The following is a 1,153,433-nucleotide window of genomic DNA, read 5'->3' on the forward strand; positions in this document are numbered from 1 at the left end:
AGCTTATGGGGCCTCCCGCTGCTGCCGCGCAGCCACCACACGATTTCTGTTCTCATCCTGAAGCAAAGTTCTTAACCCGAGGTACTATATCTGGGTTAGCAGAATCTGTAACCTGAAGCGTATGTAACCTGAAGCGTATGTAACCCGAGGTACCACTGTATTTATATTGGTTAATACTAATCGAAAGGCACATCTTCCGTGAATATTTCTAATTTTTTAAGCTAACCTATTTTTTAAAAAACAAAACCAAAAAACACTGATCTTGGTAATAGAGAAGTAAAGTTGTGATTGTCATAAGAAACAGCAAATAATTTGTTTGTTTACAGCCCACTAACTAACTGAAATTCTTAACACGGACAATTCTGTCAAATTTTGTTTTCTCTCAGTTTCTAATTTTTTGTCTTAAATTCAATTCTCCACATTTCTGCAGCAATTTGCAGTTAAAAAAAGAACAAAAACCAACAACCAGGGTTGAGCCACCCTGCTAAATATTTATCCTGCTGTTTTGCTGCAGCTTCAATTTAATTGTGATTTCCTACTGATTGCGGGTGGGATGCGGGTGGCGCTGTGGGTAAAACCTCAGTGCCTAGGACTTGCCGATCGTATGATCGGCGGTTCGAATCCCCGCGGCGGGGTGAGTTCCTGTCGTTCGGTCCCAGCTCCTGCCAACCTAGCAGTTCGACAGCACTCTTAAGTGAAAGTAGGTAAATAGGGACCGCTTTATAGCGGGAAGGTAAACGGCGTTTCCGTGTGCGGCGCTGGTACTGGCTCGCCAGCTGCAGCTTCGTCATGCTTGCCATGTGACCTGGAAGTGTCTTCGGACGGCGCCGGCTCATGGCCTCTAGAGCGAGATGACCACGCAACCCTAGAGTCAGACACGACTGGCCTGTACGGGCAGGGGTACCTTTACCTTTACCTTACTGGTTGCGGATTTGCTGCCTGGTCAAGTACAAGGAGTTACTATTAGTATACTAAGCTCTTAACAACTTGGGACCAGCTTGCTTGCAGGATTGCCTTGCCCCACACGTGACCATTTGGCCACTTTGATTGGTTGAAGCCACATGATGCCTGTTCCACATTTGTAAGAACTGGATAATTTAGTGTGGCAGCACCTACACTCTAGAACTCCCTACTGACTGAGAATAGAGTGGTACCTCGGGTTAAGTACTTAATTCGTTCCAGGGGTCCGTTCTTAACCTGAAACTGTTCTTAACTTGAAACACCACTTTAGCTTATGGGGCCTCCCGCTGCTGCCGCGCAGCCACCGCACGATTTCTGTTCTCATCCTGAAGCAAAGTTCTTAACCCGAGGTACTATTTCTGGGTTAGCAGAGTCTGTAACCTGAAGCGTATGTAACCTGAAGCGTATGTAACCCGAGGTACCACTGTATTTTAATCTCTTGCTAACTATGCTGTTTTAAATGCACATTTTATACTTGACTTCCTTTGGTAATGTTTTCTTTTGAATTTTGTTTGTTAACTTTGCTATGTTAAATGTGCATTCTGTAGTTGACCTCCTTTGCAACATTTTCCTTTAAGATAATATTTTAGTTTCCTGTTAATTATGTAGCCTTTGATGTTTTAATGTGCTGTAAACTGCTTTGAGATTTTTTTCCTTAAAAATATAATGTGGTATAAATAAGAAATGAATAATAATATTGATGCGCTTGCTGCACTGATGCAGCTACCGCCTGGATCGTTTGACTGATGCGAAACCGAAGCACACTGATGGCCATCACCACCTAAATAAACCGAACAAACCAACTTTCCTCTGGTTCTCTAGTTGCTAGGGAAGGAAAGGATAACACGCAGCAAGATTCATCTGTTCATTCATTTGTTTTATTGGGTTACATGTCACCATGCTCTCGAAGCATGCAAAGCATGATTGAGTAGGGTGGGTTTCCCCCCCCCCCCAAAAAAGAAAGCAAAGCAATTAATCAGAGATAGTACAAAAGAGCCCTCCGCCTTCAGAAAAACTGCGGCTTTGTAGCATTGTCTCTTTGAACTGACAATTTTGCTGGTGGGTCGTGACTACTTGGATCGGGACGCCCTTGTACGAATACGCTGCATCCACTCCCAAGGGCCATCACAGGAGCACTCTCTGAGAGGAAGCGTGAGGGACATCTCCTCTTAGTGTTTATTTTTTTGAACAGCAACAATCACTATAATAATCACAAGCATAATTGCTCCAATGACAATCCCAATGATATTCAGGATGCGGGCCGTTCGGGAAGAGCTTGCGGCTTGATTGATGTTCCCTTCATTGCTGGCATTTCTCGCCTGAGGAAGGAGAGAGAAATCAGGGCTTAGAGTGGCTTAAGCTACAACACCTTCCAGCTCCACAACCCAGGGGGAAAGTATGCCTAACTGGTCTGTTGTCATGCATTTGGAGATCAGCACCTGCCATAGGAGCCACCTTCAGCCCCCACAATAAAATATTTGAGGGAGCTAGGCCCCTGCAAAGTCGATGGGCATTCTCATTCAAATGCTATGTGCGCACTGCATCATGTGATTGATTATGCAGGGTGGGGCTCACCTGGGCCCCCACAATATTTTATTCAAGTTGGCCAGCCCCTTGCAAAGTGTTATAAGAATTTTAAGGTCTTAGATATATAAGAAATGTTCATAAATGTACCAAGCAAACACGTACATAAATATATAAACCACATGTCTGAAGCAGCACAGGAAGACAGTCCTGAAACCATTTTGACTCCCAAGCTGACCAAATGTTTCTCTGCAAGGAGGGAAGGGGTGAAAAAAACCTCCCTTGTTACAGGAATTTAGTAATCACCATTTCAAAGGAATGGGCAGACTATCAGGAAAGGCAATCAGATAAGGCATTATCAGATAACCTGGCAGACCGGAAAAACAAATTTCTGTTGTAGACCACCTTTTCTGTGACGTAGGTATGATGTTTGTGGGGGGCGGTCTTGGGTTACACCCCTTCTGTGATGTATGTATGATGTATGGAGGGGTGGTCTTGAGCTCCAGGGCAGGGAATTTAAAATGTCTATATAAGAGCAGGCACACCTTGGTTCTGCGTCCTCCTCCTTTCCTGCCTGTGAGGGGAGCACCCTGTTGCAACAGTTCAATAAAGATCAGGCTTACTAGCTGCTTTGCTTCTCAGTATTCTCTGGTTGGCCTCTGTTATTTCCTCCTACCAATAGGGAACCCACATAAGGACTCTATACGAACTCTTGGATACCCCATAAGGGAAAAAGGGCAGATTTTGTTTACAACAAAAGCTACCTCTATCCCCTGACACCGCGCCTGCTTGTCTGTGACATGAAAAAACCACACACACCATGAACACCCTGCTTTGAGGAGCTTCAGGGACCGTCCCCTAAGAAGGATTTACTGACCAGCGGCAGAGCTCCTCAGCCAAGAATGTTGGGGCTGTCGGATCTGCCTTGGGAGCACACAGTCCGCGTAGGAGAAAAACCTTGCCTAAATTTTTGGAAAAGCACAGTTGTCTCCCTTTCCGACGCTCTCCCTCATCCATCCACTTTGTTTAAAAGAACCATACGCTGTTAAGCCATTTTGGAGCTGTGTGAAAAGCTTTTATATTTATTATTCTTATTAGTAAGCTGGTGTACATGGTTTGCCCACTCCTCAATTAATCCCCACAGCAACCCTGTGGGGTAGGTTAGGCTCATAGCTGTCAACTTTTCCCTTTTCTTGCAAGGAATCCTATTCAGAATAAGGGAATTTCCCTTTAAAAAGGGGAAACGTTGACAGCTATGGTTAGGCTGAGAGTGAGTGACTTGCTCAAGGTCACCCAGAGAGTCACTCTTCATGGAAGAGTGGGGATTCGAACCCTAGTCTCCCAGTTCTAGTCTGACACTCCTTAACAGCTACACCACACTGCCTCTCTATTTATGACCACATTTGACCGTTGTTAATAGAAAGCAGAAGCGAAACTTGCAAAGCTGCCTTGCATAGAGTCGATGGAGCCATCCAACTCAGTATCACCAACTATACAGAAGGCTTCACCAGCCTGGTACCCTCCAGACTCTCTTGGTTGCTGGACTGATGGAGTTGTAGTCCAAAACACCAGGAGAGCACCAAGGCTGATTGAGACTGACTAGCTAACAGTGCTCCATGGTTTCAACAGGAATCTTCTCCAGCCCTTCCCAGAGATGCTCCTGGGATCCATGGCAAGCAATGCCATTGCTCTACCAGTGAGTTGCAGCCCTTCCCAGTGAGGCCAGGTGGCAAAGCCCAACACTACCCGACAGATCACAGGCTGCCCGCAGCCTTAGGGAGAGGCTAGTCCTAGGGATATGCAGAGGTTCTCTTTTCTAAGCCACCAAGACTGCGAAAGGCGAGCATCTGTTAAGCTGGAGTGATTTCCCACCCCCCTTCCTAATGAAATAGTTAGCATCCGTATTGAATTTGAAACTGTTCCTGATGGGTGCAGTTGTTTCAACTGTTTTTATGCACGCAATTGTTTTGTGCAACTTTTAATTGTATTGTGAAATCGCTTCCAGCCCTCCAGTCTCCAAAAAGTTGCAAAATGGATTCCTAAGTGGCGTTTTGTAAACTCTTTCTCCTGGTTCCGATTCTCTCCTTTGCAGCAGACACACCAGACAGCTCCATAAGCCAGTGTGTGTGTTTGGCATGCGGGCAGGGAGAGTACTTTTGTTTTTCAAACCCTGCCAGAGTCAATCTTTTCTCCAGATGCTCTCATGGCCCATGCATCTGTGGGGTTCAAGAAACACCCCGCACCCCACCCCTGGCTGGTGGCTTAGGGCAAAGCATTAAACATTTACAATTTGATCCATCTTGTTCTAAACTGCAAAGCTGTGTCTTAGAATCATAGAATGCTGGAACTCTAGTGTTGGAAGGGACCCTGGAAGTCATCTAGTCTGACCCCCTGCAATGCAGGAATCTCAACTAAAGCATCCATGGCAGCTGGTGACCCAACCTCTGCTTAAAAACATCCAAGGAAGGAGAGTTCACCACCTCTCGTGGGAGTCTGTTCCACTGCCAAACAGCTCTTGCCATCAGAAAGTTATTCCTGATGTTTAGTTGGAATCTCCCTTCTTGTAACGTGAAGCCATGAGTTCGAGTCCTACCCTCCAGAGCAGGAGAAAACAAGCTTGTTCCCTCTTCCATGTGACAGCCCTTTAGATGCCTGAAGATGACTATCATATCTCTTCTCGGTCTCAGGGGGAGTGTTACCCTAACAAGCACAGACTGAATCCCTCTTCCCTATTCTGCCTTCTGACTGACTAACAGCAGCTCTGTCTTGTATGGATTAAGTTTCCATTTGCTCACTCTCATCTAGTCACTGATGACAAACACCAGTATAGAACCAAGGCAGCTTCTGTGGATTCAGGTGGGGAGGAGAAATAGAGCTGGGTGTCATCAGCATATTGATGACACCCAACCCTGAAGCTCTGGACAAGCTCTCCCAGTGGTTTCATGTAATTGATAAATAGCATAGGGAACAGAACAGAACCCTGAGGGACCCCACAGCCAATGTCCAAGGTGTCAAACAGGAGCCCCCCCCCTTTTCTGGGTTCACTGCTCCAGGAAGGAACAGAACCACTGTAGAAGAATGCCTCCAAGTCCCATCCCACCAGCGTGGTCCAGAAGGATACCATGGTTGATGGTACTGAAAGCTGCTAATAGAAATGTGTGTTGTTCCCAACAGCCAATATTGGTATCTTCCATCCCTGCACCAAACTTTTGCAGAGAATTAAAAAAAAGGGGGGGAGGACAGATAAAATCTACTAGCAATTCCAAAATTCATGAATGTCCTTAATTTGCAAAGCAATCTATTATGCTGCTTGCGTCTTTGACAAATATTTTCATGCCTGCCAACACCAAAAGCCCTTCACAACATCCAGACACAAACCACCCCACACTCAAAAACGCAAAGCCCTTTTACAAATCCATTCTCCAGGGCAGTTAGAAATCTGTGATCAAACGTTTCATGTTGAGGAAATTGTTGGGATTTTTAGTGGAGGAAGACACTGTGCATAAAGTACGCACAAGCGTACTAAACATTCACACATGTGCACATATAAATGCAAACATCCCTCCTCTGCCCGATGGATGTTTTAAAAAGCTGTGTGTTCAGCATTCTCTTCTGCAGAGTGAGGCAAAGAACCCCAAAGTAGACTTACCTGGAGAGAGAAGACGAGAGCTGCGATTCCAAGTGGCAGACAGCAACACAGCAGGTTGAAGATAGAAAGGGCAAGGTACGAATTAACATTTCTCTGGGATGCTTCCATCTTCAGAGGTGATCTTGTCTTGAAGAGTTCTCTCTGCTGCTGGGCTTTGAGCAAAAACACTGACGCCAGCAAAAGCTTGCCTTCAGTCTTATCCCGCGCTGGGGGAGTAGCCACTGGGAATAAACACCCTTCTGATGCTCCCCAAGCTCGCAGACCAGTGCAGGACTTAGAAACAGCTCTTTAAAAAGCAAGGAAATCAAAATTGCACAATGAACGCAGTTATATCTGGGGAGGAAGAGAGCAGGGAGGGGTGACTGGGAGGGTGCTGGCAGTACGCTGAGGCCAACCCATGGGCTGGTAAAGCAGAACCCTTCTGAACTGGCATCCCAGAGAGTTTTGCTTGGTTTAATTTACATCAGGTCCCCCCAAAATCCTGGGGAACTTATCCTTCTGAGTACTTGGTCGACAATTCCTCCAGCCTGGGGAATTGTGGTTGTCCTACCAGCCAGTCCTCAGGTCTGTGGCTGCCGCCAGCCAGGTCAGCTCTGAATAAGACCTCCAAAATCCCACCCCCATCTGTGCCCACCTGGGTACTCAGGGCAGCATCAGGGCAGACTGGAGGATCAGGGACAGGGAGTTGCTATAGTCTATGGAGATTCCGACTCTCTCTCTCCAGGATCTCTTTCCAGTTGTGGGGGGAATCTAGAGTGTGTATTCTTGGCACTGGGCAATCAGAACAGATGAGAGATTCCTTTACTGCCCACCTCACTGCCCAGCAGTCTCCCTGTCTGAACTGGCAGAGCTGGTCTCAGAGGCGGTGTTGAGGACTCTGTTGAGGACTCCCAAGTTGCTGGTTTGGGGGACTTCAACATCCATACTGAGGCGACTGTCTCTGGGGTGGCTCAGGACTTCATGGCTGCCATGACGACCATGCAGCTGTCCCAATGTGTCACTGGCCCAACATATGTGGCAGGCCACACTCTGGACCTTGTTTTCTCAACTGGGCAGGAAGAGGGTGGTTTGGATGGCATGCATATCTTTGGTATCGAAAAACCAAAGTACATAAGGGATTCCTGAACCATGTGGTAAGAAAATCAAGTTATGCTATATGGGAAAAAATTAAAAAATCTTTTAGAAGGTAGAACTCCATGGTGGTTATCACCATTAGAAGCAATATCAGTTTTAAAAAAAAGGAAAGTGAATGGGCAATTCACAAAGAGCTATTAACCAAAGTAGGAAACCAACTGAAGGTGGAAAAAAATTGAGCATATAAGACATTTATTAACAGATTGGTTACAATACCACCTACTAAATTTTTTAGGTTGGTCAAAGGATTGTTTTCAGTAAAGAACTGTCAAGGTTTGGAAAGGATTTGTTGGAAAATAATGAGAAACTATTGTTAAAAAAATGTACAAACTGTTGTTGGAATGGGAAAGCTGTTCCACTTCCTGGTGGGGCGGTGTTGCGGTCAGGCCATGTGGCCTCCACACACAGCGGGGGCTGGCGAAACCCTGTGTCATGGCCCCCAGCCGGCCAATCAGGTTGGCCGGGGGCATGGATTATCCATTTTAAACAGCTGTGCGGCCAAGGGGATCTCCCTTCTTGTACCGGCTTCCACAGATCTACTAGGCTTCAACAGATCTACCGACCATCTGTTTCGTTTTGCTGTACGTCAGGTCTACTGGCTGTGAGAGCAGTCGCTTGTCTCATTTGGCTTTCATTGTGATCTTCTTCGGGGTCCTTTACCCACAATCTGTGTACACAACAGTTGGACTGTACACCTGTCCAGTTATTCACACGTAAGGTTCAATGAGTGTACAGTCTGGTACATAATACAGTCATACCTTGGGTTACAGATGCTACATGTTGCGTGTTTTCGGGTTACGGATGTGCCAAAACCCGGAAGTACTGGAACGGGTTACTTCCGGTTTTCAGTGCTTGCACATGCGCAGAAACACTAAATTGCGCTTTGCGCATGCGCAGAAGCGCCAAATCACAACCTGTGCATGCGCAGATGCGGTGCTGTGGGTTGTGAACGTGCCTCCCGCACAGATCACGTTCGCAACCCGAGTGTCCACAATAGTGGAGCTATGCAAATCAACAAGTGCACACTCAAACAAACAGTTGCACATGTGTAGAGACAGCTTGTACCAATCTTCAGTGCAATGTGTGAACAAGCCTGTGGAGTATGACTTGCTGTGGGAGAGTGGCCTATGGAAAGAGTCTTGTTCGAAGAGCTATCACTGAGATGTGGATGAAAGACTCCCGCAGGCTAGCTGGGACCCACATTTGTTCCACTCCTGCCCTTCTAGTGAGTGGTTGCATTCCTGATTTGGGGGACCTGTAATGTACACCTGATCTGCAGTGTCAGCATTATGATTTCCGGTGTCTTTAAGAGGCCCGTCTTCCGGTCACAAGCAAACACTGCTGTGGTCTTTTACACGGCCGCATCACAGCTGCTCATGCAAGATAGTGCTGCTCCTTTTCTCTGGAACAGGAGAGATTCTTTTACCCCACTGGTAAGCAACCCACTTGGCAGTCTCAGAGTGGGTCGCTTACCAATGGGGCTTGGAAATCCCCTTTTCTTTGCAGGAACCCTTTTCTATTTTTATTTCCAACGTGTGGGGCTTTCCTTCCTATGTTGTTGTTGTTTAGTCGTTTAGTCATGTCCTCTCTTCCACTGCCTCCCGCAGTTTGGTCAAACTCATGCTGATAGCTTCGAGAACACTGTCCAACCATCTCATCCTGTCGTCCCCTTCTCCTTGCGCCCTCCATCTTTCCCAACATCAGGGTCTTTTCCAGGGAGTCTTCTCTTCTCATGAGGTGGCCAAAGTCTTGGAGCCTCAGCTTCAGGATCTGTCCTTCCAGTGAGCACTCAGGGCTGATTTCCTTCAGAATGGAGAGGTTTGATCTTCTTGCAGTCCATGGGACCTCCTTCCTATACTCCTGTCTAAGTATTGTCTCCCTTCACCTTCCCACACGGCATACAGTGGTACCTCGGATTAAGTACTTAATTTGTTCTGGAGGTCTGTTCTTAACCTGAAGCACCACTTTAGCTAATGGGGCCTCCTGCTGCCGCTGCACCGCCACTGCACGATTTCTGTTCTCATCCTGAAGCAAATTTCTTAACCCGAGGTAATATTTCTGGGTTAGCGGAGTCTGTAACCTGAAGAGTATGTAACCCGAGGTACCACTGTATTTCCTTAGTCGCTCCTTGCTGGGGGTTATTCCCAGAATTAAGCACATTCTTCTCTGGCTGATCAGACCCAGACCAGTCTTCTTCCTAGCTTTCCTGTCGTGTTCTTCTTCCAACATTCCCTTCTACTCGCAAGTTTCCTAGGGCCTCTCTCCCAACACTCCTGCATCTTGCCTTTTAGGTAGAGACTCAGCTTTTTATTGCTTGGCAGCTGCTGCCGTCCAGCTTCCTCTGCCCCGGCTCACTAGTGGTTTAATTTGTTTTCTGCTGGGAGAGGAATGTCAGGGGAGGCAGATGGAGCCACCTGTTTTCTTTCTGTCTCCTTGGGCCTTTTCGAAAGATGATTTATTGCTTGTTCTCCGTCACCACCAGCTGGCAATGAAACGCAATTGCAGCACCAGCCTCTCAAGTGTGTACAGTACAGGTGCTGAAGCTTCTTGGGGATAGTGTGTCTTTAATTAAAAGCTTCTTCCTTCCAGGTTCTGCTCCTTTTACTGCCTCCTAGCAGCTTGGCTAAGGCCAGGCACACCTTGGATGTCCTCAGGGCTCTCTGCTTCTACCTAGACAAAACAGTGGTATTCAGGAAATCAGAAGCTCTGCTTGTTTTGTTTGGGGGTGTCGCACTGGGATAGGAAGTATCCACCTCTGCTGTTTCCAAGTGGCTTAAGGAGACATGGCCAAACTTGGCCCTCCCTATGTTTTGGGACTACAGTTCCCATCATCCCTGACCACTAGTCCTGTTAGCTAGGGATGATGGGAGTTGTAGTCCTAAAACATCTTGGACCATGTCTGGCCTAGACCTATTAGGCCTTGGGGAAGTCCCTTCCAAGGGGGCTGCCGGCTCACTCCCTCAGGGGAGCAGCCCCATCAGCCACATATAAAGGAAGTTTTCCCATTACTGACATTTAGATAGATAGATAGATAGATAGATAATACTTTATTCGGCTATAAGCCCACAAGGTAAAACCAATCAATAAATAAAATAGCATTTTACATTCTAAAATATCAACTAAAATATTTCAACGCATAATCTCCTTCACGTTACATACAATCTCTAGATGTACCATATTGTGGCCTTGAATATAAAGATGGTGGATAGAGTTTACTAGATTTTTAATAGTCATGCAGCATTCCATGAAGTCTTTTATATGAAAGAACTGAATTCAGGAATCTGGCAACCTGTAATGTTCTATAAGAGTCAATGTCCTGGAGTAAATAGGCTAGATGTAATTCAGGTGGTTTAGTAACAGTTTCCAAGATGATTGAACTCAGAATCCTTGATCGGGGAACAATATATAAAGGACAATTAAACAAGATATGATAAAGGGATTCTATTGATTTGCTGTCACATGCGCATAAAACAGAGGTTTTACCGTTAGAAAATCTATTACTCAGCACATTTGAGGGGAACACATTAAATCTGGCTCTAACAAAAGCGAATCTATGCGACGCAACTGATAAGGTAGACAGATATCGAGGTATCTGGGACATAAATGTAATGCCCTGATTTATCGGGGAACATGTACCTCCACCTGTAGTAAGATTTTGTTGCAAATCAACCTCCTCCAATCTTTGTTTGATGACCTTTTTTGCTGTAATTAGATCTAAATTTAGTATATCGGAAGGAGAGATTCCATAAGACAACAGTTTGGAATGGATTTTTGTTGCCCATGGGCTGGTAAATTCATCTCTCCAAAGGCACTGAATAAGATGGTAATTGGGCAATTTATGCCAAAGGGACAGCCAGTAATTAAAGGCATGTCTCCACATCAGGATCTCTAAGGAGGGGGTCTTAAGTTCTAAGCGAATAGCCGAGTTGCTTACACAGGAGGGTAGTTTCAAAAGGCGTCTGAGAAAAAGATTTTGCAATGGTTACTGACATTTGCAAAGCAGTCATGTGGGCCTCCACAAATACCTTTGTGTCTGGTGAACACTATATGATAAATTCATGTGCCTCAGGCAACTCAGCCTTTGGGAGAAAAGTACTTCAGTGGGTACTCAGTCTATGACCCAGCTCCTTCCTGTCCATCTATACTGTAGCTCTGCTACATCCCACACAAAGATTGCCTTTATAGGAACTTCCAGGAGGAAATGGAAATTCTCACCATGAATTTCTATCCCCAGGGTTCCTGGAGGGCAGGGCCCACCTCTCATCAGAGACCAGGTCATGGAACATAACAGTAACAACAGATGCTATAAATTCTTAGCATAAGGCACCAGGGTAGGCTGTTTTCCTCTACATCTTGTGTCCTGTCTGTTTTCTCCTGTCTCTCATGCTCTGCAGCACCATGGACAGAGGCCATAAATAGAGACAACACAACACCTAGGGGTGGCATCGAGGATCTCTTTGGGGAGTCTGCAACAGGGTCGAAGGATCTGTCTGGCTCTATCTGGCCCTTCCTCTGGAGGATTCAAAATCAAACCCAATTCTCATGCACGTCCAGTTAGGGCTGCCATATGTCCGGAATTTCCCAGACACATACGGGATTCACCAGTGAAAAATAGCGTCCAGGTTGAATTTCCAAAAAATCAGGTAAAATGTCCAGGAAACCCAGGCGTATGAAGGAAGTGTTGCATTTTTGGACAAATTTCCTAAAAAAATAGCGCAAAAAGCTCAACTTTGGCAAAAAGAAAAAAAGGAAAAAGCTCAACTTTGCTTCCCTCTCCACCCCACCAAAAATAGCTGAACAACTTTTGTTTCCGAATTTTCACGTTTTGAAACGGACCGGGACAATGCATGCCGTGGTTGAAGTTTGCAGCCTTGGAACTGCTTATGTAAATGAGGGGGCGGCACATTGTCTCGCAGCGAAAAGGGGAAAGAAGATCGGTCAGTCTCTCGATTTGTCCCTTCTCGCTTGCCGTCGCCTTTTAAGTCTCTTAGAAACGACTTGTGCTTTCCCTTCGGCGCGAGTATTCGGCTTTTAGTGGGTTTCATACGCTGCAGAAGCACGTTCGCATTTGATGCTGAACGTTATATATTAGCAATAATTAAAGAATACCCAATCACAGTCCGGAGAGTATTGCGCTTGCGCAGTTGAGCCGTCGAGGGCACAATTCTGGGCACCGAAGAAGGAGCAGAGCCGCTCATGCGCAGTGAGACCAACAGTCTGTCACGCCCAAGGCCCGGATCGGCGCCTGCGCACTCGAGAGGCCCGCGGACCTGAATAGCACCGACCGCGGGGGCGGCTTTCCTCCCTTCGGCTGGGCCGGACGCGCGCGCCTGCGCAGTTCAGCAGCCGGCTGCGAGCTGAGGAGATGGGAGCGGCGGCGGCCGAGGCGGACCGGACCCTCTTCGTGGGGAACCTCGACCCCAAAGTCACCGAGGAGCTGCTCTTCGAGCTCTTCCACCAGGTAACGGGGCGGGCAGGGCCTCACCTCCTGGCTTGACTCGGCCTCGGAGAGGGGCCGGGGCTCAGAGCGGCCTACTTCGCAGGGGGCGCCGGCCTTGCTGTATGAGTGGGGAGGGGGGCGTTTCCTTTTGCCTGCGTTTTAATGCGCCGGCCCTCTGCACATGCCCAGGAGCTATAGAGGAGCGGGGACTGCCCTGAAAGAAGACTGGCATCTCCTTGGTGTCGCTGCGAGCGAAATCGGATCTGGGAAGGGAGACGGGGAGGCATAGGCTTTGTTTGGGTCTCGCCTGCCTCGCTTTCCTTTACCTTTGAACGGGTTTCCGTTTCGCTTGGCTTCGTTCAGAAGCCCTTGCAAGGCGAAAAGGTGCGAATTCTTCTAAAGATAAAACGCCGGCGGCAAACAGGTTTGATCGTTAGCTGGTTCCCTGCCCGAAAAATGGGAACTTCGGGGTGGATGGGTGAGATCGGCAGGATTTAAAAATAAGTATCAGAATATTAAAACAACAAAAACCAGCAGCTTGCAGAATTGACAACAAAAGCACCAAAATGAACAGAAATGCGTTTTTGATCTGGGCGCCCTGGGTTGTCAGAAGAGGGCAACTTCAGTGGTAACCCAGGAGGTGCATAAACAGGAAAGGTAGGCTGAAGATCGTTTAGCTCTATATTTCAAGGGAAGCATAATGTTTCAGGAGCTGGAATTTGGTCCTATAGCACCACCTTGGATGTACCAGTCCTGAAAACTAATTTAGTTTTGGGGATGCAGTCTCATCCCCTGAGCAAGATGCCAAGGGTGGTCTTGAGGGGGAGAAAGAAATGGGGAATGTGTTGTAATAATGGGTTGCCTCTGTCATGTTTGCCCAGGCTGTCTAAGGGTACTTCAGGTTACAACCAGGAGGCAAAATGTGTAGATTGTGAGCAACTCTGCCTTGAAACAGTTAGTCATAGAGCTGACCTGAGGGGACGCTATCCTAGACCTAATTCTAAGAGGTAGTGGAACCCTTGTTTCAAGATGCAAGGGCTATTGATGTCAGGCTCAGCATATGTGTAAGCAAAAAGTTGCCACATCGTCCTGTGCCATCACATTTGTTTATATTCATATTTGTAAGACAGCCAGAATTGTCATGTCTTTTATGGTGCAGTTGCATTCGGAATGTGGTGTGTACTGTCCTCTGGCTGCTCCCATCTAGAAGAAGAAGAAGAAATTGTAGAGCTGGAAATGGTTTGACAAGGACATGGTTGGCTGTTCGTACACCTTTCCTACAAGGCTCAAGTAGAACAAAAGGCTACAATAAACATTTATAGATGTAGGCATGGAGTGGCAATAGCACCTAGGGAACTGTTCCAGCCACTTTCATAATGCTGGAACCTGGGGTCTTATGATTAAGTAGATTGGCTGTGAGTTTAGAACACACACAAAAGTGTAGACACTCAGTGACATTCAGAGGAGATTAGATGGAGATTAGATGAAGTCCTTGAGAACTGGTCTGTTAGTTCCAATAACTGAGTTGGAGCTCAGGATACTCCTTGAGGCCAAACTGTGAGGGAGTAAATAGGGGGAGGGTTGTTGCCTTCATGCACTGCTTGTAGGCTTCCTGAAAAACTGTCTTCTTCTTCTTAATCTCTATGTCCATTTCTATTGGGTGAGGGTGATTTGAACCATTGTAATGTTCTCACAGAAAGTTAATAATGGACCCGTAGAAAGACATTGTGAGGCTGACTTGAAAGGAATGCTTCAATGCTCCTTGCTTACGTAAAATCAGCATGGTTGAAAGGTGAATGAGTTTTCCTCTGCTTTTGGGGTGCATGCTTGTGAGTGGAAGGAGGTTCACAGTGCATGTTAACTTTCTGTTCCATGCTGGCATGTGGCTGAATCCATTACTGTTGGTTTCTTCCCTGGAGAATATTGAGTACCAACCAAAGTCATTTATTTTTGTTTTATTTACATTTCTCTTCTGCAATTATTTCATCATGGAACCCAAGCTGGTGTCCCTGTGGCCATCTTGTACACCCACCCAGACCTGATGGCTCTGGATTCACATGGGGGCATGTACTTTTATTCCTTCATAGCACCTACCTGAAGTGATGCCTAGAGACCAGCAGTAAACTGACCATTACCTAGTCTGAACCACCTTCACCTGCCTGGTGAATCTAGGACTATGTCCTACTCTCCAGTCCTTTGGAGAGTAAAATTGTAAAATGCCAACTATTAAGAAAGTTGTTTTAGAACCTGCCTGACAATGCATATCTTTCATTTAATTGGTAACATCCTACACTGTACTTGAATGCAAATACAGGTTTACCTTAGAACGCAGGTGCATGCAACTAAATAACCTTCAAGGGAAAGTTGCTCCTTTTTTATTTTAATGTTTTCTTTTGTTTTTTGGTTTGCAGGCAGGTCCAGTCATTAAAGTAAAGATTCCGAAGGACAGGGATGGGAAACCAAAGCAGTTTGCATTTGTGAATTTCAAACATGAAGAATCTGTCCCCTATGGCATGAATCTACTTAATGGGATCAAACTTTTTGGGAGACCTCTCAAAATTCAGTTTCGATCAGGTATCCACAAAGCCTTTAAAACAGCCTAGGTCATCTAGGCAAAATTGAAGGGGGTTCATATTCCTTTTATGCTTAAAATTCTGATGTGTAAAACTTTTTATTCTGGGTGCATTTTTTGTGCTGAATTATATATCAGATTAAAATTTCACTGAGCCTGTAAACCACTCTTGTGTTCATAGTGTTGCTGCTATCTTGAGGAGCTAACTCATTTGAAGGGGGCTTTCTGTCAGTTTTTGGACGGTTAGAATCTTTTTTAAAAGGAACTTTAAAAGATGTTGAAATGCACTTCTCAAAAGAGTTTCAGTTGTTTAGGGACAAACCATCTGTTTTTAGAAGGGATGTCCTACTCTAGCTTTGGATAATCTTTAGCCTTCCATATGTTGCTGAACTGTAAATCCCATCCTCACTGACAATTGGCTATGCTAGCTGGGGCTGATGGGAGTTGTAGTTTAACAATATCTGGAGGGCCACACATTCTACACATCTGCTGTACCCTTTTCAGTTGAGAACAGATCTGTGTGTATTCTGAGCTCCTATGATCACAGAGGAATGCACTTTGCACATGTCTAGAAGCATTATTTTATCAATTCAGGTTATTTCTGAAATGAGCCCCGGCACTCAAGCTGGTTCTAGAGTGGAGCCTTGGAATTGCTAAAATTTATTTTTAAATAAAGGAATTGAAAACACTATTTGGTGCTTATCTGGACTGTTTGAAGTAGTGTCCAAAGTTTTTCACTTTAGGAAAGCTGAGTTTCATCTGCAATTAACTTAAGTTTAGTGTCCTTAGCATTGCACCTCGATTGCATCTTCACCACTGGGTATTCCAGTAGGTTGCAACACTTGTTTTGGAAATCTGTTTGTATGTCTTAATGGTTCTCTAGTGTGATACTCCAGAGCCCATTAAGTAATGTACCATGTTTTCAATCTGTTAGCATCTTGCGTTGGCTTAACCTTTCTCAGTGTAACTGACTTGTTTTAGTTACACTTCAAACATGTCCTTTTACCTTTAGGGAGCAGTCATGCATCTCAAGATAACAATTCACCTTATTCTCAACCTGGATATGCTAATGGAAGCCCCTCCAGTAATCAACAACTGCCAACAACAACTGCCAGTAGCAGGTAAGTTCTTAATGTTAAGCCAGACTTCCCCCAACCTGGTGTCGTCCAAATATTTTGGACTACAACCCTGAGTATGAAAGATCTCAAGGGCACCAGTTTTAGGAAGCCTGTGGTAAATCATTTAAGTACATTTAGAATTTCAGCTTATTAGGGAGTGAACCCTATTGAACTTGGTGGGACTTGCTTCTGACTAATTGTGCGTAGGATTGTGTTCTTAGCATTCATTACCATATGGTAAATTCTGTGACTGTTTTCCAAAGTGGGCATAATACAATATAATTGACAATATGTCTGAGCTTCCCTTTCTACCTTTATCTTTATTATTTGTCTTTAAGTGGGAAAGAATAATATGAACTGAATTCTAGCGCTGAAAGAAGATATTACTATTATTAGCTTTTCTTTCTAGAGCAGCTACAAAAATCAAATGGTATTGAGAACTTTGATGTGGCACATCAGGAATTTTGTTTCTAAAGCAACAGATGGACAAGCAAATTAGTTTCCATTAGGGAAAGCTGTGAGTCTTTTCAGAATTTTCTAAATTGAGATGCAGAGTAGATTAAAGAAGCTGTTACTAGAAACCTCCTGAGGCTTGTGATCTGTGTTTCTGTATTGCTTTGACAAGTGTGTCAGTTATAAAAATGAAGATGAACTGAAAACAGATTGTTCAGTTATACTCTGCTTAGAAAAATATATATTCAATAATAGTTTACGATGATGGATCAAAGGAAAACTGTATGATGTAGTGGTTAGATTAGAAGTGTTCTGCTGCAACCAGGGAGACCCAGGTTCAAATCCCCCACTCAGTCACAAACTGGGTGACCTTGAGCCAATCACAATCTCTGTCATTCAGCCTAGCTTATTTCACAACCTTGTTTTGAGGCTAGGAGAACAAATAACCGTCTATGAGAATGAGTAGGATAGAAATATAGCTATAATCATAAAGCTGCTAATGCCAGTGTTTACCTGGTGCTTTGCTTCCTGGTTATTTTCATGATACCTATTTTCTCCCACCCCTGGGAAAACCATGCGCAAATACCTATAGTAGAATCATAGAATTGGACGGGACCCTGAGGGTCATCTAGTCCAACCCCCTTCAATGTAGGAATCTCATCTAAAACATCCATGGCAGATGACCATCCAACCTCTGCTTAAAAACCTCCAATGAAGAAGAGTCTACCACCTTCTGAGGGAGCCCTTTCCACTGTTGAAGAGCTCCAACCATCAGAAAGTTCTTCCAGATGTTTAGTCACACAGAATCACAGAATTGTGATTCTGGTTTGGCTCCTACCCTCCAGAGCAGGAGAAAACAAGTGTGCTCCATCTTCCATGTGACAGCCCTTCAGATATTTGAAGATGGCTATCCTGTCTCTTCACTGCCTCCTCTTTTCAGGCTAAGCATACCCAAGGCCCTCCATAAGGCTTGGTTTCCTGACCCTTGATCATCAGTATAACTTTCTTCAATTGAATACTGTTGACTGTGATTACTGTTGATGCAGAATTCCATGATCTGAGACTTCTTCTGGGCAACTGACTTCTGGTTTTCGCTTAGCAGGTATGAGAGGAATGTGGATAACATCTCAACAGAGTCGCCAACTGTGCAGAGGTCCTTCTCATCCCCAGATAACCTCCAGAGACAAGCGGTGGTGAGAGTTCTTTGTTTGGCTGTTAACAGGAAATAGGCAGGAAAGGGTTTGCTCAGAAAAGTACTGGAAGCCAATGTAGATCTGGGGTTATATAGTCTTGGCGGCTGCTCTCATTCACTAGTCTGGCAGCCGCACACTGTGGCTGTCTAGATGTTGCTAGACTACACCTCTCAACCTGAGAGATATTCTTAGAACCAACCTTATTCTTTCTAATGTAAACAGTTTTAACTGATTTGTATTTTTACACTGCCTCTCTGGGACCTTATGGTGAAGGGCAAGTAAGGAATTGAACAAATCATCATCATCACCCCTGACTATTGGCCATGCCTCTTCTTAACAGAAGTGCTTTCTGTTTCCAGATGAATAATATGTGGCAGCAGTCACAGTACAGTGGCAGGCACAACTCCTTGCACCCGGAGCCATCCGGATTTGCTTCGCCAGGGCACCACCCGAGTTACTCGTTCACCCCGTCGTCAGCTTCATCCATGCAGTGGCGCTCAGAGACAAGTGCCGCCCAGCGCAAGAACAGAGTGAGCTCCCATCCGTATCCTACTGAAAGCAGGCATTATAGCAGCCGGGAACCTCAGCGCCCTAGCGACTATGGCTCGGAGCATCATTTCAGGGGCATTCGGGAGGAATATGGTCACGATGACAGGCAATATGGAGGCTGGAGTCACGATTACGATAACCGGAGGGAGAACTACCGAGATGGCAAATGGCGCCCCTCCCGCCACTAGCAAGTATTCAGAGCAGATTTTGCATACCTTTCCTTGGCGAAATGGAGTGGCTCTTTCCTTTTTAAGAAATCGTTTTTTTTACAGAGAGCTTGCAACGAGTAACTGCACGAGTTGCTTTTTAAAAATCGTTTTATAAAAATCACCTGCAGTATGTATTTCGTGAGAAGTGGCTTCGTTTCAATTGTATTAACTTTCTCTCAGGGTTTAGGAAAAAAAAGAGAAGGTGCCACGCTTTTAAACAAGCAAAAGAGAATTCAATGTAGTGAATTTTGTAAGGGGGGGAAAAAAGGTGCCGCTTTGGTTGTATTTTAAAATGAACATTGGTATTTTTGTAGAGTGTTAATGAGAAAGGAAGAGAGCCCCTGAGGTGGTTCTGGTAGTAAGTAATCCCATGGAAAAAATGAATGCCACAGAGTAGAAGGCTCAATGGCACATGGAAATATTGGTAACAGTGTTTTTCTACTGGAATAAATGTTGCTTTTAAATACTTGTATTAAGCAAACATCCAGCCTGTTCAGATATTAAGAGTGAAACAAATTTGCTGGATGACTTGATGATTTGTATTGAATGATGTGTTAATTTTTCCAGCTGCTTTCATTGAGAGCCCTTTGATTTTTATATTACAAGCAAGAGAGCCCACAGTATCGTAAAAAGACTTTCCCAACAATTTAAGTGATTAAAACCTCTCAGGAAATCATTGCATGCCTCTGTCCATTCCCTTTCTATAGTTGACATAATTTTTAAAAACCTCATTGAATAGAAAAATTTAGACGTTACAATTGATATTTAATACAAAGGAGAAATGAAGGTAAGTATCTGTGAACTTCTTGTCATCTGGCCAAGTGCTTTATTTCATCCAGCCGGCAGCATTGGTTCATCTTTAAAATTAAATTAAGTCAATGTTTTGAGGGAGGGGCCATTGGCCTGCAGTGTTTGGCTGGTCTTGCCCAGAAGTGCAGTTGCTAGCCTCCACTTGCAAGTACAGCTAAATTTGGAATAGCTTTTAACTAATCAGAAATCTGAGATGAGCTTTTTCAATAGGGTGGATTTTTGTGACATCCATCCTTCTGAAGTTGTGCATTTGAAATGCCATCAATGTCTTTAACTATGATTCCCCCTATACTGAAACATGGTGGGACTTTTGAGATGGGAACTTTTGGTGCCATTTTTAAAAAGATCCTGCAGCTAAATGGTTTCCAGTAGCTTCCGTTTATGTTCACAGTGCTTCCGTTTGAACATTAGTAATCTCTGTAGCAACTAGAGTGCAGTAAGCCTACAATTTGTGCACATTTTACTCGTGCACATTTAGGTTTACATGCTTGTCAAAAGAAATAATAATAAAAAAGCGACGGGGAGCAGAAAAAAAGACTTTGGTAATCGTACCTGCCTTTGTACCCAATGTCTTTTGACTATACACAATTTTGGCTTTAGGAACAATCCCTGGAACATAACTCCAATGTAAGTTGCAATGTATAAATGCATTGTCTGGACAGTGTCAAATTGTTTCTTAAAAAAACAAAAACAAAACTTGTCTGCTCTGCACAGCAAAGTATTTTATTTTGAAAAGTATTCAGACCCTTGTCATTTTCAGCTGCAACAAAATTGACAAGGGGACAATTGCAGCAGCAGTAAAATGTGGCTTACCTTAATTTTTCTGTCACTTCTCTTGAAATACACACACACTCTCTTTCTCTTTCTTTTACTCTAATCCAAATCAGTCGTGGTTTCTTGCACCCCAGTTGTTCTTCCGTGCTGTTTGGGTTTATATCTGGGGGTGGGGGCTAGAGGAGAGAGATGCTTGTGACCCTCTATCTGCATGCCTAAATGGGACATCTTTTAAAAAATATAATATTTTTGTCAAATATACACTAATATAAAAGGATTCATTGTTACCTTTTGGCTTACATATTTATGGCATTGTTGCAAAAACAAGCACCCGTCTTAAAAAAAAAGGTTTACATAATTCAAAACTCCCTCAAGCAATACTGTTAATAGTATTTTTAAAAAACGCACTTGGTTAGCTATATTTTTATTTTCTCTAAAATAAATTCTCGTTCTTTCAAAATATTGTGTGCAAGCAAATTTTCCTAAGAACTAAATTTTACAGCTGGTGTTTTCTCTTTACAAATAGTTGTTATATTTGCATCCAAAAGTGATTTTTTAAAAAATCTTCTCATTGGAAAGTTTGTATTCGAGAGAGTGGCCTTTGATGCCTTCAGAGTGACTGAATGTGTGAAAATGCTCGTCAAGCTTTTGCATTGACATGCTCAGCCTGCATCTTAAATAGGGCACATTTCTTAAGCTGTTACACCAGATGCCTAGCCATCAGTCTTCACACTGTATTTTTTAGACAGATTGTACACATGCTGTCCACACATCAGCCATGTGCTGTGCCTCTTCAACCTGCTTTGTATTCACAGAGGTAGTTGTAATGTCCTTTTTTCCTGTTACACCTGGTGCGGGTGGGGGATGTATATCAAAGTTGATTGACTAACATTACTAGCGTAGGTCAGAGCAAGACATCCAGTGATGTTTCTTGGCAGGAGGACTATTCCATTAAAGCAGAGGGTTTGCTGCCAGTGTCTTTACTGCAGTAAGTGTGGTTCTCTTTCATTCACAAGCAGGCAAAACCTCAAAGATTGCAATCCTAACCATGTAAATGCATAAGTAAGTTCTATTGAATTGAATCGGGTCTCCTCGCAAGTAAGTAGCGTTAGAATGGCAGCCTCAGGGTTTTAAAAACCAGAAGGCAGCCTTGATTTTTTTCCCTGTTCCTTGTTATTCCCTAACCCAGCCTTTTGCAACCTGGTGCCATCCAGATACTTTGGACTGCAACTCCTATTAGTCTCGGCCAACACCAGGTTACAGATCTCAGCCCAAGCCTATAAATGTAAAATAAATGCATTTTTAAAAAGTGCTTAGGCTCTCTTTTGGTGGGGAGTGGAACATATTATGAGGCCAACTAGGACTTAAAAACAAAAGGGAATCTGGTTTCTCTGGTTTTCAAGAGGACACGAGGGGTGGGGGTGGCAGAGGGTTGTTTCTTATATTGCAATGGTAAATGCATATTCCATCACCATGTCTGCATGTTCCAGCTCTGGCTTTGTATTCTGTGAACCTAACGTGTGTTTGGGTTGGTGTAAACACATTGCATACTGTAGCACTCCTAATGTGTAAGGCATTTAGCATGTGCAGGATGCAAATGCAATGTGTAAAGAAGCTTTGGGGCGCAAAGTTGTCATGTAATGACGTTTCCTTAAATAGCATTGCCATCTTCAAATATAGAATGTAATTTCTCATACCTGCATGCTGCTTCTGTGGAAAGCCATAATAATGCTCAAGTACAGTGGATTTAGGTCGTGTGGTCAGATGAGGGCTTCCATCTTAATCCTTCCTGGGTCTAGGTAAGTTCTTCACAAAGTTGACTCTTTTTTTAAAAAAAATATTTATTGAGTTTTTCCACCTTTATACATTAAAAAATCAAAAAATCAAAAAATCAAAAAACAAGTTAAAAACACATAAAGTTTACAATCCTTATTTTCAATAACATATTTCCCTGACTTCCCCACACCTCCCCTTCTTATATTCCAATTCAAATTGTTAATTCAACAAGTTCTTATCCCCAATTTTTGACCTTTTTATATTTAATTCATTTTAGAAAAACCAATTTTAACTTATAAACATCAGTATTTATACATCAGTGCTCATTCTTAAAACTTTTTTCTAAAGTCGACCCAAATTCCCTTCCACAAATTCCCCAATTTTCATTCTAATAACAAAACAAAATAAAAAAAACGATTATAATTATGCACCCTTTGGATTCCCAAACCCCACCCCACCCCTTTCCCGGTTTCAATCCCCAACAAATGTCCATCAGTCTTAGTCTACTATCAGCCTGGAGACCTCACGTCCGAGGCTCTTAATTCTCTCTCAATTCCTCTCTGCCGGTTTTTTTGGTAGTCCTTAATATTAAACACCAGATCTCGGAGAAGCTCTGTCCCAATAGGGTCCATATTTCTTCCAGCCAGACCGCCATACTTAAAAGTGGAGCCCGAATCTTGTTTCTTACTCCTTTTAAGTCCAAATGTCCCAAAAGCTCCAACTTCCACCTTGATCAAATTTGTAATCCATAGGTCTTCAGATCTCCACATAAGGAGATCTCTCCATTCTTCAATCTTCAATTCAAAACAGATTTTCATCATCCAGTACTTATGTTCCTTTGTAGCCATCATGTCAGGCCTCTGGCTCTCCTTTGTCATCTGCAACATTACAACTCCTCCTTCCTTTTCCTCAGAAACAACATATATCTCTTTCTCCACGCTCTCAAATCTTTCAAGTTTCTCTTCTTGTCCAGCTGCATGAACTTCATGAGTCAAGTCCTTATCAAATTCAATGAATTTGTTTACTGTTAAGTCCAGAGTTGCAACATTTGTAGCCAAAACATCAATTTGGCCTTGTAACTTTCCCAAGAGAAGAAACACTCTATCCAATTTAGCTTGAATTTTTCCTCCTTCAGCCATTCTTGTAATGTCTTGTAATGTAACTTTATCTTCCTTCCAGTTCAAATCCAAAAATCAAGTTAGTTTGTATCAGTTCTTCCTTGTTTTCAACAAAATATAACCAAATTGTAGCAAATATATCCAGCAGAGACAGCAGAAACAAAGTTCTCTTTTTCCTTCTTGACAGCTAATTTGACAGCTGTCAAACTCTTCTATATCTCCTCAACAGGCTCTCTCATGGATCACTCCCGGGTCCGGGGGGGGTGGCACTTCAGCTCTCAAAATCAGCTCTTATCCTCCAGTAAAATTACTTATACTGCCAAATCGTGAAATTAATGTCTTTTACCCAATAAAGAAGAAGAAATTCTCTCGACCTTAGTTAGCTAGTCCTTGCTTTAGATTATTTATAAGACGGGGAGACGGACTTCCTGTTTGCGCCTTCCCCGATCGTGCCTAATTCAAAAAAAAATTTTCTTTACAAATCCAATTTCCGTATTACTCACAGGTTGTTGCTTTTAGAGTCCAATTGTTCACAAGAAGAAGTCAGCGCTCTCCGACCATGGCATGCGGCTTCACTCCACAGGAGAAGCAGTCGACTCTCAGCACCGCGCCGCTCACCCCGTCCCCCGTTCCGAAGCCTTTAAAAGGGCTCCTTTGCGGGTCGGGGGGGGCGCAAATGGTGCCCGCCGAGTCACCAGGTTCACAGGCTTCAGCGCCTGTGATTTCTGAGGGTCCCCGCGTCGCCGCAGCGGCAAGACCCGGATCCTGCGGAGCCGATTCCCTCCGGAGCTCGGAGGGAATCCGCCATTAGCCGATGGCGCTAACCCGGAAGTCCCACACAGTTCACTCTTTAAACAAATCCCTAAAATGCTGACACTGGAGCCAACGAGGAGGGTTTTTCTTTCTGTTCTAAGTACCAATATGTCAAACACAAAATTGTCTCTTACCACTTCCATGCGCCAGTGTTGTTTCTTATCTTGGGGTGGCTTTGAAATAACCTAACCTACTAACCTAATGCACAGAACACTCCTTTAAAATTCCTGTCTTTGTCTCTGACGGAGGGGCCATCTTTCTTTTTTTTAAAGAATATTTATTAGATTTTCCAATTTTTTAAACAAACAAACAAAAACAGAACAAACAAAAACATTAAAAAAGACATAAAGTTCATAAATCATACTTTTAAATAACAAATTTCTCAGACCTCCTCATACTTCTCCTCCTTGTATCCCAATTAAGGTTATTTGTTCAGCAAATCCTTCATTTAAAGCATTACAGCTTATAACATTACCTCATTTTTCAAACCCTTTTCCCCCCCATCTATGTTCCTTTATATCATTACAGCTAGAAACCCCTCAATTTCAATCCAACACCATTTAACTTTCCTTAGTTTTACAGTATTTCTGTAAATAGTCCTTAAATTTTTTCCAGTCTTCTTCAGCCGACTCTTCTCCCTGGTCACGGATTCTGCTCGTCAATTCTGCCAGTCCCATACAGTTGATCAGCTTCATCTGCCATTCTTCCAGAGTGGGTAGATCTTGCGTCTTCCAATACTTTGCGATGAGTATTCTTGCTGCTGTTGTAGCATACATAAAAAAAGTTCTGTCCTTCTTTGGCACCACCGGAGGGGCCATCTTTCTATGATACATGCTTTGCATGCAGAAGGACTGAAATGCAGAAAGCCAAAAATCTCTGGCATTTTCTCCAGTTAGGGCTGGGAGTGCCTCCCACCTGAAACCTGCCTGTGAGTGTTGATAACACTGATTGGTCTCTTGCCCGCCCGCCGCCCCCCCCTTTGAGGCATTATTTTAACTTTATTTCCTGTCTATTCCTGAGTTAATTGTGGTATTCATATTTTTTTTCATCCCTTTACTCTGTTACTTCCAAGGTGGGGGGGTGGGAATCCTGCTCCCTGCATATTTGGTTTTTTAAGAAAGAAAAAGATTGAGAGACTGCGGAAGGGGCCTTGGGTTTTCCTTTGTTGCACAGACCACATATTGCCTGTTTTTAGAATAATACGTGTTAACTTTCGGCTCACTGTTTTCACTAAAAAGGGCTAGTATTTGCTTTCTTAAAATGGCAAAACAATGCAACTTAGTATTGGGGAAGGGGGGGGGACGCAAGCCCAGTTGAGCATTTTACTGGGCCAGCCTCCCGTTTTGGAGGATTGGGGCACGATCCTGCATTACAGTGTGGGAACCGATCACAGCCGCCGCCGGAGCCTCATCCCTCAAACTACAACCCCCAGCATGCCAAGCGAGGCACTAACGCGCAGCGACGCTCTCACTCCCGCTGTCGCCACGCAAAACTACAAATCCCAGGAGGCTGCGCGGCAGTCCCTTATGGGCTAGCGGGCGGGGCTGGCGCAGGGCCTGCTGGGCTTTGTAGTCTGCGGCTTCTCCGGCTTCTCCAGATGATGCGCGCGGGCGGAAGGGCTTGGCGGCTTTTCGGCGCGCCGGCTGGGAGGCGGTGGCTGTCGGGGCGCTGCCTGAGCGGGTTGCGAGCCATGGCAGGAGCCGGAGGGGCGGCGGAGCCCGGCATGGGGCAGAGAATGGTCTGGGTGGACCTGGAGGTGAGGCGCCCAGCCCGTAACGAGGCCTCTGCGAAGGGGCATCCCATAATATCCTGTCGTTTTCGTCCCCCGAGACGCACCATGTGGAGTGCAATGCGAGGGCTTCATCCCGTAGTATCCTGCTCCCTGGAATTGGGTGCGGTATGGGTGCGGTTTAGCTCCTTTTGAGGAGGCTCCATCCCGTAACTCATTGCCCTCGGAGAAGTATGAAACAGTTATGCAAATAGCTTCTATCCCATAATATGCCCCCATGAGATTTAGTTCAGAAAAGGTGTAATTTATCTTAAAAAATCATTGTAAACAGTTAAAATCGTTAGTAGGATCGGAATAATAACACTTGGAGTTTAATGGTGAATTTTGGATATAATGGAGATATAAAAGAGAGTATTGTAAAAGATGCAGGAGGAAATGATTAATAATAGGATCCACAAAGGGGAAGGAGGGAAGTCCAGGAGGTTCTTTGGAACCTTGTTTTTATGATGTATGCTGGATATGTGATTGCAAAACTTTAATTTGAAAAACTATGTGTGTGTGTGTGTGTATGTATATGTATATATATATATATATATATCTGTATACGATTCAGTGTGTAAGGAGAGGGCGGGGCTGCGTCCTGCAAAATTCCCTTTCCCTTGAGACAGCTGAGGATCGCAATCCCGTAGTATCCATTGTCTAGTATCTGTTCATGTAGAAAGACCTCCATTAGGTAAGGCAATGTTCTCAAGAGATGTGCCTGTTGGGTTATTTGCAAAGGAGCTGCAGCCCATAATATCCCCACAAGAGATACTTGTGCAGTATAGGTGCAGGATTCATCCTCCTTCCCCAAAAGAGGCAGGTGCAATGTAAGTGTATGCCTGTGTACGAGCAAGATTGGGCTCTCTTAGAATATCCTTTGAGGAGATGTGTATCTTATGGGGGCCACATCTCATAATGCCCCCCACCCCCTGACTCAGGTACTACAGGATTGGTGCCCATCCCATTATTCCTGGGAGCCTTGGTGTGTGCCCCTATCCCATATTATCCCCCACGATACATAGGCACTGTAGGTGGATGTGTGAGAGAAAAGGAAGGAGACCATTCACCCTTTAAGTGTTTTTTTCTAGGAAATGTAGAAAGTTTGGTTTGTGGGGGAAGAAACAGCCTAATTTCACAGGAAATGAGATCTTGGGAGCAGAAAATCAAATTTGGTCACACTAGGGCAGCTGGGACCCTTGGTAGGTTGGAAAGGAGTGTTCTAACATATATCTGCATTAGCAGTGCGGGAATTTGCATGGGATCTAGGGCAGCCTTCACCAACAGGGTGCCCTCAAGTGGGCCCACTGGAACCTGATGGGAGTTGCAATCCAAACCATCTATAGGGCACCAGGCTGACAAAGCCTGTCCTAGGACGATCTGCATCCTTGTGCTATGAGGAAATGAGGTTTCAAGTTCACAACTTTATTTGAAGGGGCTATGTTGACTTCATGTGTGACCAAACTGAGGATCAGTTCTGTGCATCCAGCAGTGGCGGACAAGATGTCATTTCTTATTGTTGGCTTCTGGAAGCCACTGAATATGGAGGCCATTTATCACTCTTAATATTCATCGAGAAGCCTATTTATCACAAATTCCCTCACACTTTAAAAAGATTGACCTCCTCCCCTGGGCCTCTTTCAGCAAAGCAATTCACAATCCTAGATTTTATCAGCTTGTATAGGCTTGAGGTCCTAAAACAATTGACACTTAATAATAATAATATTTTTAAAATTTATATCCCGCCCATCTTGCTGGGTTTCCCCAGCCACTCTGGGTGGCTTACAACATGTGTAAAAACACAACAAAGTATCAAACATTAAAAAATAAAATATCCTCTGCGAGCAACAAACCAACCAATAAATCAATAGAAACCAACAACAACAACAATAGCAATAATAAACAGTTTACAGTTATACCCAATTTAGAATAACCACCAACTAAACATTTAACCACTTGGCTTAAGTGAGCAGGAAGAACATCACTGCTATGGCCTGACAGTAAAGAAATAAAGAAATAAACTGCGCTCCAGGGCAATTTTCCGAGTTGATTTCCTAGCTCTTTGTGAGGCAGACACATTTGTTCAAACCTTCAGTGGGTCTTCCCCCTACCCCCCATTTCCTGGCTGCTGTGAATGCTTTTTTAACCTACCAGCTTCAGGATATTTAAGATATAGCCCAGGGAAAGGATTAAGGTTTCTTAAAATGCACTTTCGCTAGCACACAGTGGAACAGAAAGCTCTTCCTGACATCTTACACTTGTTAACTTTTTTACTTCAATATAGATGACTGGGCTGGACATTGAAAGAGACCAGATCATTGAGATGGCCTGTCTCATAACAGATTCGGACTTGAATATCTTGGCTGAGGTATGTTGGTTGCTGATTTTTGGCCTGTTGCCTGCTAAATGCCAGCTAGCACAGAAATAACAAAAATACTGGAGAAACCCATTAAAAAAACCACCCTCTTGAAATAGCATTGTTGGGTATATTCAGCACAGACTACCAAGGGTTATTATATGAACATGTAATTGGTTACTTATTAGTGGTAAGAAGAATATTGATAGCTAGAAAATGGAAGGAAACAAAGGGTTTAAATGTGCAGAAATGGTATGATGTAATTTGGGACAGCCATTTCTGAAAAACTGGTGCAAAAAACTTCTTTGGCGGTCTGGTGGCCATTGATCCAGTATTTGAACAAATACTTTACAGGACAAACGGCATTCCATAATATCTGTTTGTATTAATATTCTCCTTCATACTGACATTAGTAACTTTCTGTTTTTCTCCATTTTAGTGCTTGTGTTAACTGCACTATTTTTGTTTACATCTGAACTATGCCTTTGGGATGGAGGAAAGGGGGGAAGGGAGGATTTTATGTTTGTAATTCTTTTTTTATTTTCAATATATATATTTGAAATGCCAGCTAGTTAGCTAACTGCTGTGACTGGGCAGCTAGTCACTCACAATTTCCACTGACTTCTCTGCCACATAGCTGGCTGATGAAAAGCCCTTTTTATGCATGCAATTTCCAAATGTTTTTAGTGAGGGAAGTGAACTGGATATTGTGAACTCGAAAGGTGACCAGATTATGGCTGCTTCCTGTTTCCATCAAATCTAAAAGTTCATCAGGTTTTACCTGGTGCAAACTGTCACCATTACACTTCAGAGTAAAAATGAATCTGATTGCGCAACAAGTTTACATCTCTTTGTGTTCAAACAAAGGTGATTATTTCTATTCATAATACATACTGCTGTTTGAACAGTTCCACTTATATTGCTACCACACCCACCCCATCCCTTCCTCCCTGAACTGTTGTCCTTTAGCAGCTCTTGTTTTGGACTGTTTTGAAGAGAGAGGTGGAGCTTCAGGGCCATTCCATTGACTCTTAAAAAAGCCAACCACTTTTGACTCCTCTAGCAGGTCATTATACGAATCCTGTAACTTAAGAAGAAGTGCCTGAGTTTGCTTTTTCCTCTTCCCTCTCAATTCTCTTTCCTTCTGTGTCATATCTGGTTACATCAGGCATAGGTAAACTTGGCCTTCCAGATGTTTTGGGACTACAACTCCCATCATCCCTAGCTAACAGGACCAGTGGTCAGGGATGATGGGAATTGTAGTCTCAAAACCTCTGGAGGGCCAAGTTTGCCCATGCCTGGGTTAGATTGTCAGCCTGTGGGTAGTGGCTATCACATCACTGATATATGTGAGAGAAATCCTGGGAACCCTTATTGGCTGAGAACCAGGATAAAATGCTAGTATTACTATATTAATAATTGCAACAACAACAACAAATGACCATCAATGATGTAACAGTCTGATCTGATTCCCCATTGTTTTCTCCTATTTTGCTGACAGGGTCCCAACCTGATAATAAACCAGCCAGATGAACTGCTGGACAGCATGTCAGAATGGTGCAAAGAGCATCACGGCAAGGTAGAGGCTTGCTCCTTCATCACTCGCACTCCCTTGAGAAGAACTCCTTTATCTTTTTACAGTTCCACATGCACAGAACCTTATCTTGACCGTGCCATGTTGCCTGCCATCTGCATTAAGCACTTCTTAGAAAAGGGTGGCTGGAAGTTTATCTCATCCGTGCAAAACGGGCCAGCTTTTTGCTGAACCATCACCTGACTTCACAGTGTGTCCTTAGTGTGACATTAGAGTTTCCCGTGTCCATTGTGAAGACTTTTTAACATTAAACCTTTTTTTGTTGTGCTAAAACTGCTGCATCCTTTGGCTGGGGTTTGGGAGTGGAGAGACCGCTTCCTTGTTTACCAGCAGTTCCTGCAAGGGAATGAGATCAATGACCTGTCTCGGCCAGATTCATGAATGGCTACTAGTTGTGATGGCTGTATGAGTCTTCCAGATCCAGTTTCAGCCTCCCTCTGAATATTAGTGGCGGAGTGCCAATGCACCATGCCCTGTTTTTTGGCCTTCCCTGGGGCATCAGGGCCAATGTCTGTAGGAAGCAGAGGGCTGGATTAAATACCGTATTTTTCGCTCTATAAGACGTACTTTTTCCCTCCTAAAAAGTAAGGTGAAATGTGTGTGCATCTTATGGAGCGAATGCAGGCTGCGCAGCTATCCTGGAAGCCAGAACAGTGAGAGGGATCGCTGCACAGCGCTCCCTCTTGCTGTTCTAGCTTCTGGCTTAGCCCCTCAGTCCCTTCCCCACCTCTCAGAAAAGCCCCCAAGAGCCGCGCTCCCTTTAAAGAGCCATGTGGAGCGTGTGTGCGGCTTCTTGAGGAAAAGACTTCAAGCGCCGGACACATGTTCCACGCAGCTTGTGAATGCAAGAAAAAAAATATTCTTTAAAGGGAGCGCTGAGCAGAGCCTGTATGCATCCCAGGCTCTGCTCAGTGCTCCCTTTAAAGAATATTTTTTTTCTTGCATTTCCCCTCTAAAAACTAGGTGTGTCTTATGGTCAGGTGCGTCTTATGGAGCGAAAAATACGCTAGTTCTTTTGGCTTGGTCTAGTAGTGCAAATCCTCCACTATCCATTAAGATGATGATGTTTTCTCAGTAGTGTGCTGCCAAACCTTCCTGTGGCTGTTAAGGGGGTTGTCTTCTTTCTGTTTTTATGGTATAATATATTGATACTAATATATTGTTCTAAATGTGTTGTAATTGGCTTGGAGGCCTTTGAGTAAGAAGTGACCACAGATTTAATAAAAACTAATAATAGTATTGATTCTTGCATGACATCTTAACTGCCTGGCTCTTTTTAAGGCACGGGCAACATGATGTAATTTTGGCTTCTCTCCTTCTTCCAGTCTGGCCTTACAAAGGCAGTGCAGGAGAGCAAAATCTCGCTGCGTCAAGCAGAGTACGAATTTCTGTCTTTTGTCCGTCAACAGACACCTCCAGGACTCTGTCCACTTGCCGGTAGGAGTTTTTAACATTTATGAAAGATAGTCATTTTTATTGATTTCTACCATCCCTTTCCACTCAAAGGGCCTGAGGCAGCTAATGTATCAAAACAATGAAAATGCAAACCGTATATATATAAAAAAGCAATAAGAATAACTCTTAACATCAACAAATCATAATTTGTTGTATGCAACTAACTTCAGCTATTCAAATTAATGGGCCCCAGTCATCTAGGTCTATTAATTTTAGTGAGTCTGCTCTGAGTATGTGTAACATTGGGTGCAACCCTATGTGGTTAATCAAAGCCAGTTTGAGAATCAGCAGTAGACCATCCCTTAATAGACATTCATTTCTCCAAAACATCATTTGGTATAAAAAGTTTAACTGAGAGAAGGGAAGGTGACATCTGTGCCTTTATGGGAAGGGAGTTCCCATAAAGGCTGAGATTCAGATGGTTTAATCCCTGACTCCCCTCCTTCTTTCTTCTGAAAGCACCCTATTTTTTGCTCTATAGGATGCACTGCACAGAGAGGGAAAGCTGCGCAGCGCCTCTCCAGCGAAGCGAAGCCTCCGTAGTGCAGCGGGAGCTCCTGCTACGCTCCAGAGGCTTTGGGCGGCTATCCCTGAAGCCAGGAGAGTCTTGCTCTCCTGGCTTCTGCGAAAGCAACGCGAAGCCATGGAGCCTGCATTCGCTCCATAAGACGCACACACATTTCCCCTTAATTTTTGGAGGGGAAAAGGTGCTTCTTATAGAGCGAAAAATATGGTATATGTGTTGATTGTAAAGCCTGGGAAGGTTCAGATGGGAACATGCAGCAGCTTCAGATTTGTTGGAATTAGTGTGAGTGGAATGCAGGGCAAATTCAGCGCCCAATTGCCCCATTTTACATCACCACATGGACATTTGGCCAAGCACCTTCTTTGGCTGTAGCAGTGCTGCAGATGAAATCTAGTGGTGTTGTGTGGGTGTCTTGATTCTGTCAAAGGCAGATTCAGGTGTTCATATAAAAATAAAATAATTGGGCCAGTAGTTGAGTATGGTCACCCACACTCTAGCCTCCACTTTTGTGAAGCCTGTCTCTAGTCTCAGAGTGGCATCAGAGACACATTTTCAGACTTGAAGGCCTGATCTTAAAAATTTAGATTGTACAAGTTCTAGTGGTGCAAAGTCGGAGAAGGGGCCCAACTGGGCACCATAGAGAAGTTGTCCTTTAGAGAAGTTGTGCTAGCCATAGTCTTGTATATATTAACCTTTTATGCTCTTCCACATCTGTTTAATGCTCCTAACCCTTCTTTTAGATTATTTTAAGCTTCATTTATATTTATATTTATATTTATATTTTAGATTATTTAGCTTCTATTCTATTCTATTCTGTTTTAATACTTTTTAGCTTTCCAAAACTTTTTATAGATTTTAAATGACTGTACCCCATGCTACGTATGCAGGTCTACGACTATAATAAAGATTTGAGATTGAGATTTGGGGGTGGGAGGGATTTGGGGGTGTCTTCGCCACCCACCTGAGAATTCCACGTTGAGCGCATGAACAGAATCTGTGCCTTTTCACCCTTTTCAGGAAACTCAGTTCATGCGGACAAGAAATTCCTCGACAAGCACATGCCCCAGTTCATGAAACACCTTCACTACAGGATCATTGATGTGAGCACCATCAAAGAACTGTGCAGGTCAATACCCACTACATCATTTGGCAGAGCTTGGGTGTGTGTGTGGCTCCTCGGGCAGCGAATGGCATTCCACAGACTTTGAGGAAATCTTGTGGGTCTTACAAGGTGCCTACAGTCAGCAGTAGATGCAGCTTTCTGAAAGATTCAGACTCTACAGCCGCAAAATATATTTGCATTTATTTTTTATTTATTTCATAGCTCAGTCGGTAGAGCATGAGACACTTAATCTCAGAGCCGTGGGTTCAATCTCCAGGTTGGGCAGAAGATTCCTGCATTTCAGGGGGTTAGACTAGAACAGGGGTCAGCAAACTTTTTCAGCAGGGGGCCGGTCCACTGTCCCCCACACCTTGGGGGGGGCGGACTATATTTTTTGGGGGGAAAGAACGAATTCCTATGCCCCACAAATAACCCAGAGATGCATTTTAAATAAAAGCACACATTCTGCTCATGTAAAAACACGCTGATTCCTGGACCGTCCACGGGCTGGATTTAGAAGGCAATTGAGCTGGATCCGGCCCCTGGGCCTTAGTTTGCCTGCCCATGGACTAGAAGACCCTCAGGGTACTTTCTCAGTCTGCAGTTCTATGATTCTACGAACATGAGGTTTTGAACTACAGCGGTATCTCAGGTTACAGACGCTTCAGGTTACAAACACTTCAGGTTACAGACTCCGCTAACCCAGAAATAGTACCTCGAGTTAAGAACTTTGCTTCAGGATGAGAACAGAAATCATGCTCTGACAGCGCAGTGGCAGCAGGAGGCCCCATTAGCTAAAGTGGTGCTTCAGCTTAAGAACAGTTTCAGGTTAAGAACGGACCTGCAAAACGAATTAAGTTCTTAACCCGAGGTACCACTGTATAGTAAAATTATTGAGTAACATGGAACTTTTGGAGGTGGAAAATATTTCTCTGCAATGTAATAACTAGGTTTCGTGAGTTTTAAAAAATTAAAGCTGGAATTCTCGCAGTCCTGAGTTTTGCATGAGATCGTTTCAAATTTGGTGCATCTGTGGCCTCTGGTGATTTTATATTTGGAGGCGGCTCCGGAGTCCTGCATTTGCGGGTGCTCTTGCCTATGGCATCCACCACATTTGGTAGATAATTTAGATTTTGGATCATGGGGACTTGTTTTGTGTGTGCAGACGCTGGTACCCAGAAGACTACGAGTTTGCTCCAAAGAAGGCTGCGTCTCATAGGTAATTGTCTGGCTTTGAAGAGTGATTGTTTTGTGTGTGTCAGATGGTATCACCAGGCATCAACAATCAGGTTATGCAGTGTGGTAAGGACAGTGCAGGTGGGGAGGTGCCATTGATAAAAGTTATTTCAAGTCTGCAGATACTAATCTGAAAAGGGACATTTGCCCCACATCCAAATGGAGAAGGGTTGGAGCTCAAGGGCAGAACAGGTGCTGTGCATGCAGAAGGTACCAGGCTCAGTCACGGTCATTTCCACATTGTGCATGGAGGGACTTGAATGTGACACCTTAAAGTGCTGCTGCCAGCCAGTGTAGACCAGGGATAGCCAATGTGTTGCCTTCTACAAGTTGCTGGATTCCTCTCCCAACATCCCAGACCATTAGCATGACTAATGGTCAGGGATGATGGGAGTTGTAGTCCAGCTATACTGGGTGGGCAAGAAGTTGCTTACCCCGACCTTGATAGCCCATCAGGCTTGACTCAAGTATAAGGCAGCTTCCTGTGTGCCATTTCCTTTTCTCATCTGTTAACTGTGCTGTTAAGAACCTTTCCCCGTCCATCTCAGAACTTGCCTTTTGGTCATTATTCAGCAAGATGAACGTGTTGTCATTATCTACCCTCTTTCATTGTGCTTGATCGTAGTAATTCAGCCCGCCAGTTTATCGCCAAGATGGGTAGCATGTTTTGTATTAGAACAACATTTCCTTCTTTATTGACATTATTTCCCTAGGAGAAAGTGTGTGTTACAGAGCAGTTCAGAAGTGGCAGGGAGGGAGAACCAAGAGGGAATAAGTTGCCAAATCCAAAGTGCTGTTGGTCTCATTCCAGCAGGGCAGAAGGCATGTGTGTAAGGGTGTTTTTGCTCTCCTGCCTCCAACCAGCTTTGAATCTCTCCTTCAGTTCCCCTTCTATAGGGTTCCATAGCACATAGAAGTGCACAACCTGTTTGCAGCATTTTGGGGGACACTGTAAAGTCATACCTTTTTCAGCTTCTTTTTAAATTAGCCTGCCCTTGCTTTTGGAGGTGAGTGTGTATGGTGCAGCCTTCTTTTAAAGGAATGTTAACATTTCCTGAATTCCCTTTAGAGCCCTGGATGACATCAGGGAGAGTATCAAAGAGCTTCAGTTCTACAGAAATAGCATCTTCAAGAGGAAAACGGACGAGAAGAAAAGAAAGCTAGTGGAAAATGGTGACAATGAAAAGCTGGCCAGTTGATCTTGCAGCCTGGTTCTTTAGCAAAAGCACAAGGCACCAGAAGTGTCTCCGCCTGCCGTTTTCAGTTCACTGTTGGTTAAGGAAGGGGCTGCTTTCCGTTACTTTGCTTCCTCAAGATTGTTAATAGTTACTGACTACCACATGTGACGGGTCATTGACATCTGAATTGCAGGCCAGTGCCTTGAACCAACCGCAGCCATTTGGTTCATGCGTATGGAGTACCTTTTGTAGTTAAAGAACCCCTATTTGGTTCTAGGCACCCTCTTTTATTATGCAATAAAGCCAGCCTTGCTGAAAGATGCTTGCCTCTTTTCTAGACTTCTGTTTTGCTTTTCTTATTTTGTGTGTGTGTGCGTTTGGGGGCTGCTAGCAGGATTTGGCCTGAGTGGCACTGGAGTCGTGCCTTTATTCTAACAGCCCCTTGGAATCTCGCTGTGGCACTTGCCCCATTTTGGAGCTTGGAAGCAGAAGCCGAAAGATCACGGCTAGTTCAAGGTCACCTAAGCAGTCCAAGGCAAGGTGCTGTTTACTGTGTCTCCCCCTAGGCATGTGACGTATCACTTGTCTTTCCATCTTGATGATTTCAGGCTTAAAAGTTTGCAGGCACCTTGCTGTAGGCATCTGGTATAGGCACTTAGGTCAGAATCCAAGGAGACAATTTTTAGCCATGCCCAAGACTTCAATATGATACATCTATTCACCTCCTCAGTAGTGGCACCCACCCGTCAGAAGTCAAACAGATAAGCATCTATTTGATTTTTAGAAGGGAAGTTTTTAATTGTTGATGTTTTACAGATGTTAGTTTTAACAGATGTAAGTAAGTTAAAAGCATATTAATTTGATTCACAACCACATGATCTGCTGGGTGGATGTTGCTTGTGCCGTAGGCAACCGTCATGTCCCAGGCATCGACAAAAGCCACCTTTAGATCCCGAAAAATGTCCCTTAGTGCAAGGTATTGGGCATAGCCATGGAAGTCACCAAATCTCTCCTGGTCGATGTCTATCTCCCTGGTGTTCTCTGCTTTGATGATGACCTTTGTATCTGGGCTCCTCAGGAGAAGGCGCTGGATGGCTTCCCGGATGTTGATCATCCTTTGAATGAAGAGCTCAATGGGGAAGGGACGGAAGTGCTGGCCCAAGGAGATGACAACCACCGTGTCTCCGTCGCCTGCCACGTTGTCAATCTCTCGAGCGACATAGCTGTGGTCTTTCGTGGTATATTCGTGGACTGTAATGATGGGGTGGCCATGTTTTTTCCATTGGACTTGGATGTTCCTGGCCGTGTCTACAGAAAGCAGATTCCGGAGCTTCCCAGTCCCATAGGTGTCAAAAGGTTTTAGGGCTAGCAACAAAATTAAGACATAGGATCAGTGCAAGTTGATACTAGGGAGATAAAGCCATATGCACAATCGATTACCGCAGGTGAGTGGGTGCCATTTTGTCATGGAGACCTAGTGTGCCAAGTCACTTTTGATAATGAAAAAATAGCAGCCATGATCTGTAAGGATTAATGCTGGACTTTCAACTCCCAGAAGTATGGGCAGTAGCCAAGGATGATGGGAATTGTAGTCTAACATCTGGAAGGCCACAGAGTAGCCACCCCTGGATTAACAGCAGATGGATGCTTGAGGCAGATGGCTGTGATTGGTGAGCTGAAGGCCTCATGGAAAGTATCTCGACTACCACAAAGCCCACTAACTGCCTAGTCTGCCTTGTTAAGTTGGGTGTGAGAAACTTTCAACCCTCTAGATGTTTCTGAACTACAACTTCCATCATTCCTGGCTATTGATTAAGTCTTCTGGGGGTGATGGGAATTACTGTTCAGCAACATCTAAAGGGGCTAAGGTTCCCCACAAATTTTTGCTGCCTTTTCACCTAGTGAGGAACAAACTACTTGCCATCTCTGTGAGATTTCCCGAGAGATATAATTGCCTTCCTTTGGAGCACATGTTAAATCTCACCTGAAGTCCTTAAATTGAGCATAATTCCAAAATGTGTTGTCACTAGTCTTGCCTTGCCCCCAAATGACTCACTCGGCTCTTGCATGATGGGTGATTCCAGGGCACCCTCGCATCATTACCCTCAGTATTCCAAAAATGGAGGTACTGGACCTTCGGGAACGACCATTCAATTCCACAGAGGCTTGAACTGCCTTGGAAAATCTGTTAAATGTTAATTTGTCCCCACTGTAAGGTTATAAGGATTATCTAAGCCTATATTTGCTTCCAGCCTAGATTTCTCATTAGCTGGGGAACTCTCCCCTGTCTAGGTCCCATTGACTCCAAGTCTGGGCATTGTTCTTTCCAGGCATGAACCAACTCTATGACAAGCAATCATAAAGCAGCAGCCTAAAATCTGTAGAACCGCTTTCCTCAAAGAGCCAGTGGTAGTGTACTGGTGCAGGCTTTCCAACCTCGCCCCTCCAGATGTTTTTGGCCTACAACTCCCATGATCCCTAGCTGGCAGGACCAGTGGTCAGGGGTGATGGGAATTGTAGTCTCAAAACATCTGGAGGGCCGAGGTTGAGGAAGCCTGGGTTAGAGTGTTGTACTAGGAGCTGGGAGACCAGGGTTCAAATCCTCCCATTTGGCCATAACGCTCCCTAGGTGACGTTAGGCCATTCACTACCTCACAGGGTTGTTGGGGGTTAAATGAAGAGGGGAAGAACTGTGCATGCCTCAAGCCCCTTGGAGGAAAATGGCGGGATATAAGTGCAATAAATAAAAATGGAGAATGGAAAACCAATATTTGTGAGAGACAGCATCTGCCTGCTGGCAGGAGCTGTTGCTGGGAAGGATCCGGAGTAACGGCAGGGGGCAACATTGAGTCTGTGTCTGAGCAAATGGTGGTGGGTGCTCTGCCAGCTTTGCAGGGAACCTACTGTCCACAGTGTTTTCCAGATGTTCTAGCCATTGCGGCACCCTTGAGTCTCCCATGAAATAAACCTGCTTTTTTCCCAAGCAAGTGTTAATCTCATCCGCAGTCCCCATGCTGTACATTCTGCAAAAGACGGGGTGCCACTGGTCCTTCCACACGAAGCCAATGGGGAATGTGGAGCTCATCCCGACCATGCACTTCTGGCTTGGCGCCATCTTGCTCCCTGGTAAACAATGAGAGCAAAAACAGCTGACTGGACGGTTGCATCTGTTGGTAGCTTTTGGTACACTCAACTTGCTAAGGGGGATTTCCATGGCTTTAGATGGATAGAGAAAGAGACCTCCAGACTCCCAGAGCATCCCTGTACTTTTTGACGTTTAGGCCGATACATTTCAGGTGGCATCCTGTTCTCAATTCCCTCCTCCTCTCTGCTCACACTTGCTCTGGACCTTGAGATGAGAGGTAATCTTGGATCTACCTTCTGAGAACAAAGGGGCAAGTGTGGCTCCTTTGTTTCTCCAACTCATTAGTTAGCTAGGACTAGAGAACTCTTTCCTATCCAGAATGTACTTCCCTTAATAAACATAAGCTTTCTTGTGCTCTGCCAAGTCTGAATACCTTTCAGCTAAAGGTGTGCTTCAAGCAAGTATTCATTTAACGAAAGCTAGCTTCTGCTGTTGCATCAAACTCTATATGCAAACAGCATCAAACAGCTGTTCTTCCTGGTTTTGATCAAAACCACATACAGTGGTACCTCGGGTTAAGTACTTAATTCGTTCCGGAGGTCCGTTCTTAACCTGAAACTGTTCTTGACCTGAAGCACCACTTTAGCTAATGGGGCCTCCTGCTGCTGCTGGACCGCCAGAGCACAATTTCTGTTCTCATCCTGAAGCAAAGTTATTAACCTGAAGCACTATTTCTGGGTTAGCGGAGTGTATAACCTGAAGCATATGTAACCCGAGGTACCACTGTAACACAATCTATGGAAAAAGAAAACTTCCCCAAATGGTTATTTCTAAAGCCAATCAACAGGGGGAGCCTGCTGCAACATAGGAAGATGTCTTCTACTGAGTCAGGCCTTGGTCACTCTAGCTCAGTATTGTATACACTGACTGGCAGCAGCTCTCCTGGGTTTCAGGCAAAGACTGTCTCCCAGCTCTACCTGGAGATGCCGGGAATTGGGCCTGGGCCTTTCTGCAGCTCATAACTTGTAAAACTACCTGTGCAAGAGAAGCGTGTGGGTGTCTAAGCCCTGCAGACCTTGGCTTCCTGCAGAGGTGTAGAAGGACAGAGTGCTCAGCTTCTGCTTATCAACCCTTGTTTCCTTTCCTTTGACACATGTTTCTGAGGGCAGATCTACACACATGGTTTTTCACTTTAAGGAAGGGTTAAGGAATGGTTTTGATAACGCATATGGACACATGACTTCTTACTTTTAACGTTCACAATGCGATATTAAAATGAGACACAAAGGGCTTTGCAGAGCAACCAGCAGTAGCGAGACAGCATTTTGAACAAAAAAAAGGTAAAAAACGCTTTAATTTACAAGTATGCCCTGTGATGTTTTAGAACAACGTATCTAATATTGTTCTAATAATGCTAAACAGGTGTGTGTAGATCCAGCCTAAGTGGAACATTTCCCTCTATGGATTTTTATAGGAACCAGGTAAGCCTGTGTGAAAGCATCACTTATTTGGTACTAAAGGAAAAAAGAAAAAGACTTCAGTTCACTTATCCCTTGTTTTTATTTCCTTGAGCAACAGAAATTTCTTTGCAGTTTTACTCGCCCCATTTAATTCCAACAGCTGTCTATACTCAGCACAACCTTGTCTCACAATACAATTCTAACATGCTAACCATTGTGTTGTTTTTTATTTAAAGATCTGACATTTGACTCAGGAGCACTCTTGCTTTCCAGTGGCAGGGTTCAGCTCTGCAGTATTATAATTCTTTTAAATTTATATCCCATTTTTCCTCCCAAGAGAGCCAAAACCAATTCTAGTACAGATGCAGACTGTGAAAGTAAATTCCAAAATGAAGACCTCTGCATATTTTCAACCACCATCCCCATCTTAGGAATTCCAAGGAGCCTTCAGCTCTAGAACATCTAACTTTAGAAGTGAATTCACCTCTGTTACCAGGTTGGGCAATGCCAGGAAATATCACATTTTGGTATCTGCCTAGAAATTGGCACCTTGTAGTGCAGCTGCACAAGATGATTAGCATCCTCAGCTAGCACCTTTTTTCACTCACTTCATTTCCCTTCCTTATACCTCTCTATCCTGCCTTATGTGCTTGGCTGTAGCATCCCATCAGATTTGTTTCCAGGGGTCCAACAGCAGTATTTGTGTGATCACATGTGATGCCACAACTAATTGGTGAAATGCTAGTGAAAGTGAAGGAGGTGGAGACGAACCACAGGGAAAGCACACTGAAAGTGAGAGGTGCTCCTTTGATAAACATGAAGTGGCGCTCCTTCTTGCAGCAATTGCCCACTAACCAGATTTTGTTTGCTTGCCCAACTGCGTGGGGTAGGGAGGGAGAGGATCTCTTGCACAGTTGAAATGGAGGGTGTCAAATCTGAGAGATGCAATGCTGTCACAAGGCTATGTTTCTCTAACATACAAGACCATGTAACACCGGTCCTGAAAGACCTACATTGGCTCCCAGTACATTTCCAAGCACAATTCAAAGTGTTGGTGCTGACCTTTAAAGCCCTAAACAGCCTCGGCCCACTATACCTGAAGGAGCATCTCCACCCCAATCATTCTGCCTGGACACTGAGGTCCAGCGCCGAGGGCCTTCTGGTGGTTCCCTCACTGTGAGAAGCAAAGCTACAGGGAACCAGGCAGAGGGCCTTCTCGGTAGTGGCGCCTGCCCTGTGGAATGCCCTCCCATCAGATGTCAAGGGAATAAACAACTATCTGACTTTTAGAAGACATCTGAAGGCAGCCCTGTTTAGGGAGATTTTTTAATGTTTGATGTTTTATCGTGTTTTAAATATTCTGTTGGGAGCTGCCCAGAGTGGCTGGGGAAACCCAGCTAGATGGGTGGGGTATAAGTAACAAATTATTTATTATTATTATTATTATTATTATTAAGCAAGCAGAGGGTCTTCTCAGCAGTGGTGCCCACTCTGTGGAACACCCTCCCACCAGATGTCAAAGAGATAAGTAACTATGCAACCTTTAGAAGACATCTGAAGGCAGCCCTGTATAGGAAAGTTATAAATGTTTGATATTTTAATGTATTTTTAATCTTTGTTGGAAGCTGCCAAAAGTGGCTGGGGAAATGTAGCCAGATGGGCGGGGTACAAATTATTATTATTATTATTATTATTATTATTATTATTATTATTATTATTATTATTTATTAGAGCAAGGCAAGTTCCCAGCACTTTGGAAAAATATTTATAGTGCAATTGTTCTGTGGGGCTAAGCATGTCATGTGTTAACAGATGCTTTCTCAGTGAGTTATGCACCTGCTGCAAGTTAAACACTTCTCTTTGACTCCAGGCCATAGGAGCCAACTCCAGGGGGCCATGGGTGTTTGGGCACCCACAAAAATATAATTGTGGGTGCTGGGTACCCACAAAGTCAGTGAGAAAAGCTGGCAGGCGGCAGCTGTGCTGCCAGCTCCATCCTCTGCAGCCAGCCAGTGAAGCACAGAGGATGTTTGGGGTATGAACCCATCCTTGGACCTAAGTGCTTAGTAAGTTTGACTGACTTCTCCACACCCAGACCTAAATTGATATTCGCTCTCCAGGTGATCAAATGTCAACAGGACTTAGGGATATAAATCAGTGTGACCGCCCTCCCCCATCTTCATTAAGTTTCCTGATAGACTGGAACTTTGTACTGTCTCTGTCTCCAACCCTCTCTTCCCTAAACTAACAGATGTATGTTAAAAACATAATGATTTGGTTCCAGATCACATGGTCAGGTGGATGGACGTCATAAATGGCGTAAGCAATGTTCATGTCCCAGGCATCTATGAAACCAACACTGAGACCTTGGAAGATGTCCATTACAGCAAGGTTTTGGGGGTAGCCATTGACATCACCCAACCGCTCCATGTCTATGTCCATCTCCCGGGTGTTCTCTGTCCTGATGATGACTCTTGTTTCTGGGCTTCTCAGAAGTAGGTGGTGGATGGCTCGGCGGATGTTAAGCAGCCTCCTCACAAAAAGATCCATAGGGAAAGGGCGGAAGTGTTGGCCCAGAGTGATGGCAATGACCGTGTCTTTGTCCCCAGCCAGCCTGTCAATTTCATTGGTGATGTAATTGCCTTCCTTTACGGAGAAAAGTTTCCTAGAGACAAAAGGGTTCCCGTGTCTTTTCCACTGAATGAAAGTGCTCCTCTCCAGATCCAAAGCTACGTGCGTTTTGAATGGCCCAGCACTGTGGCGATCAAAGAGCTTCAATGCTAGCAAACAATAAAAGGAAGAGAGTTTGAAAGGGGGAAAGGGGGCCAACCAGCTCTTGCACCTAAAAAAGGGAATCAGGCATCCTAATATTTGAAAAGTGGTGTCACTTGGTAGCATTGATGTGGACCCAACTTTTAATGGCAGTTTTGGGTCCTCAATGGGGAGAGCACCTTTAGTCTTCTTCATTCATTGTAGCTAGGTTTGTGTTTAATGTGTATCAGAGAAAGAGCATGTGGGCTCTGGACTCTGCAGATCAAGTCCATGGGGGGGGGGAGTCTACCCTACCCTTGTGGCTGGCAAGGAAGAGGCAGATAGCAATAGCTGGGTTTAAAAGTTGGCCACAACTTCATAGAATCGTAGAGTTGGAAGGAACCCTGAGGATCATCTAGGCCAGACATGACCAAACTTGGCCCTCCAGCTGTTTTGGGACTACAACTCCCATCATCCCTAGCTAACAGGACCTAGTGGTCAAGGATGATGGGAATTGTAGCCCCAAAACAGGAGGGCCAAGTTTGGCCATGCCTGAATTCTAGTCCCACCCTCTGCAGTGCAGGAAAATGCAGTTGTCCCATACAGAGTGTTAGGTGCTAACTAACTGAGCTATCCATTAATTACATGCAGTAATCATCCACTGCAACCAATGTGTATGCAAATGGGAATGGGATGTGAAGCTGAAGCCAAAAGCGAAGGGCGCTCAGAGCAAATCTGAAGGCAACCTGCATACCAGGAGAACGTACTTGCCACCTTTTCAGTAAGGTAATAGATCCATTGCCTTAACGTTGAATCCCCCATGAGATAAATCTTCTTCTTCTTCAGGCATTCCTGGATTCGATCCAGAGTGCTAAAATCAGATACGGAGCAAAACTGTGGGTGCCAAACCTCCTGCAAGGCATAGCCGCTGGGAACTGACAAGCTCATCCCGATTGTGCATTTGTCTCTCGCCATCATTGTCACACTTCCTAACAGAAACAGATGAGGGATATTTGGGGGTGAACATGGAGAGAGATGGGTTTCTGGAGCTTCAGTTTCCTTGTGTGGGATTTAAGCATCTTTGGAATATGGTCACCACCAGTTTGAGTTCCAAAGGACCATTCAATATCATTGAAGAACTATGTGAGAGACTGAGTTCTGAGATACTGCTTAGATTAGGGACTCCTGTGGATTTCCCTCTTCCTCCAAAGCCTTGTTCTTTTTAGATGCACTGCAGATAGGACTTCAATAGGTCTGCTCTGAGTAATACTAGCACTAAATACAGCCCAGAGTCTTCTGAGTCAGACTATTGGTCCATCTACGTCCTTATTGCCTACACTAGCTGGTAGCAGCTTTCCAGAATTTCATACTGGAGTTTTCCCTGGTTCTATCTGGACATGAAGCACAAATTGAACCTGGGACCTTCTGCATGCAAAGCCAATGCTCTGCTACTGAGTGGCAATCTCTCCCAAAGTGTTTAGCCTGCTTGAAAGAAATAGTTCTGAGAAACGGGGAGAGTTTACATCAGATATGGTTGCAAAGTGTCACTCCAGCTAGTGCTAAGCCGTGCACCATTCATCAAAGAAACCCGTGTTGCTTAAAAAGACAACTTACTGTTACAGGATAGGACACAAATCTCCCCAAAACTTTGTGGTATCTCGATTCCGATGTTGTCCCTTCAAAGACAGAAGAGAATGGCAAATGAGTGCATAGGAAATTGCCTCTATTTGACCTTCTATACATGTCTCTCTACAGGGACGCGGGTGGCACTGTGGGTTAAACCACATAGCCTAGGATTTGCCGATCAGAAGGTTGATGGTCAGGGGTCCCTTTACCTTTACATGTGCGTCACGCATGTTTTGGGATCATGCTGGCAAAAAGTGTCCTTGGGTATGATGGAGGACTCTGTCCCATTGCCACCATTCAAGGGCCAGTCTGGTTGGCTTCTGCAGGTTATGGAGGGAGAGGGGGTGGCCTTGTCTTATACATCAGACAGCAAAGCATCTTGGGTCAGCACTGGGTACTAATTGCTAGGTATAAGAAACAAGACCATCTTCCGGAGAAGACTGCTGCAGGAAATCTGGCAAGGGCACTTGCATAAGAATGAAATAATTGCAAGCAAATTTATGGGGAAGGGGGTTTGAAACAGCCAAAGGACTCCTTGGTGAACTTGTAGTATTTTGCAATCATTGAAAGCAAGATTGGCCCTGGCAGATCCCAAATATTGTGCAGCTTCTTTTCTGGAAATGGTTCTGTTCCATGCTATATTTGAGGGTCTCTAACTCAGGTGTGAAGGGACGTGGGGGGCGCTGTGGTCTGAACCACTGAGCCTCTTGGGCTTGCCAATCAGAAGGTCGGTGGTTCGAATCCCCGTGACAGGGTGAGCTCCCGTGGCTCGGTCCCAGCTCCTGCCAATCTAGCAGTTTGAAAGCATGCCAAAAAAAGAAAAAGAAAAGTCCAAGTAGATAAATAGGTACCGCTCCAGCGGGAAGGTAAATGGCATTTCCGTGCGCTGCTGTGGTTGCATAAGAAGTGGCTTAGACACATGACCCGGAAAAACTGCGGACAAACGCCGGCTCACTCGGCCAATAAAGCAAGATGAGCGCCGCAATCCCAAAGTCATCTGCGACTGGACTTAACTGTCAGGGGTCCTTTACCTTTACCTTTTAACCCAGGTGTGGGGAAGAGAAACTGTAGCTCTCCAGATGTTGGTGGGCTCCAATTCCCATCATCCCATTGGTCATGGTAGCTGGGACTGATGGGAGTTGGAGTCCAACAACATCTGGAAAGCCACAGAGTTCCCTCTGCTTTAAACCAAAGAGAGAGAAGTTAATGGTGCAGATGACTCATGTACCGAGATGTGATAAAGCTTCTAGGTTTCTCTCCCAGTTTTGTTTGGACTTCTACCTCTGTGATCCCCAGACTGCTCCAAGGTCCTCACAAAAGGGACCCACCTGCCCCTTTCCCACCAATATTTATATTCAGCTGCCAAATGAGTTCTATTAAATCTTCCCACACTCACAACCAGTGCATTGCTGTCTAAGCTATAGGCCTGATATGGAATTGCAAACACCTCCTAAAAAGGCTCTGCTCCAAGGATGTGAGGTAGGTGATGGGCTTGTTGTCAGTCGTCAGGAGACCAAATGCTTCACAGGGCACATTCTTTGGTTTTATGCAGTAGAAGGCTTCTTGGTCTCGTTCATCCAAATACTCGCACAGTTCCGCATTTGTCTGTATGACAAAACCACATTGGGTGAAGACGCGTGATGTTCCATTTAAAAATGTGCCTGTAAAAGCTATTTTGTCGTAGCCTTTCTTCCTCGCAGCCCACAGTGCAGAAACTCCTTCGCTGGGGTGGATGAGCAAGATGGACACTCTGACATCGCCCTCCCAAAATAAAGTGAAATTGACCCAGTACGTCCCATTCCTATAGTCTGTGATGCGCCCAGAAGCTCCAGCCCTGAGACTTGAAGAGGAGATCCTCGCTCGTAAGAAGTCTCCTCCATATTCCTTTCTCTTCCCCAAGTGGTTGTACAAATCCAGTTGATCTATCAAGTGTTCTCCAATGCAATAAGAACCCTTTTGGTTTAATATGGTGGCCTTGCTGTTCCTGGCACTTGTGGTGGTCATTATATCTGTGAAAGTGATGCTGGGCATTATCTCGTCCAGTTTTGTAAGGATTTCCTTCACCTCCTGTTCTTTTTTCCACCGTTGCACCCTAGTCCTGCACTGGGCAGCATTCTCTGTCTGACAAATCCTATTCCCCATGAATCTAAGGCAAAGGTCTTCATTTGTTTCCAAAGCATCTTGAAAATCCTCTGGTTCCTTCATGTGATCTCCAAAGAGAGTGATCTTTAAAGAGAAACAAGAGAAGGCAAATGATAAGGAAACAGAATTCAGATTCTCTCTCTCTCTCTCTCTCTCTTTCTCTCTCTCTCTCTCTCTCTCTCTCTCTCTCTCTCTCTCTCACACACACACACACACACACTTCTTGAGAACTTCACAGACACTGGGTCCTCTGTAATATCAACAGGGCATATATGAGCTGGCGTATCTAGGAACAAAGTGCCCTTCATACAAAGATGTCAGATTCCAAATAAGACCCTTGGTCCATCTCCCCTTCCCTCTGACCAGCAGCAAGGAGAATCTCTTTCCAGCTCTGCCGCTTGTGAGGTTGGGGGCTGAACAGGTGACTCCCTGGTCCTGAATGGGGTAATTGTGCCCCTGAATGACCAAGTGCAGATTGGGAGCCATTTTGGACTCACAGCTGCCCATGGAGGAGCAGGTCAGTTCTGTGTCCAGGGCAGCTGTCTACCAGCTCCACCTGGTATGCAGGCTGAGACCCTACCTTCCCGCGGACTATCTCACCAGAGTGGTGCATGTTCTGGTTATCTCCCGCTTGGACTACTGCTATGCGCTCTATGTGGGGCTATCTTTGAAGGCGACTCAGAAACTGCAACAAATCCAGAATGCGGCAGCTAGACTGGTGATTGGGAGTAGCCGCTGAAACCATATAACACCGGTCCTGAAAGACCAACATTGGCTCCCAGTACATTTCCAAGCATAATTCAAAGTGTTGGTGCTGACCTTTAAAGCCCTAAATGGCCTCGGCCCAGTATACCTGAAGGAGCGTCTCCACCCCCACCATTCAGCCTCGACACTGAGGTCCAGCTCTGAGGGCCTCCTGGCAGTTCCCTCGCTGTGAGAAGTGAAGTTACAGGGAACCAGGAAGAAGGCCTTCTCAGCAGTGGTGCTCTCCCTGTGGAATACCCTCCCATCAGATGTCAAGGAGACATCTATATAACCTTTACAAGGCATTTGAAGGCAGCCCCCTATAGGGAAATTTTAAATGTTTTCTTATGTTCTTATATATGTTGGAAGCTGCCCAGAGTGGCTGGGGCAACCCACTGAAATGGGTGGGGTACGAATAATAAAGTTGTTGTTGTTGTTGTTGTTATGAACATAGGATTTCTTTCACACACAGAAAATTCTCTGTCTGCAACTTACGCCCCGCCCCTCTTACCTTGAATACCCTCCTGTACAGAGTATAGCTCAGGATGAGGAAGCCTGCCAAGCCCAATGTCAGAAGGAATCCTTTCCTGCTGATAGTGATGAAGAACATCATGACGATTGCCTGCAGGGAAATGGAGAACACACTCACTAAGGTGCCTCAGATCTCGTGAAATCCTCCTTGCATATAGTTGTGGGGCGAGCAGGGTGACTACGTAAGCAAAGCAAGCCGTGCGGATGAAGCTGCCAAGTGAAACAGTTTCAAGGGAATGCTTCCACAAGCTGTCCTAAGCCCAGGAAGCGTGCACTTCATTTCGGGAGGAAAGGGGTGGATGCTGAGTTAGTGTTTGGCAGCAAAGCAACAGGTCACTTGGTCAGGAGCCCAAGTCCAGCTGGCAAGAGACAGCAAGGAGAAGGAAACCTCAAATTTTGGGGGCTTCCTTGGGACTGGTGGCAGCATAACCCAGACCTTTGGATGACCCCCAGCAGGGAATAGTAACTGTTGGAAAAGGAACAGCTAATCACTTATCTGTGATTTCTTCTTTGCAAGGGTTAGACTAGATCATCATCATCATTTTTAATTTGTATACAGTGGTACCTTGGGTTAAGTACTTAATTCATTCCGGAGGTCCGTTCTTAACCTGAAGCACCACTTTAGCTAATGGGGCCTCCTGCTGCTGCCGTGCCGATGGAGCACGATTTCTGTTCTCATCCTGAATCAAAGTTCTTAACCTGAAGCACTATTTCTGGGTTAGCAGAGTCTGTAACCTGAAGCCTATGTAACCTGAGGTTACATAGAGAGAATCTTTAGCTGGGATTCCTGCATTGCAGGGGGTTGGACTAGATGACCCGTGGTGTATCCAAGTATACAGTTCTATGATTCTCAGCTTTCTTTCTCTTTCTCTCTCTCTCTCTCTCTCTCTCTCTCTCTCTCTCTCTCTCACTCTCTCCATACTATGGAAGTAAGAATGCATTGTTTTCCATTCTGCCCTGTATTCATCGCAAGCAGCACTTCCTCCATGCAGCTGCAGTTCATCTTCTGGCAAAAATCAACTCTGTTCTTTATGGCAAAATGATGCTACTCATGTCCTAAGCCACATCATTAATTACATAGATTTATCTTGTCATTATATTATCATTTCAATGCAAATGAAATGCAATACAAATGCGGGGACACTGACACAATGTCTTACATATCATTTGTGGACTGAAAGCAACGACGACAGTGAATCCTGCTTGTATTCTCTGGATTGATTTATGTTCCAGGTATGGGACAAAGAAGTGAACACTGGCAATTTCCTTTCCCATTTCTCTCTTCTTTGGAATTCTCTGCTCTCCCTACTTCATGCCCTATCCTTCACAGAACGCTCCCAAGTTTGATGCTTCAGACATCTGTGATGTTATCCTCTGAATTTTTATTAATTTACAAAGCCCTGAACAACTTAGGTCCAGGATACCTCAGGGATCTCCTGGAACCTTATATCCCAGGTTGATCATGGAGATCATACTCAGGAGGCGTGTCGTTGGTCGTTTCCCAAGTGGGCAAGGCTCATTTGACAACAAGGAACTGAGCCTTTAGTGTTATTGGCCCTGCTTGTGAAATACTCTGCCAATATATATTCAGCAGGTGCCTTCTGTTTCAACTTTTAAATGCCTACTAATTCCCCCCCCCCTATTCTGCCAGGCTTATGCAGGCAATTAAGAATGCACGCAGAACTCTTCTTATTGTGCTTTGCTTTTTTATGCTTTGCAGATATTGCTCCTTACAAGGACATGGGTACAGCTGCAGGCAGCCTGGCTGCTTCTAGGGTAGGCATAGGCAAACTCGGCCCACCAGATGTTTTGGGACTACAGCTCCCATGATCCCTAGCTAACAGAACCAGTGGTCAGGGATGATGGGAATTGTAGTCTCAAAACATCTGGAGGGCCGAGTTTGCCTATGCCTGTTCTAGGGGAAGGAAGCCCTCCTGCCGCTGTCTCTCTTCTGGTCAAGGGAGTGGAGCTGGCTAGGGCTGGAGTCTGGATTAAAGCGCGCACGCACACACACACAGACACACACACACTTTACAGTGTATGTATAACTGTTGTAAACTGCTCTGAAGACTGGGTTATAAATATTTTCAGAAATATAGTAAATAAGCAAACTTTAACAAAGGAGCAGATTGTCCTGCTCGCTTCCACTCCTGTCCTCACCTACCCCATAAACATCTGCTCTAAAGTTCTCCAGAGAGCCCCTTCATGGTGGATGCGAATGGTGCTTTCATTCCCAGAAAGAAAGTGAAATATTGTCACACACTCACCACTTCTGAGGGGCAGGGACCCTGCTCTCTAAGGTCTTGCCTGTGGTTGAAGCATTCTAGAAAGTGATGGTGCCTTGCCTTTGTGATAAATACTTTGTAGGTATGCACACAATGGGGCAAGGAGACTCTTCAAAGCAGAGAGTGTGGTCAGCTGCTATCAGTTCTGCTTCAGATTCACAGACAACTGGCTCCAGTGCTCGCCCCAGCATTGGCTCCAGTCAAAATCTTACCTTTTCTTGTCTCCCAGTCTTTCCTTTGAACTGTCACTTTCTCCTTGCTCCTTTGCCTGTCTTCTTCAAGACACTACTGAGAGATCCCCAGCTGATAGGAGTCCACCTCTTAATGCAATTCTCCCAGGTGAAGCATTAACCCAATTGTCCCCAGCTATTAACCGCAATTCACCTAACAAAAGGGTTGTCAGCCAGGTGCCATAACAATGCACACCTCTCATAAATCTTTCCTGGGCTCCTGAGCAGATGCAGCAAACATGTCCTGGCTTTGAACTCTTTGAACTCTGATTGGACTTGAAGCAGCAGCAGCAGCAGATGAAATTAAAATGTGACGTTAGGTTAATAGCTCAGCCTCACCACAAGGCTCAGGGATCAGGGAGCCATAGACCTTGACCACATCTTCTTCCAAAGAGACATCATGATGTAGATTCCAGAAGAGCAGCTGTTAAGCTTGGCAACTCTGGAGCACGCCAGTTTGGGTGGGTTTTCTTGAATGGTTGGCAACTTAGGCAGCTATGTCAGAGTGAGTTCACACATGCACATCAATTCACTGCAAGGTCAAGAGACAAATTATCTGTTGAAGGGGTAATCACAGATGAAATGCCATTGATAGGACTTCCATATCACACACGTCACCTCAACTCTAGTCCTTTTCAGTGGATTTACTGCACTCATTCAGCTGAGAGTGACTAGGGGAGGGGTTAACCCATATTCAGCACATATTGCATGTGTGAATGTGCTTTGAGTCCTGGGCCAATGACTTCTGCAATAACAATCTATTTTTTTACCTTTAATATCCATGACGGGAGTGATAGGATATGAAATGTCCACCTGACAAATTTCAAAATTGGGGTTGCCATATGTCCTCTTTTTCCAGAACACATCCTCTTTTTCCTGGGTAGAGTCATCATATCGATCCTTGGTTAAAAGTAGAAGTCAGCAAATGTGTCCTTTTCTTTGCTCTTCAAAATATGGGAACAAGAACTCAAGCAACCTTTTTTTAAAAAAAATGCATCAAAGATACCAGCTACCCATTTGAAATGTTTTACAGTGTTTTTATATATGCTGGAAGCTGCCCAAAGAAGCTGGAGAAACCCAGCCAAATGGGCAGGGTATTATTATTATTATTAAACGAAGCATCATAAGAGGACATTTTTTGATACACTCGCAGTGCAATCTATGCATGGCTACCCATTGAGTTCATGGGACTTACTCCCAGGTAAGTTGGCATAGGACTGAAGTCCAAATGCTTTCTTCATTTCTAAAACCCTGCAAAGTGCTCTTGTTGTTGAATCTCTGCGGCTGACCCTGAAATTACCACCCTAAAGCAAGCACACAAAAACCTTCAAAAGAGGGCACTCAGTATGAAATTGTTGAACAAGAATCTTGAATCCATTAAGATTCCAATCAAAACCATGGATTTATCCCCTGCTACCGATGTTGAATTATCATAGCAAAGCTAAGATGATTGTGTTATCACCAAACCACTGATGTTGAGAATCCTCGCTGTGTTTATCTTGTATACATATATGCTTTGCATATAAATATCGCAGACGCCCATGCACCTCTTGCATTACGTGCCATTTTGGTCTGATGATTTTCATTCCACTGTCTCCTTCTGTCTGTTGAGGATAACATAGGGCTGCCATATGTCTGGATTTTCCCGGACATTAGCGGGTTTTCAAAGGTGGAATTGATGTCCAGGGAGAATTTCCGAAAGGTGGCGCTTTGAGCTGGATCTTTGACAAGTCAATAGGAAAATCAATTTTTTGGCGTTTATATATATAAGTGTGTGTGTGTGTGTGTGTGTATCAAAAACTTTCAGGGTGTCTTGGTTTTTACTTTTTGAAATATTGCAACCCTAGGATAACAGTCTGTGTGCCATCTGATATGGCCTGCAGTCCATGATGTCACAATATATCTGTTCAATTGTGGCACCGAAAGCAACAAAGAAAAATGTGGCATCCTAAGGACTAACAGGACTTTCCCCTCCTGGAATTCTGGAAGGGTAGACTTCGCCTTCTGCAGCAAAACTAACACTGAGTGCCTTCAGATAGCTAATATTTTGCGGGAAGACTTCAAATGCATAACAAAACTTTAGGGTTGCACATCTGAAGTCAATTAAAGCATTCTGTTGTAACAAATTCTGGGCTTTTTGCAGCTAGGAAAGTGATTTAAAAGTGTGGGATGAGTGAATAAATAAATAAATAAAAAAGCAGAAAGATGGGTAAACAACCCACAAGCCAATCAGGATGAATGCTCATTGACATATAACCACTCTGTAAACAAATGAGAACAAATCCTCAATAAACACCTGACAGTAAAGAACTAACCATTGTGTAGGGCTTGTGAGAGCAAATCAGAATGAATAAAACAGGTTGTGTGGAGAGGCCCAAGGAATCTGTGGTGCCTTAAAAGATGAATGTTTCTGGCAACATGACCCCTTTGGAATGGTTATTGATGAAGTCGAAGCATTGTGGGTAGCAGGCAGGTGGAAATATTTGCTCACCTTTGTTCTCGTTGATGTAAAGGATGGGCAGTTAATCTCTGTGACAACCACCTGAAATGACCTGCCAACCTTGCTAAATGGAGGTCCAGTCTGCTTTTCTTTCCTCTGCTTTGTGCCTAGCAAAGGATCCCTCGATGGGCCACTTAGCACTGGGGGGAAAGATACAAATAACTACTGGCGCCTAGATTTTTTAAAAAAGGGGAGGGGCGGAACAGCCATGCTGTTTCTTTGGTGCAACTTGAAATCTTATTTGCATGGGCAAAGTTAAGGTAAAGGACCCCTGGATGGTTAAGTCCAGTCAAACTCGGCTATGAGGTGCGCCACTCATCTCACTTCAGGTCAAGTGAGCCAGCGTTTGTCCACAGACAGCCTTCCAGATCATGTGGCCAGCATGACTAAACTGTTACGAAAAAGGAGCAATGCAGAAGCAAGCACCAGGTGGCTGGAATGGTAAACAGGATGTGGGTGATATTGGATTGTACCGTGGGAACCAGGCACAGTCTGTAAAGTGCTCTGAGAGCCGGATGTTACCTCAGAGCAGCACATGACCCTGTACTGGAAGTACATGGGTGGAGTTTATTCTCTCTCTGCAGCTGGGAATCAAAGTGTACAGACATGTTTCTCTGTACTGCTGAAAGACAGAAATAAAGACATGTAGATACATTTCTGTCTGTCTCTTTCCCCCTCCCTGGGGGAGGAGTGGTGTGTTCTTTTCACGTTTGAAAAGGATCGCCGAAGAGACCTCCTTTGATCTTGCCGGCAGACACTGGCAGGGGAGGTCACAAGGATTCAAGCCGGGCACCTGGAGGGTGGCCAAATTCCTAAGAGCTGGAGGCTCTGCTCGCTTGAATCCCGACAACTGGTAGCAGACCGATGGTTATCTGATCTATGAGAATCTGCATGAGAGGTGAGAGGTCGATGAATCGTTGCCATCCTCTGCACCTAAGGAGATAAAGAAAAGCGTCTGCCTGCAGCCAGAAGCTGAAACAGACAGCTGGACACCGAGAGGAGTGTGTTTCAAGGCAACGGAGCCAGGTATGCTGCATTTTGGGCTAGAGAGAAAAGTGAACGCAGAAAGATTTAATTCTCTGGTTCACAAGAAAGAGCTGCGTTTGAAAAACAAGCTCTGAAGGCAAGCTTGCATACCAGGAATTCCTGTGGTGAGATAAGGAGTTCCGTCCTGAGCAGGTTGCTAGGCAACGTCTGCCAGTTACTGAGTGGCCTAAAAAGAGCCTGGGAAATCGAAAGTGTATCTGCGCAGCTGTGCAAGGGTTTTGAAAAAACAGCCCAGCAGTTTGCCTGCCTGTAAGAAGCAGTAAACACCCAGAAAAGACTTTTGGAGTTTACTGGCTTGAAAAGTGAAAGCTGGCTTGAGATTGAGTGTAAAGCTGACCCTTGGATTCAGCATGGATGCCAAGAAGGGGGGAGCGTTAACGTGTCCACCTCCCCTGAGTGCCGTGGTTCAGGATGAACACAGCCGGCATGCTGCACTGGAAGTAAAGGCAAGGGGGAGGGAGGAACGGAGTTCTAATTCCCCCACCGATGAGGCTACTGGAAAGGATGCTGTAGCTTTGAACGCTGTCCAGTGTTACACTTGTGGACAGGCTGGGCATCTTCAGCGGAGCTGTAAGAAGCCACGTCAGCCAAAAGGAGCGAAGGGCCGCTCAGCGAAGCCTGAGGCGTCAGGCAAAGGTCACACCAAGACTTCGGTGAAACCTGGAAAAGCTTTGATGGCGACAGGAACCACGCCAGACGTTGGGAACTCGTTTATAATCGACACTGCAGCGACGGTTCATATGTCCCCACACAGAGGACTCTTTTCAACGTTTAAGAAGCAAAGCTTCACTGTGACACAGGCCAATGGTCAGGAGCTGGAAGCGACCGGAAAAGGGACTGTCTATCTTAAGAGTCTGGACTTGACAATAAACAATGTTTACTTGGTTCCCGAATTAAAGTTCAATCTGCTAAGTGTTTCGCAGATTGCAAAGAAAGGACTGAAACTGTCCTACGATGCTGAGAGCTGCAAGATCTACAAAGATGGAGAGTTATTTCTTTCAGCCAGGGAGAAGGATGGACTTTATTTGTTGACTTTTGCACAAAGTGATTACATGGAATGTAATTCATCTGTGTCTAACCTAGTTTCTCTTGCAGGTGTGAGCAAGAAGGTGACCGGAGTCAACAGAGCATTTCAGCGGGTGTATGCTGATGTGGTTGGTCCTCTAGAACCATCTAGAGGCAATGCAAGATATTATCTTGTGTGTGTGGATCATTTCTCTAACTATGTCTGGGTTTATGTGTTGAGAAAGCCACAGGAAGCCTTGGAGAGGTTTCAGGAGTTTTGTGACAAAGTTAAGAGTATGCATGATGCTAACATTGATTGTCTATTCACAGATGAGAAGCAGATTTTTCTTTTACAGGATTTCCAAAGGTTCCTGCAGAAGAAGGGGATCAGACACAAGATTTCTGTTTCAGCGGAAGCGTGGAACAGGGGTGTCTGTGTACGGGTGAACAGAGAATTGCAAAAGGGGATGGAAGCGCAATTGCTTAGTTCACATCTGCCACATGAGTACTGGGCCGAGTCTCTAATGTCGTTCTGTTATACAAAAATGAGAAAGGTTTCAAAAGAGTTGGGAAGTTCTCCTTTTGAGAAACTGTTCCACAGAAAACCTTCTGTTGCCCATTTCAAGGTTTTTGGGTCTCATGTGAGAACAGAAGCTCCAGGTGGAGTAAAGAATGCCAGAGGCATTTTTGTGGGGTATGAAAAGGGTCTCTACAGAGTAATTTTGTCTGAATCTGGTCAGGTGATTCTCACAAAATTTCTAGAGAGTGCTCCTGAACAGGAGAGAGTGATAGTACACACATTTCCCACTGAGGACGATTCAGATGATGATGATTTCACTGATTTCAGCTGTACAGAAAGTGATGACACTGATAGCTCGGAGAGCTCAGTTGTCACAGTCATTGAGAGGAAGTCTCACACAATGGATAGGCCTTCACAACTGAAGGATGAACCACTGTTTACCATTGGAACTGGTTCTCCAAAGAGTCCTGAGACTGGACCAGTAAGCAGAGAGGATCAGCACCTCATACGTAGGTCTGAGAGAGTTACAAAGGGTCAACCACCCAAGAGGTACTCAAAAGGGTTTGCTAACTTAGCTGTTGCATGTGTTGCTGTTGTAAACAACCGAGGACAGGTTGGAGCTGTGTCTAAGTCAGAGACAAAGACACAACAGAGAGTTGCTAGCCAAGGTAATGCAGATGCACTCATTCCTTGGAAACCAGACAACCAGAGAGGTACACTGGGGAAACCAGTGGCGGGGAGTTCCAAGGGTGGAACTGAAACAACAGGGGAGTGTTATGTGTATAACAACTGTTTGTTTTCTTCTCTGGATCATGCCTTGCTTGCTGCAACGCGCATTGATTCTTTTGGGGGAGGATGTTACGAAAAAGGAGCAATGCAGAAGCAAGCACCAGGTGGCTGGAATGGTAAACAGGATGTGGGTGATATTGGATTGTACCGTGGGAACCAGGCACAGTCTGTAAAGTGCTCTGAGAGCCGGATGTTACCTCAGAGCAGCACATGACCCTGTACTGGAAGTACATGGGTGGAGTTTATTCTCTCTCTGCAGCTGGGAATCAAAGTGTACAGACATGTTTCTCTGTATTGCTGAAAGACAGAAATAAAGACATGTAGATACATTTCTGTCTGTCTCTTTCCCCCTCCCTGGGGGAGGAGTGGTGTGTTCTTTTCACGTTTGAAAAGGATCGCCGAAGAGACCTCCTTTGATCTTGCCAGCAGACACTGGCAGGGGAGGTCACAAGGATTCAAGCCGGGCACCTGGAGGGTGGCCAAATTCCTAAGAGCTGGAGGCTCTGCTCGCTTGAATCCCGACATAAACCACTTCTGGTGCGACAGGTCACTTTGCCGAGTGCTAGAGTGCACGGAAATGCCGTTTACCTTCCTGCCACAGTGGTAGCTATTTATCTACTCGCATTGGTATGCTTTTGAAATGCTAGGTTGGCAGGAGCTGGGACAGAGCAACGGGAGCTCACCCCGTCACCCAGATTCGAACCGCCAACCTTCTGATCGGTGAGCCCAAGAGGCTTGGAGGTACTAATGTTTCAGCCTGCATAATAGCTCTTGTGCCCGAACTTAAGACTTGTTATGAGTTTGAGGGTGGTCAGTCTGAATGAACCTGTGACCTTGCATCTTTGAATAATAATAATAATAATAATAATAATAATAATAATAATAATAATAATTTATGTATGCCCCGCTCATCTGGCTGGGCTTCCCCAGCCACTCTGGGTGGCTCCCAGTCGAATATTAAAAACACAATACAGCATTAAACATTAAAAGCTTCCCTAAACAGGGCTGCCTTCAGATGTCTTTTAAAAGTACGATAGTTGTTTATTTCCACAGGGCAGGTGCTGCTACCAAGAAGGCTGGTTCCCTGCAACCTCACTTCCCACAGTGAGGGAACCAGCAGAAGGCCCTCATCACTGGATCTCAGTGTCTGGGCTGAACGATGGGGGAGGAGACGCTCCTTCAGGTATACTGGGCCGAGGCCGTTTAGGGCTTTAAAGGTCACCACCAACACTTTGAATTGTGCTCGGAAATGTACTGGGAGCCAATGCAGGTCCCTCAGGACCAGTGTTATATGGTCCCAGTGGCCGCTCCCAGGCACCCATCTAGCTGCCGCATTCTGGATTAATTGCAGTTTCCTAATCACCTTCAAAGGTAGCCCCACGTACAGTGCATTACAGTAGTCCAAGCGGGAGAGAACTAGAGCATGCACCACTCTACATGAGTGTAGAATGTGTGAGAGGAAGCCTGCCAAACCAGTTCCTTTGGTGAAGTAACGGTTGGCTACTTAAGTACCCTGATGTAGCATGTCCAAAGAAGTCTCTTGTGCTTTCCCTGCCTCCTTGGAGTCTGTCACCACTCAGAGATTGGCATGGCAAGTTACAGACTATTTTAAGGTGCAGGCTTTGATGCTTCTCCATCACAGCTAGATTCTTCCCGCTCAATCAATCAATCAATCAAACAAACAAACAAACAATTAGAATTCTTGACTGCCCTCCATGGCAAGGTCCCAAGGCAAGTCACATGTAATGGTTGGGTCTCTCCAACAGAAGCAAGACAACTCCGGTAGTAGTTAACTCAGGTTTATTGCTCAAAACACACAAATCACTCTGGAGCTCAGTCGGTTATGCTTAAGAACAATGGTAAAATATTTCTGTCTGTACTTGAATGTATCCTGTGATTTATTTCTACACTGACCTGGAAGCCACATGATGCTCTGCTGATTAAGGGGCCTGGTTCTTGGAAGTGTACTGGATCCAAAGTTCTGGACTGAATCCCGGTTGTGGGGTTTTGGAATATCCTCCAACAGGTTAATAGAAATTCTAACAGTTTCAGCACCTCTTTTTCTAGAAAAACAGCACTTTTCCATATTACATCAACGCCCCTTCCTTTCCCTAAAGGAACCTGCAATGGGGTACATTGACCCAGGGTCACCCAGTGAGCTTCATGGCTGGGCGAGATTTGAATCCTGGTCTCCCAGGTCCTAGTCCAGCACTCTAACAGCCACACCAAACTGGTTCTCATATATAAAAATGCTTTCAATGCAAATGTAGGCTTCCTGCTCTGTGTCTCATCAATCCTTGTTGCTCTATCATGGGGAAGCATTAGGAGGAACTCCTAAACTTGCTCACTACTGTGTGGCAGCTGAATTGGTCCAAACTGATTTGTTTATTTCATTTGACAGGATATATAAAGGTAAAGGGACCCCTGACCATTAGGTCCAGTCGTGACCGACTCTGGGGTTGCGGCGCTCATCTTGCTCTATATGCCAAGGAGCCGGCGTTTGTCCGCAGACAGCTTCCGGGTCATGTGGCCAGCATGACTAAGCCGCTTCTGGTGAACCAGAGCAGTGCACGGAAACGCTGTTTACCTTCCCGCCGGAGCGGTACCTATTTATCTACTTGCACTTTGATGTGCTTTTGAACTGCTAGGTTGGCAGGAGCAGGGACCGAGCAATGGGAGCTCACCCTGTCACGGGGATTTGAACTGCCGACCTTCTGATCGGCAAGTCCTAGGCTCTGTGGTTTAACCCACAGCACCACCCACGTCCCAGGTTATATATACACTGCTTAATCGAAAAGTGGGTTATGTAAAAAGGCACGGTGCCTAGCCAAAGGTATAACTCAATTCCTCTCTCTCTCTCTCTCTCTCTCTCTCTCTCTCTCTCTCTCTCTCCAGCATGGCTAGCACAACTTTTGGCACACCTTGGGAAGAACTCACCTGTGCAGTCCCAGAAGAATGCTAAGCCATAGTCATGGGTAGTTTGATTCCTTGAGACCAAGACCTGAGTAGAGAATGAGGGCGAGTCCAAAACAATTGCACGCAGCCTCCCAACTTCTATCAATGTGCTATACAATGTGCTGGAAGGTCCCTTCCACAGCTTCTTCTTTGGGGAGGTGTGGGGGGGGGTGTTACCAAAGCAACAAATTCAAAGCAGGTCTCCAGGAAACACATCTCTCCTTGGGGCATTTCTGTCTAGCTCCTCTCCTAAAACAGAAGGCAACATTGGGAGGGGGAAAGCATTGTCTGGGGGATATAAGCAGCACGTTCAGGTTTGATCTGCTTCTGGAGGACCTGGGCAACCTCAGCAGGTTTCTGAGAGATGCTGTTTTCTCGGAGGACCAGCCTTAGACTGACAAACAGTGCTAGCGACCGTTGGGATGTAGAAGGCTTTTTATAGGCACATCATTGCATTTTCTTTCATATGCAAGATGCAGAATAGAACAGATCTGTTTTTTAACGAGTAAACTAAGATGTGGAAGGAGGACCTATGTACAGGGACCCCTCTGTGTGTGAGCTGCATTCACATGGCGGTCTATTCCATTTCCACAGCATTCCCCAAACTGTTAATTTCCACCTATATTTGAGCTTTCGCACAATGTAAAAGTCACGCCTGGAATTATAATGGAATACAGTTCAGGTTAAAAGGGACACAGGTGGCGCTGTGGGTTAAACCACAGAGCCTAGGACTTGACGATCCAAAGGTCGGTGGTTCGAATCCCCGCAAGCTCCCGTTGCTCGGTCCCTGCTCCTGCAGACCTAGCAGTTCGAAAGCACGTCAAAGTGCAAGTAGATAAATAGGTACCGCTCCGGTGGGAAGGTAAACAGCATTTCCATGCGCTGCTCTGGTTCACCAGAAGCGGCTTTGTCATGCTGGCCACATGACCCGGAAGCTGTACACCGGCTCCCTTGGCCAATAAAGTGAGATGAGTGCCGCAACCCAGAGTCGGTCACGACTGGACCTAATGGTCAGGGGTCCCTTTACCTTTTTACAGTTCAGGTTTAGCACTCGTTTCCATATTATTTGCAAACTGATTTTTCTTTCCCTGGAAGCAAAGAACACAGAAATGAGCTCTAAACTTGCCCTGTATGGTTCTAAAGTTCTTGGTACAGTGGAATAGTTCTAGCAAAAGAAATCTGTTGCCATCTTGTTTCTTTTCTGCATTGGCAAAGGATGGTGTCCACTTCCTGCATCTCTGCAACGCTTGACTCATTAGCCATACAGTTGTCATATATCCTAAGTGCAGGGATGCTAAGCTCACTACTCCAAAACATCTACTGAGTCTCCTGTCATGAAATTTGTTTATGTTCATTTGCAAAGCAGATTCTTTCCCCTGCCTCCCAAATCATTTAGGCTCTTGATTTATTACCAATTTGTTATGCATCTTGGCAAAAAGCAAAGTGAGAGAAACAAAAAAATCAGACTCCCCGGCTTGAAGTGCTGAGTCTGTGTGTGTGCTTGTTGAGCTTCGAAACTTGCATCCTTTCATCTTCTTGTAACTCCTCTGGGGAATTAGGAGCATCTTGCACTTGAATGAAGTGCAAGATACAGAAACTCTTTCATTATTTTCTTTGGGGTCAGGACATTTCTCTGGTCAAGGCAGCAGTAATCTCATGGCTGTGGTTTGGCTTATTTGCCCAAGTCCTTGAACTAACTCCCCATCTCCTTCCACATCCTTACTCCCCCAAAATTTATGCCTTTATTTCTCATACACTCTCTGCCTATGACCCTACTGATTCTACTCTACCTCCTTCAGCCACCCAAAAGGTCATTGCTCCTTGGCTGCTCTTTATTCCTGGAGCTGATTCCCACAATACCTGCCTGATACCATCTTACCTTCTATTCCCTCAAACCCATCTTGAAAACCAGGTGTGGGGAAACTTTGGCTTCCATATGTTGCTGTGCTACAACTCCCATCATCATCCCTGGGCATTGGCTATGCTCGCTGGAGCTGATAGGAATTGTAGTTCAGTAACATCCCGCTTGGAGTACTGCAATGCGCTCTACAAGGGGCTACCTTTGAAGGTGACCCGGAAACTACAACTAATCCAGAATGTGGCAGCTAGACTGGGAGCGGCCGCCAGGGCCATATAACACCGATGCTGAAAGACCTACATTGGCTCCCAGTATGTTTTTGAGCACAATTCAAAGTGTTGGTGCTGATCTTCAAAGCTGTAAATGGCCTCGGCCTAGTATACCTGAAGGAGCGTCTCTACCCCCATCATTCAGCCCAGACGCTGAGGTCCAGCTCCAAGGGCCTTCTGACAGTTCCCTCACTGCGAGAAGTGAGGTTACAGGGAACCAGGCAGAGGGCCTTCTTGGTAGTGGCACCCACCCTGTGGTACACCCTCCCACCAGATCTCAAGGAAATAAACAACTACCTGACTTTTAGAAAACATCTGAAGGCAGCCCTGTTTAGGGAAGTTTTGAATGTTTGATTCTATTTTTAATATTATGTTGGGAGCTGCCCAGAGTGACTGGGGAAACCCAGCCAGATGGACAGGGTATAAATAGTAAATTATTATTATTATCTGAAGGGTGAAAGGTTCCCCACACCTACTTAGAACCCATGTTTTCCTTTGGCTAAATCTGGTAGCCCTCACACAGTGGAAGCAAGCCCTCAGGACATGTCACTGCACTTGTTCCAACCGGTCTCTCCTTTTCCTCCTCTCCCTCCGTTCCCCTTCTTTTGCTGCCTCAAACATTCTTGGAAGCTAGACTGGAAATGCACAAGGCCTAGAACCTATCCTTTGTTGACTTATGTTTCATTGTGAAGAGGCAGGCACACTGGTGCTGCTTCAAAAATACACGCGAGCAGTAATATTTCCCCCACAAACGCATTAATTCATGCAGTGCCCTGTTGGGAGTAGCTGTTTGAGCATGCTGAAAATCTCAAAGGAACGGCGACGACACAGAACACAGCTGTTCCCCTGGCATTTATCTCTTCAGCTCTATGCTTGAGTAAAGCTTTACTCTTTGAGTAAAGCTCGCAACAGTTCCTTTGGCTCTGTGCTCGAGTGAAGGAAAGCAAATACCAAAAGGGAAAAGATCCTCGCCTGCCTATAAGTCAGGGCTGCTCTGCTGAATTGGTGGACAGGCTGTGCTTTATAACAGCCATTATAAGAAACTGACATGCTTCATGTAAATGCTAATCTTTACAATTTGAGGAGACAGGAGATGGAATCATGGATATCCATCATCTTGTCTGGTTAGACTTTTAAAGGAAGCCAGGATTATGCTAGACAACTTTGGACACCAACCTCTCCGCTGATGGAGCCAGCTTCTGTTTAATCATAATTAGTTCAGTGGATGCAATAGCTTAGTTGGTTACAGCGTGGTGCTGATAACACCAAAGTCACAGGTTCGATCCCAATATGTGACAGTTGTATATTCTTGCTGGACTAGATGATCCTCAGGGTCCCTTCCAACTCTACAATTCTATGATTAGTAACAACATAAATCTCTTATTTACTGCCCCATGTGCATAGCCTTGACTGGTGACTTGGAGTGGTAGCCGAGACTACATAACACCAGTCCTGAAAGGCCTACATTGGCTCCCAGTATGTTTCCGAGTACAATTCAAAGTGTTGGTGCTGACCTTTAAAGCCCTAAACAGCCTTGGCCCAGTATCCCTGAAGGAACATCTCCATCTCCATCGTTCAGCCCGGACACTGAGGTCCAGTGCCGAGGGCTTTCTGGCAGTTGCCTCACTGCGTGAAGTGAGGTTACAGGGAACCAGGCAAAGGGCCTTCTTGGTAGTGGCACCCTCCCATCAGATGTCAAGGAAATAAACAACTATCTGACTTTTAGAAGACATCTGAAGGCAGCCCTGTTTAGGGAGATTTTTAATGTTAGATGTTTTATCGTGTTTTAAATATTCTGTTGGGAGCTGCCCAGAGTGGCTGGGGAAACCCAGCTAGATGGGTGAGGTATAAATAACAAATTATTATTATTATTATTATTATTATTATTATTATTATTATTAACCAGGCAGAGGGTCTTCTCAGCAGTGGTGCCCACTCTGTGGAACACTCTTCCATCAGATGTCAAAGAGATAAGTAACTACTATACAACCTTTAGAAGACATCTGAAGGAAGCCCTGTATAGTGAAGTTATAAATGTTTGATATTTTATTATGCTTTTGTATATGTTGGTAGCCTCCCAGAGTGGCTGGGGCAACCTAGTCAGATGGGCAGAGTACAAAGAATAAAACTGTTGTTGTTGTTGTTGTTTCTATGTTATGGATAAGCAAATGCATTTGATTGGAGGGAAGAGATATTTTAGACAAACTTTAAAGCAAAATAGTTTTTCGACAATTTAAAGTACACTCGTGTACTATGTTCTGCGCTTGGAGATTGCTTCAGTGAGGCACAATCTACCTTCAAAGAAAAGAAGGGGAACAGAACAGGCTTTTCAGTGGTACAATCCTAAAGTAACCTTATTTGGTGCCTGTAAGACAGAAACCTCTTAAAACTCTTAATTTCATCTGATAGAAGGGCAAGCCACATCCCCTGTTTTGTTCATGAACGGTGGAATCCTTTGCATCTATAATGCATTTTCCTACTGGAATCGAAGGCTGGGTCATCTATCCCAGGGTCTGGAGTCTGGCGCGGAGCCAGGCAAATTGCAAGTTCCTACATCCATTACAATTTCACATGACAGTTACTTGAAGCCGATCAAGAAAATCTGTAAAGCTCGAAAGACAACACCCATTGGGCAAGACATATGACTCCAAGCATCCTCTGCTTACGAAATGAAATGAAATAGCCTAATATGATTCATCATTGCATTTTCTCTCCCAGAAACATCCGATTCCTTGTCATCTTCCATCAGGGGCTGAAGCTGAGCGGCGCAATGCCATCTAATGCATGGGTTTTCCCTCCCTGAAGAGCGATTGAAGCTGATTCCTGGGGTACTTAAAGGACTTGGGGGCACAGGCCCATGATGCAAATTTGCCTTTGGACAAATTAAGATGATGGGGGCTGGGTCTTAGGATATGTATGTGGCTTAAGTGTGTGTGTTTGTGTGTGTGTATGGGAGAGAGAGAGAGAGAGAGAGAGAGAGAGAGAGAGAGAACATAAGGTCATACACTCCAACTGTCCTGATTTTCCAGGAACAGTCCTAGAATTATGAAAGCCATCCTGGCTGCTGATTTGATCCCAGTACAGTGGTACCTCGGGTTAAGAACTTAATTCATTCTGGAGGTCCGTTCTTAACCTGAAACTGTTCTTAATCTGAGGTACCCCTTTAGCTAATGGGGCCTCCCGCTGCAGCTGCACAATTTCTGTTCTCATCTTGAAGCAAAGTTCTTAACCCGAGGTACTACTTCTGGGTTAGCGGAGTCTGTAACCTGAAGCGTCTGTAACCCGAGGTACCACTGTATGTCCCTATTTCCCTCGCCAGTGCTGCTGCTGCCAGGCTCAGAAAGGAGGTTGAGCCAGCTGTGAGGGAACATCTTGTTGCCTCTCCATGGCCTCTCTGTGGCTTCTGCTGTGAACTTCCTCCCTTGGGCAGCTTGTAGCAGCTTCTGGAGAGTGGGTGAGGAGGAGGAGGAGGAGGAGGGGGAGGAGGAGGAGGAGGAGGAGGAGGAGAGGAGGATATGGCTGCTAAGGTCCACAGTCCTGTGTGATACACTGGATCTGAGGGGCAGGCAGAAGAAAGGGTGGTCCTGGGTGGGAAGAAAGGTGGAGCGAAGTGGAGCGCAAAGAAGTCTTGATTCAACATCTTTATCAACGACTTGGATGATGGACTCAAGGGCATCCTGATCAAATTTGCAGATGACACCAAACTGGGAGGGGTGGCTAACACCCCAGAGGACAGGATCACACTTCAAAATGACCTTGACAGATTAGAGAACTGGGCCAAAACAAACAAGATGAATTTTAACAGGGAGAAATGTAAAGTATTGCACTTGGGCAAAAAAAATGAGAGGCACAAATACAAGATGGGTGACACCTGGCTTGAGAGCACTACATGTGAAAAGGATCTAGGAGTCTTGGTTGACCACAAACTTGACATGAGCCAACAGTGTGACGCGGCAGCTAAAAAAGCCAATGCAATTCTGGGCTGCATCAATAGGAGTATAGCATCTAGATCAAGGGAAGTAATAGTGCCACTGTATTCTGCTCTGGTCAGACCTCACCTGGAGTACTGTGTCCAGTTCTGGGCACCACAGTTCAAGAAGGACACTGACAAACTGGAACGTGTCCAGAGGAGGGCAACCAAAATGGTCAAAGGCCTGGAAACGATGCCTTATGAGGAACGGCTAAGGGAGCTGGGCATGTTTAGCCTGGAGAAGAGGAGGTTAAGGGGTGATATGATAGCCATGTTCAAATACATAAAAGGATGTCACATAGAGGAGGGAGAAAGGTTGTTTTCTGCTGCTCCAGAGAAGCGGACACAGAGCAATGGATCCAAACTACAAGAAAGAAGATTCCACCTAAACATTAGGAAGAACTTCCTGACAGTAAGAGCTGTTTGACAGTGGAATTTGCTGCCAAGGAGTGTGGTGGAGTCTCCTTCTTTGGAGGTCTTTAAGCAGAGGCTTGACAACCATATGTCAGGAGTGCTCTGATGGTGTTTCCTGCTTGGCAGGGGGTTGGACTCGATGGCCCTTGTGGTCTCTTCCAACTCTATGATTCTATGATTCTATGATTTGGAGGGGGGAGGATGCTTTGTGCATCTACGTCCAATCTTGCCCCTTTCTGAAATTTATTTATTGGTGTGTGTTTTTCTTTTGCCTTTGGCAAAATTGTTGTGTTTATTCACAACAATAACAAAATCCACGACACTGGCAATAACAAGATTCCATCAGTTTTAAACATGTGCATCAATATAGGCATTCCAAAAGTCTAAATATGTATCTAAATGAAACCAATGTATGAGACTGACGAGCATGCATTCTGAAATAGAAAGGGCAGTGGGATCTTCAGGGGGTGGGTGAGAATGTAAATGATGAAGCATTAAACCCCATGGCTCCTTGTCTGATGTCATTGCAGGTGGAAATGTGTATGCAAACCTGAATGCCATTCATCCTAAGAGAGGTACAAAATAGGCCATCTCCAAGATTACTCATTTGCAGAAAGAGAAACTCTCCAACCATTTGTATGGACTAAGTGGTACAATATAAAATAAGATCTGGAAAACTGAACCTCCCTTTTAAAATGCCAACGGCGTCTTTTAAAGTGAAAAACGAGGTGAGCAAGAACTCCCCCCTCCCCATGTAAACTGAAATGCCTTTGAAAATACACTTGGGGGATATAGAAAGGAATACCACGAAACACATAAATTATCCGTGATAAAACGTTCCTCTTAAATTATATTAGCCTTACCCCAAACGCTATGCCCAAGTAAAGCCCATCTTTCCAAATCAAGAGAGAGATTTGTCACCGATCTATTTAGATTCAATTTAATCATTTGAGAAATGTCACAAGGAACCGAAACGCCTAAAGATGTTATAACCTCTGGGCGCCAGAGGAATTGCCAGTTAGCATATAAACAACATAGCTTTATGGTGCCCTGTGGCACCAGGGTCAATGTTATTATGCACATTAGAGTGTTCAGGGACTGAAAGACAACAGCTCACCCCGTGAATTCATCAAAATGAACAATTTACTTTTTTTCTTTCATTCCAAACAGATTTCCTTATATGGCTACCAAGCAACTTAAAAACCTGCTAGAAGCATATGTAAAACTGCATTTCTTGTGCACATCAAAAATGGGAGAGAGACCGTCCCTCAAGAGCTTGAAGGCAGCCTGTGTACAAACAGTAAGTGAAGAACTGGTGGCTCATCTAGCAATCACCCTTTTGAAGGGCTAGTGGTCCTGCAAGTCTTTATTAATGCACAAAGGAGCTGCATCCTTTCACCATTGAAAAGCACTAAACTGGTTGGCAATGCAAGTGAAATATTATTGGCCGTCAGCAGATGGCACCCTTTCCATTTCCTAGATCTTTGGAGCCAGCAAAGCCCCCAAACAGGTGTTGTTTGCAAATTATTGTGTCCTTAAGAAGTTCTAGAGTTCGCAAAGAAAGGAATGGAAAAGCCTTTCCTCGGAGATGAGGAAGAAGCCACACAGGGACACCTGGAAACAGGTGGGCAATCAAGGTAGGCAGCCAAGGAAATGTATGTCATTACATACAGGTTGAGGTTATCCTAATTTGAATGTTTACACCACTCCAAACAATGTATTTTTTCTGATCTAAACTTTTTTTCTTTTCTTTTCTTTTCTTTTCTTTTAAAAAAGCACAGCCCTGTATTATGTGCATTCATATTGCTGACTTAAAATTTAACCACTAGATTTAACGCTTGGAATGGGATCTAAAATGCTTAAGGCATTCCCAGTGGGTGTTTTCTTTTAAACAGCGGCCATGACAAGCCCTATCAAACTGCCTTTGGAAGCCTTCTTTCATATCAACAAAAAATTATTTCATTTATTTCACAGCATTTGGTTGTAATAAAACCTCTTAGTGGTTTTGCTTAATGGATTTCTACCTGGTATGGAACACTGTGGAAGCCAATCTCTCTCCCCCCCTTTTTTTAAATAAAAAAAAAAGGTTTTATTAATTTTCATTTGTCACATCACACATAAAACAGCATAACTCACAACCATGTTGCTTAAACATGTCAAATTAAGGGGTTTTCACCTTGCAAATTAATTCTAGATAATAGTAAGAAAAGGCCATACCCTAAACTTCTGATCTTCCAGTTCTATATCAGTCCATGGTTTTCCTCCTGGAACTTGAATGAAAGACACAAAATTCCTGACTTGGAACACCTTATAATATGTAAGCAAATGGGGAACTCCCAGACCTCCCTTGTTGCCATTATTATACAATATCCTGCTGCATAACTGAACTTTCTCTCCACTATGAATGAATTTACCCAATTTTAAGTTGTGGTCTCTTTGGGCAACTGCAGAACCAGCTTCAGAGCAGGGTTCCAGCCTTAGTCCTTCGTAAGTGAGCAATGATTACATTTGACATTTGAATATTCAAAATCTGGATTTGCATCTTGAAGGTCTGCTGGGTTTCCAAACTGGTACACAATTTCATAGCGTGGAGGAAGCAGACAGAGAGTTCTTGTTTTTCTTTCTCCCTCCCTCATCATCATTCGAGAACCCAGGGAGGGTCGTCCAATGAAGCTGAAGGCCAGGAGCTTCAGGAGAGGCAAAAGGAAGTCCTGTATCAACAGCGTTACTCGAATGTGACCTAGAAGCAAATTAGCCTCCCAGGCTTTGTTGCAGCCAAAACTCTTCTCCAAATGAAAGGGCAATTAGTGACTGGGACCCAGGCATTTCCCCCCCAGCCCTGACATCTGTCCAGTGGGAAATTAGTCACATCACAGAGGTCACTGAGCAGCCATTAGACTGGCGGCAGGTTGGTGGCATTCATCCTTCCATCGTTGCTGCTGCAGACTGGCTTGATGCCAGGGTCCTCAGAAGTCAAAAGACTCTGTCTCATGCCATCCATCAGTTGAATTGTCCAGCAGCCATGCATTATGGGATTTATCTGGCCACACATTTTCCAGAGGAGTTAATTGTCTGCTGTCAAAAGGTGGTGATTGCTTCCGTGTGCTTTTAGGGAAGCTGGCAATATGGATCGCTTGCTCTGGGACGCAGGTGGGGTTGCAAAATTGCCTGCACCCCTGCCAAAATCCTCCATCAAGAGGCCTGTTCAGGTATGTTATTGTTGCATCTTTGAGCCAAAGTGCTGTCACTTCTTATGAATGTTCTCATAATGACACCCCAGATTCATCATAAAACTCACATAGCTGAAGCTCCTTCAATGGCAAGAGCAGGAGTTAAAAAGCTGGTGGTATCTGCAAGAGGGTTTTGTATCAATAGATAGTATCCATCACTGAAGGCCTTTAATACAATTTTTGGATAGTTATGCTTCAGGTATGCATCTGTCTTTTATTCCAGGTTTTGATTCGGCAACCATCATTCAGGATTCGAGTCTTCATTATGTTCTTCTGTCCTTGAAGACGGTTCAACGGCTTCTGCTGCTGCAGAATGTGCTAACTTGCTTTCCTGTGGGGAGGGGAATGTATTGTGCCATTGCTGCAGCATTTCTTGCTTCCTTTAACATTGCAGGCACAATGCAATTTGATGTGCTTAACCCTTAAGGTAAAGGTAAAGGGACCCCTGACCATTAGGTCCAGTTGTGGATGTCTCTGGGGTTGCGGTGCTCATCTCGCTTTACTGGCCAAGGGAGCAGCGTACAGCTTCCGGGTCATGTGGCCAGCATGACTAAGCTGCTTCTGGCAAACCAGAGCAGCGCATGGAAATGCTGTTTACTTTCCCGCCGGAGCGGTACCTATTTATCTACTTGCACTTTGATGTGCTTTCGAACTGCTAGGTTGGCAGGAGCAGGGACCAAGCAATGGGAGCTCACCCCGTTGTGGGGATTCGAACTGCCGACCTTCTGATCAGCAAGCCCTAGGCTCTGTGGTTTAACCCACAGTGCCACCTGCAACCCTATGCTTAACCCTATGATGGCTCAAATATAGTTGGCTTTTATGGGCCTTCACAATGACCTCTGTATGTCAGGGGCTGGGCAGAGGAGGAGGAGAAGTGGTGGAGACCGCATCCCCATCCTGACCCTTCCAGGGAGGAGGAAGAGGAAGACAGTATAGATTTACCACAGTGGTTTGCGGGAGGTCACAGCTCAGAGGTAGATGAGGGGGAAAGTGGGGAAATAATGGGAGAGGAGGAGCAGGCAGAGCTGGAACAGCAGCTGGCTGACATGGTGTCACTAGAAAGCATTCCAGACCCACTATCTCCCAGACCCAGGTGAGCCTTAAATGTAGGAGAGCCAACAGCTCAAAGACAGAGGACACTTAGCAGCACCCTCAGAGGTGGTAATGATGATGAGGGGGTGGAGATTCACTTGGGACAACACCATTATCCAATTGACTGGGTTCTATAGCCTCTCTCTGTAAAGTTTGAAATAAAAAGGACTGTAAGAAACTTCCTTTGTCTTTATACTTTCCTGGGCAACCAGCCGGGAGCCGCTGACAGCAATCTGACACTGTCCCTGTGTTTTACGCTGGTCTTTCTGAGAAGCCTAGAGGAGGTCATGGGGTTGGTTTCATGGGGCAGATTTGAAGGGTGGTCCCATGTAGGGTAGGGCTGGTGAAACATCTACAGTCCTCCAGATGGCACTGGACTCCATCTCCCATCAGCTCCAGCCAGCTTGGTCAGTGACCAGGAAATATGAGTGTTGTGGTCCAGCAGCATCTAGAGAAGTCTTCCCATACCTGCTTTAAAGAACCATTCTTGGTGGCTGAACTTGGTGCTTATGCAACTATCTTCTTCCATTGGATGAAAAAAGTCAGGCCCGAATAGCTTCTATAAGTGATATAAGATCTCCTTTTATCATGTCTTGGATCTTTGAAGATAGAACAAACTGAATTATTGAACAAAATCTGCCTCTAAAACCAAAATCTTAAGAAGAATCTTTACTTGATACCAACTTTAATTATGCCTTAATTATTAGGTTTGGCCTAATTAAACGGTATGGGCTTTAACCTGCCCTCCTTTGTTTTCAAAAGCTGTGTAATAATAACCCTCAAACGAAAAGGTCATGCCCTAGGTAACAATTGAGCTGGGAAGTTCAAGGAAGATCTGGAGCAATAAGTTACTTAAGTATGTCCACAGAGATTTGTAAGACAAAGCCATTCAAGCTGGTTCTAGCCTAAGGGCCTGATAAAGATGTCTAGAGGGCCACATTCATTCCCAGGTCCTGAGCTTCTCCACCCTTGATCAACACCAACTGCATATGTTGGAGAAAGAGGCGTGGGGTTGCAAATCTTTGTGGGGAGCTATGTGCTTGCTGTATGCAAGGTTTTTTAGAATGGGGTCCATATCATTGCCAAAGATCAATTACCATGTGCCACCACACTTTGTCATCTGATCTAATTTGGGGTGGGGTTATCCAGATGAAGAGGGCAGGGCCAGATCAGTACTGTGGAATTCTAGGTAGGGAGTCAGGGTGTGTTATCCTTTAAGGAGCCACAAGACTCTTCATTGTTGCTGCTGCAGCAATCTCTCCCCTCTAATAATGGTTAAATTCCCAGCTACTGAAATGTAAGCGAGCAGTTCTTTGCATAAGAAGTGGGGGATCAACATTAGCAGAGCTTAGGGTGGGGGCACGGATGAAGATTACAGACCCCTGTCTGTGAGCCATGGATTGTTCACTTGTTGCAAAGGTGTGTGTGCCTTCAAGATGCCATTCTTGGCCAGCAATATAGACAGATGGGCAACCAGAGGGCTATTTGTCCATCTCTCTCTCTCTCTCTCTCTCTCTGCTAAGATACTTACAAGAAAGGGTTGAGCAGCTTGTTAATTTGTTTGTTTTCCTTTCCTCCACAGATTAATAACACTTCTGTTGTCTCTGCTCCCAAGCTTCCGTCCCTGGGAGTGGTTTGAGACAATCTCCATTGTCTTGTCAGTGAATTACGCATCACCGTAATTATGTGTTTGCTTCTTGTCAGGGTTTTTGTTGCCATTGTTGAGCTACTGGATGAAGACAGACATCAAGCAGAGAACTGGGCGAGGCCAATTGATTGTTCGACTGCACAGTTTTCTTGACTTCAATGGAAATGTGAAAAAGTGAGACTGCTCTGAGCATGTCCAGAGTTCCTTTTTTTGAGGCATGGCAGCAATGTTTAGAAATGGAAAAAGAAGATGTGAAATTGCTCCCACCCAGTGTGAGACCATTGGCCATCTATTATTTGCGCCAGGTCCTGCCAACCTGCCACCCTTCAGAGGTTACTGGACTCCATGTCCCATCATGCCCAGCCAGCATGGCCAATGGCCAGGGATGGTGGGGCTTGTAGTCTAGCACCATGTGGAGGACAACACACTAGCTATCCCTAGTCTGCAGTGATGGCAGCAGAATCTTGGGTTGAGAGAGACATACCCCAAACCTGCTACTTGCTGAGTCCTCCTGTGAAATGAGGAAGGCAAACGTTTGAACCGGAAACGTTATGCAACCCAAACACACACTGCCACTGAATGATGGGCCCTTGTTTATTACCATTTGGCGCAAGGGTCCATGTTCCCTGCAGTAACAGAAGTGGAAGCTGGGCAGTGAAAGCTGCGAGCTTTGGGGAAAGCAGGTAAGAGTACTGGCGGAGGGGTTTGTGTTCCTGTGTGTGTTAAAAGGCAAGAGAGTGATTGAAGATCCAATAGAGGGCAAATAAGGAGGGAGATTAAGTGGAGAGTTTTACTAGGAAATAATTGTTTTCTATATACGCTAATTGCAGTGCACTTGTAAAAACTGCCCTCATAAGCTAATCTGCTGTTAGATTTTTCTTTATGTGTTTTTAATGAATTAGCAATAAAGATGTCTCTTCTTGCTGCTCCCACAAATGGTTCCAGAGCAGGAGAGAGGGCGGAAGGATAAGGCTTGCTGGTCTTGCCAGCCAGCAACAGAGGCAGTGCAAGTCACAGCGTCTGATTTTCACCCATTGCCTCAACCCACTAAAGCTCCTGCAACCCCATAAATGGTGCTCCTGGGGTTTGGGGGCATCTCTGGTGATGAGGAGGATTGGACATAAGGGCAACCCCTTGCAGTAGGTAGAGAGGATAGGAAAGAACTGGACAACTCATTTTGTTTCTGGGTAAACACTCTAGTGCAAAGCCACCATTGGGCAACCGTATGACTCTATTAGCTGCAGATGTTCCTCCATATCCAAATCAGCAGATGCTGACAGATAGTTCAGTGGGACTGCACCCTGTCTCCCACAACTGGATATACAGAGAAAAGCCACCCACCACCCACAGAATGCTCTCACTGGACCGGGATATTCCCTGCTTGTCACCGGGCGATTCATGCTTTTGGGGCCAGAATGCAATGGCCTTTGCTTCCACTGAGACACAAAGCAAAACAAACAGGCCGTGTGCTTTAGCAAGGGATTCCGTTGTCAGATTGCATAGAGATGTTGCTACATGATGAGAAGATTCAGATTGGCAGGAGTCAAGGAGTTGCCGGTGGCAGATAACAAGGGACGGGAGCGTGAGGAGTACGAGGTTGCTTCATCTGTCCAAAGGGCTTAGAGCACACGTGGGCATGCAAAGCCTCTGTCACTCTGCTAAAGTGTTTTGACACCCTGGGAGAGGTAGGGATTCCTTTCTAGGTCACCGGCCCATTCACATCCTTCCCTAACATTCTGACAAGAATGTCTGCATTGCCTGCAGGTGTCACCTGGGATGAGAACCTCCAGAAATTTCTCTTTGTGGGCTTTCGGTGCAGGCAAGCAAACAACACCTCCCACAAGTGTATCGAAAAGTGTAACAAAGGGTTGCCCCTCCACTCTACATTTGTCCATTTGCCTGTGTCCTATGCCAGAGATCACCCAGATTGGGCACATTCCAGGGGCCAGAAATCCACTGAATTGACTCCACCACCACCCTCACTTCTCATGCTGTCTGCCTGCAAAGCCCCAGGCACTCCTCACAATGTTAGGGCTCTTTCCTCCTTCTTGACTCATCTGGAAGGTGCAGAGGTATTTGGAAAGGTGGAGGAAGAGGAGGCCCAGCATTGCTCACAAAGTGTGAGGTCTTGGCCCTTCCCCATAACTCCTCTGCAATGCAAAGGCAGGGCCTGGGGGTGTGGCCATTCTGTGTCAGGCTTTGGGAAAGGTTGGAATGGGCCACCCAAGAGAGGTGGAAAGGCCCCCAAAGCTTCAGACCAGAGAATCTAGTAGTGGGGCCCCACTGCCAATAGTCTGCAAACTCTACCTCCAGTTCTGTGGGAGCTTGAGGATCATGAGTACACCAACAGATACCAGGTCAAGAAGCAAGTTTTCTGGACCTTAGACAGCGCCCAGGACCTTCCCACCCCTTTAGGACACTGTTCCATGAAATGGCTTTTCCTGCTTCGTCAGAACGCTTCAAAGAGGGCCAGATTTCATGAAGTGAACATGCTGTTGTTGAGGTTTTTTTAGGATTTTACCCCAGGACATATACTGCCATGGGAGGCAGATTAAATTGACCGGTGGGCTGTATTAGGCCCCCGAAATGGAATTTGGACATGCCTGGAGTAGAGGATGTTGGGTACATGTTATTAAGGAAACCATGGGCCACCTTAACCCTTCAAATCCTCTTTCACCCAGGCGGAATGAGCTAATGCTATGATTTCATTCTGCATTAACTGAAATGAAATGTATGTCTGCTTCTTGGGAGGACTGTGTTGTCTATGTTAGGGAGGGAAGGACCTATCAGTTTTGGTTCCTTTAGGTTTCTCATTTTTTCCCTCTAATCCCCATTTCCACATTAGATCATGAATATATATATATATTTGGGTGTGTGTGTGTGTGTGTGTGAGAGAGAGAGAGAGAGAGAGAATCTATACACATTTTGTGTGCAATTCTGTCTAATAAATGCATTTTTGCAAGCAATTTTCTTCAATATAATGCATTTTTGTACACTATTTTCCACTAAAATAAATGTACCTTTGTGTGCAGACTTCTTTTTCGGTTGGAAAACAATGTCACCAACCTTGGAGAAGGGCACATTTTGAACAGTAGCTCCGTTTCCGTTTGCCGAGGGCCAATTTGGTAAGTTTGCCTTACTATGCAAACTGAATGAGTATCTCCTACATCTCTAGACTCTGCTATGCAGCCTTGTGTGGCTTCCTCTCCCCCCACCCTTCCCAAAGAGCCCCAGACCCCAAAACAAGAGCTCCCCAGTTAGAGTCTCAGCTAATGCTGCTAGGATATCCCTTCCCTGACCGGAAGAAACTCTGAAAGACTTCCCCATGGCTTCCAGCATCAGCTAAAGCTGAATCAAAAAGACAGGAATCAATTTACACAGAGGGACTACACACTCAGTCTGGTGGGAGGTGCAGGCGGCTGCTGTGTATGTTGTAAGGAAATAAAATATTTTTCGATTGATTATGAGTTGCAAATGGCACTTGAGTGATTCCCCTCTGACTCGGCCCGGCTTGATATGCCCCCTGGGCTCCCTATCCATCCAGGGCCTGTTTTATTCACTTCTGCATTTGCAACAAATATTTTATGCATGCTTATACAATTTGTTGTTGTTGTTTGTTTATGACCTGTGCTGGCACTAGATTCCCAGTGTAAATGAAATACGACATGGCAGTCTTGTAGTGGGCTGACATGCATTTAATACATATGTAAATCCGTCTCCTTGGACAGAGTGTCATATAAATATCGTTAACAGAATGTTAGGGTCTGTTTAGCTCACAAAAGCAGGCTTCTTCCTTTGGTATTCTTCTCCCAGCACCTTAGGAAGCATGGCAGAAAGCTGCACAGGAGAGCCTTGGCTTGCAAGGTGGCTGGGTGTAGATTGGCTGAGCTTCTCTGGGAGGCTGGTGGGGCAGGGAGAAAAGGGGGTTATAGTGTTGTGTACACCTCAATCGCTGAGTGGCGAGAGGCTTCAGGAATGCCTGCATCTATCCAGAGTTCAGTTTCCTTGGAATGAAGGCCAGTGGAGGCTGCGGTGCCCTCACAATATATAGTTTTATTTACACATATATGCAACCTGAGCACAAGACGGAGGCAGGGCCATCTTACCCATAGGCGCTAGGAGTGCGGGGCACCCGGGCATCAGACTCTCAGGGGTGCCAGGCTGAGAGTTCAGGGCCCGAGAGTTGAGTCCGGGGAAGAGCCCGCCTGTCAGTCGGAGCGCCATGGCGTGCTCTTCTGCTGTGGGTGGCTCTACACTGTGAGTTTGGGGGCGACCGAGCCAGTGAGATGCTGAGGTGGCCGGCTGGCTCCACCCTCCTGCGCGCCTGGGACTGGGCAACTGGGGGGGGGGGCGCCAGGTGGATCTTTGGACCCCGGCGCCGCATATGCTTAAGACAGTCCTGAACAGAGGGGTTCACAGCACTAATACCTTAGCAGATCTTGTATTTCCATTAGGTTCCCAAGGAGATCCCGAAGGCATAGGCCAGCACAGAGCAAAACAAGCTTACAGCATCATCCAAAACTCATGTACATACTGTCCCCCTTGGCTTATTGTACTCCATCCTAGGATGACATGGCATCCAGCCAGGTGTGGTGGGAAAATCCTGCTCATTTGTCTCTATGGCAACAGGGCTCATTTTTGGACATGGAAATGGTGGTACTTAACTGACCAACTAAGGCAATTGTCTTATGAAGAAATGGTTTGAGCAGTTCAGTAGCCATTTCTTCTAGATTCTAAGCCTCCTTGATGCCGAATCACTGGCCTGGATGGGGCCCACAGATATCATTTAGACTGCCCCCCCAATTGATAACAATACTTTTGAAGGGATTATACCATTAAAGGAAGGGACCCCATCCCCGCTCTGTTTCAAAATGCTTGAGATTACTCATCAAGAAAACCTCTTATCACTTCAACACACCATTGTGTCAGTTAAATGGACCTCGATCCTTCTAAATATGCATGACAAAGACATAGTCCAGGATCCTTTGCATAAAAAAATGTGTGTTTGTGTGCCAGTTTGTTCTTTGAAGTTCCAATTTATAAAACTATAAATCTACAGCTGCAGCAAGAGGATTCATAGACCAGACCACCTGCCAGTTGTTGTTGAACTCCCATTCCCATCAACCCCACCTGGCACAGCCAATGGCTAGAGGATGATGGAAGTTGGAGTCCGAAACAGGCTTCCCTCCATGCTGAACTTCTGGCACTTGGTGAAGACTGTTTTTTTTCAGCAGGCATTTTAAGTCAGTTTCCCCAATATTATGCTTAATTTTAACTGACTTTATAGTCATTGTACCTTTTGCATCTTCACTGCATGCTGCCTAGCCACTGCGGCATTAAGAGATATATAAATGGTTGAAATAATAAAACTAAGAAAACTAAATTAAAACCTGGAGGGCACCAGGGTGTTTTTGAGGATTTGGCTTCAGCATTCTCCTCACCACCACACAAACAAAGTAAATAATTGGGCATTTTCTTTCCCTGACTTTCCCAGCTGTTTCATCTGCAATTTCACAAAAGGAAATGGATTATTCTTCTGCAGTTTGTGAACCTTTTGAATTACACCACCCAAGCTAAGAGAGGCTGAAAAATCAAGAGGTCTTTCCAGTTGGGAAAACTAAATTAATTCCAGGTTTAATGTGAGAGTTTTAGCATGGATCCCACCCTCTCCCAGCCAGCCAGCCTGGAGAAGCATCCATTTGTGGAGTGGCTGTCCTTTGGAAGACAGCGGACGCAGCCTGGAAAATAAAGAACTCGCCACGATAGAATCTGAAACCTCGGGCGCCTTTTGTTTTCCATTGTTGGTGTTGATGATACCCTTTTGCTGGAATAACTCACCAACACTGACAGATAAGCTTTTAGGGTAGTGAAATCTTGGTGACACTTTAAGTGCCCCAAATGACAATACAAGGACGTGAAAAATTATCCTGCACACGCTCCACACAACAGGCTTGTCAAAAGCGCCAATGTCGCTGGGGAACTGAGGTTCCTTCTGCTGATGGGCAAGTTTCCCACCCACTCAGTGGGGCTATCATTACGATACCTTCCTCAAAAGTGGTTGTCAGGTCTGTCAAGTAATCACCTGCAATGGCTCTTTGGAAAACGGCATCACCTCCCTCCCTCCCTCCTCTCCTGCCATTCTTTGCAGGAAAACTCTGAGGTGACTTTTCAAAATCTGGGGGTCCCTCGTGCACACTCCCCTCCCTGTGCATCACCAAGAGGATCTCTCCTCCTCCTCCTCCACCATCCCAGCCCCTCCACTTAAAATGCATTTCCAGAAGTGATTTAGAGAGGCCCGGGAAGGAAATGGAACAGCCTGATCTTGCTCACACAACAGATTCCCTGAAGGTCCTTATTCAAAATCCTCAATTTATCTGGTCATTAGATCTAATTAAATTCCTAAGACTTGGAGGCCTGATGAGTGAGTATTGCTTTTCCCCCCCTCACCAATTAAAATGGAAGAGATTAAAAAATGCCCTGAATGCTTTGTCCTTGCCATGGTTAATTGTGGAGGGAGGGGAATGGGTGTGTGCAAAAAGCTCCAGAGAAGGAAGGAAGGTAATAAAGGAATAAAGGAATAATTTCTTGGCCTAAAGTTGAATTTCCTGGCCAAAAAAAAAAAAAGGATAGAAAATCCTTTTGAATTCTCTCAGCAAATTCCCGAGGGGGGATTGTCGCTATCTGTCGCAAGAAATACAAGGCGCATTGTGGAAGGTGGAGCTTCTTCTGAACCCCCTCAAAATAACAATATCATAGCAACCACTAATTATGGCTCCCAGGAGATGCTTTGGTTAAGCAGGGAAATCCAAGATACTCTTGATTTGCGAAACACAAAGCATTTTGGGATCTATATAGCTCTATGTATCTGGTTCCTGAACAGCTTCAGCTGCTCGCTTTTGTGAAATTTGTGACAAGCTCAGAGATCATGGTGATGGTGGGGCCAATGAAATTCTGTTGATAACATCTTACAGGGACATGCTCTGTTCTGCTAAATAACGTGCATTGAATGGAGACGTGCTCTCTTTGTAGGTCCTGAACTTGCAGCACCTCAATTTTGTTGGAAGGCCTAGAAGACTTGGAAACACTAAGGAAGGTACAACAGTTGTTACCAATGTTGTGGTGTCTGTATGGATGCCCTGCAGGAAGACTGGATGTGCTGCTGGCAAAATGATCCTCAGGTAGTGAAGTGGTGGGAGGCAAATTGTTATCTGCAGTGCTTTTTTCTGGGGGTACTCAGTACCGACTTTTTAAAAAATATATGTTAAAAGTGTGACACTTCCTGTAACTTCATGAGGAGTACTGGCACCTTTTTCTATTAAGAAGCACTGGTTATTTGGAGTGGTTAGAATTGGGGAGGTACATAGATAAGAAGCGACATGAGAAAATCTAGGGAGGTGGGAGCATAAAGACTGAAGAGGCAGGGCTGCATTTGCACAGCAGTTTATTCCATTTCTCCAAAGTTTCTGCATGATATTTGAGCTTTTGCACAATGAAAACACCACTTCAAGAAAACTAATGGAATAGACTGCATGCTTAGCACTCATTTATGTGTTATTTGGTTCCAAAAACAACAACAACAACACCTGTTTGCAGCCCACTTACTGGGAGTAAAGTGACAAAATTTGGGGCGATATCACAGCATACAATTTCCCCCCTGCTGTTTTCTTGGAGGAATCATGGGGGAACAGAAGCATGTGCAGAAAGGGTGAGGGAGTGGCGATGTCTAATGACGTTAGTTGTTTTGTCCCACCACGCTCACTGCTGTGAATGAAATTTAGCATGGGATGCCTTTGTATTGGTCAAAAAGCCACAGATCCATAACACGACAGTGAGGAAAGAACATTAGGAAACAGGACAGAGGCACTAGCATTATAATGAGGAAAACTGAGGCAGTATTCCCAATGCACTCAAGATGCAGATACAGTTATAGCCAGGCTGGGGAAACCCTCCACCCAGGCAGATGCTCAAAGGGCTGTTCAGTGGGCATTTAGGAATGAAAAAAGCTCCTCTGCAAAATCTCCCTCATATCAAGACTCGTTGGGCTTCTTTCTGAGGAGGGACCTCCACATCAATTTTGCATTTCTCTTGATTCTGCAGTGCAGATGGACAGAAGGGTAGCAATTTCTATGGGTCGACATCTTTTCCTTCATGCCAGTCCAAGCTCACCTTCTGATCCCATTGGCAGTGGGGAAGATCCTGGAACCTGGACTGTCGTCTTCACCAACTTAAAGGACCAGGAGGCTTTGCTTGTGTGCACATCCCTCCATGGATCCCTTTAGAGTTGTGTTTACTTGTATATATTTTATACTTGTATGCATTTTGAGAGTAAGCTGCTTTGGGAGCCCATCTAGGCTGAAACAGATAAAGAAGGTGACATTTCCAGGGCAGCTGTAATTTCCAAGGACATTTCATAGAAGGCACCGGTCCCTGGTAAGCATGGGGACCTCTGGTAGTTTGGGAGCAGGCTGGTAAATGCTTTCATTTGCCTGTTTGCAAGGTTCCCAACCCGCACGAGTGAGGAAAGGCCGTATCCAGCCTCCTCGAAGCATCAGGGATCACTCACCCTTGACAACCTTACATCTCCATGCCGGTTTTTGAGTGACAGATGAGAAGGAGATGCGGATAAATTGCCAGGTGTCAGAGCGGTGTTTTATCTGTGGCTCTGAAGGAGCTTTCGGTGTATGTATGAGTTTTGTCTGGAGTGAGCAGTGCCAAATGACAATCAAGTGTCAAGCAACGCTGGGGCGGGAGCAGCAGCGAGGATTAGCAACAAATGGAGATGCAGCCGGGACCTGGAGGAAGGAAGAAGCCAGGGCCACGGACGGGAAGTGAAGGAATCAGCATAAGGAAGGCAGAGCAGCTAGAGGGTGCTTGTCGGACAAGCTGTTGAGTTGATACACAAGGTCCAATAGTCCAGCCAAATGCCATTTTTGGAATGGCGTTTCAAAATGATTCTGGGCCAGCTATCATATAAAGTCCATGTGCACCAACTTGATCGCTGTACACTAACAGTTGTACACACGTACACAGTCATCATTTGGCGATCACAATCAAGCAGTGATGGGATGTTGGTGGTAACGCCACCAACACATCTGTCACGCCAAGCACAATGCTTTTTTTGGCAGCTGGTTTGCACGTTGAAAGAAGCCCCATGCAGGCATTTAGTTACACTATTCTCTCTTAAGGAAAAGGAGCATAGTGGTGAGAGGCTCCTCCCCTTTGCATGCCTGAGGTCCATGAGTACATGTGAATCATGTCTCTATGCATGGGCAACTCTGAAGATTTCCTCCTGCAGGTGTAGAAAGCCAATATGAGGGAAGGGCTAATTTGTTCACATTTAAAAACGCTGTGAAAAATGTTTTTTTTAAAAAAAGTTTTGAAAAATACATTTAATTTGGCATAGCTCACTGTTGCCATCTAGTGTCACATTTGTATATTGCACTTTAAGACACATTAAAAAGTTTTATTTGCAGCTGTATAGCTGTGTCCACAATGTCATGTGTACAGAAGTGACACTGAACGTCTGCACAGGTTAACACATCTACAGAAATCTCATGATGGACATGCATGTGTGAACATGCCCTTGTTGTACAGACTTTACAGACTGAGTAAAGCACTGCATTTTCGCAGAAGTGTGGTTAGGTGGTGCCCTAATGTTCCTTAGGTATTCTATGTGCAATGGGCCATTCATTCACACATTCGAGTCACTTCTTGATCTAGAAGCCCGCCCCACTGAAATTGTGCTACAATTGCCTGATCTTTGAAGGTTTTTTTGGTTGCTTCCTGAATAAAAAGGCCCATTTTCTAAATTCCAAGGTTTTGCTTGGATGTTCTGCAACTTAGACAGCATGATTGCTGTCTCCTTATCACAAGACGGGCACTGTGAGCTGCCGGATGCCCAGTGGCAAGTCGAGGAAACTGATAGCCTGGCCAAGCATGAAGAGCAGAAAAACTATCCACGTCACAAGAAGATTGCAAGAGGAGTGCAGGATAAGAGCGAGGGAGCCTCTGTGTGTGGCTGCATGTTCTAATGCCTTGTGGAAGGTGCCTCTGTACTTTCTGAAAGGAGAAAGCATTGCTTGTAGGCCATGGATCAGGTCCTGTGAATGTTTGTGCACCTCAGCACCCAGTCCCCAAGTCCTCTCATCTGTGCTTATTTTAGAGAATACTGTTGTGTTCCACCCCAATCTCTGAGCAGTGCGAGATTCTAGGTGTTTACCCTGGGTTCGGTTTCCTGGGACTGAGGGACAGCAGAGACTGTGGCATCTTTATGATACAGTGGTACCTCTGGATGCAAACGGGATCTGTTCCAGAGCCCCGTTCGCATCCAGAAGCAAATGCAAGCCGCATCTGTGGGTCGTGATTCACCGCTTCTGCGCATGCGTGTGACATCATTTTGACCGTCTGCGCATGCACGAGCGGCGAAACCCAGAAGTAACGCGCTCCATTACTTCCGGGTCGCCGCAGCGCGCAATCCGAAAATACTTATCCCAAAGCTACTCCAACCCGAGGTATGACTGTATATGGTTTGTTTGCATGTCTATACAAACTAGAATAATATAATTGTGGACCTCCTGCAATGCAGGAATCTCAGCCAAAGCATCCATGGCAGATGGCCACCCAACCTCTGCTTAAGGAACCTCCAAGGAAGGAGAGTCCACCACCTCCCAAGGGAGATTGTTCCACTGACGAACAGCTCTTACTGTCAGAAAGCTTTTTTCCTGATGTTTAGTAGGAATCTTCTTTCTTGTAGCCTACGATGGAGGGACTCGCAGCATTAACATCCCAGAAGGTCTTGCTTCCCCCATCATCAAACTCTTGGATTCAAGCATACATCAAGCTTGCCTCTCCCTCTCTGGTGTCTGTCTGCTTCTAGCAGTGCTCTCACACACCACACCACTCTGGCAATTGTTCTCCTCACTACCAGCCAGGTGAGGGAAGGGGCCACCCATTTATTCTTTGGCAGAGAACAAATCTCCTTTGTTATATGGGCAATTGTTTACATGGGGGTTGGGTTCAGTGGTCATGCATAAGTCTGTTCTCCCCTCGTTCCACCTTTATCTGACCTGAATCAGAATTGAGCCCTGAAGGCAATATGAAGTGGAGGAGACAGCAAGGTCCAAGGAAGCAAAGGAAGTTGAGGATAAGAGGGAAAAGTTGGAAAGGTGATGGAGTGGAGGGGAAAAAACCTTATAAAGCAGAAGAGCAGGAGATGAGGTACATTGTTGGCAGGTAGGGTTACCTGTAGTGATGTATGGAAGTGAGAGCTGGACCATAAAGAAGGCTGATCGCCGAAGAATTGATGCTTTTGAATTATGGTGCTGGAGGAGACTCTTGAGAGTCCCATGGACTGCAAGAAGATCAAACCTATCCATTCTTAAGGAAATCAGCCCTGAGTGCTCACTGGAAGGACAGATCCTGAAGCTGAGGCTCCAATACTTCATGAGAAGAGAAGACTCCCTGGAAAAGACCCTGATGTTGGAAAAGATTGAGGGCACAAGGAGAAGGGGACGACAGAGGACGAGATGGTTGGACAGTGTTCTCGAAGCTACCAGCATGAGTTTGACCAAACTGCGGGAGGCAGTGGAAGTCAGGAGTGCCTGGCATGCTCTGGTCCATGGGGTCACGAAGAGTCGGACACAACTAAATGACTAAACAACAACAACAAAGGGTTACCTGTTGTGCCTTCCTCCCCCAAGAAAGCCCTGCTGTAATTGATCCGAGCTCCAGGTGAGCTACATAGGAAATGAAGTGTTGGTGGACCAAGAGGCCAGGGGAAGGATGGATAGGAGAAGCCATGGGTTAGAGAGGTAAGTTGAAGAGAGGAAGAGGAGGAGCAGCCAGGATTCCTGCACCTTTAATAGTTGTGGAGGATTTCAGCAGGTGTAGCTTGCATGACAACCTATACTGGCTGAAATTCCCTCTTCTGCACAACTTCTTGTTGTTGGCATCTGTCTTGAGAGACAATGGAGCCAGATCTAGGGTGCAAGCCTGGGCAATATAAATGGATGTCTTGGGCTGCCCAGATGACAAAACCCCCTCTTGGCCTCACTGATGTGGTCCAAAGGAAAGCAGAGCAATACTTTTGGCACCAGCTTTGGCTGCAGGAGTTGACGGAAGGAGCACAAGGCACCGTGCAACCGTCTTAGGGACTCCACTATTAGCCTTGTCCGCTCAATCTGCTGGAGCTTGTTTTTGCATGCAGGGGAAGTCCCAAATTCACTGAGGGTTTGAGACCAATCGGCTACCTACACCTGGTTTAGCCAGCCAGCTGAAGCCATACCCAGGGTGTGACTGCTGTTGCATGCTGACAGATTTTGGGAGCCACAGGTGAGGCTGAGTGCCAGGTGGGGACCAAAGGTGGACAAGCCCAGAAGGAACACAATGTGTCCCCCACCAGAGGTACTACCGCTCCCCTAACACTTCAAATGGCCCATCTGTAGGACTAAGTAAAGAATTATTGTTGTTTTCAAAGGCACAAAAGTCACTGCACAATGTCCTTTCTCGGTGGGGAACTGTTTCTTTGCCAGTCTGCACTGCTCACTGCAGTTCTGCAGGTGGAGCTCTAAGATCACAAGACCCCCTTGCTGCCTCCGCTCTCGCCTCCGCGAACAACAGGCGCAGACCATCACTGCACCTACGGCTGGGTATTCTGAAAATGACTTCTATGAAATCTCAGGCTTGATACGCTATCAATTTTTCCAGATGCCTTTTCAATATCTGTCTGGAGAACTGTATGAAATTACAGTAAGTGCCACAGCTTGGCATGCCATCATATGGTGGCCGGAGAACAAAAAAACAAAAACAAAATAAAGTGATGAAAAGAATTCAATGAAAAGAAAATGGACCAAAAAGAAAGCACAGCCCACGGTGGAATGGGTGGCCACTGATTCAATACTTGCCTCGTCATAAAAATGCAGGTCTTTTCGAGATGCAGAGTGTCTCTTGGGTGTGCTGACTGCACCAGCTTCTAAGCAAGACCTCTCCCATAGGACTATGGTGAGACTGCGTTTGGTGGGTCTGTGATATGTTTTCACTGGACAAGACCCCAGGCTGTGTCCCCAAGACTCTCAGGTCTTATTGTCACTGAGAAGAGTTATGTTGGATCAACCCACCCAGTCCAACATCCGGTCTCCTGCACTGGCCAGCCAGTGAAGTCTATGAAAGCTACCAGCATGGCACGAGGGCAAAAGTCCTTCCCCATTGTTGTTTCCCCCCAACTCATGGAGTAACTGGTACCGTGATGCAGCATGTAGCTTCGTGATGACACTTAGAAGGACCAGTCCTCCATGAATCTGCCAGATCCCTTTTCTGCTTCATAATATAGTCTGAGTGATAGATCCATGTGCACACACACAAAAACAGGATGTTTGTGACATGTCTAGGCTAGGACATAATAGTTTTCAACTGCTAGGTTGGCAGCAGCTGGGTTAGAACAATGGGAGCTCACCTCGTCGCGGGGATTCAAACTGCCGACCTTCCAATCGGCAAGCCCCAGAGGCTCAGTGGTTTAGACCACAACGCCACCCGCGTCCATGCCTGAGCCAGTAAGAAACTGTGTATGCATGGGCATGTGGTACACAGGTGATTTGAAGAAGCTGACATACATGGAATGGCCGGGGGTTGTCTTGAAGTCATGAGTTTGCGATTCCATTTGCAAAGAAGTGCTGGGATCCACAGGTTCTGCTGCTTTAAACAGTCCTCCGCTGTGCAGTGCTGTTGCTGCCACCCACACAACCTGAACCTTAAAGCAACAACAAGCACAGACTCACTCAGCTGGATTGCTCTCTCTCTCTCCCTCCTCCCTCGTCAGCTCAGCCCGAAGCTGAGAAAGGAGCCGGCCTGCTATTGCAGCAGTTGGTCTTCAGGTGTCTCTTTGGCACAAATAACACAGAATGCTGTTGAATGGCAGGAGAGGTGGTGGCGGCATGGGAGGGGGAAGAGAAAGCGATGCTTTCCTCCGTGGAAACCAAAACAAGGGTGGGCAAACCCAATTTTGTATTCTGCAGGTTTCGGGTTGGTGGAGGATTTTAAAAATGCAGGAACTCCTGGGCACAAATGGAGGTGTTAAAGGCACATATTATCGTTACAGGTATAATCCCCCTTTTGAAATAGAATGAGGTTGCTATACAAAAAGAAAAAAGAAAAAAAGGAAATTTTTGTTTATGCTCCATGCCTGCCAGAGAAAGCGAGAGAGAGATGGGGTGTGCATGTGTGCTGCATTGGAACTCAATGTGTTTGTGTAGGGAAGCGGGTGGCGCTGTGGTCTAAACCACTGAGCCTCTTGGGTTTGCCAATCAGAAGGTCGGTGGTTCAAATCCCTGCAGTGGGGTGAGTTCCTGTTGCTCTGTCCCAGCTCCTGCCAACCTAGCAGTTTGAAAGCATGCCAGTGCAAGTAGATAAATAGGTACCACTGTGGAGGGAAGGTAAACGGCGATTCCGTGTGCTCTGGTTTCCGTCACTGTGTTCTGTTGCACCAGAAGTGGTTTAGTCATGCTGGCTACATGACCTGGAAAGCTTTCTGTGGACAAACACTGGCCCTCTCGGCATGAAAGCGAGATGAGCACCGCAACCCCATCGTTGCCTTTGACTGGACTTAACCATCCAGGGGTCCTTTACCATTTTACCATGTGTTTGTACAGATTTGTCAGTTTCCAGCATGGCCTGCTCATTTTTGGGGGTCTTTTTCTGACAACAACAATCCACTGGTGAGGCCAGCTGGGCAGCTCTTTAGGCCAGGGCCTCCAAAATAAAATTTGAAGAAGCAGGCAGTGCTTTCCCCCCCTTTTTTGTATATAATTTTTATTAATTTTCAACCAAAATTGTACATTTTTAACCAAATTTTAACAAATTATACTTTTGAGACTTCCTTCGATTTTTCTAGTAATCATCCATATCTACCCCTAAAGAAAACGCATTTCCTTCATTGCATTGCCTTTTGACTTTCTCCCTTTTCAATATATATTTTCCCAAACAATACATCTTAACCTTTCACAGTGCTTCTTGAAACCCCACTAGCGTTGTTTGTAAATCACATACATTTTTCAGATAATCTACAAACTTTCCCCAATCTTCGATGAACGTTTGGTTTTTGGCATATCTTATCTTCCCAGTCAATTTATCCAGTTCCGCATAGTCTGTTAATTTCATTCTCCAATCTTGGATTGTCGGTGTTTCTTCCTGTTTCCACTTCTGGGCTAGTAAAATTCTTGCTGCCGCAACTGCATACTGGAATAACTTACAGTCTTTTCTTCTTATTTCTTTCCCTGTGATTCCTAAAAGAAAAACTTCTGGTTTCTTAGCAAAAGTATATTTTAACATTTTTTTTAATTCATTATATATCCCTTCCCAGAAGTTCTTAACTTTCTTACATTCCCACCACATATGATAAAATGTTCCCTCCTTTTCTTTACATTTCCAACACTTATTGTCTATTTTATACATTTTAGCCAGTTTTACCGGTGTAATGTACCATCTGTAAAACATTTTCATCACATTTTCCTTCAGTCCCATGCATGCAGTAAATTTTAGATTTTCCTTCCATAGTTTTTCCCAATCTTCAAATTGAATATTATATCCGAAATCTCTAGCCCAGTGTATCATTACCGATTTAACTTCTTCATCTTTCGTACACCATTCCAACAGTATCTTATACATTTTTGACAAAGTCTTATAGTCATTGTTTATTATGTCTATTTGGAACCTGGAGTCTTTTTCTGCATACCCATTTTCCCTTACATCTTTTTTAAACATTTCATTTACCTGGAAATAGTGCAACCAATCATATACAACATCTTTTTTTTCCAGCCGGAACATGCCAGAGTGCAATTCCAGCACCTCTCCGCTGAACACCATTGTGGGCTGATGCTCCCCTTGACCGCTTCTTGCCTTTATGTACTTCTGAGAAGCCCAAAATGAACATTTCAAGTCAAAACAGAAGCTGGCCAGCATGTGCAAATCTTACCTTTTTTTTAGATCTACGACTCCACCTAGTTTCTAGCTGGTCCTAGCTGCAATTGGTCAAGCTATGGTTCCTTCCTTCCTTTAAATGAATTTTTTTTGAAAGCAAATTTCTAGAATGTTGAGCAGCTGGCTTTAATTGTTGCTTTACAGTCCTGCTGGTTTGCTGTCATGTGACGCTGCTGTTTTTGTGTTTTATATTGTCTTACGGTCGCATTTTTACAGTGTTGTTTTATTCCTTTAACTGTACGGCACTGTGGGAGTGGATGCTGGAGGGTGGTTCATAACCTCTCTGAATAAATAAAAAGATAAATTCAAATTAGGGGAGCCTTCATGAGAATCCCACCTTCTCCCCCCAAAAAAGAGATAAAAAATAACATTAGCTGGAGTAACTTAGTAACCCAAATGCTTTCCTTTATATCGCATTCTTGCAACAGCTCTGTAAGGTAGCTCAGTTTATTTATTCATTTATTTGAATTTTATTTATTTATTAAAGTTCTTATGTCACATCGGTAAACATTATCATATTACATCACGAGGCTTATTATACTATAATTTTCAACATGTATACAAAGTTTATATACTAAAAGAAAAAGAAAGAAAGAAAAAGGGGGCAAAAACTATTCCAAAATCATATATATATATATATATATATATATATATATATATATATATACCCCAACACTTTGGACTTCCTGTCTATCCCGCTGTATATTCATTTTTACAAATGAATATATTCTTATTTTGTATATTTCTTTACATTTTATCCAATACATTCCTATATCAATATGTACCCTTGGTCTTATTTCTCAACTCAGTCTCTCTCCAACGTCAATCAAATGCTTGACGTTGCAGTTTATTTCATTTTGTGTTTATTGCATTTCATACCCCTGTTGCTCCAAAGAGTTTAGGGTGCTGCTGCATGTGTGTGTGTGTGTGTGTGTGTGTGTGTGTGTGTGTGTGTGTGTGTGCCCCCCATCCTATCCTCACAACAACCCTGTGAGATAGGCATAACTGAAGTGCAACCCAAACGACAATTTCTTAGCCATTACTAGATGCCACTTTGCAACTCTGCCTTCCACACTGGAGCCTGTGCATAGCCACCCTGAATTCAAGGCTCTGAGGTTTTGAACTTCCCAGAAGCATTGGGAGTGGAGGGTGAGTAGTCTGACGACTGGTGTTGAAAACTGCCAGAGGCATAGGCACCAGTTCGGGGGGCGGGCAAGGCCTATGCCCCCTCTCATGTTTCTTTTAGGGCCCAGGGCCCTTCAATGTTCAGAAGGCATTTGGCTCCGCCCCCGGCTTCTCAGGTGGTCACACAATGTCATGCACCTGACACGAGGACGTCGCGTCACGCCCCCTCAATTGTCTTGAGAAGTTGACACCTCTGGTCAGAGGTCAAACAGGAGATAGAAAATGTGAGTTGGAGTGGAGGGCCATACCAAGCAGATGGGAGCCAGTGTGGTGTAGTGGTTCAGAGTGGTGGACTCGTAATCTGGTGAACTGGGTTCGATTCCCCGCTCCTCCACATGCAGCTGCTGGGTGACCTTGGGCTAGTCACACTTCTCTGAAGTCTCTCAGCCTCACTCACCTCACAGAGTGTTTGTTGTGGGGGAGGAAGGGAAAGGAGAATGTTAGCCGCTTTGAGACTCCCTAGGATAGTGATAAAGTGGGATATCAAATCCAAACTCTTCTCTTCTTCTACCCTTGCTCCAGCTACAGAACAAACAGGAAGTCTTTTATAGTCTTCCTTTCTGTTCAGGATGCCGGCCTGGGTAGTTGGGAACATTCTAGAGAAGAGTTTCCCCAAATTTGAGTCTCTAGCTGTTTTTGGACTACCCTTCCCATCATCCCTGACCACTGGTCCTGCTAGCTAGGGATGATGGGAGTTGTAGTCCATAAGCAGCTGGAGACCCAAGTTTGGGAAGCCGTGTTCTAGAGCTAAAGAGTAGTTCAAGCGGGGGGCAATGTTCCAATCTGCAGTTCAGGTGCCACACTGCATGGGGGGGTGATGTGTGGTGTAGTGGTTCAGAGTGTTTGACTCATAATCTGGTGAACCGGGTTCGCGTCTCCGCTCCTCCACATGCAGCTGCTGGGTGACCTTGGGCTAGTCACACTTCTCTGAAGTCTCTCAGCCTCACTCACCTCACAGAGTGTTTGTTGTGGGGATGGAAGGGAAAGGAGAATGTTAGCCGCTTTGAGACTCCCTAGGGTAGTGATAAAGTGGGCTATCAAATCCAAACTCTTCTCTTCTCCTCCTGCACGTGGAGCAAGAGGCTTCCAGTTCCAACTTAGCAGCTTCTGACACAAACAGAAATTGAGCAGGTTCTCTGGCCAATCCAGCAAAGCCATCCTTAAGAGTCATGTGATGGTTTGGTTTGCCTGCAAAGAATCTGCTACTGGAGCCGGGGATGGAATAGATCGGTCCCCCCACCCCACCTGCCCACCTTCCTTTATTTCCCTCATATGCACAAGCCTTCAATATTTCATGAGACCTAGGTGCTTAATAATGGATGGGAAACATGTTTACAAAGAGAAGTTTCTCACTGTAGATATAATAGAGCACCTCCCAGGACCTGTTCTTAGCTCCTACTTACATTTCCCTACTGATAGCCAGCTTGCCGAACAATCCACCCCGGCCATCTGTGGAAGCACTGGGAGATGCTTCTGTACGCAAAGAACGAGGAGAGGTGGAAAAGCATGTTGGACATGTGTGTGTGATTTCGAAACAAACGTCTCCAATTTGGGTCATTAGGAACTGAGCCCACCCCCCTCACCTTTGTCTTGGCTTTCAATGCTTCATCACCTCCTCATCTGTCATAATAATAATAATAATAATAATAAGAAGAAGAAGAAGAAGAAGAAGAAGAAGAAGAAGAAGAAGAAGAAGAAGTTTATTTATACCCAGAGGTCAGGACTAGATGGGATGGGCTTAATAATAATAATAATACTTTATTATTTATACCCTGCCCATCTGGCTGAGTTTCCCCAGCCACTCTGGGTGGCTCCCAACAGAATATTAAAAACACACTAAAACATCAAACTCTGAAAACTCCCCTAAACAGGACTGCCTTCAGATGTCTTCTAAAAGTCAGATAGTTGTTTATTTCCTTGACATCTGGTGGGAGGGCATTCCACAGGGCAGGCACCACTACTGAGAAGGCCCTTTGCCTGGTTCCCTGTAACCTCACTTCTCACAGTGAGGGAACCATCAGAAGGGCCTCGGCGCTGGACCTCAATGTGAACAATGGGGGTGGAGACGCTCCTTCAGGTATACAGGACTGAGGCCGTTTTCCCTTCTCCTCCTTCCTTTCCTCACACTCTCTTCTTGAAAGGATGGAAAGAAGACAAGAGATTTGTCTAAGGTCCTGGTCTCTGACTTTCTGTGGTGGAAGGTTGGTGAGCATGCTCAGAGCCTGCATGAACTTGAACTCTAGGAAGGGTCATTTTATTTTTATTTCTTTACTCCTGTTGATTTAGTTGTCAAAGGCTACTGTAATGCTGCAGGGTTCTGCTGGCAGGATGAGGAGGGTCAGGCCAGCGCTCAAGCTGGAATCAAAGGGTTTAAAAAGAGGTATTCTTCTCTTTAAAAATAACACAACCAATTCATAAACAAACAAAACACCCCATAGTGACCCTCCCCCCCCAAAAAAAAACGATCGAAGGAAATGGCAAAGGAAGCAGATATGTTACTAGTGTGATTTAGTGGTTGGAGTGTAGGACTAGGGTCTGGGTTTGAATCCTGGCTCAGCCATGAAGCTCACTGGGTGACCTTGGGCCACTCACTGTCTCTCAGCCTGACCCACCTCACAGGGTTCTTGTGGGAATAAAATAGAGAAGTGAGAACCACCATGTACACCACCAGCGGGAGGAAAAGTTGCTACACAAATGTAATAGCAAATTAAATTTAGCCTGAAGGAGGGGTTTTTTTTTTGCAGGGGGGGTGGACAACGACGACGACATGGTAGCACTGTTCCAATATCTGGAGTGCTGCTCAAGCAGCTGGCAAAGATATGTTCTCTGCTGTTGTCCCAAAGGTCAGGACTAGATGGGATGGGCTTAATAATAATAATACTTTATTATTTATACCCTGCCCATCTGGCTGGGTTTCTCCAGCCACTCTGGGTGGCTCCCAACAGAATGTTAAAAACACAATAAAACATCAAACATTGAAAACTTCCCTAAACAGGGCTGCCTTCAGATGTCTTCTAAAAGTCAGATAGTTGTTTATTTCCTTGACATCTGATGGGAGGGCATTCCACAGGGTGGGCACCACTACCAAGAAGTCCCTCTGCCTGGTTCCCTGTAATCCCACTTCTCACAGTGAGGGAACCGCCAGAAGGCCCTCGGTGCTGGACCTCAGTGTCCTGGCTGAACGATGGGGGTGGAGATGCTCCTTCAGGTATACTGGGCTGAGGCCGTTTAGAAAGGCAGATTTCAGTTGACCAGCAGGAGAGACTTGTTAAAGGTAAGACAGGTTGGGCAGTGGAACCAGTGGCCTGCTGGGAGTGGGTGTGCTCTGTTTTGCTGGAGGTTGTCAAGCACAGGCTGGACATGTTAGGAATGATGCAGATTCTAGATTCTTTGAACTGAGCAGCAACTAAATGGACCACAAGCCCCCATGAGAACCTAAGCCATGAGACCTAAACATCATCCTGGGTGTACAGTATGAGCCTGGGTAGCTCAGTTGGTTAGAGTGTGGTAGTGATAACACCAAGACTGCAGGCTTGATTCTTGTATGAAACAGCTGCATATTCTTGCATTGCAGGGGTTTGAATTATATACAGTGGTACCTTGGTTTACTACCATAATCCATTCTGGAGGTCTCTTTGTAAACCAAAACAGGTTGTAACCCAAGGTGAGCTTTCACCAATGGGGCCTTTAAAAAAAATTGTTCGTAATCCAAAAAAAAAAAAAAAGAAAAAAGGTTGAAATCCAAAAAAAGGTTGCAAACTGGGACACGCACTTCCGGGGTTGACGTGTTTGTAATCCAAGATGTATGCAAACCAAGGTACCACTGTATATAATTTTGGTCAATCACCAGTAAAAAGGGTTGGACTAGATGATCCTCAGAGTCCCTTCCAACTCTAGAATTCTATGATTCTGATTCTATGAAGTTAATTTGGATGGAAGAGGTGGCTTCATTAGACTCAGGTAATCAGATTTCAGGGGAAAGGCTCTTTGGGGGCATTTCCCCAGCTCCCTGTTACATAAGCAGCCAAGGTCCTATGGAGATGTGAATCAGTTTGGATATCTCTGATCTCCAGCACGACAATGGAAATGGCTTTTTGCAACAGGCTAAGCACCTAAGTGTTGCAGAGAGCGAAACCAGCAGCACTGACTTTGCCCCTGGGCTATTAGAATGTCCCTCGCTCACTCACTCTCCTCTCTGCTGTCTGCTTTTGGCTGAGGTGACAAACTGGGAGCTCCTCAGCAAGAGAAACAGCTGAGCAGGGGCCATCCATTTAAGGAGCTGCACCTCTCAGCTCCCCACAATTTATCTTCCCACCTTTCCAAGATGAATACATCATCTCTGACTTCCATCTCTGCTCTCGGTTGCTGTACTCAAGCTGCCTAGGGAGACTTTTACTTTTCCCTTCCGAGAGGTCACAAAATGATTGCATGGCACACAATGATGGGAGTGACCTACCCTTTGAGGTGATCTGACCTTATCCTTCAGAAAGCCCAGGGATCACCAAAGATCACACACACACACACACACACACACACACACACACACACACTGCATACATCACAATGCAGTAAACTTCAGGTAATCGAAAATCTCCTTTGGGTTCCACAGGACCTTAGAATTATATGGGGATCTAACCTGATGCTTTTGAATTATGGTGCTGGAGGAGACTCTTGAGAGTCCCATGGGCTGCAAGAAGATCAAACCTATCCATTCTGAAGGAAATCAGCCCTGAGTGCTCACTGGAAGGACAGATCGTGAAGCTGAGGCGCCAATACTTTAGTCACCTCATGAGAAGAGAAGACTCCATGGAAAAGACCCTGATGTTGGGAAAGATGGAGGGCACAAGGAGAAGGGGATGACAGAGATGGTTGGACAGTGTTCTCGAAGCTACCAGCATGAGTTTGACCAAACTGCGGGAGGCAGTGAAAGACAGAAGTGCCTGGCGTGCTCTGGTCCATGGGGTCACGAAGAGTCGGACACGACTAAACGACTGAACAACAACAACAACAAACCTGATGTAATGCTATCCCCTTGCCATGTCTATCTGCCAAAGCTTTATTTGGGCAATCTCATGAAAGAGAACATGGGTGGGCTCACTTGCCCTGCCCCCTGCTATCACAGTACAATCACCCTGTCCCACCACCCGCCATGGATTGGAGGGGGAATGTCTGCATGCTGTACTTTCAAAGCTCGCTGTGTGAATTCGGAACCCCAACTGTGCCCAAGCAGAGCTGGCTCCCTCCTACAGACACTGGGGCTCCAATGTGTGAGGCCAGGCAATGGGGGATGTGATGGAGGGACCAGGAAGCAAATTCTCATTCACCCAGTTCTAACCACTGGGAACTGGCACTATTATAGGTGCTATGTAATACTCTCTCTGCACTTGTAAGAAATTGACTTTGGAACTCCCTGCTTATTGACACTTAGACAAGCATCTTCACTGTACTCTTTCTGGCGCCTGCTAAAACATTTGTGTTGCCTGCCCGGACATGTAAAATGTTGACATGTGTTTTAATGTGGGTTTTTTTTTTAGCATTTTGCAGGTTATTTTTTGAATAGTGTTAAATAGTTGCTTTTAAGTGGGGGTTTTTAAAATAAAAAATACTGATAGTTCTTTCTTTTTGAAAACTACGTTGATGTTTTATTATAGTGTCTAAATGTCGTGAAATAAATTAATAAATATTGGAGGTGGAGGTCCTGAAAATCCAGATTTTCAAAATAAGCTTATTGCTACTATATTCTTTTATCTAATCATCATCGTCATCATCAAAGGCAGAGGAATGATAGTAAAGGATTTAAAACCTTCACATTCAGGAAGGCAGATTCAGCCTCTCAGTGGGTGGTACAGAATTGTCTGGCCGAAAAGAAGGTCATAATAATTAAATGATGTCCTTCTTGTTAGCTGTTTGATCTCTGTAAATTCACAGTCTGGTCTCCTGTCTTCATCCAGGTAACATAACAAGACTGTAAAAAGAGCACTTCCCCATCTTCTGAGAATTGGGAGAAACATTACAGTCATCCCCGAGACTAGATAACAATTGAGAGCACATCTAATGCTTGAAAAAAGATACTCATGTATCAACCAACCTTCTAAGTGGAGATTTTTTATCCTAGTCGGTATCTGAATTTATTTGAAATTGCTTTTATATATGTAATTGCTTACATTTTATAGATGTGTATTTTATTGTTTCATGTATACAGTTGTTCTTGCTGTTTTATACATGCAAATATTTTGCAAGTGGATTTTATCATACAGTGAAATGGTTTTGAGATGCCATGTAGGAAGTGATTCATAAATGAAATTAATAATATAATAGCAACAACAACAACAATTTCACTCCCCAGTCAGCTGCAAGGCATCTTCCCTGCAATCACCAAATGGTCCAATGAATAGCAGGGTTGTGGGGCCATTTTTGTCAACCACAAAAGTCATGCTGTGCATTCCCAAGGGGCGCTACAGTCAGGGTGAAATGCCGCTGAGCTGTTGCAGAAGGTAGTCCACTGCTTGAAGGAGTGGCAAGGTTGTTGTTGTTTTACTTAAGTAAAGGGAAAAATAAAGCTCTTGAATTTATTTAAGGTAAGAAAAGTCACCTGCCCCCTTAGAGATTGAACTGACCTTCAGGAAAAAGCTTTATCCCATCTCAAGATGGGTTGAATACTTTGGTCCCCTTTAGTTTAAAATGTTTCTCTGGACTACTCTGAGACTTAAACAGATGCTGGTACATAAGATATATTTATAATGATAGAACCATTGAATTGCAGAGTGGGAAGGGATCCTAAGGGTCATCTATTCCAACCCCTACCAATGGAGGAATCACAGCTAAAATATTCCTGACAGATGGCCATCCAACCTCATGTTAAACAAACCTCCAATGAAGTAGAGTCCACCACCTTCCAAGGCAGTTCATTCCATTGTTGAACAGCTCTTATTACAGTATAGAACAGATTGTCAATATTAAGTTGGTAATTCAGTCCCACAGGAAGAAGTGATGGCCACAAAAATGGAGTATCAATGGCTACTAGCCAGGAAGACTATGTCCCACCTCCACTATTGGAGGCACAATACCTCTGAATGCCAGTTGGTGGGAGTTACAAGGGAGGACAGTGGCATAGCGTGGGTTGCCAGAGCCCGGGGCAGGGCAAGTGCTGAACCTCCCTGGTGCACTGGACATCTGGGGTGGAGGTGTGCCCCAGTGGGGAACACAGAGCCCATGAGGCACATGGCTGCCAGTGCCACCTTCTGGCTCGGCCAGTCCAGGGTGGGGTGTGTGGGTGTCCCTTCGCCGGCCACAAAGAGAAGGAGGTGCCGCACCTGCCTTGAATAATAATAATAATAATAATAATAATAATAATAATAATAATAATTTATTATTTATACCCCGCCCATCTGGCTGGGTTTCCCCAGCCACTCTGGGTGGCTTCCAACAAAACACTAAAATACAATAACCTATTAAACATTAAAAGCTTCCCTAAACAGGGCTGCCTTCAGATGTCTTCTAAAAGTCTGGTAGTTGTTTTTCTCCTTGACATCTGGTGGGAGGGCGTTCCACAGGGCGGGCGCCACTACCAAGAAGGTCCTCTGCCTGGTTCCCTGTAACTTGGCTTCTCGCAGCGAGGGAACTGCCAGAAAGCCCTCAGCACTGGACCTCAGTGTCCGGGCAGAATGATGGAGGTGGAGACGCTCCTTCAGGTATACTGAACTGAGGCCATTTAGGGCTTTAAAGGTCAGCACCAACACTTTGAATTGTTCTCGGAAACGTACTGGGAGCCAGTGTAGGTCTTTCAAGACTGGTGTTATATGGTCTCGGCGGCCACTCATCAGTCACCAGTCTAGCTGCCGCATTCTGGATTAGTTGTAGTTTCTGGGTCACCTTCAAAGGTAGCCCCACATAGAGCGCATTGCAGTAGTCCAAGTGGGAGATAACCAGAGCATGCACCACTCTGGCAAGACAGTCTTCGGGCAGGTAGGGTCTCAGCCTGCGTACCAGATGGAGCTGGTAGACAGCTGCCCTGGACACAGAAGGCCTGGCACAGGCACTGCTTGTTTCCCCATGGCTGCAGAAGGTGACAGGAGCTCAGCCTGACATGGGGGTGCCTGGTTGCACCCCTCTCAGAATTTTACGCCACTGAGTGGAGAGAGTTGCTGTTGCACTCGGGTCCTGCTTGTGGGCTTCCTAATGGAGCATCCAATTGGCTGCTGTGAGAACAGGATGCTGGACTAGATGGGCTCTCTTTGGCCTGATCCAGTAGGTCTTTTCTCATGCAGCTGAAAGAACAATAGATCTCTCCTGTATCCTTGGCCCAATCTAAGCACATCTTCTCTGGAAACAAGACATACTGCTGGAAGAATATTGTTCTTTTTGTTCTTTTTATCATTGGGAACTCCATTCTTGTCATAGACAGATATAATCCAGACACTGTATTTGGGAGGCAATTATTTCTTTCCCGGGTACACAAAAGTCCCTTGGCCTTGTGTCTTTATCGCACCATGTGAGGTGTGCTCTAATTGCCCTCAGACACCCTACCTGCGGCGTGTCTTAATACATAATTACATAGCATTAGTGCAGAGAATGGCATGACAACCACCTTGGATAATCACACAGAGCAAAGGTTTCTGCCAGTCTCCTGAATATAATAGACACTTTAGTGGTGGTCATATTTCCAAGCCTAAGAATTCTGTGTACGTTTGATGTGGCATTTTCAGGATAACACAGACACAGCGATGCTCTTCCCAGGCTGCCTGACGCCTCCCAGGGCTCAAATGACACCCAGAGGGGGATCGGCTTTTGCAAACAGACTTATTCTTGATTTATTGCTGAAACGGTAAGTGTAGCAAAATTGGAAAGCCACGCTCGGAAAATGGTTCATCTCGGCCTGTCACAAGAAAAAAGGAAAAAGCGGTGACAGTCCAGGTGACGGCTCAGATCCCAAATGCTCCCCACCTCATGGGGACCACCAGCCCTAAAGTGACAAAGCAAATGCTCAGCCCCCTTTTGCCCCCCACCCCAAGTCAGCTCTCTTCAGATGCCCTCGATTTAAATGGTCCTAGGAGGGTGAAAAGCCTGCAAGCTCTCAGGATGAAATAAAGTTGCCCTTCTGTGTCCATAACAAAAGTATTTGGGGATCGTTTAACTCCTGTGAGGCACTGCAGCTTCCTGGCCACAAGAAATGTCAACCCTTATGGTGGGGGGAGCCCTTATAATGGGGTTGGGAGAACCCTCCAGGTGTTAAAGGGTAAAGGGACCCCTGTCCATTAGGTCCAGTAGCAGACAACTCTGGGGTTGTGGCACTCACCTCGCTTTATTGGCCAAGGGAGCCTGTGTACAGCTTCCGAGTCATGTGGCCAGCATGACTAAGCCGCTTCTGGCGAACCAGAGCAGCACACGGAAACACCGTTTACCTTCCCGCCGGACTGGTACCTATTTATTTACTTGCACTTTGACAGTCTTTCGAACTGCTAGGTTGGCAGGAGCAGGGACCGAGCAACGGGAGCTCACTCTGTCACGGGGATTCGAACTGCCGACCTTCTGATCGGCAAGTCCTAGGCTCTATGGTTTAACCCACAGAGCCACCCACGTCCCTTCAAATCCCATCAGCCCCAGGAATTCCGAGCAATAGTCAGAGATGATGGGAGTTATAGTCCATCAAGATCTGGAAGGCCACAGGTTCTCCATCTTTACCTTTGATAAGGGCTCTGCCAAGGGATTCTGGGTTGGTCAATTATACACCAGACCGGGAGGGGGGAATCTTTTCTTATCCTGACACCCATCACCAGAACTCTTTCTGCCATATGCTTGCTAGGTGCGGGCATCTCTCTGCATACAGTCTCTGCATTCAGTATTATTATTATTATTATTATTATTATTATTATTATTATTAGTGCTTTTTTCAGGGGTTACGCAAGGGTGTGCAGTACTGGCACCTCTTTTTGTTGTTGTTAAAAAGTGTGGCACTTACTGTAACAACTTCATGGTGTGTACCGGCACCTATTTTTCTAGAAAAAGCACTGATGGTGATGCGTTTGATTTCTTGCCCACCCTTCATCATAAAGCAAAGGTCATAGCAATTTAAATATATATTCATTCATTCATTTAACAAAAAGTTTAAAATTTATTACAAAGACTCAGGTGTGTCTGAAAAAAATATATATCTCTAGCGCCAAAGGTCAGGGTAAGGAGCTGGATGTTCAGCATACAACAGAAACCAGATAATGAAGATGCTAGATGCACCTTGTGGGGAGTGAGTTTCACAACATAGGGGCTGCCACAGAGAAGGCCCTCTCCTGGGGTACCACCCGCTGGACTTCTGAGAGTGGTGGAACTACCAAGAGGGCCTTCTCTGCTGATTTTAATATCCAGGAGGGTCTGTAGGGGCTCTTTCAGATGTTTGGGGCCTATGGCATTTATGACTTTAAACACTAATGTGAGCACCTTGAATTGGGTCCAGAAACAAACTGTCAACCAATGCAGCTGTTTTAACACAGAGGTTATATGAGTTTTAAATGGAACCCTAGCCAGCAACCTGGCTGCGGACCAGTTGAAGTTTTTGAGTCACCTTCCACATAGAGTGCATTGCAATAATGCAGTCTGGAATTTGCCAGAGCATGGAGGACAGTGACCACAGCTGGCCAACCTGCCAGAGCTACAAAAGGGTTGGAATGCCACATGGATACTCTGGTAATCCACACAAAGACTTGGGAACATGGAAATCTGCCTGATGCCAAATCAGACTGTTGGTCCACTAGCCTAATATTCTTTACACTGGCTGGTAGTGACTCTCAAGATTTCAGGCTGGGGTCTCTCCTAGCCCTACCTGGAGATGCTAAGGAACTTTTACATGCAGAACAGGTGTTCTGCCACAGAGGTACAGCCCGTCCTAGAGAAATCATGGGGCCAAAAAGGCGGGCAGAATGCAGATATTTGGAAATCTGCACCGAGCTCTAGATAATTCCCCTCGAGGTATTGCTTGCTGGAACTTACCACTGTGCGACAGAATTCTGTCCACTTACCTGGGCTTCCAGCCTCCTGTGAGGACCTTGCTCTCTCTCTCTTGGTGCCCCTGCAAAGATTTGAGGTGTCCCCTCTTGCCATTGCCTGTGCTCATTCAGAAGCTGTTTTCTTCCCTGTGTTGCACCTCCTCAATTTGTTCCTTTCCCTCTGAAGCATTTATCAAATTGAAGAATGACAGTGTCAACCAAACTGAAGAAGAAATTGGAAGGGGTTGTGTGTGTCTGGGAGTCCTCCAGAATACGATCGAGGTGCTGTGAAGCTCAAGGACAACTTCCAACGCTCCTAAGGTCACGGGCTCAAAGATAAACATCCTCATTTTTCACCATCCATGCAAGCTTGCCCTAACCATGCATTTCCAAGGGCTGAGGGGGCTGGCGACGGCTGGAACAGAGAATATTGTTCTGCAAGGCAGCGACTGAGCAGATAATGCCAACCAGACGCAAGGCAGACCACAGGCCATCTTTAAGAACATTGTGATCCAACTCAGCACCCAAACATTGCTGTCCAAGGGGCAGCCCTGGAACAGGCAGATGAGTGGAAAACAGGTGTGTTGTTAGTTAGTGGGTGAAAAACACAGGTATAAACCACCATGCTCCCCTTTAAAATACATAGAAACATGCCTGGGAAAAGTAGGAGCAATGAAATCTACAAAAATAAAAATAGGCCGATGGGTTGATTCTTTTGTGGTCAGGGGTGCAGGAGGGAGTAAATGGTCCTGGGTGACTTCTCTGTGACCCTGTCTGCTTTTGCCTACTTTTGGCTGGTGCACCAGCTGTACCCACTTCTAATACAATCAGAACTGGCCACTGTGCCTCGTACATAAGTTACATCTCAACTGTAGCACTGTAAAGCTGCAATTGGTGCTGAATGCTGCTGCTAAAATTTTGGCTACCACCTAAGCGCCTGGCTAATTCCATGCAAAGCGACTTGGGAGGATGGGGAAGTGCACGGAAGCACCTCCTCCGATTCGCTGAGAGACAGGAAGGGGTGGAGCCTCCAGTTCAAATATAAGCTCCAGCCTTTCTAGCCTGGGGAAACTGATGTTTTGTCATGTTGCCTGCATGGCCACCCCTGTCTTTTTCCATGGGTCTTTCAGGGTATTGGCTGTTGCTTATAACAGCATTTAAGATCCTTTAATATTGTCTGTTCTGCCCCGTTGAGTGTGTCGTTGATACCTGAGGCAAAGATTGGTGGACTTTCTTTGCAGTGGCACCCCACCTATGGAAGTCCCTTCCCCAAGAAAATAAGTCAACTTTTTTGATCCTTGTGCTCTGCTGGCAAATGAAACCATCTTGTTTCAAACCAGCTTTTGACTCAGTTTCCGCTTGGGGAATTAGGTGTGAGTGCTGTGCTTCTTCTTTTGATCACGTGTGTTTCAATGGTTGGATCATTATTTTTTTTATGTTTGCATTTCTGTTTGTAAGCTGCTTGGAGCAACTCCTTTGAAGGAGAGGAAAAGCAAGGCCTAGGGTTTTAAAAATAAAATTACAAATAAAATTACCCAGTTTTGTGTAGAAGTTATAGTGTCCGACTAGGACATAGGAGACTAGGGTTCAAATCCACTCAGCCAAGATGACCTTGGGACAGACACTGTCTCTCAGTATAGCCTACCTTACAGGGTCGTTGTGATGATAAAAGGGAGAGGAGAAGAACCATGTAGGCCACCTTAAGCTCCTTGGAGGAAAGATGGGGTGTAAATATAATCATCATCATCTCAGCCGTGAGAGTCTAGGGCTCTGAATACACTGGAAATGGGATGGCCATCGCCTGCTGTTAGCCATGATGGCTAGCTGGGGATGCACAGAATGGGTGTGTGTGTGTCAGGAGTCCATAACCACCATGGCCTGCCGGTGACCTTCCCAGAGATATTTGGCTGGCCACTCTGTGTATGGGAGGGGGAAAGTACTGAACAAGAAATGGCTCTTGGTCTGATCCCGCAGTATTATTATTATTATTATTATTATTATTATTATTATTATTATTCCCTACCCATCTGCCTGGGTTGCCCCAGCCACTCTCCACTCTCCTTCCCTTCAGGGAATCTGATCCCTTGGCAGCCCTTCAGGGAATCTGATCCCTTGGCAGCCAAGAAGCAGAGAAACAAAAAAAAAGCAGTTCTTACGAAGTAATTTATTCACTATGCTCAGAGAGACACAAAGGAATGCAGTCTAACTAGGATAATGGCATTGCTCCAAGTAAAGTCCCACCCCCTCCGTCTCTCCTATTCTCCGTCACCCCTGCTTCGGCTAAGCTGAGCTTTCTGCCTCTGTGCTTTCTGTTCTGCTACTCTCAATGCACGCCTGGTCCTGGGAGAGGGGGCGGTCTGGCATGCTTTCCAAGGACACTGAGTCTGTCAGCTGTCTCCCCCCTGGTGCTTCTCCTTCTTCCTGCTGTTCCTCTTCCAGTATTTCCCAGCTTCTCCCCTCTGCAGCCTCTGAACTATGCCCTTCCGCAAACCAGTGTTCTAAATCTATACTGTCCTCCTGTTCTCGGGAAGGTTTTAGAGAAGGGGGGGGAGTTCCTCAGTCCAGCCCCTGACACCCTGCCTCTTTGAACAGGACACTCAGCCCTTTCCCCTTCACAAATGATCCAAGCAAGGCCTTTTCCTCACTGCTACCTGCAGCTCCCAGGTTGCGTTTGTGTTGGATTTCCAGTATAAAAAATTGATCTGTGAAAAAAAGGGAGCAGCCCTGAGATGGCAGGCTCTGAATCCAGATTGAGTGAGAGGGACTGTGTTTGGAGAAAGACATGTTTTCTCCCCGCACCACCTCCTATGCCACAGGGATGACCGAAAGATATGAGCATCTGGTCTCGGCGGCATTGCCCCAAATGCTTCTGCTTTACTGACTGTCATATTGAAGGCAGAAAGGAACATAAAGATGTACATTTATTTCCTCCCTGCTCAAGAGGCTCCGCCAAGAGAAAAATGCAACAGTTCAGAAGGGGCTGCAGTGAGGTGTTGCGTGTGATATATTTTTATCCTCGGAGCAAAAAAAAGAAACGACAAAAAAAATATCCTTCGTAAAATATATTCCCCTCAAAGCTGGGGGTGGGAGCTCAGCACTTGACAACACAAAGCCGTTTCTGAAGGCACGCGGACAGGCACGCCACGACGCAACCATCCCAAAGTGCCACTGTGAAAAAGTCAATGCCATCAATAAAATCAACACTGGTAAAAGCCGCACAGCTTGGCTCCCGGCTACAGCCGAAAGGGAACATTTTAAGCTGCCTCTGCAACATGCTTAGCGCACAAAGGCCTCGTCCCGGGAAGCCGCCAGGACAAAGGCCAGCTGGAGCCAGAAGAAAGGAAGCCACGGAAAATAAATAACATTAGCGGAGAGAGCCGTCCTTCTTGTGACCACAGGGGCTGATGTGGTGCTCTGGCTCCAGGCCACATCAGCGGCGGCAGCAGTCCATCAAAGTCCTGGGAACGCTACAGTTTTAGTGGGCGTTTAGATGATAATGGGGTGGGGGATGGGGAAAGCCAATTCTAAACTTCTAGCTTTGCATAGTGTTTTAAAGAACATAGGAAGAGTCCTGCAGCTGAATCCAGGCCACCAAAGGACCACTGTGCTGGTCCCGAGGGCTAACTGTGTGGTGAGGTCTGAGTTCAGTCCGAGGTCGAGGGTGCAGTATAGAGGCTGCCCGTCAAAGCTGAAATGGGGTCCAAGGCAGGGAGTCAGGTGAGGTCAGGAACTCTGGCAGAGGAGCAGGACAGGGTTCTGGCAGGAACAGCCTACCAACAATGTTGATCGCGCAACCTGGGACTGGGGCTGACTGGCTTTTATCTGTCCCAAGGCATACGGCAGCCCCGGTCCTCAGGTGACTCGCCTCTCCTGGCCTGGAGGCGAGCACTCCTCCTGCAGGAACTTAGTTCCCTCCACCTCTCTGCCCTGAGCCTCAGGAGAGGCCGGAGGGTTACTGGACGCAGAGGCAACCTCCTCTTCCCCTGATGGGACTGAGAGTGGAGCACCTGCAGGGTCCTCCATCAGTTCAGGGGCCAGAGCAGACTCAGCTGGTGCCTGCATCTGAGGATCCAGCACAGGTGAGGACCCTTCAGGCTCAGGCCCCAGCCCTGGCTCAGCTGGTTCTGGAGGCGGGGACTCCTGTGCAGGCTGGGATTCCTCAGGTTCAGCCTCTGAGTCCGAATTCCAGGCCATCACACCCATCTAGTTCAGCTGCCTTTTCTCATCATGGCCAACCAGATGCCTCTGGCTGGGAAGCCAACAGCAAACAGGGCGCAACAGCACTCTCCCCATTTGTGCTTCCCAACAACTGGTAATTGGGGGGGCACCCTTCCTCTGATTCTGGAGGGGGCAGGCGCACCAAGTTGCACCTAACACTGGAGGGCAGGGGAGAGCCGCCGTGCATTTATGATGTCACATGCATGACACCCCTCCAACCACAGCCAGACCAACTCAACCCACCATCTCCCACACACTCACTGCCAGCCCCCTTACCTTTGTGAAACAACACGACAGAGCAAAGATGCTTCTCCCTGTTGTGTCCCTGGTGGAGACTGCCAGGGCACCTTCCAGGAAGGCCCTCTGGTGATTGTCAATGGGATATGCGGGGGGAAACCACTTTGCCCTGCCACCTCCCTGGCGATCCTCAAAAGTGTTTACACCCTGGCGTGTCCTTTTGAGGATCGCTGTGGAATTGGGGGGGGGCTCGTCCCCTTCTTGAAAATATTGGGGGGTGGCCCTCTGCCGCCCCCTAGATGATGCCCTTGAGAGGGGTACATATTCAGAAATGCCTACATCCAACACCCATACACCTGAAGGCTGATGTGGTACCACCTAAGCAAAATAAATTGATCCTGCTGGATGTGTGCTTTGCCCCTTGGACAGAGGCTGAACTTCTCTTAATAGCACCAAAGAAGGCCAAGGATGAAGATGGGACTGGATGTTTGTGTGTGGAGAGGGTGCATGTTATACACTCTGTTTGTGGGCATCTTCGTTCAGGAAAGGGGGTCGGAAAAAAAATTCTGCTCAGGAGAAACCATACAAGATTGCTGTGGGCACCTCTGACTTTGAATGCTCTTTTCTGCTTGCAGGAGGGCTGGATCCTCTTCTGTTGGCTCAAATGTCAAGCACCATCCCTCCAGCTCTGCCTGATGTACTCCGCTCTTGGACCTTTCCTATAGGGGCCCATCTGAGCAGAATCCAGTTATCTCTGCAAGACAACACCTATTTGAGAGGCGGAAAGCACAGGACCCCTCTGAAAGGCATCCTCGCTGCTTCGGGAGTGTCTGCGTGGCAAGCGCAAGTGATCAAAGCTGCTGATATCGCCAGCACCTCTGTCAGGGCTGACAAGCACATCATTACAGCCGCAGCTCCCTCACTCTGCTGTCCTCCATCCGACTACTTGATCAAAATCCCGTCTGAAACTTATCTGACCAGACATGTGTGCAACTGAAGAGCGTCAGGAGTCACTCATCTCACTGCCTTGTGAAATATTTGCACATAGGAATGACAAATGAGAGGCTGGATGAGAGCCAGACACAGAGGGAGGGAGAGAGGGAGGGGGAGAGAGGAGGGGGAGCAGGAGGGGGGGTAATGATCTGAAACTGTACAGTAGTGGGAAAAGCAAAGGATTTTGCTACTCAGCCAGGGCTTGCTCAATAACAGGAAGGGGCAGGGAGGCAGCAGAGGGTCCATGAGTGTGTCTTGAACTGGGGGTCCCAGTGGTCATGCCCCAATGATTTCCTTCCCAGTTCACCCCTGCAAGCTTGACAGGTGGAGGCCTGGGTTATACATGGCAGCAAAGTGAGATGGCTGACTCCCAACAGGGTAGAATGGGCCAGGCCACTTCAAACTGGAAGGCAGGCACCATTTATGAGTGTTCCTCTGTGGAAAATAACCTCTGCAAGTTAACAGAGATGTGGAACTAATGCAACAGGGAGAAAAGCATGAGTATTCAGGAGCATTAAAAAATCTGCGCTCTCTCTCCTCCAACTCACAACTTGAAGTGGTATAGTCCATTATGTACTCTTAGGTGTCTCCTGCTTAATTCTGACCTGATTCTGCTGCATCTGCTGGTCTTTGGGGATGGCGGGGGGTGGGGTGGACTAGGCTGAATCACCAGCCTGCTTAAGAACTTAGACAGCCCACCTCAAGGGCCACTCCTTGACCACCAGGCCCATGGCTGACCAGGCCTCTGATCTTGCACCTCAGTCCTGCTGAGTCTGTCACGGGTTCCTGTTTCCTTTTCCTAATTACTACCTTAGATCATGGCTGCTGCTTAGTTTTGACCCTGCCCCGCCCTGTGGTTCCTTGTTCACTGCTCTGAAGCTTGAGCCCCTCCTGTTGTGGGCCACATACTTGTCTCTCTCCTGCATGGATCGACAGGCAGCCTTGCACATTGGGCTGCCGAACCTTACTGGATGGAGACTGGTCCTGCCTTTGCAAGGGTCTAATGCCGCTGAACACAATATCCTTGTCAATGACTCCTGGGCTAAACAGTGACTCTGCAGCCTACACTGATACTGATCCAGGATCCCCCAAATCCTAGGCTTACTTGAAACCCAGTGTGTGGGCGAAGAGCCTATGGAAGGAAGAGAAAGGAAGAGGACTCAGTGGCAGGCCTGGACTTAAGATTATTGAGCAACAGAGTGGGTGGTAGGTCTGGTGATTCGGCCCCTCATGAAGGCCTGCAGCAGGATGCTAGGGCTCTGTTGAGCTCCCATACTATTGAGTCGTTTGCTGCCTTGGGAGCTGTCCATGGTCCTGCTTCTGACACTGACATTGCCTTGGCTCTCCCACTCTCTGCTCCCAAAGCAGGTTTGAAGCTACTGGTTGCTGCCAGTGCCCAAAGTCAATGCCATCATATGCACATTTGCCACCCCCAGATCAAAGACTCTGCTGGTGAAGCTGTGACATCCCATCAACAGCTATCCACAGACAGAGAAGAGATGCATGGCAAAGAAGTATCCACAGAGAAAAGAACCCCAGATATACTCAAGCAAAAGAGTTTGAAGTTTGAAACACTCAGGCATATTGCAAAATAGAGAGTTTTGGTACGGGCTATTCGTATTCAATGTGTGTGTGTGACAGAGAGAGAGAGTAAGAGAATACATGCACACACATAATCCACATTTTGCTGCAGGGAGCCTGGTATTCCACAAGCAGAACAGAACATGGCTTAATTTGCACTCATCTGCAAATTAATAGAACCTCAAACTCTTACGCATTATCTTTTTGTGTCCCTTATCAACCCTGTAAGGTGGGTTAGTATCACCTGTTTTGCAGAAGGGATACAGACAATGAGATACTGTGGCTTGGCTCCTTCGTAAGTTCTTGGCAGAGGTTCCAGATTTGATGGGGAGGAATACTGTTTGATCACAGAGTACATTTTTTGGTTAGGGAAGTTCCTAGGTTCAATCCCTGACATCTTCAGATAGGGCTGGGAGAGACTCCCTGTCTGAAACCCTGGAGAGCCACTGCCAGTTAGTGTAGACAATAATGAGCTAGATGGAGAAAGAGTCTGACCTGATAGAAGCATTGCTATAATGCTTCTTTTCCTCTGTAGCTCAGTCCTTTAAGCGCTATGTAACATCCACACATACATAAAATTTAACTGGAGAAGATTGTATTTTTTTTAGTGTTGGCAAGATTGTCTGATGTTCTTTCCCAGTTCAATATCCCCCAGTGAACTGGAGAATGGGGTTTTCTAGATTCCCATTGGACCAACAAACTCAATCTGTATGTTCTCTGCATTGTGTTTCTTTAATGGCCGCCCAGCTCTCGGGGTGATGGTATAATTCTTCCTTCTCATTCCTCCATCCATCCTTGAGAATCAAATTCATCCTCTTTTATGAAGAATTAACTTGTTGGAGCTGATTTATGAAGAGTGGCAGGCGGTGATGGCAGAACAGTGCTCTAATACGTTCATCATAAAGTCCTGTAGTTATTCCTAAAAGAGTTCATGTTAATGCCTCACATTAAAATTCATATTTTATTTCTACATAACGAAATGTCTCCCTGCAATCTCTCAGATATGCCCTTCAAAAGTGGAATAGTCTCTTCCCTTCTTGGTCGGGGATTGAAGCTGTACGGGTGACAGTTTCAAACAAACAAGAGATGGCACAGCCAGGCGTTCTTAGGTCGCGCATATGCCTCGTGTTATAGCGAAGCGATTTGACTGACAGCTAGGTCTTGTCTTGTCACATTACGTCTTCAGTCAAATATGACGAATGTTCGTTTGCACAGATAAAGGAACAATTTCCTTTTTTAAAAAAGAGGGAGAGGCAGAGGACCGTTTCTAATTCAACTTTTATTAATAGCAGCCACATTCTGCTAAGAAAACAAAGGCTTTGGTTGTACATCCTTTTAAAAGACTTTTCAATTTGCAGGTGTTGGATTGAATTGCAGTCCTTGGCAGTGCAGGCTGGATCTGAGAGGGGATTCTCATCTCATTTCGTTCCAGAAGGAAGGTGTCATCTTGCAAGGAGAATTCTCAGGGGCTAGATCTTCTTTTCCTCTTCAGTCCATGGCAACAGTGACCTCCTGCAGCCCCAGAGCAAGAGCCCAGATTTATAGAATATAGAGAAACAATTTGGCATTTGTGAAGGTTGCAGCACCAGCAATATAGTGCTTCCCAGCAAAGATAGGAACTTATATTCCCCAGAAATCATAGGAACACAGGAACCTGACTTGAACCAAGTCAGACCCTTGCTCCATGTGGTCCAGTATGGTCTACACTGGCCAGCAGCATCTGTCCAGTGTTTGAGAAAGACTTATCTCCCAGTCCTACCTGCAGATGCCAAGGGTTGAACCCAGGACCTTCAGCATGCAAAGCAGATGCTCTACCACTGAGCTGTGGCCCTTCCACCTCTGAGGTTCTTCCAGGTGGGCATTTATTGTGGGATGAGTGCTTCTCACACATGCATTGTCAGCATCAAAATGCCAGTTTGTGTCCACGCACCCCTCCTTAAACCTGGATTCACTCTTTCCAAGGAAGAGGGAACCTTCCACGCCAACCAATGACCCATTTGAGATCCCTGAACAACCATTTGAAATATTAAAACCTGGTCTAGAAGCACCCTGGATACTGGAGGCAAAATATAGAGCCACCATAACTGGTAACCACTGATAGCTATGTCTGTCCTAAATTTGTCTAATCCTCATTTTGGAACCATCCACGTTGGGAGCCACCACTACATATTATGAGAGCAAATTCTGCAGTTTAACTCTGTGCTCCTTGAAGAAGTCCTTCATTTTGCCTGTCTTGACTCACCCTCTCCCACATTCACTCTCACTGGATGGTGCTACTGGGTTCTAGTATTACTTTCTCCACACCGCACATAATTTTGTCCACCTACATCTCCTCCCCACACCTTCCCCCCACTAAATCAACAAATAAGCCCCACACAGGGAAGCTCCTGTTGTTGCTTGATATCTCGTTGATGCACCAGGGATGGGGCTTGCGTATCCTTCCTTCTTCTGTCTCTCTTCCATGCAACCTTGTGTCACGGCTAGCTAGAAACACAGAATCCAAACAGGTTTCAAAGACCTCCTTCTCCCCCCACCCTGCCGTGCCCAGATCTCTGTCTTCCAGCTTCCCCTATCTGCAGTGCACACACAGCACATTTCACCAGCAGCCCTTCCTCCTCTGTAGTCAGGGATGATACTCCAGAAAGAATCCACCAACCTATATAATACAAACTTAATACCAGAGAGTTAAAATAAAAATAAAAATCCCTAACCTTGGGAGCACCTTTCTTTTCTTCCCCCTCTCTTTTTCTCCTCCTCCTGCTCTTTCATTTCTGTCGAGTTTGTTCTTGACCTGAGTCTTTGTACAACAAGAAGTGGAGGTTCTTAGAATGACTAGGAACATTCTCTCTCTCCCTTTTGCACAAGCCCTGCTGGTGGTAGGAGGGGATATCCAGCATGAAGAAGGCAGTGGACTGGAGGGGAAAGCTACCCGGATGCTAAATGACAGCTTTTCTTCTTCAAAGAAAACCAGGGTGTAGAACTGCTGCAGATGCTCTCCTTTGCTCTGATGGTTTCCCACTCATGTGGGGAAGTCAGCTTGCTTAGAAGAACATCTAGCACAGAGCATTCTTGGATGCAGGGATCAGAAGATGTGTTCACACAACCAGACTGGAGTTGGGGTCGGGGGGCACACATCACGAGGTGCATTCTCCCCTCTGTAGTCATGTGATAATAGTGGCTCCATGAAAGAGGCACCACAAAGTCACCATGTCTGTGCTGTGTGTGTGTTTCAGGAACTTGCAATGGTATTGCATATTTGAGTGTAGGAAAGGCAGCAGCCTCTTCCTGGGTGCCATAGGAAATGAGGAGGCAACAGTTTTGAAAAAAACAACACTCTGCATGTTTTTTGCTTTAAAATGGTCAAGCATGTGTACTTGTGTGCATGTGTGCATGCGCCAAGAAATGGTGTGTGTGTGAATCTCACTTGAAATGTGGAAACCAAGCCAATTGGCATAGATTTGCTCAGATCGCACTACAAGTTCGCAGCGATACCTGCACTGAAGTGAGTCGGACTATGTGATCCTTTGGGCCCCTTCTAACCCTACAATTTTATGATTCTATGACCCAAAGCTGGAAAAGGCAACAAAGCGACCGAGACATTATTATAGTCTTAGTCACATCCAGACACACAGACTGTAATACATTCTACATGGAGCTACCTTTGAAGAGTTCTCAAAAATTGCAGTGGGTAGAAAACAAATGTGCCAGACTGTGGACTGTAGTGGGTGGTAGAAAACATGCAATGCCCAATTCTGAATCATCAGCATTTTGAAACATAAACATTTTCAAACATCTGCCCCCTTGTTGCTGGTTTTCCCACAGCAGGTTAAGCTGCCTTTGCTTCAGAGGGCATTTCTGGGAGGTTTGTGTGTCTGTCAAATGAGCCGCTGTGTCAGCAGTTATAGTTAGCTGCCGCAAAATCCTGCATGTGTTGTTTTAATCATTTGTGTTTTTATTTTGTTTTTGTTTTATTATTCTATCTTTTAATATTTCTAACATTTATTGTAAGGTGAATCGAGATGATTTGGCACAAGATGACAAGTATTAAAATGTAAAACAAAGGGGGTGGCAGTCTAGTTTTGCTCCCCCACCCCCAGTCTCTTGAAATCCTGCTCAGCCTTCTTGGAAGGACTGAGTCACTCCACAATTTACAGAATTTCCCCTGCAGAGACAGTGAGGGGCAGAAAGATCAAACATCTGGTTTGGCCCCAAATATGTTTTGATCATTGAATGGCTCCTAAAGACCCTGGGAGCATCTCAAGGGTAAGCAGTGAGAAAGCCACATCCCCCACACTCCTGTATGCTCTGTATGTTTTCCCAAGGCATTTAAGTCCCAGTTTCAGAGATGGTTCAAGAGGAGAACTTGAGCTCCAGTTCCCAAACAGCTCCAGACAACAAAGCAAGCATACTCAGAATACCTCCAATGTGCTTTTGAAAGAAGAACTAATAGCATACATACACTGCTGTCTGTACCTCTACGTGATGCACATTGTTGTAAATGAGTCCAACAGGAAACTGTCAGAGGAAACAAAAACCTACCAGCCAATAACCAATTTCCAGCATTTTCGTGCTTGCTAATAATTGACTGCTTAGGAGAGGATTTAATTTGATAGGCCTGTAATCAATGACATTTTCCACTCTCAGGCACTGGAGCAGTAGCAGCTGAATCAGAAAGGCCCAGCACTAGATCCCTGGAGCAGAGCACGTTTGTCCCTGTTCTGCTGTCCATCATTTGACTGTTGCTGCAGTTTATTTCTGCCTGATGCCCACTTATGGTGCTCAGAGACACAAAATGCAAGAGCAATGTCCCTGATCCCCACTCCTCTTCAGCTCTCCCTCCCTCGTCTCTATGATTGCATACACATCATACATTTAAAACACCATTTAAGCATATCCTGTCCTGTCTCCAAAAGAAGAAGAATCTTGGGCAGCACCTACACACTTTGGAATTCCCTGCCTATTAGGGCAGTCCTGAAACACACACGCACACACACACACACACACACACACGTGATTGTTAATCAAATATGATTCCTGAAAAGGGCTACATATAATTATAAACCTGTTATCCTGATCAATTGTGATGCTCACAACTGAAAGAGTAGCTAGCACAAAGAAGATGAAGACCAATAGGCCCCGGGGCTGGAGAAAAAGACAAAATCAGGACCCTGGACAAGGTTCAATAGGTTCAGCACCACGGCTAGCAACCCTGCTGTTGATGCAGAAAAAGCCACTTGTCTCAGCTCTTTCCTGGATCAACAGCTTTCTAGTCTGAGCTAGGTAGTCAAGATGGAAGTCCCACCCCATTGAATGCTGCATGTGGGTTCTTAAAAGGCTGGACCCTTTTCCTGCAGTGGCTGGCTTTTTCTAGGCAGGGGGTTTCAATCTTCTTTGAGGGGAGGGTGTTTCTCAGGGCTCTCATGACCCTTTGAGGAGCCCATGGTCTGGTCACTGGAGCCTTGACAGCACAGGTGCTCCTCAGGGTTCAGGAGTTAGGTTGTGGGCTCCAGTGCCAGTGAATCCACATGGGAAGGGCTTGCAAGTGCATCCATCTCCTCCTCAGGGCAACTGCTGTCAGAGGAATCTGCATCTGAGGATTCCTAGTCCAGCCATCTATCATGATTGGAAGCAATGTGTCTCCAAAAACCAGTTACTGAGGGGTATTAGCAAGTGAAGGCCATTGCTTGTGGAACACAGTGGAGGTTTCCTGGAGGTATTTGGTTGGCTACTGTGGAAATAGGATCCAGGAACTCGTAGACCTTGCATATGAGCAAGCAGGGTTCTTCTGATCTCCAGTAGTCCATCCCTGCAGTGGCTAAGCTAATGATGGAAAATTCAGAAACTTTCCACTTGCCTCCCAAAATTGTGGGTGGAAACAAAGAGCCTTGAGCCAGCTTTAATAGCCCTCTGTGTTATTGCTATTACCACTGACAATGACTCTGAAAATAAGCAAGTAGGGTGCATACAGCCAACTATGTTGCCAAAAGCCACAGGTGTCTACACAAATGCATGTGTGCACACAGAGAGAGACGGTTCCAGCAACCAAGCTTTAAGCTTTTAAGTGGTTACTATATTATTGCCAGCTGTCTGTTTCCACCTAATAAGAAATAAAAAAGTAGTAGCCTTTGATTCATTCATTCATTTGTTTGCAAGGTAATGGCAATTCAATATCTAATCTCTGATCCGTCTGTCACAGCTAGATTTGCTCACTAATAACTCTGCCCCCTTTCTGTTTATTGTACACAGTTAAAGGATATGCCATTCTCTTATGAAACAAACACAAGTGTGGCAGTAAAGGGGGGCGGTGTAAGCCCCACCTCCCCCCAAATAACAGAACACAAACAACAATAGGAAACAGCGCTGCTAATTGAAGTGCCTCCAAATTCATTTCCAGCTTCCTTGTGTTATGACAATATGGATAGTGCAGTCCAAAGGCAACTATTAAATGTATATCTTGCAGATAAAACTAAAATGAGAGCGAGATTGCTTTGTAATAGCATTTGAGGCAGAAAGTAGAATGTCAAAGCAAACACAAAAGGTATGTGATTTCATAAAGTGGGTTTTCATACAAGACACACAAGCACCAAGGGAAAGAACAGGCCTTGTTTTACTAGGGCTTTTGGGCATTTAGCACACATGAGGCTTACCGGTACTTTGACTCTAGTCCTCTCCTGCACTATTTTTGTTAACTCTGGGCATGATGTGGAGGAGGAGGAGGAGAAGGAGGAGGAGGAGATGAGCGAAGGGAGTATAAATGCAGATTAGCATTCTGAGTAATCCATGTTTTCCATTCATATTGCAGAGTGGGTAGGCAGAACAATAAATGGCTTAAACCCTTTGTGTAAATGCTCTTAGGTCCCTCCCCTTTATACTTCTGGTTCTGGGCACTCAGGGCAACACCTCCAACACCACCACCCCAATTATACACACAACCATTATTGGTGGCTGCACCAGGCTGAAGTTTTCTTGCTGTGAAGTTCATGTGTATGTGTGAGTGTGCTGGCACTGACCTTAAGAGCAGAAGAGCAGTCCTGCCAGATCAAACCAAAGGCCCATGCAATGCAGTTGCCTGTCAAAGCCAGTAAGGGGCTTCTAGGAAGTTTGCAAAACTGTGCTAGAAAAAGGTAACCACTCTGTTGTTGGTCCTCAAAAATTTTTGTGGTCACTGGTATACTGTCTCTCTGCACATGGAGCTTCATTTAGCTGTCATGACTAATAGCCATTGGTTGGCTGGCATCTGTTTGTCTTGAGAGACAGGGGTGCGTCTTTGGGCTGAAGGCAAACTGTCGGAAGTTTACAGAGCCTGCTGTGGTTGCAGAGAATTATATGGGAGTCTCTTTTGTGACATTTTGGATGGCCCCATTAAAAGCAATGCCCAGCTGTGGACTTTGGCGTCCCCTCTCACATATGCATATCTTGATCTAGTGCTCTGTATGTGAGTTCTCTTGCACACTGACAAAGGTCCTTTCCGCATTGGCTGCCTATTTCTCATCAAAGGCATGTTCAGCTCTCAAAGGGACAGCAATATAGCATGCCCTATTGACACAGATGGAGCAGCTCTTGCAAGCTTGGGAGGGAGACTCTGCACACACTGAAACCTTCTTGCCTACAGTAAATCCCTGAACTGAGACAGGAGGCTCTTACATTGATCCAAGAGGCTGGAGCAACTGGAGATGTAACACAACATGATAGACAGGAGAGGTGGCTTTGGAGCAAAACACTCTCTCTGCCTCACCCCCACCTCCCCTGTTATCTTTAATATGTGGATAGCAACACTCACCTCCTTGAAAGACTTACAAAGGAATGGCTGTGAAGCACTTGGAATGCTTTGAAGTGCAATATGAATGAATGAAGAAATGAATTGTTTATTATTTGTTGTATACCTGAAGGAGCGTCTCCACCTCCATTGTTCTGCCTGGACTCTGAGGTCCCGCGCCAAGGGGCTTCTGGCGGTTCCCTCGCTGCGAGAAGTCAAGTTACAGGGAACCAGGCAGAGGGCCTTCTCGGTAGTGGCACCCGCCCTGTGGAACGCCCTCCCATCAGATGTCAAAGAGAAAAACAACTACCAGACTTTTAGAAGACATCTGAAGGCAGCCCTGTTTATGAAAGCTTTTAATGTTTAATAGGTTATTGTATTTTAGTGTTCTGTTGGAAGCCGTGCAGAATGGCTGGGGAAACCCAGCCAGAGGGGCGGGGTATAAATAATAAATTATTATTGTTGTTGTTGTTGTTGCTGCTGCTGCTGCTGCAGGATGCTTTCCTTTGCAACTGCATTGCCTTTCTTCCAAGCTAGGAGCCATATCTGGTTCTCATCCATCAGGGGACTGAACATGCAGTGCGGCTTTTGAAGCTGAAGGAAGAGCAGGTGTCAATGAAAGAGGTGTGTGTGGGGGAGACTTGGGGACTGCAAACTAGGAAGCTAAGGTGGCACACCATTGCCAGGTTTCTCTCTGAAAGGTCTCCTTAAGCTTTAGGCCTTGTGCAACAAGGAGAATTCTGGTACATGTGGTTTCTGAAATGGCTTCAGTATTGAAGCTTATCAATCCTAAGAGAGCCAAGAGCGCCAAGAAACTCTGGGGTGGGGTAGCTGAGTTTCACATATTGATTTGAGATAACCAGTCAATTCCTTGCCCATGGGCGTTCAAGTCCACAGTGAATAAATAAACAGCTGAACAAATAATGATATCCCTTGCAGTTCAAGCTAATGTTAGCCTGATCAAGTCCAGTGTTCTTCTACCATGGAGGTTTACAGCAGGGACTGTACTCACTGGGTTACAACTGGACTGAGCTTACTGGTGGACTCAGGTTGTAAATACCTCTCTAGCCAGAAACTAGAGAAAAAGATAAGAAAGGCCCTGCAGCTGGATCAGAAAAAAAGGTACTTCTAGTTCAGCATCCTGTTTCCACACAGACCAGCCAGATGCCCCAATAGGAAGCATGTAAGCAGGATGTTAGCACTATAGCTCTCTTCCATTCATGATCTCCAGCAGGTAGTATTTAATCCCATACTGCCTCTGATCCTGGAGGTAGCATATATTCATCATGGCTAGTAGTGATTGGTAGCTTTCTCATTCATGAAAGGAGCTCGAATCAGGAAACAAAGCAACATTAGATTGCAAGTTTGAATAAGCATCTGCCAACAATGCTTTGGGATTATTCCTTTGTTATCTTCTGCTTTTTAGGAAGGCTCTCATGATGGCTTCTAATGTAAAATCGCACCTAGAACATGGATTGAGCTGTGCTGCAAAATAACTCATGGGGGCTGACCACATGACTGATTTATCCTTCCCAACTACAGGCTGGTTCGCAAATGCATGCACATAGGAACCTTCCTTTCAGTGAGTCAGATCACTGATCCATCTAAGAGTGTAAGAAGAGCTTGGCTGTTGGATCAGGCCAAAGGCACATCTAAACCCCACACTCTGTTCTTGCAGGGGCCAACCAGAAGTCCCAATGCCTCCTACAGCAGAAATAGAACTTGGCCATTATATATTGTTTTCAGTGACTGGCAGCAGCTTAGCAGAGTTCCAGAATGGAGTCTTTCCTGTCCCTATCTGGAGAGGGTGCAGGGACTGAGCATGCAACCAGTGGCATGCAGTGAAATTTTTAATAGGGGAACAGTTAGAGTCAGAGGCACCAGTTTGTGAGGGCAACTTGGGAAGGACGTCATGTGCATGATGTCACAATGGTGAGCACCAAGCCTCCCTCCCTAAGCCAGGTAGAAGCTTCCTGGTCTTTGGGAAGGTAGTGGTGGGGCTCTTGGACCTATCAGAGCATTGCAGCCCCCTCCCTAACCCAGGCAGAAGCTTCCTGGTCTTTGGGAAGGTAGTGGTGGGGCTCTTGGACCCTGCCAGAGTATCACACCTCCCTCCCTAATCCAGACAGAAGGTTCCCGGATGTTGGGAAGGAGGTGCCAGGGGAACATTTAGGGTACTAGCCTAGTTCCCCGGGTCCACTGGCCACACACCACTGCATGCAATCTTCTAGACGGAAAGCAATTGCTCTACTCTGAGCTGCAGGCCCTTTTCCTGCACTCCTTCCTCTCAGCATCAAGCAGCAACTTGCAGGTATGAATGAGCCACGGCAGATCTGATGCCACAGTCGACCAAGTTTCAGCAGCTCAAAGCATAAATGCTTACCAAATGGAGTCAGTTCTCACATTCACCTGCCAACCATCAGGCTATCATATGAGGCATACTGATGTGTGAACTTGCTGGCATTCCCAGCATTTCTCCCAATGCAAAGGCTTGTTTTTCAGTCAATGCCACTCCATCCATCTTCTGCATACCTGCCATTTAGGAGAAAGACGTCCCTGCTTGAGAGAGGCCAATTAAGTCATTTCCGAATGCTTGGAATAGGCACCCAGTTTTCCACCCCTTTAAGTGTTTGGGTCTCTGTGACCATAAACATCTCTTTCCCCCCTCGCAATCCCTGGAAGCGTCTCTCTACCAAATGATCAGGTTGAGAGGAGGAGGGCGCTTTCCCTTCATCGAAAACCGCGAAGCCTGTAATTAGTTTGCACCATGTTATTTCTACAAAGCAGATCTCACATTTAAAATTTTGAAAGGTAATCATCGAAAAATCAACGTGGAAGCTATAAATAGCGGTGTGTGAGGCACGAAGGCATCTCCGCCCTGTTGCTAACTGGAAAGCTCTCCATCTTCCAATAGCCATTAAGGAAGGGATGTGGGCGTTAGGACTGTCCTATGACCCTTCCTCCATTCCCTTTGCATTGCGGTAATTGCTGCCCTCATCAGGAAGAAAATCCCAAGCCAGAGGCCAGCACAAACCTCCAGGATCATCTGCACCAGCCTCTGAGAGGTGTAATCACTGTTTTCATCTCTTATCTGCCAGCGACACCCACCAGCCTTGCGGTGATTCTGGCAAGGTGCTCCTTCTGAGCTGAGATTAGATGCTTTAGCTTGGAGGTTCTTGCCTGTAAATCAGCCGTGCTGTTCAAGCTCGCCTGCCTACCACTAAGGGCCTGGAGAAAATGGGCAGGCGTGGCTGGAAGATGAGGATTTCAAAGCAGTAAACATGCATGATTTACACAGCTCCAAGCACCGCACGATGCTTTTATGCTCTCTTTATGCTTCAGAGAAACTCCCAGCTAAGCAGAGCTCAGAGCGCTTTCTCTCTCTTTCACTCTCTCTCTCTGGAGACCCCTAAAGCAGGATTTGGAGGAAAGCACAGCACACCAATAATGCCAGTGACCTGATAGTCTCATAGGCCTCTTTCCAGCCTCATGGATGAACTGGCCTCATAAAGTTTCATCCTCCTTCTAAGCGCAGGGCCTCACATTTGCAATGCCTCTAGAGAGCAGCAGAGGGGAGTGGAGCAGGCTAGAATGATCAAGGTGTTTTCTCTTTTCTCAGGAGACGTTCCACCACCCCATGAGACTCCTCAAAGGCTTTCCTGAATTAAAAATGTTCTTCAGTTTCTCTTTCCCCCCAAAGCTACCAGTGGTGAGAGCCTGCTGGGGTGATCTCAAGGCTCAATGTGTTTTCTGTGCCGTGTCATGAAGGGAATCAGCGTTTGTTTGTTTAAAATAAGGCTGCGTACAAGCAGCAGCCCTCTCCAGAAATTTTATGCAGGTTGCAAAGTGTCAGGGACTAGCTGGATGCGGAAGAGTGGTGGGAGCTGCCCACCCAAAAGCCCCTCAGGGAGGACACAGAAGAAGACAACTTGGATCCTGGATCCTGGTGGTGGGACAATGAAGAGCAGTCTAGGGAAGGGATGAGCTGGGAGGTGCTAGAAGCAGGTGGTCTGGGCAATCAAGGGGGGTCAGGAGAAGGAGGCTCTTCCAGGACAGGGTTAGAGGCTGAGAGTTACAGTGTGACCGCAGATTCAGACAGAGCGGAGTCAGAGGTTGCTCTTGCAGCAAGACAGTCCCAGTCCAGCTGGATCTACACCCTGCTCTGATACACCACTCAAGGAGAGTCCTGCATGTTGCTGTGCAATGGGCCAGACAGGCCCAGAGGAGGAGCCCACCCCCTTGAAGCAGAGGCTAGAGAGGGAAGTGCAGAGCTAGTGGCCAGTTTCAGCAACATCTCAGCTGGATTAAAACAAACCAGAGGACTCTACTGTGTTGTTACAGTTGTTCCACCCACCCCGGAACAACAACAACAACAACAGTAATTAATTTGTAATTTAATTTGTAAAAGGTAAGGGAACTCAGCTCCCCTGAGTTCTTGCCCCCCCAAGCCCCCCTGCTTCCATGGTAAAAGCTGCCTGTTTGTGCTTACAGAGGTGAGGTGGGGAGGGGGTTTGATGGCCTGGGTTACAAGCGAGGCCTGGACGGATTTCCTCTTCAGTAAGGGAAACGGGAGTTCACGGGGCTGTTGTGCTGATGGAGTTTATGAGCTGGCTGAATCTATTATTTCTATATGATTAATTCTTTGCTGCTGGGCTATAGTCATTTGCAGGGATAAGCCTAATTAACTGTTAGGGCATCTCCGGCTCCTTGCATCAGCATTTTGTGTGTGCGTGTGCATGTGCAAATAAGTGACCAACCAAACTTAAGGGCTTCTCTTCTGAGCATAAGAACAGACCTATTTTCATAGATGTGTATACTTAGGAGGGACCATGGGGGTCATCTGGTCCAACCCCCTGTAATGTAGGAGTCTTTCACCCAATGTGGGACTCAAACCCACAACCCTGAGATTAAGAGTCTTATGCTCTGCTGACTGAGCTATCCTGGGACTGAAGGGAAGGAAGAAATGCTTCAAGCCCCCTTCACTGTATGCCGCAATCCCAAGGGAAAATCAAGCCCCCAAATGCTTGCTGTTGTTGTTTTGTTTTTAAATCACGATGATGTGGTTGCTCAAGATTTGGCATCACATCCAGTTCTGCCCTCAGGGTTGGGTGGAGCCGAGAATATTCAGCTGAGACTGCTAGTCATGCAAGAAGCAGAAGGATAGCAGCTGCTGAAATCCTCTCTTCCGCATGGATATTCAATTCTATTAAACCCACTCCCCTTTTGCAGTCATTCACCCTATTCACCCCCAACTATTGAAACAGCAGTAGTTGCCTCTCGCATTCACTTCAGAGGTAAAGTACCTCACTTCTGTCTTATACCAAGCATTACTGCAAACTGGAATGCAAACAAGGGTGCTTAATTCTAACAGCTCAGGTTTTCAAGCTGTCTTCTAACCATTCCCCATCTCCTGTTTGCTGTACATTTTGAGAAAGAGAGTGTTCTCGAAAGAAAGCAAGAAAGGCTGTGCTTGGTTCAGATCTTCCTGGTGTAATGTTCACAAAATGTAATCATTACTGAACAGTGTTGGATATGTGGAACTACAAAACATGACATTTTTGAATATCAAAAAGGAAAGGGGGGTGGGGAGGGAGTGCCTCCATCAACTTTTGCTCTGATCTGAGGAGGATCCCTTGGCTTGAAGATCTTAATCGAAACAAAACTTGAAAGACTCTTGCAAGGACAGGCGGGGGGCGGGGGGAGGAGAGACGCAAGAGGAGAAAAAGCCTCTAGTGATTGCTCTGAACTGCACAATAAAAAATGGGGGGGGACACTATTTAAATGGTGAAGTTTTTTCTTGCATGTCCTCATTAAAAAAAAAATAAACCATTGTGGACGGTGGCAAGACAGACAGATCTTGTGGGATTTGTCTGCAGACGTGTGTGTGTGTGTGTTCCTGAACAACAGACAAGAGCTTGCAAACTAGAATTGCTGTCAAATACTAGAGATGTGTCAGACCCAAAGACATGAACTGGGAAGATGAACTGCCATTTCTCCTTTAATTGGTGTCTTTCTGTGCAGTCTTGGGAGAAGGAGGGAAACTGAAGGGAGAGGGGAGGAAGCTGTATCAAAGTTAAAAGCCCTTCAAGGTTCTTCTTGATGAGAATAATGGGACATCATGGTTCTGTGTGGCCTTGTTTAGGGTTAAAAAACAAACAACTTTGGTTTTGCATTCATTTACATAATCAAGATGGAGCGGGAGTGGAATCTGAAGGAGAGCAAAAGGTGGCAAAGAGCCCCTGAATGATCAGGGGTTCTTTCCTCACTTCTGCCTCATCTGATGTTAACTGGGAAAATAATTTGCTTTTCAGCAGCTGATCAGCCTTGACAGTCCAAGAGGTCCTGCTGTGCTATATGCCTTGACTAGAAAGGCATCTTGAAGTCTAAGGAGCAAGGAGCTGACATACTGTGGCTGGTGCGCCCTGTGTTCTTTTGGTATCCCTGATGCTGAAATGCAGGTGTCAGGCAGGTAGGAAAATGGTGGCAGGTAGCCTGTGCCTGGACCTGAGAAGTGAAGACTGCTCCAAGTATGAGTACGGAGGTATAGCTGTTTCTCACAATGGACAGCACAGTCGCAATGAGTTTTACACATCACTTGGGAAGACAGGCGAACTAATGCCAGTGTACTGGAAGAAGCAAAGATCACCAGTGTCGAAGCGATGATTCTTCAACATCAACTTCATTGGACTGGTCAGTGTTGTGTGGATGCCTGATGATCGTCTTCCAAAGCAACTACTCTATTCCAAATTTAAAAACGGAAAGTGTAGTGCTGGGGGTCAACATAAGAGGTTTAAAGACTCTCTCAAGGCTAATCTGAAAAAAATGTAGTATAAACACCAACAACTGGGAAACACTGGCCTGTGAGAGCTGCAACTGGAGACCAGCCTTTATCAAAGGTGTCATGGGCTTTGAAGACTCTCAAACTCAGGATGAAAGGGAGAAATGTGCTAAGAGGAAGGCACGTTTGGCAAACCCTCACCGTGATCAACTCCCACCCGGAAACCTATGTCCCCACTGTTGAAGGACGTGTAGATCCAGAATTGGCCTCCACAGTCACTTACAGACCCACTGTTAAAATCTTGTTTACAGCTATGAGTGATTGCCAAAGAAGAATAAGAAGCAGAATAAAACAAGAAGCAGAATAAAACAAGTGAGGGCTGTTGTTTAAAAAATGGAATAGAAATAAGCGCATTTCGACAAAACAGGTTGCTCCTCCAAAGCTTGGCGTCCTTCTGCCACTCTCTTGGGTAGTTGGAAGGAGGAGTACTCGCTTGCCTCCATTGATGTTCTATTTGTATCATTTTATAAATAAAGCAAATATTTCAGATGCAGTAAGCCTCCAGTGCTCTCTCATGCAAAGGAAACTAAGCCCTGTAGCATCGCTGTCACTGCATATGCCAGGACCTCTCAGTCCACAGGGAGGTGGGCAGAGCATGTGGTGACATTTTCCTGTTCATGAATTGGGTAGAGAGGTTTTCTTTGCACTAGGAAGGTCTGATTGAGGTATTGTTTAGGGGGTGGCCTTGGGCCCTGCAAATCTCAAGTCTATCTGGACTGGGTGTTGGGGAGCTGAAGTGAGGCACCCCCAAACGGGGTTCCTATCACCATACAGAGGTTACCTTGCTTCTCAAACTTAATCCGTTCTGGGAGTCCATTCGACTCCCGAAACTGTTCAAAAACCAAGGCGTGGCTTCCGAATTGGCTGCAGGAGCTTCCTGCACTCAAGCAGAAGTCGTGTTGGACATTGGGCTTCTGAAAAACATTCGAAAACTGGAACACTTACTTTTGGGTTTTTGGCATTCAGGAGCCAAAACGTACGAGTACCAAGGCGTTCAAGAACCAAGGTACAACTGTACAGAGGCAGCTGGAGGTCCAAATAGTTTACTGTTTCCTCCAAACTGGGTTTCAGATAATAAAGGGAAGGGGAGAGAGAAAGTTGGTTTGGTTCACAGTTTAATGCAAACTTACCTCCTCAGCACTCCCTGAAATGATATGGAAACCAAAATGCACCAGTCCTTTGAGATTTGCACTTCTCTAAATGTTGAGATGCAGCCCTCCATCCCAAATAGGCATGCAAAATATGTCTGTAGGGGAAAATGTGCCTAACAATGCATAGAGGAGTGCAAATAGCATGCAAAATGCATTACGTTAAGGGAACTTGCAACAATGTGTGCAGTAATTAATAGATAAATTTGACAGATAAATAAATTGGGCAATATTATATGCTGGCAACCCCCCCCCCATTTACACGTGTTCCATATGCACACGACTGTGTATATGCTCATTGCATCGAACCCAGAAGTGACCTGCAAATATCATAAAAGATGTCATTAAAAGGGTGGAACAGAGATTGGGCAGGAGCAAGGCAGGGGCGGGGGGGACGGGACGGGGTGTTTCCAAGCTTCTGCAGGATTTTTCAATTACATGTGATTTCCCGAAAGCACACGATGACCTGGAATGCAACCCCTGCGCAGTTCAGGGGTTTGCCTGTACACAAATGCATATATTAGGAGAAAGTTCACTAGGATGCAGGCAAAATTCCATAATGACATTTTTTAAAAAGCAAAACAACATGGAAATGTTGTGAGCCAAGCATAGGACTGGGGGGGGGGATGGGAAACTGGGAAATCATAATGGATTGCCATCCATCCATCTCTACTCCCCCAGATCACCTGCCCTATTCCATCCACTCTGCATAGCTACTGGCTTTGTTTTGCTTTGCTTAGGGGGTTGCAGGTCATGCTGCAAAATGGCAGTGAGCTTCCAGCCTCCCCGCATCTTTGCGCAGGAAGCTAAATGTACACCTGCTCATATAAATCAGCATATGCAAATGTCACACAAATTTGTATCGGAGGGTCTGTGCCCTGAGTCATTTAATTACCTAGCCGCACCCCTAGGGACCGATGCAGCGAATTCTGGTGACGTGCAAGAGTGGCGTCAGCGAGCACCCTGGTCTTTGCAGGACGGAGATACATAGCAAGCTTTGTCTAAAGGATCAAACATTTTCATTTCAATTTCATAAAGAGACCTCCTATTTCACTCTGCTGAGCTTCATAGCGAGAGAGAGAGAGATGGAGAGAAACAATTTTCTTGGGCCCTGAAATTTTCTTTGCCTCACTCTTCTCTGATGTGCAACAAAGCTCATGGTGAGAGAGAAGCACAGATAGAAGATAAGTATTGATTTGGGAGAGAAGGTCGCCTCTGGGCCTCCCCCTCCCCACCTCCCCAACGTGCTCGTCAGGGATTAAGATCAAAGCGGGAGCTGCTGCTAACCAGGAGCATTTGTTTCAACATGCTGGCAATATGCACTGTATGTCAGTGTGATCTGCTGCAAGGAGACCCACAGAAGATCCTTCTCAGGGAAGGGAGCTGATTTGGCCGCTGCCGTTAGTTGCCACATTGCCTTTTGGGGTGGCCAGAGCACACCATGAAACTAACACGTGTGTTTCGACTTACTGGAGGTTTTCTGGGATGGGTTCATACAGATTGTGGGATCAGCTAGCCACCATCAGCTGACATGGGAGCTGCCACCTGTCCCATGACTTACAGGTGGCTGCTGCCACCATCAATCTGACTCCATTGCATCTGAAAACAGGTACCAACTGCTTCTGCCCCATTTCCCCTGGTCTCCTTGCCATATGCAGCCAATGCCTGTTTCTTTATTCCAGCTTCAGTACCTGGAGTCATGAGCTCAGTGCCTGACAACGCCCCAGGGAAGGACCATAGCTCAGTGTTGAAGCATCTTCTTTAAAGAAGGAAGAAGGAAGAAGAAAGAAAGAAGGTCTCTGGTTCAATCCCCAGGCTGGGAACACCCCCTATCTGAAATCCTGGAGAATCTCTTCCAGTCAGTATGGCGTAACACTGAACTAGATAGTCCCAGTGGTCTCAGTATATGGCAGCTTCCTATGTACTACAGCTTACTAGCAAAACACATAATTTGCATGCTGGATGTCTCAAGGGCAGCTAAAAGTTTAGGCTGCAGGTGATGGGAAAGTTCTCTCCTTGCCTGAGAGCCCCTGCCAATCAAAGCTGATAGCACTGGATCATATGGACTAATGGTCCATTTCAGTATAAATCAGCTTCATAGGATGCCATTGTTCAATTTTGTTGCAAGATACATCTGTTTTCTAAATCGTTTGAAGGCCATGCTTAGATCATTTTCAGCCCAAAGTCTCTTTTTGCATTGCTGAATTGATTATCATTGTTCCTGCTTGATGTTTTAATAGTATTTTATGATTTGCATTGATAATGATGAAGTATTCTATGTAAACCACTTGGAGGTCACCTGTGATGGAAAGGAGCATACAAAAGCTCTCAACAAACAAATGATATTGATGTGATGCATCTTTTAAGCAGAAGCAGAGGGATGAATCCCTTCAGACACTACTCATTCTTTTAAGAATTTATTCATAATTCTCAGGTCTCTATTGGAAATATAAAGTGAGGAGGGAGAAGCAATTTAAATCAATAATAATAATAATAACCCCCACTGAAAGATCCGTGTTAGTTATGGGGAAGATGTAACTTTATTTATAATTATAATTTTATTTTTTATTGGTTAATAATTTATTTATAATTATATCCCTATTCCATGTTTCCTCCATCACGGAGCTCGAAGGAAAATGGCAAAACACCCTTCCTACAACTGACACAAAACTGGTTAGAAGCGAACAGAGAATCTTGTGGCACCTTAAAAACAAAGGAATTTATTATGGCATAAGCTTTTGTGGACTACAGGTGCAGGAAGTTAGTCTCCATGGGCAGGTGTGTGGTTACCCATGTACATAAACACAGACACCTGAGTATAAAATGGGAGATATCTAATCAGTGAGGTCGAATGGCCATGGAAAGCAAAATGTTGCACAGACGGCTGGCTTCAGAGTTGGATCTTAGCAATTTAAACTTGATCAAGACAATGGACTCCCATTTCAGCACATGTGCTTATTAACTTAGCAATGGCAAGATGATTGCATACCAGTTATTGCTGTAGTGAATGGCCGCTTGGCTTATCTTAAACTTTATGAAAAAATATTGTGGGGTGTTATTATTTTTATTCCGACTGTATGGCCACATCCTCCCTCCCCTTCCATGCCCACAGATCTTCCAGGTGAGCATTGCATTCTGTAATCTGATGAAGTCGACCCTAGTCTGCAAAAGGATGCGCTGCTATAAATCTTCAAGACTTTGAAGTGCTGCAAGTCTCTTTGCTTTTTTTGGTTGCTGTTGCCGTGACAGATTAGCCTGTTCACACACACACACACACACACACACACACTGCAAGTTGATGACATTTGCCATCTCACAACGTGCACTACTGAGAGTGGCTCTGGGGATCTGATCTGTTGCTACACAAAGCCATTTCTTCACATCTAGAACATACACACACACACACACACACACACACACACACCTCTCCTTTTGCAGGGAGCTATGTTGGCTCGGTTTTGGATGTTCTAAATAAGCAAGGGAGCAGAAAGCAAAACCATCTGCTCCTCATCTCTTAATCCTCCTTGCTGAGAACATATGAAGTGCTTCTGAATCACCTGCATGTTTCTTCATCTCTTGATGCCTTCCCAGGCTTCACTTTCCCTCAGTGCTGTACATATTGTATAAATGCCTCACAGAACCTTGCAACTATTTTAAGTCTTTAATGGAGGGAGGGGATGGTGGTGGGAATCCAGAACTGTTTAGCTGTTAATTACTTTTCAGAACATCTGTTATTTGCTACCATTTGCTTTATTCTTTCTATTTTAGAATTGTCAGATGTGGTGAGATTAGCACCTTCTGGTGGTTGTTGGAATGGCTGGAGGTTTGCAACCAACTCGGAGCCAGCCAGCAATTGGAAGGGCCACAGGATGGACTCTTTCAGCATATTTGGACCACCTTGAACAATCCTTAGCACCCCACATTTGCTTCACTTTAACACATTTTAAAGAAACAGTTTGGGCAAATTCAGGAAGCTGCTTGTTGGCATCAAAATGAAGGAACCTTCTCCAACAATTAGGCAAAACTGTTCCAGAACCAATTACAATTCACTCGGCGCTGGTTCTTAAAACGTACACTTTGTCTTCAGAGTTAGTAGCTGAGTCCTTCTGATAAGTGTTTTGTATTTGATCTTTTCCTTAGTACTTCTACCTAAGGTTTGTTCAGAAAGGCAGTGAATCTGGTGACATCAACCATTAAGCCGCAAATTTATTTTAAGTTAATATCCAACAGTGGCAGGTGGATGATGATTATGATGATGATTTATATCGTTTCTATGCTGCTTTATAAAGGGGGGGTCTCAAAGTGGTTTACAACTTACATTAAAACATCGAATAAAACAATCCAGAGTAAAACATTATGAAGTCAAATATAAAGTACACATATAATTAACAGGAAACTAAAATATCATCTTAAATATTTCAAACAGAATGCACATTTAACACAGCAAAGTTAACAAAAAAAAATCTTAACATTTCAAAAGAAAACATTGCTAGAGGAAGTCAAATATAAAATGCACAGCACAATCTGAAAGAGAATGAAATATTATTTAAAGCATAGAACACATCTGCTGCTATTGCTGCCAATCCTACCAATGATGGTTCATGGCAGGCCACAAAAGCGGAATTGCAGACTCAGTGACCTGGGTCTGCACTAGGAGAGAGCCAGGATGGTCTTAGGCATCTTCAGCAGTCTCAGCTTCATAGCTGGAGTCAATCAGGGCCCTACCCTCCCAGGCTAGGTGGGAAAGGGCCAGCAAGGCAGGGAACAGGTCTTCCAGGACACTGCCTGCTTCTCCCGAGAGCCTCAAGCTCCCCCCAAACTGGACAGCATGCAACACAAAGCAGCAATTTGAGCCGTTTGGGTGAGGCAGCTGGAAGAACAGAGGTATACAGAGGCAAGAGGGAGAACTATGAGTGGAAGGGTGTCCTATTTGCCATCATTTAGCCTGGTGTGACTTAGAGCTGGGTGACTGCAGTGCCTGAGTGATTGTTGACCACAGCTGTGGGCAGCCTGAGGAAGCTCCATCAGACCTTAGTACTCACCCATAACCAAGGAGTGGGAGACCAGGGTGATGCCAACATCTTAGAGGACTCCCATTGTTGTGTGAGATTTTAGGGGTAACCTGTATATGTTGGAAGAATAAGTACTGATAGAAGGATATATTAACTAGTATGTATGTACAGTGGTACCTCGGGTTACATACGCTTCAGGTTACAGACTCTGCTAACCCAGAAATAGTACCTCTGGTTAAGAACTTTGCTTCAGGATGAGAACAGAAATTGTGCTCTGGAGGCACGGTGGCAGCAAAAGGCCCCATTAGCTTCAGGTTAAGAACAGTTTCAGGTTAAGAACGGACCTCCGGAACAAATTAAGTACTTAACCCGAGGTACCACTGTATGTAGAATGTATGTCATTCTATTGTCTTTATTGAATATTTTTGTAATTATGCCTTTTTGTCAGGGTGCTGTCAGTGGCTCCTGGCTAGTTGCCCAGGAAAGTATAAAGACAAGGAAAAGTTTCTTACTGCCTTTTTTTATTTCAAACTTTACAGAGAGATACTATAGAACCCAGCCTCAGGGGCGGAGGAAGGGGTGTGTGGCGGGTGTCACCACTGAGGGGGGTGACAAAATGCCAGGCGGCACTCACCGTGGGGCCAGCAGCAAGCCCGAGCCACGCATCTCTCCTGGGAGTGACACAGTCGCTTGGGTGCCCGCAGGCTCCACACTGCCCTAAATGGTCCTCCTGTCACCTCCCCCTCGGCTGTAGGGTAGCTGAGTGGGAGGAGGCAGGCAGACTCCTTGGAGGCCTCATGGAGCGTCCTGTCCCAGCTTGCCCCCTGGGCTCAGGGAACGCGTGCCACCCCAGATGCCCAATCGGCTTGCTCAGCCACTGCCCAGCCTCTTGGATAATGGCGTTGTCCCGAGTGAATCTCCACCCCCCTTCTCTCCCACTTCCTCATTCATCATCATCATCACTTCCTCTATGGGTGCCGCTAAGTGCCCTCTGTCTTTGAGCTGTTTGCTCTTCTACTTTTAAGACTCGCTGGGTTCTGAGAGATGGAGGGTCTGGAATGTTTTTTAAAGACACCATGTCAACCAACTGCTCTGGTTCTGCCTGTTCCTCTTCTCCTATTATTTCCCAATTTTCCCCCTCATCTGCCTCTGAGCTGTGACCTCCCACAAACCACTGTTTTAAATCTATACTGTCTTCCTCTTCTTCCTCTCTGAGAGGGTCAGGATGGGGAGGCGGTCTCCACCATTCCTCCTCTGCCCAGTCCCTGACACTTTTGATTTTTTAATGCACACAGTTTGAATTCTTTTATATATTAAGCACACCTTTTTACAGAGCCCTTCAACACCTGAGATGGGCGTATTCAGGGCCCACCCTATTCCTGTGATTGTAATCTGTTTAAGCGTTTTTAATTGCTGTAATCATAGGGATGCAGGTGGTGCTGTGGTCTAAACCACTGAGTCTCTTGGGCTTGCCGATCAGAAGGTTGGTGGTTCAAATCCCCATGACAAGGTGAGCTCCCATTGCTCTGTCCCAGCTCCTACCAACCTAGCAGTTCAAAAGCATGCCAGTGCAAGTAGATAAATAGGTACCACTGTGACGGGAAGGTAAACAGTGTTTCCATGCATTCTGGTTTCCGTCACGGTGTTCCATTGCACCAGAAGTGGTTTAGTCATGCTGGCCACATGACCCAGAAAGCTGTCTGTGAACTAACACTGGCTCCCTCAGCCTGAAAGTGAGAAGAGTGCCGCAACCCTATAGTTGCCTTTGACTGGACTGAACTGTCCAGGGGTCCTTTAAGGTAAAGGGACCCCTGACTGCTAGGTCCAGTCGTGGATGACTCTGGAATTGAGGTGCTCATTTCGCTTTACTGGCCAAGGGAGCTGGCGTTTATCTGCAGAGAGCTTCTGGGTCATGTGGCCAGCATAACTAAGCTGCTTCTGGTGAACCAGAGCAGCACACAGAAATGCTGTTTACCTTCCCGCCACAGTGTTACCTATTTATCTACTTGCACTGGCATGCTTTTGAACTGCTAGGTGGGCAGGAGCTGGGACTGAACAAAGGGAGCTCACCCCGTCGCGGGGATTCGAACCGCTGACCTTCTGATCATTAAGCCCTAGGCTCTGTTGTTTAGACCACAGCACCACCTACGACAGGGGTCCTTTACCTTTACCTAATTGTTGTAATCCACCCTGGCACCTGCTGGTGAAGGGCAGGCAATAAATGTAATGGTGATGGTGAATGGCATAGAAATGATCTGCATAAAATAAATAAAGGCGTTCGCTTGCCTTGTTTCGGAGGAGTGTTTCAGCCAGCCACATGGCGCAACCAAGCTGGAAATTCTCCTATGTAGGCCCAATTGAAACAAATGGTCACAACACTAAGAACTATTCTGGTGAGGAGGGGTCCGGGTGTGTGCAGAGCAGGGCAGGGCTGTCTGGCAACTTCTGTCCTCATTAAGCTGATTAATAAGTGTAAAGATGCTTCTACCCCTTAGTCTTGCACCACCTTTATTCTCCTCCATGGGGGCTCAGAAAACCCCCCTGGGTGCTAGGCACAGGCCACATGGAAGGGTTCTGTTTTCATGCTGCTCTTGGTGATTTAGGTACACACACTTATTTGAAACAAATGAGGTGTTAAAAGGAAGCAAATGAAAGGGAAAGCTTTCATCTGGAGGATGCAGCCTAACTTTGATGGTGCGGACAGAAACAGCTCCCTTTTGGGGAGAGATAATTATTATTATTTCCCCTTACTTTTATGGAGCCCAGTCAGCCAGCTCCTTGCAGGGTTTCACTCTCCCACTTCTAAGTTATAATTTTTTTATTAGGAGAAGAGATGTGGGGGGTGGGGGTGGAGAGCGAGAGAGATCCAGAATGCTGTTTTGTTGATCAAAACCATCGTGATAAACGAGGGCTGCCCACAAAGAAATCTGATTTCAGTCTTTCATCATTCCCTGATCAAAACACCAACAAGGCTGAAAGGGGAGGGGATGTTGTGGGCATCAAAATACAATCTGTTTGCAAGGAGTTGGTGTCCTTTCCAGGGGAGCAAACATACAATTAGCTGGAGGAAAGTGGCTTCTCGCAGCAGACAGCAAACTCTGAGAAACTCCGAGCGGCAATCCTTTGCAAATGTTTGGAGCCATTAGTGGATCTGCAGCCTTGACAAGGGACCACTTTAGCAGCACCTTCCATGTTGCAATGGGAACCTAAGCACGGAGCTAGTGATTACCCAAAGTCTCTGTCCATTTCACAAGTGCCTGTGACCCTCCTTTTGGCCTAACTAAAAATTTTGATGCTTTAAATGGACGTATCACTCCTCTCTCTACATGGGAACATGCCTCACACTAAGTTAGTCCAGTGTCACACCATTTCAAGCAATACAATACCACTTTAAACAGTCATGGCTTCCCACATAGAATAATGGAATTGTAGAGCTGGAAGGGCCACAAGGATCATCTAGTCCAACCCCCTGCAGTGCAGGAAGCTCAGCTAAAGCATCCATGACAGCTGGCCATCCAACCACTGCTTAAAAACCTCCAAGGAAGGAGAGTCCACAATCTACCATGGGAGTCCATTCCACTGTTGAACAGCTCTTCCTGGAAACTTTTAGTTTGTTACGTTTCCAGCAACCTGGAAACTTTAGATTGTTAAGGTTGCTCTAATCCTCTCCCAGAGCTGCAATTCCCAGAGTTCCCTGAGTAGAGGGACTGGTCAATAAACTACTCTGGAAATTGTAGCTCTTTGAGGAGAATGAGGTCACCTAACAACTCCCAGCACCTGTAACAAGCTTCATTTTCCTAGGATTCTTTGGGAGAAGCCATGACTGTCATGAAGATGATATGTGTGTGCCAAGGCCCACAGTTCCCTAGTAGATAATAAACACAGAGACACAAGTATTTTGGTTTATGGGTTCAAATAGGCCACAATTTTATGTCGGCATCCTTCGGGAGTCGAGATGCCAGCTGAGTAGCCCCCAGCTGGATCATGCCCTTCCAGCCGTGACGATCCCCGATCTCTGGTGCGATGAAAATCAGCGATTTAGACTTCAAAAGCCTGAGCACGCTATATTAGCAGAGCATACTGTGCAAACAGAACAGGTGTGAGGCTTGTGGAAACATACTAACAGTTAAAGATTTATTAAGCATAAATCAGGACAAAGAAAACATGTCGTCTCCCTTTCTTCTCCTCAGAGAGAGAGTGAAAAGCGAAAGCTATACACACAACAGAAGTTCCCAGCAGACTGTGCTGGTATGTAAACAGGCATGTGACATGCAACAGTTCCATGTCTGCAACTAAGGGTGGAATAGAATTTCCCAACACTTTATTGGTTACAGATGTGAGCTGTTTGGCTTAGACATTCGGTGAAGCCAGGCTATATCTTGACTCTCGCTCATCTACAGGGAGTCCAACTAAGGGTAAACCACCAATAGGGGGAGCCCTATGACTTACATCAAATAATGGCACTCTGAGGAGTCCCTGTTGGGGTCTTGGCATAGCCCTAGCCCACAACCGGGCATCAGACAGAATCCACACCTCTGGATCCCTTTAACAGGATACCCTTAATGAGGAGGGGCAGGTGGTAGCTACAACCTCCCCTCCATCCAAAGAAAGGCTTACTCAATGCCTTACCTCACAAAGTTGTGACGATTGCTACCAGGTAGGCAAAAACCAAATGGCTGGTGCCAATTTGCCAAGTGGGAAAAATTCCTACTAAGCCCCAACAATATGGCAGCTGACATTTGTCCATGGCAAGGTCATATCAGAGGAAAGCATGAAAAGAGGGTGGGTGGGTAGGGAGATCCAGCAAAAGCGCAAGAGAGGAAGGCCCCACCGGCTGTGCCATGGTTAAATCTCCCACAGTCACAGCCACAGCCACTACCACTACCAATGCTGTTTGGCCAGCGGGACCACACTGGGCGTGGCCCTGCCCAGTGCCGGTGATGTGGCCGGGACACTACATGGGGGGGGCGTCAACTCTCCCCCCCTGCACTCAATAACTATTGATTCCCCGATGCCTGGCCGCAATGCCGCCAACCAGAAAAGGTGAGCAAGCTTATTTAATAGTATAGTATGTAAGTGTGGTGAGCCAGTGTGGTGTAGTGGTGAAGAGCGATAGACTCGTAATCTGGGGAACCAGGTTCGCGTCTCCGCTCCTCCACATGCAGCTGCTGGGTGACCTTGGACTAGTCACACTTCTCTGAAGTCTCTCAGCCCCACTCACCTCACAGAGTGTTTGTTGTGGGGGAGGAAGGGAAAGGAGAATGTTAGCCGCTTTGAGATTCCCTAGGGTAGTGATAAAGCGGGATATCAAATCCAAACTCTTCTATAGTATAGATCTGTTGGCTGTCCTTGTGTAGCCCAATATCATTGACTCTGTCTGGCAGGAGCTCTCCAAGGTATCTGGCACAAGCTTGCTGGATTAGGCCAGTGACCCATCTAGTCCAGCATCTTTTTTCTCACATTGGTTAACCAATTGCCTCTGGGAAATCTCCAAGTAGGATTTGAGCACAAGAGCCCTCTCCCCTTCTCTGGTCCCCAGCAACTTGTATTCCAGTGATGGGTATTTTAATGGGAAATGTCAGGAATTGACCTTGGCATATTCTGCATCCAAAGCACGTGCCCCACCAACTGAGCATTGATCTATTCTTTCTGCCAACAGCAAGAGTCCTTAAACCAGAGGCTGGGGAGCATCATCCTCTCCCACCTGCCATACTTGCCCTTCCATTCCATCCAGGTGGGTCCTCCATCTCCCACGTCCTCTTTCCTCGCACAGCGCAAGCGGTGATGCTAAGCAACTAGGACAGGCTGGGGAGTGTTGAGGTTGCACTCTTAATGGTTAAGTGCCCCCCTCTCCCTCTGGGGCTGTGATATTCCTTGTGACACTGGCCTGCCAGAACTGTCTCCCTCTTTCAGCTTACATCTTCATGAGGAACATGAGAGGACTTTGGAAACACACAGGGGACACAGGCACTGTCAAAGGCAGTTATTTCCTTCCACAGTTCAGTCCCAATGCTGCCTCCACCACTGATTTAGCCCTCCTCCTCCTCCTCCCTTGCCTTCCTTCATTATCTCTCTCACTGGTTCCTTTTTAAACACACCTTTTTACAAAACATACAACTCCGACAACAGCCTTCTTTTTTTTTAAAAAAAAAACACAACTCACCGAAGCCAGCCTCAAATTTCCTTTCGCAATAGCTATATTTTATGTGAAAACAAGCTCTTTGAATGCAGGCACCCTTATGCAAAGCTACAGAGAGCCGTATTTTTTGGCTCAAGGCACCAGTATTTAGAAGGAAATGCTTCTCTTTCATCTGTCCAAAGAAATCTTTTTCTCAGCACTTGTAAATCTGATTGCTGCCAATTTCAGCAACAGAAACATACCCATTTGGAAAGGGAGGCATTAGTGACTTAAAGATACTCATAACATTTAAACTAGAGCTCTCTCCCTCTCTCCCTTTCCCCCCTCTTGCACCGCAGGCTTGTGTTTTTCCAGGGATTCTCTCTCCCCACCCTCTCTTCCTTGCAGAGGGGGGAAATGTATATATTGCTTACTTTGAGCTGAATGCTTCGCTTTGACATGAAAGACGCAACAAATGCTTTTCTGCGCTGAAAGGGACAGCCCAACATTCTGCCCTGTATGTGTGAGAGCGTCTTTTGCTCTATATTATTCACACTGTGCATTCTGACTTTATCCTTGTGGGTTTAAGACCTGGAGGGGAAAAAACAATATAAAGCACAGACATATGAGAGCGCGTGGCAGAGAGCTCAGGAAATTTCCTCCATTTTCATTCTCGTAAATAAAGGTTGATCAGAATTCCAGAGCTGCAAAGCAACTGCCTTTCAGATATATTGCAGGCTTATCGCCAGGAGATGTTGGGATGTTTGAATTAACAGGTGGCTGATCGCTTGTTATCCTTGGGATTTATATGCTGCTTTAGATAGTGGAGAGCACTAGGCTGGTGGTGAGCAGCGTTTGCTTCTGATTGGCAGGGGGAAGTGAAGATGAGGAGGAGTTGCTGAGGAGGGGAGGGGATCCAATTCTCTGGGGGTGGGGTAGATCTCATTGCTACCACAGCCTAAGAAAGAGGGAGGGACCAGTGGTACATCCTCCTGGGACACTGTGGCCAAAGAAGGGCCTGAAGATGCTATCCCAATGCCAGTCCTGTTAGGTGGCACCAGCATAAAAAATGTAAGCATAAAGGACCCCTGGATGGTTAAGTCCAGTCAAAGGTGACTATGGGGTTGTGGCACTCATCTCGCTTTCAGGTCAGGGAGCCGGCGTTTGTCAGCAGACAGCTTTCCGGGTCATGTGGCCAGCATGACTAAACCGCTTCTGGCACGACGGGACACCATGACGGAAACCAGAAGGAAACACGGTTTACCTTCCCACTGCAGTGGTACCTATTTATCTACTTGCACTGGTGTGCTTTGGAACTGGCAGGAGCTGGGACAGTGCAATGGCAGCTCACCCCGTTGCAGGAATTTGAACCACTGGCCTTCTGATCAGCAAGCACAAGAGGCTCAGTGGTTTAGATCACAGCGCCACCCGCATCCAGGCACCAGCATATCCAGCACCGGACAATCCACAGTGGCTGGTTGATCTCTACCAGCACAGAACAGAAGAAGCTGCCTTACACTGAATCAGACCTTGGGTCCATCTGTTGGCTCAGTACTGGTCTACACTAATTGGCAACAACCTTCCAGAATTTCAGGCAGAGACTCTCTCCCAGCCCAACCCAAAGATGCTATTGGGGGTTGGTCCTGGGGCCTTCTGCATACAAAGCAGATGTTCCAGCACTGAGCTACCACCCTAGTTACCCTGACAGCAGTTTCACATAGAAGTTCAAAAAACACCCAGGACAAATCTTGCAGTACCCCACAGGTCAAAACTCAAAGGGCAGAGCATCAGCCTCTAGCACTGACCCATTGGGTAGGAACAGAACCACAACTACAGAGAGATATGAAGGCCTGCAAAAATGGGAAAATGTCCCCCTCCCACACTTATTTTCTGGTTTTGCCTCCCAATTTTCCAAACGTACCATATTTTTCGCTCCATAGGATGCACTTTTCCCCTCTTAAAAACTAAGAGGAAAAGTCTGTGCGTCCTATGGAGCGAATGCAGGGGGGAGGCAGGCAGGAAAAGCCCCCAAGAGCCACACACAAGCTTCACGCAGCTCTCGAGGGCTTTTCCCCAGGAGGGAGAAGGGACCGCCGCTCCCTGACCTGTTCTGGGGGCTGAGGACGGGGGAAGCTCGGGCTTCCCCCGCCCCAGCCCTGCAAGCTCCGGGAGTGGAGGCAAGGCTGCGGGCAACCTTGCCGCTGCTCCCGGACTTGTTCTGGTGGCTGGGGATGGGGGAAGCTCCGTTTCTCCTGCTGCTTCGCTGAAGGGGCGCTGAGCAGAGAGGGGGAGAATTTTTTCCCCCTGTTCTCCCCCTCCTATAGTCCGGTGCGTCCTATGGTCCGGTGCATCCTATACAGCGAAAAATACGGTAATAGGGGGAAATAGAAAAAAGAAGGAAATTTCCTCTGCAATACTTCCATCCCACCCCCAGACCTTCACATCTCTACTGCCAAACAGTGTTCCTATCACTCATCCATCTCAGGCTGCCCAGAAGGATTTGATCTATAGCTCAGTGGTAGAGCACTTGCGTTGCATGCAGAAGGTTTCAGGTGGTATATGCAGGTTGGGCTGGGAGAGACTGCTGCCTAAACCCTATATATATGTGTGTGTGAGAGAGAGAGAGAGAGAGTGTATAGTGTTTCTATACCCCTATGTCATGAAATATCAAAGGAATGTTCATTAGCCTTCCTACACCTTCATTTATTTATTCATTGCATTTACATATGTCACCATCTCTTCCAAGGGCTCTCCCTCTCCCCATTTAAACCCCACAACAACCCTGAGAGGCAATGACTGGTCCAAGGTCACCCAGTGAGCTTCATGACCAATTGGAGATTTGATCCTTGGTCTCCCAGGTCCTAGCCAAACGCGCTAACCACTGTGCCACACTGCCTCCTTTTTTCTTTTTACAGGGCTGTCTCAAGATGCTTTCTTCCCAAAGCCACAGGAAACACCGCTTCCTCTTTCAGGATCCGGGCGACTGCAAACGTGTGGCCGTGCCATCTTTCGCTGGTTCTGCTGTGCCTGCTAAGCCCAGCACATATGGCAGAAAAAAAATTACCCGCTGTTCGGAGACCTCCACACGCTGGCGATCCTAGCATCAGCAGTAATGAAGGCTCGGTGCTCCTGTGAGGGAAAGTTAATGTAATAACAACATTACATTCAGCAAACAAATGTTTGAGATGTTGGGGTTTTTTTTAATAAAAAAAAAATTGGAGCTGCCAGCCAGCCAGCAAATGGACCCTAAAGTTGCCGCCTCCTCTGAGACATAGATTTAATGCAACAGTAAATGGCTGGTTGGTTGGCCTATCACCCCAACCACACTATTGCATTGTGATGTGCAAGGGGGAAAAGCTCTGGACAGTGCACAGTAGACTCAGAAAGACAGGATTGTGTGTTCATGGAAGGCACAAGAGCTATTTCCCCAAGTGGGAACTGCCTACTTTTGGTGGTGTTGCTATTCTTTCTTGAAAGCTAATTGACGTTTTTACAATGAAATACACACCCACACACCCCAATTATACAATTCATGATACTGGACATATCTCGCTAAGTCTCGCTTTTCCATGCTTTCCTCCTTTGCAGTCGCTGACATGTGTGAAGGACTGTGCCTGACATCTTAACCAATTTACAGTTATGTCTGAGGCTGATACATATATTGTTGAGATTGGCAGATCAATATATTACACAACAAAGCCAGATGTTGGTAGATTCAGGACAAAGAAAAGAAAGTATTTCTACGTGCAGCGCATAGCTAAACTATGGAACTCGCTGGCCATCATCCATGGCCACCAGCCTAGATAGCTTTAAAAGAGGATGAGACAAGTTCTTAGAGGAGAGGGCTATTGATGGCTACTGGCCATGATGGTTTTGCTCTACCCTCCACAGATGGAGGTACTAATGCTTCTGAATACCAGCTTCTGGAAACCACAAGAAGAAGAGGTGATGTGAGCTGGAATCCAAAAACATCTGGAGGGTCACAGCTTCCTCACCCCACAGGAGGTGGAGTGTGGGTGAGATAGCTGTGGTCTTCCAGATGTGCCTGGATTCCAACACCCATCACCCTGACCACTGGGCGTGCTGGCTGGAACTGATGGGGTGTTGGACTAGGACATGGGAGACTCAGCTATGAAGCTCCCTGGGTGACCTTGGGTCAGTCACTCTCTCTCAGCCTAATCTACCTCACAGGTTAACATGGGAAGACAGAGGACCATGTGTGTCACCTTGAACTTGATTGGGGAAAAGTGGTGATCCAAATAAAGATCTGGAGAGCATTAGGTCCCCCACCCATGTTGAAGATAGGCAAGACACAGGTAAGACTGGAAATGATTCTTTTAAGGAATGCACCTTCTACTGGGCCTTCATCATACAGCAAAGGAAGGCTTGTGATGGATGATAAAATGTAGTTCCTGACCCAAGATGCTCTTATAGAGAAACTCTTAAAGGGAAAGCTGCACAGTTGAAATGGAGGGGGTAAAGATTTAATTGAAACAAAATCTTCTTGTCTAGGGATAATTTGCACAAGAGTTGGGCCTATGGTCAGTTGCTTGGTTGCTAGCTCTGGATTGGTTAGTGGGCTGCCTCAGGATGCTTCATTGTCATTGGTGAAACAGCCCTCTGATTGGACAGGCATTCAGTGATGAAGCACTGCTGAGTGACTGTGCGTCCACACCTGTTAAGAAGAGGTGTGTTCACTCACTTATTTGCAAAGCAACTTTATTCCAAGGATTGAGAGAGGTGGATGGGAGGTGGGGGAGATGTGACAATAGGGCTGTTAATTTCAATTGATTCTCTGATCTGCTTCCATAACCTGAAGGGGGCCTTCCTATCTGAGAAGTGACATCTGCTGCAGAGGCCCGTCAGTGTCTGAATTCTCCTGGATGTAATTAGATCAGAAAGCAGATAGGAGTGTGGCTACGGTGGCCTTTAGGGAAGGAAATGGTCTTTGAAAAGAATTATGTTAATCAGGCTAGCCTTCTTTCCCACATCTGCTCTGCTGTTATTCTGGGTAAAATTAATAGGGCTAAGGAAAGATCTGATCATCATAACAATCTGGTCTTCGCAGCAGGGGGATATTTTTTTATGAAAGAGCTGAGCCGAGGCTCGTTGAAAACACTTAAAATAATTAGTCACAGGGCCACTCACTTTCGTCCCTTTTTAATAATAATAATGGCTATTAATGTTTACAAATTAGAGAGCCTCCATCAGAACGAAAGGACAGCAGGAGCAGAAATCCAATGAGTGCACACAAAGGAGCCCTCAATGAGGCAGGTTAGTCTGCCCCAGGCTGATGCCCTAGCCTGATGTTTATACACACACACACACATTTGTATATATGTATATATATATGTATATGTATATATATATGGCCTTTCCCTGGAAAAGACCCTGATGTTGGGAAAGATGGAGGGCACAAGGAGAAGGGGACGACAGAGGACGAGATGGTTGGATAGTGTTCTTGAAGCTACCAGCATGAGTCTGACCAAACTGCGGGAGGCAGTGGAAGACAGGAGTGCCTGGTGTGCTCTTGTCCATGGAGTCACGAAGCCACGACTAAACGACTAAACAACAACAACTTATACATACATACTGCCTTGACACACTACACACAGAAGGTAACAGTTAGCTTGAGTCATGGTCTGAATAGGGAACCACACCAGTTAGGCACAGGAATCAGACCCTGCAACAAAACTCATTGCCCAGCTCTGCCTCCACAATATTTTCTGATAACACCAGTGCTTTTTTTTTCTTGGGGGAGCGTGCAGGGGTATGCATACCCCTAAACATTTTGTGAATCTAACGGGAGAAGAAACTGGTTTTTTTCATGGTTTATGCTCTAGCACGGTGAATCATCAGTTCCGTTGCTACCCCCAATGGCGGCCTTTTGTCCATTTACTGTATTTATTTCCCCCGATTTGAACTACAAAATGGTGAATTTCTTGAGTCAAAATGAGAGTACCCCTAAACATTTTTTAGGGGGGAGCAAAGGATAACACCATCACACAACCTGATAATGTCATCCACAACAATAGGGGCTTGTCCACCTGATCCTCTTCTAATTTGATATATGCCACAGTCTGCCATAAATACCCTTCTGAATCCTACACAGGAGAAACAAGCCAGTCCCTCTGCAGAAGGATCAGAAATCTGAAATCAGAAATGGCACTATTTCTCTCTCTCTCTCTCTCTCTCTCTCTCTCTCTCTCTCTCACACACACACACACACACACACACACACACCCCAGAAGAGGGGCATTTCATTTAATCAGGAATCTTTGGCTTGTTTCCAAAGTAGTGCTAAGTCTTGTTCCATCAGCTCATTAATTTACCCTTGCACAATGAAACTTTCACTGCTCTCTTTCCCCTTCTATGCACTCCCTAAATCTGTTCTGGGGATTCCCCCTAACCCTTGGAGCAGATTTGGGGAGGGAGTGTTTTGTTGCACAACTGTAAATCCTTGTGCTAATGGAACAAGGGCATTCAATGCCACCCTCTGCCCCTGATCTTCAGCTGGCCATACTTAAACACATTTGAATTTCAGATTGCATCAGCTTGGGTAAAAGGCTGCAATGTGAAAAGGTGGAATCACAATTCATCAAGGAGTTCAGCTTTACTCCTTTGGGCAAGGACAGCCATTTCCCACTTCTGTGCTGTCAAGTTGTTTGGCAGATCAACTATCACTATTGTAAAGGGTTAGGGTAATGGTGCTTACTTTTTTACATGTTCCAGTTCTACTTGAATTGCCATTATCTATGCTTTATGCATTTCACTCCCTCCTGACCTCGCTACTTATTATTCCTTCACTGTTCAGCATATATACCTGCAACCAAAAATTTCATTTTATGCATCTAATGAAGTAATCTACCTTTGAAAACCCACGGAAGTTTTATTATGATTAAGTGGTAAATAAATGTTGCGACGCGGGTGGCGCTGTGGGTTAAACCACAGAGCCTAGGACTTGCCGATCAGAAGGTCGGCAGTTCGAATCCCCGCGATGGGGTGAGCTCCCATTGCTCGGTCCCTGCTCCTGCCAACCTAGCAGTTCGAAAGCACCTCAAAGTGCAAGTAGATCAATAGGTACTGCTCCAGCGGGAAGGTAAACGGCATTTCTGTGTGCTGCTCTGGTTCACCAGAAGTGGCTTAGTCATGCTGGCCACATGACCCGGAAGCTGTATGCCAGCTCCCTTGGCTAATAAAGCGAGATGAACCCTAGAGTCAGTTACGACTGGACCTAATGGTCAGGGGTCCCTTTACCTTTACCTTTAAATGTTGCAAGATAAATAAAAAAAGTGAATGCCAGTCCACAAAGGCCTATGCTGATTCAGAAGCTCTGCATTGTGACAATACATACATATTGAACATATGAAGTTAATTTCTACATTTGGGGCTGGAGTCCAACAGTCCTCAGCCCTGAGCAGCAAAGCCAGCTGCAGGGATGCTGGCTGGAGTTGGAATCCAGAAACACCTGGAGGGTCACAGGTTTCCCAGTCTAAACAGACAATGAATTGGCTAGTGGAGACAATACACTGTCTATCAGATGGCCTCCGAATGTTTTGCATTGCAACTTCCATTGGCCCCAGAGAGCATAGCCAATGGCAAGGGATGGTGGCAGTTGTAGTTCTTCATCATCAGGAGGGCACCAAGTTGGGTAAAGCTGGTATAGGTATCATCAAGACATTCATAGCCCCAGCTAGCCAATGGATGGTATGAACAGAACCGTCCATATTGGGAAAGGAACTTGAGCTCCCGACTGGCAATGGCCTGTCCAGCCCAGCATCCTGGTCTCCTATTAGCCTACCAAATAAATGCCTCTGGGAAGCCCACAAACCAGATCTGATCACAAGGGAAATGAGCTGTCAGGAGCGGCTTTGCTACACCTCGAGTATAAACAGTCAAGAGTAATGTTTTCTTGAAATGGGCAAAGATCTGATTAAAATGTATAAAGGATGCTTGGCTACACATTTAATTTAGCTTTAATGAGGCCTTTAAGGTATTTTAATTCGAATCCAAATTATTATTTAAAGGAAGAGAAAACTGACAGGTTTGTCTCCCTGGGTGGCAAAGGTAGCCAGAGTCTATAAGTCTGCCTGGAAGCTCGAAGCAAAAACACAGGGAAGAAGTAACCACAATGGAAAAAACACCACCTCCTGCTACAAAAAGATTTGGTGGGACAGACTTTATTACTTTTGTGAGCCTTGGAGGTTGCACACCCCCCCATAGTCCTAAGGCTGCAAAAACTCTCTTAGGTGGTCTTGGAAAGGATGCATATTGCAGCGATATCTTTATCAGGTCAGGCAAAATGTCGCCAAATAGTGTGCAAACTTTTGAGTTCTGCAGAACTCTTCATCATGCAAGATGGTAAACAAAGCAAGTTGGGAGGGGAGAAATAACAAAAGGGGGGGGTAGAGTCACATGTTTGCATCTAGAACCAAGACAGAAAGTAGGCGGAGGCAGCTGACAGGATCATAAGGTCCTTTTAGGCACTACGATGCAGGTTTGAGATTGTATCAAGGCCTCCTGGGAAAAAGAAACACATGATGGCTGATTAAAGGTAAAGGTACCCCTGCCCGTACGGGCCAGTCGTGTCCGACTCTAGGGTTGCGTGCTCATCTCGCTCTAGAGGCCGTGAGCCGGCGCCATCCGAGGACACTTCTGGGTCACGTGGCTAGCGTGACGAAGCTGCTCTGGCGAGCCAGCACCAGCACAGCACACGGAAACGCCGTTTACCTTCCCGCTATAAAGTGGTACCTATTTATCTACTCACACTTAAGAGTGCTTTCGAATTGCTAGGTGGGCAGGAGCTGGGACCGAACAACGGGAGCTCACCCCGCCGCGGGGATTCGAACCGCCAACCATACGATCGGCAAGTCCTAGGCACTGAGGTTTTACCCACACTCATGTCTTAAAATATAAAAGCCAGTTAGTGATTATTAATTTTTTCTATGTCTTCTCTCCTTCCAAAACAGCCCATGGCACCAGACATCAAAGTGGCAAAACAATACAATAAAAAAACAAAAACATATATTTTAAAAACATACTAGAAACTATTAGAAATATCTAAAACCACAAAAACCCTCACGTCTCCTTCCCAAAGGCAGGCATCTCCTTACCAATCACTGGGAAGCCAGCACAAGCACTGAAGGGGGTGTGGAGTGGCTGCCCATTTTTTTCCTCACACAGGGCACAATAGTACCCCAACCCGCCACTGCAGAAGACTCTTCCAAACAGAGGAGGGAAGCTTTTTTCCAAACAGCAAAGCTCTTTCTGTGTGCTTCTTAGCTTGGAACAGTTATCTTGATCAGGTATGTGATGATACAGAGATCTTGGCACCCTTGCAAAATGGGACCAGCCAATGTGATGGCTTTGTCAAGAGGAAGCTCTCAAATGAACCTAAATTGTGCAGTGGCATGATAAACAGTGACAAACCATGGAAAAAAATTGCTTGGGGAGTTTCGTGTGTTTTGCTGGCCCTAGCCCAAGCACCTGTTTTCCATGGCAGGCCTACAGACCTTGGAGAGGGAGACACTGAAACGCATTGAGCTAAGAAATTGTGTCCTGCACCTCCTTGATGCCTTCTCTTTCATTTACAGAAAGGTAGCCATGTTGGTCTGCCATAGTCAAAACAAAAAATTTTTTTCCTTCCAGTAGCACCTTAAAGACCAACTAAGTTAGTTCTTGGTATGAGCTTTCATGTGCATGCACACTTCTGTGTATCTGAAGAAGTGTGCATGCACACGAAAGCTCATACCAAGAACTAACTTAGTTGGTCTTTAAGGTGCTACTGGAAGGAAAAAAAAAATTGTTTTCTCTTTCATTGTTTTTCTAGAGATTAGACAAATGTGTGGAGGATATGGCTATCGAAGGCTACTTTCCACAATAGCTGTGTTCTACCTCCACTGCTGGAGGCAGTATAATTCTGAATACAAGTTGCAGGAAATTGTGGTGGAGCAGAGTGCTCCTGTACTCAAGCCCCACTTGTGAGTTTCCAGCAGGAATATGGCTGGCCATTGTGAAGACAGGATGCTGGACCAGATGGACCATTGGCCTGAGCCAGCAGACTCTCCTTATGTTCTTATACCATACATGTGTTTCCATCACCACTAAGAAACCACAGCTTAGGTGTCTCTGGGCATGTTGAGCCTGACTGTCTTCTTCTTTAGAAATAAAATACCAATGGAGATGCCTTTGTTCTCCAGTGAATATTTGTGTCAGGTTGTGTGTGTTTGAAGACAAAGGAAGCGTAGTTGGCTTTATCTGAATTTTTCCCCTCATCCCCTCTCTCCATCCCTGATGATGTGCAAAAGACTTGGTCTGAGCCTTGAATGGCAGCAGCAGCTGCTGAATCCACCCACACTGACTGCCCTCCCTCAGCCACTGGTGGGTGTGGGAGGAAGACGCCCCAGGTTGTCTCCACAGGGGATGCTGTGGAGGAGAGCAAGAGAGCAGCTGAAAGCTTTCCACAGATGTTTGGAGAACTGCAGAAGTCACTCCTGAGGCTGCCTAGAAACAGCTTGCTGGTAAATAATAAAATAAGATCAAGATTCCCCCAACGGTAGGAAAGGAGGGCCCTTAGGATACCTTTTTCTTAAAAAGTCACAGTATGTGTTTTTCTCATAACATCCCAACCATTTTCCAGTGTGATATATTACTGTGCTGAATTTTTATGGGTTTGCTGTTTGATGCAGAAGTTGTTTTGTAAAGCAGGTCTAAAAAGGGTCCTCCAAAAGGCTCCCTTTCCACTCTTTTCATGCAATGTTTTCCTGCCTGTGCACAGCCATTGTTCCCCTGACCTGCTGCTGATACTCAATGCTGTTTCTGAAGGCACTAATTGAAGGGCTTCTTCACCGGAGGATCCCAGCCAATCAGGGATCACATAGCATACATGCCAATGGCAGGGCACCATGTTGCCAGTTGCCAGGTCGTGTGAGAATGCCACCAGGGACAAATGAAGCTGAACATTGGAAAATTCAGGACAGACAAAAGGAAGGACTTCTTCACGCAGTGCATCGCTAAAACTATGGAATTTGATAACACAAGAAGTAGTAATGGCCATTAATCTAGATGGCTTTAAAGGGGGTTTAGACAAATCCACAGAAGATAAGGCATAAGAACACAAGGAGAGCCTGCTGTTCCAGGCCAATGGCCCATCTTATTCTCACAGTGTCCAACCAGATGTCTGTTGGAAACATGTAAGCAGAACCTGAGCACAAGAGCACTTTCCTCTCATGCAGATTCCAGCAAGTGTGACCAAATGTTCTCAGCTAGACTATTGCACATGCCCTGACTCAGATAAAGGAGCTCCATCCAATTTCCCTGGCAATGGGGATGTATTCGTTCTCTCTCCTCGCACCTTGGCATCCACCCCTTTCACAAAAGGGTGTCAAAATAAATGGTATCCCATTGCAATGGTAGTAACTGGTCCCTTCTGTGACCTGCTTAGGAAAGTAGGCAAAGTCTACAGTACATGAACACAGGACTTCTTTCTGAGTAAATATACAGACATTGTTCATGCTGTGATTCATTCCTCTTGAGCTTCTCAGTTGGTGATTTCAAGGGGAAGGCGAATCCTTGGACGTATTTTCTGCCCCTCTGCTTTAAATTCCTAGTTTAACTGATGCCAGATTCTCAGAGCAGGTGATGATGATTTAAATCAAATATATGTAAGATTGAGTGGCAATGATGACAGCAGTTTAAAAAGGACTGAAAGGTAGAGTGCAAATGTAAAAATCAATTCCTAAGTGGAAAAATATGAGAGTATGAAGATTAGCTGGATACTTTCCAAGGAAAGAAGTTCCCTTCTAAGAAAAAGATCCAATTAACACCCAGGGAAAAATGTCACGCAATGACTCCTCCCGTTGGGGTTTTTCAGACCAGGAAGTGCAGGCAGCTGGGGAGGCTGTGGGGGCACTGGAGAAATGTTGGAAATACATGCAACACCTTTGGCTCCCTTACAATGATAAAGGAAATTAAATCCTGCTGCCCATCAAAATGCTGGGTATAAGTAACCTTGCTTGTCTCCAGTCAGCAGAGGACAGGGTTGAGACTAACAGATAGTTGGGGAAAATATACTTCATGGTGTCTCATAAAACCTCCAGGCTCCACCCCTTCCTCTTGTGTGCACTTTCTCTCTCTCCCTCCTGCATGAAGCAGCCATGAGAAACTAGCTACATCATAGGAGCAAAGTCCTAGGGGCCGAGGTCCCTTCAGCCCCCCCAATAATATATTTGAGGGGGATGGGCCTCCCCAAAATTGATGGGCACCTCCATTCAAATGGTGTGGGTGTGCCTCATCATGTGATTGGTTATACAGAGTGGGGCTTACCTCTCCCCCCCCATTTTTCCCCCAGGTTGGTACCCCTGAGCACCATCATGTAGGCTCAGTAATACCTTTGGGCTCACGTGTTTTATTTACTCTTTTTAAGCAATGCTGGTGACGTGTGAATGAGGCGCAATGGGTGCTGGAGGGGGTGGTAGATCAAGCTTCTAGGCTACGAGACAAAATTCTCAAGAAATTCCAGTGAGGCAGAAGAACAGAAGACTCTTTCATTGGGGGTGGGGGTTTCCTCCCTAGTAAAAAACTTCCCAGTACTTCCCAGCATTTGGAAATGCCTTTATGCTCAGGCAAGGACAGCGGCGGGACTGGGGTGGGGGGGCGGCTACAGTCAGGAATTTCTCCACCTGCTCTCTCTCTCCGCCCCAGCTTCCTCGCTGCTCTTGCCAGAGGCCTGCGTTTCATCTGGCTCCAGCATCAATTCCGAGTCAAAGGAGCTTTAGCGGCATTTCAGGCTTGTTTTAGAAGCAACTTAGTAGGAAAAAGATGTTAACAGTGAGGTCGGGCAAGGTCAGGTAAGCAGAGTGGTTCATGCGTTGCTATGGAGTTTGTTGAATTAGACATGGAACAAGGAGAAGCTGGTTAAATGAGCTGACCCCGGCTACCTGGGCTCTGCCCTCTCTGACAAAGGGAGACGCGGGGAAACTCTAATGTGGCCATACACGGGCTTTCCTCTGTTTCCCTCCCCGAAAAAGATTGGGCTCTTCTTCTCTCCCCGCAGCCGTTCCCCCTTTCCTTCCTCTTGCCTGCGGCGAGACGAGAGGACAGAGCTGTCCGCGGTGCTGAAAAGCGCTCTGAGGCAGAACATGATTTCTCAGTTCTTTTGCTAACCGGCTGGTTCAGAGCCCCTCCGCTTTCTGCCTTGTGATCCTTTATGCACAGCCGGAGAGAGGCCCTCCGGATCCAGAGCGCTCTGCTGGAAAAGCTGGATCCCCAGTCGGGCTGAAATTATACCGCTGTTTAGAGCAGCCATGGGGCTCGTCCCTCGGCGACTCCCCCTCCCTCTCCCCGCGGGCTTTCATATCTCTCCGCGTGTGGGGACTGGGGAGGGGGCAGGGGGCTAAGTTTTCCCTCTTTGTGTCGTTTTCGCCACTCCTGCAGCTCAGTGTCCCACTGAGACTGCAGCCAAAAGCAGGGAACGCACCAATTGCTTCATGTGCTGTTCTTTCCACTGCTGTTTCAAGGGATCCCTTTGCGCTCCTCCATCACTTATTTATGGAGCCATCTATTTACTGGGAGCTCGGATGCCTTCCTTATTCCTTCAGAATAAGGCAGCAGATAACTGTTTGCCAACTGCTAACTTTAAAAGGATAGCGGGCGGGGGGGGTGTGAGCAAAGGGCTTTACTGCACCACACTGTCTCAGCACCCATCTATTGGAGAGATGCTCCTTTGAGCTCCTGAGCCGGAAAGATAAAAACTGGTGGGTCCCCACTCTTTTCTACCTTGAAGTTCGAGCTGCTTCCTCAAGGGAGCATTTCATCAGGCAAAGCAGGGAGAATGCTTCCAGCTCATACCACCTGCCCACAGGTGACAGCAGAGCCTCTTCTCTGCCACCACTGGCTCATTACACATGAAGCTTTGCGCCTCCATCATTTTGCTGCTTCTCCCACACACTTTATATATCATATCTGCCAAGGGCAGAAGTGGGAGGCTCCCTGGCTGGATCTCCAGCCCCACAGCACCATCTGGAGGAAGAGAGAGACCTTCTGACCTTTTGCACATCTTAACAACAACAACAATCTTTATTACGATCCAGAGACCCAACAAATCGTTACAAAGCAATACACAATTCATACAGCCTACCTCCAGGTTAAACAAGCATTTTGTTCAGAATATAGGGATCACTGGTTCTTGCAACTACTGATAAAAACTTTGCGACTGCTAATGTTCTAGCATTTGTCCTGTCTTCCAATAGGAACCTGACATAGTGAGCCTCTGATTTTCCTGGGAAAGGTACCAGCAAGGGTAGTATCAGTCCAGCCCTGGCTTGCTCATATTTTGCACAGTGCAACAAAATACGTTTTATGGAATCGATGTCTTGAGCACACGAGCAAAGTCTGTCCTGGTAGAGAACTCCTCTCAATCTGCCATCCAACACTGCAGAAGGAAAGACGTTTAGTCTGGCTTTGGTGAAAAGCCTTCGATAGTTTGGTACTGTCAGGTTTTTAATGTAAGATGTTAACTTAAAGACATGCCCATATTGTACCCCTACTGCCAGCGGACTACAGACTGCCTGTGATTGAGATCGCAAGTCACTGCATATCTTAACTGTTTTCAAAACAAAGAACTAAAAAAAAAAGCCTCATCTAGTCAAAGATCCAGCTCCCCACAGTGGCCGACCAGAAGGAAGGAGGTCCAGGTCAGTGACCAAGCATGTCAAAGTTCCCAGATTCAATCCCTAAGAGGATCTCCAGGTAGGTTTGGGGAAAACTCCTGCCTGAGATGCTGCAGAGCTGCTGCAAGTCAGAGTAGAGAATACTGAACTAGCTGGACCAATGGTTTGACTTAGGGAAAGGCAGCTTCCCATGAAAGCCTACAATCCAGATGTAGTTGCAGCAGCTCCCCTAAGCTGTATTTCTCCAGAATCTGGTCTTCAGAGGACACTGCAGGTGGAGGTCTGACACTATTATTTTCAGTATTACTATCAATACCAGTGTTTTAATGTACACCTGGCCCTTCCTCTCAAAGGAGCCCAGGGTGGCAAACATGCAAGCAGATATTCTCACATTTCTGGCTTAGTGATGAGATGAAGAGGGAAGAGAAGAAAAAGAGCAAAGGACAAAGAAGAAGTGCCCAGCCAGGTGAGAAGATTATGTGTGACTTTGCCCTCCCTCTGTCAGGGTGCAGTGGGAGGGGCTCTGAGTTCCCTCTAGCAAAGTTGCAGGAAAACTCTGTGAGCTTCAGTTCCCATCATGGGCCTATCTAGCAAACATGCATTATTGGCCTGACTGCATTGTAAATATCCCACACCCGGAGGGTCTTCTTGTCCAACCGCCTGCGAGGCAGGAACTTTTCACCCAAAGTGAGGCCAGAACCCATAACCCTGAGATTTAGAGTCCTATGCTCTACCGACTGAGCTATCCAGTTGTACACTCCAGAGGAGGTGAGCACATGTATTTGCATAAGAACAGGCCAGCAGGGGTAAGACTAGCTGAGGCACAGAGTGGTAAGTACTGCACATCAAGTGCTTGATTCAGTGGATTTTGAGAGAGGAGAGGAGAATGAAATAGTCAAGTTCAGTGTTGAGGGCAAGGTCCCTGTGGATACTGAATAGAGGCAGTAGCTACAATGGGCTTGCAGCTGTTGTTATGAATCAGACAGGCTGCCTCTCTCCTCCATCTCCTTTCCTGCGGGTTTGTTTAAGTGCACCGCATCTCTGCCAATCATAGGAAGCCTCTGCGTCCCTGAACTTTTAGCAATCACCCCATGTGCCTGCTGGCAGTTACCCAGTTCTGATGGAAAATACAAGTGCAGTCTAAGCAGTGGAGGCTGTAAAGAAGTCAGCAGTTCTTTGGCATAAGCTAGGGTGGACTGGAGGTTGTAAAAGGGACCCTTAGGGAGTTCTGCTCCCCTGTCTGCTGTTTTTGCAGAGTGAAAAGGAAGCTGGACCCAACCCAATTCCCCAGCCAGCCAGTCCCAGGCTGAAGATGGGACAGACAGCCCCACACTCTGCATTTGCCCTTTGGTGGCTGGAAGGGGAAGCAATATGAAAAGTGTTGCACCAATCCAAAAATAGGTTGAAATTTGCACCACTGAAAATTGTATTAAGAACATGTTGGTTGTTTTTTGTTTAAATCTTGATGAACTACAATAAATAGGCTAAGCTGAATACAGAACTTAATGTCTTGCTTTTCTCCCACTTTCTTTTTCACCCTGGAGAAGCCCCTAAATTCTCTAACAGGGGTCTGGAACTTTTTGTTGGTTTTGTTGACAGCTGTATTCTGTTGGAGCTAATCGGTTGTTGTTGTGCTTTTCTTAAAAAAAAGCAGCAGACCAATGCAGCTACTGATCAGGAAAGCAAGTGCAAATAATTCATTTCTGTCTTTAGTGTATTATACAGGACACACATATATGACAGAATCCTGCCCATTGTTCTCAGAAGCTTATGAAAAGCTTGTCCTATCGTTCAACATCCAAAAAACCAAAGTGCTGCACCAACAAGCACAAAACAACCCCTCTGCAGCACCACAAATCCAACTCAATGGTGTAACATTGGAAAGTGTTGATCACTTCTCCTACCTGAGCAGTTATCTTTCCACAAGGGCCAACATTGATGCCAAAATCAAGCATTGCCTGAGCATTGCCTGAGAGCCAGTGAGGTGTAGTGGTTAAGAGCAGTAGACTCGTAATCTGGGGAACCGGGTCCGTGTCTCCGCTCCTCCACATGCAGCTGCTGGGTGACCTTGGGCTAGTCACACTTCTTTGAAGTCTCTCAGCCCCACTCACTTCACAGAGTGTTTGTTGTGGGGGAGGAAGGGAAAGGAGAATGTTAGCTGCTTTGAGACTCCTTCGGGTAGTGATAAAGCGGGATATCAAATCCAAACTCTTCTTCTTCTTCTTCTTCTTCTTCTTCTTCTTCTTCTTCTTCTTCTTCTTCTTCTTCTCTGCAAATGCAGCTTTCTCCCAATTGAAGTGCAGAGTGATTGAGGACCGGGACATTTACAGGGAAACCAAAATGCTTGTTTACAAACCTATTGTACTACCATGCTTGTGAAACATGGACCACTTATAAACACCATCTCCAACTTCTTGAAAGATTCCATGAAAGGTGTCACCAAAATTTTTTACACATCTCTTGAGAAGACAGGCAAACTAATGCCAATGTACTGGAAGAAGCAAAGATCACCAGTGTCAAAGCAATGATTCTTCAACATCAACTTTGTTGGACTGGTCATGTTGAGCGGATGCCTGATTATCATCTTCCAAAGCAACTACTCTATTCTGAACTTAAAAATGGTAAGTGTAATGCTGGTGGTCAACAAAAGAGGTTTAAAGACTCTCTCAAGGCAAATCTAAAAAAAAAGTAGTATAAACACCGACAATTGGTAAACACTGGCCTGCAAGTGCTCCAATTAGAAAACAGCCTTTATCAAAGGTATCATGAACTTTGAAGACGCTCAAACTCAGGACAAAAGGGAGAAACAAGCTAAGAGGAAGGCACATTTGGCAAACCCTCACCATGATAAACTCCTGCCCGGAAACCTATGTCCCCACTGTGGAAGGACGTGTGGATCCAGAATTGGCCTCCACAGTCACTTACAGACCCACTGTTAAGACTGTGTTCATGGAAGACAATCTTACTTGGCTACAAATGATTGCCAAAGAAGAGGACTCTATCTGTGGAATATATACAAAAGAAACTACCTAAAATCAAAACTTTAGGAATTTAGCAAACAAATCTAAGCTAGAATTTGGACGTCAAATTCCTTGCAGTTCCCAAGTGTATGTGGGAACAGGCAATATGGTTTCCCTTGGAGGAAGACTGAAGGGATGCTCTGATACCTGAGGTAGACACACCTAAGCATTTAACAATATAAAAACTATATTACCAACAATATCAGAGCTATATTGCTTAGAAGTTCATTTAAGGAACATTCATTACTCTTCCTGCTCCCATCAGCAGAATGGGGTCGAGAATTGTGGCCCACCTTACAGAGCTGCTGTAAAGATTGCTGAAACAATGTACACAAATCTCTTTGAAGGTCCTCTAGTGCTATATGTGACAGCTTATTGTTGGTGGTGTGCCTTTTTATTCCACTGTTTGTAAAACAAAGTTTGTGAAACAATGACGTCCCTGAAATTATAGGGAGGGAAGAGAGACAAAAGACCTCACCATACGTTTCTGGCAGACTCGGAAGGGGGAAAAAACCAGAAACGGCTAAAAAAAGCTACTGCTGTGCATATTAAAGAATGACATTATCAAGTGGAACAGACAAGACATGTATATAATGCATAAGCAGCATTTGCTCCTTCTCCAAACACCTCATAGATCACCCGAATGTTGGCTTCTAAGAAGAGCAGGAAGAGGAATGGGCAAGAGCATCAGCAGAGACAGCTCTGTCACCCAGGAGAAGCAAAGGGATTCCTTATCGAAGGCTGAGATCTTGGTGGACCTTGGCAGTGGCAAGTTGCTGAGGGATTGTATGGAAGAAGAAGCAGGAAAGGCACTTGATGAACACTGAGGGCAAGGCATCATTTATGCTAAATAAAGCCCCGCTCCAGATATATTGGAAAGCTGGACTTTGATGTTTCTACAACTTTTTCTCTTTCTTTCTTTCTTTCTTTCTTTCTTTCTTTCTTTCTTTCTTGGAAAACCTAAAGCACTATGGAGCAAAGGGGAGGATCTGTGCTCCTGTTTCAGAACTGGACAAAGAGAATGTGTAAATACTGAGAGCTGCAGGGAAAGCCTCTGTTTTGGGTTTTGGCATCTGGGCAGGGGGAAGCTGGAGATACTCACTCGAGACAATTATTGTAATGTGCCCCATGCGGGGCTGCATTTGAAAAATTGCCAGAATGCTACAGCTGAAAGATAATGCAGTCACCAGGCTGTTGAGTGGAGTGGGCTGCAGGGAACATATGGTGCTACTTTTGATAATACAAATTAGCATTGGCTTCCAGTTGGCTTCTAGTTCTGATCCTAAATGCTGGGATTGGCCTATGAAACACTGGATGGTTTAGGCTTAGCATCTCTGAAGGACCACCTCCTTAGGCCATTACCATGATCATGGGTCCCCAAGGGCAGGTGACGTTAAAGGAAGGGTCATAGTCCAACAGAAGAGCACTTTCTCTGCAAGAAAAAAGTCCCAGGTTCAATCCCCAGCATCTCCAGTTAGTGCTAGCAAAGACTTCTGCATGGAATAATATTTTATTTTATTTTATTATTTATTTTATTTTATTATTTTACTGCCCATCTGACAGGGTTGCCATTCTCAGCGGCTCCCAATAAAATATTTAAAACACAATAAAACATCAACCATTAAAAACTTCCCTGTACAGAGTTGCCTTCATATGTCTTCTAAAAGTCATACACTTATTTATCTGTTTGACATTGGATGGGCAGGTGCTTCATGGGGGGGGGGGTGCCACTACCGAGAAGGTCCTCTGCCTGGTTCCCTGCAACTTCACATCTCACAGTGAGGGAACCTCCAGAAGGCCCTTGGAGCTGGACCTCAGGTGGAGACGTTCCTTCAGGTATACTGGGCCGTGGCTGTTTAGGGCTTTAAAGGTCAGCACTAACACTTTGAATTGTGCTTTGAAATGTACTGGGACCCAGTGCTAGATGGTCCTGGTGACCACTTCCAGTCACCGGTCTAGTTGCCACATTCTAGATTAGTTGTAGCTTCAAAGGTAGCTCCACATAGAATACATTGCAGTAGTCCAAGCAAGAGATAACCAGGGCATGCACCACTCTGGTGAGGTAGAGCACAGGCAGGCAGGGTCTCAGCCACCATACCAGATGGAGCTGGTAAACAGCTGCCCTCCACCCAAAATTAACCTATGCTTCCATGAACAGCTGTGAGTGCAAAACGACTCCCAGGCTGTACACAGTTATCCCATTCTGGACCAGGGAGTCCCCCACCCCTGCTCACCCCCTGTCCCTCAGAAGCAGTACTTCTGATTTGTCAGGATTCAACCTCAATCCATTAACCACCATCCATCCTGCAACCGCCTTCAGAATCCTGCAGAGTCACTGCCAGTCAGTTGCTGACAATACTGGGCCAGATGGGTTCCTGTGGTCTGACTTGGGAAAAGGCAACTTCCTATTTATTTTTGAGAGACAGCCATCTTGGGAATGGTTTACAGTGGGAAACAAACTGGCGGCGATGGTGCCATCTGGAGGGCATCAAGGAATACGGTTCACATTTATTTTTGCAGGGCAACATTGCACAAACTGCAGGAGGGGGTCACAACTGAATGGCCTAAGTAAGGAAACCCTGCTTATTTGCAGCATAGTAGGGATTAGAGTAAACAAATTAATCCCTTAATATCTGCAGCAGCAAAGTTTAAAGGAAAAGTCTGCAGAAGTGAATCACCAGCCTTTCAGCATCTCCCACCTAGAACGTGTCATTGCTACTTCAAGTTGCTGCTTGTTAATATGCTAAGACAACCACAGCGCTGACCTCCCCCCACATGATACCAGGGGCCTAAGGGTTCTTCATAAATCTGCTGAAAGAATGACCTTCAGCCGGCAAGGAAGGGCCATTTAAAAAAACTCATAAGTGAGCGGCAGGTTCATTGGCTTGCTCAATTAGCATATTAAAAAGGAATTATTGCTACAAACAGGAAATCTAAATGAGTGCCTGTTGAAGCCAGGGATAACACTTCAGATTAAAGGTGCAGAGCCGTGATTAACATGTGCTATGTAAACCATTTATTGTTCATAAACAAGGTGAGACGTATTTTCACTTATGATAAGCAGTGGGGGCACCCTTAATGGAGCCACTTAGAGACACCAGGAAAGGATTAAAATAAAGAGGAGAGGGAGGAGAGAATTGCACGTGCTTGAAGCACATGTCAGAGGTTTGCTCAGCCCGTAACTCAGCAAAGCACAGGACTCACACCAGGCTGAGCAGCCAGCACACAGTTACCTTCACTCTTTGGAGTTGCTGCAAAGAAAGCCAGCCCTGCAATGCATGGCATTAAAGTCCACTATTATCTCAGGGCACATTTGGGGCTTGATTTATTTGTTCATACCACTGATTCAGTTTGCTGGCAAAAGAGACATCTGAGGCGGCACAAAACAAGATTAGGCTTTGAATCCAGATTTGATCCTGATTTCATCTGCTGCCCATCTGTGCCTTGTTAATCAGAAAACAAATTAGCAAAGCTGCTCCAAAATGTTTACTTAAGAGGGGAATTCAAAGCAGCTCCCCATCTTTTCTAAGACATCGTGAAATTGCCTGTTTTCCTAATGGAATCAAGCTGGCTGACCATCTCTAAATATCAGCAAGGATTTATTTTTTGCTCATTTAGGGCTCTGTTTGACTAAGTTTTATTCAGAGCTGACCAAATGAAATCAATGGACCTACGTTAATCATGCCCATTAATTTCAATTCAGCTATGACTAACATTTGATGCAACACACTAATAATTACGCCATGATTCTCCATAATAATTTAGAGCATTGCATAAACATACGAAAGGTAGATTTCATCCAGTTGCCTAAGGAGTGCATCTCCCCACGTCAGCGCTCTCCTCACTTGAAATGCATAGTCCAAATTATGCATTATTCTACTGGATGACTTTAATGTATGTCTCAGCAATGATGAGACGGATTTGCTGCAATTAATTGACTAGAAAATGAAGAAGATCTAGTTTTGAAACTTATAAATGTTCTCATGGTATTATCCATATGCTAGAAATCAGTTGATGCATTAAAAGCTCTACATTACTCCTGATGGCTACAATTCACAATGAGTGTATGGAATAATCCTCTGCAACTGAAGTGAATGGAGCAGACCATGCTTTCCAGGAGAGAAACATGCCCATCAACCCCCTTGTACTTCTACCCAGATCAGGACAGTTGACACGGAGCAATCTATGTACTAACTATGCAATATAGAGAGTAAAATGAGGGTCATAAGACTGTTTTAGATTCTCTGTTTCCTATTCTAAGGCAATCATTCTGAAGTCTTCCATCTGAGCAGGAGATGTACTTCAGAGCCAGAATGCAAAACCCTGTTGCATTAATATTGAAATAACGGAATGTGAATTCCAAAATGTGGAAATAAAAAATGTAGAACTTCTCAACCACAAAAGAAGACAAGGAAACATTTGCTGCAAAGTTCAACTCCAACTGCTCTGCTGTGTAATTCAAATGTGAATTTTGCAGCAGCACTTTCATAAAATTTCACTCATGCAGAAGAACTTGCTTTGCACATTTTATTCTGCCCCCAAGCGATCCCTTGGTTATTCCACATATCTTCTACACCCGCAGAGGCTTTTCTGGTTTTTTCTCCCCCTTTTAGAGCGAGGGCTTCCCTCCAACTTTACATGTCTGTAAGGCTCCACCTTCCTGGTGAACCTTATTTGTACAACCTCTGCATCTCACCTTCAAAATAGATTTGTCAGTCGGCTCAACAGCTGTGACAGCACCAAAGCTAAGTCCTTGGATTTAGGAGAGGAGGAAAACAGCTGAGGGCAAAAGCTGGCAAGTCAGCTTAAAGCTGTGATTCTCAACTCCCTCCCTCCCAAGTGGTGTTTTCACAGGAGGAAGCAGGTGGGGGAGAAGAGTGAGGCTGAGAGAAAGAACCTGCTGGTGTTGTGAAGCACGCCCAATTCACCAGGAGCTTGCTTAGCTCACTTGATTGAGTCATCTAGAAACATTTGCTTCCCACCGATCTTTCTTGGGTACCACTCTCTCTGCTTGGGATATGTGAGAAATGAAGCAGATCAAACCTTTGGAGGTTGGTGTATTGGTCCCAGCTCCAGGCCGTAGCTGTCAACGTTTCCCTTTTTTAAAGGGAAATTCCCTTATTCCAAATAGGATTCCTCGCAAGAAAAGGGAAAAGTTGACAGCTATGCTCCAGGCTCAGATTTGGAGTCAGAGGGTGAGCCAGATGAGCTTGAGGCTGCCATGTTGCTTGCTGAAGTTCAGGGATGGATCTACACACAGGGGGGAAATGCTATAAATAAGTCAGAAATTAAACCGTTATAACAAAATAAAAAAACTGCTATGGAAAATCACATAGAAACTTTTTTTTTGCTCTCCAGCACCATCTGGTGTTGCATGTTTATAACGCATTCAAAACACTGTTTTTTGGCTAATGTAGCTGAATCCCAGGATGCAAAGCCTGCTTGGGTCCTCACCCAACCCCCACTCCTCACCCTGCTAGGGATTTTGGATAATTCCACCAGAAGCAGAAATGGAAATTGCCACAAACCACATGTCTGCCAGCAGTCAGAAAGGGAAATCATATTAGTGATTAGTGGGCCGGTTTTTTTAGTCACAGTTTTTATGGAAATAATTGCTTTATTGTCTGCATTGTTTTTGAGGCCCATTGAAATACATCGTTAGTTTTGGCTATAGTGGATGGAAAAACAAATAGCATAGGTTTTAAAGGAAGCTGGACTGTAGTGGACTTGGTCATGCTCACTCCTTCATCTCTGGTGTGACAGGTCATCTCCATCAGGTCTCTTTTCCCTCACTGACCCTCCAAGGGTCCCTATTTTCCAGGGACAGTCCTGGATTTACAGAAACCATCTCTGTTTCTGAATTATTCCTGGAAAGTCCTGCTTTTCCTTAGGACGTCCCTATTTTCACTGGAGAAGTGTTGGAGGATATGGGATGTCCCTCTTTTCATTGGAGAACTGTTGGAACGTATACTATCACCTGGGAGAAGTCATTTCACCAGGTGGTCTCAGTGCGAGAGATGGGAAGCAGAAGGCTCATTCCATCAGATTTGCTGAAAAAGCCCTGCTCCATCAGGCACCTCCTGCCCCCTGAACTATGCAAGCTGGTCGTTATCAGAACATGTCCTTAAGAACCGCTGCCTGAATTTGAATCCCACCCTTTCACATCCCTATTCCTTTCCCCTTGTGTGTCCTGTTTGTTTTGATTGTGCTCCTGCAGGCAGGGATTGCCTTGTTCCGACTGACTGTATGCAAGCTGCTCGGGGAGACTTTTTAGCTGAAGAGTAGAACACAAATTCTGTGAATAAATAAATAGCTCAGTTCTGCTCCCACAGTGGACAACCAGATGCCCACTGGGATGCCCACACGTATTATTATTATTATTGCTATTATTATTATTTATTAAACTTCCATTTATAGACTGCTTACAGCCTGCAAATATACCACCATTCATTTGAAATCACAAGGCCCCATACGGTGCAAAACACATTAAAATTGCAGTATATAATAACCCCAAAGTGGAAACAGAGAAAATTTCCATCACAAAAGAGAATGGTTAAACAGAATCTGGGAGAAGCTGAAGTTGACTGATATTACCAAAAATAGAGAAAGTCAGAAAGAGACTAAAAGTTTTATTGGAAAATGGTCACTGTTCATCATGCATTAGAATAACGAAGGGCAAGACAGTGTACAGACGCACGGCCTGCTGGGAGTTTTGTAACAGATTCAATTAGAAATATTTATTATCTCTTTGCTCTCAGCCTACCCTCCTGTATAAGCATCGGGACTGTCGGTCAAATATTTGCTTTATTTATTATTTATTTTCTCTATTTTCATATTATGGATTCGTGCAAACAACATTAAAGCTTCCATTACAATGCCTTGTGAGGATGTGTGTGTGTGAGAGAGAGTGTGTGTGTGCATGCATATACACAATACAAAATAATACAGCAGCCAATAGGCCATTACGGAGAGGGTGGTGGTACAGTGGTTAGAGTGTCCGACTAGGACTTGGGAGACCTCTTCCTACTTGGCCATGAAGCCCACCAGGTGACCTTGTCCCAGTTGAAATGGCATGTAGAAATGGCATGATGAGCCATTTTAGGAAAATAACTCCACTAGGAAGAAGTGTAAAGGAAAAAAGGTAAAGGACCCCTGGATGGTTAAGTCCAGTCAAAGGTGACTATGGAGTGCAGCACTCATCTCGCTTCAAGCCGAGGGAGCTGGTGTTTGTCCACAGACAGCTTTCTGGGTTGTGGCCAGCATGACTAAATCACTTCTGGTGCAATGGGACACCATGATGAAAACCAGAGCACCTGGAAACACCATTTACCTTCCCGCCGCAGCGGTGCTTATTTATCTACTTGCACTGGTGTGCTTTCAAATTGCTAGGTTGGCAGGAGCTGGGACAGAGCAACGGGAGCTCACCCCATCATGGGGATTCTAACTGCTGACCTTCCGACTGGCAAGCCCAAGAGGCTCAGTGGTTCAGATCACAGTGTCACCTGCTACCTTATGGGGAGATAGATGTGACGCTATCCTAGTACCCACTAAGTAGCACTGACAATGAGAGTACTATTGTATCTACCAACTTGCCACCCAGGTCCGTGGTTGCAGGAATCCCATCAACTTGGGGTTAGCTACATTGGAGGAGGGGGCTGCCAGCCAAATTCCAAGTCTCCTGCTAGGCACCTTCAACTTGTCACCTCCCCTGCTCTCCTGTGCTCTTGAACCCAGCAATGTAGTGCAAGCGATCTAAGCACAATGGAGGAACTGATGGCTCTTGCGTGTCAATAAAAACAAGTACAGCCCAGGAATCCTATTGAGAAGTTTATTTAAAAGAAGAAGGAAAAAGGTGACGAGGGTGGAAAAGTGAGCATGCACTAGGCACAGGAAACCAGAATACTGGTCTACCTAGTCCCATACTAGCCAAACTAATGCAGAAGATTCATACCACATTTTAGTTTAGTAGACATAGGTTGCTACAAACTAATGTAGCAAAGATAGACCCTTCCACCTCTGGTAGACTAGGGGGTCTGGCACCATGTTTTTAATGCTGTTTAATCAGGATGATTATGATGGACAGCTGGAAAGGCAATTGACCAATGGGTGTGAGTGGAGGGCAGAACCATGTAGGCTGAAAATTCTGGAGGAAAGGGCAATTAACACCAGCCATCGTCTCTAGAAGGTGAGAAGTAGGATGGAGATGTCTAGACTTTTCCTGCCAGCCAATGATGTGGATTTGAAGGCATGCTGGTTTGGGTACATGACTCATAGGGCATCAGGATATGGAGCCCGCTAATGCAGCTAACCGTATGGGAGATTTAAAATGTCAGGCTTCACAGTTCAAGGGGTTATTGATGGAAACAGGGGTGTAACTAGGGGTTGACCAAATTGGCCTCTGCCAAAGGTGCAGGCCCAGGGGGGCACATAAATTGTGCCTCTCCACTCTGACTTGGAGTGGGTAGGAGCCTGCCTGCATACCCCCAGGCCGTTCCTCTGCTGCTCTGGGTGATCGGGCAAGGTGCACAGGCTCCTCCAGGCCCCTTGGGGAGGAATCTGGTCACCGCAGTGGGGTAAGGGGGGCATCAATACATCTCCTTGCCTAGGGCACATTAGATTTGGGGAGCACACACACAGCTCCTTGCCAAAGGCATGAAGAAGCCTAGGTACACCTCTGAATGGGAGGTACCCCCCCAAAAAAGCCCTGCTTTTGCAGTCTTCAGCCTAGACGTTTCCAAGCACAATTCAAAGTGTTGGTGTTGACCTTTAAAGCCCTAAACAGCCTCGGCCCAATATACCTGAAGGAGCATCTCCACCCCCATTGTTCTGCCCGGATGCTGAGGTCCAGCACTGAGGGCCTTCTTGCGGTTCCTTCATTGTGAGCAGCAAAGCTACAGGGAACCAGGCAGAGGACCTTCTCAGTAGTGGTACCCACCCTGTGGAACGCCCTCCCATCAGATGTCAAAGAGATAAACAACTATCTGACTTTTAGAAGACATCTGAAGGCAGCCCTGTTCAGGGAAGTTTTTAATGTGTGACATTTTAGTGTATTTTTTGTCTTTGTTGGAAGCCGCCCAGAGTGGCTGGGGAAACCCAGCCAGATGGGCAGGGTACAAATAATAAATTATTATTATGATATAGACAGATTCCAAAGTACAGTCTCACTTGACATTCTTAGGAGCATGCTGATATGCTCAAACAGGAAAAGGTAAGCCCTCAGCTAGGACTCTGACTCTATGGTGCAATTGTGCAGAGGAAGTCTTTTTTAAAAAAAATGGAGGGGGGGAGAGAGGAGTGTTTTATCTTCTACATAGCTTTATGCTTTGGTGCCGCTTGCAAACTTTCAGCTGTGAGCCTTTATGCCTGTTATTCCTGAGTTTAAATGCAAAGATATCAGCCAAAGCAGGCGTACCATGAGCAGCTGAGAAATCGCTCACTCTAATGACCCTCCTACACTATATTTATCTCAATGAAAAAGGCTGCTGCTCCTTTGCCATGAACTGCTGAGGTGAGCAGAAAGGGCCAGGGATGATCTAGGTGTTTGTTTATCCTTCCTAGCAGATAGTGAGACACCAACACCGGCCTCTACTGTTGGGGAAGCATCTTCCTGATTTCAGCCTTTATGAGTTCATCCAGACAGATTTTGCCAACAGGAGGGGCAAACCAACATTGTTGTGCAAGCACAAAACTGAGTCCAGCTCCCTAGCTCTTTCTTTTCTTCTGCTCCCCCACTGCCCCTCCCCAAAGATCTCAAGGTAGAAGGCATACCCTCCAACAATTCTCCAATGAAAATAGGGACACCCCATTCCATAATGATAATTTTACTATTTATACCCCACACATCTTACTGGGTTGCCCAGCCACTCTGGGCAGCCACCAACATATATAAAAACATAAGAAAACATTAAACATTTTTTAAAAAAACATTTTCTATACAGTATTGCCTTCAGATGGCTTGGGGGTTGGATCACTCCATACCCTCCAACATTTATCCACTGAAAATAGGGACGTTCCAAGGAAAAGCGGGACATTCTGGGATCAAATCAGAAACTGAGATGGCTTCTCTCCATCAGGGAAATCCCTGGAAAATAAGGATACTTGGAGGGTCTGAGGTGGACATGAAGTATGGTTAGATCCAAGCTTAGAAACAGACCTGGCCACAGTCATGAATGCTTGACTGGCTTGGGGCTGCCTTCAGATAAATATCACCCAGAAACTTCAACAAGTGGGAAATGCTGCCAACAGGTTACTGGCAGGAACTGATTGAGGAGGGCACATCCTTCTGGTGCAGTTTACTCTGCACTGGTTTTCTGTTTGTTTCTGGGCTCAGTTTAAAGGACTGGTTCTGACCCAAAATGGCCTTGGGGCCTGAAGGTGCTTTACTTTTAGAAGACCGGCGTTCTGCCCGGACGCTGAGGTCCAGTGCTGAGGGCCTTCTGGCGGTTCCCTCATTGCAAGAAGCAAAGCTACAGGGAACCAGGCAGAGGGCCTTCTCAGTAGTGGCGCCCGCCCTATGGAACGCCCTCCCGTCAGATGTCAAAGTGATAAATAACTACCTGACATTCAGAAGACATCTTAAGGCAGCCCTGTTCAGGGAAGTTTTTAATCTGTGATATTTTAGTGTATTTTTGGTTTCTATGGAAGCCGCCCAGAGTGGGCGGGGTACAAATAAATTATTATTATTATTATTATTATTATTATTATTATTATTATTATTATTATTATTACTGTGGCTCATGTGAGCTCTAGTATGTGGCTAACAATCACAGAGGGCAATTTCATTGAGTTGGCTCTCTGTGTGTGTGTGTGGTGTCTTACAAGAGCGCATATGTACAATTCCTATATACATAAAAAAGTAAGGCAGTCATTGCTCAGCCTCTGTTGGAAGATTTGTTGTGCCACATAACAATCCTGGATTTGCATGCTGCACAAGAGGAGGGAAGGAGGCAGAGGCATGGGGTTTAAAATGGGCACAAAGTGGGTCTGCAGAATGGAAGAAGGAAGTATCTTCAGAAATGGGGTTGAGATGGTGAAAAATGAGGTTAGTGGAGTGGGAAGGGGAAGCTCTAGCATCTAGAGGGTTAATATGGGGTGAGTGGAAGGGGATTGATGAGTGAAGCCTCTAGTTTTTAAAAAAACACAGAGGGAGAGAGAAATGGAGAAAGGCGTGGAGAAAGTTGAAGAACTAACAGCCATGGTAAAATCTGTGTGAAAATGCAGTCAAACATAATTGCGCATGAGTGCTGGTTAGTGCATGAAGGGGTTAAGATCACAGAGTTAGATCCCTAGACTCAGCTAGGTCATGCCCCTTCTACTCTGATGATGGAGGAAGTGAAGCCTCCTCTTCCTGTTCCTTCTCTCTCCATGTCACGTAACTGACAGAGAAAGATGTGCCTAAGCAAGCTTCAAGCTTAGAGCACGTGTTTGAAGCTATCTTTCTCTTTTTTTCTACTCTGCTTGAGTTCTCTTTGCTGCTGCTTGGATAAATGCATGAATCTGACCTTTGGAATGTTTTGTCAGTAAATTGTTTTAAGCTTACTTAGCAGTGTGTGGTTTGTTCATTGCAAGAGGGGTAGAAAGAGGAGAATGCTTTATGCAACTGAATGTCATAGAACAACCTAAATTACTATTACTAACACTATACTGTTGCTTGAATTTTGTGTGTTTAAACTCTGCTACCGAGGGCTTTATTTTTTTTTATATAAATTTTTTATTAATTTTTCAACACATATTAAAAGACAATACAAAACAATACATAAACAAACAAACATATAAACACGTATAATTTCTTAACCTTCTTTTCCTTAAACCTTCTTTCAGCGACTTCCCCATACCTCCTTTTTCTGCATCCCTGTTTTAAATCTTTCCAGCAACCCCTAATTTCAATTACTTATAACACTTCCTTTAAATCCTTTTTCTCATATCCAGTTGTTTATCGCTGCAATTCTATTTTGCATTACTCAAGACATTTTAACACTCATTAATTTTACAACAGTTCTTAAGATAAACTTTAAATTTCTTCCAATCTTCTTCCACCGTCTCCTTCCCTTGGTCGCGGATTCTGCTGGTCATCTCAGCCAGTCCCATGTAATCAATCACCTTCGTCTGCCATTCTTCCAGTGTGGGTAGTTCTTGTGTCTTCCAATACTTTGCTAAAAGTACTCTTGCTGCTGTTGTCGCATACATAAAAAACGTCCTGTCTTTCTTTGACACCAATTGGCCTACCATGCCCAGGAGGAAGGCCTCTGGTTTCTTCACGAAAGTGCATTTAAGCACCTTTTTCATTTCATTATAAATCATTTCCCAGAAAGCCTTAATCTTTGGGCACGTCCACCAAAGGTGATAGAAAGTACCTTCAGTTTCATTACATTTCCAGCATTTATTATTGGGCAGATGATAAATTTTTGCAAGCTTGACTGGGGTCATGTACCACCGATAAATCATTTTCATAATATTCTCTCTTAAGGCATTACATGCCGTGAACTTTATACTGGTGGTCCATAACTGTTCCCAGTCAGCAAACATAATGTCATGTCCAATGTCTTGTGCCCATTTAATCATAACTGATTTAACCATCTCGTCCTGTGTGTTCCATTTCAACAGCAAGTTATACATTCTTGACAAATTCTTAGTACTGGGTTCCAAAAGCTCTGTTTCTAATTTCGACCTCTCCACCTGAAAGCCAATTTTCCTGTCCTGTTTAAAAACTTCATTTATCTGGTAATAATGAAGCCAGTCTCTTACTTTAGACTTCAATTTCTCATAACTCTGCAATTTAACTTTTCCCTCCTCATACTCTATAATTTCCCAATATTTCGGCCATTTAGATTCCATATTTAATTTTTTCACTTCCTTAGCTTCCATCGGTGACAACCACCTGGGGGTTTTGTTTTCCAACAAATCTTTGTACCGAATCCAGACATTGTATAGGGCTTTTCTAACAATATGGTTTTTGAAACCTTGGTGGATTTTAACCTTGTCATACCATATATATGCATGCCAGCCAAATCTGTTATTGAACCCTTCCAAATCCAAAATATCTGTATTTTCAAGAAGCAGCCAATTTTTCAGCCAGCAAAAAGCCGCTGATTCATAGTACAGTTTTAAGTCCGGCAGGGCAAACCCCTCTCTTTCTTTTGCATCAGTTAGTATCTTAAATTTTATTCTGGGCTTTTTGCCCTGCCAGACAAATTTAGATATATCTTTTTGCCACCTCTTGAAACAATCCATTTTATCCACAATCTGCAATGTTTGAAACAGAAATAACATTCTCGGCAAAACATTCATCTTGATAACAGCAATTCGGCCTAACAAGGAAAGTCTCAGATTTGACCATATTTCTAAATCTTTTTTCACTTCTGCCCAACATTTCTCATAGTTATCTTTAAATAGATTCACATTTTTAGATGTCAAATTTATCCCCAGGTATTTCACCTTCTTTGCTACCGTTAAACCAGTATCACTCTGGAATTTCTCTCTTTCTGCAACTGTTAAATTTTTATCCAATACTTTCGTTTTCTGTTTGTTCAGCTTAAAACCTGCTACTTGACCAAATACTTGTATTAACTCTAAAACTCTTCTCGTACTAGTGTCTGGCTCTTGTAAAGTTAAAACTAAATCATCTGCAAATGCTCTCAGTTTGTACTGTTTAGCTCCGACCTGAATCCCTTTAACCAGCTGGTCCCCTCTGATCATGTTTAATAAAACCTCCAGGACAGATATAAAAAGCAGTGGGGAAATTGGGCATCCCTGTCGTGTCCCTTTTTCAATAGCAAATTCTTCTGTAACCACATTATTTACAATCAGTTTTGCTTTTTGTTCAGAATAAATCGCACTTATACCATTCTCAAAACCTTGGCCTACCCCCATCCCTTGGAGATTCTTTTTCATAAAACTCCAAGAAATATTGTCAAAGGCTTTCTCCGCATCTACAAATATTAATACTGCCTTAGTATTAATATTAACTTCCAATAACTCCATAATGTCTATTATGTTTCTCACATTGTCTGACAAATGTCTTCCTGGGAGAAAGCCCGCTTGGTCTTTATGGATCTCCCCCACCAAAACTCCTTTCAATCTTTTTGCTAAAATGTCTGCAAAAATTTTGTAATCCACATTGAGTAGTGATATAGGGCGGTAGTTCTTAACCTGGTTCTTCTCAGTCTCTGACTTTGGTATTAGTGTGATATAAGCCTCTTTCCACGATTCAGGTGCCTTCTTCCCCTCTAAAATTTCATTACAAACCTCCTTCAACGGTTGTATAAGCCATTCTTTCAAAGCTTTGTAGTATCCGGAGGTTAGTCCATCAGGTCCTGGAGATTTTCCCAATTGCATACTTTGAATGGCTCCCTCAATTTCTTGATCAGTTATCTTCTGGTTCAAAATCACTTTACTTTGTTCAGAAATTTTTTGTAATCCGTATTTTTAAAGAAATTCTTCTATTTCTTTTTCATTCACCGGCCCTTGTGCATAAAGTCTCCTGAAATAACTCTGAAAACAATTTCTAATCTCATTTGGTTTATGAATGTTCTCCTTCCACTTCTAGATTTGTAACCGTATTCTGTTTTTGTCTCTTCTTCAATTGCCATGCCAGAAGTTTCCCACATTTATCAGCCGATTCAAATGTCCTTTGTCTCATTTGTTTTATTTTCCATTCTATCTCTTGGTTCATCAATTCCATATATTGTCTCTGATAGAACTTAATTTCTCTCAAAATTTCATGTGACTTTGGTTTAGATCTCAATTTTTTCCCCCTTCTTTTATCTTTTCCAGAATCTTATCCTTCTTCTCATTATGTCTCTTCCTTTTTATGGAATTCTGTTGTATTAAGAATCCTCGCATAACGGCTTTACTTGCGTCCCAGATTACTCTTTTTTCCACTTGTGTTCTCAGATTTATCTCAAAGTAATCCTTCAATTTTGACCAAACTGCGGGAGGTAGTGGAGGACAGAGGTGCCTGGCGTGCTCTGGTCCATGGGGTCACGAAGAGTCGGACACGACTAAACGACTAAACAACAACAATCCTTCAATACCTTCTGGGCCTTTTTATACACCTCTGCATCTCTAAACAGGGAGTCATTCATCCTCCATCTAAAGGATCCAGCTGTTGTTGGGTTCATTTCCATCTTTACAGCATTATGGTCGGAGCAAGTCTTTGGGCAGATTTCCACTTTCTTAATCTTTGATGCCATCCCACTAGTTACCCATATTTGGTCAATTCGAGTCCAAGTCATTTTTGCCTCAGAAAAGAAAGTTCCCTCTCTCTCAAGAGGGTTCCTTGTTCTCCAAATGTCAATCAGGTTCATGTTGTCAGTCATTTCAAAAAAGGTCTTAGGTAGTCTCCCATCTTTGGAGACCACCTGTCTTTGTGCTTTGTCCATATTTGTAGAGACCACTCCATTCATGTCTCCCATTAAAACTACATTATAATCCAAATAGTCCATTAATGTCTCATGCAATTTCTTAAAAAATTCTGACTTCCCTTCATTCGGTGCATAAACTCCTATAATCAATAATTTTTCTCCTTGAACTTGAATTTCAATTGCCAAATATCTTCCTTGTTCATCTTTAAATATTAATTTAGGGGCCAACTTTTCCTTTGCATAAATCACCACTCCTCTTTTCTTCACTTTGTCCGATGAAATGAATTCTTGTCCTAATCTTTTGTTAATAAGTAATTTTCGGTGTATTCTGGTCACATGGGTTTCTTGTAAACAAATCAAGTCCAATTGTTCTTTTTTTAAGATATGAAAAACCTCACGTCTTTTTCTGGGGAGATTCAGTCCATTACAATTCCAACTTTAGCCCTGCATTTTGAATTCAGTTACCCATCAATCCTTTTGTTATTTACCCCACACACGTGGGTCATAGGGATTCTATTTTCCGCCTCCACAAAATTTTGACTGCAGAACATTTGGAACATAAAGAAAAATAGATGAGTGCCAAATTCATTCCTAATGCATCAGTTCCACTTAAGGAATAAAGCAGTTTGGAAACCTAAAATGTAGGGGAGAAATCAGAATAAGTTGAATTTCAGAAGAATCCCTGTTCTGGGCTACAGAAGAGATGAAACTGAGCTGGGATGGCAGGGATAGAACGTCAAGGGCACAGAGGGCACCCAAAAGGCCCCGGTCATTCCTGTGGCTGGCAAAGGAGCCTTTACTCAACAGCAGGCCTGGAGGCCAGCACCAGACATGTGAGAAGCACATGCATGCGCACGCACCCACAGAGACTGCAGAGAAACTGTGAGTGACAAGGAGATAGCCTACGTGAACAGAAAAACAGGCAGCAGGCAAGAGCAGGGGAGCGAGCAGAGGGCAAGGGCAGGAAAGGGCAGCCCAGAGGCTTTCTCTGCCATCCCCAGAGCCCTGTCTGCTGCTGCTGCAGCAGCAGCTCCCAATGTTCAAGCCCGCCTGCTCTCCAACGTCTCAGGTTCAGGATGCTTTCTATGATTGACCCCAATTATAGAAGTCAGGCCATGTGGGGCTTGGAGCACTGTTCAGATCAGCCAGGCAGCTGTTCAGTCCCTGGGAATTTGGCTGTCCAAATACACGGACAGGAAAGGGCACTGCATGCAAAGAGGTTGGTGGGGGAGGGAAAAGGCACAGAGTCTCTGTGGGAAAGCAAGTAGGATGGGCAATTGGAGGGAGGGGCTGTGCCTGCATTTTGCAGGAAAAAAACACCCCTCAGGGGCTTTATTTGCTTTTGAAAAATTGTGCACAGGTCCAAAAATTATATGTGCATGATAATGCAGAATGCACAGGTGATGTTTGTTTCCACACTCTTACACACACAGGCGTTTGCCTTGCATGGTGGCTGTATGTCTCTGCTATGCCTACGTGTCTTGGTCACAACTCAGCATGACCAAGGGATGGGTGGGGCTTGTCTCTCTGTGCCTGCCCCTTCCCTTGGCTGCCACAGCAGAGATGCTGGCAGCAGCATTTTGGCTAAGGCATGATGGGGTGGAGCAAGCAGACACTGGAGATCACAGAAGTGGCTGTTGCTACAGTAAGTGGCTGTCACTTCCTTCCCTGGACTGACAGCTCCAGCAAGCAACAAGCAGCCGCAGAGCACCTCTATGGCACTCTTGTGTTAACAAGAAAGTATTCATGCCCAGAAGCACCAAGAGCTAGGACGTGGAGCGACTTAACTGCCCCATAACCTACCTCCTTGCACCTCTCAGAAAAAGACCTGGCAGTCCTAGGTACCTGGAATCCCTTCAGTATGCTTAGTTATTTTCGCAAGGAACTGGAGGTAAAAAAAAAAAACCAGGACAGTTTTGCTCCAAAAGGGATAAAGAAAATGCATTTCTTTACTTCATTCTGCTGTTATTAATACCTGATTTGTTCCTATCTACTGCATTTCACAACTTGTCTCCTGCAATCACCTAAGCTTTGGAAACAATTTTATCTGAGTGGGCAAGGCCCCTTGTAAATAAATTCTGCATTGCACATTATATTTTAAGCAAGTTTGAGACTTTCCTGATAAGATGCTTCCTATAGGAGAGATCATTACCGCATAGATTCCTCCACACTCTACTTATCCACTACCCCCAAGCTGCAATCTTGCACAAGAACACCAACAGACAACATTCCCCCCCCAAAAAAAAACCCCTCTCCAGAAGAAATCTAATTTACTTTTTAATCTGGTTCAGAAATTTGCTGGCAAAAAAATTTCAGAGACAAGCACGACCATTTATTACTGTTTATCATAGCGGCTGGATTCACGTTCCCGATCGGGATAATGTAGCCGAGGGTGGGAGGGGGGAGAGGAAAGAAAAATCTTTTGATGCATTATTTATTTGATACAATCTTCCCCCTGATAAAATCAGTAAGCAGAGGACAAAGCAACGACCTTATCCATTTCAGCTGCATAATGTGAAATATACCGTGCATCGACTTTCTCCCTCCATTTTAATTTTATTTGCTTGTTTGGTAGCAGAGCATATATGTGGAGGGGGTATTCAGTGGGTCCCCTGCTCAGTTCACCCTTCCACAAGTGCAAGTTAAGAGGAGGAAGAGCCTGTGATTCCAAGCAACTATAGTCATGCACCAGAGCAGGGGTCAGCAAACATTTTCAGCAGGGGGCTGGTCCACTGTCCCTCAGACCTTGTGGGGGGTTGGACTATATTTTGAAAAGGAAAAAAAAGAACAAATTCCTATGCCCCACAAATAACCCAGAGATGCATTTTAAATAAAAGCACACATTCTACTCATGTAAAAACACACTGATTCCAGGACCATCCGCGGGCTGGATTTAGAAGGCGATTGGGCCGGATCCGGCCCCTGGGCCTTAGTTTGCCTACCCATGCACTAGAGCACCCATGGCGTCTGAATGATGGAGCACGTACCTGGGACTCTGGGGCCAGGTGACCCACTCTGATGCGAGCTAAACCTTGCTAACACCCCAAGGTGGTGGGGTCTGAGGCCAAAGCTCAGTGGCAGAGGACCTGCTTTGCATGCAGAAGGTCTCAAGTTCAATCCCCAGAATTTCTGATTATGCATCCTTTTCCTTCAAAAAAAGATGAGAGAGCTCCTGGCAGTAAAAACAGATGACGTTGAACTAGGTGGACCAATAATGTGTCGGCTGGTGGCTTTAAAGGGGGCTTAGAGAAATTGATGGAGATGCATCTATCAAGGAGTGCTAAGACTGTATGAAGTCTTCATGCTCAGAAGCAGTCTACTGTTGAGCACCTTGCTGATTGGGAGCAAAAGTAAGAGAGGACTCTTTCATTCAAGAGTCCTTGCAGGCGTCAGGCTTCACGGAATCCTATCCCTCCCACAGTGAGAGCCAAGAAGCTGAGAAACAAAAGGAGTTATTACCAAGTAATTTATTCAATATTCACAGAGAGAGATGAAGGAACGCGGTCTCCCAAAAACAATGGTGTTGCTCCAAGTAAAGTCCCACCCCCCTCAGCCCCTCTTACTCTACGTCACCCCTGCACTGGCTGATCTGTGCTTTCTGTCTCTGTGCTTTCTGTTCTACTACCCTCAAGGCATGCCTGGTTCTGGGAAGGGGGGTCAGGAATGCTTTCAAGAGACACTGAGTCTGTTAGCTTTCTCTCCCCTGGTGCTTCTTCTTCCTGCTCCTGCTCCCCTCCCAATATTTCCCAGCTTCTCCTCTTTGCAGTCTCTGAACTATGCCCTTCTGCAATCCACTGTTCTAAATCTATACCAGGGGTCGGCAAACTTACCGCGCCCTGGGTCAGTGTCTCCAGCGCTGATCGCATGGCGGGCGGGAGGGCGGGGGAGCGCGTGCCCATACACGTGCGCACACGCTATTTCTGGCACACTTCTGGGTCAGAGGAGCACTGGAAATAGCTTGTGCACATGTGCAGGGGCCTCCTCCGACCCGGATGTGCACCGGAAATAATGCTTGTACATGTGCAAATAACGCTTGTGCATGCGCACAAGCTATTTCTGGTGCTCCTCCGACCCAGAAGTGGGCAGCCGCTCAGTGCAGCACTGGTAAGAGTGGGTGGCATCAGCGGGAGGCAGGGGTCACCGTGGGCCAGATAAAGAAGTCCTTTGGGCCTTATCCTGCCCACGGGCCTTAGTTTGGGGACCCCTGATCTATACTGTGGTCTCCCTCTTCTGTGGGAAGTGCAGGAGGAGAGGGTGGGCTCCACCATTCCTCCTCTTCAGACCAGCCCCTGACAGCAGGATTCCCTGGGGCGGCACATGGTGAGAAACTAGATTAATTGGATCTCTTACTTGCTTCAGCAGGGATGTTCTTGCTCCAGCTGCACATCACCCACTCAGCTGGGGTGGCAGCAGTAATGGCCATGGAGGTTGTATAGAGATGGCAGTGGAGGTTAGCAACCCACCCTGGAGTGGCCTTTCCCAATCACTGCTGCTTTGAAGAGCTGGCAAAGATAATCTATCAGCTGAATGGCACAGTGGTTAGTGTGTTGGGCTAGGATCTGGGAGACCAAGGTTCAAATCCCCATTTGGCCCTGAAGCTCAGTGGGTGACCTTGGGCCAGTCCCTCATCTCAGCCTAACCTGCCTCACAGGGTTTTTGTGAGGATAAAATGTGTATACCACCTTGAGCTCCTTGGATAAAAGAGGGGGATCTGAATGTTAAATGAATAAACAAAACAAAAAATGCAATACCTTACATCAAAATAAATAAATGCAATCTCATGCTATCACAACTTACTCCTAACGGAGGCTATGGCTGCCCAGTGAAGCTCAGACACTGAAGTTTACACAGCAAAACTTTCTCTCTCCCTCTCTTTCTTCCCTTTTCAGAACGATGCCTCCTGCGGGAAGTGTAAATATAGGAAAAAATGACAACATGTGCATTAATGCTCGTTAGAATGTCATCATTATATTCTGCAAAGTGTCTGCTGAGGGGGTCCCTAAAGGGCACTTAGAAGCCAGCAGCTGCTCGACATTTGTTCCAGCTCACATCTCGAAGAAAATGACATTGAGATAAATAGAGGAAAGGAGTGTCTTGTGCGCAAGTGTGGAAGGGGAAGGGAGGGCCTTGATTCTGATGCTGTCCAAGAGGGAGAAAGGATGAAGCCTTCTCCATCTCATAATACATAGGAAGTTTACCTCCTATGTAGTCTGCTTCCAACGATCAGGTTTTTGGTTAATTTTTGGTTAATTTTAACATTTGGAGCAAGAATGCCAGACAAGAAAACATCAGGTTTAGGAGGCAATTGCGATTTTAAAAGGTCCCTCAGGAGTCCTGCTGGATCAAGCCCATCTAGTCCAGCATCCTGTTTTTACAGTGGCCAGCCAGATGCCTTGATAAAAAGCCTGTAAGCAGGACTTGTGTGCAACAGCACTGCCTCCACCTGGAGGCATACTGCCTTCAACAAATAAAGACAGGACATAGTCATCATGGCTGGTAGCGGTGCTAGCCTTTCCTTGATGAATTTGTGTCATCCGCTTTTACAGACGTCCAAGTCTGTGGCTATCACGGCATCCTGTGGCTGTGAATTCCAGTCTAACAATAAGAAGGATTGGATCTGTGCATGCAATGGCACAAAGAAGCAAAGCCCATTTCTTCCACGCACTTGGAGGGGAAATGTTTTGCAGGTGGGGAAGCACTGTTTGACTTTTGGGGTACACAGAGGACCCTGCCCAGTCAGATCAAAGGAACACCGCTTACAAACTCATTTCAATAATAATTGCCAGGACTTCCAGGGTTATTAGAATGCGACTATAAAAAAATAAATAAAACCAAATTGCTTCTCTTGCAAGCTTTGCAGCAAACCTCCAAAACAATTTTTTTCCCAAGGCTTGATCTAACTTGATGTTTGTAAAGCTCCTTGGGGAGGTAGGGAGAGAGAGACCGCAGAGAGAGAGAGACAGAGAGATTCCCATGCTCAGGAGTTGCCATCTCTGATTGCATCTCAGCCTCAGCCTCTATCACAAGCGATGTGCATTTGTGTGACTGACTTCCAGCTCCCTGGCTCTTGATTGTGTTTGTCACAAAGGCCTTGGTATGAATACACAAAGCTGACTCCAGGGCACTTGCAGAAGGCAGGAGGGAAGGCAGCTGAGGATTCCAGCTGACCACATGGGAGCTCACTCAAACTAACTTCTACCCTGCTCACCCAATGAATATAAGTTTATACTAAGTTGGACAACTGGTTCATCTAGCTCTGCATTGCCCACACTGACCAGTACTGACCCCCCAGAGTCTCATACAAGGAACATTCCTAACCCTGCCTGGAGATGCTTTGAACTGAACATTCTCCATGTGAAACAGGTGCTCTACCCCTGAGTTACTGCCCCTCTCTTGACCTGTATGGACTGTCTGAGATCTACCAAAAGCAAAGGGCATGAGTCTACTTCTCTAGAGGAGCTGACTGGGTTGTTCTCATCCACCTTTGACTTCTGTGATGCTGGGGAGATGGAGATCTTGTAGGGGAGTCATCCTCTGAGTCTAATGATGGTGGCAGGGTGGTATCTTCCAGGAGTTCTTTACTGACAGTTGATACATCAAAGAAGCACTCAAAAGTCTTATCCTAACCACAGTTCTCCACCACACACAGCAGTAGTGGACTTTGGGCTCTCAAAAATTTCAGTGGTGTCCTGTGCAACGCTAAAATTTGACATCCGTCCCTGCACCTCTCATGCTCCATTCTGCAGTGTTGTTTTGGTGCTCCCATCAGCATGGCATGCTGTTTGATCTCTGGTCACGCCACCTAAAACCACCTCTGCACCCAGCAGAGTCCCAGTGTTGAAGGACTGAACACTCAGCAATGTCTATGTAGTCATCGTGTCCATTACATGATCCCTTATTGGTGGGATTGCTCTATGAAAGAAACATTTGCCAAGTGAAGGGTAACTGTCGTGTAGGGTAGAGCTTCCCTGCTGCCCCCATGAAACATTTTGGGTCTCCCTGGAAGCACCACTTTCATCTCAAAAGACAGACAAACATTCAGCACAGTCTTATTAAAATGACTTTGATTCTTTTCCCCTCCCCTCTCTTCTGTCTGCATGAAAGTCAAAGTCTCATATCTTTATTTGCACTTTGACTTCCATCCCCTCTGGCCCTCTGGTGCATTCTCCCCGCACCCACTTTCCTTTCCTTATCTGCCAGGGACTGTCTACCTTCCAGGGATGTTCCTCTTTCCTTGTGCCATTGGCTGTCAACCTGCTTAATCACTTGTTCGTCACTGAAGTCAAATATAGTTTATTAAAAATGTATTCTCCCTCAACCCAATTGCCCCTTGGCACTCTTCAGACCTTGATGTCTCTGTTCTTCCGCTAAGGAGCTTTAATGCTGCTTGTTAACCACCTGATGGATGCAGCCACTCACAGCCACCAAGGTTTCCAATTCACACGGATGGTCTCAGAGAGAGCATGCAAAGAGGGAGGGAGAGACCAATGGGTGGCTAGGGACTCATTGCAAGCTGGGTGGTGGTGGTGGTGCTGGAATCTTGAGCCATGCAGGGAGAAAATAATTGAAGTCATAGAAGTCATAGAATTGTAGAATTGGAAGGGACCACTCTTCACCATCTCTGCCTCTTGGCCTCCCTTATGTCTCTGATTCTGGACTCCTCCCTGCCCCAGACTCTCCCAGCTCACAAAGCCCTGTTTTCCCTTCAGCTTCTGACACTTTCTCTTCCTGGTCTTCTCCCTGTGATGACTCAGCGTTGTCCCACCATCATTCCCCAGGTTCTTTGCCTTCTTCCCTTGCCGGTTCCCCAGCTGGTTCCTCCCACCATTCCTCTGTGTCCAACCAGTTCATGACATCAGGGCTTCCCCTTCCTCTCTTTGCCCCTTCAGCCCCTCCACCCACAAAATGTGCTCCATATTGCCCCCAAACCATTTGGAGAAGATTTTGAAGATCGTACAGGAGTCGGGGTGGGGAAAAGTCATAGGACACCAGAAGCTGCCTTATACAGAGTCAGACCCTTGGTCTATCTAGCTCAGTATTGTACACACTGACTGGCAGTAGCTCTCTGGAGTTTAAGGCAGGGGATCTCCCCCAGCCCTACATGAACCAGGAGCCTTTTGCATTGAAAGCAAGTGATCTACGACTGAGCTACTGTTCTTCCCCATTGTACATGTCCCACTTAGTCAACAGAAGCCTTGGATACAACTTTCAGCTTGAAGGACTAGAGTAATCACATGCAGTTTGTAGTAATGGAGCTGGCAACCCCTTTCCTAAATGCCATCACAAGGGTAAACCCGCCACTCTTCAAAAGAGGTAGGAAAGCAAAATGAGAAAGGGACCTAGCAGTTTAGAGACAGAATTCTATCTGCCATCAGAGAGCCAGTGTTGTGTAATGGTTAGAGCACTGGACAATGACCCAGGAGACCAAGGTTCAAATCTCCACTCAGCCATGAAGCTCAGTGGGTGACCTTGGGTCAGTCACTGTCTCTCAGCCTAAACCATGGGTAAGCAAACTAAGGCCCGGGGGGCTGGATCTGGCCCAATTGCCTTCTAAATCCAGCCCATGGATGGTCCGGGAATCAGCATGTTTTTACATGAGTATAATGTGTCCTTTTATTTAAAATGCATCTCTGGGTTATTTGTGGGGCATAGGAATTCATTCATTCCCCCCCCAAAAAAATATAGTCTGCCCCCCCACAAGGTCTGAGGGGCAATGGATTGGCCCCCTGCTGAATAAGTTTGCTGACCCCTAGCCTAAACTGTGCCACAGAGTTGTTGTAAGGATAAAATGGGGAGGAGGAGAACCATGTAGGCCAACTTGAACTCCTTAGAAGACAAGGTGATTTATAATAAAACCAAACCAAACCCTGCTGCATCCCAACAGCCTAGAACCTACTTGCCCAGAACCACACTGTTTCCCACAGCATCTGGTATACAACAGGAGTGGAGGATCTATTGCTGTCTAGATGTTGGTCATTGCTGGCACTGTTGGGAGTTGGAGTCCAGCAACATCTGCAGGGTCACAGGTTCCTCAATCCAGACCAATGCACAGTCCCAATCCAGACATGACAGCAATCACCAACTGGTGTTCAGAGGCCTACTTCCTCTGATCCTGGAGGTACATCTGAGCAGCCATACTAAGCTTTTTTAAGAAGAAAAGGACAGAGCCGCATGAACCGTCCGAAAGTAAAAAAGGGGGAAGCAAAACTGGAGAGCTTGTAGCTTGTCTCTGGCTGAAAAATTCCTGCTGAAGCAACTGCTCGGAGTAATCTATCACTGACCACGGACAAATGTGCAAAAGGGAGGGAAAGGAGAAGAGAAGAATGAGGACAAACAGGTGCAAGAGGAGGTGTTGCCAGGCTGGGGATCGAATGATATATGGACTGGGAAGTTGTGTGCCTAATATGCATCTCCATGGGCATGACTGGTGAGTGAACCTCTTATTGAAGGCTGGCTCACTGGAGAACTGCCCAGTCTTCTCCACCATCCACCTCAGTCTAGTGCAGCCCTGTTCACTTCCAAATGGCTTCCTCTTGCCCTTCCAACTCTTTTCATCCAATGGGGAGCTAAGTCTAGAGGACCAGGTGGATGTTGAGGACCGGCTGCCAGAGCTGCCCTTGAGATGGATGGAGGGGGAGATGAGATCCTCCCACACTGTCATAGACAGAAGGGATAATTTTGCCACAGCTTTGGAAGTGTGTGCATGTGGGGAGATAATGTGACCCCTCAACCTTTTATGGAGACCGCAACCCATGAGATGTACTGGGAAACTCAGAAAGCACACTGCGGGCTTCCATTTCAGGGGGACGAAGCTGCCTCTCCCATCCAGAGTTGTCCGCACAGAGCATCCTCTGTGCATGAAGGAGCAACTGCTTCAGCATCTGCAATGAGGGAAGCAGAGCAGAAGGGCTCTTATGGAGCTGAGGGAGGGGCTCGGAGGGAGGGGCTCCAACTGGAAGGGCAGGTGGCCTGTGCAGTTGGCCTGCTAAGGGAGGCAGTGGAGGCCACACGGAGGGGAGTTTCCAAACAACAGTTTGGATAAGCATCTGTCAGGGGCTGGCTCCACTTTAGTCATTTTGCCTCCAAGACTGCATGAGAGAGAGAGAGGCGGGAAGGGAGGGAAATTAACAGACTATAGTTAATTGTAGTACTGCTGTTCACACATGTTGAAGGACTTGGAGTAGAGCAAAAGACGGAAAACTGTGTGGTTTTGTGTGTGTCCATCTCTGTGTGTGAAGGAGACAATACAGGAATTGTGAGAAGGTAGAATAAGAGGTCCCTGGGGGGAGAGGAGGCGTTCTGGATCTAACAGTATCCTGAAGGAGTTGTGATGACAGCAGCTGCCACCACCACTACTCACAAGAGATTACGAGTCTGGCTAATGTTTGCACTCTCTCTCTCTCCCCACCCCCATGCGCCCCCCCCCACACACATACACATCTCTTCTTCGTCTTCTAATTAGAGAGCATTTGGTATGGTTGCGTTCTGAGTAATTCCTCTTGAGAAACAACCAGCTTCAAATTAAAGAACAAAAAAAATAAAAGTAAAAGTAAAGTACCACGAGGGAATCAGCACAAGAGCAGGAATGATGCAGCTGCCATAAGTCCAGGACGCAACAGGCCACCGCTCTGAACCGCTGCCAACTTCCAAACTGGCTATCAATTTCTCATCTGTCATTGAGACAAGCTACGAGCGCGAAAGTGCGGACTGTGTTGATTACAGAAATGCGCCGTTCCAATATGTGCTGGTGCCTGCAAACCCCCTGAACGTTTCCAGAGGAAATAAATTTGCAGCAAAAGGGGCGAGGGGTTAGAATCGCTATATGCTGAAACATCACGCCCAACACAGAATGATTTATCACAACTAAATGCAGGAGGTAATGTTTCCTTATAGATGTGTATGTCATCTCATGAGATGGGACAGAGGGACAGAGGAAATTCAGCCTGATGTTGTTATGGGGAAAGTACAGCAATCGCTACCAACACAGAAATAAGTTTGGTGTCTGTGAACAGCCCAGGGAGAACGGCTAACTTGTGCTGATCAGCAAACAAAGTCACTTTTGTTTGCATGGGCGATGAGAGGCAATGCCAGGTAGAGATACCTGGATAGCCACATTCAGCCTCCACACCTGAGGTTCTCTAATTATTATTATTATTATTATTATTATTATTATTATTATTATTATTTTATTTACTTATACCCCACCCATCTGGCTGGGTTTCTCCAACCACTCTGAGCAGTTTCCAGCAGAATATTAAAATACAATGATTCATCAAATATTAAAAACTTCCCTAAACAGGGCTGCCCTCAGATGTCTTCTAAAAGTCAAATAGTTGTTTATTTCCTTGACATCTGATGGGAGGACATTCCACAGGGTGGGCGCCACTACCAAGAAGACCCTCTGCCTGGTTCCCTGCAACCTCACTTCTCGCAGTGAGGGACCCACTAGAAGGCCCTCGGAGCTGGACCTCAGCGTCTGGGCTGAATGATGGGGGTGGAGATGCTCCTTCAGGTATATGGGGCCAAGGCCATTTAGGGCTTTAAAGGTCAGCACCAACACTTTGAATTGTACTCAGAAACGTACTGGGAGCCAAAGTAGGCCTTTCAGGACCAGTATTATATGGTCTTGGCAGCCACTCCCAGTCACCAGTCTAGCTGCTGCATTCCGAATTAGTTGTAGTTTCTGGGTCACCTTCAAAGGTAGCCCCACGTTGAGCGCATTGCAGTAGTCCAAGCGGAGGATAAACAGAATATGCACCACTCTGGCGAGACAGTCTGTGGGCAGGTGGGGTCTCAGCCTGCGTACCAGATGGAGCTGGTAAACAGCTGCCCTGGACACAGAATTAATCTGCACCTCCATGGACAGCTGTGAGTCCAAAATGACTCCCCATGGAGAAAAGGATTAAACTCTCCCTCCCCACTTATTTATTTATTTAAATTTATATCCCACCTTTTTTCTCCAAGGAGCTTAAGGTAGCATATATGGTTCTCTCCCTCCTCATTTAATCCCCACAACAAACCTGTGAGATACATAAGTCCTGGCCCCAATGCCCCAATTAACAACCAGTTAATGCCATGTTCACTTTGGACTTCAGTCTCTACACATCAACTCTACTTTGTGTGTCTGGAGACCCAATTGGTTCTGTACAGATTAAAGGCCATGGGGGTCCCCGATACACCTTGCCATATTTGAGACCCTTCTGGGGCCTCCATATTTCTTTTGAGGATTTCCTGCACTCACAAAACACGAGAACATATGAGGACACCTTGCAAAAGGAAGTGAAGAAGAGGTATCCTTTCCCTCTAGGTGTAGAGTTGCCCCCCCCCCCGCCCAGCTTCTAACACAGCTCAGTACTGAGAAACAGGGACATGCACTGCATACCTCTGAATATACAAGGGGCACATGACGCATCTTTACAGGAGCACCCTGAATAAATGTTCAAAGGCAGGGAGGATCAGATCTTAATCCTGCCTTACACAAAACTTCCCCAGGTATGTTGATTTTAGCCTAATCCTTTAATATTTAAAAGCATTTCCATTCTTGTTTGAAGAGACTTCCTGGCCTCTGGAGAGGGAAAGAGAAATAGAGAATGGCAGGTGTCAGGTAGTGAGTGTTCTTTGCATCTCAGCCCCTTTTATTATTATTATTATTATTATTATTATTATTATTATTATTATTAGACAGCTTTCTAGCAAGGGATGATCCTCTGAAGACTTGTGAGTCATGACCTCTATTGTTGTTGTTGTTTGTTTGTTTGCTGCTTTCTTACATTTCAAATCCGGCAGATTATAACAGGAACTTCAAACTGAGCAGGAAACACATAAATTGAGCACGTTCTTCTGCTCCATTTAGGAGTATTAGACAAATGTGTCAGACATTTGTGTTCTGTCCTCTTTCTGCTGGTTCCAGAAACTATGGCTTCCATTAATTTTCTAAACTATGGTGTCTTTCCTTCTAAAGAAGCAAACAGTGAAATACTGCAAATGTGAGCACAAGTTGGGCATAAAATACAGGAAAGTTTGAGGGATACAGAAGTAAGCTATGGAAACTCTGGCAAATACCTCGGGTCCACCTCTGCTAGCCCTGGGTCTTAATTCTTGATCCCTCTGTCCCTCCCTGATGATGAACAATGCAAGTTCTCCCTCCCTCCGTGCCAGCTCTGCTCCGCAGTCTGGCAGCCTCACACCTCATTACTTGGCAACAGGTGCAAAGCAATAAATCAAGCAGAGAAAATGCCACTCAGTGGGGACTCCTTGTCTCTGGAGACTCAATATTTTTCTTGATTCCCACATCTGGCCATCAAGAGGAGGCAGGAGGCAGTGTTGCTGTCCGTGGTCCTGATCGAGACTGTCTTGCTACATACTGGGATGAGGAGGCCATCAGCGAGGAGACCCAGGTGAAAATAGCATGCTTTGAGGTAGAGCTGTGAAATGTACCACAGAGATATTGCTTGTAAAAAAGAAAAAGAAAAGAAAAGAAAATGTTTATAACTGCAAAGAGAGCCTCCTGGTTATGTTCTCCTTTGGCTGCTGGGCTGGCGCTTTCCTTGCAGGGAAATGCATTGTGAGAAGAACACCCGGGACCTTTCTGTTTCAGGAGCACCGGCATGGCGGGCTGTGGTTTTCATATAAAACTTGCAGATTTTGCAGTTCACTTTTCAAATCTGTACAAATCTATGGTGTGACCGCAATTGGAACAGTAAGTACAATTCTGGCCACCTCGTTGCAAAAAGTATATTGTAAAGGTGGGGAAGGTTCAGAAAAGGGCAACCAAAATTATCAAGGGGCTGCAGCGACTCACCTATGAAGGAAGGTTACAGAGTTTTGGACTTTTTAGTTTAGCAAAAAGTTGAGTAATAGGTGACATAATAGAAGTACCGTATTTTTTGCTCTATAAGACTCACTTTTTCCCTCCTAAAAAGTAAGGGGAAATATGTGCGCTTCTTATGGAGCGAATGCAGGCTGCGCAGCTATCCCAGAAGCCAGAACAGCAAGAGGGATTGCTGCTTTCACTGCACAGCGATCCCTCTTGCTGTTCTGGCTTCTGAGATTCAGAATATTTTTTTTCTTGTTTTCCTCCTCCAAAAACTAGGTGCGTCTTGTGGTCTGGTGCGTCTTATAGAGCGAAAAATACGGTATGTAATATAATGCACAGCATGGGAAAAGTGGGTAGAAAAATGCTTCTTCTTTTTACCTCTCTCATAACACAGAAACTCATGGACATCCAATGAAGATTAATGTTGTAAGATTCAGGACAAATAAAAGGAAGTCCTTTTTTCACACGACACATAGTTAAACTCTGGAGCTTGCTCCCACAGGAGGGAGTGATGGCCACCAACGTCGATGGCTTTAAAATACCATCATGGCTATGCTCTGCGTCCATGGTTGCTTCTGAGTAGTAGTTGCAGGGCACCCCAGGAAGGAAGAGCTCTCTTGTGCTCAAATCCTGCTTGTAGGTTTCCCACTGGCATCTGGGTGGCCACTGTGAGAACAGGATGCTGAACTGGATGGGCCATTGGCCTGATCCAGCAAGCTACTCTTATATTCTTATGTTCATGGGTAGAGAGGAGCCTTCAAATCGAACATTGAACAATCCAGTGCAGTAAATCATAGAACTGTAGAGTTGGAAGGGACGCTGGAGTTCATCTGGTCCAACCCCCTGCAGTGCAGCAATATGCAAATAATAATAATAATAATAATAATAATAATAATAATAATAATTTATTTATACCCTGCCCTCCCTGGCCAGAGCTGGGCTCAGGGCGGCTAACACCAGTAAAAATTACAGTAAAAACATAATAGGGGGAAAAACACCCAATTTAAAATACAGGTTAAAATGCAATTTAAAATGCAGCCTCATTTTAAAAGTAGCCCATAGACCACATAAAGGGAGGGAAACATAAGGGTCAGACTGAGTCCAAACCAAAGGTCAGGTGGAACAGCTCTGTCTTGCAGGCCCTGCAGAAGAAATCAGATCCCGCAGGGCCCTGGTTTCATGAGACAGAGTGTTCCACCAGGCTGGAGCCAGTGTTGAGAAGGCCCTGGCCCTGGTTGAGGCTAATGTGACTTCCTTAGGGCCCGGGACCTCTAGAGTGTTGGTATTTATGGACCTTAAGGTCTTCCGCATACCAGGAGAGGTGGTCCTGTAGGTACGTGGGTCCTAGGCCACATCGGGCTTTAAAGGTCAAAACCAGCACCTTAAACCTGACCCTGTACTCTCTTGCTCTGCAGGCTCCAGGGGAGTCTGGTCCAGTAGGGCGAATGTGGCACTGCCCCACCAACTTCAATCTGTCCTCAGCACACACACGCACACACCATGCCTATCTCCTTACTTACAACCAGTCCAGGTGGCAGCACAAGCTGCCAGCTTCCTCTTCCTTAGCCTCAGCATTGAGTTAGGCAGAAGAACTCCATTGACTCTGGTTCCACCTGTAGCTCACAGGGCTGCAGTGATGGGAAGCTAACACTTTAAAGTGCTCTGCAGGCTAAAATAATTTATAAATAGCCCCATAAATCTGCCTTTCATTTTGCCCTTTTCCAAAGGTCAGAGTGGTTTATTAATACCAGTATCATGAATTAATATTGGTGGAAGATGTGACTTGATTTGGTGGAGGAACAGGTACCATCTCACTTCAGTTTTAATTCTATATTATTATTTGTTTCCGATGGAGATAGACACAAGGCTGGAACCGGATCATAGCAACTGAGTGTCTCATTGCTAATTTTATTAACCTGACCTGGCAATGCTCACAGTTCCCTTCTCAATGTCCTTTGCTTCTGTGAAGGTATGTTTCTCCTGGCAGTAAGATCTCTGGAGTTGCTTCAAACTGCTTCGTCTGAGCAACAAAACTAGGAAGGCTTTAAAATGCTGGAAGGTGGCATTTTCCTTTGTGAACAGATCAACTTTTCTCCCCTCCACCAGTCTTCTCCTGCCTCCTCCTCCTCCTCCTCCCCACCAGCGTTCAGATGTGGATACCCTCTCTCAAAATGCAATAAATCTTTCACTTTCAAATCTTAGATTCATTAAAAGTAGCCCAGGAGGAAGGAATAATAAGGTGCCACTTTACAGCCCAAATAAAACACAGAAAGAGGCAGTCCATAATATGAATTTCAGGCTTTGGCTGAAGATAATTCATGCATCATTTTCAGATAAGAAACAAAAATGGAGCTGCGTCAGCACATTGGCTGAAAAATAACTTTTTGTATTATGTTATGCCTTTCGGTAATGGGCCCAGGTTACCATATATCACCGGTAGCTCCAGCTTTCTCCTTCCCCATCCCCCTTGGCTACTGTCACAGTAATATCCTCCATGAACGGCATCACCTGTAGACTGAGCAAAAGGGGAAGAGCTTTGGGAAAGGACAGGGGTTCAGCAAAGGAAGCGAAGCTAAAAGCAGCAATTTCTCTGAGCTTCATGTAAAGGTCAACATTCATTAGCGATAAATAAAAGGGGGTGGGGTGGCTGGCTCACATAGCTGCAGTGGGGTCTGCAAAAGGTCTGTTCTTTTTCCCTATCCCAGCCATTTTCAAAGATTTCCTTTTTCCACAATAGCACTCTCATGATGGAACCCCGTCCCGAAATATGGCAAGAATCTTTTGACACCAGTTAAAACCCTTGTTACTGTCCCAGGCTTTTAGGGGAGATATTTTCTTGGAGGTACTTCCTGCTGTGCTGTTGTTGGAGGAAAACGTTGCTTTTTGCTGCTGTGTTTTGCGTGTGCTGGGGGCTTGAGTTCTAACAACTAGTGTGGGTTGTTTTGTACCATGTTTTAATGGAAATGGTTTATTACAGCATTTTAAACAGCCCCTCCTTGCTCAGGAATTACAGCAGTGGTGATGGAGGGTGGGATATAAATTTAATTAATAAATACAATAACCATAATGGGTTTTATCCAATGCTTGTCCTGCTCAGAGTAGACCCATTGAAGTTCATGGACATGACTAACATATGTTCATGCATTCCAGTGGGTCTAACTCTAAGGAGAACTTGGTTGGAATACAACCCAATAGAAACACTTGTAGAAAAACCCCTCCCTATTTCATTCTACCTGTGTTTTACAATGCACAGGATGGGGATCTTCTCATTTTCCCATTTCTGGGCAAATTATGCTGTGCAGTGAGGTGGAACAGGACCCTCTCTGTGTTGGCACCCCATCTAATGAATACCCCCCTAGACCTCTTTGCTCAGACCTTAATGCAATGCAACTAACTGATGGGTTGTCTACAGTTTTATTTGAGGTATTAATTTTTATTTGAAACCTTTATTGCAATGGTTGGTGTGTGCTCTGCTGTGTACGTTTTATGCTGTAATCTGCCATGGAACTGTGAATTGATGAAGGTTGGGCTTGATACTGAAGCAATATATCAAAAATATTCACTTGGTTAGCCAAAAAAAAAAAAGTAAAAAAATTTAATGCATTCAAACATCAGCCATACAGTATGTTCCCTTGAGGGACCACTTTTTAAAAAATCAAACAACCTGGCTTTTTCCTTTTTTTGCTATCCGTGTCACCTGCTAGCTTTATCTGGGAATAAATTTAATTTTGTCAAGTGCTGGAGAGCAAAGGTAGCAGAACTGATCCCACCCCAAGCGCTCATCTGTCATAAGGAGCGACTTCCTTACTAATAAAGTGACCTTGTGTAAATAGCTCAACTTGGCAGAGCTGCTGCACCTCTGGTGTAGAACATACGTTGATAGACGGAGACCACATGGGCTGGCAGTCCAAGATGAACTACACAGAGAGAGTTAGTTGCGACTTCGTCAAGTTCCTTTAGCTTTCGAAGGCAGAGGATGCCGGTGACTAAGGGGTCTTGGTGAACAATCACTTCTGCCGCTTGTCGATACTGCAGCAGCCAGTTGCTCCTGCATATTCCGAGCAGGAAAAGAAATTGTCATGGCAGTCTCCTACCTCCTATCGAATTATGCCCCGTCCTCCATTAGAATGAAACCTGATCTCACTGTGTCATCTCCTCATTCAAGGAGATCACTTGAATAACTACACGGGCAGGGAGTGTATGCAGAATTATCCTGTTCACACCTGGCTATAGAGCTTATTACATGCAAATCAATGCAAACCATAACACGAATTAGCAAGTATATTTGGAAACCAAGGGGGGTGAGAAATAAGATACAAAAAGTTGTCTAGGTTATCCTCAGCCAATTCAACAGAGGACGTGGTACATTTCTAAGTTTTCCTAGGAAAATGAAGTGTAAAGGGATTAGGGTATAGCTTTGTCAGTTGTGCTCTTTCTGCTAGTACTGTGGCTTCTTTCCTTATGGAATAGTTGAACCCAAGGGAGTCCCTTGTCCAAATAAAGCCCTTTTACCACCCCTGCTCCCAAGGGCTGCCTCTCCTGGTATGCCCCACGGAGGACCTTATTGTCTACATATAACAACACCCTGCAGATCCTGAGCCCCAGGGAGATTAGACTGGCCTCAAACAACAGTTTTGATCCTGATAAGGACTTGAAACAGGAAGCCCATTCAACCGAACAAATAAATGAAACTGAAAGTCTAGACACGATGGAGCAATATGTTGCTTTTGAAGAAAATGAAGGAGGAGCTGGAATTTTACAGGAGTCAAAGGAGAGTTGCAATATGAGGCCTGACATGATGACAAAAAAGGATAATAAAAATTTGATGCGGAAAGCCTGGCCTGAATGGGAGTCTGAAAAATGGAGAGATCTCCTTTGGAGGAGATCTGAAGATCTGAGGATTACAAATTTGCTGAAGGTGAAAGTTGGAGCTTTGGGGACATGTGGATTTGAAAGAAATATGAAACAAGAGTTGGAGTACCCCATAGGCTTTGCTTTTAAGTACGGAGGTCTGGCTGGAAGCAATATGGATCCTGTTGGGCCGGAACCTCTCCGAGACTTGGGGTTTAACATCAAGGACTATCAAAGAGACCGGCTGAAAGGAACTGAGAGAGATATAAGGGCCTCGGACGTGAGATCTCCAGGCTAAATAACATAAAGACTGATGGACATTGGTTGGGGACTGGAACCGGGAAAAGGGAGGGTGGAGGTTGGGAATCCAAAGGGTACATAAGTATAATTTGCCTTGTTTTTTTATATTTTGCTAGTTGTATGGAAATTGGGAAAATCGTGGAAGGGAAATTTTGGTCGACTTTAGGAAAAAGGTTTAAGAACAATTAATGAGGTATAAGTATTGATGTGTAAATTTGATAAGGTAAAATTGGTTTTTTAAATTAATTAGAAATATGGTTGGTAAAAATAAATTGAGGGAATGGAAAAAAGAAGTAAAGTAAAATAACAGTATGTTAGAACAAATGTTCAAGTTAAAGTGAAGAAATAAGTTAAGGACTTGCTGAATTGACAATTTAAATTGGAATACAAGAAGGGGAGGTGTGAGGAGGTCTGAGAAATGAGGTTAAGGAAAATAAGTATCTGAAACTTTATGTGTTTTTTTTTTTTGTTAAGTCTTGAATTTTATGTATTTTTGTGTTGTTTTTATTTTGTTTATCTTTTTGTTTTTGATTGTTATATGTTTGTTGAAAATACCAATAAATATTTAATAAAAAAAGAGAGAGAGAGATTAGACTGGCCTCGACCAGAGCCAGGGCCTTTTCGGTCGTGGCCCCAGCCTGGTGGAATGCTCTCTCACAAGAGACCAGGGCTCTGCGAGATTTGACATCTTTTCACAGGGCCTGCAAGACAGAACTGTTCCGCCAGGCCTTTGGCCAGGGTTCAGTCTGACTCATTTTCTCTTTGTATGAACAAGTACGAAGGAGGTTTCCCAGCCTGCTCACAGGTCCTTATAATATCAGTGGAAATAGTTGGTCCTGGCGAGTATTAACCGCTTTCAATTTGTCATTTGTCAGGATGGCCATTTGTCCAGTTTAATTTTAATTTTAATTTATTTGAATTGATTTTGGGGTGCATTTTAATCAATTGTTTGTTTGTTTTTATGTATATTGTACTTTATATGATGTTAGCTGCTCTGAGCCCAGCTCTGGTAGGATACAAATAAAAAGAAATTCTAATGCTGTCGGTAGGTACCTTTGCTATGCTTGGACACATTAAGTGAGCTCTACCACAATATCCGTAGTAAACAAACAAACATCAGAATTGGACATTTGCTGATTATACAAAGCTTCACAGCTTGCTCTCTGCCAGGTAAAGTCTGGCACCGTGATTTATTTAAGGACTTTCAGATACTTTCAGAGACTTCAGTTTGTTAGTTTTGATGTTTTCAATTATCCCATGAAGTTTTTCACATTGTTATTGTTTCTGGCCATCCTGTTGCTTTTGATATTGCTGACAATATCCATAGTAGCAGCAGTAATACTGGGGCTGTGCGCCCATTACCAGCTTAAAATGCATGTTCTTTTTCTCAGTTTGGATCGAAACTGGCTTGGGAAAAATGGCATCACCCTGCAGTATTTCATAAGAAATGACAGGGTAGATATGGATTGTGGCTAATACCGTGAGTGCACCTCTTTCCAAAGCAGCTGTGTGAGTGGCAGGACTGTGACCTAATTTAAGAAAAGTTAGTGAATTAATTTGTTTGAGATTTAGTCGACTACATTTTCACAAATTTGCTTAGGGGTGAAAACAATATGGGTTTAAAAAAATATTTAAGTTTTAAATTTCATTTTCAGGTGTAATGATCAAATAAAACAAAAAAATCCACACCTGAACAGAACCATCCCATAAGGTCCTAAAAATGGGGGCAATTCTTTCACACTCCAACTAAAGTAGCATAATTACCAAGTACAGAAGACAAAACCTCAAGACATATCATCCATATCAAAAAGGGAAAAAACCACCATTCCAAAATTTCATCTGGGAAGAGTGTGGTTCATGAGCTGCTGGTTCCTTATTTGCGTGTACAGTAAACTGGTGTCAGGTCGTGACAAATCCTGCTTCTCCAACTGCTCAAGCAATCAGATTTTGTGCATAGCTTTTCAGCCAGGGCTATCTGCCAAGTCTGTTCAATCCATCCCTCACAGTTAAACCTTTAGACACTTTCCAATAACACACAGTTTCCATTCTGGCTGCACTTGATAAGAGGTGCACGAGCTCTCTAAAAACAGTAGCTCCAAAGCACTTTCTTTTCGATCACGCTGCTGTGTATCCTAGCAGCCACACTCTTAAGACGAGGAACTCCATGGGTGGGTGGTGCTTCTGAATCTCAGGAGCATACAGTTAGACACTCTGCTCACATATTCATCAGAGTAACCAGCAAAATGGATATATTAACAGCTGAAGGAGAGAGGAGCAGAAGAAGGAGAAAGCCCAAACATGTTGCTTTGAGACTTTAACAACTCTGTGTCATTGTTTTGCAGCCCAATTAACTGTTTGGCCAATTACAAGCTTTTAAAATGGTTTCATATAGCCAGTTAATAGACTCCACATTGCAGCCCTACTAAACAGTTGTGTACTGTGCATAGGTACACAGAGAAGGAGCGTCCTAGTTAAGGGCTTCTCGGTTCTGAAACATCACATGTACTCCCAGCTAATCCAGCAATCCATTATTTATATGTAGCCTAATTAAGGTTGTGAGTAGCTTGATCTTTGTTTACTTAAGTCTACTGCGGAAGATTGCCAAGATTAAATGAAATTATCTCCAGGCAGGCCAGCGAGCTGGAGCTGTGAGCTACTTTGAGGGGATGAGGGAGTCCTCTCACTTCTTCAGATGGCGGTCACGGCTACAGCCTTCCTCCAGCCCACCAGCACCACCCATGATGCTGCCAATTCAAGCTTATCTAATAAAGATCCAGATCAAGTAGACCAAATGAAAGGCACTGAAGTCTGAAAGCAACTAATCGAATTGGATTAGCTCTTTTCAGCGTCTAATTTTACCTTTCACTTGTAAAACCTCTGAATCCATTCTTGTTTAGATACTGAATTTGTTCATTTAATGAAACACAGAGACAGGGGAGAGAATATTTTTCTTCTTCTTCAATATGCAGCAAAATAGAATTCAGGCGAATTAGAAATACGACATTTGACGGGGAGATGTGGTGTGAGTCTCACCCGCTCCTTTTTAGGACCAGCTTTGACAGAGAAAAGTGTTTGAGTTAGCATACATGTTCAGTCCTCAGAAACCACAGTGCCCAACGTGTAGCTCAGATGAGAGATGAGAGAGGAAGGAAGGATATTTCATGGCACATTAAAGAACCTACGATGGTGCAGTGGTTAGAGTGTCAGACTAAGACCTGAGAGACCAGCCTTCAAATCCCCATTGGCCATGAAGCTCACTGGGTGTCCTGGGGCCAGTCACTGCCTTTCAGCCTAACCTACCTCACAGGGTTGTTGTGGAGACTAAATGAGGGGTGAACTAGGTACGCCACCTTGAGCTCATTGGAGAAAAAGGTTGCATATAAATGTAATAAATAAATAATACATAAACAGTCTATACAGCAGCATTACAACATTGCTGTAGTGGGTGCAAAAAGCACCACAATGCTCATATTGATTTCAAGGGTTTGTTTGTTTGTTTGTTTGTTTGGACAGAGGGTTGGGGTGGGCAGACATGACCTTCCAAGCCTCTTTCTCTGGCCATTGGGATGAAGAGACAAGCAGAAAAGTCAGCTCTTTGGTCAAGAAAACAGCATGCCAGGCAGCAATGCCTACAAACAGAACTGGCCCCTATGAAACAGTTGCCAGGTCTGAAGGTCTTCACCTCCTACTTCCCCCTAAGTCTCCTCCCCAGCCAGATGTTTTCCAAGCAGCCTCCAACAATGCGGGGAGCGGGAAGGAATCTGTGCCTGTTGTTCTGCTACACGCATAGCCCTCCTTGACCTTGGAGACAGTGGGGGATGGGAGCTTAGCACAGTAGGAGCAGCAATCTTCATCACCTTAGTCTGAACTGCTTTCTGCCCTTGGCTCCCCTTGCTCACGGGAGCCTGTTGCCTCCTCAGCATCCAACCGTTCCTCTCCTCCTTCCCACTCTGACCTGATACTTACTGTACAAAGGTAATATTTACAATCAATGGTCCACCCACTTCTGTCTCTGGCCACTCCCACCCTTGGCACATGGCCCCTGGCATGTGGCCCTCTGGGTGAAAATGTTTCCTCCCTACCAGTTTAAAACCATACTTGCTTGTCAATTAGATTTTGATCCCAACCTTTCCTCCAGGATGCTCAGAGGGCAGCATACATAACTCGCCCCCCATTTTATACTGACCTTGTGAGTTGGTTTAGATAAGACCCAGATTGCAGGTTAGCCCCACCCCCAGCATATACAGTACCTAGCTAAATGGACCGATGTTCTGACTCGGTATAAAGCAGCTTCCTATGCATTCCTGGAAATGACACAGATGATCTTTATCCTTGCAGATTTACAGTTAAGTTTCTCTCTGCCAAAGCCTCTCCTCCTCAAGGAGGGGAGGAGTTGTGAGCGGGAGCCGTTTCCCGCGTTGGCAGGGGGCGTTTTGCCCCCCTGCCCAGCTGCTCTGGCTGCCACGCCACACCCCCAGGTGACCAGCCAATCGGCTGGAGGCTTGGGGGCGGGGTTTAGCCGCTCATGCGTGGCAGCGTTTCCCAGCCATTGTGCTGCTGCTTCTCATCGGATCACCCACTCACCCTCCCTTAGTTCATTGCTTGGTTCTTGACATTGCTATGGACCTGTGGTTGGTCATCTTGGTTGGCCAAGGGGCCTGGTAGGAATTTTTATCCAACTGGCAAATTGGCACTGGCCACTTGGTTTTTCGCCTACCTTGAAGCAAATCGTCACAACTTTTGGGTATTGGCAGTTAGGCATTGGAATATGGTTGTGTGTTGGAGGACAGGGTGTGGCCATCGCCTACCCCTCCATTTTATGAGTATTCCGGTAAAGGAAGCCGGCGGTCGTGGATCCTGTCCAGCGCCCTTGCTGGTGGCTAGGGCCATGGCATGACCCCCGGTGACATCAAGGGCAGCAGCTTTCAGTTGTATTTGCATCAACAGGCTCCTCCCACTGGTGGTTAACCCTTGATAGACTCACCCCTCCCTAAGGGGGTGGAGTCACGCTCTGTTGTTTTATCCAATGCCTAAGCCAAAACATCTCACATGCTGTAATCAATAAAGTTGTGGCCTTTTTAGCCCATTAACCTAATATACCGTGTCCATATGTCTTTCTTATCCTCAAGCGGGTGGCGGGTCTTTGAATCACAAATGTTTGCTGGGGTTGGATATGAATCACAGGTGCTGACTCCTTGGGGCCAGGGCAGCTTGAGACCCCCAAATATTCTTTGAGGGGGGAGGTCAGGCCCTCTCAATATGCAGAGAACATTGTGCAACATCATGTGTGCGATGTCAGGACATTGTGCTATGTCACATCCCCATCCCCCCAGATCCTCTGGAGAAGCTGGCGCCTCTGATATGAATCAGCCCTCCAGCCCTGTTTTTGCCTTATAAATGCATTCCGCAGTGAACAACTTGGGACCCCATCATCACTCGGCCTTCAAAGAACCCTCCCATCCGCTGTGTTCTAAGCACTCCACAAATTGGTCTGTTTGTGCCTGTTTAAAATATAAACATCGCTAGACTTAAACACACACACACACATATGCACAAGAAACGAAAGATATATGTGGTGGCACATTTCATGAAAGCTCTAATGAATTCTGGAGAGAAGAATATGCTTTCCCATATGGGATGCTGAAAGAAAAGCAGATGTGAAGAAATTGGATTCCTCTGACTGTGTCTTCTTCTTCTTCTTTCCCCCTTCTCTCTCCCCCACCCCGCCTTTTGGCAGATTATTCAAGGCAAAGACAAATATTTTATCAAAGAGTTATGGAAATAAACACGATTATAGCTCAAGGGCGCAAGTGGATTTCTGGAATATTTTTCCATGCACAGTTAATAGGGGAAGCTGGCAGGAGGAAGAGTGTCATAGTATACCCAACAAAGCTAATTTTATTGTGCCAAAGCTGCGATGGGAACCAGAGCATCATGTTAAGCAACATTAGCCAGCAGACAGAAGGAGGGAGAGGTTCTAGAGGGGGAGGCGATAAAATGGTGAAACTTAAAAGCATGAAGCTAGAGAAGACCATTTGTTCCCCTTTGCTCAGTTCTGAGTACATCAAATCCTGGTAAGGGCTAATCAAACTTTCTCTGAGGTGTGCATGGCTAACGAAGCATTAATACATTGCTTCTCTGCTTGAATGCACTTGAGGTGCAGTCATTTAAAAACTTTTATTTAAATGTACTTGTTTAAAAAGCTTATATCCCACTCCTCCCCTACCCCACCCAATGGATTCAGTGTGGCCTACAATGTTGTTTTTGGCATCTGTCTGTCTTGGGAGACAATGGAGGAGTGAGCCTTTGGGGGTGAAGAAGAAGAGGAGTTTGGATTTGATATCCCACTTTATCACTACCCTAAGGAGTCTCAAAGCAGTTAACATTCTCCTTTCCCTTCCTCCCCCACAACAAACACTCTGTGAGGTGAGTGGGGCTGAGAGACTTCCAAGAAGTATGACTAGCCCAAGGTCACCCAGCAGCTGCATGTGGAGGAGCGGAGACGCGAACCCGGTTCCCCAGATTGCAAGACTACCGCTCTTAACCACTACACCACACTGGGTGAAGTAAAACTGTTGGAAGGTTGCAGCGCTTGCTGTGGCTGTAGAGATTGAGATCGGAGAGACAAGTTACATTGCGGTTGGGGCAGATGAAGGCGTCTGGTTACGCTGCTGCAGATGTACAATGGCATTTCTTCTCTCTGTGCTCCTCCCAGCAGTCATTTCTCCTCTGAACTGACACAATGCTCCCAACCTTGCTTGCAAATTGGAATACAACTCCTACTTAATTCACACACTTCTCCTGCATTTTATGCAAAAGATACATATATATTGCATATTTTACTGGTGAATGTGCTGGGAAGCATTGAGAACGTTGCATTTTACATCATATAAAGTGCTCCACAAAACACATTCAAAATGTGTATGCAAATGTGTGCACTGGAAGAAAACAGGATGGAACAGATCTAGTACTGAATGCCATTGAGACTGAAAATGGACAGCATTAGCTGCTCAGATCCTGGTGGGTCTCAAGTGGGTTCCCCAAGTGGGTTCCACTACCCAAATGGACACGGTCCTAGAAGCCATCCACTTTACCACTCAATGATCAAGAATTGTGGGAATATGTGGACTGGAGTATGTAGGAAAGAGCAGGTGGAGAACGATATTCCTTAAGGTATCCAGGTCCTAGGGATGATGAGAGATGGAGTCTAAAACATATGGAAGGTACAAGGTTGGGGGAGGCTGCTTTAAACCATCTTGAAAACACTTCCTGGCAGGGAAGATGGGCCAGCAGACCACCTTTTATCTGTTTCATAAGATGCCCATTGTGCAACACAGAAAGACCTTGACCAAGAGAACTTGGCTTTTGCATTGTCATGGCATTTTTCATCATAATGGGTGTATTTAGTAGGAAGGGACAGGGAAAGCTTTTTGAACTCCACAAGACAAATTGTGAACCAAGTTAATAGGCGCCAGAGTCTTAAATCACTGGCTGGCCAGCCAGTAGGTTAGCAGCTTTCAAAACTTTCTGAACTGAAGGAAACATCTGGAGGTGGCACCATTTGTTCTGGACGTTGCTTCTATGAATGATGCACTAAGACAATTTTCTGCCTTATCATAAATTCTGCAAACTCATGAACTTTGCAATCTCTCAAGCTCGGCACTATCTGGGAACCACTTATCTTGTGCTGAAAGCAATATAAAAACAGATGGCAAAGACGGCGTCGAGTGATAAATCAATGGCACTCCTGCCACTTGGTCTGTGGACATGTCTGAGACTCCCAAGTTGAGACAAAAACACATTTGAGCTGGGAGAGGGTAGAGGAGTAGGTGGCATGGGTGGGAAAGGGGAGAGACAGGCTGCTTAGGGTGTGAAAACAATGAAGATTTTATTGGCCCAATGTGCTTTGAAGGAGATGGTGGGACCAAGGAAAGATCTAGAGACAGATGCCTGGCTAGGATAACCTACACCTGAGGTGCACTGGAGGACGATACATATTGCTGCCTGAGATGAAGGACCACCATAGTCTATGCATTGGTAACATTGAGGCTGGGTTACTGCAATGCGCTCAATATAGGACTGCCCTTGGGCATGGTTTGGAAGCTCTATCTGGTGCAGAATGCTGCCGATGGGGCATAAGGCCAAGAACACCGTTCATAAAACCATCTGTACTGACTGCCCTCTTCTGCCAAGCCTTGTTCAAGGTTTATCCCATCAGCAAGTGCCAAATGGAAATTGATCTTTGCTCTGCTGCCATGCCAACCCCTCTTGCCTCTGGTGGTCAATAAAGATTTGGTTTGACTTTCACCCAACACCTGGTGTCCCAGGTCAGTTATTTTGCCACACTTGCAGGGCCACAGAATGCAGCTGCTTGGGCAATGTCGATTTTTCTCAGTTCTTCATCACCCCCCCCCCATTCTTAAGTTTAGTTCTCAATGTTAGTATGTGGGTTGTTGTTTATTTAAGTACCCTGAAAATTCACCAGCGAATTTCTCCTAATATACAGATGTTTTATACACACCTCTGCATAATGTACACATTTTTGCAGAGCCCTTTTACCTCACAGAATGCGTTTTTCATGTTATTTTCACTAATACATGTATTTATATGCACACTTTCCCCTAGTATACACATTTTTTCCTACCCATTACTTGGCAGGAGAAGTGTGTTGCAAATTTCAGGAAAGTGCAAATTTCGAAGGATTTGGTCAAATTGTGAAGGTTCAGTGCTTTTCTCCTGGCTGCATGTGCCAATACGCACCAAATTATACTCCTGTAGAGGTTCCTGAAAGATGCATGTCAAATGTCTTCCACTCACACTCACTTTGCATACACAAGCACATTCCTCTTCTTTTAACCCTCACTGGACATCACTCATTAAACATGATTTTTTTAATAAAAAAAAAACAAGTATGAGAGGAGCATGGATTTCTCCTTTACTCTGGTTCCCAACATAAGTAATTTCTTTCTCTATGATGGAAGGGGAGAGAAGGCTGCCATGAGCCATCAGAGGCACGAGCTGTTGTGTAAACTGGAAACGCTAAAGCCTTTCTTTCTCCCCTCTCAAACAGCCCCTGAAGTTGAAGCGTGCTGAGAATTTGATGTGCCAAAGCAAGTAGTCTTGTGGACATGGCATCAGAGTCTACATGTGACAACATATGTACACATTTCCACATTGCAAGGGTTTGGGTTAGATGACCCCATGGTCCCTTCCAACTCTACAATTCTGAGATTCTGGATAAAAGTGATCTGCTGAGAAACTACACATTATGTTGGTGTTCTGTGACATCCAACATATTTCCCTTCCTTAAAAAGGAGGAAATATCAACTGGGTTCCTGGTGCAGTGGCCGGGGGGGGGAGGCAGTTTAACCTAGTTGGATCAGGCCCAATTGCCTTCGGGATCCAGCCTGCGGACTGTCCATGGATCGGCATGGGAATTCTGTTCGTTTGGGCTGTACCATTTTTTCCCTGTGCCATTCTATTCCCCCCCCCCATACACACCGCGGTGGCGCCTCCTCCCTCCCTCCTCCTGGCTTCTCCCCGCCCTGCCTAGAGGAGGAAGGGGGCTGGGCTGAGCTGGCTCAGCGTCATTTTAAGTAGTGCCTCTCTGGAGCCAGCCCTTTCGCGCTGCTCATCTTCCCTCCTGTGGGCCAGAGAGCGGAGCAGACGAGCTCGCTCTGCCTACCCATGAAAAGAAGCAACGGTGGCAGTGGTGACAGCAGCAGCAGCGGCAGCAGCCCCTGGGAAGGTAAGCGCAGCGGCTGGGGCTGACAGGTGGGGAGGAGGACTACTTGCCCTCCTTGCCTCTTCTTCCAGCTCCCCCCCTCCCAGTGCCACTTTTCTGCCCTGCCACAAGGTCTGAGGGACAGTGGACCAGCCCGCGGCTAAAAAAAAATTGCCGACCCCTGCTTTAACCCTTTGTTGCCCCCATACACCGTTGATAGCAACAGAAGGATATGTGACCACCATTTTCCCTCTCCACAGTTTATAACCACTCTAGAAAGGTGGTTTGGATTAGGGCTGTGGGGCAGGGGAAGCGGAGCGTTTGACTGTGCCCCCCCCCGACAAGCCTTGATCCCACTCTAAATAGCACATCCAGGGGCAGCTTTCCAAAAAAGAAAAATTCCAGTGTAATGTGTAGTTTGGTTCTTAGCCAAGTCCTTTGGAAGTCTGTACCGAAGCCTCTCAGAAATAATAATAAATAATAAATATTTATTATTTATAAAGTGCCATAAGAACAAGGCGCTGTAGAGAAATTAAACTAGGATAGCAGTCCCCTGCCTGCAGGCTTACAATCTAATATCATTCTCGACAATAAGAAATAATTATTCTGTTTTTACGTAAGTTATCCATTTCTTGGTCCTGAAAGCATCCTTTAGTAGCAAGACTATGGTAGCCCACATCCTGGAGAGTAACAGAAAGGTGAATTTCTCCTGGAGGGGTTGGGAATCTCAGGCCTCTCTACTGCTGGGGTATATTTAAAGGTAAAGGTAAAGGTAAAGGTAAAGGGACCTCTGACCATTAGGTCCAGTCGTGACCGACTCTGGGGTTGCAGCACTCATCTCGCTTTATTGGCCGAGGGAGCCAGCGTACAGCTTCCGGGTCATGTGGCCAGCATGACTAAGCCGCTTCTGGTGAACTAGAGCAGCACACGGAAACACTGTTTACCTTCCCGCCAGAGCGGTACCTATTTATCTACTTGCACTTTGAGGTGCTTTCGAACTGCTAGGTTGGCAGGAGCAGAGACCAAGCAACGGGAGCTCACCCCGTCGCGGGGACTTGAACCGCCGACCTTCTGATCGGCAAGTCCTAGGCTCTGTGGTTTAACCCACAGCACCACCCGCGTCCCTTTCTTGGTCCTGAAAGCATCCTTTAGTAGCAAGACTATGATGGCCCACATCCTGGAGAGTAACAGAAAGGTGAATTTCTCCTGGAGGGGTTGGGAATCTCAGGCCTCACTACTGCTGAGGTATATTTAAGAGGATACATTAACTATGGGAAAGCAACAGGTCAACAGTGCAAAGGAGGCCTTCCCTGCATCAGTGCTAAATGGGAGAATCAGAAGCGGGCTTAGAAATGCCAGGTAAACAGAGATCCAGGCAGAGAGGATGGACAGAAATGGTTGTAGGCAAATGGTACTCATTTTTCTGTATGTGAATATATTATTTCTCCCCGCAGAGGGATGTGAAAAATAAAATATATTCTGCCACTGCTGGTTGACTCGTCTCATTAATAACCTGCAAACATTCCACCATATGTTGTGTTTTTATCACTTGACTCAGATCATTATGACTTCATTTCAGAGGGGCCTGGAGTAAATGAAAAGCCATTCTGAAGGTTATTTAACTATTAAGACAACTATTAATTAAAGTTTGCCAAGTTTTAGGAGCTTGGAGGATAAAGAGACACTAAGTAAATATCACTTATTATTTAATAAAGAGGCGGTGATTGAAATGTTCCCCGTTTAGGCCACGTTTCCAGGAACGGGTGGGGAGAGGAGCAGGCCTTGACTAAATATTTTGCAGGCTGGCTGATGGCAAGCAAGTCCCCACAGAGCTGCCTGAGCATCGCTGGTGTGCATCTCTGCTCATTATGGCAGGAGAGGAAAAGAACAAGGTCAGCTGGGAATAGAGATCACCCTTATTAATCTGACTATTATAGCCTCAGCATAATGACATGACCAAATTTCGTTTTTCCTGGCTTGGAAATCGTAATCTTGGCTGCTTGCAAAATTTGCCTCAGGTATGAGGTAAGTGTTAATTAACGTCCCCCGTTTTTTTCTCTGGCTCAGATTTTACCTCAAGTCATTGAAGCACTTAAGCCTCCTGCGCAATTTATTGCTGCTCCATTGGTAGGGAAATAGAAGGAAGGAGGGTGCCTTGCAAAATGCAACGTCTGCAAGCCAGCACTCCCAGTAGAAGAAAGGGGGGAGACCTCTCTGCTATCCTCTGTAACCCCCCGCTATGCTACAACAGCCAACCCTCAGACTCCACAATTAGCTGGTGAGGCCTTGTTGGTGCTGCCACCACTGGGAGCTGCCTCGTTGGTGGTGACCAGTGACAGGGCCTTTTTGGTGGTGGCTACCATGTTGTGCAAAGCCCTCACTAGTGAGGTGAACCTATCTCCATCAGTATTAACTTTCAGGAGAAATTTGAAAACATCCCTGTCCGTGCAGGCATTAGTTGGCTGAAGAATACAGTTCATGACAACCTCAAAATCATTGGATGGAAGCATGTTTTCAATGGCAATATTTTCAGCTGTAGCTGTGTTAGAGCTTTTTATCTGTCTCAGAATTTTATTTGTTTTGTTTTAAAATTATGTATCTGTTTGCTGCCCTGGGCTCCTTGAAGAGGAAGGACAGGATGTAAATCCAATAAAATATTAATGCACCAAGTAAATAGGCAAATAGCTGGAAGGAGGCTCGTTGGGGGAATTCCCTGAACTGGGGCCCCATTGCATTCCTGGAGACTTCATCTGGAACGTGATGGAATCCAATTTGACACAGAAAAAACTGCACATTTTAAAAAGTGCTTCCTTAAGGGGGTGGGATAGTTTGGGTTTCCAAGTCAAATTCTGAATTTACCCCCTCTCTGCTCTTACCTCATGCTTCTGTTTTCAAATTAAAGGTAAAGGTACCCCTGCCCGTACGGGCCAGTCGTGTCCGACTCTAGAGTTGTGCGCCCATCTCACTTAAGAGGCCGGGGGCCACACTGTCCAGAGACACTTCCAGGTCACGTGGCCAGCGTGACGAAGCTGCTCTGGTGAGCCAGCACCAGCGCAGCACACGGAAACGCCATTTACCTTCCCGCTATAAAGCGGTACCTATTTATCTACTTGCACTTAGGAGTGCTTTCGAACTGCTAGGTGGGCAGGAGCTGGGACCGAAAGACGGGAGCTCACCCTGCCGCGGGGATTCGAACCACCGACCATGTGATTGGCAAGTCCTAGGCACTGAGGTTTTACCCACAGCGCCACCCGCGTCCCTTGTTTTCAAATTAGGGTTGTCATATTTTGAAGAGCAAAAAAGAGGACACATTTGCCGACTTCTGCTTTAAACTATAGGTCTCTATGATAACTTTCATTTTACATACCTTTGAAAAAGAGGATGTGTCCTGGAAAAAAGGACAATAAACTTCAACGTACATAGCCTGGGAACTGTATCTATTATTCTAATGGGGTAAGGACCACAGCTCAGCGGTAGAACAGCTGCTTTGCATGCAGAAGGCCGCAGGTTAAATCCTCAGCATCTTCAGGTAGGATTGCTTGAAAGCCTAGAGAACTGCTTCCAGTCAGTGCAGACAGTAGAGATGGACCAACACAGTTGAGTAATTTCACAGTGAGTTCTGCACCAGGGGACAGCAAGGGTTGCTTTGAAGCTGATTTCATCTAACAATAACCCAGGGAAGTCAGGAAAGCCATCCAAAATCCAATTGTGGAAGCAAATATTAATTTTTGGAAACTAAACGCAGAAGCAACACACCCCTCAAGCAAGGTAAAGCCTGGTCCCAAGGGTCCATGAAGTCAGGATTGGCCCTAAACTTAGGAAAAAGGAAGTGACCTCCTCAGGCAGCAGATGCTGCTGGGAAGATCTGAGGAGTGTATCCTGTATTCAGGATGTATTCAGTGGTCTGTGTTTGCCTGAGCTTGAGCCTGGACTAAGGATTCTGAGCTCCTGTATTCTGATTTGATACATGATGTCCAATCACAGAACGTTTCAGGATTTGAGCCTCTGCCATTGGCCCTTAAACTCTGAGTTATGATTCGCAGGTTGGAAGTTTAGACAGCCAATCACGTTGGGAGTGGCCAAGACCTTCAGAAATGTATATATAGATGGAGTTGCTTTGTCCCCGTTGCCCAGTTATGATAGTTCAATAAAGGTTCTTGCTGTTATCACTGTGTCTTGCCTCGTGCGAACCCACCTACACTTCACAGTGTTTCCTACAAATCCTTCCCTGGCTGCCTAAAGTAGCCAGGTACCCTAGTGACTGAAGAGGATGCTACCCCGGCCAACCAGGGTTGAAGTCCGATTCAAGTGTCAGTCCAGCCTGCTTTTTTATGTGGAATAAGAACCAAAGGGATGCTGGTGGCGCTGTGGGTTAAACCACAGAGCCTAGGACTTGTCGATCAGAAGGTCGGCAGTTCGAATCTCCGCAACGGGGTGAGCTCCCGTTGCTCAGTCCCTGCTTCTGCCAACCTAGCAGTTTGAAAGCACATCAAAGTGCAAGTAGATAAATAGGTACCGCTCCAGTGGGAAGGTAAACGGCATTTCCGTGCGCTGCTCTGGCTCGCCAGAAGCGGCTTAGTCATGCTGGCCACATGACCCGGAAGTTGTACACCAGCTCCCTCGGCCAATAAAGCGAGATGAGTGCGGCAACCCCAGAGTCGGTCACGACTGGATCTAACAGTCAGGGGTCCCTTTACCTTTACCTTTAAGAACCAAAGAAGACTCTGGCTGCTGGATCATCCTGTTATCACCAAGGCCATGCAGGTGTCCATGTGAATTCCTCTGGCAGGATACAGAGCACCCTGCCTCTGACAGTGGAGGGAGTTGTCTCCTCCTTCTGCCGAGCCTGCAAAACATCTTGGACCAGGGCTGCATGAAGTTTCAAGAAATCTCTAAGACGTAAGGCGGGTGGAAGAGAGGAATGCAAGTAGTGATTTGAGCTTTTGCTTTTGAGAAAAGAATAGGAGAGGGGGACAAAACAAATGAATATGGAACAGAGAATCTAAGCAGTAAATCAGGGGAAGAGACGCCTTGGCAATGTTTCTTAAAAAACAAACCAAGAAAATGAGAGGGCTCCATGCAACCACCATGCAGAGACAATAATCGCTAATCAAGTCAAAGTTTCATTCTAATCAGTTCAGTTGTTAAGGAAGGGGGGGGAGAATAGCAAACGTCTCGGTTTGAAGAATTACCATTCATTACAGCCTCATGCTTGACGATGCCACAGTCGTGGCTGGGTTGTCAGACTCATTATGGCCCTTGTTTGTCTTAAGTTTCGAGACATGGGCTTGTTTTTCATTGAAATTAGAAATAAAAAAACACCTCACATCGGATTTCACCAGTGACCAAGGAAAATCTGGACATTGTATTGCCACTAATGATAGTCAGAACAGACCCACTGAAAGCATACCCTCCAAGTCTCCCAATAATCCAGGGACAGTCCTGGAATTAAAAAAGCCAACCCAGCTTCTGATTTGATCCCGGAATTTAAACAATGATCTTTGGTTTGAAAACTGGAGCGTTACAAACATTTCCCTATTTTCAATATTAAAGGGAAAGCCCATTTTGCTCTTCTCTGGGATGGGCAGATCTGCCCATTTTGGTTTCTCTCGATTTCTCATTTTTGCAGACTTAGGTTCAGTTTGCCACATATCCACATAAGTTTGCATTTTTAAAAAGAAAAAGGAAGTCCTCACAAAAATTAAGAACCATTTAAGTGTGCCATTCTTGTAGTTAACACATCTCAGCAAGCCTATTATTGTTGTTGTTGGTTGGTTGGTTGTTTATAGCAATATTTGTATATTGCTGTCTCATAAAAATGCATCAAAGTGATTTACAGAAATAGAAACATAAAACCATAAAATAAAGACCATAAAAGGTTAAAAACAAACACCAATCAGCCATTAAATAAAGACCATAAAAAGTTAAAAACAAACAACCATCAGCCAGTCCTGAAAGACCTACACTGGCTCCCAGTACATTTCTGAGCACAATTCAAAGTGTTGGTGCTGACCTTTAAAGCCCTAAACAGCCTCAGCCCAGTGTACCTGAAGGAGCGTCTCCATCCCCATAGTTCAGCCCGGACACTGAAATCCAGCTCTGAGGGCCTCCTGGCAGTTCCCTCCCTGCGAGAAGTGCGGTTACAGGGAGCTAGGCAGAGGGCCTTCTTGGTAGTGGCGCCCACCCTGTGGAACTCCCTCCCATCAGATGTCAAGGAAATAAACAACTATCTGACTTTTAGAAGACATCTGAAGGCAGCCCTGTTTAGGGAAGTTTTTGCTGTTTGGTGTTTTATTCTGTTTTTAATCTGTTTGGAGCCACCCAGAGTGGCTGGGGAAACACAGCTGGATGGGTGGTGTATAAATGTTGTTGTTGCTGCTGCTGCTGCTGCTACTGCTGCTGCTAAAGGGTGTATTTTTAATTGCCTGCATAGGCCTGGTGGAATAGAAAGTTTTCAGCAGGCATTTTCACAGATATATGCATTTTCATGCACATTTTTTCCAAATGGATGTATTTTTGCACACTTTTTGGGGGGCCGAAGACCTGCTGCATCTCAAAATTCAGAAAACTGTGAATTGCTTAAGTGCTGTTAGTCCTGCAGCAAAAATAGTTGCTGGTCTGTGATACAGATTATTGTTTGGTATCCTCTGGTGTCAAGCATTTCAGCAAGAGGAAGGGAAGCTGCCTAACTCTCCATGGGCATTCCCCCGCCCATCCATGGTGCTGACGTGGACTGGCTTTAGATACCACTGTTCACTTTCATTTATGCACGCAAAAATGCCTCCCCGCCTCCCTTCCCTTCCCTTGCGCCTCACCAAAAATTTACAAAACGCAGACTCCAGCGCTGCATGCAGAAAGGGCATTAGTTTTTCAAACACGGCATGATTTACAAGAAAGAAAAGAAGTGATTATGCCCTCTGTGATTTACCTTCTCGATGTTTTACTACGGGAATAAATTGCAATTCAGGAAGTTGCTCTGGAATTATTACTTTATCTGGGGGAGCAGCAGCACCATGAATCTCGCACAGTGATAACTAATCCCCTCAGTGTATTTTGCAAGCACCACGCTGGAAGTTTAATTGGGGGCACTGCCATTTTGGGAAGAGGGAGAGTCTAACATCACAGGCGACACATGTTCAAGAACTTGGCCCAAGACCCGGGTCAGTCAGGTAGAAAACATCACTCCCTCGCTATAATTCTGTGTCTAACAAGAAGCTTCTCCTTCCCTCTGAAGCTAGAAAGCCAGTGAAAATCAAGCTTTCCCCTAATTATTTAGGATGGGTAACAGCCATTTGACCATATACATACATTGCCCTACCACGAAAAGGTTTTTAATCTAAGCATTTGAACTATTTAAAGATTATAGCAGGAGAGGCAGGGCTAAAACAATGCAGTATTTGATGCTAACATTGCACCTGGGAGAAAAATTAATGGCATCCAAGAATTTGACTCTAGCTGGGGTTGAATTTTACCCAGATTCTAGAGGTATCGCCCTCCTCTGCATCTGTTCTGCTCCATCTTATCCACTGTGCCTATGGTAATTTTAATAATGTGGCAGATAATAGGGTCTTTAGCCTTTAGGCTACTAGTTCAGTTGCTGCTCAAGGAGACAATGACTAAGAGTCACTGTGCACCTGGGGCAATAATTCACAGACTACAAGGCTTGCTGAAGGCTTGGAGTGGACTCATCTGTGACTCTTGCACATGATAGTCATTTCCCAAGAGTTTCCAGTCTGTAATGTTTATTGTGGGTGTGAATAAGAGAGAAAATGAGTTGCAATAGCTTGCTCGGATACCACCAACGTGGGAAATGTGAAGTCTGTGGTTCCAGTGATTGCAGGAGCAATATTCTGAAACCCCTTTGGGTTTCCTTTGGTTCACGTGCATCTATCCCTTGATGGCTGCTGCCTCAAGGGATGATGTACACACAGGAACTGTAAATCACCACCATTCAAAAGTATGGTGAAGAATTTCCCTGTTGCTGACAATGTAATGTCTTTAGCAGAGTCTGTTCACACATTCAGCTGTCAACATCAAGGTCTGAGTAAAAGAGTGATTAACCTGCACACATAAATGCAATTTCCTCCAAGGAGAGCACTACAGCGACTCTCCCTTGTACCCAATAAAAGCACCACCCATGGATAAGGAGTATATTTGAATTGCTCCTTACCTCCAGGACCAGTTTAAATGCTATGTTCAGCATCCCGAAGTTGGTTACCTCCAGATGTTTTGGGGCTACAGCTTCCATCAGTTGCAGCCAGTATGGCCATATGATGCTGCTGTTGATGGGAGCATTGCCGTGCTGGCTGGGGTGGGAGGGAGTTGTAATCCGAAACACTAGTTTAGTGAAGACTGTCTTACAGCCTCATTGCAGTGGCTAGTATAAATCTCTCCATGAAGCTGCAGCTACTGCATGTGGAGCTGTATACAAAGTTCCCATTTTTCACCATGCCACACCAGATGCACAAAAGAAAAGGAAGGACAGGGGTGTGAAGGTGAAAATGGGTGCAAAGCAAGTCTGCAGAGCAGAAGAGAGAAATGGCTTCAGAAAGGGGTACAGGAAGGTGAAAGGGGAGCTTAGTAGTTGCATGGAGTGGGAAGGGGGATCTCTAGAGGATTAATAAATGGGGAACTGTTGTGTTGAGGGGAGTGAAGAAGGGTGTAGCCTCTAGTAATACAATAAAAACTATGATATATTAAAGCATGGCTTAGTGTTATGTGTGAACCCTCCCCAGCAGCTTAACCATTATTTGTTTATGGCAACAAACCATTATCAGAAGCCATGAATTGTTGCTGGCTTAGAAATGTTGGTTTGCCTTAACTATGGTTTGCCATGATGCGTGATCCTAGCACACACACCCTAACCATAGTTTTGTTTGGCCACCCCACCACATATGCTCACTACGAAACACGAGACCAGAGCAGCTCAAAAATGACACAAACTTTGGAGAAGCAAGCCATGGTTTCCTTTATTATTTGTGGGCCAACATATGGGTTTTTCAAACAAAAGCATGACTTAGTGTTATGTGAATGTCTCTCGTGAAAAGGTTACTAGTGTAGATCACTTCTCAAAATAGTAACAAGGCAGACCTTCTAGTGAACTAGCTATTGGAAGCTATACACCTGGTGAACTGTCAGCAGATGGTATCCCACGCTAGACTAGATGCATCCCTCTTTGACCCATACCCTCTATTTCCCCCACACAAACATGTTTGCAAACATGTTGTTACTTATCCAAAGATAAGTTCATTCACAACTGCCTGCCACTGAGTTGGGGCGTATTATGCATGGCCTCCTTGGCAGATGGATGACTTTATACGTCTTTGGGTGTCCTTGTGCTACAGTGGCAAAGCAGCATGAATCACGGCACACGTAAGATGCTCCCCTTGCTAATGACACAGATGCCAAAGGGTATTCTTGGCGGAAGGATGGAAGTGTTGCCACTTCAAGGAAAAAGTGCCTTGTGCAGCCTGGGAAGAGTTTTGCTCAACTCTCTGCAGAGGCTGCACATGTATTACAGTCAACAATGGGCTGGTGGGCATCCCACTGTCCAAAGACAGCTGTGACAGTGTCACAGCCCCATACAGTAATATTGCATTATGATTCCACCAAAGAACTCAGGAGGGCATGCATGGATCTTCGCTATTGTATCCTCACATCAACCACATAAAACAGCCTTCACCAACCTGGTACCTTCCAGGTGTTTTAGACTACAGCTCCCATTAGCCCCAGCCAGCAGAGTGTAGAAGTGAACATCTGGGGCTTGATTGAGCCACACACTCAATTTTTTGACAGTTATGATGCAGGAGCCACCCCTACCCAATGATGTGGCCAGAGGGAATGGAGGCAGGCAGTGCTGTGTTTCCAGGGTTAGAGACAGATAAGGCTCTCACTCATAGAGCTGGTGAGGGTCTTAATAAAATGCCTGTCCCATCTGAACCTTTTTGTGGTTTGGAAAACGACAGGGAAATGAATTGAAAAGTGTGAGATGAATGGCCAACAGGAAGGCTTATGAACACCCCACAAGCAAATCAGGATGAATGCAGGGCAAATGCTCATTGTTGCATAACCTTCCTGTAAAGAAATCAGAATGAATGCTCAGTAAAGACCAGCCATTGTCTAACCACTGTGCACACTTTGTGAAAGCCAATCAGGACAAATGCAGGCAGCTGGAGGGACAACCAAAGTTAATAAGATTGTGGCCTTAAGTTGGGGTGGCTAGTTGTTGCGGGATCACAACTCTCATGACACCTGACCATTAGCCCTGTTGGATAGCTGGGGGTGATGGGAATTAGAGTCTAGCAAGATCTGGAGGTTTGACACCCATGACCTAAGTCACCCCAGTATACTGGATTGCATCCAATGTAGTGCTAAGTTCCATTCACTTAATGTTACACATGTTTTGCTGGTGACATGTCTTGTACCAACATAATACTATAGCCCAAGAAAATGCATAAGCAGTCTACTGATAATTTTGTTGCATAATGGATTGCACAATCTGTTGCACATGAGTTTTGGCTATTGCAACTGTTGCGTAGGGTTCCTCTGTTGCACAACATTAAAACTTACCTGTTTGCAAGGTCAAGAGCCCTTGCACTAGTGGACAAAGAATGCTGGGTACAGCCCCTTGTGCCTGTATTCCAGATGTTGCTACAAGGTAGAGTGCTGCTGAAGTCAAGTGTGGGCCAATCGAGTAACACACACACAAGTAAAGGGTAGATGCTTGTGTGTGAATGGGTCCTTAAGGTACAGTAACAGAACATATTATTCACCAAGGAGACATCCTCCCAGCTCTTCTGGTTATAACCAGCCAGATGACCATAAATATGACAGATAGTGTGACTTGTCTTTGCCAACCAAGCAGTGTGTGTGTGTGTTAGAGAGAGAGAGAGAGAGCGTGTACACACACTCTTTTTTTCTGCCTTAATCAAAAAAGGGATTGTCTGAATTGCCATTCTAACAACCAAGCAAGCTGTCACCTTTTGCCTCTTTAATGTTGTCATCATCATCAGGAATGAGGACTGTGTTGATGGTAAATGGCTCATCTTGGCTGTGTTCACATCTGGTGCAAAATTTATGGCTACAATAAGAGAGAGGGGAGAGGGAGAGACAGATGTGAAAAATTCACTGGGTTCTTAAACAGAGGCAATTTAATTGCATTAGTCATGAAAGCAAAAAGCAGATCAGGGAAGCCACTAAGAGATAAACTAGAGGGTAGCCTCCACCAACTTGATGCCCAACAGTTGTTCAGTACAGATGGCTGTGCTGGCTAGGGCTGATGGGAGTTGTAGTCCAAAACATCTGGAGGACACCAGATTGGTGAAGGATGCCCCAGGGATGCAGCCTCAGATTTGATACTTTGGGAAATTCAGACAGTGGTTCCCCAAAGGTGGAAAGAAGGGATAGTGTGGGAGTCTGCCCCAAATTAGCGAACCCTGTGACACATACACCTTAAGCAAAGTTGGGAGTGGAGTAACATGACTAAGTCTGGGGTGATTTAACCTCAGCAACTCCCTTTCAATAAACAACCAAGAAATTGGGGGTTCTAAATATCTGGTAGCATATAATATAAACCTTCAGCAAGGACTCTTGATTTTGGGGTTCTTGTGAAAGCTTACTCCCTGAAGTACAGTAGGTACAAATTAAAGCTGACTCATGATGGAAACCAAAACTCTATTTTTATTGACAAACACTCAAAGCGGGATAAAGCCTGATGGTTTCAATATTAAAGAAGTGGCACTTATTCTCTGTCTGAAATTCTGTTTCAGGTTTAAACAAGAACTTTTGAATTCTCCACGGCAGAACTGTTTCTATTAAAACAGTCTCCCCGTAGAAGGACTATCCATTTTTACCCTTCCTGTAAAAGCATGCCTCAACCCTTTCTGGGTCCTTTCCCCCCACATAAAGAAATCAAACTGGTTTATCCTGCCTGACAAACCCCATAGCACACCTAGCTACGTCTGGAGCCAGGCTCTGTCTCCCCACTGACCTGCCAAATTCTGCCTTTACCATGCTCACTGTCTCCTGATTGGCCATTTCTCCTCCCTGCCATGATTGGTTAAGGGTCTGCAGCATGATGACGCATGGCCTGTCCCTCACAAACCCGAGCACCTAAATATTTATGCCATTGTAAACCACTTAGGGCTAATCCACACTCACTTTTCCTCCTCACTTTCCAGGCACAGGTTCATGCAATTCCCAGCATCTGGCATTCAGACATGATGCCTCTGAAACGGGAGGTAGAACATAGCATTGTGGCTGATAGCCATTGATAGCCTTGCCCTTCATGAATTAGGCTAATATAATGGTTCCAAAGTTCTGCCCATTGTATCTGCTATAACTGTAAAATGTGGGTCTCATTTGAGCTAAATGAAGCCCTGACACTAATAGGATGAGCAAGGCTCATCATCACATTGGACACTATTACAACTGACCCTCTTCATTAAAATCCCCAAAGGAATTCTGAGTCCTCGTCTGTCTGCACTCCTGCCAGACACCTTGCCTGTTTCCTTTGAAGTGTCTTTAATTAATGGAGTCCAATTCATTCTGGGACTGGTCAAGTCCTCCCCAAAGATACACAATAGAGCTGCTAGTGTTTTCACAGGCATTAAACTTATCATACAATAGACGGAAATAAGCAAGCTTTGTACACGCTATTAACGCAAGACCTCTCTTTGCATACAATTGAATAAATTACCTTTTGTTATGAAACATTAATCCTCTTTGCTAAATGGAATAATTCCCACCTCGTATCTGTTCGTGAGCATTGGAGTGGCCTTGGAGCAAGCTCAAAGGCATCCATCTACTCGGCGTAATTACCAAAGGAACATGAGAACATGTCATTGTGCAAGCGGAGCGATGCCGGGTCAAGGAGTTGCCTATAACATACAAAGGTCTACAAAGGTCACCAAGTCAAAGGCACTGGAGATACAGAGAGCAAAGACGGGGAAATGATGGGGGGGGGAGAAACCAAGAAGGGTGAGAAATCACAGAGTATCTGCAAAACGTTAAAAGCACATTAAAACCATTTTGTTGAATTATATATAAAATGGAGATAATAAAATAAGGATGGCAAACACTACTCCTAGAGGCATCACTCGGCAAACACCTCACATCTACGGCTTGCATCCAAATAATTCAGATAAAATAATTTGTAATTGCAAATGATGGCAGTGTGTAGCAGCGGGTGGATCTCTGCGGTTTAACTCCCTGCAAATTTAATATTTTATCATTTACCCTTTTTTGTGCTAGTAGTAATGACCTACTCTGGGTTTCATTTGAATTATGATGGAGACATGCCCAGGAGGCTGTTGGGTATATTTTTGAAATATTGCTGTGGATAATTAATTTTTTTATTAAAAAAAAACAACCTTTGAAGTAAGATAATGCAGGTTAGGCAAATAAAATGAGCGAAAGGTGGACATGGAAACTACAGAAGGCCATGGGCACCATCCAGCAGACAATTCTCTTGTGCAGAGCCTAATGAAATGAGCGGAAGATGCACACACTTGTGCTGAGGGTGCTCTGATGCTCAATGAATGGCTACAAGATGGGAATTAATTCATTTAAGCAAATAAGATTAATGTCTCATAACAAAAAAAGGCTATTTGTTCAAGCATGCACTTTCCTGTGAACCTCCCACTTCCAATTGGGTTGCTCCTGCAGTCTTCTGGAGCTTCAATCCCATATATATGACATAGCCATAAATAACCCTCCTTCTTTCTCATTCTGCTTGCTTAAATCCATGGAAGGAAGGAAATAGGCTGCCCCTGCCTGGGCTGAGATGATGCCCGGCCAGACTCAAAAGCATGATTTAAGACCAAAGAGGCAACTGATTGCAGATTTGAGGCCACACGTCCTCTGCAAAGCGGTGAATCTCTCAGATCACACAGTGCTTTCCTCAAGACCCTATTGCAACTACTTAGATGGCTTGTAATTGGGGGGGGGGGGAATCTTCAGACTGAGAGCCACATTCCCTTGTGTGCAACTTTCTGGGGGCCACATGGCAGTGGTGGGTGGGACTAGAGGCAAAAGTGGGCGGAGCAATAGATGTAATCCTTACATTGCACACCGGCTATTCAAAAGTCAAAGGTTTCTACGCGTACAAACTCTTCTTCATCCATTCAGGGAAGTAAGAGTCATGATCACAGCTCATGCAAAAGCACTCCAGGAGGACCCAGAAGACAGCTGGTGTGAGCCGTGCCTTTGGGAGACTCTCAAGGGCCAAACAGAGAGTTGGAGTCCACATTTGGCCCCCAGGCCTAAGGTTCCTCACTCCCCAGGTCATGTCTAGAAAGTAGGCTATACCTACAGTCATCTCGAAAGAAGGAAAACTCTTTCTGAGTCCCCGTTCAGCCATCCTTTAACTGAAAAGGTATGCTTAGCCTGTACTAGAAACTGGGCTGTTAGTGTTACAGTTCCTGCCTTCTGGAAACAATTTCCCTGAGCTGGAACCCAGTTCTTTAATCAATTTTATATGTGATGAAACTGCTTCGTTGTTTTTAGAAGCTTCTATGGATGTCTTCTGTGTGTTTTTGTTTCAGAGTTTGTGGAATTAAATTTATTCTGTTTAGATCTTGCACTTCTGGGTTTAGGTCTGTTTTCACTGTGTGCCCTGTTTTGATGGCTTTATGCTGCGGTCAAGAAATGCAAAATTAATAAAAGTGGCAGAGTTTAAAGACCAGAAGAGTGCCATTATGTTCATGTACCATTTGTGGGTTCTCTGTAGGTACTTAGGAAGGTCTGGTCCAGCAGACCTGCTGTTCTTAAAAGCAATCACCTCGCACAAAACCCTTCATCAATGATCTCACTCTGCCTTGGAGCCCAGCAAAGGCTTTTGTTCCACTCATACAACTGTTGTCATACCAGAAGTTCACTGCTCTTATTTTTAAAATGCTTCTAAAAATGGTTTTGTTAACTATCACTTTGTTTGCTGCAGCTCTCATTGTGTGTGTCTTTGTGACCTTTCTAGACAAAGCCTGTTTCGTGTAACCTGCCCAATTCACACTTTTTTTGTTCCTCTCAATAACCTAATGAAAAATAATTTGCCCTCTTTGGTCCGTTTTCTCTTATAGGGGAAAGCAAGCGATTTTGGATTTGTGTTATTGCTGCTAGGGACAAATTCTTTATTGGTTGTCTTAAATCGTTGCAGCTGTTTTATTGCTCTCTATCTGAATTGTAAACCACCTGGAGTGGCCCAGAACACATCAGGGGGAAAGCACCATTCTGCCAACTCTTCAGCAGACTCTTCAGCAGACAGTATACACCCACACAATGTATACTGTAGGATACTATTGGAATGGGAGGCAAAGGATGAGCAAGTAAAATCCTCAGTGATACATTGGGCAATAGATATTAGCTATAATATAGATATGGAAGCATGGGAACTACTGTGGAATACGGATATAAAATTCACAGCATGCTATTGTTGAAGAGAAAATTATATGAAAATGTTATATTGATGGTATCTAACACCGAGTAAATTGGAAAAAATATATAAATCAAAATCAAATAAGTACATTGAAATACACTGAAAATGTAAAGAGAAAGAAGGTTATTTTTATTATATGTGGTGGTCTTGTAGTAAGGTTAAAGCTTACAGGGAAATGATATATAATGAATTGAAAAAAATGTTTAAAATAGCATTTGTAAAAAACAAACAAACCCAGAAGCTTTCCTTTTGGGAATTATAGGGACATAACTACCCAAACTGTACAGAAATTTATTTATGTATGTAACTACACCGGCACGAATGTTATTTGCCCAAAAATGGAAAGAAGAAGAAGTCCCGACAAAAGAAGAATGGATACAAAAACTTATGGAAACCAGAAATGGCGAAACCTGCTGGAAAGATAAGAAATCAAGATAACAAACCTCTTTTAAAAGAATGGAAATGGTTTACTGAATATTTACAAACTGTAAGCAGATAAGAACATTGGCAGGATTATTGTAATAACCTGCAGTTTTATAACAGTATACATTTAAAGTAGATGAAAAAATTATTAAGTTAATTTGAAATACGCAGAAAATATAAAAAATAAATTTAAGGAACCACAGAAAGAGGGGGAAGGAAGTCGAGTTTCAAAATTTTTAAATGATAGTAAAATTATTGAAATGTATAAAAATGAAAATCATAAATAATTTTTTTTAAAAAAATATTCAATTCACTTTCAGTATCATAATTTCTTTCATTTTGACATCTCATCCTTACATCCATGATGTTCCTGTTGTATTCCTTTATCTGCTGCCATAACTGCCATTTATTTTCTGTTGTATTATAACTTACATTGCAGCCATTTATTTATTCTCATTTCCTTGCCTATTATTCAAATCCTGCTCACGATTTCATTTGACTATAGTTTTGTTTTTTCCCCTCTGAAAAGAACCTCCACTCTTCTCGGCCTTTGGGCTAAGATCAGGAATAAATCATAATATATGCATTGATATGAACACTTTCCCTCAACATACACTTTCCCTCCCCACACACATTGTTTGCATTTTTCTTTTTCAAAATTCTCAAAAGTGCCAATTGCAAAGGATGGATTTGTCTCAGCCTGCAGATCGTTTTGAAAAGTGCAAATTTTGCAAGTTAATCTTTAAAAGTGAGCTGCGCCAAATTTCTCTTCCCTAGACACTGGCAGGGTGCAGACGCTACCATCTTCACAACCCAGCGCCGTTGCCTTTCCACAAGGATCCCTCCTTCGTCCTTTACAAGTTACACTCTTCTCCCAAGCCGAATAAACCTTACAGAAGACTTTCCCTCCTTCTTCCTTTCTTTTTTTTCCTTTTTGCCTGGTTGTACAGCGCTCACATGCCCCTGACAAATGCACAACAGGCCTCTGCGCCGAGGCAGAACTGAATCTATTAGAACGAATACTCCAAAAAACCTCTGTAGGAAATGACAGCTCCTGACAAAATGAAAGGAAGTATCTTGTTCAGATCTGCACTTAAAACAATCCAGAGAGCCATTAGTATTCATCCCACATGATCTGGATGGAGTAATAGTGGCTCTATGAATAAAATTAAAATCAGGGAGCTTACACTTAGAGAGAGAGAAGGAAAGAGGTACCCAAGTCCAGGCGACATTACAATTGTTAATGATGACTGAAGATGCACTCAAGTGGTTGGACCATCAGAGGAAGCTGCCAGAGAGACCCCCCAGAGAGGCTTGTGTAGGTAGGGAAGGATCTCAGATGCTAGGCACGCTTTGCTCCTTAGCTGGGTGGGCTTTGAGCTCCAGCAGGCGGAAGTAGGAACATTCTCTCAGCTGCTTACGTTATAAACAAGAGATGGACTGAGGCAAGAAGCCCATACAACTGCCATGTCATCTGCTCTAGAATCTCTGCTCCAGGGGAAGCTGTGGTTGTATGGCAGTGAGAAAAGGCACTCTGCACATGTTCAAATGATTGCTCCCTGGAGCTCCGGGGAAAGGGAATGAAGGGGGAAATGCAGCATCGATCAAGAGGGCAGCTTATTTTCACAGCTGGTAGCAGGGGTCTTGCAGAGCATCTCAGCTAGTGTGTGCCAAGGGGATTATTCCTGATGCCACCCAAGATTTATAGCTGGGTGCAAAGTTTATTTCAAGCAGGTTTTGATCAAGGGGGATGCTGAGGGGGGAAGAAATAGGTAAAGTTAAAGGACCCCTGGACAGTTAAGTCCAGTCAAAGGCGACCATGGGTGGGGTGCGGTGCTCATCTCGCATTCAGGCCGAGGGAGCCGGCGTTTGTCCACAGACAACTTTCCTGGTCATGTGGCCAGCATGACTAAACTGCTTCTGGCACAATAGGACACCGTGATGGAAGCCAGAGTGCACGGAAACCCCATTTACCTTCCCACTGCAGCAGTACCTATTTATCTACTTGCACTGGCGTGCTTTCGAACTGCTAGGTTGGCAGGAGCTGGGACAGAGCAATGGGAGCTCACCCCACTGCGGGGATTCGAACCGCTGACCTTCTGATTGACAAGCCCAAGAGGCTTAGTGGTTTAGACCACAGTGCTACTCCCATTCCTGGAAGAAATGGACCTAGCAATGGAACCCAATCCTAACCCCTCACTTCCTTGTGCACTGGGCAAGAGCAGTATTGCTCTTGCCACCCTATTGAAGGTAATGTCAGCTGCTCCCACATTTTGAACTGGAACCAGGATGTGGACAGAGTGGGGCCGCCCACAAGCCAGGTTTTATGAACTCTGGTTTCTCTCCCATTGATTCCAATTGGTGTTTTTAAAATAGTGGCATTCTTGTTTTTAAAAAGTCACAAAATGATGAGAGTGCTTTTTTTGTGCTACCAATGTGAGACCATCAGGATAAGGTGATTCATCCACCTTCAGTCCCCATGGCCGGCACCACTACCAGATGGCAACCTAACGTATGTAGAACTCCTGCATTTCCACGATATAACCATCAAGTCAGCTTAGAATGACCAAATTCACACCCTGCCTAACAGAAAAGACAATAAATGGAAAAATATTTTTTTTAAAAAAATCATAGGAGCATAAAATAAAATTCCAAAATCCACATTCAATCAGTCCATACTAAACCTGCTCAGCTGCAGCATGCTGATTATGGGAAAGCAGACGTCTTTGGAAGGGTGTCGGTGGGGGTCCAGCAGCTGAAATCAATGCAAGTCTTAACCAGTTTCAAACCTTAGGATGGAGTTCATTAGCTGTAAAAGATCATTATAGAGATATCCCAACGTCCTTGGGTCAATGAGATTGAAAGTGCTGCCCAGCTCTGCTCAGTGTGGCCATTGGATTCCAATCGCTTCTACTAAATCCAAGAGTCTAAAATTATCATTTTTGGTTGGGAAGTTCTCCCTCCCAGTAGAGTGTGCCCTTGGGGTAAGCATTCTCATGCCTCAATGTTTTCCTGTCCCCAATTTTCAATCCCTTATGTTACAACATAAGTAGGCAATTTTCTTCCATTTTATATAAACCTGTGAATTTTTATCCAATATTCCTTTTGGGGGAAACACATACATAGTTTAAAAAGAAACACTTCGGTGTTTGCTGTTCAAAACAAAACAAAACACCTTCAGTTGTCAGGACAATAACTTCCCAACCCAGATGTTTTGAACTACAACATCCATCGGTCTCTGCTGGCCAGAGCTGATGGGAGTTGTAGTCTAAAACATCTGGAGGCACCAAGTTGGGGAAGGCTAACACCTCCTCTCTCATTTCTGAGAGCTGTGGTTTCCTGGATGGCAGCGCTGAGTTTTGACGCCCCCGTGTTCCTGAAAAAACGAGGCAACATTTGCATTTACAACTTCACTCCTAGTCTCTTAGAAGATGCAGTGTATTATATCACAGGTTCTTAAGAGATGCTGGTATTATAGCAAGGGTAGACATTTTCCATATTCAGAAAAGCCACACAAATTTATCTCCGCATGTGGTGGGCGCATGTGGGAGGGAGGCCTTATGGTAACAGAAATATAAGCAAACTTTTAAGGCATCTTGAGGTGATGGAAGGTTGACCCAAGAATACAAGCAATTCCCCCCTCCCACCAGAATTCTGGAATGATGGAAAGAACTGCAACATGTCCAAAGCTTTCCCTTCCTCTGACAATTACCTATTTCTCTCTTTATTGCAAACGAGAGGTGCACTCCATCCCCCTGTTTTGCAGCAAAGGAAAGAGACGCCTTTGCAAACATGTTTATTGTGCAGGAAGGAACCGGAGCTATCTTTATATTGGAAGATTAAAGTCCTGGGCTGTCAGGACAGTTTGGGGGCACCGATATGTTTGAGGTGCCAGTAAAACGACGCATAATCTGGAAGCAGAAATCCTTGTAAGATCACAGGGGATGCTACGGCAAGCTGTCAACAGCAGAATGTTAACGAACAGTGATGCTTCTATCAGGAAAGTTTGTGGATTGTATGTGTGTGTGTTTGTGGCTTCAGCCACAGTCTTGGGTCATGAGGAGGAGTACAAGTAGCATACAGTGGTACCTCAGGTTAAGTACTTAATTTGTTCCGGAGGTCCGTACTTAACCTGAAACTGTTCTTAACCTGAAGCACCACTTTAGCTAATGGGTAACCTGCTGCCGCCGTGCCGCTGGAGCACGATTTCTGTTCTCATCCTGAAGCAAAGTGCTTAACCTGAAGCACTATTTCTGGGTTAGTGGAGTCTGTAACCTGAAGCGTATGTAACCTGAAGCGTATGTAACCTGAGGTACCACTGTAATAGAAAAGGCCTTCCCTGAAGATACTTAGTTACTTTTACATTTGCATAATACAAAATATCCAACCCATTACTAAAGGTAAAATTAAAAGGTAAAGGACTCCTAGACAGTTAAGTCCAGTCAAAGGTGACTATGGGGTTGCGGTGCTCATCTCGCTTTCAGGCCAAGGGAGCTGGCGTTTGTCCACAGACAGCTTTCCGGGTCATGTGGCCAGCATCTAGGCCCCAGCACTCTCTAGAGTCTGGCAGATATATTGCCTGTCTTGTGTAACCTGCTATTTCTAACTGAAGGTGCTGGGATCTTCTGCATGCAAAGCCAATTGCATTAGAAAGTGTTGTTGTTGTTGTCCTTTCATTTCTGTACTGTTCTATATTTTTAGGGGGGGGAATCTCAAAGCAGTTTACAACCTACTGTATTTTCTGGTGTATAAGACTACTTTTTAACGCAGGAAAATCTTCTCAAAAGTCGGGGGTTGTCTTATACGTCGGCTACAGCAGCAGCTCCTGCAGCAACTCCTCACCAAAGGATAGAATGACAGCAAATTAAATCAGAGGACACCAAGCTCTCTAGATGAAGCAGATATACGCTTGAAAATTGGCCCCAGAAGCCCCCAGCCACTGGGAAGTGGAGCGGATTTCCGAGCCGGACTGCAAACTGGTTTTTTTTAAATTTTTATTTGGTGTGCGTTGGAAGAGGGGTAGTCTTATACGGCGAGTATATCCCAAACTCTATATTTTAACTGGGAAAGTTGGGGGGTTGTCTTATACGCCCAGTCGTCTTATACGCCGGAAAATATGGTACATTAAAACATCAAATAAAGCAATCGAGTATAAAACATTACTGAAGAAAGGCAAATATAAAGTATACATTCAAAGCAACAAAATTAACATGAAACTAAATTATTATCATAAAGTTTTCAAAATAAAACAAAGGGGCTCATTTTGGCTCTTTATTCTGGAACCCTTTGCCCCACCTCCAAGACATTTTGCTACCTGGAGAAATCTGTCTCAGGGTCCGATGCGGAACCCTGCATTCCTACCTTCAAATAATAAATTGTCCCTCTTTTTTTCCTGGCTGGTGTGAGAAATGAGGCAGGAATTGGGAGGAAATGATGTCGCCGCTTCTGTTTTGCTAACAATAGCAATTCCTGCTCCTGAGGACACTATTTTGCTAAATGCCTCCCGTTCATCCGAGTGGTAAAATGTGACAACGAAATGGCACTAGGATGTCTGTCAAGGGGTCTGGCTTTCTGAGAAGAAAAACAGGCAGCTGTTTCTATCAGGAGAGAATGGTGTGTGTAAAGAAAATAAACGCCCCCAAATGAGGGTCTCCTGATAGCATGGGAGTTTAATCTTCTCATATAAAGAGTGCTTTGATTCCTTCCTGCACAATAAATATATTTGCAAGGGGGAAAGGTGCTTGTTTCACTCCCTGCAAAGGAGATGGAGGGCATTTCTCATTGGCGATAGAGAGAAAAGAGGCACATAGGCAGGGAAGCATTTGAGATGTTGCCAAAACCTGGACTACTGGCAGAGCTCAGTCAGTAGAGCATGAGACTCTCAGGGTTGTGGGTTTGCCCATATTGGGCAAAAGATTCCTGCATTGCAGAGGGTTGGGCTAGATAACCCTTGAGGTTCCTTCTAAATCTGCAGTTCTATTATTCTATGACACACACACCCCTTTGCCATTCCTCCCCAACAGGAAATTGCAAAAGGGATGTCATTGTATGCACCATATGACTTAGGTGGAACACACTGAGAGCCAGTGTGGTGTAGTAGTTAAAAACGTAGACTCGTAATCTGGGGAACTGGGTTCGCGTCTCTGGTCCTCCACATGCAGCTGCTGGGTGACCTTGGGCTAGTCACACTTCTCTGAAGTCTCTCAGCCCCACTCACCTCACAGAGTGTTTGTTGTGGGGAAGGAAGGGAATGTTAGCCGCTTTGAGACTCCTTAGGGTAGTGATAAAGCGGGATATCAAATCCAAACTACTACTACTACTACTACTACTACTACTACTACTACTCTTCTTCTTCTTCTTCTTCTTCTTCTTCTTCTTCTTCTTCTTCTTCTTCTTCTTCTTCTTCTTCTTCTGTTAAGGACATCCATGTGTGAACTCAGACCATCCCAGGTTTTTCTAACCTGTGTCCTCTCCCAGTCAGTCTCCAACCCACAGGAGAGTCTTCAGTTCTTTCCACCTTCCTTATCACACCATCTTATAACTGAGCAAATGATCCACTGTATTTGTAACAGTGTGCTGCAGTGTTTAGAGCGTTGACCAAGAACCTCACTGGGTGACCTTGGCTCAGTCACAATCTCTCATCCTAACCTACCTCACAGGGTTGTGAGGATAAAATGGAGAGGAAGAGAACCATGTATGCCACTTTGAGCTCCTTGGAGAAACATTCCATACCCTCCAACATTCCCCCAATGAAAATAGGGACATCCTATTCCATAATAATAATAATAATAATAATAATTTATTTTATTATTTATACCCCGCTGATCTAACTGGGTTGCCCCAGCCGCTCTGGGTGGCTTCCAACACATAATAAAAATAATAAGAAAACATTAAACATTTTTAAAAGCTTCCCTATACATGGCTGCCTCCAGATGTTTTCTAAAGGTTGTACAGTTACTTATCTCCATGGCTCGGGGGTCGCATACCTTCCAACATTTCTCCCATGAAAATAGGGGCAGCCTAAGGAAATGCAGGACATTCCAAGATCAAATCAGAAACTGGGACTGTTTCTCTAAATCCAGGACTGTCCCTGGAAAACAGGGAAACTTGGAGGGTCTGCCATTCAAATGGACTCTCTGCACATTATGTTTTCAAAAGGTTCACCTGAACAATATAATGTGTGTTTAGAACCACCTTAATCACATGGGTCCACTCATCAGACAGTCGGCATTGGGCGCAGCATTTCAACAAGTTTGCATTCACTTGCAGAACCCTGATTTGCTGTCATCTAAGTATGCCAATCAAATGCGTCATATTATCAATGCAGCAAACAGAGTAGCAGGAAGAAGAAGAAGAGTTTGGATTTGATATCCCGCCTTTCACTCCCCTTCAGGAGTCTCAAAGCGGCTAACATTCTCCTTTCCCTTCCTCCCCCACAACAAACACTCTGTGAGGTGAGTGGGGCTGAGAGACTTCAAAGAAGTGTGACTGGCCCAAGGTCACCCAGCAGCTGCACGTGGAGGAGCGGAGACGCGAACCCGGTTCCTCAGATTACAAGACTACCACTCTTAACCACTACACCACACTGGCTCCCAGGACTGATTTCTGTATCTGTTGTGCGCAGGTTAGCTGGGAGGCTAGTTTCTAAAGAGTCTGAGCTCCTTGAAGATTGTTTGACATGGGGGACTAAATCTACTATCCTGGCTTTAGTTCATTATCAGCCCTACAGTTTATCAACACTCCTGCAATAGCATAAGGACCTAAGAAGAGCCTTGCTGCTGGATCAGACCAAAGGTACATCCGATTCAGGATCCTGTTCTCACAGTTGCCAGCCAGATGCCTATGGGAAGATTATAGGCAGGACCTGAGAGCAACAGCACTCTACCCACTTGTGATTCCCAGCAACTAGCATTCAGAGACATAGAGCCTTTGAATCTTCAGATTGACTGATCTATTTCTATGCTGTCCCTTCAGTTAAAAAAACAAACCCAAAACTCCAAGGACAGAAGGAAAATAGGACTTAGCAAAACCAACATCTTGTTAACCTTGTAAGTCAGGGGTAGCCGTTTTGATTCCTAGAGACTATTCAGGCAGCACCTTACTTACACAGAACAGAATGTGATCATCTTAATGGGGTTATTAATATCTGTCACTTTGCAAGATGGTAAAATAATGTATTAGATTTTGCTTTTTAATGCTTTCAGCCAAGAAGGTTATGCTAAAGCAGGAAAGAAGGTTCTTTATAGCCTGTCCCTTTCCTTTCCTTTACATAACTTTATTGAGGGAGGAGGGGGGAAAGTTGACTTTGAACCCCATTGATTTCCCATTGGTTTTCCATTGAATTGAACTGAATTATGACCAAAGTTCAACTAATTTGTTCTGGATCCAATCCCTTGTAGTTGGACAACACACATCTTTAAGCAATCTTGCAGGTGGATCAGCCTTTGTCAGACTGGTATCCTCCTGTTGTTCAGGAGGTTGCTCACAGGGGCAAAATGGTTTGCGCATATAGTGTCATTCCTGACCTGACTGCACTGGCTGCCAATTAGTTTCTGGGCCCAATTCAAAGTGCTGACCTATAAAGCCTTAAACAGCTCAGAACTGCAGTACCTCAAAGACCACCTCTCCCCATATGAACCAACCACTCCCTGCGATCACCATCTGAGGCCCTTCTTTGCCTGCCTCTTCCATGAGAGGTTCAGAGGGTGACAACACAGGAAAGGACCTTTCCTGCAGTGGCTCCCCTGGCCTTTGTTACATAACTTTAGGCACCAGGCATAACTCTTCTCCCAAGCATTTGACTAATTAAACGATCTATGGCCTTTTAAATTATGTGTGTGCAGGGGTGGAAGGTTATTGCTTTTGTTTGCTATTTTGGCACGTATTTTTGCGGTTTTATATTGTAAACTGTCCTGTGATCTTCGGATTAAGGGAGGTATAGAAATTTCAATAATAATAATAATAATAATAATGGCAGAACAACACCCCTCAGCTGGCTCGGACTCATGGGAGTTGTAGTCCAAACTGTCTGGAGGGCATCAGACTCACACAGGATGGAAGAGATACAGGATGCCACACATTTTCAAGACATTGGCTGAGTGTTTGGGCTGACACGAGATGCTCACATTCCTGTTGACATTTCCATTCCCCCTTAAGGAGCAGACATGTGGAACTCTTGCACGTCACATGTCTGTCTACATTCCAGCACAGCTTGCTGGGAACTTCCGTTGTGTATATATTTTGTTTTTCCCTGTTCTCTCTGAGAAGATGAGCAAGAGAGACGACATGCTTCTTTGTCCTGATTTATGATTAATAAATCTGTAGTTGTAGTATGCTTCCACCTGCCTCACACCTATTCTGTGTGCGCAGTTCGATTTGCTAATAGTGTGCCCCGGCTGTGAAGCCCAGGTCGCTGATTTACGTTGGAGCAGAGGTGATGGTCTTCGTAGTGGGATGGCTGGAAGGAAACGGCCCAGCCGGGGCTAGCCAGCTGGGCTCCCGGCCCTCTGCATGCCAACAATTCTACCTGCTCTGCAAAAATGTGTCAGCAGAATATTAGCAAACAGAAATGGTTTGGAGGAATATGTACTGAAAGCAATAAAACCATCACCATGCACTAATAAAATGTATGAATGTAATTCCTTCCCCCCAAAATTGTCACCTGTTGATATGTTTTTTAAGGGCTTCAATGGGAATGAAAGTGTTCTCCGATAAGGCTTTGTTTACCCTTAGTGAAGATATTTCATTCACTGTGTGATCCCTGATTGGCTAGAATTACCTCTGTGACCCAGCACTGTTCTTGTTTTAGATCAGCTTTGTTTGTCTTCATTGATGTCAGAACAAAGCTGAACCTCATCAGGTACATTATGTTGGGATGTCATCACATTCAGCACAGGACTCCTGACTGGCAAGGTTCCATCAAGGAAGAAGAAGAAAGACGACATAGCCAAGGGGAGAAAAATGACACAGAACCAGCAGCAGGCAGGAGAAACAATAGCTGGAGATGGCTTCAGAAAAGGTACTATTCTTACATTTAAGTATTTGAAGGGAATTATTCCTGCTTCTCTGAATATGTGCATTTTGGCCCATAAACTGAAATGGGTGAACATTCATTGCAGTCATAGAGAATGGTAAGATTTTTTTTAAATGGAGCCTGAGGGCTTCTACATTTTCTGTTTGCTACTGCTGGAAATATCCTTAATAGGACTGCAATCTTTTAAACACACTCCTCTGAGCAAATGTCATTGATTTCAGTGATGCTTACTCATGAGTCAATAAGCTTAGGCTTGGGGCCCCTGGCATTCTCCTGCCAACTCCAGATCTCTTTCATACCATTTGCTTGCCCAGTAGGGAGAAAACGGGTGGGTGGAAGTTAATGTTTCTTGCATGTTCATGGAAACTGCAGACCATGGTGCACAATTGTCTCTGGGAAAAGGGAAATAAACCCAGCGGGTGGTCTTGTGATTAAGCCCAGGGCTGCAGAAAAGAGAGTCAATTAAGGCTCCTAGCAGGAAAGGCTCATTGCAGAATGGGGACAAAGTGTTTGGGAAGCAAGATGAGTAGGGTTGTCAACATGGGTGCCTCTTTTCCCCATTTACAGCGAGGTTTCATCACATTCACTTATTAAAGCTGGCAGCCAGTTTAAATGCTGCTCTTAAGTTGTGGGTTCGGCAGCCTCAGAGAAACTGAGCATCAGCAGAATAGGACACTCCCAATTATTTCCTTGCAATTTAACAGGAGAAGCCCAAGGGGGAGAAAGATTAGCATTTCAAGGCTGAAAAGCATGCAGGTAACTAAGAGGCAAGAGGAAGGATGCTAGTGCAGGCCAGGAACCCCTTGGCTTTGCCTGTCACTCACCTCTGCTCCCCAAGAATTGAGAGAGGGGCAAACAGATACTGCTTTGTCCAGGAAAAAGAAGACCAAGTCTGTCATCCATCACATTGACCATAGCTGGCAGCCAGGGGTGCATTGACCAATCAATGTTGAGCGACCAGGTATTTGGGGAAAACAAGACGTAGGCTACAGTCCTGCTGCCACCCTAGTATAGCAGTTAGCAGGTCAGCCTGGGATTGGAGAAACCAGGCTCAAATCCACTTGGCCATAAAGACCACCAAGCAACCTTGAAGTACTCACTCTTCATCAGTCTGATCTACTGCCTGGGGCTGTTGTGAGGATAAGATTCAGAGAGAAACATGTGTGCTGTCTTGAGATTCCTGGAAGGCGGGGTGCAAATAAAACCCAACACATTCTTACTCAGATGTAAGTCTCACTGGGCTCAATGGGGCTTCCTCTTGAGTAATTATTATTATTATTATTATTATTATTATTATTATTATTATTATTTGTACCCTGCCCATATGACTGGGTTGCTCCAGCCACTCTGGGCGGCTTCCAAGAGAATATAAAAGACAACCAAGACATGAGTAGACATGAAGAGAACAGCACTGAATTAGCTTCAGCCCTACAGCTCTCAGTTCATTCAGAAAGATGGTATATGCAGATGGATCTGGAAAGTTATAGTTGTTGAGAATTTCATCTGTGAGTTGAAAGTTGTGCCTCCTCCACCATGTTCCAAGAGATATGGGGAGAAAGAGAGAACACCCATCCGCCCCACCTCCAAAATTAAAAAATACCGAATGTGGAACTGAGCAAACTGGGGAAACAGATGGAAAATTTCCTTGCACAGTAGGCTAGTCATATTTGGGCCATTATTACTATGATCACCAAATCATCAACATTCTACAAAACTTCCTGTGGTTTTCTTTGCACTCCATCTTCAAAATCTGTCTGAATAGCTTTCTCCTCCAGGGCTTATTGGCACCTCCTTTTCCATAGCAAACATAATGTGCTGTAAAATACTGATTAATCAACCAATAATTGAGTTCTGAAATGTCAAAAACCCTATTGCATTAATATTTAGTAGATCACTCTAATGAAACTTACCTGTTCATTCAACAATGACTAACTGTTCTTTTCTTTCTCCCCTATTGTTCTTTCCCAGAAATTTATGTTAATTTGACTTTTTCCTGAGAAGGGGAAAAACGGGATCACTTTGAAGACACACATTATTGTCTCAGAGATCAACGTCTAATGGGCTGCCAGCAATAAAGCTGAATCTGACTTACATCCCTCTGTATTAGATTCACCAGAGAATTTCACTACAGGGTGCCAAGGGATCCAGAGTGAACAAAAACATGCAAGCAGCTAATAAAATTTCTGGTTTTCCTTGCTACATTTTTAACAACAACAACAACAACAACAACAACAACAACAACAACTGCAGTAATAATGGGGAAAATGTGGTGTTTTCATGCTGGTTGAGATCCAACCTTACCCAAGGTCCAAGCTCATTCACAGGGGAAAAGACAGGATCTATTTAATTAAAAGACGTTGCTGTGGTTTTTGAAAATGCTCAGAACTGCCATGGCTCCTAAACCTGGTCCCTGAGGAACTGTGATTTGGAAGAAAGATAGGCTGGGTGGGTGGGGGACTTGAAGCACACACCATAGACCCGCCTACATTTCTGAGCACAATTAAAAGTGTTGGTGCTGACCTTTAATGCCCTAAAAAGCCTCGGCCCTATATACCTGAAGGAGCATCTCTACCCCTGTTGTTCAGCCTGGACACTGAGGTCCAGCTCTGAGGACCTTCTGAGGGTTCCCTCATTGTGAGAGGTGAGGTTGCAGGGAACCAAGCAGAGGGCTTCTTGGTAGACGCTCCTGCCCCGTGGAACGCCCTCGCATCAGATTTCAAGAAAATAAACAACTATTTGACTTTTAGAAGACATCTGAAGGCAGCCCTGTTTAGGGGATTTTTCAATGATTGATGTTTTAGCATGTTTTTAATATTCTGTTGGGAACCACCCACAGTGGATGGGGCAACCCAGTCAGATGGGTGGCATAATTATTATTATTATTATTATTATTATTATTAGGCAGGTGAATGTAGTTCTCCTGCCTTCCTCTGAGGATAAACCTTCAATAACATCCACATTCCTTCCACATTGTAAAAGTCAGGGCTTCTAGAATCAGGCAAAGTAATATGCCTCTAAATACTATTTGCTGAGAATTACAAGTGGAAAGAGTGCTGTTCAAATCAGGGCTGCTTGTGAGCTTCCCAGAGGCACCTTGTTGGCCACTGCGAGAAAAGGATGTGGAACTAGATAGGACCTTGGCCTGATCCAGCAGGCCTCTTCTTCTGCTCTTTTGAGCTCGGGTGATCGCCGAAGAATTGATGCTTTTGAATTATGGTGCTAGAGGAGACTCTTGAGAGTCCCATGGACTGCAAGAAGATCAAACCTATCCATTCTTAAGGAAATCAACCCTGAGTGCTCACTGGAAGGACAGATTCTGAAGCTGAGGCTCCAATACTTTGGCCACCTCATGAGAAGAGAAGACTCCCTGGGAAAGACCCTGATGTTGGGAAAGATTGAGGGCACAAGGAGAAGGGGACGACAGAGGACGAGATGGTTAGACAGTGTTCTCGAAGCTACCAGCATGAGTTTGACCAAACTGCAGGAGGCAGAGGAAGACAGGAGTGCCTGGCATGCTCTGGTCCATGGGGTCATGAAGAGTTGGACACGACTAAATGACTAAACAACAACAACAGGGAAACAGAATTGTGGATATGGGTTTTGATAGGGGAGGACAATTCCTGTGCATTTAATCTCTCTGTGGGCCTAGAAAGGAATCGGATAAGGAACTGTAGGACAAGACCTACCAAGGAAAATAAAGAACTTATTTATGTATGCTACAACAGCGGCAAGAGTCTTGATAGCACAAGGATGGAAGAATGAGGAAACCCTGACAAAAGAACAGTAGCAAGAGAAATTGATGAACTATGCAGAACTGGCGAAACTGACAAGCAAATTGTGAGATAAGGACAACTGTGACTTTAAAGAAGAATGGGAAATTTTTACAAATTATTTAAAAAGACAACAAAATGAACTGGACTCCTTGGCAGGTTTTGAATAAACATACGCAAATTTATTGAGGGTTAATATAGTAGATAGATAATACAAGGATGTATACAATTTTACAATATGCAGAAAACAACATGAGTTGAGAAAACAGAGAGAGGAGCTGAGGGAAGTCTTGAGGGGGAGGGAGGGTTTGTTGGGGAGGTGGGAGGGGGAAAAAGGGGGGAAATAATGAAGATAATTTGTTTTGATAATTCGTTATGTTGAAATTGTGAATAAAAAAAATATTTTTTAAAAAATTGAAAGGAATCGGGTAAGCTGCTCTGTTTGTACAAAAGCGAAGGACTCTGGGGGAGACCTTGGCTTCCCCATAACCCATTGGCCATGTGAAGTCAACCTCTCTGCATGTCTCTCTAGACCTGTAGGGCTGGGAGGAGCTGTCTCTACAGTGAGCTAAGCAGTTCAACGAGATCCCTTTTGCTTGGAAAGGAGGCCCTGTTTAGCAACAGAAGGCACTTCTGGAACTAACAGAGGAGTTCAAGGGACTTTGGAGTCGTGCCACAGGGCACCATTAGGTAAAGTTGCCTTCTCCGTCATCATCATAATGACAGAGTGGCCGAGAACAGCAAGCAATTGCAGGGGCACAGACAGCAACTGTGGCAGCCAAACCTCCACAGACTCCTTTGAAATAATAAACCAGATAGATCGGAGCAAGGAGTGAGTATCAGGGACAGCGGCATTGAGAAGGGAGCAGCAGGGTGAGCGACGCTCCTTGTTAGAAGCCCTGCAGGCAGGCAGAGATCCTCAGCGTGGCAAAGAGGAAAGACCGCGACCCTTCCATGGCATGGCAAGGAGTCTTGCCTTTAAAGGCTGAGGGATTGCATCTTCCTAAGTGTGTTTTTTAATTAACACAAAAATGTGTCATCATAAAAACAGAGCTCCAAACCGTGGCTCTCAGTTACCCGAAAACCAGATTTATGGTCTCGATGTGAAGTGGTTAGGAAAGACATTTAAAAACAATTAGGCTCTCGGAGAGACAGATTCAAGCAGCTCCGACGGCACTCATTATGCCGCAGAACGGAAAAATAAGGCCATTAGGCTCACCAGATAACTAGGTTATTTGTACTTTTTGGGGAAAATGATTAGTTTCTTTTAATAATGCTTTCTGCCAGCAGTGAGAGGGGTGGGGGCGCCAGCCCTTCTCGCCACGCAATCCTGCACGTGGCACATACGCCGAGTCACTGATGAAGGATGCTCCCATGTGACCCATCAAATCCAATTTTAATGTTTCATGATGCTATCAAAATGAATAAAAGGCAATTACTGCTTTCCTTCAGCACAGCGTCAGACGCCACTGCCCGTTAAAGAATCAGCAGGAAGAAAAGAGAGCGGAGGCTGGACAGGGGAGGCATTAAGCACACAGTTGTCATTGGCCACGCCGTCTGCTTTCGAGGGTTTGTGGGTTTCTGTCAGAGGAGGACTCAATAATTCATGGGAAAGGAGCTCCAGAGGTGTCGAGATGGAACCTGCTTTGTTGCAGGTGCCTTGGCAGAGGCTCTTACATTCACGAGGGATCTCAGCCTGGTCCTTTAACACAAAACTCAGGCTGTGACTCTCTGGGATCTCCCTACCCGAGGCCCCCCAGAACCAACAGCATCCACTTTTGGGAAGGCGAATAGGGGAAAAATATATGATACAAAATAAGCTTCAAGCTACATATGAATGCAACCTTCTGCAAACAAGTTCCGCTAAGGAGATTTTGCAGGGGGGGAATTGTTTCTTAAAATGCATTTCTGCTTTCACTGATGAAGCAGGTCAATTTACTCATATTTTGCAAGGTGGGGGCCCAACGCTCGGCCAAAGGTGAGGGAATGAGCTGGGAAAGTTAAGAACCCAGAGCCTACCAGTCATCAGGGACGGGACCATAACTCAGCAGCAGTAGCTGTGGAAGAAGAAGAGGAAGAGGAGAAGGAAGAGGAAGAGGTAGACATACCTTATATGTCAAAGGTCCCAGGTTCTACTCCTGGCATCCTTGTTAAAAGGATCAGAGCCAGTGTGGTGTAGTGGTTAAGAGCGGTAGTCTCGTAATCTGGTGAACAGGGTTCGATTCCCCGCTCCTCCACATGCAGCTGCTGGGTGACCTTGGGCCAGTCACACTTCTTTGAAGTCTCTCAGCCCCACTCACCTCACAGAGTGTTTGTTGTGGGGGAGGAAGGGAAAGGAGAATGTTAGCCGCTTTGAGATTCCCTAGGGTAGTGATAAAGCGGGATATCAAATCCAAACTCTTCATATAGTGAGTGATAAGAGCATAGAAAGCTGCCTGTTAAACTATCAATCCACTTAGCTCAATCCTGCCTACATTGACTGGCAGTGGCTCTCCAGGATGTCAGAAAGGAAATGGTCGCAGTCCTTGCTGGAGGTTTAACCTTCATGCAAACCAGGTGCTCTGCCTCTAAGTTATGGTCCTTCCTGTCACTGAGCTATGGGAAGTGCCTCTCTCCAAGGTGCTGGATTACTGCTAACCATCAGTGTAGAGACAATGGCAGGTTCCATAGTCTTGGTCGCAGGCAGCTGAATGGTACAGATTTGAATGCAAATGATAACATAGCTGATCTCCATTTAACAGGACTAGGAAAGGCCAGGCACAGAGGACACGAGTAGCCCAGATGGACCAGCAGTGGTCCTGACACAGTGTGCAGCTATACCACACTAGCTCTTTAACACTGGCAGTTCTGCTCCTTGACCATTTTCTCACTTTACTTTGCACTTTTGCTCCATTATGTCCTCATCCATGGGCTTCCTAGCTGGGTCGTCTAACTGAATCATGGGGGAACAAAAGCATGCATGTGTGGAAAGGGTGGGGGAGCAGCAACGTTGTCCAGTCATGTTTGTTGATGCACACCCACTGGTGCAAATGAAATTAAGCATAACATGCCAGTACAAAGGTCAAAAGTCTGCAGTTCCATGGCACAACGGGTACTGCAGTGTGAAAGGAGCATTGGAAAATGGGACAGAAATGCTAGCATTATAATCAGGAAAACTAATGCAATATCCCCTATGTCTGAATGCAAGCTTAGTCTACCCGGAGGCAACTCCCTACAATGCAAAAAAAAATTGCATTGAAGACTTCATTGGGTTGTCTCCAACAAGCGTCCACTCAGGGCAGACCCACTGAAATGAATGGACCCAAATGAATGAGACTACTATGACTAGCACTGGTTGCAACCAAGTGTCATGACATCCATGACTGCAAGGGATCGGCTCAGTCGGTAGAGCATGAGACTCTCAGGGTTGTGGGTTTGATCCCTGCATTGGGCAAAAGGTCCCTGCATTGCAGGGGGTTGGACTAAAATGACCCTTATGGTCCCTTTTAATTCTATGACTTGGAATCACTTTGAACCCTTCAGGCCCCTAAGTAAACAGCAGCTGGAAATGTAACACATGTGAGGTAGGGCGGAACAGTGGGGCTGTGATTTTGCTTTCGAGGACTGTCTCCTGGCCATGGATCCCTGCTGCACCTTTGCCTCTTCGCTGCTCCTCAGCACAGCTTTGCCCAGCAGCCAGATGAGAAGCACGATGACTTCTCAGCTTATTGACTCCTCTCTGCTGCAGATTGATTCAGGAGCTGTTAGTGGGTATTATATATATATCAAAGGGCCCTTTAGCAGGCCTCTGATGATGGGAGACGGGAGAGGCTAAAGGCAGGGGAAATGAGGGACATTATTTCTCCTTTTAATGGCACCATACTTTTCCCTTTAAAGAATTGCTATAGAAATGGAATATAAAAGAGTGTTTTAAAACAGCATTAATATTCTGGCTTAAACTGAAAAGCGGCAGGGAATTCAGAAAGAGGAACCGCTCCCCTTCTCCCCTTCCTTCAGCGCGGTGCCACCTCTGAAACACTCAATGTATTTTCATGTATACTGGTAACAACACACAATTATTTCAACCGGATCCTGAATAAAACACAGTGAGCAGAGGGAGGTACTTCAGGCAATGGTGGCAGGCAGGCACATCTGTTCAGGGATCCAACGCCCATTCACTTATGACATAGTGGGTGGGGCATCCTTTTTTTACACAGAAGGAGGCATGTAGGGGGGAGCTGAATCCTCCAACTCCCTTCCCCCCCCACACACACTGTCACTTCAGGAAGTTGTCCCTCCACCCATCAAAACTGGGTCACTTCTAGTACTGCAGCCAAAACGAGGTTGAGTAGGGAAAGCAGAACCGAGCTGAAATTTCTCTGGCTGTTCTTCCCAGAGAAGAGTTGTGAGGTTGTTCTCCCCACCCTTCCCAACAACTACTCTCTTAGGAATATTCCCCCACTATTTATTTTGTGGCAGCTCCTGTTCTCCACCACACACACACACACACCCAAAAATGCCACTGGGCAATGCCAGGTCTTCTGTGTTGGGGAAAGTGCTAAGTGATGTCTGGGCTGCCCATACAGTTGCTGTCACGACTCCTTGCAGCATCAGCAAAAAGAAAACTGAAGATATATGACTGCCACCCCAAATGGTGAGCCTCACCTGCCTCCTGTCCCCCCAAAAAACAACAACTGCTAGGATAATTTCTCCTCCCCCTGAGGGATTTAGTGAAGCAGCCTGAATTTGGGAATGCTGTAGCTCATTGGTAGTGCATTCCCTTTTGAACTTTTGTATATCTCAACTGTTTTGCTTTTAAGTTAAAAATTGCATTTGTGGTTTCTTTTTTTTAAAAAAATAAATATCCTGCCTTGTTCAGCTTTAATGAAAACAAAATGAAACCAGAGCTCAGCAGAACTCTGCAGGCAGCATTCTAGACAGCCTCACATTGTTAGGCCTATCAGAGGACATAGGAAAAGTAAGACTGGAGTGCAGGCAGGAATACACACCATTTGACCACCTCTTAATTGTTCTATATTAAGAAAGAGCAGCAGACACACAGCCCATTCTTCCCCTCCCAATAAGGGATTGTGGAAGAAAGTGAATCCCTACACACATACACACAAGCTCTCTGTCTGTCATTTGGCAGGCTTACTCTACTTTGAAGGGGCTTTTGTGCCTGCAAATTTAATCTATTTTGGCCAACAGAGGAAAAGTTACAACCACATTCCCCATTACAATGAATAGGAAATGGGGGGCTCTGTTTTATGCAGAGTAGCAAACCTGCATTATAGACCAAAGTGGAGAGAATACAGAGTAACTCAGAAATGGACTGGGATTCTTGAAAACACACAGATGCAAGGTGACACTTGGGGCCCATGCACACTCTTAGCATGCTCATAATATATGTTTCAATTCTGTGGGCACTATTATATCACTCCAGCCATGCTGCCCACCTGCACTCCTCTAGTTCCAGACTCCTACGAGATCAAAGTGTAGGCTAACAATGACAGGGCAGCGGTGCAAGTGCTGCCTCATGCAGACAGACAGCAGGTGATGCAGTCAGGCACTGAATGTGGTCTGTTGCTGGTCTCAAGCTGGAAAATCCTGCATGGATGTTCTCATGTTCCCCTTTTTTCCCCTCTGCAAAATGGCCAGACCAAGGAATCTGACGGAGGCACAGGAACAGACTGTGACTGTAAGATGAAGTCAGTTCTAGAGCAGCAGTCCAGGAAGGTAGGGACAAAGAGACATGTTGGTAAAGCTCTTGGGAGTCTTGTAAATGGGCCATTGTACTTATACTTGAAGGCTTCCACTTATACATGGAAATCCTCCTTGTCGGTTCTGCTGCAGCCATAGGCTGACCACAAACATCTTCAGTAAGGTAAAGGGTAAAGGGACCCCTGACCATTAGGTCCAGTTGTGACCAACTCTGGGGTTGCGGCACTCATCTCGCTTTATTGGCCGAGGGAGCTGGGTCATGTGGCCAGCATGACTAAGCCGTTTCTGGCGAACCAGAGCAGCGCACGGAAATGCCATTTACCTTCCCCCACTGGAGCGGTACCTATTTATCTACTTGCACTTTGACGTGCTTTCGAACTGCTAGGTTGGCAGGAGCAGGGACCGAGCAACGGGAGCTCACCCTGTCGCGGGGATTCGAACCGCCGACCTTCTGATTGGCAAGTACTAGGCTCTGTGGTTTAACCCACAGCGCCACCCACATCCCTAACATCTTCAGTAGCTCCTGCCAAACCCTTTCTTCCGGGATTGTCTGATTGAGGAAGAGACCTGGGGCCAATTTCACATGGCACAGCCTTAACACATCTCTGCTCAGGAAGTTTGAGGGTTGTGTGAATCCCCTTTCGAGTACAACAGATTGACCGAAGCATGTAGATAATAATAAATCACCGTTCGTAATCTTCATATTCCGCTCTGCTTCACATCCAACAAGGATCTTTGCTCCTGCAACTGCTCTGATGGCAGGGAGCTATTCTAAAATTACATGCCTCTAATAGTTAGGAATGACACATTACGGCCACGAGGGATTTCAGCCAAAGCGTCTGGAACCGTTTCAACAGCAATCACCTTCCTCATATCTACTCCACATACTGTGGAAGTAAATATTTCTGCAGGGAAAAATTACTTTGTAAATTGCAGAAATAAATCCACATGGAATGACCCAATAAATAGCAATTGTAGCATCCTGGCATTTTGCTGGCATCTGAGTCCATCCCTAGAAAAACTTTTCCCATTAAGAAAAAGGATCCCATTAAACACTTAAGACTAATTTCTGATTGAATGCCTGCTGGTGGGGTTTTTAGTGTGTGTGTGTGTGTGTGTGTGTGTGTGTGTGTAGGGGACAAAAATGCTTGAATCTAGCCAAGGAATCTGTATCCCTGTAAGCAGAGCACTGTATTCTGGCCATTTGCAGCAGCACCATCATCCCGATCAACCAGGTATTTATCAAAATGCACAGGTTACATAATAGATTTCATTTTCTGCCTATTTCAAGCCCTGTAATTATTATAAGTATTATTATTATTATTAGAATTTATAACCCATCCTTCCTCCCCAAGGAGTTCAGGGTGGCAAGCGGATACACAAATTAAGAACAAAAACAAAGCCAAAAATTCTAGAAATAATTTACAACGTAAAAGTCCGAAATTCTATTTAAAACCATTCTTCCATCCAATGATCCTAGAGGACACCAGGGAACAATATCCTTCAGTCACAAAATGCCTGGGTAAACAGGAATGCCTTCCCATTCCTCCTGAGAGATGGAGGCAGCTGCACAACCAGGGAACCACCACTGAAAAAGCCCTGTCATGGGTCAATGCAGTACAATAATACAGTGGTATCCTGGGTTACAGACGCTTCAGGTTACAGACTCCACTAACCCAGAAATAGTACCTCGGGTTAAGAACTTTGCTTCAGGATGAGAGCAGAAATTGCGTGGCAGCAGCAGGAGGCCCCATTAGCTAAAGTGGTACCTCAGGTTAAGAACGGTTTCAGGTTAAGAAGAGACCTCCAGAACGAATTAAGTTCTTAACCCGAGGTACCACTGTACACCGCAGAATGCAGGTCACACAAACCGTGGCAAGAGTGTGTGGTTGAGTAAATCCAGTAATTTTCACCTTGCAGCTGGAGGATAAAAGGGAATATTTCTGGAGAGCGGAGGCAGCTTACCAGGAGGGGAATAGCTGCTTCTCTAATTTTCTAGCGGGGGTGGGGGGTGGGGGGTGGGCACTGTATTTTATTGGGAGGAAGTTGGGGAAGGGACCATGTGTCAGGCAGGTAGGTGCCACTGAAACACACCAGGTGAGCCAACCCAGCACTTCTGCTGCTGTGATTCCACTTTGCCAACCTCCCTGCCATGGTAAATTTTCCAACATTGGGGAAATGGAATATCCATGTTGCTGAATTTCACTTTAAATTATATTATTTCCATCGTGTTTATCAAAGGTGCAGGTGCCTGGCACCAACTTAGAGGAGCCAATTCTTCCTCCTCTGCCACTCTCATCCCACTGAAAGAAATGCCATTTCTAAGCTAGGGATAGGCAGGGGGAACCATGACCTGTGGCTCTCCAGAAGGACTCCAATTCCCAGTGGCCAGCAGGCCCAATAGTTAGGAGTTATGGAAGTTGGAGTCAAGCAACCTTCTGGAGAGCCACCCAGGTTCTCCGCTCCTGCTCTAAGACAAGGTCTGTTGTGCCACATATTCAAGCGCCGTGTAGAAAGAAAGTGAACATGCTTCTCACCTCTTTTGCTTTGAATAAAGTGCCATATTATGTACATTTGATATAGCAATTAAAATCCATTTGATTAATGGACTAAGATCTATTTAATCCAGGGGCAGCCCTACTGCAATTTCCACCTGCAAAGAGTCAGAAGCCTTCATTCCTCCCAGGCTTGCCTGACCATTTCATCTATTTGGGTTTCATTTCGATTCCTCTCCCCCTAGCTGCCATTGATTGACTCACCCCGGGTGCCTTTCAACTCCCCTCTCTCGACATAATGTGAACTTGGCGTTTGTTTGCTCCTTCCATGGGGCTGCGCGTTGCCACATTTGTACCACAGGAAGCAGAAAACTAGTTTAACATCTCATTTATTTCATAGATGAGAAAGTAATTCCCTCCTGAATGATTGTCCTGAACCAACAATTCAGATAGTAGGAATTTACGGTGCCTGCCAGAGAACGGGGAGCGCACGGCTGAAGTGCCTGCGCAGAATGGTGCAGGAATATTTTCCCCCTCCTGTTAGCCTGAAGTGAAAAGCCATTAAATATGATTAAGGTTAAGAGATTGCTAAAATTACAAACAGCCGCCATTCAATTATTTTGCTCTATAAAATGCAACACAGATTGGAGTTATTCCTCCGAAATGTGTTTTTAGGAAAATAACATAACACAACTAATGTGGTTCAGAGTAGCAAGCCAGAGCGCAGATCCTTTTTCTAATGCAAAGCTAAAAGCTTCATAATTTAACACACAAGTTCATAACTTAATGCCATCAGGGGTGTCCTCAGTAGAAAAAGGGAGGAGAGGAAGGGAAAAAGGGCCCTCCACAGTCAATCGCCACCCCACCTAATATTCTGTAAGGATGCTGGGAGCTGTGTGAGTCCATCAATTTTATCACCCGTTAAAAGAAATGACAAGAGAACAGAACGCAGCAACTTGACATAACAGTTCTTTTAAAAATGGAGGGTAAATCACTTGGAATTTTTCTAGCATTCTCCAACATGACCACAGCTGGGATGGGGGAGTGGATTTATTGGGCTGTGGGAACTTGTGATAAAACAAAATACTTGGAGTTAATAAAAAAGCAAAAAAACAACAACGTGTGTGTGTGTGTGTGTATAGGGGAGGTGGCAGAAGCATGTTGCCAAGCTCATAGTCTTTCATGGGAGGATACCAGCCATTTGGAGCCTGGCTTGCGCATTCTTTATGGCATCACTGCTGATGTTTAATGTGCTGCGAGAGTCTCCGTTGTGCTCCAAACAGCCTAACTGAGCTCAAATGCGTTTTCTGAGAGTTCTGTTCCAAAAGCTGAAAAAGAGGGGGTGAAAAAATAATAATCTCAATATGGATTTACTAGGGCCGGTGAGACTTGTGGTTATTATGGTTAATAAAATATGAAGAATTACATTATTCTACAAAAAAAAAAAAAAAACCACACACAGCGGAAGCTGCATCTCTTGTGATGAGGTTCTAAGCTGTTTCCAAAAGCAAACAGGCCTAGGAGCTGAGCGCAGAGCATTTATATGTAATGGATCCATCAGAGGAATCCGAGGCAGGAGCGGGTACAGCGGGGGAATCTCAGAGCTGTTGTGGGGACGTGCGTACGTTCTTTGTTTTGTGCTCAGACAGGCTATGGGGCACACTCTCCTCCACACCACCGAATAATCACAGCCACCCCTTATCCCCAGGTCGTAAGAATACAAGGCCAAAAGTGGGATCTGTAGTAACGGGTAATGGCAGAGTTAAACACTGTATCTGATGCTTAAGGGTTGGAGTTAAGACTCCCCCCTTAAGAACGTAAGAACAGTTTACCGGGTCAGGCCAATGGCCCCTCAAGTCCATCACCCTCTTCTCACAGTGGCCCCTCAGATGCCCCAATTGAAAGTCCAACAGAAGGACCTGAGCACAAGAGCACTTTTGCTCACTGTGGTTTCCAGCAGCTGATACTCAGATGCATTACTGCCTTCTTCCGTGGAGGTGGAGCAAAGCCGTAGTGGTGTCAGGTTTCGGGGAATCAGCTTCCTCCCCCATGGCAGTAAATAAGCAGATCAAACGAAAGGAAACTCTTACCAGTTAGCTTCTTTAATAATCACAGTGAGAGACAAAGAACACGTCTCCTTAGAAATGGCGGTGCTCCCTATTAAGGTTCACTCCCCACTCCGTCCCTATTATGCCTTGTATTCTGAGCTTGCACCCTCTGCACTTTCAGTTCTAACACTCTCTGTGCTCTCCTTGTCCTTGTGGATGGGGTGGGAATGCTGTCCAGAGACTGTGAATCTGTTAACTCTTTCTCTTCTAGTGTTTCTTCTGTTAGCTGTTCCCCATCCAGTATTTCCCAGCTTCTGCCTTCTGAACTATGCCCCTCTGCAAACCACTGTTCCAAATCCAAGCTGTCCTCCTGTTCCTGGGAATATTCAGGATCGGGGGGGGTAGCTCCCACCATTCCTCCTCAGTGCAGCCCTCCTCAGCACGGTCCCTGACATGTGGCTAGTAGCTCCTTATAGCCTTACCCAACGTGAATTTGTCTAATCTCTTTTAAAACCATTCATGTTGGTGACCATCACTGCCTTCTTTGGGAGTATGCTCTGTATGAACCCTGGGTCCCACTGGCATTTTCATTTTCCACAATGCCCTCGGAACGACACATTGTCATTGTGGGAAATTTCAGGGGCGGCTACATCCATTACCAGCTTGATGCTGCTCGAAGCAGAGTGATGGGGAGGCTGGCAGTGTGTAAACATGGTTGCAGGGTAGATGTCAGCAGTGAGCGCCACTAGGGCATACGGTTCCCAGCGTTTGCCCATGAATACAGGATTCTGACACCAGACCTGCCCACCATCACTGTATGCCTTCTGGTCCCTGGCAAAGACTTTTTTAAAGAGACCCTTGGGGGAAGCTGAATGGGTCATCTACCCTGTTTGCAGGTGATGTACAAAGTCTTAAACAGCTCAGGACCGCAATACCTCAAGGACCGCCTCTCTCCACAGGAACCTACCCAGACCCTGAGATCACCTTCTGAGGCTCTTCTTTGTGTGCCTCCTCCATGAGAGGTCCGAAGGGTAGCAACACACAAATGGGCCTTTTCTGCAGTGGCTCCCTGTTCGTGGAAAGCTCTCCTCAAGGAGGTTTGGCTGGAGCCTTCATTTTACACCTTAAAGCACCAGACGAAAAACGTTCCTCTTTAACCAAGCCTTTGGCCGATTGACATCTGTTGCCCTTTGAAAATGTGTTGTGGATTATTGGGTTGTATTTGTTTTTTATTATGTATTTTCTGCTTTTTTATGTTGTTATTTCATGTTGTGAACCACCCTGAGACCTATGGGTATAGGGTGCTGTGCAAATTTAAGAAATAATAATGATGTAATTTACTTCTCATGGAATTGCTATGCTCAGTGCACTTAGCAACCACTTTGGGGGATGTCCTATGCTTTAAATGGATAGTGTGTGTTATTTAGTTACTGGATCTATATTCTGCCTTCCTGCCAATGCATTACATAAAACGAAGACTGACAGAGTCCTCGCATGGCAACTGGGAGATGATGGTCTCTGTGTTCCCTGCCTGGGCTCCCTCTTGTTTCTGCCTACCCTCAGGGTATGAAGGTTTTCAGTGGTACAAGGGACATGATTGCACAAGACATGACTGTGCCATTTGACAAAGTTGTTTGGGGGAAAAGTGAAACAGAAAAAACATAAATAAATAAAAACTTCCAGAGCCAGGATGAATCCAATAGCACTCGATTATCCAGCCTAGTTCCTGGAAGCCACTCTGTCTGCTGTGTGCCTGCGGCTAACAACCCCCTGGATGATAATATATTAGCCTCAGAAACAACACTCTCTTAGCCCAGGCTCAAGACAAAGCCAAATAAACTAGCAAAAGTATTTGATAGTTGGTGTTCATTCTCAGCCAGGGGTAGGCAACCTAAGGCCCGGGGGCCGGATGTGGCCCAATCGCGTTCTCAATCCGGCCCGCGGATGGTGTTTTTACATGAGTAGAATGTGTCCTTTTATTTAAAATGCATTTCTGGGTTATTTGTGGGGCATAGGAATTCGTTCATTCTTTTCCCCAAAATATAGTCCGGCCCAGAACATGGTATGCGGGACGGTGGACTGGCCCACAGCTGAAAAAGGTTGCTGACCCCTGTTCTCAGCCATGGTCTAATCTGAATCCCTCTCTGAATTCAGCTCCAATTGATTCATTCTCCCCCACTCATCCCCATGAAATTTAGGAACAGGATCAGCACAGAAAGTGTTAAACTTAGCTGCTGCTGCTGCTGTGACACTCTGAATAACAGTATTCTGTAGATGTGAGGAGGAGCAGGGAAAATATTAAATGGGGATGTGATATGAATCCCATTCATCATGGTGATGAGTGATGGAGATAGGCCTGGGTGTCCTGCTGTGCCACATTGGATCGTGTAGAATTAAATGCACACAGCAAATTTTATCCCTCTCCCTGTCCCCCTCCCATATTCTCATACCCTCCAACATTTCTCCGATAAAAATAGGACTATCCTATTCAAATAATAATAATAATAATAATAATAATAATAATAATAATAATACAGTCATACCTCGGGTTAAACGTGCTTCAGGTTGAGCGTTTTCAGGTTATGCTCCGCAGTGACCCAGAAGTAACAGAGCGCGTTACTTCCAGGTTTTGCTGCTCGTGCATGCGCAGACAATCAAAATGACATCACGCGCATGCACAGAAGCAGCGAATCGCGACCTGTGCACATGCAGAGGTGCAGACGCGGGTTCCGTTTGCTTCAGGATGCGAACAGGGCTCCGGAACAGATCCCGTTCGCATCCAGAGGTACCACTGTAATAATAATAGCTTACCCATCTGACTAGGTTGCCCCAGCCACTCTGGGCGGCTTCCCACATATATAAAAACACAATAAAACACTAAAAATAAAATAAAAAAATATACAGGGCTGCCTTCAGATGTCTTCTGATGGTTAAATAGTTACTTACCTCCTTGGCTCGGCAGACACATAACTCCATAACTTCCAACATTTCTCTGATGAAAACAGGGGTGTCTTAAGGAAAAGCGGGACATTCCAGGATCAACTCAGCAACCGGGATGACTTCTGTAAATCTGGGGCTGTCCCTGGAAAATAGGGACACTTGGAGCATCTGAGCGAGTCCCCTGAGAATCTCAAAACATCCCTCCCTTTACTCATCTCCATACTTGTATTGGATGAAAAGAGTAGATCATTCTTTCACTGACAGGTTAGTGGAGGGGGGGGAGAGCCGATTAAAAGCAGAAGACATATTAACAAGAAAACAAAAGGCACATAACTTTTTTCTCAAGATGTACAGTACAATGAATTACTTTAATTTGCAACAAAAACTATTTTAGCAAAGGTTGGGAGGAAGATAGATCTTCATTTTCACTCGGTTTTGCAAATTGGTCTCCTTTGTCAACAGCCACGCAGCAAATGACTGCTCCCAGTCACACACACACACACACACACACACACACACACACACCTGACATGCAGAGCATAATGGGCTTTGCAAAAGCAACTGTAGGGACCCCATCCATTCACTGAACCAAACAAGCAAGCTGAGGCTTTAAAATAAGGCAACGTGGCGTAGAAAGATAGTCAAACCACTGGCTTCAGCCACCAGGATCATGGCTTCCCAAGATTCACATATTTAGCTAGGAAGTTACTTAAAGGTAAAAAACATATGCATTTAAGATATTTATAGACTATGTTCCAGGCAGACGAAGTTGTTTCCATAAATTCATTAAAACAAGGACCATCAATAAAAATGATACCGTTTAGTTTACACAAAAAAAAGCAAGATAAAACACACAGGCGAAACAATATAGCATGTTTTAAAATGGTTATTCGCAGCACTTTTTTCTGGGGGGATGGAAGGGTACCCCTAAACATTTGGTGAATCTAAGTTTGGCCTCATTGAAAGGCAGTATTTCAATATGAGTAGGAAAAGGAAATATGATTAGGAAAAGCATGGGTGGTGCTGTGGTCTAAACCACTGAGCCTTGGGCTTGCCGATTGGAAGGTCGGCAGTTTGAATCTCCGCAAAGGGTGAGCTCCCGTTGCTCAGTCCCTGCTCCTGCCCACCTAGCAGTTTGAAAGCACATCAAAGTGCAATTAGATAAATAGGTACCGCTCCGGCAGGAAGGTAAACGGTGTTTCCGTGCACTGCTCTGGTTTCGCCAGAAATGGCTTAGTCATGCTGGCCACATGACCTGGAAAAACTGTCTGCGGACAAACGTCGGCTCCCTCGGCCAGTAAAGCGAGATGAGCGCCGCAACCCCAAGAGTTGTTTGTGACTGGACTTAACTGTCAGAGGTCCTTTCCCTTTACCTTTTAGGAAAAGGAGAGTACCCCTAAACATTTTTAATTTTTTTTAGAAAAAAGCACTGGTTATTGGAGTACACTTCCCTCCATTCCTGACCATTAGCAATGCTGGTTGGGGTTGATTGGAGTTGGAGTCCAACAATCTGGAGAGTCACTGGTTGCCCCCCCCCCTTTTATAACTAAAGCTATAGGCAACTAAACTAAGCTTTGCAAGAGATGAGCTTCCTGGATAAAAGCAAAGCACTTTACAAGGGAGTTCCTCTGTAAACTGGTTAAAGCAAGCATTGTTGAACCTGAGCAAGTACAGCGGTACCTCTGGTTAAGAACTTAATTCGTTCCGGAGATCCGTTCTTAACCTGAAACTGTTCTTAACCTGAGGTACCACTTTAGCTAATGGGGCCACCTGCTGCCGCCGCGCGATTTCTGTTCTCATCCTGAAGTAAAGTTCTTAACCCGAGGTACTATTTCTGGGCTAGCGGAGTCTGTAACCTGAAGCGTCTGTAACCCGAGGTAGCACTGTAATTCAAAGCCGCCTTGCAAATAGATTTGTTATCCACTTTGTAAGCCTGAGTTGGACATGGGTGAGATCTGTGTGAAGGACCTTAATGTTATCTAGCAGCTTAGGCTCACTGAAGTGTATAATCAGCTCACTTGTAAAGGAGCTAATGTGTGGACTCTGCTCTGATCTTGCAACTCAGGTTGTGAGGGCAGAGAGACTCTGCAGGCAATAGCTTCTTCCATCTGCCTTGTCTCACCCTCCAGCCCTAGAAGCTGATTCTAGACTCAGTTTGCCATCAGGGGGTGGTTAGTTTCACCTGTGCCCAAGGAACCTTCAAAAGGGAGTTGCTGCCATGGGCATTATGTATATCCATATTTTAATGAGCTGAACAGAGTGAAAGATTATGAGTCATGGGGGTGGGGAGCATGTGTGAATGAACATGGTTTCTTTTTATATAATCATAATCATCATAATAATAATTTATTATTTATACCCCGTCCATTTGGATTGCTGTTTTGTTAATGTTGTTAATATTGTTTTACAGATTATAAACACCGTATTGATGTGTGTGCATGTATGTATGTGTGTGTGTGTTCTTTAACTGTGTTTTATATATTATAACTGATGAATTGTTAGTTATCCTATAGGCATAATAAAAGGTAAAGGGACCCCTGACCGTTAGGTCCAGTCGCGGACAACTCTGGGGCTGCAGCGCTCATCTCGCTTTACTGGCTGAGGGAGCTGGCATACAGCTTTGGGGTCATGTGGCCAGCATGACTAAGCTGCTTCTGGCGAACCAGAGCAGTGCACGGAAACGCCGTTTAACCTTCCCGCCGGAGCGGTACCTATTGATCTACTTGCACTTTGACTTGCTTTCATACTGCTAGGTGGGCAGGAGCCGGGACCGAGCAATGGGAATCCCCGTCGCGGGGATTCGAACCACCAACCTTCTGATCAGCAAGCCCTAGACTCTGTGGTTTAGACCACAGTGCCACCCACGTCCCTATAGGCATAATACTTTATGCTGTATTTGTGATGTTCTATTATGTTCCATCATGTTATTCTTATTTCTTGTTTGTAAGCCACTTTGGGGGACCATTGGAATGAAAAGCAGCATAGAAATATATTAAATCAAATCAATCAAATTACACCCCAAACTGTCTTGCAAAAGGAACAAGTGGAAGCATCAAATGAAGGCAAAAGAGTCAAACCTAACTCTCTTTCTTCATAGAAACTGGCAGGTATGTGTGATGTCTTTTCTCTTCCTTCCATTAAGTTAAACTTTAAACCAGTAACAAAATACAAAGCAAAAGGTTGAGGGGGGTTGAACAAATGAGCCTATTTTGTGCTGCCTTCTGGTGGCAAAAGGCCGCTGGGGGAAAGGAGCTTGAATATGTAAACACAGCAAAGGGACCTGGTAGGCACAAGGCAGCCTTTCATGTCTGCCAGTGCCATCCCCTCTCTCTGGTTATCAGGCAGGAACCCAGCCCCCAGCCCCCTGGAGCGTTTGATTGCTTAAGCATCTCTTTGCAAAGTGTTTATATCTTTTCCATGAATGTTTCATCAGATAGCAAAGCAGCTCGCACTCTTGGGAAACAGACAGATGTGGAAACGAAGAACTCCCCTCCTCTTTTATTTGGAAAAATTCATCAAGAGAGAAGAGATCATTTATATTCTGTGGCCAAATACCGTGGCCTGCAAAGATCCAGCCTTTGTGAGGCTTAACGACCTTTCTCCATCTCATATGGCAGACCAAGGTGGGCATTTCAGACTAGAATCAAAGGGCAACTAAGGCTATATCTGCGCCATCTATTTCAAGCACTATCCTAGAGCCAAACCAGTGGCTTCAAGTTACAAGAAAGGGGATTCCGATTAAACATCAAGAAGAACTTTCTGACAGTAAGAGCTGTTCAGCAGTGGAACGGACTCCCACAAGAGGTGGTGGACTCTCCTTCCTTGGAGGTTTTTAAGCAGAAATTGGATAGTCATCTGTCATGTGTGCTCTAGTTGAGATTCCTTCATTGCAAGGCATTGCACGAGATGACCCAATAGAATTCCAACTCTACAATTCTAGGATTATATTGCTTTAAACAGTCATAGCTTCCCCCAAAGGCTCCTGGGAGCTGTAGTTTGCTAAGGATGCTGAAAGTTGTTAAGAGACTCTTATTTTCCTCCACAGATATGCGATTCCCCTGGGAAGAGTGATCAATAGTTAGAGCACTTGGGGAATTGTACCTCTCTGAGGGGAATGGGGTCTCTTAGCAAGTCTCACTGCCCTTAACAAACTACAGTCCCCATGGTGCTTTTGGGGAAGCCCCAAGTATTTTAAAATGGTATGATACTGTTTTAAATGTATGCTGCTCCCGATAATTCTCTTCTGCAATTTTTTATGATATGGCCAAGCTGTTTTTGACACTTTCCAAGGGGTGAGGGGACCAAAACAGCCTTGAAAACAGGGGTGGGGTGAATTTGATAAGGAGAGTTGACTTGCCTTCCATTTGATACTATGGGTAACATTATTCTTTTTCTTATACCTAAAAAACCCCAACTTGTCACTGATTGTAGCCAGGCTTCAGAGCTTCCTGAGCTCCCTTCCAGCTGTGCTTCCTTTTCCCTTGCCAAATCTAGGGATTAATGGTCAGTTTCAGCTTCTCTCGGTTTCACATTTCTCCAGTCTTAAGTTAGAGTTTGTTCCATATTGCATATCAATTTGAGAATGATTAAAAAGTTCATGTGGAAAATGCATATTCATTTTAATGCACATTTCTTTGCATATACAGTGGTACCTCAGGTTAAGAACTTACCGTATTTTTCGCACTATAGGACGCACCGGTCCATAGGACGCACCTAGATTTGGGGGGGGGGAATAAAGGGGAACAATTTTATTTCCCCCCCCCAGGCGCGGGGCTGGGGCGGGGGAAGCCCGAGCTTCCCCCTCCCCCAGAACGGGACCCAGAGCCATGCCGAAGCTGCGCGCAGCTTTGGCATCGCTCTGGGAGCTTGCGGGGCTGGGGGAGGAGGAAGCCCTCCGCCAGCCTCCAAACCATGTCGGGAGACAGCGGGATGGCGCGCTGCGCCTCTCCCGCTGTCCCCCGAGTTTGCGGGGCTGGCGACGGGGAGGAGCAGGCTTCTCCCCCCGCCAGCCTTCTAACCAAGTCGGGGGACAGCGGGATGGCGGCGTTCCGCCTCCCCGCTGTCCCCCGAGCTTGTGGGGCTGGCGGTGGGGCTCTCCAGGCTTCAGCGAAAGCCTGCATTCGCACCATAGGACGCACACACATTTCTCCTTCATTTTTGGAGGGGAAAAAGTGCGTCCTATAGTGCGAAAAATACGGTAATTCATTCTGGAGGTCTGTTCTTAACCTGAAACTGTTCTTAACCTGAGGTACCATTTTAGCTAATGGGGCCTCCCGCTGTTGCTGTGCTGCCGCTATGCGATTTCTGTTCTCATCCTGAAGCAAAGTTCTTAACCCAAGGTACTATTTCTGGGTTAGCGGAGTCTGTAACCTGAAGCGTTTGTAACCTGAAGCGTCTGTAACCCGAGGTACCACTGTATACATTGATTATATCCAAGCAATTTCTGCTAATAAAATGCATTTTTTGCCTTACAAATGTCACCCCAAATATATACCCTTTTTTCGGCTGGAGGAATGGATCTCAAAGTTTGGAGAAATGTGGTTTGGTTTGGAAAGCTCAAATGAGTCCTGTTCGCTCTACAATACAAACTGAACAATTTTCTCCCCACCCCTAGCCATTTCCCCCCACCCCAATGTAAACAACACAATTAATGCTCAGCCCTTCTCTGAAAAACTTTGTTCAAAGTAGTGTCTTAACCCAACGTATTCCATCAAAAGCTGGGATGAAGAACTTGTGGGGACCCTCCAGTTGTTGCTGAACTACAACTTGCTGACTGCTGAGACTGCTGGAGTCCAACAGCATCTGAGGAGCTTCGCCATCCCTGCTCGAAAGACACCGGAAGTTTCCACCCAGAAAGCACCTCACTCCTCATTCATGCACCATCTCCTTATAGCTGCCTGGCAATAGGCCAGTCACTGCAGAGGAAATAATTCTCACCACTCATGAAGGCCCTGATATGTCAGAGGACATCCAGGACCCATAGATTACCTACTGCTGTCCATGTTTTCATTTTTCACTGCATTTCCCCCCATGGTTTGGAGATTTCAGTTTTACAGTTGTTTATGCCATTTCATTGCAAGCTTGGGGTTTCCTTTTATGCAGTTATAAATGGCAATACCGCTGCTGTCAAGCTAAACTTCTATCCACTAGATCTTACAGACCCACCACCTGTCCCTATTTTCCAGGCAAAGTCCCGGATTTACAGAAGCCGTCCTGGCTTCTGATTTGATCCAGGAATGTCCTACGTTTCCTTAAGATGTTCCTATTTTCATTGGAGAAATGTTGGAGGGTATGGAGTTATCTGACCCCCCAAGCTGTCTGAAGGCAGCCCTCTATAGGGAAGTTTTTAAAAATGTTTTATAATGTTTATAATGTTGGAAGCTGCCCAGAGTGGCTGGGGCAACCCAGTCAGATGGGCTGGGAATAAATAGAATGATGATGATGATGGTGGTGGTGGTGATGATGATGGTATGATCTTACAATGGCTGAAAATATTTATTGATGCCTCAAGTTCCTTATCTGGCTTCTGAATTTTCCCAGGATGCAGTTTTCAGGTGCAGTCAGTTTTAGCTGTTTAGATGTGTGACCTGACTCTCACTGAGTCTCTTTCTCTCTCTCTCTCTCTCTCTCTCTCTCTCTCTCTCTCTCTCCCCCCCCCCCTCTCTCTTCCTTTCCAGCTAAAGGGGTGAACCTTAGCTAAGACAGAATGGTGCATTTTGGTTCCTTAATTCATTCCATGCCCTCGGCTATCTCAGGGTGATCACTCAGGTTCTCCTCCAGCCACAGAAAGGGCTCCGCTCCCCTGCTTTCCAAAGATAGAAAGTCAGAAGTGGCAGGTGTCACTAGAAGGGTCAGAACAGGAGTGTGTCAGTCTTTCGCAGGGGGCAGGGGGGCCAGGGGGGAGTGCGAATTCTGTCACTTTTAAAAACCATGGGGACGGGGAGTCAGAGATGAAGCTGTGATGTCCACACTTTTGCCCAACAGGCAAGAGTCGTTCAGGTTCCCAGCCTCCCCCCTCCCCTCCGCCTATTTATCCTGAGGCCTTGCAGGCTTACGGCAAAAGCCATTACCACAGGATTACAGTTCAGTTTGATTCTCATCAAAGGCTCTGGTCACTGTGTATTTGCTTAACACCAGACCTTTCAGGCCCCATCAAATTTAACAAGCCTTGACAGATTTGGGATTAAACACAAAATGCCAGACAAATCCACACTTTCATCGAAGGCCCCGGTGAATGCAGCCGGATAGGCCAGGTTTTTGAAAAAGTGAAAAGCGAGAACAAAGAGCTAAAATTAGCTCCCTCGCACACGTCGGAGGGTTTTGTCACCTCAAAGCCAAGCGCTAATCTTGCCGTGAGAAGCTGTAAAACATGCCGTCTCAATGGCCCCCAAAATGTTAGGTCTCGAAGGGCACCGTCTTAGAGACCTCTGATCTCCCACCTGCTTTGTGGAGGCATGCGCTCCCTGGCCCAGGACAGCACACTAATGTGCTCTTTCATGTAGGCAATGCAGGCAAAAAATGTTATGAGCTGGTAGGGTGGCCATGTGCCGTGTTTTGCAAAAGGCAGTCATCTGAACACCTGAATGGCCCAAGCTGAGTTTACAGATAAAGAAGGGGAAAGGGGTCAAACAAATTATCAAGGGGGTGGAGCAACCCCCCTCCCAGTGAGAAAGGTTGCAGCATCTGGGGATTTTTGGTTTAGAGAAAGGGCAAGTAAGAGGAAGCATGACAGAGATATATATCCTTATGCAAAGATCACCAGTGTCGAAGCAATCATTCTTCAACAACAACTTTGTTGGACTGGTCATGTAGTGCGGATGCCTGATTATCGTCTTCCAAAGCAACTACTCTATTCTGAACTTAAAAATGGAAAGCGTAATGCTGGTGGTCAACAAAAGAGGTTTAAAGACTCTCTCAAGGCAAATCTAAAAAAATGTAGTATAACCGACAACTGGGAAACATTGGCCTGCGAGTGCTCCAATTGGAGAACTCCCTTTACCAAAGGTGTCATGGGCTTTGAAAATGCTCCAACTCAGGATGGAAGGGAGAAACGAGGAAGGCACACTTGGCAAACCCTCACCGTGATCAACTCTCGCACAGAAGCCTACATCCCCACTGTGGAAGGACATGTAGATCCAGAATTGGCCTCCATAGTCAGAGTAGCAAGAGTTGCTGATCAGCTGTTAACATCTGCACAACAGGCACATGTCTCTCATGGACACAGCTTCCCCTAGAGGACCCCATTTGTATGTAAATTACAGCAATGATTTCTGAATTTGCAGCTTTACATATCAATCAGCGCATGCACATTTTTAATGAAAATCTGTACCATATTTCATCTTCTCTTTCTTTTGAGTGATGTATAAGTGCCCCACAACTTATAGGTTGGTTCACCTTTTCAGATACCTGGATTCCAGGTGGTCATCCTCCAGCATCAGATGGGCGAGAACCCAATATATTTTGGCTGAATTGAAGAGAGTCGGTGGGTGAAAGAGGGAGTGAGCTACCTTGCCTCTTTTTCATGTTCAGGACGAGTGGGGCAGTTTTTGTCAGTGTTTGAAAAAGAAAAGGTTATGACCTCCTTTTTACTCCTTTGCCTAGTCCTCAGACCTTAGTTGGCACAAAAGAGTCTTTGAGAAAGAGTACTCTTGCAGAGTATTGCTGCTTTTATTCTTAAAAAGTCTTCTTCTCCAACCACGACCGACAGCTTTTATACACACCAAACGCAACCAACTTTCTACCATCCAACCAACCCAACACCCAACACTAACAATGACCACTCTATATATACAGGTACAATTTGGTGAAAGGTTGCATGAGTCATTGTAGGCCTCTCGCTCATGCTGACTTAGTTCTCTTAGCATTAAAGAAACAGCAGTCAATTTTTAGCCGTGACAGTTTTCAGAAGTTTCCCTGGAACGATGATGCCATGCCACGATACGTAATTGTCACAGGGCATTCTGGGAGAAGAAGAAAAAATGGTGGCTAGCAGCCAAGAGAAGTGCCAGTGCTCTTGTGCACACCCACTCCTGAAAATGTCTACAGTACCCCAACTCCCAATTTCACAGCCTGCGAACTGGATCACATTTCAGCTCAGCCTGCCTGTGACTTCATAGCAGCAACAAATTTGCTCTCCTACATCAAAAGGATGAGGTCAGAAATCGGAAGAGGAGGAGGCAAGTTTCAAGTGCATTTATGGTCATGTTATTAAACAAGTTTCTATGCTTTGTATCCTCCATGAACACAAAATGGGGTACAAATAAACAATGAACCGAGTAGTGCCAGTATCAATTAAATAGCAGTAATATCGCCACTTCTGAAAGGTCATCCATTTTGGTAAGTGGTGGTGGTGTATGGGGAGGGGTGTTTTGTGTGTGTGCATGGACACGCGTGTGTGTGAACATCTTCCCCCTTCAAGGCAAATTTCTTATACATCACAGTGACTACCATCTGTTCACCCCGAGGGGGGGGGGGAGAAAAGGGGAATACCTAGAGCTAACTATGTCACCTGTCACTGATGAACCGAGTGATTTAGGGTCATGACTTGTTTATTGGGAATGCTAGCATTCGTAGGATTCCTAGGATCATTTGGTAGGAAGAGCAGGATATAAATCTAACAAGTTAGTATATAAATAAACTAAATAATATGTGGCAGAATGGTGAGAGCTCATCAGAAGAATACAAAATAAGATCGTAGTTGAATATTATTTTATAAGAAACATTATATGGTCAGAGAGAGAGAGAGAGAGGAAGTGAGAAACCGAGATGAGCGAGGTCTCAATTGAACCACAGATCACATTTTCAGAATAGTTTGAATTTCAGGGTGAAACCACCACACTGCCTTTGCTAGTCCTGCAGGCAGCTGAAGTTCAGTTGCTCAGGAAAAAAATCCATGCCAATATCGTCTTTTAACCCAGAGTTTTCACAATCCTGGAGGGCCTCGCTGTTGATTAATTTCACACACACCCCTAAATCTAGTTTGACTGGTATAAGCTCCTGTAATAAGGAAGGCACCCTGTTCTCCATTTTGATGAAAAGTGTACATTAAAAGTAGTGCAGCTTTCAGCTATGAGTGGTAGCTCATAGAATTGCGGAGTTGAAATGGATTCTGAGGGTCATCAAGTTCAACCCTCTGCAATGCAGGAATCTCAACTGAAGCATCCATGACAGATGGCCACCCAACCTCTGCTTCAAAAACTCCAAAGGAGGAAAGTCCACCCCCTACCCCCTGAGGGAGTCTGTTCCACTCTCAAATAGCTCTTACTATCAGAAAGTTCTTCCTTATGCTTAGTCAGACTCTCATTTATTGCAACTTGGTTCAGGTCCTACTCGCCAGAGCAGAAGAAAACAAGCTTGCTCCATCCTCCATGCGACTGCCCTTCAGATATTTGAAGATGGCCAGCATATCTCCTCTCAGTCTCCTCTCCTCCAAGCTAAACATAACCAGCTCCCTCAACCATTCCTCATAAGGCTTGGTCAACCAGACCCTTGGTCATCTTGGTCCCTCTCCTCTGCGCAAATTCTAGCTTCTCAATATCTTTCTTAAACTGTGGCACCCAGAACTGGACACAGTACTCCAGGTGTGGTCTGACCAAGGCAGAATAGCATCCTTTTCTAAGTGTTCACAGACTGACCATTTAATTATCTGTTCTGGGACCTTTCCTGGTATTGATGTCAAGGTGTCCGGTTGGTAGTTACCTGGCTCTTCTCCCCCCCCCCTTTTTGAAGATGAGGACAAAATTTGCCTGCCTCAAGTCTGCAGGGACCTCACCTGTTCTCCAAGAATTCTTGATGAACATAGACAGAGGCTCTGAGATTATATCCACAAGCTATTTTGGGTGCAGCTCATCAGGCCCTGGAGATTTGAATTCATTTAAAGTAGCTAGGTGTTCCCTTACCACCTCTTTTCCTATAGTAGGCTGCAGCTCTCTCCTTGCATCATTTATGCTGTCATCACCAGGTTGGACACGGCTTTCCTTTTGGGTGAAGACAGAGCCAAAGCAGATGTTGAGCAGTTCTGCCTTCTGTCTGTCACCCAATAGCATTTCTCTGTCTTCTACTTGCAGAGGAACTGCTACTTGACAGTTCTTCCTCTTGCTTTGAACATAGCTGAAAAAACCTTTTAAATTTATTCTTAACCTCTCTTGCAAGCCTGACCTCATTCTGAGCTTTGGCCCACCTGACCTTCTCCCTGCAATTGTTGACTACTCTTGGCTACTCTTTCTTCATGATTCCCCCTTTCTTCCCTTTTCTATACATGCCCTTCTTAAATCTCAGCTCAACTGTAAGCTGCTTCTGCAGCCACACCGGTTTCTTTAGACACCTCCCACTTTTCTTTCTTGGAGGAATTGTCTTGCTTATTACATTTCCAAAGGACACATACACACACACAAAAGGGAAAGCCAGTGTTGCACAAATGTATTTAAAACCCAATCAATTAATTGATTAAAAAGCCAGATGATTACATCGACAAAGAGCCTATATAAGTTCCTTGATCTTTCTTGTTCCTGAAAACAAAGACGATGACCACACAGAGTGCAAGGAGGTAGAAGATGCAGCAAATTGCCTAGACTCCAGCAACAGCCAGGCCTGCAAAGTCCTGCTCTCCCCGCAGCCGCCAGCGTGCCACTTCCTTGGCTTCAGTCATAGATCTTGTTTAAGTTTACTCCTCCTGTGGGGGATGAGCAGCGCCCTTCTGCATCTTGGGAGGAGGAGTGATTTACCTGGGCGGCTTACCGTGAGCTACTGAGGCATGGGGAAAATTAATCACCACACTTTATCCAGCTCTCTCGCCTCCTTCTCCTCCTGGGGAGCTCAACACGCTGCTCTCCACCACTCCCCAGAAATAAAAGGCTTAAAAATAAAGGGATGGTATCGAGAAGAGGCCAATAAATCAGATTAATGTGGGCTGTTTTCATAGGGAGCTTTTGAGCCCGGCACATCACAGCGATTATATGCACTCTTTGGGAACGGGCCAAATGACTCTTCTTTTCTCATCCAGCCATCCCCTTTGTAGCTAGCCGGGAACATCCGCTGACCTCCAACCCATCAGGTCACCCCAGAGGTGCCACAAGCAAAAGATGAGTCAACTACGGGAAGATGCCAGTGGAGGAGATGGGTTCTGATGATTCAACCGAATGATTCAGCCGAGTGGGTGGAACCGATGACTGTGTTAAAACAGTGTGTCTTAAAGGGTGACTTGAAGGAAGGGAGGGGAGAAATCACCTAGTAATAAAGAAGAAAGAGAGAATCATAGAATTGTAAAGTTGGAAGGGACCCCAAGGCTCATCTAGTCCAACTCCCTGAAATATACATTCTTAAAAAAAAAACCAGAAGCATTTTTACTTGGTATTATAGGCCAAGACATTAATAGACAAGATGTCAAACTGTTCTTATATGCAACAACAGCAGAAAGAGTATTGTTAGCCCAGAAATGGAATTAAGAAGAATTTCCGACGAAAGAAGAATGGCAGACAAAATTAATGGACTATGCAGAATTGGACAAAATGACAGGAAGGATTCGAAACCTGCAGGACCAGAGATTTACAGAAGATTGGAAGAAGTATAAGAATTATTTGAAGAGCAACTGTAATCAACAAATTATGCTAGTAGGACTACAAGAAGTTTTGTAAGGAGAAATATACAAAGTGTTACAAAATAGAAAAAGATAGAGATATTGGTTATGAGTTTGAAATGTAATAGGGAAAATAAGAAATGCATACTAAGAGATTAGATTGGAAAATTTTCGGACAGGACTGATGGAAGTCAAAAAAATTGAATAAGATGTAAAAGTATGTTTAATTACTGTTGAAAATGATATGTTAAAAAACTAATAAAAATTTATATATATTTTTAAAAGTCCAACTCCCTGAAGTGCAGGAATCTCAACTGAAGCATCCATGATATAAGGCCATCCAACCTCTACTGAAAAACTTCCAAGGAAGGAGAGTCGACCAACTTCCAAGGGAGTCCATTCCATGGTTGAACAGCTCTTGCCATCAGAAAGTTCTTCCTGATGTTTTGTCAGAATCTCCTTTGTTGTAGCTTGAATCCATTCCCTAACATTTCCCTGATGCGCCAAGCTTGTAGAGAAAGAGAGAAAAGGGGAACTAGACAAATTAAGGGAGGACAGGGATATTAGAGGCTACTAACCGTAGTGGTCATGCTCTACCTTCATGATCAGAGACATCAATGTTTCTGAATATCAGTTTCAATGGGGGAGAGCTGGTCTTATGCTCAGGTCCTGTTTCCCCACAGACATCTAGTCCGCCACTGTGAGAAGAGGATGCTGGTCTAGATGGGCGTGATCCAGCAGGGCAGGCTCTCCCATGATAAATGCATGGGAAGACAGGGCAGGGCAGAATGTGCAATCTCTCTCTCCCCCTCCATCTACGGTATTTCAGTTCACATAAATTTTCAGTGTGTGCAATGGGCTAACGAAATTCCGTTCCTACAGAATTCATTTTTTTGCTCAAAGCAGAGTTCTTGCTGTTGTTGTTTTTTGTAAGTGCCCAGCTCTTTGACAAACGTCAGAGAGCGAGAGAGCGAGAGCACTCTCCCTGCTTCGGATGCAGAGATAAGTTATGATTTATAGGTGGAATTATTTCTTGCCTGGAAATCAACTTGGATCCTGCCAAGAAGTCACTGCCTGATGGAATGCCACAGAGAGATTCGCTACCACCAAGCTCATCGGAGACAGGCAGATATGGCTGCGGCGTTCAGACTCCTGTGCCCTTGTCTACCCGGGGAGGGCTAGCTCAAACAAATTGATTTTTGTTTGTTTATATTAAAATTTATGTCCCAGTTTCATTGTGGAAATGCTTTCGTAAGACAGCATGCAATATCTTAAGAAATAAGGACACCTGGATGGTTAAGTCCAGCCAAAGTCAAGTATGGGGTTGCGGCGCTCATCTCACTTTCAGGCAGAGGGAACCGGTGTTTGTCCACAGACAGCTTTTGGGGTTATATGGCCAGCAGGACTAAACCACTTCTGGCGCAATGGGACACCATGACGATAACAGCGGCACAAAGCATTAGGAAGCATAATTGCACAATAATGGTGCCCGCTCTATTAACTGTTTCATGCTAGTCTTTCAACAAGCCATCTAAAACCTTCATCTGAGCTGGTACAGTCATACCTCTTGTTACGTTTGCTTCAGGTTAAATCTTTTCAGGTTGCGCCCCGCGGCGACCCGGAAGGACCGGAAAGGGTTACTTCCGGGTTTCGCCGCTCACGCATGCGCAGACGCTCAAAATGACATCATGCGCATGTGCAAAAGCGGCGAATCGCGACCCATGCCTGCGCAGACGCAGGTTGCGTTCTGCTCATGTTGCGAATGGGGCTCCGGAACGGATCCCTTTCTCAACCAGAGGTACCACTGTATACGCCTTGGAATTTATTTTATTTTACATTATTTTATTATTATCTGCATTTTATATCCTGCCTTTATCTCCAGGGAGTTCAAGGTGCCATGCATGGCTCTCCTCTCCCTTCATTCAATCCCCACAAAACCCTGTGAGGTAGGTTAGGCTGGGAATCATAAAACTGTAGAGTTGGAAGGGAGCCCTAGGGTCATCTAGTCCAACCCCCTGCAATGCAGGAATCTCAGCTAAAGAACCCTCAAAGATGGCTGCATATGTAACTTGTTTTATATATGATTGTAGTGCAAATCACTTCAGGAAGCCACATGGGAAGTGATTCATAAACGAAATAAATGCCACCATTAAAACAGCACAGCAAAGAAACATTGGAGGGGAAATTATCAAAAGATACCCGGGGAGATAATAGAGTTCGCAATGCTGGCTTAAAAACCAGCAAGGAAGATGCTGGCTGAATCTCTCTGGGAAAAGCATTCCATAATCTGCAGGCCACTGTAAGAAAGGGTCCTTCCTCTCATCCCTGCCAAGTCTGAACTTTGGTCTGGAGTGGGGAGGACAAGGGGAAGGGTCTCAGAAACTGAGTTCTAAAGCAGGCTTATACACAAGAGGTGGAAGAAAGGATCTGCTGGCCACCGCCCATCACTGCAGCTCCCAAGTGAAAAACCGTCCATCCAACTCTAGTGGGTCATTAGCTTCTCTTGTGCCAGAAGAGGGCTTCCTGCCTGTTGCTTGAGGAACATGGTCTACCTGAGCTCTGGCATGCCTTCGTGTTTCTGACTCCTGTCTTTTTCTCCAATCCTCCTTCCTGGTTGCTTCTCTGATGCTTCTTTGGTTTTGACTCCAGATTTGCCTTATGAGCCTGACTGTTCTTCAGTGGAGACTCCTGGCTGACTTCAGACTGGTGTCCATGTCTCAGCTCTGACAACCACAAAGTCTTCATCAACCGTAGCCCTCATGGAAAGGAAAGAAGCCATCTGTCTCAGTCACCAACTGGAGCATTCAGTCACAGGAGCATTCAGAAGACAAATCCAGCATTCCAGACTCGCACAAGTGCCCACTGCCCAACCAAGTCACTTAATGCTGTGCAGGGCCTGGCTGTTTATTGTGCCTAGAGTAAAAAATTAAAATGGCAGCTGCCCATTTTCAGTTGATGCTCACATACTATGTGAGACTGCTGACTGAAGCAAGAAAGTGGCAAGCACTCTGACATAGACCATGCCAAGGCACTCCATGGCAAGGCAAGGTCAGCCTTGAGGTTTAAATAAATAAGCAGCTGGGTGGATGAATCCTGATAGCTGCACTGTAGTCTCAGACCCTCCAAGTGTCCCTGTTTTCCAGGGACAGTCCTGGATTTACAGAAGCGATCCCGGTTTCTGGAGGAATGTCTTGCTTTTTCCTTAGAACATCCCTATTTTCATCAGAGAAATGTTGGAGGGTATGGAGTTATGCGACCCCCAAGCCAAGGAGATACAACCTTTTGAAGACACCTGAAGGCAGCCCTATATAAGGAGAGTTTTTTAATGTTAAATGTTTTATTATGTTTTAATATATGTTGGAAGTCACTCAGAGTGGCTGGGGCAACCCAGTCAGATGGGCAGGACATAATAAAAATTTTGTTGTTATTATTGAATAGGACGTCCCTATTTCCACCAGAAAAAGGGACGCGGGTGGTGCTGTGGTCTAAATCACAGAGCCTAGGGCTTTTTTTTTTTATAAGATATTTATTGAAATTTTCAAAAAAATAAAAACAAAACATAAAGAAAAAAAAACAATTAAACACACATACAGCTTCCATTTCTTACTGTCAATGACCAATTTCCTTGACTTCCCCACACCTACCCTTCTTGTATTCCAATTCCAATTTTTAGCTCAGCAAGTTCTTTTCCCCAAACTTTACCTTATTTTCTCTAATTCATTTTAGTTAACCAATTTTAACTTATAAACCTCAATCTTTATACATCAATACTTATTCTTCAAGATCTTTTTCTAGGTTCACCCCCTCAATTTAATTAACCAATTTTAACTTATAAACCTCAATCTTTATACGTCAATACTTATTCTTAAAAGTCTTTTTCTAAGGTCGGCCCCAATTCCCTTCCCCGAAATCCTCATTTTTATGTTAGTGGCAAAACCAAATTAATTAAAACAGAATATAGTTATACACCCTTTGGATACCCAAAGTCCCACCACCCCCTTTCCCGGTTTCGAACCCCAACAAAAAGTCCATCAGTCCATCTGCAGTCAGCCTGGCGACCTCACGTCCGAGGCTCTCAATTCTCTCTCAATTCCTCTCTGCCGGTTTTTTTGATAGTCCTTTATATTGAACTCCGAATCTCGAAGGAGCTCTGTCCCAAAAAGGTCCATGTTTCTTCCAGCCAGGCCTCCGTATTTAAAAATGGAGCCGAAATCTTGTTTCCTACTTCTCTTAAGTCCAAATGTTTCCACTTTAGCCAAGTTTGTATTCCATAGGTCTTCAGATCTCCACATAGGGAGATCTCTCCATTCTCCATTCTTCAATTCAGACCAAATTTTCATCATCCTGATCTTATTTTCCTTTATATCCATCTTAACCGGCCTCTGGCTCTCCTCAATCATCTGTGGCATTATAGCTCCTCCTTCTTTTTCCTTCGAATCATCATGTTCCTCTTTCATCACATTCTCAGATTTCTCAAATTTCTTTTCATATTCAGCTGCAAAACTTTCCTGTTCAACTGCAAAATCTTGAGTCAAGTCCCTCCCAGGCTCAGCAACTTTATTTACTGTTCCATTCAGTATTATCACATTTGTTGCCAAAACATCACTCTGTTCTTGCAACTTTCCCAAGAGAAAAAAAGTCTTCTCCAGTTCAGCCAGTATTTTTCCACTTACAGCCATTTTTGTAATGTCCTAAACCCCCTCTCACAGAGCCTAGGGCTTGCCGATCAGAAGGTCAGCAGTTCGAATCCCTGCAACGGGGTGAGTGCCCGTTGTTCGGTCCCTGCTCCTGCCCACCTAGCAGTTCGAAAGCACGTCAAAGTGCAAGTAAATAAATAGGCACCGCTCCGGTGGGAAGGTAAATGGTGTTTCCATGCACTGCTCTGGTTCACCAGAAGTGGCTTAGTCATGCTGACTACATGACCCAGAAGCTGTCTGCGGACAAACGCCGGCTCCCTCGGCCTATAGAGCGAGATGAGCGCACAACCCCAGAGTCGTCCGTGACTGGACCTAACAGTCAGGGGTACCTTTACCTTTTATTTCCACCAGAGAAATGTTGGAGAGTGTGCAGTGTGACAGGCTGAAATGGGATGACTACCTTGATGAAGCTCCACACTACCTAAGAACCATAGCAGGGACAGCACAGCTACCCAACATCTCAGTTCCTCACACACACTTCAGAGATGGTCTGTAGACAGAGGGGCAAGGCAGTTTAAGTGCTCTGTTGATTCCATCACCTCAATTCCCCTCTCCAGCCAGCTCCTCCATGGACAGCCACCAGCTCAACATCAGTTTTGTTGCAGAGTCCCCAGATAAAGGTGGTGTTGTGAATCCGCCTGCCTTTCCATGACAAGATTCTTTGCATTTTGTTATGAGAGATGCTCCATCCTCCCAGCTGAAGCATGGCAGACGCACACAGAGAAAGAGAGGCAATTAACACCTCAGTGTACATTAAACACAGCCGCTCTTCCTGCTGTATGTAGGCTGCCACCATGGAAAGGAGAAGCTGTGAAGAACATTTGGCAAGCGAGGGGCATCCCATCTCCCCACAAACCCCCTGATCATTCCTGGGCTCAGCGCATTGAGCATTTTCTGCCCTCGACTCATCTGGCGCCCGAGAGGTTTAGGCCCTTTGGAAGAAGAGGGATGAAGAAGGAAAAAAAGGTCTCTGATGTTTTATGCAAGCATCTGTTATGCTAAAGTAACCATCGCTCCCAGCTAGGCCCACCTGCTGCCTTTTTCAATTTTAAGTATTTCTAAGTAGCAATCAAAATCAGTTTAATTTGTTCTTTATCTCAGAAAAACCATTGTGCAAGAAAAATGTGACCATTATGAGGCATCAGGGAAAAATACAAGCCCTTTTATTTCCAATCTTCTATATTCTATCAGATCACAGAGTCGTCATTATGCCAGTTGTATTTAATGCCGCTCATATGAAGAGAGCTGTCTTTAATCACCACGGATCTTCTCCCTTCCCTCTCACAAATGCATCTCTCTGCTGCCCTCTTTCTCTTCCCCTCGTGCCCCCCTTTCCCTCCAAAGAAAAGAGCTTTTCTCTCTCTTTTCTTTACATAAATACTGGGGTTATGAATCTGTTATGGGTATCTAGGAGACAGCTTGGAAGATTTGGAGTGAGAGAGGCAGATACTGCGTCCACTCACAAAAGCCACTATTATGTGAGGATAAAGTTTACTTAGTATTGGTGAGGGGACACAATAGCATTAGAAGTTAATGCCACATACCAGTTTCTTGGAGGAGATTTCTTAAATAAATAACAATAAGGAAATGTGAGGCAAATATTGACTATACAATCAACTGTACCATTCAGGATCAGCTTTGGCAGAGCACCCAGGTTAGCATTTGTGTTATATATGATAGCTTTTAATAAGCTAAACAAATGAATGGTCAATAGGCTCAAAGGGGCATGTGTAGGCCCATGACCAACACCCAATGAGTTCTGGTCCATTTCAGTTCAGTCAATTATTTCCTTCAAACATGGAAGTATCTTCCTGGGAGGTGGAAGCCTTGAGTCTACCCTAAATAATGTATGTCTGGGATGTAATTAACGGGCTGGAGGCAGTATCCCCTCTACAAAAGCCCCACTAATTAATATAACCAGGCAGATGGGCTTATAGGGGACCATTTTTCTGATGCTTGCAATCACTTAGCCAGCATGCGACCCACACCAATTGTGTTTCCAACTTGATTGTTTGGGAATTCCAATGACTTTGACAAATGGACTTGTGTATTAAAACTTGGTTCCAGAATGGTCTTCCTTGTAGCAGTCACACATGATTAAAAAACAACAAGCAAGTGTTGATCCCACCAGCATGCTAAATCATTAAACTGCATGCAAGATATGTACTCTGCCTCCAGAGGAGCAAATTCTCCAGTACAGTTAGAAGAGATGTGGAAGGAAGCATATCCACAGGCACAGGCAGGCAGGGCTGATGGGTCACCAACACCACTGCCACCCCTTCCCAAACTTACCAGCCCCAGCACCCAACACATCAAATTGCCAGCGATTATGGGAGTTGTAATCCCTCAACATCTGGAAATCCACCAATTCCATATCCCTGATTTATATCCTTGGCTTTCTGCGTAAAAAGAAGTCCTTCCTTTTATCTGTCTTGAATCTCTCAATGCACCGTTTCACCAGATGACCCCATTTAGTTCTAGCATTCTGAAAGAGAGAGAACCTTTTGTGCACTTATATCATATTCCTGCTGCCACTACTTCATAGGGAGCTGCTTTATCCTGAGTCAGACCCTTGCTCCATCTAGCTCACTATTGTATACACCAACTGGCAACAGCTCTCTAGGGTTTCAGCCTACCTGGAGATGCTGTTGGGGGTCCCTGGGACCTTTTGCATACAAAGCAGATACTCGGTCACTGGGCTACAGCCCTTCCTTACTTCATCAGGAAGCCACCTAGGCAAACAAGGCATCCAAACCTTGCAGTGTTGGTAAAATCCAAGCAGGAGGGGAGACACTCCTACTAAACTCTCACTTATTTATAAGCAGTCAGAGCTTAAGTGGTGGTTTCTCCAGCACCGCTCCTTTCCAGTTTCAAAGTGTGGATGAGTAATGGTTAAGACAGCTTCTGAGTTATAATGGACTAGGTACTTCCAATTAGGGTATTCTTATTAAAGTGTTAAGATAGTGAGAGAAGAAATGTGATGTTGCTTTTGAAAGAAATATAAAGGCACTATCAGGTGACTAACACTTACTTAACTAAAATCCTACAATAGCTGCATCACTCAATGTGGTAGAGCCTTCTTGTAAGCTAAGCTTGGGTTCTCCTGGTGGAAGAGGACAGACAAAATGAGTTACTGAAGACTGAGACAAACTGCTTCATGAATGAATGAATGAATGAATGCTTCCTCCCCACCATAGAGTGTCAAGGATTCAAGAATTTAAGATTCTGTCTGTCTCAGGATTCACATATATGCACCTCTGGAGGAAAATGCCCAGCACGTTGTTGAATTCATGCAAGAAACTCTACAAAGTGTAAAGATTAGGAGCTGCTTCTTTTCCAGACACAGTGTGCACAGGAGGGGTTGCACTGAGGACTATGAACGGAGGACATCTTTGGGGAGGAGACTTTGAAGATGAACAGGGCGACTGGACCCTGTGTTTATTACAAAAGGGTTAAGCAAATTCATGGAATGGGATCAGGCTATCAGTTACTACCGGCCCTTACAGTCATAAGCTACATCCAGGATCAGGGGCAGCAGAGGTCTCTTTGCTGGTCTAGACAGACCTTAGGCCTGATCCAGTAGAGTTCTATGTTCTTAAGACAAGGGATGCACGAAAGCAAATAAAACGTCAGGAGAGAGGCATGTATCGAGTGAGTGAGACAGAGGCACACAGAGAGAGCCTTCTCCTGTCTCTCCTAGCCACACAGAGGGAAATGCACAGAACCTTTCAATTCTTTGGGCAAAAGCTGACACATGGATTCCTGTGTGCATCTAGTGGGGTGGAAGGCAACCATGTAATAAAAGACATGCACAAGCAGCTCCAGCCTTCAGCCTCCATTCTGATAATGCTAAGTTGCATAAGCCCCTAAAAACACAGCATTCCAGAATGCATTGATGGAAGTATCTCCCCAGAACACAAGTGCTGGGGGCTCACCGCACAGCATAACCCACACCTCCTTGTGTGTTTCCTTGTAGGGATTATGGGTGATTAATTTGCACACTGTTTCCATGGCTATTCAGATCACAGAGGAGCAGCAGAGAAAGAGTAGCTGTCCCATGCCTTGGGCTTCAGCCTACCTCTCACCTCCAGCCAGAGGGAAGCCTATTGGCCAAGTCTACTTCTTCCAAGGGGCACAAGACAGACAGTGCCTACTGCAAAGTACTGTCCCTGTTCAGTCTCAAGTCTTAAAAAAAACAACAACAAGGGGATGGGATCTATCTAAATGAGAGGACACAGCAAAGCACTCTGGGACAATGAGTGCAGTAGCTGATGAGTGGAGAAGTCACTGGCCTTCCCCACATTGCCATGGGGAAGCCACTCCAGATACACCCCAGTCAGATTCCATAAGCAGGAGTTTTGAAGCTGAGAGAAGCTGTTATGGTTCTGTTGTATCCTTCAGCAACCTGCAACATCCATTAGCAAAGAGGAACCCCTTCACACATACACACACACATCACTTTCCCAAGGAATCAGGATAAAAAACAAATCCAGTAGAATTAATCTGAGCCTTGAAAAGTACATAGAGCTGGAAGAGGAAGTGGGAAAGAGCGTCACTCTTCCAACTTCCTCCTTCAGCTTTTAAGTACTTTACAGGGAGAAAAGAGTAACTACCCTCACTAAGGGGGCAGTTAATGGGGGGGGGACACAGAGAGAGAGATGCTTCATGGCTCCCAGGGAAGACTTGAAGGGCACCACTGTGCCCATGGGCCCCACCTTGGTGACCCCTGGTGAACCTGCTCTCCAAAATCCTAACTGAAGCATATTTCAGAAGTATTGCAAAGACCCTTCTTAATTCTTGCTAGCTTCTGACAGAGATGGCAGGGTTATGCTTGAGCCGCCTCAGTTTTAATTGGACAGCATTTACAATGGTTTAATGTACTGTTGTGACATCAAGTGTACCGGTTGAGGGACATTGATAATACGGCGGGGAGGGGGTGGCGGCAATGCAGAAATCTCATCTTAATAATGAAAGGCAGCTGCCAGAGGAAGAAGAAACACATTTATTTATTTATTTTATCTTTTTTTAAAAGCCACCATCCTCAAAAAGTGGCAGCCACCAGGATCTCTTTGCCAGGCAGGCAAGCAAAGGGAGCCTGCAACCAGAGGAGGTTGTTAAAGAGAAATGGCTGACTTCTGGCCTTGGATTAGTGTTTAATGATCCACACCTTGCATCTCGTCCTTTTAATCTATCGAAGATGTTCCCCCACCTCACTTAAGGAGCCGTAACATTGTGTCTGCTGCCATGGAGAGTGGGGGGGGGCTCTTTTCAGAGTGGCAACAGAGAGAGGGAAGGATCTTACAGAAACGTAGAGTTGAAAACGTGAAATATGCAGGAAATGTCCCTTTTTTATTCCTAGAGTGTGCAAAGCTTGAAGGAGGAATTTCATTTTGAAATCGCTTTTCCATCCCTTGCCAAGTAGGTTTCCAGGGGACAAAAGTCCAGCTGCCCATTCTAATGGCAGCCATTTCAATATGTCCTGCCTTTCATTTATTTTCATGCACACACTGCACCATGGGTTATGTAGTGGTGTTTTGCTCTACTGCTGTGCTGCAGAGGGCACTCGTTAAGACTAAGCACGTCAACAAACATACACTGAACGAGTCTGAAGAGCTTTCACACAATTCAGTGAGACTGCAGGAATCAGCTCGGCACAAAATACACCTATCATGGAGTATAAAGAAGATATTGCGATGCTACAGAATAGTGATTGTCATGGCATGGGAAAACAGAGAGAATGTTTTCTGGATGGATGGGTGAATGTGGAGGCAGACTCAACAGTTGGCACATTCCTGTTAAATGGCAAATTTCAGTTATGTCCACCAGCTGTTTCATAACCGTATTATGCTTTTTAATTTATTTTTTAAAAAAAAACTACAAAAACCCACAACTGCAGATTTCAAGTTCAGTTCCTCTTTTGGCAAAATTATGTGGGAACATTCATTTTAATATGCAGCAAAGACAACAGAAGTGGTACCGCAATGCAGGAAAAAGTCTTATATCAGATCTCATAGAATAGCCATCTTTGCCCTACAATGACCTTTTTTATGTTTATTTTTTTAAAAAAACCTCAGGTCAAGGCAGAGAGATGTTGGAGAAGTGGAAACGGGAGCAGAAATTGCCAGTGTTCGCTTATTCATCCTTTGCCCAGAATTGAAATCACATTCAGAACTGGGGTTGGGGAGATGACTTGTAATCAATTATGTCTTGTTTGCAGACTGGGGAAGGTCTTCTGTTTTGCAGATTTTTTGTGCTGAAGGAGGCTTCTTCTCATGGACCCTACTACCCATCCTGGAAGGGCCTGTGTCGTTGTTGTTGTTGAATTTATATACAGTGGTACCTCAGTTTACATACACTTCAGGTTACATGCGCTTCAGGTTACAGACTCCGCTAACCCAGAAATAGTGCTTCAGGTTAAGAAGTCTGCTTCAGGACGAGAACAGAAATCGTGCTCCAGCAGCGCGGCGGCAGCAGGAGGCCCCATTAGCTAAAGTGGTGCTTCAGGTTAAGAACAGTTTCAGGTTAAGAACGGACCTCCGGAACGAAGTAAGTACTTAACCCGAGGTACCACTGTACTGCTCTATATCCACAGGTCTCAGGGTGGTATCAGACTGCTCCTTTCTGTTTCAACAGCGGCGGTTTGGGCCTCTTGCCTCCACCAAGGATATATATTCTCTCTGTTCTCACAAAAGCTATTTTGAAGCTGCAAAGCCAAACTATGCCTAGTCCGTATTCCTGCGGGACCTCCACGCGGCAGCACAATGTAAACACTGCATCTGCAGATGATGATCTGAACAGCCCCCGTGGCCATTCCTGCCACAGTGGCCCACTGAGGATGCAAAACACCTCATCTGTTACCCAGAGTTTACCGCCGCTCTCCGAGCAATATCTGAGGCTGCCGGGAAGGCGGCACAAAGCAGAGGCTGTCACCTTCCAGTCATCCTTTGCCATAAGCTCGCCGGGATGGGTCACCTGAAAGGAGGACCTCCTGACCCCGTCACTCAAGGAGGCAGAGAAGGTGTCTGAAGAGCTGATGCTGAGATGTGCAGGCCATCATCCAAACAGGCATCTCTTCCTGGATGGGGTTTTCCCCACCCCTTCATTGTCACCCAGAATGAAAACACAACACAACTACCGTATTTTTCGTTCTATAAGACGCACCAGACCACAAGACACACCTAGTTTTTGGAGGAGGAAAACAAGAAAAAAAATATTCTGAATCTCAGAAGCCAGAACAGCAAGAGGGATTGCTGCACAGTGAAAGCAGCAATCCCTCTTGCTGTTCTGGCTTCTGTGATAGCTGTGCAGCCTGCATTTGCTCCATAAGACGCACACACATTTCCCCTTACTTTTTAGGAGGGAAAAAGTGAGTCTTATAGAGCAAAAAATACATTATTTGTACTTTTGATTGACCGCTTGGTTCCTCCTGCAAAAAAATAAATACAACAACACACAACTCCAAGCAACCTTTCTGAGAAGGCTGCTGTCTACAGCTCTCCATGGATACTCCAAGCACTGCTTAATATTTAAGAGAGGAGGAGGAGAGATCCAAAGTCAGCTCAAACTGCATCGCTAATCGAGTACCCTTTCTTTTTCTATTCTCTCCTTTCTTTCAAACAGGAAGGAAGGGAGAGACCGAGCTCGATGGAAAGATAAGAGAGAAAGGAAGATAATGAGGTAGAGGAGTGATGGGACGATAGAGGCAAGCGGTGAATACAGAAGGGGAGGTGACTGGTGCAGCTGACCTTTGGAAAAATGTGGAGGGAAAGTCTTTTGGGTGTGGGGGGAGGGAGGCTGCTTAATTCAGCGCTCCGCTTTCAAATACCAGCACAACCGCTGGGGAATGCATGATATTTTTATAACATTTCCCATTCCCATCAGCACCTCTCATCCCGAAGGATCTCAAGGGGCTTGTCAGAGAGAACGGCCTCCGTTTGCCGCTCGAGCATCTCCCTGTGCCTTTCTCCGTTGGGGTGTCCAGACATGGGAGTTGCAGGAAGACTGCCCGAGATTTGAACTAAGGACCAAGGAGGCAGGGACTCCTCTTGAGAATTTTCACATTGTGGTGGTTCCAGAAATGAGCTTCTTTTGGCCTAGAATTGTGTTGTTTATCTGCTCTAACGACACTTGGTGGCATTCCATTCTGCTCATACCCGCAAAGCATCTGTCTTAGGTCTTACTTACTTAAAGTAAAGGTAAAGGACCCCTGACAGTTAAGTTTAGTCTCAGACGACTCTTGGGTTGCGGCGCTCATCTTGCTTTACTGGCCAAGGGAGCTGACGTTTGTCCGCAGACAGTTTTTCCGGATCATGTGGCCAGCATGACTAAGCCGCTTCTGGTGAAAATAGAGCAGCACACGGAAACGCTGTTTACCTTCCTGCGGGAGCAGAACCTATTTATCTACTTGCACTCTGATGTGCTTTTGAACTGCTAGGTTGGCAGGAGCAGGGACCAAGCAATGGGAGCTCACCCCGTTGCAGGGATTCGAACCACTGACCTTCCGATCAGCAAGCTCTAGGCTCAGTGGTTTAGACCACAGCGCCACCCACGTCCCCTTACTTACCCAGCAGCTGTAGAGGAATCCCTTGGTGGTAGTAGCTATCAGTAGCTGTGAGCTAACCAGATTCATCTGGGCAGGGAGGGGGTGGATTTGGACATCAACTGGGCTCTAGAATATAATAATAATAATTATAATAATAATAATAATAATAATAATAATAATAATAATGATGATGATGGTGGTGATCATGTTTGTTGTTGTTGTTTAGTCGTTTAGTCGTGTCCGACTCTTCGTGACCCCATGGACCAGAGCACGCCAGGCACTTCTGTCCTCCACTGCCTCCCGCAGTTTGGTCAGACTCATGTTCGTAGCCTCGAGAACACTGTCTAACCATCTCATCCTCTGTCGTCCCCTTCTTCTTGTGACCTCAATCTTTCCCAACATCAGGGTCTTTTCCAGGGAGTCTTCTCTTTTCATGAGGCGGCCAAAGTATTGGAGCCTCAGCTTCAGGATCTGTCCTTCCAGTGAGCACTCAGGGCTGATTTCCTTAAGAATGGATACGTTTGATCTTCTTGCAGTCCATGGGACTCTCAAGAGTCTCCTCCAGCACCATAATTCAAAAGCATCAATTCTTCGGCGATCAGCCTTCTTTATGGTCCAGCTCTCGCTTCCATACATCACTACTGGGAAAACCATGGCTTTTACTATACGGACCTTTGCTGGCAAGGTGATGTCTCTGCTTTTTAAGATGTTGTCTAGGTTTGCCATCGCCTTTCTCCCAAGGAGCAGGCATCTTTTAATTTTGTGACTACTGTCACCATCTGCAGTGATCACGGAGCCCAAGAAAATAAAATCTCTCACTGCCTCCATTTCTTCCCCTTCTATTTGCCAGGAGGTGATGGGCCCAGTGGCCATGATCTTCATTTTGTACCCCACCCATATGGCTGGGTTGGCTGGATGTTTGTACCCCACCCATATGGCTGGGTTGGCCCAGCCACTCTGGGCAGCTTCTAGCATATATAAAAACAAAGTAAAACATTAAACCTTAGAAAGCTTCCCTATACAGGGCTACCTTCAGATGTTTCCTAAAGTGGTCCAGATGAGCAAATTTGTGGATTAGGTTGTTTACATTGTTATAAGAGTTTTATAAAGGTCTTATATATATACAATAGATGTTCATAAATGTACCAAGCAAAACATACAAATATGTAAACCACATGTCTGAAACCCACAGAAAAGACCTGAAACCATTTTCTCTCTCCCAAAATGACCTCAAATATTTCTCTGCAAGGTCGAAGGAAATGGGAAATCTCCCCATTGCCTCTTTCACAAATCCTGTCTTAAGGGCACATTTAAGATATGAATAGGGTGTGAGCCTGTGACCTGTGACCTGAATTCAGGAATTGAGTAGTTTTCATAACAAAGGAGTGGCCAGGATGCCCAGGTAATCCAATCAGGTAACTGGCAGGCAGGAAGAAACATCACACCCGGATTTCCACCCCTTTTGTGCTGTATTAAGGGGGTGTCTTGGGCCACACCCCTTCTGTGATGTATGTATGAAGTTTCTGGGGGTGGTCTTGGACTCCAGGGTGGGCAATTTAAAATGTCTATGTAAGGGCTTGCACGCATGGCTCGGGTACCCTCCCTCCCTCCTGTGTGTGTGTGGGGAGCACCCTGTTGCAACAGCTTTAATAAATATCAGGTTTACTAGCTGCTTTGCTTCTCAATATTCTCTTGTTGGTCTCTGTTATTTCCTCCTACCGATAGAGAACCTAAAAAGAGGACTCTATATGGGCTCTTGGGTACCCCATAAGGGAAAAGGAGCAAGTTTTTCTCTCTCATAACAACATCTTTTTGGAGTGGAAGCAAAATGTATGGGTCTGTAATGGGCCTGTAATAGGCCTGAACCTGCTTCTCTCTTAAGGCCATGAAGGTGGGAGAGAAGGTGGAAGAATGAAGTAAGGAATGTTGGTGGCTTTGACTTTTGCAGTGCTGTTTATTCTGCAAAGCTGGTTTCTCGTGGTTTGTTATTAACTAGGATGCCACAGTTTTTTCATCCCTATAAAAAGCTGCTAGCTCTGTATGTAGGCAGAACATCCTATTGATCAGTTTGGAAGATATTCTGGCTGGTGGGGTCTTCTCCAGTGCCATGGCCTCATCTTGATAAACCAAGTCTTGGACAGACCTTTAACCACAGCGTGAAGACTTGTGTTTCTTCCACATTAGGAAACTGCCATTCCTTCAGGTTGCCTTTTAAGTGCCTCCTTCTCAGCGCCGGTTATATCAGATTCTCGTTTCCATAAATAAGAATTAAACAAGCCCCTAATGAACACCATGCATATTAATCGTCTCCAGGTGAAGGTTAGCAGGAGATGTGATTGTAGCAAATCCACATTTGATTAGACTGAATTTAAAACAATAATAATAATAAAGCAGAAAGCAGGTAAAAACACACAGAAACCATTTTTGGAAAGGAATCAAAGTCATCCTGTGGCTGTTTTCCTGCAACTTCTGCCTCCTTTGTTCAATGTCATGTACAACAAATTTGTTTCTCTCCCCACCCTTTCCCTGCTGCAAAAAAATGAAGAGAAAAAAAAGGAGGTGGCAGAGAGAGAAAGGGAAAAGAAAAAGGAGAAAGGAGAAAGCAGCCCTGGCATATGAAAAGAAGAAAAAACAGGCTGCACAAGCCAGCGGTCCCCTTTCCAGCGTGGTTTCAGTATAACAGGTTCGACTCTTTTTTACCCAGCTGTCTAATAAGAACTCCTTAGAAAGTGAGAGACTCGTTAAAAGTCCCTCCTCCAGAGTCCAGGGTGAGAATTCGAAGCTGTTATATAACATGGAAGTGTCGGAGACCAGAGTGCCTCAAATCTTACACATGAGCTGTCTTCTTTAACAAATTAAAGGAGGGTTTATTTTTAACTGGCTGCCAGATCACAGCTGGGGAACACACTGTGCTAGAGATGGTGTGTGTGTGTGTGTGTGTGTGTGTGTGTGTGTGTGGTCACCGTGGCAGTGAGGAAATCACAGCAGGGGCCCCGAGATCTATTCCAGGACTGGCTTTCAATTTTTACACTGGACAAAGGGATGGAGACACACACACACACACTACTACTACAGCTCAATGATTGGCAGGATGGCAGCTCTGAATCAGACTAAGGGGAGAGGGGGTTGCTGAGTACAAGGCAGTCTGAAAACCTGGTGACAAGCAGCTTCAGCACAGCAGGTAATCCTGGCAAGCCACAATGTTGTTTTCCCCCCTTAAATCAGAAGTGGGGAACAGGTGGGCCCACCATATGCTGGCAGGCCACAGCTCCGATCAGTCCCACTGGCACAGCCAACTATTAGGGAAGGTGGGAGTTGAAGTTCAAGAAGATCTGCGTGGGGTCGTGAAAGTGCTTCTCACACATTATCTCAACAACATCCACACCATCCTTATAAGGTAGGCCAGTACAGGGAAATGTCAGAATAGCCCCTACTGGTTTTGACCAAAACGTCTCCTTGGCCCAACATCCTCTCTCCAAGCAAGATGCTCCAGGGACAATAACAAGCAGAGCATAGAGGGAACAGCCCTCTCCTGTTACTGGTCCTCTGCATGTGGTCTTCAGACTTCTGTGTTCAGAGGCAGTACCTTTCACCTATCACAGTTAACAGCCGTTGCATTTGTCTCATCCATTCCACTGTTGAACAGCTCTCACCACCAGAAAATTATTCCTAATATTTCGTTGGAATCTCCTTGCTTGCCATTTGAAGCCATTGGCTGGGGTCCTGCACTCTAGAGCAGCAGAGACCAAGCTTTTCTCCATCTTCCCTAATAAATTTTGTTGTTGGCCTCCGGGGGGTGAAGCTAAACCGCTGCGTTACCAGCCCCAAGTTGTTGTTGTTGTTGTTTCAATTTGATTCATCGCCATACACTCAAAGGTCTCAAGGCAACTTACATAGCAAACAAATAGTTTAACATGCAACAATAGTGCTGATCATCCCAAGTTTGCACACTTCCCACCATAACATTATCACAAATGATCGCCGTACAACAGGGAGTAGCTCAAAACCATACACTGAGCACTCAAGAGACAAATATCAATATCCAAATGATTGGGGGTATTCACGCACCCACGCAGGAGGGAGGAGCAACCCAGAACAATGGTGTGCAAGCCCTTATATAGACTTTTGAAATTGCGACCCTGTGGCTCAAGATCACACCCCCAATACATCATACATACATCACAGAAGGGGCAGTCTACAGCAGAATCCTGTCTGGCAGGAAACCTGTTAATGGGTTTACCTGGACAGCCTGGCCATTCTTTTGTGATGATAAATACTTAATTCCTGAGTCCAGGTCACAGGCTCACCCTATTAATACACAAATGTGCCTTTAAGGCAGGATTTGTGAGCACAGAGACAATGGGGAGGCTTTTCCCATTTCCATTCAAACTGTAGAGGAATATTTGAGGTCACTGAAAGAGTCAAGATGGCTTTAGGACTGTTTCAGACATGTGGTTTATATATTTATGTATGTGTTTGCCTGGTACATTTATGAACATTTATTTTATATCTTAGAACTTATAATTCTCATAACAGGTATTTTTTTTTTAAAGTCTTAGCCTGGTGCAGAAAAAAATGTTAAGACTTGGGGCCAAGCACATCTCCCTGAGAAGAGCATTCCAAAGATGGGGAGCCACAGCAGAGAAGGCCCTTTTATTCATGGAGGCCCTCTCTCTTGGAGGGGGGACCCAGAGAAGGCCCTCCTCCCAAGATGAACTGATGACCCAGGTGGGATAGTACAGGAAAAGACATTCTGCAAGATAATGAGATCCCCTTTAAAATGGAGCAGAGGAGGAAAAGTGTTTGCTGCTCCTGCTGAAGAATCTTGTTGGAGGGACTTGTCATTCCCATCACTCAGTTGAACCCCGCACTCTGGTCCTTTTGCAACTATTGTATAGGCCTTTGCAGTGCACCGGGAAACCGTTGTGTATGCCCTTTTAACATCCATGCCAATCTTGATGCAGGCTCATGTGAGTTTTGCAGGAGAAATTCACAGCGCACAAACCACCCCTTGCAGCAGCTCTTGAGCGTTTTAAACCAAAGCATAAAAATAGTTAAATTCCAACTTTCTTCCAGCAACAAGCAGAAGTGGGGGCAGGGGAGGGGGGAGGAAGAGATCCCAGAAGTGGAGAAAGGTCAACAAATGGCTAATAAATCGCTAACAAAAGGCACTTGGGAAGCAGCAGGCTAAGCCACGCAGCGTAAACCTCAGCAGGCCTCTGCTCGGCTCCTTTGCAAAAGGGATGGTTGCTATGGCAACTCAGGTAGCATTTTTAAGTTGGCAGGTGGTTATTCTTTGCCCTTGTCCTGCTGGGCAGTAATTAGCAGTTGAAACAATTGAATTCTTTGCACTCCTTAGTGCTAGGCATGACCATTCGCTGCAATCCACCTTCGGCCAAACGGCACCCTCAGTTTAACCGCATCCAGGGCTGGCCCAAGACATTCTGCTGCCTGAGGCAAAGAGCACAACCACAAACACACAAACCCCATTCCACATACAAATGATGACTAGACTGGCAGCTGAACGTTACTTCAGAACTGGCAATGGGACAGTGTCTTCCATGGCAACTGACAGCAACAGACTAGTCTAGGAGAATGCTGCCACCCCTCAGCATCTGCCACCTGAGGCACTTGCTTCGGTGTATCTAATAGTAGGGCCAGCTCTGACCACATTGCATCCTTGGCCAGCAACCACATAGGTGGGTTGAATGGGGCATGGTGGGTATGCAAGTTTGTGTAATACTGCCTGGGCTTAGTCAATCCGCATTCACAACATACCAATTTGCCCAGGAGAACTGGAGAGGAGGCCAGTAGTCTAGAGAATGGAGAGCTGGATCCAGGAAAGGGAACTAATGGGCTGGCAGAGGAGTGTTGCAGCCCTCTGGCATCAGACAACCCTAGTCAGATGCCTCCTCCTGTCAGTGAGGATGCAAACAAACCTTAATTATGCAGACCCAGCTCACTCAAATGAATGCCCAGTCCTGGGACCCTGGCCACTTGCTGTGGAAAAGCTATGCCTACCCTGCTCTTCAAAGGGGCAGTGCAGGGTGTGTGTTGCTTGTTGGATCAATGTCTTAGCTTGTGCTTAGCCATGCACGGACCCCTCTTATGTACCTGCTGCACCTTGTAACCTGTGCCTTGCCTATGCACCAATCCGATGTATGCATTAAAGGCTTTTGCAGAACCTGAAACAGGAATTCAAGTTCTTTGTCTGGTAGTGAAGTCCAGGGCAAGGGGAGCCCTGAGGGAATCCGGCAAATGCAGGCTCAGTCAGTGGATTTTCCAGAAGGAAGCCCTTGTGTGAGGCTGAGAAAATGGAAATGTTGATGGAATGCCTCAATTTGGTTTGTCCATCCCCAGAGTTATGTGCAATTTTCTGGAATGGAAGGTTAATACAAATCCAGCCTAGACTAGATATGTAGACATACCCAGACAATGTGAAAAGTAGAGAGGTCCTCCTGGGAAAACATCCAGCTTTTTATAACTCTTCTGTCTTCCAAACTCCTCCACTATCCTAGTTAATGGCCTTGACAGCTTCTCCCTTCACTGCAAAACTCAGTTATTCGTACAGATGATGAACAAGTAATTGTGGTGAAGACTCCCAGTGCAAACCTGCGTGGGCGCCTGGACAAAGTTCCATCTAATTCAACACATCCTGAAAGGTGACAGATGGACAGGTCCTGGCAGCTCTCAACATCCAGCTACTTTGGGAACTTTTTCTACTTTCAAACCAAACTGACGACACCAGGAAAGTGGCTGTCAAGCCAGCTGAAGATGTCAATATATTAAGGACATTTGCCTGAGCTGGGTGGCAACAATACATGCTTGAGATAATTTTATACCTGCTTCCCTGGGGCTTTGTACGTATCAGGCCCAGTGGTTCTCCCCAGTGAGGAGAGAAGCAGGCCAAGGAGCTCCAAGGATCAGCCTCCTTGCCATATGACCTGTGGAACCTTTCCTGGATAGTCATTGTTAATGAAGGCTTCTTGATACAGTCAAGGGTAGCTGACACACCAGCCCATGTCAACCGTTGCCTCCTGGATGCTATGCAATCTGTCCCAACAGGAAGGAGGAAAAGAGACCAAGTAGGCCCATTTGTATGATTGCTGGGCACTTGCTTATACTCAATTACCTTGACCTAAGAAACATCAGGGACAGTGGAGTGCCTAGATCAGCTGATAGGGTGGGGCAGCCACAGACCCTCCAAGTGTCCCTATTTTCCAAGGACATACCTGATTTAGAGAAGCCGTCCCGGTTTCTGATTTGATCCTGGAATGTCTCACTTTTCCTTAGGATGTCCCTACTTTCATAGGAGAAAAGTTGGAGGCTATGGAGTTATCCGACCCCTGAGTCATCTGAAGGCGATCCTGTATATGCAAGTTTTTTAAAAAAAATGTTCAATGTTTTATTGTGTTTTTATATATGTTGGAAGCTGCCAAAAGTGGCTGGGGCAACCCAGTAAGATGTGTGGGGTATAAATAGTAAAATTATGGAATGGGACGTCCCTATTTTCATCAGAGAAATGTTGGAGGGTATGGGGAGGCCTGCTTTGCTGTTGCTTCCTGAGAGGTGCAAGCACATGGCAGGAGCACTGGATGGGCTCAGCTGGCGCATGAACACCGTGCCAATCTCAGTGCAACCTCCCTTCTTCTTCTCTACGTTCCAGTAAACAGCAGTGTCATGGGCAACAGGAAGGCAGGTGAAGGCTACCACCCTGTCCATCACTACTGGCTTAGATAGTTTCTTTAACCCAAATGTCAGATCATTCTGAATTAAGTCATAATTAATTATTTGTGCAGTGGGATCATCGCTGGGGAGTTTAGCATGTAACTATGCAGTCCAACTTTCACGCTGGGGAAAGGTTGTAGCTCAGCATTAGAATACCTGCCCTGTTTGCAAAGGGTTTTGACCCTGGCATCTTCAGGTAGGCTAGAAAAAGACTCCTGTCTGAAACCCTAGAGAGCAGCTGGCAGCCACAGGATTTTAGTGTTGGAAGGACCACCAAGTGGCAGACATTCCAGACTGTGATTAAAAACCACTGTCAAAGAAGGGTCTGCCACCTTCAGACATAGCTTCTTCCCTGTCAAACAGCCGTTTCCATTGGGAGGTTTCTTCTAAAGTTTAGTCGAAGTCTACTTTCTTGAAAGTCAACCCCACTTTAGTTGGGCTCTACCATCTAGAGCAAGACAAGAAGAATTTGACAACTCTATACAACAACAATGTTACCATCTACTCCACCTCTTACCAGATTTCTGATAAGAATTTAATGTCAAAAGCCCTGTTGAAATCAAAGTATACTACTGTATACGGTTCTCCAATCTAGCAATGTAGCAATTCTCCCTCTCTCACACACAAAAGATTTAAAGTTAGCCTAGGATGACTTGCTCTTGAGAAATCCATACTGGCTCTTGGCAGTCACAGTGTTCTTTTATAAATGCCCGGATATCAGCTGCTTAATAATCTATTCTAGAACCTTTCCAGGTATTCAGGTAATGCTGATCAGTAAGTAGTTGTCTAGAACCGTTTTCCCTCCTTTTTGAAGATGGAGACAACATTTTCCTGCTTCCAGTCTCCCAAAAGTTCACTGGCTCTCCAAAAACTCTTAAAAAATTATAGACAGATGCTCTGAGATTGCATATGCAAATCCCTTTAGTATCCTAGGACACTTCCTTCGGCCCTGAAGCCTTGCATTCATTCAGAGTAGTTAGTGCTCCAATGCTCCTCTTTTGCCTATTTTCAACACTCAGCTAGGTAGACTATTAATTATAATTATTTCTTGAATTTGCTTTATCTTGTCCATGCCAACTTACAACCAACCAAACAGACAAAAAAACCCCACATAGATACATTAAAACCAGTAAGAAAAAGAAATACATTTAAAACATCCCATCCACTTCTAAAAGACTCCAGATAGTTATAGAGGAAAGTTTATGCCTGGATCCTGAATATATATAATGATGGTGCCAGGTGAGTCTCCCTGGGGAGAGCATTCCGCAAGTGGGAGCCACTGCAGAAAAGGCCCGTTCTCGTGTTGCCAACCTCTGGACCTCTCATGGAGGAAAGACACAAAGAAGGGCCTCAGATGATGATTTCAGGGTCTCTTCCTGTGTGCTGCTACCATATTGATGCCAGTTGTAATCTTCATTCAGTCCTCTTCCAGTTTGGGCCTAGAACACCAGTTTCGCAGGCCTCATATGCTGTGAGCCTCTGTCAAAAAGTCAGCTACAAAAATCCACCGGATTCCTGATTAATTATTTTAAACAGTGTGCTACGTTAGGGAGAGCAGCAGTAAACCAACATATTCTGACTGAAGTTCACTTATCTCGAATCAAGCCAAATCAATTAAACTAAAACTGGATACGAAGTGTTCTTTAATACTGCAAGCCAAGTTCTTGCTTTCAAATTGGAGCTATATTACGAATCGGTAGTTCACATGATGCCAACAGCATGTTTTCCAGATAATAAACTGAAGACAGACTAGAAGAAAAAGAAGATAAGAGGCCCCTGTACAAGCAATTAACATCAGAGAGTTTGGAAGTGCAGATTATTATTCATATATCACGCATATGCATACATACTCACATATTATATATATTGTAAAAGGTTGCGGTGACAAGAGATTACTCACTCTCTTTTATTGCTATATTTGCCCCGTGCTTCTGAAGGTCACAATTCTAGCGTCATTCGCACTCCGAGAGTAATAGAATTAAAATAAGGCTCAAAACTGATCAAGTGTTTCTCCCTACTGCAGCAATAACACTGGGCAGTTAGGCCCCATCTGTCCAGAGACCAAAGAGTTCTGATTGGGGTGATTAAATTAAATTCACTTTTAAAAAAACCACAAATCACATTTTACACTTTAAAAGAGAAGCATCTGCTTGCAACAGGGCACTCAGCACAGTTGGGTGTCTGGCTGGTGCAGAGGCAACAGGACCGACAAACTCTGGCATCCTTCTCTCCTTGGAAACCTGATAGCCAAATAAAGAGTCAGGTGCATTGGGCTGGGCTGAAATAGTCCCACTTTACTGATTTTGAACAAACCAAGCCAAAAAATGCCTGTGCAGAGGTAAAACCTCTTTAAGTGTGGGAATTAATTTTGAATGCCAGACAAATGGGGTGACAAAACCCCTGCCTTGGAAAAACATGAGTACTGCCCACCCCTCTTCCTAGGCCACACCTTGAAGGTGAGTAGGTGGCTTTTCCCATACCACCAGCTCCAGGTGAATGTGGCAGGTTGGCCATGGAGGCAGTGCCTAGCCAACTCCAGGGTCCCACAGTCCAAAGAGCCCACCTCTCACCCTGAAATGTGTCTAAGGTGCAGCCATCTAGCTGAAACCTCCTGCCCCGCTTCCTGTAAAAAGGTAAAGGTAAAGGGACCCCTGACCATTAGGTCCAGTCGTGGCTGACTCTGGGGTTGCGGCGCTCATCTCTCTTTATTGGCCGAGGGAGCCGGCGTACAGCTTCCAGGTCATGTGGCCGGCATGACTAAGCCGCTTCTGGCGAACCAGAGCAGTGCACGGAATCTACTTGCACTTTTGACGTGCTTTCGAACTGCTAGGTTGGCAGGAGCAGGGACCGAGCAACGGGAGCTCACCCCGTCGTGGGGATTCGAACCACCGACCTTCTGATCGGCAAGTCCTAGGCTCTGTGGTTTAACCCACAGCACCACCCGCGTCCCATCCGCTTCCTGTACCTAACCAAAAAAAGGTGACCAAATGAACCTATTTAGATATGATAGACCACTGTCTCCTCCTGCTGGCTATTCATTGTGGAGTAGATGGATAAACCAACATATTCTAGGCCAATCAGTGGGTGGGCTAGAAATTCCTACTTGGCCCTGAAGATGCCAGAAATCACACTGAGAGTCAGGGAGGGAGGGCAGGTGTGGCCTGAAGGAAAATAGAGTGAGCCTGGGGCGGGGGGGGGAGCCTCTTGAAGATGGAGGTAGCTCTGCTCCCTGCACCCTTGCATCACATACAACAGTCATGATGATGTAGTCACGTAAGAGAGCCAAACTCTTCTCAGCCTAGTAGCATAACTGTCAACCGTCCCTCTTTTTGCGGGAAATTCCTTTATTCCAGCACTGTTTCCCGCTGCTTCCCACTGCTATCCTGGATTGTTAGATATCCCGTAGACTGTCCCCGGGACAGGTGAGGCTGCTGATCACTTATTTTCGAGGCTCCCCAGGACAGGTGAGGCTGTTGATCCCTTATTTTTGAGGCTGCTGATCCCTTATTTTCAAATCTGAAAGTTGACAGCTATGCCTAAAAGGTAAAGGTAAAGGTACCCCTGCCCGTACGGGCCAGTCTTGCCAGACTCTAGGGTTGTGCGCTCATCTCACTCTATAGGCCGGGAGCCAGCGCTGTCCGCAGACACTTCCGGGTCACGTGGCCAGCGTGACAAGCTGCATCTGGCGAGCCAGCGCAGCACATGGAACACCGTTTACCTTCCCGCTGGTAAGCGGTCCCTATTTATCTACTTGCACCCGGGGGTGCTTTTGAACTGCTAGGTTGGCAGGCGCTGGTACCGAACGACGGGAGCGCACCCCGCTGCGGGGATTCGAACCGCCGACCATGCGATCGGCAAGTCCTAGGTGCTGAGGTTTTACCCACAGCGCCACCCGCGTCCCGACAGCTATGCCTAGTAGGCTGCAAATATGCTCTGGCACGCTACACAGAGCTGACTGGGGCAGTGAAATGGGGCTTTCCACAACTAATGCCTTTAAACATGGGGAATGGGGTTGTGATCATTGGAATCACAGGACCTTGAAATCAGGTTGAAACATGGGCTAAAGGAATGGATGTGTGGGCATGCAAGGCAAGAGAGGCTGTCTGGGGTCCCTACCTTGTGCCTCTGCTGCCCAGTTGCCCAACATTATAATGCCTCACCGGCCACATATCTCAGTCTCATTGCATGGGATCACTTCCCCACCCCAAATAATCTTGTGACCTCCCCATCCCCGACATATCTGGTGGAATTAAATTATTTTCCCTTTTCTTTCTTTCTTTTTTTAGTAGCTTCTAAGTGCTCTGAGATGTTCAGTAAAGCAACAGAAATAGAGGATGAGATGCATTTTTAGACATTCAGCTTACACTATTGAGTCACCGTGGTTGCTTCGTGAACAGGGGAGAGTTTGAGATGTGCCTCCATTTGTAATTCAGTCGATTCCTTTTGGGGTCACCCAGAAGAAATGGCTTCAAATATCACAGTTACTCACTTCTAGGACTGGAATGATGAAAGGAAACAGCATCTGTGCTGGCTTAGAGACAGAGAGAGATGGAGGGAGAATTTAATTAATATATGTAGAACAATTATTTTACAAAATAGCAAGCTATGCTGGTGAATATACAAAAGGCAGCCTCACATTCAGAGCAAGTTAGCTTGTGAGCCTACATCAATCTTTTCCAACTTGGTGCTTTCCAGATGTTTTTGAGCTGCCTGGAGCTGATGGGGGCTGCCATCAACAACATCTGGAAGACACCAAAGTTGGGAAAGACTGGTCTATATTAACAACTGGTTGTTATGCAAAATAGCTGCCAGTCTTGGGTTTTAAATTGGTTTATACAGCAGTTAGCAGCTTGGGTGCTGCAGCTACCCAGTCCCATCCCAACCCCTTCTGTCTCATTCACACACAAGCATTGCTTGTAAGTATAAACAACAACACAACAGAAATCTCACTGGTAAAGAGAACAAAGGGTTAGTTTCTTCATATTTACAAGTGTGCCTTTGCATTCTAAACTTACATGGTAGGAGCTGGTTTCTCATTGTTGCCTCATGCAGGAGAGAGAGTGGGGAGGGATGAAGGGGAAGAGGGGGAGGTTGGGAGGAAACCACAAAGTATGTTGTTTTCCCTCCTGGCTATCTGTTAGTTTCCACCCTGCCTTCTGCCAAATGCAGAAGTTGCTTATCCCCAAAAGTCAAAGTCCAGTTAATGTGTGAAAAAGAGAAGTGGGAATATTAATGTGTGAAACAGAGAAGTGGGAATATTGATGAGAGTGAACCTTTTAGTGTTTCAGTTCCATATCTGAACTTTCTTTGGTGTCAACAGTCTGTCAAGGAAGGGTTAGATTCTTCTTTGAGAAGTATTACCATCACACACACACACCCGCACCCCGAGCCAAAGGACTGGGCCAAAGCTACATAAAGCCTTTTTAAGGAGAGATCTTTCCCAACCTGCGTCCAATGCTTTATTGTCTCTGTGTTTGCTGCCTGAGCACCTCTGGGGTGAAGGGCATGACATTATTATTATTATGAGTTGGAGTCCAGCTGCAACCTCTGGAGGGCCAGAGGTCCCCAGCCCAGCATTTATGGATATACCTGTAGTATGTCCAGGCAGTTTGAGGTAGAGAGGCCCCCATTCCAGCAGCATAGCTGGGCAGGCAGGCGGAAGAAAACAAATGGCATCTCCCGACTTCCCCAGGTATTATATAGGCATTTCTTCTAGAGGTACTATTATTGTATACACTATCAGCATTCCCCAACTGGATGCTCTCAGGAGGTTTTGTATTACAGTTCCCATAAATCCCAGGCAGCTCAGCACACTAGTGGCATTCTTTCCTTCCTCAGACCGATTTTTTATTAACATATGGGAGTTGTAGGGGCTTTTTTGTTGTTTCTTGTTTAAAGTTTGCCTATATTCACACACATTCATATTCACTGCTATAATCTCTCTCACACACACACATACATAGAACATTCAACACATTAAAAATCAATTTCCGTATTTTCCCGTCTATAAGATGGCCCCATGTATAAGACACCCCCTATTTCAGGGGACTCCGATTTAAGAAAATGGGAGGAGATGGGCCCTGTGTATAAGACGCCCCCAAATTTTGGACATTATTTTTTAGGGGAAAAGCCCAGTCTTATAAACAGAAAAATACAGTACAGTGGTACCTCGGGTTACATACGCTTCAGGTTACATACGCTTCAGGTTACAGACTCTGCTAACCCAGAAATAGTACCTTGGGTTAAGAACTTTGCTTCAGGATGCACGGCGGTGGCACGGCAGCAGCAGGAGGCCCCATTAGCTAAAGTGGTGCTTCAGGTTAAGAACAGTTTGAGGTTAAGAACGGACCTCCAGAACGAATTAAGTATGTAACCAAAGATACCAATGTACTTCCTGTAATCTGGATCTCTCTCATTCTCTCTCTCTGGAGGTCAGACGTAAGGAACTGGACCTGCTGCCTTGCAGGAGTGCTTGCCATTTGCCTCCACTTCTGTTCCATCAATATATTGTTAAACCAAGAACTTAACCTAAGTAGCTTTACCCATGGAACATCTGACCGCTCAGGGAAGGGGGGGGAGAGAGAAAGAGAGAGAATGAACGGAAAAGTAGAAAATAAAAAAGCCAGGGGGGGGGTTCATCCCCAGATCTCCTGTGTCCTTGGTCTAGATGCTATGATGTTGAGACTGGCAATTTCCCATCATCACACACCCCAAGGGGAGAAGACATGACTGCAGAAATTCCTGCTGGAAGTGTGGACAAGGGTTAGACTGGAGGCTAGACCCTCTGCAGATTTAGTAGTGGCTGGGAAATGTACATTCTCCACTTCCTGCAAGAGGTGAAAGATGCTGGGATGGAGGCCTGGTCCTCCTAATCTCTCTCTCTCTCTCTCTTTCCCTCCCCCCCCTCCTGCCCGCCGCTCCCATTTCCATTTGGTGTCCTGCCGTTCCTGCTTGCCCAAACTAGTTTGCAAAACCCACTTAATATCAGAAAAGGGCTGCCGGCTGTGGCGAGTGGGGAGGAATCAAGCACCAGCAGCCTCTTCGATCTGCCGAGTGCATTTTCACAGCTCAAATTATAGGAGCCGCTTCCTCAACAAGGAAGCAAAGACAGCAACACGGAAGAATCGATGCGGAACGTGTGAGACCTCCAGGGGAGGGTGTGGAGCTGACTGGCTTGGGCAGGGATGGGGCCTGTTCTCTCCCCCCCCCCCGCGCCATAATACAGCTTTGTACTCACTTCCAAGACAGCCTTGCCTGCAGACACAAGGAGGGAGAAGAAGGAACGCTGCGCATCAAAACAGCCGCTTCTCCTATAGGAAGCAGGATTGTGATATATACCCAAGTTCTGATCCAAGGAAACCTGGGTGGAGAACCTTTCTTTCAGCCCAAGGTCCATATTGCCTGAAGGACACTGGTTCAGGGGTTGTATATCAGCGGTAGGTGGGGTCAGAAGGAGAAATGGGTGGGGCAATGGATGTGGCTCCTAATGTGTCAGTCTTCAGGGAATCAGCTTCCTCCCCCCCCCCCCCCCCCCGTGGCAGTAGATAAGCAGAACAAAGGAAAGGGAGTCTTCTTACCAGTTAGAAACTTTAATAATCACAGTGAGAGAACAAAGAACCCATCTCCTAGAAATGGTGGTGCTCCCAATTAAGTTCACCCCCCCCCCTCCGTCCCTATTAATCTACATCACTCCTACATTTTTGTAATCTGAGTTTGGAGCCTTTGTGTTTTCTTTTTTTTAATATATAAATTTTATTAGTATTTTCCACACAACAACAACCCGAAATATATCGAAAAATAACAATACACAAAACACAAAAACCAACATTAAAAAAATATCCATATCTTACAAGTTAATAATATAAACACTAAAAAGAAAAACAAACATTGACTTCCACCAATCCCACGGCACCTCCTTTATCTCTCATTGTGTCTTCCTGTTTTCCTGTTTTCCTTATCATCTCTATCCTAACTTCTAAATATAAATCCCTCTTTCTTATCCTTTCACTTCACAAGGTTATTCCAGACTCAGCCAGATTTCTGTCCTCGAACCTTGACTTTTTAATCTGAGTTTGGAGCCGCTGTGTTTTCTGTTCTGCCACTTTCTGAGCTCTCCGGGACTTTGGGGAAGGGGGGTGAATGCTTTCCAGAGACTGTGAATCTGTTAACTCTTTCTCTTCTAGTGTTTCTTCTGCTAGCTGTTCCCCATCCAGTATTTCCCAGCTTCTGCCTTCTGAACTATGTCCCTCTGCAAACCACTGTTCCAGATCTATGCTGTTCCAAATCTCCTGCTCCAGGGAAGATTCAGGATCAGGAGGGGGTGGCTCCCACCATTCCTCCTCAGTGCAGCCCTCCTCATCACGGCCCCTGACATAAAGGAGATCCAGGGTGGTGTAGTGGTTAGAGTGTAGGACTAGGACCTGGGAGACTCAGGATTCAAATCCCCACTCAACCATGAAGTTCCCTGGGTGACCTTGGGCCTGTTACTGCCTCTCAGCCCAACCTACCTCATGAGGGTGCTGTGAGGATAACATGGGGAGCAGAACTATGTAAGATGCATTTGTGGGCAGCGGTGTAGGCACAGGTCAGCCCAGCCACTGTGAGAGGATGGGAAGAACAGGGCTGGCTGGCTCCTTGGGTGGTGGACATTGGGGGGTGTCCTGCAATGCGCCCTCTGTGAAAAGGGCAGCAGTGGCAGAAGGTGAATAGCCATGAACCTGGTGAGTACTGGTAACTTTTGTTTTTCTTTCAAAAAGGCTCTGCCTAAACCCCTCTAAAAACAGTCTTAAGCATCAGTGTGAACCACCCAGAAGATGTGAAACACCATCGCTCTGGCCTGACAAACCATCTACCAACAGAGCCTCCATCCTGTTGGAATCAAGCCTCAGTCAGGCTTTCTTCTTCTTCTTCTAAAGCACTCATATCCATAAAAGCAAAATCTATTTGAGCTGTTTTCAAATATCTCTCCTCTTGCCTTAATGGATTTTAATTTCTCTTCCCCCCACCCACCCACCCAATAATTTGCCTAAATCTGTGTCTTACTATCCAACAAAGTAACGCAAAAGATAGAGGTCCTGGGTTATTTTAGATACTTTTAAAAAGAACATACACTTACATTTAATTAAAAGTATCTGCATCGGAGTGAGATTAATTAATTCTCCATCCACCCTAGAGTCCTCTCTTTGTGTTAGCTTAAATGAGGTTTTAAATGTTGTCTCCACGTCGTATCTCCAGACAACACTCTAGCAGGTACTGTACGAGCGAGATTCATTTAGTCAGAAAATGAAACACACTCTGCTAGCCTCAGCCTTGGCTCCCGGTAAGCAGGGAAGGAGGAGGAATCTGGAGGCTGAATGAATCCTTTGCATAGGCCTTCACTGCAGAAGATTTTAGAGAGATACCCACATATGAACCATTGTTTCTGAGAAGATATGTCAAACAACAGGCCACAAATGATTATGCTTTTAGAGCTAATTGACAAATTACAAATGGGGCCCAAATGCCACACATCCAGGACTTCTTAAATAACTCAAATATGAAACTACGTGATTTTCAAATTGTGTGTGTACACAGTTTGCCAACAATATCAACCTCTTTACTAGAGAACAACTAAAAAGTATCCAATGGAACAAGTTTATTTTCCTTTCCTTTCAAAGGGATTCATGAGGGAACCTATTTTTATAAGCCCATTAGCCTAATGTATGTCCTAGAAACAGAACGTATTGTTATTTTTTAAAAAACCAGATTCCTAAGCAAATAGAGGGACAAGCCATGCTTAAGAAGAATCAGCATGGCTTCTACAAAGGTAAGTTCTGCCTCACCAGCCATTTAAAGTGATTTGAGAATATTCAATAATGGAGAAGAGGTGAACTGGTATGTTCACTGATTCCTGAGACTTTCAAAGGCCTCTTGAGAAAGTCATTCAAGGGGCCTAAGTAAAAAACAGTCATGGGCCTCTTATTTATCTGAAAGCAGGGGATAGAAACAAATAGAAAGACAACACTATGATTTCCAAAAGACCTAGTGCTATTTAGAACTCTTAAAATGCTGTAGAATCAAGGATGAGTAGTGAAGTGCCTACCAAAATATTCCAGATGGAGAAATGCAAAGTAGGGTGTGAGGAACTCCAGAAAGATCTCTCAAAACAGGGTACTTCAAAGGCAAGAAAAAGTGGATGTACATACACATACTTTCTCATTTTTTGCACATTGGGACAACCCCACTACCACCACCACAAAAAACCCTTCATTTCACTTATGCTCTGATGGGGTCTAACTGGCTGTGGTCCTGGGACAAAGGAAATGTCATACCAGGAAATCCTACAGTTTTCTTTTCCAAAGTTAAAGTTTCTAAAGGTTGGATTGATTTTCAGATGCACTCTGTCTGAAGGCTTCTGACTCCATGATGTTGCTACCTGGGCGGAATACAAGTGACAAGTCACAGGGTGCCCAGATAAGCATAGGAAGCTGTCTTATATTGAGCTAGACCATTGGGTCCATCTACACTGTGTTTTCAACACTGGCAGTGGCTTTACCAGGTTTCAGACAGGGGACTTTCCCAGCCTTATCTGGAGATGGGGATTAAACCGGGGACCTTCTGCATGCAAGGCAGACACTAGAGCACTGAGCTATGGCCCTTCTCCTCCCAGGACCATGCCTGATCTGGCCCCCAACCCATAAGAAGCATGGTGCTGATAATGCCAAGGTTGCAGGTTTGATCCTGTATGGGACAGCTGCATTTCAAGGCATTGGACAATATGGTCCTCAGGGTCCCTTCCAACTTTATAATCTATGATTCTATGAGTATTTTTATTTTTAATCTGATTTTCATGTCTTTGCTATTTTATTTTTTGTGGTCATTTGGAGGCACTTGAGTGCAAAATGTGATTATGATATTATTATTATTATTATTATTATTATTATTATTATTATTATTATTATTAAATGCAGGATAAAGTAGGGGGAGGTATATGCAACCCATAAGCATGTTGCATATTCTTGCCTATAAGGACATGTTTGCAATAACAAAAATTGTGTCATAACCCCCATGATAGAGGAAAGGGTTGCGGGGAGGTGTTGTGATACAGGATGACCACAGAATACCACCAGATTCCTCCGGGCTAATCAGATGGAGCTTCCTCCAAGCCACCAGCTTCATTCTTTCATGCCTCTTGCATTGCGCTCTCAGATCTACCAATCGCCCCACCGCTATGCTTGCACAAGTCAGACTCCTGTAGCATAAGATTAATTGATAGGGGATCAGGAGATTTCTCCTCCAGAACAATGGGCCTTTTAGCAAGTACTAATAGGATGCCAATTAGGCTATTTACATTTTGAGTTAGAATATGAAGCCTGAAGGAGATTCCCCCAAGGTGTATGATTGAGGGTAATCTTGCTTGCAAGGAAAGGGCAAGGCAGAATTCCTAGGACACTGGATGCAAAGCTCCCATTATTACCTGGGGGTAATAATGCCTACAATGGGGAAGCTAAGTGAAGGAGGTGGCAGACACACAAAATAACCCCAGGTCTACCTTCTCAATTCTAGATGGAGGCCCGCTTGCCAGGGACCCTTGACCTTTTATAATGGGAGCTTGCCAGAGCTGGAATCCAACAACATCTAGAAGGCACCACAGTGACTACCCCTGCAATAAGGTGGAACAGCTTCAAGCTTCACCTGAATATTGAGGTACCCCCTAAGAGGGCAGGGTTATTAGAGCTGGGTGGGGTCGCCTCCCCTGTGTCAGGGTTCCTGACAGGGACTCAGATTCAGATAATGCACCAGCCACCCCACTTGAGGGGCAGCCCACAGCACCCCCTTCTAACCTGCCTGAGGACATGACTCTCCCATCAGCATCTGAAGAGGACTCCCCTGCAGCCTTTCCTGCTCCACAAATATGCATTAGCCAATGACTGAATCATAGACAATGTGGGCCCTTTAAAGATGGCCGCCTGCTCTATCAAAGAGGTGGAGCCACTGGAAGGTCAAGCCTTGCCAGCCTTCTTAAACTTCCCAATGATTCTGGTCCCTGGTTGATGGAACATCCTTCCTAACTCAGCCACAGGGAGCTGTCCAGATCTCCCTTCCTGTACACTGAATGTGGCCCTGATAACTATTAGTGCTTCCTCTGCTGGCTGCAATCCCCAGCAGAACGTGGGTGGCTTTAGATGAATTCATGGAGAAGAAGGCTATCAATGGCTATTAGCTAAGGTGTCTGTGCGCTCCCTTCCATGGTCAGAGGCAATAACACTTGTTGGAAACTTCAGGAGAGGAGAGTGCTCGCATGCCTGTGCCCTGCTTGTGGGTTTCCCCACAGGCATTTGGTTGGATGGATGCTGGACTAGGTGGGCTATTAGCCTGATGCAGCAGACTCTTCTCATGTTCTTATGCAAAACAAGGCAACTGGTAGCCTGCAAGGTTGAACTGCAGAAGGTCGCAAGCTCTGCTTAGACAAGGATGACAGCCTGGCTCAGAAAGACCTTGAAGAAGAGACACTGGCCACAGCTGATGCCACCAGACTAGATGGAGCAACGGTTTGACTCAGCCAGAGGCATCAGAAAAGACTCTGCTGCCTTTAGCAATGCTGCCACCATTGAGCTGGAAGGAGATTCATGGCCCACCAGCTCTGACCCAGCTGCATCTCCAGCTTCCCTTCTACTCTGCTTACCTAACCTTGGTAAGTAGGGAATTAGATGCGAGGCATTTCCAGGAGAGGGATGGAAATGTGGCTGCATTTAAGAGACACCATAAAAAATACATCAGGCTTACAATAAACCTCGCCATAAAGGCACAGGCTAGGGAGCTTATGTTTCATTTACTGTGAAGCCAGAATAACTACCAAGAACAACGACCTATCCCTGCCTCGCTCCACACCACTCAGTCCAGTTTCTGCCTCTGCGGCATGGTGTAAAGGCAAAATTGTCGGAACTGCTCAAGGGCCAAGGTACCTAGATTTCATTCAGCCTGGAGCTGAGTGTCTGCCAGCTGGCTTTGGAGCTATGGTGGGTGTCAGGAGGACTAGCTTCAGATTCAAGGCCTTCTTCACAGGAGGCAGCCACAGTTCCAGACTTCCATAGAATCTCATTCACCCCCGAGAAGCTACTTGGCCTCAGCCTCGATGTAACATTGCAAGCAATAAAACTCAGATAGAATAAAATTTAAAAATGTGCTGATTAGCAAAACTCTTTGCTAAGTAAGGAATGCCACATGAATCATCCCTGCACTGCAGAGGGTTGGACTAGATGATCTAGAGCAGCGGTTCTCAACCTGTGGGTCCCCAGATGTTGTTGGACCACAACTCCCCTCATCCCTGAGCTCTGGCCTTGCTAGCTATGGGTGATGGGAGTTGTAGTCCAACAACATCTGGGGACCCACGGGTTGAGAAAGGCTGATCTAGAGGGTCCCTTTCCACTCTTCCATTCTATGATATCTAACAGAATGTCCAAGGCTTGTTCAATCTGTCAGACCACTGACTCCCATCAACCCCAGTCAGCACAACCAGTGTGTGTCAGAGTCCAAGGTTGTATCCAATACTAGCCCTGCTCAGAGTAGACCCAGTGGTCCATCTTGTTCAGTCCCCTCGGACTGGCAGTGGACTTCCAAGGGCTCAGGTAGACCAAGATTTCTCTCAGCCCTTCTACATGACGTGACATGAATCAATCCTGGGACTTTCAGCATGCCAAGTGGGTGCTCTGCCTCCCAGTCATGGACTTTGGTGCCTAGAAATACCTTCACAATCACTTGCCTCTGATTCTTTTCCTCCTTGTTGTTCTGCATCTTTTTCGCCACACTTCTCTCCTTCAATGCATATACACCCCAAGTGGGGTGGTGGCAGCTGGAGCAGCGCTGCTGCTGCTCAGGCATGACCCAGAAGCTGACCTTTCCTCATGGCCTCACCTGAACACACAGCCAGGGGTTGGGTCTCCTTGCTCTGGCTATTCAGCCCATCAGCAGCAGTGTTTCCTCAAGGTCCGAGGGTGTTTAAACCAACACATTTGCATCCAGCTTCTTGCAGGCGGTTCAGATCTCACCTGCAATTCCTATGACAAATCCTTATCAAAACCGCCGATGGCAAGTCCACGGTGACTTTGTTCAGTCTTATTAGCTCTGCACAGATTAGCTCTCAGCAGCGCTTAGCCCATTTATACAGATTTCTGATAAATGTTTTGACTGATTTTCCCGACTCTGGAAAGACACACAGAGAAACTCCCTAGCTCTTCCAAGGATGCGATTACATTGAAAGGTATGAAATATTCATTACATTCTCTCTCTTTCAGCAGTGCAGCCTCCTAGAAATCCACCTTAGCCACATTCCCAGAGGGGCAAAGCTTAGGAAAAGGGGGGTTTTTTGGAGGGGGAGGGAAGGTTACTTTAAAAAGCACACAGATTTACAAATGTGTCTTTGCAAATAGCATGAGCTATTGCATATTGTTGACATCACATTTTCTCTCTTTTGTATTATTGTGAAATGAAGCTGATGGTGCAGAAGTGCACAGGGCAATGCAGCAAGATCACAAACCTTAGAAGAAAGAGGGGATTGTGGTCTTTGGGGCATTCTGGGGCAGCACACATTAAACTATGGAATTCACTACAGCAGGAGGCAAAGATGGAGACCAACTTGGGTGTCTTTAAAAGAGGACTGGGCAAATACACAGAGGAGAAAACTATCAGGGGCTGCTAGCCATGATGGCTATGTTCTGCCTACTGTCGGAGGCAGTAATGCTTATGAATACCAGTTTCTGGAAACCATTAGAGGGAAGAGTGCCCTTGTGCTCAGATCCTGCTTGCATGTTTCCTACAGGCAATCTGGTTGGCCACTGTGAGAGCATGATGCTCGACTAGATGTGCCATGGCCTGATCCAACAAGGCTCTACTTGAGTTCTTATGGGGTTGACTTGTGGGACAGTAAGATTAAAGCAGCCTGAAAGGAGGTCGCTATTGGGAGACTTTGGATTGGATGTGTGAACTATATAGGCAGATCAGTGTGTGTATGTCTCTCTCATTCACTCACTCACTCACACACACACACACACATATACATAATTGATTGGGGTATGGTCAGAAGCTTTGCTGTAACTCACCCTGGGGACCTTAGAGTAAGGGGCGGGTAATAAATTAAAACAACAAACAAGAACACTGCCACAAATCTGGGTCTGCCTTGGCCAGCAACTTGAGAGTCAGCTACTGAAGCCAGAGCAATAATACTTTGAGACTGTTGTGAGCCCTTTCAGATCACAGCTGGTGAGCAAAGCTTAGAAAGAGACTTCATCTACTCCATACCTAAGAAACTCGGTTGTGTTCTGCCAAGTGTTTAACAGAGTAATGTCTGTGTTCTTCAGGAGCTGTCCTAGGTCCTGCAGGGCCTGATTCTCTCAGGTGGCTGCTTGATGCCTGCATCCTGCCATTTCTTACACATTGCCCCAAAGCTATGCTCAACACCTTCCATGGACTGGTGTGAGCAAAGAGCTCTGGATACCCCCCTCCTGCTTTGCCTTTCCTTGCCTCTCCTTGGCTTAAGGATTCAAGCCTTCCACTCTCAGAATCTTCCTCTCGTTTCTTGGTGACAGGCAAAATTATGTAAATGGAGAAGCACTCTACCCTGACCCCACAACAATGGATTGCAATCTTCTTGTCCTCCTTGGATACAGGATGAAAATTTGCTGATGTCCCTTTCATGCAACCATTTAGTCCCTGCCAGATTTATCTTCCTGCTATTAGCCTTCAGAGTGCTGATTTGTTTGGCTGTCATTTGGACAAATGTTGATGGGCAGAAGCAAGAAGGTTCCCCCCTCCCCTCCCATTTTGCCAACCCGAGCTAAATGCATCCAGAGGAAAGGGGAGGAAGGACAAATGACTGACCCATAAAATAAATACCAGTCTTACAAGTTGCCGATACGGGTTAAGTATTGCAGGAATCATTTCAATGAATAAAGATTTAGCAGAAGGAAAGAGCCTCAGACTTCCAGACTAGAAGGGAACAGAAGCACAAGTTAATGAAACAGATGGATGAGAAATTGGGGAGTTGGCCTTTGATGTTAGGAAATATGGTTGGCTCAGGAGCTAACTAGCCTCAGCTGCTCAACACAAGACAAAGCAGAAGAAATCTAGGTAAGCAGAAGATTCATTAGCTAGAGAGAAGCATTAATGCCCAGGGTTCCATTGAGAGAAAGGGTGGGATATACATTTAATAAAATAAACTTGATGAGGTGGCAAGTGCAGCTTTTCTACAAAAAACAGCATTCTGAATCCAGTTCTTGTATACACTCTTGGCACTGTGATACATTGTGTGCATTGTGGTGCTTTGGGTTGCCCTGCCTTGCAGCAGCCCATAATATAGGACAGAGGTGAAGCAATAGGAAGCTGCCTTAGACCAAGTCAGCCCAACTGGTTCACGCAGAGACACCGGGGATTGAACCTGGGACCTTCTGTCTGCTAAGCAGATGTTTCACCACTCATCTACAGTCCTTCCTTCATAGGACAACCTCATGCAATTCAAAAAGAGGGAGAATTGTGTTGCCAGTGGCATGCTATGCCATGCCCAGTTCCCACCACCAATATAATCCATGGTTTTGCTAGTTGTCTTCTTTTCAGATTACACACTGTCTCTGCATTTACTTAGCTTCACAACATGCTGGGGCTCCCAGTTCATGAAGCGAGCCACCCGAGGTCCATATTTAGTTCTGATCTTTGCAATATGGTGTGTTCCATTCAGTCCACCCACCACTGACAATGCCATTGCTCTGCACAGACCTCCTTTCAGTTAGACCAGCAAATTTGCCCAAATAGCTATTGATCTGTGGCTTTCCATTTCACTTCTGTTTCCACGTGGGTTGCTGCCATCCTCAACCAATCTATATTCATGTGTAAACTAGTCCAAGCTTCCCAAGCCCAAAGGAAACTTCAGGCAGACCTTATTGCAGAAGGTTAAGAAGAGTCATTAGAAGAGTTCAAGAGGTAGATCAGCCCAAAGGGGGAACCATCTAGTACAGTATTCTGTTCTCACAGTGACCAACCAGATGCCCCAGTGGGCAGTCCACAAGCAGGACATGAGAACAACAACATTCACCCTTCCTGTAGTTTCAGAAACTGGTATTCAGAAGCATCCTGACTCTGACGGTGGAAGGAGAACATAGCCATCACGATCAATAGTTGTTCAATAGCTTTATCCTCCATGAAGTAGCTAAACCTCTTCTAATGCTACCTAAGCTGGTGGTCATCATTTGACGATGTGGGAGCAAATTTTGCTTTGAGACTTCTCATCCCTAGGAGCTATTTCAGTTCAGAGCTGTCAGATGCAACTAAGGGCTTGTGGTGTCCATGACTGGTTGCCAGAACGCCCCTTTTCCCAAGAGGTGCCCACTGGCTCGTGAGAGTGTCCAAGTAGCAGACAGGAGCCAATTGCACCTCTAAGGTGGCCAAAATCAGCAGCCATTTCAGCTGCTGATGTAGCCTGGAAAACAAAGGAAGCCTGCATAGCCTCAGTGACAATCCTAATCCTGAAGCCCAGTGAAATGACCAGAATAGACTGGAATGAGATGTATTTACTTCTGCACTGCAAGCTAACAACAAGCCCTTCAAACCTCATGGACTGCTGATTGACACAGTTTGAGCAAGTAACTTTCCAAGCCAAGGCAGCCCCGGGAGGGAGACCAGCCGACCTTGGTAATGAAAACGTAAAACAGGGCCGTTGAATAAGTAAAGAATTGAGTGTCCATAGTGATTCTCCCGACCAGCTCTTCATTTCACTCCCTATTATTGTGTAACTGTTTGCTAAGGCACCCCAGAGGCTGGAATCTGTACTTGTCAGACGAGTGCTAGGATTTAATTTTTATTTCCCCCACCTGAACGTGTTTAGCTTAGGCCCCTTCTGCTCCCCTGCAAAATGGGCTGTCAGTTTAAGAAGGCTGGAAAAATCCTGCAATCAAGTGAAGTGGGTGGGTGGGCTTTAAATCACACAACTCCAACTGGTTTTCTCTGGTAAAGCATGGCATTCTCAAAGCAGGGATAAAGAGGGACATAGCACTTCCCAATCCCACTCTCCAGTTGGGCAAGGATTCCCTGGGATGCAGGTTCTTCTATGGTGGCACATAAAATGCTTAAGGCATCAATCACTCATGGGCCATCATTAATTGGGTGTGGGTTCATGACCCTTTGCCCATTGTTAATAACCTACCTACCCTGGAAGCAGGATGGAGTGCTAGAGCAGACAAAATTAAGTATATAAATACCTGAAGGAGCGTCTCCACCCCCATCGTTCTGCCCGGACGCTGAGGTCCAGCATCGAGGGCCTTCTGGCAGTTCCCTCATTGCAAGAAGCAAAGCTACAGGGAACCAGACAGAGGGCCTTCTTGGTAGTGACGCCCTCCCATCAAATGTCAAAGAGATAAACAACTACCTGACATTCAGAAGACATCTGAAGGCAGTTCAGGGAAGTTTTTAATGTGTGATATTTTAATGTATTTTTAATCTTTGTTGGAAGCTGCCCAGAGTGCTAGGGAAACCCAGCCAGATGGGTGGGGTACAAATAATAAATAATAATAATAATTATTATTTAGTTTAGATCCTGGTAAACACAGAACTCAACCAGCTTAATGCAACCCCCTAAATGAAAATAAAAGCTCCCAACAGCCTTTGGCAGATCTCCAGGGGAGGAATATCCCTCACAGCAGTTGGGAGGTGGTGGGAGCAGTGGTTGAACAAGGAGCCATAGCTCAGTGCATGCAGAAGGCCACAAATTTAATCCCCAGTGTTTCCAGGTAAGGCTGGGAAGTTGCATTGCCTGGAATCCTGGAGAGCTATTGCCAGTCATTGTAGGCAATACTGAGTGTGCAGAACATAAGAGGAGCCTGCTGGATCCAGCCAATGACCCATCTGGTCAAGAGCAGCTCTCCCCTCCTGCGGTTTCCAGCAACTGGAATTCAGAAGTATTGCTACCCCCAGCTGTGCAGGCAGGTGAGCCATCATGGCTAGTAGCCTTCCAAAGTTCCTCTCTACCAGGAATTTTGTCTGATGCTGTTTTAAAGCCATTTAGGTTAGTGGCCCTCACTGCCCCCCTGTGAGAGCAAGTTCCTCAGGTCAGCTCTACATTGTGTGAAGAGGTCCTTCCTTTTGTCGGGCTTGAATCTTCCAACCTTCATCTCTACAAGTTCTAGAGTTATGAGATCAGGAGATCTGACTTGGTAGAAGGAGCCTCCTCACGCTTTTGTTTAGCTGTGGTGCCCAAGTGCTACTGCACAGACCACTCACCAGTGATATTTGAAAGGCAGGTGGAAGAAGAGGCATGGAAACAGGGTATAATAAGGTATGCTGGGCTTAAAGCAGTGCTTCCCTCCAATGAGCATGCACAGAAGTCCACAGAAACTGGAAATCACAAGCTGACGAGTTTCTCACTCCCAATGGGAAGAAGACCAGTGGTGTAGCATGGGGGAGCACAGGCGCAGTTGCCCTGGGAGCAAAATTGTTAGGGGTGCAAAATTTCAACACCCGGTGCTGTCTCAATACAGCTGCATGTGCTTCCATCACTGGGCTCTGTTGAAAACGGTTTCTCCATGCGAACCAAGAAGTGACCTCTCCAGACAACAGAGCAACTATTCTTATCTCTGCAGCTGCAATCTCCTGGGTGATGTGGATGCCACCTGGGGACAGCAAACTTTTTCAGCAGGGGGTTGGTGCACTGTCCCTCAGACCTTGTGGGGGGCCAGACTATATTTTTTTTGGGGGGGGGAATGAACAAATTCCCATGCCCCACAAATAACCCAGAGATGCATTTTGAATAAAAGGATGCATTCTACTGGATTTAGAAGGTGATTGGGCCAGATCCAGCCCCCCAGCCTTAGTTTGCCTACCCATGCATTAGGCAGTTGAATGCACATGTGTACACCATCCATTTGCCTCTGACGCACCCCCTTAAATGCGTCCCAAGCACTGGCAACCCCATGCTACAGTGGAAAACCAAAGGGTTCTGCATCAGCAGCTGTCACAGCCTTGCATGATGCCCCTTTGCCAGGAAAATTTAGGCTTTTTAATCAGCCAGCAAAGCTGCAAGTGGAAGTGGAGAGGCAGAAGTAGCCCCAGGCAGAAGAGGGAAGGAAGCAAGAGGCAGAGGCAGAAAAAAGAGGGGAAGAGGGGAGCTGCAAACCGATCGGGAGGCGAGTCATCGTTAGGTGGCCATCTTGGGCTGATTGCTATTCTTGTCGGCCACCATTTTGAGCGGTGCCTGCCAAGGCAGTTGTCGGAGCACAGATGAGAGGAGCGTGGCGGCCCTTGCATCTGGGAAGGTGGCGGCCCCCAGGGGACTCTGGAGTGCAGAGCACAGAGAGGAGGGGAGGGAGAGCTTGTGATCAAATATTCCTTTGACTGCCAGCAGCTTTCAGCTTTCCCCTCCACTTGTTTCAAGTCTCCCCGAGTCCAGTCCACTCCAGTGCCAGCTTGGGCAGAATTAGCCAGGGCTCTGAGGAATTGGGGAACAGCAGCAGCAGCAGCTATGCCATCTGATAATAATAGCAAAGGGAGACCAGCTGAGAGGGACAGATTGGCGTGGGGGCCTCAGCGAGGCAAATGGGAACAGCTGAGGCCTGAGCACTTGTTATTTCCCTACATTAATGGAGCTGGAAAGCACAGAGGCCTTTGTGGGAGCCCTTCACAGAGTCCTGCTCGGGGCTACAGAGACGTTTATCGTCGCTACTTGTATCAGTTGCATGGACGGCTGTATTTGCACTCTCTCCGAGATGAAAAGCAAAAGGTTTGGCTACCTCTGGTTTTTCAGGGACCTGGGCACATTCTGCCAGCACCTTGCATTTCTTGGGAATTCTTCAGCTTAGAGAAAGGGCAAGTAAGAAGCAACTTGATAGAAGCTTATAAAATTAGGCATGGCATGGAAAAAGTGGATAGAGGAAAGGTTTTCTTTTTCTCTCATAACACTAGAACTCAGGGATATTCGGTGAAGCTGAATGTTGGAAGATTCAGGACAGGCAGAAGAGAGTACTGTATTTTTTGCTCTATAAGACTCACTTTTTCCCTCCTAAAAAGTAAGGGGAAATGTGTGTGCGTCTTATGGAGCGAATGCAGGCTGCACAGCTATCACAGAAGCCAGAACAGCAAGAGGGATTGCTGTGATTGATGTGACTGTAAATATTATGCTTTAATTCATCTATAACTATAAGTTTCTGCAAGTAAAGTTTTTGAATGTTAAAATCTGGATATTAGCTTAATTTCCAAAGAGGGGTGCCAGTCAAATTTATGATTTGAGCTTCTTAGCTGTGATTTTGCTACCCTCATTTCAACATGCCCACCTGAAAAACACATGTACATTGTCCTGAGTTCCAGGCCTATATTAAGAAATTTAGTGCTTGGTACGCTTATCTGCCCCCCTCCCACTTTGATTTTCGGGCACCTTATTTGTCTACCTTAACCACTCCAAAACTTAGGCGGGCCTTTACACTGGCCAGACTAAATATGTTACCATCAGCTGTTCTTGAAGGTAGATATCAAAAAATTTCATTCGAGAACCGGCTCTGCCCCTGTGGAGCTGGTTACGTGGAGACTGTGTCACACGTTCTCTTGTCCTGCTCCCTGTATAAAGATCTCAGGGACGAGACCATCACGCCGCTACTATCTGCCATCCCGGGCCGCTCTTGTGAAGCCAAGTTGTTCTCACTCCTAGCTGACCAGAGCAGCTCGACAACAGAGAAGGTTGCCAGGTTTGTCGAGAGAGCAATGAGACTGAGAGCTGCTGTCTGAATGACATCAGTGTCGTCGCCTAGGATCTTATTATTATTATCATTACCTCTGCCAAGTTTTAAGTACTGAGATTATTTTATGATAACCATTTCCGTAATGTATTTTTGTTTCTGTCTGTCCTTCGATGCAATGGCCTGTTGGCTATGCAAATAAAGTCTATTCTATTCTTCTTCTGTCCTGAGTTCCATCATGAACGGACGGCAAGACATAAATGTAATGAACTGATTAAATCAATCACGTTGAAAACAGAAGTACTCTCCCTAAGCTTGAGAAGGAAGGATGGTCTGACACTTTCTACATCACATTTCCCAAGGGTGAAACCTAGCTTTGAAAACCGGTGCTGGCAAAAATTCCAGGGCGCCTGGGCTGCATACTAGGCCAGGTTCAAGGTTCTTATAAAGGTAAAGGTACCCCTGCCCGTACGGGCCAGTCTTGACAGACTCTAGGGTTGTGCGCCCATCTCACTCAAGAGGCCGGGGGCCAGCGCTGTCCGCAGACACTTCTGGGTCACGTGGCCAGTGTGACATTGCTGCTCTGGCGAGCCAGAGCCGCACATGGAAACGCCGTTTACCTTCCCGCTAGTAAGCGGTCCCTATTTATCTACTTGCACCCGGGAGTGCTTTCGAACTGCTAGGTTGGCAGGCGCTGGGACCGAACAACGGGAGCGCACCCCACCGCAGGGATTCGAACCGCCGACCTTTCGATTGGCAAGCCCTAGGCGCTGAGGCTTTTACCCACAGCGCCACCCGCGTCCCCAAGGTTCTTATATTAGTGTACAAATCCTTAAATAACTTAATTGCTGGATACCTTAAGACCACTCTAAGCTTTCTAGGAAGGCTGAGCCATTGATCTAGAGATCGGCCCCAAAGCAATCTCTTAAGCATGATATGGTAGCCAATTTGTTGGACTTTGCGCAACTTTCCTCCAACCCAGGCTGCTCCTCTCAAAAGAGTGCTAGAGAGATGAACCCATAAAGAGTCCAGGGCCTTCTTGGGTAATTGTCTATCTCTGAAGTTGATGGTGCGGTAATTACACTTAACAGAAGCTGAACAGCCACCATCTGGGAATAAAGACTCAGAGACTCGACCCCAGGAATAACTCTGCCATTTACCACGCAGTAATATCCACACCACACATTTAGGACTTTTAAAAGGATTAATGTTTATAGGGACAAGTGATCATTGATACTGGAACTATTTAGAATGACTGAAGTTCAGTTTCACAAAAAATAGAATAAAGTTGGAGTCCTCGTATTTCTTTCAAAATGAATGGGGGGGTAGGATTGGTCCATTTGGGAGGAAATCTCCATGTAAAACATGATGATGATGATGATGATGATGATGATAATAATTAATAATAATAATAATAATAATAATAATAATAATAATAATAATTTATTTCTACCCCACCCATCTGGTTGGGTTTCTCGAGCCACTCTGGGTGGTTCCCAACAGACTATTAAAAATGTGATAAAACATCAAATATTAAAAACTTCCCTAAACAGGTCTGCCTTCAGATATCTTCTAAAAGTCAGATAGTTGTTTACCTCCTTGACATCTGGTGGGAGGGCGTTCCACAAGGCGGGCGCCACTACCAAGAAGGCCCTCTGCCTGGTTCCCTGTAGCCTCACTTCTCGTAGTGAGGGAACCTCCAGAAGGCCCTTGGAGCTGGACCTCAGTTGACTCTGATTTTGGTCACCTCCTTCTAGACCAAGGTTGGGGAAACCTGTGGCCCTCCAAATGGACTTCAGCCCTGATCATCCCTGATCACTAGCCATACTGGATGCTCCAAAGTTGGAGTCCAAAGGCATTTGGAGGACCCATGTTTTCGCCCTCCCTCCTACATTTTCCAGTGCATTGGAAGTGCAATGGGACCTCTACCTTGCTAAGGTCCACAAATGGAGCTCACATGAGTAAATTGTATTTCACATAATGGTGGTATCCAGCTACGTTTTACTCAAAGCAAACCCACTTAAATTAATGAACATGACCAAGTTATGTCCATTAATTTCAATAGGTCTGCTCTTGTTAAAACTTAGTTGAACACTACCAGTATTTCATAATGTATTATAATATATAGCAACATCTTTATCATGATAATAGCTTGATGCTTTTCAAAGCTATTTCATTTTGAAAGGAAACATGTGCTGGGCCAAGGAGTCACCATCAGTACACCTCAGGTGTCTTCAATACCCTCCTCCTTTTGGAGTACCTTCACCTTCCTTTCGAAAGGTGAAAAAAATGCAGCCAAAATCTTTACTGCAGTTGGAGAAAAGAAACCCTAAGCTTAATTGCAACTCACTTTGAGAACAATAGCTTAAAAGCAGGCTATAGAATTGTCAAATGCATAAAATAACAAAAAAGGGGGAAAGACTTGAAAAGATGTTGCACTTCAGAGAAAATCAAGTGGGCGCCTGACATCTGTTTCAAGTTTGTTTGATTCAAAATAGAAACAAGACTATTTTGACCCGGAATACCTTTTCAAGCAGTGCAATCCCACATATAAAGTGTGTTCAGTGGGGCTTATGCACAGGTAAGTGTACATACCTTAACCCCTTTTTGCAGAGTCAAACCCTTGCCAGTTCCGAGGTTTGTCAGATATTAAAACATTAAATAAATCCTCCAAAGATTGGAATAGTTTCTCTGCTACTACTTGCAGATTCAGACGCCAGAAAGAGAAAGTTTCATTAGAAGCAGATTAGAAGAAGATAACATGTGCAAGAGAAGTAATTCTTTTGCCAGCTGTTAGTAAATTGGAAATGGCACACTTACAATCATGTTCGATGCACTGCATTGAATTGCTTAGCTCAGTCCTGAAGTTAAAAACGCAACTCACTCGGAGCTGCCGTTCCATAAATATTGCATGCCGGATCCATTCACCACCATCTGCTCCAACGGTGATGGGACACCTCTACTTTCCTGCTGCAGAGATGCATCTTTCCTGTGCAACAGTGGGGGGATCCGGAGCTGGAAAGGTCAGGGGGAGGGAGAAAAGGAAAGCAAACACAGCCATCTTCCAGTGTTTAGGACAACTGGAGGTACGGCAGACAAACTGGAAGAGAAAGGCTCTTTCACAAGCAGCAGTGCAAACGAAAGAGGCTGGCAATGTACTTATTGAAGAGGAAGGAGCAGAGCAGATCAGGGAGACATCAGGGACACCAGCAGGATTCATGCCTGATTTGGGACATAAGTAGGGAGAGAGAGGTATTCATTTCGCTTCACATTTTAATGTGGATCTACCTAACTTGTGCTTTCCAAAAAAAATGCACAAACCAAAACACAGCCATCGTTTGAAACTTGCACTTCTCTGAATGTTGTGACACAGTTCTCCATGCATTAAAATTCACACAGCAATGAAACCATACCAAAAATGCATTATACGGGGTATGGGGGAGATTAGGGAAATAGTTTGCAAATACGTGCTCATTAAGAGACATGTGCACTGAAGCGATGGCGTATTTGGGTGGGGATTTTATTTTTAAAAAGCATTCAGACAGATGCAGAAATGTGGTGAGCTGAATGTCAAGATGGGGAAAATGCCCCCATCCCTGCCCCTACGTGCCACCCTTGAGAATGGTTGTGGGGCAGGGGGAAGGGAAGATAGCATTATGGAGCAGTCTTGGGACAAAGTGTATCTTACATGCCAAAAAAGATTGCAAATCCGCCCTGCCATTGCCAATCCCAGTCCCTTTGGATCCAACTTCCTCAAAGCCCTGCCATAACGTTTCATTAGCAAAAGCCTGATTTCACATCCCAAACAAAGTAATGCTAAGTGCTAGGGACATGCCAGGGAGAGAATGGATGATGCATTTCTGAGAACCAACTGCACAGAGAGCACCCAGCACCCAAATATTTTCCTGGGTGCTGGGTGCTCTCTGTGCAGTTGGTTCTCAGAAATGCATGCATTCTCTCCCTGGCATGTCATATGGTAGCTAAACAAATCTTACTGAAATTTGCAGCATCAAGGGGGAAGGGGAGAAACAAGTGTCTCAGGGGACAACCCGTTTTAGTTAGTTTACATGTATTTTAACAGATTGCTTCCGTACACAGGGAAAGCAAGCAAGCGTTTCCATACTTTGCAGCTGATCAACTGCTTGAAAACATTTCCTAATGTAAGTGGAGCAATGGGTTGGTGGAGCCTTTGCATGAATAGATTTTATTATCTATGCAGAGATTTTAGTTTGATTTCTTTCTGAACTGTTTTTAATCATTGTTATTGAGAGATTATTAAAATGCTGAGATTATTGAAAAGCTGACATTATGTTAGAAATTCATTGTTATGTAAATGCTTGTTGGTGATTATTCTTATATATAGGCCGGCCCTACCATTAGGCAGAGTGGAAAACCCACCCTAAGCAGCAGATGCACTGATAAAGTGTTGGAGGACAGAGCTGCTCTGGGGGATGCTGCCCTATCACCAGTTTTGGAACAGGAGGTAACTGCTACCCGGGTTGACTTCTCTTTGTGGAACGGTGAGGGCGATGGGGTCCTCAGAGTCCGGCAGAGAAATGCTCTAGAGTAGTCCAGTCTTGCTGTAATCATTTACCTTGTATATTGTGAGCTATCATGAAGGCAATTTGTTTTGTGGAAAGGCAGCCTATAATTTCAAGTATAATTGAACCCAGTTAGTGGTTGGGTTTTGAAGACACAAACTCTAAAGGGAGGCTTTCTTTATGCTTATTGAGGGACCTAATGGAAAGAGGCAGGCAGTCACTGTAAGGGACATTAATGCTAGGCTAGACTGAGAAGGAATATCGGCTGTCAACACAGCAAAACAGCTTTCAGGGTCTGTTCTGACCCATAGGTCCAAACATAGTCTGGGGCAAAGGAATGACAGATGTCCCAGAGGACCCAGTTGCAGGGATTCCAAAGAAAGATGCCCCAAATGACAGAGTGATCAGTTCTAGTGCTTTATTATGAGACACCTACAGCAATGCAATTCAGAGTTCCCTGCCGCCACACCAAAGGACATACACTGAAGTGACAAGCACCATGGCTTTGTCCGCAAGGGGCTCATCATATATGGGTTACTTATACAGGAAGCAAGCTACATAAGCTGGCAACAATAGCCCAATTAATGCACCCCCGGGCTTAGAGTCCTGTTCCCCACTCCCATCCATCGCTCAGATAAGGGAGTAGCTGACACCATACCCTCCAACATTTCTCCAATGAAAATAGGGGTGTCCTACTTCATACTACTACTATTACTAAGGGATGTGGGTGGCGCTGTGGTCTAAACCACTGAGCCTCCTGTGGTTGCCAATCGGAATCCCCGCGACAGGGTGAGCTCCCACTCCTCTGTCCCAGCTCCTGCCAACCTAGCAGTTCAAAAGTACGCCAGTACAAGTAGATAAATAGGTACCACTGTGGTGGGAAGGTAAATGGCATTTCTGTGCACTCTGGTTTCCAACATCGTGTTCCGTTGTGCCAAAAGTGGTTTGGTCCTGCTGGCCACATGACCTGGAAAGCTGTCTGTGGACAAACGCCAGCTCCCTCGGCCTGAAAGCGAGATGAGTGCCACAACCCTATAGTCACCTTTGACTGGACTTAACCATCCAGGAGTCCTTTACCTTTTACTACTACTGATAATAATGATGATAATAATTATACCCCGCCCATCTGACTGGATTGCCCCAGCCACTCTAGGCAGCTTCCAACATATATAAAAAACACAATAAAACATTAAACATTAAAAAAAAATCCCTATACAGGACTGCCTTTAGATGTTTTCTAAAGGTTGTATAGTTACTTATCTCCTTGGCTCAGGGATTGCATAACTCCACCCCCTCCAACATCCTAAGGAAAAGTGGGACATTCCAGGATCAAATCAGAAACAGCTTCTGTAAATCTGGGACAGTCCCTGGAAAATAGGGACACTTGGAGGGTTTGTGACAGGCAGGCAGCATGAGACGTCTCCCCTCTCCCAACTAGCTGAACCCAAATGAATGCTTCAAAGCAAGTAGATAAGCATAAATGATCCCATTTTACAGCTCACACCAATTAGTCCTTGGGTTATATTGACTACCAAGTTGGCGATTACAGGCCTTTGGGGATATTTGCTCAGTTTGGTTCTACACAGGGTCCAGCCTATTTTCCTGTTGGAGTTAATCCTACCAGAAAGCCAGAAGGTGTAGCAGGGAAGTGGGGGAAATCCCAGATCAGAGTCGGATCAATATGGTATGAGGGTTATGATGTCTCCCAAGGAGCAGCTCAAACCAATAGTTGGGAATTGTGACTGGAGCATCTGAGAAAGCTATTAATCCACCGTCAGGCTCTCCTCTTGATAACTGATGAGTTGTCTCAGATCAGTGCATCAGAGGTGGCGTTTGTTCCTGATTCATTTCACTGACACATTTGACTTGCGCATTAAAAATTACGGCCCCTTCTTTTTTCTTTTTAACATGCCACAAGTCAAAGCAACATTTATCACTAATTGCACAATTACTTCACATGGCACCAGAGATGGAAGCCTTGACTTTTAGCAATATCAAGTTTGCAGAAAAGTCAAGGCAGTAATTATGCGAGGCAAAATCATTTAGTAAATTAAAGTAATTCCTCACCAGACGCGGTTAAGATTCCATGGATTCCATTACTAGCATAATAAAATAATTGCACAATTAGGAGCAAATTACTTATTCTTTTAGAAGTGCTCAACTTACTGCAAACAATGTATTTTAAATCAAAGATCATATGCTTCCAGTTAATGAGACCTAGTGGTGTCTTTCCATATGGTAGACCGGGAGATAATCAGAAAAGTGCTCAGAGGTCAACTAGCAAAGGCTGTTGCTGGGCATTTCTCTTTCAGGGTCATGTCTGCATTTTCGGTATCAGATGCTTTCATGTCCCTTCCCCACTCCCAAAGCCAGTATAGCAATGCTTTGTAACATGTTCTTTTTGGGCAGCCAAATTTGCATAATAAAACACACCATTTTGCACAATCTGTACGATAAAGATGCAAGCTTTCCAAAGGTGGATTTGTTCCTTTAGGTCAATGCTGGCTAATCCATGGTTCTCCAGATGTTGTTGACTCCAGCTCTCATCAGCCCCAGCCAGAATGGCCACCGGTCAGGGACGAAGGAAGCTGGGAGCCCATCAGCACCTGGAACTTAACAGCCCTGTCTGGCAATCTTTAACCTCTCCCTAAAGCTACTAGTTAGGGATGTGGGTGGCGCTGTGGGTTAAACCACAGAGCCTAGGACTTGCCGATCAGAAGGTCGGCGGTTCGAATCCCCGCGACCGGGTGAGCTCCCGTTGCTCGGTCCCTGCTCCTGCCCACCTAGCAGTTCGAAAGCACGTCAAAGTGCAAGTAGATAAATAGGTACTGCTCCAGCGGGAAGGTAAACGGCGTTTCCGTGAGCTGTTCTGGTTCGCTAGAAGCAGCTTAGTCATGCTGGCCACATGACCCGGAAGCTGTACGCTGGCTCCCTCGGCCAATAAAGCGAGATGAGCGCTGCAACCCCAGAGTCGGTCACGACTGGACCTAATGGTCAGTGTTCCCTTTACCTTTACCTTTTTACTCTGGTCTTATGAGGAACTGTTGAGGGAGTTGGATATACAGTGGTACCTCAGGTTAAGAACTTAATTCGTTCTGGAGGTCCGTTCTTAACCTGAAACTCTTCTTAACCTGAAGCACCACTTTAGCTAATGGGGCCTCCCACTGCTGCACCGCCACCCCCGCACAATTTCTGTTCTCATCCTGAAGCAAGGTTCTTAACCCGAGGTACTATTTCTGGGTTAGCGGAGTCTGTAACCTGAAGCGTCTGTAACCCTAGGTACCGCTGTATTTAGCCTGGAGAAAAGAAGACCAAGAGGTGATGCGGTAGCCATCTTCAACTATCCGAAGGGATGTCACATGGAAGATGGAGCAAGCTTGTCTTCTTTTGCTCCAGAGGGTAGGACCTGGACCAATGTACTCATATGAGAAGAAACAAGATTCTGAGTAAACATTAGGAAGAACTTTCTGAAGGCAAGAGTTGTTGGACAGTGGGATGGGCCACCTCAGAAAGCGGTGGCATCTCCTTCATCGGAGGTTTTTAAAGATAGATTCGCTGGCCACCTGTCCAGAATGGTTGTGATTCCTACCTTGAACAAGGTGACTCTTGGGACCTCTTCCAACTCTACAATTCTATGATGCTATGAATGTATTTCCCCAAAATGTTATCATGCACAAATAAAGATAATGTGAACATGTGTGCGGATTGTCTCATATTGCAAAGCACAGCACAGCGTGTGCGCACACCCCAGCTAGCGCACATCTTCTTAATGACATGGCACCAACGCTGCTTTCCAGTAGTTGGGCTTCATATCGTTGGATGTGCAACCCCGCGAGCAAATAATTCTGAACAGTGCTGGTTATTTCAGCAATGATTCTGGTGGATGTTTCATCAAAGGCTTTTGTGCAGCGTCCTTTGAGCCAAAAAGGGCCCATACAATCATCATCATTGTTGCAAGGACATTTGTTTTCCCCTCCAAACAGCACAAAACAGATGGCGCATGCAGGATGCAACCGCCAGGAGTAAAGGGAGTATCTGTGCACTTGGGAAGCAAGCCCTGATATGCTGGCAGGGACTGGGGCTCCACAGTTCCAGAAAGGTGAGCCAGCCCAAGAACACACATACTGCGCAAGCCGTCCTTAGCCAGAATTGTTGGCAAAAGAGCCCTACGGTGGGTGGGACGAACAACACAAGTCCATAAATAGATCCTAAATCCTCTATCACACTTCCTATTTCCCCCCACAAAAGCCAGGCTTGGCAGAGTGCTTCCTGTTAAGTACCGGATTCTTAATGGGGCAGTTAACACTCCAAATCCAACTTTGAGCAGTGAAGATATGGAAGCAAACAGTGGCTTTTAAGAGCAGAAGGTTGTTATGTGTTTGCATCCCCTATTAGACGGCCCTCCCGCTCGTTTTTTATTTTTATTTTGGTAAGGCATTGAATTCGCCAGCCTCTTTGAGCTCCAAATTATGAAAATATCTGCGGCTTAAAAGCAGCAGGACAATTGTGTGGAAGAAAGGCTGCCGTGCTAATCATAGCTCCCAGTTCCCGCAGATTGATCCAGAGTCTTGTAGGGCAAGCAAGCACACCTTGAGGGGTTGTGTGTGTGTGAGAGAGGAGTGGAAAACACAAGAGCAGCAGCCTCCGCGGTAAAGCACACAAACCCTGGAAGCATTGTGCAAGACACAAAGGAGGATACAAAAGAGCGAGCCGCAAACTCAAAAAGTGTTCGTTGCTAGACTGCGGTGGATGGAGCCAGGCCAGTTTCAAACTGTTGCTTGCTTGATCAGAATAAAGGAAGTGCACAGCACTGGCCAAGATAGATGGACAGAAGTCCCTCAGGGTGGATTTGTGTCTTCACAGGCTACAGCAGCCTTCGTCAACCCGCTTCCCTCCACATGTTCTGGGTCACAATTCCTACCAGTCCCGACCAACATGGCTGTTTGATGCAGGGGCTGATGGGAGCTGAAGTCCAAAGCATTTAGAGGAAGTTGTGGAAGTTCGAAGTGCAGTTTGTTCATCAGCCATAATGAGAAGAAAGATGTATTTCTAAAACAATACTTTACGTGGCAGGAATGGCACTGGATGCAACTGCTACCAGCCAACTTTGCTCTTGTGACAGATACTCCTCATTGTGCCAACACTGCAGTTACACCCATGGCTCAGTTGGTAGAGCATGAGACTCTTAATCTCAGGGTCATGGGTTTGAGCCCCACACTGGGCAAAAAAATCCTGCATTGCAGGGGGTTGGACTAGATGACCCTGGTGGTCACTTCCAACTCTACAATTCTATTTTCTATTATCTATGATGTATTTTCCGTTCTGATTTGACCCGCACTGCATCCGATGCAGGCCTGGCACATTTTGCCTTAAAACAGATGTGAGTTGTGAACAGATGTGTACTCTTTTGTGCGCACACACGGACACACATGCATGCACGTACAGAGACAGGCCCTGTACAAAATGTCACGGGATGCCTCGGAAACCAGTTGCTCCAGAGGGCAACAACATGTCCTGTTGAAAAGCTTACTAGGAAGCCAAGTCTGACATCAGTAGGTGGCAAGCTCAGGCAGTTGTCAGGGCCTTATGACTGTGGCAGGGTCTACCACTCCCATGACCTTCTGGAGCATGGTAGGGAAGCCAAACAGCAGCTTGCTGCCCAGCACTGACTGGAGTGCTGCTCCCAGGCGAGCTCACCAGGGACCCCACTGACATTTGAGGCCACCCACCACTTTGCCCAAAGCCCCTCAAACCTGGATCCCACCCTACGGAAGACTTCTTAGATGCTGTACTGATGCTGTGGAGTCCCTTGGGTGGCTCAGTTCAGCAAAGACATCACCTTTTATGGCTGCACTTTGTCCTTAGGGGACACAGGTGATGCTGTGGTCTAAACCACTGAGCCTCTTGGGCATGCCGATCAGAAGGTCGGTGGTTCGAATCCCCATGACGGGGTGAGCTCCCGTTGCTTGGTCCCAGTTCCTGCCAACCTAGCAGTTTGAAAGCACGCCAGTGCAAGTAGATAAATAGTACTGCTGTGGCGGGAAGGTACATGGCATTTCCGTGCGCTCTGGCTTCCGTCACAGTGTCTCGTTGCACCAGAAGCAGTTTAGTCATGCTGGCCACATGACCCGGAAAGCAGTCTGTGAACAAACACCGCTCCCTCAGCCTTAAAAGTGAGATGAGCACCGCACTCCGTAGTTGCCTTTGACTGGACTTAACCGTCCAGGGGTCCTTTACCTTTACCTTTCTTTGTCCTTGGATGGGGCAAAAACTGAGCACCCTGAAAGAGTTTTAAAACCACACCTCTTTGGCCAAAGCTGTTTTTCACAGGGACTCTTCAGAAAGATACACACCCATGGTATCGTTGCCATTTGGTCCAGTGGCTTTCTAACGCTCTGTATTTGAAGAACCTTTCCATATCACACTTGGTCTACTGGTCTTTTTTGTAGAAGAATCAGGAGAATGATCATGGGTGCAGCTTACATGGAGTACAGGACAGACCCACACAAGCTGACTGCACATTATGGGAGACATCCAAGTAGTCCCACCTGTGGCCATACATTGCAGGCGAAGGTCACCAGCGGTACAGCCCTTTAGTTAACCGTCAACATGTTACCAAGGATTGCCTGGGCTCCCAACAAGCAGAGAACCACTGATTTAATCTTCTTGGGCAGTAACTTTCTAAATTCAAGAATCTGAGACATTATAGGGAGTAATTTTTATTTTGTTGTTCCTGATTTTGCAATCTGTAGGGATGCTTTAATGGAATTATACAGCCCTGGTGGAGGTCATCCAAAGAAGATATATTGCAGACAGATTAGATTACAGAGAGGTTTTTTTCCAGTTCAGGTCTGGCAGCCACATAAGCTTCAGGTATTTCTAAGAATCTGGGCTCAGAGCAGAAGCACCGTGTAGCTTTGCCAAAGAACACAGGCCCCCTTTGAATAGCATCATCATAATACACTTGGCACTTGTGGTTTTAGGGAGTTGACACTTCTCCATGCGGCTGCTGTGCCAAGCTCTGAAAAACTTCCAGACGAGAGGCAATTCTGATCCAGCTAATTTTCTCAACCTGCTTTACTGTTGCATATTTGGTGCATTATATGAGGATTTGGGAGTTCTTGTCTGTTTTATCCCAGAAACAGCTCTGCGTCGTTGCCGCTGTCCGTCCCCTGATATTTGAATCCACCTTTTATATTGCAGGATTACACGATGCAACAACACCTCATGTCTAAATTGTGGAATGCCAAGCTATCATCCTAGAATGCCAATTAAGACATGAGATCATACAAAAGAGGGAAGCACAGAGGCGCATGATCGCTCCGTGGGCACTTCTGCATCAACTGGGCTGAGGCGTCGAGAGACGCGAAAAGCTTGCATTTGGAATCTCATGGGCCAAGAAGGGAACTCAGCCTAGCAAGCTGCCTGGAGCTGCATGTGCTGAGAAGCACAAGAGAAAAGGGGCAGGCAACTTCAGCCGATGTGATTAGCAGCCCGGATGAAGGCTCATTATTGTATAGGTGTAGTGCAAGTATGAATGAGCCAAACCTCCTTTTGCCCTGCCCTGATTTAACAGAGCTGGACTTGTCACCTGCGCTTACAGGCTCCAGTTGTGTGCTCCTTACTGCCTAATGCTAAGATTGCAAGTGCATCCCTTCACTGCCATTTCCTTGTCCCAGCCTTGAAGTGAAGAAGAAGAGGAGTTTGGATCTGATATCCCGCTTTATCACTACCCGAAGGAGTCTCAAAGCGGCTAACATTCTCCTTTCCCTTCCTCCCCCACAACAAACACTCTGTGAGGTGAGTGGGGCTGAGAGACTTCAAAGAAGTGTGACTGGCCCAAGGTCACCCAGCAGCTGCAGGTGGAGGAGTGGAGACGTGAACCCGGTTCCCCAGATTACGAGTCTATCGCTCTTAACCACTACACCACACTGGCTCTCGTGAACTTTCATGCTCATGGGCCCCAGCAGTCCAGTGTGTTCTGGTGCCCTGTGAAGTCTAGCAATCCACAGTCTCTTCCCCCATCTGTTTTTGCCAACATTTGTTGTTGCTGATTCCATTTCTAAATGGCTATCTCAGAAGCGCGGCAGCCCTTTCCCAACATTTATCTCTGTAGGCACAAAACGGCTTTTGGTTCCCTTTTCCTCAAGCTTCCCTGGAGCTTGATTTCCAGAGAGGCAGGCTCTGAAGAAATAGGTTTGAAGGGGGGGGGGGCGGAATCACATCCGACTAAATGGAAGAGTTTGTGAGTGTGGAAAAGCTTCCTGGGCAGGGAAGCACTTGCCGACCAAGCAAGCAATTCTGAATTAGGATTCTGCTTTGCTCTGCTGCAGGCTCAAAATGAGAAAAGAGGCATCGGCAGTGGCAAGCGGTGAAAGCACACAATGCTGGATCACACCAAAGGGGATCCACCTAGTTTCCCAGAGGAGTCAGAGTAGGGGCCTCCAAACAGCATGAGCACAGCAGCTTTCTCCTAAGCAACCGGCATACTAGTGGAATCCCAGTCCCTGAACATGGAGAATTGACATCATTGTCATGACCAGCAGCCACTGACAAACCTCTCTCCCTCTCTGCGTTTGTTGCCTCCCTTTTTGAAGCCATGTAAAAGTGTGTGTGCACCCCCAGGCCCCCAGGCCATTAGTGATTCCTTGATGGGCAAGTGAGGTGGAGGAAGGAGACACATGCAACGATTCCCTGCCCAATTCCTAGATTTGAATATTTTGTCTGCTGCTAAAAGGCTGCTTTTAAGTCTCTCCCAACATCAGCTCTGGAAGATTGAAATATCAATTACAGATCAATTTTCTCCTTAAGTAAACACTAATGCAGGATAAACAGTATTAGGAGATGCAATCGTAACATTGCTGACTTCAGGACAGACTGCCTGCTGCTCACAGCAAGTTTAAGCCTGGAGATTAATTAACCTGAGAAGATATCACTTAAGGAAGATTTAAGGCTATCAGGTTGGGAATATGAGGCAACGAGGCGCCATGCATGTTAAGGAGGAGGTAGGCGAGTTCTAGAAAGGAGCAGCGAGCTTTGATTCCCTTCCCGCCCCCCCACGGTTAAGATTCTTGTTTTCCCCAGCACCGATTCGACACGGCTTTAAGGATTAGGTTCAGAAACTGGGCGAATTCTCTTTTTATAGATAAGCCACTGTAAAACCACAGGCCACAAAAGTAATTCTGGTCCATGATTACAATCGTTGTGGGAACCTCAAAAGCTTCCACACCATGACACCATTTGATGCAGACCACTTCTTGACTGAAATGAGTTGTGGGGTCTTCCATTTGCTAGGACTTCAGTCATTTCATCTCCCCACACCTGCTTCCAGCCTTCAGCTTGGCCAAGGAACCTTTAGGTGATGTGGATTTAGGCTACTAAAACAGATACATATATTCTAAATGGAGATTGACTCCAATTTTAATAATACTAATACTAATAATAGTATTTTTTATTATTTATACCACGCCCATCTGGCTAGGTTTCCTGATACAGGGCTGCCTTCTGATGTCTTCTAAAAGCTGTGTAGTTCTTCATCTCCTGGACATGTGATGGGAGGGCGTTCCACAGGGAGGGCCCAAAGCTTGATCAACAAATTTTTTTCCTGCAGGGGCTCAACTCTGGCCAGGAATTAATCCCAACTATGATGCTAATTGGGCACCATGTTTTGCACTGTATTCAACATATTAATTCTTGTTGCAAACTGGTTTGGGTTGGCAAATTATCTGGAAAGTGGTATATAAATGCAGTAAATCAAAAAATTTGAGAAAACCAACATGAATTTGGAATCCATGTGGGAATAATGACTGCTAGATATCCTCTTGGGAGCTGCCCAAGAGCAGGCAAGGCTGCATTATGCAAGAGACTGCCATGTTCCATTGTTTTTCTCCTTCTTGGTCAATACCAAAACATGCTGTTCCGCTCATTGACAAACAGATTGTGGAGCCAACAGGTAGCGAAAAGGATGAGCAACCCACCACCCACCTCCGGTTGCTTTCAGAGAGAGATGGAAACATAACACAGCTCCTCTCAGGGAAATAATCACGGCTCCTCAGTCTGACTGACATTCTTGACCTCTGGCTTACTTTCATTGTTCAGCTGCTATTGCATGGAAACTGGGGGCGTTCTTTTGAAACATCCTAAATTCTGCTTAGTCGAAACACACGGAAATGAGAGGCTCACCTTCAGGTTCTTTGGAGTAGTAACCAGGGAGCCTATACACACTTTGCATATAGCCTGGAGAAGACTGAGAGGAGATATGATAAAAAGGTAAAGGTAAAGGACCCCTGACAGTTAAGTCCAGTTGCAGGTGACTCTGGGGTTGCGGTGCTCATCTCGCTTTACAGGCCAAGAGAGCCGGCGTTTGTCCGCACAGTTTTTCTGGGTCATGTGGCCAGCATGACCAAGCCGCTTCTGGTGAAACCAAACACCAAAACCAGAGCAGTTTACCTTCCTGCTAGAGAGGTACCTATTTATCTTCTTCTTCTTTGGCGATCCCTTGTAGCCGAGTAAGACCGTCTTCCATAAACACAGTTTTAACAATGAGTCTGTAAGTGACTATGGAGGCCAATTCTGGATCCACACGTCCTTCCACAGTGGGGACATTGGTTTCCGGGCGGGAGTTGATCACAGTGTGGTTTTGCCAAGCATGCCTTCCTCTTAGCATGTTTCTCCCTTGCGTCCTGAGTTCAAGTGTCTTCAAAGCCCATGACTCCTTTGGTAATTGCTGTTCTTCAACTGGCGCGCTCGCAGGCCAGTGTTTCCAAGTTGTCAGTGTTTATACATTTTTTTTAGACTTGCCTTGAGACAGTTTTTAAACCTCTTATGTTGACCCCCAGCATTACGCTTTCCATTTTTAAGTTCGGAATAGAGTATTTGCTTTGGAAGACGATCATCAGGCATCCACACAACATGACCAGTCCAGCAAAGTTGATGTTGAAGAATCATTGCTTCAGCACTGGTGATCTTTGCTTCTTCCAGTACATTTCCCAAGTGATGTGTAAAATTTTTATCTACTTGCACTTTGAAGTGCTTTCGAACTGCTAGGTGGGCAGGAGCTGGGACAGAGCAACAGGAGCTCACCCCGTTGCGGGGATTCGAACTGCCGACCTTCCGATCGGCAAGCCCAAGAGGCTCAGTAGTTTAGACCACAGCACCACCTGCGTCCCTATGGTGATAGGCACCTTCAAATATCTAAAGCGATGTCACATGGAAGATGGAGCAAGCCTGTCTTCTGCTGCTCCAGAGGGTAGGACCCAAACCAATGGATACAAATTACAAGGAAGGAGATTCCAACTTAACATTAGGAAGAACTCTCTGACAACAATGGAACAGGCTATACCACAGAAGATGGTGGCCTCCCCTTCATTGGAAGTTTTTAAACAGAGGTTTGGATGGCCATCTGCCAGGGATTTTTCAGCTGTGATTCCTGGATTGCAGAGGATTCTGCATTGCTTTGGGGGTCTTCCCAACTCTATAATTCTATGATTCTGGGGTTATCGGTTTGGACACAAACCAGCGACAAAGGGCTACCTCAATCTATGCAAACATTCCCTGTCTTTTTTCTTTCCCTGGCAATTTCTAGATCAAAAGCAGCGTACAGCAAAATCCAGACAACACCACAGAATCGTACCACAACTTTCATCCAAACAAATAAAAATCTAAAGACTAAAATCACACGATAAATGGAGCAAACAAGCTACCAAGAGCAATTCACAAATGCCTGGGTGAACAAAAGTGTTTTTAATTGCCAGTGGAAATACATTGCTGTCTGATCGCCAAGAAAATTATTTAGCATTCTCTCTCTGGGGTTCCACTCCAAATATAGGAAGCTGTTTTATACAGAGTCAGACCATTGGTTCATCTTCCTTGGTACTGCCTGTTCTGACTGGCACTGGCTCTCCAGGGTTTCATGTAGGAGTTTTTCCCAGTCCTACTTGAAGATCCCAGTCATTGAACCTCAGACCCTCTGCATGCAAACCCGATAGTCTACTGCTGAGCTACGGAAGTTTATCATCCTTAAAAGCGCCTCCCTCAAACCTTGGAGGCAATGGGTAGGGGCTGAAGTATTACAATAGACTATACCAGTGGTTCCCAGTTAGCTAAACACCGTAAACCTTGTTTTCCAAAAGCCAAGATATGGACCTCTTACTTTTGAAAATGTTGATATCTCTGGGTTAGTTTTTGTTATGTGAATGGTGCCACAGACCCCCTAGGGTCTGCAAACCACCAATTGGAAACCACGTGACTATTTCATTGAACTGGCCATTAGCAGGGTTGGAGGGACCCTGGAAGGCTGTTTCTGTGCCTCTCCCCATTGTCAAATGAAGCTATTACTGTTGCAGCAGTAGGGTTAGCCAGAACATAAGCAACATTTTTAAATGTGGGTTGGAAAGGTAAGATGGAGTAAAATCTGTTCTAGGGTGTAATCAGATGCGGGTCAAAAGCAAGACAGGATATAACCCCCCCCCCACACACAACAGTAAGGCTCAGGATAATGGCTCGCTGAGGAAAAGGGGGTAGTAGAAATTTGGGTCGAAAAGCAGGCTTGTCAGGCCACCCTGGGTAAAATAAGCACTGCACGGCAGCCTGCTAGTAACCTCTTCCTGTCGTCTTTCCCAGAAGTGGCTGGGAGGCTGGAATCAAGAAGGAAAGAGAGACCCAAAAAGCATCAGCTGTGCCTCAGTCAAGGTTGGCAGAGCAGAGGACCAATTTCTGAGAGCTAGGCAAGTCCATGGCCAGCTCCCCTCTTCTGCCTGAAGAGCAAGAAAAAAATAAAAATAAAATAAAAGGTGTTGAGAAGAGCAACGGTGCTGTGTTTTTAGTGTTCCAGAAGAAAGCATAAGCACAATATTTCTCCAAGGAAAACAGCCTCTTCTATTGAGCAAGTTTTCCCTTTTCTTGCTTGTGCAGGATGGTGAACGATGGCACCAATTAGAGCCCACACACCACCTTAGGGCCACCCGCCAATGTACCGGGAGATGCCATCAGCCAACAACAATAGTGGAAAAACTAATAACTCCATCGCCTGCCCTTCAGGAAACAGATTTCCTTTATTTTCTTTCCAAATAAGGGAAGGAAACCACTGGGGCTTCAGGGGAAAGCCTCCCCTAACAGCTACATCAGAGGGCATTTCTGCACAAATAATTTCGCGGGAGAGGAAACTCTAAAAATACTACGAGGCCGAGCAAGAAAAAGCAAACACCATTCTGCCAGCCTAGAATACAGAGACACTTCCCTACCTGCCAGGGTGTGCTCAAGAATGTGACAGCCACCAGGCAGGTGGAGGGATAAGTGCTTCCTTTCTGGTAAGAAGCTGCATAGTTAGCCCTTAAGCAATTGTTACAATTAGGAAAGGTGAAAAAGAAGGTAAGCAGTGCTTGGATTTTGGGGAGGCCAGAAATTAAGAACACAACCCACAGTCTCACCAAGAGATGGGCACAGACCAGGTATGTTTAATTTGTGAAAGGCCAGCTGCCTGTGGTGTTTGGGATGGGCTTGTGAACCCACACCAAGGTTAGCCAACCTGGGGCCCTGCAGCTGTTGGTGGACTACAACTCCCATCTTCCATTGGTTATGCTGGCTGTGGATGATGGGAGTTGTAGTCCACATTTGGAGGGTGCCACATTGCATCACACAGTAAGCAGCTTACGAATGGGAGCCATGGCAGACCTCAGAGAAGCACTTGCGACTGGCACAGATAGTTTAAGAAAAGCTGAGAGGCCAAGTTGTGTGTTTTGGGATGGAGGACTGGTGAGCACACAAACATGGTTGGCGTCTGGTGGGGCTCCCAAAAGAGGGCTGAGGACATGGCAGCCTGCCTCCTACTTAGGAGCATCCCTTGTAGATGCTGCCGCAAAAGAGTGCAAAACGAGACAGAAAAGTAGTTTTGTAACATTAATTTGTTTTTATTAAGAAGACAGATACTTTATAGTACTTCTTTTTCTTTGTAAAAATGGTATACATGAACCAATACAAAATGTGAATGGGAAGATATGAATATGCGTTTTCTTACACTGCAACATTGTCCATGGACACCTTAAAACAGAATCGGCCTAAGGGGGCAGAAGTAACGAAATGTCACTGGCGGTGAGTAAAGAACAAGCTTATTTGGCATCAGTTATGCATCCCATATTTTTCTTGGCAACATTCCTATTTTGCTGTTGCTGATGTTATAAAAAATAAACTCCCCAACCACAAAGCCCAAGAAAAATCTCCAAGCTGCAAACCCCCGGGAAACAAGTTTGTTCTTTCTCCACTCTTAACAAAATCCTTGTAATCTAACCCTGTACAAATCAATACTTAACAATACATTTCAAACAGTGCACTGTATACTTGCAGGGGGGCGGGGGGAAAGAAAAGTAAAAACCCTTTAAAACTTGATATACAACTAAAACCCATCAGTTCCTGTTGTGGTTGCCCGTTGTGTTCTCTTCCAACGTGTGGGGCCAAAAACTTTTCGCGATCTACCTGAGACGGAAAACACCAATCAAAACACATGAACCTGAGACATGTCAACATTATTAAGTCAAAGTTACATTGGGAACACTTGCACGACTGTACACTTTTCAAAACAAAGATGAGCTGCTCAGGGAACGGTATGCCAGTTCTGTGATCAATGGGTAGAAAAAAGCCCCCTCCCCAAAACCCACCCCCACAATTTTTCAATCACTGTCTTTGCCCTTCCATGGGGTTGACCTGTTGTCTCAAGCAGTACAGAAGGCAGAGAAACAAGAAGGGCACGTTACAAAACTTTGCAAGAGGTCAATTGCGTTTTCACGGTTCTAAAGGGGGGGGCGGGGACGGAAAATACTGTACGAAAAAGAAGTGGGGAAAGGGGTTTTATTTTGTGTTGAAAGGTAGCATCTGAATGGCTCTGCCAACAATTAAACAAACCTAAAACCCACAAATATAACTATTTTTTAAAGCCTTTTAAAATACATCTAGAGATGATATTCTCCCCTAATAAAACTTTGCATGTACGTAACATGACTGCCGCTAAAATTAATCCTTCAAATTCCTTAATTCCGTAATGAAATGAGGGGTTCCCTCATGAGCTAGCCTCTTCTTAATGCCAACCCTTTATCTGGTGCCTCATTAAAAAAAATAAAAATCCTGATTCACATCACACGCCGCTTTCTCCTTTTGGTAAAAGGGTTTAGAAGCAGCATATTATCCCCAAGGGGGGTGGGGTACCATGTTTCCCCCTCCCCAGGAAAGGAAAGGAAGTGGCAGACACACAGACTTCGCTCTCTTCCTCCCGAGGCTTCAGATCTCCAACACTCACAAGGTAAACTTATTTTTAGTTATCTCTTCCCCATGACTACCATCATGCAAGGATCAGTAATTTATTGGCAGATGGCTCTTAAGGCTGAGGAAGGAGGCCAGGGGCTGCGTTTGGAAGGTACAGAGTCAGGGAAAAGGAAATAAAGAATATATATATATATATATATATATATATATATATATATATGTGTGTGTGTGTGTGTGTGTGTGTGTGTGTGTGTATTCTTGATTTCCTCATACAAACTCAGCGTTTAAGAGTTTGGATTGAGTAACTGGAAGGGGGGAAAAAACCTTCCATGCTGATTTCTCCACCTCTGCTCTGACCTTTCTGGAACAGAGATGCAGGGCAGTCCAGCATGAAAACAAGGCGTCTTTTCTTCTCTCCCCTCCTGCCTTTTGTGAAGTCAAATCTGAAGGAATGAAAAGTTCCACACAGTCTGTGGACGGATACCTCAGCATGACCAATACCTGTAATGTACAGTACCTGCAGGCCGCAATCATAGCGCCTCACCCTCTGTGCCCTCTTTAGCAAGATACAAAAGAGAAGAAGAGAGGAAGAAGAAGGGGGCAAACCAAGACAGATAACATAATAATGAAGAAAAAGAAAAAGAAGTCGGCCGATTCGTATTCCTTTCACATCACAAAGTTTTCTCTTTTTCCTGTTTCCTGTAAATTACAGCGATGCGAGGCCAATTGGGAGCCAGCGTGGGGATCATTTGCAACAGAAAATAATTAGAGCAGAACTTCGCATTTCTTCCCTCCCCGCTTTCCCTTCTGCGACAACTCAAATTTGCCTACTTGCACGAAAGGAGCAGCCCTCATCTGTCACGGCTGTTTAGGGTGAGAACCGGGGAAATGCACTCAATACCCTGTTCCTGTACAGACAATACGGGCATGTCCAGCAAAGAGGAGTCAGTCTATAGACCTAGAATAAAGAACAGACTCCGCGCTCTCCCAGGGTCCACTTTGCTTGCAGGTAACTCAGCATGGTTCTGGGTCTCAATGAAAAGCAGAGCATATTCCGGACGTTTCAGCCTATTTCGGCTAGTCTTTGCTGCGTTGGAAACCTGGGCAGCTGCAAACCATTCTCCTAAAAAGTGTGTTCTTCCAAGCTCTCATGACAAGGGAGTAGGGTGGATGATGAATACACTGAATTTCAAACGATGGAATCTAAGGTGTGCCGGTTCTCCTTTGATGACACAGTTTCAAACAACAACAACAACAACCAAAAACAACCCAGGAGTTTAAAAAAATGAAGGTAAAACACTTAAAAGAAAAGAAAAGAAACCAAGTCTACTTTCAAGGGATCCCAGCAGGCAATTCCAAGAGAAGCTAGGAAGAAAAAAAGAACATGAAACCATCTGCTCTCCACCCCTCCCCTCCCAACGAAACAAGAAATAAAACAAGGCACAGAATTTTCTGCAAATGATGGAACTAAACTAAATCCAAGTTGGACTCGGCCCGAGAATCAAAAACCCAAAGGAACTGAGGTGCCAAACAGCAGAATGTACTTTACAAAGAACTCTATTACACAGGGAATCCTCGATGCTCCCCACACACTTTGCCAACCATTCAATAAAAAAAATAAGAAATAAAAATAAACAGCACTGGAAGGGAAAAGAAAGAAAAAGACAGAAAAGAGACAAAGTTAAAAAAAAACCCAAAACCATAAGCTGGTAGCAACTTCCAACATCACAGTCTGTATCTTCTACACAGGGCCAGTAACTGTCCGCAGTTGGACACCTCATGGAAATCAAGACGGATCTAGATGAAGTACTCTTTCTTCTCTTCAGAGTTGTTCTGTCCTCCCTCTGCATTGATTATAGCTGTGTCTGCGTCGGCCGCATCGTCAGCTCCTTTGGCTTCGTGAGTGAAGTATGTACCTGCAAAGAGAGGAGCAACCGTAGGGGCTGAGACAGGGGTTCCATGGTGGTGGCACCAACTATCTGCATTGCATATACTTGTAGGCAGCAGAGCACCAGGCAGAGGTCTCTTCCCCAAACTGCTGCCTGTTCCCTTTAAATGCTGAGCATTGAATCCAGAATCTCTTGCATGCAGAGCATGTGCCCTGCCACTGTTTTAAGAGCCCTCTGTATCCATGCACCCTGCCGCTGAAGGATGGCAAACTGGGATAACTGCAATAAGCATCAAAGCAAAACAGGTTATGGAATTGGATACTTGCAAATCCCATCAATTGCAAAGGGTTCTTTGTGCCTTTGAGAGGTGCATGGTTGCCATAGGCGGAGGGTTGTCCTCTCCTCTCCATATCCAATAGCCCTCCAAATGCTCTCAAATTTTCATTTTGCTAGAGAAGTAACACTTGGATGTCCAGTTTGGTAACTCTATGTATTTCTTGTATTTAAAAAAGAATGGCATGGATCAGAATTGGAACCTGGGTCCATTCCTGTTGCAGACAGCCCCTGTCGAGCTAAAACAAGGGTACATCTTGCAAAAAAAAATTAGTCCACATGAAACGAACACCCATGAACATTCATAGGAACTCCTAAGGAACAAATGCACAACATGTTCAAATCAGAGTGAGGGCACTGCCTCCTTCTTCTGAACTTTGTGAAGTCATCTGCCTGGGCTTCCTGACAATCCCATACAGAGAATGAGAGCACTGGTTCCTGGTTCCTCACTCTGATTTGAACTTGTGCGATTCCTGTATGGCTGGACTTTCTCAGGAAGAGCCACCTTTTAAAAAACGGCAGCCAAGTGACAGATTAGGGAAAGCAGGATTAGGGAAAACAAGCACCAAGCGGCTCGTTCTCTCGCATGCAAAACTCTAAACAGGTGATGGGTGTGAGGTGCTTATAGACTCCTCCTCTCCGTTTTTGTAGGGTGGGTGGGGGAGTTCAGTTAAGCCCTACTCTTGCCGATTTACCTTTGTGTCTTGCAAAGTACCGTCCCAGAATGATAAGGAGACAGAGCATCGCAAAGACCACCACGGCCACGACTCCACCGATCACGGCATGGTCCACAGCGGTGATGGCACTTTCCTCACCTGCTCGAGAATCTGCCACAATTAGAAAACAGTAAGTATTAATATCCGTAATAATGGCCACTTGCAAATCAGGACAACCCTCCTCCACTTTATGTGAGTTTTTATGTGAGTGTGTGTGGCTTTTTGTTTTTTTGTTTTTTAACAAGGGGGGGAAATAGGAGTACCCAGGCAAGTCAGCTCAGGCAGAAGAACAAGCAACCCAGCCTAGTCGGCTCACCCAGAGCAGCAATAAGAGACATTTCCATATGCAGTGGGGCAAGTCAAGATGGGCAAAGCTGGGGCAAGGGGAGAGGAAGAAGCACATGGAGCCCTGAATCGTTTTTGTTGTTGTTGCAAAAACTTCCACGCTGATGTCCCCAGCACTTAACCTAGATGATGTCATCTCAAATAACCATTTACACAGCCAAACTGTGCATGCAAAAAAAAAGGGGGACGGAAAGGAAAAAAGGGCTCCCTGTTCTCAAATTGCTGTCTGACTCAAGGAGAAGACACTTTCGAAGCTTAGCCTGATAATTTCAAATTCTGTGTTTGTTGATCCCCGCCGCAAGATTTCTCTGAAATGAAGATAGCAAGCAATCACGACATGCTTCTTTATTTTATTTGTTTAACAACTTGCCACACAATTAATTTGTTTTTATAAGCTGCTGCTCCCTCCCTCCCTCCCTCCACCTGGAGAGGAGGAAGGACTTGCGCGGCTGGGGAGAAATCCCACAACGAACCCAGAATGAGCGATGGCTGTGTAAAATTAATGTATAGCAATGTAAACAATTTTAATTTAAGAATGCAGCTACAACAGCCCTGGCTGCAATTCCAATGGCAACCGAGATTTATAATGTAGTAAAAAACAATTATTCTCTCGTTGATTAATACATTAACATTTTGGAATGGAAGCTAAAACCATTGTTGCCGCCCCCCTTTTTTTATTGAGTTCAACTGTGACACCTCCATTAAAATGATTTACTGGCCATCCCTTACAATTTAAGCACAGCAGCAGCAACAGAAACGGTAAAATTCTTTTAACTTTACATGATTTGTGAAGTCATATGTGAAGGATTTACCATTTAAATCTTTCACTACAAGAAGCATACAGCCCATAAATCTGCCCCTCCACCCCCAGCAGCTGCCCAGGCACCTAAGAGAAATGCCTTTCACCAGGAAGAGCGAGTGTGCAAATTCCAGTCAATTTTTTAAGAAAGATTTATCTCAGCCTCTCTCCAAAGAACAGAGTCAATCTCTGAAGCCTCCACCTCTAATAATATTTGAAGTTTATCGATCAAGTGTACAGATCCGTGACAGCTAAAGGTAATGGTGCTCTTTGGAGGCGAGACCTGATACAATGCTTGCAGCAGGGGCTGGGAATTTATGCTTCCCATTGATATTTCCAATTTTGCTCCAAGATTAAGCACCAAAGGATGTAAGTAAATAACTCGTGACTGAGAGCGCTGTAAAACGGTTTAATTAAAAACAGTTTCAATTAGGAGAAGGGTCCTTCAGAGCGTTCCCCGCTGCTGCTGCCGCCGCCGCCACCTTTCAAACCGCAAAGAGGAAAAACCGAGGTTCACGTCGGGGCATCGAGAAGTGGGCTAAGGTCAGCAGCAGTCAACCACACATGGTTACCATGCAACTCAAGGGCCCTGCGCACTGTCGACGGAGGATGAGCACCAGCAGCATCTGGCAAGCTTGCAAGTCCGCACAAAACAGGACCACAACCACTGCTCTGCTGGGAGCAAGGTAAAAGTGCTCTTTGGCAACGCACCCCACGAGTTCAGCTCTGCATTACGAGTTTCTCCCACAGCTAAGCGGACATGCTTTGGGGACAGTTCTTGTGTTACTTGCCTGCCGGATGTTTAACTAAGGTCCCAAGACTCCATTCCCCAGGGAAGCCCAAAAGGCGAATCATGGAGAGGATGCAAACTAGTTTGCATGACCATCTCCTGCAAAGGCATCTCTTAATATACGGTAAGAAGAGTATGCTCCAGATTATCTCTTGTTTCATAGGGGAGCAGTGCTTATGCAGGGTCGAAATGTGGCCCAGAGGCAGAGCGAGAAAAAATTGCCTCAGTACGACAGCTCTTAAGAACACGTTTTTCAAGGAGGAGAATGAACAAATACCAAATGGCCAAATCGCTTCAGATCACAAGGGAAAATGCAGTTCTTCCATAATACCAGGATCCGGAGTAAGGAAACATTTATTTTAAAAATTTGCGCATGGATATTTAAATGAGAAAGATATTTTAATGCTTCCCACAATTAATGGGCTTATCGTGTTGCTTGATCAACAATCACATTCCCAGTGTCTCTGTGATCACAGCTTGACTCAGTTGGCAGCATCTTGTCATAACTGTTATATGCTACTGAGCTACCAAGGGAAGGTCTAAATCCGTGTGAAATTAAAGATGCTATCACATTCTGGTAAGATCTGGTTCCGCCTGTCCTGTCCCCGTGGCTTTTCAGATGGAGTCACCAAAATTTCCTGGGAAATGGTACAAGCAGGGCAGAGGGAGGAGCACACAGGCAAAAAATTCAACCCCTGACCTGCCAGCTGGGAAGTTGCAGGTCTCTCAATGGGTCTATGTCCCCAATCTTAAAGGGCTTTTATTTCTGTGGTTGCTCCCACCAATTCTAAAGCCCTCCTGACATTAGGATGATCTTGAGTGATGTTAGGGGAAACAATACAAGGCTCTTTGCACAGTGCCTGGAGAGAACACATCCTTTTCTGCCAAGGTTGTCCACTGGAGATGGGACACACATGGGGGGGGGGACAACAAAACTACGGGCACCGCAGCTGATATACACCCGGCGCAGCTGAAGTGACAGTTTCTGGCATTCGGTTGATTTACGCCAGTTGAGCATCTGTCCCGCAACAGACCAACTGAAATATTGTGTCAATGTCACTCACTTGCCAAGCTCTCGTGGCTGCTGTTCAATTTGCAATTAAGTCAACAGCAGTAGCTCCTCATCTAGCCTGTTCTTCCCCAAAGAAGCCTGTGCGCCGCTTACCACACGCTTTTGGCCAGCCGAGTTTATTAAATGCGATTCCTTCCGCTGGGATCTGCACTCACATTTTTCTTAATTATTTCTACGAAAACAGAAGCTTTGCAGAGTGCACGCTCCGAGTTTATTTTATTTTGTGCATGGCTAAGTATCCCGTCTTTGAGGGTACATGTTAATTAAAAATTAACTACAGTGTGTAGATGATGCTTGGTGCTTGCAAGCCAATGAGCATTGCACCTGTGGAAGACAGTCAAGAGTGCCTTCCTCACCTTAAAGGATAACAAGCCCATGCTTCCTCTATTAGATCATCAAATGAGATCATTAAGTCAGTTTGCAGATGTTATTCTACAGAAAGCTTGCTAACATTGATCAATATTTCAGTTTCATTTCAGTCTTCTTCACTTCTGCACTGCATCCTAGGGAAGGATCCTTGGACATCGACCCCTTACTTGTGCCTTTACAACAGTCTCTGCCCTGAAGACAGAAGACTTCTTCACTCTTTGAAGGGCACAAGGGTCTGATACCAATTCCAACTCTGGTCTCATCCACAGGCCACAAGTCATTTGCTTGCTTTTCTAAGACTGTTCAAAGGCACTCTTAGATCTCCTGTAATTAAAGGAGAGCAGGGAAACTCAATCTACGTATATAGTAGAGGTGGTGGTCTATGGCTTGTTGACCTTAATGGTGGGAGATTCATACTGCAGGAAAACTTTGTTGCAAACAGAAGTGGTCCAGTTGTCTGATTCTTTAGTGGTGCTCCCACATCCTCTTCCGCAAACCACCTCTCTTGGGCGCTGGAAGCTGGAGAAGAGATGCCACATCTACAGAAAAGCACCCACCTTGCATCTCTTCTTAGACTTCTACTTCCCTGCAGTCTCTAAGTGCATTTTGGTTGGTTATCCATTTTTAGGAGAAAAGCAAAAGCCTCAGGGACATTTTATGCTTGCGATTTAGATTTTTTTAAAAAAGAAAGAAGGAAAATGCAAAGATTAGATTTGACTTTGTATACCCGAGTGATTTCTGAAAAGTTAAAAAAAACAACCCACAAAAAAAACCCACTGTGCTACCAGCTGGTGGTCTCTGCTGGCTGGGGTGCAATACTGGAATGAGCCTTGCTATTTTTAGATGCTTCTGGAAGCAAATCAATTTTTTTTTTATTTCAAAGTGTCACAAGATATTAGATCAGGCGTTTTCACTTCTTTATGTAACACTTTTCCTTTGAAGTCTTCCAAGTGCAAAAAAAAAAAAAGTATCCCCAGTTGAAATAGAGATTTATCTGCTTATCGAGCTGGCAATTTAAAAAGTTACAATCTACAAACCCAGACGTACAGCAGCCCTGCAGAAATGACACGTGTGAAGCAGGACATGAAATTAAGAGACACGCAAAGGACGCCATACTGCAGAGTTCTCTGCTGGCGGAGATCATCTTTTTGCTTTGCAGAAATTCTGCGTGAAAAGTTAACGGCTAATTGTAAAAACAAACACAAAGTGACCATTAGATGTTATAGCATGCCCCAACTCAGCCCATCATGTGTTTGTGTGTGCGTATGCAATATATGTGTGTGTGTGTGTGTCATTGACTATCGACCTGTGCCAGAACCAGTGGTGGGGGTGGGGGTGTGACGGATTTGCTTTGCAAACAAATATTGACCTTAAAAGTATGTGTCAGCTGAAATGGTTGCCCCAGTTAACATTGTCTCTTTAGTTAAAGAGTGAAGCGGGGGGGGGGGGGGAGAGTCACCGGTACAGTACTGAAGAGGGACAAGCTAGATGGCAGGTTCTGACAAAACGCCACATTATTTGCTAATCCTAATGTGTTATTCTTCCTTAAGATTTGCTTTTCTCAGCAGCAATTCAATTACAGATGCTACAAATCCTTCTGACATGTAATTCCCTCTTGTCAGAGAGAGCAGTAAACGTATATACATGTACAGCTTTTCCATTAAGATGTTAATATACATTGGGGCACGCCGGCCTTTCCTCCAAGGAGCCTCCAGAAAGGTGGACGAAGGAGAAATGGAACTGCGGAAGCAGGCTGGCTCCCAAATGCATAGGGTCAAGTAGTACAGGCAGTGGCGTAGCGTGGGGGGTGCAGGGGGGGCCGGCCGCACCGGGCGCAATATCGGGGGGGGGGGGGCGGTCGCACTCACAGCTCTCTGCCCCTACCTGCCTCACTCACTCTCTCTCACGGGTTAGGGGGCGCAAATTACTTGCCTTGCCCCGGGTGCTGACAACCCACGCTACGCCACTGAGTACAGGTGCTCAAATTACAGGGGGCAGAGCAGGCTCACTCGCCCCATAACTGTTCTGAAGATCCTGTAACTGCACTGTTTTGTTTTTTTAAAAAGATGTACTAGGCTGGGAATGATTTGGCTAGAATGAATGGGTGTTGGGTGGGGGGGGGATGTAGATTTCACTGAGACCCCCTACCTTTGCTGCTGTAGTCTGAACACTGGCCAGTACAGTGGTACCTCGGGTTAAGTACTTAATTCGTTCCGGAGGTCCGTACTTAACCTGAAACTGTTCTTAACCTGAAGCACCACTTTAGCTAATGGGGCCTTCTGCTGCTGCCGCACGGCCGGAGCACAATTTCTGTTCTCATCCTGAAGTAAAGTTCTTAACCTGAAGCAATATTTCTGGATTAACGGAGTCTGTAACCTGAAGCGTATGTAACCCGAGGTACCACTGTACTGCAAGTGGTCATGATACCAGCAGAAGTGCCTGTACAGTGTTGGCAACAAGACTCAGAGCTGCTGCTCTTCAAAAGAGAATCCCCCCCCCATTGCAATAGCACAACTGCAGAAGTGCTACCTGCACTGTTGGAGCAATGCACCTCTGAAAACCAGTTCCTGAAAATCACAAGTGGGGAGAGTGTTGCTGTGCTCATGTCCTGCTTGTGGGCCTGACTGGCTGCTATGAGAGGAGTGCTTTGAGTTTGACTCACTGCAACGAAGTTTGCAAATTCCTGCCTTAAACACTTGCACCCTATCTGCTGCTTTTATATTTGCTCTAGAAATGAGAGCCCAACACAAGCCTGGCATTCTCAAAAAATGTGGATTGACAGGATGTTAGGCTTTCAGAGAGAGAGGGGGGGGGACATTAAAACTAAATGGCACTTCAATTAAACAAGAGAATTCATACATCCACTTCCCCAAATATCTACAGAAGGAAGCAACATTCACCATAAATTCATAGCGTATTGATTTGACTTGGGACATTGACAGTTTATTCATGTGTGATGTGTAAAATCAGATCTCCAGGTCTGATGTAAGTGTTGATATTTGAAAAGCAGTTAAATGAAAATTAGCTGTTCCTAATCTTATTTAGCCATGCAATTTTACTTGGTTTCCCAATATTTTAGCAAATAAAATTCTGGCAATTACCCTGCGTAAAAGAGACACTTGATGCTTAGAACAAACTGTTTTGAAGTTACCTATGCACGCTCCAAATGATGCAGACATCCTAACAGATTATATGTCAACTTTGTTAAGATACGCATCAAATCTGCCTGACTGGGACTTGACCTAAATAAAAATATTACATAACATACAAAAAAATAGAGAGCGAATGAAGCTTTGGGGCGGGCTTTAATGGCCTATTATGGAGAACAACCTCACACTTGCATCTTCCTTGGGAACAGGGCTAGAGTGGCCATTACGCAAAGTGCTTCCCAAGGAAGCTTCAGGCTTGGCGGGGGTCATGCAACATGAAGTTTCAGTGCTCTTGTTCCCTCTGGAGTCGAAGGCATGCAGATCGAACATGGGCCTCAGAGAGCCAGCGCTTTCTGAAATGGGTATTTATTGTGGTGGGATAAGCATACAAGAGCCCTGTTGGACCGCATCTATCTAGTGCAGCATCCTATTCTCACAACAGCCAACCACATGTTTGTGGGAAGCCCGCAGAGCAGGACCTGAGTGCAGCATCACTCGTCTCATCTGTGATTCTCACCAAGTGGTATTCAGAAGCCCATTACAGCCAACACTGGACAGAGAACTTAGCCACTGTGGCTAATAGCCATTGATAGTTCTATCCTCAATGTCTTCTTTTAAAGCTGCCACTATATCTGGTTGAAGCTAATTCTACATTTTAACGATGTGCTGTCTAAAGAAGTACTTTCTAATGTCTGTCCAGAATCTTCCACCATCCAGTTTCATTGGATAAAGTATCATGAAATCCAATTTGGCCATGCCCTGCATCATCATACACACCTCTTGCTTGCCTTTTCTCTACACTAAAAAGCCCCAAATGTTGTAAGCTTTCCTCGTAGGGGAGTTGCTTCATTCCAGTTATCGTTTTTGCTGTCCTTTCCTGAGCCTCTTCCAGCTCTTCAATATCCTTTCTCAGGAGTGGCAACCAGAACTGTACATAGTATTCCAAGCATGGGTGCACCACAGATTTGTAGAATAGCATTATGATACCAGCAGTTTTATTTTCAATTCCTTTCCTAATGATCCCTAACATGGAAGCCACCCTTTTCACAGCAGCCAACAGCTATCAACTATGACCCCAATGTCTCATTCCTAGTCAGTCAGGGCCAATTCAGACTCCGTGAGCATATGTGTGAAATTAGGGTATTTTTTGCCTCAATGTGCATCACTTTAGACTTGCTTGCACTGAAGAGCAATTGCTATTTTACTGCCCATTGACCCGCTTCGGAGAGATCCTTTTGGATCTCCTCAAAATCCCTTTTTGTTTTTGCCCCCCTGAACAATCACCAGTAAAACTTGGCTACCTCCCTGCTCACCCCAAGTCTAGATCATTCATGCACAAGTTAGAAAACACGGGCTAGATGGGCAGGCAGCTGTTGAGCTCAGCAGCTGGGTCAAAGCCTTCCTCTGAACTCTTAACTTTTCAGTCATTTTCAACTTCCTTCTTTGTGGGCTGCTCCAGCTCTGGCAGCAGGGTACTCAATACATTGAAGCTTCTGTTTTTTTAATACCTGGGGCACAATAGAAGAAAAGTACTTAAGGAACTCCAGACACAGGATGCTTTATTGCTATGATTTAACACATTTGCTCCACGGGGTCTTGTTTTCTTGCTCCTTGTTTAACTTTTGTGTGTGTGTGACTAAGTTATGTAGACAAAGGTAATAAAACACTCTATTTGCAGGGGGGGGGGGCAATGCTATACTAGCAAGCCTGAATTTTCTGCCGTGCACATTTTCGCTATAAAACCAAAGGGCTGATAGATCTCTTCTGTGTGGGCTCAGCATGACTGTTAATTTCGGCACATTTCGATTTAAGGCTCCCTCCTACATAAGTTTTAACAGCTCCACCATTTCTAAAGGGGAATGAATTTTTAATACTATGATGATTCCACCACATACGTACACATACCCGTGTGCAACTATACATGCTTTGCTTAATGCTGCCAGGTGATTTATCTTTAGACATCACCGTGGTGAAGGTGTTTTATTTCAACATTTCTAAGGGAAGCCATGGAAATCAAGCTTTGGTTCAAGGACCTTGACATTAGCTTTTGCCTATATTGGAACTGAATTTACCTGTGAAACCACACACCATAAAGGTTGATATGCTGGACCAGATGTCCTATGAGGACTTGTCTCCCCTGGGAACTCCTCTTGGAAATCCCACTTTGGACATCATAAATTAAGAACTCCAAGGTTGGAAGTCCGATCCCCATATGGGAATGCTGCATATTCTTGCATTGTAGGGAGTTTGACTAGATGATCCTTGGGGTTCCTTCCAACTCTGTAATTCTATGATAATCCTGAGCCCACCCTGCCAAAATCCCTAGATAATTATCCCCCCCCCACACACACACAATAGCTAAAGGGCACAGCATTTAGCTATTCAACCTCACTGTTCAGCGTAAATAGCCATACAGCAAAGCTATCTCTGGCTAATTTGCAAGCAGAGCAACACAACTTGCTTTTTGCAAGAACACAAATCACCTTTGAAAGGAATGGGAGGTGCACAACAAGGAGCTGGGTTTTGGGTGGAGATCAGCACAAGCCACAAAGAGAAAGGGCGTGTGGAGTAAGCTTTTGTTTCTCCAGCACTAACAGTTATGGAAACATGCACATTAAATCACAGCCCAATCCATTAAATTTGGAGAAGGCCTCCAGCGGTTCTCAACCTGTGTGTTCCCAGATGTTGTTGGACTACAACTCCCATCATCCCTGAGCTCTGGCCTTGCTAGCTAGGGGTGATGGGAGTTGTAGTTCAACAACATCTGGGGACCCACAGAGAAAGGCTGCCTTACACTGACATAGGAGGCTGTGATATTGAGCAGGCATGTGAGAGCTTCAAACGGCACCCAGGTCCGGTCAAGTGAATCGGATTCACTGTGTAAGGACATGCCACGCAAAGTGGCAGAAGGGCTGGTGTCTCTACCTGAGAAATGCAGGCCATGTTTATGCCCATAATAATCCAGAAAGGTTAAAACCAAGGCCTGGAAGAGCCAGGGACAGACAATATTATTCATTGCCCTAGTTTAGCGTTAAGTGTACTGCACCTATTCTAATTTATTGATGGGCTATTTAAAGCTGGTGTTAACCTGTTTGTCTTGCATTATAATTGAATTTGGTCTCTAATTTAAGTGAGCGAAATTCAAGAAGTTCATCCTTCCTCAATCAATATGTTCCCCTTCAGTGACCCATTTCAAGATAGCTTCATAAAAAATAATGTATTTTGTTTTAATAAATTTAATCGCTATGACAGGTGCTCAATTTTTATTGGCCGCTTCTCTAGGCATCCCTTTGCCAGAGAACAAAGCCATGCTTACAATCAATAGTAATTGATTAATCAGCATCCCCCATGAACAAAGGTGCTAATCAGTTTTTGATTAGTTAATCAAACTACATGGAAGGGCTACACAGGTCCTTTTTGATTGTGCCGTGTTCTACAACACATGTTAGCAGGAGCACAATCTTAAAAATGGGTTGTGATCGGCTGGAACATAGTGAATAAATGCAAAGAGATTGCTTCACTTGTGCACAAATGTATGGGTTTGTCACATTACCAAATAAACACAGGCAAGGAGCAAGAGATGGGATGTAGTTTTAATTTTCTTCCTACTCATTCAACCTAACGCTATAAAGAGGAGTTCAAAACAGACTTAGCAGTAGAAATACTGGTCAGAATCCAAGAGGAACCTTGGAATGGGAATTATGCTAGAATGCCATCATGCTTTTACACAATCACAATCTGTTTCATGGACGCAGAATGAAGCCTTGGATTGCACCCCTCCCATCCCACTTGGTTAGAGCAGTTCAGTGTTGTAGAAAGAGAGGTTAAAACAAGCGACAGGAGGCCTCAATTTGGAAGAACTCTGGGCCTCTGACTGCTTGGGGGAGAGGAGAAATCAGTTCACGAGTCTTATAAAGTGCTTTGATGGGCCATGAAAGAATTTCATGAGCAAACCATCAAGCCAAGCCAATCTGGATTTGTAGCCTGGTGTCAAACAATGAACAGGAAGGTCCCTCATGTTTGGCATTGTACGTGACCCAATCTGCAATTTTATGCAGCCAAAACAGACCCCACTCTCAACATATATTTCAACTAGGGTTGCCATATTTCAAAAAGCAAAATCCCGACTCCAAAATTAAGCTCTTTTTGGGGGGAACAAACCCAGATTGTTGAGCTTCTTGGGGAAACCTAACCCAAAAATACTGATTTTAAATTGTTTGAGCTGTTTCTGTTGCTTTTCCTATCACATTGACATACAGTATAGCCAATTCAGCAAAATTCCCCCAATGCCATTTTTACACTCAAAAACCAGGACATGTCAGTAATTTTCCGGACGTATGGCAAGCCTATTTCCGCTTTGAGTGAGTTTCATCCTATCTGCTGTTATTGCTGTATTTGAGGGTTGTAATATGTGAACAGCTGTGGTATCCCCCCCCACAAAAGTTGTATACAAAAGACAGCAACAATAAAAACAACAATAAATAATGGGGGAAAGATTAAACCTTTTGGGACAGTGTCATTATCAGATTGGTAAGAGGCGACATGAAAGAAAATTATTTCAAGATACCTTATCAGAGAAACCACAGAGATTATTTAAAACCTGTCCAGTGTTAACAACTGTTGAGAGCTCTGTTAAGGCAGATTTTATGCATATTTTTTGTTACTGCCTGTACCAACTAAAATTTCAGAGCACAGTTCTAGACAGAATGAAATAAAATGCAGTTTATAGCACCTTGCTAAATCCAAAGATAATTCTTTAGGGATATTTAAGAGGATGGCTTGAAACTGCTGCTTTAGAACTGTTATTTAATTTATTTGCTGCTGCAAGATTTGATAAAAAATGGTCTCTGTTGATATAATTTGAACAAAAAATGTCAGGGTAAAATACAGTTTTGTATTTTCATTCGAATGCAATTATTGGTTCTGTTCTCATTTTATACAGCCAACTAGATGCTTCTATCAATTACTACTACTACTACTACTACTACTACTACTACTACTAATATTGCTATTACATTAATATCCTGTCCATTCTCCCAAAGGAGACCAGGATGGAAAACAAACGTGTGATAAAACAATCAAAACATCTAATAATTGATTCCTACACAGGTAAAATCTAACATTTCTTATATTATTCACCTTTATAATTTATGTTGTAACTGTTGATTTCCCCCCCCCCCTGCCACTTATGAGTTTTTATTAGTAATATTAGTTCTGTCCCCTTCCCCCCTTTTTGGTTCTATAGGTATTTTTAAAGATTATCTTAAAAAACAAAAAGCAGATCTGCCAACACAGGATTCATTTCATGCTGTGAGTATCAGTGGAATACACAGCTATGGATTTTTTTTAATAGCACAAACTCCTCTCCACGTCTCCAGTCAACAGTGTAATTTCCATCTTAGTACAGTATACATCTTTTATGTCAAAATGGAAACACATTTTATCCATTATAAAATATAGGCCATATAAACACCAGCCCTGTATACTCCCTGTAGAAAATGGCATATCCAGACTAACACTACAGTTGCCTGAACCCTAACTCCTCAATTGGAAAAAAGGGCCGAGTTTTAACTTGGATTAGTTAAATCTCCATTAGATCTCCACTGTGGGAATGTGGAGAGCAAATCTCCACTCAGCTGTGGGCTCTTGGACAAAGCACCAGTCAAACTCAAAGGGCTGTTGCGAAGGTAAGAATGGGATAACCCCCATGTATACTGCCTTGAGTCGAATGGGGCGTGGGGAGGGACAGGATACAACATAGGATAGTAAAATAGGAAGGACTACATCTTTTCCTGGCAAAGATATTCAATCTGCTGTGAAAAAAATAAGTAAGGTTGGCATATAATTCATTTAGAGTCTGGTATGCAATGAAATAATCTCCCTCTTCTCTCTGCACTTAAGAGAATCCTGCCACATCCATTTAACAGCAGCACATGACAGAGCAGGCAACCCAGAGTCCAGGCAAGGTTGTATTGGAGACACACACCCCTCACCCCTTTCCCCACACAAACCTGGCATCCTTAAGTGTTTTACAAATGCAACAAAATTTCAACCGAACCGTTCTCTAATTAGGATTCAAAAAAATTATTTCCAGCAACTGAGCTCACAGCAGCTACTAGACAACCTGTAATATAACTCGCGGCGCTCTATGCTCCCATCACCTCCCCCCCTCTCGAGTGCTGCTATACACGTTGGTAAGTTCTTGTCCTTATCAAGCGATTGGGAGGAGGAAAAGCCCAACGGCAAGAGGGGAGAGGAGAGGAGCAGCCATTCTGAATAATGGGCCGCTGCATCTGATTAGCTGCGATTCTGCCGCACAGCAATTGCACAATGGATTTTTGTTTCGTTTTGTTTTAAAGCAGCCAGGATGCAAACAAGGTGGAAAGCAAACAAACCCACAGACTGAACAACCACATTGGCTTAACCTAAGAACTAGCCCTTACCTGAGAGATCCCCATAGTCCAGCTCTTCGGCGGAATTTGGCAACTGAGTAAAGCCTTACAAGTAAAAACAAACTCATTTTTCTTTGTGTTCCTCAAGGGATGAGAAAACAAAACACTTAAGAACAGAGGATGAATTTCTCAGGGAAAAGAATAACGAAAGAAGTCAATCCCTCGGCATCTGACAAAAGCTTTTTGCTCAGATTAGCTTGCAAACGAGGCTCTCCAATCAGTTAATATATTTTGGGGTGGTTGTTTTTTGTTTTTTTGCCTCTTTTAAACCAAACAACCAATAGACTGTCAGAAAGATGTCTAGGTCTGCACCACTGAAAACACATGAAACATGTACAAAACATTCAGAAACCACTCATTCATAACTGCATGCAAAAACAAGTCCCTCCCCCACCAAACATTAATTGTTAAATTTTCTGTATCACTTTAGTTTACAATTCTTGCTTTGATTATACACACACTTAAAATGCAAACATTTTTCCAGCTTTCGGTGCACATTTTGGCAATGCTGGCTAAGACAGTCTATTGTCAATGTACAGCAGCCTGCCCCAGACTGGTGCCCTCCAAATATTTTAGATGACAGCTCTCATCAGGCTCAACCAGCATGGCTGTGCTCCCATCAATCCCATTATCACCTAAACGGTCATACTGGCTGGAGCCATTGGGAGTTGCAGTCCAAAATTAAAATTCAAAATCTGACGGGCAGCAGGTTGGGGAGTCAGATTCAGGACTATCTTGAAGTGCTCTTTTCAAAACTACAGCAGCAGCACATGGAGATGGAGAGTTGTTGCATTTTCATTTTAAAATATTCTGGCGTGATCTGTTTTATGGAAAGCCATCTCAAAGTTGACAATGCAGTGAGGCAGAAACCCCTGCCTGGATCTTTCTTCTTGGCAAAATCTGTTGGCAAAACATGACGTTTGGTTTTTACAGCTGCCACTTTTCAATTGGTTTTTTTTTTTTTAATGATTCATTTGTGGGAAAGTTTGGATGCTTCTCAGCCAAAGGCTGCAAGGAGATGGCAGTTGATGGAAGCCTGTTTAATTAAGAGAAAAGCTGGGTGTCACATGAAGTCCCATTGTCTTCCATTGTCTTTTGCTACTGATGGTGTGCTTTTTATACCAAAAAACTGCACTGGAGAGAGAAGAGAAGCAGCAGCGAAAGATACTACACTTGATCTTAGCCAAAAGGCCGAGAAGCAGCAGCAGCAACAACAACAGTGTGGAAAGAGACTGCCTGACCCTATTCCTACTTGCTGGCTCCTTCCAACGGCAGCCCCCCAATTTCTTTCCTACCATGAGGAAGGAGTGTATGAAACATAGATTTAGAGAGGCTGTTTTTGAACTGGGAAATGGCCAGAGGGTAGTAGATGCATGCTCTCCTTACACTGCTCAGGCTGACAAGCTGCAAAAGATAATTGTGGTTTTTTTAAAAAAAATGTGAAGGAAAACACTTTTTCCTCTGTGTAATGTCTAGCTTGGCTCTAAAACAGCTTTTGCCAACCTAGTGCCCTCCAGGTGTTTCGGACTACAACTTCCATCAGCCCCAGTCAGCACGAGTGTCATAGTCCAAAACGATTGGAAGGCACCAGTTTGGCAAAGGCTGTTCTAAAAAATACTTGCTACCCAATGACTGATTGCCAATGTAAAACCGGCTTCCAAAACCACGTTATACAACACAGCACAGTCAAAAAATTAATTTTTAAGATGCAGAGTGCCAAGCTACTACTTGCCCAGATTTGAGCGGGTACCTTCCCCCCCCAAAAAAAAATTTATCTGGGCTGCAGTTGATGAATTGCCCTGCTAAGATTGAACAGGAGTCTGAATGCTAATCTGAAATAGTTAAGGCTCTGTGGGTAGTTGGGAAAGCAGCTTCTGTGATGCTGGAGAAAACACACTGACATTTTACTGTGAAGGGGCCACTATCAATTGTGTCAGCTGCTTTAGCTTGTAAACAATACTTTGCAGGTGCTTCTGTTAATAGCTAAACTGTGCACACTCTCATAGCAAAGGAAGAGCTGCAGGCTTTGCAAACTTTGATGGAGAATGTCATTTGCAAGTAAAAGAAAGGCGTGTACTAAACTGCCCTCTCTGAGTGAGTTTTGTGTTGGTTCTCCCCCCCCCCCCAGGATGCAAAATTCTGTGCTCCTGAGGAGGTATAATTATTGTAAATCATGGTAGGCTTTCCTTGCCTAGCTGTAAGGTGAAAAGTGTTCAGGCACACATTTACCTGTATGTCTGAGCTGTGAGTGGCCCTGACTAAGCTATGCCTTCTGCCGGCCACATTAATGAAACTGTCACACACTGCAGCTCTGGGGCTTGTGGGGATACCTTTGCAACTTCATCTCTTTGCAGTTTTTAGGTGGGAATGAATAACTGCTATCTGTTAGGGAGACATCGCAGCTTGAGGCTTTGAACTTCCCTAAGGAGGCTTAGCTCACTGCACAAAGATAAAGGGGACCCAGAATTGGTATATTAGTGTATTTGGTTAGTATATTTGCATAAACGTTTGCTTTAGCTTGACTGGAATAGAATTATGTTGAGATGTATTCACGAAGGCAGCCATAACCCTGGAAAGTCCCACATTAGAGATGCATAGGGAGTCAATTATAAATATCCAAATATAAAGGTCAACGGACATGGTCCACTGGAAATGTCTCGGGTGCAAGCTCAGTGAAAGAAATGGGATTTTGCTAACAACACAAGTGTGCCATTGAATGCATGTTTGCAACACCTCTTTCCAATCAAGCTGACGCAGTGAATTGCGCCCATTGTGGAGTCGAGGTGTGTCAGTGTTCACAGGTTGCCACTATTTTTGTCCAGGTTGGGGGGGGGGGGAGTTTGGCTTTAGAAAATATTTGCACTAATGCAGTGTGTCAGCAGCAATCTGATGTGAATTAGGCGCTTCTAACCCGCCCCACACCCAACCAAATAATTGGGTCTGGATTGTAACTAGATTGTGCATTTGTGTGTAGAGACTGCAGCTGGCTGATAATCACCAAGTCAAGTGGACACTGCTGATAAAATTATATGCTGAAGGAAGAAATATTACTGATTAGTGACAACAAACATGCCTTTGAAGCCACTACTGGAATTCAGAAGACTGAATCTCTGGGCCCTAAGGTCACACTTGTAGTACAAGAATGCAAGCTGACTCCTCAAAAGCATCATTTAGAAAGCTATTTTTATCTCCTCCAATCTGTTTCTTTTCAGAGGATTTTCTTCTTTCACTTAAAGAAAACCTTGTTTTCTGAAAAGTAAAAAGGGCAATGCTGAATTTTTTATGAAGCAAATGGTCTTTTATTTCCCCCGCCCACTCCACAAACGAAACTGATCAGTTCAACTAGTCCATTTATATCAGAATCCCGGTAGACTTAAAAATGTCACCGAATGGCATTCTTAGTAGTCAAGAAACATGAGAACAATTATGTCTTGGTTTCTTCTCATTATACTTCACATTTGGCTTTTAAAATATTTTATTCTTCATTTTTGATTAGCAAGCATTCCCACTTTCCTGCAAATTCTCTCTGTGTGTGTGTGAAAAATGAGAGTTAACTTTCCGACTGCATGCAGTTGTTCAGTCACTTGGAATTAAAGAAGCTGGAATCAGTTGAATAAGTACAGCAACTGTCTAAATACGTACTTGTGTCTAACGGGCACTCTGCTTTCCTTTCCTAGACTTTTATTTGCACAACACAACTGCACACTGCTTCCTAAATTGATTTCCAGAGCAGCAAACACATTTCTAAAAATAAATAAATAAAAGAAGCTTAGAAATACTACTCAAAAGGTCGTCTCATGGATAGGTCTGGAGAACAGTTATGCACTACAAACTTAATCCAGAGGGGAGTCTAAGGTGCTGAATCATGTCTGGATAACAGTGTGCCATTTGGAAGAATACTGTCAAAAGGCAGGATATAAATCTGAATAAAATGAAATTGACAGAGGGGCATTTTGGAAATCCTTGCTATTATCTAAGTGTTGACTAAATGGAATTGTAAACAATAATCAGACACTGATCCACAGGTATGTCCATTAAAATTTGCTATAAATGCTGTGAGTAGCAATACCCCTACTTTATTTACAATATGAATATTAAGGAGAGGAGGGCATTTACCTAAGACAAATTCTGTTCCCTTGTACAGAGAAGCCTTGATTAGTCAGGTCTTTCACAACACATTTCTTGCGTTGCTCAAGATGGTTCCAGAAGGATTACAAGGTAGGACAGTGGACACATTTTCTCTGAAGGCAGATGGATATTCTACTGCCACATTTTATAACCGAGGGGCTCAAATAAGATGCATGGTTATATAGTCTAAGCTCACGAGTAAAACTGTTTTAATTTATATTCCAATATATGTATAATTACTGCTTGGGCACCTTAATCATAGCAAGTTTCACTCAGATACTCTCCACCCTGTCAGATGCTGGTTAAAGGAGTCCTGCACAATATTTCCCCTAATTATATAGCGAGTTCAATCTACATTATGGCGGATAAGATCCCCTAAAGGTAAAGGTAAAGGGACCCCTGACCATTAGGTCCAGTCGTGACTGACTCTGGGGTTGCAGCGCTCATCTCGCTTTATTGGCCGAGGGAGCCGGCGTATAGCTTCCGAATCATGTGGCCAGCATGACTAAGCCTCTTCTGGCGAACCAGAGCAGCGCGTGGAAACACCGTTTACCTTCCTGCCAGAGCGGTACTTATTTATCTACTTGCACTTTGAGGTGCTTTCGAACTGCTAGGTTGGCAGGAGCTGGGACTGAGCAACGGGAGCTCACCCTGTTGCGGGGATTTGAACCGCCGACCTTCTGATCGGCAAGTCCTAGGCTCTGTGGTTTAATCGACAGCGCCACCCCTACTCAGTGCCTAAACAAAAAAAGGAGCAATGTAAGTAAGATGCAAATATAAAATCATTTTACAACTTTATTTTTTAAGAGCATTTGCCTTAAAACAATCCTATTCTCCAAGGAATTGGGAGTAAATTAGTAACCTCTCTTTGATAACATTGTCACCAGGCTGTTGCTCCCCTGCTTCTTTTTATTAGTTGGGTTGTTTTTAACAACTGTTTTCTTTTATGTATTATATTTTGTGCATTGTTGGAAACTGCCTTGAGATCACATTGACATGATGAAGGGCTGTCTACAAACTGGAGAAATAACAATAAACAAATTCATTTCCCCTCTGTTTTGCAATGTATATTGAACCATACTATGTCATTTAGAAGCCGGTTTGTCTTGGTCTGTGGCAATGGAAGGTATTGCTTGGAGGCACTAGGTTGTTTAATTTCACACCCCTCTCTTTTATTATTGTGCTTGAAATATGGTTTTTTACTGCTAATTTTTGTATGCAAGGGTATTTCTAGTAAAATTTGCAGGGGTTTTGTGTCTCTCAGAGGATGAGTGATTGCTCTCCCAGATGAATCTACACAATCTTTAAGACTTGCAAAATAAGACCCTGTGCCGTGTTCACACATGCACTTTAGAAGCCAAGTTTTTTTTTTTGGGGGGGGGGAGGTGCCAGTACTGTGTGAGTACAGTCAGAAAAAAAGCACTGAGCGTACTCACGACAACTTGCCCTCCATCCCTGAACGTCTGCATCCAGTGTCTTCATACAGAAGTTAAATACAGCACTGAGGACAAAATTGTACCCAGCTGTACATCACAACACAAAGACCATGGGGCCAAAACAATCTCCCAGTCCTAATCTCTGCACATAACCCTGGAGGTAGGAAGTGAACCACTATATAACAGTGCCCATAAGACCCATCCCACAGAGCCTGAGTCGGTCCCTGAGAATACCATAGTCAATGGTATCAAAATTTGCTGAGATCAAGAAGCAGAAGCAGTCGTACTCTGCCTGTCCCACTCTTAATATAGGCCATCCACCAGGGTGCCAAAAGCTGGTTCAGCCCCAGAATTTGTTCACATGATATTGCTGCTTAATGTTTTGCTGCTGCTGCTGCCTCTCTGATGACTCTTTCAGTAGTATTTTTTTGTTTTATCATTTGTCATTTTTGTCATTTGTTGTTGTGAGTCATACTGCAGGCTGAAAAGTAGCATACAGATGTTTAATTTTTTATATATAAAAAAAATGCTGCAGAAAAATTACACCCATCATCCTGCCATTTTAAATTGCCAGTTATTTATTTCTTATTCTACTGCTGTCACACTTGTGATTTCAAACGTAGCTAGCCAAGATTTTTGCTTGCTGAATATTTTCTTATCGAGCCAATCCTGGACCACGTGAGAAGAGGGCAGAGACAGCACAGACTTCTGGGCTAAGACAAAGGAATAATTGCTGCTTCCAAAAAAATAATAGTTTTCAGGCTCTTTAGTGACTGCCGATGCTGTTCCCCTTTGATACTGCTGTGGTTTTTCTCTCTCTTCTATTTCAATGATAACAGTTATATATATTTTAGCATGTCTTCAGATGTGGGCAGGCTGTTCTACATAGCTTTCTGTTCCATTTGAATGGTTGGGTAGCATGCTTACTTCAGAGGAGCCACAGAGCGCTACTTTAGGTTGTGTTTGTGTGGGTGTACAGTCTAACTCACCACGTGGATCCTGCACCCCACTCATGTCCTGTGCTCATAGGTCTGCTTTATCAACTTTGAAAATGACATGGGTTGCCCATATCTCCCTTGGGATATGTTGCTCCCAGTTTAAATGATATGACTGCTGAAACCCAATCTCCAGGCTGAATTGCTGTTGAAAAGATGCTCCATTTGAGATGTCCCTACAGCTGGTCAACAGCATCTATAACCTGAAGGCCACTATAATTCTCTCTCTCTTTTTAGTAACAGCACATGTGTGTGCATTGCAATGCTGCACAATGTCTGAATTTCAATGCAATGCATACATTTAACAACTGGCACATGGTTTCTGTTTCAGATGAACCAGGAAGGAGGAGGAAACTGAGGGTTCAAAGTGTTCTGCTGGAGATGTTAGCATTGGGGTCAACATAGCCAGTGGCGCACTCCAGGTACTGTTGGAATACAGCTTGTATCACCCCTGACCACTGGCTATGCTGGCTGGGGCTGACGGAAGCTGGGGTCCAACTTCTGCAGGGCACTATGTTGGTTATCCCTGTGCTAGTAAATACACATTCACTTCATTAAAAAAAAAGGAGGAAGTGTAATATGGCACTGTATTTTCGCCATAACTTGGGGGGGGGTTTACAACCCACTAGAGAACTTATTGTGAAGTTGTTCAGAAGCACTTGTCCTGGGGAATTAGCATCGCACTTGGAAATATTTGAAAGCAGCATTTAACATCCTAACTCTGTCTGAACTGCATTATTGAAATGCATATCTGATTTAAAAACGACACTCTTCTGCTCTTCCTTTCTCTGGTAAGTGGTTCACTGGGGAATAAAGGGCATTGTTAGCATCATTAGCCAAAATAGGGTAGGTGTACTCTCAAGTCAAGCTTTGTAGGACAAATTCATGGAATGACTTTTTTTAGGATAGAAAGGATAAAAAAAATCAAATCTCCAAAAATAGCAAGGGGTTGGCTTGTAGGAATCATTTGGTCCACCTCTCCAGCACGTGCAGCTGTCCTGCTTTGTTCTACTGATTTAGAGAACAGAAACTTTCCAAAAGGCATCTGCACTGCAAGGTGAAAGTTAAAAGGGAAATAGGATTCTTGAAAAAAGGCACTGAAGTGCAGCCAAAGCCAGAGCCCCAGCATCAGCCATGAACAGCATGCTGTTATTAGAATTCTGACAATGAATGCAGAAGAGTGGGGGGAGGGGGGAAGCACACCTGGAAACCCGCAAGTTAAAGATCTCAGCTTTATATGCAGTTGGAAGAGTTAAATGCCCGTGCTTTAAACTTGCCCATGCATAGCTGCTGTTAAGTCCTGCATTGTGAGAAGAGAGATGGCGGGAGGTTGCTATAGTTTTGCATGCAGACAAACTCCTTCCCCCGCCTCCAGTCCTTTCGGATACACTCCAAAAAATTCATGGAGTGATCAAGCACCTCCCTCATGTTGAAAAACAGCCTGTGTCCTCAAATGAGACTTTGGGTATTTGGCCTTCCACTAGTGTTTTAATTTGAAATTTTTATTTTTATTTTTGGAGGCAATCCATCTGGTTTGACAGGTTACCCATCATGCCCATCATGCATTTCTCACCATCCACAGACATGCTCACTTTCATTTGGACATTGTTCAGAACAAAATGGCCAACACACAAGAAATATCTGGTCAACTCCATACACACGCTGGCAATGCAAGCTTGGAAGGAAACCACAAAGAAGCTTCAATGGGGGAAGGGCAACCTTGACAAAGAAGGGACGCCAAACGAACCAGGATCTTTTATTATTACTTTAAGGCAGAAAGCATATCAAAGGTCAATTTGCCTGACATGCCTAGTAATTTATTTGTTCAACAACTTTCTCAGCTCCAGCTTGGAAGTTATGGGGCGCTTGCAGTCAATATGCTGACTATTTTCAATGCATAAGGTATTTCTGGCTAAATATCTTATCTGTTCCCCAGTTTACTTTGGGCTATATTAAGGCTAACATTGACTTGATTTGTGGGTCTTGTATACCTCTAAAATGTGTGCATGTATGTGTGTTCTTGCATCATTAATAGTCCACTTTCCAAAATATTTTCCAACTATCTTTCTAATGAGTATCAGCTATCTAATGGGCCGAATAGTGTTCAAGTGTACATATTAGTAACATATTAGTTTTATTTATTTTAAAGATTAGGGATACCCATAAACATTCATGCCTCTGTTTCCTTAAAACAAAAGCTACAGTTTCCTCTTTGGGCAGCAACAACTAAACATCTAATTCATTGTTTTGTTTTGTTCCAGCTTTTACTTTTGTAAAACTCTTGTTCTGGAATTCTTTGCCCATTACCATAATGTTTTCTTTACAAGTTTTCAGATGCTTCTGTCATTAATGGTGGTCTCAATGGAACCACACAACCAATAGGACCTCAGTAAGTCTTAAATATTTTTTTGTTTGCACAGTGCTAGAAATCGTGGCAAGTGGATACAAGGTGCTTCATGATGGTTCATCTATGCTGGTACTGTCAATCCTAATGAGTCTTGAGTACAACTGAGACCCTTGGTTCATTTAGGCTGTTACTCTCCACCCTTAAATCCAATCTAGCTTGTGGCTTCTGTGACTGAAATGTTGCTGACAGAGGAGTGGACAATGGGATGGGGGTGGATTAGCCAATTCTCCAGACTTCATCATTTATTTCAGTAGCAAGTGAGTCAGGACTAATGCTCAATTATAAACCCATCACTAATAATTGTTTATTAGCAGAAGGTAGCTTTAGCTGCTACTATGGGCCTGAAGCGGCAGACATACAGAGCTTTAACACTTCAGTGATAGTCAAAAGGTTTCAGTTAAAATGTCTACTCGTTGAGCCAAAATTCCTAATAGTATGATAATTAGAAATGTAGAGGCAAACAGAATCAAGCTAATTCCTGTGGGATTTTATCAATTTATAGTGGGCTCTCCAGTCTGCAACTCAACTGCTGAATATGAAAATACAACATGCAGACTCTCTTAGGCCAAACAGACATCCAAGATGTGTATTTGTCTAATATGCTTTGTCATCTCTTCCTTCAGCATTTGCCGAAAACTGAGGATTTGAGAAGGCTGACTTTGGAATTTTTAAGACTTCCTTCCCACACATTTAGAATACAGAGAAATAGGACAGCAGGACCGTGTGCAGGAATGTTTCACGTCCATGCTTCTAACTCCTTTGGTGCATGCACTGTGCCCCAACTGCACATGACTGGGGACTTCCAACACGGTGGCAGCCATGTCTGATAACAGTGGCTGCTATCCTGAAAAATGTTCAGGCAGGCAGATACCAGTTCCATGTCTCTGCAATGGCAGGCCCTCAATAAATTATGTCCATCTCTATTAGGAGCATGCAGAGTGAAGACACTGGGCGTGCTCAAGTAATTCCCAAATGGCAACTGCAAAGGAAGACCTGGCACCCTACGCAACAAGGAAATCTGTTTTACATTAAACTAAGGTAAAGGTAAAGGGACCCCTGACCATTAGGTCCAGTCGTGGCCAGCTCTGGGGTTGCGGCGCTCATCTCGCTTTATTGGCCGAGGGAGCCAGCGTACAGCTTCCGGGTCATGTATGACTAAGCTGCTTCTGGCAGCGCACGGAAACGCCGTTTACCTTCCCGCCGGAGCGGTACCTATTTATCTACTTGTTTTTGAACTGCTAGGTTGGCAGGAACAGGGACTGAGTAACGGGAGCTCACCCCGTCGTGGGGATTTGAACTGTCGACCTTCTGATTGGCAAGTCCTAGGCTCTGTGGTTTAACCCACAGCGCCACCAGCATCCCACATTAAACTAATATTGTTATTTATTAGATTTCTATACCACCCTTCATCCAAAGATCACAGGGCAGTTCACAATATAAAAACACAATGATAAATACCGTAATAACAAGCAAAAACAATTACCCTCCCCATTTAAAAGGCCAAAGATTGTTGAATTAGCCAAAGGCCTGGGAGAAGAGGAATGCTTTCGCCTGGCACCTAAAGAAATGTAACAAAGGTGCTAGGTGAGCCTCCTTGGGGAGGGCATTCCAATGTTATAGTGTCATGAATAATTTGACCTAGTAGACCCCTTGTGAACCTTTGGATTATGTATGGATAGGTGATTACGAACTGCACAATAACCATAATGTGATGTTTGGTACAGAAGTCTCCCTCAAGGCTGATAAAATAGATTGGGAGTGAGTGAACTTTGAAAGAATATTGGGTGACAAAGGCTGGGGAAGACCCCAGTCTCAAACTCAGAGCTGCTCACAGTTGTAGACCAAGCAAAGCCAATGTTCGGCCTTCTGTAAGTTACTGAACTACCACTCCCGCCAGCCCCCGCCAGCCAAGCAGGGTTGGCCAGGGTTGATGGGAGCTGTAGTCCAACAACATCTAGAGGACACCATGTCAGCTCTTTCACTCAGGGCAATCATTCCAATAAGTTTCACCAAGTCTTGTGCTTCTTAAGAAAAGACAGGGTGCACTTTTAGCAATAAGGTTATGGGTTAAAATTTAGTCAGGCAAATGGAATTTGTATATTAAAGTTATTTTATCAACTCAGTTACTAGTCTGTGATACTGGATCCTACTTTAAAATCTGGGGGACGTGAAAGCTGTCAAGCTGTTTGAAGGAAGAGACGCAAAACAGGTGAGTGGGGTGAGCTTGCTCGTCTGTTCTGACCATGGCCAGGGAGAGCCCGTTGCAGTGAAGCATGTGTTTAGAAGCTTGCTAATGAAAGGCTTCCTGGTGACCTATGACACGACAGATTACTCCGTGGAACTGCCTCAGCATACTAAATGTCTTACGCCTCTCTTGCATACCTGAGAGATTCCCTGGGAATGGCAGGCATTACAATTAAAACAACATTTGGGCCACAATTTCCAAAGCCAGATTCCTCTGGAATGTTTCGTTCTGACTGTCGGAAATACTGGTTGCTGAAATGCAGCCGTTCCTCTTGTTCTGCTCTGATATGCCTGCTGTTTTTGCTGGGTTTGGGGAATAGCTGGATGCCCAGGCCTGCAACAATTGAATGCTAAATTCGCAGCAGAAATGACAAGGCTAGACATCCCTTCGAGTCTTAAAAATCATGGCATATTTATGAGATCAGTCCACTTGAAGCATTAGTCCTCCAACCCCCTAAAAAAAAAAACTTTATCTCTGGCTCCCTCATTTCTCTGCCCGCCCCCTCCGCCCCCTGTCTTTCCTCCCAGGCTTGCCTTGCCACTCAGCACAGCGCTGCTGAGAGAAAAGATAAACAGGAATGCAATACCAACCGTGAACTGCCGGTTCTGTCGTCGCCGTTGTGTCTACACACGGGAACAGAGGTTTGGAGGAAGGGAAGAAACAGGAGGAACAGCATGCAAAAAAAGGGAAATGGAAAAAATGGAACAGATAATATATGAGCAAGCTTTCAAAGAACATTGCGTGACAAGCAATAATAAAATGAAAGGCAAAAAGCATTTGAAGTGAGTTGCACTGTTTTAAAGAGACATGCCTTGAGCTTAAAAGCTGTGAGCCTGAGGGGGGTGGGATAGGGAACCCTTGTTTGCTTTGGTTCTGGAGATTTGCCAGCAGGGATGCTTTCTGGTGGTCAAGAGTTAGGGAGACATGCAAAGTGGGGAGAAACACCAGAGCCACCTGCTCCGTGGGGAAGTGAGCACAGGGACATCAAAGGGCTCCAGGCTATGAAAGCAGAGGCAAGTCTTGAAGAAGCTTTCATACATTCAAACATTGCCTTTGCAAAAGACATTCCCTTCTATGTGGGAATGCCAGAGGAGTCAGTGCATTACCTGGCTGCCGGGGTCTCCTTTCCCTTTTGTCATGCACATAATACCTGTGGATGCTATGCAACATTCTGCATCCACCTGATCCCGGGGAATACCAATGATAGGAAGTCTCTCAAGAATGAATGCATACAACGCCATTGCATTCACGCTGCAAAACAGGTCATCATTGAGGAGGTAGCCTTGCCTCTAGCAAGTCATGCATAGTTTAGATAAAGAGATACATATATAAAGACGACAGAACAGATTCCATCTTTGCAAACTGAAGAAAAGCTTTCTGCAAAGATCTCAATCTCTAGAGAGTGCTCTGTGGACCAGATACTGAGAAGAACTGTGAACGTTTCCACAAGTTTCCTGTTGCTTGGGATGTAACTAGAGAAATGAAAGGGCACCTCAGTTCTAGCAGTGTGCCGTTCTCAGTTCATTTTAACAGCATGTAGGCTACAAGCATGACAGACTCCAGTGCTTGTGGGACTAAGTGGGTTGTCAAACGTACTCCTACCTTAGGGCTGTGAATGCACCAAAGAGAGGAACATTCCTATATGGGATGTCCTCTGGCAGCCTTGCCCTCTGAAGCTTTACTGAGGGAGCCCAGTCCCAGTCTCAGGTGTCTCTTTGGGTGTAGAGGATGCTATGTATTCTCCATGTACCTCGCTGGAAAAGGTCTTCCCTACCTTCCTAAGTCTTGGGTTTCTGGACCTTCTGAAGCATCCCCAAAGGGTGTAAAGAGTTCTTATTCAAAGACTATTTGTATACGTCAAAACATATGTTAGACATATTGCTTTTGCCTAGTTTCACCCACAGTTCAGCCATGACAACAAAAATTATCACATAAATCAGCTAAGCCTTCACTTGTTCAGCAACATTAGAATCCTAGGGTGGGCGGGAGTAGAGAACATTTCTTTTTTGGGGGGTTGGGGGACTAAGGTTGCTTTCCTCCATGGGTAAACCAGCACCCATGAATGAACCAACCCCCTATTCTCTCTCTGGGGGGCTGGGGCTTGCCTTCAACAGAGAAAGACCCTGGAAGGAAAGTTAATTCACTGGAAGAAAAATGCTTGAAGTCAATTCAGGCAAAGGCTCTCAACTTCTTTTCTACTCTCCCAACTTCCGTCACTGTGCAGAAAATATGGCTATGCACACAGCTAGCACTGAAACAAAGTGGGCTGCCTGAGGATGGACAGATCGCTCAGTCCCTCTCCAGGCAGCTTGCTTGGCTTCCATGATGAGCAGGATGAAGAATGTTATGCCACGCTGGCCATAGGATCAGTGCTGGACATGCAGCCCCTTCCCTAAAGGTCAGAATAGTGGGCAGGGGGCTGTGGAGGAAAGACTTGTGGGCCAGCTCCAGCTTGTGAGCTAGCGCTTTGCCATCTGTGCTGGAGGAGTTGGACATAAAGGGTCCTGTCCCCCTTTCCATTTCAGCAACAAACTGATATACCTTTAGCTCCACACATGTGGGTTGGGGCCATAGGATTGGTGAGGCGGCTGTTCTGGGAGCAGCTCAAAAAGTGCTAAGTGTTCAGAGTTTCTGCAGAGCAGCACAAACAAGGCCATTTACCTCAAAAGAAGGTTTGGGAGGTTCCTCTTTAGTTCAGCACAGGCAATGTTTAAATGAACAAAAGAATAGCTTTCTGCAAGGCTCCACAACATGTAATTGAGTTCATAAACTACCCTAGAACTTGAGCTTTTCTATTATTACAGAAGACAAGCCCATGGAGGTGTTTCTCCACAGTTGACATGCCACCCTCAGAATCCAGAGACGGCCAGACTTTCCACTTAATAGAAAGCAGGGGCCATTTCCCCTTTGCAATCAAACAGAGGACAATGCATACTTAACTTTCCAGAGCAAGGGTTAGACAATAATAATAATAATAATAATAATAATAATAATAATAATAATACAGGTACATAATCCACATGGGGGTAAAATACATGATACTTACAGGCTGGCACATTTTAAAATATTGAAGGAAAAGCAACACCCCCTTGCACAATTGAAATAGGTGTTTTATCAAGATTTATATGACAGCAATTCACCTATAGCACATCTTATCCTCCATTCTAACACAGATAGTTTTCCACTTTTCAATCCAATCTAACACACAGTTCAGGACCACCAAGCTCCTGTTCTCACATTGGGAGCTTTGGCAAAATTAAAGCATCAAAAATGCTTGACAGTTAATGAAACAGAAGTTTGAGGCCTGCCCCTTTCATCCTCAATTGCATAGCCTACAATGTCTCAGTTTAACTGGTGGGGGATTCAAAAGTGTAAAGGAAAGGTCAGAGGGGATGCTAGGATTAAATTGGATGAGCTGTGTGTTAACGCCTGAAATTTCATGCTCTCCCCAGAATAATTGACTAACCTGGTTCCTCTGTGTGTCTGTTTATGTATGTGGGAAATTATGTGAACTTCCGGTTCAAAATTAAACCGTGCTGAAATCAGAACTTCTGCTCATATGCTGGAAAAAGATTATTAGTCAAGGAACAGTGTTCCGTGTGGACAGTGCAGCTCGCTTTTCCCATCCAGGGACAGAGATCAGCAGGTAACAAACAAACAAAAATGAAACACAAAGTTCTCAAGCAGTTAAAAGGCGAACAAATATTCAAAGTCAAACAACATCATGTTGGCTGCAGCTGGAATGGCAAAGTTATGATTAGCAGATGGGCTGGGTGATCACAGCGGGAAATAAAGCAGTTAATGATTAAAAGGTGCACTGCCTTGAAGTCCAACTCAGTCTAGGCCATCTTCCCAAATGAGCTCCTGGTTTAGCAATGGCATTCATGCTGATTATATATATATATGTATAACTTTCTTAAGGCACTTTACAGTGATGTCCAGGAACAAATGGCTTCATTTTCAAAAGCAGAAAGCAACACATAGAAGAAGAAGAATGGTTCCCCCACTCCATCCCACCCCACTTTGAAAGGAGGAATTACTACCTGCTTTGTCTCCTTGGGGTAAGGAACTAAGGAACAGATCAAAAATAATCTGCCAGAAATTCTGTAGTACCGTACGGTCCCACAAGTGACAGAGGGGACAAAAGGAGTCTATTTGCTAACAATACTATGGCATACCCCGTTCACAAAGCCACTAGTTCATGTAAAACAACAGCATAAGAGTGAATCAATTGTCTGTCCGGTCTTAAAGAGCAGTGACAAACTTAAAATTTACTGAGGATGTGGAGTAAAAATAATAATAGAAGCATGTCCCCCATTTCTCAGCATCTCCCTTCTTTCCCTCCCACCACCCCATCTATGTGTTTACCAACCATGTGTTTGCTTTTCAAATATAATCCAAACATTGTAACTGGGGAAAGAGTAACCCAGCTGCGGGAAAACTGCATTCCAAGTATCAAGATGCTTTTTATCTCAAGTGTTAGAAACTCTTTATAATAAAAATAAACATAACCAGATACCAAAGACATTAAATATTTTGTCATGGATGATGTTATCTTACAAAGTGTGTGTGTGGGGGGAGATGGCATTGTCTATCCCTTTGGATATCAGTCATTTAACATGGTCAGTGTAAAAGAACTACCCACCCCCCTAACAAGCCAGCCTCTGAGACAGCTGGGCGATATTAAGTTGAAACAGTGGCATTCAAACTCCTCGGTGGCACATTCTAATCCATTCAGATGGCTTCTCTCCAACTTAAAATTGTTCACTGAGTGTGACAGACTGGGGGGTTTAAAAACTAATCCATAAAATTAGTCCACAGTCTCTAACAGAATGGGTTCCGTAAATGAAAATCCAAGGACAGTTTTTTTAAAAAAAAGTCCTAAATCTGTTGCCAGCCTATAGAATCTAGGCAACTTAACTGCTCCTGCTTTGAGAAACTATGCTTTCCCCAGAGTAGTAACTGTTTGTATAATTATCACCTACCTGAGATGCCATGCTGCAATCAAAGCATGCTATTAAGACATAATCTTGCATTTATTTGTTTTTTAAAAAGAAGAAAAAGCGGGTAATTTGACATAGAATTTGCCCACAGAGCTTAAAGAGCTGCCATTCTGGGTCAAGATTATTGAGCTCAAGCACCCTATGGCTGGACAATCATTTGCCCCTGGGATGCTTAGAAGAATGCATGATGGAAACAGATCTATAGGTGGCTGTAAAAAGCAGGACATAGTCAAAATCTTCCATTTATTCCCCCCGTCTCAGCTCCTTCGATCTGTATTATGTTTCATTTAAACTAGACAACTGCAGGATTTGCAGGGCAGAAAGAACACAGAAGCAGGGATGTAACAGGCCTAGACAGAGCGAGCGAAACCACCCTGAAAGGAAGAGGGCAGGAGATGCCCCGTCTCACGCTGCTGCCGGAACAAGAGCACGCTATGCAAAACAGCACTTCCAAGCGGGAGCGTTGGAAGAGGCGTTTTGTACAGCGTCTTGCTTGTACTACACCCACGAGATAGCTTCATTTGCAGACCAGATGTTTCACAAAAATAATCAGGATCCGTTTAGTAGTTTTGTGTAGCATAGAAAATTATTTTTTGAAGCATGGAACTGCATATTGGGCAGAGATTTAACGCTTCATTCCACACAGCTCTCCATCCAGGCCTCCAGCCTAGTGAAATGAAGCATCCTTGAGTGAACATGCAAAAGCACCTTAGCGCTGGCGTTGGGGGAAACAAAAAGCAATTTTAATCAAAGGTCACCCAATCCCAGCTGGAATGTCTCCTGTGCAAGTCCCAACGCAGCAAATAGGAGTTGCACAATGAACCTAGAAGAATTGCCCCCCTCTTTTTTTGCAGGAGAGGGGGGTTTTGAGGAAGCCAGTTCAGTGTACCCATCATTTGCTGTCCTCAGCAGCTGATCCAAGAGGACAGGTGGGACCAATCCTGTCGACACAGCTGACTGGCCAGAAGTGGGGTAGCAGAAGCCAAGGTAAACTGTACATTTCTTTTACAATTCCTGGAGCTTCCAGGTATGCTAGGAATGAAACGAGAAGCCATCAGAATACATGGAAGCTTAATATGATTGAAGCTGCCTTTCCCCCTTCAATTCGAGAAGTTTTCTTTCAATGCATAAGTGAAACTGGTTTCCTCAGAGCAAGGGTTTGATTCCATTAAAAAGGGGAGAAAATGCTCTTGCTGGTTCTTGGCTGTGCACTGGCAGCAGAAACAGCTTCTCCTACTTATTTCTTCCCAGGTGTAGGGGCCTCTACCTCCTCCTCTCTTCCCTTTTAATGTGGTCACACAGTGGATGAAAATGTCAGGAGATCGCAACATCAACTCTAAATTAACTTGACATTTTACCACAGACACAAGGAAGCCTCCACAGAAAGCCAAGATGATACAATAAATAATTTGCGGGAACTGAAGGTTATGCCAGTCTGTGAAATGCTCCTGGGAACCAAACGCCCGTCTCGGGGGATGTACAAAGGCCACCTTTGCAGCCTTCACCAAGCTGGTGCCCTCCAGATGTTTCGGACTACAACAGCCATCAGTCCCAGCCAGCAGTGGTGTAAGATGACCTCGGGGCTGATGGCAGCCACAAACCAAACCATCTGGAGGAAACCAGCTTGGCCAACCTGCTGTGGAGAAGGAAACATGTGCCACACCACAAAAATCAGTCTGGTAGAAGAACAGTGGTTGCTTCTTCTGAATTTCTGAAAAATGGGAAGGAGTGATTCCAAACATTTACATCCGTTAAATATTTGTAGTGCAAATATGCACAAAAAACTCTCAAACAAATTTATCCAAATCTCACAACCAAAAAAAGAAGAAGATTGAGTCAAATGTCTGAAGCAAGGTTTTGATAACGCTAATGTGATTCTTCCCTTGTATATTGTGACAGTAAGCACCAAATTAAAAGGTGAAGTGAGCAGGTTTGGGCCTCCAATGAGTCAAATGCGGGGTTGTGTTGGGTCAAATATACCATTTTAGACAGTCTGGCACTAATTTGATTTACAAGACATTCAAATACTTATTTTAGATCCTCGGGTGAAATACCTCAAGTCCTTTGCTGAAGTACATCTCTAAAAACATAGGAAAAGCCTGCAAGATGAAACCCAGGTGGGCCCATCTATTCCAGCATTTGGCAGCTACCCACAGTGGAAGACCTGAAGTTCCCCAAAAGCCTGCAAGAAGTTCATGAAAGCAATAACTCTCTGCCACTGGTGCTCCTCTGCCACCATGCTCAATACCCAATGACAGACCAATTGTCCTCCAGGAATTTGTCTAATTCTCCCTTTAAAGCTCATCTTGCAACAGCAGATTCCACAAATTAATGATGCATTGTCTGAATCTATTGCCCATTAATTCCACTGCATCTGTTGTTTAAAGTGGCTGGAGGAAGACTAGTACATGAACATTTTTGTAACCTTCTTGCTATCTTAACACCACACCATCTCAGTCTGGTTTTTGTTTTTTTTAAAGCCATAATGTTGTTTTACAGGAAGGAAAACAGATAACATGTTCAGGCTGTGAGTGAGAGTGAGTTTTGGAGGAATCACGAAGTTGCTTGTGATTGTGCTGGTGCCCCTGCTGAAGACATAATGGAATCTCCATCCTAGGCATGATCCAACATGCCAGTTCCAGCACTAGGGACTCCATGGGAAGATGCTGAAGATGTCTTTTGTTCTATTAGCACAGAAACCAAGAGACGAACAGGGGAGGCTGCAAGCCCATGCCTGCACTTGCAACACATGCACAAGCACCAATGTACTTGGGTGGAAGAACAATTGGTCTATCAGAGGAGGAGGAGGAAAGATAAACTGAACACACACACACACATACACACACAATGTGCTTTGCCCCAAAGAAAAGAAGGGTTTATTTTTAAACAAATATTAAGAACTTTTTAATTATCTCGCAGAAAATAACAGCTGTCCAAATGGAACATTTCAAGGGAAGACTCCAGGGGCAATTTAAATTATGCAGCTTGCTCTGCCATATCATATTGTATGTCTTAATGAATAAAGCCACAAGGACATTTTTGAAGTGATATAAAAGGGTGGTGGGTTTTTATGGGGTTGGGGGGAAGCGGTGCTGCTTGCCAGGGAGAGGGCCAAACACAAAATGAATCGAACCCGTGATAGACAAAGGGTTACCCAGTCAAATTATCACATGACATGCTGGGAAACGGATCTCTAGTTAGGGGAAACTTGGTGGGGAGAGCATGAAGCATCCAGAGACTAGCCATCAAAGGCCAATGGAAAAATCATTCTTAATTACAATGTGGGCAAGAAATAAAATAATTTACTGTGCTTCATCAGCAGTGCTGGAGTTCCTTTGCAGGCACAACTAACTGGGGTCAGGCTTGAAAGAAGGCATTTGGGACTGATAACTGCAGGCTTCTAGCATAAAACAAATGACATTGCAACTATACTGTTAAATTGCCCTCACTCCAGGGACTATGACAAGGGGCTGCCAAGAACAGTGGGATCATTATCACCTGCCCATTTTAATTGAAGAGCTTGGGGCTTTATGAAGGTCACCCATAGCACCCAAACTTGAATCTGAGGTATTTTACACCCACTGGACTTTGCAAGCCTCTATGTGTTTGTATATATAGGTTTTAAGCAGGTGGCAATGTGGGAAGGGGTAAGAGCAACAGCAGAAATGATCTGTTGCCCCTTGAGGCTTTTAGGAAAGCATTTTTCCCTGTGACTACTGCATAAAATGTTGGTAATTATGCTAATTTCATTTGGAGAATGGTTTTCGGTTACACAAACCTTTAGCACGGAAGGAAGAAAATACATTCCTGGAGTTTTATACCGACATTTAATCATTGGTGTTTGGCTGCTGAAGCTTTTAAGGCTAATGGGTGGCTCTAAAGTACTACAGAATGCAGCGAGAGAACGGAAATTCATTTCTGTACCCATTTGTCAGGCAATAATATACAAGGCAAATTTAAGCAGGCAGCCTACTCTCTTGCGGAAAAGGAGAAGGAGGGGGGCATTCGGTTCTCTAACCTTTCATCTGTTTGAAGAGAGAGAGCCCAAGTTAAATTCCATGCAGGAAGATATCAAGCCTTCAGGATAAGATAAATACCTACGCAGCTTGTCTGCTAAGACACAGCAACTCTGCAAGATCCCATCCATCACGGAAAAGGGGGGGGGGAGAATGAAAGAAGGGATTTGACAAAGTTGTCCTAGTGGCAATCTCAGCTTAACTATGCCTCAGTGCCAGATCATTTGTTACCACCACAAGGGCACTTTGTGCCTAGGGAAGATATAGCTCTTGAGAAACTGTATGCAGAAGATATAAGATGGCTGGTGCGTGGATGAAATGCCTTAAGTTAAAGCAAAGGGTCCAGAATTACCTTCCGAGGAGGCCAGACGTTGGTTTAAAGAAGAGGGGTGGGGTGGGGGAAAACAGTTGCTTAAATCCAACTAAAAGCCAGGGATTACCTGTGGCCACAATCAGGAGCCCCAATTGGTCCCATTCACTGTTTTAATCTTCTGCTGAAAGAGCAAAGCATAAGATACCAAAACCCACATTTCAACAAAGATGTCTACTACTTACCTGAGTTTTGGGACCCATTATGCTGACAGGCCCTGAGCTAGCACCATTATATCTACTTTGAAGTGTGCAAATGATCTGAAGCCCTCCAACTCATTTGTATAGAAGGATTGCAACATTTTTGTTAATTGGTATTTAACACCTTTAATTGCCCAAAATGCCATCAGCTAAAAAAGATGAACCATATATATTTAAAGTAGGTGCTTATAAAAACTGCAGAGGGAAATTACACCACCTGAAAAGAGGGAATGTCCATTCTCTTACACATATAGGAGGAAATGTGTGCTGTGTCACACACACTTGTTATCTAGGAAGAGAGAGCTTTTTGCTTCATAAATATAGTCTTCACCCATATATGAGTTTATGAGACATTAATCAATGGACAACTCATAGGAGTAATCAATTAATTTCTCTCTCACACACAAACACGCACACAAATTAACACACACACACAAGGAGCCTGTGGATTCTGGGAAGAGATGGAAGATTCCAATTCATCAGAAGAGTCTTACAGGGGAAAGGGTCTGTTGGGTTCCTGATTGTGGCTGAAGGTAATATAAAGAGTGATGTGGAAAAAAGAGGAAGGGAAGGACACACCACACAGCCAATCACGAAGAAGATTGCATCTTGTCTGCAACATTTCCTGCAATGAAACTGAGCCATATTACCAGCTTATGTGGAATTAAACTGATAAAGCTTAAAAAGAAGGGGGAAATTCTTCTTAAAAAAAAATACGAACAAAAATTACAAACAAAATTAGCAGCACCCAGAGGGAAACGTTGTGAAATTAAAATCCACAGAATCGGCATGGAAATGGCATAAAGAAGTAGTCTTATTATATTTATAGATGACAGCAACCACAGAAACAGAGGGGTGAAGAAGAGGGATAAGTCAGTTCTTTAAAAGAATAGTGGGTGAAATGGTCCACCTATATGGAAACATGGACTTTGGAATCCCATTGGTTTCAGCTGGTTTTAAAGAAAAACTGAGGAGCCAGAGCCTAACAAAAAGGAACAACAAAATGATGGATAAGAAGCTGTCAGTGACTAGTCATCTTCCTCCTACCTCCTGGTGTCTCTCAGAGGTTGGATGGTGATGCAGAGAGAGCTAATTTACAGTCAATTCCCCCACCCATCCAAATACTGCTGGCCAGAGCTTTATTACTGTCTTTCCCCATGTGAGCAAGAGAATCCTTCTCTATCATTCCAATTTACATTATTTTTACTCTGAGTTTTAAAAAGCACTCTGCTTCGCTGTCCAGCACCAACCTGGGTGCAGTTTTTAATGCACACATATTTTGCTTTGAGCACTTACTCCTGAAGGAGAGTTTAGCTCGATACCCAGTCGCCCTAAGATGTCCTCTCCCATCGAAGTTACATTTTCACTTTTAGGTGGTGAAAAAACAAAGCAGGATGAATGTCTTCTGGTCCGACCCATCAGATGCAAACCCCTAGCCATGCAGAAAAAAAGACCTCATACTGCAAACCCCCAGAAGTAGATATTCTACCCTGAGGTCATGGCAAGACCCCCTATGAAGGCAGAGTCTTAAAGAGTGAGCGGGGGAAAGTTAGTCGAGTCTGAACATCTATTAGGGATTATAAAAGCAATACAGTTGCCACAACTTAACTTGCCTCCCATGAAAGACACCTCACACCATGACGGTTTAAACTCAGGAAGTCATTTCACATGAAAATGAGCTCTTCTCTTCATCAGGTAGCCTGCTGAGACCCTCCACCCTTCAAATTGCATTTATCTGGAGACTTCAGTCTGCTCCTTGCACAGGTTTATAAGGCACATGTTGAGGTTAACCTGTGGACCACCACCACAAAGTGCTAGAAGGTAAATGGTGGGTCAGTGTGTGGGCAGACCCACTCCATAATGCTGCAGACAAAACAAACCACTCAGGCACTCTGAGAACACACAGAAACCTATAGGAGCTTTGGTTTCTTAAGATCCTGGAAGGAGAAAAATGTAATGAGGCAAAAGGCTAGACAAGACAACAGAAAATGATAGCTAAGGCACACTGGAAGGAAAGGTTTTTGTTATTTGTACAGATCCATTAATTCTGAATCTCTGGGAAAGCAAAGCGGAAGACAGGGACATAAAGAGAGTGAAGGCACAACAACTGCCTGGAAGGTGAATGGCAAACTTCGCGTTAAGCAAAGGGGAGATTGTAACAAGATCAAAGGCTGCCTGTGAAGAGAGTAGTGCAGTCTCACCTTCCGTACAGGACTCTGTCTGGCATCTCTTCGTATCGAAAGAAAAATAAAAAAAGCTGCAACAGAAGCATCCAGGGGGTGGTGATGACAATGGAAGATGGGTTTGGCAACCATGCCCGGTTATCAGAAGAGGGAGAGAGCAGCTCACAGGAAGGGGTGGGTGGTACAAATGATGTTTGATGGCGGTTGACTGTGCAGGATGTATCTTGGCTCAAAGTGATGGGTGGGAAGGCAGGGCAGGGATTTAAAATTCAGAGGGAACTAGTTTAGAAAGCGTCAGGAAGAAGCTCTGTTTGTGTACGCTGTGCTGATGGCTGCAGGATACTGAAGCAGATTATGATAACTGAAAATCAAAACGAAATTAATTGCCTAGTGTAAAGAAACATGCTTGTAAATATACTATCGAAGCCAAAGTTCAAAGTGAGAATCAGTGCTTTACGTTTTAAAGCATGAATAACTCAAACTGAACCTGGGGGGTGGGGTGGCTGGGCAATGCTAATTTATGGACTCCCTGAGCAGGATGTTTGAGACTTCAGGGACCTCCATTATCATTTATTGGTGGGTCCCACTTTCCAGTGCTAGCAAAACAAAACAAAATAAATTAACAGTAAGTGTAAAAAATGTGGTGGCAGCTCCCCTTCTCTCCTCTATCTCCTCCCCCAACCTCTGCCCATCTGGTTTTCATAGAAAGTAACACACATTTCGGTTTTTATCTATGGTTTATGAAGGTACCGTACCTGTGGTGGTGGCAGGGATGGTAGTGGTTGTGGTTGTTGTGGGTGGAGGGAGAGTTGTGGGGGGATCTAGATAAAACATAAAAAGGGAAACAGAAAAAAAGCAAATTAAAAAATATGAGCAGAACATAAAACTGGTCAATAAATTAACAAAGAAGCAAAATAAAGGATGGCGGTTATACCCTCTTGCCCACCCTTATGAAGTAGGTCTTAAGTATCAGGAGAAGAGGGCAGGCTAAAATGTGAGGATGGCACTCCATTCATTTGGTGGAGAAGCTCTGGATTAGGATGACTGAAGCAAAGCAACACATTTCCCTGCCCTCAAACATTAGGACAAATTGGTGGCAGTGGGGTGGGGAGAAGCAACACACAACACAAAATTAGTCATTGATACGTGAGTGACATGGTATGGGAAAAGCCTGTGGGGGGAAAACCAATACAAATGAAAAACAACAACAACACAAAGCAAGTAAAAAAGTTGCATGTTTTCTATGGCTAAGAGGACGGTTTGCAATGCATTAAGAACAATAATGCTTTGTCTTTATTCTGTCTTAAAAAAATAATAATCTAAAAATTAGGGGCTAGGAGTGGGGCAGGCGAGAGAGACCCTGCTGAGCTTAACAGACTAAATATCAACAGCAGATGAGTACGTCTCTCCCTCTGCCTTTCTCCAGAGCAGTTAACTTCATTATTCTCCCTCCATCAATACATCCCAGCAGGATATAAAACTACTTCTAAGTCAGTAATAAATACAAAAGGGAACGAGAATGTCACGACTAAATATCAAGTTGGATGCATGGAAGATTTTAGTGAGATTTCTTTTAAAATAAAGTCAATGTCTTTGTGACTTATAAATATTAATGCTCTGTCTGGGCTCACAGATTTCCCTCCTGTTTAATATATCACATCCCTTAATGGTCCCAACAGATAAAGATGAAGGGGATTTCTCCCTCCGCCATTTAAAAAAAAAAAAGAGGTTGGTGGGGGAGCAGCATGTATAGAAGACGGTTGACCTGCAAAAGCCAACAGCAAACAATCTCAAGAAGCATCAAATATTTATCCAGAAGAGACAGCATCACGACTTCATAAAAAGTTACTGGGTGGAGGGAAGAAAAAGGGAGGGGGGGAACCCACCACATATCTGTGCCCAAATGATCAAACTGAATGTGTTAAGTAGAGCACCAGACTTTGAACTCAGGAATGAATCCACAATAATGGAGCATGAAACAGTTCGGAGGCTTTTGATTTTAAATTTTATCTCGAGCATGTCAAACTTCTCATCATTGACACATCTGCTACTCTTTCATCTCCGAGTGAGCTCTCAGATTTTCTAATTAATACACCCAAACTTTAATTATGTGCTTCACCTTTATTGTGTTTGGCACAACTTCCTCAGGAGATAGGAAACATCACTTGGGTGCGGCGTCACTGAGTGAGAGAATGTTTGCAACCACCAAGATGTCTGGAGCAACTGCAATACCAATGGGTCAAGGCCTCCGTTTGGGAAAACCTTCAGGCAATCAATTCAGCGCTCACTTAAGTGGTGAAATTAAAGGAGCTGATGGTCTAGACATGGGTAGGCAAACTAAGTCCCGGGGGCCAAATCCAGCCCAATCGCCTTCTAAATCCGGCCCACGGACGGTCCAGGAATCGCATGTTTTTACATGAGTAGAATGTGTCCTTTTATTTAAAATGCATCTCTGGGTTATTTGTGGGGCATAGGAATTCATTCATTTTTTCCTCAAAATATAGTCCGCCTCCCCCCATAAGGTCTGAGGGACAGTGGACCGGCCCCCTGCTGAAAAAGTTTGCTGACCCCTGGTCTAGGAATCAGGAAGCAGAAGGGTTGGGTGCTCCCTATGGCACTGGTCTTCATCTGGTAGGTTAGTACCTGTTCCTGACTCGCAGTCTGATCTGAGATGAGCAGCAACAGTAGCACCACCACCAGTGCACACATGATAAAACAGAAAAAGAAATGGGTGCCCAATGCATGTTCAGGTTGGAAAACTTGGAAGATAAGTAGGGGAACTGACACAAAAACTTTGCCTACAACATCTGACACTTGATAAGAATCGCCTTGCTTGATCGGACTGGAGGTTCATCTAGTCCAGTCAAGTATTTAACTATTTCCCTGAAAGCCAAATGTGGCCAGGGATTACACACAGGAGAGTGAGCTAGCTAGCAGAGAAAGGAAGGATCCTCTACCAGACCACTTGGTTTCTGAGCTATCTCCTTTGAAAGCAGCACAGAAACACAGCAGGCCAGCAGAGGAGGGGTAGAAAGGTCCGCCCCAAGCCTTGTCTGCCAGTAAAAGGCATTTTAAAACTAGTATGCTAAGCTTAATAGAAGCCGCATGCTTAAGCTTCCTCTCCTGTTGCCAGCATGAAAAACATAAGGTACGTAGCCTCCTAGCAGGCCAGTACAATTTATTTTTATCTAGTTATTTTTGTGGGTGTTTTTTTTAAAAAAACAACAACAACCCAACAACAACTGATCTAATCCTGCATTCACCCTTCAAATGGGGCAAGTCAGATGCTGAAGGTGATGCCCAATCTCTGTGTCCAGGGCCTGATACTCAGAGTCAGGCTGTCTCTCATCACAGAGGTGCCATTTTGAGGTAGATCTCTCTCCCCCTTCCCCCATGAATCTGCTTCAAAATGTCATCAAGGAATTTACACTTATGTACAGTGACATGTCAGGGGCCTCCACAATCCTGTTGCTAACACATTTATGAAACATGCAGTTCCCTTTCACACAAACTTTACTTGGGCTGGGGTTACTTGGAGGTTTTTAAGCAAAGGTTAGATGACCATGGATGCTTGAGCTGAGATGCCTGCATTGCAGAGGGTTGGACTGGATGACCCCTGTGTCCCTTCCAATTCTATGATTCTATAAGTGCTACCTGCAGATCCTACTTATTCAACTGAGGTAGATGCAGAAGAATCCATTGGTTGATTGTGCCTGGTACATAAGATTCTGTGTCTCCCACTCAGCTGTACATGGCAGGGGCTACTCTACAAACAGAGTCATGTTTGACTAGGGACAATGTGTTTACTACCTATTTTTCCTGCTGCCAGACTGTGTTGAAATGGGTGATTCCAAGCAGGCAAAGAAGCCGGAAACCAGTTTTGCCTGGTGAGTGTTTATAGACGGCATTCTCCCATATTCAATCAGATGCCAACGTAAGATGCCATCAGAGGAGTAGCTGTTAGCTGGGCTTTGCAAGTTTGGTGCCGAAGGTTGGCTCCGCTGTTGATAATTTCTTAGATCCTTTGTTGCTTAAATATATTTGCATGTTAATTTTTAAGCAGAGGTTTGATGGGCCTCAGCCTGAGACCAGGAACTTAGCCAAGACTGATACACAATTCAGGTCAGGAGATCATCAAGAAAATGAGGGCTGCTCCTTCCCTCAGATGATGTCAGCAAAGCTGACCTCTGCTGTAACTTTCCACAGGAGAGGACAATTCCAGGTAACACCCCCCCCCCGGGGTCAGAAAAAGAATGCATAGTACACTGTACACGGTACAGATATCCAGCTTCCACTGCCAGTGCATTTGACTGTATTAGGCAGGTACTGAAAGAGACTTTGATTTGATGCATTTCCATGGTACAACATCTTCAGATCCATGGTCCTCTAACTGGCTCATGCAACAGAAAACCTGATTAACAATAGCAAACACCTAACAGGTTTTGAGTGATCTGGTGACCCCAACGTGGGGTCGTAGTGTTGTCTCCTGAGCCTTCTCAATTTTTAGCTTCACCACTTTTTTCATCAACTAAACTTGCAAGATTTGGCAGGCATGTCAGTCTCCCCCGAGATGTTCCCACTGAAAATGGGTACAGGCGGTAACATATTTCAGTTTTGATTGAAAGCCTTGGTTTTTGGTTGAGGGGAGAAAGTATCAGTCCAAAGTTTTTCAGATACAAGGAAATGGTGGCACGTATGTGGAACAGTGCATTTGAATTTGAGGGATAGGGGCATTATTCCATTATTAATTTTATCTCTCCTGTTCTCTTTGAAAGCATTTGGTTGTTTTCAGTGATAATCCTACTATTTAAACATTTTTCAGTGTAACAATGGCAAGGACAACCGTCTGTTCAACTCACCCATGAGAAGCTGTTCTGCAGGAAGGATTAGATTGTTTGGAAATGTTACTTTTCTAAATCCTAACTTTAAAAAGAATTTTCCCCCACCAATATTTCCTAAGACTTGTACACATCATCTGATATGCACTGTCCTCCTAATCTTTCCAGCCCAATTAACTTCCATTCACACAAGTTTCACTTCTCTTACACTAGACTTAGGGGCAGCTATGGCCTATATAACCGGGACGCGGGTGGCGCTGTGGGTAAAAGCCTCAGCGCCTAGGGCTTGCCGATCGAAAGGTCGGCGGTTCGAATCCCCGTGGCGGGGTGCGCTCCCGCTGCTCAGTCCCAGTGCCTGCCAAACTAGCAGTTCGAAAGCACCCCCGGGTGCAAGTAGATAAATAGGGACCGCTTACTGGCGGGAAGGTAAACGGCGTTTCCGTGTGCTGCGCTGGCTCGCCAGATGCAGCTTTGTCACGCTGGCCACGTGACCCGGAAGTGTCTCCGGACAGCGCTGGCCCCCGGCCTCTTGAGTGAGATGGGCGCACAACCCTAGAGTCTGTCAAGACTGGCCTGTACGGGCAGGGGTACCTTTACCTTTTATGGCCTATATAATCACACAAGGAAGTCAAAACACCTTCTCTGGAGCAACCACACAAAGGTAACATCGTCAGGAGGGCACTCTCCTACTCTATACCATTTAAAGGTTCCTACCTGTATATGTACACATAATTTTGATGGATGGGCAGGGGAAGAATAAACTACGCAGTTAGCTGATCTATACAAGTACAGAGAGGAACCTCACAATGCCTCTCCCTGGGTGAAGATTGCAATTGGTGGGTTTCATGCTTTGTGCCCCGAGCAAACAAATCTACTGCTCCGCTCCAACTCTGCACTTGCAAACTAATGTCAAGGATGGAGGCCCATGACGGCTGGCAGATTATAACAACTTGGAACAGTGCACAGGGTCAGAAGCCCAGACTGAGCTGCTGCATTGCAAGCATCAATATGCAGAGCAATGCTAAGCTGCTGGAGAGGGCAGACTTGGAGGCCGGGGGGCTGCGGGGAGGTTAGAGAGGATGCATGGGAAAGGAATGACTGAAGGCAACTTACCCATTAAACATTCTGAAGCTGCAACATTTACGACAGAGCCTGCTATATAAATTGAATGCCCTACACATGTGAAGTGATATTTCATGGAATGGGACTGCAACCAACAATCACCCCCTAAAGTTTTCCTAGAAAGAGTCTTCTGGAACCGAGGGGATTCAGGAACACAATGATCTGAAAACAACTGGCTCTCATTATTAGATGCCTTGATTTATCTGTCCACGCTGCCTGCACCACAGCCTACAGAGCAGCAATGTGTTCATGTCACACAGAACACACCAGTATTCCCAAGGCTGAAAGGACCGCATTCTGAAAGGTAGCTCCCGAGTGGGGGTGGGAAATTATTTAATTTTTCTTTTCGCAGGCTAGGATTACTGCTATTTATGCCACAACATTTTAAGGAATGGTAAAAAGAAACCCAGGAAAACAGAATTAAAGCAGGTACATAAACGGCACTTTTAAGAAAATGCCTTAGCAAATGTTTTAGTGCCTCTTTGGCAGCTGAAGACAGGCAGAATGAGACTTGCCTTTCCAGATTGTGCTGGGTTACATTATCAGCACACATCTTCAGTTATTTAACTTGCTAAAGAAGGCCTGGCTTAAAATAAAATAAAAATAAAAACTCCCGTGCTCATTTTTTCAGATGCTTCTGAAAAGACTTCACTGGAATACAAATGGGAATATGGCTGAAGCTGTCCTGGATTGTGAAATGAAACAGGATGACTCCAAGATGTTTATTGCCCTGCCCCTCTTTGCATCTGGCAACTCCCCTTCTCCAAGCCAGCACTTAATGACAGTGCAGGCAGTAGTTGCTTACTTGACATGGGAAGAAAACACAGTCTGAATCAGAAGGGGGAAAGAAGACAGAAGTAAATAGGCTTGGTTTTGGGTTTTCTGTGTGTGTTTTAAACAACCCACTCACTTAACGTGCCGAGTTTGAACAGTTATCAGAGGCTGCTTTCTCCATCAAACTGCTTTCTTATTCTACCCCCCTCCCCACAACCCCCGCCCAGAATATTTGCCAGCAATTCAGCATAAAGACATCTGGAAGAAGGGCGTGTTTGTCTCACGTACCGTATACATAAAGTGTGTAATCGGAAAAGGACATCCCCACTTCATTGGAAGCCTTGCAGCGGTATGTGCCGTTATCGCTTTTGTTTAGGCTGTTAATGTGGAGGTTTGAACCTGACACTATAACGTGTTGAGGCATCTCGTCGTCTACTCTTAACCATGACACATCTGTAGGCCTAAGCAGGGAGAAGACAAAACAAAACAATAACCCCAAATGCATTACTAACCCTTTTACTTGCATGTTAAGTCAATGTCATAAGTAGCATTTCTTTCTTCCTGTGATATAGTTGAGTTCAGTAACAAATATCCAAGTTTAATGGGCAGGGAGAAAGAGAGAGAGAGACAATATGCAATTGGAAAAGCAGGGAGGCTCAGCCTTTTCTTTGTGGGGGCACACACAGGAGGATGCTTGGGTATTATTTCTCAGCTCTGAAATTCTTTTCCATCAAAGTCTTAGCATGTTCTGGAAGCAACGCAAAACATTTGTTGGAGAGAGACATAACTAAGGTAAATCAGTCCATAATGTCCTCGGTTTCCTTCGGCTTTCTGAATTGCAAAGAACACCAGAGACATAATTTCCAAGTGAGCAATCATCCCCTCTCTCTTCCTCTTCTCACACAGGATTTGGAAAAACAAGTTTAAAGCCACAATATGCAAAGCTTTACACATACCAAGTGAAGGATAATATACCACACGCAGGAATAAAAGGGCTCTGCAAAGATACAACAGTTAAACAGAAAAAAGAAAAGCTCAGGGAAAGCAGCGCACAGTTCAATCCTATGCGTTTACTTGGAAGTCAGCTCTACTAAGTTCAAGGGGAGTTACTTTCACGTAAGCAGACATTAGGATTTCAGCCCTAGATCTGAATTCATAGTAAAAGATGATGGATAAAAAGTGACTGAGCCTGGGGTGAGAGGAAAGGATCAGTCTTCTGTAGCTAAAAATTTCAAAACAGGAGCATATTGATCAGAGATGTCTCTGTTAGGGTTCACGCGTTAAAACAGACACTGAAAAAAAGGGCAGGCTCAGGAGCAAAGAAGGAAAATACTGGAGGAGAAGGTCAACTTAAAACTGAGTGAAATCTAAGCTGTTTTCACCGTGGAAAACAAAATCAGAGGAGAGGGAAAATGTAAGGGCAAAGCCCTTCTTATTTAGTATTGGTGGGAGGAGACCTATATTTTCTAGAATCTCACCCCTAGCATTTTCAAATAGATAACTTTCCTTAGCATTTTATCTGCAGTCCGACTGCGGCCAATGTTTCCTTTGGGCACTTCCAAGTTTCTGCAGCCACACAAACCTACCTGCTAGTCGAAGGGTGGAAGTGGACCAGGGGTGGGGAATCTGCAGCCCTCTGGGTGTGGCTGGATGCCAGCTCCCATCACCACTGACCACTGGACACATGGGCTGGGGCTGATGGGAGTTGGAGAGAGTCAAACAATGCCTAGAGAGCCACAGGTTCCCACCACCCCAGGTTCCCCACCATGGCTGCAGGTGCGTTCTCGTGGCCTTGTGCTTCAGACATGCAACGTCATACCAACGCAGGAGAACAGGACCGGGTGCTGAACATGCTCAAGAAAAAGACCAGAAGGAGGCAAGCACTCTCCTCGAACAGCCCAGTAACGTGGATGGGCACGTTCTGACGGAGTCTCAGGTCCTCCACTTACTCTGGTTTGCCCTTCACTTGGCACAGAAGGTCGAGGAGGTCTCCTTCTCTCGTTAGAGGCTGCGCAGGGGAGTTCTGCAGGACTTGCACTTCAGGTTTATCTGCACATCAAACACACAATACAAACATCAATTTATACGTCTGCATACAAAACAACATACGAATGATATCAAGCAACCGCGCATTTAAACAGATCGTGAAACAAAAACTTTGTACTGACACAGCTTCACGCTCCTGCCCCTCTCCGCTGCACCCGTCTAATCAGCAAATTATCCTGGCATTTTCCCAAATTAAGTTGACTAATAGCCTCCAAAGCCTAACGCACTGATAAGGAATCCGCACACCAAGGGCAGCAGCCCCACTGGTTCTTGCAAAATGAAATTTTGTTAAATTGAAGTTTATCTCTGAACTCACTCGAGCTAAAGGAAACTCATTTGCCTTCATGCTGAGGTGAAACGGCAGATTTGTGGCGCTCAGAATTGATACATTTTATCATGTATCATATTTTATGGGCTGACAATACTTTGTGCCGTGGCATATTAATACGCCGAGGCTCCGATGGGTGCATTTGTGCTAGGAAAAGCTTAAGGGAAGAAATGCCAGGCCGCTGCCTTTTGTTGGAACAAAGCGGAGACTTCTGCTCGTGCCGATGAATCTCGCAAATCCCCAAACACAAACACACCGAGGGATTAAAGGCATTTTGCACTCAGGGAGGCAGCTCAGAAATCCTTTGGAAAGACCCTGTAGGAACAAGAGCCCAAGTCCGCAGTTACAAAGTCCATTGCCTTCAACAACGGCACATGCGGAGCAACAAACAATCTAACCAGAACGCTATCAGCTCAAGGCAGCCAATTGAGCGCCGCTTTATCCATTTTGATTTACACACAATCCCACATCTAATTCCTGGAATTGGCAGCAAATCTGCACTAAATGAAAGAACTGAATGCAAGACTGTAATATCTGAAGGTGGTGGCAGGTAAGAGAAGTTAGTTACATCTAACGGCGGGGAAAACACCCCCCCTCAAAAATCTGAAATAAAGAACAGCTTAGAATACATGTTTATATTATTTATTAATTTATCTATTCTGCTAGTGATATCACCATTGCTTCTCATCCTGGGATATAAACAAGGTTAAGAAGACATGTGCACTAATTACTACATACTCAACAAGTATTATTTTATAATGCTTATAATGTTTATTTTATAATGTTTAGAATCATTTTACAATAAGGATTGGCTGATTATTTTATTATTAAGACGGAGGGAACAGACTAGAAAATAATAATGATAACCACAACAGCAGCAGCAACAACAAACTGCCCATCTGATTGGGTTGCCCCAGCCACTCTTGGTGGCTTCCAACAAAATATAAAAACACAGTAAGACATCAAACATTTAAAACTTCCCTATACAGGGCTGCCTTCAGAAAACAAAATTCATAGAAGCTTTCAGAAAACAAAATTTATTTGCCTTCTTAGAAAGCAGTGGGAGTTCAATAGGGCCAATCATTATGCAATCCCCACAGATAAGAAATAACAACATGACTTGTGGGCCGTTGGTTACTGACATAGACGAATGCTATCTGGATTTTCTCCCTTGGATGCCTGTGAGTCTTGGGTCAGCCACACACGTTAAGAGAAAACACAAATCCATATATCCAGATAGTTAACTGCACAATCTGACATAGTTTAATAAAATACCTTTATTTTCTCATATGGTCTAGAAAGAGTGACATACACAATAAAAAATAGCAACAACCAGGTTTTTTTGGGGGGGGAGTTAGGGTAGAGGCCACTGGGGGCTTGATGAACACTCCCTCTCTCTTTTTAGCACAAAATAAAATTGCACATATTTTCAGTACAGGCTAAGACTGTGCAGCACACATTTCCGGAGGCATAGAATGCCTGCTCTCTTCACATTCTTGGGAGATAACAGTCAATATCAGCCTGTGCTGGCTTGACCACATAAAACTTTTCATGTTTCATGTCAGAATATTAGATGAGGGATGGTTTTTCCCATCCCTGTACCTCACAGCCTTATAACCCGTATTTGAATTTCATGAGCAAATGAAAGTCAAACCCTCCCTCTTTCCCCTTCAACAGGAATGTCATGCTGGTCCTGATGCCCTTTACTCCTGCACAGCTACCAACCACAAATAAAGGAAGAGGAGAGAAAATAATATTGATTAATTGTGAAGTGCTCAACTGGCGCGCCCAAAACAACACACACACATACACACACATACAGAGGCACTAGTACTAAAAAACCGGAGCAGGCCAAATGCAAAAATAAGCGAGTCCTAAGGCATTTGCTAAAAAAAGAAGAGAATAAATTAATCACATATCAGCTGGTAAAGAGTTTCGTAGATAAGGAAAAGAAGAACCAAAGCATGAATCAAAGGAAGAGATGTGATGTAAGAAGCAACAAAGACCCCAAAAGAGACTACAGAGAAATCAGAAATGAAAGGCGCTAGAGGGAAGTAACATAATCTTAAATTGAATGTGAAAAGGGAAAAAAGGCAACATCATAAGCAGAGATGCACGATCGTATTTGCATGTCGAAAAAAATAAATAAGATGGGGCAGGGGAAGAAAAAAATCAAATTAAGAAACAAGAAGCTTAAAATGGGAAGACTACCTAAGGAGTCTTACAATCACCCAATCTGGGCAAAATGAGAACACAGGATGGAACAATGGGCAGAAATAACGGGGGGGGGGAAGGATCTTATCAATATTAGACAACTGAAAAAGGCTTGAAAAGGCTTGGCTAAAGATGGAATCGCAGAAGGGGAAAAAAGGAGCAATATCTTTGATTTGAAAGGAAAGAAAAATAGTTGCATCATTGACAAAAACAGACGGGAAGGGAAAAGTCCAGAGGAAAAAAAAATAAGAAATTTTGTCCTTGAAAGATTTAGCTTTAAAGAACAAGCAGAAAGCTGTGAAGAAATAGCAAGACAAGATCAAAGATTTAAACAAGACGACAGATCAGAGATAGTAAAGAATAACTGAATATCATCAGCGTAGACATGGCAACATACCAAAGGAGTGAATAAGAGACCATAAAGGAAAGGGAATGAGAAGCAAAGGGTCCAACGCTGAAACTCGTGGAACCCCAATTGGGGAAAGAAGGGGGGGGGAAGAACCATTAACCAATACAAGGTAACTACAGTTCAAAAAATAAGAGGGAAACCAAGGAAGAACAGTACTAAGAAAACCAAGACCATTGGGGGACGGCAAGGGGAAAGAGTGATAAATGGAATCGAAAGCAGAAACACCATAGCTCAGGGGTAAAGCACCTGTAAAAGGTCCCAGGTTCAGTGCCCAGCATCTCCAGGTAGGGTTAGGAGAGATCCTGTCTAAAGCAGAGGACAGTGGCTGCCAGTCAGTGCAGGCAATATTGTTTATTTATAAGATCTCTTACCTTTCAACATAAGGTCCTAGAGTGAATTGCAACAAATATATTCATGCAATTAAAACCAAGCCAAACAATTCCAAACAAAAGCAGCGCAGTGCAGGTCAACCAGAACAGAAGAGATTGGTCCCATAAAAATACGACAAATTTCCAATGCCAGGGTAAAAAGGATCATCTTCAGCATACAATGGAAGCTGAATAATGACAGTGATAGAGTCTAGCTAGACACAGCTCTATGGGGAGGGCATTCAACAAATACGGGAGGCCACAGAGAAAATCCTCTCCCAGACCCCCATTACTGGACTAGGTGAACCAATGGTCTGACTCAATAGAAGGACACTTCTGATTTTTTTCCTATGAGGATACATCAGGAAAACTGAATATTGCAACTGCTTTTTAGGCAGAGAAAATTGGTTATAGTGAATTATAATACAATCCTACCAAGAAGCAAGTCTTATTGAATTAAATGGGACTTATCCCCAGGTTAGGCGAGTTCGAACTGCACCTTAAAGTTTCTTTATAGAAAGGGGGTGAAGTCACTGTGATTTCCTGGCTTTAGTCCTTGCCCCATATTATAGAACAAACCATGGCACATGTTACTACATCAAAATTGCCTCGGTGGATATTCTCCTTCCCAGAGGCTTTGTTTGGGTGGGAGAAGGGACACAGTGAATAACCCATGTACTGCCTAGGGGGCAGCTGACTGTATGGCTGTGGGTTAAGCTGCAGGAACATGTCTTCCAATAGGTGGCCAGAGGAACACACCACAGTCCTCTAAGCCTCTATCTCCCATCACGGCTTTCTCTGTCTCTCTCTCTTGCCTCTGCCTCAGTGCAGCCTTTTTTTCAATGTCCATGCAGCTGCATAGGCCTGTACAATACCGTAAGGAAATATGGCAGCCTATTCAAATAGAAGGCATGTGTGCAATCTGATGACATCTCGGGAGGCGTGTCGGACAGTGGGCAGCCTTGCAGTTCTGGCTGCCTTTGGAACCCAGTTAAGGACATTTCTTTCACTGTTATGAGCAAGTTGCCTGCCTGCTTTTCTGAAATGGCACAATTTCTAATGCATGCAGCGTTGGGAAGTGGAACAACCCAGAGAAGACAGACTCGCAAATGCCCCCCTGAAATCAATGGAACCTAAAGACTCAGCTGTGGATCTCGTGGATTTTTATGGAATGTTAGCAGACCAAAGATCCCATAGCAACCTATGGGATCTCAGAGTAATCCATGAGGCCCCGAGGCAGCTTGCTAGTCCCAGGATGCTATGTCCAACACTCCACGACACTCACAGCAAGCCACTTAGCAATGAGAGGTAACAAATTTATTTGGAAGCAAGGACTACAATGCTGCAGCTGCTCAGGAAATAGAACCATGGCTGACCTCTCATCCTATCCGGGCAGCTGGATTGATTATTTTGAGGTTCAAATGCCATGTGGTGCTTGCAATAGACACCTGATGGCCCAAACCGACTGGCAGTGGCTCTCCAGGATTTCAGATGGGGACAGACTCAGTCCTACTTGGGAAAGCCAGGGATTACACTTGAGACCTTCCACATGCAAGATGTTCTGCTCCTGAGCTACAGTCCTTTTCCTGGGTTGTGCCATTTCCTCAGTGGCCGAGGAAGCTGCGCCAGCCTGGGATGGAACCTCCCAAGGAAGGACAGCCAGACTACACAAGCAACTCAAGTAGTCACTTGAGCCATGAGATGTTTCCCCAAGTCCTCTGTGGCTGGCCAGGGATTACTCACTGCAACCACTTGACACAGAGGTATGCTTTGGGCTAGTGCCGCTTCCAATTCAGACCTAGAATGAACAACAGGCTGCAGCGGATGGGTGGGTGGGTGAGAAAGGAAGTAAAAATAATCTAACTTGGCATTACTATTCAGGTATGAAACGTAAAGGCTAGGAAGCACCACATTCCTCTTACACAATTGCACCGTTTTCTTATTCACTCGCACAGGGATACATGTTTCAAGATGAAAAAAGAGTAAATCTTGAATCGCTATGTACAGAATGAGTTTTCATGTTCTCTCTTTTTGTTTGGTTGTTCTTGTTAAAACAGTCTGTTAGGAACTATAAATCTTACAGCCTTTTGCTACCAGTTATACTTTGCATTACAGTTTGGTGTAACACAGCTGAGAGAAGGGGGGGGGGGGACCAAACCCAGCCAACAAAGGGAGAGGCCCAAATCATGAAAGAATCCATTTTGGTACCAAAAAAGGATTGCACCAAAATATTAGGTTTCTTTCTTTCTTCTTTCTTTCTTTCTTTCTTTTTGTTCCAAAGCACAAAAGCTTGCCTTTTTATTCACAGCAAAGAACAGGGGCCTCTGGGTTTAGGCCAGGGTGTAATTATTTCCCATTTTAAACCCTTTAACAGCACACTCGCTGTGACTGGGAGTTATGCTCACAGGGCCAGACTCTGCTATACTGTTCTTCATTTGCAGCAACATTCCTCAGAGAAAGCCTTATTAATGAGCTCGCAAACGAGCACCCAACTGGGAAATGTCACAAACAAGAGTGGCTAATGCTCCAGAAAATCAAATAACTGAACACTCGGCTGATCGTAGTGCCTTTCATATTTACAATAATAGTAATAATAATATAAAACCCCTTTAAATCACATATTCTGAAAGGGTCAACACCTCGCTGAACAAAACAACTCATTTATTTATGTTCAGAAATCTCCAGATGATAAATTATATTGATGTTAATCACTTCACTGCATACTATTGCAATTAATATTTGCACTCACCAGAAGCAAACAGATTATTAAAGCACGAGGTACCCGCATATGGCTAGCCTCCTTCCTCCCTCTATTTCTTTCTCTTTTTTTGTTTTTTTGTTAAACATAATTGAGCACAGGGAATTCTCTTGGTTATGAACAACAAACAGAGGTTACAGCAGCTTCCCTGGGTATATATTTTTATAAACATGCATGTAGACATTATAAATATCTGTGTTCCATTAATTATGACTTAACTCTGCATTACTTCTCCTGGGGCTTAAAAATTCAGCTGTGCCTGTCTGCCTTCCCCTTAGTGTTACATAACAAAGGAAGGAGGAAGGTACTACAAAGGCGAGGGAAGGGGATTACACACACACACACACACACACACACACACACACACACACAGCATGCAAGACTGAGCTTTCCCCTTCTCCTGTTTGTTTAGCTCAAGCCCTTAATGATGCCTTAATGTATTTTGATGCTCCATTTCCTTTTTTAAAATTACATTTACCCACAGCTTCCTTCTCAAGCAACATCAGGAGTTGTGAGTATACACTGGAGCAGCCACCATTGGGGGGCAAACCGTCTCTTCAATATGCTGCACCAGTCCAATCCCATGGCATAACTAACTGGCTTGTGACTGCCACCCAAGTGCAAAGGCAGCTACGGCTATGTGCCCTTCCAGCAGACACACATCAGTTTCAGCTTTGTTCTCCTGGTATTAAGGCGATATTCCATTTCACATTACAGGGTGCTTGGTGACAGATAAGATCCTGCACATCTCGGGTGTCCTTTGGAAGCATCTTCCTCAACACACACAGAAAGCCAGATTTCTGAGGACTTTTCCACCATAGGAAAGTACCATGCATAACCATGGCAAGATAGTCACGTTTAGGAATGTGTGACCGAGGTCCTACCTGGGAGCATCAGAGGTCAAAACCAGGGAGACAAGGCATGCCCACTCAACTAGGAACATCTTCAGCACAAGTCCGGATGAACTGGATGGGAACCATCGGCCTGTGCAATTCTCAGACTTTGATGGGGCTTGTTCATGGGGTATGGACAGTCTTGGTACATTATTTTTTTTTAAAAAGCAATGTGCATCCCACTTCTCCTTCTATGTGAAGCAACTCATGACAAATGAAGAGAACCACAAATATCCAGACACTTTGCTGCTGAGAAGGGCATATTTTAACAGCTTCCAGACATGGGAGCAAGAGGAGATTGAAAATAACTGCAGGTCTATTCATTTAGCTCACAGGTTTCCTTGCATTGCATGGCTTATATATTACAACATTTTATACCACTTGTTAAAAATAGAGGGGCATACAGAAAAGATGTATTCAGGATTGTTTTCAAGCCAGTGTCCCGCCTCCCACATCCTAGTCATGATTAGTTAAGGCTAATAATAATAATAATAATAATAATAATAATAATAATAATAATAATTCAGAGGCACCAGATGCTCCTAGGCTTCTGACTATGCAGGTGACAGACATTTGTCTTTAGTTTCACAGGCATGCATGCACCATGTTCCAGCAACCCACCACCCAGCCTGGAGTGGGCATGTTTAGCCAACTTTTGGTTTCCACTAGGCAGCCATTCATTGAAACAGCCAAAGAAACCACTCACTAAGTTCTCAAAGTTCTCACAGTGGCATCAATGCGAATAACAAAACAAAACCCAAATCCATAATTTCAGTTGAGCAGCCGCACGAAAAGCTCAGCTTAAATGAAATGCTCATAAAACCTTAAGTTAAATAGGTCAGACTTGTCAGGCGGAGATCTCGCATGCTAACTTCCAACAAAGTGAAATTGCGCTGCAGGAGGCTCTGCTTCTAATGGAATTACTGACGGGTGGAGAACAATAGCTAGGCAGGTATGCGGACAAAATCTCTCCTTGCAAACACTGCGATTACCACATTCAAGGGGCTGTGGCAGACACAAAGCTCAATCATCTAAGGAAAGATTTACTGTACCAATTTAAAGTTCCCTTCCCCTCGCCCACTTTGCTCCCAAATGTGTGTATGAGTTAGAAACATCCTGACTGGCTTGCAAAGGCACTCCAAATTCAGCACATAACTACACTTCCCTCCCTCTTCTTATCCTGTTTTGTTTGACCATTGCCCTCACAGTAGATTTTCCTCTGATGCCTGGAATTTACCCTGCATAGAAGAGTTAATATGTGGCTTATTTGTCTCTCAACACTAAACAGGCATTCCTGAAATTATAGCAAAGTTGGAGAGGAACAAGCCAAGAATCAAACCACAAGTCCCTGTTCATTGTGTGGCCCTCTATAGCTGCAGGAATCAAAGGCCACTGCTTTGAGGCCAGGTGGCAGTGCAGCATTTTGCAGATACAACAAGACATGTTGGAAGGGACCATCAATGGCTGTTTTGAGAAGGCATGAAACTTGGGCTGGTGTGCTCCTTCCTCCCATTTCCTTCATATACAAGGGAGAAGACTGCAAGCTTCCACTTCCAGTATGCAGTTTATCCTGGTTGGAGAACTCTGGTAGGGTCAGAACAAACATATGCCATATTGTTGCAAACTCCAAATGGAAGCTTCTGATTTCCTCCCTGTCATACATGGGAAGGGGGGGGGTGATCCTAAGGCTGGCCTCTGCTCTTTCTCATTAAAAAAAGGATGCTCTGCTGTTACATCTGACTCTAGACCTTAACTTAGTACTCTCCTTACAGGTCTTGTTGAGTGTTCTTCATAGTTTCTAAGCTGGGGGGTGAGGAGAGACTCCAAAAACGGGAGCCAAATTTGCTATGTTGCCATAATAAAGGTCTCTTCCCGATTTAGCTTTCCCCCCTCCCCCACCGCTCTTTTGTAGAAACGTTAGCGTGTCTGCATATTCAGGACTTTGAGCAAACAATAATTAGCTCACTGCCTTGAAATACCTCTGTAGATAATTTGAATTTTTCCTGCTAATACCTTCTCTTTTATTACAAGCCACTTCCTGCTGAAATTCCATCTCATACTAAGTACACCAAAGTGAGAAAATCGTTCGCTGTGACTGTGCATTCATTGGCACGGCTCTCTTGATCACAGAGGCAGGTGCTGGAAAGGGAATGGCCGGGTCAGGGTCACGCGTGAACTGTGAAGCGGCGGGTAACGTTCTGGTTCTTTAGCGTCCCTCCCTTCCTTGAGGACTGCCTCTCCTCATCCTCCCCACGGAGGCTTATTGGAGGAGATGTGGCCTCTGATACACCACCGAGATGCCAATGCTTAGGTACCCCTTGCTCGGCACCACTTCAGGCCGCTGCCTGCCTGCAACCTAACAGAACGGTCAGCTGGTGTGCTTGAAACGGTGATTGGGAGGGCTACACCTTGTTCTGATTGCGAGTCCAAAAAGCTATTGAGAGCGTAAGACAATTACACCTGATTTCACAAGTGCTATTTCTCTGAAAGGCATGGCGTGGACTCAAAAGGCTGCTGCAATCTGGACATCAGGCAGCAGATGAGTGGGTTGTGCAATTTCTTCTGTAGCCCCATTGCACTGGCGGTACCAAAGGAGGGGGAAACCTAAGCCAAGGCTTGCAGCTTATGAAAAAGAAAGCAAGAGAACGTATTGCTATGCTCCAAGATCACACTTTCCTCAGTAACAGGGGTGCCAAATATATTCTAATCCCGCAGTCAGAAAATGCAAGTGGCATATGCCGCCCTCTGGGCAGAGGTTTCACCACCAACAGAAGACATACTTGTTCACCCAGGCTTTCTTTAATAGGATTCATTTTGATGCTTATTTTGTTTGGATTTGTTGTGTTTTATTATTGTTGCGTGAACCACTTTGGTACTGCCTTCTGCAAATAAGAAGTGGTATAGAAATCTTATTTTAAAAGATCTATTTAACTAAATCTATATACTGTTCGATTGCAGTGAGATCTTTAAGAGGTTTACAAGAGATGTTAAAATTATCAGCATAAAACTGCTAAAGCAATTCAAAATATTAAAAATAATAATTAAAATTAACAGTGAAAGAGATTAAAAATACACCGACATTTATGTGTCTGGATAGGCTTACATGAACAAAACCTACATCATCATGAGTTATTATAAGACCAGGGATTCTAAACAGACTAAATTGGGAGTCAACTTCTCTTGTCGTGTCAGAAACTGGCAGAACATGCTCCGTTGGTAGATGGTTCAGTCACATACCTTCTCTGCCCACCCTTCTGGTAGCTTGCATCACATCTATATATATATATATCTCCCTTGGGTGCCTCAGTGGCACCCAAAAGCTGTCACCTGCGGCAGCTGGTTTGTCATAACATTTGTTCACAAAACTGACCAGCCTTGTTCCTAAGCAAGCAGGCAACCTTGCAACAGTTCAAGCAACTTTGCTCATCTCCCTTTTTTTGCCTGTGTGCGCCTGTACAAGCGTCTGTCTCTGTCTCTGTGTGTGTGGTTAAGCTTTTTTGATCAGACCTAACAAAGGTGCTAATGTATTATTAAAGCTAATGGAGCTCTACAAGAAATGTTAATGGACATTAAGTTTGCATAAATGAATTACACATTAGCACAGTAGCAAGATAGCTACAATCTGCCAATTTAGGCAGTATCTGATGGTTTTTGTTTTCCCATTATGGGGACATTACTCCCCCAATACTTTGGGGCGATATGAAAATTGTAAGCAGAATGCTCATAATGGAACAACATAATGAAGTAGAAGAAATAAATTAACAGAGGGGCTTCTTTGTGTAATGTTATGGTTGAGCTGCATATACAAAAGACGTTTTGAATCACCATCTCCTGATTGCCCTGCTTCATTTCTGCTCCTCTGTGAACATGAAGAGGTACTGGGGGACTGATGCCAGGTTGCTGCTCTTCCTTGTTTTCAAATGAATGATGTCACACTGCATGGGTCCCTTCCCATCCCAGAAAGAGGCCAGCCATTTCTGCCACAATTCGCAGCATTATTTCAGCATAAGAAATAAACAAGGAATATGCAGATGCCAAGGCACCCTGGAACGGTAAGAGACCTCTGGCGCTCTGACTGAAACTGAAAGACACAGCTTAAGCAAATCAACAATCCAGCCAGTGGGATCTACTTTAAAGCATCCTGTAGTAACAATTCTTACATAACGGCACATACACTATCAACAATCCCTACGATAGGGCAGGATTGACATGCCCAAAGCTTCCAAAAGTGGAGTTCTGTGGAACTCCTAAAAAGGGAGACATATTCATCTTGTCAGATGGAGTGACAGCTGGTCCCACTCCAGCATAATTTGGTTGCTAACTTGTACTTGCTGCTGCACAATGCTTGAAACAGCTCATAACCAGAACCAGAATGGCTTACCTAAATGTCACCTGGGTAGTTCATGGCTGAGGTAAGACCTAAACACAGGGGTTTCTGCCTCACAGCTTCTAGAGTAGATGAAGAAGTGTGCAGAATTAAGCCGTAGTCACTAGACTCTACTGGCTCTCCATTTTAAAAATAATTATATTTTTCATCAATACATTTTTTTCCAATTCACTAGAACATTATTTTACAAATTATTTAAACTTTGACTTCCCTTCCACTTTTCCATGGTTTCCTTCTAGCTTTCCATTTATTCCTGCATATTGCAGTCCCTCCGTACTTTCTTTTTCTCACATTATCTCCACGTATTTTATACTGCTGAATTTATTCTAATCTTGCTAACGTTTTAACCTGTTTGCTGTAATTTTTCATATACTCTACATGCATTTTCCAATTCTCCTGATATACTCTGTCTTCTTGTTCTATTCTGATGGTTAGATCCACTGACTTTACCGGCACTCCAATCTGTTCTAGGATTTCATGTCTTTGTAGACGGCATTGATACATGTGTTTGTTTGTTTTTTGTAATAATAATAATAATAATAAACCTTGACACACTTCCATGTTAATATTTAAATGCTTAGTTCACATGTCTTGAGGCAGCTCTGCACTGATAGCACAAGAACAGATGATGAGAAATAGTTTGTCTTCAAAAAGAGCAGGGAAAGAATGCCTTAAACCCAAATTCAGTACTTTAAACCTCTCATTTAATCAAATCAGATAAACAGCTTTTGTATGCTACAACGAACCATAATTGTCTAATCAATCGCTTTGGTCAAGCCACGTCCATGTGTGGGGCAAGGGGGAGGGGTGGGTTGTGACTCTGGTACTCACACATTACATCTAGGTAGTACTTGGTCTGCAAGTCTTTGACGGCAGGATGGTCTACCTGACAGACAACAGCAACCCCATCATCCTCTCGCTTGACCTTCAACGAAAGGCGACTGGTCACTGTAAACATGTCTGACCACTGCTCCTCTTCCGTTTTACCTGCGTAATGGACATGAAAGGGGAGGAAAAAGAGCAGGTAAACGGTAAATGACTGGACCCATGCCATATCCATCCAAGACCATCCTCCATCACTGCATTTGTGTTGTCATTTGCAACTGAAGTCACTTCTGCAATCTGTACTCATCTAGTAGCGACTTGCCTCGTTTAGCTTATCTATTCCAGAGCTTCTCTCCACTTCTGCAATTCTTAAATAGTTCAACTATGCATATGCTGACCTATTCATAACCCCCCAACAGGCATATTCTTGCAACCTTATTCTCTCTGTTTTTATTTGCACATTCCTATAATCTGTGGGTGTTTGTAGGGTGGCAACACCTGCCTTTCATTGTTACTTTCCTACCTACATACTTATTGGATTAATTTGTGGCACACTGATGACCTGCACAAAATAAAGGGAAACAACCCATTTTTTAGTTGACAAGCAGCTTCTCTGCCTGGTGGTCAGGAGGAAATTCTTAGTTGGCAAAGGTGGCCAGGTGAGTGGCTGTTTACCTGCCATATACAGCAGGGGTGGGGAACCTATGATCCCACAGATGGCGAACTCCCATCATCCCAGATCATTGGCCATGCTGGCTGGGGCTGATAGGCGTTGGATTCCAGAAACATCTGAAAGGCCAGAGGTTTCCCACATCTGGTATATACAGGGATACAGAGGGAAAAGAGGAGAGCTGGTATCAAAGTTAAGCAAACAGTTTTGCAATGGAGTAGGGCTGGCAAGGCCCTTTTTCAAGTCAATCACAAGGAAAGGAAGCCTGTGAGTTCTTATTCTCTTATTCGCTTCCAGATTTAAAGGGGGGGCCCTATCTCCTGCTCATGATATTAAACACAAAATCTACAGCGCTCGGCAGCGAGGATTAGGAATTCCAGGATGCCTTCCAAACACTTAAGTCAATGGAGCCAGAAATCCTCCACCCTCTTCCTCCAATGCCACTGCCAAAAGCCATCATCAATAATTAAGAGGGAAAGTGACTCCATGGATTTACATAATTAAAAGTAGTAATTAAAATATTTAAACAGTGGTACTGTTGAAGACCCAGCAAAATACAGCAGCAACGGGCTGAAACAGAAGCAGAAGCAGCCTGTGCGGGGCATCCTGCCAAAGGGAAGCCAATTTCAACAGGCAGAAAAAGGTAAGGGAGAGCAGGGAAACGCCTGGGATTAAAGTGGAAAGGCTTCCCAAAAATTTGAGACGCCTGGCTTACTTGTCAAGGAGGGGTCTATCACAAAACCTCAACTCGTGCTCCAGATCAATTGATAAAGCTACTCCACATTATAAAAAGACCACACCATTCACTGCTCTGCACCCTTCTGAACTGATTTTGCCTGGCTGGAATGTGTCCTTTGCTATGACAGTGCCTCTTGCTTGCCTGGAGGATGGAGATGGTGTATGTGTGTTAGCGGGGGGGGGGGGGGACATAGGAATCTCTGGCTTTTGCGTGGTTTGAATGTGACCTACTGGGGGTAAGAGTCACACCTGTTTCTCTACCCACTTGCTGACTCTGGTCCCACCCACCCCTGGCATGCAGCCCGCAGTAGGTTGCCCATAATGAAATGCAGCTCTCAGGCTGAAAAAGATTCCCTTCTGCTGTTTTGAGAGCATCACGAGAGAGTATCCTGCTTATCAGCAAAACCATGTCTAAAAACCACAACCACACCATTAAGTTGATTGAGGGAGAAAGGGTCTACCAAATAGCTCCTTGTTGCCTTTAAACCATCTGATCACTGTGGGTGGTCTGCTGGCCAACGATGTACAATTCAGCTCAATTTCTTCTCCTTCCACTGTGGTCTCCTTCTGGGCTTCGATCCTCAAGTTACGTGGTGGGACTAGAATGAAACAGCATACAGATATATAAAGATCTCAGCATGTTGTTGTTTTTCATGACACCTCCAAGAAACTGAACATGTGGGATAGTTGCTGGACAGATTAGAGGTGGATCAGCTGCCTCATAGAAGGTCCTCTTCAACATACAATTTTGATTAAGGGAACACTTTGTAAATGCATCACCATCTGCAATAATTCTAACAGATCAAATATATTATAAATGCATCTTTAAAGTAGCACCCTGCTTTCGCCCTCCATTTGAATGTAAATTCCACATTTCCTATTCCAAAAATAATTAGCAAAAAATAGAGTAAAACAAACTAAGGGAGATTCAGGATTTTCAGACCGAGAGGGAAAGAAGAGGGTCGTTTTCCAAAGAAAATAAATGAAATGCAACCCAACACGAATAATAGATTCTTGCATCAGAGAGCATTATTACAGACAGAGCATCTTTCCTTCCTTTCAGGCATGTGTTCAGCACAGCTAAGTCATTTTTTTCATTTTTTTATTTTTTTGTGAAATCTAAAGCCAGAGGGTGGAATTGATCAATGAAATATAATCCGGTAGAGTCTGGAGCAGAAGAGAATCTGAAGCATAACCAGGGCCTGCCCAAGACATTTTGGCACCTGAGGCGAACCACAAAATTGATACCCCCACCCCCACCAGGGAAGAAGAGGTGAGTAAAGATCGAAACCAGGAAGAAGGGGGGGGGAATAAGATGCTGGGAGTAGACCAGCAGCATCTCCTATTCATCGAGAGACCCTCATAGAGGTGGTATGAGGGGAGTGCTGAGGAGGTGGCAGATCTGGTCTCCAAGAAGCACAACACAGTCATTGCTGCCTCTGTGGCAGTGGGAGCGGCAGGGAGGAAAACATTCACTGGAGGCTGGATCTGCTGCCCCTGAGGATCCTGCCGCATGAGGCAGTGTCCTACCCTTGCCTCATGGGCAGGCTGGCCCTGAGCATAACTACAGCATCACAAAGTCCACCAAAATGTATAGATCTTTCCGTTATCCTCTTCCCCACCTTCCTGCAAACAGGGTGGGTGGGTGAGAATGGATGGGATAGGCGTTCCCCCCCCCCTTCTATTTTATAATCAGTAAAGACAATGTTAACACAGTTGCCTGCTGGTACTGTGTTTATTAAATCAAGCATTAAAATAAAGATTTAAATGGATATTGTTTATAAATGAGTGGGCCCGTTTTCTTCATTGTTTTTGCTGTTATTGTACTAATGAAGCAGTTGTGCGATTCAGGTGTGAATAATATGTTCTGTTCTATCCCCACCCACCCCAACGCAGGTAAGGAAGTGTGCACAAAATGAATTGTGCAGATAATAAATTAGTTGTTTCTGGTCCATAAACAAGTGAATGCCATGGCGTCTTCAAAAAACAAAGGGAGGAGGAAGCACAAAGATCAACAAGGCATGCAAGTCCCCTGTGGAATAGAAGGTGATGTCTGGTCTTCCCCTTGCCCCCCACTTGCAAATAAGTTCCTACCCCCAAGAATGTAGGTTAAACTCAAAGCCATGTGATGCATGCTGGACAGGTCAGCCCAAGTGTGTATGTGTGTGTGCACTGCACATATACACACTGCCATGTTGCTCCTTCCTCCGCCTGAGTCTTTCAGTCAATCAGGGGAAAGGAGTAACACAAAAACATCCCCGGAAGAATCTCAGCAGAAATGAATGTGTGTGTGTGTGTGTGTGTGTGTGTGTGTACAAGCGCGTGCACACTTGCTATCATAGTTTGGGAAACATGAGAATAAAAAGCTCTCTTAATGCAGCGATGTTAGGAAACAACTCTCAAGAGTGAAGGTAGCCGAACTTGAAATTCATATTAAAGGCTAATTTTAAATACCTTTTCAACACATATTAACATACTACAAACTGGAACTCATTAAATTGTGGGGGTGGAGGGTGGAGAGGGATGAGTAAGAGTGGAGAACCTATATACCTAATCAGCAAGTGTGATCTCACTTGGTGATTGCTTGTTGCAATTCAGGTTCGTTACTGGAATGTTAGGAGACAGCATTAATCTGGAGCTACGGCTGTTATGGTATTAGCAACTATTATCAGTGGATATGATAATCCCATAGTTATGCTTGTTCTGTAATCTTCTGAACTATGAGAAATGGAATGAGACACACACACAATCACACACACACACGACAAACTTAAGGACGGGTGTCTGACAGACACCATATGCCACGAAGAAGAGAGGAGGGGGAGGGTGTTTCTCAAATATAATTTGCAGTAGGGGTTGAAGCAACAATTTGGCTGCATTTGGGTTCAAATCCCCCACTTTATCACTTGAATATCTTCAGAAGCCTGGACAGGAAAATCCTCTCCTGCGTCATATGCTGGAGAGTTGCTGCTCCATGAATTACACAGAGTAGTAATGGAGGAGTCATGGGGTTTGATTCTATCCAAGCATCCAAACAAATGTACATCTGTACTGAGCTCCTTATAACACTTCAGTGGCAAACCTGTTATACCATCCCAGCCCCAAGTGGGCAATAGGGAACAAAACAAAATAGGGTCGGGGTTTAGGGTACCAGGCATACCAAGGAGCACCCAAAGGGGTTGCCATCCATACCAGAGTTTGGCATCCTCACGTAAGATGGGTATGTGCTAACGCACCCTCCAGAATCTGAATGTGGCTAGACTACAGCTCCCATCAACCTTTACTACTGGCCATCCTGGCCGAAGCTTATGGGAACTGCAGTTCAACAGCACCTGCAGGAAACCAGATTGGTGTAACCTAGGTATTTCTGCCCTTCGGAACGATCTCTATTGTCTTTTAGGCACTTGCTTAAGACTTTCTTGAAAGAGGAAAGTGGTGATTGTTATACTACTTAGTATCAGTTCTGGATTTGAAAATGATTTTACATTTGCAATGGCTGGTTTTTAGAGATTGTTTCATATGTAATTTGGATTTTAAAAAAAATATTTTTATATATACATTTGTTTTAAGGCTATTTTTATTGTATTGTAAATTGCTTCAAGACGCCTTATAGGAAACAATTCATAAATGAAACTAATAATAACTATACAGTCATACCTTGGATTCTGAATGCCCTGGAACTCGGACGTTTTGGCTCCCAAAAGCCGCAAACCCGGAAGTGATTGTTCCGGTTTGCAAACGTTCTTTTGGAACCCGAATGTTCAACAGGGCTTCCGCGGCTTCTTATTGGCTGCAGGAGCTTCCTGCAGCCAATCAGAAGCCACAATTTGATTTTCGAATGTTTTGGAAATCAAACGGACTTCCAGAACCAATTCCCTTCGACTTCCAAGGTACGACTGTAATTAGTAATACTATAGATTTACAGTGCAATCCAATGCACGTTTACTCAGAAGTAAGTAGCCTATGTTCAGTGATATTCCCTTCCAAGCAAGATGACTGCAACCTCAGTTTTCCTTCCTGTTAAATCCAGCAAGAATATGAAATACAACCTTTAGTGAAAAACAGCTTTGAGTAAACACATTTTACATCTAATAATTTTAACACTTCGGCAAAAGATGGAAGTGTGCAATGGTATATATATGGGGACAATATGATTACATACCCAGCTGGAAAAAAACAGAACTAAGAACAATATAAATATTGCCCATTATTTTACACTGAGAATATGGTCCAGCATTTGTGGGCTACAATTAGGCACACAGAGATCCTTAGAAGCATCATCACCCTGCCAAGAGGTGTAACTTCCTGCACATGCATACAATGCTCGATTTTCACATTGTAGCACAGACTGTAACACAGAAGCTGTTACATTACCCATCATGCCCTTTATTAGATAGTCTCAGAACTCTAAAAATAAACAGAGAGGTTTGGAATAAAGCAATGAGTGCAGCCAAGAGTGTTTTGTCAAGGGACTAAATACTCACACCCTAATTGGCAAATATTTCTAACTTCTGTAATGGGTTTTGATAGAAGCTTGGATTCATGGGTGCAAATGTAAGGGTTTGGGGGAGCACAGAAGAATATGAGCTAATGTAATTGCCTGGAAAACCACAAATGACACTCCAGACAGCTGTTGCCAGGGGAACAGTTATTTGCAACAGCTTCCTCCAGAATTTATGGGTTTGCCCCCCTCCTGCCATTCTCCTCCATATGTCTGGAGAATGCCTTATGTACATGCATGTAAGGCAATACAAGTGTGTGGTAGATGAAGGCAACTTGGAACACATGATGAAGTAGTACATTTTGGGGGTGTGAAGCCAAGAAATCTTAATGTGTGTCTACATGCTGACTTTCCCAGGTACAATTCCGTGGATCAGGGTCCTAAGGTTTTAACAAACAAATCTTCTGGGTTTTTCTTCTTCTGACAAATATCTTCATCCATCCCAAGACATGAAAGTGTGCGCCGCTGTCTACAGAACATTGCATGAGAAACAGCCCCAGTAAGGAGGATTTATTTCAGTGCCTGTGTTGAAGGCAAGATGGCTATAAAGCAGGTTTTTAAAATGTCGAAGAATCTGCTTTTTCCTCCCGCCACCTTGCCACTCCCAAGTGAACTAAAGATGGAGTCTGGGGCTGACTGGTCCTTACCAAGCACTGTAATCGTCATAAAGTATTCCTGTGGGGGGTCCGTGTAGAGTTGGCAGAAGTATCTTCCTTCATCCGAAATGGAGACATTCGTCAGTGACACTCTGAGCTCACTGCTAGAGAAATTCACTAACTGAAACCTGCTGTCCTTCAAAGCTGTGGAACAAAGATACAATTAGAAACGGCAATGTTATGAGACATACAGTGCTTCCCTCCCAGAGAAAACAGTGAAAACCAGAAGCCTGGAGAGGTGGCAGCAGCGTTGACATGCAGTAGTAATACCACCCTCTTTTTCACATCCTGTTATATCACATATATCCATGTCAATTTGCTCCAAAATATTAGGGACCATATTGTTCCTAACTTTAAATGTCAATTTAAAAAGGATGGGAGACAGGGCAGTCCCAGGAGAAAGATGGCTCGTGTCGACTAACCTTGGACTATAAACGACCCCGTATATCTTAGTTATATTTTCCTAGAGAGTAGGCAAAGATTCCAGGAGCACTCAATTTGAATTATAACAGTGTCTATTATTGATAAGGTTTTAAACACATGTTCAAGACCATCCTAACATTCTTCAGCTGGATTAAGGAATTGGCTTGAACATTCCAACCACTGAGCCAAACACTTCTCCTTATCCAATGGTAAGCACATCCTGCTTTGCCCTATTCGATTTGTTTGTGTCAACTGAATATTTTGGCACTTAATTGCAATTCAGAGTGAATTACTGTGGTCAATTCCTCTTGCACTGCAAGATGGTCTGACTCTTAAAAAGGTCTATAGCTAGTCTTTCCATTAAAGCAAGTGATTATGATTGCCTGCCTTTGCCTACTTACTGAAGAATTGACTAAACCTTTAAAATGTCTGGCATTAAATTAAAAGGAGCCCTCAGCAACCTCTTTATCAAGATTTGCCAAACAACACAGAACTCACGTCTGAAGTCTCTGAAATAAATCGTCTGTCTATTGGGATTCAAGAGCTGAATCACGGAGTCATCACTGTTTCTGACTTTGCAGCTGATGGTGGCAACTTCCCCCTCTACGACGGTCACATCTTCTGTAACCAAATTCTGTCCATCACCTTAAGATGTTAAAGAAAAAGAAAAAGACAGGACAGGTCAACTCACATTCAGTCCATATGGAAGCCAAATACCCTCTCACCCCCTGCAAATGCAGCAAATTAGTTGTGAATTGGACACATGAAGACCTGTGGTTATGTAAAGACATGGTGCACAGTACCCCTGACTAACACTGATTTGTCAGTTGCATTCCTTAATTTTATGCGCAAATGCGCGCCACACACACACACACTCTTTTGCTGGATAGGGTGAACAGCAACTGCCTCAGGGAAATGTGTGGCAGGAATGCTTGCCTCTCATGTCTGGCACCAGGGCCGTCTTACCCATAGGCGCTAGGGGTGCGGGGCACCTGGACGCCAGGCTTTCAGGGGCGCCAGGCTGAGAGTCCAGGGCCCGAGAGTTGAGTCCAGGGAAGAGCCCACCCATGGGTCAGAGCGCCATGGTGTGCTCTTCTGCTGTGGGTGGCTCTGCGCCGTGAGTTCGGGGGTGACCGAGCCAGTGAGATGCTGAGGCAGCCAGCTGGCTCCACCCTCCTGCGTGCCTGGGACTGGGCAACCGGGGGACGCCGGGCGAATCTTTGCACCCCGCTGCTGCATATGCTTAAGACAGCCGTGTCTGGCACCACCTCTCCCTGCAGCCATTCCCTCTGCAATAGTCTTAGACTGACAACATGCTAAGGAAGTAGTGGAACTGTGCAATACTTTATCATATTGGTATTTTAAGGCTGCCAGTAAATCAAAATTCATTGAAAACTTAGTATCTCTTGCATTATACCAAACAACTTAAACACACCAAGGACACATTCTCATAGTGTCTTACTATAAGGATTATCCCCTTCAACATTTTGGATATTAAAAGCTTCTCCCCACTAAATGATTACAGCCATTTTATCCGTTGGAAGTTAGAAATCTTAAAACAGCAAGTAGCACCCTTTCATAAGAGACTGCTGATTAAAGATTCATATTCTAATTCACTATTGATTTTAGATAAAATTTTAATTTATATACTACTTAACCACACAAAAATGGAGTTCAAAATAGCTCACACAAATTCAGTTCATTATTTGGTACTTTCCTTTCAGCAGATGCATACATTACACACCTGATAAGTACCTTGTGTGCAACAACAGCATCCTAAGGCAGCTGTTCTGCTTTAAAGAGGATGGGGGCAATTGGGACCCCTCCTGTTGCACATGCCAGTGGCTCTGATGACACACTAGTCACCTGTGACAGAGCAACACCTGCTGTTTGAGCAGAAAAGCAGCTCAGCAAATCAAAGCTGAACGTGTTAAAACTGGGGGTATGCATGTATGGGCCTTTCTAATAAAAACCATATTCTCAAGGACAGAACTATTAAATGCATTGGACACCACAGATATAGCTGGAAAAGCTTCATTAGAAGAATGAGTGGAAAGACAGACACAGATACCATAATTATTTTACTAAAAATAGGAGATGCTGCTTCTGCAGACAGGCTATATCTGGAAGCACCTGAAAGGTAATCCCATCTGGCTGTGAAAACATAACCCCTGGGAGAGACCTCGGAGGGGTGGGTGTGAGGAGAGCAGATCTCTTCTTGATTCTAAGACTTAAAAACAAAACAAAAAATCCTAAAAAGACATGCATATGAGCAGGGGTGCCAACTTGAATAAAATAGGGGGGCACAGGTAAGCACACACCATTTGAATGGCAATGCCCACCAACTTTGGGGGGCCTGGCCCCCTCAAATATTTTACTGGGGTTGAAGGGACCTTGGCTCCTAATAGTTGGCTCCTATGCATATGAGAACACATATCTTCACACACACACACACAAATATCTCAAGCACCACAGACTGAAAGATCTAAAACAAACTGATTAACGAAGTTGCAGCAAAACACAAATCAAGGCTAAGGAAGGGGCAGAAGAGGAGAGAGCTCATTTCCAGGGTGCCACAGCTTTTAACTGTGTGTCTCAGCGATGGGCTAAAAGGCAGAAGGTTGCACCTCACAAAGCATTTTTGGTTGGTCTCTTTTAGTTACCGCAGCCTTCATTGTCTGTGCCTCATTTCCTTTACTATGGAACATAGACCTTTATGTAAATGTGCTTTTACACTGGGTACATTCCTTTATTTTATTTTTTTCATTCCAGCACTGAAAGCTCTGCACATTTTGCTGCAGAAGCCCAACTCTGTGTTCACGGCAGGAATCTGTCAAGTCAAAAAACTCAACAGCCACCACCTGCCTGTTAGCGATGGGCCTTATGTAGTCACTGAGTAAGATTTTCAAATAAAAAGGGGTCAGGTATGCATTGAAAACTGGAAGGGGGAAGTTGATCGTTTTTCTCCCTCTCATAACACTAGCACTTGTGGTCATCCAATGAAGCTGATTGTTAGAAGATGCAGGGTAAATAAAAGGAAGTACCTTTTATTCTCATCAAGCAGCACATAGTTAAAACTATGGAACTCATTCCCCATAGGAGACAGTGATGGCCACCAACTTGGATGGCTTTAGAAGAGGATCAGACAAATTCATGGAGAAAACGGCTATAATGGCTACTAGTTTTGATGGCAGCAATGCAGCAAAATCCAAGATTACAAAGAATTCCTTAGACATATTTAATTTTCTTTCAGTGATCATCCCAAGCAACAGCTAAGGACATCAGAAGAGACCTACAGTCCTTGATAGCTTCATTTCCCCGTTATAACACTGGAGGCAATTGGGGGGAGATGCGTAACCCCAGTGGAGTTTTCTAGGGTTGCCGTACTTCAAGAAGTAAAAAATCTGTACACCCCCAAAGTTGTTGAGCTTTTTAAGGAAACCCCAAAAGCTTTTTTAAGACAACTTGGGAAGGTGTTATGGTGCGCTTACTATCAGGAAGGAGTGGGTGGGATCAGTAAGGCATGGGAGCTTCCTGCTCTTAGAGGACAAGTGCAATAGATACATTCAACATGACAGCTTAATTTTCCAAGGCACTTCCCTGTTCCAGCCTCCCTCCCTGTACACAGCTGAGGAATCACCACCACCAATGTAGCAATTGCACTGAGCACAACGACTGGCGTGTAGTTGGTACCAGGCTACCCAGTACATGAAAGCCAAGCAAATTCTCAAATCAAAGGAACCAAGATTAAATTTATACTTTGCTGGCAGCAGGCAGGCACCGAGGAAGTACGTGCAAAATATTTGAGGGAAAACTTATCACAAGACATTGCCTAAAACAGAGTAAAAAAGGTAGCTCCATCTGATTGCACTTGTTTTCAGAGCCCAACTTCTACTTACTATATTTAAATCAGCAGGTGATGCTTTGATAGTCCAAAAGCAGAGTACAAAATAAATTCTTCCATTCAGTTACCCAGTGAGCTAGGTAATATTTTACTGTCAGAAGCTCTGAATTTCCCCCTCCTACACCTTTTAATGAACTGAAGCCAGTGTGTCAGCAGCAATATCTAGGTTAGAGTATTAAACAATGCAGAAATGGGGGGTGGGACGGGGGAAGAGAAGCACAGCTCTGCATTCTACGTTCTGCATACTGTCGTTTCTGCTTCTCTCACTCCAGTATGGCTTTTGAGCCAGCTCAAAGACACCAAGTGCAATCGTCTTTCACTTGCTCATGGCATGAAATTAAAAAAAAAAAAGTACAAACAACTAGGAGTTGAGGAGGAAAAAGGTAAGCAGAGTGATGACTATATTGGGGCAGGTGAGAGATGGAAAGTAGATAAAGGGTCCCCCAAACAAAGTAAGATAACACTTGGCTGAAAACACCATCTATCTATCCATCCATTCCTGTGCCTATATAAAGGAGGAAACTATGCCTCCACTAATTGCTTCTCACAGGTGCCCTCTAATTCCCTCCTTCCACGAAGCAAATGGCAGCTTTGCTCTTTAAAAAGTTATTTTAAATCAGGAACACAATGCAGAGGAAAAGGTTAAAAAGCCTACTCTCCGACTGCCATAGCCCTAATCCAATTCCCCACACTCCCACTTTTAAAACAAGGAACCTCTATGATTACAGGCTCTCGCCCTTTGTCTAGCTATGTCTTAGGAATATACATGAAAGCATTTGAGTCCTTGTTGGTTTTTGTCTAGCACAGGGGTCGGCAAATCCCACGGGCAGGATCAGGCCCAACTGCCTTCAGGATCTGGCCCATGAAATGTCCGTGGATCGGTTTGGGGATCTGTTCATTTGGGTTGCGCCATTTTTTTCTACGCCATTTCCCCCCCTCTCCCTCATACACACCACGGCTGCACCTCCTCCCTCCCTCCTCCTGGCTTCTCCCCGCCCTGCCTAGAGAAGAAAGGGGGCTGGGCTGAGCTGGCTGAGCGCCATTTTAAGCAGCCCCTCTCCGGAGCCAGCCCTTTCGCGCTGCTCATCTTCCCTCTGCCATTGTCGCCACCGCCCTGGTGCTCCTGTCTGCCTGCCCATGAGAAGCAGCCCCTGGGAAGCCCCTGGGTGGTGGCAGCCCTGGGAAGGTAAGCGCAGCAGCTGGGGGCTGGGGAGGAGGACAACATGCCCCCCTCACCTCTTCTTCCAGCTCCCCCCCCCCCGGTGCTGCAATTCCAGTCCATCACAAGGTCTGAGGGACAGTGCACCAGCCCGCAGCTAAGAAGTTTTTGCTGACCCCTGGTCTTGCAGCACCTACTACACTTTTTCAGTTAAAGATACTATTAAGCACCGACAGCATTGGAAACGCAACATTGGCGGATGAAAGAAATCAAACAAAGTGAATGCACCCTCTTCAGCTATATGGGGGCGGGGAATGGACAACCCTCCCTCCTCAAATATTGTGCCTCAGTAGAGGACTGGTTTGAGCCAAATGGCCTGAAGTCATCAAGAAGAGACAGAACTCAAGCTGCCCACTAATGAATGCCCTGGTATGTTTTTGGAACCTGTTTCACACTTGTGGGATTTCCTTCACTTGGAGACTCGCCAAAAGCTAAGAACATTTTCGGAAACAGAAGACTGTATCATTTCAGTTGACTTCTACATGTCAACAAGGAAAACATTTTAATGACTCATATTTTATACATTAAGTGCAAATGTTTGGTCAACCAGAACAAACCTGTAAGAAACCTGTGGCTTAAAAAAATAAAAATAAACATTATATAACGTTTAAGCAGAACACCAGTTTTAATTCTACACTTGATTTAGGCTAATCTCTCTTAGATCAACCAAGCCAAAGTACTATGGAGACTGAGACATACAGAAAGACTTTGCAAAGGCACCCAAACTACTGTGAGTAGATATTAATCTGCATGCCATCAATATTCCAGGCCACGAACGACTAGAGCTAATAAAAAGAAGTACTCCACACAAAGCTTCTATTAATTGATGGAATTCGCTGTCACGGGATTTTGTGTGGTTTAATAGTATAACTGTTAAACAAAACAAAATACTTCACAAATTTATGGAAGAGAGGTTTGCTGAAGCCTATTAGTTAAGATACTACCTGCATAATTGGAGTCAGTATGCTCTTGAATGCCAGTTGCTAGAAACCACAGGAGAAAGGTCCTGACTGTAGACTTCCCACTGGGGAAACTGGGTGGTCACTGTGAGAACAGGATGCTGGACTAGATGGGCCACTGACATGACCCAGGAGGCCTCTTAATGCAATGGAAGCCAGCACTCGTAATCACCCAGAATTTTCTAAAATGTCCTATCTCTGTAGCCAACTCAACAACAATAACTCATTTATATATTGCTTATATGCCAAAATGACATCAGAGCATTTTTCAACTTTAAAACCAATCCTTAATTAAAATGCACGATTAAAAGGAGCTACTAAAAAAGTTTAACAATTAAAACAGTTAATAAAACTGCAAGTTTGGTTCAGTGGAATGCTTGCCTAAATGGGTGTGTCTTCAGGAGCTGGTGGAATGCCAGCAATAATGGGACCTCTTTTATTTTAGCAGGGGGAGCATTCCACAGCACTGAAATCCCCAGTGAAAAAGCCCACCTCTGTGTTCCCGCAAACCAATGATTATCAGGCTGTGGCAAAACTAACCAGGTTCCATAGTACTTTCACATATGTAGGGCTGCGTAGAAACTAAAAAGAAAATCACATTTGTTTTGGGAAGCGGAACAGAACTGATAACCAGATGACAGGGGCCAAAGGTGGAATCACTATTATCTGCCTAGTTTGTGAACTTGGGGGTGGGTGGAGAACTAGCTGGTCAGTGTTAGAATGCTGAACCAGACTGACCTTTGGTCTGATCCACTACAGCAATACTTATGCTCTTATTGTTCACAAACGGAGAGGAAATAATTTATTCAATATAAGGTTGCAGAACCCATAGACACATTCTTGAGCAGAGCAAGCACTATCAAATTAAAAATACTGACTACTGCAGAAGGAAAATGTCTGCTGGAAACATATTCCATATTTTTTTCATAAACACGGCGCTCACGACAAATTAAAGTCATTAAGATTTGATTTCCATCTCAGCAATTATCAGCATATTCTTTTTAACATTTACTTTAAGACAATCCTATCTTTCAATTCATTAAGCTCATTCTCCCATTTACGAAGTTCTATATCAAATCAAAATCCTATTTGAATTAATAAGAATTATGGGGAAAAGTAATTTAGAAATAAATGATCTGAGGTTCAAACCACTGAAGCTTTTGATTATGAAATACTGTACGGTTAAAACTAACCAAAGGATTTCTGCAGGACCCTCGCAATGAAAGATGTGGATCACCAATGCGATGGCACATGTCAGGATGCAGGAGAGGTCTTCAGGTCCTCAAGCGCATTAATGGTGTTCTCATTTAGCCCACAAAGGCAGAGCATTCTACCTTCATAGGTACACTGGGACACTGAATAGGAATTAAAGAGCCTTGCTTGCTTCCATAGAATCTGTTGTTCCCAGCCTGCACTCTAAGCATCAAATTAAAACCTGCAGCCACTTTGTCAGAATTAAAAATGATTAAATTGTATTAGACAGATCTGAACGAGACAGCCAACATTATAGCCAACAGCACTCTCTTATGGGTGCTACTTGCTAAAGGAAGAAATCAGCATGATTAAACAGACAATGTAATCATGGTAAATAATATTGTCAACTGGGCTACATTTTCATTTAACTCTGTTAACATTTCACTTTACTGCAATATTGAGAAACCATACCTAACAGAAAAGTGAGTTTCATATCCTGAAGACTAGGTGTCAGGCACTGAAGGATAGGGACTGGGATATGGATAGATAGGCCATGGGAACACTGCCCTTTTCACCACTTGCTTTGGGACCTGTAGCTAGTGGTGCAGTGAAGGAAGAGGAAGAGGGAGCTCTGGAATTCCTATTGTTCGTGACAGATTAGGAGAGAGGATGCCAGAGTATGAGAAGAATAGCTTAGGGAAGACTAGATACTTCCCCTTCTTTTCTTTGGTGGTGGGGGCCCTACTTCAAAAGGTAACTGTTATGTACTGAAGTTCGCACCCTGGGCCAGCAGGGGGATACTGTAGATAGTTATGCAAATAATGGATCGAAAGTGACGTTCAGTGATTGGATAGTTTTAGAAAATTGTTACAGTTACATTGTACTGGAGCTCTATATAAGCAGGCTGACTGAACCCTCCAGTTCAGTTCTGTTCTGGCCTGTGAATAAACAAGAGCTGTTTGAAGAATCGCTGTGTCGTCTGATATGTTCACCCACAACTCAACAGTAACACTCCTTTTGCACGATTGTTGGGCTTTTTAATTGAAAGGGGGAAATTGCATATCTGCTTACTGAAGATCTTTTGTTAAAGCTCAATCTGTTTTACAACTTGAATTTTTTCTGTGACTATTTTACTCTTCTATTGTCAGGTGAGCCAAATAAACTGGGTTTCGTGCATGGTACTGCTGCTCTGTAAGAGGGGTATTGCATGTTTGCTGTATATAGATCAACACAGCTGTTTGGATTTTGGGGCTCACCTTAGAGGAATGGCTAAGGTGGACATCATAATGAGCTCCTGCACTTCAGAATTTACCTACCTGCAGCAAATAAATTCTCAAGTAAATATTTGCTGGATCAGAGGAAACTCAAGGGAGCTGAAGTCTAAAGGTAATTCCCAACACTTCATAGTTCCCAGATGCAGACTTGGCCTTCAGGTAAAATAGCTGGAACTGAGTGGATTCAGACAATAACACACAATAGCATTTCTAGCCATACTATGAACAATAATTCCACACAGCAGTCTGCTTGGCATGAATTTTACCCACCCTTCTTTCTTAAAACCACAACCCCCAATCTTCTACTGACTCTTGTTAGTCCTCTATCCTCTCCCACTAGCAGACTAACACTTCTATGCCATAAGGAAACATGCAAAGTCTTCTGCCCAAACTGGTGTCTTTGATGTAGTATTTAGGGTCTGTATTTGCTAAGCACATCAAAAGCATTCAAGGGAGAAGATTTTACACATCCAGTCAAGGGTATGGGAGCAATTAGGGGGGAGAGCTGGCAATAAACATGTAAAATCACTGTGTCAGAAAGAGTCTAATTAACCAACACAGAATTCTGTACCAGCATTTTCTAGGTTCTGCTATCCAGCTTGGTAAACCATTTTGATTGCCAGCTAAAGGTTTCTCTCGACTCTTATCTTTCAGCCAAATGATTCAGGAACAGAAGAGCCTGCCTTATACTGAATAATGCCATTGGGTCACCTAGCTCCATATCTGACCAGCAGCAACTCGCCAGAGTTCCAGAGCACTGGGACATTTTGCATACAAAGGAGCTGTAACATTGAACCAAAGCCTTTTAGGTGGGCTTTAGTCCATACCTGCAACATCTAACCTGACCTAGAGAGTAAATGTGGGCAAAAGAGGAAGAGAAGAAATGGGAACATGAAATGTCTTGGTGTCTCTAGAGAATTATAACAAACTTGTAAGAGAAGCAAATTTGGGAAGAGAACTGAAACGTTTCTGATTGATATTCATGATGCACAGATTTTTCCTCAATTAAAGTTAATTACCCACAAATGGAACACATAATAATCTGTGTGCTTTCTTCTTTTTTATTATTAATCTGCTATTGTGATGTTTAATGTTAAGTTAGAATCCTATCTTGCAAGCTTAGATATCCACTATATAGGCTTTCTGATTAGTTTTAAATTCCAAAAGCTTTTTAACTATGCAGTTTAAATATGTAAGCCACATAATAGACCATAATGGCTCCTTTGGAATCATTAGAACACATAGTAAATACGATGCAGCATGACAATAGTTTAAATACACACTCAGATGATAGCTTTGTAACAAGTGGATACTTTGCATTCTATCGGCTAAATGGGCACTTACATATAGATCATAATAATATCTCCTTGACAACAGTTAAGGTCTATTGTCTCAATTTATTGGCTCAGGAATCTTCTTGGTTGGGTATGGTGCTCAAAACAATGGGACAAAATAATACAAAATAAGTGATGTTAAAATAAACTCAGGAAGCTGCCAAATCTTGGAGAACTCAGCACTGAGTGGATGAAATACCACTCCTTATTCTTGCCTACAATACACACAAAATGCTGGGGGGGAAACCAATGAGAGAGTCTCCTCTCGACACTTCTTAGGGCCTCCTACAACTTTTCATTTCAGGGGCAAATGCTGATGCTTGATGCTTCTTCAGTTGCTCATAATGAAAGTGAAATTAAACATGGGTTTTTTCTAAATTTCCCTTTACGGTAGCATCACCATAGCTGAACCACCCTAGCTAAAGCACCAACAAGGGGGTTTCAAAAGCATTTGGCTCCATCAATGGGAAAAATAATTTGTATATGTCTGCCCAGCAAGTTACGGCACATCTGACTGGTATGGAGAGTTTACACTGATACAGACTGCTTCAAAACAACCATGACCCAAAATTCATAGTTTAGATTAAAATCTCAACCAGTTTAAGATAATCAGAGTGACAGGAAATCAAGGATTTTGTTATTATGCTTATGTGTTGCCCAAGAAGCTCAGACAATATGAAAGCTCCAAGCAATCCCTCATTAGTTTGGGAAGGGTCAAGACAGGAACAACAATGACTACTATTACTATGGTTAAATTTATTACCTGCCCTGCACCATAAGGTTCCAGAGTGGATTGCAACAATATAAAAGATAGCAATAAAAACTGTTTAAAACAAATTAAAATCACAACTAGATATGCTTAGCTTTAGAGAGCAATCTACATATGCAACTTTCAGACCATTCATAACATCAAATTCTAGAAACCAGAACGACATCTTATCAAAAGCAGAACAGAGCTGTTTATCTATTCACCCCTGTTTTACATACAGAAGGTGCCAGACTCAGTCCTTGGCATAGACACAAAGGATCTTAGACATAGCTAAGAGAGATAGTCTTAAGATTTTGGATTGCTACCATCAATCAATAGCTGGCAATGCGGGCTGCACTCATGGCCCTGCCTCAATGCAAGACAAATGCACGACTTCTTTCCAATGTTTCTTTAAAAATGAGAACAATGGGTCCTCGAATACCTATTTGTTCAGCATAAACTACGTACTATGGGAGCTGTTTTAAAGGGAAACAGTTTCCCTGATATGCAATGTACCTGGGTTTGCCTTTGAAGGCTTTGCAGACTACAGCTGGTTCCAAATACAGCTGGGTTACTGACTGTGACCAGGTGTACGAAACATATGCTCCCAGGAAGCACTGGCTTCTAGTTATTTTCTGGGTAAAATTCAAAGTGCTGGACTTCACCTTTAAATCTCAACATGGCTTGGGACTCATGTAACTTAAAGGCAGCATTCTCCCCCATGATCATGCCTAGAAGTTAAGAATGAGACCCCGTGCATTCAGAGGTGAGGCGGGCAGCAACCTGAGCCAGGTGATGTCCTCCCCAGAGAGAATCACTGGCACTACATCTGATGTCTTTTCAGCACTGGGCAACTCTTTATCTGCCCTGGCCTCTTTTTTTTTTATCTTCTGGTTTTAGGTTTGTTGCTCCTTTCATGTCATGTTATGCTCTTCTGCTGTTTTAGTATATTGTTTTATTGTGTTTTAATGACTACTAGCTGCTTTGAGAGCCCTTGGGCCAAAGACTGGGGTACACATATGCTAAATAAATAAGTCTATTTTGCTCCTGTGACTTACATGCCAGCACACCCTGGGAAGATGGAATTTATTTGGCAGATGGTTCATGTATTTAAGTCTATTTTATGCAATTTTACTGAGAGACGTTTCAGTTTCAGCAGTAAAAAGAAGATATTTTTAGAGCCAAGAAAAATGGCAAAGACATGTTTAGATGCTTAATTAGTCCATCAAATGCTGAATTGTGAGGTATCGAACACTTCAGAAGTATCCGTTTTATGTACTTTGAGCTGCAAGAATCCCATTCTAATCTAATCCCATTAGCTTCAGAAAAGAAGCCCTATGTATTCCAAAGCACTATTTGGTAAAACGATGCAGTTTATATTCCAGAAGCTCTAATCACTAAATGAAATAAATTAATGTAAATTACTGTCAAATGCAGTATAGCTGCTATGTTTTAAAAGGCCTGTGCACTTATCTTGCTTGGCATATTATGACTGAGATGGGTTGCGAACTTAAATAGTTGGAGAAACTAAAGGTTTTGTTTATATAGCAGAACTAAAAATAGAGCCTCAAGTGATTTACAACCCTTCTTTATTGGCTGCTGGGAGACCAATGGCTTTTGATGCACCTGAACTGATCCTCAAACTCCATGGCTCCCGTTTCTCTTGAATAGCTCTGCAGGCTCTCAAATCATGGGATAAATCAATGGCAAGTTTGAGGGTAGCTTGCAAAGCTATTACCAGTGGATAATGTGACAATGCACTGCTGGGGAGACTTCATGTAGCAAATGCATTTACCTATTCATCTATTGTTTTATATAATGCCTTTATTCAAAATCAGAATTATAGGCAAGGCTATATAAAGTTAGAGGTGTGGAAAATCTTCGACCACCAAAATGTCCACAGGGTAATGAGAGCAGAAGGAAAGTAAGAGTTACATGAACCACCTCAGTACTCCTTTTTCTATGCATGGTTTCAACATTTTGTATTGCCTTCCTCTCCTACCATCCCCAAATACTACAGAAATGGAAAAGGAGTATACACATCTGCAGTTGCGGTATGTTGTTGTTGTTGTTGAAATATGAGTCAATGAGACGGGCTTTTATAAATACAGCCAGGAAGTGTTGAAGCAATTGCAAAAGTTTTGTTTTCTAAGTTTTATGAGAGGTTACAGCAGTTAACCCCTTCATGGATCACTGCCTTGCCGTGGCGAAGGGGCTTGAAGAACTCAGAGAAGCTATGAACTACGCCGAGCAGGGCACACAAGATGAACAGGTCATAGTGGAGAGTTTTGACCAAACGTGATCCACCTGGAGGAGGAACCGGCAAGCCACTCCAGTATCCTTGCCAAGAAAACTCCATGGACAAAGACAACAGGCATATAAAAGTTATGACGCTGGAAGATGAGCCCCTCAGGTCGGAAGGCGTCCAACATGCTACTGGGGAAGAGCGGAGGGCAAGTACAAGTAGATCCAGAGCTGATGAAGCGGCTGGGCCAAAGCCGAAAGGACGCTCAGTTGCGGATATGCCTGGAAGCGAAAGGAAAGTCCAATGCTGTAAAGAAAAATATTGCATAGGAACCTGGAATGTAAGAACCATGAACCTGGGTAAGTTGGAGGTGGTCAAAAATGAGATGGCAAGAATAAATATTGACATCCTGGGCATCAGTGAACTAAAATGGACGGGAATGGGCGAATTCAGTTCGGATGACCATCACATCTACTACTGTGGGCAAGAAACCCGTAAAAGAAATGGAGTGGCCCTCATAGTCAACAAAAGAGTGGCGAAAGCTGTACTGGGATGCAACCTCAAAAACGATAGAATGATCTCGATACGAATCCAAGGCAGACCTTTTAACATCACAGTAATCCAAGTTTATGCACCAACCACTGGTGCTGAAGAAACTGAAATAGACCAATTCTATGAAGACTTACAAGACCTTATAGAAGTGACACCAAAGAAGGATGTTCTTCTCATTATAGGGGATTGGAATGCTAAAGTAGGGAATCAAGAGATAAAAGGAACAACTGGCAAGTTTGGCCTTGGAGATCAAAACGAAGCAGGGCAAAGGCTAATAGAGTTCTGTCAAGAGAACAAGCTGGTCATCACAAACACGCTTTTCCAACAACACAAGAGACGACTCTACACATGGACATCACCAGATGGGCAGTATCGAAATCAGATTGATTATATTCTCTGCAGCCAAAGATGGAGAAGCTCTATACAGTCAGCAAAAACAAGACCTGGAGCTGACTGTGGCTCAGATCATCAGCTTCTTATAGCAAAATTCAAGCTTAAACTGAAGAAAGTAGGAAAAACCACTGGGCCGGTAAGATACAATCTAAGTCAAATCCCTTATGAATACACAGTGGAAGTGACGAACAGGTTTAAGGATTTAGATTTGGTGGACAGAGTGCCTGAAGAACTATGGATGGAGGCTCGTAACATTGTACAGGAGGCAGCAACGAAAACCATCCCAATGAAAAGGAAATGCAAGAAATCAAAGTGGCTGTCCAACGAGGCCTTACAAATAGCGGAGGAGAGAAGGCAAGCAAAATGCGAGGGAGATAGTGAAAGATACAGGAAATTGAATGCAGATTTCCAAAGAATAGCAAGGAGAGACAAGAAGGCCTTCTTAAACGAGCAATGCAAACAAATAGAGGAAAACAACAGAATAGGAAGAACCAGAGATCTGTTCAAGAAAATTGGAGATATGAAAGGAACATTTCGTACAAAGATTACCATAATAAAAGACAAAAGTGGTAAGGACCTAACAGAAGCAGAAGACATCAAGAAGAGGTGGCAAGAATACACAGAGGAATTATACCAGAAAGATATGGATGTCTCGTACACCCCAGGTAGTGTGGTTGCTGACCTTGAGCCAGACATCCTGGAAAGTGAAGTCAAATGGGCCTTAGAAAGCACTGCAAATAACAAGGCCAGTGGAAGTGATGGTATTCCAGCTGAACTATTTAAAATTTTAAGAGATGATGCTGTTAAGGTGCTACACTCAATATGCCAGCAAATTTGGAAAACTCAGCAGTGGCCAGAAGATTGGAGAAGATCAGTCTACATCCCAATCCCAAAGAAGGGCAGTGCCAAAGAATGCTCCAACTACCGCACAATTGCACTCATTTCACATGCTAGCAAGGTTATGCTTAAAATTCTACAAGGAAGGCTCAAACAGTATGTGGATCGAGAACTCCCAGAAGTGCAAGCTGGATTTAGAAGAGGCAGAGGAACCAGAGACCAAATTGCAAACATGCGCTGGATTATGGAGAAAGCTAGAGAGTTCCAGAAAGACATCTACTTCTGCTTCATCGACTATGCAAAAGCCTTTGACTGTGTCGACCACAGCAAACTATGGCAAGTTCTTAAAGAAATGGGAGTGCCTGATCACCTCATCTGTCTCCTGAGAAATCTCTATGTGGGACAAGAAGCTACAGTTAGAACTGGATATGGAACAACTGATTGGTTCAAAATTGGGAAAGGCGTACGACAAGGCTGTATTTTGTCTCCCTGCTTATTTAATTTATACGCAGAATACATCATGCGAAAGGCTGGGCTGGATGAATCCCAAACTGGAATTAAGATTGCCGGAAGAAATATCAACAACCTCAGATATGCAGATGACACAACCTTGATGGCAGAAAGTGAGGAGGAATTAAAGAACCTTTTAATGAGGGTGAAAGAGGAGAGCGCAAAATATGGTCTGAGGCTCAACATCAAAAAAACGAAGATCATGGCCACTGGTCCCATCACCTCCTGGCAAATAGAAGGGGAAGAAATGGAGGCAGTGAGAGATTTTACTTTCTTGGGCTCCATGATCACTGCAGATGGTGACAGCAGCCACGAAATTAAAAGACGCCTGCTTCTTGGGAGAAGGGCAATGACAGGCCTAGACAGCATCTTGAGAAGTAGAGACGTCACCTTGCCAACAAAGGTCCGTATAGTTAAAGCCATGGTTTTCCCAGTAGTGATGTATGGAAGTGAGAGCTGGACCATAAAGAAGGCTGATCGCCGAAGAATTGATGCTTTTGAATTATGGTGCTGGAGAAGACTCTTGAGAGTCCCATGGACTGCAAGAAGATCAAACGCATCCATTCTTAATGAAATCAGCCCTGAGTTCTCACTGGAAGGACAGATCGTGAAGCTGAGGCTCCAGTACTTTGGCCACCTCATGAGAAGAGAAGACTCCCTGGAGAAGACACTGATGCTGGGAAAGATGGAGGGCACAAGGAGAAGGGGGCGACAGAGGATGAGATGGTTGGATAGTGTTCTCGAAGCCACAAACATGAGTCTGACCAAACTGCGGGAGGTAGTGGAGGACAGAGGTGCCTGGCGTGCTCTGGTCCATGGGGTCACGAAGAGTCGGACACGACTAAACGACTAAACAACAACAACAGCAGTTAAAGACACTGGACTTAACAATTAAGAGTAGTGATAGCAATTGTGGGAGGGGAGCTACCTCAGGATGACTGAGGAGAAGATCTCTTAGGCCAGAGGTTTTCAACCTTTTTGGGTCCACGACTCCCTTGACCAACTTCATTCTTTCAGTGGTACCCCTGTGGAGCTCAGGAGCCCAGTTATGTCCCCCCTTGCCTGAAGAGCTCACAGCCTCTCAACATTATTCAAACACCCTCCCTTGTGGAGCGTTCCCTCAGCCTCCTCTCCTCTCCTTGAGAGTCCTCTGGGCAGCCACAGCTGCCATCCCTGGTCTCAGAGCTGCCCCCCTCCACCCAAAGAGAGGTGCCTCCTCACACTGCTCCACAGGGGCCTGGGGAGCACCCCCTGGCCAGACCCAGAGGCACCATTCACCTGGGGAGCTTGTAGCCAGGGCTGCTGCAACAAACAGCTGTGCAAGCCCTTAGGAGGCAGAGACGTGAGAAGGCATCAGAGGAGGGAGGGAAGGAAAGAAGGACAGAGGCCAGTGTTGCACACGGCACCCCTGACCATCATTCAAGGCACCCCATGGTGAGACGGGACACTGGTTGAAAACCACTGTCTTAGGCACTCATCATCCAGCATTACTGAAAGCAATGTAACCATTATTGCTTTCAGTTCCTCTTCTAACCAAACATTCCTCCTTCCCAATACAATTATAAAACAAAGAAACACCTTTGAGGTTTTTGCAAAATGCAGATATACCACTCACACTCACCCATGGTAAAAGAAAGGGGAAACAACTCCTGGAAATTATCGAATCCCAGCTCATAAATCAATCAGTTCTTCTCCTTGTAACAGAGAGGAATCCATATTTCTGTGTGTATGAAGACGTATTTTTACATTAAACATTTCAGCCCTTCGGGTCAAACTGAATGACCTGTTGCTTACACTAATAGGACTCTATGCAATGAAAATAACGTCTTACCCCAAAATGGAACGTCAGTGTTAGAAGAAAGCAACAAAACCTGGCTACACAACCCTTTCTTGGAGATCTCACATTTGACCTTAGATGGGCAGCAATAAGAAAGAAAAAGCACGTGTCTCTCAAAGGAGTGCTCTTTCATTGTGCATGATAGTTTTTCATATACACACCCAGTAGCCAATGATTATGTGCCAATTTGCTTATTGTGGTTGGGAAGAAAGTCCACAACAGTTAGTACTGATCACTAATGGGATCAGAATGACAGTAATTTTACTACTAAGTTATAAGCTCTATTTAGTCCTCCAAGTATTCACACACAACCAGTGAAAAGCTACTTCAAGTTCAAGTTTCCACCACTTTCTTTCCCCAAATATTCATGCATATGTTTATATGTTAAAACTAGAGGCTCTAACTTTTTAAACCTCCCCTGAATCTTTGTAATTCCATGGTCTTTCTAGTGCCAAAATACAGCAATCAACTCAAGTAGTGTTTCCTTTGCAGCCTTTATTTATGAGCTGATCAAATGGGACGGATCCAATAGACTGGATAGAGGAAAGAGTGAGGGGAAAGAAAACATTGCTTCCAAAGCAGAATAAGGCCAGCACCATTTTACTCTTGTGAGTTTTGTTTAATACTATCACTACAAGATGCTGGAACACTCCACATCTGGATGGAAAATTGTCAGACACTTTTAAAAAGATGCTCAATTAGAAAAAAAAATGCTAGAAACTTTTGAGAAGAATGGACAATGTATGTTAATTGTGCTGACAATGTAAGACATTTACTTTCAATGGAGTTAATTTAGTGACATCTGTTCATGGCCAAGAGAATAAAAGGGACTATTTAAGATGAGGCTGTCAGCAAGAAAACATCAACACTGGGTGGCTTCGATTAGCCTCTTCCGGCCAAAATCATTGCAATATACTAAGAAAAGGGGAACAAACACGCCTTGCACATGGCAGCAGCCTTTTCAAACACGCAGCAGTAAGAATACGAAGAAAGACAGGATGTTTCTGGAATCAAAATGCTGTGCTGGTCTTCCAAGTTCTGCAATGCAATTAACCCCAATATTTTCAGCATACATTCACATACTGTATATAATCTATATTGGTTGCCTTTACGCAAGATGGAACTTTTGTCAGCACAGAAAGGAGGAGGAGGCACAAGGCTGGATAAAAAGGGGTGGTGACTGAGGGCCAGGAGGAAAAGTGTGCAGCATGGAAAGTCCAAAACACTTGTTTATTGAAAATATTTTGTATAATGCCTTGAAATCACAAGGCCGCATACAATAAACAATACGTTAAAACTGCAGCCACAAAATGAAACAGCAGCATACACAAGCCAGCGGAGCAATAACATTAATTCAAAGCAACTGGCAATAGTTTCCAACAAAGGCTTGGGAAAATAAAGGATGGGAAATTTTAGCGTGTGTCGGAATGACATAACTGCTGGCGCTTGCTGCAGTTCAGAGGGGAGGTGATTCCACTGAGAGGGTGCCACAACAGAAAAGGTGCTCCTTCACGTAGCCCTGTCACAAACCACTTAGCGCTTTACAGTGCAAAATTAAAACCTTCAGCCTGGCCCAGCATCATACTGGCAACCACTATAGTTCTTTGCAGAGTGGTATTATTGCATATGGGAAGATGGATGCCCTGTACCAACATCCCAACTGCTGCATTCTGCTCCAGCTGCAGTTTCTGGACCTGTCTAAAGGGCAACCCCACACAGAGCACATTACAATAATTCGATCATGATGTGACCAATACATTGGTCACATTGTTAAGGCTGTTTCTGTTCTGGAACAGTCAGAGCTGGTAAAAGGTGTTCCTAGCCACTTCACCTATCTGACACTGAAGGCCCAAGAGTACCCCCAGACTACACAGCTGCTCCCTTGCAGGAAGTGCAACCCTTTCTAGAAGAGAACAGATAGATTACGCATCTCCTGGAACCCACCCAGTCACAAGACCTCCACCGTCTCAGGATTAAGCTTTAGCTTACTGAACCCCACTCAGCCCATGAGACATGTATGGACACATGCCACACAGCTATAGAGTTGTGTAGTAGCAGTATAAAATTTTCTCCCTTGGAAAAAATTGCGGCAGGAAGCGAGAGGACTCAAAGGCTTTGTAGGCAGCAGAGAAAGGCCACTGCACCCATGACCACCATGTTGGTGACCCCTGATTTAAGAGGTGCAACATGTACCTCAATTGTTCCTCCCACCCTCGTTTCATCTGAGCCTGAGAACCAAGCAGTACAAAAACAGACAGTGAGAGCCAAGAACCACTCATAAAAACAACATTTGGTAACCCACAGTTTGTCGTGACATTTGAGCTCCTGAGATGGTTTTGGAAACTGTGTCAAACATGGCTTTTGTGTCTGCCTCAAGCGTTGCAAATCATTGCACCACTGCCCAGTGCCTTGCAGATATTTGAAGAAAAAAAAACATTTTAAAACTGGAAATATGTGAAGTCAGAAGTGTTCGTCTAAGGGTAAAATATAGGGAAGGGACTACTAAACAATGCAGAATGTATTTTATGAACCATAATAAATATACAGCAGCTACTTCAAGTGCAGACCACTAAAGGCTCTCTGCAACGTTAGCATTCAACATTCCCCTAATAAGCACTGGTAATAAAGTACCGGTAGATGTGTTGGGGGAGGGGTGGGGTCTTCAATGTTTTCAGTGGAGTCAGAAAGGGCTGCATTCAGCTCAATGATTTTGCCTTCTGAAAGCAGCAAAACCCCAGCCTCAGATGTTTACCGTACCTGCTTCAAGGGCATTCATTAGGACCGACAGCCTGCGTGACTGAAATTTGGCTGCAAGAGCAGTCTCTCTGCATCTCCCAATTCATTTCTCCTGCCAACGAGAGATGCTGAAAGCCTTCCAAATTGAAGCTTAGATGTGACATGATGAGCAGGAAGGATCTGTGTTGGAACACATCAGATACGCTCTTGGAGAGTGTGTCACCATCCACTGACATTACTAGAGAAGTGGGGGGAGGGGAGGAAAATAGGAAAGGGATACTCAACAAGCACTCGCACTGTGTGTATGAGAGAGAGAGAACGAACACGCTCTGAGGGGGCAGAAAAGAATACATTTCGTTCATGAGACAGTTGTAAACAGATGATAATAATCATGCTGAATAATACTGCAAGGTGAAAATTACTCACACTTCTCATGAAGAAGCCGAGTGGGTCTGGATTATTATGTGAAGGGGCAATTTCTTACCTGAAAATTAGGTTTCTGTGACTCAGTCCTGCAAGTCTATTGTGATGGCTTACTCATTCCATCAGCTGCCACTCAAAAATGCAGAAACTGTTAATAGGAAGGGCCAATTCTTGCAACTTTCTTTTCAGATGTGACCTCAAACTGTTAGCTAAACGCAGGCAATAAAATTGATGGCTGCAGAGCTCCCAAGGCCACAAGGCTCAAAGGAATGGCTGAGGAGGAGGAGATGGCTGCTAATCTGCACACCACCAGCCCCCCCTTCCTGCCACTTACCTCTCTTTCCAAGGCCCAGTCCATCAAGCCAGTTTTGAGCTCCCTGCTTTTGGCACACAGTGCTCTAGATTGCAAGAGGTTCTGTCCCCTTAGATAAACACTAAATAGCTCATAAAGTTTAGGTGCTGTTGCTTTGACTTTCATAAACTGAAATGTGCACAGTGCTTGCCCTCATCATCTATTCAGTAAAGCAGCTGTTACTCCTACAGCTCCTGCAGGTGGAGAAAACATAGGCCACCGAGGCATGCAACCGGCTCAGGCCACCGTATAAGAGCACCTGCACAAGAACTGAGCTCAGCTTCCATAAACCAGAGCCCAGCACACTATCCACTTGGTTAATAGGGCAAAGATGGGGAACTGGCCTAGAGACTGGATCTGGGGCACTCGGGGTCCAACCTGACAATAAGTTAGCTACAAATTTTTGCCAATAAGTGCAGGGTCTTGGTGGCACTGTTTCCCCCACCCACCCACTCATAAATCAACAGCACAGGGGACCCATATTGGGAATTTAAAATGGTAGGGAGAGAGACTTTAACCTATGGTTACCAGATTTTTTCAATGACTCCGGGGACAGCTTAAAAAAAATTTGCATGATTTATTATACCTAATTACATCTATACATCAGCTGTTTTGCTGTCTTGAGAAGTCTGGAGAAGGAGACAAACCTGGGGGGTAGAGTTGGAAGCAGAGTTTGAGAATACGACTGTGGGATGATCACAGAATCACAGATTTGGAAAGGACCTCTGAGGGGCATCTAGGCCAACTGACTGCAATGGAGGTACCTCAACTCAAGCAACCTCAACTTAAAAGAACTTCCCTGCTCCAATTTGACTTCTGCAGTTCCCCGCCATCGGGGACACGCTCTCGTTCACGCTCTCTCTCACGCTCAGCTGCCTGGCTCTGAGCCAGCTCCGCCGCTGCCCCAGTTGGCCGAGGGGATTGAAGTCATCTCACCCCTCCGTGCCTTGCCCAGCAGAGAAACCGTGCACCTTGCGCCCCTCCTGGGCAACTGCGTGCAGCCTGTCCGTTACTCCCGAGCCTCCCCCAATCTCCTTCCCCCTTTCATTTGACAGATTGGGGGAGGCTCGGGAGTCGCGGGTGGGTGACTGTTTCCCGGAAGGGGTGCAAGGGGTGTGGTTTCTCTGCTGGGCAAGATGTAAAGCTCTTCTTTCGCACCCTGTGAAACTCTCAAAACAAAGGGGGAAGGGGGCAGGAAATCAGGGGAGGCTTGGGAGTCACGGGCGGGCAGCACGCCGTTGCCCATGAGGGGCGCAAGGTGTGAGGTTTCTCTGCCAGGCCAGGTGCCCATGACTCCCAAGCCTCCCCTGATCCCCTGCCCCCTTCCCCCTTTGTTTTGAGAGTTTCACAGGGTGCGAAAGAAGAGCTTTGCACCTTGCCCAGCAGAGAAACTACGCACCTTGTGCCTCTCCTGGGCAACAGCCGCCCACCTGCGATCTCTCAAAACGATGGGGGAAGGGGGCAGGAGATCAGGGGAGGCTCGGGAGTCACGGGCGGGTAATGTGCCGTTGCCCAGGAGGGGCACAAGGCGCACGGTTTCTCTGCTGGGGAAGGTACAAAGCCCTTCTTTCACACTCTTCGACCCCCCCGCCACCTCTGCCTCTGCCTGCGCAAAATCTATATTCCCACCCCTCCAGCTGCATATTACTCCAGTAGAGTAGGGTGTCACGTTTAATGAAATCTGGGGACATTCCGGGAATGGAATTTGTCCGGGGACAGATTTGCAAATCCGGGGACTGCCCCCGGGAAACAGAGACCTCTGGTAAGCCTACTTTAACCCTAAACCTCACCATTAGGGTACTGATCTGGATTGGGTTCCCAATGCCTCCAATTTACATAGGGGAAAAAACTTCTTACTGAAGAGAATGAAAGCACCACTGTTTGTCCCGAGGCAAACTGCAGATATGCCCCCTGCACAATGCAGATCAGGCCCACAACAGGGAGTACAAGCTTAAAAATAGCCTACCCCACTTTAGAATCCCAAACCACATTAGACTCTTTGCTGCCACCTGCACGGGCAATTTGTGGCCAAAGAGAGCACAAGCTGCATGACAGCATCCGTCCCCAATATATACTGCTTTTTCTTAGCAACACATGAGTGAAAAGGGCCACCCCATCAAGAAAGAAAATGCACAAAAACCTCTCCTGGACCTATCAGCTTCCATATCACTCACTTGGTGTTTACAGAACTACAGTACAAGTTTTTGTCTCAAAGCTTTGACAGTTAAATAGAGCCAAAAGAAAATAGAAGTGGAGAGGACCAGAACACATTCTATAATTCCGCAAGCCTTAAGAACTGAAGACTGTATATCAAATCAAACTCTCAAAGTTCACCTTGTGCTAACATTTGTACTTTCAGACTTAATGGGTACCACTCATCCCTAACTCCCCCACAATGATCTAATTTTAAAGGAAATTAATGTGACAAAAGGGCACTTATTTCCTTGTCAATTCTTTTGCTTGCAAATGTAACTCAACTCTGCTAAATTCCTACTGAAAGCAAGTTCACGTTAAGAGCATTACTTGCTTTAATTGCAAGTTCCCTAAGAACGTTCTTTAAACTGTTTAGACCACTTTAGTACATTGCAGCTGGTGCTTGTTAAGCACTTGGTTTCCTATTCACTCAGACCAAGATCCTGACTCTTGTCTTACCTGATCAGGGATTTTCATGGCTGTGCAAAATGCTGTAGACACAACATGCAGTCGAGAGAAAAGTTAGGTCTGACTATATTTATGTAAAGATTTATACTATCCTAGCATGGCTTAAAGAGCCCTCAAGGGAGCTAACAAAACATAAAATCAATAAGAGATCATTTCCATAAAATTCAGCATATTAAACAGCAACAGCAGCATCATAAAAAAAGCCATAGCTGTCACTGAAATTCACAGGTCTTAAAACACACAGTTAAACATCCAGATCCCATGTATATCAGTGTGACTTTGGCACACTAACCTTCTAGATTGCACTCATGAGTATCCCCACCTGCACTCCGAATTCCATATGCTTATCACTGTGCGCATGCAGGGAACTCCACTCTGTCTGCTATAGCATATCTGAGGTCAAAGAGGTGTAACCAAGGGAAGGCCTAAGATGCAAATAAAAAGGTAAAGGGACCCCTGACCATTAGGTCCAGTCATGGCCGACTCTGGGGTTGTGGTGCTCATCTCACTTTATTGGCCGAGGAAGCCGGCGAACAGCTCATGTGGCCAGCATGACTAAGCTGCTTCTGGCGAACCAGAGCAGCGCACAGAAACGCCGTTTACCTTCCCACCGGAGCAGTTCCTATTTATCTACTTGCACTTTGACGTGCTTTCGAACTGTTAGGTTGGCAGGAGCAGGGACCGAGCAACGGGAGCTCACCGCGTCGCGGGGATTCGAACCGCCGACCTTCTGATCAGCAAGTCCTAGGCTCTGTGGTTTAACCCACAGCGCCACCCATGTCCCTACCACCTCATTAATTCTCCTCTGCCCCCAGCTTCCTGGGCATCACACCCTCCAAAGGCAGCTCTGCCATACAGCACAATGGAATGACCTGCTTCAGGTGGCACCATGAGGAGGAGCTAGATGAAGGTAGGGACTGCAGTCTGAATGATACAAAAAGCTGGGGGGTTTTTTGTGTTGATCCTAGTTAGGGGACAGAGGAGAGAGATTTGACATTGGCTTCAGGAAAGTGGCTTGGGCCACACCCATTATTTCAGATGAAGCTCTCGTAGGTAAAATTCCCAGCTGATTTCGCCCCGTGTTACTTATAAAGAGGTAAAGAGGTGTGTGTGTCTGTGTGTGCATGCACCATTTGGACTTTTGCCTCTCAAGCCTCAGTCTGTATCATTATGCTCCTCCTCCCTCAAAGCCTCCACTAGCATTGTGGGAACCCACACACTGCATAAGTATTTCCCAACCACATCAACATTAATCCACATACCACATACCTGCCACAATTGTCCATTACCAGTATCAAGCCATATCAAGTTCAGATTTATGACCCATCAACAGTGTTGTGATTAGGTGTCATCCCTGTCTTTCTGTTCCTCTGATATTGATAGATAATATTCTACGGCAGTGCACTGTCTGCCCTTTCAAAGGTTACAGCCAGTAGATATTCTAAAATCAATATGGATCTTATCTGTCACAAACCACAAGAAAAACACAGCAAACAAGATTCACACCACAATGCAGGAAGACTGACCAAACAGAAGCACTCAGCATGGATTTGGGAAATTGCAACTTCGTGCAAACATAACAGTTCTGCTCTGCAAGACCAACTAGCTAACCCTTTATTTTCCTTTCTAGCTGAAAGAAGAGAAGTGTATTTTATAGTGGCCAACAAGCTCATGTCTTTTGAAAACATTAGCAAAATATGCAGTGTAGGTTTTATCCCAGTATTCATAACCATCGTAGCAATGCTTGCAAGGTTAAAGAAGGCGCAGAAGGATAGCTATAATTATTACTGCTGGCTAGGGGAAGTATCATCTGCATCTTTAGCATTTCCATTTCCAAAAGTTGCTTTTCAGTCCACTTCACCTGAGTAAAGAGGGAGAAAAAATACAAAGGAAAATGTGTCTTCACACAGCTCCCATTCTCTGCCCAAGTTCCAAGAGATGCTTTTGTCCTACCTGTAAGGATTTCAATATAAAAACTGTGTCTTTAGTGTTTAAACATAGCAAAGGCAAGAATCATCTGTGGATGTGGCTTTAGCTCAAAAGGTAGACCAGGACTCCCCTGCTGCCAGACCTGGCCCTCTGTTCCAATAGGAAGGTTGCTGGGGTTGGGGAATCAAAGCGCAGCTGCATAAGTAAGCTAAAGAAGGCCCAATCAAACCCATAACCCATTAAGGTATAAAACACCAAAAAACAAACAAACAAAAAAGACAGAGGGCACCTGATTTAATACAGGATTGATTTGCTAGCGCATATCAAATTACAGCAGCATTGAAAATCACTCACAAACCACTGGCATATGGAAAATAGAGCCTGTTGCAAGCAGTTTCTTTTTCGGCTAGAAAAGCAAATCAATAGCACAAGAGCCAGTAGGCTGAACTCCAACTTTTATTTTTACACGGGAAAACACACTTGGCACCATGCACACCATCTTTTGGCACTTGCCACTACGTATATCTCAAACTCCGAAGACATGCTCATATTTTGCGGGGGTGGGGTGTGTGATTTCACAAACCTCTAGGTTAGATTACTGCAATGTCTTATAAGCTGGGCTGCCTTTGAAGACAGTTCAGAAACTGCTAGTGCAGTATTTGGTAGCCAGAGTGAGACCAGGAGATCAGAGCACAGAACCCTGATTCTGGCCCAACTGTCCTAGCTGTTTCCAAAGCAGTTTAAATTGTTGGTTTTGACCTACAAAACCTTATAAAGCTTTTGACTCCAGTAACTTAAGGGCTGCTTTTCCCCTTATGAACCTATTGACACCCTAAAATAGCCATCTGAAGCACTTCTTTGTGTGCCCCACCCACAAGATGTTCAGAGAGTGGCAACCAAAGAATGGGCCTTTTCAATGGTAGCTCCTCCCCTGTGGAAGTTTGCCTGGTGCCAACATTCATTATTTCAATGCAAATGGTTTTTTTTAATTATTCTCCCAGGCCTTTGGGCAATAATAGTGTTCTAGTTTGGGGGCTATTTTTCGCATTCATCTTGTTCTTGGGTGAGGAAGCATATTCTTATTTTACAACTGACTATTGTGGATGATTGCTTTTATTGTGTAGTATTGTTTTAATGGACATGTTTGCTATGTATTGTATTTACTATGTATTATACTTCTGCTGTAGGTCATTTTGAGACTTCCTTAGCCAAGGGAAGCAAACAAATTAGTAATATAAATAAATAGCAAGCCGTCCTGCTCTGTTTTCAATGAAAGAGTGTTGGGGGATTCCTCTTTCAGGAAGAGAATGAAGTCTGCACCTGGGCTGTTGATGTGACCACTACTGGGGTAGGGTCCACTTCCTTTCATGTTATGACCATCAACCACAGAAAAGAGGATTACATCCCTTCTATTCTGCCTCAAGGCCTCAGGAAAGAAGAAGAAAAACTCACTAGCATCTTTCCATAATGTTTATGATCATTAGGAGCCTTGTGGGGAAATTGCTCCCTCTAACAGAATGACTACTGACATGGACATAGCTAAAAGCGGGTCACTGAGAAACAAGGGGGAGGGATTAGTATGTTCACAGAACCCCTGCAAAAGCACAAAGGGCAGAATCCAACTTCCTTGTCCCCATCAGTTTGCTCAAGAGGCACTTTCCCCCTCACCTCCCACCAGGCCCTCCCACATCTGTTTTGGAAGTTTTGGGGAACCCCGCAGAATACATTTAGGGTGCACACAGGAGAAACTGAAAAAACTTTGCATTGACAGGATACTTAACGCTACAGTGGCTACAAACCAAAGACCTGTTGAGGGGGGGAACCCCAAAGGGTCAACTACAGTGGACGCTTGGGTTGCCAACGTGATCTCTGCGGGATGCATGTTTGCAACCCGCAGCGTTCACAACCCACAGTGGTGCATCTGCACATGCGTGGGTTGCGATTTGGCGCTTCTGGGCATGCGCAACCGCCGAAACCCAGAAGTAACCCATTCTGGTACTTCCGGGTTTCGGCGGGTCTGTAACCCGAAAAAACACAACCTGAAGTGTCTGTAACCTGAGATATGACTGTACTTCTGCAATATGAACACCTCAGGGGGACAACTAAGTAACTTGAAAGCAGGAATGGCTGGCTAGACTCCTGAACAGGAGCACTTCACACAGCAACGTTTTGTTAAAGGTCCCATTCTATATCTAGCACATGTATACAAAGCCTAAATGTCAAATCCTCAGGAATAACTCACATGATTTGGAAGTTATTTTCTGACATTCTTTCCATGAATGGATGATCAACCAGAGGCTAGTCACACAAGCAGAAGGGAGTTGCCAAGGAACTGATTTCAAAGGAAAGAAATACAGTGGTACCTCGGGTTACAAACGCTTCAGGTTACAGACTCCACTAACCCAGAAATAGTCCCTCGGGTTAAGAAGTTTGCTTCAGGATGAGAACAGAAATTGTGCAGTGGCGGTGCAGCGGCAGCAGGAGGCCCCATTAGCTAAAGTGGTGCTTCAGGTTAAGAACAGTTTCAGGTTAAGAACGGACCTCCAGAACGAATTAAGTACTTAACCCGAGGTACCACTGTAGGAGGACACCCAAAAGAGAAGGAACAGGATCTAGATTAAGGTTACCAGACGTCCCCGTTTCCCAGGGACAGTCCCCAGATTTACAAACCAGTCCCCTGACAAAATCCGTCTATTTAGTAGGAAGTTGAAAAGTGTCCCCGGATTCATTGAAAAAAATCTGGTAACCTTAATCTAGATAGCATCAGCTATCCTCTGCAGTGGACCAGCCTTCTAACATCATGGGCTCCCCCCCCCTTTTTTTTTGCAAAACTCAATTAGAATCAATATTTTGTTATTAATACCATTCTAATCCAGATCTCTTTTCTATACTTTACCCTGGAGTGACATTCAACACGGGTGTTATGTTGGGAGAGCATGCAGCAGGAGTTAAACCTGAACAAGCTCACCTTGAATTTGTCAGTCACAACTTGTTTCTATTAGCAACTGAAGGTTGCTTCATGGCTCCTGCAGGTGGGGAGAAGAAGCGTGGCTGAAATATTCAGCTTTCATGGACAATAAGAGCACTCAGCGTGTTTACATTATTAGAACAAATTTGTTTAATGGCACATCCAGAGCCCTGCATTCATTTCCATATTCGTCACAGCAAGCGATCAATGCAGTGCCTCCCCCCCACAAAAAAATACCCAAGGGAATACCCAAAAAAATACCCAAAAAATACCCAAAATACCGTGGGAAGGTGGAGGCCAGAGGGAGGGGGTGAAAAAGGAAAGAAGAAAAGGGGATTTGTATTTGCAGGTTTGAGGTCTCTGCAGCATCACCTTCATTTTTCCTCCTGAATTGAAAGGTCTGGCAGCTGTGTCAGCTTCTCGCTTGTGGAAATGGATCTTAATGAGAAGGTTTGTCAAGCAGACCGCACTGCCAGCTATTCTGAGTCCCCAACTATGCCCTGTCAAGGAAGCTACCAGAGTCAAAAAGCACAATTGTGTCCTTATAACATCCAAGGATAGAAATGACTATCCACACTGAACAACCCCAAAGAGAATGTAGCCTATTTCCCCTATTGCCCCTTTGCTTCAGAGAAGATTTGTGTGCAAGTTTAAGTATGGTTATGTGCTTATTTTGTAAGGCACTTTGGGACCCAGTTGGTGAAAATTGGGGTAGAAATTTCTAAAATAAATCATTAAATCAATAGATAATAATAATAATAATAAATTTTATTTATATCCCGCCCTCCCCAGCCGAAGCTGGCCTCAGGGCGGCCAACAACACTAAAGTAGTGCAACATTATAAAAACATTATAAAAATTAATTAAAATCAAAATTGATGGCAACCATAAACTAAAGTTTTGTAAAGATTGCCAAAGGAGGGAGTCAGGCTGCGCCCTGACCAAAGGCCTGGTGGAACAGCTCTGTCTTGCAGGCCCTGCGGAAAGATGTCAAGTCCTGCAGGGCCCTTGTCTCTTGTGACAGAGCGTTCCACCAGGTTGGAGCCGCAGCCGAAAAAGCCCTGGCTCTGGTTGAGGCCAGCCTAACCTCTCTGTGGCCTGGGACCTTCAAGATGTTTTTATTTGAAGACCGTAAGTTCCTCTGTGGGGCATACCAGGAGAGGCGGTCCTGTAGGTACAAGGGTCCTAGGCCGTATAGGGCTTTGAAGGTTAAAACCAGCACCTTAAACCTGATCCTGTACTCCACCGGGGTTAGGGTGCAATCACTTGGACAAACTTTGTTTTGAATCCTAAATGCTAGTTCAGGAAGATATTTGAATTGAGGCTAAAAAAACTGTCTCCTCTTTCCTGGCTCTTTCTAGTTTCCAATTTGCCACTTAAATATACAATACAGTGGTACCTCAGGTTACATACGCTTCAGGTTACGTACGCTTCAGGTTACAGACTCCGCTAACCCAGAAATAGTACCTCAGGTTAAGAACTTTGCTTCAGGATGAGAACAGAAATTGTGCTCCGGCGGCGCGGCAGCAGCAGGAGGCCCCATTAGCTAAAGTGGTGCTTCAGGTTAAGAACAGTTTCAGGTTAAGAACGGACCTCCGGAACGAATTAAGTACTTAACCCGAGGTACCACTGTATATAAAGGGATGCAGGTGGCGCTGTGGGTTAAACCACAGAGCCTAGGACTTGCTGATCAGAAGGTTGACGGTTCGAATCCCCGCAACGGGGTGAGCTCCCATTGCTTAGTCCCTGCTCCTGCCAACCTAGTAGTTTGAAAGCACATCAAGGTGCAAGTAGATAAATAGGTACCGCTCGGGCGGGAAGGTAAACGGCGTTTCTGTGCGCTGCTCTGGTTCACCAGAAGCGGCTTAGTCATGCTGGCCACATGACCCGGAAGCTGTACGCCGGCTCCCTCGGCCAATAAAGCGAGATGAGCGCCACAACCCCAGAGTCTGTCACGACTGGACCTCATGGTCAGGGGTCCCTTTACCTTTACCACTGTATATGCCTTTCTCTCCTGCAATGTTGCATCCCCTAACAAGGCCTTCTGCGCTTGGAGCAAGATTTGGTTACATAAGTGGGCCAAGGCCACAGCCATTTAGAGTGGGAAATATTTCATGCTGCACTTGTGTTTTTAGGATTTTATTTTCAACCATGAGGACTAGTATCTTTAAGCAAAGAAGCAGTTGCCAGTACTGTTATGGTAATCTGGACAAAAGCTTTCCATTACTAGGGAGAGAGACAGGTTTCTGTGTGCCAACCACAGATTTTTCAGAAATGACTGTAATCAGTATCTGGCACAAACTTCATTCACCCTCTCAATTCTCTAGCGATTTCTTCTATGATTATACGTGAATTGTTTCTATAAGCAAACAAGGCCTTATGGGCTGCATTCCAGAACTGGAAAGGCCTGCTCCTATCCACCATCTGAAATTGAAAACATTTCCACTCCAGGCTGCAACAAGCTAATTTATGCATTCACAAATGTAACCCATTTCTTGAGCACTTTTAACATTCATAAGTTTGACAGATGTTACTGACAGTACATCCTTTGCAGCTTCCTAATCTTTCAAAACCCAAATATCTTTATTTCAAATGATGCTACAAGATAGAATGCTGATAAAACACAAGCTGTCATTACAAAAAAGGAGACAGGAAGGAAGAAACAAGATGATGATTCTTTAACTATCGCCACATAGAGATTGTTTATAGAAGTGTTCCTTTCTGACAGTATAGCTTTCCTATTTTTTTAAATTAAATCAGAAGCATCCAAAGCACAGGACAAAAATACCGTATTTTTTGCACCATAACACTCACTTTTTTCCTCCTAAAAAGTAAGGGGAAATGTCTGTGCGTGTTATGGAGGGAATGCCTACGGGTGGCATGCCTACGGATTTTCCTCCTCTAAAAACTACGTGCGTGTTATGGTCGGGTGCGTGTTATAGAGCGAAAAATACGGTAAATAAAATGAAGCCACAATACAGTAAGGCGAAGTACTATGGGAGCCTCGTGGCAGGAAGCTTAAAACAGAATGTTTATAAAGTGTTGAGTCAGGGATGGAGAACCTTGAGAGGCACTTGGGACTCTCTCTAGGGCAGGCATAGGCAAACTCGGCCCTCCAGATGTTTTCAGACTACAATTCCCATTATCCCTGACCACTGGTCCTGTTTGCTAGGGATGATGGGAGTTGTAGTCCCAAAACATCTGGAGGGCCGAGTTTGCCTATGCCTGATCTAGGCTATGTCACCTCCTCAGGTCACGCCAGCCTTGCTCCACAGCCTCCTTGAGTGCTTTGGGGTGACCATGGTTGTGCCTCTTGCTTCCTTGGGCGGAGCAGGTAAGAGTTGCATTTGTTGCCTCACTCACTCTTCCCTTCACCCACCGCTGGGACATTGCCCATGAGGGAGAGGAGGCCCTTGGATTGATCAAGATGCTCCAACCCCCCTGCGCTGATTGAATGCCCCTTCATTTGTGCATTCTACCTACATAAACTCTCTACATTGGAGGGTTGGAGAGGGAGAGTCATAGAACCAGATTGTCTGCTGAAGGTAAGTGCTACCCTGCTCCTTCATGAGTGAAAGCATGCATGCACCCAGTTTTAGCACTCTGGTTTGCCTCTACAGTTCTTTTATATTTGAAGATGCAGCCTTCCCGCAGGCAAACGCATACTTTAGGTGCCTCATATTCTCCAGCAGGCACACTATGAATTTTCTCTCTGATGGCTACGCCTCCCTCAAAATTATATAAAGCACTAGTTACGATTCCACAGATCCTCGCTAGGGGCTCTACTGCATAACAGTGGTAGAAAGGAAAAGAATGATTATGCCAGTCAAACAGATCCATGATTAAAACCTACCAATTTTAATTTCTAATGAACCAAACACTAAGTGCGTGCAGGAGAACCTCTTGCACTAGATTAACTCAAACTGATTAGCATTCCGCTGGCTTGGTTGCCAATGTATCCCAAGTACCTTTCGTAGAATACAGATGCAGATTCAAAGTCAAGGCTCCAAACATTTGGCTGTGTCGTCAACACCTTTGCTTTGGAAGCTAAATGCCCTGTAGAACTCCCATCGGCATCGGATTACCCAAGTCTAACAAAGGCAACTCACCTGTTTTTGATTCCCATTGATCAATGAATATGAACACCACACAGTGCTTTCAGAATTAAATATGTTGGTATAAGGAAGCAGTGAGAGAATGAAACTCTGTTTTCCCACAAACCTGTATTTTGAGGGGTAGTGGGCAGCCTATTGCTCTGGGCTGTGAACAAAAACCAGGAGATACAGCTTCAGTGGATGCTATTTCGACACAAACCATAATGACATGAACTGAGACTTCACGTGTGGGCTTGTATGCATGCGGAGAAATATTTTGCTTAGGAAACTTCCTTTCTTCCTTCTTCTAGAATCAGCAAAGTAACTGCTTGCCTTATGGCAGGCATGGGCAAACTTGGCCCTCCAGATGTTTGGGGGCTACAATTCCAATCATTCCTGACCACTGGTCCTGTTAGCTAGGGGTGATGGGAGTTGTAGTCCTAAAACATCTGAAGGCCGAGTTTGCCCATGCCTGCCTTACGGGAAGGGCAGAGACAGTCTTCGGGGCATAATTAGGTGGGCACTGAGTTCTTAGTCATCACCCCTCCTTCCACTAATTCCTGCGGATGGGGTCCATGGCAACCAAAAGGCTCCAACAGGCTGATAGGGGTTGCAGTCCAAACAATCTGGAGAGCACCAAGTTAGGGAAGTTGATTCTGGGCAATGCCAAATGTAAAATTAATAACTGTACAGCTGCACGTACTGCCTAGAACCCAGTCCTAATCAGATGAGGCAAACTATTAAACAGCTGTAATCCCATCTCCCAGTCACCCAATTCTTTGCTAACTCAGAGATAGTGTTAAATAGCAGCTTGGCAATCCCTGCGGGATGAAAGTGACAGAACCCCCTCCAATCTATACTTCCAAGAAGGGATAAAACAGGTACAAACAAACAACAAAAGGCTTTCATCTGGATACCATATCTGGCTTGGCAATGATGAACAGCAGCCTAAAGGCCAACGCATTCATAAGTTTTAAGCGGTTGTTGCGACACAAACTGTCCTGATTTATCCCTATGATAAAGGCTACATAAAGCTACTTTGCTGTATTTATTATTTTAGAGAGGACGGGAAAATGTTGATTTAGTTCTCCATCTGCCACTGCTGGAGTTATAAATGTAGGTAAGAGATCGATGCAGGCGCCTTTACATATTAATCTATTTGCTGCACAATGTGCTATTCTTTCCCTGGGTTTACTATTGCAGTTCTTTGGAAGGCATCAAAAGGAAATAATTTCCACAGAGGGAGAATATCCACCCACTGGCCCTGCGGAGTCTAGGCTGTGAAGTGTCACAGTCAAGGAAGGAGGTGACGAAAAAGAGCTCGGCCAAGTTTCACAGTGAAGTGAAAGGGGCAGTTTCAGCTCACATGAGATACTATATATGTACAAAATGACCACAGTACAGGTAGTCTTGCTGTAAAAGATTACTCTGTGTAAATGTATAAATGGTACCATTAGCTTGCTTGATGGTGGTTGAACAACGGCCCTATTTCATTGGCCCCATTTCATTATGGCAGTAGTGGCTAATCTGTGGCCCCCTCCAGATGGCCACTCTGGCTGGCTAGCTGGGGCTGATGAGAATTTGGAATCCTATATCATCTAGAGGACCCCAGGTTCTGCTTTTTGAGACTCCTTTCTGTAGCAGACGAACAGAAGATAGAACTGAGGCTATTAAAAATAAAACAAAGGAGGAATTTGTGATAGCCCTATGCAGATAAGGGTGTCCTAGAGCACAATACAGAATTTGCTAGAACAACAGTATACAATGCAGGAAACTATCAAAAATGGCATCCTTGCACTTACACTCCACCAGCTTCCCGCTCCATAACACACAACTCCCACAAGTGTCATGATCACATCATGAGCTTCCCTGGCAGCCAATTACACCTCTCAAGGAACCACACGTGACAACACAATGATGTTGCTTAAAGGTAAAGGGACCCATGACCATTAGGTCCAGTCGTGACCAACTCTGGGGTTGCGGCACTCATCTCGCTTTATTGGCTGAGGGAGCCGGCGTACAGCTTCCGGGTCATGTGGCCAGCATGACTAAGCCGCTTCTGGCAAACCAGAGCAGCGCACGGAAATGCCGTTTACCTTCCCGCCGGAGCGGTACCTATTTATCTACTTGCACTTTGAGGTGCTTTCGAACTGCTAGGTGGGCAGGAGAAGGGACTGAGCAATGGGAGCTCACCCCGTCGCGGGGATTCGAACTGCCGACCTTCTGATCGGCAAGTCCTAGGCTCTGTGGTTTAACCCACAGCGCCACCCCGCGTCCCTATGATGATGCTTACCCAGTGTTAAAAACATATAAATGTGGATGGCAGCTGCGTATCTCAAGTAGTTTCACTCAAAGGACAACTGAATGTTTCAAGACTTTCTGCTCATTCCCACTGAAATGGTTTTCAACATCCCATGGCTTTTAATTGTCTGAACTCTGTGATATTCATAAAGGTGTTCAAGCTACAAATTATCAAGCCTTAAAAAATTACTTGTAAGATAGGGAAAACATAATAGGAGAAAGCAAATTTCATGGTAAAACAGTTGCCAGAGGCCAACTGTCAGACTACTAATAGTCTTGTGTCAATCATTAAAAATCCTGGGATTTGTACAGTATACGCTGGTGTCATTTGAGTCAAATTGTAGCTTTCCACAAAACAAACACTCAAATGAAGGTGGCATTTCTGTTGCTGTTTGCCAAGAATGCACAATGTCTCCCTTAGACTAGGTAATATTTGGGCTACAATAAGCTACTTTGGTATAAACAAATCTGTATTGGATTTGAATTGACTTTATGTATATGCTGTTGTTGTTTAAAAAAATTTTTAAACTATAAATTGTTTATTTATAGCTGTTGTTTTCCATTGTTTTTATATTTAACCATATATATATGTATGTATGTATGTAGTGGATTACTTCAGGACGCCTCATGGGAAGTGATTCATAAGTGAAGTACTGTAAATAATATTAACCATAAACAAAACTCAAAACAAAGTGGCGATAAGAAGGCAGAAGGGGCTTACATGCACACCAGTCTCCAAGAGGCGAGAGACTTCCAGAGCTTACCTGGACTTCCAGAGCTTACCTGGGGCTCAGTTCCATCGGAATAAAGGTCAATGGAGACTGCTGCATATAGACATGCAATCGAAATAAGATGGATGGGCTTGCAACATTAACACTGCTGCAGATCTTGCCTCCCATTAAGTTCGGAGGGAAGTCCACCTATAGCTTTGGATTCAGCACAACAAAGAGCCAGCTTCTAGCCCAGCCAAGGTCTGCCATGCAGACAGCAACCCCCACCTACTTTTCTCCTTCCTAGGAGGGCTGTGGCATCCAGCCAGGTGAGGTGGGGAAAGCATCATGACTTAGTTGTTGCCATGGCAACATGGGCCACTCTGTAAGATGCTGATCAGGGTGCTTAACTGGCCAGCTAAGTCCATTATCTTACAAAGAAACTGGGTTTGACTAGTACAGCAGGTTTACCTACAGATACAGAATCACAGGTCTGGGAGGGACGCACCAATATTATCCAGAACAACACCCCACCAAAATAAAAATAAATCCTATGACAATAGTATTAATTCCACACATTAAATAATCAGGGAAATACAGAAGTTATTTAGAGCAAGGGAGTAAACCAGGCATCTCCAACCTGCGACCCTCCAGATGTTTTGACCTACAACTCCCATGATCCCTAGCTAACAGGACCAGTGGTCAGGGATGATGGGAACTGTAGTCCAAAACATCTGGAGGGCCAAAGGTTGGGGATGCCTGGAGTAAACTCTACTCCTCACAATGCTCCACACTCTGCCCCTCATATCCATCACTCTGTCCCTCAGATGAGGAAGGAAAGGTGGCAAAAGAATGACTCCTCCATTCTCTCTTCAGCAGAATCAGAGATTTGCCTCTCCCATGACTTGAGATGGTAGATTATAGGGCTGGAATGCTCTGGGCAAGGTGTTTACTTTCCCTTCCTCTCTTATCTATCCCTCAAAATACTTTTGTATTGTTTTATTGTTGTTAGCCGCCCTGAGCCCAGCTTCGGCTGGGGAGGGCGGGATATAAATAAAATTTATTATTATTATTATTATTAAAGGGAGATCAAAAATAGGGCCCAAACCCAAGGACAGGACCCTGCACCCTTACTCCTGGTCTGCACTCATATAATGAGCAGGGCATGGAATCCACAAATGAACAGCAGCCACAAAACCATACGCCTCATCCACATCACCCATGTAAAGTTGGAACTGCAGCATCACATGTAGTGCTCTGATTTGAATAAGACACTGACGGGTTTCTGCTGCATAATAAAGCAAAACAGTGGTTACCTTTTGTAAACCTGATACACCACCAAACTGTGCTTAGTTTTTAATTAAGCTTTTATGTTCATATTCTAAGAAGTGTGTAGGCCCGGAGGTTTAAATTGCTGTTTTAAACCAAAGTAAACGGTAAATGCCTTTTTGCATGCACCACCATTAGATATAATTATGCAATGGGTAAAACATGTGCCACGCTAGAAATGTCATTTGGTTTTACAGTTATAAACTCATCAACATTTATCAAAACACCGCCTCAAGAAAAAAAAAGAAAAGAAACGGCTACAGCGAGAGACTTACGTTCATCGCTGTCTTTGAGAAAGCATGCTCTAAGGCAAAACACCACAGCAAAAAAAAGCCTTCACATTTCATATTCTCATCTCCTTGACTGAAATGTTAATTTCCTCTTACAGGTCTGCAGCAAGGGAAGGGAGTATTTGCCGACACCCTGGGAAGATGAAGGAACTTGTTACCTGAAGAGCAGAAGACAGCATACAACATGAAGGGGTCCTGGAATCTGTTCACCTGACCCGAGGTTTTAACTTACAGTAAATGGTTCATATCAGCAAGGTGAACTACAATTTGTTTCCGAGGATTAGCAATCACAGGGTGTGGTTCTCTAGGCCCACGCCATTGTGTGCGTGTCACCAAGTGTGAATTTTGTCTGACCTGGTCTGCCTGAGGTCCTGACAATCACTAACTACACTGCTTCACAACCAAAATGGAAACAGAAGTAATGCCTCTTATTTCTTTACACTACATCACTTTGGATTTCACCAAATGAGTAAGGCAGACACATACCGTCCAACATTCCTCAGATGAAAGTAGGGATAATAATAGTAATAGTAATAATAATAATAATAATAATAATAATAATAATAATAATAATAATTTATTATTTATACCCTGCCCATCTGGCTGGGTTTCCCCAGCCACTCTGGGCGGCTTCCAACAGAATATTAAAATACAATAGTCTATTAAACATTAAAAGCTTCCCTAAACAGGGCTGCCTTCAGATGTCTTCTAAAAGTCTGGTAGTTGTTTTTCTCTTTGACATCTGGTGGGAGGGCATTCCACAGGGTGGGTGCCACTACCGAGAAGGCCCTCTGCCCGGTTCCCTGTAACTTGGCTTCTCGCAGCGAGGGAACAGCCAGGAGGCCCTTGGCGCTGGATCTCAGTGTTCGGGCAGAACGATGGGGATGGAGATGCTCCTTCAGGTATACTGGACCGAGGCCGTTTAGGGCTTTAAAGGTCAGCACCAGCACTTGGAATTATGCTAGGAAACATTTTCATGTGAGGAATGTTGGAGGGTATGCTGCCCCTTCAACATTTGTGTTTCTGCTGCCAGGCCCCCCAGGAGTTCTCCCTCCCCCTCCAAACTTTCATTGACCCCCACTTTCTCTGTCCCCCCACCCCCCATGCAGAGCATTTCCTACCAGAGGAAGGGCGAGTGCCACCACCACTACACCAACAGGACACAACACACACACCCTCCACGGTCCCAACAAAACCCCTGAATCCTGATTTTATACTTTGGAACTTGACATCCAAAAGAAACAAACACTAATAAATAAATTTTAGAAAGGGGCAAAGTTAGATGTGGACACACAAAGCCCTTAAAAAATAATAATTTAAAAATCAAGACTCTGTGTGCTCCGCTCCGCTCCCCCTTTCTTCCAGCCCAGGATGGCCCAGCCGTCTGCCCAAGGATGGCGGCTGGCAGCGGTGGCCATGGAGAGGCAATGCGATGCTCCCTTGCAGCCACAGCTGCACCAGCTCATCCGCCTCCACAAGCTCGGTGGCACTGGCGGGGAAAATAGGGACATTCTGGGATCAAATCAGAAGCCAGGATGGCTTTTGTAATTCGAGGACTGTCCTTGGAAAACGGGACACTGTATGTAAGCAAACCCAAGACACTAATAACACCATTACCTCTAAGAGTAAACCTGGGTTGTTGAGTGCCTACTGATTTAGAAATGAAACTAGCCACTCAAAAATAAGGGAGCAGTTTCTACATAACCAGGGGAATTCCCTAAGTACAAAAGTGGAATGCAAGTTTGCAAACCAAAATAAATGTTTTTGGTTGTTGGGTTTTGTTAACTGAACTGAACATTGGTGCTATGCCAAAACAATCCCCTTGAGATAAGTGCCTTGAGTATCAAGAAACATTTGTCTGCAACAGGTAATAAAAGCTATAGGAAAAAGCACTTCATATTCTTGAACAAAGATTTCTGAAGACAAGAGAGGCTTATTCATAGGGTGAGGGTGACTCTATAGATTACATTCACCACACAAATGCCACTTCAAACACATTCCTAGAGGCAAATGAGTTATCATTTATTCAGTAAACATATTTATAACCCAACCTTAATCTATACAGATACCAGAGTGGGGTACAAGACATAAAACCAACCAGCAAAAGCACACAATAAATAAATCAACCAAATTATCACTGCCACGGACAAATTGAGGCACATAAAACAACAGAGCAGGCTGAATGATCACCAACTTAGAACAGCTTCAAAGCTTGAACTGGTGCCAAAATGATGGCAATGTTGGTGCCAAACATACTTCTTTGGGGAAGGCATTCCACAAATAGGGAACTGATATAGTGAAGAAGGAATGATCCTGAAGTGGAGATGCCCACTGTTATATGGAAGTAGTATGCAACAAGACATGTACACTTTGCAGTGGGGAATGGTGGAAGTCAACATATGAAGGCTGTTTGAAGTGAAACATGGAATTTACTCAACAGTTTGGATTTCCCATTCATGTATGTTAGCCATTGCCCTTACATATTGTTGACTGAGTGCTCACTGGACAGATCCTGAAGCTGAGACTCCAATACTTTGGCCACCTCATGAGAAGAGAAGACTCCCTGGAAAAGACCCTGATGTTGGGAAAGATGGAGGGCACAAGGAGAAGGGGACGAAGGAGGACAAGATGGTTGGATAGTGTTCTCGAAGCTACCAGCATGAGTTTGACTAAACTGCAGGAGGCAGTGGAAGACAGGAGTGCCTGGTGTGCTCTGGTCCATGGGGTCACGAAGAGTCGGACACGACTAAACAACAACAACATTGTTGACTTCTAAGATGGCCGCATCTATAAACTCCATGATGCGAGGGAGTCTCTCAAGTTGCACACAAACTTGAGATACAAAAACTTTCTGAGATCCTCACTTTGCTCCTAAATCAGAGCTGCAGTTACTCAGTTGTTTGCTTTTTTAAAAAGAAGAAGAAGAAACAAACTCACAGTAGACTCAGTGTGCACTGACCGGGCAGGGGTGTGTTTACTAACTATCTGGCTTCAATTTTTCCTTGTTTGGGCTCTAAAACTCAAGTCTATGTCAGTGGTACTTAAAACATGAGCTTTTAAGCTTCTGCTCCCTACTGTGGCACATCCTCCTTTTCAGAGCTTTGTCTTTCTAACCCCGACAATCCAATAGTTATCACCCAGGGAGGTTTGTCCCTTGAAGAACAAAACAGCTGGTGCAGAGAGGCGTTATTTACTTCTTGCCTCTGCCCCCAGACTCTTTGTGTAACTTCTTAATAATAATAAAAAAAGCCCCAGTGATGATGGCCCTGGTGTTAACATCTCCCTCAACAATGTTTCTGGCCGATTAACACCTGCCATGTCCTTCTCTATAGCTTCTGCAAATAGAAAGGGGGAAAACAGGCAGAAATTATCTATTTACGGGACTTTGAATGGGTTCAGTTAAGTGTCAGTGGAAATCTATATATTTTTGCTTTTATCATCCCAGTTTCACTCCAACACCCTTTTGCTGCCAAGTCTTTTATTTCTTAAAATAAAGTCTATCTAGGGTCACCTCGTCTGCAAGGAAAGCTGACAGACACAATTAAGCCAAGCCATGATTTTTACACCACAAGATGGGTTGTAACATTGTCCATTTAACCTCACTGTACAAACTAGTAAAAGAAACAAAACTGGAACTGAAGGGAGAACGACCAGCACGAACAAACCTCTATCTATTGTTAATGTGTCCCCACTGTACGGCAATATCAATAGAAGGTGAGCACCAGGTTTTGGCAAGTGTAGAGTCACAGAGTTTGAGAGGCCCTTGCAAGGAATCCAGTTGAATACAAGAAATCCAGAGCTAGAACAGACAGCTCTCCAGCCTTTTCTTGAAGACCTCCAGCACGGGATGGGGCATCACTTCCCTAGGTTATTGGTTCTGCCACCTAACTGCTATTCCCAGCTAATGGTCCTGGCTATGTCATTAGGTCTACACACTAGGAATGGGCTATTCACACTCTTAATCAGGTATTGTACTCAATTTGTGCTCAGAATACAAGCAAAATATCTATTGCTCTTTCTTGTGTTTTCTTGTCCTTTGGGGCCAACTGCAACTGCAGTAATACCAATATTCTCTCTGTAGATCCCTGACTCAATTCTCCTCCCCTTTCCCTGCTGTCTCCCTCGAGTCTTCCTCTTTTTGAGGCATGAACTTGTCCTGTCGTTATTTGCAGAGTGCCAGGTACATAAATGATACCACTGAATTAATTCACAATACAATTGGTATTATTATTAGTTTATGCTTTTTAATATTTTTTTAAAATCTTTCCTACCCGTGTTCACTTCTAGACCATCTCTAGCACCTAACCAAGTGGGCTCTTGAGTTCATGCCAACAAATACGTTTTCTTTCCAAGTGCTTCTTGGTTATATTTGAGGTGTTCAAACAAACAGGACTGGCAGCCTCAGTATACAAAAGAATGGTGCATTAGAAGATAATGGCAACTCCTCTGTCTAAAGCTCAATATTTCTTGTTTTTATCCACCAGAGCTATTTTAAAAAGCCTTACTGATTTGATTAGCAGTAATTTTCAATTTACACCCCCCCCAAAAAAACCCCAGTATAGAATTCGAAAAACACAGACAGGTATCAGTTTCATGAACAAACTTAGTGTAGAAAGACACTTATCTGCATTAACTGTATTTAATTTCAAGCTCTCTGACTCACAGCTTTTAAAGGAGGAAGGGGGGAAAACATACAAACCTGATGTGTTTTTATCTTTTCCTTTTCACCCTTTTTTAGAGCAAAGCACAGAGAGAATATATAATGTATCTGAAACTGCTTATTAATTCTCCCTCTTACAGGTTAAGGAATGGCTATTGTAAAATGATGCAGACATTCCCTTTCAATCAATCCATTTGACATTTAATGTGTAGAGCACGCATTTAGTGTGTAGTATGCTTAAAATATTATAAGTCCTTATAAAGGAAGGGGTATTGGTAAGGCAACAGGAATTAGGTTAAGAAAACAGCCCAATGCCTTTTCCCATACACAAATGATAGGGAGAAATAATCTAGAAGGAAAACACACCAGCACTGAGATAAAAATGACCCTTTACCAGTTGTGAGCTTAATGTGAAACCTCCCCCAAAATTAAAAGATAAAGATAAAAGAAGATTGCACTGCATAAAAGAAACAACATCCAATCATCTATGTACCTCCTGATTACACAAAGGTACATTTTAAGGATTGTGCCTGATAGATGGACTCCAACTCTCTTGCAAAATCAGAATTAAAAGTAAAGAATTAAATCCTTGAGGGAAGCAGATGGAACAGCCCACCTAATAAAACATATAAAAGGGGTAATTGGAGTGTGTGGGGAGATGGAAGGTGATGTGGGAAGGGAGACTAACTGAATCTCAAGTCTACAATGGAAACTTAAGGTTTGCCAGGGCACAGAACCCTAGGGTTGCATGTAAATATAACGGTTAAAAAGCAAATCTGTCTGGACGGACACACACACACACAGTATCTACAAGAGAATATGCAGAATGTGCATGAACACATTCTAACTGACCAGAATTCATTCAGAACATTAGCAATGCAAAACACAATGTTTCTGTTTTCAAAATGGACATATTTAAAATTGGGCAGAGGCTCCCCCCCACACACACACCTGTAGCACAAATTTCAGATGCTTGTCTGGAAAGGGATCAATCATGAATATGTAGGATGATTTTTCTCCTCCTTTTTGGTGTTTGGTTTGAGTTATCTTTGGCACTCTACCCTAAGAAAGCCATAAACAGCTTTTACAGCTTTGATGGATGACTATTTAGTTTAGGTTGCATTATTAAAACAAAGGCAATCATGAATCATAAGGTTTTACGGGTCGGATGTTCCTTAACACTTCCTCACATGCAAACAGAATTATGCTCTGCTCATTACAAAACCAGCCACAGGAGTCAAGCATTCTGCAGCAGTGCAGGGCAAGTTGGCTACACAGCAAGAGGGAAAGGGTTACTAGGGATAATGAGTTCAGTGTAATATACGCAGGGATCCATATGGAGGTGGGACGTTGAAAAGGGAAGGAGCTGCAACACAATGTGCAGAATTAAAGTTGTCGCTCATCACATCTGCAAACTGCCAGGAGCCACTTAATATAATCAAGTTTCAGACTGGAGCAACAAATCAGAACAGGCTCACTTTCAATAAAGAGATAGGAAAAGCAAATTGGTCTTTGCTATAATGCAGTTATAGAAACACTCCCTTGCATGATGAGGCAGTTGAGGGGGGCACTGTGGGATATGATGCTACATAAAAATGAGAGAAGCACTGAACCACTTTGCAGCCCGGGCTTGATGCTGTGCCCAATTTCTTTACGACGAGAAGCACGGCATTCTACTAGAGTTTGCTGCAAGTTTGGGATAAGGTACGCTGAATTTATTTTCCTAAGGCTAGGCACAGAGCCTGAAGCAAAGTACAAAAGCTTGGCCGCCAAAAACAAAACCTCGCAAAGCCTCCTCATGGAGAAACTGCAGGGCCAAGGCTAATGTGTGGGCAGCAGGCCTGTGTGTACATGCAGAGATGCTCCCTGCTTCATCACCATGTCACACACCAGCTCGAGGCGAGGTAGCAGAAGCTGGCTGCAAGACAGAGCCCTGCGCATTAAGCATTTCCTTTTCTTATTGCTGATTTATTACTGTGTGGATTGATAGCTTATTTGCAGGATTTCATAATAATGAAAATCTATGCCAACCACCTCACTTTTTTAACTGGGGGAGGGAGCACAGCAGAAAGACCAGAGCACAAGAGAGACAACGAGGACACCTCAATCCTTACCTGCAAAAGACCGGCAGCACTTGGCCATACCAGAACGATCACAATGGTGCTCTATGGAGATTTTAATGCAGTCCAACACACAAGCTCTTTATGGAACAGAAACAGGTGGCAACAAAGGTAAAAGCAGTGCTTTGGGGCAGGGGAGAAATTTAACTGAATAAACTTTGCGAGAAACAAGTTTTGAGGATTAGGGTCAAGACCAGTTCGACCTGACTAGAAGCCACTCACACAACCCTGCCACTTGCGCTTTCCTGCACCCACTCAGGGCAGACATCTCACACAATCAGTACAGTTCACTCTCTCGTAGAACGGCGCGGCACAATGGCCTGAACATCAAGCATGCTTCCATCATGCTTGAGCTTCAGTGTCTCCAGGCTTGATGGGAGAATCAAGGGCAAGCAAGGAAGGAGGAAGCTCTAAAGGTGACTCCACCACCAACTGCCAGGACACAAATGATTAAAATGGTACTAAAAAAACAAAGATTATATTTCATGAATAATAGAAGCCTTCAAGTACTGCTCAGCTCACTTAATTGAAAAGCTACTCGAACAGCTTTTTGCCAACACCAAATAATGCTGAATCATTCCTCAATCTCAATCACGAAATCAATAAGAAAACACACAGCAAGCCATAGCAGCTTCTCCATCATTTTCTGCTTTGTGACAACTCCATTTACTGTCGTTGCTAAAGGTTCAGGATGAGCTAGGCTTCAGTAAGAGCGAAGACTTTGAGTGGGCACTTTAACAGAGTTATAAAAATCTTATCCATAAACAGATAGGATATCTGAAGGGGGGCTTCTGTCAGTTCACTAACTAGGATGTGATTTTCTAGATCAACGTTACTCAAATTATGGAGTGGCATTCCCCAACATGCCACTGCAAGGGTTTTTATCTGTGCTGTGCAGCTTTTGTCCATTATGATGGCTGATTTCCTAATCCTGGCCACAATGTGACAATACATATGCATAGCCATCATACAAAAACATCGTAACTGGGATTGGAATGCATAATTTAAAATAGTATGTTATTTTGATTGGCTCCCCTCATACCCTGGGCAAGTCGCCCTCTCTTAAGTTCATCAACCTTGTTATTAGGACACTACAATATATAAACTGCACCAATGTAGCCGATACACCTCCCACTCATTGCATTAATTAATTACTGACATTTGTCAGATTCAAAAGAAACACTAAGCCATAGCATGGATTGTAAACCAACAACAAATCTTGGCTTAGGACCATGGTTTGTTTGTTGTTAACAAACTACAGTTAAGATGCTAGACAGGCTCAGTTTATCAAATAAACCATAGTTTAATAAACCATGGTTTACTGTTATGTACAAACCAGGCCATTGACTTAGCAGACTAAGTAAGACATTGCAATGTATCTGGTCTATGTATTTGGTTAATTCCTCTGGTAAGTAATAATTTGGCTGTGCAAACTTGGGGGGGGGGAGCACAAGGAAAAACCAAGGAACAGTGGAGAACAAACACCTGGAGTGCTTTTATTGGAGAAAGGCTTCTGAAAAGGATATTAATACTACGCTATGATTTATGCATATTTTCACCCCCCCCCCCCAATTTAACTTAAAGTAACTCCAAATTTTCCTTTTGTGCAACAGATAAGATATAATCATTGCATTCTTTCCTCCAGAGTCTTCACAGAAAAAAAAAAACCTTTTGTGGAAGCAATATCAGTTGGGTTTGAAAGATACAAAAAAGAGAGACTAATATATGAAACAAATTTTGGATTGGGTTACTAAAAGCATCAACCTGCTTATCAATCTAAAAGCGACATCTTTAAAGGTCACAAGTGAAAGAAAATCAGATATACTCATTCTAATTCCCAGCAAACAGGAGCTCACTGCTCAGAAAGCCTCCCTGAAGCGCTCAGTAACGTGACCTTTCACTTACAAAGAGAACAACAGATTCCTCTCTTTTGCTCCCCCCCCTTCACTTCATAAATTAAAGGCAGTGTGATACCATCAGAGCACACTCACCCAGCACTATCTACCCCAAACTTCTAGACATTTTCCAGATGTGGGAAGCCATGTTAGTTTCTTGCAGCCAACAGAACCAAATCTTGCGGCATTCTCAAAGAATAAAAGTTTTTTGTCGTCCTCTCCTCTCTGAAAGGGACACGGGTGGCGCTGTGGGTTAAACCACAGAGCCTAGGACTTGCCAATCAGAAGGTCGACGGTTCGAATCCCCACGATGGAGTGAGCTCCCGTTGCTCGGTCCTTGCTCCTGCCAACCTAGCAGTTCGAAAGCACCTCAAAGTGCAAGTAGATAAATAGGTACCGCTCCGGCGGGAAGGTAAACAGCGTTTCCATGTGCTGCTCTGGTTTGCCAGAAGCGGCTTAGTCATGCTGGCCACATGACCCGGAAGCTGTACGCCGGCTCCCTTGGCCAATAAAGTGAGATGAGCGCCGCAACCCCAGAGTCGGCCACAACTGGACCTAATGGTCAGTGGTCCCTTTACCTTTACGTTTACCTCTCCAAAAGGAGCTTCTGTCACAATAAATTGGTCATCCACTGAGGTGCTACAAGACTCCTTTTTGTTTTCCCATAATTTGTGTTTCTTCCTTCTCCAAACATAGTTCTCTTCCGCAACACACCCCGCCATTCCTTGAAGTATTTGAAGTAGTAGGTGTGCAATCCAAGACCACACTAGAAGAATTTGGGGTCATGTAACAAGTTACTGGGTCAAGTGTGCACATCACAAGAAGCCCATTGCTCTTGACAATGATTTATTTTGGCCTATTTCAACACATATCTCTCCTTGCATTCCCCAGCCCATGGAAAACTGGGGTGAGAAATGAAATGCAACAGGGGCAGTCTAAGAGATATATTCACTCTTTCCTCAATTTTGCAGCCTCAGAGGGAAAAGCTTGGTATAAATGGCATATAGGATGCTGAAATGCAAACTGGGTTCTGAGTTAAGGCCCCTGGAACATAAACGGTAGGAGTTGACTGACATCTCCATCTCCTCAGTCTTCACCAAGCATGAATAAGTAGCTTCCTTAACTCCTTGATCTTTGTGTTCTTCACAATGGATAACTATAGAAAAAACAACTTACAGGACAGAAAACTTTTCACATGCTGAAGCTGCTGTGGAATTTGCTCCTGAGAAAGATGAACATACAACTAAGCATGTTGCACATCTCCCACAAAGGTTTTCAGGATCTACTTTCCTGCTAAAATCCTCTGCTTATGAAAGATTCAAGGGGGCAACTCCCACAAAACAGTCATGAAATATGAGACTGCGATCAAGAGAGCAAGACAAACTAAAAATAAGGGGCATACGATAGCACAGGTTGTGTGTGTGTGTGTGTGTACACACACACATATTCATCTAATGTTGTCTGTTCCTGAATAAGGGCAGCAGGACTGCCAGCCTCATCTCCATCCCCCGTCAACAAAATTTCCCCCAGTGTTTTGGGCAAAAGGTGACTGTCTAGCTTAATTACCGTTTCAAAGACAGATGGACCACTCTTGCTCAGAAAACTTTCCTTCTGGAGTCAACAAGTCGCCTCATCTTGTGAACAAATTTAGCTCCATATGTTCATGAATAATTGATTGCAACGGTGGCGGCAGCAGCAAAGTAGATCAGGCGGCCCAACATATTGAATACTTTTACACATCAATTTACCAAAGGCACCACTAACAAACCTGAATCAAACAAAAAGCTTGGTTTGGTTTTCAAGAGCTCTCTAACTTAGCAGCTTCACAGCTCTTTGAGCTACCCAAATTATCCCAAATTTATCACCTCTTAGTAGATGCATTTTGGTCTTTAATTCATCCATCAGCTTGATGCTATACAGCAGGAGGTATTTGCCAAATCTCCCAGCCACGTTAGGTGCAGGTTGCAAGCAATGGATGAAATGAATTGGCTGTATATGTCAGTCTGGGTGATAGCAGCTATTCCTGGAATAGATTTACATGAGCAGTCTGCTGCACAGTACTTTTGATCTTCATTTGTTTGAAAGGGGAAGGGGAGAGGAGAGAAACCCAGGCCCAGTCCTGATTCTTGTCAGGTCAGACTACTAAAAGCAAGCTAAGACATGGTGTATGCTGCTTACATATAAAGATGGCTGTTTAGAAAACCAAGTCTCCTCTGTGCCCCAATTTAATTATCTCAAAGACCCTTTGTTCTTTTAAGAAAAATGATTCATTTTCTTCTGAACACTAAGTGAACCTGTGTAATGCAGAACTAATGATGGCACAGAGACTTGGACTTCTAATGAACTTGAAGCATTACGATACACTCCAATATTTCACTGATGAAAATAGGGACGTCCTAAGGAAAAGCAGGACTTTCTGGGATCAAATCAGAAACTGAGACAGCTTCTGTAAATCTGGGGCTGTCCCTGGAAAATAGGGACATTTGGAGGGTCTGCCTTATGTATCCCAAATTGTCTGCCTTTAAGGCAGAAATCCCCACACCTAAAGTGTTTTCAAATCTCATCAGGTGTACCTCCAAACATAAGAATTCTGCAGCTTTTCAAGGGAGGCCAGTTTCCTACTGAACTTCTCCAGAGGTTTGAGCAACCTTGTCAACATCCAAGCTTATCTAATCCCAGTGAAGCTTTGCCTTCCGCTCACTCATTTGTTGTTATTGTTCAAACTGGAACACCCAGAACTGAATGTGGCACAATAAACAATGTACAGTGGTACCACAGGTTACATACGCTTCAAGTTACATATGCTTCAGGTTACAGACTCCGCTAACCAAGAAATAGTGCTTCAGGTTAAGAACTTTGCTTCAGGATGAGAACAGAAATTGTGCTCCAGTGGCGCAGTGGCAGCGGGAGGCCCCATTGGCTAAAGTGGTACCTCAGGTTAAGAACAGTTTCAGGTTAAGTATGGACCTCCAGAACGAATTAAGTACTTAACCCGAGGTACCACTGTATTGGCAGTGCTGGAGAGAGCAGAGCTACTTCTACATGAATCTTAATAAATTCTGTTCTGTTTATTAAGCTAAAATGTTCATTTTCTGCCTTTCAATCCATTAGGGGCCTAAGGTAGCTAGTGATATATGGGTAACTCGCATCTTATGCAAGGGTTCAGTTCCAGGAGTCCATGGGTATACACAAAAGTGCATAAAGCCCAGAACTCCTGGAACCAGTCCCCATCGCAAGGTTGAGGACTGCTTGCCCGGCTTTGGAAGGAGACGTGAGGGCTCCCACAGAGTCTTAGAGTCCTCTTACCACCTTCCGAAAGCCTAGCGTCTCATTTTCCTATGTTTGTAAAGCCTGCAATCTGGGTGGAAATGAATAAACGGAGAGTGAGTTTCCTACACATACCTGTTTATTCCCCACACATACCTGTGCAAAGTTGCAGTTGCACAAGTTAAATAAGCATAAGATGTGAGTTACCTGTTACATGATACAACATATAAATAGTCCTAATGGCGTAGTATGCCAACTCTAGGGGGAGGAGGTATTGCCAGCCCCTCAATATTCCTCAGCAGGGGGTTCAGCCCCCCTCCTTTATTGTGGGGTCGGAGGAGGCTGAACCACCATGCTGAACCATCAGCGTGGCATCAGAAGTAGGTTCCTTCTGAGTGGAAGGAGCCACAGCCATTGAAGCTGAGAAGCACTGGGCGTAGCCTCCTCCAAAAGACATGCGGTCTCCCAACACTGTGTGTGTGATATCACAGGCACGCTATTGCTCCGTTCCCCCCAATCTTCAGCCCAAGGTAGTGACTTTGATGCTCATATAGAAGCTGTTACTCAAAAGGCAACGTACTGGACAAATTTCTTGCTTCAAATAAAAGTAGTAAAGACATGAAGTTGCACATATTGTGATTTCTTCCTTCCCATACATAATTTGGTCCTGGCATTACTTAGATGTCTTTCCCCCACATAATCCATTGTCATTGGGAGACTCCATGTTCCAAATGCCACTCTGCCTTAAGAGGCAAAATGAACTACTACTAGGCACATGGCTCTCTTTCATAGCACCGTCCTTACAGAATTCCTTTCCCAGGGAGGCCTGCCAAGGTCCGTTATTCTGTGTTTTTAGAAGGATGGTAAGGCCCTCTTTCAGGAAGATTTTCAGGTATTGACTGATATCGATTGACTTTTGTTTTCTCCATATTGGAGCTTTACTGTGCATTCCTTTACTGCTGTCGAATTACTGCTGTTGAGTTTTATTATAAGATGCTGTGGGTTTCCATGAATTAAACAGTAGGATATAAAGGCCACGATGAATGTGCTGAGTGAGGTGGATGAATGTGCCAAGCTGAAGTATAGAAATGTCACAGTTTCAAAGCTGAAAATTCACAAAGGGACATTTGCTATCTATCCCAACCTCAAATTATTTCTGTCTACCTGACCCAAACACACTCAAAACTGGACTTACAATGGTTTCAGCAACTTAGGGAATAGGGCCAGGCCTAGGAAACTAGTGACCTTCCAGATCTGCTGAACTATTTCTTGTATTATTATTATTAAACTTATAACTACAACACCCATTGTCCCCCATCACTTGGGACATGCTGACTTGGAGCTATTGGGAGTTACAAGTCCAGCAACATCTGGAGGGTCATTCTCCAGCACTCAGGTAAAGCAGTCATTAATAGCGGGACTAAGCCAATAGGTAGAGCCGTGAACCCTATCAAAATGACTGCAAGGCCAGGACTCAATAAAGTAAGATATTATGAATAAATGAAAAGCAAAAACTTGAGATGTCATGCTTGGTAATCACTGCTTATATTTTGTTTAACAAAAAGCTCAAGTGGATTATGATGGACCCATCCACGCTTCTTACTTCAGGACTGCATTATTTTGTAATTCAGTATCACACTCCTGCTCGCTTTTGCAGTTTGACCTATTTTCTTATTGGGTTGGACTGCCTGATGCCGTCTCATTGAGCAAAAGCACAGTGCAAGATGGCCATGGAAAATCGCTATCAACATTGTAATCTGTCTCCCTGATAGAGGTGAGATAGAGCACTGAGAAGCTGGCCGACAATTTTCCTTAAGTCTGGATTCTCATTCATATGGAAATAGGAGCTGAAAACCTTTCTCTGCGAGATTTGGAAATGTTTTACCAACCATGGAAGGAAATAACATTTGGCTTAATATTTAAACACTTATGTAGTGCAGTTAGGCAAGCAAAATCAGACAAAAAGAGAGAGTCATGTTTAGTAGTAATCTGTTCCATAAAACCCATCATAATTTCCCCCTGATTGAAAATAGGGATTTCAGATTAGCTTGTTTAAGTGCATTTTTACTGGCAAATGTAACAGTTTTCATTTTATCCAAGTTAAAATTAAGCTATAAATAGTAAAAGAGACACATGCCAGATGATTTAAATGAGCAAAAATAACTTGCTTGTTCATAATGTGTGAATACTTCTGGAGTGAACTACTGCTGGCTGAGATTCCTCTTCTGTGGGATCTTGAAAATAAATCTGCTTCTAGCCATGTCTTGTTCATCTTTTCCCAAGATGCAGAAAGGGTTTGAACACCTTTGGACTAAATTTGACATTAGAAGCCTTTGCCTGGCTACTTTCAAAATGCTGATAAATTATGTTGGTCACCTAGTATTGCTGCGTGAAACTGTTGGGAAATATTCAAAATTCAGGCATGTTGGAAGTATGCAGCATGAAATTATGTGGGGCCCACAGCATTGGCTGAAGGCAATGTTGTTGATGTTGTTGTTGCTGCTATATTTGTTTATACGCTGCCTGTTTTCCTGACAGGTACTCAAGGCGGCTTACAGAAAAAAGGAGGAACAGCTAAAAACATAGCTGAAGGAATACTGCGTCACTTAGCCCAACCTAAGTATTGAATTCCCTAAGAAAAGGCTTTTCACTGACCCTACTCTCTTATCTAAAACTGCCTATTCAGGTCCTTTTTCAAAACCTACAGCTTTTAATGCTACCTCACAATTATATATCGTTTCAAAAGAATTCAGGAAATTGCAGTCCAGCCTTTCTTCTGCCCCAGGTAAATTAGTAGAAAAACACTTTCAGAGCTAGAATTAAAGAAATTAAATTCTAATTTGATTATTATTCACATGTAGCAACATTCTCTCTCTCTCTCTCTCTCTCTCTCTCTCTCTCTCTCTCTCTCACACACACACACACACACACACACACACCACACACAAACCAAGCAGTTATCAAATCAAGGCACATGTTCAAGACTACATTTTTACCTGCAGCAATATGCTGCGATCTTTTTTAAGGGTGGGTTTTAAATCAATATTTTTGAAAAAAACATACATGCTGCTGCTGAGGCCAAAACCAAACCCCACTCGATTAAGAGCAATTTTTATGGAGAGCACAAAAACTTTGCTTTGTCGCCGGCACCGCCAGCCTGCCCCACCCCACCCCCCCGGCACCATCTTCTCGGGAAACTGAAGCCAAACGCCAAGCAAGCACCGTCTTCTGTGTGCATTGCACAAATAATTAGGCCAGTAAATTTCCTCTCCCCACTCTCACGAAAACTCCATTCTCCAACAAGAAGAAATGATAATAGTTACGAATGTGTGCGTATTCCCCCGCTCTCCGCACCCCCCACCCACCCACCCCCGCTCCTCTTATGATACTGGAGGGGGTGGGAAGGAAGAGATACCATTATGCAGCACAGAGATGCATTACGGAAGCTTTCGCGTTGGATTTGCAAGATAAAACTGTTGGTTTCTATAGAATAGTGACCAAATCTACAGGGATATTATGTACAAATTGCCTGATTAGAATAATAAATACAGGGTTCAGTTAATGTCAAACATGCCCAACACAGGGATCCACATCCCCAATTTGAAGAAAAGAAGAGGATCTTTGCCTGCCAGGAGATAAACTTAAGTAAATAATGTTTGCCATCAACCCTAAATGAAGAATGACAGTTAAATTTTATAATCATCCTCCGTGCTTCAGGACTCACTTTATTTTCTCAGGCTCATGACCCACGGGTTACCATAGCAACTAGGAAATCCTACCTTATCAGACTCTTACATTTACATTCCTTGCGGCTGCTTCCCTTTATGAATTAAATCCATCACGGTCTTCTATTCTCAGAATAAGAACTTCTTAGGATTATCTTGCAGAAACAAGGATCAGAATGATGTGAGTGAAACACACAACGTAAACGCTAATTTGGCAATGGGTTTCTTCAACAGAAGCGCTCGCTATGGTGAAAATAAATGGCTTGTGTCCACGTCTGCAATGGTAAAGCTTTGGCAAAAGGACTCTGCAAAACACAGAGCTGAACTGTGCCAGTTTCAGCCATTCATTGGACATTAGGTGGGGCATGATCAAGGACGGTGACCCTCTACAAATACACTGGAAAAATATTGTGAACACTCCACATAGTAAAAGGATAGCCCTGAACACCCTTTGTACATAGCTTTCCTTCTCAACTACAGGGAACAATTTTGTATTACAAAAAGGGCACTTCTGTCAAAGGATGCTTACTGGATGTCTCTTCTGTGTTTGCAGTCATCCAAGGTCACCATGTAATTCAGAATGCTTATCAGTTCTGTAGGACTGTAAAGCTGGAGTGACTAACTTGCAGCCCTACAAATGTTGGACTACAACACCCTACATCTCTGACCATTGGGCGTGCTGGCTGGGGCTCATGGAAACTGCAGTCCAGCAATATGTGGCATTCCACAGGCCTGCCACTCCTGTTGTACATAGTACTTTGGGGTGATATCACACACCCCAAAAAAATTACTAATATTACTAATACGATTCTGATTTATAGACCCAGGCATCCAACAGGTTTGACATCATTTGAATCTAATGAAGTCTCATGACTCTGCTTGCTGATACACCCAAGAATGAGTTTGATCATTGCAGTTAGTTTCTCTACAATGGCACAGGGTTACAAAGGGCTCCTACAGGACTGACAACATTCTTTCTTGGTGGTGGCCAGAAACAAGCAACAAGATGGTTTTTGTCCTATGCTTAAAACACACAGACCTCAATATCCTGCTGCCCTAGGCTAGCCATGGAGAGATTACCAGTGAACATCTGAATAGGTTCCATAAAGTAAAATGTGTTTACTAGGACTTTTATGGGTCATCACCATGTTGCAGGACAGTAAGTGATTTAGTTTGGAGTGGGTTTCAACAGACAAAAGGTTGTGTAAAACTCAGTGAGAAGAGTTGGGAGATTAGATAGATAGATGACAGATAGATAGATGATAGATAGATGATAGATAGATGATAGATAGATAGATAGATAGATAGATAGATAGATGATAGATAGATAGATAGATAGATAGATAGATAGATAGATAGATGATAGATAGACAGACAGTAAGTTTTTAAAGTGCTGTAACATCAGACTCAGGGAAGGGTAAAATAAAATTAAATTATGAATCACCGGATTCATGAGAGGCAAACTGATCACTGTCCTAGCAACTTGTGAAAAAGTGAATCGGGGCATCTTGACACTTGTCTCTCATGCAGGCACAACTATAAATTACAGTTGTATTTATATTAGAATTATTTATGGTAAAGGAGAGGATAGGAGAGCAGGCATGACTTGAGTGGCTCAATCAGCTGCCATAATATTTATATCCTCTCGAACAACAGAGACCATCAACTGCAGCAACCTCTTAAATCCATGAACATTTCCTACTATAGCCTTTTGATTAACAGAACTCTGCTCTCCTGTAATGAAATTCATAAAAGCTGAGCCCATCGTTACAGAGCTAGAGGCATGCAAGAGTTTAATTTGGTTAATGCACTTTTTATTCATTATTGGTCTTTTATGAAAGACACACAGCCTCCAACTTGCAGAGTGCATTGCTTAATTACCCATGCTTCACTTTAAAAAAGAACCCCTCCCCCCAACCCCCCCCCCAAGTATTTAAGTTGTCCATCAATACTCCATGCAGGGCAGAACTATGATCGATTGATGTAGTGAGTAATGCACAGTTAGAATGTCAAAGGAAGTTAGCATCATGCTGTTGCATTAGAAAGACTTAAAGAGTATATATTAAGCAAGACAATCAAACTCATTTCAACACACTCTACATTCTCTCTTCCTATTGATTTGTGCTGGTTTCTGCACATGCAGATGGAAAGTAACTTCATTCACTACCACCAACCTATTTGTTGCATGCACAAAAACATTTCCCAGATACCTTGTCTTAACTACTTTGGTACACAAAAGAAAAGCTCTTCTCCTGTGTACTGGCAACATATCTGCAGGTGAGCAATCACAGCTGATTCCCCCCCTCCACATTCTTATTTTATTATAACTACAGAAATATAATCATTCACACATATAACCCTAATTCTGAAATGATATTAATGAAGGACATATGTGCAATAACAGAAGCCAACGTTGGTTGGAAGAGCATCAAAGCAGGTATTTGGAAGTAAGGAATAGGATTGAATTTGATGCCTTGCTATTTCAATCCAAAGGTACTGAGTGAGTTTTACAAACCTTTTGCTAAGGACTGCTGGATTATTTTACTTCCTTGGCCTCCACAAAAATTGAACAGCTGCTTGCTGTCCAAGTTAAGGAACTGTTTTAGCATAATCCTTTCCATCCGATGAAAGGCTACTTTCCCACCACAGGGACACTAAATTTAAGTTTCAGGATAGCAGGCTGTATTACTGCTGTTGGCATTCAAGAACTAATCATGCCAGTCTAAAGAAGCTGTTGGGCTCTTTATTCATATATCTATATTTACAATTTGCATACCACACTTCATACAAAGATTTCAGGTTGGTTCACAGTATAAAAATACACAATAAAAACACAAATGTATAGTAAGTACAAGAACAAAACAAACCCATAACACCCACTCTGGCAAACACATTTAAAAGGACACAGAATGTCAATCAGCCAAAGGCCTGGTTAAAGAGAAATGTTTTTGTCTGGCACCTAAAGATGTATAATGAAGGCACCACATGAGCCTCCCTGGGGAGAGCATTCCATAAATGGGCAGCCACTGCAGAAAAGGCCCGTTCTCATGCCACCCTCCAGATCTCTCATGGTGCTTGCACATGAAGAAGGGCCTCAGGAGATGACCGCAGGGTCTGGCTGAGTTCATATGGGGACAGGTGGTCCTTGAGGTATTGTAGTCCTGAGCCATTTGAGGTTTTATAGGTCAAAACCAGCAATTTGGATTGAGCCCAAAAACTAATTGGCAGCCAGTGCATTTGGGCCAGGATTGGTGTAATACACTTAAACAGTCTTGCCCCAGTGAGCAACCTGGCTGTCAAATTATGTACCAGCTGAAGTTTCCAAACTGTCTTCAGAGGCAGCCCCACATATAACATGTTGCAGTAATCCAACCTAGAGTTTACCAGAGCATAGGAAACAGTATCCCTGTTCAGATAGGGGTGCAACTGGGCCACCAGCCGAAGCTGATGGAAGACACTCTGCACCACCAAGGCCACCTAAGCCTCAAGTGACAGCAAAGGATCTAGAAGTATCCCCAAGCTATGTATCCACACCTTCAGAGAGGGAGTGTAACCTCATCAAGGCCAAGCAACCTCCCATCCATCCAATTCAGGGAACACCCAATAACAGTGCCTCAGGCATATCTGGAGTGTGCTTCAGTTTCTTGGCTCTCATCCAGTCCATTACCAAGGCAAGACAACAGTCCAGCATATCCACTGCCTCACCTGCAGATGTAAAGGAGTAGAGCTCTGTGCCATCAGCATATTGCTGACAACATGCTCCAAAACTCCAGATAACCCCACTTAGCAGTTTCATGTAGATGTTAAACAGCACAGGGGATAAAACTGAACCCTGGGGAACTCCACATTGAAGGCTCCATGGAGCCCAAGCACCACTCTCTGGAAACAACCACCCAAGAAAGACTAGACCACTGGAAAGTAGTGCCATTCAACCCCTAACTCGGATGGCTGCTCTAGAAGGAAACCATGGTCAGTGGTATCAAAAGCCACTGAGAGGTTGAGGAGAATTAACAAGGACACATTTACCCTGTCTCTCTGCTGACTGAGGTCAGCATACAGGGCGACCAAGGCAGTTTCTGTGCCAAAACCGGAACTAAACCCTGAATGAAATGGATCTTGACAGAATCTTAAACATCTCCAGCTTCAAAATAAAAATTTGAATTGAAATAATCTCTTGGACAGTCAGGAGTCCACACATTATTGGACTGCTACAAAGGAAAGGATGGCGTACCAAATATCACATGAAAACTGAGCAAGAACCAGAAGGACAAACCTGATGGCGTATTACTTCTCTGAATCCACTACTCTGATCTTCTGTGAAGTCAATGTTATCTATAAAGATGAAGTAGGTCTCTGTGGTTCAGAATGTCTCACCAGTACTTGAAAACCCGCAGTAGCCTTCTAAGAGGGGAAAGCAATGCTAAAATTGGTTGCACCTGGATACTAAGCCTCCATTGTTAATGAATGGTGGTATGGGCAACCTGTAGTTCCCTATGAATTTGTATCCAATAGACCAATGTTAGATCATGTTAGTGCCAAAGGAATAGTTAGACCTATCAAGACCAAAGGGACAGATCTTCTGGCAGAAGAGGCAGCTCACCCTCAGACTGAGCACTATGAAGCAGCAACGACATATATGAATACTTTGGAACATATCTCAACTATCTAAAGGTCCATCAGTTCAGAAGATTCACTGTCCTACAGTATGCCCACCCTTACCTGCCATCTCCTTACCTGCTACACTACTGGATGAACTGCTCCCCTGTGATTGGCTCAACTCCTCTGACGTCAGGGTAAAATGTCTTCAGTGCTAGCACCTCCCAAAGCTAGTCTTGGGCAGTATGACTGGTCCTGCTCCCTTCTTAATTATCCTAGCATTATGATATCAAAGATGAAGAAGCAGATCCAGCCACCATGATGTACTTCTTGGCAACCCGTAGAGCAGAATACCGTGATGATCTTTACGGGGAAGCTGCCTTTCAAGTTGTTTGGAAACTGTAGCTGGCCCAGAATCGCTCTGGTGGGATTACTGATGTGCAGGTGCCAAGACAGCAGAGAATACATCTTATCCAGGAAACGCACCAGGTTACCAGGGCATTTCCTGGTACATTTGAAGCTGCTGATTTCAAAGTTCTCTGTGGTCTAAGCCTTGGTTAAGAGGGAAAAGTCTCTACCCCATATAGTTCCCCCCCCTTCAGTTGTAAAGGCTGACTCTGTTACGGTGGTTCCCCCATCAGGAGGTTTCTCTGTAGCAGCACCCTCCTTGTAGAACTGTCTACTCAGGGAGACCTGGCTGCCTTTAGATGTTTTCACTCACTTCTTGTTTTTCAGATGGACCGTTAATACCTTCATTTTCAGGATGGCTTTCAACATTTAGATGGTGCATAACTGTATTCAGGCAGCTGTTATGTTCAGGTAAGGGAATGGCCATTCAACATCTCTCCTGCATACAGAAGGCCCAGGTTCAATCCCAGCATTTCTAGGAAGGGCTGCAAGAGACACCTGCCTGAAGCCCTGGAGAGCAACCACTAGCCAGGGTAGACAATGCTGAGATAGAGGGACCAATGTTCTGACTCAATATAAGGTAGCTTTCTCTGTTCATAACATGCAGAGTTACAACTTGCTTGTTTCCTTACCTATTTTTATAGCTGGATATATTTTTTTACTGCAATGCATATGTGTTTTTCGCATGGTAAGCTGTTTCAGGGGGCACATTTATATAAAGAGAAAGAGAGAACACACCTTTCAATGAGAAAGAACACAAAACACCACAAGGTGGTTTGCATTTTACACAAACCAATCCATACAACTACTATAAAAAATAACAATAAATAAATGGTGAAATCTCAGCTCATGCCCAAATGCCGGGCAATTTTTTTCTCTTTCCCCAAAAAGTGTTTTCACTGATCCATGAAAGGAGACCAAGAAAGAAAAACAGCACATACATACAGATTTCTCCAGGGAAAGCATTTCCCAACTCCAGAACCACCGCAGGAAGCAGGAATAAATAAATAAATCTCACTGCAGATGGTGAACACTAGGAGAAGCTTGCAGGCTAGCCACAGGAAGAAGAGCCACTGTGGAAGCCTCAGCATTAAAAAAAAGAAAAAAAGGAAGTTCAGCCGATGCCTCCATGCAGAGATGTATTTACTTGATGGGGTTTTGCTTTTGTTTTTATCCTGCTTTTCAGGAATGCATCCTTGCAAAGCATCAATATCCTCACAAAGATTTAGGACTCTTTCTTCTTAGAAAGCAGGGCTAAAGTCTGATGCTAGTTTAGCGCTTTCAATGCTGTGTTTTTGGCCATACATAAAAACTTGTTGAAGTCCTCCACCTCCACACAAAAAACAGAGAAGAGATCACAGGCTGGGTGATATTATGACTGAAATAAATATCTTGCCCCTATAAGTGTTCCCCCCTTCCTCTTGAAGCCCAAATTTGACCCAAGTCACTGTACTTTCCCCATGAACACACACACAGACACACATATGAGAGAAGTTAAAATTCTATTATATCTAATTTTATTTCAAAATCTTCACAAAAGCTCAGAAACCATCAGAATGCCAGGCTGCAAGCATGATTCACAGAAGCTTCAAGGGCAAGATTTTTTTCCCTCTAGGAAGGGGTAAAAATCACAAGCAAACACACAAGAAAAGCTGAGTATTACAAAAATGGGGAAAAACACATAATAGTATATTGTTCTTGGCACAAAAGGCCAACGTAGCAGACAAGGAAGCCTGCTGCTAGTTAGAGAGCAGGGGCCCAAGGTCAGACAGGCGCTCCGCCAACCATTTTTAGCTCTATGCCATCTGATCCTGGCTTGTGGTGTTCCTCCATAGGCAATGAATGTTTGATTTGCAACTTTAGTGCATTTAAGCTAGAAGCACAGGAGGTGCTGAAAGCGAACAGGTCACGACAGCCAAGCACACAAAGAACGGCACCCGTCTCCCCAAACACCCAGCACTACATCATGAAGACAGCAAGGGCTATTAAAAGAGGGGACATAAAATGAAGCTGCTCTCCTTTTCAGTTTTTATCCCGTCACCTTCCACTTCTTGGACAGGGATTCTGCCATGGTGAGTTCACCTTTGGTTGCCTGAGCCTTCTCAGATGTAACCACTTGGCACCTCTCTTTCCCTCTTGCCCTTGGGGGTGGGGAAGCATCTACAGGGTTGTTGGAAGTACCAGACATGTCCTTTGGGGCTTACAATGAAGGTAGCCCACTAGCCCCAAAGCTGGCACTGAAGGCAACGGATGGGTCAAATTGCTTCCAGTGCTGTACCTGTTGAGAGGTGTGATCCTGGAAAAAGTCTAGGTAAGTCTATTTTGAGGATTGCCTTCATGCCAGCAGGCTTATACCCAAAGACCAATGAGGGTTCATATAAATTTGGCCCTGCCAAAACTTCTTCCACGCCACCACCCTCCTTCATCCCCTTTTTAGATGCTGTCCAGTCAGCTGTTCTGATGGGCTGATGATGGGCAGTACCACTGAAACACATCAATTCATTAGCAGTAGCTTCAGCACCACTGGGATTTTATTGCTAGCCCAGAATGTGTGACCTGCCCTAAGTATCAGATGAAGCTGCAGAACCAATAATGCATTAGTCAATTCACTACAAAGGCACATTTTACTCAGTTCTCCCCTCTCCCTAAAGAAAAAAAAATATGCATTAAGTAATATTTTATATTATAAAATGCAAAAAGAAATGATTATAATAAAAATCAGGATGTAAATCTGTTTGCTGCACTGATTTGATGGTACCATTTCTGTTTTTCCTCTATAATTTCTGGTAGCTAATTTCTGTTGACAACAGTGTCAAGGCTGTGAAGGAATTTCCAGCACTTGTGTGAAGAACTGTGAGGCACTGCTACTAGCCACTGAACCTAGGAAACTGCTTTATAATGAGAAAGGCCATCAGTTCATGTATGACATTGTCAAGACTGTGTTACGATAGCTCAGGCAGGGCTACCTGGATATTCTTCCATGGACTGAACTTTGACACTTTTGCATGCAATGGAGGTGCTCTACCACTGGCGTTATGGTTCTTCTAAAGAACTTTACTCATTTGGAACTCTATGTGGACCACTAGTCCATATTAATTTCCTTCCAATATTTCAGCTGATTACCATATTCCTTTATACTCAACTGACAAGTTACGCAGGGACATATGTTATTAATTTGGGCAAGGTTTCTTTTTTAAATAATAATAACATACTTTGATTTTATTCATCAACTTTTTTTAATGATAGATTTATTTCTTTCACTACACAATTTTGTCTTTTAATACAGTTTGGTACCAGCATTTTAATTGGCTCCAAATCGTGTTATCTTCAATCCACTAGTGCCCACCACATAAATTGACTAGATTGGGCTTTGCCATTCAGTTTCCTGACTCCATTTGGTATAAATAGCAGTTTTGGGGGCTTCAAGAGTAGTATTTGTCCTTGTCTGTAGGGAAGTCCCAACTCTGAAAAGAAAAAAGGTAACATCAAAAACAATTATAGGTAAAGTTCTGCCTTTGAATAAAGGATGTATCCTAAGTCCCTGGGAGGAGAAAGAAGAGCAGGACACTTCTCCTTGCCCCACAAAACCAACCACAGAAGGCCCATTTTCTTTGTACAGTAATCTGGAACTGATCTCCATTTACACAGTCAGTAAAATATGTTGCCACTAATGCACACTTATGGGATGCGGGTGGCGCTGTGGGTAAAACTTCAGCGCCTAGGACTTACCGATCGCATGGTCGGCGGTTCGAATCCCTGCGGCAGGGTGAGCTCCCGTCGTTCGGTCCCAGCTCCTGCCCACCTAGCAGTTCGAAAGCACTCTTAAGTGCAAGTAGATAAATAGGTACCGCTTTATAGCGGGAAGGTAAACGGCGTTTCCGTGTGCTGTGCTGGTGTAGGTTCGCCAGAGCAGCTTCGTCACGCTGGCCATGTGACCCGGAAGTGTCTCCGGACAGCGCTGGCCCCCGGCCTCTTAAGCGAGATGGGCGCACAACCCTAGAGTCGGACACGACTGGCCCGTACGGGCAGGGGTACCTTTACCTTTACCTTTTAATGCACACTTATTTTCACCCGGTGGTCATACAATCTCAGAAAGGAAATATTGCTGGTTCTCCCTTCATGAATGATTCTATCACTTCTAGCCAAACCCTCATGAAGGGAATTAAAAAGATGTTGCTATTCAAATAGGGAGCTTATGCAAGGATGCCTCTTCACACTGTGGCAGCGATGCGGAATTAGAGAACCGCCTGTTAAAACCTGCATTTGCATTCTGCTCACCTCTGATACTGCTCTTGCAAAGTTCATTTGGAGCAGGATTAAGTCTCAGGTTTATAAAACACCAGGCACTACAGGGATTGGGGGAAGGGGGGGAGGAGGAGGAGGAGCAGGGAGTGGATTCATTTCATAGACAAACACTCTATAAAGCCAAGCCTGTTTTGACAGATAGCATCAAAACGTGATCTGAATACCCAGGCAGGCCCCAGGAAAATGGTTGCTCAGGTACAGGTCTCATTCAGTAAATAAAAGTGCATGGATTGACGAAAAGGGAGCAAGGGGTAGGGGGAGAACAACCTAGCAACTGGCATGTAAATCATGTCTTCATCTCAACTTGGCACAGTATTAAAGTTTAGATGCAGCACATAGAGGAGTTACAAGACAAACAGGTGCCTCAAATCATTTCAGAGTACACACTTGTCCAAGACATCCTCTGTGACACCAAAATCAATTTACTATCTCTTCACTAATAACTTCTCAAAAGTAAAAGGAGCAAATGGAATCACAGGCCCACCCATTAATCTAGCATGTTATGACAAAGCACAATACGCTGTTTTTACATTCCCAAATCAGGTGGCAGGGCGTTAGCCAACAATGGCTTTAATTAGTGCTACTTGATAGAATGAGTGGCATTGAGATGTGCCCAAATCCATCTTCATTGCTGCCATCTATAAACCTTGACAAGCTCCAAGAAGCAATCTGTCTCTTCTCCGAAGCACTCTGGAAATTCTATATGAGCCAGAGCCTGACATCCCATACACTCTATAAAAATGGCACTAGCAGGAAAGGTCACTCATCTCCTGACCTTCCCTAAACAAACTGAAGACGGTACTAGGTACAAGAACTTTTCCACACCGGAACACCTCTGCAATTCAAAGCAACCTGCTGTGCTTATTTAAGCAGACCCAGTAAATCAAACTAGTTCAATTTGTTTGGCAATCCAATTAAAACAAAAAACATCCACTGTATTAAGGAAGACAGCTGTAATGAAGTGCACTTAATCTTTAAAGAGCAAACACTGAAGCTGCACGTTTAAGTGAAAATATGTATCCAGCATTAGTTAACTACCAAAGTTGTTTTTTTTTTAAAGTGGGGAAATTCTTCCCACACCACATACCAGGTCACTAATCTATGCACACTCAAGTACGCATTTATGTACATAAACACAACATGCATAGGGGGAGAGATCTGAATAGATTGGGAAGGGGGAGCTGTGGTTTTTAAACAAAATTTGAACAAGGAGGAATAGCAGACATGTGTACAACAAGGAAGCTAACATCCCAAAGCTACCACAACAGAGCCTTTCCCAAATTCTTGGTGTACTGGAAACTTGTTTTAAACTCCCACTCCCCCCCCTCAGTACCCCCCCTCCTCCGCTGCTTGCTCTAGTCAAATCTCTGCCATTGTTTAAAACCACAATTTTCCTCTCACTGTCTCTTCCACTTTGCTGCGCTCAAACCTCTCCCTCTCCCTTTCCTCAGCTGCCTTCTGTGAGAGAGATAAAGGATGCAGAGCTCTCAAATATCCCATGGCACTTTCACAGCGTTATTTCATTCCTGGTACCTTGTGCTGTTCATCGCATGAAGTTCCATGTTCAATGCAACAATTTAGAACAGGTATTCTATTAACAAGCAAACAACACACATATGTACAACATCCATCAACTGAGTGGGGGTTGTGGGAAAAGGACCACAGGTTTTATTATACGGTTTTTGGGTCTCATTTATCCTTTCATTTAGAAAATTAGCATCACCACCTCCACTCTTACATCTCTTCACTTTAAACATATGCCTTTGGCTGTGTGCCCATAAACACTAGACTGAAAACCTTAATTTCTCGGAGACAGCTAACAGTGAAACCATTTATTTATTTATTTATTTATTTATTTATCTATCTATCTATCTATCTGAAACCCCCACAACAGATGCAGAAGTCACGCACAAACTGCCTCAAATTATTAGTTCCATTGTGCTCCCTTATTGCATAATGGGTAGCATTTGATATTAGTATTTGTTTCTCAGGTTTTGGTTTAATCTTCTCACTCCACCCACAAATCAACAAATGCCAAAAGCAATGGATAAAGAGTAAAGCATGGGCTTAGGATATCATCGCACTGCCACAAAGAGATTGTCACAGCACCTGCCCATTCTGGAAGTGCAGCATTGACACATTAGGGAGAACGTGCAATTATTTGCCAAGGCAGCTCTCCTTTCAACATGGCAGGAATAAAGACTATTTTTCCTGCATCCAGAAATGGCTATTTGTGTTGCCTTTTGAGCATGGGCATATTGGAAACTATACAAGAACAAATGCTATGCCTTAAACAATGGGCAGACCTAGTAAGGAAGTAGTTAATTAAGTTCTGATACACAATGATTAAGGACACACCAGGTAAGTTATATTACTGTTCATCACTGTTGGGGAAAGAAGTTCATGTGCTCAGTAGTAATATTGTGTTTAAACCTGATACCCTACTGGATATATTTATGTTCCACCCATATACAAGGCTAGAACCAAGATTTTATGTTTATGCCTATTAAGGTTGGCATCTTATAAACTGATTCCCCATCTCCAGGCCAGATCAAAAGACATTCAAAAATCACCCCACTGTGTAGCAAAGAAAAATTGCTTACTGGCATCTTGTTTCCATATCATCAAAATAATTCAAGAAGGGATGCTTGGGATGATGTACTTTTGTGAAAACATATATATTTATAAGTTTCAAGCCTTCGCTCCAACTGTTAACGATATTTACCAGTGATAAAAATATTTTCAAAAACGATCTTACTAGCACACAGAAACATTGTAATGCTTAGAGACATCAACCGTTTAAGTCAACTCTAAACCTGAACACAGGTTAACATAGCTCATTGGTGGCTGACAAACATAAACTATGGTCTATGGTCCCTTAGCTGGAAGAATTCTCAGTGACTACCATCGTCCTATAGACGAAAAAGCTTGAGGGTAGAATCGAGAATGTGTTAAGGTCGTTTTTTAATGTGCAAATTAAAAGGAAATTTTGCAACATTCTTAGGCAGGTGATAATTCTGAAGGTGTTGTAAAACATGAGACTTTTTTTATATAAAGTCAACGAAGCACACAGCTAAAAACTGGAAATTCACTAGTTACTTATTTTTAACTGGACACTAGGGTAGTCAAGACAGTCTGTGCATGACCGTCAGCCAGCCAACTTTATAACAACGAATTCTCATAATTTTAATACTAGTTGCCCCCTCTTAGATGTATGCCCTTTCCACAACTCTCACAACATATCACCTCCTATATTCCAGAAAAACCTTGGTGCCTTTCAGAAGCTTTGGACCACAACTCTCATAAGCCCCACTCTGCACAGCTGTGCCATCTGTTGTCCAAATGTGTAGAGGTTACCAATTTGGAGAAGGCTGCCCTAAATCCTTTAACAGATAAATATAATAATAAAAGTAGCAGAATTCTAATACAGGTAACTCACATCTTATGCAAGGTTCTGGGGGTCTGCACATAAACACAAAATCACATAAAGCTAGGAACCCCCAGAACAACCACCACTGCCCCTGCCTCTGCAAGGTGGAGGGCTGTTCACCAGGCTTTGAGAAGGCAACACTGCCTTCCTAGAGTCCGGTAAACACTTGTCTGGTTTTGGGAAGGAGGTGCAAGGGCTCTAAGATGCTGCCAGAGTCCTTGTGTCACCTTCCCAAAGCTGGGTAAGTCCACTATCACTGCTGTGCATGGATGGGTGAATAAATAAATGGAGAGTCGGTTTCCTTTGCTCTCCATTTATTTATCTCTCTGACACCTGTGCAAAGCTGCGATCCTGTAGGTATAATAAGCATAAGATGCAAGTTAAAGGTAAAGGGACCCCTGACCATTAGGTCCAGTCGTGACCGACTCTGGGGTTGCGGTGCTCATCTCGCTTTATTGGCCGAGGGAGCTGGCGTACAGCTTCCGGGTCATGTGGCCAGCATGACTAAGCCGCTTCTGGCGAACCAGAGCAGCGCACAGAAACGCCGTTTACCTTCCCACCGCAGCGATACCTATTTATCTACTTGCACTTTGATGTGTTTTCGAACTGCTAGGTTGGCAGGAGCAGGGACCGAGCAACGGTGCTCACCCTGTTGCGGGGATTCGAACTGCTGAACTTCAGATCTGCTAGTCCTAGGCTCTGTGGTTTAACCCACAGCGCCACCCACGTCCCATATAAGATGCAAGTTACTTGTGTAATAAAATGCCAGTTGCTCTGTTAATGTCCTTGTTTTGCTGCATTTGCCTGCCATGCTACTTTCCTGATTTCACCTGCTTGCCATATTCTCCCCCAACCCAAACCTCCTTCACTCCAAAAGCCTCCTTCACTCTCTCTCTCTCTTACAGGATTTAACACACACTCTGTGTGTGTGTGTGTGTGTGTGTGTGTGTGTGTGTGTGTGTGTTAATGCTCATTCTATCCAAGAGTGCCTGGCCTATTACACATTGTTTCCTGTGATTTAGAACACAAACATACCCCAGTAGAACTGTTTAACATGGTTTAATGTCCACAGGTAATGACAAGATTCTAACTCTAACCATACACATTTCGGTGCTTTAGATGGGAATGTGTTTTCTAAATCTATCGGATCAAGGGGCCTGTTTGTATGGAATCGTTAAATGTTTGCATCAAAGAGACATAAGTAACATATGACAGCAGGAGCTGTTAAGTTTATTTTTGCTTATCTGACCATTCCCCATAGGGCAGGAAGCTAATGACTGCTCTCCATCATCAACAATCCTCAGTATTTACATCCATCCTGTTACCATGACAGCTGTGTCACTTATTCCCCAACCACTTCCACCACACAAACCAATCGCTCTGCATGAAACTGCAAGATGGAGTGCCCTGCAGTCATTATTCACCAAGCACTTTCATTAACAAACTGCCCTTAATTACAGAGGTAATTGCAAAATTATTTCATAGTAGCAATTATTTTTCTCAGCCCAATCCAAGCTATCTGAAGTAGGATTCTGTCTATGAATATGGCACCCAGCCAGCTCATCTTTGACCACAGACTGGCTTTAAATATTATACTGCTACAATGAGCTTGATACCGGGGGTGGGGGGGCGCAAGCTAATGACTACAGACACTGGGATGCAGCTTCCAGCCCCAGAAGACAACAATGTTCATTTGGTTTTTTAAAAAATAGTAATATCATGCATGGTCTTCAAATGGGTAATCTTGTATTCTTATTTTTTATGCTCTTTTAATTATCTGAGTTACTGCAATTTGTTCAGTTACCTAATTTTACTCTCTCTGCCTGACTGCTCCCTAAGATCAGAAGGAGAGACCCCCTTCTGTGTCCTACCTGGGGTAGAAGAACACTGGATGGGACAAGAGAAAAGGCCTTTTCAGTGGCTGTACCTGAGTGATGGTATTCTGTACCTTTACTGTCCAATGCAATAAGGGGCTGGTTTCCCTCCTTACTAATTTTTGCCAGTTGCCAAGGTTTATTATTATTATTATTCTAGCATACTTTTTAAATGAAGCATACAGAGAGAGAGAGAGAGAGAGAGAGAGAGAGAGAGCGCTCAGGGTGTGAGGGGAGGGGTAGTACCTCGGGTGGGGGACTCGTTATGTTTCTTCTGGGGTAGCTTGTTCACCTCTCCCCCCCCCCCGCACCTAGGGCTCCTAGAAGCTGTCAGCGTGCAACAGCAGCCACACTCTAGGAAATGGCAAGTGAGTTAGGGACTTTCCTTGCATATGAAGACAGGCTCTGGAGCATCGAAAGGATGAAACTAACAATGGGTCCAACTGTTAATAAGGCAGTTACTGCATATGCTGTAGAGGGAAGCAAGGGGCAGATGGGGCTCATCAAACTGGGAAGGTAGCCCATCTAGGAAACGGAAAACTCTGATCCTAAACCTCTGCTGCCTTGTGGGATATCTCTGGGAGAAGAAAAGGCTAAGGGGTAAACTCTACACAAATCCAGGGTGGAGTCCCAAATATAGTTGGATGGCATCTTGTATGCCTCCTTCCAGCAACTCTTGCAGCCAAGCTGGTGTCAAGTGTATTGCTCTGCTTTCCTTTGGACCACATCGGTGAGGCCAAGAGTGGGGTCTTATTATCTGGGCAGCACAGCAAAACATCCCTGGTGGAGGAAGTCACTGCTCTACACTTGACACACTTGTCACAAATTGCAGCAGCATCTGCAGGATCTCTGCTGTTGTGTCTTGGTCTCCCATACAGTTTTTGATTGGCAAGCGTGGGGGGATGCACTAGTTCAATTTGCCCCATGTGGGATTGCATAAATAGCACAACAACACATAATTTTGTTAAAAGTGGTTGTAACTACTGCTGTTGAAGATGTCGGTACAAATGCACTTCCTTGGGATCAGAATCTGAGCTGGTAGCAAATGAAATTGACCCGAAGCTTGTAAAGATACATAAAGAGTTGTTGGTGTATTATTTTTTTATGGACAATACTATAAGACCTACTGGATCATATTCTACAATGCTTAACCTCAAATATATACCAGTAATTTCCATGTTATTTTATTTATACAAAACAGTACTCTGTCAAAGGGACACTAATTCACTGCAAGAGATTCTAGCTAAATTTTAAAATCTGCTCTTTACTAATCTGCTCTTTACTTTTTTATCCATCCTCACTGGTAGAACCTCTGAAGATGATGATGATGATAAATTTATATCCAGCTCATCTGGCTGATTGACTTACAACATATAAAACACAACAAAATATCAAACATTTAAAAAACCAAGCTATCCTATACAAGCAACAAACAAACCAATAAAACCAATAACCATAATAAAAATAATAATAATGATAGTAATAAACAGTTTACAGTTATACCCAAATTAAAGCAACTGCCAACCCCAACTAAACATCTAACCACCACCAACTCGACAAAACTGAAACAGAGGAACTGAAATTAGAACCGTTTAAAATATTTTAAAACCTTATAGCCAGTTGCCCCAACACAAGAGTTGTTCCAGCCATCTTGCAGTGGCCCCCAGGAGCCTCTTTTAGCTGTTCAAGGTGAGTGTGGGCCCCACCCCCTAGGCCAGGTGGAAATGGGCCCTGCAGCAGGGAGCAGGTCATTCTTCCAGCACTCAGGCAGCAAAAAATCTCAAGAAGTGGCCTTCCAAGCCTGCCAACAGGTATTGTAACCAAGTATGTCAGGGGCTGTTGTGGTCTGCACGCGCTATGGCTCTGTGTGTGTGTGCGTGAGTGTGATGTAGGGAAGAAGAAAGCAATTTTAATATAAGAAACTAATTCATTTTCCAAGCAATCTAAACCTTGCAAGATGCCCACAGCTAAATATAATGTTACGGTGACAATTTCCGTAAGGCAGTGAGCAATTTTTCTCCTTAGTACAGTAAAACAAAGTTTAAGAGCTGCAGGCCAAGGCCAAAAATGAAGTTTAAAGCACTTTTGTTTCAGTATTATTTTCTTCCAGCGTTCAGATCTAATACTGAACGCCCCCCAGAACTCAGTCACCAACTATCAGGCCAAGACAAATGAGGTACTTTTATGCAAAGGAACTACAGCTAGATTAAAAACTCCTCATAGATCAACATTAGAGCCAGTAAGTGAAAGTATTTCATTTTGATGATTTCAAATGCTGCATTAATGAGAAAAATTGAGGCAGGTCCATCAATGAACCAACACATTGGACAAATGCATCTTCAATGCTAGCTTTTGAGAACATTTCCCCACCCCTCAAAAGCTCAAAAGTAACAAAAGCAATACCCTCTGGCACTATCAACAGGAGCCACTACAATGATTTGAGCTAATCATCCAGCCCTCTCCCAGAGGTGAGGACAATTGGTAAGGCTGATGTGATTAATTCTATGTCATTTCTGTGCCGGCCTGTTTTTAGCATTCTCTAGAGCAAACATGTTAGCTGTAAGCATACAGTACTTCGAAAAATGCCTATTGTGAAAACTCACGGGGCTCCTCACAGTCTGAGAAAGCAAACATCATAAGACAAGCCTGCCATAAAGTCAGCATTTCTTCTTTAGTGACTACTCTTCACACACTTAGAAAAACACCCCTAATAGTCAGCTATGATTGCAAAAAAAATAAAATACCAGAATAAAGGCTTTTAAAACCAATCAAAAAAGAAAATGTTTGCAGATGCAGGGTAAGGAGTTATTATTGCTTTGTCTGAGAGATTTTGCTTGTCAGTTATTTCTGCTCTGCTCCCCCCTACACTGCCAACTCCTATTTCCCTCATGCAGCAGAATCAGATGATGCATAGATCTAGGCAAGCATCCTTGAAGACCACAAGCAGTAGCCCACTCCCACCGTTGCTTCCCAGTAACTAGTATTCATAAGTATGGTGCCTCTAATCCTAAAGCTAGCATAGCCATTGTGACTAAAAGCCACTGATAGCCTTACAATTTGCACACAATCATCTAAGGTGGTGGATATGATTGCCTTGCCACAGTTTTAATTATTTCCAGGGGGCACATGGATTCAAAGGAGGCAGGTAGCAGTAATGGGGCTACTGCTGGTTTGAAGATAGATACCAGCATCATTGGGCAGAGACTGGCAGGACGTTGATGAGTGTGCACCAGGGAAATGGGGGCTGGAGTCTGACTTGGGAGAGAAGGGTGGGGATTGTTGGGAACTTGTACCTGCCAGGAGACAAGAGTCAGAGCCAGGGGAGGAGAGCTGGAGGGTCGAGCACTGGAGGAAGAGGCAGGTTGAAGGGCCGGGTGGTTTGCTACCCCCTCCTGCACCACTCTCTCCCAGAATTTTTGTAGCATTCTTTCACATGGAGGTTTATAATGCCCCCAAATGCAGATGCATTTGCTTATATATGTTGAAAACCTATTACAAGAAGTCAGATATTGAATAAACAGTGTGAATGAATGCCAATTTTAAATAATTTCCCCCTTTCCACCTTACAAAAACTATTAACAAATAAAAGCTTGGGTAAATAGGATGGATTTCATCTGGTGCCTAAATTATGACTATGATGACGACAATGCGCGACACACCTCAGAGGGGAAAGAATTCCAGAGTCAAACGCCATCACATAGATGTCTGTCTGTCATAGACTGGATGGATACCGAGGAGTGGTGGAAGGCACCAGCTGGGGAACCTGCAAGGGAAGAAGGCTCAGAGCCTGGGGGTTGGTGATGGGAAGATGATGAGTGTTCAGAGAGAGAAGACTGGGAGGAGGAGGTGTCAGAAGGTGAAGAGGCAACAGGGTTCAGTGAGCAGGAAGAGTCTGTGGCAAAGAGCAGTCCAGAACCACAGGCAGAAGAGGCGGCTGGAGAGGAGGGGGTCCAAGAGGCAGAGTGGAGGCAGGCTGCTGAAGAAGCCAGGGAGTCCCACCCCCTCCTGCAGTAACCTGTTCCCCTCCTGATTGGTCTCCCAGAACCTGAAGAGGTATGAAGAAGGTGGAGCAAAGACAGACAAGACAACAGAGCCACAGATTGCTTGGGAAGGAACCAGGGAAGGAGGAGCCTTAGGTAGCTGTGGGAAGGTGAGGCCTTCGGTCCTTGCAACTGCCTCATAGGCACAGGTTCTGCTGGGAATAGTTGCTGTGCACACTAGACCTGGCCTGGGCTGTCTTGCTATATTTGAATAAAGAGTTCACTAAAGGCATGTGAGTTATTGCGGACCTGCTCCTGGCACCTGCCCCTGTCATTGTCCTTTCCATAGCTACCTATCTAACTTCCAAAGGATGAGGTATCCAGAAAAGAACTTTAAGGAAATTATGTTTGCCAGGAAGAGCAATTTGGCAACCTGGTGGCCTCCAGCTGTTTTGAACTACAACTCCCATCAGACTTCAACAGCATGGCATGATCAAAACAAGTACTTTGAACTGTGCTTGGAATCTGGAAGCAATGGCTACATTGGAGAAATGTGATCCCTATGGCAAGCACCAGTTAATAGTCTGACAGCTGGCAACTGAAATTTTCAAACACCTTTCAAGTTTCTGGTCATTTAAAAAAAAATGATATTGACAACCAATCTGTGTGTGACTCTGCCATCTTATGTTTCAGACAAAAGGTTTGCAAATCCTGGCATTTGTCAAACTGGGATTGCCACAAAAGTGTGTCAACTCAAGGTCTCTCAAACATGAGTTGTCATATTGATAAGAACTAGAAATTTGTATGAACACTGCACTTACGCAAATACTAAACTCTGACACACCAGCTAATGTCTACCCATCGTTATGCCACATTCTTCAGGTGAACTAAGGCATACAATGATGGCCCAGAAATGTACCATCTGTTGTGCCTCATTGCTTAATTAAACTGGGGCTGAGAACATTTGTGCAGTTCAAGGAATATGTGTTTGTAATTAACTACTGCTCTCTTATGTAGCATGTTATGGGGTTGTTTGAGGGTTTATTTGCCATTTAAGTCGCACAATGAATTATTGTGGTTATAGTATTCCTGACTATATGCACCACTTGGCATTTTCCCCACATTACTTGCAGAAATGTTCGCCATGCTTCTTCTGAACTATGTATTTTTTCCCAATGGAATGTGCTTTAGTCAAAGCAAGAGAAACAAAAGCACAAGTCCTGCTTATTTGTGTAAATGCAGCCATCTCACTGGAATGCTGCATGTTCCTCATCATGTGAGGCAGAAGTGGATGGAAAGAAAGGAGTGAGGCTGAAGAGATACAGGCCTTTGGAGCACAAATTAAAATGGTGCATTCAGATGAAGCCCGCTAAGCTGCCCAACCAAGGGTTTGGTAGGGAACTTTTGCTGGTCTTTTATCAAGACAGAGCAGTGACTAACAGAAAATGGTTTGGTTTTGCCTCCTGCTTCCTGTAGGTGGAAGCAAACTCCTTGCTGAAGCCAAAGACACATTTGAAGCAAGTAAGCCGACAGTCTGGCAGAGCACACTAAATGGATTCTGCTATGGATCACTTGTTGTGCTGACAAAGCCGTACTGGAGCATTTCTCACCCAACCAAGTGCCCACCAAGACAATGAATAATCAAGAGCCACAAGGATGTCATCATTTTACCAGCCACATAAGCAGGAGATTAAGTTTTAGGAGTGCATTTCATGGGGTTTTAAAATATATTCTCACCCAACAAAACCATTATGAAGTTACCATGCTAGCATTTTAAGAGGAATTTAGCTCGTCTTCCTATAAAAAGCTCATTTGATATCCAGAAGTGAGTTATCGCAACCTACATTTGTTACTACACAACTAGCTATAGCATTTGCAAGAAAGCTCCATGTACTCACCTAAAAGTACTCAGTGGTCATACAATACACACCTACACACACACAACCATCTCTCCCACCCTGCAACTACTACGGGGCACAGCTTATTCATCTTCAGACTTACCCAAATCACTACCAAACACCTATTCAGGAGTTCCACATTCTTGCTGAGCTTTAGAAGTGAAAAAGAGGTAGCATATCATCTACATACTGGAGATACCATAGTTCAAAACATCCACATAACTTTTTCAGTGGTTTCATGCCAATGTTTAATATGGGGGGGGGGCAGAATGGAAGGTCATCATCTGGAATGAAAGCTCCTCCTCCTCATCTTCTGAAAAAAAGTGGGACCAGTGCAGATTTGTGCCTTTCAGACTCAACCCAGTGAGGTGGCCCAGAAGAATGTCATGGTTCTGAACACTGCTGAGAGTTCCAGAAGAATCAACAGGATTTGCAACCCATTGTCTAGTTTCCAATCTTAAGTCATTCACCCAGGTGACTAAGGCTGTTTCTGCCCAAAAATCAGGCTTAAAACTGACCCAGAATAGATCCAAATAATTAGCATTATCCAAACCCACCTGGGGTTGAAGAGTTTCCACCTTCTCCGTCACTTTTCCCTAGAGGTAACTGGATAATAGTTGTCACAGCTCTGCTTTCTTAAGTAGCTTTGGTTTCGTAAATAGTGGTCTTCTCACTGCCTCTTTTAAATCAGTGGAGGTCACATCCTCCCACAACAAGACACTGACACCCCCAATATCCAGAGCCTCAAACCCATTCGGATAGCTGTTACTGCCCAATGATTGCCCTCACACATCCAAGCAGTTTGCACAGTGTGAAATATATCCATAGAAGCATGACAAGATGGTAACCTAACTCCATCCACTTCTTGAATCTGTTACAACCATGGCTTCCAATATCTTGGGGGGGGGCACATCCCTTCCAGAGCAAAAGTGCTAAAAGCTGGTGTTGGTGGCTGGGGATCACTGGAGTTGTGTTCTGCCTTGAGAATGATTTGTGTCTTAAACTAACAATCACAAGGCAATTCCGCTGGCAGCCACTGTGGAATCATGCAATGTCATATTCAGATGCGGCACTCCATTCTAAGCACTCACCATTAAAAAGCACAACTTAACACTATGTTCAGATGGGAGGGGGGCAGGAGAAAATTGTACTCTTCATCCAGAGTTCATCTGAATGTATAGCCTGCTTCCCCTCCGCCCCCAAGCTGAACAGTCCTCAATGTAATCTAGCAGGATACTTGACAACTGAGGATAGGGATGGGTGACCTGCTTAGTGCCAGGTGAAATTAGAAGGAATGCCTTGATTCATTTTAAACACCACTACAAAAAAATTGCTGGCATTCATTCAAAACACAGCAGCCATAGGTCTCAGAACACCGAATTCAGCAAAGAATAGGAATCAACTGATTCATCCATGCAGGTAAGGCAACAAACATGCAAGAGTAAGTAAGTCACATTGAGAGGAGTCCTTCTCAGACTTCTGGGCTCTGCAGTCAATCTCTGTACAAGTTCCAGACTTGATTATGAACAAAATTGAATTACACAAATATTTCACTAAATATCTTTTTAAGCCTCATTAATATTAATTTCAAATCTATCTCCTATGCGCTTGGCATTTAAAAACCAATTTTTAAAAAGAAAAGAAAAAATATTCAACTAATTTAATGTGTGTATCTAGCATATGAATGAGCAATGCATGCCTCCTCTCTCTGTTTTGCTGGGCACCTGTAAAGCTCCAGACTTCGTCCTACACGTCACTCAAAGGCACTTTAGAATGATGAATTTTTAAAGCAAGCATTGGACTCCTAACGTATTATATCTTTCTGACCATTGAAGCTGTCAGAGGCTGAAAATGCACTGAGCAAGAACAGTCTCTAAAGAATACCACAGTGGCCTCCAACTCCTTACACCTGTGCTTTTCAACCAGTGTGCCATGGCACCCTGGGGTGCCTTGAATGATGATCAGGGCTGCCACGGGCAACACTGGCCTCTGTCCCTCTTTCATTCGCTCCCTTCTCTGATGCTTTCTCATGCCTCTGCCCCCCCCCAAAGACTTGCACAGCTGTTTATTGCAGCAGCCCTGGCTATAAGCTCCGCAGGCAAATGGTCCTCTGGGAGGTACCTCTCTTTGGGGTGGGTGGGGGCACCTCAGAGACCAAGGACAGCAGCAGCAGCTGCCCGGAGGACTCGTAAGGAGAGGAGGCTGAGGGAACCCTCCACAAGGGAGGGTGTTCAAAAAGGAGTGAGGGGCTGCCTGCTCTGCAGGCAAGGGATGACATAACTGCGCTCCTGAGCCCATAGGGGAGCTGCAGAAAGAATGCAGTTGGTTAAGGGAGCCGTGGAGTCAAAAAGATTGAAAACCTCTGCCTTACACTGCTGTATAGCAGCAGTAGAAGATGCACTAACACACCAGTTAAGGTTGGAAATTAGCATTTAAAATGCAGTAAGTAAGAAAGAGCTTGATTAGCACCTGGATTAGCTGGTCTGACTGCTTCAGTCTCATTTTAAATACAATTCTTCAAGCCCAAACTAATAGACAGACAGACAGACAGACAGACAGACAGACAGACAGACAGATATATTTCATCTAGTTGCCACGACTCTGCATATTTTGCCAGGAAGTATTGTCTGGGGATGCATTATTGTAGGGATGGAGGACCTCCAGGTGTTGCTGGAACACAATTCCCTGACTATTGGCCATGCTGATTGTGACTGAAGCACAACTTTGCCATCCCCGTGATGTTATTAGAGCTTAACCCTCTAGAGACAAAACCAGTTTTGGTAACTTTTCATCCAGAACCTCAATAGTCAACCAAGACATAAAGGTAAGCAAAATATTGAACTTGGAGGAGTGGGAACTGCGGATTACAATATCAGAAATACAGGTGGGAAGGTTGATTATCTAACCTGCTCACAGCCCAGCACAGGATTGGTTCTTTCAAGATGTATGTACTTCATTTAGATGAAACTTTAAAAATGACTACTGAATGAAATCCCATCATTTCCATCTAAGGGGGGGGAATCTTGCCTCTAAAAGCTCTGCATTTCACACACATCCCTCTGCCACAATCTCCAGAACAACCTCCTTTATGTGAACCGGCCTGAGACCTTCAGGTATAGGGAGGTATAGAAATAAAATTAATTATAATAATAGTAACAGCAGCAGCAGCAAACAGACTCCCTTTATCTGAGCCGCTGTCAACACAAGGCCTGAGAAAATGCCTCACCACTTTTAAGAAAAGGTTTCTTGAAACCTAATGAGCAGGAGCTGGGAGCTCACTGGGCAGCTCAATAACTCTCCAGTCATGGAGACATAACCGTTGCTTCAGATAGACATTTTCATTTGCTGATGAAAAGCAGTGGGGCAGTGGTTAATGTTGCAAAAATGCAAGAGCTCATCATGAAAGCCCCCTAGTCTCAACCTGAAAGAAGATACCAGATCCATGCCCCCAATGAGAGCCCAAAATGTAGCTGCATTGATCCATTACATATTTACTCTCACACTCAACAGCAGCAGTATACAACATTACAATTCAGTTAGGACCATAGAGAGTTGACAAAGGGTGGTATAACAGTTACCATGTTGGAATTGGGTGGAGAGACCTGGGTTCTCATCCCTGATTAGCCATCTGGCATGACTTAAATCCTACGCATTGTTTCCTGGGAGTAAGCTCCATGAAACTTAGTGGTGCATTCATCTGAGTACATAGATTCAAGCTGTAAAACACACTGCGCTTTAACAAAAGATATTCAGCCAGCTGAAATTCAACCTTTAGCTTTCAGTTAGAAATGTAAAAGATCTTGCAATGAAGTCACCCCCTCCATTTAAACAGGTAGTATGCTATAGGAGCCCCATCTCAAGGAAGTAAGTAGAGAGCCTTGGTTATTTTCTTTTCTCACACACTTCTATGCTAATCTGTCAAACAGTAAAACCTGAAAGCCTCATTAGCACCTCATTCAGTTGGCAGTGCAAGGTGGGTTCATCATTACCCCTGCCCTGAAAAAAGTCCTGGAACTGCCCCCATCCCTTCCAATCCCCACTTGACTAGGCACCTTTACTTGCCCTAGGTGAAAGCAGAGGCACCTAATCTGCCTATCTTTGGCAAAAAAAAACACACCACCCTGCACATTGCACATATTTCAGAACACCCATGTGCTCCTCTGCAATGATGTCCATCTATCTCATTGAGCAGATTTGCTTCTTGGCTAATCAGGGACTTCACCAATGAAATACATATATTTGATTAATATTCTCAAAATGAAACCACTAAGATTTCCCAAGTTTGCCTTGCCACACAGTTTTAATAATCTTCCTAGTAGGACTACCTATGCCATCTCTCTCACCTCCCCAGCGTCTGCAACTCAAAGCTTTTTAGCCTCGCTTGAGATTAATTAACACACAGTTTGCTTCCTTCGTTCACTGTATGTTGAAGCTTTCATTAGCAAGCTGGTGTCAACAATATCCCATGCAGCAGTTTGGTGGGCACCTTCTCAGTGAACTGGCAATTACTATCACCTCTAATCTTTTCTTCCCAGCTGGCTTTTGCCTCCATGGGGTGAGACATGCCAAACAGAAGTTTCATGCAAGGCATTTGAAAGAATGTTGCCGGAGCTTTTCCTATCAATTGTTTCTGTGCCCTCTAATAGATTTCAGTGCCTGGTTTCCATATTCATACTATATCTCATGATGCAATAGCATCCTGTTTTTGCATGGAAAGGCTCTTACACCTGCATGGGAAAAATGGAATGACATCATATTTCCAAGGAGGCATAGCCAGTTACACAAGTTCATTTTTGAACATTACACATGTTGTAAGAATATGGGGTTACAACAGCTACAACTTTAATCACACCAGATACAGCAGACAAATCAAAGTGGAGGACAAAGCAAAGCAAACAGGAACACGTAGACCTGTTATTTCCCAGCTCTTGAAATCCATATAACCTATGCTGCTTCACAGTTATCATTCCATTCTATTACAAGAGAAAAGGTTCAAGAGTGATGTAATACTGATTCAATACTCCCAACCACACCAGCCAACACTTGATTCCTACTAGACCAAATAGCAATCTGGGGACGATGGATGGATAAGGATGGATAGCACACTGACAAGACACTATGCAACGGACCACCATACAACCTAGAATTTCTTTGCAGGTGCTGTTTCATCAACATTTGGCTAAGCACTAAGTCATACAGTCAATGCCAAAACTGCTGTCTGAATGAGGCCTGAAGTTAAACTGCAATCTGCAGAGACATGCATTTCATGTACTGGGGCAATCTGCTAAACTGAACCCTCTTCTGCTTGGTAACAGCACATACAATTTATTGTGAGGTCCGGTATTTGTGCTGATTTATGGAACTCTAAGCCAGTCATCTGGTCCCCTGGTAGCTGCCTGGATTGATTTGCCTTTGAGGGGGGAAATACAGCTATGTTAAAGATAACATCCTTCAATATTCATTCCTTGGGAGTTTATGTCACAACTAGACATCAAATAACTGTCATGACTTCCATGCAACTTAACTAATATGGCAATGAAAAGTTACCAACACACCATTTCCAAAATTGAATTTTGTATTACTATAACAAACTAGATCTGAATGCAATTTACTTCTGGCTTGTCAAGCTAAATGCTCCTGTATCTAATGCAATGCTCCTCAAACTAAAATTTGATGAATTCCAGAAAGAGCTTCATTTTTATACCGATCTGCCAAGGCAAAGGAATTATGCCAGCCATTTGTCATGATTGTCATTCCCAAGATAAGTAACAATCAAAATAACTTTAACTTACCTTAAGAACTATGGTGACAGTAAAATATCTCTATGTGTGCAGCTTCTATCACACTACAGTAAGAGATTACTTTAATCCGATCCCTTAGAGGGAAAGTTATTAGAGAACCTGAAAACAGTCCCAATTTCTCTAGATGAAGAGCTATATCTGTATTCCATCCTGAACGGGTCTAAGTGTGACAAGGTGATCAAAGGCTACTTTATATTGTAGCTAAAAGAGCCAAATAAAGGACTGTTAGAAGCAGCGGAATCTGAAGTAGGAAAATCCAGGAGTTGCTTCACCCATAAGGAAGAACTGCCTACAGACTTAAGCTCTGAAATGATAAAATCAAAACCAATATACTCCCATCTATGAAGGCAACTCCACAACAGGGACTAGAAAGACCAAGGCCTTTTGATGGAGATTAGCAAATGCAAAGTTGTAAGACCTACTGTGGTTCCAGGGCATTAAAATATTGCATTTGTTTCTACACTGACTGAGCTCCCCTCCACTTCAACCTGCATGCTGCATTTTATTTTAATTCCTCCTTTTCTGCAAGGAGATCAGGATGGTTCCCCTTTACCCCCATTAAGACGGGGTAGGATATAAGAGAATGACTGGTGCAGGATTACGCAGTATAAAGGTAAAGGGACCCCTGACCATTAGGTCCAGTCGTGACCGACTCTGGGGTTGCGGCTCTCATCTCGCTTTATTGGCCGAGGTAGCTGGCATACAGCTTCCGGGTCATGTGGCCAGCATGACTAAGCTACTTCTGGCGAACCAGAGCAGCGCACGGAAACGCTGTTTACCTTCCCGCTGGAGCGGTACCTATTTATCTACTTGCATTTTGATGTGCTTTTGAACCCCGTCGCGGGGATTCGAACCGCCGACCTTCTGATCGGCAAGTCCTAGGCTCTGTGGTTTAACCCACAGCGCCACCCGTGTCCAGTTACGCAGTATGCTTCATGGCTAAACAGGCCTCCCAAATAAATTTCCAACATAACCATTATTTGCAGTTTAATAACTCCCACTGAGTATCACTATAAAACCCAGACATCACAATCCCACTCTGAACTAGGAATCTTCAAAGAAGCAAGAGAGATTCAAGAAGTCTGGCTTTTTAGCCAGAGGAGGCAATGTAAGGAAGTGCTAAACAATGAACAATCTGGGCATGTTGGCCAAGTTATTTACTACAATTAGAGAGTGGACCAGAACATATAGTAGACTATTGTAGAAGACAATCAAGACTCTGTTGCAAAGCAGAAATAACTGCAAGTGGGATTATTCATAACACACTCTCAAAAAAAAAAAAAAAAGATGAACACAAGTTCGTGTGTGTGTGTGTGTGTGTGTGTGAGAGAGAGAGAGAGAGAGAGAGAGAGAGAGAGAGAGAGAGAGAGAGAGAGAGAAGTATTGGGTAAACTGCTATTGTGTTCATGACATGCTTGTGGGCCTCCTAAAAGGCATGGCCACTGTGAGGAAAGGATGATTGGTCTTTGGCATGATTCAGAGGGGTCTGTTCTTAGCTGACATTTAGAAGTCCTATTTCAAGCCTCTCTAATTTCCAGTCTGCAATTCACATTTTTGTCAGTTCTACTGATACTGAAAAACAAAATTGTAATACAGTGGTACCTCGGGTTAAGTACTTAATTCGTTCCAGAGGTCTGTTCTTAACCTGAAACTGTTCTTAACCTGAAGCACCACTTTAGCTAATGGGGCCTCCTGCAGCGGCCGTGCCGCAGGAGCACGATTTCTGTTCTCACCCTGACGCAAAGTTCTTAATCTGAGGTACTATTTCTGGGTCTGTAACCTGAAGCGGATGTAACCCGAGGTACCACTGTACTGTAGCTTAGTTGCGTACTTCAAAATTTGCTCTCTTCTTCAGGAAAAAAAGTTTTGTACATGCAGAGAAAGATCAACTGAGAGGTTATGGAGTACACACAATGGAATGCAGAGTACATTTGCAGGGTAGTCTCACATTTAAAAGAAAAACATGATTTTAATTGTAATACAAACGTTTATAGGCATTATGGTTGAGGAAGAGGAGGCCTGTACAGGCCTGTTCAGTAACACAATGGCCACATTGTAAGTGGAAATGCAACTCCCAGGACAAACTATGTTCCTTATCACAGGCCTAAACCTAGCACTTCATCCAAATGGTCACCCAGTCTTATATGAAAACTTTCCAAGGAAAGCTATGCAGTGAAAGCTCTTCTTACAAGACATTTTACTGTGGTGACACCTGCCCTTTGGAATGTGCTTCAAATGAACATCAGGCTGATACCTAAAGTTTTGGCATTTGGGTGGCTGCTTATAATTCATCTGATGACCCAGGCTTTCCCTGAGGGGCAATTCAACCATGTTCGTCTTCTGAATTGTGATGTATTTTATACTTGTTTTATGAATGGAATTTTATTATTTATCCCATTCCGGCACAAATCAGACTGATACCTGCTCATCTTCAAAGGTTGTGCTCTCACGTGCCTTCAGAAGATACACCGGTGCAACATCTGATTTGTGCCAAACTGAACCTTCTTACTTGTTTCATAACAAGAGGAGGGGAGAATGGAGAGAGGATTCTTCCTTTTTAATGACAGCAGCATTGTATCATGTCCAGAATATTCCACGGAGCTGCATTAATCAAAATTCACCTGCTAAGAACCTTTCTGCAAGTTTGACATTTGAAAAACCCCACTTAAAAACATCTCTCACTCATATTCCTTTACTAGGACTCATCTACACCCACTTTTTACTGCCATGTAAATATTTTTTTAAATTGTCTTTTTCAGACAGGGCTTTGGAACTCGATTTTTTTTTTAAACCAACCAGCTTAATTTATACAGGGTGAGCCCTTTAAAAAAGGCCCCATTGATACAGAGTACACATGTTCCATGGGGCCTCTTTTAAAAGACTCACTCTGTATGTTACTGATGCCTTTACTGATTTTATTATTGTAGTGTTATGTTTTCCTGTTGTACAGCACCTTATTGAGCTTTCAGTGTAAGTGTGGCTTGTAAATATTAAAATAAATAAATAAATAAATAAATAAATAAATAAATAAATGCAACTAAAATGCACTTTTATCAAGACCCCCCATTCCCAAAGAGAAGCCTGCAATATTTTTAAAGGGGGAAGCATAAGAAAAAAAAATGCTGCTCACTCCATTTCATACAAAAGATAACTGGTCAATAAAGTTGAATAAATGAAAAGGCCTCCACCATTATTGATAAATTTTACAACTAAGTTAATAGAGGTTGTAAATGACTGGGCTGAAACCTGTCATTTGCTAATCAAATGTAATACTTATTTTCCAAATGTAATACTTATTTTCCAGCTGCATAAGACAAATTATCAATTTCTGTAAATCATAATTAGTTCTGAGCTTCCAATTCTGCTAAAGATTAGATCTGTGGAGTTTTAAATTAGGAACACTTTAGTACTGCAGAAGAATCAGACGAACTTTCCGCCATGGCTGGGATTGCAAATCAAGGGTTATGGCCCTGGAGAACCTCTTGTATTAATTTTTAATTGTGATTAGAAAACACACATCTTAAATGTGTCTGAATTACACCGCAAACTAAAACGAAGAGCCTCAGCTCAAAATTAACACTTTACCTACAAACAGCATGTCTAAAATACATAAATCCAGGCTCCTCAATGTATCTGTATACATTTGGTTTTATAGAATGAGAACAGGGAAGTCCCAAAAAGCAATGTAAAGCCATCTAGTCTAACCTTGTGCCATGAAGCAGGAACACTCAGTCAACCTACACATGACTATAGTGAAATCTTTTGCAAACACCAGGGAAACTGTAGACACATACTTGAACAGGTCCAGACAACAGGCTGAGCAACAGGGGAAGATATAAGCCATTAAGGTATGTACTGTCATGTCTGATGTAAGGGGGGGGGGGAATCAGTCAGAGTCCCAAGCATGGGCAAAACATACCAAACACCTTCACAGATAACGTTTTGTTAAGCCCATATTCATGTTAACTAACCCCCATACCTTCAATTGTGCCCGATCTTGTTGATCCAGAGGCAGTGATCTGTATGACTCGAGCATACCCCTTCTGACCAATTGGCCATGCCTGCAGTCAGGGCTTTTTTTCAGGGGGAACTCACAGGAACCCAGTTCTGGCACCTCTCAGGTGGGTGCCATTGCCATTCTAAGAGAACGAGGGAGGTTTTTGTGGTGAGTTCCAGCACCTATTTTTCTAGAAAAATAGCACTGCCTGCAGCATCTGGTTTTATATTACACAAGAATATAAGAAGAGTCTGCTGTATCAGGCCAAAGACTTATCTAGTCCTGCACTCTTGTTAAAATACCCAAAAGAATGGAAAGCCTGTCTGAACAAAACTGTTGCCTCCTGGTGACAGCAGAGTTGCATGTGTCTGGGGCAAATGTTAAAGGATTTGCTTTTGGATCCCTTCCTGTAACAGAAATAAGTCAAAGAACGATAGATTGAGCAGGCTTGAGCTGCAGACTAAACACAAGTATTTGTTTTCTTTGGAACTCTATTAGATTATAAAGGGAGATGCTAATGTGACATTTTACCAGTACAAAGGGAAACTCTGTGCTAAAATTAGGGCATAAATCAAGCACAAATATTCTCTCAGACACATAGTCAACCCAGATTTCAACTCATCCTCTTTTCTACATCAAGAGTTGGATTAAATTCCATTAAGCATGTGTTAACAGCACACATCACTCTCTCTTTTTAAGTTCACCAGGGGTATAGGAACAGCAGCAGTCCAGAAAGATGCATTAGGTTTGCATGAAAAACAAAGTGATTAGAAAGTTAGAAAACAGAGAAATTGAAATGTAGATCCTGTGGAGTGTGGGATATTCACATTATATTTCAAATTCAAGGCATTGGGCTAAACTCACACACATAATCAATTTCATCAACCCATAAAAGTAGCAGTGTTTAAAGATACAACAGACAGGAAGAAGAGTGGTCTATAGTGGAGGAATGGCTCTCCCCCCGCCCCCGCCCCCCGTAGTCCATGCCCAACTACCTACTCATCACTTGTGGCACCTGAGAGCACCAATCATGTCTTCTGTTCTGGGAGAAGGGGCAGCATGCCCCATTTCACAGCTTGAGGTGCAACGGGGAGAGCTGTGTTGCCTTGCCACCACCTACCTACTCCTGCTGCCACCGTCTGTTCTGCTGCCAGTATGTGCCCTGCCACATCCACCAATGGCGGAGAAGCAGTGCCATCATCAGGGCTGTTTTGGGGGTGAGATCTCGCCCCAAATGGACACAATCTTATCCCGAATGGACACAATCTAGCCCAAAATTGGCAATGATGGCAGCAGCACTTCTCCATCACTGGTGGAGGTGGTGAAGCATCCACTAGCGTGCCACCTGGGGTCTTCTACCGCCTGAAGCAGCAACCTCCCCCTGCCTAATGGCTGGGCCAGCTCTAGTTTAATCTAACAATGTCATTGTGTGAACTGAACCACTTCCACTTGCACAGTATAACTTCCCCTCTCATTATTATTATTATTATTATTATTATTATTATTATTATTTGTACACGCTCATCTGACTGGGTTGCTCCAACCACCCTGACTGGCTTCCAGCATATAAAAGCATAATAAAACACTAAACATTAAAAACAAATGGAAATCATTCTCCCTGCACCCTTATTTCACTGGACATAATCCTAGGAGTTTAAATTCACATGGAAGGAAGTCTGTCTTGTTCCCATCCCTGCCTCAATGCTTGACTGCTTCCACTTTTCGGCTTTCAGCGTAAGGAGTAGCTTGCATGCTGCGCTTGGCTGGCTCAGCCTGACTCAGTCAAGGGATACAGAACAAAGCAGGAGCAGCTGGGCTGAGCTGAGGGGCCCAGAGGGGGCGGCCCATAGGCTAGTCGCCTTGAGGAAGCCAAGGTGTCCATGCTCCCCCTTGCCTGAGCCAGCCCTGTATCCCAGGACTAGTTGCCCAAGCTCATCCCCCAGCACCAGCAGGCAGCTCCTAGCCCGGCTCATGGCTGAGACACCCCCAACAGCAGTGAGTGGGTGCAGCCTCTGTGCTCTGTATTGAAGTACTCTTGCAGACAGACCACTTGGTCTGAGGGGTTGGACCGCCCTGATATGTAGCATTCAAGAAGGTGAACTGGGCAGTGGTTTCCGTGTGTTGATCCTTCCCTCCACCCGCCCCACTCCTCCAGGTTGCAAAAAGAAGCCAGCTCCCATGCACACTAGCTAATATTGGAAAAGCAAAACTATGTTCTGGAAGCCTGAAAGGATCAATAAAACAAGCTCTGAGGAAAACCCTAGTAGCAAGGGTCTAGCCTCTAACCTGTTGTACAGAATTACTCAAGGTAAGGGAAGCAAGAAATTGACACTGCAAACAAACACCAAGGAAATACGGTATGGAAGAATATCTTTTTTAAAGGAATGGAAAAGGAAAAAAAGAGGATTCCATTGGAAATAAATGCATAAGAAAGTCCTGCACCAAATATCCTGAGATGCAATGGCTGGAACTTATATAGGCCATAGCAGTCTTTGCGAATTTAAAGCTAGGCTTTTATGGCACAGGGAAAGGGGAGGAGGACCGACTTCAGAACATTAATTAGCATCCCCTTTGTTCTGAACTCAATGAATTTATATCATCCTTCAGCACTGTTTAGCCAAAGCAAACACAAACAAGAAAATCACATTATTCTTTCCAATCCATACACATAAATGATCTGGATATTCACATTTAAAATTGCTATCATGGATTAGCTTAAGGCAATTATTTCTCTTGCCGCATTCTTTTACAATAATTTTTAAGAGAATTCATGTCTCTCGCCTAACAAGAAAAATGAAATCCCATTAGTTGTGTCTCCAAACGCTCAAAACGCTCCTTTTGTTTACAAAGGTTAATATCTCCCAAATAAAGGAACACACGCTGCCTGTTAAAATAATTACATCATGACATTTCAGAAAGGTTGGCAGATAGACATGGTTTCAAGTAAAGAAACAAACAAAATAAGTACAGAGGAAGTTTTTTTAAAAAGAAAAGAAAAAATTATCCACGATTTAATAAATGAAAGTCATAGGTTATTCCATCATGACTGCCACCTTGGGTGATTGGTTTAATATTTCTTCTATTACATTTTCAGACTTACTATTCTGAGAGTCGAGTGACATGAGCTTTCAAAACCAGCATCCTGTATTAAGAGTTCAATTGGTTTGCTTACATGTGACCAGGGGTTTCCCCACAGACCGTCCTGTTAGAAGGAGCAAGCAGGTGTTTTTCCAAGACTTCATTCCATTGAGACTTCAAAAGGAGTAGGAAGCTGCTCTTGGGGCATGGTCTCAGCTGCTTTCAGCTCATTGTCTGTCTCTCAGAGGGGCTTCACAGAGCCTACACCAAACCTAGATCAGGTTCATCACTGGAGGCACTGAAAATAAGCCAATAAAATTAACTATTTCTTCTTCTTCTTCTTCTTTGGATTGCTAACCTTCTTGTGATGTGATTATTGGATGTGTTCTATATATTCAAGGTCTTAATGTGGTACTCACACATGAAAATGCAGATACACATTGTTGGAAGAAATTGCTGGACCCAAGAAGCTGAAGCTGAATCCTGATTAAGACGGAGACCCCATGGGTGCATGGTTCCCTAAGTGTGGAAATTAAGTGATCAGCCTGGTCTTGATGGGGTTGTACTCCCCTTGAAAAAGTAGGTACATACTTTGAGGATACTCCTGGATCCATCACTGGACTCTTCATCCCTGATCACTACCCACACTGCCTAGGGCTGATGGAAATTGCAATCCAAAACATTTAGAGGGCACTGGATTGGAAAAGTCTGGTTCAAAACAACACAACAGACCTGAGTTAACGTACAGGTCACCAGCTAAATAGGAATTTGAACTTAAAGGAAAAACCCCTCCAGGCAAGAGGGGGGGAGTCACCTTTGCTCAATGCAAGTCTTGTCCATCCACAACTTGTAATTTTACTCCATTTGTGCCCATTTCTACCTCCAGTAAGCTGCTTTGAAAGCTTTTTGGGAGCAGAAGCAGGGAACAAATTTCAGAAATAAAATAAATGAGGCTATTTGCATTAGAAGGGGCCGATCGTTTTAAGTAGAGGTAGGACTCTGCAATTTCCCCAAAACGTAGCAGTGTGCTTTAACAACTTTGCTGTGAGATGTAATGAAGTACTACAGCTGACTCCTGAGAAATCCTTAATGCAACATTAGCATATTAACACAATGGCAAATTATAGTCAAAGCTATTTAAACAAGCCTAAGTACTCCAAGATGGAAAAAAGAGAAGAAAATAAGAACCAACCTTTTCTTCCCCCAGCTTTGTAGCAGTAAAAGAATTCAAGAGCTCAAGTCAAGGTTCCACTCGGATTCCGCAGCAGCTCACCTGAACATCACCTCAGCAACCAAGCCGACACCTACGCAAACTGCATTCTGCATCAGCAGGGTGTTCCAAAACTCCGCATTACCCAGGAAATTACAGTGACTTGCAAGCACAAGGGAGCTCAGGGGCACAAAAGCCAATTCGCTCCTTGTCTTTTGTGAAGTAAGCTAACGGAATTTGAAGTAAATATTGTTCATGGCTTCACAAAGGCAACATCACCCCTGATTCTGTAAACAAAGGCATTTTCAATGATGAGTGGGAATATTTCCAACCACTTGCTAACAAGAAAAAAACTGTACTAGAAAAGCTAGTTTAAAAAATAAAAAGTGACCATGTTGGTAACTTGACGCCACATTAGAATTCTGGAGCAAAAGTCATGCAATCCAGAAGTTCAGAGACTACTAATGATATAAGGGAGGGAAGAGACACATCGAGTTCAGCAGACAAATTCCCCACCACAGTTCAGAGAGAAGAAACAGAATTGCTTCTATTGTGTTTTACTGTCTTGTACTTATTTCTGCCCGCTGTCACAACACCCCTGTGAGGAAGGTCACTATTATTCTCATTTTACGGATGGGGGAACCGAAGCTGAGAGAAGTTTGGTGAGGGCAACCCGGTAATTTCTTGTTTCTTCCAACCACAGACTGCAATCATATTTTTTTATGATCTAATGTTTTTCTACATATTGCAAAAAGAGTCACATCTGCCTTACACATCAAAAGATGGCACAACTTTGAAAAAAGTAGTGTTCTACAGATGTTCCTCTAAACTAAAATATAATTTCCACGTCAGGATGACAATTTTCCAGCTGAGTGGTCGAATATACAGCTCAAAGGCATGTATTGCCAACAGAGATTGGATGCAGATGGCAAGGTTAGCAATTCCTTTCTTGTCCTATTAAAACTTCTCTTTGCCACCATAATATTTTGTAAATGAACGCTGCGAAGTGAAACCATTCTGGCATTTCGTATCCAGCAAAGGGGAAAAAATCTATTCTAGCTTTTCATCTGCTCTAATAATCTATTTTTAATATCCTTGTTAAACAGAGGTATCTTTTTTCTCTCGAGCAGATGTGACTTCTCTCACAGCCTAACTATTAATCACATTTGCCTAGTGAGAAGTTGACTTGCTGGGTCATCGTGCCTCTGAAACAACCGGTGTCCAAAGGCTCACTCCTGCCTAGCTTTGCTTACTGTTAAGTTTATTAAAAATTCTGTCTAGAAGAGAAGGAAATCTTGGCACAGACTGAAAGCCTCTCCTTGACACACAACTCAGTCTGCTTGGCTTTGAAGGCATTTTCAGTACCAGGACAGAATGGACTGCACGCACAGCAGATATTGCAGCTCCATCTTCTACCTAAAATTACGGTAGGTGAGATTAATGAGATTAATGGGACTTGTTTCTAGGTAAGCAGGGAAGGACTGCAGCCTCAGAAGAAACAACTTGTCGCTCCCCTGCTGGCTTGCCAACAGAAGCAACTCAGGAAGTATGACAGGTGCATACCAAAATAAGCATATTCAGTATAGCATATCTAGGCCTGTCCCAAGGGATCATACTTCTTAGAGAATTTTCTTCCCAGAGCAAAACTTGCAACCTGCCCATGCAATGTCATTACCTGTCCACAGTGGGCACAGAGAACATTGATCCCCTGCTGTATTAAAGCAACCCTTCGTGTGTTTGAGGTTTGTTTTGAAGCCCCCTTTGCCAACACTTCCAGGCACTTTCTTGAAAAAATGTCTGGGGGTACTCTCATTTTGAATCAAGAAAATCACCATTTTATATTTCAAATTGGGGAAAATAAATGCAGTAAATGGACAAAAGTACAAAGATTCACAAAATGTTTAGGGGTATGCGTATCCCTGCATTCCCTCAGAAAAAAGCACTGCTTCCAGGTAACCAAACCCAGCCCCCACCCACACCGTCATCTCTTGTGCCATTCTCTGGAACAACAGTCACCAATGTGGTGCCCTCCAGATGCTGTGGACTACAATTCCCACCATCCCTGACCATGGCACTGATGAGAACTGTAGTTCCCATTATTTTAATTTTGTTAAGTCACCAAGACATTTTATTGTAAAAAGCAGCTGATGAATGAAATAAAATTGGGGGGGGGGGGACGTGCAGGCTGCCTCCCTCCCTTGCTCTAGAGGGCTAATTGTAGCTGCCATTCTTCTTTTCAGCTTTACTATAGATCATTGCCAGAATATCATTTTCTCTAGCAGCCTCTATTCTTAGGCAAGCAGGAAGAAGCCAGGCCATATTCTTGTAACCCTGCCAATTGCCCTGGAAATTTTAAAACGTGAGAAATGCATCTAGATATAAGTTTATAATGTTTTGTACTATTTTAAGAATATGCTGTGATATGTGTTATGCTTTAACATGAATGTGTGTGAATTTTAATTCACCCTAATTACTAATTTTAATTATTGAGGACAGTGGTACCCTGGTTTATGAACTTAACTCGTTCCAGAAGTCTGTTCTTAAACCAAGCGTTCTTAAACCACGACGTTCTTTCCCATAGCAACAGGAGACTCAATTTACAAATGGAACACACTCAACAGGAAGCGAAGCATGTTCTTATTCCAAGGCAAAGTTCACAAACCAAAACACCTACTTCCAGGTTTGCAGCATTCTTAATACAAGTTGTTCATAAACTAAGCTGTTCTTAAACCAAGGTACCACTGTAGTGGTTTGTAATGCAAGTTTGTGTAAATTCTGTTACCTGTTTTAAATTTTGTTATCTCGCTCTGGGCTATGATGGTCTAAGGACTAATGCAATAAAAGTTATTCTTATTCTTGTAACAATCCCCAGACTCCCTGAGACAGGTTATAAGCAAGTGCCATACATATATTACAGGGGTACAAATATCTAGAACAGGTATATCAAGCCTGTGGGCTATCAGAAGTTCCTAGACTACACTTTCCACAATCCCTGACCATTGACCATGGTGACGAGCTGACAGAAGTAGAGTCCAACAACATTTGAAGCTCCACTGCTTCCCCAACTGTGACCCAGAGAGATCTCTGGCCAGTAATTGCTACTTGTGTAAGAAAAAGCAGGGCAATATATGCCAGAAGGTAACGGACAAGCAGTGTTTCTTTAAAAGGAGGACTCTGAAGCCTGCAAAGCCATAGAGGCAAAGTGTTTCCTCTTCGAAATTCTGGGAGTGGAGGCTGGCATCAGGGTAGCATAGAGGTTAAAAGGCTGTAAACGATGAAAATCCTTCAAAACCTCATATACCTCTTGTTGCGAATTTCGTACATTCCATGACTAAATCATCAACACTACAGCGGCATTTCAATCTCTAGTTCTGCTGATGCTCACAAACCGAATGGTACTCGGGTGGTTTATGCTGTCAGCAGAACCCCTTGACTGAACACCATCTCATTCATAAGATCAAATAAAGTGTCTGAGAGGCAATTCACCAGGTCTTAAAAAGGGAAGAGTGATGACCTCAATCCCTTTAGGAAGGCTTTTCTCCTAAAATGCCTTCAAAGGAAATGAGGGGAGAGCAGAGGAGAAGGATTCCATAGCAGGCTCTCTCATTCATCATTCAAGCAGCCTAGTTTAGTGGCCTAGCCACATCCTAAACCGAAAAAACCCACACTTGGAATGACCCCTCTATCAACCATCTCCTTCAAAAGCCTAGCCACCCACCACTTCTTCCAAGCCAGCTTTCTTTCTTTCTTTCTTTTTTGGGGGGGGGAGAGACGGAGTTGCACCATACTCTTGTAATATCCAAGTATTGGGTGTGAAGAATTCAGCATGTGTCTACTACTATAGGGTCTTTCTGGGGATCAGTTGCACATACAGCTTACTGCAATCCAAGGCACACTTATGAGCATCTAAGACACAAAAGAAAACTTCCTCAGACTATTTGTGGTGGTGATGTTGGTACATTCTATAAAAGCCTATGCCCTTCTAGCAAGCCCTGATTTCAGGGTTGTTAAGACATATTTTTGTCTGGGTCAGGCTGCACCATGACATGAGACTCAAGAAGCGAGTGCAGAAATAAAGCTGTCAAGTATTAACTAGAATTGTTGATCCAAAGCATCAGGTATCAAAGTATCACCAAAAGTCAATCTTTTTTGGCTTCTTAGGCTGCTTTTGGGGGGAAAGGCACCACTCTTGAAAGATGCATCTGTGCCTGATACTACATGCCAATGTAGCATGAGCACGACTATGTGTCTAGCAAGCCTATGAGATGCAGAACCACTGAAAGCACAACTTAACAGAAACAGCTGCATCCCATAACTGGCAATTGATAATCAGCTAGCAAAAACAAGGCCTGGACCAGCATCAGCCCAAGTATTTTGTGGCTCAGGTTGCTCATTTGCAGCTTCTACAAACCTCCGATTACCACAGCAGCTATCTGAGTTGCTTTCAGCAGCAGGGAAGTGGCTTCATTCATGACATTGCCAAAGAGCCGCATGAAGCTCCAGGACAGCAACTGCAGAACAAGCCATAAATAAACATTTGACTGAAGAGAATGGTTTTTTTTTTTTTAGCTATATCTAATACACACGTTGCATATAAATCCTCCTTGCTGAGACAGATGGTTCAGGCTTCTATTAGCAATGAATAATGAGTTGCGTAGTGAAAGGTGTGAGATTCTATTTAACCTTGTTTCTCCTGCTATTTTCCCCAATAAGTCTTGGAAGTGCAGCATTTAACATTTTTCCAGTTATGAAAAACCTTGAGCTGCTGCAATAGTCAGATATTAGACAGGCACCAGATACCCGACTCTCTTTACAGGCACCAAGTACCTGTCTTTATTTAAAAGCCAATTATTTCCTATTTTATTCCCCTTTAAAATATGAGCTCAACTGCTCAAGATGACTAATATCTAGTTGCAACTCGAGAGTGGTACCAGCTGGATGGCATTTTATAGCCAAAAGGCAAGTTGGCACCACCCCATTTACTCCAGGATGTTTTGTACAAATCATGGTTTAGGCACTCTGCTACAATTCCTTTAATTTTTTTCTCCTACTTCTTCTAGTTTATTTTATTAAGTACAACAGTTATTTCCATGTCTGAGACAGAAACATCAACAATCTTTGGACCAGAGAAAGGACAGACAACTACAGTGGCATGACAGTTGAGCTAACCGAAAATATCCTCTCTCATTGTGGGTCTTATATCAAAGACAATCACTGCTGTTATATTAATCAAGATTTAAGGACTTCATTCCCCAGACACATGAATAATTAATTATTTTACCAAATTGTTGCATATTGGGCTGGAAGTGTCCTTGTCAGTCTTATTCATACAAAAAAAATAAAACTGCTCCATTGTGAATATAATTTCTGAAGAGAGCTTGTCTCCTCACTGCCACCACACACAGTTTATAATTTGCTCCTTCAAAATGGACTAGGATGGAGCTTAAAACGTTTCACAAAGGAAAGGAAGGTTCCTTTGTACATTGTTGTTAACAATGGCCTAATAGTAAAAAGGGAGGTAGCAAATGGCCTTTTACACAGACTATGACACAAGCCTAAAAGTTTATCTTTAGCAAAAATACAAACTCCCAGCACACTTTAGATACAAGTCCATTTTATTTAAAAGCTCGTGAAAATCCTCACAATGTCTTCTAGCTGAGACTAGAATACTCACTCACACAAAACATTTGCCCTGGAGTAAATGGCTCTTAAAGGATATATGTGGCGTTTCCCCTTTACACACTGAAAAGGGTGAGATTGTTAAGGCTTCCTTTCCTGCTCTTTCATCCAATAATTCTGGAAATTCTGAAAATGGAAGTGAAAATAAAAGGGCTAAGTGAAGCAGCAGAATCTTCCTCCTAAGGTAGTCCAAAAGTGGCCAGGACAGAGATCTTTCCTGCCTGTAAGGATGTGGGGGTTGGAACAGATAGCCAACTTGGCATCTTCAGACTATGATTCTATGAAAATGTCCAGATGCTCTTATTATAGGAACTGACATAAAAACCTGCTTTGGATATGCTACTTATACAAGTGAGTAAAGGCTGTCATTTTTCACACCACTGCAATTATATTGCAAACCAAAACACTCTCTCTCTCTCACACACACACACACACACACACACACACACACACACCCGCAACTCATTACTTCAAATATCCTTGTGTTGTCCAAAAAGGGAAAAACGTGCACAAAAAGCAAATACTAGTGTAGACATAAGTATGTAGCCTGTGTTTCCTGCAAGCAAAGCCAGGGGCACCCAAATGGCTTCAAAGTGAAACCATTCCACTGAGCTGTTCATTATGTATGAAAAATGTGCCTACTTGATCTATATTGCCTATACACTAACATCAGCACAACTGTCTTTCTGAGTGGGTGTTTATTACACTACAGCATAATTTTCAATTATTAATGATGCACACTGACATTATCAAAGAAACTCCTCGCATTTTCAAATAGGTGGCAAACTTTTAAAGCCACAATAATTGGTTCTATTAGCATATGATGTGGGAATTGCTATACAAGATCCACCTTTTATTAAATGTGTGTGTGTACACACACACATCCATCCACACACACACACACACACACACACACGGCTTATCCTGACATATTGCGACTCCTGTAGTACCAGTTCTAATGCAATGACAAACTAGTCAGGGTGGAAGGGAATTGCTGTCTCATGATGGGCATGCACACTTGGCCCCTCCTAAGACACATCCGAGGGTTCCTCAAGCGATGTTACATCTCTGAACTAAGACCAAGCTTTCTCGGGGTCTCATTGTTGTCAGAGGAGAGTTGTGTTCTAATGTGAGCTATGGTGTGGCTAGTCCTGCAGAGCAGTCCTGCAGCTTGGCCAGTGGGTTACAGTTACACTGAACAACTTTGGGAACAACTTAAGGAAAAAGTGCAGTGACCCACAAATCCTCTTTCTTGGAATTACACCCTCTTAAGAGAGCCTTTCTTGCCAAGGCATACTGCACAGAGGACGTTCAGGAAGTCAAGAACATCTTGCTGGTGAAGGCTGACTCAGAACATGTTGATCAGCACCAAATCCATGTGATGAAGGAGGTTCAAATGCCAGCCAGTGTGGTGTAGTGGTTAGAGTGTTGGGCTAGGACCTGGGAGATGAGGATTCAAATCCTCGCTTAGCCATGAAGCTCACTGGGTGTGACCTTGGGCCAGTCATAGTCTCTCAGCCTAAACCACCTCACAGGGTAGTTGGGAGAATAACACAGGGGTGGGGGAGAAAAATGTACACTACCTTGAGCTCCTTGAAGAAAAGATAGGAAATAAATGGAGAGAGGAAAAGAGAGAGAAAGAGAGGTGGATTTTTCTACTTTGAGGCAACTGCTGCAAAGCAACTCAAGTGGGAAAGGACAGAGGATTAATGGAATCTACCTCAGGTATGTCCTGAGAGGCAGAACATATTTACCACCATCTTCTATGAAGCTGTCTAATAGCACAGCTAAGGGTCTGTTTCATTATCTTTAATTAATAAAAACAGCGGCGTAAATGGGAATGTGCCACTCTAAAGCAGCTGACTCACTCCTGTGACCATACAGGCAAGTGTGTGTATAGTCATTCCCCATCAAGTACGGTAGGTTCAGGGGGAACAAAAGGATTTTTAAAAGAATGCAAGTCAAGGAGCTATGAAGAAGAGGATGAGAATGACTGACTATCCTCAACAACACAATACCGTCCATGCATCTTCATTACACCAGTCGTGTTATACACCAACATGTTAAAGAGATACCACCTCATAAAAAAAGAGGTGGGGTTAAATATTGGATTGGTTTCAAAAGGACTTGTGGGAATGTTAACAACTAACAGATTGTGCCTGTCAGGAGTAACTGCTGTACTGGAATGTTTTTCCTGAAAGTGTCTGCTGGTAGAGATTCGCATGTAGGTCCTTCCATATTAAAGGTAAAGGTAAAGGGACCCCTGACCATTAGGTCCAGTCGTGGCCGATTCTGGGGTTGTGGCACTCATCTCGCTTTACTGGCCGAGGGAGCCGGCGTACAGCTTCTGGGTCATGTGGCCAGCATGACTAAGCCGCTTCTGGCGAACCAGAGCAGCGCACGGAAACGCCATTTACCTTCCCGCCGGAGCGGTACCTATTTATCTACTTGCACTTTGACGTGCTTTCAAACTGCTAGGTTGGCAGGAGCAGGGACCGAGCAACGGGAGCTCACCCCGTCATGGGGATTCGAACTGCCGACCTTCTGATGGGCAATTCCTAGACTCTGTGGTTTAACCCACAGCGCCACCCGCGTCCCGCTCCTTCCATATTACAAGTAGCCTAAATAAAATTTCCAGGGGTTGAAGCCCAGGGATTACTTTGCCCAGTGGGGCATTTCAGGAAATGGAGTGTTGAAGTAGAGAAACAATTTAACAGATGTGTTTTTGTTTTGAGTGGAGTAACTGCTTAGTATTTTATTGGCACAGATCATTTGCTTTTCCTACTGTAGTTTCATGGATTGTGAAAGTTTTATGTTCAGAATCTAGGAGGGCTATCATTTACTTACAAACAGAAGAAGGTTAAAATAAGATCACCAGAGGACCTACAAAAGTTCCAGCACGATCACGGAGAAGATCTCCAAAAAGAAGCAGCAGCTAATTGGCCTATACCCAACCCAGGTGGAGCAATACCTGCACCTTCGGAACCAGAGGAGAAAGAAGACACACCGCTCTAGGTGTAGCAGAATAGTTCAGGATGTCTCTGCGGCTACTCAGTTGGAATATAAATGGCGGAAATTCCCCGGAGAAAAGAAGGAGGTTATTTCACATATTGAAGAAAGAACAATTGGACATTATTTGCCTACAAGAAACCCATGTGACTAGGCTCCACAGGAAGGTTTTGGTTAACAAAAGATTAGGCCAAGAATTTATTTCGTCTGACAAAGTAAAGAAAAGAGGAGTGGTGATTTATGCCAAGGAGAGCCTGACACCTAAATTTCTATTTAAGGATGAACAAGGAAGAATTTTGGCAATTGAAATTCAAACCCAAGGAGTAAAAATATTGATTTTAGGAATTTATGCTCCAAATGACGGGAAATCGGAATTTTTCAAGAAGCTGCATGAGACGTTGCTGGATTATCTGGATTATGCTAACATCATAATGATGGGAGATATGAATGGAGTGGTGTCTACACACATGGATAAGTCTTACAACCAAAACTTAACATTAGACGGCAGACTGCCCAAAACTTTTTTCGAATTGACTGACAATCTGGATTTGATCGACATATGGAGGACAAAGAATCCCTTAGGTAAAGAAGGAACTTTTTTCTCTGAGGCCCACCTGTCTTGGTCAAGGATCGACCAAATCTGGACCTCCAGGGGGCTGGCACCCAAGATTAAAAGGGTGGAAATCTGCCCAAAAACATGCTCCGACCATAATGCCTTGAAAATAGAACTTAGATTAACTCAACCTGGTTCCTTCAGATGGAGAATGAATGACACACTACTAAGAGATCAAGAGATTGTGAAAAAGGCCCAAAAAACATTAAAGGACTATTTTGAGATAAATCTGAATACTACAGTTGAAAAAAGAACGATCTGGGACGCAAGCAAAGCTGTTATGAGAGGGTTTCTGATACAACAGAATACAATCAAGAAAAAACTCTGGAATGGAAAGAAGGACAAAATATTGGAGAAAATATACCAAGGAGAGAAAAAACTGAGAACCAAACCAAAGTCCAAGGAGGTGCTGAGAGAAATTAAATTCCACCAAGCAGAATATTCAAAATTGATCAATCAGGAGATTGAATGGAAAATAAAACAGATGAAGCAAAGATCCTTTGAATCAGCAAATAAATGTGGAAAGCTATTAGCTTGGCAGCTGAAAAAAAGACAAAAGCTAAATACGATAACAAACCTAGAGATTGATGGAAGGATGGTACAGAAACCAGAAGAAATTAGGAAGTGCTTCCACAGATACTTCAAAGAACTGTATGCACAGGGGCCCCAGAAAGAATCAGAGATAGATCAATTTTTAAAGACAAATGGACTATCAAAAATAACTCAAGATAAAAGATCAATCTTGAACTCTACAATAACCTCACAGGAAATTGAAGGTGCCATTCAGAATATGCAACTAGGCAAATCTCCAGGCCCGGATGGACTTACCTCCAAATATTATAAGGTTCTGAAGGACTATTTGATACAACCTTTGTTGGAGGTATGTAACCAGATCATGGATGGGAAGAGGGCACCAGAAACGTGGAAAGAAGCCTTCATCACATTGATACCTAAGTCAGAATCTGAAAAGACTCAGCTTAAAAACTACCGTCCCATCTCACTCCTAAATGTGGATTACAAAATATTTGCAGACATTTTGGCAAATAGACTTAAAAAAGTTTTAAATGAAGTAATTCATAAAGACCAAGCAGGCTTTCTCCCTGGTAGACATTTATATGAGAACACTAGAAACATCATTGACATTTTAGAACTTTTGCAGACTAATAGGAACACAAGGGCGGTGTTAATTTTTATTGATGCGGAGAAAGCATTTGACAACATATCTTGGATGTTTATGAAGAAGAACTTGGAAGGGATGGGAGTGGGACGGGGGTTTGAGAATGGATTACATGCAATCTATTCAGAACAAAAAGCTAAACTAATAGTGAACAATGTGGTGACGGAGGAATTTAAAATTGAAAAAGGGACACGACAAGGGTGCCCTCTATCCCCTCTGTTATTTATTTCAGTCCTGGAGGTGCTATTGAATATGATCAGAGAGGACCGGTTGGTACAAGGGATAGAGGTCGGAGTGAAACAATATAAACTGAAAGCTTTTGCAGATGACCTAGTTTTGACACTGCAGGAGCCAGAATCCAGTACAAAAAGAGTTCTCGAACTTATATCGGAATTTGGTCGGGTGGCGGGATTTAGGTTGAATAAACAAAAAACTAAGGTTCTGACCAAAAATTTAACAAACACAGAAACAGAGGGGTTTCAGAGAGAAACAGAACTGAATGTGGTTAAAAAAGTGAAATACCTTGGGATTTATTTGTCCTCCAAGAATTTGAATTTATTTAAGGATAATTATGAGAAATGTTGGTTGGAAGTTAAAAAGGATTTAGAAATTTGGTCAAGATTGAAACTTTCCTTGTTGGGAAGAATCGCAGCGATAAAAATGAATGTGTTGCCGAAAATGTTATTTTTGTTTCAAACCTTACAGATCGTGGACAGAGTGGACTGCTTTGGAAAATGGCAGAAGGATATATCTAGATTTATCTGGCAGGGCAAAAAGCCCCGAATAAAGTTTAAAATATTAACAGATTCAAAAGAAAGAGGGGGGTTTGCCCTGCCGGACCTGAGGTTGTATTATGAAGCTGCAGCCTTCTGCTGGCTGAAAGATTGGTTCTTGTTGGAAAACACTGATGTCCTAGATCTGGAAGGTTTTAATAATGCTTTTGGATGGCACGCATACCTATGGTACGACAAGGTTAAAGTACATAAATTGTTTAAAAGTCACATTGTCAGAAAAGCAATTTTTGCAGTCTGGATGAAATATAAAGACTTACTAGAGAGTAAAACTCCGAGGTGGCTATCACCAGTGGAGGCCAAGGCCCGAAAAAGACCCAATATGGAGGCCTATTGGCCGAAATATTGGGAACTGACTGAAAAAATTGGAGACAATTGGAAGTTGCAGAGCCAGGACAAACTAAAAAATAAGGTGCGAGATTGGTTACATTATGCTCAAATTCAAGAGGTTTTCAAAATGGATAAAAAAGTTGGTTTCCAGGTGGAAAAGTCGAAACTAGAGACAGAATTGTTAGAACCAAAGACAAAGCTGTTATCTAGAATGTATAACTTGCTGCTTATGTGGAACTTACAGGATGAGACAGTTAAATCTGCTATGATTAAATGGGCACAGGATGTTGGACACAACATTATGTTTGAAGACTGGGAAAGGTTATGGAACACCGGAATGAAATTCACGGCAAGTACGGCCTTGAAGGAAAACATTATGAAAATGATATACCGGTGGTACATGACCCCAGTCAAGTTAGCTAAGATACACCACCTGTCTGACAATAAATGTTGGAAGTGTAAGGAAGCAGAGGGGACTTTCTTTCACCTCTGGTGGACATGCCCAAGGGTTAAGGCTTTCTGGGAAATGATTTATAATGAGTTGAAAAAGATATTTAGGTATACCTTTCCCAAGAAACCAGAGGCCTTCCTGTTGGGCATGGTAGACCAGAAAGTGTCAAAGAAGGACAGAACTTTGTTTATGTATGCTAGTACAGCAGCAAGAATACTTATCGCAAAGAACTGGAAGACACAAGATTTACCCACGCTGGAGGAATGGCAGACGCAGTTGATGGACTACATGGAGATAGCTGAACTGACCGGCAGAATCCGAGATTTGGATGTAGAAACAACTGAGGCGGACTGGAAAAAGTTTAAAGACTACTTGCAAAAGTATTATAAACTGTATGAATCTTAAGATTGTGCATGATTTCGAAATGATACGCTTTAGCAATTATGATTAAGTAAATAGTAAACTAAGTGATAAAAGAGAAAAGGAGATAATATGAACTGAACATGTTACGTTTATTTTAAAGGTATAAAAACTGTGACACAATATATTGAATTTAGATACATAACATGTAAAAGTTACAATAAGGTATGACATAAGGTAACAAATTGCTGACATTGTTAATATAAAGAACGCAGAATCGGAAGGGGTGGGGAAGTCCAAATTGGGATTTTTGTTAAAAAAAAAAAAAAAATGGTTTCTTGTAAATTCCTTATTTGCTTGCAATGTATAAAAGTTGGAAAGAAACGTAATAAAAAATATTATATTGAAAAAAAAAAAGAATCTAGGGATGATGCAGAAAATAATAAAGTTACTGCAATGATATTGCTAGTGGTACTTTATAGGCCTGGGAAACCACATCCCTGTGCAGATCTCAACGTTCTAAATAGGCAAGACTGAAGGAACAACACTTTTTTCCTGTATCCGTGCACTGAGTTATTTGAGGTTTGACAAGCACATTTAACTTCTAAATGTCATTCCACTTCCTATTTATATTTGAATGCGGCAAGAATATGAATGATCACCAACAAAAGAAAGATGGAATGGAATGTTACACTTAGGTCACAGCTACACTGTACATTTAAAACATTCCTATAGTAGTCATGGACAATACTGGACACTGCATTTCGTGAAGGGTTCTGGGAACTGTAGGTCTGTGAGGTTAGCACCCTTAAATGGCAGATCCCAAAATTATTTGGGGAAGCCATGATGCCGCCAGTGGCAGAAGAGTGCTTTAAATAGTAGAAAAGTCCTTTAAAATATATGGTGTGTATGTGACCTCTTAGATTTGGAGTGCTACCATCACTAAAAGGCCGGGGCTCACTAAAGTTCATCTACAGCGCTCATTTCACCCAATGCTCCACTAAATGCAGCCTGGATAGCTTAGTTGGTTAGAGTGTGGTGCGCCGTGGTTGCAGATTTAATCCCTGTATGGGGCAGCTGGACTAGATGATCCTCAGAGTCCCTTCCAACTCTACAATTCTATTAAATTTTCAAATTCAAAACACTTAAAGCAGGCTTTCAAGGCTTTTGTGATTTCAGATCTTTTTGCAGCTGTTTGCGGCCAGGTGCAAATATCTGCTTCTGAGCCATTTTCAGGCAGCTTCGTCAGCTGCAGCAGAACATGGCTGGGGAAGTGCATCTGAACACGCCTTCCAATGTATCCCTCAATGGAAGTAACAAAGGGCAGCTGGGCGACATCTGTACTCTACCACACTATGCTACAACTAACAAACTACTCCTGAATGGACTGGAACAAGGGCATTATCTGCCCTCTTATTTCACCAACAGAGATATCTTCTTGGTTCTTGGTACCAACCTCTTTTGGGGACATGTTCACAGACAGGTGGGGAAGCACCAATTCTCCCTTACCCTCATTGAGAATAGCGAGAGGCTTTGACAGCACACATAACCATTAGGTCAAACAAGGAACCAGACACCCAGACCACCTGGGAGGATTGCTACCAGCAACACAGCATTATAGCTGGCTGGCTGAACAAGGTTGCTCAATTGTAGGCTGGAGACTGGGATCTTGGTCAGGTAAATCACAGGCAAAAACAATGGTGGAATTTAAAGAGATAATGCTAGTGCCCCCCCCCAAAGAAGAAGACGATACCCCATAGGGTCTTGACACTGCAGTAGCAGCAAAAATTCAGAACCAGAATGTTGACACACTAGCCAGATGATTATCTCATCTATGGCCTAAGATCTGGGTTAGAGGCTCATAATCGGAGACTGATAAAGCTTAGATAATAAGGCTCATTGGCATGAGGAGTCTCCTGGATCCCTAAAATTTGTTACAAGCTGAAAGCATCAGCCTAAAGTCTCAAATGATCCAGGTTCAAGTCTCTCTCTCCCTCTCACACTCACACACTCACACACTGACCTCACTTGTAATTTATTCAAACTATTTGTGTATGCATAAGAAAGCAAGCGTTTTAAAATCTGAATGAGTACTGAAGTTACAGCTTCAAACATTCCCATTAAAACAAAAATGAGCTGTAAAGCCTACCACATGGAATCAGGAGAACTAGTAGATTCCCCAGAGTTCCAAACTCAATGTTTAATTATAACTGGTATATTAATGGCACCTTGAGAAAGGTCCAGATTAGTTCAACATTATAGAGAAATCTCCAAAGCCAATCCCAGAGTAGCCAACATAAGAGAAGAACAGAGTTACTGCTAATACCACAATCTTTCTGGAAAGCTGCAGTCAACAAGAGGATAACCCCTATCAATCCACACACACCTTTTGTTGAACTGTCTACATTTCAAGTCCTCAGGCAAAACGAAGGGAATATTAAAAGAAGAAGAGTCAGTTTACTTATACTAAAGCCATGCAAGGCTCCATAAGGAATACTTACTTGCCCCAAGGAAAGGATTAGTACATTCTTGAGGAAAAGTGAGTTTCTAAAATCCCATTTGAAACAACACATAGAAGAGAACAGAGTGGGGTTTTTTTTAAAGATTCTCAGTCACCCACATTTATTCACTGTACATTTTTAAAAGGGAAAGAGCATTTCACGCAATCAAAAGAAATGCAGGTTCATTCACATGAATACAAATCTGTTGCTATATTTGCAAGAGCTTGCTCCCCCAAAAGTACTATTTTCTATATTTTTAAATGCCATGTGTTCAACTCTCCAAAAAGAAACTAAGCAAACATGCAGGAATTAAGATGGTAGCATTACACACTGAACACAGTTCACCTCCTGGGATTCTACTTTACAAGCAAACACACATGAACCTTTTGCTACTGCCTTAATTGAGGTTAGACTTTTTCAGCAGGAGGCCGGTCTACTGTCCCTCAGACCTTGTGGGGGGGGGCAGACTATGTTTTTGGGGAGGAGGGGGGAGGAACAAATTCCTATTCCCCACAAATAACCCAGAGATGCATTTTAAATAAAAGCACACATTCTACTCATGTAAAAACACGCTGATTCCCAGACTGTCTGCAGGCTGGATTTAGAAGGCGATTGGGCCGGATCTGGCCCCCGGGCCTTAGTTTGCCTACCTATGCTCTAGCCTGATTATTAATTTCCCAACTGCCTGACATCCAATACTAAGATGTTAAGATCAGATGTAGCCTTTTTTGCAACAGTTTCCTTGCAAATCAAACTCCCCAAACAGACTTTACCACTGTTCATCCCCTTCCTGTTGACGATTTTGCAGATAATTTTTTTGCTTTCTAATCCAGACTCCAGTGAAAAGTAAATTAACTTCTCATTGCCTCAAATTGCAGACACAACTGAGGCAGAGAAGTTTTAAGTTCCATCAGGTTTTCAGAATGTGACAGCAGGAAGCTGCTAGCAGCAAACAATTCCCAATAGTTTAGAAAAGAACAGAATGGAATGGCTCCCAATTTGCCCACAAATATGGATGCTTCGTCTTGCTTGCAGGCACACACACCAAACCCCATTTATTGCTAAAGGTATCTTGCATAAAACACATCAATTCAAGGGCAAACTGTTGTAGCATGTGCCGGATGAACTAATACTAACTCCTTTTCTGAGTGTCTGTTATTACGCAGCCAAAATGGCACCACCCTTGCTGCCCTGGGCTTGTTTGGGAGGAAGGGCAGGCTATAAATCTGGATTCCAAGGTTTGGAGAAGTTTGGAGAAAAAGCCTATAGGAGCAGACAACCCAGTAAGCATTGAACATGTTCAACATGCTCAAGAGGTACAAAATCCTGGTTGGCTGCTAGAGGTGGGAGGGGAATAGAATGGAAACCCATGAACAGGAGCAATGGGATGGAAACAGCCTTCTCTAGTCTGGTACCCCTTTAGGTGTTTTGAACTATAACTTCTTCCAGTCCCACTCAGCATGACCAAGAGTTAGAGATCACAGAAAATGAACTTTTAACAATTGGGAGGGCACCAGGTGAGAGAAAACAAATATCCTGGGAAAAGGCATGGCTGGCTTGCACTCTGAACAAGAGCACTCCACCCTGTAACCATTTATTGCAGCTCTACTTGTTTCAGGTATCTCATCTTTATCCAGCCTCCCCCCCTCCTCAAATTTCATCCTAACCAATTGCATTGAAGGTTAAGATGAGAGATTATAATTGGGTCAAGGTCACCCAGTGACTAACACACCTGAACACAGAGGCCCATTTATGATAAAATGCTCTGACTGTCCATGGCCAAGACTGGATAGATGGAAATGGACAAGCTACCACTGTCCAGGAGAATATAGTATTCCATCTGCTACATCTCATACCATTCATTCCACTTCAACAGTCTGGGTAGCAGGGATATTCTCATGCATCTGAGCAGTTTAGTTTTTACCATGAGTAGAATATTGATTATTTCCAGCTGTCATTTGGGGCTACAAGAAAGAGACCTGCAAGGAAGTCTTGGTGTTACCTGATCTCCATGTTTTATGATCTTGGGAGCTACTTCTTGTGGCAATTTACATTTCTAATGATCCAAGGAAAATTAGCCTAAATGCCTCTGTGACAAGGCACATGCCTAATCCCAAAGTATGTGAACTGTAGTGCTGTTTCCATCAACTTACTGTGTCAAAAGCAAGTTGGTCAAACAAAAGGTATCACCACCTCGCCAGCTCAGTTTTTTGCAAGCTCCACAGTCAAGGTGCAAAGAGCCACTTGTACATCTGAACCAAGTTTTGTGTAGAGAATGTATCACTCATTGATAATTAAAGCTATTCATGTACATTTGTCAGGGGAAGGAATGAGTCTCCATCTTGTAGAAAGCCTCCCTTTTCAATTTAACTCTGCATGTTTTGACAATAGCGCTTTTGAGAGGCATTTGTCACTAGCAAACTTTAGACAAGGTTAATGAAAGTTCTGTCACTTTAATGCCTAGCCTGCTTTAAATTACAGATGTCACACGCCATGACGAAAGAAAGGGCACGCTGCTATAGTCCCATAAACTATCATCTCCAGGGACACACAGGTAATTGCAGAGCTCATTAAAAAACTGTTTTAATTATTAATTGACCGTGTCAGAGTTGTCCTTTAGAGTCAATTTTAATTCTTTTCTTTTTTGCAAGCATAATGCCAGTTGACCTACAGAACTTTGTGTACTAGCACAAAGGACCAGCAGGAAAGGTGTGGAACGTAGAGGGTACCATGGCAACGGTGGTTACATGGCAACCATGGGGAGGGGGCTTACCCCATTTTCTACAGTTAAATGGTAGGAGAGATTTGGTTTTCTCCAAGAACTTGCTTTCTGAGAAAGTAGGGAGAGTAGAGAAACCATTGAGGGGTGGCGGGAAGTAAGCGTATGCAATTGTGCTTCTACACAAGCGCTGGGTTCCTAAATATCACAACAGGAGTAAGGGAGAATCAAGAGGAATCACAACGAGCAATTATTTCTACATTAATTTCTCACCAATCTGCACACATGTTTTGTTTGTTTTAGGTTTTTTGCTTCCATGTTTTACTTTTGCACATATCCTAAAGCAATCACCAGAAAAACACTGTTTCACCCAACATCCTGCTGGCTGTGGGAAGAAAAAGGAAAAGCTAGGAAAGTCCCAACTACGTTACTAGATATAGCATCTGGAGCATGGGTAGGCAAAGTAAGTCCCGGGGCCCAGATCCGGCCCAATCGCCTTCTAAATCCGGCCCACAGACAGTCCGGGAATCAGGGTATATTTACATGGGTAGAATGTGTTCTTTTATTTAAAATGCATCTCTGGGTTATTTGTGGGGCATAGGAATTCGTTCATTTCCCCCAAAAAAATATAGTCCAGCCCCCCACAAGGTTGAGGGACAGTGGACCAGCCCCTTGCTGAAAAAGTTTGCTGACCCCTGATCTGGAGAATGGGGGCAAGAAGTCTGGACAGCATCACTCAAAGCAGCTGTAATAAATATATCTTCTCTTTTGGCATTTGAGAAGCATGAGGGTGTTTCTCTCTGTTGTAAATGACCACAGCTGCTCCCAGAAAGATTCCACACGAGAGAATAACCTCCTGGGGATTCATATTTAGAAACTAAGGAAGTGAAATGCTCAATCTAACCTTCCAATTCCTTAAAAGGTGCAACTAGCCATAAAAAATATTCACAGCAAAGACAGTGGTTACTTGCAGACCTCATGGTGCCCATCATTCCCAAGGTTGGCAGAAGAGGAAGATAATGAACTCATGTGGCCTATTGCAGGCTACTTTAGTGTGTGTGTGTGTGTGTGAGAGAGAGAGAGAGAGAGAGAGAGAGAGCACAAATGAAGGGGAAGATGTATTAAGGGTGTCCAGTTCTGCAAGAGATGCCAGTGGCAAGCTTAAACAGCTTAAACGAGTAATTTTATATTTATAAGGGAAGGCAATTCATTATGTCAGCTGACAAAGTGTTAGAGGATTTATTAGCAAGTTGAACTTTCAAGTGAAGAGAAAAGGAGAGCTCCCCAGTTCACTCCCTTATGAATAAATGTAGAGGTTCAAGCCACCCATTTCCATCCACTATTAATAAGCAGTTTCCAAGCACTGAACAGAACGGGGACTGTCCCCTCAAGGAATTTGCATGCTTAGTACACTAGAAGAGATTGTAAGATATTGTTGACTTTTTCCTATATTCAGCATTAAGTTCAGCATGGATAAGCTTAATTTGGAAACCTCAGAATCTCAAAAAACGAGTGCACACCTTTGCCTGGATTGGCATTTAACACCAGAGGGGCTTCATTTTAGCTCGCTGGAAAATTCCTAGGAAGCTGAGCATCAACATACAAGATCAATCATAGTGTTGTTTATGATGTTTATACCACACTCTTCTTTTTTTAGAAAGCTCAGACATTTGCTCAGAGGTTCCTTGGAGGCCTTCTGCTCTTGGCACTGAGAAGATACACACCATTCATTACTGGACAGCCCTGCATGAAACTGACACATAAAAATGTGATGTTATTTCCTAAATATTCGCTATTGTAGCCAGGGACTTGAATCCAGAACAAGATGGAGCATAAGTTTAAACACAATACAATTTAAAGTTGAAAAAATACTTTCCCATCCTTAAGCTGTATTTTAGTCTCCATCTGGCTAGCAGAACTGTTTCAAGGTATTGCATTGGGCATCACTAAGAAATGTGGAGTACCCATTAAAATTGTGGGACCAGTTTCTTTAGAACCCAAGGATAGGATAAGTCATCTCAGCTGCACAGCAAGCACCTGGATAATTCAAATCCAACAAGCAACTGATTACTCAAATTACTCTAATTGGAAATAACCTACAGTTCCCCTTTTGCTCACGTATCAGTCCAAGAGATCTGATAAAGATAGAGAAAGTGACTAGGGAGCCTCTGAAACAAGTCACTCTATGTTGATGCAAGAACCAGAGCATGCTTTTTATAACAGTGGGGTGAGACAAGCAATGGGGAACAAGAACAATTTTAAAGTAGTTTTTATTGAAGATTTTCTTGCATTACAATATAAACAAATAAACAAGGAAAAGTACATATAGCGTCTCCACTTTCTATTTGAAACTGAGAGAGAAAATCCTGCAATGCTAGGGACAATTCAAAAGAATGTACCGTAACAACTGACCATTATTCTTTTTAAGAAGGTGAGGGAAAGGGGAGGTAAGTGATTAATGCTTAGCCTCAGGTCCACAAACGCAAGAGAAGTGGGCAATAATCACATGCAATCACACACATTACAGTAAAGGGTGTGAGAAGCTTTAGAAAGGCGTGAGGGAGCAAGGAGCATATTTGCAGCCAATTTTAAGTACTTTTAAGCCCCAGTGACTTCAATGAGAGTTTCTCCTACTGAAAACAATGAACACTGTTTAACTTTGGGTGGATCATGTGCACTGTCTGGTAACATATTAAAACTAAAATGTTAAAATTCAGGATAACCTCTTTTTTCTTCTTTAAATGAAAATTTTCTTTACGTTTTTAACAATACATGAAGACAACAACTACAAAAAATACAAACAAAACAAGTAGAATACAGAGTCCTCTCCTAAAGGCAATTATCAGCCTGCCTGCCCCCACACACCTACAAAAAGTAACAGTCCCTCCCACAGATCTCACCTGGGATCCCTCCTTTTGCCTCTCACCCTGGGGAGGGGGCGGCAACATTACCCTGTCTCCCACCCAGGGTGCTCCATTAACCAACCACCACTCCCATGTGTACACAATCCCTAGACCTTAACAAAGGCCTGGAATACAGGACTCCAAAGAAAAAAAGAAACAAGAAGAAGAAAGGAAATGGAAGGAGAATGCAAAAGGAAGAAAAGATAAAAGGATAATCTCCAATATGCCAGAGACTGTTGTTTCCCAGCAAGACTTCCCAAAAATTCAACAAGCCATAATTCTGAGGTAGGAGAGACTGGGAGGGCTCACGTTGAAAAATAGGTAAAGTAGTTACATACTGTGTAGGCTAGCCTTGCCCAGAAGCCACCCTCCCCACCCACTGCCATCCATTTGTTTAGAGTGCACCAGAAGGGGCTCTGAATGCGCACTAATGCACAGCCCTTCTGCAAGAAGATACATCACATAAAGCTTGGATTTTGCTCTATGAAGGCTGATTTGGTGGCATGCTGCCAACTAAGCATTAACCTCACACCAGTTGCTCAGTGAAGTCACACTAATGGGGGGCTGGTGGTGATGGCAGTGTTGAAAATGGATTGAAGTGAAGTCACAGCAAGATTTGAGCCAACACTGTCCCATGCTGTGCTACACACTAGCAAGTGTAAGGAGGTCTAGTTACAGGAAACCCTCTTCCCAAGATACATAAATGTGCCCAAATGAATTGGAGGCCAGTGTAAAAATTCACAGCTTGCCCTTCTCCACATTTGTGAAACTAAGACAGGTATTTAGCCTTGTGGAAACTACAGAGCTTGGAGATAAGGAAAGGCAAAGCCAGACAAAGAGTGGGTTTTCATGAGAAACCAAAATGTAACACATTTGCAAAGAGCAGCATGCAAAGCATAATTAAAATATTATCTGCCTGATAGAAGTGCAGTATTCTATATTCATCTTCACTCAAGCCAAGATTAGCTTCCCATTCAGTTCAGAGACACTCAAAAGAACAGATTGTTCTTTAGAAACAGATAGTGTAGCTCAGGTAATACGAAGGTTTGTTGCTGTGCAGACACCTGAGAACAAGGGATGCAAATGCAGATAAAGTGGTGCCTGTTACCCAAATGGGTTTCTGGTGATGAGAGCTCACACAAAATTCAAAGCGTTCCAAGACTTCTCCAGGGCACAAGGACAGCCAAAAGGAAAGACTGGGCATTAAGCATAGTCCATAGATAAATTCTTTTTAATGGATTTTGGTTAAAGATTGGAGCCCAGCTGATCACAGAACTAGGATCAGATAGGAACCACCCATCTCCCTATGGCCAGGTTGATGGCAGCCTTGGTCCCTTTCAAGACTCATACTAGGGCTTTTTTACAGCCAGAATTTACTGGAATTCAGTTCCAGCACCTCTCAGGTGGGCGCCATTACCATTCTAACAGAATGAGGGAGGGGTTCATGGTGAATTCTGGCACCTCTTTTTCTAGAAAAATTGCACAGTGTCTGTGCACAGTTCCATTGTTTCTGCCAAATAATGAATACTGTTTAACTTGAGTGGCAGAATTAAGAGGCCTCACCTTGGCTATTTTGCATCTCCCAATGACTTGATTTCAATACATAGTTGCAGGCCCTTTCTCAAAAGATGTGTGCACAGATCACTAAACAGACTATTCATAAAGTGTTTCAAAGAGCACTTCAGGAAGAATTGCCAAGTCTCCTTTCATTTATGTAAAAGGAAAACATGTATTTTATGATAAATATTATCAGTGCAGGAAATGCAGTTGCAAGGGCGACAGCAGATGATAGAGTATCTTTACTACTTTTTATGTTGGGCACCAATTAGTTTTATGAGGTAGCAATAAAACAGCTTTCCTCCTCCCTACTAGACAACCAGTGAGTGTCAATTAGATCAATACGACCAATCTCTACTTCACCAACTCATGCACTTCAGATGTGTGACAGGGATTTGCCTAGAGCCTGGCAACCAGACTTGTGTCACAAGGATGGCCAAATTCCATGAGATCTAGGTGAATAGCTGATCTAACCAGCAGCATCTGCTACTCCAGATGCAGCCAGTAAGAGGCAATTTAACTGCTGAGACTCCCTGGGCCTCTCGCACTTCTTGATCCAGCTTTGCCACTGGAGACCAAGGGAGTCTCAAGGACTAGAAAGGCCTTTTACCAGCTGTGACTTGTGCAGCCGCTATGGCTGCTTTTGCACTGGGACAGCAGTTCAGGCACTGGTGACTTCAGGACTGGATTACTGCAATGTACTCTGTGCTTGATCTGGCTTCCCTCGTGCTTGATCTGGAAGCTGCAATTAGTTCTGCAGCATGGCTGCTAACAGAAGTGAGATCATCTCAGGATATAAAACCTATGGTCAGAGATCTGCATTGGTTGCCCATTTGCTACTGAGCCAAGTTTAATGTCTTACTATTAGTATATACAGACCTTAACAGCTTAGGACTAGTTTACTTGTGGGATCGCCTTACAACATATGTACCCATTCAGCCACTTTGATCTGCAGAACTGGCACTGCTACAGGTACCACATAAAACTCATTCTGCAGTTGTAAGGAATCAATCTTTTAGTACAGCAGCACCCACACTCTGAAATCAAAGAGTTGGAAGGGACGCCAAGGACCCAACTCCTTGCAATGCAGGAATATGCAGCTGTCCCATATGGGGATCGAACCTGCAACCTTGGCATTGTCAGCACCATGCTCTAACCAACTGAGCTATCCAGACATCAGAAATGTGCACTTCCACTATACTTTTCAGTGTTTGCTTAAAACACTTTTGTTGGTTTTAATTATCCTTTGAATATTTTTAAATTCCTGTTTTTAGCTTTTTGAATTGATCCTTTTAATGTTTTATTTATATTTTTGTAAACTGCTTAGAGGTCTTCTTATATCCAAGCCGGACATTAATTTGATTAAATAACTAACCAAGCACATACGACCCTGGAATACAGAATATAATATTATTTCTTGCCACTTGAGCCTGTCAGACACACTATATTTAACCCAATATTGATGTGATATTCAGGGTGCTATTTTAGAACACATTCTCAGCTGTTGAGCATCCACCCCATATATATAACAATCCCAGTCAAAGAGGCATGTCCAGTGCTCCTGTTCCTGCCCAGGGTTTTAGAGAGACTCAGTTAATTTCTACCTCTGATTGACTCCTTGAATGTTTAAGTCAATGATCTCAGGATAACAAAAGTCATTAAGACGATTGGACCTCAAAACTAGAATGACAGCAATGAGAACATAGCAAAGGGGATAATGATGACAGATAAAAGAGTCCACAAATGTGCTTGCTGGGAGGGAACACACTTCCTTCCTTTGCAGAGTGCCTATCTCAGCCCTAAGTGAGAAACAAGCTGAGGTTCTCCAATGCTCTGTTTCCTAGGCTTCAAGGGAGAATTGTGTGCGTTTTATGTTTGGTGCACAAATAATTTCATGAGAAAATAAGTCAGAGGCGCTCAAGTTGAGCACAATAGCATGAACTTCTGGGGGCGAAGGTAGGGGCTCATCGTTTACCTAAGTCAGAAGTTCAGAAGCCATCTGAGATACTTCCAAAGCTAAGGAGTATGTTAGAAATAAGACCCTAGCCTTCTCAAGGAGCCAGAGAAGAGCAGGATAAGTGGAAACAACACTGTATGGATGCTATACCCACTTAAAACTTTGTGGGCTCACCTGAGTGTTGACCACTACTGCAGCAGGGGTGCATATTATCAGAAGAATTGGCTGGAAAAACATTTGTCATGCTGCAGAATTTGGGAATGGCCCAAAGTTCAGCCTTCAAAGTCAACCCCTGGAGAGGGTCAACAACATTTTAAATTAGCAATTCTAGCCCTCAGTTTTAACACAATCCCATTTCCCCCCAGACATGTCAGAGTGGCAAAGTGTACTGATGGAAAAAGCATGAAATATATTCTTCAGCACAGAAAGCGGTGGAGGGGATTTATGAAAAGGTAAACTTCAGTGCAACATGTAATTCATTTTTTAAAAAAAAGTAGCGCAAAGGTAGCATGCAATGACATTCTCCAATATACAAGGGAACATGTTTCTGTGGTTAGGAGCGTGCAAAGTGAAAAGCACCTTAATGGCTAATTAGGCTCCTATATTAGCTAATAGCCCAAAAGAAGAAAGCTTCAGAGTATTATTGAATCACTGTCATATTAATTCTGGCTGTTGGTACATCATTGATTGATTTTATTTTTTTGGAACCTTGTGAACAAACAGCTCTCCTGTTTCAAAGCACACACCACAAGCGCTTGCATTAGCAGTTAATTAACATGCACATTTGGTAATGAAACAAAGAGCAAGGTTTTAACAAGACAGGATTCTTTCTCCCTCAAACAATTACTACTTTCCGTATGCAACAAAGGTGTAATAAGCTTAATTATGCCATTCAAATTCAAGGAGACTTTCTGACAAGAGAGCCCCCACCCCATCAACTAGATGACAAACAGCCATCAGAGACCAGGACTCCTCACACTTTCAGCTGGATAGCTAGCCATGAGTTGCAAACAGCTACTTCCTTTGTCATCGAGTAGAAATGGCCAACATGGGACCAGGGGCCCAAGATAAATTTCCAAGCACATTCTCTGAAAATGGCTACATCCTAATTTCTGTTTTACCAAGCCAAGTGTTTTTAGGTGTTGACTAAGCAATCCTTTATCTGCTATATACCATGGATTAAAGCCTTACTCCCTATAATGATTATTTATATGCCCCTATGCTCACATACACAAATTTTCTGCTATCATCCTGTGTGTTCCAAGAACACCCAGCCGCCACAAGGGGGACACACAATTGGACATTTTCTTCTTTGTCAGCAAAACACCTGAATACATCAGCTCCTAAGGTGCAAAAATCACATGCATTGCTCCTGCCAAATAGCTAGCTGGGCACCTTCTTCTTCAGACTTGTGCTCCATCCTAGCAGGTGGAGCAGCAGCGCGGCACACCTCCTCCAACCCATTTAATCTGTCTCTTCTGAAGATGTGTACACAAGCAACTGGCGAATTCTGCTGCATGGCATTTCCAGCTCATTTATTCACTTTAAGCCCCTCCTAGTCTTTGGAGATAGTGGGAGAAAAGACAGAGGAAATTTTAACAGTCCAACTCTCTCTGGAACTGTGTCTTCCGTCACTGTGTCTCCCTGCAGCTCTTCCCCCACCTCCTATTCTCCTGTCTCTGACTGCTCAGCCTCTTCCTCTTCCCCCTGCCTCACGGGTGAAACAGAAACCCACAAATCACTGGCCCCTTCCCTGGATCATCCTCCTGCCCCTCCACCTCAAATGCCCACCTTTGGGCTCTTGCCTATACCGGACACTGTGGTATACATGAGCCAACTAAGTCTTCTTGGCATGCATCTACCTGACCCCTGGCAATTGTCTAGAAATGTGTATTCTCACTGACAGTTAATGGTGCCAACCCCGTATCTGTTTTCATTGCTCAGGCACCTGAGATGGTGAGTATTGTTTGTTCTCAACCAATTTTAACATTGTATTTTAAATTGTTGTAGCCGGCCCTGGGGCCTTAGGACGAAGGACAGGTAACAAAATGAATAAAAAGAATGTCACGGGGCAACAAAATATTTCTTGAAGTTTTGAAAACAAACACAAGAACTCCATTTCAGTTAGTAAGTACAGTGGAACCTCGGGTTGTGAACATGATCTGTGCGGGAGGCGCGTTTGCAACCTGCAGCGCCACATCTGCGTACGCGCGTCTCGCAATTTGGCGCGTCTGTGCATGCGCAAAGCGTGATTTAGTGCTTCTGCACATGCGCAAGTGCCGAAACCCAGAAGTAACTCGGTCCAGTACTTCTGGGTTCGGTGCGCAACCCGAAAATGCATAACCTGAAGCGTCTGTAACCTGAGGTACCACTGTATTGAGAAGGAAAACATGTAGCCTTCTTCTAGTCACCTTTGGTGCACCTCTGATACCATTAGCCATGCTGGATTGCCCGGGGGGGGGGGTGATGCCGATGAGAGTTAGAGGCCAACTTCAGCTGGAAGGCTCCAGGCTCGTCATCATTTCATTAACGTCATATCTACAATCCGTCATATTAGCAACAAAGGAAGAGATTATCTGTTCCTGCAATGCAGAAGAGGGGAATACGCTTGTGCATACCTGAATATTGCAGCATGCCAGGGAACTGGCTTCCTAGCATGAACAATATCCACCACCCCACCTTAACCCTAACAGCAAATTGCTTGAATAGCTGGTGGGGTTGTGAGGAGAGAAGAGGGGGTTAATGGAAATAATGTTTTCATTTTAAACTATATAAATCAGCAACCGGCATTCTGCTGTTCCACAAGCCTCCTTTATCCAGTTCTTGATCAAGCTATTTGCTAACATAATTGAAGCCTTCTTTGAGAGTCTTTACATTTCATTTTGTGTTTGGGGGACAATGCAGGAAAAAGACATTCACCATCCATCTTTCTTTACGTGCCCTAATCTAAACAGAAGACACAAATTCAAGAATGTGCTTGTGATGGATAGCTCCCCTTCTTGCCACAGTATGGCTTAAATATAACCTATTATGGCTCTCAGATCCCATTCCAGAAAAACCTGAATTCATACTTATTTTGGCCTCCCCTACAGTCCTCGCTACCATACATACTTATTACAGTGCAGGGCAACTAAATTGTATTGGGGGTTGGGGAGTGTGTGTGGCGCGGGGAGAATGAATCAAGCTACCACATGGACGTAGGGAAGCATGAACATATTTTAATATAGATCCACTCATGCCAAAGTTATGGGCTTTTCCAACTCTTTCAAAGCTGAGGAACAAAAGCATTACGCCCCAAATAAGCAGGCATGCAAGCCGGGACATTTCAGAATAATGAGAACTCTACTCCTGAGTCTTGTAAATGTTAAGAGATTCAAACATTTTTACAAGCAGCTAGGTGGAACACCACTGCCTTTCCACAGACTGCAGATTTAAACCAAATCATCAATCCTGTCAAGGCAAAATATAGTTGCTGTTTTCACAGTCAGCGTTTCCAGCAATAACTCCCAAGGGCTGAACTGTAAGGAGGCCGGTCGGGAACAAGAAGCCTTTAGCTGAAGAGTTACCAGTCCTTGAGGCTGCAACAGGTGAGCTTAGCAGGGACAGGTGGAGTACTGCCAAAGAAAGCACAGAGTCTTCCCCACATTCCCCCTCTGGAAGGAGTCAAGCTTAGACAAGAAGGCAATACATCCAAAGGCTTCCTCTCTTCCGCCTCACACCACAACGGCAAATAGGAGATTGTGCCTTCCCCACCTTGTGCCTACCACTGCTGGGGATCAATGAAACTCCAGTTCATAGAGATCCAGCTCTATAGACAAGATGCAAAAATATAGCAGGCGGGAATAGACTTTTTAAAAAAAATATTTGCCAGGGGGAGCGTAGTAGCTCAATCCCCAGCATCTCCGAGTAGGATTGGGAGCTACTCCCAGTCAGTGTCAGTATTATTGGGCTAGATTATAGTACTAAATTACTTAGTACAGTGGTACCTTGGTTGTCAAACTTAATCCATTCTGGGAGTCTGTTCAACTCCTGGAACCGTTTGAAATCCAAGGCGTGGCTTCCAATTGGCTGCAGGAGCTTCCTGCACTCAATCGGAAGCTGTGGAAGCCAAATCGGACGTTCGGCTCCCAAAAAACATTTGTAAACCAGACCACTTATTTCCGGGTTTGCAGCGTTCGGGAGCCGATTTGTTTGGGAGCCAAGCCGTTTGACAACCAAGGTACCACTGTTTAAGACAGTGTCACCACATAAATCCCTTTATATGATCTTGAGACAAGGATCTTCCTGTCTATACCAATTAAAACATTCATTTCTTAGGAATTTGATTAATTTTGAAAAACTATGTTGTCCAGGCACAATCTCCTCCCCCTGTATATACTGTATGTATATATACTATATATATACACACACATATATATATATACACTTCAACACACATTAATACTATAGGTGCAAAATATTAGCTAGAGAAATGGGGGATCTACAAAATAACTCTCTTTACTCTGAGCTTACTGTTGCACAAAACCTGCATAAAACCAGCAATGCAATGGCATTTAATACCTCCAAAATTAGATGAGATCTAGAAAGTTATTGCTGGTACCATGCCAAAAATGTAGCAGACTTCTTCCATGTGTAAATGCTCAGGCATTTTTCAAAATGTTTGTCCCAGACTTATAGCCCTTTACTAATATTAATGTACCTATGGATCCTCTGGTTTGTGATCTAAATTTCATACCAGATTTACAGCAGAATCCTAGCCATGTTTACTCAGAAGTTATATTGAATGCAATGTGGCTTACTTTCAAGTAAGTGGGATTAGGATTGCAACCTTATTTGCCACGAAGAAACACAAGTTCATATTAAATGCACTACTGGTCACTAGACTGGTTTATGAGTGTCACTGGAACAAGAATAGCAAGGAAATTTGTGGTCCTCTGATTTATTAGTCAAACAGATTTCATTCCGTAGATCTCCAAATGCATTCGAACTTGTTACTGAAATACAGAGCCCACTAGTTGTTTTTATAAAGATTTCTTCATCACTGGGTTATGACCAGTTTGAACGGTCAAAAACCCACACAGAGAATAATGCTCTGCCTATTGTAAAGATGTCTATTTACTTACCATATTTACAAATGATATTTCATTGCAATAGTAGTACCAGGGCAGTTTCAAACAGTATTTAAAACATAACAGGCTAAGGAAACTATAAAATACGAACAAAAAACATTACAAACTATTACAATCTATTACAATAGAAATAACAAATGGACTGGCCAATATACTGACCAATTAAAACCAGGGAAATCATTTCAAAATTCCTAATGTTATATGGATCACATGTTTTAATTTGCATACGTTTCAATACTTGCATCAATTTAATCATTTGAAAAAGAAAGACAGTATTCTACTTTAGCAGCCTTAAGGCTTCTGTCTAAAGGAATGATCAGACCCTCTCCGACCCACCACCACCATAACATGGCAGTCCTCTTTTTATGAGCTCCTAAAACACGCTGGGCCAAGATCAAGTCTGTCTCTGGCACCAGAAGAGCAGCCTGCCTTTTAGGAATCAGTCACAAGGCCTGGGGAACAGGGAGGGTAACCCCAATTTATTTTCTTTACTAAGGGAGGTGAGTGAAGTTTACAGAGATCTGGTACATTGGAAACCTTTGCAGCTAGCACTTGCTGGCAGATTTTGGGATTTTGCATCTAGCTGCCATTACCAGTGCTATTTTTCCAAAAAAGAGGTGCTGGAATTCACCATGGACACCTCACTTGATCTCTTATAATGGCAATGGTGCCCACCTTAGAAATGCCTGAACTAAGTTCTAGTGAGTTCTGACTGGGAAAAAAGCCCTGGCCATTACTGATATGGACCAAAATTATGTGGCCGACACCTAAATTAAAGCCTTGATAAAACCTTGAACAGTCATACCTTCAGCAAAAGTGTGCTCTAAAGCCTTACAAAATGTGTTGTGCAGCTAAACCCACCAATCTTCTAGGTAACCAAGTAGTAGATGAAATCCCTTCCAACCTGAAAGCATATGAAAGTATTAGGATGAGGCAAGTAAACTTGCCCATATCACAACAAAACTTAGAAATCCCCATCTTTCCCTGTGGAAGGTGAGATTTACAGAGTATCCGTATTCATGTGAATATGTACTGATTTGCAAACAAAACTTGCAATCCACTCTGCCTGCTGCTCAGGCAACACAAGCCATTTGCTTTTATAATCAAATGTTTGCTGGTATTGTATTCAGCGGGATTTATCGCAGACTTGCCAGATGATAGAGGTATTACCTGTACTGCTGCATGCATTTACAAAAGTAGGCAGAGAATTAGGGTCCAAGAATAAGTGTGGTTTTCATTTTGTCTTTGTTGCCTTTCTTGATGGTTGGAAAGTGGCTAATAGTCAAATGACTGCAGCATTCCATAGTGGGGATTCTGTAAAAACTTTGTGGGGCGGGGGAGAAGATATATCACATCAGGGATAAGGAAACTGTTGCCCTCTATAAGTCATTGGGCTCCAGTTCCCAGCAGCCCTAGCCAGCGCTGCAAATGTTCAGGGATGGCAGGAGTTGTAGTCCATACAAAACACTGCTGAACCTTTTGTTATGTAAATACAATACATTATGTTCATTTATATAATCCAGAATATGCACGGCTGACGAAGCCCGTTTGGACGAAACAAGGAATTATCCTGGAATCCTTGTCTTATTTTCTGCATGTGCCATACTTTCAAGTTTTTCATCTGATACCTACTTACAAGGAATACTAGAATTCTCAAAAGCATTGACACGTGGGACACTACAAGATTAATATAAGCATTCCACATCGTGGTTATTGCTAATATAAGAACTGAATAGACTGTATCTCCTGATCAATCAGCTGGATTTAAATCTCTCAGAATATGTTCCGCTCATATGATAATTTGGTCTAAGGAATTACATATGACATGATATGTTGAACTGTTTTTTGAAATAGAAGTTATACTGTTACATACAGCCTGTTATGTCGTGTGTGTCATTACCAGCAGTTGTAGTCCAGCAACAGGTTTACTACCCCTGCATTACACAAATATTTCCCTCTCCCCGTCTGCTAGGACTTTTCATGAACAAAACTAATTATCTTCCCTGAGTGTTTTGGGTTATGACCAAGTATGGCACACCTCCCTGTCCAATAGACCCTAAAGAAGGACACAGATGTGCTTGTAGAAAGGACGCATACATGCCCGGAATGTGGCTGATTAATCTTTAACCCAGATGGTTCTTTAGTTAAGTCAACAGGAGAGCCGGGGAAAGGCATAATCAGTAACTTGTGCCCATGTTCTAACCATTAAGACAGAGAGATCTGAGAACAAAGGCAATTGTTTAAGTCCTTTTTTCTTCTATTCTTTCAGAGCCCTAACCTCATGAACCCAATGCACACACGCACACAAATTACACAAACTTACTGAAGCCTACTTAGCTTTAAAACTGGCCTGCTAAACTTGTAACAAATATGTCTACTCATTCAGTGAAACGGTTAAAGTTGTTCCAGCCGAAAAGAAGGGGAAAAAGAAGCTCTTTACTAATAAGTCAGGTGAGGCATGTCAACACATGGACAACACCATCCAGTCATTTAGCCTTGACATCAAACTTGTTTACCGGTGGCCAACCCACCACCATGCTGGAACACACTAGAATTCTATGCCCCCAGTGCAATTGACATTCACACGAAGTTCAAATTAATGAATTGACAATTGTTTCAAAGCCTGAGAAAAAGAATCCATGTACATCACTGCCTAGAAACCATTAACCTATCTGCAATAGACTGTAATAATTGAGCACAATTAGATATACAATTTAGACAATTCATCAAAATGGATGAACAAAAATAAAGAACTTTCCCATTTTAATCATGTTCTTTTTCAAAAGGGACAGGGCTTTTACTTCAGGCTAGTTTTTCACCAATTTCTTTATTGCACTCATTCTTTATCAGCAAACTGATTACAAAGGAGTCTCAGAGTTAAGCTGTGCATGCTGAAACACAGCTCTCTTTTTTGAAATATGAATATTCTCAACATCAGTTGCCGGAAAGAAAAATCTGGCATTCTAGCTGAAGCCAAAAGGCAATAGTTGTTTGGACCGTTATATGCATGTCCCATCTTTGCTATTCTTGAACAATAACTTAGCATGGCATGGTACAGCTTATGATTAAAGCCATTCAATACCATCCACTGGCACCCATCTTAACAATGTATAATTTCCCACAGAAGACAACCTTTTGAGATCAAAATATGTCCTGATCAGAAATATATTTTCTTATATAATGCACTATACTGTTGTATGATCAGGCTTATCACTGCTATATTTTGTACAACAGTTCGATCACAACAATTTTAACCTGGTGCAGTTGAAACTGTAGAAATTAATTGAATGCAAGGCAGAAAGCTTGAAAGCTTCTTTTGCACTGGGATTTCCTGGTGTGGAAAGAGCTTTTAAGCCTTGCATACCAGGTTCTGGATGCTCCCAAGAGATCTCACAGGAGCATCCCAGAGGCTGGTAAGGAAGGCAGAGAACTTGCTTGGAAAGTAAGGACTGTTGAATGGGGGCAGTTCTAAGATGGAGGGTCAGGTATACACATTTTTGTGTATATGTGCTATCCCCAGAACATACCACAACCACCCTGCACAAGATGCAGTTGTACAGTACTGATATTTTGGTTTGCATATATAATTAGGTTATTAAATCACACACTATTTTTCTTTGCTTTTACTCTAAAATTCTCTGTCTATGCGTCTTGGTTTATGTTAAAGGTTCTACTTGTGTTCAGCATAACAGGGAACCAATTCTGTGGCAGAGTTCTCAGGACTTTGAATGAGCGAAACAGGCTGTTGGCAAATGAGGAGAGGGTGTCAGAGTCCAAAGAAACATCTTAATAAAGGCCAAATATGTTAGTGGTCCTCATTAGCTTCAGAATAAAAGATATGCCCTCCCAGCACATACATTTTTAGAGGACAAATGGGCACTACAGAGGAGTTGTTGGATACATGTGGTTGTGCAAATTGTTTTTATATAGGCATTTTTTGTTCATTTATTTTTTTATTTACTTATTTTTATTGCATTGTGCAATTGCTTTGACAGTCTTCATAGGAAGCAATTCACAAATGAAATTATTGATAATAATAATGACTTATGAAGCACTAGGTGGAAGAAGATATTTGAGGATAAATCACACGTAGATCAAGGCTATGATCAGACATGGATTAGATCCAATGGAGATTAGACAGAGGGGGGAAAGGTATCCATCTACATAAAGGGGCAATTGTCAGTCATTGGTAATTTAATTAATTAATAATAAACAGCAGTATAGATTCCTCCCTGTGGTTTACCATCATCTTCCCACTGCTAACATCCAAATGCAGTTTTTACCCCTAGAGCTACTGAAGAGAGTCAACTCTGATTTATATTGGCCTTTTAAAAAGCAGTTGCCTTTTAGCGATCACTACATATGAACTTAATTATTTGGGGCTTTTTCTTTAAAGAAAAGCTACTGCAGTATTTTTAAAGCAGCCATTGTCTCTGCATACCCCTGAACAAGTAAAGAAATGAAATGAAAGTTAAAGTCACCATAAAAATATTCATTGCTTCCATGTTCATTTCATTTTCTCTGGCTTCTATCATAAAAAGCTTACTGTGTGCTCACTGTTAATCTTCTCTGAGACAAGGATTTCTTATTCTAAGAGTTTAACAGCAATCCCATGCCTTTGGGCTATTTTCCCTTAAGGACGAGCTAGGAGTTAAAATTTACTATTTCAAATCCTAACCTCTCAGAACACCAACAATGCAGCAGTTCAAACAGAGACAGATTATGAACAAACCTGCTATGGGAGTGAAGAGAAAGAGCATTTAAAAATTACACCATTCTTCACCCTATAAATCTGCTTTTTCTAATATAAAGCAGAATCACTGATAGTAGATAGACTTTTCAATCCATCACCCAAATATAGTATTCTAGAGCCCTTGACCATAAATTACCCATAAGGAAATGGCTTAACAGCTTCTGCAAAAAGGCTGGAAAGCAAACGTGTCCTACTTCTTCCCTCTCGTTATGCAAATAAGGCTGTTGTGGTTATGAAACTCGGTCTTTTCAAAAGGGAGCACACACACACACACACACACACACACACACACAGCTTGCTGCTATGCAGGACAGCAGAAGTGGGGGGAATGCCAGGTAGTGTATGGAGTCCATGCACTAGGTGGCTAACACAATACATGTTGTTAAGCGCTTTTCACTGGTACATCTCTTCCAGTGGCACACAGCAGCAGCAAACAAAACTCAGAGAAGACACGCTGCAGAGGATATGCATATTATGTAATGCTTTGGTAGCAGCAGCAACTGTAGCCACCAAGACAACTCTGAAGGTTATGAGCGCACAGATGCACGTGCATGCACACACACACTATGTGACGTGACAGCTAGCTTACGCCCTTGGAATTGTGCAGAAGCTCACTACCCAAAAGTGAATTGACTGCGAGCTTCAGCGTAAAACCTGGTTTGGAAAGGAACATCTGCACACATAAAAGAAAACTAAAAACAGCCTTAATGCATTTTTAAAGGTATCTTAAGGCCACACATGAAGCAGCATACTTTGCTTAACGTTCTGTATACTACACTCCCTCCTCAGCCCATTTTCTTGCAAGCAGGCCTGCGGAAGGAAAACAGTGTTCGGTGAAACTAAGACATGCCCCAAACAGTAAGATTAAAAAAAAAATTTTTTTTTTAAAGTTTTAAACTGGAGTTTATTGTCATGGAATTTTGTCTTCTGGAATAGACAAATGAAGACCGACTTGCCCCCCTACAGCATTCAGCTGTAGTAAAATGACATCATAATTAAACTGGGAGGGAGGTGCAATTATAAAGAAGGCAAGGGTAACCTGTGACACTATAACTCCCATTATCACAGACCCCCACCCATCCCCGTTGTACAGACTGAATATGCTATAAGATCACAACCCATGTCATGCACTAAGCAGTACAGTTACTGACAAGAGCAGCAAGGTGTACGGTCTAATCAGCAGCATCAGGAAAACTGCGTGAAATTCTGAGATGCCAACATCAAGTGCCTCATCCTGTGGGCAACTGGGCCCTTGGGATTCTTCCATGCCTCCATATCATCCCCTTTACAGTGACTCCATCTCATATATTTACTCTCAGGAATCTCCCTTGTTTGTAGTAATTTCCTTAAAGTACTAGGCTGTTGTTGTTGTTTCTCTTTTTTATTAATTACACACACATACCTCGGGATGAGGTCATGATACATCCATAAATAAGTTTCCATAGCAACAGACTGACGACTTACGGACACAGCATAAGGGGGTTTTTTCCTACAAAGTAGGAAGACTTCATTGGGGAACTGATTTCAGTAATAGTTACAGAAGCACAGGCCACTATTGGAAATGGAAAACTGTTTTTATAAATTTCTTTGAGGTCTGGCCATATGCTGAAGTTGCTGAAAATCAGGACATTAGCATTATTTTAATGCACTCTTGTTATTTAATAATCCTCTGCTTCAAACATTAGTCTGTTACCATGGGAATGGCAGTGGCGCATCTGTGGTACTATGGCTATCACGAAGCAGTGAAGAAATTATGAATAAGCTAGTTATTTCTAAAATTAGGAGCAATATGGAAACCGAATCATGAATTTAGAGTGATGCAGCTCTCTCCAAACACAACCTGGTTCTCCTGGAGTGAACCACTTTGGTGGGAGATTACAACAAAGCTTATCTCTAAGTGTGCTTGGAAGGCCCAGCTGCAAAGCAACAACAATTCAAAGGAGCACCCAGAACACAAGAATGTGTATGAGAACATATAAAATATTTCACACAGACAGAAGGTTTTTTAAATGAAGGCACTTTCCATGAATGAGGTCTGAAGACAAGTTTATATAAGTGTCAACCCAGATCCTATGTGCACATAAAATCCTTGTGCAAACTGTCAGTGAACTGCTATTTGCTTTGCAGTCCCACTGCACTGGATTGCCAGCCAGAAATGCATCACCACTAAATCAGCTCCAACTCTTTGCATCATCTGCCGATTGCAACAGAAAACGAGCCCTTTTAACAACGAATATTCTCAATATTTGGTCTTTCTTATTCCAAAGCTTGCAGAGGGACAAGTTAGTCATATAGTCTAGCTGGAAATTAGCCTTTTGGCTTACATTCCCAATACATTTCTCTATTAAAATTTAAACTGTGGTCATGGAAGAATTTTTCAGACCAACATTCTCATGTATCATAAAAAGAATTCCTGCAGGATTACACTGTTATTGCAAGTTAACACAGAAGACAATGAACTCATCTGGATAAATCACCTAGGAAGTGTTGTTCCCTTGGACAGGAGCTTCAGCATTTTAGGGTGTTCCACACATGAAAATCGTCCCTTGGTGTCCATCATTATCAAGTGATGAGCACTATGGAGGTGCCTTTTGGTGTACCCCACCCCAGTAGAGATTCAACTGGTGAGAACATGCTAAAGAGCTTTTTCTGTGGAAGCACCCAGACTGTGAAACTTCCTGCCCCAAGAGACTTGACTTATTTCTTCTTTTGCTACCAGGAGATGGTTTTGACTTATCTTCTCTTTCCCTGTTATAGCGTTTTGCTATGCTGTGGCTTAGTTTGATATTACATTATGATATTAATGTACAGGCAGCAACCATTTTGTTCACATTCAACTAATGTGCACACGCAAACTTGCGGGCTGTTTTGGACCCGGAAGAAGGCAAAACAGGGGCAGAATGGGGGGTTGGGAGGGCAGAATGGAGTTGGCTTCTTTGTACTCCGCCAACACATTTAGGGGCCAGGAACGCAAACTCTGCACAAATCCGGGGGTTGCCTGCATTTTATATTTATTGTTGTCGGTATATTGTAAGTCAACTTAAGTGAAGATGAGACATAACTATGCGAGAAATAGACATGAAAGAAAATCCATGATTAGGCTTTACCCAGAAAAGCATACTCAATGTGATGCAGACATTAAGCCTGAATACTTGCTATGAGTTCATCAAACCAATACCTGGAGTGTGTGCACACACATGAACACACATGAGGTGTCACCAAAATCAGGTAAATTTAAAAGACTTACATCTGATAAGAATCCCACCAAACACTCATCTCAAATGAACTGAGAATGTGCAAGATGAAACCCTGCAAGATACACACACAGAGACACACACACACACACACCCCAAAAAAAATTCCCACTTACTAATGGAGCATCTTTCTATCACTTAATTCCTTCCCACCGCTACATGGCTGCAGACTGAAGAACAGGAAAGATCAATTGGCACATCCAAACATTATATTCACTTACCTAAGGAAGCAAAAAAAAAAACAGGAGAAAGAACTATTAGTGCTTGTAACAAGGCTGAAAATTTTGAGCTCTAGATAATAACTAGGCAGCGTTAAGAGGCTTTAATGGAGTCCCTGAGCACAGTTCATGTTACTCTTATTCTTTTGGATTCATTCTCAGGTGGTGTATTCTTAGTAATGGATGGGCCTCATTAAATTCCCAGCAAACTTGCAAAGATATACGCCCACACCACTGACCGTTTTTGTGTTCTGTTGAAACTGGTGCATTACAAGAAGGGTACAAATCAGAAGCAGTAAATACTGCCACATCTCTGACATTGTTTCATTGTTTTAGTTTATGTAGGAGTTAGGGTGAAGACTTCATCACTCTCACTGTTATCCTATGAAGTAGGAGACTGGCATGCCTAGGCTGCATAAGGTGTTCCTCTTTTACCCATACAAATTTACTGCACCAGATGAAAGCTTGCCCCAAACCATCTCAGAACATCCTGGGGCTGAAATGAGCCAAGATACCCCAAATTTAACAATACATTCTGGAATGTTCTCACTTCCCTACAGAAATTCTGCATTAGCAACTGAGGTGGAAGAAAAGCGGATTTCCAAAACAAGGTTTGGGGTGTGTGTTTGAATTTGAGATGCTTCCTATGTTGCTATTTTCAAAAATGGATATACATTTTGTTCTTGAAGCAACACTATGTACTGTACATCTGCATCACTTCTTGGGATAAGGTGGTGACATTAAGAGGCAGAAGCAAGATGCCAAAGCAGATTTTATCAAAATATAGTCACGCCCAATACAATATTTAGTAAATTTATGGTGGGAGAAGCCCATTTCCATGCAGTCTTGCATCTCTTTTGCAAGCTCACACCTCAAAGTGCTCCAATTTCTTAGCAAACCAACTCTCCTGACATCAGCAGAAAGGGGAGATCCTTTTCATTTGCATTGCATACAGTATTTTGTAAAACTCACAGAATGGGTTTCGTCACGGCAGAATTGTGTATACCCCCAAAAAAATTTTTTTAATAAAATGAAGGAAATTTTGAAGAAGTAATAACAGCAGTTTACTACACACAAACAATCATGGAGGGTCCTGCATGTACAAAGTTGTAAGGTGCAATTTAAACTCAGGGATACTAACGGATGCTCAGGCTGGGTCTATCAATAGAGACTGCTGGCTACATTCTTGCCCATATAATATGCAGAAAAAATCATAGTCCGCCCACAGCTGTTAAAAGCTTTGTGACCAAAGGTTTGTGGTGCCTGTATAGAAGTTGAAGATTTATAGGAGGCAAAAGTGTTGAACAAAAAGCAAGAACAACTTCTTGTGAGGGCAGAACTTGGGTCATAAATCAAGAAGGAACAAAGGGACTATAATGGCCCCTTTTAAGGTTATGGTTACGTTTATTAATTACACATTTAATTGCCACTCATTAATATCAAAAGCCTCTTTCTCACAAATGTGTATGAATCATAGTTTACTCATGTAAACCTAATCAAGGAAGGCAAAGATATTTGCATAAAACCCAGTGTAATTTTGCTAATAAGATGTGGATAGGAACTCGTATCTGTGACAAACGCTTTTGCGTCAAGCAGTGATTTTCTTTCTGAAAGATTTTTTCAGGCCATTTAACACAATCAGCACCACTTGAAGTGAAGAAAACCTCCACACATCAACCCGCGCCAGGAGAACATTCCAGACTGAAGATCAGATTTCTTTATCAGTCTTATACGATATTCTGAAATGCCTACATGGTTAAAACATGACCATCATTTTTAAAGGGAATTAAGGGTCTGTAACTTTTCCTACTGAAATCCAAACTGCATGATATTCTTGCTATGCTCTTCAGGCCTAGGAGACAAAAACCACATCTTCTATTTTCCCTAGCTATTAACACACCAACAGTTTTGCAAAAAGAAGGCGATGTTCAGTGAAATAACCTCAGTGAAGCAAGTTTTCTGAGTGCTTTGTTTTACAAAATGGGAAATTCCAGTTTTAGGGGGTGCAACTCTTTCAAGGAATCCAGATGCCTGTTTCTCTCCCCAATTCAATTCATATGAGAAGATTAGAGCTTCGCACAGCTCCATCAAGTCCAACTTCCCCATCCCCAAAGCAGCTACCCAGAGGCCTCCAGGAATCCCACAAGCTGTTATGGGTTTTGCCTCCTAGCAGCTGAAGCATTCAGCAGCTTACCACAGCTCAGTTTAACCATGATCAAGCTTCAGCAACCTGGTACCCCCAGATACTTGCGACCAGAAGTCCCATTATCCTCGGCCATTGGTCACACTGGCTGGGGCTGATGGGAGTTGCAGTCCAAAATTATCCGGAGGGTACCAGGCAGGTGAAGGCTGAATCCCATCTTAAAGCAATGCAAATGACATCTTGTTGTAGCAAATTGCATGAATAATGTGTTGTGTGAAGTACATTTTCTTGTCTGCCCTGAATGTACCGCCAGTCAATTTCATTAGATAACCTTGAATTTTAGAAAGGGAGAAAAACGGCTTTCTAGCTACTTTCTCCACACCATGTATAATTTTATAAACCAGACTATCAAATAAAAAAATGTTACAGGTTTGTTAACTGTTGTGTAAACTAAATTTATTCATCTGGTACACCCTGAAACAAACAAATATTCTGCTAGGCAGCATAAATATTTATTTTAACTCCAAGTGGAACTACTTCAACGGGAGGGGGGGGGATAAAGGCAACAAATCTTAATGTCCCAGCAGCATTCTTTTTTTTTTACTACGTTGCCTTGAATATTTTTTAATTGTTTTAAGATTTCGCTCATGCATTGAGGAAGCAGCTCCTTTTGAATCCAGGGAAGGGACAGTGAAGTCTGGCTCGGTTGCTACCCACAGCACAGTTTGATAATATACAGATAAAAATGCAACTTCCCTGTGATCATACAGCCCCAAGGCATGAAGGATGGGAAAAGCCTGCTCAAGCAGCTTACATTACTCCACATAACAAGAATAGCTCATTCATGGGTCTTTTGCTTCTGGTCATCCATTTACTGCCAGATTTATTTTTAGAAATATCCTACAGTATGCGATATCTGAAGGGGGGTGGGGGAAGAGAAGAACTGGGCAACAAAAACTGTAGGCAAAAGAAACCAGTATTCCATGCTCCCCCAGTTAGCGGTCACGATTAGCTTTTAACTAGAAACACTCTCTCTACTTTATAAAAACCATGTTGTAAATTGCATGCACTGAGCCAGTTTCAAGTTGATCTCCAATTCATTGCAGGATTTATACATATTAATGTCAAAAAGATTGTGCAGACCAAATGCCAAAGTTTATCAGCTACCCAAAAATTAATTAGGAACTCTAGAGTTAAGCATCCAATTGAGCATTACGTGCTTTAAATCCAAGCCAAGAGAGACCTTGACAATAGAGCTTGGAAGATTATGGCTTAGCTAGAACAAAGACAGAAACAGGAATTGCTCGAACGTGATATTTTCTGGAAGGCAAGGCTCTAAATGCTGTATCTCCATAAGCTCAAAAATGTCAATCTACAAAAGACTTCTAGAATCAGAGTTTCAAAAGATATAGATATTGGGGAGGGGGAGAGATAATTATGCTGCTAAAATTAGCATAACCAAAGCTATCTCAGGAAATAAAAATAAACGTTAAGTGCTATACGAAACCTAGTTTCCAAGGTATCAGTATACAGTTGGAATCATGGTTGCCTCTGTCTTGGGATCCACAGTAGGAGGTTATTAAATTATATATTTTATTAGGGCCACTTGAATTTCACAAACCTCCTAAGGACACAGGATTCTGTCTTATACAGAGTCAGACCACTGGCCAATCTAGCTCAGTATTATCTACAGAAGGCTTTGCCAATCTAGTACTCTCCAGATGTTTTGGCTATGATGGCTGATGCTGATGGAAGTTGTAGCCCCAAACACCTGTAGAGCATCAGGTTGGTGATGATTGGCCTACGGTGACTGGCAGCAACTTTCCAGGGCTTCGGGAAGGAGTCTAGAGATGGTGGAGGCTGAAGCTGGCACTTCCTCATGCAACAGAATGTGGTATACAACTGAAAACCACCCACTCCCATCTTCATCTAAGGATACCCCTGAAACTCAAAGTGGCACTGAACTGCTTGCCTGTGAGCTATGAAGCCCAACTCAAGGTGCTGGTACTGGAATACGAAGTCCCAAATGACTCAGAACCAAAGATGCTTAAAGAGGCGCTTCTTCCAATATCAAGCAAAACGATCACTGACACTGGCATGCAAGGCCTTGTTTGTGATCCTGCCAACAGGAATAGCCATGTTTTTAACTATTGTGTGCAAATGGCTGTATTTTTGCTATCCTGTGCACCACCTTCAGGAGGAAGGAAAGTATAGAAACAAAAATAAATAAATAATGTCAAAGTAAATTGGTAAAAGCAAAATCATACTTAAACTGAGTTTAAGCATAGGGTTGCTGGCAAAGAACAATACAATTTCCAATAAACAGCTTAACCCAATGGTAATCATTCCAGGAAACTGCAGAAACTGTAACCAATTCAAACTCAATGTTTGTGATCGGGTGGAGAAAGGGTCTTGACAATACAGTGGTACCTCTGGATATGCACACCTCTGGTTGCATATCCTTCAGGATGCGAACGTGGCAAACCCAGAAGTATTTTTCTGGGTTTCGGGGCACACGCATGCACAGAAGCGCTCTACCACGCCACGCACATGTGCAGAATAGGCACCACCGGTTGTGAATTCCTCGGGATCCGACTGGAGCTCCAGAATGGATCCCGTGCGCAACTGGAGATACCACTGCACAATCTTTGGGCTGACCAACTTTTAAGTACAGGCAACCCCCATTTACGCAGGCATTACCTTCTGGGTCATTGTGTGCATGAGCCTGCCCTACCCTCATTCCGCAAACATGTGCAATATGCTAGTTGCCTGTACTATATCCCATGTGCTGTATGCCTTAGCTGCACCTGTTCTGATTTGTCTGTCACCTAGCCACCATGGGTAGGTACCTCGCCCAGCTCAAAAAGTCACCATTAATGCTTTTGGGGCTGGAGGATTTGTAGAGTTTTGTTGAGGCTGGGGTTGTTGCTGTTGTTTCTTTACATCTTTATTTTAGATCTTGTGATTTATGTGGAAACTGTTCAATTTGTGAATTTTTTAATATTTTATTTATTGGTGACTACTTTTGTTATATTGCAGTTATGTGTTGTCGTTTCTATGTTGTAAGCTTTCCAGAGCACAGTTTGAATTGTGGAAAGGCGTTATACAATAAAATTATGTATGTATGTATGTATGTATGTATGTATGCATGTTTTTTAGCATTTTGAATACTTTAAAGTCAGTTCAATCTAACATTTGACAAAAGGGAAGCACTCAGATATAAACTCTTAATCTTTCACTGAGACAAAAGGGATGCAGAAACTAGCAACTAGGGAATACATGCCTAACAAAACATCATTTGAATAAAAACTCCAACTGAGCTCTCTGTGCTAACTTGCAATGTTTAGGAACAGCTGTGAAAGCCCAAGGAAGCCATCTAGTCTCAGAAAGTGCATTTCATAATTACGTAAGAGGCTAAATCCCATCTGTCCACTATCTGCTCTAAAACTATTCAATCATATGTCCATTTAAAAACGGGGGGGGGGGGAGAGGAATCCTGATCCCACAGAAAATCACATATCTTTCTTCTTCTCAACACCCAGGGAAGGATATTCCTGTGAAATATTGACACAGCTTTTAAGTTAGGATTCTGCTGTACAGTACTGGATCAAAAGGAGAAAATATATAAAGTTTACCATAGAATAATTCCATATGGTAGATGTTATTGTAAGCTTTCGTGAGCTTATGGGGTAAGATCATCTAGAAACTGTCAAGGCCAATGGCTGGCATGACAAAGGAAATGACAAGAACTGGGGGCTTGGGGGAAAACACAGTTCTGTCGGGGGGTGGGGGTGTAAATGAATCAAAACATCTCTCACTGGATTTAACTCACAGCTGCATTTCCATCCCAGCTGCAGCAATGTGGGCTTCCCTTTGCCATCTAGCCCAGTCCGTTTCCTATAAAGGCTGAATGCAAAAGTGGGTTCCCTCCCACACGTGGAGCGCTTCTAGCATTACAGAGCCGAACAGCTTCTGCTCACTGCATTTCCTATCAGCAATGCAGAGCAACCCATCTCCTTTCCATAAATACTTCAGGACTTGTCAAACCAGCTAAGCAACAGTGCACAAAGGAAGTCAAATATGACATGCAGGTGGAACGAGAGATTGAAGAGGGAACATGAAGTCTTACCAGGTCCACTTCTAGTAGTCAATCCTCTTTCTTAATGTTGCATTTAAATTTAAAGGAATCAGGTGGGTGTCAACAACGTAGAGCATATATCAAGCATGTGTGTCAAAAGTAACATCAGGCTCTCCCCCACCTCCTTTCTCTCTGTTTCAAAGGCAGCACACATTAAAAAGGTCTTACAAAAAGATGTTCAGGTTTCTAGGAGAAAGGAGCTTTATAGGGGTATAGGGTTATACCACAAATATTTCCAAGTGGACCTTCTGTTCAACCATATCAAGTGGGTTATACTGCCGTCATAACTTTGGATATGGATATTATATAGCACTGAATAGCATTATTTGCCACAGTTCAGGGTGGCACACCAATGACATAAAATACAAGCTGGTATCTTTTATATAATGACTCTGTAGGTCAAAGACAGTTGTCCTAGCTGTGACTGCAGTTGAAGAGAAAGGCAGGTGATCACATCTGCCGTGAGTTCTGGGTTGTTTTCGTTTTTTAACTTTACAGGCTGAGTAGGAAAAAATACTACTTATAGTAATTTCTTTCCTCCCAACTCACTTCACACATTTGCTGTTGCTCCACTTTTGGACTGCCCATTTGGTCTAAGAGAGTCCAAACGAGAACACAACAGCAGAACTAAAACTTTAACAGGGCAGATCCTTGAGTTCATAAAGTTTTACACATTAACTTTGCATATAGGACTTCTCCTTGCAAAACAGGTATGGGAGGAATGGTGGAGAAGGAATTAATAATACAGCCAAGCACTCGTGAACTGTTTAAAATTAGATCCTTCTAGTTTGTTATTTAGAATTACTTCCAGATCTAATACTTGTGCATTTGGGAGGGGCATGCCACATGGTGCAATTCTATCCAATGTACCTCTTTCAAAATTAATTGACAACAATCCCTCCTTAAGAAGTACATGCCTGAAACCCTGGAAAGCCACTGCCATTCAGTGTAGATAATACTAAGCTAGATGGGTCAAGTGGTGTCAGTATGAAGTAGATTCCTGTGTTCCTAAACAAGAGGAGGAATAGAGAAGGCTTCTCTCCTCAGTGGCCAGCATGGAAACACAGCCTACTAAATGTTGTGCAGACTAGTACTGGTAACTTTTGTGGGCAGCACATTTCCCCTTCCAGCAGCACATTTTAATCATATAGCATATGCTCGGTTGTAGGTAGCACTGCTACCTAGTTGGAATAACTTGAACATTGTCTGAGATTAAATTTCCATTGATGTGCAAGCATGAGCACACTTTAGCTTTTATCAAAATGTTAACCACATGGATTTTTTTTTATATTAAAAAAATGAAATTTCTCTTCTACCAAGCAGGGGTTGTGGGGAGGGGGTAAAGCTAGCTTGGTGCTATTGTCTGAGCAAATGGTACAAGTTTCCATCAAACATTGTTTGCTCAAAATGTACTTGACAGCTTCAGAGATCTTTGAAAGGATGGTGCGTTTCAGGAGCCCCGATAACCGCAGAAAGGCCTTGCGATTCAAAATGATCAAAAGCCACTTAAACATTTCTATACAAAATATTTGATGTCAGAAGTTCAGAATTAATGCATTTATGCATGTCTGCTCATAGGCAGATGCCCCGAGGTTGTTCTCTCAATCCATTCATCTACAGCTGTCTTCTTGTAACGCTTCATCTTGCCTGCCATCTACATCTGGGCAATTAAACTTCAAAATCTTGCTACAGGCATTAGTTTCTTCCAAAATAATATCAAAATGAGGGGTTGGGGAGATCTCCTTATCTAGTTTAGTGGTGTGTGACACGTTTACACAAATTCACAAAACATGTTTTTTTCAAGGTAAGCCACCTAGCCTTGTGATAGATTAAATCTTAATCATGCTTAATTGCCGTTAAATCAGTAGAACCAATATCAGGCTGTCTTTCTCTCCTGTCCTCAGATTCTGCTACACAACACACGGGTCATCATTCAAGTATGCTACCGAAAAGCCACAGCTCCAGAAAAATCAGGATAGCCACAGGAACGGTCCTCATTACTTCTAGCCCACACAAGGGCAAACGAAGGGAAACACAAGAGGTCTAATTGGTCTTTAGTGAGAAAGCGGCTGAATTGCATGCCACTCTCTCCCAAGTCAGAACACTGTACATATTGTATTCCCCATGAGTTCTGCTGCCAGCAGGAGTGCCTTCAGTTCTGCAGGGAGCATTCAAATGTTGTGGGAGGCCTCGCTTTGGAGCTGCTCACAGGAGGGCTTGATATCCCCTGCTGCTTCTTAGGCATTTTGCTTTGTTTTTAATAATGGTTCTGCTGTTTCTCTACCAGTGAACCACCAAGTGGATCAATTCTGATGGAAAGGAGGCATACATATGCTTTATATGATGTGTTTCGCTTAATTGCTTATTACATCTAAGTGTCCATTCTGTTCATTATGGAATATTGCATTTTGCTACATTATTGTTATATATTTTTTATGACCTTTTGATATATTTTACACACACACACACACATGCATGTACTGGAACTCTTTAATTTCAGCACACACAGTCCTTTTCCACAGAGGCTTCTGCTAAAAGTCCTTTGCATGAAACACTCAAATGAACGGAAACCAAAATAGCCAAAAGGAATAGAAGCCAAACTTCCATTAAGTCAAAAGTCATTGCTTAATGAACTACCGTGGAAAACATTTATATACAGATAACATATAAACAAAAGCGCACAACATTTATGGGGTGTATCCAGAAGTGCTCAGGAATAAACAATGCAATGGTGCCATGGTGTAACACACACACACACACGTCATTCCCAACACATATTGCCACATTTGTTGCCGTAGATAAATACATTGAGTTGATGAAACAGAGAAAAGTTAATGTTTGAAGAAAATATTTCAGTAAGTGGCGTATATTGCAGGTGCACACATACTGAAGTCCCCCCAAGAGCTGCCACGTGATGAATTTGACTGTTCCCAAATAAGCTGCCATTAGCAACAGAGCTGGGCAAGTTCTAACTATGCCAGAATTCAGAGAACAATTCCATTTACTGCAAAATAAGGCTTTAAGGCTAAAGATGGGGAGAGATGGTTACAACAGAGCACCGAGTTCCCTTCGGAACTCCCTTTTGCCAAAGAATGGCCAAATCTGAGCAACCTTCAGACGCGCCATTTGCTGCTCTGATTTGCTGGAATTTTTTTAACAGCTAGCACCAGATGGCTTTAGTTTTCGCTGCAAGCCCATGATTGTGCAAACTGAAAACCTATTGTTTCAATAGGGGTGACCCAAAACCTATGTTTGGTTTGCTTTAAACCACTGTTACTTTTTCCAACCCTTATGGCAGAGCCATAAATCAAACTGAAAAAGTGAACTCAGCAATTCAAAGACAGGGGAAAATGCTCAAGTACTTAAGATCCTTATTAATGGACACTTCAGGGTTTTATATGTCAAAACTTTGTAGGAGAAAAGACATGCTATTCTGTTTCAGTAAAACTTAAGAATTAACTTCCTTTTAGACGTGCTGTTTTATAACTTTAGAGGGGGAAAATCCTCCTGATAATTTGTGTGTTCAGTTTATGATTTACTACATACTAATAAATCTGAGCAGAATGCCAGAGGAAAGGATTACTACTGCCTAAATTCAATACACCCATTAAAAATCTCAGCTACCCAATAGAGAGATCGGGCTGAAATTCAGAGTTGTAGCAGTTACCTTTGCATGTGGATAAGCCAAGAGGGCCATATTTTGGAGTGAACTTTCACAAATTTATGCCCTCAGACACATCATTTGAAAAACAGCAAGCCTGAACATGAGCAGGTTACTACTCTGTGCTAACCCTCTAATTCACTAGGAGAAAATCCTGTTCACTTTGACAGAATATCTGCTTTCCTTGCTTTGCTGCCCAACAAAAATAGAAGTTCTCAGATAAAAATCACCGACTGGGAACACCATTAACCTATATTGATTTTTGCAAAAAAAGAAAAAAAGAACTTTTGAAGTTTCAACTCATTTAAAATGTAACTGGCATACATATTTAACAGGATTCATTCTATGTATTAATCTTCCTTGTGATGTATTCCTCGAAGCATGACAGAAACCAGTTTGGGGAGGGGAGAGGGGGGGAACTGCCAGGTGCTGATGGTGCCCACTGAATGTGGACAATAAAATTATAAGCAGCTTCTTTTTAATTTTAAAAGCAGACAGTGGCTCTTCCCATTCGTCTCATGTATTGCAAGTACTCAGTTGCCTCAGAAACTCTACATACTGATGCCCAACAGTCAAGATCCATCTCATTCCTTCCATCTTGCTTGCTTTGCATCGGAGCACTTTAAGCTCCCTGGGGTGCTGGCCCTCAATGGAATGAATCCCCCCCCAGCCCCAATGTGGTTATTCTAGTGCAGTATCCAGGCTGCAGCGATTAATCATTCCCACTTTCTGAGCTGACATATCGAGGTGGGGAAACGACAACCTAAATGAGCAAGGCTGATTACCTGGGAAAGCAATTCTTCAAGATAGCACAGCTAACTAATAGCTCCATCTGCTATACAAACGCATCCTTGGGCCCCAGAAGCACCACCAGGATATGGCTAACAAAAGGTTTGTTGTGCCTGCCAAGTTTGGAATTCTCTCGGTAGCTACCATAAATATATTTAAAATTGAAACAAAAAAGACTACAAAAGTTTGTTACACACTACGTGTGGGCTACTTACTAACTTCCAATGACTTGTTTTGCAATGCTCCTCCTGGCAAATCATTAAGACATTCAGATGCCTAACCACCAACTTTGGCATAGAAGATTTTTCCCTGCAGATTGACAATTTCTAAGCACTTTCTAAACCAGAGTGAATAGTATGTGTTTCAACACCATAAATACACTTCTAAAGCATTTCCCCCCTGATATGTTGGTAATTTTTTTATAGACACCCCAGATACTTGAAGGAATGCCTCAACTCAGACAATCTTATCCATACTAAGATATTTGTTGAATGCCTTGCCCCCATGCTGTCTCAAATATGGTGAGGGGCAACCTGGAACAGAACTTTATCAGAGTTGGTGCCAACACTGGAATTCTACAGTCTCCAGGGAAATGTACCCACTTCCTCTCTGCCATCATTTAGAGTTGGATAGAAGTGTTTCGCTCCAGCATGTCTTTGGACTGGTATGATTTCTCATATGGATTTATATTATTTGCTGCTGTTAATGCTTTGCCACTGATTTGATGAACTGTTTTCATATTGTGCTTTTAAATGTTTTTGTCAATATATTATACTTAATTGTTGCCCAATACAAAACTTCTCTAGCAAACATACACAATTTATAAAGTCATCCTGCTCTGTCCAAGTTGTTGTTGTTTTAATGGAAACTAGGATGCAAATGCTTTAAATAAATGTTTGTGTAAGGGCAAAGCAGCAGTATACAATCCAGTGGAGTCTGCTTATTCATGTCAGTTATCCGCATGTGATTGCAAGAGAAGGTTGGTGAAACAATGCTTTGCATACACAACAAAACATGAAAAATGTGATGACACACAGTGCTAGAAATTTATACAGTGGAAGCCCTTTAACTCAGGAAGAAACTAAAAAGGCAGAGCAGAATGAGCTGCAAATGGTTTTCCATAGAAATAGTAAGTGAAATGTATATAGAGTTTTTCAGCTGAGACTAGATTCCAAAATGGCTAGCATTTAATCAAAGAATCATAGAATTACAGAGCTGGGAGGTGTTCCAAGGGTCACCCCCTGCAATGCAGTAATCACAACTAAAGAATCCCTGACAGATGGCCATTCAACATCTGTTGAATGAAGGAGAGTCCACCACTTTCCAAGGTAGTCCCTCCCACTACCAGAAAATTCTTCCTGGTGTTCAGTTGAAATCTCCTTTGTTATTTGAATCCATTGGTTTGAGTTCTACTCTCTGGGGCAGCAAAAAAACAAGTCCTTCAAATATTTCAAGATGGTTATCTTATCACCTCTCTGTGTTCTCTTCTCCAAGCTAAACATACCCAATTCCCACAAATACACGGACAGAAAGTTTTGCAACAAATTAGGGATGCACAAAGTTGTTTATGGAAATTTGTTTTTTCCTGGTCCCTTGCAGTTTATATCATAGTCCAGGTCCCACAATCTCCCCTTAGGGTGCAGGGAGAGGGTGTTACACAATGACCTGCAAATGACCTTGAAGCCAGGCAGGTGACAATGTTCCCAGCCCATAATAAGCAATCATTCCACTGCTCTGAATTAATAATGCTCCAATGGATAAATCACTGTACAGTGGTACCTCGGGTTAAGAACTTAATTCGTTCCAGAGGTCCGTTCTTAACCTGAAATGGTTCTTATCCTGAAGCGTGCTTTTGCTAATGGGGCCTCCTGCTGCCACTGTGCCGCTGGTGCACAATTTCTATTCTTATCCTGGGGCAAAGTTCTTAACCTGGAGCAACCACTTCCTGGTTAGTGGAGTTTGCAACCCGAAGCGTCTGTAACCCGAGGTACCACTGTATGAACACCTTGCTGGCTGGAGCTGATGGGAGTTCTAGTCCAAAATTTTTGGAGGGTACCAAGTTGGGGAAAATTTAGATTGTACCTGCACTTCATCTCAAACAATCTCTGGACCAGTCACATTCAAATAAGAACAATACAAAGACACACAATAGAATCAGTCAATAAAAGCTTCTCAACCTGAGTCTTGTTATCTACTTCCTATGAAAAGAGTAGGTTGCTGTGAGTGCTAGAGAACCTGCTCCCTGCTTGGAAGGCCTTCTCCACCTGGCCGAGGTGGTGGTGGTGGTGGGGAGGCTCAGACTTACAACAGCTACAAAAAGATGGAACAAACTCTTGAGTTGGGGTATTGCTTGGGGTTTTCTGTTGCAGGCTCTGTTATTGTGAATTTTTGTAGATCACAGCAACTCCCTCTGCAGCAACTCTCCCCCATATGAACCAACCTGGATCCTGTGATAATCATTGAAGGCCATTCTTCCTGGGCCTTTTCTGCAGTGGCTCCCCATTTGTATGTCCTTGTGGAAGGGAGGGGTTATTGGTTCGTTTTATTCCTGTTTTTATTATGTATTTTGTGTTTTTATTCTGTGAACTGCCCTGAGATCTTTGGATGAAAGGCAATATACAAATGTTAATTATTATTAATAATAATAATAATAATAATAATAATAATAATAATAATCTCAAAAACCCTGCCCCATTCCCACCAAAGGCCTGGAGAAACAAAACTGGCACTGAAAGCAAGGAGACATGCCACTGCTACCTGTCCTAGATTTGAGACCTTCCAACCTGGAAAATGCACCACATACAAATCCTGAGAGAGGTTAACATTTCATATAAGAGCGTAGCAATATGACTTACCTTCACCAGCCCTTTACCAACCAATACAACTGGCCCAAGGGCATCATCTTTCATTTATGGTGAAAGTGATAATCATCTCTGTCATAAAAACAAAGGTGGTGTCTCTGTGTCAGTACTAAACATTTAATGCTGGATAAATCTCTCCAGTGTGGAAAACACAGCAAATCAAATCCATGAAGTTTGCAGGGAGGGGCTCCCATTTTTGCCAACACTCATCTAACAAATCACTTCCCCAGTAGATTCCTTATAAGAAAAAGTGGGGAGAATACTAGACATCTAACAAAACGTCACACTGAACTCCAGTTTCATCTTGATTTTTGGGGAACATGCACAAGCAAGACAGGCAAGCAACATGTTGCATTTCACCCACTTCAATGAGACACAAGCACCTCTCCTTCTCATTATGCTCCCACCTGTTGCTAGGTAACCACAAATGTGGCTTCAGCAGTTCACGCTATTATGCAGCAATTCTGCCTCTCCCCTAAAGCACGAAGCTACTCTGGGTAGCAAGCAAATTATTGTCTTCACAAGGAACAGGGCAGCCCATTATTTGCATTTCTTCGTGTTCTCAGGAAGTGCTACCCTCATTTTGTAAAGTCATTTTGCTGTATTTGCCAACAGGTAAGACGCTCCTGGAGATCTGAGTCTATCTTCTCAGAGACAGCAGATCATCTTGCCCCATGCCCAACGCAATCATTCCATACATGCCTTTCAAAAAGAAAATTGCCCACTGATTTGAAGTGTCAGAAAAAGTGTGATGCAGATGTTAATGCAGCCTGAATATTACATTAGCTTTTTAAAATAGGAGCAGAGTGTCCAAAAAAATGAGAAGGAATAGTTCCACCTCCACTCTGGCTGTCACATTTGAAAGGAGGACAATGACAAAGTAGAGTGTGTCCAGAGGAGAGAAACTTGTCTTAATAATTTTGCTGATTTTAGCTGTCTTTTATTGATAATTATGTTATTTCATGTGCAGTGTCTGATTGATTGATTTTTTTATGAAGTGGCTTATACTTTTTTCTAAATGAATAATCTAAGTTGGTGATGGGATCAAGTCCTGCATATAGTCAAAAGATTTGGGTATGTTTCACTGGAAAAGAGAAGGCATGTTTCAATCTCTTACTTTTAATTTCCATTATCTTTAAATGTTTTCAACTACTTAACTGTGTTTTTTTTTATAATTTTAATATTTCTTGTAAACAGTGTAGAGAGTTTATTACAATCATGTATACGTTTTGTAAAATATAATAAATAATAGTTTACCTAATATCCCACTTTGAGGAACAGTTTGCCTGATTAAGAGTTCTGGAGACATAATTCTGTGACAGTTCTGTTAGTCCAGTAAAGGTATTGCCAAAACTGTGGTTTTGGATTTTTTTATTCATTTAGAAGGAAAAAATGCAGACTCAAAGCCACTTAATACAAGACAACTATGAAGTAGGGAGTAGACCTGTGCAAACATATCACTGATTCAAGCATCTCCTAAGTCTTATTTATTAAAGTATTTGGGATAAAGTCAAATGATGCTAGGCATGCATTCTTAGAAGAACAAGCTCTTTTGATTTCCTTAAACTGGGCAAGTAGCTGACTTCACACACCATAAAAAGGAATGGGCTTGGAATTCTGTTTTACAATTGGAAAGCCATCCACGGTTTACTGAAGTAGTAGCAAAGCAATATTATTTATGAAGGGAAAGGAATGAATAATTGAGAGGTGCAAAAGCAATGAAGGGGCTGAACAAGAGTTCTGGTACACTGCACACTATTTCCACAGACATGAAATAAAGCAGACTCAAAAACAAACCGAGGTGCAATGGAATAGATTCACATCTGGATGTTAAAGCAATGTGCTAGGACAGGGGTCTGCAACCCGCGGCTCCGGAGCCGCATGTGGCTCTTTCACACCTTTGCCGCGGCTCCGGGGTGGATACTAGCGAGGGGAGGAGGTGGTGCGTGCGTTAGTCATGCACCGTCCCGACGTCACCTTCCCGCCCGCCCGCTACATTGTAAGGGGCATGTACGCTGGTCACTGTTTTGAAGGGGAGTGAAGAACACACACACACAAAAAGGTAACTTGTTAATTTAACGTTTATTTCTATGAGGAGGAGTAATTCTGAGGGGTCAAACAAAGAAATAATAAAAAAGTGACAAAAAGGTTATTTTTATAATGACGAGTTTTGCGGCTCCCTGTTTTTTTTTCCTTCGGAAACGGGTCCAAGTGGCTCTTTTTGTCTTAAAGGTTGCAGACCCCTGTGCTAGGAGAGCCAAGCTATGGTGCTAAATACATCAAGCAATAAATGCTCAAACCTGGACAATGATTCCCAAACAGCTGGCCAGAAGCCACCACAGAGTCAGGATGGTTTACTAGCTTGGTAAATAAAAGAGCACTGCCCACCTTATGCATCCAACTATTCAGCTAATGCTACTGTAAGTTTCTCTTGCCAAACCTGCCATGATGAATTCAAAATTACTTTCTAAGATGTTGCTGGAAACAGCCCAAAAAGGGGACAGGGGATAATAAAAATTATCAGTATCACTGTATACTAAACTGATTCAGCGCTCTTCTTCCTAGAAGATTGGTAACATTGGAGTCTATGAGCAAACAATGGTAGAGCTCTGTCCATCACACAGGCTTTCGAAGTGACCACCACCTAAAAAATACAGGTACACAGGATCAAATATTCAAATTGTGTCCCAAGCATAGGAACACTCCAACCACTGAACCCCGAGGAAAGCAGTTAAGCATGGCCACCATCATGATTTCACCAACCTCTAGTTCCCACCTATAGCTAGAAAGCAACCATCCCGTTCCAGATCAAGTCATGTTTGACCATCTAGGCTTTCTTAATCATGCAGCAACAAGCAAATGTTCTCATAGATTTTTCTCCCATCTTCCAGGTGAACCAGGATGACAGGGCCTCCCTAACCACTGAACGCTGTCCTTTATCACTTAACAGTCAGCCCCACCACCTCAAGTGCCACCTTTTGTCCAGTTTCACACTTGGGCAAGTTGTTCAAATGGAATGACCCTTTGTAGCATTTTTACATAACTTGAATGTGGTTCTATTATGTAAAAATCCTTTTGGGTTTCAGAAAAGCAGCATACAAATATCTTAAATAAAACTGATTGTGATTTAATAGTGGCTAAGTTTATAAAGAGAGAAAATTCAGCTACATTGGGAGGGTGGCGGTGAAGAGAAGCAAAGCCTTAGCCCTATGACAAGATGTGCAGGAGTTAATTGATCCCACAGGAAGAGGTCTGAAAAGTTCACACACGCTTGAGGCAGCCTGCACCTCTCTACAGCAAGGCAAGGATCCCAAGTGAATTCTGATGGATTCCTCACAGCAAAGTGCATTTAAAGCAGAAAAAAGATGACAGATGCTCCAAATTCATGACTGTAGGTCTGAAAAGTAAACATGCCCCTTAAAGAAATCAAAATAGCAACAAAAGCACCCACAAAAATGCAGTACATCCTAAAGCCTAGGAACAATGTTGGCCTGCATTGGAGCACCATCCAAACAACACTCCTGCTGCACAATCTATGCAATACTCAACCAAAATGAAAACCAGGGTGATAGAGAATCCTGACACTCCCACTTGCGGATATACTTTTCCTGTTTCCAGTTTGTGCAAGTCAGTGGCTGGCTATAATAAGGAAATATAGCAATATATCTTGGGGCTGTACACTATCCATGCACTTTTAAGTCCATGTTTTTTCAATCTATAGTTGAAAATTACAGTGGAATAGAGTTTGGATGGTGTGGTGCACATGGAAAGATGAGTGCCAAAATGTTGGCGGAGGTAGTGTGGGAGGATGAAGGGCCCAGGTCCTCCCCTCCAGCTGCCCATCAAATCCCTGCATGTGCTGGCTCATGACAGTGTGCATCTGTCAGTGGAGCCCTGAGAAGAGAGAGTCTAGCCGAGGCAACAACATCAACAACAGTAGCGCCTCTTGGTCTCAGGATCCCATGTGCCACCATTGCCTCAACTGCTAAAAGTTAGCTGCTTGTGGGCAGACAGTGAAAGGATGTATAGGCAAGGCTCGGCCACTCGATCTCACGGGATCTGTGGCTGTTAGCAAGAAGCAACAGACAACAATAGGAACATAACCCCACCCACCCCAAACTCCAGCATCCCCTCTATTTAACAATTTAACAAGTCCTCAAACTAATAATGCAGGAGAGTATGTATCATTAGCAAGGACAGGTTTTAACTGTGCCTCCCACCCATTCACCCCACATTTCATATTTCTCTGCCATCCCCATTCCTAGACAGTACTGGATTAAGCAGAAGCAGGTGAAGCTTTCAGAGGGGCACCACTGAGGTTCCCAGCCTCTGTGTGTGTGTGTGTGTGTGTGTGTGTGTGTGTGCGCGCGCGCGCAAATGTGCATGGGATGTGTGTGCCAAATTGGGTCTTTGACCCAGGTGAAATAAAGCCAAATTTAGCCCCTCGATTTAGAGCCCTCTTATACTGAGGTGTTGGATTAATAGCCTCCCTTGTTTGTCCAAATCCCCTGTCCCTGTGGGCTTTTTGAGTAAGAGCCTTCCCCCTTCCTTAGCTGTGTTTGGTTAGGAGCACCCTGTTTGTGCCTTGTTCAGACTTAACATTCCAAGCGCAATCTGCACTTCCAGAGAGGCAATCTATGTCTCTTTCACGCCCTGCCATGTTGAAGGCGACCTCCAGAGTGGAGAATGTGGGTAGCTTTGCCCAGGGCAGCCAAACAGGGCTCTCCACGCTGACCTTCAAACAAACATGAATATCTCTTCTATGGGTAGATACATATGAGCAATGTTCTGCATTGTTTGAATCCAGGGACTATTTTCATGGGGAAACTATTTGATGAATTCACAGTTTCTTATGAAGGTTGGGGGGGGGGAGGGACAAAGAGAAGGACTAAGTTTTGTCTGACCAGCCAAACCTACCCTCCATGATAAATGCAAGGAATGAAGTGCCGAATGTCAGCAAAGGCCTTTGAGAGGCAAATGTTGTATACACAGACACTTACTTTGACATGTAAAAAATGCAGTATATCTGAAATGGGCAGTATGGTATTTTTCTCTAGCAAAATGTAAGTGAATTTTTTTCAAACTATGAAGCAGTAATAGAACGTGACATTATGTACTACATTCTAAACATGTCTCTAATCATTGCTATATTGTTAGTTCTGTGGTTTTACAGAAATGAATTTTATATTCTATGATGTGTGTAATTTACTGTTGCGAGTGGTGAAGTTATGACTTATTTTTTCCCTTTTAGTATTGTGTTCACATAGGCACAGAGATCTGACATTTACAGTTATTTTCTTCAGTGTGCTTTTCATGATCCTGCAAGCTTTGGCTAAGATTCTTGCGACCTCTACCCGTGCTGTATTTTCTAAAATGAAACTAAAGTAGTAATCTTATGCCTACTTACTCAGGAGAAAGCCCTACTGAACTGCATAGGGCTTATTTCTAAGTAAATATGCATAGGATTGGCTTGATATGTGTATCTGGGTGAGATACACATCTGCCCATCACACTGCTCTATGCAGCAATAGCTTTGAAATCTGTGGCAAGGAGCTGCAAGATAGAAAGTGTGTGTTTAAATAAAGAACAAGTTGAAAATACAAAAAAAGGACATGTGAGCTCTGATCTGACAGAGGAAACATCAGCTTGCACAGTGATTGCCAAGGTGTCCTCTTTAGCCCTCAGATTTCCCCCCCCCTCTCTCTTTCTCCCTAGTCATGTTCAATAGTCATGTTTCGGGTCCCATCAATGAAGCTCCTTATGCAGCACCAGAGAACTCTTGCACAGCAGTCTTCCCCAACCCAGTGCCTTCCTGATGTTGTTGGATTAAAACTCCCATCAGCCCCAGTCACTGTGACCAATAGTCAGGAAAGATGGAAGCTGTAGGCCAACAACATTTGGAAGTGTGGACTGCAGCACTTAGCGCTGCAACATTTTAAAATCAATAACTGATAAGCCCCTTGGCTTTGGCACAGGCCTGATGTTCCATGGGAATTCCATGAGTCTATAGCAGAGTAAGCTCATTGCAGAGTGCTATCTATTCCTGCAGAATGATGGTGTCACTTCAACTTGCAGATGTACTATATTTTGTAACATTTATGCACCCTTATGATTAGCCACAGTTCAAAAGAAGCCCTTAAGGCACTGCCACCACCAACGCAAAGCAAAGGCAAACAGCAGGGAGCTACACCAAGTGCAACATGTGGAGAAGAGTCCCATGCTGCTTGACCCAGATATTTCATCTTAAATCTTGCTTTGCAAAAGAATGTTGAAATGTCAAGTGCAATTCAAGTATTTTCCTCTCACAGCTTAATTTATGTACACCAAAACCCGGTGCACAAAAGCAGTATTGTGTTGCGCTGAAACTTTAATAAGCCAAATACTAAAATTGCCCATTCCCTATTTTGCAACATGACAATTTGAGACCTTGCCATCCCAACAACTTAGTAAAGATCCCCATCACCAGCTCTTTGTCTCCCTCGGCATCCGCGTCAGGGATGTGGAATTTCAGAGGCCTCCTGCACACAAGCCCTAGGCTGCCTAAGAATTTGCATGGTCTAGAGTGGTGATACCCTTTCAAATGGATTGAGAAATGGCAACCTGGTCCATATTGTCTGACTGCTTTCCAAATACTGTAAACGACTAGTTTGGGGGTCTTCTGGCTAAATCTCTGGCTTAAGAGATTTCTTGTGTTTCTCCTCTTCCAGCCCCTCTGCACAAAGATACCTGCTCTGTGGATAGAGATCCTGTTTATAACTCTGCAGATTATTGCATAGGCATTTGACTGTCCAGTACTGACTTTCGGCTCAGCAAAAATGATAGTGTTTTGTAAACCCTAATCCTGACCTGACCCATTTCCCAGCTGCCAGGCCCATCCCAGCTGTTCTCATTTGAACCAGACTCTGCTGATGAATTGAAAGAGAGGTGAATAATGGAGAGAGAAGAGAAACTGTACTCAGCAGATAGTGGGAGGGAGGTGGAGGAGGATAATGAGGAGCTACATGTCTGTCTGGCCTATGAAAGTCACTCCTAATGCATGGGTAGCCAGCCACACAATAATCCTTGTGATTCAAGGGCACTCAGTGAAGCATATGCTTTCAGGCTGTGTGTAGACGTCAGGTGTCCAGAAATTATGAATTTATTTGAGGAAAAATTGAAATATGCAGCATCAATTTAATTTACTACTTTAAGAACAGAAATGCATTATGTATAACTTGGCACATAAAATGGTAGTTTGGCATATTACTGAAACTGTAAAGTATAAACGCCCTTGAACAAAACACTTACATTGTGGTTTTAAGTTGCTCTGGGTTACTTTTGTGCAAAAAGCAACTAATAATAATATTAATAATCTGTTTTACATTAAACAACAAGCTGCTGCAACCAAAAGCATGTATATTTCTGAAACTGTCCTGCTTTCTAAAAAGTTTGGCTGAAGCAGCTAGAAGAAGTACAGAACTAAAAACAGGGTCAATTAATTAATTAAACAGTGCATGAACAACTACAAGTAATAACTCTTTTCTTTTTTTTGTCAGATGGCAAAATGAGGAGTGGGAAACAGGATAAAACCTGCAAAGAAATACTATCTTTGTTACTGTTTTAACAAAATAAAGTTTTTATTATCTTTCCTTCAGCTTTATTCCAGGAGAAAAGGCATTATAAAAAATTGAAATACCTCATTACCAGAGCTAGTGGCAACGGGTAGAAACATTTTTTTTCCACAGCAAGTTTTTTACTTTAAAAATGTCCTTCATAGACTCAGTAACAATAAATGGATGCAATGAAAGTCAAACTGGGCAACTGCAATACGTATGTGTTATGTACTGAAGTTCTCACCCTGGGCCAGCAAGGGGATACTGTAGATAGTTCAGGTTCACATATGCAAATAAGGGATCGAAAGTGACGTTCTGTGATTGGATAGTTACAGAAAATGGTTACTGTTGCATTCTAGTGGAGCTCTATATAAGCAGGCTGGCTGAACCCTTCAGTTCAGTTCTGTTCTGGCCTCTGAATAAACAAGAGCTGTTTGAAGAATCGCTGTCTCGTCTGATATGTTCACCCACAACTTAACAGTATGATACCTATCAAATTTAAAATCAATCATGCCACTGACTTTTATGAAGTGACTTTCTCTTCCCAATAGTTCTTCTGATATATTATAATCAGAATGTTACTAGTCTTCAGTGTTTTCATTAATTTTCTCAATATCTAAGGTGAAGTACATATTCTCATGTTTCAAAATATGAACAGGTATTCCATTAAAAAAACCCCTCTGAATTTGGTTGAACATTTAAACCATGCTGAGACTACAATCCAAAACACACTTACAACAGTATGGCTCACTTAACACAGTGGGATTTCTTTCTGAGTAAACATGCATGTAACGGGATTGCAACTGCACTTTATTCATGTGCTATTGATAATCAATTTTTTCAGTTAACGCCTTTGGGTTTCTTAGGTGTTTATACAGCACGCAAAATTAACAAGACATAACTTTAGTAAACAAAACTTTTTTTAAAAAAAAGTCAAATAAATATGCCACATAAGTACTACACTGATTTAGGACCGTGGAAGAATTTCCAATTAATTCCTTCCCTCACTCCCCAGAAGACCCATGTCACCAAAAGTAACCAGCAGGGCCCAGTTCAGATTCTTCAGCTAAAGACACACCCATGCATGCCACCATATTTTGTCATGCAGCAACTTCACATGCTTTAAACAAAGAGGAATTTGGAATCAGCCCCTATAGGTGACCCAAGGCAGGCCTCAAGGAGACAGTGAGCTACTACCCATCACCACCTTCTCCCTGCCAGGAAGAAGAGGGGTCTCTCAAATGAATCCTGCAATTATCAGCACCATGGCATCCCTGATATCAACAGAACAGCATTAGCTTCATGGCAGAGAACCTGCTTTGTGTGTAGAAGTTCAATCTTTGGCATCTCCAGGCAGGCTAGGATGGACCCCTCATCTGAAGATCCACCACCAGTGAGTGCAGTAGACAATACAGAGCCAATGGTCAGACTATGCAAAAGACAACTTCCTAACATTCTAATTGCTTATGTCTCACAGTATGGATGCTATAACATGCTTAGCCCTGACCTCACCAGACTACGCAACTGAGCTGGTCTATTTCAGATGTGTTTAGTTTTATGATTTCAAAAATTGAATTTAATAATTGATCTTATTCGGGGATTTACCATGTGTGCGGGAGATACAATAAATTATCATGCAGTCCAGAATAATGGTACAAGTTCAGTCACTTAAGAAATTAGCCTGTTAAAAGCCAACAAGCAGAGCGCAAATGCCCCTATGCCTGCTAGCAACCACTCAGCCGCTCTGATTTATAGTTCTGTTAGCTCTAGCCAATCATGCCAAGATGAAAACAGAAGGGTTATCAAATCCCTGTAATTAATACAGGAAAACACAATCTAGACTGAAGCACTTTTTGGAATTATATTATCACTATCTAAATGTTTCCATTTTATTTTTATTTTTTCCCCTCCTTTTAATCTTGGAAGAGAGATGAAAAATGCCTCCGGAGCAGCAATTTGGTAATTTCACTCAAAAATCACCATTCACCTGTGTAGCATGGTTGACAGCTAATTTAATGCTCCCCAGATAAAATAAATTACTATTACTTTGTGTTTAAGGGAGAGTCTAGCATCTTGCATACACATTAAAGGAAGGAGTAGGTGAACAATTAAAAGTAGTATTTGCATGTTACAGAGACAGACTAATAAAAGGAATGCGGGTGAGATTCCATAAATCCGCATTTCATGACCAAGATACTGGTAATGATAGCTAAACTACCTCTTCTGGCTCAATTCGGACTCCTGGCTTAACTTTCCTTTTTTCCCCCTTGGCATCTCTAGCTGCCAATCTGCCCATGAGAACTTCTCGGTCCACAATTATGGTGATTAGAAATGAAACTCCATCTCAAGCAAGAATAAAAGGTGAGGAAAGCTGAGTAAACAAGATACAGAACTCAGGAGGTGCCAGGCCAGATCTGCTATTTTGCACTTGGGCTTACTTCAGTGATTTCATCCCTGCTTGCCTAGCAACCACATGTAGTAAATAACTGCTTTTTTAAAAGAACTACAAAGCAGATGCCACATTTGTGAGACTCAACTAATGTTAAGCGAGAGAAAAGGACAGAAGTAACACCAAATGGCATACTAGAACTGGAATGCCCCAGCCAAGCTGAAGGATAATAAGCAGCTCAGTTGTTTAATTCCACATCCTCCACGGGAGAATCATTACTATTTTACTGTTTATTAAATTTATATACCACCCATCACCAGAGGATTACAGGGTGGTTTAGAAACACAAAAACACATAACTTAATAACAAACAAAACAATGACACCCACCAACGCACACAGTTTAAAAGGCCATATACTGTTAAACTAGCCAAAGATTTGGGAGAAGAGGAATGTTTTTATCTGGCACCTAAATATATATAATGAAGGCCCCAGGCAAGACTCGCTGGGGGGGGGGCATTCTGCAAATGGAGAGCCACCACTAAAAAGGTCTGTTCTTGTGTTGCCACACTCCAAACCTCTGGTGGAGGGGGCACGTGAAGAAAGACATTTTAAGGGGGGGACCTCTTCATTCCTAAGCCTTATTTTTGCTCTCCTCAGCAGAAAAAGGTAAAGGTAAAGGACCCCTGACAGTTAAGTCCAGTCACAGACGACTCTGGGGTTGCAGCGCTCATCTCACTTTACAGGCCGAGGGAGCTGGCGTTTGTCTGCAGACAGTTTTTCTGGGTCATGTGGCCAGCATGACTAAACCGCTTCTGGTACAACGGGACACCGAAACCAGAGCAGCACACAGAAATGCTGTTTACCTTCCCGCCAGAGCAGTAACTATTTATCTACTTGCACTTTTTGGCTGCTTTCGAACTGCTAGGTTGGCTGTGGCTGGGACAGAGCAACAGGAGCTCACCCTGTCGCGGGGATTCGAACCACTGACCTTCTGATCGGCAAACCCAAGAGGCTCAGTGGTTTAGATACCTTTAAAATATTTTCTCATTGTCCTACACACCTGAAAGCTAAACAGGTCTGTTCCTGTGAGCTGTCTGGATGGGCAGACATTTTAGCATGGCCACATACAATTCAAAGCCACCTCCTTTCTGTTGTTTCCAACTCCTGTACAAAATTAGCATGCCACAAGCCAAGGGTAGTTGTTTGTTCTGCTGTGTTTTGTCCTAGGTCCTGCTGCAAACAAGCATCTCTCCTTTCTAATGACTCAGTGGGATGCACCAGATGCTGACAGATAGTTTGAAGAACTCTAGTGGCTACCTGTAATATGCCTTTTTTTCCTGACCTCTGCATAGTAAGCAGCTAGGAGGCTGAATCGAAATAGAAAGTATGTATTTCAAATTGTAATTCATGGCTGGGAGAGGCCTACACAGGAAGTGTAATTTGTCATATTCTCTTCCCAGTTTGATGCTTTTAAGCATGTGCACAGCAAGGTGGTATCGAGCTGCCATTCCAGGTAAAAACCCAAATATTACCACAGTTCTACAATGGACACATATCGCTGTGAAGTGGCTTTTTTTTTTCATCCACTGAAAAGCCACACTTCAACAATAACCACATCATTTCTCCCTTTGGTACTGACACACAAGAAGCATTAGGAAACATGCCAATAACCAAAATCGTTCTCTCAGTAGCTCTGTTCAAAGCAAGGGTCTCGCAGGTGCTGCCGAACAGCACAGCTTTCTGGATTTGGTCCCAAAGGGAGCTCCAGCTCAATCAGGCTGCTCAGCTTATCATCCAGCATGACTAAATCACTCCAAGGGCAAACCCTTCAGAATTACATGGACAACACTTTCACCGCTTTATAGAAAATGGCACATCATAAACCAAGGTAAATCCAAACTGGGGAAAGGTGTGGGAGAGAGATGCTTTAAAAAAAAAAAAGCTACACAAACAAGATCAGGCATTTCAGGTTTCAAGCAATTCCTCACAGACAGAGAATATTACAAAACCCTCATAGTTGAAAATGGAGGCTAGAAAAAGCTTTGTGTACAAGCCATCTCCTCAGGTGCTGCTAACTCTTGCTTTTAACACAAATTCTCAGTGCAGCTATTTCCTTAAAAGCCAGAGCCACACTCGTTTCGAATCATAGCTGTCTCTCCTTTTCCAACAACACTTCCATTACATACAGAAGTTTGTAGACTGGTAATTCTTTGGACGGCGGGGGGGGTGTCTTTGAAAAAATACGCCCCACTTAAGAAACCTAGCAAGCAAATCTGGCAAAGCCAATCTGTCAAAGCCTTCTTTTCAACTAGGTGTTGGAGAAAATAAGGGATTTCACTTCTCCTCCTATAATGAAAGAATATTTCCCCAATTAAATTGAGAAAACACCAACATTTATTTTTACTTGTGCAGTCTCAAGAAAGCCAGACTATTTACCATAACGTGCATCCATGTGCTACACATACATGAAAAACTAGTTCTGGTACTACCCACAGCAGCCTCCAACCCAAAATTTATCAACAAAGTGAAAAACAGACTTCCCAAGCCACCACGTTTAGCTCCAATTTATTTTATTTTTAAATAGAAGTGAATAGGATGGAGTAAGGGGACGGAGGGAAGCAACGTGAAACTATAGCATTCAAAGAATATAAATATTTAAAAACATACAAGAGAACAGTGTTAGAAATTCCACCAGGTAGATAAGCTCTGCACCAAATGATATCTTAAACCTAGGTTGCGGTTGCCACAATGGAAAGTTCTATTCCCCAGGAGGCTGGACTACAGTTCTAAGATTCTATGACTCCATGATCTCAACTACATTCCCTGACTGGAGCTTGCTCTACAACAATTCACTTGTCCCAGTATGGAAGAAGGAGAAATACACACAGTGGAAATGGAAGCATGACTAAGGCAGAGGTTTTTGAACTGCGAGTTCCATTCGGGTGGCCTGAGGAAAGGCTGCAGCATAGTCAAATAGATCTGTACTCAGTGATGATGGATGGACTGCAGTCAAATCAGCTGGCTCGATGGAGATGTCAGCCGCCAACCTGGAACCCAGAAATCTCCAGTAGCAAAACATGGCTGGCACCTGGGAAATTTCGAACACTGCAAGAGAACTACCCCATAATAACAAAGTCATGGCCCCTGACACTGTCAACCTGAGACAGGGGCAATCAATGCACACTTAATGCAATGATGAGGTTGCTATGGCCCTTCAGCTGTTGGTGGACTGCAACTCTTCACATTCCTGGTCACTGGTTATGCTGACTAGGGCTCATGGGAGTTGGAGTTCAACAACAGATGGAGGGCACCACATTGGCTACCTCTGACATAATGGAAAGTTGTGGTGAATGGGCTGCCGCTTGACCTAAGAAAGTTGGGCTTTCTTGTGCAACGGGGATGCCAGGAGGAAGCTCTGCCTCTTCTAGCACTGCACAGAAGCCATAAATACTAGGCAAACTGCCTCAAAACTAGGGCACACAACATACATAATTACAACATGTCCATTTGTTCCGGTTATCACTTCTTCTCTGCGCTCTGAACATACCGACACACAATTGGGGTGGGGAACCCAATTAAAATCAAAATAAAGTCATTTGTGAAGTAGTCCCTTGTTGCAGCATTTTGCCACTTCAAAGAATTCCTGATTGACGCCCCCTCCCCCCAATTTGGAAGGGTGAATGCGTACACAGACTAGTCCAAGGTGGCTCAGAGGACAGGCCAGCAAGCCTTTTATGTCTTTCCCCCATGTACTTTGGGCAAGCGGGTGAGGGAATTCTCTACCCTGGAAGTACTCAATTATTTTAATAGGATTACATTTTAGACTGACTGTTTAAAACAGTCCCCTGAATTCATTAGCCTGCTAGCACTCGAGATCATTCATTTCAATGCAAACATATTTACATTTAAGTAAGCGCCTGGCAGCAAGTCAATTCCTTCTCCCACCTCCAGATTCATAGAGAGGTTCTTAGATACGACCCTACATATCAAACTGAAGGTTGTGGAATGACTGGTAAAGTCTACAGGAGGGGATTTAAACATCTAACCTTTCCTACAATTTTTCACTGAATAACCTTTAATAAAAAAAAGCACTCAAATACAGATGCTAGTTGGAAAGATGAAAAGTTCATAACCGAAGAGATAATATTCTTTGCTTAATCATTCAGTGTTAACTATGCGGGCACTGAAAAAGATCTGAATACATTCCACCATTCAAGACCAGGACATTGGGGAACCATTTTGCAATTGCTCTTCAAAGGCATCTCTTCACAGATCAGCGGGGTGAATTTTGTATATGGGGGAACCGTTGCATGAAGCACCACAAGCATAAACATATGGCTATTCAGTGCAATGAGTATTGGAGAAGTATTGGAGTATGCTGGGCTTTAAGTACATGGGTAGGGCTGGGTGATATATTGATATATCGTCCAACACTTGTTTGAAGTCTATATCATGATAACAGTTTCATAATTTTTGAGCTGAAAATATATATCACGAAATATGATGCTTGTGTGCTATGCAAAAGTCACAGCGTGGGAAAAACTGTGAAGCCAGCCAGTGCCTCTACACAGATCCATCCTTATTACGGACACTGTGACATAACAGTATATCACAATGTTTAGCTGGTGATATATCACAATGTTGAAAAACAGGTATCGCCCAGCCCTATACATGGGAAACCCAGAAGGGTACATGGCCAGCTCAAAATATGCTTGCGTTGGAGCGAAAGGAAGCTGCAACTTAGCCATGCACCATATTTTATTTTCTTCTCTCTTTTTTTAAGAGCAAGAGAATTGACCCAAGACACATGTGGTCACACTTTATGGTTCCTTCCACTCTTCTAGGTCATTTCTTTTAAAAAATAAATAAATATTTGATGAGAGACTGTGCTATTCTCAAACTCTCCAAAAAAAATAAAATCAATTTCACCACTTTAAACAAAGAACCAGCTCTACTGGGACTATACCTACATTATTAAGATGTATAGCAGCAACAACAAAAGCCTCAAACAAAACGTTTATTTACATTAACTGACACTCCCCTGCCCTTTCCTGAAAAGCCAAGGCTAAAAGGCTAGGCCAAACAAACAGGTTTTATGAAAGACACCTGTCTTGAAAAAAACTGCAGTGAGAGGGAGCTCACAAATGGGGGCCACCTATCAAGTATGAGCCAGTAGAGTGGCTAAATTGTAATTTATCAGTCCCAGATTTAAAATCCTCAATCATAAAGCTCACTTGGTACCTTGGGTAGCTACTCTTCTTTGTTTGTTTGTTTAATAAATATGCCGCTTTATATTTTTAAGAAAAATCTCAAAACATCAATAAAACAATCTGAAGAAAGTCAAATATAGAGTACACAGTCAAAGCAACATAATTAACTAAAATAAGAATACTAAAATATTATCCCAAAGATTTAAAAATAAAACTTTACAAAGGAGGTCAACTACAGAATACACACTCTACAAACGAAGTTAAAAATCCTAAACATTTCACACACAAAAACAAACCATTGCTAAGTGAAGTCAAATATAAAATGCACATTTAAAACAGCATAACAAACAAGAGAATAAAACATTATCATAAGCATGACACAGCTGTTGAGCAGGCACAAAAAGATAGGGCAAAAGAACCCAATGGTTAGGGTTTGTTGTCAGGTGATGTCCTTTTGTTGTCCCCAGGCGCCTCTTTAGTAGAGCTGGTTGCATGGAGCAGCCTTCACACCTCACAGCCAGGCATAAACTACCCTGCAAGGGTGTTGTGAGGATAAAGGAGAGATAATATGACCACCCCAAGGTCTTGGTAGGAAAGACAGGTTTGCAAATTCAAAAAAATCAAAGAATTATTTGAGATCATGACAAAGGGGAAAACAGCACCTGAACCTCACCTTCTGAACCATGGTTGGAGACAGGTGCTTGTTGTCTTTGTTCCCAATTGGCTGGTGTTTCATTCACACCTTTCCTCCCAGTGCAAGAAATTACAAGGTGGTGGGCAGAGAGATTGATCTTTAACACAGCCCCAGAAGTCAGGCCAAGTGATGTGTCTGTGTAGAGGGTTGGCAGATCAAAGTTGGATTGTTCAAATCAGCAGTAATTTAAACCACGATGTCCAAAGTAACGGCTTTTAAAAAAATGTATTTATTTAGTAAAATTTCTATGCCACCTTTTAATACAAGACTCCTGGGGCAGGATGCAATTTAAAATAGTAAAACAGATCAATAAAGCTCAGTATAAAATCAATACTGAATAGCTTACACAGAATTAAGGGAAGATCATTTATACATATAACTTATACAACATTAGACCTCAAATCAGCCTGTCTGCCTGAAAATAGTAGCCAATTATTCTACATTCGAGGCTGTGTTAGAGTTAGGACTTAATTCTTTTTCCAAGTATCACATATAGATTTCAGGAGATTAATGCTTTAGCAGAGTCTAAGAATTTGATTTCTTTCTTGATTTTGATTGGCATATTTTAAAATGGAGGTAAAAGCATAAATCTATGCTGAAAATAACGATTATAAAACATGTTTGTTTCTGTGCCTTCTACAATTCTATATTCTCTGAAACCATGTTCAACATATACTGTTTTCTTGTCAATCTACACACGTTCAAGCACAATACTTCAAGTTGCATTCCCCCTCCCCACAAAAAAAGGAAAAAGAAAAATGGTTTGCCTATACCTAACAAGGAAACCAGCTCCTAAATTACCAGAATTAGGCTAGTTGTGAGTTGGACCAGATCTGTATTATCAGTCAAGTATTTAGAAGGATTTCACAAGCATGGGTGGAAAATCAAAGAGGAAGGTTGATCAGAATCTGTATTTGGGCTGTTGTTGTTTTTAATCCCACATAAAATGGCTATGAGGAAACTACAGTGGTACCTCGGGTTACAGATGCTTCAGGTTACAGACTCCGCTAACCCAGAAACAGTACTTCAGGTTAAGAACTTTGCTTCAGGATGAGAACAGAAATCGCACGGCAGCGGGAGGCCCCATTAGCTAAAGTGGTACCTCAGGTTAAGAACGGACCTCCAGAACGAATTAAGTTCTTAACCCAAGGTATCACTGTACAATGTGGTGTTTGTGTGTGTGTGTTTTGAGGCCCTTTACACCACCACTCCTCATACAGATGGACTACAAACTATTGGGAATATATCCAATAGGTATACAACACATCTAGTCACTATGCTCTACCACTCTTTACTGACATGGCTTCACAGTATGCCAACACCTTTGTGGCCTACTTAGTACAAAACTTTCTCAGCTCCTGTACTGCAATGCCTCTCCTCCATCTAAGGTACATTGGTATCTTTATCATCTGGACTCATGGACAGGATATATCTGAGCATTTCCACCAGGACTTTGAAAAATTTCCACTCCACCAATCTAAACCTAGACCAGCCCATGCAACGCATTCACTTTCTGTTCATGACTGTTAAACTGTGTAACATACATGTAAGCACCACCTTATACAGGAAACCAATGGACCACTACACATTCCTACATTCTTCTAGCTTCCACACAGAACGCACTACCAAATGCTCTGTCTACAGTCAAGCCCTACAATACAACCACATCTTAGATGGACTCGCAACTTTCCTCAAACTACAACACCCACCCAATGGAGTCAGAGACCAGTTCCTGCAGCAGAACAAGATGCCAATGTCTACTACTCTATCACAAAACCTAACAATGTCATCTACAGCATCAAGGTTTCATACACCTGTTCATTTTCCAATATGACACATGCCTCAAAGAGTTACTTGCCTAGTAACTTTATGTTAGCCAGTTTATAATAGCTTCCCCTGCTGACCACCTGAAAGCTATTCTTATACCTAGTTGATTTGTTATTTACAAGCCTGGATTCAGATGTGTTTTCTCTTTGGGGGGGGTGGGGAGGCAGGGGAATAAATTATATAGAACTAAAAGGACCAAAAACTAAAACCTTGACCATCGCCCACCTTCATGCTGACTACCCCACAAGCCAATAGCATTCCTGCTATCAATTCCTGGGGGTTTCCAAAGAAGGAAGTGCCACGAACTCCTGGGACACATGTTTGATTGCTGCACTGTGTCTAGACTTCCCCTGATGACTTGACTTCCTCTATAATTAAATACATGCTCCATATTCTAAATCTGTTAGGGACTTCCAGTGCATTCTTTGGGCTCTGATGTTCTAGAACTAAGAGGACATTTCCCTGAAAAGGAAGTCAAAACAAGGGCATTTGGCAATTTGGGGAAATTACCCTGGGGGCCTTTATTTAGAACTCAGCTCTACACCAACTCCACTTGACTACTTTTTGTGAAAAAGGTTTCAAGATACAATCATGACACACAATGAAGAACCTTCCAAATGCCTCATTTATTCTGGTTAAGAGGCGATTCAGTGCTCCTTTGTGTCAAAATAAGAGGGCCACTGGGAGAGATAGAAACGCATACTGGTATTATCATGCTGGCCTGTGACCAAAAAGGTAATTAAAACCTTCCCCTGAACAGGTGGGCACTAGAAAACCCCACTATTATTGTCTGTGACTGCCAAGCTAATGCCTTTCAACATTCTACTTGTCATAGCAAGTCTGACGGATTGGAAAGCCTATTTCTATTCTTTGACATTTGGCCCATAACAGAATTACTATTGATCTGCAGGGAGCCCCTAATAAAACAACAAGACCTCATTTAGGATACCCAAAATTGTCCACGGAAGACAGTAGGCAGTGACCAGTCTACACTGGTTTTGCTATAAAAATGTACTGAGGAGCAGAGAGAATAACTTTTTTATATATAGTGCAAGACAGAACTGTTTGCTTTACTGGGGTTTAGACAACATTTAGATATGAAGTAATGCTAGTTAACCCTGTGGTTAGCATGACAGAAATCAAGCATTAGAACGGTTGGTACCCTACAAGATTGTGGGATGGGCTGATCTGCAACTAGAGATTTATCACCTACCCCACACCCCTGTGTCTTGTAGCACCTGCCAGCAGCCCGGCCTTGGCCAACTGATATGCCAACAGTGTTGCATGCAGACAATACACAACATGGTGGCTAGAATATGCATGATGACAGCAACTGTAAGCAGTAGAAAATGGTGGTCAGCAACTCCTGGCAAACATATTGGAGAAGCAGAAAAAGAGAACAGAGGCTCATAGGACCTGAGACAGCTTGCAATCTGACTGCTGCAGCTGATATTTTTTCCCAGCAACCACCCCACCCCTGTGCTCTGAAGAACTTCCAACCTATACTTGGGCATTAAAATATCTTAAACAGAAGCATCAGTATATACAAGATGCATCCTTCCCAATTTTTTGCTGATTCTGTAAAACCGACAGAACAAGAATTATTACCTAACAGGATAATGTAGCAGAACTGAAAGAAAAGTACAAATTTAATCCGATAAGCATTGTGAGAACTAGACCCTCCTTGAGGCACACTGGCTTAAGTACATGTCACTTGTGATAAAGCAATCTCATTTGCCATTTTTCTTCAAAAAGAAAACATGCAACATCTTCCACAGCCTCCCATTTGCATTCTTGTCTATTTGCCTGGCAGTACATGGTTGCTGCAAGCTTGAAACAGGGGCACTTTTCAAGTGAAAGCAATGGGCCACATGAAGTAGAGTTTGGGGCAAAAAGGAAGTGTTTTTAAGGTCAGACTAGGCTATTTTCATTTTTGTCTATGAACACTTTCTCAGAGGTCAATTTCGGGGAAACCAAGAACAGATGCGTACATATTCTATCCCATAAGCAATTTGTGGCATGTGTGGGTGAATCCCAGCTTGCAATTTTCAAACTAAAATATCATCTAAAGTCCTGCTTTCCCTTTCAATATACTTGGCAATGTTTTGGAAGATGCTAGTTAGAAACATGCAGATTTAAACTGCACCATGTGATCTAAAAGCCAAATTAAGTTTTCTTTGTTTGATCTGCCATTCAGATTGGTTATGTTTCACATGAAAAAGTGGGTGGTTCTGCAGTGCAAGGGCAGAAGGAACAAGAGGAACCTCAAGAGATGTTGCACAGTTAAAAGAGGTAAATTATTCATAGTAATATGTGCTGGAATTGAACTAGAAGTTTCAAAAAAAAATTTTTCAAGGTAAGATAAGCACAAATTGACCAACTTTTTGAAATGCTTTAGAGATTTATATTCCTCCTCTCATTCCGATGGGTTCATGGGCAGCTTGCAAAATGCAAAAATCACACAACAGGAGGGGGGGTCAAAGAAATGCAGTAACCTGATAACTGACACCACATTACACTTTGAGTTTCAAATCACACATTTAGTCTGAACTTCTGCAAGAGTCTGAGAACTGTTTAACCCTCTTATGGCAGAGATTTTAAAGTCTAATGACATGAAGATGCTCAACTTAACCATGTGGTCTTCATTTCTTTTTTTAAATTTGAGGATAATGTTTCACAGCGAATATGTGGCAAATTAAAAGCAAAACACTGGCCAACCCCCCATGAAAGGCATTCTGCAAATCATAGTAGCCAATAACTATGAGCAGCTGGACTCTCAGTAACAAAAGGGTCTGCTTTTCCACTTTAGCAAATGAAAGGTAGGTAGGAGGAAGATTTTAGTAAGGAGCCGTGCTTTTCTTCTGGGGATACTCAACCCAAATGTTAAAAGCCTGGCACTTACTGTAACAACTTCATGGTGAGTACCAGCACCTTTTAAAAAAAGGATCTGGAAAGAAGCGGTGTCCACTCTTCAAGCTCTTATACCCAATTGAGACCAACTGGTTCATCACAACTCAACATGAAACTGAGCGCTACCTCTAATTTTCTGTCCTCATTTTTAATCATTTCACTTAGAAATCATCACTTTTCTTTAGAAAAAGACACCAAATTTGCCAGAGATACTCCCCTAAGAGACAACAAAAGTAACTTATGCTTTTTTGGGTATAAACCTTAACAGGAACTGTTTCAGTCAAGAGCAGCATTTCTTTATATCAACCTAAGAAACAAGAGAGTGGTGTTCCCAGCAACTTCCTAGGTTACCTGGATATTTAAAAATGGGATAATTCACACGCGCATCATGATGCCATGTTGTTTGTTTTTGGTAAAACACACACACAATATATACATGGAAAATATATTTTGGAAAGTGGTTTGTCTCTCTGCTTGGATGCCTCTTGAGATATCATCATCAATTGTGGCACAAGAGTTCCCAAGGTGGGGCAGTGATCTTTGTCAGTGTTTGGATGCCAGGCACCATTTTGAACAAAGATGGTGAACTAAAATGTGACTTTAACAAGATCTAAGTCACAAATTACACTATCCATTTAAAATTCACAATTATCTTTTGGTTTCTAAAAATTCAAGGGAAGAACTAGAAACTCTCGTGTGTGTGTGTGTGTGTGTTCCACACCTGGAACTATACTGTCAACCAGCAGTCAGATGCTTCTTCCTAGCTGCCCACATTCTGTTATCATTTTTGGCAAATCACAATCAGCCCTTCAGTTTGAGCCAACAGAGAAATGTCTGTACGAAGCTCTGACTTCTTTGAAAAATAAAATGACTAAATCTTTCAGTGCATCTGACTTCATCCAAAAAGTATTTAATCTTTTTAAAATCTTTTTGCATTACAAATCATTCAACATCCTGCATCCTCCACAGAACAGGAAAAAAACACACACAAAGGAGATAGTAATGAACTGAACATTATTTTTGACCATTGCACCAGTAAGTGTGAAGCATTCACAGTGGCAGGTGGATGTGGTCTGAACAGTATTTGTGCTTGAAAAGAAGTGGCCAAGTTTTTTAATGACAGTTTGTTTTTAAAAGCAGCTTTTGAAACAGTTAACTTTTGTCCAAGTATTTGTGTTATGACAGCAGAACACTGTTTCTTCAGGCTAAGTCAGACTCCCGTCCTTTTTAATTCCTGCCAAGGCAAATTCATCTTCTCCAGTCTGTTGCAGGCTAAAGTTTTATCCAATTCCCTCCGAGGCCTAGAGTTTTGTAGGCACTTCAAGGTAGACTTGCCAAACCTTGCTCGAGACCAACCTTGACAACAGGCTTTCATGGTGGGAAGAAACCAGACAGACAACTGACAAGCCTCCTTAGAGTATCCATGTTCCACTACAAGGCAAGTTGGCATCCAGTGTGATTGCTTCTAGCCAATAAATTAGAGAGGAACAAAGGCAGGACAGAACCACAGTAAAACTTCATTCACACACTACATGACAAAGGTATCAGTGGGAGATTTTTATCTGGGCTGCCAAAAGAAGCTCTCCAGGAGCCCCCCATCCTGCAAAAAAACACACACAAAAATCCACTTGAATATACAATTGAGATTTTTACCTAGTGATTCTGGAACAGAAAAATTCAAGCGAACAGGTATCCAGGCTCATAGAGTGATTTCATTCCCCAGATATTGCACAAGCCCAGCCTGAAATAGTACAAACTTCACTTGATGAAGGAAAGGTAAAATGTCTGCTTCACTTATTTGAAGTTCTTGAAACATTTTGGTCAATAAAACAGCAACAGTGGTACCTCAGGTTACATACGCTTCAGGTTACATACGCTTGAGGTTACAGACTCCACTAACCCAGAAATAGTACCTCAGGTTAAGAACTTTGCTCCAGGATGAGAACAGAAATCCGGCTCCGGCAGAGCGGCAGCAGCAGGAGGCCCCATTAGCTAAAGTGGTGCTTCAGGTTAAGAACAGTTTCAGGTTACGTACGGACCTCTGGAACGAATTAAGTACTTAACCTGAGGTACCACTGTATTCTCAACATTTAAAATACCAAGCCACATCCTAAAAAAATCCAGCAAAACGTACTCCAAATTCAAACACAGTCCATTGCCTGTTCTAGCGTAGCAGTCCAGGAACGGATACGCTAAACTGACAGCTACATCCTCAAGTTTTAATGGGATTTTGTTATACATACAAATTTAAAAATGAAGTCTTGTGCATTGGAAGACCTGGCAGCTTCCAAGCAAGCAGCCTAAGTTTTCTGTTCAAAATGTCACCTGTAGCTTTTACATAAAGTTCCCACTTTCCCACAGGAGAAGATAGCAGAGAGTTAAAAACAGGAAGCCAAGAGAAAAATATCTATATAAAAAGCGTACATGTAATAATGGTACAGACCATTGGGCAGCTGCCAGAAAAATGATGGAATGCAGTATAGTTTACTTATTTCTTTTTAATGGCTCCAACATTCCACCTGAAAAATTGGTCCCGGAGCTGTATAATTGGGGATAAAAATGAAATGACAGTTTCCATTTGTCAGCATGAAAGCTGATCACTTATATTTTTCATAGAGCTGTGGAGGGTGCATGGGGTCCCAAGGTTTACCTAAGAAAAGGATGAATACCGGACTTTCAAGATGCTACAAGCTATTTGAAACTAGTAAAGTTTCCAGAATGTCAAAGGAAGTACATAGCAAGCCCCACTCCAAGGTGGCTTTGAGCAAGTTGCTCTTTGCCTCATCTGCAATATAGGTATAACTTATATTGGCCTATTTAATGTTGTCATGGAAAGGATTACAGGAATAATGAAATACCTTGAAATTTGTTGCATGAAGGGTAGGGAAGCTTCTTCCAGGCCAAATTCTCTTATTAGCAACCTTCCAGGGGCCACAAACCAGTTATGGGTGTGGCCAGAAACATACCACTCTCCATCCTGGGAAGCAATGGGTATTTTCACAGTTCAAGGACAAATCTCAGGTAAAATCACTGGAGATGCCCACAGAACAGGTTCTGTGAAGGGTGTGGTTGGGGGCATAGCTTGGCAGAGTCTCAAGGGCCAGACAGAGAGGTGCCTGAGGCTTCTCTTTTTTTTTTGTTTAATAATTTTTATTAACAGGCCAATCACATCACATTAATTCCAAATAACAATGATTCCAAATTACACAGCCAAATTTTTTAAAATTTTTGTTGGGGGTACCCATGCTTCAAGCTCCGAAAGGGATCCATCATCTCTCTTTTTTCTGCTTTAATTACACAGTTCTGTCAAAATAATATTCACAGTGCCTGAGGTTTCTCACTCCTGCTTTCTAAATGCTTTCTAAAAAATGCTTTCTACTAGAAATCCCCAAACATAAACCATGAACTTCTTTTGCAGAGGCCCAATGAACTGAAAGGGCTATTTTAAATACTTCCCATTCCTTCTGATGGGTACTGCAGCTGAGAATCCAACCACGTCTATGAAAAAGTAGCATTATTAAGAACAAACAAGACGTGGTTACCTGACTTTTCAAGTATTTAAGGCAGGCTTTGAAATAAATGTTAAGATTGTGTCCACGAGGAAGCCAGCACGATTGCAGTAAAATCCGCCCAACTGTTCCAACAGCTCACACCAGCCTGGTGCCAAGCGCTTATTAGCAGCTATGTTCATTGGTTCCCTTCGTCATCATGGCGCTTAGAAAATTCATTCTGCAGTTCCCTTAATTGACCTAAAGACAGACAATGCCTCCAAAAATTAGAAGTGGTTCTTATTTTCCTTGCCAACAGTGTCCCACCAGGCGTTGCTGCCTGATCAAGCCCATTAACTAAAGGAACTTGGTACAGGAAGCCAATAACCTTTTTCATTCCCACCAGAGGCCACCATCATCATCACAAAAGAATGATTATCTGACCGGGAGGTCTATTGCTGTAAAAAGGAAACATGCATATATAGAATTTTTTCTTAAATGGCTCCATTTTCTTAGCTGGTGCTAGAGATGAAGAATCCAGGAGCAGGAGGAAGGGAGGAAGGTGGAAAAATCAGGACATTATCAGCTTCTGGTGAGAAAAACTGAAATTCTGGGAACAATGAAAAATATTATTTTCTCATGAAATATGTTATTCTGGAACTAGTGAAATGCCTTTAAAAAAGGGATTAACTCACTCAAAATGTATAGTATAGAGATTTTTATGTAAGGCAATTGTCAGGGCTGCCCTAGGTCCCAGCTCACAAAGGACCAACGCTGCTTCGTTGTTAAGTATAAAAGTCTTTATTGAAGTTCAGTTTCACTTCCAGAGCCGCAGCGCGCAGCCCCACGTCTAAAGTGTCAGACCACTGATGCTCCGTCTGAGTCTCCTCCCCCCTGACACCAATTTAAGATCCTAGCCTTGCTCCACCTTCTCCGCTGCTCCTTCCTCCTCTGGGTCCGCCTGCCCGCCGGGGTTCCGCCCTTTCTAGCCTCTTCTCCCGCTGATTCCCCTGAGCCTTCTCCCTCCCTCCGGCGGGCTTTAGGAGCTGGTTCCCCATCCGGGTCTCCTGCTGTTCCGCGCGCCTGCACATTTGAACTTGGCGCGCGCGCCCAGCCAGCAGCTTTCCTCCTGACCGTTTCACTGCTGCTGCCACTGCTTCCCCCTTCGGGGGGGCTAGCTGCAACTGACCTCCCTTCCGTTCCCCCACTCTCCGATGGAGGCGTGGTCAGCCCTGACTCCCTCTCTGGAGGAGACGCTGGCCCTGACACATGTGACTCCTCCCCCCCACTATGCTCTGGTGGGGAAACTGGTCCCGATCCTCCACTGCTGCTTTGGGGTTCCCCTCTGGCTCCTTGTTTCTGGTGCGTCCCCCCTGGGACCCCCCTTGCCCTGACCATCGGCGCCCCCTTCTGGGAATCTTCTGATTCGCTGGAGAAGCTCATGGAATCTCTCGGGCCACTGTCATACTCCCCTACGCTGCCCTCAGATTCTTCCCCTTCGCTCTCCCAATCCTCTCTCCCCAGTGCTCCTGCTCCTGATTCCCTGACATCCATCCCCCCCTCGAAGCCCCCCCTTCCCCCCTCCCCCTCTTCGGGTGTGGGTTCCGGGTGCTCCAGTCCTGTGGGTGTGAGTGCGGGATACCATTCTTCCCCCCTGGTGTGTAGCCGGTCCACTGGATCCGGCCCAACCGCAACGGGCTCGTCGACGTCGATTTCCTCTGCTTCCATCTCTCTGCTGATGTGCTCGAATCCAGGATCCTCCCCCAACACGTCCATGTCCTCCCCTCCCCCGGGTACCTCTGGTGAGACTGCTTGCAAAGGTCCCCGCAGCAGCTCCCTGCGCCACCCCACCTCCGGTTGAGTGTCCCACCAATAGGAGCGGTCAGTGGCAAACCCCGAGAGAGACCCCTCCGAGGAGCTAGTGTCCGGCGTCATCTCTTCAGCTGATGAAAAACCCTGGAACGTACTGGCTGACAGTGTGGGTGTGAAGAGCCAGTCGTCGAAAAACTCTGCCGGCATAGGTCTGTGAGGGAAGAGTGCATGGAACTCGTCTTTAAGATAGTGCTCCTCCACGGCATAGCACGGTACTCACCTGTTGGCACTGGCTGGGGTACCTTCCCTGGCGAGGAGGTATTCCACCCCCTCTTCCCCCCACCTCGAGTCCAAAATCTGTGACCTCGTTGAGTGGCGTCGCCCTCCGTGACCCCTCCCTCTTCGGAGATTCACTAAGTGTGTCTGGCGCGTTCCCTGTCGCCTGAAACCTGTGGGGTTCCCTGTAGGGTGTGAGCACTGACCTATGAAAGACTGGGTGCATTCTGGAGCCCTCCGGGAGTGTCAACCGGAAGGCCACTGGATTGATTTGTGCCGCGACCTGGTAAGGTCCCAGCTGCTTGTGCTTGAGCTTCCTCTTAGCTAGCGTCCTGGCCGGCACTGCCTGGGCTGCTAACCAGACCCAGTCCCCCACCTGGATGTCCTCCCCGACCCTCCTGTGCTTGTCTGCCTGCATTTTGTAGGCGTGTTTCGCCAGTTCCAATTGCCTTCGGAGTTGCTCGTGGACCTCCTGTAACTCTGCTGCTAAGTGCTCTGCTCCCCTTGGCTCCCCCTCCCCCTTCGTCTCTAACCCCGGGAAAGTTCTGGGATGCCGCCCATTATTGGCGAAGAACGGTGTTACTCCCGTAGACCCGTGCTTCGTGTTGTTGTAGGCAAACTCGGTCAGCGGTAGGTAGTCCACCCAGGTCGAGGGTTGTTGATTGGCGTAGCATCGCAGGTACTGCTGCATGATGGCGTTGACCCTCTCCGCTTGTCCGTTGGTCTGCGGGTGTCGTGCCGACGCTAAGTTGATCTTGACGTTCAGGATGCCCAGCAGCTTCTGCCAGAAGCTCGAGACGAATTGGCGACCCCGGTCGGACAGGATGGACCGCGGCAAGCCGTGAGCTTTGAACACGTGGTCTATGAACAGCTTGGCGGTCTGTTCCGCTGTGGCCACCTTCGCGCACGGAATAAAGTGCGCCATCTTGGTGAACATGTCTACGACCACGAGCACCGCTGTTTTGCCTCGCGAGCTGGGCAGATCTGTGACAAAGTCCAGGGCCACTCTCTCCCATGGTTCGAGCGGCGTCTGTAGGGGTTCTAGTAGACCCGCCGGCTTCCTGTGTACTGGCTTGGCCCTTTGGCAGGTGTCACACCTGGAGACGTAATCCGCGACTTCTCCCCTCACCTTGGGCCACCAAAAGTCTCTGGTTACTAATTCCGCCGTTTTGTCCTTGCCGAAGTGCCCAGCGCTGGGCGTGTCGTGTAGCTGCTGCAAGACTTTCGCGCGGAGGTCGTCTCCGGGCACGTAGAGAGCCCCTTTGCGGATGAGCAGTCCGTCTCGTATCTGGAACTCGTCGTCCTTCGCTGTGCCTTTTCGCACCTCCTCCATCTTGGATTGTGCGAACGAATCCGTCTGCAGCGCTCGACGCACCGCGTCCAGGTCCACGGCAGCTGAAGCGCACGCCCACGCTTTCGGTGCGAAAATGTGCTTGGCCGCCACCGGCGCCGCTTCCTCGAGATACTGCGGCTTCCTGGATAGTGCATCCGCCATGACGTTGTTGTCTCCCGGGATGTATTCTATCCGGAAATCGAAATCCGCAAAGAACTCCGCCCAGCGGATGTGTCTCTGGTTCAGGAACCGCGCCGTGCGCCAGTACTCCAGGTTCTTATGGTCCGTGCGGACTTGCACTGTGTGTCTGGCTCCAACGAGGAAGTGCCGCCACGCCTTGAAAGCTGCATGAATGGCCAGCAACTCCCTGTCCCAGATGGTGTAGTTCTGTTCCGCCTTGCTGAGTTTCCTGGAGTAGAATGCGCACGGCCTCCATTCCCCTTGCGGATCTGGCTGCAACAGGACGGCCCCCACCGCTCTGTCTGAGGCGTCCGTCTCAACCCTCATTGGTCTGCTGGGGTTTACATGTAGCAGCTGTTCTTCGGACGCGAAGAGACGCTTGAGTCTCCGAAAGGACTGCTCCGCCTGGTCCGTCCAGGTGAACTTCTTCTTCTTGGAGCTGAGGGTGTCCGTGATGGCCGCCGTCTCCTTCGCGAACCCTTTGATGAACTTGCGATAAAAGTTGGCGAAGCCGACGAACTTCTGGACCTCCTTCCGATTGCGCGGGCTCTTCCAGTCCAACACCGCGCGGACCTTGGCGCTGTCCATGGCGAGTCCCTTGTCGGACAGCTTGTAGCCCAGAAAATCCACCTCCGTCATGTCGAACTGGCACTTCTCTAATTTGGCGTAAAGTCTGTGCTCCCGTAGCCTCTGCAGGACCTCCTTGACGTCCCTCTCGTGAGCCTCCTGCGATTCCGAGAAGATCAGGATGTCGTCCAGGAAGCAGACGCACTTCTTGTAAAGGAGTCCCGCTAACACGTGATGCATGAAAGCTTGGAAGGTATGGGAGCCATTTTGCAGACCAAAAGGCATTACGCGATATTCATAGGTGCCTAAAGGTGTAAACATGGCTGTCTTCCACTCATCGCCCTCCCGCATGCGTATAAGGTTGTACGCCCCTCGTAGATCCAACTTGGTGAAGATCCGTCCCTTCCTCACCGTCGCGAGCAGGTCGTCGATCTTGGGCATGGGGAATGCTGCGGGCTTAGTTTTGGAATTTATGGTCCTATAATCAACTATGAGTCTCCGTTGGGGCGTGTCCTTCTTCTTCACGAAAAACACGGGACTGCCCCCCACTGCTTTAGATTCTTGGATGAACCCCCGCTGCAAGTTGTGATCTATGAACTCCCTGAGTTCCTGCAGTTCATCTTCAGACATGGAATACAGTTTCCCAGTCGGCAGCGTCGCTCCCGGCAGGAGGTCAATCTTGCAGTCGTAAGGCCTGTGGGGAGGCAGCTTATCCGCTTCCCTCTCGCAGAAGACCTCCAAAAACTCCTTGTACTTGTTGGGTACCGCTTGCACCATGCCTAGGTGTAGCTGCGGTTCATCCTCTTGCCCCTCCTCCTCCTGGCGGGTCTGGATGCAGTGTTCTGCGCAGTAGGAGGAGCAGAAGGTCAACTGCCGCTGGTACCATGCCAATGCCGGGCTGTGCCTATCCAGCCAACTCATACCCAACACTATGGGCGTGTCCGACAGGTGGGTGACGTTGAAGCTGATGACTTCGCGGTGGTTTCCAATCTGCATCACCATCGGTGGTGTTTGCTGTACCACCTCTCCTCCCAGTAGCTTCCTGCCATCGACCGTGACGACGTTTAGGGGCATCGTGGCTGGCATGAGTGCTATGCGATGTTGCTTGATAAAGTCCACTCCAATAAAGTCTGCGTTGCTCCCAGAGTCAATGGTTATTGGTACTTGCATGGTGTGCCCATTGGGCAACTGGAGCGATGCGGTGAGTTGCACCACTGGTTTGGGTGGGAGGGGGTCTGTGGGCTGTAAAATCTCTGGGGACTGCTTCACTGACTTGCCTGGTTGGGCCCCAGTGGCTCTGTTTCCAACCAGGCTTCTTCTTCCCCCTGCAGCTGTTTCGGCTGCTCACCTGTTCCCTTTACTGTTGCTGAGGCTGCAGTGTGCTTCTGGAGCCTCTGGGGACACTCTTTGGCCATGTGCTGTGCACTGTCGCAGATGTAACACTTCCTGGTCCCTCTAGGAGCCTTCCCCTTGACTGCTCCCGGTGTTTGGGCTCTGCTGGCAGTCTGAGCCCTGGCCCCACCAATCTCCATCGGCTCTTCTCCCCTTCCCAAAGGAGGCATGGACAGCGCCCGCCCCGCCTCTCTGGGAAAGAAAGGGGTTGTCCTGGCTGGGGTGCTTGCCTTACGTCCTTCCTCCCTGCTCCAAGGGCGTCCTTCCAGGTGCACACCAATTGCCAACGCTCTTTGGGCAACTTCTTGGGTACTTTGGGGTCGTTCCCCTCTTGCCAGCTCATCTTTCACCTCTCCACTTAGCCCCTCCCAGAACAGGTCTCTGACAGCAATAGAGTCCTTCTCCCAGCCCAGCACGTTCAGTAAGGCAAAAAAGCGCGAGTGATATTGCCTCACCGTCGCTTTCCCTTGCTGTAGTCCATGCATTTCCCTCCGAGCAATATCTACATCTACCGTAGATTTAAAGCAAGCGTCCATAGCTTTGATAAATGCATCGGAATCTTTGAGGGCGGGGTCTTTTTCGCGCCACAAATTCCGCAGCCACGCTTTTGCTTCCCCATGCAAATGAGTGATTATGAAGCCCACCTTCTCTTCCTCATCTCTAAAGTCTTTCCGAAGCAAATTGAGCGCGTAAACCACGTCAGCTCTGAAGTTAGGGTATTGCTGCAGGTTCCCATCAAAGTGGGCTACTAGGCTGCCCCCCCTCTTCCCGAGGCCAACTCCCTCCGGTTTGGGTCCTGGCAGCCCCTCTTTGCCCCAACGGTCCCACCTGGCCTGCAGATCCCGGCAGAGCGCTACTGCTTCTTCTTCTCTTTTCCTGGATGCAGCTACTTCTGCGTAAAGCGTCGTGACTGCTTCTTGCAGTTCTTTCACCTGGCTCTCTGTAGTCATCTTTGCCTATCTTCGTGAGCTCGCAAAACACCAAGTCTTGCCCCTCGCTGCACCAACTCACGCTGCGAGGTTTTTATTGGGGACGGAGCATACTGTCAGGGCTGCCCTAGGTCCCAGCTCACAAAGGACCAACGCTGCTTCGTTGTTAAGTATAAAAGTCTTTATTGAAGTTCAGTTTCACTTCCAGAGCCGCAGCGCGCAGCCCCACGTCTAAAGTGTCAGACCACTGATGCTCCGTCTGAGTCTCCTCCCCCCTGACACCAATTTAAGATCCTAGCCTTGCTCCACCTTCTCCGCTGCTCCTTCCTCCTCTGGGTCCGCCTGCCCGCCGGGGTTCCGCCCTTTCTAGCCTCTTCTCCCGCTGATTCCCCTGAGCCTTCTCCCTCCCTCCGGCGGGCTTTAGGAGCTGGTTCCCCATCCGGGTCTCCTGCTGTTCCGCGCGCCTGCACATTTGAACTTGGCGCGCGCGCCCAGCCAGCAGCTTTCCTCCTGACCGTTTCACTGCTGCTGCCACTGCTTCCCCCTTCGGGGGGGCTAGCTGCAACTGACCTCCCTTCCGTTCCCCCACTCTCCGATGGAGGCGTGGTCAGCCCTGACTCCCTCTCTGGAGGAGACGCTGGCCCTGACACATGTGACTCCTCCCCCCCACTATGCTCTGGTGGGGAAACTGGTCCCGATCCTCCACTGCTGCTTTGGGGTTCCCCTCTGGCTCCTTGTTTCTGGTGCGTCCCCCCGGGACCCCCCTTGCCCTGACCATCGGCGCCCCCTTCTGGGAATCTTCTGATTCGCTGGAGAAGCTCATGGAATCTCTCGGGCCACTGTCATACTCCCCTACGCTGCCCTCAGATTCTTCCCCTTCGCTCTCCCAATCCTCTCTCCCCAGTGCTCCTGCTCCTGATTCCCTGACAGCAATCCACAGTGTTAAAAGAGGTTAAGACTTGGGTACACTGCAGGCAGGGTAGTTAACACTGCAGAAGAAAGAATGGAATTCAAAATTATGTTGACAGAATGGGAAACTGCATCAAAATTAACAAAATGGATTTCAGAGAAATGCAAAGATCTACATATGGCAACACTATCACAATCACCACACACAAATGTACAGATACCAAATGGGATGTAACCATAAAAAGGAGCAGCAGGAGCCCTGAAGTTAGTTAGTTAGTTAGTTAGTTCATAAAATTAATACACTGTTTGAGTGAAAAAATAAAAAATCCTCAAAGCAGTTTACAAAAAGATAAAACAAGAAAAATTTACAACCATATTGCATACTAAACAAGCATAAAGGTCATCTGGTCACAGTCTTCCCGCTATGGTAAAATGGATTGTATTTCAATATACACAGTACATAATAGAGGTATTTTTCTCCCCAAATGATGTATGCTCTTTAGGTAAAACATTTTCTTGTGCCTCAAGAAAAATCCACATACATCACATAAAATGAATTATTAAAACATTTGAAGTAGTTAGGCAGTTCATTATTTTGATACCTTAATCCAAGAGACTGTGGATTTTCTGTAACTAAAAGCAAGGCAGCTTGTCAGCTACATACCCTTAAATTTGTCCCTTCAGAAATTTCCCTATCTGAAATATTAAATGTCGCTTTCCTTCTGTGCAGAAAAGTCTTAATGTTTTGCACTTGAGGGAGAAGTGTCCCCAGTTGGGGGTGGGGAAAGAGTACCAAACAAAACCTTGCAGATTCTAGTAAATCAGACTTACAAAAAGTAATGTACCACCAAAAAAATGTGAATTATTTGGAAACATCTGCGTGAGCTTCTAATGCAGTTTTGCAGTTGTTTGGATCAACTGATACTCTATCAATTAGATTTTTTCATACAAAACACAACATACTTTTTCTTAAGCCCTTGTAGAAGTCTGGGTTATTATTCTTTGTCTTCTTAAGGTAAATCATATATATTTAATCCTTTTGCTTCCTTGCAAATCAAGGAATAACAAGAAGTGATCCTAGTACGTGTAAGATTATCCTGAACTATGCATACAGTGACATTTTCAGGGAAACTGAAGAACTGAGGCAATTCATGGTGACAAGAGAAGTCAATGTATTTTTTTAAGAACAGGGGAGGTTGTTTGCAGGAAATCAAAGGCCAGTTAGGAAAATATCTGGTTTGAGTAAATTGGTAGAAGGCACTATTAAATATAAAAATAATTAATAATATAGAAGGGTAAGCCTTGCTGAAGAAGAATCAACATGGCTTCAGCAAGGATAAGTCTTGTCTGACCTTTTAGTGTTATTTGAGAATGTTGAACATAAGGACAGGATGATCCCAAATCACAGTATGTACTTGGACATTCAAAAAGCTTTTGACAAACTCCCTCAATCAAAAGCCCCAGAGCAAATATAGCTGCCAGACTATAAGAGGACATGTTCTCTTATGTTCATTTTATTGTTGTTGTTTCAACCATCATGGTCATATCAACCACAGAGGAGATACACACACACACACACACACACACACGAATACAATATTAAAAAACAGTATCAACCAAAATATAAATGTAAAATAAAATACACTACATAATTCTAATATACAAAAGGTTAAAAAATGGTTTATGAATCAGTAACTGGTTAAAGAAAACACAGCAGAGTAGGAATAAATGAAAAGTTATCACAACAGAGATACGTGAGAACGCTGGTTACCTCAAGGATCTATACTGGGATCAGAACCTTCTCCTTTGTAAATAATAATAATAATAATAATAATAATAATAATAATAATAATAATTATACCCTACCCATCTAGCTGGGTTTCCCCAGCCACTCTGGGCAGCTTACAGCCTATATCACAACATAATATCTGGAGTTACACAGTGCATATTTAAAGTATGCAATCCAAATTAACCCTGATATTCATATTAAATCATCCAGTCATCTACAGTGGGGACAAAGAATAACAATTTCAGAACTGGAAGGGAAAGAAAAAGGGAAATACTTGCACACTGCATAGTTTAAACCATGGAATTCACTACGACAAGAGGTACTGATGGTCACCAAATTGGGTAACTTTAAAACTTTAGCTTCCACAATTTTTTCTATCAATGCTTATTAAACATGATAGTTCTGGATCCGAATACCAGTCACAGAGTATCATAAGTGGGAGAATGTTATTGAGCTCCTATCCTGCCCTTAATGGTTCCAAGAGGCATCTGGTTGGCCGCTGTGGGAGAAATTATACTAGACTAGAACGGTTCGTGGTCTGATCCAGCCAGATTCTTATTCTGGCTCTAAGCAGTTTGAGAGGAAAGGGAACCCACAATACAAAAGAGCTTTCTGTTGTTTTCGGTATCTCCCATCATAATTTTCAAAACTTGACTGCTGCTGAAGACTGCAGTCTTCCTAGTAGTAAACTCAATAATGCTCTCAGCACTTATGCAATCGAATCCATTCCCTTCAGCTAAATATGAAACTGAATATTTTATGCCGTAACTGTATAGTCTCAAATCTCTTAAGCTTTTCCTAAATAACCACCAGTTGAAATGCCGTTTCATCCTTACTTATGCTCATTCAGATCAAGTTTAAGTGAGGAAAGAGCTTTAAAACTAAACAAGTTTGGAAAAGGGCTGTGACAGGGAACAAATACTACGCTTTGTACAGAAAATGTAGCCAAATAACAGATTTTCTTTTGATCTGCCACCCAGATTGGAGGAGCCAAAGGTAAGGCCTCTATTTTACAAATTAGCAATATAACAATATAGTAGAAACCACTTTCTAAAATGTTGCTGACATGCAGTATTGGCTAGGATTATGAGCAAATGGCAGTTGGTCCTTGAGAATAGCAAAATACTGAAATCATGCAAAAAAAATTAATGCTTGTTTTATCGTATTGAGGTGAGTTCTCATATGGTAAATAAGTACTGCACCTAAACATAACTATTATTTCCACTAAAACCCCTTGTTTTCCAGACAGTATATTTTTAAAATGAAATTTAGCACCATAGGGAGCAACCGCAAAGCACTGTTGGTTGCCAGCCGTCAATAACAAGTGGCCAGAATATGAAACAAAACCACTACCTGGATGAACACCCGAAAGTCACAGGGTGCACAACATTGTGATGCTCAAGTCAGAAGCAAAACCAGACCCTGTACATATTGAATCTAAACATGTATCTTTCAAGAACACCCTTTCCAAAAAGTTTAAAACACAGGCTACCTACAAATTCTGTGGCAATGGCAAATCTTGTGTGTAGCAGTGATGTGTTAATAATATATCTAAAGTGCAAAAGGGTAGTCTCCCATACCACCACCACTGCAAGCCCTGTGTACAAGTACTGATTTGCCAGCCAACTAGGCTGCATGCTTTCCTCTTCTGCAGTATCTGCCACGCCCTTGCCTCTGCTTAATTCCTTTATCTTGATGTTCTTTTGCATTCAAGATCACTATCCCCCAGGCTTGCACAGCCTTCTGCAGTTACTTTTCCAATGCTCAATGCCAGTTTGCCCCCAAGCTTACCATTTTTCTTAAATCCCTGTGTACTGCACTCATCTTCTGGCTGAGCAATGCACAGAGGGGAAAGTAAAATATTAAATGGATTGTTAGCATAAATGTCATCCATTTGCCAGTTATCAAAACAGTATTTTATGCTGTAGAAAAAGCATCGGCCCTCTTTACTCCACCCCCCCAACCTATTCAAGACGTGTCATGCTGCATTGCTATGCACCAAATTCATTTCATTTAAAGCATTCTTTTTTACTCTACTCTTCCATCAAAAAAGGGTTCCCAGAGCTACTTTTACATCAGATCAGAAATCAGACTCTGCCCTGGGGCTGACCATGTAAAACGACAACACAAAAGGAAAGGGAGATTGGAGAGAGAAGGAAAAAAGCACACTCATCCAATAGGTCGTGGAGCTGGATCTAAACCTAATAGAATGGCTGCTACCTTCTCTTTCTTTGGCAGTCTCAGTGATGGTAGTAGCTGGAGAAGAAAGGGGCTATGATCTGGTACTCCAGGTACTGTGGAGGGTGCCTGACTACTACTTACTCTGTTGATGATGGCAAACATAGATATCACTACTAGCCTCTAAGAAATTTCCAAGAATGGCACCTGAGCCTAGACCTGAAAACACAACACAAAGTGAATTATTCTAACAGCAGCAAATTGCACATGGTGCAAATCTTCTTACTGAGCCAAATCGTGTTGGAAGAGCTCTGTGTTCTGCTGTAACTTAACATATTTCCAGGTGGTGGCTCTGCTCCGAAGATGAAGCTGTTCACAGAAGCCACTAGTGTGCTCAATAATTTCCAATACTGTAGTTTCAAGTTGAGATGCTATATTGTAAACAGCTCATTAGATCCCTTTTCAGCTCTCAAGGTGGGAAAAAACAGCAAGCTTTCAAAACATTGTTGCTGTTGTTTTAAGACAACAGCTAAATGAAGTCTCTAGTTCACATGCTTTTGGAACTACACAATTATTTGCTTATTTACAAATACACCTATAAACTGCCCAGTTAGGAAATGTCTGGGGGTTTGGGGGGCTTACAATAAGAGGTTAGTTACATTAAAAGCTGAAAATCACAGCCAGAAAATGTTGACACATAATAAAAACTAGCAGCAAAATAAAACATATATAACAAGTTCTCAGCCACCACCAAAGTTTCAAATGTTAAACTCTAAAAATAGCAAAACTCTATTAATTATTAAAAGATGTTTAAAATCCTGGGAAAATATAAGGATCTTCACCCAGTACAGAAAAGATCAAAGCGTAGGTACCAGGGGAGCCTCTTTTGGGAAGGCCTTCCATATCCAGACCTTCTCCCTGGAAGCTACACACCATCCCTCATTAAATTAAGAATGGGCTTTGAGAAGGGATTCAGAAGACCTTAAGGTCAAGGAAGGTTTATCTGTGAGGCCATCCTTTCAGTCAGCCTTTGCCACCTGGATGCAGTCCAAAACATCTGGAGAGCACTGGGCTGGCAAAAGTTGCTTTAAGAATTCTGGTCCTGTCGTTTAAACTTTAAGGGTTAAGACCAGGTGCTTGTATTAACCCTGTAAACTGACAGAGAGCCAATGCAGATGATAAAGCTCTGAGAATTATAATACCACCCAGTTCCTGTTAGCAATCCTACCATCCGTTTTGGAGCCAACTAAAGTTTTTGCGGCATTTTTAAAGGCAGTCCCACATGGTCGCTATATTAACCCAACATGAGAAAAAGCACTTCTAAGAACAGAGTCCACGAATGCCTCCAGTGACAATGCCAGATGCAAACACACTGCCGAACTGTGAACCTGATCCTTTAAGGGAGTGCAATCCCTTCTGAACAGGTTGAAAAACACTCAGCTGAGTAGGCGATCAGTCAAGCTCATAGTACCCCAACCTTGTCTGCAAAGTGTTTGTTGGTTGGCCCTCAACCAACCTATTACGACATCCAATGGCAACATTAAAGGAAAGGACAAGCCCATTGCTTTTCATCTTTCGTGATTAATTCCATGTACCAAATCTTTTTCAAAGGCCTATTCAATATGAGTTATTTCATAAATTTGCAACCTACTGATTTGCAAAAGAGTGCTGTGGCATTCATAAACCAAAATACGAAGAGAAAAATTAGTTTAAAAAAACAAAACAAAACTACGGAGACTAGATATCCGGCACAGAGACAAAGCCACATGAAGCTGCAACTGAAAGCCACTTCAGGATTCATATTAACTAACTGGAGACTAACACACTCACCATCTGCCAACATTCACAATGAAAGCCATGTAAGAATGAATTACGGAACTCAAGCGACTGCAGCCCAATATATATTTTGTATGTTGTTTTAACTGCTGCAAGCAAGTTGCGACACATATATACTGACTAAAATAAGGCACGCAGAGGGTTTTAACTTAGCACTTTGCACCTCCACAGAGAGCATTTGCTCACATTCTTCCTTTGCTACACTTGCTTCTCTCCACACACCCCGCCTGGGCTTTGCCTTCTGTCCCTTACTTGTCTAAATTTAGACTGTAAGCTCCTTGGGAAAGAAAGCTGTGTGTTTTTTAATATTATTATGGGAAATACCAGTGTACAAACCAAAGGGCACTGTATAAACAGGCTAACAAGTTAACTGTGGAAGTTTGGTGTTGCAAAAAGGAAACAAGGCAGGTTCGAATAAAAACGAATTAAGCTCAACGGCTTAAAGTACCCCCTTAATATGGCTTTGTACTTAACAAGATAAGGGAGTATGTTCTGCCTGCCTATGACGACTTCCACCAGTTAGCTGTGTTCATCATCTGCCTTTACACCCAATTCATGTGAGGCAGAGAAAAAGCTGAATAGATGCCTGGAAGCAGTAATCTGTGCCTGGGAGCCCAGATTATTGAATTGTCGTGGAGGATTTCCTTTCACCTTCTGGTGGCTATGAGGGAGAGATTCCTTTCAGTGGTGGCTGCCTGCCTCTAGGGAAAATTCCAAGGAAGCTCACCTACTAACCCTGACACCATTTAGACACCATGCTAAGACGCAATAATATTTTGAGTTTCCCATGCATTTAGTGACTTTCTTTTTGATCTTAACTGTTCAAATGTTGAGAAGGACAATGCTGCAATAATATTTTAAGAAATGAGCCATTTTGTCTTTACTGCGTCATTTTTAAAAGAGCATTTGTATGCCAGTGCTTGGTGGCGCACGTTATAAAATTATTAAATAAATAATACACAAACCATGAGACAAGGCCCACATCACAGATGCCCTGTATCTTGCTGCCCAAATAAATGATCATGCTTTCGGCAAAACTATCTAGCAGCTGCCTGTTTCCCATTATCCTGGTTCCCAGCCACACTAATTGATTTCAGCATCTTCCTCCATTTAATCAAGCAGCTGGAAACCAGGCCCTGTCCAAGCAAGACTTGCCACTTGTCAACATCTGGACAGGTTAATTATTAGATGTCATTTGCTGAAATGCTGCCAAGAATTCAAGTGCAATGCAAACACCTGTGATGGTGGATCAACTCACTCAATCCTTCAGTCACCGCAGAAGGCAATATGCTGTGTAAAGGGGACAGGCTGGCCTGATCCCTTTTACATGAAATTAGGATTTCAAAACGTCCATTAAACGACGTTGCAAGATGATAAAAATGTTGCTTCTGTTTTACTGGAAGTGTTTTTTAAACAGCTGAGGACTTAAAATGTTATATACTGCATTAAACATAAGTAATGTCTAATGTGCAATTCAAGCCTGGATGTGCAAGCAACACAAAACGCCAAAATTGGGTACTGCCTCATATAATCCAATGTGTTCTCCAATTCTTCTTTCACCTAATCCTATCAGAGATAACTGTCCATATTTTTCTTGACTTGCACTCCTATGTGAGTGCTTGTTATCATGAAACAGTTACAGGTCTTAAAAAAAAGTGAATGTTGCATGTCAGTTGTTAGAAAGCAATGGCAGAAGGGCAAGCAAATGTTTATATTAACTTGGTTACCTTTTATCAGATTCTGAAAAAACTTCTGCAGAATCACCATATAGCAGTGGATTCCATTTGTATTTTTAATATTTGAAAGCAGTTCCATATACATGTGATGTATTGATATATTAATTGGTTCATAAAGATTAAATCTGAAAAGTGCCGCATTGCTTTGGGGCATGTATCAAAATACGTAACAGCACAGAAAGTAATTCACATATTACCTAAATACTTTTCTAAGGAGAATTTTGTTTGATAAACATGTTTAAGTAAGCTCATCTAATTTGCACTCCCCAGGCTGATGCATGGATTTGAACATAATTAACCCATAGATACTGCACTTCTCCAAATTCTGTGATACAGTACATTTATTTGATTTTTAAAAATCTAAATGCATGAAAAAGTGTATTTTAGAATAAGATATATTTAGGAATGTGTATATTGAGATAAAACACATTATTTGAATATGAATCTTCATACTTATCTTTTAAAAATCATAACTTAATGCAGATAATGGGACAAAACTTATGGACAAACATATGCAAAGTTGAAAGAGACAGAAACTTACTGATTCATCTATTCCTATGGTAAACCCATAAAGTATACCAGTACAAACCATTGTGTGCAATCTGGTCTGGAGAGTTTGCTTCAAACAAAGACTGCATGATCAGACTTAAGAGCAACCAATAACAGGAACAAACCAAACAGCTCTCTATTGTGTTGAGCAAGCAAGAAAAGCAGGGACTGTGTAGCCACAGGGGTTTTAGGGGGAAACAGAAATGGTACATTTAAATGCAACCAAAGATTTATCTAAAGACCATGTGGCTGAAATTACCTTTTACTGGGAATTTTGCAGTTCATAATGTTAGCCACACCGTACCATAAAAAAGGACTGGATTTGATCAAGGCTACAGAGAGCTTAGGAGAGAGAGAGGAAAGCAATTATACTGGTGTTTACCCCATAGCTCGTCCATAGTCCCGCTTGTCCTGTGCCCAGAAAACATTGGTCTGAGTGGTTTTCCACTTGTTCCGTGCTTTCTCTGGAAATGGGTCTGAGTGGTTTTGCCTTTGCCCCACTGCTATCCCTTGGACAACCCACTCTTTACCACTGAATCAAGCAAACATTGATCTGGAGAAAACCCGACTGATGTTTACTCCGCTTCAGTAGTAAACAGTGGGTTTACCTGGAGGAAAAGTGGTGGGGGCAAGCATAAGTGTGGATGAACCTCTTGTCAAGGACAACAAAATAAACACAACTCTTCTTTTAATTACTGTGAAGCACAGATAATCATTAGTGGTGGTAAGGGTTCAATAACAACTAAGTAACTGTGGTTCTATCCCATGTTTGCTCAGTGTCTACAGTTAGTCATTTGCATTTTTAGCATGGGTAAAGAAGGCTGATCGCCGAAGAATTGATGCTTTTGAATTATGGTGCTGGAGGAGACTCTTGAGTGTCCCATGGACTGCAAGAAGATCAAACCTCTCCATTCTTCAGGAAATCAGCCCTGAGTGCTCACTGGAAGGACAGATGGTGAAGCTGAGGCCCAATACTTTGGACACCTCATGAGAAGAAAAGATTCCCTGGAAAAGACCCTGATGTTGGGAAAGACTGAGGGCACAAGGAGAAGGAGACGACAGAGGACGAGATGGTTGGACAGTGTTCTCGAAGCTACCAGCATGAGTTTGACCAAACTGCGGGAGGCAGTGGAAGACAGGAGTGCCTGGCGTGCTCTTGTCCATGGGGTCACGAAGAGTCGGACACGACTAAACGACTAAACAACAACAGGAACATCATCACTGAATTTCAAGTTTGAGTTAACACTCCCAAATCATTCTTCTGAGAGCATGCAAGTTACCATACCAGGTAGGAAAGTGGGAAGCACAAATAGGAGTGCTTTTCTTGACACGAGATCCTATTGTCTCAACTTTCATAGATTTTGAGGTACCTGAAGTAACGCCAAACAACACAGTTTCTACGCCACTTCTCATAATGCACATCTAAATTCAGCACATGACTAAATGTCAGAAACAAGCACTCATTAGGATCAAGGCTGGCAATGTACATACACTGTGAGAACAGAAGGCTGCACTAGACAAGAGATGCCATTTGGGGCATGCTTCTCTTTTGAGAAGACATGGTGATGGGTTACAGTTTTGTAGCCCAGCAAGGTAGGCATTTTTCTCCACCCTCCAATAAACAACTAGAGACGGACATGAAATCCAAAAGGAGGGGTAAAACTTCCAGGCCAAGGCAGCCCACTTATCCAGTGCTGAATTTGTTGACTCAGGTGGGAAATCCTGCTAGACATTAAATGATCACGTTTCATGCAGTTGTGGAAAGTCATTTCATCTACAGGGCTGCTGGGGTTTGATTTACGACCATACAACCTCTTTGGTTTAAGAAAAAATGTATGTGGAAAAGAGAAGCAGAGATTTCAAGGAGGCTGGTGGACTGATACCGCAGAGAATGTTTCCGTTAACACTTGGCAAGCAAAGCCCACAGAACACAGATGAAGAGAGATAAGCTATAAAAACACCATTTGGGCTTACTTGCTAGAAAAGCAGCTTGTAATCCAATTCCAACTCTTGCTGCCAAGTGTTACACACAATATATCTGCGTATCAAGTTCTCTCTCTCTGCCCCCCCCCCACACACACTTTGTGGTGCAGATAACCAACAGCCGAATAAGTAGCAACATCAAAAACAGCCTTTAGATGGATGGTGATAATCTTTTTAAATTTATGGACTAGAATATTTCTGTCACAGGGGTGGAGAGCATCTTAATGAAGGAACTACAGTATTAAAAATTTGTTGCTCTGGTTACTTCCAAAAACACTTTCTGTAGCACCTTAAATGACTAGCATGGTGAAATGATAAATCATTTGTTTCTGTACATTTTGGGTCAATGCTCTGTTAAAAATTCATCTTCTTATGCACTGAATCTGCAGGATCAGTAACACTCCCAGAACCATCACCATTCCAAGATGTTAAGTCCCAAGAATCTAAACATCTGAAATTGTTTCACTTCCTGAACAAATGGAAATTAAACTTTTAAATGTCAAAAGGCATTTAAAGGCAGGAAAAGTGGCAGTGTTGCATAGAACCCACCATCTTGTCAACTTTGGACTGAAGTCACAAAATGGGATGGACATTTTTTCCCCCTATTCTGAGCAACCAGTTTGGCACATATTTTTAGAACTACTTTCTGTTGCTTACTTCTCTCCCCTGCTCTTTTCCACCCCACCCCCAAACTGCTTTGTAAGCTGCAAATATCACATTTGACTCATCTGGCTCATACTGACAATGATTCCCAAATGGATTGTTAGTCAAGTTTCACTGCTTTTAGGTTTATCCTTGGGGAGTTTTATTCAAAGCAAGTGTGACTACAGTAACCAGAAACTCTCTGTAATTTTCACTGGGAATGGGGGATAAAAACAACCCCTCCCCAACAGCTGTTCTGAACTCTCTTTGTTGAGACTTAGTATAAAATGAGAACTTTGGCCACAGTCTTTGCTACTGATTTAGAAACCAACATGTACCCAATTCCAGCAAGCTGAAACATTTCTTCTGGAGAACCCATCTCCTCTTCCTGTTCTGCTACCAGTAACTTTCCCTATGTCCTTTATTCAGCGCTTCTCCATCAAGCGTCCTCTGTCTTACCTGGGTTGTGAACCCTCTGGGCTGTGAACATGTCACCACAAGGGAGGTGGGTAGGGGAGCACAGGCATGACACACTGATAAAGCAGCAACACAATTCCTTTCATTGCCCCAGTGTGCAGTAAGCATGTGTTCATGTATTCCAGTCCACATTCTGAAAGTCTAAACCTGCCAGTGTCCCAGCCTCTTATGCCTATCACAGACAAGGCTGGATTATCAAGGATGCTCAAGCACATGACTCATTGTCCAATTATTGCCTTGATGCACATATGGAACTCCCCCCCCCCCTCAGAAATATGCTTATTGATGACACTGTAACTATGAGGAAAAAGCAGCTAAGGCACAGGCAGGCAATATTTGATCTCCTAAAATTAGAAATATCTTCTTTGAACTCTATCACCTTATTGGTCACCCTGAACTAGTTTCAGAACTACAGAAGTCTGATTTTGAATGCAAAGCCACCATTATGTTTGAAATTGCCACTGGAAAGTAACTTACCTACACAAAGGTTCCGGGTCAACGCAACTAAAATGAAACAATCCTGGATAGACTGTGTCCACTCCATTGAACCTCTGTTGCACTGTATTTTTAACATATTTGCAGCAGAATTTAGGTATACAAATAACTACAGATAGGTTTGCCCATTTACAGAAAAAAATGATTTGAGCCCTAAGTTGTTATCCACAGATCCTTGATGCTGAACATAGTGAACACCTTTGGTTCCACAGCAAAGCCCTGTGAATCATTCGTTGACCCAGCATGAAGTACATCCATTTGTTTTGAGATATTAATCTTATTTCCAAATTCTGACCAACTGACAGAGCACAAATTGTTCATAGAATGGTTTCCTAATTTCATTTTTGTATTGCTTATAGGCAAAGGAAGGAGTTAAAACTAGCTACAGGAACAGTCAAGCCTTATATCCTCATTTGGCTCCCCAAGGCAAGCACCAAAGCTTGTTCTGCCATTATAATGGGTGGATTTAAAGTTCTCTACACATGATAATGGGAGACAAAGAATTTTTAAAAGCTTTTCTTCCACTGGTGCTCTGTTCAACATCAAATGCTGTTATGCAGGCACGGAACTCCAAGGGCAATTGGCAATTTAGCAAGACATTCCTACAGAACATCCACCTGAGGTAGAAGGTAGCCCCAATGAATGAACTAGGCTAGAAATCACAGGATTCTTTCCACTAGCTGCTGGGAACTCCTAGATGAACATTGCTTTAAAACAGCACAGCAAGCAGCACTTAGCATTATTCTTCCTTCACTGCAAAATGCTTTTTCCCTACCTGAAAACAGAATGAAGTACTGGGTCACAGGCACCAGTCATTTTTATCTCCTTACAACTGACTGATCTGACCCAGAAGAAGAAGGGCAAATTTAAGACAGACAGACTCAAGGAAGAAGAAGCAGTTGTGTAATGGGGTCCCTAAATTGCTCGGCAATTTTGTTAAGGTCCTTCGTCATCTGCTAAACTTATTTCCCTTTCCCCCCAATGTATTTTCCTCATATCAACACAACTACCAGTATTCAAATGCAGCGGGGGGGGGGGTGTCATGATGGCCATTTATGAGTTAGATAAGGCCTTCTACGCAGGCCTCCAATCTGCTGCACAAACTGGCACTCCCATCAGACACAGAAAGCAAATCAACCTTGTGCAAAACATGGTTGTCTTTCCTTGCAAGAGCATTGAGAAGTTGGCGAGGGGCAAGAAGGAGGGCATTGTTCAAGACAACAAATTCAATTCGTGTTGGGTGGAAAGGACTAACTGACCGTTTTCGAGTTGCAACAGATATCATGGTCACATCTAAACTGCTGCATTCAACATACCTCCAGCAAACACAGCGTTCGGAAAAGATTGTAACCAGCAACTCATACACAGTTTAAAAGTTCAGCTTTTGGAATAGAGTCACTGGAGAAGACAGCTCTTGCCCAGTGTTCCTAGTTGAGGCAAGCTCATTCTGTGTGTAGGAGAGGTGGGGTTGAAAATAGATTTTGTTAAAGCTTGTGTCATAGGTCTTAGACATACCCGATGCTAGCCTCTTGGTAAAGTGGGACATCAAATTTATGAACTAGGCTAGAGATCTCTGTTCCTTTACATTAGGGATCAGACAAATTCATGGAGGGTAAGATTATAAATGGCTACTAATCATTATGGCTTCAGTGGTACCTTGGGTTACAGACGCTTCAGGTTGCACGTTTTCAGGTTACGGATGTGCCGAAACCCGGAAGTACCAGAACATGTTACTTCCGGGTTTTGGCACTTGTGCATGCACAGAAGCGCTAAATCGTGCTTTGCGCATGCACAGAAACACCGAATCGCATCACGTGCGTGCACAGACGCAGCACTGCGTGTTGCAAACGTGCCTCCCGCACGGATCACATTCGCAACCCAAGGTTCCACTATATATGCTTCCTTCAGTGTCAAAAACAGAATGCCTCTGAATGTCAGTTGCTGGGGGAAAACATCACACAACTAATATGGCCCTGAAGATGAACTCATGGGCTTACCGTAGGAAATTGGTTGGCCACTGAAATGCCAGGATGCTATAACAAGAATAGCCTTTGGTATGAATCAGACATGCTTTTGTGTTCTTAGAATCTCATGGCAATTAGAGCTGTCCTCATTTAGACAAAATGCCAGCCTCATCAAAATCAAAGTACCACACACATAACTTGAAGTGCAGATACTTCCTGTTTTGACCATATTCTCCTGTAGGTTCTCAAATGCCCTTCACTATTTTTTTTAAGACTGCAACAAACAGGAACAAAATGAACACCTCCTTGTACCCTAAAAACACAATTGTTTTCCAAAGTTATATGGCTTTGAAAAAGGGGACTTGGAATGAAAGTGCCATCTCAACCATAACTCTAATAAAAAAAATCTAATGAATAAGCGCATTCCAGCAAGGATAAATAAAAAATTGCACAGGCTGATGTGGACAGTGAAGAATACAGAGAGGTATCCAAGTGAGTAAACATCAAATGAAGGATTATCCATATTTGTGAGGAACTCATTCCAGCAAGAAATTGAACCAGGAACCTCCTGCATCCAAAAGCAGCCAAGCTATCTAGCGCACTGAGCTAAGGCAAAGGCTTACCCTTCAACTGTGACTTGACAAAGTCTGGTGCCCTAGATAGGCTTCAAACAAGGCTCTCTTTTGGAGGCCTCCAATTCAAAATACACTGACCACAGCCAGCCACATCTCACTTCTAAGCAAAGAAACTAGGTACATTCAAAGCCAGCATGCTCAGCCAACCTCTAACACTCTGTCTACACTTTGAAGTCTTTTCATTAATTTTATGATGCGTTCACAGCTACCCTGGAACATGGACAGTGTTGTGGGCTGTGCAAGTTTCATAACCCATCAGCAACAGCAAGTTAAGAATTAGGAGGGTTGCTGCTAAAAATGTTTTCCAGCAACACGCACAGGCAAATCTATACCCGAAGGTGCGTTTACATATAATGCAAGGACTGTCAATTCCAGTCCACCCCCTCAGCTCCTGCAATTATAGGAAGGCTCTTAAAAGAAAAATGGCGCTTTTAAAGTGCTGATGGCTGACAGAACTCAGATGAACCTTTCAGGAAGCTGAAAGTACAATCTTCCTTCCCACAGATTGTGATAGTATTTATACCCTGCCAAGTTAGGAGAAGGAAACTACTATTTATTGGTAATCTACCATCACCGATATAACATAACCTAAGTTATAAGCTTCATAATGTCCTCTAAAACTAAATTAAAAGTTAACTTTTTTTAAAAAAAGTTTTATATGCACTAAGGCATATTTCATTTAGGAGATTCCAAAAAACTGGGGCAAACCTAGAAAGGCTCTAAGAATTTATGATGGAAGGGAATCCACAAGACATCTATCCCACTTCTCCCACTACCCCTTTCCTTAGAGCAGCATATCTTCCAATAAACATTGGTGGAAATGCGAGTCTCCCAAAGTTATATGTATCACTAGTGTCACTTAATAAATAGAATTGGTACGGAAACTAGGAATCAATAAAATAAAGAATGCAGCATTTAGGGAATGGTTGTAGTTGAGTAGTAGAGTGTCTGTTTTGTATGCAGAATGTCCCAGGTTCGATCCCAACATCTCCAGGTACGGCTTGTAGACTCTTCTTCCCTGAAACCCTGGAGAACTGCTGCCTAGCAATGTTGGCAATAGAGAGCTAGATGGACCAATAGTCTGCTTCCTGTTCCCTGTTTTTATATATTGGAATGTTGATGGGGGTGGGGGGGAGAGTAACTCAGATGCAAACCACAAAGTCTGCATTCTGGAATTTGGCAGGAACAAAAGAACTTATGAATCTAAGGTTTTGCAAGTCAAATATTAACTGTTTGAAAACTTATTGTTCTGTTACAGGCATGCTAGAATGATCAAGTCTTGATTTGCTACCCGATGAGTATATAACGAATTAAATAGGGAATATTTAATATTCCGCTTGTGGTACCTTTGTACTTCCAACACACATGCAAGCACCCAGTGAAGCTTCTGCTGACATAATGTCATGTATGACACAAGTTCCACATGACGCATGTTGGGACTCCGAACACCATTCCTCTCATACCCTTGCTGGTTTTCATGAACAAAGGCTGGATCAAGACACATCAAAGAAGTGATTCAGTTAAAAGCGTTGCAGCTGCAAACTGCTCCTCCAAACACTTGCTCCACCTCCCTGAAAAGTGTATCAGTTTAGAATACTGTTTTAAAGAAGGAACTCCCATGGCAAGTTTTTTTCCTCCACTAACCTATCTCACAAACACTCAGTTTTGCAGAACTACGCAAATAGGAACAGATGTAGTGTTTCAACAATTAAGCTCTTTGAAAGTTGGGGTCTAGGAAGAAGCTTTTTCTTCACTTGACCTTCGCTGCCAACGGTACCTCACAAAAATCATGATTCCATTAATCACTTATCAGGTAAACAAAGGGACTCTTGAGAGCATATGAGCAGCACACAGGCGTTTGTGATGCAGAAGAGGGTGGATGTTTTCCCCAGAGGAAACAATGAGATCTATTCACTGTGAAGAATATGCTATGCCAATTAAATTTTTAGGTTGCATAATTATAATTGCAATAATGAATGGCAAAGAGCATTATTGCTTCCACAATGCAATTTTTCTATTCAGTTCAATGCTTCAGTTCCTGTCTTCCTTCAACTAACCTATTGTGCATCTTTGTATCAGATCTTTCTGCAGATTACTTTCAAAGGGTAATAAGAAATATTACATTACCTGAGTTGGAGAATAAGTTGAGCATCCTTGAATTGTGCCTATATATAAAATCTGTTCAAGGCATTTTGTAGCAGAAGCACAATGTTGTAACTATATTCAATTAATCTGCAGCATTAATGAAATTTCAGAGTGGCTCGAACATTTATGTCCCTTGCTAAAGCCAAAGAAACAGATAAAATTCCATGCTGGTCCTGTAACTCTCTTTTTCTACAAAAGCAATTCACCATTTCAGTTGGCAGGCAGGAAACTCTGGCCTTCATTTCCTCCCCTGGCAGCCCAAAGGAGCTTTGACCAGCTGTTTCTTCACAACTGGTCAACCTGAAGAAATTAAATTGGAAGGGTAACAAAAAAGTTAATTCAAGATACTTGCATGTGGAGCTACAGGAATCACCGAAAATCTGAAGGATTTCATTCTTTTGCCCATTTGCGCATACGCTTCCTCTTATCCTCACACTTATGCTTCACTGGGTCCAATAAGTTTTTTAAAATAAATTACCTCCTGGCATGTTACCATGGCATTTCAGGCTCCCATGGCCCTCCACAGTTTGGCCAGGATATTTCTGAACAGTTTCCAGCCTCTATTAACCCCTCTATTGATTCCCCATGAATGAGAATTTAAAAGATCAGAATAAAAAATGCATTTCAGAGTTTATAGCAGCCACATCATCTATAGAGGGAAGACTATGTCAATGAGGATAAGAAAGAAGGGACAATTTGACCACAACCTACCCACACCGGTGGGAGCATGGAGGTTGTTGCTCACTCAAAACTGAGAGGGGAGGAGCGAGGGAGGTGACCCATTTCAACTGGCTTAATCCAATGAGAATGCTGCTGCAGTAGTCTACTTGGTCATGCCTAACATGCTCCTCTTTCAAAGCTGTGCAAACTATTCCAAGTTACCAAACAAAACTTCCTGCAAATAGCCAACAGAATTTGAATCTCATAATTCAACACAAAGTATTACATAGATAATATGTGGACTGTGGTCATGATCTAGTTAATGAGTGCCTTTTCCCGGGCACCCCAAGAACATTGATACTAGAAAATGCTGCACTAAGGAATATTACATTTGGAGGCCAGGGTGTAACTTTATGCATGACTCAAATTTTGAGTAAAGGAGACTGAGATGAGGCAGAAGTTTTGAATAAAACACATTGGGAAATAAGAATTCTAGCTGTTTGTGCCGTAGTCAGTTGCCTTAACTAGCTTCATACAGGCCACAACCATTTTAGGAGTGTCCGATACGTGCATGACTGCACATCACACCAAACCTGGAAATAACCCCAAAACATCACAAAAAGGGGCAGAATGGGCCGGGGATGTTTGCAGACTTCTCAATGGTGCTTCACATATATGTGATTTCATTTAAAAGTGTGGTGCCTTGGAACGTAACCCCTGAGAAAATTGGGAGTTGCCTGTATATATATATCAGAAGAGCCATGAGGCAGAAACAATCCTGAACCTCAACCCGTGATACCATCTGCTCTAGTCCAGGATTTATTTGTATGGGGGGCTTCCGGGGAGGGTCTGCACTTTGCTGCTGCTGCTCCAGCAGCATTGGAGAGCCACCCCATTGGTCTGGACCTGCAGTTTGGACATCAGGCATGGAGACATCAGGATAGAGAGACAAAAGGATATTGTTGGCATCTGTTTGCATCAGGAGACAATGGAAGAGTGCACATTGAAGGGTTACAGCACCTGCTGTAGCTGTAGAGACTGATATGGGAGAGAAAATGTTTTATTGCAGGTGGGGCAGATGAAGGTATCTGGTTTTCCTGCTACAGGTGCACCATGGTGTTTCTTCTCTTTGACCACACCAGAGTAGAGACCCAGTACCTAAAACCCACCTAGGTGGCAACCTCATGTTTCTGATAAAGCAGGTACTCGCCCATGAATATTTATGCCCATGAAAGTTTGTGCCACAATAAATCTGCTCTATCTTTATGGTGCCACAAATTTTGTTTTTTGCTGCAAGAGGTGAATACAACTCCCCACTAGAGCTTGTCAGCATATGAAAATGTCCTCCTGACCTGAGAAAAACCTCTCAGTGTATGTTACTCTCTCACACACACACTTCATAGCAGCCCTTTGTTTCACAACCAACCTTGAAGCAATCATAGTCTCTCCAGCTCAGTTCTCCACCTTCCAGCAAACACAATGTGGTGAAGATTAACCTAAATGGCCTGGCATTCACAAATCACTTTTATTTAATATTTTCATGGGCTGCAAATACTCAAAAATTACAGGAGTCATAAAACACAAGCCACCACTTAAACCACACCCAAACCCAAACCCAGGCTCAGTTTAAGGTACATTAAAGATTTTATTAAAGCTATGGTTTTCCCAGTAGTGATGTATGGAAGTGAGAGCTGGACCATAAAGAAGGCTGATCGCCAAAGAATTGATGCCTTTGAATTATGGTGCTGGAGGAGACTCTTGAGAGTCCCATGGACTGCAAGAAGATCAAACCTATCCATTCTGAAGGAAATCAGCCCTGAGTGCTCACTGGAAGGACAGATCCTGAAGCTGAGGCTCCAATACTTTGGCCACCTCACGAGAAGAGAAGACTCCCTGGAAAAGACCCTGATGTTGGGAAAGATGGAGGGCACAAGAAGAAGGGGACAACAGAGGACGAGATGGTTGGACAGTGTTATCGAAGCCACCAGCGTGAGTTTGACCAAACTGCAGGAGGCAGTGGAAGACAGAAATGCCTGGCGTGCTCTGTTCCATGGGGTCACGGAGAGTCGGACACGACTAAATGACTAAACAACAACAACAAAGATTTTATAGTGCTTTAGAATGGAGCCCATTAAATCAAATTGTACTAGCTGTTGCACCTTCATACCAAAGTTTTTCAAATTCAGCATCTTGGCATCTAGCACACTAGACATTCTAAAGCCAGACTGCATGTGAATACTTACCTCCATGGTCACAAAAGTCTTGGATTTCATTTATTTAGGAAATATAATGTAGCAAAATCAAACCCCATTGTTTTCATCCATGTTGTCAAAACATTTAAAAGGGGAAAAAAGACAGGATAGAAATTCATTAAACAGATGGATAAATAAATGGTGGCAGCCACATCCTCTCCTCTACCTGCAGCACCCACGGAAAACTAGGTAGTCTGTTTGCTCTAAGAGCCTGACATTTTTAAATTCCACGGCCAGATTCCTCTCTATATGCAAAGATATACTGCAAGTTACTGCAATATTTATAGCCTGCCTCCAAGTTCAAGGCAGCCTACAACATCATCCTACTTCTGATGTACTGTACAAGGAAACGTAACCTGGGCGTGAAGCAAATGCAAAAACAAGGAGGTTGACCAATGCTGTGCAGGCCAACGGCAGAGGTAGCCAACAGCTGGGGTGTTTGACGGACACTCCTCTTGTCAGCAGTCCAAGCAGGTTACGATGTAGCTAAAGGCAGCAACGATGCAAAGTGGAGACGTCAAATAAAATCAGCCTAATCCAGCAGAAGAATCCTATCGGATTTCGCTCTGCATTTTGAGGTCAGTGAGGCAAAGAAATGAAGAGTTGGAGGCTTCTCATCACCTAGCACAACATCAAAATGCTATGGCAGTAGCAGACAATGTGATTCAGGGTCAAGGAGATATGGTAATCAAGGTCAGAGAGGCCAGTTGTCTTCAAAGCATGAACCGAGTTTAAGGTGTAAGGGAATACACACAAGAAGAGCCACTGGCACTGCTTCAGTGTTTCTGAATTGTTGAAAGACCTCCTCTGTATTCCTTCACCTACACAACACAAGCTAAGAGCACCCCAAGGTCATTCTTGGGTGGCCAACACACCTACTCCTCAACCTCCAGCTTCCACATCTCCGCCAAGGGCACCAGAAATTTGCCAGAGCCTCCGCATGAAATGACCCAACCCTGGCCTCCAGCCCCATCACAATGGCTTGGCACATCCAACAGGCACAGTTACTGTTTTCTCAGCAGTTTAAGAGAAAAAAGAGTGCTGACCACAGCTCCAGGCAAGCTCTGGCTGCTCATTTTTCCTTCCTATTGAATCAATTAGCAATGTTAAATATTTAACACATTAGTCTTATTCCACTGCACAAAACATCTTCCAGCCAGGCTTGGGCAGTGTTAAGTGCAAGACAGGAAATGGACCAGAAGTGCAGCAAACATAGAGTGAACAGGGACAAAATGAGCACTTTGTTTAAGATGAATATATCAACAAACAGAAAGAAGAGCAAGTCACAGTTCGCTGGAAAAAAATGCCTGCTTAGTGTGTTCTCTCGCCACTCCTCCAAATCTTCTGAATCTTCAGAAAGGCTGTTCAATTAAAACGTAACAGACTTATACAATAGTGCACTTAAGGAACCCCACTGACACATTCCGTGTTTGTGTTTGTTTGCTTGCTTGCTTGCTTGCTTTTAATACCAAGTATGGCTGAAGCTGGAGGTGCTTCTGCATCTTCTCCCTCAAACATACACAAGCACACACACAAGCACACACAATCAACAACTGGGAACAAGGCTATTACAAGACAGGGTAGGAAATATAGCCCCCGACCTGACTTACTGGAGTGACTAAGGGCCATAATTTTAACAACCAGTATCTGCAATGGTTAACAAACTATAATTAACATTACATTGCCACGCACAACTATGCAAGCAACTTCTCTGCTGTAACATGGAAAACTTTACCCCCAAACATAGCACAATATCAAGGGCAAGGGCATCCCAATTCAACACCACTGGTCAGTATAAGCACTGGTCCTGGCATTGCCTAGTCAAAGCTGCCCAGGAGTTGGAGCAAAATGATTCCTGTATGGGCAAGTGCCATACTTATGAAATGCTAGAGACCTTAGCAGTACAATCCCATTTTGCTTGGGACACTTCTTCGTTCAACATTCTAGGAGACAACAAGCATGATAAAATATATCTACTCGTGTCAAAGGTGGGCAATACTGCCCACATACAAGTAGTACCACTGATTGCAAATATGAAGGCAAGATGCTTGTTTTACCCTTTCTGTATGAAACACAAGAACTTGTGTTTGACTTTTATACTCCTGAAGACAATCAGTGTTCAGCCAGAACATGCTTGTTTTTATATGCATATCAAATACAAGCATTTATCTATTTTTCATGTATTAAGGTATTTGTTTTTTATAAAATTTGGTATATTTAGTTGTGCATTAGAGAAGTCTTACAAAGTATTAAGAGCCAACAACAAAATTAAAATTAAATACACAACAATCCAAACATTTTTGACAACAGAGAAGATTTAGGAGCAGTGATTTTTAAAACATGTAGTGCAGCCGATTAACAGAGCAACTTCATACATTAAAAAAGAAAGCTGAAGTAGAAATACATCTAAAAAGTAAAAGAAGGGGCTCTCCAGATCACGGTGGGGATGGTATTTTTCCATAACAAATTGAATGTTTTATGGCTAGTATTAACATAGCATTAGAAACTATTTTATTTGCCTGGAAATGAGGTACAGTATATGGTTAAGATACAGACTGTGACCATTTCACATGAGGGTTCTGTTCTACCCAACTCACAGTTACTGAAAGAAAACACAAACTGAAACACAGCTATCCGTCAAAATTCACACTTCTCCAAATTTTGTGATGCAGCTCTCTCCCACCAAAAAATGTGTAGAGCAATGCATTATATTACTGAAAGGTGCTTGCAAAACAATGCGTATTAGGAGAATGTGCACTGGAATGTAGATTAGCTTTTGTGAAGACTTTTTAAAAAAAAACCTGGACACTGGCACAAAACTGCGGCAAACTGAACTTGAGATTGGAAAAATGAGAAACTGAAATAGGCATATTTGTTCATCCCTAGATTCTTGATTTTGGAGGTAGAGATGAGATAGATGATGCTTAAGGAAAGGATGCTACTTGCAGACTACCACCACCCTATCCTTGCAAATTAATAAGGCCAATGACCTGAAATGTTCAAGAGCATTACCACAGCTATTATTCAAATCTCATGGTCACTATCTGAGGGCAGACCTTCCACAAAAAAACTCGCCTTTAAGCTACAAATTCTGGAGAATATGAATTGGGTTGATGGTAAGCAATGTGGCCTGTCATCATTTAACTAAGAGCAGAGAGACTCTAGCATTCGTTTTGAAGTTAGAAGGCTTTAGCATGAACTCTTGCTTGCCAAGTCAGGCACCAGCTCAGCATAACACCAATTTCTGACAGTAGGATGTTCATGTTTTGCAGACACTATTAACACAGTCTGATCTCACCTACCCTCCTATTATGAGAATGACAAGACAGCAGTGCTTCTCAAGCAGAGCTCTCCTCCTCCATGAATAATCCCACTCTTCCAAAATGCATATTTGTAGCAATAGGCAGAATTCTTCCTCTCCCTGCACTACACTTACCAGGGCTTTCAAATGGTGTATCAAAAATGAATAGATATGCTTTGTGCCTGTGGTGGCACTCCCAATTATGCAACCCAAACAGACTTTGATTAGCAGCATGAAACTTTGAAGGCTATGACCAAATATATCAAATAGATCCAGGAAATGGGCATGAGAACGCTATGTTGAACCAGAGTCCCTTACAGTTATTTACCTTGTATACAGTCACTCATTCCCATTACACAATTATCACCACCCACTTCCAGAACAATCTAATTATACTTACCCACCTTGCTGCCAATGTGATATAAATGGTGCTCTCTTCCATGTTATTCTCACAACAACCCTGTGAGTTAGATTAGGCTGGGAGTCAGTGACTGGCCCAAGGTCACCCAGTGGGGATTTGAACCCTGGTCTCCCAGGTTCTAGTTCAGCATTAACTATTTCACCATTTCAGAGCCAGTAAATTTAGCCAATTTGCTAATTTTTCTCAAGGCTGATTCATTGTCTAGCACATATGGCAACTCTTGTTGTACAGTGGTACCTCTAGTTATGAACTTAATTCTTTCCGGAGGTCCATTCTTAACCTGAAACTGTTCTTAACTAGAGGCATGCTTTTGCTAATGGGACCTCTTGCTGCCGCTGCACCGCTAGCACACGATTTCCATTCTCATCCTGGGGCAAAGTTCTCAACTCAAGGTGACTCTTCCAGGTTAGCGGAGTTTGTAACCTGAAGCGTTTGTAACCTGAGGTGTTTGTAACTAGAGGTACCAGCTAAGCAGTTACCAACCTGACCCATGACAACTGCTCTCATACCAACAAGTAGCATCCCAACACTACTGTCTATAACAAGCTTTGAAAGCATATTGCTTGGTGCCAAACACTTTTAAGTTATGGAGAGGATCTCAGTAAACAGAGTTGCTGCACAAAGATGGATCCACGAAATGTACCACAGCGTGAATTGCAGTCTGGTTGGGGTCTTATCCTACAGTGTACTAGTCCAATTCTCAATTCCAGATCTTGATGTCATCAGTTCTGGAAACTACAGTTCACCCTTATAATCTGCCAACACAATGCTTTGCTTTATAATTGGGCATGGCCTCACAGAGCAACCTAGAAATGGAAAAGATCAGGGGTCTCCTCCTCTGAGTCACTGAATACCTACAGCAACCCGCACAAGTCTCTTAAAAGTCTGTAGTAATTGGATTCACAGTTTCTCTATCCCTGGGAATCCTGTTTCACTCTGTTTTTACTATTACAGGTTTTCATAAGGTTCAGTTTACCGCTAATGATTTTGCACCTTAAAACCCATCTCATTCTGCCCTTCCATCAACTGTGGGGAAAAGGAGTGCTTCATTCCTTCTTAGCCTTACACACCTACATCTTGCCGCAGATCTTTCCTAAGTAAGAAGACTCCAGTCTTCGGTCTCTTCACTTGACTTGTGCCCTCTGACCTTTGCTATCGTTTAACTTTCCTATAAACACTCTTCTAGCTTTTTTATTTGCTACATCAAAACTGGACACTGAAATGATGGCTCTTTAATCCTGCACAGAGCTCTAAAAATTATTTCCTGAGCCTTTGGTGCAAGATCTATGCCAATTCAAAACAGAACAAAGTTTAGGCAATCCTTGCAGCAGAATCACTTTTGCTGACTTCACACTGGAACCCAAAATCTTCATTTACAGCAACCAGCTCAATATGCCACAGACATGTTGCACAAAGGTACAGCTTCATTTCTAGCAAATACAAAGTGTTTTGTAAGATTTCCATATACACACTTTGGGAAGCTGTAATCCATTCAGGGCTCCTAAGAATATATACACTGGTAGTTAAGCACAGCATTCCCACTGTTTATCTTGATGTTGGAAAGATCAGGCCACAGCCAACTCAACTGTCATGCAGCTAAGGTCACACCTTAGTATTATGGATAAGTTGGGGTCTTATCAAAAGGCTTACGTGAGCTTCTCCATCACTCCACACAATAAACTAAAGAGAAAAGAGAAAACATTCCAACAAGTTGAGGAAAATCATCTGCAATGCTTAGCATACAATGTTTTTCCCCGGCATTTACATTAACTCCTGTTTTCTAATGCTTATACTTAATTTTTGATTACTGGAAAAGGATACACATCACCTTTGAGCAAGATATACTGTGGATATCAATGATCTGCATGTATGCCAAGATATGTAGGGGAAAGAATCACAGTATTGCCACAATCTGGTATGTGAGAGCAAGTGTAGGCATAATGCCTGACATTTCCTGTTGACTCTGAATTAGAGCATCTTCTAATGAAGCTCACTTCAAAATCATTTTAAATCCATTTACTCATGTCAACATCAATGTACTCAGCATTAGCTACCAATTAGTAAACCGGAAAATATTCTTCAGATAATCTGAAATCGTGGTAAAATAGTCAACATGTCATTCGTTTACAACAAACTGCCCTATAAAACCAAATTACTGGAACCAGCTGTCACACACCAACACATCTAAGGGTGCAGAGCTATTTAAGCCTTTTTTCCCTCCAGAAAATGTTCCAATACCTGACAGTGGCTGAGTTGATTAATATTTTGAAGTGCAGACTGCTTTATCTGCTCTCACTCTATGCAACAAACCAGCCACCGCGTCTTTATTGATGTACGAGGTAATGAGGAGCAGTTGTAAGGATTTTTAAATCATTAGTTCAACCTAAGCACGATACAAGGGCCTAGCAAATTCTGCATATCAAGCTGTTCAAGCTTAAGGTTTGTATAAATGTCACAAGCAACACAGATTCTTATTAAGATTCCACAGGATTTAAAGTTTGCATTTTTAGAGAAGCCAATAAAATCTTCATCCTCGACTCCCAAATGCTTATCAAGACTATCTTTAAAACATGGTTGGTCTGTGTCAAGGTGGAGGAAACCATAAGCACATACAAATATATGCCTCTAAATTCTTACACCTTTCAAATATGTGAGGCTTCCAATGCTGGTGACCTTGGAAAGGCAGGTTTGGGAAGAGTGTGTGTGTGTGTGTGTGGACTTCTGCGTACTATGCAGAGTTATGAAATTCAGTGCCACAGGTTGCAGTGATAGACACAACCTTAGATAGGTTTCAAAAGGGGATTAAGACAAACTCAGATGTCAAGGAGATAAAGAACTACACAACTTTTAGAAGACATCTGAAGGCAGCCCTGTATTGGGTAGTTTTTAATGTCTGATTTATTATTCTGTTTTTATTTTATTCTTGGGAAACCCAGCCAGATGGACAGGATATAAATAATAAAAATTAGTACCTCCGGTTGCGGATGGGATCCGCTTCTGTGCACGCACGCATGGGAGTAGAGCGCTTCTGTGCATGCGCGCACGGCAAAAACCCGGAAAAATACTTCCAGGTTTGCCGTTTATGTAACCGGAGGGATACGTAAGCGGAGGTATGACTGTAGTAGTAGTAATATGTCTGGTAGTGACTATAAGCCACAATGTCTTATTGGTACATCCTGGTACATCCTGCATCAGACAACACTCTCCAAAAGCTATTTCATACAATTTAGAACAAGGGAATGAGCCCAAAGGAGACCCTAGCCCAAACGCCCCAAGAAAAGGTGTGTCACTTCCTAAGGTAAGGTATGCCATACAAGCTATACACCTCCACCCTTCCGTCATAACAATGCCCTGACCACTGAAGCATGCAACACAAGGAGGAATGATCATGTCCAAGCTGCCTCCAGAATTAAGGGGGCATATGCTGTAATAAGGCTACTACTTACTTCACCAATGCCTTTACTGGGCATTACAAATATAGGCCATCCATATATAAACAAATTAAATATATGCAAATAAACAGTCATGTAAAATATGTAATAACCAGGTTTTTCATTGGAATTTCTTCCCGTTAAATAGTGCCATTCACCACCCTAAGAGATACTATTGACAAAAACTCAGCCCCCCTTGTAGTTACTTCCGGGTTAACGTCAGACAGATAGAATCTGATATTTTCATAGTGCCGTGATATTCGACTACCCAAAAGGGGGGACAGTACGCGTTTGCATAGCTGGTTGTACAATGGACAGCAGAAAAGAATATGTTCTACAGTGTCCAGCACATTCAAAGAACACCTGCAATGTCTATCATTTCTGGGAATATTTGAATATCTGCCCTTGACAAAAACTGAGGGGAAAATGTGTGTATTTAGGCATGTAGCTCTTGCCTCTGCTTGGACCACAACAAAACCATCCCATGTCAAAACCACAGTGCAATCTCTGAAACCAAGGAGCCACAAGGTGTGGGAAAGATCCTAACGCTTCCTGATCGGAGTTTGGGTATAACACATACAGCACAATAACCACAACATTTCAGTTGATAGGTGGGGGGAATACAAGTTTACATATTTTAAAAAATCATTCCCTGCAAATAGAAAACTAGCCTATAACCCAGCCTTTTATCTCTAGTTCTGTTTTCCTTTTGACAAGGAGCTCTTGATGTATAGTAGCATTTAAAATGCTGCTCCACCCACCTGCAGTCTGAAGAGGCACATTCACAAACAATGCAATTCATTTTTTGGAACTGGTAAGGTTCATTCCTTGCATACTTCTGGTTAAGCAGACTGCCCCAACATGCACCTATGGCTAGGGAGAGCATTCAAGAGAGAAATATTGGTTGAGCACTCAGCCCCTCCATGTATAATTCTCCTCTCCAATTCTGTTCAATGCTTTTAAGTGCATCAACTACAAATATTATTATTTGTCCTCCCCACAAATCAATTTGAATAATCCCGCTATTTAAATAAGGCAATATTTCAAGAGCAGTCTGCCACTTAAGACCCTTTCAGCATTTTTTCACTTTAATGCACTGGTTATAAATAAACTACATCAGAAGGCATTCCAGGGATTTATTTTTCCTTTAAAAAAAATGTTTTCTGATTATGAAAGACTGTTTTGAAGGTCTTTTCCCCCCAATGCATACATTTATCATTTTCAGTTCTCTACTAGTGGGAGCATGTTTAATTCTTTAGCAGATGCTGCCAAATTAAGCTTCAGCCAGAGAGTACTTCTGTATTTGCTTTATCAGATTTTAAAACTCTAAAGCCTAATGCTAAAAAACTATATGAGAGTGTCACATTTCTCCATTTCAAAAATTATTTGGATACACATTAATCATGCAACAACACACTTCATAAACCGAAACAGTCAACAAATTGCAGTGCCTTCCTTTGATCACCCATGCATCAGGTATAAAAATAGTAGACTCATTCATATATAAAGAATTATAGAGTTGTAGAGTTTTGCTGGGCTTTGCATTGCCCGCTTGTACCCTTTGATTGAAAATAATAATAATCTTAAATTCTACAAGGAGGTAACCCAAGCTCCTGACTACATTATGCAACTCCATAATCACTGGTGTCTTGCTGTCACTCCTCAGCTTCTGAGATTACCAGGCACTGTTCACATACTTTCATGTATACTCTTTGTAACCAACAAAGGCTGGGTTTTTATTTTTTTTAAGATGAAAGTTGGCATTCTTAGGAAGCCAAATTATGTGCTCCATACGAATTTCTATGTTTGCACAGAACAACTTGCACAAAATGACTGTTAGACAAAATGTCTGTGGTATATATCATTTTAATGATCATTTTGTACTGTTTTCATCGTGTTTTATACTTGTATGCACTGTTATGTTGTATACATCACTGTTCCACACTTCCATGTTATATTGTATGAATTGGAGGCATTAAATAGTTTTTTTAAAAATAAATAAAATATGCACTAATGAATCCTGTGAATGACATCTATTTGATACATAAGAAAATCTCTCTCACACACACACACACACACGCACACACCCCAGAATTTGTTTAGGTGGAATGCAAATGTAATACATATATGCCTCATATCTCTTGAGGCCAGGATGCCTAAAGAGCATCTCCTCACAGGAGAGAAGGCTATCAAAGGCTGCTAGCCATGATGGAGGCTAGGTTCCGCCTTCACAGTCAGTGGCAGTATGCTTCTGAACACCAGATGCTGAAAACCACAGCAAAGCAGAATGTTCTTTGCTCAAGCGCTGCTTGAGCTGGCTTCCCATGGGCATCTGGGTGGACACTGTGAGAAGAGGATTCTCTGTGCATGCGCTTATGAAAACCAGTTTAACACCTCTCGCTAGATGATAGACAAGGAGAAGCTTAGCACATTCACCAAGATGATGCACTTCATAATTCCAAACATGTTCCCATTTAAGAATGAAGTTTCTCAAACTACCAGCACTTCCCTATAACATTAACATCCTTTGTCCAGACTCTGGTCTAATTTTCTGCAGAGCCCCATCTCTAGATGTCCCTCACTGCTTGTGTCTAACAGCGTATTTAAAACTTTGTTTTATAATCAGGCTTTTGAGCCCTCCTAAATATTTTGGCAGCTTTGCATTATCTGTTTTTGTTTTATATTAATTATTATTAACTGTTTTTATTATATGCCACGCTTGTCTCCTTAAGGAGAGAGTGGGATACAAATGCTTTTATTATTCCCTTTCATTCTTCTTCAAAATGCTTATGAAACAGAAGCCAAGAGACAAAAAGCAGGTCAAACCACTCAAGAATGTGGTATCAAGTCTTCTGTTGTCCTCAAATCCATCTGTTTGCTGAATTCTCCCACTGAGCCACAGAGTGCGCTCCAAGCATCTGTCCTTGGTGGCACATTAAGCAGACAACCAGGAGGATACCTCATTGCAATTCCCCTTATAAAAATAACAATCATGCAACCAAGACAAAAAGTTATACGCATCTGCTTTAGAGAGCAGTGGACCATCAATATTGGGTACTTTTAATTCCAATGAGAGAAGAAATAGAATTTAAGTCTGTGGAAGAAAAAAACACCAAGACACTTTGAAAATAAGCCTTGAGGATTAGATATTCATTACCTTTTTCGTAACAGCACTGAATTCATTCCTTTAAGCATAGTAGATACACTTCTTGCTTCAGATCACACATCTGTTGACTATGCAATCACATTTCAGTAGGTCAAGGTTGGTTAAGAGAACTTGATCTGGTGCCGCAACACTGAATTTTCACCCATGTGCAGTGCATTTGATAGGACACCTCTAAATGGAATACAAGATGAGGTGTCATGCTTGAGCTGCCCAGCCTTCCTCAGGTAGCTGCATCACAGTTCCATGGTCTACCAATGTAGGCAGAAGAAGTTCAATAGCATGCCCTTCTGGAAGTGTATACCAAGCAAATTATCAGGGAAGATGGGAGTTGTAGTCCAGCAACTACTAGAGAGCCACAGGCTCATCCCACCCTGTGGGCAGGCTACAACTACTAAGTTTCTTTGGTACGGCTCTTAAACGGATAGCTACACATTTCCACCAGCACAACTCCCCTTGCTTCACCATCTGCCCTACTGCCAGTAATATACGTAGCAGCTTAGACCTGAAAGCCAGCATTTTTTAAATGGAAAAACACTTGAGCCAGCCACTGCCCATATTCCCTTCAAGACCTTGTTTTTGGCAAGCAAAAAGTAAGCAAGATTTGAGGGAAGGCTTAAATGGCCTTACAAAGGAAAGAAGGGGACAAACACTCACTTCTCCCCGTCAAAGATATTCCACTGGGAACCTTAGAAAAAAGCTTAATTCCATTCACCTCCTTGCCCACTTTGAAAGTAGCATTCATTTGCTGTTTTCTTTGGGCTGGAATTAAAATCCTACTAATTAAACAAGCCACAAGATCTAAATCCTGATAGGACAGACCAATCTAATTAAAAGCTATTCAAAAAGATGGTATTTTACATATCCGGAAGAAAGAAACCTAACCTTTCAAATTGGATTGCACTGAAGTAATGTGATCTATTAACATCTCAAATTATAGTATGCAAATTTTGATAATTCAATGGTATTTATAAGATTCAAATCGAGTAGCTCACCAGTACTGTACACACACTAAAATGGCAAATTTCAAGAGACTAAGGAAATTTGTTCATAAGCCACGCAGTCCCATGAAATGCCATATCTATCATCAACTTTTTAATTACCAATTGATCAGCATGTAGACGGTGTAATAGCTTTCAGCTTTTAATTACAGAACTATCAAAATCCCAACCAAAAAAGGGATCTCCAGAGATGAAACTGTAATGCTTGATTATTCATCACTGCATAATGAATGATTTGTTTTTAAATAAGATGTCAAGTTCCTTATGTAATCCATCTGGATGTGTTACTTCACAGGGCCCAATTTACCGATACGTCTTGAGTATCAAGACTCCTTTTTTTTCTTTTCTCCAGTTGTGACTGAAAGTTTTGGAGAAGATTTAGACATCATCCCAAGACAGTGAAATCATTATAAGCCAAACAAACTACAGCCCTTTGTTATGAATTCAAAAAGAGCATATCAATGTTTCCAGAAATAATCAGCCTGCAGATTATCAATATCCACATTTTGGAAGGATTTGTCATATATTTGTGATCCCCACTTGAAAAACCCCCTGGAATGGTACTGGGTTTCATGGAGTTAATCTAAATAATATGGTTGTAAAGCATATGTTGAAGAAGGGTTGGTGGAGTTAAAAAGCTGACAGAAGTATCAAGAGCATTTGGAAGTGGAAAGTAAGGACCCTGGATTTTGATCAGATCTGAACTGACTAAATTAATGGGTGGCTAAATAAAGAAATAGTGCAGCTGGCAATTGACTATAAGATTATAATTCCCAATTGTCATAAAAACATAAGAGGAGCCATGCTAAATCAAACCAACCAGGTGCCCATTTGAAGCGTACCAACAGGACATGAGCACAACAGCAAGTCCCGAGCAACTAGCATTCAGAGGCATAATGCACCTGATTCTGGAGATATCAGTTTCACCAACTATAAGCTCAGGGTCAGCTCCACTGTTATGCAGAGTGAAGTGGATGTCTCAGGTGGAAGATTCTGGGGAAGGGAGAGTGGTACTGATGTATATGCCAAGGACATATTACCTGCCCACCTAACTAGTCTATTGTCCTCAGATGGGATGGACAACTCTGTCCTGTTGCTTGTGTTAAAAAAAGATTTAACAGCCAGCCTGGCTGGTTTCTGCAAATGGAAGTAGGAGGCGGCACCATCTTAGCCTCAGGCAGCCAAATGCCTTGGGCTGGCCTTGCGCAAGCACTTACAACATCCAGCTACAAGCTCTCCACATTAAGCACCATATTGTATATATTTCCAAAATGCATATCCTGTCCTTCAACAGCCAATGAATCTGTTTCCATTGCATGCTAATATAAACAATTGAGCACATGAATGCAGGTGGGCTAGAGTGGAGATAACAAACTGCTAAGCCTATAGCATGAACAGCACAAGGATATGAGATGGAAAAGATTCCTCAATACACTTAAAATCAGTGTGTGGGAAGGCACAAAGACATTGATGCAAGCAGTTCTTGAAAAGTGCACTGACCTGCGAGATCAAACATACGGAAAGGTCTACTTTTATCACTATGCTAAACTGAGCAAACAGCAATTTATGCATTGTACCTTAAAGCTTGCCTTCCACAAACACATTTTCCCTCTGAAAAATAGGAGCAAGTCACTTCCCCAGCTCTTTCTAAATCCCACGTTGTAATTCAAGTAAATTTAAAGTGCACATATTTGAAAAGTGATGGGTGTCACTAATACCCCATTTTTCAGATTTTATTAAGCTGGCAAAAAGGCAGAAATGGGTGAATTCATTCAGATGGCCTTGGTCAAGGTCCCCTCCACAGCCTCAGGTCCCCATTTGCAAAACAGGAGAAGTGGATGATCTTGTCATGCAAGAACAGCTATTGAAGAGTTGTTTGCCACACCTTTGTCCTCAGGATATAGTTTTCCATAAGCCAAAGTGAAAAGTAAGTGCCACGTTGTTCATCAGACACTGCTGTGGTGTTAATTAATGAATATAGCGAGATTTTGAAGAAGCATGGGTGCTGGGCTGGCTTGCAAGTCTAGGTAGGCCTCAATAACTACTCCCTGAAGATAAAAGGGCCAATGCTTCTTGCCTTCAGGTTCAATTTAAATACTTTTGTATTAGCAACCAACCCCTTTTAAAGCTGCCATTTGAAGGTGACGACAAATAACTTCACTATGGGAAATCCTTTAAGTACAGAACAAGATCAATTAACAGATATACAAATAAAGGAGTGTCTTATGGCACAGGTGATTACAATGAATAATCATAGACTAGAAAGTGGATTTTAGCAGTAGCAGCCCCCCAGTGTTTTTTTTTCATCATAAGGTAAAGGGACCCCTGACCATTAAGTCCAGTCGTGGCCGACTCTGGGGTTGCGGCGCTCATCTCGCTTTATTGGCCGAGGGAGCCGGCGTACAGCTTCCGGGTCATGTGGCCAGCATGACTAAGCCGCTTCTGGCGAATCAGAGCAGCGCACAGAAACGCCATTTACCTTCCCTCCGGAGCGGTACCTATTTATCTACTTGCACTTTGACATGCTTTCGAACTGCTAGGTTGGCAGGAGCAGGGATAGCTGTAAACATTTTTATCCACCTGTTAGTTCTTTTCATTGGTTTCCCAAAACAGATACTTTTGCCTACATGAAACTGCATCTTTCATCAAATACCTTCAAATATAAGTTAGTATGAACTACTCTGCTGTATTCTAATAAGTTAATACAGGTAATCTACAAAATAAAGCTTTGAAAATCTGTTGGTGCAGGATGATATTAATGGCCACTCTAGTTTAAGGAGTCCGCAGTACAGAATACAGGTGCTGCTGCAACTCCTTAGTGATAAAACTGCTGGGTGCGCCAAAGACACTGCCCTTTCCTTTGGAATTAGAGTGCCTAAGAGGAAAAGTAGCACCATTTCTAAAATCCCAAACCATTTTCTTAACATCTCTGTTTCACCCTTGATATGCCTCTGCAAGGGCAGTGCAAAAATGGACTTAATTTGACACCTGAAACGCAGCGCTGTGAGAAACACTTTCACATGTATCCTTCCTTCAGCCAATCTCCCTCAATAAATTCCACCCCATCAGAACACTTCTTTCTTATTTGTATTCTGGTTTTACGCTGCATTGCAAAGTTAAGAAATAACATTCATTTTATCCTTTTAAGACTGGGGGGACAGGAAGCCTTCAGAAGTCTGCTTAAATTGTGGTTTAACTCCCCGCCCCCCAACCTCTCCCTCTATTTTAGCTCCAGCACTTTTTTTCTTGCATATAGTAATACAACCTCAAATAACCACAAGAAGATTATATCAACTCCACATAGGAGGAATTGAACAAGTTCCATCCATGTCAAATACAAACCATTGATCAGATATACCTGCAAGCCTTACCCTGTAACCAGTGTTGGGTATATGACAAGCTGCCTGTACTTTTAGGGAAGTTCTTGCACCAGAAGTGTATAAAACTCTGCATGTTTGGATAGGGTCTTGGTCAGATTCTGGTTTTGGCATGAACCACAAGAATCCTGACCTTTAGCGCTAAAATAAATCTGTATTATTGCATCCTCCTTGTGTGTCTGGCTCCCTTCCTCTGGGGGTTGGGACCTCCATCCAAGGGAAGAACTGTCAGGGCAATATTTTTGCAACACCAGCTTAAAGGTTGTGTACCTAGTAAGCAAGGGGAAGAAAACTTGTTTAACTGCCCCCACTACAAGGCTGTTAGTAGCACACACATTTCTCATTGCATTAACAGGTTTAAACTTAATAAGATTCCATTTACACAAGAAGGAACACGAATGGGAGATTCATTATGCATTTGTGCATTCAGAACTCTCCTGGGGTGATTTAAAAGCTGCATCATTGGTTCAGCAATAAGTCCTCCATTTTATTATGCTCAAACCATATTTCTCTGCAACAGTAAATGAGTTGCCGGCAAGAATTTGTCAGCTCTGTCCCCAGCAATGAAGCCGCTTTCAATTATCAACACTGTCTCATTGCACAAAGTCAAAGGGATTCATCTTTCTGTGGTCCAGCATCACCTCTATGTGGCAGCTGTACAAAGGACTTTAAGAACATAAGAGCTGTGCTTGTTTAGGGTGTGATACATTGCTTTGCTTCTGTCACAAAAGAAACAAATTTATTTTTAAAAATAAAGGTAAAAAAAGAATAGCCTTGCAGGATCAGGCCAAAGGCTGATCAAGTCCTGTATTCTGTTCTCAGTGGCAACCAGATGCCTCCATGTAGCCCACAAGCAGCACCTGATGGGGTTGTCTCCATATACATCAGGCAAGTCCAGGCTTGCTTGTCAAGTCTAACCTGTTTGGTGCTATACTCAGGTCCATCCTGTTCTACTGCAGTGCAGCAGCCACTTGTGAAATAACTGTAAACTATTTTAACAGTTTTAGCAGTCCTGAACTCCAGTACAGCTTTGAAACAGATTCAAACTAAATCATCAACTAATCTCAGAAAATGAATGTGTTTCAGGGCCTTCCCATCAGATCCTGTACAAACCTCCTAATAGTATTAACAACTGCAGGAAGGAGGATTTTAGAAGAGACTGCTTCTCCTACCAATCCAATACTATTAAGGAAAAGAAGTCATATCTTTCAGTTCTCCCTTTTCTACAGTCCACTGCAAGCACAGAAGCCTCACATCCAATTCCACGTCTCCTCCTGGAGACACAAGAATCCATAATCTGCACAATACACATTAGATGCATTTTTTAAAAAAAACACTGGTGAAAATTGCACACATACATCCATTGTTAAGATGTCAGATTAAAAACATACTCCAAAATATAATGCCCCAAAGCATCTTTTATATCCAACTGTGTCTTCCTATCCAATATTTATCTACAACTCTTCCCACCCATTGTCAGCATTATTCTATCACTTGCTCTTGACAATCTGCAAAATATGCCATCTGGCAGCTACAGGGTTTAAAGAATGCTACATTAAATTTGTACATTCTGTTTTAAAAGATTATGTGAAGCAATTCAAGATATTTAAGAACTTTAAATCAACCTAAAGTGATTACTATGGACAGAGCTCATGGGGCCCAGCTTAGGTGTCGCATTAACCTGGCAGTCAAAACTACTTAAAATGAGTGATGTTTCTTCCACATTTCGTTCTCTTCAAGAGCCAAGAAGAAAAAGAGGGGGGAGGTGAATGGTGAACGGAATGGGCCTGAATGAGCCAATTCAGCAGCCAGGGAGCCAATCAAAACTTTAGCTACCACTTAGTTCAGGACAGTAATTTTTAAAAAATCATTTATGTGGACAGTTTCCAGAGGGATAGCTGTGTTAGGCTGTTGCAGCAAAAACAAAGCTTTTGAAGTTATTATGCCACAAGCTTCAGGGACCTGAGGTGCCACAAGACTCTCTTGCTTTATCTGAACAGGTAAGGAAACTACTAGTGCAAACTTAGGTTGAAATAATTCCAATAGTGGCAGTGGAGGAACCCATGTGCTGACATATGGGGAAAGAAGGGGGGGGGGAGAGAAGACATTGTTTTATTCCTATATTTTTGCAGCATCCAGTCAACCTAGCCTAGGGTGGGAAAACAGAATCTGCAAGCGAGTTGTGGAATACCTTGGCAAATACAAGATGCAAAGGAGGGAACAGGCACCAGTGACAGAATGCTTCCTTGAAAAGTAAGAGGCCACTGTGAAGCTTCCTGCTTCACTTCCTTAGAGTCCCCAGTGCCTTCAGAGTTCCAGCATGTCTGTTATGCACAGAACCATCTGCAGAGCCCACCCGCCCCGCTTTTCAGGCTTCATGTTCTTCCCATCAGCTGGCATGCTCTTATGTTTGTTTGTTTATATTCCTGATGCTGGAGTATGTTGCCTCCAGACCTTACGATCACCTTCCCTTTCTTATCTGTTTCCTCCCTTAATTCATCACAGGTGACGCTCTTTCCCCTTATTTCTGCTTCAATCAGTATCTTGCGCCAATCACTGTTTACCTTCGCTTGTGTTTTGTCTGTTTACTACCTGGCTCTCTGCTCATTTCTCCTCCTCCGTTTCAAGCTCACTCACATTTTCATGCTCCCTTCCTGTACTCCTATCCAGTTCATCCGGTCTACCTTCGCAGCTTCACAGTGGCCTCTTACTTCGCTTTTTCTTTCATGCAGGCCACTCTCTTTCACCCTCCTTCTCTCACTGGTTTCACACATGCTCTGCTCCTGCTCCTATTGTTCCCATTTCCTTTCCTGCATATTAGGTCGGCAGCTCCTGTTTCCCTTTCTCAGTGGCTGGGACCCTGTACCTGAGGTGTCTCAAAGTCCTGCCTTTATCTTCCATTAGGCTGGATGGCATTGCTCTCTCCCTACAATGTCACTACCAGTCTGACTAGTTTACCTTCCCATTGAACAGCCAACACCTTTGTGCACTGTAGAGGAAACCTCCCTTGCTCCTCCCTCACAACTAAATCAATTTCCAGCTGAAGATCTCAAGCAGCAGAGCTGGGATAGGTAGGGCCTTTGTATGAGACAAAATGCAGTTTGCCTGGCTCACTGCAGGGCACTTTCTAACTAGCATCCCCAATTAAGGCAGATTGGGAAGATCTCTGCCTGAGGCCCTATAAAGATGGGCTTGATATATGCTGCCAATTAGGACAGGCATCACTGGGTTAGATGGCCCACCGGCAAGACACTGCTTGATGACAGTCCTATTACCCTTAACCTTCACACCTTACTGCTGCCTGCTTTATGGCAATATGCCAACCAGGCTCGAAAAGCAAACCTCCCTAAAGTCTCCTGGTTCCTCTCCCATCCCAAATGTTCAAGATCTGTTGCAAGCCACTAATTGCTTATTGCAGCTGAAGGTGGAGAGTTTTTTTGGTGGAAGCTATAGAGTTAAAATCAATGCTGCCTTCTTTCCCAGCAGGTGGTCATATTAGCAGTGAGCTGAATTTTCACTACTAAACTACAATCAAAACTCCCCCACCCATCAATTTAATTCTAGGCTCCCCCACTGACTAATATGTACTAAGGATCCATACACCATTTTCCTGGGCTCTGCACAGCATGCTTTAAAACTAGGGTGGCACAAATAAAAATTAATCTGCCTACAGAATTGAAGTTGCTGCTAAAGTGACCTAGATTTTCTGGCTCCATTAAGAGGGTTTCCTACAACAGGGAGCTCTAAGCTGGTCTCTTGGTGTCCTCCCCACCCCACTTAAGCAAGCAGGCCGACTCCACAAGCAGTTCTAACCTAACTGTTCCCCAAGCAAGCTGGCAGCCTGACAAGCTGACATTCAACCAAACATTAACAGCTCTGATGTTTGTGGATAAGCTTTCTATTTAACTTTGTAACCCCCAAGAATCCTAATTAGACAGTTCTCAAAAATGTGATAATTATACAGAATGACACTGGTGCAGTATATCAATATTAAACGGCACTACAAATTTATTTTGAAGACTTTCCTTTCTCCCCGCCACACCACACCCCAGGTCTTTTCTCTTTTAATTAAGATCAGGGGGGAAAACGTGGGCATAAACACTGAACATTTCAAAGTTGTGCTGACATATCAAAAAAAGGAAGAGTGCCTGCATTTCACTCAGAAACAGCTTGTACTGTATTACTTTACTTCCACCTCAGAAACTAAAAGAATACACCATTCTGAATGGGGGGGTGGAAGAGCTATGAACTTGAAAAAAACAGAGTTTGTAGATAGAAAGCCCACTTGCCAGAACCAAAATTATGTGATGAAGGTAAAAGATGCGTGCATTTGCTTATTTTGCAAACGATATTGGATGCACTAGAATTTTTATGGATTTATTTTCTTCCTTTAGTTGAGAATTATGTTTCATAGTATGGGGAAGAACAGCTGGGATTCAAACTAGGAGAACAGAAAGCCAACTAGAGAGATTAAAACATACCAAGTAATAATAGTAATAAAACTTCCAGAAACCCCAACCATATCCCTGGGGCCCGAGATTCCAGTCTTCTGCAGGTTATGCCTACACTCACTCACAATGCTAAGGACTCACAACAGTGCTTGCCTTCCACCAGGAGTAACTCAGAGTAGGGAATGTTGCTGTTGCCTAAAGAGATCCACACTACCACCTTTCCTGCTCCATTTTTTCTGCACTGGACATGAGGAAACCAAAAGTTCATAGATAGACTAGCCCTCATCAGAACCTGCCCCCAAATATCCATGGCAGTTTCTGTATTCCATAGGGCAATTATGGCTATATAGTTTTTCTGTTGAAGATTTGCAGTCCGTCTCTGCCCACACCCACAGTAGCAATGACATACAGTGGAAGCTCGGGTTGCTAACGTGATCCGTGCGGGAGGCACGTTCGCAACCCGCACGTCTGTGCATGCGCGGGTCGCGATTCGGCACTTCTGCACATGTGCAAAGTGTGATTTAGCGCTTCTCCGCATGCGCAAGTGCCGAAACCCGGAAGTAACTGTTCCGGTACTTCCAGGTTCGACGTGGTGTGTAACCCGAAGCATCTGTAACCCAAGGTATGACTGTACTTAACAGATATGACCTCCAACACACTCCAATCAAGGTGTTTCCTAGTTTATGACAAGCTGGTTTTTCCTGAAAATATAGAACAAGCTAACCAAACAGCAAACCTTCAGAGTGATACAATTTCAGATTCAGATGACCCTCGCTACATTTGCACCACACTCAATGGAGTGCAGTCATTTTGAGCAAGGGGTCATCAAGGTCAACAGCATTATGGAACTATCCTGTACAGCTTCTGTATTAAATGGGAAGAACTGAACATGGGAGCAGAGTTCTAAACAGGGGATTTTTACACACTGCCTGGAGAATTCAGGGACTAAACCTGGTGGCTTTCTTCAAGAAAAGGATGTGATCTTCCACCAAGCAATGATTCATCCCTCAATATGAACAGCAGAGCTGCCTACAGATCTTAGTGAAAGAGAAAAGTATAGGTTCTCTTAAATAGGAAGCAGAATTGGCCAACTAGTCTCTTTCAACACAGTTCAATGGGAAAAGCCATTTATCTCACTCATTAACACAGTGCTTTCCAACCAACTAGATTCATCAAGCTTGTTGTCAATTTTTCAGCAGTGCACTTTGCAAATAAATGCTTGCTGGAAGCAACGCCGCCAGACAAGTGTTTAATGCAGCTCACATGACATGACAGTGGCCCCAGCCTGTCTGCAATGTCTACCAAGAAACAGCACCTGACATCACTTTGCACTTCAGGAAAACTACAAAAATATTTGTGGTTCCTCTGAAAATCTGGACCAGGTGAGCTCACTTAATCTGTTCATAATGCTTACGCAAATACAGTCACGGAGCCAAAGACATTTTAGCTATACAACTGCAAGGGAAACATTGACAAGACACTTGGATGATAGGGAGCAATGCTAAGAATAAAACTAGGCTGACAGTCTGCATGCCTCCAGCAGACATTAGGAGAAGGTCAAATGAACAGAAGACATTTAAGAAAGAAGAAACTACAATTCCTTGCAAAACACAGACACAAATGAAGAGTTGTTTATTAGCAATTTCTGCCTCAGTCCCACCTAATGGGTAGTTCCAATTATGTCTCCTAATTAATGTATAAGATTTAGATCCAAGAAATTCAAATTGAAAATACTTGGGGCTCTGCCATATTAGGCAGCTTTGGGAAATCAAGACCTCTCAGATTTCATCTATAAACTAAAATTAAATAACCTACATCCAGTAGTGTAGCTAGGGGCAGGGGTAGGAGTAGGGGCAGGGGTGGGCTGCAGCGGGCGGGGAGCTGTAGGGCATCACAGGGGACTGTAGGATGGCACGGGCCGCTGAGTGTGGGCAGTTGGCAGCTACGGAATTTGGGGCATAGCAGCTTGACACAAAAACAGAATTCCTTTGCCAGATCTGATTTCTCCACTTGAATAGTAAGGACAGTCCCTGTGAGCATGCACTGATCCCTAAATTACCCTTACATGTCCTTAGAATCAATAAGATATTTAAGATGAAGTCCAGCAATTGCTGTGAAATAGTTAAAGCATTACATTATGACATTGTGGTGAAGGAGGTGGGGAGGAAAGAGAAGAGGAGAGTGTTAGTTTAGGAATACATGATGCTCAAGGCCAAAACAGATCCATTTCACCACGCCTCACAATATAGATGCAAGAAGCTGAGAAATGCTACAGCCAAAGCCATGACCTAAGAACTCATCCACAGGCTTACAAATATTGCTCTGTATATTTGCACCTCACTTTGTTGGGAGCGGGGAAGTTGATGTTGTAATATCCATTGGCTACAAACAATAAGAAATATGACCAACTTGTTACTAAACAGAAGCATCCAAGCCGATAACATCACCTATACAGAATGTGACACAACGCGGCTTATGCAGTAAAGAAAGGAGAACCTTGTCAGTGGTTGGAGCGGGTTGGAGGCTGACTGATATATTACAGCAACTGAAGGCGTCCAGCACAACATCCATCCCTGCAAAAATCACAATATGTTCCTTGAATAAGTTTTACAAATATATAATTCTAAGAGTTTTAGCTAGTAATTTATTCACCTTAGAGACATATACAAAATTCACAGGAGGCTGCTTGAGGACAATTTGCTTTCCACACAAATTTTTAGCAAAAAAAAAAGCCCCGCAACATTTAACAGCGACTAACTTCAGAGATTAATAGCGCAAATATTTTAAAGCGCTCTCACACAGCAAGAGGGGCTGCATTGCAAGCTCATTTACAAGACAGAAATGCAACAACAAGCACTTTCTCATGCTTAATCCGATAACTCTGATGTATCTTTTGAGGCTGTCGACTCTAGCTCATATTTCTATTTTTGAACAGGGAGAAGCAGCCACTTCCAAGTTTTATTGGCTGTGAATTTCTTCCAGGCTTCTCCATATATGGGATAATGTTAGAGGCCACCAACTGAAGGAGGTCACAGCTTTATTATTACTGTTATTATTATTTAATCCCATATAAGCATCTCATCTCTTTTGATAAGTACTGTATATTGAAGTAAGCTGTTCCCAGTGCAGAGTCAGCCATTACAGCTTGTGGGGTTTTGGTCACTGCACACTCGGTTTAAGTGCCCTGCTTCTTCCACATTCTTGAGTGAAATTCCTTCAACCTCTGCCTGCCTACAAGCCTTGAGCATTAAAGTTCTGATGCAACGCATCACCAGCACTGTATTTAAGCACTACTCTGGTTGCCATAGGTGAATGGAAATTGCATACAGGAGAGGGAGAGGACTGTTAGAGGAGATATGGACTGCCCCTGCTCTGTACACAGGATAGAAGCCAAGTAGGCTATATAGGAGCTCCCTCCTTCACATCCAGCATAGCATAGCAAAAGAGCTCTCTGTCCCTCCACTTCCAGGCCCCAGTAGGCTAGGGATGTTTTTTCAGCAGGCTAGTAACTTTTGGGGTTTATTTACAAAGCTGCCAATCACCCTCCCAAAGAAATACATGGTTGCATATCCAAGCAAAGTCAGACAACTGAGAGAGAAACATGCAGAACAAAGCCATGAACCAGAGGGAACTGTAGACAGACAGAAAGCCCAGGGAGCCCTGTGTATGATTTTTCAATAAAAGGCAAAAGATGGCAAGCAAAGGCAGCAGATTCCAACACCCATGATGGCAAAGAATATAATTAACACAAGGCTCCGTTCCACAAATTTTTCCAACACTGTTAAATATAGCTTTACAGAGGCCCCTAGCCAAGACGGTATTAAACATCACTTGGAAGCAACACCCCTCCCAGCTGTTTAGCTCTCACATGCCACAGGTAGACTGTACCTTAGATTTGAATTCAGGAAGTGTGCAGTTAAGCAGCAGTGAAGAAAAATTACTGATTGACCAAAGCAAATTAAGGACGCTTCTCTTTCAATTCTAGCCCCGGAAGACAACTATTATTGCATGTTAATCAGATTCCATCACTTTTAAGGAACAGGCATGGTTAGTAGGTCTTAAACCAGTGGTGTACAAACTTTTTTCGAAGAGGGCCAGATTTGATGAAGTGAAGGGCCATGACGGCCGACCAAAGGGCCAACGAAAGTTGTTGAGCATTTTTTATGATTGAGGTTGTTCAGCTTTTTTTTAGGGTTGAAGTTGTTGAGGATTTTTTAGGATTTTACCCCAGGAAATAAACTGCCACAGGGGCAGGATTAAACCAAAATGGACTTTGGACATGCCTGTCTTAAACCATGGGTGGGTAACCTGTAGCCTTCTAGATGTTTCAGGACTACAGCTTCCATCATACGTGACCAGTCGGCATGCTGTCGGAAGCTAAGAGTCCAAAACCAAAACTCCTCAACCCATCTTAAGCGTTAGTCACTGGAACTTTTCATTATTTCATCCAAAAATACTAAGGTGCCAAAAAGTATGGTGTTAATGAAGCCTCCTAATCATACCATCTTTAAACACAATTACTCCTGAATGTTCACATTTCTACTCGTTCCCTATGACTGCAAGTGCTTAATTATTGGCAGCCAGCACATGCTTTGAGAATGAGGTTTTTTAAAGCCCATATCCCAAAGAAATCAAATTCTTCAACACTAAGTACACTCTTGAAAACCAGATCAGTATAGTATTTTAGGAACATACACACAGATCTAAAATAAGGAACAACCCTTGTCACATTATGCTAACATATACAGTTTTGCCTTGGAGGAAAGTGTATGATGCTTCACCCAACCACTACTAAGGAGAACAAAGGGTATCCTTGACTTAAGTACAAATTAGTCATCCTGTCTTTCTGTGATTAAAACATTGATATACTGTGGGGAAATTAGCTGTGTGGAGCAGGCTTTCCTAAGCTGGTGCCCTATGCATGTTGTTGGACTACAAACTCCATCATTCCTGGCCATTGACCAGTTGAGGAAAGCTGGTTTAGATTAAAAACTGATAATATGCAATGTCATCACACACAAACCTGGTCACATTTTATCTCTGCAGGTGTACCAGTGGTTTCCAAACTTTCAATACCCCAAGGCACACTTTTTCATAATTCACTCACAAGCTTTAAAAAACAAGTATTTTCAAGCATAAATAAGAAGCACCCACAGCTTTGAAGTTGTGCACCTCATGGCTTTCCGCAAAATGCCCCACCTCTCGCAAGGGCTGGAATTGAAGACCAGGGGAACCAAGTAATGCAGAAATACAGAAAGTGGGTTTTTTTGTGGACAGAAGCTTTAGACACACAAAAATTTGCAGATCTCTCATGGCACATCATTTGGAAAGTATGGCAGTCAAGCCAGTTTGGGAGGATTAGTGAAAAGACAAGGAGGCATTGTCAGGGGACGGGGGGGGGGGGTGACACATCTGCCATGCAGGTAGAGACCCATTCCCTTCCCCGAGGAAAGCTAAGTGTGTGAGTCACTGCAGCAGATTTCAACACAAAAACAAGCTGAATCAGATGTGAAATACCCTACTTAATTACCACAATGTGACCTGGAGTAGGCGGAGCAATCTCCCTTTTATTCTTGCTAATGACATATGAAAAGTAAGCTCAGACTGCTAGCAGAGGAGGAGCCAGCGACTTGCGCCAGATGCAGTTTGCTTAGCAGAAAACTCATGCTCTGTTTTAAAGGCACTGTCACAAGTCACAGCAGTTTCTCAAGACGCATGCAATTGCAACATGCAGACAACATGACAAACTATCTGAGGGGAATCAAAAGCCCAAGAGTGCCACTCCTTAAAGTGTAGTATAAACACAGCTCTCATAAATAAGGAGAGCTGTTGTTGTTTGCGGGGGGCACTAATGCTTCAAATTAATTACAGAGCTTGTCTGTATGACTAATGTTTCCAATGCCTCCTCCAGGTGAGGCCAGATAACAAACCTGGAAGAAAGCCACACTTAACAGTTCACATGTATTGTTGTAAATCTGTCAGAATCTAACCAAGCAAGAAGGACCAGGGCTGCAGCCAAACTCTTTATTAATATGGGGGCACAAACGGATAGAGCACTTCAGTTACCGAAACAGCCTTCCATGTCACCATACAAACAAACAACAACACACCAACAGAGTACAGTAAAGTGGCAGTATTGTGGTACGATGAAGGTGTCTGGCTTGGGGAAAAGAATTCAGCGTTAGAGAGAGTAGGCACGTGACAGAGAGATGGATAGGTTTGGTGATCAGGAATTGCCTTCTGCTCACTTCAGAATGGGATCTACTGCTAAATCACTGAATGATTTGTGGTAGATTGAGCAAGGGTTTCTGACTTGAAACAAAAGTACTGCCCCCGCCCTTCTAAATTAAGCTGTTACAATCTATGATCTGTATATATTCAGATATATATTTTGTGCTTGTATATAGGAAAACGTGAGGACTTTGTGAATTCCAAAGTTACGGAGTCAACATTTCTCAGACTAATGTACAGATCAGAACTTAGCAATCCATTTCTCTAAATGATGCAACTGAGTTCCCAGCAATTCAAATGCATGTAAATAACTACTTATATATTTTGAAAGATTTATATTAAACCAGAAATAGAACAAAATTACAGGGACATGCATGGAAATGAAATAGATGTCCATCTCTGTTTTAATGCACTGACCATCCTAGTGCTCATAAATGCATCAAGAAATTTGGTCCTCCTGCCCAAACTCCCAGCTTGCATGATCCTGGTCACACTTTTGCACCTGGCTCTGGTTAATGGCCCTCAGGTTCCAGAAAAATGAAGTATAAAATGTAAACAAAGTATAAAGCCTAAAGTCTGCCCACACCTGAGCTTAATTAGCTTCACTAGGCTTAAGAGCGAATTAGCTTGTGTATGAACTTCGCAGTATTTTGGAAACGAAAATACTGGTGAAGGTGTCACGCAACGACTTATGAGTAAGCTTGGCTATTCCACCACCCCCACCCCACTGAGTAGATTTATGAACTGGGGGAGGGGGGGTGTTCAGACTGCCTAAATGGCAAGGAACTCTGATGAGTTATGACAGGAGCAGAAGATGCACAGTAAGTTTTCAGCTTCTGATATTTTGCCCCTTCTGGTGTCCTATGCTAACTTCAGGTGGCAAGTCTAATAGGGGACCCATTTCTCTCACGACAACTTCCTATAAACCAAGATAACATAAAGCAATGTACAGCTCAAAGAACTGGACTGGAAATATGTTTCAAATTCAAGGCCTTTGGAGGAGGGGTTTTTTGCAGCTCCATTAATGACTAAGGCAATCTTCACCAACCTGGTGCAATTCTCTGGACTACAATTCCCATGAGCCTCTCAGCCAGCAGAGCTGCACAGACTGGGGCTAAAAGAAGATGTAGTCCAGAAAATAGGATTGCCATATTTTTAAGAGCAAAAAGGAAGACACATTTGCCAACTTCTACTTTTACGTATGGATTGCTATGACTCTTATTTTACATATCCATTAAAAAGAGGGCACATCCTGGAAAAAGAGGACATATGGCAACCCTAAAGAGCACCAGGTTGGCAGAGGCTGGACTATGGTATACTGAACTACTGTATGTCAGTGTAATTTGAGTAACATTTTTATTTACTGGTATCAGCAGAATATTGACATTGAAGCATGTATCAGAACCACCAATACACCAGCTTGCAACCTGCTGAATCAATAGGACAGGGCCTGCAGAAAGCAAAGCTTCTGTACTCTCCCCCATGCTAACAAGCTATTTTTTGTTGTTGTTCCATACACTTCACTGGCCAATATATATTTAAAACTCAACATTTTTCCTTATAGATATTTGAAGAAGCTTCACTCAACTCCACAAAACTTCCTAATATGCTGGGATATTACCGCAGCTTTTGTTTGACTTCTAGTGCCCATCATAAGTTTCTGAACATATGGTAACAATCACAAAATTCAGTAACATCCCAAAACAATGCACATAAAGTGCTAAACTACAGTATCAAAAGATTTACTTCATATTTATCTCCAATTATCTCAACTGGTGCATTAATTTTTGCTGTCCTTCCCCTTTTTAGAGAAATCTCCATATTTCTAACATGAAACTGCCTTTAACCTTCTAGCTGATTTTTTTGCCTGATGATTCCTACTATGCAATTATATGCATATTTACTCAGAGGTAAGCCCCGCTGATTTCAATGGGACCTGCTCCCAAGTAAGTGTGCAGCCTTAAACTCAAAAGCTTGCACTGCCTATCCAAAAGCCAGGAAACGGGGATTAAAACTGAACGGCTCCAACAAAAAATCATGTTAACCTACTTGATTTTTTATGTCTACTGCAAGTATCAGACTCTGAAACCAATGTAGGATAAAGCCTGTGTCCACTAAGAGATATTCAGAAGGTGTTTCCTCCTGCTCCTACGTGAGATTATTCAGTGGCTGCCAATATTAGAATGAGTGCCAAATGGTGGTTGTTTTTTCAGAGCTCCCTCTCATCTTTGGGATGTTAGATGTTCACAAGAAAGGAACAAAGCAGGAACAATTCAGTGTCAAGAAAGCTAATCACTACCTGAACCTTTCAAGTGATAGCACAAATGTAGTTGAGCTATTTAAAGCAAAATTAAGTGCTTTTGGTAGCTTTGAAGGCTCCATTTTTCAAATAAAGAATTTCAGTAAGTCTGTTCTTCCTCTGTGGAATCTTTGACCACAAAGAAATGTGACTGGCCAGTTCAACTAATTTTCCTGCTGCTTCCTACTATACCATACACCCCCTGAAATCATAGCCCCTCAAGCTCCCCTGCTTATCCAACATAAGTCCTGCAAAAATAGCCTACTAATTATTCCACTATGTTCTGTGAACAGGTAGTTAAGCAGAAGCCAGCTTTGCACCTTTTATACAAAAGATTTGCAAGTTGGTCTTCACAAATGATTGACAGAGGAGATAAACTCTCAGCTTGACCAATCACCCAACTGCATCACTTTGGGGAAAGTGGAAATTGCACTTCATTAAGAGGCATAGGTAAGGCATTTGCACCCAGCAGAACATGAGTTACTTATTGTGCTGTAGGAGGAAAAAAATACAAATAAGAAAGTGCAATAGACAGCTGGGAAGAATCATCAAGGCGATATTCCAGAAGCCTGATTAAACTCCTAAACAAGAGTGAATTGCTGTGTACAGGATAGAAGGCAGAAGTAATACTCTGGGACAAACAAAAGAAACAGCCCTTACAGTGAGCAACAAACATGTTTAACAGAGAACTAAAAGTTTAAGGGGGGAGCAGAGGGAAGTTCACCCTCAACAACCGCCATCCACATGCTTACTTACTGCTATCATCAAAAGCATGTACAAAATCCTGGAAGTACCAGGAAACTTGTAAATAAAATATTTAGACCCCATCAAACATTATTGCATAGAAAGACAGGCTGGATTTTGCATCTCATGACAGCAGCAAATACAAAAAAAAATGCACAGCTGATGAGCTTGGACCGGGCCTCAACTAGTTTTACAGTATAAAGCAGAATATAAGGTTTAAAACAGAATTAAAAAATCATCTGTTGAGCTAAGTTGCCAATTTTAAGATATACGGTAATCTGCTTTTTAAAAAGCACCCAAGCTTCTGCATTGACTCATGTCAAACCTTTAAGAAGCTACAGCAGTTTCTACAGTTGTCTCTGCTGTGTCCCAACTACACACACAATAGACCAGGAACTTGGTCTCTTAAGATATGTTGCACCAGAATCCAAGTACACAGAGATCAACACTCCATCACAGGCCATGGAGGTTCTAACTGCTTTGCACAGTCCACTTATGCCTACATATTTCAGATGAAGCATTTGGAAATTTCCAATCCCAGTCCTCCGCCACGACCACCCACAGCTCTGCTAAACATGACATGGGCCTATAACCAACTGCATAATCACTAGCAACTATCAGGAGAAATTAAAACTAATTGTTCCTTCAAGCTCTGCAAAGAAGGAATGAGAAACTTGTGGCCCTCCAGGTGTTAGGCCTACAACTCCCTGGTCATGCTGGCTAAGCTAAAGGGAGCTGTAATCCAACATCCAGAGAACAGGTTCCCTATTCCTGCTCTAAAGAAACTAGGAACTATGACTCCAGCCAATTGTGAAACACAGGGCTAAAGTTACTGGAACCACACCTAAATGCAACATGAAACTTCTTAGACTGTAGGGTACTAGACAAAGGCAAGTTTCACTGGCTATTTTGTACCAAAGTGCTGTCGCCAGGATTCACCAAAAAGATTTAGTCAAAGATTCAACAATTAATGTACTCAATCTATGTACCTCTAACAGCCATCACAAATGTGGTGCAGTGGTTTGCGTGTCAGTAGAAGACTTGGTAGATCACAGTACAAACCCATGAAATTCACTGAGTGATCTTTGGCTATTTACTATCCTTCAGCCTAACCTACTTCACAGGGTTGTTGTGAGAATAAAATTGAGGGAGGAGAACCATGTATGCTGCCTTGAGCACCTTACAGGAAAGGTGTGATATAAAAATAGTATAAATAAATAAATGAAAATGTATATACAGTACTTGAAACCAACCCAACTGAAATAGATACACTGATTTACAAAGCTTTCAGAATACACTCATATTCCAAGCATCAAGGAGTGGAAGAAAAATGGTCTGTGCTGTTAGACACTCCACTGTATTCCAGACGTGAATACCAGAGTGCTCCAACCTATTTTGCTCAAAACGCAAGATGTAGCCAAAGAAATGTAAAGGCACTTTAGAGAGGTAAAATTATTGTGTTTCTACAGACGAGTCAGCCCAAACCCCATCAACAAAGTGCACATAGTATATGCATAACACTGAGGAAATTACTAGGTAAGTCATTTCTGATGCACACAAACAGGATGGTAATAGCATTTAAATAGGCAGTCTTTGATGTGGAATGAAACAGCACGCCTGATCCAAGGCAAAATACATTTTATTAACTCTGACCAGACACACACATTGGGTTAGAGGCTGACCCAGTCTCTCACACAGCACTGTCATTTAGTAACAGGGCAGAGACCATGTCTACAGACTGCTGCCCCAGCAGAACATATCATCGAACCAGCCCTGCCCAGAGGGAACAAGGGCAAGACTCCATTCGCTACTGAAGCAACAAAAAAGATGTTTGAAACAAAAGCACTTTAATGTTTACACAACCAAGCAGCAAAGAGCAAAGCCAACAACGAAAGCCTCAAAGCAATGAACCAAGGCCAACCTAACACTAAATGTAAAGCAGTTTCCGAGTGCCATCCTATCACAATTGGTACACTATTAAATGACCAATTTGGAGTATCTGGACATCAGCGGTCCCTACGGATGGCTGTTAATTATATGAAAATACATTTCTGCACCACACATTACACAAACTGCACCCACTGATGGTAAAGAAACTGGACAAAAGACAACAAAACTCGTATGTTGTTGTCTCCCCTACCACGCTTCCATGACGAAAACAGGTTGGGGGAACTATCTTCTAACGCTGACACAATTAACATGTTACTTGTGTGGTCCTGCCTTGTTCAGAGAAAGGTGGAACGTGGGTCAGAAATTAAAGCCGTAAAATTAATAACTTTGTCATCAAGTCTAGCCAAAGGTAACAAGCTTGGCCAGGAAAGTGAGCTGTCCATAGCTTTTGGCAAACACCCAAAGATTTTGGGAAATATAAAACTTACCTGAAAACAATAACATAGTGAGGTGCTAATATGGTGCTTTTAGGTCTCAATGGACCTTAACAGCAAGGGCAGATACAAAAAATGTTAATTATGCACCTCTCAATTATAAAAAAGTAGCTACAACAAGACGTTGAAAAACAATGAGTTTAAATATGTCATTTGCAAAAGTTTAGTTACTGATTGCATACCAGCCATCCAAAATACATGGCCCTAAAAGCATCCTCTCCCAGGGCCACAATCACTGCTACTAACACACTGTAAAGGACATTTTTTGTATCATCATAACTACTACCAAAATCCAATTGTGTATGCAAGATCTTTCTGCACCGCAACCTAAAAAGTTTTATTCTTCCTAAAGTGCTACGTTGGATTACCATGCACTGTTAAACGGCAGCTGTGTTCCACCCCAGTAGTGACTGCTTTTCGATACCACTTGGAATATTTCCTTTTTCAGCCTCATAGAAGCATTGTGAAGTTTAATTAACTGTAAAGCACAGCGATCTTCAGATGAAAGGTGCTATAGAAATGCATAGATTAAAGTTACCAGCTTATTTTAAACCAAGTCTTAACATTACCTATCCCCATTACAATTACCCATGCTTGAATCGTTTTTTGTGCTGCAATTACTACATGCTCCAGAGCACACTCCTGATTATCGTACTATTTCAGGAGCTTATCGGAAAGGCTCTCTCCTTTACACAACTTCTGTAGAATTAACTTATGCAGCAGTGACTTCAGGACCAGGTTAACCAAATGGGAAGAAGGCCAATGAAAACCATCTGACCATGGGAACCCAGGAGATTTGTATGTTCCACCAGGATTCGGTATGGAAAAGTTTCTTCTATGCTAGGAGCCATCAAGAACACAAAAACTATCGACCTCTGAAAAGAGCTTGTAAAAGTCTCCATTGAAAACAGCCACTTGCTTTGAAGCCTTCACAAATGATAGGTCAAGACCCACCGCTGAACTGCAGTATCCTTGCAGTAGCCAGAGAAAACAGGGCTTAAACATGTAAGGCTGCTTCCTGGTCAGGAAGATGAGTACAAGAGCAGAATCTCAAAGACAATTCCATTCACAGGTCTTGTTAAGGGAATGTTTAATCAGCATTAGAACTAAGAGACTGTAGGCAAAAAGGCAAGTGCTTGACAAAGACAAAGACAAGCAACAAATGCTTTGCCAGGGATCATTTCTAGAACACAGAGACACTTTCAACTCTGATTGCCAATTTTTTTCTAGACAAATGGCTTCTAGGCTGAGGCTGGTGAATTTTCAGTTCTGCAACAGTTGATTCTTTGTGGTACTCTCCAGATAATAAACACCCAATGCAAGAGCAAGTCACATTTCTTCTATGGCACTGTTTAGATACTTCATTTTTATATTGCTGAGGGTTCCATTAGAGAAAACACTTTAATTTACGGAAACATGCTAACTTTTTTAAAAAAGAAAACACAAAGGACTGTTTTGTATCACCTTCAAGCATACTTCACTTCGTCCAAATTGTTACCTGTATTAGAACCTGCCACCATTTAAGAGAGTTGCCATATTATTATATTCACTGTGAATTTTGCCTGTGTTCTTATTTTACTGACAGAATGAAGCATTAAGGAATTGTGCATTCATGCCCACATGACAAAAAGCAACTTTATTTGAAGGTGGCTATTGCTTAGTGGGCCAGTTCTCCAGAACAAATGACTTGAATTGGTTTTGCTATGCTGTCTAAAACCAAGAGGTATGAGAGTGGGAACATGAACAGCGCAATCCCATAAAACCAGGGGCCGTTTTATAGTTTCACTCTTGAACACGAGAATCACCAGCTGGTGGAAGGAGGGACAGAAAATCCTTTAAAAATGAAGACAGCAAGATAATTACGTAAACTGCCTCTGAGTCTGAGCATATTGAATGTCTGGCACCGAAAGCTGACAGGCATCATGCTAAAGTGACATCTCTGTTTCACCATCTTATGATCAAAAGATCAGCCACCACCAAGGACATGTCTCTCTACGCTCCGCTCTTCAGTCAGCTACCCAAAACAATTCCAGCACCAGAACTGCCTTCTAGAACACTGCCGGTTTTTGAAAAAGCAAGTGTCACCTTTGTTGCAGTCAGCATTCAGCTTCAGGACAATCGCATCACTCTGGAAGGCACTATGTTCCAATGGAAGGTTTGCAGAGCCAGCATAATGAACAGAAAGTGACAACAGTTTTTCTTCTCTTCCTCCCTCCCCGACCCCTTTCCAAGGGGGCTATTCTGCAGAACTTGATAAAGCATGTACAACATACATATGAATACAGCTCTTTGTTCCAGAGAGCTGCCTGCGCTTTTATTCCCCACCGTTCTCGTATTAGTTAAATTCAATGGATCACTCAATGGCTCTGTTGTTAGTCCAAAATGTCCTGGGCAAATAATGCTAGATGCTCTTGTCACACAAGTCAGTAAATGAGGCCTTGTACATCTCCAGTGACACACTGTAAATATAAAGTGGCGTTAATGAGGGATATTTTATCAATGCAATCGGACACAAGAGAAGTGTCCCCACCCCTCCCCCCCGCCCTGCAGCCACCCAGTTCAAGAATGGGGATGTGAGGGAGAAAGCATGCAACAATGAGAAGGCAGTTACTTTGCAGAGCACCCAGAAAACTGAGACAAGTCACTGCTAAGTACTTCTGCCTCAGGGCTATTTCTTCACTCAGATTCACTCACCTATTACTATATTCAAAGAAAATCCATGTTAACCAACTTTCACTGAATTCTAAAGAAAATGATCAACTGTGCAAGAAGTATTTGGTATTAACAAAGAACCAACAGCTAACATCAAAGGGGCTTCCATTAACCATTAGTAGCAAAACAACATAGGAAGTTTTGCCCCCAAACCAACAGGTTCTCAATGAGGAAGTTCTGACGGAAGCCTTGTCTGCAATTTGCAGAAAAAGATGCATCAATTCAGACAATATATGCATGGCTTGTGCTTCAATAAAACAGCCTTTTGCTACTTTGGTGTGCATTTAAAACTGGGTGCATGCCAAAATGAAGAAAAAGATGCCACAAGCACACCAACCAGTGCTGTTTAGTTCAAAATCTTGCTTTAAAAAACGAGTGTTAGGCTGTAAGATATGTAAGAGAAAGAAGCTGCTTCCATGGTAACAGGCAACAGAATTTTCATGTAGCTCCGACATGGACCATAGAGCACACAGCCCCTCCTTTGCGAAGTAAACATGTCCTCTTTTAAGGAGGTAAACTCTTGTGTACATTTTAAAAACTTAAGACCTACTGCTACTTAGAATGACTCCTCAACAAGGCTATTTTGCTACCAGTTAAGTGGCCTTGTGCATTCCTGTTTTCTGGCTGCAAAACAGATAATTCACATTACCACCTTCTGGTTTTCCTTCCCCACCCACACTATTTGCCCACTCTCACCTTGGTTATACATCACAAACAGACCCTCACATATCTGCTATTTTCAAGGCAGAGGTTCTGTAAAAATAAAGGTGCTCTTTCATGATCATATTTTATTACGATCACCAGAACTTGCATATATCCAAGACAGAAACCAACAGATTAGGAGCTTCCAAACCAGTCTACCACCTTCACTCATAAATTTAGAATTTTGCAATTCAAAGCAGAGGAAAAATGAGGTTGAAGGGAATTCCCATTTATTAATTCAGTCCATCCTCAGTGTATAGAACAAATTGGATCATGTAATATATTTTACTTTTAAAACAAAAGCTCTTCATTGACTATATATCACAAGAGCTTAGCCCACCCCATTACAATTTATTCAACTGCACATTATATTTATATTAAAATGCATTGAGAGAGGAATGAGAAACGAGAAAAGCCAATAATCAGTTGAGAGATGAAAGCATTTTTGAGAGCACATCCCAGCTGAAGGTTCAAGCTCTGACAAGGACTCATTTGCTGCAAAGCTGGGAGGGGGGAGGTTGTTCCTCTCCTACCCCACCCCACTTCCCCCCTCACTTGTTGCTGTTCTTGTCACTCCACTAGTTCCCGGAGGCAAGCTGCAACGTCAAGCTGCTCTCTCTATGCCCCACAATTCTTTCCACAGGAGGAAAGGGAAAGGAGTAGGTAAAGAGAAATCAGCAAACAGCATTATCTGAACCAAAGCAAAGAGCGATCTGACAGCGAAGTGATTCCTCTCTCCTCTTTGTTATTGAAAGCAAATACTGCCCTCTTCTTTTCCAACCGTGCCAAGACTGACTCTGCTATGGAACAGAAAATGTTTGCAATAGGGACATAGGAAACAGGGAGATCTTGTGTAGGGTTCTTTTTTCTTTTTTTTTTAATTTCAGCATTTGCCAAAGCACAACACACGGGAGCCACTGCAGAGACAGTGCGCGCACACTACCCATTCCTCCACCACCACCACCCTCAAGCCAAGCCCCTCAAATCCTTTCCTTTCTGCAAGATATGCACTGGCAGGAGGTTTGGAGAAGCCTGCGGGAGAACCTCAGGAGGCGGGCAGTTGCTGAATCCAAACACAGCCATGGATCAACTACTGAAGATTCAACACACACGAATCACTACACAAAGCAAATCGAAGCACGGGTGCACTTACACACACACATGCACACAGGCAGGGGGGTGCACATTCAAGAGGAGTCCCCTCCTTTGCTGCAGCCCCCTTTTTGCCGTAACTCCCTCATATCTCAGTGGGGAACGGCAGTTAGAGAAAAAAGGTTTTCACATTCAAACCAAGGAAAAAGAGACAGAGAGGGAGACAGGCAGGGACAACAGACATGAAAGCAAAATGAAAGGGCACTACAACTTCAGGTTGAAAGGCAAAGGGAGAACTGTAGTTGGCTTCCTCTAAGGGGCCACGGGGAGTTGGTGTGGGGCTCGTGGACACTTTAGTGACAAAGGAAACAGCAAAAAAGAGGAATTCTCCACTGAGTTGATAGAAAGGGAGACGGATCAATGTGAGGGAACCTTGACGGAATACGCAAAAGGAAGAGAGAAGTGATAGCAGGAGCTGTGTCTGAACGAAGGAGCAAAAAAGTAGAAACTGGCACAAGAAAAGGAATCGGGGGTGGGGGAGCAGAGACAGAAAAAGAAGGGATGGAAAGAAAGCACAAATCACATCGGGCAGGGAGGTAAATGGGCAGATTGGGGGGGGCAGGCTTGGAAAAGGCTTTTGGCTAGACTCCAAGGGCTGTCAATGAATGGGGGGGGTAAGAGAGAAGAGACAGGAACGTTTCAGCTGATATTGCAGCTACAGAACAGAAGCAAAAAAAAAGGGATGAATGAAAGAACAATGCTAAAGAATGTGAAGGGTAGATTTATATTGTAGCAGAACAGAAAGAAGAGGCAGAGAGAAGAACTGATTCAAGCTCCAGTTCCGACATGCGAGGAGAGGGGGGAGGGGGACAAGCAAAGTCAACACTCGTGTGTGTGTGTGTGTGTGTGTGTGTAGCAAAGGGGGGCAGAGAGAAAAAGGATGCACTGAGGATGGGGGGGGGAGAGAAGAAAAGGAGGACCAGTTTGACGAGGGAAACACCGTGGGGGGGGGTGGAGTAAGGAGAAACCCGAAAATCCTAAAAGGAATTTGGGGGGGGGGAGGGTGGTGGTGGAGAGAATTGCAGTGCACGGAGAGGGGAAGAAAAGAACAATAGTCCATGGCCGAAGAAGACACGGAAAGAAAGAGAGAGAGAAGCATGGGGAAAGTAGAGGAGGGGGGAGAGAGGGAGAGATTAAAAATAAGAGAAAAGCCACAATCAGGTTTGGATTGCAGCAGGGGAGCAATGAAGGAGCCGAATGAAATGGAGAGGTGTGTGTGTGTGTGTGGAGGAGACAGCCTTCAATGACTGGGAGTTGTGTGTCTGTGTGTGAGTGAAAAGAGGCTAGAAAAGCGAGTCAGCCTTTCCAGCAGGGAAACTGAGGCAGGGGAAAGAAAGAGGGAGGGAAGGACTCGACCACCCTCCTACCCCTCTTTCCTGGGCGGGGGGGAGAGAGAGACGAGCCCCCCCCCTTACACACCCGGCTGAGGGAGGGGACGCCCCTCTCCCTGCGAGGGCGGGAAGCGCCCTGAGGCGAAAGTGTGCGAGAGCGAGGAGGTGCCGTCCGTCTGCCGGCTCGCCCTCCTGCGTGCCTACCTGTGGGGAGCAGCGAGGCGGCGGCGGCGGCGGCCAGGAGGAGGAGGACGAGGGAGGGCGAGGGCGGCGTGAGGGCCCCGCAGGGCGGCGAGGCGGCGGGGGGCGAAGGCGAGCCGAGGGGCGGCGAGGAGGAGGAGGAGGGCGCGGAGGGGCCGAGGCCGGGCTGGTAGCAGTGATGCTGCTGCTGCTGGTGGTGCTGCTGCTGCTGTTGCTGCCGCCGCCTCTCCCGCTCTTCCTGAGTCCGAGTCCGGCTCCGGCTCCGACTCGCCATCTTCGGGCACCTGCTCGGCTCTGGCAGCGCCCCCCGGAACAGCAGCGCGAGCGAGCCGGCCGCGTAATGAGATGCGGCGACGTCAGCGCGGGGTGGGCGGGGCGCCAGGCGGAGCCAACGGCGTTCTGGAGGCGGCGGAGGCGCGGGGGGCGGGCCCAGAAATTCCCGGCCGCCTCGTGCCTCGCCGACCAATGGGAAGGCGGGCAGGAGGGGAGTGTTGCAAAGAGGGGGCGTGGCCTGCATAGTAATAACGCGCCTCTCGTAGACATGCACACAGATCTGCGCTCACTCGCTTTCGCCAGCAGCCCCGCCGCCTGCGTGGTCTTCTTCTTTGGCGATCGCTCGTAGCCGAGCAAGATTGTCTTCCATGCACGGTCTTAACAGTGAGTTAAGTAAGTGACTGTGGAGGCCAGTTCTGGATCCCCACGTCCTTTCACGACGGGGACATTGGTTTCCGGGCGGGAGTTGATCACGGTGAGGGTTTGCCAAACGTGGCTTCCTCTTAACACGTTTCTCCCTTTCGTCCTGAGTTCCAGCATCTTCAAAGTCCATGATACTTTTGGTAAAGGTTGTTCTCCAATTGGAGCACCCAATTGTCGGTCTTTATACTACTTTTTTTTTAGATTTGCCTTGAGAGAGTCTTTAAACCTCTTTTGTTGACCATCAGCATTACACTTTACATTTTAAAGTTCGGAATAGAGTAATTGCTTTGGAAGATGATAATCTGGTAGCAGATAGTACAATTTATGAGCCGCTTAAAGAAAAAGAAACGCAAGCGGAAAAAAAATCTCACAATCATAATTTTAAAAAGACTACCAAGAGCCTTGTAGCACCTGAAAGGCTGACAAATTTATTATGGCTTAAGTTTTCATGGACTATCATACACTTCAGATGCATGCAATGCTGGCATTTGCATAAGGCAAGGTGAAGCAATTTGGCTCAGGTAGCAGATCACGCCTTCACTGCTACCAGTGCCTTTTGCTGCTGCCAGCCCTGCTACGGCATCAGCGCCCTTACCCTCACCACTACTTCTGGACCCTCGCCACACTGTCATGGCCATGTGGTTGCAGCTGCAGGCAAAGATGCAATTGCAGTGGTGGGATTAGCAGCAGCACAGGCAGGGCCAGTGCATCCCGTTTTGCTGTTGCAGGCAATACAGGAAATCCTGTGCCGCTCCTGTCAAACCATCCCTCACCTCAGTTGCGCAGTGGCAGCAGGTTCCTGGGAGATGCCACAAGATCTCCCTGAAATCCTCAGAGATCTCATGCACTCTGTGAGATCTTGCAAGATTTCAGAAAGATCTCACGAGAAGTGTTATAAGAACAAACAACAAAACTTTTATCTGATCCAAGTGATAGAGAATTTATAAGTTATTAGATAATTGCATAATGTACCATGCAGGAAGATCAAACCAGCATTTAAAGTAAGAAAGGAAATGTGAAGCAGACACAATAAATGTGTAGGGAAGGAAACAAGAAGCTTGTAAAGCAATCCCCAAGGCCAAGCAAACACAGCTTCTCCCTTTCTGTTGCCAAACTCTATAATCCAGGATGGGCTTGTATGGCGCACTTTTACTTCATAGAATTTCTGTTGGCCACAAGCATTGCCTGAAATTTGCACAGTGGAACTGCATGCTCAGTATATATTAACACAGAATACTCAGCTTCTTAGCAGTGGTCCTGATTAGGCACTCCTGCCAATGAATTTTCCTGCAGCATCAAGCCAATGCCTCTTCTGGTCTAGTATTCTGTTGCCTCCCTCACTGTCCAGCTTTTTCAGAGCCTCCACTGGTGTAATGGGGGGGAATGAAGTTCAAGAGCTCATCATGGCAACCCCAATCACCACACTTCCAAGGTGAATCTACAGCTTTGCCTCCAAGGTGAACCCAAACAGTCAGACAGCTGTGTGCAGTCTTGCGACTAAGCGTCATATTTTAAACACCTAGCGTGAAGCAGAAACCACACCAAAGAAAAAGAAAGGCTCTACTGGATTATCCCTCCTGATTCTCTGACTTCCTCTAGATTAATCTGTCACAAACAAACTGCATTCAGTTGCCAGTGCAAGAAGAGCCTGTCATTTATGCTGGCACTTAGACAATGACATCATCACACCCACTCTTCTGCTTTCCCTGTCAACTGCACCACTGGAAGCTCACAAGGAGACTATGATGGTGACAACTGTTGCCTGATGTTGGGCCCCTGTACCTGCTGATCAGAAGAACCACTTCCATTGATAAACTTTCCCAGCTTGCATTTGTCTAAAGCAACACACCTGGATTCTCTGTAACAACCCAGTAGAGCCATCCTATGCAAGTCTGCTTTGCAGTAAACTCACTCAATTCAGTGGGACTTACTCTCAGGTCAGTGTGTCTCAGCACTGCAATACCTCAAGGACCAGGTTGCTGGCACAGTGGGTCAGTGCATCTGGCTGTTAACCAGAAGGTTGGTGGTTTGAGCCCACCCAGGGACAGTTATGGGCAAGATTACTGCATTGCAGAGAATTGTACTAGATAACCTACAGGGTCCTTTCCAACTCTACAATTCTATGATTTTTATGGACCCCAAGATCATCAACCGAGGCTCTTTTTCATGAGTCTCCTCCATGAGAGGTCCAGAGGGTGGCAACACGAGAACAGGCCTTTTCTGCAGTAGCTTCCTGTTTATGAAATGTTCTCCTCAAGGAGGTTCAGCTGGCATCTTAATTATGCACCTTTAGGCTCCAGGCAAAAATGTTCCTCTTCAACCAGGCCTTTGGCTGATTAACATACAATAACCCTTTTAAATGTGTTTGTGGGAGGGGGCTTATTGTTTTGTTTTTGTTATGTATTTTGAGACTTTTATCTTGTATTTTTATGTTGTGAACTGCCCTGAAATCTACAAATGTAGAACAGCAACAGCAGCAGCAGTAATAATAATACTACTACTAATAATAATAATGCAGACAAAGGACTATCTACTTTCATAGTTTCTACTTTCAAATGCAGAGACATCACCTTGCCAACAAAGGTCCGTATAGTTAAAGCTATGGTTTTCCCAGTAGTGATGTACGTAAGTTAGAGCTGGTCCATCAAGAAGGCTGATCGCCGAAGAATTGATGCTTTTGCATTATGGTGCTGGAGGAGACTTTTGAGAGTCCCATGGACTGCAAGAAGATCAAACCTCTCCATTCTTAAGGAAATCAGCCCTGAATGCTCACTGGAAGGACAGATCGTGAAGCTGAGGCTCCAATACTTTGGCCACCTCATGAGAAGAGAAGACTCCCTGGAAAAGACCCTGATGTTGGGAAAGATGGAGGGCACAAGGAGAAGGGGATGACAGAGGACGAGATGGTTGGACAGTGTTCTCGAAGCTACCAGCATGGGTTTGACTAAACTGTGGGAGGCATTGGAAGACAGAAGTGCCTGGCGTGCTCTGGTCCATGGGGTCACGAAGAGTCAGACATGACTAAACGACTAAACAACAACAACTTTCAAATGGGATCCAACTACCAACAAATTCAGGTTGCGTAATTGGGAGGTTTTACGCAACAAACCTGCTTCCCCAAAAGACCAACTTTTTGTGTTAAGGAAAGTGCCAGGGAAATGCACAGGAAAGTATGGGATTACACATGTTTTGATACAACATCATCTAACCTCCCTGCAAACAAATGAGGATGCAGGCTCAATAAACAGATCATCTGGAAATGCCCTTGGTGAAAGAATAGTGCCAAGTCCAGAGAAAACTGCTGCTGTGGGAACATCCCACCTTTTAAGTGAGGCAAAGAAAAAGCAATGGAAAATAGCCAGTTCTCTGCTTTGCTTTCAAAAAAGGAAAAACAAAACAAAAAACCACCCAGTAATCAGAAGGCAGAAGATGGTTCACCTGGAAACTGGCCAGTGGCCTATCAGTGGGCTGTTCTCTTGCTGCTCTCCCCACTCCTGTTGCAGAATACCAAGTCACAACAAACCTCTAGCTGGGAAAACAGGCATGCTACCATAGGACAGCTTGTGACTGATTTTGATTAATTAAGTGGCAATGGGTGCCAAAGAGACTACACCTGGAAATTTGTCCCATTGGGTTTTATATTGAGAACCTATGTTGTTAATTTTCAAAACATCATCACTTTGGTTCAAGATTCACTTCCACATGTGCAGCACTACCTGGGTAGAATACTTTATTTTGAATCAATAAAGCTGTTTGGGGGATGTTGTTGTTTTGAAAAATGTATCTGAGTATACTGTTTCTTGTAGTATGCTGTGAGCCCTCTGTGATCTTTAATACGGAGCGGTATGCAACTGAAATGAAATAATTAAATCTGAAAAGCCTTCATATACCTAGGTCCTGGTCATATTCTTCTTATAATTGATTACATTATTATCTCTTCCTACTACCATGGAGCTCTGGGCAGCGGCATTCAAATTACACACACACACACACACACACACACACACACACACACACCACTTATATCTGCAAGGTAGGCTAGAGGGAGAGAGAGAGATTGGCCTGAAGTCTATATGGGAGGGAAAATATTAATCCCTGTGTCCCATGTATGTGGGTAAATAATAAAAGTATTGGTTGGGTGCTTCGATTCAAAACATGGGGCTAAGCTTGCCCTCCAGCTGGAGAGAGCTTCCAAGTAGTAGAGTTTAAACTCACTAAAGTCAAACAGCAGTATAGTGTTCGGAATATAGGTTGTTAGACCTTTTTATTCTGTTCAGTTGCATACAGTGCTTTTCTCTTTTTACTCCTCTTGCAATGAACAGACCACATAAGTAAATTTAAAATGCGTTACTTACAAAATATTCCAGAGGTCAAATTCATGCTTTTATCCAAACAGCAGCAAGGAGAACATAGGCAGAATACTTTTGGGTGAAAAATACAGAAAGAGAGCTTCAAACACATGCTGTAAGCTTGGAGCTTGCAGAAGCACATCTTCCTTGGTCAATTACATGATACAGAGAGAGAGAACAGGAAGAGAAGGCTTCACTTCCTCCCTCATCATAAAAAGGGGTGTGGCCTAGCTGAGTCTAGGAATCTAATTCTGTGGTCTTAATCCCTTCATGCATATTTACGTTTGACTGCAATTTCTCACGGTTCTCTTGTGAGCTTCATGGCTGGAAATGAAACTCAAGAGAAGTTCTTTGAACCTCTCTTCAGAGCAGAATGGAGGGTGGGTGTACAATCCTGGCATACAATGAAATTTAGGCACATTTTAGATATCGTGTTAGGTATAGGAAAGGCAGAGTCACTACAAACAGGGACTCAAGAGGAAAAAGAAACTGTCTTTTGTGCATTGTGGAATTTTGAGGATATTTACCAAGACCTTCATTGGCACCATTTGCCTCCCAGGGACGCCACGTTGCCAACCCCTGATCTAACTGATTCTGTGCAGGATTACTTTTCCCCACTGAGTTTAGCAGGACTATGGAAAAGTGGACAAGATCAAGTTTGCAGCCATAAGACATCTATTTTCACGTCTCATTGATTTGTCTGATCCTATCTATAGTAAAAAGAGGTGCTTTCTTTTGTTTTCACTGCATGCTAAAGATTTTCTGAGGGGAGATGATTCCACAAAGTGGGTGCCATCACAGAATCTCATCCAAAAATCTCAGCATATGAGCAGGTCTCCATAGGAGAAAGTCTCCAGATCTCCAGTTGTCTAGGGCTTTATCAGTCAGTTTTCCAGCATTCAAGTCCAAACTGGTGCATAGATTGCTCAAAACTAAGTACCAGTAAGTTAAAAGGTGAACTCCCCTTTACACCGAAGCAGATAGGATTGCAGCCTCTGAGTAATGCATCATCAGAGTACCTCTCTCAGTTTAAGTCACTTATTGCAAAACTGGGAAGAATCCTTGAGTTGTATTCTCTAAGGCATGGGTAGGCAAACTAAGGCCTGGGGGCAAGATCCGGCCCAATTGCCTTCTAAATCCGGCCCGTGGACAGTCCGGGAATTAGCGTGTTTTTACATGAGTAGAATGTGTGCTTTTATTTAAAATGCATCTCTGGGTTATTATGGGGCATAGGAATTTGCTCATTGTTTTTTTCAAAATATAGTCCGGCCCACCACAAAGTCTGAGGAACAGTGGACCGGCTCCCTGCTGAAAAAGTTTGCTGACCCCTGCTCTGAGGTAATTGCCTCTGGATCGATATACAGTTTGGCATTTGAAAAGGCCTACTTTGCAGGGCCCTTGTGAGCAGAGTGAAGACTGTGAAGTATTTTTCAGCTTTTAACAGTGTTCTGATAAGTAAAAGTTGTAGTAATAAGTTTACTCACCATGTCATATTCCCGTCCCTTTGATAAGTATGGCCCAAGTAGGGGACCTTAATGTAATCTGCAAGCCGCAGCTCTTGGTGTCCCCCAATTTTATTCGAATCAACACATACATGCAAACACAAACACACATATACTGTAGCCTTCTACAAACAGGGCAATGAAGGAGAGTGGCACAAAAGAACCCTAAACCGCTCCTCATGCCCCTATAATTCACGTCCCAAAGTTTATCAGCTTAGCATCATGCCACTTGTCGTTGTTGTTTAGTCGTTTAGTTGTGTCCGACTCTTTGTGACCCCATGGCCCAGAGCACGCCAGGCACTCCTGTCTTCCACTGCCTCCCGCAGTTTGGTCAGACTCATGTTGGTAGCTTCAAGAACACTGTCCAACCATCTCGTCCTCCATCGTCCCCTTCTCCTTGTGCCCTCAATCTTTCCCAACATCAGGGTCTTTTCCAGGGAGTCTTCTCTTCTCTCTCTCTCTCTTTTTTTAAATAATTTTTATTAACCGACCAATCAAATCAAATCACATCACATAAATTCCGAATTACAAAGCTGAATTTTAAATTTTTGTTGAGGGGACCCATATTTCAAGTTCCGAAGGGGGATTCTGATCATCTTCTTGCTACTGTGTTAATATCCAAATCAGTCCAAATAAAGTTCATAATTCTATCCAGTCTTATCTTGCTGTTTCCACGTCTCATCTTGTTCGTATATTTTTTCTTTTTTTCTTTATGAGCTCTTCTGATAATCTCCTTAAGCAGATAAACACCAATTATATCCTGTGTGAATTTTTCCGTTCGTCCAATCCTCATATCGAGATGGTTTCCATATATCATCACTTTCATAAATAACATCGCTCTTTCCATCATTAATCTCAGGATCTGTCGTTCTTAAGTCCCACTGAGGAGTCTCACCCACAATATAAAAACAGCTCTTTTCCTCCTCCCAGACTCAAGTCCTCAGACAGAGCTTGCCAACATGGCGACGGTATTTTTAACTGCGTCATTCCAAAGCTCTTAAACTTTCCACACTCTTCTTAAAACATGCTTTGGTTAGAAAATTTATCTCCACACAGTCATAAATCCACAGCTTAAGTCATTAAAACGGCATTTCTGACTTGTGAGGGAGGGGGATTCTTGTTTAATCACATAGAGGAAAGAAAGGAAAGGTTTTTCCCCCCTCCCCCATCCAGTCCCTTTGCCATACCGAGTCTTGGCATATCTTCTCATGATTGATTCTTGTTCCTCCAACTCGTCTTGTTTATCAGAGAACTCTTCAGTTAGCAGTCTTTACTCCCCCTCCTTCCTTGAAATATGTGCATTCGCTTCTTCCTAATTGTTCCTTTTGAAGTTCTTGCAGCTAGCGGCGTGGATCAGAGACAGCGTCCAGGAGCACCGAGATCCACAGGAGGGCATTCTGCCTAGTGCCCCCATCCCCACAAATTCGGGGGTGGTATAGGGCACAGCAGGCAAGGGCAGCCACCCCACAACATTGGGGGGGTAGGTAGGCTATTTACTCCCATCACAGCCTCCTAATTACCTCCTGTGGGTCGGAGAGATGTTATTGTCAGCCATCTTCCGATGCGCCCCTAGTGGCCCCTTGAGTCTTCTCTTCTCATGAGGTGGCCAAAGTATTGGAGCCTCAGCTTCACGATCTGTCCTTCCAGTGAGCACTCAAGCATCATGCCACTAGCTAGGGCAAACAGTCTATGGCCATGTTAGCAGCGAGTGTGCTCTGGCACATTATCTCCACCAGGATTGTGCAGGAGAATTTCCCAACCAAGTGTATCTGAACCACAGAGGAAAGTGCAGCCTCCACTCCTCACTCACTTAAAAGCCCCCCCCCCCCCCAGTTTCTGAGCCTGTGACAGCAACTGCTCTTGCTTTTTCTTCATAGCAACAGGTGGGGGACTTGCTCTTTTCCTTTTAAACAAAAGCTGATTTTCCCAAGATCTCAATGAAGCTGCCAGCTTCTTTAATCAAAAGCCAGATTTTGTGAGTAATCGCAGTCTTGGAGAGTCCTAGACTCCATTTAATCTCTCTAAGAGTGCTTTTTTTAAGGCTTAAAATGCCACATGATTCATAAAGAAATCATTAGGCTTTAACAGACTGAATAATGTGAAAACAATAACCCATCCAATCTCAAACGTAGGTTTGCCACCATTTCCCCTGGCACTGGTCTTGGGCCACTGACAGCATCTTTTGCCACTTAGAAATTGAGCAGGGAGAGTCCAGCCCATTGCTCAACTCCCTGCCAGGAATGCTTTGCCTCATATGCCAGGCTGACAGGGAAAAGCGACCTCATATTCCAGAGATACAGGGACCAGCCCCTGTGGCAGACCCAGATGCCAGCTGTGCCCCCCTGCCACCAGCAATAAAAGGATATAGGAAAACAATTTCACACACCCAATGAAAGATGCAGGCTTGGGATAAGAATATCCGCTTCAAAGTCTCCTTCTAAAAGGAAGGTCTTGAACTGGCAACCAAAAAGAGACTAGAGGCAGTGCTTGCCGGATATGTCACTGGAGAAAGTTCCCAAGGTTGCGTGTAGCCACACTAAAGTCCCCAGTCCTTACACTGCATAGTAGATAATGGGTGAGACTATCTTTTAGGTATCCTGGTCCCAAGCTGCGCTATCTATGCCCTCACCTGCCAACAATACCCTTCACCATTCTGCACAGGACAAAGAGGCCACTCTCTGCATAGAAGAATCAATGGACACAAATCTGACATCAGAAAGGGCGACATCAAACGCCAGCGGAGGGGCATTTCAACCTCCAGGGACACACTATCTGTAACCCCTTAGAGGGTCCGTCCTGGAGTAAAGGAAGTTCAAAGGGAGACAGCAACATGAAACCGCTGAATCACAAGAGGTTCAGCATCATCCTCTGTGGACTGAAGCAAGACAAAGGGTTTTTTCAAATCACATTATAGGTCTTCATTGGGTCACCCAGGATGCTTGTGTTCTTTGCAGCAACCTTTCCGTGGTTACTAAAGTAATTATTACTTTAGTGCTTTTCTGCATTTAATTTCCCTCCGGCCACCTCTTCCCCCAGCCATGCACCTGCAGCTAAGGATTATCCTTCACACCTTTAAGGAAGTCAGCCACACTTGGCACCTGCCTTAATTACAAGGGCAGGAAATTCCAAAGAGATTCACCACTGCAGTTACTTGTTTCTGTTTATTTATCTATTTCATGTATATCCTGCCTTTTTCCTCCAAGAAGCCCAAGGTGGCATACATGGTTCTGCCCACAACAACCCTGTGAGGTAGGTTAGGGTGAGAGGCAGTCAGCTTCATGGCCAAGTGGGGATTTGAACCCTGGTCGTCCAGGTCCTAGTCTGACACTCTAACCACTACACCACATTGGCTCTTGGCAGGCAAGCAACCACTAGGTCGCTTTTTAAAAATGTGGTGGTGGTGGTGGTGGTGGGGATCTTGCTAAACCAAAACTGTCCTAATAAAAACATTAAATTGAAAAAAAAGAGAGCAAGCAATTGCTCTCTCCAAAAAGGAAGTGATAATTAAAGGGCCCAGCAGTGAATAGGAAACAATGGCTTAATTAAAGGTCCGGTTTCAGTGACCATTTGAGGAAGGGATGTTGTTCAGTGGTAGAGCATCTGCTTTACAAGCAGAAGGTACCATGTTTGATCCTCAGCATCTCCAGCCAGGAAAGTCTAGGAATGTCCCCTGCCTGAAACCCTGGACAGCTGCTGCCGGTCAGTGTGGGCAATACTGAGGTAGATGGACCCAACAGTCAGGATTGGTATAAAGCAGCTTGCTGCATTCCTAATTTCAAAAAGAGCTGTATGCACAATCCAATGGGGAAAGTTGCCAATTGAAAGCTGTGATCCTAAACATGCCTTCGAGGGGGTGCGTGTCCTGTTGAACTTGCTTCCGAATGAACGCTCTTACGCCTCATTGAGACCTGCAGGTATAGGGCAATACAGTGGTACCTCAGGTTAAGTACTTAATTCGTTCCAGAGGTCCGTTCTAAACCTGAAACTGTTCTTAACCTGAAGCCCCACTTTAGCTAATGGGGCCTCCCGCTGCTACCGCGCCTCCGCTGCACGATTTCTGTTCTCATCCTGAAGCAAAGTTCTTAACCCGAGGTACTATTTCTGGGTTAGCGGAGTCTGTAACCTGAAGCGTATGTAACCCAAGGTACCACTGTATATAAATTCAATTAAATAATAAAAATAAAAGGTGTTCCATAGGGCCTAAAGGTAAAGGTAAATGTACCCCTGCCCGTATGGGCCAGTTGTGTCTGACTCTAGGGTTGTGCGCTCATCTCACTTAAGAGGCCGGGAGCCAGTGCTGTCCGAAGACACTTCCAGGTCATGTGGCCATCGTGATGAAGCTGCTCTGGCAAGCCAGCACCAGCACAGCACACGGAAATGCCATAGGGCCTAGTTCTGGGTAATTGCAGATCTCTGCACTGAGGTTCGCACTGAGAAATCCTTACTGGAATCTTGTCCCAGGGAGCGGGCCCTGCATTTACAGGGAATGCAGCATTATTTTAAGTACCATGTGGAGCTACAATTTTACCTGTTCATCCTGCTAAGTGCATGGTAGCAATGCCTCAGCAGCACTTAAGGGTTCCAGGGTGGGAAGGTCCTAAGAGTGCAACACTCAAACCGAAGCACATTCCTAGGCTTTATATATTTACAGCTTTATGTTTATAGCTTTGCAGTTCCTCTTCCAGGAGGAACAAAAAGCCCCTTAAAACATAATTTTGATCCAAGTTTCCTGTTTTCTAACCCAGCCCCGTTATTTTGGAGTGACGCTGACCGTCTGGTACCGAAAGATGCTGCTCTCAACCCTTTGTGAGAGAGGAGGGCTACACACATACCAGCACAAATACTCCAAATCTTTTGCATTCCATCCAAACAAGAGGTGACCTGTCTGCTTCTTTGCAGGAAACTTGATGGAAAGGAAGTATGTCAAGAGAGCGGATGACTTCTCCCTCTACCTCCCCTCCCCTCTATTCCATGTGTTCCCATTTTTTAATGCAAAAGCAAAGGCATGATTATTTCTTCTTCTCCAGCCTTCTGCAGCAGAAGCAGATATTCCTCAGAGCACCATCCCAGCAGAAATGTTTCTTAGCAAACTCTGACCACAACATCTAACTGTTGATTAATAGAACTGGATGGGAAACCTGGAGCCTCATTCTCTCTCTCTCTCTCTCTCTCTCTCTCTCTCTCTCTCTCTCTCTCACTCACTCTCACTGGCGCGCGCGCGCACACACACACACACAGTCTTTGCCTTGTTATCCCTTAAACATTGAACAAATTGACATGTGCTGGAGTGGAAGGGGAGAAATTCACCAACTATCTCCAGCATTTTTAACGAGGCTGTTCCAAATGGTGCCACTCCAGGTAAGTTGTCACTTTGGGTTTACCCTACTGTCTTCTCTGGCTGAGTCTGAAGCTAAAATCGCTTGCGGCAAATGTTGAAGCGTGCTGCAAGCATGGACAAGAGAATCTCTCTCTCTCTCTCTCTCTCTCTCTCTCTCTCTCTCTCTCTCTCTCTTTCCCCCTTCTCCTCTGTTCCTGCTAAGAGTTGCTGTATGCTCCGCCTAGCATGGCTTGCGCCATTGCAAATATAGAGCTCCCTTCAGCTCTCATCCCGTTGCTCATATCCTCATGCAATCCAGCTCATGCCTTCCCACTGCAAAATCTCTGGCAAAAAGTTCTCCTCCTCTCGCTCTCACCTCCCAAATCGGTGCCCTTCTCATATATGCAGGAAAGGCAGCCTGATTTGTGCCCTACAGATTTTATAAACGAGAGCATGCTGTTCTCAGCACGAGGGGTGCCTTGCTCCACAAGACACATACAGAATCAAGGCTGGCAGAGCTATTACAGCTACATGACTCATAAAATAATAGAATGGTAGAGTTGGAAGGGAACCCAAGGGTCATTTAGCCCAACCCCTGCAATGCAGAAATCACAGCTAAAGGATCCCTGACAGGTGGTCATCCAACCTCTGCTTAAAAACCTCCAGTGAAGGAGACTTTACCACCTTCCGAGGGAGCCTGTTCCCCTGTCAAACAGCTCTTAATATCAGAAAGTTCTTTCTAATGTTTAGTCATAATCTTCTTTCTTGTAATTTGTATCCATTGGTTTGGGTCCTTCCTCCTGGACCAGCAGAAAACAAGCTTGCTCCATCTTCCATCTGACAGCCCTTCAGGTATTTGAAGATGGGTATGGAAGTGAGAGCTGGACCATAAAGAAGGCTGATCGCCGAAGAATGGATGCTTTTGAATTACAGTGCTGGAGGAGACGCTTGAAAGTCCCATGGACTGCAAGAAGATCAAACCTATCCTATCTGAAGGAAACCAGCCCTGAGTGCTCATAGGAAGGACAAATCCTGAAGCTGAGGTGCCAATACTTTGGCCACCTCATGAGAAGAGAAGATTCCCTGGAAAAGACCCTGATGTTGGGAAAGATGGAGGGCACAAGGAGAAGAGGACGACAGAGGATGAGATGGTTGGACAGTGTTCTCGAAGCTGCTAACATGAGTCTGACCAAACTGCGGGAGGCAGTGGAAGACAGGAGTGCTTGGCGTGCTCTGGTCCATGGGGTCATGAAGAATCGGACGCAACTAAACGACTAAACAACAACAACATCCTATCACCTTTCAGTCTTCTCTTCTCCAGGCTAAATATTCTCAGCTCCCCCAACTGTTCCTTATAAGGCTTGGTTTCCAGACCTTTGATCATCTTGGTAATCATCCTCCGCACATGTTCCAGCTTGTCAATATATTTCTTAAGCTTTGGTGCCTAGAACTGGACACAGTACTCCAGGTGGAGTCTGACCAGAATAGAGCGGTACCATGACTTCCCTTGATGCAACCTAACTGCTACTCAAACTGATTTATCTAATTTATGGAAAGGGAGGCACATTGTCTTCCTCTAGGACACTCCAGATTGTTCCAGTCCAGGAGAATGTTCCTCTCCTGGACCAGGTAAACAAGTTGGGGTTTCGGGACTGCATGATTAGGCACCCAGCTCCCTCACCAGCCTGGTTTTAATTACTTATTTTATTCCTTTCCGTAAGTTGCCGCATGTTATGACCCAACACTGCTCAAGCATCAAATTGAAGGACGACTCACATTAAGGATAAAGGTTTATAATAATTTAAGTATTCATAGGATGCAGAACAATAAGATGTAGGGGAATACAATTTGCATAATAAATATCAATATCGCAACCATTAAAGCAAACCATGACAAATTATCTGCCGCTAAATGACCAAGAGATTACGGAATGCAAATTGCAGGGGCCTGAACGCCAGGAGGACACTCCACAAAGGCCTCCGAGCATCCTGTACCTTTCACGTGGGGAGGAGTAGTAGAAGAGGAAGAAGAGTTTGGATTTGATATCCTGCTTTATCACTACCCTAAGGAGTCTCAAAGTAGCTAACATTCTCCTTTCCCTTCCTCCCCCACAACCAACACTCTGTGAGGTGAGTGGGGCTGAGAGACTTCAAAGAAGTGTGACTAGCCCAAGGTCACCCAGCAGCTGCATGTGGAGGAGCGGGGATGCGAACCCGGTTCACCAGATTACAAGTCTACCACTCTGAATCACTACACCACACTGGCTCGGTGTTGTCAGAAGAGTTAAGGGATGCCTCATACACTGCCTACTGGGCCCCCTCTTTTGTTCAGAGGGGAAGCCAAGCCCCCTCTGTGTTTGCCACTGCACATTTCATCATTATGATATTGAAGCGGGGCCTGCCTGACAGTGATTGAAAGCTGCTGAATAATCTGCCAGGGCTCCAGTCTCCCTGCAACTGGAACAAGCAGCTTTGCTAATAAGGGGAGGGAAGGTCTCATGAAGGTTGACCTGAGCTATTACAGAGAGTTTTGTTAACAGTCTACAGTTGGGCTTGCACAACGCTATTTTTGCCTCCTTCCTGCTACGAGGAGGCTGTTTGAAGGCATCTTATGATGGTGCCTGCATTAAGATCTTTTTGGCGCTCAGCAAAGGCCATTTTCTTCTCCCAGACCCTTTTAGAACACCGCCCTAGTGTATTTTAGTCCTCGGAACAAATTATTTTTAGCTGGGTTTTAAATGCGGTTTTAGAATGGTTTTTTTGCTAGGGTTTTTTCTTTCTTTCTTTAAAAGTCTGGATAGTTGTACTGATTCTAACTTTTTCATTGTTATAATTTTTATTGTTTGGAGTTTTTGTGTGAATTGCCCAGAGGACGTTGTTAATAAATGGTCAAGAAATGTCTAAATAAATAAATGCGTGTGAACACACATACACACACACAGAGAGAGAGAGAGAGAGAGAGAGAGAGAGAGAGAGAGAGAGCGCTTTGGGGCAAATGGTAGTTTAGCAGTAGTGCCAGCCTGGTGGCAGAGCAGAATGATAGCCTAGTGTTGAATGGGAGTGTGAACATCACCCAGTAGCAAGCAGGGGAGCAGTCCTGGGTGTGTTTGGTTGCCCCCCCCACCTGCTGTCTGAGTCAAGTGGTGCAATTTCCCTAACGGAAGGATTGGCCTTCCTCTTCTGAATGGCATAGCCTTCATTCAGAGGTATGTATGTGATGTTGGGAGGAGGGCATAACTCTGCAGCACAGCCCTTAGTGTGATTCAATCCCAGGAACACCCACCGCTACCATCAACAGGATAACAGGCAGCACAGTTGGGAATGACTGAAGAGCAAAATGACTGGTAGACCAACAGTGCACTAACCCAGAAGACCATGTTTCCAAGCTCCACCTTATGGCTCATGTCAATGGCCCATCTGGTCTAGCATCCTGTTCTTACAATGGCCAATGGGGAAACCCACAAGCAGGATTTGAGCACAAGAGCACTCTACCTGCTGTTGTTTCCTGCACCTGGAATGCAGAAACATTACTGCTTCCGAATGTGGAGGCAGAGAACAGCCATCATGGCTAGTATCCATGTGTAGCCTTCTCCTCCATGAATTTGTCTAATCCTTTTAATGCCATCCAGGTGGCTAGCCATCACTGTCTCTCGTGGGAGCGACTTCCAGAGTTTAACTATGCACTGCATGAAGAAAATGTTGTCATGCACATCCCTCAAAGACCTGCGAGGTTTGCTTTCTTGCTGTATATTTATTTAGCCAGCGCCTGTGCAATCACCCCCCCTTGCTTCTCTGGTGCATCACATTCACCTTGGGGTTTTTTTATTGTTAAGCATTTCCATTTGTGCTTTAGATGTTTCGTGCACTCTGGCTTTCTTAAGGCTTTTTCCTAATGCGAGGTTGTCTTCCACGAGCAGCTTTTCCTCTACGCCTATTGAATCTGATCCCATTAGGATCCTCTCCCTTAACATGTCATCTCTGTTGGGTGAAAGCTCGGTCTTTGAGGCTTAACTGGGTTGCCCACTCATCAATAGCTTCTGCTGGGCCCTGGTTTCTCTCGTAAACAAGCTTCCTCCATAAATGTGTTTTTTCTTGGCATGCAGGAGGTCTCAGCAGGTTCAAAGAGCCTGCTTGGGTCTGTCTTTTCTGCTCCTGTAAGCTGGCCACTAGAGAGCCAAGCTCTACAGATGTCCCTGCCTTTTTGCCCAGTATGTATTAGAAAATGAGCAGCTTTTGCAGCTGCAGACCACCTCTGCCTCTGGTCCTGCAAATATCAGCTCCAATAACTCAATCCATGTTATCCAGTTCCCTGCAATGCTTCCAGCTTCAAACTCCACGGGTGGCACATTTCTTGTATTGTCTTCTTGGTAGCTGCTCCCATGCTTTGAAACTCATTTCCTAGAGTTTTTGCCCTTCGGCAGGTGAATGCTGCTTTATTCTGAAAGGCTTTGGGGAACTGACTTAACAACTTCAGGAAATGGATTTTAATAGTGCTGTGCTGTTTTTACTCTCTATACGTTAATTGATTTGCTTTTATTTTTTAAAAATTCTATCTTAGAGGGTCTGTCCATAGCTGTCAACCTTCCCTTTTTTTGCGGGAGATTCCCTTATTCCAGCGCTGCTTCCCGCTGCTTCCCCGGATTGTTTAATTACTTTTTAATTTTATCTTTACATACCTTCCAACATTTCTCAGATAAAAATAGGGACATCCTTTTCAATTATTATTATTATTATTATTATTATTATTATTATTATTATTATCATCATCATCATCATCATACCCCATCTATCTCATTGGGTTGCCCCAGCCACTCTGGGCGACTTCCAACATAGTATCAAAACATAAAACATTTAAAAAACTTCCCTATAGTGGCTGAGATGACTGGCAGAATCCGAGACCAGGGAGAAGAGTTGGTGGAAGAAGATTGGAGGAAATTTAAAATTTATTTACAGAAGTATTGTAAAATGTATGAATGCTGATGACATTGAAATAAAATGAAGGGGTTCTAGTAATGAGAGATAAAAATTTGAAATTTGGGAGGTAAAATATATAAGGACAAAGTAGTAGGATATGAATTTGCTGAACTAATTGTTAAAAAGGGATATAAAAAAGGGAGGTGTGAGGAAGTCAGGAAAATAAGTTAATTGAAGATAAACAATCAGAAAAGACCAATTTGTGTTTTTTCCTATTCTATTTTTTGTGTGTTGACTGTTCTTTTTTTCCTCTTGTTAAATGTTTGTATTTTATGTATTGTGAAAGTTTGTATTGTTGTGTTTTATATTGTTTTTCTGTGTTTTTATTGTCCTATTTTTTATTGTTAAACTTAATAAAAATATTATTTTAAAATAAAAAAAACTTCCCTATAGAGGGCCGCCTCCAGAGGTCTTCAAAAGGTTGTATAGTTACTTACCTTCTTGGCTTGGGGGTCGCATAACTCCATACCCTCCAACATTTCTTCGATGAAAATAGGGTTGTCCTAAGGAAAAGTGGGACATTTTGGGATCAAATCAGAAACCAGGAGGGCTTCTGTAAATCCAGGACTTTCCTTGGAAAATAGGGACACTTAGAGGGTCTGTCCATAGCTGTCAACCTTCCCTTTTTTTGCGGGAGATTCCCTTATTCCAGCGCTGCTTCCCGCTGCTTCCCCGGATTGTTAGATATCCCGTAGACTGTCCCTGGGATAGGTGAGGCTGCTGATCCCTTATTTTCAAATCTGAAAGTTGACAGCTGTGGGTCCGTCTTTATGTTTTTTAGCTTTTTAGCTTTTTGTACTTTATCTGTGGAGTTTTAATTTGTGTAAGCTGTCTTGAGTATGGGGGGAAAGGTGGGATATATATAACACAACAACCAACAACACCATGTTCTGACAACACATATAGTGCTGTATTGTCTTCTGCTGTTTACACATGAACTCGCTACAAGCAGAGTTAATGGTAAATCAATCTTTGTTCTCAATGAGGCCTGGGAGCATGCACAGAGTAGCCACTGACTCCTCCAGCCGGGGGTCACACCTCTGGGTCAAAGGGACCACCTGCCAGATACTTAGTTGATAATGCATACATTAGACCCTGCTCCTGAAAATGTGTTACAGAGGTTAGAGTCAAAGAAATCTGGTTTTGGGTGCCGGTCCAAAACAACGGTTAAACCCGAAACACATGATGCTCCTGTAGGTCAGCTGACTGAATCATGGGACATGCTCATCATCCAGCTACCTCCATTGACTGCGCCATGATAAACTTAAGGTAGAAAAATGAGCTAAAGTCAGCAGTGACGGCTGCCCCATTGCTTGTGGGGGGGATTTGAAGATCAGGGTGTTTTGCTCAAAGGCCAGTTCCTCTGATGATGTAGCTCCATGGCAAAGCAGACCTCACCAATCATGCAGCCCGGCAACCTTTTCTGTGCAACTGCAGCTTTCAGCGGAGACATTAGAGGCAGGACATTTCTCTGGCTAGAAAGATTCCTATCGCTGCATACGACATGTGAGAAACGTGCCAAGTTGCCATAGCTACTTAATAAAAAAGAAAGTTATGAGCACAAGGCGCTGCCTGACAGTAACACTTCCCCCCCTTCTCAAAATGCCACTAGTGAACATTCCTCAAAACAGGCATTTGCTAATATCTTTATATTTTAATGTAGCTGCCTGCAAGAACCAGATGGTGTTTTTGCAGTTTATAACTTATAATCAATGTTTGCAAAAAACCCAATTTTTTAAAAAGCGAAATGAGAATAAAAGAAGTTTAAGTGCACGTGATGCATGCTTCAGTTCAATCCATTTGTTTGTTTGTTTTACACCGTGCTGTCAGCATGCATAGCACTTTGCAGGATATGATTGGCAAGTGTTAGGTCCCTGCCCACAAAGCGCTTGCAGTCTGAGGTAGACCATAGAGAAAACAACTGTGGGGGAGCAGGGAGCAGAGAGCAGTGGGAGTTAGGAACCAAAGTTTCAAGGTACAAATGTGGGCAAATACAGCTACATGTCCTTAAACCTGAATGCGTTTTTAAAAAGTATTTATTTATTCACAATATTGTTATGGGTGTGTGGGGTGCCCTAAATCTCCTAAATTCCTGGGTACCAGATTCCCCCCCCCTTAAATTCCTGGGTGGTGTGGTTTAATCAGTGCCCTGAGTATTAAGATGTATTGCCGGATGTTAAGATTTAGCAGGGTAAAAAGACAGGCTAAACCGGTTTTCCCCAGACCAGGAATCCCCTAGGAGATAAGTCATTAAGAAACAAAGACAGCGGAGGCTTTGCCATCCACAAATGGGGGAGAGCTAGCAAAGAAAATGGGTGTTGCAGAATGACTGTGGGCCTGAAGTAAGCAAACAGGGGGGAAAGTGTTGGTTTTGAAAGCTTGAAAGGTGGGGGCGGGGGGGGATGTCAGGGCACAATGTCAGTGGGGAGGAAAAATCCTTTCCAGTCTGGAAGTGGCAAGCAGGAGAGAGATATGCAGAGCCAGGGTTGAGGCCCCTTTAAAATCTGAGAATGTTGCACCTATGGGAGATGCAAGAGACCTTCTTGGTGTGTAATGCTGGGATTCCCCTATTGCAGATATCAATATTATGCAGCTTGAAGCAATAGAATGAATAAAAATTGACTCCTCTGGGAATAAAAATGCTCCAAACCCAAAATACGGTTTCCAAGCTTTACTAACAGAACTTGCTGCAAAACAGAACATAAAACGATGTTATGATACATCCAAATAGTTGCAATCGCATGCATTGCAAAATTTGGAGAAGTGTGAATTTCGAAGGATGGCTGTGCTTTGGTTCAAGTATATTTTTGGAAAATTTGAATAAGCTAAGTTTGCCTTTAAATGGGAACTGAATTGATTTTCTCCCCTCATCCCTACTCTCTTTCTCAGTCCTCTTCCTTGTATTCAGCCCTAAATGTTTCAGATAATCAGAGACCTGTTCTTCTTCCTTCCTCCCCCCTTTTTTTGTTGCTTATTCTGTAAAGAGGCATTTGCACTATTGCCAAAAAAAAAATATTTTAATTATTTGTGATTGGTTTGTGAGCAGCAGTGGAAAACTTTTGGAGGGAAGTCACCAGAGATGTTTGCATTATATTCGATGGACACGTTTGCTTGCAGACAAATTGCTGCAAATGCAGCCTCAGCCTAAAGCTCTTCTTTACTTAAAGTGCATGGTTTAAGTAACCACAAAGATTAATCAGAGAGGCAATGGGCATGATCCAGAGAACTGAGGAAGCAGCAAAAATTGCATGCGTGAAGCAAGGATGCATTGCACGTAGTGAGCAAATGCGTCCATCGGCTTTCGCGTATAGCCATGCATACACATGGCAGTTTATTCTGTTTCCACAACTTTCCCCTAACTGTTAATTTTGGCATTGTACTTGAGCTTTCACATGGCATAAAAGCCACTTCAAGAAAACTACCATATGGGAGAGGCACATGTTTTCATCTTTGCTCTGTGGGAACTTAAGCTTGAGCTATAATAATTCTCTTCACAGATGTACCCAGTTTAAGAAAATAGACATGGTAAGAGAAATAATTACAGCGAACCTGTGGCTTCATTCACATGACAATTTACCCCCTTTTCACAACTTTTCCCTAACTGTTAAGTTCTATTTGAGCTTTCACATGACACTAAAACCACTTCCAGAACTATAGTGGGATCTGGTGCACGTTTATCATTGGTTTCCATGTTATTTGCTTCCAGAAAAAAAAAAAGTTTGTAAATAATGTGGAAACGAGTACTAAACTTGTGCTATGTTCCACAATAGTTCTGGAAGTGGCTTTTATGCTCAACTATTATTTGGAATTTAACTGTTAGGGAAAAGTTGTGAAAATGGAATGAACTGCCAAGTGAATGCAGCCTGGGTTGCACAATGGCCCTGTTGCCAGAGTTTAAAAGTAAAGGTAAAGGGACCCCTGACCATTAGGTCCAGTCATGACCGTCTCTGGGGTTGCGCACTCATCTCGCTCTATAGGCCAAGGGAGCCGGCATTTGTCCGCAGACAGCTTCTGGGTCATGTGGCCAGCATGACTAAGCCACTTCTGGCAAACCAGAGCAGCGCACGGGCATGCCGTTTACCTTCCCGCCGGAGTGGTACCTATTTATCTACTTGCACTTTTTGGTGTGCTTTCGAACTGCTAGGTTGGCAGGAGCAGGGACCGAGAAACGGGAGCTCACCCCGTCGTGGGGATTCGAACCGCTGACCTTCTGATTGGCAAGTCCTAGACTCTGTGGTTTAACCCACAGCGCAGAGTTTAGTTTTTCATTATTCCTCTCCCAACATTTTTCCAAGCTGCACGTTGCAAGGCTCAGGATAGACAAAAGAAAGCACTTTTCCCACACAGAACACAGTTAAACTGTGGAACTCACTCCCACAAGAAGCCGTGACGGTGACCAGCTTGGATGGCTTTAGAAGAGGATGGGACAAATTAATGGAACATAAGGCTATTGATGCCTACTAGTCGCGATGGCATTGATCTGTCTCCATTGTCAGAGGCAATACACCTCTGAAAACCAGTTGCTGGGAACCACAAGCATGGAGGAATGCTATTGTTGCACTCAGGTCCTGCTTTTGGGCTCCCCAGAAGAAGTATCTCTCTGGGAGCAAGATGCTAGACTAGATAGCCCCCTTTGGATTGATGCAGCATCCACCCAAGTTCTTGCTATGCTTCCCATAACAGATTTGTGCTCATCTGTTACATTCTCAAAACCAGGGCGTTTGCATTTTCACTCACCCTGAGCTCTGAGGATATGTTGGCCTATAAATCTAAGTGAATAAATACATAATGTATATTGTTTGTGTATGCAGACAATAAATCATTTCCCCATGTTTGTTCTGTGATTAGTTTTGTTAGTATACAAAGACCTTTTAAAGGCTCTTTAATCTTCCCATTTTTATTTTCAACAGGTCAGCAAAACAGATCTCTTGGGCTACTGGAGAACTCAGAGGCAGTTCCAGCGCCTGCTTAATTTACCTTAGTCAGATCCTGCACCATCCTCCACTCCCCCCAATTGAAATGCCATGCAAGTTCTCCCTGGGTTTTCCCACCATTTTTATGGGGTCATTTTTCATGGCTATAATGTCACTCCCTGAAATATAGATTTTTAAGCCTCTGCTACTGCAGGGAGGGTTTTGCTACAGTCCTGGCAATTTGAATTCTATCAAGGCATTATGTCATTGTTAGCACTGGAAACACGAGATCCAGAGGGCATCACTGGAGGCAGGAATCTCGGTCTCCGTGGCTGAACGTTATTTTCTAGCCCTGTGTGAGGAGATTTCAAGGTGACCCAAAGCTGCTTGCACTGGGGTGGGGGAACCTTTGAGTATTGATTCATAAACATAAGGGAAGCTTATTTCGCAAAGTGGCATGGACACTGTTGCCCTTACTATTTCTTAGAGAAACAGGACCACCCTCTGCTAGTCTCCACCATCTCCAGAAACCACCTTCTTCTTCTTCTTCTTCTTCTTCTTCTTCTTCTTCTTCTTCTTCTTCTTCTTCTTCTTCTTCTTCTGTATTTTGCCCTCCTACGATGCAATTTTGCCTACCCCAGAGCCCTCCAGTCCCCGGATGGCAATTCCTTACTTACCCCCACTTCCTGCCTCTCACAAAGTAGGCTGTTGCCTGTGCAAGCTCTGAGCTCATGCCACAACCAACCAGGTAACCTTTAAGGTGCCACAGGACTCCTTGTCTTTTTGCCGAAGCATGCTGCCACCGCAACTCTCTCCCTGGGCTGGAAAGAAGCTACTGACACATCTCTTGATTCTGTCACTGTTAACAAGCTGCTGTGTTTAAAATCCAGGCTGAAGAGCACCAGCGGTTTGGGAACATGGGATCAGAGAACTGTCAGCTTATGTTGCCTCATGAAATAATAAGCGAAGCGGAGATCCATTAGAGGGGCTGCTTCATGGATTTGATGGTGGCTGGGTTTTTGTTTTTTATTAAGCCTCGCTTTTCTTTCTTATTTGAAGTTTTCAAGCTCTCGTCAGGATTCTCAAGCGAGTACCTTTGCTTTAAATATGTGTAGATTCTGCCACAGTGATCTTCTGGAAGTCATTGGATGTCATCAGCCCCAGCCAGCATGACCTGGAGGGGGGCAGGCAAAGATGATGGGACCAGTAGTCCAACAATACCCAGCGGGCCACAGATTGTCCTTCCCCATCCCTGTTTTACAAATTCTGCAAAGCTCCACTGTGAGAAGAAGCTGCTGCCACCCAGGTTCCAAGGTGTGCAGGTGGAAAGCCATCAGAGGTGTGGGGGCCACCTGGGGTAGTGCCCAGAATATCACATGCATGGCTATCTGCTTGGTGGGTAGACGTTGTGACTGTGTGTTCAGTGCAAAAAGCTCCTGGCCCTCAGGGAACAGGTTCATTACTTCAGGTCAAGGTGGCTGACCTGGAGCCAGAGGCCCTGAGTTGTGCCCAACATGGGAAGGGGCCGTCGTGCTTGCACACATCACACATATGAAGTACCGGTGTGCTAGGCTCCTCAGAGGGTCATGCCAGAGTGCTGGACCTTTGGTACTCTGGCACGACCCTTCTGACGAGCCTAGCATGCTTTCCTGTCTGGTGCTGACACTCTGGGCTTGTCAGAGGGTTGTTGTCAGGCGCTGGATTGAGGAGGAATGGTGGGAGCTGCCCCCCGTTCTCCTGAACCTTCCCAAGGGCAGGAGGCCAGTATTGATTTAGAGCAGTGGATTGCAGAGGGGCATAGTCCAGAGGGGAAAAGCTGAGAAATACTGGGTGAGGAAGAGCTAGAAGAGGAAACACCAGGAGAGAGGCAGCTGGCAGATTCAGCGTCCTTGGAAAGCATTCCTGACCCCCCTTCGCCGAAGACTGGATGGGCTTTGAAAGTGATAGAACAGAGAGCGCAGCGGCAACAAGCTCAGATTACCCAACGTAGGAGTGACATAGATTGATGAGGATGGAATGGACGAACCTTTACTGGGAGCAACACCATTTCTAGAGAGAGATGCATTCCTTTGTCTCTCGCTGTGATTATTAAAGAAACTAACTGGTAAGAATGCTCCTTTCATTTGACCTGTTTATTCACTGCCACCAGGGGAGGTATCCGATTCCCCGAAGCCTGACAGTTGTGCCAGAGTGCTGGATCATCAGCGGACGTGTGATAATGCACATCACACACACAAATGGATAAGGTAGACAGTCAGGAAGGCCATTTGTTGGGAGCCTCCTCCACCCCCTCAACATTGAGGGGAGCTGGCCCCTTGCCCAGAGATTTCAAGGAGGCTGAAGACACCTCAGCCCCCTGGAGTCAGTGTTCGAAATTAGCCAGGCGCCAGGTGCATTTTGCACCGGGTTTTCAACCACTTGCGACCAAGTGGAGATGCTTGGGCTCCAGGATGGCGCCTGACATCTCCATCATCTGTAGCTGCATGTCAGGGGAATACCTTGATCTAGACTGTTTTCACACACTAATGTAGAATTATTTCAGTTATATTTAACTACAGAATAAAAAATGAATTTCTTTTTTTTAATAAAATTTTTATTAGTTTTCCACATATATTATAAGACATTACAAACAAACAATACACAGACAAACAAACACATAAACATGTATAATTTCATAATTTTTTTCTTATACCCAATTTCAATGACTTCCCCATGCCTCCCTTTTCTGCATCTCTATTTTAAATTTTTTCAGCAACCCCTGATCTAAATTACTTATAATTCCCTTTCTTTAACCTTTTTTTCACTTATCCAATCATTTATCGCTGCAAATCTGCTATGCTTTACCCACAACATTTTAACACTCACTAATTTTACAACAGTTTTTGAGATAAAATTTAAATTTCTTCCAGTCTTCTTCCACCGTCTCTTTCCCTTGGTCACGGATTCTGCCCGTCATCTCCGCCAGTCCCATGTAGTCAATCACCTTCGTCTGCCTAAAAAATGAATTTCTGGAACCAAAATGCTTTTTCTGTGCAGCCTAAGCACGAGCAGTCACCATTAAGAAAAAGAGGTCAGAATAGGCCAATATATATGTGGACTGTCCCTGGATCAAGTGACTTTTCTTCTTTAAGTTCCCATAGTTCTTAAGCTAGCTCAAGGTTGTCATCTGAACTAGCCAGATGTTTAACTGAGATTTGATCACAGTCAGTCCATCATTTGAAAATTAAGTCTTCAGAGCCGTTTTGCTCCACAATGGCAACTAGACACTCTGTTTTGGAGACTGTAACATTGGTTTAAGGAACCATTTGGTGCCTAGCTTGTATATCTGGGTTTCTCACAGTGCCTGGAGTTGACACCACTGCCTGAAGCAGTTGAGAGCAGCAGAGAGGTTGGTGGAAGGGACAGAGGCACCCCATTCCCAGTTGGTAGCTCCCCTGCTGTCATGCAGAAGACTGGTGTCACTCTGAGCAAGAGAAAAACAATCCTATAGAACAAATACATTCCTTGGGAAGTGACTAGATACCACCTGTCTCTTGTTACTCCTCCAAAGGCCGAAGGGCACCTGGCAGTGAGCGATTCGATCATCTGGAGCATACAGAGTTTGTTTTTAATGCTGTCTGAGCACTCAGACATCCTCCCCACACCCTCCAAAAACGAAACCAAAAAAACCCTGAAATGCTTTATTTACAGGAAGGCCGTCCATGTGATTTTTCTGCATTTTTGAATTGCTCCTGAACTGCTGGGAAATTTTGAATTCCTCCTCTCTGCTGTGCATCAAAATATCCATTTGCTTGCACTTAGTCCGCTCTGCCAAATGAAATGAAACAGTTGCCCATCTAACCCAAGAGCCATGCATCATGCGAATTTTCAAAGGCTTCTGCTGTGTATAAGCCACACACCTCCCATTAGAAAGAGCGCGTGTCTGGGGCCTGTGTAACTCTTTGAAAATTTCAGAGTTTGCTAGAGGAGTCCAGAGAATAATCAATTTAAAGCATTTCAGACTGAACAGCTTCTCCTGAAAGACATTGGAGAATCCCAAGGATGCTTTTCTATTCCCCTCTGCGAGACTCTCAAGTGGAGCCTTTGAATGTCCCCATTCACCTGTTCCCAAACTGAAGAACTGAGGTTTGGGCTGTTCAGTGGTCAAGAAAAAAAACCACAAAGCCATGTTTCTACTTTTCCATGTGCTGCGACAACATTTTTAGTTGACGCAGTCTCCTCCCACTCCCAAATCTATAGATTTTAGAGTACTGTTGCATAGCTCATGGACCCCAATATATATAATTTATTGGACTGGCTCTGAGATGAATAACTCATTTGTTCTGCATTTAAATGGTGTATGGACCAAATAAGGTGATTGCAAAGAGAAATATGCAGAACCCTGCTGCAGAATCTAAAGGAAACATCTTTCATCCCTGCAGCACTTTCAAACAGAGGGCAGCACTAGTCATGGGTATCGCTGAGAAGGGTACAGAAAACCGAGTTTGTGTTATAATTCATCAAGCCGTACTGCTGTGCAGTCTCCATTCATTGCAATGGGTGTTGTAGGAGAACCAGCAGGCTGCTGGTAGGATGAAACTGTCCTGGAGATACAGAAGTCGTCTTAGAAGGCCTCCTATGTGGCCAAAAAAGCTTGAGAAGATTTGGCAAGATTTGCTGGCAAACCACCATAACTTACAGTCTGTATGTAAGCCCCTGGGGGTGAAAGGGTGGCAGAGGGAGATGTCCCCAGTTATTCTTAGCTGGGGAATGACTTAGGAATGTGTCAGTCGTAGCCACCAGTTAGAACAGCTGAAAACTGAGGCTATCCCTCTCATCTCTCAAGTGCTTAACAAGGGATGGGCAACAAGGGAAGAGTCATAGCTCAGTAGCAGAGTATCTACACTTCATGCAAAGGGTTCCAGATTCAATTCATCTTCAGGAAGTTCTGGGAAAGACTCCTGTTTGAACTCCAGCCAGTCATTGCAGACCATACTGAGCTGGATGGACCAAAGGTCTGACTCTGTATCAGGCAGATTCCTACGTTGCTGCATCCAGTGGAGGAGATGCTTGGGAGATTCCATCCGTGGCATTGATGCTCCTCCTTTTGGTATGCCCATCTCTTAGTTTTATCAGGACACTGTGCTTGGATAGGCTTTAAACCTCCTCTGCCCTGCTCTAGTCAAATGGCTCACTGTTTCTGGTCTACGCAGAGAGGAGCAAATCTACAGGTAGCAGCCCACTCACAGACAAAAAAAAGGGGGGAGGAGCATTTTATGTGTTCGTGCAAAAAACAAATTGCTCAAGGTGAGACTTATTTTTACAAGGCCAAGCGGAGAAGGACAATGGAAGTAGGAGGATGGTGGCCCCTTGGGAACCTGCAGCCCATATCCCTGGTGTGAGACAGAGGGCTGTTCAATGTCTTGCAACCCTCACTTGTGTATAGTTTCCCTGAAGTTCATGGAAGTTATTTTCCAGCCAGTGCATTTTGCAGACTAAGACCTCAGGACCCATATTCAGCATGGTATAATCCCTAGTGGATACAGCAACCCCTTGGTGTGATGATCTGAAGGTGAGGGAGGCCAACACCTCTTGCTGAAACTAATCAGCTCTGGGATTGGTCAGTGCCTGGATGGGCAACCACCTGGGAGCCTTTGTGGGTTCCCTGATGGAAGAAAGGCAATATATAAATGTAAGAAAACGAATATATGAATAAAATGTTGGATCAGGGCTAGGGAGACCCAGGTAAAAATCACAGCAACCTTGGGCTGGTCACCCTCTCTCAGCCTAACCTTGTCGTGGGATGGGAGAATCGTGTATACTGTCCTAAGCTCCCTAGAGGAAAGGTGTCTTAGGAACATGGGATTCTGTTTTATACTGAATCGAACTGAAGCACATTCCTAGCCTTTCTATTTATAGCTTTATGTTTCTGGGAGGAACAAAAAGCCCCTTAAAACACAATTTTGATCCATATTTCCTGTTTTCTAACCCAGGGCAATTCTCCCCACCACATACTATTGCCAAGTATAATAATGAAACAAAATCTTTGGGTTTTGATAGCAACCTACAGTGAGTCTGGAGGTTTCTAGTCCTCATCAGTGCAGCGCCAGTCTTCATGATCTGATTTTCCTCCTTCCTCTCCAACCCGCAGTGCTTTGCAAAGAGTGTTGCTCTTTCCACACAAGGACAAAGGGATTTTTGGCCTAAGCAGAAAATTACTATGGACTGAAACTTTTAATGCCAGCATTCAATGGGAGGAATCACCATTGAATTCGGTGTGGGATTCAATTCTGTTCCCTGTAATCTCACTTCTCACAGTGAAGGAACTGCCAGAAGGCCCTCAGCGCTGGATCTTAGTGTCTGGGCTGAACACTGGGAGTGGAGATGCTCCTTCAGGTATACAGAGCCAAAGCCGTTTAGGGCTTCAAAGAATGAAGTTTAAGCTTTTCTGAATTCCAATTTAGACTCAAACCAAATTGAGCAGCCTCTGTATGGGGCTGTTTTCTAAATACCAAATCAGGGTATATGACTGGATGGAAATTTGGTATAGTTCATGTTTTAATATAAACCTTGCTAATTCCCCAAGCTTCCCCAAGGAGCCAAAATGTAGCTATTCTTCTAAATTCACTCTTCTCGGAATTCTGTGATGCAGTTCTGCAACCAAAGCTGCACCTCAATTACGTACGATGGAGAATATATTAGCAGAAAATGCAAATGCAAATCTTGTGAAAGTAACACACACAACTGCATTCTATTAGGGGAAATTGCTTGGAAAAAATGTATCTATTAGGCAAAATTGCACACAAAAATGTGCTGATGGGTTTCCACGAGCATTTTTTTAATTAAGAAATTGCAAACTGATGCAGAAATGTGATGGACTGATGTTAAGAAATGTGAAAAACTGAGCAACTGAGACAAGCCAAATGGACAGATTAACCCATCCCGATTCTGAATACATGAATCTTCTGCTGCCGTTGGATACAGATCTTTCCTGGGCCTGGGCTGGGGAAAAAATCCAGCCCTGTGGAGTCAGGAAAATATGCACACCTCCTCTGTGTTGCTCCCAGGTCAGTTAGTCATCTCTGATAGTAAAAATAACCAGGAAGGGTCATATTTCCCTCAGTCCTGCCAGAATGAGATGAAATGTTTTCAGATGGATTTGAAGGCACCAAACTGTTCCCCAGAGCAAAGATGAAAGACGTCACTGTAGTCAGCCTGGCTCCCCTGCCAGCATAACCTTTTTTAAAAATGGCTGGATAATGAGGAATAAGCTATAATTTAGACATAGTATTATTTTCACTGCTCAGATGGAGAAGTGGAGAGAGAGGAGGAAAGAGTGAGAGAGAGGGGGGGCAGGGTACTTGATCGCCTTGCATCATCCCATTTTGCCTGTAGCCCCGCTGCCCCCTCTCTATAAAACTCGCCCGCGGAGCTGTGCCCTCAGCGTGTTGTTGTGACAAATTCAAAATCAAGAGGGTGCTTGAATTGGATTTATTACAATTGGAAAGACAAGAAATGGTAATCTTTACGAGCCAATGGCACGGCGACTTATAATAGGAGAATGAAATATCATTTTAAATTTAAAGCAAATTAGATTACCGAGGTCAAATCCTTCTGTAGAGACATCGTGTCTCTCTCTTATGTCTGACATCCCTTTTCAAGGCTCCGCATTAGCATTTAAGTATTTTTTAAATGCATCTAGCACTCGTACGGAAGGGAAAGTGTCAGTGAAAGTCAAGTCAAGAAGATTAGTATGGGTAGGAAATGGGAGCTATCAAAATAAGTGTTGGAGAGGAGACGGCGGCACTCTCTGCCCATGAAGAGAAGCCTCCTAAAGCAATGGGATTCCAGCACCAACCTCCTTCTGTCATCCCCACCCTGCCGCGCCGGGACCCCCATGACCCTTGAAGAAAAGCAAAAGCCTGACTTCCTTTTGAACCTAACTCAATCACGGCTACCTCCCAGGGAGAGGGGAAAAAAAAATATCTCCCCTGAACTTCAGAGATTTTATTTTAGTTTAATTTCCCTTGCTCCCCCCCCCAAAAAAAAATCCAGAGTGGGGAATCAAACACATCCAGACTTTAAAGTATGACAGCTTTTAATGTGCTGGTGTTGGTGATGTGCTCTGATCTTCTCCTGGCACTGTTCCACCTTGCAACACTCCACCTTTTACTCCCTCTCAAAGATTTCTCTTCCTGACCACTCCTCAACTCTGCTCCGAAAGCAAGTAATGTGGGCTCTGTCACAAAGCTTGCTGAGGACAGAGGGAAGAGTTGTCCTAGCACTGGAGTCTTGGGAATCTAAAGATGGTGGCTGCCAACCATCTATTCCAGGTGACGACACGCCTCTGACAGGGTCTCTGAGGCCTCTGAGGCAAAGTGAGGGGGCTACTTGTAGGCACCCCCATAGGAAATGAGTTGTCCAAGCCTACGAGTAGTTTCTGATGTGGGGGAGATGCTTGGCTCACTGATTGGCCTAGGCTTCCTGGCAGAGCTCATTGATTGGCTCCGTCGTAGAGCTGCCGGCGATGAAAACTCTTCCTTTTTCAAAACCCAAAGCGAACAACCAGGATGTCACAAAATTCAGAGTTCTCCAGGATCCTGTGAGGCATCAGGAAATGAGGGAACACAAAAAGTAACCAAATCAGATTATCTTCTATAGATCACAAGGACTGAGTTGGCAGATATGGTGCTCTGAAAAGCTTTATTTATTTGTTTATTTATTTATTCCAAGTTATTTATTTGTTTTGATATTGTTCTTGTTCTTATAATGTTCATCATCACACATGAGCGCATGTGTGCAAATATATAAAATTTGACACTAAAACTTCAACAGATGTAATGAGAACAAAGCAGGGCTATTTCTATATAATTTACTCCAATTTGTTTCACGTTTACAACTAATAATAAGCCCTTTTCTGTATAGTAATGTCCGGGTATCAGAGTCGGTCTGTACAGTTTCAAATTTATCACCTGCTCTTCCTCCCTCAAGGGAGCCCAGGGCAACTCACAATAAGTGACATAACGTGGGTCATAAGTCACTTTCCAGCTTCACAGGCAAGATTTGGGGACACTTCTGCCTACATTTGAGACCCAGGGGTGCATATAGACTCATTTGAAAAGCTGTCAGAATGCTGTCTTGCTTTTGTGAAAAGATCTTGAGAAGAGATATGAGTTTTGTGGGGGGGGGGGGAGACACAAAATCCTACTATAATTATTATTGAGTCTCAAAAATTGCCAGATGGATTGCTACAGGGGAAAAAAAACCCCCAGCATAATCTACATTGCTAAGTAATGTTCATTTTCCGAATACCAATTGGATGGGATGTGGTCCAACTATCCCAATGCCGGGCACCTGTTTCCAAGGATCTTTGTAATGCTCAGCTGTTTTGAAGATATGTGTGTGTTTGTAGCTGCTCCATATCGGGAGCAGGGCACCCTCATCACAGAGTTCCAAAAGCATTCCTTTTTCTTCCTTTTTATTTCTCTCCCCCCACCCCAAATCTGCATTGGATCCTAATAACAGGCTTGGTTAAGCTTCCGTCTCAACATGCCAATAGCTTCAGTGCCAAAACACAGCTAGTTAACACTCCCTGCGCATCAAAGAACGAAAGCTGGAACTCCCATACAATTACTGCATATCTCAGTGGAAGGTGGGATCATTAGATATTAGCAAAGTGCGGTGGAATAAAAATGATGTGTTAGCAGGGGTTCATTAAACTATATTTTCCAAGTCAGGAAGATCAATGTGCTTGCGCATCATGGATTAGGCTGTGCCGTTGGTCTGCTCCCCTCTCCGGAAACCCGACGACGCAATCTATTGCCGGCCATACATCAATGTTGTGGCGTTGCACATTAACAACCGAGCTGTAGTTTCCGCTTGTCAGTAGGAACGGAGGCACGAGACAGGGAGGGAAGGAGATGAAAACAGGGAGAAATGGGGTCATCCGGGGGATGAAACCTGGTGGGAGATTGATACTATGTGACCTCCTGCTTTTCCTGACCTTCATCACAATTCCTCTCCTCACTTGTGCAAAATCTGATGAACTTCGCGGGGCACTTTCAGACCTATTATTTCATAAGTGGCTAAGTGATTCCACAGACCGGTCTTCTATATTTCTGTCAAAAACCTAACCTTTGGAGCAGCTCAATTCCTCTGGTGCAAAACACCGGCAGGAATGGGAGATTATGGAGGTCACAGCCCACTCAGCCCTCTTATTTTAGTCACTAAGACAAATTGGTGCAAGGCTGCTTTTCAGCGTCAAGGAATGAGGGTCCATCAGCTTTTTGTACAATTTTGCCGTAGAGCGCACCCACTCAGAAATATTGTTTTTGGGGTGTGTGTGTGTGTGTGTGTGTGTGTGTGAGAGAGAGAGAGAGAGAGAGAGAAGCAGTTGCACATATTAGCACTGCAACAGAATTTCAAGGTTGCCTAACAAAGGTGTTTTGTGGCCCCAGCACTCCATGCATTGCAAACATGCCATATTATGACACCTGACTCTCTCAGAAGGTTTGGTGTTGGCTTGGACACCTCCCAAGGGAACTGAGGGCGCATTTAATTGCCCCTCAGCTACTCTTAAGCAACATGCCTCTCTGTGAAGGAGGAATTTGAGACTTGTCCTCTGTCTTTCTATGTTTGTCAGGAGTGCTAAAAGTTCATTTGAATACAAGCACAGAAAGAAGCTGCCATTCCTTTTCCAAGTACCGGGAGCTGACTGGCAATTGCCATCCTCTTTGTTGCTGCCTTGGGACTGGTGGTGTGCTGAGATTACCTCCATCTGTGCCAGCTGCTTTGTTTGCTACACGGGCAACCTGTGTGTTTTTAAGACATGCTTGGTCTGGGGCCCAGATTTTTGACAGGTTGAAGCTGGGATCTGATTCTGGCAAAGGCAGATGAGCATAAAATGCACTGGAGGCTGAAGGCTTGGGAGTCATACACTGGATTAGGCAAACAAGGATCAAAGGCTGAGATGCAGGGCAAGTCATAGTCAAACATTGGGCTGGTGATCAGGCACCAGTTGGGCATACAAAAGAAATGGCTGTAGTCAAAGATGAGCAGGTGGTTGGAGGCGAGGCGAGGCAAGGCAAGGCAAGGCAAGGCAATACATTACTCCAGATTACAAGGGCTTGTCCACATTTGGACATTACTTAGCTGTTAACCCACATCTTCCCCTTCACATTAGACCACAAGTATTTGTATATGAGGAACAACTTTGGTATTTTCCATTTATACAGGTAGGCACCCCCTTTGCGTTTGCCCCAACTTAGTTGATTCTGTTATGCCAATTAAATACCGACAGTGCATGTGCTTAGATAGCAGCAAGGCACACAAGGTGTTATTTTATTTTATTTATTTTATTCCCTACTAGGAAGTGCACCAAAGCACACTGGCAGCAATTGTAAATTCTCAGGGCACAATTCTGAATGTGGTTTGCTTACATGGTTTTATGGTTTTGTGCAAATCTGAGGGATCAAAAGAAAATTGTGTGTGTGTGTGTGTGTGTGTGAGAGAGAGAGAGAGAGAGAGAGAGAGAGAGAGAGAGAGAGACTATGCTTTGTTCAGGTGTGTACTGAAATAATTACAAGGTCAGGTGGTGGAAAAAAACATGGAAATATTGTGGATGTAGTGGGTATGGGAGGGAGAATAGCAGAAAGTGATGATTGATCTACCTAACCCAAAATACCAAAACAAATCATTGGCAACCCTGGTGTCCAATTTCCCAGAATTTATCAGATTATTCCCATATAGTGAAATTTTCAATTTAATGGGGGAAAGCAACAAGACTGATGATGTTTGGGGGTAAAATCACATGCACTATGCAAATTAAATTGGAAATTCTGCCATTCTGGGTTACTCCAGTCACTCTGGGTGGCTTCCAACATATATATAAACATAATAAAACATTGACCATTAAAAAACTTCCCTATACAGATGTCTTCTAAAGGTTGTATAGGTACTTATCTCCTTTGCTCGGGTGTCGCATAACTCCATACACTCCAACATTTCTCTAAAGAATATAGGGATGTCCTAAGGAAAAGAGGGACATTTGTGATCAAAACAGGACAGCTTCTGTAAATCCAGGGCAGTTCCTGGAAAATAGGAGGGTCTGCAACTAGGCTAAATTGTGGTCTATTTGGGGCTGTCTTTGAAGACAGTTCAGAAATGTCATCTTGTGTCGAACGCCTTGGTCTACCTGTTATTGGGTTTGGACAGATATTGGGTTTGGACAGATATTCTCATCTGTTTTGAAATCTGCACAGACTTCAGGGCCATTTTGCTGCAGGAGGGGAATTACAAGATATTGCCTGGCCCATCCAGTGTATGGACCAGGCTGGCAATTGAATACACCACTACTCCCACTGATGGGTTCCTCAGTGCTTCCTCCTCATTTTCTTTACACAGGCACTTAAAACCTTTTATAAAAAGAACTCTAAAGTACCTTCACATACTGCTGACTGAGATCTGCTGACTTGGTTGCTGCTATCTCTTACCATATTGCTTTGAATTTTAATTTAATGCGTGCGGAGGAGGATGACCAAGATGATCAAGTCTCTGGAAACCAAGCCTGACGAGGAACAGCTGAGGGAGCTGGATATGTTTGGCCTGGATAAGAGGAGACAGAGAGGAGTTATGACAACCATCTTCATGGGAGCCAGTGTGGTGTAGTGGTTAAGAGCGGTAGTCTTGTATTAGAGACGAGGAGATTTGCAAGAAGGCCCAAAAAACTTTGAAAGATTATTTTGAAATCAACTTAAGGACTAAAGTAGAAAAAAGAATAGTATGGGACGCAAGTAAAGCCGTGATGAGAGGGTTTTTGATACAACAAAATTCATTAAAGAAAAGAAAGCAAAATGAGAGGAAAGAGAAAATCTTGGAAAAGATAAAGGAAGGGGAAAGGAAACTAAGACTGAAGCCAAAATCGCAAGAGATTTTAAGAGAAATTAAATTGTATCAAACACAATATATGGAACTGATGAATCAAGAAATAGAATGGAAAATTAAACAAATGAGACAAAAGACTTTTGAATCTGCAGATAAATGTGGCAAGTTATTGGCTTGGCAAATAAAGAAGAGACAAAAACTCAACACGGTAACAAACTTAGAAGTGGAAGGAAAGAACATATGTAACCCAGTGGAAATTAGGAACTGTTTTCAGAGCTACTTTAGACAACTGTACACACAAGGGCCGCAGAAAGAAATGGACATACAACAATTCCTCGAGAAAAATGGGCTGAAAAAGATTTCGCAGGAAAGTAAGACTATTTTGAACCAGGAGATATCAGCACAGGAAATAGAAGATGCCATTCAAAGTATGACGTTGGGCAAATCACCTGGACCGGATGGACTGACTTCCAAATATTACAAAGTTTTGAAGGAAGGGTTGATACAACCTTTGAAGGAAGTCTGCAACGAGATCATGGAGGGGAGGAAGGCACCCGATACGTGGAGGGAGGCCTACATTACACTTATACCAAAGACAGAGACTGAAAAGACCCAACTTAAGAACTACCGACCCAGCTCGTTATTAAATGTGGATTACAAAATCTTTGCTGACATTTTAGCAAAGAGATTGAAAAGAGTTTTGATGGAGGAGATTCATGGGGACCAAGCGGGCTTTCTCCCGAAAAGGTATTTGTCGGATAACGTAAGGAATATAATTGACATTTTGGAGAAGTTGGAAGTGAATATAAACACTAAGGCTGTTTTGATATTTGTGGACGCTGAGAAAGCCTTTGACAATATATCTTGGAGTTTCATGTTGAAGAACCTCCGGGGGATGGGGGTAGGCCAAGGGTTTGAAAATGGTATAGGTGCAATATACTCTGAACAGAAAGCAAAACTAATTGTAAACAATGTGGTTACAGAAGAGTTCAAGATTGAAAAAGGGACACATCAGGGGTGTCCTATCTCCCCTCTACTTTTTATATCGGTCCTGGAGGTTTTGCTTAATATGATTAGGAGGGATCAGTTGGTTAAAGGGATCCAGGTCGGAGCTAAACAATACAAATTGAGAGCATTTGCAGATGACCTAGTACTTACATTACAAGAGCCAGAAGCTAGTACGAAAAGAGTTTTGGAAATAATTCAAGAGTTTGGTCAAATGGCAGGATTTAAATTGAATAAGTTAAAGACTAAGGTGTTGGAGAAAAATTTAACACAGGTTGAAAAAGAAAGGTTTCAGAATGAGACGGGGTTGACTGTGGTTAAAAAAGTGAAATACCTGGGTATAAATATGACAGCTAAGAATGTGAACCTATTTAAAGACAATTATGAAAAAACTTGGACAGAAGTGAAAAAAGATTTGGAGATTTGGTCAAATTTGAAGCTTTCCTTGTTAGGTCGAATTGCAGTTATAAAAATGAATGTATTGCCAAGAATGTTGTTTTTGTTTCAAGCATTACAAATAATGGATAAAATGGATTGTTTCAAGAAGTGGCAGAAAGATATATCTAAATTTGTCTGGCAGGGCAAGAAGCCCAGAATAAAATTTAAGATATTAACGGATTCAAAGGAAAGAGGGGGGTTTGCCCTGCCAGACTTTAAACTGTACTATGAAGCGGCAGCTTTTTGCTGGCTAAAAGATTGGCTGCTTCTTGAAAACACAGACATTTTGGATTTGGAAGGTTTTAACAATATTTTTGGGTGGCATGCATATTTGTGGTATGACAAGGTTAAAGCACATAAAAGTTTTAAGAACCATATTGTCAGAAAAGCACTATTAAATGTCTGGGTCAGATACAAAGATTTGCTGGAAAACAAAACCCCAAGGTGGCTGTCGCCAATGGAAGCTAAGGCAGTTAAAAAGTTAAATATGGAGTCGAAGTGGCCAAGATATTGGGAAATTCTGGAAAAGGAAGGGGACAAACTGAGATTGCAGAGTTTTGAGAAATTAAAAGAGAAGGTGAGAGATTGGTTGCACTATCACCAAATAAATGAAGTGTTTAAATTGGACAGTAAAATTGGCTTCCAGGTGGAAAAATCAAAATTGGAGACTGAATTGTTAGAATCCAGTACTAAGAATCTGTCAAAAATGTACAATTTGCTGCTGAAATGGAATACACAAGATGAAACGGTTAAATCAACTATGATTAAATGGGCTCAGGACATTGGTCATAATATTTTGTTTGCTGACTGGGAAAAGTTGTGGACCACCGGGATGAAATTCACGGCATGTAATGCCTTAAGAGAAAACATTATGAAAATGATTTATAGGTGGTACATAACCCCAGTCAAGCTTGCAAAGATTTACCATTTGCCTGATAATAAATGTTGGAAATGTAAAGAAAAGGAAGGTACATTTTTTCACCTTTGGTGGACGTGCCCGAAGATTAAGGCATTCTGGGAAATGATCTATAATGAACTTAAAAAGGTATTTAAATATACCTTCACTAAGAAACCAGAGGCCTTTCTCTTGGGCATTGTCGGCCAAGGGGTGTTAAAGACGGATATAACTTTCTTTATGTATGCTACAACAGCAGCTAGAATACTCATTGCAAAGTACTGGAAGACACAGGATCTACCCACACTGGAAGAATGGCAGATGAAGGTGATGGACTACATGGGCTTGGCAGAAATGACGAGCAGAATCCGAAACCAGGGAAGAGAAGCAACGGAAGAAGAATGGAAAAAGTTTAAGGACTATCTAAAGAAATATTACAAAATTAATGAAAGTTAGAATGATGTTGGACTGGAAAGTAAATGGTTACTATTAGCAATGGTTAAGACAAGGAGAATAAGGAAGATTAGCTTAAATTTAAAGTAAAATAAGGGAAGATTTGCTGAGTAATTGACTAGAATTTGGAATACAGAAAAGGGAGGCATGAGGAAGTCGAGGAAGAAAGGCTTAAGAAATTAGGATATGAAATGGTACTTGTTTTTCTTGTTTTGTTTCTGTTATTGTTTGTTTATGTATTTGTTGTTGTTATGTATTATGTATTGTTTGTGTGATTTTAAAAACTGTTTAATAAAAATATTTTTTTTTAAAAAAAAGAGCGGTAGTCTTGTAATCTGGTGAACCGGGTTCTTGTCCCAGCTCCTCCACATGCAGCTGCTGGGTGACCTTGGGCTAGTCACACTTCTATGAAGTCTCTCAGCCTTACTCACCCCACAGAGTGTTTGTTGTGGGGGAGGAAGGGAAAGGAGAATGTTAGCCGCTTTGAGACTCCTTAGGGTAGTGATAAAGCGGGGTATCAAATCCAAACTCTTCTTCAAATATCTAAAGGGCTGCCACATAGAAGATGGAGCAAGCTTGTTTCCTTCTGCTTCAGAGGGTTGGACCCAAACCAATGCATTCAAACTTGCAACAAAGGAGATTTATTGACTCAGCTGACTAAGCATTAGGAAGAACTTTCTGACAGTGAGAGCTGTTTGACAGTGGAACAGACTCCCTCAGAAGGTGGCGGACTCTACAGCAGAGGTTGGAAAGCCATCTGTCATGTATGACCTAGTTGATATTCCTGCAAAGTAGGGGGTTGGACTACAAGACCCTCAGGGTACTTTGCAACTCTACAGTTCTATGATTCTACGATAGCTCTTGCTCTGTGGTGGTGGTTTTCAAATTTTGTTTGTCCCGTATCTGATTTTATTTATTATTTGGGTGATTGCTGAGACTTGGTGACTTTGGGAATGCCACAGCGCCTCTGAATGGGAAGCTGCCTCCTAGGGGTGGCCAATTTGAATGAATAGCCACCAGCCCAGAGTCGTGTTATTACTCTACGACGGTTGCTTGCCCTATTCAGGCCCAACCTGTTGTCTGAGGCTGGCAGCTGCCTTTTCAATATGACCGCCGATCTTGTATTGGCATAAGCTCAGATCACAGCACGCTGGGATAAGAGCCACTGCTGTGCTCCAGCCTCTTGCCTCGTGTTGTTCTGTTTGTTTTCTGCACAGGGATCACAACCCCTGGTGAAGAACACTTTTGTCATCCCATATTGCAAACCTGTCAGCTGACAACACAGTAATGAAACTCTGGGAAAAAAGGCAATTCCCCTTTTCTGTGTGGGCACAATAGGAGCGCTTGTCTGACTAGGGAGTGAGAGGGGCTCCTTTATTAATAGGGTTTCACACATACAGAGGCTCAGAGGGCTTCAGAGGGAAGCTGAAAACCAGGCTTTCAAGCAGAAGGGAAAATGAAAGAGGAAAGGAGGAAACTCCATGGGGTTTATGGCTGATCAAGGATTTGAACCCACGTCCACACTGAAGGTTCTGGGCAGGGGTCTGTCTAGCTGGAACAAGTGCACAGGAGGATGACCAAGTTGATAAAAGGGTCTGGAAACCAAGCATTATGAGGAACAGTTTGGGGACTTGGGTATGTTTAGCCTGGAGAGGAAGAAGAAGAAGAGAAGAGTTTGGATTTGATATCCCACTTTATCACTACCCGAAGGAGTCTCAAAGCGGTTAACATTCTCCTTTCCCTTCCTCCCCCACAACAAACACTCTGTGAGGTGAGTGGGGCTGAGAGACTTCAGAGAAGTGTGACTGGCCCAAGGTCACCCAGCAGCTGCAGGTGGAGGAGCGGAGATGCAAACCCGGTTCCCCAGATTACGAGACTACCGCTCTTAACCACTACACCACACTGGCTCTGACACACTGACCAAGTGGGGATATGAGAGCCATCTTCAAACATCCGAAGGGCTGTCACATGGAGGAGGGAGCAAGCTTGTTTTCTGCTGGTCCAGAGGGTAGGACCCAAATTCAAATGACAAAAAATGAGGGTTTTTTATATTAAGAGTTGTTTGACAGTGGAACAGGCTCCCTTGGAATGGTGGTAGAGTCTCCTTCGTTGGACGTTTGTAAACAGAGATTGGATGGCCATCTGCCAGGGATTCTTTCACTGTAATTCCTGCATTGGAGGGGGTTGGCCTAGATGACCCTTGGGAACCCTCAACCCTATGGTTCTATGATTCTATAAAATATTCTACAGTGACAGGGGCTCCCCACAGAAGGGCTTGATGACCTCTTGAGCTCCAACTTCCTGCCTCTATTGCAAATCCAGATGCAAGTGGAGACCCTTGTCCTTAGCACCTGCCAACGTAATGAAGAGCCTTTCCCTATATTTCCATTCCCTCCAGTGTCTGATTAGGTGTTAATTGGGTGTCACAATTTCCTAAGCACTGGGCGAACACAGCAGAAGGTGCAGCTTGTTCCATAGTTTTATGAGAAATGTCATAAAGAGCACTTGGTTAATCGTCATTTGCAGTCGCAGTGTGCGAACGAGAGTGGGCTAGGATATTCCATCACGCTGCGGAAAGGTAAATTATATGGCAGCCAGCAAAGAAGCAAAGGTCGAGAGGGACTTTGCAGGTGCATGGAATTAGCAGCAACTATGTGCCTCCCATCATTGCAGAAAGTAAAAAAAGAGTCCACCTGGTCTACCTGAAGGTCTTTAGGTGTCAAATGTGGAGATCCATGCTAGCCATCTAGCAAAACTGGTATTTCCTGGTCTGTGCAACTTCCGGCTGCAAGTGGGCTGTTGTGCATTTAGCCTCATTTCCTGCACATAGAAATCTAGCACACTAGCATTCCGCTTTCTGGTGTTAAGGAAGGCTTTCCCCCCTTGCTTGGAAAGCAATGCTATGTGTGTCACTCAGCCACCCACTTGCCCGCCACTTGAATTCTTATGTAGCATATAGCCCACTTGTAGCAGCCGGCCCATTTAGGGAGAAGAAGGACAGAGGCAGGGCAGGAGGCTGGCCTGGGGAGAGGTGTGCAAGGTGAAGAACCCCAGCAGGACACTTCTGGGCAAAGGGAAGTGGGTGCAATGAAGGGAGGGCAGAGAACAGAACAGTAGCAACCAGGATGCTATTTATGCCCCTGTCACTGGATCTGTGGAAGGTGCCCATTAATCGATTCCTCCAGCCACTGTCCTTCCTCTGTGCTCCATCAACAACGCCAACCTTCTCAGGCGAGAGCTTTTGCTGCCAGACCGCCTCTGGGTACATTTGATTTTTTTTCCTAAAGGGGCATTGATTAGCAGTGTTGTCTGAAACATAACAATGTGCCAATACTTCCCTTGTTCTATGACAGATTGCAATGCCGATGTCGGGCTAATGCAGTTATTTCTCCTTATTATACACTAATGCTTACAAAATAGCTGACAGTTGGCCCAGCTCATTAGGGCAAATCGTTTTCTCCCCTGGCCTTGGAAGTATCCATGGTAATGGTCCACTTTTGTACAGGGGTAAGGCTTGGGGGGGGGGGAGCCAAGAACTACCCCCCTCCAGGAAACTCAGTTTCTCCCCATAAAGTACCTCCAGTTGCAAAATTATTTGCCCTCCTGTCCTGTCCTGCTTTGCCCTGCAGCAACCTGAGAGGCTCTTTGCCTGGTCAGGTCTAATCCATTCTCCCTATGCAGTTCATCAGTTTGGTGTCTCAGGAGGTTTGTAACCCTAGCATCCTCCCTGAGGCCTGGGATCTCCTATCTTTCATCTCCCACTTATTTCCATCCATCATCCAGGTCCCAGGACTGTATGTGACTTACAGACAGGCTTGTGCAATGGAATCTCTCACAGTAGGCATTACTGGGAAATGGCCACATTGGGGCCAGGTGTGATGATGCTTCTAGGAGTTGCAAACATGCAGAGGGACAGAGGGAGCTGCCTTGTACCAAGTGAGATGATGGTTGGTCTATCTAGCTCAGCACGGTCTACATTGACAGGCAGGAATGGCTCACCAGGGTTTCAGATGAGGTTTTCCTAGCCCCTAGCTGGAGATGCCTAGGACTGAACCTGGTACCTCCCACATTCAGTGCAGTTATTTTACCACTGAACTGTGGCCCTTTCCTGTGCGTTCTCTTCTCTATGCTTCCTAAAGCAGTTTGATGGGAGTTCTTAAGCAAGAGAATGGAGGAATGGAGGTTCTCTCCAGGTGGTGTGTATGTGGCAGGGTGGTGTGTGTGTGTGTCTACTGGGATCATCATCAGGGCTGTAATTCACCACCTTTGCTCAAAATGTCTGGCAGCAAGATGGAAGGGAGAGGCATAAAGAATTGTCTCCAGCTCAGTTTATGTGACGAGGTCACAAAGCAACAGAAGAATCAACTTCTATCATGTTCCTTTAATCTCGGTCTTATTCGTGATGGGCTCTGTAGGTGCTGATGACATGGCTGTCACGAATTGCTTTGTATTTTCACAATTTCTTTTGCATCAATGAGGTCTAGAAAACACCACTTTTTAATATTAGAATGTTGAGGTACCTAGAATTCTGAAAGGGTAGTTTGGTTTTCAACAACGCATCCCCAGCAGATTGTGTTGCACAGGGGAGGAGGTACTTGGGGAAGTGCCTGTTTTATAGACTAGGAACCAGCTATGTGTGCTGGTAAGTCTGCAATCCTGTACCAACTTAATCTAGAAGTATGTCCCATTGAACTCAATGGGATTTAAGCTCTGAGTGCACATATATAGCATTGTGAGCAATCATAGCAAAAACAGGCCCATTATGCAAGATTAAAGTATGGTTGCATGCTGATGCTACTTTCTTGACAAGGAAGGGCAAAGCTTTTAATCCAGGTATTTTCTGATAGGTGCTTTCATTAGACTTGCAGGAAAATGGGGTGTGTGTGGGGGGCATTTCTGCAGGCTGCTCCATAGTTGTCAGAATGTGGCAATGTGCTCTGTCAGGCAACACAAGTCAGCAAAGAGTTGATCTGGTTCAACCCTGAATGGTGACAAATGGGGTCTGTTTTGTTAAAACTTCCGAGATGTGCTGTGCTTCTGCCCTCTAAGAATAGAGATCCAGGAGTCAAGGAGGCTCCAATAGTGCTTTGAAAGGAATTCCCATTATGGTGGCAGAGACAGGAAGCATTAAACAAATCCTGTGACAATCATGTTTCACACTGAGAGGGGCCAATGCCCCTTTTCCAAGGCAACCTTCAAAAGGCGTCCCTGCAAAAGGCCAATTAAGATACTGCTGACTCCCACTTTGCATAGCTCTCTCTGGACTCAGAAATCTTCCAAAAGAACTTGGAAGCTCAGCTGGGGAATGTTTCCTGCCTCCCCCCATTGCATTTCATGCCTCTCAACTCAACACACACACACACACGCCATCTGTGCACACTGCTGATGCTCTTGCCCTGCTCTGCACATGGAGGGGGTTGATTGAAAGTGCTCCACTTTCCACTGCTGCATGGCTTGATCATGCCTCACAACTCCTGGACACACCTCACAACTGGCAAACACTTCACACAGCTTGACTCCGTGCTTCCACTGCTGAAAGGCAAACCGCAAGGGAAGGGAGAACATCACACCAGTCGGTGCACCAGTAGCTGGGTTAGAAACCTGTGGTCTTCCAGGTGTAGTTCAAAGTCAGGCAGCCATGGAGCAAGGCCTAGTCTGGAGCCATTCTCTGGCACAGGTTCCACAAAGACTATTCACATACCCCTTGGTGCCCACGGTGGCTGTCAATTTGCTCAGCTTGTGTTCAGTTCAAAGGCTGAACCCCAACAGGGTTCAACTTGCATCAGGATTCACCCAGGGCTCAACCTCTGCACCTGCTTTTAGCCCAACCCAGCTAATCTGAAGTAAGAAGAGACAACAGTGTCTCTCAGGGCGACTTCATCATGCATCACCCAAAAGCACCTGGATTTCTCTGGAAACTTTTCAAGGGGCTTCACACTCCACTTTCAGTCTCTTCCCTGCCACTGCTTACCTCTGGCCTTCCCATTTAGGAAGAGGAAGCGTTCAATGAATGTGGGAGGGGAGAGGGGACTGAGACAATATAACAGAGTGAAATTGATGGAGCAGCCCCCTCTCCAGCCTCCAGACATGGCTGATTCTGCTGTTGAAGCAGGAATCCCAGAGGCTTTCTACCTGTGGAGGAGAATGGGCTGTGAGAGACTATGGAGAATGGGGAGGGTTCTGGGGGATGGGGGGGATTGTGGGGGGTGGTTTGATGAAACAGAGTAGGAGGATTCAGAGGTGGAGGAGGGTCTGAGAAAGGAGGAAGCAGGACCCTCTAGATGTTCCCACCAGAAATTCTCATAGGGGCCAGTAGCTTGGTTTCTACTCCTCTGCTTGAAAGCTTGGCAGGTAGGTGGGGAAACTTGTTGGATCACAGGTCCTGTTCAGTCTTGTTATTGACCTTGGACTTGTGCACCCTGACCCTCGCTCCTTGACCAGACTTATTTCTGCTCACCCTTTGCCTTGGAAGAGCTCCTGGACTGTATTTGACTCTGCATGCTGCTGACTCTGTACCATTCATTTGCTTTAGTAAAGTATCATTTCCTTACTTATAAGTAAGTTCACCTGCTGTCGTGCTGGAAATCCGGTTAGGGGGAGCCTGGTTCTCCCTTTATGTCATTTTCCTTCCACTCTGGACACTCTTGGGGGCAGGATGGGCCAGGATGGAGAGAAAACTGTGGGAAGGTGTGGGGCAGCAAGAGATCTAAATATAACACATAACAAATGCAGAACTCTGCTAGGTCAGGTGTTTCTTTTCGCTTGCTTTCTTCACTTACCACACAAATAAACAAAAGATCAGTTTCAGCAGCCTGCTAAAAATGTCCCAAGGACAGTTTTCAATAGATGGTGAAATAGGGTGACAAATGAGCTGGGGCTTAGAAACGAGGAAACAGAGATGCTCTCCTCTCTCTGTGTGTGTGTCTGTCCTCTCCTTTCCCCACCCCCACAGATAGTAAGGGTTACATTCCACTCATCTTGCATTAGAACACTACAGCATAATCTTAATGAGGCTTAATGCAGGAGGAAATGGTGGTCCTAAAAATAATGTGGGTCTGGTGAAGTAATGACATCATTAGCAAACTCCAGACTTCAGGATTTCAAGTGCTTTTTATTAGACATTTTCTGTCAGTGCAAGATGTGTCCAGCAGATACATTAGGCTTGTCAGCCAAAGTGAGAATGTGGAAGAGAGAATGAAGCAAAGCCCTGTGAAACCCCTTGTGACCACTCCAGTGTGTTGTTTTGTACGGATGTCTCCCTCCACTGTGGATCTCTGGGGCAAATGCTTCATCGCAACACAGAGAATACAGTGTGGGGTTATTGTGTGGCTGATCTGAGGGCCAAGCTACGGGTGACACCTTAACTGCAAAGTTCTACCCTAGAGTGCAGAGGATGCTCCTCCTCCATAAATGGACTTCGCAGGGGGCCTGATCCAGAACAGGGCCTTAGTATGTGGGTGGTTGAGGGCTTTTACCTTTTGACTCACTGTGATCCATATCTATACCCAGTGCTTTTTTTTTTGTAGAAAAAAAGGGTTCTGGTACTCACCATGAAGTTAGTACAGTAAGTGTCACACTTTTAACTTTTTTTTTTTGGAAAATTGCCAGTACTGCGTACCCTTGAGAATCCTCAAGAAAAAAGCACTGTCTATACCTAAATGCGCTGTGGGTTAAACCACAGAGCCTAGGACTTGCCGATCAGAAGGTCGGCAGTTCGAATCCCTGCGACGGGGTGAGCTCCCGTTGCTCGGTCCCTGCTCCTGCCAACCTAACAGTTCGAAAGCATGAAGTGGAAGTAGATAAATAGGTACTGCTCTGGTGGCAAGGTAAACGGCGTTTCTGTGTGCAGCTCTGGTTCGCCAGAAGCGGCTTAGTCATGCTGGCCACATGACAAACGCCAGCTCCCTCGGCCAATAAAGCGAGATGAGTGCTGCAACCCCAAAGTCAGTCACGACTGGACCTAATGGTCAGGGGTCCCTTTACCTTTACCTTTATACCTAAATGCAAGAGTTTACATTTATCCCTGTTGCATTTGATATTGCTGGTTTTGGAGCAGGGTTCCAGCCTGTCAAGGTGATTCTGAATCGTGGTTCCATCTTGGTTGGGTACCCCTCCCAGCCTCATGCCATTTGCAGATCTGCTGAGCATTCCCTCGGTGACTTCATCCAAGTCCCTGGGTATGGTCTGTAGGCATTTGACCTTGCAGAAGCCAAGCAGGTATGGGTCTAGTCAAGGTTTGGACTTGCCCAAGAACCACATGTGTGCTGCCTTGGGTTCAGTAATATAAAAGCTGAACAGCACAGGACTTAGAACAGAGCTCTGTGGCACACCACTTGAGGCAAAGCCATGAAGGAGCACTTACTGGATACAGTTGTCCAGCCATCTGTAGATCCACCTGTCATCAGCCCACATTTACCATCTTAGTCTCATCATGGTAGAATTTGACAAATGTGTTGCTGAAATCAAGATACACTATATCCAGTGAGTTCCATGATCTATCAAATGAGTAACTATGTTTTTAATTGTTTATTTAAAGGGAGGTGGGGGTTGGTCTGGCATGACTTATTTCTGATAAACCCATCTTGGCTCCTAGTTATTAATGCATTCCTTCCCAGGTGCTCACAAACTGACTGCTTTGTAATCTCTTTTAGAATTTTGCCTGTTATCAACAGCTGCGACGACATTTGCCCACCTCCAGTTTTCTAGAACCTCATCCATTTGCTAAGAATTTTCAAAGATTACTGACAGGCTCTGAAATAACATCCGCAAGCTTCTTAAGCACCATGGGATGAAATAAATATTCATCCGGCTCTGAAGATGGAGGTTCCTAGATATGCATCTTCAGACTCAATCTATGATATACATTAAAGAAACTAACTGCACCTCTTGGGTCTACGTCTTAAAATACCCAGGAAGTTTATATGTATGAATATAGGGACAAAACGAGTGTTTATCCAATTGTTAGTTGGCACCTTTTGCTCTTGAACTGGTGAAATATAACTCTTCTGCTTGCTTGTTCTGTAGTTTTAGTTTATGCATGAATTTCATAAACTTTTATCCTTTTGAAAGCATCTCTTCTAAATATTCACACATACCACAAAGGAAGAGTGAAGGGAATTGTCTTTCATAATTGTTTCAGCCCAGGCAGGGACTCAGTCACAGTGCATAAGAGATATCTCAGCCTCTTAGGGAGGAGGTTAAAAATTCAGGGACATTTAATTAGCAGCACATCCCCATATTTCTCCGGCTGATGGTGGTGAGAGAATTCTGGTCTTTGAATAACGAGGAAACTAAAGCAAGGAATGTAGGAAAATCCTGCATGCTGAGATCTAGCAACTTCGGGATTCCAATATCTCTGAGATTTCCCTGCATAATATAGCTGCATAATTCTACCCATTTCATCACACCCGGGATGGAAGGGGGAGGTAGCGTTTACAGAGACAGAACAATTGTGTATAATTTGTACGGTCAAGTCTTATTCCCCTTGCTCCAAATAAGAGATTTGACCATGGTATGAGAGTAAATGCTAATGGAAGCCAGTGCTTGAAGGCTCTCAGGCATTTGCCTTTTTTGCAGAGAAAACGTGCCCTCTGGTTCTCACTGAATTGCCATCTATCACCTTCTCAGAATAGAATCCCGGAAGGATGTCCAGGACTCAGCCTTGTGCCTATATATATTTAGAGAGAGAGAGAGAGAGCATTTAAAAACTCTGTTCTGGTGTGAAACATGTACAAGCTTTCCATTTTCTTGTAATCTCTTAGCAAATAAATATACATGAAAGCAGCAGGTTTAAGAAAAATTACCTAAAAACGAGAACTCGGCATGCATTCTGATTCTTTAGGGTACTTGAGCACTGCAGGATCCCCCCAGGTCTAAAACATGCATGTTAATGCACACACACACTTGCTCTGAGTCCAGCACCAGGCCCTCGGTGTTTCCTTTGGCACTCCTGGTTGGATGGCCATCTGTCATGGATGCTTTAGTTGAGATTCCTGCATTGCAGGGGGCTGGACTAGATGACCCTAGGGCTCCCTTCCAACTCTACCATTTTATGATTCTGTGGTGTGCTTCAATATCCAGCTGGAAACATAGACTTGTAGAGTTTGAAAGGACCCTGAGGGTCATCTAGTCCAACTCCCTGCATTGCAGGAATCCTCTCCATAGCCATCTCTGTGTGGGTTCGAACCACCAATCTGGCTAATAACTAGATGCACTGACCCATTGAACCACTCATTTGTTTTTCACTCGTCATCTTCTCACTTCTTACAGTGAACATTGCTGTACTTACTCTGGGAACTTTGACTGATTCCCCCCTCCTCACAACCAGACATGTTCTTGTCATGGTCTTGCACCAGGAATCTTCAAATGCAAAGCCCTCCTACACCAGTAGCTCCAAGCAGACCTACTTCCCAGTCCTTCCCATGTGGATCTGCTGGCACTGGTGCCCGCATCTTGTCCTAGGAACCCCAGAAAGATACCTCAGACACCAGGCTTCAGTGGCTAAACCAGGAAGTCTTTGGGTGATCAGGAAAGACCTAAGGATCTTCTCTGTAGAACACCCCACATCTTGAAACCCTGCTGCCCAGAAGAAATCAATAGTTGCAGAAAAAGACACCTTTTAACTGGCCAGATACAATAGGTATATTGCGCTTCCATTTTAACTAACCTAGCCTGAACTAGAAGCTCAAGGATGGGGAACCTATGGCCATTCAGATGTTGTTGGATGGCAACTTCCATCAGCCTTGTGCATTGGCCACACTGGTTGGGGTTGATGGGAGCTGGAGCAGAACAGCATCCAGAGGGCCACAGGTTCCCCTGCCCTGCTGAAGCAGTTCTCTAGGAAGTGTGAGACAACTAACTTTTTTTCTGCTTCATCTGCAGGGTTGCTGACTGTGGTACTGAATCAGCATCTTGATTCTTAATCCAGGTCCATGCTTAGTCTCCCCTTAAGCCTATAGTCTGTTCCTATGAGTCTCCATCTTGCCTGGACTATCTCCTTCTCTTTTGGGTGGCCATCTGACTCAATCAGGACAATTCCCCACATTTACAAGCCATAAACCAGTTGGGAACTCTTGCCCTGGAACAGACTAGTTTTCTCCAATAGATAATTTTTTCTTTGCACCCATACCAGGTGTTTCTTGGGACGAGCCATGACAGTCAAACTAAGACAATGGACTTAGTTTGATATACAGATGTGCCTTGTATTTTTTCACCAAATCCCTATAGATATTCCTTGTGTGGGTATGGGTGAGTGTGGATCCATTGGTATCTGAAGAAGTGTGCATGCACATGAAAGCTCATACCAATAACAAACTTAGTTGGTCTCTAAGGTGCTACTGGAAGGAATTTATTTATTTTGTTTTGACTACGGCAGACCAACACGGCTACCTACCTGTAACTAGAACTGTGGATGCATTTGTGAGAGATGGGGAGAGAGGGTGGAAAGAGTTTTGTCAAGTTTTATTACAATGTGATTACAGTCAAGGGAGCCTTTTGCACAGACGTCTGCAAGTATGCTAGACTCATTGATTAGTTTAGCAGTAGATGACTTGTGTTGGTGCTGTTAGAGTGTCACGTTGGGTTCTGGAGACTGGGAGAAGGAATTTCAGTTAGTGAGAAATTCATAGGGAAGCTCAAAGGCCTTCACTTAGACATAGACAAACTTACATTACAAAGAAACAAAACAAAAAGTAATTATGAGGGCATCAGTTGGAGTTACAATTTAAACCTCAAAATAAGAAATATAGCAGCTCATAAAAAAATAATCACCAATGGTCTGAAACATGAAATGGATGAATGAAATGCTTCTCATCCATCTTTCCTAAACACAGCCTCTGGCTTGGAGTTACACAAAACCTGAACAGTCCACTTTTCGCTTTACCTAATGCAAAATGGACACAGGTTAGATCTTGAGAGGCAGTGTCGTGTAATGGTGAGGACCAGGAAGAGTCAAGTTCAAATGATGAGTCAGCCATGGTGCTCATTCAGTGACTTTGCAACAGTCATTCTCTCACCTAAGCCCAATCTACCTCACAGGGTTGTTGTGAGGATAAATGAAGGGGCACACATGCTGCCTTGAGCTCCTTGGAGCTCTCTCTCTCTTTCTCTCTCTCTCTCTCTCTGTGTGTGTAATGAATGGATCTTGCTACTAATGTCAGGGGGCTGAAATACTTGGAAGAATCTGCAGCAGGATCAGACCAAAGGCCCACCCAATCCAGCATCCCAGCATCCTTTTATCCCACAGGGTCTTCCCATACCCGCATGGGAAACTCACAAGTAAAACATGAGTGCAGCATCAATCCTTTCCCACTCTTGTTCCCCAGCAACTGTTACTCAGAGACAGGCTGCTGCCCTGTATCCTAGAGGTAGCATAAAACAGTCATGATTAATAGCCATTGATAGCCTTCTGCCTCCTTAATGTTTTTGCAAGCCTCTATCATATCTTTCCCCCCTGCCTTCAGGCGCCTTTTTCCAAACTAAAATGGCCCAGATGTTGTAACCTTTCCTCATCGGGGAGTTTTTCCAGGTTCTGGGTAATTTTGTTAACTCTTTTCTGAACTGTTTCCAGCTCTGTATTATCCCTTTTGAGATACCTCGATTCGCCACAGATTTGTATAAGAGTATTGTAATATTCACAGATATATTTCTGATACATTCCCTAAATGGAACCTTCCCTTTTCACAGCTGCCACACACTAAGTGACCCCCCCTCCCAAGCTGAGCTATTCCCTCACAATCACAAAATCCTTTCCATGGTCAGTCATTACCAATTCAGCCTCCACCCACAAGTTTCTTTGAATGTATTCAAACATTTATATACTACTTTCCCTCCAAAGCTCAAACCAGCTCTCTAGTTATATAGGAGTTGGTGACTGCTAAAGCAGGCTGGGACCCTTTAAATGAAAGGCTCCTTTCACAGAAGGTGGAATTAGCAGCTGTGATAGACTTGCAACTCCTGCTTAAGGCTCAGCCTGAGGATGGCTGGTGCTGAAACAACATCTGAGTTCTGCCTTGGTGAAGCTGTATGGAGCTGTCCTTGGTACTGCTGATGCCTCTGGCCTCTACACTGCACTCAGAGCAGAATGCAGCCTTTGGGCTGCAAAAGGTTCTCTATTCCTGTTTTAAAGGTTAAATTTTTCCTGAATGTGATTCAATTAACTCTTGAATAAAACACCACTACATCAAGCCACATCCCTGTCAACTGACCTGATGCTGTGAGCCTGACACCATCCTGAGATAAGGTTTTGTGCATTGCAAGGTTGCGTTTAGCATCCGGAAACGTTTGGCTCACAAAAAAATCCTCTGGCTCAGAGTTAGCAGCAAGTCCCTCCCTCTGGCATGCTAAAGAACACACGATGCCTTATTTTTCTTAATTATTCCTGATATTTCACCTGTCATGTTGTCAAACTTCCTCTGAGAGCGGCAATAAATAGCACTTCTCATCTGCTGCCCTTGGGGGACATTTGATATTTATTCCTGTGATGGGCAAGACATCAGGACTAATTAGGAAAAATGGGGGCCTTCCTGCACCCAAACAGGAAAACTGTTTGTTTTCATAGGGTGATTCTGTCAATCTTCTGCAGCAGCACGCGATGAGTCTTTAGTGACAGCTCCCAAGGTCCCCGTGCATTGCGTGCGGGGGGGGGGGGCAGAAACAGTTCAAAGATAGGAAATGCTGCCCCCCCCAAAAAAACCCAGGGCACCTTTCAGATGTATTACGACTCATCAGAAGAAGACAAAAAACAGCAACAGGACCTCCTAATTTGTTCTCTTGCAATGTAAACTGCTGAAGCCTCAAGAGGCATAGCATTAAAATCTGGAGCGAGGGGCTGGGAATGTTTTTACAGTGACCCACTCATTCCAGGGCTTCTTTGATTTGCAAAGGGATTCACAATCTAGTTGCAGAAATAACCCTGTGAGGTCAGAGGCAGGTTGCTATTGTCTTCCTTTTACATGTGAGAAACTGAGTCTCTGTGTGCCTTGGCTTGGATCAGACAAGGAGGCCTTGACTTCATTGGAACACATGTCAAGCCCCTCAGTTGGAAAGAGGTGTCTTCTCTTTCCCATCACAAAAGATCAATTCCCTGTCCACTGTGTGCACCACGCTGTCTTATAATGGCCAGTTGGGACATTCTGAACATTGAGGACCTCTCATGCTGCCTGTCCTGAAAAAAACCTCCTATTTCATGCTATGATTGGCTGTTGTCCAGGAATGTCTCTCCAGACCAATTGTCCTGTTTCCTTTTGGCACAATAAAACAACCACAAGGTGAATGGTCCACGTCAATTTAAAGTGGTGATTATTTCATTTGACATAACTCTCATGTGGGGAGAGCTGCTTCTCTCCATGCCAAGCTAAACCCTCAGTGCCAGGGGTTTCCTCAAGAGTGATAAATAGCCAACATCCACCTCAGAAGGGAACATTCAAATGAAATAACAACCATTTGACAATTTATATCATCTGGTGGCTAAAATCTCTTGTGAAGACTGTGCTGTATCAAAGATTGATGTGAGTTGGATGTGAGACATGGGAAGGTTGAGTTAGGTGGGAGTGGAGTAGCATCTTCTTTATGAGGTTTCTAAGGAGACAGTGTAGCACAGTGGTCAGAGTGTTGGGCTGGGACCTCAGAAACCAGGGTTCAGATCCCCACTTGGCCATGAAGCTCACTGGGTGAGTTTGGGCCAGTCACTGTCTCTCAGCTGCAGGTAAAAGTAAAGGTAAAGGACCCCTGGGGTGTAGCGCTCATCTTGCTTTCAGGCCAAGGAAGCCGGCGTTTGTCCACAGACAGCTTTCCAGGTCAAGTAGCTGGTATATGACTAAACCATTTCTGGTGCAACAGAACACAGTGACAGAAACCAGAGTGCACGGAAACATCATTCACCTTCCCGCCACAGTGGTACCTATTTATCTACTTGCACTGGCGTGCTTTCAAACTGCTAGGTTGGTAAAAGGCGAAAGATTTATACGATCTGAGGAGAAGCCAGAGTATATCCGAGACCAGGGAGAAGAGTCGGTGGAAGAAGATTGGAAGAAATTTAAAGTTTATTTACAGAAACATTGTAAAAGTAAGGAATGTTAGAAGGATGTTGGGATGAAGTTACGTGGTTTTAGCAGAAATGTTATAAAGGATTAAGTAAAAATAGATTGTTAATTGGTGAGAATGTAAAGTTACATTATATTAAGATAAATTATTAGGATAAAAACAAAGATGGAAAGGATTTGCTGAAATAGCTAATTGAACTGGAATACAAAAAAGGGAAGTGTGAGGAGGTCAAGGAAACAAGCAAATGAAAGATAAGTTATGGAAGGATTGATTTTTTTTGTTTTTTTAATTGTTTTTATTCTTCTGTTTTTTTGTTCTTCTTTTTTTCTTTATTTTTGTAATCTTTCAAAACCTCAATAAATATTATTCTAAAAAAACAACAACTGCTAGGTTGGCAGGAGCTGGGACAGAGCAACTGGAGCTCACCCATTGTGGGGATTTGAACCACCGACCTTCTGATCAGCAAGCCCAAAAGGCTTGTTGGTTTAGGCCACAGTGCCACTGTGTACACCATCTTGAGCTCCTTGGAATATGTAAAGGTGGGGTATAAACATAACAATAAATAAAGGAGAATAATAATGAGCATTTGGGATTCACAGATACAAGAGGTGTGGCCATCTGCTTGGGACCAGGGCAGAGTGCCTGAAAACTGTGCACAGGGGATGTAACCTGAGTCATTCTGAGTCATTGAGGGTGCAACTGTTGAGCTGGGCATGCCCTTTACCCTCCTGTCATTTACTAACACTGCTCTCTGGCAAGAGTTTTCAAGGCAAAGGGGGTGATTTAAGGCAGGTTCTCTAGCTTCTGTTATTGAGGAATTTGGCACAGCAGCTCAACACCCCAGAGCAAAACACAGGGTGGTTGCTGGATCCTGGTTCGTCCCCAAAAATTATAGACAGTGCATTGGTCCAGTAGAAAAACAAACAAGCCCCAAAGCCACATACCCATCTTAAAGGTAAAGGGACTCCTGACCATTAGGTCCAGTCATGGCCGACTCTGGGGTTGTGGCACTCATCTCGTTTTATTGGCCGAGGGAGCCGGTGTGCAGCTTTTGGGTCATGTGGCCAGCATGACTAAGCCGCTTCTGGCGGACCAGAAACACTGTTTACCTTCCTGCCGGAGTGGTACCTATTTATCTACTTGCACTTTGATGTGCTTTTGAACTGCTAGGTTGGCAGGAGCAGGGACTGAGCAACGAGAGCTCACCCCGTTGCGGGGATTCAAACTGCTGACCTTCTGATCGGCAAGTCCTAGGCTCTGTGGTTTAACCCACAGCGCCACCTGCGTCCCTCCAATACCTATCTTAGGACCACGTAAAATGTTGTACATTTGTGAGTGAACTTTTGAGCTCCAGAACTCTTCATCAGTCTGGATGTTAAGCAAAACAGTGACTGGGAAAGAGGGCAGAGAAAAAAAAATCTGGGCCCGATGTTGGAGATTAATCAGCATCATCACCATGTTCAGTAGCTCAGTTGGTTAGAGCGTGGTGCTGATAACCAACAGATTTGATCCTCGTATGGGACAGCTGCATATTCCTGCATTGCAGGGGGTTGGACGAGATGGTCCTCAGGATTCCTTCCAACTCTGCAATTCTATGTTTCTATGTTTTTATGATGTACAGTTTGACAGTCTTAAGACAGAGTGTAGGAAGTATTGTTAGGCAGATTTAATTAGATCAGACCTTTTCAGGTGCAAAGCAGATTTCAGGTTGTATCAGGGGGCAAAGAAGTAATAATGGCTATTTCTCCAATTTTTAAAACCATGTAAGAATGTAACCATTTCCTGGGTCTGCTGCTTGGACACCAGAGTGTAGACTCACCTTTCTTGTCTGAAATATTTGAGCCATCATATCGGCAGACTCTCTCCAGAACCACTTGGTTAGTAGATGGCTGTGTGACCCTGGTGATTGGAATGTCCCACCTTAAGGAATTAATTGCTGATGCGGGAAGCAGTTAAGCATGCTCCAAACCATTCATTAAGCACTGTTTGAGAGGCAGAAGAGCAAAAGGCAAGCCTGGTCTCTTTGTCGCAGATTCTGCCGCCAGCTCCTTGCCACACACACACACGCTGTGACTACGAGGAGGTCATCTAAGGTCCACATTTATATGGGCTGGGGCTTGGAGAAGAGCAGAGTGGCTCAAGATTAAAAGGCAGGCAGCATAAATCCCAAGCCACATCTGACAAAGGAGGAAGAAGAATAACCTCAGGTCTCTCTGGCCTTCCCAGGAAAAGAGATTTACTAGGAGCCAAAAAATGGGGGGAGGTCTTGTGCGGTACAGATGCAAAACCTCACCAGCAGTTTAGATGCGCAGAAGCCAGCTTCTCCCCCAGGGTGAAGGCCTCTTGCTAAGAGGAAGAGGAGGAGGAGGAATTTGGGGTGCAGGGAAGAAAGGGGATGTGCAGCACGGAGATGATGTTCCCTTATGCTACAGAGTAGTGTGTGGTGAAACTGGGTTCCAGCGATGTACAGTCAGGATTGGATCAGAGCCAGGGTGCTTTTATGCGGAGGCCCTAATGAGGACAAAATGTTTGTTGTCACAGTCTTGTCAGAGAGCATCACAGTGTACAGAGTATTTCCCCCCTAAGTTTTGCAATCTATTCTGCTCCAACATATTACTGGGGAGTGTGTGTGAGGGGTGGGGGAAAGAGATGATTATTTTGCTTGCAAATCTTATGTGCAAGCAGTCTCTTGTTTTAAATAAGCTGTCAAGCACACTTGGGCAGCCAGAGATCTTTGGTATCCAGAGACCCTGGGAAGCCAGGCTTTCAGAACCTACGAGCCTAAAAATGGGGGCACTCACAGTTTCCCTGCAAAATATTCAGATGTGACCATTATCTATTTCCCACATTCCATTCTTTATGGATGCACCATTTATTTACCGTCCTAAAGATGTCTTAGTATTGCTGCTCTTTGTGTCTATGTCTTATATATTTTTATTTCTAGATTGAGAAGAATTTCTTTTTTTCTTTTTCTTTTTCACAATACAGCTGTTCATATTATAGTTATGCTGTTGTAACTGGGTGTGTTTAAAGAATGAGATTTGGAAAATAAACACTTACAATATTTGCAAATATCCATTCTTTGCTTTCTTTTTTAGGTTGGAATTCAGAGTTTCCAGGACAGTTTACACAGACTAGGTGAATTTGGGTGTTTGTTGTGGATTTCATCGCTTTGCAACATATACACAAAGAGTCACAATCTGCAAATAGCTGACAGCATCATTGCCTCTGCTCCCCCTCCATTTGTTTTCTTAAAAACCCAGCTCCTGGGAGATCATAATTGCAGTGTTCCATGGCATGTGTGAATTCTGAGCTACTATGCACATAAGCCATGTGATGTGTGGAGAGAGCAGGTCAGGTGGTGCTATAATGAGCCACACACATAGAACGGATAAATGAGAAATAGAAAATGTCTTCTTTACAGGGCTCCTGGCTCCCTTCATTATGATCTGCTTTTTGTTCCGAGAGGGTTGCAGCAACCTACTATGGGTTTGTTCCCACAAGGGGTTCATCAGAAGCACAGTTTAGGCTTGGGCTTTTTGTTTTTTGTTTTGCAAAGGATGTGGTTTACTGAAAACACAACCAAGAAATATCCTACTACAGAGAGTACCAAGTTCTGTAGGAAGGAATAAATAAGGTGTGTGGTTCAGATCCCTTCACTGCCTTACTGGGTCAAATCAATGGTCCATCCAGTTGTTGTCAGGACAGCAGCAGCATACAAGGAGCATACAATCTTCTGCTTATGACAACAGGGAAGTTCACAAGGTGGACATGAAGATAATGGCCACCACTTTCCAGGATATGCTAATTTGAAGTATGCTACCCTTGAACAGTGGACGCAGGTGGCCCTGTGGTCTAAACCACTGAGCCTCTTGGGCTTGCCGATTGGAAGGTCAGCGGTTCGAATCCCCACGATGGGGTGAGCTCCTGTTGCTCGGTCCCATTTCCTGCCAACCTAGCAGTTCGAAAGTGTTATGTACTGAAGTTCTCACCCTGGGCCAGCAGGGGGATACTGTAGATAGTTTTCACGCAGGTCCACATATGCAAATAAGGAATTGAAAGTGACGTTCAGTGATTGGATAGTTACAGAAAGTGGTTACTGCTGTGTTGTAGTGGAGCTCTATATAAGCAGGCTGGCTGAACCCTTCAGTTCAGTTCAGTTCTGGCCTGTGAATAAACAAGAGCTGTTTGAAGAATCACTGTGTCGTCTCATATGTTCACCCACAACTTAACAGAAAGCACACCCCAAAAGTGCAAGTAGATAAATAGGTACCGCTCCGGTGGGAAGGTAAATGGCATTTCCGTGCACTGCTCTAGTTTCGGTGTTCCGTTGCACCAGAAGTGGCTTAGTCATGCTGGCCACATGACCCAGAAAAACTGTCTGCGGGCAAACGCCGGCTCCCTTGGCCTGTAAAGTGAGATGAGCGCCGCAACCCCAGAGTCATCTGCGACTGGACTTAACTGTCAGGGGTCCTTTACCTTTACCTTTTTACTCTTGAACATGGATACTATATTTAGGTACTATGGTTGTGAGACGTTGAAATAATCACCCTCCACAAATGTGGCTAATCCTTAGAAAATGATCTTGCCTAAGTCCCTGCACACCCTATGTATAAGGATGAGGAACAAGTTAAGAATGCAGTTTGTCAAGGCATGCATCTGTCTGTCACTGATGGACCCGCTGCTGACCAGCTTCTTTGACAGGTGTTCACCTGTGCCAGCCTTATTGCTGCCTCCTCCAGAGGGCTGAATCACGGACCAACCAGCTCAGTCATTACAGCCAAACAGGGTTCCCCACCATGGCGACACATGATGACTCTGAGCCCTCCTTGTGGCTCTTTGAAACCAGTGCTACCTTGGGCGTGGGGAGGTCTCTGTTTCCTGATTTCCAATGGCTTGTGGAAGCTCTCCGCTAGAAAACCAACTATTCCCAACAAGCTGGTACGCTAGCTTTTCGTAGCTACATGGCTGGTGGCAGCTCTGTCAACCCCAGGCAGGCATTCAGAAGAGGAGGTCCTTTGAGCCCCTAGAGGTCCACTCTGTGCATTTGGGAGGTCCCAAGCTTTGAGGGCAGGCATGGGTGGGGTTGGCTTAGATGCATGTGAACCTGATAGTCACATGAACACCACCCAGACATGGATCCTAATTTGAGTCTTGCACAAAGTAGAAGGTTTCCTTGCAAACTCTGAAATCAACTTTTGCAAGCTTTCCACCCAGCACCGTGTGTGGATATGGAGATTAAACTTTGCTGCTAGAGCTTTGAAATTTATGATAATGAAGGCAACAAAGGGGTGAAAAACAGGTGGATTTATTTATTTTTTTACGTGGGAAGGAGGAAGAAAAATGCCATCAGAAAAGGTCTCAGCTGCTGTGGTATCGAGAGATCAAGAGAAAGATTTGGTTGGGTTTTTATTTTTATTTTTCTTCTTCTTCTTCAGTTCAGTGGTGGCTGATGGAATTTGCGTTTTGCAGATGTAGTTTCCTACAGTAGCCCTGTAAATTAAATTAAAGCTATTTACTCTGTATTTACAGGCTTGCAAATAAATCTCGGGAAGCATTTTACTGGGAAAGGAGGGTGGGGGAAAGGAAAGGGGGAAATGTATTTTCCAGGCCAAATATAATAAAACAGTACACAGACCTCCTTCTCATAATTACTTATTAGCTAAGGGAAAAGGGAGCAGGGAATGGTGAGTTCTGGAATAATGCTGCAAGCTTTGCTGAAATGCTTTCCCCCCTCTTTTCTCACTTTCAGGTATGGAGGAAGGAGGGAGGCAGAGAAAAAAAACAAAACCACTTATTTTAAGTGGTGGGGGGGAAAAGTTTCTTGAATTCTCCCCTTTGGCCAATATTTACTGCACTCCCTGCATTTTTAAACATACTATCACTGGTCAATGAGATGCTTTCAAAGACGTGCCTGATCTTCCCGGCCTATAATGGGAAAGGGGTGGAGGGTTGGTTTTTTATTTATTTATTTATTGTAAGAGGCAAGCGGGCTTGGCTTGGCTTTGTGCAGTGGGTGTCGTACAACACAGCCAGCCGCATTACTGAAGGGATCAATAGATGCGGCTCAGTGTGGGAAATGCACTCATCCTGGAAGAATTCGGGGCGGGGGCAAGAGGGGGGGAGAGGAAAAGAACAGAGTGACAGAACAATGATGGGAAGGCAAAATGAGACTGGGTCTGTGTGGGGGTGGGGATGCGCCGCTTTGCCCCTCCGCGTTCTGCGTCGAGCATCCCTGGCGAATAGCATTGCTCCAACCCGGCACAGCGGCACACTCTGGCTTACAATAACACTTGCTCCACAAGTGGCACTACAAGCGTGTTGCTGCCGCAATATATTTCACGAGGATGTGCCCCTTGACATTTTGCTTAGCGCTGATTTGCGTCCGCACGTGCTTCTCCTGACAAGCTCTCCACTGAAGTGGGTGGGGAGGGCCGAGAGAACTAGGGAGTTGTCACAACTCAGGAGCTTCTTCTTCCCAGAGCTGGTGTGGAGCTGCAAAAAATAATAATAAAAAAAATAAAAGAAGTCTTCTTACAGGTTCAGGAAAGGCACCAGCAGAAAAGAGCAGGTGAAATGAGCAGAGGGCTGGCTGGAGGAACTCAAACCCTGCAAGGGTTTGGATAAGGTTACCAGATGTCCCCATTTCCCAGGGACAGTCCCTGGATTTACAAATCAGTCCCCATACAAAATCCACTGAAGTTGAAAAGTGTCCCAGGATTCACTGAAAAAAATCTGGTAACCTTGGTTTGGAGGGGCTCTTCCATTTGCAACTAAAGGAGGCCATGGCTGAGGTCTGATGAAATGGAGAACCAGGATAGAAAGACAGAATATGAGATTGTGGGGTCTACTGGTGAGGCTGATGATGGTCAGGGCAGGCAAAAGAACAGGCAACAGTTCACACATATGGAATTTACTGCCACACGATGTGGTGATAGCTGACACGGCTTTAAAAGTCAGGGAATGAAACAAGTGATACCTAAATTGTCCTTGGAGGCAGTGAGCCTCACCCTGGGATTTACAAAGGAGGGGAGCCTACTGCTGTGGCACTCAGGTTCTGCTTTGGGCTTCCCTTAGGAGGCATTTGGTTGGCCACTGTGCAAGGGCACCAGAGGATGCGGGAGGCACTGTGGTCTAAAACACTGAGCCTCTTGGGCTTGCTGATTGGAAGGTTGGTGGTTCCAATCCCTGTGATGTAGTGACCTCCCATTGCTTTGTCCCAGCTCCTGCCAACCTAGCAGTTCGAAAGCATGCAAGTAGATAAATAGGTACTGCTGCGGCGGGAAGGTAAACAGCATTTCTGTGCGCTCTGGTTTCTGTCACAGTGTTCTGTTGCACCAGAAGCAGTTTAGTCATGCTGGCCACATGACCCGGGAATTGTGGACAAATGCCGGCTCCTTCAGCCTGAAAGCAAGATGAGAGCTGCAACCCCATAGTTGTCTTTGACTGGACCTAACCGTCCAGGGATCCTTTACCTTTTACCTAGGGAGGACTGAGAGCTCCCTCAAAATTTCCAAGGAGGCTGCCGGGCCACCTCAAATATTCTGGGGTCTCTGCAGTGTTGGGAGACGCCGTGGGGACCAGCACACCTGTACAAGGTTGTACTGGCCTGTGCAGCATCTCCTGACATTGCAGGGACCAGTGCGGCCTAGCAGAAGGCTGCATGTGACACGTGCATGGTGTCACATGTGTGTGATGTGTGACGGCCCTACAATTTTGGGGGCAACTTGGCGCCTGTGCCACTGTGAATATAGGATGCTGGTCTAAATGTGCCCCCTTTGGTCTGATTCCGCAGCCAGGCTGTTGTTATTCTTGTACATTCATGAGCGAGAGGACTCAGGATTTTCTTCCCCTGTGTTTGTCCTCTCAGAATGGCTCATATTTGATGCAACAATGATCCAGATGTTGTCATGCCTCCTCTGCCACCATGCACTGCCAGATGTTGCCCTTCTAAGTGGAATCTCCTCTGTAGTAAATTACAAGAGTGAGAACGGAGCTCCCTTGTCCAGTTGGGGATGATCCAAGTGCTTAGAGAAGCTGCAGAGAGGCAGTGATCAGATTTTGGGGTCAGGAGGAGTTGAGCTTTGGGCCAGCATCTTAAAGCAGAAATGTTGCCCTGGTGGCTGGAGAGGAAGCTGAATGTCAAGGTGAGCAAATTGAATCAGGAAAGCAGAAAGGATGACCTCCCCCCCTACCCGAATGGAACAACGGGGTGTTTCATTTTGCATTGTCGGGGTCAGGATGGAGGACAGTTAAGAAGAAAGACTGGGCTAAATTAGAAGCAAAGGCTACATTAGAGTGGATACTGAGACCAGGAAGTCAGGGTGAAGTGGAAACTGTATTTGGCAGTGATAATGCATGTCTTCCATGCAAGATAGGCTGGGGTATATTGAGGAGAAGGATGTGTGGTAGAAAGGTAACCAGAGGGCCATTAGACCAGGCTTGCACAAATTGCTGTCCATCATGTACAATGTACCTAGGAACATTTGCTATGGAGAAATAGACCAGGACAATGAACTCCCGCCCTCCTTGCTCAAGTTATTCTGTTTGCTCCAATATGGTTTTGACCAGTGACCTTATCTGCATGTCCTCTGATGAAGCTTCTTGTGGCTCCCCAGCTGGCTTTCCTCGACGGGCAAAGCATCTTCCATCCCATCCTCTGAAATCACAGATGGGACAGATCTAATGCATTCTGCTGCTGCTACTACTATGCTACACTGGATAAATAACACAAGTCCATGAGTAAGGTCCATAATCATGGAATTTGGTTCCACAAGAAGCAATGATGGCCACCAGCCATGATGGTTTTAAAGGAGTAGACAAATTAATGGGGGAGAAGACTATCAGTGCCCACCAGCCATGATGGCTATGCTCTGCACCTATGGTCGGAGGTCGTATGCTTCTGAATATCAGCTGCTACTACTGCACTTGGGTCCTGCTTGAGGGTTTTCCATAGGCATCTGGTTGGCCACGGTGAGAACAGGATGCTGGACTAGGCAGGCCATTAGCCTGGTCCAGCATGCTCTTCTTGTTGGGCAGTGGGCACCCATAGGCAGATGCTGAGGCCCTAATGTCAAGGATGTGCTTAAAGGCTCCATGATTGGCGCTTCTCCTCCCTCCACCTCTGACCAACTGCTACCAGTATCTGTACCTGGACTTCCATATCACAGAGATGGAAGAATCCCTTGGAAAGACCTCTTTGCCAACCACTGCTTCTCCCACCCTCACACATCCCCATGAGAATTCCAACCAGCCAACATCCTCACTGTAATAATAATAATAATAATAATAATAATAATAATAATAATAATAATAATTTATACCCCACCCATCTTGCTGGGTTTCCCCAGCCACTCTGGGCGGCTCCCAACAGAATATTAAAAACACAATAAAACATCAAACACTAAAAACTTCTCTGAACAGGACTGCCTTCAGATGTCTTCTGAAAGTCAGATAGTTGTTTATTTCTTTGACACCTGGTGGGAGGGCGTTCCACAGGGTGGGCGCCACTACCGAGAAGGCCCTCTGCCTGGTTCCCTGTAACCTCCCTTCTCGCAGGGAGGGAACCACCAGAAGGTCCTCCTCAGCACTGGACCTCAGTGTCTGGGCTGAACGATGGGGGTGGAGACGCTCCTTCAGGTATACAGTGGTACTTCGGGTTAAGAACTTAATTTGTTCTGGAGGTCCATTCTTAACCTGAAACTGTTCTTAACCTGAGGTACCACTTTAGCTAATGGGGCCTCCCGCTGTTCTCAACCTGAAGCAAAGCTCTTAACCTGAGGTACTATTGCTGGGTTAGCGGAGTCTGTAACCTGAAGCGTCTGTAACCCGAGGTACCACTGTACTGGGCTGAGGCCATTTAGGGCTTTAAAGGTGAGCACCAACACTTTGAATTCTGCTGTAACATTGGGGCAGCGGATCAGAGAAGAATCCTGGCTTTGCCTGCTGAGTGTCTTTGACAGCTGTGCTTGGCTGCAAAAAAAGGAAAAAGCAACCCAGCAAGAAGAGCTTTCAATGGCCTGGAGGCAACCATCATCACCTGCAACCGCCTCCAGACTGCAGTAGCAAAGCCCCCTTTAAATAAAAGTTTGGCACCCCTAATTTTAGCGGGTTGTCTCTGGGTCTCCACCTCCTCTTGGTCCTCAAAGCTCCTGACAAGCTGACCTTCAAGAAACATTGTGAAAGCCATCACTTTAGCCGGGGCTGATGCCTCTGGGAAGTGATTGGATTAGATTGCTGTGGTTTTAGCTTTTTACGGTTTTTAAATCTTTCTCTGTTTTTTTTTTAAAAGTATTTTTTTTACCCCCTTTCTCCATGAATTATTTATTACATACATAATACATAACTGCATTATAGTTTACAGCTGGCATACGGAGGCGCGGAAGAGAACTGGCCCTCGCCAGATCCTCCCCCTGCCTCTCGATACAGAACACTGTACCCCCCCCCATATTTCACTGCAGGTGGGGGGTCGGAATTTCCTGTAGAGCACCATCTGCACCAACTCCATTGAAGTGAATGGGATCCATGGAGGAGGAGTGCACACAGCAGCACCTTCTGACTCACATGCTAGACCCTAGCAGAGAAACAGGGACTTTGATTTCAGCTGATGTGGGGAAAGAGTCGGCAACCTGAGTCCTAAAGGCTCTTCCGGGACTAGCTCAGTGGCAGAGAACATGTGTTGCAAGCAGATGGTTCCAGTTCCAGTTCCTGGTGTTTCCAGGTAGGACTGGAAAACAACTCCCTGCCTGAAACCCTGGAGAGCCACTTCCAGTAAGTGTCAATACTACTGAACTACATGGACCATTTGTTCTGTTTAATTCTGTGTTATTACATTAAAGCCTTTGGTCCTGAAAAGGGTTGTCCTTCTGTCCTTCAACAGAATAGGGGTCATGGAGCCAGGGCAACAGGTAGCCCATCAGACATTCAACACATGATAGAGGTGCAGGCCTACACAGCTAAGGAGAAGGGAAGGATAGAGGGGGTAGATACAGTTGCCTTATCTTGTACTTGCTTTTGGTGACCACCATCCATCATTTCTGATGCATCCTCCTCCTGCACTATAGGCCAGTGGCCACATGACATTTCTGAGAAGGATGCTTGAGGACCACACTAATGATGCAGATTGACACGATGCCAGTACAGAGATGTGGGACAGTCTGGTGGCAGTGGCTTGTTTTCATTTTCCTGGAAGATGAGAGCCACCCACGGTGATCTTGGATGCAGTCCAGGAAGACATGAGTGGGCAGGAAAAAGAAATGTCTCTGGTGGAGGAGAACTTCAGGGGACTCCAGGCTCTAATTGGAACACCACCGGGTGGTAAAGCTGCTGATTGCCACAGGGCAGATGATACTGGAGTAAAATTTGACAGCTGAAAGAGTCCTCTTCCACCCCCTACAAAATATTCGTGGTTCATGAGAACCAAGCTGGAGATGGGAATTCCTCCGAAGAAAAGCCAGCCCACCTTGTGATGCTCCCCTTTTCTGGTGCCTCCCCCACCCCAGTTCAAACCCTTTTCATGCCTGATATTATTGAGAGGGAGGGTCTGTTTGTGAAGAACAGAAACAAAAAAGATGAGACTCATGTCTCCCTTAGAAAAAGCAACATGGGGTGCATCAGAAAGGTACGCTCCACAATATAAAGGCGCAAGACAAAAAGTCTTCCCTTTGGCTGCAAAGATTAAGATTCTCTCTCTCTCTCTCTCTCTCTCTCTCTCTCTCTCTCTCTCTCTCTCACACACACACACACACACACACACACACACACAAACACAGGTGGGGGAGAAGGTGAAGCTAATGCTGCTGAGTTGCCAATTATTGTGCTCTCCCTGACGTGTTTTGTTGACCTCGTTGATTTCAGTTCTGGTTTCGGCACATCCAGCCATCACCTGCTATGATTCAAAACCTGCAGGGCTTGGATATCACTGCAGAGAAACTCTTTGATAAGCTTGTTATGGATGCCAGACAGCTGCAGTCGTGTGTGTGTGTGTGTGTGTGTGTGTACTGTGCTAGTGGTTTCTGAGAGCAGCATTGCACATTAATGATGCCACCCAAGAAAGGTGTGGTTGTACTTACTGGGGTGGGCTTGGGAGTGAGGAGTGAAAGGCAGGATGCGGGCGGGAGAATTGGAAGTTGGCAGAGTCAGAGGTGTGAGTTGCGATGGTGTTGCTTTTTGTGTGTTACCAAGAGGAGCGAAGGCTGACTGGGGAGAGAGAGAGAATCATAAGAAATGGAGTCCAACCCATCTAATAGGAGGCCTAGTAGAAGCCCTTCCCATTATGGGAAACTGAGGCACCAGGGGTGTCAATTTGAATAAAATATTGGAGGAGGGTGTCCAAGTTTGGGGTAGGGCTTACAATCAATCACATGACATGGTGCATGGACACCATTTGAATGGCAACACACGTCAACTTTGGGAGGGCCTAGCCCCCTCAAATATTTAAGGGGCAAGGGATCTTGACCCCTAGGTGTTGGCTCCTATGTGAGGCATCATGGGAACCAAGCAAATGATGATAGAAGGTGCAGCAGGCACCCCTGGGCAGTGGCAGGGTGGTTTTATGTTGCTGGATCTGAAGCCACACACATGTTTGGGTCCTGCTGTGTGTCTCCTTCTCCCAGTGGCGTAGCGTGGGTTGTCAGCACCCGGGGCAAGGCAAGTAATTTGCGCCCCCTAACCCGTGGATTTGTGCCCCCTAACCCTAACCCCCAGATGTTGCGCCCGGTGCGGCCGGGCCCCCCTGCACCCCCCACGCTACGCCACTGCCTTCTCCTCTTGCCACAGTGCCTAGTCTTCCCAGTGAGAGAGGAGTTTTATGGCATGACACACAGGAGTCACATCTCCTCCACCACCAGGGCTGCTCTTCTGCCTCTTCCTCCATTGCTGGCTCCATAGAGTAGAGGGGAAATGCTCTTCAGGTATAGGGAGGGAGAGTGGCGAGCACTTGAGTGGTGCATCATTTCTTTGGCGTGATTTGCCCCATAGTTCTTTCACAACTGCATTTGATTAAGGAGAGAATTTGTCAATATATTGATGACACTCATCTCTCCTTTCCAGCAAATTCAGATGGGGTGGTAGACATGGGGAATGGATAGAGGAGGTCAGTGAGCTCTCCACTCTCTCCCAGCCCTAACTGAAGTTGCTGGGGATTGAAACAAGCACCTTCTGCATGCAAAGCAGGTGCTCTGCCACTGAGCTATGCCCTTTCCCAAATGGGAACACAGGAACCTGCCTCACAGGTAAAGGTAAAGGACTCTGGATGGTTAAGTCCAGTCAAAGGCAACTCTGGGGCTGCGGCACTCATCTTGCTTTTCAGGCCAAGGGAGCTGGTGTGTGTCCACAGACAGCTTTCTAGGTCGTGGCCAGCATGACTAAACTGCTTCTGGTGCAATGGAACCCAGTGACGGAAATCAGAGCGCATGGAAACACCATTTACTTTCCCACCACAGTGGTTCCTATTTATCTACTTGCACGGGTGTGCTTTCAAACTGCTAGGTTGGCAGTAGCTGGGACAGAGCAATGGGAACTCACCCCATTGCGGGGATTCGAACCTGCCTTACAAGAAGTCATCTAGCTTGGTATTGTTTACACTGACCAGGCAGTGGCTCCTCAGGATCTCAGGCAGAAGAGAGTCTTTCTCAGCTGCACCTGCAGGTACTAGGGGATCAAACATGGGACTCCTCTGCATGCCAAGCATGTGTTCTGAGACACAGAAATATTATGGACTCTGCTCAACCTATTGCAGACAGGGTTGCACTTCTCCTAAAGGACTGGATTCACAGTCCTGGGGGGCTGCCAGGCCTAATACTGGATACTTGCAGATGTTTTGCTTGTTCACATGCCCCAGCTTTTGGTCTCCAAATGCTCTCCTCCTCCAGGCAGCTTTCAGATTATATACACACATCCAATAATACAATATATAAATTCAGTACCATCCTGCACTGGTGCAACTTGGGCTCTTGCAGAGGATCCTGCTTGGTTGGTTTTTGTCTTCAAATCCAAAAGTCTGCAAACTCCTAAAAGTGTGTGTGTGTGTGTGTTGTTTTTAAGCAGATGTAAATGTTTAAGGGCAGACTTTACCCAAAGTAGCAGGAGAGTACTGAGTCTACCCTACGGCATTTACTGATATAACACACCATGCATGCAAACTCTCACTGATAATTGGAAACATTTGTTACCGTAGCTCTGTCTAGAGAGGCACTGACAGGCGCAGTGGAATGCTCCCCCTTCCCTCCGACATGCTTTGTATACGTTTCAAGAAATTCCAGGATTCAGTGCTGAAAGAATTTTTTAGCCAAGTTCACGACCCGTGATCAAGCAAAAACTCAAGAGTTCGGGGAATTGTTTTTCACTTTGGTTCAGTGTCGAGCAGACCATTCCTCTCCTTCTTTCTCAAGACACTTCGAAAGAAATATTGGTTTCATGGCCACAAGCAAACTCTCCAGAAGACTGCTTGGCACAACATGCAAAAAACCAAAAGAGAGAGGAGGGTTTAAGTGGGTTTTCTATACGTGGAGAGATTTGGATAGACGTTTGCCCCCAACCAGGAAAGATCTGTCTGTGTCGTTAGCTCTGTGAAGAAGAAGAAGAAGAAGAAGAAGAAGAGGAGTTTGGATTTGATATCCCGCTTTATCACTACCCAAAGGAGTCTCAAAGCGGCTATCATTCTCCTTTCCCTTCCTCCCCCACATCAAACACTCTTTGAGGTGAGTGGGGCTGAGAGACTTCAAAGAAGTGTGACTAGCCCAAGGTCACCCAGCAGCTGCATGTGGAGGAACGGAGACGTGAACCCGGTTCACCAGATTACGAGTCTACCACTCTTGACCAGTACGCCACACTGTAAGTGCAAAGCAGCTGTAGATGGAGATGGCAGAAGGAATATCCCTAACGGCACTGAAGAATTGGTGAAGCATTTCCCCTTCAAGTCCAGCATCCTGTCTGGTGGCCAACCAGATGTCTATAGGAAGCTCACAAACAGAACCTGAACGCAATAGCACTCTCCTCACTTGTGATTCTCAGGAACTGGTATTCAGAAGCATTACTGCCTGTGACAGCGCAGGCAGGGCACAGCACCCATCATGGCTAGTAGCCATGCTACCGATAGCCTTCTTCTCCATGAATTTCTCTAATCCTGTGGTGGCCGTGCAAGGTGACAAAAGCATATTGAGTTGAAAAAAAATGTTTAAAATTACTTTTGTGAAAAAAAACAGAACCTTTTTTTACTAGGAATTTTAGGTCCACAAATACCAAAGGAGCATAAGAGAATGTTTATGTATGCTATGACAGCTGTGTGGATGCTATTTGTCCAAAGATGGTAGGAAGGTAAAGTACCTAAAAAAGAAGAATAGCTGACAAAGATGATGGACCATGCCGAAATGGCGAAAACGACTGGGAAGATCAGAGATCAAGAAGATAATAAATTTATTAAAGAATGGGGAAAATTTATAAGTTACTTAAAAGAACACTGTAAATAATCAAAAAGTTTGGCAGGATTCTAAAAAACAAAACAACCCCCCCTTGCAATGTAGCGAGAACTATGGTGAGAACTGAGTATTAAGAAAATATGGAGAGCATTATAAGAAGCAGTTGGAAAAGGATAACGATGGAAACCATGGAGGTATGGAGGGAGGCCTGGGGATTCAGAGAATCCCATGTGTATACGATTACGATTTATTTGTGATGATAACTGTTAAAAATGGATACAAATATTTTTTGAAAAAGAATTTGTCTAATCCACTTTTAAAGCCATCCAAGTTGGTGCTGACCACAGCCTCTTGTGGGAGGGAGTTCCACAGGTCAACTACACTCTGTGTGAATCTTCTAATATTCATCAACATTTAGGTTGGCCATCACTATTGTTGGCAGTGGCGAAGCTACCTGCTCTGGCACCGGAAGTGGCGTACATCCGGGGGCATGGCTGGCGTGCATCCCAGGGGTGCACGGCGAGCGCCGAGCATCCCAGGGGCAGGGGGAGAGGCAGCCACAATGTCACACCCCTCTGCATGGCACATGGGGTGGAATGCCCCCTGCCCCCACCTTTGTCTGCCAGTGATTGGTCACTTTTAAGCCTCAGTTTATTCAGGCCTTTTGGCACATAGCCAGAGTGAGAAGCCCATCAGCTCAAGTATTATTGTATTTGCTGTGTCTGCTGAACGCTCTTGAATTCTGATAGAGGTTTTCGTTCCTATTTCAACCATGATTTTGTAATGACTGTATCCTGTGATTTTTGTGTGCTGCTGCTGTAGGAACAAAGGCAGGACGGAAAACCAACAAATCACAGCAACAACAGCAATGCACACAAATAACCTTTGTGAGTCTTGGAATGGCGGTATGCAGCTTGGCTTGATTACAAGAGTCATATGGAGTATTCTTCTGTTTAGCACACACACAAAAACAACCAGTTTCAAGGGAAAGCAGCCAGTTTGCTGGTCTCTGAACAGCTGTGCAGGAGAGGGAATTGCAATGGGGCATGGAGAAAGGGCCAGCCGTATATATGAGGTGGACAATGAGAGAAACCTGTGCTGGTGAGTGGTACTGTATTAAAACTGCAATTGCCTAAGCTGGAGAGCAAGCGGGGAAGCAGATGGGCAGGAAGTGGGCAGAGTGGAGAGGGGATCCTCCTTACTGTGGTTTCTGCAGCCTTCATTCCTTCAAGGAACATTTGCCTTGAAGAGCCATAACATTTCAGCCGGTGAAGCTTGTCCTGTAACTGCACCTGCATGACACAATCCTGCTGCGTTTTTTCCTGCCACGAAGCTGTTAAATATATAACACCGGTCTTGAAAGACCTACACTGGCTCCCAGTACGTTTCCGAGCACAATTCAAAGTGTTGGTGCTGACCTTTAAAGCCCTAAATGGCCTCGGTCCAGGATACCTGAAGGAGCGCCTCCACCCCCATTGTTCACACTGAGGTCCAGCGCTGAGGGCCTTCTGGCGGTTCCCTCGCTGCGAGAAGTGAGGTTACAGGGAACCAGGCAGAGGGCCTTCTCGGTAGTGGCACCCGCCCTGTGGAACGCCCTCCCACCAGATGTCAAAGAGAAAAATAAGTACCAAACTTTTAGAAGACATCTGAAGGGAAGCTTTTAATGTTTAATAGGTTATTGTATTTTAATGTTCTGTTGGAAGCCACCCAGATGGGCGGGGTATAAATAAATTATATTATTATTATTATTATTATTATTATTATTATTATTATTATTATAATATCCATGGCATTTCTTTCCCCACCATTAACATTACTTGGAATGTGCATCCTCGTTTTAAGAAGGCTGAGTGCATCTCCACCCCTATTTTAAGCTGAAGTTGAGTTGGTAAAAATAATGCAAAATAAGAAGTTGTTGCCAGCTCCCAAATGCAGCCACCTAAACAAGGGAGAATAGGCTCTAAATGAAACCAGCAGCAGCCCATAATATTCCGGAGAGTCCAAAAGGCACCTGCTTTTTCAATGGGATTCCTGGCCATTGCGTTAAATGCCTGTTCTATAAATACGCCCCACAATAAAGGACGCTTCGCGTTGTCCTCCAGCATCGTGCAGAATTGTGTTTCCTCCCTTTGTGTGAAATGCACACGGCATCGTCTGCCGCCAAGGCCTGCACATTCTGTAGAGGAACCCAAGATGGGAAGGATGGGGGTGGCAGCGGCACTAGGGGAATAAGCACCTGTGACTATTTCTGGGACTTTATAATGCTGGAAGTAAGCAGAGCAAACAAAGGGAAAGGTTGTTCTGGTTGTCAGCTTTGCAGAGCATATGGAGCAGAGATATGGCGACATTATTTCTCCAGCGCTGCTGCAGAGCTGAACTGAAAGCAGTAATAAAACGATGCACAGTAGGTCCCCCAGCACAGCAAATGGGAGTTTGGGGTGGAGGAGAGGAGGAGAGGAGGAGGAGAGAGAGATAAACAAAAGTGTGTGGAAAGCTTTGGAGTCTGGAGTTTGGTTCCCAAGAAGTCACTCACTTCCGGGGGCTCAGCGGCAATCATCCGCCCAGATTCCCACGGAGGGGTACAGATGATGAAATGTGAAGGCAGCTTCTTGCCCTCCCCTACTCTGAGGATAATTAGATTTGTGTCCGGCTAAAGCTGTGTAATGTGATGGGTTTTAGAGGGGGTGGGCTGCAGAAATCTATATATAGAGGAAAGCCTGAGATGGATTTATAAAGGATCAGCATAAATGTCACCCACAGGCTGGCCTAGATGCTTCTGGCTGATAAGAATGCTGGGACTAAAAAAAAGAAAAGAACTGAAGCTGCCTGGTACTGAATCAGGCCACCAGTCCATCTAGTGTAGCTTTATCTGACTGGCAATGTCTCTCAGGAGCCTTGGGCAAGGAAGGGGCTTCCCCAGTCCTGGCACCACCGGAGATCCTTTTCACTGAATCATACTGAGCTTGGGACTGAGGTTCCCTGTCCCCCCACTGCACACCATGTTCATCAAAGCCAAGGTGGGAATTTCTGAGTTCCCTGTTTCCCCAGTAATGTCAAGAGGATCCAGTTCCAGTCCTTGGATGGTAAGGACCATGGGAAGAAAAGTCAGCAGACTACAGACCTCATTACACCGAGGGCCTTCTTGGTAGTGGCGCCCGCCCTGTGGAATGCCCTCCCATCAGATGTTAAGGAAAGAAACAAGTACCTGACTTTTAGACGACATCTGAAGGCAGCCCTGATTAGGGAAGTTTTTAATGTTTGATCTTTTTAGTATTCTGTTGGGAGCTGCCCAGAGTGACTGGGGAACCCCAGTCAGATGGGTGGGGTATTATTATTATTATTATTATTATTGAATTTCCTGCCTTCTGATGTTAAGCAGGCTCCTTCACTGTATTCCTTTCGTCACCAGCTGAAAACATTCTTGCTTAGATGATCCTCTCCAGATGCATAGAAATCTGGGGTACAGTCATACCTCATGTTACATTTGCTTCATGTTACATTTTTTCACGTTGCGTCCCATGGCGACCCAGAAGTACCGGAAAGGATTACTTCCGGGTTTCGCTGCTCGTGCATGCGCAGAAGCGCTAAATCACGCCACGCACCTGCGCAGATACAGCGCTTCAGGTTGCAGGCTTTTCATGTTGCGAACGGGCCTCCAGAACGGATCCCGTTCGCAACCAGAGGTACCACTGTAATTTTAACTTGTGTAAGTTTTGAAGTAGGGCTGAAAATTGTTCTTGCTTTTATTGTTTTATCTTTTTGCAAACCACTTTGAGGTTTGTTTGTTTTTTTACAATCAAGTGGTGTAAAATAATAATGAAATAGTAATAAGTAAACCAACCAACCAACCAACCAATAAAACAATGGCTCAGGCCAGCCCAGATAATCACCTGCAGAGTGACGACGAATCTCCTTCCTTGGAGGTTTTTAAGCAGAGGTGCGATGGCCACCTGTCATGGATGCTTTAGCTGAGATTCCTGCATTGCAGGGGGTTGGACTAGATAACTCTCAGGGTCCCTTTCCAACTCGACAGTTCTATGAGTCTTCTCAACCCAGCCCAGCCTCTCCTCCCGACACCTTCTCAGCAAAACTGCTGTACATGCTGCCTACGTGCAACCAGCTTGTCCTGAAAACACCTCACTAATAAGGTGGGCTCGAGGCCAGCCAGCACATGGCAGCCAGGAGGGTGACGCTTTACATCCTAAGTGTTCCAAATATACATAACGTCGCACTTAATTCTGATTTAGTAGGACAGATCGGGTGTAATGGCTGCTGGAGACCATTATCCTGTAACAATGTCCTGTACCTCTGATGTTATCTCTTCATTAATTAAACACCAATTGGCTATTAATTGCAGCAGATATTTATCGTGGTTAGGATCGGTTACAGAAGTAGTTAAAGGTATTGCAATGACTTTCTTTTGTTACAGGCGGGCTGCCGTTCCACTTATCTCTTAGAGACTTCTCTGGCAGTATCTTAGACATAAAGGTGTTTTTTTCTGTTGTGGGAACAAAGAACCTCAGTAGTTTAAAGACAGAGATGAGTAAGTGCTTGGAGGGTGCCTTCTTACTGGGTCTCCTCCCCTCTTAATTAGGGTTGCCACCTTTGTTCTGGCAAAATACAGGACAAGGTAGAGCGAGGTGGTTGGGGTGGTTGGTGGTTTTTTTTTTAGTAATAAAAAATCTGGTGCTGATGTGACTTCAAAGCAATCCGTTACAATCTATTGCAGCCTAACAGGATGTTCCCTCTGGAATTTGTCACACATGCACACATGTGTACATATACATATACACATGAATTTGAAAATCTGTCTTTGCTTGGCTACCCAGAGCTTAAATACATGACCTTTCATACACCCTTTTAAACACATGCATTTGGAGAGGACCCCCAACTTTGGAGAGGGAAAGAGAGAGAGAGAACTGAAAAACAAGACAAAACTGTATCAATACAAGGCATACCATTTTATGCTATAATACGGGAAAACCCTGTATTATACAGGACAGGCGGCAACCCTACTTAATGTAGTTATTGCTTAGTGGGGACGTAAAGGATTCCTCCACTCCTTAATATCTCCTCCACTTATAGCAGGAAGATTCTGCAGCAGAGTGCATGATTTTCATGCAGAAGGCTGGAGATCCAACCACAGCCATCTCAAAGTAAACAGAAATGCAACCATGTTGGTGATTGGTTGGGGAAGGTCCGTTCCTGGAGTGCAGCTGTCAAAAGGAGTTAATTGGGGGTAGTCAACACAGTGCCCTTCAGATGTTGTTGGACTGCAGCTCCCATGGTCTCCAGCACACAGGGACAGTGGCCAAGCCATTTCTGGAGAGCATCATGTTGTTTGCTTCTGGAGTTATAGGGCTACATGAACCAATGGCCTGACTCAAGTGTCAAGGTAATGCTGGGGTTGTAGATGGCTTTGAGTTAGATACCGTTTACAGCAGGCTATAGCTAGTGGCACTGTGGGTTAAACAACAGAGCCTAGGACTTGCCAATCAGAAGGTCGGCGGTTCGAATCCCCGCGACGGGGTGAGCTCCCGTTGCTCGGTCCCTGCTCCTGCCAACCTAGCAGTTCGAAAGCACATCAAAGTGCAAGTAGATAAATAGGTACCGCTCCAGTGGGAAGGTAAATGGCGTTTCCATGCGCTGCTCTGGTTCACCAGAAGCGGCTTAGTCATGCTGGCCACATGACCCGGAAGCTGTACGCCTGCTCCCTTGGCCAATAAAGCAAGATGAGTGCCACAACCCCAGAGTCGGCCACGAGTGGACCTAATGGTCAGGGGTCCGGTCCCTTTACCTTTACCTTATAGCTAGATGAGGTCATGGCAGGCTGGACCCAGAACGCAAATCATGACGGGGGTCCAGCTACCTGTCACTCAGGTAGGGGTGCTATATCAACCTGGTGCTGACAAATACCAGAACCCTCCAAGCACTGAGTCATTTCATGAAAGGTAGTCAAGTATTGAAGGTTCATTATTTACCTGCCTGAGATTTTAAAAGCCAGAAGGAAAAGATTCTTATTGACAGAATAATGGAGCTGCGTTCTCATCCCCCTTTCCCTGATTAAAGTATTTTGGCATCATCCCAGCACTTACTGAGGTCAATGGAAGGCTTTCCATTGATTTCCAGTAGACTTTGGATGGAGTGCTGGCATCTCTGCCCCTCTGCTCAAGGCTCTGTGGGTGGGTTTTGTAACACACACATTATGTTTCACTTGTGCACCTGCGTGTGCTCCTGAAAACGCTACAAGTAGGTGAATGCAAGAGGCATGTGCGATATCGCACAGGTCCCTTCATTGGTGAGCCAGGATTAGCTGGGGCTCCCTGCTGAGGAAGCATTCAGTAGCAAACCCAGGTTTGCTGTGGTGTAATGTGTGCCTGGCGTGCTCTGGTCCATGGGGTCATGAAGAGTCAGACACGACTAAACGACTAAACAACAACAACAACAATGTGTGAAAGGGGACGCGGGTGGTGCTGTGGGTTAAACCACAGAGCCTAGGACTTGCCGATCAGAAGGTCGGCGGCTCGAATCCCCATGACGGGGTGAGCTCCCGTTGCTCGGTCCCTGCTCCTGCCAACCTAGCAGTTCGAAAGCACGTCAAAGTGCAAGTAGATAAATAGGTACCACTCTGGTGGGAAGGTAAACAGCGTTTCTGTGTGCTGCTCTGGTTCGCCAGAAGCGGCTTAATTGTGCTGGCCACTTGACCCAGAAGCTGTATGCTGGCTCCCTTGGCCAATAAAGCAAGATGAGTGCCTCAACCCTAGAGTCGGCCACGACTGGACCTAATGGTCAGGGGTCCCTTTACCTTTTACCTTTAATATGTGAAAGCAGCCTTTGTGAATGGGCTGAGTGTGCAGCTTTTCTTGCATGGGCAGAACACATCCACAAGCGGTTTGAATTCTGGCGCTGTTTTGCCATTCTTGTGCAGGAGATGCTCTGGGTACCCAGGTGACCCACTGATTCCGCCAGGGTGCAGTCGAGGGGCTTCTGCCGCAGTCTCACCCACATGAGCGGGCGGCTTTTTCCTGGCATAATAAGATGCCACTGACACTCTGCTCTCCTGCTTGCCCATCACTCTGCTTCATAGTTTTACAATATTAATACAATTCGAAGACTTTGGGGAAAAATAATCTCTCAGAGATATTTTTACCTGCTTTCAAACTATCAATCATTCCTGCATGTCACTGGCTCATCTCCTGGCTTGTCTGCCTGCAGTTCTGCACCCAGTTAGAGCAAATGGAAAATATCATGTCATTTTAAAAAGTTCAACAAAAATGTCTTCAGCCGCCAATTTTGGAGATCACTGTCATTTAGAAGGGAAAATAATAACATGTCATCGCATGCAAATATCAATTGCTCTATCAAGGGTTGGTTCTGAGTAGTAAACGGCAGAGAGAGGCAGATAGTGTAGAAGAAACACTGCAAATGGGGCTTCAGAAAGATTGTTTTAATTGCTTCTGTTGTTTTTAAATTAAAAAAAAATGCTTTAAAATGTTGGTGGGAAACTTTGCACATCACTGCCCAAGAGAAACACTTGCTCCCCTGGCCTTGAATATCATGCACTTTCTAGCCCTAAGACAAAAAATAAATATGAATTATCATCCATGCCCCACGTCTGCTTGAATCCATCATCTGCGTGTGCCATGATTCAACCACAGTATGGAGGGAGAATCATTTCCACTAGAGAATCGTAATTTTTAAATTTTTAAAAAACAATGAGCAAGTTTCTACTCCTCAGTGCTGAAGAAAATCTGCTTGAAAAATGTGTGGTGAGATATCAGCAGCTAGAAATGATAACCAAATAATCCCTTTGATTGTCTTATTACTACTATTATTATTGTACACAGTGCAGAATGGGAAATTATCTCCAGTTCAGAATTTGGATTTGCCTGGGCACAGAATTTCCTGAAACAAGAGTACACGCATGTGGTTTTGTGATCATAGTGTGCAGAATTTAGGAATATGGTGGTATTTCAGCAAATAAACCAACTGAGAAAGAAACTTTCAGAGGTTTACTTACTCCAGAACTTTTCCAAGCTCTAGAACATTTGCATTTAATGGTATGTATGTATGTATGTATGTATGTATGTATGTATGTATGTATGTATTTTGGCAAAGACTTGACACTTGGAGCCAGTCCCCATTCTCTGCTGCAGAGCTTTCCAAACTGTGTGTCGTGAGATGTTACTGTGCCGGCTGCAGTGTGTAGGTGCATTGTGTGAACACTCCCTGTGTTCCTACCGGGCTGGAGAGAGGTTACTTTAACCTCCGGCTTGCTAGTAAAACTGAATTACTGTGTTGCAAAATGATGCATGTCTAAAAAGTGTGTCGCCAACATGAAAAGTTTGGAAAGCTCTGCCCTGCTGGTTCCCATTCTGATGTTGTTGTTGATGGCGACTGTCTATCTCGAGAGACAATGGAGTGTGCCTCCAGGGGTGAAACTGAACCGCCACACAGACTAGCAAGATGGGTGAGAATGTGATGGCAAAGCCAAACCAGCCAGCTTGATACCAAATGGGGTGACTTGAGTCTCATGCCACCTTCCTTCCAATTTAACACACCACATTTTCTCAAATTAATTGCTCAGTTTGCTTTGGGTTTCAATCTGTTCCTTTCGTTTGAACAACCATCCATCAGGTTTTCAACGCACTTTGTCTCTTGGGGCACACCGATGGAGCACAATGCAGAAAACGACCTTAGCATCACGATTCCTTTTTTGCGCTGTGTCCCTTCAATGTACACAGTGCATACTTGTGTCTGGATTAGTAGCAACCTGCATGGGGGGAAAAAGACACAGCTGAACAGCAAGAAGTGAAAAGTCATGGCAACTACTTGTACACAGAGATCTGGAGATCAAGCATGGGAGACTAGCAGTTTGCTCATGCATTGGATATACTCTGAAACAAGACCAGTGAATTCAGTTCCTAGGAACATAGGAAGCTGCCAAATAGTGAGTGAATTCATTGGTCTATCTAGCCAAGTATTGTCTATACTGACAGACAGTGGCTCTCCAAGGTTTCAGAATGGAGTTCCCAGCCATACCAGGGTTTGAACCTGAACCCAGATGTTCTCTCACTGAGCCACAGTCCTTTCAAGTGAGTAATGGAGACGGTGAGAACTCTGTAAGCATCTACAAGGATCTTCCGGATTTGTGTACAGCACTCCCATATGGGGAACCTTTGAACTGCAGGTGGCAGCTTCTCATCCAGCCCTAGACTAGCTCAACCCACCTAGGCTGGCTATTGGATTCAGTCCCGGTTGAAACTTGTTTTGCCTACACCATCTTCCAGAGCTCTGGCCCATTCCTGCAGCTTTGGCTACTCTTGCATCTTTATTTCCAGCTGTCTCCTCAATCTCTTAGTTTCTCCTTTGACCCTAACTTGTGGTTTGTCCTGCAACTCCTGGTTCTTGGCTCAGACCTTCTGCCCATGCCCAACCCTGACTACATCTCTATACCAAGGAAAGACTATCGCCTTTAATGTCTTCCCTGCTGCATTTCCACTAATAGGGCTCTTGCTACTGGAGGAAGCAGAATCAGGAGTATTTCTGGGATGGTGAAAACAGCCATGAGCTGACTAGGCTTCCATGAGTCAAGCTTTGCTTCAACTGGCTGGCCATTGCTCATCAAGATTAAGGCGCCTTAGAGGAACTTCACAAAACCCACAGATGGAACAAATGCGTCAAGGTGTCATATGAAGACAGTTGTTTCAGGGCAAGCACCATGAAGGATCTGGAGAAAGTCACAAGCAAGGCAAAGGGAAACCTACAATCTGGCTCAATTGGATTCAATTCAATCCCACTTCCGTGCGGTGCCACAGAACATGCCTTTCCTTAAAAAAAGAAGGAGAGAGAGATGTGTTAGGAAAGCAATCCCTGTTAAGCCGACTGGCTCATACATGTACAGCTTTAAATAAAAATAATAAGCCTCCATTTGGAGGAAACCTCCTGGGCACCGGTAGGCTTGGTAGGAGATGGAAGGCACCTTGATTCAGCTCATCCCTGCCTCCTGAGTCAGATCTGCTTAGTCAACTGGCAAGAGCAAGCTATTACTGCTGTCAGCCTTGCAAAAGCAATATAGCTGTCGGAGGGTAGGCTGGAGTATTATCGCACATTCATAATGAACAAGCTGGCTGGCTGCTTGCCAAGTCCAGGAGGCTGCCTGGCAGCTGGTGGTGTGGATTGTGAGAAGCCTCTGCCCCCTGTCCCAAACATGTACTGGTATGACTGGGCTTGCTGAAACATGGCGAGCATGGGGGGCGGTCATCTTTATTTTGTGGCAGAGATCTTGGTTGTAGAGAGGAGGCCCCAGTTGATTAGCAAGGGCTTGAATATATTAAGTGGTCATTTCATCAAGGCAAGGAGCCCTTGAAACTGATTTGGCCTTCGTGTGATAACACCAAGGAAGGGCCTTTTAGAACAGGGGTGCAATGGAGCATATACAGCATATACAGGAGAGAACAGCTCTGGGATTCCCTCTCCACCCCCCAGACCAGGAGCAATGATGTCATCTGCCCAGAGCGCCAGGGTAATTCACACTTGCTCCTGAAAATGTAAGGTAAAGGGACCCCTGACCATTAGGTCCAGTCGTGGCCGACTCTGGGGTTACGGTGCTCATCTCGCTTCATTGGCCAAGGGAGCCGGTGTACAGCTTCTGGGTCATGTCGCCAGCATGACTAAGCTGCAACTGGTGAACCAGAGCAGCACACGGAAATGCCGTTTACCTTCCCACCAGAGTGGTACCTATTTATCTACTTGCACTTTGATGTGCTTTCGAACTGCTAGGTTGACAGGAGCTGGGACCGAGCAACGGGAGCTCACCCCGTTGCGGGAATTCGAACCGCCGAGCTTCTAATCGGCAAGTCCTAGGCTCTGTGGTTTAACCCACAGCGCCACCTGCAAGTGTATGAGTGATAAAGAGGCTTTCAAGTTTCCCTACTGCTTGTGATGGATTAAGCTAGAGCAAGTGAAAGAACGAGGAAAACAACCAAGCAGAATCTGGTTGCGGCTTCTTTTTCTTTTTCTTTGACGGGGGTTTTCTCCTTCACACTAGCGCTTTAAATGGTAACAGTTTTTTTTTGCAAGATTCTTGCAGTTCTAATTAAAAGCTAAAGGTTGCAGTTCAGCTGGCTGACAATCCTTTGTTAAAGCTCAGCGCGTTTTGCCAATTGAATTTATTCTATAAACATCTGCTCTGTGACTGTCAAGTGATCCTAATAAATTGAGTGCTATTACTATGTACTGCTGCTCCTGTGCATGGGGTGGGGTGGGGGATGTATGTTCAAATCCTATTGGCCCATCCGAGTCACCTGACAATGGCTGAACCAGGAACTTCAGCACCTGCCTCTGGACAGCTCTGGGCTGACCTCACACATACATGGTGCCTCAGCACAGGAGAGAGCAGCCCTTTGCAGCCCTTTGCCATAGATACACCTGGGGGTGCTTGGCAGAGGCCCTGGTTGGAGACATCCCCACCCTGACTTAATATGTGCTGGCTATTGCATCTCAATTGCCCTTTCTTGATCTGTAAGTAATCATTTTCAGAAAAGCTCCCAAGTGTTCTCTCCCCCAAAGTAACCTGAGAAATGTGGTTTACGCCCTCACAGAGCTATGCTCCCCAGCACCTTTAACAAACTACAATTCCCAGGTTTCTTTTAGAGGAAGCCATGGGCTTTAAATGTGCTCCAAATGCATGTTTTGGATGTGAGCATAGTCCAGTGTTTCACAGATCGAGGAGAGAAAAAATGCTTGCAACATCCAAAGGCTCTTGCCCACCCTCTACCCCCTCTTGACTGCAGGCTCTCCTCCAGCTGTTACGCTTTATTAGTTTTCTTTGCAACAACCCATCCTCTGCCAATTTAAAAGCCAAGACAGCCTTTTTGCTGTCGATTAAGGGTATATTAGAAAAACACAGTTGCCCTGCCATATGTTAGCGATGGCTAACGAATGAACATCAGAAGAGCCTGGCTGCAGTTGGATCAGGCCAAAGGGCCCCCTGATAGCCCAGAATACTCTTTCATGGTGTAGCCAGCTAGATGCCTTTTGGGAAGCCCACAAGCAGGACCCATGAACAACTGCTGCCTTTATGTGCACAGATGCTTCGGCACCACCTGAAACATTGATCAGTCATGGATCTCAACTGCATGGAAGGTTCCAGACATGTACATGCACAGACACCTAATTCTCACCTTTGCTTCAATGCATAGAGCTTGAGTCAGCCAGTGTAATTCTGCTTCCCATCAAAATCACACTCCAGGTGTGAATCACATGCATATACAGTAGTACCTCAGGTTACAGATGCTTCAGGTTACAGACGCTTCAAGTTACAGACTCCGCTAACCCAGAAATAGTACCTTGGGTTAAGAACTTTGCTTCAGGATGAGAACAGAAATCATGCTCCAGTGGCGCGGCGGCAGCGAGAGGCCCCATTAGCTAAAGTGGTACCTCAGGTTAAGAACAGTTTCAGGTTAAGAATGGACCTCCAGAACGAATTAAGTTCTTAACCTGAGGTACCACTATATTTGGTATTCAGAAGCATTCAACTACCCATCCTGGCTCATAGTTATAAAAGGCTGATAAAACAATTGGTTCAAACCAATTAAGACTTGAAGTGATCTGTAGAGCTTCTGGAGCCAGCTTTCTGAACTGACGCCATCTTAACCGGACTGAAGAATCCATTGACTATTCCAAAAGTGGGAGAGTGTGAATAGGTGAGTCACGCACCTGTGCACTAATGTGGCACCTCTGTGTTCATGTGCCTGCATTGACCGAGACATGCCCTCATGGGGTGATGCCCCCATTTTTCTATGCCATCTCATCTGAAGATTTTGGCGAGGATGGGCTTAAATCCTGAACAATCCTAAAAGCTGACAATGCTTTTAGCTCATGTGGACAAAATCTTAATAAGGCCTCTCCAAAATATACTCTCCTCTGTTTCCTAAAGGGGGGCGGATAAGGGCAATAATTTACCAGGGATCAGTACCAGAAAACAGGGGCTGGAGGAGCAATGGGAGCATATGTGAAAGTGTTATAGCACAAATGGAGGATAATTACTATCTAAACAAGCCCTGCAGCTGTCAACAGGAGGGTGAGGCGCCCAGAGCCTGTTTTGAAGCAAGTGGAACTGTGCAGGAAAGCTCAGCTCTCTCCAAGTTTGAGTTTCCAAAGTTCTCGTAATCTGCAGCCGTTTGCCCATCCTGGGGGATATGGTTTGACAGCTTTTGCACAGAGTGGCACGCTCAGCCTTATCAGCCTAGATTACATATTGCTAATACACTTATCCGGAGTGCCATGTCCCTTGCCTATCTCAGCCAAGTTGGATAGCGGATTGAGTGGCAGAAGCAATGTAGGGAGGGGCGGAGGGAAGGAGAGAGGCAGCCAGGAACTGCAATTAAGATGTCCTCACTGCCTCTTGCACACAGGAGATAGGAGAGTCAACTGGCAGGTGATGAACAGAGCCAGGATGTGCTGACCTCCAGGCTGGGCTCCAAGGCCAGGCTGATTTTCTGGGTCTTGCCTGAAGGGACACATTTTACATTTATTGGTGATGGATTGACAGGTCTGTTGGATGGGCATTGTCTTAGTCTACAGTATGAAACATCTCAGCTGCTAAAGGCTAATTCACATTTATCTGTAAGGACTGCCTCCTTCCATACAGACTCTCTTGGCTGCTGGGATCGGCAGAAAGTGCCCTCTTGGTAGTTTCTCTGCCCTCAGAGGCTTAGGCAGGGGCAACCCATGAGAGGGCATTTTCTGCAGTCGTCCCTGTTGTCCCTCCTTGCAGAAGTGTGTCTGGCACAGCTTCCAGCGAATGCGGAAAGCGCATCTCTTTACCCTGGCATTTGATGCTTGAGATGTGTATTTTTAGGATCCACCTTATTTTTTTTTTTGTTATTGTAGGTTGCTTTAAACCGTTTTTAATATTGTAGTTTAATGTTGTAACCTGCTCTGGGATCTTTGCATGAAGGGCAGATTAATGATGACGATAGTAAAAATTTACTCTCATCTTCCCTCTTCCAACTATATTCTTTTACTTTAGGAGAAAAACACTTTATATTCCTTATTACCTTCAAATGACGGGAGGGCCACTTTTATTTCTTCTTTGCAAATGGAAGAACTGAGATGCCTTACTTGCCCCAGTGGCGTAGCTAGCTGCTCGGGTGCCTGGTGCGGTGCGCGCATCCTGCAGCCGGGGGCGGGGTGAGCCGCCCATGGGGTCGGGGCATGCTGGGTGAAGTCTCTCTCCTGCCTCCCCCTCAGCTGTGGGGTGGCTGAGGCAGAGGCAGCGGGCAGATGCAAGTCCCACGCTGCCGTTTCAGGCAACACAGAGCCTGCAGGTGCCCAAGCCACTACATCACTCCCATTTAAAGGGAAAAAAATTAAAGGAAAAAAACCCTGGATGTACATTTACAGAATATAAGATAAAAAACAAATAAAATAAAGCCTACATACAGCAACAGTGTTTTGTGTTGTGTATGGACCTATTAGGTCCATAAATTACCATACAACATATATTCAACACAAAAAACAGCGGCAATTTGTTGTTGACAAAGAACAGCTGGCCATATAAAGGGCCCCATTACCTTCAGGACCTTAGGGCCTCATCAAACCTAAATCCGGCCCTGATCAGAACCCATGAACTCTAGTATAGGGTTCTAGTTCCCTGAAGCCTAGAATCCAGCTTCATCCAGCAAAGCTGAATGTTGTAAGATTCAGGGCAAACGAAAGAAAGGACTTCTTCACACAGCCCTGTGTTAAACTATGGAATTTGCTTGCAGAAGATGCAGTGATGGTCAGTAACTGGATTGGCTGTAGAGGATTGGACAAATCCATGGCGGAGAAAGCTATCTTCTATCACCACTGCTGGAGGCAGTAGGCCTCTAAAGAACAGTTGTTGAGAATGACAAGTGTGAGAGAGTGCTGCTGCCACACACAAGTCTTGCTTGCAGGCTTCCCATAACAGGCCTCTGGTTGGCCACTGTGGCCTAATCCAGCAACCAAACTCTTCTTTTTTTTTATATTATGCTGCAAAAATGGGGTCCAGGGTAGAGGAGGCAAGTCAGGCCATGCTCCTGGAGGCTCCAAACTTTGGTATCCTGGTGAATCCCAAGGCTTATGGACCTACAGTGCAGAAGAAGCAAGAAAACACTGCTCACTCCCAATCTCTGTTTCGATATCCCGATTGCACGTAGAGCATTTTAAATTATGCTTTTAATATGCAGGCAGCAGCTCACGAAAAAAGAGAGATGCCCCCCTCTTTGTTTTTGAAAGGATCTAGTTACACTCTCCAGGAAAAAGAGGGATTCTCATCGCCCAGCAATAATGGCGAGATATTTTCCATGTTGGTCTGTGATTGTGTCATACAGGGAAAAAAATAAAATAAAACACACACGGCTTAATCAAAGAGCTGCAGACACTTTTAAGTAATCGGGCTCTGCCTTTGCATAACGGCACATTTCGCCAGCAGCTACTCTAGTCGTCCACAAGAGACTGTAATATACATCAAAAATTCTCCTTTAGAATTATTTTTCTGTAAAGATTGGTCTTTTGAACTCTGGTGGCAAAGGCTTGCGGGTACAAAAACCTCTCCTGGCTTCTCATTTTTATTTTTTGGTCTCTTTCACTCATCTGGGGAGTGTTGATCTGATGGTTTCTGTGGGAAAGGATGTGGCCATTATGAGATATTCTGAATGAGTACCAGTCCATTTATCAATAATAATAATAATAATAATAATAATAATAATAATAATAGGGACGCGGGTGGTGCTGTGGGTAAAACCTCAGCGCCTAGGACTTGCCGATCGCATGGTCGGCGGTTCGAATCCCCGCGGCGGGGTGAGCTCCCGTTGCTCAGTCCCTGCTCCTGCCCACCTAGCAGTTCGAAAGCACCTCCGGGTGCAAGTAGATAAATAGGGACCGCTTACCAGCGGGAAGGTAAACGGCGTTACGTGTGCTGCGCTGGCTTGCCAGATGCATCTTGTCACGCTGGCCACGTGACCCGGAAGTGTCTGCGGACAGAGCTGGCTCACGGCCTATAGAGTAAGATGAGCGCACAACCCTAGAGTCTGGCAAGACTGGCCCGTATGGGCAGGGGTACCTTTACCTTTACCTTTAATAATAATAATAATTTGTTATTTATACCCTGCCCATCTGGCTGAGTTTCCCCAGCCACTCTGGGCGGCTCCCAACAGAATATTAAAAACACAAGACCTGTCCTGCGCCCAGTCTGGGGCTGGTGTAAAATCCTGGTGTTGGGGTGGGTGGGGTGGCCAGGGTTTCAAGGATATGGTGGAGGTTATGCCCCCCCATTCAACCTACATCCCAGTCACAACTCTGCCCAATTTTGGAGAGCCAGTGTGGTATAGTGGTAGTCTTGTAATCTGGGGAACCGGGTTCGTGTCTCTGCTCCTCCACATGCAGCTGCTGGGTGACCTTGGGCCAGTCACACTTCTTTGAAGTCTCTCAGCCCCACTCACCTCACAGAGTGTTTGTTGTGGGGGAGGAAGGGAAAGGGGAATGTTAGCCGCTTTGAGACTCCTTAAAGGGAGTGAAAGGCGGGATATCAAATCCAAACTCTTCTTCTTCTTCTTCTCTGTCTGCAAAGTGTTCTACTGGTGGCATGCCTGGGATGTTCTGACAGCATCATATCTCATGCCTTGTGGGACAAAAAACGGACAGCTATCTCTCAGCCAGCATACAGAGCTGTGCCCCTGGTATTTTTGTGCCGTTCCAGCATATGGAAATGGTATAATGTTACAAACTGTCGTAAATAGCTAAATGCAAGGAAACAGGGGGATGGGGAGGAGAACTGAGTCCGTTAAATGCACGAAAAGCAATAAACATTTCATGTAGTGGGTTTTTCTAAAAAAAAAAAAATTAAAAAAAAATTAAATCCAGTTTAAGCTTGTCTGACATTTAACGCCACTTCATCAACTGTTTGTATTGGATAATTGGCTTACAGAAACCACGTCCCCATACCTGAATCCTCCTCAAGATATCCCAAAGATGGCATTTTTAAAGAGCGTCTCTTTCATTTGTGTGACATGAGACAATCACGTTGTGACATGGTGCGCCATCTGGCAAGGGGACGTGGGCCCACACTCCCCAGAGCAGGTCTGAGCAGAGCTTTGCAGTGCTGAGATGGTATTATTTTTGCCTCATTAAGACCACGCCTGGGTACCCGGCACGGCGGCTTGCCATCGCGAGGACGAATGCGGCAATTCCTCTCTGAGCGGCGCACCTCCCTTAATGTTGTTTGCACTCAGTAATCCTGTTAACAGAAAAGGGATGAAGACGGTGTAGGATTTCTACAATTACCGGTAGCTTACTCTGGTCCCCTGAGCCTCCAGCTTCTTAAATCCTTTATCTGAGTCCTGGGGCATGTCTACACTGCAAACGGTGCTTCACAGATCCCTTCTGCTGTGGTTTCGTCATCTTTCCCTCTTTGTGAATGAGAGAGCATCAAGAATGCGACGGTTCCTGGTTCAAATCACACAGGAAGCTGCCTTATACCCAGAACCGTGGCTGGGTGATCTTGCGCCCCTGGCAGAACCATCTAGATTGTGCCCCCCAGCCATGGACAAATTAGCTCTTCTTTCCGCCTGTCCTCCACCCCCCCTTCCACCCATTCAATTCACATACTCATAAAAAATTGTCCAGTAGCACCTTAGAGACCAACTAGGTTTGCTCTGGGTATAAGCTTTCATGTGCATGCACACTTCTTCAGTTACAGGGTACAACTGAAAGTGTGTGAGAGTCTGGGGTGTTGGGGGCCATACCCACAGAGCCCATCTTTGCAAGCTTGTGAGCAGGAGCCTGTGTGTGGCGGCTAAGGATGAGGCAACATGCACAACCTTGATATTTGCCCTTACAGTGGTACCTCGGGTTAAGTACTTAATTCGTTCCGGAGGTCTGTTCTTAACCTAAAACTGTTCTTAACCTGCAGCACCACTTTAGCTAATGGGGCCTCCTGCTGCCGCCACACCGCCAGAGCATGATTTCTGTTCTCATCCTGAAGCAAAGTTCTTAACCTGAAGCACTATTTCTGGGTTAGCAGAGTCTGTAACACCTGAAGCGTATGTAACCTGAAGTGTATGTAACCTGAGGTACCACTGTATATTGAGTCAGTTCATTGGTCTATCTAGGCCAGTAATGGCTACACTGACTGGCAGCAGCTCTTCTGCATCTGGAGTGAAGGTCTTCCTTATTACCTGTCACCTGCTGCTTTAAAGATCCCGGGAACTGAGCCTCGGACCTTTTGGGTGCAAAGTATATGTTTCAGCGGTGACCTGCAGGCTTAGCAACATCGTGAACATTTGCATGTTGTTGTTGGTGGATGGTCCATTCGCATGCACCATTCATAACCTCTTGTTGCAGTCAAGCATGTGCATGTGTGAATCAGTCCGAATCAAGGGAGGTGCTTGCCTGGGTGTGAACTAGCTTTGAATGTGAGCGAAAGATAGCTCATGGGTTCATCTCAGAGCAACTCAGCAGAATGATTTATTTCAGTTCAGATCCCCTGTTTTCACGGCCTGCCACTCAAAGGCCATCCTTCTGGCAGTTTCCAGGGACAGGACCTTTTCAGTGGTGACCCCTCAAGCTCTGAAATTCTCTCCCTCCAGAGGTATGTATGGCACCAATCTGTACTGGATTCCACTCAGAGGACATTGTGTTTTTAGTCCGCTTGCTGCTGAAATGTGACATATTGGGGCTTTCTACCGCTACTGCTTTTAGACTGAGGGTGGAGCTGTTTTTGATGTACAGTACTTAATTATTATTTTTTTAATGTTGCTTTAATTTTGAGAGCTGTCTGGGGAGGGCTGTGCCCTGAAAGGCAGGCTAAAAACCAATACATAAATAAACAAACTAATTTCCTCAAAGGCTTTTTCTGAAGCATATGAACATGTGATTGCTATCTTTGAAATAAAGAGCTCTTTCCATCTTAATGAAAGGACAGCTAGATTAATTAATTTGACTTCCCTCCCATCTTCCAGCTAGGGGCGTCATCCTGTTTCGGCAGTGACAACAACCCAGGCAGGGGCCGGCGCTAACATTAGGCAGAGTCAGGTTGGGTGGGATGTGGAAGGAAATGGTGAGGAAAAAGTTGGACGAGAGATCTGTGTGTGGTAGCCATGACTTACTCTGTGCCTGCTAAGCTCTCCTGCTGCTCTCAGATGAGATGAAGGATGCCTGTCCTATTTAACTAAGTTTCACCTTCCATATTATAGTACGATGAACTCGTGAGCAGGATTTGAGCTTTGAGCAATGGAAGCCATTAGATTATAATACTGTACTGTGGTTATGATTTAATAGATAGGGTGCAGCAGAAGGGGAGAAACAACGACTCCATGGAAAACTGGGTGGGAAGTCAATGAAAATAAGAGAAAAGATGAAATTGTGCTTTAATCGTAAGGTAAAGGTAAAGGGACCCCTGACCATTAGGTCCAGTCGTGGCTGACTCTGGGGTTGTGCACTAATCTTGCTCTATAGGCTGAGGGAGCCAGCGTTTGTCCGCAGACAGCTTCCGGGTCATGTGGCCAGCATGACTAAGTCACTTCTGGTGAACCAGAGCAGCACATGGTAACGCTGTTTACCTTCCCACCGGAGTGGTACCTATTTATCTACTTGCACTGGCGTGCTTTCGAACTGCTAGGTTGGCAGGAGCAGGAACTGAGCAACGGGAGCTCATCGCGTCACGGGGATTCAAACCGCCGACCTTCTGATCAGCAAGTCCTAGGCTCTGTGGTTTAACCCACAGCACCACCCATGTCCCTTGCTTTAATCGTACGTATATGTTAAAAATCTCGGAACTCAATAAAATCTAACTGAAAAAAAGTTTCGCCTTCCAATCTGGCCAGCTTCTGTATGTGGAATTGGAAGTGTCTATGCAGCCCAATTTGTCCTGAGAAAACCCATTTGGCTGGCCCCCAAATCCAGGCCCCCAGTATAGCCCCCCCCCATACACCACGGCCTTTCTGTGGATGACACGCACCTGTGTTTGAATGTAACCGAGCCGTTTGCCATTGCAGCACATTTATTTATAAGCAGCTCTGTCTGCAAGCATCGAGGGTATCTGTGAAATGCAGGGCAGCAGAGAGTGTGGGAAGTGAGGCGAGATTATAAATAAAAGTATCCGAGTCACCTACTCCGAGGCTGATCCTGTTGCCTCAAAAGAAGCAGCCATATGGAGTGTGGCTAGCTTTGCCCGTCTAGGTTTTAAGCGGAGGATTACACCAAGACATCATTTAGCTCCCTGCACGGACACAAGCGCCAGGCATTTAATGAGGGGCAAGGCTCACAAACAGGTAGTAAGCTGGCTTAGGACGGAAGAAAGCGGGATGGGGGACAGCGGCAGCAGCAGCAGCAGCAGCAGCAGCAACAACAGCAGCTTAGAATTGTTCAACAAGGCAGGGATTGCGAGGCAGCCTCCTTCAAGGTATTAGTTGATTATCTATTTCTGTCAGCAGAAAGTTGGGGGGGGGGGAGCTTTATATAGAACATGCCCACCCCAGGCAACCCTTCCTGGTCACCTTAAGGGAGAGACAGACAGACAGAGAGCGAGAGCGAGAGCGAGAGAGAGAGAGAGAGAGAGAGCAAGAGAGAGAGAGAGAGACTAAGCTCAGATGCCCCATGAGAGAGGCAGGGGGATGGACTAAGAAGGATCAGCTGTTGGAACGCCAGACATCAGCTGGAATGGCTAGAGGCCTCTGCATGGGCAGGAAGGCCAGGGCCCTGGGAAAGCTCTGGAAAGGACCATGGTGGGTTGGTGTCTAGGTTGCCTGCTCTGTCTGCAAGCACTGGCATAGTGGGACCAGGGTTGCAGGGGTGGTGGCCCCAGGCACATGATTCTGAGGGTTGGGACGATGCCTCCTTCTCCCAGAGAGCACGGCTCTGCGTTGGTCAAGAGGGCTCCCCCCACTGGAGCCAAGCAGGAGCATGCTGTGCTGCCTGCCCAACCAGAATCCATGCAGGGGGAAGCCCGCCCAGCCAACGTGGAGAAAGAGGCAGCATCCAAGCCCCAAAGGCCTGTTCCGGCACTGGTCACCTGCTATGGAGGCGTCTGGTTGCACCCTCTCGCACCCTCTCAGAATCTGCTGGCATCAGTGTTGGAGGGCTCTGTTCACCCTCCACACTCTGCCCCTGGCATGCATACATTTGCCCGGGCGTACACATGCACACCCCAAGCGCCAAAAATGCACACTGCAAGGCCTCCCTTTTGCCACTTTTCAAGGGCACTTTTTCTTAATGTGCAAGATGGGGGGGGGGGGGCTTTCCAGGCAGAGGGCCACATTCCCTGCTGAGCAATCTTCCTGGGTCCACATGAGAGTGGTGGGCTGGGTCAGAGCAAAAGAGGGTGGAGCAATCAATTATCAATGTGCATTTCCTCTTTGTACACTAGGCATGCTCCTCTCTGTTTCCCCTGTTCTAGGCAGTGAAAGGAATGATCAGGAATGTTCCAGAAATGCTCAAGGAGGCTGGAAAGCAGGACTGGAAGGAGCACTGCTTGGGGAGAGTTCTGAGGGCTACCTGGAGGGCCACATTTGGCCCCTGGGTCTGAGGTTGCCCACCTCTGGTGTATGGCTTAAAGCTGCTCGGTTGTCTTTTGAACCCATTGTTTTGGTCCTGTCCATCATGTGGAGTGGGAGGGGGCAGGAAGTTGGTCTCCATCCACACAAAACAAGGATGGGTCTTCCGGGCTGGAATTGGACTCCCAGCTCCCATCATCCCTGATTGCTGGCCTCTAGGGCTCCTGAGAGACTAAAATATACCCCTGCCTTTAAAAAGCTCTCTGTGAATTTCATTGCCAAGTTCCCCCTTGGCTGCCTGTTTTGCAGATTTAGGTAGCACAACTTCATGTCACAGTGAAAGACCTTGAAGAGTCCAGGAACAGCAGGCATGGCTGGTTACTAATGGCCTTCTATGGGGTAATCATTTATACACCACTGCCTTCTCCTTCATTTTTATTATTCACATTTCTTTTTTATTTTGAAATCTGCTTATTAATATTATTAATAATATTGCCACCACCTATCATTTATAAAACACCTACAATATGCTAAGTGATTTACACTTTTTTAAAAAAGCTTGATAGTCCTTACCTGCAGGTTTAAAAGAAAGACATAAAAGGAAAAGGAGGTGAGGAGGGAAGAGGAAAACAAAACAAAAACTCCATGCACTGAACCACCAAGTGGTTCTTATAATGACCAGCCCAAGGATGGGGGTGGTCAAATGTCAGATGGCCTTACAACCAAAGGGACGGAGAGAACATTTTGGTCCTCTCTCTCCACCAGGTAGAATGGCTGCTGAGAGGTGCAAAGAGGAGAAGCAAAAATGTTAAAGGCTACACCAGATGTTCATGAATGGCTAGAGATCAATTTCCACCTGGATGTTCCTAACTCTGTGTGCTCCTTCATGCACTGGAGTCTTCAAGCTGGAATTGGCCTCCTCAGTAACTTGATCTCTCCTTCGCATGGAAAAGGGTGTGTGAGGTGTGTGTCAGTCCCTCTTGCTTCCTCCCAGACACAGAATGTTCCAGTAATAATCACCCTGTTTCAATCGTTCAAACCCATAATCTCCTAAGAACATCCCCTGGAAACTTGAGACAGCCTTATTCCTGCTACGCAGCTTGTTATACGTTTTGGAAAGACTCTGTCAGGTCTTTGGGGCCTTGTCAGTTTCAAAGGCCCCCGACCTTTTAATAACCATTTTCCGGCCTTATCTGAACGCTCCCTAATTCATCCCCTTCTGTCCCTGAAAAATATCTAAATCCTATTTAAGTTAATGCCCTTCATTTTCATTTATAAAGACAGATACAAAATAATTATTTCCTATCTCCACTGTTTCCTTATCTTCCGTCCTAATAATTCCTCACTGTCTCTCTTTCATCGTCTGTCAATTGCACAAAAAACTTTTTTTCTGTTAGTTAAAAATATTCCGTGTTCATCCTCTTCTGCTGTGCCTTTAATCTCCTCTTTCAACCCGTAATCTCCCCCCTCCCCGATTTCCAAGACCCTCCAATAGACCCCCATCTCTTTCCCCCTTCGTGTTTGTGTTGCAGTCAGGCGAGCGGATATCTAACTGCCAGCTGGCCACCTCTTCAAATGTAGCCTTTGATGTCCAGGTAGCCCCTACCTTGTGAAAATGTTTTGCATAAACATGCTTTCTTCTGAAAATGAGCACTCCTGTCTTCACCTCACATGAAAGTGGTACTTGCAGATGCATCTCCTGGCTACCATTTGAAGTGTCTGATTAAAAGGAAACCGGGAGGAGGAGGAGCCCGTATAGGAGAGCAACCTGCCAGCTCCAAAAAAAACACACACAGAGGAATGTTTTGGCCTTTGGAAACTTCAGAGGACAAGGCAAAGCTGGCACAGGTATAAAACGGCAACGACGAAAACCTACAACCAACACTTCCATAGCCTCCAACATTTCTCCGATGAAAATAGGGACGTGCTATTCTATCATCATCATCATCATCCCATTCATCTGACTGGGTTGCCCCAGCCACACTGGGCGGCTTCCAACACATAAACATAATTAAACATTTTAAAATTTCCCTATTCAGAGCTGCCTTCAGATGTCTTCTTTTTAAAAATATATATCTGTATCTTTATTAATTTAAAATAAATTTAAAATAAATACATTTATGAGAAAACAGATGTACATACAAGTAAACAAACATAACAAACAAACAAATAACAGAAAAATCAAAGAAACCACCACACTGTAAGATACAAGAAGATTTATTATAACTATAATCATATATACTCCTGATACTGAACACAATTATAAAACTTAAAGAGGAGAAATTTAAAACTGACTTCCAATTAATCAGATGTCTTCTAAAGGATGTATAGTTACTTATCTCCTTGGCTCAGAAGTTGCATAACTCTATACCCTGCAATATTTATCCAGTGTCAATAGGGTTATCCTACCATACCCTTCAACATTTCATTGATGAAAATAGGGACGTCCTAAGGAAAAGTGGGTCATTCCGGGATCAAATCAGAAACCGGGACAGCTTCTGTAAATCTGTGACTGTCCCTGGGAAAAGTGGTCTGCACTTCTTGCAGGAGAACTTTTCACTGCCAGATATTGTTCGGAGCTGAAATAGGCAGTGGGGAATGAAGGAAAGATCCAGTTGAGATTGAAGAGCCAGTGTTTCCCAAACTTGGGTCTCCAGCTGTTTTTGGACTACAATTCCCATCATCCCTGACCACTGGTCTTGCTAGCTAGGGATGATGGGAGTTGTAGTCCAAAAACAGCTGGAGACCCAAGTTTGGGAAACACTGGATAAGACTAAGGGAAGGACCTTTGTAGCTCTGTGGTAGTGCATCCGATTGGCGTGCAGAAGATTCCAGGTTCATTCCACAATGGCATCTCCAAGTACAGCTGGGAGGGACTTCCTGACTAATAGCCCTGGAGAGCTGCTGCCAGTCAGTGTAGATAATACTGAACCCGATGGAACGATTGTATGACTCAGAATAAGGCAGCTTCCTGTGTTCCTATGGCAAATTCAACACAAGAGTTTCTCCCATGCCAGCTAATCTAGGAGCTTCTCTTTCCAACTCTCCAGTCTTAATGCTTTCTCCCCACTCCCTTATAACCTCTTCATGTGTTCAGAGGACCAGCAAAAGAAACCACAGGCAATGCAAGCAGGTCACCTTTGCAATTCCAAAACAGCGTGCAGTAAAATTCTTAGGGTTGTATCCTAGGCCCATTGAAAGGAATGGGCATGGGTAACTTAAGTCTGTTAATTGCAATAGGTCTTCTCTGACTCCTAGTAGAACTTATTTGAATGGAATGCTTCATTCTCTATGCAATAGGGCTCGCTGAGTGCTCAAAGTCTAACCACATAGGAAAGCTATAAGAACATTCCCCATACAATACCCTGAAGTCTAAGGCATATGTGGGGAACCTTTGGCCCTCCAGATGCTGCTGAACTACAACTGCAATTGCCCTTGGCCATTGGCCTTGCAGGCTAGGGCTGATGGGAATTGTAGTTCAGCCATATTTGGAGGCCCACACTTGCCTAAGGTGTTTAGAGTGGCATAAGATTTTGCAAACTAGAACCCAGTTCATTAGGTGCATGATGGGTTGGCAGATGTTTATAAGGCAGCCTTCCTTATCTTGTGCCTTCCAGATGTTTTGGATTACAATTCCTTGCACCAGGTTTAGGAATGCTGGTGCAAGTTTTACAATGGGATGGAGGGGGATATTTGTCAAGGCAAGGTCAAAAGCCCATGAAATACAGCAAGTATAGTCTATGCACGGGACGCGAGTGGCGCTGTGGGTTAAACCACAGAGCCTAGGACTTGCCGATCAGAAGGTCGGCAGTTCAAATCCCTGCAATGGGGTGATCTCCCGTTGCTCTGTCTCTGCTCCTGCCAACCTAGAAGTTCGAAAGCACATCAAAGTGCAAGTAGATAAATAGGTACTGCTCCGGCGGGAAGGTAAACGGCGTTTCCGTGCGCTGCTTTGGTTCGCCAGAAGCGGCTTAGTCATGCTGGCCACATGACCCGGAAGCTGTACGCCGGCTCCCTCGGCCAATAAAGCGAGATGAGCACCGCAACCCTAGAGTCGGCCACGACTGGGCCTAATGGTCAGGGGTCCCTTTACCTTTACCTATATAGTCTGTGCTATAGCTCTACAAAGATGAAAAGGATGGAAGAGTAGGACATTGTCCTACCACTAGTTCAATCTTTGGTGATAAAACACAATCTTCCTAGCTTTGCTATGCTAATTCAACATGTATTAGTGGGCACACCCACCCACACCCCAACACACACACACCTTGATTCCTAGAGAGTCCCAAGTGGATACACTGAAACCTACTGATTTATTCAAGTTAGGGCTCCTCCACATGGAGCAAGTGGTGTGTGTGGTGTGTGTGGTGTGTGTGTGTGTGTGTGTGTGTGTGTGTGTGTGTGTGTACTGCTACAGGTGCAGAATTAGCATAGCAAAGCTTGAAGGATGGTGTTATCAGCCAGCTACTACTCCTGCGGATGGTCACTGTGTTCATCTTGCAAAAGCTGTGCAGGTAAACATCACAGCATTCTTGCATGTTGAGGATCATTAGGAAAGGCAATGAAAACTAAATTGCCAATATCATAATGCCTTTATACCAATCTGTGGCGTGTGACCACACTCGGAATACTGTGTACAGTTCTGGCTGCCACACCTCAAAAAGGATGCTTTGGAGCTGGAAGCATTTCCGAAAAGGGCAGCCCAAATTCTCAATTGGAGGGAAGAATTCTCCTGCGGAAAAGTAATATATACAGTATATATATCCTTTCTGTTTGCAAAAGAATAATTTTGCTTTGCAAAAAGGTGAGAATGGTGGGCACAATAGAAGTGCACATGATTCTGAATGGTGAGGAGAAAGTGAATAAGGAAAAGCGACTCTCCCTCTCCCATAATATTAGAACTTGAGGCCACTCAGTGAAACTGAAAAATGGAAAATTCAGGCAGACACGAGGGTGTGTTTCTGCACATAGTGCACAGTAAAATTGTGGAATTCGCAACCACGGGATGTGCCATAACAATGGCCACTGGCTTGGATAACTTTAAAAAGGGGCCTAAACAAACTCTTAGGGACGTGGGTGGCACTGTGGGTTAAACCACAGAGCCTAGGACTTGCGGATCAGAAGATTGGTGGTTCGAATCCCCGCGATGGGGTGAGCTCCCGTTGCTCGGTCCCTGCTCCTGCCAACCTAGCAGTTCGAAAGCACTTCAAAGTGCAAGTAGATATAATAATAATAATAATAATAATAATAATAATAATAATAATAATAATTTATTATTTGTACCCTGCCCATCTAGCTGGGTTTCCCCAGCCACTCTGGGCGGCTTCCATAGAAACCAAAAATACACTAAAATCACACATTAAAAACTTCCCTGAACAGGGCTGCCTTAAGATGTCTTCTGAATGTCACGTAATTGTTGATCGCTTTGACATCTGAGGGGAGGGCGTTCCACAGGGCAGGCGCCACTACCGAGAAGGCCCTCTGCCTGGTTCCCTGTAGCTTTGCTTCTCGCAATGAGGGAACCGCCAGAAGGTACTGCTCCGGCGGGAAGGTAAACGGCGTTTCCGTGCACTGCTCTGGTTCGCCAGAAGCGGCTTAGTCATGCTGGCCACATGACCCAGAAGCTGTACGCCGGCTCCCTCGGCCAATAAAGCGAGATGAGCACCGCAACCCTAGAGTCGGCCACAAGTGGACTGAATGGTCAGGGGTCCCTTTACTTTTTAAAACAAATTCTTGGAGGATAGAGCTCTCTATGGGTTCATGGAGGCTGGGTTCTGTTTACAGGAGGAAAGGAACCTAGAGGCTCCTACCCAGTTGCAGCAGCCATCCTAAGGGACATTTTGGTAATCACTGTGAGAACAGGATGCTAGTCTAAATAGGTTTTTGGTCTGATCCAGAAGGAGGTCTTCCTCTGTCTTAAGGTAAGTTTTTATGCTCATTTTGGACTCACAGCTGGCCAATGCCAGCTTTAAAAGCAAGTCCTCTGAAGGCAGACTGAAGGAACTGGTTGATATTGGCAATTACTTAATGCCCAGAGAAGGAAGTTAAAGGTAGCTAGGTTGGTGATGTTCAACTATTTAGAACAGGGGTAGGCAACCTAAGGTCTGGGGGCTGGATGCGGCCCAATCGCCTTCTCAATCCAGCCCACAGATGGTCTGGGAATCAGCATGTTTTTACATGAGTAGAATGTGTCCTTTTATTTAAAATGCATCTCTGGGTTATTTGTGGGGCATAGGAATTCGTTCATATTTTTTTTCAAAATATAGCCCAGCCCACCACATGGTCTGAGGGACGGTGGACCGGCCCATGACTGAAAAAGGTTGCTGGCCCCTTAATTAGAACAAGGATGGTGAGCCAAAGCTCCTCCAGATATTGTTGAACTCCTGCTCCCATCACCACCACCATCATCCCTGACTACTGACCATGAAGGCTCCTGGGAGTCCAACAACATCTGAAGGGACACAAGATCCCCATCCTTTATTTCGAAGGGACTTAGCTAGAGGAGCTGGAACCATCATCCCCGCTAACCACCCAAGGCAGAACAAGGTGCAATGCCTTATGAATAAATCTTAAGAAGAGCAGCCTCCATTCATTTCAAAGGGCTTCTCTTATTTGATTAGCCTTTTCTGCAAGTTGTTTTCATAAGAGAATGTATGAATGATACTCCTAATTAATCAATGGTGGTGGGGCGATGCACTTTCAACGAGAACAGATTCCAGTGCAAGGGATGCAGTGATGTAAATTTAACACGATAGGTAAACTTTTCACCCATGTCTCCAAAGAGCAGCCAGGTAAAGGAGAGTTTATTGTTTACCTTGATGGTCCCTTTCAGTTCACTGCTCCCACGAAAGTTTCACCACTCCTCCTAATTGCGGGGTCTGCAACCTTCCTTCCTACTCAGATAGAAGACAGGCAGAGGCAAAGGGGACTGGAAGCTAGTTAAATTTAATGTAAACTGTTTGCGATTCACTGGAAATGGGAAATACAGAGCATGAAAATGGAGGTGAAATCTTGCCTCCACTGAGTCCCATTGCATTCCCTTCTTGTGTAAAACATAGGACTGCAGAAGCCAAAACATTTCCATTATCTTGATGTTATTGTTCTGTGTTTTATTATGGCACATAGTTATCTACAAAATTAAAACTGTACATCAGTATGATGGAAATTTAAATCTAAGCAAATAGCTGCCTGGGCTGGACTTCATAATTATGCCATTTGTAGGGCCAATTGCCACATTTTAATCCAGTTAGTCATCATATTTGTTATATTCAGTGCTTTCTTCTGGGAGGATGCAAGGCTATGCATACCTCTAAACATTTTGTGAGTCTTTGTACTTTTGTCCAGTTACTGTATTTATTTTCCCCAATTTGAACTATAAAATGGTGATTTTCTTGAGTCAAAATGAGAGTACCCTAAACATTTTTTTTTAAAAAAAGCACTGGTTATATTCCATCCCTCCCCACCCACCCTGGCTTTATATTGGTGAGATTGAGGGTTTTATCCAATGCTGTCCATGGATAACTGGAACATACTTTCATTTACACAGCAGAATCCTGTAGCCCACCATGACCCCTCAAAATCTGCTCCTGATAGTTGGGGGACTGTTTGGAGGAGATTTTGAGGGCAGGCAGGAAGTGTGTTAGCACAATGTTGTCTTGCCAGAGTGGTGCATGCTCTAGTTATCTCCCGCTTGGATTACTGCAATGTGCTCTAAGTGGGACTACCTTTGAAGGTGACTCAGAAACTGCAATTAATCCAGAATGTGGCAGCTAGACTGGTGACTGGGAGTGGCCACCAAGACCATATAACACCAGTCCTGAAAGATCTTCATTGGCTCCCAGTACATTTCTGAGCACAATTCAAAGTGTAGGTGCTGACTTTTACAGCCCTAAATGGCCTCGGTCCTGTATACCTGAAGAAGCATCTTCACCCCTGTCATCCAGCCCGGACACTGAGGTCCAGTGCTGAGGGCCTTCTGGCAGTTCTCTCACTGTGAGGAGTGAGGTTACAGGGAACCAGGCAGAGGGCCTTCTCGGTAGTGGTGCCTGCCCTGTGGAATGCCTTCCCAGCAGATGTCAAGGCAATAAACAACTATTTTCCTTTTAAAAGACAACTGAAGGTGGCCCTGTTTAGGGAAGTTTTTAATGTCTGGTGCTGTATTGTTTTTAATATTCAGTTGGAAGCCGCCCAGAGTGGCTGGGGAAACCCAGCCAGATGGGAAAGGGTATAAAAATTAATAATAATAATAATAATAATAATAATAATAATAATAATTCCATCCTAAAAACAACAGGTGAGAGACAGTGTGGTTGTATGGATAGAGCATTAGGATAGGACCTGGGAGTCCTGGCTTCAGATTCCTACTGAGCCATGAAGCTCATGGGGTGGCCATTAGCCAGTATCCACACATCTCTCTTTCTCAGCTGACCTATACCACAGAATTGTTGTGAGGATAAAATTGGAATGGGGGAAAGAACCATTGCTCCACTCTGATCTCCTTGGAGGAACGGTGGAATAAAATACAGCAATTGAACAATGGAGTTGCAATTAAAATGAGGTGGATTTAAATGGTTGAGCTTTGCAAACATATATCCAGCGATTTGTCTGATGCGCCCACATTAAACTGCAACAGGCTTTGGGAAGCTTTTCTCACCTTCCTTGTAATAATGTGGGTCAAACTCTTAATGCATCCTGATCTGCAAAAGCAGTATCATTGGCTACTTAGGCCCATAATTGTGCACATTGAAATCTTATTCTTCATCTTCTCAATTCCTTGTGCTCCTATAAGAAGAAAGCCTGAATATTCCCCATATATATGGTGTTGGCAACCAGCAACCTGCATCTTGAAAACCGCATCTGTTCCTAGGACCAGGGGTGCATCCACTCAATTATTCAGATTAGCTAGTCAGATTTTTAGGGACAACATTAACAGGAATGCCTACTGTCATCCATGCTTAATTTTAAATGTTGCAGACAAAAAGGCCTGGGGATGCTGTTGGTCTTCCTATTCAAGCGTGCCTTCAGCTTTAGTACATCTACCCTGGGCTCTCTCTACCTGTTCCTGTTTTCAGCCTGGGAGACTTATGAATAAAGGCAGCTTTATTGGTATGTGCTGGCATCATCAGCTAGATGCCTTCTAGGGTTCAGCAAGAGAAGAGCAAGGGCAAGAGGAAGAGATTAGTTGGGCTTTGCATGCTGCAGGCTGACTCTGAGAAACTGACCAGCAGGAACTAGGTTATTGGTATAATTAAAAGTGTTTAAACTTGTGTGCCCTGAAGCCTAAGTTTGGAAGAAGGGCTATGAGGCGGCTGCTTTCTGCCTGCCTGCCTGGCCAAGGCAGCCCACGTCTTCCCTTTTCCGTTTTATGCTGTTAACAGCACAGTATATGCAACAACCATTCAGATTGTGTCAGTAAAAATCCATGAAGGCTGCAGGCGAGCAATCTATTAAACTTGAAAGTTGTGTGATTTCTAAATAATAAGCAGCTTCGTCTGCCGAAATCCCAAGCCTCTTATAAGCAGGCTTTTTATTTTTAACAATAAAGAGCTTCCTCGGAAAATTTCCCAATGTAAACCGACATCATAAAAGAGACAGATGTCGGTTCTGCCAGGCTAACAAGGAACTTTGGTATCCAATGGAAGGGGGCCGTGGCGTGCATGCCTGCACAGAGTTGAGGACTCCTCTCTGCTCTAGGGAGAAGCAGGCGGCTTCATCTTTATACATCTCTGTGAACCGGCACTATTGCATAACGTTCTTGGATCGCAAGCAGCCTTGGCTTGATGGCTCAGCCTTGCCACTAGCTGTGGCTGATAAATATTACAACAGAAAAGGGAGGTGGCCAAGGAGCAGAAAGGCAGTTAGCTCACATACTGCCTTCCAGGGAAGAATCAAGAGCACTGAGGCTGAGAAGGAGGAGAAGAAGAAGAAGAAGAAGAGGAAGAAGAAGAAGAAGAAGAAGAAGAAGAAGAAGAAGAGGAGGAGGAGGAGGAGGAGGAGGAGGACTTGATATCCTGCCTTTCACCCCCCTTAAGAAGTCTCAAAGCAGCTAACAATCTCCTTTCCCTTCCTCCCCCACAACAAACACTCTGCGAGGCTGAGAGAATTCAGAGAAGTGTGACTAGCCCACGGTCACCCAGCAGCTGCATGTGGAGGAGCAGGGAAGCGAACATGGTTCACCAGATTACGAATCCAACGCTCTTAACCACTACAGCACGCTGAGTTAGAAATGCTTTGGACCCATCTGTGTGTAACTCTCAGGACCTGCCATTTCTGAGAACCAGAACTGGATGATACCTCATCTTTAGAAGGGGAGTCTACCCTGAACCAGTGCTAGGGAGAGACAGGATAGCTGCAGAGAACCCCTGACATCAGACACAAGAAAAATAACCAAACCAGGGTTACTGCCAATATTTGGGAGGGGAGCTAATGTGCTCCACTGGACATGCCACCCCGAACTGGCCACCTGCCTAATCCCTACTGGATCTTCAAGAACAAACTGAAAAATCCCCGAACAAAACTTGGTCCCAACAATGCATGCTCTCTTGGCACTATGGAGCAGCCCCACCATGTCATAACCCTACTCATTTAGAGGAAGTATGACCATAAGCACTGTCAGGGAACCTGCTGATGCACCAGGAATGACGGGCAGCCAGGCTCCACCTTTCTCTATGAGAATATATATCCTGCCTCTCCATCCCCAATGCCCACCAGCTAACAATCACGAGAACACAATAAAATAACAGATAGAAACATAAGAATAGGTAAAAGAAACAGCAGCCAGTTACAGCTAAAAGCTAGCAAACAGTGCAATTGAATAAAAATAGACAACAGAGATAAAAACAAATCTGCCAGGGAGATCAAAACTTAAACTCTTGGTAGCTGCCTGAAACCAGCTCAAACAACAGACTCTCTAAATCTGTTCCTAGTCCAGCTCCCTTCTGGACAACTCTACTTAGCACCACGACTGCTGGACAGCTCCCCTGACTTGCATGGCAGTATGGAACAAAATACTCCCTAGCATTGCTTCTACCCATTGCCTGCATCCCAATTCCAGTTGCTTTTAATTGGATGTCTTGTCTTGAAACTGCTCCTAGTCTATCTACCTTCTGGACTGCTCCTCTCCTGCTCTGAGCTCAGTCCTCAGGCAGCCAAGGCTTCCAAAACCCCTCATCCCCCACACTAGATTCAGGATGCCAGAACATGACAACAGTTGTTCCTGCAAATGGGATGCAGAAAGAACAGCCAGTGGGCCCTGAGAAACCAATAATAAAGGCTCCTGTAGTTGCTCGTCCACAACAGAGGTTGCCCGTTGTGTCTCTGTGGGATCGCTTGCTTTGCTTTGGCTGACTCCCTCTCAACCAGCATTGGTATGCATATGTAATTCTACCCCTTTTTTGCTGTTCCATCTGCTTCTAATACAGACACACAGCATGATCACTTGCCTGAGAGGAGGCTGCCTGATGCCTCTCTGCATAGGCTCTTGTGTGTTTGCTTCCTTCCATTCAGGAAGCAAGTTCAGATTTGCAGCTCATGCAGAATCATAGAGGACAGGCTTCTCTGAAGGGTGTTTCTAACTCCAGTTATTGGATGTTTGGGAAATGCTGGCACAGAAATTGCTGAAATCATGGTCCACCCAGCCTTGTGATGAATTACTCCCGGAGACACAATTTAAGCCCATCTGAAGTGCTTCATTTCTAAGAAAGTTCACAGCAGCAAACACTGGGCTCATCCACTCTTTTGCTTGACCCATGTTTTGATCGGATTGTGTACCGATTAATTTTCCTGCGTCTGAGTGCTTTTTTTGTTGCTCCACAGCTGCACCTCATGAAAATCTGACCTTACCCACTGAATTGAACCTCTGTTAAGCAAAATACCTCTTTGGATTTTCCATGCACCTGATAAGATTTGATTCAATGGGTAAGATGGGATTTTTTGCAAAGCACAGCTGCAGAACGACAAGAAAAGCACTTGGACCCGGTGGAATTAATTGGCACACACTATGATCAAAATGGGATGCGGGTGGCACTGTGGGTTAAACCACAGAGCCTAGGACTTGCCGATCAGAAGGTTGGTGGTTCGAATCCCCGCAACAGGGTGAGCTCCCATTGCTTGGTCCCTGCTCCTGCCAACCTAGCAGTTTGAAAGGATGTGAAAGTGCAAGTAGATAAATAGGTACCGCTCCGTCGGGAAGGTAAACGGCATTTCCATGCACTGCTCTGATTTACCAGAAGCAGCTTAGTCATGCTGGCCACATGACCTGGAAGCTGTAAGCTGGCTCCCTCGGCCAAAAAAGCGAGATCAGCGCCGCAACCCCAGAGTTGATCACGACTGGACCTAATAGCCAGGGGTCCCTCTACCTTTACTTTATGATCAAAATATGGGTTAAGCAGAACTGTGGATGAGCCCATTATAATAGCCCCCTGCCCTTTCCATGTGGCTGGGCTGTACTCCGCAGCTTCCATACGTCATGGTCAACCCAGCCCTGGGTTGCTTGCATTCACCCTGCTCCCAGGGCAGCTGCAGACGTTTCCTTGCTGCACAGAGAGGTACACCTTCCTAAGAATCCATCAGCATCGCAGAGAGGCCGGCGTTTCCCTAGAACACTTCAAATTGCCTTTTTTACACCTCACTGCTCTGTGCCAACCCTGATGCATGTTGTTTGTGCGTTTGCTTAGCGTACATTATCTGATCCGTCACCTTGCGAAAGGTGGGAAGCAGACACTGGTAGCACTACACTGCTGCAGATCAGGCAGAAATATTTCTGTAGTGGCCGATGCCCCTTTGCTCGGTTCTTCCTCCAGTGCAGCTGCAGGGAGCACAAGACACTAATGGCTGAGGCCGTGGAAGAGGCTTGGTGGGCCCTGAACTCCAGAGACAGGCCAGTGTTCAGAGATAGCGCCGTACCTCCATGCTGAGCACCTTTCCAACCTGCTGCCTGGACTAAGCAGTGTCACGTTAACAGGAGCAGACAGGCGGGAGGGGACGTCAGCAGCACTCACAGAGCAATTGTGCATATTTCCTCTGACGGCCAAAGTCAGAGCAGAGTCACTTGTTTGAGGGACGAGGAGGAGGAACGGCCTGCCGATGCTGGTATAGAAAAAAAGAAGTCTGTCATTTTCTCCTTTGGTGGGCCTGGAATTTCTGCACACTGAAAGCAGCAGCCTCTGCACAGAGAGACCCTAACTTCTGAGACATAGATATATACCACATCAGCTATTTTAACTGAACTTGCAAGTATTCTTTTCCTGCAAAACGAGTGCGTTCCCCACTCTGGAATCTACAGCGTCTGCATAAATGCACCAGAAGTCCTTTGCTGTACTCATTTAAATTATCCTGTTCTAATTTAGAGATGTTGTTAACTGGTTTGTGTTGTTTCTAGTTTTAGAGAACCAGGACGATTACAGTGTCATGCTAGGACCTGGGAGATGAGGGTTCAAATCTCTCCCTTGGCATGAAGTTCACTGCCTCTCACCCTAACTTACCTCACAGGGTTATTGTGGGGATTAAATGGGGAGGGAGAAGGACCATATATGCAACCTTGAGCTCCTTGCAGAAGAAAGTGGGATATAAATGTGGCAAATAGTGTAATAAAATAAATAAACTACTGCAAATCCACCTGGTGCAGAACTTCACAAACGAGGCAGGTAAAGAGTTAGCCATTCACTTGTTCATTTTCTCACATTCCCAACAAAAGGTGAGGCAACCATTAATTCAGTATTAATTACTTCATTATTTGTTAATTCATTGACCCCCCCGGCTTCTTATTGGTTCTGGATCGATTTCAGCTTTAGTCTAATCCCTCTTGCAACCTGACTAAGCTCCTGGCCTTAGCGATTATTTGTGCAATAAATACTGTATTGTGGAGAAATCAGGTCATTTCCTCCCAGCCGTTTATATCCTGAAGCCAGTGGTAAGGAATGGAATGTGCCCAGCTGCAAGGTTTAATCCAGCTGAGGCAACAAAAGAAAAGAAGAGCTAGAATGGACCGGTGGCAAGGTGCCCACAATGCTGCCCAATGGAGGGGATGTGAGGTTCCAAAGATTGTTAGGTGCTGCTTGAGAACATAAGCAGAGCCATACAGAAGCAGCAGGTCGATCAGGTCCAAGGGGGGCCCATCTAGTCCAGCATCCTCTTCTCACACTGGCCAAACAGATGCCTGCAAACAAGGAGCCCTGATGGGAGCCCTAGTCCAAAGGAGCTACAGGACCCCAGCCTGGTGTCATTGATCACCCTGTCCATGGATAAGCCTATTCCCCTGTGGATATGCGAGCACATTCCCCTGTAGCTCTGTGTGCGGATGCAGATGGCGCTGTGGTCTAAACCACTGAGCCTCTTGGGCTTGCCGATCAGAAGGTTGGCAATTCGAGTCTGTGCAAAGGAGTGAGCTCCTGTTGCTCTGTCCTAGCTCCTGCCAACCTAGCAGTTCGAAAGCACACCAGTGCAAGTAGACAAAGAAGTACCACTGTTGCGGGAAGGTAAACAGCATTTCTGTGCACTCTGGTTTCCATCATGGTGTCCTGTTGCGCCAGAGGCTGTTTAATCATGACCCGCCACATGACCCAGAAAGCTGTCTGTTGACAAACGCCAGCTCCCTTGGCCTGAAAGTGGAGATGAATGCCATCCAGGGGTCCTTTATGTTTTTGTGTTTGTTTTTACTGTGTGCTGTCCAGGGACCAGACTCCAAAGCCTGAGGGGGAAAAAACCTTATGTTTCTACTGCCCTCTCCATCTTTCTTCCACCCCACCCCCCACAGTCGCAACCTCTGAGTCGCCATCAATTAGGAGAAGTCATAATTACAAATGAAAAACTGCAGACCTTGGAAGGCCTAATGTGTTTCCATTAGATTAAGTAGTCGTAGGAATGAAAAATATATATAAAACCTATACTTTGGATAATTAAACGCACACACCATCTGATTAAGATGTTCAGCAATACCACAGGAAGAAGGCTGGGGAGAGAGATATCGAGAAGGCATTGAAACAAAACCTCCTGCAGTTGGGCATTTTCAGTTTCACATTCCTCAACGCAGTGGGATAAAATGATCTTTGTGGAGGTTAACGAAGGTAATAAGTGCGAGTTGATGATACCAGCAGGAGCAGCCGGATGCTGACATGATCATCAAGCCTGTTTGTATTTCTAAGGAGGTACCTGTCAAGAGCTTGGCTGGCAGGCACATATCCCTCCCTCCCTCCCTCCTGCCTGCTCCCCCAGGAGTGCTCTGGGGTCTGGCTGCCCAGTAACAACAAAAGTGGGATTTGTCATCAAGTCTAGCTGGGAGTTAAGCAATCCATTTAGCTGGCATCCAGTGGCTAAAGCAGAGAGGTGGTTTGTTCAGAGGAGCCAAAGCAGGATGGGAACCAAATCTGGAGAGGTAAGAGGAACAGAAGGCAGGGATGAGGAAGCCTTTTCAGGTCAAAGGCCATGGGAAACCTTCTGGAGGCTGCATGCCTTGGAAGTGCAAGGCTAAAGGCAAAAGTGGGTAAGGCAATGGATGCAACTCTTACCTACGTACAGTGGTACCTCGGGTTAAGTATTTAATTCGTTCTGGAGGTCCGTTCTTAACCTGAAACTGTTCTTAACCTGAAGCACCACTTTAGCTAATGGGGCCTCCCGCTGTCACCACACCGCCAGAGCACAATTTCTGTTCTCATCCTGAAGCAAAGTTCTTAACCTGAGGTACTATTTCTGGGTTAGCGGAGTCTGTAACCCAAAGCGTCTGCAACCTGAAGCGTCTGTAACCCGAGGTACCACTGTATCTTCTTTTTTTTTATAAAAACAAAACAAACCCAAACATGCTCCTTTTGTACAGTAGGGCTGCATACCTGCCAGGTTTTTATAAAGTTGTATTTATTAAAGGATTTTCATAGTTTACAAGGGTACATACAGTGTCTCTGTTTTCAGTTCATACAGTTCACAGGTCAGTAATGATCTTTCATTCTTTTGCTTAGCATATGTGCAGAGTTTTTTTTTTTTTGTGTGTGTGTGTGTGTTGTGAGGATAGGCTCTTTGTCCATTTATTTTTGTTGGTTGCATTTAGTTCAGAGCATGGTTGGTTGCGTTTAGTTGATTGCCGTGAGTTTTGTTTGTGTGTGAGGACATCCCAGCTACACACACATACATTCTTGTTTTTACATCCTGTGTGTCAAAACATCATTTTACATCTATTCATTTATCACAGAATTCAAGAATTCTCTCTAGAAAGTAAACTCCACCAAACATTATGGGACTAACTTCCAAGTAAACACATATAGGATTTCACTATTCATTAGTGCCAAATCCACAGCTGGGCGCTACTTTTACTGGAACCAACCAAAATGTCACAAAAGTGTGCAAGGATCCAAGTTTGCCAGAACTGCTCATTGGGAAAGATGTTACACAAAGCAGTGGGTTTGGGGGGCAGGGAGGAAAGCAAAAGAATATAAAATTTAGGCTAATATTGCAGTCATGGGGTCAGCTTGCAGACTCCGTTTCAAGATGGTCAGAGCTTGGACAAAGGTGCAATGGCTTATTCCACCCAGAAGGTAAAATAAATTAAAGGCAATGCAAATGGAAAAGGATGTAGAAACACCGCTTGCCAGTCTTGCTGTAGGAAAAGGCTGCCAAGATATTCCTGTGACTGAGAAATGTATTTGAAATGAAACACAGAGGGAAAGAGAAAGAGAGAGAGAGAAAGAGAGAGATGAATGCATTAAACACAATTTGGCATTATTCACCCAACTGCTGAGCTCTAGGTTTGGGCTGTTACTGTGGAAACACTAGCATATAAAAAGAAAACAACTCATTAATTAAAGGAATTAAAAACCGATATGGAACGGTGGAGGCAAAAACGTGATAGGTTGCTCCCATATTTAACCCACTCTGCTTTTAGGAGTCTTTGATTTGATGTTCTCTGTTAAAAGGCAAGAGGCGAGGCTTGTTCAGTTTGGCTTGGTCGAGAAAGCAAACCATCTGCCCACCAACACACATTAATAATTGCTGAGATCCAGAGAGCCTCAGAATGGCAGGACAGCCGTGTACGGATCATCTGGCCTTCCCAGGCAGCTTAGACTTGTGTCAGCAAGATCCAATTGGCCAACACAAAGTGGGAGATGACTCTGCACTCTGGGAAGAAGAACAAAGTCTCCTGGAAGGATTCATCAATGTGCTACGAAGGCACTGCAGCTTCCCAGCAAAGAACCTGGGGTGGAAATGCATGCTTCTGTTAAAACTTCCTTATCATGGCATCGACCTTTTTGCTCTACTCAAGCCATTGAGACCCAGAAATGAGCTGGAGTAAATTTGGTGGGAAATGTTTAGCTGAAATTATTCTGTGAACCGCCCTGAGATCTTATGAGGAAGGGTGGTGCAGTGGTGTAGCAGGGGCACAGGAGAGGTTGCCCCAGCTCAAAATTGTTAGGGGGGGAAATTTCAACACCCGGTGCTTCCTCAATACAGCTGCGCACTTCCATGGCTGGGCCCCCTTGAGAATGGCTTCTTCATGTGAACCAGGAAGTGACCTCTCAGACCTCTCAACGACTCTTCTTTTCTTATCTCTGTGGCTGTGATCTCCTGGATGAAGTGAGACACTGTCGACATGGGTTCTCTGTCTGTTTCCCTCCCTCAGTGTGGCCCCGGGCACCAGCAACCCACGACACGCCGCTGGGGTGATATATGAATCTAATAAATGAATTTTTTTAATTATTTTTTTTGAACTATCAATTCTTTATTGATTAAACGGCTTGCATGTCTATACAAACTTTATGTACTATCTCTTAACAGGTAAAAAAAGGAGAAAATTATATAAAAAAGAAAATTTATAAAGAAATAAAGAAGTAACAAATATAAGAAACAAAGAAATCATTTTTTTAAAAAACAAGACAAAGTTATTTACATAGTAAAAGTACAGTGGTACCTCAGGTTAAGTACTTAATTCGTTCCGGAGGTCCATACTTAACCTGAAACTGTTCTTAACCTGAAGCACCACTTTAGCTAATGGGGCCTGCTGCTGCTGCCACGCCGCTGGAGAACGATTTCTGTTCTCATCCTGAAGCAAAGTGCTTTACCTGAAGCACTATTTCTGGGTTAGCAGCGTCTGTAACCTGAAGCGTATGTAACCTGAAGCATATGTAACCTGAGGTACCACTGTACTCATCCGCACAATGTTATATCAAACATATAATGAGAAGGATTGGAAGGAAATGAATTTAATTTAAAAAGTGCTTGCAAAATTGCACATGAGTAGACTGCCCTTCCTCAACCTGGTGCCCTCCAGATGTTTCAGACTAAAGATTCCCTCCCTACAGAGGTGTGTCAGACATCTGCATTACATAGTTTCGTTGTATGCTGAAGTCACACCTCTTTGGCCTTTGACTATATTACGGTACTTGCCTCCCCACCCACCCACAATATCCACTCATAATAACACAAGAAGATCCTGCTAGATCAGAATAGTGGCCCATCTAGCCCAACATCCTGCCCTCACAGTGGTCACCCAGATGCATGTTGGGAGCCCATAGCAGGACCTGAGCACAACAGCAGCATTCTGCCCTCCTGCGGTTTCCAGCAACTGGTTTCCAGGAGCGTTACTGCCTCCAGCTGTGGAGGCAAAGCATAGCTGTTGCAGAGCAGACCACATTATTCCTGCAGCTGCAATTTGCTTTAAATTGTTTTAAATATTCTATTTTTAAATTGTCGTAACCCACTGTGCAGCCCTATAGTGAAGGGTGGGTAAGGAGCCATAATAATAATAATAATAAATAATAGTAATCCATCATTATTGGATTATGTCAGCGCAGCACAGGCATAACCCCATCAGCCCAGCATCCTATGGCAATTCTGGCTGGGTCTAGAAGCAGACACCTCTGATATTGACAGCAGCTGGCACGAGAGCCCAGAAGGACTTGTGGGAGCCTCAGCCACACCTGGGCTGCAATCTTCCAACGCTGTTCCCTGAGTGACCTCCAGTTCTGCACCTTCCAAGCCTAAATGCATCTGAAAAGATGACAATCTACAACTGTCTTGCTTGCCACATACCCTTGCAAAGCAGAATCTGATTGTGGAAGGAAATGCAGGAGGCATTTATTACATCCTTGCCCAATCTGCAAGAGAAATTACAGCTCTGGATCTGAGGAAATTAGCAGATGAATGGAGTGGCTGTGATCAGACTGCACTTCGGACTTCATCAGCATTCAACACAGATTTATCACAGCCGGCAGGAAAGGAAGAGGAACGAAACACAGGAGGAGAGAGAGAGAATCCAAAGCGGGGGGGGGGGGGATAGTGACTGGCTTGTGAGTCTTGTGTTATTATGGCATAAAGGGAAAGTCTTACACATTTATAATTGACATTCTGCTAGATGGTCTCAAATTCCATCGCATAGCGCTGCCCTGAGTCAAGATTCTTTCAAGTCTCCTCCACATAATGCAAGACATAAAAGTCATTTCTGTCCACTGCAACTTCTTCAGATCTAAGCAAAGCCAACTGCGTGTTCGTCATTGAGAACAGAACAGAAGAGTGGCTGGCAGAGTCACAGCCTCAAGGAGCTTTCAAGTCAGTTTATGAGGATGAAACAGGGAAGCAGGAAGGGATTGGGGATTTAGAAGGTGTATCGGGGAGATGGAAGGGCGAATATGCCAATTTCAGTTTCTCCCAGCTTCTCATTATTCCAAACTTTAGTTCAGTTCTCCATGCAGGTATAGACGTTAGCATGCTCAGTTTGCATCCCCCCCCCAAAAAGGTATCATGTAAATTTGTCAACATTTTAGTGCAAATTTTCCCAAATACACACATTTTGTACATGCAGTTTTGCCTAATATGCACATATTAATTAATAAGCAAAGCTTATTTCCACTATTATTTATATTTCCCCTAGTATAACACGTTGTGATATATTATATGCTAATATATGCATTTTAATGCATGCTTTACTCAGCTGGAGTACTGCATTGCAAAATTCGGCCAAGTGCAAATATTGCAAATAAAAAAAACCTGCTGTTTCGGAAAATGAGAATTAGGTAGAAGTGAATCAAATTTCTTTCCCATCCCTAGTCAAGGATGGAGTAGGAAAGAACTCACAAGGTAGTAGAGATACAGGCAACATGAAGCTGACATGGCCCAGACCTGGGTGGGGCAGAGGGGAGGCAAACTGAAGAAGGATTCCAAGGAAGAAGGTATTATGAGAAATGGGCGCAAAAAAACAGTTGCCCATAGAGGGAAGAACGGCGTGTAAGGCGATGATTCTCAAAATCCCTCCAGCCCCTCCTACCCTGGACTTATTGGAAATTGGCAGAATGCTTAATACACCCCTCCCAGTGCCATTCATCATTGTCAAAACTGGGGGTGTATTATGAAAATCAAGGGGACCTCAGGCAGACCATTGAGAATGGCACATTTTATGGTGGAAGATTAATGTTATACGAATCACAGGCCCTGGTCCTTGTTAGGCTGTCAGATAAATCCATTCCTGGTCTAAATGACCTTATCTCTGTTGTCAGAAGGGTGTGGGGTGTGGAATCATATTCAGAACCATGTAGAGATATTCCTGGCTTTCTGCAGCCTCTTCCTGTTGGCCACCTAAATGGAGCTTGTGGACCACAGTCTGAGGACCTCTGGTGTAAGGGATGAGAATGGAGCTAGGGCTAGGTGTCCAATGAACCAGGTCAGGAAGCCTGGAACTTGGTTGAGAGTCATTGCTTCAGCAAAACTGTAACTCAGACTGGGCAGCTACCCCTTCCTGGCTTTCAACCAGGCCCTGATCCACCCAGGTGATGCCATGCACGTTCCCTTCCTCCTGAGTGTGGGAATGTTCAGGGTGGCAGGAGAGGATATATTGCGCTAGCAAGTTCCTTTACTTAGCAGAGTGCATTCCCCTTTACACCACAGAAAACTTGTTGCAAACACGTGTGAGTTTCTTAAGACAATACTCAATTCAATCTCACTTTTCCAGATTGAAGTGTTCTAATATTTTCCTGGTAAGACCCCCCTGAATCCCTCCTAAAAGAATAAAGACACCACAGTCTTATTCATCAGTAACAAAAAGAAAGTTTACTAACGATCTGGCAGAGCAGAGTGTGATCCCTAAAGGCAGGCTTAAGGCTTAAAGTTTCAAACATAAACAAACAGGTTTACCCCAAAAGGGAGATTTACCTAGTGACTGCAGGCTAGCAGTCCAGCGGTTCACAGGACGAAAGGAAGATGGAAAAGAGAGAGAGTGGCAGCCCGTTTTGTTCTTTTACCAGATCTGGAAAGGTCACACCCACCTACTAGTCGCATGCAGGAGGAAGGACGCTCCAGGCCAGGAGGAACAGGAAGTTTCGACTGGTTGGAACAAACATTCCCTTGCATGTCCACTCTAGGAAAACAAGGAATGTTGTACTTGACTGCTCCCAGTGGATTACATCCCACACTGAGAAGCCTTACTGACAGCTAGCAGGACACTGCCTGACTTTCTATGTTTCTATGGAAGATGGGGGTGTATCTGAGAGCTGATCAGGGACCCAGACACGTAGTGTGGGGGCCTCCCCTGGTGAAGCAGTGATGTCCAGGACTTGTGGCGACTCAAGATCATTGGTAGTGTTGCAATCTGATGGAGGATATAGCTCCTTTCGCTCCTTGGCGCATCCCTTTCCCTCTCAGACAAATGGAACCAGCCTGCCCATGCATGGCCCAGAGCGAGTGCAATTCTTTATGTGGCCTCTTCACCCCACAATGCCTCCTCATGAAATGGGCACTCGTGCAATGGATGTTCCTTCCCTCTCGCAGGTGCCTGCTTGCTTAGCGGAGGAAGAGAAGCTGTCAGCCAACATGTCTTTTTTCTTTTTTTTTTAATTGAATAATTTAAACATGATTGATTTTTCCTGCTGGGTGGAAATGAAACCCGAACCTCTGGCAGATCATAAATGATTAGGAAGAAAGCGGCTTCTCTGGGCTGAGGCGAAGAAGTACCAGCAGCTCTCCTGACCTGGAGGAAGGAAGTAAAGGAAGGAAGGTGTGTGGGTGCCACAGAACAGCCACATGGGTTGTGGAAGAGCCACACTCCTGATGCATGGCTGGTATTATTGGATTGCTTTTCTGGGGCTCTGACTCAGGCAAATGGACTACTTACCTGCTCACATTTTAATGAGGAACTAGATTTTGAACCAATGCACAAATTTGAAGCACCATTAGGCTCCGAAAGATGTGCTTTCCCCAGTACTCCAGCCAAACAATGCCTACAAAAATGCATGTTAGCGAAAAGGCTGAATAGAAATTCATACCGTTGCAAAAACCACACACACAAAAATGCATTTTATTAGAGGGAAATTGCATGCAAAAATGCATATATTAGTCAAATCCACATACAAAAATGGGCATATTAAGGAAAATTTGCACTATGTTATGTACTGAGTTGAATAGGATCCAAAAGGCAGCAGTCTGATTGGTCCTAGAACATAGGATTCAGAATGCAGCAGTCTGATTGGTCCTAGAACAATGCAGCAGTATGATTGGTTGGCAGGAACTACCCAATCATGCTCCAGATAGAAGTGAATCCACAACCTGATTGGCTTACAGTAGAATTCCGGAATTAGCCAATCATGTGCAGCCCATTGTGTAAATAATGTATATAAAGCAGGTACTTTGAGGGGACATTCATTCATTCCTCCTCACCACTATGAGCTGAATAAAGAGCATGAAATCACTTTGCGACTCTGAGTATATTTCACTGGCGACGAAGGTGGGATCCCGCTGAGCTGACTGCCACACACAGCACCGCAGCACCGCCACCTGCCGCACCGCTGCCTCGCACCGTGTATCCAGGCTTCAGCTCCGGGACACAAGGAACTCAGAATGGCAACCGACAACAGCTTCTCGCCATTCAACCCAGCATCGGGAGACTGGGAAGCGTACGCCTTCCTCCTAGAAGCCAAAGGGGTCACCGACGAAGAAGACGCCAAGAAGAGGGTGATATTCTTCAGCGTCTGCGGAGAGGAGACGTTTGAAATCGCCCGGGCTCTCCTTGCGCCTGAAGACGTCGCTACTGTTCCATACAAAACAATAATGGAACAGCTGAAGGGGCACTTTTCGCCACAGCCCTCAGTGGTGGCTCGTCGAAATGCCTTCTATGCAAAGCGGCAAGCCCCTGGGGAAACCATAACTGGGTTTGTGACCTCTCTCCGCCAAGCCGCGCGGTTCTGCAACTTCTCAGAGCTGGAGAACATGCTTTGTGACCGCCTCGTCAGTGGCCTGAAGGATGAGAAGCTGCAACGACGCCTATACGCTAAAAAGGACCTAACGTTCCAGGTCGCTCTGGAGGAGGCCCTGGCAACGGAAGCTGCCGAGAGGTCGACGCAAGAGGCACGGCCGAGCCAGCCGTCCCAACCGAGGGTCCACCATGAAGACCTCACCGACGACTCAGGATCCAACACACTAAAATGCTGACAAACCTTTGAGAGAATTAAAAATATCACAGATTGCTGCAGAAATGTGGAGAACTAAATTTAAGACTGGAAAAACAAGAAACAGAGAAAAGAAAAACTGGAAGAGTCATATTCATGCTGCAGAATGCAGAGACACCAGACACGTGGTTCGCTCCCTCTCACACACACACCAGGCAGCAACTGTTTTAGGGGCATCTGATAGGTGCGTGACTGCGCATCTTGCCCAACCTAGAAATGACTCAAAAAATCACTAAAAGGGGTGGAACAGGGCGGGGACAGAATGGAGCATTTGCAGGCATTTTCAAGTGGGTGTTCCGATTATGCGCCATTCCACATAAGCGTGCACGTGGTGCCCCAAGAAAACCTGTTGCTGCCTGTACTCTAAAACAGCCATGGCTTCCCCCAAAGAATCCTGGGAAATCTAGTTTGTTAAGAGTGCCAAGAGTTGTTAGGAGATACCCCTCTTGCCTTACAGAGCTATAATTCTCAGCATCCATTACAAGCTAGTTTTCAGGATTTTTTAGGGGAAAGTCATGTCTGTTAAGGTAAAGGGACCCCTGACCATTAGGTCCAGTCATGGCTGACTCTGGGCCGACTCATCTCGCTTTATTGGCCGAGGGAGCCGGTGTACAGCTTCCGGATCATGTGGCCAGCATGACTAAGCCGCTTCTGGCGAACCAGCGCAGCGCACAGAAACACTGTTTACCTTACCGCCGGAGCGGTCCCTATTTATCTACTTGCACTTTGACGTGCTTTAGAACTGCTAGGTTGGCAGGAGCAGGGACCGAGCAATGGGAGCTCACCCCGTCGCGGGGATTTGAACCGCCAACCTTCTGATCGGCAAGTCCTAGGCTCTGTGGTTTAACCCACAGCGCCACCCACATCCCATCACGTCTGTTAATGGGGCATAAATAAGAGTGCTCACCACCTTCAGAAGAGGCTGGCTCCTAGGAGCATAGTGCTTTACAGTGAATCAGGCCATTGGTCCAGTATTGTGTCCCCTGACTGGTGGCAGCTCTCCAGGGTTTCAAGTAATGCACTGAAAGATGTGGGATGCACAAATGACTAATGGGTAGATGTACAAACACTCTGTAAGCAAATCATGACAAATGTGGGATGAACGCTCTTTGTTGTATAACCTCCCTGCAAACAAATCAGAGCAGATGCTCAATAAAGATTGACTATAATCTATCCTCCATGTGAGCAAGTCAGGATGAATGCTCATTAACCAGGTAATCTGAAGAGGACTCAAAAGGTCTGAAAATGAATCATATGTGCTTGTAAACCAGTTTGGAATCTCTGCATCCAAAAAGTGGACTTTTCCCGTCCCCTACACACCTCATGAGGATTTTCTCCTATAGGTACATTAACAGCATTTGAAAAACAAATTGCATTTCCAAAAGAAAAAGGGGGGAAATTAAATGAAATAAATGAAATAAAAACCCAGAGAAACCATCTCCTGTTTAAGAGCTATTTGCATAATTTAACGTAACTCGTCAGACAACATTGGGGGTTGAGAATAAGTTTTCTCTCTCCACACAATGCTTTAATGCAGCTGCACAATTAAGTGATTACATTTGTCAGATCTTTATTATTATTAATATAAATATGAATCAGGTGAGGAATGGATTTTGTTGTTTCCCTCCTGCTCTGCTTGAAGTGCTTTATTTTCTCCCGCGAAGAACTGCAGGATATCAGAATGAACAGGCAACGCTAGGATGTCTGCAGTTCTTCTGCTCTTACCACGTGGGGGGAGAGGATTGATTGATTGATTGATTGATTACCGGTAATTAATTAAAGTATTTATATCCTGCTTTTCTCCCAAGCTGGGATTCAAAGCGGCTTCCCACATTTAAATACAACGCTATAAAATTCAAGGAAATAAAAACAGACGAGCGAGCAATAATTAAAACACATCAAAACATATTTAGGAACAGCAGTTAATGTATAGTTTGCCCCGATAGCAGCCTAGCGATCAGCATTATCTGCACCTTAGTTTTCAAAGGCCTGTCTGAATAAGGTGGACAGAGATGAGGGGAGGGAAGGCAATAACAGATTCCCTCCTCCCCCCCAAAAAATATTAAAGCTTGTCTCTGGGATGTGTGTGTGTGTGTGTGTGTGTGTGAGAGAGAGAGAGAGAGAGAGAGAGAGAGAGAGAGAGAATACCATTGGTTTTCACACCATTCACCTGCAGTTATTTAATAGCTTCAATACACTAAAGGACACTTCAGGTGTGCACTTAAGAGAAAGCAGCTTCTCCTCCCAGGAGCACATCTGTAGAGCATCTGTACACAGAAGGGCCCAAATGGGAGGATACCAGTGATTTGTGTTAATGTGCAAGGAGGGAAATCGTGGGTCCCAAAAGGTCACAGGCACTGTGGCACACACTGTGGCAAGGTCATAGCTTGGACAGTGCAGGAGAAGCACCTGCTTCTGGGTGAAGTTATTGCAGGGCTCTTAGCCAGTAACCATTCCATTCCAGATGGAGTGGTGGGAGGAACCAGGAAGGCAAAAAGCAAGGGTTAAGGCAACGAAACAGAACCACACAGAGACCCAAGTGATATTGATCAGAATAAGGAAAAAAGGTAAAGGACCCCTGGGCAGTTAAGTCCAGTCAAAGGTGACTATGGGGTGCAGTGCTCATCTCGATTCAGGCCGAGGAAGCCGGAGTTTGCCAACAGACAGCTTTCCAGGTCATGTGGCCAGCATGACTAAACCGCTTCTGGTGCAACGGGACATTGTGATGGAAACCAGAGCGCACGGAAACGCTGTTTACCTTCCCACTGCAGCGATACCTATTTATCTACTTGCACTGGCGTGCTTTTGAACTGCTAGGTTGACAGGAGCTGAGAGAGAGCAATGGGAGCTCACTGTGTCTCAGGGATTCGAACCTGCTGACCTTCTGATCAGCAAGTCCAAGAGGTTCAGTGGTTTAGACCACAGCGCCACCCACGTCCAAGGAAGGCAAAAAGCAAGGGTTAAGGCAACGAAACAGAACAACACAAAGCCCCAAGTGATCTTGATCAGGGTATATGAATCCAAGAGCAGCACACTTGGGATGCTGTTCAGGCAGGGTGCTGGAGTCAACTAAAGGCTTAAATGGGCTTCGGATTTTCAAGCCCCATCTTTTCTGAAGATGCATTTGGTTCTCTGCTCACTTCTCCAAGAGGTGGCTCTGGCAGAACTGGGTCGTGGCTGGTTCTGCTCAAGCGGGGTTCTTCTGAGCATCCACTTTTGTGTGTGCCATCCTTGACGGTGCAAAAGAAAAAGAAGTTCGGCATGCAATTCCTTTCCCCATGTGGAGTGACTCTTCAAATACAGTCATACCTTGGGTTACAGATGCTTCAGGTTGCGCTTTTTCAGGTTACAGATGCACCGAAACCTGGAAGTACCGGAACGGGTTACTTCTGTGTTTCGGTGGTTGGGCATGTGCAGAAGCGCTAAATTGTGCTTTGCGCATGCGCAGAAGCACTGAATCACAACCTGCGCTTGCGCAGACGAGCCGCTGCAGGTTGTGAATGCTGTGGGTTGCGAACGTGCATCCCGCATGGATCATGTTCACAACCCGAGCGTCCACTGTACACTGGAAACTATGTGCTTGCTGAATGCGTTTGCATGCGTGGAACCCTGCAGCGTACATGCCTGCCTAGGTGCAAAGTTTACTGGTGTGTGCTGGTCGTATGCCCTGGAGCCAGCCTGCCAACAGCAGCACCTATTTGGCAGCAGACACAATGCGGCTGTCTCGTTTGGGAGCTGGACTGCAGCGTTCCTGGCAGAGGTTGCCGTGTTGTCTGGCATGATGCTATCAGGCTTGGAACTCGCCACTGGGCCTGATAAGCTCTGCAGGAGGATAGAGAATTTTAAAATGAAGGCCATTCTAATGTTTGTGGGGAGTGAAATGCTGGAAGGCTGCAGTAAAACTGTATTCATTTATGACATTTAAATTGGGGGGTGGGGGTGGGAGTTCTACCAGCATGTTCTACCAGGTTCCAGGAAGACTACATGCAAAACCAGAACTATTTTCTTTTGCAAATACTCATCAGGGTATTGCACAGATATGCAGAACGTCTCCAAGTCTTGGCCCCAGGACATCTAGGTCAGCCTTTCCCAAAAATGCTGACTGGGCCTGATGGGAGTTGTTGTCCAAAACATCTTTTTTGTCATTCTTCTTTTTGGATATATTTCTTTTTAATATCTTTTCAGAAATGTGCTGGGTTTTCATACCCTCCAACATTTCTCTGATGAAAATAGGGAGGTCCTATTCCACAATCATCCTCATTTCACTATTTATACTCTAACCATCTGATTGGGTAGCTTCCAACATATATAACATATATAAAAACATAAGAAAACATGAAACATTAAAAAAACTTCCCTATACAGGGCTGCCTTCAGATGTCTTCTAAAGGTTGAATAGTTACTTATCTCCTTGGCTTAGGGGTCAGATAACTCCATACCCTCCAACATTTCTCTGATGAAAATAGGGACGTCCTGAGGAGAAGAGGGACATTCTGGGATCAAATCAGAAACCAGGATGGCTTCTGTAAATCCAGGACTGTCCCTGGAAAATAGGGACACTTGGAGGGTCTAGTTTAGTGCTCAATATGTTAAAAACCTTCAATAAAATTGTTTTTTAAAACCCCCAAAGATCTGGATGGCAGCCATTCAGGGAAGGGTGCTCTAGATGTCTATATATGACTCTCTTTTCTCACCATTCCTGCAAGGAGTTCAGATCATTGTACATGGGGTTATCCTATTTTGTCCTCACAACAACCCAATAAGGTAGGCCAGGTTAAGAATCCACCAGTCATTGATGTGAATGAAGACCCACCCCATCACAAATCCAACATATATGGACCTCTGACATATAAGCATTTGGCTCTACTGACCATCTGCCCCAATGCTGTCAACTCAACTGACCAAGGTGCTTGCCCATCACCTGGGCACCTGTTGTAGAAAGAAGACCTGCCCAACAGCAGGATAGGGATGGGTGAACAGGCTGGTGGAAGACAAGGGGTGAGAGATGCCCTTGTAGCATCCTTTCCAGTTGCCTGGGATCAGCTGTTAAATTTGTGGCCACCATCTCTGTGCCCAGGACTATCAGTCCTAAAAGATAGGGCTTGTTAAAGATGAAGACATTGGAGGGAGATGATGGCTCCTTTCCCCCACCCTGCCAGTATAAGGTGCCTCTCTGAGCTCTGAGCCCTATGGTCCTTCTGCAACTGTGATTTCTTTAAAAGCTGCAGAAAAAGCTGGTAACCTCAGAAGTCTTCAACATACAGCAGGGTCCATCTTTGTCTCCGCACCCTCATTATAAGGCTTGTGATAACAAGCCTGTCTTTTAAGCCACGGTGTCTCGCTTTTGGCGAACATTGCAGCCGATTAAGGAGCTACATTGAATGAATTCAAATGCGCAAAGTGTGCAAGCACACCCACATGCATGCACACACCCTGGGCTCTAAAGAAACCCAGGAAGCAAGTTAAGTCGCAGTGGTAATAGCCTTGGGCCAGGCTTCCCCTACTGTGAAAGCTGCTGAGCCATCAATCAAACTCCACTCATTAACTAACCAATGCCTTAAATACCTCTTCCCCCCCTCTCTCTGTGCCTCTCTCCATATATGCCTACACACACACACACACACACACACACACACACACACACACGAAAGTGAAACATTTTGCTGACAGCAGCACCCTGTCAGCAATTAGTCATGTAAGCTCCTCGTCCTAAACAGCCCGTGCAGAGAGTTCTCCTTATGCTGCCTCTGCTGTCATGGTATGGGCCTCCTTCTCCATCCATAGCCCTTAAAAGAGCTCCTCTCCTGGCCTCTCCCCATTCCTGCAGCATCTTCGCAGCAGGTGGGAAGGTCTTTTGCACAACAGGGAACACGGCACTAATAGGTTTTCTCCTAATGACAGGTAATTGCTCTGCAGTCTGGATGGAGTTTCCCAAGTCATTTTTTACCGGTGTTGGTAGGTGCAGATTAGCGCAATCTGGATCATGGAATCACCAACTGGGGATCCCATATGCACAGCAGGACACCAGGAATCCAGTTGCAGCACCCTCCTCTCTTCTGATGGAAGGGTTGTGGGGATCTGAGGTTGCAACAATGTTCTGCGAGTGGTGCCCAGCTGTGCATGCAGCCGCTCTGCTAAACTGCTTGCACAGTGGGGAGAGCACAGAGTACCATTGTTTTACTGCATATCGGAGGTCACGTCCAAAGTAGAGCTACGTGGCAACTTTCATCAACTCAAGGATTTGTGCTTGGGCAACAAAGCTTGGCCACTTTATCTGCTCCCACGTCACCCCCTAAACCTGGGGTTTTCCCCACCTCTCTGGAGCAGATTTGGAGAGGGGATCTGGCACAGGGATGGTGAGGAGAAGAGAGAGTTCTATTGCACAAGTGGAAATCCTTGTGCTGACTGAATGCATCTGCAGTGAAAATGGCAAACAGAATGTCATTACATTTGGGGAAACTGCTTGCAAAAAATATGTATACTGGCCAAGACTGCCTCCAAAAGTTAGGAGAAAAATTATATTAAGAGAAAATTGTGCTCAAATGCTGACAAATTTTAAATTCACAAATTGCTGTAGAAATGTGGAGAACTGGATTGAAGATGGGGGAAGTGAGAAATTGAGAGAAACCAAAATTGACACATTTGTCCATCCCTACCTTATCCTTCTTTTCCAGTGATAGGCACCCTTGCATACATAACTTAAGGTGACCTTAAGAGATCATCTGACCAATCTTGTTGCCTCAAAGGTTGGGTCCACCTAAATTTTCACCCACCCTGCTCTAAATGCTCTCTAGGAAGGAGAAGGAAGAATCCAACCTATTCCTCAGCAGTCTCTGTCAGTGCTCCACCACTCTTTCGTGTCAACCCATGCAGGATAGCAGCAGAGATTAGTGGTTAGGAATCTCTGGCCGGGATTGGGATATGTAGAGGTGCTGGATCATAGGATGGGCACCTTCGTTTGCAGATCAGCCCTTTAGCCCATCTGTAAGACGCTCTGCTCCCTTGAGTCTAGACTACGCCATCAAATGCTGTGAGCCAAATGTGGCTGCCACGAGACACCAACATAGTCCTCTATATGCCATTGCAAACCATTTTTGAGCCATTCAGGACCTGAGGAAAAGGGCAAGACCACACCCTCCTCATCCCAGACCCCGTACAAAACCTGACCGGGCTGGAAGTTGAGTCTTAATTCTACACTCTCAACGAAGCAACACCTTCCACCATGCCTGAGGACATTGGGTTAGCTTAGAAGCTCAAGGGCAGGCTAGCTGAGGGGATTCAGCAGAAATGGCAGGGATGCTGCTGCTCTCCACTGGCATCTGCCACCTGAGGCAGCTGCCTCATTCTGCCCAATGGTAGAGCCGGCACTGGTAATTATAAAACTTTGAAAGAATGAAGAACCACAGCAAATCCTTGGGTGACTCTGGCAGATGTGATGGCTGCATAAAGTGGCCTGGGGTGCTGCCATTCCCAATGACTGCCAAGGGCAGTCTAATTTCCTTGGAATGGGATACAGAACTGGAGCATCTCAGATCGGCAGGCCCTTCGTCAGGGGAGGGACATGAAGGGAACCTTTGGGATTCCAGGCTTGGTCTCCATTTCCCCAGCAGCCCAGCTTTGTCTCAAAGAGAAATCCGGCTCAGGCACCACCGCCCCCTCCTGCTCTCCACCCTGCTGGATCTGGCCCAGCCCTTCAGAGAACATGCACGTTCCCACAAAGCACTCTAGAAGGGACCGTGCTGTGCTAATGTGGGTTAATAGCCACCTCAGATTCAATTTCAGCTCCCCGAAGAAGCAGCCCCTCCTGGCTCGGCAGCACAGCCTGTAATACTGGAAATGGCTTTAGATTTGAGAAATTGGCACGTTGTCGTCCAACAAGGCAATTTCTGAATTGCTCCACGCAGCTGCAAGGCTTTGGAGGCGACGCTGCTTGCATCCTAAGCAACAGGGATGAGAGCCTGTTGCCATCGCAGAGCCTCTTGTCTTCTCGCTCAAAATCCTCCCCCCACCACACCACCCACAGCAGCATTGCTGGCAGGGAACATGCGGAGCCCAGGATTTCCTTGCCCTACCTGGGAAAGAAGGAAGAAAAGGCCTTGTATGAAACAGTTCAGGTCCAGAGGGACCAGCAGACTCGGTTCCAACCAGATTCTTTCAGTGGCCAGGGACAAATATGCTCTTCCCAATTCCTATCTGTGGAATGGAAATGACATGCTGGGTTGTAAACTCAATGCAGCCCTCGTAACATGCAGCTTGGCTCGCTTTTGTGGGTCACTTCTGGTTGCTCGACAATTGCTTTCTCTGCTCTGTGGCCAGATTTCCACATGGGGTTTTGCCATGGGTGTCAGTGACAGATGAGCCCCCTTTTCTCTTGCAAAAGAATAATAATTATAGTAATAATAACAACAATAATAATTTATTATTTATGCCCCACCCATCTGGCTGGACTTCCCCAGCCACTCATGGCAGCTCCCAACAGAATATTAAAAACACGATAAAACATCAAATGTTAAAAACCTCCCTAAAGAGGGCTGCCTTCAGATGTCTTCTAAAAGATGTTTATTTCCTTGACATCTGATGGGAGGGCGTTCCACAGGGTGGGTACCACTACCGAGAAGGCCCTTTGCCTGGTTCCCTGTAACCTCACTTCTTGCAGTGAGGGAACCTCCAGGAGGCCCTCGGAGCTGGACCTCAGTGTCTGGGCTGAACGATGGGGGTGGAGATGCTCCTTCAGGTATACTGGGCTGAGGCCGTTTAGGGCTTTAAAGGTCAGCACCAGCACTTTGAATTGTGCTCAGAAACATACTGTAAGTCTTTTAGGACCGGTGTTATAATGTTCTTCCCAAACTGGGTACTCCTCACCCCATGCTTTGGAGCCCAACTCCCCAGCCAGCACAGTCGATGGTCAGGGATGCAGGGAGTTGGAGTCCAAGAGGGCACCAGGTTGTGGAATGCACACAGTTTGCTGGATCAGACCAAAAGACCACACAGTCTGACATCCTCCTTTGCACGGATGCCAACCAGATGCTTCCCCAGAAGTAGAACATGAAACAGCAGCCGTCCACTACTGTTGTTCCCCTAGCAGATGATATTCAGGGGTACACTGCCTCTGCCTCTGGAAGTTCCATAAAGACTTCATTCCCCCACCTCCTCTGCCACTAAGAAGGGTTTTTCAGCATGAGGGCCACATTCTGTTCTGGGGAGCCTTCCAGGGGCCACATGCAAATGCTGGGCGGTACAAAAGTGGGCAAAGCAATCGGTGTAAATTTTAACAAGTGCATCATGGGCAATCTTTAAATACACCCACACAGTCCCTTTTCTTTCCTCTGCCCAGGCAAGCGAGAGGCATTAACAGACCTCAAGGACACATCTAACTGAGTTGGTTAGAGCGTGGTGCTGATAATGCCAAGGTTGCTAGTTTGATCCCCGTAAGGGGCAGCTGCATAGTCCTGCATTGCAGGGGGTTGGACTAGATGATCCTTAGGGTCCCTTCCAAGTCTATAATTCTATTATCTGAGCCAAGAAGGTGAGAAAGAAAGTCGCTGGGGGAAGGAGTGGTTGTTGGGGAGATTACCAAAAGGCCAAACAAGGAGGCTTGGAGGGCCAGGTTTGAAGCTCCCCATCCCTGATGCTGAGACAGCCACCTTCCAGAGATTTGCCTAATCCCCTTTTAAACACACCAAAGGTAAAAAAAAGAACGCATGATAATTATTGTGCATTTCAGGGCTGCTTTTCAAGCCTACAAATCAAGGCTGTGCTTATTTATTTACTGCAAGCTTAAGCGACGCCCCCTTTGCCCTCCCGGCCTGCTCCTGTGCTGTTCACAGCGGGAATCAACTGATGCTTTTCCTGGCATGGAGAAATGCATTCATCACTGTGTCTACACATTAAGTTACTGTTAAAGCCACAGCTATGGAGGCCGGTTGAAACGTTGGCAGCCTCAACACTCCCCTCCACATTTGGTGCTACAGGCTTTCGTGACACTTCTTGAGGGATTAGAGTAAACATGAGCAACAATGCAGAGAATCAGAGCTATCACAACAAACTAGCACCCAACCACCACCCAATCGAGCAGCGTCAGCTCCCGTCCCGACAGAGAGCTTGTAGCACAACCTTTTCCGCTGAGCCTGGCGCCTTCCTCTCTTCTGGGGTGATGAGCACAGGCCGCATGATGACTATGGGAAAAAAGCAGCATCCTTTAACCCCTTCTTTGCTGAACCACAATGTGCCTCCCCATCAGAGTGAGACCATTTCTAGCATTTGAGCTTGCAGTGTTGAATCTCTTCTGGGGAGGGTGAACATGTTAACACAGCACAGCCACTGGCCATGGGGCTACCACAGTAAAGAACTTTGTTGCACGTGAACTGTCAGCATCGCCCTTGAGCCAGTGCCACCGACTGGACTCATCCACTTCAGCCCCGACTGGGCCAGGCAAGCTGGGGTAGCACTTCCAGAGACCACCTTCTATACAGGAACAGGTCAAAGTGCTGTGGACTCACAGCTTAGAGTTGTGAGCACCGGATTCACTCCAACAAGAAGACAGTCATCGCACAGCAGAGTATAGCAGAGCATAAACAACTCGGAGAGCAGCTCTGTAGAATATCTTCTTTATTCTATCTACAACTATAATACACAACTATATACAGAGCTAAATGGAGTCTAAACGAAAATGCTGAACTGCACTGAGTGTCTGCAGCTGCTCTTAGCAGCAACCTTATCTATACACACGATCTCTCTCTAACACTCAGTCTCTCTCTTTCTCCGACACTTTGATGTGAGGCTGGAGCGGAATAAGTAGAGAGCAGAAACCGCCCCCTCCTCTCTGGAGAATCAGCAGAGCACATCAGCAGATTCTTGGATATGGGAGGGGTGAAATCTCCTCATGGGGAGGACATGGGGCTACCACAGTAAAGAACTTTGTTGCACGTGAACAACAGAGGTGCTTTTTATAATGCAAAATTGTTGTTGATATTTAAGGTGCCAAAAAAATGGACTGCCATGACCTACACCTCTAGAAGTGGTTTTCATGGGCTGTTAGGGATGGAAGGATCTGTCAGTTTTGGTTCTCTCAGATCCTCATTTTTCCAATCTTAAGTTCAGTTCTGCGCATTTCTGCAGCAAATTGTATTTTTTTTATTAAAAAACCTCATTAAATTATTCAGGAGTTTAGTTTGACTTTCTCCTAATAAACACATTTTTGTATGGAGTTTTGACTAATGTACACATTTTTGCTAGCGATTTCTCCTGTTGTGCTGCATTTTTGTATGTTTTTTTAAAAAACTTACATAGTCTTTTATTCTGTACACATTCCCCTAACTGATGCATTTTGGTAAGCCCTGTTTGGTTGGAGAACTGCATTGCAAAATTCAGAGAAGGTTTAATTTTGAAGGATGGCCGGGTTTCAGTTTTCATACCGTTTCAGAAAATGTGAGTCTGATAGATTCACCTTTAAATGCAAATTTGAATTGAGTTTCTCCCCCAATCCCTATCAGTTGCAACATGGGTGGTTTCTGCTGCCAGGAGAATGGAGCCAGGTAGGGCCCACTGAGTAGCTGCAATGGATTCCCATGGAAGGGAAGGTGGTCCAGACCTGGATTACACAATCTTAGCCATGCAAAGAGTTCTCCGGTAAGTGCAAAAGCGAGCAGAGCTTGCAGACAGGTGTCAAGAGACAAGCTCCTCCGGAGTCTGTCTTCTGAGGGAAAACACACCCCCTGACTTTGCACAGCTTTCTCCCAAGCCAGAAAAGATTTTGAGGGCATTTATTTTAAAAAGACGAGGCATGTGTTTTATGGGTGATGCTCTGCAATTAGTTTCTGCTCTTCGCACTGCCAGACTCAATTTCCCCAACTTAAGAGCTCCCTAGCCAGGACAAAAAAGAAACAAAACCCAAAAAATACTGGCCTCCCCAGGAAAGAGACAGGAGGAATCAGATATAATGAGGTATTTATAGTTAGGGCAGGTTCAAATCCTGCGCTTTGAAGAGATTTATTAGCAGGGGAAATTATGTCAGGGTGCACCTTCTTCTATCTTTGCAACAGGCTAAGAGGAAATGCCTTCTCCTTTTGCAACCCTGATTAGTGTAGCTTCTCCATTGTCCTCTAGTCCTTTAAGAGCCACTGGGTAGTTTGACAAGCTGTCAGCTCCTCTGCAAGGGACAGGGGGCTGTGATTGAGAGGGTGATCAGGCAATTGCACCTTGGCACCACAGTAATTGCACCAGACAGAGCTGCTTAAATACCACCAGACAGAATATTACTCAAATTAAAATGAGGCCTTAAAATGTCATTATTTGTGTCATTATTAATAGCCCTTAATTGTGTTCTCTAATCATCACGAAATTATGTTAGTATTAATAACCACGTCAAAGCTGCCTAGGGAACTGCAAGAACTTCCTAAAAAAAAAAATTATGCCATATGTCAGTTCCCATGAATGCAAAATGCAAAGCTGGGAGGATTTTGTGCATCCAGCAAATGAGTAATGAGACAGGGAGGCGCCAGGACCCTTGGAAAAGATATGCAAACATTTGGACCCTGTCCCTTAGCCAACACACAGAGAGGTCCTGGGCTTCCCCTCCGCTGCCTTGAAAATTCGACAACATCCTTCAAGGCAGGAATTCTCGAGGTTAGACAAGTGGGGCCGGGGAGCAAGTTACACTTTGGACTGGACAGCTGTGTTCAACCTTCCCATTGTAACAGAAGGTCCTCGGTAAAACTGATAAGGCTAGCAGTGGAGTTAACTTTGCATTAGAGGAAAAATTGGGATTGCTTGTATATATATATATTTTATAATTATATTTTATTAATTTTCCATCAAAAGAAAATACAAATCACACCACATTACAACTTCTATAAATTTTTCCATTTTTGACTTCCTTCAGCCTCTCTGCCAATCATCCGAATTATATCTTCTTTAATTACACATTTCCAAATTTTGCTATTGCCTTTATACTTACCTCCCACTTCTATTTTGCCCTTTTACAATATTTCTTATGCTGTTACAGAGCTTCTCTGAATGCCACTAGCGTTATTGCATTATCACTTGTACATTCCCAGTATTCAACTAATTTTCCCCAGTCCTCGATGAACTTTTGATCTCGTAGATATCTGATCTTCCCAGTCAGTTTATCAAGTTCTGCATAGTCCATCAGCTTCATTCTCCACTCCTCCAGCGTTGGTATTTGTTCTTGTTTCCATTTCTGGGCCAGTAATATTCTTGCCACAGTTACTGCATATTGGAAAAGTTTATGATCCTTTCTATTTATCTCATTTCCGACAATTCCTAAGAGAAAGGCCTCTGGTTTCTTAACAAATGTATATTTCAACATTTTTTCCAGTTCATTATATATCAACTCCCAGAAGCTTTTCACTTTCTTACATTCCCACCACATATGGTAAAATGTACCATCCTTTTCTTTACATTTCCAACACTTCTTACATGTTTTATACATTTTTGCTAGTTTTACTGGTGTAATATACCATCTATATATCATTTTCATAACACTTTCCTTTAATGCAGTACATGCAGTAAATTTAATACTTTCATTCCATAGTTTTATCCACTTATTAAATTGTATATTATGACCAATGTCTCTGGCCCATTGTATCATAACTGATTTGACTTCTTCATCCTTTGTATGCCATTCCAACAATATCTTATACATTTTGGATAGAATTTTATATTCATTATTTATTATTTCTAATTGAAATTTAGAATCTTTCTCTACATATCCATGTTCTTTAAGATCTTTTTTAAACATTTCATTTATTTGAAAATAATGCAACCAGTCATATACCAACTCTTTTACTTCTTCATAGGGTTTCATTTTCCATTTCCCCCCTTCTTTAACAATCAAATTTCCATATGTAATCCAATTCTTTCTCATATTAATTTTTTTAACACTCATAACCTCTAATGGAGACAGCCAGTGTGGAGTTTTTGGTTCAAGTAGGTTTTTATACCTATCCCATATTTCTATCAACGATCTTCGGAAAATGTGGTTCTCAAAACCTTTATGGATTTTCTTCTTTTCAGCCCATAGATATGCGTGCCATCCAAATCTGTTATCAAATCCTTCTATGTCTAGCAACTCTGTGTTTTCTAATTTTATCCATTCCTTTAACCAACAGAGACATGAGGCTTCATAGGACAGTTTCAAGTCTGGCAAGGCGAAGCCTCCTCTTTCTTTAGCGTTAGTTAATAACTTAAACTGAATTCTTGGCTTCTTACCCTGCCAGATATACCTTGAAATCATTCTTTGCCATTCTTTAAAAGTCCCAGTCCCCTTGATTATTGGAATCGTTTGAAATAGAAATAATAACTTTGGCAGCACGCTCATCTTTATCATTGAAATCCTCCCCCAAAACGACAATTTCATTCGTCCCCATACTTCCAGATCTTTCTTTATCTAATTCCACACTGGTATATAATTATTCTGATATAAATCTATATTCTTGGGGGTTATCCAAATACCCAAATATTTCACTTTTTTCACCACCTCTATACCTACTTGTTGTTGTATTATTTCTGTCTTGCCTGGATCCATATTCTTAGCAATTATTTTGGTCTTTTTCTTATTCAATATAAATCCTGCCACTTGGCCAAATCTCTCCACCTCAACAAGTATATTTTTAATACTTTCCGAAGGCTCTTCCACTGTTATGACCAGGTCATTGGCAAAGGCTTTAACCTTATATTCATTCCGGCCTACTGCAACCCCTTTTATTGCCTCATTTTCCCTTATGGATTTTAGAAAGACCTCCAGCACCATGATAAATAACAGTGGTGAAAGTGGGCACCCCTGTCGTGTACCCTTAGTTATCCCTATTTCATCCGTAATCATATTGTTTACAATTAATTTAGCTTTCTGTTCGGTATATATTGCCTTTATTCCATTGAGAAATTCCTTCCCCACCTCCATATATTCTAAATTTTTTAACATAAAATCCCAAGATATATTATCAAAGGCCTTTTCTGCGTCCACAAATATTAACATAGCTTGTTTCTCATTTCTGGCAGTCAGATATTCCAAAATATTAATTATATTCCTTACATTATCTTTCATCTGTCTGCCAGGTAGGAAACCCGCTTGATCCTTATGAATAATTTCTTGTAATATTTTTTAAATCCTTTTTGCTAAAATACTTGCAAAAATTTTGTAGTCTGTATTGAGTAATGAAATAGGCCTATAATTTTTAACTTGTGTTAAATCCGAATCTTGTTTTGGTATAAATGTAATAAATGCTTCTTTCCATGTTTCTGGAATTTCCCTTTCCTTGAGAATATTATCCATAACTTCTTTCAAGGGTATTGACAGGATGTGTTTCATTTCTTTATAGTAGCTTGCTGTAAATCCATCTGGTCCCGGAGCTTTCCCTTTTTTAAGTTCTTTTATAGTCTCTTTTATTTCATCAATTTCTATTGGGGCATTCAGCCTATCTTTTTTTTCTGTCGGGATCTTCTGCACCTTTTTCCCCTTTAAATATCTTTCTATCTTCCTCATATTATTCTTCTCTGTTCTTTTATATAAATGTCTATAAAAATCCAAGAATCCTTTTTTAATACCTTTCGGAGTGTCTATTTCTTCACCCTCCGCGATGATTTTGTTGATTGAATTCTGTTCTTTTCTTTTTTTGATTTGCCATGCCAGCCATTTACCTGATTTGTTAGCCGATTCAAAGTTCCTTTGTCTCATTCTTTTTATGTTCCATACTACTTCTTTGTTGATTATCATCGCAAATTGAGTTTGCAGAGTCTTTATATTCTGTTTTACTTTCTCATTATTCGGTTTTTTAACTAATTTTTGTTCATTATCCATTATTTGTCTTAAGATTTCCTTCTTTCCTTTTTCTCTGCTTTTATTTTTAATTGAATTCTGCTGAATAAAAAATCCTCTCATAACTGCCTTGCTGGCATCCCATACTGTGTTGATTTTCGTGCCTTTGTTAGAGTTGTTTATAAAATAGTCCATCAGAGTCTTTTGGGCTTTCTCAACAATTTTTAGGAGATAATCATTCATTCTCCATCTAAACGTTCTCTCTTCATATCCTTGTAATTCAAATTTTATTGGGCTATGGTCTGAAATTATTCTCGGTTGAATTTCTATTTGCCTGATTCTTGGAGTTAATTCCTTTGAGACCCATATTTGATAAATTCTCGACATTGACTGATTTGGGTCTGAATAGAATGTAAATTGTTTTTCCAGTGGGTGTCTCAATCTCCAAATATCAATTAAATTGCAGTTTTATATCATCGAAAAAAATGTCTTTGGTAATTTCCCTTCTTTACTAAGCCCTACTGCTCTTAGTCTATCCATTTCCAATGACACCACACCATTCATGTCCCCCATTATTATAATCTTTTGGTCTATATATTCGAACAGCTTTTCTTCCAAAAATTTTTAAAAATCAGTTTTGTTTTCATTTGGTGCATAGATCCCGACAATTATTATTTTTTCCCCTTGCCATTTGATCTGGATTGCAATGATTCTTCCTTCTTCATCTTTAAAAATTTGTTGAGCATTGATTTTATTCCTCACATATAATACAACCCCTCTTTTCTTATCTTTATCGGAAGATATGAATTCGTTTCCCAATCTTTTGTTAATCAAAACTTTTCTATGTTTTCTTGCCACATGAGTTTCTTGTAGGCAAATTATATCCAAATTTTTCCATTTTAAACATTGCTCAATTTTATTCCTTTTTTTCTGTCATTCATTCCATTAATGTTCCAATTCCAAATTTTTAATGCCATTATAACCTCTTAATTAAATAAAGGCTTTTGTTGTTATTTATAATCCTTCTGCTTTCCCTTCTTCTTCTTCTTCCTCTTCTTCTTCTTCTTCTGCTGTCACCTTTCCTTTCTCTTCTTCATCATCATCCTTTGGACCCGCTCCTCCTGCTCCTGCTCCTCCTACAGCTCCTTTTCTTCATCATCTTCTACTCTTAATTCTTTATATTTTCTCTGGGATTGCTTGTATAGATACATTAAAAAAACCCCAATACGGAATTCCCTGGACTGCTGCAGAGTCCAAGGCATCTGGGGGTGGGAGTGGGGAATAGAGGTCACTAGGAGAGGCAGGTGGGAACAAAACAATATAAATATACAGTAAATGTGAAATAGCAAATAGCAAAATAGATAAAAGTCCCATGAATTAATGGGGGTGGGGGGAGAATGCAATTGGTATGACTGGATAACAAAATGCATTCAATCTTTAATCATGAAAATGAATAGCAATATGATTTTTGTTAAAAATCTCACCCACCCTTGCCTTGTGTATCTACAGTCCCGAGACAGAGATGGAACAGAGTGAAAACCCTAATGCCCCTCTGTGGTATTAATAGAATTAGCTAAATAGCTGAGAGTCTTGTCCTTTAAGGATGCCCCCAAATCTACTGATGGTGAGAGAGACCCTCAAACCTTGGGCAGCCACCTGTGTTTACAGTCTAGCAAAGACTAGGGTGGGGGGATAATTCTGCATTGTGCCATGCTGAAATGTGTCCCCCAAAATAGAATCTCAGGTCACGACTTGAGGATGCCGTATGCAGTATGGCAAGTTTGAATGGGGAGGCAATGGGGAATAGGTGGGAAGATACTGGAAAGACCCTGCATATATTTCCCCAGATGGTTGGAAATGCAGGTGATTTTGATCTGGAAAATAACCTGGAGGAGAGCAGGTTCAGCAGCTTCTCCCCATGCATGCATCCTTCCTCCCTTCTGCCTCTGATTTTGCTGTAATCATCACCACCACTAGCATCATCATCAAATTTCGAAGAAAGAAAGCTCCCTGGAATGTTTAGCTCCTTAGAGACGAATCTGCAGGAAAGCAGTGCACATTCACCAAGAGCAAAGCTCTCTTTGCGCCGGGGTTTATTATTTATTATTATTTTAGAAAGCAAGCCGAGCAAACTTTTAACTAATGTTCATTGGCCTGAAAAGCCACGGAGGAAGAAAAGCTCTCTGGGTGTCCCCGAGAAAAGTCTCTCAGCCTGATCGGCCTCAAAGGTTCGTGTGAAGATTTGGATTCTATGGCACTTTTGTGTGCGGGAAAGGAAGAGTCATAATAGGTTGAGGATTTTACAGAATGCAGGTATCCAGGCCCAAGCCAGGGTTAGCAAGAAAAATGTTGCCCCCAAAAAGTGTCATAGGGGGTTAATGATTTAAAAGGATCAAAGTCCACCCTGGACTATATTTAAAAGCAAAGCCGCATGAACAGTGCTTCAAAAGGTAATATGTACCATAATTCAGGCAATGAGTTGTTCTGTCTCTAGGAAACAGGCAGATGTCACTCACTTTAAGAAGAAATCCCAACAAATGGAAAGAGCGTACAGTGGTTCCTCGGGTTACATACGCTTCAGGTTACACACCCCGCACCCAGAAATAGTGCTTCAGGTTAAGAACTTTGCTTCAGGATAAGAACAGAAATGGGGCTCCGGCGGCGCAGCAGCAGCAGGAGGCCCCATTAGCTAAAGTGGTGCTTCAGGTTAAGAAGAGTTTCATGTTAAGAACAGACCTCCGGAACGAATTAAGTACTTAACCCGAGGTACCACTGTACAGAACAGTTACAATTATGTCACAATAGTTGCCTGGCCATGTGACCCTCCACACACATCTTTCACCCCCCAAACAACAACAACAACAATGCCTGTGAGGCAAAGTTTCTTGAGGCCAACACCATAAATCCCTGAAATGTGTAACAGCCATTAAATGCCTTCCCGTTGGTGGAAGTGCCACAGAGCTCTGTGCTCCAAAATATTATGACTTGAGTTAAATGTAACTAGGAGTGTAAAAAATAACGGCACAGGAGATGTAAAGGGAAGAGACCGGAGTTCACACAGGGCAGGCAGCTCGAGGGGTTCTGATCTTGGAGGCTGCAATTCCCCAACCGCCTTCCTGAAAATGAAGGCATCTCTTGTTGAAAGGTAAATTTCGCAACAAGCCAAAGGCTGGCAGGGAGGCAAACGTCGCCAGGGTTCCTCGCAGCAGATCTTGCACCACTAGCGAGCATCCCTTCGCAGATTGTAATGCAAGTCTCAGCCGGACAGGTTTGCGTTAATTGCTTGGGTGACATCAGAAATTATTTCCAAGGGAGTTTCAAAATATGGATTTCCCACTTAGTGTGTGTCTTAATTAGAACTTTGCTCATGAGTAGGTCTACTGACAGGAGCAGGGACTCTGGCCTGCTGCTTGAAACAGAGCTCTTTGTGCCCAGCTGAGCTGTCATGACCCTTTGGGGATTTGTGGGTACTTGTGGCACTGTGGGTTAAGCCGCAGAGCCTAGGACTTGCCGATCAGAAGGTCGGCAGTTCGAATCCCTGCGATGGGGTGAGCTCTCGTTGCTCAGTCCCTGCTCCTGCCAACCTAGCAGTTTGAAAGCACATCAAAGTGCAAGTAGATAAATAGGTACTGCTCCAGCAAGAAGGTAAACAACATTTCTGTGCGCTGCTCTGGTTTGCCAGAAGCGGCTTCGTCATGCTGGCCACATGACCCGGAAGATGTACGCCAGCTCCCTCGGCCAATAAAGCGAGATGACCGCTGCAACCCCAGAGTCGGCCACGACTGGACCTAATGATCAGGGGTCCCTTTACCTTTACCTTTAGTGGTGAGGGCAAGGCGCTGTGTACATGCTCACCAAAGCACTATATTGTTATCTCACATTTCCTAGACATGGTAATAAGGCTTCTGTAAATCTGGGACTGTGCTTTCAAAATAGGGGCATTTGGAGGGTCTGGATGGGCACCCTCTGGCTTGATCCACCAGTCAGGGTCTTATGCTTTTAGGTTCCTAGCCAGCCCTGATACTGAAAATATGTGGAGCCAAACATTGGCTCACATTAAGCCCTACTTTAGGGATATGGTCTACAGGTAGGTAGGGATAGAGAAAGGAAAATCATTTGGTTTGCTTTTTAATACGAACTCACCAAATTCATACTTTCCAAGCCATATGTGAAAACCGAAACACATCTCCACTGAACATCACACTTTCCTCACATTTTACAATGCTGTTCTGCAACCAAAGAATGTGCAGAGAAGTGCATAAATCGGTGAAAAGTGTGCGCAGAAATGCACAGAAAGTAATGCAGAAGAATGCACGGAATCAGAGGAAGCTTGCTGCGAACACAAATAAACAGGGCAAAGTTGCGTACAAAAATTGTGCATTTCAGGAAAAAGGCACATGGGAAGACTTACCCATTTTCATTTGAAACCTTTCTTTTTCTTTTTTTGAAAAATGAAAACAAAGAGGGAAAACTGAACTTGAGAGCAGAATAACGAGAAAGGGAGAGAAATGGAAATACTGTAGGAAGATTTGCCCATCGCTGCATGTTGGTGGGGGTTGTTGAGGTGGGGAACTGCCTTCAGAAATGTGAGGTGGTGCAGGCTGGTAGTTTTCCAAAGTCACACCTGCCTTGCCAACAGCAGGTCTGCTTGCCTGCCCTCCTCACTCTTAACTGTCAATGTCCATCCTCCCAAAGCATTTGTGGCAGCAGCTGCCTCTCCCCTCCCTTCTCTATCTCTCTCTCTCTCTCCCTCCCTCCCTTCTGCTTCCTTGACAGGCCACGGCTTAACATTCTACAGGTGTCGTTGCCAGGCAACCCCCCCCCCTTGGTTGGAGAGGCTCTCTGCTGATGCCAGAACCAGATCAGACGCCCCACTCCTGCTACACTGGCAGATAGGCAGGAATTTCAGGTTTGAGGGGCTCTATAAGCAGCACACAAGGCCCCTTTCTGCTTTCGCACACAAATAATATATATGATGACTTAGAGTCTGCCCAGAACGAAACCAGTTTTGACAGTGGCTCAGGAAGAATTCCTGGGACTCAGCTAGATTGGTAAAGAAACAAGCGTTGTATATGCGATACAACACCGTGACACCAGATGGCGATGTGGCGTCCCGTCTTTCCCTAACGGATTTCCCTGTACAAGTTGGCAACGCGTTTAACCGAGTCACCTCTTTGACGTGTGTAGATCCAGCCCTAACGAGGTCTAGGAAGGTTCAAGCATCCCAAATTGACAGCAGCTTCCCCGGCTTCTGATCCCAATCCAGGATACCCCGATTTTCCTGATGGGGCGCAGGCTGGAGCAACCTTCCTGGAGGCCGCTCTAGGCCACACCATGTCTTTTGAGGCTGCAGAGTAGGAGCAGGAGGCAGAAGGCAGCAAAACTGAGAGAGGGGAGGGAAGGAGGGGGTGAGCGATCTCGTTGCAGCAGCGAGTGGGCAGGTGAGGAAGGGGTCAGCAGTAGGGAGGGGGCGAGTGATGGGGATGGTGACCTTTTGTCACAAAATGTCGGAGGGTGTGAAACAATGCTGTTGCGTACCCAACCCCTAGGATTTCTGTCCCTCTCCCCACAGCAGATGAAGCAAAGAAGGAAAAAACTTTGCACCAGCCCCTGGCACCTGGGCCCCTGGCAACACCAGGTGGCAGAGTCTCTGAGCCACCATTTTAATTTCCCACAATGCCCTGGAGTTGGGCCCTCCACTGGAAGCTCATGAGAAAGGAAAACGTCACCTCCCAGCTACCCTTGATGCAAAGATACTACCATCGCCATTGCCAGGCACGGCTGAAGGAGGGCATCGATAAAAGAGGGTGCCCAGCCCCCCCTCCCAGGGTGAAGCAAGGGGTCACTACTGTCAAGGAGGGAGGGAGGGAGGAGGCCATTATCCCACCAGATGCAGCTTACTAGATAAAAGCAGCAGACCATTCCAAGCCCGAGACCATTAGCTTGCACAGGAGCACTGCCTATATTGCAACACGCTTTGCTTATATGCTTTTAAAATTATTTTACTGCAGTGTCTTTCATACGAAGCATGTCCTCTAAAACCTGGAGCTTGCTACTAGGAACTGGGCTATGGTTCGCCTGAAAATCCCTACAGAAATTGAGAGGATTCCTCACTTCTCTGATGTGGTTTAAAAGGGAAAATCGCCCTCAGGGGATCTAGTGGGTGAGGAGAAAGTGGGGGGGGAGGGGGCAGCGGGGGGGGATGACAAAAATGATATTTAACACATTCTGTTGAGTGATTTTCTCTGTGAAAATATTAATGCTACACATATATAATCTAATTGATTCCTCAGGGCAATATCCTCTGACAAAATGGCCCTGATGAGGAGATAATTGAGTGTATTGAATTGTGTCCTGGGAGACCATAATGTTACAAGGCCCATTATACTGCCCTTTCAAACCCCCCCCCTTTGTCAGGTGCGCCTGACTTTTTGGACACATCCTCTGAAAAAAAGAAGCCTGCCCCTTTGAAACTCTTCTGCCCAATTATACAAAGCGGTTTCCAAATCAAAGCCAATGTTTGTATCATCTACAGGTCATGGATGGGGTGGAAGACCAGGTGATGCAGCGGTAGGACTTTTATGCAGCTCGGTTTGGATTCCCTTGACCCTGAGGGCCAGTTCTCCTTGTTGCCAGTTCTCCAAAGGTTGCGTGCCAAGCATGGTGAGGGCACATTCCCACACACTTGTACACTGATGCGCCATATGCTGCTGCCACAACCACACAAATAAGTGTAGGTCCAGGCTGGTGTGCCTTCAAAACAGAATTTCATATTTACCATGGGGGTCGCCTGTGAGGAACACAGTGGGATGCAGGCTCTGCTAGAAACATGGGGGTGACTGACTTTGCCTGCAATGCACAAACTCTTTCCGCCTCACACTCCCATCAGAATTTTTGGCTCTACCCACAAAGTTCCTTCATGCACAGGTTCTCAGATCAGACTAGGGTTGCCCCCTGAAGGAAAGCATCCCACACCTTTGCGGGTGAGCGAGGATTGTCTATCATCTATTATTTTTTACATTTCCAAGGCCCTGTGCATCCTCGCTCCTTCCTATGATCCCCAACTTATAGCGCATGGATTTTCACCTCCCTGTCCAGCAAGGCATGTCCAGAGTGAGGGATTAACTCTTTATTGTTAAAACTACACTTGCAAGTTATAACAAGGCATGTCCATCAGTCCTACGGCTCTCAGCTTTGCCTAGGTGTGCAACCGATGAGGCAGTTGGCAAAACAGAGAGGACCTGCCCCCTACCTCAGCTTATGTATCTTCCTCACCCAAGCTGTGCGCAAGCAGGCAAAGAATGCATTTGCATGTGACCTGCTTCTGCTTCTCCTTCTTCAATCCTCTCCTGGTCCTGGGAGACAGTAGAACAAGTGAGGTTGGGGAGGGAAGAGGTGGTCTGGAAACTCTTTACACGGGCCTGACCTATCTCCCTCCTCCTGCCCCTGTTCTTCACTCTCCAGCCCTGCAGCTTCTCCCGCCTCTGACTCTTGTCTTCTGGCTGTTACAGGCTCCCCCAGATCACTGATCCTTTCTTCCAAGTCAGTCTTCATCCCCATTCTCCTAGTGCCCGCTCCTCAGTGTCCAGCCAGTCCCTGACAGGGATGGGGAACCTGTGATCCCCTGCCCAGATGTTGTTGGACTGCCATCATTCCTGACCACTGACTCTGCTTGCTAGGACTGATGGGAGTTGGAATCTAGCAACTTCTGGAGGACCAAGTGGTTACCCACCTGTCACAGTTCAAATCTGTAGACTCTGACAATAACTAAGGGAACAACCTGGCTCTGAAACAACTTTGTTTTCTCCCTTGATAAATAATTCTGCACCACCCACCAGATCCTTAACCTTAGCAGGTCGGCATGACCACAGCCTCATGGGCTCTGTGTTTCTTGTAGCCGGGGCCAACACATCGACAGGAAGGCGCAGGCTAAACTGACAAAGCTGCGGGCTGCTTTCTTTCCCCCATCAAAACAACATTACTTATTTACAGTACATAGAGTTTATGGAAGTAACAGCAGGGGCACCTGCCTCTCCTCGGGCGTACATCACAGCGCACACACAGTCACAGCAGGAAGCCATTCCTTGAGCTAAACAGCAGCCTCCGCTCAGTGCCAAGGGAGGAGGTCAACACTTTCAGTGTACAGGTCATTCACTGGAGAAGATAGATTCACTTTCAGCAGGTTTCTCTCCTTACAATCTCTGTGTTGACTGCTCCCTTTCTCGACTCTTTCCCAAGGTAGGCACTATAGCTCCCAGGTGTTCTATTGGCTATTACAGTGGAAAGCAACAACGTGTAGTAATGCATTCCCACACATCCATCGTTTGGAGAAATCTTTGGGAACAATGGCTCAGCTGTGGATGAGCTGAAATAGTGGCAATAGGCAAAGGGAAGGGACAGCACCAGCAGTGAGTGGGTGGAGCTGTGTCTGCCACATGGCCTGCCTTGTGCCCTCTAAACTGTTAGGTATAATTTTTCAATTGTACATTTAAATGGAAAATGGGTCTGAATGTGTATTGCTAAGGGGCATGGGAAATTCCATAGGGCTAAACTAGGATTTCTCTAAGTGCCACCAAGTTGATGATTAACTGTTGATGCATCTCTGCTGATTCTGTCACATGGTGTTTAACCTTAGATCACATGAGTAAGGTATTCAGTTGCAAATCACCATTTTGAGGGAATCTTTTCTCTCTCAAGTCACAGAACACAAAATACGTGCTAATGATCTCTCTCCTGAAGAGGAAACAGCTCCAGGTTGTAATGGAGTCTGTGTGGAGAGAAAAACCTTTGATTTCAGATCTGTTTGGATGTATCATTGCTCCCTCCTCAGGCTAATTCCATCTGGCCTAGGGGGCGGGGCCCAGGCTCTGTGACAGCTTTAAGGACACTGGTGCTGCTGCAGCAAATGTTAAAGATGTTTTTATATATTTTAAGGTGTTTTAAAGGTGTTTTTACTGTTTACTCTGTTGTACCACCGTGAATGGTGGTTTTTATCTATGTATTTTTGTTTTGTTCCGTTTTGTTTTGGTTTGGGGTTGGATATTGAGTGGGGTGGGGATTGGTTTTGTTTGGGTATAATTGTTTTTGGTTGTTTTGTTTTTCTATTTTGTAAATGGAGGCAAGTATGAGGCTTGGGATTGCTACTGTGGAGGGGCGAGGGAGGTATGGCGGTGGGGGCAGATGTTATAGGTGAAGGGGATCGAGATACGGATATGCTCATACCCCTTCCAATCTGCGCCCCATCCCGAGGGACGAGGGTAGGGTGAGCAAGGATTACTCACCTCCTTCACTGGTGTTGTGCAATGCCAGGTCTATAGGCAACAAAACCGCCACCCTGCGAGATTTCTTTACCTCGCAGGGGGTCGATCTGGCTTGTGTGACGGAGACCTGGGTGCGCGAAGGGGAAACTGTTACCTTACGAGAGATGGCACCCCTGGGTTTCTCCGTCCTCCACCAGTCACGGACTGTGGGCTGGGGGGGAGGGGTGGCATTATTAATCCGGGAAGATTGTTCTTTCAGGGCTCTACCATCGCCATTGATCCCCGGCATTGAATGTGTTGGCCTAGTGTGGGGCTCTGAGGTGAGCTTGGCTGTCTGGCTGGTGTACCGGCCACCTAGCGCACCAGCAGCCACCCTGTCAGGCCTGCTGGAGACGGTGGCTGGCTGGGCCTTGGAGTTCCCTAACCTATTGGTATTGGGGGACTTCAACATCCATGCTGATGCCACTCGCTCCTCACAGGCTCTGGACCTGGTGTCTTCCATGGCAACACTAGGGCTCTCCCAGTTTGTTTCGGGCCCCACACATCAAGCAGGCCACACGCTGGATTTGATCTTTGGCGCCGGTATAGATGTGATCATGTCTCCTTTGATGAAGGTGCCATGGTCTGATCACTACGCTCTGAAAGCTAGGATTGACTTTCCACCCCCACCTTGCTTAGGTGGCGAGCCGATTTGGGCTCGCCCACAGAGGCTGATGGACCCTGATAGATTCCGTCAAGCCTTGCGGGATCTTGCTCCCCCTGGCGACTCATTGACTGAGCTTGTTGAGGGCTGGAATACCCAGCTCCTGGCAGCCATCGGTGAGATCGCACCTAAGTGCCCTCTGCGACCCCACAGAAACCGGGCTCCCTGGTTTACCGAGGAGCTTCGGAAAATGAAGCGGGATCTCAGACGGCTAGAGCGAGTATGGTGGGGTGCCCGTGATGGAGCCTCAAGAACATCTTATAGGGTTTTTATGAAAACCTATGAGATGGCAGTGAAGGCCACTAAGAAGTCTTACTTCTCGGCCTCCATTGCATCCGCTAGCTCTCGCCCGGCGCAATTATTTAGTATAATTAGGTCTTTAATGTCCCTTGAAGGACAGCCAAATTTAAATAACAATCTGACACACAGCTGTGAGGCATTTGTGAGCTTTTTTGCGGAGAAGGTCCTGTTGCTCCGCCATGACCTTCCTGCCAATTTGGATACAATAAATGAACTGGAGGCCCCTCAACTGTCCTCGGGTCCAGTATTGGACCACTTTGACCAGATATCTCCAGCCAATGTGGACAGACTCCTCCAAGCTGGAAAGCCCACCACCTGTCCTCTTGACCCGTGCCCGTCATGGCTGATTAGAGCGTGTCCAGACGAGGTGCGGGCCCCCCTGGGGGATATCATCAATTTGTCCCTTGGCACTGGGATATTCCCAGGGGAACTGAAGGAGGCAGTGGTGCGTCCGCTCTTAAAGAAAACATCATTAGATCCCTTAGATCTATCCAATTACCGCCTGGTTTCGAATCTTCCATTCCTGGGTAAGGTGATTGAGAGAGCGGTTGCTGAACAGCTTGGTAGGTTTCTGGATGAAACATCGGCTCTCGATCCATTCCAGTCCGGCTTCCGCGCTGGTCATGGGACCGAGACGGCTCTGGTCACCCTAACAGATGATCTCCGCAGGCAGCTGGATCGCGGCGGGTTGGGGCTGCTGATTCTTCTAAACCTGTCAGCAGCCTTCCACATGGTCGATCACGAACTCCTAGACCACCGCCTTGCCGACGTGGGGATCCAGGGCACAGTCCTCCAATGGCTGCGCTCGTTTCTCTCTGGTCGGGGACAGAGGGTGGCGCTTGGGGGGAAATTGTCATCGCACCACTCCTTGGTGTGTGGAGTGCCTCAGGGTGCGATTCTCTCCCCGATGCTTTTTAACATCTTTATGCGCCCCCTCGCCCAGCTTGTCCGGAGTTTTGGGCTGGGTTGCCATCAGTATGCCGATGACACCCAACTCTATCTGTTGATGGATGGCCATCCTGACTCGGCCCCAGACACACTGACCAGATGTCTGGAAGCTGTGGCTGGATGGTTACGTGGGAGCCGGTTGAAGTTAAATCCTTCGAAGACAGAGGTCCTCTGGCTGGGACAGGACGATATGGGATTGAGGGGGCAACTCCCATCTCTTGCGGGGGTGCAATTAGTGCCAGCACCGTCCGTTAAGAGTTTGGGTGTAATCTTCAATACCTCCCTCTCTATGGAGGCGCAGATTACAGCTATAACAAAGGCGGCATTTTTTCATCTCCGCCAAGCTAAGCAGTTGGCCCCTTATCTCTCTCGCCCTGACCTAGCCACTGTGATCCATGCGACGGTCACCTCCAGACTGGATTATTGTAACTCGCTGTACGTGGGGCTGCCTTTGAGACTGACCCAGAAACTCCAGCGGGTGCAGAATGCCGCGGCGAGACTCCTTATGGGGTCTTCGCTGCAAGACCACATTCATCCGGTACTATACCAGCTGCACTGGCTCCCGGTGGAGTACAGGATCAGGTTTAAGGTGCTGGTTTTAACCTTTAAAGCCCTATACGGCCTAGGACCCTCGTACCTACGGGACCGCCTCTCCTGGTATGCCCCACAGAGAAACCTACGGTCTGCAAATAAAAACATCCTGAAGGTCCCAGGCCTCAGAGAGGTTAGGCTGGCCTCAACTAGAGCCAGGGCCTTCTCGGCTGCGGCTCCAATCTGGTGGAACGCTCTGTCACAAGAGACTAGGGCCCTGCGGGACCTGACTCCCTCCTCTGGCAACCTGCACAGAATTTTGCTTAATGGTTGCCATCAACTTGATTTTAATTAATTTTTATAATGAAATATTTTTAGAATGTTGGATTATTTGATTATTTGATTGTTGTTAGCCGCCCTGAGCCTGGCTTCGGCTGGGGAGGGCGGGATATAAATAAAATTTATTATTATTATTATTATTATTATTATTATTATTATTATTAATGTTTGAAGAAAGTTCTGTTAGTAAAGCTTTGAAACCATATTTTATGTCTGGAAAATTTTTATTCTAAGAGAAGTCATTTTTTATCCATCCTATTGTTTTAATAATAATAATAATAATAGTAATAGTAATAATAATAATTAATTGCAATATTAATATCTGCAATATAAACCAACCTCCTGCTGTCAGGTCTCTTGGAGAATCATAGCTCTGTAAGTGGCGGTCTCCTAACAACTCCCAGCACTCTTAACAAACTACATTTCCCAGGATGCTTTGGGGTAAGTCATGGCTGTTTAAAGTGGTACAATGCTGCTTCAAATGGATAGTGCAGATGGGACCTGAGTCTCTGTTTCTTCCACCCAAGCTGGCTCTGTGAAAACCCTTTTGCACCTGTCTTTAAAGCAGCCTTTCTCAACCTGTGGGTCCCCAGATGTTGTTGAACTACAACTCCCATTACCCCTTGCTAGCAAGGCCATAGCTCAGGGATGATGGGAGTTGTAGTCCAACAACATCTAGAGACCCACAGGTTGAGAACCGCTGCTTTAAAAGCTTCCCCATTCTCTGTCCTGTTCCTTTGCAGTCGTTCCCCTCTTCCTCCAAACACTCCTTGACTTTTAGCAGCCTGTTGCCCATCACCTGTTCACCCTGTGATCTACAGCATTATCTCCCAGAAATTTTGACGAGAGCATCCCAGAAAGAGTCCTCCTCCATCTCTGTTGCTTAATCCCTCAATCAGGCGAAATGGAGAACTCCATAAGCGGCTTAGGAGGACGCTTTCTGCAGAGAGGCGCCCAGGGAGAAAAATGAGGAAGAAACCATCTATTACAGCCCAAATTTTCAGGTGGTGTATTTAAAATAAATGCAGGAGGTGAGTTTCTTTTTTATTAGAGCGACTTTTCCCAAGGAGAAAAAACAGCAGGATTGAGTGGAGGTTAAAGTCTTTCATTTATCACTTGTGCAGAAAATAGGACTCAGAGCCGCACCAGGGGAGCAGCTGCTGTAGCTGGTTTTTGAAAAACTTCCCAGAGAGCGGGGCTATGGATGAAAGTGAAATGGGAGAAAGGACCACTATAGAAGCTCTGTCTGAAAAGGGGAGCTTGCCCATACATGATAGGTTACCTTAAAAACAAAACAAAACAAAAAACTAGTGAGAGATAACATCTTTTTCATCAGGGAGGCGTAAACACCGGTTGCCTAATCCAGGGATAGGTAACAGGAGACCCTCTAGATGAGGCATAGGCAAACTTGGTCCTCCAAATATTTTGGGACTACAACTCCCATCATCCCTGATCACTGGTCCTGCTAGCTAGGGATGATGGGAGTTGTAGTCCCAAAACATCTGGAGGACCGAGTTGGCCTATGCCTGCTCTAGATGTTTGGAATAACAGTTCCAAGCATTTCAGATCATTGGGCATCCTGGCTGGGCCAACAGCATATGGAGGTTGTCTCTGGTCCAAGCCACCATCAAGAAAAACATTGGGAGCTCTTGGAATTCTCTTTTTGGATTTTTATCCTATAGTCAGAGGGATGACTCTGGGGAGAAAACGGCACATGCACTCCTGTTTCAGCAGCAGGAGACTGAAGTCTTAATGTTGATTATGTTGTTGTATACGTCCTTCTTCTCTAAGTGAAGAACTATTCTCAGTATAGTGCCATCAGGCTTCATGTTCATTGCAGGAAGGAGCACTGGAGACTTGTGGTGCCTTTGCAGTGTACATCTACTCCATTTGCTAATATATATATGTGGAGCTAAAACAAGAGGAACTCTGTATCGCCAAGCTGTTTTCAGACTCTCTGCTCCAAACTTCAAATTGCTTTCTCTTTTTCTCACTTTCACTCTCTCTCAGATACACACATCGCCCTGCCCAGCCCCTTATTTTAATGTTACTGTAGCCAGGGAAGTCACTTTCTCTTTGCTCCATTGTGTATCTCCTTCAATACACCCCAAAGAGATCTCCAGCTGTAAGGAGACGGTCTTTCAACAGTTAGTTAGCCCCTATTGATGAGACACCAAGCAACCATTCTGGACCCTTAAATTAGCAACCTCCTCCTGCTAATGGGCCTCCAGCCCAATGCAATATTGTGGCGGCACTCCACTCATTTCCTTCCTTGCACGTGGACTGTCTGAGTGTGGAAGACCAGTCCTGCCCTGCAGCTACATAGCTCAACCCCGAAGCATGGCAAATTAGTCAGAAAGCGGGAGACAAAAAGGACTTGAATGGAGCAGAAATGGAAGGGGCGCAAATGGGGAAGATTCTTCTCCTTTTCCTTTTGGCAGGAAACGGTGTCATTTGTACAAATTGCCAGCAAACTCCAGTCTGGGAGAGAGACCTTAGCAAGAAAAAGTACCAGTCTTCTCTGCCTTTCATGTAAGCGGGTGTCCCTTTTATTTCTGAGTGAGCAGTATCTGCAAGGGGAGAAAAGGAGCCCTTGTCAGCCTCCCGCGCAGACAAATTGCTTCTCTCATCCTTGGGTTATCTCTCAGCTGTAACAATTGCCTGTCCTCAGAGGTGAGCGAAAGGGTCTCTCTCCAAACTCAAAGAGCCGAGCATCTGTCCCTCCCTCTGCTCTGGACGTTTGCTTTAAGCGTCACTCCCAGACAAGTAAAATAACCATCTTCCCTGCTTTTGAATTACTGGTCCTCCATGTATGTGGTAGTGCAGCAAACCCCATTGCCGGATGGAGGGGCGGAGAGCAGCTGGGTGCCTAAACGGAGTGACCCTATTGAAGCTCTGGGCCAGGGCAAAGACCGATCTGGCTATTGCACCATCTGATGGACGTGCGCCCTGTTGCACCTTTCGCGTTGTAATGGGAAACAGATGGCAGGGAGGGCTTTAATAAATCAAGGAGCTGCCTAATCTTGACAGCCAGGCAAAGGAGGTTTGTTTGCACCGCTGCCATTCAGTGTTAAGGCAGCAAGTTGGAAAATTTGCAGACTGCAGTGACACTTAGTAAGCGGGGGCATGTCCTCACCACACAATCATTCTGGCTTGAAATGCTATGCCATGCACACAGCCATCCCCTGCAAGGTGAACTTGGGGCTTGGAGTTCTGGAAACAAGCTCAGAGTTCTCAGCCACAATCATTTGGCTACACTTCCCAGGATTTCTGGGTGGAGAACCCAAGGCAGGTAAAACATGCTTAAGCTGGTGTGCATCAACTCTGTCTGGGGCCAAATAACGAGGCAAATTGGGGTCTTCCCAAGTCAAAGTGTGATACGAATACCCTCTCCTGAGTCAGATTCGAATTCCCAGAAAGCCTCATGACATGTTACTGGGCCATTCTGCTCTGTATTTCATATATTTCTCTATGTTTTTTTCTAGGTCTGTGGGTTTGCAAGAAGTGAGGCTGTCCAAAATGTTGCCTGGAAGGCACTGAATAGTTGTTGTTGTTGTTGTTGAAGCACAGTTAAATGTTTCATTCTGCTTCAACATACCCCACTTCCACGGTTTTCTAAATTATTTAGCTCTAGACAGCCCCCCATTGCGATGATTTTTTAAAAAATATAGGGGTTTTTTTAGCTATTCTTTTTATAATCTGTAAACCGCCTTGAGTCCCTGCCAGAGAAAAATGTGAGGTGGAATAATAATAATAATAATAATAATAATAATAATAATAATAATAATGTTTATTGGGAGTCCCATGAGACGTATCAGAGGATAAACTACCACCATTAAGAAAGGCCATGTGTGAAGCTGTGTGAAGCTGCAGAGTTTTTAGTACAAGAAAGAATGTGCCTCCTTGTCCACCTCTTAATTATTTCACAGCAAGAAACATTATGGAAGAATGTAAATCCCTTTTACTTCCCCCACAAACAGCTCCTGGACTGATCTACCTGCAATTTTGGCAGGCTGGTTCCTGTGCCTGTAAATTCCACCTACTTTTGCACAAAGCGGGAAAAAGTTGTAGCTGTTTTTAGATCCCCCCCCATTATAGTGAATGGAAACATAGTGCTTCATTTTATACAGAGCAGCTAAGAATCTGAAACACAGTTCAAAGCGGAGAGAGCACAGTGTGACTCAGGAACGGACGTGTGTGTGTGTGTCTCTCTGTGTGTAACACAAGTACAAGGTGAATCTAGGGGGCTGCGCACTCCCCTAGTATGCGTGCATAGATGCTTGCATTAATCTGCGCAAGTGTGACCTCTTCCTCTCTGCTTCCTTGCCTTCTGCTGCTCCGCAGAATTCCTCCAAACAAAGCTGATATCTGTAGCCACCTGGAGCCTTGCCAGTCTAGGATTGTACTCAGAACAACATGGGGGGGCGGGGGGAGGCAGTTGTGGAATTTCCACTGAGAGCTCCCCTCCCAGCTGTCAGTCTAGACAGACAGTTGGCCCTGCATGATGGATGTCAGGTGAGGGGCTTGTCCACCCCCGCTCCATGTCACAAATGGCCTCATTAGTTAGGGAGAAAAGGGGCGGTAGGAGCCTAAATGGCTAAATCAATAGCTTGGTGGTGGCACTTCAAGGGGGGGAGGCGTGTTCAGATAACAGATGAGCTTCTCGAAGCTGTTCTGAGCAGCTGTGGCCACATTAGACACCTAAGCGAGGGCCATGCATCAAAGAGAGGAGAGATCCAGCTTCTCACCCTTGGCATTCCCTTCACTTTCAATCCAGGTCCTTCAACAACCTGGAAGGATGTGTAACCTGCTGGCAAAGGGGGGCTGCCCATGGATGGATGAAAGACAGGTACAGAAACTCACTTGAATGGCTATTGAAGCTAACTTAAATGTCATCCATGGAGCATCCTTCTCCACTGCCCTTGAGGTCCAGTAGGCTGGCTTGAGAAGTAAAGGATAGGCCACCAATTTACACAGCCAGCCCTACCCTTCCACACTTCACTGTTGCTCTCTGCCCCTCCAGCAGCTTCTGCCTGAGGCACCTGCTTCACTCTGGTAGTGCTGCATCTGGGGCTACCAAGTCTCCATTAAAAGGGAAAGGGACCCCTGACCATTAGGTCCGGTCGTGCCCGACTCTGGGGTTGCAGCGCTCATCTCGCTTTATTGGCCGAGGGAGCCAGCGTACAGCTTCTGAGTCATGTGGCCAGCATGACTAAGCCGCTTCTGGCGAACCAGAGCAGTGCACAGAAATGCCGTTTACCTTCCTGCGGGAGTGGTACCTATTTATCTACTTGCACTTTGATGTGCTTTTGAACTGCTAGGTGGGCAGGGGCAGGGATCGAACAATGGGAGCTTACCCCGTCGCGGGGATTTGAACCACCAACCTTCTGATCGGCAAGCCCTAGGCTCAGTGGTTTAGACCACAGCACCACCCGTGTCCATTGCCACCTTCCTAAAAGGCTGGACTCTTTACAGAGAGGGAAGTGTTGCTTCCTGTTTCAACAAGCCCCACGTTCCCATTTGCTTTTCAAGAACTTGTTTTTTCCCCCGCTCGTTCTTTTTAAAAAAAATGAAATATCTTCCCCTCTCCCTCCCTTTTCTTCTTCCCCTTGTAAACTTGATATTTCTTGCCGGCTTGTCATATTTCCTACTGGATTGGGTGTTTAATTAAAATCATAATTAAAATTGATCTCCTCATTATCATGCACCTGTTCTGGCACTCACAAGCCAGCATCCCATTATCTTCTGGAGGCGTTGAGTCGCAAGGCAAGGAGGAGACCCCTGGTCACGGCAACCTCCGGCAGCAAGAGCTGGAGCGTGCAAGGGATGGTTGTCTGGGGGCTTCTTCGGGGAGTGGGAGGGGTGGAGTGGAGGAAAAGGGCTCATGGAAGAAGAAGAGCTGCGTGGAACAACAATGGAAATGGTGGTCAACCTTGTTTCCCCCCTCATTATTCCTTCCCATCTCTGGTGGTTGGGAGAAGAAGCTGCTGCCAGATCATGAACCCCAGTGGTGCAGTACAGTCTACCTGGTGTAGCAGTTCTGCTCCAAGGCCTTGAGTCGAGAATGCACTGAGGACTAGCAGATTGTAAGGCGACGGAGTTGTGAGCGACTCAGGGAGCCCTCAACCCAGCCATAGTGAGATGGGCCAAGGACCATAGATAGGGCAGCATGTATTCAAAAGGACCCGGCTTCAATCCTCACCCTGTCAGAAGAAATTGTGTGTGTGGAAGGGAGGAGATGGTTGGGGGAAATAAAATCTCTGTGCCTCAGACCCTGCAGAGCCTCTCCGCCTGTTGAATTAAACAACCCTGAGTAGATAGGACCAATGGCAGTTTTCTAGGTGAGCGATGCATTTATGGGAAAGGGTCATGGCTCAGTGGTAAACCACCTACTTCCAGAAGGTCTTGGGTTCCATCCCTGGCGGCAGCATCTCCAGGTAGGGCTGGGAAGTATGCCCAGCCTGGAATCCCAGAGAGCCACTGCAAGCCAGTGCAGTAGACAATCCTGAGCTAGATGGAGCCTGAATGGTTTCTTACCTGGTTTACCTGGTTTAAGGCTGCATTCCCTCTGGATGATCTCATCTCACCCACTAAGCCTCACTCAAAGGTAAAGGTAAAGGGACCCCTGACCATTAGGTCCAGTAGTGACTGACTCTGGGGTTGCGGGGCTCATCTCGTTTTATTGGCCAAGGGAGCCAGCGTACAGCTTCTGGGTCATGTGGCCAGCATGACTAAGCCGCTTCTGGCGAACCAGAGCAGCACACGGAAACACCGTTTACCTTCCCGCCCGAGCGGTACCTATTTATCTACTTGCACTTTGTGCTTTCAAACTGCTAGGTTGGCAGGAGCAGGGACCGAGCAACGGGAGCTCACCCCGTCACGGGGATTTGAACTGCCGACCTTCTGATCGGCAAGTCCTAGGCTCTGTGGTTTAACCCACAGCGCCACCCGTGTCCCATAAGCCTCACCCAACCCAGCTGTAATTTGGGGATAATGATGCTTGCCTACCTTACAGTGACTGTTAGCACCTAAACCCCTCAAAAGCTTGGGGTCACCCTACTCCAAATATGCTCACCAAGCCACCACAATCTTTGGAAATGGCACTTTTACAAATACCACATAATGTTTCATACTTGCAAGAAATCATCTTCCTGTTTTCTGAAACTTCCTGCCTGTTGCTTTTAGGCAGAGAACTTTGTCGTACTGTTTCTGAAGGCTAATAAAAGCTCTTTCATTTAGGCAAACCTACCTGGACAGCTAATTTTATGAGGCCCATTTGCTCTTAAATTCTGCTCATTTCAGCTATATTTTGATCATTTCTTTATCATGCCTACTCTGTTGTTCTTGCTATTTTAATGAATATTCTACATCATTTTGTGTAAACTGCTTGAAGATTTTTTTTAAAAAAAGCTATATTCCAAGTGGCATATAAATCTTGCTAAATAAAATAGGATTAAAACGTTCTGAAGATTACTGAGGAAAGGATTAATGCCTGAAACACAGCTCAAAGTGATGCTGGATAAATGAGGGAAGACAAAGGCACAATCCCCCCCGCCCCCAACGAGAGAGAAACCAAGAGAGACTCTTTAAAGATCACTCTTGGGACCTCTTGTGTTCAATATCTTCATTACAGGCTTCGGGGCAGAAAGCTGAAGTGTGCTGAGTGAGCATAGAAACCACATTTAACAATAAAACAGAAGGTCCATCTTGCTTGCTGTTTCCTAAAGCGGACAGGCAGGTTGCTCTGGAAGCTCACAAGCAAACCATGAAGATGGGATGGCTAACCATTGTTTATCTTCACCATTTGGTATTTAGAGGGACGCTGCCTTCAAAGAGGTTTCCTTTACCTATAGGAGGTTTCCTACACCTCCTATGGAATCTCAAAGAATAGGCAGTTGAAACCATCTCGTATCTTGGACCCCTATCCAGTGGCAAAAGCTTTGTGATAAAGAACCTGGCTAACTGGAACAATCACAAACGGATAAGCTCTTGAATTCTCTAATCCAGAGCTGAAAGTTTAAGTGTATGCGCACGTATAGCCATGGATTCAGCCAAATGAGAACAGCCACCTCAAGGACATGAGGTCTGCCTAAGACTGGCGGGGAATGGGAGACAGGACTCAGACAGCTCAATACAACCGTACAATTTGGCTCTATTGTCTCTGTTGCCTGGAACACAGCTTGTTAATAATGAAACAAAGCGACTGTCACACGTTCTACACAAAGATGCGCTGCGCCTTTCATAATGATACATAAGCCCCATGTCCTGTAGTGGAACACCATTTAGGTGGCTTTGTAGTTAGCAATCCAACTAGAAATAAATGCCATTGTCAGACCTGAACCTTTTCATATGCAACTATCCCCATAAGTCCTGTTCATCCAAATGAGAGGTCGCGGAGTCCTACAGATTTCTCTTAGGCATAATGGGAGTTTCCACGAGTAATTATGGATGGAGATCCCTTTTAAGGACAGGGAGATAGGGTTGGGGATAATGAAGGTGCTGTGTTGGTATCAAGTTGTGACTCAAGGGCAACACATATTGTGAAATAATAAATCGGAGAACAGGTGCTGCATTTGGAATTTGAATGAACGAAAGCTTTCAACGTGTGTCACATCATCTTAAGCAAATGCTTACCATTTCATTTCTAATTATAACGTTGCAGAAACATGTAATATTAGTAAATGAAAGGCATTCTGTGAAGATTCACCTGAGCAAATAAATATTTGAAAGCAATTACATTTGTGGATCCAAAGTTTTGAAAGATTCAGGTTTCCTGCATTGTACTTTTTGCTGCTTAAAAAGCTCGCACAAAGGCAGGGAACGCAGAAGAAAACACTGGCTCCCGCCCCCCCAGGTAACACAGCAACAAAAGACTACAGAACTTCATCACTAGAGGAGCAAGGAATAAATAAACAAGAAAAAAAAGAAAACCCACATAATTTGTTTCACTAAACATCCCCATGGGAAGCACGAATTATGATACTGTTGGAGGAACCAAGGAACTCGTGTAGCAACAACATTGTTTATTTTATGACTGTTGCTATGAAAGACAGAAATTTTGTTTGAAAAATTGTGCCCATATGTTCTCTGTTCTGCAGCAAACAGCAATGTTGGCTGGGTGGAGGCTGCAACTTGGGAGGAAAGGGTTAAGTCCCTCCCTTCACATCATGGACCCAATGTAAACCAGCCCTTCCTGTCTTCTTCCCGAAGAAAATTCCAATTACTGAACTTCAACATAACCTGACATTTGACACTCTGAAAAGTCAATAATTTCATTTTGGCATTGGTCTGAAATGGAACCCTTCCCCCATTAATGTTTTTAAAATGGAGGCCTCTCTCTCTCTCTCTCTCTCTCTCTCTCTCTCTCTCTCTCTCTCTCTCTCTCATCCCTTATTCTCATCAACAAATAGGAACACAGAAAGCTTCTCTATAGCAAGCCAGACTACAGGTCCATCTAGCTCAGCATTGTTCACACTGACTGGCAGCCACTCTCCAAAGTTTCTAATCCTCCCAGCCCTACCTGCATAGTGACTATTAAACCTGGGAACTTCTACATGCTACATGGATGACCTGAGTCCCCACTTTCTGGAACTCCATCCCCCAACAACAAAAGCTTTCTCCATAATCACACCTGTCTTAGAAGATGTATGTGAAAACAGCTGAATGGTAAGGCATGTGACCTGTGGCAAAAACCCGTAAATTGTCATAGAATCACAGATTGTAATTGGGATTGAGTGGGATTGAGTCCCAAACAGTCTTCTAGTCCAATCTCTAGCAATGCAGAAATCACATATAAAGAATGCCTGGCAAATAGCCATCCAACCCCTGTTTGGACACCCCACTGAAGGAGAGCTTGCCATCTCCCAAGGTCCACATATGGTTGTTTGAGTTCCCTAAGAGAAAAGTAGGGTTTAAATGTACTAAACCATACCTTTTATCTCATGTCCCAATGAAACTGATGTGAAGAGTGACAGAGATGCAATGCATTGTCTTAAGGGGTGGATGGTCTAGCATTAGGCAGAGAGGGATGGCTGCTTCAGGGGTGCAGGTGGCGCTGTGGTCTAGACCACTGAGCCTCTTGGGATTGCCAGTCAGAAGGTCAGTGGTTCGAATCCCTGCGATGGGGTGAGCTCCCGTTCCTCTATCCCAGCTCCTGCCAACCTAGCAGTTCGAAAGCATGCAGTGTGAGTAGATAAATAAGTACTGCTGTGGCGGGAAGGTAAACGATGTTTCCATGCACTCTGGTTTCTGACATGGTGTTCTGTTGTGCCAGAAGCGGTTGGTCATGCTGGCCACATGAACCGGAAAGTTGTCTGTGGACAAATGCCAGCTCCCTCAGCCTGAAAGCGAGATGAGCGCTGCAACCCCATAGTCGCCTTTGACTGGACTTAACCATCCAGGGGTCCTTTACCTTTACCTACCATACCTTGGGCTGCCTTTGAAGGGAGTTTAGAAACAGCAGGCAGTACAGAATTCAGCAGCTAGACTGTTGTCAGAATACTGGTACATATAACATTGACCCTGACCTGACTGCATTGGCAGCCAATTAGTTCAAAGCACTGGTTTTAACCTATAAACCTTAGGTGGCTCTGGATCTCAATACCTTGGGGACCATCTCTCCCTTCGCTATAGAAGTGCATCAGACACCATCTTTTGATTAGTTATGGAAGGCACCCTTCTCCTCTCTGGCCTCTGAGAGCTGAACTACTCTTGTGAGTGTCCTACAATATACTCTCTGCTTTTGTTGTTATGTATCGTATTTGGGTCTTTCTTCATTTGTATTATTGGACTGCATTATCTTTCTGTAGCTGTAACTCACTCGGGGACCTTATGGTGAAGGGTAGGCCGCAAACATTAATATTATTTTACTAATAATATAGGATCACATCCAACAAATGTCTATGCAGAGCAAACCCATTGAAATCAATGGGCCTAAGTTCATGCCCTCCAACATTTCTCCAATGAAAATAGAGACATCCTATTCTGTACCCTCCAACATTTCTCCAATGAAAATAGGAATGTCTACTAACTTCAGAGGGTCTATGCTGAGTAGGCTGAGCATTAAACACAGACCAGTGATAATACAAAGCAGCCATGGAGCCCTTCCTCATTTGGCATGGATCAAAGGCCAGGAAGACCTGAGCCCAGAGCTGGCCTTTTTGCTTCCATGTCCTCGGATTGGCATGGCAAGGTTCAGAATTAGGCATTCCAGAAAGCCTGCACCCCTGCTTAATGTTTGCCTATGAAAAACACTAAATATTCATTGAGTAATTAGCCCATTCCGATTAGTGGTATGAAAAGACAATTCCTCCTAATTATAAGGGGATGTCAGTTTAGAAGATGCTATGCAGTTTGCCAGTTGCGAGGATATAACAGTCGTGTGTGTGTGTGTGTGTGTGTGTGTGTGTGTGTGTGTGTATGCACGCACGCACACACTCCCTTTTGTCTAAAATTCAAATGAAATAAAAAGAACCCAAAGAGGCGCCTTGTGAAATCCCCTAACACAATTACTTTAGATAATTAAATATTTATCACAGCTGAAGAAATAAGCCCATTTAATGTTTCAGGCAAGTCAAAAAATCTCTCTCTCTTAATTCATTTTGCTTTAATTGCTTTCCTCTCGCTTCTCCGTACTTCCTCCCCCCGCGATGCCCCCCCGCCCCACCATTGGGCATTCTGCTTCATGAAGGCATCGCCTGGCTTGTTCAAAAGGCCGCCCTCATCGCTCACTGGAAGTGGGGGGGTAGCCTCCCCCTTTTAGCTTTAATTGAGAAGAACGTGTTTAAGGGGACTTTTCTGTTCCAGTCACTAATTCCACGCTCTCCTCTTCACGAGATTTCTTTCCAACCACAGGACATAACATCTAATCCTGGATACAGCTGAACCAAAATTTAAATCCCAAAATGAAATTTTTATGAAAGGCTGTAAAATGGAAAGGATGTTTTTTTTAAAATGGTGGAAATTTGAAGGCCATCATCTTTATACGGGCTCTGAGATAACATCCCAAATCCCTCGTTCAGCGCTGAAACCTCTGAGAACACAAGAAGAGGTTGCTGGATCAGGCCATTGGCTCACCTAGTGAAGCATCCTGTTCTCACAGTGGCCAACCAAATGCCTGTGGGAAACCAGCAAGCACGATTCGAACACAAGACCCCTCACACCTCTTGTGGTTTCCAGCAACTGGTACTCAGAAGCTTTGCTCCCTCCAACTGTGGAGACAGCACAGCCACCAGGGTTAGTAGCCACTGATAGCCCTCACCTTCATGAATTTGTCTAATCCTCTTTTAAAGCCATTTAAGATTCTCCAAACTAAAAAGTCCGAATGCTGCGAGCTTTTCACATCAATGTCACCTGATTAGCCTCCATGCTGCAAAAACCTTTCAGGCACGCCAGTTGTGCATTATTTCATAGGTTCGCAAACTCCGCATAAATCATTCCCCCCCAATAGATTTCAGTGAATTCCATTTACAGTGGTACCTCAGGTTAAGTATTTAATTCATTCCGGAGGTCTGTTCTTAACCTGAAACTGTTCTTAACCTGAAGCATCACTTTAGCTAATGGGTCCTCCAGGTGCTGCTGCTGCACCACCAGAGCCCGATTTCTGTTCTTATCCTGAAGCAAAGTTCTTAACCTGAAGCACTATTTCTGGGTTAGCGGAGTGTGTAACCTGAAGCGTATGTAACCTGAGGTACCACTGTATTACTTGCACAGAGAGACAGCATGGCCTAGCAGTTGGAGTGCTAGGCTGCAACCACTCAGCAACGAATTGCAAGAAGTGATCTTGGGCCCGTCAGGAACCATCATGCTAGCCAGCTTCATGGGCTGGTTGTGAAAATTAAAAGGTAGGGGGATAGCAGCTGGCAAACTCCTCTGAGCGGCTTGGAGGGGTAGGATGGGATACAGGTGAAATAAATACATACACAGAATGAGTTTCTAGAAGCCTGAAATTTGCACTTTTTTTTTTAAAAGTTCCCTTAAGGGGCAAAAATCTCCACCAACTGATTTCAGCCACCCTCCTGATTGCCTGGCATGGTTGTCAGTTTGATGTTGCCAAAAAAGGGTTTTAAAAATAGAGTCTGCATTTTGCTCTTGTCCAAAATGGCCTCATGCTCATATCGAATTCCATGACAGCAGCATCAAATGCCTGGTTTAAAGTTGCTCGTGGACAGTGTGTACCCTTTTTGCTGGAGAGAGAGAAGAGAGTGCTTTGACATTAATCAGCCGGTGCCAGGTTGGAGTGGCAAGGTACATGAGGCATTACCTATGTTTTTGCATCTAACTGCAGGTATTTTTAAGCACACAAGCTTTTAAGCACAGTCCCCATTAGGGGACTGATGATGAATGGGAGCAATGAACAAAACAATATCCCAAACTGTGCAGGGCTTAAGTTTGTAAGTTTGACAACTGGTGTTGGTGGCGGTTGTAAGATGACGCTGGAAATATGAGATGTGTGTTTTGTTTTTTTCCTGGACAGGAGGAGTCCCCCCAACCCCAGGCGACCCCTGAGCGGAATAATGACTCAAGACAATGTGCTATTGGATTAAAATTGGCCACAACTTTATTAAGTTTCAGATGTAGGGAGACCTTGGCTCAGGCATTGGGCATTTATCCTTCCCTGGGGATCTGGGAGTCATGAGGGTTATCCAGAATGTGCGGGGATTGGGCTGACTCTGGAGAACATACGGTGTTCAAGCAGAGAGCCCACTCCCCATTTCACCGCCATCGCAAGGGGGAGCAATGACAACCTCTCGGCGTATGGCCAATGCCTCAAGACTCCTTTAACGGGGAACCCTGGGATCCCCGCCGCAAGGGGGGCATGGGTCACTGCTTCACGCCCTCCCTCGAGGAAGATAGACTAAATGATTCCGTCCAAGGCCTGAAACCGCCAAAGTTGTGATGTTTTGCTATGAGAAAGGCAAAACCTGCCAATGCAGGAAAATTCCTTTCCGGCCCTTCAACAGCAACCATGACATAGCAGCGCCCGCATACCTGTGGAGAAGAGGTTAACCTGCAAAAGAAGGCTTAACTGAGGGAGGGCAGGGTGGAGCCAACTGATGCTTTGCAGGTAAGATTCACCTTCTGTTGTGTGGGCAGGGCGGTCCCTCCTCCTACCTGGCCGATCCCCTGGCAATGCCTCCCCAGGCGGGATTGGGCGATTGGCTGAAGTAGGCGGAGACCTCCAGGTATCCAGCCTGGGGAGGGTGAAGCCAGCCTGTACTACACTGGGATCCGGGGGCTGGATGCGACCATGCAAAAGGCGCCCCCCATTTGATGGGGGGAGCGGTCATTATTGCTGATCCTTGATGTTGTGTCATGCATTTTAGGATATTGACTTTTGTTATGGCCTCTGGCCAAGACAAATGACCTAAGTCCACCTACCTTCCCAGGTGTAAGTGTGTAATATGCCATATCCCAATCTTCTGTTGATTGAACACTTCCAGCTGCTGAGTGACTGAAAAGCCAGGGCAAGTGGTTGCCAGCTGCCCTGCTGAAGATGAACAGTCTCCAGAAAAGTAGAGTCTATCTGACCATGTCCACAATTCCTTTCTGCCGTTGCTGAATGACCACAAAGGAGCATAGGAAGGAATATAGGGAGCTGCATTACACCAAATCAGACAGTTTGTTCATCTAGCTGAGTTTCGACTGCGCTGAACGGCAGTGGCCCTCCAGGATTTTAGACTGGAGTTTTTCCCAGCTACACCTCAAGATGATGAGGATTGAACCTGGGACCACTGAGCTACAAATCATCCCGACAACTAACCTCTAAATATCTGGGACTGGTTGTTGTTGGTGGGAAGTTTAAGGTTAGAAAGTGTGCAGCCTCTGCAGTTGCTCCTACCCAACGCATCTCTGATTTTATGAATTAGCCAGGTTCCTTTTAAGACTGTGACGCCCAGAGTCAACAATTTCCTTCCTTCTCAGTGCTTCCTGTGCTAGTTTTCTCTAGGGCACTGCTTGTCAACGTCCTTGTGGGGGCCACAGAGGAATTGTGCCCCCACTTCCCCACCCTTAAATGGACTTGGAACTAACCGTTGCTTCCCTGTGCCCCTCTGGAAGCCTCAAGGCGTGATGGGAAAACGGAGTTGTCATGCATGGCATGGCTTTTTCATGCAAAGAAAGCCCTCAGATGAACAAGGACCCCTTAGGAGGCAAGTGTGTGACCTAGCCAAGACCACCAGGCTGGCAGCAATGGGGCCCAGCGAGCAGCCACACCCTTGTTTGTGTAGCCTCAGCGTGACCGACTCCAAAGACAGATGATCAGACAATTGGCACTCGCCAATGCACAGCGATGGCTTGGTGACCTGCCAACCTGGAGGAGCCAGTCTATAAATAGCTGCGGAGAGGACATTGATGTCACTCTGTGAATAATGAAGCCAGCCCTTTTGTTCCCAGCCCGCAGCCTGCATAGAGACGTGTTGTCGGACTAGCAAGGGTTGAACTCGGTCCTGGAAGGGATCCCGTCCATTTGGGGAGATGCTGAGCTGTGTGTGACAAAGATAATGGCTTCAGAATATGTGCCACGACAGGAGAATTCTTTGTCCGGGGAAACGAGGAGAGGAGGCTGCAGAGACCGACAGGACCTGGGCACAGTCTGGCCCAGATGCTTTGGCGTTATTTTAAGCACCAGTTAAAAAGTAACCTCTTTGGCCAGGCCTTTGGTAGGGAGGGGTCAGGCAGAAGGGAGCTTAGGGCTGACTTATGATTGCAAAACTAGTTGGGGGCACTATGTGCTGTGGGTTCTAATCATGTGATGTTTGCAAATGTTCTCGGTTGCTGTTTAGTGGTTATTATTTATTATTTATTAAATTTGTACAGCACCCTATACTTACAGATCTCAGGGCGATTACAACTAAAAATAAATAAATCACAATATAAAAACACAAAATGCATAATCAAAATTAAAACAACCCAGTAACCCCACTAACACATTTAAAAAGAGCATTGGATGCCGTGGTTATTCTGGTTACAGTGGTACCTCGGGTCAAGTACTTAATTCGTTCCGGAGGTCCGTTCTTAACCTGAAACTGTTCTTAACCTGAAGCACCACTTTAGCTAATGGGGCCTCCTGCTGCCGCCGCTCCGCCGGAGCACGATTTCTGTTCTCATCCTGAAGCAATGTTCTTAACCAGAGGTACTATTTCTGGGTTAGTGGAGTCTGTAACCTGGAGCGTATGTAACCTGAAGCGTATGTAGCCCGAGGTACCACTGTAGTTCTGTTTCTAGTGTCACCAGTGCTTTGGAGGGGGGAATGAGGTGCCGTTACCCATCCCTGCATAAAAATGTCGGGGTGCTAGCACAAAATGGCTGCCATAGGTAGGAGAAAAAAATATGCTGGTATTCCTTACTGGCGAGGAGCGTCACAAAAAACCCCACACACCTTATTGCAATCCTGCATAAAGAAGGGTGAGATTTAAAAATATCTGTATAATAATGAATCAGTAGATAAATATATTGTCTCAGCACCAGCAGATTAGTCATTAAAACCTTTCCTGGGCCGTTTCTGCTCTGGGTGGAGTGGATTGGCATTTGCTGCGCTGTTCCAATGCAGGATTAAAGATCCCCAACAGGAATGATGGACTGCTTGGTAGATATTGTTCTTGGCAAGGGGCTTGCCTGTCCTTCTGTCAGATTCACAGCTTGCTTGAATGACGGAAACAAAAGAACCCAAAACAATTTACCACCTGAAGGATAATACAAAGTCTGCAGTATCGGAGAGCCACAAAACATGGCCAGGCCTGATCTGTTCTGCAGTCACCAACCCCCCTCTCCCCCCCCCTCTCCACACACATCCAGCAGCACAGCCAGGACGGGGTGAGTTCACCATGTCTCTCCACAGACTCTTAGGACATTGGTGCCAAATTATGGAAACAAATGGTGCAGGTGCCAGTTGGTCACATATCCAAGGCTCAGCCCAAAAGAGATGGAGATGAGAGAACTTTTTTCTCCACCTTCCAGGATTGTGTTGGAGCTAGCTGAGGATACGTACTGACTAATAATTTAGGTATTTCTCTCCGTTTCTCGGTCTTAAACTCAGCTTGACAAGTTCTTACTTCAATTTGCATTTTAAAAGTCAGAGTAAATGATGTGTATTTACAGTGGTACCTTGGGTTAAGTACTTAATTCGTTCCGGAGGTCCGTTCTTAACCTGAAACTGTTCTTAACCTGAAGCACCACTTTAGCTAATGGGGCCTCCCGCTGCCGCCGTGCCGCCAGAGCATGATTTCCGTTCTCATCCTGAAGCAAAGTTCTTAACCCGAGGTACTATTTCTGGGTCAGCGGAGTCTGTAACCTAAGCATATGTAACCTGAAGCGTATGTAACCCGAGGTACCACTGTATTACTACATTTAGTATATTGCACCATTCCTCCAAGGAACTCGAGGTGGTGTATGTAGTTTCTACCCCCTACATTTAATCCTTGCAACAGCCCTGTGAGTTAGGCTGAGAGACATTGCTGGCCCAAAGTCACTCAAGCAAGTTTCAGGGCTGCGCAGGGATTTGAACCCTGATTTCACAGGTCCTAGTCTGACACTCTAACCACTGCACCACATGGCTGATCAGAGCCCAATATACATCTTTGCAAGAACTGTCTCCCCAAAATAATGCTTTTTTGTATGCTATTTTAATTAATACATGCATTTTTATGCACACATTCTGCTAACATCCTCATTTTTTCCTCCCATTTCTTTCTGTTGGAGAACTGTGCGGCAAAATTAAGAGAAGTGTGAATTTTGAGGGGTCACTAGCTGTGTTTTGGTTTAGGTTATCAAAAACAGTTTTCCAAGCCTGACTTTTTAAATTAAAAAATTCCACATGAAGTTTTGCATTTAAAATTCACTTAGATCATAGCGCCATCATGACTACAGGAATAAAACGGGGTTTGCTTCTGCCCCCATGGTACTAAATGCATTTCCTTGGGACCAAGCGCCATTTTATTATTGTAGAAAAGAGTGGTTGGTTTTAAAAGTAAAAATAATAAAATTGGAAGAGTACAGGCATGCACATGCCTGGCTGGCTGTTCCCTGACCCAAAACTGCTTTGAAAAATAAGAAGAACAAAAGGAATCTGTGTCAAGCAGTGCCACAAGCCTTGGTGTGCCCTGCTGTGCCCATGCCAGCCCAGGTACCAATGTCAGAGGTCACCAATTTTTTAAGTCAGAGAATGCACCCATCACACAGAGGCTGGACACGTCTTTCCTTTTCTTTGTTGGGGTTCCTTCACACTGACGGTTTACATGATAACACTTCATTGCAAGGTTGTGCATGTGTTTCTAGTGAAAAGCTAAAGGTTGTATTTCAGCCAGCTGCAGTTGTTTTGTTAAAGGCCAATGTGGTTTACAAGTCAAATCTACAAATTAAGCAAAAGTATGAAATCAGATCGAAGCACCACTGAGCTCAGGAAACTACACAGGGTAATCCTGATAAGTTTGATATTATGCTATGCACTGTTGCTTTTACATATGTGTTAAATTGACACAGCTGCCTGCATATTTGGACTTTGGGAGTATGACTATTTATACCAAGAAGTATCCCTACTTGTGGGAAGAAATGCCATAGTTTAACTATGAGCTGTGTGATGAAGTCCTGCCTTTATTTTTATTATATATTACAAAATGTATGTGCCCCTTGATTGTAGAGAAACCCCAAAGCGATCCACAAGAGGTAAAATTATCAATAAAGGCAACATATAATTTAAATGAGCACAGGAAGAAATCAAAAGACACCAGCATCTATGTGTTCCTTTGGTCTGAATCTTGCAACATGCACCTACACTTCTGGGTTCTAGTGTTGTGAGAGAGGCAGAATTCTCCTTATTCATCCTCTCCACCATATGTATCATCTTAGACACCTCCGTTATGTTCTCTGTGCCCTTTTTTACTAAGCTAAAAAGCCCCAAAGATTGTAGCTTCTCCTTGAGCTGCTCCACCAGCCCCTGAATCATTCTGCGTGCCCTTTTCTGCCCCTTTCCAGCAGAGTGGAAACTGCATTACCAAGGCGACACATCCACAGCGAGGAAGCAAAGAAAATAGTCCTGTGACAGGTACATCTGTAACACCTAGAGGAAGAAAGACTACTTGGAGATATATATACACGGATACACACACAGAGGGGTACAGATATGTATATATTTAACATATGTAATTATAGCACTGAGTGTTGTTTGCTTTCTCTCCTGCAGCTGCTGCCATCCTGCAGTTTGGCCCAGCGAAATTACAGTGGAGAGACAACCGTCTGTCTTCAGCCGGGCGGGCTGCCTCTCCACGGTGACAGTGAAGCAGGAAGGGGCACAACACAGGCTTCTCCTTGCAGCTGCTTCCAAGGCTTTGCGAGGCAGGGCAGAGCGGGCAAGGCTGGGGCACCTGGTGGCAATGGCAGCCCACTGTGGTGGGGCTGCCTTTCATTTCAGAGGGTCCCAGGCAGGAACCTCAGCCAGTGGCAGAGTGTATGCTCCCACCACCTAGAGTGGGTGCCTGGGGCATGCCCTCGAAGGGGGCGGGATGTGGGGCACAGAGGGAGCCCGCTGCACCTGGCCTGGCCGGGCACGAGAATGCTCCCTTGGAAGCATCCTTGCTCAGTGTTGCCCAGCCAAGGAGAATGGTGGCAACACTGCCGCTGACTCTCCTCTCTCCCTGGCCGCTCATTGGGGATGAAGGCGGGTTGAGCGGAAGGCAAAGAGCACCCTCTGCACATCACCCATCCCTTGCCACTGATGGGCGCTCTCTCATGCACTGGGCAGGGAAATCTCAGGGGATCCTGGTTCACGCCTCCCTCCCCATTGTGCGCCCGGGGCAACAGCCCCCTGACAGCCCCCGTACTACACCAGTGGCCTCAGCAACAGCCCTGGCTGGATTTTGCCCCAGGGCAGTAAGCAGGCAAGAAAGAAAGAGGCAGCTGGGACTTGCCCCCTGCTTTCCACAGGTCTATGCCAGCCTCTTGTCCTGAATTTCCAGCTTCCTTTCGCCTTTTTGCTACAGGAAGACATTGGAAGCAATTGCTCAGTAGGAAGACAGGAAGCCATTGGTTCTTAAGGTTCTAGCCAAATAATTTGAAAGCATGGGGGGACTGCGGGAGGGGGACAAGTGCCAGCTTCCCGACAGTTTCTCAATTTCACTGAAATCAAATTCAAAGAGGATTCATTTATTAGATCGCAAGAAAGCGTAAACAGATTAGACTGCCAGCAAAATAGGTGTTTGCTGTTTTACATTGACTTAACGGTTTATTCAATAAAGCATTACCCTCTTTCTGCCTGAAACCCCTGAGGCGGCTTCCAAAATTAAATGAAATAAATCTACAATTAACTGTTGCAATTAATAAGCTAAAATGAATTAAAACAAACAAACAAAAAGCCACTAACAGAAGCAGCAGCAGAATAACCAGTTTTTTTAAAAAAACAACCCAAAAAACTGAGCTAAGATGCTCTGAAATTAAATTTCATCGAATGCACGCAGGAGTAAAACAGCTTTTGGCTGGCAATTGGAAGACAGCAAAGGAGAAGCCAGGTGGCCTTTGTGGTGTCAGGGGGCAACCACAACATAGCAGCCCCCCACCTCTGGAAGGTGGGATATATGAGTGGGGTTTAGCATATGGGCAAAGTCATAGAATCATAGAATTGGGAATTGGGAGGGACCCTGATGGTCTTTTAATCCCAGCCCCTGAAATTCAGGAATCTTTTGCCCAATGTGGGGCTCAAACCCATGATGCTGTGATTTAAGAGTCTCCTGCTCTACCAACTGGGCTATTTCAGATATTGGAGCTTAACCCAGAGCCAGGCTGGTTAGGGCTTGATGCAAGGATGGTCACATTGTCTGGGCCAACAGGCACATTGAAAGTTTTGAGGAAGTACCATGGTTGACTGTTTCACTCGGTTTCTTGGGTGGTCTGGCACTGGGGTAAGCGTTCAGTGACTGGCTAGAGCAGGGGTAGGCAACCTAAGGCCCGTGGGACAGATGTGGCCCAATCTTTCAGCCCGGACACTGAGATCCAGCGCCAATGGCCTTCCGGCGATTCCCTCGTTGCGAGAAGTGAGGTTACAGGGAATCAGACAGAGGGCCTTCTCAGTAGTGGCGCCTGCCCTATGGAGTGCCCTCCCTTCAGATGTGAAGGAAATAAGCAGCTATCTTATTTTTAAAATACATCTGAAGGCAGCCCTGTTTAGGGACTGGCCCCCTGCTGAAAAATGTTTGCTGACCCCTGGGCTAGAGAGATAGAGCTGGAGCTGGGAAGGAGCTGGTGTAAATACATTTCCCCATCATTTTAAAGCCTTAGCTTTCAGAGCCCAGCTGCAGATTGCCCGAGAGCCTGGTCTACCCCTGAGGAGCAGCTTACTCACAAGTATCCATTTACTCCAGGGGGGTCCTTGTTCCTCAGATGGGCACATCGGCAACAGGCAGCTGACTGATCATGTACCCAGAGGTGAAGCAACTTCCTCTGGTACCTGGAGCAGCGCTCGTCTCAGGGGGCGTGGCGTGCATCCCGCATTTCTGTGGTGTGGCATGATACACCGCCCCAGCCCCCCCCCCAAAATATGCCTTTTCAAAAATGTACTTTAGGGTTTGTTTCTTTTTTTGCTGCACCTTTGGCTTCCTCACTGTGATGTCATAATGACAAAAGGATTTTTAAAAATTGTGAGATGTATGGTCCATTGAGAAGTAGTGACCATTATAATAAGCAAATGATAGGCTTTGGGGTAGCCCCTTCCACTTTACCCCTACCTGATACCTTCTCCCCTCAATTTGAGGAGATGGGAGTTATGGTCGTTGTTCTACCCCACATCTCAAAGGGTCTCTCTGGGTGATTGCTGGTCAAGGGATGTGCATGAAACTGATTTTATTGCAGAGTTTTGAAAGAGATGGAGCCATCTCACACCATGCCTGGAACCCCAAAAATCTATAAAGGATTTCCTTTAATGATAATCAAAAGATACAGAAGAATGATGTAGTAAATAGAGCTCAGCTTCGCAACTGCAGCGGAGCAATAAAAACTAATCCCAAGCGGAATACGTCCCCGTATATTTTGATGACTCCTTTCGCCTATTTGCAATTCACTCCCTTTCCAAAAAACACTGGCAAGGTTTAATTTCGTGAGTTGGCTCACCCACAGGAGATTCCTACCTGCCTCTGCCTGTCTTAATTTCCCTAAACTGTGAAATCTCCTGTAGGGTTGAACTGGTAGAAAAACTCCAAATAAACGGTAACACTGTCTAAATGACTTTAAAATACACACACACACACACACAGAGAGAGAGAGAGAGAGAGAGAGAGAGAGAGAGATATTAGGCAAGTATTAAAGGGTTAATGAGTATGTGGAGCAGTTTTTGAACTTTACAGATCATTAATACCTGATACAGAGGGGGAAAGAAAAGCAACCTGGCTAAGAGTCAAAGGAATTATAGTTATGGATGGTTATAAAAAGGAGGGTAATAAAGAGTTGGTGGACTTTATGGGGATCTATAAATTATTGATAAACAATTCAATAAACCACTTAACCATTTATTAACCTTTTGGATTTTTTCCCCCTTTTCTTTTTAATGGTTGCATCCAGAGGCAGGCAAGGCTACCCAGGCTTTTCTTTTGCAGGGCACCAGTGAGGTGTACCACTGTTTTGAGCCCCTTCTTTACTTAAATTTCCAGACAGTGGGAGAGAGACTGTCATTTCTTCTGGAATGTGCATCATCTGCCGCCACCACCCCACAAAAAATGCTCTAGATCTAAAATCATGATGCCACCACCCATGACATATAATTCTTATTAATCAAAAAGTGAACTCCTATTCATGTGGAGGAAGCCTGAAAGGCTATTTTCTGTTAATAACTCATTCTCAAATTGCACCCTTAAAAATCAAACTGCCCCCCGTGGGGCATGGGCCCCATGTTGGGAAACACAGCCCTAGATTAACACAAAGACTGGGGCATTCTGGGAAAATAAAATACCAGTGGCCATTTTGTGGGGCCCCCAGGAAGTCCCGGCTACAGATTCTCCCTGAGCAACTAACCGAAAGCTGCCTAAGCCTTCTGAGGATGTGGCTCCCATCCCGAGCAAACCCTCTGTGCCAGCATCTCAGAGCCCTGTGCTTCAGGAGAGAGGAGGAAGTCATTGCAGATGGAGTTGCCTCCATCCAAGTTGCCCTCCCCCTCAGACAAGCATCAACTGAGACCTGGTGTATTCAGTTTGGAGCTACCTGATTGTTGTAGGGCAGGCTTCCTCAAACTCAGCCCTCCAGATGTTTTGAGACTACAGTTCCCATCATCCCTGACCACTGGTCCTGCTAGGTAGGGATCATGGGAGTTGTAGTCCAAAAACATCTGGAGGGCCAAGTTTGAGGAAGCCTATTGTAGGGTGTTGGAAGGCAACTACTACTACTCAAAGGGCTGCCTGGTCAAACTCCACTTTAAAGATAGAGAACCCAAAGAAGAGAGAGGTGGTTGGCTGGGGGGAATTGAAGTTTAATTATCAGCACCTGGATAGCAGACTCAGCAGGCACACAGGTCATCAGGTCACAGTCTTCCCCACAATTTATTGTATTTCTGTTTCAATAGGTCAGTTGGTTAGAGCGTGGTGCTGATAACACCAAGGTTGCAGGTTCGATCCCCATATGGGACAGCTGCATATTCCTGCATTGCGGGGGTTTGGAATAAATGATCCTCAGGGTCCCGTCCAACTCTACAATTCTATGACTCAGTGAATTAGAGCAACATTCCCTAAATGCATATAAATTAGCACTTGCAAATTTTATGTCTTTCTTTCTATTAATTAAATTTGCACGCCACCTTTCTGTACAAATCTGCTCAAAGAGTCCGGCAGCAGAAGAACAAAAATGCAAATCAATACATTGTTAGGATAGGAGACAAATGCTAAACCATTTCAGAATGTAACAACCACCTGGTAAAATTGCTCACTTTGAATATATGAAGATTATAACACGAGAAAGTCATCATAAAATGAACTATCAATAAAGTAGAACATATAAATTAATTACAAATATAAGATAGGCTCGGATGCATAGGCATGTTGGCAATCATATATACATTTATGCAATTTAGCGTGCTCTTTCTTAGCGATGCGTAAGCAGCCACTCAGCCAAGGGTGCTGTTGGTATGAGAAAGAGCTACTGCTGGAGCTTGCAACTTTCATTGCCGCTATCCCTCTGGAGCTGGGAATTTTGCTAGGGCCTCCTGCTGGTTGCTAGAAGTAAGACTGGGCTCCAGAACTGACACCACAACCCAACCACTCCATCCCAAAGCAGATCTGGTAGCTCCCAGGATCTTCAACCCACCCAGGAAGCCACCTGTCTAGCCCAGAGCTCTTGTCCTCATCTTGCAGTTCCAATGGTGTCTTTTATGAAACATGCTTCAAGGTAACCACTTGAGGTTTAGCAGCAGGACAGGGTTGTGGATGACAGCTACCATCAGATGAATGAACGGCAGGCGCCAGAGCGATGACAGTTCCATAAAGCCTTGTTATTAGTTGCGTTTTGTGTCAGGTCCCTTTTCTGGCAGCGAGGCAAGTCCGACGGCCTCATCAGGAAGGAAGGGAGACAGAAGAATGGCAAGGAAGAACAATGGTGGCAGCAGGAACACTGGACAAAAGTCATCTCATCCGTGCTTCCTTGTCAAGCTATAAGCATCATGCTTGGACTGAGCAATTCCTGTAAAATTTGCCCTTGTATACCCTAGGCTCCCATCTTTTCATCCGCCAACCAGGCAAGCAAGAATCATTATCAGAATTTGACAATACATTCCAGCCAGGCAAATACACTCAAGAAGGAAGCAAAGCAGAGCTGCTGAAGGGAAAGTCCTAAGGGCCAGACAGAGATGTCTGGAAGCCACATTGCCCCCCAAATAAAAAAGCCAAAATAGGCACAACTACATGTGTGCACATGAATTTCTTGGAGGCTTTTGTATCATCCCACGGTCAGAATTTTGATTGCATGCTCCATGCTCATTTGACTCCTGAAGGCAGCATAGATATTGGTGGCGTTGTGTGATTAAAAAAAATAAACCTGCGTTGGTCATCTTTTGATCTGTTGGAAGAACATAGCGGCATAGGAATCTGCCTAATACTGTCTCAGACCATTTCGGTTCACCTAGCTCAATATTGTCTACACTGGCTGGCGGCAGCTCTCCAAGGCTTCAGAAAGGTAACATTCCTGTCTCTACCAGGAGATGCCCTCTGAGACTGAACTGGCAACCTTCCGCATGCAAAGCAGATGCTGTTCCACTGAGCCCTTTGACACTTTTATACGCTCAGCCCCACCAGATAATGGACACTCGTAGAGCAAATTGTTTGCAGCAGAGTCGCCTAATGTAGGATTCAAGACGCTCCTTTTGCTCCCCAGATCAGAAGAAGTTGAGGTTTTCCTGTTGACTTCCCAGAGAAGCTGGCTGGACAAGACCACAATCCCCTGTAAGCTACAGAGTCACTGGGTGGGGGAATAGAGGAAAAGCTTGGCCTTGTTCTTCTTCACAGCTTGTATTATTGCTTGGGAACCTGGGGGCACATCAGAGGCAGGAGAAAAGGGTGGGGGGAAGGATGCAAGGCCAGCTGGAGAACAGAACACTGACGGACTGGGAATATCGATGAGATGTCTCAATCAGTCTGTCATGCTCTTCGCTCCCTCCCCACCCTACTCCCAGCAGCCAGGCAGGAGGCAGCCTTGTGCATCTAAAAGAGATTGTGCCAGCTGGTTCTAGATCAGGGGTCAGCAACCTTTTTCAGCTGTGGGCTGGTCCACCATCCCTCAGACCATGTGGTGGGCCGGACTATATTTTTTTGGGGGGGAACGAACGAATTCCCATGCCTCACAAATAACCCAGAGATGCATTTTAAATAAAAGCACACATTCTACTCATGTAAAAACATCAGGCAGGCCCCACAAATATTTTTTTTTATAAATATTTATTAAGATTTTCCATTTTATAGAAACAAAAAGAAGAGGAAAAAAAGCACAAAGAAAAAAAAACAATATTAAAAACACATAGTTTTCAAAACCTAGTTTCCAAACCATCGTCCTTTGACTTCCTCAAACCTCCCCTTCTTGTTTTCTAGATCAAATTATTTATCCAGCAAATCATGATCTCCTAACTTCGCACTTAATTAACCTCTTATTCTCTATTCAGCTTCTTAAATAATTGTAACTTAAACCTTATTAAAACAAGAGAAAAAGAAAAAAAAACATTTCTTCCATATTCTTTTACCATAACAGCTAGAAACCATTAATTTCAATCCAACACCCTTCAAAATTCAGTAATATAGGCAGGACCCACAAATAACCCAGAGATGCATTTTAAATAAAAGGACACATTCGACTCATGTAAAAACATGCTGATTCCTGGACCGTCCGCGAGCCGGATTGAGAAGGTGATTAGGCCGCATCCGGCCCACAGACCTTAACTTGCCGACCCCTGTTCTAGATCATAAGTGACCCACAGGGGTATTTATTCTTGAGGGTGTTTGGGCGCTTTCTTTCCCCCAATGGCGAAATGCATAAGGAAATTGCAAGTTGCAATGAAAGAGCTTTTGGCTTGCTGGGAATGGAAGACTTTGAAGAGCCAAAGCTTTGCATCTTATTCAATGCTGCTTCTTGGAGGGCGGTGAGCAGCGCTGTCTTTAGCATATGTGCCTCTGGGGTGCAAAGATCTGCCCAGTGCCCCCAAATTTAGTTTAGCCCCCAAATTAACTTTTATTATGCTTATGTCAGACATCACACTTACGCCTTATCTCTTGTTTACTACAGAAAGGAGGGAAAAGAAATAAACTTTTTTATTGGCTCATTTATTTACAATACACTTATACTTAAGTATACGCCACCACCACACTTAAACTTATAAGTATTGTTTAGGCACCTACTCAGGAGAAACATCAGTCATGTCAAAGGTGCTGCTGACCCCGCTGCCGCATAGCAGCTCAATACAATACGTAACATAATATTTTGATGTAAGAGTTAATTCTGTGTGCACGGTGCTGCTGAGAATGACAAGTGCTGTTGTGGACTCATCTGACAAGCACCATCTGACAAGTGTCTTTGGTAAATGAGCACACAAAGTTGAAAGTCCTTTCGTGAAACAGTAGGTATATATTTTGGTAATGCCTAGGTATATATGTATTTTGTTTTTCTAGCTTGATCAAAAGTGCTTATTATTTCCTAACAGGTAGATAGTTAAGAGCTTAGGTGGCTACAGTGGCAGGCACCTGGCACCCCCCCAGAATTTGGCGTCTGGGTGCCCCACCCCCCTTGCACCCCTGGGTAAAGACGGCCCGGGGGGGAGGCATGTAGATTGGACCTGAAGTGTTCCTGCCAAGTTCGTGCGCTTATTCTCCCTTATGAGGGTGCCCAAATGCAAAGTTCTATATTCAGGAAATAAATAAAATAAAATAATAGCACATATATGCCAATTGCCCTAAGGTGATAGGAGAGGCAGCTGTGAACATATAATGCACATATAGAAATAATAATAATAATAATAATAATAATAATAATAATAATAATAATAATAATTTATTTATACCCCAACAAAATATTAAAATACAGTAATGCATCAAACATTAAAAGCTTCCCTAAACAGGGCTGCCTTCAGATGTCTTCTAAAAGTCGTTGTTCTCTTTGACATCTGGTGGGAGGGCATTCCACAGGGCGGGCACCACTACCGAGAAGGCCCTCTGCCTGGTTCCCTGTAACTTGGCTTCTCGCAGCAAGGGAACCGTCAGAAGGCCCTTGGAGCTGGAACTCAATGTCCGAGTAGAACGATGGGGGTGGAGACACTCCTTCAGGTATACTGGGCCGAGGCCGTTTAGGGCTTTAAAGGTCAGCACCAACACTTTGAATTGTGCTCGGAAATGTACTGGGAGCCAATGTCTGTCTGTTCCTCTGCTGTTACAAGAAGCAGTCAGACAAGCCAAGTCCATCCTAATCCTGCGTCCTCCAACTTTCTCCAGTACGGTTGGAGTAAAATCTGCCTCTGCCTCTGCCTCCTAGCTGTGTGGGATTCTCTGTTCCTCTAAGGGGAAGGACTGGAGCTAATGGAACTAATTCACAGGAGGGCAGATTTTAGTTGAACGTTTCAGGAAATTCCTGGATGGAGCACTTTGACCTGTGGGTGCTGGGCTTCCCTTCACTGGAGGTCTCCAAGCAAAGGGGAGCAAATCAGTTGGGGAGGCTACTCTAGTCTGGGATTCCTTCCTTCAGCAGGGAGTTTGACTTGGTGGCCTACAAGCCTCCCACCAACTCTATGATGGCTTTTGGAAGAACGCTTTCCCTTGCAAAAACAATGATGACCAGGAAATGACAATGCTTCTGAATAAGAGAGTGGTATATGCAGCTCACTGATCCATCTTATAATTCTGTTTCTTTCATATTGGTTATCTTTTTTGGGGAGGGGTGGCAGCATGATGAGAGGAGCATGAAGAGCATATTGACCATGAAACTCACCTTGATTTTTTTTTCATTTCCAAGGCTAGTTTGTTTATGTAACATGATCTTTCTTTCTCCCCCTAACATGCACACACACATGTGCATGCACACACACATCCAGGCTGCACCTCCCGTGCGTACTTACATGGAAGTAAATCCACTGAATGCAATGGGACTTGCCTCTGAGCAAACACGCACAGGGTCAGGCCATCAGACGCACAAATCCTCTTTGTTCCACATGCCAGTGGGAGCTGGGGATTCAGTGCTCATTCAAATCGATGGGATGGTCAGTGGTGCATTAGAAATGACCTTTTACTTATTTAAGAGGATGGTGGAAAGCACTGAAGAGTGCTGTGTGCTAGTCAAAGAAAAATAAACCAGCCACCACCTTCTCCCTCCCTCTCCCCACTGCAGCTCCTCTTCAATGACGGGGAGGGGGGAAATGTGTTCTAAATCTGCCCAGGCTGGTTCTCCTGCTATCTTGCACTGTGCCCACTTTCTGCCCTCCACGGGGTCCCAGGCACAAGGCTTGGCTTGCCCCCAGCTTCCTGGCTCTTGCTCAAGCATTTCCAGGATGCTGGAGGGAATCCCAGGGTTTATCTTGTGCTCCCAATATATTTCCCTGGAAATTCACCAGTCCTGCACCTTTCGTATTTTCTGCATTTGGGGAAGGTTTGGAAGGGCAAGCTGAGATGTGGGTGGCCTTAATGGGCTAGAGGGAAGGAGATATATTTGGGCAACTTCTGGTCTGGAAACACAGACCAGAGACAGGCAGGAGTTAAGGTTAAGAATAATGGGTGTGGCATAGTGATGGGGGGATGAATTCAATACAGTGCACATTTAAAGGCAAACGTGCCTAATTTGCTTTTGCCTAAACAATAACACAGGGACGCTGTGATGGCCTGGGAATCCGATTCAGAGGCTGAACCAGAGGTACCCCAGCCTGCACAGGAGTCCCCGCCTCCAGGGCCGGCTGAACTGGGGCAGGGCCTTGGATCTGAAGCACCTGCACCTGTGCTGGATCCTCAGGAACAGGCACCAGGTGAATCCTCTCTGGCTCCGGAGGTGATTGAAGACACAGTGCCTACAGGTGCACCTCTCCCAGCCCTGTCAGGGGAAGGTGAGTCTCCCCCTGGGTCCGTTAACCCTCAAGCCTCTCCTGAGCTGCAGAGGCTCAGGGCAGAGAGGTGGAGGGAACTGGTTTCTCCCAGGAGGAGTGCTCACCTTAAGGCCAGGAGAGGCGGATCTCCTGGGGGCCGGGACCGCCCCTGGCCTCAGAGAAGATAAAGGCCAGTCAGCCCGGTCCCAGGTTGCGGGAGCAACGTCGTTGAAGAGCTGTTTCGGCCAGCACCCTGTCCTGTTCCTCGAGAGTTCCTGTCCTTGCCCTGCTCCTCGCCCTGGACCCCGCTTTGCCCGTGGAGGACCATCTGCTGACCCTCGACTCAGGGCCTGGACCTCGCCCCACGGTAACCTCCACCTGGGACCAGCACAGACGTGGGTGGCGCTGTGGGTTAAACCACAGAGCCTAGGACTTGCCGATCAGAAGGTCAGCGGTTCGAATCCCTGCGATGGGGTGTCCTCCTGTTGCTCGGTCCCTGCTCCTGCCAACCTAGCAGTTTGAAAGCATGTCAAAGTGCAAGTAGATAAATAGGTACCGCTCCGGCGGGAAGGTAAATGGCTTTTCTGTGTGCTGCTCTGGTTCGCCAGAAGCGGCTTAGTCATGCTGGCCACATGACCTGGAAGCTGTATGTCAGCTCCCTTGGCCAATAAAGCAAGATGAGCGCCGCAACCCCAGAGTCATCAGCGACTGGACCTAATGGTCAGGGGTCCCTTTACCTTTAAACAATAGCACAAGCTGAAACACAGGTGTCCTTCAATATTTGCACTTCTCTACATTTTTTGATGCACTTCCCCAAACAAGCAATGTGTATGATGACGGACATTGGAAACGCGGGTGGCTCTGTGGTCTAAACCACTGAGCCTCTTCAGCTTGCCGATCGCAAGGTGTGCAGTTCAAAACTGCAAGACGGGGTGAGCTCCATTGCTATTGTTCTGATTCAGCATTAAAGAGCAGGTTTTCTTGCAGAAAGCAGTGGGGGGGGGAGTGCTCGGATGAGGACAGGGAAATCACACACCTGTGCCTAGAAAGCATGGGGTGGAGGCAGGTAAGTGTGGATGAGCCCTCAGTTTACTTTGAATGGCCCTGGCTCCATTATTTAGTCTATTGCCAAGGGGTGCTTTTGTTGGCAAACTTTTAAAGGGGAGAACGTAGGAAGAGCCTGCTGGATCAGAACAATGGCCCAGCGAGTCCAGCATCCTGTTCTCACTGGGATGCGGGTGGTGCTGTGGTCTAAACCACTGAGACTCTGGGGCTTGCTGATCAGAAGGTCAGCAGTTCGAATCAGTGAGACAGGGGGAGCTCCCGTTGCTCTGTCCCAGCTCCTGCCAACCTAGCAGTTCGAAAGCACACCAGTGCAAGTAGATAAATAGGTACCACTGCAGTGGAAAGGTAAACGGTGTTTTCGTGCACTCTGGTTTCTCTCACGGTGTTCCATTGAGCTAGAAGCGGTTCAGTCATGCTGGCCACATGACCCAGGAAGCTGTCTGTGGAGAAACACCAGCTCCCTCGGCCTGAAAAACAAATTGAGTGGCGCAACCCCGTAGTCACCTTTGGACTTAACTGTCCAGCAGTCCATTGCCTTTTTAAAGAATATCTTATGATGACGCATACCCTAGTATGCCTAAAATGTATGTATCAGTGAAAATATCATTAAGGGCGTATTTTATTGGGGAAAGGAGTTTTCTAAAATGTGTATTTTCTGCAAAACTGCGTAACTGCGTACAAAAAATTGTACAGTAGGAGAAATTCACTAATGCATTTTCATGATGATTTAAAAACAACACTGATGTGCTTCCCATGTGGAGATCAGAACTTAAGACTGGGAGGGGGAAAAGAGGAATGGAGACAAATAAATGAGAGATTTGCCTATCCCTGGTACAGGAAAAGAATGAAGCAAAGGGATATAAGCAGGAGTTCCCTTAAGGCGGCAGCAACAGAAGTTCTAAAAATACATGTTTTGCAATTTAGTTTAATAGATCCAAGAGCAAACCTTTGATGAGTCGAAGGTTGATTTGAAATGCTACCGCAGGTGGCCAAATGGGGGGCTGATTCCGGTGATTTTCAGAGGGAGGAAAGCTGGATGAACTTATTCTGCATTTATAATTTATTTCAAGTATTTGTATACTGCTTTTCAGCAGAATAGACCACAAAGTGGTTTACAAAGGAAATCAAGCAAAGCGAAATACAATACACACAGTATATGAAATAGCAAAACAGGTAATATCAAAGTGCACAAAATGTGATGCGAATCATGCAGGGTCAAGCCACAGTCCATGTTCAGATTCCATCCCCAATAACACAACTGTACCTCAACTTGCACACTTTCTCCCACACTTGCATGCACATACACTTGTGCACTCTTAACAATGACCGATCCTGACAATCCCTTAGCTACATAGGCAAGAAGATAGTTCCACACCACTAGCAGTCTAAAACCATGAGTCTTAAACAAAATCTAATCTAGGTCTCCACCAACCACAATTTTAAAAAACTGCACATCATTCACCCAAATACTCATTCACCTTTGCAGCAGATGAGGAGCCAAGCTCCCAACCTGGCCATCAGACCCCAATTCCCAGTTGCCCCCTCTGAAGTGGGGAGTCTCCAACAGAGCCTGTGGAGCTCTTCTCAGCAGGTGACATTTCCCCCACAAGTCACATCATGTTGCAGGAGCACCTTTTGTTCTTACAATACATTGAGAACAAGTCTGCCAAAGGCTCCTAGACACAATGGCTGTGTAAGTACCTCCAGCATCAGAGGCAATACCAGCCGGTGGGAATCACAAGTGGGGTGAGTGGCGTTGCACTCAGAGCCTGCTTGTGGGCTTACCTTTGGGGCACCCAGTGGGTCATTCTGAGAACAGGCTGCTGGACTAAGTGGGCCTTTGGTCTAATCCGGCTGGCATTGCTCCATGTCCTCACATGACATCTTTCTGAGGAAACTTCCAAAGATAAATATGAAATGGCAGTTTGTACTACGTACCCTGCAAGTGTCCTGGTGAAACCAGGACATCCCCTTTTTTGTGTGAGAGCACAGTGGCCATTTTGGGTGCCATGATCTCACATGATTGTGTGCCACGATCTCACCCCACCACCATATTCAGGGCCACAATTTCATGCAGCACCCCAAAATGCACATTTTTTTGGGCACCGTGCTCTTGTGTGAGAGCACAACTCCGAAAAAGATCACATCTTTTGGACTCTATGAGCTCACACAGGTCACGTGAATTATGTGGGAGCATGGCTGGAAGGATGTGCACCCCAGTTTTGGGCCCCAACATGCTGGAGGGTATGGCCATGAATTAGGTGTCAACAAAGCTGAGTCTGGGGTGCCACTTTCAGGACAACTTTTACCCCCCTCTCAAAACAACCTTTTGATTCAAGTGTACAGCGCATAGCATGAACAATGGTCCGCCTTTCAAACTAGGTCTCTGAAGAAGCTGATTTTATGCCTCCTAGATGGGTCTCCCAAAAAGGTGGGCTTTCCATTCTTTATCTGCCGAGGTTAGGCAAACAATTCTATTCTGTGGGAATCAACATACTTTTTATACAGGTAAATCAGCCTCTGGAGGATAGTCAGGGAACAGCAACCAGAGAAGAAGAATTACTCCAAACTGTGATTGTGTGTGCAATAATCAAATCCATGTGGACCTAAATGTAAATGGCGTGAGACCCAGGTGATGGAACAAGCTCTGGCAGGCCTTTGGTTTGCATAAGCTCTTCTCAAGTATAACAGCAGCAGACACATGCGGTTGGCAGAAGATGCCAAGATGCTTTTAATGTTGGCATGCACCAAAGCCTCCTTTGCTGATGATGGCATGGTTGCCATGCTAGGCAGCCTGTCTATTTATTCCCTGGGTTGCTTGGCACCTAATGCCAGAGGGCAAGTGTCTGACCAATTTGTGAGTGGGCACCAGGCCACCTGAACAGATGGGCAAAAGGGGAGGCTGCCAAGGGAATGTGGATGGGCTTCAAGTAGTTCTTCTTTCAGAGGGCAGAGTTTAAGCCATTCTTCTTCTGAAGGGCTGCCTTGGAGCTCTGGTCCAATGGCATTCCACCTTCCCCTGTTGCATTTGAAAAAACAGATTCTCCCCATCCCCTGAAACCAGGCCTGAAACCAGGCCTCTGGACATGAGAGATGGTTGGTTGGAGGGGCACAGAGGTGGGTGGGTGAAATTGTTCCAGGAGCGTAAATTTTCACACCTCTCGTTCCCTTCTGTCCATTTGTGAGAAGCCAAGTGGAAATGGCTTGAATCTCATCCTCCTCTGCCCTTCTAGCAGGGACAGGCTGGCAACCAGCACTGGATGGATGCCTTTCAAAGCAGGTTAGCAGAGTGGGGAATGTGTGCACATGTATCCATGTAAGTTGGCTGTTTCTGATGTTTTTGTTAAAAACAACGAGGTGGCGGTATGGCTGGGACTGAATAATGAACTAATCCTAGCAGCCCCATTTGAACACATGAATTTCTGATCAATACAGCCTGTTTTTATCGATCCCGTTACTCCCCGTAACGAACTGATTACGAGAAATACAGCTGAAAAGCCAAACGCCAGAACACATCTTCCTTCTTCCTGGCATGGGGAGACAACCTCCTTTCCTCATGGTGGGCAAGGATCCATGGCAGTTTTGAAAGTTAATTTAAATTTAGACCATCTAACTCTCTTGGCTGAGCTAGCCTGGCAGAGCATAGAAATTTGGGGATGGGGGTGGGGAGAATGCCCTCACACCTTCCATCTCAGCTGGCATGAATGGCACGACCTTCAGGTGTGGTGGGGGTGCCTGCCACTCCCAAACATTAGTATTTGTGACCTTCAGATTCTACTGGAGGGTTTTGTTTGTGTGTGTGTGGTTTTTTTTGATAACTCGTGAATTTACTAGGCATTCTTTCCATTTCAAATGCAAAATCCTTGAAGCATCCCCAATGCTGGGCTTCAGGAAGACATCAGCTATTCAGAGAATCAAAGTGAGCTCTCCTTTGAAACAAAACAAAACAAATTCTAAAGTTTTAAAAGGTGCATGTTTGATTTGGGTAAGGCAACCAAAGCTCACAGGGCTTGATTTATTTATTAGGAGCTTTGAATTGTCTTTGTTTGGCTTTGGCATGTTTATCTGGAATGCTGCAGAGCAACCCCCAAAGGACCTGTTTCCAAAATGTCCAATTTGTGGATTCATTGCACAGCTCTGGGCCCGGCTCTACATCTGCATCTCCCTGCAGCAACTGGTGCCGCATCAGCGCAGAGGGAAGCCACGAGGGTATGTGGGCTGAGGGGATGCATGGATTCACATGCAGTTGCTACAACTTGGAGTGACCCACTAAGAATTATATGAAACAAACAAAAACAAAAAAGTCCTTCCAGTAGCACCTTAGAGACCAACCAAGTTTGTTATTGGTATGAGCTTTCGTGTGCATGCACACTTCTTCAGATATCTGAAGAAGGATTTTTTTTATTTTGTTTCGACTACGGCAGACCAACATGGCTACCTACCTGTAACTAAAAATTACTGCATTTTCCGCCCCATAGGACGCACCGGCCCATAAGGCGCACCTAGTTTTTTGGGGGGGAAATAAAGGGGGAAAAATATTTTTCCCCCCCAGGCGTGGGGCTTATTTCTGACCCCAGCCCCCAGAACAGGCAACTCTCCGCAAGCCGTGGGAGCCCAGCACCGGGCTCCCACCGCTTGCGGAGAGCTGTGGGAAGCTCGAAGCCTAGGCGCGCTGAGCTCAGTGTGCCCAGGCTTCAGCATGCAGGCAACTCTCCGCAAGCCGTGGGAGCCCAGCGCCGGGCTCCCACCGCTTGCGGAGAGCTGCGCAAAGTCTGGAGAGTGAGAGGGGTCAGTGCGCACCGACCCCTCTTGCTCTCCAGGCTTCAGCAAAAGCCTGCATTCGCCCCATAGGACACACACACATTTTCCCTTCATTTTTGGAGGGGGAAAAGTGCGTCCTATAGGGCGAAAAATACTGTATATGATTAGACATATGCAACAGAGCTTCAGAAATTGCATGCCAGGCTAGACCAAAGAGTTTATGTGCAGTCCAGCACTTTACCTTCCGCTATGCCCATTCAGATGCCCACAGTCTGATCCTGATGCAGATAGCCATCTGCCCGCACATGTTTTGTCTGCCAGAATTTGGGAATCGGAGACATGCTTCTTCAGAACATGGGGATTTCGTTGTTAGCTACTGTGACCAAATAGCCACTGATAGATCCATCAACCAAGGTTTTCTTTTCCCTATTTTTTAAAAAACCTCTTCTGCTAGTGGCTATAACATTTACCCCCCCCCCCCACAAAAAAAATATACAATGTGGAGAAACTAATGAAGTCATAGAGCAGCCTTCTTTAATTTGGTATCCTCCAGATGCTTTGAATATTGCAGCTCCCATCAGTTGCAGCTGGCATGTAGCCACAAACATCTGGATGGCAACAGAATAGGGCTTTCCAAGTAGGAATGGGCAAATAATGACGCTTTCTGTTTCTTGCCATTTCTCATTTTTTCAGTCTTAAAATTCAGTTCTCCACATTTCCACATCTGTTTGAGATTTTTTTTTTTAAAAAAAATGTCCTCATGGAAATTCATCAACTTTTTATATTGATTTTCTCCTAATATTTTTCACTTACAAATTTCCCTAACATGCAGATACTTGCAAAACTATCTCCTCCAAATATAACACATTTTTTTGCACACAAAATTTATAGAAGTGCAAATTTCAAAGGATGGCTGTGTTTCAGTTCACGTTTGCTTATGAAAGCCAGTAGCATAGTGGTGGGGGGCACACAGGGGTGGTTGCCCTGGGTGCAAAATTTTAGGGGGTGCAAGATTTCAACACCTGCTGCTGCCTCGATACAGCTGTGCTAGGCTCCATTGAAAACGGCTTCTCCATGTGAACCAGGAAGTGACCTTCCCAGACAACAAAACAACTCTTCTTTTCCTATCTCTGTGCCTGTGATCTCCTGGGTGACATGGGATGTGATTAGGCAGTTGAATGTGCATGCATACTTTGTTCATATCCCTCCCGCCCACCCCTTCCATTTGGCCCTGGTCGCCAGCAACCCATGCTACACCACTGATGAAAGCACAAATTAAGTAGGTTTGTCTTTAAATGTGAACTCAATTGAATTCCTCCTCCATTTCTTGGGCCTCTGGGCCAAGAGGTTGACACTGCTAGTATGCCATCTGTGCTTCTTTTCTGCCTACTACCTGCTGTGCCAAGCCAAAAATGAGAGGCTTCCCTCCTTTTGAATGAAGCAAGAACCTTGAATGGAGAGGAGAAAGTGCTCATTCAAGGGTTTCCCTCAGCCTCAAGTAAGCATGTGTGCTCCAGAGCTGGTCATCTTCTCTCTGAAGTTTCATTTCCACTGTTTGCATAACTTCCCTGTGACCCCCACTCTACCCTCCCAAGAGCATGGCTAGTTTGGGCCTTTGCCAGAGACTCACGAATGCACTGTGCTCATCTGGAACCTCTTTAAGGAGAAGGAATCCCTCCAGCTGCTCACAGAGGAAGTGTTTGTTTGGGCTGTCTCCTCCCAGAGCTTTGGACAGTGGCATTTGCTGTTGGCTGCTCCTCCCACCGGCTTCCTCCTTCCCCATCAGGGTGTCCTCCTGCATGCGAACAGGAGGCGCTGTGTAATATCACAGGCCTGCATGGGGCACAGCAAAGTGATGATTATAGCTGCTGGGAGATGAGAGGGAGCTGCGCATCTGGAGGTGATTTGATAATGAACAGGCCCGGCTTCTGTTGGGAGAGAAGGTTATTAACTCCGACTTAAATTGTGACTACAATCCCACACGGGAATGATTGCGCAGCTAGGAGAAAGAGAGGCCAGGTTTAATTCCAGCAGTACTGGAGGAAGGGGGAAGAAGCAGGATTAGGATGTCTGGCTGGGATCTGAATGCTGCTTCTACGGACAGAGGAACAGAAAAAGCTGCCTTAAAGGTAAAGGGACCCCTGACCATTAGGTCCAGTCGTGACCGACTCTGGGGTTGCGGCTCTCATCTCGCTTTATTGGCCGAGGGAGCCGGCGTACAGCTTCCGGATCATGTGGCCAGCATGACTAAGCCACTTCTGGCGAACCAGAGCAGTGCAAGGAAACGCCGTTTACCTTCCCGCTGGAGTGGTACCTATTTATCTACTTGCACTTTGAAGTGCTTTCGAACTGCTAGGTTGGCAGGAGCAGGGACCGAGCATCAGGAGCTCAGCCCGTCGCGGGGATTTGAACCACTGACCTTCTGATCGGCAAGTCCTAGGCTCTGTGGTTTAACCCACAGCACCACCCGCGTCCCTTAAAAGCTGCCTTACCCTGAGTCAAACCATTGGTCCATCTGGCTCAATATTGCCTGCACGGACTGGCAGTGACTCTCCAGGGTTTCAGGCATGGATGGCAGGAATTGAAACTGAGCTACAGCCTTTCTACCTAATGATCCTTGGGAAAACCAAAGTTCTTTGGGGAATGTATCACTATGATTATGTTGTTGACCATGGAATTAGAAGGCTCTCCTTTGATACTTTGTTCTCATGACCTTTTGTAGCAACAGGGTACCTAAGATGCACATTTTAGCAGGTGTCATGTTCACCCTCCACCAAATCAGCAACTTCTAATTCTCTGAAGGTTAAAAGTAAATGGCTACTATTATTTCCTGACCCTTTTCTTTGTTGCCCTGGAACCAATCCATGTCCGAACAGAAAACCGTTGTCCCTGTCGTACCTTTGGCCCTCAGGCTGCCCAGCCAGTTACAACACAAAGCAGCACCTTTGATCTGTGATTCACTTTGAAATCCCACCTCGGATGCATTATTCACCACCGTGGCTTCCTGCTCCACTGCAGAAGGCAAGTTTGCTGCAGTTCAGCAGCTCCTGCCCAAGCCATGCTGCCAGCCACCCTCATCAGTTGCTCTTCATATTCTGATGACGGCGTCCTGCCATAATGCAATAATCCTTGGGAGGGAGAAGTAGGCACTCAATAAAGGGCTTTCAGCTCTGGTAAACAGTTTTGTTTTTGTCGAGGTGTTTACCTCACTTGGCAGTTACTTATTGGATCTTCTCTGCCCGCTTCCAAACATTATGGCTTAATTATATTTCAGAAACTCAGCACTCGCAGACATACAGAGTTGGCTGTAACTGCCAGATTGTGCCTCGGATAGGGTGTTGTTCCTATAAAGCGTAATATACGTTTATTTGTATTCTGCTATACAGAGTTAAGGCAGTAAAGTTTAGATGTGAATCCCAAGCCGAGGGCAGTCCAGAGGCACAGTTTTGGGGAGGCAATTCAATACTTTCAGGGTCCTAGCAACTCCAATAACTGGATTTTTGCCCCCGACGACACCTTGACATTTTAAAAATTAGCTCTTGTTCTGAATCTAGACAAAAGGTCGCACTATTGGAATATTGCCGGGGAGGAAACATTCCAAAAACCTTTCAGGCAGACATGTGTGTCATCCAATTATTTTCAACCATGGAACAAATATTTACACCTTGGACACTGAACTGGTAACCCTATCAACATAAATTGTTTGCTCTTTACTTTTGAAATTCTTTGAGCTGCTATTATATACATCACATCTCAAAGCAAACCTCAGCAAACACTCTACCTAGCGACTCTATCTAGCAAATTTTGTCATGGGGCTGCTGGGAAGAAAGGCAGCGACAGGAATTCTCCAGAATCTGGATAATAACCAGAAAACTTGCTTTCAAATTAGATGTGTGTAATCTAAGGGATGAAGGAGAATACTTTTCTGTATACAGAGCCGCTCACCAGTTGATACAATCTTTTTGATCCATTTCCCCCCCAAAGCTAGCCCATGCCAGAAGGAGACCATTAACAATGTGCATGCCTTTAAGTTATCAGCAGACAAGACGAGCTTTTTTGTCTGTTTCTCATGGAGAAGCAGCAAAGCAGACATACACCACGGCAAGCAAACTTTCCTTCTTCCTCAGAGGGATTTGCTCTGCCCAAAAGCCCATGGTTGTGTTTGCTGTTAATAATGGGTATGCAGAAGCAAGAAGGAACAATAATTAAAAGGTGAGGATCACTGCTGGTGTTTCTGGGAGGTAGTCAACAAAGCTTCACCAACAGGTGGAGGGGTCAGAGGGTCAAAGATCCATTCTGTAACAGGGGTCCAGCAGGGTCCATGTCTCCAGCATCCTAGAACTACACAATCAGCATGGGAAGGTAGCTCCTCCCCCCCCCACCTTTGTGCTGATTGGAGCCAATCAGAGTGAAAGGAGGCAAGTTAGCCACTGAGGATTGGCTCCTCTGGAGAGTGACTATAAGCACATGGGGACAACACTTAGGAGCTGTTGTTCTGTGGCCTCGAAAAAGTAAGCATTTAAGAACACTGAAAACATAAGATGCTTCAGTTTCATGAGAATACTGTGCAAGTCCTGTTACACACAATGGAACCTCAAAGGGAACCCAACTTAAGTCAGTCCAAAAGAAGATATTTGAGTACTCCAAATCATTTCCCAAGCATGTGCATAGAAAATAATAGATCTTGCTGAAAGGCAACACTTGGAGATCTGCACTTATGGTTGCAGTGCACCCTGAATGATTTCTTTTGTATAATTGTGGAATCTTAGAAGAGGGTGTGACTGCAAGGCAGGGTGGGTGTAGCTGTGACTATGTGGAAGGAAAGGTGCAAGGTCACGTCTGAATTGGTCACTACAGGCCTAGGAGTATAGGAAGAGGAGGAGAGAGTGGTGTTAGAGAGAAAGAATGTGGTTGGGGCTAGGGGGATCCAGGAAGGGGAAGTGTGGGAATGCCTCACAGAGGGGCTTATGGTTCAAAGAAGACAATGCTAGGTAGGTGCTCTTGTTGTGAAAGAATGCAGAGAGCTGGGTTTCACATATTGGCATGAAATAGTTTTGCTTAGTGGCACATCAAATAAGGGTTGCCACCCCATCCTGCAGCACCGAATTTCATAATTTAAATATGTGTTCTGTGTGTGTGTGTGGGGGGGGGAGTTTCCTTTGTTTGTCCTGAAACAAACATCAATTTCATTGGATGCTCCCAACAGCACAATTACGGATGGGGCAGAAATTAAGTTCAGGTAGCATTTTAATATGATGCTACCTAAATTTGCATTTTCTGATCCAAATCCAAAGTGTCCTTCAAAATTGCCGCTTTTCGGAATTTTACAAAGCAGTGCTCCAACCAAAACATGTGTATAAAGCATGTGTATATTCAGGGGAACCATGCATGAAAACGCATTATACTGGGGAAATTGCCTGCAAACATTTGCATGTTAGGCAAAATTGCATACAAAAACATGCATATTATGAGAAATGTGCATTATGTTATTGAAGATCATTTTAAGAAAGATGCAAACTGATTTAGAAATGTGGCCAGCTGAATTTAAAATGGGTCAGAGAGAGAGAATGAGATGAGAAACCAAAATTGACAACATTGTCCATTCCAACTGCTGTCCAATTTTCCACCAATATGTTTGTAGTTAATTTACGTGATTAGAGTGGCTAGGGCAACCCACCCAAATGGGCAGGGTATAAATAATAAAATAATTATTGTTATTAGGTCCTGCACAGCTCTGGATCTAGTTAGCCAAAGTCCAAACCACCAATTTTGCCGATTCAAATTCCGCCTCACAATAAAGTTTCTCCTCAGTTCCCTTAGGGCAGAGCTCTGATCCTATCATTTACTCTGACGGGTATCTGGAAATGAAAGTAAAGGAGGCATGAAAGCAAAGCTCTTTGCTTTGCAAGGCCAGTAATGGAAAAGTCCTGACACTAAACAGATATGAAAACATTAATGGCCAATACTCAGAGCAAATGTTTTCCATATGCACAGACTGTTCTAGACCAAATAATACAAATGTCGGCAGAGCTACAGATTTGGTGGGGGAGGGGGTGAAGGAGGGTGTGATGATGTGGAAATCAAGAATGTGGCAAGAAAGCAGATGTATTCCTTGCTAAATCTCCAGCTCTGCTTCCAGCAACTTGTAGCTTGATTTGGTCATCATTCAGCTGCGAAGAATTCACGGCTCTTTGGTGGTCTCACACTGGCCATGGCTGCACATTTTAATTTTGGGCCAGGGGAGGCTGGATCAGGGACCATCAGTGCATTGCCACTGCATCACAGCTCATGTGTTTTGCATATGGAAGGTCCTGGGGCTCAGTCCCCTTGAAGCATCTCCCATTGAAGGATACTGAGGAAGAAGTGATGGGGAAGACCTCTCTCGGCCAGAGGCCTTAGAGAGGCACTGCCAGACAGGTAGTTAGACAATACAGTGGTACCTCGGGTTAAGTACTTAATTCATTCTGGAGGTCCGTTCTTAACCTGAAACTGTTCTTAACCTGAGGTCCACTTGAGCTAATGGGGCCTCCAGCTGCTGCCACGCCGCCGGAGCACAATTTCTGTTCTCACCCTGAAGCAAAGTTCTTAATCTGTGGTACTATTTATGGGTTGGCGGAGTCTGTAACCTGAAATCTCTGTAACTTGAAGCATATGTAACCCGAGGTACCACTGTATTGGACTAAATGGGCCATTGGTCTGACTCTGCAGAAGATCTGTGTATGAGTAGACATGGCTAGGATTGTACTGTAAGTCACTGACGAAGAAATGTTGATGTATAAAAGACATTATCCAGGTCTAAAGTTGGCCATTATGATCATGGCCACTGGTTCCATCACCACTGGTCCCATCACCTCCTGGCAGATAGAAGGGGAAGAAATGGAGGCAGTGAGAGATTTTACTTTCTTGGGCTCCATGATCACTGCAGATGGTGACAGCAGCCACGAAATTAAAAGACACCTGCTCTTGGGAGAAAAGCAATGACAAACCTAGACAGCAACTTAAAAAGCAGAGACATCACCTTGCCGACAAAGGTCCATATACTTAAAGCTATGGTTTTCCCAGTTGTGATGTATGGAAGTGAGCACTGGGCCATAAAAAGGCTGATTGCCGAAGAATTGATGCTTTTGAATTATGGTGCTGGAGGAGACTCTTGAGAGTCCCATGGACTGCAAGAAGATCAAACCCATCCATTCTTAAGGAAATCAGCCCTGAGTGCTAACTGGAAGGACAGATCGTGAAGCTGAGGCTCCAATACTTTGACCACCTCATGAGAAGAGAAGACTCCCTGGAAAAGACCCTGATGTTGGGAAAGATTAAGGGCACAAGGAGAAGGGGACGACAGAGGACGAGATGGTTGGACAGTGTTCTTGAAGCTACGAACATGAGTTTGACCAAACTGCAGGAGGCAGTGGAAGACAGGGGTGCCTGGCATGCTCTGGTCCATGGGGTCACGAAGAGTTGGACACGACTAAATGACTAAACAACAAAAGTTGGCCATGGCTGTCCATGTACTGAGCTATTTGGAACAGTTTGATATTTCTGTGGGCCTCTCTGGAATACAGAAGGGTTGTCTTGAGGAGACTCTGGAGATTCTGGAGTCACTCCTCATTTTGGAGTATTTATAGTGCTACTTCCTTTCAAAACTCGGCTAGCAGTTTTCCCCTTACCAATGGATATTTGTTTATAGTTTTCAATGTGAGCCATTCTCTGGCTCTGGTCAATGTGTCCTGCCAAGTGTTTTTCAGGAGCTTGTTGCAATCCAGATGTACCCAATGTTTCTTATTTTCTTCTCATCTAGTGGAGAAGAGCCAGTTTTATCTGTTAATAGATCAGGCAAACCAGCACTATGAGAGAAAGGAGAGAGGAGAGGAGAGAGGAGAGGAAGAAAGCTCAAATGAAAGCAATATCCATTAGCTCAGAGCATTCAACATGACCATGGATTATTGTGTTGATTGGAGGAGACAGGCCATAAATTCCTCTTATTAAACTTCTTGATTCACAATATGAGGCAGAGACTAATGACTTAAAAATAATATGCACAAATGTAGCAGGAATACAGATTGTCTCTTTTAATGGGCCCAGGGGAAATCAGCTCTGCTAACCCCCTCAGCTAACTGAAGTTGTCCCCCCTCCTCTCCAGTCCTTTCAACAGCCCTCAGATGAAGCTGCCTTTGGGACAGCTTAGCACATGGCATTCGCCGCTGAACAAGATAACCCCAATGCTTGTTTTCCCTTCCTTTATGGGGATTCACACAATCACCTTTTCCTCCACATGGTGGCTTCCTCTGTTATTATCTCAAGCAGGTTTTGGTCTTGGGCAATGCTTGCTAAGCTGGTGCCCTCTAGCTGATGATGCGCTCTGACCCCCATCAGCCCCAGCCAGTATGGCTTATGTCAGTGATGGTGGGAGCTGGAGACTAACAATATCTGAAGGGCACCAGGTTGTGTGAGCCATGGAGATAAGAACACAAGAGCCTGCGGGGTCAGGCTGAAGGGTCATCTAAGCCAATATCCTGCTTCCAAGAGAGACACTTCTGGGGAGCCCAGAGCAAGGCTCAAAAGCATATGGCCTCTTTTGCTGTTGATAGGCTTCTGCTCCTCCATGAACTGGCCTGATCCTCTTCTAAAGCTATCTAAGCCAGAAGTCATCACCCCATCTGGTGGCAGGGACTTCCACAGATCACAGAGAGTCTGTTGCAGGCAGCAAAAGTAATAAAAAGACTCATGGCACTCTGAAGACTAACAAAGGTTCTTATGGTGTAAGATTTAATGGGCTAGTTCGCAAAAGCTATAATAGTAATAATAACAATAATAATAATAGTTTCTAAGGTGGCACAACACTCTTTGTTGATTCTCTGCAGATTCCAATGTGCAAATGAAAAAGTTCCGGATAAAGAAGTTTTTCCTTTTATCTGTCCTGAATTTCATTGGGTGACCCCAAATTCTATTATCTGAGAGAGAGAAAAAATAAACGAATGTTCCATTCTGTCAGGTACATTCTCTAGAGACTCCTGAATCTGCTGCCGGTCAGTTTCTGGGGTCATTCAACATGTGTTCACATCTTGAGCCAACCAGTATTAATCCAGTCTTCTTGTGTCTTCACTACAATATGATTTTGAATCATTGGATAGCCAGGCAGGCTCTCCCTGGGCAGCAGTACTTCTGATGCCAGGTTAGAGAGGTCACTGCATACGATCACCTGATGAAGGAAACCTGCATTTTTAATCGGTCCCTGCTCCTGAACCTCAGTATGCTCTACATACATACTTGCCTGTACACCACGTTGTAAAAAACATCTGTTGGCAGTGTTTACCTTTGCAAGCAACAATTAGAAGACATGGGATCAGCCTGAGGAATGGTTACCAGAATCCACTTGGAGCAAAATAACAAAGAAACAACAGGTTAAATGCAAATCCACTTTTCCTCTCTCAATATAGTTCCTAAGGTTACAAACTCAGGTCAGGATTGCAACTATCTTATGTTACTTTATCTTTCTGAGATCCAGCCTTGAACTGAAATTGAACACCAAGGCAAGACTCAGTGGCAGATATAGCCTGGGGCTATGTGACTCACCCACCCCCCAATCAAGAAGGTTAAAGGAAGTTATTGATCTTAATTTCCAACTGCAGCCAGAGTATGTGCATGAGATTCACCTCCCATGGACAGGTTAGGTTGACATGTTAACCCCAAACAAACCCGTACCAGATTTGTACTTTTTTATATATAATGCAGTCCAGACTACAGAAGCAAAGTCCATTTCCTTTGCACTTCCACTGGGGTAAATCTTGTATAACTAACCTTTTAGAGTTCCTTGAGTGTCAATAAGCATAAAGAGAGAGGTGATCCAATAGACATTGTATACGTAGACTTTCAGAATGCTTTTTATCAAAAGACTCCTGAGTTAATTTAGCAGTCATAGGATAACAGAACAGGTGAATCCGTCACTGGTTTTAAAAAGTGAAAACTGAGAGGAGGAACAAATGAATAACTGTTGAATTGGAGGGATGTAAGGATGTGTAATGGTTCTTCTGCTTTTCAACATGGTTATAAATGACCTGGAGTTAGGGATGAGTAGTGAGGTGGCCAAGTTTGCTGATGACACCAAATTATTCAGAGTGGTACAAATAAAAAGGGATTGTGGGCTTCCTGTTTCCTGTGCACCAGGGGGTGCATGCCTCTCCCAAGACCGCAGAGAGAGACAGACGGAGATAATCAGAAAATGATGGGCTTTTTTTTGCATTTTCTGTATTCCTCTTCGGCCGAAGAGGAACCTAGCTCTCACTCACAGTTTGCCTGGCACTCTGGCACTCGCTTCCCCATGGAATGTGAGGACAGGCAAGGGCACTGGGTGCATGGAGCACTTGGGCTGCCTAGACCCCCGATCCCATTCCTGGAAGCCCAGGTTATCCTGCTAAATGGTTAAAAAATAATAATAATGGAGCAAACTACAGGTGTGTGCTAGAGATGATGAGATAAGAAACTGCAAAAACGAACCCAGCTACAAGGATTTAAAAGGTTTGGACTGAGAAGGGATTTCATTTGGTGAAAGAGACGAGGGGGGAAGGGGAGCCCATGGTTTGCTTATGCCAAAGTTTTTCTCTACATATGGCAACCCTCCCCAGAATGCATGCTTAAAAAACTAACAAAACACTTGTACATGTGAGGAAGGAAGAAATTGGAATATAAATATGGGATTTAACAAAACGGGAACTGCACGTGTGAGAGAAAGGAACTGAGAGGGAAGGAGGGGAGAACGCTATGCTTTGAAAATATAGAGCAAAATCCTCCCTAACCGCCATTATCCACAAAGGAATGTGTTTGAGATAAGGACAATTGGCCATAAATCAGTGGCAGAGAGGAAAGGAGTCTACCAGGTGAAGCAATAGAAGCTTTTAGATCAACTATTTGCAGTCTGGATTCAGACCGTTCTTCCTAGGCTGGAAAAATGGCGAAGACGGCTTGTTTACTGGAAGCCAAATCATGGGATGAAGTGATGCAGTGACTTTTGGAAACTGTGAGATTATCGCTTCCCCTGAGGCATGATGCAAACCATCAACAGTTGTAGGAATGAAGGATATACAGTGGTACCTTGGGTTACAAACATTTCGGGTTACAAACTCCGCTAACCTGAAAGTAGTACCTTGGGTTACGAACTTTGCCCCAGGATGAGAATGGAAATTGGGCCGCGGCGGCACGGCAGCAGCGGGAGGCCCCATTAGTGAAAGGGCGCCTCAGGTTAAGAACGGTTTCGGGTTAAGAACAGACCTCCGGAACGAATTAAGCTCCTAACCCGGTGTACCATATCTGAACGGGAAAACATCATGGGGGGAAACTGTCACACGCAGGAAAGAATAATGATTACAGTTAGAGTTCCTCACTTGAAACTTTATAAATTACCTAATATACCAACACAAATGAAATCACAGGATTGTAGCTGTTATATAAGGGATTATTATATCTGAATGTAATGTAATGGAAATTATTAAGATTTTGGAACGCAGAAAAAATGTAGAAGAAAGAAGCCATCAAATCTAGCACGTGGGGAGGCCAATTTGAATAAATTGTATAATTTGACATTTGAATAATTGGCATGAATAATTGTTTTAATTGGATAAAATTGGTATTGTTATAATGAGGCTGCTATTGGAATGATATTGGAAAATCAATAAAACACACACACACACATGTATATGTATATATGAAATAAAAAGGGATTGTGAAGCAAAAACATCTCTCCAAACTGGGTGAATGGCCATTACGATGGCAAATGCGATTTACGGTAATTCATGCAAGCATGGAGTAATGCACATTGAGCTCCTAAAATCCCCATCATCGTATATAAACTAATGGGGTCTGAGCTGGTGGTTACTAATTAGGAACAAGACCTTGTGGTCATAGTGGATAGCTTACTGTTGACCCAGGGTGCAGTAGCTGTGAAAAGGCCAATTTCCATATCAAGGGTCATTGGGAAAGGAGTTTGGAAATGCCAGTGTCATAATGTTGTTATATAAACCTCTGATGCAATGTTGTTATATAAACCTCTGCATTTGGAATACTGAGTACAGTTCTGGTCACCTCACCTCAAAGAGGGTATTGTAGAGCTGGAAAAGATCCAGAAAAGGGCAACTAAAATGAGGACAGGGCTGGAACAACTCTTCTCTGAGGAAAGGTTACAGCTCTGTAGTTGGCTAAGGAAGGACATGGTAGAAGTTTATGAAATGATGTCTTTTGTGGATAAAATGAATAGAGAGAGGTTTCCTTTCCTTTCACACAATATGTAATTGGAAGAATGAAGTTATCCAATGAAGCTGAATGTGAGAAGATTCAGGACAGGCAAAAGAATGTATTTCTTTACACAGTACATTGTTAGATATAGTGATGACCACCAACTCGGATGGCTGTGTACTGTGGGGTGTGAATTGGCTCTCTAGGTACCCTGAATAATGGGCTGAAACAGGGTCATGCTCTCACTTTTCTAACACTGTTAACAAAGTACAGTGGTACCTCGGGTTACAGATGCTTCAGGTTACAGACGCTTCAGGTTACAGACTCTGCTAACCCAGAAATAGTACCTTGGGTCAAGAACTTTGCTTCAGGATGAGAACAGAAATTGCGCAGCAGCGGCACGGTGACAGCGGGAGGCCCCATTAGCTAAAGTGGTGCTTCAGGTTAAGAACAGTTTCAGGTTAAGAACAGACCTCCAGAACGAATTAAGTGCTTAACCCGAGGTACCACTGTATCTCCAGGTGGGTCACAGACCCCACAAATTTCTGAGTCACTGCATGGCCTCGATTTCCCCCAAAAGTCCACCTACCACCACTTCTCTTTTTGGAGAAAAAAGCAAAGCTGATTGGTGAAACGGCCAGAGCAGGAGGTGATGGAGAGATGGCAGTGTGGAAGCTTTCGTTTTGACAGTCATGTCCCCTCAAGCACTGCAATGGTGCCTGGAATTTGCATAGATTCTGGCAGACAATAAGGAAGTTTAAAGGTTCTCTGCATACACACAAACACACCCTTGACAGATCTGCCTGAGGGGTTCCTTTGCCTGCAAATTTCATCTACTTATTCAAAAGGGAAGCTATGGCCATTTTCAGATCCTTCATTATAGTCTCTGTGGGTGAAACAGATCAGATCAAAGCCCAAATTATGGACTGAATCAGAATGACACAGAGATCAGGTTGCTTCAAGGCAAAATGTATGGTCACTGCACACTCCAAGTGCTTCCTACCTTCACTGTCAGAAGCAGTAAGTTTCTGAATAACAATTGCTGGGAATCACAAGCGGAGGGAGAGTTTTTATGCTCATTAACTTGCTTGTGTGTTTCTCAGAGGCTTCTGATTGGCCCCTTTTAGTAGAAGATGCTGGACCAGATGGGCCTCTGGTTTGATCCAGCTGCCATCAAATAACCATTGCCATCATGCCTTGCTTGCAAACTTTCTAGAGGCACCTGGCTCTTCCCATTGTTGGAAGCAGAAAACTGGGCTAAATGGATCTTTGGTCTGATTCAGCAGGGCTTTCTTCCATCCTTAACCCAAAGGCAAGAGCCTTTCCTGTGGTCGAAAGGTGCCATGGCAGGCCTCACTCTTACCAGACCAAGACTTTCCCCTGCGCAGCAGGCCAGCCGAAGCAGAGGAATGGATACAAATGGGATTTTCTGTTGGTTACTCCTTTTTTGTAAGGAACAGGGAGGGGGGAATCTTCTTTCTTCTATTTTTCTGACTATTAACTGGAATTAGAGTTTAAATGTGAGCTCAAAACAATAAAGGCATGAAAAATCTCAGAAATAACTTAATTAAGTTTTTAAAGATTTCCATGCTTGAATAAATTAGCCTTCCTGAAAATGTCACAACAGTCAGAGAAAAAAAAATGCAATCAATGGAGTATAATGCGATTCTGCTCTTTATTTAAAGGAAAACTCCAGCCGTGCAGCTCATTGGGGTCCTCTCCTCCCTTACTCCTGAGCAGCTTTGGGGGCGGGGTGGGAGAAGGGGGGAGGGAGTGGGAAAGACTTGAAAACCCAAAACATCAGCAGGTTTCTTTCTCTCTCCACACCCTCCACCCCAACTGCGGAAATCAATCTATAGAGATTTCACCGCTGTGAGCGCAGCCGCTTGTTTAACAAACCCAGATTTCCCCCTGTAGCTCTGCAAGTCAAACAACCCCAATGAGGAAAATGTGCTACGTAATTGACAGAAAAGAGCCCAAAGAAACTGTATTATAGAGAGCCAAAGAGTTTGGGGGAGATCGATATGGAACTGGCCCGAGACGTTATTATATTATTGTGTTTTATTTAAAATATTTATATATCTGCTTTTCAGCAGAAAAAAGTCCTCAAAGGCGGTAGGTGGAATAAAATAACGGGGCAATGAATGCATAGCTAAAACAGTGGGCCCAGGAACAAGCCTATGAACCATGAGAGGGGACCTGAGCAGCTACAGGATACATACCCTTCAACACTTCTCTGATGAAAATAGGGATGTCCAGGGCAGTGGCAGAGCTAGCTGCTCCGGCTCTTGGAGCAGTGCACATGCTGTGCACCCAGGGGCAGCGTGGTGATGTCACCCCCCCCCCCAGGGATGACACCCAGGGCGGACTGCATACACCGCACCCCCTTCCTCCGCCGGTGGTCCAGGGCTTTTCTTCTAGAAAAAATGGTGCCGGGACTCACCATGGAGTTGTTACTGTAAGTGCCACATCTTTAATCAGTGCTTTTCTTGTAGAAAAAAGGGTGCTGGTACTGTGTACCTTTGAGTTCCCTAAGAAAAAAAAGCACTGGGGGTGCCCAATTCAATAATAGTAATTGTAATAATAATAGTTGTTTTATACACCTCCCATCTTACTGGTTGCCCCAGCCACTCTGGGCAGCTTCCAACATATATAAAAACATAATAAAACATTAAAGATTAAAAAATAACCTTCCCTATACAGGGCTGCCTTCGGGTGTCTTCTAAAGGTTGTATCATAGCTGTCAACCTCCCCTTTTTTTGTGGGAAATTCCCTTATTCCAGTGCTGTTTCCCGCTGCTTCCCACTGCTATCCTGGATTGTTAGGTATCCCGTAGACTGTCTCCGGGACAGGTGAGGCTGCTGATCCCTTATTTTCAAATCTGAAAGTTGACAGCTATAGGTTATATAGTTACTTATTTCCTTGGCTCAGGGGTCACATAACTCCATACCCTCCAACAGTTCTCCAGTGAAAATAGGGACATCTTAAAGATGAGCAGGATATTCTAGGATTGAATCAGAAACTGGGATGGCTTCTGTAAATCCAGGACTGTCCCTGGAAAATAGGAGCACTTGGAGGGTCTGAGGGTGTGGTAGAAACATTGTCAGGGCAGTGGGCGGGGAGGGGGGCGGCTTGGCATCATTTCAGCTGCCAGTGTTCCTTCCTCCCTGCCCAATGTGTTGGTGGAAACTATGGCATTGCTCTCCTGCCAGTGGTGATGATGACTCAAAAGGGATGGCTATGGTTCCACAGAGTTCTAAGCTCCTTGAGTTCCTGACAGCCTCCCCCCCACCCCAAATCAGGCTGGCAGAGTCATTGTGGTCAAGGGGTGGGGGCGAAAAGAAAACCGAAAGAAAAGGAAAGAACCTGTTGAAACACAGGTCTCCAATTGTGGCTGCATTGAGTCATCAGGGCACAGGAAGTCGTGGGCAGCACTTCCCCTCCCCCTGTTCCTAGACCATGGGATTGGTCTGTTCATTAGTTAAAGCTCTCACTTTGAAGCTCTCCCTTAGAAGCCCCCATAGCACTGGACAGGCTGTTGCTGTAACTCCATTGCCTACCAAGAAAAGCAAAATCGCTACAAATCAGGTCTGAGAACAACGCAGGAGCACAGAAAACGCTGGAAATGCAGCAATCCAACATCATGTCCACATGGATTCTCCATAAAAAGGGGGAATGAAGAGAAGGCAGCAACTCCAGAGCAATGGGCTAGTGTGGAAACTAAAGTCTGTTCTTAATAGACAGAACCAGAAAATGACTCATTGGTCCTGCATCCAGGGCAAGAAGCAAGATGGAATCACAGCTGCCAACACTGCCATACATTTTGTCTGCATCTTTAATACCTAGACTCTAGCTGAGTATCAGGTGTATTGTCTTTAATAAAGAAGATATTTTGAGTCAGGAATATATTTTAAATATTTCCATCAGGCCACAGCTTGAGCAGTGAGCACCCCCACCAATTTCCCATCATTCTATAACCCAGCATTCCCCAACCTGGTGCCCTCCAGATGTTTTGCCTGCATGAACTGTGATGACTGGAGCCAGTGGGATTCTGTAACATCTGGAAGACACCAAGCCAGGGGGCAGAAACTGCTATAATCCACCAGGATCCACTACCCAACTCATCAGAGGTATCCCTTAGCCAGTCAAAACTATCCCTTGATTCTGTCCATTGAGCAGGTTTTGTTTTGTTTTGTTTTGTTTGAAAAAGACCACAACATTATATTAGCCTTTTATGGATTTGTGATCTCTGTCCAGTAGAACTAGTCACCTTCAAAGCACAAATATTGATCTCCTCTTGGTCACAAAGGTTGCAGAAGCCCAGCTGGAGATTTTCTGTTGTGTTTACAGTATACAATAATACATTTGCTCTAGTAGCAATAAAGCTTAATAACCTGGCCCATTGGAAATTTACCCAGGGCTGTCTTGAACGCCCCACAGAAATCTATGGCCAGAACTGGAAATCCCTGATGGAATCAACCTGGCAAGCCACTTGCAAAGGTAGAGGAGGGAAAAGATTATTTCTTCTCCAAATCAGGAGCCAATTAGATTTTTTAGGCCAATAAAAGTGAAGGACAAACGATATGACTAATGGCTCTTGTCTCTGATCCCATTACTGCTGATGCAGAGCTCATCTCCTGCGGCTGGTGTAATACAGCCATCAGGATTCCACGGGGAGAACTTGGGAGAAATGCTGGATGTCTAAACAGAAGTAAAAGATCCAGGGAAATCAGGGGGAAGGAACCACAGGCAGCTCTCTGGCAGGTGCTCTGGAGAATTCAAACTCTTTGCTTTTGCAACTGGATTCTGCATTATTTATTCTCCACACATCATTCCTTTGAAGCATCTGTGTGCTCCCAGCCTGGGCTGCTCTGATTTGGTACCTCTGCAAGTGCATGACCCAGAACGGGAACAAAATCCTAGTCTTGAGTGTTTGGATTTACTTTTGTATATATAACAAGTTTCCCTCATGTGTGGTTGGCTGGGGAAAGGAGATCTGTAAGTGCAAATGCCTCTGTCCAGCACAGGCCTCTCTTGGCTTGCTCAGAAACTCTCTGCAAACCCTCAATGGCCCTTCCATCATTACAACTGAAAGGGCTCAAAGAAGCTCCTTCATCCCCTCCCAAAGACTCCTACTGGCAAAGCAGAGGCAAGCTCTACTCCAATGGAAGATTAGAGTAGTACTATTGTTGCTCTCACCTCAATCTCTAAGTGGTGAGAGACCCTAGGGGTTCCTGCCCTCACCTAGGGTTCAGTTTCTTTGGAATGAATGTCAATGGAGACAGTGGTGTTTTTAGGCTATAGCATATGGTTTTATTTACACATGTATACAACCTGAGAAGCAGATGGAGGGGCTTGCAGTATTAACTCATCAATTGATCTTGCTTCTCCATTGGGTTTCCAAGGAAGGCCCAAGCTGCAGTTTGGGGATCAGCATATAGCAAGACATGTCTCAGTCTCTCCAGCATCAGCTAAAGTTCACCCACACGCAGCACCACTTGGCCTATTGTTCTCCTTATTATCCAGACAGGTGAAGTGGGAAAAGGCATTTGTCTCTATGGCAACAGAGCTCACTTTTTGGACATGTAAATGGTGATACTTAACTGGCCAACAAAGGCCATTATCCTACAAAAGAAACTCATCTTACCAGTTCAGCAGCCTCGTCTAGTAGTTTCTAAACCTCACTGGATACAGGATCACAGGCCTGGAAGGGACCCATGGGAATCATCCAGAGTGATCCTCTGAACCTATAACAATATTAATGATAAATATATATTCACCCCAGAATTGGCCCTACTAAACATCTTCCAAGACAACAATGCCCACTTACACCACAACAAACTCATAACCCACCTACTTTCAGCAGCCAGAAACATCATAACTAGACACTGGAGAGACCTATCAGGAGTAAGCATGGACCAATGGTACCAAATAGTATGGGAAAGAGCCTTACTAGAAAAATTAACCAATAAACTGAACACAGGGACAAACAGAAGAAGACGCCTTCACCCCGGTATGGCTCCCCTTTATCACATACACAGCCCAACAAGACAATGACAAAAATCCACCAACAGCATACAAATCAATATGGCTATCCTGATTCAAAACACACACACACCCCACTCACACATGAAAACAAAGACCACCACAGCCAACCACAAATGAACAGCCACACCCTAGGCCAACCCCAACCTCTCTCACCACCAAAGGAACACAAGTGAACAGCAGAGAACCTGCCCAAGCAACGCTGACACAAACCCCCACATATATTAAGTAAAATAGAAACATCACCACCCGACCCCACCCCCACTCATCTTTCCCCCCTCCACCTCTTTCCCCCTATTCTTCCTAATGTCTCAACAAATGAAACCGATTTGTTTAAAAAAAATGTTACATGGATAAAAAATATGAGAGAGACCTTTCACATACCTTTCTTAATCAAGAAAATCTTTAATAAAAATACATTAAAAAATATGTATTTTTTACTTTTTACTTAGAAAGCATTTTAAAAACAATGCATCTGTGCTGAAAATAAAACAGCAGACCCTACCCACAGGATTATGCTAAAAGAGATGCCCTTAGCAAAGAGAATGGACTATCCTGAGCTCTAATTTTTATATTTCCCACCAGCTCTGAACAACAGGAACCTAGGGAGCTGCCTATTACTGAGTCAAACCATTGGTCCATCCAGCTCAGGATAACCTACACTGACTGGCAGTGACTCTCTGGGGCTTTCCAGGCTACAAGCTTCACAATCCCCACTCTTTATGCAATCATAGGAGGGTTGTTTCTAGGACTAAGGTGAAAGCGTGAAGCTCCCTTGTTATTTTTGCTGTTGGATGCTGCAAGTTGTTTAAGTAATGCTGTTATATTTATAGTACTGAAATGCGGGGTCTTTTTGGGTGTGTTATATTTGCTATTGTTTTACTACATTATTGTGAAATTGTTCTTGATATTGTTTTGCTGTTAGGAAATTGTTGCTATGTTATTGTTTTGCTATGCTAATGTGAAATAGTTTTTGTAGTGTTTGTTTGAAATGAACTAGGCAGAGGGCCTTCTCGGTAGTGGCACCTGCCCTGTGGAATGCTCTCCCACCAGATGCCAAGGAAATAAACAACTGACTTTTAAAAGACATGTGAAGGCAGGTGTGTTTAGGGACGTTTTTAATGTTTGATGTTTTATTGTGTTTTTAATATCCTGTTGGAATCCACCCGGAGTGGCTGGGGAGGCCCGGCCAGATGTGCAGGGTATAAGTAATAAATTGTTGTTGTTGTTAAATGCATCCTTGTTCCTTTGTTGTGAGCCACTTTGAGCATGATTTGTGTATGTGTGGAAAAGCACTATATGACTACAATGAATGAATGAATGAATGAATGAATGAATGAATGCCAACCTTAGTCCAATCCAGGTGCTGGAGGCCAAGACCTCCTTAGCTTTGGCTCAGAAGTCACTTTTGCACATCTCTGCATCAGGAACCCAAGTCAAAGGATTCAACTTTCCATGCCCATCCATATAGGGATCAGAAAGCAAGGTGTGGTAGGGAATCTGGCGACGGAAGCAGCTCCTCCATATTTCCCTTGTTGTGTGAATCACTCCCCAGCCCATCAAAAAAAGAAAAAAAGGATGGTGCCTCTAGCAGTTATTGCAAACACCTGTTGTTCCACACTACCATTTCTTGCTTGGCAGTACGACCAGAAAGCCCTTATCACTTTCCCCACCAAGGCTTTCGTTTTAGACTGAATTTAGTGTTCCAAAATGGCAAGCATCCGATATTTCCTTTTTGAGGCTTCTGGCTATTTTTCGAAACCCTTAATGATTTCCTTGTTCATAACATAGCACAGCCAGCACAAACTGCTGTGTGTGTGTGTGTGTGTGTAATAAAATTTCAGAATGCAACTAATATCAGTCTTTTGGGGGGGGGTGGCGCAAACCACCAAACCAACATCCACAACAAAAACGGACTCTAGTTATTAAAGCCATTTCTTCCTCCTTTTTTGGATCTGTGCCCAGGCCACTAAGATATCGTTTGCTGATCTACATAACGAGGTGGCTGCTGATCCCGAACAAATGGCAAAATTATTTAATAATTATTTGGTAAGGTCCTTTGATGACCTTTCCGTTTGTCAGCAGCCTCTTTATCATTAGCGATGCATGAAAAAGCTTGATTGTCTTAGATCTGCTTAACGCAACCTTTTGACACTGCAAGCCACTGGAGCCAAGTTCCAAACTGGCCGTCAAGCATTAAAATGATGGCGAAGTTCAGCTTCTGCTCCGTGTTTTGGAGCCAGGAGAATGGCAATGGACTCACCTTGGACTCACCTTGGGCTGCTTCCACTGGTACAAAGTGTAAATATAGATGTGCTGTGGTCTGGGGATATGGTATTACATTGGGGTGGCTGTGTGTAGTGCATTAGTGAACCAGAAAGTCTCCAGTTTAGATACATTTTTAGCCATGGAAACACTAGCTAAATAGGCTAGTGCTTTTTCTCAGCCTCAATATGGGGAGAAACCATAGAACCCAACTCCTTTTAGGTGGAGATGCCCAGGACTGAATCTGGGGCTTTATGAATGTATATCCCTAGATAACAACAACAATTTATTTATACCTTGACTGGGTTGACTCTGTGAAGCTTCCAACATATTTAAAAACATAAAAAAAATTAAACTTTTTTTTAAAAAAACTTCCCTATACAGGGCTGCCTTCAGAAGGCATCCAAAGGTTGTACAGTGGTACCTCGGGTTACATACACTTCAGGTTACAGACGCTTCAGGTTACAGACTCTGCTAACCCAGAAATAGTACCTCGGGTTAAGAACTTTGCTTCAGGATGAGAACAAAAATCGTGCTCCGGCGGCGCGGCGGCAGCGGGAGGCCCCATTAGCTAAAGTGGTGCTTCAGGTTAAGAACAGTTTCAGGTTAAGAACAGACCTCTGGAACGAATTAAGTTCTTAACCCGAGGTACCACTGTATAGTGACTTATCTCCTTGGCTCGGGGACTGCATAACTCCATACCCACCAACATTTCTCCAATGAAAATGGGGTATCCTAAGGAAAAGCGGAGCATTCTGCGATCAAATCAGAAACCGGGACAGCTTCTGTAAATGCAGAAGTGTCCCTGGAAAACAGGGACACTTGGAGGGTCTGTGAATGTTTGGAAAGTAGACAAGCAGATAAGCCCTTTGTCTCCTGGGTCATTCAGCTGAGTCCCACATGCCATGAACCTCACTCCATCTTTTGCTTTGGTGAGCTGCATGTTCCTCCAGCACTCCAGACTGGCCTTTTAGGGGAGCACACAGCTGCATACCTCTTGCCAGGCTGCTTCACAAACCCTCTTTTGCCTGTCCCACTTTTCAAGCCATTCCCAGGCTTCCTTTGCCTTTCATTTCCTTAATCTTAAATTGCATCCAAAAAGAGATTAGAGGTAAAACCTCAATAAAAGGCTGAACAAAAGCCGGTGCCCACATTGCTTTCTCTTATGTTGCTTGGCTCCCTTTCTCTCTCTCTCCTCTTCTTTCCTTGTGTTTGACAGGTGGAGTGTCGGAACCTCTTTTAAAAAAATAAAAAATCTTTAGATTAAAACACTATTTAGAAAAGGCCCTGCAAGTTTGAAATCACCTGTGGTTCATACATTAAACATCAAATGTACATTAACTCTGAATTATGGACATGAAAAGCAAATCCTTTAATACCATTTTCTGTGTTCCAGTGGCTGGAGCTTAGCATTTAATGGGCCTCTTTGCAACAGTCAATGGGAAAACTCCCTCGTTCGCGTATCTTTGTATCCTCTGACATTCATTGATGGGCAGTATCCTGCTTTTGAGGAGCATCACAGGTGTGGAAAGGCAACAACAGGTACCAACTCCCATTTCAGCTGCCGAGCTGCTCTTGGTTCCACACCTCTTTTGTTTTCCAAAAGGGGTGTGCACATTCCTGCCCGGAGAAATCTGAAGTCAGTGCAGGTGTATAAATAAATACGAACGGGAAAGTTGTCCCCCGGTTTAGGGACACTGCAGAAGACAACAACATTTTAAGTTCCCCAGGGCAGGGACTGCATCTTGCGCTAATGTTTCCCTGCAAAGTGCTACATGCACTGATGTTGCTATAATAACATCACAAAGGCAGTGGTAAATTCTGAAGCACAGGAGCTCATGATGGCAGCCTCCCATAGTGAACCTCAAAGGAGAGTTTAGAATTGCAGGTGGCTATGTTGATCCATTATTTTATATATTACACACGCACAACCGCCAAAGAGCAGCAATACATGGCGTAATACCCATTTTATTAGGATTAGCATGGCTGTCATCCTGTGCTGAATTTCCTGGGAGTAAGCTTCTTTGAACTCAGTGCTGCTTACATCTGACTGCACAGGTTCATCTTGTAAAACACGCTGGGTTTCAACAAAAGATCTTCAGCTGGCTGAATTGCAGCCTTTAGCTTTTCATCAGGAATGCAAACAGTCTTGCAAAAAAAGGAAATGAAATGAAAAGATCCCTTGCCATTTAAAACTGCTAACACAAAGTAGGAAAGAGGACCTTCTTGTTTTTCCTCATTCTATGGGTTTCTCTATATGTGAATCTGTCACAGATAAATTTGAAAGTCTCATTATCACCTCATCCGCTGGCCAGAGTAAGGACGGCGGGGCAACTGGTTCTGGCAGATGACATGTTCACTGCTGCTCTGAAAATGGCCCTGTGCTTAACTCTGCATTTCCAGATTGAGGGCACAAGGAGAAGGGGATGACAGAGGATGAGATGGTTGGACAGTGTTCTTGAAGCTACCAGCATGAGTTTGACCAAACTGCGGGAGGCAGTGGAAGACAGGAGTCCCTGGCATGCTCTGGTCCATGGGGTCACGAAGAGTCAGACAACTAAATGACTAAACAACAACAACAAAACATTAGCAGAATTAAAAGTATATACATATATAAAATCCATTTGAAACATATATATAATTACAATAAAAACAGCACGGCACCAGCAATAAAAGCAGTCAGATCTCAGATGCAAGATGGATGTCTAAGCAAGAATCTCAGAGGTTAAGCAGTTCCCCACATAACCCTCTTTTTCTCTTCCATGACTAGTAAAACTAGGGTTGGTTTTCTGTCTTTGCAATGCTCTCCCCAGAGAGGCTGGCCTGGTGTCTGCTCTGATATCTTTTTTAGTTTCTCAGACTATTTAGCTTTCATTGATCTGCCTATTCATGTACTGCTTTGTAGAACGACTGTTTTTAGCTTATTTTGATGTGCTAATTATTTTTCTATTGCATTCACAATTATTTTATTGTATGTTGCCCTGGCAGTGGATTTGAACAATGTATTTATTAATGCATTTATTAATCACGCAGATTAGCAAAAAAAAGCAGAAGCAATTGTGCAGAACATGCAAATCTGCCGAATTCCCATAGTCTTGCAGCTGTTCCTGGCTCAGAACTTCAATTTTCGCAAAATGTACTTTGTAATTATTATTTTTAAAAGCACAGTGCGTGCGTCGTTCCAGACACTGTGCAAAACGGTTCTGCGAAGGCTCCCTAGGCAGCCATTCATATCCCAGGTGCAGATTCCCTGTAGAAGGGCATTTGCAGTACTGGCCTGTATGTCACCCAACTGGTCCAGAAGAAAGATGCTTGATAAATCCTGCCATGTCACTGAGCGCGCTCATGTTGGCACCATCTCAGTGCTTCTACTGCTCTCTCTCTCTCTCTCTCTCTCTCTCTCTCTCTCTCTCTCTCTCTCTTGCAACATCTCTCTTCAGCACTGCGATTATTTTCTGCCTTAGGGCTGGTGACAAGTGAACTATAGGCAGCGCAACAATAAATAATAAATACAAAATACGGCACCTCTCCAATACAACCTGACAATTAATTAAAAAGAAAAGCAGCACTAACAATGGTACTGTTGAAAGAATAATAATGAAAAGGAATGTTTGTGAGCTCTCCCAGATTCCTCCTCTTCAGTTGCTCATGGTTCCAAGGAACAAAGGGTGGGGGAACTGCCCTTACATGACCCTTAATTTTTTTTTAGAAAGGATAAACTGCAAACCACCCATAGAAAATGGGCACAATTAATTCCAGCCTTCGTGCCAGCATTGTATGAGCTGCTTTTATTTCAGAATCTTGCTGAAAGTTGTCACAACTTGTCCTTGTTTATTATTAATAGTATTAAAATGTTATTAAGTGTGGTGGGAACAGAAATCCTGGGAGATTAATCAATCCAGTTAGCAGAGGGCAGGGAAGGCTTGGCGTTGCTGCAAACTGCCATCAGTGAAAGCCCAGAAGGGAGGGTAGTGAGCTGGGTGCCCACGAAAACCAGGCACAGCCAGGCGCAAAGGGTGACATCAGGGTCTGTATGGTTCAATCCTGGCATTCTCTTTAATTCACGTCCAGCCAAACCCAGCAAAAGTCCCACTCATATCTCTTGTTCAGTGCAGTCTTGCAGATGACAGTTGGCTAGTAAGTCTGAAGCAATACTCAAACCCTTGGGGTGATGCAACCACGGGGCCTGCCATGTGACTTTCCTAGTGATCAGCTACCCTGCAAGAGATCACATGACTCTTGGCCTATGGGAGCATCATATGGATAGGTGTGGGCAGGGGAAATGAGGATAGGCAAGAGGTCTATGGAAGGGAAAGATGGTATTGGGTGAGGTGAGAACTGCATACTTGGCTGAGGGGTTAAGTCTTCCATTGGCCAAAGAGAGGCCCTTTGATGCACAGCTGACTTGTTGAAGGAGGTGATTTGTATGCAAGGGGGTGTGTGTCTCTTGGTCATAGGCCAAACCTTGTTTCTTTCAGGATGTCATGCTTTAATGTTCCCATGTCCATCACTCCATACCCTACAACATTTCTCTGATGAAAATAGGGAAGTCAATAATGATGATGATGATGCTATCTGAAGAAGTGTGCATGCACACGAAAGCTCACACCAATAAACTTAGTTGGTCTCTAAGGTGCTACTGGAAGGAAATTTTTTATTTTGTTTTGACTACAGCAGACCAACACGGCTACCTACCTGTAATAATAATGCTAATATTTATATCCCACCCATCTGCCTGGGTTGCCCCAGCCACTCTGAGCAGCTTCCAACATATATAAAAACATAAGAAAACATTAAACATTAAACAACTTCCCTACTCAGAGCTGCCTTCAGATGTCTTCTAAAGGTTGTAATCTCCTTGGCTCGGGGATCGTATAACTCCAGACCCTCCAACATTTATCCAGTGAGAATAGGGGTGTCATACTCTCCAACATTTTTCTGATGAAAATAGGGACATCCTAAGGAGAAGAGGAACATTCTAGGATCAAATCAGAAACTGGGACAGCTTCTGCAAATCCAGGAGTGTCCCTGGAAAATAGGGACACTTGGAGGGTCTGTCACTCCCTTGGACACAGGGGAAGGGCCATAGCTCAGTGGCATAACTCCTGCTTCACATGCATGATGTCCCAGGTTCAATCCCTGGCCAGGTAGGGCTGGGAGAGACCCTGCCTGAAACCCTGCCAGTCAGTGTAGACAATATTGAGCTAGGCAGACCATTCACCTTCAGGCAGCTTCCTGTGTTAAGAACAATAGAAAGGCCTGCCTTGGACCAGTGAAGGAGGCAACCTTCTGCCAACCATAGATGAGACCATTGCCAATAATTTCCTGGTTTCTTTATCAAACATTTCTGCAAACCTCTGCTTCAGAAAACAAGGTCCATTGAGTGGAACCGCTCTGTGCTTGCCCCCTTTCTCTTCCCCACTCGTTCCCTTTGCTAAATCCCAGCTCCCTTGGTGGGACTTCAACCTAATTCATTGTTATTTTTTTTAATCTACCCAGCATTTGCCTTCTCATGTATAAATATTGGGCTGGGTGTGTGGGTTGAAGCCAGCCAGTTCTTAAGCACCGACGCCTGACAACAGCGGCGCTTCGAATGGATTGATTTTTAAATGCAAGTGTGGAGAAGAGGAACCCAGGCCTGGCAGGATTTCCAGAGCTTTCCTCCCCAGCATTTTATTTTTCATTCATAATGGACACGTACACAAATTTGTGCTGGAATGTTTTGCAGCCCCCTGCGCCTGGTGGTTATAGCGCATGCCAAGACAGGAAAAGAATGATTAGTTATAAAAAGGAGAAATGTTCACGGCATGCGTTAGGCAAGCAGCCCCTGAGCTGGTAGAATTCACAATAAAATATTACCTTAATAATGTACTCGGGGAGACCAACATGTAAATGGGAACAGCTGCTTCTGTGATGACCAGATTACAAATGGTTGCAGCCGCGTCATTAATATTGCATTTCGACAATAATATCTTGATTTGCCGAAAGAACTATAGCCTCGCATTATTTCACCAAATGGGAATTCAGTCACTGCTCCCCACCCCCATCCCCGTCTTTAAAGGAAGTTAGCAACATTGCGGTTATATTTCATCCGTCGAGAGCTGAGGACCATATGGGAAAATGAAGTCCATTGCAGCAGCAACTGGTGCAACCACAAGGGGGTTGCAAATCAGGGTCCGGGGTATGTGAAAGGGAATATGCGGCAGCTTGGAGGACACGATTGGCCTTAAGAGCGTAAGCACATAGGAACAGACCAAAGACCCATTCAGGGTGGAGTGGCATTGGCAGGATCTGCCAGAGGGGGAGGATAAGGAGGAGCCAGAGGCTGGAGGTGGGAGGAGCCTAAGTAGTCATAATTGCTGGATGTCAAAGAAGGACAGGAACAGGTGGTTTAAGGGTAGTGCAAGTGGTGTGGTCGCACTGGGAGCTGTCCTGCAGGGGGAGCCACAACATTGCTGTGGAATGGAGTGCAAGCGGCGCTGAATTTTAGCAATGCAGAAATTTGAAAGGTCTGCCACTGAGAGGGAGAACCATGTGGGTCAGTGCCAGAGGGTGTAATTTCCGCGGTAGCCAAAGAGTAGCCAAGTGGCAGGCCTGGATAAACCGGAGGCAGAAGGGGTCTCCAAGGGTCTCAGGTCCCATTGCCAAAGACCCAGCCCACCTGCCAGAGCACCCGCTTACAAGCTCCATCTTTACCCTTGGAATGAGAACAGCATGGATGGTTGGTCCTGCCCTGCTCTTTAAAAGCAGAGGGTGGGGAATGTATGGGGACAACAGATCAGCTGCTGCTACTCATGAACCTTATAGATCAATTGTACGCCTCTGAATCTTGTATCCTGTGGTTTGAGCTGATGCGAAGACTGTGCTCTGATTTCTTGAATAAAGCTTTGGAGTTTCCTTGAGCCAAGAGCTGACATATTGCATCCAAGAGAGGAGCCAGGAGGACAGATCAGGCCCAAAGCGCCATCTAGTCCAGCCTCCTGTTTTTCACAGTGGTCCACCACATACCTCTGAGAAGCCCAGAAGCAGGACCTGAGCATCATAGCGCTGTCCGGTTCCATCTCTTCTGCGCTATTTGCAGTCCAGCCCAGAGAGTCTCTTTTAATGGCCTTCTTAATGGGTCATCAACCATTTCTTTGTGCTTTTTTAATTGTCCATCTCTCCAGGCAATTACTTCATCAGGAAGCCAGCCTGACTTATTTTTTAACCTGGCTCATGTTTTAACATGCTAAATTCAGCATCTGGCATCCTGGAATTAGAGTGGGGGGTGGGGGTCCAGAATTAGAAGAGGTATCCAGGCACCCCACAAACTTATAACATTGCATTTGAATCTGCTATTTTGTTCCAAGGACATTTAATGAGGATAATCCCAGTGTGAGCATCTTTTCTTTTTATTTACATAGAACAATAGCGGAGAACTTGCGGTTCTCCGTTGCTATTGGATTTCAACTCCCACCAGCTCCTGCCTGCATGTTCAACATTCAGGGATGATAGGAGCTTAAGTCCAGCAGTATCTGGAAGGCCACTAGCCACCATTCTTTATTTATTCAATGGTTGCTGCTTGCCCAGTGTGAAAAGGTGGATGTGCAGGCAGGCATCATTTGACATAGAGCGGTAATGCATGGAATTATTTGAATCGGTTATTGCGAGCAAAACCTGGAGAAAATGGGATACCAATGATTGAAACGAATACATAAATGCATTTTATTTCTGCCTAAGAAAGCTGTGTGACACTCAACATCTTGCACTTCCAAGCAGATTAAATAATTTGTTGGTCCAGCGAAGGATATTTCCTCACGAGATCTGTGGAGCCTTTTCTTTGCTCTTTGGGAAGGTGGCAACAGAGCTACTGAGATCCTGAACATTAAGAAAAGAAGAGGGGAAGCATCTCATAAACTTTCATTTTTTTAAAAGACTGTCGTTTGCAGGGTGGGGGGTACAGCAAACAATGCTCTACACACAAACAATGCCTCGCTGGTGTTCTGTGTTTTTTGCCTTAATGAACAGTGGTATTTATTATCAATGGCGTTTGCTCCTCTGAGTGATACACTCCAGGAATTTTGTCTCCAGCCTGTTGTTTTCCTGGGTACCAAATGCTTTGTAATTGCGGCTCATAAATGCGTCGGACAGAATTGCCATGGAAAATAACTCCTAGCTGTAAATCTTCATAATAAAAACCACCAGACCTTTTCTTTTCTATTTGGACACAGTGCCCTAGAGAAAGCAGCCAAGCTGATGCCTCGCTTTTAACACTCCCCTCCACTCCCATTCTCCTTTCATTTCAAGAACCCAAGGGGTGGAGAGTTTTACCGCAGGTACCAAGGAGAGGGGAGAGTCCAGGAAAACACTGCCCTGCCCCGGTTTGTGCTGGAGATGCTGTTCATTGCTGGCAACAGAGAAATGATGTACAGCAACTCGGTGCCCAGATCAAACACCACCACTTGCCTTGCGGCTCTGGCTGTAGGGAGAAAGTCATTCAAAATTGTTGAGCATCATGCAATGTAGCTCCCATTGCCAATCATGTATTCATTTCTTTGGGCCCGTCTTAAACTCTGTTTCTGAGAAGCATGGCAGTGTTTGTCTACAGGTGACTGGAGGGTCTGTTTGCACCATCATCCAGCCCGGACACTGTGGTCCAGTGCCGAGGGCCTTCTGGCGGTTCCCTCGCTGTGAGAAGTGAGGTTACAGGGAACCAGGCAGAGGGCCTTCTCGGTAGTGGCACCTGCCCTGTGGAACGCCCTCCCAGTAGATGTCAAAGCAATAAACAACTATTTTACTTTTAAAAGACAACTGAAGGCAGCCCTGTTTAGGGAAGTTTTTAATGTCTGATGCTTTATTGTTTTTAATATTCGGTTGAAAGCCGCCCAGAGTGGCTGAGGAAACCCAGCCAGATGGGCGGGGTATAAATAAATTATTATTATTATTATTATTATTATTATTATTATTATTATTATTCAGAGTGTCCAAACACAAGGCACTGGGTTGAGAGAAGGATCACACCTGCTCTCAGTGCTCCTCACCACCATGCATCTAGTGGAAGATCTGAGCGGCCATATACCAGCCTACTATTGCCAGGCATTTAGCTGCCTGAGACATAAGGCAAGATGGTAGCCTCCCTATCATGACTACCACGAGGAAGGGTCATAGCTCAGTGGTCCATCACCTGCTTTAGATGCAGAAAGTCCCAGGTTCAGTCTGCAGCATCTCTAGGTGGCGATGGGAAACACAACTCTGGATGAAGCTCATCTGCTTCTATTCAGTGTGAATGATACTGAGCTAGATCGACCAAAGGTCTGACTCTGTATTGGACAGCTTCTAATGTTCCTGACGGCCATGAATAGATCTCTCCTCCATGGATGTGTCTAACTTCCTCTTAAAATGATTAAAAGCTTCCCCTCTCACTCAGTGTGTCTGTCTCTCTCTCCAGATTTATTGTTAACCCTACTCAAAAATGTAAAAATCTGAAAGCCAGAAAGTTGTTTAAAGTACATTTCTGCTGACAAAAGTGGAGGGGGAAAGTTACTGCTTAGATAAGTTTCCCTTGCCTGAAATGACAACTTGCCGAGTGCTCAAGATGGCTCTTTTGATTATATTTAATATGGCATGGAAATGATGTCGTCATGGTGAGACCAGATCGCTCAAGAGGGAGGAGGAGGATAAGGTGATTGGGTTTCGGATAGGAATGAATTTTGACTTTTGACAATGGGCATCTTATCACCTACACAAGTGCCATTTCTCAAATTCCCATAGAAGATTAGATGGGTATAAGAATGCAATGGTAAGAACAGTCAATAATTCAAGGGTTATTGATTGAAGCCAGCTCCATTCTTCTTTTTTAATTTATATTTTATCCAATTTTTTTCTCTATGTGTTTTATTTTTTTATTCATCTGAAGACTCGAGAGCTTTCTCCCCAGACAAAGGCACCTGCTGGAGAAGATTGGATCCTATTCAACTTATTATTTTTTTCTCTTTTCTTTAAATTGCTGGGGTAATTTATATAGTGGTTATGAAAGTGGAGGAGGAAGGATGATGACAAGAAGAAGCAGAAACAGAAGCAGAAAACAGGGCAGAATGTGAGCTGGGTGAAATCCTTGGATTCGGCACTTCAGGTCTGCTTCCTTCAATCCTCAGGGAAGCTCCTTGGACAGGAAATTTGGACACCCATCCACTGGGACATTCTCCTTTGAAAACCCCCCATTGGAATAAACAAAAACCATGTACCTATGCTGGAGAACATCCCAGTGGATTTGCAGTACCTTTGGATCTGGAAGATTCTCTTCCAATCATTGCTTTGTCACTGACACACTGAGGGAGCCATTTCCTCCCCAGCCTTAAGGGAACCCTGACTATTAGGTCCAGTCATGACCGACTCTGGGGTTGCGCGCTCATCTCGCTCTATAGGCCGAGGGAGCCGGCATTTGTCCGCAGACAGCTTCCGGGCCATGTGGCCAGCATGACTAAGCCACTTCTGGCAAACCAGAGCAGCGCATGGAAACGCCGTTTACCTTCCCGCCGGAGCAGTCCCTATTTATCTACTTGCACATGATGTGCTTTCGAACTGCTAGGTTGGCAGGAGCAGGGACCGAGCAACGGGAGCTCACCCTGTCGCGGGGATTCGAACCGCCGACCTTCTGATCAGCAAGTCCTAGGCTCTGTGGTTTAACCCACAGCGCCACCCACATCCCCCCAGCCTTAGTCCCCCTTAGTCCCCAGCCTTAGTCCCCTCAACTTTACAATAGGAATAGCTTTGATCCCACAAGGTGGTTTTACTCTATGGATGCAAGGACCCAACACAGTGTCAAAACAGTACTGCTTTTGAAAACAAACATTGCTTGGCCAACAGCAGCCTCCCAGCTGTGGATTCTCTTTGCTTTAGAGAAGCCTTCGCCTACTTGGTGCCCTGCAGATGTTGTAGATAATCGCTTCCATCAGCCCTAGCATCATTTGGTCATGCTGGCTAGGGTGGATAGGGGCTATATTCCCAAACATCTGGAGAACGCCAGGTTGGTGAAGCCTGCTTGAGAGGCTTGGGTCATATTTTCCAGTTGCCTTTGCACAGCAGCAGCTGCCACCCCCCCTTGCTTTCATATGGCCAGTTATCCACATGAGCAGAAGCCACGGTCAGCCCGACCTGGCAGGAGTGAGCCAGCAGTAAACCACACAGAGGAAGTGAAGTTAACTCTAGGAAAACAGGATCTGCACAGGAGTGCCAGGCCTAATGAGCACAGCAACTCTCTTTTTGGTTGTTTCAGAGACTGAAGGTCCCTGCCTTCCCACAGTTGCCTAAGTCCCCCTCCTCTCCAGGGTTTTCCCCAAGCAAACTGAGACTGCTCCTGCCTGTCTGCCTTTGTTCTTCCCATTTTATGCCTCTCCTGGTCCTGAGAGACCAGTGGAAAAGGCAGCTTGTTGCAGAAGGAGGGAGAGACACTTCACCAGTCTGACTCATCTCTATCTCTTGGCCTCCCTCATCCCACTTTCCTGCTTCAGCTTTTAGCTCTGATTCTGGGCTGCTCTCTGCCCCAGATTATCCCCACTCTGATACCTCTTCAGTTTGCAACACCTCCTCCTCCCATGCAAAGCAGGTGCTGTATCACTTCCCCAAATGTAAAAAATAAATAAATCCCACCATGTTTGGAAACATGTGCATGCCCATTGGAGACACAAGACTGGCTCCTAGCTGCATGTAGTGTCAGTGGCCAACTTGAGTATTCATGGCTCTTTCTCATCTGTATTTTTGAGCCTCACAGATGGTTCCTGGCAGCTTGCAAGAGAAGAAGCATTGTACTTCTCCAGCCTGCTGAGTGATGCATTTTTTAGTCAATACCTTTTATTTGGTCCTAATACCTCGGCATTCCTAATGGGCAGTTAGTGATCTGGCCATTACTGAAGCAAATGAGTGGAGCAGCTTTGGGAGGCTTTACTGTGTGGGGAGAGGGATTCTGCACCCTGGAATAAATCATTCTGAGGTTCTTGTTGGACAATTTTTTTATAATGGATCCTTTTCATGTTCTTTTTTTCCTCTTCTGAGCCGGATCAGAAGCATCAGGGCCTTCCTCTTTTTCTGATTCAATACATGTAGGAAGATGCAGTGGTTGCCGCTAGACTTTCACCTGCAATTCCTCAGGTCAACTTTCCTGCTGGAGACAGAGCAGCTTACCATTCCAGCAGTGGGAGAGATGGGAAGCAGAGCTCACTCCTTCAGCTCTGGTGTGACAGACCAGCTCCATCAGACCTCCTCTCCCCTCAGCTGTCATATGGGGGCAGCCATTCCATCAGGCTGCCTCAGTGGGAGAGATCAGAAGCAGAGCTCATTTCATCAGCTATGCTGGAGGCCCAGCTCCATCAGCCACCTGCTGCCCTCGAACTGTGCCAAATAGTCATTACATTAACAACTGTTTAAAAATTGGTGCCCGAGTTCGATTTTGATTTTCCTCTTCCCTCCTTGTCCCTTTTCTCTTGTGTGTCATGTTTTTTTAGATTGCACAGACGGTCTTGTTTTGATTGTATGCAAACTGCTCTTTGGGGCTGAAAAGTGGGGTATGGATGCTACAAACAAACAAACAAACTTCGTGCTTGCTCTGCAAAACACATCCTAATTGTCTCTTCTCCCCATCCCATATTTCTGCAGTCAGAGTTTTCAGAACACTGGCATGTTGCTTTGCACATTGCATTTTGCAGCCATGTGGGAAATGCTTTATGTGTCCTTGAAATGTATTTGGATCTAAGCAACCTTGCATGCATCCAGACAGTAGAGGGCAGGGTTGAGACTAACAGTCAGTCTGGGAAAATATACTCTGTGGTTTCCCGCTAAACATCTAAGCTCCACCCCTTCCTCCTGCTCGCCCTCTCGTCTCTTACAAAGTTTAGAATCCTGAGTCCTCCTTATGAATATGAAAATGAATATGAAGGAACTGGAAATAAAGAACCTTTTTTAAAAAACCAATATGACTCCTCTCTGTGTGTCCCCCAAGGGCACTTTACTCCCTAGTAGGCATGTTCAGGATTAGCTGTGCTCGTGGCTTACAGGTTTTCAGAAGAGCATAAGAAGAGACCTGTTGGATCAAGCTAATGACTCATTTAGCCCACCATACTGTTGACTAGTCACACTCCTGTGGGAAACCAACAAGCAGGAACCAAAATCCCCCCAATGTCTGACACTGTATTGTTTTTAATATTCAGTTGGAAGCCGCCCAGAGTGGCTGGGGAAACCCAGCCAGAAGGGCGGGGTATAAATAATAAATAATAATTAAATAATAAATAATAACTCACTGTTTCTTGCCGGCTCTGCCAGGCCTTGCGAAATATCCCAATTTCTTCCAACAAAATAAGATTCATTTAAAAAACAAACCAAAAAACCCCCACCTGCATCGATGTGCCATCCCTTTTCTGACTTAGACAACATATTCTTGCAAAACCTGAAGTTTCCATTCATGTGAAAAGGTGGCTTTGCTTGTTGTTTGGTGTTGGTAGCGCAGTGGTTGTGTGCATGTGTTTAATTTTGTACAGGAGGAGGAGGAGAGCATCCCATGCCAGCTGGCATCCCATCCCTTATCATCTCGCAGCTCAGTTCTCTTTACAAATCAGATGGGCACAGTGCGAGGTTGGCGACAGTTTGAGCCAAACCTCCGCTCGCCTCCGAGACCGTCTGCGTCGTCGGAATTTCTGCCTAACACATCCCTCCTCCTTGTTCCTTTTGTGGCGTTTAATTAAATATCTGTTTGTCTCGAGTCAAACACTGACAGCTATGAAACCTCCAATGATTTATCAATAAACACAATGAGATAATTGCTCAGACGCTCACCTGACCTTTTCGCAGCTCGCGGAAAATGGAATCTCGCCACTCTCCCCCCCGGCTTCGTTCCTTCTGTTGAAGATTTCTTGTGGTGTGATTGATGCTTTCCTATTAAATATATGAAAAAGGACGCTAAAATATCATTGGACACTTTAACAGCCTTTAAAAGATAATGCTCTCCCTCTCTGGACACCGGCAATTGCCACAGAAAGCGGAGAAGGTCAGCCGTTAATGAACTGGTGAGAATTAAACAGGAGAAACCAAGATGAAATGTGCCCTGGCCCAAGTCAGCCTGGCTCACTTGGGCGCCATTGACCTTGGAACATCAAGGAGGACCTGGTGGGTTAGTCAAGCTTTCCAGAGACTGATCCCTCACCCGCAAACATTACAGCCCTATGGATTGGACCCAGGGCCTTGACCAAGGTCTATGCAATGGCCAAGACTGGGGTTCAGAATCAGATCACTGGCTAGGAATCAAAACTTTCCATTCAGATGCATAATGTGCCCATAGGTTCAAGGCAGGCAACAGCTTTCCAAATGATAAAATAGCAACAACAAGAGGGGTGGCGGCGGTTCGCCCCAGGTGTCACCACCGAGGAGGGTGACAAAATGGTGGGTGGCACTCGCTGCAGGGCCTGCAGCGTGCCCAAGCCACATGTCTCTCTGGGGAGTGACATGGTGGCTTGGGCACCCGCAGACTCCACTCTGCCCCAAATGGTCCGCCCGCCGCCCCCTCCTCAGTTGTAGGGTGGCTGAGTGGGAGGAGGCAGGCAGATTGTGATGGCCTGGGATTCGGATTCGGATGCTGAACCTGAGGAATCCCAGCCTGCACAGGATCCCCTGCCTCCAGAACCAGCTGAGCCGGGGCTGGGGCATGAGCCTGAAGGGTCCTCAGGTGCAGGCACCAGCTGAGTCTGCTCTGGCTCCTGAGGTGACGGAGGACCCATTGCCTGCAGGTGCTCCACTCTCAGCCCAGTCAGAGGAAGCTGAGGTTGCCTCTGGGTCTGGTAACCCTCCAGTCTCTCCTGAGCTGCAGAGGCTCAGGGCAGAGAGGCAGAGGGAACTAAGTTCCCGCAGGAGGAGTGCTCGCCTCCAGGCCAGGAGAGGTGAGTCACCTGAGGATCGGAGCTGCTCTATGCCTCGGGGCAGATAAAAGCCAGCCAGCCCTAGTCCCAAGTTGTGGGAGCAACATTGCTGGTTGCCAATTCCTGCCTGAACCCTGTCCTGCTTTCCTGCCGGAGCTCCTGACCAGCCCTGGTTCCTTGCTTGGATGCCTGCTCGACTCCCTGCCCTGCACCCAGCTACAGCTTCTACGGACTGCCTCCTTGTGCTCCTTTCAGCACGGACTGGACTAGGACCTCGCCTCTTGGTTAACCCATGGGACCAGCACACAGACTCTTCGGAGGCCCTGCGGAGCATCCTGCCCAGGCTTGCCCCGCCCCCGTGGGTGGCTGGCTGGCCCCACCCCTGGGCACAGGGCACACATGCCACCTCCAGGCACCCAATCAACTTGTTCCACTGCTGCCTTTATTGCTATTGAGGCATTGCTTTTCCTAAGTGTGCTAAATGAGGAATTAACATAGCACTTACTATAATACAGTGCTACCTCGTGTTAAGTACTTAATTCATTCCGGAGGTCCGTTCTTAACCTGAAACTGTTCTTAACCTGAAGCACCACTTTAGCTAATGGGGCTTCCTGCTACCACTGGGCCGCTGGAGCACGATTTCTGTTCTCATCCTGAAGCAAAGTTCTTAACCTGAAGCACTATTTCTGGGTTAGCAGAGTCTGTAACCTGAAGCATATGTAACCTGAAGTGTATGTAACCTGAGGTACCACTGTACTTTAATTACTACCTGAAGTCCTATTGTGTGTGCCCCTCCACAGGATGGTGGTAACACAAGCATGGGTCTTTTCATCTGTGCCCCCCCCCATTTGTGCATTACACAGGAAGGCATGCCTGGTGCCATCTTTATTCTGTTTTAGGCATCAGGCAAATATTTTTCATTTCTTAATTTGCAGCCTCTTTTAGTGGGGCGGGACCTGTAGTCCTGCCCTTTTTGTTCAACTGTGCTTTAGTTGTTTTATTTTAATTGTTGTATTCTTAGGTGTTTTGTTGATTATAATTGGTTTTAATGTACGTTGCTTTAATTTACTTTATAAGAAAAATAACAGATATAATACTACTAATAATAATAATAATACCAAACAATTCCCACAACCAAGAACCTTCTATAGTATCTACTCACAAGTCCCATTCAGCAAAGGCCCCATCCAATGTTAATTAGTAGCTTCCCCTTTTCAGCTTCTGCCATTTTATTGCTTTCTGTTTAGCATGATTTGGGGATTAATGTTGAATTGCCTTCTAATAAGTCAGCTTCTGATACATTGTTATTTTGCTACACAACAAATATAATGGGGAAAGTGAAAGGAAACCCGTAATTAAAGCACTCTCCTGTAGGAACAAGAACTGTCTAAGGGGCAATTAAAAGACTCTTTTTTTCAGTAACGCTACTGCTGTACTGAACAAAAAGCAATAATCTCAGAATCTGTAATCTGGGCTGCCCTATCATCAAGCAAAGTGAGGCATCTGTTTCAGGCATCTGATTTAGATTGTAATGAAAAGGATGGAAATTGGTAGTTATTCAATTTCTTATTGTGGTGTTTTTGCAGCCAGGGAGTGGGAAATACACTTTGTGGGATTTTTTTCCTCCTCAGGTGCCAAAATATATTGGCCAGATTTGAGTACTGTCTACATGCACATTAACTATTTTCTTTTGGGGGGAGGAAGGGAATTGCTGCTCTGCCACAAGCATCAAAATGTCTTGGGCAAACCCTGGCTGTAAGGAGGCAGCTTTCAATTAGAATTGCAGTAGCCCCCAAAAGCTTCAGTAGTGCTTTGCCCAAGAGCACACCTCCCTTGCCAGCAAGGAATCCCTTTGTTCAATAAGATGAGTCCACAATACAACCGTATTCTCAGACCATATTGCTTTATTGCTTAAATAAATGTACACAGGTGCAGAGTCTAAACAATTATTTTTACACTGTCAAAAGCATATTTCTATCACCCCTTTCCCCCTCACCCAATGACAGCAATTTATAAAAGCAAGCAGTCTTTTGGAAAACTTCTAAGAACTGTAAAAAAAAAAAAAAGGCTTCAGGATGAAGATCAAAGCTGCCTTCACACACCTCCCTCATCATCATCATTATTTACTACATTTGTATACCACCCTTCTTCTGCAGATCTCAGGGTGGTCCACCGTCTCTCTCTCTCTCTCTCTCTCTCTCTCTCTCTCTCTCTCTCTCTCACACACACACACACACACACACACACTTTAGGAATCTTCCATGCTGCTCCACAAGGCTTCCATTTTAATTATGGTTCATCAGTGTTGGTCATACATTGATATTTCTTGTCTTTATTTCATTTACATCCCCAGGAATTTGGGTTGGAGGGGTTGATGACAACTTTATAAGTTTATAAAGTTAGGTCAGTGTACTCAGAAGTTTGGGGAACCCTGATCTAGACACAGAAATTTAGCAGGCGATGCTTTTTCCTGACACGCAGATGAATTCTAGTCAGTTCTCCATGCCAGGAGAATCCTTCACCCTCACTGTGAAAGGAATAGTGGCAAGACCAGTATGAACTCTGATTATCTTAATTAGGGTTGCCATATGTCCGGAATTTGCCGGACATAACCAGTATTCAGCCTTGTAAACGCTGTAAAGTCTGGGAAAATCTACAGTATGTCAGCAGTGCAGATTATGGTGAATTTCATTAAAAATCACTCAAAAACTCTATGGGCAAAACTATAAAAAAGAGCTCAACAACTTTGCCCAAAACTACAAGCCCCTGCCCAGAGCAGGACTCCCTTCAGCTTGCTGTCCTGATTGGTCCTTGCCCTGCCAGAGAAGCAGAGTTGGCTATATAAAAGGAGGAAGCGGGCAAATCACACAAGCTTTTGCCAAGGGCACGTTTCACTGTGTGTGGCATGTGTCAGCTGCAGACACAGTGAATAAGCCCACCTTAATGGAATTATCCATCTCAGTTCCCAACTTAATTGAGCCCTGCCCTGTAACTTAGCACAGGGGTGCCTTTCCTAATTAACCCCATGCAAGCGACAGAGTGTTTTACCATCACTTACACACGTATTCAAAGGTTAGTTTGAGAAATATCTGTGCAACATGATTTATCATGTCTGGAGAGGAGAATTAAAAAAATGAAATGAAATGGGGGGGGGGGGACACCCTCAATGCCATTTCTCATTGCAATACCTTGCTCATTTTTTAATTTTAGCTGCGCTGGGGATGAAGCTGGGAAAAGTGCAGATTTGATCAATTGTTGTTTATCATAAATACAAACAGAGTTTTAATGGGTGACAGAATATAAAAGACTCTCTGAGAGATGACACCTTGTGTAGTCAGGATGCATTCAGTTCTAACACCTTGTCTGTCCTTTGTTATCAGGGGATGCTATCAACCTCAATCATATACATTCTGAAAAGCCCTTTACAAAGGCAAGAAATAACTTTTAAAATCAAGTTTCTTTTCTGCTGCAGTTCATTCAAATTGGAGTTTTAACACCATTCTAATACTTTTGCGGAAATATTAACTATTGGGATGAAGAAGAGAGAGCTGCGTTTTGGTCCTCATTGTCTGCAAAAAAAAAAAAAAACCTGAACAAAAGAAAACTTTAAGGCAAAAGTTTGTTAACACGATGTAACCGAAAGGCTCATAAACACAGAAGACATAAGCAGAGACCTACTGAATCAGACCAATATCCCGTCTAGTCCAGAATTCTCTTTTCACAGTGGGCAATCAGATGTCCCCCTATGAAGCCCTCAAGCTCCAGAGAGACCGTCAGCTCCTTAGAAATCTCTGGCATTTGCAGTACATAGGCCCTCGTGTCTTCAAAACCTCCCTGTAAGTCATATGACCTATTTGTTTTAGGCTCACGGCTGGGTCCATGCCAGTCCCCAAGTCCCCTACCCAATTTACAGTCATCTCCAGGGTTGCTTGCAAGCGCAGCCACCAAGCCGCATAAGAAGCCACCAGAGGTAAGAGGCTTAATGAAGTCACCGGAAATCCCATATTTCTCCTCCTCTCATATATATATATATTCTATCTGATAGTGTGCCACAGTTAATTGTTTCTGGGTTTATAATGTAATGAAAAAAGGTCCTCTGCGCTTCAGGCACCTTTTAATTATCCAACAGTGCAGGTAAAATCACTTTATAGTTTTCTTTCTCTCCCCTCCCTGCTTCCTTGCATAGTAATTAATGGGGAAGCCTAGTTTGTTTCCTAGTTGGCTAAGGTGACAGAGGATGAGTTCCATTGGTGGCAGTTGCCTGTGGTCTGAGGGTTGCAGAAGGACACATCAGGTGGACCAATGGAGGGTCTGTTATTTGGGCAGAAAGTAAACTGAAGAGCTTTTTTAAAAAAAAGTTTTCTGTGCAGTGTTAGGATATAGCCGCATTACAAATATGATTACAGTCATACCTTGCATCCTGAACGCCTTGGGAGCCGAACGTTTCAGCTCCCGAATGCTGCAAACCTGGACGCGAGTGTTCCGGTTTGCAAATGTTATTTGGAACCCGAATGTCCCACGGGACTTCCACAGCTTCCGATTGGCTGCAAGAGCTTCCTGCAGCCAATCGAAAGTGGTGCCTTGGTTTCCAAATGTTTTGGAAGTCAAACGGACTTCCGGAATGGATTCCGTTCGACTTCCAAGGTACAACTGTATTATTATTATTATTATTATTATTATTATTATTATTATTAAACTGGGTGCTTAGCAATTCCTCATGAGAAGCAACCAGCTCAACAGCATTGCCTCTTTATCTTTATATCTTGGCTAAATCAATAATTAAGCATATTCTAAGTAGTTGGATTTTGCTTGAGATTTTCTATTTGGCTTCTGCATTAGTCCGGAATGAAATATTTAGAGGACAGAAGACGAACACATCTCTGCTTGGGTGTTTCAATTTTTGTGCTAATAATTAGACACTGCTGCCCTTCTCCAGGCTCTAGTTACAAGTTGCTCTTCTCTCTCCCCCCTCCTCTGCCCCCCCTCCCCAGTTCCATTGGGAAGGTAGAGATTGGATTCCCGTTTTACAGAAATGATAAAGTCAGGCATGTCTAACAAATTGCCAGGCCTGTGCATCTCAGGATGCAAATGTTCAAAGAGATTTTCCCAGAAGGCTTTTTTTGCGGGGTGGGGGGTGGGGGAGCGTCGGGGTTTAGCCCATCTGATTCATTTGTTCGAAGTGAATGGAGAATTTCCTACAATACTCCTTCTAGGCACTAAACTTTTAACATCACCCCTGACCCTGGGATGGGCAGAGTTACTTGCATATGTGCAAACATACATACATAAAATTTTAGAGTGCATGATGAGATTTTAAGTGTGTGGCTTTTACCTGCATGCAGGATACCCCACCTTCATCCCCAATCCTTGGACTGGTACCTCCTGCCCACCCACCCCAATAACTCTCTTAGCTGCCTACAAACAAAGCATCTCAACACTGATTGATTGATATAAAGCTGGCATAACCCACCTGTGTGATTGCTGGCCAACCAGTTCCAAATGGGATCAAACTTCCAGTCAAGCAGGTTTGGTGAGCCATTTTTGGCCTGCAGGCTGCACTCACCCATGGCTACTCCTCCAGGGGAAAAGGATAGACTCATCCACCCCAGTTTAAACATCTGTTTTAATCCCGTTTTCAGTTCTGAATAGGTTTCTATTGTTTTATACTGTAATTTGTCAACTGAGCACAATTCAAAGTGTTGGTGCTGACCTTTAAAACCCTAAACGGCCTCAGCCCAGTATACCTGAAGGAGCATATCCACCCCCATCATTCAGCACAGACACTGATGTCCAGCTCCAAGGGCCTCCTGGCAGTTCCCTCCCTGCAAGAAGTGAGGTTACAGGGAACCAGGCAGAGGGCCTTCTCGGTAGTGGCGCCTGCCCTGTGGAACGCCCTCCCCTCAGATGTCAAGGAAATAAACAAGTATCTGACTTTTAGAAGACATCTGAAGGCAGCCCTGTATAGAGAAGTTCTTAATGTTTGGCGTTTGCTGTGCTTGATGTGTTTAATTTGTTGGAAGCTGCCCAGAGTGGTTGGCGCAACACAGTCAGATGGGTGGCATATACATAAATTACTACCACTACTACTATGACTACTACCCCCAGAGAACACACATTGTGGGGGCCTGCAATATACATCCAGTGAATAAATAAAGAAGGTTTTGGTGCTAAAATAGCCCTTAATGCCAACTGCTGCATGGTCTCCTGCGGCAATCTCTCCTGCTTCTATCCAAAGCAGCAAAACAAGGAATATAATGTGTGTTTATCAATGGCAAACTCCAGGACTCCCCCCTCCAACTCCCTCCATCTTAAGCGCTTCTCTCTGAAGCTGCACTTCTTTCGTATTTGAGTTTTTCTGATCTCCGGTAGATTTACATGGGTGTCAGGAGGCATTTTCTGCTGATAATATTGATCTGGCCCAACTGTCCCCCACAAGCCGCTTAGTCATTACATCAGTTCCACAAAGATGTGATTAAAATAATAATAAATTAAATGAAAACCCGCCAACGACCGTTCGTTTCAGGTGTGAAACAGCTTTAAGATAACTAATTATTTGCACAGCTTGGTGCAGCACGTGAGGCTGTATTTCAGATAAATATTTTGTGCATGTTTGAACTTGGAAATTAAGAGGAAAGTTGAGCGCTGCCGCTGTGGAATTCAGCTTTGCTGTTTGAATCTCATAGTAGTTTTGAAGTCTGTGCAGTTGGGCTGCAGGCAGTAGGTCTCTGGAAGAAGAGAAGAGTTAGGCAAAGGAGATGTTTCTGATCTATGTTGGGACTTATTTGTTTCACAAAAAATATATATTGGCACAGAATAGAGGTGAATGATTGCACAAGTAGAACAACTTCTGCTTGTGCTATAAGAATCCCCCCTATTGTTGTTTAGTCGTTTAATCGTGTCCGACTCTTCGTGACCCCATGGACCAGAGCACGCCAGGCACTTCTGTCCTCCACTGCCTCCCGCAGTTTGATCAAACTCATGCTGGTAGCTTCAAGAACACCATCCAACCATCTCATCCTCTGTCGTCCCCTTCTCCTTGTGCCCTCCATCTTCCCCAACATCAGGGTCTTTTCCAGGGAGTCTTCTCTTCTCATGAGGTGGCCAAAGTATTGGAGCCTCAGCTTCACGATCTGTCCTTCCAGTGAGCACTCAGGGCTGATTTCCTTAAGAATGGATACGTTTCATCTTCTTGCAGTCCATGGGACTCTCAAGAGTCTCCTCCAGCACCATAATTCAAAAGCATCAATTCTTCGGCGATCAGCCTTCTTTATGGTCCAGCTCTCACTTCCATACATCACTACTGGGAAAACCATAGCTGTTGGCAAGGTGATGTCTCTACTTTTTAAGATGCTGTCTCCCCCCTATTATCTCCCTACAAAACACCACAAAATCTGCTCAGATGGTTGGGGGGACCCCTAGAAGAGACTTAGAGGAGACAGAAGAGACAGAGAGAGGAGAAGCGAAGGAATCCTTGCATTGATTGAACATTCACTTTAGTACAATGTTGATATCCACAAATGTTTACTCAGAGTAAACCCAGTAAAATTAATGAAGTTAGTCACGTCCAGTGATTTGCACAGGTCTGAGTATTCCTAATGTTGGATACAACCCAGAATTTGTTTTTCATATGAAAATTTTTGCTATGTTCTTTTGCCTTCTAGTCCACTGCTTTCCGTACTTCTGCCATGATGTAGACTTGGACAGACCACAAAATCTAAGTCTCAGTTTCCCTTTCCATAAAAACACAGATTGCCCACATTGTTAATATGACCACGGGACTGGAACAACTCCCTTGTGAGGAAAGGGTGCAATATTTGGGGATTTTTAGTTTAGCAAAAACACAAGGGGGGCAGGATATAGATGTATAAATTATGTGGGGTAAGTGGACAAAGAGTCGTTTCCCCCCTTTTCTCATTACATACAAACTGTCTCTGAAATATCTCTATCAATACCAGCTGCTGGAAACAGCAGGAGGGGAGAGCATTGCTGTGCACTCAGAACCTGATTGCTGGCATCTGTTTGCAATTTTTAAAAAGTCCTCATGTTTGTATGCAATTTTCTCTAATATGTACACATTTCTGCAAAGCAGTTTCCCTTAATACAACACATTTTCAAAATTTATTTTTATGGATATGTGCGTTTCAAGCACAATTTGCCCAAGTATATGCATTTTTTAGTTTTACCCTGAGAACTGCATTGCAAAATTGCGAATTTCAAAGGATAGCTGAATTTTGGATCTCATATTTTTTTTGAATTAGGTAGCTTTGTCTTTACATACAGCCTGGACCAGAATGCTCCCCCATTCATACATTGGAGAGCTAGCCAGTGCAGATGAGACTCAGGGAGGCAGACCAAGGGGCTGCCTCAGTATAAGGCACCATCCCATACCCTCAAACATTCCTCAGATGAAAACAGAAATTCTCCCTTTCTCACTCTCCCTGCAATAGTCCCTCCTCGACCCCTCATTTCCTATCAGAAGAAGGGTGAGAAAACTCCTTAATCCCGATTTTATTCTATTCTATTGTTTGGTAGATTTGCAAAAAGAAAAGCACCAATAAATAAATTTTAGGAAGGGACAAGATTAGACACAGACACACAAAACATTTTTGTCATGGTCTGGTTCATGGGCGATCAAAGTCCTGGCTGGGGACGTCGGGACTGGGGGCAAGATGTTGGGGTGGGAGCAGGAATGGGAGTCCAGAAGCCAGGAGTCAGGAAGCCAAGAGTCCGAGGGTCAGAGAGCCGGGAGTCAAGAAGCCAAGGGTCTGAGGGTCAGGAAACAAGGAGTCACAAAGTCAAGGTTCTGAGGAGCAAGGAGTCAAGGAACCAAAAGCATGCAAGGCAGGGAACGTGTTACTGTGGCAAAGAGCTGAAGGGAAATGCTGACCTTATATCCCTTCCCAGCTCTTGCCACCAGGTGCTGTGAGTTACCAATCAGCCTCACCTGTGTGGCTGCGCCTTGCCTCTTCAGAACAAACTTAGGAAGGCCCCAGTCCTGCAGAGTCCTATTGGTCACAGGGCCTGGCTCCTGCACGCACACCTGACAATTTTTTATATATATATTTAAAAAATCAAGACCCCTTGCACTCTGCTCTGCTCCCCCTTTCCTCCAGCCCTGGGCAGCCCTGTCCAATGCCTTCCCTTCAGAACTGGCACATCATGCGCTGCTGGGCCTCAGTGACAGCATCCTCTCCTCCCCCTCGCCTGCTCTCCAGCAGCTGCTATGAGCTGCCCAAGGGAAGGGGTCAGTAGGCGCCACCATGGAAAGGCTATGGAGAAGCAACGGGATGCTCCCTTGAAGACACAGGCATCGCAACAGCCATAACTCGGAACAAGCACCGGCCAGTCCTCCTCTCCAAGCTCAGCGGTGGCAGCATTGGTGGGGGGAATAGGGGCGTCCCGGGATAAAATCAGAAGCTGGGATGGCTTTTGTAATTCCAGGACTCTCACTGGAAAAGCAGGACATTTGGAGGCAATGCTATCCTTTGTCCCTGTGCTAGACTGACAGGCCTGCACAGTGAGTTGCTTGGGGGTGGGGGAGATGCAAAGGAAGGGAGGTTTGAGCAATGCCCTTGCAGCACCCCCAGCTGTGGCAGCAAACTTAGCTTGGAATGACATTGTGCGTCTGCCTATACCTGGATGCTTCCCAGCTGCTGTAAGCCTCACTCTAGCCTCTAGTCCTCTGAACGAATTCCAAGCCAGTCGCCAGGTTAAGCAAGGCTGGCGAAGCAGTCCAGGCTTCTGGTTCATTATTAACTGGGGCTGGCAAGCGGCCTTGCCTTGGCCCTCCGTCGCCAATTCGTGCGCCTCCTCCTGCCATTGTTAACACGGCTGCCATACCCCTGCATCTGCACTGAGTGAAAGCTAATTATAATAATTAACAGGGAACTCGTGAACTTGTCAAACTGGTAATTATAAACCACGGGGACTTTTATCATTAATAGACGCTGCTCAGGAGTAAAATAATGAAGTAGAACCAACACGCAAAGCCCGCTTTTGATCAAAATGGCACCGGAGATGATCGCCAGCGCTGGCCATTTGTCATCTTCCAGGGGGCCTGAATCCTCCCCATTGGGACCCAGAAGAGTCCAGATGAACAATGCCTTAAATTAACAAGTATGATGTGTTCTGCTTTGCATTGGCAAAAAGAGCCATTGCGGAAAACACAAGGAGGATCCTGCGGCTGCTGCATTAAGGGATGCTGAAGCAAAATGCAATCTTGTTGCACTTAGGAGTTGCAATTCACACATTACATTTTTGATGCAATGGAGGCATCCCAGCTCCTGCCAACCTAGCAGTTTGAAAGCACACCAGTGCAAGTAGATAAATAGGTACCACTGCGGCGGGAAGGTAAACGGCATTTCCATGAGTTCTGGTTTCCGTCATGGTGTTCTGTTGTGCCAGTAGTGGTTTAGTCATGTTGGCCACATGACCTGGAAAGCTGCCTATGGTTAAACGCCGGCTCCCTCGGCCTGAAAAGCAAGATGAGAGCCGCAACCCTATAGTTGCCTTTGACTTGACTTAACCGTCCAGGGGCCCTTTATCCAGTGGCAGAGCTTCATGCTCCAGCACCAGGGGGCAGAGACCGGACAGGGGCGGGGTTGGCGCACATCCCAGGGGTGAGGGGCGCTGCCAGCAGGAGCATGGCATGCTGCCTAAGGGACACCCAGCGGGGGGGGGGGCAGCCGCTATGGCACCCCACCAGGATCCCGCTGCCGGAGGCAGTGCGTTCCCCCCGCACTCCTCTTCCTCTGCCAGTGCCTTTATCTTTACCTTATATCCAACACACTGAGTTCTGGTTTTTCGACCTGGGACTTTCTGGCTCACAACAATTAAAACTGGAGGCTCAAGGAAGTGATCGCTTGCCTAAACAGGTGTGTCTTCAAGAACCTGCAGACCACCAATACTGATGTGACCCTGGCAGGAAGATCATTTCACAACAGTAGTACCACAAATGAAAAATCCTGCCTCGGTATCACCACGAGCTGATAACCATCAGGCCGTAGCAAAACTAACTTAGTTTCATTTTGTGTTTTTCTGTTGTGCACTGCCCTGGGATCTTTGGATGAAGGGAGGGATGCACATTTATTAAATAATAATTATTATTATCTCAGTGACCTTGCTGGGCCATGCAAGGGGAGGAGATCTTTTGGGTCACCTGGTCCACAGTTACTTCGGGCTTTATAAATAGCCAGTGCAGATCCCTTATCCCTGGTGTCATGTGTACCACATAAGGGGAACTACTCTCTGGCATAGCATTTTGCACCAGCTGCAGGCTCTGCACTGGCCATAAGAGAAGCCCCACATACAGTAGCCCAAATGCAAGGTTACCATTGCATGAGTCATGATGGCCAAGTGTCAGTGCCTGGGCAGGGGAGGAATGGTGGAGACCCCCTCCCCAGCCTGACCCTTCCAGAAAAGAAGACAGTCAGAATTACAACAGGGGTTTGAGGGAGGTCACAGCTCAGAGGCAGATGAGGGGAAAAGCTGGAAATAATGGGAGAGCAGGAGGAAGAAGAAGAAGAAGGAGAAGAACCAGGGGAGTGACAGCTGATAGACTCAGTGTCTTTAGAGAGCATCCCAGATGCCCCAACTCCCAGAACATGGATGGCCTTGAAAGTAGGAAAGCAAAGAGCTCAAAGGCAGACGGCACATCCCAGCATCCATAGTGATGACTCATGAGGAAGTGGGAGGGGTTGGAGTTTCACTTGGCAACACCATTACTCCAAGAGGCTACATTTCTAAACCTCCCTCCATGAATATTGAATAGAAGGCCTTGGTGAGAACTTTCCTTGTCTTCTCCATTCCTGGCAACCTGCAGTGCAAGGCTGGATCCTCTGATGCCTGACACCAAGCTATCCTTGTCCAGGAAAGGGCACCATTGATGCACAGACATGAGCTAGTGAAAGGCACTTTTTGCCATGGGAGTTACCTGTTTGTAGTCAGGTTCTGGCTGGGCACTGTGAGACTAGATGGACTGAGCCAGCAGCCAGGCTCTTATTATGGTCTTATTCCTACAGTTGCACACAGAGGGGCTCTTTTCAGAATTCCTTATGAGTGTGCATAGATCAGAAGAAGTGTTTCCTTCTGCAATCCGCCTTCCCTCTCCTAAACACATTCAGCTGAACGTCTGAAAGGGGTGCAGTGCCAATTCTGGAGCTCCCACCAACTTACAGTGTTTGGGTGCTGTCTGAACAGCAAGAGCTGCCACAGCCTATTCCAAGGCATGATTCTCTTTGGGGAGAGGCTCAGCTCCGTATGATCCCAAAGAGAAGTCACTCTCTTTCCTTGGAGACGCATTTCTTTTTAAACTCATCCATCAGCTTACACTTCACTATTCTCCAAGTTCCCCTGCTCTCATTGTCAGCTTTCTCTCCTGGACAGTAAACAACAAATGGTTCTTTTCACCCAGGAGATAAGATTGTTCGCCTTCCAAAGTCACCGCCGTGTGTATGCGGAGACTGGAATTGTTTGAATAATGAGTCTCTGGTAGAACGTGTGTTTCTTTTTGTGTGTCCTTTTGGTAACAAAGATCTGAGCTCCCCAAGGCAGCTGCAGCTTCACCTACCGAGAAAGCGGAGAGGCTGCTTCTGAAGGGCACAAGTTACTGCAAAAGGGATCTTGCCTTTGCATTCTCATGCCAGGCGAGGGACGGAACAATGGACCCTTTGTGCCAAAATCCCCACAAGGAATTGCAGGAACCTTGTGGGCCACAGGTCTGATTTGACTCCAGCAACAGAAGCCGCTGCAGCATTTGGATGTATTAACTATTGATTTGCATTCTGGGAGTTGGGTAGGGTGGGGGAGAAGATGCACAGATCCTCAAAGCTACCATGTTGGGCTTTCTCTGGGCCCTGGGCTCACCTTCTGAAATGGGATGATGCTAGTGGTGGGTTGAAAGGCTTGACCATCACAGGCTTTCCCAACATGCAGGTGGAATGAAACTCGTTTCTAGGGGCATACCTAGGGGTTAGGCAGTTTGGCCTCCGCCAAGGATGCTGGCCCAGGGAGGTGCAAAAACTGCTTCTGGGTCAGACTGGCTAGGAGCCTGTCCATCTACACACTCCCTAAGCTGCTCCTCCACTGATCTGGGCAGCCAGGTGAGACGGGGGGGGGCATAGGAGGCAACTCCTAGTTGCTGAGGGGTCTTTGCCCCCCATAAAATATTTGAAGACCCCCAAAATGTTGATGGGCATTGCCATTCATATGGTGTCCATGCACTGCATCATGTGATTGATTATGCAAGGTGGGGCTTGCCTGGAGCCCCCCAATATTTTATTCACCTTGGGAGAAGGCTGATATATCTTCTTGCCATGAGCACGAAGGACAGGGGGAGGCACCAATACAGCTCCTTGCCAAGGGTGCAAGGGAGTCTAGCTACGACTCTGCTTGTTCCTAAAGGGTTTGAAGCTTCCTTGTAATAAAATAAAATCAAATCCAAAGCTTGATTTTGGCAGTCACTTGGAAGGGAGGACACCCACTACACTTTAACCCTTGAGTGGAGATGTTGGTGATCTGGCAAAAATATCTCAGCAAGGCCAGCCATCTGGCAGAAGGCCACCCTTACGGTGCACCAGGATCTGAGACATACCCTTACGTTAGTTGCCTCTGCAGCAGAGGCAAAGTCAAGAGTAGCTGAGAGGGAGGGCAGGATGGTAGGTTGGGGTCATGGGCGTAGTCAGGATTTGGGGGGGCAGGACTTTTTGTTAGCGGGGGCAGAATCAATGTGATTGGTCAGTTAGTTAAGTATTTCTGTTGTTTTACTTGATCCAGCTGCCCCCCTGCCCCATTGGCTACATCCATGGTGGTGAAATAAAAAAAATTAAGGTCTTTTATATATATATAATAAATGTTCATAAATGTACCAACCAAGCACATACATAGATATGGGGACCACATGTCTGGAGCAGCACAGGAAGACTGCCCTGAAACCATTTTGACTCCCAAACTGACCACTACCAGGAAAGGCAATCAGATAAGGCATTATCAGATAACCTGGCAGACAGGAAAAACAAAAACATTCAAATTTCTGTTGTAGACCACCTTTTCTGTGATGTAGGTATGATGTTTGTGGGCGGTGGTCTTGGGTTACACGCCTTATGTGATGTATGTATGATGTATGGAGGGGTGGTCTTGAGCTCCAGGGCAGGGAATTTAAAATGTCTATATAAGAGCAGGCACACCTTGGTTCTGGGTCCTCCTCCTTTCCTGCATGTGATGGGAGCACCCTGTTGCAACAGTTCAATAAAGATCAGGCTTACTAGCTGCTTTACTTCTCAATACTCTCTGGTCGGCCTCTGTTATTTTCTCCTGCCGATGGAGAACCTACAAAGGACTCTATAAGGGCTCTTGTGTCCCCCATAAGGGAATAAGGGCAGATTTTGTTTATAACAGTGGGATGGCTCAGTTGCTGGCACGAGGGGCATTGGTGATTGGTGCATTGGGGCAAATGGGACAGTGTCCCACTACCCACAGTCTGCCATCAGCTGGTCCCCACCTGGCAGCTTCCTCCTCCCTAGTTTCAGTCTTGCCCATATAGACAAAGCCAGAATTAGAGGTCTCTGTTGGTCATTGGCTCTGGCTCCTTCTACTCCTGGGCTCCTTGCCTTCCACCAATGGGTGCCAGCCTCCACTGGGGAGGAATACGCTTCCTCACCCACTAGAAAGCCTGTCTGTTCTCTCTGTGTCTGATTGCTGGGCTGTGGGGTTCCTGTCAAGCCTGTAGCTTGCTGCCCTTAAGCCGGTCAGGGAAAAGGTCCATAGCCCAAGGGCAAGAGAAGTGGGGGAGAAATTTGATTCAATTCCCATTTAAAAGTGTACTTTCCAACAGCAGCGTAGCATGGGTTGTCAGCACCCGGGGCAAGGCAAGTAATTTGCACCCCCTAACCCGTGGATTTTAGTAGGGGCAGAGAGCTGCGAGTGCAAGCGCCCCCCCCCCAGATGTTGCGCCCGGTGCGGCCGGCTCCCCCTGCACCCCCCACGCTACGCCACTGCTTTTCAAACCAATGTGGGAACTAAAACACAGCTGCCCATCTAAATTTGCACATCTCTGATTTTTAAAAAAATGAATCTCTGTGAATATCTATCCATATTTTCACATGCATTTCACATAATACATGTGATTTTACCTAATACACACTCTCTCTTTTTGGCAAACACTTCCCCCCATATTGCATATTGCAATATTCTATGTTGCATTTTTGTACATTATTTTCACTAGCATAAATATTTCTGTTTGCATTTTTCCTTTTTTGAACAGAGAGCTACATCACAATCATAAAACTGGGGTGAGGGCATGACCTCCTTGGAGGAAAGAAATGGGTAGAAATGTATTTCAATTAAAACATGGCACAGGGCTAGGCGTTGTCTGCCTCCTTATGCGTAAAAACAACTGGAGGTCTTGCTAACCTGTTGGATGACCTGCCGACAGTCGAGCAAATGGCTCGGCTTCAGGAGGTGCTGAAACTGGGCAGAGGGGCCCTGTCCTTTGACCTTCCCACCAGAGTATCGGGACAAGGCGTCAGAGCATTTAAAATACATTAAAGGTGTGCCGACTTTGAAGTGGGAAACTCACTCTGTGTTTAATCATAGAGAAACAACTTTTCAAAAGGTTTTCTTTTTCTTTTTTTTTCTTTTTGCCTCTACCTTCAGTGGAGTGGCTTCTCTTGTGGATAGTACCATGAATAAAACATCCATCTCCCAATTAAATCTTGATTTAATTTCTCTTCTTTGTAGAACTGATGAACTTGAGTGGTTTCACAAAAGGCAGTGAACATTAGTATTCTTTTGTGTTACAAAATCCCGCTGGAGGAACAAGGGACTCAGCATAATCACCCTCTGCTCTCTCTCCCAACCCCTCTGAACTCTCTGATGATTTAGAGGATTAGGGGAGAGGAGGGGGAAATGAAGAATATTCTCCCTGGTGGCAGACGGCCACCAGCCCATGACCTCTGCCCAGTTCTGGAGCCCTGGAGAAATGGAGATACACACACACACACACACACACACACACACACACACACACACAGAGCATCTGGGTAGAATCACTCCATTACCAGTACGATTTCTAAAACAGGCCATTCCCATCCCTCAAACTGGCCCTCATTAAATTGAGTCATGATAAGACACATTGACACAGTTCTGTTCCATAGGCAATTGTGACAAATCAAAATCACTACATTCTACAGGACATTTATTCCCATTTTACAGGTGGGGAACACTGAGGCAGGAATAAATGATAAGACTACGCAGTGAACTCAAAAGCAGGGGAGAACTGACTAAATGGAGGCCAAATAATCCTAGTTTATCTGTAAACACCTGCAAACTCTGCAAGTGATTTGCACAATTTTATTAAACCCACAATACTCTCTGTGGCTGAATAGTATCTTACCAGATTTCAGAACTGCACCATCTGGCTACTGAGGATTTTGCAGGGCTGAGGCCTAAAGCCTAATCCAAATCAGGCATAATCAATTGGACTTGGGTGTCGGATGAGTCAAGGGCAGGCAGCTACGAATCCCTGTGAATCAGGTTGGATGGCCCAGAGTGATCCATGGCTGTCAGGGCTTGGTGCATCGGACAGGAAGGCTTTGCATGACCTTCCATTAATGACCAGCGTGTCAGTGGTGCAGTGCCTCCCCCTCAAGCCGCACTGAAATGGATCTCCTGCACATTGCAGCATAGCTCTAGTGGCCTGCATTGCAAGCGATGGCCAGGTATGGGATCAGCACTCCAATGGCATCCATTTTCAGGGCTAGTTCATTCAACTGGTGAGCTGTTACACATTCCTTAGAGGATTCCAGATTCCATGGCCGTCACCCCCTCTGTCTACATAAACTGACTCCTTTTCTGGGGACTGATGAGCATCAAAATCAGACACCTTCACCCGGCATCGGCTTCACCCTGCAGCGTGAATAATGCTTACCAAAACTGACCCACCAGGCAGCTCGCATCCCATTCCCATGGGCTTCTTACCCATTTAAAGCTTGAGAATAGGTTGAGGTTGTTTCTAAAGTCAGGCTTGTCCAAAGTCTGGCCCAGGGACCACTTGCAGACCCCAGGCTGGTTTCAAACGCCCCCCCCCCCCCGCAATTTTGAAAAAGCAATCTCTTGCAGCTCCCGAGCGCCTGCCCACCAAAACCATTTCCTTTTTGCAGGCTGATCATGAGCTCTCTAAATCTCGGGGGCCTTACCAGCCTGCCCGTTACCCAGCAGGCAGTCTCCCCTCTCCCAAAATTGCAAATCCAAGACTTCATGTAAGGGCAGGGCAACTCAGGCCTCTAAGTCTAGTGGGCCTCACCAGCCTGCCCTCTCCCCAGTGCCACAGTCTCCCCTTTCCCAAAATTGTAAACCCAATACTTCATGTGAGGGCAGGACAACTTGGGCCTCTAAATCTAGGGGGCCTTGCCAGCCTGCCTGCTCCGCAGTGCCGCAGTCTCCCCTTTTCCAAAACTGTAAACCCAAGACTTCATGCGAGTTCAGGGCAACTCAGGACCAGCAACTATGAGACCAGTGGGGCCCAATTTGAAGCAGTGGGGCGCAACTTGATTTTTTTTTTTTTTTGTAGGGCCCCAGTTCACAGCCAAAGTCTGCAAAATCTTATAGATATAAATAAAATCCATCTAGATTGTCCTGGTGTGGGGTCCCCTTAGGATTGGCATGCGGGGCCCAATTTGGCCAAATTGCTCCAATTGCCTTAAGGTCAGCCCTGATGAGGCTGTGCAATGGTTGGACTAACAAGCCCTGCACCTTCTAGTTCCCAGGTGTCACTATTCAGAATACAGACTCAAGGACTTGTTATGGAAATAAAGGGGGGCACTTATTGGAAATCAGTTTTGTCACCTCTTCCCACCCCCAAACCCTGAGACAATGAGCCCAGCCACCTTTTATTCACAATCACATAAGCACTACACTACAGCATGGCCATAAACCTGTACATTCAACCGCTGAAATATACACCCAATAGGTTGCAGTGGAGATTTATGTTACTGCTTTATGAATGAACACTGTGTTTTATGAATGGACTCTGTGTTTTGTGAATTACCTAAGAGTCACCAATAGGGAGCTCTAGAATCTGACAGTTAACCAATTGGGTACTACCAAACAGCGACCCCTATTGCTGAAAGCAAGTAACCAGCAGGGAATGCTTCAGCTCAGCCTTTGCACTGTTGACTGAACACCCCCTGCTGTGCAGATAGTGGAGAAAGCTCATAAATTGTATCCCTTCTGGCATCCTGGCCAACTCTATTACACTGGTGTAAACCCTGGTGCACCAGAAGCCCAGAATAGCAGCAAATAAAACCCGCTCATACGTCAGCAACTAATAAGACTTGTCAACCAGTTCTTCCAAAGTCTTCCTAAATTATAAAGCTCCAAAATACAGACCAAAAGAGAGCAGGTCTGGGAAGAGCAAGCCATACAATGGGTACCACCAGTGAAAAGGCCCTGCTCCATGTAGCTCCTGCCCTGTCATTTGATAGGGTGCCCACTTGCCCTCCTTCTTGACATGGAATGCTCTCCATTGGAGTCTCCTGGTCCAGTACAAAGACCATAAGAAGGGAGCGCAGGGCCCTTGAAGTTCCTAACAGCTGTTAAGCAAGCAAGCAAGCAAGCAAGCCCACAGGTCACCTTTTGTCACAGTCAGGACGCCTATGTCCTGGCCAGGCCTGCACTTGTTTTTGTACAAACTTGTTTGTCCTCAGTAACCAAAATTATATTATCAACATATACAAGCAGAAAAGTTGTTTTCCTTCATTTGCAAGGAATTGTGCAAAACAAAGTGGCACTAATACAGAAAAGTTCCAGGGTAGGAACAGAAAGCAAATTAAAAATGCTTTTACAGTTCATCAGAACTATGCAGCAATATCAAGTTATAGGAGGCAGATGCAGTTGTAAATGGCAACCATATATATCTGTGAAAGGAAGAGGAGCAGGTTTGCTCAAGTGTGTTGCAGTTAGAAATACTGTTTGTAATGAAGTGAGAGCAGTAGTTTACTTGCTCAAATTAACAAATAAGAGAGTTTTGAGAATTTAAATTCTAGATTAAAATTGATTACTTAATTGAGAAGGGGATTGTAACAAAAACACTGGGGCCTAATTTGAATAGTACAGTGCCTGGGCAAACCAAAGCACTTGTCAGGAGAGCTATGAGATTCAGGTGAGGGTCAGATGCCTTGTCAATCCTAGCAGGCATATAAGCTGGTGCCCTTCCACTATTCGGATTCCATTCTTAGACCGAGGTAAAGTTCTCAAACCAAGACACTATTTTGCGGAGTTTGTAAACCAAATAGTTCTTAAACCGGACTGTTCTTAAACTGAGGTACCACTGTACTTGTCTATCAAGTTCAGTTCTGTCTACTTTGACCAGCAGCAACCCTGCAGGGTCTCCAGCAGAGAGAGGTGTTTTCTGTCACCTGCTACTTGACTATTTAACTAGACACACTGGGGAGCTGAGCGTGGGACTTTCAGCTTGCAAAATATGCTCTGCACCTACTGAGTGATGGAAGCCAGCTCATGCCTTGCTAAACCTCTTAATTTCTCAGGTGCACAAGCTTGCCATAACACCTCCTGTGCAAGATACGCTTCTGGTAGCTTGATTTCTTTATTTACTCTGCCGTTTTGTGGCTGACAGTGCAGGGTGGAAATACTGTACTGTAAAACATGCTTCTTAAAAATAAAAAGGCCAATAAATTAGGATCAAACATCTTCTTCTCTTTGTTTTAACTTCACATCCATCTCTTTCCCCAGATCTCTCTCTCCCCACCCCCCACCCCCGTGCCATACATAAACCCTTTGCTTGTTTTGCCTCCATCTCTGCTGTAAAAGGACTGGCTGATTTACAATCTAGCATGATTGATAAGCATTTCTGGTGCCTGATTTATAAGAGGTAGTTGGTGATTTAAGACAGAAAGGTTTAGGTGTGATTTGCTTTTGATTGATAGCATTTGCTCTTATAAACGCACAGTCTTGTAAATGCCCAATTTGAGGTTAACATCTCCGTGAGGGTCCAGAGAATGCGTGGGAGCTTTCGGATTCAGATTTGGAAAACTGGACCATTATGATATTTAGGAACAAAGTTGCTAGATCAAAAATCAGAATCTGGGGGTAATGGGGGCAATTTTAATAATCAAGATGGACAACTTTAAGTGTAATTTCCTTCCCTTCGAGCCATCAGAGAGGACTCTGGTTGAAGATGTAGTAAAACTGCAAAGGGCTAATTGCTGGCATAATACATACAGATGCCTTCAACCTTCTCCTGAGTTTCTTTTTAAATGAAAATCAGGCTTGGGAGTCTTCAGTCTTCAGCAAGGAGCTGGGTGCTATTGCTTACTTCTCCAAGTTGCTCCCCCATCCAGAAAACTATATGTTGGGAAAGGCATGTGTGATCAGGAAAATGGATAGATGAAGCACCCCCTTCTCTAGCCAAATCCACAACTTTCCCAAGACTGCTTATTTATCATTAAAAGAGAAAGGTAAACATATCCCTTATGGGTAACACTGTGTTTGTCCCAGAGAAAGGATTCTCTTTGGGAAGGTAGGTTTGGTGGTACCTCGGGTTACAGACACTTCAGGTTACAGACGCTTCAGGTTATACTCAGCTAACCCAGAAATAGTAGCTTGGGTTATGAACTTTGCTTCAGAATGAGAAAAGAAATTGTGCTCCGGTGGCCCGGCAGCAACAGGAGGCCCCATTAGCTAAAGTGGTACTTCAGGTTAAGAACAGTTTCTGGTTATGAACGGACCCCCAGAATGAATTAAGTTCTTAACCCAAGGTACCACTGTATTTGTGGATTTTAAGTTCAGAGTTTGCATTGGAGTGAACATCCCAGCTGGTGGGATATGTGGCCTCAGACTCCCTAGACATCCTCTGGGGATCACACTGAACTACTTTGAATGTGGCCAACAGATCCCATTACTGATCTACTTGCAACTTCTAGGACCTGGAGCTTAGATCAATTTTTCCAGCTACTTTGAACTTGGAAATTTTGGCTGCTCCAGATCTAAAGATGGGCTGTAATGACCCTCATAGCCTTTCCTGGTCCTAGGAATCCAGACTCTTCTGTCCCCAACCCTGTCTTTCACTACACTGAACCTGATTCAGCTGGTGTGTGTGGATAGAGTTTTGAGAGTGAAGACAATGCTTTTAAGAAACACACAGAGACACACTCAAACACGCCTGAAATGTCTAAAAAGGTAAAGGGACCCCTGACCATTAGGTCCAGTTGTGACCGACTCTGGGGTTGTGGCGCTCATCTCGCTTTACTGGCCGAGGGAGCTGACGTACAGCTTCCGGGTCATGTGGCCAGCATGACTAACACGCTTCTGGCGAACCAGAGCAGTGCACAGAAACGCCGTTTACCTTCCCGCCGGAGTGATACCTATTTATCTACTTGCACTATGACATGCTTTCGAGCTGCTAGGTTGGCAGGAGCTGGGACCGAGCAACGGGAGCTCACCCCGTTGCAGGGATTCAAACCGTCGACCTTCTGATCAGCAAGTCCTAGGCTCTGCGGTTTAACCCACAGAGCCACTTAAGTGCATATTCAATTAGGAATTCCACCAACTTTTCAGACCTGAGCCACATGCTCCCCATTACCCTAATGATGCTCTTGGTGAAATTTAGTTGTGTCTTCAAAACTAATGAAGGTTCCTGGCTGGGAGCATTGATAAGAACTTCTTACTAAGGGTGGTAGTGGCCCTCAACAGATGCTCCTATTTGTGGCTTTAGAAGGAAAACAACCTGAAAACTAAAGGGAAGCAAAGGAAAATAGGAAATCAATGACAAGTTAACACCACAGAGAGCAATTAGGCCTTGGAAGAGCACTGTTTGCTTTGGCAGGAGGGAATTTTCAAGTGCATATGTATAGGATTTATATACTTGCACCAGTCTGAAATGTCTCGCAGACAGAGGAGTTAGCTGGGATGCCATTTGTAAAAGGAAAATGTTGATCAAAGATGAAGACTGCAGAGAGGGAACAAGCCAGCTCTTGCAGAATAATTCAGCAGCCTGAGTTTCCCAGTGCAAACCATCTCAAAATGTCGAGAGAATTGGGGTCAAAGCCATTCCTGTCCTGAATATTTGCAATGTGAATTCTCTGGTCTCAGGATCTGTGTTCCGATTTATAGAATTCAAAGTTTGGGTTGCAGAATTTGAGCAGCTGGATTATGTTTTGAAGCTGGAAGCGAAGGCTTCTGGTTGGCCACTGTGAGAACAGAATGCTGAACAGGATGGACCACCGGCCTGATCCTGCAGGGCTCTTATGTTCTAACCTTCAGGGTTGGGGCTAAAGGTATTCACACTTTGTGTGCACGAACATTTTCAGGGATCAAATGCTGGTGTGAATTGAAATGCCAACTTCAGACCTGGAAATGATTCACACTTGCCAATTTCTGAAGGGAAAAAAACCATTTCCTCTTGAAATGTATCAGTCTGAAGTGACAGAAGCAGGAAAAAAGCAGAGACCACTCATTGTCTGTGAGTCATTATTGCTTCAGTTCACTGCAAAAAACTGTGAGAGTGCCTGCTCTTGCTGATTTTCTTGTGTTTTATGCCGATATGAAGTTAAACTGTCCTTTTAACGCAACCCTAATTAGACTCCAATATAACTTGTGCATGTCCCTTAGTAACCATTTCCCGTCTTTATTAGTTGGCTTTGGGACTAAAGTGTCCCTTAAGGCGGCAAGAGGAAGACATTTGGAGCCAAGCAGGAAGTGGCATGCCATCTTCCTTATTAGCCAAGGAGGTGAGAGGTTCAGGGGACACCATTTAATAGAGAAAGAGGAGTAATTCCATCTGGGCTCAATATATCTCACGTCTGACAAGGACTCTTTGGCCCCATCATTAAAGGAAACCCTTAAAATATAAGGTTTCTCAGGATGTAAGATCATAATTGCATTGAATACAAAGGATGCTCAACCGAACATGGGCCAGGTCAGTCACCTCTGACCATCTCCTGAACATTGTGAATCAAGTGTTTAAAGCAGCCTTGGAAATAAGACCAGGAAAGTTACTGGCTTGTCTCCCCTCCCTTCTAAATGGCACTGAAGCAGCATCTGCATTCGTGCTGCAAACAGCAAGGGACTGGGATGATGGATGGGTGAAACTTGGCTTGACAGAAGTACCTGTGAAAAAGATCCAGGTTCCAGGATTTTAGCAGGCTACAACAACATAAGCATGAGCCAGCAGTGTGATGCGATGGCAAACGTAGCTAAGCATCTGCTTTGTCAGGCCACACCAGGAGTCCTGTGTCCACCAGTTCCGAGGACTGCTGTTCAAGCAGGATGTTGTCAAGCTGGAAATGTCATGGGGAGAGCGACAAAGATGGTGAGACAGACCTGGAGGCCAAGTCCTGTGTGGAAAGGTTGAAGAGGTTGGAATGTTTAGCCTGCAGAAGAGATGACTAAGAAGAGATGTTGTTGTTGTTGTTTAGTGGTTTAGTCGTGTCTGACCCCATGGACCAGAGCACACCGGGCACTCCTGTTTTCCACTGCCTCCCACAGCTTGGTCAAACTCATGTTCGTAGCTTCAAGAACACTGTCCAACCATCTTGTCCTCTGTCGTCCCCTTCTCCTTGTGCCCTCAATCTTTCCCAACATCAGGCTTTTTTCCAGGGAATCTTCTCTTCTCATGAGGTGGCCAAAGTATTGGAGTCTCAGCTTCAGGATCTGTCCTTGTGAGCACCCAGGGCTGATTTTCTTCAGAATGGATAGGTTTGATCTTCTTGCAGTCCATGGGACTCTCAATAGTGTCCATCAGCACCATAATTCAAAAGCATCAATTCTTCGGCGATCAGCCTTCTTTATGGTCCAGTGCTCACTTCCATACATCACGACTGGGAAAACCATAGCTTTAACTATACGGCTATAACTGCCTTAAAAGGTGGTGGGGTTTCCTACAAGTATGTCCTTTGAGGTACCATATAGGATGCCATTTGGGGGGAAAGGCTTTCAGAAAACCTTTTAGGCTCCTTCCTAAATCCTTGCCCTGTTCCCCCACCAAATTCAAACAGGGGGAAAATTCAGTGCAACTCTACAGCAAAGTTGACGTTCCCAACTTCAGCACCAAGAACAGCACTTCATTTTTGTGATGAGAGAAAGCAAAGTTAGCTTGGCATCTTTTGCAGGAGCTCATTCATTCAGGAGCCAGGTTCATTCAGCTTTAAACCAGGGCTTCCGTGTTTCAGCGCAGATTCCTTTTCGTGTGTGTAATATTTCCAAGATTAAGGAGCTACAAGAGAGGATTTTCTGGGGGAAATGAATCACTGCCAACAGAGAAAGGGAGAGTGCGAGCCTGGTGTTTGTTTGGAATGTGTGCCTTGCTTGTGCGGACAGATAACATTTAAGGAACAATTAAGGAAGGGAGGGAATGCTCTTTTCACAGCACCTTTCTTAGGGGAGAAGGGACAGCTTTGGCTGCGGCAGGAGACCGGAACCCCAGCACCAACGGGGGTGTAACACAGTTCTTTCTGCTGTCATGCAAGAGTTGCATTTTGGGTCCAATCAAAGATGAGGGTGACGAGAGAGCTGTTAGAAAGGACCAGCTCTTGGAACCCAGTTCTAAGAATCTGTCAAGAATGTATAACTTGCTGTTGAAATGGAATACACAGGATGAGATGGTTAAATCAGCTATGATTAAATGGGCACAGGACATTGGACATGACATTATGTTTGCAGACTGGGAACAGTTATGGACCACCAGTATAAAGTTTACGGCATGTAATGCCTTAAGAGAGAATATTATGAAAATGATTTATAGGTGGTACATGACCCCAGTCAAGCTAGCAAAAATTTACCATTTGCCCAATAACAAATGTTGGAAATGTAATGAAACTGAAGGTACTTTTTATCACCTTTGGTGGACATGCCCAAAGATTAAGGCTTTCTGGGAAAGGATCTATAATGAAATGAAAAAGGTGCTTAAATGCACTTTTGTGAAGAAACCAGAGGCCTTTCTCTTGGGCATGGTAGGCCAATTGGTGTCAAAGAAAGATAGGATGTTTTTTATGTATGCGACAACAGCAGCAAGAGTACTTTTAGCAAAGTACTGGAAGACACAAGAACTACCCACACTGGAAGAATGGCAGACGAAGGTGATCGACTACATGGGACTGGCTGAGATGACCGGCAGAATCCGAGACCAAGGGAAAGAGACGGTGGAAGAAGACTGGAAGAAATTTAAAGTTTACCTTAAGAACTGTTGTAAAATTAATGAGTGCTAAAATGTTTTGAGTAATGCAAAATAGAATTGCAGCGATAAACAATTGGACATGGGAAAAAGGATTTAAAGGAAGTGCTATAAGTAAATAAAATTAGAGGTTGCTGAAAAAATTTAAAACAAGGATGCAGAAAAAGGAGGTATGGGGAAGTCGTTGAAGGAAGGTTTAAGGAAAAGAAGGTTAAGAAATTATACATGTTTATATGTGTGTTTGTTTTTGTATTGTCTTGTATTGTTACTTAATATGTGTTGGAAAATTAATAAAAATTTATTTTAAAAAAAAAAAAGGACCACACCCTCTGCAAAGGGCTGGGGGGGGGTGGTCCAACCATCTGTCGGCAGCCATCCTAGATGCCTTTCAATCTACACTCTTCATAGTCTGTGAGTGCTGAGCATTCGGCATCCAGGACTTCACATGCTGTGGCTGGAGAAAGTCTTGCTAAGTCTGCAGGCCCAGGGGCTGGAAACCAACACTTTTGGGTTAGAAGAACCCAATGCAAAGCCGGTATCTTCACTCAAGATTAATTAAAATAATAATATTTGGGGCAGAACTGCTTGCCCCTTTGCTTTTTTAGAAACTGTATCCCCCCCCAAAAAACCCCAACCTCTTACCCCCAAATTCCACCCCAGACGGGTTTTGTTCCTGATCAGTGTGTAATTTCAATTTAGAGCCAAGGTAGGGATCCATAAAGTCAAAGGGAAAGGCAGGCTGTGGCTATGATAGAGATGAATAACAGAGATTAGCTCCATGAGCAAGCAGAGGTGGGAGGGAGGGACCTGAAACCTGCTGGGAGGATGATGTAAGAGGAGGTGGAGCATGGTTGGTTCCTCATGGTCACCTGACTTGTCAACTCATTTAGCGGAGATCGTTTCTGACCAAGGCATACCCTCCAACATTTCTCCAATGAATATAAGGATGTCCTATTCCATAATAAAAAATTTATTATTTCTACCCTGCCCATCTGACTAGGTTGCTCCAACCACTCTGGGCAGCTTCCAACATATATAAAAACACAATAAAACATTAAACATTAAAAAAATTATACAGGGCTGCCTTCAGATGTTATTCTAAAAGTTGTATAATTACTTATCTCTTTGGCTCGGGGAGTCATATAACTTCATATACTCCAAATTTCTCTGATGAAAAAAGCGGCATCCTAAGGAAAAGTGGGACATTCTGGGATCAAATCAGAAACTGGAATGACTTATGTAAATCTGGGAGTGTCCCTGGAAAATACAAACACTTGAAGGGTCTGCCAAGGCAGTTTGTTGCCTGAGGTGAAGGATAAAATGGCACCCTCAACTTCATTCCATACACATAAGTCAACTAGACTGGACCTTATTTCAATCCTGGAAAGCAGATACTGAGCTCCGCCACACCTGGGGGGCAGCAGGTTAGTTGTTGGGGTGCAGGACAAGCCGTGTAGTGTACGAAGCTCTGTCCTCCAACAGATGGGGCACCACTAGGGGACTCAGGAGGAACTGTCAGAGAGCTGTTGATGCTACTGTCTGTCCCACCCCACATAAACATCTGCCACCTGACATGGCTGTCTTTCTTTGCCAAATGATAGGGCCGGGCCGGCTTCTGGCCAGAGGTTCATGTTCATTGACTCGGTTTCCTTCCATTCCAGTTTTAAAACTGTGATCATATGTGGCTCAGACATTAATGGGCCTCCCAATGAAAATAATAATAATAATAATAATAATAATAATAATAATAATAATAACAACAATTGCAACTCTGGACACATTGCTCTCTGTGGGATCTGGCTCTCCCGAACTCTTTACTAAACAAACAAACAAACAAACATTTTTTAGTATGTTTAGTATGCTTCCGAGCACAATTCAAAGTGTTGGTGCTGACCTTTAAAGCCCTAAACAGCCTCGGGACTTAGAAACATGGTCAAATTTGAAGCTTTCCTTGTTGGGTCGAATTGCTGTTATAAAGATGAATGTATTGCCAAGAATGTTATTTTTGTTTCAATCATTGCAAATTTTGGACAAAATGGACTGTTTCAAGAAGTGGCAGAGAGACATTTCTAGATTTGTCTGGCAGGGCAAGAAGCCCAGAATAAAATTTAAAATACTAACTGACGCAAAGGAAAGAGGTGGATTTGCCCTGCCAGACCTTAAACTTTATTATGAATCAGCAGCATTCTGCTGGTTGAAAGAATGGCTGCTTCTTGAGAACACAGACATTTTGGATCTAGAAGGTTTTAATAATGTTTTTGGGTGGCATGCATATTTGTGGTATGACAAGGTTAAAGCACACAAAGCATTTAAAAACCATATTGTCAGGAAAGCATTGTTTAATGTCTGGATAAGATATAAAGACTTACTTGAAAATAAAACCCCAAGGTGGTTGTCACCGATGGAAGCAAAGGCTCAGAAAAAGCTCAATATGGAGGCCAAGTGGCCGAAATATTGGGAAATTTTGGAGCAAGAAGGAGACAAATTGAAATTGCAGAGTTTTGAGAAATTAAAAGACAAAGTGCGAGACTGGCTTCACTACTATCAAATAAGAGAGGCTTATAATTTGGACAAAAAAATTGGCTTCCAGGTGGAAAAATCAAAATTGGAAACAGAACTGCTAGATCCCAAAACAAAGATACTTTCAAGAATGTATAACTTGCTGTTAAAATGGAATACTCAGGATGAAATGGTTAAATCTGCTATGATTAAATGGGCACAAGACATTGGTCATAACATTATGTTTGCTGACTGGTAACAGTTGTGGACCACCGGTATGAAATTTACGGCATGTAATGCCTTGAGAGAGAATATTATGAAAATGATATACAGGTGGTACATGACACCAGTCAAGCTTGCAAAAATATATCATTTGCCCAATAATAAATGTTGGAAATGTAAAGAAAATGAAGGTACATTCTTTCACCTTTGGTGGACGTGCCCAAAGATTAAGGCTTTCTGGGAGATGATCTATAATGAAATGAAAAAGGTATTTAAATATACCTTCCTGAAGAAACCAGAGGCCTTTCTCCTGGGCATAGTCGGCCAATTGGTGCCAAAGAAGGATAGAACAGCAGCAAGAATACTTATTGCAAAGTATTGGAAGACACAAGATCTACCCACCCTGGAAGAGTGGCAGATGAAGGTGATGGACTATATGGAAATGGCGGAAATGACTGGCAGAATCCGAGACCTGGGAGAAGAGTTGGTGGAAGAAGATTGGAAGAAATTTAAAGATTATTTGCAGAAACATTGTAAAATTAATGAATGTTAAAATGATGCTGGATTGAAAATAAGTGGCATTAGCAACAAGGTTAATAAGAATATGCAAAAATGGATTGATAATGGATGAAAACATATAGCTATAATATGTTAAGATATAGAGTTAAGATAAGTGAAAGAGGGTAAGAATTTGCTGAATTGATTGTGTAAATGGGAACACAAAAAGGGGAGGTGTGAGGAGGTCAAGGAAACAAGCAAATGAGCTTAAAGATATTGAAAAATGGATTTGTTTTTTAATTTTTTCCTATCTATTTGTTCTTTGTATTTTGTATTTTCTTTTTTTTCCTATGTATTTTTGTATTTTTTGTATTTTTTATTTTCTTTCTTTTCTTTGCTTTCTTTTTATTCTGTAAATCTTTGTCTTGTGTAAAACCCTAATAAATATCTTATATAAAAAAAATAAAGCCCTAAACAGCCTCGGTCCAGTTTACCTGAAGGTCCAGTTTACCTGAAGGTCTCCACCTCCATCATTCTGCCCAGACACTGAGATCCAGCACCGAGGGCCTTCTGGCAGTTCCCTCACTGCGAGAAGCCAAGTTACAGGGAACCAGGCAGAGGGCCTTCTCAGTGGTAGCACCTGCCCTGTGGAACACCCTCCCACCAGATTTCAAAGAGAAAAATAACTACCAAACTTTTAGAAGACATCTGAAGGCAGCCCTGTTTAGGGAAGCTTTTAATGTTTAATAGGTTATTGTATTTTAGTGTTTTGTTGGAAGCCGCCCAGAGTGGCTGGGGAAACCCAGCCAGATGGGCGGGGTATAAATAATAAATTATAATAAATAAATAACACATTGCTCTCTGTGGAATCTGGCTCTCCCCAACCCTTTACTTTCAGGAATGGTCAGACCCTCTGTTATCCATTATTGCCATCCGTTTATTCATTCATCATCTCTTCTTTGAGGCTTTCATTCATACCCTGGCTCATTGTTAAACGCTTATCAATGATGATGCTTTGTGTCATAATTGTGCCCCCCCCTCCCTGCAAGCGGCATTAATATTTGCCAGGTTATCACATATGACCAGTTTTCATTGCACTCCAGGAACAGGCTCCCAGGAGAAGCTTCTTCTTTTGAAATGTTCACATCGAGTTGCTTAGAGAGGTTTAGGGAAGAGTGCCATGTTTTCTGACTAGCTAGATCTAAATATTTATAAGTGACTTTTTGAGGATGTATGACCCCCCTTGAACCTCTTCTGATGAGCTGCCACTAGACATAGCACAAAAGCAGGCAGGGTTCGGCTACCATTACCTGCGCATCCCTGCGGTGGAGCCGGGGGCGAGCACCACGGAATTTAAACAAGAGCGAGTCTCTGTAATTGGAATGCTGACTGCAATCTAGCCTATAACAGAGAAGGGGTGGGGGTGGGGGAGCATCGAGCCAGCAAAGTTAAGTGCAGATTCAATTAGAAATTTCACTGAAATTTCAAATTACAGCCTTTTTTTTTTAAGCGGCAGAATTACGTCGCATTACAGAGAAAGTGACAGGTAATTTGGTACACTAAAGATTTCTTGGACTCGCTAGTTAATGGGGAGTTTAGCACCAATTCCACTGTAATTTGCACTTCTGAGAAACTGTGTTATTATAAAGTCAGAAATCTCCGACACTTTCAACTCCAGGATCTGCCAGGCTTAAGATGACCAGGAATTGAGAAGGCCCGAGTTCAAAGGTCAACAATTTCAATATCTGAGGCTGTGCAGCTTCCAAGAACTGGCATTCCAATTGAAGACTTGAAAATTGGAGGTGACATTCAGAAGTCTCTGAAAATTATAACCCTGACTTCCTCCTTGAAAAGCTTATCTGAATCCTAGCTCTTCCTTTGATGAGGTTACCGAAAAAGCATTCTGCTCGGAAGGCTTGAAAGACAGCGGGTGTTGCACAAACCACTCCACTTCTACCTAGGAGGGAAAAACAGGACTGAGAGAAAGAAGCTAAAGGGGGTCATTATATCAGTTGAATTATGCTGGACCTCCATAGGATTCCCCTTGTGCCTCTCCTCCCTTTCCCTATTCTGTGACGGCCAACCAGCAACGGATTCATCAGGTTCTGAGGTTTGTGTAAATTCTGGGTTAATGTCCTGACTCCTGCAGGATGAAAGACTCTAACGCGTTTTCTGCAATATGCCTTCATGTTCAAACTAGTATGGAACGTAAGCAAAGCAAGGATCACTCACGCAACAAGTGCCTAGGCAAACTAACATGGTGCCCCAACAGCTGGCATGTCCCCTGGGACTCTGCTATAAAGGAGCAGGGTGGACATGGCTTTAGCAGGATGCTGTTTGGGTTTGTGGAAGCAAATGGGAAATCTGACTGGGGACTGGGCCTAAGCTGCCCGGACATCTTCATGGCCCAGGTGATGGCGGAGGTGACAGCGCTGGCTCAGAATGGGCATTGGACACCTCTTATGTGAGCAGAGTGAGGGTGGAGTCTCCAGAGGCATGGGAGGCAGTACCAGAGCTGTGGGCAGAGTGGGCAAGGCTGGCAAGGGTTGGCGCAGTGAAAATCCACTGGGTCCTTCCCTTGACAGCTTGGATGACTCTTGGGGCCCCAAACCCAACCAGCGAGGTCCCTCCCCAGAGTTATCATTGGGCACCTTCACAGATGCTCTCCACCCCTCATCCCAATCAGACCAGTCCTTCCATGCCACTGTATTGGGACAGTTAGGTCCTAGAATAAGGCAGGCAATGAAACAGAGTTTCACCAGAAGTCAGAGTGGGCCCACTACATGGGCACAGGAGACCTGGTTTGGAATCCTAAGCTGGGAACTGACTCAAGGCTGGCTCTGGTGGTTGTAAAATTTGGCAAACCACACCTGGCCAGAGGGAGGACTGCTGAGGATGGGCTTGTAGATATGAATGCACACCTCTCAAGAAAGAAGGGTGCATTTTTCTCTCTGGGAATGGTGACAACACCTCTTTCCTTTGTGACTCTCTGCAGCCACCCTGATGCTAGTAACTTGGTGGAAAGGAAAGCTTGGAGCTCAGTGCTACCATGACTCCCCCTCTTCCTGGGTTGTGGCTGGGGGATTTAGGTGTGGAGAAACTCCCCATCAAGGGCCAGGCATCCAGCTTGCAACAAGCAGAAGAAGGCATCTGTTTGTGTTTCTTCCTGAATGCTACTGATACTAAAAATAAAAATGGGCAGATCTTTGGATGCAGATGAGCCTGAAGTCAGTCACAGGACAGTCCTGCAGGGTGTTTTCCTACACTGAAGTTCCTTGACATGAATGGGGCTTGGTCAGGAGAATATCCTAGTGGATCAGGCACCCTCGGAAGGCAATAAAAGCAGCAGCGTTAACACAACCAGTCAAGTGAGTCACCTTAGGGGCTGACAATGACCCAAGTGAGCTCCTATAAGGAGGCAATCGTGCCTGTTATTTCACAAACTAATATAGTGTGATGGGAAAAGCAAGATAATGCATATTTCATATTTAAAAAGATATTATGGTAAAAATCTTATTACTTATTGGTAAGTGTTCCCCTTGAGGCAGTAAAGTTTTTAGTACTGCACAAGAAAACAACTCTTGTAAAAAGCTCACAACTCTGGGTTAATCACTTGGCTTTATCCCAGGATTCCTTTCTTGGAATGTTCCCTGGTTTCTGTGGGATTCTCCCCAAACAAACAAGAAAGCAGCAAGTCACTAATTGGAGTACGATCATTTGGAAGCTATGAATGGGTCATGGCGGCAGGAGAACATGACTCCAGCAGTTCGCATTTTCTTAACGACAGGAAATTATTTCTCCTGCACAAAAAGGCGCCGTCGAGAATGTCTCCAGTGTGATCAAGCCATAATTTGTTTGTTTGTTTTAAACAGAGAAATGTGTTTTGTTTGGCACTTTCATTTGCTATGCAAAAGCTGCTCAATCCCTTAACTTTTTAGCCAAGGCAGAATTACTTTGTTATTAATTTTCTGACAAGTTTTGAACCTTTTGCATTCTTCTGGTGTCGGTTTAATATGTGAGGTAAATTAGACTTTGGCAAAAGGGTGCAAATTATATGCAAGACATCTGTAAAAACGAAAACAAAAAACACCTTTTGGAGCCATTGTTAAAACTTTCATAGTGTTCCTGCTTGCACACAGATGCACTCACAAATTATTCAGGCTTTGCAAAATAAGTGCAGTTTATCTAAGGGATGGTGCATTTCAATTGCGCTTTTGTATTATGTTCACTTCCCCATCCCACTCTACTCCCTGCTTGCCCGACTGCTGGATTGCTTTTTGCTTTTTATTATTTATTTATATAATCTGTCACAATGCAAAACATCCTTTTTTTCTGAACTGCATTAGAAACCTTTGGCTGGTGGAAATAGGTGAATAGGAAATAGGTACTGTATTTTTCCACGTATAAGATGGTTTTTTTTATTATTAAAAATGTTGAAAATTGGGGGTTGTCTTATACACGGATAGTGCAGAGGGAGGACAGGCGATTGGTGGCAGCCACGAGCAGGAGATTGTCAGTGGCTATTGGGCGGGTGATTGGTGGCTGCGGCAAGGCCTGCTGGCTATTGGCTGCTTCTGAGGCAAATGGGCGTGCGATTGGCAGCTGCTGGCGGTGAGCGGGCAGACGATTGGTGGTTTCTTCGAGGCGTGTGATTGGCAGTCATGCATGTGAGCGATTGGCAGCAATCTCCCCCCCCCCCCCCGGGCAAAGAAAGCTCAACATCCCTGGGCAATCTTACCTCATTTCCTTAATTTGGAGTCCCCAAAAATAGGGGTTGTTGTGTACATGGGGGCGTGTTATACACGGAAAAATATGGTAACTGTGCTTTAAAAAAATAAATAGGGCAAAGGTGCTTTGTGAGGACTTTACTGTGAAGAGGTGTCAAGATGGGGAGAGAGATGGGGGGTAAGGGTTGTCTTGTCTGAGCAGCCAGAGGTCATGTTCCTGCAGGAAGGAAAATCCTTTCAGTGACTGCCGCTCATGATGGTGACATGAAACCTTCCATGTTCAGAAATGCTTTGCCTCCGAATAGTAATTGCTGCAAGGTCAACACAGTGAGAGAGGGTGAATGAGCTCATTCCCCACTTGTGGGATTCCCCAGAGACATCTGGTTAGCCACAGTGGGAAACATAATGCTGAACTAGATAGACCTTTGGCCTGACTCTGACATGAGAATTGTCTGCAGATGAGTGCCAGCAGTACAGTCGTACCTTGGAAGTCAAATGGAATCCGTTCCAGAAGTCCGTTCAACTTCGAAAACCAAATTGTGGCTTCTGATTGGCTGCAGCAAGCTCCCACAGCCAATCAGAAGCTGTGGAAGCCCCATCGGACGTTCGGGTTCCAAAGAATGTTCACAAACCAGAACACTCACCTCCGGATTTGCGGCGTCCAAAATGTCCGAGTACCAAGGCGTTTGGGATCCAAGGTACGACTTTACTGCAGTCAAAATGGAGCCACTGAAAAGCAAGGGGGAGCAGGCTTGGAAGGGACCCCAATGAACACAGAATTCTGCCTTAAGGAAACTCTTCAGAGGGAAAGAACTTAAGGGAGGTGAAACTACCAAAAATACCAAATGAGGACTAAATTTCATTTCACTTCCCTTTTGATTTGTATACACCGTCTTTCTATATTACTATACCCAAGGTGGTTTACGAGCTGAAGAAACAACAACAGACCGCACACCTTATAACAATCTGACCCAATACAAGAATTTCATAATAAAAACATGACTTTAAAATTAACAACTTATATTAAATAAAGCAATATTCAGTAATCCATTAGGTTAAAATTAAAGATTGGCAAATAATAATGAGACAGAAACTCAGTCTTTAAAATTACAGTAAATAATTTATAAATGATACTCAATAAAAATAACAGCAAATCACAGTGCATAAAATAACGCAATACACATTGAAAAGCAAAGACACACAACTATATATATATATATATATATATCCCTGAACTCCCCTTCTCCCAGCTGCTTCTGCTGTTCCTAAAGCCATGGTCTGGGAAATCCTCCTAGGGCTGGAGGCTGGGGCAAGGCAGGTGGAAAAAGCCATTGCCTGATGGCCAGCACAAAGTCTCTCTCCCCTCCCTGTTCTTTCTCTAGAAACAGCTCCCTAATGAAGACTCCAAAGATTGCCACTTGTTCCAATTCCGCAGTAAAGAGCACATTTTCCAGAAGAAAAATGGCTATAGAATGCTGTCTGTTGGGAACTGCCCCCTCTTTTTTTTTGAGGAATGGGGAATGAAATGGAGTGTCTTGGGAGAGGGAAGAGCTGGTAGGCTGCTAGAATGAAATGTAGTATCTTGGGAAAGGGTAGGGCTGGCAGGCTGGAACTCTCAGCCGGTGCATTCCACAATGCAACATTTTGTTGCAGCCCCCTCTTGCTCATCTTTCATATTAAGAGCTGAGGGAGGGGGGCGGTGGCACAGGAATTTTTTTTGTTTTTAAGAGACAAGCTGTTCTGCCAAATGATTTACTTTCTGTCGACCTGCCATTGGTTCCACACCCAGATTGCCCCACCGCTAAGACGCCTGTAAACTGTATCTCGGCTCAGCATCCTATTCTTCCGCTGGCTCCTTGAGCATTCCACTCTGCGCAGAGAGAGAAAGATTAGCTGCTAAGTTATTTTGAGCACTTTACATCAAAGGGTTTGCAACGCCATAAAATTAACGGTGTATTACCCAGGTGTTTGTAAAAAATGGAAAGCAATATTAAAATTTCAGAGCTTGGGGGTGTTAACGTGGTTTGCATGCCTTCCGGGGAGGGGTGGGGGTAGGGAGGGAGAGAGGAAGAATTCTTAAAATCCAGGCATTTTGCGGGAAGACACAAGTTGGCATAATGCCAGCAGTGACCAAAGTTAACTTAATTAGTTGGATTGGAGGAATAAATGCACAACGGCAGCAGCTGGAACGGGAGCAACAGCAGCCTACAAGATGCTGTAGGTGGAGGCAAGGAGTGTTAGCTACCCAAAAGTTTTTGGAGTATGAAAGAAGCACAGAATCCACAGCTGGAGACAGTCAGCCACTGGTTTCTATGGAGCTGGCATCAGACTTCAGTAGCTCTGACGCCAACATGCCCACCTGTATCATCAAGGAGAGCATGGCATTAAGTGATGAGGGGCAGCAGCAGGGGTAGCTCCCCAAACCATGCCATCCCCTCTGTATCCCCTAGCCCAGAGGTTTTCAACCTTTTTGAGTCCATGGCTCCCTTAACCAACTACAGTGGCACCTCAGGTTAAGAACTTAATTCATTCTGGAGGTCTGTTCTTAACCTGAAACTGTTCTTAACCTGAAGCACTATTTTAGCTAATGGGGTCTCCTGATGCCGCTGCACCGCTGCTGCACAAGTTCTGTTCTCATCCTGAAGCAAAGTTCTTAACCTGAGGTAATATTTCTGGGTTAGCGGAGTCTGTAACCTGAAGCATATGTAACCTGAAGCGTATGTAACCCGAGGTACCACTGTACATTCTTTCTGTGGCACCCCTGTGGGGCTCAGGAGCCCAGTTGTGGCACCCCTGGCTTGCAGAGCTGGCAGCCTCTCACCCTTTTTTGAACACCCTCCTTTGTGAACTGTTTCCTCAGCTTCTCCCCCTCTCTTTGGGAGTCCTCTGGGCAGCTGTTGCTGCCCCCACCCTAAAGAAAGGTGCCTCCTCACATTGCCCCACAGGGGCCTGGGACTTGTCTGTCCATTCCCAACAGCAAGGGCTGGGCCCCCTCGCCTGCTTGCTTGCTTATGCTGAGGCCACCTCACCTCCTGGCAACCAGCCCCAGAAGCACCATTTGCCTGGGGAGCTTGTAGCCAGGGCTGCTGCAACAAACAGCTGTGCAAGCCTTTGGGGGGGCAGAGACATAAGAAGGCATCAGAGGAGGGAGGGAAGGAAAGAGGGACAGAGGCCAGTGTTGCCTGTGGCAGCCCTGACCACCATTTAAGGCACCCTGGTTGAAAACCATTGCCCTAGCCACTCTCATCCTCCTGAAGCTGCATTGTTTGCTGGGCTGGACAAGTCTGGCTGTCTCAACCAGTTGCCTTCTCCCCACATGCCACAGGCCCTGGGAAAGGCCCCTGGCTGAGAGAGCAGGCGGAGAGGGAGCCAGTCTAGGCTACACACTCCAGAAAGCATCTTGTGTGCATTGCTTTGTGATTCCCCATGCTGGCACTGCTGCATTGCAGCATTCATTTGAGTGAGCACAATGCAGGCACCAGGTAGAGGCTGGAGGGCAGTGCTGGACATACCCCTATTCAGCCTGCCTTGTGGCCCCTAAATTGCTGTTCTCTGGTATGGTGGAGGGCACCATCCCAATGCCAGTGTTGGAGGAAGTTTCACAGCAACAGGGGGAGCTGCCTTCTACAGAGTCAGATTCTTGATCTATCTAGATCGGTGATGTTATACACCGACTGGCAGCTATGACTCTCCAGACTTTTGAGTAGGGTATTTTCTCAGCCTTACCTGGATGTCAAGGGGCTGTCAGAAGAATGCAGGTCATCCACAGGTCAGGAAAAAGGACTTGAGATGTGAGCAAAATGCAGTTAACTTTTATTCACAGAAGTAAAAATGCAACAGAGTTCCTCTAGGCTTATCTCCCCTGGTTGAAGATGTTGCAAGAACTGGCGTCTGGCCCCTCTCTCCCCTCTCTAGCCCCATCACTCACGACTCCTCTCAAGCAACGGTATACTGGCAAAGCAGAGGGCTTGCCCTCTGGGCCTGTCTGACCCTTTACTCAGCAACATCCAATATTCTTTGCTCAGCAACATGCTGGATTCTTTGCCCTGTCCTGGAATGGCTTTCTTCTTCTGCCCTCCTGCATTTGCTCAGACCTCCTGCTTCTAGCATCTCCCAGCTTGTCCCTTACACAGACTGGTCCCCCATACCCCATCACCACTGACCTGGGTCAAGTCTTCTTCCTCTTCTTGGATGGGCGGCACCAACCACACCTCTTCATCCAGCCACTCCATGATGCTGGAGGTACCAGAGATTGAACCGGTGGCTTCTGCATACCAAGCAGGTGTTTTGCCAGTTGGCCATCCTGGTTGCAATGGCAGATGCCGGTCTAGTTGGCTTCTGTATGAGGAATGGTTAGGGTATCATCCTGCTCATAGCTTCAGGCAGCAAGATGTATTGCACTGGCCTTGGGAGACAAAAGCCTTAGGAAAAATGGAAAGCTAACCATGAGTTTGGGTGTTGATACCCCAAAAAGGAAGCAAGCCAGACTATTGAATCCATCTAGCTCAGCCTTGTCTACATTGAGTGGCAGAGCGACTCTCCAGGGCTTTGGTCAGGGGACATTCCCAGCCATACCTGGAGGTGCCAAAAACTGAATCTGGGATCTTTTGGGTGCAAAGGAGGTGCTCTAGCTCTAAGCTATGGCCCTCCCCCAAGTCACAATCTGGTTCTGCCCCGTCTCCTGACAACTATGGCAGGTCCACTGCATCAGGGCCTGACTTGTCTTTTTCAATCTTGGTCCCTATCCTCTCTTGGGTTGCATCCTGCGTTGCTATGGACAACTACTCTTAAGTTCTCAGCCTTACTTGGAGGACGGTAAATTTAACACGGCCAAAATGTTTCATGAACACAGGAACAGGTCAGAAAGGTTTGGACATCAGCCACAATATAAATTGTGGCTGCTGGGTGTGGGGTGTGGGGGAGAGAAGGAGTTTTCAGTAGAAATGCTTGTCAGACAAAAAAAAACCCCACAAAACCCACAAACCCCTAGGAGACACATTATGTTAGAAGATGGAAAGTCATACCATTGACCATCTAGTATTGTCTGCTCTGGACAGCAGAAGTTCGCCAGGATTTCAGGCAGGAAATCTTTCCCAGTCCAACCTGGAGATGCCAACTGCATCACAGGATATCTCCTAAAATGGCTTTGTTAACTTCCACCATTGTCGGTTTGTTTTGTTTGGTAGCTTTTGGGAGGATTTGGGAAGCTGCCACCTCAGGGACAGAACACTCCCCCTGGGTCTAAAATCCCCAGTAAAAGGAGGAGTTAAAGGCTTCCTTTTTAATGGAAGTGGGACCCTGGTGTGCAAGAGGATAAAAAACAGGCAGTGGTCTATGTGGTGGTGGAGAGAATATTCTATTTCTTGTTACCTCCATAGTCCGTTCATTCTATCCCACCTGTTAGTCTGCATTGCTATTGCCTCCTTTTCCGTGAGACTTAAAAGTTCTCCGGGTTGTGTTTTTGCAGGGTAAGGCTAGCTGCCTGCTTCTTTCCATTCCTGCTGACCTCAATCAGCCTTCCAGAACCAGAGAGGGGTGAAGGCGACCCCCATCAGTTGGGGTTGGCTGGTCAGGAGCCAGGGAGCTGATCCTATTAACCCTTTGCAGGCTCAGAGTCAGCCCAACGTCCACACAACTTCTGCTTGAGATACACACACACACACACGCTCATGGATGACGCTGAGGCAGCTCTTTTGCAAAAGTGGGAAAGGAGAGGAAATCAAAGGGTTTGGTGATGAGAAATGAAGAGGAAATGACAAATCCGCAAGGATCAAAGGTTAGGAAAATGTTCTGGAAATGCCCCGTGACAGGCTGCCATCTTTAATAAATCTCTCTCCCAGGTCCTTCAGCCACAGGCTCACCTGTTATGTTTGCTGACTTTTAGCAGCGCATTTGCCGGGAGAGAATTCTCTGGAGCTGCGGTGGCCAGAGCAACAGAAAGATAAGGAGGGCTTTGGGGGATTCCTTCAAAGGCCCCCTTCCCTTGGAACCACCGAATGCCATTTTCCGTGGGCTCTTAAACAGAATAATTCATTAGTCAGCACAGAACAATCGATAGCACGCTCTGACAATTTACACATTGGCTCTGTTTACCCAGTGGACCCTCTTTGATAATATTATTTATGTTTTGAAATAACTCCATCGGTGTTCAATAGCGCCACGAGGAGCCTCTGGGATTAGGGCACAATCAAATTATGAAGACATATAGTTTGCTCAGCACGGCGAGGGCACGGATGCCGCGGTGCATGGTGGTTAGGCTTGCAGCGGGCCCCTTTCCCCCAATCATTTATACAACCTTCTTAATAGCATTTACAGTGCAAGGGAGGAAGTATCCTCGGGAAGACTGGCCTCTTACTCAGCCAAGTGAGACACAGCTGCAAAGGGAGTTTGATTGCGGCTGTTGCGGGAGCTTTAGAACAGAACAATTCATCGCGGCTCTGGCTGGAGCGCCAATTAAGCTCTTCCGTAGCCTGACATCCTGGAGGGATGGGCTGAGGAGCTGCATCCCCCTTTGAGAAAGGGGGCTGCTGCTGCTCAAGGAATGCCCAGCTGATGGCCACAGAAATGCCCAGGCGAGGGCATCTTCTCTTCACCTACAGGAAGCTTGCCAGCTTCACACCTCCATGCACTTTCTTTAATGCACCCTGTGTGCGTGCCTCGTGCGCATCTCCCGAAATATCCACAGACAGCCAATTATTGGGAGACATGATTATCGACAGAGCATTTGAGGCAGAGCATATTATGGGATGCATAATGAGAATAATGACTCACATCCTACAGAGAAGTCATTAATACAATGAATAGGAAAGTGTGTGTGTGTGTGTGTGTGTAAAACACCACTAAAATCCAAAGCATCACACCGAAAAACACTTGAAATATTACCGTATTTTTTCATGTATAGCACGCCCCTATGTGTAAGACGCACCCTATTTTTGGGGACTAAAAATTAAGAAAATGGGGGGGGGTTGCCCAGAGTTGAGCTTTTTTAAGGGAGGAATGCCCAGAGTTCTTGAGCTTTTTTTTGGGGGGGGGGATTGCCAATAATCACTCCCCTGACTTTACCAATCCAAGCACTGCGGAAGCCAACAATCTTCTGCCTGATCACCGCCAGCAGCCGCCATTAGCCCGCCCAATTGCCGCAACAGCAGCCAATCAACAGCAGCCTTTGCCGCAGCCACCAATCACCCGCAGAGTCACCACCGATGTTCTAATACTCGCGCCAGCAACAAATCCCCCATCCCCACTCTGTACTACCCATGTATAAGACGAGCCCAGATTTTTTACATTGTTTTCTCAGTGAAAAACCTTGTCTTATTCATGGGAAAGTACAGTATTTAATGTCCTGAGTGTGATGCACAAATGATGCTCTCTCCATGTTCAGTAGTCTTAGGGCGTGATTGCACGCAACATGAATGATACATTTTTTTAAAAAGCACATGGTGTGTGTGTGTTTTTTTTAAAAAAAACAGCATTCATGTGCATATGATGTGTGTGTGTGTGAGCACAGCAGCATGCAGGGAGGGGATGAGTTTATGTTGTCCCCTCCCTAGCTGAGATCTCGGTAGAAATCCCACTCACCCACTAAGCAGCAATTAGCATTAGGCAAGTGGGGAGCTCCCGTTGGCACCAATGGCTGCAGTGCGGGGGAGGGGCATGAATTTTATACTGCATCTTTTCCCATCTTGCAGTTTTAAAATCCCCCCAGTGACAATTGTCTCTCCCCACCCCCATTTCCAGGTCTGGCATTTATTTTTTCAAAAACTCATAATGTGATTTCTCATCACACCATGAATGTAAAGCATGGTTGAGCTTTCACAGTCTATATAAGATAGAGAAGATCTGGATTGGAGTTGCGGGGTTGGGGTCATCAATTAGGAATGGAGGAATAAGTTCCGTGGAAGGTCAGGAAGGTCTTTGCTGAAGACAGCTTTTAATGCAATAGACTAACATTAACAATAGACGAGCTCCTCTGGAGGTTTTTGCTAAAATGGCAGCACCGAAGCCTTCTTGGTTCTCCCATTGCCACACCTTGTCCCCTTGCATCTGTGCAGCACCATGTCAACATCACTCATCATCACTCTGTTCATGGGATCAGGGGAGTAGAAGGGCCCAGGACTTTAAAAATATGGACTAGAACCTTGAAACAGCATGAGACCAACATGCTCTTGTTCTGTTCCAGCTCTCATTCATTATTATGCATAAAAGAGTTCCAGGTGGACCAATCCCTGGCAGACAGGCTCCTGGGTTCTTCCCGAAGGAGCTCCCCATTGGTCCTCCCTGTTTGGGTATTGCTTCCATCCCCTCCACATGGTCTGCAGTGCTTCTGTCCCTTTGCAAACTTGGCAGTCAGCCTGCCTGGGCAATGCTATTCAAATCCTCTGGGCACTGGTGTTTGCTAAGCTCCCTTCTTGACTAAATTTGCAGAGTAAACATTTTGGGGCATGGCGGATCGATGGACAAAAAAAAAAGCTAAATAAATAATAAGGCAACAAAAAGCCTTTTGCTGTCTTCCCTCCCTCCCCCGCCCCCAGCATTTTCCTGATGGTTTCAGATCCCCTGGTATTAAGCTTTGCTGATGACAGAATGCAGTCTAATAAATTCAGTAGCTGCTGCTTGCTCTTCAGCCGCCACCAGGGCCAAACTCCTTACCAAGTCCAAACCTTTATTTATATCCAGATGGTTTCTAGTGCGGCTGCACAGAGCCCCCACCGCCCCCGCCGCCGACCGAGCCATTGGGAGTCATGAGGCTCAAAACAAAATTGAAATAATTAAAAATAAATTGAATCCAGTTAAATCAATTGAACACACTGGATTCTTTGACTGTTTGGATCAGTTCTAGTTATAAAGTCATTAACTCCACAACTGAAAGGAAGCCATTAACTACCTGAAGTTGCCTTTTTGCCATTTGTAACAAGAGCTAAAAGTTAAAGCTAGTTGTGTGTTCAGTTCTCCCTCTTCCCTAGGGAAGGAGAACTCCTACAGTCAATGGCATGGTCACCTCTGGAGGCTTGCAGGTTCTTTATCCCTCTTTTAATTGATTTAACTTGAGGATATCTTGGTCTGCTTTTAGGCTTAATCAGCTGCTTTTACTTTTTTTATTATTGTATTAGCTTTAAATGATACATATCCTGAAATCCGATAGGATGAAGAGCGGCATATAATTGTTTTAATAAATCAATACATCTCTGAGTGAGTGAGTTTGCAATGCATACCCCTTTTCTTCTGGTGCACATCAAAGTAAACACCTGTGCATGAACCCTAAAGCACCACGCACCACACAGCTTGCCGTTTCCAACCCTTCAGCTGCTGAGAACACATTGTGCAAGGTTTAGCCTTTTACATGCACATCTTTCCCCCAAAGAATAAACAACTTTGTGGCTTCTGAATCAGCCACTGTCAAGTGCATGAAAATAGCATGCAAGATCTGAAGAGGAGCAACAGTGTGGGTGGGGAGCTCAGGCACTCAGCAGCTTTCCTACTGAAACTGGGTTCTTATAAGATGAGCTTGTTTTCTTCTGTGAGGTGGTAGGAAGTATACTCTTTTGCCTAAAATTATCATAACCCTCCTAATTATGGTCCTCTTCCCCAGGTCTCCATGATGTAGCTATTTCCTGCCCCCTCCCAAAACAAATGCGTATGGGGGTCTTAATTATGGTTTCTCCTCCTACTAATGCAAAGCTAATGCTATTTTAGGCTGCATCAACAGAAGTATAGTGTCCAGATTAAGGGAAGTAATAGTCCCACTATATTCTGCCTTGGTCAGACCACACCTGGAGTACTGTGTCCAGTTCTGGGCACCACAATTTAAGAAGGATATTGATAAGCTGGAACATGTGCAGAGGAGGGCAATCAAGATGATCATGGATCTGGAATCCAAGCCTTATGAGATTGAGGGAGTTGGGTATGTTGAGCCTGGGAAAGAGGAGACTGAGAGGTGATGTAGTAGGCATCTTCAAATACCTGTCTCATAGAAGATGGGGCAAACTTGTTTTCTTTTGCTCCAGAGGGTAGGACCCAAACAAATGGATTCAAATTACAAAAAAAGGAAGTATATTCTGCCTAAACATCAGGAATAACTTTCTGATAGCAAGAGCTGTTCAACAGTGGAACAGACTACCTTGGAAGGTGGTGAACTCTCCTTCATTGGATGTTTTCCAGCAGAGGTTGGGAGGCCATCTATCCCAGTATACCTGAAGGAGCGTCTCCACCCCTATCGTTCTGCCCGGATGCTGAGGTCCAGCGCCGAGGGCCTTCTGGCAGTTCCTTCACTGTGAGAAGCAAAGCTACAGGGAACCAGGCAGAGGGCCTTTTCAGTAGTTGATGGAACACCCTCCCATCAGATGTCAAAGAGATAAATAACTACCTGACATTTAGAAGACATTCAGGGAAGTTTTAATGTGTGACATTTTAATGTATTTTTAATCTTTGTTGGAAGCCGCCCAGAGCAGCTGGAGAGACCCAGCCAGATGGGCGGGGTACAAATAATAAATTATTATCATCATTATTATTATCTACTCTTTAGCTGTGATTCCTGCATTGTCAGGATGACCCTTGATGTCCTCTCCAACTCTACAGTTCTATGATTCACCTCAAGCCTGATCTCCCTCCCACGTACTCAATGCTTTGGACTATCCGCTCCTCCTACTCCAGTGATCCCCCCCCCAACTGGAAAGTATGTGAAAAAGTGTCATTGTCTACCTTCTCACTTTTCCTTGAAAGATGGCTCAACTATTGTTGAGGTGCACAGAGCTGCTGCAGACTGAGAGCGCCAGAGAAAGTGAAGTGGGTGGGGCACTGGGAGCAGAACAGCAAAAGAACTCCCAACCCCACGAGATTACAAGAGGATGGGGGAGATCCTCTCTAGATACTTGGAGAATGTCCCACAGAGAAATAATTTGCTCTGGAAGGTGCCTGGAAACAAAGCCTAGAAGGGAAGCTGGGCCCTACACTGGAACACAAGAGGCTGCCTTATACTGAGTTAGACAATTGGCCCATCTAGTTTAGTATTGTCTACACTGACAGGCAGCAGTGGCTCTCCAGGGTTTCAGGCTGGGAGTTTTCTCATCCCTATTTGGAGACACCAGGGATTGAACCTGGGACCTTCTGCTCGCAAGGCAGGTGCTCTGCCATTGAGCCACTACCATCCCCCTTGGTAGAAACCTTGTCAAAATCAAAACAGAACTAACAATATGAATATGAACTGATAAAGGAGGGTGGAATACAGTGGGAAATAAAAAGGCTAGATGAAAGGCTGGGTGCTGCTGGTCTAATGTTGAGTAGATCCAGTTGAAAGCGGGTCTTGTTACTTACAATTAATCTCACAGATGACCAGCTAGGAACATGGTGGTTTCCCAAGTAACATAACCTTCCTGAGGAAGCTTCAATTTGGGATGTTAATAGTGGAGAAGACACAACAAAGGAAGAGAGATGGAGAGGATGAAAGAAGGGTCTCAAGGGATGGGGGCAAGCAAGCAAATGCCACTGGCAGAATTTAGGCTTCATTTCAGGTGGACCTGAGGACTGATGAGTTGTGTCAAAAGCTTCAAAGAAAAAGCGAGTTTTGAGGAGTAATTTGAAGGCAAACATGGCAGCCCTGGTGTGTTCAGCCATGGGGTGGTGTGTTGGCAGCCAGGGAGAATTGCCAGAATTACAACGAATTGGATATGAAGACTGCTGTGTTATTACTTTAGCAAATGGATTAATTGGTCCTCTGCGCACCCCTTCCAAATTATCCTCTGGTGCCCCCACTTCCCCTTTTCTGTAAGGAAACCTTTGCCAACATTGCCCCTTCCAGATATTTTGAATTATGTCTCCCATCAGCCCCCAACCAGCCCTAGACTGACTGTGAGGCATCAGGAATGGCCAGGACTGGACACCAGGACAGCTCTACAGGGCAATTTGCTGCTCTGATTTACTCTCATTCAGAATGCCACCAATTGCCAGCTTTCTGGCAAGAAAGGAGCATTTATCGAGATCAGATGGGCAGGCATAGAGAACAGATTCCCAACCCAACCCCCAACCCAACCCCTTGGTTCTCTTTGGGCTAGAGAGATGCCTGCAAGCAGCCAATTGCAGGAAATGGCTGGAAGGTGAACCACAGTGGCTGCACACATCCCTTACTCCTTGCTCTTGGCTCGGTCTGGTTGCTCTAGCTAGCTATCTCCTTGCCTTAAGCAAACTGCTCTGGGTTCCTGTGCACAGGCTTGGTTGCAGAAACCCCCTGGGCAACAGAGTGCTCCATCCCTCCCTTTTAATACCCTCTGCCTCTTAAATGGCACTGAATCTAACTGAGTGGTGGATAAACATTAGTTTCACAGCTCACAAAGCAGAACTGCTGGCTACTGGCAGGCTGGCTGTAATGAGTTCTTCTCTGGACCCCTGGGAACATTTAGATTGGGTTCTTCTCTCTCTCCACCCCCACCCCCAGCTGCCAGTCAAAGTGCTGGGGGTGGTGGGAAAGGAGGAAGAAGGAAGGAACACGCATAATCCGTTCCCTGCCAGATCAAGCATAGCACCAATTCTCCTGAGCCAGTGCGCTTGATGCCATCAAGTCATCCTGACATCATATGGAGAGGTGTGCAGGAGGTCACATGGTCCTCACCCACCCGAATGCTGTGCTGGAGCCAACCTGTGTGGCTCCCTGCCCTGATGTCCTTCTGCACACAGCCTTTCTAGGCCAAGGGTCTTGGCTAGACACACAGAGAAAATTAGCAGGAAGGAAGGAAAGCATCTGTGCCCTTTGCTTTTCCACCTGTACCGGGGGCTGCAGCTACCTCCCTTTCCAAGCACTTGGTAATTGATAGCAGATTGTTTTCCCAGGGTGCATGTGGAAATATGATGGAACCTTAGAAGTGTTGGTGGGAACCCAGTGGGCAATCTAGCATGCACACACACACACACACACACACACACAGATGTACCTTTCACCTGCAACATCCTAGACAGGTATTCTGAAAGCTACCTGTATTTGGACAACCTAGCCTTGGAGGTCACAAAGCTAGGAAGCTCCACAGCTCCCCTGGACAGCCAGCATTGCTGCATTACTCTGATTATTGGGAAGTTTTTTTTAAAAAAAACAAGCAATGTTTTGATTTCACTCCTCTGATTTATATGCCCACACAGAACTTGGTGCTGAAGAGGTTTTTGTTGCATGGGGGCGGGGGCTCCTCTGCTTCTATTCTAGGATGGGGGAAAGTGCATGTTAAGTTGTGGGCAAACATAGCAGACGACACAGCAATTCTTCAAACAGCTCTTCTTTATTCAGATGTCAGGCAGAACTGAACTGAGGAGCTCAGCCAGCCTGCTTATATAGAGCTACAGAACAATTGTAACTGTTGCAACGTTCTAAAACTATCCAATCACTGAACGTCACTTTTCGATCCTTCATTTGCATACAAAACTATCCAATCACTAAACGTCACTTTCGATCCTTCATTTGCATAACTATCTACAGTATCCCCCTGCTGGCCCAGGGTGAGAACTTCAATACATAACAGTGCAAGTAAATGTGCAAAAAAAGTCAAGAACTGCCTGGTTCACTTCTATGATTTGACTCTCTGTTTTCAATCTTCCTGCCTGAACACGCAGGGTTTTCTCCCTCCTCCCCACCCTGTCATTTTCTTTGGCCAAGCTCAAGAAAGATTCCATCAAAGCTGAACCCACAAGTCCCTCTCCAAACCTTCCTGCCAGCTGATCTGAACAAATTCAGGAAGTCTTCCTGTCAGAACTGGTGGCATGGGTGCCACCACCTTTTCTTTTAGTCTTTAAACTTTATTTTCCTGTTTCTGAAAATACATGAGAGGAAAATTGCAGGCACACCACCACCTTGATCTCTTTTCACCGGACTCTGAGCCTGCCATTTTGCAATTGGTAATTACATATAGGAACATTGGAAGCAGCCTTATTTGAGTCAGACTATTGGTCCATCTAGGTCAGTATTGCCTACACTGACTAGCAGTGGCTCTTCAGGGTTTCAGGCAGGTCTCTCCAAGCTGCGCCTAGACATATCATTGGGGTTGAATCTGAACGCAAATCAGATGCTCTTTCACTGAGCCACAGCCCTTTGTCACAAGTCATTACTAGATATGCCTTCTAGAGTCACAAAGAAGAATTTGAGGTGGTTCTGTCTGAGTCATCATAGCCCCACCAGGAGCCTTGTGGGACCTAGCAGGTTTAATATTATTAGAAACCCCACTGAACAGTAATAGCTAGGAGGGTGAGCGAATAAGGACAATTCCCCTGGCTGTGTCACTCTTAACATGCAGCACTGAAGTCCTGATCTCTGTTGCCATCGAAGAGTCGCTATTCTAACCAAATAATAAATGTGTAATGATCATTGATGGATTAAGATGTGTATTCATGAATCTTAATTTCTCTCTCGCACACCCGCTCTCTTTCTCTTTCTATGGCTACAATTCCCACAAGTGACAGAAACTTCGCAGATGTTCATTTTATTAACGTTCTCACTTGATGAGCTCCTTGTTCCAGTCCCTGCCTCTGCACAAATACTATCGCCCTCACCCAGAAACGAATGTATTTTCACTGGTGTTCTGCACAGCTATAGGTAAGTACATGAGATACATACACACACACACAAATTCACACAGTCCTAATTTAAACTGGTCCATTCAACACATGGACTGGCAGCTCTTATTTCTGTGATCTGGGGACTAGAAGTATGTTGTGTTGTGTTGTGTTGTGTTGTGTTGTTACTGTTCATTTATATGCCGCCTTTAAGCCCAAAAGGTTCCCAAGGTGGCTCACAATGAATAAACAGATACATGTAAATACAAAATAATGCAAGCATGAGCAATACAAAAGACCCAAATTCACACAAAAGTTGCAAATTCAAACCATTTCAACAGTATCAAAAAACAAACAAACCAGCAGTTGCAGGAGGGGGACTTTCAGGTGAACCCCCCCCCAAAGAAACACAAATAAACCAAAAGATCAGATGCACATGCTGCAGCATATTACTATCATAATCACCATAATCCTCTTTGGTTTATAGGCGGCATCCCAGTCACACATTGACCAGATCTAGAACAGCTTTGCTTTCGTAAGGTTGCTGCACCAGCTTTCTGCAGATCGGGGACTACCTGTGTGGGAGCTATGGGTGCATTGGCAACTTTGAGGTCTTTCCTTGGTGCCCACAAACCCTTTGAATGCCCCCTCACTGAGTGAGGTGACGTGGTGGATAGCTTTCTCTCCCTTGAAAAGTACATAGAGCTGAAGGAGGAAGTTGGAGAAGGGGTGTGGTTTGTCACTTCCTCTTTCAACTCATATGTGGCTCAGATTAATTCAGGGCTCAGAAGTGACTGGGGGCGTGGCAATGGGCACTTGTTCAAAAACAATGGAGTCTGGTCCATTAGGGCAAATGGGACACTGCCCCACCAACATCAGTCTGTCCTCAGCCAGTTCCCACCTGGGTCTGATTCAGACAGGCTTGAATCCCCAGCCCCAATTGTCATGTGTTTGCCTACAAAGATCTGGATCATGTAGACTGAGCGTGATCCTGCTTAACCTTCTGTGAAATTCTGACCTAGAGCTAGATCTCCGTGGCTTGCTTCAGCCACTGTGGAGCAGAGAGAGGTTTGCACCACCAGATCTCAAGCAGCAACCTATGCTGGACAAATGGGGCAGAAGAACCATGGGGCTATAGTAGGACATGTCATTAGAATTGATTCAAGAATTTGGTCATGTGGCAGGATTTAAGTTGAATAAGCTAAAAACCAAAGTTTTAGAGAAAATTTTTACACCAATTGAGAAGGAGAGGTTTCAGAAGGAGACAGGTTTAACATTAGTTTAGAAAGTAAAATACTTGGGGGTTAATATGACTGCTAAGAATTTAAATTTATTTAAAGATAATTATGAGAAATGTTGGACAGAAGTGAAAAAAGATTTGGAAATATGGTCAAATTTGAAGCTTTCCTTGTTGGGTCGAATTGCAGCTATAAAGATGAATGTATTGCCAAAAATGTTATTTCTGTTTCAGTCATTGCAAATTCTGGACAAGATGGACTGTTTCAAGAAGTGGCAGAAATATATTTCTAGATTTGTCTGGCAGGGCAAGAAGCCCAGAATAAAATTCAAAATACTAACTGACACAAAGGAAAGAGGTGGATTTGCCCTGCCAGACTTTAAACTTTACTATGAATCAGCAGCATTCTGCTGGTTGAAAGACTGGCTGCTTCTTGAGAACACAGACATTTTGGATCTAGAAGGTTTCAACAATGTTTTTGGGTGGCATGCATATTTGTGGTACGACAAGGTTAAAGCACATAAAGCATTTAAAAACCATATTGTCAGGAAAGCATTGTTTAATGTCTGGATAAGATACAAAGACTTACTTGAAAATAAAACCCCAAGGTGGTTGTCACCAATGGAAGCCAAGGCTCAGAAAAAGCTCAATATGGAGGCCAAATGGCCGAAATATTGGGAAATATTGGAACAAGATGGAGACAAATTGAAATTGCAGAGTTTTGAGAAATTAAAAGATAAAGTACGAGGTTGGCTGCATTATTATCAAATAAGAGGCCTATAACTTGGATAAAAAAAATGGCTTCCAGGTGGAAAAATCAAAATTGGAAACAGAACTGTTAGATCCCAAAACTAAGATACTTTCAAGAATGTATAACTTGCTGTTAAAATGGAATACGCAGGATGAAACGGTTAAATCTGCTATGATTAAATGGGCACAAGACATTGGTCATAACATTATGTTTGCTGACTGGGAACAGTTGTGGACCACCGGTATGAAATTTACGGCATGTAATGCCTTGAGAGAGAATATTATGAAAATGATATACAGGTGGTACATGACACCAGTCAAGCTTGCAAAAATATATCATCTGCCCGATAACAAATGTTGGAAATGTAAAGAGAATGAAGGTACATTCTTTCACCTTTGGTGGACGTGCCCAAAGATTAAGGCTTTCTGGGAGATGATCTATAATGAAATGAAAAAGGTATTTAAATATACCTTCCTGAAGAAGCCAGAGGCCTTTCTCCTGGGCATAGTCGGCCAATTGGTGCCAAAGAAGGATAGAACTTTCTTTATGTATGCAACAACAGCAGCAAGAATACTTATTGCAAAGTATTGGAAGACACAAGATTTACCCACCCTGGAAGAGTGGCAGATGAAGGTGATGGACTATATGGAATTGGCAGAAATGACTGGCAGAATCCGAGACCTGGGAGAAGAGTTGGTGGAAGAAGATTGGAAGAAATTTAAAGATTATCTGCAGAAACATTGTAAAATTAATGAATGTTAAAATGATGTTGGATTGAAAATAAGTGGCATTAGCAACAAGGTTAATAAGAATATGCAAAAATGAATTGATAATGGATGAAAATACAGAGTTATAAAATGTTAAGATATAGAGTTAAGATAAATGAAAAAGGGTAAGGATTTGCTGATTTGATTATTTAAATGGGAATACAAGAAGGGGAGGTGTGAGGAGGTCAAAGAAACAAGCAAATGAGTTTTAAGTTATGAAAAATGGAATTGTTTTTAATTTTTCTTATTTTTTCTGTGCTTTTATATGTTGTATCTTTATTTTTCTTTTTTCTTTTATTATGTGTTCTTGTATTTATGTTTTTGTAAAACTTCAATAAATATTTCTTTAAAAAAATATATATAGTAGGACATGTCATGTCCTTAGAGAAGAGAGCAACCACTCCTTCTGTATCACAAGAATGGCAATGGGCAACTCACTGGTAAAGTCTCATTTTAAGGCAGGGAACTGGTGGCCCTCTGGGTGCTGTTGGACTACAAATCCCATCAGCCTCAGCCAGCATGCTGAATGTTCAGGGATGATGGGAGTCATAATTCACACCATCTGCAGGGCACCATGTTGGCTACCCCTGTGTTAATGGCTTCACAATATAAGGAAAAAAGTGTAGCCACCACTAGCTCATTTTAATTTAATAGCATTATTATTACTGCTACTACAGAGCACCCTGCAAATTAAGAAATGCTCATTTCCTGCATTAAATGCCTCTTCCCCACCCCACCGTATGTTTTGGGGGTTGATACCCAATGGAAGAAGAAGGTGAAATGTCCCCCAGTCCTCTCTGTGGCAGGGAAAACTCAAGGGCCACTTAGCATAACATATACATGGTAATTACATTGTTGGCCTCTTAGCACTTCCTTTGAAGATACTAACAGCCATTAGCTCCCCGCCGAGTCCCATTGCTCTGGTTGGCAGGCAGGCAGGCAGCCAAAAGGCTTCTCCAGGTCAGCTTGGACTTCCTGCTGCCGCCTTCATAATTTGAAACAGTTTTGATTAAGCAGGTAATGAGCAATGAAAAGAAGCCTTTATGGGAAAAGAAGATGGGTGGGTTTCGAGAGGTGGGGGAGAGGGAGGAAGTATCCCACATGATGGCCATGTTCTGCCTCCACAGTCAGAGGCAGTAATGCTTCGGAATACCAGTTGCTGGAAGATACAGGAGGGGAGAGCGCACTTGTGCTCAGGTTCTGCTTGCAGGTTTCTCACATGCGTCCGGGTGGCCACTGTGAGGATAGGAAGCTGGACTAGACGGGCCTGATTCAGCAGGACTCTTATTGAGTTATGCACATAAAGGGGACTTTGGATTTAATGCCCCAGCCCTCTCATTCCCCTTCTTTCCCAAAGTATCTCCTAGTTCAAAATGCCAGACGGGAAGGATGCAGGTGAACATTGCTGACATTTCCCCTTCCCTGTTGCCTGATTGGTCAGTGACCAACTATGCAGCTGCGGTTGCTAAGCAGCTGTTAATATCACCTCACATCAGGGGCTGTCCTTTCAACCTGCAGGTCGGGCAAGTAGCAGATGTGTGTCTCGTTCTGGAAGGTGGGGTGGAGAAACAAACTGGATCTTCCCACCTCTCTCATTTGTGCCAGGAGCCTGGCTAGACTTCTGGGTAGCTGTTCTCCACACAGTGCATGTGCTGCCACAACTGTCCTTGTTTACCCAGGACATTTCCTGTTTTCTGGTCCGTGTCCCTGTTACATCACAGTCCTTACTTTATCCCTACTTTTTTGTCATTGGGAGATGGCTAGATCTGATCGGGTGAGTGAGGTTGGCCAACATTGTTCTTCCTCAAGCTTTATCACACTCTGCAAGCTCTCTAGATGTGGAATCTCTGATGTAAGGGATACATGTTGTTGCTAGCACACATCCATGTATGTAAATCCATCCTAAGGCATCATGTAGTGGGCAATCTGTTGTTGCACACACTACAGCACCCGAGGTATGTTTTGAACTTTTGACAGCATTGGAACCTTTCTCTGGTTCAATGCAAATAACCAAACACCTGCTGCTGTCGTGCTCATGTCCTGCTTGCAGGCTTTGCATCGAGGCCATCAGGTTGGCCACTGTAATAACAAGATGGTGGACTTGATAGACCCCCTTTGGCCTGATACAGCTCCTGGGCTCCTCTTATGTGCTTACATGTTGGAGAGAAAGCACAGTGCTAATTGCTTTCCTAAAGCTCTGCCCAAAGCCATGTGGGTCTTGGGAACACAAGAGGTGTTCTCCAAAGGAAGCGAGGCAAGGCCCGAGCCACTTCCGCTGCTAAGAGTTAACCAAAGTACAAAAATACAAACTTTTCTAGGCTGTTGGAATCCTTATGACTGCTATCTGGGGTTTCTCAAGTTGCTAAGCTCCACGTTAGAAGGATGGCTGGGGTTTGCTCTGCCTACCTCTGTATTATCAGCAACAGATTCTTGAGTGGAGAAATAATCACATCTTGGGAAAATCCATTAAAGACTGCAACAATGTGTATTGTGTGGTGACCTTTAGGAGTCTCAAGTCGACCGAGTTAATGATCGCAGAGGCTGAGTGGAGATACGAAGTGTTCAAAGGCCTCTTTCTTGCCTCCTGCTCTTCAGACGCTGTCGTCATCCTGGCAGTGTCGCTGTCTAAAGTGTTTGGGTAAACTTTGACAATAAATTGCAGTGCTTTTAATTGTAGTTTGAGTGGCCCCTCTTGGCCCATTTAAAAGCTTCCTAGCCTATGAATAGCTGATCAAGGTGACATCACCCCCAAACCATCGGCGCGGCCATTGATCACACACAGTGGGAGAAGTGGAGGGAGGGAAGCAAATTACTTGATATGGTGACCCTGTAGCAAACTGGAGAAACGTGTCACTTAATTAAGAAGATACCACAATATATGGCAAGATATGGAAGTGAACCCATGATCCCACAAAGAAACAATTTCCCTTCTTGTTTGACTTAGCATTCTCTCTCTTCTTTCTGCCACTGATGGAGTAAATGAAATTAATCCACCCCTACGTTAAGCTAGGAGATGAAAGTTATTCCATACAGATACTTGTCATCATGAGCAAGATGAATGGGGGCCCTTGGTGACTTATGAAACATACACATGGATACTAGATGCCAGGCTGGTGCGGCACTTGTCTGAGGCCCAGGGCAGCAGTCTTCTTAGAATAAAGTTATAAACTCAAACAAGAAAGCAACCAGTCCCTGACAGGATCCTCCAGCCAGCTTAACCCTCTGAGGCTTGGGGCTGCTCTCCCCCCAGCACGGACCTCTTAGATACTACCAGAGGCCAGGTCCACTCCAGAGAGAAGCTAGGTGCTACTAGTGGGCTGGATCAGAGCCGGAACTAGATATATCTTAAGTGGCTCAAATGATCATGATGGTTCTCAGAGTTACATATCATCAAAGCCAGGGCTCAAAGTCAGATAATTAAAAAAATCAGAGAGCACAGGGACTAATGGAAGGAGAGTAGGAATGAGATAGTTGGGCATAGGAACAGTGCTTGCTTTTGACTGTAGCTGAAAGCAAAGGCAAAAAGGGGAGAGAGGGAGATTTTCTAGTGAGTGCAGGAAAAGGGCAGCTGCTCAGAAATGCAAACAGGAAGAAGTCCACCAGGTTCAAGAGCTTCTCAGTTGCATTTGCACTGGTCAAGTAAAGAATACTCTGGCTAGAGACCCAAAAAGTCCACCCATCCCTTGACAGAGCTGTGCAGTGGTGACTCATTCCAGACTTTGGCTAAGTTGTTTTTGGCAGCAGCTCCCAATCTGCCCAGAAGTATTCATATGGTGCATGGCTTCATTGGCCATCAGATACACCAGCACCTATTTCCTACCAGGCTGGGGTAGTGGTGGTGGAGAGGAGGTGGCAGCAGTCATGAAGCTCATACTCATCCCCTTGTGAATTGATTCATTTTTTGCAGGGGTCCACTGCAGGACCAGTGTGGCCAACAGGATCTCCTTAGGATGCCTTCCTTGCCTTCTCCAAGGATGCTTTTAGACTAGCCTTTCCCAACTTGGCATCATCCTGATGTTGCAGACCACACCTCCTATCACCTTTGGCCAGCATAGCAACCCTGGAAGGGGGTGATGGCTGTTACACATTTGGATGGTGCCAAGCTGGGGAAGCCTGTTGCAGGTGTTTGCTAAAGACTCCATGCTTAAAGCCCCAAACTAGATGGGTAGGAAGGTGGTGCTCAGACTCGTCCATCACCTCCTACCTTGAGAAACGAAGAAAAATACTCCAGGGAAACAAGAGTGTGCTCCTCAACATCAAGGCTGTGATAAGCAGCATAGACACCCCTTGTTTTTGCGTAAGTATCCTCTGAAAATTCACTTCCCCTCCAGTAACCTTGCTGGAGGGAGCAAAAGTAGATGAGCCACACCAAGCAATCGATTGCCACTTAACATCTGCATCCAGGCCCATTAGTACCATTTTAGCCTCAGAGCAGCTAGGGTTTTGGGCTATTATTCTTAAAGTGGTGCTTTTGCAAGGCTAACCTGGCTTTATTTCAGAATGCAGCAAAGGGCAGGTAATGGGACTTTTTTTGTAGGGGGATGGGGTAGAGTCAGCATCAAGAGCTCCCAGACCCTGTGGTTTATATCTGGGGGCATTCTTTCATCTCCTTTCATTTCATTCCATTTCCATGTCTTCTATGCCTTTCTCAGTGGATGCAAGGTGATCTTATATACAAACTATAAAAGACCAACAAATACACAATTTATCTGTTTAATCCAAAAGTCACCCCGCAAAAAATTTAAGAAAATAGAAACTGACAGCAATAATCAATTTTAAGTTAATAGACTATCCCAATAGATGCCTAGTGCTTTAAGTATGTGGGGTGGGGGCAGCCAAGAGAGGATGGATCCCCTAAATATTGCACTGATACCCTTATCTATTGTTTTAGAAGGTTACAGAGAGCCAGATTTGGCTGTGCATTTTTAGTTTCAGTTTGTTAATGATTAGGTTGAGCTTGGGGATTCTTTTTATTTGAAAAATTGTTTTGGTACTGTGGTAACATCATTTATTTATTTGTTTGTTCATTCATTCATGAACTGCTTCCCACAAGGCATCCCGAAACAATTGACAATATTATGCCACCCATGATATAATTTGCTAGGCAGCTCACAAAAAAGCAAAAATAATCATACAATATTTTTTAAAAATACAAAATGCAATAATTAAAACAATTTTCAATTAAAAACAGCATAAAACCTTCCCTAGGGGAGACTGAATAAAACAATGTACAGCTCAGCTTACAATTGCTCTGACAGCATAAGAATTACTTAAAAATGCAATGAAAGCTAAAATTAAATAAAAATTTGGGTGAGCCCAGAGAGGAGGGGCTTATGGAATTTATAAAGGTCCTCTCACTTTTCTCTACACAATTAGAGAATTCCAAGCAACCTTTATTTCACCTGCCACAGAGAAGGATAGCAAATCAGAGGCAATTAAGTGTGATAGATAAGTGGGAATTTCTTGTAGGGAGAGGCAACAGGACTGCCTCAGAACGGCAGAAGCTGGGGACAAATGTTGGGGGAAAGGACATCATTTTTGTGTCTTGCTTGTGTGAGGACCCAGAGACGCCTGGAAAGAAGAATGCTGGAGAAATGTTTGCCCGATGCAGTGAGGCAGCTTCATGTTCTTATATGCAGGGTGTCACATGTTATATCCTGCCAGAGGGGCTCAAATGCCCTCGGTGGGGTTACCTCACTCCTCTAAATGCTGCTGAGTGCATTTTGCACGTGCATCCTGCTCTTTGGGCAGAATGCTGGCTTCTGCATGGCCGTGTATATGTCATTTTGTTCCTGCCGGCGTGCAAGCTACCCAGATAGCACTCTCAAGGCTGTAAACAGATGATTCATAAACCAGACGTAGACAGTAAAAGTGGAATGGGTCTCGACCCCGAAAGCAATGCCAAGGTTATAAATGGAATGTTGGAACAGCGCAAAACAGGGAAGTGGGGAAGAGTCTGAAAGCACAATGGCTGCCATGAGAGCAAATGCAACCAGCAAACATCCGAGCAATTTGTTTGCTCTGCCATGAACCCTGGTGCCAGTTCACCCGTCTGCTTCCTTGATACTCCAACCATGCCAATCATTTTAAATTGAAAGGAGGTACCAGGGTAGGGTTGCAACCTTTGTTCTGGCAAAATATAGAACAGGGCAGGGAAGTGCGGTTGGGGGACTTTTCTTTTTCTTTTTCATCTTGTGCCAAAGTGACTTCAAAGCAATCCATTGCAATCTACTGCAGCCTAACAGGATAGCCCTTCTGGAATTTGTCACACATGCACACACACAAATTTGTAAACCAGTCTGTGCTTGGCTACCCAGAGCTTAAACCAGGGGTCCACTGTCCCCCAGACAGTGTGGGGGGCTGGACTATATTTTGGAAGGAAAAAAAAAGAACAAATTCCTATGCACCACAAATAAGCCAGATGCATTTTAAATAAAAGGACACATTCTACTCATGTAAAAACACCAGGCAGGCCCCACAAATAAGCCACAGATGCATTTTAAATAAGAGGACACATTCTACTCATGTAAAAACACGCTGATTCCCAGAGCGTCTGTGGGCCAGATTTAGAAGGCGATTGGGCTGGATCCGGCCCCTGGGCCTTAGTTTGCCTACCCATGGCTTAAACACATGACCTTTCACACACCCTTTCAAACACATGCATTTGGAGATGATCCCTAGCTTGGCAGAGAGAGAGAGAGAGAGAGAGAGAGAGAGAGAGAGAGAGAGAGAGAGAGAGAAGACCAGGAATACAGGACAAAACTGTTGTCAATATAGGACGTAGCATTTTTAAGTGAAATACGGGGCAAGCCTGTATAATAAACAGAGACGTAGCTATGGAAGGCGGGGGTAACTGGGCACCACACCGCGGGAGGCAGCACTTACTGCGGGGTCTGTCCTGGGAGTGACACGGTGGCTCAGGTGCCTGCAGGCTCCATGGTGCCCCAAAGGGCAATGTGCGGCTGGTGTCTGCCCACTGCCTCCTCTTCAGGCTGCTGTCCTACAACTGAGAAAGAGGCAGCAAGGTTTCTCGCAGCATGCCTGCCCCAGCTCGCCCCGCCCCCATGGGTGGCTCACCCCTTCCCCTGGGCACAGGGCATGCACACTGCCCGGGCACCTGAACAGCTAGCCATGCCACTGATTTTACAGGACAGGTGGCAACCCTATAACCAGAGGTTCCAGCATACAAGCAGTCACACAGTTAAGGTACTTACTTTTCACCTGGTTTACAGTTAGATGTGTGAGGAGAGAGTACATGGCCAAACAGGAAATGTTCAGGCTAATGTTAAATGCCCCAGAACTGAGTATAGTTCACAAGACCAATGAAACTCTTTGTTGTGCTATTTTCTTGCAAATTCCTCTCCCCTAAAAACACCATGTCAATGGAATGATCAAACTCAGGAGGCAGAACACATTCTGAAATCTGCAGAGTGGGTGAGGGAGACATAAAAGAGCCATCAGAACCAAATCTTGTGGCAATGAATTCCATAAGTTAATTGTGTGTCTGATTTGTCTGTCCTGACAAGACTACAGGTCACTTTCATTGAATGACTCCTACCCACTCTCACCCCCAGGTCAAGCACTGGAGTACTCTGAGCAAGGAGGTGGGAATACAGTCTGAAAGATGTGCACCCCTATTCCACGGAGAAGAACTGTACAGGTTAAAACCAGCAACCTGAAATGGCCCTGGATAGAAAGGTGGCATCCAAATCTGCTAAGATGGCCATGGTTTGATCAGTAATCTTATGCATAGCAACAATGCAGACTGGAGTAGAGGTAGCCCACCCCACGAAAATGCACAGATTTGCATGTGAGACATTTTTCTTCAATACTATGTATTCAGTATTCAATTAAATACTAAGTGGTTAGTATTCAAAATTCTAAGTTTGAAATTCGTCTTTTGATTAGCAATTATAGAAAGAAAGCCTGAATGTCAAGTGTTGTTGATGGCATGACAACAAAGCTATGTGTTTCTACACCTAAATTCCCTTTATTTAAAAATGCCCTGAACAGCAGTCATGAACTGAGAATATTGTCAATAAAACAAATCAGGAAAATGTATTTTAAAAAATCCAAGGAAACTGAGCATTCTGGTCCACCTCCCCTCACAAGTCTCTTTGGTTCTTATCTAGCAGTGCCTTTAGCTGCACCAACATGAAAAATTATTCAGGGAGCCCCTCCACCCACCAAACTGACTTTGTAAGAATCTCTGAACTGCCACTGCTTTGCATAAAAACCTTCTGCTTTGGGCAGGTGGGGGAGGACTTAATGCAGACAGTGAAAGACCTTCTCTCCCTCTGTGCCGGAGGATAAATAATTCTGCTGCCTCTCTTTATTAACAGCTCAATTCCTATTATTCCTCACTGCAAGGATGCTCAGATCACAGCCACTCTACAGGAAACAGCCTCCATCTATTTGTTAATCATCAAAACTTTGCATTTCTTCTGTACGTCAACCTGACGCCTTGGTCTTTGCAGCTATCTGGATATGCCAAAAATAAAGGTTGTTGTTTTCTCTTCTGTGCTATGTTGATAATTTGATGGTGGAGCCGCTCCATATGTTATTTTTCAGCTGCGTACATTAAATTTAAGGTTAAGCTGAGATGCCATGTAACTGAGAACGCAAAATTTTATCCCCCATAGCCTCCTAGGGACTCTTTTCATACTCTGTTATCACAGGACATGCACACCTGGGCTTGGTCCAACCTTTGACTTGTTTACCCATTCAGGAGATAAAACAGAGCGTCATGAAGCCTTGTTGAATAACAAGAGCTTCTGACTCACCTTAAAAAACAGGAAGAACTTTCTGACGGCAAGAGCTGTTTGAGAGTGGGGTGGTCTCCCTTGGAGGGTGGTGAGCTCTCCTTCCTTGGAGGTTTTTAAGCAGAGGCTGGATGGCATCTGCCATGGATGCTTTAGTTAAGGTTCCTGCACGATCCCTTCCAATTCTACAATTCTACGATTCACCTAACTTTTATCACAAAGAGAGCTCTGGTGGATCAGAATAAAAGTAAATGTAATCAAGTATCTTTTATTCCACAGCAACCAACCAGATGCCTCTAGCAGGGTGTTAAGTGTTAGAATCATAGAATTGTAGAGTTGGAAGGGACATTGCGAGTTGTCAGGTAACTGCCATCGGAACTAGAGGAGGAGGAGGAGGCGAGGCTCCACAGCGATGCTGGAGAGGGGCCAAGCAGGGAGAGAGGCAGGTCTCCTGTTGGGGAAGAAAATCAGCGCAACACCAGGGATAGAGGGGGGCCAATGGGGGAAGCAGAGAGCAGGCTCCGGGACTCTTCACTGGACACCAGCGGGGAGAGCACAGGTCCTCCGCTACCCACGCCCTCCCTGCGCAGAAGACTTCCGCGCAGGGAAAGTAGGAGGAGACTGGGCGTCAAACAACTTTTATGTTGGAAAAGGTTTAAGAAACGCCCACTGACGGATTCTGCCAGCGACTGAACAGCCACGGAGTGGATGGCTGTCCAGCGAGAAATGGTTTAACCAGCCAACCTAGCCCAGAGCAGCGTCTATTTACGCACAAGCAACCCCTAAAGCCATTACAAGAGTCATCTAGTCCAACCCTCTGCAATGCAGGAATCACAATGCAAGACTCTCAACATCTTCTTCTGAACAAGGAGGTTTCATTTGCCTCCATGGTTAAAACCAACTGGTAAAGGTAGGGTAAAGGTAAAGGCCCTGTAAAGGTAGGGTAAAGGTAAAGGACCCCTGGACAGTTAGGTCCAGTCAAAGGCGACTATGCGGTTGCGGCACTCATCTTGCTTTCAGGCTGAGGGAGCCAGCATTTGTCCACAGACAGCTTTCCAGGTCATGTGGTCAGCATGACTAAACGACTTCTGGTGCAATGGAACACCATGATGGAAACCAGAGGGCACAGAAACGCCGTTTACCTTTCCACTGTAGATACCTAGTTATCTACTTGCACTGGTATGCTTTTGAACTGCTAAGTTGGCAGGAACTGGGACAGAGCAACAGGAGATCACCCCATCGTGGGAATTCGAACCACTGACCTTCTGATCGGCAAGCCCAAGAGGCTCAGTGGTTTAGACCACAGCACCACCCGCGTCCCAAAAATAGCCCTGTATGGTTAAATTACTGTGAACCTCACTGGGACCTCACTGAGATGAGCAAACAAAAAATATAATAAATAGTAACAAAAGTGATCACCACCACAAGGGTCATAGACACTTCCTAGCTGTATGCTAATCTACCCCAATATGAGCAAACAATTTGCCTTCTTATTTGGAAAGGGGAGGTTTTCTGTGCTTGCTTTCCTCAGCACCTCAGAACATTTCAGCAAGGTGAGCTAATCCACCTCCTTGATGAATAATGTAGGAAAGCACCCTGACTTTTCAAACAAATCCATACATTAGAGTCTGTTTCAAACAACTTTTGGCCTCACAGTTGGCGTAGAGGAGACAAGGCTACGGATGGTCTTGTGCATTTGTGAATCATTATTGTAGACAATATTTTCCTCCACTGCACTTTTCTGTCCTAACATTTTTTCCCTTGTAATGAAATCCATTCAGCTGTACTGGAAATGCAGGCACTTTATAGAAAATCTTTAACAGCGCCGGCACAAATGGATGGGTCTTATTTCCTCTCTGCAGTGCGAAGATTTGCAAAAGCATTGGTGGCAAATGTTTACCAAGAAAACAGGGGAGGAAGCTGATGGAAATCAAATCCATCACAAACACCCACTCAGATGCAAATGGCTGCAACAACATACAAACACCACAAAAAAAGAACACACATACACACATGCCTTTTCTTCTCTTTTAATTCCTCGCCATACCAATGGACCGCAGATGATGCTAAAGCTAAACTGTTCCCAGGAAGGGCCTGGTACCTCTCTGCTCCCCTCACCCCTTTCCATTTTCATCTTGCATCACAACCTGATCCACAATGCATGAACTCAGAAACAAGAGTCAATACATGTGGACACTGAGGACCAAGTTGTTGCACACCCATACAGCGGCACGGCAGAATGTCCACTCTTTGTTCCAGACCCAGGGCACAGTAAAAGATGCCTAGATGAACTCCTTGGGCACCAGAATGGAGCCCACATTTCCTGCATAAGATGCAGAGAAAATACAGTAATCTGGCTTCTGGACATCAGATCAAAGCTCAATGATTGTTCCCATCTATCTCTATGGGAGCATCGCCAGCTACAGGACATCCAGTTCTGTGGGCATTCATCTTGGAGCTATCCTCTGAGAACAAAGGAGCAAGCATGGTTGTCTTTTTCTTTTCCAGATTAGCAAGTTAGGTTAGAACTAGAAACTTTTCTATCCAAATTATGTAGTTCCTACAATAAACTAAAAGACAACAACTAAACACCTATTGTTTAGTTAAGCCACAAGGACACACTAGTCCAATTTACAATGAAAAATCCAGGAACGTACTCATACGAAGGGGCAAAAATACCCAAAATGAGGGGCAAAGGAAGAGATGAAGTCTCTCTTCCCTGCTTCATCCCATCTTTCTCACCCGCTATGAGTTAATGTGGGGCTCTGCTTGTTGATATTTGAAAAGGGTTGCATGTGTGCTCCCCTCTTTCCATGCATTCTCTGCAGTACCAATAACTAGATGTTCTTGATTTGCTTCCTTTGTGCTTGTCAAGGTGGAGTTTTGGAGAGCTGCTTGCTTCGCCTACTGTAGATGGTGCCAGCCAGAGAGAACGATTCTGGATGCCAGCCTGGGCTTGGAAGAGAATAAACACAGAATGGCAATGTGTGTTCCCTTTTCATCCTTCCCATCTGGAACAGAGCTGAAAGTGACCTTATAGTTTGCAAATTATTGGCCTTTGGATATGGGATGGAGACCAGAGGATTCACTAAGTAAGAGAGAGGGAAAGATTGCTGTCCAAGAATGGCAAAGCCTGGATTATGTTTCCCCTGGCGAAGACTTTTGCAACCTAAAAAAAAAAGCATAATTGGTGCCTGCTTGGAGATGGGGAGGGAGAGTAAACAATTCACCAGGAACTTGAGAATGAATGAGGGCTGGCAGAAGAGTATGCGGGGAGCCTCGCAGAGCTGTGGTTCATTCTAATGGAACTACAGAAGGAAAAATCCTGGCTGGGCGGGGGAATGTGCTCCCTCTTCCCCCCAGACACACAATGCTTGCTTTCACAGTATATTTATTCCACCCTTCCTTTCCTCCATTTGAATTGATGCAAGGTATTGAGAAAATTTGGTTCTGTGTTTGGGGTAGGGGACTTTTTACTAACTTAGTTACTTATTATTACAATTAGTAATAAGACAATAATTTAAATGATAAAGTCAACAATTAAATAACAGAATAAAACAATAAGCAGAATCCAGCCAGGGCCATCTTACCCATAGATGCTAGAGGTGCGGGGCGCCTGGGCGCCAAGTTCTGGCAAGAGTCCAGGGAACACCGAATAAGCATGCTGAGTGAGCGAGGATGCGTGCGCCGCTCCCGCTGAACGTCGGCTCGGTTTTTTCCCTTTTAGCCTGCAGGAGCTGAATTCTGCAGGGTGCCAGAAGGCTAAAAGGGAAAAAGCTGAGCTGACACTTGGTGGGAGTGGCGCACGCGCCCTTGCTCACTCGGCGCAGGCCTGATCACTCGGTGTTCTCGCTCACCCAATGGGTTGAGGCGCAGGAGTGCATGGCGCCCCTTCAGCTAGCCATCTTCATCTTTGAGCTAGGCATCAGGTACCGCGGATCTCCACGGGGCCGGCTCCCTTGTCCCACTCGCCACCCTCGCCCGCCTTCACCATGCCACGCCAAAGCACCGCTGCGCCCAGAGCGTCTGCCTCCCATGGCCACTGTGGCACGAAGCAGCCAGCCAAGCTGGGTGGTGCCACGTTCAGCCTCTGCCTCTTCCCCACCGGAGGAGCCGCCCTCCAGCCACTGCCTACCTCTTCCAGCCCCATAAAGCTGGGCACGTTGCAAGAGGCTGCCAGTGTTCCCTCCCTAAAAAAAGGTCGACAACTACTCTGGGAAAATGGGGGGGGGCAGAGGGATCTTTGCACCACGGCACCGGATATGCTTAAGACGGCCCTGGATCCAGGAGAGGACAAGAGACCCACTTCCAGGCTCTAGACTGCTTAACCATTTCCACCAAAGGCCTGGGAGAACATGCATGATTAAACTTTGCATCCGAAGTCCAGTAGAAAAGCTTTAATAGTGGGCAGAGTTCTGCAGGCAAGGTGCCACCACAGAAAAGGCCTCGTCTTGTCTAACCACATACTTGGCCATAAAGAGCCAGTGGAGCAAAAGCCCCCACCAACTTCAAGGCTTGGGGTGGTTGATCCAGGGAAGGGTGTTCCTCTGATACTTGGAGCCTTGAGCTGTTTAGGGCCGTATGTTTCAGCATTAACATTTTAAATCTGGCAATGTATTGGCAGACAGTGGATAGCCTACAAAATAGGAGTAGCATAACCTCATCCTAATGATCCAGCCAGAAATTCCCAGTTCCAGCCATTATTCACCCTCATTATACATCCCATTATTCAGGTGCTACTAACAGGGTCCTGAAAATGAAGTGTAAGGCAGACACATTCAGTCCATGATGAAGGATAAGGAGTTTGTGGATGATTGATAATAACACACTACCGAGAAGTTCAAAGCAAATGCTTGACACAAATGGCAGTTTTCAAAAATGAACACTGTGCATGTTTTTAAAGCGGGGAGGAGGCACATTATCCATTTTACATCACTTTAATAGCCAGGTTAAAGAATCCCATGGATGCTCATTTGGTGGGTTTTGGAGCGTTCTCTGCTTATTTTCATTCCCTCCCTCCCTCCACTGTAAGACTGCTTCTTAGCAAAGCTTGCAAGTTTGGTGATGTCTGCTGCCAATCAGTGTCAACAATACTGGGCTAGATAGACCTTCCTATGTTGCTGTGCATTCAAGGCTTGCGGCCCCCCCCCACTAAACTATGGACCCTCAATCTGCATTCCTAAAGCCCTGTTTTGACATCTAAAGAGGGCTAACATCACTACAGTATTTATTTATCAGGGGTCACAGCAAGCCAGAGAAGAGGAGGATCGTCTCTTCATTTAAAAAAATCGCACATGCACACACAGACCTTTCATCTTGGCATAAGAAATGATGGACTTGACTCAGATGACCCACATCCTGCCCTGCCCTGCTTGATGTTCTCCTCCGCCGCCCTCCTTCCTCTCTCTCCACCCTCCCTGCTTTCCATCCCAGCCCTTTGTTCAGTTCATCCTCTGGCAGCCTCACCTCTCTTCCTTCCCAGAACTTCACATCTTCAAGGCTCCCTTTCATTTCTGCCCCCTGGGGAGCCTCGGTGTCTCAGAAAGCGAGAAAACAATATATGGGTTGGGAATGGAGATTAGAGGAGGGCGCACAAGCAGGACATTGGTGCCAGGGTCCCCCCCCCCACTTCGGATTTACCAACCTGCTCTTCACTTTTGCCAATGCTGAGCATGGCACAGAGCCACAGTAGTCAGAGCAGGGGCTGAGTTGGCAGCCTGGACCAGCAGAAGAGCTGCCCAGCAGGATCCGGAGCTGCATCAGCAAAGCCAGGTCACTAAGACGCTGCACCAGCAGTTAACAGGAAGAGGCGTCCATAGTGGACCTGATCCAAAGCATGCACTAACACTTGCTGCCTCCTCTCTAGTAGAGCTGAGAAAGGGAGAGGCTTCAGACTGACTGCTAAAGGAGCTCTGCAACTCTAGTGCAGGGCTTCAGTGAGGGCCAAATGCTCTTCCTCACATTTCCAAAATCAGTTTGCTCTATCATCCATCCATCTATCTATCTATCTATCTATCTATCTATCTATCTATCTATCTATCATCTATCTATCTATCTATCTATCATCTATCTATCTATCTATCTATCTATCTATCTATCTATCATCTATCTATCATCTATCTATCTATCTATCTATCATCTATCTATCTATCTATCTATCATCCATCTATCATCTATCTATCTATCTATCTATCTATCTATCTATCTATCTATCATCTATCTATCATCTATCTATCTATCTATCTATCTATCTATCTATCTATCTATCTCTATCATCTATCTATCTATCTATCTATCTATCTATCTATCTATCTATCTATCATCTATCTATCTATCTATCATCTATCTATCTATCTATCATCTATCTATCTATATCTATCTATCATCTATCTATCTATCTATCTATCATCTATCTATCTATCTATCATCTATCTATCTATCTATCTATCTATCTATCTATCTATCATCTATCATCATCTATCTATCTCTATCATCTATATCTATCATCTATCTATCTATCTATCTATCTATCTATCTATCATCTATCTATCCATCCATCCATCCATCCATCCATCCATCCATCCATCTATTTGTGTGCCAAGGCCCCGGGCCCCCAGTTCCCTTTGGTAATAAACACACAGACATATTTTAGGTTAATGGGATAAAATAGGCCACAACTTTATTGGTTACAGATGTGAGCAGTTTGGCTTAGGCATTGGGTGAAACCCAACTCCTGCCCATCTGAAGGGAGTCTCACTAAGGGTAAACCACCACTAGGGGCAGCCTCATGACATACATCAAATAGGACTCCCCCACGGGGTCCCCATTGGGGTTGTGGCATGGCCCTAGCCCACGTCTAGTCTTCAGACAGGGTCCACACACCCGGATCCCTTTAACAGGGTACCCTTATCAAGGAGGGGCAGGTGGAGGCTACAACATCAACTCCCATAAACAAAAGATTACCCAATACCTAACCGTACAAAGTTGTGACGATTGCTACAAGGTAGGCGAAAACAGAATGGCTGGTGCCAATTTGCCAAGTGAGAAAAATTCCTACTCAGCCCCAACAATATGGCAGGCGACATTTGTCCATAGCAAGGTTGCTGTTATAGCAACTCATAAAAAGAGGGTGGGTGGGCTGGGAGATACGGCGAGGAGACAAAAGGAGGATGCCACAGTTTAAAGAGGCAGAGGCCACGCCCTCAGCTGTGCTGATTGGACAGCCAGGGGCATGACACGGCTGGGAGTCCCCATGATGCGGGCAGCATCTCTCTGCACCCCAGCTGAGTCACTGGGAGGTCCCGAATGCCTGGCCACAACACCGCCCACCAGGGAAGGTGAGCGGACCTATCTATCTATATCTATCTATCTATATCTATCTATCTCTACCTATCCATCTATCTGTCTATCCGTCTATCCATCTATCCAGTGCTTTTTTCTTTAAAAAAATATGTTTAAGGGTACTCTCATTTTCCTACTCATATTAAAATACTGCCCCACAATGAGGCTAGATTCACAAAATGTTTAGGGGTATGCATACCCCCGCATTCCCCCAGAAAAAAAGCACTGTATCTGTCTATCTATCATCTATCTATTGCTCTTGGCTCAGCATTCTAATGTGCATATTTTCCATACTATAGAAAAACCACAGTCAACTAGGTGGACCAATAATATTCGCTCGGTATAGAGCAGCTTGGATTGGAGGCTCTGTTTTGGTGACTCATCCCACAATGAAAGCAGCTCCAGACTGGATGGTAAAGATAAGTCCTATCCTTTCTATATCAAGCATGATGCTGTGCCTAAACAGAAGAGCCTGGAGCCCTTTTCCTCAGGCCCACTATGCCTATTGAAACTGGACTTTTCAAGCCCCCAGCTCCTACCGCCCCCCCATCTTTTTCTGGTTGCTGCCAGTAAACCCCCAGCTATGGATGTACACAGGGGTGGGCAGGGAGCTATCATTTGTTGTTGCTGTTGAATTTATATCCCACCCTTCCTCCTGAAGGAAGGGCAGTAAACATACCCATAATGAAAGCATTTTTAAACAGTTCTAGGGACAGTGGGGCAGAAATATGAGGGGCTAGGCCAGAAGAGAAATATGTGGCCAAGGATTGGGCTAGGTGTACTGAATCCAGATGTGGCCAGTCCTTCTCAGCTTTCCATCTACGGGAAAGGACCACAGCTCAGTGGTAGAGCATCTGCTTTGCATGAAGAAGATGCTAAGATCCAGGACAAGGAGTCACCTTTCAGATATTCCCCCCGGACATCAATTCTGCCTTTGAAATCCCAGTAAGGGACCCCTGCCTGAAACCCTGCAGAGCTATTGCCCATCACTGTAGACCATTGTTTCCCTAACTGCGTCTTCAGCTGCTTTTGGACTACAGTTCCCATCATCCCTGACGACTGATCTTGCTAGCTATGGATGATGGGAACTGTAGTCCAAAAACAGCTGGAGACCCAAGTGTGGGAAACACTGGTGTAGACAATACTGAACCAGCTGAACCAACAGTCTGTCTTCCTATAAGGCAGTTTCCTATGTTCCTCTTTGGGAAGGGCCAACTTCCTATGCTCTCTAGCAGTGGATCTCCAGGATCTCATGCAGGGATCTCTCTTGGCTCAAACTGGAGATGGTGGGGAATGAACCTGAGACCTTCTGGGACCTTATCTACTGTCCCTCCTGCCTCTAGGCCTTTTCCCTCACCCCACACCCCCTACTTGGTTCTGCTCCTCTTGTCCCGTTTCTCCGTCCCCTGCCTGCCTCCAAAGTATCTTAGCAAATGTTGGCAGCCGCTTGCAAACATTTGACAGGCAGGTGCCAGCTTTGAGCCAGCATGGTATGTGCAAGCTATCGGGCTGAAGATGGGGCAGGTAATCACTGGAGATTTAGCCAGTGCCCCATCTTTCAGCTGGCTGCCGGCCGACCTCCTTGACCCCATCTCATACATATGCATTTCCCAGAGACACCTTGTACCTCTGCATTTTGACATGTATTATGGACAAGAATAACACCAAGGGATCCAACCCCCCCTTTCCTCCCCCCTCCGGTCTTTTTCAGCACAGGGCAATAATGAGCGTGCACAGTAATAGCCGGCTCTGGGAAAGCGGACAAAGCTGGAGTTTGCTGGACCTGTGGGTTAATAGATGGAGAATTGTACTCTTGGAAAACCAGTTTGCCCTCTGAGCATTATCCGAACAATTGCAGAGCCTCTCATCTCAGCTAAGCCGGCTACAGGCAAAGCTTGTGAGGGGGAAGCGTGCTGGAGAGATGCATTTTCTGACAGTGAGAAGGTCAGGCAGACCGAGAGCTGGGACGTCGGCTGCAGCCATCTTGACATTTCATTGTCTTGCATTGATTCAGAATCACAATGTCGCTGGACCATTAGGAGGGACGTGCTAGGCTCTGCAGAGGCTCTGCAGAATGTTCTCCGGTTTCAATTTTTGACTTAAAACAACACCTATTTTAGCGGCAGAACAGCCCACTACCATTGCCACCGCTTACATGTACAAATATGCCCTTAAAAAATAAGAATAATCCCATTCAAACCCATATTTTCCCTGACCACTGCTTCTACGCCATTTCTGCCTTGAGGGCACCTTTGAAAATGGGTGTAGCCTGTAGGCATCATGGACTGCATCTCCCACCATCCCCAGTCAGAATAGTCCTGCTGGCTGGCTAGGGCTGATGGGAGATGTAGACCTAAGCATTTGGGACAGGAGCAGCAGGTTAGAGAAAGCTGCAAAAGGGTGTTGAAAGAATTCTCCGATGGGTTCTCTGCAACTCCTAAGGTCCTGCGGTGGAAGCCATGATGACATCTCAACTGGCTTATGACTAGTTTACATGCCTAGTTGTTGTAGGAAGAGCCGAATGGGCTGATGGGGCTTGCTAGGATCAAAAGCTGGTATTAAAACGTTCTGCAGATTTTTTAATTCTTTTAAATGATGACTTTTAGAAGACCTCTGAAGGCAGACCTGTTTAGGGAAATTTTTAATGTTTGATGTTTTATTGTGCTTTTAGTATTCTGTTGGGAGCCGCCCAGAGTGGCTGGGGAAAGCCAGCCAGATGGGTGGGGTATGAATATTATATTATTATTATTATTATTATTATTATTATTATTATTATTATTATTATTATTATTAAATTACTGTTGGGTACCACCTTAGCATTTTCAATGAAAGGTGGTAGAGAGTGTTTTAAATAAACAAATGACTAGTTGATACTAATAGATAGGCTTCCCCTCCATGAACTTGTCCAGTCCTATTTCAAAGCCATCTCTGCCTCCTGTGGGAGTGAGTTCCATAGTTTAATTCTTTGCTGTTTGAAGAGGCCTTTCTTCATTTTGTCTCTTCCGAATCTCCCAACATTCAGCTTCATTGGATGCATATCCACTCAACAAGGAAGCAAAGCCACTCCTGGCTCTCCTACAGGCAGACCGACATACTAAACGTATAGATGTATATAATTTCTTAGTACTTTCAAATTACCCTTTCAGACTGATTATAAATGGCTAGAAGCACCCTGCAACAAGAGGCCCTTCATTAAAGTCTATCATGCATGGGACATCATTCTTGTCTCCTCCCTCCATTGAACTTGGTTCCAGGATCGCGGAGATCATCTGGAAGAGGGTTGTTATTCGTTCCCTGTGTTGCCGAACCTTGTTGGGCCTCGGCCAGAAGCTAGATTTTTAATATCACTGCTGATTCCACTCTGTGGAACACTCTTTCAGCAGAAACACAGCAGGTACCCTCCCTTTTGACTTTCAGGTGTCTCTTGAAGACTTTTCTGTGCTGTCAGGCCTGTGCAGCTGCATGATTTTTATTTTTGATTACCTACAGTGGTGTGCGATGAGTGGACTAGGGGGACTAGGCTAGTCCCCTAAATGTTCCCCTGGCGTCTCCTTCCCAAAGCCCAGGAAGCTTCTGCCCAGCTTAGGGAGTGAGGTGTGATGCTCTGAGGAGTCCGAGAGCCCTCCTGGCACCTTCTCAAAGCCCACCTGGCTTGGGGAAGGAGGCAAGAGAGTTCTAGCATACTGTCCGAGGCTTGGTGTGATGTTGTCAGGACATCACCCTAACTGTGCCCCTATGAAAAATTTCAGTGCACACCACTGATTAGCCAGTCTATACTTTTTATCTGTGGTTTTCAAATGGCGCTTTCTGTTTTAACGTTGAATGCCAGCCTAGCATTTTACGATATAAGGTAAAGGCAAAGGGACCCCTGACCATTAGGTCCAGTCATGACCGACTCTGGGGTTGCGGCGCTCATCTCGCTTTATTGGCCGAGGGAGCCGGCGTACAGCTTCTGGGTCATGTGGCCAGCATGACTAAGCCGCTTCTGGCGAACCAGAGCAGTGCATGGAAATGCCGTTTACCTTCCCGCAGGAGCGGTACCTATTTATCTACTTGCACTTTGACATGCTTTCGAACTGCTAGGTTGGCAGGAGCTGGGACCGAGCAATGGGAGCTCACCCTGTCACGGGGATTTAAACCACTGACCTTCTGATCGGCAAGTCCTAGGCTCTGTGGTTTAACCCACAGCGCCACCCATGTCCCTATATTTTACGATATAGCAGTATAGGAATACAGTTACAAATAAACTAATTTAGTAATCCAGAATAAGTACACAAGAAGAGCCTGCTGGATCAGGCCAAAGGGACCCATCTGGTCCAGCATCTTGTTCTCACAGTGGCCAACCAGATGCCTTTGAGAAACCTGCAAGCAGGATTCAAGCACAATAGCCCCCTCCCCTCCTGTGGATTCCAGCAACGGGTATTTGGAAGCATAGAGACCTACACATGGTTCCCTGATGCCTCTGATCCCACAAGATCACTTTAGCCTGTTCTAATATTTGGATTTGTGATTTTCTTCAATTTTTGAGCAAGCACAGAACAACATGCAATTGGGAATGAGGAGGGAAGTAGGCCACAGGGTTAACCGAGCTGGGGAGTTGCAGGGTCAGGTTTCTTTCTCTTAGCTTTGCTCTGAGGAACTGGGTTGGGGGTCTTCAGCCAGGCAGTATGCCTGCACTGCCCAGGGCAGGTTTGCTCCCAAGGGGGGCATAGTGTTGAGGGTGCCCTCCCAGGCGCAGGATAGCTGCTTGTGTGTCTGGAGCAGTGTGTGTGTCCTGCAACTGGGGGTGGAGCAAGCCACTCATAGGGGTGGAGCGAGCCACCCATGGCGAACATTCAGCGTGCTGCCCGCCCACAACTCCCAAGCCTCCCCCAAGCTGTCAAAATGAAAAGGGAAGGGGGGAATTCCACTGGCCAAGCGGCACAGCTACCCCCCACCTTACCCCGATGGTTTGGGATAGGCTTTGGAGTTGCGGGCGGGCGGCACGCCAAATGTCACTCCCCTCAGTCAGGGCATCCAGGGCAGTCTGCCCCCAGTGTCCCCCCTTCTTATGCCCCTGCAGCCAGGCAAATGGATCTGTTAATCCCCCAGTGCTCTTCCTTTGTGACATGGGTGTAACCACAAATCAAGTAAATAAATAAAAATACTTAACTAAAAGTAGAAATTGTAGAAAGATTTTGACATATTTTTTCTGAGCACTTGGGGTCAGAAGAAATTAATTTAAAACAACTGTTGTTGAGACATTTCATTCTGAATCTGCTAGGCAGAGCCAGACAGAGGAGGAGGAGGATGATAGTGATGATGATGGTGGTGGTGATAGTAATTTCTTATTTATACCCCGCCCACTCTCGGTGGCTCCCAACAGAATATTAAAAACACAATAAAATATCAAACATTTAAAACTTCCCTAAACAGGGCTGCTTTGAGATGTCTTCTAAAAGTCAGATAGTTGTTTATTTCCTTGACGTCTAATGGGAGGGTGTTCCACAGGGTGGGTGCCACCACCAAGAAGGCCCTCTGTCTGGTTCCCTGTAACCTCATTCTTGCAGGGAGGGAACTGCAAGAAGACCCTCAGAGCTGGACCTCAGTGTCCTGGCTGAATGATGGGGGTGGAGACGCTCCTTCAGGTATACTGGGCCAAGGCTGTTTAGGGCTTTAAAGGTCAGCACCAGCACTTTGAATTGTGCTCGAAAATGTACTGGGAGCCAATGTACAGTAGGTCTTTCAGGACTGGTGTTATGTGGTCTCAATGGCCACTCCCCCCTAAAGATAAATCCTGGCTATCTGCCCATCCCTAACATAAATCCTAACATACACCCAAGCTTTGTGACCTGTCCTTTGATCTGGCTGCATGCATTGTCTCCCACAAACAGAATTCTGCATCTCAGACAAGAAGGCCACTCCAGGAGCAGAGGGGAGCTAAATATTCTGGAGGCAGAGGCAGAAATGGGCTGGATTGTACCTCTGCTCTATCCGAAGCAAACAGGCGGGTTGTTTCTCTTGCTAGCTGGTGGGGCTGCTGCCGCTGAGCCAGTGCGTGAGTGCCTTTTCATGTGCCGAGCCTTTTAAAGGCCCTGGGAAGCAATTCCAACATTTTTCTATAGGTGCAGGCAGATAATTGAATGCTTTCAAAGACCACTGCGAGGCAAGGAAAGTTCAATTTGGCGTCGGAGTGTTCCCTGCATTGACCGAGCTTCGTGACTCGGTTATGTGTTTCTCTCCCTCAGCAGAGGAGCTGAATGACTCCCTCTCTGGTTTGTCTCTGGCAAAGCACTTATGCAAGGGAGTGGGGGAAGAGATGGAGAAACGATCTCAAAATCGACCTGGACACTGGCCGGGAAATAAATAAACAAACAGACAAAAGTGACGCCTCCTTCTTTCTCTAGCTTTCGAGTTTTAATTTGCCTCTTTTCTTTAGCAACAAAAAATTGCTATCTCTCCAAAGGGAAAACGTGGGGCAGGGGGGAATCAACGGGAAAGAGGCCTCAGCCAGGCCCCTGCAGAAACAACCAGACGGATTTCTTCATAGAGCTAACAAGGGGCCGAGCAATTGCGGCGGGGAGGGGGAAGGGTGGTCCTTCTGTTTTCTCCAATCTGTTGCTTTGCAGATCGAAGAGGGAGATATTTCTCAAGGAGAAATAGAGGGGGAGATTTATCTGCTTAGTCTTTGTTTCCTGCTCGCTTGCTTAGGCAGCAATTTCCTTCACACCTGTTGCAAAGGAGGATGTGCAGAGGAAAGGGCAGGCACCTGCGTTGTGTATGTGGGGGTGGCTTAAAACCAGTGCTGGATTTATGTATAGGCTAAGTAGGCTGAGAGTGATGCAGGTGGTGCTGTGGGTTAAACCACAGAGCCTAGAACTTGCTGATCAGAAGGTCGGCGGTTTGAATCCCCGCGACGGGGTGAGCTCCCGTTGCTCGGTCCCTCCTCCTGCCAACCTAGCAGTTCGAAAGCATGTAAAGTGCAAGTAGATAAATAGGTACCGCTCCGGCGGGAAGGTAAACGGCGTTTCCGTGCACTGCTCTGGTTCACCAGAAGCGGCTTAGTCATGCTGGCCACATGACCTGGAAGCTGTACGCCGGCTCCCTTGGCCAATAAAGCGAGATGAGCGCCGCAACCCCACAGTTGGTCACGACTGGACCTAATGGTCAGGGGTCCCTTTACCTTTACCTTAAGTAGGCTGAAGCCTAGGGCCTCTAAATCTAGGGGGTCTCACCAGCCAGCCCACTCCCCGGTGGGCAGTCTCCCCTCTCCCAAAATTGCAAACCCAAGACTTCATGCAAGGACATTTTAATGTAGAATTTTAAATACCCGTCATCATCCTTAGGTTCACTCAATTTTGTTTATAACACTCTTCCATTTTCTTCTAGTTGTGAGGGTGGGGAGGGGCCTCACAAGTGGAGTAGCCTAGGGCCTCTCTTCATCTAAATCCAGCCCTCCTTAAAACACAGTTAGGTCCCTCTTTTTCTCAATTCGGATCGGAGCTGGTTTCAGGGAAAGGTGTGTCAAAAAGCAGTGTTTCATAAAAAGCGACCGGATAGATCTGGATTGTGGCTAACCTCATGAGTGCACCCCTTCCCAGACTGGGGTTGGAAGGTGATGGACTCTTCATCATCTAAACAGAGGATGGATGGTCATCTGTCAAAGATTCTTTAACTGTGATTTGATTGTTGCAGGGGGTGGAAATAGATGGCTCCTGGGGTTCATTCAGACTCTGCAATTCTGTGATGGGAATGAATGGGATGCAGAGTAAAGGAGTGTGTGCATAGCCTTGAGGTCTTTGAATTTGTGGAAATAGGAAGCAGGTGAAACCGACAGGGTTGGGGAGAGACCTCAGTTCCACACAACTGCTCCTTGCTTTGGTTCCTAGAGTCAGGTGCCCTGCACAGAGGTGGTTTGAGGGTAGTGCAACTTGCTCAGCCACTCTGGGCACCTTGCTGCAGGGGGCTCTACAACAGAACAGAACACAAGGCAGGAAGGTGCTGCAGTTTAGCGTCACACAGGGCGCCACTGAAATTTGAGAGCCAAAAGTCTCCCATTGCCTTGTGGAGTACAGCAGACTCTCAAATGGCACTCCTTTCGCCATCATTTCATCTAACCCAGAACTTTAGGGACTTTGGCACGTACTGGGAGGATAGCAGCTTGAGAGATCCTAACAGGCTCCAACAACCTCTCTATGACTCCATATTTAATTTATGGGTTCTCTTTCTCTCTGAAGAGCTTCTTAAGGGTGACAAAGATGACAACGGGTCTAGAAACCAAGCCATATGAGGAACATTTGCAGGAGCTCGGTATGTTTAGTTTGGAGAGGAGAAGACTGAGTGGTGATATGATAGCCATCTTCAAACATCTGAAGGGTTGTCACATGGAGGAGTGAATTCGAATCCTGGGAGCAGGTTTCCCACAGGCCAGCCACTGGAAGATGGATTAGATGGGCCAGATGCCTCTTCTTATGTTAGGCACAACAGCATCACATCAGTCCTCTGAGAGCCAGTGTGGTGTAGTGGTTAAGAGCAGTAGTCTCGTAATCTGGGGAACCAGGTTCGCGTCTCCGCTCCTCCACATGCAGCTGCTGGGTGACCTTGGGCCAGTCACACTTCTTTGAAGTCTCTCAGCCCCACTCACCTCACAGAGTGTTTGTTGTGGGGGAGGAAGGGAAAGGAGATTGCTAGCCGCTTTGAGACTCCTTAAAGGGAGTGAAAGGTGGGATATCAAATCCAAACTCTTCTTCTTCTTCTTCTCTTCGTGCAGATTCAGAAGCCTCACTGAGGGGCATGCACAGTTGATGTTTTCCTACACACTGTCTCCTACTTTCACAGCATTGAGACAGAACACCAACAGTGCCAGGGAGGCTCAGGGGTATTTCTTGGAGTCAGAATGTCTCACTGATTCTACTGCCCAGGGTCTTTGCACTGCAGGGGCCAAACATGCTGCTCCAGAGCAACATCCAGGGTCTCCCTCATTAGAAAATCCTTGCACCCACCCAAGCTGTGTCTGCTCTTGATCTTTGCTCATCCTGGCTCATGCTTTTGTACAGGGAGGTCTCTGTGGGTTTCTCTTTCATCAACCTTCTGTTTTTATATGGGTTGTGTTAATTATGAACGGGATGTGTTTAAATTATGCCCACGTGCCCAGAGACCTTTAGGCCCTGGACACATTTTTGTTGTCAATTTAAATGATACTCATAATTAATGACACTCCGCATACCAAAAATATCTTCAGGTGCCAAAGGAAAGATGGTCTGGAGTCTTCTGGCTCGCAAGCAGGACAAACTTACTGGTGAGCTAAGACGGTTGGTACAAAGAAGGAAGTTAAGCGAGTGCAAGCATTGGGGATTCCTGAGGCTTCTGTAGCAGTATTGTCCAAAGTTCAAAAAATAGGGGGGAGGGCAATGGTCTGACTCTGTATCCAAAGAATCTCCCTGTGCCTCTTTTTCTTGCAATCCTATCTTCACCCAGCTGTCATAACTCGAGGCTAGGACTGCCCCGTTTGAAATGGCAAATTTCCGTTGCAATTCCTCTCTCCTTGCAAATTGTTCATCTGCCTGGGAAGCATCCGTGAGACGTTTGCATTGAAAGCGAATCTATAAAAATAATTTGTATTGTATTTAAATATTCCTTAAGTCATTTTAGCACATTTAAGTCTTAATTCATCCTCTCCTGGTCCCCTTTCAGTACATTAATATGACACATTTGACAGAAAGATGAACAACGTTATTAAAGAATCTCCTTGGCAAATTTAAGCCATAAACTCTCCCCTCCCCTCCCTTCCTTCATTTCTCTCTTGTAGAGATTGGGTCCCTCTTGCTTCCTTCATCTTCTCCGCTTATTCTTGGGCTTCCTGATGTAACCACAGCGTGCCTACTAAATCTTCTCTCCTCTTTTTGTCCACGGAAGCGTCATTTAATCATGTTTGCCGATTACAACATGCACTGGTGAAGCACCAACTGAGTCTGAGGGGCATGGGAGAGAGAAATGGATACAGGGCTGCCAACTATTTTCCTGGCAAGGCTCCTGTGCTGCTGCTGCTTCTCTTTGTTTTCTTTTTTCTTTTACAGCAATCTCAGGAAACTATGAAAGCAAACCATTTCAAAGGGATACAGCAACATGAGACTGATGAATTGCAACTCATTGGGGGGTTTAATGCTATCACTCAGAGACTAACCTGGGACTATTTTTGTTTTTTAAAGCACACTATATATGTTCATTATCTAACCAGTGCTGGGATATTTGCATTGTCAGCTGATATTTTGGGGGTGGCCAGTGTTAATAATTTAATTATCTTTCTCTGTTGGTCTGCATTTCATTTTCTTCTAACCACACTGTTCCAATTCCCCCACCCCCAACCATGTATAAATAGATATACCAGCAACCCTGAAATTGCACTTTAATTCATCTGATGAAACGGGCTCTAGTCCACGAAAGCTTATGTCATAATTAATATGCTAGTTCTTCAAGTTTCACAAGACACTTTGTTGTTTTTGCTACAACAGGCTTAGACAACACTCAAGAGCCCCAGCCAGGAGCAGTGGGGCATAAGGAACTGGCAGATCTACGGATGCACCTGGAGCCCAGCCAATTGCACCAGCTGGCTATATTTTCCTTTTTTGCTGCACCAGCTCTGGGCTGGTGCAGAAGAAAGGCTCAGATGTGGCCCCTATCCAAGAAATGGGCTAGCTTTGGATCTAGTGGATTTATCACCAGCCCTGCTTCACCCCCAGCACCACACCTTCCAAGGAATACTGCCAGTGGTAGCAGAGGGGGTACAGAGGGGGCTTCCATGTTAGTAGCCCCCCCCCCATGGTTAGAGCAACACCTCTGCTTAAGGAACAGCTCTGCTTTACCATTGAACCATATAGCCTCTTCAGCCCTGGGGAAGGGCTGGGCTCAATGGTAAAGTGCTTGCTTTGCATGCAAAAGGTCCCAGGTTCAGTCCACAGCAACATCTCCAAGTAGGGCTGGGAAAGCCACCTCTTGCTGCTGCTGCCAGACAATGTAATAATAATAATGATTTAAATATATATATATTATTATTATATCTTATTTATACCCTGCCCATCTGGCTGGGTTTCCCCAACCACTCTGGTTGGCTTACAGTGCTTAGTAGACAATACTAAGTCAGATGGACTAATAATCTGACTCAGTATAATGCAGCTTTCTTTTTTCCTATCCTTATCCTTGTAGCAGTACAGATCACGGGTTAAGGTTGCTCTGGAACCCAGCTGCTCTTCTGGAAATGGCTTCAAAATAGTTGGCAGCCATAGGCATAAGTCCAAGGATAGTCCCTCTCTTTCTCCCCAAACACACACACACTCACTCACTCACAAACATGGTGCTTCACCTTAAATCTATTTCCCTTCTTTCCTTCTCTCCATTAGAACCACCGAGAAGACATGAAAATGCCGGAGACTGCCTAGCAGAGTTTGGAAGTGAAGGGCAGACTTGCTTGGACGCCCTCCCATTTTGATCATCTGGCTCAAAATTCCCTCAGCCCAGCTCCCCCATTCTCTTTTGATTTATCGTTGCCAAACATGCCTGCCGCATCCTACCCATTACTCACCCAACTTTGAAAGCCTTCACTCTCAAATCACTTTCCACTGTGGGAGCAGCCGGCTTCGCTCACAGGAGGCCTTCTTCTGTGCTGTCAGAGAGGCCTGCTCCTACCAGAGAAAAAGCGATAAGCAAGGATAATTAGGGATCTTTCAGACAGAAGCTTCTTCATCTCAACATATGGAGCGGCCTGATATGGAATCAGAACCAAGCCCAGGATTGTCTGCACTGACTCAAAGCAGCATCAACAGCAGCCCACCACAGCCTCAGTCCCATCTTGCTCTCTGAGAAACTGTCTTCAACTGGAAATGCTGTGGATTGAAGCCAGTGCGTCCTGCATGCAAAGCATGCCTCTACTCTACTGCACTGAGCCATGTAAGTCCTTCTTGCTAAAGGTAAGCCATCCAGCTTGGACCAGCTTAGAGATGACAACAAACCAGCCTTTGCCAACCTGGTGCCCTCCTGTGTCCCAGCCATTTCTCTGAATATCAGTTTCTGGGAATCACAAGTGGGAAGAAATGCTGTTGTGGTCAGGTCTTGTCTTGCTAGTGGGCTTCCGATAGGCACCCAGTTGGCCACTATGAGTGCTGGTCCCCTGTTGGCTGATTCAGCAGCCAGACTCTTCTTACATTCATATGACAGAAGTTTATAAAAAAATATGCATGGTGTGGGGAAATGGCTTAGGTCCTAACTGCAGTGTTCCCATCAGCTGGCCACTGTGAGAACCAGGAATAACTGGACTAGATCCAGCTAGGCTGTACTTTTGCTCAAGTTGCTATTCATCTCTTTAACACATTGTGAATCCAGACCTGGCTCCATTTCAGTGGTTCATATCTGAAGTTCAAGCAACACTTTCCTAGCAGCCCTATAGGCAGGGAGATCACCTACAATGATCTGCAAGAAACCAATGCTGGTGATCCATCACACTATCCTCCTTGAGAGTCACCTGCACAATGGACCTACCTTTCAGCCTATCTCCCTATCTCCTGGCAGAGCGTTTGGTTCCACTTGGATGGGAACATTGACTAGCTGTCTCTCCCTCCATCCCCTTCTGTCCATGGGCACAGACAGCAGTGCCAGCTGATCATGGAGACTCACCTCAGCTGCTGGAGAGGGTGGAATCAATTTATAGGAAGCCCCCTTCCCCCTGGCTCAGTGAACATTTTGTTTCCCCATCTCTTGCTGTGTGCTTTAAATGGCACACACAAACTCAGTGCCCTGGGAAGGAAGAATTATTCTTTTCATGAAGGATATGGAAAGCAAACAAAAAGACAGGCCTCCAGGGGCCTCCAGAACAACTGGGCTCTTTTATTAACACTCTGTCTCAGGATGCCGTGAAGAGAAGTGGCGTTTCCTCAAAAGCTAACCAGACACAGAGTGTTTACCTGATCACTTTGCCATACGGCTTTCACCTTAGCCAACAGTAAATTAGCCCTGGCTAATCAGGGAGGACAGTAACTGATTAAGTGAGTCTGCAGATTCCTAGTCAGTGGCTGGTAAATAAAGGCTGTGGCCACGGCTCCAACTCCAGATTCACTAGCCATGGTTACTAGCCATGAAGGCTATCTCAATGTCCGATGCAGCAATGCCTCTGAATATCAGTTGCTGGAAACTGCAAGAGCAGAGTGCTCTTTTGCTCAGATCCTGCTTCCAGGCTTCCACTGGGGCATCAGGTTGGCCACTGTGAGAAATGGACGCTGGACTAGATGGGCCTGTGGCCTGATCCAGCAAGACTTTTATTATGCTCTTACCTCCTCAGAACCACACTAGTTTCATTTTGCAAGCAGCCCTGTTGGTTTTATTTATTTATTGTTGTTGTTGTTATTTATACCCTCCCCATCTGGCTGGGTTTCCCCAGCCACTCTAGGTGGCTTACAGCATATATTGAACCATATTAAACCTCAAACATTAAAAACTTCCTGGTACAGGGCTGCCTTCAGATGTCTTCTAAAAGTTGCCACCGAGAAGGCCCTCTGCCTGGTTGCCTGTAACTTCGCTTCTCGCAGTGTGGGAGCCAGCAGAAGACCTTCAGAGGAAGACCTCAGTGTCCAGGCTGAATGATGGGGGTGAAGACACTCCTTCAGGTACACTAGGCTGAGGCCGTTTAAGGCTTTAAAGGTCAGCACCAACCCTTTGAATTGTGCTTGGAAATGCACTGGGAGCCAATGAAGATCCTTTAGGACTGGTGTTATATGGTCTGGGTGGCCACTCCCAGTCACCAGTCTACCTGCCGCATTCTGGATTAGTTGTAGTTTCTGAGTCACCTTCAAAGGTAGCCCCACATAGAGCACATAGCAGTTGTCTGAGCGGGAGATAACCAGAGCATGCACCACTCTGGCGAGACAGTCTGTGGGCAGGTAGGGTCTCAGCCTGCGTGCCAGATGGAGCTGGTAGACAGCTGGCCTGGACACAGAACTGACCTGTGCCTCCATGGACAGCTGTGAGTCCAAAATGACTCCCAGGCTGCACACCTGACTGGTCCTTCAGGGGCACAGTTGCCCCATTCAGGACCAGGGAGTCCCCACCCCTGCCAGCCCCTTGTCCCCCCAAAACAGTACTTCTGCCTTGTCAGGATTCAACCTCAATCTGTTAGCTACCAGCTATCCTCCAACCGCCTCCAGACACTCACACAGGACCGCAACTGAGATCCATGACTGAGCAAATCATTCCCAGATTCAGTCCCTAGTAGCATCTCCAGGTAAGATCTGCAAAGAAGTCCTACCTGAAACATTGAGCGTTGCTGCCAGTCAGTGTAGATAATACTGAGCTAGATTGACCAAAGTTCTGTCTCAGTATGCAGTAGCTCCCTATCCCATCCACACACCTCATTGGACCAGTCTGACACCAGTTCATTCACATCTATCTCAGAATAGCTCAATTGGTAGAGCATGAGACTCTTAATCCCAGGATTGTGGGTTTGAGCCCCACTTTGGATGCGTTGCAGGGGTTGGACTAGATCATGGGTAGGCAACCTAAGGCCCGGGGGCCAGATTTGGACCAATCATCTTCTCAATCCAGCCCACGGATGGTCCTGGAATCAGCGTGTTTTTATATGAGTAGAATGTGTCCTTTTATTTATAATGCATCCCTGGATTATTTGTGGGGCATTATTTTTTTTCAAAATATAGTCCGGCCCCCCACAAGGTCTGAGGGACAGTGGAAGCCAAGAGAGCATCTCAGGCTAAGGAGATGTTGCTTCTTCGAGGAATGGAGTCAGAGAGAGAGAGATGGCTGCCTCCCCTGTGCTATTTTGTTACCTGCACAGGTGAGGCCACGCCCACCTCTGGTCACATGTAGAGGAAGTTTGTCCCAGCCCAGGGGGAAACGGGAAGTTCCAACTGGCTGGTCCAGACACCCCCTTTTTATGTCCACTCTAGGAACATAATTTGACTGCTCTGTGTTTCACACCCCACACTTATAAAGATAAGTGGCCCAATGGCCAAGTCTCTCAGATCTGTGAAAAACAGTGAGTTTCCTTTAGGTTCATTCATTTGCAAAGGGTTTTTGTTTTTGTGTGTGTGGTGTGTTTTTTTTTGCTATTCTGCAAACTGCTTTGGTTTGATCCAGCAAAATCAGCTCTCTTGGGCAAGTTTCCATAATTGCCAGTAATATTGAAGGTGATAACTTTGTGGATGTGGTCGGAGCAAAGGCATGCGATGGGTGATCACATCCAAAAGTGGGAAGTACCCCAGGCTGTGTGATTCCTAGGCAAAGGGGAAGACAGATGGCGGGCCTATATCAGTAAAAAAACAACCCAAAAGAACCCAGTAGACTGAAAAAGTGACAATGGCAACGACAAAGCCGGGCTTCACTATTATTCATTCATGAAAAGCCTAAGACACTCTGTCTTGCAGGGGCCGCCAAGCACTTCCCACCCAGCCTGCATGCTCGAGTTACCCTTAATGCTTCAGGTTATCAGTGCTGATTCCCAGTGTAAATGCAAGAGACACGGCTTAGCCCAAACGTAAGCTGTACATAGATTCCACTTGACAGGCTCAGAATTATGTTCTGCATGGGGGCAAGAAGCAAACCGAGATGAGCTGGGAGAGACTCGCTTTGAATCAATTTCTGCTTTTATAGGCCCTTGGAAATCCACAATTCCAGAGGGCTGCACTCACTAAAAAAAAAAAAAAAAAAAGAATCAGAGAGAAAAATCCAAGCTGGCCTTTGCAGGCATGTCTGCGTGTGTGATAGACATCATTAGTGTTGCTGTTCTCACCCTCTCAAACACACACAAAGACGCTCACACTCCACCAACATCTCAGGCTGAGGAAATATGCCTGTATTGATCCTTGGCTGACAAGCAATGGAGCTTTTAAACATAAGAAAATGAAAATCAGATTAAATTTGCCAAGATAAACTCTCTATCCACTCTCTGTTGGAGAAGTGGGAAGTAGGCAGACCAGTTAGATCTCTGGGACTTCAGCAGCTGATCAGCAATAAATTCTGCCTCCCACAGTCAAGCTTGCAAAAATATATCATTTGCCTGATAACAAATGTTGGAAATGTAAAGAAAATGAAGGTACATTCTTTCACCTTTGGTGGACGTGCCCAAAGATTAAGGCTTTCTGGGAGATGATCTATAATGAAATGAAAAAGGTATTTAAATATACCTTCCTGAAGAAACCAGAGGCCTTTCTCCTGGGCATAGTCGGCCAATTGGTGCCAAAGAAGGACAGAACGTTCTTTATGTATGCAACAACAGCAGCAAGAATACTTATTGCATAGTATTGGAAGACACAAGATCTACCCACCCTGGAAGAGTGGCAGATGAAGGTGATGGACTATATGGAAATGGCGGAAATGACTGGCAGAATCCGAGACCTGGGAGAAGAGTTGGTAGAAGAAGATTGGAAGAAATTCAAAGACTATTTGCAGAAACACTGTAAAATTAATGAATGTTAAAATGATGTTGGATTGAAAACAAGTGGTATTAGCAACAAAGTTAATAAGAATATGCAAAAATGAAATTGATAAATGGATGGAAATATAGAATTATAAAATGTCATGATATAGAGTTAAGATAAATGAAAGAGGGTAAGGATTTGCTGACTTAATTATGTAAATGGGAATACAAAAAGGGGAGATGTGAGGAGGTCAAAGCAACAAGCAAAGTTTAAAGTTATGAAAACGGATTTGTTTTTATTTTTTCTTATTTTTTCTTTGTCTTTTGTATGTTGTATTCTTTACTTTTACTTTTTACTTTTTTATGTACTGTTGTATTTATGTTTTTGTAAAACTTTAATAAATATTTCTTTAAAAAAAACAATAAATAAATAAATTCTGCCTCCCAGTAGCTAACAATAACAACATCAAAATGACTTTTCAGGCTGCCAAAATGAAGAAACCTAATCAGAAGTTTATATCACCTAGAATTGATGGCCACCAATTTGGGTAGGTTAGGGCAATAGATATAGGACACAACATAGATTTAAACCTCTGGGAGAAACTTGGAAGAATGATTTGAAATTTACTGCATGTTACTCATTGAAAGAGAATTATATGAAAATGATTCACAGATGGTATTTAACTCCGAGTAGATTGGCTAAAATATAGAAAGTAGAATCAGACATGTGTTGGAAATGTAAAGAAATGAAGGGAACATTTTTTCATATGTGGTGGACATGTAAAAAGGTGAAATAATATTGGGAAATGATCTATAATGAGTTGAAAAAAAATGTTAAAAATAACCATCCCAAAAAGACCAGAATCCTTTTCATTAGGGATTTCAGTCTGGATTATTCCCAAGTGTCAAAAAACCCAAAATTATGCATGCAACAACAGTGCCGAGTTTTGTTAGCCAAAACATGGAAAGTGAGGGAGGTCCCAGGCAAAAAGGACTAGCAACTTAAGATGGTAGAATATGCAGACAGCAAGAAGAACATATATTCAAAGAAGAGTGAAAAATATTTATTGAGTATATGGAAAATAATTGTACACAGCTGGCAGCATTAAGATAAAATCAACAGTGCAATTAATGTTTGAGTGATGTAAAAGTGGAGAACAGATTAATATGGTTATAGCAAAATATGCAGGAACGAACCAAGGAAATAAAATGAGGGAAGTCGTTGGATTTTATTTTTTATTGATTTTCTTTCTTGCAACAAATATCCATCATCATTACTAAACATTCATTTTCCAATTTGCCCTCCTCCCTGTTGACTTCCTTCAACCTCCATTTCTGGTTTGTTACATCAAATGATATAATCTACCTTTTGTATATGATACTATGTTTTCCCATTGTTATATTTCTTGTTCTCTGTAAATAAAGTTGTAAATGTTTATTTAAATCCTGCCAGTGAGTCCATGTTTTTTGTTTTGTTTCTGCAAATATGTTGTAAAGGGTTGAAGTCGTTGGATATTTAACAGTATGTAAAATGTTTATTTTAAGATGTAAAATTTAAAACTTAATAAAAATTATTTAAAAAAAATAAAATAAAATGGGTAGGTTAAAAAGAGGGTTGGACAAAGTCATTGAGGGAAAGGCTATCAGGATTGCTATATACTACTTCCAGTGTCAATTTAAAACAGTTTAAAACAATTTTACTGAAAGGTCTCAAATACAATCACCACTATAGCCATTTGGCTATCACACTTTTTTAAAAGCTTACTAAACATGTGCTAGGGACACGGGTGGCGCTGGGGGTTAAACCACAGAGCCTAGGACTTGCCGATCAGAAGGTCGGCGGTTCGAATCCCCACGACGGGGTGAGCTCCCGTTGCTCAGTCCCAGCTCCTGCCAACCTAGCAGTTCAAAAGCACCTCAAAGTGCAAGTAGATAAATAGGGAAGGGAAGGGAAGGCGGGAAGGTAAACGGTGTTTCCGTGTGCTGCTCTGGTTCACCAGAAGCGGCTTAGTCATGCTGGCTACATGACCCAGAAGCTATACGCCAGCTCCCTCAGCCAATAAAGCGAGATGAGCGCCGCAACCCCAGAGTCAGCCATGACTGGACCTAATGGTCAGGGGTCCCTTTAGCTTTAAACATGTGCTAGCCACAGACTCAGTTCTTGTAAGAGGCAGGAATTCTTCTTCTTGCAATTAATTTATTAAATGCCTTTTTTAAACCACTGTCTAAATGCATTGTACATAAAATTAAAACAAACAAAAAAACAAAAAAGAGCAACAAATACATTTACAACTCAACTAGAACCCTAAGAAGTGGAAACTCAGGGAAAGCCCCATTTATCCAATTAGGAAAGCCTATTGGAACAAAAATGTCTTCAGCTGTTTCCAGAAAGTGTCCCAGCAGGAATGCTATTCCACCAAACAGCAGCAGCCACACTAAAAGCCCTGCTCTAAGTGACTGCAGAGCAGGCTTCTGAGATCCATGGAACTTGCAGGAGACACTCACTCACAATCTATGGGTATTTACAAGCTAAGGCAGTCTCTTCAATAACCTGGTTCCAAGGTGTATACTGTAAAGATGTATATGCTAGTACCAACACCTTGAACTTCACCTAGCAGCCAATTGGCATCCAGTGCAAATTCTGAAAGCAAGATGTTCTGTGCTGGTGGTTGTTCACCCCCACAAGGAACCTAGCTGCTATGTTCTGCACCGGCTGCAGCCACCAGATCAATTGCAAGGGGAGCCCCACATAGAGCTTGTTGCAGTAACCCAGCCATGTAATCTATCTTGAACAGGCAGAAGAGCGGCTATAATAATAATAATAATAATAATAATAATAATAATAATTTATTATTTATACCCCACCCATCTGCTGGCTGGGCTTCCCCAGCCGCTCTGGGTGGCTTCCAACAAAATATTAACATACAGTAATGCATCAAACATTAAAAACTTCCCTAAACAGGGCTGCCTTCAGATGCCTTCTAAAAGTCTGGTAGTTGTTGTTCTCTTTGACATCTGGTGGAAGGGCATTCCACAGGGCGGGTGCCACTACCGAGAAGGCCCTCTGCCTGGTTCCCTGTAACTTGGCTTCTCGCAGTGAGGGAACCTCCAGAAAGCCCTCAGTGCTGGACCTCAGTGTCCTGGCTGAACGATGGGGGTGGAGACGCTCCTTCAGATATACTGGACCAGGGGAGTGCTCTGATGGTGTTTCCTGCTTGGCAGGGGTTGGACTCGATGGCCCTTGTGGTCTCTTCCAACTCTATGATTCTATGATTCTATTCTATGATTCTAAGGCCATTTAGGGCTTTAAAGGTCAGCACCAACACTTTGAATTGTCCTCGGAAACGTACTGGGAGCCAATGTAGGTCTTTCAAGACCAGTGTTATGTGGTCTCGGTGGCTGCTACAGGAGAGGCTTGCAGCAAATCTGAATCACCAAACTCTGAATGATCAAACTTGGAGAATCAGAATTTGGATATTGGGGTCAAGCTCTACAGGGCTAGGCTCTAAGCTCATCCACCTGTGGGCATGCGCTCTGTGGAACATAGACATTGAATTAGAACCCCAATTTGCAATTTTCGTTCAGACTGAAGACAAAGCATGCATTCCCCATACACACCCCAAGCCATGCTATTGGGTGACATGGATCTGTCAGGGGCTGTTAAAACAGAAAGAGGTTCTAAATTAATTCCATCCTGCTCCACTTTGCAGTGTGCTCTCTACAGCTTAGGCACTTAATTGCTCACTAGCTCAATGTGTTGTGCCTCCCCACCCAGCTCCATTAGCTACTTTTTAAGGTGCCTTCCCCCCCCCCCCCGCAAAGTTACTTAGCTGCTTTTAGGTGTTGCCTGAGCTTCAGCTATGTGTTAATTACTACGGGGATGCAGTAATCAGCTTGTTGGGTTGTCAGCTTGTCAGAGAGCATGTTAATTTCATTTAGGCTTTGTTAATTTCACTCTCTCTGGTAATTTTCACTTTAGTCACCTCAGTGCATGAGGACCTGACAGCAGGGCCTGTCTTTAAGGAAAGCAGACAAATAATCCTAGTGTATTTGGGGACAACCATCATCCGGAGGGGCTGCTGAATGGGCAGGCATGTAAAGAGGGAGCTGGGCTGGATGGGCCTTGGAAGAGTCCTCCGATGCCCATTCACCTGGAGGCCAGGTGTGCATCACCACTGAAGATGTTTCCTCCCCTCCCCTCACAGATAATACATTCTATTCTTCTCGCCTGTAATAAGAGCCAGAATCCCATTTCCTGCAGAATGGCAAAATGAGATTCTTTCCATAAACATTTAGAGTTCTAAGTTTGCCATCTACTTCTGTAATGATATATCAGATCATTACACTTTGTGACACCCCACTGTAAGCAGAAGGCTGTAAAACTCTATAATTTAGTGGGGTGGATCAAGTACCTGCATGCTTTAGCTATTCCAGGAGATGGCCTTGCTGTCAGTCTCCTGCCCACCCCACCCCCTCTTCTTTACACATGACATGATTACACAATCCTTGGGATGTGATAATAGGACCCAACACTCCCCTGGCTATTGTATTTAAAAGCTTCTCATGCCTCCTGCGGAAATCATGGAAAACTGTTCTATTTAGAGACCATTCAGCTGGTTTGCTGTGCATGAAGAATCTCCCTTCTTGAGCTTAATTTCCATGGCTATTTACAGAGAAGTGGATCTTCCTTGGCAGGGTTCTATTTTTTACCTGTTTCCCCACACCTGAACCCCACCTGTGACATCACAGCAACTTCCACCAGGCCTACTGGTATGCCATAATAATTATTTTTTTAAAAAAGCAATAAAGGGAAACGAAGAAAAATGTAACAAAAAAAGAGGGAGGGAGAGAAAACACTGCACCATCTAACAACAACAAACGTTATACAGAGACAAAATTGCTCCTCAATTGAATGTTTTTCGCAATGTTCTTTTCTCTTTCTTTCATGCTGTGACTGCAGTACTTTAGGATTATTCTCTGGGGTGGGTGGGGAGTGTTCATAAAAGCTGTAAAAGCATTGAATCGCTTTCACGGCCATCCTGACTACAGGCCCATTCGCAAGGAAATATATGCTAATGTTCACGCCATCATTATTCAGAAGACCTCTGCAGGAGAGCCTTTGTGTGTCTACAAAGAAAAGATTCCCCAGTCACTCCTGTTTTGCTAAAAGTTAAATAATAGGCAGCCTTGGGCTCCTCCTACAAGGAGGAAAATTCTAAACTGGGTTGGGAGAAGAAGAGTGACACAGATCTCCTGGGAAAGAAGGGAGGAAGAAGCCTCCTCTCCAAGGAGACAATGAGATAGGTCCACTGCCGCAAGCTACCCTGCAGAGACACAAAGACGAGCCAGTCCTTTTATTATTTATTTTATCTCTTACTTAATTTACAATCTTCTGCACATGCATCTCTAGGCAATGTCCAGGGTACTTACATAAACAGCTAAAAAACAACAACCTCAGTTTAAAACAGCAAAAGAATTAGCAGAAAATTAATTAAACAACAAACATGATATATGGCCCATTCACCCAGCTGGGGAGGCCTGAAACAGAACGGGTCTTCTGTTGTTTCTGAAAAGTGTAGATAGTGATTGCCTCTCGTATTTCAGGAGGAATACTATCCCACAGAACAGGGGAAGCCACAAATAATAATAATAATTTTGCATTGTTTTTATGTGATGATGAAGAGGGGCTGAAGAAAAGGTGAGTTTGGAGCTAAGCAAGGTTAGAGCATAAGGATTTTGGTTTGGAGTAGGAGTTAGGATATTTGATTAGAGGAACTGACTTTTCATTCCATTCTATTATTTTATTCATTCATTCATTCATTCATTCCCCACCTTTTTCCCTGACAGGGACTCAAGGTGGCTTACAGGTTAAAAACAAAACAGCTAAAAACATAGGGGGGGAAACCATTTAAAAACAATTAAACACTGATAGAATTAAACCATGCAAGACTACTTATAAAAAGAGGTCCCTGAAACTGGAATTAGCTATCATTACATTCTGCCATCGGACACAGGTGGCGCTGTGGATTAAACCACAGAGCCTAGGACTTGCCAACCAGAAGGTTGCTGCTTTGAATCCCCGCGACGGGGTGAGCTCCTTTGCTCAGTCCCTGCTCCTGCCAACCTAGCAGTTCCAAAGCACAAAGTGCAAGTAGATAAATAGGTACTGCTCTGGCAGGAAGGTAAACGGCGTTTCCGTGCGCTGCTCTGATTCACCAGAAGTGGCTTAGTCATGCTGGTCACATGACCAGAAGCTGTACGCCGGCTCCCTCGGCCAATAAAGCGATGAGCACCGCAACCCCAGAATCGGCCACGACTGGATCTAGTGGTCAGGGGTCCCTTTACCTTTACATTCTGCCACACAAGTTCTGAATAAAGGCTTATACATATTCTTTTACTATATATGACTCTTGATCTTTTTACTATTATTCCTATCTCTTGCTGATATATTTTTCTTTGAAGAGAAAAAATTGCAGAGGAAATGTCTACTGAAGACTACTAGCCATGATGGCTGTGCTCTGCTTCCACAGCTAGAAGAAGCAATGCTTCTGAATACCAGTTGCTGGAAACCACCGGAGGGAGAGTGGCTCTTGTGTTCGAATCCTGCTTGTGGGTTTTGCACAGGCATCTGGGGGCCCCAGTGAGAACAAGATGCTGGAGTAGAAGGGCCATGGGCTTGATCCAACAGGCTCTTCTTATGTTCTTGTGAAGAATCCCAAACCTTCTGTCGCTCAGGTCTGCTATGTAAAGAGACATTCTTTCATGGGGAAGGCTTTTACAGCTTTTGTTAAATCTGAGACACATCTTGTTTTATTTGTGGGGTGGGAGGGGGGCTCTCAAGTCCCAGCATCAGGTTTTTAGCCTTCCTGGTGAGTTCTGGCACCTCTTTTTCTAGGAAAATAGCATTGATTAACACTTTTCGCAATACGCTAAAAGACAAGCTAATCTTCACAAAGAATAATGAAAAGAAAAGAAAATAGAAGGGATAGAAGAATATAGAATCTTCTCTCGCAAATAAATCTTAACTTTGGTCCCGTACAGAGAAAGGTGTGTCTTGCCAGCTGTCACCTAGGGACACCCCTCTCTTCTCCCAGGCTCTCACCCTGAGAGATCTCTCCTTCCCTGTCTCTCACCAGGGTCCTTTATTCATCGGCATATTGATGATGTATGTCTAAATTAAGTACAATTTAGCAAGTAGCTTGTCTGGTAAAACAACGTAACTTGATTTTAAGTGGTGCACTGATGTGTGGCTAATGAAATATGTACCCAAAAACGAATTTTAATAAAATCATGACCAAATAGTTCAACACAATCACGTTCTCCTTTCTTGAGTCAGGGAGGGAGGGGTGATTTCCATATTTGATGAATTTTCACAAGTCCCTATTGATTTTTATTTATTTATTTTTAAACTCGACGCAGAGGGACCCTTTCAAAAACAGAACACTGTTAACTTGCCACAATGATTATCACATGATTTAAAAATAAAAACCTAAATCCTAGTATTACCAATGCTAATATTGTATATGTGTGGGTGAGAGGGAAATTAATTACAGTCATACCTTGGGTTGAAGTAGCTTTGGGATAAGTATTTTTGGGTTGCGTGCTGTGGCGACCTGAAAGTAACGGGGTGCATGCGGAGACGGTCAAAATGACGTCATTGTGGATGCGGGTTGCGTTCGCTTCTGGATGCGTTTGCGTTCACCTCTGGATGCAAACAGGGCTCCAGAACGAATCCCGTTCGCATCCAGAGGTACCACTGTAGAGAACTATCCAGACCCAATTCACAATGCTAGATCTTACATTTAAAACCCTAGATGGTTGGGGCTTGGATACCTTGAGGATCATTAGCTCCCTCAGCTTATTGTCATAGCATATGCTTTCATAGAATCACAGAACTGTAGAGCATAGCTGTCAACGTTTCCCTTTTTTTAAGGGAAATTCCCTTATTCCCAATAGGATTCCTCACAAGAAAAGGGAAAAGTTGACAGCTATGTTGTAGAGTTGGAAGGAGCTATGAGAATCATCTAGTCCAACCCCCTGCAATGCAGGAGTTTTGGGTTTTTCTCCCCAAATCCGGGGCTCGAACCCACAACCCTCAGATTAAGAGGTTCATGACTGGATAGCTCAGTTGGTTAGCGCATGGTGATGACAATGCCAAGGTTGCAAGTTCGATCCCCATATGGGTCAGCTGCATATTCCTGCATTGCAGGGGGTTGGACTAGATGATCCTCAGGGTCCCTTCCAACTCTACAATTCTACAATTTCTATGATTCTGTGCTCTACCGCAGGCATAGGCAAACTCAACCCTCCAGATGTTTTGGGAATACAACTCCCATCATCCCTGACCACTGGTCCTGTTAGCTAGGGATGATGAGAGTTGTAGTCCCAAAACATCTGGAGGGCCGAGTTTGCCTATGCCTGCTCTACCGACTAAGCTATCCATCACAGGCAGAATGTTCCAGGATCAATTCCAGTAGCATTTCTGGGTAGAGCCGGGAATGTCTCCTGCCTGAAACTCCAAAGAACTCCAAAACCTCTAAACTGCTAATATTGAGCTAAATGGACCAAGGGTCTGCCCATGTCTCATCTCATTCCCAACAGGAAAGTTCTGGAGAGGGAGGATTAATTAGAGGAAGAAACAGTGTGATTTAATAACATGAGGAGGGCAGAAGGAGGAGGGGGAGAGGCAAAGATGACTCCCCCTACAGAGACATAAACATACACAAAAGGATGCTGTGATCCTTCCGAGATAACTGCCCGTCTCTCAGAGGGAATGAGATGTCTGGGGTAGGAAAGGACTGAGCAGCATGTCAAATGGCAGAGAAACAGACAAATGCTCTTGCTTTTCAAACAGATCCCCATGTAAAAGGCCTTTCCAAGAATGTCGTGGCTTGCAACAAGCTCGTGATCACAGAAGCAAGCTGCTGGAGGGAGGCGTTTGTAATGTAATGTACCACCTGTGGGCTGCAAGAGCCCTTGAAAGATGGATTCAAAAACCCTGGGAGCTTCGGGACCCTTGCCTTTCATTTTGGCGAGGAAGAAGCAAGGCGGAGGAGTGAAGACTTCTGCGGGGAGCAGCCGGCTCTCAGATCCCCCTTTCCGGGGCAAAAATATCTGTAGCAGGCAAGGATGAGAGGAGAACTATCGATTCCCCCCTTTGCCTTTTGCTTCCACTTGTGAAACAACAGCTTGGAGGTGTGTTTTCTCTGGCTTTCTCTGTACGTGTGAAAATGTCCAAAGTTTTTTTCAGCCATCCCTAAGGATCAGCATGGTGGCAATAACCACCCTCCCCCTCCTCAAATGAGAGGATGCGTTTTCTCGGGGCCAGAAATCCTAGTGCAGAAACATTGGGAGCTGTTGAAGTGTTTTCTCAACCCCTGTGCACGAAGCAAGGGAAAGAGGTGCTCTTTGAAAAGGTTGCAGTGCAACCCCCTTCCGCAATGTCCATGAACGTTCCATCACCACCACCTCTGAGGACTGCAGGAGAGGTGGTGGTGATGGATCTCAATGGATCTTGCAATGTGCCATAAGAAAAGCCGTGAAAAGCTAGCCCAGGAGAGGTGCCCTCAGATCCCTTAGTCAAAGCTGGAACTAATCTGGTACGGTAACTGAGCAGGAGGGACCAGCTGAATCTGTAACTGTGATCACATGCCCCTCAAATGTCCCAGTAAAAATGGATGATCCTGTTTGTTTTTACTCTTGAGACCACATCAACCATTTTGGGCACCGTGATGTCATGCAATTTTGCACTGCAATTTCACCCTGAAAATGTGCTTTTGGGGGCCACAAACTTGCATGGCATCTCAAAATGTGTGTTTTTGGGCACATAAAGCACTTTTTTGGGAGGGGATTATAGGACAAAATCATATGAGACCATAGTGCCTAAAATGGCTGCCTCGCTCTCAAGAGTAAAAATGGGAAGGTAGCACCCCAGAAGATGGCCTCCTGGTTTTTCCCTTCAACGTGTTGGGGGGTATGTGATCAGTCTGCACTAGGCCATACGAAGACAAGACCTAGGCCAGAGTGACTGTTCATTAATTACAAGTTTTCTTTTCTGTAGTGACCCATCTGATGCCAACTGTCTCATCATTTCAACACCAGGCAACATTGCTTTTGTTTTCCTGAGTATTTGGCTAGGGTTTTTTATTTTTTTATTTTTGGTAACCCTATGTTTTAATATGTTTATTTTTATCATGTGGCAGCTAGACTGGTGACTGGGAGCTGCCAAGACCATATAACACCCGTCCTGAAAGACTTACATTGGCTCACAGTACATTTCCGAGTACAATTCAAAGTGCTGGTGCTGACCTTTAAAGCCCTAAATGGCCTCAGCCCAGTATACCTGAAGGAGCATCTCCACCTCCATCGTTCAGCCTGGACACTGAGGTCCAGCTCTGAGGGCCTTTTGGCAGTTCCCTCACTGCGAGAAGTGAGGTTACAGGGAACCAGACAGAGGGCCTTCTTGGTAGTGGCGCCAGCCCTCCCATCAGATGTCAAGGAAATAAACAAGTATCTGACTTTTAGAAAACATCTGAAGGCAGCCCTCTTTAGGGAAGTGTTTAATGTTTGATGTTCTATTGTGCTTTTAATTCTGTTGGGAGCCACCCAGAGTGGCTGGGGAAACCCAGCCAGATGGGTGGTGCAGAAATAAAATATCATCATCATCATTGCATTTATTCTTTTTGTAAATCTCTTCAGGACTTTTGTTGTGGAAAGCAACACATAAATCCAATAAAATGAACCTCTCAATTACCTTTTTTAAAAATCCCACTCTTTCCCTAAGGAGTCAGGAGTGGTGTTTTGGCCCTGTAACAACTCCGTGCAAGAGCAACTTGCAAAAGTCTATCCATTGCTGGAGTCCCCATATCCATACCCAACATTTTAGCCAGCAACTAACCTACGCATGGTCGGCGGTTCGAATCCCTGCGGCGGGGTGCGCTCCTGTTGTTCGGTCCCAGCGCCTGCCAACCTAGCAGTTCGAAAGCACACCCGGGTGCAAGTAGATAAATAGGGACCGCTTACCCAGCGGGAAGGTAAACAGCGTTCCGTGTGCTGCGCTGGCTCGCCAGATGCAGCTTGTCACGCTGGCCATGTGACCCGGAAGTGTCTGCGGACAGCGCTGGCTCCCGGCCTATAGAGTGAGATGAGCGCACAACCCTAGAGTCTGTCAAGACTGGCCCGTACGGGCAGGGGTACCTTTACCTTTACCTTTGACCTACGCTAACTCATCCTACCAGAAAACCTTTTACCATCACCAGCCTGGTCTAATTTGCTCCTTAGGCATTTGAGCATATGGACTCTGCATCCCAGCCTTCTTGGAATTCTCAAGCTAGCGGAGTCAGGAGAATGAAGCCTCCAGCCTATTGCACTATGTCCCTCACGGGCCTCCCCAAATGTCTAAGCACTTCCTCAGCCTGCTGCCCTCCATGAAGCTTTGCTGGCTGGGGCTGATGAGAACTGCTGTCCAGAGTATCGGAAGGGCATCAGGTTAGGGAAGGCTGAGCTAGATGAAGTTACCCAGCAAGTATTGATTTTTGTTTAACTTCTCATTTGTTAAAATGCTCCAGATAGAGATTAACTTTCTTTGCTGTGTATTTATTGTTTTGCCTGCCCTGAGATGGGAATAGAGAGGCACTTTGATAAATGGATGGAGAAATTTGTCTGGCTTTGACTCGGCAAGCAAAGTCAGAAGCAAGAAAAGGACAGTCCCCTGTATTGCAGGAGGAGTGGATGGATCTGTACGCAGCAAACCACATCCAAAATAGGGGAACCCTATTTTGCACGTGCACAAACAAATTGGGAATATTCAAGCATGCTCCTTAGGCATCACCACCTTTTTCTCTGCCTAGGAATAAGTCAGAGACCCAAGGAAGAGGCACTCACCTTCAGTTTTCATTTAAGGGCTCTCCCAGTCAAAACGATGGAATCAGATGAATGTGAATAAACAGGACCCTGGGTGAACAATGTAGGATGTAACCTAAGCAGTCAAATACAACATTTCCTGTTTGCCTAGAGTGGACATGCAGGGGAATGTAGGTCCAGCCAGTTGAACTTCCTGTTAAACCTGGTCTGGAGCATCCTTCCTTTGCATGTGACCAAGTAGGTGGGCATCACCCTTCCAGACCCCATACAAATGGTCCAGTCACGCAGCCACCTCTTTTGATGCCTTTTCTTCTCTTGGACTGCACTGTTGGCTCTTAGCCAGCAGCATGTGGGATGAGTTCCCATATGGGATGAACTCAAAACCTCTTCTGTAACTCTAAGCTAAAGCCTGCCTTCAGGGGTCCAACTGTGAACTGAATGTGAGTAAACTACTTATTACTTTTAAAAGAAGACTATTGTGTCTTTATTCTTTTAGGAGGGAATCAAAGGAGTCTTACCAGGAATAATAGAACTTAGGAGATTCTAACGAATCTGCATCTAGCTTCCTGATGTGTAAAAGGGGGAATGTACTCTGCTGTATGAATAAACTCACTAGCATGAGTTAGGAAGGATAATATTTAATCAATATATCCTCTCCTGCTACCCACAACATTCCCACAAACAATTCATTTGCTCTGGGTTAGTTTCATTTCCCCTGTTCCCCTGTAACATACAGCTTGGCCCATTTGCTTGAGCCATTGGAAGCTCTTTGCTCCACAAGCATCTTCTCCAGGGCTTCTGCATTCTCCTGTTGGCTCACTGTGTTATGGATTCCATAAACTGACAGGCTTGGCGATGGTTATTCTGAAGGGAGGAGGCTTCAGCAACCTCCAAACTAGGCTACTGTAATGTGCTTCAAATGGACCTGCCCTTGAAAAGTGTCTGGAAAAAACGCATTGGTCCAGAATACCACAACCAGGCTTTTCAGCTGGAGCGTATAACCCATATACCATTTAATCTCCATCGGTTGGTTACCTGCTTGTTTTCAGATGGTAGTTCTTATCTTAATAAGCCTTAGATGGCTTAAGACCTGCATACCTTGAGGATTACAAGCTCCAATATGCCCCCTGCCATGCACTCAAGTCAATCAACACCAGGGGTCCTGTTCCGGGTCTCTCCTCCAATTGAGTGCAGCAGATGAAGCATTGAGGGGCTCATTCAGGCACGGTGCTCTGATTCTGGAATGCTCCTTCCCCACTTGAGAATCCCCACATTGAAATTCACTTAGTCACCAGGTTAAATCAAGGGGGGGTTGGAGGGGAGGGTGGTACTGGGGGAAGCAGACTGCCACAGCATTTTTCCTGCGGCCATTCTGGGGAGCGGGGCATGCTCCACTTTTTTTGCCAATTGGTTTAACATTTTTCTGCTGCTACTGCTATATTTTCCTTCAGTTTGGGTTTTATTGATGTGTTGTTGTTAGCTGCCTTGAATTTCCTGAAGAGAAATCCCCTGAAGGTGGGGGAGAAAAACTTTAAAACAATGTAACCAAACAAACACAATCCGCATTAGGCTGGTGGCTAGTTCAGCACCCCTGGCATTGCGGTGCTTTGAAACTCACATTCTAATATCTATATCTGTATCCATCCATAGACATCTATAGATATATTCAATTGATCATGGCCATTTTCTTGGGCGTACAAGAGGGTTCATAGTGCCATTAGGAATTCACTACAAGTGAGCCCAGCCAATGTGTGATGGAAGTGACTAATAAAGACTGTTGCTCCCCCAAAAAGGAAGTTGTTCCCAAAACAATATTCGCAAGTGTTGTACCTTTAATATTTTGAAAGGCAACCAAGTCATTCCCTAAAGAAAGAAAGAGTAGCTTGAAAGGGCAATTAATAGCTTCCAGCTCCCTCTACACAAAAAATGAGATCTCCACCCATCATTAGCTGTCAACTTTCCCCTTTACTTGCGAGGAATCCTATTCAGAATAAGGGAATTTCCCTTTAAAAAAGGAAAACATTGACAGCTATGCCACCCACCCTACCTCCCCGTGTGGCTGTCTTCCCTTTTTCTCTGCAGTGTCCCTGATCGCAGAACAGGTCCTGAGGCATAGGGCACTCCAGGAGACTTCAGATTTTCAAGCTGAGAATGGGGGCTTCCCCGTGACTCACTCAATCACAAAAGCAGCCGAGAAGAAAGCCCAAGAAAAAGACGGCGGTGTCTCTTCTCCGCAATGGTTCATGCGTTGAAGTCAAATCATTAATATGCATTTCCGCGTCGTACTGGAAGTCACTTGTGGAGAAAAGAGCTGTAGCTAATTGATTTGAGATGCATCTGCCGAGCCACACGACCCAGTCCGCGTGTCTAATGCATCACGGCAGGAAAGAGCGGAATTACTCTTGACACCGGGATTGTACTTCTGCCAAAAGATTCAATCCAATATGTGTTACTTCAGATACGGAGGGGGTGATACAGCCCTGATCTTGTGGGACCAATGAAATGGTGAGCACAAATGAGGGGCAGATCACAACTTCTGGATTCAAAGTTAAGACCAACTATTCCAAATTATGATCATTATTTGCAATGAATTTACATTTAGAAGCAAACCCTAAACTTGAGCATGAAATAAAAAGAGATATCTGGCATTCAGATGATAATTCTTAAATGCAACATCTGTGTATTTTGAAGAGCTAAACTGAATGACAGCAATAACTACCCTGCTTCTTTTTTCAAAGTTGATAGAGACACACAGATAGAGGGACCTTTCTAAGTCAAACTCCTGCTTGGTGCAGAAAATTGAGAACCAGAAGGCCCTCAATATACAGTGGTGCCTCGCAAGACGAAATTAATCCATTCCGCAAGTCTCTTCGTCTTGCGGTTTTTTCGTCTTGCGAAGCACAGCTATTAGCGGCTTAGCGGCTATTAACGGCTTAGCGGCTTTAAGAAAAAGGAAACAAACTCGCAACAACTCGCAAGACGTTTCGTCTTGCGAAGCAAGCCCATAGGGAAATTCGTCTTGCGGAATGACTCAAAAAACAGAAAACTCTTTCGTCTTGCGAGTTTTTCGTCTTGCGAGGCATTCGTCTTGCGGGGCACCACTGTATGACCATCCAGCCTCAGCTGCAAGGACTCTGGCAAGGAAGAGGTCTGTTCCTTCCAGTACAAAGCAAACACTTTCCAGCAATCTTAAGTGCCATCCCATTTAATTGCTTCGTTTTGTTTTTATAATGTGTCAGTTTATATATTCATACTGTCTGCAACATTTTATTTTTTCCATCCGTCAATTGAGGGCACTTCCTGTTGTTTCTAGTGTCTGGTTCCAGTATCTTTACAGTAACTAACATTTCCAGTTAAGTTGTAATGCTTTTCCCAGCTAGGTCTTTTATATTCTGTGTTGAGGGTCCATCAGAAATGCCATATCACATCTCAATAATCTATATCCACCCCTCTAGCCAGATGTAACAAAGCCAATGTAATGTTGTGCTTAAGAAATGAAACTGGGTTCAAATGTCCCCTCTGCCTTTGTACTGCCTGAATAATCATACTGAGCTATATTACAAGGCTGTGGCAAGAATGATCACAATGCTTTACATGCACTAAGAAAAAGTAAGACATGCATGTGTTTGTGTGGAGAATTTAATGGTGGAGAGATCTGTAAGTTGCTACAAATATAGTTGACTATGCAATTTCCATCTCAGAATTACCAATGACTGGGGAACATCAGCAGTGGAAAGCTCTTGCACTCATGACCTGCTTCGACCATGGTGAGAAGCAGGATGGTTGGTGTGCAGAAGCAGGACTCATTGTGTTATTAATTTAAGCAAAAGCTTCCTAAAGCACGTGAAGGAATGAGAAAGACAATGATGACTGAACATGTGCAGAGTACCCTTTCCTCACCAATGACATACGCATGGCCCTTGTTTTATCAAGATCTTCCATCATGTTAAATTGGGCAGAATATTAAGAGCTATGCATAAACTGCTATCTTATTACGGGGGCAGCAGCAAATGATAAGTTTTTATAGAGCTGTTCCTGTCATGGCACCTGACCAACGGCACCAAAACAAAGAAGAGATATGGGCTGCTGCACTCAGAAACACCTTCTCCTGCACCTTCCCAGCCTGAGGATGTGGCCCTTCTGCCTTCCTCCAAAGATGAGTCCCCAGCAACATCTCCCTCATCAAAGCCAGCAGTTACAGAACCAGGAAAGAGCCCTTTACAAAGCACAGCCAGTTCTACCAGGGAGGCAGGGCCAGCTGCAGAATGGGCCTCACCCACCTTCAGAAGGCTCCAGCTCTCTGCTGAGGCAACAGTCCTCTGTTAGCTGTTTACAAGAGGAGGAAAGCTACAGCCAAAGATGCTCACTGGGAGCTCTCCGTGGTCCTGATAAGGTATGCCTCCATTTAAACCTGCTCTGCCATGCCAGCTCTACTTGACCTTATCCTGATGTGACCTTACCTAAGTCTATCACTTCCCCTGTGTGCTCCAAGCCTCAGCAGTATTTCTGTGTATATGAAATTCAGCATTTGCTCGCCCTCTGGGTATCGGGTGCAAGATGGCATTTTCCAATACAGAACTGAGCCCCTTTCCTTTAGAACAGTGTTCCCCAAACTTGGATCTCCAGCTGTTTCTGGGCTACAACTCCCTAGCTAGCAAGACCAGTGGTCAAGGATGATGGGAATTGTAGTCCAAAAGCAGTTTGAGACCCAAGTTTGTGAAACACTGCAAAGTAAGCATAGCCTCCTAGCCCTTTCTCCATCTAAAAGTTGGTCTTCCATTCCTCAGGAAACTACCAGTTACTTGCTTCTGCTGCTGCTGCTGCTTGCATGGACTGCTCTGTGAGCATGTTGTTTCTGTTTGGGGCCCCAGGCTGCTAGAAATTAGTGAGCTCCAAAGTGCCTCCTCTTTCTCCACCCCATCCCAAGCTGGCAACTTGCCTCTGTGTGATATAATGAATTGTTTTGACCTAGTCATTCTGTAAAGCACAGGTCATGCGAGAGAAATTGATACCGAACTAGCTCTGCAAAAATCTTTCGGTAACTATAAATTTTGTTGGCATCAGGAGCAGACCTCTTCACGGTGGGGTGAAGGAAGGGCACATTTTGGCTGCAGATAAGCTTTTAGGAGAGATTCATGGGGCTCGGCCCTGTCTGCTGAGAAGAAGAGAAGGCAGGCAGGCGGGACAGAGAGAAAACAAGGTGGTGTGTATCCACCATCTGTGGAGATTATCTTTGGGATTGCCAGATAGAAGCTTCTGAGGAGGAGCTCTTGGGGTAACGCCACATGCATGAGAGGAAGATTAGCTGAGAGACAGCTTGAAATTGATTGGCGAGTGAACCTTTGATGTGTGTGCAAGGGGGAGGGAGTACCATTTCAAAACCCAGGATTTTGTTTCCCTCCCACCCTCTCTCCTGCAAAATTACACTGATAGTCTTGCAGTTGCAAAGGGAGATGCTTAAGATACTGGTTTTCATTTTTGCTGAAACAATGTCAGGCCAAAACCTCATCCCTCAAATTATGTTTCCAGGTGATGGCAAACTGATTGGCACCTGCCAGTCTTAGGAGCACAGCCATTCCAACTGTGGTAAGGTGGAAGGGAGTGAGTCTAGCCTGTGTGTCAGAATCAATGCCAAGCCAACACATTTCACCCTGGAGATGCTGCAGAACCTGGGCTTGCAGTTGTCTCTTGGTGGCCTGGATGTTTAAGGGACACATAAAAGATCGTCTTGCTCCAAGGGAAGGGGAGAAGACACCGTTACAGCATCTCCCAAACAAACATTCATCTTTCAGATTTACTGTAACTTTTTTTTAAAAAAATCAGTGCTTCTTGTAATAAAATTGCCATGTGAGGTCTGCATGGAAAGTGGAACATCAGTGTGGCATACTGGTTAGAGTGTCAGACTTCGATCTGGGAGACCAATGTTCAAATCCCAATTCAGCCATGAAGTTCACTTTGAGCTAACCACTGCCTCTCAGCCTAACCTATCTCACAAGGTTGTAGTAAATGAGAAGGACCTCCTTGGAGAAAAGAGTGTGTGTGTGTGTTCAATAAGCAAATAAATTGTGTAAATCCAGATGACCATGATCACTGCAATTACCACATCTCATCTTAGCCATTTGAACCTTGATGGAGGACTGATTCACACATACCTAACTCAGTCTCACTACACTTGGACGCTGGCAACTGAATGTGTGAGTAGATTGTGTGAGACCATGACCCAGAAAAGCAGTCCATATGAGGTGGTATAGAAATTCTTCAAACGGTGTTGGTGCACCACATGAAGATGGCACATTTGCACAAAGAGGGCGTCGCCGAATGCTGCAGTCATCATGTGATGATTGAGCATGCATGCATGGATCAGACCACCATTGTTTTATATCCTTGGCACAGTTGGAGAAGGAAACTTTTCAGCGATAGGGATGGAGTGAAAATAGGAGTATCAGAACTAGAAAGCTGCTTATATGAAATCAGACCATTGGTTCATCTAGCTCACTGTTACCCACACTGACTGGCAACAGCTCTCCAGGATAGCTCTCTCAGCAGGAGCTGCTCCCAGACGTAGCAGAAGATGCTTAGGATTGAAGCTGGAATCTTCTCCATGCAAAACATGGCCCTTCCAAAGGCCTAATTCCATTGAATTATAATTTCACGGGTGCTCCATTATAGATTGTTCCATCCTATTTTGTGCAATTTTTTAAAAAGAATGCTGACCACTGGATCTTTGTGAGGCTTCCACATCAGGTCTCTCTCTCACACTTTCTTTCTCTGTTCCAAAGCCTTGTGTGTGAGAGAGTGGGGGTGTTGTTGCAGGGAAGATCTCAGATGAACTCCTCTGGGTTGATCAGCTCAGCCAAGTGCCACGCTAGCAAGTTGCAAGTCAATTTCTTTCTTTCCTTTTTGTCCTCCCCCCTAGCAGACTGAAATCACCGAAGAATATGCATGGCATCCGTAGTCTTTGCTGGCCTCTGGCCGACCCATTATCTGAAGTGGATTTCTGCTTCCAGGCTCCAAGACAGCAGCACGGTGTTGCTGCTGCTCCTGCTCTTTCTGCCTTCCTAGTGGCATTTTGCCCAGTGCCGGAAGCCCAGTGTGGATTTGAGAGCAGCTATGGGTTGCCTGCAGCAGCAGACTTAATCCCGGAGTCCCTTTCTGAGCAGGCTCAGTGCCAGATTCTCGAACAACCTGGAAAAGTGCCCTGCAGGTGGTTGTTACTTCATGGCTGGGAGGGAGCAATACTCTGCAAAGTGTAGAACTATGACTTTAGATGCAAGAACTTCTAGCCCTCATGGTTTCCAGTTTGGTGGGTGGGTGGGTGAGGGAGACTCTGAAAATTCTCAGAACCCATAAGAAGAACCCTGCTGGTTCACAACATAAAAGGCCTGTTTCATCCAGCATGCAGTTGTTTCGCCTTTCTATAACTCTTCTTTCTTTCTTTCTTTCTTTCTTTCTTTCTTTCTTTCTTTCTTTCTTTCTTTCTTTCCTTCCTTCCTTCCTTCCTTCCTTCCTTCCTTCCTTCCTTCCTTCCTTCCTCTTCCTTCCTTCCTTCCTTTTCCAAAGGTCAATCAGTGTCAAACTGAGATGCTTGCTGGCTGGTGCAGACAACATTGTCCGTTGTCCTCTATAAGGCAGCTTTACATGCACAAGCAATGGGAAAGTTATGGGCTGCTTTTCCTGATCTCATTGTTAACACCAAGGGGATAATAATAATAATAATAATAATAATAATAATAATAATAATAATGAAAACCTCCTTATGATTACAAGTTTCATCAGTTAACTCCCTCCTTGACCAACTGTTTGATGCACAAATATTTTGCTTTGTGGTCTACGTTGCAAAGGCCATATTGTTTCAGAAAGTTCAAATTTAAATGCTCTAAATGTGAATGGAATCTAATTTCTCTCCCATCCCTACCCCAGTCTGAAGTGGGCAGCTTTCCAAAATGCCAAACCAAGGTTCAAACCAAATCCTGTGGCTGGTGAGGGGGCCACTAGGGGGCGCATTGGAAGATGGCCGACAATACCATCTCTCCGACCCACACGGGGTAATTAAGAGGCTGTTATGGGAATAGGCAGCCTCCCTTGTTGCCCCAAGGAAATGGGGAACACTGCCCTTGCCTGCTGTGCCCATAAATCACCCTCTAATTCGAAAGAAGGGGGTGAGGGCCCTAGGCAGAATGCCCCCATGTGGCCCTCGGCTCTCCTGGACGCTGTCTCTGATCGCGCACTAGCTGCAGCAATTTGGAATAATTAATTACAAAAGAAGCAAATGCACATATTTCAAGTGAAGAAGGGGAGTGAAGTCTGCTAATTTAAGTGACCTCTGTGAAAGAAGACGACGGGTTGGAGAAACAGGAATATTTTACGATGAAGATACACCAAAGGCTGGGTATGTTGACAACGGGACTGAATGGGGGGGACCTTTTTTACTTTCCTTCTATGTGATTTACAAGAACCCTTCCTCATTAGAATTGTCGGTTGAACTGACCCAAGCAGGATGATTAAGGTCTGTGTGGAGATAAACTTTAACCAAAAGTATGCTTTATGGAGATCGAGAAGCAATAAGAGCTTTTGGAATGGCGCAGCAATTAATTCGGAGTCGCCATCTTGCCAAAGGATTTATAGCTGGGAGCAACAACGGACTTGTTTTCAGACTGCATTCCTGGTGAATCTCCTCAGAGGTTTTGAGAAAGGAGGCAGATTGGTGAAGATTAATGACGCTAAGACTGTTTTGATGTATGGAAGTGATGTTATATGGAAAACGTCTGGATATGGCTACTGGATAAAAAAAATAATATCCACGCAGGATTACAAACTGTTCTAACCAGCTTGTGGAGACTATCAGAGGTCACAAAGAGAAAAATATATGAAAATAACAACAAGAGATGTGGAAAAACAATAAGAAAGGACTGGATAGTACTGTGAACATCATAAGGTTAGATTTGTGGACATTAAAACAGCAGTAAGAAGCAAGAAGTTGATTGGAATTGTGTAATTTGGAATTTATGTAATTTGGTTTGATTTGATGTGATTGGTTGGTTAATAAAAAATTATTCTTAAAAAAAAAATCTTGTGGCTGGTGAATACTGGATATTACCCAATATAGCAAATTAGGCACATGGAAAGGGGAAACAGGAGTTAATTGTTTTCCTTGTGGCATTGAATACACTGCCTGTAATACTGAGAAATGTCAAGGGGTTTTAGGGTAAGTTTGGGACCGAGACAGCACAACAGATAGTGTCTGTGTACTGGGAATTGTTACATCATTGTTGCTGGAGGCTCCTTCTAAAAAAGTCCACCAGCATCATCTAGAGACTGCCGTTATCCTAAGAGCAACCCACGGTCTATTTGTTTTCATGCTTCTGCCAGCGGTCGCCAGGCTTACATTTTTTAAACAAGATGAAACCAGATTCAAGACATTCAAGGAACCTGAGATTGAAACCACGGAGAGAAGCAGTTCGCCCTCCGTTTGATCAATCTTGTCAAAACACAATCATTCAATTCCTTATAAATAAAAAGAAGATGTGATTTAGAATGTCATCCTTTGGGTCTACATGCTGGATTCCTATAAATCAATCACTCCAGGTAAACTGCAGTTATTTAGAAGCCATCTGACAGCAGACAAGTTAAAAACATAATTTTAAACGTATGCGCTGCATGGCGTTGTGATATAGAGCCTGTTGATCAACACACTCGGTTCCTTTGCATCGCAGATATCTGCTTCTTTTGCAAAGGTTCTGCCAGGCATTCACACAGCGAGGTGTGGTCCCGCCTTGGAACGGAAAGGTCTGTGTGAGGGTGGAAACACAGAGAAAGATTCTACATCTCAGAGGAAACTTTCAGGCAGACGTAAATAGGCATAGTGTGTTTTCCCCTAATTATTCAGTTCTATACACACACCAAAAATGTGAGTGGTTGTTGTTTGAATTGCAGATTTAGCCAAAATAGAAATGGGTTTTATTCAGTTAAAATGTTTATAATCCTTACTCCCTCACTTCTCCTGCTTTTTGAGGATGGTGACAACATCACTGAACAACAACAGTAATAAATAATGATTATATATATATATATATATATATTGTTTAGTCGTTTAGTCATGTCCGACTCTTCGTGACCCCATGGACCAGAGCACGCCAGGCACTTCTGTCTTCCTCCTGCCTCCCGCAGTTTGGTCAAACTCATGCTGGTAGCTTCGAGAACACTGTCCAACCATCTCATCCTCTGTCATCCCCTTCTCCTTGTGCCCTCAATCTTTCCCAACATCAGGATCTTTTCCAGGGAGTCTTCTCTTCTCATGAGGTGGCCATGAGTACTGGAGCCTCAGCTTCAGGATCTGTCCTTCCAATGAGGACTCAGGGCTGATTTCCTTCAGAATGGATAGGTTTGGTCTTCTTGCAGTCCATGGGACTCTAAAGAGTCTCCTCCAGCACCATAATTCAAAAGCATCAATTCTTTGGTGATCAGCCTTCTTTATGGTCCAGCTTTCACTTCCATACATCACTACTGGGAAAACCATAGCTTTAACTATACGGATCTTTGTTGGCAATGTTATGTCTCTACTTTTTAAGATGCTGTCTAGGTTTTCATTGCTTTTCTCCCAAGAAGCAGGCGTCTTTTAATTTTGTGGCTGCTGTCACCATCTGCAGTGATCATGGAGCCCAAGAAAGTAAAATCTCTCACTGCCTCCATTTCTTCCCCTTCTTTTTGCCAGGACCAGTGGCCATGATCTTCGGGGGTTTTTTATGTTTAGCTATATATTCTATCTAAAGTCAGTATTGATACCTACATCGTGCAGGCTAAATCTGCCTCCAGGACAACATCACCTGTCCTCCACTTTTCGTAGCCCTGCTAGGTTTTAGCTGAGAAAGAAGACGCACCCAACCATTTCAACCTGGAGTTGCCACAGTAAGACCTGTCATTTTAGATCTCCTGCTCAGCTAGCAAATGCCTGTAATTGGGATAATCTGCTTTCCTTTTCCTTCCTTAACAAAATATGTACACATAGCTGAGAATTTGTGCCAAAGCCTCTACTTTGAACAGCTACAACCCAAACTAACTTGGGGGATGGGAGCGAGGGGTCATCGCTTCTTCATGCACACAAATCTTGACCACGATGCATAATATCAAAGAAAGAGAAACCAACATCATGGAATCCCACCTAAGTATCCAATCATGTGGTCCTGGAAACTCAGAATTTGCAGTACTTTGCCATCACACCTGTAAACACAACTCAGGACACCATAACTGTGGTGGACAAAGGTTACATTTGTTTAATCTATATTTAGTATAGAACAGGGTTCCTCAAACTCAGCCCTCCAGATGTTTTTGGCCTACAACTCCCATGATCCCTAGCTAGCAGGACCAGTGGTCAGGGATAATGGGAACTGTAGTCTCAAAACATCTGGAGGGCTGAGTTTGAGGAAGCCTGATATAGAAGATATGGCTTGGAATCAATTTGATCCCCTTCCCCTCTTTCCTTTTTCCTTTCTTCTTCTGTGATGGAACTATTTAAGGACTTCCCTGGCTTTTTTCTGGCCCACGTAGGACCAGTCTGGATAGTTGGCCTTGGTGAAGATTTGACGTTTTCATCCCCAAAAAGTTTTTGATTTGAGTTTCTGCTGAAATGAGGCTGCATTTTAATGTAGTATTTTAATCTTGTTTTAAAGTTGTATTTTAATCAATTGTTTTTATGCCTGGTGTTAGTCGCTCTGAGCCCTGTCTTGGCTGGGGAGGGCAGGGTATGAATAATATTTTTATTTTTATTTATTATTATTATTATTATTATTATTATTATTATTATTATTATACAACCAATTAAACAGGATTCCCTAAGAAGAGAGGGGTCAACTTCCTCCGATCACCTGGGTACATTTACCAGTGCCACCTGTGGCTCCATAGCAAAGGATGGAAGGAATTACTCTTCCTTGCTATGAGAGCCTTGGGTATGTGAACCCGGCAAGTGAGCCATGGCCCCACCAGTCAGTGTCCCCCCCCCATGTTTATACCAAGCCTGAAGGGCACCCCCAGGGTGTAGGGTGACCAGAGAGTGTCCTTAACCCATTAAAGTTTCAGGAATTCACTCCACGAGATCTTAATTTTTTTATTTCCTGCCCAGATTGAAGGCCAGATTAAACCACATTGCAACACCACTCCAATGAATGGATGCCCAACAGTGTGAAACAGGTGAAGGAGAGAAATCACTAGCCAATCGGGGCGCCACCAAAAAAATAACCCACTCATCCCCAAACAGACAACCAGCAAAGCTCACACTACAAAGGGAGGAAGGTAGGGGAGGTGCTGTAGAGAAGAGTGGAGACTTTGGGGAGCCGCCAACTCTGGCTTCTTCCCCTTCCCGATTGGTCCGTTGGCCAGCACATGCCTACCTGAGCTCCTCCCCTGGGTCAAACCAACTTGACACTTCTTCTTGGGGGAGTTGGGGAAAATTGGACTCCACTCGAGGGCGGGAACAGTATACACCTGCAAGTTGGGGAAAGGTGCATACGTCAAAGGGAAGGTGGATTTCAAAAAACCAAGCAAGCCAAGCTGACAGGGCTGACAATGGACAGGGATTGGTTGGGATCTGTATTGGTTCTGAAGGTGCTTGTATTTAAAACAATTTGTTAGGCACCGTGATTTACTGCCAAGGTGGAAAATGGGGCAGAGTATTGATTCTCGTCCTTCTTTCTATTGCAAATGAGTGTAATGTTTTATAGTATGTCAGAATAATACCGGCAGCCACTTCATCAATGTCAAATGTTAAAAATGATTGGCTATTGTGATGTAGGAGATTAAATATGAAAGCTTGATGGGTATATAAAAATGAAAGGGTGATGATAAAAAGAGTTTTTATGTCCAAGTTGCTGCTCTCCTGGCTCTACCTGGGGAAGCCTTTAGAAGCGGTTATGCAATCTGTGCTGTTTCACAGATTGGACAAATTCATGGAAGATAAGGTTGTCAATGGCGAATGGTCATTCTCCAGAAAAAGCAGCTGGTTGGCCAATGAGGGGGAGAGGATGCTGGACTATGCTGGACTCTTTAGTCTGACCCAGCTGTCAGTCTCTTCTTATCAGGGATTCACAGTCTTGGATTTGCCTTTGTTCTGCTCCCCGTTGGCTTCACCTCCCAGACTGAGACCTGATAGTTTTGAGTGGGGTGGTCTTTCCCATAAACAGATGTTGCTGATCCCACATTAGAATGTATTGTGTGTGAGCTATGGCCTTTCCATAGGCCTAATTCCATTGAATTTTAATTTCATTGGGGAAATTAATTTAATAATAATATTAATGAATAAAAATTTTTATTTATACCCTGCCCTCCCCAGCCAAGACTCAGGGCAGCTAACACCCGATATAAAAACAAATTGATTGAAATACAACTTAAAAACAAGATTAAAATACAACATTAAAACACAGCCTCATTTCAATGGAAACCATTGAATTTAATTCCACTGAATTTAATTCTGCTACATTTTAGATTGTTCTATCCTATTTTGCACAATTTTTAAAGGTGCGCTAACTACTGGATTTTGTGAGGTTTCCACAATAGGTTCCCCCCCCCCGTGTGTGTGTGTCGGTTGCCATGACAACAGTCACCCTGGAGCATGAGTAGGCAAACTAAGGCCCGGGGGCCGGATCTGCCCCAATCGCCTTCTAATTCTGCAGACGGTCCAGGAATCAGCGTGTTTTTACATGAGTAGAATGTGTCCTTTTATTTAAAATGCATCTCTGGGTTATTTGTGGGGCCTGTCTGGTGTTTTTACATGAGTAGAATGTGTGCTTTTATTTTAAAAGCATCTCTGGGTTATTTGTGGGCCATAGGAATTCCTTCACTTATTTTATTTTTTAAAATATTGTCCGGCCCCCACAAGCTCTGAGGAACAGTGGACCGACCCCCTGCTGAAAAAGTTTGCTGACCCCTGGGCCTGGAGTATCACCCACCAGAAAAGAATTTCACATCTCTGCTTGCTAACCTAGCCATCAGGGTAGTTTAGGTCCTTGAACCTCTGGCATGTTCTGGAGACACCACCGGGTTGAAACTCCTGCCTAATGATCAGTTCTACCTCAGAGCTTGGTGCACCAGACTCTTAACCTGCCATCCCTGCTTCCTGGTCTGTAAGACTGTGCAGTCTTCAGACTCTTCTACTTCTCTACCACTGTTGGGATTTCTCCCTCCTCTCGTGTGCTGCTTTTGTGGCGATTGGTTAAATGCTGTGCTAATAAGCTTTGACTTCTAACAGTATTGTTGAAGACGTGTTCAATGGCAGAAGTTCTGAGCTCCGAGCAAATCAGAGTTGCTTGCAAGTGTCTCCCATTATAAGCAAGGCCATCTTTGCAAGTCGTACTTGGAAACTTGGGAGGCAAGACAGGCGTTGTATCAAAACCCTGTATCAAACTGACCGCTGTTTGTGCAAGAACATGTCTGTTGTGGAGAGTGGTGTGCACTCAAAATGCTGTCACCCAGGGCAGTTATCAAAGGGGGAATGTTTGACTGGGGGTATATTTTAAATGCTGATTTCTGGCTGAGTGACAGCTTTCTGAGCTGGAAATGAAGTATGACTCCCAGTTTCTCAGCTTTGCAGTTGTGCAAAAAAAAGGGGGGTACTCACACAAACAGGTTTGGCACTGACACATCACCCGTAGACAGAAGATAAATCCCAAAGGGAACCTCTTGTAGCTCCTGCAGGGAGAGAGATCTCTCTTTGCTATTCAGTCTCCCCCTGGAGACTCTCGTTTCATTCACTACCCTTTGAACAACAGAGAGTGGAAACAAAAAACTTTTAAAACTTGTTTTATCCCTCTTGATAGTTTTAATAAATTCCACACATGCTCCCTTAATGCTGGGTTTCATTAAAAAAAAAAGAAAATACAGTACCAATAACTCTTGGAGGCCTTAAACTAATTATTTCCCTTTTAATTGTTGCGAGGAAGACTTTAAAAAAAATACAAGGCAGGACAAATGTTCTTTTAATTAGCCAAGGACTTTATTAGCTGGCACTAATTAAAGTATTTCTTCAAGTCTGAAAAATGTCTAGAATTATCCCATCTAGCATACTGTTGAGTCTCGAGTAATTTATTGACGCGAAGTTGATTCAAACATTTCATATGTTTCTCTCTGTGTGTGTGTCTCTTTTCTTCCTGCTAGAGATAGATGGACAGGAACAATTTGACAATGATTACTTACAGGGTGATATCATAGCCTGGGAGGCACTGACTGCTTTCAAAGGTCCAGGCCCTAGGCAGAAGCTTTTTTAAAAAGCGAAAGTTATTTTCAACTTAGGTAGGGTTGCCATATTTCAAAAAGTAAAAACCAGGACCCCTGGTTGAGCTTCTTTTAGATACCCCCCCCAGATGTCAATTCTGCCTTTGAAATCCCGGTAATATCTGGGAAACTCCAGACATCTGGCAGGCTTACGGACTATGAATCAGGAACCTGATCTGAGGACTAAGATTTACTTGCTGGCCCAGTGCCACAAAGGGGAGGGGATAATTGAGGAATGCATCCTCCTGGACCTTCATGACTAGCCTTCATTAGTGGAACTCACTACAACTGCCTTGGGGGACAGTGGGCGGGCGGGTGCGGAGGATTCCCTGGTCCTCAGTGGGGTAACTGTGACCCTGAAGGACCAGGTGCGCAGCCTGGGAGTCATTTTGGACTCACAGCTGTCCATGGAGGCACAAGTCAATTCTGTATCCAGGGCAGCTGTCTACCTGCTCCATCTGGTACGCAGGCTGAGACCCTACATGCCCGCAGACTGTCTTGGCAGAGCAGTGCATGCTCTAGTTATCTCCCTCTTGGACTACTGCATTGCGTTCTACGTGGGGCTACCTTTGAAGGTGACCCGGAAACTACAACTAATCCAGAATGCGGCAGCTAGACTGGTGACTGGGGGCAGCCGCCGAGACCACATAATACTGGTCTTGAAAGACCTACATTGGCTCCCAGTATGTTTCCAGCACAATTCAAAGTGTTGGTATTGACCTTTAAAGCCCTAAACAGCCTCAGCCCAGTATACCTGAAGGAGCGTCTCCACCCCCATCATTCTGCCCAGACGCTGAGGTCTAGCACCGAGGGCCTTCTAGTGGTTCCCTCATTGAGAGAAGCAAAGCTACAGGGAACCAGGCAGAGGGCCTTCTCGGTAGTGGCTCCCGGCCTGTGGAACATCCTCCCATCAGATGTCAAAAAGAGATAAACAACTACCTAACATTTAGAAGACATCTGAAGGCAGCCCTGTTTAGGGAAGTTTTTACTGTGTGACATTTTAACGTATTTTTAATCTTTGTTGGAAGCTGCCCAAATGGGCTGGGTACAAATAAATTATTATTATTATTATTATTATTATTATTATTATTATTATTACTATTATTATTTCAGGACTTTCAGTGTGAGGCTGTCCAGAATGCTGCCTGAGGGGTTCTGAAGAGCTTTAGTTGTTGTTGTTAAGGCAAAGCAATGTAGGATTCATTATTATTATTATTATTATTATTATTATTATTATTATTACAAAGAAAACTTAGATGAAGCTTTAAACTTTTGTTCGTTTGTGTGTGTGCTTAACAACAAAAATTCAAAGCTTTCGAGTGCTCTGCAGACCTTTTACCAACCCCATGAGAAACACAGAGATAAACAAAAAACAGATAGCTACTCTGTACCAAAGATTACATGAAGAGCAGCAGAGTGCTCTGTGACTTTGTGGGGGCCCCGATTCAATTTGGAGCGATTCAACATCATGTTTCAACATGGAAAGCAGGACAAGACCCCCAAATCGACCCTACAATGAGAAATATCCTTAGGGACAGGGAAATCAAAAGGCTTACCTGGACACCAACTTCACGCCCCTCCTTGTGTGGGTCTAGACTGGAGACATGGACTCCATGCTTTGGGTTACATTAACCATTAATAAGGCTTTCAGACTGAGGTACAGAGACATTATTCATATTCTGAAATCGTACAAGGTAGGGCAAAAAGAAATTCAAAATTGGACCCTTGCAATATTAAAATATTTTCTTCTAAATTGGACAAAAGGTTGCAAGGTTGACTGGAATCCAGGAATTTGTGCCCCTACCTTTTTATTTTATGGAGCAAAACAAGACTCCTGCTCCTTACAACTGGGGGTTGGGGGAGGGGCAAGCAATAGATCTTTGAGGAAAATAGGTGTGTGGGGTTGCGGGGTCGCTGTTGCCTCCTCTGCTGATTCACCAATAAGCTGAAAGCTACAGAGACCATATCAGAAGTGCAACCTGACAAACTGAAAGGGCAAGCCTTCCACCATAGGATCCTGTATTGCACCCAGCAGCATCCTTGATTGCCCAGGACGTTTCAAATAAGATGGCTGTTCCTATCTCACTCCACATTTCGTTTACCAGGGTGGAGGAGTGGCTCAGAGCATCAAAGGAACACTGGACTTGATCACTGCACCACTCCTCTTGCTAAAAGCACTTCAGAGTGTTTCATGCCAAGCAGCCTCTGCAGTTGACAAAGGTTTTGCCGGCCACTGACTCATGCCAAGCAAAATCATTGCGCTGCTCTTTGGGTTTGGAAAGAGCTGCCTGCCCCCTGCAAGAGCCGCAGTTGAGGTTTGCACATACAGAAGAACCGAGTGGGTGGGAGAGAAGCTTCCTCTTCACGCCTCCTCCCTCCAGAGGGAGGAAGAGTCCCAGCGGTTTCTTTTGATGAGCAACTAGGTCACTGAGACTTATTTGTAGCTCACTTCCAACAACCTCATTCAGATTTGCACACAAAAAAGGCCAAGGCACTTGGCATCGCCTTGCAGTTGCAGATTTCCCCCCAAACAGTGTTCCCAGAACATTCTCCACCCATAAAACAGGTAGAATTGTGTACCATCCCACTCACTGCTGCATTTCCAGTTCTGCAAACTTGCTGGATCTAGGGTTGCCATACGTCCTCTTTTTCCAGGACACGCCCTCTTTTTCAGGGGTGAAATCCCAGTCCAGGTAGATTTTTTAAAATTTGCCAAAATGTCTTTGGCTATACTTTTTGGATGAGACATAGACATAACTGGTGGCTGATGACTTGCTTTCCTCTTCTCTTCTCTTCACCTGCCCCCCCCCCAGCAATATATCACAGCTTCTATAGCCTACATATAGTAAAGGTAAAGGTACCCCTGACTGTTAGGTCCAGTAGCGGACGACTCTAGGGTTGCACGCTCATCTCGCTCTATAGGCCGAGGGAGCCAGCGTTTGTCTGCAGACAGCTTCTGGGTCATGTGGCCAGCATGACTAAGCTGCTTCTGGCGAACCAGAGCAGCGCACGGAAATGCCATTTACCTTCCCGCCAGAGCAGTACCTATTTATCTACTTGCACTTGATGTGCTTTCAAACTGCTAGGTGGGCAGGAGCTGGGACCGAACAACGGGAGCTCACCCAGTCACGGGGATTCGAACTGCCGACCTTCCGATCGGCATGCACTAGGCTCAGTGGTTTAGATCACAGCGCCACCCACGTCCCTAGCCTACATATAGTAGGGGTGTTTAAAATGAGAGTTGTCATAGAGTTCTCTTTTTTGCTCTTCAAAATATGGCAACCCTACGTAAAGGAAGAACTCTGCAGCTAGATCAGTCTAACAACCCATCCAGAATTCGGTTCTCACAGTGACCAACCAAATGCCCCTATTGGATGTCCCAAGAAGGATCTGAGCACAACAGCAGCATGCTCCCTCAACATGATTCCCAGCGACTGGCATTCAGAGACATAATACCTCAGACAGTAGAGGTCATTTTGGCTAGTAAGCTTTCCTGCCGTACAATTATTGAAGACTCAGGAGCCACAGGAAGACACAATGGCATAGCAATCCTACAGAAACAAGGGGCTTTTCTTCAAAATCCATATGCAGCTTTCCTCAGGATACTTGCTGATTCATTTGTGTCATGGTGAACCCTGCAAAGATGCCTTAGAGTGGCTGGCTGGGGGGGTGGGGGGGAGGAATGGGCTGCAGAGTGTAGCAGGGAAGAGTTCAGTAATTTGGGAAGTGCTGGTCAGCGTTTGGGGAGGGGCCCAGCTGGCTGCCAAAGGAGGGGCCCACAGCAGAGCCAGCTGACTTGTCTCTGGTGCCACCTCCTGTCAGTGAAATGTTCCCTGCAGGCATGGAGGTGCCTGAATTTAGAACAGAAGGTAAGCCAGCCATGTCAACTCCATGGCTGTGTCTGTGTAAGCAGACACAGTAGGCTCTGCCTACTCATAGGTATGCATTCTTGTTTTCCCAGTCCCATGTGTGGGGATGTTTAGGGTGGCAGGAGAGGATACATTGTTTAGTAATATCCTTCCTAACTTGCGCTAGCAAGTACCTTTACCTAGCAGAGTTTACATTGACCCTTCTCATCTACAGCAGAAATCTGGTTGCAGGCTCGTTAGAACCTCTTAAGGTAAAGTAAAGGGACCCCTGACCATTAGGTCCAGTCATGACCGACTCTGGGGCTGCGGCGCTCATCTCGCTCTATAGGCCCAGGGAGCCGGCATTTGTCCGCAGACAGCTTCTGGGTCATGTGGCCAGCATGACTAAGCCACTTCTGGCGAAACAGAGAAGCACACGGAAACGCCATTTACCTTCCCGCCGGAGCGGTACCTATTTATCTACTTGCACTTTGACGTGCTTTTGAACTGCTAGGTTGGCAGGAGCAGGGACTGAGCAACGGGAGCTCACCCCGTTGCAGGGATTCGAACCGCCGACCTTCTGATCAGCAAGTCCTAGGCTCTGTGGTTTAACCCACAGCGCCACCCACGTCCCGAACCTCTTACTATTATGCAATAGTAAGAACCTCTTACTATTATGCAATTCGATCTACCTCAGATTGAATTGTATGTTCCCGGTAAGATCTCCTTTTAAATCCCTCCGAAAGGAATAAAGACACCACAGTCTTATTCATAAGCAATAAAAAGAAAGTTTACTCATGATCAGGCAGAACACAGTGTGATCCCTGAAGGCAGGCTTTAGGCTTAAAGTTACAAACTTATACTAACAGGTTTATCCCATAAGGGAGATGACCTGGGTGACTGCTTGGCTGGCAGCCAGCAGTTCATTCCAGGAAGTTTGCAGGACAAAAAGAAGATGGAAAAGAGAGAGAGAGGCAGCATGCCTTGGCCTTTTACCAGGTCTGCAAAGGTTACGCCCACCCACTAGTCACATACAAGGAAGGATGCTCCAGGCCAGAAGGAACAGGAAGTTTTGACGGGCTGGACCAAATATCCCCTTGCATGTCCACTCTAGCAAAACAAGGAATGTTGTATTTGACTGCTCCCAGTGGATTAAATCCCATACCGTATCCCAGGAAAATGTGGAAACTCATTGTAGCTCCCCCCCCCCTTAAGTAAAAAAATCACAATTTGTGAGATTACGGCCACAGAGTGCAAACAAGCTTGCCCAAAAGTTGAAAGGTTTTTGGCTGTTTCACAAATGCAAAACATTTGATTACCGCACAGTAGATGACTGGAAGCTGAATGTGTGACCCGAGTCCTCTGAAGAATGTGTCATTCTGAGCTGACATGAAAATCCTCTCCTTATAACTGCATTGGCTCATTCACACAAGCAGCTCATCCATGGCTGCTGCCACCATCCAGGGAACTACTCCAGTCGATGGAGAGACTGCGTTGTTGCAAATGATGGAGAGCAGAATCCTGGTCTCTCAGGTCTCCAGCACATCAACCAAATTACTTTTCCAGAACAGAAAATGGGCACCGTAGATCTGATACCTGAACGATTATATGCCTCCTACCTCTGCTTGGCTTTCACCCTCCTAATTGGCATTGCTTTGTGCTTTTCGTCAATGGGTTGGAAGACGCCATCGCTCTCTTTTCTCTTTCTTTTTCTCTTTCTCACACACTTTTCTTTAAAATGAGCTGAGCAAGGCCCTTGAAGCATCCGCTCGCTTTGGAGGTTAAAAGGGGGGGGGGGAGGTTTGACAGCTATGCTAATGCTCCGCTCTTTAGAATGGGGAGGATGACATGAAAGGGTCCTGGTTCAAGGCACAACTTGGTGTCGGAGCAATTTAATGAGGTGTGACATGGATCTTGACCTTTGTAAGGGGAGCGTGATAAAGGGGACCATTGCCAGCTGCCCTGGACATTCAGCTCGACATCAAGAGAGCTTGCCAATGTCACTGAGGGGCCTGGTCATACCAGCCACAAACACCATTCTGAATTTATTTGTTTATTTTTAAATTGCTCAGGGAAAGGGACTTGGCAGGATGAAAGCCTCAACATACACAGCTACCAAACACGCCTACAAAATGAATCTCATGCTTGGTTTTGCCTTCCATGTTATCCTGGGGAACATGAACAACAGCAGAGGATGCGGGACAAAGAAGAGCTCTGATGCAGAGTCTGCAACATGCCCCCTTCAGGTCAAGAGGACCTGTACAACATGGATTTGTGAACATCTCCATGTTGAAGATGGTCAGGTTCCAGCAAGCCAAAAAGCACAAGAGACTTAGCTAAAGAACCTGACTGTGGCTATTTATAGACTTCCTCATTCCTTGGAATCTCTCACTGCTCAGGTATTGGGGTGGTGTGTGACAATGTTCTCTAAAGAGTTGGCTTTATTCGTGGCTGTGATGGCTGGTTGTTCTGGAAGGGCACATCTGGTATGTCAACCGACAACTGGTAAAGCAAACTGTTTAAGTGTGTTGGAGAAACTTACACAATATCAATGAGTGCCCCCGAGGTCAATTGCAAGTAGACTCATATATATTTTTTGAAACCTGGAAAAGCTGATTTTATTCATGAACAGGACTGCCATAGGCAGACACTTTCCCTCCCCAGTGTGAACACATTTGGAAGGCTCAAAGGAAATAGTTGCACTCTGATAATTCCACACACAGAGTACTTCCTGGTGACTTGTCGTCTACTCTGTGAACATGATACCTGTTTTCATATGCTATTGATGCATCCTAAGTGTGTCTGTTATGATGTATCAGACTGTTGACATTCTTCTAGGTGCTGCCAAATGAACAAAACAGGCTGCTCCCCACCAGAATGGCTTGCCACAAAGTTAAAACATTTTCATTTAATTTCATGCTCTCTCATCTTCCTCCATTTATTATCTTGTTTATTTGTTTATTTACATCCCACCATTTTATTTACATCCCACCATCCATGGAGCTCAATGGGGTTGTACATGAGTCTCCGCCTGCTCATTTAAACCTCTCAACAACCCAGTGAGGTAGGCTTGATTGGAAGGCAGTGGCTGGCCCAGAATCACTCAGTGATCATCATGCCCAAGAGCAGATTTCAACCGTGATCTCCCAGGTCTTAGTCCAACAGTCTAACCGTTACACTACACTGGCTTGCATAAGGTGATCTGTGTTATTGCCAGGAGGAGACAGACAGACAGACAGACAAGCAGGCAGGGAGGGAGGGAGGGAGGGAAGCAGACAGATGGTGTTCCACCAGGCTGACATTTTCCCGCTTTCCTCATTTAACACCTCCTCCTCCCCCCCTTCTTTTTTATGACTGCTTGGGTTTGCTTTGTTTCATTAGGGAATTTCTCCCTTCTCACACATTTCTTCTTTTATAATAGGACATTTTCCTCTAGACAAAGCCGGTGATTTTTTCACCAGTTAAAATAATGTGTGGATTTAAAGCATTTAGAAAGTTTAAGGATCCCACTGATGGGCATATAAATCTGCCTTCATTCCCGCCAGAGTCCTTGTGTCAAACTGAACTCTTCCCCCCCCCACACACACACACTGTCTCCGGCTAGAAAGACAAAAGGGAGAGAAGAAAAGGGAGAGAGGATGGCATATTTTTAACTCATTTAAAAGTCGAAAGAACCCAAACTGTCAATTCTCTAAGTAATTTATTAGCATCTGCTCACACTTCCCCAGTGCGTTATGTGCCTAATGCCAGTGTTAGACAGTACATGCAATTCTTCAAGCATGTACCAGTTTAATAGAAAATAAAGTGGTGGTTGATTTGGTTCATTGTTATTTACTACATAAAAATCAGACTCTGCTCAGACATTGGAATAAATGCGTTGTGGCAGTTTCCAGTAATGCATCTGTGAAATACCCCTCCCCCCTTCCAAGAAAGGATTGATAATATAGGGAAGTCTATTACCCAAGTGCCGTGCGGTCTGAGCTTGATCATGCCATGGCATCCTGAGGGAAGAGGGCCATAGTTTGGTGGCATGCAGGAGGTCACAGGTTCAACTCCCAGCATCCCTTCATCCCCCCCAGAATAAGGTCTCAAACAACAGAGCTGATCATGATCCTGAAAAGTCACCAGATGCTCGATGGATGTTCTCAAACAGCTTAGTATGAAGATTTGTGTTAGAGATGAGGAGGGGCAAAGCTCAGCTGTACAACACATGGATTGCATGCTCAAGGTGCTGTCTTCAAGTCCTGAACATCTCCCACCGAAAAAGGAGCTTAGATGAGAAAGCTAGCAGAGCTTGAAGAGGTGCTGTTGGTCATGGAAAGCAACATAGAGACAAAGCCTAGCATAAGGCAGCTCTATATAGCTATAACTATATAGACAAGTGAAACCGACCACCTGTCTCCTTGATCCTTGCCCATCCTGGCTGATAAAAGCAAGCCGGGAAGGGCTGGGCGATGGGCTCTGCGGGGTGGTGAATGCTTCCCTCTGTGAGGGAGCCTTCCCAGACCCGCTGAAAGAGGCGGTCATTAAACCGCTTCTTAAAAAAACATCTTTAGACCCGGCTAATTTGGCCAACTATCGCCCGGTCTCAAATCTGCCATTCTTGGGCAAGGTGATTGAGCGGGTGGTTGCTGAACAACTCCAAGCACGCCTGGAGGAAACGGACCATTTGGATCCCTTCCAATCAGGATTCAGGCCTCACCATGGGACTGAAACTGCCTTGGTCGCGCTGGTTGATGATCTCCGGCGGGCTAGGGACAAAGGTGAGAGCTGTTTCCTAGTTCTGCTGGATCTCTCAGCGGCCTTTGACACCATCGACCATAACATCCTTCTGGACCGTCTAGAGGGGCTGGGAGCTGGGGGCACTGTCATACAGTGGTTCCGCTCCTTCCTCCTGGGCCGTGTCCAGAAAGTGGTGGTGGGGGATGAGTGTTCAGACCCCTGGGCTCTCACTTGTGGGGTGCCTCAGGGTTCTGTCCTCTCCCCCATGCTTTTTAATATCTATATGAAGCCGCTGGGAGAGATCATCAGGGGGTTTGGACTGGGTGTTCATCAGTATGCAGATGACACCCAGCTCTACCTCTCCTTTAAATCAGAACCAGTGAAGGCAGTGAAGGTCCTGTGTGAGTGCCTGGAGGCGGTTGGAGGATGGATGGCGGCTAACAGATTGAGGTTGAATCCTGACAAGACAGAAGTACTGTTTTTGGGGGACAGGGAGCGGGTTGGTGTGGGGGATTCCCTGGTCTTGAATGGGGTAACTGTGCCCCTGAAGGACCAGGTGCGCAGCCTGGGAGTCATTTTGGACTCACAGCTGTCCATGGAGGCGCAGGTTAACTCTGTGTCCAGGGCAGCTGTCTACCAGCTCCACCTGGTACGCAGGCTAAGACCCTACCTGCCCGCAAACTGTCTCGCCAGAGTGGTGCATGCTCTAGTTATCTCACGCTTGGACTACTGCAACGCGCTCTACGTGGGGCTACCTTTGAAGGTGACCCGGAAACTGCAATTAATCCAGAATGCGGCAGCTAGACTGGTGACTGGGAGTGGCCGCCGGGACCACATAACACCGGTTCTGAGAGATCTGCATTGGCTCCCAGTACGTTTCCGAGCACGATTCAAAGTGTTGGTGTTGACCTTTAAAGCCCTAAACGGCCTCGGTCCTGTATACCTGAAGGAGCGTCTCCACCCCCATCGTTCAGCCCAGACACTGAGATCCAGCGCCGAGGGCCTTCTGGCGGTTCCCTCATTGCGAGAAGTGAGGTTACAGGGAACCAGACAGAGGGCCTTCTCGGTAGTGGCGCCCGCCCTGTGGAACGCCCTCCCATCAGATGTCAAAGAGATAAATAATTACCTGACATTCAGAAGACATCTTAAGGCAGCCCTGTTCAGGGAAGTTTTTAATATGTAATGCTGTACTGTTTTTAACACTGATTGGGAGCCGCCCAGAGTGGCTGGGGAAACTCAGCCAGATGGGCGGGGTATAAATAATAAATTATTATTATTATTATTATAACATGCGGTCCATGGAGGGCTCACACAATGGTGAGGGCCAGTATGATCTCATAAAGGAGAGGGTGTTAGACTTGGTGCCCCAAGATCAGACACCTCCTCTAGCAGGGATTTACCACCTCACAACCTCAGTTTTCCCATCTGTAAACAGGGCAAAAACAAGATTCAGTCACAGCTTTCTAAGTCAGTTCACTGACTTAGGACCAAACTAGGGACACGGGTGGCACTGTGGGTTAAACCACAGAGCCTAGGACTTGCCAATCAGAAGGTCGGCGGTTCAAATCCCCGTGACAGGGTGAGCTCCCGTTGCTCAGTCCCAGCTCCTGCACACCTAGCAGTTTGAAAGTAGATACCGTAAATAGGTACCACTCCGGCGGGAAGCTAAACGGCATTTCCGTGCGCTGGTCTGGTTCGCCAGAAGCGGCTTAGTCATGCTGGCCACATGACCCGGAAGCTGTACGCCAGCTCCCTCGGCCAATAAAGCGAGATGAGTCCCGCAACCCCAGAGTCGGTCACGACTGGACCTAATTGTCAGGGGTCCCTTTACCTTTAGGGAAGACAGAAGAAGTTACCTGGGAAAGAAATAGGATGCTGAAAGAGAGAAGGGCTTCTTACTGATGTTGCACCCTTAAATAATATTATTATCTTTCTCATCAGTCCAACAGTGGCAGCAAAGAGTCTTGCATCACCTCAAAGACTGAACAAGTTTATTACAGCATCTGTTTCCATGAACTAGAGTCCCCTTCATCAGCCAAAGGATAACAATTAAGTCGTCTCCAATAAAATCATGTACTGAAATATTTGTTGCACCAGCAAGATGTTGCTGCATAAGGGAAAACATAAAAGATGGTTGTGCAATGGACTGCACAACTCTTGCAATAGTGAACATTGGGTTCGGCCCATGGTGATTTGCATAAAGACAAGTATGTTTGCCCCAGGAATGGATAAAGTGAATAGAAAAAAAAAGTTTTTCTCCCTCTCTCAAGGGACACTGGTCCCTTTCTCCTCTGGTCACGGGACACTGGGGTTCTCAATTGCCATGCAGTCATCCTCTGCCACTATGCACTGGGGAGAGAGAAGTGGCTATCTGCAGCTTACACATTGTACCTCCCAAATGTCCTTTTTGAATGCCCCTAAACATCTTCAGAACCTCATTTCTCCTGGTCCTGTTCTGTGGGGGCCTCTCTCCTTCCTTCTCTTCGCAAAGTTGTTCCCTTACATAAGATCACGTAACAAATCAAAGAAGGGACAGGACCTATTGTTTGGAAAGAAGAAAGGGGAGAAAGTAATCAAGAAAGCCAGACACTTTAAAAGGAGCAGAATTATTTCTCCAATAAAAAGAACATTCTTTTCTTTTCTTTTCTTTCTTTCTTTTTTTAAAAAATAAACCTAACATGCCTTATCGCTACTGAGAACAAGGCTCTGTGCAAATGTGTGTGGGCCGGTGACTGACACACAGGTTGTTTTGAATAGACATATGACATTGTCAAAGAACCTGCTATTGTGTTAGCAAAAGGCACTCACAACACTGCATAGAAATCAGGCTCTCGTGTCACCCTGAGATGAAGCAAAAACTGCGCTGATTTCCACCCCTTCAGGAAATGTCACCAGAATAAGACCTTTAGTACCAAATAAAGCTCAGCTCTAAAAGGGAGGGAGGAGAAAAGGGCAAAAAATCAAAGCTTCTAGGCGAAGAAAGTATGGGAACATTTTGTAAAATCATCCCTTTGCCTTCATTTGACCTTATCTCTGATCCATTTGAAAAGCACTGGCAGGACTGTGCAAACTTAGCAGACATTAGCCCGTCCTCCTGCAACGATCCATTGGCTTCTGATCGTGGAATGCTCCTGAACATTCGAACCACTCAGGCACACGTGTCAGCTACAGAATGTTGACAGTCAGTCAGTGCTGGGAAGTGAAAGATCAGCTCGGCTGGGGAAAACTTTACATGGGGTCTAGGAGGAAGTGTGCACTAAAGGAGTGAAGAGGGAACAGAGAGATGAGCTGCTGAGCAGGCATGTAACAGAAACCTTTGAAGATTTTGGTGGTAAGAGAAAAGGGCTCCGCATCAGGCTGAATGTTACCAGAGGAGAGAGCTTTGCTACCAGTCTGTCACTTATCATATAGGCCAGACAATGTTTCACTTACATGTCTGATTGACCCTTCCAAGCTCTTTCCAGACAGCCTAGCTCTAAGGTTGCTTTCTGCTACGAAGTTCAGAGGAAGCATCCCTTTTCTCAGTTCTAGTTATTACTCTATTGTTTTGGAATTTAGATAAGATGTCATTTTACTATGTTATTGTTGTAACAAACAGGTTTTTAAATGGCCCTTTTTATACAGTTCCACTGCATTTGCTTTTTGTCAAGCTTTGTGATAAAGAGCCTTGAACATCATGCATTTTGAAAAGCTTTGGACAAATCAAGTGACTGCGACTACGATTATCGCTGGGGAGAATTAGGGAGCTATTGAGGAACATTGGAAGCTGCTTGATGCTGAGTCAGGCCACTGGATGATGTAGTCTCCACCTTGACTGGCAGTAATGGATCTCCAGGTTTTCAGGTAGGGAGCCTTCTTTCCCAGCCCTACCTGGAGATGTCATTGGGGACTAGACCAGGAGCCCTCTGGATGCAAAGCAGGTTCTCTGTCCCTGAGTTAAAGCCCTTCCCTAATGGGGAAAGGGGTCAGAGGAGTCCAGGAATGATATCTATGAGAAAAGAGGGTGTTGTGCAAGCCTTTACAGGGGTGCAGCTGCCTGCATCTTGCATGCATCTTGCAAAATGACAGGGGTCATTGTTTGTATAGAGCAGTCTGCCAAAAATGGTGAAGAGTTCTGCAAATGCTACATATACAGGGATGGAATGAACCTTGGGAAGGTGAGCAATTGGGATTTGATTTTGCTACAAAGTCCCGAAGCTTGAGCTGCAGTACAACGGGATCTTTCGGGACATCACATGGTTGCCACCCAAACTCCCCCCTCCTCAGTCAGAGGTTGATGGGTGGTCCTGTCCCCTCCTGTCAAAAGAAACAAGGCACTCAGATCCATTGTGCACCCCAATTGTTATTCCATCTTGCCTAATAGCATTTTTGACAGCTCGGTGAAAGCACAAAATTATTATTTTCCCTTCTTTAATAGTAACAAAAAAAGAGAGATTGCATATGTTCTCACAGGCCTCCTTTTATGTTCAGTGCTTTTTAATTAGGCTTCCATAAAATAGTTATAAGTGTGAATCATATATCCATTGTGCTTTTGATAGTTAATCCTACACACTGACTCGCGTTTTTGACTAGGGAGTTGTTATTTATCTTCTCTTCTCAACCCCTCCTCCACCTTTTCTTTTCTTTTGGCAATACAAGAATCGCTGCATGAGTGAAGAAATGAAAAAGAAAAACTGCTGTGCTTTCCTCACAAAGAAAACAGACAAGCAGAGCTGCTGATGGGACAGCTCTAAAGGGTTGGGCTCTCTCAACTAGGCATACTGTGGATGAATCCCATCTTTACAAACTCCAGGTTGCGATGGATTCTGGATCCCTTCAATGAGACACAGAGTGAAATGTTCGGATCTGGTGGGTTTTCCCTGGCTTGAGAGAACATAAGAACATGAGAAGAGCCTGATGGATGAGGCCAAAGGGGCCCATCTAGCCCAGCATCCTGGTCTGACAGGGGCAAACCCAATGCCTGTGAGAAACCTACAAGTAGGACCCAAGCACAAGAGCACTCTCTCCTCTTGTGCTTTCCAATGACTGGTATTCAGAAACCTTACTGTCTCCAGCTGTGGAGGCAGAGCACAGCCAACACGCCTAATAGCCATCAATAGCTTTATCCTCCTTGAATTTGTCCAATCCTCTTTTAAAGCCATCTAAGTTGCAGAAAGTGAGGAGGAATTAAAGAACCCTCTAATGAGGGTGATAGAGGAGACCGTAAAATATGGTCTGAAGCTCAACATCAAAAAAACAAAGATCATGGCCACTGGTCCGATCACCTCCTGGCAAATAGAAGGGGAAGAAATGGAGGCAGTGAGAGATTTTACTTTCTTGGGCTCCATGATCACTGCAGATGGTGACAGCAGCCACGAAATTAAAAGACGCCTGCTTCTTGGGAGAAAAGCAATGACAAACCTAGACAGCATCTTAAAAAGCAGAGACATCACCTTGCCAACAAAGGTCCGTATAGTAAAAGCTATGGTTTTCCCAGTAGTGATGTATGGAAGTGAGAGCTGGACCATAAAGAAGGCTGATTGCCGTAGAATTGATGCTTTTGAATTCTGGTGCTGGAGGAGACTTTTGAGAGTCCCATGGACTGCAAGAAGATCAAACCTCTCCATTCTTAAGGAAATCAGCCCTGAGTGCACACTGTAAAGACAAATCCTGAAGCTGAGGCTCCAATACTTTGGCCACCTCATGAGAAGAGAAGACTCCCTGGAAAAGACCCTGGTGCTGGGAAAGATGGAGGGCACAAGGAGAAGGGGACGACAGAGGACGAGATGGTTGGACAGTGTTCTCGAAGCTGCTAACATGAGTTTGACCAAACTGTGGGAGGCAGTGGAAGACAGGAGTGCCTGGCATGCTCTGGTCCATGGGGTCATGAAGAGTCGGACAGGACTAAACGACTAAACAACAACAAGAAGTTGGTGGCCATCCCTGCCTGCTGTGAGAGCAAGTCCCATAGCTTAACTAGGTGCTGCATGAAGGACTTGCTTTCATCTGTCCTGCATCCAGTGGCAGAGGAAGACGCTCTGGCGCCTGGGGTGGAGCACCCAGGGGCAGGGTGAGCCGCCCATAGGGTGGGGCACACATTGGGGGGGCTCCAGAAACTGCCTGCCTCCTCCCACTCAGTCGCCCTACAGCTGGGGGGGGGGGAGCAGCGGGTGTAGTGGTTAAGAGCAGTGGACTCGTAATCTGGTGAACCGGGTTCATATCCCCACTCTTCCACACGCAGCTGCTGGGTGACTTTGGGCTAGTCACACTTCTCTGAAGTCTCTCAGCCCCACTCAACTCACAGAGTGTTTGTTGTGGGGGAGGTAGGGAAAGGAGAATGTTAGCCATTTTGAGACTCCTTCGGGTAGTGATAAAGCGGGATATCAAATCCAAACTCCTCCTCCTCCTCCTCCTCCTCCTCCTCCTCCTCTTCTTCTTCTTCTCAAGCCACTGTGTCTCTCCCAGGAGAGACGTGTGGCCCGGGCATGCTGCAGGCCCCACGGTGAGTGCCACCCGGCATTTTGTCACAACCCCCCCTCAGTGGTGACACCCAGGGCAGCCCACACCTACCACACACCCCTTCCTCTGCCCCTGCCTGCATCTGCCAACATTCAGCCGTATACTGGATGTCCATGATGTCTACTGTTCCAAGAGAGGGAGAAAAACCTCTCTATCCACTTTCTCTATGGCATCTATAATCATATGCACCTCTATCATGTCACCTTTTATTCACCCTTTCTCTAAACCCGGCATAGGCAAACTCAGCCCTCCAGCTATTTTGGGACTACAACGCCCATCATCCCTGACTACTGGTGCTGTTAGCTAGGGATGATGGGCGTTGTAGTCCCAAAACAGCTGGAGGGCAGAGTTTGCCTATGCCTTCTCTAAACTAAAAAAAATCCCCAAATGTTGCAACATTTCCTTATAAGGGAGTTGCTCCATCCTCTTCATTAATTTGGTTTCCCTTTTCTGAAGCATTTCCAACTCTAGAACATCCTTCTTGAGGTGAGGTGGCCAGAGAGGCTGGCTTCAGCTGTCCTGGAAGGTGACCTCTGTCGGCGAACCAAGTTGATGGACTATGCCGAAATGGCAAAATTAACTGGGAAGCTCAGAAATCAAGTAGACAAGAACTTTAATAAGGAATGGGGAAAATTTATAATTTAATTACGAGACCACTGTAAGCAAGTTAAAACATTAGCAGGATTTTAACCGCACTTGTAAAGTAATGGAAAGTATGGATAATTTAGAAGGATAAAAAATTCAGATAAGTATTGATATGCAGTTGTAAATAATATCATTAGGACCCATGGAAGGGATAGGGGCAAGTCAGGAGATTCAGAGTAATCTCAGTATTTGGATTTGGAACTGTTTTTGATTGTATGTTTACATTTTTTAAAATCAAATAAAAAAATAATATAATAAAAAAGGAAGGTGACTGCTGTCCATACTGTAGGAATCAAGTCTAACTTCCCACTTGGGATACTGGAAGTAGGTAAATATGAGCGACAACCCCTTGTTCGCTAATGTCTGAAGCTTCCCTGTCTAGGGAAATCTGTCCACAAGGCATCGCTCTTGTGAAGGCATCATGCTGATTACCATTTATTTTACTTTTGATTTTTTCATATCTTGCTTTTCCAAATATCACTCAAACCAGCCTACATAAATACACAAAATGTCAAACACACTGACAAATGTTGACCTGCCACTGAGAATATCATGGAACGCCAAACCCTGATGTTGAATACTGAATATTCTTTGGATATTTGCATTTCTTAGAGCATAGTCGGAGAATGACCACTACTGAGATTTGCAAAGGAGAACATATTGTTACACACTACCCCAGTGGCAAGAGACTCCAGGGATTTCTGTGCTTACTCAGGGTTTGGTTTCATTGGAAGGAAGGTAAATTGAGACTGTGGTTTATTTTATGATATATATGGTTTTATTTACACATATATACAACCTGAGCATAGGACGGAGGGGCTCACAGCATTAACACCCCCATAGAACTTGCTTTCCCAGGGTTTCCAGGCACCCAAAGTCCTGCACAGAAACAGACATGCCTCTGTGTATTCAGCTTCTAGCATCAGTCAACTCACACTCAAAACTCACACATACACAGACCACCACTTGGCCTACTGTTTTTCAACCCAAGACAATGTAGCGCCCAGTCACATGATGTGGGAAAAGGCCTGCCCATTTGCCCACCTATTCTGTTGAGAGCACTTACCTGGCCATCTATGCCATTACCTTGACAAAGGAAGTGGTTTACTGGTTTCTTCTTAGAGATTTGGGGAGCAGCGATATGCATCTCTGTGACCCATGTATTTGGGACCAATAACCAAAGAATCAGCTGAGTGCCTAGATTCAAAATGTGAGGCTAAATTCAGTCTCCAGCAGGAGAGAGACCTGCTTGTAAGTTTAAACTCACAAGCAGTACAGTGAGGTTTGAGGAATGTAAGCACTAAACCTTTTGCATACAGGTGGTGACATTTTGTTTGTGTTCAATTGGTGCGTGACAGCTGATGTGCATGCCATTTTCAGCCCTGGAAGCGGGTCGGGTGGGCTTATATCCACCAACACGTGTGATGACCCTGAACACAACCCCTGTGCAAATGGGAAGTTGCCTGTAGCTCATTTTGTCTGCTTGGAAAGCGCTGCCCTCTTTCTACCCATCTTGCAATGGACAGACCACACACTGTTAAGTAAGTTTTAAAAGCTTTACTTACAAAACATTCCTTTCATAGAATCATAGAATTGGAAGGGACCACGGGGGTCACCTAGTCCAACCCTCTGCAATGCAGAGGGGTTTTTTTGCCCAACATGGAGCTTGAACCCATGATCCTGAGAGTCTTAGAGATTCGGGGCTACCAACTGAGCTATCACACAGGTCAACAGTCAGATTCAAGCAGCAGCAAGAAGACCACAGGCAGAACGCTCTTGGGTAGAAAGTACAGAGAGATAGCTTCAGACACATGCTCTAAGCTTGGAGCTTGTGTAGTCTTCCTTGGTCTGTTACATAGAGACAGTGAGAAAGGAAGAGAAGCATCTTTACTTCCTCCCTCACAGAGGTAAGGGGGTTACGACCTAGCTGAGCCTAGCAATACAACTCTATGGTCTTAACCCCTTTATGCACTAACTAGTACTCATGCATAATGATCTTTGTCTACAATTTCCCACAGATTCTACCCCACATACACAGGATTACAGGTTTGAAAGGGACCCAAGGTATCCTCCAGACTGCCTCCCCCCAAAATTCATAACAACATATATTTTGCAGGGACGGGGCAAATAATTTCAGCTATATCCATATCAAAAAAACCTAGTGTGCCAGAATTTCAAACGGAAAGGGATTTGCTGCTGCGACAGAGTCAAAAGCTCTACCTTTCTTGCAGCTTTAGCAGCCAATTCAAGCGGCTAGAGAGAACAATCCTTTTTTTTCCAAAGGGAGGGGGGTTGAGAAGGTGTGGTGGGGCGTAGAGGGACCCAAAATTGCTAAGAGGAAAAGGTGCTCACATAAATGGTACAGACAAAGCCAGCAGCCTGGGCTCTCTCCGGCGCTCCGAATTGCCAGGGGGGAGTGCAAGGAAGTGTCTCATTGTCTCCAACTGTCATCCTTCACTCTGACGAGCACTCAGGAGAGCGTGACCCCTTTCAGCAGCTCCACGCAGGCAATCAGCTCCGCACATCGGTCACTGCGGTTTGCCTGCTGCATCTCCAGCTTATTATAGGGATGCGTTCAGAGAAGAGTATTATATAATAGAGAAACAGTGCATGTGGGTGGGCTGTGGCTGTCTGGGCCGTTCCAGGCGGGGCGGAGAGTGTTACTACCTTTACTGAAAGCCCCTTGCACAAATGATATATCTTCACCACAGTGGGAGGGGAGAGAGCGTCACGGGGATGTGGGAAAGGGCATGTGTGTGTGTGCCTTGTTTCCCCCCAAACAGGATCTGGGCTCTATGCAGAGGATGGTAGGTGGTTGCATGACTGACGGCGGGCTCAAAGCAGATGGCTTTTGCATAACGCTGCTCATAAGCGCCACATATGGACATGCTACTCCTTGCATGTGCAATCTGCATATGAAACTTGCAATTTGCAACTCTTTATTTTCAGCTGGACAACAAAACTCTGAGGCCATCATACTCGTTGGACATATGTGGTCTATCTAGCCATATCCTATCAGGGATTAGAGGCAGGAGTCTTTCCCAGCCCTACCTTAAGAAGCTTCTGGGTGTGAGATATCCAAAAAGCAGTCAAACCAACAATTCATGTTTTGCTAGATAGGCACATGATAGGAGCTGTAGCTCACAGAGTGTTCCTTTGCTAGAGAGGACTCTGTGAGACCCACTGTGCCCAAACAGGGGTGGGGGGCTAGCTATATATTTTCCTACCTGCCTAGGCACACCCTCTTCCACTTTCCTTTTTCCCCTGCTCTTCCAGCAATACAGTGGTACCTCGGGTTAAATACTTAATTCGTTCCGGAGGTCTGTTCTTAACCTGAAACTGTTCTTAACCTGAAGCACCACTTTAGCTAATGGGGCATCCTGCTGCTGCCGTACCACCAGAGCACGATTTCTGTTCTTATCCTGAAGCAAAGTTCTTAACCTGAAGCACTATTTCTAGGTTAGCGGAGTCTGTAACCTGCGGCTTATGTAACCTGAGGTACCACTGTATGAGAGCATCTGCAGAGTCTGAGCTCCATGCTCATACTACATTTTAAGCTAGACTTAAGCAAGGCTTCTTCTTTTTCCCCCAGTGGGAACTCAGTTCCGGCACTTCTCAGGTTGGTGCCATTATAACAGAACAAGGGAGGCATTCATGGTGAGTCCCAGCACCTCTTTTTTTAGAAAAAAAATAAGCACAGGACTTAAGTATGTCTTTGTAACTGAATTACCATTTAAAGCCTGCCTGAACAAAGCTGTTGTATTGGTTACTCTTCAAGAAGCATACTGAAGGAGTAAATACTCTTTTTACCTTGTACAAGAATTTTTGCGTGTGATTGTTATTTTAGAGGGGAGAAAGGGGGGTAATACCAGGAAAATGCAGTGTGCCTTGAAGGATTCTGGATTACTTACACTAAAAGACGAACGCTAGCCTATCTAAGCTCCCCTTTAAGCTGCACTCTGCTGAACTCACAAATGTGAGGAAGAAAGGATAATATCTAATAGATATAGCCTTTCATGGCATCTCTTCACATCCCAACACCGGGGACCGAACCTGGTACCTTCTGCATTCAGAGCAGGTGCTCCACCATTGAGCTATCCCTGCAAATATATTTAATATCCTTGGGGTTAACATATGTTATTAGTAAATGTAAAGAAAGGTGAAGGACCCCTGGATGGTTAAGTCCAATCAAAGGTGACTATGGGGTTGCAGCACTCATCTCGCTTTCAGGCCGAGGGAGCCGGTGTTTGTCCACAGACAGCTTTCCGAGTCATGTGGCCAGCGAGACTAAACCACTTCTGGAGCAATGGAACACCATGACAGAAACCAGAGTGCAAGGAAACACTGTTTACCTTCCCACCACAGCAGTACCTATTTATCTACTTGCACTCGTGTGCTTTCAAACTGCTAGGTTGGCAGGAGCTGGGACAGAGCAACAGGAACTCACCCTGTCATGGGGATTTGAAGCGCCAACCTTCTGATCAGCAAGCCCAAGAAGCTCTGGTTTAGACCACAGCGCCACCCGTGTCCCATATTATTAGTATATATTACTTGGCACATATAGAGTAGTGCATTCCAAGTGTCTGAGACATGTGCTTCAATAATCATTACAACAGCTCTTCGAGGTAGCTCCAGGGATTATTATGCCAATACTACCTTGAGACCAAGGCAAGACTGAACCAGGGGCTTCTCTTTGTCTCTGTAGTCCACCAGAAGCATATTTCTGTGCTCTCTCAACAAGATGACTGCCTTACTTCAATGCTTTGACCTTGTCTTGTAATCATCAGCCACCCTTCTTCCAAATTACACAGAGCATTCAGCATATTATCCAAAATGGCAGCTCATGTTGTACCCAGGTTTCAGGCCACCACAGCAGGAAAACCAACCAGGCACATGGCAGGATCTAAATTTGGCTTGATAGGACACATTTCAGGAGTAGAGGATCTGACTTGCATACAAACGGTCACAGTTTCAATTTCTGCATCTTCAGCCAGAGCTGGAAGCAGCCCCTGTCTGATATCCTGGGCAGCTGCTGCCAGTCAGTGAAGACAATGCTGAACCAGATGGACCAAGAGTCTGACTCAGTTATGTGGCAGCTTCGTATGAAATCAGTGCTTTCTTTAAAGTGTCACTCAAGTGAGCCTGTCTTATTGGGAAGAGCAATCTGGGTGCTTTCCACCGCCATCCCCCAATTGCAACAATGACCAATTCCTTTGTGAAGTTGGTGCAACAAAAAATACATCACCTTATCTGTGTTTTTCTCCTTCAGCAGTGACACACACATGTTTTTCACAATGACAGATGATTCCCAGGCACAGAGCATCTGAATGAATGAGTTTGTCATGGAACAGCGAACTGGGATCATTAACATTCAGGGAAAGAACAGCTCCAGTTGTGCATTGTGCTCATTTGGCTTTGTTTCCTGCACCCCAAATACTATTTTTCACACTGAGCACTCACTCATTCTGCTGGGCTATTTGCTTATGGTGAACAGCCAGCACAGAACAGCAAATATTTCACTGGAATAACATCTAACATAATTAACCCCAGAAAGATTCTGCACTGTACTCTGGAGTTAAGATACAATGTTGATTTATTCAAGATAATAGCAAGTTGTTTAAAACATTAATAAAAAAAGGAACATAGAAAACTGCCCTACACTGAGTGAGACTATTTGGTCCATCTAGTTCAGTCATATTGCAGTTTGCAAATACTGCCCCTACCCCCCACTTGGAGGCAATTCGAATCTCAATACAGACAAGTGACTATTATTTACAAGCCAGCTCTAGAATAACTCAACTCAACAATTTACACACAGTCAGACCATCTAGGTCAGTATTGCTTACACAGACTAGCAGCAGCTCTCCATGATTTCAGGCTGGGGGTCTATCCCAGCACAACCTGAAGGTGGTGGTGGTGATTTGATTCACTGGAAGGTCCAAGCAATGTAAAATACAGCATTAAAAACAGTTTAAAACAAATGTTAATCACAACTATAGCATGTCAAAGGACCAGGGTACATAGGTGCATCTTCAGTATATGATGAAAGCTATACACCAAGGATTGGACCTAGGACTTTCTGCATGTAAAACAGACGCTGTACCCAATAATTAAACATCTATTAAAAACACCAAAGACAACAGTGATAGAAAGCATTTAAGGAAGCCACAGCCTTAGACTGGCCAAATACTTACATAATCAACATTCTGGTGTACATATGTTGATTTGCAAGTGAGTACAAATAGAAAAGTTGGTGTACAACTCCCACCCAAAGCTGGTTGTGCACAAATAACACTTATGCACTGAAATTTCAAAACAGCCTTCCTTCTTCAGCTATTTCTCAACTGCTTTTCTCGCCAGGCACCTGTAACTTAGCCGGTATTCAAAAGAAACACTCTTTGATTCCATTGTCGCTGCAGGCTTTCCTCTTGTAAACTATAGGATGCCCACAAATTTTTAAAGCCCTGTTTACTTTTTAAAAACCCTGCTATGTCTAGTTTTGGAAGTGTCAGCACAGTTTGAAGACCCTCTTCAAATGTACCAATATCATTTTCCTATTTGAGCAGCTGAACTAGAGCACCTTCAGAAATGCGTTTCTGAAGCAGTGTTGTGTTATGCTACATGGAGGGCTCATCCAAACTTCCTTTTGCACCACATTTTGTAGGTCCATGTTTTACAGCTCTGCAAAAGCCCACTCTTGACTGCTGAATCAGAGCAAATGGCAATTCCTGGACAACCCATTGCCATTGTTCTGATTCAGCATTAAAGAGCAGGTTTTCTTGCAGAAAGGTCTGCGGGTAGTGCTGTGGGTTAAACATTGCATTGCACAAGGAAAAACATTGGTCAGTTGGGCAAGGTTTGGATGGGCAAGGTGATCCACTATGCCTAAGCATCAGTTGTCATTCCTCGGTTTTGAATGCCGTGCATTCAGGGTTGAGGGACGATTTGCACAGGATCTGTGCCAGCAAGAGAGGTTCAAGTCTGGGTTTACTATGATAGAAGATTACTCTTATTATCCTTGGTTGATTTTCTGCTGGTGATTGCCAGGAGAGGATTCCTCTTCTGTGTCATCTCTCGCAAGCAAAAATGACCCACTCCACAGTAATTCTTGCTGTTCATTCCAAGCCAATCTGTTGCTATGGCATCCTCCTCCCCATCTCCCTTTCCTCCTCCCCTTAGCCAAAAATATCAGAACAAAGGAAGCTGCCTTATCTTGAGTCAGACAATTGGTTCCATCTAGCTTTGGGTTGTCTGCACTGACTGGCAATGGCTCTCTATGGGGTTTTGAAGAGGAGGATCTTCTTGTCTTACCTGGAGATGCAGTTGGAGGTGAACATAGGACCTCTTGTACACAAGGCTCTGCCACTGAGCTATGGCTCTTCCTAGTCCTAGCTTTGCCAGCTTCTCTCAAAGGAGGCAAGATATGCTCCAACTTCCATTTATGTACATTTTGCTGCATATTCATTCAGTGTCACTTGCTTGCTGCATTATTTAATGGGACTGATGATGTAATTAAGGCACAGGCAGGCATCAACTACCAGGCCGTGGCAGAGTATCAGGATCCAATACTGCTCCACTCCTTGGTTTTTCTAGACAGTATTGCATTGTGTGATCATTGCTCTCACTGAAGGGTTAAGAGAGTGCAGGTGACTCTATCGGCACAGACAGAATGCAAAAGCCAGCCATCTCAATCAATGCAAGGCCTTCCCAGAAGGGCTTCCTCATGTCTCCTCTTCCCTTGGTTTGTTTTAATCTCGCTCACTTGCCTTCATGCTCTTTGGCCTGAGGTCGATTACACAATTGCAGTTCACGCCGCAACTCCTCAGAGTAAAGCAAAGTCCAAGTCTGGACAAATTGCAGTGGGCTGCAGGGGCGGGGGGAGAAAGCAGGGAAGATTCAGAAAAACTCCCCAGTCTTTTTTGGGGGTGGGGGTGGGGTAACACCGATGGCCATTTCACTGCAGGTTTCCACCAGAGCCCCATTAAGGCTGATGGCAGAGTAGTGGCGAGGTGGCATCTGGGATACAGTCCAATTATTAGTATGACTTGCATCGCGCCAAATGTGCAGGAGTGTCATAATAACAAAAGAAGACGGCAGGTCTCTGTCTTGAGGAGTTTTCAGTCTAAATGTCAACAAAACAGGAGAGAAGGGAACGGGGAGGTTAAGGGGACACCACCAGGGATGTGTCTGAGCAAGCCCATTTAGGTCTCATTTTGACTGGGGTCAGAGACAGGAGCCCTTTCCCACACTGGTTTAGCTCCCCATCATTTTTTAGGGTGGTGGGGTTTTGAGATCAGTTGCCCTCCAGGCCTCCCCTCTCTCCTTTCAGCCTCTGGGATCCTCTGCAGGTCACACTCCTCACCTGCCCTACTCTGCTTGAGTGTTTTTGCCTGGCTGGAATCATGCCTCTGGCTTTCCTGAAGGGAGAGGTGTGTATGTAACAGGGAGCACACAATGTCCTTGGTACAGCAGCTCCACACACTACCAGTCTGTTTCCAGGCTCAATTCAAAGTGCTGGTTATGACTTACAAATTTCTACATGGCTTAGGCTAACTGAATGACTGTATTCTCCCACATGAATGTACCCGGGCTCTGAGATCTTTAGGGAAGACCCTTCTGCCAGCTCTGGCCATTTCTGTTGACCCACCCACTTTTGCCTTTGGCGGCAGCAATGGCATGTGGCCCCTGGAAGGTTGCTCTAAAGGAGATGTGGCCCCTAGGGCTGAAAAGGTTCCCCTCATGCCTTAGGTGAGTGGGCAGGACCTGCCCTACCCCATGACTTCACTTCTGACTCAACCCTGTAGGATCTGTCCCCAATGCTATCCCTTCACACACAAAAAAACAAAGTTCAAGAATTGATAACCCTAATAATAATAACATGTGGAAAACACACAAAGAGAAAGAACAGGGGTGGTGAAGTTTCACACAGATAACTAAGTACCTGTAGTTATCAAATGTACATCTTAAACTTACATTTCAGCACTTCACAAGGCGTGTTCTTCTGATCCACTCCACACACACACCCCATCCCAGGCTTCAAACAAGTGGCTCATCCGTTGATCACTTTGATGAGCAGCTACTGAGCACGAAATGTGTGTCTTTATTTCCACCTGACACCAGTTGGAGAGGCTGCTGAAGAGATCAGTTCCAGGCTCCTTATCTATCTGGCAGTATCAGCACAAAGGATCTTATCAAACGGCAATTACCCGGCCCAGCTTTGCACTAATTGGCTCGCTGGAGTCCAGTCATGTTACCTCCAACCTGCATGTTGTGGGTGTTCAGAGCAGGAAGAAGAGATCAGGGAGCCAGCCCACTTACCTGCAACTGCACACCCCGGGGAGCCCCAGGAGAGAGCGGGTAGCTGTGGAACGTCCCAGGCAAAGGAGATCTGCAATTCACAGAGATGAAAAACAACTAGCTAGCTAGCTGAGAGGCCATTTTCTTGTAGCCACTGCTTGCTATGGGCTTGGGGGGAAAGCAACACCAGCAAGGGGGCTGGATCCAGGAGGCTTCATGCATTCCTGTCTCCCCAGCGCCTCCAACAGATACAGCTTCTAAGGTTTCTACAGACTGGGGCCCACTGATATCACCTATTCAGAAGTATCTGTTTTCACTGGGTGGTGGATCTGACCCCGGAGACCTCTCTTGACTCCCATCACCTTTGAGGACATGCACAGCCAGAAGTCACAGGAACTGGTGGACTTCAGCCCAGGTTTGTTCATTACCAGCAAAATCACCAAGTATTCCCAAGGCAGTTTACTTGCAGAGTCTCTCCAGTTTTTAGATGGAATTTTCACAGACCAACAGGAGAACCAATACCTAGAAAGGGTCTTCTCCAAAGCCAGAATATAGTTTATATGGTACTCCATATTGTGATGGCTGTATCTTTAGCCTATAGATCGGGTTTTATTTTTGAGAATGTATTGGAGAACCTTTGTGGTTGGAGATCAAGATACAAGGCTGGCAAAACAAATAATTCCATGGCTCTGCAGCAAGTATGGTGGAAGAGAGACATCTATTTACTGCATATAAACCCTGCTTTTCTTGTAAGGGGTTCAGGGCAGTTCTTCTCCCTCCTGTATTTTATTCTCACAACAACACTGTGAGGTAAGTTGTGCTGAGAGATGGCTGAATGATTTGAACTCAGATGTCCCTCCTTCTAGTTCAATGCTCTGGTGTAGACTTCCACATCCTGGAGGCTTCTAGATGTTGTGTGACTACAGCTCCCATCATCCATGACCATTGGGCATGTTGGTTGTGGGTTACAGTCCAAAAAAGGGCACTAGGTTTAGAAAGGTTGCTCTAACGTTTGGCTCCGCAGTCTCTGTTTATGCAAAATATACTACTACCATAACTGAGGAAATGTAGTCACCAGTCATACTGAAGATGGCAGACATTTCCAGGTTTGAAATGCTTAATTCACTACTGGGGTATCTATACAAGCCATGCCAAATGCAGTAAGGTAAATTAGTATTCTCTCTTCTTCTCTCTCCATCAGAAACTATTAGGGGATATGAATTGCAAAGACTCTGATTTATCCAAACAAAACATTGACTTGTTTGTTCAACTTGAATATTTTCCGCCAAATTGATCATGACATCACAGTAGCTTGGCCAATAGCTAGGGAAATCTCCCATGTGCCAGACAAAGGAAGCCTAACACAGCCATGTGGACAGACTCGTTACTCCTACCAGCGAAGTGTTGTGCAGAACATAAAGGTGGCAAGACTGTTGTCTGGATGGTTTAATCATGAAAGTCCTTCGTCTCCCAAAATATTGTGGGCAGGAGATTACTCTCTAGATCCAACGATGCCACAATAAATGCAAGTACACAATGAGAGGAGTGGGGAGGAATGTTTGTATAAAAAGACTCTGGCCACTTTATGTGAAACAGGGTACATCACTCTGCACTCTCACCTTTAATATACCGTACATACAAAAGAGATCCTGTTTGGCAAGCACAGCTCCTCACAATTGCCGCAATGAGAGGGCTACAGCTGCAGCTATAGAATTTCTCTCCATCAGGACCAGACAGTGGCGCCATCATCACAGGACTTTAGGGCAGATGCCTGGGGGGGGCAGGTGGCACACAACAGAATGAGCAGGAAGAACATGGCAGGGCTGGCTTCCCATAATCTTAAGTAAATGAAGAAATGCATACAATATCTAAAGAACACACACACTAGATCATTAAATCCAGAGTCTAACTGCACCAGTATAAAAACACCTGGGATCACTGCCCTGTATGAACAAGGTAGCCTTCGTTTCATACCCAAGCATCCATCACCCAAAAAGATAAGCGAGGCATCTCCTTCCCACCTACTGCAATTAGTGCCTATTTGTCTCTGTGACTTCAGATAATGTTTAGAAAGAGATTGGGACCTAGGGTTTTTTCCCCAAAAAAAAAAAATGATAAAAAGGGAAGAGAGATGTAACGGAAATGCTCCTGGGCTCCTGTGGGACTTGGGTAAGTTTCTTCACTCTGCAGAATGATAAAGATATGTTGCCCTGATCAGAAGCAGATAAGCAGGCAAGCTGATTATGTAGGTCCCAGAGGCAAGGCCTAATCTAGGAGTCTGTTTGTTAACTACCAGCCTTTTTTGTGATATTTGGTTTGCATAATGTGATAATGTAACAGAAGAGCTTTTTTAAGGTGGAAAGGAACCTAGATTCAGGAGGGAAAGGTGGGGAAAACACTCCGCTTTGCTCTCGTCGTCTGTACAGATCATCGGTTCCTATCAGTACAGATTGCTTGACTTTGCAACGTGCTTTCATGTCTTTCTGGCTTTATGTCTTGCAGCGCATATACCCTTCTCAACAGCCTTGAGAGATAGGTTCCCACTTTACAGAGGAGGAACCAGGACCGAATGATAACAGCTGCCTACAGTTCACACCTAAGGGACGTGGGTGGCGCTGTGGGTTAAACCACAGAGCCTAGGACTTGCCGATCAGAAGGTCGGAGGTTCGAATCCCTGCGACGGGGTGAGCTCCCATTGCTCGGTCCCTGCTCCTGCCAACCTAGCAGTTCGAAAGCACGTCAAAGTGCAAGTAGATAAATAGGTACCGCTCCGGCGGGAAGGTAAATGGCGTTTCCGTGCGCTGCTCTGGTTCACCAGAAGCTGCTTAGTTATGCTGGCCACATGACCCGGAAGCTGTACGCCAGCTCCCTCGGCCAATAAAGCGAGATGAGCGCCGCAACCCCAGAGTCGGTCACAACTGGACCTAATGGTCAGGGGTCCCTTGACCTTTACCTTTTACAGTTCACACCATAAACAAAAATCACAGTTGAGCTTTAAACACAGGTATCCAGGCTCCACTCTCTGGGTGCTGGACCACCTGGGCCTCACCAAAGGTAAGAGCAGCAGAAATCTAGCTAGCAGATCTGCTATGGTTTAAACCATGCGTAGGCAAACTAAGGCCCGGGGGCCGCATCTGGCCCAATCACCTTCTAAATCTGGCCCATGGATGGTCCGGGGATCAGCGTGTTTTTATATGAGTAGAATGTGTGCTTTTATTTAAAATGCATCTCTGGGTTATTTGTGGGGCATAGGAATTTGTTCATTTCCCCCCTCAAAATATAGTCTGGCCTCCCACAAGGTCTGAGGGACAGTGGACCGGCCCCCTACTGAAAAAGTTTGCTGACCCCCTGGTTTAAACTATGGGAAGGCAAACTAAGGCCCAGGAGCTAGAGCCGGCCCAATCACCTTCTAAATCCAACCTGCAGACGGTCCAGGAATAAGCATGTTTTCACATGAGTAGAATGTGTCCTTTTATTTAAAATGTATCTCCTGCTGAAAACGTTTGCTGACCTCTGGTTTAAACTGTCACAGACTATTCTTGGCTATTCCTTCCATGGAATAACCTTTACCTTTTTTTTCTTTTTTATTTCTTCCCAATTGGTCAGTGGGCTTCGCTTGTAAACAGCCGCTCAGCTGTTGGCTCTGAGGAGTCTAGAGATTGTTCTCCACAGGCAAGATGAGCTTTATGAAAGTTGGCTCTTTATTCCCATTCAAGGCCAGAAAATACTAGCCTGGGATCATAGGTTTTCTGCAGCTGCTGATGTAAGCAAAAGGATTCCCTCCCCCCCCCCCCAGGTTCTTGCAATAGCAGATACTCTGCCCTGCACTGTATGATTTTAGCCAGCCACTTGCTACCACCCTTTGCCCATCTGCCCCCTCTCCACCCCATCATCCCTCTGTCCCTGTTCTTCATCCCTTCTGAAATATACTCAGAGACGCTGAAGAATATCACCCTCTTCTTGGCGTCTTCTTCGTCAGTGACCCCTTTGGCTTCTAGGAGGAAGGTGAAACGGGAGGCGTACGCTTCCCAGTCTCCAGATGCTGGGTTGAACGGCGAGAAGCTGCTGTCGGTGGCCATTCTGAGTTCCTTGTGTCCCGGAGCTGAAGCCTGGATACACGGTGTGGGGCAGCGGTGCGGCAGGTGGCGGTGCTGCGGTGCTGTGTGTGGCAGTCAGCTCAGCGGGATCCCACCTTTGTCACCAGTGAAATACACTCAGAGTCGCAAAGTGATTTCATGCTCTTTATTCAGCTCATAGTGGTGAGGAGGAATGAATGAATGTCCCCTCAAAGTATCTGCTTTATATACATTATTTACACAATGGGCTGCATATGATTGGCTAATTCTGGAATTCTACTGTAAGCCAATCAGGTTGTGGATTCACTTATATCTGGAGCATGATTGGGTGGTTCCTGCCAACCAATCATACTGCTGCTTTGTTCTAGGACCAATCAGACTGCTGCATTCTGAATCCTATTGTTCTAGGACCAATCAGACTGCTGCAGTTTGGATCCTATTCAACTCAGTACATAACACCTTCCATTCCACCACTGGGGCTGGATTTTCAGTTACAGTCCTATAAATTCTTGCCCATCTCTATATTCTAGAGCAGCCTTCACTGCCCCCCTGCACAGTTTTGAACTACATCTTCCACCAGCCCTGTCCAACCTGGGGGGGGGGGCAAGTTGAGGGCACCAGGTTGTTAGATTAAACAGCCTTGGCTTATCCTTGACATTGGTCATTTCTCCACCACCAGAATGGCCCTCCCAGGTGATGACTAACCTCTATCTGCCCCACCAGGCCAAGACACCTTCCTCCTCATCCAGTGATCAACAGAGGTCAAACACAAGTAAGTTGTGTGGCAAGTTCCCGCCCCCCACCAGTAGAAATAAAGACACATGACACAATTATTAAGGTTAATGGGCTAAATAAGGCCACAACTTTATTGGTTACTGGTGATGAGCGGTACTGGCTTAGGCATTGGTCCTAACCGACTATATCTGACTTCAGCCTGTCTGCTTGAAGTCCAGGAAGGGTTAACCACTAGTATGGGGAGTCCTGCTGATGCACATCAACTAGGAACTCCCTCGGGGTCACCGCTCGGGGGCGTGCCTTAGGCCCTCACCTCCATAGGCTTCGGACAGGGCCACGCCCCCCAGAATCCTTTATCAGACTACCCTTCAATATGCGGGGCAGGTGATGGCGCTTCCTCCCCTCTTCCATCTACAGAACAATACCAATGCCTAACCACCAATACCAAGAAAGTTGTGACGATTTGCTACAAGGTAGGCGAAAACCAAGTGGCTGGTGTCAATTTGCCAACTGGAAAAATTCCTACCAGGCCCCTCAACAGCGACCAACCAAGGTCCATAGCAAGATTAAGGAATGAAAACCTAATAGGGCAGGAGGGTGGGAAAAGCAGGAACAGCTGGCAGGCGGGGAAAGAGGGAGATCCCTGGCCGCGTCCTGCCTTAAGTAGGGCAGGTCATGCCCCCAGAGCCAGCCAATTGGCTGGCCAGGGGATAACGCAGCCAGGAATCCCCCCAATCACTGGACTCCAGCCGTCGCGTGCGTGGTGGGGCCATGAAGCCTGCAACTCCACCTCCTTCGAAGGGCGGAAGTGGCTTTGGTGGATCCCCATTTACTCTTTGTTAGGTATGAGCTGAAAAAGAGATTAAGAACAAAATGCCAAAATGAACTGCTTTTGAATTTATTTTTTAATTGGGATGGGGGGAATGAAAAAGTTACATATGTGTGGGGGGGTGCTAATTATAATTGTTACCTACCTGTTTCATATATGTTACCTTATCATTATATCACTTGTACAGGGCTTGCTTTTTGCCATATGGGGGAAGGAAAATATGGCTGCAGCTGCTAATAGCAACAAATTGAATTAGGCAGTGGGGATGTGGCTGCAGGGAGAAATCCAGGAATTGGCCTTGGAGTCTGGTGTTTCTCTCCACTAAGCAGGTGCAGGAGGAGACAAAACATGTCTTGCGTGTGTGTGTGCGCGCACACACACAAAGTGCCCCAGGCAGATTTGCTTACATGGTTTTGCTATCTGACTTGCAACTTCTGCAAACTTAAAACCAAAAAGTGGTGGTGGGAGGGAGGGAGAGCCATACATGAGGAACCGGAATACAATTTGATATTCCAAATACAGACAGCATTACCACTTCCAACACAGCAGACATTCAGGCCAGCTCTGATTCTGCCAAAACAGAATAGATACTGCAACATTACCTTTGATTTTGGTCATTTAAAACAGTGCTTTAAGCAAAAAAAGGGGGGGAGCCAATCTAAAATTCTAACAGCAGGAGACCTGATCCCTTGCATATTTACTCAGGAGTAAGCCCTCAGGTGTGCTTTCTTCTGTCAATCTAAACAACAGGTATATGTCTCCAACTGCTGCCTGTAAGTCTGAGCTTGGAATCTGCTGCTGTACAGTGGTACCTTGGGTTACATACTGATACGGAAGGGGGGGGCATGTCTTCTTCACCTTCTTCGCTACAATATATCAATTTATTTCCAATTGTCAATGTCAAAAGGGACTAAAATCTATAAAATTCATAGAAAATCAACGTGCCAATTTGCTCAATTTCTCTAGGACTCCATCACACCTCCCCTGTCCTCCATAATCCCTCAAGCAAGGTGTCAAGACCCTAATCCTGTCAAATCACTCTGCCAAGCCTTTCCTCCAGGAAATGCCAGTACATGGACCATTGTCTTCTCATCAGGATGTGCTTATCTGCGCATATCTCCAGCTCTGCATATTCCCCCCTCCCTCCTCCATATGTTAATCCTGTGTAACCCAACCTCTTCTTAATGTATTCATGATGTAACTGGGATGTGTTTTGCACTGTATTCTGGGGCATGGAGGGAAGTTTCAAAAGTTTATGTCACCCCTTTCTGGCTGTTCAATCTTGCCTTGAACCTGTTGCGCAATAAACTTGGATCTTCTGCAGTTTGCTCCTGTCCGGCTGAGCTCATTTTCTTCCGCAGGGACCCGCGGACTTACTTAGTCCGACGAGCTGGGTGGCAGAGCAGCCTCACACCCAGATTTTACCATAACAATACGCTTCAGGTTACATACGCTTCAGGTTACAGACTCCACTAACCCAGAAATAGTACCTCAGGTTAAGAACTTTGCTTCAGGATGAGAACAGAAATCGTGCTCTGGCGGCGTGGTGGCAGCAGGAGGCCCCATTAGCTAAAGTGGTGCTTCAGGTTAAGAACAGTTTCAGGTTAAGAACGGACATCCGGAACGAATTAAGTACTTAACCCGAGGTACCACTGTACTCACTTGCATGTTCTGGATCTGAGACATCTAGCACTCAATTTAGCCATTTGCAAATCACAATACAGTGGATCTTCTACATCAGGGATGGGAAATATGAAGCTGCCCAGATGTTGTTGGACTTCCAGTGATGATACAATGGGCTAAAGATTTTGGATATAGTATTCAGTTAGAATCTTGGGAAAGGTTGTGGAAGGAATGTATTAATTTTACTGCATGCAGTGCACTTAAAGAAAATATTATGAAAATGATTTATAGATGGTATTTAACACCAGTTAAATTGGCAAAATGTAGGGACGCGGGTGGCGCTGTGTGTAAAACCTCAGTGCCTAGGACTTGCCGATCGTATGGTCGGCGGTTCAAATCCCCATGGCGGAGTGAGCTCCCGTCTTTCAGTCCCAGCTCCTGCCCACCTAGCAGTTCGAAAGCACCCCTAAGTGCAAGTAGATAAATAGGTACCGCTTTATAGCGGGAAGGTAAACGGCGTTTCCGTGTGCTGCGCTGCTGCTGGCTCGCCAGAGCAGCTTCGTCACACTGGCCACGTGACCCGGAAGTGTCTGCGGACAGCGCTGGCTCCCAGCCTCTTAAGTGAGATGAGCGCACAACCCTAGAGTCGGACACGACTGGCCCGTACGGGCAGGGGTACCTTTACCTTTAAATTGGCTAAAATGTACAAAACAAGAAACAATGAGTGTTGGAAATGTAAAGAAAGGGATGGTATCTTTTGCCACATGTGGTGGACTTGTAAAGAGGTAAAGGCTTTCTGGGGAATGGTATATAATGAGTTAAAGAAAATGTTTTAAAATACTTTTGTTAAAAAACCAGCAGCCTCTCTATTGGGGATAATGGGTGAAGAGATACCAAGGGAAGATAAAAGACTGTTTCTGTATGCAACAACTGCGGCAAGAATTCTTTTAGCCTAAAAATGGAACAACAAGAAGTACCAATGAAAGAAGAGTGGCAGATGAAGATGATGGACTTTGTAGAACTGGTAAAGCTGACAGGAAAAATCCGTAACCAGCATGATCAAGTATTTCAAAAGGACTGGATAATTTTTTTTACAATATTTGAAAGATTATTGTAAGCAATTAACATCACTAGCAGAGTTGTCCGAAGACCTGTAATGAGAAATTTTCTACCTTTCTATATTTATTTAAATTTTGAGTTATTTTGTAATGAGTGTAATTAGAATTGGAAAACGTACAAAATGCAATGATAGAAAGGTTAATTTTGATAGCCATGAGGTGGGAGGGAAGGAAGCTGATAGGCTCTAAAGAGCCAAGGTGATAAAGTGGATAATGATGATGTGAATGTATATAATTAAATGGAAAATATATATATATATATATATATATATATATATGATTTTATATATATATATATATATGATATATATATATCTATGATTTATATATGATATTGTTGGACTTCCAATTCTCCTCAGTTCCAGCTGAAGTTCAATCACTTCTGGAGGGCCACGGGTTCTCCCCCCCTCTCGTGCAGGGAGCCCATTACCACGCCCCTTCTTTTCCAATTTTTTAATCAGCATCTGATTATTCATTTCTTCTTTACAGTCAAACCCCGGTTGTGGAATATACAGTGGTGCTCGGGTTAAGTACTTAATTCATTCCGGAGGTCCTTCTTAACCTGAAACTGTTCTTAACTTGAAGCACCACTTTAGCTAATGGGGCCTCCTGCTGCTGCTGCCACCGCACCGCTGGAGCACGATTTCTGTTCTCATCCTGAAGCAAAGTTCTTAACCTGAAGCACTATTTCTGGGTTAGCGGAGTCTGTAACCTGAAGCGTATGTCACCTGAGGTACCACTGCAATCCATTCCGGAAGTCCATTCAGCTTCCGAAATGTTCAGCAGCATCCTGCACTCAAGCAGAAGCCACGTCGGATGGTCGGCTTCCGAAAAACTTTTGGAAATCAGAGCATTGACTTCTGGGTTTTCTTCAAAATGGAGGTGTTCGGGAGCTGAGGTTTGACTGCATTCATGTTCATTTCATCATGGGCATGTGTGCTGCTCATGTATCATATATTGTCAAATTTTGGCCGCAGGGGTGGAGGCAGGGAATGGGGTTCTGTATGGGATGGAGGAGGAGCACTCTCTGTCTTGAGGGGGAGGGGGGAAACCTGGATGAGGACCAAGGGAAAATGATGAAGCCAAGAGATTGTGCTCTGCTTTAAACAGGAATTCATTATACTACTTCTCACCCCAAAGCACCTCTTCTTATCTACCTTGTTCAGATATATATATATATATATATATATATATATATATATATATATTCATACCTGCAGGTGGATAGGGGAGACTCTTTGATCAACTGGGATTACAGCAGCATTACGAGCTTTCAAACAACAGTAGGTGCCTGGGATACAAAACTGGGTCACGTACAGTTCGGTGCAAGAGAAATTCTTTGATGCATAACGAGGGAGGAGGGCAAAGCGAGAGAGAGAAAAGAGGACCAAGGAACTCCCCGTTGTCTAGGACTTTCTGGATACTTGGGAGGAGATGTCCTTCCTTGTGCATGATGGATCCTGCCCCTGAGTTGTTCAGAGCTGCTTGTCCTGCCAGAAGCTGAATACAGTGGTACCTCGGGTTAAGAACTTAATTCGTTCCGTAGGTCCGTTCTTAACCTGAAACTGTTCAGAACATGAAGCACCACTTTAGCTAATGGGGCCTCCCACTGCTGCCACTCTGCCAGAGCACGATTTTTGTTCTCATCCTGAAGCAAAGTTCCTAACCCAAGGTACTATTTCTGGGTTAGCGGTGTCTGTAACCTGAAGCGTATTTAACCTGAAGCGTATGTAACCCGAGGTACCACTGTACGAGGTACCACTGCGATCTACTCGCAGAGTTAAAAACTGGCAGTGATATCCCCCACTTTTTAGGGAAGAGGAAAGCCCCATTTTTGAGGGTGCCAAAGTTGTTGAGCTTCTTTGGAGGGGAGCCAATGATCTGCCAATGATCTACCACAGACGTCCTATGATCTACCGGTAGAGCGCAATCTTTTGGACGTGCCTGAACAGCAGCATGCCACCAAGAGCAGCAGAGGAATTTGCGGTGCACACAGCAAAGCCTAAGTCAGTGTACATCACCAAGAAACAACCCTTGCGGCACCCAGGGGGGCTGCTGCAGCTCAATGAAAGAGCACTTGGTTTGCATGCAGATGGTCCCAGGCTGGATCCTAGGCAGCCCAGACAGAGCTGGAAATGTCCTCTGCCTGAAACCCTGGAGAACCATTGCTGCCAGGCATTGTAAAAAAAAAATACTGGACCAGATAGGCCAATGGAAGCAAGGTGAGGGCTTGCTTCCATTGGCCTGTGTGCTTTATTGAGAAGAGCTTTTTGTCAAATTCAGGACTCATCAATGCTTTGGTTTTTTTCTTCCCCCAAGTAAGGTTGAGGGATGTTAGGCCATAAAACAGCCAAATGGCAGCATGGTTTGAAAATCATATGGATTTTAATGAGCATCACAGCAGCATTTTAAACAAAGCAAAAATAAAAATAAAAAATCACATCAACAACAACAAAAAAGTTCCTCAGACCACACTAAAATAGCCCCAGAGCTGAGTTCTGGCCCACACCAAAAGGCTGGTAAAGAAGAAGACAGGTAGATCCACTCTCCAGATCTCACAAGCTGTTTCTTTGCTTTTGGTCCAAACTGGAAGTACTGCTCAAAGCACAAGAAGAGTCTGACAGGATCAGACCAAATGCCCCCCACCATGTATTCTGAGTCCGCCAGTAGCCATTTTAGAAGCTTCCAGAAAGCGGCAAGCAGGAGGCATGGAGCTAACAGCTCTCTCCTCATTGTTTGCCTCTGATACCTGGTATTCAAAAGCAAACTGCCATCTAGTTATCATGAATGGTAGCCATCTCCTCCTGGAATTTGTCTAAGCTAAGCTATCTAAGATAGTGGCCACCATCACATGTTTAGGGGAGCAAATTTCAAACACCGTCTGGTGACGTTGCACTTTCTTGTGTCCATCCAGCATTGCTGCCAATTAATTCCATTGGGTAAGCTTGAGTTGTAGGAGGGGTGTTATTAGAGAGGGAGGAGGTCTCTTTCTTCATCTTTTCCATGCTGTCCCCAGTTTGCTTGCCAGGAGCAGCATGGGAATTGTGTAGCAGGGCCACCAAAAGCTACTTCATGCCAACAAAGGGCAACTTTCCTGCCCCCTCTCTGTGCTTCAAAGATATTCAAGCCCAGCTGCTCCCCGCTCCAATTAACCTGAGCCAACAAAATGAGTTCAAAGATCTCATTCAGGTACTTAAACAGCCGCCTTATATTTGAGCTCTGATTCTGCTCAAAGCATGACTGGGCTACCCTTGAGAAATGAGAGTCCCTTCCACATGCTCTGCCTCCTTTTTTGTATTTCCCCCTTCTCTTTCTCTCTTGGCAACAAATCAAAAACACGACACCCTCATTTGTTAATAATAATTACACAAAAGAAATTTTAAAAGGCATTTCTCTCTTGATATTTCAAATCATCTCTCTTTTTAAAAAGTCCCATAATTATAAAGCCTCTCCCTTGCCCTCCCCCGCCTCCGCATTCCCTCGGGACACTTCAGAGAGTTATTCCCACCCAGTGGCTTTTTTTGTCTTTAGACTCTAAGTTTAGAGAGAGGTTCTGACAGGCTCCCAGTGACTCTGGAAAAGCAATGGTATCAGATGGCTCCTTATAAGGGACTCCTAGAAAGGCAGGAAGGTGGAAGGTCAAACACAAGAGATCTTTCTGACTTGAGAAGGAACCAACAAGGCACTAATTGGTCTGAGGAGGAGGCAGCAAGTCCAAAGCACAAAGCAGGGAGAAACAGCCTCTGGAACAAACACTATGAAAAAGCAAAACTTTGAGGATAGCCACAGTCTCCAGAGCTGGCAAGAGACATAAAAGGCAGTGCAACCTCATTGCGGGCTCATTGATATGCAGAGGAGATTGGCAGAGGGCTTTGGAAGATGAAAGAGGGACACAGCTGCCTTGGGATAAGGACAGTTTCCAAACACCCAGCTTCATGGCCAGTCTCCACCCAAGGGATGATGTAGCCAACAGGAGGTGGCAGGTTTCAGAGTTGCCATTTTTCAGGATTCTCACTCAAAGTCTAGTATCTAAAGGTGTTTCATTAGCCTTCCAGCTGCTAGATCTCTGATCTGTTGAGCTGTCATTAAAGAAGCAAGTCTCCTGGTTTTGTAGCAGGAAGGAAGACGTGACAGAGAATGGAGTCCACATCTTTTGACACTAGTCGACACTCCCCACCCCTCTTGAAAGAGTTACTATGCCTTCCAACTTTTAGCAGAGGAAAACTGGAAGAGAAGGAGCCCTAGACCAAGAACGCTTAGATGATTACATACTTTTGTTATTGTTATATATATATATTAATATGCTGCCTTTCATCCAATGGATGCCCTTAAGCTGGCTCACAAAGTAACATGCAAATGGAAAATGCAAATGAAACGTTTGAAAATTCAAGACAACAACTTCTTAACCCTAAAAAAACCCCATAAAATAAAAAAAAAAGTTGTAAATACAACTTTGATTAACACAACGAGAAACAATATTATGGAGAAAAGATTGCACATGGGTAAAGGGAAGCAATGGGTTGGGGGAAGGGAGGCTTAGGGCAATACTTGGGAAATTGTTAAGCATACATAGGTGATTTAAGAGGCTAAGAACAAGGAGTTAAAAGAAGAAGACTAACATTAAAGAATAGAAAAACAAGGGATTTTGAGAAGAATTTGGTACAAATGAATATATGTGAGTCATGTTTCTGCTTGTATTCTGGTTTATTTTGGATGTAAAGTCTTCTGTTGAAAGGACTGTACATAATAAAATAAAATTAAAATAAAATAAAACAAAACACTGATGTTGGGAAAGATTGAGGGCACAAGGAGAAGGGGACGACAGAGGATGAGATGGTTGGACAGTGTTCTCAAAGCTACCAGCATGAGTTTGACCAAACTGCAGGAGGCAGTGGAAGACAGGAGTGCCTGGCGTGCTCTGGTCCATGGGGTCACAAGGAGTCGGACACATCTAAATGACTAAACAACAAAAAAAAAATAAAATGAGCAGGAATTCCCACATGCCTCGAAAGGACTGGTCCAGGACATGTTGCTGACCGAGGCAAAGCAGAATGTGCCCTCCACATCCTCCTCCTTTGCCTCATTGCCACCACCTGTCCTACAGTGATTAGAAGTGGCCTGGGGAAACCCCAGCAGGCCGATGGAGACCAGAGAGGAACAGGTGGCAGGGGTAGGGCAGAGGAGGTGGAGAAGGAAAAGATGGACAAAAAGTACAGGAGGCAGTGAGCTGCTCCTCAGGGTGTGGATCTGCCACCCCACCTAACTGTCCCCAGCCTGCTGCATGAGGCGGGCTGGTCCTGCACCTTTGCTGCTCCGTTAGGCAAGTGGTACAGCTGGGTCCAGAGGAAGAGTTAAGCAAATAGACAATCTGGCCCAATCTGTAATCAGCACTAGGGCGGAAACAGTTGGAAGAACTCCAGTGCCTGTGTGTGTGTGTGTGTGTGTGTGTACATTCCAAAGCAACTACTCTATTCCAAACTTAAAAATGGAAAGCTTAATGCTGGTGGTCGACAAAGGAGGTTTAAAGACTCTCTCAAGGCAATTTTTAAAGAAATGTAGTATAAACACCGACAACTGGGAAACACTGGCCTGCAGACGCTCCAATTGAAGAACAGCCTTTACCAAAGGTGTCATGGATTTTGAAGACACTCAAACTCAGGACGAAAGGGAGAAATGTGCTAAGAGGAAGGCACACTTGGCAAACCCTCACTGTGACTAACTCCCACCCAGAAACCTATGTCCCCACTGTGGAAAGACGTGTGGATCCAGAATTGGCTTCTATGGTCACTTATGGACTCACTGTTAAAACCATGTTCATTGAAGACAATCTTACTCGGCTATGAGGGATTGCCAAAGAAGCAGCAGCAGCATACATACATGGGACAGTGACCTACAGGGATGAGAAATAGGGCTTGCCCCAGGTAAATAGGGCCAGTTGTAGGGTAGAAGTTACTGATTTCTCTGTGCTAAAGGCAGCGGTCAGTAATCCATATCCTGTAGGTGGGGATGCTTCAGATGAAAGAGCCACATTTCTGTGGGTCTGTTCCTTATTTTGACGGCAGCTGTTTCTATTCTTGCAGATCCTATTAACTGCACTCGTAATTCAAGAGAGAAATCATGCAGAGATCTCACATCTGTATGCAGCACCATTTAGCTCCATGGAGGGAAGAGAGCCACACATACCAAAAAATGAGTATGTACACAGATCTGTACAATGGCTGTGTACACTGTATGTACCCTGAATAGGGCCATGCGATAAATCGCCCTATCGTTGGATACCAGTATTGAAATAACATCGTGATAAGTGTTTCAACAAGGCAATATACCGGGTGAACAAAAGGTGGAGACTTGACAGCTTCCCAGGGGGTAGCTCAGTTGGATCAATACTTTACATATACTTTGCAGATAATTTGCAGGCACCAGGAGTCTCCTGATAAGAAATGAGGATAAGCCCTCAAACCAGCAAACTCTTTCAGCTTCATAGGTATCTTTCCATTTAGAGCTCAGCTAATTATGCAGAGCCTGCTAACAATCCAGGAGGAACCGCCCATGGCTAGACAATCAAAGATCCAGAGGCAAACAAAGAGTAAACAAAGAATGTAAACAAAGAACTGGAAAGCACTTATTTCTTCTCTCACACTCACACTCACCCCCACTCACCCGTTTCCCCCCCTGGTTTTTATGTTGTTGGTTCCCCCTAAATAGCTTTCCTCTATATCAAAAAGGGTTTTAAAAAAACTTTTAAAGGAGACTATCTTTTTGCTTGCTTGCTTGCTTGCTTACCCTCCCTTCCTCCCTTTGATAAAAAGGGAGAGATTGGTTGCATGAGGGCTGGGGGCTTCTGGTGGGGGATGGAGGCGAGAAGTTTTAGCTAGCTGCCATGCTGAAAGGGGAAGTTGGATACTATGTGAGAATGATGGGGAGGGTGTTTTTCCAGGAATCAGTGCATGCAAATGCATGTCTAGTCACAAGCAAGCTCCTGGAAACATGGTTGCTGCGTGGATGGAGACTGAGGGGCCTTCACACCTGTCACTGCAGTGAGATGACATATTGATACAAAACACACACACACACACACACATCCTCTTACATCATGCAGCTTCTTACATTGTGCCAGGACCCCAAAGCTGGGAACCTTCTGCATGGGAAGCCTGTGGGTTGTCTGAGTTGACTGAAGAGGAAAGAAAGAACACAGGGCAGATGCCGTCTCAGACGCAGCAGAGAGATGCCACAAGGCCTGCCCATCACGGACTACCTGGTAGCTCACAACTGAGGAGCCTGCAATCACATTGGCAATCAAGCTACATGGCTGCAGGGAGAGAACAGAAGAGGGAGGTATAACCCAGGAAGGAAGGAAGGCCCAAGACCTGCCCCATCTATCTACATGCAATGTTCCACCACCACAAATGGTGGACTGCCCTGCAATCCTTGGATGAAGGGCAGCCTGGAAATATAGGACCCATAACCAACTTTGACTGCAAATGACTCCAGGTTCAAACCCCGGCATCATTGCCAGTTAACACAACACTGAGGTAACAGCCATTTGAGGCACTGGAGAGCCCAACTGCCAATCATGAGTAGGCTGGACTAAATGTACCAATGTACCAATGATATAACACGGTGTAAGGCAGCCCTGCTATGTTTGTGACTCGTCAGCCTCCTCATACAGTGGTACCTCTGGTTACAAACTTACCGTATTTTTTGCACCATAACACTCACTTTTTTCCTCCTAGAAAGTAAGGGGAAATGTCTGTGCGTGTTATGGAGGGAATGCCTACGGGTGGCGGGGGATTTGCTGCAGTCGTGAGCAGAGGATCCATGGTTCCCCTTCCTTCCCTCCTCTGTGGCTCGCTTGAAACAGCAAGGCGGGAGAAGACCCGCTGAGTGGGGAGGAGAGAGGGACAGAGAGCCTGCTTCTTTAAAGGAGCAAAGTGGGAGAGGAGAGGAGCCTTCTCTTATTATACCCCTCTCCTGCATTATTAGCAGCATCCTTCTCCACCCACCCCACGCATGTTCCTTCTCCCCTTAAACCCCTCTTCTGCATTATTAGCAGCATCCTTCTCCACACACCCCATGTGTGCTCCTTGTCCCTTGAGTGCTTTTCCTTCCCTCCCCACTTAAAACGTGGTTACAAAGCACAGATCCACATGGATCCTCAGGATTTTTGCACTGGGTCACCCCAAATTCACCATCAGATCACATAGCATGTCCATGGCTACATCTTGCAGCAAAAAAATCACGCACCCACTGTTGCCTGGGGCCACAGTGGTGCAAAAACGTGGTTACAAAGCATGGATCCACATGGATCCTCAGGATTTTTGTATTGGGCTACTCCAAACTCACTGTCAGATCACATGTCTGTGGCCACAGCATGAACTACAAAAATCATACATCCACTGTTTCATTTAGAATATTTTTTTCTTGTTTTCCTCCTCTAAAAACTACGTGCGTGTTATGGTCGGGTGTGTGTTATAGAGCGAAAAATACGGTAATTCATTCTGGAGGTCCGTTCTTAAGCTAAAACTGTTCTTATCCTGAGGCATGCTTTCGCTAATGGGGCCTCCCACTGCGCGTACTCCTCCGGTGTGCAATTTCCGTTCACATCCTGGGGCAAAGTTTGCAACCAGGAGCAGCTACTTCCAGGTTAGCGGAGCTTGTAACCTGAAGCATTCGTAACCAGAGGTACCACTGTAATGCTGGACAAAGGGCTGCCCTATACTGATGGGAGTCCAACAACTTCTAGAGGACCCCAGATCCACCTACCCTGCAACAGAGGGACCACAAGCCTCTATAGACTTTTTCAACAGGGGGCCGGACCACTGTCCCTCAGACCTTGTGGTGGGCTAGACTATATTTTGAAGAAAAAAATGAACGAATTCCTATGCCCCACAAATAACCCAGAGATGCATTTTAAACAAAAACACATATTCTACTCATGTAAAAACATGAGGCAGACCCCATAAATAACCCAGAGATGCATTTTAAATAAAAGGACACATTCTACTCATGTAAAAACATGCCGATTCCCAGACCGTCTGCGGGCCGGATTTAGAAGGCGATTGGGCCGGATCCGGCCCCTGGGCCTTAGTTTGCCTACCCATGCTCTATAGCCATGGTGTGGCTTTATTTTCCCCTCATCCCACCCATCCCTTTGCATGCCCCCCTCCAGCTACTCTCCAGTATTAACTCCAGACATACGGTGGAGCTGGAAATCTCTTTCTCGCCACCCCTCCCCTTCCCCTGTTTCTCAAACGAACTCCTTCAAGAAACGAATCTTTCCTTTGCTGCTACACAAACACTGAAATTTCACAGGATCTCCCCGGGGATGAGGCTCTGCAGAGTGAGCACAAGCCGCTTTCATGTCTCCAAGTGTATTTAATGTAGGGGACTCTCCCCAGTTCAAGGACATTCATATTTTTCAAGATGGGGGGAAAGAAGTTAAAAAAAAAAGTATATATGGTTTGAAACAAAGTTTTGATCCCTAAAAGAAACAGACTCTTAAACAGACCCGATTGATAAAACATCACACTTCTGCCGATTAAAGCTGGAGGCTCAGAAGTTTTCGGGAAGAAAGCAGCCATTGATTTTGGTGCAGAGTTTCCATTACATTGCTGGAATAAGAGTTGGCTGTGGCTTTAAATATTTATGATTTAGAGGGGCGGGGGCAGCAACTTGTTGGTGGGGGGCAGAGGAGTGGGAACGGTAAGAAAGGAGGCTGCTCTTGCTGATCCCACCAACCAGGGCATCCATTTAACAGAAACAGCTTGGCCGCTTTGATGGCTTTGGAACCTGGTGGGATTTCCGGAACAAAACGGACCTTTGATAGATTTTGGCCTTCACTGCACCCAGGGCAAATGCAAGCACACTCCAAAGGAACTCCGTGTGTTCCCAGAATGCATCTTGCCTGGGGAGCAATGCAGGCACTGTGTTGTCTGGGCTCTTCTTCCTCTGCTTTGAGAATTGTGCTCCGAAATGGTGGCCGACTTGTGGGGAGTATAAGAGAGTTCATTCCCCTGCCTGCCTGTGGGAATGCCTGGAGACTGGGTGGGATGTGGGCATTGTTGCTAACACAGTCCCTGATTGGTAGGGTTTCCAGGGAAACGGGTAGGTGAAATATCTCTTTTTTATGAATTTTGCATTTTCAAGACATTCCCCTCGACTCCTGGGTGGAATAGGCATAGAATAAGGGAGCAGCTCTGTTGAGCAATATCCCACTCACCCAGTGAAATTTGCAAGGGTAGGCAACTGGGGTACTCTAGATGCTGCTGGACTATGGCGCCCAGAATCCTTGACCACCGGCCACATCAGTTGCTGGTACAGATGGGAGTTGTAGTCCAACAACACTGGGAACTGTGGATACCCCAGAGGACCAAACTGTCCTGCTACAACAAGCGGTTGTGATGACTAATAAGACTGCCGCACATATCCCAAAAATGGTGGTGTGCCATATATTATTTTATCATTACTACCTGCCCTGGAGGCCAGGTGGGAAAATGGAAAGCAATCACTGCAAGACGTTTTTAAAAAGTCCCAAAGCCCATAATCAAAGACTAATCCTAAAAGCTTTCTTTTAACATTTTATTATGCTTCCAGAGCTGTTTTTTTCCTTTCATCTAAGACTCTGCCATTTAGTTATTCTAGGATTATGGAAGCCATCAGGCTATGAAAGAAAGCAAAAAGATTCAATTAATGAGCACGTAAGCAGGTGTCACCCCCCCCATCTATCCTTCCTTCCTTCTGTAATTTTTTTCTGAGTTAATTTGGAAGGCAGAGTCTATAACATTAGCTCTTTGGCAGGCTGGGATGCTCATTTTCCTCCTTAAATCAATCTTTTTTTCCTAAATGATGTTGAGATCCAATTTGCATAGATACATTTAACTATTGTCCAGGGTGCTCACATGTGTAAGGGAAAGTGTCTGAAAATGAGCAAATGCTCATAAACTTGCTCTTTTATGCTTTAGCGCCTTATTGCTATGCAGAGGTTCTTTCACAGTGGTCTAAGAGCATTTGATTCCCTCCTTCCCTCAGTCATTTTGCACACTACACACTCTGGAGGTGATGGAACTGTGGAGTGGAAACATTACTCATAGTAGGTGACCACCCCTTCCTCCCAGGAATTAAATTTATCTCTCCTTTGATCAATGCTAACAAAGAATCTTGCAGCACCTTAGAGACTAATCCCAAATTTACTCTGGCACAAGGTTTCATGAATGGAAGTCCAACAGATGTATTGGATGAAGTTGTATTCTAGTCCACTAAGGTGCATGAAATAATAAAAAGAGAAAATGTTGGTTCACAAGAAAAAAAGAAAAACAAAGTGAACTAACTATACTATAACTGTGTGTCATGTTGTAAAGGTATGTCTCCATCATAGATTATGGGGTTGATGATATTTGGTTGTATATAAAAAATGTAGTTTGGACTTCTTTTTTAACGTATCTTTACTAAAGATTTCTTGGTTTACAAAAGTATGTGCAATGCCTCTTTTTTCAAGTTACATTTTCTACAGATCAGTTTCATTTGTTGATGCATTAGTGTTACATTAGGAAGAAAAGGGGGAAAGAGGCAGAGGGGGCATGATGAGTTGGGGTGGGGTTAGGTGGCAATGTTTCTATTTTACTTATTGTATGTGTGGGGTTTTGTGTCAGCGTCACTTGTGCAGGTTCTCTTTACTATTCACTTGTGTTCCTTTGGTGGTGAGAGAGGTTGGGTTGATCTAGGGCAGGCATGGCCAAACTTGGCCCTCCAGATGTTCTGGGACTACAACTCCCACCATCCCTGACCACTGGTCCAGTTAGATAGGGATGATGGGAGTTGGAGTCCCAAAACATCTGGAGGGTCAAGTTTGGCCATGCCTGACCTAGGGTGTGGTTGACTTTTGAGACGGTCAAGAACTCAGCTTCACATTGCCTCTTCCTAGGTCGTGATAATAATAATAATAATAATTTATTATTTGTACCCCGCCCATCTGGCTGGGTTTCCCCAGCCATTCTGGGCGGCTTCCAACAAAGATGAAAGATACACTAAAATGTCACATATTAAAAACTTCCCTGAACAGGGCTGCCTTCAGGTGTCTTCTGAATGTCAGGTAGATGTTTATCGCTTTGACATCTGATGGGAGGGCGTTCCACAGGGCGGGCGCCACTACCGAGAAGGCCTTCTGCCTGGTTCCCTGTAACTTGGCCTCTTGCAGTGAGGGAACCACCAGAAGGCCCTCGGAGCTGGACCTCAGTGTCCGGGCAGAACGATGGGGGAGGAGACGCTCCTTCAGATATACTGGACCGAGGCCGTTTAGGGCTTTAAAGGTCAGTACCAAGTGATCCACTTTCCACCTTAGTCCCAAATCTGTCAAGCCTCTTTTTCAGTCACAGGGGTACCTACCTGAATCTAGGGCTGGTTCTGTAAAGTAAAAGCTCCTCTGAGTTTGCTCCCAATCACAGTCTCCCATAAGACTGGAACTTGGGAACATCCAATGAAGCTGAGGCTTAGAAGAGTCAAGATGGACAAAAACAAGTTCTTCACACAACACACATAGTTAAACGATGGGATTTGCTCCTGCAGGAGTCAGTGATAGCCACCAACTTTGTTGGCTTTAAAAGAGGATTAGACAAATTAATGAAGGAGGATCCTGAAGGAGCGTCTCCACCCCCATCATTCTGCCCGGACACTGAGGTCCAGCGCCGAGGCCCTTCTGGTGGTTCCCTCACTGGAAGAAGCCAAGTTACAGGGAACCAGGCAGAGGGCCTTCTCGGTAGTGGCACCGCCCTGTGGAACGCCCTCCCACCAGATGTCAAAGAGAAGAACAGCTACCAGACTTTTAGAAGACATCTGAAGGCAGCCCTCTTTAGGGAAGCTTTTAATGTTTAACAGACCATTGTATTTTAATACTCTGTTGGAAGCCGCCCAGAGTGGCTGGGGAAACCCAGCCAGATGGGCGGGGTATAAATAATCAATTCTATTCTGTTCTATTCTTATCAGTGGCTACTGACTGCAATGGCTATGTTCTATCTCTGAATATGAATTATACAGGGACGTCAGTGGGAAGAGTGCTCTTGTGCTCAGGTCCTACTTTTGGACTTCCCATAGGTATCTGGTTGCTGCTGTAATAATTGGATGGTGGACCAGGTGGTCCACTGCCTCTTCTTACATTCTTCTAGCTCCATCCTTCACAAATTCCTAAGAGGGGTTCAACATGATGGACCATCAGGTAGGAGGAACTGCTTTGGGTGTTGTTTGTAGACTGAAGGATATACATTGAACCAAGCAAAAAACTTTTAAATTCCAGTGTTGGGTTTTCTTTATCTTAAGGTGGTCAGTGGTGCTACTCAGAGGTGTATGTTTGCAGTTTGACCTACTTAGCTGCACACCTGTGTTCTCCTGACTATTTGACTAATTAAAAGGGGAGTTACTTTCTGCACCAGATGCAGGAAGGGATGTGATAGGATAATTGATTATTTGAAAACTGTATTTAAGTTGATTAAATGTTTTGTATGCTGCTGGTGAGGAGGAGTGACGGCTTGCAGCTTTTGACTGTTATGTTTTTGAAAATAAAAAGAAGCAAAGATATTGTGGACAGCCTTTTATTTCTTCACCCCAGTCACTGCGCACACTCTGTGTCGGTGCTAAAGTCCAACACCCAGAACATTTGAAGGGTGGGGAAATGAGAAGCACAAGTGGGGGTTACTATGTTTCTGAGGTGGGCGCTAATTTGTTTCTTTCACCATGTCCAGGAATTGTGCCGCATCTGAGGCATTTCAGGGAAAGCAAAATGAGGGCTGCATAAATTTGAGTGTCCCTGCCTCAGCCCTGCTGGCAAAACATAGGAGATGAAGTGGGGGGAGGGGAGCCAAAGGTAGATTGAGTGTCAAAATGACATGCTAGTGAACACCTAATGGGGAAAAAACAGATTTTGCCAAGTACAACACTAGCCGAATGAGGCTTCCGGCGGAAAAATAAAAGAGGAATCTCCATCATGTCCCATCTGGTTCTCCCAGAGCAGAAGATATGACTTTACCAGAGTCATCCGATCAAGGAGCCTGTCTCTCAGTGCAGGCCATTGTCACAAATTATTCCTTGATCGTTGAATAAAGCAATGGCCCTTTAAGAACTGCAGGGAGCGGGAGCAGAGCCAAAAGAACCATGAGGCTAACCAAGTTTTATAAGGTCTCCGAAGGCTTTGGCACTGTATTAAAGCAGCAGCTCTGCTTGCCATAAGGGTCCTTTGCCAAAGGCCAAGTAAGGGGAATTTGTGAGCTCTGAGGAGGTGGTGCTGATTGGGCCATGAAGGTTGTTAGATGTGCCCCAAACTGATTGGCTGGCATGAAATGCAAGTATTTAAGTTCCATTGCCGAAGAATTTCAGCATTGTTGGTGTTCCTTCTCACAACCTGAAGGCATCACTATCCCCCAACCCCCAGTCTTCTTTCTGTTTGCCTCTCTGGCTCCGATGTTGGGGGGTTTGGTGCCAGGAAGGAGGCAAGCTGCACTTTCTGCCTTCCCCAGGGCTGGGGCCAAGAGAGAGAGAGCGAGCAATTTGAATTTGGCTAATGCTTATTTTTCATCCCAACTTGGCAGCTGGAGGAAGAGCCAGTTAGAAATTGAAATGGAGTGGGGAATATCAGATTTGGCAGGTAGGAGAGGTTAGGACAGCTTGCTGAACTCTCATTGCTTTGACATCATGGTGTGTGTGAGAGAGAGAGCTGGATGGCATAGCTGGGTGGATGCTCAACGGCTGTCATTTTCCTTCGGGCATGGTTGCTGGCTTTGCCAACAGCGGCATCAGGATAACACAGGTTCTCCTCCATCATCACCCTCATTTGCTTATTTAAATGTTACGGTAATTTCAAAATATGTGCAGCGATGCTATTAATAAGTCTGTGGCCTATTCCAATCCAGCCATTGTGGCTTGTCTGTTCATCATCCTTGCAAGTGAGAAGCATTCAGGCCATGGTCCTGATCTGATTCTACCCTGGTTCTGCTCTATTAGCTTTGCCTGGACCTTGCAGACCGAGAACCACGAACCATTTTGCTCACACTTACTTCCATTTTACCTACTGGAACCTGGACCTCAGGAATATGGCTCTACCGCACAGGCCACTATGCCACTTGCCCCAACTTCATCTCGCCTCCTGGGATGATCAGAGGTCTGCCAGGTCAAAGAGGGACAGTGTCAGGGACTGCATGAGTCACTGATATGGGCATGCCTCTCATACTGAGAGGCGACAGGCACATCCTATCTTGAAGGCAGATCAAGGCTGAATTACCTGCAATCTCCAATGGCAGATGATTAGAAGGAAGGGCAGGTCAGAGCAGCAAATTACTCAGAGAGGCATCAGATAGCCTCTTCTAAGGCCTTGGAAAGCCTGTGTAAGTATTTATTTCCTCAACCTACCAATACCTCTCCAAAAGAGCATGGTTTGAGAATGGCTGTCCTAATAAGATCAGGGTGGTCTGGGAGCCCACCCACAGCCCTGGCAGTCTTTGACGTGATCATCAGGTGCTTTCTCGCGAGGGTGGCTGTCCTTTCATGCAGAGGAGAGCTGAAGCATCAAATCAATGAAGCGTTCAGATGGAGAGAAAGCTGAGCTGGGCGCCGCATGTGATTTATGATTTCACAGGCTGTCTGAAATGCTGTGATCGAGTTTCTTATTGTAATGGTCTCTCGGTGAGCAGTATCCAATTAGGTGACCCCCCCGGGTCTCTCCTATCGATTTCGTGCAGGGTGGGGAGAATTGGCCCATTGTTTTCTCATTACTCTTCTTTCTCTGGTAGTTGTGCTATCTTCGCAGGGATGAGATGATGCTTTGCGAGGCACTGCAGGTGACCCCACAAGGAGTCAGAGAGAAAGTGCAGGAGGCTTCGGGATCTGGGAGAGGATAACTCATTGTCTGGCAGGAGTGGAAGTAATCACTGCAGCGGGGCGGGGGGGGGGAGGAAATACAAATACCATTTTGCCATCTTCCTTCCTGGGTTTCTTTTTCATTATTATTATTTAATTATGTGACTCTCAATTAGCAAAGCTGTATTTATCTGGCCAAGGATGAAGGGGCAAGAAGAACCAAAGCTGTTGGGTCTTTGTAGCCAAGACCATCATGGGAATACTCTCCCATGAGTTCTCTGAAGACACAAGGCTAGTGGAGAAGCATGTTGGTGAAGCTTTGAATTCTCTCACTGTGGTTTCCAACAAATGCTATTCACAACCATGCTTTCTCCAGTTGTGGAGGCAGAACATAGTCGTCATGGCTAGTAGCCATTGATGGCTTTACCCTCTGTAAATTTTTTCAATCCTTGTCAAAGCCACCTGAATTGATGGATACCACTGCCTCCATAGTTTAACTATGTGCTGTGTAAAGTGGTACTTTCTTTAATTTGTCCCGAATCTTCCAGCATTCAGCTACATTGAATGTCCATTCAATGTGCTATATGTGATGGAGAAAAACATGTTTTTTTCTGTCCACTTTCTCCATGCCATGCATAATAGTATACACTTATATCATGTCACCTGCTACTCTCCTTTTCTCTAAAGTAAGGAGTCCACAATGCTTCCACTTGAAAGTAACTTCAGGTCAAGCTTTCAGAACTCACTCATTCAGATGGGCTTTAGCTCCCTAACCATTCATCAATGAAGATAATAATAACCAGTGCTATTTTTCTAGAAAAAGAGTTGCTGGAACTCAGCATGAACACCCCCCTCATTCTCTTCAAATAGCACCCATCTGAGAGGTGCCAGAACAGAGTTCTGGCAAGCTCCAGCTGAAAAAGTGCCTTATAATAATGTAGGGTTAAAAGATACTGGGATGCACCTCCTTAACAGCAATACTGTTGCTAGAACCAGTACTGCACCATTGTTGTTCTATAGAGCCCTGCAAAGAATTCTAATTGCCATCCCTGACCTCCTGCAGGGGAGTAAAGGAAAGCCTTTCCCTAATTAGGGAACCAAATGTTCATCGTAGGCTTTCCTTTATGCACTTTCTGTACATTTCAAACATATGCTGTGGTGGTGGAAGGAAGTGGAAGGGGGATATTAAGTAAGACTTCAGAAGCCATCGCAGGTTGATTAAATAATCATGGACTACCCACTGCTGCTTAGTACAGAACAAACATGTAATAAAAAAACAAGGCTGCAATTGATTCACATAATTCCTTACAGGAAAGGTTTTCTATCAGGCTCGTGTCTGAAAAACTAAAAAGGGAAAAGGGGGTTTCCAGGGAGGAGAGCCTGAATGAGATGGGCGCAGAAGGACACTTATCACTACAGGTCCTGTGGAGTTGCTCACAAGCAGGTCAGTTGTTGCAAAGCCACAGAGAGCTCCTAATGAGCCACTTGCTCCAAAAAGGGCAAGATGTGAACAGAGCCCCTTTGATTATCTGCCAGCAGCCCACCTTTCCAAGACTCTGGCACCCCTTTGAAGAACTAGGGCCTCTTAAATGGTGAACCTTCTGGTCTGAATATGGGTAGTTCTCCTACGCTCCTTGGCCTGGGGAGACCCGTGGTGCTCTCTGAGTTTTTGGATTGGTGAGGTATTGGGGGGTGTAGAAGCTAACTCCTAGTGGCTGAGGTCCCTTCACCCCCCAATAAAATATTTGAGGGGACTGCCCCCCAAAGTTGATGGGCATTGCCAATCAAATGTTCTGCATGTGTCACATCTTGTGGCTGATTATGTTGGGTGGGGCTTACCTGCCCCCCCTATATTTTATTCAAGTTGGCACCCCTGATCTCAGAAAGGCACCTGTGAGGATGCAGAATTGAGACTGTAGCCTCTGTCTTGGAGTCTTGGTAACTGCTGGGCTCTGAGGTTGTGATACATCTGTCCAGCCAATCCAGCACCACCATTCCTTCGGGAGAGGTGACCACCATTCTAGGACCAATCAACTTCCCTGGATCAAATCTGACACTTTAAAAGGTTTTACTCTACCATTTCACCCAAAGTGCAAGTTGTTTGAACCAAGGAACCAGCATGATTAGGGTACTTTGCACACCACAAACTTCTGCAAGCGAGATTGGACAGTCAAACAAGATCTCTCCAAGTTGAGCTACATGTGCTCTTTTGTCAATGCTGCCTAACGCCAAGTGATGTTAAATCCAGCATATGAGAGAACTGGATCCTCTCTCCCTCTCTCCATGTCACAAAGATCCAGGGTAGAACTTTGCAGCTGCTGCTTTCCCTGCAGCAGAAGCTTTTTCCTTCCCAGTTGATCTGTGTCCTTCTTGGACTGAAGTGCTCCAAACTGAGAATGCTGTGCAGCTCTTGAAAAAGTAATGCTTCTTGATACCACCTAAAGGGGAAGGGGCTTCTTCGGAGGCTGCTGTGGGATGATGGCACCTTCTAGGTTTCTTTACTAACCCCGCCCCCAGATAATTTATTTGACTCATGTTGGAAGGATGCCTCTCCTCTCAGCCTGAAAATGGTATAAAGGGGAAATTTGGGCCAAGAATTCCAGCTGGTGAGAAGATGTCCCAGCAGCCCACCACCCACACTAGCCACTCTCACTAGCCTTCATCATCTCAGATATATTAATTCTATTCTTACTTAAGACTAATTACCACTTAACCCAGAGAAGGGCTGCATCTATCCAAAGGGTCTTGTCGTAGCTCAATAGATTCACCACCAAATAGCTCTAGCGGCTGCTAATTAAAAACCTCCAGAGCTACAGGATTCTTTGGCCTCCCTGAAAACCTTGCAAGGAAACTATTATTGAGTTTTGTTCTGTTCTGCAGAGCAAGGCCTTAAGAGAAGAAGCCAGCTGGCATTCCGGCTCCCATTACATTGGGGACCTTCTCCTGCTCTAGGGGGAACAACAGAAAAGTGAAATTCTCACTTACCCAAATGATTCAGTGACAGGTCCATCCTGTCTCTCCAGTGTGCATATCTTGCCACCTTGAGACCAACTTTCTCTCATCAGATCCTGCTTCCAAGTGCTTTTCCTGCAACACTCCCACCCCTGCTGCCCACAGGACAAAAACCGCCTGGGTCCTTTTGGCAGAAGGATTGGCCCCCAGGAGTCCAGTAATTGCATTCCACTTCCTCCCAAGGCCACCCATCGTCTTCCATTTGACTCAGCCAATCTCCAAAAGCATGGACAAGCAGGTATTCAATCATAAACAGAACCTCCAATTAATGGTGAGTTACACAAACCTTCCCTTGTCTTTCCAAAAAGGCCCATTTCAGATTATTTCCCTTTGCTGTTGCTTGGAAATCTTTCCCTTTGAATAACTCTTATGCACTGGACTAAGTTTTGAAGGGTTGCTTCCTGCTTTGAGAAGCTTGGTGCATGCAGAACCCTGGGAGAGAACACAGAGTCCCTTTCCCTACTTGAGACAGCCAATTTAAGACATCTTATTTATGTGACACTCTGGAGACTCGGTACGATGAACTTAGAACCTAGTCACTTTTCTTCCTCCTCCTTTGCTCTCTCCCCACAATCTCTCACACATGGGGGGGGGGGGAGCCACTGAACAAATAATACTGAAAAGCTCCCAAGTCGACCCTCACAGTTCAGTCTCCTGCAGTGGGGCAGGATTTTCACAGCCTAACACATACCACATGATTTCTTTTCCAGTCCAGGCATGATCCAAGCTCTCTCCCTGGAGGAGGGAGTTTTGCATCCGCTATCAACTGCCTGTTCTTTTGTTCTTCTACTGAGCCAGTAGGCAAGGAGGGAAGGAGGGAGGAAGTGATTCCTAATGTTTGATTTTGTTGTTGTTGTTTAGTCGTTTAGTCGTGTCCGACTCTTCGTGACCCCATGGACCAGAGAACGCCAGGCACCTCTGTCCTCCACTGCCTCCCGCAGTTTGGTCAAACTCATGCTGGTAACCTCGAAAACACTATCCAACCATCTCGTCCTCTGTCGCCCCCTTCTCCTTGTGCCCTCCATCTTTCCCAACATCAGGGTCTTCTCCAGGGAGTCTTCTCTTCTCATGAGGTGGCCAAAGTACTGGAGCCTCAGCTTCACAATCTGTCCTTCCAGTGAGCACTCAGGGCTGATTTCCTTCGGAATGGAGAGGTTTGATCTTCTTGCAGTCCATGGGACTCTCAAGAGTCTCCTCCAGCACCATAATTCAAAAGCATCTATTCTTCGGCGATCAGCCTTCTTTATGGTCCAGCTCTCACTTCCATACATCACTACTGGGAAAACCATAGCTTTAACTATACGAACCTTTGTTGGCAAGGTGATGTCTCTACTTCTCAAGATGCTGTCTAGGCCTGTCATTGCCCTTCTCCCAAAAAGCAGGCGTCTTTTAATTTCATGACTGCTGTCACCATCTGCAGTGATCATGGAGCCCAAGAAAGTAAAATCTCTCACTGCCTCCATTTCTTCCCCTTCTATTTGCCAGGAGGTGATGGGACCAGTGGCCATGATCTTCGTTTTTGTTTTTTTTCGTTGTTTCTTTTCGATTTACATCCCAGTAATTTCAAGTCATTCCTTGCTCCTTTGCCTATTCTCTGAAAGCAGGGTAACCAGTTTCCTTCTGAAAGACATTCATACATGCACTGGATCTTTATCTCAACTGGAAGCCCTGGAGACATAACAATTCTAGGCCACATGGTCCAGGAGACTCTGTCCTGGAATGAGAGTTTCTTGTATGCCTTCATTGCTAACTTTGATAGCCTTTTTTCAATACAGATTCAAGATCTGGATCCCAGACTACACACACACACACACACACACACACACACACACACTTATTTTCCTTTAAAAAGGATGAGATCTGAATGGTCAGAACATAAGAAGAGCCTGTCAGTGGCCTGTCTCTGAGATATTTACAATGCAGTCTAGTGTTGCCATATTTTGAAGAGCAAAAAGGAGGACACTATGACAACTCTAATTTTAAATACCCCCTACTATATGTAGGCCATAGAAGCTGTGATATATTGCTGAGGGGGCAGGAGAAGAGAAGAGGAAAGCAAGGCTTCAACCACCAGTTATGTCTATGTCTCATCCAGAAAGTATAGCCAGAGACATTTTGGCAAATCCACCCAGACAGAAATTTTACCCTGGAAAAAGAGGATGTTCCCTGGAAAAAGAGAACAGATGGCAACCCTGATGCAGTCAGACCAACAATGCATGTTTACTAGATAGGCACATGATAGGAGCCGAAGCTCATAGAGTTTTTCCGTAAGCATGCTAGAGAGAACTCTGAGGGACACTTCCACTGTGCCCTGACGGGGGAAGGCAGAGCATTCTTTCTCTCCTTACCTGCCTGGGCACATCCTCTTTTGGCTCTCTTCACTCTGACCTCTTCATCTCATCACCAAGCCAGAAATGTGAGAACAACTGCTAAGTCTGAGAATCCATCTTAAAGCTAGACTTAAGCCAGTCTTTGTAACTGAATGACCATTTTAAGCCTGCCTGAACAAAGCTGCTGCACAAGTATCTGTTGTTCTGCAACAGAAAACTCTGAGTAAGTAAATGCTTTTTTTTTTTTACCTTTTACGAGACTATTTGTGTGATTATAGTTTTAAGTGGGAAGAAAAGGGGGAAATGCCAGGAGAATCCAGTCTGCCTTAAAGCGTCCTCGATTTCTTAAACTAAAAGGCTAAAACGAGCCCATCTAACCTTCCTTTTAAACTGAAAAGGGTTGCACTCCACTGAACTCACAAATGTGAGAAAGGAATAATAATAATAATTTATTATTTGTACCCCACCCATCTGGCTGGGTTTCCCCAGCCACTCTGGGCGGCTTCCACAAAGACCAAAAATACACTAAGATGTCACACATTAAAAACCTCCCTGAACTGGGCTGCCTTAAGATGTCTTCTGAATGTCAGGTAGTTGTTTATCTCTTTGACATCTGATGGGAGGGCATTCCACAGGGTGGGTGCCACTACCGAGAAGGCCCTCTGCCTGGTTCCCTGTAGCTTTGCTTCTCGCAATGAGGGAACCACCAGAAGGCCCTTGGCGCTGGACCTCAGCATCTGGGCAGAACGGAAGGATAATATTTAGTAAATACACCTCTCTTAGCATCGATACACTTCCCTACACTGTCTAGTTCCAGCATCCTGTTTTCACAGTGGACAGCCAGATCCTGAGGGAAATCCAAAAACAGGAGCTGAGCACAAGTGCTTTCCGGCAACTGTGGGGGCCTCTTGGAAGTTCTTCCACCTTCAGAAGTTCAGGGTGGCAGTGGCCTGGGAGAGGGCATTCTAAGTGGCAACTCCTAAATAGTGAAACCCCCTCCCCATAGAGCTGCAGCTGGCACCTTCATTATACAGCTTCTGATGGCTGAGGACGTCCCTCTTAGCCCTGGCTTTTGACACTTGAGGTGTATATTTTTAGGTCCCATCTTTTTCTTTTCCTTTTTGAAATAGTTTTCATTTGATTTTACAAATATATAATTATAACAATACAACCATTCACATCCACATTTACAGATTCCTCCGAATCTCTGGACTTCCCACCTCCCCTGCATGGGTCCTATTATAAAACCTTTTGTACTGCATCTTTTCCAATAATCTACATTTCATATAACATCATGGTCTCCATAGCACTTTCTACATTACAAGTATTATTGCAGTCCTGCTAATGTTTCCACCTATTTACAGTGGTCTCCAAGAGAAATTATAAATTTTCCCCATTCTTTATTAAAGTTTTGGTCTTCGTGGTTCCTGAGCTTTCTGGTCAGTTTTGCCATTTTGGCATAGTCCAACAGTTTAATTTGCCATTCTTCTTCTTCTTTCCATCTCTGGGCTAATAACATCCGTGTGGCTGTTGCCACAGGTCCCATCTTATTTCTCTACTTCTAAGTTGTTTAAAATTATTTTTTTAAATATTGTGTTGCAATCTTGTGTTTTAATGTTGTAACCTGCCCTGGGACCTTAAGGGTGAAGGACAGGTAATAACTGAAGAAGAGGAAGAGGAAAAATCAGGAGCATTGCTGCCTCCTACTGTGGAAGCAGAGCATAGCTGTTATGGCTTGAAGCCATTGATAGCTTCATCGTCCATGAATTTCTCTAACCTTCTTTTAAAGCCATCAAAATGGTGGCCATCATTGCCTCCTCTGGGAGCAAGTTCCATACTTTAACTATTTGCTTCATTAGAGAGTTGTGTGTGGTTTTTTTATCTTCCAAAAAACTTTCAACAAAAATCCTTCCCATCAAGCCCTGGGGTTCGGTCTTGTCATCAGAGACACAAGAAGTGTCTGCTCTTCCATTCCCCCCATGCCTCACTTCCCCAAGATAGGGAGACAGACAGACAAGTCTCCCATTTATCCTAGGAGCTTCTGCCTTGCTGACACAGACACAAAGGTTTGTCTAAAGCCTGCTGGCCCCAGCAAACAGCTGGTTCTTGCGGCTCTCAGCCATCCATCATCCCTGACATCCCTTCCCCCTTGGTCAATAGTTTGGTCCTCACCTTCCTCTGAGAGGACGGCTTCCTTGCCAGTTGGAAGCTCATAAATACCACTTTGCAGGCACAGGTCAGTTAATGATAGATGGCAGCCGGCAGATAATGCCAGAGGCTTTGGCCTCCATGTCAGTGAGAAGACTCCCTGATTAACTAATAGAAAAAAAGCACAATTAATAAAAGGCACCCAAATGTTCCTTGCTTCTCTTTCTCTTTACTTCTGCGCGCACACCTTTGTCTCACCTTCATTTCCAAACCTCCTACAAATGCAAAACGCAAGCAGATATTTTAGGGGAAATGAGTTGCTATTATCCGCAACAACTGGGGGTGGGAGGGTGAGGATGTTTCTCTGAAGTGGAACAAATTCTTCCTGTAAATGCTGACCAGCTCATCATTTCCCAGCTTTGCTGCCTTGCAGAAAGGATTTGAATCTGGTTCCATATCCGTCATCCCTTGCAGGAGCAATGCGGAGGGTGAACAACAAGGATTTGAAGTTTAAGCCCCCCTTCCCGCTAATTCTACTCCCTGACTTTATGCTCAGAATATCTGGTTGTTCATCCAGGCGATCAAGCAGATGGAGACAGTAGATACACAATGCAGGTACATAAAGTTTAATATGGGAATACCTCCCTAAACTGTAAACTTTTTTTTTTTTTAATGCTATCAGTTTTGTTGCCACTCATAGGCTGGTTGGTTTTCTCTCTGATTTGAAATTATAGTCACTCCCTGTATTTCCAAAGTGCCCTGGCTTCTGGTCAGGGACACAAAAGCTTATGATACAATATATTTGATAGTCATTAAGGTGCCTTGAGATTCTTTGCTGTCTTTACTATGCAGAGAAAACCGGGGACTGGATTTTCCATCCTCCTTGGAAGGGATTCTGAGATCATCAGCATATCAGAATGTTGTGTGTTTGTTTGTTTGTGTGTGTGTGTATTCCTCGACACAGAAGCAGGAGCCTGCTGAGAGCTCCCACTTTGATTCACAATAACTTAATTATTTTAATAGGTTCATCTCTCTCCCCCTCCTCTTTCTCTCCTGGCAGTGAGTCACATCAGCCATTCATACACAGACCAAATAATAATGTTTATTGTTGAAGATCCTGGTGGCCATAGTTCTAATCTCTCAATATATTTATAGTTACACGTACACACCATTTAATCTATTTATTTATTTTTCCTGGCTTGGGGAGAAGGTGGCATGTAAATAAATATAATAATACAATGATAATATTTTTTTTCTTTAAAAAATATGGTGCCTGAAAAATCTCCATGGTTCATTTGTGTACTCAGGGCTACAGCAGACTAAGAGACAATAGTTTGTTCATACAGTGGTTAGGCAGGATTACTTTCCTGGCTACTGGAAGAGTCCCAGCCAGCAATCTGCTAGACTGAAAGGGTCAGCTCTGAAAACCACCATAGCGAGAGCCACTCTATCTGAGTGCCAGTTCCGCAGTTCACTCTATGCCATTAAACTCAGTACATACACTCCAGATTAAAGAGCTGTTTCCTGCAGGCATGTTGATCACAGGATTGCCCCTGATGACTGTTTAGTAGCTGAATGTGTAAGGATTTGCATTTCAGGTCATAGAAGTTTCTGTGGAAGACTTGTCGATTTTCCCTGTTACCCTGTTCGTACATCCAAGTTGATGCCTAGTGGGCAGTGCCGGATTTACATATAAGCTAAACAAGCTATAGCTTAAGGCCCCACTCTCTTGGGCCCCCAAAAAAATTTAAAGGAAAAAAAACCTGGATGTACATTTCCAAAATATAATACAATTACTTTGATAAAATACATATTTTGTTATGTGCAAATGGCTTTAGATACCTATTAGGTCCATAAGTTACCATATAGCATATATTCAACACAAAAAACAGAGACAATTTGTTGTTGGCAAAGGACAGCTGGACATATAAAGGGCCCCATTACCTTCAGTAGATTAGGGCCTCATCAAACCTAAATCTGGCCCTGCAGCACCTCCTCATCCAGCCCACAGAATTCCCTCCCTGGCTTCTCTCCCAAGCAACCTTTCACCTTTTTAAAAAGCTTCCATTGGGAGCTATTTAAGAATCCTGATTGCTGCACAGGAGGTATTTATGGGCGTGGGTCAGTCACAGTTAGTGAGAGGACAGTTAATACCTTCACCCCATGTGCTGTGGCACCCTCACTCTCATCCCCCGTCACAGCAGTTCATTAAACCTTCCATTTGAAGCTTTTGAAAATCCTAATTATCACATGGGGATGAGTTTCAGCATTGCTGGTCATGGGCTGCAGAGGGAAATGTTAACTCTCTTTTCCACCCCTAAAAGTGCTCCCCATTCATCATTGGGAAGGGAGGGAGGATGAAACACAACACATGGATGCCGTGAATGGATGGATGTCGGGGGGGGTGGTGCAGCTGGATCTGGCCCCACCCCATGTTGGCTCCACCCACTGTTGGCATGCAGACTCAGGAAAGTTTACAAGAAGGGAATGTGGTCCTTAGACTCAAAGAAAGTCCCCCATTTGCCCAATGATGAAGGTAAAAAGGTAAAAAAAGTTAAAGGACCCCTGGACAATTAAGTCCAGTCAAAGGCGACTATGGGATGGTGGCGCTTATCTTGCTTCAGGCCAAGGGAGCCAACGTTTGTCCACAGACAGCTTTCTGGATCACGTGGCCAGCATGACTAGACTGCTTCTGGTGCAACAGAACACCGTGATGGAAATCAGAGCACACGGAAATGCCATTTACCTTCCCGCCATAGCGGTACCTATTTATCTACTTGCACTGATATATTTTCAAACTGCTAGGTTGGCAGGAGCTGGGACAGAGCAATGGGAGCTCACCCCCATCACACAGATTCGAACTGCTGGCCTTCTGATCGGCAAGCTTGTGTGCCCCCCTCCACCACTCTGCAATCACTTGTGGGCCCAGGTTGGTAGGGGAGGAGGGTTGCCAGGAATCTTTGCCAATTCAAAGTTGATTTGGGGCAACTGAGAGTCAAGATCTGTATGTTGAGCCCATTTATGAAGTGAGCCATATTCATGTCCTGTAAGACTTCACCCCACTGAAATTGCATTGCACCTTGAGTGATCCTCTGTGCAAAAAGTGGGAAGGGACAACTGCAAAGGTTGCAGGCTTGGGAATGTGGAAAGCAAAGCAATTTTGCCATCTCTCTGCCAGATGTTTGCTAGCAATATATTTAAGCATACTTGTTAGGCTGACAGGAACAAAGGGAATCACAGATGTCGCACAAGGTGACATATGCACACCGGAAACCTCTGTCTTTTTTTCCCTGAGCCCTGCTGAGTGCTCAGACCTTCACTCAGGATTTGAAAGCTGAGGCCAAGTGTCATCTTCCATGGGGCTAGAAAAGGGGCTTCTGATGGACCAGTGTCTGGCAAGTGGGTGCCCCCCGCCCCATGGGAGCTAAGCAGATGAAAAGGACTTTTCCATCTCAAGAAATATGGTGCCTGTTTGGAGGAAAGTGCACAGGTTCCAGAGGAGTATATGTGTTAGTCTCTTCTACAGCAAAAGCAACAGAGCCTTTTGTGACACCTTAGACACACAGAAAGTTAAAATAGCAGAAGCTCTTGCGGACTACAACCTGCTTTATCAAATGCATTGAATCAACACTATGATATTATACAGATGAACAAATGAACCCATGTAGCATGGTTATATATACCATGCTACATGGGTTCATTTGTTCACCTATGCCAGGTTGTCTGTTTTATAAACAGTGACCTTTTGTTTGTAAATAGCCACTGCTAATAGCACAATTGGGACGTGGGTGGCACTGTGGGTTAAACCACAGAGCCTAGGACTTGCCGATCAGAAGGTTGGCGGTTCAAATCCCCGCAACGAGGTGAGCTCCCATTGCTCAGTCCCTGCTCCTGCCCACCTAGCAGTTCGAAAGCACGTCAAAGTGCAAGTAGATAAATAGGTACCACTCCGGCAGGAAGGTAAACAGTGTTTCCATGCACTGCTCTGGTTCGCCAGAAGCGGCTTAGTCATGCTGGCCACATGACCCGGAAGCTGTACGCCGGCTCCCTCAGCCAGTAAAGCAAGATGAGCACCGCAACCCCAGAGTCGGCCACGACTGGACCTAATGGTCAGGGGTCCCTTTACCTTTAATAGCATAATTATAATCTGTCTGCACTTTTCAGCATTTCAGGTCCCTGTGACCTTGCTATTTACAATTCTCTCTCATTTGCACCACTCGCACCATGTATACCTTCAACATGGGATAACACTTCATGCATCTGAGAAAGTAGACTCTGCTCCACAAAAGCTTAGGCTGCAATAGATGTGTTAGGTTTTATTTTATTTTTTTAAAGATATTTATTGAGTTTTTCCATCTTTATACATTAAAAAATCAAAAAACAAAAAACAAAAAAGTTAAAAACACATAAAGTTTACAATCCTTATTTTCAATAACATATTTCCCTGACTTCCCCACACCTCCCCTTCTTATATTCCAATTCAAATTGTTAATTCAACAAGTACTTGTCCCCAATTTTTGACCTTTTTATATTTAATTCATTTAAAAAAAACCAATTTTAACTTATAAACATCAGTATTTAAACATCAGTGCTCATTCTTAAAACTTTTTTCTAAAGTCGACCCAAATTCCCTTCCACGAATTCCCCAATTTTCATACTAATAACAAAACAAAATAAAAAAACAGATTATAATTCTGCACCCTTTGGATTCCCAAACCCCACCCCCCCCTTTCCCGGTTTCAATCCCCAACAAATGTCCATCAGTCTTAGTCTACTATCAGCCTGGAGACCTCACGTACAAGGCTCTTAATTCTCTCTCAATTGCTCTCTGCCGGTTTTTTTGGTAGTCCTTAATATTAAACACCAGATCTTGAAGAAGCTCTGTCCCAATAGGGTCCTTATTTCTTCCAGCCAGACCTCCATACTTAAAAGTGGAGCCCGAATCTTGTTTCTTACTCCTTTTAAGTCCACATGTCCCAAAAGCTCCAACTTTCACCTTAATCAAATTTGTAATCCATAGGTCTTCACATCTCCACATAAGGAGATCTCTCCATTCTTCAATCTTCAATTCAAAACAGATTTTCATCATCCAGTACTTATTTTCCTTTGTAGCCATCATGTCAGGCCTCTGGCTCTCCTTTGTCATCTGCAACATTACATCTCCTCCTTCCTTTTCCTCAGAAACAACATATATCTCTTTCTCCACACTCTCAAATCTTTCAAGTTTCTCTTCTTGTCCAGCTGCATGGACTTCATGAGTCAAGTCCTTATCAAATTCAATGAATTTGTTTACTGTTAAGTCCAGAGTTGCAAAATTTGTAGCCAAAACATCAATTTGGCCTTGTAACTTTCCCAAGAGAAGAAACACTCTGTCCAATTTAGCTTGAATTTTTCCTCCTTCAGCCATTCTTGTAATGTCCCAAAATCCCCTCTAGAGGGATTTTGGTTACTTTATCTTCCTTCCAGTTCAAATCCAAAAATCAAGTTAGTTTGTATCAGTTCTTCCTAGTTTTCAACAAAATATAACCAAATTGTAGCAAATATATCCAGCAGAGACAGCAGAAACAAAGTTCTCTTTTTCCTTCTTGACAGCTAATTTGACAGCTGTCAAACTCTTCTATATCTCCTCAACAGGCTCTCTCGCGGATCACTCCCAGGTCCGGGGGGGGGGGTGGCACTTCAGCTCTCAAAATTAGCTCTTATCCTCCAGTGAAATTACTTATACTGCCAAATCGTGAAATTAATGTCTTTTACCCAATAAAGAAGAAGAAATTCTCTCGACCTTAGTTAGCTAGTCCTTGCTTTAGATTATTTATAAGACGGGGAGACGGACTTCCTGTTTGCGCCTTCCCCGATCGTGCCTAATTCAAAAAAATAAAATTCTTTACAAATCTAATTTCCGTATTACTCACGGGTTGTTGCTTTTAGAGTCCAATTGTTCACAAGAAGAAGTCAGCGCTCTCCGACCATGGCATGCGGCTTCACTCCGCAGGAGAAGCAGTTGACTCTCAGCACCGCGCCGCTCACCCTGTCCCTCGTTCCGAAGCCTTTAAAAGGGCTCCTTCGCGGGTCGGGGAGCGCAAATGGTGCCCGCCGAGTCACCAAGTTCACAGGCTTTAGTGCCTGTGATTTCTGAGGGTCCCCGCGTTGCCGCAGCAGCAAGACCCGGTTCCTGCGGAGCCGATTCCCTCCGGAGCTCGGAGGGAATCCGCCATTAGCCGATGGCGCTAACCCGGAAGTTCTAGATGTGTTAGGTTTTAGCGTGCCAAGACTGATATTTGCGGGGTATGCTTCTCCCCTACCTGTTGAAAATGTTGTGCGCCTTGAGCCTTAGAAAGAAGGTTAGAGTTGAAAATGAGCTAGAAAAATCCAGCAGTGTACAATTCCTTTAACATTTCCAATTCAAGTTATTATTACCAGTACTTCTTTCCAATTTCCTAGTTTTATTCATTTTATTTCATGAAAATTATATACCGCTTGATTGTAGGGGGGGGGACTCAAAGTGATTTACAAAAAGAATAAAACAGTTTATTGGCCACTGAAATCAATTTAAATCCCACCCTTGTTCATAAGGAATAATGGAAATGTAGAGTTGGGACCCTGAGGATCATATAGTCCAACCCGCTGCAATGCGGAAATATGCAACTGTGTTATTAGCAGAATACTCTAAGCAACTGCCTGCTCTGCTGCTGGCTGCAACCATACTTGAAATCACCAGGCATTGGAGGTTTGCAGCAAGTCCCTCTAGGGATGGATGGTTTGAGAGTGTATGGTACATTGCCTTATCTGAGACTTTAACCCATCACAGGAGGGTTCAAAGAGGGGTTACAAAATAAGACCATTTAGATGTTGTATGGTACCCATTTATGTGCTTTATCGTTAAAAATAACATGCTACATAAGCCCCCAATGACACATTCCTCTACGTGACCAGGCTACCTTACTGTTATGTGACTTTCTTTCTTTCTTTTTTTTAAAGATTTTTATTGAAGTTTTACAGAAAAGAAAAATAGAAATTCACAGAATAAAAAACCCTAGATTACAAAAAAAGAAAGAAACACAAAAAATACAGAAAGAAAGCACAACTAATTAAGAAAAATTAAATTTAAACAAAGAAGAGGTAAAACCAATCCATTTTACTTACTTATTCAAACCTTTATTAGGCATTATACAAATAAAACGATAAAAGAGAAAGTAACATATAAAAGCCTTGAGATATATACAGAAAGGCAGCAGTTGGCTACATACATATATATATATATACATATAAAATCAGTGGTTTTCCTTGCTAACCCGCTCCTTGGAGGGCTACTACCAAAAACTCGGCTACCCCCGCCGTTACCCTTTGGTCAACGTCGGATAGGCAGAATCCCACACATTCACCTTGTTGGGGCTCCAGACCACCCAAAAGAGGGGACAGCACGCGTTGACGGAGCGTACTGTACAATGGGCACTGAAAGAGAATGTGCTCTACCGTGTCCGGGACATTCATAAAACATCTGCAGAATCTCTTGTTTCTGGGGATGTTTTGATATCTTCCCCTGACAAATGCTGAGGGAAAAACATTCAAACGGGCCAGCATAAAGGCCCTACGTTGGGCTGGAATTATTAATTTGGTGACGTAATTGGCTCTGCTATCTAAGATATTTAAATCATAGAATATGGGCGAACAAATTTTGTTTACAGCTGCCATAATATTTTGCCTCTCGACATCCTTTAGTCTAGTTAGGATATTATGGAAAATGTATTGCTCATTAGAATTGTACAGGGGCTCCAGCTCGATGCCTAAAGATTCAATCTTTTTTTCGAGGTACTGATACCATCTTGATTTGTAGGAGTCTTTGAGCAAATCAGCGAGCAGACTTGATGGAGGGCAGCGAAAATGGCAGCGTAACCAGTACTTTATTGAGGTGGACCAGGCCCAATATTCCATTGTGTGTATGCCTATTTCTGCACACATTGTTTCATATTTGATCACAGTTGGGAGTCCAAGAATACGTCTCAGAAAGCTGGAGTGAATCTTTTTTAGATCACTATTATATGCTTGGACCCATAGCGGGATTCCATAGAATATCTGGGATTGCACTTTTGTTTGGAATATCTGATTGGCCGCAGGAATAAATTGATTGCCTTTCTGATAATAAAAACGGGCAACAGCTGATGAGGTGCACTTTGCCTGTTTTATGGCATTTGTGCGATGATTTGCCCACCCTAAATTGCTCTGGAATAAGATTCCCAGATACCTATAGATTTTCACTTGTTGGATTTCCTGCCCTCTTATTTTCCATTTCTCTAATTTCCAACCATTCGAGAAGACCAAAATTTTTGTCTTCTCATAATTTATAGAGAGCTTGTTACATTCGCAGTAAAGGATCAGAGAAGATATAAGACGTTTCAGACCCAAGCTCGTTAATGATAGTAGAACAGCATCGTCTGCGTATAATAACAGAGAAACTGGTTTCTGATTAAGTTTAGGGGCATGTGATTCTATTTTTTGAAGGTGATCTGGCAAGTCTGATAAAAATAAATTAAATAGGAAGGGGGCAAGAATACACCCTTGTTTTACCCCTTTCGAGTTTGGGATGTCTGGTGAGAGGTGACCTTTGGTGTTAAGTTTGACTTGACAGATATTGGAAGAGTATAAATTTTTTATTAGGATCAATAAGCGCTGATCAATTTTTAATTCTGTGAGTTTCCTCCACAGCTTTGGGCGGTCAATTGAATCAAATGCACCACGAAAATCTACAAAAGCAGCATATATCTTAGATTGCCTTTGAGATCTGTATTTTTCAACCAAGTGCATAAGTATAAGGCAGTGGTCTAATGTAGAGCAACCTTTGGAGAAACCTATTTGTTCTTTCCCTGGTAAATTTAGATTTTTCATCCAGGTAAGGAGTTTAGATAAAAGGTGCTTAGCGTAGATTTTCCCTATCACTGATAATAGGCTTATCGGTCTATAATTCCTTGGTTCTTTTGGGTCGCCATTTTTAAAGATTGGGATAATTATTGATCTTAACCATATCTCAGGTATGATCCCATATTTATCTATGAGAGTAAACAATTGAGCTAAGGGTTCTGCCCACCAATCTATATAGGTCTTGAATAATTCTATTGGTAGACCGTCTGGCCCAGGAGATTTCCCCGATTTGAAATTTTTAACTATCTCTCTAATTTCCTCTTCTTCTACCCTTGGCCACTCCTGGAGTCCAATCCATTTTTCCAATAACCTCAATTTCATATGCTTATGTTCTTGACCTCCTCGCACCTCCCCCCTTTTGTATTCCCATTCAGATATTTAATTCAGCAAATTCTTACCCTTTTTCAAATGTTTAAACTTTATACCATAACATATACTATATCCATATTTTCAAGCATATCAATACCTTTTTTTGCATAGTCTTATTAACTTTTATCACTAATTACCACTTATTGCCAATCCAAGCACAGTGTTATGTGACTTTCACTTCCAAAACATCCCTTCGCAGGAATATGCAGTCGTCACTCTTTGTTTCTTTATTGTTTGTCTTGTTTGAATTGTTGTTATTGAAACCTCAATAAATACTTCTGGTGGGGTTTTTTAAAAAAGAAACTTTTTAACAATGATTAACAATGAGCTAAAAGCCAGATTAAAACACATGTCAATATTCTGCCCATATGGATAGTCTTGCCTAAACAAAAATATTTTAGCAGGTAGCAAAAAGAGCACAGTGAAGGTACCTGCCTGATGTCAGTTTTTTGTTGTTCAGTTGTTTAGTTGTGTCCGACTCTTCGTGACCCCATGGACCAGAGCACGCCAGGCACTCCTGTCTTCCACTGCCTCCCGCAGTTTGGTCAAACTCATGCTGGTAGCTTCGAGAACACTGTCCAGGCATCTCGTCCTCTGTCGTCCCCTTCTCCTTGTGCCCTCCATCTTTCCCAACATCAGGGTCTTTTCCAGGGAGTCTTCTCTTCTCATGAGGTGGCCAAAGTATTGGAGCTTCAGCTTCAGGATTTATCCTTCCTGTGAACACTCAGGGCTGATTTCCTTAGGCAGGGAGTTTCAAGATGCAACAGGTGTTATGTGGCACCTGTAATGGTGCCAGTTCCACAGACTGGAGCGGTCAAGTGGACTTATATAGTGTAAGTTGATCTCGCAGTAGTTCTGCATGGGAGGAGCCACTAGTTTCACCTAAGTTCTGAGCAATGAAATCAGTGAGGTTTCCCCTTCCTCTCGCCCACCCCTCACTCCTTAAGCCCAAGCACATTATATCTCCCTGCCCCCACAGCAATGAAGGCACTGGATAATGGTGGGAGCTGTGACAGAGTCTATTCCTCTGCAGAATCTGTCTGGGGTTCCCATTGGTTGACCTGAAATCCTCACTTTGCTCAGGTATCAGATTCAAGACCTTCTTTGACAAGGCGAGGGCAGGTGCCGGGGGGGCGGGGGTTGGATCACTGAGTGCCTTTGCTGCTTTTCATTGCTTCTGATGCACTGCGACTCAGTAGGAGGCTGCAAATGACTTTATCACTACTGTTCCTCAGAATTGGACACCCCCTTGGAACTCAGATAATATGAGATGAAACAGTCTGCAGGGGTCTTCAGTCAAGTGGCATTTGCATGGGGGAGCTCTTGTCTATCTCCCTCCACCCCCTCTTAAACCCTGCCTCCCCCAGTTGTCTAGAAACAGCTGCTGCTGCCAGCGTGATACCTTTTGTTCAGCCTCCACGGCTCTCCTGAGTTTCAGTTCCTAACAGAACTGCACATGGCGGAGCAAAGGTAAACTGGGGTTTCGTTGCCCTAAATCCTGCTCAATCCCCGAAGGATGAGTGAATTTTGCATGCCCCGGAGTCAAAGAGGAGATATTTCACCCTCAACTCTAAAGAGGACCAAGGAAGGGACAGACACGGCTTTGCCTCTTTCCAGCGCTTCTGACTGAAGTGAGGAAATGTTATTACTGGTGAAGGAGATGTACAGTTTTATCTCCTATTTTGCCACCCAGAATCAGCAGAGGCAGATGGACCTTGGAGACAGGCTGAGAAAAGGCAGCAAAGGGGTGACGAAAATAGAAAGCGATGGGAAGAAGGAAAAGGGCAGCCGGGCATCTGCTCTGCATGCGAAAAGGTTTGGTCCCTGCTGGCATCTCTAGGCAGGGTTAGCCTTGTCCCCTGTCTGACATCCTTGGGAGACTTTGCTAGTTACAGTGTGAAAACTGCTGAGCTAAGTGGGCTAATGGTCTCAGTAAAAGTTCCAAAAACACCCAGAGGGCACCAAGTTGTCAAAGGAAAACCACCAAGGAAGGGCCATTGCCCAGAGGTAGAACATCAGTTTTGCATGCAGAAGGTCCAAGGTTCAATCCCTGGCATCTCCAGGTGGGCCTAGGACTGCCTGCCTTGAGAGATACCGTTCTTCACTATAGCCCATATGAGCAAATGAACAGTCTGGAAGATGGCGCCAGTAAAGTAGGTGGGAGCCATGCACTTCCCAGGCTTATGTTCCCAGCCATAGCGGCTGACCACTTGGGGCAGAAGTGCACACAGCCAAGGGGTCCTTTCTGGTTTGAGCCCCAGCAGCTCCTGAAATTTGGACCTGTTATGAGAATTATAAGGGCACATTTGTGTATGAACAGGGTGAGCCTGTGACCTGGACTCAGGAATTAAGTATTTATCATCACAAAAGAATGGCCAGGCTGTCCAGGTAAACCCATTAACAGGTTTCCTGCCAGACAGGATTCTGCTGTAAACCGCCCCTTCTGTGATGTATGTATGATGTATTGGGGGGTGGACTTGAGCTACAGGGTGGCAATTTCAAAAGTCTATATAAGGCAGGGGTAGGCAAACTACGGGTTGGATGCGGCCCAATCGCCTTCTCAATCCGGCCCACAGACGGTATTGGAATCAGCTTGTTTTTACATGAGTAGAATGTGTGCTTTTATTTAAAATGCATCTCTGGGTTATTTGTGGGGCATAGGAATTCGTTCATTTTTTAAAATATATAGTCTGGCCCACCACATGGTCTGAGGGATGGTGGACTGGCCCATGGCTGAAAAAGGTTGCTGACCCCTGATATAAGGGCTTGCACACCATTGTTCTGGGTTCCTCCTTCCTCCTGTGTGTGTGGGGTGAGCACTCTGTTGCAACAGTTTAATAAAGATCATGCTTACTAGCCGCTTTGCTTCTCAATATTCTCTGGTTGGCCTCTGTTATTTTCTCCTACAGATAGAGCACCTACATAAGGACAGGCTCTTGGGTACCCCATAAGGGAAGAGGAGCAGGTTTTTTTCTTATAACAGACCCTCTGCACTCAAAGCTTGTGCTTTCTCACTGAGCTGTGAATCAGACCGCTGGCTGATCAAGCACTGTCAAGTCCTCCTACCTGGCCCTACTTTTAACAGAGGGTGCCAGGAGTGGGCTATGGGATCTTTGGAAAGCAAAGCACAGCATTTACTTCTCAGGATAACATCCATTTAGACTGAGTGGGACAGGAATAAGACCAGTGGGGTTGTATACCTTTTTATTTCTTTAATGCCGTAGAAGATTTTTTCCTCCTTTGCATTGGCCATGAGTTTTCAGGACTATGGAGAGCTCCTATGAAATTGTTTCTTTTTAACTGGAGCAAGGGCCAGGAGAAGGAGCAGGACTCTTGACAACTTGGTCAGAGTTGACCTTAACCTAAGCAAGGCTGTCATCTCCATTGCCATACGCTCTTCCAAATTCATCCAGTCAGCTGGGTTCAACACAGGTCACTGAGTCTTTCTATCAGACTGGACAGGGATTCTGAGCTGGGGGGAAAGCAAGGAATTTTAGAGCACGTGCAGTGGAACAGAAATACTTTACTGTTGTGTTTGCCCTTTATGTTGTTTGCTGATGAATTCCTCCATTATTCTGGGCTCAGCACAGGGCAAGCATGACTCTTGGGAGACTGCTGCCTTCCAAAGCTCTGAGCAGTACAAATGCATCACTCAGAGCCCTGGTCAAAAGCAGTGAAGCTTACAGGAGGGCCACTCTGGGGAAAGAAGAGAGGGTGTGCAGATCCAGCTTCTCAAAGTGGCACATCCCACTCCCCAAACCACCACACTTCAGCTGATACTCCACAAGGAGATGGAGGAGGGACAACAGTTTCTGATATCAGAGAGATGTGACGTGTTCTATTTATAGCTTCAATGCCTGGGAGAGTCTCAGTTGTATGGGCATTTATAGAAGAGCATAAGAAAGCAGCTTTTATGCTACTGTTTTGCTAATGTTGGTTTGGGTTATGATGATGCATTATGTTTTTAATTGGTATTAGGCTACCTTGGGCAAACATTTTAAATAAATGCACATGTTTTAAGTAAATAAGACTGTAGCATGCCCAGTGGACCACAGGGCCCATTTTGCATGGGAAGCCCCCCTTCTTTCTCCAGACAAACGAGTCCCACTTGATTTCCAATGAGAGGCAGAGTGTTAAGAGACCAAAAAAAATCCTGCAACAATCTCTGACATTTTTCACAGCCTGCCTTCCATTCCTGGGCAGCTGTTCCAAAGGGGAGAGTGGAGCATTGCATGAGATTACAGTCATTCTGTTTGCCTTTCTCCACAGTAGATCAGATGATTTAAATTAGGCCTCGATTCTTGTTTAAATTATAGTTTACTGTTCTGCACCCTGCTCAGAAGCGAATTACCTTAAGCAGCAGTATTAATAACACGGTTATAATTAAGCTTCATTACTGTAGGCAGTTTGCTGAAACAAATTGCTTCTTCATTATTATTATGGCACCTTTGGTAAAAAGACGATTCCCCCAGAATGCGACCTTGATGCTTTATATAGTAAAAGCCAAGCTCGGGTAGAGATGCGAGGGTGAATTAGCATCCGTTGCCTCCTATATCAAGCTCATTAAAGGAAAGGCGACTCAAGTCACAACCAGGAAGCCCGCTAGAAATTTTAATCTGTGTGAAATGGATAATGAATAGGGTTGAACTTTCCCTGACATTTTTATACTGGTGCTTTATATTATGCACACATTAAAAATATAAATATATATTGTTTAAAGAGCAAAGGGGGAAAAATAGGGACTAGACACACTTGACAGTTGGAGCAAATCACAGAAGCAGGAGTGGTGTATTTGATATGGGCTTTCCTGACTCAGATGCGTTATTGCACATGAGTAGATCCAGGACAACTTTTTTCCTCCACTTGGAAGGCTTCCATCCCAAACACTTTACAAAAGAAGTCCCATTGAACTTAGCAAGACCTATTTCTGAGTAAACATGCATACACTTGCCCTTCAAAATTGTTGTTTTTATTTTAAATTTTGTAACCTGCTGTTCCTTCAAGGAACTCAGGGCCATGGCCATGAGATTTACCCCATATTTCCTTCACAATGCCCCTCTGAGGTGGTTTAGGCTGACAGATAGGAGCTGCATAAGATTGCCCTAGTGAGCTGCACATCTGGAGAGATTTGAAGTCAGGTCACCACAGTTAGTGGCATGGCGTGCGTCCTGGGGGCATGGTATGCCGCCCACAGGGGCATGGCACCCAGCGTGGGCGGGTGGCAGCCGCGATGGCACCCTACCGGGATCGTGCTGCTGGGGGCAGTGCACTCCCCCCACACTCCTCTTCCTCCGCCAGTGACCACAGTCCCAAGTTCACACAGCAGGTCCTGAATCTGAGTCCCTCAAGAGGTTTCAGTTCAAATCACTGAACTCCCAGCAATAAGCCCTTTCCAGGAGTTTGTGCCTTAGTGCAATGTAAATTGTGCCAAGGAGGATGAGTATGCTTGCCTCGCCCCTGTCTGCTGCTGTCCTTGTCACACTCAATGAGTTCTTAAATTTGCAGGGAGCCTGCATGACTAGAACAGGGTCCCTGCTGCCGATGGTCACCCTTCAATTCATTCTTGGGAATGAGACAGAGAGGGTGGGACTCCACAGGATTAACACTGTGTGGAGGAACAAGTCCCTGAATAACATATATATGATAATCGACTGTTAAAGTGGAATCACTTGCTTGTGTGAAGCCAACAACACAGATCTGCTATCACAGACCATTTTTTTTTATCACATATGCTTGTCGCTTTACAAAAGGATTGAGCTCGGTATGTGATAAGGAAAGAAATAATGTTCTGTTATATTGGATTCATGACAGTGTCTTCCCTTTAAACAAGGCAGTGCTTGATGGCTGCAGTTAAGCATGCAAAATAATGCCAATGGATGAAACTGATGCGATGAATAGACAACTCACAGAGTTTGGAAGAGTCACAGGAAACACGGATGGAACGGTGGAGAGAGCCTGGCCAGATTCATTAGGAATACATCTGACTGTCTGGCTTTGGCAGTTCCACGTTCCACAATATTTCACACGGAATCTGTTCCCGCCATATGGATTCCTGAGATTATTTGCTTCCATTTAAAGATAAGTGTCACATCAGAACATGCATCTGGATCAGGCCAGAGGGGGCCCATCTTGTCCAGCCTCCTGCTTCTCCCAGGGGCTGACCAGAAGCCTCTTGGGCAGCCCAGTGGTAGGACCTGAGAAGGAACCACAGCGCTTTCCCCACTTGTGATTCTTAGCCATTGGTATCCAGAGGCATCATCCTGGAGATTGTATAGAGCTCTGACCCTCTAGGACAGTGTTTCCCAAACTTGAGTCTCCAGCTGTTTATGGACTACAACTCCCACCATCCCTAGCTACCAGGACCAGTGGTCAGGGATGGTCGGAACTGTAGTCCAAAACCAGCTGGAGACCCCAAGTTTAGGGAACCCTGGTATAGAGCCATCACAGTTCCTGACATGAATGTGACTATGAATGTGTTCACCATGGTTCATACAGCCAGCCACCATGGCACATCCTAACCATGGATAACCTCATCCTCCATGAATTTGTCTAATCCCCCCCTTCAAGCCATCCAAGTTGACCATCACCTTAGTATAACTATATGCTGTGTGGAGAAGTATCTCCTTTGCTTGCCCTGAATCTTCCAATATTCATCTTTATTGGGTAGCCCCACTCAGGTTCTAGTACAGGCATCCCCAAACTCAGCCCTCCACCTGTTTTGGAACTACAACTCCCATCATCCCTAGCTAACAGGACCAGTGGTCAGGGATGATGGGAACTGTAGTTCCAAAACAGGTGGAGCACCAAGTTTGGGGGTGCCTGTTCTAGTATAATGTGAGAAGGGCAAAAAACTTCTCGCTATTTAATCTCTACACACCACATGTCAGTTTATTCATCTCTACAATGTTCTCTTTTTATTTGCCTCCCCACAAAAAAAAGAACCCTAAATGGCTCCAAATGGCGTCATATTTCTATGTGTGTTGGGGTGGGAGGGTGTTCCAGACCTCTTGCTCTTAGTCCTTTCTCTCATGCTTACAGATCCATTTCAAAAGATGCCAGTGGTCACTTTGAAAAGCTCCACTTTTTAGGGCAGCCATGGAGAACGTGTGGCCCTCCAGATGTTGATGGACTTCAGCTCCCATCAGTCCCAGCCAGCATGGTCAGGGATGGTGGGAGTTTTAGTCTGGCAACATCTCATGGGCCACACATTTTCCATCCCTGGTTTAGGGAATGAAACTCATACAATCCCACACTCGTGGCCTCCATGCATCTTCTTCAACAGCCCCTTGGATCCCTATGCCCTGTTCATACACTGCTCTGTGCTCCAAGGTCTAAATCCTGCCCCAAACCATCTCAGAATTAAGCATGCAAATTAAAGAGTACTTGCAGAATAAGCACACTTCCTCTTTAATTTGATTTCTCCTCTTTTTAACTTTACCCACAATGAGGCTTTCCCTTTGAAAGTCAGCCTAATTTTTGATTTATGCATATATATTAACAGATGCAAATGTTATGCAAATGTAGGTCATAGACCTTTCCCCCCTCCCCACGCAAGTCTTTTAAGGACCTAGCAATGCCTCCGATGTGTTGCGGTTAGTGCCTGAGGTCCTGTTTTGCTTTGCACCAAAATATGTTTCTTTCAGCTGACAGGAAGAGCGAAGTATGGTGTTGTTTGAAGAATCTCGGCTTCCATATGGCCATGGTTACCCAGCACAGTGGGGAAGCTCTTTGTCTAGCATGCAGTTCTGGCACGGCCTGCAGAATGCAATGGAACATGGCTTCTTTTCCTTCCTTCCTTCCTTCCTCCCTCCCTTCCTCTTTCCTTCCTTCCTTCCTTCCTCCCTCCCTCCCTTCATCCCTTCTTCCCTTCCTCCCTTCCTCCCTTCCTCCTTCCTTCCTTCCTTCCTCCATTCTCATTCATTATATTCTCTACATGGGTGGGCAGGGACTGTTTATTGCAATAGCAAATGTAATAATAATTGTCCATCCATACAAAAGGTCTGGTTGCTTCTCATTAAATCTTCCTTTCACTTACCTTCAGCAGGCCTCAATGGCTGGGCCAGGCCAGGGCCAGAGGGTAGTCATATTCAAAAACAGGTCTGGAGAGAGTCTTCATCATTTATCCAAAGGTTCCTGAATTCAGTTGTGGGCCCTGCATTGGAAGCAGATGCTGGAATAGCAGCAAATTCTACACCTCTGTACCATCATGGGCAGAAGACTTTTGTGCTTCTGTGTCACACACCCATTTAAATGTGTCCTCCACACTTGTGGTGGGTAGGGTGCATAGCTGTCAACTTTTCCCTTTTCTTGCAAGGAATCCTTGGAATAAGGGAATTCCCCTTTAAAAAAGGGAAACATTGACAGCTATGGTGGGGTGGCAAAGCCTCTGAGAGTTAAGATATACATATACATACATACATAAAAACATACATACATATAATTTTATTTGTATGCCACCTTCCCACAGTTCAAATCATTCTCAAGGTGGTTTACAACTTGAAAAAAATACATAACTGCAACATAACAAAAATAGTCATAAACCGTAAATAAAGCATCAAAGAACACACAACCAAACTGAACAATTTCCACATAAATCACAAGTTCTAAAATAAAGATGCAAAAAAACCCAACCTCAACAACACCCCCAAACAACAACACTGCCCCATACTGAGCACCCATTCCCAAGCAGCAGTCATGGCCAGGTCCCAGCCTCAGCCTTCAAGAGTCACAGTTCAAAGCCCAGAACCTTTGACACTAAAGAGCACCTCCCATGGTCTTCTAAGGTCTTAAATGTATTTGGATGGCGGTCTAGTAGTGCCCATACCAGGAATAACAGAGCCCAAGAAGTCCCGCCGAATTGAGAGATGGCTCAGAATATGGCAAGGTGAGTGGGGAGGAGTAGCAGCCACCGTTCACCATAGAATCCCAGGGCAGGTTACAGCAATATAATCATACAAGTAAAAACAAGTAAAAGATGAAAAAGCGTCTATATACCGTTACAAAATCAGGTAAATCAATTACAGGCAAAAAAAGGGCACAGAAGAGGTAGGTCTCACAGCGGGGAGGGGAACCAACCTTAATTGATAAAGGCCAGGGAAAGAGGTGTATCTTCAGTCTGCAACAAAAGCTGTATAATGAAGATGCTAGATGCAACTCTGTAGGGAGGGAGTTTCACAGTTTAGGGGATGCCACAGAGAAAGCTCTCTAACGAGCTTTGGGATCATTTCCAGGATGGAAGGCATTGGAAAAAGCACAATATGTTATTGTGCTAATAATTATTAGCAATACGGACAACCCACTCTTTCCAATGGATTCTTTCTACACCCCCCAGTCTTTAAGCCACCCCATCTTGCTGCTCCTGGACTCTGCCTGGAAGTGACTTCACGTGCAGCGGACAAACAATCCAAATAATTTAATTAAATTTGCAATCACAGTGTGCTGCGCCGGGTTCCCAGCCTGTAAAGAGCAGCCGTGTATATGGTCTTAAAGGAAATCATTGCAAATGATGGACGAGCTTATTTCTGTTAAGCAAATTATGAGGAGGCGGGCAATGTCCTGAGTGTAATAATTCCCCTCCCCCTCCCCTCCCCTGCTTGCATTATTTATAGGGAATCAGCAATTAGATTGCGGAAAACAGTTTGTCTGCATAAAGCACGCTTAATTATCCAACCAGCCGCTATAAATCTGGGCACAGCCAATCAGGGTCTTCCTGAATAAATTACCACAGGGCTTCAAAGACAGGGATTGGGGAGGGTGACTAGGAGAAGGGAAACAATGGTGAAAGAACAGCTTCTCATTGGCTGAAGGAGTCCACCAGCTGCTTCTGCAGAGGGCCATGATTCAGACAGACCCATGGGGTTAGCTTAGCACATCTTGACAAGGTCCCTTGACTGCGGCCTTGGAGTTTCCCATATAATAGGACATCTGGGACCAACCAATCTTGGTCCATGCACCAGGCAGAGAAGGAGCAGATGCAGCAAGCTGGTTCTCTCCTTCTACTCCTGCCACTGCCACTGTCTCTGGGGTTGACTGGAGGGAAAGGGAGATAAAGGCCACTGGGAGTTTGCAGCCCCTGCCTTCCCAGAACAAAATCACATTATGCAAGGGAGATCAGCTTGGCCCAACCCAGAGAAGGAGCAGCTGCAGAAAGTCTGCTTCCCATCACCTGCAGGAGGACTCAGCTCTGACTGCCACTTAGTCTGGGAGTGCAGAAGCAGGGAAGAAAGTCAGATTGGCCCCATTCATTGGCCAAGAGTCACCCATTGCTATTTGAGCAAGAAAACCAGCTTGGCCCCAACTGGATCCAAATCATAGCTGTCAACTTTTTCCTTTTTTTAAGGGAAATTCCCTTATTCCAAATAGGATTTCTCACAAGAAACGGGAAAAGTTGACAGCTATGATCCAAATGCTTGCAGATGGTGCAGCACACTGAAGAACTGAGCTTCCTTCTCCCACCACTCCTCTTTCCTTGTGTATCTCATCCTTTTGGTTTCCACATCTCTCTCTCTCTTGATACGAGATGTTTTGAGATACAGTAATTGTCTAAAAGCAGGATTAAGAAATACAGTAAACGCATAAATGAGCACAGCACAGTTGCTTCACTACTGAATAACCACCACCAGTCCCCACAGAGACCTATAGAAAGTCCCATATTCAGTGTGTGGCATCGCTGGTGGCAAACCCTGGGAAAGAGTTGGGCTTCTTGTTATGATGACTGTTTACTACCTCCAGTATCAGAGGTAGCATAGAATTTCAGAATTGTAGAGTTGGAAGGGACACCAAGGGTCATCCAGTCCAACCCCCTACAATGTAGGAAATCCTGCCCACAGCTGTCGCTGGGTGGGCTTGAACCACCAACCTTTTGGTTAACAGTCAGATGCATTGACCCATTGCATCATGCAGTAACTCTGTTTCAGTATTCAGAATGAACACTTATGTACTGTTCCCATAGTCTTCACATAACACAGCATCCTAGGATTCCATGTCATTCAACCTGGGTCCTCCAATTTGAAGTGCGACTCAACAACTTTGAGGTTTATTCTGAGAAACAGGAATAAGCTCCTCCTGCTCTTGGCCTCCCCCAATTTCAGCCCATTAAGGCCCAGGGCTCTGCCTTCCTCATTACTATCTCTGCCAGCTTCCCCGGTCATGTCACAGTTCTCTTACCTAAGTACTTTCCTTCCAAAGCTACTAGTCCATATGATTATCATTTAACAAATGTTGCCTTGCCTGTCAACCAGCATAGTGTATCAGCACTCTCCTTTATTCCTTGGCGCGGGGGGGGGGGGGGGGACAGCTGGTCCACAAATGCAGCCTGTTTCATGATGTCTAAAGGACCAGCATGGTGTATAATTCATTGATGGTGTGTAATTCATGATTTGCACCCAGACTCTAGAAAAAGCAATTGCTTGCATTTTCTGCACCAGACACTGACTGGGCTGCTCCTGAATCTTTAATAGGAGAGAAATGAGTGTTTTTTTCCTTTAAAGATTTACCATGTATAAATGTATGAGAATATTAAAGGCAACAATTAACTTTATTGGAAACCTTATATTCTCCAGCCTCATTAGAACTGTCAGCAAGATCTATTATTAGTATTACTATGCAGATAATGTAATAAAAAGGGTATTTAAAGTGGATAGTTTTGTGCGGAAATAAAATACCCCCTTTCGTTCTTTCTTTTAAAGTTACAGCGCACCGGAGGGCAGGAATGAATCTGGGGTCTCCTCCGGAGCTCAGGCTAGAGTGGAAGGATCAAGTTGGCACGTGCCTTACAATGCATTTCCCAGGCACAAGAAACTATGGTTAACCACTAACTTGGTGAGCAATAAGTATCCTGGGGCTTATCAAACATCTCACTCCAGAGAGCCTGGATGATCCCAGGATGTGGGGGGGAAACAACCTAATCATACTGTGTGTGTGTGTGTGTGTTGGGGGCAGCCGAGGTATTGAACCACATAGAACTGTAGAGTTGGAAGGGACCACAATGGCCATCTAGTCCAACCTCCTGCAATGCAGGAATATTTCACCCAGTGTGGGACTTGAACCCACCACCCTGAGATTAAGAGTCTCATGCTCTAGCGACTGAGCTATCTCAGCTCAAGATTCTCTATGAGGCATGTAAGGAACTCAGAGCTCAGCTGGGCAGACTCTCCAGTGCTGGACTGAAACTAGAGCAGGCATAGGCAAACTCGGCCCTCCAAGATGTTTTGGGACTACAACTCCCATCATCCCTAGCTGACAGGACCAGTGGTCAGGGATGATGGGAATTATAACCTCAAAACATCTGGAGGGCCGAGTTTGCCTATGCCTGAACTAGAGGCTGAAATCAGAGTAGTGTGAAAAGCACTTTCTAAGGGCTTAACACTAGAGGGGAGCTGAGTATTTTTGCACCCACAGAGGAAGGGAGAGTTAGTTCTCCCCCATATGCATACCTCCAAGCTTGGATTGGACTAAGGGGGGGCATCTTTCAGTCCAACACCTGCCTCCAGAAATATCCAGCCAGGTGCCCCTCAGGGAAACTTTGGGAAAGAGCTGTAGCTCAGTGGTAGAGCATCTACTTTGTATGCAGAAGGTGTGAGGTTCAGTTACCAGCATCTTCAGGTAGGGCTGGGCAAAACCCTTGTCTGAAATCCTGGAAATCAATTGCCTGTTAGTGTATAGATAATTTTGAACTAGAGTTCTTTGACATACTAGACGTCATTGCCCTAGGTTCCACAAGGTGCCCCCTGCTGCACAGCCCCCCCTACCTGTCACCGGTATGCTCTGCCTGAAAATGGAGGTTCCATCACTAGCTACCATAGCTCATGGTCACTGATAGACTCATTTTCCAGGAATGTATCAAAGCATTTAGAAGGTCATTTATGCTAGGGCCCATCTCCACATCCCATAGCAGATTCCATAATTAAACCATGCCAAAATAACCTTTGCCTTTTAGAAAAGAAGGGGAGACTTCCAAGCTCCAGATGACTCAAGCAACTGAGCTCAGCTGCAGGCTACAGAGGGAAGGAAAACCAAATAAAATATGGTTGTATATGTTGCTTATCAATCAGTGGGTTTATGAATTCCATGCACAACATTTTGATGGGGCTTGCACAGCAACCTGCTGTGTGGAGTACGTCCAATGTGTATCTTGCCTATGTAGACCATTTGAGAGCCTTTTCTGTAGGATCTGTGCCTGGGTTGTGTTTGTGTGTCCCCTGCACATGCAAAGGTGGCACATCTGGGTGCCAAGATGGGGCAGATGCACACACCACAACATGACTGCAAAGGGGTAGGCAATGGCGCATGTGTGTGTATGTGCTTCTTGTGTGTGCTTACTCGTAAATACAGACAACCGCCAGACACCTTATTATCATCCCTAAGTGAGGAACTCATTTGCATAACTTAATTAAAATTTTACAGTAATCTTCAACCAGAGTCAAACAAACAAACAAAACACCCTCCTCCTTAAACCTCAAGGTTAATTAGCCTCTCTTAGGTGTCTGGCACCTTCCGGAAAGCAAAGCAGCAAAAGAGCAGTCATCAAGTCTTCTTGGGTCTCTATCCTTGTCTATCAGAGATAACTGGATTGTGTCATTTGGAGAGAATGGAGCAGTGGGGGTGGGGAGCTGCCTAGGGTCTGGAGGCAGAGATCTTGGGTCTTGTAGAATTCTTCCTGTCACTCTTGACCTGTGCAGCCCTCCTTTTAAGGAAAGAAAATCCTTCCAATGGCATCGGAATAAATTTGCAAAAGGTTGCTTCTTTATGCAAGTCTCAGCCATTGCAACTGTTTACGCCGAGTACATAAACTGTCTTCTTTTTGGTTCAGAATCAGCAATAGAGAGCAATAGTCACCAACTTGCAGGGCTTTAAAAGAGAATCGAACAAATTTATGAAGAATAAGAATATTGATGGCTGCTAGCCACAATGGCTAGGTTCCACCTCCACTGTCACAAGCGCTATACTTCTCAATACCAGTTGCAGGAAACTGCAGGAGGGGAGAGCTGCTGTTGACCTGCTTGTGGGTTTTCCACTGGCATCTGGGTAGCTCAGTTGGTTAGAACATGGAACTGATAATGCCATGGTTGCAAGTTTGATCCCTGTATGGGACAGCTGCATATTCCTGCATTGCAGGGGATCAGCGATGTCCAACTCCCAAGAGACTGTGATCTACCCATTTTGGGGGAGGACCCAAAGTTGTATAATTTTTTTAGGGGGGCAGGAATCTTTTGCCTGACGCGGGGTTGGAACCCTGAGATTAAGAGTCTCATGGTGAACCAACTGAGCTATCACAAGCTTCAGACAATTGTTTGTTTTATAAAATAGAATTATTATTATTATTATTATTATTATTATTATTATTATTATTATTATTATTATTATTATTTTAATGGAAAGACTTAACCAAGGCATACTGCTCTTTCAGCTGAGTGGGATTTATAGAACACAGATGGTGTGCTCCCCTTGACTTCAAACTCATTGAAAAAGGGCAGATTTTCTATGGGAAAAGGCTTTTTTAAGAGGGGCAGGTCAAAGTTGTTGAGCTTTTTTTAGGGTAAGGTTACCAGACAGGTGCTAACAGTCCCCAGATTTACAAATCAGTCCCCTGACAAAATCCTATCATTCCTATTGAAGTTGAAAAGTGTCCCCGGATTCATTGGAAAAAAATCTGGCAACAGTGCAGTGATAAGTCCATCTTCCATTATTGCAATTGTGCTTGAATGAAGGAAGGAGCGAGGGCATGGGGCCGGATGTTCTCTTTCCCCCACAGAGGAAAATGAGCCCATGATCTCCCGCTAGCACCTGGGGATCGACCTGTCAATCACGGTCAACCAGTTGGACATCCCTGGACTAGATGATCCCCAGGGTCCCTTCCAACTCTACAATTCTACGATCCTGTGATTCAATCACTATGAGAACAGGATGCCTGATACAGCACCTGATACAGCAGCCAGGCTCTACTTAGATTAAAGGTAAAGGTAAAGGTACCCCTGCCCATACGGGCCAGTCTTGACAGACTCTAGGGTTGTGCACTCATCTCACTCTAGAGGCCGGGAGCCAGCACTGTCCGCAGACACTTCCGGGTCACGTGGCCAGTGTGACAAGCTGCATCTGGCGAGCCAGAGCAGCACACGGAAATGCCATTTACCTTCCCGCTAGTAAGCGGTCCCTATTTATCTACTTGCACCTGGGGGTGCTTTCGAACTGCTAGGTTGGCAGGCGCTGGGACCGAGCAACGGGAGCGCACCCCGCCGCGGGGATTCGAACCGCTGACCATGCGATCGGCAAGTCCTAGGCGCTGAGGTTTTACCCACAGCGCCATCCGCGTCCCTTTCTACTTAGATTGCTACAGCCTAAATGGCTCCAGATTCCCTTCACATATCTTCTGAAATGCTTCACCTCCAACTGATGTCATATACAGTAGTTCTTCTTGCAAAACTTCTTGTAACCCTACAAGCGATGTCAATTGATTACAATTGTCTTTCAAATATATCGTGAATTTCTTCCAGTCCTTCAGGAAACTCTGGTCTTGCTGGTTCTGATTTTTCCCAGTTAATTTCGCCAACTCGGCATAGTCCATCAATTTCATCTGACACTCTTCTTTTGATGGTAATTCTTCCTGCTTCCATCGTTGGGCTAATAGTATTCTTGCTGCAGTTGTCACATATAAAAACGTTTTTTTATGATGCTTATGAATCTCTGTACCCACAATACCAAGTAAAAGGGCTTCTGGGTTGTTTTTACAAATGTATATTACAACATTTTTAAAATCTCATTATAAATCATTTCCCAGAAGTTCTTCACTTTCTTACATTCCCACCACATATGGTAAAAAGTACCTTCTTTTTCCTTACATTTCCAACATTTTTATTTATTTTATACATTTTAGCTAATTTCACTGGTGTTATGTACCATCTATACATCATTTTCATTATATTTTCCTTTAAAGCACTGCAGGCGTGACATTTATTCCCTCTTTCCATAATCTTTCCCAGTCTTCTAATTGTATATTATGACCAACATACAGGGATTCTCACCACATACTGAAATTCCCATCATGCCTGGATGTTCACTAGCTCGCAATAAATTCACATTCCATTTCGTTCGAGGACCTTTTGGGACTTCACCACCCAGAATAATTTGGACTCAGCAGCAGCAAACATGGGTCTCTCGCTGCTCACCCCTGACTCCGAGCTCATTTCAGAAGAAGTTAAGTACCACCCGTTTCAGGGGAGGCAGTTAGACAAGCTGATCCATGGCTCCTCTTGCATGCCTGTTGCAGAGGGGATGGATGATCTGAAAAGGCAGAAGGGCCAGACAGCAATGAAGAGAGTGACTCTCACAATCAACAAGCTCTCTTCAAACAGCTGGTATAATGGGAGCCGTATTCAACCTCTCCACCAGGCTGGGCAAAGTGAAGGAGCATTTAGGGACCTGGAGCATAGATCTTTATCATCATTAAAACCAAATGTGTTCAAATTTGTGGTTTGGACGTCTTAAATGGCATCAGCAGGGCAGAGCTGCTTCAGGGCCCTTCACAGGCTTGCATGGCTCCCTTCCAGGCTCAGCAGCCCCTGCTCAGGTGCCACTTTGGGGTCAGAGCTCTCAGTTGGGGCTCCAAGTGCTGCTTCGATGAGCTCACTTCTCCTTCCACTTCTCTGGTAACACCTCTGGGCTGCTGCAGCTGGGCAGACTGGTGATTGCCTTTACATGGAAGATCTAAGAAGTGTCCAGATGCACACCAGGGCAAGCAAATCAGCTCTGCTGAAGGGTTAAGACCTGCAAGTAGCAAAGGCACTTTAGCGTCCATTTTGGATACAACAACCATGTATTCAAATCCCATCATCATGTGCCACAGCAGCAGCAGCATTGCCACAATGTTCATGTGGCAAATAGGATCGCCATTCAAAACCAAATTCATAGTACTTCCCAGAGCAGGCAAGGGGGGCCATAAGCCTTTGGTCTCTGCTAAGGCTCAATATCTGACTGCTGCTTTATCTCATTGGCCATGCAGTTCATTTGGGGGCCTTGGGGACTGTGGGAAACCTCGTCACTCTTGGTCAGGCATAGGCAAATTCAGCCCTCCAGATGTTTTGAGACTACAATTCCCATCATCTCTTACCACTGGTCCTGCTAGCTAGGGATGATGGGAGTTGTAGTCCCAAAGCATCTGGAGGGCCGAGTTGACCTATGCCTGTTCTTGGTGGTTGTGGATTTGAGCAGGGCTGCCCACCAGTCCTTCTTGTCTTTTCAAGCCTCTCTTACCTACCCACCTGGAGGCTATCAGATGCCAGATTAGCCCTGCCTCTTCCATAATTTGGAAGAATGGAGACTGTATTCGCCAACAATCTGTATTTCTTAATCCCTGTCCCCGACCAATCTCTCTCCCTAGTTTTGGCCCAATGAGACAAAATGTCTGTGGACATTTTCATTCATGAGATGCTGGAGTTGTCATTCTTTAAGATTTCTCCCCCAGGGTGTCTAGAACTCAAATCTCTATAGAGAAGGAATGGGTGAATTTTTGGAACATGCCCAAAGGAGGACAACAGAGGTGTTGAGAGGCCCAGAAACCATCCAGCAAGGATATGGTGAAGGTGTTGAGTGTGTTCAGCCTGGAGGAGAGTCAATTAATAGGTGATATGAGAGTGATCTCCAGATATTTGAAGAGCAAATTGGTGGAGAAAATTAGTTTTCTGTTGATCCAGAGGGTAGGACCCAAACCGAATCACAATATCTCAGCTTAATGTTAGGAAGATTTTCCTGGTGCTTGCTTAAACACCTTCAAGCTGGTGGGCTTTCCTTCATTCAAGGCTTAGAAACAGAATGTGGATGGTCCACTCAGCAGGGATGCTGTAGTGGTTAATCTCCTGCATGGTGTGGAACGTGGGCAATGTGTCCAAAGAGGTCCCTTCTGACTCTGTGCTTCTGTGTTGATAGTGCCCACCCAGAGTCTAGAAAAGGAAAGCTGAATGGCAGGTAAACCTGAGCTGATTAGGAAGTTATGAGAGCAAGTGGGAGTTATTAAATTAACAGTGATGATGCGAAATCAAGTGAACTATAAAGAAGTTTTAAGTAGCTGGAACCCAGTGGTCCATTATATTAAGAGAGAACTTGGAATTTCATGAGCAGGAATTGATTATATGCTGCTGTAAATGATAGGCTTGTATTACTAATTAAGCAACAGATGTCTGTGGGTGAGAAAGAGAGGGAGATTGCATGGATAGAGAGTGGGGGTGGGGTGGGCGTCTGTAGCTATGACTATGTGTAATGGGATGCATCATCAGCTATTGTTGCATTAGGTGCTTATGTGCTTGTGGTTGTTCTTGAAATACAAAAGAAATATTCCAGTGTTCCTCCATGCCAGTGTGTAAGTATGAACTCGAATGCACTGCATAGTGCACAGACTCCCATTTCACAAGCTGCAGCTGCTCAGATCTCTTCTGATCAGTTGATAAACCTGTTAATGAGTTGGGGGAGTGTGTTCAATAGTGGACATGCTGTCAGGGCAAGAGCATCCCTCGCACCACAGAACACCACCACCCCTTCTCCCTCCATGCACCCCCTAAACCTGTTCTGGGAACTCCCTCAACCCTCCACAGCAGATTTGGGTATGGCATGGTGGGCACACTGGGAAAGGAGAGGAGGGAAATCCTGTTGTGCTACAGCAAATGCTTCACTGAATATTGCTGTTGTTTCTTTACTATAGCAACAAAACAAATACAGTGGTACCTCGGGTTACATACGCTTCAGGTTACATATGCTTCAGATTACAGACTCTGCTAACCCAGAAACAGTGCTTCAGGTTAAGAACTTTGCTTCAGAATGAGAACAGAAATCGTGCTCCGGCGGTGTGGCAGCAGCGGGAGGCCCCATTAGCTAAAGTGGTGCTTCAGGTTAAGAACAGTTTCAGGTTAAGTACGGACCTCCGGAACGAATTAAGTACTTAACCCAAGGTACCACTGTACTGTCTTGGCTTCTAAGTCGTGGTGAGAGTGTGGCTGCAGAGTAGATGAATTCAACCACCACAGTGCAGCCTTCAGTGAGGTGTAGTCATGAGCCGTAGCTCAGTGGTAGAGCACTTTGCATCCAGGAGGTTCCAGGTTCAGTCCCAAACAACTCCACGTACGGCTTTGGAAACCCCGGGAAGCCTCTCCCAGTCTTTGCGGACCATTCTGAATTAGATGCATTAATGGTCTGACTCAGTGATCAGGCAGCTTCCCGTGTTCCTCAGGGGACATGAGGCCAGCGCCCCTTGTTATGAACAGAATCCTGATGTTTCAAGCATGGCTGCATTTCTATTGTTAAAATGTTGGAGAGTATGTTGCAGACAGGTAGGGTTAAGTACAGCATTACCCCCGTGCATCTTTTGTGTCTCAGGAGATGTCTTCCTGCCTGGGAAGGTGCTAACCATGACATGAGAGAGGTGGAGAGGTCCAGAGGGACACAGAGTGATCTGCCTAGTCTTCCATCCCCAGTGCTGCCCATGGCAAAAAGAGATAAGCGCACAGTTTGCTCCCTACTGGAGAGCCAACAAGCAGCAAGATTCAGGCTTGAATGCCCTGCCATCTGCAGCTAGACCTGGCAAGTTTTGGCCCAGGTTCAGTGGCTTGGTGATCAGAGGCTGCTCACGGGCCCATGCAATTATCTGTGGAGAGGTTGGCTTTGCTGATAATTTGTTAGCTCTGCACATATTCTGCACTAATTATAAATCTCAGCTGAGATTTGCATTTTTATGAAATGCTTGTACTGGAAATCTTTATATTAAAAAAGGTACATATTAATTCAATCTAATCTTGGTCATTTCAGGTTCCATAAGGCAGACCACTTTCATAAAGCTACAAAGTGAACATCTATAACCCTCCAGTTTTCCTAGATGACACACACCTCTACATGAACTTCTGCATTTCCCTTTGAGGGTAGCTAATCATCCTTTATTAAAAGGAGCCAACAAAGGAGCGAGCCTTCCCTTCTGCCACAAAAATAAAAGGACGATTCTACTGTGGGGGAGAAAGAGAGAGTGCAGATAAGAGAGGAGGGCCCCGGTTCTATCAAAGTCAAGGGTTTGGCACAGCTGCCTTTGGCAAAGGCTAGATAACCATGAAGCAAGGTTAAAAGTGGCAGGGGGGAATCCATCTTGGCTTGTGGAGAGAGCATAGCTCAGAGGCAGAGCACACACTTTGCATGCAAAATGTTCCAGGACCAGAGGCGCCATCTTCTCAAGATGATTGAGGTGGCCCAACATGACGTCCCAATATCACACGTGTGATGTCACCTGGAGGCAAGGGGCAGAGCCGAATGCCCTCTGGACATTGAGATGGGACCAAAACTGGTTCATCCCCTAGAAGCTGGTGCACCTGCCCTGGACAAATCCCTGGCATCTCAAGTTTTAAAGAATCAGGGTCACAGCTGGTGGGGTGGCTTCTCAGCCTGAGAACTGGAGGTAGTAGTGGACTAAAGTTGGCCTGGGGAACCTCTGGCCTGAGAAGCTAATGAGGCCCAGTGTGGGTCCCAATTTGGTTCTGGCTATTTCCCCATACCAGAAAACTGCCAGTAGTTCTCAACCAGTAACCTGAAAGTGCACTTCTGATGGTTCACAAGAAGGAGGAGGAGGAGGAGGAGGAGGAGGAGGAGTAGTTTGGATTTGATATCCCGCCTTTCACTCCCCTTCAGGAGTCTCAAAGCGGCTAACCTTCTCCTTTCCCTTCCTCCCCCACAACAAATACTCTGTGAGGTGAGTGGGGCTGAGAGACTTCAAAGAAGTGTGACTAGCCCAAGGTCACCCAGCAGCTGCATGTGGAGGAGTGGAGACGCGAACCCGGTTCCCCAGATTACGAGACTACCGCTCTTAACCACTACACCACACTGGCTCTCGAAAGGAAGCTTGCAGTCAATGCTTACTAGCTATGATTGCTATGCTCTGCCTCCATGGTTATTATTCAGTGATGTTGAATGCCAGTGGCTGGAAACCACAGGAGAGTGCGCTCAGGTGTTGTTTGTGGATTTCTCACAGGCATCTGCTTGACCAGTGTGAGAACAGGATGCTGGGCTAGATGGGCCACTGGCCTGATCCAGCAGGTTCTTCCTATGTTCTTACGCTATGTTCCTATCAGGTGGTGACAGCAAGCCCACTGTGATCGGCTGCTCTATGGAGTTCTGCAGGAAATGGGGCTTGAAGTCAGTGCCTGGCAGATGATAGGAAGTGACTTCCAGACTGCTGGAAGCTGTGCTATGCAGTTTCCCATGGGGAACCTGCCCAAAGAAGTGTTTGAAGTCAGTGCCCATCAGCTTGGCTAGGCTTACTACAAAGCAAAAATGGGTCACCTGGTGTCATGGTGACATCAGGTGATTGACAGATGGGCAGAGCTTGACTCACCTGTCAAAATCACTCAGTACAGGTGAGGGAACAGCACTGACTGGTTCCAGTTCTCTACCATTAGACTAGATTAGTGTTTCCCAAATCTGGGTCTCCAGTCGTTTTTAGACTACAATTCCCATCATCCCTGACCACTGGTCCTGCTAGCTATGAATAATGGGAGTTGTAGTCCATGAATGGAATGCGGGTGGCACTGTGGGTTAAACCACAGGGCCTAGGGCTTCCTGATCAGAAGGTTGGTGGTTCAAATCCCTGCGATGGAGTGAGCTCCTGTTGCTCGGTCCCAGCTCCTGCCAACCTAGCAGTTCGAAAGCACGTCAAAGTGCAAGTAGATAAATAGGTACCACTCTGGCGGGAAGGTAAATGGCATTTCCGTGCGCAGCTCTGGTTCGCCAGAAGCGGCTTAGTCATGCTGGCCACATGACCCGGAAGCTGTACGCCGGCTCCCTCGGCCAATAAAGCAAGATGACCACCGCAACCCAAGAGTCGGCTACAACTGGACCTAATGGTCAGGGGCCCCTTTACCTTTACTTTAGTCCAAGAATAGCTGGAGCTCCAAGTCTGGGAAACACTAGATTAGATCAAAAATAGTACAACATCTTATTAAGGTTCCTTCCAATGCCACAATTCTATCATTCTAAGTCAGCTTTCTTTGTGATGGGAAAGACTTCTGCCTAAGATCTCAGAGAGCTAGTTGGTGTAGACAGGTCTGGGCTAGACAGACAAATAATCTGACCTGGCAGCAGGACTGGATCCATGTTTTGGAGGGGCCTTGTTGTCCGCTAAGGGGACTCTACATTGCAGGAGGCTCTTCTCCATGACCCCCCTGCTGGGATGGGAGTCCTGAGCAGCTTCCTATCTCCTTGTTCTTAAACAAGCCATCAGTGCAAACAGCCCTTGCTTAGCTAGTGCCACTAGATGCTGCCTTGTGGCAGACCTAAGCCACGTCCTGGTCAGAATGAAATTGTCCTGATGGAGGCAGGTGCCAAGGGTCCCAGAATGATTTGGATGAACTTTCCTGTCCCCTACCCCCCAAACCCCCTCCCCTGATGATGTATCTTGGAAGTCTCTTCCTGCCATGCCTTGCAGTTTGTCCATTCCTCAAAATCAGTCGTAACTTCCCAACATCTGCCCTGGCTTTAGTTGACATGACACATTTGACTCTGACAGCTGCTCCTCAGTAATCCCATCAGCCTGACACAGGCAGTGTTGGGCTGCCCTCCTGGCATACCCCTCTGCTGCTAAGGCGAGGCCCCTGCTCCATCTTCAAAGAGAGGTGAGAAATTAAGGATGGCTTTCGCAGAAGAAAGCAGGCAATCGGGAAATGACAATGTGCCAGCAGGGCTTAAAATAAGCACCAGCTATTTCAAACAAAAGCAAATCTGCATTGGAAGCAGACACTTTTCCCCTGGACCATATCCCTGCTTTAAAGCATCTTTGAATTCTCGGTGGTGCGTTTAGAGTCATCTTCCCTTCACAACCTCTCCATCTCCTTGTTTTGCATTTTCCAAGGGAGGGGGAAACGAGCTTGGAAGCTTCAAAGAAAGTTCCCCTATTTATACACATCCAGATGCTTTCTAAACATTCTGACTTTTCAAGCTGAGTCCAATAACTCTTTTGACCCTCAAGGCTCTGGAGACATGGGATGGGGGAGCTGACTGCCACTCCTCAGTGAGGAGACCAAGGTGCTCTGCACATGCTCAGAGGCAGGCATTCTTGTAACGACGCAGTCATTCTGAAAAGTGACCTGTCTGTCCAAGACAACGCCCAAGCATCCATCATGAATTTGCACTGGCTCCCAATCTGTTTCAGGGCATTGTTCAAAATTCTGGTCTTGGCTTTGACCTCTGGGTTACAGGGACTTCAGCCTTTGAGTCTGGAGGATGAACTGACTCCTGGTATGTCTGCTTGTACTTAGAATCCCTTCTCTGAGTTCTTCCACCAACTGAGATGTTTTGAGTGGCTACATCTATGTTTCTATGTTTTGAGGTTTTTGGGGGACAGGAGGCGGGCAGGTGTGGAGGATTCACTGGTCCTGAATGGGGTAACTGTGCCCCTGAAGGACCAGGTGTGCAGCCTGGGAGTCATTTTGGACTCACAGCTGTCCATGGAGGCACAGGTTAAATCTGTATCCAGGGCAGCTGTTTACCAGCTCCATCTGGTACGTAGGCTGAGACCCTATCTGCCTGCAGACTGTCTCGCCAGAGTGGTACATGCTCTGGTTATCTCCCGCTTGGACTACTGCAATGCGCTCTACGTGGGGCTACCTTTGAAGGTGACCCGGAAACTACAGCTAATCCAGAATGCGGCAGCTAGACTGGTGACTGGGAGTGGCCGCCGAGACCATATAACACCGGTCTTGAAAGACCTACATTGGCTCCCAGTATGTTTCCGAGCACAATTCAAAGTGTTGGTGCTGACCTTTAAAGCCCTAACCGGCCTCGGTCCAGTATATCTGAAGGAGCGTCTCCTCCCCCATCGTTCTGCCCGGACACTGAGGTCCAGCTCCGAGGGCCTTCTGGCGGTTCCCTCACTGCGAGAGGCCAAGTTACAGGGAACCAGGCAGAGGGCCTTTTCGGTAGTGGCGCCCGCCCTGTGGAACGCCCTCCCATCAGATGTCAAAGCGATAAACATCTACCTGACATTCAGAAGACATCTGAAGGCAGCCCTGTTCAGGGAAGTTTTTAATATGTGACATTTTAGTGTATTTTTCATCTTTGTTGGAAGCCGCCCAGAGTGGCTGGGGATACCCAGCCAGATGGGCGGGGTACAAATAATAAATTATTATTATTGTTATTATTATTATTTAAAAATATTTTTAATTGTTTCATGATTGATGTATTTGCTGCTTTGAGAGGATATAAATTGAAGAAGAAGAAGAAGAAGAAGAAGAAGAAGAAGAAGAAGAAGAGCAGCCTTTCGGCCACTGGTGCCCCAAATGCTGATTCTTTCCCCAAGAAAAGCTCACCTGGCACCCACTCCAGTGTCCTTCTGTCCTGGACTGGCTAGATGCAGAGGAGTGGTGGGTGGGAGGCACCAGCTGGGGAACGCCCAGGGGAAGAAGGCTCAGAACCAGAGCATTAGTGGTGGGATGATGGTGATTTGTCAGAGGGAGAAGAGGGAGCAGACTAGGTGGAGGATGAAGCTGAAGAGGCAACAGGACTTTGTAAGCAGGAAGAGGATGTGGCACAGAGCAGGCCTGATTCAGAGGCTGCAGTGGAGGGGCGGCCAGTAGACAGAGATGAGGTAGGCTGCTGGGGAATCCAGGGGATCTCCCCCTCCTGCCCCTGGTCTTCCAGAACATGCAGAGAAATGGAGCAAAGAAAGACAAGGTTGTCCTTGCAACTACCTCATTGGGGCAAGACCTACTGGGAAGAGTTATTGTCATCACCAGGCCTGCATTGTTTGGTTCCTTTGAATAAAGAGTTAATTTCACTGACAAGGGGTGTTTTATTACTGACCTGTTCCTGAGTCTGGTTCCTGATACCAGGGAAAGACCTTTTTTAAAACAACAGCAACATTTTAAAAAGCTAATAATAATAATAATAATAATAATAATAATAATAATAATAATAATAGTTGTTGTTAGCCGCCCTGAGCCCGGCTTCGGCTGGGGAGGGTGGGATATAAATAAATTTATTATTATTATTATTATTATTATTATTATTATTATTATTATTATTGAATCAATCAATAGATTTTATTGCATTAGCCGTGTGGCCATAGCATGATATACATAGAAATAACAACATAAAATGGGGGTGGGGAGGTAAAGATAGATATCGTCCTGGGCAAATACTTACAGGGGGGAAAAATTATTATTATTAATACCCCACCCATTTGGCTGAGTTTCCCCAGCCACCCTGGGAGGCTCCCAATCGAGTGTTAAAAACAATACAGCATTAAATATTAAAAACTTCCCTAAACAGGGCTTTTAAACTTTTAAAATTTTGTTGATCTGTTTTCTTTGAACACTGCTTTTATCAAGTCACTGCCTTTATTTTAAGATGCCTGTTATTTGATTATCTTAAAAATCATGTTATTGTGGGCTGTCCAGGTAATGCATTTTTGGAGCAGAGTATAATCCTAATGAATGAGGAAGAAAGGTTGGATAGAACAGCACAACCCTAGGCACCTCTACTCAGAAGTAAACACTGAATTCCACAGGACTTACTCCCAGGTAAGCAGGGTTAGGATTGCAGCGTAAATCTTGGAAGCAAATGAAAAAGTAGCTCATCCATCACTTTCCTTGTCTGCAATCAAAGTGCAGGTATCTATTGTGGAATTATACATTGTTTGATATGGAGTCTGAGAGGATCATTTAAGTACCCAATTAGCCTGTAAGAGCTCTGTCTGAGTCAGCTGTGGTGGAAAGTGTTTGCCTGTGTGTGTTTTAAACGTTTAATGCCTTTTCTCACTCTTCCTTTCTAATTGGTGTTTAATTGAAAGAATAAATAATAAAAAAGAAAAGCAGCTTGTCTCCTGGCCATCTGGGTTTAAATATTAAAGAACATGTTTTTTGCCTGGAAGGGAAAGATGCTGCTTCGTGCGGAGAGCTCTCTGTGTGTATAAGAAAGACTTTATACTGCATGGTTCCAGCTAAGCATGCAGCTCTGTACAAAAGTGTTCCAATGCATGTGAATTACCAGGAAGAAACAGGTGTCAGCACTGAGCCTGCTGTACATCCTTAAGCTATGTTCAGCAAGTGTAACATAAGGATATTTACTTGACAGACAAGCAGCCTGACCTGATGATCTCTCTATAGGCGCTTTTGCAGATAAGGCTCATGAAGCATGATACAGAATGCCCCTCCCTCCCCTGGCTGTGGTTCTACAGGACCATAGAAAGTGGCAATATCATTTATCATCATCACCATCATCATCATGTATTTATTTGCTGATGCACTGCAGACAGACGACAACAACGATGATATTATCACAAGATGCTGAACAGAAATTGAAAATTTAGGCACTCCATTTTTGTTTTTAATAAACAAGCAAGTTTCTATCCCTCATGGCTACAGCAATATACAGTGGTACCTCTGGTTGCGTACTTAATTCGTTCTGAAGGTCCATTCTTAACCTGAAACTGTTCTTAACCTGAAGCACCACTTTAGCTAATGTGGCCTCCTGCTGCTGCCGCGCCGTTGAAGCATGATTTCTGTTCTCATCCTGAAGCAAAGTTCTTAACCTGAGGTACTATTTCTGGGTTAGGGGAGTCTGTAACCTGAAGAGTATGTAACCCGAAGTGTATGTAACCTGAGGTACCACTGTATTCGAAAGTGATTTGGGTGACATCTGCTGAATCTTCAGAAGCCAGTGGGTTAAGGGCCTTGTTTTGCTCCTTAATGCCATATCCTCCAACATTTCTCTGATGAAAATAGAGACATCCTAAATTCCTCCCATGAGTGGAATAATCAAGCAAAATAGCAAAAGAAATGAGGCAAACTAAGATAAAAGGCCCATACTTCTGCGACTTGGATCATGTGTACAGTTTGCAGAATTGAGTTTTTACTTTGGAATGCCTTAGCACAATTTCTTCCCTTTTTGGGGTACAAACAGTCACACACAGCCCTGGATCTCACCCTGAGACTGTGGCAAATGAACAATTGGGTCCTGCCTTAGGATGAGCCCAGATTCCCCTGCAGTGCCCCAGAAGCAAACTCCCTGTGTTTTGGGCTAATATTTACTGTATTTCCCCCCAAATTTTTTAAGTTTAAAATTGGGGGTCGTCTTATACACAGAATGTTGCAATTATTTATTTCTTAATTTTGGGCTCAAAAAATAGGGGCCATCTTATACAGTACATGGGGGCATCTTATACACGGAAAATACGGAATATCCCCTCCAGGATCAAAGGCACTATGCCTCTGCCTGCCGCTTCCTGAGCATCCTAGGCGGGAGAAGGCTATGGTGCTCATGTCCTGCTCACAAGCTTTCCAAAGGCACCTGGCTGCTCCCAGTGGAAAAGAGACCTTTGATTAAGCTGGCTCCTTCTGAGGTTCTTACCTGCATTTGAATTGCATACCTTTCTTCCTGTACTTGTGTGTGTGCACAAGCGCCTGTGCATCCCTCCCTCTCCTTTCACCATGGCTCTGAGCACATGGACCACTGCACTGTGTTGGGGGCAGCCAGCCCATTTGTTTGCCTAGGCCACGGAGGCGCTTCAAATCTCTCCACTGCGCCTCTGCCCAGGCTCAGCCTCTAAGCTGATGACATATCCTTCAACCTTTCCTGCAGCTCAGCGAGGCGCAGCTGCTGCCTGAACCAAGGAAAATGTCAGCCCCCAGGAGGAGGAGAGGTTTAACTTAAAGTGAGCCCCGAGGAAGAGCCATCCCACAAGCCAGGGATTGCTTCCTTGCTGCTGCAGCATGTTATTTACATTTGCTCTTTCCAAGGCTGCCCAGCAAAGTCTCTCCACCTGCTCTCCCCACAACAGTAGACGCATTGGGGTGAGCCTTCCCTTCCTCTGGCTGCATTGCAAACACAGTGCACGCATCAACACAAGAACTTGGCAAGAGTTGTTTTTCAAAAGGCTGGTGTCAGCCAGGGCTTAGCCCCATAACCTATTTCCATAGCCTCAGCTCTGCCTGGGAAGGAGGCATCGCCTCCTGAACAGGTTACAGAAAGGCAAATATGCAAAGGCTCCTCAGTGGAGACTCTCCAACTTCTGACTCCAAGCCTTGGGGTCTTGATACCTGTGGCCCTCCAGGTGTTGTCGAGCTCCAGTTCCCATCATCTCTTGACCATTGGGCTTGATGGGAAGTAGAGCCTATCAATATCTGAAGGGCCAGAAGTTAACTACCTATGGTCTACACTGTCTGGCACAACTCTCCAGGGTTTCAGACCAGGGGTGGAGGAAGGAGGGTGTGGTGGGGGCTGACCATGCACCCGAGTGGCTATCCTGTGCCTCCACCCCCGCCCCCCTCAGGAGCATGCCCCGCCCCCCTCAGGACTCTCAGCCTCTAACTCATCTTCACCTGAAGATGCTGAACCTAGGACATTCTGTATGGGCTCTTCTACTGAGCTAGGGTCCTTAGTTGATTGCTATGGATTATTGTATTTGTATCTGGTGTGAATCACTTAGAGTTCAATAACTGAAGGAAAGGTGCATGTAAATAAACCTGACCTCACCTGACTGGGCATGATGGACTCAATCCTGCCAACGTTTTTCACTGGGTTCATCACACATTGTCAGGGACTGGCTGGATGAGGAAGAGTGGTAGAAGCTGCCCATCCAAGAACCCCTCAGGGAGGGCAAAGAAGAAGACGACTTAGATCCTGGATCCTGGTGTTGGGACACTAAAGAGCATAGCTGTCAACTTTTCCCTTTTCTTGTGAGGAATCCTATTCGGAATAAGGGAATTTCCCTTTAAAAAAAGAGAAACGTTGACAGCTATGCCGAAGAGCAGTCTGCGGAAGGGACAAGCTGGGAGGTGCTAGAAGCAGGTGGTTTGAGCGATCAAGAGAGGTCAGGAGAAGGAGGCCCTTCCAGGACAGGGTTAGAGGTTGAGAGTCACAGTGTGGCCACAGACTCAGACAGAGCGGAGTCAGAGATTGCTCTTGCAGCAAGACAGTCCCAGTCCAGCTGGATCTACACCCTGCTCTGATACACCACTCAAGGAGAGTCCTGCATGTTGCTGAGCAATGGCCCAGGTCTCTCCCTTGAAGCAGCTTCATCTACTTGGGAGGGGTCTAGAGTGAAAGGCCAGAGGGGGAAGGGTGGAGCTAGTGGTCAGTTTCAACAACTTCCTAGCTGGATTAAGGCAAACCAGGGGACTCTGCTTTACTAATTGCATTTCGGGCCTTCTGTGTGTGTGTGTCTGCCCTGTGGTTGACCTGGCTCATTGACAGCTCCTTGACACACACCCACACCGTAAGCCAGGACCTCTGCCATCTGCTGCCATCCATGCCCAAGTGATTGCTTGGGACACCAGCTATTGATGAGCACACATTTGATAGGCTATATGCAACGAACATCTACTCCATGGGTAGGCAAACTAAGGCCTGGGGGCCGGATCCGGCCCAATCACCTTCTAAATCCGGCCCGCGCACGGTCAGCATGTTTTTACATGAGTAGAATGTGTTGTTTATTTTAAATGTATCTCTGGGTTATTTGTGGGGCATAGGAATTCGTACATTTCCCCCCGAAAAATATAGTCCTGCCCATCACAAGGTCTGAGGCACGGTGGACCGGCCCCCTGCTGAAAAAGTTTGCTGACCCCTGATCTACTCAAAGTAAAACCATGGTAATTAAGGAACTTAAGTCAGCCGAGTCTCTTAAGTACAATGGGTCTGTTCTGAGTATGGCTAGCATTGGACTCAGCCTATTGTCATTTCCGCTTTGCTCTCAAAGCTATGGATAATGGGTTTGTTTGCATCTCTCCAGTTGTACTAGGTGCCTCCTGCCCACTGTGTTACCAAGGTGGTACAAATACCCAGCTTGTTAGAGCCTCATCTTGTATCAGCATTTTTCTGTCAAGCAGCCAGTCTTTCCCTCACAAAGCATCATGCTGCTTTTATATATATATATATATATATATATATATATATATATATATGCAGTATATAGGGGGGGAATGAAATTGAGAGTGCTAACCACGAGTTTCACTTTCTCTGCCTCATTATACTTTGTCTCTATTTGAGGCTGCCTCTGTGTGGAGCTGCACGTCTGAATACCAAGCATGTTAATAGGTTAAAGTAAATCTAAAGTTACATTTGAAAGCCAAAAAGATGAAAGTAGATCACAGGCCAAAGATCAAACAATCTAGAACCACTTCTAAGCTTTTTACTGCTGGAGATTATTAGCATTTGAAAGTGAAGAGCATTAGTGAGAGGAGGGGAGGGAGGGGGGAGCGAAGTTGGAAGGAATTTCAGCTGTGGAGATAAAATGGAAATCAAATGACAGCGGAGAGAAGAGGGAATGCAGAAGGGGATTGGACTGATTCAAAAGGGGTGTGTATTTATATATGCAATATGTGTGTGAAGGGGGATGACTGGACTTATTTTTAGAAATCAAATAAATATTTTAGCTGATTGAATTAAAAATAAAGGGAAGTAAACTGAGCTGGAAATTCTTCAGGTTTTACCACTGTGTTTTCCCCAAATGTCTGATTGAAGTGCCTTCTTTCCTTGAGTTAGAAATTGGATGCACCTTTCAGTCTTACATTGCATAAAGCACCCTGTGATTTTGTGAGAGTGGCTGTCTGGGGCATGAAACATGTTTCATGTTCAAGCCTGGGGCAGTTACAGTCACTCACTAAGAGACACAATATTCTGCCTCCTCAGAAGGTAGGTGAGTCTGCTGCTTCCCTTTACGATGAAGCATTTGAATTACCTGGAAAGAGGGCAGTTATTCAACCTCACCGTAAGAAAATCTCTCCGGACCCAGAAAACTGTAGTAGCTCTATCGCCTAGCAGTCATATATCATCACTGTTCAGTTTTAGAAGGCTATTTATTTGTTTGTTTGTTTGGAATATATCTATAAATCATTAAACATCACAATAATACCAAAGCAGTATAGAGCAACAATAAAAATAAAACAAGTAAAAACAGATAAAGCAATGCCCAAAACACACACGGATACAAAAAACCCACAGTCAACTCATCCTTCTGGGAAGGTCTGTAAAAATAAAAATGAAAAGATGCTTTTCCACCCAAAGAAATGTACAGTATACAGTGTCAGAGCCTGTTTTCTAATGTACACAATGTTTTAAATGTTTACAGTGGTACCTTGGGTTAAGAACTTAATTCGTTTGGGAGGTCCATTCCTAACCTGAAACTGTTCTTAACCTGAAGCACCACTTTGGAGCACGATTTCTGTTCTCATCCTGAAGCAAAGTTCTTAACCTGAGGTACTATCTCTGGGTTAGCAGAGTTTGTAACCTGAAGCGTCTGTAACCCGAGGTACCACTGTACAATGAAACACAGGGCGCTGCTTTCTACTGAGTCAGAACACTCGTCGACCTAGGTTAGCACTGTCTGCATTGAGTGGCAGCAAATCTCTAGGATTTCAGACAGAGGCCAATTGCCACCCTTACCTGGAGATGCCCAGGATTGAACCTGCGACCTTCTGCATGCAGAGTGAATGCTCTGCCACTGAGCTGCACAGCCCTTCCCTAACTTGAATAGGCAGCATGTTCCACAAGGCAGGTGTTGCTGCACCAAATGCTCGAGTCCAAGTCACCATGGAACAAGCCTCCGACACACGTAACACCGCAAGGTGGGTCCCCATTGGTGACTGCAGTGAATAGACAGGAAGGCAGGGGTCGGCAAGGCTTACACGCCATGGGCTGGATCACTCCCATGGAGATTGTCCATGGGCCGGGCCAGCACAGCGCGACACCGTAAATCACGTCTGCACATGTCTGCGGTGCCAGAAATCACTTCTGCACATGCCCAGATGCCAGAAATCGCACCTGCACAGAAGCTATTTTCGGCATCTGGGCATGCGCAGAAGCAATTTCCGGTATATGCGCATGTGCAAACGTGATTTCCGGCGCCGCTCGGCAAGTCCCTGCACTGGTTTAGCGCAGCACGCGCGGGACTCATTGAGAGGGCGGTTTGGTTCAGGGGCTGCTCGTGGGCCGGTAAAACGGTCTTCGTGGGCCGGATCTGGCCCATGGGCTGCACGTTGCCAACCCCTGCAGTAAGGTGATCCCTTAGGTGTCCTGATCAAAAAAATTTAAGGGGTTATAAATCGTGGGACTTTCTGATTTCGAGAAATAGTGACATGAAAGAATATATATATATATATATATATATATATATATATATATATATATATGGCATAGAGAAATTGGATAGCGAAAATCTTTCTCCCTCCCATAAGACTAAAACTAACTCATGGACATCCAATGAAGCTCAATGCTGGAAGACTCAGGACAGATAAAAGAAAGTACCTATTCACACAGCCAATAGTTAAACTATGGAACAGGAGGCAGTGAAGCCATGAACTTGGATGCCTTTAAAAGAGAATAAGACAAATTCATGAAGGAGAGGGCTATTGAAGGCTACTAGCCATAATGGCTATGTTCTACTTCCACTGTCAGAGAAAGCATGCATATTAATACCTGCTGCTGTAGCAAGTGCTATTGCTCTCATGTCTTCCTTGTGGGTTTCACACAAGCATCTGCTTGGGCGCTGTGAGAACAAGATGCTGGGCTAGATGGGCAGTTGGCTTGATCTATCAGGATCTTCCTATGTTATGTTCCTATCAGGGATGACAGCAAACCCACTGGGATTGGCTGCTCTATGGAGTTCGGCAGGACACTGGGTTTGACATCACTGCCTGCAAGATGATTGGCAGTGACTTCAAGTCTGCTGGGATTAAGCTGCTCTGTGCAGTTCCCTGTGGGGAAGGAACCTGCTCAAAGCAGGGCTTGAAGTCAGTGCCCATCAGCTTGGCGGGGCTGGCATCTTCCTTTATAGCATGGCTGGCTACACCACAAAGGAAAAATGGGTCATCTGGTGTCATAGCGACATCAGGTGATTGACACATGAGCAGGGGGCTCCACCCAGCTGTCATAATCACTCACTGATCTAGCTTCCAGGTTCTCCTTATGCTATTGTGTTCCTGTCTGGTTGCCACTGTAGGAACAGGATACTGAACTAGCAGACAGACCCTTTGGTCTGGATCCTGCAGGTCTCTTCTTCTGCTGTAGTTGCCTGATCCAACCCCGCAGATTCCGCACTGAGCAAAGGACTGGATTGGATCGCCCTCCCACAGGTCAGGGATGGGAAGCCTTTTGCGATGGGTGGGCCATATATTTATCTTTTCCTATCCCACGGGCCAACTTTGACAGGTGTGTGGAGTCACTAGCCTGTCAGTTATCCAGCATCATCATCATCATTATTATTATTATTATTATTATTATTATTATTATTATTAAATTTATATACCGCCCTATACCCAGAGGTTTCAGGACAGTTCACAGAACAAAATGAAATATAAAACCACAAAATATATCAAAAATAAAAACAACAAGATGGGTCTGGTTTTGCCAGCACATTGTCCTCAGGGAATGCACTAGTGAAGCAACACCAAGAAGGATTGAACAGTCTGCTCATCTGCTGAGCAGAGGGTCCTATCCTGCTCTTTGCAGGGGTCTCCTTCACCAGTGCATTCCCTGCACCCAGCAGAATTGAACCTTGTCCCCCTGCACATCAGCTGACACCATCCAGTGACATCAGCTGATGCACACATGGCTGTAATTTTGGGGATCTGGTCTTGTGGGCCTATTGGACACCTGGTGGACCAAGAATGGCCTATGATCTGGAGAGGTTCCCTTCTCCTGCCCAAAGGCATTTCTTACTCTATGGATCTTTGTTCTTACAAATACTCTGGCCTGACAGGAGCCTTTAATTCATAGTTTCCAAGCAAATAGTCCTTATGAATTAGTGTTCTAGCGCATGGAACATCCTCAGTTCTTCCTTGTTGTATTATGAGCGATGAGATCCCTCTGCTGCTGCCCTGCCTAACACACACAGACACAGAGAGAGAGATGCACAGGGAGCCATGAAGTTTGGCCTGGCCCAGACATCTGCTTTGCATTCCAACATTTGGGTCCTCCCCAGGGGCTGGATGGTGTGAAGAGCAGCAAAGCCGTGGCTGGCAAAATAGGAGGCGAGCCCCCCGCTGCTCTGTCAGTTTGCTGGGGCCCCCTGTAGCCTGTCTCCTTTAGAAGTGCTTGAACCTGACAAGGAAGCAGGCAGGAAACCTCCCTTTCGGCACAGCCGCTGCCTGGCCTCACCTCCGGCCTGGCAGAATGTCAAGCGATGGGGCCAAAAATAGCCATCAAAAGAGCACTCAGATAATTTGAGCTGACCAAATGAGAGGAAAGGGCATAAGCTGAGAAGCTTCTCTCTGTCTCTCCCCCTTCACTTTGGCCTTTTTTCTGCAGGGGGGCGGGGGGGGAGGCATCTGTTTTTCTATCGGTTTGCTTCCCGCTGCCTGCCTTCTTAGAGTTGAATGGATTCTCCCCAGTGTGAAAGTCGGAAAAGAAAGTTTATAAGCCAGCTCAGTAAATGTTTTGGGTTTGTGATAAGCACAACTGGAACTCCAGCTGTGATCTACACAGGTTTATGTCCCGCAGAAATATGGGATGTCTTTTTAAAGAGAGAGAAGCAGAATAGGTGAATTATAACTTTCTGCATTTGAGAAACTCACAGGGTAGGGTGGCTGTGTGCCCTACAGTGCAGAGGACAGTCCTCTGTTTGAAAAAGTCCTCTGTTTATTTTGGTTTTTAATTAGTTTTCATTAAAAAAAATGTGATACAAAGCAAGCTAATAAGCAAGGAAAAGTACATATGATGTCTCCACTTTTTAGTTCAAATTGATCCAAAGGTTTCAAAACATCCCCAGAAGGGAGACTTGGGGGTGGGTGTTGAAGTTGCCTTTTGACAATCAGCACCTGGACAGCAGACTGAATTCACTTGGTCACAGCCTACTGTGGTAAGATGTATTTCTATTTAAATTAGATTAATTATTTCTAAATTTGCACCTATACAAATGAGGAAACATATCCAAATTGTGTCCTGTTTTGTCCTCTGCTTTTGGGGATCCAGAAGGAGTCAGCTGATCTCAGCATGGTGGCCAGGGGTAGGGGTGGGGGAGCTGCCCGTCTGTGGACAGCCCAACCTGGAGCACTGAGGGGTTGTTATTTTTAAGCCTATTTCCCATGTGTCCTGATAGCATCCAGGAAAGGAACAATAGCTTGCTTTTAGAAATGGAACATTTCTCATTTTAAAAAAGAACAACTCAGTAGGAGCTGGTGACTCTCAAATATAGTTGTGTCCCAGATTCCATCCGTCTTTAGATTGAGAAGTTGCAGGCAGGGAACAGTTTCACACACACACACACACACACACACACACACACACACACCATGCTCCATTTTATCTAGTTTTTTTCTTCAGAATACCAATTGAGGGGGGGCATAACCGTCTCCCCTCTCCAACCTGCTTCATTGCTCAGTCTTTACAGGCTACAATTTTTGAGTGTGGAATTACATGTAACAGGTTCATTTATGACCAGCATTTGCCAGCCTGGTGCCCTCCAGATGCCTGGGACCACAAACTTGAATCATCTTCAGCCAACATCTAGAGGGCACCAGGTTGGCAAAGGCTGTTTAAATACAGAAAGACAGTTTTGCATTTGTTTGGCTGAAACCAGTCTTCAGTTCCAGGTAAGCAGTCCCTAGCCACCAGTCTTTCATGAAGTGCATTACTTTTTTGTCTTCCTCGCTGGGTTCAAATTTGCTGTGTTAACTTATCCTTTGTCAGTCTATCCCACAGTTATTTATTTTATTTTTGTTATCTCCAGTCTCTTTCTGTCAGTGGCTCAACACATTCCCACTTCTGCGCTGTCAGGAGATTATGGATTAGTTTCTTAGAGAAGCAGCTTGTGCCCCCATCACTGAAACACTCAAAGAGCATTATCTGTGGGTAAAGGTGTAACTCTCACATTGTAATTTTGCCTATGACTATTCCACCAGAGCCAGCCCTTTCAACAGTCGCCATCTGGCATATTTTAGGCAATCAATTCCCCACACATGGACACCTTCAGGTGGGTTTTCAAGATCACTGTCACCCACAATCATATTATGAAATAATTCCATTCCAGCCACTGTAGTTGGAAGCACAGTCAGATGCTTAAAGGAGTACCATGAATCAAGAGTGGTCAACTGACTTCAACCTGGGGCATGGCCAGTATCTTATCAGCCAGGTTTCTTGAGCTTCCAGCCAGCTTTTTTGTTTTTGTTATGTTACTAGCAATTAATTCCTCTTCTGCTAGCCTGCTGCTAGCAGAAGTCCTTGTCACCTGTGGCTACGAGGCTAGTGCTTAAATGCAAGGCTGCTTTAAACCTTGCTGGAAGTCTGTCTGCTTCTCTGAAATGTCCCTGTGGACTGTTGGTGCTTGAATCAGGAATGTCAATGGTCTTCTGTTGGGACGAGACCAAATGAGCTACCTGGGATTGGTTGTACTCATCCCTCAGGGCTCCCTTGAGAATAACAATGAGAAGATGACTGTGCAACATCAACACTCATGACTGTGGATAGTGTGAAGCTTCCAGATAGATCTGGTTACAACTACTAGGAACCTGATCAGCTCACCTTGCTTAGACTACATGCACTTTGGTGTCCCAAGTTCTCTCAGTCTTCAACTCAAGTGTAGCTCTCCATAGCCTCTTCCCAGTTCTCTGGTATCCTCCTCCTGAAACCTACAAATGATGGGGAGAGGCACACAACAGGGTCGATTTGGGGTTCTTTTGTGTTTTTATTATACCCTCCCTCTCATCTCCCTCCATTCATAGATCTGCTTGTATAACCTCCTAGTTTTCTGTGTTTTTCCATCTCTACCCCACACCCACTGGAAATGGTAATACAGATGAGACTGTCTGGCCTCCCAGCCTCTCCCAGCCTCCCCGCTTTCCCTTCCTCCTGCCTGCTTCACTTGGATGTCAGCTGCAGCTTGGAGGAGACTAATTGGCTGGCGGAGGGAGCCCTCACTGCAGATGAAAGGCTATAAATAAATATTTTGAGATTAAACATCTTTATTAGAAAACATCAATGCTTTCTATGAGCAGCTTTTGCCTCCTGGTTGCTTGCTTCCCAGGCCACTCAGCTGTGTGTGTGTGTGTGTGTGCGCGTGCGTGTGTCTTCCTCCACCCAGAGAAATGGGGAAATTGCACAAAGCTACAAATGCAAATGCTGCTTTCTTACAGCTACTTTCTGACACATGAAAATTAAACCTTACTGCACATGAATCAAAAGAACAGCCTGGGGATGGGGTGGGCTTCCACTGGATAATTTAAAATGCCTCTTGCCACACACCAGGCAACACTTTCCACTAGGTCACAACATCCCTGAGGGTAGAGTTTGTTCCCCACCCCTCAAACTGGACCAACACACTTTACGTTGTTTATTTATTTAGAAGCATTCTTAGGTCACTTCCACACTATATGTTTAAATATTCTGTTGGAAGCCACCCAGAGTAACTGGGACAACACAGTCAGATTGACTGCATATAAATAATCAAAGAAGCAATGATTCTTCAACATCAACTTTGTTGGACTGGTCTTCCAAAGCAACTACTCTATTCTGAACTTAATAATGGAAAGCGTGATGCTGGTGGTCAACAAAAGAGGTTTAAAGATGCTTTCGACACATATCATAAAACATGTAGTATAAACACCGACAACTGGGAAACAATGGCCTGCGAGCGCTCCAATTGGAGAACAGCCTTTACCAAAGGAGTCATAGACTTTGAAGATACTTGAACTCAGGACGAAAGGGAGAAACATGCTAAGAGGAAGGTGGACTTGACAAACCCTCACTGTGTTCAACTCCTGCCTGGAAACTTAAGTCCCCACTGTGGAAGGATGTGTGGACCCAGAACTGGCCTCCACAGTCACTTATGGACTCACTGTTAAAACCATGTTAATGGAAGACAATCTTACTCGGCTACGAGGGATCGCCAAAGAAGAAGATATAAATAATAAAATGATGATGATGGTGATGATGATGATGATGATGGAGGAGGAGGAGGAGGATAAAATCTTCACACTGATTTCATGAGCCAAATCTACGCCAAAGGCTTGTGTGACATTGACCTCTGCACACAGAGGCATTTCTTTTGGAAAAGGTCTCTCTGCCTGACCCCAGTGGCTGATCAAACCTAGAGCAAGAAAGTCTCAACTACCACCTTATTATTTAGCTCTCAGCAGCACAAAGCAAGCTTGGTAGGCAAATCTCGGCTGACAATTTAATTGATAAGTTTGCCAAAATGAAGGTAGAGAAGAAGTTGTTCAAGTCAGCTACCTGTTTAAGTATTAGATGACTCACGAATCATTGCAATAAAGGACGTTTGAATTATGCAAACATTCAATAATTTCTGCTCTTAATTTTAGTGATCACAAATAATGTTTATAGCTACTATGACGATCAGTAATTTCCTGAGTTTCTAAGATACTCCGTGTACATTCCATTAAAGTAGGCTAGATAAAGTAGATAAACTCATTAACAAGCATGAATGCTGAGTCACCAGATACCTGTGACAGCACTGCTGAGAGAAGTCACAGAAGTTTTTTTTTTTAAAAAAACCCTTTATTTTGGGTAGGGCTGACACAGGGCATTTTGGCACCTGCAGTGAACCACAAAATGGTGGGGGAGAGCTGCCAGTGTTGAGTGAAGATCTACAAGAGAAGGACTCAAATCAATCTTATCTGATGGTTGAAGAGGGAATCAAACACCATTGCAGGTTGGAAAAGGGCCCACTCTGAATCACACCAGGTGGGTGCAGAGCTCAGGAAACCTTCCAGTGTTGTATTATTATTATTATTATTATTATTATTATTATTATTATTATTATTATTCCTATTCCAGCAGGTACTTTAATTAAAGTCCAATTTTATAGTTATCACCAATTTTTACACTTTCTGTATTCTATTTCTTATACATGACTTGGAGACTGTTGTAACTAAGTGGTATAGAAATTGTTTTTTAAAAAATAACTAACTGGGGTGCTACTACCAAAAAGGCCTTCTCCCGGTGGTAGGCAAACTCATTATAAAGGAAGGACTTCATAGCCCAGCAGTGCTAGAGTCTCTTTGAGCACAATAGGGAAGACCAGGTCAGATAATACCCCCTTGACCTCTGTAAAAGTTTCCTTCACCTCTGCCTCCCTCCTCCCCATTTCTCAGTGCTCTTCCAACAGCAGCCCGATGAAGAATAGTAGATAAGCTGTATGTCTTTTTAATGGAATGTGGTACATCTATTCCAACTCATCTGGGCTTGCAAGTCAAATTACAGACCATGAAAATAATAGAAGAAATGATGTAAGCAATGTTTCTGGGAGAGGTCTAAGCCAGGATAACATGTGCTACAATTTTAATGTGTGTCATGGCATTTCCGTGAGAAGTAGAAAAGGCCACTCCAATGTCCCCTTGCTACCACCCAGCCCCTTTTGGAGGGGGGGGGGAATCAACTGTACTGATCTTCCTCAAGCCCCTACTCCTAAACATGATGTGTTCTTGCAGCCTATTTTTCTCTCCTGCCAGTAGTTTAGGAAGAGGAGAGGGGACATCTCTATGCAACTGCTTTACCGGATGATTCAGTCTCAACTGTGCTGCCCGTAAAATATACTCACCTAATAGTCTCCCAGGACTTGTTTGTCCTTGGCTGTTGACTATAACTCCAGAGAGAGAGAGAGAGAGAGAGAGAGAGAGAGAGAGAGAGAGAGAGAGAGAGAGATGGCCAGCATCTGTGTTTTGGCATCTTTTGTGACTGTGATTTGATTCCCCACTTTCAGGCTGCACTACTAGCTTCAACAAGGGCAGGTGAGTTTTATCATTCCAAATATCACCTCGCCCTTTCATTTTGCATGGAGTTATGACTTGGATACACAAGGAGGGGGTGATGGCAGCAGGATGCAGGGGTGGAGAGGAAATTAGTGTTTCTGTGTGAACCCATCTGATCCAAAGAGATGTGTGACCCAAAATGCAGCTATCCTTTGAAATCTGCGCTTCTTTGAAATTTGCAATGCAGATCTCCAGCCACATTTGCACACCACAAAAACAGTATTGCAGAAAGTGTGCGTACAAATGCATATATTGGGGGGGAAATTAGTGTTATGTGTAAATTAGGAGAAATTACTGCATGGGATGTAGCTGGTCAATTCCCCATATTGTTGTAAGAAAAAAAAATTCTAGGGCAACCTTCCCCAACCTAGTGGCCTCCAGGTGTTATGCACTACAAGTCCTATTGATAGGACTTGTATATTAGGGGAAAGTGTGCAGGTGACCTGGGATAGCTCAGTTGGTAGAGGATGAGACTCTTAATCTCAGGGTCGTGGGTTCAGACCCCACACTGGGCAAAAGATTCCTGCATTGCATGGGGTTGGACTAGATGACCCTTGTAAACAATAGCATACAAAAATGCATTCTGTTAAGGGGAAATACTTGCAAAAATACACACATTAGGCAAAATTTCCCACCAAAATGTGTATAGTAAGGGAAATGTGCACCAAATGCTGGAGGGTTTACATGAAGACTTTTTAAAAAAGCTTCTCATACTGATGCAAAAATGTGGCAAATTAAACTTAACCCCAGAAAAATGAGAAAGTGAGACAAACCAAAATGGGCCACCTTGGGATTTCTGCAGCTGGACTCAAGCAAATATGAGGGAATGTAACAGAAATGTGACCGACATGAAAAATTGAGTCCAGCCTACAAATCCTAACTTGAAATCCTTGCAAATGTAAGGAGCTGTCTTGAGTAAGAATGCCAGCCAGAGGAGGAGGGGTTCAGAGACAGTGAAGCTAGCTGGAATGTGCCTGCCCTAGAAAGCACTCCCAGGAGCAACAATTCTCATCACTACTGGCCATGCAAATCTGGGTTCGTTGCAAGCCATGGAGGTCAGGTTCTGTGGGTGTCATTAAGGTATGTGGCTCTCTGGTGGGTCTCATACATGTAGATGAGGGTTTGGTTGCCCACATGGGCTCCCTCAAGTTTCTCCTCATCCCCTTTTTGGGATCAGGTGCTTGGCGAGAGCATCTGCTCAGTTGAGGTTACTTGTAGCTTCTGAGGGCTACTGGCAGAGAGCTCACAAATGCTTGTTTTCTCTCCATCCTGTTACCACCACCATTCCTTTCTGCTTGGTCAAGATCGCCTTTAAAGGACCCAGTTAAGAGTCTGGGGCTTGGGTTGTAAAAGTTGGTAGTCAAGTTGTTTTTGGTTTAGAGGCTCTCCTGCACAGGAGGGCCAAAATTTCATCCTAGCAATTAAGGGGAGATTAAAACTTAGCCAAGGCTCTATTCACCTTCTGACTGGCTAAAAGCTCGGGAAGAAAATACAGTCGTACCTCAGAAGTTGAACGGAATTGGTTCCAGAAGTCTGTTCAACTTCCAAAACTTTTGGAAACCAAGGCACAGCTTCTGATTGACTGCAGGAAGCTCCTGCAGCCAATCAGAAGCCACGTTGGACATCGGGTTCCAAAGAATGTTCACAAACTGGAACATTCAATTCCTGGTTTGCGGCATTCGGGAGCCAAAATGTTCAACTCACAAGGCGTTCATCAACCAAGGTACGACTGTATTGCATATAAGTCATGTCAAATATAACAATTAGCCAGAAAGTTGTGAAGTTGAAATCTTGCAGGAGAGAGAAAGGGCTTCATGAGAGCTGGAACACTGGAAAGCGGTAGACAGAACAGATGGATATTGGAGCATAAAGGAGGCAGGAGAAGACCACAAAGTGATCTGGAAGCTGAACTGAAGAATGCAAACTTGTAAGTATTGTCTCACTTAGGGAAACAGCCTAGAATATAAATGTAGCTAGATTCATATTTTCTTTCTCTCTCTTCTTTTGCTCTCATGGGTAACTCAAACTACAAAATCATTTCCCCTGAAAAATCATTCCCTCAAAACATATTTCACTTGTTGCCTTACTAAAACCTTAAGTGCAAGCATATTTTGCTTGGGATAAAAATAGTCTGAAGTCTTGTTAGTTACCTCCACATCTAAGTGCCATGCCACTCTGCCTAATAATATAGGGAGGAAGTTGAGTCAGTTCCAATCCAAAAGGCTGTTTAGTGGAGGCAACCAAAGAGAAAGAGATTTACTTGCTGGCAGCGGAGAAGTCAACATAAGCAGGGGTTGGTTTGGAGAGTTGCTTTCCTGCCTCTTTTCCCTTTCACAGCGCAGGTTACAGCTTATGCCAACGCACCCATGAAGGGTCCTCCAGCTCCGACAGTTAATGCTCTATCTGAAGGAGAGAAAGGAATGCCTGTTAGCAGAGGCTCTGTGCTGGCTGGGATGCTCAGCAAACCTTCCTCCATCTGGACTGTGTCACCCACCTTGAACCTGCAGCTTTGTAGACTAGCTGAGCTATGTAGACATCCCTGCAGGGGAGCCAGCTGACATCATTGCAAGTGGATCTGCCACCTTGAAATGCATAGCATGCTGCAAAAGGGGGAGGCCGTGAACCTGCTCCTCTGTGCAGGGAGGAATGGAGCTGGGAGAGGCAAGCCCAACAACTGCCCGGCTGGGCATGCAGCAACATGCCAGCCCAGGCTTAACTAACTGAGACCCTCTATTCCTTCCCGTGGGGCATCCTGCAGCTCCACCATCTGCTAAATCCACTGTGGCATTTGCCCTCCTAGGTATGTGACATCATACTGGGTTCATAAGGAAAGGGTTAACTAATTGTAAAATGACTAACCAATGGGAACCCAAGGGGAGGAGTTAGAGTTAGGGTGGTTGAGAAGTCAGTCTGGAGTTAGAAAAGAGACAGAGAGGATAAGTCTGTGGGTTGGGCTAGTCTGGTGTGAGAGAGTGAGAGAATTTGTTAAGAGGAGTCAGTCAAATAGTTGAGATAATCAGTCAGAAGGTATTAGGAAGGTATAGGCTGGTAAAGAAACTAAAGATAAGAAACTGACAGGAATATTATCTGAGAAACCATAAACTTGTTAATGTTTATAAAATAAACTTGTTTATTTGGTTCAATTTTAACAACTGTCTGGACTCAGTGTTTTACCCGAGAGTAATAGGTTGGTGGCAGCGGGGAAGCGAGCACAGTGGTGGCACAGGGATCAATAGACCGTTAAACGTCCGGGGACTCTGTGTGATCGCCACACCCATGGAGGGAGCTCACCACTGCTCCAAGTGAGGAAAGGGGCTGCCTGCTGAATGCCCCAGGACAGGAGCAGAAGACCTTCAGTTCCTGTGGGTACCTTGCTATGTCCTTGTGTTCCTAGCTAGGTCAGCATGGGAAAGCAGTGCATTTGTATATCTTCACTAAGGTAAGTCCCCTCTCCCTCCCAAACCCTGCCCTCCACGTGCCAAGTTTCAAGGTTGTGCCATCACCAAACTGCCTTCTGTTACAGCTTTTTCACCTTCCCAGTTACAGAGGAGTCCATATTTTACATACCTGATATAAAGCTATTGGGAGAGCATATTACGAGAGACAAACACACATACACACCAAGCAAACTGGAGGCAATCAATGCCCCCGGGGTCCGATTTACACCCAGGGAGGAAAAGAACATGACACACTGCCCTTTTCCAAATTGTTCCTCTTAGTAGAAGACATTGGAAGCAAGTTTCGGCACACAGGAGAGAGGTGGGGATTGGGGACGTCTGTCAAGGGGTTTCGCAAGCGCACAACTGTCTGTGTTTGTTCAGCCATGTGGAAGGCAGCAGTAGAGAGAACCCACCGATGGTGCATGGCAGGGGAAGCAGAGCTTTGAAAAGCACGGGCAGGTTTGTGTGTGCTTTTTCTCCCCTCCTCCCCTTTCAACCTTCAATTCAGAAAAGGCCCTCAGTGCCTGTTTGAGGAGGATGTGGTTTCTGGAGGTATAAAATGAAAACATGAAAACAAAGCCCCAGTGAAATGTCTGGACAGGAAAGAGAGACTTGGGGAGCTGCCGATGGCTGGCAAAGCGAGTCTTCAAGTGAACACCATCATTTTGAGATGTTGCCAGAGCTCTCCGCCTCACCACCAAGCGCAGCACTCCAATGGCCCTCTGTGGCTGACTGCTGGCACCACCAAGTGGGCTGGTCTGATCTGTTCCATCAGCCTCTGTTGCCACAGGCCAAGCCGGCCCAACTGCCAGCTTGGTTGCAGATGGGGCTGAAGAGTTTCATCCTTGGCTTCCTCTGTGCTTCGGCTGAAGGGATGAGAGCTGCCTTAGGCCTTCACATCAGAAGGTTCCGCGACTTCACAATATAAAATGCTAATGCCATGCAGTTCCTAATCCTGGCATTTCCAAAATCCTGTGGTTCCAGATAATGTGTTGCTTTATTACTTTGAATTTCCAATTATGTCATAATTGGTTCTTGAGTTTGGTGAATGCTATACTTTTTTGTGTGCTATCAAGGTGGGATCTCTTTCAAGGTGGCTCCCCAAATCAACACAGACTGTGGAAACTTCACACTGGACTTCAAGCATCTGGCATTGTGTGCCTCCCTATTCTTCCTCCAGACTCTGGGTCCTTGGTTTCCAAATGAGATGCAAAAGCTGCTCTCATCAGAAAAGAGATTTGGGGAGCCATGTTATCAGCTGGTGTTGGTCCACTGTGCTTCATTAAGTCCAGGGTCAACGTAGCGGTCTACCAGGAAATTTTGGAGCACTTCATGCTTCCTTCCGCAGACGAGCTTTATGGGAATGCTGATTTCTTTTTCCAGCAGAACTTTGTCACCTGCCCACACTGCCAAAAGTACCAAAACCTGGTTCAGTGCCCATAGGATTACTGTGCTTGATTTGCCAGCAAACTTGCCTGACCTGAACCCCATAGAGAATCTATGGGGCATTGCCAAGAGACAGATGAGAGACATGAGACCGAGCAATGCAGAAGAGCTGGAGGCTGCTATTGAAGTTTCCTGGTCTTCCATAACACCTCAGCAGTGCCACAGGCTGATAGCATCCATGCCATGCCGCACTGAGGCAGTAATTGATGCAAAAGGGGCCCAAACCAAGTACTGAGTACATATGGATGCTTCTACTTCTCAGAGGTTCAATATTGCTCTATTTGCAGTCCTTGTTTTGCTGATTTCATTTAATATTCTAATTTTCTGAGATTGTTAATTTGGGGTTTTCATCAGCTGTACGCCATAAACATCACAATTATAACAAATAAAGGCTTGACATATCTCGCTTTGCATGTCATGAGTCTATCTCATATATTAGTTTCACCTTTTCAGTTGAATTACTGAAATAAATGAACTTTTCCACAATATTCTAATTTTCCGAGTTTCACCTGTATAGACTTTAGCACACCATCCTCCCACCACCACTATAGTGGTCAGTCTCACTGAAATAAAAGTTAGGATTTCTCCTTGTCTTCCTTTCCACTCCATCTGAAAAGACAGCATATGAAGGTGTTGCCCCCGCCTCTTATTGAAGCTGGGACCTTCTGCATGCCAAGCAAGTACTCTGCTGCTGAGCTTTCGGCCCTCCTACAACAGCTGCCCAACCACAGAAGACTCCTTTATCCAGGGAACGAGTCCACTTGCACCGCAATTTCAAGCAGCAGGCGCCGAAAAAGTAAACGAGGCAGTGTGGGTGTGAAAAACGCAGCATGCCCTGACTATTACATGCAGCCGTTGTCGTAATAAACAGTGAAGCTGATGGTTCCCAGAGGGACTTGCTAATGTAGGAGATTGATTTACTCCAGTGTAACCCCCCACAGGCACTGAATGCTGCTCCAACTCAACTTCCCATAAAATCAATCCCTGCTTTTCACCACTTTTGACAGGGCCTTCTAATATTAATCCTCTTGCCTTGTCAGTCAGCCCAACTAACAAAGGCTCTAATGATCTTTAACTAGGCATAATAAATACTACATGGAGCAAGGGAGGATTCCAGGGCTGTCTCTGCTGCCAAGGAAGTGTTTGTAATATGGTTTGCGGAAAAAGAAAGAAAGGAACAAAGAGAAAGAGAACGAGAGAGAGAGAGAGAGAGAGAGAGAGAGAGAGAGAGAGAGAATTCGGTTTTCATTGTTTTGAAGACAATGAATTTGAAGCCTGCAAATAGGCTATCCTTTGACCATATCAGGGTCCAGTCCTGACATATAACAGCATCCGCTCCAACATTTCTCCAATGAAAATAAGGACATCCTATTCTGTTATTATTAATTATCATTATTATTATTCCCCTCCCAGCTGACTGGTTTGCCCCAGTAACTCTGGGCAGCTTCCAACATATATAAACACAGAAGAAAACATTAAAACATTAATGTGTTTTAAAATATTATATTTCAAAACATTAAAACATGAACATAAAAAAACCTTCCCTAATCAGGGCCACTTTCAGGTCTCTCCTAAAGGTTACATAGTTACTTATCTCCTTGGCTCAGGGGTCGCATAACTCCATACCCTCCAACATTCCTCCAATGAAAATAGGTACATCTTAAGGAAAAGCGGGACATTCTGGGATCAAATCAGAAACCCAGATGAGTTCTGCAAATCTGGGACTGTCCCTAGAAAATAGGAACACTTGGAGGGCCTGTAACAGAATAATCTAAGTAGAAATGTTCAAATGAGCCTCTAAGGAGCCCCCAGCTTCTACCTCCTCAACAATGATTAATCACATATAAAGGGCAATGCCTTACTGGCACAAGCACTGGGTCGACAGCCCTAATTATGTACTAGGCTGGGGTACAACAGATGCCAGTTGTTAAGACTATCCACAAAATCTTTGTTGGCACAGCTGGTGTCCAACAGTTGGGCAAAGCAGTGTGAAACATTGCTGTCAAACTTTAATATGTTCCTAGAACATGTAGAAAGCAGTTATCTTGAACTAGCTAAGAAACTGATCAAAGACACTGTATCAAAAGGACCTACAACTGGAAAAGGGGGTTATTCATAATATCCCTCCCCCCCAGTGGTACTGCTTTACAAAGAACGATCAATCCCACAATCTTATTTTTTAAGAGTTAACACCCCCCCACACTGCAAAAAAACCACACAAAAACCCCTTTATGTTTCTTGACTTTCAAATGATGTCTGGACCCTAATTGGATGGCAGGTATACTAAGGGAAAAGGCTGTTTGTGTGTAAAGCCTCAATTAAATCAATGCTTTTGTAGTTAGGAGGAAGTCTACTGCATTTTGCATTGTACAGTGCATAAAGCTTCTAGAAGCAGATTTTATTGGGGATCTATAATAGACACATGGACAAGTTGGATTGCGATATCTTCAGCTACAACAGAACAAATATACAAGGCTGCAGATTTTGCAGAAGGTGCTTGAAAGATTAGATAGAAATGTGTCCTTACAACACCAGTACTAGGAATGGATAAATCTGTCAGTTTTGGTTTTTCTCGGTCTTAAGTTCTGCTTTTCACATTTTCACATCAGTTTGCAATATATATATTTTTCCCCAGTCTGCAGGAAAATCCACCTGCATCTTCATGTGCATCACTCAGAACAGATGCACACTTCTATGCAAATTGCCTAACATATGCATTTTGTGAACAATTCCCCCTAGCACGTTGCATTTTTTTACATTATTCTCACTAACAGGAGCAGTTTTGAGGGCACTTTCCTCTACGGTACACATTTTCATGCACATTATTGGTCGCAGAACTGCATCACAAAATTGGGGAAAGTGGAAATCTCAAAAGATAGCTGTGTTTCGCACATTTAGATCTCAGTTCACATACTGGTTCAGCAAGTGCAAATTAAGTAGGTTTGCACTGAAGTTCAAACTGGATAAAATTCTCCCCAGTCCCTAAACCCAGTTAGGGGACCTTTTGTTAAAAGAAATTGCTGCAATTCTGCAGGTGACAACGGAGTGCAACTCCATGTCCTGTAATTAAACTCTGATGGTATGTGGGTTGTTGTTATTGTTGATACATGACTGAATACCTCTACGGAGATCTCTTTTTTCCAAAGAAACCATGGAGACAATTTACATTATACCAGTTACTAGGATTACCTGTTGCTGCTAGTAATCCATCGAGCCTACATGTTATATTGATATGTTGTCTTGTGATACTTGTTTTCGCAATGACCTTTGATTGTTTAAATGTTCCAGCTTCACACCTGATGTTTGCTCAGCTCAGTTGTATTTATTTATATGGGAAGTAGCCACAGGGAAAGCCTGCGTCTTACACCAGAAGCCTGCACATATTTGCTGAGTTCAGTGGGGCTTGCCCCCAGAAAAAAAATGAACTACCTGCCTGTGAAGTGAGTCAGTTGTATCATCTATGGAACCACACGAAAGCCACCTTTGGAATGCCAAGCATTGAAAGTGAACTGGAAACGGAATGGTGTCTAGAACAGCTAGTGACTGCAGAAGACCTTCTCACTGGGAGTCCTCAGCTCACCTGCCTGTCGGCTGTCCAGTCCTGGATTACCAATAGGCAGTGTAGGCACTATGGGCCCCATGACAATGGATCAAAATAATATTGATTTGATCGTGAAAGAATTTGAATTTGGAAGAGAAACCCCCATTGACTCAGAAACCTACATCATTGTGAGGGCCCTCCCGAGATTTTGACTACCATTGGGGCCTTCACAGGGTTTAATCTGGCGCTGCTGCTGTCCCACACATACCAAAACTACATGGAAAGGTACCTGAAAGATTGTCTCACCCTTTATATACCTAATTAATCACTGCACTCTCTAGGTAAGGGTCTCCTGCAGTTACCATCTTATCAGGTGGTCCATTCAGCACAATATAGGAACTGGACCTGTTGTGTGGTGGCCCCTACCCTTCAGAATTCCCTCCCCTTAAATATTAGACAGTTTCCTTCTCTGTTGAAAGGTTTTGGGTTTTTTATTATTATTCTTTCAGGCATTTCAAAATTTAAACACTGGTTTGCTGGAAATATCCCACTCATCTGTTTTTTATTGATTTTTATTGCAATTGATTTATTGCATATTTTCATTGTGTTGCTGTTTCTTGGAGTTGTTACTGGAATGTTTTAAAGCTGAACCCAGTTAGTTTTGCCACAGCCTAATGATGATATCAGCTTGTGGTAACACTGAGGCACACTTTTTTCACTGGTGTTACCAGTGTTGTGCAATGCCCTCCCTGCTGAAATACGGGAGTCCCCATATGGGTTGCCATTCCACTGGTTCCTGAAGAGACACATTCCTCTGAACTGACTTTATTGTTTTAACTGGTTTATAATTGTCCTGTTGCTTAATTGCTCATTTTATTGTTACATTTCAATTAAGGATGTTTTACTGCCCAATGGAATTGCTATTGCATATAGATTTTATAGTTGCAAATTGCTTAGAATCCATTTTGGCATATAAGCAGCATACAAATTAATATAGTAATTTTTTTTAAAAAAATATTGTAATAATACTAATACATTATTATGCTCCCCCCCCCTCCAAGTTTGTTTGGTAGGAGAACTGCATCACAAAATTCAGGAAAGTGTGAATTACAAAGGCTTTTAGCTTTCATAGTGGTTTGAGATGTGTGACTTAGGTAGATTCACATACAAACAGAACTGAGGTTTGTTTGTTTTTGTCCGCTCCTACTCCCAGGTAAATGTGCACAGGATTGTAGCCAAAGGCTCCTGTAGATCTTGCTTCTGGTTTTACCCCTCCATTGAGCTGGTATGCCCTTCTCCCTCTTTTCAAGGACAGGGCAGCAAAGCACCCTAGTGGGAGATTGACCCTGGTCATTCCGAGAGGCAAAGCTTTAGGTATGGGAACCAGAGAGGCACTGAACAAAATCCCCCAGCACTTTTCAAAGGAGACCAATGGAAGGAGCTCAGCAGCCTTCCGTGCCTGTTAAGCATACCTGGTATCTTCATTGATGCATCACATCTAATCCATCAGTTAATTTTTCTATTAACAAGGACCAGCAGATGCGGCACATCAGCCCCATATATTTCCCCCCCCCCCGAATACCCTCTAAAAGGTGGTTGTTGTTGCTGCTGCTGTCAGGCCGGTAAGTGCCTTTTTCTCCTTGTCTCTAAAGCAGCTTAAGTGCCACGTGTGGCACTGCTGACAGGCCAGGGCTGCAGAAACGGCACATCTTTTATTGAGCAAGGGAGTTAATGGGCATGTAAAACACATACAACTTGTCAGCATGTTCGCCTGTGCTGCTGCTGCTGCTGTCACCTGTTGCTGATGAGAATTGGACAGCTTCCCTCTGCATCCACACACACACCTGTTCCACCCTTGCCCTTCCTGGGGCTTTTGCAGTTGTGGTTCTGGTTGCTTTCTGTGGCTTCCGTGAACACAGAAGATGGTGGAGGAGTTGCTGCTGCTGCTGCCGGCCACCTCTGTCCCTGCTGACTCAGCATTTGCTTTTGCTCAGTGTGCACAAGCCCAAAATGGGGAGGGGGAAACTAGAAGCAAGCAGCGCAGAAATGGCTGCGCAAGAGCCAGCGCTTTTGAGTTCACCCTAATGTTGAGACACGCCAATGCATCCGGAAACAAAGCCAAAGAAAATGAGAGTTGTGCAAGTAGTAATCATATGGAAATGATCAAGGAATGAGTTAAAGGATCTGATTCTTTTGGCTTAATTATGCGAGAGCTGGGAACGCACATAATTACTCAAAATTATTATTGGGCAAACATCATCAGGAAACCTCTGGGCTCCTCCTGCATACGGATCCCTTCACATCCTCTGCCAGGCAGGAAGGGCCTGGGTGGGTATCCCGCTCAATGTGGTGCCATAAACAAGCCTAATGGTTTGCTCTCCGTCTCCCTCTCTGCAGAGCTCATAATTATATATTTTGCTACTTTGCTTGGAAAAGGGATTAGGCACACCAGCTGTTTGGAGTGATGGCGGGGCTGCTTTCTGACGCATCTGGAGTGGCTCCAAACGTATTATCCGTATTCCCCACTCCGGTGGTGCAGGAGTGTGGTCAGGAACAGGCCTGCCTTGGTGTGCTGGTGCATGGGGATCAACTTGGGGTTTACAGGCCAGGTGCAAAGTGTTTTTGTCCGAACCGCTTGCAGCTGCCTGTGCTCATCCATCAGGAATCAGATAATCTGCACAAGGCTGGTTTTGAGCACAGGTGGGGTTGGCAGGTGAGGTTTTGTTTTGAAATTCTTGACAGCTCTCTATTATGCCAGGAATAGAAAAGAGCAGCAGACGGAAGAAGGCAAACACTTGTTCGGCTGATGCAGAGAAGGCACAGCTCCGTGTATCACTTAAAGGCCGTGCCGCATAAGTGACCAAAGGGAGGAGTTAACAAGGAGATAGTTCTGAAATGCCCTCAAGCTCTTCCATCGTTCAAAAGGAGATCCAATCCAACTAAACTAAGTTGGTCTTATATCCCACTGAAAACTGTGACAGTTCCATTCCAGCTGAGATGAGGTAGGTCAACCTCAGCTGTGTTGCCCAGCTCTCTTGCCTGACATGAGGCTGGTCAAATGGAAAGATGGGTGGCAGGGCTCCTGCACCTTGAATAGTAAGCTGCCCAACTTCCCTCTTCTACACAATTATTAAAAGTCCAGGAGCCCACCTACAGAGCATCTTCCTTAATGTCTTTCGACTACCAAGACAAGAGACCCTTTTATGTCCCTGTGTTTAACATCTGAGTATACTGTATTCTATGCCGAATGGTGAGATTTTCTCTGCCGCAATTTCTAGGCCTATGCTTTATTGAATATGCTTGCGTTACTGTGAGCTTTCTTAATCATTGGTCTCTTCTTTTTTTAAAAAAAATACTAAGCACCTGGAAGTATCACAAAAGGCAGGCTTATAAAAGGAGTGTCTGCTGGTTTAATCTGTACCCAGAATAATAAGGTTAATTGGGGTGATTTGGGGGAAAACTCTCACATTCCCAAATTGGAATGTGCTGTTGACCAAGGTGTGCCATGGTGGGTGAGCGAGTAGCTCAATTTTTTCCAGAAAGCTGAATGAGCAAACTCCCCTCCCTTTCTGAGAAATGAAACCAAGCTGACAGGTGAACTGCCCCAAACTTGAGAGAGGGGAGGGCAGAAAAGAGAGAGGAGAGGATTGCGGGGGGGGGGGGGAGGTCTTTCATTTTGTCGGACACCTCTAACTTTTAATCACAGCAAATCACAGTCATTATTCTCCTATGGGCTTTGGGTCAACAGGGCTGAAGCAGTGGAGCCAGACTGTTGGGGTGGTCAGTTTCTTTCCTAATCGTTATTTTTCTAAGAAACAAATTAAAATCAAAGCTCCCGCCTCTCTTTTTCCTTCCGTGCAGGGTACTCCCAGGAAGGGGTAGAGGGAGTTGTTGTTTAAGTTGAAAAACCTGTCTACAAATATATTTGGCTAGCCAGGATCCGGCTGTCTCCCCTAAGGTGGGCAGCAGCAGGAGCAGAAGTGTTCCCTACACAGAACAAGTGCAACTGAGTGCAGACCAGCACTTCTTCCTAAATTCTCTCTTCCATCTCTGACCAGATATTCCTCTAAGGGAACAAGCCAAGCATGGAGGTCAGGGGGAGTTTAAGCTTCACAGAAACTTACTGCTTTGGAGAAAGCTGCCTGGAAGAGGGCTGTCGCCCACCCTGCAGCCAACTCTCTGTAAGCCACTCATCCATCAAGCTTCCACTCTCAAGCTCCCCCAGTCCTCTGGCGCTTCTCCCATATTCCGCTCCAGTCCAGACCAGGAGCCATCCTTTGAATAAGCTCCTGAGGACAGCCATTAATGAAACAGTACTTATCTCTCCTGGCTCTCAAAACCTGGGTGGGTGGTGCCGCATAATGGAACTTTTAGCTCAAATAGCAATGACTTTGACCGTGCAAAATTATACCCTCTTCTATCCAAATGAACTAGGTAATGCCTTGCATTAGTGTAAAATCCTCCATCAAACCATGAAGGCTGTCATTAAAAACGTTCAAGGCTCAAAATTAGGAGTGTGTGAAAAGGGAAAGGGTGACGCGGGGGAGGAGGTGGAGAGCTGGTTTAGAGTCGCTGGTTGTCAGTCTCCTTTGCCTCTTCGCAACCGAAGTCACCCTTTTGCAGCTGCTCAGAGGAAATGCAAAGTGAGCCACACAAAAGGGGTTTTGTGTATCTTCTGGGAGGAGGGGGCGGCAAGGTGAAACGAATTGCTCGCAGCTTCGTCTTGCTTCTTTTTCAGGTATTCAGAGGCAAGGAAAGATCTTGAGGGACATAATCTCATTTGAACGCCAAAGTAAAAGCCAGGCTTTCCAATGTGCAGATTAACTAGCGACTCCCACGAAGTCAAAGATTAGCCTGAAGACACAGATTAGATCACCAGATTAACTAGCAAGCAGCAGGTTTTTTGAATAATTCAGATGGCATAGAGGAGAAACTATATGGGGAGCTTCCTTCAGATGTACAGATTCTGTTTTAGAGGGAAGGTGGAATACAAGGGTTAGGGCATCTTGACCTAAACTATATTGTACCTTAAGGATGCAAGGGGACCTGTCAGGGTGCAGTCACACTGATAAACCCTGGCAGATGTGTTCTACCCCACCCCCATCCACCAGAGGAAGTGATGCTTCTTGGGTACCAGTTGCAGTCAGGATGGGCTTCCTATATGCATCAGGTTGGCCATTGTGAGAACGGTATGCCTTTGAGCTGATCCACCAGGGCTATTCTTCTATTCTTACATTTTTTGAAACATATTTCCTCTCCACCAAAGCCCTTGTTTTAGAAAGCAGACAATCATCTGGCAACAGGATATCACAAGGCTGAAGCTGGCTGATAATTCACACTGTTGCCATCTTCCATAGACAAACACACCCTGCAAACATCTGCTACCTTCCACCAGGTCCACAGCCCTGCAACCACCAGCTTTGATACATCTCCCTTTCAAGTAGTGTCCATTCCACCTTTTTATCCCAAGATCATACAATCATAGGATTCTAGAGTTGGAAGGGACCCTGAGGATCATCAAATCCAGGGGTCAGCGAGATTTTTCAGCAGGGGGCCGGTCCACTGTCCCTCAGACCTTGTGGGGGCCAGACCATTTTTTTTTTGGGGGGGGGAGAATTCCTATGCCCCACAAATAACCCAGAGATGCATTTTAAATAAAAGCACACATTCTACTCATGTAAAAACACACTGATTCCCAGACCGCCCGTGGGCCGGATTTAGAAGGCAATTGGGCTGGATCTGGCCCCTGGGCCTTAGTTTGCCCACCCACGATCTAGTCCAATCCCTTGCAATGAACTACCCCAAACAGGGATCGAACTTGCTACCTTGGTGTTACTAGCACTACACTCTTACCAACTGAGCTATCCAGTGGGATAATGGGAGATTGAACTGCCTCTTGTAAGCAGGGCCGTCCCAAGCATACCCAGCGCCGTGGTGCAAAGCTCCCTCCGACATCTCCCCCCCCCCATTTCCCAGAGTTTTTTTTAGGGAGGACGGCACTGCCGGCAGGGCTGGAGGTGGGCAATGGCTGGAGGGCAGTGGCTGGAGGGCAGCTCCTCCGGCAGGGAAGAGGCTGAGGCTGGACACGGCTCAGCTGGCTGCTTTGTGCTGCGGTGGCCATGGAAGATGGAGGCTCCAGGCACGGCGCTGCTTTGGCGCAGCATGGCGGAGGTGGGCAAGGGTGAGGGCAGTAAGCTGATGCCAGGGGGTGCCGCATCCAGCCTCCGCCTCTTCCCTGGCGCCCTCCAGAACTTAGCGCCCCATGCCACTAGCCTCTATGGGTAAGACGCCCCTGCTTGTAAGGTCTCTGCTACTATGAGTTTTGTATTGTTAACCCAGTTTTGTCTATATGTGATTTTTATATCCTCCTTTTCTTCCATCATGGTACTCAGCGGCAGTGCATTGCTAATTCCTTGCTTACCTCCATTTCAGAAGCTACCCATACCTAGACCTCCCTACCTTCAGTTACACTTCTACATTGTCCACATCCAGACCAGCTCTGGACTTCCAACATGGAATAAGAGGGGTTGGCTGAGATGTCCCACAACCTCTCCTCCAATTCTCAGATTCTCTGCTTTCTGATCAACACCACTCTGGGCATTGGTCTGCTTTTGACGTTATATCTAGTGGTCTGAGTTGCACAAATTAAATGGGGGGCACAGAAAGGCCTGCAAGGAGTCATGAATGTGGAGGGCTGGGCCTTTGATGCCTTCCATCCCTGAGGCTACATGATCTCATGAACATTCCTAGCCACCCAGAATAAAATCATCAGAATTGTCGCCAAAGAGCAACTGGTGATTTTTTTGGTTCAGCTGCGAACTCTTTATTACTGGGCGGGTGTGTGGCAAGGCAGCCAGCAAGCGAGCTGCATGCATTAACATTTCTTTAATTCTATCAGTGCTTCCGAAACGCACCGAGTCACAACTCAACAGGTTCCACACGGAGCGAACTGTCAGGCGTATTCAGAAATGCCATTTCTATTTTGCATCTCTAGCAGGATGAGGGGCTGAAGCGCTCAGAATGTCAGCAAAGGCTGCGGCTCCCTCCATTTTCTGGAAAAGCAGCAAATCTGCTCCCTGCGCCTTCCCCGTGCCTATGTCTCATGCTGGCTAATGAGAATTCAGCTACACTTGCAAATAGGCATCATTGTAACAGATTGGCAGACCAGTCCTTTCAGCAAATATTAACTCTAGCCCTGCAAATTGGAGCAGAGTTCAACCTCTCGGCTTCTTCCTTGCACCTGCTGCTGCTACTGCTGTGCTAATGGGCCATGCCAGGGGGAGCTCAGCACTGGAGCTCTGGATATCCATCCCGCACAGTGTGGCTTCAAGGAATGGGGCACTGGATGGGGAGGAGAGGCTAGGCAGAAAGGTCTGCACTCTGCATTCAAAGGCATCCACCACCACTCCACCCCTACTTTCTCCCACGATGACATGGCCAGTCAGGTAAGTCATTCTTATTCTCCTAGTAATTTTTGCATTTTTTCCTTCTTCCCACCCCAATGCCTGCCTCTCAGTCCTGTCTGACCCCCCACCTCCTGACAGCCCCAGATTTCTCTGGGTCACCTGAGCTACAGCAATCGAGTCAAGCAATGTGCAGGACCGCCCCCCCCAATTCAGTCCAGGTCTCAGGCATTGGCTGAATCCGGTACAGACCAACTGCTTTTGCAATCTCTTGCGCAGCAACATTTCACTAGCTCAATATGTTTCACTAGCGGAGCAAGCACACTGCAAGGTGGCTAACTTAGCTCTGCAATTGATACCACCTCTTCTCTGCCTGGAAAGGGCATTGCTGAAGCCTGAGCACACCGTTTCAGACGGCTCACTTGGCTCAGTGCCAACAACAGGCCATGAGATTCAAGCCCTACAGACCCTAGTACATTGCCAGGTTCAAAACCTGGTCTGTAACACTGTGTTTATAGCCCCAGCTCTCATAAAGGGCTATTCAAACATATGCTGAGTTGTCAACCATGTGATTTCAGTGATGCAACTGGCTCATACTTGCTCCTGCAAAAACCAGAGTGGCCTCTTGAAGCTATCTGCTGGCCAGCTGGCTGTGCTGCATAACAGTTCTTCAGCCCTTCAGAATGTAAGCACATTTGTGAAATGCAATTCTGGGCTACTGTAGAATCATAGAGTTGAAAGGAAACCTGAGGTCCTGTTTTAGAGTTTAGGTGGAATTCAAGGATTAGGGCATCTTGACCTAAACTATATTGTACCTTAAGGATGCAAGGGGGCCTGTCAGGGTGCAGTCACACTGATAAACCCTGGCAGATGTGTTCTACCCTCCCCCTCCCCCATCAGAGGAAGTGATGCTTCTGGTACCATTTGCACTCAGGTCCTGCTTCCTATATGAATCAGGTTGGCCATTGTGAGAATGGGATGCCTTTGAGCTGACGCACCAGGGCTATTCTTCTATTCTTACATTTTTTGAAACATATCTCCTCTCCACCACAGCCCTTGTTTTAGAAAGCAGGCAGTCATCTGGCAACAGGATGTCACAAGGCTGAAGCTGGCTGATAATTCACACTGTTGCCATCTTCCATATACAAACACACCCTGCAAACATCTGCGACCTTCCACCAGGTCCACAGCCCTGCAACCACCAGCTTTGATACATCTCCCTTTCAAGTAGTGCCCCTTCCACCTTTTTATCCCAAGATCATACAATCATAGGATTCTAGAGTTGGAAGGGACCCTGAGGATCTCTAGTCCAACCCCACGCAATGCAGGAATATGTAGCTGCCCCACATGAGGACCGAAACCACATCCTTGGCATCATCAGCACCACACTCTCAGTTTACGAACTTAATCTGTTCCGGAAGTCCGTTCTTAAACCAAAGTGTTCTTAAACCAAGGCATGCTTTCCCATAGAAAGTAATGGAAAATTGGTTAATCCATTCCAGACAAACCCCTAAAACAGCAATTTAGTATGAATTTTACTATCTAACAAGACCATTGATCCATAAAATGAAGGCAATAATCAATGTACTGTACTATAAAATAAATAAAACAGTATTGTAGATGATAAAAATTAATTTTAGTTTTTTTTCTTACGTGCACTGATGATAGTCATTTTTTGGATGGGGGAGCGTTTATCCATTTCTGCAGTCACCAATCACCAATCAACTAGTACCTGAAGGAGCGTCTCCACCCCCATCGTTCAGCCCGGACACTGAGATCCAGCGCCGAGGGCCTTCTGGCGGTTCCCTCATTGCGAGAAGTGAGGCTACAGGGAACCAGACAGAGGGCCTTCTCGGTAGTGGCGCCCGCCCTGTGGAACGCCCTCCCATCAGATGTCAAAGAGATAAATAATTACCTGACATTCAGAAGACATCTTAAGGCAGCCCTGTTCAGGGAAGTTTTTAATATGTAATGCTGTACTGTTTTTAACACTGATTGGGAGCCGCCCAGAGTGGCTGGGGAAACTCAGCCAGATGGGCGGGGTATAAATAATAAATTATTATTATTATTATTATTATTATTATTATTATTATTATTTCCAAGATGCTTGTTCCTGAGGCCAATGCCTGGTCTGAATTTACATTCTAAGTCCCCCCCCCCCGAACATGGAGACCGTGTTTAAGTTGGGCATGAAAAGTCATGCAATGACAATGATCTGGGGGCTGGTGCAGCAACTCCCCTAAAGGGGGCATTTCAGCTTAGAAAAAAGGTGAGAAAGGATAGAGGTGCATAAAATTAGGCATGGTGGGGGAACAGACAAACTCACCCCATCATATTTTTATTATTTAATTCTTAAATTTATTACCTGCCCATCACCCTAAGGTCCCAGGGTGGGACATTACAACACAATATTTAAAATAGTTTAAAACAACTTACAATTACAGAAATATGGTGGGTCCTAAAAAGATACACTTCAAGTGTCAAAAGCCAGGGCAAAGAGGTACTAGAACCTCATGGGATCATCCAAGAAAGCAGAATATTGAAAGACTTGGGACAGGCAAAAGCAAGTGCTTCTTCACATAGTTAAACTATGATATTTGTTCCCATGAGATGTAGTGATTGCCATTGATTTGGATGACTTTGAAATAGGTTTGGACCAATTTGTGGGAGATGAGGCTGCAAATAGTTACTAGTTATGATGGCTATGTTCTGCCTCCACTGTCATGGACAGTACACCTCTGAATACAAGTTGCTTGGGATCAAAAGTGGAAATAGTCTTGTTGAGCTCAAGTCTTGCTCCTGGGCTTCCCAGAAGAGGCACCTGAATGGCCACCGTGAAAACAGAATTTTGGACTAGATGTGCCTTTTGTCTGATCTGACAGGGATCCTCAATTGTTCTTAGATATTCAAAGCAGGAGGGTACAGTGGTACCTCAGTTTATGAACTTAATCTGTTCCGGAAGTCAATTCTTAATCCAAAGTGTTCTTAAACCAAGGCGTGCTTTCCCATAGAAAATAATGGAAAATTGATTAATCCGTTCCAGACAATGAAAAACAACCCCTAAAACAACAATTTAATATGAATTTTACTATCTAACAAGACCATTGATGCATAAAATGAAGGCAATAATCAATGTACTGTAGTATAAAATAAATAAGACAATATTGTATATGATAACAAAAATTTAAAAAAAAAATCTTACGTGCACTGATGATAGTCATTGTTTGGATGGGGGGGGTTATCCATTTCTGCTGTCACACAATCAACCAGTAGCTGAACTGGATTCCACACAGTCACAAAAACAAGTCGCAAAAACCAAGTAACAAGCCACAGTCACAAGCCAGTCCCATAAAATGAAGAACAAGTCACAGTCAAAAAAATGAAAAAGCCATACAAACAAAAACACAAAAAATAGCAAAAGCAAAAGCTCCAAATGTCACCTCTGTGTTGTGTGGGTGCTTGGGACTCAATAGCTGACACTCAATAGGAAGCCTCTAATTAGCAGCAGGGGACTCAATTTACAAATGGAACACTCTCAACAGGAAGCAGTACATGTTCTGTTTCCAAGGCAAAGTTCACAAACCAAAACACCTATTTCTGGGTTTGCAGCGTTCTTAATCCAAGTTGTTCATAAACTAAGCTGTTCTTAAACCAAGGTACCGCTGTATATTCTTTGAGGGATCTTGCAAAACCAGATTGCAGGCTATGTGGGACGCCTCTCTTCCTACCTTGTGGAAGCTCTGTAAGATTTGTCTTCATTCCCTCCACTTCTCTTCGTTTGCAGTCATGCTGAGAATACCTGATAAAGGAGTTTGTGGGGTTTGAATTTTGTGTGTTTAATGACACCAGTAGTATGAATTTGCCTGCAGCACAATTTTGCTTCCTTCTGGTGGCTGTTCTCCTTTATCGCTAACAAACTTGCACCTGGAAAGCACAGACCATTTTGCCTACCCTCTCCCCAAATCCATGCTCTTAACCTGAAGTTAATGTTTTCATGCTTGATGATTTTATATTTGTTGGAAGCCACCTAGAGTGGCAGGGGCAACTCAGTCAGATGGGTGGGGTACGAATAATAAAATTTAAAAATAATAATTATGTCCTTCTTGCTTTGCTTGCTTCTGGGCTTGATGCCCAAACCAACAAGAAAGAGTTGATATCAGTGTTGAGTAAGGTTACCAGACGTCCCCATTTCCCGGGGACAGTCCCCAGATTTACAAACCAGTCCCCATACAAAATCCATTGAAGCTGAAAAGTGTCCCCGGGTTCATTGAAAAAAATCTGGTAACCTTAGTGTTGAGGGTGTGGGATGTAAACACAGGAGCAGTCAATGACAACATTCCTAGAGTGTACATGTTAGAACATGGGGAGGGATGTCTGTCTAGCAAGCAGGTAAACTTCCTGGGGACGGACTTCCTCCGCATGTGACCAGAGGTGGGTGTGGCCTCACCTGTGCAGGTAATGACAAAAGCACAGGGCAGGCAGTCACTCTCCCTCTCTGCCATCTTCCTTTCGATGAGGAAACATCTAAGGATGCTCTCTTGGCTCCCAGCCAAGAGAGGAGATAAGGACTATCTTGCTACAAGATAGATTCTAAATGTATTTTACCTTTTTTAAGCCTGTGTGCCTTCTGGGATCATATTGTGAACAGAACGTGAGTAAACTCTTTTATACTTTTATAAAGACTGTGTTGTGTCTTGTATTTTAAGAGGGAACAAAGGGGAAATTACCAGAGTAATTATTATAGAGGTTCTAGCGAACCTGTGCACACGTTACCGTTGCGAACTTAAAGGGGAATGTCTATAAACTCTGCTGATATTTTGGGAACTTGTTAGCACAAGTTGGATAAGGATATAATCTCACAATATATCCTCTCCTGCACCCCTGAACATTCCCACAGAGGGCAGCTGAAAAGAAAGTGGAAAGCCTTCACCGCCATGTCCTCTTTTTGCTGCCTTATCGCAACAAGGGAACAAATCTTCTGCCCTGGGATCTAGTTCAGGATCTTTTCAGTTGCCTTCAATATATGAGGAACTGTCAGGAGAGGCTCAGCTGATTTCCCACCCTCATGCACTCCTGGCAGCACTAAACTGAACTCTTCTTGGAACATTAAGCTCCAGGCTTTTTCAATCACCTGCTCTGCAGGCTCTTCAACCAGTAATGGCCAGTACCCTTCTCTCTGTTCTCCAGTGGCCACACCAGAGAGAGAGGAGCTGCTACTGCTTCCCTGGTGTCCAGACTGGGCTCCCACAGAGCAGAGATACAGCCACAGATTCCCAGCTGCAAAACTGAGCTGGCAAAATCAGGTAGGAGGGTGTCCTTTAGAAAAAGAGAGAGAAAGGGAGGGAGGGAGGGGGGTTGTGCAGTTTTGTTATGCCAACTAGCTGGTGGCTTAAAGCGTTTCTCTTTCTCATCTAATTTTTCCACCGAGGGAATCGCAAGGCTGCCTGCCTTTTTCTTAATGTGCAACGACTGTCACCGTGGTAATGCTTTCTTAGTTACAGACTCTCCTTCTTCCCCCTCCCCCTCCCTCTGTTATAATTTTAATTCAGGCAGATCACTATGGGGGAGCCGACTATAAATAGATGTTCCAGTAAGCTTTAAGTAACTCGAGCAGAAGAATACCTCCGAAAGACTAAAGACCATCTGACAGGAGAGACTGCAGAAATCAAACCAGGCCTTAATTAGGAGAGTAAGACTCTTTCCTTTTTCAGCCATGTGATGCCGGCAAGAAAGAAAAGGAGGAGGAGAATGGAGCTTAGGAGTTTGTTTGCTCTGCAATTACAGATGAAATTTAAAGATATTCCTTGGCCTAATAAGGCCTCATTTCAGAAGAGACCCATGCAAAATAAAGTCTGATTCGTTACCAGTTCTGGCACGAACCTCCTTTGCGTAGCAGTATAGTAAAGTGAAAGTATACAAAGGGTCAACTCACTCTGTCAGTATTTGCAAATCTGGCTAAACTCAAATGACGAAGCTCATTGGCATGCAAAAAGGCCCAATTGATAACGACTCTTCTTCTCTGGGTGGCTCTCTAAGGGAAAGGGGGCAAGCGCACAACACAACTGCAGTTGTGACAGTTCTCCAAAGCATTTTCCTCTTTGTCCAGCAAAGAAAGACTATCCTGACAAATTAAAGAGAGTGTAACGAAATCAGCTTAATTAATGCCAAGACCAATTTGCACATGCAAAGAAAACGACAGAGGAAAGTGAGATTTACCGATAGACAAATTAATCATCCTGTATGTGTCTTTTATAAGTCCATCTGAACGTATCTCTGCCGCACAGCAGTTCCTGAAGAAGCCTTGCTTGCTCACCTCCCCACACGCTTGGGAAAGACAGAATGCTGAGAAATGATCTAAAGCAGGCATAGGTAAACTCGGCCCTTCAGATGTTTGGGGACTACAATTCCCTAGCTAACAGGACCAGTGGTCAGGGATGATGGGAATTGTAGTCTCAAAACATCTGGAGGGCTGAGTTTGCCTATGCCTGATCTAAAGAATCAGGGATGGATGGAATCAAGCACCTACTTAGTCCTACAAGCTCCTAATGCATGCCAAGACTATTCACCCAGTAGCTCCACACCCACTGCGAAAGGAAAAACAACAACCTGTTTGCCACAAGAATGGAGAATGTGAGAGCAGTCTTGCTGAGCCAGACCAGAGGTCCACCTGGTTAATACTTCTGTTTTCTACAGTGGTCAGTCAGGTGAGTCTGGGAGGCTTACAAGCTGGGCGTGAAGACTGATGGAAGCACAGGTGGGAAGCCTCCAAACCTCTTTGCCTTCCTGCTCCCTTCTTGCCAGCAGCAAACAATCTGTCCTCACCCTGGTTTCTGTGTGAAGGTTCCCCCCCCCCCCCGAATACTTACTTCCTTCACAGAAGTTGCACCAATTTATTTAACACTGCAACATGGGCAATTTCCGCCAGAGAAGTTAAAGTATCCATGAAAATTCCACGAATTCTGTGGTTATGGATGAGGACTCTGGGAATTGCCTCAAAACTAGGGTTGCCATATTTCAAAAAGTGAGCTTTTTTGGCAAAGCTGTTGAGGTTTTTTTTAGTTTTGCCCAAAGTTTTTGAGCCATTTTTTAAGGGAAGTTGCCAAAAGCGACACTGCCGGCATGGGTTGCCATAAGTCCGTGTTTTCCCACCTGGACACTGCTTCTGACTACAGTATTCCAGTTATGTCTGGGAAATTCCGGACTTATGGAAGCCGTACTCAAAACTGTCCATAATGCACATACTCATGCATTCAGTGGCAAGAGATCTCAATAATAATAATAATAATAATAATAATAATAATAATAATAATGGCACTGAATAATACATTTCAAGTGGCATAACATTGGCCATGGGTGTTGGGGAAGGTCTTTGTTCATCTTTATAGATAGATAAGGCTTCAAACTCCTCTGGTTGCTGGTCCATGAAGTAGAAAGTCCCCTCCTTCCAACCATAGCACTTTCATTTCTTTGTTAAAAGACGTTTTGAGCCCGACATGTCTCAGAGGTTGGTGCTTTGAATCTGTCTTGACAAAACCTGGTTATGTTGGGCATCACATCTGATCTTCACAATGCTGATTCAATTTGTGGCCAGTAGAAGATAAGTTTTAATTTGGAATGCTCCCATATTGGAGGGGGAGAGAATCTCTGCTCATGGAGCTGCAAGCTGTCTCTTAATCTAACTTTTTTATCAGGAGCAGTGAAAAAAAGAAATTGTGGAGATCAGGCCAGACAAGCTGTAGTGCAAGACCCAGGCAAGGACGGCAGATAGCTTGCAGGAGGAGGGAGCTTCTGGGAGCAAGATTCTCTGCTAGCCCAGTTGCACATAGCATGCCACATACTTCCCTAACTGTGACATCGCCCCTGTTTTTAGTCATTCTTTCATTTGCAGGTGTAATCTTGGAGCCTATGTCTATAATCTTTGAGAATTATCGGAGAACAGGTGAGGTCCCTACAGAGTGGAGGGCAGGAAATGTTGTCCCCATCTTCAAATGGTGAAAAAAAGAAGACCCAGGTAACTATCAACCAGTCAGTTTGATATTGATACCAGTAAAGGTCCGAGAATCATCTCCACAAATATAAGATGGGAGACACTTGGCTTGTCAGTAGTACATGTGAAAAAGATCTGGGGGTCTTAGTAGACCACAAGCTTAACATGAGTCAACAGTGTGACACAGCAGCAAAAGAAGATAATGCTATTCTAGACTGCATCAACTGAAGTATAGTGTCCCGGTCAATTGAAGTAATAGTCCTGCTCTAGTCTGCCTTGGTCAGACTATACCTGGAGTACTATGTACAGTTCTGGGCACCACAATTTAAGAAGAATTTGGTCAAGCTGGAACATGTGCAGAGGAGGGCAACCAAGATGATCAAGGGTCTGGAAATCAAGCCTTATGAGGAATAGTTGCAGGAGTTGGGTAAAGATGGAGCAAGCTCATTTTCTCCTGCTCTGCAGGGTAAGACCAAAACCAATGGTTAGAAGAAAGGAGATTCTGACAAAACATTAAGAAGAACTTTATGATGGTAAGAGCTGTTTGACAGTGGAACGGATTTCCTCAGAAGACTCTTCTTCCTTGGAGGTTTTTAAGCAGAACTTGGATGGCCATCTGTCATGGATGTCTTAGTTGGAATTCTCGCATTGCAGGGACTAGATAACCATTGGGATCACTTCCAACTCTACAGTTCTATGGTTCTATGTTTCATTTTCTCCAGTTAGGAGGCTCGGCCAGAAGAGAAGCCTGTGCAGAAATATAGCAGGTAGGTTTCTCTGATGGCTGAGTCTTCTTACACCACCAGGAACTAACCTTTTGGGGGGTATAGAAGTGAAGAGTAAAGTCCCGCTCTAGACTGAAGATTTCAGAGACTGACTGGCCAAGCACAAGACCAAGCAGAGTCCCAGGTGATCAGCACAATGGACAGCTCCTCGTGGACTGGCTGCAAGTCAGATTGAATAAAAGAGAATGAGAAGCAAGGAGTTTGAGAAGTTGCTTAAGCAATCTTGCAATAAGGTGGGACATTCAAGCTTCACTGCATTCGCGTAAAACTGTTTGAGTATCAAAAAAGGTTGCACATAATTCTGCTGGCCCTGGAACCAGAAGAAACAGATGCAAATAGGGTAATTTTCCCAACTGAGAGGGATGGAAAATGTAGTCCCAGCCCCTTATCCCACATAGAAAATGGATGTTCAAAGCATCTGTACAGCTTCCATTTCTGCCTCCACTGCTACTGCCTCCCCTTCTCTTGCCCTGTGCAATGGAGTGGGCTGGGGGCTGGGGATGAAGGTGGCAGGAGGCATTCATGGGTTGTGCAGAGCAAGCCCTCCTCATCCTATCCCTGTTCACGAGGAAGCAGCGCTTTTGTGAGTGCACCTATCCTATTCCTTGTGACATCCCTAGTTCTCCATTTCTCCAGGATAAACATAACTAGACCAAGATGGAAGGAGGTGGCAAATAAGAAGCAAAAGCAGGAAGCCGAGAGAGAGAGAGAGAAAGGAAACCATCCTCAGCACGAAGGACCACTGCAAGGAAAAGCACAGGAAGCCATAAACATAATTGCTGGCTGGCAAGAACTGCCTGTCACGTCCTTCTCGTGGAGTCTCCCTTTGCTGGTAATAGAACAGCACCACAAAATAACTGGAAGGGAGGGCCCTGTTTATTTACCTTGTAATTAGGACGTGCTGGGAAATGCTTAATATAAAATGTCACTTGAAAGGGGATAAATTACCAAACATCACAATAGACAACTGCCTCGGAATAGCATGTCCTGCTTCCCAGGCAGCTGAGTCCCATGTGGTTGAATAAGGATATGATGGATACGCTCCCAAGGGTCTGCCAGAACAGAGTGTGGCCCCTCTAAGGACAGCAGTAGGTGGGGGGGGGGGGAGACTACAGCATCAGAGTCAGTTCTGGCTCACTATACATTACAGGTGCAGAAAATAACACTATTATCTCAGATGGCTCACCCCACCCCCAACTGAGAACTTGTCCACGCTTACCTTTTGTCCCACTCTTTCCAGGCAGAGCTCTGCACTTTAATGCTCTGTGTCTGAGCATTTTTATTTATTTTTTGCTTTGGGTGGATTCTTCGCCCCGAGCTTTCCCTGCAAAAGCACACTCTTTAAAGCTGAATTGGACCAAAGGTCCATTTGGATTCCCCGTAGATTGACGTTTGCTCTGGCTGAGCTTTAAAGAGCAGATTTTCATGGGAAAATCTTCAGAGTAAAAGAAGAAGAAGGGGAGGTGCTTAGACACAGAGCTTTAAATCATGGACTGTACATGGAAAGATCAGAGGAAAGGTAAGTGTGGATAAGTCCTAAGAGAACTCCTTTCGGAGAAGCCAACCTGGATTATTTTATTTAGCACCCTGGCCAGGAAGGACTTAAAAGGTGAAAAGACCACCATTTATTCCCCAACCCATTCCAAGCAAGAAAACGTTCCCACAGGAGTAAAAAGGCAGATAAAGGTATAGCCCATTATGTTCGCATCTGCATGAATCTGAGGAAGTAGCTTCTAGTCCATTAAAGTTTTTTCCATAATAAATATGCTTATCTCCAAGGTGCCAGAAGACTCTTTGTTGTTTTGGCTTCAGCAGCAGCTACCATGAATTTCGTGACAACGTGCTCTTAATTTGACAATGTGCTCTAAAAACAAAACCCTATTGAAGTAACGAGAGATGGCTAACCTGTGGTCTTCCCAGCCCAGATGATGTAGGACTAACTGCCATCAACCCCAGCCAGCACGGTCCAATTCTCAAGAATGATGGGTTGTCCAACAAATGTTGGTTTGGCTAACCACAATCTGCTAGATTACTCAGAGGTAACTGGCCGCGATATTCTTTCTTGTAAGCCAAACATAGGCAAGTCCCTTCTAAGTATTGATTTTTTTTATTTATTCAGACCCAAATGTCTAACTCACTTTCCCCCTATAGAACTCAGCTAACAAAGTATCAAAACCAACCTAAAAATAAAGTTAACTGTGGTCTCATTGTGAAAACAATTAAATACCAACACAATTCAGAACGGCAGCAATAAAACTGGGCCCCAGAGAGCTTGGGATGATGATTAATAAAATTGAACATTCACAGGAGAGACAGAAAAGGCTTGTTTAAACAGGATAGCCTCCCAATGGCAGCGGAACACAGATAAATAAGAAGGCATTCTAACCTGCTGGGGCAGGGAGTTCCACAGATGGGATTCTGCCGCAGAGAAAGAACCCTCTTACACATTGCCACCAGTCATGCCTTGGGAGGCAAATGGCGTGTGCAAAGTTCCTGCCGACACACCTAAGCAAGAGAGCTCTTTGCCAGACATTGCCCAAACTTTCTAAAGAAAAATGGTCTCCACAGCCATCGTGCTTGAACATAAGTTTGGAAGGTGATTTTTCTGACCGAGTCCATCCACGCCTCGCTCAGGCCCGGGAATGGAAAGTCCACACTTTGGAATAATTGTGTCTCTTTAGAGAGCTGGCAAGTAGGTCAGCCTGGCGTGATGAAGTGCACTTAAGTGGCGGGCGTTTTTCTGATGGCATTATCTGAGCTGTTAAGATATTTGAACGATTGAATAAGCGTCATTGTCAGCATTATGCTACCATTCTGCTAAAGTTCACATCTCCAATGCATTACCTCACTCTTGCCATTCAGAAAGGGAGGGGGGTGGAGAATGACATTCTATGGAGAGAACCATGCAATGAGGCCTGGAAGGACAAAAGCCAGCTCAGTTGTCCCGCTGCTAGACAGCAAAAAGAGAGCTATTTGGCAGAATGGCAAGTGACCTTCAATCAGAGGGTGAAGGGACCAACTTGCTTCCGCTAGCAACATGCCCCAGAATGAGCTGAGGGGCTGCTGGTGGGGTGTAGGGAAGAAATAACATTGGAGTAAAGCTGGGGGGGGGGAGGAGTTCAGAGGGATTTAGGGACCTAGACTGGCAGAGTTGACACTTACTGAACTGTGGCAGTTTTATACTGAGACTGTGGTGTCATCTGAAGAGCTTCTGGCTGGTCTCTGGGAGCAACAGGATGGATGACTTGAGAAAGTCTTGGTGGTGCAGCAAAACAGTTACAGACTACAAGGGGGAACCCACTCCCTGCTCTGAGAAGCCCTCAGCTGAAGCCACCCAGATCCCTGGCAACAGCAAAGAAAAAGACTCTAGAGCCTCTTCTGGGATGATGTGTGAGGCTAATCTCACAACAAAGCATGACATAAATGCTAAGCAACACCACTTCTCTTACTCTTATGGGAGGCAGGGAGAAGGCCTTGATCCATCGGTGGAGCATGAGATTCTTAATCTCAAGGGCATGCGTTCAAACCCCATATTGGGCAAAAGATTCCTGCATTGCAAGGGGTTGGACTAGATGACTCGGGGTACCTTCCAACTCTACAGTTCCATACCTCTGGCATTTCTCCAATGAAAATAGGCACATCCTATTCCATAATAATCATTTTACTATTTATACTCTGCCCATCTGACTGGGTTGTCCCAGCCACTCTGAGCAGCTTCCAACATATATAAAAACATAATAAAACGTTAAACATTTTTTAAAAAACTTCCCTATACAGGGCTGCCTTCAGATGGATTGGGGTTAGACAACTCCATACCCTCCAACATTTCTCCAATGAAAATAGGGACGCCCTAAGGAAAAGCGGGACGTTCTAGGATCAAATCAGAAACTGGGACGGCTTCTGTAAACCGGGGACTGTCCATGGAAAATAGAAACACTTGGAGAGTCTGCAATTCTGTGATTACAGAAACCAAGTATGGACCCAATGATTTGGGATAACCGCCCAGTGTTCAATCTTCAATTCTTGGGCAAAGCATCTCAACATGTGGTAGCCTTTCAATTCCAGCTATTTCTGGCTCATTTAGACACATTCGAATCCGGCTACATGTCTTTGAAATTCCAAGCTGTAATTTGGTGAATGGGGAGGAATGAAGAAGAAGAAGAAAATCCCAAATTTTGGCTTCGGATTTTGGGGAAAGGGGGCTGCAGATGGATTCTATGAATCTTTGTTATGTTTTACTGCATTTCCATCCAGCACAGCAGGTGCTGATGGAAATGAATGGAGCAGGCAATTGGAAGTCCAGTGTGAGTACCTGGTTCTCCCATGACTGACACAGCAGCAGCAGCAGCAGCACTTTAGGAAATAAGGGAAGAACGGCTGCTGTATTTCCAGCTGGTCACCAAAGTGCCAAATGGGGAGACATTTCCTTTGTAAATGGGAAATGACAAGAGCAAATAGACTAGTGGAAGGAAATTTCAGGGCCTGGAATTGCTCTTCCTCTCTCTGCTCCCTCCCCACCCCTCATTTTCTGATACCTCCCCCCTTTCTTGGCAGTTTGTCATCTTCCGTAAACCCACTTTTGTCTCCTTCACCCTCCCTTCTCTTCTCTAGTTTGTGACACTATTTGTAAAACATGAAAAAGAGGAGGGGGTTAGAGGCATTTTCCTCTGACTTTGGTTTTCTGATGCCTTTTGCTAATTGAAGTCATCAGCTAAAATTGTTCTGGGGAGGGGAGGAGGAGGGTTGGGGTTGGAGGGAGAAGGGGATTAGAAAGGGAGCAGGAACCATCATCTGCAGAGAGAACTCAGATGTGAAAATACTTCAGTCTCTGAGATTGCAGTATTTATCCACACAAGTGCCCTGCTGTGCTTCAGAAACCCAGTTGATTTTAATGAGCTGCCGCAAAGGTGTTTGTTATTATGGAATCCAATCTCTCTCTTTCTCTTTCTCTCCCTCTCCCCACCCTCTTTCCCATTCCCCACCCCCCTCTCTGTTGTGTGATTGGGATCCAGGCCTGGAAAAGTTCACACACAGAGGGTTATGAAAGATTTATCCACCCGTGGCCATCATCCGTCCTCGCTCTTGCCTCCGAGCCTCCCTTTGAAACCGTTCCAAAATGAAATACTGTACAAGCTTGAACAGGGGCCTTGTTTAACCCAGACTCTGAGTGAGAATGAAGGAGAAATTAGAAAGGCATTTGTGTGAACAGATGTTCCTCCTTTCTTTCTTGGATTGGGGAAAAAAGGGGTTGGGTTGCTTGCAATCTAGACGCAGCTGTAATAAAGCATGGAGAATGGGAGGCAGATACACACACACACACACACACACACACACACCACAAAGTGGCCACCGGCAGTCATCTGGTGCTTGCAAGAGACGCCCAATCATGGACTGTTTTCTGCACATTTGGAAACAGTATCAGGACTCCCTGGTTAAGAGGCTGAGCTGTGAGCCACGGGGCCCCAGTTCAGATCTCATCTCTTCAATGCACCCTCTGACTGGCCTTAGGTAAGCCTAGCCCCCACATCTGCAATATGGGGGTGAACCTGGCCCACCTTGCAGAACTGTTGTAAGGATTTCTACATTGATATATCTGAAATGCTTGAAGTCCCTGAAGCTGTGTATGAGAGCTAAAAAAATTTATATATATATAATACCAAAACACAAACTTCTCATCAAAGCCCTGGGATAGCTCAGTTGGTAGAGCATGAGACTCCTAATCTCAGGGTTGTGGGTTTGAGCCTTACGTTGGATAAAAGATTACTGCATTTCAGGGGGTTGGACTGGATGATCTTAGTGGTCCCTTCCAACTCTACAATTCTATGATTCTATGACCCTTGCCTTCAAAGACCCTCAGGGCTTCCTCCCATTCCCACAAAGAATTCCCCTTTCTGCCTGGGACCATCACAGCTCCAGCTTCACCACACCTTGTTTGGAACAATGAACAGGAACACTGCTTTTAGCAGGGAGGACATGCTGCAACATTTTGTTGCAGTCCCACTGCATAAGCAGCTTTCCTTAATGGCCTGTAAGGAATCCATAGTAAGTCCTAGAGCAGAGTTTCCCCAACTTGGATCGCCAGCTGTTTTCAGACTACAATTCCCATCATCCCAGACCCCTGGTCCTGCTAGCTAGGGATGATGGGAGTTGTAGTCCAAAAACAGCTGGAGACCCAGATATGGGAAACAGTGTTCTAGAGGGTCAGGGCTACGGTTTGGGAAACTCTTTGAAACTTAAGCTGAATGAGTCCAGAGAGTTAAATTCTCACCCTCTCCTTTTGACTTTTGCAGCTTAGTTGGCTCCAAACAGCACCCCCACCGCCGCAGTCCCCAGCAAAGGGAGACCTGCTCCTCCTTGCTGTTCGCCTGCTCCAGTCTTGGCGTCAGCCTTCAGTGTTTCTCCTTTCATGTCGCTAGAGCACTGCCATTTGCACGCAGGGTAAGGAGCCTTAATGGGCGAAAGCGTTCCAAGTTTCATTTTCTTCTGTAATGGAAAATACGAAAGTGAGATTTCAGTCGGTGAGCACTTCTTTGAAAGAAAGAAAGAAAAAGCCCAACAAATATCTTTATTGGCGCTGGACAGCCTGCCAATCAGGGCCGAAAATTGCTAGCTTCTCCCCCCCCCGCCCCCCCAAAAAGGGATGCCTCTGCATACCAAATAACAGTAAAAGCTTGCAGGGCCAGCTGAACAAAAAGACACCCCCCCTTTTCTCTACCTGGCACTGGGTGATTTGCAATCCATCGCTTCGGCATAATTTCCCATCTCCCCAGCTCACAAAGGAACCTCCATTGCTATCTGCAAGTTTAATAATTCCATCTTCCTGACACTTTGCATTCTAATGCCTCTTCTGACACTGGCCCAAGCTGGCTGGCTGGCCAGCTGACTGCCACACGGTGGCCCTGCCTGAAATCTGCCTCTTGGTGCCCGCAAGACCCATCGGAGAGTAGAGATAAAAAGCTTGGCATCCCGGAGAGGACTTAAAGCTGGGGAGGGTCTGCCTCTGAAAATTAAAGAAGCCTGTCATCCCCTTCTGCCATCCCCACCTGGCTCTCTATATGTGCCAATCTGCTCAGACTTGCCCAGTGGGCAATCTTCCCAGATGCCCATAAAAGACAGGAAGCAGAGAACAAATGGACAGTTTTCCCAATGGCAGCTTGTAAAAATTGAGTGAACCACCCCACCCCACCCCAAGGATCAGGATCTGTGCTTTATAACTCATTCAAAAACAACCCTCAGGGGTGAACAGTGAAGTCGTCAAGTTTGCTGGTGGTGCCAAATTGTTTGGGGTGCTTAAAAGAAAAAAGGGGTTGCAAGGAGCTCCCAAAGGATCTCTCCCAACTGGGTGAATGGGCAGTAAAATGGCAAATGCAATTCAACGTAAGCAAGAGAATCATGATGCACATTGGGAGCAAGGAATTCTAACTTCATGAATATGCTAATGGCAGGGGCAGCCTGTCGCATTTCGCTGCTTGAGGTGAAACAGGAAGTGCCCCCCCGCCCCTGCTGCCGTCCAGCCCCCCCCCCCCCCGAGAAGTGGGGCTGGCAAAGGCGTCGATTTCCAATGAAATCTCACCTATTTCTTGCTGATGGCGGCATTGAAGAAGAAGAAGAGTTTGGATTTGATATCCCGCTTTATCACTACCTGAAGGAGTCTCAAAGCGGCTAACCTTCTCCTTTCCCTTCCTCCCCCACAACAAACACTCTGTGAGGTGAGTGGGGCTGAGAGACTTCAAAGAAGTGTGACTAGCCCAAGGTCACCCAGCAGCTGCATGTGGAGGAGCGGAGACGCGAACCCGGTTCACCAGATTACGAGACTACCGCTCTTAACCACTACACCACACTGGCTCTCCTGCCTATGGTGGAGGCAGTGGGGCACTCATGGGGGCACCATCTGGGGTAGTGGATTCACTCCTCCTAATGTGTGGGCTGTCCCTGGTCTGAATTGTAAGTGATTGTCCAGGAAATAGGCCTTGGGGGGTCATAGCAGACAGCTCAATGATGATATGAATGAATGAATGAATCTTTATTTGCTTCAGCCATAGCAACAAAAGAACAATGCGGCATACAAAGAACAGGAATAAAAAGTTGATTGTATAAAACGCACCTTAGGGTCCTGAATCAACAGTTAAATAGCGGACCTTATTTGGATTGCCCCAGCTAAAAACCTGGCAACCTTTGCTGTCATCTGCTCATCTTGATCTGCCAAGAGAAAGGACACTGTGGCAGTGCTTGGGCAACTCAGAATAGACAATAAAAGAGGGGTGATAATCTCATTCCTCAAATCTTTATAAAGAGTGTGGTCCAAAAGGGTGTGTGCCACTGATTTGATGGTGCCATCTCCATATCAATGATGATATTGACCCAGGGTGCAGCAGTTGTGAAAAAAAGCCAATTTCATGCTAGGGATCGTAAGTGCGGCTACACTTTGAAGAGGCGAGCAGGTGGACAGCAACAATGGTGAGGCAGAGGTTAGTCAACTCAAGGAGAAGTCCACAAACAGCAACTTGTTCAAGGAACTCCCCACCAAAAAAATCCCTAGACCCAGCACCATTCATAAAACAGATTAGACCTCCCAGTTCCAGTGGGGAGAAATACCATATGACGTCTCTCTTCTCATCTCACACAGTCATAAGGAATACTATAGCTAGGGGATTGCTGCCACCCCTGATCAGTTAAGCTGGGGATAAACATTTTGTTCTTCCTTTAATTTCCAATTGCTTTATGTGATTGAGATGCAAAAGAGTTTGAAAGAGAATAAATAACTGCTGGTGGGATTATGAATCCTTGGGGAGAATTTCTAGCCATTTGGGACAGGGTTTCTATGAAATTAAGGGCTTCAGGGCAGATTCCTCACCCACCCCCAAAAGGGGACACCCACAAATGGAGAATCATAGAATCATATAATTGCAGAGTTGGAAACGACCCTGCAATGCAGCTGTCCCATATAGGGATTGAACCTGCAACCTTGGTGTTCTCAGTGCCATCCTCTAACCAACTGAGGTCAGGGGAGTTACTGGATTCTGGTTCCATGGGATTGACAAAATTAATTTATATCAGATTAATTCTTTTATGCTTACTTACTTCACCAACCCTTTATTAGGCATTACAAATATAGATAGGCCATCATAAAGCATCCATATGTAAATTTTAAAAATATATACAAATAAGCAGCCCTGTAGAAATATGTAATAACGAGGATTTTCATTTTCATCTTTTATGCACGTTAGCACCAAATCGAGCTGAGCTCTTGCAAAAAAAGTTCTGCTTTTTTCAAGCAACTTGGCTCTTGCCAAGTTTACCCTGGGTATCTAGACTAGGAGCAAGATTTATAAAACCTCAGTCAAGCACTTTGTATGAAACAGATCAGTAGAGAAGCAAGCTACAAGATGGGGACAGAGAAAGGAGCCAAGGGAATTGGCAGGTGTGTAGAATCTGGCAGGCCAGAGAAAGTTTGCATGTGTCTGTTCATTCCATGTCTGTCCCTCCCACTAAAAAACCTTTTGCAAATTTACAGCTAAAGCAAAAATGTGAATCCCTGCTGCATTTTTAACATTTGAATCTGAAATTTAAAAGATTCGCTGTTGCCAAGTTTTATTTTAACAGACTGATTTTGAGGAACTCCCTTTTTAAAATAATAATAAAAAATGAAAACCTTGGTCTTGTTCATGAATATTGATACAAATCTTTGCAAGATTTCAATTAGCCTGCTAGGACCCTAACTCAAAATTCCCATAAAAATGACAGCATAAAGACTGAAATTAGGAAATGCAAATTTGAATTTCTGCAGCAACGAAAAATACTGTGGGTATGCCTGGGAATTTCTCCCAGCATGCACTGCAGCTGTATTCAATATAATTTTAGGGCAGCTGGGAACTATCCTTGCGTTGGAGAGAAAAACATATTGCAGAATGTAAAGCTGCTCTGTTCAAGCCTTCAGTCGGGCCCCGGATCCATCAAGGGAAGCATAAACGCCCACACAGTTAGAGCAGAAGAAGGCCTCGTTAGCACACAGAGTCAGAAAGGTTTTTAATTGGGTGCATCCCTTTGGTAGGGAGCATTCACTTCCCCATCTGCTCTGCCCACTCAATGCAAATGGAAAGTGGCAAAACATAAACATTGTTCACTGTCTTCGTGTACATAAAGGTGTGGGGGCATTTGCCAGCCTCCAGTGTGAGATGCTGGTGGCATTCCATGCACACATCTGAACAAGGGAGGTTGTGGAGGAGATGTGTCTCTGTCGTGAGGCACGAGGCTGGTCACTGAACTGGCAGGGGTGGGGAACTGCAAAGTCACAAGGAATAAACCTCCCTCCCTTGAACTCCCTTGCCTCTTCCACTCATGCACTCTTATGAGTTCCTGTGTCTCCTACCAGAGACACACCTTCCTATACTGTCAATGGCACAGCAGAGGTGAGGCCACCAAGAAGCCAGGTTCCAGCACCCATAGTAGTGGTTTATATAATTAATCAATTAATTAACCCCAGCCTATGGCTGGGTTGCCCCAGCCACTCCAGACAACTTCCAACATAGTAAAACATAGTACAGTGGTACCTCGGGTTAAGTACTTAATTCGTTCCGGAGGTCCGTACTTAACCTGAAACTGTTCTTAACCTGAAGCACCACTTTAGCTAATGGGGCCTCCTGCTGTTGCTACGCTGCCGGAGCACGATTTCTGTTCTCATCCAGAAGCAAAGTTCTTAACCTGAAGCACTATTTCTGGGTTAGCAGAGTATGTAACCTGGAGCGTATGTAACCTGAAGCGTATGTAACCTGAGGTACCACTGTAGTTCTTTATCCTCTTGACATCTGATGGGAGGGTGTTCCACAGGGAGGATGCCACTGCTGAGAAGGCCTTCTGCCTGGTTTCCTGTAACTTTACCTCTTGCAGTGAGGGAACTGCCAGAAGGGCCTCAGTGCTGTACCTCAGTATCCAGGATGAATGATGAGGTCGGAGACACTCCTTCAGGTACATATGTGTGTTGTTATCAGTCCATGATGCCTAAGGTGCTTAGTGCAGCTCAGGATGGTCACAGGTGAGGTTTCCAGGGCACCATCTGAAGGTCAAAGGAGCCAGAGGCAGGGAGCAAAGTCCAAGAGAGGTGGGTTCTAAATGGCATATAAATACAGGGTGAGGGAGGGCACGATTAGCAAGGCAAAGCTATTCTTCTCTGAAGAGACAGGCTGCTCAGACTAGGGAGATGCTTTGAGGCTTTATATAGGGTTTGTGGGGCTGGGATTGGCCCTTTGAGTCAGCTGTTGGGAGTTGCGTGACAGGACCAGTATTGTGGCCTAGGGGGGCGCTCTTGTGGTTGACAGAAAACATTGTCCATGTAGGAGATACAAAGCCAGGGTCTGGGAGCAGAGATTCAAGGGCCTCCTCAATGTGCTGGCCCCAAACACAGCTACTTTTCCTAGCAGGGGTGCCAACTTAGGCCCCAAGTTATGGATGCCCAGTGCGCCACCATGACATCATGACATCACATGGCCTGCAGCCTCAGAACCTGATTTCTGGTGGCACTGGAAGTCAGGTTGTGAGGTCTCGCAAGGCCTCGAACAGCACCTCTGAGGTTTTGCGAGGCCTCAGACATGACTTCCAGTGCTTCATGAGTCCCTGAACATTGTGTTGGGGCCTCCGCAGTGTGGGTGCTGAGCCCTCTGTAGATTGCACCTGTTTCCTATAAACTTCAGGCACTTCAAGGTAAATTCAAACATGAATGGTTCTATTTTAGCACAATAGACAAGGAGTCCTGATTATTCCTTGGCCTCGGGTCCACATTGGCTTCCTCCCCCCTCTCACCTCTACAGGAGACTCTCCCCTTGACCCAGGAACTAATTATATGCACGCCCAGCACCCTCAAGTCCTGCCTCCTTGTTCTCTAGCCTCTTTTGTCTCCCAAACCCTTGATTTCCCAGCCTGCCTAGTGCTCGTGTTTTCTTCTTTCCAGCAGTATGAAGCAATTTCAGTTCCTTGGCCCTATGTAAGGCTCCCCTCACCCCCACCTGAGTTGCCAGATTCAGCAAGCTTTCGTGCCTTTAAATTTTAAACAGTTACATGAATTGGAGGCTTTTAGCAGCTGTAGGTGTAAGCAGAGACTGCACCCACTCCATGTATTTTTTCCTACCTTTCTGCGCACACAGGAGCTCTACACTCCTCTAAAATTGGCAATCTGATTTCCATAGTGAACTAACCTTGTTTCCCTCACAGCATTTTCACTGTTTTCTCAGTATTCTGGAACTGAGGTTTCCCCCTCAGCAGTTATAAAGCCATAGTCCGTTCCATGACACTCTACAGTATTTCACCTGAGAGGCACACAGGCAGCAGCTAGTTTTCACCCTGTCTCATCTTGTATATCCTACCTGGGTTTAGCTAAGATTCTGAATCTTAGGAAGAGGTTAAGCCTCTGTGGAAAGAATGGGAGATTCAAGAGAGAGAAGATTCCATGGTTCACTGTTGGTTCCAGAAGGTTTTGAAGAGGACAACCATATTTCTGAGAGCAGAAGAAAGAGACTCTCTTTTTTTCACCCTCTGCTGCTGCTATTAGCTAAACACCTGTTGGGATTTTCTTCCCTCAGAACACAATCTATATCAAATGTGCATTCATACAAAAATGAAAATAACGTCGCTCGCCCATCAGAGGTGAACTGAGGGACAAAGGCACTCCAGCAAGAGAGGATTGTGCCTGGCTTGATGTGTAGAAACCTCTCCTGGTGTCTGATCCTGTTATCAAACAGCTTCTCTCTTCAGTCAGTTGGAAAGAAGCCTATTTTTATAAATGCGGGGAAGAGAGATTAATGGTTTGTGCTTTCTTAAGTTTCATTTTCGTTCATGGAGTTTGTCACAATGGAAACTTTCCTTCCATTTTGATTAGCTTCTGGAAGCTTCCGAGCGGTTTTTGGAAGCCATATTCTGGGGGGGAAGGAGAGAAACTAATGGCAGGGCAAAGGAGAGGGATTTGACATAAAACACACTTGTTTGGTATCCAGCACACTCCACTCTCGGTTCCTCGGCTAGTAAGGCTGCCATGTGCTTCACTTGATGGGAAACCATATTTAGAGGGCTGCCTCGTCCACGCCTGGTCCAAAGATAATAATAAAAAAACCCTGAGAAGCAAGATTGGGGTCCTTGAGGTTAGCAGAAGCAGCATCTGGGCAGCAGACTGAGCAGGAACTCAAGTCACCTGGTCACAGTCTTCCTCAAAGTGGAGAAATCAATTGCATATCTATTTAAATTATAGTGAATTTTTTATTTTAAAAAATGCATCTGTACATATATATTAGCAGATGCCTACAGGAAACCTGCAAGCAGGATCTGAGTGCAAGAGCATTCTCCTCTCTTGCTGTTTTCAGAAACTAGTGTTGGGAGGCATATAACCATAATGGCTAGTAGCCTGGAACTGGCATGGATGAGGAACTAGATTACAGGTGGAATACCCATGATTCTCCAGATGCTGTTGGACTCCAGCTCCAATCAGCACCATCCAATGTAGGAGGAAAAGTCTTCCAATACAAATATCCACAATATCGTAACACTGTCTGCAGAACACTGGAGGATATATTTTTCCCCCAGCAGAGAGCTTCACACACACACACACACACCATCCACTGCTCTGCTTTAACACGAACAACCACAAAATCACTCAGGACTGGTGCTTTTTTCTTTGGGGATACTCAAAGGTATGCAGTTCCAGCACTTTTTTATCTAGAAGAAAAGCACTGCCCAAGACTCTTCTGTGCTCTTCAGATAGCATTTATACAGCTTCACTACTCGCAAAGTCCATGGACCTAGGGTAGAGGAACATATAGACATGGAAAGACAAAGAGTTAAGATTTTCAGAAAAACAAAGAACACAGGAAAACAAAGACAGAGTAACATTAATCCTTGTTGGGTCCCTGATTAGGGGTCTGACTCCATGGCGCTATAGTTGACATGACTGAGGGAGAGGTGAAATCACCCTGAATCTCCCCAATTCACCTTGCTATTCAGCCCCTGCACAAAGCATAGGAACATAGGAAGTTACCTTATACTGAAGTTACCATTGGCTCAGTGTTGTCTACTGGCAGCAGCTCTCCAGGGTTTCAGGCAACGGACCAGCCCTACCTGCTGATGCTATTGAGGACTGAACCTGGGACCTTCTGCATGCAAAGGTTCTACCAATGAGCTATGGCCCTTTTTACTGCTACGGAAGACTGCTATAGAGACAATATTCCAAAGATGTAAAAGCCTTGCTCACACACTTCTTGGTGGAAAGAACATAATGCAAACAACTGCAAATTCATTTGCAGAGTGCCTCACATATGCTGCCCTGCTGTGTGCTTATCACTTCTGGCATCACCCCAGCGGCTTGGATTCATTGTTGTTGTTTAGTCGTTTAGTCGTGTCCGACTCTTCGTGACCCCATGGACCAGACCAGACCAGTCACTCCTGTCTTCCACTGCCTCCCACAGTTTGGTCAAACTCATGCTGGTAGCTTCGAGAACACTATCCAACCATTTCGTCCTCTGTTGTCCCCTTCTCCTTGTGCCCTCCATCTTTCCCAACATCAGGATCTTTTCCAGGGAGTCTTCTCTTCTCATGAGGTGGCCAAAGTATTGGAGCCTCAGCTTCAGGATCTGTCCTTCCAGTAAGCACTCAGGGCTGATTTCCTTCAGAATGGAGAGGTTTGATCTTCTTGCAGTCCATGGGACTCTCAAGAGTCTCCTCCAGCACCAGAATTCAAAAGCATCAATTCTTTGGCGATCAGCTTTCTTTATGGTCCAGCTTTCACTTCCATACATCACTACTGGGAAAACCATGGCTTTAACTATACGGACCTTTGTCAGCAAGGTGATGTCTCTGCTTTTTAAGATGCTGTCTAGGTTTGTCATTGCATTAGAAGGGTGCAAAAGCATACAGGGAAAGAACTAGATGGAGCAAAGTGTAATGCCTTAAAGAAGAGGTGTGGCCAGACTGATAGGGCAACAAGAAATGAGTGGAAAGTTCCAGGAGGTAGATATAGGTGAACCACTAGGCCACATTTTGTAATTTTTAGAGCAGCTGGGCAATGGATTGAGCTCAGGCTGTTTGGGAAGGTAATGGAAGACCTTTGGAGGGTTTTATACATATATATATATAAAGCAAGGGGTGGGGTCATGCCTCTCAGGGTTGGGAAACTTTGAGAATGCATTAATTTATTCTTTTATTTATTTTTGAAAGTTCCATCCTGCCTTTCTATAAAACAGAAGTAAAAATACACAAAAATCGATTTAAAAATCAGCAATCTAAAAAAGAAACCCTCGAAGACTAAAAGGCAGCAACAGCATAAAAGTATATTAAGAACAGAACCATGCAGAAGCTTGCCAAAGTGGGCAAAGCAGACCTCAGAAGGACAGGCTCATGTGGAGGAAAGCGATACTTGAGATATTTTAGTCCCAGACCATTCAGAGCTTTAAAGGTCAAAATCAGCACTCTGAAAAGAGCCTAGAAACCAGTGAAGCTGGCAAAAGATCAGGGTAATACGATCTGATTAACTGGCCCTATTTAAGGCTGCGGCAGCTGCATTTTCAACCAGCTGAAGGTTCCAGGCTGCCTTCAAGGGCAGCCCCATATAGAGCTCATTGCGACAGTCTAACCCAGAAGTGGAGGGACTCGGGTGGCGCTGTGGGTTAAACCACAGAGCCTAGGACTTGCTGATCAGAAGGTCGGCGGTTCGAATCCCCGCGACAGGGTGAGCTTGCGTTGCTCGGTCCCTGCTCCTGCCAACCTAGCAGTTCGGAAGCATGTCAAAGTGCAAGTAGATAAATAGGTACCACTCCAGTGGGAAGGTAAATGGCGTTTCTGTGCGCTGCTCTGGTTCACCAGAAGCGGCTTAGTCATGCTGGCCACATGACCCGGAAGCTGTACATCAGCTCCCTCGGCCAATAAAGTGAGATGAGCGCCGCAACCCCAGAGTCGGCCACGACTGGACCTAATGGTCAGGGGTCCCTTTACCTTTACCTTTAACCCAGAAGTGACTAAAGCATGCTTGACTGCTTGATCACCGCTCTGTCTTCAATAATGGCGAACCAAATGGACATCCGAGAGACATTTATCTTGGTGGCCTTTTTCAAGTGATGCAAAATGTAAATATGGCTATCTGAGACTATGGGAGTGGTTTGGTACTACCATCTGTTGCCATGTTGGTGCTAGTGAATGAGTGCAAAATTGGGACCCGGTGGTTGTATTTTCCCGGACACATTTTCTCACTAAAGCAGCTCCTGTTGTCTAGAATTTCTGCTAGTGAGAAGTGCTGAGAGGGGCTGTCTTCCATTTGTAGCCTCTTCTAATTGTCTGTCTAGACAATTCCTTCCAACCTCTGCCATCCCACACAACCTCTGAGGTTTGCAGCTACTTTTTTGTTTTTAAAAAAAATAGAGGAAAGGGAAGAAAGACACTCCTGAAATGCTAACCTTACTCTGGCATGGAAAACAGAAGACAAGCCTATCATGACGACAGAGTGATTTGAGGCTGGGGGATTAATTTAAGTGCAAACCTAATTTCTTACCAAATTAAGATAAATTGATGAAAGCTACATTTAAATCAAATTAAGAGAGTGTCCGGTCTAGGGCTAAGCTATGCAATAAGCAAGCTGGTAGACAAATAGCACCTTCAGGCACGGCGGGGGAATAGATTTAAGGCCCCTGTTTCCTTCTGCTCCCGCTGTTTAACATGCTTCTAACACCATTGTGTTGCCAAGTGCTGTGTGCAAAGTACGAACACTGCTGTTTGTGCCAAGAAGCCTCATTACACTCTGGGTAAGGTCATAAGAAGAGTCACCTATTTGTATACCACTTTCCTACATACATTGAGCTCACAGGGTTTCGCTGCAATAGGCAATGCATCACAACCCATATAAAGACATTAAAGAACCAGAGGCAGATCTAGGCTTCCTTGCACCCTTGGCATGAAGCTTTATTGGTGCCCTGCCGAGGTGCTTAGAGGAGCCTGCATGCCCAGAGCAGTGGAGGAACAGCCCAGGGATCATAAGATGGGTAGGTGGGCTCCTAGCCACTCCTAGCCAGAGTGCAGAGGCATGGTTTTTGCACTCCACTGGGCCTGCACCCTTGGGTGAGGGTCACCCTGACCAACCCCTAGGTACGCCCCTGTTCTAAACAGTTTCATAATAACAAAGTGCATATGAGTAAAACAACAGAGATATTTTTAAAATTGCAATTAAATAATAACTACGTTACAGGGAAGAACCATAGCCTCAGATGAAGATCAAAACATCCATGTAGGTTCACATCAGGAAGAGGCGTCCTGAAAGTTATTGGGATCCTGAGTCAAACAGGGCTTTATAGGTCAAAACCAGCACTTTGAACCAATGTATTGGCTGGTGACGATGGGAGTTGTAGCCTAACAACATCCCAAGGGCACAAGGTTGGGGGAGGCTGACATAGACGGATACCCTCTCAGGGTGTTGGTTCACTCAACAGCCTTGGATGAGTTGCTGTTTCAAGGCTCAGCCCTCACCTGAAAAACAGGCTTAAGAAGAGCTCATTGAACAAGGTCATTTGAAAAGATGAGTTGGAGGCATATGAGGCAGAATGTTTCCCCTTTAAAAGTGCAAAGTGCTGGATTCATGCTAAACATACCTGCTGACTTAAGATGCATTAACTCCCCCTTCCCCAAAGTGCAGCCGGCCACCAGCTACAACCTAGACCAGCAGCTTAAGAATAGCGAAATCTTTGTTGATGCAAGTTCATAAGAGGCTTCTTTTTTTCTCTCCCTGTTTAATTTATCAACATAGTCTGGGAGAGACATGAAAATTAGATCTAATAATGAATGATTACAACTTTCAAGTAAAGTCTAGTTGGTTGACTAATCAATTTGGTTAAGTGAAAATCCATAGCAAATGAGTCAGCCGTGGTACAACATTTCTCCATCCAATTTAAATTAAAATCACCAACCATAATAATTTCACAATTACTCTATGAGCAGGCACCAGGGACTTGACCCTGGAGAAGAGAAATTTCAAGGTCTGCAGAAGAGGGCAAGGAAGCAGCATCTGATATGGGGCTGGTGTCTTGGAACCCAGGCTGTAAGGATGGAAAACAAAGCAGAAGACTTTAAGGACAGCAAAACAGCAGTGGCATGTGGAGTGTGTGTGTTGTGTGTAAACAGCAATGGTGACTTGGCCCAGTTTCTCCTGTAATCTTATGATGAGTCTTGCCTGATATAAAGTGGTCCCTGGAAGTCAGCGGAGCTGATCTGCCACCCATCAGTGCTTCCATCAACTTCTAGACATGCTGAACTAATGCCTAGATCCTATAAGCCAAAGGAATTGTGCTTTTTTCTTCATTCCAGTTTATCTCTTAGCAATGCAGCTCACTAGCCGCAGAAGTGGCTGCAATCAGTGCTTCAGAAAAATGGAAGAATGGTCACAAATCATACAAATGTCAAGACACCCTTTGGATGTTTTTGGACTCCAACTCCCATCACCCCAAGCCAGCATTACCAATTGTCAGGAGTGAGGTGTGGTCCAACAGTACCAGGAGGGTCACATAGTAGCCACCCTTGGTCTAGAGCTACTGGAAATGAATCAATCTACAGTTTCTTTGTAGCTTCTGGAAACTGTTCTGTCCTAAATAGTATTGAATGTAGTGAAATGTCATGGGCTGGCTGGATGCTGAGGAGCAGTGCGAGGAGGCACCAGCTGGGGAACCCCTAGGGAAAGAAGGCTCAGAGGAGGAGTCTTTCCATCCTGCTGCTATGACCAGCTCCACACACACACCCTGTCTCCTAGAACTTGCAAAGAAATGAAGATGGCAGACCAAAGAGAGACAAGCGGATGGAGCCTTAGACTGCCGGGGAAGGAACCAGGGGAGGAACCTTAGAGAGTAGCAGGAAGACCTTCAGTCCTTGCAACTGCCTCATTGGGGCAAGACCTACTGGCAAGAGTTGCTGTGATCACCTGCACTGTTCTGGTTTCTTTGAATAAAGGGTTAATGTCACTGACGCTGGGTGTTTTGTTCCTGACCTACTCCTGACTCCAGCTCCTGACAGAGAGGAATATTTTAGGGATATATCGGCCCCCATATGAAATGCAACACACACTCCAGTCATTTCTGCACCATTTTGCATAAAGGTACCAAATATTTACCAAAGATGGGCTGGATGGGGGAGAATGCCTCCATTGCTGGTGCCGTGAGCCCAACATTCCCTTCACCCAATCTAGTGCACTGTATCCGGATGCAGATATAGCCCATCTGCCTGACTTAAGCTTTCCGCGGAACGCAAATTCAGTTGCATATGTGCATCCCCACCACCACCCTGTCCCAATCAGTTGTGCATGGCTAGAGTTGCACTGGGATTAGAAGTCTTGCTTCTCTGCACTAGGAAATCATTGAGTCCCACAAAGGCAAGACAGAAAGTATTCCATGGCTGCATGGGCAATATAAAAATGCTCCCTCTTCCCACATATCCCACACTTATTTGACCGCAATGACACTGCCATATATCCTGATCTTACCAGCAGTGGGGCACTGCAACGTTAACATATTCAGTATGTGATCCCTGATTGGCTTGGATCATGAAGTGGTGAGAAAAGCAACCCTTCAAATGCTGCTGAAGTATCAATGTACCAGAGCTGCAAAGAGGCATGAATAACACACAGACACACAGACACACACACACACACACACACACACACACACACACACACACACTTGATTGGGTGGGGAGAACTGAGGAGCTTTCCTTTTACCCCTTGAAAACTCAATTTGTTTGTCCAAAATTGTATTTCAGAAAAATCCAATGCAGCATTATTCCCAAGAATGTCATCCTTACTGTCAGATGGTTAAGCTAGATGGAGCACTGTTAGATTTCAAATGCTGGGATGATGTGGCACAAAAGGCCAAATTAGGTGATAACCACAAAAGAGTAACAATCAAGTCCCACCAAGCAATCGCACTACACTGCTCACCACCAAAATAACCCAATTTGGAAAATTGTGTGTCTGGAAGCCTTTCCCTCCACCCCAATAAATTAAGCCTGTAGCCAAAAATTGGCATCTGACTTCTTTTTTAATCTTCTTGGGCATGGCATTGTGTGATGCTTCAGCAGTAGACTCTGACATGCAAACAAAAGTATTGTGTTTGTGTGTGTGTGTGTGTGTGTGTGTGTGTGTGTGTGTGTAGATATATATATATATATATATATATATATATATATATATATATGTCTCCATGTTTGAGTAATTTGAAAAGAGAGGGGAGGGGTTGGTTCTTGGGTCCATGGAAAGGAAAAGCAACAAACGTGAGCACCGGCAAAAGCTTTTAGCAAAGGCTATTATCCCCTCCTGGAGAATCAATGCATTTTAATTCCCACCGAGCCGTTTTGTTTGGATTTACTTTTGTATTTCAAACGCACGAGACACGTTTAACAAAACAAGAGAAGGTAACATGCTGCATTCACTCCCTCCCCCCCCCCCCAGCCGAAATTACTGGAAGTTCATTTTCAAAGCAGGGTAGTTTTCTTGGAATCGATGTATATCAGCTCAGATCGATAGCCGCTCCGTGCAGATGGGCCGAGACACCTAAGTGATAGCGCTCGATCGCATTTGTATCCAAATCTTGACGGTTTTCAACAAGTCAATGCATTTAAGCAGCTGCCACAGCTTTTTCACTTAAAAAAAATAATCTGTTTGCAGATAAGACTGTACCTTTCTGTGGAGTCCAGTAATAACTTCGGTGAACTTGCAGCTGCTGCTGCTGCTGCTGCTTCCACAGTTACTCTTATCAAAGTATTTCCATTTCGCTGCAAGACTACTTTGTTCCAGGGCAACCTTTCTCTATATAAAATTTTTAAACTGCACTGTACAATGTGGGGGATGGTCTGCCCTCATTGAACTGAGGAGAGATCACAGCCACTCAGGTTATCCTCCAGGGACCTTACTGGAAGGGCCGGGAATTGCTGTGTTCAGCAAAGATAGGGCACTTCCCATTAGAGTTTCCTTTGCAGTTGTAGCAAGTCACACTGTGGCAAGAGAGCGAAGGACAGGAGCACAGGACCTGCTTGCCTATTCCAACCCCACCACCACCACCACCGCACAACTAGGCCAGGTGCGTAGATTTCACCCCAGGAAAAACTCAAAGATCCAGCTAGCAAATTTCAACAGCGGCAAAGCAACTACAGCATGACCCTCATTTCATAATGAAGAGTCGTAACTCACTTGCTTTGCATGCTAAAGACTGCAGCTTCAAACTCCACAAGGATCTTCAGGTAGGACTGGGGGAAACCCAAGTGTGAAACTCCAGAGAGATAGATGGACCAGTGGACAGACTCAGTATAAGGCCCCATTTTTATACATAAATGCTTTTCACATGCATGAGATTCTTCCTCCAGGTTCAGCCCTAAGAAACCTTAGCAGCAGCAGGAAACACCCCTGGCTGGGATGCTGGGCAAGGGTGGTCCATGGCCTTCTCCTTGACCCACCAAAATAAGACTTTCTGCAGATTTTTAAAAGAGTTGGGCTCATTTGAATATTGTTTTGAATTGTTTTGATTTATTTATTTTCCTGTCTAAGGGCACCATCACTTTCTGTATTTTAGGGTTTCCCCTTTCAGATGCTGATCTGCTGCCTCATTTCTTACTTAGAGACAATGCAAATGATCCGGTGTAGCTTCCTACAGCAGCCCTTAATTATCCTTTTCACAAGGCTCAGAGACAAGCAGATCTCCACAGAGAAAACAGCCCTTTGTTATCTAATAAGTTGCAGAGAACTGGAATTTGCATAGAGCCCAAGGAACAGAGAGAACCTGCCAAAAGGGCTGCCCTGTGAACATCACAGAAGCATTTGAAGGGGAAATCGCAGTCTGCCTGGGATGGTCTCTGTGCTTAGAGTTTGTTTAGCTGAAACGGAGGCAATAGAAGAGGACTTCCTTTGCTGTGCATCTCTTAAAGGAGCAGCCTTCGGACCAGGCTATGCCATGTTAATGACTATATCCACACCATACATTTAAAGCAGTATCATACCACTTTAAACAGTCATTGCTTCTTCCAAAGGATCCTGGAAACTGTAGTTTGTAAAGGGTGCTGAGAGTAGTTTGAAGACCCTTATTCCTCAGTGACTACCAAAGTAGTTTTTCTATCTTCCTTGGTAATTCTGGGAATTGTAGCTCTGTAATGAGTCAAGGGGATCTCAGACTCATTCAGAGAGCTCCTCCTTTAAGAAGGCCTGGCTCAGATGATTTCCCCTGTATTGCCTAATTTGGTTAGTCCTAATAAATCCTCTAAATTTTAAAATTTAGATTGTCATTTTATTCTGCTTTAAATTTCACAGGCAGCTGTGGGATGCACTGCGCTTATGGGATATCGAGGTTTAAACTTTCAACATTTACACTTTACATGTTATTTAAACTGAACCACATTATGCACATTACCGTCCGCTATGTGGCCCGCTCCCCTCCCTGAAATTATTAGGCTTCAAAAAGGCATTATGCTGTACCTAACAGAATAGATCCCCTCCCCCTCTGTCCTTTTCCCTTCCTCCTTCTGTGATGGAACTCCTATTCAGGGACTTCCCTGGCCTTTTTTTTTCTGGCTCACGTAGGACCAGTCTGGATAGTTGGCCTTGGTGAAGATTTGACGTTTTCATCCCCCAAAAAGTTTTTGATTTGAGTTCCTACTGAAATGAGGCTGCATTTTAATGTTGTATTTTAATCTTGTCTTTAAGTTGTATTTTAATCTTGTTTTTAAGTGTCAGCTGCCCTGAGCCCGGTCTTGGCTGAGGAGGGTGGGGTATAAATATTATTATTATTATTATTATTATTATTATTATTATTATTATTATTATGTGCTCAGTTGCAATGTGTGTGGTACCACGTCAGTCTCTCTGGCTTGCAAATGTGTCCTGTGAGCTACTTGATGGTGAGGAAGCAGTGAGTGATACAAGTGAGCGACAGTCCTCTTTAAGCGGATGCATAAAGCCCATTGTGCATTCTAAGAAGAGTCTTGGTGGGGGTGAACGTGTGTGTGTTTTGCACTGAAGAGCCGCTCCTAAGAACTTTCTGTTGGGTGCCCCTCGATGGTGTGCATCCCCCCAGCTGCTTCTCTCTGTATATTTTGGACGGCTGCTTTTGTGGCTTCCTCGCCCTCCTGCAGAAATCATGGCTGGCCTGTGCCAGTGGAACCATGCTGTGTTGCCATGGAGAGTATGATTATGACACCAGCAGCAAAAAAAAAAAAAGCAAATGAAAATGCACAGCCCTGAGCTTGCCTAGGATGCAGAGTTAATGAAGTGGGGAGGGGAAGGGAAGAAAAGGGAGGGGAGGGGTTCTTCCTTCCTCAACCTCCCCCAATCATCAAATCTAGGCTGAACTTGAGTGGCTTCTTCCAGAACCCAGTAAAACGGGAAAGCTAATTACGCAAGCCAACCATTTCTCTTGTTTGAACACAGGGATTGGGATGGGAAGTCCACCTGGGAGCCACCTCTGTATGCCACTTTGGGTTCTGTGGTGGGAATAAATTTAAGGAAATAAAAGAAATACTGTACATCCAGTGGCAGCAGCTTGGACAAAACACTGGGGAGGAATAGCCCACCGTGCCCCACAATGACAATGACAATGCCCCTGCTCTGTACTCCTTCTGAGTCAGGGGTCAGGCTGGCACATGTCCAGATAGGCACAGCAAGTGCAGGCAGTTGGTCAACTGCCTCCCTGCAGCCAGGCACCTGCCTCTCCTACGCCTGCCATCCATTGGCCAGGTGCGCTCATCGGCACTTGGGCCATCACTGCAGGTGGGGGAGAGAATACTGTATATTGAGGGGGCTGTCCCCCCAGAAGAAAATTATTGGGGGGGCTAGAGTTGGCACCTATGAATACATCCATTCCTGGTGGCCAGGAAGTTAAGAGCTAGATTTGTGACTCAACTCTCCATATTCCTTTTTTATTTTGCTATGCCTTAGAGTTGATAAAATTACTAGTAGTAGTAGCACAACTGTGTGGGGGTCAAAGTTCTCTCTAGGAACACCATGATACAAGAGAGTTATTCAAGTGGCTTTGCCATCAGAGATAAGGCAGTTGGCCACCTGCAGGCTGTGTGGGTCATCTGTCACCCCCTTTATGGAACACCCTCTCCAAATAAGTATGCCTGATGCCTACACAATTGTCTTTTATGTACCAGGTTAAGAACTATCTATCTATTTATCTATCTAGCAGGTGTCAGCAAACTTTTTCAGCAGGGGGCCGGTCCATTGACCCTCAGACCTTGTGGGGGGCCGGACTATTTTTTTTGGAGGGGGGAATGAACAAATTCCTGTGCCCCACAAATAACCCAGAGATGCATTTTAAATAAAAGCACACATTCTACTCATGTAAAAACAAGCTGATTCCCGGACCATCCACGGGCCAGATTTAGAAGGTGATTGGGCCTTACAGGTAATGAGATAAATGGGAAAGAAAAGAAGTTATTTCTATATGCAGTGACAGCAGCAAGAATATTGATGGCCCAGAAATGGAAACAGGAGGAACTACCTACGATAGAAGAATGGAGAACTAAAATGATGGACTATGCAGAACTGGACAGAATGACAGGAAGGATCCGGAATCGACGAGATCAAAGATTTACAGAAGATTGGGAAAAGTTTATTCAATATATGCAAAAACTGAGTGATAACCAGATTACGTTTGTAAGTTTTAATGAAGCTCTGTGATTGGAAAATGTCAAAATAAGTATTAAAATGCAATGAAGTTTACAGTAATAATAGAGACAACGGGTAGAAATGTGTTAAAAGTAAAAATATGAAGGATTTGCAGACAAATTGGGGGAAGTAAAAAAAAAGGAAAGTAAGATGTAATTAAGATGTATGGAGTGTATAATTTTGTTTTGTATTTGAAAATTAATATATATATATATATATATATATATATATATATATATATATATATATATAAATAGAAGGTGATTGGGCCCGATCCGGCCCCGGGCCTTAGTTTGCCTACACATGATCTAGCCCTATCTGAACCCTACATTTAAAACAATGTCAGTTCCCTGGAAGGAGGGATTGATTGTTACACTACTCTGAAAATTGTAGCTCTGTGAGGGGAATAGGGGCCTCCTACTAACTCTCAGAACCCTTAACAAACTACAATTCCCAGGATTCTTTAGGGAAGCCATGGCTGTTGCAAGCGGTATAATAGTGCTTTAAATGTGCGGTGCTGATGGGCTTCTGTCTCTCATACATTTTAAGGTGTCCCTGTTTTAAACACTGGTGACCTGCATTCTCCACTTTGCTGCTTTTATAGTTCAATTGATTTTCCTTTTGGGGTCTTGTAAATGCATTGTCTTTCTGCATTTAAAATTTCATTGTAAAATATCTGAGATAGATGGTTATGAATATAAATGCCTTAAGCAAACAAAAAAAAGCAAATACATAAATCCCCTTGCTCAAATAAATTTGAGCCCTAACCTCCCCCTCCCCCCGCCTCTAGAAATTAAGCAATGTCTGGACCCTCTGATGAATTGCAAAAGATAGCCTTGAAGAAGCCACCCACTCTTGCCCCCATCCTTCTGGTTCTCGGGATATAGGAAATATGGTTTGTAATGAGCTTGGTACAGAAGTGGTACATACCCTTTTCCTCTTTCAGAGCTGGTTTGGAATTCTGTAGTTTCCCTTTAAACAAATTGGGGGCGCTGGAGAATGGCAAGTCATGATAATATATTTGAGCCTCTAAAAACAAGGTGAAAACTGATTGTGTTTTTACAAGAAGGAATCTCAATCAGCTTCAGAGAAGATTCTGCTGGAGATGATTTTGCTGGACAAACTGACTGGCCACAGTTCTCTGTAATATTCCAAGAATGTTTTGAAATGTGTCAGTTTTCATTTACTTTTAAATCAGGGTATCCGACATTCGGCAAACCAGCCCAGTCCTGGTGCTCCCAAGCTTGGCAGCCTTGCAAAAGATGATGAAGATGAGTCTATTATCATTCATACTCCATGGCTGTATTTTGCCCTTTCTTTGGCCAGTCCAGCTCCATAAATTCCCATTTATGCTCTAAAGTTTGATTTTTTAAAAAGCTATTTTGGACATTTCCTCACTTTAGTAGAATTGATGGGATCATGTGCAATTTGTAAATGATATTAAGGGAGGTAATAACACTCTGGGAACGAAAGGAAAACCATAAATTATTAAAAATGGCTGGGTTGGAATTGGGCTTCTAGGCTTCCACGACTGAAGAACGACTTGCATTCTGCCCTCAAGATGTTTCAGCTAAGCACCTTCCCTTACAGCCCTTCACACCGGACGGTGATCAAAGCTCCAGCCATTTTTAAGACTTTTAACAGCAGTTTCTAAATTGCTTCCCTTTAATGTAAAAATGAGAAACATTTCCTGCCTCCAAACCATCGCAAGAGAGAAGGTCAATAAATACAACATATCATAGGAGTAATCATGCTGTCGTAATGTTTATGGGCCTGACACATGCCTTGAGGTGCCAACCAGATGTGCAACAAAATGGCAGCCACCAACCCAGAGAAATAGCCGGTCAAAGGATCATTTTACACTGCCCTCTTTGCCATCAGGAGATGTGTAGATGGGACCAGACAGGTGAGCTCTGTGAAAGTGTTACTATGAACTCAGCTCAAGAGGGAAGATGAGATTGTTTCTCATGCAATGAGTTTCCACCCTTGAGAACTTATTTCTCCAGTCACTGCAAGGACCAGCATAGACAACATGGTGTTCAGTACCCACATTACCAACCAATGGGTCACTTTGTTTTCTTTTATGCATTGGCTGCACCCAGCTGGTTAACTGCCGGGGTCATGGGGGATCCGTAATATAGAATAAGGACAACAGAAGATTTCAAGTTTTAGAGTTGCTTCCCAATCCAATCTCTCCCTCTCTGCCTATATCAGGAGACTGATGGGCAGGGCTTTTAGTAAGCAATGCTTTCCCCCATCACTTTATTGCCATGCCAGGCAGCCCCCTAGCCAGTGTGACACCTGCCCCCTGAAAGCATTATGCCAGCAACAGTGTAAGAGACAAAGCAGAAGTGGAATACATGATGATAGTTTCTAATGACTTTTGCAAGAGATAAAAGCAATGGGAAGTGAGGAGACAGATCAGAGGGTTTCCTCACACTGCAGCATTTGTGGTGAGTCAGAAACAAACCAAGTACCTTGGGCTTTCTCAGCAGGGCTGATGGCTGCAGTACAGGTTGTTGGGTCAGGTGAAATGCTACATGGGATGCATGGGCAGAGTTAAAGAAGTACGGCCCAAGACCACAGACCCAACCTAATTTGGAACCTCTGCTTGCCGCTTTCTGGCTTTGGGAAAGACCCTGGTCATAAGTGTGACCCTGAATGGTTTGGCCATCATTGCTGAAGAAGTTGGAGGTGCCATGTCCTTCCTTCCTGGAATTTCCCAGCAATTTTTTTTTTTAAGGTTAGGTCTCTCTTTTTCTTTTTTTAAGCCAGTGTATTGAGCTGCCACATTTGCAAAGAGTCAGGTTGTTGCATTTAGGTAAAGGTAAAGGGACCCCTGACCATTAAGTCCAGTCGTGACTGACTCTGGGGTTGCGGCGCTCATCTCCCTTTATTGGCCAGGGGAGCTGGCGTACAGTTTCCAGGTCATGTGGCCAGCATGACTAAGCCACTTCTGGCGAACCAGAGCAGTGCACGGAAATGCCGTTTACCTTCCCGCTGGAGCGGTACCTATTTATCTACTTGAACTTTGATGTGCTTTCAAACTGCTAGGTTGGCAGGAGCAGGGAGCTCACCCCATCGCAGGGATTTGAACTGCCAACCTTCTGATCGGCAAGTTCTAGGTTTAACCCACAGCACCACCCGCATCCCTCTTTTTCTTTTTTTAAGCCAGTGTATTGAGCTGCCAAATTTGCAAAGAGTCAAGTTGTTGCATTTACAAAGTGGGAAAAGTAGCCAGCTGCACATCTCCTTTCCGTTCAGCACCATGGACTTTGATTATAGCATCAGAGCAGTAGTTGAAACAGGCAGGGTGTGGCCTCCTCAAAGTCTGGCCTATTCAGCAAAGGCCTAGCTAAACTAGACTTTGAGTCCTAGTTTTATGTAGGACACAAACCAGTGTTTTGAAAAATCTTCGGGTGTCAATTTATCTTTGCTGAAGTGAACAGGGAAGGTGCAGGGACAGAGTAATCATCACAACTTCCCATGGCTTTTATTTTTTTATTTCTTTAAAAAGCCTTCTTTGTTGGGGTTTTGATACTTTGCATGATGATAAGCAACCTCCATTGTTACACATGGAAAAAATATATTTCTCTCTCTCCCCCTCTCTTTAATCATAAAATACAACCCAGCAGGTTTTGAGAAAAGAGACGGGAGCCTCCAGCAAAAGCAATCAGATGCAATTTGGGAACAATGCCTCAGGTAATTATCAAAGATTTCAGCCACATTTTTTCCCATTAAATGAAAATGGGATGCCAAGATGAAAGGGCAGAGAATGGATGGGGGGAGGATGTACACACAGGAAAGGTAGATCCACACTTGGCAGAGAGACAAGTATAAAATGTGAGAGAAGGGTCAGCAACCTGAATTCAGGGGTGGTGAAGTTCCGTCAGAAGCTACAGCTGCAAAAGGGAGAAGCTACAAATACAACTTCTAATTATTTAAAATGAGATACTCCTTTTCTTAAGCAAAACATATCCAGATGTAAAAGCTTGCTGCCAAAAGAGAAAAGGAAAGATAATGGAAGTCCACTTGCTGAAAGCTAATGCTGGCTATTTTGGCTGAAATACTCACCATGATTTGGCACAAACATACAGGCAGGGCAGGTGAGCTGTAGGAGCCATCAGGTTTCCCCACACAAAAAAACAAAACAGGAACTTGGACACAAAAGGGGTGACTCATTGTGCACCTAGCCTTGATAGCTGGAAAAGCATTATACATGTCCACAGGTATACACACAAATGCATTCAAATACATCATTCCCCAAAGGAACAGCTTTCTTTCCAGTGCATGCTGAGGTTTGCACTGGTCTTAGCAGATCAGATAGGAGAGTATTACTGACTTGTGCGAACTGGCTTGGTACATGTAAGACTGTTTACCTGGACTGTTTGAACAGGCAGATACCCATTATTGGCTTAGCGCACACTACAGGAGACATAATAAAAAGGACCAAGGATTCCTGTCAGTGGAGCAGTGACTCTGCCCAGGCTGCCGCTGCTGGAAGATAAAGACCAGGCTCAAAACTGAGTCAACACTCTCAGTTGTCCTCTGTTTCAGCAACGCCTTCTGCTGAACAGCTCCTCTAGCTTATTCTGCAAAATCCTTAGGAAGTAGAGCTGGAGATTTCTGTTTTTGCACATTGGTAGACACATGGAGGGGACGTGGGTGGCGCTGTGGGTTAAACCACAGAGCCTAGGACTTGCCGATCAGAAGGTCGGCAGTTCGAGTCCCCGCGACGGGGTGAGCTTCCGTAGCTCGGTCCCTGCTCCTGCAAACCTAGCAGTTCGAAACCACATCAAAGTGCAAGTAGATAAATAGGTACCGCTACAGCGGGAAGGTAAACGGCATTTCCATGCGGTGCTCTGGTTTGCCAGAAGTGGCTTTGTCATGCTGGCCACATGACCCGGAAGCTGTACACCGGCTCCCTCAGCCAATAAAGCGAGATGAGAGCCGCAACCCCAGAGTCGGCCACAACTGGACCTAATGGTCAGGGGTCCCTTTACCTTTTTAGACACATGGAGATGTATGTCCTATACTATCAGTCCAACCAGGCCAGTAATGTCTACTCTGACTGGCAGTTACTAAGGATTGGCTCAAAGATCTTTATAGTCTGGCTACCTGAGATACTCTGAAGTGGATAACTGGGGCTTCAGGAACCACAGACCACAGTTTTTAAAGTGTGTGCTTTGCATCTGACCCATGACTCTTTCACAAGTCTATACCTTCCCTTAAGGTTGTGATGCTTCGGTTGGCATTTCACAATATTTTTATGCCTCGGGAAATGCATTCCAAGGCAGTCATTGCCATTATGGATTGGAAGCCCAAGAACCAAATTTCAAGTGAAATTCCTTTGCACCATTCTTGTTGGATGCATCTTAGCCCAAATTTCAAATTAAATGAGTATGTCTGGTATAAGCAAACCAGCTCAGGATCTTTCTTTGTTGGGAACAGGATTAGAACTGGGGCTTGGTGGAATAGAATTAATTGGTGTATCAAGCAAGCAAGCAGTAGCATAGGTAACCATGCCATATATATAAAACACAAAGGTAACCATGTTAACTTGTTTTTAACTCTGACTTTTATCAACAATTTTAATGTACACTTTGTTTTGTGTCAACTGCTTAAGTGGTATACAAATTCTAATAAATAAATGCTGGTCCATAAGAAAAACTCCCACATCAAAATCCAGTTGGGCAATAGCCTTTTTAGGGTATTAAATAATAACATTCACTGCAATCTATGGCCTGTAAAAAACAATACCAAACAAGAGTGGCATGCTTCCTGCCAGAAGCCATAAGGACCACCATAATGCATGAACACGAAGGGTAAGTGGAGATCTCAAACAGGCAATGAGAAGTTTGGATGGGAGGCGAGAAAGTCATAAGAAGGGGGTCCAAGGTACCACTGGAATTCATGCCCAATGTGTCCTTTTCTTTGCCCTCCAAGGCTGCAAAATATTGCTTTCCTTCCCCCCCTCCAGCATCAAGAAGTTCTATTTTCCAACGCCATCTTCTCATTGTAAAATTAGCTGATGAGATCCCAAGCGAGGAATGCATCCCACTGCTCTTTTAACCCAGATCCATGCAACCACTCAGAAACTGACAAATCAAATTTGCCAAAAAGAAGAGAGGGGGGGGAGTAAACCAAATTGCTTTTATAATTAATTCAATTAGTATTGCAATGCCAATGTTTTGTGTTGCTTAAATAAACAGTGTGCCCTCCATCCTCATCTATCCCCCCCGCCCACTCCTCCCCTCTCCCTGTCCTCATCTTCAGTGGGGCACAAACAAAACAGCACTAAATGAAGGCCCGTGCTAATTAAAAGAGCCTGTTGTTTCCATCCGTTAAATGGTACATATTTTAATTATCCTGGGTGTGTGCCTGTGTGTTCATGCCGCTTATGGCATGGCAGGGAAAAGGGAAAACAACCGCCAGTCTCCTCCACTTCTATGCAAACAGAATATTCTGGATGGCCCACCCAAGTGAGCATTTTAGAGTTACCATGGGAACGGTAAGAGATGCAAAAGTTCAAGGGTTTACTGCCGTCACCTAAAGTGCTGTGAAGTTTATAATTTTAAAGATCTTGCAAAAGTAGCCTTTGGGTCAGCCATGACCCCAGATTCTCTTTTCTCTCTCTATGTCTCTGAAACTCACAGGAAAAGGTATGTTCCTGTTGTTTTTCTCCCAAATCCCCAACCTGCTCTTTATTTCTGACTGCATTATGAATGCATGATAATGCCGTACTCTTGCCTTTTCACACACCATTCTTGCACATGCACCCAGAGACCACCTTTCTTTCCCTCCTGTAGAAGAGTCACCTTTCCACCAGCAAGTGTGCTGCTTGAAAGGAAGGAGGGGTCACACATGGAGGGAGGACCCATAAGTCAGCGGCAGAGCTTCTTTTTGCCTTGTGCAGGGTCCAACCCCTGCAGTCTCCAGTTACAGAGTGATAAAGAAGGCAGCTGAGAAAGACCTGGGAAAGCTGTTGCCACTTAAAGAGTAGTCAGTGCTGGACTAGGTAGACTCTGTGCTCATAAGAAATGGAGGGGGCACAATTGTGTGTTAGAGAGCACCAGCATTGCATCTATAAACAGATTCGATCCCAAGTCCCCTTTGCTTCAACGAGTGTCTAGGATCATGGCACTGAACGAAGATGTTGGTGAGTTCCCTGGTGCTAAACCCGTCTCCTCCTCATGCATCCTTTGCCCTCTCATTTTGGAACTCCATTTTCATTTAAAGGGCAAGGGAAATTGTGTCTGAATTCTTTGATAATTACCTGAGTCACTACTGCCAATACCTGGATGAAGCAATGAATGGTTTGACTCCATCTAAGGGAACATCTAAGGGTGGCGCTGTGGGTTAAACCACAGAGCCTAGGACTTGCCGATCAGAAGGTTGGCGGTTCGAATCCCCGCGACGGGGTGAGATGCCGTTGTTCGGTCCCAGCTTCTGCCAACCTAGCAGTTTGAAAGCATGTCAAAGTGCAAGTAGATAAATAGGTACCACTCCGGCAGGAAGGTAAACGGTGTTTCCGTGTGCTGCTCTGGTTTGCCAGAAGCGGCTTAGTCATGCTGGCCACATGACCTGGAAGCTGTCTGCGGACAAACGCTGGCTCCCTCGGCCAATAAAGCGAGATGAGCGCCGCAACCCCAGAGTCGGTCACGACTGGACCTAATGGTCAGGGGTCCCTTTACCTTTACCTTTAAGGGAACTTCCACGTACTAACCACCCTAAGAAATCACCGTCGTTCTTTTTCATCTGCCTACAGGAGATCTCGCTCCCTCAATGCACAGCTTGTTTATGTTTTAATATGCATTAATTGATGTTTTCATGCTTCTGTGGTTTTATGTCGCTTCACCTTTGACAAATGTGAAATGGAAAGAATTTTTTTTGTTGTTTAAAAAGGAAAAGGCTCACTCCAGATTTCCTACTGACATGTGTTGATGGTGGTCTGTGGTGCGCCTTAGTCACCAACTCATCACCTCAAACAGCCTTTCCCAACCTAGTGCCTTTCAGATATTTTGGACTACAGTTCTCATTCCTAGCCCCAGCACTGTGCAGCCATACTGGCTGGAGCTGATAGAAGTTATAGATTTTTCTTGTATAATTTTTATTAAGTTTTTCTATTTTACATTTTGAAATATACATTTGAACAACCCTAAAATATCAATGACTTCTCTTCTTCTCCTTCCATGGTTCAGTTTGGATGCCATAGATCCCTGCATATTTTACATAAACTATGCCATTCAGTATTCCATTTTTACATCCATCAAAACTTATTTACACTGTTGAATTTATCTTAATGCTGCCATTTTCAAATGTACACAATTTTCACCCATATATTAAGTAAATATTTTCCAATTTTCTTTAAACATATATTCTTCTTGTTCTCTTATTCTATAAGTTAAGTCTGCCAGCTGTGTGTATGCCATCAGTTTAAGTTGCCAATCTTCTTTAGTTAGGACCTCACTCGTTTTCCATGCTAACAAACATGGGCCGCAGTAGTGGCATACATAAATAGCCTTTTTGGACATTTGAGAATTTCCATCTGAATTATCCCCAGCAAAAAGGACTCTAGTGTATGTACTTTTAAACATTTTTTTCAATTCATTATAAATTATTTCCCCATACTCTTTTACCCTTTTACAAGTCTACAACATATCATAGAATGTACCCTCAGCCTCATATCTTGTAGCTGTAGATTTTGAAGGTTCAGCAAAGGGCAACCCAAATGATCAAGACGGTGCAAATAAACAATGAAGTACAGTGGTACCTCGGGTTACAGATGCTTCAGGTTACAGACTCCACTAACCCAGAAATAGTACCTCAGGTTAAGAACTTTGCTTCAGGATGAGAACAAAAATCATGCAGCACGGCGGCAGCAGGAGGCCCGGTTAGCTAAAGCAGCACCACAGGTTAAGAACAGTTTCAGGTTAAGAACGGACCTCCAGAACGAGTTAAGTTCTTAACCCGAGGTACCACTGTATCGGGGACTTCTTAGTTTAGAGGAAAGACAAGTAAGAGGTGACATGAAGGAAATTCATAAAATTATGCATGGCTTGGCGAAAGTGGCTAAAGAAATGTGGGGGGGGGGTTGCCCTCTCTCATAACATTAGAACTCGTGAACATCCAATGAAGATGAATGTTGGGAGATTCAGGATAGATAAAATGAAGTTCATATTCACACAGTGCATAGTTAAACTGTGGAACTCATGCCCACAGGAGCCCGTGGTGATGGGCACCAACCGGGATGGCTTTAAAAAGAAGAGGGGACAAATGCATGGAGGAAAAAGCGATCCAGGGCTACTAGCCATGGTGGCTGTGCTCTGCCTACAGGGGTGAAAACAGTCATGCTTCTGAGGACAGTTCTTGCACCCAGGTCCTGCTTGCTGGTTTCTCATAAGAGGCATCTGGTTGGCCACTCTGAGAACAGGATGTTGGACTAGATCCATTGCTGTGATCCAGCAGGCTCTGCTTATATAGTTCAAAGCATTTGGAGGGTACCAGGTTTGGCGAATGGGACACGGGTGGTGCTGTGGGTTAAACCACAGAGCCTAAGACTTGCCGATCAGAAGGTCGGCGGTTCGAATCCCCTCGGCGGGGTGAGCTCCTGTTCCTCGGTCCCTGCTCCTGCCAACCTAGCAGTTTGAAAGCATGTCAAAGTGCAAGTAGATAAATAGGTACCGCTCCGGTGGGAAGGTAAATGGCGTTTCCGTGCGCTGCTCTGGTCCACGAGAAGCGGCTTAGTCATGCTGGCCACATGACCTGGAAGCTGTACGCTGGCTCCCTTGGCCAATAAAGCGAGATGAGCCCCGCAACCCCAGAGTCGGTCACGACTGGACCTAATGGTCAGGGGTCGCTTTACCTTTACCTTTTAGGTTTGACGAAGGCTGCCTTAATTCAAAGACGGCATCCCTCATCCACAACAAGAGGTGAAGATAGCAAAACAAAGAAGTTACTCGGATCAGAGAGAACGACCTTCCTGAATCAAAATTGAAAATCAGATGAGCCTGTGAGTGAATCAAAAGATAAAATTCTAACAGATTATTTCCACCGCTGCGAGCGGTGAGGACAAGGGCGGGTGTGTTGTTGTTGTTGTTGTTGTTGTTGTTGTTGTTGTTGTTGTTGTTCTTCTTCTTCTTCTTCTTCTTCTTCTTCTTCTTCTTCTTCTTCTTCTTCTTCTTCTTCTTCTTCTTCTTCTTCTTCCCCCACAAGCATTTCAAATAAGTCATCGCCTTAGCGCAGGAATCTCCCAACTCGGCACCCTTTGCTCTCCCTCTAGTGGCAGGAGGCGGCATAAACCGAAGTGGAAGGGCTGGGAAAGAGGACGGGCGGGAGATGGAGACCGTGCGTGTGTGTGCAGATGTAAGGGGAGATTCGCTGTGTGTCTCCCCGGCGCTGCTGTTTGTTAGCGTTCCCTGTTGCTCTGCTTTTCTTTTGTAGACAGATTTCAGCGTATCGATCCGCAGCCTCCCCAGGCTTGAGCCTTTTATGGATCAGAGGTGAAGAGAAAACGAAAGCCGAAGTTTAAGACCCACGAATTTGATGGCTTTGGAGATTATTGGGATGAGATATCTCTAAACACATGCTGGGCCCGGAGGGCTGATTGGAGGCGGGGAAGCAGCGGGGGAAGCTGCCCACCTCTGGGTCCTGGCCGAGCCAAAGAACAGCTAAGGCGTCAGCACCCACCTGCCCGCCCCCATCGTGATAAATCATCAGAATGGATGGCTTCTTAAGCAACCACCACTGCTCAGGTGGACTCTAGAGGCAGCCAGCTGGCCCTAGAGAGAATCTGGATTTCTGGCAGTTACTGTTAAGACTTTAAAGTCTGCCTCGTTATACCTGACTCACCCAGCGCTTTGCAGTGAAAAGCAAGGATCACAGGGAATTTGTCTTCGCTTCCTGGTTGTTTTCTCCGCTTCCTTTTGTGATGATGACTCTGGGCTGGCAGTATTTCTGTAAGCCTCCTTGCTCAGCCTCCTCTCACATCAACGCATGCGATGAGCACACATAGAAAACATGTGGCGAACTATTGAGCCCGTCCTTAAAAAAACAAAACTAAAAAAACCCAACCCATCCTTACTCTTAAAAGCCAGTAAGCAGAATGAGGGTCTGTAGCTCTTAAACTCTACAGCAGACCAGCTGTCAAAAGTACGTGTGCTCATTTCATTTCATTATTTAAAATGTTTACCAGTCGCCCATAATCATAGATCCCAGGCAAGCGATTTACAACAGAATGAAATACAGAGCAGCATGCGCTGTAAATAAAAAAGCATAGAATTAAAAATGACCAGATAAAATTAACATTCCGGCCACCAAAGCAACATTTGACAGTTGCACACACAACTCACTGATCCCTGCACTTTCCCCTTCCCTTCTCTTCCTTATATCCCTACTTCCCTCCCATAGCACCACACTTATCCTAGCCCTGGCCTCATTTCTGAGGATGGGGTACCCATTTCTCAACCTTATGTCTACTCCAGCCATCCTTCCCTGCTTTTTACACCACTGCCTACTTTGATCACCTGCTAAGTTGAAATGGGCAGCAGGTGTGTGTTTGCCTGACCTGTGCTGCTATTGCTCTTTTTGGAGGCAGGTCACTGGGGCTTACTGTCACACCAGATATTTATGCTGAGTTACGTTGTGCTGTGTCATTTTTAATAATATGACACATTTGAGGCACAGGCCCTTGAAATGGTTTAACCCCCCCCCCCAAAAAAAAGGTTAAAGATACAAATAAAAACCAATGTAATACAACTGCAGAACAAACAAGTCAACAGACAGCAATAGACAGTGAGGCCACCTTACTGCTCACCCCTAACACTAAACAATTTATATTTAGGGGTGCAGATATAGTATCTGCAGATGATACTATATTGCTCAGGATCATAAAGACAAAAAAAGTGATTGTGAAGAGCTCCAAAGAAATCCCTCCAGTGAATGGGCAGTAAAATGCAATTCATTGTAAAGAAGTGTAAAGGCAAAAAGAGAAAAAGAAAACAGAGGTAGCATGGTAAAAGTTTTTCTCCCTCTCTCATCACACTAGAATATGTCAGCATCCAATGAAGCTGAATGTTGCAGGATTCAGAACTGATAAAGAAAGGACTTCACCATGCAGTGTATAGTTAAACTATTGAACTTGTTCCCACAGGAGGCAATGATGAACACCAACTTGGATGGCGTTAGAAGAGGATTATACAAATTCATGGAGAATTGAATCTGTGCATGCAAAGCATCTGTTCTGCCACTTCCCTGCTCCAGTCTGCAGATCCAGCTTTGTTACGACTTCCTCACTCCCAAATATCTGCTACTCAAATGTTTCTGTCTTGCATTGGATTCAACTTTGTCTTCAGTTCCGACAACCATCTGGCCATTGTAGTTCTAGCCAGTCCATCAGGCTTCCGGGATCTGGATTCTGGTCTATGCTATGAAACGTGCCTCTCTTTGAAACTATTTTAATGTCGAGAAACCTAAACCCTTTGTTGGACTCACCCCAACACCAAGAAGCTAGGAACCAAAGCTGAGCTGAAACCACAGACCCACAACTTCATTACCCTATTTTTGGACGATTATTATTGTTATTGTTATTGTTAGCCACCCATCTGACTCTGCGCAGCTTCCAACAAAATATTAAAACACAAAAACCCTCAAACATTAAAAACCTCCCTGTACAGGGCTGCCTTCAGATGCCTTTGGAAAGTCAGATACTTGTTTATTTCCTTGACATCTGAAGAATCTCTTCCTTTGAGTTATTTTCCAAAAGCCCTGCAATGGGTTTTGCACACCATTTATTGGCATCAGTGGCTGTGTGTTGCTGAATCCCCCAGCCATGATGCCAAGGTAAGGGTAGAAAGCATGTCTTACTTGAATGTAGCTTCAGGTGTCATCATGCAGCCAAATTTTGTTAGCTGTTTGGTGCCATCACAAATGGGAGTGAGGGTATCCTTTCCTGCCCTCATTCCTGCATTGCATGGGTGGGTGATGCCAACCTTGAGGAGACGGGCTTGTATGTTTGTTTAGCTTTAAGGAAGAGAACAGGTTTCCTCCAAAAAGGAGAGTGGAGTCAATTCACAGCTAAAAACATTTCGGCTAGACAACAGGAAGGCATTTTGGACTGAGCAGGTGCTGAGGAGAAGGCACATTCTGTGGCGAAATATCCATCGCTAGAGGCATCTTGTGGCAGGCTGCATAAAAATTGGTTGGCTTAGTTCAGATGGCCTTGATTCAATCTGAGAGAAAAAGTGGACTCTGGGGATTCAGCTACTGGTGCTCTATGCAATGTGATAGAGTCCATAATTTGGAGATGAACCCCAACCCCCCTCCCCCAAAAAACCAACAACAATGTTGTTCCACATTGGGGACTTTCAAGGGATTAGACATTGGCTCATGAGGTCCTTTCCAATTACATCTTTCCAGGACTCTATTTGTCTTTAGGGAAAGAAAGAAAAAAGAGGCATATTTTGCAACTCTGACCAAGCAGCGCTTTCCGGGCGCTTTGATGCTCTATTAACTAATCTCGCCCTCTCGAGTCATTTATTATGTTTAAACTGGTGCCATCAAGTCTCTCAGCAGCATCAGGAAATAAATTAAAGAGTGGCCGGAGATACTGGGATCCTCTCTATGATTGCTGGCTTGCTGTGATCAAGAGCTTAAGGTTTGGGGCCATCTGCAAACTGGAAATTAAGAATTAATAAAGCAACAGAAAAATGAACTCAGTCACCACCTATGCTGGGCTTGGAGGAAGCTTGGGTCAGGCACAGAGGGAAAGGGGTAGGAAGTGTGGGACTTTCATGTGCTTCTATCAGGCATGCAAAGAGTATGGTATCAGCCTTGGTGGCCCAGGGGAGGGGTAAGCCCAAATGATGCCTTCCAAACATGGTTGGATTACAACTTCCATCATCCCAGAGCATTGGCCATGCTGGATGGGACTGATGGGAGTTAGAGTCCAGTATCTTCCAGAGGACACTATGCTGGTTGCCCCTAGACTTGGGTCTTGCCAAGGGTAGAATAATTTCAGGGTTTGAGTCTCAGACAAGCCCTTGTTTGGGAAGGCTGGTAGCTCCTCGGGAGACTGCCTGATTTACATACACATGATCTCAGGTTCAATCCCCATTATTCGCAGGTCAGGCTGGGCAAGACTCCTGTCTGAAACCCCCCAAAGCTGTACCAACAGTCTAAGACAGCTTTCTAGGTAATTATGGGTCTAGGTAGTAAGGGAATTTAGGGGTGCAGTTATTCTGAACATAGAATTTGCTAGTGCTTCCCATTACATAAATGCAACTTAATTCCTATATACTTAGCAGAAACCATTTGCAATAGGCCATCACATTTAATTCTGTACTGCAATGAACCAGGGGAGGAGGGATTTGTAAGCTGTAAAAACAGGCAGAAGGGATCAGGTTATGGAAGGATCTCCCAGTTTTTTGTCCTCCACAAAGAATGCTCTGCCGATTCTCAAACTTCAGCTCTCCACAGAAAATGCTCTGTTAATGGTTCTACACAGAAGGCATTTTAGGAGAAGCTGAAGTTTGCTTGGAGAAGATTGTCCTCTACATCAGTGTTTCCCACACTCAGTTCTTCAGCTGTTTTTGGACTACAGTTCTCATCATCCCTGACCACTGGTCCTGCCAGCTAGGGCTGATGGGAGTTGTAGTCCAAAAACAGCTAGAGACCCCAAGCTTGGGAAACCCTGCTGTACAGGAAGGATAGGAAACGTCAGGCCCAGGGGCCAAATGTGCCCCTCCAGGCTTCTGTATCTGGCCCCCAGCACTCTTCCCAGGCACACAACATTTCTTATATCTGCACACGAAGGTCCCAGCATCTGCAGTTAAAAAGACCTTCCCTCTGAGGCCTTATAAAGCAGGTGACCACAGAAGTAGCTGGGACTGCACCTAAAGATCTAACTTAGCATTCAGGTGACATCAGAGGGAATGCAGAAATCTCACCCCTGAAACTAGCTGAATTTCCCACCCAGGATTTCTGACTGACCACTAACTGACCCCATTGCAGCCAAGCTGCTAGGTAAAGGTAAAGGTACCCCTGCCCGTACGGGCCAGTCTTGCCAGACTCTAGGGTTATGCGCTCATCTCACTCTATAGGCCGGGAGCCAGCGCTGTCCGGAGACACTTCCGGGTCACGTGGCCAGCGTGACAAAGCTGCATCTGGCGAGCCAGCGCAGCACACGGTACGCCGTTTACCTTCCCGCTGGTAAGCGGTCTCTATTTATCTACTTGCACCCGAAGGTGCTTTCGAACTGCTAGGTTGGCAGGCGCTGGGACCGAACGACGGGAGCACACCCCGCCGCGGGGATTCGAACCGCCGACCTTTCGATCGGCAAGTCCTAGGCGCTGAGACTTTAACCCACAGCGCCACCCGTGTCCTAAGCACATCTGCTAGGGAGGGCCATTTGTTTTACTTGGCTGCAATACGTCTCACTACAAGTTCTACAAGTTCTCAGGTGAATTAATGGTGAAGGTAAATTTAGCACAAATAGATGTAAATAACTCCACAGCACGATTTGCCTTCAGCCTGCGGGGAGCTGCAGGAGGCCGTAAAGTTAAATGTAGCTGGATCTAAAGAGGACAACGTGATTTTACAGTCAATAATAACATTGCCAGCTGGGAGTTCCAGGCTGGCAAGAGAAGCCCCTGATAGTAGCCTTTAGCCTCAAGAAGGTGCCCAATCCTCTAGCCGGCTCCAATTGACTCAGATGTAGTAAAGAGGTGAAGAATAGTCCCTGCTGGTGCTGAACAAATGGGCAGGGCAGGGGATGTCTAAGCACAAGTGAAGGTCAGGGATACATTCTGCTCCCAAAGAGTTGCTACCTCAGCTCCTCTTCTAAGAGATAACCCCATGACATTGACATGTTGGTCACATGCTGAGTCAGGCAATGCTGACTCAAGCGAAGTAGTGGGGAAGGGGATGTCCTTCCCTGGAATGACTTTGTCACTACATGAATAGCAGAAAATGACAGGTAGTAACATTTCAAACTGGGACGCAGGTGGTGCTGTGGTCTAAACCACTGAGCCTAGGGCTTGCCAATCAAGAAGGTCTGCAATTTGAATCCCCGCGACGGGGTGAGCTCCCGTTGCTTGGTCCCAGCTCCTGCCAACCTAGCAGTTTGAAAGCATGTCAAAGTGCAAGTAGATAAATAGGTACCACTCCGGCGGGAAGGTAAATGGTGTTTTCATGCGCTGCACTGGTTCACCAGAAGCAGCTTAGTCATGCTGGCCCCATGACCCAGAAGCTGTACACCGGCTCCCTCAGCCAATAAAGCGAGATGAGCGCCGCAACCCCAGAGTCGTTCACAACTAGACTTAACTGTCAGGGGTCCTTTACCTTTACCTTTACCTTTATGCTTTGCTTCACTCAATGCATCATCATCATCATCATCACCATCATTTGTTATTTATATGCCACCCATCTGACTGGGTTGCTCCAGCCACTCTGGGCAGCTTCCAACATATATGAAAACATAATAAAACATTAAACCTTTAAAGCTTCCCTATACAGGGCTGCTTGCAGATGTCTTCTAAAGGTTATATAGTTGCTCATCTCCTTGATATCTGATGGAAGGGCATTCCACAGCGTCAGCGCCTTTACCAAGAAGGCTCTCTGCCTGGTTCCCTGCAAATTCACTTCTCACAGTGAAGGAACTGCCAGAAGGCCCTCAAAGCCAGACCTTAGTGTCCGGGCTGGACGCTCCTTTAGGTTTGCAATGGCTTTCAGAATCCATGGATGCGCTGTTGGCTTCCATCAATCTTCATTGATGGGGCTATTCAAGAGATTAGTTTAAAAGGGAGCTTCCAAGCCCAAGGATGGGATCCCTCTGATTGCTTGAAGAAGGCACCAGGAAGGCACCAGGATGTTGAAAGGTATCATAAAACAGAGGGAGAGATTGTTGGTGGCTTTCCAGGAACCCTCAGACTCCATTTGGAGACTTCCTAATGCACCTGAACACCTTTTAGAATATGACTTTGGTATTGAGCCAGTGGTTGGTAATTAAACTGATGCGGGAGCTGCAGATCTAACATTTTAGTGTTTTTATCCTTATGTGTGTGTTTTAATGGATTGTTGCATATGTACTTTTTACGGTTTTGCTATACGGCCAGTATAATCACTGAGTTTGAGTGGACTCAAAAGTTTTTAGAAAGCAAGAAAATAATTAAATAATGGGCCACAGACTGCTAGGAACAGGGCTTGGGAAGGGTGTATTATGCCTTGCCTGGGTGATGACTGGCAGCTGCTCCAAAGCCAGCCTGGGATCCCACGAGGGGTTTCTGCCCTTCTGCCGCTTGATTTAATTACAACCAGCAGATAGCGCATTTAGAGACAAGTAATTACGCAGAGGAGGCGGATTATTTGGGGTGTGCGTTTCAAATCAGCAGTTGGAAGCTGTGGGGCGGCTGCTCTGATCCCAGTTATTACATCCGCAGCCGCTTTGGAGGCCTGTGTGTCTGGAGCAGCTCAGAGAAGTCTCCTGGTGAGCATGTAATGTAGCAGCTCAGCTAGACAGAATCCCCTCCTAAGCCCCACCTTGGTGCCTCACAGCTCCATTCCAATTGGCCCTCTAACCTGTACGTTCTACCCAAGTACATTTCCCAGCACAATTCAAAGTGTTGGTGCCTCGGTCCAATATACCTGAAGGAGCGTCTCCATCCCCATCATTCAGCCCGGACACTGAGGTCCAGCTCTGAGGGCCTTCTGGCAGTTCCCTCACTCTGAGAAGTGAAGTTACAGGGAACTAGGCAGAGGGCCTTATCGGTAGTGGCACCCGCCCTGTGGAACACCCTTCCACCAGATGTCAAAGGAAAAAACAACTACCAGACTTTTAGGAGACATCTGAAGGCAGCCCTGTTTAGAGAAGCTTTTAATATCTGAAGGATTATTGTATTTTAATATTTTGTTGGAGGCTACCCAGAGTGGCTGGGGAGGCCCAGCCACATGGGAGGGGTATAAATAATATATTATTATTATTATTATTATTATTGACCACCGAGGCCTGTGGGAAAGTGAATTGAATTCCCCATCCCACCCCTAGTTTTAAGTCACACCATAGCTTATGCTCAGTTGTCGCAATGTGGGTGGGGCAGATCTTGACCTGCAGTCAGCTTTTAAATATGTACATATGGGGGAGATATTTCTTATCCCAGGCCCATAAGCCATGAACTGAAGAACTGAAGCCATATGCTCCTGGCCTGTTCTGTCCGCAATTCTGCACCATTTTCCCTGCCTGTGCCATATTTTCAGTGGCTAAATACCAGTAGAGTGTTCCTCTAGCTGGGGTGTCCCAGTACAGCACTTTTCATATCTTGGTTTCTGCTGGTGTAGGGAGAATCCCATGCCGCTCCCCCCTCAGCTAGTGAATCTCATGTATAGATTTGTGCCCTACAATTCCCTATTCAGGATTTACAAAAGTTGGCACATGACAGCAATGATTTGGCAACTTTCACTAGTTTGTGAACTTTTGTGAGGATGTCGAGAGGAGCTGGGAACAGATCAAGCTCATATTATTCATCTTGCAGCTCTAAACAAGTGGAGCTGTTTTGATCAAATATTTTCACAATCTACCTTGCCCTTGCAACTGAATTTATAACATCTTCCATCTTGTCCTTAGTGGATTCCTGAAAGCACTTTTGCAAAACCCCATCCCTCAGACCAATATGAAAACCACAGAATTTCAATCAGATTTCTGAATAAACCGCAAACAGTTGTGCAGGCAGCTGTTACTCCCTTACGTTCCTCTTTGCATGCTTCAGTAGAGAGTTTGTGGAGTCTATTTACCACATCTAAGACTGATTTCCTTCCTTTCAGCTGCTTTGAAGATAATTGAAGCTACCTGCATTGTCTTCCTGCGAATGTTGCCACTAAAAAAAAAACAACCCAACGGCTAATGTTGAAATCGATGTTTCTTCGTTAATGCTGCTCCTCCACCGGTGTTGAACGCCATGTAACAAAGGCTTGGAATGACTGGATCAGCAAATTGTCACACGCTGGCTACTTTGTTAATCATGGGAGGCCCTAGGAACGAACCCTCGCCCGTTTGATAATGCAAGGCGTATTGAATTGTTAAGGCAAAATTAAATATTTAATAGGGAATTTTGCAAAATTGGCATTTTCCTTCTCCCAATTAAACAAGCAAGGCAAAAGAAAGAGAAGCAGAAATTGTGCTGTCCCCAGCAGGTTTCACTCGCCAGCAGACCAGGTTTCCAGCAACAAAACAGATCTCTCTCTCTTTCTCTTTCTCTGCTGGTCACAGTGGGAGGCAGGGAAACGGCAGGACTTCATGCAAGGTGCCGGTTCTTCTGTCACGCCCAGCAAGCCAGAAGCAGCTTGGCGGCTGCAGCACAAAGTCTGTTTCTTTGCGCTCCAGAAGAGTTTCTTGCAAAGGGCTCTCTCGCCAAAGGATAACACAGTCCTCTTGCAAAATGCTTCTTCGGGAGATTGACTTGCGCTTACCAGCCTCACTTTTTCCTACATGGTAGCAGAACAAAGGACCTCAAAAATGGGCACCCATGCAAACACCCCACTGAATTTCATCTTCCTACATAAGCTTTGGGTTTGAGCATGACAGCAAAGGATAAAAGGTTCCCATCCAGCATTGGCCTGTGATAATTTCCATGCACCTCAACCGAATGCCTTATTTGATGTCCCTCATCCAGCCTTGCTCTCTCCCAAGGCCAATAAACATACTGAAAGCCAACCACAGAGTAGTCCTCACCAACCAGGTGTCCTCTAGGTCATGGATAGGCAAACTAAGGCCCAGGGGCCAGATCTGGCCCAATCGCCTTCTAAATCTGGCCCATGGAAAGTCCAGGAATCAGCTGGTTTTTTATTTAAAATGCATCTCTGGGTTATTTGCTGGGCCTGCCTGGTGTTTTTACATGAGTAGAATGTGTCCTTTTATTTAAAATGCATCTCTGGGTTATTTATGGGGCATAGGAATTCGTTCATTTTCCCCCTTCAAAATATAGACCAGCCCCCCACAATGTCTGAGGGACAGTGGACCAGCCTCCTGCTGAAAAAGTTTGCTGACCCCTGCAAGGTCTTTTGGACAATGACTCTCATCCACCTCAAACAGTCATGCTAGTCCAAAACAGCTGGAAGGCACTGGGTTAGCATAAGCTGCCAAAGAGCCTACCCAGATGGCATTTCTGTAGATCAGTTGGTCCAGTCACATGAGTCTCCTGCAGATCAGCTAACCTTTTGGCTGAGTGACATGATATATACCTGGAGGTCAATTACTTGAATGGCTGCTCTGCACAGCCCTGGATGCCTCTGCGGTCTGAGAGCTACCATCTCAATGAACAAAGTGATGGTAGAAATAATGAAACCAGTTTGATTGTTGTACAGAAGGAGGGGTGGATGAGGAAGATGCAAAGGTCACAGTCCTATCAGGCCTTTAAAGCACATGGATTCCCCCAAAGAATCCTGGGAAGTGTAGTTCCCAGGACCCTTGACAAACTACAGATCCCAGGGTGCTTTGGGGGAGCCATGTGTTTCCAGCATGTTTTTGATGTATGGTGTGACTGAATGTGACCAAAAGGCTAAGCACAAATCTACTCAAGGCCAAAGTGGTGCATTCTGAGGCTGCTGGACACTGGACACAGGACAAACACACACCACAAAGATGGCACTCAACACCCATTCAAATTCATCCCTGCCTGTGTTGGAAGGTGGGAAAGTGAGGAGAGGGAAATATCTGAGTTGGTATCTGTTCCCTAGAGAATCTAGCAGAAGCTGCAGGTGGCAGCAGGGAGATGCGCCAACATGGATGGCTGTCTTGCGGGGGGTGAGCTGGCAAGACAGCAGGCCAGAATTGAGAGGCAGAGTCCCTCTGGGTGGCTCAAACAGGAGCAGAGATGAAACCCGTTGGGAATTCAGCTGCCAGAGACAGAGCAGCACTAGGAAGGAGGAGGAGCAAAAGTGTCAGCTTGGAAATGGATTGGACTATGACATGGTGCATAAAACAAGTGACCCTGCTGTGAAGCTATAATGGGACTGGTGTGTTTGGTATTTAGTTCAAAGACTATCTACCTGCTTGTCTGTGTGATGGGGCCTGCTCCCCTTTCTATGGGGAGAGGGCTGGGCTGTTGCAGTGATGGAGAAAACTAAACAACTTGAAGCAGACACTGACAAAAAGAGGGCAGGGGTCCAGGGCAGGCTGGTGGCTCCAACTTTTTCTTTCCATCTTCTTTCCTTCATCATGCATTGCCATTACACCCATAAAGAAAACTCAAGGGGCCCTAACTATGTAATGACACAGAGGATCTCCGAACAGGCAAATCAAAACATCATCCAAGCAGGGGAGTTTCTCTAAAGCAGAGCTAAAGTGGGAGGGATCAGGTCCCTCCCCACCCTTGGGCTCATTTACAGGTGCCAGCTGTGATCCCGATGGGAAGGACATGTCCCTCCTTCCTATGAGAGCCTTGGGTATTTGAACCTGACAAGCGCATTGTGGCCCTGCCGGCCCAGTATTTACCCTGGAGCGCATGGCAAGCCTAAAGGGTACCCCAAAGAATGCCAATGTCAAGGCAGAAACCAAGGAATGCTAGTAGGGTAACGAAAGAATGCTATTAACCCCATAGTGTCACAGGTATTTACCCTACCAGATCTTAACTTGCCATTGCTGCCGGAATGAAACCCATCAAAAAAATGTCATTCTGATAGGACTTCCAGTAGTATGCAGTGGGTGAAAAAGAGGAATAACAGGGCCAATCAGAGGCTTCCTCCAAAATTTCCCACTCAGCCCCCAAACAGGCAACTAGCAAAGACAATAATGCATAGGGAGGGATGGAGCCAGCTTATAAAGCCCAATTGGCCAGACAGCAGTCACAGGCCAAGCTTGATTCCTCCCTAGTGACAAACCATCTTAAGTCTTCTTCCCAGGTGAGTTGGGGTGTGGCAAAATCAATCCACACACACACACACACACACACACACACACACACACTAAAGGGTGGAACATGCATTCTTATTCTCTCTCTCTCTCTCCTCTCTTCCATTTGTCAGCCTCTTGGAACTTCCCATTCACTTCTGCTATTGTTTCCCCCAGGGCAATGGGTGCAGAGAGCTCTATGGTGCCTGCCTTGCTCTCCAGCCCCACCTACATCTTGCAGAGCAAAAAAGACTCCTCCAGATGGGAGCCCTGTTGTTTATTTTCATTTCCGATCTCTGGATCGTGCCTGATAGCCAAAGGGCCTCAAGGTGGTTTGCAATAAAGCTTTAAAACTGACTTACACACACAAAAATGACATTATGGAAGACCATAAAGACTGCAGAGAAAAACAATAAGCCCAGCATACCAAAAAGAGAAAAGGGAGAAAAGAGCCCACATAAAATAACTTTAAATCAGCAGAAAAACAAAGAATAGGCTCTTGAATGCGATTAATGTCTTTAAGGGCACAAGAGAACGGAGTAGGATTCTCCTGGAACCTGGAAGGCAGCAAAGGCAGCTGTGCGCATCAAAGGAGGCCAATTCTGGATCCACACGTCCTTCCACAGTGGGGACATAGGCTTCCGGGTGGGAGTTGATCACAGTGAGGGTGTGCCAAATGTGGCCCCCCCAACACCCATTCTGTCTCCTTTTCACACATCACTAGCATTGCTTAGAGTCATAGAACTGTAAAGTCGGAAGGGACCTTAAGTGTCATCTAATTGTGCACGTTTCTTGTTGTGTAGATAGCAGCCATGGGGAAACCTGAGCCGCCTCTGGTTCCTTGGTGATGGGCAGGGCAACTCTTCCTCTGCTGGCCACAGCTCTGCCAAAAATATGCCTCCCCACCCCCCACTGCAGCTGATATTTGCATTTCAATAGAAGCTGTTCTATTTATGGTGCTGGAGGAGACTCTTGAGAGTCCCATGAACTGCAAGAAGATCAAACCTATCCATTCTGAAGGAAATCAGCCCTGAGTGCTCACTAGAAGGACAGATCCTGAAGCTGAGGCTCTAGTATTTTGGCCACCTCAATACCTTAGCCACCTCATGAGAAGAGAAGACTCCCTGGAAAAGACCCTGATGTTGGGAAAGATTGAGGGCACAAGGAGAAGGGGACGACAGAGGACGAGATGGTTGGCTAGTGTTCTCGAAGCTACCAGCATGAGTTTGACCAAACTGTGGGAGGCAGTGGAAGACAGAAGTGCCTGGCGTGCTCTGGTCCATGGGGTCACAAAGTGTCGGACATGACTAAATGACTAAACAACAACAAATAAGCTCTTCTTGGCTCCAGGGGAGCTGTCCCTTGAGATGCAAATAGCTTCCGGGGGGGGGGTTCAGGAGTACAGGCAAGGAGATCAGAGGGTTAAACTTCCCCATTGCCCTAAGGCTGTCTCATGGTGACAATTTACATCCCAAAAATGCACCCAGGTAGCTGCCTCCACACCATTCATGACTCCTACTACCTCTTTGATCTGCTTGCTTTGTCGCAGCTGTGCTCCCTCTTCCCCTCTTGTCCCTCACGCTATGAGCATTTTGGTAATTCTTTTTTCAGTGACTGCTCATTTCTCCACGCAACTTCATTTTTTTTATCACTTCCATAAACTTTATTGCAAAAGCAATGAAAACTCATTATTTTACCAAAGCATGGCTGGGAATCACACTGTACCAGCCCCACTTTATGAGGCAGCTATGACCACTGCTTTGCCCTTTAAAGTCTTGCCCTGGCGGCTTCATGAAGAACCCACAACACACACAAACTCCATTGAACTTTGAAGACTGTCCAGGAGGCTGCCTGGGTGGGAGAGGGAAAACAGCTTCCCTACTCAGCTGGCCTCAGCCTGGAAGTTCTGAAGTTCTGAAAGTTCTGAAGTTCTGAAAGATCAGGCCTTCAGTTTGGAAAGCTAGCTATAATGGTAGCAAGGAGTATTAAATTTCAGACCTCTTAGGGCAGAGGCCTGCTGTTTTGCAGTTGGCAAAGAACCAGACACACTGATAGTGTAGTAGTAGTAGTAGTAATGAAAAATCATGGAAGCACTCTTCAAACAAGGATAAAGGTGGAAAATTAATATTCAGAGTACAGTGGTACCTCGGGTTACAGACGCTTCAGGTTACAGACTCCGCTAACCCAGAAATAGTACCTAGGGTTAAGAACTATGCTTCAGGATGAGAACAAATTGTGCTCCAGCGGCGCGGCGGCAGCGGGAGGCCCCATTAGCTAAAGTGGTACCTCAGGTTAAAAACAATTTCAGGTTAAGAACGGACCTCCGGAACAAATTAAGTTCTTAACCCGAGATACCACTGTATTATGTCAGTCAGTGACAAGCATGTGTGAACCAAGATCTGGGCATGTGCAGAGTGCCCTTGTGTTCCGGGAAGACATATATCTGTGTCAGGACTCAAGTTAGACTGAACATCCACTGCATTTTTCATAAAGTGACTTCTCTCTCTCTCTCTCACACACACACACACAGAGAGAGAGAGAGAGAGAGAGAGAGAGAGAGAGAGAGAGAGAGAGAGTCTTTTGAGAAACACCGTTCCTTGTGCTTCTTCTCCAGTCATCTGGTTGGCCACTGTGTGAACAGGATGTTGGACTAGTCTTCTTCTTCTTCTGATGTCCTTATATTCTCTCTTTCTCTTTTCCTCTCCCTCTCCCTCTGTGCTACACACGGTCACTATTAAAACATTAAAGGCTTCTTTTGAGTTTCTTTGGCTCCAAAGGGTTTCGCTGCATAATTAAAAAAGAGTGCTGAATTCATCTCTGATTCTTGGAGCCTTTTAGGAATACAATTAGCCTTCACACCATTTTTGTACTTTCTAAATCTTTTAATTTAGTCATACAAGGACAAGCGTGTAACTGTCAGGACCAGGTATGTACAAATTTGGAAGGATTTAGGTCAATACTCCGTCGTAATTAAACTTGCATGCTCCGGGGCACAGAGAACCTTCCTTGCATAACTTATATCCAGAAACAGTTCAGCAGCAGGCAAGGCCCCTTCCTCAATTTTCCTCTGTGTGCTTTCAGAATTTGTTCATTTTAAAAAATTATATTTATATCTCACCTTACATCAGAGGAACTCAAGGTAGTATATGTGGTGGTATATATTTTATACCCTACAACAATATACCCTACAACATTTCTCCAATTAATAGGGATGTCCTATTCCATAACAACAAGAGCACTTTATTATTTATACCCCATCCATCTGAATGGGTTGCCCCAGCCACTCAGAACAGCTTTGAACATATATAAAAACATAATAAAACATTGAACAATTTCCCTATACAGGACTGCCTTCAGATGGCTTCTAAAGATTGTATAGTTACATATCTCCTTGGCTTCTGTAAATCTGAGACTGTCTCTGGAAAATAGGGACACTTGGAGGGTCTACAACATTGCTTTCCAAACTTGGGTCTCCAGGTGTTTGGGGACACCATCCCTGACCACTGGTCCTGCTAGCTAGGGATGGTGGGAGTCGTAGTCCAAAAACAGCTGGAGACCCAAGTTTGGAAAGCACTGGTCTACAACAACAACTACCCTGTGAGTATGCTAGGATGGGAGTGTGACTAGCCCAAAGTCACCCAATGGTCTTCACTGTGCAATGGGGGATTTAAACCCAGGACTCCCTGGTCCATATACAGCCATGCTGGTTGGGGTTGATGGGATTTGTGGTACAAAACCTCTGGATGGCTCCAGGTTGGGGAAACTCAATCTAGTGCCTAAACCAAGCAAGCCTTGCCTCCCAGTTGACTCTCAGGCACCCATAGGAGATGGATGGATGGTCACAGAGAATGCTTTGCAGACTCACTCATAGACTCCCATATGATTCCTCCAACATTACAAGAAACCGAATTGTTGGAGCATATTCTGGACTTTTTCCTATTGGTGTTTTTTAATGTGAAAAGGGGGGCACCTGAAAGAACTCTTAATGAACCCAGCTTTTAAATTTAAAAAATGATAAAATCAAATTATCGTTTAATTTCATTACACACAGGTGGTGTAGTGACAAAAAGGATTATTATTGTTCTTATTATTTTGAATTATATTTCCAAGTGCTGTTTTCTGTGCAAAGGAGGCTACCTTAAGCTGGTCCCACCTCCTTCAAAGCCCTCTGCAAGGCTTCAGATGTTTCCCCCTTGCCTCTGCTCCAAAGGAGCATTTGCTTCGTTAAAAAGGCAGCTTCCCACAGGGGGACCTCCTTTAGAGCCTGCTGCCCTTTCCACAGGCAGCGAATAAACATTTCAGTCAAGGTTCAGGGAAGATTTCTCCAAAGATCTGTGATTAAAGCCTAACCTTTTCCACAGTGCTATTAACTCCCGGAGTCTTAGCAGCTGTCTGGCCTTAGCCTCTGGCCGAGAGAGACTCTGGACTCATGGCATGGTAAGGATCCCTCCTTCCACTCCGGTTGACTTTGGCCAAACACCATGGATTGGAATTTATCTGCAAAGATGACTCCAGGGGAACGGCGCTCAGCGTTGCTATTTATAAACCCAAGACAGAGTATGTAAATACTTCACCATTCAATATTTATGAAGCACTAGCTGGGGCCAGCTGTAAAATGCGACTGGCAGGGCCGGAAGACCAGCACAGAGCCGCGAAGGAAGCCTATAAAGGCAGCATCCTGTGAGTCAGGAACTCTCCGAAGAACTCTGGCAAACGTTGAGGCTCTTCATGCCAGAGACTTGGATTTCATGACTGCGTTCCGTGGCCAGATTCAGAGCTTTTACCAAGAGAAGACCAGCATGCATTATGCGCCATTGTCTCTGCTTTTGAATGGACCTCAACTCCCAGGTGATGGTGGTGGCTTGCAAAAAGAATAAACAGAGAAAAGCTTTGCTCCCCCTCTCTCACAAACACTGGAACTCATGGACAGCCAATGAAGCCGAAGATTTGAGGCAAACAAAAGGAAGGACTTCTTCATGCAACGCAGAGGAGAACGATGGAATTCCCTCCCACAAGACGTAGGGGTGGCCGCCAACTTGGATGGCTTCGAAAGAGGATTAGGCAGTTCCATGGAGGATTAGGCTATCAATGGCTGCATTCTACCTCTGCTGTCAAAGGAATTATGCTTCTGAATGCCAGTTGCTGGGAATCAGAAATGGGGAGAGTGTTGTTGTGCTCAGATCCCGATTTTGGGCTTCCAGTAGGCATCTGGTTGGTACCTATGGGAGCAAGATGATCAACTGGATGGGTCATCGGCCTGATCCACTAGGGTCTCCTTACGTTGCCTTGCTCCACCATGAGATTTCCAGAATTTACATGGGCAAGATGGAAAACAATGCCATAGAAGTGGCAACTTCCTCCACCTGCCAGTGAGCCAGCAATAAGTCTCATGGAATAAGTGGTTAACTCCTTATTAGAAGCAATAGGATCTGCTGAGGAGTCTAGGGCTTAATGAGCACTGCAACTTTTCTTTGGTAGGTCTTGCCCCTGTAAGGCAGTTGTGGAATTTGAAGGCCCCCACCTTCCCACAGCTGCCTTAGTCGCCTCCTCTCCCAGGTCTTTCCAAAGCAATCTGAGACTGCACCGACGAGCTTGCCTTTGCTCCTCCCACGTCACACCTCTCCTGATCCTAGGAGACCAGGGGAGAGGGGAGCTTGTCACAGCAGGAAGGGAAGACACTCTAGCTTCTTCCCCAGTGTGACTCATCTCTGCCTCTTGGTTTCCCTCCTCTCCTGCTTCCACTTCTGATTTTGGACTTCTCTCTGCCACAGACTCTCTCTTCTCACTAAACCCTGTTACCCCCTGCAGCTTCTGACACATCCTCCTTCCAGTCTTCTCCCTCTTCTCCCTCTGATCACTCTTTGTTGTCCCACCGCCAATCCCCAGGCTCTGAGTCTTCTTCCTCTGTGGGTTCCCTAGCTGGTGCCTCCCACCATTCATCTGTGTTCAGCCAGTCCATGACACCACCCCTGAAGCATAAGAACAGGGGACAAGACCATTTGCTGGTAGAAGAGCACCTGCTCTGCATGCAGAAGGTCCTAGGATCAATTTCTTGCATCTCTAGTTGAAAGGATCAGGTGGCGATGATAGTGATGACAGGCCTGAGATGCTGTAGAGTCACTGTTAGTCCAGACAGACCAACAAGCTGACCTGGTATAAGGCAGCTCCCTAGGAATATCTCTCCACACACTGAAATACCATGTGGCCCTCATACCCAAGGACCAAGGGAAAAAAACCTGTTATGTATGTAATGGCGCCTGCTAGGATGATTTATGTGCAGAAAAGGAAAGAAGAAACAGTTTCAACCAAGGAGGAATGGCAGATAAAATTGATGGAGTATGCAGAGATGGATAAACTTACAGGAAGAATAAGGAATCAGGAAGAAAGAATTTTAAACAAAGATTGGAAAAAAATTATTGAATATTTGAAAAGTTGTTGCAAACAACTTAAAATGTTAGGAGGGTTAATGTAAAATGAGCAGTAAATAAAACTTTACAAGGAAATTGTTAAAGAAAATAAATAATTAAGGAATTATTATGGATATGGAAGGAACCACAAAGGGGGTGGGGGAAAGTCAACTTAACGTTACTTTGATCTTATTTTAGGTTTTGCCAATTTGTATGTTTTGTTTCAAAATGGAAACTGATAAATAACAGTATTTTTAATAACGAAGTACCATGTGGCCCCAATGCATGGAGGAGAGGGATGGGAATACACCCGCTGACCCAACCCTTCAAAATCTGTATGTTCATTTGAAGGTGCACCAGGAATCTGTCCTGATCTTCAGATCAACTCATGAGGGTCAGAGTGATGACAGTAGGGCATAATCCTGCTCTGCTCTCCATGAGGTGAACCTCCTTCTGAGAAAATGGTATGGGCCAGAAGAGTAGTAACCATTTGGGTGACTGCTCTGAGGCACCACATTAGGACTGGACCAAGATGTTTTGCAGAGGACAAGATGACACCCATACCCTGACAGGGCAGTTGACTCTTACTTACTTCAGCAGCAGTGATGGAAAAGCTTAGGGGCACACTGCAGGTCAGGAGGCACACATAGAATAGCTAAGTCCTCAAACATCCAGCATCAGCTCCTTTTCCCTCCCACTCCCAGGTGCTGCTGCTTCACTCGGCCCACTGTTAGAGCCAGCTTTGCAAATGAGGTCTACTGGCAACTTTCAATGAAATTTTAGGAGGCCGAGAGCTGCAATCTTGCCTGTTGGTAGGGATACAATTCAGGCCAAACTAGATGTGAGGTGAGCTGGGGGGGGGCAGCATGAGAATTGGTGGCTGGATCTTCAGATATCTTTTTCTTTACTTGAAAGCATGTTAAGGGTAAGGTTGAAGTACAACAGAAAGCACCAGTGACTCAGTCAAGTCCACCATGCAGTCTAAATTCAGAGCTTCTAGTTTATGTCAGGCACTGGGGGGGGGGGAATCTTGGGCTTCCATAGGTAGGAGCTGCGTCATTAGAAAGTTTCCAAAAATAACCCCCCTGAATTCAGGCCACCTCAATCAAGGCTGCAAATTGATCCTTTTTTTCCCCCTACCCGCTGTTTTGCTGTGCTAAAAGCAAGATTGATTGTAAGTTTATGTTGTAAAAGCGCATCATTATTTCAGCACATTAATGCCGCGCCTTTCGGTGCAAATTGATGTTATTTTTATGATGTTGTTTATGGGCCTGAATAATTGGATTGATTCTTAATTTCGCAGGCTCGCTAGGAAGCAGGAGAGGAAGAAACATATGGCAAGGGCACCATTTCGGGTGACCCATAAGCATCTCCACAGATGAAGGGATGTGGAGGATGGAGACGCAGGTCCCTCAAGAGACACCCACCTCACACCTCCCCAGAAGCCATCCCAGAGAGGAAAATATTCTGAAAAGGATGAGTGCTGCCTTCCTCATCCTGTTGCTGTTGACACCCTCCCTTGAGAAACCCAAAAACTGCTCCTTGCTCCCTTCATGCTCCATCACTAATGATGCTCCTCCAATTTCTCAAACGTTTTCTTTCCCTGTGAAAGAGGCATCTATTTTTCTGCCTCTTTCTCAGGGCATAAGAACATCAGACACACACTCTCACACCAGTGTCCCTATTTTCCAGTGACAGTCCTGGATTTTTAGAAGCCATCCGGGTTTCTGATTTGATCCTGGAATAATCTGCTTTTCCTTGTTGTTGTTTAGTCTTGTCCAACTCTTCATGACCCCATGGACCAGACCATACCAGTCACTCCTGTCTTGCACTGCCTCCCGCAGTTTGGTCAAACTCATGCTGGTAGCTTCGAGAACACTGTCCAACCATCTCATCCTCTGTCATCCCCTCCTCCTTGTGCCCTCGATCTTTCCCAACATCAGGGTCTTTTCCAGGGAGTCTTCTCTTCTCATGAGGTGGCCAAAGTACTGGAGCCTCAGCTTCAGGATCTGTCCTTCTGCTTTCCCTTAAGACGTCCCTATTTACATCGTAGAAATGTTGGAGGGCATTGTAGGACATCCCTGTTTTCATTGAAGAAATGTTGGTGGGTATGCAGTCATGTTACCCCTGAGCCAATGAGGTAAGTAACTATAACCTTTAGAAGACATTCCTGAAGGCAGTCCTGTATAGGGATTTTAAAAAATGTTTTATTATGTTTAATATATGTTGAAAGGCACTCAGATTGCGTGGGGCAACCCAGTCAGGTGGGCAGGGTATGAATATTATTATTATTATTATTATTATTATTATTATTATTATTATTATTATTAAATAGGATGTCCCTATTTTCATCAATGTTGGAAGGTATGCAGTTATGTGACCCCCAAACCAAGGAGATAAGTAACTGTACAGCTTTAGAAGACATCTGAAGGCAGCCCTGTACAGGGATTTTTTTAATGTTTAATCTTATTTAATGTTTTTTATATATGTTGGAAGCTGGCCAGAGTGGCTGGAGCCACTCATTCACATTGGCGGGGAATAAATAATACCATTTTTATTATTATTATGAAATAGTATGTCTCTATTTTCATGGGAGAAATGTTGGGGACGTATGCCATGGATTTTAATAGGTCCCTAACAACAATTTCCCTGTAACGTTTCCAGTTTGCATTAGAAGGAAACTGAAGATATACAGATGTATCTTCAGTTAACAATATGTGCAAAAAGACAACTCAGTGATTATGAGATGCTTTCAGAGTCTAGGGATGGCAGAAGCCAGCAGGGGAATCCCCCTGGGAGGTCCTGGTGTATGGATGAAGAGGAAGCTGGAATGAATCTTTGTCACAAGTGTCTGAACACGGGGAGGGGGAATCTGCTATTTTGCCCTTGCGGTGTGGTGGTGCTGTTCAAGACCTGGGTGAAACTCTACCCCAGTTCTGCCTGTCAGACTGTCAGAGCACTTACAGGCTGTTGTCAGGGCAGTAGAAGCAGTTACCATGGCAAGCTCATTGCTCAGGGCCAAAACACAGGCAGATTTTTTGGGTGCAGCAGCAGTGGTGTGCTTGGGAAGGGCGATGGAGAGAGTTAAGTGGCAGCTGAAGTGCTGTTTCAAGCTGTTCCCTGGCTTTGCTGGGGTTTGGATATGGACACAGGTGGAGCAAATGGTTCTCCATTCATGCAAGCTGCTGGATGTTTTGTTTCATTGCACTCTTGGGCAGGATCACCTCACAAGGGCCATGGCACCAGCCCTCCTATACTCTCCACCCCCAGAGAGGGGAGGGTGGGACTGTTTAGCTCGCACTCTGTGCATCTAAGTTTGCATCTAAAGCTAGGGTGTGTATTCACAAACATTCATTTGATGCAATTTCACATTTTGCCACTCAGATATTGAACGCCAAATGCCAAATGCCAAAACGAAAGGTGACATTTAACCTCCAATTTTGATATCTGGGCTCTTTGAGCCAGTCGGCATCTCCCGATTGTTTTTGGCAGGCATCAAATGCGAAACCTCAAAGGATGTCTGACAGCTGTCAAGTACACTGGACAGGGTTGCACTCCCCTTAAGGGACAGATGAGATGCCTCTCACCAGGTTTGACAGGTCATGCATACCGGCTGCTAATTGTCTCCTTAGACTGAGAGAGCTTTGCTACAGTTATCTGCACTCTAGGTTGGACTACTTTGGTGTGTGGTGTGTGGGGCTGGCCTTGAAGACTGATCAGAGAAAACCATCGGTTCAGAACATAGCAGCCTGGCTATTAGCTGGAGTCCTGAAATGTAACACTGATCCTAAAAGACCTACATTGGCTTCCTATGCATTTTCAGATCCTACTTAAGCCCTTTTTAGTTGTTCAAGCCTTACATGACAAAAAGGAGGGGAGTGCTGAGCCTCTTGGTTCAGCTTCCTTGTTGAACAGCTTCATTGCCTTCCATGTGTTAAAGGTAAAGGTAAAGGGACCCCTGACCATTAGGTCCAGTTGTAGCCGACTCTGGGGTTGTTGCGCTCATCTCGCTTTATTGGCCGAGGGAGCCGGCGTACAGCTTCCGGGTCATGTGGCCAGCATGACTAAGCCACTCCTGGTGAAACCAGAGCAGCGCACGGAAACGCCGTTTACCTTCCCGCTGGAGCGGTACCTATTTATCTACTTGCACTTTGACGTGCTTTCGAACTGCTAGGTTGGCAGGAGCAGGGACCAAGCAACGGGAGCTCACCCTGTCGCGGGGATTCAAACCGCCGACCTTCTGATCGGCAAGTCCTAGGCTCTGTAGTTTAACCCACAACGCCACCTGCGTCCCCTTTCCATGTGTTAGGAAGGGACCTTTCACAGAAGGGAGCCTTCTCCACTTATGTCGTAGAAGCTTGAGATGTTACATTACACAGGGAGGCTAAGTAGCTACCAGTAAACTCTTTGCTGCTGAAGCTCCCTTCCCAACAGGTGGTAGAGGAGGAAACTGAGATATGATGGGAGGGGTGGCAGGGCCAATGGACTGGTCCCCTCGCTGCCTCTCACATGGAGTTAGTCTCATGGGTGGGACAGAGAAAATGACTGGAAAGGGTTTAAAGATGCTGGTCTTGGCTTTGGACCACCTCGTCCCATATGAACATTAAGATCTTCATCACAAGCTCTTCTCCTAATCTTCACACCAGGAGAGGACAGGCGTGTGGGGCTGGCACACAACAAGCCTTCTCAGGGGTGGCACCCTGCTTGAGCAATGCCTATTCCTTTGCAGCCCAGGAAGGCACCAACAACAACACCCTTATCATTCCAGGACCAACAATGACTTTCTTGTCCTTTGAGGCCTTTCAGTAGCTTGTGGTAGCTTTGGATAGCTTTTACAATTATTGTTTCTGCACATATTAATTTTAGATGAGCATTATTGATCTCCTCGGTTTCAAAAGTTTTATGACTTGACTTATCTTATGTTTCTGTCCAGTGTTTTGCTTTATATTGTCCAAATTGTTGTTAGTGGTTGGTTTTTAAGCCCCTTTGCATATTGCTAAAATAGAAGAGGAACAGAATGTATTAAATAAACAAATTTAGTAAATTCCGCTGCATCTCATCTTTCATATGCTGTCAGGCCCTAAATGTTATTACTTATTGCTACTAGAACTGCCATTAATTCAATTTTTTTTGTCGCCTTATGTCAAACTCTCAAGGCAGTGTATAACATAAGTGCATTAAAACATGACACAATGATGCAACCACTAATCTAAACAATAGCAACACACACCCCACATAATCTCCATCATCCTTAAAATTAATCAGAAAGACTAAATAATTCCAATGGCACTAACAAATGGAAGGTGTTAAAATTGTTCCAAGGTTGGTCTTTGCCTGGCACCAGGAATATGTTAAAGAGGCCACCAGGTGAACCTCTTTGGGGAGGGGATCTCATATGTTCACTGCCTCACCCATGTCATAAAACTCTAAATGCCATTGCATTTCAGTCATCAAATACTGTTCCACCAGCTATCAAATATTGGAAATTGAATATTATGCATTTATCCATTTCATTATTTACATCCTACTTTTTTCCTTTCACTGGGAAGTTCAAGGTGGCAAAATATCCCAACTGGCAAATATGAAGCATTCATGCATTTGGGAGGAAATCTTTAAAATGTGTACAGGAAAATTCAAGGGAACTTGTTCATTTCTATTCTAGAACTTCTTTTATCAGCTTCCACTGTCTACACAGCGTAAGTTTGCCCGATCCTCTTTCAAAGCCCCCAAACGGATGGTCACCAAGGTCATCCATTTGTGATGAGAGCTGCTGTTTGCGACTCCTTTGCTATCAGACACACACTCCTCCCCATCATTTATTTCTGTGGTGTCCAACCAGGACATCCTGCAGAAATGCTAGATATGAAAAATTTATTCCTACTCAAGCTCCTTGAAGAAGATATTGTCACTGGGGGTCAGTTCCCCAGCATTATTGTCTCTGTCCATTCCTCTCCCAAAGATGGCAGACATGGAGCACAAGAGAGGTGACCTCTCCTCTGAAGAACTTGGTTAGTAGGTCACTTAAATCATTCCAATTATTCCACTCACAGACCATTAACTTTCTCAATAAGATATGCCATTGGGAGGAGACCCCTCACTTTCTGCCCCCAGTATCTGAGGCAGCCGCTTGGAGGAATCACATGCAGGGTGAGACAAGGGCAGAAAGGGGTGGGAGCCTAGGCAGAGAAATGTCCTGACATTAGGAATTCAGATTTCATTACAAAGGCATTGATTGCTGTGGACTGATTTAGCAAAGGTCTGATTGTCGGGTGGTGTGGAGAGGCAGGGAAAGGCACCGAGAGTCAAAATTACGGAGAAAATAATGAGAAAAGGAAATGCCGCAAGGATGGATTGTAAGCACCCTTGATCATCAGGGTAGCTGTGGAATATTACCTGCCCGTATGGAGGAATGGAAGTGTCATAAGTTTATGTCCTCGGGCCAAAGAGAACTCTGCCAAAAATGTAAAATTATGATTATGATTATTAGCAAAATGTCTATCATTATGATGGGTGGGTTGTGTTTGGAGAGAGGACTGACTCGTAAATTGCAGGGACACCCCCCCCCCCCAGGACTGTCATACGACTCGTGCTCTGAAAGCTGAAACACAGCTACTGCCAGTGCCAACACCACCCCCTTCTGTGGTATCTGATGGAGAGGAGAGGATCACGAAGGATCAGGAAAGGGGATAGGGGGTTTACTGCAAAATGCAACAATATTTTTAAGTGTCATGCTTTCTGAGAGAGGGAGAGAGATTTTGTACTGGCTAGCAACCACTTCCTCAAATAGGATAAATAAATATCATAGGCACTGACACAGGCTACTCTAAACCTGTTGTCTGCTCACAGTGAGCCAGCCCATCAAACATCCATCCATCTTGCTCAGCTCTTGTTAACAGAGCCATCCTGCCTCTTCTTTGGTATCAGCTCCATCCTGAGTTCTGCTTCTTCCCTGTGTTGGTGGTTGGAAAACACACTTAATATGGAGAAATTATTGTCATCTTCTTCATCATCATTATCATCACCTCCCTGATGGCTTGAATACATCCATCATACTGCTGGTTTGTAGAACATGCCCCAAAAACCAAAGAAAGAAAAAACTAACTGATATTATTATTTTTCAAAGGAAAAAAAGATGTCCTAGAGAACAGCAAACGTCCGGCAACTTGTAAAGAACATTGTGTTTCAAATGCCTATCTAAATGGAAAAACTGTCCCGCTTGCTTCCAAATGATTGTCTGATTAAGTTGGGCTTCTTTGGACTTTGCCTTCCAGAGCCTGTCTGAAGGCAGCTGATGTTTGCTTTTCCTGAAACACCACTAGCAACCAAACCCCAAATCCTTTGGGATCACAATGCCTGTCTTCCAAAACGGGTTGACCCCCAGCTGCTCTCATTGTAGAAATCAACTGAATGCTGATTCTGCCAATGAGTTCTTTTGAAATAGCTTAAAAGAATATCTTGATCAGCCTGATACAAAAGGCTGTTTGGTGTAAGTTTTACCTCCCCATGAGCATAGGAAGATGCCTTCTCCTGAATCTCTGAATCCCAGCTTGGCACCAGCAACTCTCCAAGGTCTTGGTCACAGAGAGGTCTTCTCCTGGCACCCCACCCCCACCCCGAGATCCTTTTGACTGGAAATTGAACCTGGGACCTTCAGCATGCAAAGTATATGCCCACCTGACACTGAATGAGGGGCCCCTCCCATCACAGGGTCTGGCTACTATAAGTCATACTGGAATTATCTGTTTAGTGGTGAAAACGTACCTGCCTCAAAGAGACAGTAACTTTGTAAATTTCACTGAAGTACATGTATCCCAATTAGGGGAGTTTGCATTCAGTTTGCATTGAAAGGTGAATAATATCTAATGCACACTTGCTGGAACCCAGCAACCCTTGGTAAGTTGCAGTTCTCTGAATTTTGCAATTCTCCTGTCAAGTGTACAAAAATGCATTCCATTGGGAGAGATACTTTGCAATGTGTATGTTAGAGAAAAGCACAGTCAAAGATGTGTATAGTAGGAGAAATTTGCTCAGAAATGCTGGTGAATTTTCATGAGGACCTTTTAAATAAATAAATAGATCACAAATGGATGTGGAACTGTGGAGCACCAAGCTTATGATGGGGCGGGTGGGATTAGAGAAACTTATCTGTCCGTCCTCCCAGTTTGATTTCCTGTCTGGTGGGCACGAGGCCAGACTGGCAAACACGGTGCTGGAACCAGCCCTTAGTAAACTCTGTGTAGCAGAAGGGTGGTAAGAGCAGCCATAGGGAGACCGGATGCATCAAGCAAGTCATACTGCCCCAGGAAATGGAATGGGCTCCAGAGAACAAGCGGAGAAGCAAACTTCCCCTTGGTGAGTTATTATCTCCTTCATTTGCTGCTTCCCTCCTGTAGGATCCTTCAGGCTGTCACTGCCACAGCATAGAAGCCAGCAGACAAGCCAAGAGGAGAATGCCAGTTTTGGGGACAGGGGGAGGAAACAAAAGACTAGGACTTCCAGGTTAGCGCCATCGGCGAAATGGCGGAGTTCCTCCAACTGGAGGAACTGTCTCCGTGGAAACTGGGTCTACCCGCCGCGGCGAAGGTGGGGATCCGCTAGAAATCCCAGGTGGAAGAAGCCTGGGAACGTGGGGTTCGGCAGAGCACCAGGAGCGCCTCCCCTATTCGCGGGGAACCCCATTTTGGGGCTCCGGAGCAAAGGAGGGTGATCGGCGCGGTGCTGCGAACTCACTGCTATTTTCACGGAGGGAAGCCGCATTGCCGGAGAACGCTGACTTTTTCCTGTCGACAACTGGATTCTAAACAAGTACCCGTGAGTAGAAACGGAAAATTGGTTCAAGAAATATTTTAATTTGGCACCGAAGCAGGAAGATTCAAAACAGGAAGTCCGCCTTCCGCTTTCTGTAAATAAACTGAAGCAAAAATCTTGTAAGCTAATAGCCTGGAAAGTCGCTTTACAAAGGTCGAAATTTCCTTCATTTATAACCATTAAAACCCCCTTGGAAGCAGGAGAAAAGGGGGGGAAATTAAACTGTTCAAGCCTGCTGGAGAGGGAGTAAAGGAAAATAAGTTTCCACCGTCTCAAACCTGGGAACGGGGTGCCAGAGACAGAAATTATTGGAGACGTTCATTGACTGTGAATGGAACATTTTGACAGATAGCAAGAAAAAAGAGAAACAAATTGATTCCACTGCTGCCTTTTGCATTCTAAAGAAACAAAATATTTGAAAATTGAAAGTAACTTTCTTTTGTTGGACATAATTTAAAAAGATGGACACAAATAGAAATTGTATCCTCTAGAGGGAGCTTGTCAAATTGTTGCTGCAGTTGACTTGGGGATTTCACAGCTGTGAGATTAACATCGTGGGACCAGACTGTGACCTTGAATAAAAATGTGTTTGGAAGAAGTCCTGGTGCTTGCTTTTTGCAAGACAAGTGCTTTGCTGGAGCAGTTGCATGAGAAGGTGGATTTGATGAATGAGAAGTTGGATTCGATGACTGTTGCAACTAGTGAATGTGGACAAATAGGGAATATTGACATAGAAATTATACAGGGACCAATCCAGTAAACTGGTTTGACTGGGCAAATGCAAGGCCAGATAATAATGGAGGAAGCTACGGTGCTACCTCAAGCAACACAAATGGTGAGACCCGAGGCCCTGCAGGAGTATAAGCCACTGTTTTGGAAGAATGAACTTGAATTAGGCCTGAAGGAATCTGGAGCTGAGGAGGATCTCAACTTTGGAGAGATTTTGAAATATGCTGCTAAAGATCTTTTGGATTATATTGATGACTGTGGGGAGTGGGAATGTGGGGAATGGGATGGTTTGACGTGGGGAGATGGACATGAGTATGGATGGAAATTCCCCGGAGACCTACTCCCTAAGGAGAAAGGAAAGAACCTAAGAAAGAGACCAACAAAAGACAAGGAAAAGTGCAAGCATAAACAAGAAGAAAAAGATCTGCAGAAGGGGCATGGAAGAGACTTAAGAGCCTCGGATATCAGACTACCAGGTTGATGGACTAGATGGAATTGGATAATAAGGACTGACACAACCCAAGACCAGGAAGAAGGGACGTTGGATGAAAACTGGAAGAGTCTATAAAGAAAAATTTTTATTTTGGGAATTAGTGTAAAATTAATGAATATTAGGGAGAATGTTGGAATGAAATTGTCTGGCTTTAGCAGAAATGATGTAAGGATAAATAAGTATTAAGTTTTTTAAGTTTTAAAGGTATTTTACGGTATTTTATGCTAAGATAAGGTTAAGGCATTTTATGGTAAGATAAGGTTAAATAAAGTAAGGTAAATTGAACATCAGAATATGGTGAAAGATGGATAGGATGTATAGAGTTAATTAATTGGTTATAAGATAAAATATAGAAAGGATTTGCTGAAACAATGACTGAATCAGGGTACAAAAAAGGGAGGTGTGAGGAAGTCAGGGAAATAGGCAGATGAAAGATAGGATATGGAATGACTGATTTGTTTTTAACTATTTTTATTTTTCTGTATTTTGTATCTTTTTGTCTTCTTTTTCTTCTTCTTTTTTCCTTTTCTTTTTATATTTTTGTATTTCCTTTGAAATTTTAATAAATATTATTATTTAAAAAAAGGAAACAAAAGACTAGACAAGCTTTGGAAACTGTAATGCACTATGCCAGCAATACTACAGTATTGCTACAGGTATGTGCACTTACCTGAGAGTAAGCTCCAGAGTAAACATGGGTAGGCTTGGGCTGCAGGAAATAATCACCTGGGGGTACTTTTAATGGGCTGCTGAATCCCCTCTCTTTTTCAAAAGCTATAGATACCTTTGTCTGTTTAGCTAATCAAAACCTTTGGCATAAGAGCATTCTTGTTGCTGAGACAACAGAAAATCATAGAACCTTAGAGTGGGAAGGTACCTCGAAAGTCATCAACACCAAACCTCTGTTGGTGCCAGAAATCCACTGCTACAGCACCCCAAGAGTAGGGGTGGACATCAAAATTCTGCTTTAAAATCTCTGAAAAATGAGAATGAAAGCAGCAAAACACACCATGAAAGTCAAATTTTATGATTTGGTGGGGGAAGAGAGTTTTGCATATCTGAATTTGACACATAAGAAATTAAATTAAATGGTGCAGAAATGTTCCAGGTCTTCCTTACCCTTAGAAATGTGTAATTTATGAATTGTTTTTATTCTTCTACATCTACATTACATCTACATTACCTGCTCCTATGTTGTGTAAATTTTATTATTTCTTTTGTTTGATTTTGTTTTCAGTTTTATGTTAATAAAAAATTGTAATTAAAAAAAACTTCTAACAAAGAGAATCTATTGCCTTCTACATAGGGATGTTAAAGAATTCCAACAAAAATTGAAACAAGCAGAAACCAGGTTTACTTACTCCTCCTGGGTCTGGAACACAAATAAATCCAGTGAATACTGAGTGGTATTCAGCAAAGCTTCCATTCCACTGCATACTAAGTGGTATTCATGGTTGTTGTGTTATGTTGTTGTTTTCATTCCACAAATGATACCTAACTGATTACTTCCACACACACACACCCCAATTATATTGTGTTTCCTTTGCATTGAAATGAAAGGTGTAGAAATAGCTATGCCATTAATTATGTTAAATTTGTAACTTACATCATTACATCAACTAGTGGACAGTGAGACAAATAACATAGTATTTGGTGAAACTGAACTGCAGTGGAATGGAAACAGTGCTGATTGTGACAAATATAGGACTTCTTATGTCCTGACTTCCAAGGCAGCAGCTTCTACTGTCAAACAGAAGTTCTTCCTAATGTTTAGTTGAAATCCCCTTTCTTGTAGTATGGAGCTTCTGGTTTGGTTCCAGTTTTCTGGAGCAACAGAAAACTATTTGCTCTGTGATCTGTGTGACAGCCCTGCAAATGCTTAACCACCTCTTCTCCAGGCTGATTTGATTTAGCTCCTTTCCTCCTCATGGAGCTTGGTCTCCAGCCCCACCACCATCACTACCAAACTGCCGAATCCAGAACTGGACACAATCCTCCAGTCAAAGCACAACAGAATGGCGCCATTACTGTACCTATTGTGGATCTGGTCACCATGTTTCTATTAATGCAGCTTGGACATTCATGCAGCTTTATCACAAATCCTTGGTGACTGAGAACAGGACTCCTGAACTCCTGAGTTGATGCCATTCACTATCATCAATTAGAATAGGTTCAGGTCGCTATTATCTATTAATCCATTAGAAGAGACTCAGGGTTTAACCTGACCTGGAGCAGAGAGTTTGTTGTTTTTGCTGGACAGCTGAGCTTCAGGGAAGGGCAGAAGTAGCACACCTAAAGCAAAACAAGCATGTGGTATGGGTGTTGATCTTTGCACCAGAGACTGACCAAGCGTAGAGAAAGCAATAGAGTCAAGGGGCTGAGTTCCTTGGAAAGGGACCCGCTAAGGAGCCCCCCCCCCCCGTTTCTTTTTGTCTGCTTAATTCTCTCGCTCACTTCCGCAAAGTCATAGTTTCACAGGGTTGCATCCCCAATGGAGAAACTCAGCAGGAGAGCAATTATATATCATTAGTAAGAAATGTGTCACTCCTTCAATTAATTAGTTTCCTTTCATCATTAAAAAAAAGCCCTTACATTTTCCAGAATCACACAAAATGGAATAAAAATAAATTTTGTACTTGTGTAATAAGGTGAAATGTGTGGCCTTTAAAGAATATAGTTGCCTGTGTGTCTCACCCAAATGTCACACTATTCTTATTCTTATTTTTAGTTTTATATACCACCTAATGCCAAACTGGCTTCTAATCCATTTACAAAGTCTAAAAACCAGCATCACAAACATTAAATTAGAAACACCTGTAATTAAAATAGTCAATAAAATAATCCCATTAAAACATTGAAATATAAACATCCATGATTAAAATATGCAATAAAGCAAATCCCATTTAAAGCAAAACAGCCATTACATGAGGAGGCTCAGGTCAAGGGGTCAAGGGATTGTCTGTGTAACAGGTGTGCCTTCAGAAGTCAGTGGAATGTCTATATAAATGGGGTCTCTCATATTTCAGCAGGGACTGCATTCCCAAACACTGGTGCCACTATTAAAAAACAATAGCAACAGAAAGTCCAACTCTGCATCTCTAGAGACCAATAATCCTCAGGCTTTGGCAAGACTAACCAGGCTTCATTTGTGTGGACATAATGGGTTGTTTTGTCCCAAGCAGAAGGCAAAGCCCTTTTAGTCTCCTTATGTGAAGAGAGCACCAGGTTTGTACAATGTATTTTGAAGTAAACTATTTACAAAAACACAGGTACACCTGAGGGAATTAGGGAGGCACCTGCTTAATAGGTGGCGGTGGTCTTCAATGCATCATCCCCAAGAAGCAAAACCACACCCCTGTAGTCCCTTGCCACCCAGTTCCAAAACGCATAATGCTTCTTTTTCACTAACGAGATTCAGAGCTGTTGCCTTCAGCCCACAACAAGGTTGGTTGGGGAGTTACATAAATTCCAATGGGCTGTAGGAGCCACCAGTAATCAAAGTCTGTCAACTGGGACCCTGTTGTCCATTACCAAGTGCCAAAACGCAAGTATCTCATTGACATCTCGTTGGCCAGTGTGAGATGTTGCAAGATGCTGCACCCGATGGGCCATTGGCCTGATCCAGCAGGCTCTTCTTACATTGCGGGCCCATGCACAGCATTCTCCCCATGGACAGAAGGTTGAGGTCTTGACAGGTTGAACAAATTGACACAAAAAATGGGAAGCAAAAATTGACCACAGCTTTATTGATTACAGGTGTAGGTAGGCTTTGGCTCAGGCATTGGGCATGTATCCGGTACAGTGGTACCTCTGGTTGCGAACAGGATCCATTCCGGAGGCCCGTTTGCAACATGAAAAGAGCGCAACCTGAAGCGCCATATCGCAGCGCGATTTGGAGCTTGTGCTCATGCTCAAAGTGCGATTTAGCGCTTGTGCACATGCACCAGCGGCGAAACATGGAAGTAACCCTTTCCGGTACTTCTGGGTGGCCGGGGGACATAACCTGAAATAACGTAACATGAAGCAAATGTAACATGAGGAATGACTTCCTTCTGGATGAAGGCTAAAACTTGAACAGGGTTCTGGATCACCTCAAGATACAGGTCCACTAAGCTGGCCTTTCCCAGACCACTATTGAAAGTTCTATGGTTCATCTGCCCTCCGCTTGGCTTCAGGACATAAACTTCGATCCAGACCCCTTTGCTGGGGTACTCTGAGATATCACACCTGCATGAGGTCAGGGCGATGCACCAAATCACCTGACACCCGGAATTGGACTAAGGATTCTACCCAATGCCTTAGTTATGACGATTACTCTGAGGAAGGCAAAACCCACAAACGGGCCCAGTTTGTTTGCAGGCAAATTCCTTTGCAGCCCTGAATGTGGCAACCATTTTGAACCACAGCAAGGTCTTCCACCGACTGTGCCCATGACTCCAGGTGACTCCAGGCACGGCTGGCTTCAATACTCCAGCAGTGGACCACAGTGAAGTCTTGTTCGCTCTGGTCCGCCACCCAGGCCCCACCCCCACAAGGGCCATCACTGGCCATTTTAGATTCCAATTTTTGGCATGCAATCACACCACCACCACCACCCTGTGGCTGGCCAAGGAGAACCCCAATGGCTGGCTATGGGGGATAAAATGTTTTTTCTGTGCCCCAGGGGAGCTGTGCCACAACCAACCCCCACCCAAAATTTGAGTAAGTGATCCTTCTTTAAAACCTAGTCAGAAAGAGCTTTATCCAAAATAGAGCTTTGCTTGCTTGTTGAGCTGTCTAGCATATCACACCTGTTCTTCAAAGTTATGGAGGTTATTTACAACTTATTTAAAATGAAATAAAATACATTGACATTATTAGGATGGGGCAACTTTCCCCTTACATCTCATGTGTTCCATCTGCTGAATCTCCTGGCCTGGAAATGGGGGGTGAATGAATCTGTCAATTTTGGTTTAATCATTTTTCCACTGTTATCTCAAAGTGCACAGGATCAAGGCCCTCCTGTCTAGTGAGGCACTTAATTAAAGGTTCTGAGTTACATTCAGAAGATGCATATTAGAGTTACACAGAAAGTTGCAGAAACTGAAAGAATTACTCTTGTTTAGGGCTTTGAAGGCCTTCGGTTTAGGCAGATCCTAAATGTCATTAGTTTTGAATGATTGTGAGCATCAATGAGAGTAGAAGATGTGCAATTGGAAGGGTGGTTGATAAAAGGTTCACTGGTGAGTTTAAATTGTCAGCTCCAACATCATGACCCTGATTCAGGCAGCCTCTGCCCATTGATCAATTCTTCACCATGCAGTGGCACAGACCCAGGTGTGTACTGTACCAAAAGTGCCACCCTGTCCTAGGAGATACAGTCACATCCATCTCTGCCCTCCTCCCTGGATACAGGCCTCACCTCCTTGCTTCTTTGCACTTCCCGCAGCAGGAAGCCGTGGTTGCAACCACGTGGTGCTTATTGTATCAAGGCCTCTGCTACTAGCTTTACTCAGCCCTCTCTGCATTTGCTTTGATCTCATAAAAAGTGAGAGTCACCAGCAATATTGACTCTGAGATTTAATATATAAGGCCATTGTAAATCATTTATTTCATTTCCTTGGCAAGGTCTTCATCTGTTGTGACTTGGAGAGAAGGGAAGGTGCTTGGTGTCTGTAAGCAACAGTGATTGCTAAGAGCAAATATTTGCAGAGCGGAAATAGCACATGTGGCACGACCACGGCATGTACCTACAAGGCTCTGGCCTCATTGAAAATTACCTTTGCACTAGGAGCCATGAACTAAAGCTAACCCCCCCCCCCTCTTCTTCCAAAAGTGCAGATGTTGCAGTTCCAAGAGGAAACTGCCAATCAGTTTGAGTGGCAGAGCAGGAGTGTAACACTGCCTCCCTCTGCTGGATGGAAGGGGAATTCTGGGTGCTAAGAACCTTTCCCCCTCTCCACCCAGGAAAAGAAATCCAGACTCACCAGATTAAATAAATATCCTTTCAAGAGAATGTCACCAGAGAACATTTTCCACCAGAGCACTTCTGCAGGTGACAATAGCAGCAACATGGTAATAGGTAAGGCAATCATCTGAAGCAAGACCAGCAAAGTCCCTCTTTGAACATTGTAATCCATTCATGGAAGACATGGATGAGTAGTGAGGCTGTGTATCCTGGCCCCACCTCCGATGTTGCACGTCTCTCATCCCTGCCATCTGGACAGCTGCAACTTGACATGGATGTCTGCAAAAAATGAGGAAGTCTTTGTGTGGAAGACTTTGCACATGGAAAGGCTTTTTCTTTGCAGAGGTCCACTTTAGGGTGCAGACATGAAGGTGGTACAGCTGGGGGTGGTCTGACATTTGCCATAGAGCCAGCAGACATGGTCCTGCTCTTGTTTCAAGAGTCTGGCCCTCAGTGTAAATGGGAACACCTTGAAGAGGGCTACAGAGATAGCTCAAGGCTTCCAGCCAATGGTAATCAACTTTCAGCTTGTCAATTATTTTTACTGGTTATTTATCCTCATTTGTATTTTATTATTTTTGTCAGAAACCCTCAAGGTGGGAGATAAGTTATTGAATCAATAAAATACAACATATATATACCATAATTTTTCTCTTCCTCAGTAATTTGTATGAACGAGGCTTAATTATCAGATCATCTGATAAAGTCCACCTAAGCTTCTGCTGTAACCTATTTGTTAGTCTTTAAGGTACCACCAGACCCTTCGCTGTTTTTCTGCAGCAGGACAACACAGCTACCCTTCTGCAAATTGCTTAATTATAGGAAACTGCCTTATACTGAGTCAGACCATTGGTCCATCTAACTCAGCATTGTCTGGCCGCAGCTCTCTAGGATTTCAGGCAAGGGTCCCTCCCAGCCCTGCCTGGAGATGCCAAGGACTGAACCTGGGACCTTCTGCATTCAAAGCAGATGCTCTAACACTGAGCTATGCCCCTTTGGTCACTCAGTTGCCAAATCCTACCTTAGACTCCTACAACACATAGTTTTAGACTCTTGACCTCATGGTTTTATGTGAGGGCCCTTTAGATCAGTGTTCTCTGATATTGGGGTCCCAAAAGTTATTGGACTACAACTACAATCCTCCCCTGCCTGTGTAGCCATTGGTCAGGGATGATGGGAGTTGCAGTTCAACATCTGGAGGCCCAAGGCTGAAGAACACTGCTTTAGAGAGCAATGCGTATTACGTCGCTTACTTCAAAATGTCATAAGCCAGCCTTCTTGCCTTTAGTACTGGGTGAGTCCTGCTCCAAAGTCCTGCCCTGGTGGCCTACAGCACCAAGGGCTCCAGACAGCCATCAGGTCCAAGGAATTTGGGGTTCAAAAGCCTGCAGTGCTTGACCCAGCAAGTTGCTCCAGGCATCATTGCAATTGCTCCGTGTTTCTGTGTGGTACCAACAGGCATTATAATGGTAGTGTTTTATCAGGCAAGTAGTAGATCCTCAGAGTCCCATAACCACCATCAAGAAATAGGAGGCCTGGAATGTACTAAAGGTGTATGATAATATCAACAGTGCAGGATATCAAACTGTGACTTGAGGAAAAAAATCAGCATGGAAAGAGACTGTTCCTTCTTCTCCAAACCTCCTTCTCTCCCCCAGCCATATGCGTTCTACATTAGATTGCTCAGCCTTCTCCTCTTTCCCCCAAACCTTGATCCTTTAAACCATGTTTAAACTCAGGAGGTGTCACCCCTTCTGTCCCTCAAATGATTCTCTGTCTACCTTCTGGAATGTTTTCTTCATTTGTTCATTGCCATTGATGTTCCAGGCCTTGGCATGCAGGGACCTCCATTCCACTATGTTTGCATGATTTACCACCTGCTCCTTCAACCCTTTCCCTTATTACAGAATTTTTACATTTGCCACCATAAATCCAGTTTGCCAGGGTGATCGTGATCTTCAGGGTCTCCTTTAATTTGCACGGAGTGGGTGACCCATGCTCTGGTGAGAACCATCGCACCGTGTTGGGCCTGCTCCCTTTCTCTTTAGGACTGTAAATCCACCTTCCCTCCCTGACAGGGTCACAGCCTTGATGCTCTAATTGCACATTATACTCTGGGAGAATTGGCAATCCTGCTTCTGCTGCTCATTCACAGGACTATCACTCTGCCTGTCCCTGAGATGAAAGACAGTCTCTGGGGAAGGAAGGAAGGATCCATGGCAGAGGATAGAGTGAGGCTCCAATCAAAGGGTGATGTTGCCAACTTGGTTAACAACTGGATTGGGAAAACAGACACTTATCCTCCATCGTTAGCTTTTGCTTCCCATATAGCATACAATTTTTTTAAAAAATCCAGGCAACTCCAATGCATTTTTGTTCAGTAATTCAGTGGAACTTACTCCTAGGTAAATGTGCAGAGAACTGAAACCTCAGGTACAAGGGGGAGTACACAAATAACAGATGGGGATGAAGGCCGCAATAAGAATGCCTACTGCCAACTTTTAGAGATCCCCCCGAGGGAGATTCAAGCTCATTCTCCCGACTTTGGCACCGCTGCTTTGCTATGTCTTGAAAGTAAAACAAAGAATTCCTGGCTTGGTAGTTTTGTATTTGCATTCATTCAGTTCACATTCCAAATATTAAGATCTTGCGAGGTCTCTTTCAAACAGAGCCTTCCTTCTGAACTTCTAGCGATTCGGGTTCAGCAAAATTTGCAAAAGAGCTCTAGCCTCCCAAGGGGCTTTCTTTTCATCCAGCAGCTCAGGTTGCCCAAGATTTATTTTAATTAAGTTACATGGGAGCTGTCTTGCAAAGTGGTTCACTTCCACTGAGCAACCAGAGTTTACCTTAATTGCAATTACAGCATCAGGAAAGCGAAATGAAAGCGAAACCAGGAGGGAGGATGGCAAAGAGCCTTAAAATCTGGAGTTGGCAATTCCAGGCATTCCATTTCGCTTTTCCCGCAGGGACAGACAAGGTCTTACACATGCCTATATAGTTAACAGGATTGTGAGAGATGCCTCGGGGTTAGTGCGGACCATCTGTGCTACCATAATCAGAGCCATGCCTGGAATCTGGAGAGGCAGACAAAGGGACTCCGGGGGCAGTGAGAGAAAACAAGCAGATTGATTGCCATGGCAAACTCACAGGAAGTCCAGTTACTCTCCTGCTCTGGCTTCTACAAAGCCAATTTGCTTCTCATGCAACTGCAGGCCCATCAAGCAAGGCCTCTAGAGGAAGCACCATGTATCCTTGGCTGGAAGCCTGATTCATTTCCCAGGAACTTTCAGACGACACTTCCTGTCCTCATCAGACACAGACAGTGACCTCTCTGCTTCATGGATGGAAATTTGCCTGTCATTAGGCAGAGTGAGGCAACCACCTTAGGTAGCAGGTGTTGGGTACAGCCTTGGTGGCATCATCCCCCTCCCTAACTGTTCCTCCTGATTCACCCCACAGCTTTCACCCAGGCTGGATTCCCAACCCTCATCCCAATTATCAGGCCTCTTACCCTACAACCAGCCCATACATAGTTACAGAGAACCAGACAGAGGGCCTTCTCGGTAGTGGTGCCTGCCCTGTGGAATGTCCTCCCAGCAGATGTCAAGAAATAAGGAAATAACTATCTTATTTTTAAAAGACATTTGAAGGCAGCCCTGTTTAGGGAAGTTTTTAATATTTAATGCTGTATTGTTTTTAACACTTGATGGGGAGCTGCCCAGAGTGGTTGGGAAAACACAGCCAGATGGGCGGGGTATAAATTATTATTATTATTATTATTATTATTATTATTATTATTATTATTATTATTACAAGGGAGAGGGTGGCCTTCTAGGTCAAAGGTATGATTTGGAGGACCGCTGGTGCTCAAGTTCTTCTCTTCTGAGAAATTAATTGTTGGTTCTTTATCTTCCATAAATACATTCAAATTAATTTTTTGTTTTACCCCTGTCAATGAGGTCTCAAAGTGGCCTCCATCCCTTGCTAGAACAAAGCCATAATCCTCCTTGGTCACTATGGCAACGCCCAGTAGCCTTGGCCTCCCACAGCCCCAGCATAGAGGCAGGGAGATGTAAATGAGGGAAACAGAATTTAAGCCTGTTTTCCTGCAGGAGGCTCTTTCTGTCAATATTGTGCCACTCCATATGCTGAGGGCTGAACAAAGAGAAAAATCCCGTGTTTATTAGAATGATACCATCCAAATTTCACTTGGTGATGCCAAGGCAGCCATTTTCTTGTGCCTGGCACTGTGGGCATTCAACCACACCTTGCTCATAGAGTTAACAACAGTCATCAGTTTCATAAAGTAACAGGCTACCACAACTTCTCTATTTGAAGCACACTCAAGAATTTACAGGACTACACATTATCACACTTATTGTGGCCCTTTGGACCACTACCACACATCCACAGGCCTCCTCTCTTTCCTCCACCCTTTGCTCCTCTATATCCAGCATATTGCCATTTTATTTATAGCATTTATTTTCCACAAATAAATTTGTGCTCAAAGCAGCTCTCAGGAAAAAAATACACAATGAGTCACTACAGTGTAACACTAAAAAATTAATAATCAACCATTAACAATTAATTTGACATATATAAACATTTAACTAAGCATATGGCTTGTTAATAAATCAAGTCAACATATACATCTTCCTCTGGATGCAGCTTCCTTATGAAGGCTCCTAGGGCTGGAAGGTGAAACCAATCACCTCCTGAAGGCAACCATGCAGTCTTTCTCCCCATGGTTTCCACCCATGCCTTGCAGACCTTGCAAGTGTCCCTATTTTCCAGGAACTGTCCCAGATTTACAGAAAAGCCATCCCAGTTTCTGATTTGATCCCAGAATGTCCCACTTTTCCTTAGGACGTCCCTATTTTCATTGGAGAAATGTTGGAGGATGTCAGGAGTCCAGTCCCCAGCTTGATCACACAGTAAGCGTAGTTAACTATAAAGGATGATTTATTGTCAAAACAAACAGAAAGCTCTGGACAGCTCTAACTCAGCCTACAACATCATCAATCAAGATGACCCTTCTGAAGACTCCTTCCGGGTTTTGCAGAAGATATTGAACTTACGCATCTTTCTTCTCTTGTTTTGCTTCTTGTCTAACAGCCCTCCCCTTAGCCGACTCTTAGGAGGGATTGGATCAATGCCAATCTCTTCCAGTTCTTACAGACTACTTCCTTCTCTGTTCTTGCCTGTTGGAACTTCTTGAGAGCTTTGGCTGGGTTCCCGCCAGCTCTCAGTCAATCCCTTATCAGCCAGCATTCCAAGGGGCAGGGAATTGGCACTAGCTGATGTTCCTCCTCCATGGCAGTTAACGCTCTCTGTTCCTGGCTGCTTTCTTCAGTTGGCTGCAAACCTTCACTGGAAGCTGTCTCATTCATGGCAGAGGGTTTGGCCTTGGGTACCCATGGCAACAGGGCCTGCAGGGTTATGAAGGCATTCTGCCTCCTCGGTCTGGCCTAGGGACACATTTGCGGCTCTCTCTCCAGCAAGCTGAATGTGGCAGCCGCATCAGAGTTTTCCCGGTGCCATAACAGCCCACAGAATCAGGCCCTTAGTGGAAAAGGCAAAGCATTCAAGGCTTGCCTCAGCCTCTCATGGAGCAGTCCAGATCTAGCCATGGGGAGTGTTGGCCAAACCTCCCTCCTGCATGCGTGCTCTGCAGGGTGCCTTCTGGACAGCAGAGTCTCCAGCTGTTCAGCCGATTCAAATGACTTCTTTTCTTGTTATCAGCGAGAGGCTCCCTCTCTGGCAGCCCACGTCCCTTTGCAAAGGAAAGAGTGCGAGATCTTTGGGGACGCCAGTCATCATCAGCTTCTCTGAGATGAAAGAGGAGAGAGAAAAACATATGGCAGTTAATTATTAATTTTTTGCATTTTATTTTGGGGGTTTTCTTTCTTTAAGAAAAATATATATCCCGCTACCTAGAGATATTCTGGTATGATAAACTGTGAGTGTTTGAATTGCAAAGTATCCTGGAGTGGGGGAAGAGCAAAGACTCCAGAATGGAATTTAAGTACACAGAGAGACATTTTGGAGTTAAATCAAAGGGATGCTGAGGGGCCCGTCAGTGAACAGAAGAGAAAGAGAGGAACATGCAGAGAATTCTTGCCAGGAAATGCCCTCAAAAGAAATGAAAAGAACAGGGAAACTGCCAAGTGGTGAATTGTATATTTGGCTTGATATCACCTTTGCCTGGGGGCTGTGTAGCTGATGACCCCGGCGGACTTTCTGACCACTCCCGGGATGCAAATATCTGGTACACTGCCTAAGATGCTAGCTCTGCCTGCATTCTCCAGGTAACTGGCAAAAGACGACTGCCTTACCAAAGAAACAAGAGGCAGGAGGCCTGCTGGGGAAAGAGTAAACATCTCAAGATGGAACAATGAGCAGAACTCAACTGGGGAAGATAGAATTCTCCATTCATCTCCGGCGGCTGTTGTCCTCATTAATTTTATGTGGAAGGCATTGAAGGCCTCACCTTTCAAAGCCAGCATCAAAGCCTTGAAATCTTTTTGAAGCTCTCCTGAGAAGAAAAGACAACCGTTTTGGAGTGAAATGTTGGCCACTTTCCATCGCTGACCGAACTGGAGACTTCTTGTTCAAACTGAATTGAGCCAGCTTGGTGCTCCAACGAGTATCAGACGCAGACTGAATTTTATTTTTAACATTTCTATCCAAACATGGATCTCAGGGTGGTTATACAAAGATGTCTGAAATGGCAAAGACATTAGAAAAACACCTACCAACAACGCAGTGAGATTAAGGGGAACACTGTTCTCGAGGCCTTTGCATTTGCACAACTTTTCTTTGTATCTCTTTATGATCCTGGTTATATGGCTTTCCCAGTTGGAATAAACATGGCTGTGCATGAGTCAAGGGGAGTGCTCCTTCAAGTCTTTGCAACATCTCCGATTGCCTAGTTGGAAATATTGGTGTGGCTGCAGCTCAGCAGCAGAGCACTTGCTTTCCATGTGAAAGGTCCTAGGAATCAATCCTTGGCATCTGATAGGGCTGCTAAAGGCTTCTATCTGGTATGTAGGAGCATTGCTTCCTCAATCAATGGAAGCAGAGCAAAGCCATCAGGACTAGCAGCCTTCAATAGCCCTCTCCACCATGGATTTGTCTAATCCTCTTTTAAAGCCATCCAAGTTGGTCGTCATCACTGCCTCTTGTGGGAGTGAGTTCCATAGTACAGCTATGCACTGCACTGGGACCTTTCCCTAAGGTATATTAGAAGAACCTACTACCTAGGCGCTTTCAATGCTGAATCAGCAACAGGGATTTCTCAGCTATCCATCACCCATGCCTCCACTCCCTGGTGCTACCTAGACCAGGCTTCCTCAACTTCAGCCCTCCAGATGTTTTTGGCCTACAACTCCCGTGATCCCCAGATAGCAGGACCAGTGGTCAGGGATGATGGGAATTGTAGTCTCAAAACATCTGTTGGGCTGAGGTTGAGGAAGCCTGACCTAGACCAAACTCTCATAGACCATCTTTTTATTCTGTCTGGCAGTGAATGACACTGAGAGCGAAAAATGGCTCACATTTGATGGGTTGTTTTATTATTGTTTTTACACTGGGGGAGGGGGGAGGGACAGGGTCGAAACTCTGGTTTCCAAAAAGCAACAGCCATTTTCCCACGATCCCTTCCCAGCCTTTGCAGAAGACAACAAAAGAAATGTTTTAATAAGCAGGATGCTCTGAGTGTGCCTGAGCCGCGTGTCAGCATCCATTTGTAATACTGGTGACAGACGGATCTCTGGATAATAGCAGCCTCTTCATCCTCAATGGAGCTGGATTGGAGCAATTGAACATCTGAGGAAGATTACCAGCAGTTATGGATATTGCTTGTCATGTTACCCTCAGCAAATGCCTTCTTCAATTGACCAGTCGCACGCATTTCCGGAACAGACGCCGGACGTGTTTTGTGCCACAAAATGAGGCCATCGTGGCCCTTGTGAAAGAACTACTGGCATCATCTGTCAGTGAAGCCCAGGATTCTGTAACCCTTCAATGTCTGTTTAATGGAAAGCACTGGGGAAATAACCCAATCTATCCTTGTTGATTTTCAAATGAAACTAGAAGTCCTGCAAAGCCATTCCTGGGGATCCATGGGAAAAGCAATGCCCCATGAATCCCAGAATTCAGTCTGATGACTATTCCTCTCTCTCTCATACACACACACACATGGTAGGTCAGTCACATCCAGTACGTGTCTCTATGGACCACAGACAACCACCTACAAAGCTTTGAAGTCCATATTGCCTCTCCATTCCTGAGATAACCCTGAGCCTAGACAACATCAGAGCTTACACTCAACTCTGGCTGGTTTCCATGGGAACCACATCCAGGCCCAGTCACTGCAGTGAACACTGACTTCATGTGTCTTGGCAGCACCAAAAGGACTTAATCAGCTCCTAGATTTGCAATGGAGTTGGGGCATTTTGGAGAAGGGAGGGAGGGTCCCTCAGAATCTCCTTAATAGACTGTTGTGGAGGTCTTTCCACCAGTGGTGTCTGGTAGGGCAGAAGGCATAGGGGACCAACTACAGAGGAAGCAAGAGCCCATGACAGGGAGAGCCACCTAATTCTTGCTTTGCCTCCCTACTTCTCCCTGCTGAGTTTTACAGGGGCAACCCTGAGGCTAAGGAGAAGGAAGTTGACCGTTGATGCCATGCCATAACCTGATTGATCATAAGGGTAAAAAAGTCAAAAGGTGGGAGCTGGCTGAGGGGAGACTGAGGTTGCAGTGGGAGGCAATGCCCCATTTGCCCGAATGAGTCAGCCTTCTCTGCTTCCCACTCCTTCCCCATCACCAAAACCACATTTACTATTTCCTCTCCTCCTTTTCCTTCTTTTGCTGGGCCAAACTAGATGTGAAGTGAATTACATGGATGTGATTAACAGGCATGTTTTCAGTGGTGTAAATGCCAGCTGAGGGTAAAGTAAGCCTGAGTAGCCTTAGGAGCAAGGGAGAGGGGGAAAGGAGGTCAGTTCTTCCCCTCTCCCTTTCCCCATCCCAACAACAACAAAAGCCACCTCTCCAAACTGCTTTTGGCATTTCATGAGAAGTTCCCATTGACACCAGTGGATGCCTCAAATGAAGCACAAAGAGCAGCTTTTTGAGAGGAGATTTAGAGAAAGAGTGGAACGCCCCTTCCCCATGGTCCCAAAGCTGCTCAAGCATCCCCTCAATTAAAACATTAATTGCATTCATGTTTAGTGTGGTGCTCATATCCTGCCTTTTGGTCTGTTTCTGGAAAGATGAGGGAAGGAAGCAGGGAGTCAGGGTAGAAGGCCAAGCATCAACCCTCAGGCAGTTGGGTGACCTCTCAGTGCTTCCTTGGCCTCAGATGCCCTATTGTGCTTCGTCTTTGGATGATCAGATCGTTTCAAGGTAGCCAACTCCTGTGTTCAAAGCCCACCAAGACTGCTGTGAGGAGCTTTTCAGACCCTGCTCTTTAGATGGGAAATGGAGGCCAGCTGGGGAGAGAATTTCTTCAGAAAGATCTAATTTTCCCTAAAATTGGCTGTGTAGTTCTCAAATCGCAGCTGTGATGATTCTTGAGCCTCACCACAGAAACACCCAGTTACAGAGTCACAGATCTGGGAGATGAGCAAAGATGGAATTAAAGGGTGTGCATCTCCTCCACTGACAGACTGTTTATGTAACACCCCAAAGGTTGATCCTCTCTTGCTTTGACTAAGCCTTGCGCAGTTTGTGTCAGTCTGAGACATGCAAACGAGGAACACCAGATCTATGCATGAGCCAAGTTGCAGAATTAATGTTCCGTGTTCCCAGCAGAAACTATTTGCATGTGAGCCCATTAGCCTAGAAAGGTCGGCGGTTCGAATCCCCGCGGCGGGGTGCGCTCCCGCTGCTCGGTCCCAGCGCCTGCCAACCTAGCAGTTCGAAAGCACCCCCAGGTGCAAGTAGATAAATAGGGACCGCTTACTAGCGGGAAGGTAAACGGCATTTCCGTGTGCAGCTCTGGCTCGCCAGAGCAGCGATGTCACGCTGGCCACGTGACCCGGAAGTGTCTCCGGACAGCGCTGGCCCCCGGCCACTTGAGTGAGATGGGCGCACAACCCTAGGGTCTGTCAAGACTGGCCCGTATGGGCAGGGGTACCTTTACCTTTTAATGCATCAAACATTAAAAGCTTCCCTAAACAGGGCTGCCTTCAGATGTCTTCTAAAAGTCTGGTAGTTGTTCTTCTCTTTGACATCTGGTGGGAGGGCGTTCCACAGGGTGGGTGCCACTACCAAGAAGGCCTTCTGCCTGGTTCCCTGTAACTTGGCTTCCCGCAGTGAGGGAACTGCCAGAAGGCCCTCGGCGCTGGACCTCAGTGTCCAGGTAGAACGATGGGGGTCGAGTCTTCAGAATTAGGATCACTGCTACCTCACTGCGAGAAGTGAAGTTACAGCGAACCAGGCAAAGGGCCTTCTTGGCAGTGGTGCTTTCCCTGTGAAACGCCGTCCCATCAGATGTGAAGGAGATAAAGAACTACACAACTTTTAGAAGCCATCTGAAGGCAGCCCTGTATTGGGAAGTTTTTTAATGTTTGATGTTTTATTGTGTTTTTTATATGTGCTGGATGCTGCCCAGAGTGTCTGGGGAAACCAAGCCAGATGGGCAAGGTATAATAATAATAATAATAATAACAACAACAACAACAACAACAACAACAACAACAACAACAACATGGGACTGGCTGAGATGACCGGCAGAATCCGCGACCAAGGGAAAGAGACGGTGGAAGAAGATTGGAAGAAATTTAAAGTTTATCTTAAGAACTGTTGTAAAATTAATGAGTGTTAAAATGTTTTGAGTAATGCAAAATAGAATTGCAGCGATAAACAACTGGACATGAGAAAAAGGATTTAACGGAAGTGTTATAAGTAATTAAAATCAGGGGTTGCTGGAAAGATTTAAAACAGGGATGCAGAAAAAGGAGGTATGGGGAAGTCGCTGATAGAAGGCTTAAGGAAAAGAAGGTTAAGAAATTATACGTGTTTATATGTTTGTTTGTTTATGTATTGTTTTGTATTGTCCTTTAATATGTGTTGAAAAATTAATAAAAAATTTATTAAAAAACAACAACAACAACAACAACAACAACAACAATAATATACTTTTCCGTGCACGAGAAGATTTTTTTTACTGTATAATAATGTTCAAAATTGGGGGTCGCCTTACACACAGATAGTGCTGATAGGGTACTGGCAGTTGGTTACAGCCACAAGCAGGAGCTCATCAGCGGCGATAGGGTGGGTAATTGGTGTCTGTGACAAGTGATGTCAAGGATTGGCAGCGGCGGTGGCAATTGGTCGTGTTCTCCCCCATTTTCTTAAATTGGAGTCCCCCAAAATAGGGGTCGCCTTATACATGGGGGCGTGTTATACACGGGAAAATATGGTAATAATATTCCCATCTTAGTCCAGTATCCTGTTTTCACATTAACCAATCAGATGCCTCTGGGAAGCTCATGAGCAGAACCTGAGCACCACAGCACTCTCTCCTCAGTTGTGATTTCAGCAAATGGCCTTCAGAGGCAAACTGAACCCTGGCTGCGGATCATGACACACAAATGAGAGGAAATGTAGCTGATAACATGCAAGTTATTATAAGACTCTCCAAGTGTCCTTGCTTTTTAATTGTTCTCACTGTGTGTATGAGTTGCTAGCACAGTATGGATGGACTCAATTTATTCCTGATTCTGGAGCTTATGTCAGAAGAAAGTGTTAGCCTTTAAAGTGCCACAAGACTCTGTTGTGTTTGCTGCAACAGACTAACACAGCTACCCCTCTGGAAAACCTAATTATGTCGCTGTCTTGCTTTGAAACTGTATATGCTAATTTGTAATAAAATTTAGAACCATGGACTATTTTTAGCCTTTCAGTAGTGAGAATGGTGGCACTCAAAATGTGCCATCTAAGTGTGATAAACCTTCCATCTGAGTTGCAGTGACATGTCTTTTTGGAATGGGAGTCTTTTCCAAATTCCTTAACAAGCCTTTGTCCTGTATCTCATAGAAGTCGCTTGCTTGGTTGGTTTGCTCCTTACCATATTAACGCCGCGTGCATTTAATGTACAATGCACGTAACTGATTCACTTTCTCAAATATTAGTAGGTGAATTCCAGAATGTGCAGATGGGTAAGACTTTGAACCCAGTAGATGAGCAACTGCCACATTCCTTGACCCTCTGAAAGATACGGTGACCCCGGTTTCAATTCCACCTGCTGCCCCCCACTCTCAGCCTCCCAAAAGACTCTACTGAAAAAGAACTAAGCTGTCTCCTTCTTCTTAACAGTATTTCTGCTCCCTCCCCACACTCTTTTCCATCAGAGAAAGCGAGAGTGTGTGTGTGTGTGTGTGTCACACATGTGAGTATATATATTTATCCTGCTAAATGCTCTGTTGCCAGAGGGGGCCACAGCCAATAACTGCACCACACTTAAACATGATCGATGGGGAGCTCTGCGGTAACATGGTCAGGCAGTGCATCTGGAACACCCCAAGGATGTGGAGATATGCAATCGGGTCTGCTCAGTCCGGGCTTCCATTCATCACTCGCAAACAAGGCATGGGGAGGGCTGCTTCCATTGGCCCCCAAGGGAGCGTATCAGAAGAAGACCATTTAGAACCATTGTGGGGCAGACCTGCAGACCTGGGTCTTTGAATTGCTGGAGCAGAGTAGAACAGTGCTCTGCTAGAACAGCAGCTCTTCATCTGCAGCCCTTTCCTTCATTTAACGCCACAGATTTGATGCTGGATGCCCACAACCATCTCATGTGGTCCAGCAGTCATTTGGGGGAGGCTCACATTATAATAATTTATAATAATAATAATAATAATTTATTATTTATACCCTGCCCACCTGGCTGGGTTTCCCCAGCCACTCTGGACAGCTCCCAACAGAATATTAAAACACAATAAAACATCAAACATTTCCCTAAACAGGGTTGCCTTCAGATGTCTTCTAAAAATCAGGTAGTTATTTATTTCCTTGACATCTAGCGGGAGGGCTTTCCACAGGGTGGGCACCACTACCAAGAAGACCCTTTGCCTGGTTCCCTGTAACCTCACTTCTCACAGTGAGGGAACCACCAGAAGGTCCTCGGAGCTGGACCTTAGTGTCCAGGCTGAACGATGGGGGTGGAGACGCTCCTTCAGGTATACTGGGCCGAGGCCATTTAGGGCTTTAAAGGTCAGCACCAACACTTTGAATTGTGCTCGGAAACGTACTGTTTAAACATTAGTGTTTAAAGCCCTGAATGATTTATACCTCAAATATCTGAAAGGCAGCCTCCTCCCCATGAGATTCGCTCTTGTATTGAGATCAGCAGAGGGGGCCCTCTTGGTAGTCCCACCTTCCTCAGAAATTCAGGGGTGGCTTCTCAGGGTAGACCAGTGGCGTAGCATGGGTTGTCAGCACCCGGGGCAAGGCAAGTAATTTTCGCCCCCTAACCCGTGAGAGAGAGTGAGTGAGCCAGGTGGGGGCAGAGAGCTGCGAGTGTGAGCGCCCCCCCCCCCAGATGTTGCGCCTGGTGCGGCCGGCCCCCCTTGCACCCCCCACGCTACGCCACTGGGGTAGACATTCTCTGCAGCAGCCCCTAAGCTGTGAAATTCCCTCTTCCTAGAGATGTGCTTGACATCTTCATCATGTAGTTTCCTTTGTATGCTGAACATGCGCTTCTTTATCTGGGTCTTTGACCTCTGCAATGTATATTTTTAGGACCCACCTTATTCTTGTGTTAGTACCGGTACTTCTTTGAAACTGCTTTTAGTATTGTATTTAAACGTTGTTGTAACCCACCCTGGGACCTATGGGTGAAGGACAGGTAAGAAATCAAACAAATAATGGATGGCATACATTCTTGCTTTTGAAATCTCATCAAATACCAGCATTCAACTTCAAGGCCCAGTTTCAGAACCAGTTGGAGTGCCAAGGCTTTGTGAAAATATAAAGATGAGAGCAACTCTGAGCATGGGCAGAGAGTGTTTTTTTCTCTTGCTCTAGTGAAATTCCAGCCAACCCTCATACAAGTGCATCATGGGGTTGGGCTTTCAGGCAGGCTCTTGCATTTCAAAATTCTCCCACAGGCAAGTATTTTTCTATTATTCCCTTCTGGCCTACCAGTCGTGGGTCACAGCAAGTCACAATGCCTCCCCTGTCATAGTCTTCCGGTGTGGCTCTCTATTCACAAAAGCAGACAGGTTGTAGAAAATTCTATAAGCAGAAGCACCAATTTTTTCTCTCTTATCGTTTCTACCGCTGTGCAAAGCAAGCATAATACAAGAACCCAACAGGGCCGTCCAATGAATGAAGCTTAATGCAGGAGGAATTGGGAGAGACAAAAGCAAGCAGATCATAGTTACCGCTACTGAATTTCCTACCACATGACGTAGAGTTGACCACCATCAAAGACAGCTTTTAAAGAGAATTAGACTAATTCACAGAGGATAAAGCTATCAATGGCCGCTAGTCATCGTGGTCATGCTATACCTCCAATGTTGGGAGACAGTATACCTCTGAATACCGATTGCTGCAACCACAAGAGGGAGGAATCCTACTGCTACACTCAGGTCCCACTTCTGGGCTTCCCAGATGGGTTTCACTGGCTACGGTGGGGAAATGATGCTGCACCAGACAGGCCTTTGGTCTGATCCAGCACAGCAATTCTTATGTTCTTAAAGGTAAAGGTAAAGGGACCCCTGACCATTAGGTCCAGTCGTGGCCAACTCTGGGGTTGCAGTGCTCATCTCACTTTATTGGCCGAGGGAGCCAGCGGTGGCCAGCATGACTAAGCCACTTCTGGAGAACCAGAGCAGTGCAGGAAACGCCACTTACCTTCGCGCCTGAGGGGTACCTATTTATCTACTTGCACTTGACGTGCTTTCAAACTGCTAGGTTGGCAGGAGCAGTTCTTAGGCAGAAGCAAAAGTTGCCACTGATTCCAACTCTTGAATTTCCTGCTGGGGTGCATTTTCTATCCTGAAGCATAGATGTCTTGCATTTGCAAGTTGTGTTCCTACAGCACCTAAAGTCTGTGTGTGCATGTGCGGGGGGGTGGGGGAGACAGAGATGGAGATATTTCCGTCTTCAACAAAGTGTCTGGAAATCCATTTGGGGCAGAAGGGTTTTGCAAAACTAGATGGATGGGAAAGGAACTGCAAGATTTTTATTTTTTGGCCAGATTCAGGATTCTGAATCGCAGGATTCAGCCTGCAAGAACAAGAGAAGCAGCAGCGTTTAGGACTGCCAAGTCCACCAGGGTTATACAGGAGGGCTGTGCTTTATTTTGGTTCCTTTCACAATGTTTTACAATACTCTCTCCCTACCACAATCCCCACCACAAGGTTCCAAGGAGTCACACACTCTGTGGTGGGCAGAGGCACAGAGGGATGGGGAAAAGATCTTAGAAGAAAAGAGTCAGCGAGACTAAAGCACTAACACTTGGATACATTCCAAGTTAAATTGGAGCAGCGGGCAGGTGGGCGGTAGAAGCAGTGTATTTTAGGAGCATCTGTTGTGTTTATTTTCCTTTTTGGTTACACTTTGCAATAATTGCAACAGTGTTATCAACATGGACCAGTTACTGTCCTTTCCAGGCAAAAAGGATTTATGTGTTTGGCACCCCTGCCAGCCCACCCAGCGCACAGGCCCATCCGAGCGTTTATAACAATAGGCGCTCTGTGAATAGAAGCTAACTGTCCCCAAAGCACCCCATCAAGCATCTCTCTGAGAGGTCATCTTTGAAGGCAGGCCTTTGAACCAATGCTGTCTTCCAGAGCTTAATTCAGAGTCGCCGCTTCCCACTATTTAGCACTGGAACCAGCTTTAAGTAGAAGAAGAGAAGAAGAGTTTGGATTTGATATCCTGCTTTATCACTACCCGAAGGAGTCTCAAAGCGGCTAACATTCTCCTTTCCCTTCCTCCCCCACAACAAACACTCTGTGAGGTGAGTGGGGCTGAGAGACTTCAGAGAATTGTGACTGGCCCAAGGTCACCCAGCAGCTGCATGTGGAGGAGCGGAGACGCGAACCCGGTTCCCCAGATTACGAGTCTACTGCTCTTAACCACTACACCACACTGGCACCACACAGAACACACCCCTGGAAAAAAAGTAAAGGACTGAGAAAAAGAGTGCTCGGGAGCATGTGCAGAATGCATCTCTCTCTCTCTCTCATCACTGATTACTTAAACCAGCTCCCAATGATGTGGGGTTAAATGGTCAAAAGGTATAACTCCCAAGCTCAGTCTGTAGCAACTCACCTATTAGAAATAAAGGGTTGCAGACATACTCAGGCCAAGTCTCAGGCTTGGGGGGGGGGTAAATGCGGCCCTCCACTCCTCTCTATGTGGCCCTTAGTGCTCTTGCCAGGCTACAGCTCCTCCTCAGCCACACCCACACAGTTCCCAAGCTACACCACACACAGTCCCTGCTTTGAGTGTTTTTCGCCAGGCTAGAATTCTTCCTTGAACTCCAATAATGACTCTCGCTTGCCTGGATGGAAATGGGGGGGGGTACCGTTCAAAGGCAAATTTTGCATTTGTTGCTCCATACTCTTTTGCCTCTGACCCCACCCACTACTTGCATGCAGCCCCCAGAAGGTTCCCCAAGAAAGAATGCATCCCTCTGCCTGAAAAGGGTTCACCAAGCCTGGAGAAGACTATTGAAATTAATGGACACGCTCCTTTCTCTCCTTTTCCCTTGAAAACCATTTAAGTAAACCATCACTACCTTTCCTCAATGTTCCTCTGGAGGAAGAAACAACAAAGCAAAAAGAGACAACAGCAGCACTTTTTGTAATGCAGGGGAAACGCTTCATTCCATAAGCGCTTGGGGACCCACCAGATTGTGTCATGTTTCTCTTTAATGAGCCTTTTGATCAAGCTCATCTTGTGGGCCTGGGACCCAAAATAAAAGGAATGTTCTGTGGTCAGTGTTTTAATGAAAGTTGGGCCTCTGGAGGGAGGCCAGGCGCACCAGGAATCCTCTCCCGCAAATCTTCTCGACAGCTTTGGAAAGAGGAGTTGGGAGCACCATTTCAGCATCAGTGACTTTGCAGATTTCTCAAAATATATACTGCCTCGGTGTGTGTCTCAAGTCGTGATTACCTTCCATTCCGCCTGTAGATATATCATTCTCTGTGGGTCTTTTAGAACAGCACTAAGGGCAGCAAAATTAGCCGGCCAAGGTCTGTTCTTGCGTGAGCAGGAACAGGTTGTGGAAAGTGAGGATTTGCAACTTCGGAGCCAGAGTGCTGAACTCCGATGCTTTGTGGGTAGCATCTCGCCCCACTCTGACACGCATCGTGCCTCTCATGGTGGCCCCAGAGACCCCTGTCTTCCGTTGGGAGACCCACATGCATAGACACACACACCTCAAAATGGCAAGAAAAGCAAGGTGCTTAGCTTAGCACTGAGCTAAAAGAGATCTATGGCTCTAAATTTATAAAGCTAAATTGAAGCTCTGCTCCCATTTTCATTACTGACTTTCTGGACATTGGTGAAGAAAGAAAGGACAATATACATGCCAGCTCCTAGGGGCTGAGCCACTTTTGGGGGCCCCCAATTTTTTTTCAGGGGGCTGGGCATTCAGCTCTGCCCCCTGCCCCATGGCTCTTTGCGACAGCTGGGAACACGCTTGCCACCAGCACAGGATGTCACGAATTCTCTGCAGCACTTTAGCAGAAATGCTCAGAGTTCCAGGTTCTTCAGTGCAGTACATTGTGAGCTATATACACAAATATCTACAGGCTATAATACACGAGCAGATCTTACAATCAAACAAAGTACCTGGCTACACTTTAAGGCAAATAGGAAGACCTTTCTATCTCTATCTCTCTGACCACACTCTTCTACACCACCCCTTTACTGCTGGACAGGTTTCCCTTTTAAACCCATGACAGCCAATCAACTGTCAGCACATTACTGCTGAGTCATTCTGACCCAGCACTTCCATAGAAAATATTGCAGGCTGATAGCATCAGCCAGTTGCATCAACTAGCAAACTCAAGCCTGCAGACTTACTATCTCACACAGCATTCTGTGAATCCCGACACAGGAAGCTTTGCCCACAGTTTCAATTTTCAGTACAGTGGTACCTCGGGTTACATACGCTTCAGGTTACATACGCTTCAGGTTACAGACTCCGCTAACCCAGAAATAGTACCTCGGGTTAAGAATTTTGCTTCAGGGTGAGAACAAAAATCGGGCAGCGGCAGCGTGGCAGCAGCAGGAGGCCCCATTAGCTAAAGGGGTGCTTCAGGTTAAGAACAGTTTCAGGTTAAGAACGGACCTCTGGAATGAATTAAGTACTTAACCCGAGGTACCACTGTACTTCATTTGCCCTCAGTGACATCATCACATGAGCCTTCTTCAGTCATTATCATTAAGTGTTATGAAAACAAATGGAGTTGGCAGCAGGGGTGAGTGCAATAGCCTCTTCACCATTATTTGCACCATCCTCAACTCTTAGAGAGTGGCTGTCTGAAGCAGGAAACTTCTTGCACTCATGTGTGCTCCTTGTGCATTTTAGAACCCTGATTTTCCTGGGTTCTAAAACATGTGGAGCCGCCACAAATAGACACGGCTCCTTGCTTGTATATTTGGTGTGCAATGCAAACAATAACCAAAGAAGAACTAGCACACAACTCATCCCCACTGTCCCTCTCACATTTCTTTTCATAATATTTAATGTTAACACTTTAAGTGGGCTACACGCATAACTCCATGTAGTGCTGTGGCACCAGCATGTTCAGTATATGATCCCTGATTGGCTGGGATCACTTGAGAAAGGAGAGAACAAGGAGAAAGCTGCACTGAAGAAGCAGCGGAAAGGAGAAACTATAAGTGTGAACAGCTGTTAGCAGTCAAAAATAGGTAGAGGCTTTCTTCTTCTTCTCAGAGAATTTTGGCCCCACTGAAAACATTGTTTTTGCCCTCCCCAGATCAAAATAGGTGAACTTTTGACACTGCCCTAGTTAAAATGAACCTGTCAGAATATGCCATGCCTTCCTTTCTCTGGGCAAAAGCAGACAACAGGCTCCTTCCCCATCCCTGAGCTTCCCCCCAGCTGTGTACAGTTGACCCCCTTACAACAACTCTGTAATGAGATGAAATAAAAGACTTGAGACAAACTATCCTGTCCATACCACTCCTAATTAAATAAGCAGACTTGTGCTTTTCAATCTGCGCTTGGCCTTCCCCAGTTCTCAGCAAACCCTGAAGTTCTTGTCAGAATGGATACGAGGCATTTAATAAGGTGTCTATCTAAGTGCTTGCAGTTGCTGAGGTCTAGGACTGAAGTCCTTTCCTTTAAGCAACATTACAACATTATACACACACACACCAGATTATACTGACTGATAGGCTTTTCCATCCCAACCCAAGGACACTTGAATTCTAGAGCTTGCAAAGCAAGGGTGAGTAGGTTCATTGTTCACCCTATCTGTATAATGGATCAAAGAAGATGGAGACACGTGTGTCAGACTCAGGCACAGATGATGAGTCCAGGAGCCTTCTCCTTCATTTGAAATCGCAGGCAACAGCTTAACTCCCTCCTGGCTCTATATTTATCATCATTAAGCCACTTCCCAGAGAAAGGTGAGCGCCACACAGAGCAAGAGGTTTGTCTTGACTCATCACGGCTTTTGACAGCTCCTGCTCTGAGAAGCTGGTTTATAACTGACACACTTCGCTGGATCATGACAGCTATCCCTCCGGCGGTGGCTGTAATATATAAATAACTCTGTTGTAGACCTTTACCTCTGGCAATAGTCAAGTGGTTCCCCATGAACAGTCACAAAAAGCATCAGTCACTCAAACTCCTCCTCTCTGAAAATGCCCACGACTCCCCACTCCCCAACTCTTTAAATTTGGTGGGTTTTTTAAGGTCGCAACAGTGAATTCAGTTGTCACACAGCTATGGAACTAGAGCAGGAATAAATATCCACAAAAATGTGAAATTCGTCCAAAGCTCCAGTGTCAACATTCAGATTTTGAGCTGAAATAGTTCGCTCACAATTCAGATTTTCAGCATTCAAGTCTGTGTTGGACATTGCCTTGCTAGCACAAGGGCACTTGCCCTAGGAGGTGAGTTAGTTTGAAAGCTGCACAACAGAAGCCTGTTGCATGAAAGATTGTGTGGTCTATTGCACAACTAGGTTGCCAGCAACCTCCTTGCACATTTTACTTGTGCAACAATGTTATACTGGCACATACGTTTCACCTGTGGACCAAGTATACAGTGGTACCTTGGTTCTCAAACGCCTTGGTTCCCAAACACCGAAAACCCGAAAGTAAGTGTTCCGGTTTTTGAACATTTTTCATAAGCCAAATGTCCAATGAAGCTGTCGGCTATTGTTTCCAGGGTGCCTACACCAATCAGAAGCTGTGCCTTGGTTTTCAAACATTTCGGAGGTCAAACGGACTTCCGGAATGGATTAAGTTTGGCACTTTTGTTTTTGCTATTTATTTAGATTTTTTGTTTTTGAGGCTTTTTTTGGTTAATTTGTTTTTGTGACTATGTACAGTAGAACCTAGTTGATTGATTATTGATTGATTGTGTGACTGTGGAAATGGATAAAAGCCCCCCATCCAAACAATGACTATCATCAGTGCAGGTAAGAAAAAAATTAGTTTTAATATTTATCATCTACTATACTGTCTTATTTATTTTATACTACAGTACATTGATTATTGCTTTCATTTTATGGACCAATGGTCTCGTTAGATAGTAAAATTCATGTTAAATCACTGTTTTAGGGGTTGTTTTTAAAAGTCTGGAACGGATTAATCTGTTTTACATTACTTTCTATGGGAAATCGTGCCTTGGTTTTGGAACGCTTTGGTTTTAGAACGGACTTCCGGAACGGATTAAGTTTGAGAACCAAGGTACCACTGTACTGCTCAGTGACTTAGCTTATTGGCATCCCATAATTTCCAAAGGGGCAGCAAAAATTGCAATAAGTTTTGCAGCATAGTAAGCTTTCATGGGCTTCAACCCACTTCATGAAATGCATGAAGTGTTATCCTGAGTTGCAGGAATACATATGTATATATAGTTGGAGATAGTACTATGAACAGTGATAATTACTTTGTTAACAGTGATCGTTCACAGACAAGAAGTTGTCAATAACACAGACATCCTGGCATTGGTAAGCCAATTAGCAAATGTGTTAAAAATCCATGGTGCCAATTCAATTCACAAGAGATAGGCGTGACTGTCTTGATGAATTGTAATTCATTGGTTTCATGTTGCAGTCTCCCTTTGAAATCTGTTTGCTCCGGTATGGCCACTTTAAGGTCAGTTAAATCACATCTTAGTTGCTTTGATTTTCAAACATGGAACTCTCCAGCTGTTAACCGCTTGGACTGTAAGATATGAAAATGCAGAAATCAATGTCAAGGTAAAATATCAAATTCTGAAGTCAACTGACATCGCAAATCAAATACCCGAATATGAAATGCACACTGAACATTCACCAAAAGGTTCAGAGGAGATGCGGTGAATATTTATCATCAAAGATTATGGAGGGAAACTTCTAGGAAAGCAGTTTGAACCAACCTCAGGGATCACCCCTCCCCATATGAACCAACCCGGACAATGTGATCATCATCTGAGGCCCTTCTTCATGTGCCATTTGCTCTTTAAAGCTTAATCAGAGCAAACAGCAATCCGCAGAAAACCCAAATTGATGTTTGCTCTGATTGAGCACTAAAGAGCAATTTTTTTGTGGACAGAAAGTTTTTAAGTACAGGCCTGTGCCTGAAAAGAGGTAAGTTTGGATAAGCCCGTAGTGCCTGTCCACCCAACTGAGCCCCAGAGAAATGTAGGGTTCCTCAGGGTCCAGTTTTATCCCCTACACTGTTTAACATCTACATAAAACCACTGAGTGGGATGATCTGAAGGTTTGGAGTTCATTGTCAGCAATATGCTGATGACAGATAGCTCTGCTTCTCCTTTACATCTGCAGGTGAAGCAGTGGATGTGCTGGACTGTTGTCTTGCCTCAATAATGGACTGGATGAGAGCCAACATGAAGCTTTATCCAGATAGGACTGAGACACTGTTAGTGGATTATTCTCTAGACCAGATGGTTGGGAGGTTAACTGCTCTTGATGCGGTTACACTCCCTCTGAAGGAGAGGGTATGCAGCCTGGGGGTACTTCTTGATGCATTGTTGTCGCTTGAGGTTCAGGTGGCCTTACTGGCACAGAGTGCATCTGGACAGTGATAGCCTAACCTCTGTTGTCTATGCTCTGGTAATCTCTAGGTTTGATTACTACAGGCATAGGCAAACTCGGCCCTCCAGATGTTTTGAGACTACAGTTCCCATCATTCCTGACCACTGGTCCTGTTAGCTAGGGATGATGGGAGTTGTAGTTCCAAAACATCTGGAGGGCCAAGTTTGCCTATGCCTGGATTACTACATTACACGTGGGGCTGCCTCTGAAGACAGTTCAGAAACCTCAGCTGGTGCAGAATTCAGTGGCCAGGTTGCTCACTGGGCCAAGACGGTGTAAACATATTACACCAATCCTGGCCCAACTGCACCAGTTGGCAATTAGTTTCAAGGCCCAATTAAAGTGCTGGTTTTGACCTATAAAGCCAGAAATGTCTTGGGACTGCAATACCTCAAGGATCGCTTCTTCCCATATGAACCGACCCATATCCTGCAATCATCAGCTGAGGCCCTTCTTTGGATGGGTTTCCCATGAGAGGTCTGGGAGACAGGCCTTTTCTGCAGTGACTCCCCATTTGTGCAATGCTCTCTCTAAGGAGGCTCACTTGGTACCTTCATTGCATATCTTTAAGCACCTGGCAAAAATGTTTCTCTTTGACTAAGGCTGGACTTACACTGACCTTTTAAATGTTATTAGAATATTAGATATGTCATTCTAAAACGTCACAGGGCATACTGGTAAATTAGAAACATTCTTACCTTGTTTCTTCAGTAACAATGCAGTGTCCCTTACTGCCACTTCCTGGTTGCTCTGCAGTGTCCTCTGGTGTCAGATTTTAATAACGCATTATTAGAACATAATGTGTCCATTACGTTATGAAAATCATTCCTTAATCCTTGAGTGTAGATCCTTCTCAGGTGTTGGGCTGATTAACATTCTATGGCCTTTTAAATGTGTTTGTTTGTGTGTGTTTTATGTATTTTGTGTTTTAATTTTGTATTATTATTTTTTGGTGAAACAACAGAGGGGGGTACAAATTTAAGTCTGAAAGTCTGAAGTCTACCTGCCCCCCGGTCTCCTTAGACTGTCGAGTCTCTGGGCTAGAGGGATCTTTTCCCAGGCAGACCCACTTTCTGAGGTCCATCAACTAGCAATGCCAGAAACTAAATTTGCAAAGTTTGTGTTCTACCACTGATCAATGACCCTCCCAACATGCATGCAGAATCCAGACTGCTGGCAGTGCTTGAGCCTTTCAGAACTTATGTTCCTCCAGATAATACTAAGTGGGACAAACTCAGGGTGTAGCAAATAGGATTCTGGAGAAAGCCACTTAACTTGCACAGTAAGAATTAACCAATTAATGGTTTTGTTTACGTGTGAGACAATGACAGGTTCATTAGGGGGTTTTAATTCTTCAAAGAAAAACGTAAGGGGAAAAGCTAGGCTTTTGTCTTCCATATTATAAACTCAAAGAGTTAATTGGGAAATATTCATTTTGTTGCTATGAAACATAATCACCCACTAATCAGCAAGAGCCAGTTATTCCGATATAATTACAGGATATTATATAAATAAGCCTGGGGAGGGGAGCGGGAGCGGGCAAAGAGATTGGTGGAGATGGCTCAGTCTGGTATTGCTGGGATGTTCCAGTGCAAAAGGAGCTGTGGACAGAGGTGGTTCCAACTTGCAAAACGGGATGGGATGACTGCAGGAATGTTACTAATCCTTCAAAACTTCCTGTCTTAGAGGTTAGGTTCCACACGATACAGGAGATCTACAGTATGATCCACACCCCAAGTCAACAGCACATGCCCCTTTCATCCACACTGCACTGGAAAGGCACTTATAAGCCCTGGCCTGCTGGATGAGGCCACAATCCATCCTCTTGCGCCTTCCCTTCCCCTTTCCAGCACAGCATCTCCAGGAAGCACTTAGCAAATGCTTAGCAAGTGTGGGATAATCCTGCTCCTCTCCACAGAGATGCCTGACTCAGCTTTTGTGTCAGGGACAATGTCAGAGGAATAGCCAAGAAGCAAACAAGTCTGTTTACAATGGAAATGCCAATAGGTTCGGAGAGCAGATCTCGCAGATAAAAGAGGAGCCCTAATTAGGAATGAAGGGACTCTACCCTGCCAAAGAAAAGGAAGAGGTGGTGATAGAGAGGAGAGAGGAGAGCAGACTGGAGGGAAGACTTGTATGGAGGAGAGGCAAAAGGACAACAACTGGGGGATCATCCAGACTTCCTTTTGTGCCATGTTTCTAGGCAGAGGTCGACGCTTTAAATTGCTGTGTCCAGGTGCTTTAAATTGCTGTGTCCAGTGTGTGTCCCACTGTTGTCTCAGGTGAAAACAAGGTTGTCATAGTACAGTGGTACCTCTGGTTGCAAACAGGATCCGTTCCGGAGGCCCGTTCACAACATGAAAAGAGCACAACCTGAAGCGCCATATCAGCGCAGGTGCACGGGGCAACTTGGCGCTTGTGCGCATGCACGAAGCGCAATTTAGTGCTTCTGCGCATGCTCAAGCAGTGAAACCCAGAAGTAACCCCTTCCAGTACTTCCAGGTCGCCACGGGACATAACCTGAAAAAACGTAACATGAAGCAAACGTAACATGACGTATGACTGTACAGTGGTACCTTGGGCTACATACACTTCAGGTTACATACGCTTCAGGTTACAGACTCCGCTAACCCAGAAATATTACCTCGGGTTAAGAACTTTGCTTCAGGATGAGAACAGAAATTGTGCTCCGGCGGCGCGGCGGCAGCAGGAGGTCCCATTAACTAAAGTGGTGTTTCAGGTTAAGAACAGTTTCAGGTTAAGAATGGACCTCCGGAACGAATTACGGTAAGTAGTTAACCCGAGGTACCACTGTACTTAAAAAAAACCTGCTGGACTTCTTTGACAAGGGATGAGAGCAGGAAAAATTAGGGTGTGAACCAGCCAGGCAGCAGTGGCTTTCTCATCCTAGCCTTCAGTGCTCTTTTGAAACAGCTGCCTGATACCTGTCTTGGTGGTATGCAACCAAGGAAGATGAACATAAGAGTCTCCTGGATCAGGCCAGTGGCCCATTTAGACCAGCATCCTCTTCTCACACTGGTCAAGCAGATGCCTTCAGGAAACCCACAAGCAGCACCTGAGCATAAGAGCACTCTCTCCTGCTGCTGTTTCCAGAAACTGATGTTCAGAAGCGTTATTGCCTCTGACCATGGCGGCAGAGCATAGTCTCTTTCATAGTCAGTAGCTGTTGATAGCCTTGGACTCTGTGAATATGTCCTGTCCTCCAAGTTGGTGGCCTTCTCTGTCTCCTGCAGCAGCGAGTTCCAGTTTGTGCTGTGAGAAGAAAGACTTTCTTTGATGTCCTGAATCTTCCCAAGCTCAGCTTCACTAGATGCACTTGAGTTCTAGTGATATGAAAGAGGGAGTAAAACTTTCCTCTGTCCACTTTCCCCATGTCATGTATAATTTTATAAACTTCTGAAATTCATGGCACCTCGTACGCTGAAAGAAAACTACATGAAAATGACGTGGCAGTGGAATTTAACTCCTAGTAAATTAGCAAAATCGGGACGCGGGTGGCGCTGTGGGTTAAAGCCTCAGCACCTAGGGCTTGCCGATCGAAAGGTCGGCGGTTCGAATCCCCGTGGCAGGGTGCGCTCCCATTGCTCGGTCCCAGCGCCTGCCAACCTAGCAGTTCGAAAGCACCCCCGGGTGCAAGTAGATAAATAGGGACCGCTTACTAGCGGGAAGGTAAACGGCGTTCCGTGTGCTGCGCTGGCTCGCCAGATGCAGCTTGTCACGCTGGCCACATGACCCGGAAGTGTCTGCAGACAGCGCTGGCCCCTGGCCTATAGAGTGAGATGGGCGCACAACCCTAGAGTCTGTCAAGATTGGCCCGTATGGGCAGGGGTACCTTTACCTTTACCTTTAAATTAGCAAAAATGTTTAAAACAAGTACAAATACCTGCTGGAAATGTAAAGGAAAAGAAGGTACCTTTTATCATATGTGGTGGTCATGTAAGGCAATAAAGGCTTTCTGGGAAATGATATATAATGAATTGAAAAAAAATGTTTAAAATAACCTTTGTAAAAAACACACACCCTGAAAATAGAAACCTTAATAGAAGCCTTTCTATTAGGAATTCTATGTACTGGTATTCCAAAGGAACAGAAAAGACCCTTTATGTATGCAACAGCAGTAGCACAGATGCTACTAGCCCAGAGATGGCAAGAAGAAAGAGTCCCTAGCAGAGAGGAATGGCAAACTCAGCTGGCAAACTATGCTGAAATGACAAAACTGACCAGGAAACTCAGAGACCAAGAAGACAAGAAATTCAAGGAATAATGGGAGGAGTTTAGAATTTACTTCGGAGACCACTGTAAGCAGATGAAAACATTAGCAGGATTCTAATCTTGCTTGCAATGTAACAAATACTATGGACAATATAGAGGGATACAAAACATAGACTACGAAATAATATGCAGTTGGAAATGTTGACAATAGGACCCCTGGAGGGGATGGGGGGGGAAGTATTGAGATTCAGAGAAATCTCATTTTATGGATATGTATTTGGTATTGTAACTAATTTACATTTGTAAAATCAAATAAAAATGATGGGCAGAGGGGAAGCAAAAAACTTGTATCATGCCACCTCAAAGGCTTGGGGTGAATTGAACATGATGCCAAGGGCACTGTAGAGTCATGTAGTCCAGGCAAGTGACCAGGCTCTAGCGTGTCATCACCCCAGAGGATGGTAGGACTCTGCCCTCCCTCCACACCATTTGGGTCTCTGCATCCCCTCCCAACCAGAGACATCTCAGAACTGTGAGCAAAAGGGAAACTGATCCTTTCCT

General features: G+C 44.7%; 4 protein-coding genes, 3 long non-coding RNA genes and 1 other non-coding gene across 17 annotated transcripts; 4 read left to right on the forward strand and 4 right to left on the reverse strand.

Annotated features, from left to right (window-relative positions):
- Positions 1 to 1,816: 1,816 nt before the first annotated feature.
- LOC128402876 (uncharacterized) lies at positions 1,817 to 6,696 on the reverse strand. The gene is made up of 2 exons (XR_008327796.1): positions 6,134 to 6,696; positions 1,817 to 2,279 (listed from the first exon to the last, which is right to left on the reverse strand). It is a non-coding gene; the product is annotated as an uncharacterized LOC128402876 (long non-coding RNA).
- A 5,901-nt stretch (positions 6,697 to 12,597) lies between these two features.
- Positions 12,598 to 19,477, forward strand: RBM7 (RNA binding motif protein 7). 2 transcript variants are annotated; one of them, XM_053367119.1, is made up of 5 exons: positions 12,598 to 12,728; positions 15,119 to 15,281; positions 16,292 to 16,400; positions 17,953 to 18,043; positions 18,403 to 19,477. In XM_053367119.1, exons 1-5 carry the CDS (start codon positions 12,633 to 12,635, stop codon positions 18,778 to 18,780), a joined length of 837 nt encoding a protein of 278 aa, XP_053223094.1. In that variant the 5' UTR covers positions 12,598 to 12,632; the 3' UTR covers positions 18,781 to 19,477. The 2 variants fall into 2 exon arrangements, with proteins under 2 accessions (XP_053223094.1, XP_053223093.1); XM_053367118.1 differs by having other exon boundaries at positions 12,599 to 12,728; positions 17,950 to 18,043.
- A 6,197-nt stretch (positions 19,478 to 25,674) lies between these two features.
- REXO2 (RNA exonuclease 2) lies at positions 25,675 to 35,625 on the forward strand. Of its 2 annotated transcripts, XM_053367120.1 has the most exons (7): positions 25,675 to 25,848; positions 28,145 to 28,228; positions 29,718 to 29,795; positions 31,136 to 31,247; positions 32,809 to 32,917; positions 34,059 to 34,112; positions 35,199 to 35,625. In XM_053367120.1, exons 1-7 carry the CDS (start codon positions 25,690 to 25,692, stop codon positions 35,326 to 35,328), a joined length of 726 nt encoding a protein of 241 aa, XP_053223095.1. In that variant the 5' UTR covers positions 25,675 to 25,689; the 3' UTR covers positions 35,329 to 35,625. The 2 variants fall into 2 exon arrangements, with proteins under 2 accessions (XP_053223095.1, XP_053223096.1); XM_053367121.1 differs by lacking the exon at positions 32,809 to 32,917.
- Positions 33,268 to 33,883, forward strand: LOC128402753 (uncharacterized). Its single transcript, XR_008327769.1, has 2 exons — positions 33,268 to 33,520; positions 33,765 to 33,883. It is a non-coding gene; the product is annotated as an uncharacterized LOC128402753 (long non-coding RNA).
- A 6,403-nt stretch (positions 35,626 to 42,028) lies between the features above and the next one.
- On the reverse strand, positions 42,029 to 48,566 carry LOC128403142 (NXPE family member 1-like). Its single transcript, XM_053367806.1, has 6 exons — positions 48,558 to 48,566; positions 47,627 to 47,737; positions 45,677 to 46,455; positions 44,218 to 44,279; positions 43,371 to 43,592; positions 42,029 to 42,632 (listed from the first exon to the last, which is right to left on the reverse strand). Exons 1-6 carry the CDS (start codon positions 48,564 to 48,566, stop codon positions 42,097 to 42,099), a joined length of 1,719 nt encoding a protein of 572 aa, XP_053223781.1. The 3' UTR covers positions 42,029 to 42,096.
- Positions 48,567 to 91,611: 43,045 nt separating this feature from the next.
- On the reverse strand, positions 91,612 to 606,048 carry CADM1 (cell adhesion molecule 1). Of its 8 annotated transcripts, XM_053367109.1 has the most exons (12): positions 605,727 to 606,047; positions 380,436 to 380,582; positions 379,506 to 379,658; positions 374,819 to 374,956; positions 372,956 to 373,111; positions 360,671 to 360,770; positions 359,010 to 359,182; positions 352,743 to 352,808; positions 340,806 to 340,838; positions 328,996 to 329,049; positions 316,008 to 316,139; positions 314,777 to 315,006 (listed from the first exon to the last, which is right to left on the reverse strand). In XM_053367109.1, exons 1-12 carry the CDS (start codon positions 605,995 to 605,997, stop codon positions 314,888 to 314,890), a joined length of 1,542 nt encoding a protein of 513 aa, XP_053223084.1. In that variant the 5' UTR covers positions 605,998 to 606,047; the 3' UTR covers positions 314,777 to 314,887. The 8 variants fall into 8 exon arrangements, with proteins under 8 accessions (XP_053223090.1, XP_053223092.1, XP_053223084.1 ...); XM_053367112.1 differs by lacking the exon at positions 352,743 to 352,808; XM_053367111.1 differs by lacking the exon at positions 328,996 to 329,049.
- A 255,267-nt stretch (positions 606,049 to 861,315) lies between these two features.
- Positions 861,316 to 861,391, reverse strand: TRNAA-UGC (transfer RNA alanine (anticodon UGC)). The gene has a single exon. It is a non-coding gene; the product is annotated as a tRNA-Ala (tRNA).
- Positions 861,392 to 864,678: 3,287 nt separating this feature from the next.
- LOC128402813 (uncharacterized) lies at positions 864,679 to 876,002 on the forward strand. Its single transcript, XR_008327779.1, has 3 exons — positions 864,679 to 864,806; positions 875,096 to 875,331; positions 875,864 to 876,002. It is a non-coding gene; the product is annotated as an uncharacterized LOC128402813 (long non-coding RNA).
- The last annotated feature ends 277,431 nt before the right edge of the window (positions 876,003 to 1,153,433 follow it).

Source organism: Podarcis raffonei, chromosome 15 (genome assembly GCF_027172205.1).
Source record: "Podarcis raffonei isolate rPodRaf1 chromosome 15, rPodRaf1.pri, whole genome shotgun sequence".
NCBI classification, from domain to species: Eukaryota; Metazoa; Chordata; class Lepidosauria; order Squamata; family Lacertidae; genus Podarcis; species Podarcis raffonei.

Bases quoted from the DNA above. Each gene is read 5' to 3' on its own strand.
- RBM7 (XM_053367118.1), top strand. From the start codon at position 12,633: ATGGGAGCGGCGGCGGCCGAGGCGGACCGGACCCTCTTCGTGGGGAAC. The intron at 12,729-15,118 runs GTAACGGGGCGG...TTTGGTTTGCAG, and splicing joins TCTTCGAGCTCTTCCACCAG to GCAGGTCCAGTCATTAAAGT. The intron at 18,044-18,402 runs GTGAGAGTTCTT...TTCTGTTTCCAG, and splicing joins ACCTCCAGAGACAAGCGGTG to ATGAATAATATGTGGCAGCA.
- LOC128403142 (XM_053367806.1), bottom strand. The intron at 46,456-47,626 runs GTAAGAGGGGCG...TTCTCTTTAAAG, and splicing joins TGTACAGGAGGGTATTCAAG to ATCACTCTCTTTGGAGATCA. The intron at 44,280-45,676 runs GTGTTTGCAATT...CTGTCTTTGAAG, and splicing joins GAGCAGAGCCTTTTTAGGAG to GGACAACATCGGAATCGAGA.
- REXO2 (XM_053367120.1), top strand. From the start codon at position 25,690: ATGATGCGCGCGGGCGGAAGGGCTTGGCGGCTTTTCGGCGCGCCGGCT. The intron at 28,229-29,717 runs GTATGTTGGTTG...TTTTGCTGACAG, and splicing joins ACTTGAATATCTTGGCTGAG to GGTCCCAACCTGATAATAAA. The intron at 32,918-34,058 runs GTCAATACCCAC...TTGTGTGTGCAG, and splicing joins ACCATCAAAGAACTGTGCAG to ACGCTGGTACCCAGAAGACT.
- CADM1 (XM_053367109.1), bottom strand. From the start codon at position 605,997: ATGGCGAGTCGGAGCCGGAGCCGGACTCGGACTCAGGAAGAGCGGGAG. The intron at 379,659-380,435 runs GTGAGTTCTGTG...TTTGTTCCACAG, and splicing joins TTATTTCAGAGACTTCAGAC to CTTTGAAGGACAGCAGGTTT. The intron at 360,771-372,955 runs GTGAGTACCAGA...TTTGATGTGCAG, and splicing joins GTACTACCTAGATGTAATGT to ATAAACCTGAAGTGCAAGTC.